The sequence below is a fragment of the Typopeltis vanoorti genome, chromosome 18, assembly GCF_054136105.1.
Source record: "Typopeltis vanoorti isolate ZY-2024b chromosome 18, IOZ_Tvanoo_1.0, whole genome shotgun sequence".
Taxonomy (NCBI): Eukaryota; Metazoa; Arthropoda; class Arachnida; order Uropygi; family Thelyphonidae; genus Typopeltis; species Typopeltis vanoorti.
In genome coordinates this window covers 7970590-8812780 of record NC_143566.1, presented here as the reverse complement: position 1 = coordinate 8812780, position 842191 = coordinate 7970590, and the positions used below count along the sequence as shown (strand labels likewise).

The 842191-nt window shown below is 36.2% G+C and overlaps 2 protein-coding genes across 4 annotated transcripts; one reads left to right on the top strand and one right to left on the bottom strand.

The window, feature by feature from the left end:
- Nucleotides 1–81758: 81758 nt before the first annotated feature.
- LOC150096478 (type-1 angiotensin II receptor-associated protein-like) lies at nt 81759–234306 on the top strand. Of its 2 annotated transcripts, none has more exons than XM_090408474.1 (8): nt 81759–81995; nt 82189–82260; nt 106548–106582; nt 183941–184052; nt 188990–189065; nt 215028–215067; nt 223425–223537; nt 234003–234306. In XM_090408474.1, exons 2-8 carry the CDS (start codon nt 82234–82236, stop codon nt 234134–234136), a joined length of 537 nt encoding a protein of 178 aa, XP_090264600.1. In that variant the 5' UTR covers nt 81759–81995; nt 82189–82233; the 3' UTR covers nt 234137–234306. The 2 variants fall into 2 exon arrangements, with proteins under 2 accessions (XP_090264600.1, XP_090264601.1); XM_090408475.1 differs by lacking the exon at nt 81759–81995 and adding an exon at nt 82027–82064.
- A 74941-nt stretch (nt 234307–309247) lies between these two features.
- Pex5 (peroxisomal biogenesis factor 5) lies at nt 309248–841497 on the bottom strand. Of its 2 annotated transcripts, none has more exons than XM_090407992.1 (16): nt 841370–841497; nt 829603–829856; nt 816185–816229; nt 782101–782136; nt 733420–733549; nt 663140–663326; nt 623268–623373; nt 597138–597266; nt 550266–550420; nt 505936–505996; nt 476603–476746; nt 454363–454433; nt 417156–417356; nt 389103–389268; nt 359846–360003; nt 309248–312259 (listed from the first exon to the last, which is right to left on the bottom strand). In XM_090407992.1, the coding sequence occupies exons 2-16, from the start codon at nt 829726–829728 to the stop codon at nt 312052–312054; spliced, it is 1923 nt and encodes a 640-aa protein (XP_090264118.1). In that variant the 5' UTR covers nt 829729–829856; nt 841370–841497; the 3' UTR covers nt 309248–312051. The 2 variants fall into 2 exon arrangements, with proteins under 2 accessions (XP_090264118.1, XP_090264117.1); XM_090407991.1 differs by having other exon boundaries at nt 841198–841439.
- Nucleotides 841498–842191: the final 694 nt, after the last annotated feature.

The window sequence follows — 842191 nt, the reverse complement described above, 5'->3', positions numbered from 1 at the left end:
GTATAAGTACCGCGTTCAACAAGGGTTACTACAATTTGTAGACCACGTTATATCGAAACCGCGTTGTATAAGTACTGCGTTATACGAGGGCTACCTGTATTTGTTATTACCAGATTGTTTTCTTCATAGAACTGTATTAATCTTTCTTCTCTTGGATTTCTATGTCCCAGGGCCTGGTTTCCCATGAAGGAAGAGATCTTTTCTGAGTCTACTTTAGCATTTAGATCTCCCATAATGATAGTTATGTCATCTGATTTAGCACTGTTAAGTGCATTTTGAATAACTTTATAGAAACATTCTGCATCTTCATCTGGATAATCAGAAGTAGGTGCATATATTTATTGTCCAAATGGACAATAAAAATATTAAAAGGTTGAGCTGAAATTTTTAATGTAATTATCCTGTCACTTATGGGCCAAAATCCAAGTAAGGACTGCGCAATCTTATGTTTTAGTACAAATACTACTCCATTCCTATGACTGTCTCCACCTAAGTATATAATTGAATGGCTCTTTCTGTTTATCATTCCACTATTAGTTCATTTGACTTCACTGATACCAGCAATGTCAATTTTCATTGCTTCAAGTTCTTGTATAAGGTTATCTAACTTCTCAGCTTCATATAAGGACCTTACATTCCAAGTTGCAAGCCTTAAGAGAAGATTCTTGGTTTTCAGACATGAAGGATCAAGAGATACCCTCCCTGGAGGGTTTAAGGAATCTTCATCATATGCTATTTTCAGAGTATGTCTTACGTTCCCCAGTTTCTTTCTCTTCTTCCCTGTAATGTTTCCAAGAGACAAAAGTTGCTGAGGGTCCAACCTTTCTATTGCTTAAATCCGACATGGTTCTCTGTTTCATGGTTTACTACAGCAGGTTACATGGCGAGGTTCCTGTCTCTTCCACAGTGACTGGCCACATCTCTGTTTTGTCTCGGAGTGTGCCCGGACTATGTCACATAGTTTGCTGTCATGCCTTCATTACCATTGTCAAATTAAATTTTGGTCATCTACTAACTCTGCCATTCCAGTCTTCAAGTGCAACAAGGAGGAGACACTCTCCTTCACTACAGTATAAAATGTCGATACCCTCACTTAGTTTTGCATGCCAGTTGAGGCACGGTCCCAGAGGGTGTGGCCACTGGTGCACTCTACCAGCTACTTGGAGCCATAAGTGAGAGTTGCATGAGCAGTGAGGACCAATTCCACCCAGTCACCAAATATTTTGATGCGACTGCTGAGCAGACAGAGGTGCTACCCATACCTTACACCTCATTCACAATGGAGGGTCTATAAAACAAGTAAAATATTTCAGCTATTTAGGCACAGTTTTCAGTGAAGAAGGCAAGTTAAATCTGTAAATTGATAACAGAATAAGTAAAACTGGTATAGTGGGGAGCAAATGTATGTGGAATAAGAAAGAAATAAGTCAAAACACTAAATTAGCAGTATTCAAACAGCGTTCAAACCAGTTTTAAGTTAGTTATAGATCTGACAGTTGAATTAGAAATAAACCAGGTGATCGAAGATTAGAGACCACAGATAGAAGAGTTCTTAAAAAAATTAATGGTCTGAACAGATGGCATCAATTGCAGAATCACATTAAAAATGACATCATTAGGAAGGAACCTGATATTGTCTGCAATAAAGAATGTGTGAGTAGGGCTAATCTAAGGTGATACTGTCACTTAAACAAAATGAAAGAGGAAAGGTTAGCAGAACAGTTGTTTGTGGCCAAGATGACAGGAAAAAGACTCAGAGGAAGGCCAAGGTCTAGGTGAACTTATTCAGACAGAAGTGCCATAGAAGAACAAAATGTTAGATATGACGATACTGAAGTGCTGACAAGTAATAGACTAATATGGAGGTAAATTGTTGAGAGGAGATTATTAATAATGCAAACTTAATCATGTACGAGATATGAAAATTTAATTCTTAAAATGCACCTGTAAAAAACCTACGTTCGGAACTATACATTAGTGGCTACTGTCGTCTTCGAAGTAGTCCCCTCCTTATGCATTTATACACTGGTTTAGACGGTGTTCCCGTTTTTGGAACAGGCCTGGAACTCTTTTTGCGGAATACTCTTGAGTTCCTTTATCACATTATGTTGGATATCAGCAATGTCAGAAAATCGTCCTTTTAGCACAGTCTTTAATTTTGGAAACTGCCAGAAATCACTGGGAGCTAAGTCGGGTGAATAAGCAGGATGACGTAATTCGGTAATCGATTTTTTGGCCAGAAACTCTCTCACAATGAGGGCACTGTGGCTTGGCACATTGTCGTGATGGATGATCCACTTGTCAGGCCACAATTCAGGTCTTTTTCTCCGAACAGAATCTCAAAATCTTTTCAGTACTTCTAAATAGTATTGTTGGTTGACCATCTGTCCTTGCTCAATGAATTCATAGTGGACTATCGCCTTGTGATCAAAGAAACACACCAGCATGGTCTTGAGCTGCAAACATCGCATGCGTGCTTTTTTCAGACATGGCGAACTTGGGGTATTTCACTGCATGTTCTGGTGCTTTGTTTTGGGATCGTACTGGAAGCACCAGGTCTCATCACCCACAATTACTCTTGGAAACATGCTTATTTGCAAGAAAAGATCAGTCGCAACTTGAAGTCACCACTGCTTCTGTTCGTCCATCAAGATCCGAGGCACAAATTTCGCATACCCAATTCTACAGTTAAAATTACCCTGACTGTTTCTCGATTAATTTGCAATTCATCATCCATTAATCGCACACTTAATCATCTGTCAGACCATACCAAATCTCGTACTCTGTTCACATTTGCGTCCGTCATTTTGTTTTTGGCTGCCCACTTCTGGGGTCATCGTTCACATCTTCTCGCCCACCTTTGAATCTCTTTTGCCACTCAAAGACACTTGACTTGTTCAGAGCATCCACACCATATGCCACTTTCAACAGCTCCAATGTTTCAATAGCAGTTTTGATGACTTTCACACAAAATTTGATGTTAACGCAGATCGCTATAGTTTGTGCAATAGCTCTATCGGCTTGAGGTTTATGCACGCATTAGTTAAAAGATGTACAAACACAATTCTCAAGTGGCTCTAACCAAATCACCACATGGGCGACACTACACAGCTGTTCTGGGAATTTAACTGTTATGCCTTGTAGTGCTGTCATAGTAGCCTGAACACCCCTTGAGGGTACACATCAGGAAATTGATGATGAGAAATAGAAATAAAAAGAGGAGTCAGATAGGAAGACCGTGTCTCACCAAAATTATTTGCTACAGCCTGAATATGTTATGAGAAACTGATCTGGGAGAAAAGGGGGGCGAATACTGACAGAGAATACTTAAGCAATCTATGATTTGCTGATGATATCATATTAATAGCAACATCATCAATTTGATATACTTTCAAGTCCCAGCCTAAGAAAAGCCAGATGGACTATCAGGGAAATGATCAGGATTCAGGAATAGGTAAATGACACTGGAAGGAATGTATAATGAAAATCGCAACTTGGAACGTAAGGAAGATCACACACAAAGAAGAGGAACTTGGTGAACAATTAAACCAAGCCAATGTAAAGATATGTGTAGTAACAGAAACAAAGAAAATGCAAAAAGGTACCAAAGAAACAAATAATAAACAAAACAAATGGATTAAAAGACTAACAGATACTAGACTCAAAACATTAAGAGGTCACATAACAATAATCATGGCATATGCACCAGAAGAGGGGAAGGAAGAAGACAGTAAAACATTTACAAAGAACTTCAGAAAGTCAGAGATAAAACAAATAAAACAGACTATTTACTACTAGCAGGATATTTAAATTAAAGGGCAATTTGGTGAAGATACATGTAATCAAAATGGACAGAAACTGCAGGATTTTGTCATTCATAATAATATGAGAATAATGAACTCGGTATCAGAACATAAATAAATACATAAATATACATGGGCAGCAAGATGATGTAAGTCAATTATTGATTACATTATTGCAAATTTTAAATTAAATGAGTTAATCCTAGATGGAGGCGTATATTGAGGCTTTGAATTAAACTCTGATCATATGGTATTGGGAAAAGTTCAATTCAAACCAATTCAATTCAATTCCAAATTTAAGTGGAAAATAAATATCAACCCAGTTAGAAAATTTCTTCATTACAAGGACCCCATACTAGCCAACAACATCAGATAATATATTGATTTTAAAATAGAAACCATACATGAATCAAATGACATGAAAGAGGAATGCGAAAATCTAAAACAAATCCTGACAAAAGCACAGAAAAAGAGGACTACGAAACTAGGACAAAGAAATAGAAAAGAAAAGAAAAACAAAAAAGGAGAACAATCAAAAGTGACTAAATTCCAAGACAGTAGAAGGAAAAATAGAGTACGAAAGAAACAATGCAATTGCCAAACAAGAAGTAAGGGGGAAAAAAACAAAGATGGAACAATTTTTCAACAGAATTAGAAACACATACCTAAGGCATAAGCAAAAACCTATAAAATAATAAAATATTATTATTATTTTATTCATAACTGATACAAAGTCAAAACAAGATATCATATAAACAAAAATTTGACTGGTGATACAGAACAATTCAGATGCTACCCAAGAATCTAAGAACAGTCCGTCGGGTAGCGTCGTAAAATATGGACTGTTCTAAGTAATGCTGTTTTTTGTAGGTCATATGGGGTCACTCCGTTGATGCTTAATTGCCTGTAAATAGTTGGATAGCTTCTCTGAAGTTGCACCAAGTGCACCGATAACTACTGGGATGACTTTGGTGTGTTTAAGCCACAGTCGGCCAACTTCGATTGCCAGATCTCGATATTTAGTAATTTTTTCCAGTTCTTCGTTGTTAATGTTGTTATCGCTGTTGGATAACAACATTAACATTTAATGGATTTTTTACAACACTTAGAAAGGATTAAAAAGAATTTAATACTTCCTATATTTATCTCTCTTACAAAAAGTTTTCAATTCTGACATCTTAGATCTCTTTTCCTTTGCCATTAACTCTGGGTATTTTTCTTGGAAGAACAAAATCTACAAGCAGATAGAGGGAACTGCCATGGGTTCCCCCCCCCTGCCAATTTCTATATGGAAGATTTTGAAAAATGAGCCATAGACTCAGCCCCACTCAAACCTTCTATCTGGCTAGGATATGTAGATGATGTGTTCTCTATTTGGCCTCATGGCCAAGACGCATTAGACTCCTTCCTCAGTCATCTCAATAGCCTACATCCAAGAATCCAGTTTACTATGGAAAAGGAAAAGAACAATTGTTTACCCTTCCTAGACACCTTAGTCACACGCCTGCCTAATGATACACTTGCCTTCACTGTATACAGAAAACCCACACACACACAGGCAGATACATTCACAAACTCTCACACCATCACCCCTCTCAACAATATGGCATTATTAAAACTCTTACCAAGAGAGCCCACAATCTTTGTTCCAGTGGAACCGCCCTCACTACTGAGCTTAACTACATACACAACACTTTCCTCTCCAATGGCTACAGCAATCACAGTATCGAAAAAATAATTAGTTCCTCTCCCATTCCCAGTCCTTCTCATCAACAAGAATTTAAAAATGCCATCACCATACCCTACATCCGTGGCACATCCAAAAAAATAGCCAAGATTCTAAAAAAGTACAACCTACACACAGCATATAAACCCCACCGCAAACTTGCTACCCTTATCCGTTCTACAAAAGATCAGCTCCCTCCTCTCTCTCTGCCTGGAGTTTACAAAGTACCCTGTTCCTGTAAGCTGGCGTACTTCGGACAGACAGGCAGATCAGCATCCATCCGCTTAGAGGAACACAAGTCTTACATCTGTAAACACAACTATGGTCATTCAGGCTTGGCTGACAATGTCTTGGACACCACCCACAGAGTATCATGGAAGAAAACCACCATGCTCCATCACAGCAAATTCAAGAAAGAGAGACTATTTTTAGAAGCAGCAGCAGCTCTTAGAAATCAACCAAATCTTAATAAATACGGTTGCATTAAGCTCCCGAAAATTTGGGAAACACTCATCACCAGGGATCCTACTTTATATTCCAGGCCACTTACAACCGCCCTTAGAGGGCGCGCCACCTAGATAAGACTTTAGTGTCACCCACGTGGCTGGGCTTAGTATTGTATGATATTTGTGTTATGTTACATTAGTTATTTTTGTAATCCCCGTAGATGTCCTAGTGACTTGGACGAAATATAGGAAGTATTAAATTCTTTTTAATCCTTTCTGAATGTTGTAAAAAATCCATTAAACCTCCAACATTATGTCTTCACAGCACTTAAGCCTCTATACACGAGTTGTTATCACTGGGTACGGCAATATCAATAATCCAAGCTTGTCGATGTTCAATAATTGTGATGTCAGGTCTATTGTGTTCCAAATACTGATCAGTTTGTATTCTAAAGTCCCAGAGAATTTTTACTGTTTCATTTTCTAATACTGTTTCTATTTTATGCTGTCACCAGGTATCAGAAGTAGGAAAGCCATATTTTTTGCATACATGCCAATGAATTATTTTGGCCACTTGATTATGGTGGTATTTATAGTCAGTTTAAGCTATTTTGCTGCCGGCACTGATTAGATGTTCTACAGTCTCATCTTTCTGATCGCACAATCTGCATTTGCTGTTATTACTGATATTCAAAATTTTTGCTTTCATCGCATTAGCTTGTAATGCCTGTTCTTGAGCTGCTAGAATAAATCCTTCTGTTTCTTTTTTAATGTATCCGTATTGTAGCCATTGCCACAGCTTGTTCACGTCAATTTTGTCCTCAGTATCTCGAAGAAATTGGCCATGCAAGGGTTTATTTTTCCAGCGCACATATCGGTTACTTTGTTGTTCCTTTTTTGTAATCGCATTTGTTTCCTGTTGATTTTAGAAGGTCCTCTTCTGTAATTGATTGAAGCATTGGCTCAGAGCTATTGTCGATGTAACTTCTTAAACTAATTTCTTCTTCTTCCACAGTCTGTCTCACTTGCAGCAGACAACGTCCACATATTCTCCTCGGTAGGTACAACTGGTCAACATCACTTTGTGAATGTAATGCATGATGCATAGTCATTGCTTTTCTAGTTTTGTGGTCAGTTTGTCCAGGTCTTCTTTTGTCCAATTTATTATGCCAACTGTGTATCGGATCACTGGTACAGTCCAAGAATTCATTGCTCTAATTGTGTTTAATCCATTTAGTTTTGTTTCCAGAATATTTCTAACTCTTTTGATGTATTCTGATGCTGCCTGTTGTTTAACTTTCAAGTGGAGAATATCATTGCCTTCTAATATTCCTAGGTATAACAAAATATATTATTAACATTATTATTGCACAGGCACCTCCATGGAGTCTGAAGACTCACTGTGGGAGACCTAAACTATCAACAGAACAGCTATTGTGCCTCTCCTTGAACCATTAACAGACAAAGCACTCACAACTGACTCTGGCAACCCATTCCACTCATTCACAACTCTCCAAGCAAAAAATTTAGTCCTCATATCCCTATTAATCACATCTTCATTCAACTTCCAGGGATGACTTCTTGTTCTGTTCCCTCTAGCCAAGTGCTGAAACATTTTCCCTGCATCAATACTATAAAATCCTTTAAGTAACTTAAATGCTTCTACAATATCCCCAATTTTTCACCAATCAACCAACTTTTGCAATCCACAAACCCTCAATCTATCATCATAGGAAACATTCCACAGACCACTTACCATCTTTGTCACTTGCCTCTGGATCACCTCTACCACTTCCTCATCCAAAAGAAATGAAGCCCAGGTGACCAGACCTGAACACAGTAATCCAGATGTGGTTGTATTAAGGCAGTTATCATTCCTCTTTAGGAATGACCAGACCTGAACACAGTAATCCAGATGTGGTTGTATTAAGACAGTTATCATTCCTCTTTAGGAATGATAACTGCCTTATCTCTACTTGTTAGCGTGTTCTTCAATAACCAAATCATCCTCTAAGTCAGTGTTTCCCAAATTTTTCCTATGATGGAACACTTCACAAATCTTGAAATTTTAACACTTCACAAATCCTGAAATTTTAACAGATCACCTTGGTTAGAGTCGAGTATTCAATGTACAGCTAAGCGCACACTATCGCCGAAACAGGCTGTAACGCATCACAAAAATGCGACAGCACACACTACAGGCATGCCGGGCCACACTGCATCACATTGTCCTTGCTGGTGACCACACGTTTCCTAGAATAGTTACTTCACTTACACTCAGAGGTATCAACAACCACAGGCGGCTGAGTCAAGGCCATTTCACACTGGCCTTAATAGCACAATCCACAATTAAAGTGAGGAGAGCCTGATTTTCAAGCATGTTTGAACTTGTCGCAGCATTTAAAACCATTCCAGGCTCATATTAATTTTGATAATTTTTCACAGAACACTTATTCACTTTCTGCAGAATACCAGTGTTCTGCAGAACACAGTTTGGGAAGCCCTGTTCGAAGCTACCCTGACTACTTTAGCCATATGCCCTCTGAAGTTTGACTCTCTATCTACTATACCCAAATCCTTGGCTTCATCAATTTCCTGGAGTACAGTTCCCTCGATGTGGCACACAGCTTATAACCTTTGTATCCAAAAATGCATAATTTCACATTTTCCCACATTAAAATTCATATCTATTAAGTTTTGCCCATACCTACCATCAGCCTATTCAATTCATCCCGCAGGTTCTCTACATCACCTTAACTATTACTCTACCCAATTTTGCATCATCAGCCAACAACTCAAAATCTCCCATCAAATTATTTCCTATATCAATTATGTACAAATTAAGCAACAGTGGTCTAAGCACACAGAGCTCTGTGGTACACCACTAGTCACTTGCCTTCACCTGGATTCTACTACTACTGTTTGGTATTCACCCTTTTATCCATATCACCAGTTTCACATCCATTCCCATTTGTTGCAGCTTGCATAATAGTTAGATGTGGTATCGTGTCAAACCTCTTTGCAAAATGTAGCAGCATCATCGTGTAGCTATTCTCTTTATCCAATTCAGCTGTTATCCTATTTATAAAAGATTACTAAACCATGACCTACACTTCACAAAGTCATGCTTTGTAAAGTGTAAGTCATGGTTTAGTACTCAGTGATACTCAGTGAGAGATATCCCTCACTGAGTATCACATTCTTATCCACCCATTCCTGAATTATCTTTGTGACCAACTTTTCAAGCAATTTTACTACCACTCCTCAGATACTGATTGATCTATAATTTGCTACCACAGACTTAGATCCTGATTTATGCAAAGGAATTATTTTGCCCTTACACTCTCTTGGGACTTTGCCAGACCTCAGACTGAAATTAAGTAGTGTAGTCAAGGTATTGACAGTTCCCCTACATGTTCTCTTAAAATGCTAGCCAATATCTCATCCAACAACTATTTCCATTCAGATTTTGTAATATCCTAAGTACCTTCAATTCATCAACTTCTGTTGAAGAAATGTTTTACAACTGAATTACAGGAACTGATGCGAGAAACTGTGCCCAAATACCTGAAATATTTTACTTGTTTTATAGACACCCCATTCAGAATGCAGCTGAAGTTTTCTGTTTCATCCGTCACATACGGGATCTTATGATAATACTACATGAAAAGTTGCATCATTATTAATTTCATATCAATAATTTTCCCCCAGATTAGCTTATCTATCAACATTCCAATATTACCAGATCTTACATTTCTGTTTTCTAAGGCACTTTTTACTGTATCAATCTACCGATATCTTGGTCGGTCTTTTCCCTGCCATCCAGACAAAGAACACCTGTTTAGCTAATCTTTCCACTCCCATTCTGTTTAAGCGCAAAATACCACCTGAGATTAGCTCTGCTAGCACATTCCTGAATGCTAACAATGTCAAGTTCTTTCCTAATATCCTCATTTTTAATATGATACTGCCATCGATGCCACCTGTTCGTTCTCCTAATCTTTCTCAGGACTCTCATATCTGTGGTCTCCAGCCTTCAATCAAGAGTTTTATTTCAAAACCAGATCTCAGTTAAAATTGGTTTGAATATTGTCATATATACAGTTAGTTTAGTGTTTTGACTAATTTCTCTCTTATTCTAAATAAATTTATTCACTTGACTTCTTACAATACCAGCTTTGCTAATTCTGCTGTCTATTTCCAAATTTAATTCCATCATCACTAAAAATTGTGCCTAAATACCTGAAATGTTTTAGTGTTCTGTAGGTTATCCACTCAGATTCCACTCATTGTCTTTGTCTTTTTAAATCTGATTTTCATACCAAATTCATTACAACAGCTATTCAATTTGGTCAGGGAATCTTGCAGACTTGTCCTGGATTTATTTAGGAGTACAGCATCATCTGAATAAAGTAAAGAGCTCAGATTAACATCTTCAATTCTGATATTGGGTTTAATAATGCTTTCCTTCATAATGTGATCCATACAGATGATGAATAACAGTGGAGATAATGTACATGCTTGTTGCACACCTGCCTTAACATCAAACCATCTTCCTGTACCCCTCTCAATTCAAGCTGTTGATTTACAACACAAACAAAGAACTATGTATTGCTTGATATTATGTCCCATTTCCACCATATAACGGAAGCGTTTTCAACAGCTTTCTTCTTGGCACCTTGTCATATGCCTTTTCCAGATATACAAAATTTAAGTACAAATCCTTATTATATTCCCATGATTTCTCAACTGTTGTCTTGAAGCGAAAATCTGATCCTGACCACCTCTGTTTGGCCTGAACCCAGCTTGTTCTTCTTCAAGCTTCTCTTCCACAATTTTTCTTAGCCATTTCTCAAGAACACTTGCATAAATCTTACCAAGAACAGTCAGTAGAGAAATTCCTCTGTAATTCTCACATTGTTTTATTTCTCTTTTTATAGATGGGTACTATGAATGCTCTACTCCAATCATCTGGAATTCAACCATCTGACCAGGCTTTCTGTAAAACTTTTATACCTCCATCTGAGGTATTTTATACCTTCAACCAGAGCATCTCTGGTTGAATATCTGCTTAAGGGTGAAGGCCAGATAACTGGGAGGAGACCTCCACATGGCCTTTTGAGGAATGCAGAGAACCGACCAGGGCTTCTGGCCTGACGTCTAATCCTCATTTTCTTGTAGTGTACCCCGTTGGGTATCTACCTGGATACTGAACAAATGAGGATGGGCTGGCAATTTGGTATTTGGCCGACCAAATTGTATTGTGATTGGCTTAAACCATAACTCAAATGATGGAAGTGAAAATAGACAATAAAAAAGGAGACGAAAAATGGATTCAAAGAGTGAAATTTCTGAGAAAAACAGCTGGTTATACCAAGTGGGACAACATAAAACAAATTAAGAAATTTTACAATACCTGAATATAAAACCAATTAATTACTATATATTTATTTAGCATATGATGACACAACAGCCATGAGGCCACTTTTATGGAGAAGTACGCACTATCTCAACCCCCCCCCCCCCCCACCATTTTTATCTGGGCTCGAGATTGGCGTATAGCTGATGAATCAGGCCTGTGGCCGAGTCTTAGGTATTCCTGACTGTAATCCATGTGTGTGTGTGTTCACAAGGCCAGTTGGTCTGTTCTGGGATACGAAAAACCCCTACCTATGTATAAGACTAACTAACTCACATTTTGTCAAAAGAGACCATATAAAGGTTCCTCACAGACGGAAATCAAACCCACGTCTTTCTGACCAAAGGGCTTCGTCTATACCGACTGAACTACGGAGGCTCTACTAATATATAAATAAATATAAACAAAAAGAAACCAAAAAAACTAGAACACATGATTAATGAATTAAATGAAGTAAATCTGGAGATAAATAAATAAATGTGGATAAATCAAAAATAATGCATAGTTAAAATACTCCAGAGCTAAAACAGAGCTAAAGCAAATCATTACAAAATTGATAGTAATATTTTAGAATAACAGCGAGATGGAAAGTTTTTATTATTACAGAGATATATTTAAAAGCAATTTACCAAACTGCCTAAAATGAAAGATTTACAACCAAGGTGTACTTCCAACAATGACCTATGGTAATGAAATCTTGAGCCTAATTAAAAAACACCTGGAGATACTGAAAACTACACAATGCAACATGGAAAGAGCCATTTTGAGAATAACATAGATAAAATAAGAATAATACTTGGATAAGGAAGCAAAGAAAGGTAATGGACATTGCATCAGTAATAAAAGGCAACAAATGGTGCTGGTCACAACATGTGATGAGAATATCTGATAACAGATGGACAAAGAGAGCAACATAATGGACACCAAGAACTGGTTATTGGAAACTTGGTCAGACCAGCAGTAAAATGGGATGATGAGTTAGCATGATGTCATGAATATTTATGGTGGAGAGATGCACAAGATTAGCCAATATGAAAGAAGCATGGAAATGCAGTTGTCTAGTAGTGGACTGAAAAAGCAGATGATGACCGACTCTGTTATCTAAAGTGGACCTCCCATAATCGATCACATGGCTCCATGAAGGTATTGAATAACAATAATAATAACTTACATAAAATTACTCTAATGGTCATACGAATAAAATAAATCAAAAATTTGCTTTCTATCGATCTCATTTCAATAGTATCCAGATGCTATATTAATTTCAATGGACACTTTGCATTCATACAGTTACTGATGTGTAAACGCATCAGAGCTGTTTCAGAAGTTCATCTACTAATGTATTTTGAAAGATGGATATCAGTAAAGTAAGATTAAATAGTGAATCAATTATACAGTCATCACAGACTCACATTATGATTGCAAATACACTATAACAAACAAAAAATTCAAAAAGGAAAAAAAAAAAAAAAAAATATATATATATATATATATATTAGGGTTACCAAGTAATTTTATAAACTTGGTTATTTTACTCCTAATCCCAAGTAAGCAAACAGTTAAGTTTGCACCTGAACGTAGTTCAAATCTAAAGTGGTGCAACACCAGGGCAACTCATTGTAAAGGTAGGTAAAGCTCTGATCACTATTCTTAGTATTTTCCATAATGTAAAGCACATCTCACTAAGAGATGTATATTGCAATACATAATGGGTGGAGTCACTACCCAGACCGGTTTCAACCTTTTCAAAAAAGATTGAAACCGGTCTGGGTAGTGACCCCACCCATAATGTATTGCAGTATACATCTCTTAGTGAGATGTTTAGTTCAGGTGCAAATTTAACTATTTGCTTACTTAGGATTAGGAGTAAAATAACCAAGTTTATAAAATTACTTGGTAACCCTAATATACATTACCCAAGGTAAAAAAACTTATATACACCCACCCACCCACCCACCCACACACACACACACACATATATATGTTACAGTTAAAGTGATAAATCAGGTTATTATTAATAATTACCAGTTAAAGTGAATAATTAGAATTAATCACTTTAACCGGTTAAAGTCAATAATTCCTAGAGGAGTCTGGTAAATGTAATAAAAACATGTTTATAGGTTTTGTATATAGGGCTTCATTCTCAATAGAAATTATAACAGCTTAGGTTAGGTTAGGTTAGTTTATAATGAAAAAAGTAATGAACGTACTTCTTTTGCATTCAATGAAATCAGATATCATTATAACCTAACCTTTATTGGTTAGGTTAGGTTAAGTTGGTTTATAATGAAAAAAGTAAGGAAAGTACTTCTTTTGCACTCAATGAAATCAGAAATCATTATAAACTAACCTAACCTAAACTAACCTGGATGTCGCATGTCAAGTGTAGTCGTAGTTTGTCATGGGCATGAAAGATAAACGTTGTTGTGGGCCGAGCTTAATGATTCCGTGCAGATAAATGGGGATAACAAATAAAAGTTGTTGTGGGCAGATGAATGGGGATTATAGATAAATCAGAGAGGAACTGATCAGTGTTTTTCTCCATTGATGAGGAAAGAGGTACAGCAACAACGTTTATCTATTATCCCCATTCATCTGCCCACGACAAACTACGACTACACTATGGTTCGATATACAACATCCAGGTTAGTTTAGATTAGTTTATAATGATTTCTGATTTCATGGAGTGCAAAAGAAGTACTTTCCTTACTTTTTACTTTTTTCATTATAAACTAACCAAACCAAACCAATAAAGGTTAGGGAAGATTAGTTTATAATGATTTCTGATTTCATTGAGTGCAAAAGAAGTACTTTCCTTACTTTTTTCATTATAAACTAACCTAACCTAAGCGGTTATAATTTCTATTGAGATTGAAAACCCATATATAAAACCTATAAACATGTTTTTATTATATTTACCAGAATCCTCTAGGAATAATTCACTTTAACCGGTTAAAGTGATTAATTCTTGTAAAAATTATTCACTTTAACCAGTAGTTATTAATAATAATCGGTTATTAATAATAACCGGATTTATCACTTTAACCGTAACATATATATAAAAGTTTTATGTTTAAAAACAGCCAATTTATAAAATTTGCCAAGCCATCCCAATTTTTGTTTCAATCAGGTCAAGTTTCATGTACATAAGCTGAAATTATATATTTTAATAATGCTAATCAGGCTAAAACGAATTTAATAAAATTTGGAATTTAGGATGTCCATAAGTACAGCACCTCTGTAACATGCAATTAGAAGAATGATGAGACAATGTGCCCTTTGAAATGGGTTCGCCATGACAAGAGGAATCTTTTATGTGGGCTTCTATAATCAAAAGTGAGTTAGTCATAGCGAACCATGACTTTATTTACTTTTGTTATAATAGTAAATAAAGTTCATGCGGTTTGATTTTGGGTCAATCAGATCAATTTGACTGGCACAAAGATTCAAACTGATTCCATTCAAGCTTGATACAATTTAATGAAATTTGCTATTCAGGTTCACTATTAAAATTTATCATTCCATTTTAATGGCAAAATCAGCAAAACAAAATTACATTTACAAAATATCATCATCATAATCTTATGTGTCCTCTATTCACAGAGAATACAAGGTGCTATGAAAGTACTATTATGATTAAGTTTAACATCCTTTTTTACTTATACCAATAATTTTCTTCTAAATTAGTCATTGTCAGCACTCCAATACTGTCAGACATATTTCTGTCTCATACAACACTTCTGACTACATGAATTCACTCATATCTTGGTCTTCCCATGAATTTTGTTCCTTCAATCAAACACCTGTTTTCTTAACTTTTCCCTCTCCCATTCAACCTAAGTGACTATACTATCTTATATTAGCTCTAATCACACATTCTTGAATGCTAACAATTATCAATTTCTTTCCTAATATTTTCATTTTTAATATGATTCTGCCATTGATGCCATCTATTCTCCCTCTCCTAATTTTTCGCAGAACAGCCAATACAAGTTCAGCTACTGCAATAATGAATATTGTCACTATATAAGAATGTTATTACAAAACCTGCCATTTTATGACTGTCTGCAGAAATTATTATTATTATTACAGGTATCTCCATAGTCAGTAGACTCATCATGGGAGACCCAAACTATCAAAATAATATCTATCATACCTCTTCTTGAATTCATTTACAGACAAAGAACTCACAACTGAGTCAGGCAATGCATTCCACTCATTCACCACCCTCCAAGCAAAAAATCTAGTTCTCATGCCCTTGCTAACCACACTTTTCCTTAATTTCCAGGGATGACCTCTTGTTCTTCCATCACTATCAACACAGCTGAAATATTTCCTCTGCATTAATCTCATAAAAACATTTTTCTATCATATCCCCTCTTCTCTGCTTATCAACCAACCTTTGCAATCCACAAGCTCTCAATCTATCAATGTAGGAAGCATTTCTTACATCACTCACCAACTTAGTCACTCTCCTCTGAACCCTTTCCACAACCTACTCATCTCCAAGGAATCCAGGTGACCAGACTTGAGCACAGTAATCCAAATGTGGAAGTATCAATGCCTTATAAAGGGGAATAATAACCTCTTTATCTCTGGATGTTAGTGTGTTCTTCAATAACCAAATAATCCTATGTGCAATCTTGGACATTAGCAATGTGTCCTCTGAACTTCATCTCCCTATCCACCAACACCCCCAAGTCCCTAGCCTCATCAATCTCTTGGAATACCATTCCATCAATGTGGTACACAGCTGGTAATCTTTTTATCCCAAAATTCATAACTTTACACTTTTCCACATTAAACTGACATCCATTACCTTTTGCCCATTTTGCCAGCTTATTTAAATCATTGCAAACTCTCAACATCAGCTTGATTTTTTATTGAGCTACCCAACTTTGCATCATCAGCAAACAACTGAATATCACCCTTCAAGCCATTTCCTATATCATTTATGTACAAATTAAACAACAATGGCATAAGCACAGAGCCCTGAGGTACACCACTGGTTACCTGCCTCATCCTGGACTTTCTGGTATCTCACCATGAGCCATTCTCTTATCCACATCACCAGTTTAGTATCCATCCCCATCTGCTCTAATTTGCACAACAGTGTTCTATGGGGTATCCTGTCAAAAGCCTTAGCAAAATCCAGAAGTATCACTGTGTAGCCATTCCCCTTGTCCAACTCAGATGTCATTCTATTGTAAAAAGTTAATAAATTGCTAAGGCAGGATCAACCATTAACAAAACCACATTGACCCCTATAGAGTATCATATTCTGATTCACCCATTCTTTGAATTCTGTCCTTAACCAACTTTTCCAATACTTTACCACCACTCCTGAGATGATAATTGGTCTGTAATTAACTACTGCAGTCTTAGAGCCACCTTTATGCAAAGGAACCACTTTGCCTTCCTTCCACTCCCTAGGGACTATACCAGAGTTCAAATTTAAGTTAAATAACCAAGTAAGAGGTGTTGACAATTCCTTTGCACATTCACACAACACCCGAGCTGATATTCCATCTAAACCTACAGCAGTGTTTGCATTTAAATTCTGCAATATACTAAGTCTCTCTGATTTATTAACTTCAATTCTCACATTAGTTATTGCTACAGGTACAGAGATATCCTCACTTGGGTGACAGACTTTTGAAAAGTGATCACTCAGTAACTCTACTATTACATCTGAATTGGTCACCTCAATACAATCAGCACCCACTAAGGTTATTGGTCCAAAGTCATTCTTCCTTTTACTTGCCACATAGCGGAAGAACTCTTTGGGATTACCCTTGATCTCCTTGGCTAAAGCCTTCTCATAATCTGATTTAGCTTTTCTTATTATGCTGGTAACCTTCCTAGCTTGAGCCTTGTACTGCTCATGGGTGTACTGATCACCCTTCTCCTTGTAAATTCTCCATAACATTTTCTTTTTTTGCAGATCAAGCTTGATACTACTACTACTCATCCATCTAACACCTACCTTATTTGTCTTCCTAACCATGGGAATACATTCTGATATTGCCTTCCTCAGACACCCGCTGATTATATCCCAAGCACTGCTAACATCTTTCTCCTGCAATATGTTCTGCCATGGGATGGCTGTAAGCTCACTCCGAAGCTTGTTATAATTACCTAACCTATAGTTCTGTATATATACCCCTTCTTAAGAGAGAAATCCACAAATTTTGCAACCTCCCAAGTCAATACCACATGATCGCTCTCACCAATTGGGGGACGAGGACAACTTACTTATGCATGTGTCCTCTGAACCTATGACCAGATCCAACACTCTCACACCACAAGTCCTTTCAGTTATGTGTTGTTTCAAGTAATTATCTCTTAGAAGGTGTATGAATTCCATTTCCTTTTTGCAACATGATATTTCCTCCTTCCAAATGATATCGGCATAATTAAAATCCCCCATAATAATCGCTAACCCTGCACTCGTTGCACTAATTTGCTGATGCATGAATTGAATATCACACCCTGTACCTCCTGGCCTATAGCAGCAGCCAACTGTATATTTGGTTGTGTTGGTCACTATTTCACACCAGACCGCCTCAAATAAACTATCATTCACATCATGGCACGTTTAGCCTCTTGTATACTACTTTCTTTGGCTGCAACTCATCAGCTATCATCAATAGTACTCTTTTCCCCGTTCTATCTTCTCTATGCTCCCTGAAAATATTGTACCCATTACATTCAATTCCAGTAACCACATCTTCTGCTGACTGCCAAGTTTCACTAATTCCTACAACTTTTGGTGAGATTGCACTGACTAATGCCAAAAATTCTTCTCTATTATTTCGAATGCTTCTTGAATTAGCATACAAAAATTGCAGATTCCCTTTAGTTCTTGTTTAGAACTAATATACATTCTACTAATTTCAGTAGTCCCATGTTTATCCATTCTATTCTTCAAATTATTCTGCAAAAAGGATCAACAAATATACATTCACTACATAAGTTTCTCCCTCTTACCCTCAACCTTTTCAATTTTAATTTCCCTGCCCAATTACTTCAACTTGTTCAGAAAACAGTAACATCTTCAAACACTTATGACCTTCCAGATGCATCCCATCTCTTGCATCCAATACATACTTTGCATGATTGTAATGTTTCCTCTTATGATCATTATGTATCCTTTGCAAAAACAAGAAACAGTTACTCATCATGGCATGATATCAGCTTACATAAATAGCATTGCTTCCATATTTATATCTCAGTGAAATCTTTGAATACTTGTCCCTAACAGAACACTTTACTTTGGAAAGAAGCTAGGATTATTATTATATGAGATCTCCAAGGAAAGCTATAGGACATTGCTAGAGGCCACTATATTATACAAACCACATTCTAGACTTAATTCTCCATCTACACACATTACATTAGCATTAATGCCATCTTTGTCTGTTTATTGCTTGTATTCTTTGACCAATGTGCGACATATAGGATGAAAAATTCCTACTGTCTCTGTACAGGGGTGTGGCAGTAGTGTCCAGCACCTGTGTGCAAAACTTTAGTTGGTGCCCCTATACCCAGTAGCATGCCAGCAGTGTCCAGCATATGTGTGCAAAACTTTAGTTGGCGCCCCTATCCCCCCCCCTCCAATAAAAAAATCACTTTAAAAAAACGTTTTTTTTTTTTAAGTATTTCCTCCTCTTTGGCGCCTTTACTATCCTGGCACCTGTGTGCATCGCACAAATTGCACATATGGCTGGTGCACCCCTGTCTCTGTATGAGACTGGATAACTCAAACTGAAAAAGCTCATACAACGATTTCCCCTCATGATGGGAACTGAATTTGCATCTTTTTCAACTAAAGTACTGTTTAGAAAAATAAATAAATAAATAACATATATTTCAAAGAATAACTTACATAACTATATAGCCAAATGGTAAAACAGAAATTTATTTATTTATTTCTAAAGGAACTACTAGTTTCATATTCATCAGGTGCATTACATTGAAGTGAAGAAATCATAGATACATAAAAACTTGAGCACATATAGTTTTAAATTATCAATGGGTTGTTCACATTTGAATGAATTGTCAGCCTAGCTACATTGAACAACAGAAATACAATCTAAATAAAAGGATCACCTTCCTCTCAACAAGATAATAATCAAATGTAGAAACAGATATTCTCCGTAAGGGATTTAAACTTTGCAATTTCTCTACATAGAACTTTTATTATCCAAAACTGCTTCTTTCCTTCCACCTCAGGAAGCTAAATTAATGTGATTGGAATCTATCTTTGCTATTAACCAAGCAAAACCAACAAAAAGTAATGTTACCAAAGAAGAACTCCAAGTATTAAAATATTTAAAAGAAAATGAAAATATTATAATCCTTCCTACAGACAAACAACATGCCACAGTTATCCTAGATAACAAAGAATATTATTACAAAATGTCAGAGTTACTACATACTTGTTCATTTGAAAAACTAAAGATCTCTATCTAAAGAAAACCTACACATGCCAAATGATATCTTCATGCCCAGTCCCATCATTATCCATCTCAAAAGCTTGGTATTATTTTTACTTTCGGAATCCATGCACATCCAACATAACTGAACAAATAATCTAATCAATACTACTTCTGAATTTTCTAGAGAAATGAGATTATCTCTCCAGTTTTTGCAGCTGTTATGCAGGGGATTCCTAAAATACACAAGGAAAATACCCTGCTGAGACAATTGTAGATGAAGAAGAGATTGCCAAAGAATTAAAGACAGATGTTGATAGCTTGTTCAATTGGCTATACTATAAATTAAAGATGCCAAGAAATTATATTTTTGGTTTAATCCTTTATTCAAGTGTAAGCTCACAATTTCACACACAAAGTTTGGGCGTAGAATCTTCACGACTGGACTATTTGTCCAGTCATGAAGATTGGACTTATTCTCCACTAACAAACTTGGATTGACTTTTATTAAGGTGTCATCAGTGGGAGCATGGGAGAATAAGAGAAACATATGACTTCTGCATCATTTCAACCTTGGTATCCACCTTCTGGGTCTGGCTCCCACTGATGAGATCTCAATAAAGGTTGAAACCAGTCTGGGTAACGGCCCTTCTCATAATGCATAGCATTACACACATACAAGAAAGGACGTATGCTTTACATGATGGGATATTAAGGCAATTGATGTGAAATCATTAGCCTCTATACAGGGTGGTTCAAAATTCCACGTACGAACTTTGAGGAGAGGTAGAGAACATCAAAATCAACCATATTTACATAGGAAAGCATGACCAGAAACGCTACCAGAAGGTACTAACAGGGACACAAAGATACAGAAATAACACAAGGCAATAAGTAGCGTAAAAAAAACTTTATTAGGAGTAACTGAACAGTTCAATAGTAGTTCGATACATAACATGGTTTCACATCAGGTGCTCAAAGTTACGACCATTAGCAGTGATGCATGCCTGACACCGACAACGCATTGATTGCCGTACATTTTTGAAAATACCTGGAGTTTCCCGGATATTAGCAGCACTGATCGCGATTCTTGCCACAAGTTCCATGTCAGAGGCAACAGGCATTTCGTACACCATGGCTTTAAAGGTCCCCCATAGAAAGAAATCAATGCTCGATAAATCAGGTGAGTGTGGGGCCATGCAATGGGTCCACCAAACCCAATCTATTGAGTCCACAAAGGACTTGTTCAAATACTGATGCACAGAAATACCAAAACGAGCAGGAGCCCCGTCATGTTGGAACCACATCTGCCGATGCACAGTCATTGGAACATTGTTCAGTAAATCCAACAGAACTTCTTCCAGAAAGGTCCGATACTTCTGGGAGTCCAGTTGGGGTGGTAACAGGTATGGGCAAACTAAACAGTCAGCGATGATACCTGCCCATACATTAATGGCGAAGCATTGTTGTGAGCATGTGATCGCACAGCATGTGGGTCCTCATGGACCCACACATGAGCATTGTAGTGATTGAAGACCCCTTTGTGGGTAAATGAAGCTTCATCCGTGAACAAAACACAAGTTGGAAAATCCGGGTCTACGGAACTTTTCTGCAGAAACCACTGCACGAATTCCACACGTCGAGGATAATCTTTGGCCATCTGTAACTGGACCCGTTGCAGATGAAATGGATGTAAGGACTCACAGTGCAAAATGCACAATACACTGGATTGAGATACCCCTATAGCAGAGGCAACGGCATGTGTGCTTGTCTCTGGATTATTGTCCATCGCATGCAACACCTCTTCCATGGCAGGATTTCGCGTTGATCATGGCCACCCACTATCATGCCTGCGATCCCTGAATGATCCATAGTCACACAAATTATGATGCAAATGCCAAAACAGTTGGTGATGCGGTACGTCTGTTTGGGTACCTTTCACGATACATTCGTACAGCGGCTCGTCCATTACTGTCAGCTAATCCGTAAACGAGGTGCATGTATGACATCTCAGCTTCGTAAAATGATGCATGTTCTTCGTACAACGTCGAAAGTTTGAATGAGGAAGCCCCAATTGCTCACCTGGAGAGCTAGCGAACAGCGCCACCTATCACTTTCGGGTGGCGTTTCCAGTCATGCTTTCGTATGTGAATATGATTCATTTTGATGTTCTCTACCTCCCCTCAAAGTTTGTACATGGAATTTTGAACCACCCTGTATACAAGTAGCCTAGTCATGAAGATACTTCACATACAAACTTTATCTGCTTGCACTTGGATAAAGGATTAAACCAAGAATATAATTTCTTGGCATCTTTAACATAAAGAATTAAAGTGTTATATCGCTATTCTGTATATCAGTTCTATTTCCAAAAAGTTGGCAGAAATCCTCAAGAAATATAAGAGTCATACTTTATTCAATAAAGCATCGATCCTAGCTTTGCCAGGTAAAACCAAAATAAAATAATTTGAATTATTCAGGTGTGTACCATCTTATGGAAAAATAGAGAAATGAACTGGGCTTCATATCAAAGAACATCTCAGAAATATCACCTACAATAGAACCTGGCCATAGTCTTATCCAGTCATGTTCTTAATTCTTCTGATCCCAACGACCATCAATCCACTATACACTCAATAAACTGGAATAGATCTGAAATCATACTGTATATAAATGCTATAATGAGCAAGAAAGAAAAATCTTGGAATCAACAAAAACTGCACTAAATCCTGCACAACTTAATGTCAATCTCAGCTATAACCTTTCTGATTGTTACTCCTCTGCTGTTCAGCTATGGCAGCTGCGAGACCATATCCTCATTCATCTGATCCTTCAATTATCAGAACAGTAAGTTCAGATAATTAAAGTATTATTAGATGATGCTCTACAGTTGGTTAAAATGGAAGGGTTGGATAATTAAAGAGTTATTGTTTTGAAGGTCAGATAAATGGAAGATCACTCTTTCTTTCTTTCTCTCTCTCTCTCTCTCTCTTTCTGTCTCTGTGCACATGCATGCATGTGCGCAATAAACACCGATTATTTGGTTCAAATTTCAAATTTGGCAAAGCATACTGAATTATATTTTACAAACAAATATATTGGAAAAAGAAATTTTTACACTCATTAAAAATTCATAAAACATTGGAGTGCATTTATGTTGTTCAAAACATTTGGGCATCGAATTTAATATTTAAAATTGCAATATGTTTCACCCAAATTGCAGACGAGAAAGACTGAAAAATATGTAGAATAATACTTCACCTAATCATGTAACCACACAAAAATGACAAAGTAAGAAGAACCAACCAATATTTCATAACCAAATATATATATTTATATAGAAACTTGGAAAGTTATGAAAAAAAAACCAGAGCTTAGGAAAATACAATCCTTGGTATTAGAAACACAAGCACTGGTCAGGTGCTCATATATTTGCCTATTATTAGTGCATTTTGATTATGGTTTTGTTGGCCTGACAGCTGTTAAGAGGACAAAAACTTTCATTCAATGCCAAAGTAATCCTCTGTTAGAGAGTTGTATTTTTCATAAGTGAACTACATTTGGTGTGTAGAAGCAGTTATCACAGAAGAGCCTAAAATAATATATATATATATATAAACTTAAAAAGCTTATAAGTAGTGAAAGTAAGGCAAATCCAATGCCCAAGTTTGTATTCTCATAAGCTCTCTAGTCTTTATTCAAAACTTTCCAAGTTTCCATATATATAGAAAGCCTACATATACAGAGATATCTACATGCCTCTTCCCACCATTACAGACTTCAAAAACTGGATATTATTTTCACACTAGGAGCAAGAGCCTGCCAACTCATCACCAACAATTATGAACTAATGATGATCACGTCACCTCCTCACTACTCAACTGACATAACACCAGAGAAATTTCTAGTGAAGAAGAAAACAGAGAATTCATTATGTTTCCATATATTAGGTCTATACTGGTGTCTAAAACCTAAGGACAAATAATATGTCTGAAGATGACAACTACAAATTCAGACAAATCGGCTTGTGACAATTTGTATAACTGACAATTTCAAGTAGAAAGTGGTACATATTCAGATTTTCGAATTGTGTGCAAAGGGATCAAGTGGTAGCAGTCAACAGGATAAAATGCAAAAAAAAGGCTGCACTAAGCAAATTGTGTTTGAATGAAGCTCTTTTCATGAAGGAATAAAGTTGCAAACTTGGATGTCTTGTAATGTCTCAAAAACATCATCCAGATGATTTCACACAGGCAAGAATTATTGGAAAGCTTGAAGAAGGTGGCAGAATTACTTATATTGCCAGAGAGATTGGAATCTCATCTCACATAGCATTGTATCCAGGCTCTGGGCAGTGCTTCAAATCAACAGATGTTCAAGGATATTTGCTAAGAAGTCGCTGTCGCTCTACCATGGAGCACGGACAGACTTTTGGTTTTAACATCAAAATGCAATCCACGAACCACAGCAAGTCAGTTTGCAAATTGCTTCATTCAAGCACAGTATGCAGATATCTCAACAAACTGTCACAAGATGTCTGCAATAAATAGGCCAATATGCCAGAACTCCTGTAGTATGCATCCCTTTATCCACAGCTCATTGTAGAGCATATTTTCAGTGGTGTTGTATCCATAAAATTGGACATGACACCAATGGGCTAATGTACTCTTTACAGATAAGACTCATTTAGTCTTTCCTCCAATTCTAGATGACACTTTTTCTGGCATAAAAGTGGTATTGCTTATTATCGTGAGAATGTTCTTGATAAGGATAGATACAGCAGTGCTGGGGTCATGGTGTGGGGAGGCATTATGCTTAATAGAAGCACCGAGCTACAAGTGCTGAAAAAAAGGCCTATGACTGGTAAATGATATTGCAATGAAATTTTTCAATGTCATGTTTGACTGTCCTATGCTGTAGGCAAAAAAATTCGTTTTTATGGATGACAATGCCACACATATCATGCAAGAGCAGCAGTGGAGAGATATCAGTGATATTAAGTGAATCGAGGGGACAACATGTTTTTCTCAGATCCCAACCTAAGAAAACACGTTTGGGATGTAATAGGGAGCTGCAATGCTGCTCAAAATTCTCCTCCAGAAAACAAACAAGGCTGGCCTGGTTTGCCGAGCGGTTAGCATATCCACTCTCTAGCCAAAAGACTGTGGGTTCAAATCCCGCTGTGGGCATGGATGTTTGTGATTGTCTGTGAAAATACTAGTGGTGCTGGTGGGTAGTAGATGGCGTTGGTGTAGATCAGCGATGGCGAACCTTTTTACCCAGATGTGTCAAACATCTTTTTTTTTTAAATATTGACGTTGTTGATGTGCCACTTGCATGCATGCATTATAAATTTAACTACATAATCATAAATGGTGACTTATACATATCATATTAGGCTATTTATTTAATAGGACATTGTCATAAAATCTATGAATTCATATTATACAATTAATTTAATAAAATGAAATTACAAACTTACATTATATTTAATGACTTTTCTATTGCTGAGTACTGGAAGAAAGTTGCTTTATAGAAGGGTTATATTGTGTACATTTTAATGCTACACAGGCAGCGTTCATATCACTGCTAAAATTGCCCTTTTGATTTGATATTATTTAAGGCAGAAAATAAAGTTTCACAAGAGTATGTAGAAGAGAAAATTGCTAGAAGAGCTTTAGCTCTAACTACAAAATAAAATAGAAATAGGCTAATTATAAAATATAATTCTTTCAATGAACCAAAACCTACCTTCGCCTTAACTGAGAGCGATCTTACATGATTTATCATAGTTTTTTCATCAGAATACCAATATTTTTCAACATCCAAGGTGTGTCGCTGAAACCCTCAAGTGTGTCAGTGCTGACATGCATGAATAGGTTCGCCATCACTGGTGTAGATGATGGTAGTTGGGGTTTGTTGTAGTTGGTGGATTAAGTGGTGGAGACAGAGCTGTAGACTAGGTACCCTCCCTCGATAAGTCTTTGGACTCCCTGGAGGGATCATGTAATAATAATAATAATTATTATTATTATCCTTGCTCTGAAAGAGGATTGAGTCAGTTTGCCTCAAAAACTCCTGAATTTCTTGGTGCTAAGCATGGTATGACATGGTGAGAGCTGCATCAAAGTTTGGGACGGACATATTCCATAATGAAATGTCTTACATAGTTTTTCTGTAAGCGCTATACATTAATTCTCTAAATATGTCCTTAGGAAATTTGTAACCTTTGCCAAAAACATATCGTAATTTTATCTGTATGAAATTTATAACACATTTTTTATGTAATATTGTTTATTAACATGCTGGCAATAAATTTATGCCCACGTTTGAGTGTAGTCATGAATTTTTTTTTTATAGAGGTAAATATAGAGAAAAATTTTATGTAGAGGTAAAAATGTAGTTCGTCCTTAGCTTTTGGACACCAGTGTATTTCCATAAAACTAGACAAAATACTTAATATAAAATCAAAGTAATATTTAACCACTTTATCAAGATGACATCAATACTCTGATTCACAAAATCTTGACACAGCCCACTTCGATATTTGAGTGTTTATTGGCTATGTTGCAATTGTCATCGGTCATCTTACTGTGGACAGACAGAAAAATCAATTGTACAGCATATTGAAGAACATATTCAAGATATTGAATCTATAGGAGTGAAGCCTTAACTTTGTCACATGTGCTCTCTTCAGCTGACCCACAAGACACTTCACAAATGAAACACCAAGTTTTATGGAATAAATCAGAACTATTACACCATTGCTATGATACAACGGAGAGAGAAATCTAGCAGCTTTGGAAATGGATTAGATCATAAACATCTAATATTAACCCAAGCATCAACTTTTCTGAGTACATCCTAACTATTAGCCAAACACACACAAAGCATTCTGAACAATTAGAAATATTTTAAAATAAAATCAGTCTCTTCCATAACAGCATAACAGTTGCCACCTCTGTTATTCCTTAGCGTTCAATCTACTAGAAATCATGTGCAATCAGGATGAAATATCGTGTTTGTAAAATAAATGTGTTCTGCCTTACAAACTCTTGGTCACATATCATGAACCAGCAAGGTCTACATACTTCTTCTATATATATATATATATATTATGTGGTTACCACCCACATAAGGCTATTACTAAACCTATATAGTACATTTGCACCATGGATAGGCTAAGGATTTTTTTTTTTCCATTTATATGAATTTTCATATATTTTTTGTAATTTTTTTATTTATTTTAACATTGTCCAGAAACCTGCTTTAGAGATCAAACACGGAACTTTTTCAATCCATTTCAGGTTTCCAATAAGTGGGGCGGTGGTCTCACACCGGGAGTGAGCCCACACACGTATCAGCTGCTGAATTGGAAACCTTTATGCAGATGTACGTATAAAACGTCACTTACGCAGCATATATATACAAAATACTTGGTCATGTATGTCACTACATGTTCCAGACAACTATTCAAGAATGCCGATGGTCAGTAATCATCAAAAGTGTTGATCACAATGGAAAAAACAAAGGATCTTTTGGAGTTTCATAAAAGGCTGATTATAGCTGCTCATCTGGCTGAAGCCACGACTTTGAAAACAGCAGAGCTGACTGATTTCTCAAAAGGTGAGTTATCCTGCATGGAATCAGTGGAAAAATAACCCACATTGCTTGTCTAAGAGGCATAACTGTGGTCCTGAGGCAGTCTGTCAGGAACAAGATCACCATCATGTGAGAAGATTTGTAGGTGTGGACAAACAGAACTTCCTGTGTGCAGCAATAATAATAAAGGCTGTTCCTGACCCATATCTCGCCAAATTATGCACAGAGAATTGAACAGAGGATTGGTGTTGATAATCACATGCCTATATGGAAACCACTCATTGCTGAAAAGAACTAGAAGGTAACCACATACAGTGGTGTCTGGAACACAGTGACTGGACACTGAAAAAAAGTCATTTGGTGCAATGAGTTATGGTACACTTTATTCTGCAACGATAGCAGGCAACAAGTTAAGTAGGAGCCCCATGAAACAATGTACCCAACTTGACTTATAAACATAACTCAAGGTTCTGGAGGTGATGTCATAATGTTGGGCATGTTCTGTTGGTATGGAAAGGACCCCCCGATATAGCTGGAAGGTCAGGTGTCCTCCAAGGAATATCTGAATTTTGTTGCCAAACAAGTCCATCCTGCAATGTGGACTTTTTATCCAGTAGGTGGCATTGTTTCTTGTATAACAATGCTACTGTCCATCTCTCAAGAATTGTTCAGCAGCAGTAATTCAGAAAGCATGACAACAACTTGTGAAAGGAATATAATGAAAAAAGATGATCAGCATGTCCATGACTACTCAAAGCATAGAAGAAGGGTGACCTGTATGGTAAGGAAGAGCCAAGCTAACTATTAGAAGGTAGCGGATGAGGCCAAAAGAAATTCTACAGAGTTATTTTGCTATGTAATAAGTAAAAAAAAAGAATGAGTACTGAGAGTAGGAAGATAACAGAAGAAGCAAACCAGATAGTTGAGTTACTAAGATATATAACAAGATAAAACAAGAGAGGCAAGGGCTTATATGGAAATAGAGGTAGATGAACTTAAGGTGCATAAAAATTAGTACAGAACTTCGATGTGAATACAACTATGGGATTAGAGGGTAGACCAGCTTGGGCTATGAGAAATCACTAAGGAAGTGACAATTCCTTTGACTAAATTGTTTAAATCTTAGCTCTATGTTGGTCCCAAAGGAGTGGAAAGAGGGGAAAATAGTTTCATTACATAAGGTAACTAATTACTGAGGAATCAGCATCTCAGGAGTGGTGGTTACGTATGGAAGAAGTTGGTTAAGGGAAAAATTCAGGAATAGGTAGATAGGAATGGGATACTATATGGGGAGAAAAGGTTTTGTGGAGTAGGTCATGCCTCTAACTTATTTACCTTTTATAATACAGTGACTGCTGAGCTGGATAAAGTAATGGCTATATTGTAATACTGGTGGACTTTATAAAGGCTTTTAACAGGATACCATATGGAACTGCCCAAAAACTGTGCAGAGCTGCCTACAGATGCCTAAAATGTGGTGAGGGTCACCAAACTAACTCCTGCACCAAGCCCAGATCCACACCTGCCTGCTGTGCCACTTGGAGAGGACCACATCCCTCTAATTACAAGGGATGCCTTTTCCATCCAAAAAACCATGGATCAACAAGAACAAACCAGACTCCTCCAAGCAATGACACAAACAACGAAACAGGTCGCCCTCCAGATATCTCACATTCGGCAACACAGGAAGGCACTCGACTTTCATCTATGTCCAAATCATATGCGGAAGCTGTAAAAACCCAGACTCCTTCATCGCAAGAGTGAACAAGCTCTAATCTCACATCAGCTTTAACCTCATCACTTGCAACAATGCTGCATGAATTCAGCAAAGCAAGCACCTCACCATCTTCCAGAAAGAGATTCTATCTAGAAACCCAATCCATATTAACAGCTCTCTATAATGTTTAAAAAATTTAAACCAAATTCTCTCATGATAACAGCATGGAATGCCAATGGCTTAACAAATAAAATTCTCGAGCTGCAAGAATTTGCAAAAAGATACAATCCAGACATAATCTTAATCAGTGAATCCCACCTACCTCAGACCATCAAACAATCCAAAACTAAGAGGTTATATTTTATATAGGACAGACAGACTTAACTCTAGTGGAGGCAGCACAGGTATTTTCATTAAAAATTATTTGAGCCACAACTCGCTGACCAACCCCCAAACTCTAAACCTTGAAGTGACGGGTGTGGAGGTGCACACTAATAACGCAGGCGAACTCAAAATCTACGCAGCGTACAATCCTCCCAGCATTCCACTATTAACTGCAGACTTGGACTCCATCCTCAGCTCCACGGATTCCATAATTATAGCAGGAGACCTAAACTCAAAACATACAGCCTGGTTCAGTTTGTCAATCAACTCCAAAGGCCATACCTTATTCAACTACACGTTACTCAACTCATCAATAGTAGCTGGATCCACTGAGCCCACCCACTACAGCCCATCAGGAAGTTCTGATGTATTAGACATGGTTATCCTCAGAAACATCAAATATCAATACCAGCTGGAGACATTAGAAGAGCTTAACTCAGATCATAATCCCATCCTGCTCAGGTTAGGACTTCAAGATCGGCTCTCTCCCCATCATTCTTTCTTACCATGGGACAAGCTCTCTAAGGTTCTCCCAGTCAACATCGGTCCTCCCCTTGTCATTCATAATAAAGAAGAAATAGACCAAGCTGTAAGCAATTTAACTAGGCAAATCAACACAGCAATAGCATCAGTCTCTCAAACCACTGTCTTCCATGCTCCCAACTGGATCCCAGAAGAGATAATGGACCTGATTAGGGCCAAAAATAAAGCCAGAAAGTGATATTACAACACCAGAGCCACGCAGGATAAAACTACCTTAAACAACTTGAACAGACAGGTTCGAGAAGCCCTCCAGATGTACAGGAATTCGAAATGGGAATCCAAACTCAGGGAAATCAACCCAGAAGATAAGTCCATGTGGAAGTTTGTAAAATCTCTTCGTACCAAAAGACAACCACTTCCCCCTTTGAAGACCAATCTTGGAATTGCACACTCAGATGAAGAAAAAGTAGAAGCCCTAATTGACAATCTGGAAAATCAATGCAGCCCATCTTACGTAAACTTAAATATCAATCTTATTTACAAAGTTCATCGTAAAGTTAGAAATGCACTAAGACAGCCTAAGGATGATTCAGAAATTATCACCCCCACATCTCCAACAGAAATAATAAATATTATTTCCCATCTGAAGAATAAAAAAGCTCCGGGTCCTGACAGCATTACCAATAAAACAATAAAGCTACTCCCACGGAAAGCCATAATTCATCTAGTTAATATTACCAATTCCATTTTAAGATTCCAGTACTTTCCCACAGATTGGAAAATCGCAGACATTATACCTCTGAAAAAGCCTGGTAATAGCCCACAACTTCCCCAAAGCTACAGGCCCATCAGTCTTCTTTCTTGTCTTGGCAAAGTAATAGAAAAGGTCATCCTATCAAGATTACAATCAGCAGTGGACAAACAGAAAATAATCCCAAATGAGCAATTTGGGTTTCGCAAAGCTCACGACACAGTAGAAAAATTCACCGACTAACAGAACATATCACTCATGGTTTTAACTGGCACCTTCACACTGCTGCTGTATTTTTGGATGTTGCCAAGGTCTTATCTTCAAACTAATTGAAAACAATATCCCAATTAAACTAGTGAAACTCATATATTCATATATTAATGAAAGATACATGCAAGTAAAACTCAACGGAATTGTGTCATCAAGGTGCAAAATTCTGGCGGGAGTACCTCAGGGTTCTCTTCTGGTCCCAATACTTTTCACAGCTTACATGGCAGATATTCCTCTCAATTCAAGAACAACTACTACGGCCCTTTATGCCGACGACACTGCTATTCTAGCTAGAATGCTCAGCCCTCGTCTAGCAATCACTAGACTCCAAGTATCAATGAGCTAGCAAACTGGTTCACCAACTGGAGGATTCAAGTGAACCCCCTCAAAAGCTCAATCATGCTGTTTTCAAGAAGAAAGATATGCAATAAAGAAGACATCCTGCTCTCTGGTCATAAGATCCCATAGCAATCAGAGACCAAATATCTTGGGGTATTAATGGAAAAGAAACTCCTTTTTAACAAGCACATCAATCTCACTGGCTCCAAATCTTCCAAAGTAATAGCACAGCTCTACTCATTGATCAACCGCAAGAGCAAATTGAACCTACATAATAAATTGCTTCTTTACTGGATGGTAATACATCCATGATGTATTACCATCCAGGATCTAATATGGTAATATTAGATCCTGGATGCACCGTGGTTCATCAGAAATTCACAGATTCACCGAGAAACCAGCATTCCATATATCTCCTCCTTTCTTCGTAATCTTGCAGAAAAATTCTTTGTAAAGTCAAGTTTCACATTCAAACCCACTAATCGTACAAGCTGTCAATTACAATGAGACTGATTACTACAAGCACAAAAGCCTGAAGGCTATTCTTCTCTCAACTGATCATAGCTAACACAACTGCCCTCAAAGAGCGAGCTTAATTGCTCACAAATCTCCCATTCCCAAACAACTCTCATTACAGATAAAGGGGAATATGAAAAGCACTTGTGCTTCATCCATCCTGTCAGTAATGTTAATGGTTAATGGTACCACATGGAATTTTGATTTAAAAAATTGGAGCACAGGGAGATATGGATATGAACTTGGTAATGTGGATAAGAGGAAGGTTAATGGAGAGTACTAGACATTAGTTACTTCAGGAGTAGAGTCCAGAAGAAGGCCTGTGACTAGTAGCATGCCGCAAAACTCTGTACTTGGGCCACTACCATTTAATTAGCATGTTAATGATATTGGAAATGTTCTAAGGGGAAATATTCAGTTGTTTGCTGAAGATGCAAAATTGAGTAGAGCAACATCCTCATTGACTATTGCTCTGCCCAATTTTGCAATCTTAAAAATCAAACAAAATTTTCAAGATGATTTAAATAGAGTCGTAGTATGAGCAATGGAAAATGGGTGACAGTTTAATATGCCAAAGTGTAAGGTTATACATTTTGAGTTGAAAAGATTACTAGCTGTGCACCATATTCGTGGAACTGTACTTCAGGAAAATGATATCATCAGGAGTGGTATGACAAATGCTGTGTGAATAATGGATCATCCCCCAATGAGTCTGACTCCATGGAGATGATAACAATAACCATATAATAATATACAATAATAATTTATATTTCTTTCTATTAAAAAATTACATAGCTTTGTTAGATGTTAATCTCTCTAAAATGTCTGATAATTCTGTTGGGAGTGAAACTGTGAATTTTGAATGAAGAGAGAAAGAACATTAATTTTTGAAAGTTTTAATTTTGTTGATGCAATTCTTTCTTTCAACAAAGCCATCTCTCTTCATTTGTAAATCATGTGCTTTGTCAGAACTGAATGTGTGTTCTAACAAACTTTAGTATTATATCATTATTGCTAGATCATACTAGGAAAGTAAGTCTATTCATAATGTTCTTTTATTTCATGTACAACTTTTCTAGCCTTTTAACCTTAGACCAGGGGTTCCCAACCCTATGCCCGCGGGCACCATGGCGCCCGTCGACCAATTTGTGTGTGCCCACCGCTGTTCAACCGTGTGCCGTATAGTTTGAAATAATCACGCAACAATTCATGGCATGCTATATGACGCATGCGTTAATGACACATGATGAGTATTAAATGCATACAATGCAAAGTAGATGCGCATTCAAAGTTGTTCATTTCAGTTTAAGAACTGGAATATCATCATATTCTCCTAATTATGAAACACTGACCAATGAAATGCAATGCCAAAGGTCACACCAACTTACATATATATATTTAAATTTTTATATAACGTAAACTTTTAAGTAATAAAACATTTGATTATAATGTAAACGTTGTATGTATTCATTTAACAAAAGAATTCAAAAAATTTGCTTAAAAAAGTAGATGGTGCCCGTCGCCCTACCGGTATTTTAGAATGTGCTCTAGGAAACAAAAAGGTTGGGAACCCCTGCCCTTAGACTATGAGTTTCTCACTGAAGTCTGATATTTCTGTGGTTTAATAACTGTTTTAATAACTGTCAACAGGTGAGTAGAGCATGCACACATTTAGCAAGAAGAATTAGCTCTACTAAGTAAATAATAAAACCTGATTAGTCTTGTAACATCATCAGAAGAAAAGGTCTTATATTAAATGATTTTTGAAAAAGATTAAGAGGAAGAGGTGTTATAAACAGCTGAATAGAAAAGCTGGAAATAGGATGACCTGGAAGAGAGAACTCTCCATAGTTACAGGAACAGTCTCTTAGAATGATTATTATTATTATTATTGTTCCGGGAAACTCCAAGGAGTCGACAGACTCCTCGAGGGAGGCCCTAACATCATGTCAAGAACAACTATTCAACATTCACACAGTATCTATCATACCTTGCCTTGAACTCATTCACGGTCGTAGCACCCACAACAGACTCTGGAAGCTTATTCCACTCATTTACCACTCTCCAAGTAAAGAACCTAGCTCTAACACCCTTGTCAACCACGCTCTTGCCCAGCTTCCATGCATGGCCCCTAGTCCTCCCACCACCAGTCATATTTTCAAAAATATCTTCTGGATCAATCTTATAAAAACCCTTCAGTAATTTGAATGTCTCAATCATATCACCCCTCCTTCGCCTATCGTCCAATTTCTGCAACCCACAAATCTTCAACCTATTCTCATAAGGTTCATTCCACAGACCTGCTATCATCTTGGTCACTCGTCTCAGGACCCTCTCCACTTCCTCCCCATCACGAAGAAACCCTGGTGCCCATAGCTGGGCACAGAAGTCCAGATGGGGTCTTATCAAGGCTCGATACAGAGGAACAACAACTTGTTCGTCTCTGCATGTTAAAGTATTTTTCAGAAGCCAAGTGATTTGGTGAGCTGTTTTAGTTACTTTTGCAATGTGCCCCCTAAACTTCAACTCCCTATCCACCAACACTCCCAAATCCCTGGCCTCATCAATCTCTTGGAGTATGGTTCCACCAATGCAATATACTGCTGCTATTCTTTTCACCCCAAAGTGCATAACCTTACACTTTGCCACATTAAATTGACATCCATTTTTCCTAGCCCAGTCCTCCAAACTATCCAAATCATCCTGTAAAATTTTGACACCCTGTGCACTCACAATTGCTCTACCCAACTTTGCATCATCAGCAAACAAGTGAACACTTCCTCTCAGATCCTTTCCAATATCATTGATGAACAAATTGAAAAGCAGTGGTCCAAGAACAGAGCCCTGTGGCACTCCACTAGTCACAAGACGTCTTTTAGACTCCACTCCTGAATAAACCACTCTTTGATATCTCTCCTTCAACCACCCTCTTATCCATCTCACCAACCCTATATCTATACCCATCTGCTCCAGTTTACTGATTAGGGTTCCATGTGGTATCCTATCAAAGGCCTTGGCAAGGTCCAGTAGTATCACTGTAAACCCATTACCCCTATCCAGTTCAGCCGTCACTGTGTTATAAAACGTGAGCAAGTTACTGAGGCATGATCTACCCTTCATAAAACCATGTTGTCCCCCATACAATATCCCATTTTCATCTATCCAATCCTGTATTTTCCTCTTGACTATTTTCTCTAAGACCTTGACAATGATTCCTGATATGCTAATCAGTCGGTAATTTACAACAGCAGTCCTGGAACCACCTTTATGCAGTGGAACTATTTTCCCCTCTTTCCACCCGCTCGGGACTAACCCAGACCCGAGACTCAAATTAAACAAAATGGTCAAGGGTACTGACAATTCTTTAGCTGCTTCTCGTACAACACGAGCTGGTATACCATCCAATCCCACAGATGTATTGACATTGAGGTTATGCAATAGACTACTCACCTCCACTTCATTAACCACAATTCCCGTATAATCTACTGGTTTATTCGTTTCTGCAATGTCACCACCTGGATGATATACTTTTGCAAAGTGCTCACTCAGTAACTCAACTATCTCAACTGATTCAGTTACCTCCCTACCATCGGCATTCTTTAAAATCAATCTGCCATGTACATTTTTCCTTTTACTTGCTACATATCTAAAAAATTGTTTAGGATTCTCTTTAGCCTGCATGGCCAATGTTCTTTCGTAATCCTTTGCTTTTCTTACCACACTCGTCACCCTTCTGGTCTGCGCTTTATACCATTCATGTGCCTGCCGGTCACCCTTCTCCTTAAATTCCCTCCATAGTTGTTTCTTTTTTTGCAACTCAAGCTTAATGGTGTTATTCATCCATTTAACCCCTACTTGATTTATTATTCGGACTCTAGGTATACAGTCAGCCATTGCTTCATGCAAGCACTTCTTAACTACCTCCCATGCACTATCAACTTCTAGTCCTTGCAGTTGTATATGCCATGGCACTGAACCAATCAAACTCCTAAGCTTGTCATACTTTCCAGCCCGATAATTCCACATGTACCCTGTCTTAATTGAAAATTCTACACCTTTAGCCACCTCCCAAGTTAAGACCCTATGATCACTCTCACCGATTGGTGGCAATGTGGTCATATTTGTTACAGCCAAATCCTCAGATGTAATTACTAGGTCAAGCACTCTCTGACCCCTAGTATTTTCCATTACATGCTGTCGCAGATAGTTATCCCTTAATAACCGCATAAAATCTAGTTCCTTCCTCCCGTGTGTCCTCTCCTCACTCCAATCAATGCGACCATAGTTGAAATCTCCCATAATAATCACCCTCCTTCCACCCATTTCTTCTATTTGCTTGTGCATACTGTCACCACCATCTTTTCCATCACCTGGTCTATAGCAGCACCCAATTGTATATTTAGTTCTGCTAGCCACAATCTCACACCAAATGGCCTCAAATGTGCTCTTTTCTCTATCCTGCAATTCAACTTCTATTCTCCTTGGCTGGAGCTCATCAGCTATCATCAACAATACTCCTCCCCCCCATTTTATTCTCTCTGTCATTCCTGAACACACTATACCCATCACATTCAATCCCACTAGTTATATCATCTACAGTCAGCCATGTTTCACTAATACCTATAACCTGTGGTCTGGAAGTGCCAACCATGGCCAAAAACTCTTCCTTCTTGTTCCTAATACTCCTAGTATTAGTGTACATGAATTTAAGACCCCCATTAGCCCCAACCCTATCTTGATGCCTTATATTAACTATCCCACTCAGATTTGTTGTCCTTATTTGCTCTGGCATATTATATTCATTCTTACATTCAACTGCCTCCATAAGGACTGTATCTCTACTCCCCCCCCCCCTTAACAAATCTAGTTTCCCTGAATTTGCACATCCATTACATTCAGCAACACTTTCTCAAGTCTTCTTACACCGTAACCATTCAAATGCAAGCCAATAAAATTCAAATGCAAGCCGATTATGATGGCGATTAAAAAACTAGAAAGTATACTCACATAAGAAAATTACAGACTTCAACAGTAACACATATAACAAACTGAAATAAACAATGTGAGCATAACAGATCAAGAACAAAATAATAATTATTATTATTTATTATTACATAACACCTCCAGGGAGTCTAAAGACTCATCTCATCGAGGGAGGGTACCTACTCTACAGCTCTCCACCTCCACCAACTGCAAATACCTTCATCATCATCTACACCTCTACCGCTGACCACCACCACTAGTATTTTCACAGACAATCACAAACATCCATGCCCTTGGCAGGATTCGAACCAGCAGTCTTTTGGCTCGAGAGCAGATATGCTAACCATTTTGCAAACCAGGCCAGCATGTTTTCTTATGTTAATAATCTTTGATGCGAAATTAAAATTTTTGCATAAATTTATGAATTAACAAAACCTGTACTACTTTGTGTTTTGCAAAATAGTTTTGGAATTTTTTCTCCTACCAGAAGTTGACCATCAATAAAAACTAGGTTTGTTAACATCATTCACAACATCAAAAACAAGTTTCTTCAAGGTGTACTGCTTTTTATTAATAGCAAGATGAAATATGATTGTTCACTTTTTGTTGTTGATATTGATGCGGTTCTAGCACACATGCAAATGACTAAACTGAAATAATCACTCTGAAAGACATATTCACTGTGACATATCTATTTAAGTTTTATGCTAGGCTTCTTGAGAAACTTCACTACCTAATATTTAAACCATAAAAAATAAATTAATTTAAAAAATAATATATATATATATTACTGCAGTTTTATAGCACTTACTACCATACCAACCATTTCCCAGCAATGGATGATCTGGCAGCTCCTTTATTTCACACAAAATTCCCTGTAAGCTGCACAAGGAAGGTATGAGCAAAAGGGGTGAGGAGTAGGTTTTCTGTATGGGGAGTTGTGGATGGTTGGTATGCACTGCATGGAAGTGTGGCCAGTGTGGAGACAGTGAATGCATTCAAGTCATGGTATAATGAACTGTGTATGTGATGGAGGACCTCCTGTGACTTATCACATGAGGTCCTCCACTAATAAAAATTATGATGACACACTTGAAATCCTCTGATCACTCAACTAGTTTACTGAGCTGGGACAGTTGCACATTGTATATTTTTCCTTAATTACTTATGCACTTAATGGTGATGCCTTGATTTTTGAGTAATTATTAATTTAGATTGTCCACATTTAACCATAGCCAGGGCTTCTAAGTAGGGGCCAGTTTACTGGGCCGTGTTGTCAAGCATAAGCATAGACATAGCTCATCCTTATCCATACAACATAAAGTAGATGTGTTGAAAAAATATGATCCTGCTATTTCAGCACAGAAACTCTTATAAGCAAGATATTTGTTCTTCAGCTATTTATGATATAAAGAAGCAAAGGGAGGTAATACCAAAATTCTTAGCATTTGGAACCAAGAAGCAAATAAGTATTGGGAAAATTCTGAAAAATTACAAGAATACTAAGCATGAACAAGTTATGATGGAATGGTTTTGAAAATGTTTGAATGATGGGGAACTTGTCCCACAGCATGTTATTGGAACAGTTATTCCATGAACTTATTCTATAAAGAACTTGAATTAGAACATGAGAGGACAGCTTCAAGCGTTTAAGAAGTGTCATAGAATTACTGTCCATAAAGTGAGAGGTGAAAAAAGGGAATGAAAACCACAAAGAACTACCCAGTACATAGATGAATTTGCTAAACTAGAAGCATAACATGTGACTCAAATTACATAGTAGCAATGAACACTGTAAAGAACATTAATAGAAGGGGATGAAGAATGGCACACAGGATGCAAACTATCTAAGGAAAAAGTTGTTGTCCCAGGATGCTCAAATGCAGCAGGTACACACAGATATAAGCTGATGATGAGAGGAAAAACTATCTTAGAGCCTTGAAAGGTGCTAAAATTTACTCATAATATACCATGCAAATAAAAATGGCCAGACAACCATCAAGATTATGTTAGAATGGTTTGGAAAGTTTTTTGAATTTCAGGCAAACTGCACATCTATAATTGTTGGAATATCTGAAAGCCTAATGGATGAATGCAAAATTCTTCTCATTCCGAATTTTTGAATGTATGAAATGCTGAATGTAGGAAAAATTAAAATCAAAACAGAATAAACAACTTTGCCTTTAAGATGTTTTCCCCCTCTGCAACATCAGAGAGCCATGATAATTCAGTTAGCTATGAAATAAAACTCTCAATTTCTACAATCCCAGTAAAAATTCTGAATTTTTATTATTATTATTCAGGCCTCCATGGAGTCAAAAGGCTCATCGTGGAAGGTCCATCCTAGGAAACACACAGTCTATCATATCACTCCTTGAACTCATTGACCATTCTTGCTCTCACCACTCTATCAGGCAATACATTCCACAGCTCAACCACTCTCCATGCAAAGAAACCACCCCTCACCCTCTTGCTCACAGCTTCCTTTCGTAACTTCCAGGGATGGCCCCTTGTCATCGCTCCTTCCCGCTGTTCCACTAAGTGAAAGAACTCCCCAGTGTCAATATCTCTCAACAGTTTAAGTCTTGTTCATATCACCTCTCCTTCTTCTATCCACCAAACTCTGCAGTCTACATTCCCTCAGCCGATCCTCATAACTAACATTGTACAGTCCTGAAACCATCTTTGTTATCTGCCTTCCACAGTTAATTTATCCCCTTCAAATCCAGAGGCACCAAATTTGAGAACAATAGTCTAAGTGTGGTCTGATCAGGGTCTTATACAATGGAACAATAACTCTTTTATCTCTGCAAGTCAGTCCTTCTTAGTATTGAAGCAATCTTCTGGGTTACCTTCACCACCTTTGCAATATGCTCTCTGAATTTCAGTTTTCTATCAATCATCACCACCCAGATCACTTGTCTCTCCCTACTTCCTCCAGTACAGCTTCTCCAATCAAGTACAGCCTCCCATTAACATATCCCAAACTTCAAGACTTGACATTTTGCTGCATTAAACCAATATACCCATTCATTCACCCATCTGTCTAGTTTATTCAAATCCTCTTGCAGGGCTGCTGCATCTGCACTACTACTAATAACCCTTTCCAGCTTCACATCATCTGCAAACAACTGAATATCCCCTTTCAATCCATTTACAATATCATTGATATAAAGGTTAAACAATACAGGTCCAGTACTGAGCCCTATGGAACCCCACTTGTAACCTTTTGCCTCCTTGATTTTGGCACTATGAGAACAGTAGTATTCTAACATTCTTTGTAAAATTAAGTAAAACCTATTTCTATTTATAATACTCTGCTGATAAACCTGAATCGTTTCTATCTCTGCTACTGGATGTATTTCATTAAATTAATTTTACATTTAATTTATATTAAATGTAAAATAAACATTTAATATAAATGTTTAATAAACAATCCTGTTTCATTGATACTAATAAACTTGTATCATTTATAGTAATGCATTTTCAATCACTTAATCCACATTTAATATTGAAACATTCTAGCTATCTATGAAGTTACAAATTATAGTCACTATAATTAGCATGTCAGAAGTGTACTGGTGAATAATTATTATGTGACTTCCATTGATCTGACAAAACGGTTAATCCAGCAATGTTGTGGAACCAAGTGAGCCTAAAAATTGGTGGTGTACCTTTCTTCTCCCATTCTGTTTAAGGGACCATACTGCCTTTGATTAGCCCTGCTCATACATTCTTGAATTATTATTCAACTATTAAACTTATTTAAAAGCTTTGCTTATTCTGTTGTCTATTTCCAGATTTAACTTGCTATCTTCCCTAAAAACTATGCCTAAATAGCTGAAACAATTTACTTAATCTATAAGCTCTTCATTGAGAATGCAAATAAAGTTTGCTATGTTTCTGCCTGTTATGACAGTTTGATCTTTTTTACTGAGATTTTCATGCCAAATTTGCTACAACTGCTAATAAATTTAGTTAGAGAATCCTGGAGACTTGTAATGGGTGTGTTTAGGAGCAGAACATCATCTGCATAAAGCAAGTTTGATATCTCTAATTTTAATATCAGGTTTAATGCCACTTTCTTTCACAATAGAATCCATATAGCTTATGAAGAGTGGAGTTAATATGCATCCTTGTCTTACATTTGATTTCACATCAAATCATATTCCTCTATTTTCTTCAATTCTAACTGCTGCCTTACAACTTAAATATAATCTATGTACTGCTCTATATAATGCTCCATTTATCCCACATAATTGTTGAGTTTTCAGAAGCTTTTCTCTGGACATCTTGTCATATTTCTTTTTGTAATGTATAAAACTTTTGCAGATCTGTGTTTCCAATGATTTCTCAACTATTTGTCATAAAGTGAAAATCTGATCTTGTCTACCTCTATTTGGCCTGAACTCAGCTTCTTGTTCTTCAAGTTTCTCTCCCACAATTTTTTTAGCTTCTTCTTCTCAAATATTTATATAAATTTTACCTAGAACACTTGGTACAGAAAGTCTTCTGTAATTCTCACATATAGCTTTATCCCCCTTTTTATAGATGGGAAAGTATGAGAGCTTCACTTAAATTATGATTCAATCAAGCCCTCTGAATTATGCAGTGTAACCACTGCAAAACTTTTATACTTCAATATTTGAGCATTTCTGATCAAATATCATCTACTCTCCAACTGCATTTCAGACTTTTGATAGCTTTTTCTAACTCAAGTATCGATATGTGTTTCTGTTTGCATTCCCCCTGAATATTTTCTACCACTGTCTATAACTGCTTGTTTTGTTTAACAGTCTTTCCAAGTAATTACTCCAGACCTCTTTAGTACCCATATCTTCAGTTTTAACATCACCTTTCTCAGCTTTGATTCCTTTTATGTCATCTATTTTACATTCCTTTTACATCATATTTCTCATCTTTTCAATAGCCTCCAGTACTTTTTACCACCTTTCTGATATTTATCTTGTATATTCTTACCAAAATCTTCCCATGACTTTTTTTTTAGCTACACTGACAGTCTATTTTAGAAAATTTGAGGTGCCAATAATCTGCTTTTGAAAATCACTTATGAAATATCAGAAACAGAATTTATTGCACAAAAGATTCAACTATATTATATTTAAGACTGGAAATTTGCTTATTATCTCATTTGACACAAAAAGTCTCACAATGGCAACATTGGAAAAGGGAATACATCTGGTCAGAAAAGCATTTCACAAATTTAACAAACAACTAAATGAGTTTCTCAAAATAACTAACAGCTGGACTGTTACAATAGTTTTTTGGAGCAATATAACTACTGCCTGAAAAACTGTACCCAATGATCTGCCAAACAGATCCAAAGCATAAGTTGCACAGAACTTTAGTTGTATTCTCTATAAGGTTTAATAGTTGTTTGTGTCTTAGTAGAATAGTCTTACTGTTTTGTTATTGTATGTAGGGAAACTCTTTATAGTAATAGTAGCTTAAAAGTAGCTCTAGTAATAGTAGCTTAATAATAGCTTCTCTGTTCTTTATTTCTGAGTCAGAAATAAAGAACAGAGAAGCTACTATTACTTTTAAATAAGTAACATACACTAATAATAGTTGCTACTGATTTGAGGAGGCCTATATACAGTCTTCATGAAAAGTTTCATCTCCTTTGAGAGTCAGCAGTTTGAAACAGCTGTCAGGGCAGCCACACGCATACTGACCGATGTCATTGGTCATAAAAGACAAGCATACTGACTTATGGGCATAAATGGTTTTTTTTTTTTTTTTTTTTTTTTTTACGCTATCAACTAAATCGAAAGAGAGGTCAACTTATATGTGGAAAATATAAATACAATAAACAAACAGCATTCACCATAATTATACTTCTAGCGTAGCTTTCTGAATTTAAAATTGATGAAAAAATTAATCTCTAACATATATAACTCGTACATGAAGTACAAGAAAGGCTATACACTTCATATTCCTAACCATATTGTTACGTGATACTTAAAGGCAGTCCTGAGACTCATTGCGGAAGGGCACCGTCATTTGTTTTCTTTTGAGATAAAATACTAAGATGCGAAACAAGTTTTACACCCATTCGTTTCGATCTTATAATACAAATATAATGTAACACGTGTGCTACACTTAAGTCAAAAGCTTTCAAATTTTCGTGCCCACCCCAGAATTGTGAGCCATATCGTTACATCACTGAACGGCAGGTATATTCTCATAAGCGATCGATGGCTTTTGAAATTTCGGACTTTACAAATACCACACACACGTTATACCTGTTTCTGATTATATGTCAAATTCGACCTGATTTCTTCACATTATTAAAGCGTAAAGAATTCAGCATATCACAGTAACTAATGCACGCTTACCACCACAATATGACCCATGAATATGAGATACCCAACATTTGATATGACTTATTGCCAGCTTAGAGTGTATTAATATTGAGCTTCATTCTTTAATTAATGAGTAACTGTGCATTGCTTATTGATTCTTTGTAACGCTGTATATATCCTGTATAGATCACTCATCTTCAAACAGATACACGCATCGGTCACATTGCTATCACAACATCAACAAACCCGAAAACTTATTTCCATACTACTAGTCTCCGCCAAGTGTCCCAATTTCAAATAAAAAATAACGTGGTCAATAATATAAATACCCACCATATTATAATTATATCAACAAAATACGTAATAGTATTTGCAGTAGATAAACAATATATTACAGTTACAGTGTCTGTTACCAATATTTATCTTGGAATCTGAAGAACAAGCTTTCCATACAATGGCTGAAAAGCATATGAAAGAATTAGCGTCATCCATAAAGATACAGATGAGCAAGCTAGTAACATCTCTACTTTCTAGGACATCTGAAGGTAATATTTTTAAAATTTTCACCATTTCAATAAAGTGTGCGCTATTCTTCATATATGGACCTGATTTTGTTATGATTGGACCTATCAGATTAGAGAGATATTTGCCTAGGTTGGAGGCAGGAGAGTCTCTAACATCTACGATGGTAAGAGAACTTCCAAAAGCTAAATAGGTGTTGATATATTCTAAGAGGTTGTTCATTTTTGTTACGTATTCTTCAGAGTTCATGGCCACTGTTGGACTGCCTTTGTCTGCGCTAATGATGTTTTTGTTGATCAAAGTTTTTTAAGAGCCAGTAATTGTGCTTGAGGGATATTTGTTGGAAATTTCAAGATGGTAATTTAGCTGTAAGTAACACGGAAGCAGTTTGAATGCGAATGTGGTTAGCAGAGTTTCCCGCAAGTTAGCATAATCCCGTTTTGTGTCTACTATGGTGCCCACTTTTGGAACAGTACTGGGAGGAAAACTTAGGTTCGGATAAAGTAAACCTACAGATTACAGATTCTTGCCAGCAAAGATTGGTAGAGCCTCTGCTACTAATGGCTTGCAAAAAGTTAAGCAAGTTATTAAGCGGTTAGAAGTTGGAACGGGTTCAATCGTCGATGCTGTTGGCACACTCTCCCTCGATGAGTCTTTGGACTACCTGCAGGTGTCACATAATAATAATAATAATAATAATAATAATAATAATAATAATAATAATAATAATAATAATAATAATAATAATTTTCTGTACAAGGCAAATTATGGGAAAATAGGCTGATTATAACCTCTGAGTGGTTTAGATGTGTATATTTTTTTTTTCACACCATAGCAGTACACTTCTTATTTAACAAGTACTGCAGTTTTTTATGTGTACTAAACAGAAGTATCCTAAATAAGGGACAAAAGATTTTGGTATTAGTTATCTCATCTTGGACAAACGTTTTACGAATTAGTGAGGTTGTGTGTATATTATTATTATTATTATTATTATTATTATTATTATTATTATTATTATTATTATTATTATTATTATTATTATTATTATTATTGTGTACGGGCGCTTTAGCAGCAAGCAGTCGCAAGCACGTTGTTTCGATGCTCCCATATTTTAAGTTGCAAAGTAGATCTTTTCTTGTGAATTAAAATTTAAAGCACATCAGTGAACGCCGTTCTTCAAGACGAACATATAGATGTAAAAACTGTAAGTATCTGTTAAGTAATAAGTAAAATATAAGTATTCAAAGTTCGAAGTATACGTTGGTCAACTACGCGAGAAGAGAACAAAGGAGGACGCCATATTAGAAAATACAGCAAGATCGTCAAACAAGAAGTATGAAGTGCTACAAATGCCAAGAAGACCTAACGGGCGAAGAAAACCACGTAACATGTAGGAACTGCCAAAGAAACATGCATTTTTTATGTTCAGGATTGTCCGAGACTACCTGGCAGCGAAAATCAAACAAGAATCGTGACGAGTGGAAGTGTCCCCATTGCAGAGATAACAAAGGAACCTCGCCTTCGACCGCAGGCGGAAAACAGCCAACGCAGAAAACAACCGCAGGCAGTAAACAGCTATCAACAACAGAGGGAATTAAAAACAAAGAAATCAACAACGGAAACCCAGGTGAGCCATCTTTAAATGCATTACTCGAAAATAGATTAGAAAACCTAAAAGACTGTTTAATCGATTTTGTTGGAGAACTATTTAAAAAACATACCGCGCAAATTACAGAAAAATTTAACCAATACGAGGCATTTATTAAATTTAATAATAACTCGATAGAAGATATGTTACAGACCGTTAGAGAAATAAAAAACTGCATCAAAGAGCTAACTGAAAGACAGCATAATTTAATTAAAGAAACAACGGACCTACGGCAAGAACTAAACTCTCTAAAGCAACAGTACGAGCTCTCAAACCAACAGCAGCACAAAAATGACCTCCTCATAAATGGTCTCCCAGAAATAGCTACGGAACCTCTAAGAGACACTGTAATACAACTAAGCCAAAAAATCGGCTCCCCCATTGAACCAAGAGACATCCAGTCAGTGCATCGGTTACCACAAAAAAGGAAAAGAGAAAATAATACCCGTCCACCTCCCGTCGTAGTGCGACTCACCAACAGCCTAACAAAAACTACGCTTATAAAAGCTAGCAAGATTAAAAATCCAGTAGTAAAGGATCTGAAAGGAGACCACGACAACACCCCAATATACTTGTCTGAATACCTTACTCCACACTATCAGAAAATATTCTACCAAGCAAGGAAAGTAAAAACAGAAAACAATTACCAGTTTATATGGATAAGAGACAGCAAAATATTCCTTAGAAAGACACAAGACTCAAAACCAATCGAAATAAAATCCGTAGATGACCTCAACAGGCTGTCACATTGAAAGGAATATTGACAACTCGTAAAGAAGGACCAGCACCCCAACCAACATGGAAGCACACCATCAAGCAGACGTAATCACCCCGGAACATGATAATTGCCACATTCTGAAATCAATATCAGAATGGAAACAACTGACAATCCCCACAAAAGGACTATCTATTCTCCACATCAACATCAGAAGCATTCAAAAATACTGGCTGACCCTGCAAGCTGATCTGAAGGAAGATATAGACGAAATAGACATTTTAATACTGACTGAAGTATCTACGACAAACGAAGAGGCATCCTCCTACCAAATGCCACACTTCCAACAACACAAACACTGCAGACAAACAAAACGAGGCGGTGGTATAATAATATTTACCAAACATAAACTAGAAGTAACAGAAATAAACTATAAATTAGAATACGCAGAAAACATATGCATCGAAATTAAAAACATCAAACAAGAAAACTCCGTGATATTAAACGCAATATACAGACCACCCAACTTAAGCACCACAAAATTCCTAGAAGAACTAAACAGATGGCTTTCAGCCACGAAAGTAGGCATCTCAAAATATTTGATAATAATAGGAGACATTAATATAAACATTAGGAACATAAATAACAACACAGAACAATACCTAGACCTATTATCGGCATACAACATAACCCCATCCATACAGTCGTATACACGAGAAGAGATAGTCGGAAACACAACAACCTCAACCTGCATTGATCATATAAATATAAGGGCCCCTCCAAACAGCCACACAGCAGCCGTCATAACATGCAAACTAGCAGACCATTATTTCACAGCATTGCAGTTACACACTGAACCAGAACCCATAAAAATCACTGAGACTACAAAACAGTATCATAGCATTGTAAACGAAGCAATAGTGAACGATGAAATCAGAAAAACAGACTGGATGCAGATAGCATCTTTAGACTCTGCTGAAGCTGTATATAATAATCTTAAACTTGCATTTAACAAAATATACAACAAAGCATTAACAAAAATAAAAATACGCCCCCAAACGAAACAAAATCCATGGATAACAGACAACATACTAACAGACATACAAAGAAAAGATGCCCTATGGAAACAACTTAAGAAGTCACCGAACAATATCGCTTTAAAAACTGAATACAAAAGAAAACGGAATCTCCTAACAACCCAGATTCGAACGGCAAAAAGAAACTATTACAGCAACAAATTAACAACAGCACAGAACGACATAAAGGAAACCTGGCACCTGATTAATGAAATGCTGGACAATATACACAGAACCACTGCCACAGAAACAATAAAACACAGCTTTGCCTGCGACCCCAAATCCCTCAAACAGTTGGCAAACAACTTTAATCAGCACTTCGTGAACTCTGTCCAAAAGCTACAAGAAACAACCTTTCCTCACACACACGAACATTCTCCACTAGGTCCACGAGCAACCCAGTCGATGTGGTTCCCCACAGTAACAAAAGAAGAACTATCACTGGCAATTCAACAAATTAATCCTAACAAAGGACCGGGGATAGACGGAATCAGACCAAAAGACATCAAGAAACACTCAACCGACCTACTCCCAGTTATACAAAAACTGTTAAATAAAATCTTCGAAACGGGACACATACCTGAAACACTGAAGACTGCACTAATCACACCCATACACAAACAGGGAAAAAGAAACATAATAAGTAATTACAGACCTATCGCCACGCTGCCTGTAATCAACCAAATCATGGAGCGCATTGTACATCAGAAACTCTCCACATACGTTGAAAAATTTCAAATCATACCCAAAACACAATATGGCTTTCAAAAAAATAAAGGAACAGCAACACTCCTGGAAGATTTCACAGATCTAATAAACTCTGCATTGGATAAAAACAGAATAACATTAGTGGTATTCATTGACCTAACAAAAGCATTTGACACACTAACACATAAAACCTTGTTAACGAAACTTACCCATATCGGAATTGGAGGTCGTCTACTCCAGTGGTTTAAAGCATACACGAAAAACAGAAAGCACATCACACGTATAGGATCAGCACACAGCAAAGAGGTACAAGTAACCTGTGGAGTACCGCAAGGAGCTGTCCTATCTCCCATTCTATTTAACATATACACACACGACATAAGCCAACTCCCCCTAAAAAGTAAAATCTTCCAGTATGCAGACGACACTGCCATAGTATCCATTCACAACACTGCAAATATCGCTTACAAAAATATGCAACACGACATCAATCAAATCACTAACTGGTTAACCGAAAACGGCATATATATAAACCCTGGAAAAACAAAGCTAATGATATTCAAAAACCCCCAAACCCTGCCCATAGAAACAAAATATCTCACTATCAAACATTCATCCTCCTATACACAAAGTGCAGATCCTAAAATCACAACCATCACACAGGTGAAAACAACACGCTACCTTGGACTTCACTTCGATGCAGATCAAAGTTGGAATAGCCATACAAACTACCTACATACCAAGCTTAGGATAATAGCAAGCAAACTATATAGATTAAAAGACATTGCCCCAACCCACATAAAAATACTAATCTATAAAGCATTATGTGAAAACATTTTAAGATATGCAATCACATCATACGCATTCTGCGCAGACTACAGACTTAACAGGCTACAATGGTTGCAAGATAAAATGATAAAACTGATATTCTGGGAACAACCCACTCGTATGCACGAAGCACGGACAAAACACAAAATATTTAAGGTGAAACAATTACGCCACTACACAGTCATGTTAAAACACTACTACAGTCCAACATATAGAGTAACCAGAACAACATATCAAATAACAAGACCACAGTCAACAAACTACATAACATATAAGTACAACAATCACCACGGCAAAGCCACCCGAAACTTCTACGTACCTGACATGATAAACAAACTGCCGTTCGACAACAGAAACCTAGGAACATACAGAGAGCTGAAACAGGCACTATATAAATATTATAGTGAGAATGAAAATTAGAGCAATTCCTGTTTCTCTCTCCCCCACCACACACACACACACACACACACACACACACACACACACACAAAAAAAAACTATGACAACCCCCCCTCTCCAAAAACTATCACTACAAGAACACAAAGCAACAAACACACCATGTCTAAATCCAACCCTATTTTCACAAAAAAAAAAAAAGTTAAACTGTAATAGCAGTCGAAGTCTTAAGCATGTACCAACAAACAGTAAAATCAACACCTGGCTTGTGACCACTATAGGAACACAACCATAAAACCACCACCCTCTGTCATCTATTATCTTCCTCAGATAAGCTCTGCTAAGCTTCGAGGAAGAAAATTACTAACTTGCAAGTATCTGTTATACACTTGTAATGCGTTATAAATATTATATACATATAATTACTACAGCAACTATTATGCAATTCATCTGAGACATTAAAAAAAAAAAAAAAAAAAAAAAAAATGTATATAATCCATATTGTAAATACTGTAAATATTATTATTGTATGTAACTTATACTGAGACATAATGAAATGTAAAAAAAAAAAAAGTATTATTATTACTATTGAATTGTGAGTGTACGCTGCATTACTGCATTGTATCGTGAACTGAGTGCACATTGATGCCAATCCATATTTAGCTAGTTTAAAAAAAAAAATGTATACTCATATTTATAAAATGTACACTGCATTTTGTATATCAAATTTTCGTACTGTACAAAAAAGATAATATGTTTTTCATTGTGTGTGTGCAGATACTCTGTGTGATAGTAAACCTTATCACTTTCATTGTAAAAACAAAAACAAATAAGTCGTTTATAAAAAAAAAAAAAAAAAAATTATTATTATTATATTCTAAATTCAAAAATTCTGTATAAACCTTATTTTAAATATTGTAAATATTATTATTGTATGTAATTTATACTGAGACATAATAAAATGTTAAAAAAAAAAAAAAAAAAAAAAAAAAAAAAATATTATTATTATTATTATTATTATTATTATTAGCTCAGTGGAAGTGGCGCTTGCATCCTCTGCGCTTGGCTGCTTGAAGTTAGACCTAGGTTCTAGTCTAGTCGCTGACTGGAGGAACTTTTTCTAAGTCTATCTTCGACCGGTTCCCGAGTTAGTCGATCTCTGGCACAGGCAAGCGGGTTTTTCGTCCCGTAAACTCAAGAAAATCGACCCTAGTACCCACATTATTTCAGACAGTGACATATCTTGTTAGGGTTAGGTACCAAGAGATGGCAGCACTTGTTTGCCAGCCTCTTCATTGGTGGCTGCTATAATTAGTGATAGACATGGGCCAGCTCTCTCTGATTGGCTACCGGTGGAGATTGAACTGCCCACTCAGTCTCCAAAAGCTAGATAGGATATAAAGGCCTCGCCTACTCCCTATTAGGGAATAAAAGGCGTTTAGTTGATTTTTTTTTTATTATTCCTTCCCTACTCTTTGGGGGTGCTGCAGTTCTGCAGTGCCTATTCATGAGCTGTCCCTCCATATGATACATGCACTATGTGCATTTGATTCCATATGATTCATACATTACATTACATTACATTATATTACATGCATTTGATTACATATGATATGCATACATTGATTACTTAGGTTATTAATAAAATTCAATCCTTTTTTTATTATTAAAATTATGATTACATATTGTGATTACATATTTACAACACCTAAGATTACACAATTACAACAGGTTTAATTCTGGTTTGTTTGTTTTTTTAACAATGAAATTCGTACAGATTTTTCTATCTTTTTTTATTTTCTGTATAATGTATTAATAGTAATAATAATACAGCATTTATTCATTTAACAATGAGTTATATATATTTACAATTTTAATTTTAATATTAATATATTTAAGTACTGCAACTACAGCACTAAAATATGATATATGGATTTATTTTTCCATTTTTCCATCGATCTTGGATGAGATGTAATTTCTCAGCTTTCATCCTCGAAATTATTTGCTAAGCTTATCTGGGGATAACACTAGTTGGTTATTATTTATTGGTTTGTTTGCTGTGTTGTGATGTAGGCTGATGTTTAATAGGTTTGATTTCCACTACAGCTGTTGATTGAGAACTTCGCACGCACACACGCACACACACGCACGCACGCACGCACGCGCGCACGCACACACACACACACACACACACACACACACACACACACACACACACACACACACACACACACACACACACACACACACACACACACACACACACACACACACACACACACACACACACACACACACACACACACACACACACACACACACACACACACACACACACACACACACACACACACACAGTAACTTGGAATGTCTTGATGCGTCGCTGAACTCGAAGTCTATATTAATATATTGTGTTTCATTAAGTTTATATGGTATTTAGGGCGATTGTTTCTTGTTTATAGTTAGACCTCTTTTCAGGTTATTGTAGTTTGTAAGGTTCCTGTATTCAAAAGGTAATTTGTTTAGCATGTCTGGGATGTAGAAGTTTCGTGTGCCCTTTCCGTAGTGATCATTGTATTCATATGTGATATAATGAGTTGTCTGATGTCTGTATTTATTTCTATGTATTTCTGACTGTCCTGTAGTTGGCATCGAAATAATGTTTTAGCAAAGCTGCATAGCGACATAAGTGTTTTGCTGTCAGTATTTTGTGCTCTAACATTGCAGTGTACACAAAGTCGTTATTGTCTCTTTGTTCCCAAAAGATCAGTTTTATTATTTTGTACTGTAACGACATTAATCTATTTAGTTTGTAGCGTGCACACAGAAAGCATACGTTGTTATAGCGCCTCTTAGTATATTTTGTCATAGTGCTTTGTATATAAGTGTTTTTCACATGTGGCAACTCTGTCTTTTAACCTGTAGAGTTTGCCACTTATTGTTCGGAGTTTGTTGTGTAGATGGTTTATGTGGCTATTCCAGTTCATATCTGCATGAAAGTAATTTCCAAGGTATCGTATTGTTTCAATCTGAGTGATTGCAGTGGTTTTACTGTTCTGTGTGTTTTTTATGTTGGAGAGTGGATGTTGGATGGTTATATATTTGTTATCAACTGGTCGAGTCAGTGGATTTCTGAATATCATTAATTTTGTCTAATCTGAGTTTAGGTGTATGGAGTTTTTGGTGAGCCAGTCTATGAGCAGATATATATCATGTTGCATATTTTTTGGGCTATGCTTGCTTTATTGTGGATGGATATTATTGCTTTATCGTCTGCGTATTGAAATATCTTACCTTTGAGAGGTAGCTGATTAATATCGTCTGTAAATGTTGAATAGAGTTGGGGAGAGCACAGCTCCATGTGGAACTCCACAGGTTACTGGTAGCTCTCTACTTCGGTTTGACCAGATACATGTGACATGCTTTCTATTTTGAAGGTTGTTTTTAAACCACCTCTGCAGAGGCCCATCTATTCCAACATGTCTCAGCTTTATAAACAGGGCTTGATGTGTGAGTGTATCAAATGCTTTAGTTAGATCAATAAAGACTACCATCACAGTTTTGCTTTTATCTAAGGAGGTATTAATTACTACCTTAAAGTCTTCCAAGAGAAATGTTGTTCCCTTATTTTTCTGAAAACCGTATTGTGTTTTGGGAATAATATGAAATTTCTCAGTATATGTTGTAAGTTTCTTTAGTACAATCCGGTCCATAACTTGATTGATAATTGGTAATGTTGCTATGGGTCTGTAATTGCTGATTAAATTTTGGCTAGCCAGTATGGCTGAGTGGTTAGCGAATCCGCTTCCCAGCCAAAAAGCTGAGGGTTCGAATCCCGTCGTGGGTATGGATGTTTGTAATTGTCTTCGGAAATACTAGTGGTGGTGGTAGGTGGTAGATGGCGTTGGTGTAGTTGCAGTCAGTTGGTTGATTGAGTTGCAGAGACAGAGCTATAGAGCAGGTGCCGTCCCTCGATGTGTCTTTGGACTCCGTGAAAGTGTCTAATAACAATAATAATAATAATAATAATTTCTTTTTCCGTGTTTATATATGGGTGTGATTATGCCAGTCTTTAACATACTTGGTAACTGTCCTGTTTTAAATATTTTATTTATTAATTTTAGTAAGATAGGGCCTAAGCTAGTCGTGTTGATTGATATCCTTAGGTCTTATACCGTCAATTCCTGGGCTTTTGTTTGGTTTGATTTGATGTATTACAGAGAGAAGTTCTGCTTCTTTTATGGTTGGGAACCATAATGTCTGTTTTCATTGTGGTCCAAGTGGAGGACTACTTTCTGTGATTGGTGGAATATTTCTGTGCAGTTGTGATGGAGTCTGCAAAGTATTAGTTAAAGTCATTTGCTAGCTGTTGGATACATTTTATGGTATGTTTTGAGCTGTGTTTTATGGTCTCAGAGGCAGTGGTTTTGGGAGCACAATCTAGCATCTCGTTGACCAGATGCCAGGTTTCTTTCATGTTGTTCTGTGCAGAGGTTCTGACTGTCTTCATAATCACTATTCCACCACCCTATTATCATTTATAACACTCTCCAGTATATCAGAATCCCAACGGAAACCAGCTATGCACAAAATAGTCCAAATGAGGTCTTATAAAACCCTTAAAAAGAGGCAAAATATCATCCTTATCTTTACATGTGAACGTTCGTTTCAGCATTACAATTATGTTTTGAGTTGTATTTGCAATCTTTGCCACATGGCCCCCTGATCTTCAACTTCCTTTCTACTAACACTCCAAGATCCCAGCCTGATCAATTTCTTTTAATATAATCCCACCAATATAATACGACATTGGATATCTAATGAAGCCCAAGTCAATGATTTTACATTTACTGACATTGAACTTACACCTATTTTCCCATGCCCACAATTCCATCCTATTCAAATCATTCTGCAAGTACTCCATATCAGGAGCATTCCTGGTTACCCTACCTATCTTTCCATCATCAGGAAATCACTGTATGTCGCTTGTCAAATCCTTCCCAATATCATTAATGTACAGATTGAATAACAGTGGACCAGATACACCACTTTTTACCTTAAATCTTACAGACTCGCATGCCACTTTTTGATATCTGTCAGTCAGCCATCCTCTTAATAATGCAGTGACATCGCAAGATTAGATCGCGTCCTGAGGCAAACAATTAAATATCGTCCCTAAGACAAAAATATAAGAACATCTCCAATTGCTATTTTGTTTTTATTACAAGAGAAACATTAATGCAAAACGATTACATAATAATATTAATTAAATGTTTGCTCTACGGGGTTATCGCACAATAAAACTATTTATAAGCTATTCTAAATTTAAATTATAAGCTATGTCCGCCTATATCGACATAGTGCCAGACCAACTAATCTTTCTTGGGTCATTGCTGTTCGGTAATAATTTTTAAACAGTTTAAGCTTGGAAGAACTTCATTCCGCATTTGCTACACAAACAGGAATTGTTAGCGTAGGGACTACGCGTACCGCAATATGGCTGAACGAGTGCCCCTATTAAGCTGCGCCGTGAGGCAGGCATCCTATATGCTGCATCCTGTCGACGGTACTGCTTAGAATGTCGGAAAACTCAATAAACGTCCACCAACCCTACATAATTTCCGATTGTTGGAAGTTCCTTAACATAAATATTAGGTCACGAATCCGACCAATAGGAGACTACACAAGCAAACCAAAGACAGAAACACAGACGACATGACATAGCCTCCACTTCTCCCACGAGTTCCGAAGATAACACACTTTCGAAACGGCGCGCACAACGTTACTCCCTCCCCTGATTTTTTCCCAACAATTCCTCCTCTTCTCCCCCAGAAAAAACTTCTATCTTCATATCATTCTCTAAGCCCCCATCCCAAACGCTCTCTACCCCACCCTTAATAACAATAATAATATTAATACATATAAAAAACTCGGTTTTTTTCAATTAGTTCCCCCACTTTCCTCAAACTCCCTTCCTTTAACAGCTTAGCAGCAGATGAATGCATATCGCCGGGACAAGGAGACAGAAAACAACATCCAAAAAGGTATGTCCGAATTTCCTTTATCATTCTTCATATATTAGTTTTATAACACTTCAGTAATGCCCTAAGATTTGAGTAAAGAGCCAATGACATTGTAAAGAAAGGAAAAGCCACCCGAAACGTCTACATACTTGACATGATCAATAATCTCCCATTCTGTAGGTCCCTACATTCAGGAGAAATGTAGGGACCTACAGAGAGTGAAACAGACGCTGTATGGATATTATTGTGTGGATGAAATTAGAGGAAAATTATCCACATACCCACGTACGCACAGTCACCCACCCACCACCCACTTGTCGCAAAATATGTGGCTTTCCAACTTATTATAAAATATTTTCCAAAGGATCAGAAAGAGAGCCACAAGGAGTCGTGGTCAACTCTGAAGTTGAGACAATAATAATTTCGAAATATAACAACGCCTACTTGGTACTTATCGAAATTACGTATAGCAGAATTAAAACTTTTGCTGCGAGTATGTATCTAGACTATTACACTTCAGTATATTCAATGTATATATAAAATAAAAATAAAATATCCGCTAACGCCTTTTTATTCCCGTATACGGGGAGTAGGCGAGGCCATTTATATATATATATATATACTGAATAAATTAAACGGAATACACAACACAAACCATCGCATTAACATCAAATATTTCACCAATAAAACCAATCTTCAGATATTTGTGAAAGCATTATAAAGATAATTTCATGCCTAATCTCAGTGCATCGCTTGAATGGGATCAGCAAACAAAAACAAAGCTTAGACAAGAACCTAGCCATCTGGACATCAGCAAGCCGATATAGACTTCCTTGCTTCTGCACTTTTATTAGGTCTGAAAAAATCCAGCAAACAAACATTCAGAGCAGCAAAAGAGCTAAACATCGACGGAAGAAAATCAGTACCTTGGTGGAAGGACGCACTAACATTCCTAACAATGTTGCACTCAGATGACTATATCAAGCAATATACAATATTGTTTGATATAGTCATTTCAACCGTATCGAATCCTTGGAATTGCATATATAAATTAGCAGCAACAAGCAAGAATAAGGAAATTCCTATATTATCAACTCTTAAGAAAACAGACGGCTCTTTTACCTAAAAAATTAGTAAAAACTGCACCTATTTTGATAAACAAGTTTATTCTTGTTGACGACGAATCAACAGATGAAGAAATCCACAAAACGTACAGACAAAGAATGAAAACAGATATAGACACTCCTACGACGATTTATTTAAAACTAATGTTATCGAGTCAGTATTGAGATCAATGGATCCTAGAAAAACTCCTGGTGAGAATACAATAACCAAAGATATACTCCTAAGAACGTTTCTAGAATTTCCCGAATTCATAACAACAGTTTACAACGAATGCCTAAAAAGAGGAAGATTTCCTTTAGTATGGAAACGCTCTAAAATTATGCCAAAAATCAAACTAGGAAAAGAAACATCCTACAAAAGAAACAAATACAGGGCAATTAGTCTCATAAGCATTGGTGGTAAGGTATTAGGAAAACTTCTGATAAACCGAATATGCACTTTGTCTACTCATGAAATATTCTAAGCAACATTCAGTATGCATTTAGACATCAAACAAGCACAGTACACGCAATTCTGGAGGTTAAAGATTTCAGAGAAGAAAGTCCACAGCAGAAAAAAAAATATATATATATATATATATATACTACTGATCTCACTCGAGTACAAGCAGCCTGCGATGCTTTGTGGTGACCAGCCATAATCAATCAATGAAGAGATTTAAAATGTCCAAAAAACCCACTCTATCTTACAAAAATTATTTTCCAGACAGAAAAGCAGCCATTATATATAAAATGATCGCACGAAGAAAGGATTTGGTGGTTCAAATCTAGTCGCCGACAAGAGGAAATTTTTCTATGCCTTTTTTCGGCCAGTTCCCGAGTTAGTCGATCTCTGGCACTGGCTAGCGGTTTTTTTCTCCTGGAAACTCGGGTTTTTCTTCCCGTAAACTCAAGAAAATCGACCGTAGAACCAACACTATTTTCAGACATTAAAAATATTGTGTTAGGATTAGAGACCACCAGATGGCGGCACTAGCTTGCCGCCTTCTTCAACACCTATGTTGCTCCCGTATAGGGAGTAGGCGGGGCCGTTTACCCTATCTTTTGAAGACTGAGTGGGCAGTTCAATCTCCACTGGTAGCCAATCAGAGAGATAACTGGCCCAAGGCTATCACTGATTCATCGGTACGCTTGGGCCAGTTATCTCTCTGATTGGCTACCAGTGGAGATTGAACTGCCCACTCAGTCTCCAAAAGATAGGGTAAACGGCCCCGCCTACTCCCTATACGGGAGCAACATAGGTGTTAGCTGATTTTATATTCCAGGTTTCTGAAACATGTAATAGTATTACATGTTTCAGAAACCTGGTCCACAGCAGGAATCTGGTGGATAGCCTCGTTTGACTTCTTTCGTTACAGCTCTGGTTTTATATATAAAACCAGAAGTCAAACGAGAGAAGTCAAACTAGGCTATCCACCAGATTCCTGCTGTGGACCAGGTTTCTGAAACATGTAATACTATTCGCTATTAAGACTTCTTTTCACTACTGAAACAAACGTCGTAGCTTTCGCAAATTGTTCAATGATAATAATTCGAGAAATAACGGCCAACGGATAGCTCTTTATAATTTCAGATAGGACACCTTCAAGAGCATCAAGTCTAAAGTGCTCCAAATCTCACGTAAAAAAATTAAAACTACCTGTAACGGGCTTCCTAAATGGGGATGTTCTCGAGGTTGCTAGTGAGTTAAAATACCTAGAAGTAACAATAGATGAAAAATTTACCTTTAACAAGCACATTTCATATTTTTCCGGAAAAGCTTACAAATAGTAAACATTCTAGCTAAGTTGACAAGGATTAAGATGGGACTAGGGACTAGATCAACTATCGCTGAATGCAGTATATACCGTAATCATACTACCACTCATATCATATGCTGAACCAGCCTGGAAACAAACATTAAAATCAAAGAAAAATCGAAAAAAGCTACACTGAGTTAAACACCTTATAGCCATACGTATAATTAAAGGATACAGGACAATATCATTCAAGGCAGCTTGCAGTATTGCTATCTGACACCGATTTGCCTTAAAACGCAAGGATTCTCTCTTATATACATGAAGTCACTTCCGGAAGTTATAACGAAAATTCGAACACCTATCCAAACTGTTACGAACGTCTTCTTCACTGCAGTAGGTGCCCTCATCCAGCAAAGATAACATATATTAAGGAGAAGGAAAGCTCTGAAAGTGATAATTTCCATATGGATACTGACGGAAGCAAAATCGAAGGGAACGTCGGTTGTTCTTTCATTGCATATAACAGGCAGTCCATAACAGAACGCTACTCTAGACTGCATCCTCTCTGTTCCAACAACCAAGAAGAATAACTTGCTATAGTCCATTCACTTACATATCTCCAGTAATTAGAACTCAATACCTCTCATCAAAAGACAGCGACAATAGAGGCACTATATACGGAATAAAAATCATAACAACCATATAGCGTTAATAGAGCAGACAAGAAATCTGATTTGGAATCTCACTCTAGAGGAATCGGAAATCAAGTTACGTTCGATGAACGCGTATACTGGGGTAGCAGGAAACGAGAGAGCTGATCAGCTGGCTAAAGAAGTGATTAGAAACGAACGGCTAGAAAGAGTTATCAGAAATACTCGAAATCTGCTATTAAAACACTTGAGAAAGAAAGTAGCCTAAACTTATGGGAAGAAGAATGGAAAACATGAAAAAACGGATCTACAACAAAAGAATTCTTGCCAAGTATCAGAAGCAGACTCCGGTTGAAAAACCAACTCTCCAGGTTTAACCACGTTACTAACGGAAACTTACGACACTACCTGCAGAGATTCCATATCCTGGAATCCCCACCATGCATTTGGTGTCCACACTTTGAAATTACTGTCGATTACACACTTTACGACTGTCAGCTACTGGGCTCCATCCGGATACCCCTAATACAACACGTCATTATTTCCACCAGTTTCAAAACAGAGGCTTATCCAAGTGTATTACTCAGAATTAATTAAATTTGCCTATAAGATGAACTTATAGTCGTTGTAATCTAACATAAATTACTGATATTGTATGAATTATATAATGTAAATATTTTTATCTATCCATCTCGCGACGCGGAAGGGGGCGAACCTCTAACGTCGTACCCGCCTAAAGTTGAATATTGTGCGGTCTAATACTTCAATTAACTTCAACTTTTATACCAGCATAATCGTAAGCACCTGATCTATCGCGGTATAAAATTAGTTTTTTAAATTTACGAAGCTAGGAAAAGTTATTTTAAATTTTTAAAATCTTCATTGTTCCTTTGGTTATTGTTTCAACGGTATATCCCTCAGTGCCGGGAAATTGTAATAGCTTACGTTTCCTCGGATTCGCCCGAAGCAATGACCAGTAAAAATCACCACCAGCAGCCCTTCCACGCCCGAGATCAGCAGGAATCCGTACAAGGTCGCAGGATTCCGATAATCAAGGTAAAAACGACAGTCACAGCTCCAGAAAATGAAAAGACATCAGTGTCAGCCACCCGGACAACAACGGACAAAGGTCAGTACTTTCTCTCTCTTAATCCAACATTGGAGCTAATACCTCCGCGCGAATTAATACTACTAGTACGTCGACCACCGCGCATGCAAACGTACAGCTAACCAACATCCCGTTTCGCGAGACAACGGAATTGTAATTTTCGCAATCGAAAATACCCCACTAGAAAAGTACCTAGACGCAATATCGCAGCATGTTCCCAAAAAAATATAACTCACATTTCAAGAGTTGACGGAACCGTACAAATGTACTTTAACAATGCATCTTGGTCTGAGACATTAATTGAAAAGGGAATAAATATTGGAGCATGCCACGTGAATGTCTCACCAATGATGCTAGCTTCCACAAAAGTAACAATGTCAAATGTCCCACCGGAAATAAGCCATCAAATGCTTCGTGGATTACTGTTGAAATACGGCGCAGTGACAGGTAAAATCCAATCGCTAATAAGCCTCTACAACCAGGCCTGAATTCGCTCACATCAAGAGCTTTAGAAGACGGGCTCTAATGCACTTTGGCGACAGTACAATCGGCTATATACCTAAAATGATCAACACAGAAATAGATGGAGTACCCTACACCTTTTATATTACTGTCGCTGCTCAGTGGTTTTACCGCCACGAAGAACATCATGTAAGGAAGTTATGCCCGTTTATACCCAAAAATGAGAAACCAGTTAACAACACTACCAACCCTAGGAGATCAGAGAACCAGAAGCAGCAAACAGCAACAGCCAACCCCGAAAAACAGAGCATTCCTAACAAACAACAAATGTCTCATGGAAACAACTCTCAGTCGAATACCGAGGAAACAAAACCAAGTGGTGGCAATAACAGAACCCAACTTTCGGAAGAACCGCCACCAACATCGAATAAAAGCAATCCTAGAGAAAATGAAACAGAAAACAGACAACTAACTAACTCTGATAAAGATAAAAATAACAAAGGGGAGCAAGAAACGAAAACTGAAAACAGTCATAGACGAACCAGCGCAGCTGCAACAGGGAATCTTTGCCTCCAAACATTCCAGAACCCTCCGAACAGCCTACAGAGGAGGATGAACAGATCGAGCTTCTTGAGTCCTCAGATGATGAAGACGAAATGCAGGAAGACCTGGAAATGCAGGTCTTCCTCACACTGAAGGCCCACTTACAAATGATCTGCTTCAGAGCTTTCTTAAAAAAGATCGAGGCTCTTCACAAAATCTGCTGACAGCATATGACTAAACCGCCGACATCGGTGGCCTTATCACCCAGCTGGAAGAATTAAGAACCGTTCTGGCAGGGAAAAAAATAAACCATAAAATAATGAGCACCTCAGTAAACCTCTCACTAAACGCTAGAGGATGTGCCACACCACTGCGAAACAGGCTGTTCCTTCAGCATATCCTTGCCCACACCGGCCAGAAATTGTTATGCTGCAGGAAACTAACTTCCATTGCAACAGCAAAAGCTTCAGATCTACTCTGGAGGAACTGGCCACGTATAATGCATCACTGTCCTGCATGCAACTTCATGGATGAAGAGTCAGAATTGGAATTCCCTAAAATTAGCAATAATCGATACCTTTCCTGGGCGTGCAATATATTCACTTATTACAACTCACACAGGAAAGAAAATACATATCATTAATATATATACATGCCACATAGCGAACAGCTTGCAGTGCAGGTACTAGATTTTGTCCGAAATCACCGCAACAAGATCAATGACCACTTCATACTGGCAGAGAACTGCACTGTGGATCCTGCAGTGGACAGAAAACAATGCCAAGAACATCGACACACTAGCTCAGTTTCTCCAGAATGCAATAAATGACTACGAGCTGATTGATACCTTCAGACACTTGCACCCACATGAGAAAGTGTTCTCCTGGAGGGCCAAAGATGATCCTACCAGTGTACTATACCAGGCACGGCTCGATCGACACTACACATCTATGCACACAATACACTATGCAAGGAGAGTCACATACCATCTGTCTCATGCATCAGACCATGATTCTATCCTTCTGGGCATCTGCATTCCTGGACGCACCGGACACAAAGAGGAGCATATTGGATGTTTAATAACAGCCTTCTGCAGAATACAGAAAATCTCCGAACCTACAAAAACTATATCGAAACTCTCATCAGAGATATAGCTACTTCCCAATTAATTACCTAAAATATATAGTTACCAGAGGAATTTCAATAAGCAATCAGTCCTTAAAAATCTGCAACAACAACAATTACATCATCCGGTATCTGAGGAATACCAGTCCTTAGAAGTCACCATACACTCACACCCAGAGAACTCTGCAAGAGGAGCACTAATAAGAGCACGACGCAAACACATTAACTTCGCAGATGCACCCACAAAGTATTCCTTCTCACTGGAAAAACGCCAACAAGAGTGCACCACTATATCTGCTATAACAACAGATAGTGGAAACAGCATAGATAATCATGACGAAATCCTCTTGTATACTTTGCAGTACTACAAACATTTATACCAAGCAAACTCAACATCTATGTATGCCACGAATATAATTCTCTCCGATCTGAGAAGACTCTAACCAGCAACCAGGCGTAACACAGTACTCTCCATCACGCTACACGATTTGACAACTGCCTGCACCTCCTTACCTAAAGATAAATCTCCTGTCATAGACTGGCTCACCACTGAATATTACCAGTCCTTCTGGGAACAGCTTGGACCTATCCTCTACAGAGTATATGTGGATGCGAATACCAATGGCTTCCCACTCAATTCATTCCAAAGAAAGGAGATGCGACGAAATTAGAAAACTGGAGACTCATCTCGATCATAAACACCGACTGTAAAATAATATCAAAGCTATTACCAACAAACTTAAACCGCTTCTGAATGAAATAATAAATAGTCATCAGAGCTATTCCATCCCTAGCAATCTATCCACGAAATCTTACACCTCATAAGGGATCTCATAAGCATAGCGAACAACAACAGTGAAACAATGGGTCTTGTAACACTGGACCGAGAAAAAGCTTTCGACCACATTGAACACCTATACGTATTCAGCGCTTGAAAGCCTTCGGCTTTGGCTCAGTCATCGTTCATCACTCGTTTTCATGCAAAAGCACACTTGAATGAAAATTAAAAACAGACTTACCATAACTGTGCCATACAGCAGAGGTATTAAACAAGACTGTCCACTTTCCGGTCCTCTTTACACAATTGCCATTGAGCCCTTTTTGTGTAGATTAAGCATGCTGCTTAGGGCATCCCATCCTAAACTTTCCTACCAAACCATAACCCTGACAGTATATGCTGATGATGTTACAATTATAGCTCGCAAAGAAGAGGATTTCCATAACACACAAACAGCATATCAACAATACCAAACAGCCTCAGGAGCCAAGCTAAACGCACATAAAACCACAGGACTGTGGTGTGACAAATGGAAAAACCTAACAGATTCCACAATGTCTGGTCACTGGTTCGCAGGGGGAAACAAATACCAGGGGATTTAGCTAGGAAACAAGAACTGAGAAACATTAAATAAACGGTTCAAGCAAGTAGTAGGAAAGTGGGCAGCCTTTTCCTTCACAAGAGGGAGAAGAATAATTGTTAACCAAATAGCCACCGGTGTCCTTTGGCATACACTAAAGATTCTCACGCCACCTGTGAAATTCATCAAACAAATAAAGTCAACCATCTGTCGATTCATATGGAACAAAACAAACTGTTTTTCCTACTCCAAGCTATGTATTTCTCTCAAATATGGAGGACAAAACTTGACTTCCATTGACAACAGAATAACAACGTTCCGCAATCGATTTCGCCTTAATACCCTACGACAGGAAACAGAACACAAATGCACCACTGAATATATATTCCCCTCTGCCACTAGAGGTCTCTCTCTCTCTCTCCACAACTTTAAGAATGACAACAGCGCGTGTGCCAGTGAATCTAACACACTTCTACAAAGATGCCCTTCAAAGATGGAAGAAGCTAAACTTCCAGCATACAGTGAAAACAGTATCTTTTCCTGAAATCCTCATGGAACCGATCTTCCAAAGCACGATGGTAAGAAACCCGATCACTCAGAGAGAAATTTTCTTTCTCCATGGAGCTGGTGAGGTGTAAGGATATTGGGTGACATTCTTTCTCCGCGCCTCACCTCGCGCATTTCAAAATCGCTCACTAATAATTCATGGGAGAAACTTACACCAAGCAACACTAACAAAATCTACAGCACTCTAACACAACAGTCGAACCAAAGCACTTTATTGGAAAATCCTGCATCATCCCACCAAACACTATTTCAGTGGGACCTACCATATCGCTCAAGAGCCATCAAACCTGACGCAAATATTCAGTGGAGAATGTGGCACAATACATTACCAACTTCAACTATATTACGAAAATTTAACTCAGATGTCTCAGATAACTGCCTGTTCTGCTACCGATCAGGGACAGTCCGGAATACCTACCTGGAATGCCCAGTCAACACCCCAATTAATCAGTTTGTCTCGGGAAACGGCATCTCTCACCTGTGGTAGTCTTCATACAGAAGATGAGTATTTCAATCTCGTTCATGCAGAGTCAAATAATCATTCATTCTGCAATTACCTCTTCATCACTGCGAAAGCAGTAATATACAGCTTCTACCTCAGACATACAAGACCAGACAGCATAGCAACTTCACAGAGAGAAGTATCTGACCAACTCCTTGCAGCCTTCAAACAAAAGGTGAGAAGTTGGATCCTACACGAGCATCACCACCACAGGCAAAACAACACCTTAGATCTTTTCCACCAAGACTGGAATCCACGGAATCAACTCCTGGCTAACCAGGGCAACTGCATCATAGTCCACTTTCAAGCATAGAAGTGACATCATCCCCCCCAAGGAAAGGGGGAAGAAAGACTTTTCGTGCTTAACAGTGCGAATATTAATCAGCTGTCAGCCTCATGTAAATAGATAATATTGAGTATAATTTCTGGGAAATTCCCATGCTACTCCTCTAAAACACTATTAACATAACTTAGCGACAACAAATGCCCAAATTTGGCAGATACATCTTGCAGCCTTGACATAGCCCTGCAGTCATTCCCACAAAGTTCCGACGATGGTCAGACGATGACCGAAACGGTCCACACCCCGTAAACCCTTGCCCCAGTTTCCACATAAGGATACCCTTCCCCTACCTTCCCCCCCCTCTCTCCACAACAAAATAATATATATATATATTTATATATATATATTATTAATAGTAACCCGGGTTCCCAAACTTATTTCCCGTGTCCAAGTACATCCCCATGTTCTTTCCCTCTCTTCCCCCCCCCCTTCCACAAGAGCTTGGATTTAGAAGGCATCTTTAAACCAAAATCAAGGTATGTACATAATTTTTCAACATTTTTTATTCTGCCATAATTGCCTTCTACACTCGCCCGTAATGTCCTAAATTATATATTTACAGTATATATACCCCTTTTGAGTTATGTTAGCCAATGTATTAAATATAAGGGACACTCCTAAACAAAAACAGGCTAAAATAGCCGTTAATTATATTAATAGATAATATTGTCCTATAGTAACTGTTATGCTCTTCCACATACATGTCTGATTTTATGCTCTTATACAGTATCATGTTGAATAACTGTTGATGGCTTTAATTAAAAAAAAAAATATATATATATATATAATATAATTCATCTTACAACTGATATTTCGATGTAACATACTTCAACAAGAGTATGAGCATGGATCCTCTCTACCTGACTGCAGAGAACCAAAAACCGGTTAATCCTGTACATAAGATTGTTACGTTTACAATTTAAAAAAAAAAAAAATATATATATATATATATATATATATATGACAGAATGATCATTAACTCGGTTAACATACATAGTTCTATGAAGAATTGAATGACTACTAGAACCGAGATTTAAGTAAAAAGGTTTTAATATAAAAACACTACAAGTTTCGGCCTGTAACCGCCTTCTTCAGGTGACATTATAAAAGAAAGAAAAAACACTAAACATTGAAGGTTAAAAGACTATGAACAACATAGACAGTCTCTATACATAATTAGCATGAAAACGTTGTAGTTGTATTTTCTTTCTTTTATAATGTCACCTGAAGAAGGCTGTTACAGGCCGAAACTAGTAGTGTTTTTATATTAAAACCTTTTTACTTAAATCTCGGTTCTATCATTCAATTCTTCATAAAACAATGTGTATGTATATATATATATATGTGTGTGTGTGTGTGTGTGTGTGTGTGTGTGTGTGTGTGTGTGTGTGTGTGTGTGTGTGTGTGTGTGTGTGTGTGTGTGTGTGTGTGTGTGTGTGTGTGTGTGTGTAAAAATATAAATGTAAATAGGAATATTGATATATATAAACACACACACAAATATAACGAATTCCTTTCAAACACCAATAGAAGCACACAAACCTGCCATATCCAAATCCCCCCCCCCCACTTCAGAAATGTTATATTACAAGACAACGAAGATGACCTTGAAATATCAGTTTACGAATTGAACAAAATAAGGCAACAATACAATTTAAGAATTCCACTCAAGATAACGAAAGGCTTGGCATTTAATGGCCAGGATCAAAATATTATTATTATTATTATTATTATTATTAATGTCTCCAAAAGTTAGATAGGGCTAAATGGCCTCGCCTACTCTCGTATATACGGGAATAAAAAGGCGTTAGCTGATTTTTTTTTTTTTTTATTTAACGGTGTCTCCATGGAGTCAAAAGACTCATCGCGGGAGAGCCGACATTGACACACTAACCATTATTTACACAATACCTGTCATACCTCTCCTTAAATTCATTCACAGTTGAAGCATTCACAACCAGTTCTGGCAAAGCATTCCACCCATTCACAACCCTCCAAGTAAAAAATCTAGTCCTAACACCCTTGTTAACCACACTCTTACACAATCTCCAGGGATGGGCCCTCGTTCTCTCACATCCTGCATTGGTCTTAAGAATATCATCAGTATCAATCCTGTAAAATCCCTTTAACAATTTAAATACCTCTATCATATCTCCTCTCCTACGTCTATCAGCTAGTTTTTGGAGCCCACAGATCATCAATCTATCCTCATAGGGAACATCCCACAGACCTGCAACAATCTTTGTAACCCGCCTCTGAATCCTCTCTACCACTTCCGCATCACCAAGAAATCCTGGCGACCAGATCTGTGCACAATAGTCCAAATGCGGCCTTATTAATGCCTTATAGATTGGAACAATAACTTCCCTATCCCTGCTTGTTAGTGTGTTCCTCAACAACCATGTAATTTGATGTGATGTTTTGGCAATCTTAGCAATATGCCCTTTAAACTTAAGTTCTCTGTCCACAATAACTCCCAAGTCTCTTGTCTCATCAACTTCCTGCAGTTCAGTTCCGTTAATATAGTAAACAGCATGCGATGTCATCCTCCCGAAGTGCATCACCTTACACTTAGCCACGTTGTACTGACAGCCATTAGCGTCAGCCTATTTAAGTCATCCTGTAAAATATCCACATCATTTGAATTGATTATCGCTCTTCCCAATTTTGCATCATCAGCAAACAAGTGGATATTTCCATTCAAGATATTTCCAATATCATTGATATACAAATTAAACAATAGAGGACCAAGAACTGAGCCCTGAGGTACACCACTAGTCACTTGCCTTTTCCTGGACTCAGCTCCTCCGTAAACCACTCTTTGAGATCTGTCCGCCAGCCATCCTTTAATCCAAATCACCATCTTCGGATCCAAACCCATTTGCTCTAATTTATATAACAGAGTTCCATGTGGAATCCTGTCAAAAGCCTTTGCAAAGTCAAGCAGTATCACTGAGTAAGGATTTCCTTTATCCAACTCCACTGTTACTTTATTATAGAACGTAAGCAAATTACTTAGGCAAGAACTACCTTTCACAAAACCATGTTGCCCCTTATAAAGTATCATATTGCTGTCCACCCAGTCCTGAATTCTAATTTTAACTAATTTCTCCAAAATCTTAACCACCATTCCAAATATATTGATTGGTCTATAATTTGCAACATCAGTCTTAGAGCCTCCCTTGTGCAATGGAACTATTTTCCCCTCTTTCCACTCTACTGGCACTTTACCAGAACTGAGGCTTAAATCAAACATCCTGGTTAGAGGAGTTGCTAATTCTCAAAAAAGATCAAAAAGATTTATAGAAAATAATAGAATAGATGCCATAGTTTCATTATTTAGACTACATAATAACATATCTAAAAGGCAAAGATAGAGATGAAAAAAATAAAGAAATTTCAGAAAATCTTTGCAACAATTAAACGTACACGAAAAAAAAAAAAGAGAAAGTCTGCTAAAATTTTATGAAGTAATGGCCACTGCATCTCTGTTATATCTTTCAGAAACCTGAACGGTTAAAAAGAAGTTGGATAAATATCAGCTGCAGAGATGAGATTTTTAAGAACAATTAAAGGATGCACAAAATTGGACAATATAAAAATAATATTTTTTTAAATAATAATAATAATTTATTACATATGTTACATGCATTACATAGTTTTGGTTACATATGATACAATATTACATACATATGTTTACATGTGATACATTACTTACATTTGTTTACATATGATACATACACGTATTCTGATAATTAATAATAATAATAATAATAATTTTTTCGCAATAATAATTATGATAATTTATAACATGTAATACATACATACATTACATATTTTTGATTACATATGATATAACATTGCATATATTTGATTACATGTGATACATATATTTAATTTAATTAATTTATTTATTTTATCTTGGATGAGATGTTATTTCTCAGCTTTCAACCTCGAAGCTTATTTGTGAGCTTATCTGAGGATGACACTAATTATTATTTATTGGTTTGTTTGCTGTATTGGGAAGCTATGAAATCTATGTTTAATAGATTTGATTTCATAGCTTTCATGATTTGAAATGGACTTGTTATACTCTGCAGCCGTTGATTGACACACACACACACACACACACACACACACACACACACACACACACACACACACACACACACACACACACACACACACACACACACACACACACACACACACACACACACACACACACACACACACATTACCGACCGATCAGCATATCAGGAATCGTTGTCAAGGTCTTGGAGGAAATAGTCAAAAGGAAAATACAGGATTGGACAGAAGATAAATGGGATGCTGTATGGGGACAGCAAGGTTTTGTGAAGGGTAGATCATGCCTCAGTAACTTGCTCAAGTTTTATGACACAGTAACGGCTGAACTGAATAAGGGTAATGGGTTTACAGTGATTCTACTGGACCTTGCTAAGGCCTTTGACAGGACACCACATGGAATTCTAATCAGTAAACTGCAGCATATGGGGATGGATATAGGATTGGTGAGATGGATAGGAGGGTGGTTGATGGAGAGATATCAGAGAGTGGTTTATTCAGGAGTAGAGTCGAAAAGACGGCCTGTGATTAGTGGTGTGGGGCAGGATTCTGTTCTTGGACCACTACTGTTCAAATTGTTCATTAACGATATAGGAAAGGATCTGAGAGGAACTGTTTATTTGTTTGCTGATGATACAAAGTTGGGTAGAGCAATAGTGAGTGCACACGATGTCTAATTTTGCAGGATGATTTTGATAGTTTGGAGGACTGGGCTAAGAATACTAGAAATTATGCTCAGATTATAAGATAGAATTGTAGGAGACTGAAGATAGAATTATTATTATTAAAAGAGACCTCCAGGGAGTCAGAGATTTATCGAGCGAGGCCACATACTACACACCCCAGCCATCGTACTTATTGTTGAATTCATTCACACTGTTTGTACTCACAACATCCAATGGCAATCCATTTCAATCTCACACCACCTTCTGAGAGAAAAATCTAGTCCTCACACCCTTCTTGGCGGCCTTCATTCTCAGCTTCCAAGGATGCCCTCTCGTCCTTTCCCCACCCTTCATAAATTGAAAAATTCCATCAATTGAAATCCTGTATCACCCTTTCAAAAGTTTGTAAGTCTCAATCATATCACCCCTCTTTCTCCTGTTTTCTAGTGTCTGCAGTCTAGAAATTCTCAATCTGTCGTCATAATCAGTATTCCACAATTCTGATATCATTTTTAACATGATATCAGATCCCTTTGTAGTCTCCCCCCCTTTGTAGTCTCTCCAATATATCAGAATCACAACTGAAACCAGGAGACCAGACCTGCGCACAATAGTCCAAGTAAGGTCTTATCGAGTCCTTGTAAAGAGGCAAAATAACATCCTTATCTTAATTAATGAAGACATCATAAAAGAACTAATAGATATTTATAACATAAATAAAAAGATCAAGGAATATAGATAGAAATGGAAAGACCATCTATTAGGATGGAAAAATATTGACTACCAAAAGAGGTGGATTGATATAGAGAGAGCCGTCGCCAGATTAGTCGCGCCTTGAGGCAAACAATTAAATATCCCTCTGATGGATTATAAGACAAAAATATAAGAAAACCTCCAATTGCTATTATGTTTTTATTACAAGAGAAACATTAATGTAAAACGATTACATAATAATATTAATTAAATACTCTACAGGGATATCGCACAATAAAAGTGTTTATAAGCTCTTCGAAATTTAAATTATAAGCTGTGTCCGCCGCTATCGATATAATTGCTATACCAACCAATCTTTCTTGGGTCATTGCTGTTCGGGAATAATTTTGAATCAGAGTAAGCTTGGAAAAACGTCTTTCCGCACAAGCATAAGCAAGGCCCATACTGCAATATGGCTGAACGAGCTCCCTTATTAAGCCAGTCCGTGAGGTAAGCTGCCTCTGTGCTACACCCTGTCGATGGTACTTGATATAAACCAAAGGGAAAGAGAGAAAGAGAAGAAGACCAGCGACAAGATGGAAAGGCCAGTGAAGCTGAAACGGGGAAATGCCTAATCCTTGAAGACAAGAAGAAGAAGAAGAAGAAGAAGACAAGTTTATTCCTGATTATAATGAATCAACAGATGAAGAAATCCACAAAACGTACAGACAATGAATGAAAAAAAACAGACAGACACTCCTAACGACTATTTATTACAAGAAATGAAATCGGCTCAATATTGGGATCAATGGATCCATGGGTAGATTATTGGTAGATAGTGTATATATGAGTGTGTTCTAAAAAGTTCTTGGCCTTACAATGAAAAAACCAATTTATAATTTCAAATTTATTTTTATTTTTCAACATAATCTCCATTAAGACTAATACATTTATTCAAGCGATGCTCCAGCACCATAATCCCATCCCTGCAGTGGTTCTCAGTAAGATCAGCAAAAATTCCCCTCTACAACTGCAATCACCTCTTGATTCAAAGAAAAACGCTGACCAGCGTGCAGGAGTTTTAGTTTTGGGAAGAGATAGGAATCAAAGGGAGCCAAATCTGGGGAATAGGATGGATGGTCCATCAATTCATAGTGTAGATCTCCTTATTTTCCAATTGTCAAAATACTTTTGTAAGCAGGTGCATTGTCCTGATGAAATATGCTTTTTTCTTCTACAAACATGGTCTTTTCTCACGAAATGTTTGGTCTAGTCTGGTATACAGATCGGAATAATGGTCCCCGGTTATTGTTTCACCATTTTCAAGATAATTAATAAACAAAATGAATACATTTAGCATCCCAAAACACCGATACCTTGATCTTTCCTGCTGATGAAACCGACTTTGTCTTCTTTGGCGCTAAACAACTGGCTTTTATCCACTGCTTTGACTGCTGTTTGGATTCTGGTGTGTAATGGTGAATCCGAGTCTCATCCACATTAATAAATCGATGCACGAAATGAGTTTTATTCTTGTTGAAACTCCAAGCAGTGTTTAGAGATTTTCATGGGAGTGCGTTTTTGATCTCCTGTGAGCAAGCATGGTACCCCTCTTGCACAAAGGTTTTTCATTTGCAATTCTTCATGCAAAATATATCTTACACGTTCTTTTATAATGACTGTAGTCTCATCAATTTCACGCTCTTTGACTCGCTGGTCATCCGATACGATGCCGTGCTCTTGATCAATGATTTCTGGTGTTGTTAAACTTTTTGGACGTCCTTCCCGTGGATCACCTTCATGATTGGTACTGCCACGATTAAATTCCGCAGCTCATTTCTTAACTGTTAAAAATAAAGGAAAAGAGTGCCTACAAACTTTTATTAACTTCAAATGAATTCTTTTGCCGTTAAACCCTCATTCACAAAGAATTTTATAACCGCACGATACTCAATTTGATCCATTTCAAGGGATGCAGACAACACTTTTGCTTTAGAGAGTTGTATGTGCAACAAACATAAAGTAGAATTTGTCTCCATTCCTTCATCAAAGTAACAATGAGTTCAGCAACAGATCGGGACGTGCTGCTTTGGACCTCATTCGCCACTCCAATTCGTCCCAGAGTGTTCGATTGAGTATAGGCCAGGACTCTGCATAGGCCAGGGCATTCATTTAACACCCATCTCTTCAAGATGACATGTTACTATCAAGATGACAATACTCCTTGTAACTAAGATGCAGTATTGTCATCTTGATAGTAACATTGGTCCATTCCATGAAAACTTCACAGAATAGACATCACCTGATTATAAAGATTGTTAAGGTACTGAGCTGGCTTGATGGAACCATGGATTACAACCCATGGTCCCACTCCAAACCAGCTGAATGCACTGCACACCATTACCCCTCCACCGGCAAATATGGGTACAACACATTGTAATAACAAACGTTCTCCAAGCTGCGTCCACACCCACTCCTGCCATCAGAGTGGAAACAGCTGAACCTTTATTTATCGCTGCAGAGTACCGTTTCCGCTATTCAATTATCTAGTTCACATGTTCTTTGCACCAGGGCCAGACGAGTCGCCTTGTTCATTGTCGTGTTGCCCAATGATCAATGCCCGGCTTGTATACCGCTGCTCTTCCATGGAATCCCAGTTGATGGAGTTGTTTTCATACAGTATTAGTGCTGGCTATGTTGTTATTGGCGCTCTGGAACTCATCACGGATGGTCTGTGCCGATTATAGCCGGTTTTTGCGTGACTCCCATATTAACACCTTCTTGTCTCTGTCCATCATTTTCTTTGACCGGGGCTTGGTGTTTTCCTTGGTGTGCGGCAGTGGCTCATATGGACTTGCCACCAGTGTGGCAGCCCATGATGACACCCCTCTATAAGTCACTGAGTTCACGTCGTGTTGCGATACCACCTATATTCAAGTGTTACGATGAAATACTGCGTTCTGCTATCTCTTCACCAGGTTTTATGTTATTATCAAACTTGGAATGTTCCATCAATTCAAATAACAGGGGTGTCCGGATAATTATTTGTAGATAGTATTGGTATTTGTATACTGAAAAATATAATAATATTGTTTTTAATTGATAAAAAGTTATGATTTTAATATTGGAAAACTGTATATTTATAACTTAAAAAATAATATTATCCACATGTTCCAATGAATCTTTCTACTTAAGAGAAAATATAATAATATGTTTGAATTGTATATATATGTAGGCCTGTGTAGCTCGGTGGAAGTGGCGTTAGTGGCGTACTGTGTTTGCAGTGTGGATTTAGTGCTTCTAAAAGATATGTATTTTTCGTATTTTAGTTGATACCATTATGTTACCTTACTGAAGTAAGAGCCTGTGTAGCTCAGTGGAAGTGGCACGCCGAGTTCTGCGATTTTAAATGTATAGTGTCATGGCACATTTCTCGCCATTAAAGCTGATCGGTAGCGATGCAAGTTCGTCACTGGTTTATTCGCAATCATTAGCGAAGGTTTTAACAAGTAAAGTAAGTAATTTTGAATCTCATTTATCGTTAAATTCAGAAAATATGAAAATGAAAAATAATAATGTTAAACCGGCCAAAGTCCACCAAGAGTAATGGCGAAGAGAATTTATTACCGGTTAGTGGAACGAAGTCGGTAAATTCTGCAATTAATAATAATAATTTAGACCTTTTAAAGTCAATAAACGTACCCTCGGACATGGACTGGTCAAAGACAGTTATCTTGAAATGTAACCCTAAGTTTGGTCCTTATACAGAGGAAGATATAATAAAGGGCTTGGCAAAGGAAGTGAAGTATGGCACCTTGGCCTGATGTACAATTATATCTTTATTCTATCCTTTAAAAAATTAGCGTTTAAGGAATGGTTTGCGAATATGGGCAACATTAAAGTGAAAAACAGAACGTGCGAAATTATTAACATAAATTCTCCCAGGAAAGTCGAAATTCTCGTGCACTGGATGCCACCGCATGTGCCGAACAAATTGGTTGCATTACATTTTGAAAAATGATAAAATACAGTTTATAGAAAATATCGCTACGATTAAAAATAATGATTGGGCACATGTTCTCAGCAATAAAAAGGACGTTATTCTAGAATAAAACGAAGGAGTGAAAATTGAGGAAATTCAGTATGTTATCTGGGTAACGATGATAATCGGAATTATTGTGATTCCAGGAAGACCCCCGTCGTGCTTTAGGTGTAAGAAAACAGGTCATCTCAGAAGGAAATGTGTGGAACCAAAATGCAAGAATTGCTTTCACATCGCACATAGTGCTGATAATTGTACAGGAAGAACATAAGCATCGGATTTAAAGAGGAAAGTGGATGACCAGGAAATGAATGAAATAGAAGAACTGAAAGATGACGTGCAAGATAATGAAACAGCAATAAATCTACAGACACAAGAAGGAAGGATTCAGGATAAGAAAGCAATGTTACGGGAAGGTATTCAATCAAATACTCATCCTGTTACAGAAACTACTGGGAAAAATGAAAAGAAAACTGAAGCAGAAAATGGTAAAAGGTGTCTAGGTACACCGAAAGATGATGTCACAAAAAACCTGAAACAACCATGATAAATGAAGAAAGCATTAAAAAACAAACTATAAAATACATGGAAATAGAATCTGAACAAGAGATTGAGAAAATTGGGAAAAAAGAAGAAAGTATTAAAAAACAAAACACAAAATGTATAAATGAAATTTTTCTGGGGAGCATATGTGTGTGTGTGACATCACATCAAATGTGTTTTTGTTCGCGTATGGAATTGTGGAATTTAGGTGTTTCAAAATCTTAATATACATTGGGTCTTATTTTATATAAATCATATTCTAAATTAGAAACAAATTTATTCCATGATTCTCTATGTCTTTTTCTGACTTCTCTTTTAGCTATGGTTCTTATTCTTTTATATTCTATTTCATCTTCTAATCTTTTACTGTTTAACCATTTGTGATAGGCTTCATTTTTTTCTTTCTGATTATTTCTTTGATTGTATCATCCCAGATCTTCAGTTTTTTTTCTATATATATATATATATATATATATATATATATATATATACATATATATATATATATACATATATATATATATATACATATATATATATATATATATATATACATATATACATATATATATGGTCTTACTTCAATTTGCATAACACTTCAATGACACCATAAGTTGTTCATTTCATTTTACGCATTTTTATTTGACTGAATTACAATATTGTATTTTCAGGATCTGACATACAGGAATAGGTTTTTCAGACACCACAATAATTTGTGATGTTTTTTTTTTGTTTTTTTTTGTCGTAACATTTCACTGATGAGACATGTCCGATTGGCTGCTTTTGATACTGCTTCGCATACAGAATACTATTCTCACCACTCACTGACATAAGCTGTAGTATTATAAAAACAATCAGCTGACGCTTTAGCGATGACTTTTGATTTTCACCTGTAAAGAAAAAAATCTTATTGCTAGTGATGGAAAAGTTAGCAGATTACTATAATCCTAATACAGTAAGTAGTTTTGGAAATATCAAATCTTTACAGAAACATAGAAATTTGCCACATCAAACTGTGAAAAATTGGTTAGAAACACAGCCTACTTATGTGAGACATAAACACATTAGAAGAAAGTTTAAACGCAATCAAATCAAAGTCCCGAAGCTTTTTGATACTTTTCAATGTGATTTGGCAGATATGTCAACCGTTGCAAAAGAGAATGGAGGTATGTCTTTCCTTTTTGTATGCATTGGTTGTTTTTCCAGATTTGAGTGGGTTCGAACACGGAAGAAGAAATCAGCAGACGCTGTTTTTAATGCTTTCGAGTCTATTTTTAAAGAAGTGCCATGTTACATAAACACAGATCAAGGAAAGGAGTTTTGCATCAAGAAAGTTAGTGCATTATTTAAGAATCATAATTTTCATTTCGACACGACCAGGAGCGAAATGAAAGCACCCATTGCAGAAAGATTTATCAGAACATTGAAAACGAAGATCTACAAATGGATGACATATTCTAAAAGTAAAAGTTATACGAAAGTTTTGCCGATCGTTGTACATACTTATAACCTCATACCCATGGGCACGCCAAGGGTATTTGTCCTCTGAGTGCAAACCTTTATCCGCCGCCCCTAAAACTGCATTGTATAATCCGCATTAGATATTAAGTACATTACGCCTGGGTGCGGTGCACCCTCGAGTTGGCGCGGCCCTGCTCACACCACACCTCACGATCGGTATGGCGCCTTCGGAAGTTAACCTTCACAACGAGGATAGTGTTTGGAAATATATGTACGGGACCAAAGAGAAGGCTACCAAACCAAAATTTCACGTAGGCGATAGTGTGGTTTTAAGCGATGACATCCATAAATTTAGAAAAGGGTTTTGGGGTAACTGGACACGAGAACTGTTCACTATTGCTCAGGTTATTAATAGAAACCCTGTAGTATATTGAGTTCGCGATCTGAACGGAGAGATAGTGCAGGGAACTTTCTATGAACCTCAACTGCAAAAAGGCTGATATACCCAATGTACTTCCGGAAGACGTGTATCTAATCGAACAAGTACTTAAACACCGCAAACAGAAATGAAAGCTTCAGTATTTTGTTAAGTGGCTCGGTTATTCCTCATCGTATAATTCTTGGGTTCGCAGCGAAGATATTTTACTTAACCCTTCCCAGTAACGCCAGCATGAAAATGTTTCCTACTAACACGCAAACGAAATTTCAAGTGGAATTACCACACTAGATCAGACTTAAAGGTAAATGGGAAGTTGCTCTTTCCGAAATTTATCTTCCTGGAGAATATAATAACATCGATTCCGGTTACAATAAGTTTCATATGATACGTGGAGGAGGAGGAGTCAATATCGACAACAAAAATATCACAGGAAATAGTGTTTTCGAAAAGTCTAAAGAAGGATTTTGCAAAGTGTACAAGATTCCCCACTGTAGTAACAATTCATCCTATAAACTTCTTCAAGCCGTGTTTGATGTGAGTTCTGTGATTACTGGAACCCAAATGTTTTCATAAAAGGTTCACATCATCGTAACCTCAGCATCATTCTACTGAAACAAAATTTATTCTGTCTAGGAACGCATATTCTCTCAATAGACATTATGTTATTGCAATTAAAAATCCCCGAGACTCTTTACAGATTTCTCATTTAGCTTCGCACGTGTTTCTAGGGTATTCGAGTGTGTTGTTTGAGATTTATAAAGACACAACCCGGGAACCCCACTGCTATTTAATTTTAGACTTTAGACAGGAAATTCTTGATATTTTACGCTCACGCCCACGGATCTTGCAAGGAGAAGAACCCAGTTCAGTGTTTAAACCTGAATGGCTGATCGACTCAAACGATATGAATATCTCATCAAGTACTTACCTCATTCCTCTCCCAAACAGGCAAATGATGCTCAAAAACACTGCACCTCTCGCCAAATCACGACGCTCTGTGAAATCTGCAAAAATGTTATTACCTTGATGAACGTGTGTTTCACTCAGGATTTCTCCATGAGTGCAGGTCACAAAGATGCCTCCAACGATCTCGATGTTGAGACTCTCTCTCTTCCATGTTATACCCATAGATTTCATTAGTGGATCTTCCCACCTTGTAGGTAGTCTTCCTGCTTTTCTCTTTATTGTTGGTTGTCAGTTGAGTATTCTATATGTCCATCTGTTATCCCTGAGTATGGCTATGTGACCTGCCCATCTCATCTTGCTTTCATATACTGTAGTTACCACATCTTTTATGCCTGATCTCTTTCTTAGTTCCGTGTTTCTAACATGCTCCATTCTGCTGATGTTACAAATCCTGCGTTATATTGCATGCTGAGTTATTTTGAGAATTTCTTCTTTTTTTGTCGTATTCCATGTTTCTGATCCACTTGTGAGTGATGGATGGATGTCACTATTAAATAGTTTTGCCTTCGCAGAGATGTCAAGATTTGGATCAGTAAGTGTTTCTTTTAGTCTGTTAAATGATAGCCATGCAGTTGTCTTTCTTTTTGCTAGTTCTTCAGTTAAATCATTATTCAATTTTATTGTTTGTCCTAAGTAATTGTAGGAATCAACCCGTTCTATAGGGATGCCATCAATACATAGGTGACTGTCACATATGTATATGTTTTTGATTCATTTCGTTTTTTCTAGAATCATTTCTAAGCCTATCTTGCTACTGTTTGTGTATATTTTTTCATCCATTTCTTCTAGGTCTTTTGGGTTGTGGGATATCAGTACTAGATCATTGGAAAACATAAGTATTTGTACTTTATCACCATGTATGCTCATTTCTCCGTTTAGGTCTATTTTTTTCAGAATGTATTCTAAAGTGCTGGTAAATAGATTTGGGGAGATTACATATCCTTGACGGACCCCTCTCTTTATATCAATATTTATAGGTTGATCAAATAGGGTTATTTGTGTGGTCTGATTTTTGTTAATTTCTTTTATCATGTGGATATAAGTAGGATCCACATTTATTTCCAGTAAGGCACTGATGACTGCATTGTGTTCTATGGTATCAAATGCTTTTTTTAAATTCAATAAAGATGAAATATAGAGGGATTCGGTATTCTATGCATTTTTCTGTTAGTTGTGAAATGACCTGGATATGACCTGTTCTGGAGTAGCTTCTGAATCCTGCCTGCTCTCTACTAGATTTGTCTCCGAGAGTGTTTTGAATTCTATTTAGTATTACTCTGTTCATAATTTTATATTCGTGAGAGAGAGAGAGTAGACAGATTGGACGATAGTTTTTTGTGTTCGTTGGTCTTTTTTTTTAAATAGAACTATGGTTTTTTACGTCTTCCATTCCTCTGGAATCTTTCTTTCTTTGAAGTACCACGTGAATCTGTCAGCCAACGCTTTGAAAATAATTCGTCCACCTTGTTAGAAGAAAAACTGGTTTTACAGCACGGGGGGAGCACTGTTCCCATTATTAGGCAGTATCATTGTTGCTTTATTGAGTTCACTTATTGGCAAATGAACTGTATATTTAAAAAATTTACGCTTCTCCAAACACCAGAACAGCGAGAGTTGTACAATTTAGATGATAAAATGAGTGCCATTTTAAAAAGGGGTAATGAAAATCCAAATGAAAAACGTAAAAGCGTATTGAAGTGTTTTGCAGAACTATTTAAGCTTGAAAAACCAACTGGCTCACACAGAAGGATAGCAACAGGAGCATAGGCTATCACATCCAGATGGTTTTTTTTGAAAGCTTTTTGCCATGTTTTTTCCCCCTGTTTCTTTGCGTCCCATCTTTGTGGCCACTTTCATCAATGTTGTAGTAATTTCCCGTTAATATATGTTATGTTCTTTTCTTCCTCTTCATTTAAGATTATTTCTGGTGGTGAGATCCTGTTTTTGATTTTCAGCTGAAATGCTTCACAATTGTTGTGAAGGTTTATTGTATTAAGTTTACTAGATTTCATTATCAGTTTCTGTCTTACTTATTGTGTGTTCAGGGACATTTTACATCCGACCAGTCCACGATCAGTGCCTGTGATGAATTTGTTAAGAACAATGCAGTCTTGGATTATATATTTTTTTGTTTTGTTTCAGTTATCTTATGATATTCGGCGATTTCAGCAACACAACTTTCAAATCAGAGAACTGAAACTTCTTATGCAGCATTTATGTTTTATACATGAAAATTTTGGTTTTATTATGGATCTCCTGAATTCAAAAAACAAAACAAAACAAAACCAAAAAGCTAATACTTTTATTCCCCTATAGCAGTGTTTCTCAAAGTGTGGTACACATATCCCCGGGGTACGCGAAAGGTTTTTAGGGGTATGTGGCAATTTTTGGCTATGCATGATTAACGCATGGAATCATTATATTTCTCTACAAATAGTGCAATTAGAGAGAACTCGGATAAAAACGGCACTAACTAATGAATCACACCACCTTGCAATAGAAACTGTTGTATGTCAAGCAAAACTATGTGTTGCCGGTGCAACATATGGTTTTGCTTGACACCACCTCGTCGTGATTGTGTTAAAAGTAAGAAATATATAGTGAATGTGTTTCAGATATTAGGGAATTCGGTTGAAAAGAATTAACATTTCAACTCAACAGTTGAAATCCTAGTTTGTCTTTGGTTCGCGCGATCTTTTGTTAATACCGCACCAATCATATGCAATTCTACATAGCTGCTCTATGTATCTCAAGTCTTGTAAATTACTGGTAATTTTTGCTTGAAATAATGGGAAAGAAGATATAGCTATTTGGGTAGATGACTTTGACGATGCACACGAGGAAACTGCTCTGGATGCCAAAAGTAGCAATGGCGAGTAGGAGCTTCTTGGTAAGTCACAACATTTTCAGTTTTTTTCTGAAAACTTTAGTTTTCAGAAAAAAAAAAACTGAAAAAATTTCAGAAAAATCCCCGCATATATCTCGCACCACGATTTTTTAGCTTTAATTTTCGGAAAAAAAAAGTGAGAGTTATATTCGAGTAAATACGCTATTTTTTTAGCTTTCAAATTCTTAAGTATGGATCATTCGTTAAAGATTGGATTTATAAAACCCACAAAAGAGAGCAATATAGCAAATACAAGCAGCTGTGAACAACAAGAAAACGTTGATATTGTATCTGGATCAAATGAAATTGAAAAGGGTGTGTCTGCTATCTCTAAAGAACCAACTAGGAACAAGACGAAAAATCTTCGTAGTATGATATGAATTACTTGAAATGTGGATTTTCATGGACGGGAAATGAAGAGGAACTTATTGCAAAATTTGTTCTAATAAAAATAAATCATATTTTTTTGTTTACATGAATATATAAATTCAAATAAAATAGACATTTACAATGAATATACTTCATTTATTTATTATTTGATGAGGGGGTACTTGGTAATATTGAAAATTTAAGAAGGGGTATGTGGATATCTGAAGCTTGAGAAACACTGCCCTGTAGCGATGCTGTTTTAGCCTTATCCAACTCTCTGAGACTGAGTGGGCAGTTCAGTCTCCACCAGTAGCAATGAGAGATGGCTGACTCAAGATTTAAAGCTGTATCAAGTGAACAGATGGCAGAGAAGTGTCGCCTATCCGTAACAGAATGTTAGTTTTCTGAAAAACCGTGGATTCTACTGCCGATTTTCTTGAGTACTGCAACTCAGTGGAAGCGGAGTTTGAATCCACAGCGCTAGGCCACTCGAAGAAACACTTTTATTGAGTTCTACTGCCCGACAAGAAGAGGTTTTTTAAAGCATATCTTCGACCTGTTTCCGTGTCTGTGCAAGAGTTAGTTAATCTCTTGCACGGGCACACGAGTTTTTGCTTCAGTATACTCGGGTTTTCCTCCCGATTTACAAATCTAGATTTGAAGAGTATAAATACTTCAAATATTTAAATACTTGAAATCTTTAGCTTTTAAGTATTTAAATCAGGCTAATGTCATTCAAATCTTTAGATTTGTAGTATTTAAATCAGGCGGTTTGAGTTTATTTGGAGGTGTGAATTTATCCTTTTTAAAGACTTAGACTTAGGTCCAGACTTAAACCTTTTTTAATGTTTTCACGTGCTGTCGATAGCTATTTATTAAATTTAGATTGCTGAACTTTTAAAAAAATTTTTTTTTTCACAGTTATTGAACGAACTAAAACTTGTCAAATTTAAGACAAATACCAATTACACACAATTAATTTATAATTCGAATTGATGACGATATTGTAATTAATAAGTTTGATTGCGGAGACTAGGGTGATTTGCGATTGCTTGCCGCAGATCTATATTTGGTTTATTCGGAAGTGTATGTGTGATTTAAAATCTCGGTGCATTTTTAATCTGTGGCGTAAACAAGCGTGTGACTAAATATCCACTGATAATGTGTCTATAGTGTTTATCTGACACCTTTTAGCATTCTGGTAATGTGATTTCGACACAAAATCCTAATGCAAATACCTATTTTTCAGTTTTCTGCATTTTTTTTTAATGTAATCAAATGTATATTTATTAATTCTGAGAAATGCATTACTTCTAAAATTTAGTCATGTAACGAGTTTGAATTCCTTGCGATTGCTTTCTTTTCTTTTTCTTTCTTCTTTTTTTTTTTTTTAGTAAGAAAACGAAACTGACAATATCGTGATTGCAAAGTCTAGGAAAATGCATGTACCCAATGCCAAACTGAAGGTAAGTAGGCAGTTATGTGGTATATGCCATTCGATATTAAAATGAAAGAGAAATTACAATGCAAATACACCCAGCAGAGACGTGAACTCCGGGCAAGGATGGGAAAAGATACTTGAATTTCTTTTATTTATTTTCAAGATTGAGGTATAGTTCTCTTACAGCTATAGCCACCGTAATGCGAACTCATTGCGAGAATGGGTTAAATTTCTGGTCTAATTAAGCGGTTGAATTATTATTATTATTATTAAACAAGACCTCATGGAGTCAAAGACTCATCTAGGAGGTCCTTTTATCTCACACACATCATATCATACCGTGTCTTAAACACATTCAAACTCCTTGCAGACGCTACACTCTCGGGCAAGGCATTCCAATCACTCAAAACTCTGCACGAAAAAACCTGCCTCTCACTCCCCTACTCACACCCTCTTTATACAGTTTCCAGGGATGACCTCTGGTTCTCCCCTGATCTCCCACTATTCTCAGAACTTCTCCACCATTGATCCTATAACAACCCCTTACCAACTTGTAGGTCTCTATCATATCTCCCCTCTTCCTTCTCTCCTCTAGAGTCTGCAAATTACATCTTTTCAATCTTTCCTCATACTAGACATTCCAGAGGTCAGAAACTACCTTAGTCAGTCGCCTTTGGACCCTTTCCAACATCTCTTCATCCTTCTGAAAACCAGGTGACCAAATCTGGGCACAATAGTCCATGTGTGGCCTAATCAAAGCCTTATACAATGGAACAAGAATCTCCCTACTTCTATACGTCAGTGTCCTCTGCATCATTCCCAGAAGTTTTTGTGTTGTCTTCACAATTTTGGCGATGTGTCCCCTAAATTTTAGATCCTTATTCACTATCACCCCCAAATCTCTTAATTCCTCTACCTCCAACAATATATTCTCACCAAGCATAAATTCTGCAACCCAGCTTTGCTTTCCAAATTTTAAAACCTTACATTTTGCAACATTGAACTCACATCTGTATTTGCTTGCCCAATCACTCAATTTATTCAAGTCTTCTTGCAAGGCCACAACATCTTCACTACTCTTTATGGTTCGTCCCAACTTTGCATCATCTGCAAACAACTGAATATCTCCATCCAAATCTTCGCCAATATCATTAATATACAAGTTAAATAGTAATGGCCCTGAAACAGACCCCTGAGGCACTCCACTAGTGACTTTCCTTTTCCTGGATATTGCACCCCCATACACAACTTGTTGATACCTGTCAGATAGCCAGTCACCAATCCAATGCACTAATCTAATATCCAACCCCATCTGCTCTAGTTTGACTGTCAACTTATCATGAGGTACTCTATCAAAAGCTTTTGCGAAATCCAAGTATATTACTGTGTATCTTTCTCCTCTGTCCAAGGAAGCAGTCACTTTATTGTAATAAGTAAGTAGATTACTAAAACATGACCTCCCTTTAGCAAATCCATGCTGTCCATCAAAGATTATACCATTGTTGTCAACCCAACTCTGGATCCTAGTTCTCACAAGCTTCTCCAACAACTTAACCACAACACCTGACACACAGATAGGCCTATAGTTTGATGCTTGAGTTTGATCACCTCCTTTATGAAGTGGCACAATCTTGCCCTCCTGAGGTTATCCAATGTTTTCAATTGGATAACCTCACAAAATGTAGTTGTTAATGACGTGTTGACGCTGCTGCCAGCGTCAACACGTCATTAACAACTACATGTTGACGTGTTGACGCTGGCAGCAGCGTCAACACGAAATCTCCGTCTTAAGCTGGAGATTTCGTGTGCCCCCCCCCTCATTCAATCGAAAGTGTTGCTTTGTAATAATTTTTGTAATCCGTTCACTATCCTGGAATCCCTTGCATTTCATAATTATCATTTATTGCTTTATAAAATGAACGTATATCACTGATATCATCTATTATTGAGGAAGAGTGGTTAAAAGTTTAAAATTGTCAAATTTTGTTTTGAAAATTATCAAAAACAGTAAACCAAACTACTTAACAGAAAACTAACTTTATTTATATATTTATTTACTTGTAGATTATACACGTGCCAAAACAGCTGCTGTTAGAAATGGTCAGATTTTTCATATACTGTATTCTCTAGTATGTTATCATCCCGACAAAGCTGATTATTAATAAACTAGGACACAAAACATATATACGTTTAATTTATTATATATAATAAATCTGTATCTTGCGAAGTAGACATGTAATTTGTGCCTTCTCGGAGAGTTTCTTAAAGGGATTATTTTACAAAAATACAAATGCCCTTCGTCGAGTTTACAAGGTATCCGAAATTTTTTGATTCCACCGACAAAATGTTATAAACCTATTGTACATTGGCAATCTTCTTCCAGAAAGAAGTAAATCTACTTTTACAAATGACTTCAGACCTCTAGAAACAGAATGCTGGTGATGGATGATTTTCATGTAATTTGTGCCTTCTCAGAGAGTTTCTCAAAGGGATTATTCTACAAAAATACAAATGCCCTTCGTCGAGTTTACAAGGTATCCGAAATTTTTTGATTCCACTGACAAAATGTTATAAACCTATTGTACATTGGCAATCTTCTTCCAGAAAGAAGTAAATCTACTTTTACAAATGACTTCAGACCTCTAGAAACAGAATGCTGGTGATGGATGATTTTCATTGCCCAGTGAGGGAAAAAAAAAAAAAAAAACCTACCATCAGAAGAATTTTGCACATCCATCATTTTGAAGTGAGATAATAATTAATTCCAGCCTTCCTCTCCTCGGTCATGCTCACTACTCTTTCCTCTTGTCCCATATGAAAAATGAAATACATTGATTTTTTTATTTTTTATTTTTATTTCATTACTGCTGCTGCCACTATAGTATTATCTCCAGCAACGTATTTTTCTCCCACACTGTCCCTTCTGAGGTTGGTTAATCAACCTATAGTATGTTGGTACTGTGTATGGGTAGTGGGTTGGGAAAGGAGAACCTTAGTTACATTTGATTTAAAAGCCTGTATATTGGGAAACACATCAGGAGGATGACTGTTCTACAATATAGCAGTAGCAGGGATGAAGGAGGAGGAAAAGAAACTTGTTCTATGTGTTTCAAGGTGCACTGTGAAGAGATGTTGGACAGCAGCTGCATATGTTCCAATGGACTTAATACTGAGTGGGGGAATTATTAAAAATTATTAGGCAAAAGTGAAAACAGTGAGTTGATAAAAGATGGATTATTAAGCAATCTAATAACCCTTCTTGGTGACCAAATGCGAGAGCAGTATTCAGTAGCTGGGTGGATATGATTTGTATAAGGTTAAGTTTGGAGATAAAGTAATGTCCAGAGCAAAAGAGTAATCCTAGTTTTTTAGAAGATGAGGGTGCAGTGGTTCTGACGCGTTTATGCTAGGAGAGGCATGAAATCACCCTGACGTTAAGTCTGGGTGATTTCAGGAAGAGAAATCTCATCTTTTCTGGAAATTTGAGTGTTGTCAAAAATAATACTGGTCTGAGAAATAAGACAGAACTGGATTTTACTCGCATTGAAGTTGATGAGACTGTCTGAACCCCAGTGGAGGACAATGTGGAGATCAGAATTGAGGGCAGTGATGGTTGATGCCCTATAGGTTGAGGTGAGTTGCGTAGAGTAAGGTTTATCAAATGAAAGGGAGAAGTGCAATGTGTTGTCGTCTGCAAAACTGTGTATTGGATTGGAGGTCATTGATATATAGAAGGAAGAGGGCTGGTGAGAGAACAGAACCTTGTGGAAACCTGGCAGTTGAATGGTAAGTGGATAATGAACTATCTATCATCACACACGGCGTGCATCCGGGCAGAAAGCTGGCATTCCAACTGTGGCAGTCCTGAGACAGACCAAATGATGGGAATTTGCTTTGTAAGCTTTAGTGCTAGACCTGGTCAAAAGCTTTGGAGATATCAATTGCAATCACTTGAGATTCACTGGAGTTCTCCATGGCGTTTGTCAAGAGATGGGTGATATATGTGAGTAGATCTCCTGTTGATTGGCAGGGATGATATCCATATCCTACCCAGAACTGTTGACTTCTTACATGTGCTTTATAACTTTACAAATGCTGACCATTTTCTTGATATTCTCTTCCTCTCCTAATGCTGTTTTACTGTACAGTTTTTGCCTGATCTCTTTATTCATCTATTTTACATCTACTCTCATTTTCTTCCTAATACAATCCAATAGCTGAATTAAATGATCTTGAAATATCTTTTGGATATTGTTGATGTTTTCTCTGCTTAGTTCTTCATAATATGATAGTTGCTGTGAAGTAACTTAGGTAGCCTGTCATTATTATCTGTTTTGTATCACTGAAGGATGCACCCATCTGGTTCGATGTCAAACTATATGATTACTTCCACTCATTGGAAGAAACAAGAATATTTAATTTAGTGTAACGTTTTTATGAGATGCTGTTACTAAATCCAACACTTATGTTTTATCTCATTCACTTTCATGTGCCACATTAAATAATGGTCTGTAAACAACTCAAGAAATTCATTTTCCCCAGTTTTCATATCTGCTTTCTTCTTTCATGTCACCGTACTAAAATCTCTCATGATGACATTCTCCTTACTTGCTAACTTTATTTACTTGGTGATCTTTTGGTTTCATCTCTTAAACATTTCATCTTGAATGGTAATCATTGTTATTTTGGGATTTCAACTCTGTCAAGATACAATTCATTTGTTATCATTTGAAATACTCTTCCTATTTTTCTTTATGCCCTCTAGAAGAAGCTATACCATTCATTATATTCTTTACAGTGTAACTTGCATATGCCTGCAGTTTTGTATGTCCATCTGAATATCAATGCTACTAGCTCTTTTGCCTTATTCCGACCATTTCTAGCATTTATAAATAAATAACCTAACTCTAGAGTTATATGTCAGATAACTGCTATTATTTTTTAAATAGTCCATTATCATCCTTAGTTGAACTCTTCATTCCTCATCATTCTCATATCTTTTGCCCTTTCCATTACTCAAAGTGATTGATGTAGTACATTCAGGGATTCTCTATATTTGGATATCTATTCCCATAATAATCCACTTTTGCATGCCACTTTCACAGTTTGTTGATTATTCTGATTGCTATAATAATAATTATTATTATTGATTTAGGACTGCATGGAGTCAAAAGACTCATTGTGGGAGGCTCATCCTAGAAAACACAGTCTATCATACCACTCCTTGAACTCATTGACCATTTGTGCTTGCACAACACTATCAGGCATGCATTCCACGGTTCAACCAATTATATTTTTTTTAATCCTTTATCTCAAGTGTAAGCAAACAATGTTTGCACATGAAGTATCTTCATGCCTGGGCTGCTTGTATGTAGAGGCTAATGACTTCCTATCAATTGCATTGATATCCCATAATGCAAAGCACACACCCTTTTAGATGTTTTTTTTTTTAATTTTTTTTAAAATTAAAATTTATTTTACTTATGTAGTTACCACCCATGAAAGGTTATTACTAAACCTATAATATATTTGTACTGTGGGTAGGATAAGTATCCCCCCCCCATTTTTGTCAATTTTATATCTATCTATCTATATATATATATATATTTGTAATTTTTTATTTATTTTTACATGTTCCAAAAACCCTGCTCTTGAGACTAGACATGGAATGTTTTCAGCCACTTCAGGCCTCCAATAAGTGAGGCGGTGGTCTCACACTGGGCGATGAAATTCATCTTCCACCTAAAGACAATCACAAATACCCATACCCATGGTGGGATTCGAACCCATGACCTGTTGATTGGAGGACTGGTATGCTAACCACTTGTCCAAACCAGGCCGGCCAACCCTTTCCGTAATGTATAGCATTATGGTAAGGGCCACTACCCAGACTGGTTTTAATCTTTATTGTCATCTCATCAATTGGAGCTAGATCCTGAAGTGATACCAAGGTTGAAGTAATCCATAAGTCATATTTCTATATATAAAAGTAGTCAAAAGGTGTCACACTTTATTACTGAAATACTCTGGATTAGAGATAGATGTTGAAAGTTTTTTTTTTTTTTTTTTTCACTTGGTTATACTATAAATTAAAGATGCCAAGAAATTATATTCTTGGTTTAATCCTTTATCCAAAGTGTAAGCAACAATGTTTGTGCGTGAAGTATCCTCACGACTGGGCTACTTGTGTATAGAAGTTAATGACTTCACATCTAATGTCTTCACACATCATATCTTTTTGGGGACCTCCCTAAAAGTTGAAACTGGTTTGTGTAGTGGCCCTTCCCATAATGAAGACAAATGATGTGAAGTCATTAGCCTCTATATACAAGCAGCCCAGTCATGAAGATACTTCACATTCAAATATTATTTGCTTACACTAGGATAAAGGGTTAAACTAAGAATATAATTCCTTGGCATCTTTAATTTATTGAAAATTTTTTCACTTGGTTATAAGTTAAAGATACCAAGTGAAAAAACTTTCAATATGAAGAACAGTGTACCAAGCAATACACAGTTAATATTTAAATCAGGTAAGCTAGAATGTTTGGGATTGGTGGGAGGGGGGGGGGTTATCACTTATAATGCCAAATGCAACTGGCTCCCCCATTTAATGTCAGTGGGATAATCAGTATAAGGTGTAAGGGAAATGGTGGGATAAAGTGGTTATTGCAGCTTACATAAACTTATGCGAGAAGTATTCAGAATAAAAGTGAGAAGTTTTTGGCATTGTTTAGTTGAAGTTGGCCAAAAGTTATAATCATTAGTGAGATTTGGTTTATGGAGAATGATATAGGGATAGATTGCAAGAGGCATTTTCAGAGGAGAGAGGGAACAGAGTGGGAGGAAGAGTTTTGCTAATGTTAACAGAACAATTGAAGCCAAAAATAGTAGTATGCTGGGGGGCAGGGGGTTATAAAGGAGAATTTAAGTGATGCACATTGGCAATTTAGCACAATGATACAATCAAGGAATTGTTATGAGTTCTCATCTAACTTGTTGAAGTCACTGTTGGAAGGAAGAATGGTCACAGAGAGGGGAAAAATGGAATTTATACAAAAACTTAGAAATAATTACTAGAACACGTAATTGCATGGTCACAAGGTTTGAGAGTACTGGATCTGATTATAGCATCAGAAAACTTAGCATTAATCAATGTAACTCTGTCTTTACTTACAGAAAGCAGTTGTGTGGTCTTAACCTGGGAGATGCCAGAGATGCAAATTTTTTCTTAAGAAGGGGTATATGTTGAATTATAAAGCAGGTGATTTTAACAAACCGAGGATTCAACTGAGAGCAGTGCCATTGCATAAAAAATTTGGAGGAGACAGAACAGTTTCATGGAAGATATTCCATGGGTGTTTAAAGAAAGTCATATTAGAAAGTATATGAGGACTCAGGAGGATAAATCAGGTAGGAGTTAGATGGATGAATAGCATCATTAAGCAGGAGTTGTAGAATAAAAGAAAAAATTTGTGGAGGGAATATAAAAGAAAAGTTGAGCAGCAAGCCCATAAGCATTACAGGATAAAGACAAGAACGTTGCCCAAGTATGATAAGGGAGACCAAAAGTAGTATGAGAGGAACTTAGCTAATGAGGCCGAAAGAAATCCTAAAGAGATCTTTGGCTGTGTGGTAAGTAAAAGAATGACCATGGTGGGATGACTTTAATAAGTGTTGGTAGTAGAAAGATGATTGAAGTGAATTAAATAGTTGAGTTATTAATGATTTTCAATATGGTGATGGGATTAGATGGTATATCAGCCCATGTGTTAAGAGAATGTACAAGGGGTGAACACCTCCTTTGACCAAGATGTTTAATTTATGCCTCGGTTCTGAGAATGTGCTAAGGAAGTGGAAAGAGAGAAAAATAGTTCCCCTGCATAAAGGTGGCTGCAAGGCAGAAGTTGCAAATTTTAGTCCAGTCAGTATCTCATGAGTCGTGGTACAGGAATATGAAACTTTACAGGGGTAACAGGGTTTTGTGAAGGGTAGTTCTTGCCTTAATAATGGGTGAATTATTTAGGCAAGACTTATTAATAATGGATGAATTATTAGGCTCCATTTTTATAATAGACAACAACTGAGTTAAACAAAGAGAGTGGCTACTACTGCACTTTGCAAAGGCGTTTGGCAGGATTATGCATGGAGTTCTGTTGTGCAAATTGCAGCAAATGGAAATGGATGTGATGCTAGTTATTTGGATTAAAAGATGGCTGATGGAAGACATCAAAGTGTGGTTTGTTGAGGACTTCAGTCCAGAAGGCTAGTGACTAGTGGTGTACTGCAGGGCTTAGTACTTAGTCCTCTGCTGTTTGATTTATTCATCATTGGTATAGGAAATTATTTAAAGGGTAATTATTTTCTGATGATGCAAAGCTGGTAAGATCATTAGTTATTGAAGATGATGTAGAAATCTTGTAGATGACTTAAATAGTCTGGCATTATGAACAGGTTAAATGATTGCCAGTTTAAGGTGGCCAGGTGTAAGGTCATGCACTTTTGAATGAGGTGATTACAATCTGTTTGCTATACTGATAGAACTAAACTGCAGAAAATTAATCAGGAATTTGGGTGTAGTTGACAAGTAGTGGAAGTTTGGAGGATATATTGCAAAGGTCTTCAAGATAGCACATTAGGTTACCTGGTTGTTCAAGAACACACTGACAAGCAGGAATAAAGGGGTTATTATTCCCCCTTTATAAGGCTTGAATAAGGATGCATATGACTGCCACTCACAGATCTGGTCACCCTGGATTCCATGGAAATAATGTGATGGAGAGGATATAGAGACAAGTGTCCAAGATTGTGGTAGGTTTATGAAATGATCCTTATGAGAATAGATTGAATGTCTATGAGCTTCATAAGCTGGCTGGTAAGTGAATATAAGGGGACACAACAGAAGCATGTAAGTTGTTAGGAGGGTTGATTTTATAGGATTGATAGCACTTTTTTTCAGTACATGCAGGAAGGAAAAGAACAAGCGAGGGTTGGGGGTCTCACTCTGAAAATTGGATAAGAGGAGTGTGGTTAGCAAGAGTGTTAGTTCCTGAATTCATTCATTGATGAATGAATTCAAGGGACAGTATGAGAGGTATTGTGTGAACAATGGTTAGCAAGCCCCCCCCCCATGATGTGTATCTTTGATATCCATGGAGATATGTGAAAAATAATAAGTTGTATGTCAGCTGTTAGAATTGAAGGAAGTACAGAAAGATAGTTTGATGTAAAATCTGGTATGAGACAATAGTGCACATCATTTCCACTGTTATTCATCTTTTATATGGATTATACTATGAAGAAAAAGTAGCTTGAAAGAAGGAAAAGTAGCTTGAAACCTGATATATAAAACTGGAGATATTAATCTCGGTTCTTTACTTTATGAAAGTGATGTTATGCTCTAAATAGGTCTAGTAGAGTTTGCAACATTCCTGAACACATTTCAATAACTGCTGTAGCACATGGCATTAAAATTACTATGAAAAACAGGAACATAAAACCAGTCTGGCCTTGGCTTTATGTTCCTGGCTGGCTCAGTGGTTAGCGTATCCACTTTCCAGCCAAAAGGCAGCAGGTTCGAATCCTGACATGGATGTTTGTGATTGTCTGTGGAAATACTATTGGTGGTGGTCGGCAGTAGGTGGTGTTGGTGTAGTTGTCAGTTGGTGGATTGAGTGGTGGAGACAGTTGTAGATGAGTCTTTGGACTCCCTGGAGGTGTGAAGTAATAATAATAAATTATTATTACTATTAGTATTCTCAGTGGAGAACGTATTGAACAAGTGAAACATTTCAGCTGTTTAGGTACAATTTTTAGTGAAGAACAAATTGAATATGGAATAGGGAATGGAATTAGCAAAGCTGATATGGCGAGGAGTCAACTAAATAACTAATATGGAATAAAAGAAAAATTAGTCAGAACTCTAAACTAATAGTATACTAGATGGTATGCAAACCTCTTTTCACATGTGGATCTGAGAACTGGATTAGAAGTAAAACAGTTGATCAAAGACTGAAGATTAGAGATATGAGAGTTTTGAGAAGAATCAGGGAAGTGAACAGATGGCATCAGTGGCAGAATCATATTAAAAATGAATATATTAGGAAGGATCTTGATACTCTTAGTATTCAGAATGGGTGACAGAGCTAATTAGTCAGAATGGAAAAGAAAATATAAGCAAAGCAGGTATTTGATGCAAGGATGGCAGAAGAAAGACTCAGAGGAAGATCAAGATGTAGGCGGATTGATGCAGTTAGAAGTAGCTTAGAAGACTGCAGTGTAAGAGAAGACAGTATTGCAGTCCTCATATAACAGACTAATTTGGATGAAAATTGGCAGTATGAAGTTAGTAATAATGTTAACTTTTCATATAATAGTGTATAATATCCCGTACACTCCTTGTAGGTACATATCTGAAATTTGAAGATTATCTCCTTTGTATACATAAGTTTGATCTTTTCTCACTGACTTCAAACCCCAACCACAGTTTTTCTCCTCTTATGTTTGAAAATGCTCAGCTTAGCAGTCAACACCAAATCTTTCTTCTTAGAATGATATTTACTCGTAATCTTTCCTGAATAGCTACATCTATTCTACAGCATTCTAAGTTTCAAAAAACTTTGTTTGAAATTGAGATAGCTTTTCATCAATCCCTGTTTATTCCAAAGTTGGTACAAATCTATCAACTCTTGGAATACTCTCTCATTTTTGCTGATCTTTCTAAGATCTCTCAAAAATTTTTTCATGCTGTTCAAAAGAAATTAGCATTTTGGCTAATTGACAACCTCTCTTACTTTCTTTTCAGTTACTATCTAACAGATAGTCAGTTTCCTTATTATGTATCTTCTACATATATTCATTTGCTCTGTTCAGTAGACCTAGCATCCATCATTCTCCTGTTTCTGCTAAACCTATGCTAACATGAGCAACAATTGCTCAACATTCTTTTACAGTTGAATTACTCAACTGACTCACTGAATTTGCTGTTTCCATTCATCTAATCTTCTGTCTACATTGGTTCTTCAGAACAGCCTTCCCTATGAAGTATCCCCCCAAAGATTACAACTTTCAGTTCTTTGAAAGGGATATCAACACTTTTCTATTAACTCCTGTGCATGCGTGCATGCACACACACACACCATTGATTTGCTATATGCTTTGTGGCTTTTCATGTGAGGGAGTGATATATATATATATATATATATATATATATATATATTTTTTTTTAATGTTGGAACTTCACAGGAGGATCTGAATAGACTGTGTGGGCAATGAATGAAGCTTCTAGTTTACTGTTGCAAAGTGTGTGGTTTGAAATTTGGTAGGCAAGGATGGAAGGCAAAGTGTATATTTGGTAGAAGAAGATGAGAATCTAAAATTTCTGATTTCCCTACAATTTTAGTCATATCGCTGGTAGGGACCTGATGTCTGAGTGATATGGTTAAAACAGTGAGGAAATTGCACTAGATTACGGCAGTTATGATTCAGTTCAATAAGGAATTGATCAAGCCATGTGGATTATATGTATATTTAGTTATTACCAGATTTTAAGAGAGAATGATGATATGTACAGTTGCCTTCCTTACCATACCTTCCTTACTTACAATTCAATAAGGAATTGATCAAGCCATGTGGATTATATGTATATTTAATTACCAGATTTTAAGAGAGAATGATGATATGTACAGTTGCCTTCCTTACCATACACTAGTCACTCTCCTGGCCTTAGTCTTATATTCTTCATTCATCTGCTTGCTCTCCTCTCCTTATATCTCTTCCATAACCCCTTTTTAACCTGCAGTTCCTGTTTGATATTTTTGTCCCACTTTACACCAAATTGTATTTTCTTCTTCACTTTTAGTATACAGCTTACTGTTGCTGCTAATAAATATTCCTTCACAGTTTCCCAAGCACTAATGATATCTCGCCCTTCCAATTCCTCCCTCCATGGAATTGCCTCAAGTTGATATCTGAGACTATTATAATCACCTGACTATTATAATTCCACTTACATTCCTTTTTCTTTGATACTCCTGCATGTCTGTTCATCTTCCATGTCAAAACCACATGGTAACTCTATCTCCAGGTGGGGGCAGAGATACCATCTCAGTTTTAATCAACTCTGTCATAGAAGCAACCTCGTGTTCCTTCTACTATATGTTGCCTAAGATATTTGTCCCTGAAGAGTTCCAGACATTCTATTCCCTTACTTGTACAACATGGTTTCCTCTTCCCATTTTATATTGCTATAGTTAAAATCTCCCATAACGATCATTCTTTTCACATTTGCTAAACTCACTACTTCATCATCTCCCACTCTTCACCTTTTATGCTCTCTGGCTTATAGTAACACCCCTGTAAATATCCTTTTCTTCCCACCTACACTTCACTCCGTATGTTCTCAAAATCTTTAGTGTCGTTTCCCTCCAAATCCTCTACTCTAAGAGGACACAAATCATCACTTATAAGTAATACTCCATCACTGTATTTGCAATTGTTATTCTGCTGAAATATGCTATACCCTTCTACATCTATTCCTATCAATATATCAGACTGTGACTATCATTGCCACCAATGCATCTCCTTTATTATTGATCCTCCTGACATTTGCATAAAGAAACAACAATGCATTGTCAGTATTTCTATACCTATTATTATTCTCTCCACATTCCATTTAGCTCTGCATTATACCATATATCCCACTCCGATCTCACAAGTGACTGTTCCTGCAAGAGATTACCCCTGTTACCATCCACACGGTAACTAATTTTCCTGGTCCTGACACACTCAACTTGCCCAGAGAACAACATTCTCTCCAGATGCCCATGTCCTCCCTTGTTTAAATGCAGTTCATTTCTCACATACACCTGTCTTCTATCCCCAAATAAAAATTAAATAAGATTTCTAATATAAGAACTAAACAAGATTTCTAATATAAGAATTAAATGAAATTTCTAATTCCAGTAAACTATATTTTCCAATGAGACTTATTTGTGCCTATGGTCCTACAGAAGGTTCTACTAAGGTAGAAGTGAAGGAATTTTTTGAGGCTTTAGAAAAAGCAACTGACACAATGAAAAAGAAAAAGTTGGTCCTTGTTGGGAATCTAAATAGCAGAGTAGGAAATGATTGGCAGACATACAAAAATATTTGGGAAAATTTGGAGAAAAGAGCAAAGCTAATAATAATGGCAAATATCTGTTGGATTTCTGCTCAGGACATGAACTGGTTATTACTAATACCATGTTCCAACATAAAAATGTGCACAAATTTGCATGGAGAGAAGAGGCAATGAATAAGAAAAGTCTCATTGACTATATTATTGTTGATAATGATGTTTTCTCCCTGGTTCAGGACAACAGAAATTGGAAGTGATCACTATTTAGTCTTAAGCAGGATAAAATTGAATTTCATATTGAAAAGAATAACATGTAAGAAAGTTTCAAAGCGAATAAAAGTTGAGCAGCTCTCAGATGTAAACTGTAGACTAAAATACACAAAGATTATTGATGAAAAAATAAAAGACTGAGAACAGGAACTAAACCTTGGAGATTCAGTGCAAGCCTTGAAGAAAACCCTGATTGATTCAGGTAGAGAGGCATGTGGTGAAGTTGTATGCAAGGATAGAAAAATTAGAACTCCATGGTGGACACAGAAAGTTAAAAAGGCAGTGAAGGAAAAGAAGAAAGCATATCAAAAGTTCCTGGCAAATAAGTCAGCTTATGCTCTTAGAGAATACAGAGACAAATGTAAGAAAGCTAAATACTGTGTAAAACTAGCTAAACAAAAGTCATAGGAGGACTTTGGCAAGAACATAGAAAATAAATATCAAGAAGGTGGCATAATATTCTGTAGGTTGTTGAAGAAGCTTAGGAATGGAGGAAAGAGTGCTGTAAAAGGAGTTAGAGATGATAGAGGTGACACAAAAATGGGAGAAAAAGATATCCTTGAAGTATGGAGTAATTACTTCGAAAAACTGCTAAATGAAACAAGCAGTGAGGACAGCACAGTGGTAAAAAACACTGACCAGGCATGTAGTCAGGAATACATATCCATACTTGAAGTAGAAAAAACCATCAAAGGCTTGAAATGTGGAAAGTCAGAATTAGTAGATGATATTCGACCAGAAATGCTGAAGTATGGTGGTATAAAAGTCTTACAGTGGCTGCACTGCATGGTTCAGAATGCCTGGACAGAGGGACGAATTCCCGATGATTGGAGTAGAGCTCTCATAGTACCCATATATAAAAATGGAAATAAAACTGAATGTGAGAATTACAGAGGTATTTCCCTACTGTTCCTGGTAAGATTTATGCAAGTATACGTGAGAAACGGTTGAGAAGAATTGGTGAAGGACTGGTTCGAGGTCTGGAGGTACAGGAGGAGAGTGTGTTTCAGATACTGAGTACTCTGGATGTCAGTAAAGCTGTGGGACTGGATGGTATTTCACCACGAGTTTTGAGAGAATGTGCTAGGGAATTGACAGTGCCTTTAACGTGGCTTTTCAATGAAAGTTTGGCTTTGGCAAAGGTGTCCAGGGAATGGAAGGAAGGTAAGATAGTGCCATTGCATAAGGGTGGTAACAGACTGGAAGTGTATAATTATAGGCCAGTCTGTGTGTCATCAGTAGTTATTAAGATCTTGGAGAAAGTAGTGAGGGACTGTATACAGCATTGGGCAGATGAGGGTAATGTTATCTGTGAGAATCAACATGGATTTGTGAAAGGACGCTCTTGTTTTAGCAATATGCTAGCCTTTTATAATAAAGTTACAAGAACATTAGATGAGGGAAAGGCATATACTGCAATTTTCTTAGACTTGGCGAAGGCATTTGACAGGGTGCCACATGATAAGCTGATATTTAAGTTGCAGCACATGGGTCTGGATGTCAGATTGGTCAACTGGATTCAGGATTGGCTGTCTGATAGGTATCAGAGAGTTGTGTATGGTGGAGCAGTTTCCAGGAGGCAGAGGGTTACAAGTGGGGTCCCACAGGGCTCAGTACTAGGACCTATATTGTTTAACCTTTATATCAATGACATAGCCAGTGGATTGCAGGGGGATATTCAGTTGTTTGCAGATGATGCGAAGCTGGGAAGGATTATTAGTAATAGTGCAGATGTGGTAGCCCTGCAAGAGGATTTAAATAAGCTAGATAGATGGGCAAATGAATGGGGTGTCAGTTTAATGCAGCAAAATGTAAGGTCTTGAGGTTTGGGAAACATCGATGGGATGCTGTTACTCTATGGGAGGAGTTATACTGGAGGAAGTAGGGGAGACAAGAGATCTGGGGTTGATGATTGATAGAAACCTGAAGTTTAAGGGACATATTGCAAAGGTTGTGAAGGTAACACAGAGGATTGCTGCTATTATGAGAAGGACACTGACCTGCAGAGATAAGAGGATTATCATTCCGTTGTATAAGTCTCTGATCAGACCACACTTGGACTATTGTTCTCAGATTTGGTCCCCAGGATTTGAAGGGGATAAATTAACTGTGGAAAGGATAAAAAGACGGATGACAAAGATGGTTTCAGGACTGTACAAGGATAGTTATGAAGATCGGCTGAGAGAATGTGGACTGCAGAGTTTGGTGGATAGAAGAAGGAGATGTGATATGATTGAGACTTTTAAACTGTTGAGAGGTGGTTACAGGGTTGACACTGAGGAGTTCTTTCGCTTGGTTGAACAGCGGGAAGGAGTGATGACAAGACGCCATCCCTGGAAGTTACGAAAGGAAACTGTGAGCAAGAGGGTGAGGAGTGGTTTCTTTGTGTGGAGGGTGGTTGAGCCGTGGAATGCATTGCCTGATGGAGTGGTGGGAGCGAGAATGGTCAGTGAGTTTAAAGAGTGGTATGATAGACTTTGTGTTTCTCAGGAGGGGACCTCCCCTCGATGAGTCTTGACAGACTTTGTCTTAGGAAGGACCTCCCTCGATGAGTCTTTTGACTCCTTGGAGGCCTGAATAATAATAATAATAACAAGCTGGATTCAGGTCAAATAGAGGCTGTCAGGATCAGATCTTCACTTTACGACAAATAGTGGAGAAATCATGGGAATATAACAAAGATCTATATTTAAGTTTTGTCGATTTGGAAAAGGCATATGACTAGGTGCCAAGAGAGAAGCTATTCAATACGCTACAGTTATATGGTGTCAATGGGGCATTATATCAAGCAATACTTAGTCTTTGAGTTGTAAGTCAGCAGTTAGAATTGAAGGAAGTACAGGAAGATGGTTTAATGTTAAATCTGGTGTGAGACAAGGATGTACATTATCCCCTCTGTTATTCATTATCTATATGGATCACATTATGAAGGAAAGCGGTGTTAAACATGATATCAAAATTGGAGATGTTAGTGTCAGCTCTTTGCTTTATGCGGACGATGTTATACGTCTAAATAAATCTGCTACTAGTCTGCAAGATTCCCTGACTAAATTGAATAACTGTTGTAATAGATATGGTATGAAGGTCAGCAATAAAAAGTCAAAGACAATGAAAATAGGCAGAATCATTGAAAATGTCAACTGTATTGTGAATGGAGAATGGAACAAGTAAAACATTTCAGCTACTTAGGCACGATTTTTAATGAAGATGGTAAATTAAATATAGAAATAGACAACATAATCAACAAAGCTGGTATGGTAGGAAGTCAGTTGAATAAATTCATGTGGAATAAGTGAGAAATTAGTCAAAACACTAAATTAGCTGTATACAAGACAGTGTTCATACCAGTTTTAACTTATGGATCCGAGAGCTGGGTCAGAAGTAAAACACTAGACCAAAGACTGCAGATATGAGAGCCGCCCTGAGAAAGATTATAGGCATGAACAAATGGCATCAATGGCAATATCATATTAAAAACGAGGATATTAGGAAAGAACTTGAATTATCAGCATCCAGGAATGCGTTTCAGAGCTAATCTGAGGTGGTGTGGTCACCTAATCAGAATTGTTGAGGAAAGATTAGCAAAACAAGTGTTCTCTGCCAGGTTGGCAGATAAACGACTCAGAGGAATATCAAGAAATAGGTGGAATGATACAGTAAAAAGTGCCTTAGACGATAGAAATGTAAGATCTGATAATGTTGGAGTTTTGACAAGTAACAGACTGATTTGGAGGAAAATTTTAGATAGGAAGTTAGTAATGATAAATTTTTCATGTAGTACTATCATATCCTGTACACCCCTTGAGGGTACATGGCAGGAATTTGATGATGACGATATATTTTCATCATCAAATGATGAAATTGAATAACTGTTGTAATAGATATGGTATGAAGGTCAGCAATAAAAAGTCAAAGACAATGAAAATAGGCAGAATCATTGAAAATGTCAACTGTATTGTGAATGGAGAATGGAACAAGTAAAACATTTCAGCTACTTAGGCACGATTTTTAATGAAGATGGTAAATTAAATATAGAAATAGACAACATAATCAACAAAGCTGGTATGGTAGGAAGTCAGTTGAATAAATTCATGTGGAATAAGTGAGAAATTAGTCAAAACACTAAATTAGCTGTATACAAGACAGTGTTCATACCAGTTTTAACTTATGGATCCGAGAGCTGGGTCAGAAGTAAAACACTAGACCAAAGACTGCAGATATGAGAGCCGCCCTGAGAAAGATTATAGGCATGAACAAATGGCATCAATGGCAATATCATATTAAAAACGAGGATATTAGGAAAGAACTTGAATTATCAGCATCCAGGAATGCGTTTCAGAGCTAATCTGAGGTGGTGTGGTCACCTAATCAGAATTGTTGAGGAAAGATTAGCAAAACAAGTGTTCTCTGCCAGGTTGGCAGATAAACGACTCAGAGGAATATCAAGAAATAGGTGGAATGATACAGTAAAAAGTGCCTTAGACGATAGAAATGTAAGATCTGATAATGTTGGAGTTTTGACAAGTAACAGACTGATTTGGAGGAAAATTTTAGATAGGAAGTTAGTAATGATAAATTTTTCATGTAGTACTATCATATCCTGTACACCCCTTGAGGGTACATGGCAGGAATTTGATGATGACGATATATTTTCATTGGTATCTGATAACAGTTCTGCACTTGGTCTGGGCTGAGTGTGTGTGCTTGTCATCAAACCTAAATAGTTATGCATTTACCTCATTTAATTTTATTTTTATTGCTTCTGGATCAATTTTCCCTGTCAACAGCTAACGCCATAGTTCAGTTTATATCTCCTCCACTTTCCCAATACCCTTGATCTTCTTTATATGAATCGCCAAAAGTACACAAGACCAATATTCCTTTTTGATCGATCGTAGATGGTAGATCGTAGTCAGCTCGTCAACTTATTTGTTATCAAAACATCTTGCTCATCTTCTAAAGGAGCACATTAGACACATGGATGTCTATATCAAAAATACGCAACACTTTGTAGAAGAACTGGGAGAAATTTTTATCTCACGAACAGACATTCTAATTAGTCTGGTTGTTGTATCGTTATTTACAAATGTTCGACGTATGGTACTTACAGACAATTTGTTCCCTCAGGACATATCTCAACTCTGTAAACACTGTCTCAACTCATATTTTTTCTGATGGAATGGAAAAATCTACATATAATTTTCAGGCCTTGCAACGGGAAGCCCTCTATCTCCTCCTGATGCCTCTCCTCCATATCTACAAATCCTAAACCATCAATTTGGTGCAGATATGTAGACTACATATTCATAATATGGAAACACAACTTAGCTGAGTTATATGAATTTCTTGCATCTATTAACTCCTTCCACTATAAAATCAAATTCAACTTAGAACTTTAGAATGAAGGAAAATTACCTTTTCTAGATTTTTATTACATTTGTGTTTTGGTCAAAAATAACATGCTTATCATGAATGGCTTGATGGGGAAGTCACACAAAAGGTACCCTTGATCTTTTTTTAATTAGCTTTCCTTCCAGACACACTGAAGAGATTACCTCTCCTCTTAGCAACTCGGACCAAAATCTTATGCAGGTTTCCAGTCTCACAGAACATCCCTCTGACTACACCCAACCTTATCTGTCCTCTGGCACTATAAAGGTATAAAGTGAGATGATCTTTTGAACTACTACTTGTCTTTCCCATTGTATGACTATTGGTTCTGCTCTTTTGATCCAGACATCTGGGTCAAAAGAGCAATCAGAAAATCCAAATTCAACTTCATAAAGGCTAATAGCAGAAAACTAATTTCTTGCCCAAACAGATTCCATGCCTTCTGGTCAATTGCAAAAGCCATCAGATGCAATTCTTCTCACCTCTCTCCCATCCAGATGACACCACTGTTACAGCATCTCACAATAAGCTTACCTCCTAGCATCACTCTTTTCCTTTAACTCATGCTTAGATGACAAAGCCAAATCACCTTCTTCCATATCAGCAACTGACTACTGTATGCCTCCTATAAGAATGTTAGACAACTTGAATACTACAAAGTCATCTGGTCCCGATAGCATCTCTTGTATTTTTCTCAGACGTTGTGCTCCAGAGCTAACACCTTTATTGTCTCTTGAGTCTTCTATACACAACTGATACTTATCTCATTTCAATAAAGCAAGCATATATCCAACCCATTCCAAAAAAGTAGTTAAAAGCATACCATCTGACTACTAACCTCATCACCTCAATCCTCTCCAAAATAATGGAGAAAGTTATCAATGGTCACCTTCTTCATTACCTAGAATGTTAACACGGTCATCGACCACTAGAATGGATTCCACCAAACCAGATCTATGGTTGATATCTTCACCTATATCTCTCGCCACAGGACACATGCCATGGAAGGGTTCAGAGAAATGTGTGCTGTCACTCTTAACATTTCCAGGGCATTCAATCATTTGGCATCAAGGCTTGTTTTTCCAACCTCCTTCCTTCAGTCTATCTGTCATCCTTTATAACTGGATGGCCAGCTTTCTGTTTGGTTCACTGCATGTCTTGGTGGATGGCACCCTCTCTTTGAGATTGACTACTAATGCAGGACTGCCCCAAGCTCAAAATTGGTAGTCAACCTGCATTCTCACACTACCCTCTTTCTCTTATACATAATTGACCTACTCTCAGTCACTACAAATCATACCCATAGCTTTGACAATGATAGCATTCTCTATTCATCCTACCCCTTTGACAAACCATGCAATTCCCAGACCTCTTGCATCAAGATCATCTGCAACCTGTGCCTTAAACACTCATCTCCATACCATTCTTCAGTGGGGCAAGGATAACCTAGTCACTTTCAGTGCTGACACAATGCAGTCATGCCTTTTCTCTCACAAAAGTTATCTCAGCTTGCCTTCCTTCATCCTTAGTAATAAACATCACCAGACAGGATGAACTATCTCTCCTTGAACTGACATTTACCTTCAGCGTCTCCAAGCACAAACACATCACATCAGTAGCATCCTCATCTTCTAAAAAATTTGGCATTCTTTTCCACTCAAGAAGCTATTTTACAACTACCTATCTACTAACCTTATATAAATCCCAAATTCACCCATCCTTACATTTGGGTGGTGTATCTAAAACCTCCTTAAAAATTCTTGATGCTGTCTAGAGGAGAGCAGTTTGGCTCATAGTTGACCCTTCCTTTATAGGCTGACTTCAGCTTCTATCTCACAAATGCAGTTTTTCAGCTCTGTGACTCTTCTAGGTACTGCTGTGTTACCGCTCCACTGACAGACAGACATCATTCTTCCACTTGCTGTTGGGCCTGTTAAAACAAGAGTAGCAGCTGTTCACAGCTGCTGCTCTTGTTTTATCCCTTTGCAATGCAGCTGCTGACTCACTGAACCAGCTTCTCTTCTTCCTCTTTTATTCTATCTACCTGTGTTGTCTGGAACAGCCTTCCGCATGATGCGTTTCCCAATAATTTCAACCTACAGTTCTTTTAATAAAAAGAAATATCAATAGATTTCTTCTTTCTGAATCCTTATCTGCACCTCACACATGGCACTGATGTGCTATAGGCTCTAGTATGGGGGATAAATATACCTGTTGTGTGTGGTATAAATACTAAAAAAAAAAAAAAGACCCTCTGACAACCTGTAATTTTTTTTTTTTTCTTTTAAAGACTGGCAGTGGGCCGTGGATCATCAGAGAAATACTGATAGTAAACAATGGAGAGGATCTTTTGGTAAGGTTTAAAGGAAGTCTGAATATTCTCTCTTAAAAGAACACAGGTTTATTTTGACGTTCCTTTGATAAAAGAGATGTTAATGAATATTTTGTGGTCTGGGTCTTGGCAAGGTTTGTTGATTTATTGAAGAGAAAGTTGTTGGCTTAAATGGTTTAATGGATGGCATCGTCTTCATTGGAGAGGCTGGTGTGATCCAAACAGATGGCTCTAGCTCTGCTAAAGTTTTATTAGCATATTGTTAGGAGGATGGTGATTGTCTACAGGTCTCCCTTAGACAGAAAAGGAAATGGATTTTGGGTAGCCAGGTAACTAAAGTATCAAGCAAGTGTGCAGACAGTTATTTTCCTTTTTTGGTAGTGAAACAGATTGATCTTAGGATATTGGCTGTTATTGTGTGTCAGAAACATTTCTGACATATCCGAGTCATGGGGATGATGAATACTTTAGTGTAGTCATATCAATGGATTTGAGTGGAGAGTCTAGTATAATTTTTTTCTGTGTTCCATGAAAGTATTTGTAAGTAGGGGTGGGGTGTGGATAGCCCATGCTTGATAAATACCAAAAAAGGCACCAGTTAGAATTTTACCATTTTAAATCCAATCTCTGTTTACCTTCTTGTTGTTGTGCTAGTGTGCATGAACAATCATATTTTTGTCTTTGAAAATGCTTTGGTGACAAAGGTGAAATATCGGTTAATAATTTAATAAAAGTTAATTATTATTCTTAGACTGATGTTTGTCTCTTCTATATAGAAATGTGATTACTGTCTAAGTATCCTTAAATATTGAAAATTTGGTCAAGTTGCTGTGATATTTGCTGAATTTTTTCCTTGATGCTGGTTTGATGCACTTTAGAGAACTAAGGCTTGGATGGTGGTGAGGGATTTTCAGTGTTGGCCTTCATTAAAGTTGGAATTGTTTCATTTTTTTGTTTGAAGTAGGGGTTTGGATCAAGAGACAACAGAAAGAATAATGAGATCATGAATTTAATTCAATTTGAATTGAATTCAAATGAATTTAACTCTGACACTTGAAGTGGTTATCCAGTTTGGAGTGAAGGATGAAGACAGCAAATAAACACCACAAAATATAAGAATATTTTTAGCCAGAGCAGAGGATCTTTGATATTCTCTGACATGGGATGTAATATCTGAAAATGCACATATGCCTCCTAGAGAAGGAATTGTGTCAAATTGAGGTCAAAATAAGTTGTTGTTGAGGTTCCGTTAGGAATAACAAGTTTGGTTTAGATCAGTGATTCTTAACCAGTGAGCTGCGGCCCCCTAGGGAGCTGCAGAAAATTTATAGAACATTTCTAGTTTTTAAAATTTTGAAATCTCTTAAAATAATAATTTTTTTCTCTTTATTTTACTTTGTTTCAAACTTGTATTGTTTTTGTTGTATTAAACTGCATAATTCAGATTAGTAATCTGAATTATGCAGTTTAATGCAGTAGTTTCTTTTGTGGTGGTGCCACAAGTCGACTTTTCGCTGCTGGCAACACTGCAGGTCGTGACATCTGCCTACTGGACGTGTGAATATTTGATAGAAGTGATTCTCTGAAGTTTTAAACAACAATACTACGAATGCATAGAACTTAACGTTAACATTGTTAAGCGCTACTTGAGTGCAATTACTTTTCGAAACTTTCAGTGCTGTAATACTGATTTGTTATTTCTTAAAATTTATTCCTTTATAAAATGAGCAAATAAAGAACATTTGATTTCCTGAATATAAATACAGTAAAGTATTTAAGTAAAGTTGATTTCTGTTTTCTGATTTTTTTTGTCAATTATAATCAGTAAGAAAACCACTATTGGATTTCCTTGCTCCATTTTCTCAAAATATGCATGGTGAAACTACATACATATAATAGGTTTTAGACTATTGGATGACAGCCACTATTGGACATGTTATTTATTTTTATTTCTTTTATGTGATTCCCACCTATGAAAAGTTATAAACCTGTATTACATCAATACTGTGGGTGAGCTACTTCTGCCACCTAGTTCTACCTTAGAAGACACATCTAGGCAATAAGTTTGGCGACATACCAAATGAAGGCTTGTCAAGAACCATGCACTGATCCAGAATCCTTCTCTTTCCCAATTCAAGCAGTAAACAGTTTTCTAGGCAAGCCACTGGATAGTGCACAGAACCAAGCCTGACAGTAATGAATAGGCTCCCAACCAGTAGGCAAATAATCCCATTTACTGCCATTTGCTCAGTAGTATCATGCTTCAAGTGGGTCTATGTGCAGTAATATATGAGGGAAACTTCTAGGACATACATGGACAGCAAGAATAAATTCTCTTTGTGTGGGCAAGATTCCTGTTTTTCACCTTCCTACCACACATACACACTTATACTTTATATAACTTTTCTTTCCCATTAACCATGCAGGACATCATAAAGAAATAGCTATTCTGTGGATTATAAAACAACACTACCATACAAACCATAATAATAAAAAGCCCCCCCCCCCAACAAAAAAAAAACATGCAAAAAGTTTTCCGCATTCCCTCTGTGAAAATACTAGTGGCAATGGTCAATGGTAGATGGTGTTGGTGTAGATGATGAATGTAGTTGCAGTTGGCAGAAATGGAGAGTTGTAGAGTAGGTGCCCATCTCGATGAGTCTTTGGACTCCCTGGAGTTGTCATGTAATAATAATAATTAGCTAGAGATGTGCTCTAGCAGATCTTGTACTGTGCAGATGCAGTGATAATGCTTCCTTTCATGACATACCAAAGCATAGGTAAAGAACTTTAATAAACATATGCAACAGCAGGTATCCAGTTTTCGATCCATCCATTGTATTAATGTGCCATAGGGTAGCATCATGGGGAAGGACGAATATCATGAAGTTATAGCGGACCATTTTCTTGATGAATCATGTTTTCCTGGAGGATCAGTAATCCTCCATTATTTTAATAGATTTAGTGTAGTTTGGAGAAAGTATATTATATTAATCAAATTGAAAAGCTATTTTTGTTATAATTTCATTTGGGTTACTAGGAGCCTGCATCTGCATCACATACTGAATTATTCTTTCTATGTTTTCATAGGTTTGCATTGGGAGAATTAGTACTCCTAATATTCATTAAATGAAATTATTTCTTTAAAAACCTTTCATAGATGTGATGAATACATTTTACTTAAAAGCTCAATATCTTACAGGTCATCTTTCTTATACACTTTGTTCTTGTTTCATGGTAAGTCTGAATTTTTATGATTTCCATTTGTTATTAATTTTTTTCTTTATTTTTTCTCTCATAACTTTATAAATTTAGCATATTGTACCATACTGAAATTTCATGTACTCATATTCTTGACTTCTGGCAGTTGTTGACCTGCTTGTATGTCTATATAATACCTTACACAGATCACAAGTTTAGGGGTTCTTCTAGGTGAGAGATGGGTTTCAAATGAACCTCAAAGACATAATCTCATTATCATGACTGGTTTCTCTCCATTTAACATGGGTTTTAGTCTCATTAATTCATTTAATGGTAAAATAACTTAGCATTTTATGCATTTGTTACTACATTAAATATACAAACTTAAAGGGTTGATGTTTTACATTAAGGTCATTGTTTTTCTATCTCCTTATGAATGCATTTATTTCAAAATTAATTGTTATTCATAGATTTGTTATTAGTCTTATGGGTTAGTAGTGTAGAAATAACTCTGTGTTCTGTTAAACTTTTATAAATAATAGTAACTAGTTATCAGAGAATTTTTGGGGTCAACGTTCATTGTGAGAGGTCTTAATAAGCAACATACCTATCATAAACTTGCACTCACAGCATTCACAACACATTCCGACAATGCATTCCACTCACTTGCTGTCTCACAACTTTCCCTTTAAAACATCTATTCCTCACTCCCATCTTAACTTACCTAACTTCCAGGGATAGTCTCCTCTTTTTCACTCTGTATTAATCTAGTAAAATTTCTTTACTGACTTAAAAACGTGTCTATCATATAACCTCTTTTCCTTCGATCCACTAAACTCTGCAGTTACATTCCTTCAACCTCTCCTCATAACCAACATTCTAAAGTCCTTAAATCGCTTTAGTTACTTATCTCTTGACTTTCTCTAGGATTTCTAGAGATTGCCTTGCTTACTTATCTCTGGATCTTCTCCAGGATTTCCACATCACAATGGAAATTAGTTGGCAAAATTTACACCCAGCAGTTCATTTGTAGTCTGACTGATGCTTTATACAGTGGTGCAACCACTTCTTTATCCATATTTGACAGTGTGTTCTTTATCATAGGTAGCAATGCTTATTGTATTCTTTGCATCAGTTGCAGCGTGCATTTGAATTTTAGACCTGTCAACCATAATCACCAATATGGTACACAGTCTTATACACTTGCACTTTAAAAGTGCAACCACTTGCATTTATTAACATTAAAACTGCATCCTAACTCATTCATCTAAACTGAAAGTCTATTTACATATTTTTAAAGTTAGTAAACAGCATTAATTCTTATAACTCAACTTTGCATCACATCATCAGCCAAACAGCTGAAAGCCCATATTAATTCACATGAAATTTCATTAACAATTAAGGTAAGCAATAGGTGTTGAAAACAGAACTGTGTGGAACACCACTGTTACCTCTCTTTTTTGGAGCGGGACACTGTACCCACCATACAGGACTTACTGGCAGTATTCTTCAGGAAAATCCATCTCCAATCCATCTAACCAATCTGTTATTGATCCCCATCTTCGTTACCTTGTATAACAACAACTTATCATATGGAAGAGTCTCAAATGCCTTTGCAAAGTCCAAAGATAAACTTTCTCCAATAAATTTGTTACCTTATTATAAAATGCATGTACTAAAGCAAGACTTGCACTTCACAAATCCATACTGGCCATCATAGAGCAATTCTGCATCCATTAACTCAATTTTGTAGTCTGGTATAATGTTCTTAACCATCATCATCCTTTCAGAGATTTAGGCCCAATAGCTTCTTCCAGTCTCATTTCATCTTTTCCTTGGTCATCCCTGACTTCTGTGTTGGGGACGACTTTTAGCTGGGTCGTATTGGAGTATTTTTTGGGTAGTCTTGAACTGTCCATTCTTTCGATATGTTCAATCTACTTCCTTCATTATTTGTTTACTTTGTCCAGTACTGAGTGCATTTTTAGTTCTTCATGTATTTCTGTGCTTTTTTTGTCCCAGAGAGTATTGCCTGCTATCCCTTGCAGAAATTTTATTTCTCATTTCTATTCTTTTTCTCATCTTCTCATCTCATTATAATAAATTTAGTTTAATCCTTTATCCAAGTGTAGGTAAACAAAGTTTGCACCTGAAGTACTTTCAGGACTGAGGCAACTCATGGTAAAGGTGGACCAAGCTCTCATTATCTTCAGGACTGAGGCAACACGTGATAAAGGTGGACCAAGCTCTCATCACTCCTTGTCTTAGTATCTCCCATAATGCAAAGTACATCTCCTTGCGGACATGTATAATGCTATGCATTAAGGGAAGAGCCACTACCTAGACCGATTTCGACCTTTATTGAGGTCTTGTTAATGGGAACCAGACCCAGAGGTGGTGATACTAAGCAGAAGCAATGGAGAAGTCATATTTACCTATACAAGTTGCCAAAAGGTGTCTCACCTTATTATTTAATTACTCTGGATTTAGAGAAAGATATTGGAAGTTTTTTCCACTTAGTTAGACTATAATAAATTTAGTTCAATCCTTTATCCAAGTGTAAGCAAACAGAGTTTGTGCCTGAAGCATCTTCAGATAAATATGACATTTTATTCTTGAGAGACACTTGTGACATTATAATTAGGAGTTATAGACACATTAACACAAGAATATTTTAATATTTGCCAAATATTTCAGTCTGAAATTAACAGACTATCTTCAGTGGCTACATAGGAACAGTTTTTAACAAGGTGAAATACCAGCAATTGATCATTGAAAAGTAGAACGAGCCAATGTGATGTTACATTGCTAAGCATTAAAGAGAGGAAAAATTTCATCAGAGTGATGACTAAATTATAGGTATTAATTCACAATTTCATATAATAATCTTAATTTATAAACAGCATTAGACTAAATGTAGGAATTAAAAGTATCAATTTAAAAAAAAAAAAAAATTTAATGTATTATCCTGATTAAACGTTCATATTTTTGATAAGGATATATAGTCATTTGGGAAATATGGGAAGGTTTAATCAGGATAACACATTAAAATAATTTTTTTTTTTCAATTGAGATTTTTAATTCTTACATTAGGCTATTGTTTTGTATAAATTAAGATTATTATATGAAATTGTGAATTAATACCTATAATTTAGTCATCACTCTGATGAATTTTTCCTTGCTTTAATGCTTAGCAATGTAACATCACATGGCTCGTTCTACTTTTGAATGATCAATTGTTGGTATTCCACCTTGTTAAAAACTGTTCCTATGTAGCCACTGAAGATAGTCTGTTAGTTTCAGACTGAAATATTTGGCAAATATTAAAATATTCTTGTGTTAACATGTCTATAACTCCTAATTATAATGTCACAAGTGTCTCTCAAGAGTAAAATTCTATTCCTTCACGGGGAAAACTACCAAAAAAACAGTAAATTAGGTAAGTAAACAAGGTAAGTTACGAAGCGAGGATCATTTTTCTGAAAAAATGCTGCGACAATAAGATTATTCCTAACTTCGCTAAGATAAAAGAAACCATTAAATCCCCTGGAGCTCATAATATCTACAGGATCACCAGTTTACCTTTAATCCATAATCAACTCAGAGCAGCTAAACATGATCCTGCTGTTAACATTCGTCAAGTTTTTGACCTCCATACCTTTATCTTCACAAACATAGACCCACATCTTTCTGACATAGTTCTGAATGTGGCTAAACGCTCTATACAACGTTCATATAAAAAACAGAATCAACATCTAAACCCCAAATTTGATGTTCTTGTTTCTAGACAAATCAAGCCTTTCCAAATTCCAGATAATTGGTCGTCAACATGTCTGGTGGCCCTTTAACGAGTAATGAAACACTCATCCTTTCAAAAGGACATGATTTTGCTATAGTTCCTAAAAAGATTCCGTATCTAGATTTCCTGGTTAACATCGAGAAAAGGCTAATTCTCTCCACCTAGAAGTTGCTTCTACGCTACTTAAAGCCAAGCTTCCTCCTTCTGAAAGAAAGCGCTACGTTCCTTAAGAAGCAACAGTCACCTTGTTATCACTAAAGGAAAAGCGGCAGTAATTATGGATTCTTCAAACTATAGAAGAAAAATTTCTCTTTTACTTCGAGATCACTCAACAAACCAAGAACTTGATCACGATCCCACCAACAGGCAACTGAAGAAATTGAATTCCTTCTAGATGAGGTTATAAATTTGAATGCAGACATGATAGAAAGGTTAAAAACACATTTCCCAAGACCTCCTAGATTTTATGGGCTACTAAAAATCCACAAGACAGATATTCCTCTTTGTCCTGTAGTGGACTGTATTGATTCATCTACTTATCGCATACTCAAATATTTAGGGAAATTATTGAAATCACATATAGGCAATCATGCTCTTTTTTGAAAAACTCTTTGGATTTCCTAAATAACTAAAAAATATTTCATTACAACCTACTGATCTTATGGTGAGCTTTGATGTAGAATCTCTTTACACTAATTACCTCTCAAAGAGACTTTACAATTACTTGCTGACATCTTCCCACAAGATATTATAAAATTATATGATTTCGTGATGCATTCTGGATATTTCTTGTGTCAAAACAAATTCTACAACCAAGTAGAAGGAACGGCTATGGGAAGTCCACTTTCACCTGCTCTAGCCAACTTTTATTTGGAACATCTAGAAGATGTACTGTTTTCATCTATATTCTTCCCTCAACCATCCTTTTGGGTGAGATACATAGACGACATCTTTTCAGTGTAGCCTCATAACAGAGATTCCTTACCTTCCTTTTTAGCCAGAATCAATTCCTTACATCCTCGTATTAAGTTTACCATGGGGATTGAAAAAGACAACAAGTTAACCTGTTTAGACATCCTCCTCATCCGTTCACCTTCAGGTATTGAAACAACAACAGTTTACAGAAAACCCACTTTCACTGGACGTTACATTCTCAAACAATCTGCTCATCTTTATCAAAAAACAGGAATCATAAAATGTTTAATCCGATGAGCTAGAACTAATTGTTCAACTCCTCATGAATTACAGAAAGAACTTTCAACTATCAAACGTCACATGAAATTAAATGGCTTCTCTGAAAAAAGTACATAACATCTGTTTGATTCCTAGAATCCAATCCAGAACAACAAAGAATCAATACATCGAGTTCCAAAGCCATATATTTCCGGGATTTCAGAACCAGTTTCAAGAATTTTGAAGAAATATGATTTAACAGCCACTTTATATACCTATTAATAAAATATCCACCTATTTCCCCTCTTCTAAAGATAAACGCTCAACTATGTCTCTGCCTGGTGTGTGTATCAAGTTCCTTATAACTGCAATCTGTCCTACTTTGGACAAACAGGATGCTCTATAGGGAAAAGAATTCAAGAACATCAACCATACATTCTGCACAACAAATCCGATAACTCAGCACAGGATAGAGACAAGCCACTACATCCTCTGGTCCATGACTCGCCTTCAACACGGATGTCAATATAAATTTGAATGGCTATTCAAAGAGAGTGCTGAGGCCTTCTTCAATGCCCCAACTTGAATCGAAATTACTGTATATCCTTATCAAAAATATGGGAAAGTTTAATCAGGATAACATATTAAAATATATATATATATTTTTTTTTAATTGAGACTTTTAATTCCTACATTAGTCTAATGTTTATAAATTAAGATTATTATATGAAATTGTGAATTAATACCTATAATTTAGTCATCACTCTGATGAAAATTTTCCTCTCTTTAATGCTTAGCAATATAACATCACGTGGTTTGTTCTACTTTTGAATGATCAATTGTTGGTATTCCACCTTGTTAAAAACTGTTCCTATGTAGCCACTGAAGATAGTCTGTTAGTTTCAGATTGAAATATTTGGCAAGAATATTAAAATATTCTTGTGTTAACGTGTCTATAACTCATAAATATGACTTCTCCATTGCTTCTGCCTTAGTATCACCCCTCTGGGTCTGGCTCCCACTGACGAGACCTCAATAAAGGTCGAAACCAGTCTGGGTAGTGGCCCTTCCCTTAATGCATAGCATTATACATGTCTGCAAGGAGATGTGCTTTGCATTATGGGAGATAATAAAAGGAGTGATGAGAACTTGGTCCACCTTTACCACGAGTTGCCTCAGTTTATTAGGACTTCAAACTGTTCACAGGATAGGGTGGTCAGCCCTGTGCCCCTGGTGTATCCTATGTCCTGTAGTGTTGAGTTCTCAAGTCCGGTTTGCTTGCTTTGTAGGATGAAAAACCCCAGGATAAACTGTGGGAAAAACCCTACTGTCTACACCCAAGACCGGCTAACTTCGCTATGGCTGAGGAAGATCATTCAGCTCCTCGTGTCACTGACGGGAATGGAACCTAGTACACTTCTTCCCCAGGCATATGGTTGTGAAGCGCACAGCCACTATTCTAACTGCGTTGACCTATTCTATTCTTTTTTCTTCAGAAATTATTAAGGTCCATAATTCACTTCTGTACAGTAGACAAAATGTTTCTAATACTTTATAAACTCTTATTCTTGTATACTTTTGACTTGGTTAGGTTTCAAAATATTATTGATCATTCCTGTTATTTTTGAAAGTTTTTGGAATTTTGATATGAATATTAGCTTATTTTGTATATGATATGGCACAGCCAAGGTATTTATTTGAAGCAATTAATTTGTTCTAAAATTTTATTTTCAATCATAATTTTACTTCTGACTGTAATTAGTTCTTTAAAAGCCATGATTTTTGTTTCTTGTTGATGTCTGCATTCCATATTTTTTAGCAATTACATCATCATCATAAAATTTCTGCCATGTACTTTCAAGGGGGTGTCCAGGATATGATAGTATTACATGAAAAATTTACATCATTACTAACTTCCTATCTACAATTTTTCCTCCAAATCAGTCTGTTACTTGTCAAGACTTCAACATATATAAGATCTTATATTTCTTTCATCTAAGGCACTTTGTACCGTATCAATCCACTTATATCTTGGTCTTCCTCTGGGTTGTTTTCCTGCCAACCTGGCACAGAATACTTGTTTTGCTATTCTTTCCTTGCCCATTCTGTTTAAGTGACCATACCACCTGAGATTAGCTCTGCTAACGCATTCCTGGATGCTGACAATGTCATGTTTTTTCCTAATAGCTTCGTTTTTAATATGATATTGCCATTGATGCCATCTGTTCACACCTCTAATCTTTCTCAGGACTCTCATATCTGCAGTCTCTAGTCTTTGGTCAAGTGTTTTACTTCTGACACAGCTCTCAGATTCATAAGTAAAACTGGTTTGAACACTGTCTTGTATACAGCTAATTTAGTGTTCCGACTCATTTCTCTCTTATTATATATGAATTTATTCAGTGACTTCATACCATACCAGATTTGTTGATTCTGTTGTCTATTTCCATATTTAATTTACCATCTTCACTAAAAATCGTGCTTAAGTAGCCGAAATGTTTTACTTGTTCCAAAGGTTCTCTGTTCACAAAGCAGTTGACATTTTCAATGTTTCTGCCTATTTTCATTGTCTTTGACTTTTTATTGCTGACCTTCATACCATATCTATTACAACAGTTATTCAATTTAGTCAGGGAATCTTGCAGACTTGTAGCGGATTTATTAGAAGTATAAGATCGTTCGCATAAAGCAAAGAGCTAACATTAACATCTCTAATTTTGATATCATGTTTAATATTTCCTCATCATCATCATCATGTCATCTTCCTTATACCCTTTTCTACTTTGCGGTGTCGAGAGTCCATTGATCATCGGACCTCACTCCATTTACAGGATAAGGTGGTCAGCCTTATGCCCCGGTGTATCCTATGGCCTGTAGTGTTGAGTTCTCAAGGCCAAGTTTGCCTGCGTTACGGGATGAAATATCCCAGAATAAACTGGGGAAAAAACCCTCGGGAATCGAACCTAGGACACTCCTTCCCCAGGCATATGGTTGCGAAGCGCATAGCCACTAGGCTATGCGCTTCGTAACCATACCAGTTTCCTTAAGTTTTAATAAAGGAATACCGTTAGCAGACATAAAGATACAAAGTTAATAACGGAAAAACTCGCGTAAAAAGATTATTTAATAGTATAATTTTCGCCTGTGTGTCACAGGCACCTTCAATACATTTTAAGTTCAAATTAAACAATTACTGTCAATTCCAAAAAGCACCACCTAAGTAGCTAGTGTAAGATAACTAAAAAGGTCAAAAAATTTCCTAACAAAAAAAAAAAATTATATATACAATAAAAAGTTAGGAAAGATTAGCCGATTTATAAAGTACTATCTCCCATAAAGGGGATAGACGTAAATCATCGGATTAGGAGAGTGAAGTAAAGTTTCATATGTTTCTTTATAAAGCTGTTCCATGTTCCATGAGGAACCGACTTTTGTGAAGGACTCTTGTCTTTTTCCAGTGAACTCTGTGTCTAGCGATGATGGCATGTTCTGCAAGTCCAGACTTTTCAGGTTTAAAGTATTCAATAAAAGATTGGTGTTCTTCTAGCCGAATATAGAGGCAGATCTTCCCGTTTGTCCGAAATAAGATAATCCACAAGAGCATGGAATCTGGTGGACACCTGTATGATTAAGATGTGGAAGCTTGTCCTTAGGAGAAGTGAGAAAAGTGGAGATTTTTCTAAACGGTCAAAAGGCAACAAAAATATTCAGTGGTTTTAAAACTTTTGCTATACATTCACTGATGATGCCTTGTACATAAGGGATAGTAATGCGCATTATTTCTTCTGTATTTGAAGAGGAAGACATATTAAAACTACTCAAAGTTCTTTTCATGAAGGAATTCTTATATCCATTAGATAGAAAGGAAGAAGTAATATATTGCAGTTCTTTATGTAAATGTAATAGGCATTTGCACTCTAAAGTGCTTGACCGCACGACGAAAGGCGTTCGAATCTAGTTGCCGACTAGAGGAACTTTTTCTAAGCCTTTTCTCGACCGGTTCCAGATTTAGTCGATCTCTGGCATGGGCTAGTGGGTTTTTCCTCCCTTGAACTCAGGAAAATCGGTTGTCGAACCCACTCTATTTTCAGACATTAAATATATTGTGTTAGGGTTAGGAACCACCAGATGGCGGCACTTACTAGGCACCTTCTTCACTGTGTGCCAATTAATTAGTGATAGCCTTGGGCCAGCAATCTCTGATTGGCTACCAGTGGAGATTGAATTGCCCACTCAGTCTAGCCGTTTTAAAGCCCTATCAAAAGTTAGATAGGGCTTTAAAATGGCCTCGCCTACTCCCTATATGGGAACAAAAAGGCATTAGCTGATTTTTTTTTTTTTTTTTCTGTAATAGATCATCTGAAGAACAAAAGGAGTGTGCCCGATGAACCACTCCTTTTGTGTTTTAATAGTTCCTACCTTTTGACTGGGATGGTGGTGAGATACAGCATGGATATAATGGCCTGTATGAATCTTCTTTCTATAGACTGAGAAATGTAGGTTACCATCTGGTTGGCGAGGAATTAAAAGATCTAAAAAGGCTAACTGCTTATTTGATTCTACTTCTAGGGTAAACTGGATCCTTGGATGAAGTGCATTTAACTTAGAAACTGTTGAAGTTCATCAGAAGAGCCATTCCATATAGCAAAAATGTCATTGACATATCTGACCAATGAGTAGGTCTGGGAGAAATGTTGTCAAAGATATGTTGTTCAAAATGTTCCATAAAGAAATTGGAGATAGCAGGAGAAAGAGGATTGCCCATTGCTGTTCCTTCAATTTGTTGATATAACTTATTTTTAAAGTAAAAGTAACTAGAATGTATTACAAAATCAAATAATTTTACAATGTCTGAAGGAAATTCCTGTTGCAGTAATTCAATGCTTTCAGATAGAGGCACATTTGTAAATAAAGAAACATCTAAACTGATCATGATATCCAAAATGTCCAAATGAAGATCTAAAATTTTATTTTTGAAATCCAAAGTATTTTTTATATAAGTATCGGTTCTTCTAGTTCAAGGGAAGAGTAAATTTGATAAAAATTTTGAGATTTTGTAAGTGGGACAACCTATGCAATCTACAACTGGTCTCAACGGAATGCCTGGTTTATGAACGTTCGGAAGACCATGCAATCTAGGTGGACAACCGAAGAAGGTTTTAAGTTTTTTCTTTTGAACTTCATTCCATGTAGATACATTATCTATAAGAGAATTAAGTCTCTTCAATTGACTCTCGGTAGGATCCGATGTAAGAGGCCTATAAGTTGAATAGTCGCGAAGTAATAGAGACATTTTTCTCTCATATTCCTTCCTATCTTGAATAACTACAGCCTTCCCTTTGTCAGCTTTCGTAATAATTAAATTGTTGTTGTTCTTCAGTGATTTCAATGCTTTAAATTCAGAGTAAGAAAGATTAGGACGAGGAGGCTTGGCATTAAAAAGAATTTTCACACATTCAAAACGTAACCTGTTGGCTGTTTTTTTTGGGATAAGGACCGAATACCTCTGTCTATGTGAAAAAAATCCATCAGGGGCACCTTATTCAGCGCAATGGCGAAATCATGTCCTTGTGATAAAATAAAATGTTCGCAGTCTGCTAGTGGACGTCCAGAAACATTGAAAACTACTTTATCTATATCAATAACATTATTACTGGATCTAAGTGGGCTGACCGGTGATTCAGACTTGCGTTTTAGCTTGTTACGAGAATCATTAAAGACATTTAGGTAAGAATTCGAAGATATGTGCACTATAGTATTAAAAGTTTCAACCATTAAAACAGCTCTAGAGCGTTTTTGATGTCCATAATTTCTCTATTTAAGAGGGCTAGAGATTTTTTAGCTTCGTGTAGCGGATAATTTAAAAGAGACTTACTAGCTTTTAAGTAAATCTGATGAGCTTTTGGGGACCTAAAAACTTCTTTTATTTTACAGCAGGTAGGAATAACCTGAGCCATCTTACATCGCTTAAGGAATATTATTCTGTTAATGCATTTGGCCTTCTTTACTAATACTTTACCGGATCTAGCAGATCGTTTGGAAATAGACTCTCAGTAAAGTCTAGCAATAAGTTTTAATAAAGGAATACCGTGAGCAGACATATAGATACAAAATTAATAACGGAAAAACTCACGTAAAAAGATTATTTAATAGTATAATTTTCACAGGCATCTTCAGTACATTTTAAGCTCAAATTAAACAATAACTGTCAATTCCTAAAAGCGCCACCTAAGTAGCTAGTGTAAGATTACTAAAAAGATCAAAAAATTTCCTAACAAAATTATATATACACCTAAACCTCTTTTTACACAATAGATACATTCCTAAAAATTGCACGTAAATAGAATTTGCTTAAAAAGAACTACTGACTCCATAGAAAAAGTGAAGATTAGTTCCAAACCTGAAATATAAGCAAAATAATGAAAAAAACAAACATTAAATTTGCTAGGATCATAAGATTTTTATTTACATTTCATGGAGAACACACATACATATAATGAATTTTAATAACTTTAAAAAAACATATTCATTTCATTTGTTTGCTAAAGATTGTATAAAAAAATTGTTATTCGCTATCAGTTTCTGACAATAAACACGAAAGCTTTCGTTTTCATGAGACTGTAATATCACTAGAACTACTAGATATGGTATTATCGTCATCGACTTTCGCCACAACTTGTGGAATTCTTCTTGTCATGTCTTGAACAAAAGTACCACTGGTAGTTTCAGTAGTTTTAGGCATGAACTCAGTTATTAATCGCTGTGTTGATGCTTTAGATAAGTCACAATATAATTCTCTGTATGAAGACAATAACAACTCTTAAGCTCACATGAAAACTTCCCAGCGCGTTTTTCATTTGAATCATGTCGGGCAAAATAATTGCCTAAATTACTGGCCAGTTTAAGACCTTCTTTAATAATATCAGCAGTAAAAGTAGGATTATCTTGATCATTATCATTAACTTTTTTGCTTTCAGGAGTTTCATAAACAATCTCCACTATTTCGTCTTCGCTAAGAGGTTTATCAATTAACAATTCTTCGATATCTGCCAACATAAGATCATCGAATCCTTCTCTGCCAATTTCACATGCCAAACTTATTATATTAGGGAATTCTGCAGTATGAATCATGAAAAGTATGATCGAAGGGAACAGGAGCATTCTCTTTAACACATGCCGGCCAAATAGCTTTCCAGCATGCATTCATAGTTTCTGGTCTCAATTCAGATAGCGATAACTGGCCAGTTTAAGACCTTCTTTAATAATATCAGCAGTAAAAGTAGGATTATCTTGATCATTATCATTAACTTTTTTGCTTTCAGGAGTTTCATAAACAATCTCCACTATTTCGTCTTCGCTAAGAGGTTTATCAATTAACAATTCTTCGATATCTGCCGACATAAGATCATCGAATCCTTCTCTGCCAATTTCACATGCCAAACTTATTATATTAGGGAATTCTGCAGTATGAATCATGAAAAGTATGATCGAAGGGAACAGGAGCATTCTCTTTAACACATGCCGGCCAAATAGCTTTCCAGCATGCATTCATAGTTTCTGGTCTCAATTCAGATAGCGATAATCGAGCCTGATCAATACAATCCATAATTGAAAATTTTTTCCACACATCCATAACTGACAGTGTTTCATCATCATTGAACTTGTTCAAAACGTACTGAAATGTTTTTCTGACATAATATGTTTTAAAAGTCGCAATTATACCTTGATCTAGAGGTTGGAGCAATGATGTGGTATTGAGCGGGAGAAAAAAAATTGCATATTTGGGTGTTCTATGGCAAGATGACCTGGTGCATTATCAAGAATCAAAAGCACTTTAAATTCGAGACCCTTGTCATTCAAATAGCGTCTAACTTCTGGCACAAAATGTTTGTGGAACCACTCAGTGAAAATATCAATGGTCACCCAAGCTTTTTTGTTGGCCATCCAGTGAACTGACAATTTTTGAAAATCTACGCCTTTCATTGGTATAATAAATTTAGTTTAATCCAAGTGTGAGCAAACAAAGTTTGTGCTTGAAAATATCTTCAGGACTGGGGTAAGATAGTACAACACCAGGCAACTCGTAGCAAAGGTGGAGCAAGCTACCATCACACTTATCCCAGTATCTCCCATAATGCAAAATACATCTCCTTGCAGATATGTATAATGTTATGCATTAAGGGAAGGGCCACTACCCAGACTGGTTTCGACCTTTATTGAGGTCTCTTCAGTGGGAGCCAGGCCCAGAGGTGGAGATACCAGGTAGAAGCAATAGCGAGGTCATCTTTACCTATAGGAGTTGCCAACAGGTATGCCACCTTTTTATTAAATTACTCTGGATTTAGAGAAAGATGTTGAAAGTTTATTTTTCACTTGGTTAGACTATAATAAATTTAGTTTAATCCTTTATCCAAGTGTGAGCAAATAAAGTTTGCGCCTGAAAATATCTTCATGACTTGGGTAAGATAGTACAACACCGGGCAACTCATAGCAAAGGTGGAGCAAGCTACCATCACTCCTATCCTGGGTCTGGCTCCCATTGAAGAGACCTCAGTAAAGGTCGAAACTAGGCTGGGTAGTGGGCTTTCCCTTAATGCATAACATTATACATATCTTCAAGGAGATGTGTTTTGCATTATGGGAGATACTGGGATAGGAGTGATGGTATCTTGCTCCACCTTTGCTACGAGTTGCCCGGCGTTCTACTATCTTACCCCAGTCCTGAAGATATTTTCAGGCGCAAACTTTGTTTGCCCACGCTTGGATAAAGGATTAAACTAAATTTATTATAGTCTAACCAAGTGAAAAATAAACTTTCAACGCCTTTCATTGGCTATGGTCCTAATGATCGATTTATGAGCAGTGGTTTTAACATCTGATCTCCTAAAGCGTTCGAACAGAGTAAGAGTGTTATGCGATCCTTTGCTGCTTTGAACCCACCAACAGTTTTTTGCATTTTTGATACATAAGCTCTGTTTGACATATTTTTCCAGAAAAGGCTGGTTTCATCCATGTTCCAAACTTGTTCACGAGTGTAACCTCCATCTTCAATTATTTTAGCAAGTTTTTGTGGAAATGCTTTAGCAGCTGTTTCATCAGCAGAAGCTGTTTCACCTTTAATTTTTATATTATGAAGAGCATGTCTTTTAATAAACTTAGCCAGCCAACCATTGCTTGCATGAAATTCATATTTTTTCCTCGATTGAGATGAAGTATCTGGCTGCAGTTTTTTAATCTGTTCATAAAATCTCAGTGCTGATTGCTTGATGGAATTTTCATCAACTGGCATTCTTTTTTGTACATTATCTTCTATTCACATCACTAAAGCTTTTTTTTCAGCCTTTTCTAGAACAACATCTCTTGTTTATGATGATAATTTCACACTCGATTTTGTACCGCTTTTCTAAAAGCCTCTTCGTTTTTCTTTATAGATCTGACAGTTGATTCACGGACTCCAAAATGCTTATCCACAGCCGTCACAACTTCCCCAGTTTGAAGCCGATCTGAAGTTTGAATTTTTATATCCAAGAAAACGGCTTTCCTTTTTTTTTTTTTTTTTTTTTTTTTTTTTTTTTTTTTTTTTTTGTTATCGGCAACATCATGTGAGGGCTGGATTAAAATCTTTGGTTAATGAAATGAAAGTTTGAAAATTACATATAACTTACATTTATTATTTCTTGGCAAAATTATTAATTTTATAATGCGATTTTTATTTTCATTTCACTTAAAAAACAGAGTCAGTTATGTAATTCGGGGAATTCTCAATAAATGAAATTCCTAAGAATTTAGAATTTTTTTAATTGAAACGAGAATGCAAAAAAAAAAAATCTCAGAATTTTCTAGAATTTAGAATTTTCTTAATTGAAATGAGAATGCAATTTTACAAAATTCTTGGAATTTTCTTGAATTACGGATGTTTTCCTAATAGAATTTAGGTTGGTCGTGTAAAAGTGAATAAAAATCGTGTAAAAAAAATTATTTTTGATATCCGAATTCGCATAAAAAAAATTCGTATAAAAAGAGGTTTAGGTGTACAATAAAAAGTTAGGAAAGATTAGCTGATTTATAAAGTACTATCTCCCATATAGGGGATAGACATAAACCATCAGATCTGTTTAAGTTAGGAGAGTGAAGTAAAAGTTTCACATGTTTCTTTATGAAGCCATTCCATGAGGAACCGATTTTTGTGAGGGACTCTTGTTCTTTTCCATTGAATTCTTTGTCTAGTGATGATGACATGTTCTGCAAGTCCAGACTGTTCAGGTTCAAGGTATTCAATATAAGATTGGTGTTCTTCTAGCCGAATAGAGGCAGATCTTGTTTGTCTGAAATATGATAATCCACAAGAGCAAGGAATTTGGTAGACACCTGGATAATTAAGATGTGGAAGATCATCCTTAGGAGAAGTGAGAAAGGTGGAAATTTTTCTGAACTGTCAAAAGGCAACAAAAATATTCAGTGGTTTAGCCTAAATATAAGTTTACCCTGGAAGTAGAATCAAATAAGCAGTTAGCCTTTTTAGATCTTTTAATTCTTCGCCAACCAGATGGTAACCTACATTTCTCAGTCTATAGAAAGAAGACTCCTACAGGCCATTATATCCATGCTGAATCTCATCACCATCCCAGTCAAAAGGCAGGAACCATCAAAACACTGGTTCATCAGGCCCACTCCTTTGTTTTAGTTCGATCTGTTACAGAAAGAACTGCAATATATTATTACTTCTTCCTTTCTATCTAATGAATATAAGAATTCCTTCATCAAAAGAGCTTTGAGTAGTTTTAATATGTCTTCCTCTTCAAATACAGATGAAATAACGTGCATTCCTATCCCTTATATACAAGGCATTAGTGAATGTATAGCAAAAGTTTTAAAACCACTGAATATTTTTGTTGCCTTTCGACCGTTCCGAAAAATCTCCACCTTTCTCACTTCTCCTAAGGACAAGCTTCCGCATCTTAATTATCCAGGTGTCTACCAGATTCCTTGCTGTTGTGGATTATTGTATTTTGGACAAACAGGAAGATCTGCCTCTATTCGGCTAGAAGAACCCAAATTGCTAGACCATCCTCGTTTGTTCAGTATCCAGATAGATACCCAGCAGGGTGCACCACGAGAAGATGAGGATTGGACATTAGGTCAGAAACCCTGGTCTGTTCTCCGCATTCCTTTAAAGGATATGTGGAGGTCTCCTCTCAGTTATACAGCTTTGACCCTTTAATTATGTTTAAGGAGTATATTGATCTTTGGCATTCATCTCATTCTTGCTATGATTATCTGGTCACAATCCAGCCCAAATACAGTTTTTTTTTAATCCATTTCTTTACTATTTCATCTATAGATATTAAATAAGAGTGGTGACATTGGGCATCCTTGATGGACCCCTCTGTTTATTGATTTCTATTCTTTTCTTGTAACTTTGATTCTTATAGCTATTTTGTTGTCTTGATACATGTTAGTCATTAACCTCAAACAGTTAATGATTAGATTCTATGGTCCACAGTTTGTTATGTGTATTTCTTTGTTGAATTTGAATTTGAATGCTATGTGTATTTCTTTGTTGAATTTGCAATGCTTTTCTATTAAGATTTTTAATGTAAAAGCTGGGTCAATGCACGGTCATCGTTTTTAGAGCCTAAAAACGACGCCCATTTCATTCTTCAAAAGGTTTATCTTCTATATTGATTTAAATTTTGAAGTTAATATTTGTACATATATCTTATAGCCAGTATTTAGGAGGCTTATTCCTCTGTAGATTTCACAGTTGTTTGTACTTATAGCCTTTTTTATATATATTGGAATGATAATTGTCTTATTCCAACTTTCCAGGATTTTTTCTTGCTGACAGATATTGTTAAATAATTTTAAAAGTTATTTGATGAATAGAATGCCTGCATATTTAACCTGAATATTTAAGATGTTCTTACTCTACTTCTTGGATATCTTAATTACAACTATACCCAGACAATCTCTAATTGAAAACATTACCATTATCATGATTAAATTCCTGACATGTTCTCTTGGGGGGGGGGTATACAGGGTAGTATGACAGTACTACACTAATAAGTTACATCGCTATTAACTTCCGATTGACATTTTAACTCCATAATCTGTTATCTGTCTAGATTCCAATATTATCAGATCTTATATCTTAGGCACTTTTCACTGTATCAGTCCACCGAGATCTTGGTCTTCCTCTGGGTCTTTTTCCTGCAACTTGACAAAGAACACTTGTTTTGTTAATCTGTCCTCTCCAATTTTGTTCAAGTTCACTTACTACCTGAGATTATCTCTGCTAACATATTCTTGAATGCTAATAATGTTAAGTTATTTTCTAATATCCTCATTTTTAGTTGCCATTGATGTCATCTGTTTATTCCCCTAATCTTTCTCAGAATTATCATATATGTGGGCGCTGGGATTTAATCTGGTTCTTTATTTCTAACCCAGCTCTCAGATCCATAACTTAAAACTGGTATGAACACCATATTGTATACTGTTAGTGTACTGTTTTGGCAATTTCTCTCTTATCCATATAAATTTATTCGACTGGCTCCCCACCATATCAGCTTTGCTAATGCTGTTGTCTATTTCCATATTTAATTTGTCATCATCTTTGCTAAAAATTGTATCTAAAAAGCAGAAATGTTTTAGTTGTTTTATAGATTCCCCATTTAGGATGTGGTTATTGTTTTCAGTGTTTGTACCTATTTTCATTGTCTTTATCTTTTTATTGTTGATTTTCATAACAAATTTATTACAAAAATTATTCAATTTAGTCTAGAATCTTGGATATTTGTATTGGATTTATTCAGAAGTATAACATCATCTGCATAAAGTAAAGAGTTCAGATTAATATCTCCAATTCTGATATCAGGTTTAATACCCTTTCCTTCATATTGTGATCTATATAGATGATGAATAACAGTGGAGATTAGGTACATCATTGTGTCAGACCTGATTTAACATCAAGCCATCTGCCTGTATCTCCTTTAATTCTAACTGCTGACTTACAACTAAAATATGGACTAAGCATTTCTTGATATAATGTCACATTCACACCACATAACTAACATTTTCAACAGTTTTCCTCTTGGCACCTTGACACATGCCTTTTTCTAAATTTACAAAACTTAAATACAGATCATTGCTGATATTCCCATGATTTCTCATCTGTTTATCTTAGAGTGAGAATCTTGTCCTGAAAACCTGTATTTGGCTTGAGTCCTGCTTGTTTTTCACCAAGCTTCTCTTCCACAATTTTTCTTAGCCATTTCTCAAGTATACTTGTCCTACCAGGAACACTCAGTAGAGAAAATTCTTTGATAATTCTCACATTCAACTTTTTTTCTCTTTTAATGGATGGGTACTTCCATCCATTAAAAGAGAAACAAATAATTAATATGGCACTCTTTTTTATCCAACAGTACTACTTCAATCATCCAAAATTTGATCCTCTGACTAGACCTCCTGAATTATATAGTGTAGCCACTGTAAAACTTCTATACTTCCTTGTTTGAGCATTTTTGGTCATCCACTCCAACTGCCTTTTCACAATTCAGGTTTTTGATGGCTTTTTTCAACCTGAAGTATTGATATGTATTCCTGATTACATTCCTTTTGAATATTTTCTACTGTCATGCTGTCACTGCTTGTTTCATTTAGCCATCTTTCAAAGTAATTACTCCAGACATCCTGAATATCTTTAGTTTATGTCACTTTTCTTTTAGGCTTGCACGGTGATCCAAATGCATTTTTGGAAATTATGGAGACAACTACCGTGTTTGAATAAAAACTTTAGTTTACTATTACTAAAATTTTACAATTCGACGTTTAGACCTTTATGTCAAGGTCATCTTCTGGAGCGTACAAATATACACAAGAAACAAGCTATACTGCAATCATACTGGTTCGTTAAAGACACTGACTAACCGCTACCACAATTGTTGGCCTGACCTCTGGTGAAAAAAAAAAAAAAAAAAAAATTATACATCAACGCTAGAGTCCTATTATTTGTGTTGTCTATTATATACAATTAACATCATTCCAGCCAGTTTGAGTGGAATGGTTTCTAATACTAGCGGATTGGCTAAAGTCCTGACTTATGCTGAATCTTTCATATTAGGTTGGCTGAATGTGTGCCATCCAGATCCTTGGAATTTTCATACCACCTTTATTGTTGATATTTGAGTGGTTTATCAGGATTTCGCAGGATTCTTTAAATTTTCTTTTGTACCATGTTTTTGTGCGGTGTAAGGAGCAGGTGCTTTTCCAGTTGATTTGGTGTAAGGTGTTAAGTGCATGGTCTGAGAGGCCTGCTTCACCATAATGGTTATATTTAATGTGTTCTTTCTTGCGTATAGGGATTGTCCATCCTGTTTCACCAATGTACGGTAAGTTACAGGTGCAGCGGATGCAATAGACTCCAGGATGTGCTAATGGGAGGAGAGGATCCTTAGAGGAGCTGAATATGGTTTTAAGTTTAGTGGGTGGTTTAAAGGTGGCATTGAGGTTATAATGTTGTAGGATTCTGTTGATTTTTTCTGATAACCCTTTAATGTATGGGATGGCTATGGTTTTACTGTAATCTAGATTCGTTTTTGTTGTGGGTTTTATAGAGTATTTTATTGACAGTATTTTTGTTATAGCCATTGTTTATGAATGTGTCACTAATGATTTTTAGTTCTTGTTTCAGGGCTTGCTGGTTAGAGCAAATAGTTGTGGCTCTGTTTTTAAGGGTGTTTATGACTTCATATTTTTGTGCTGGGTGGTGGTATGAATTCGCATGTATGTATTGGCCCGTGTGTGTCGGTTTTTGGTAGACCATGAAGGATAGACTGCCTGAAGGAAGACGTGTAACTAGTGTGTCTAGGAACGGGAGCGAATTTTGGTTTTCGATTTCGATGGTAAATTGTATGCGTTCGTGTTGTTTGTTTAGGTGGCTGAGGAATGTGTTTAGCGTTTGTCGCCCGTGTGGCCAGATCGCGAACACGTCGTCAACGTATCTGAGCCAGATTGTCGGTCGAAGCGTGGCGGAATCAAGAGCCCTTTGCTCAAAGGTTTCCATGTAGAAGTTCGCGATTGGGGGGGATAATGGTGAGCCCATGGCTGTACCTTCCTTTTGTAGGTAGAATTTGTTTTGCCACACGAAGTAACCGGACTTTAGTACGTGGGCAAAGAGGGCCGTAATGTCGGGCGGAAATTTGTTCTGTAGTAGGAGAATTGTGTCATTGATGGGGACATTAGTGAAAAGGGCAGAAACGTCAAAACTGACTAATAAGTCGTCTTTGTCGAGTGTTATGTTTTTAAACCACCCACTAAACTTAAAACCATATTCAGCTCCTCTAAGGATCCTCTCCTCCCATTAGCACATCCTGGAGTCTATTGCATCCGCTGCACCTGTAACTTACCGTACATTGGTGAAACAGGACGGACAACCCCTATACGCAAGAAAGAACACATTAGACACATTAAATATAACCATTATGGTGAAGCAGGCCTCTCAGACCATGCACTTAACACCTTACACCAAATCAACTGGAAAAGCACCTGCTCCTTACACCGCACAAAAACATGGTACAAAAGAAAATTTAAAGAATCCTGCGAAATCCTGATAAACCACTCAAATATCAACAATAAAGGTGGTATGAAAATTCCAAGGATCTGGATGGCACACATTCAGCCAACCTAATATGAAAGATTCAGCATAAGTCAGGACTTTAGCCAATCCGCTAGTATTAGAAACCATTCCACTCAAACTGGCTGGAATGATGTTAATATATGTATATAATAGACAACACAAATAATAGGACTCTAGCGTTGATGTATAATTTTTTTTTTTTTTTTTTTTTTTCCACCAGAGGTCAGGCCAACAATTGTGGTAGCGGTTAGTCAGTGTCTTTAACGAACCAGTATGATTGCAGTATAGCTTGTTTCTTGTGTATATTTGTACGCTCCAGAAGATGACCTTGACATAAAGGTCGAAACGTCGAATTGTAAAATTTTAGTAATAGTAAACTAAAGTTTTTATTCAAACACGGTAGTTGTCTCCATAATTTCCAAAAATGCATTAGTTTATGTCACTTTTATCTGATTCTGATTCTTGTAGCAAGGCTTATAGGTTGGTCATACATAACCGGTAATTAGCTTAAGGAATTAACAACGCATGTAAAGGATATTAATTAAAGCAAACTTTAATGAATACCTTCAATATTTCGGCAACGTCACGTTGCCATCTTCAGGAACATACAAATATGGTATGTGCACGCAGGCACTAACAAAAGCAAATGAGGAAGAAGGTAAGAAACTAATATTGTTCCTAAAGTCCTAATGGTGCCCCCTAGTGGGCTAATTGGGTTGGCTTGGCTGTTGGGCTGAAATTCTCATAATGTAGGCTTCCCAAATTTGGAGTAGTTTCATGCACCCAAATTTGTTGAGGTTTGGAAACGTCTTTTAGAGCTGCTGATGATTCCATGAATAATCTTTCGTACTTGAACTTGCTGTAGCGTGTTATTTTAGTTTTCTTCTAACGAATTCTATGGCGGGTATCTAAGACATGGTCTGCCAACCCAGAGTGGCTATAATGGTGAAACCGGATGTAGTCTTTGTGTTCTGAAATCCTAATATTCGCTGTCCTGGCTGTTTGGCCTGTATGCACATACCATATTTGTATGTTCCTGAAGATGGCAATGTGACGTTGCCAAAATATTGAAGGTATTCATTAAAGTTTGCTTTAATTAATATCTGTTATTAATTCCTTGTTAATGCATTGTTAATTCCTTAAGCTAATTACCAGTTATGTAATTAGCTTAAGGAACCAACGTATAAGCCTTGCTGCAAGAATTATGATCATCCACGGAGATTCCATCACACGAAAGGCCCGCCAATACAGCAAAATAAGGTTGAAGATATCGAGACAACTAAATTGTCTGACCTTCCTAAAACGCTGCTGGGATAACAAGGTAATCCCAAATTGTGTTCAAATTGAAGCACCGTTTTACTTCACAGAAAGCTCTCTGTATTTATAACCGCACTAGTTTCGCCTTTAGAACGCACGTCGCCAAATCATTGCGACTCGCGTTCTCCTTGCCGACAAAAACAAAAGCTTACGGGCGCTAGAAGAAGAAGAGCTTTCAGATACTCTCAGCCATGATCTTTGGACTATTCTTTATGATGTCTCATGCGCTTTGGCAACAAAAGAATTCGAATAAATACGTAGTCGGCACTTGAAAAAATATGAGAACTTGATAAAGAATTCTACTTCCTTACCACAGCCACCACTCAACACGGTTGTCAACCTCTCTTCCACAGTTTTAAAGCCTGAAGCACTCACCACACTTTCACACGCCCACAATTTCACCCTAGCTCCTAAAAGAATACCTGCCGAGGAAATCATGATCCAAATAGAACGTGGGATTCGCAACCTTCCTAACCATATCGCCAACAACGTCAGACTGGATGTAGCCCGTGTGCTCACCAAAGCAAAACCTCCAAAAACCAACTTATCCAAAGATGAATATGCAGCTCTACTAGAAATGAAGAAAAACAAAAAAATAGTAATCACCAAAGTGGATAAGGGAAATGGCACTGTGGTTCTCAACCAAAAAGACTACACAGTTAAGCTTAATGCTTTAGTATTAGACTGTACCACCTACCTTCCTATTGAATATAATCATACCAGCTCTCAGATTAGAACTCTCCACAGACTCTTTAAGAAGGTCACTTCTTGGCCTGTGGAAGTCGCCATCAAACTAAAACCTTATAACTCTAGACCCCCCCCGATTATGTGGACTTCCAAAAATACATAAACAAAATGTGCCATTACGTCCCATAGTAGACGGCATTGATTCTCCCACATACAAATTAGCCAAACGTTTAGCCATAGAGCTCACACACTATACTGGCAACACACCATCACACAAAAAATATCAGCCCATTTCAAAGCCAGTATAGAAAACCTCTCACTCCAACACACTAACATAATGGTCAGTTTTGACATCTCCTCCCTATTCACTAATGACCCACTCAAGGAAACCCTAGACCTCATCCAAGCCAAGTTTCCTCCCGATATCTCAGCCCTATTTCAGTTCACAATGAACTCAGGCTATTTCGTTTGGCAAGGAAAATTCTACAAACAGATAGAGGGAACATCCATGGGTTCACCACTTTCCCCACCCTTGGCCAACTTCTTTATGGAGACCTTTGAAGAGAAAGCCTTAAACTCTGCCCCACAAAAACTTACTATTTGGCTTTGGTACATGGGTGGATGATGTGTTCGCTATTTGGCCACATGGCTCAGATACACTCCACTTCTTTCTAACACACTTAACCAACCAACACCCCCAGAATCCAGTTCACCTTAGAAAAGGAGGAAAACAATACCCTCCCCTTCGTAGACACTCTAATCACTCGCCAGCCTGATGGATCTTTGGTTTTCTCTGTTTATAGAAAACCCACCCATACAGGCAGATACATTCACCAGCAATCCCCCCCCCTCACAACAATATGGGGTTATAAAAACACTATTCAACAGGGCAAAATTAATCTGCTCAGATTGCGTTGCCCAACCACTGAACTAAACCACATCCTCAACACTTTCTTAGCCCTATGGCTACAACCCCCACAAAATCAAAAAAATACTAAAACCAGTAAACCACAACCCCCTCTTCCCTCCACAATAAAGATTACACTAAATCTATCACCATCCCCTATATCCGGTGCACCTCTGAGAAAATAACCAATATCCTCAAAAAATATGACCTGACTTCGTGTTATAGACCATATAAAAAGTTGGCATTCCTTATCTGCTCTACCAAAGACCAGCCACCCTCCCCCTAGACCTACCTGGTGTATACCAGGTCCCTTGCAGCTGTAAACTGTCCCACTTTGGCCAAACAGGTAGGACAGTGAATATCAGGATTTCAGAACCAAGATCTACATGGAATGATACCTTAAGATGTGCCTTAGAGGTCCAAAATACAAAATCTGATATTATTGGAGTTGTAACAGATATATGGGATGCGTAAGAGTAATAATTAAGAAAATTGCTGATAAATTATTATTTTTATGGCTATTTAGCCTATTTTTGTTTAGGAGTTTCCTGTAATGTCATTGGATTTTTACTCAAATTTTAGGGCATTACTGATGTTTTATATAGACAGATATATGAAGAATATATAGGAGAAATAATTCAGACATTAAATAAATAAAAGCCTTTCTTATATTTATTTTCTACGTTCTTACCAAAGTCTTCCATGACCATTGTTTAGCTAGTTTTACACAGCGCTTCACTTTTTTTACATTTTTCTCTGTATTCTCTAAGAGCAGAAGCTTACTTACATGCAAGAAACTTTCAGTATGCTTTCTTCTTTTCCTCAATTGCTGCTTTAACTTCCTGAGCCCACCACAGAGTTCTGATTTTTTTTAATCCTTGTACATCAACCCCAAGCTAAATTAATCACTGTTTACTTCAGGATTTGCCACTGAATCACCAAGGTTCAGTTCTTGTTTTTAAACTCTCATTTTTTTCTTGATTGATGTTTGTGCATTTTAGTCTACAGTTCACCTCTGAAAGCTGTTCAACTTTGATTCATTTTAAAACTTTCGTACGCTCTTCTTTTCGATATGAAATTCAATTTTATTCTGTTCACAATTAATTGGGGTGATCATTTCCAGTTTCGGATTCTCTGAATACTCTTTTATCCTGAATCACTGATAAAGCATCACTATCAACAATAATATAATCAGTGAGACGTTTCTTATTTCTTGCATCTTCTCTTCATGTGAATTTGTGCATATTTTGTCAATGTCGTGAACAGAAATCCAACTGGTATTTACTATTATTATTTGCTTGCTCTTTTCTCCAAATTTTCTCACAACATTTCTATATGTTAGGTAATTGTTCCTACTCTTCTGGCTAGATCTCCAAATGACCAATGTTTCCTTCTTTGTTGTGTTAGCTATCTTCACTAATGCCTCAAAAAATTCTTTCACTTCTTCCTTAGTAGAACCTTCTGTGTGCGATGTTTAAACAAGTTTCATTGTCCAGTTCCACATTCTGTGATTTGTCTACATTACTCTACTTGATATCGTCTGCTATTCAAGAAGATTATCCTCGTAATTTGAAAACATCTGGTCAAAATCAATTCTTGTTGTGTGATATTTTATGTTCTTTTCACTCCTTAGGAATACTTTTCACTTGTTTCTGTGTGGTTCGTCCAGGTGGGGTCTGAATCTAATTCACAATAAGTGGATGTGTCTGAGAGCAACTCTGAAATCGTTGATGTATAATCTCTGGTGTTTAAAATTACAGTGGAGTTTTCTTTGTTCGCCTTAAGGATAATTATTCCATCGTTTTTCTTTAAAGTTGTTAGTGTTCTTTTCTCGGAAGGGGTAATGTTTCAATGGTCGAGAAGATGATAGCGGTCTTCAATTTCAAGTCATTGGCAATTGGTTCAGGTAGTGAAAGAAGTGCCGTCTCTACATTGCACATAATATCAGCTTTCGGATAAACTCTGGAGCGACTGCATAGTTAAAACCTTTCTTAAGGATGCTTACTTCTGCAGGTGTTAAGTTGTGGTCCGAGAAGTTAAAGACAACTTTGTTATCTGGGAGCGTATGTCTTGAATTACAGCTTTTTTCATATAAGGTATTGAATTTTTGGATCTGGCTATTCTTGCTGATTAGAAAAGTCCTATTAAAACTATCATTGATCTTGTTATCTAAATGAGACCATAGGTTAGCTTCTATATTATTAGAAAGGACGTCGTATAAATGAAAGCAAGACAAATCTACCCGGCTCAGCGCAAATCTAGTATGATGTATCCTTTTTCGTAATTTTGAATGTGCCTATTTTTTTTGAGATGGATGATGGGCTGAATCTTGCTGTATGTAGCAGCCTGTGAAGGTGTTTATGGTGAACAGATATAAGTATTCCAGATGATGTACAGGATAGGAAGCTGTCCAGAAAGGTTAATTTCCCATGTTTTTCTTTTTTCATAGTGAAGTTGATGCATAGGTGTAGGCTGTTGATTTCAGTTAAGAAAGTCAGCAGAGGTGCTTCCAAGTCTGGCCAGATGGTGAAAACATCATCCACATAGCAAACATATATGATGACACTCTGGTGTGTCTCAGCTCTAAATATGATTAACGTTACTTGTGGTTATGCCAATGCACATGATGGCCTGTAATTTCTGGCTGAAATATTTGCAATAATAAAATAAAAGTAATTATTGTTATTCTTTAATCTTATGAATATGTTTGTCAATAATCTTACTACATACATGATTAAGTTTACATTATTATTAATATCCTATCAACAATTTTTCTCCAAATTGGTCTATTACTTGTCAGTACTTCAATATTGTTGTGTCTGACATTTTGGTCTTCTAAAGCACTTCTAATTGAATCAGTCCACCTAGACCTTGATCTTTCTCTGCATCTTTTTTCTAATATCATGGCATCAAAAATCTGTCTTGCTGACCTTTCCTCTGTTATGTTGTTTAAGTGACCATATCTCCTTAAATTAACCATACTAATACATTCTTGAATGTTAACAGTGCCAAGTTCCTTTCTGATGGCCTCATTTCTAATGCAATTCTGCCATTGATGCCATCTGCTCAGGCCCCTGGTTGTTCCCATAACTCTCATATCTATAGTCTCTAATTTTTAATCAAGTGTTCTGTTTTTAACCCAACTCTCAGACCCATAACTTAAGGCTGTTTTGAATGCTGTGTTGGGGCTAATTTTTCTTTTATTCCATAATACATTTATTCAACTGGCTCCTCAGCATAACAGCTGTGTTTATTCTGTTATCTATTTCCAAATTTAATTTGCTATCTTCACTAAAAACTGTGCCTAAAATAGCTGAAATATTTTACTTGTTCTATAGGCTCTCTGTTGAGAATGCAGCTGAGGTTTTCTAGATTCCTGTTTTCGTAGTTTTTGTTCTTTTTATTGCTGATTTTCATGCTAAATTTGTTACATCTGCTATTCAATTTAGTTAGAGAATCCTGGAGATTTGTACTGGATGTGTTTAGGAGTACATCATCTGTATAAAGCAGAGCTAAGTTTGATTTATCTCCAATTCTGATATCAAGTTTAATGCCACTTTGTTTCATAATAGCATCTCCGTAGTACAACTGGAAAAACAAAGGAACATTGTGCTCTTCTATTGGAAAAGAACTGAATCCGATTCTCATTGTGATGAGAGGAATCATTATATGGGCTTTTTCAATTGAGGATGAGTTAGCTGATCTCATATGTAGGTCGCATGGTTTTTTTCTCCCAGAAACTCAGGTTTTTCATCCTGCATACTTATGCAGTTTACAGACAAAAAATACTATTGTTCTTGGTGGTGAGTGGTAGATGCTGTTGTGTGTGTAGCTAGAGAATTAAGTAGTGGAGATGTGTAGAAGAGAAGATGCAAAGTGTCTTCCTCAATGAGTCCTTGGAGATGTCATAATAACAATAATTTGATCTGCATGGACGATGAATAAGAGTGGAGATAACATGCATGCTTATTTTACTCCTGATTTTACATCAAACACTTTGTCTTCTTTTTTCCTTCAGTTGTAACCGATAGCTTGTAACTTAAATGTAGACTATGTATTGCTCTGGATAATGTTCCTTTTAAAACATCTAATTGTAGTGTTTTAAAAAGCATTTCTCTGGGTTCCTTGTCATATGCCTCTTCCAGATCTACAACACTTAAAAGTACAGATCCTTGTTATATTCTCATGATTTCTCACTTGTTTGTTGTAAAGTGAAAATCTGATCTTGACAACAATATTTGGCCTGAACCAAGCTTGTTCGTCTCCAAATTTCTCTTCCACAATTTTTCTGAGCTTCTTTTCAAGCATGCTTGCATAAATCTGGAACACTTAGTAGAGAAATCCCTCTATAATTCTCACATTTGGGCACTATCTTTTATGGGCACAAAAAACTTTTACACCTGCATAACTGACCATTCGTGGTCGAATATCATCTACTCCAGCTGCCTTTCCATTTTTCAAGTTCTTGACGGGTTTTTCTTCCTCAAGTATTATATGTACCCAGACATCTAGGATATTGTTATCCTCAATTTTCATGTCATCTTTATCATCTTTGATTTCTTTTACACTGCTCTTTCCTCCATTTCTAAGCTTTTTTCAATAGCCTCCAGAACATATTGCCACTCCTGATATTTATTTTCTATATTCTTACCAATTTTCCCATGACCTTTGTTTTGACATAGCTTAGCTCCCTTGCAATTTTCTCTGTATTCTTTTAGAGCATCTGCCAATTTATTTGCTAGAAACTGTTGGTATGCTTTCTTCTTTTCCATTACTGATTCTTTAACTTCTTATGTCCACTATGGTGTTTTTATTTTTCTGCCCTCCTTGCAGATAACTTCACCAAATTCCTTCCTATCAAAATCAATCAATGTTTTCTTCAGAGTTTGCCACTGAGACTTCAAGATTTGGTACTTGTTTCAAACTGTTTCATTTTTTTCTGAATACATTGTTCTTTTCAGTGTGATATTCATTTTTATGCTTCTTGAAATCAAGTGATGATCATTTCCTATTTCAAATTATCAGTATATTCGTGTATATCCTGAACCAGCATGAAGATATCACTATCAACAATAACACAGTTAATGAGGCTTTTCTTACATATTTCTTCTCTCCACATGAACTTGTGCTTATCTTTATGCTGGAACATGGTGTTAGTAATGACTTATCTCTATCTTGAAGCAATATAATTAAGCAGATGCCTACCATTTTTATTAGCATTGCTGTTTTATTGAGTTTAACAAAATTTCATGTATATGCCTGGGTGGAATTTATTTCCTACTCTGCTGTTGAGATCTTTAACAAGGACCATTTATTATAATTTTCTTCATGTGCTGTCTACTTTAATGACCCCACTTCTTCCATAGGAGAACTTTCTTTAGGACCATAGTCCCAAATAAGTTTAATTGTCCATTTCTCAATTTTGAAGTTTGCCAACATAACTCTACTTGAAATTACCTTCCTATCCAGAAGTTTATCTTCATGTTTGTTGTTAAATACTCTTGTTTATCCTTCCTTTCCTTGATCATTATTACCTGAATATAACATCATATATTTATTATTTAGTAAGATCTCACTTGTTTTGTCGTCTTTGTCTCAGTAATGAGAGTTATGTCCATTTGGTGCTTTTTCAGTTCTTCTGCATGTTAGATTTCCTTTTCATTAATACTCTTTATGTTGATAGTTCCTTCATAAAAAAAAAGATTTCGTTATTATTAATTTATTTATCAGCAAGGTACTATTTCTGGAAAAATAAGCTAAATAGCCATAAAAACAATATCCACCTCTAAGCAAATATTGTTTTTATGGCTATTTAGCTTATTTTTGTTTAGGAGTGCCCCTTTTATAATGTCATTGGCTTTTTGTTCAAATTTTAAGGCATTACTGATGTTTTATATAGACAGATATATGAAGAATATATAGGAGGAATAATTCAGACATACCGTTGTAAGATGTTGCTGGCTGTCTTCTTATTCAGTGGCATCCCAGCATGTGGCAATATACATTCATCTGCTGTTAAAGGAAAGAAGTGTGACTGAAAGGAAGGGGGGGGGTTGGAAAATGTGGGGATAGAGAGATGTGGGAGAATTATTGGTGAGACAAGGGATATGTGAATTTTTTTGAAAAACCTTTTTTTTTTAATATATATTATTAAAGGTGGGCAGAGAATACTTTGGGGGAGTCCCCAAAAATTTCAATTTCACCCCCCCTTCTCCCAAAGTATTCTCTGCCCACTTTTAATAATATTTAAAAAAAAAAAAGGGTTTTCAAAATAGTTCACATACCCCTTGCCTCACCAATAATTCTCCCACATCTCTCTATCCCTACATTTTCCACCCCCTTCCTTTCAATCATACTTGCTTTAAATAGCAGATGAATGTATATCACCAGGATGCCACTGAATAAGAAGACAGCCAGCAACATCCTACAAAGGTATGTCTGAATTATTCCTCCTATATATTCTTCATATATCTGTCTATATAAAGCATCAGTAATGCCCTAAAATTTGAGTAAAAATTCAATGACATTATAAAAGGGAAACTCCTAAACAAAAATGGGCTAAATAGCCATAAAAATAATAATTTATCAGCAATTTTCTTACATATTACTCTTACGTATCCCATATATCTGTTACAACTCCAATAATATCAGATTTTGGACTTCTAAGGCACATTTTAAGGTGTCATTCCATGTAGATCTTGGTCCTACTATGTGTCTTTTTTCCTGCCCATCCTAGCAAAAAGAAAAAAACAATATGTTTTGCTAACTTTTTTCCCCATGATATCCAAGAGATGAGGCCTCTTTCTCTATCTCTCATACTATTTATATGTCTTTTCTTTCTCCTAATACTATGATGCTCTCTTGCATCCCTACACTAACTACTCTAGGCCTATGATGAACATCCCTTTACTTTTTCACTTCAATAAATGTTGAAATTGGTTCTGGGTAGTGACCCTTTCCATAATGCATAGCATTATGGAAAGGGATAGTACACCTGATAACAGTTCTACTCACACATTACTGAATACTAACAGTGTCACGTTTCTTCCTAATATCCTTGTATGTAATATGATTCCGCCACTGATGCAGTTTGTTCACTATCTTAATCTTTTTCAGAACTTTCATATCTGTAGTTATCCAGTCTTTTTTTTTTCTTTGGAATGTTTTATTTCTAACCCAGGTCTATTACATCCAGAAATTAAAGTTGGTTTGAATGCTGTTTTGTACATAGCTGTAAATTAAAGATGCCAAGAAATTACATTCTTGGTTCAATAATTTATCCAAGTGTAAGCAAACTTTGCACATGAAGTAACTTCATGACTGGCCAACTCGTATATAGAGGCTAATGACTTCACATCACTGGCCTTAGTATCCCATAATGCAAAGCACATATCCTTAGACATGTATAATGCTATGCATTATGGAAAGGGTCACTACCCAGACCAATTTCAACATTTATTGAAGCGAAAAAGTAAAGGGATGTTCATCATAGCCCTAGAGTGGTTAGTGTAGGGATGCAAGAGAGCATTATAGTATTAGGAGAAAGAAAAGACAGTTAGATAGTATGAGAGATAGAGAAAGAGGCCTCAGCTCTTGGATATCATCATATAGCCAAAGGTTGTCTGTTTTCCTTTTTCACCAATTTCATATAGATGAACGACAAAAGACCAATTGAAACTAAAGCACAAAGATGATTGATACCCATGTGGTTAGCCATATCTGAATTAACTGCTTTGAGTTGGCCTTCTCTGCCTGGGATTTCTCTCCAGTCATCCTTGCAATTGACTATAAAACTACATTGAATTAAGAGGATGGAACCATTTAAAAAACCTTTGATAGCAAAAATAGACAGAATTTTATCTCCCATGGTGAATATTGCATACTGTGGGTATTCTACACCACCTAGCCAAAAATTTGATATATCCAAGAATGCTTCTTTCTAAATACAAAAATTGTCTGAGTGAACAATAAACTTTCCACAGTACAATATTATAAAGCATCTGGATGTCATATTGCTGATTTTCAAATCCATGTTTCTTTCTAACCTTCTATTTTAAAACTTATATTTCTAGAAATAGAAGGTTAATTCATTAATATAAAAATCAAAATTCTCTTCCCATTGCTGACAGGTGGTTGATATTGCAAAAAATAACCTGTTCTGTTGTAATGGAATGCCCATAAGAGGGCAGCTGTAGAATGTTCTACTATTTCCAGTCGGTAACAGATTGGTTCTCCAATGTTAAAATATCTCCATTTGATGGTATTTCAACATTTAATTATACCAAATTTCTTTCTTTCCAATTCTTTCCAATGAATGAAATTCATTGGAAAGAATGTCAGTGCTAGAGTGTTGATAGCAGTCTTACAGTTAAGCACAGTCTCAGTTTGTGGACTTTTATAATCATTCACTCCAAACGGGAAGATGAAAACCCAGGTACTACTGGAGAAGGTCTGCACATGTGCGATTGGTCTGCAATATTTTATGAATTTTTGAAACTGTATTGCCTAAATAGCAGAATTTTAAGACTGGAATCCCAAATCTTCCATGTTTCTTTGATAGTTGAAGAGATTCCTTTTTAACTTCTTGGTATCACCTGGACCAAAAAAAAAAAATGCACAGGCTTACTGTAATTGCTTTTCTTCAGTTTCTGTAATGTGTGTAATATTTATTATGTATAACTGAGCAGGGAAAATTATGGTTTTGAGTACTATGGCTTTAGGAGAAAAGGAAAGTGGTTCTATATTTCAGTCTTCTAAGTTTCAATGTTCTTATATATAAGTTCTTGAACTAGTAATATTAGGTGAGTGGAGAAGGGAATTCTGAGTATAATGAGGGGTTCTCTATTAGGAGTTATTTCAGAAAGAATGCCTCCAAGATCCCATTTTCCAAAAACCTTCAATTTTGTCTTGTCTGCATTAGTAGTTAATCCACTGATCTTGCTGAATTTTTCCAAAATACCAAAAAAGATATATGGAATCATTATCCTTCAAAGTGTCCACTACATCCTCATGTAGTGAGCACTTTGCAAATTGTCCATTGCTCTTTCCAATGCAAAGAGCAATGGACTAAGAGGGCAAACATGTTTGTCTCCTTTTTGAATTTTGACCCGGTCTGACAGGAACCCATTAACTAGGAGGTGGGTAGTTGAATTGGCATAGGTAACAGATAGCAGCTTTAAACAAGCACATGTTTGTTGGAGGATGTGGATCAGAAATGGATGCTAGACATTATCAAATAATATTAAGTAAGGTCTACTGATAGCACTGCAATTGACTGCTTTTTAGTTTTAACTGAGCTGAATAGATCACATAGCAGAAACAGATTAAGTTCTACTGCTCGACCTGGAACTCCATTCACCTATGTACTTTCAATTATTTATCTCATTCCCACTTTGAGCCTGTTATTGATAATGCAGAAAAATATCTTGTATTCAGTATTAGATAGAGAAATAGGTCTCCAGCCTCTGATTAAGGTGTTATCTCTATTAGGTTTTGGAATGAGGACAGTATGGCTTGTTACAAATTCACTTGGTATGTGTCCTGATGAGAGAAAAAAATTAAACAGTATAACTGGAATGGGAAGAATAAAATCTCAGGCCTTGCTGTAAAGTTCTATCCCTAGACAATCAGGTCTTGTATTCAGTATTAGATAGAGAAATAGGTCTCCAGCCTCTGATTAAGGTGTTATCTCTATTAAGTTTTGGAATGAGGACAGTATGGCTTATTACAAATTCACTTGGTATGTGTCCTGATGAGAGAAAAAAATTAAACAGTATAACTGGAATGGGAAGAATAAAATCTCAGGTCTTGGGGATTTTCTTGTCTGGCATTCTTTATAGGCTGTGGTAACTTCAGATGCTGTAATGGGTCTGTCAAGCCCATCTTGGATATGAACAGGAAAGAAATTAATGTTCCAAGAGTTATAATTTCCCACAGTACTATTGTCTTCAAACAGCTTTTGTAGTGTTTTTGAAAGGAGTCAGAGATGTCTTGAAGGGTGGACATGTCTTCATCATCAATGCAGATTTGAGTGATTGTCCTTTCTTTGCAGAATTTAGTGAATTGTCTATTGAAGAAAGCAGCGGAAGGGATATTTGCTAAGTGCTGCTATATTCTTATTTTAAAATTTCTTTCTTCTACTTGTTTCTGCCTTTCCATTTCTATCTTTATGTTAGTGTTTCTAATGACGTTACTACATTTTATACCATCGCATTGGTTTGCTACAAACTATCTTCTCTCTTTATACAGGTCTTTCAAATTTTTTCTTTTGAGGAAAGCATGTTCCTTTCCCCATTCAATGATATTCTGTTTTACTGCTTGTTTGAATTTTAACCACATATCCTAGTTCCAGGTAACATTTTTCTAATTTGAACAGAGGGTCTGGAATTTGGTTGAAAAGATCAGCAGAAAATTTGGTGCATGTCTCCAGTGGTTTAGAGATCTCTACTTGTTCCATGCAGTGCAATTTAAGTTAAACTGGATTATGATCTGAGCTGTTGATGTTAAGATGTTTTATCTGAATTATCCTATTTTATAAGGGAAGAGGAGAGTATGCCTGGAGATTAGGATTATGAATCCTCTGTATGTCTACTAGTTGAGCATTGTCGAGACATGTTTTTAACTGTGCATATTCCTCTCCTGGGGTGTCCTCCTATTTTGTCTAATGTGGGGTTTTCAATACAACTCCAATCTCCAGCTGCTATGATGTAGTGGGCACCATATAAATACAGCTCCAGTTCCTGGAAGAATTGTCTATCTTTTCCATTGAATGGAGCATAAACATTTATAAACCTTATTATACATCCACGGTATTTCTAGTCTATTGTCAAGATTCTCTCTTCTGCATCTCTTTGGATATTACAGAATAACCCAAGGGGGGGGGGGATAAAAACTCCCACTCCAGCTCTGTTAAATCTTCCAAATCTCCAATAAGAAAATGGATATCTATCTGTCAAAGTTTTTATATCTGCAGAAGTATGTTTCTTGGAGAAACAAAAACCTGATATTATGGCATAGCATAAGTTTCCATATAGTTTCTTGTTTAATTTGCTTGTGGAATCCTTGTACAATTAATGAGACAGTGCAGAAAGTATATGCTATGATTAGTGAAGTGTCACTGGTAAGTCTTTAACTTCTAGATTTTGGATGAACCCGACAAGGTCTTCAATCTGTGAAGGAGCAATTGTGTAGCCTGCTTCTTGTAAACTGTTTTCCAGTTTTTTACTGTTGCTTTCCATTATTTCAATTTCATGTCTATCATTCTTGATTTGGAAGCTAGTTAATATTCTCTTCATGTAGATGATAATTGTACTGAGAAAGCTTTGAATCAGTAAACTTTATTATTTTTTCTTTAATTGTATCTCTTGCTTTCTCTTTATTACCATGAGATGATTCTTCATAATCCATAAACTCTTCTAAGCCGGAAGAGTCTTCATTTGACAATCCACAACCTTCTCTATCTTTACATTTTTTCTTACTTCTTTTTCTTTTAGAAGTAGTTCCTTATTTTTTTTTTTTAAAACATATCTTTTATTTTTTTTATTTTATTAATTCATCTTTTCTTTTTGATGATCTTTCTACATATTGAGTTCTTTCAGTTGTCTTACTTGCTTTTCTGTTTCTTCTCCAGTTTTTCCCTTGTAGAACAGTTTCATGTGTTTGCATTTTGTCATGTATTTTTTCAGTTGCTATACTTGGTTCATTATTGGTAATTTCAACTGTTGTTCCATTCATATTCGACTGGGAAAGTGGTTCCTGCAGTTATGGAATTTTGGGGCTAATTTCTGACTGATTTGGTCGGTTTCATCAGCGAGAGCCAGACCCAATAGTGATACCAAGGTTGAAGTAATGCAGAAGTCATATTTCCATATACAAGCATCCAAAAGGTGTCACACTTTGTTACTAAAATGCTCTCAATTAAACATAGATGTTGAGAGTTTTTCCACTTGATTATAAATTGAAAATGCCAAGAAATTATATTCTTGGTTTAATCATTTATCCAAGTGTAAGCAAACAAAGTTTGCGTATGAAGTAACTTCATGACTGGACAACTCATATATGGAGGCTAATGATTTCACATCACTTGCCTTAGTATCCCATAATGCAAAGCACATAATATCCTTACTGACATGTATATGGGGAGAACATGACATGCATTATGGGGAGAATTACTCAGACTGGTTTTAACCTTTATTGAGGTCTCATCAGTGGGAGCCAGATACAGAAGTAATACTAAGGTTGAAGTAATGCAGAAGTCATATTTCCATATAGAAGTAGCCAAAAGGTGTCACACCTTATTACTAAATTACTGGATTAGCAATGGATGTTGAAAGTTTTCCCACTTGGTTATACTATAAATTAACGATGTCAAGAAATTATGACTTGGTTTAGTTACCCTTGGTAACTAATAATGTGCATACTATTATACCCATAATGTGCATACTATTATACATGTCCGTAAGGATATGTGCTTTGCATTATTGGATACTAAAGCAAGTGATATGAAATGATTAGCTTCTATGTACGGGTTGCCCTGTCACGAAGTTACTTCACGTGCAGACTTTGTTTGCTTACATTTGGATAAAAGATTAAACCAAGAATATAATTTCTTGGCATCTTCTGTTGTATATTGCAAGATTTAGCTTTCCTATTCATTAAAAATTGTGTCTAAATAGCAGAAATGTTTTATTTGTTCTATAGATTTTTTTATTCGGGATGCAGAGATGCAACGCTTTTTAATAGTACTTGTCTCTTATATTGAAAGTGTAAGTCTTGAAGTCTGTTGATGTTGAGTTGGAGTTTGTTCCTATAGCAGACTTTCATTGTTCATCCTGGTTCCCTGACAAAAACTTTGTTTAACTGGGCAGTGCCCCACCTGGCATGAAATTCCATCATGTTGTACTGTTGCTTTTAGTTTAAATAAATGAGTATACAGTTTGGTTGTTTAAATTCCAAATTGCCAGTAAATTTTTTATTGTTCGGCATTCATTTAGATAGTGGGTTTTACCTTGAAGGTGAGGTTGATCGTTACATTAGAAGATCTGATTGGTTCTTTGTATTTCTTGAAATGCTATGCGGAGATTTCCTCCCATTTATTCAGATTTGACCCTTAAGTGATCTTAACTATCTATGTTAAAGTGGAAAATCTGATCCTAATAACTGCAGTTTGGCATGAACCCAGGTTGTTATTCTTCAAGTTTTTCTTAGTCTATTCTCAAGTATGCTTGCATATATCTTAAGTTGAACACTGAGTAGAGAAATTCCTTTATAATTTCAATTATTGATTCATGCTTGATTTCATTCATACTCTTTTTATTTTCCTATCTCTTGGTAAATGGTTGTATGTTACTTCTGTCGCATCATAATCAGTTTCCACACTCTGCTGTTGTGTTTCCTTATAGCCCATCAATCCATAATATTGATGCTAGTTGACTGCATAGCTTCCCATAAACATCTCCCTTAATTCCATCCTGTTCTGACAACCCACACTTAATTAGCCACCTTCCACTCCAGTATCTCATGATGACTTTCACTAACCAGAAGTAGTGTTGATACCTTATCAGCATTGTTGGATTTCTTGAGATTGCCAGATACAATATTTCTAAAAATATTTTGCTTATCACATGCTGCTTAAGTTAGCTATCCCTCAGAAACTGAAAGTATATTAATTCTTATTTCCAGTCCATGTTCCTGTAATTAAAATCTTCCAACTAGATTATCTAAACATTTCATGATTATTGTCCTCTACGTTTCCATCCCATCCCTATAACAACACCCTGTTAGATATATTATTCTTTTGATTTCAATTTCATGCCAAATACCTCATGCTGTCTTCCACTCCTGCTTTTATCAGACAGTTCCTCTGCAATCTTTAACAGCACTCCCAACCTGTTTTTCTCATTTCTATCCTTGTGGGAGATTCTGTATTTCCATTTCTGTTCCTACCAGTATATCATCATTCAGCCAAGTTTCATTTAGGCCAGTTATCTTTCAGGTACACTCAATTAATTCATGCCACAAACTCAACACTTTTCTTTTTGATATTCCTTGCATTAGTATACAGACATAAGAATCGCAATTCGAGACCATCCCACTTGGACCCTTTTCTTTTCTTTTTCTCCTTCATATTCTCATCCTTGCTCTCATGCATTCTCTGCCATAATCACTTTCTAACCCTGTTATCCATATTCTGTTTTCCTTCCACAACCTACTTTTCTCTCTTTCTCTCTCCGTGATCCTCACCTACATTAATTTTTTTTTTTGGCTGTGTGTTCTATCTCAGTAAACAGTCACCTCCAGTCGAACATCCATTCAGTGGTCTTGTCTACTTTAAACATGACGGCTTCCCTTCAAATACTCGTACAGGTAATGACAAAACCATGGAAACACTGAGCTATCAAGTTGTGTTATCAGTAGCTATAATGCAGCATCTAAATGCACCAAACAATGCAATTGATATGCATATGTACTCCCATTCCTAGTGACGTGTGTGTAACTGCAAAGGCAAACAGAGGCCTGCCACCATTTATTGCATGTTAGACTGGAATCCCGAGAGGAACTCAATGACTTTGAAAGGGGTGTGATTGTTGGAGCCAGGCTGGCAGGTGCATTGTAACATGTGCAGCTGACATTGCACATGTTAGTCGAGGAACAGTTTCTTAGGTTATGTTAGCATGGCAGTCGACAGGACAAACATCATCAGCAAAATGCAATAGTGGATGAGAGGGACATTTGAGCATTAATGTGCTGTACCATAAAAAATAGGCAGGCTACTGCTGAGCAATTGTGTGAAAAATTCAATGGCGGTTGTGAGAAACTGATTTCCACAAAAACTCTGTGCTGGGGATTATACAGTTGGATTCATGGTTGGGTTGCCTTACACATGCGTTTGATCACTCCTGTCAACACGTCGTCACATCCAGTGGTGCAAAGATCACACAAGCAGTGTGCTACAGAACAGTGGGATGTAATATGGTCTGATGAATCCATGTTTACACTTTTTGCTGCAAATTGACAAATGTGTGTGGCGTTACCCGAAGGAAACATGCCAACCAGAGTGCTTGTTTCCTAGCGTAAAAGGCTTTGGTGGTTCTGTAATGGTCTGGGATGCATTCTCATGGCATGGGTTCACTTGTTGTATTGGAAGGCAAAGTGGATGCTACACATGATCTTTTAATCATAAGTGATCATTTTCATCCCATGTTGACACACTTTTCTCATATGTAGCTAGCCACGTTCCAACAGGATAATGCTCCCATTCATTGAGCAAATGTGGTCACCCAGTGGTTTGCGGAACGATGATGAGGTGTTCCTGTCTGCCTTGGCCACCACAATTGCCATATTTAAATACTATAGGACATTTATTGGATATTTTGGAGCAAACTCTCAGGCAAGGTTCCCACTTCCAAAGAACAAATGCGAATTGATCTGGTTTCTGTCAGACGAATGGTGTAAAATTCCTCCTGTTGAGTTCCAAGCACTGACAGTGTCTCTCTCTTGAAGAATACAGGCTGTACTTAGACACTCATGGTGGACCAAGGTAATATTAATCAAGGCATGCCACTGTTTCCATTTTTTTTGCTCATTACCCTGTCAAATTGTGCAATTTTTTTGTCTTGTAAATCTTGGCCATTTTGCCATTTTTTTTATTTCTGTTTTCTTTCTCAGCTCACTGTTATCATAACTGGGAAATATACAAACTAACCTTTTTACAAACACACTGTTATTTTTCATCTCCCTGTAACAGCTTCCTGGAATCCTTTTTTTACTTGCTTTTTTTTTTTTTTTCATCTTCAAAATCATATGTGCTTGCAACTACCACTAACCCTGATGCCTCTTATTTCCTTTTGTCAATTCAAAGTCCCAGTGATCTCTTTTATTCTTTTACCTGGAAAAAACATGTTTTATTCATCTCATTATACAATATTTTATTGTATAATGAGATGAATTAAATTCTTCTTCAGACATTATTTCTTCCTTGATATCCTTTATTTGTTTCAAGGATCACTCTCTGAAATACCAACCTAAATATTTCAAGTCAGTTTTCGTTATTACCATTACTGGCACTTTAATTCCCTCCCCCCTTTTTTTTTATTATGTTATTCTAATTTTTTGAACATGCTAATCTCTCATCACACCACCTCTTAGATATTGTCATTCATTTCTTTCATCATCACAGTACACAAACATTTTCACATACATGAAACATTTTACAGGAAAGAATAGGAAATCTACTAGGAAAAGACCAGTTAAAAAAAATGATAATTTCTTGCAATTCATATTTCCCTATATTCATCATTTCTGAAATTTAAGCCACTAATGATAAACCAGACCAACAATCCAAACCACCAAAATTTAATCACAATAAAACCACAGAATGACCTTTTAACTTCACAAATTTTAATTGCTAGTCATTCTTCTGTTTATCACAGAAAGACAAAATAAGAAGATGGAGCATAATAGAATAGTTGTCTTGTGTTCTTGTGATTGATACATTATTAATTATGGAAGTTGGTGTTCAAATGAACTCTATCACTTTAGTGCATTCCTGAAATTGGTTTGAACGACATCTGCAGAGACATCTCAAGTTCAACTGAGATATCTCTACAGATGTCTGATCCTGTGTTGTGGAAATGTGTGGTTTAGAAATTAATAAATGTGGCTATAACACTACAGATAACCATTCTGTTGCCAAATAATAAAACTTAGAACATTACAAGTGATATATGAGCATGAATACACACACACATGCATGCCCACACACACCATAGTGCAGAATGCAAAGTTAATAACATTTGTTTATCATAAACTATGGAAAGACTGAGATAAAAATATAAAAAAAATACACCAGAAATATTGGAAGAACACCAGAGCACCTGTGTAACATTAATAATATCTTCACCCATTTAATCCTATGTGAAGGAGTATCTAGAGCATGGTTTACTGGTTCCATCTGGTGATACAAGTGATGGCAGATGTAGATATTTTCAACTTTAAATGAACTTTATGCATCTTTTCGTTTCATCAAGGCCCCAATGGTGTCTGAAGCTTGTTTCACCATTATTTGCCATTTCTGTCTGTCCATTGCTAGGTGACTCAAAACCTTCAAACTCTTTCTGCACCATTCTTTCACATCATCTACCCACTCCTGCTTTGGCCATCCTCTTTTATTTACACTATCCTTGTACCAAGCATCAAGGTTTTAGATCTTTCTGCTGTTATCGTTCTGCAAATATGTCCAAAAAAAACTTTAGTTCCTTTGAATTATTTTCTGCATTAGGTTCTCTTTGCAGTTTACTTTGCGATACAGTTCTTCATTTGTTACTTTTGCACCCATCCAATTCACGAAATCTTTCTATAACAGGTTCTTTTGAAAGTTGATATTCTTCTCACAGTCTTTGATCATTACTCCTGTCTCACAGCCATATATGCATATGATGCCAGACATGCATATTCACAAGAACACTTGTGAATATGCATGTTTCCAGCAGTGTGAGCTTTATGGGAAGGCTCACCGATTTACTTTTTCATATCTTGTCCATTGCCTGTAGGCTTACTTTTGCTTTTGTTTTCTGAGATCTTATCTCTTTTTTTCCTACAGTCTAAGTTGTGCAGCATCTTGCTCCCTAGAAAGACGATAAAGAGAAGTGAAGTTCATAACTTCTTCCAGCTCTTGTCTGTTGACCTTTATTTGCTTTTTCAAATTCTCTCATATTATCATTGTTTTTGTTTTATTGATGTTCAAATTTAATCCATATTTCTTTCCTTCTTCACTTAACTTCTGCACTGTTCTTTCTAGTTCCTGTTCATCTTCTTCAATAACGACTGTCATCTGCATATAGTAAATTGTTAATTTTTGTACCTTGAATTGAGATTCTCCTTATATTATCCTTTATGGCATCCACTGTACTTTTGAAAAGCATGATAAAGATGCTTAGGAATATTGGGTCTCCTTGTCTTGTGCCTCTTGTTATTCGGAACCACTTCCTGTTTCACTACAGTTTATCACAGCAGCCTCTTCATTGTCATTTTCTGTGAGAGACATATCAGGTTCTTGTCTACTCCATAATATTCAAGTATAGTCCATGCCACTTTCTGATCTATACTGTCGAATGCTTTCTGAAAGTCAACAAAACAGGTATAAACATTATTATTTTTACATAGAGCTTTCTCCACAATTAATCGTAATTGTGGAGAAAAAATCACAATTAATAATTTGGTACTCAGTACTTCTGTCACCTCTAAATCCTGCTTGCTCATCTTCCACATTTTCTTTCATTAGTTTCTTTATTCTTGACTTTAATATCATCATCATAAGTACTTTTCCCACATGACTCATTAGAGCAATTGTTCGGTAGTTTTTGCAGTCCATTTTGCTTCCTTTTTCATGAATAGATATTAAGACTCAGAACAGGGAAGATTCCATGCCATGTTACACAACTGGCACAGTTAATCTGTAATCACCTCACCACCATATTTCAGCATCTTTCCAGTGATCTCATTATTCACAGAACTTTTATGATTTTTCAGATCATTTACTGCCTTTACAATTTCATCCTTCAGTATATCTTTTTCTCCCTCTGTGCTTTGGTGGTGATATTTCTCTCATTCCATCAGTTAAGTTCTTTTGGACCTGAACTTCCTGTAACTCTGAGCATTATTTGTCCATCTCTCTCTCTCTCTCTCTCTCTATTTTCTGTGTTCAGGATTTCAGTATTTTCAGTTTTTATGGTTCTCTGCTTTGGACTCTATTTCTGATCATCTTATATACTTCACTTGCATTTATTTGTATCCTTGCACTGTTCCTTTAACCATTTTGATTTGTCTCATCTTCATTGCATTTTGCTCTGTACTGTACTTCAATTTTCACAGAGATTTCTCTCCTAATCTTTAATGCTCTTTTTTTTTCTTGAATTATCTTTAATGTTTCCTCTGAGATCCACCTCTTCTTTTGCTTTTCTGTCTCTGAGATCGTTTGTTCCACTGCTGTCTTAATTTCTTACTCACTTTGTTGTTTCTATCCTCCAGTTTTTTTTCCTTAATGGATTTTAGTTCTTACTCAGGTACTTTCCTATACACTTTCCCTGTAATTTCCTTATAATAACAGTGTCCTCATATATCTTTAACTCTGAAACTGTGCCTGCACTTGTTGCTTGATTTTGGTGTGAGGGTGACAAATTCAGAAGAGGTTGTTCAACTAATAAGTGCTCAGTTTGCTAAAAGCTATCAAGCTGGTGTATACAACATTGAGTTCATTACTATCTCTTCACCAAAAGAAGAAACTTAAGTGTGCAAGGATGAGGTATTAGGGCTGGGGTGCTAAAAAGAGTGTGGGTCAGCTGAATTGGCTATTCCTTTAACTGGGCTATATAATTTGAGACTCAGAACAGGGAAGATTCCACATGAGTGGAAAGAATGTATGGTAATCCCATTGCACTAGGTTGGTGCAAAGACTGATATATCCAACTATCAACCAATCAGCACCTCAGGATTGGTGGTGAAAATTTTGACAAAGTTTGTTAGGGCTCTCATTCAGAAATGGGTTGGTAGAGAATCTACTTTGCAATGTACAGCATGTGTTTACTAAGGGAAGGTAATGTTTTTAGCAACTTTTCTCACATTCTATAATAATGTTACCATTGAGGGATGGATACACTATGATACTTATGGATTTTTCTAAGACTGTTGACAGAATACAGCAAGGTACTCTGTTGCATAAATTGGAGTTGGGTTTGGATTATAGAATATTAGCATGGATAAGAGGATGGCTGACTGACAGATATCAAAAAGTGGTATACGAGGGTTTTGAGTCTGTGAGATTAAAGGTAACCAGTGGTGTACTACAAGGATAAACATGAAGGAAAGAATATACAAGGATTAGTTCTTGGTCTGTTATTCAATCTGTACATTAATAACACTGGGAAGGATTTGACAGATGATATACAGCTATTTGCCGATGATGCAAAGATAGTAGGGTAATCAGGAATGTGGTTGATGTATGGTACTTGCAGAATGATTTGAATAGGTTGGGATTTTGGGAATGAAAAATTGGATGTCAGTAAATGTAAAGTCATGCACTATGGCCTGATTAAATATCCAGTGTTATATTATATTGGTAGGATTATGCTAAAAGAAACTGATCAGGCCAGCAAAGATTGCAAATACAACTCAAATGATAATTGCTGAAACAAACTTTGACATGTAAAGTTAAGGATGTCATTTTGCCTCTTTACAAGGCCTTGATAAGACTTCACTTGGGCCATCGTGAACAAGTCTTGTCTCCTGGTTTCTGTTGTGATTCTGATACAGTGGAGAGAGAGAGAGAGTGCAAAGAAGAGTATTAAAAATGATATCAGGATTGCAGAATACTGATTATGAAGATAGATTGAGAATTTGTGGACTGCAGGCAATAGCAAACAAGAGAAAGAGGGTGATATGATTGAGACTTACAAACTTCTGAAAGGATCATACAAGATTTCAGCTGATGGAATTTTTTATTTTATGGAGGATGGGGAAAGGATGAAGGCATCCTTGGAAGCTGAGAATGAATACTGCTAAGAAAGGGAGGGGGTCTAGATTTTTTCTCTCATAGAGTGGTGTGTAATTGGAATGAATGTCTTGTACAAGCAGCATGAATGAATTTAAGTATTCAGGAATTCAAAAATATGGCCTCCTTTGATGAGTCCCTGACTCCCTGGAGGCCTCTCTTAATAATATTTGCAATCACTAACTTATGATCTGATTCCATGTCTGCTCCTTGAAATGTTCGACGCTGCTGAACTGATGTGGGCCATCAGAGATGATGCTTATTGCTTATGAGTATCATGTCTTACATGTTCTTAGTTCTTCCATCAGGTGACTACTATGTTTACTTCCTGCATTCTTTTTGCTGGAATTGTGTGTTGCAAATTACAGGTGATGCTTCAAGGCTTATTCAAGCATTTTTTCTCCTCTTTTGTTGCTTCCTCCATATCTATATTTTGCCCATTATTCCTCCCCATCTTTCATTGTCTGTTTCAATCTTGACATTCCAGTCTCTTCCAACAGTTAGTATTACATCTTTCATTGGTAGTGTAAATCAGCAGTAAATCTTTTGATTTACTGATGATGTCAAGTTTGAGTGTGATTTTGTGTGAGTAGAGTACAGTAATAGGTCACCCTGAATGAAATCTAAGTATTCTATTCCCTAAGAAATCAGGAAAAAACAGTTTTAGTGTTTGGAAGTGCTCTGCAGTCTTGCAGTCTGAGTCATTTCTGTTAATCTGAACTAAGAGTAAAGAATGCAGAATTAATGCATGTGTTTCTCTGTAAGTGGTATATTAAATAACTATTGTTAAGATCCAGTTTGGTAAAAAAAAAAAAAAAATCTTTACTCCTAAAATTAAGGCTTGCTAGTAACTCCTTTATCTAAGAAATTCTTTACAAATGCAGTATTATGTAGTGTAGAGTTTATAGTTTGTCACCTAGTTTATAGCATATCTGGTGCTTATATTTATAAGCACTAGATAAACTTATTTCTTGTAGAAAGGCTTATACATTGATTATACATAATTATTAATTAACTTAAGGAATTCACAACATACACTAGAATATAAATTAAATTAAACTTTAATATATATTTCCAATATTTCGGCAACATGACGTTGCCATCTTTAAAGGAACTTAAAATAAAGACATGTGCATGCAGGTACTATAGACAGTAAATGAAGACGAGGCGAAGAAGCTATTGTTTCTCCTAAAAGTTCTGATGGTGTCCCCCTAGTGGGCTGTGTAGGTATTCTTGGCCGTTGGGCTGAAGGTCTCCTGATGTACGTCTCCTAAATTTGGGGCAGTCTCATGCAACCAAATTTGTTGAGGGTTGGTATGTTTCTTAGAGCTAAGGCTGATTTCATGAAAAGTCTTTCAAATTTGAACTTGCTACAGTGTATTATCGTGGCTTTCTTCCACCGTATTCTGTGGTGTGTATCCAGAGCATGGTCTGCAAGACCAGAGTGGCTATACTGGTGAAAATGGATATAGTCCTTGTGTTCTGAAATTCTGATATTCGTTGTCCTGCCTGTTTGGCCAAAGTAGGACAGCTTACAGCTGCAAGGGACCTGGTATACACCAGGTAGGTCTAGGGGAAGTGGTTGGTCTTTAGTGGATAAGGGATGCCAATTTTCTATATGTCAAGTCAACAAGAGGTCAAGTCATGTTTTTTTAAGATTTTGGTAATTATTTTTTCTGAGGTGCCTCGGATGTAGGAAATGGTGTTGGATTTAGAGTAATCCTTGTTGTGAATGGGGGGTGTGGGTGTGGTTTACTGGTTTTAATATTTTTTGGATTTTTTGGGGGGGGGTAGCCATTGGCTGAGAAAATGTTGAGGATGTGATTTAGTTTTGGTGGTTAGGGCATTGTCATTTGAGCAGATTAGTTTAGCCCTGTTGTGTAGTGTCTTAATAACTCCATACTGTTGTGAGGTGGGTGTGTGTGTGGGGGGGGAATTGTTGGTGATTGTATCTGCCTGTATGGGTGGGTTTTCTATAAACTGAGAAAACCAAGGTTCCATTAGGCTGGCGGATGACTAGTGGGTCTAGGAAAGGGAGGCTGTTGTTTTCCTCTTTTTCCTATTTAAGTGTGTTAAGAAGGAGAGGAGTGTATCGGAGCCATGTGGCCAAATAGCGAACCCATCATCAGTGTAGTGAAGCCATGTGATTGGTTTTTGTGGGGCAGAGTTTAAGGCTTTCTCTTCAAAAGTCTCCATAAAAAACTTGGCCAAGGGTGGGGTGAGTAGTGAACTCATAGCTGTCCCCTCTATTTGTTTGTAGAATTTTCCCTGCCAAATGAAATAGCCTGAGTTCATTGTGAACTGAAATGGGGCTGAGATATCGGCAGGAAATTTAACTTGGATTAGCTCTAAGGTTTCCTGAAGTGGGATATTTGTGAATAAAGAGGAGATGTCAGAACTGACCATTGTGTCAGTATGTTGGAGTGTAAGGTTTTCTATTCTGGCTTTGAAGTGGGCCGAGTTTTTTTATGTGTGATGGTGTGTTGCCAGTATAGTGTGTGAGCGCTTTGGCCAAATGTTTATCTAATTTGTATGTGGGGGAATCAATGCCATCCACTATGGGATGTAATGGCACATTTTCTTTATGTATTTTTGGGAGTCCATATATACGAGGGGATATAGAGTTAAACGGTTTTAATTTATTAGCAACTTCTACAGGCCAAGAAGTGACCTTCTTAAGGAGCCTATGGAGTTTTCTGATTTGTGAGTTGGTGGGATTGTATTCAATAGGGAGGTGAGTAGCTCGATCTAATAATAGAGCATTAAGCTTAACTGCGTAGTCAAGAATATCTACATAGCCCGCTAGGGGGCACCATCAGGAATTTTAGGAGAAAAATTAGCTTCCTCGCTTCATCCTCATTTACTGTGTGTAGTGCCTGCATGCACATGTCTTTATTTTAAGTTCCTTTGAAGATGGCAATGTGACGTTGCAGAAATATTGGAAATATAATTAAAGTTTAATTTAATTTATATTCTAGTGTGCATTGTGAATTTCTTAAGTTAATTAATAACTAGATACACTTAGATAATAGCAATTTGTTTCAATAAGGAAATACCATGAGTAGGCATATTTAAATAATTATAATACCAGAATAAACTCGCATGAAATATTATTTTATTAGTATAATTTTTGCCAAAGTATCAAAGGCATCTTCAGTACATGTAAAAAGCTAATCGAACAGTAACTGACAATTCCAACAGGCGCAACCTAAGTAATGTAATATAAAAAAGGTCATTAAATTTCCTAACTTATTAAACACATGCACACACATACGTTAAATAAAATAAAGTTAGTACTTTTTAAATCAGCTAATCTTTCCTATCTCCCACAAAGAGGGATAGACCATTGGATCTGTTTAAGTTAGCAGAGTGAAGTAAAGTTTCATGATTCTTTATACTGCTGTTCCATGAGAAACCGACTTTTGTGAAGGACTCTTGTCTTGTTTCGCTGAACTCTGTCTAGTGTTGATAGCATGCTCTGCAAGTCCAGACTTTTCAGGCTCTTGTCCAAAATAAGATAACCCACTAAAGCAAGGAATCTGGTAGACACCTGGATAATTGAGATGTGGAAGCTTGTCCTTTGGAGAAGTGAGGAAGGTGGAGATTTTTCTAATGGAGCAATAGGCAACAAAAATATTTAAAATCTATCCCTTTTAAAACTTTTGCTATGCACTCACTAATGCCTTGCAGATAAGGGATAGGAATATGAGTTATTTCTTCTGTATTTGAAGAGGTAAAGCTGTTTCAAAACTGTTTAGAGCTCTTTTGATGAAAGAATTCTTATAACTATTAGATAAAAAGTGGAATTAATATGATGTAATTCTTGCTGTAATAGTTCATCTGAAGAACATATGGTGTGGGCTTGATGAACCTGTGTTTTAATAGTTCCAACCTTTTGACTGGGATGGTGATGGGATTCAGCATGGATATAATGGCCTGTGTGAGTCTTCTTCTGAAGAACTGAGAAATATAGGTTACCATCTGGTTGACGTAGAATTAAAAGATCTAAAAATGGTTAACTGCTTATTTACTTTTTCTTCTAAGGTGCATTTAATTTAGAGAGAAACTTATAATTCATTTTTTTTTTTTTTGAGATAAGGATCGAATACCTCTATCTATGGTATGAAAAAAATCTATAAGGAGTACCTTATTTGGAGCAACAGCTAAATTGTGTCCTTTTGATAAAACAAAAAGTTCATTCTGTTAGTGGACGGTTAGGTTATTCCTACCTGTTGTAAATTAAAATTTTTGCCATCTCTCTGAATAAGGTACCCCTTATCGATTTTTTTCATAGCATAGATGGAGGTATTCGATCCTTATCTCAAAAAACAGCTAACGGGAGGATTTGTTTCAAATGTGCAAAAATTCTTTTTAATGACAAGCCTGATAAATTTAAGAATTTTACAACGGTACAGTCAACAGGATAAATCTTGTACTGTGTCATTGTAAAAAATATAGTATAATAATGAAACATTGGCTTCACCGCTTATGCTCATCGGAAGTGGCGCTTGCATCCTCTGCACTAAGCCACCCAAAGATAGACTTAAGTTCAAGTCTAGTCGCTGAACTGGAGGAATTTTTTTTTAAGCCTTTCTTTGACTGGTACCCGAGTTAGTTGATCTCTGGCATGGGCAAGCAGGGTATTTTTTGTCCCATAAACTCAAGAAAATTGACCATAAAACCCCATTATTTCAGACAGTAACACATCTTGTTAGATACCAAGAAATGGCAGCACTTGTTTGCTGGTTTCTTCATCAGTTGCCACCTATAATTAGTCATAGTCATGGCCTAACTATCTTTGATTGGCTGCCAGTGGAGATTGAACTGCCCACGCAGTCTCCAAAAGCTAGAAAGGTTTAAAGGCCTTGTCTACTCCCTATAAGGGAATAAAAGGCATCAGCTGATTTTTTTAAAAAAAAAATTTTTTTATAGACTACACCAGTATAAATGTATATAATAGAGTGGTAGCTGAGTAGGATAAAGAGAAGAACTACACTATGATACTGCTGGATTTTGCAAAGATGTGTGACAGGATACTACTTAGAATTCTGTTATACACATTGGAAAAAATGGAGATGGCTGTGGAGCTGGTAATGTGGATATCGGCATAGCTGATGAACAGAAACCAAAAGAGTAGTATACTGAGGAGCAGAATCCAGGAAAAAGCAGGTGACTAGCAGTGTGCTGCTATTAGTAATGTAATAGTTAATCAAGGTGTTATAGAGAGCTTATAGGATGATTTAAATTGACTGACAGTATGGTAAAAGATAATGGGTACCAGTTTAATTGTGTAAAAATGTAAACTTATGCATTTTGGGAAGAAAAAAATTGGCACCTAGGCACACATTGATGTAATACTTCAAAGAAATTGATGGTAGGGGATCTGGCAATGTTGGAGGATAGAGAGTTGAAGTTCAGAGGGCATATTGCAAAGGTATTACTCATGGGATTACTTGGTTATTGAGGAACACACAAGCAGAGACAAGGAAGTTATTATTTCTCTTTATTCCTCATTTTGACTTAGCCACACTGGATTACTGTGCACAGGCCTGGTCACTTGGGTTTCTTGAAGATGATGGAGAGGATTCGAGGGCAAGTGGCCAGAATGGTCAATTATCTGTGGATTGCTCCCCACAGCGATAGATTAAGGGTTTGTGGGTTGTAGAAGTTGGTTGATATGCATAAAAGGAGTTATGATAGAAACACTTAAGTTACTAGAATGGTTTTGTAGGATTGATGCAAAGGAAATATTTCAGCATTTGTCTGGAGGAGGAAAAACAAGGTATCATCCCTGGAAATAAACTCTATGTCCACAATTCCTCCCCCCCCCCCAATCCCTTGTTTCATTAATTTCCACAGTTCAATCTCTCAGTGTGGTACATAGCTTGTGATATCTTCATCCCAGAGTGCATTAATATACACTTGGTCACATTAAACTGGCAGTCATTATCCTTTATCTATGCTCCCAGTGTATTTCATCCTGCAAAAATCTCTGTCATCTTCATTGACTCCCTTCCTAGATTTGCATCATTGGCAAACAACTGCATATTTTCCCTTAAATCATTTCTTATATTATTAATGTACCAGTTCTCTCACCCCCCCACCCCCATCAGCTTCATATCTGTTCCAGTTTGCTTCAGTTTATGCAACAGAGTTCTATGTGCCAAATGCCTTGTAAAGTTGAGCAGTATTGCTGTGTAGCCATTTCCTTTATCTAACTCAGTTTTCACTTTCTTATAAAAAATGAGCAAATTACTTAGACAATAACTACGTTTCACAAAACCATGCCCTTCCCCATAGAGTATCATATTTCTGCCCAGTCTTGAATTTGCTTTTTGACAAATTCTCCAATTCACTCCTGAGATTAACCTATAATTTTCAGTCTCTGTCTTGAGCCTTCTTTATGCAGTGACACTATTTTGTCCTCTTATTACTCTGTGGCCATCTTCTCAGAACTGAGATTTAAATTAAACAGCTTGGTCAAAAGAGCTGCCACTTGCCTTGCACATTCTCATAATATTACATGCATACCATTAGCACTTGTTAAATTCATCCTTCATAGTCTCATTCCTCCTTTTACTTGCTGCATAGCAAATGAAGTTTTTGGGAGTTCTTTGGCTGCATCAGCTAGCTTTCTCTTGTAATTAGTTGTAACTTATTACCATACTGGTCAGCCTCCTTGCATGTTACTTGTACTGCTTATGAACTCGTTGATAACCTTTCTTTTTATATACCATCCACAGCGTTTTCTGCAACTCCTGTAAAATGATGTTGCTCATCTAACTTCTCCTACCTGATTTATTCTTCTTACTCTGAGCATTGCATGGTTAGCCAAGCGGTTATGCCCTCAGCAACCATATGTCTGGGAAAGGAGTGTCCTGTGTTCGAATCTCGTCACTGACGTGAGGAGCTTAGGATCTTTCTCAGACATAGCCAAGTTAGCGATCTTGTGCGTGGATTGCAGTGGTTTTCTCCCAAGTTTCCACAGAAATAGGGTACCTCCAGGATTAAGGAGTAACCAACCTATTCCGTAGAATTTTGGTTCCAAATGCCTACACGGTAAAAAGTGTAGGTCTACGCGTGAGCGTAAATCGGTGTAATTCCACATATATCCCTTAACTGAAATTTTTTTCAATCTTCTAGGTTAAAACAACAAGATTTCTCTTAAGTGGCAGCAGTGTATCAAGTTCTGTGATACTTTCATCATATTCAGTACTCTCAGACCTATCAAGGTCTCACTAATGCCATCAATCAAGGCTCACTAATGCCTATAAATGTTGGCCAAGTTGACTAATTAATTCCAAAAACTTCTCACCCTCATTCTGAATACTTCTGGCATTATTATGCATAAATTGAAATACCCCTTCATCCAATAACTTCTCTCACACCCTATGTTGATTGTCCCACTAAGTCCAAAACCTGAGCAGCTATATTCATCATTGTGATCAGTCTCCATTTCACTCACATCTAGATGCCTGCACTCACACTTGCCTGCATCTGGCCTCCTTAAATACTGTAATTTTCCTGATTGCACTTTGAACTCCGAAAATCCATTCAAATGAATTCCATCCAGCTTATATAATGAGCTCACTCTACACAATTCCTGCTGCATGCCCTGCTCTGACTCATTTGTAGTCATTACCCTTCTTCTCAGCTTGCCTCTAACTTACCATGACAGCAGACTTGCCTTCTTCTCTGTCTCTTTCTTACTCCTCTGTTGTTTGCTTGTACAGCAACTCATATTTTCTTGCATACCACAATTGTCATCTTTCAGATCATTTGTGCTTGCCAAAATAATTATTTTTTCACTTTGCCTCTGCATCCTTACAGCATCACTAACATCTTTAATTTTGGTGTTGTCTCAAAGCATTTCTGACACATTGTGCTTACAGTTTTACTCTTTCTGGAAGTCTTTTATTCTATAAGGCAAATATATTTTGCGTGCACACACATCTTGATGGTGTACCATCTAAAGATAAGGTAGACCTTTTGACATGAGCCTTTTTCTCTAATTCTTGTCCAAGAATTCTTCTCCAAGGCAAATTTTTTCCCACTATTATACAAACTACCCACAGTATGCTTCCTCTGACTTTTTGCCAGAACAACATCAGAAAAATACTCAGCAGCCTTGATATAAGTCTCCTAGCCCTGGTGGTAATTCTCCATTTGTACTAAAAGAATTAAAATCTAAAAGAACTAAAATGCTTCAGAACTAAAATCCATCTTGTATTGCCTAAACTGTTGTACTCATCAGTTATTGTACCCATCCTGAAACCTGACAAAAATGCTGAAGAATGTCAAAGCTATAGACCTATCTCATTAACTAGCATACTCTGTAAAATTACTGAAAAAATCATACTCTCCAGGCTCATGCACTGGTTGACAAAAAATAAGAAAATTAACTACTACCAAACTGCCTATAGAGCCCATCATAAGCTAATTGAAAAAGTTGAAATCCAAAATACCTTGGTATTACGCTTGATCAGGAATTATGTTTTGCACAACACATATCTAACACTTCCAACAGAGCTCTAAAAAAATTAAATATATTGAAAAGGCTTTGTGGAACAAATTGGGGCGCAAAGCCAAAAATCCTCAAAACTACTTACCCTACACTAATAAGGCCAATAATGGAATATGCAGCCTATCTGGTCACCTTTGGCCTCATCGGTAAAGGAAAAATTAGACAAAATACAAGCAAAAGCATCCAAGATTATCATTGGTGCAGTCTCATCCACTAACAACATCAGAGCCCAACAGGAATGTGGGCTCGACCTGCTGGAGGACAGACGAAAATTTGCCACCATAAAATTCATAAATAATATCAGAAGCTACCAAAGCGATCATATTTCCCTAAAAATGTATGAACATTGGAATCAAAAATGCAGACTTCACAGATCATCATCTTTATGATGATCTGTGAAGTCTGCATTTTTGGATGATGATACTATCAGGAAGTGAAGTCTGCAAGTCTGGATGATGATACTATCAGGAAGGAAATAGGTCTTGATCAGCTAAATGCCCACATAAACAAAGAACCTCTATTTTCCAGTCCTTTACCTCCATAAATCTAAACCTTACCAAACTCTGTACAAAAAAAAAAATCAAAAGAAATACTCAAAGAAAAAGGCCTAAATACTATCAACCTTCTTTCATTCTCCAAACAAGTTATTTGTTATACTGATGGATCATCAGACACCAATATGATTAATGGAGGTGTTGATGTTCTCCTTCTACTCCCGAAAGGTGAAAAACTTTCAATAAAAGTTGGATCTGGGAGAATTGTTTCCAATTTTACCAGTGAACTTTACACAATAAATAAAGCACTTGAAGCCTACTTAAAATTATCATCATCTCAACAATGTGAGGGAATTATAATTTACAGTGACTCAAGATCAGCTAGAGGCAATCAAAAATGGCAATACCAAGCTCACACAAGACACCCATAAATTCTTAAATCAACTAAAGTGCTTAGGAAAAAGTTGCATTTTACAATGGATTCCTGCTCATGTAGGCATCGATTACAATGAAGCAGCTGATAAATTAGCAAAAGAGGCCAGAGAACTCAACCAAGAAACTCACATGATAACTCTTGCTGATGCTAATGCACTAGCAAAAGCTAAACTAATTCCACTGAAATCAGTGATACAACATGAAATTCCCGAAATCAATGCCGACACGAAGACCTCCACCATGATAGCAAGACCACGAACAGGACATTATAGAGGAATGAAGATCAATACAGATGATACGAGAACATATAGAAACTGCAACAACTGTCCCAATACCGAACTGACACCCACTCACATCTTTACCTGTCCAGCAATTACAGCAGCCTTGCAAGAAATAGATCCTGATCCTGAACAGCTCTATACAAACAAAATCATCAACATAGCTAATGCAGTTCAAGGAGCACACGGAAACATCTAAGACTCTTCAAAGGACAAGACAACAACAATAACTCATCTGGTATCTATTAGACATCTTAGAAGTAAGCCTTTGCTTAAACAGTCGCAAAAAGTCAATCATCGCAAAAAAGTCACTCACCTTGTTGCTCTACTTCAGTACTCTCAAATAATGGAAAATGTCATCAACAGTCAACTTCTTCACTTCTCAAAGATTTGTCAGTTACTTAAAGATCACCGATTTGAATTCTACCATTCTTGTCCCACAGGAGATCTCCTGGCTCACACGTCTCACCTTTGGACACAAGCCATGGAAAAGTTTAGAGAAACTCAAATGGTTGCTCTTGATATTTCCATGGCATTGTTGCCTTCTTACAAAGCTACCATCTTATGATATTCTTCCTGTACTTTGTGAGCGGAATGCTACCTTCCTCCCTAATAATTTTCATTCATCAGATTTTTCAATCATTGCCAGAGTACTCCAGGTCTATGCTTTCACCTACACTCTTGTTCCTATAAATCAGTGATTCTCTGTCATCCAATGGTCTTCATAGGTTTGCAGAAGATAGTACATATTTTCCATTCGTCTTCAATTACGGAATGTTTTAGTGTTTAGGTGATTCGTGTTTTAAGATCTTTAATGAGTGCCGTAAGCACTGATCTCCTTGTTGTGAGACTGACTGGGTGAGTTTTAATGCTTCCAAAAGCAGTCACATTTCATATCCTGTAAGAAAGACCACATTTGTGAAATTCTGCTTTCTTGTATAGTTTGACGTTTAAAGTTCATCATCATAATCAAATTCCTGATATGTACCCTCAAGGGGTGTATAGGATATGATAGTACTGCATGAAAAACTTACACCATTACTAACTTCCTATCTACAATTTTCCTCCAAATTAATCTGTTACCTGTCAAGACCTTAGCATTATCAGATCTTATATTTCTATCTTCTAAGTAACTTTTTACTGTATCCATCCACCTATATCTTGGTCTTTCTCTGGATCTTTTTTCCTGCCAACCTAGCAAAGAACACATGTTTTGCTAATCTTTCCTCTCCCATTCTGTTTAGTTGACCATACCACCTGAGATTAGCTCTGCTAATCTCAGATGGTATGGTCATTCCTGTATGCTAACAATGTTAAATTCTTTCCTAATATCCACGTTTTTAATAATTATATTGCATTGATGCAGCTGTTCACACCCCTAATCACTTTCTCAGGACTCTCATATCTGTGGTCTATAGTTTTGATCAAGTGTTTTATTTCTAACCCAGCTCTCAGATCCATAAGTTAAAATTGGTTTGAACACTGACTTGTATACAGCTAATTTAGTGTTTTGACTAATTTCTCTCTTATTCCATATAAATTTGTTCAGTAACTTCCTACCATACCGGCTTTGTTGATTCTGTTGTCTATTTCCATATTTAATTTACCATCTTCACTAAAAATCATGCCTAAGTAGCTGAATGTTTTACTTGTTCTATAGGTTCTCCATTCAAAGTGCAGTTGATATTTTCAGTGCTTTTGCCTATTTTCATTGTCATTGTCTTTTTAATGCTGACCTTCATACCATATCTATTACAACAGTTATTCACTTTAGTCTGGGAATATTGCAGACTTGTATCGGATTTATTTAGAAGTATAACATCATCCACATACAGCAAAGAGCTGACATTAACATCTCCAATTTTGATAGCAAGTTTAATACCACTTTCCTTCATAATGTGATCCATATAGATAATGAATAAGAGAGGGGATAAAGTACATCCTTGTCTGACACCAGATTTAACATTAAACCACCTTCCTGTACTTCCTTCAATTCTAACTGCTGACTTACAACTCAAATAAAGACTAAGTATTGCTTAATATAATGCACCATTGAACCATACAACAGTAGCATGTTGTTTTTCTCTTAGCACCATGTCATATGCCTTTTCTAGATTTACAAAATTGAAATACAGATCTTTGTTATATTCCCATGTTTTCTCAAGTATTTGTCATAACGTGAAAATTTGATCCTAACAGCCTCTATTTGTCCTGAATTCAGCTTGTTCTTCACCAACCTTCCCGTACACAATCGTTCTCAAGTATACTTGAATAAATCTTACCAGGAACAGTCAGTAGGGAAATGCCTCTGTAATTCTCACATTCAGTTTTATTTCCCTTTTTATATATATATAGGTACTATGAGAGCTCTGCTCCAATCATCTGAAATTAATCCCTCTGTCCAGCCCTTTTGAACTATGCAGTGCAGCCACTGTAAGACTTTTATACCTCCATACATTATCCCTCCAGTTTAATGATGAATGGAACAGCAAGTAGTTCTTTATTGAAAATGGTGGTAAGCCCCTTTGTCTTATTTATCATAAAAGTGTTGCTGTTATGAAAGAATATAATATTAGCCGTCATTATGAGAATGAACATGAAAGCCAATACAAGGATTTGAACTGTGAACTTAGAAAAAAATCAAATTAATAAATTACAAGCTTCTTTGTCTGCTCAACAAAACATATTTAAGAAGCAAAGTATTCATAATAAATCGGTTGTTCGTGCTAGTTATGTCGTAGCAGAATTGGTTGCGAAAGACGGAAGGCCTTATACAGCTTCAGAATTTATTAAACAATGTTTATTAGCTGTTATTGAACAAATATGCCCAGAAAAGAAGACATTATTTCAAGATATTAGTTTATCTGCCAGGACTTGTACAAGGCAAGTAGAAGAAATCGGTACCAATTTATTTGAGCAGCTTAAATTTAAAGCAAAATCATTTGATTGTTACTCTCTGGCAATGGATGAAAGTACTAATGTAACAGACATGGCACAGTTAATGATATTTATTCGGGGCATCGATAGTGACTTGTTCATGAAAAATGGGCTAGTCTGTGTAGTTTTAAAAGGTACTACAACGGGCAATGATTTATTTATAAAAGTAAAAGAAACTATTGATTCTTTAGAATTGGGCTGGAAAAAATTAAAAAGTGTGACAACCGATGGTGGAAGAAATATGTATGGCTGTAACACCGGTGTAGTAGGTTGAATTTGTGCAGAATTACAGAATTTAGGTTATGATAATCCAATGGTGTTCCATTACATCCTTCATCAGGAAATACTCTATTGCAAAATTTTATCATCACTGAAAGACTTAAGGACATCGTGATATCAACTGTAAATTACATCCGACGCAACAGTTTGAAACACTGCCAATTTCAACAATTCTTAATTGATATAGAATCTGAGTATAAGAATGTTATCTACTACTCTGCTGTTAGATGGTTAAGCAGAGGTGCTGTACTAAAAAGATTTTTTAATTTACATTTTAATCGAGATTTAGCCAACCACATTGTATTCTTATCGGCTTAAACCAAAATAAAAAATGATGGTACAATATGACAGAATTCCTTGCCAGCTGGGGGAGTTAAACAAGGCCCCTTTGTTTTCGCCAGGGAACCAGGGCAAACAGCGAAAAGTCAGATACTGGAACAAATCCTAAAACCAACCCCAACTCAACATCAGAGTTCAAGATCGGTACTGTCAACATAAGAAACCTGAATGGCAAAGAAATGGAGCTAACTCAGGAATTGGATAAGTACCAGATCGACATAATAGGGGTGATCGAAACAAAAAAGGAAAAAATGGGTGAGATCTTTCTGATATAACATCATGCGACGTGTTCTATTTTTAACGATCTATTGTTAGTATTCTAGCTTGTATTTTTTAAAACTGTTCTTGTAATACCACTGAAGATGGTCTGCTATTTTCAGACTGAAATATTTGGTTAATTAAATATCGTTCTTGTGTTTACGTGCATTTATCATTCAACACTATCCTATCTTTCAGACATTTTTTCGAAATTAAATGAATTAAATCTCTCCCTTTAGGGAAATTCTTTAACTGATGCCTTCACAAATTTTAAATTAGCAGAGTTAATTTTAGACGTAAGAGCATATCGAGGCTGGAAATTAAACTCTGATCGTTATATGGTATCTGCAAAAATTTGATTTTAACCAAAGTGGCTAAAATCACATAAAATTGAAAATTCTTACCAGCCAAGCTAAAAAATTTCTTCATTACAGGATCCTCAAGTTAAACAACAATATCAAAAATGCACAAACTTAAAAACAGAAACCACACATGAATCATTCTTACTAAATAGCTTAAGGAAATTACAACATACAATAGAATATACATTAAAATAAATTTTAATACACTTCCAATAATTCTGCAACGTCACATTACCATTATCACAGGAACTTAAATAAAAGACACGTGCACGCAAGCACATTTTAGAGCTAATCCAAGCTAAATTTCATCCCGACATCACAATCCTATTTCAGTTCACAATGAACTCAGGCTATTTTGTTTGGCAAGGAAAATTCTACAAACAAATAGAGGGACAGCCATGGATTCTCCACTCTCCCCACCCTTGGCCAACTTTTATATGGAGACTTTTGAAGAGAAAGCCTTAAACTCTGCCCCACAAAAACCAATCATTTGGCTTCGCTATGTTGATGATGTGTTCGCTATTCGGCCACATGGCTCCGATGCACTCCTCTCCTTTCTAACACACTTAAACAACCAACACCCCAGAATCAAGTTCACCCTGGAAGAAGAAAAAAACAACTGCCTTCCTTTCTTAGACACACTAGTTGCCTGCCAGCCTGATGGAACCTTGGTTTTCTCAGTTTATAGAAAACCCACCCATACAGGCAGATACATTCACCAACAGTCCCCCCCCCTCGCAACAATATGGAGTCATTAAGTCACTACACAACAGGGCTAAACTTATCTGTTCCAATGACAATGCCCTAACCACAGATTCAACACCTTCTTAGCCAATGGCTACCACCCCCAAAAAAATCCAAAAAATATTGAAACCAATAAACCACAACACCCCCCCCTTCACAACAAGGATTATTCTAAATCCATCACCATTCCCTCTATCCGAGGCACCTCAGAAAAAATGACAAAAGTCCTAAAAAACATGACTTAACTTCTTGTTACAGACCTTATTAAAAATTGGCATCCCTTATCTGCTCCACTAAAGACCAACCTCCCCTCCTAGACCTACCTGGTGTATACCAAGTCCCTTGCAGTTGTAAGCTGTTCCTACTTTGGCCATACAGGCAGGACAGCTAATATCAGAATTTCAGGACATAAGGACTACATCTGTTTTCACAAGTACAGCCATTCTGGTCTTGCAGACCATGCGCTGGATACTCGCCATAGAATACGGTTGGAGAAAGCCACGATAATACACATAATAAATTCAAATACGAAAGGCTATTCATGGAATCAACCTCAGCCCTAAGAAACAATCCAAACCTTAACAAATTTGGTTGCATGAGACTGCCACAAATTTGGGAAACCTACATCAGAAGACCTTCAGCCCAATCGGCCTAGAATACCAACATTGCCTGCTAGGGGGCACCATCAGGACTTTTAGGAGAAAGAATAGCTTCCTGCTTTGTTCCTCATTTACTGTGTGTTTTGCTTGCGTGCATGTGTCTTATATTTGAGTTCCTGTGATAATGGCAACGTGACGTAGCTGAAATATTGGAAGTATATTAAAATTTATTTTGATGTATATTCTATTGTACGTTGTAATTTCTTTAAGCTATTTAGTAAGAATGTATAACCAACATCTAAGCCTTTCCACGAGAATCACACATGAATCAAGTGACATAGAAGATGAATGGAAAAATTTGAAACAAATTCTCACTAAAGCAGCAACAGAAACCTTAGGAATAAAGCACAAATGGATTAGAAAAAGAGGACTACGAGACTGGAACAAAGAAATAGAAAATATAATTGAAATATAATAAATAGAAAAAAAGGACAGTTACCAGAAATGGCTAAATTCCAAAACAATAGAAACAGAAATAGAGTATAAAAGAAATAGTGCAATTGCGAAACGTGAAGTAAGGAAAAAACATAGAGAAAGATGGAACAATTTCGTAACAAAACTAGAAAAGGATTTATTTAAGCCACAACCCAAAACCTTTAAAGTAATAAAATACTTGAATAAAGAAATAAAAGAAAAGATAAAAATGCAAACAATAAATTTAGAAAAATGGGTGACCTATTTCCAAAATCTCTGGACAGATGAGAACAATGAAATAAAATTTTATAAGACAAAGAAAGACCTAATAGAAAATATCACAATATTAGAACTGAAAAATATAATAAAGATGAAAAATTGGAAAACACCAGGAGAAGACAATATAAATATAGAACTATACAAAAATGCAGGTGAAAAATTTAATAAAAGACTTGAAATTTTTTAATGTGGTTTGGATGTCCGGAAAAACTCCTAACTCTTGAAAAAAAGCACTGCTTATCCCAATCTATAAAAAAGGAAATAAAGACAATTGCAATAATTATAGAGGAATTAGCCTGCTGAGTGATATAAAATATATGAAGGAATATTAAAAGAGAAACTAAGCAGCATCGTTGAAGACAAATTACAGAACAAAATGGTTTCCGAAAAGGTCGATCCTGCATAGATCCAATTTTTACTTTAAAACTATTAATAGAAAAGAGAAGAGAATTTCAAAAAGAAACACATGTGGCTTTTATTGATTATGGAAAAGCCTTTGACAAAATTAGTAGACAGAAATTGTTTAAAATATTAACCGATTTAAACATACCAAACCAACTTTCACAATCCATTCAAGAAATATATACAGGAAATAAAATAGCAGTTAAATTAGAACACATCTCAGAATGGAAAGATATATCAAGAGGAGTATGACAAGGATGTACCCTCTCACCTCTGCTTTTCAATATATATATAAATAAAATTATAACAATCTGGAAACAGCGTAACCAATTTGGTATACAAATGATCCTACAAATGAAGATAGATTCGCTACTATTTGCAGATAATCTAATAGTATTAGCTACATCAGAAGATGACTTTTAGAGATCATTAAAATCATTAAATGATATCTCAAAACAATATAATATGACAATATCTAAAGAAAAAACAAAAATAATGGCATTTAAAGGAGAAAACCCAATAAGAAGTAAAATAATGATAATAAAATACTAGAACAAGTAAACACTTTCAGCTACTTAGGATGTGATCTATCATACAAAGAAGAAAAAGACATAGACACTAAAATATCAAACTTTGTCAAAGTAAATGGCATAATAAATAATATATTTAAGCTATCCCTAGTACAAAATTACACTGGAATCGGACTATATAATGTGTTGTCAAAACCAACTCTACTATACGGAAGCGAAACATGGACTATGAAAAAGAAAGATGAAAAGCAAATTCAAACATGAAGTTCCTCAGAAAAACAGCTGGATATACCAAGTGGGACCACAAAAACAAATGAAGAAATCTTACAATCCCTGAAAATAAAACCAATTAATTACTACATAAGACAGTATAAACAAAAATGGCTAGAACATTTAAATCGAATGGACAACAGCAGACTAACATGGAATTTAGACCACTTGGCCTAAATTCCATGTTAGGAAGAAGAATCATGTAAAAGACAGATAATTTGCACCAATTCCAACATTGGAATCCTTTTTAGTGGAAAATGATATTTTTGTTGATTCTGAGTTTCTGGAAAGAGTTTGTGACCACCTCAAAAATCTGAAGCGGAATTTTGAAACACATTTTTCGAATAACTTTTATAAGAAATTTCTGTGGGTTCGCGATCCATTTCAGGCTTGCAGTCATGAGAATGACCCTTCGTTATCAAAAAAAGAACAATTAATTGAGCTTTCAAGTGACAGTGGACTTAAAATGCAATTCCGTGATCTTGGTTTGACTCTATTTTGGATCTCACCTTCAGTGAGAAGTGAATTTCCTGAATTATCTGAAGATGTATTGAAAATCGTTATGCAGTTCTCTACAACCTATCTTTGTGAGAAAGGATTTTCATTGCGCCTTCAAATAAAAACAAAATACAGAAATCGTCTTCGTGTGTGTGCCGATCTTCCACTGAATTTGATCAATATTGCGCCAGATATCCAGCAACTCTGCAAGGGCCGAGAAGCTCAACCATCTCATTAAAAGTAAGTAGTAACATAATTAGATCATATTATTTATTTGTTTGATAAAAATTAAAACTTTTCTATGATGATACCCTTTTAATTGTTTACTTTCAATTTACTTAATTACATTTCCATATGTATTCAAAACATGCTTTTAGATTTATTATGTTATAAATGGCACAGTTTTTCCGAAATGTTGGTAATTCCTATTTGGTTTTTAAAAAAATTACGAAATGTCAAAATGACATATAGGGAAATAAATTAAAAACACTGTGTTTATTTTTGAAGTAAAACTTTAATTCCAAAATCGTCGATGACATTGTCGAAGTCTATTTCATCACTCAGCTGCTGTTTTATGGACAGTAAGGCAAGATTTCTTAAATGCCAAAAAAGTGCTGGCTGAGGCAGATCGCTCCCCCCCCCTCCCACAGCTACGCCTCTGTAACTTAGTGGTCTGTAGAATTGTTTTCAGCATTTTACTGGTTCTTGGCCTTAGAAAGGTTAAGAAATGCTGCTCTACTTAATAGTATTATTAATCTAGAATTTTAATTTTGTGAATCCCTCCCCCCAAAAAAAAGAAAGAAAAAGGGAAAAAAACGTTAGAAAATTTTTGAAAAATCTTTTCCTAATTAAAATTCATGTCTTTATTTATGTTGCGTCATGTCTTCTATTTCTATACTACTTATGACTTAGCAGTCATGTAAGGTGGGAATACCCTATAGCTCTCAGGAATAATGGCCAAGGCGAATGAAGTAGTGCTCGGGTGGACCGAGAGCTACTTCGTTTGCCCAAGCTGGGCCAGAGGAGATCACGGTATCATGTATTGGCGATCACTGCAGATGTTCAGTCATAGGTCGTATGCAATGTGTATTCTCAAATCAACTCAGCCCCCCCCCCCCCCAAGATTAAATCTTGAGTGTGCCACTGTTTGAGGTGATATATAATATTTCCTTGAATTAGTTATAGTGTGAAATAATAGAAGATGCTCTTTGCTCTTGATAATTTTATCATATAGTAATGAGGAGAATAATATTCAAATTAGATTGGGTTTATATACCCAAAAATTGCTGATATATATGAAACATGGTTTGAGGAATAATACACTGATGTGAATAGAGACTCTGTGTATGGGGGGGAAGGGAATCACAGTGTTTCTTTAAGGACAGGAAAGGAGAAGAGCAGAATAAGTTAGTTTGGAGCAGTATAGTTTAAGCTAATGGCAGTAGGACGAAATGAGATATTTAGTGGAATGTTGTTACATGTGCGTTCATTGTACAATTAGTGTGCCCTTTGATTGGACAGTATAAAAAATCTGGATTTGATTCTTGTCATGATGAGTGGAATCTTTATATGGCCTTTTTTAGTTGAGTTACCCGATGTGATACAAAGGTAGCAGGGTTTCTCTTGGAATCTCTGGTTTTTCATCCCATGTACAGGCAAGTTGGCCATAAAAACACATCCAATTCATTGATAAGAATGCCGTTGGTTGTAGTAGCCAATAGATGGTGTGGTGTGTTGATAATGGTAGTAGTGGTATCATTGTATGTAGTTGGAGAATTAAGTATTAGGAGAGATGGTGAGATGCTTGTGGTGCATTCTCTCCCATGATGAGTGCTTGGACTCTTTGGAGGTGTCATGTAATAATAATAATATATATATATATATATACCTGGAAATTTGAAGGGTCATGATGCTTTTTAGGCTAACTAGTTTATTATTATTATTCAGGCCTCCATGGAATCAAGAGATTCATTGTGGGAGGTCCTTCTTAGGAAACACAGTCTATCATACCACTCCTTGAACTCCTTGACTGTTCTTGTTCTCACCACTCTATGAATGAAAAATTCATAGTGGTGAGAGCAAGTGGTGATTTACCACTCTAACAATGAAAAATTAATTTATTTGCCTTGCAAATAAATTTTTCATTGTTAATTGCCAAGTTAAAATAATCCTGCCACTTCGATGTGAGACAAATGTTGTAAACATTTATTTACAAAGTTCTTTGTTCTTGCAACTTATCATATTATGGTCAAACTCAGAGATCTGCTAACATCTGCCTAGATCAGTGATCGATATCGACCCCCAGGGGTCGATATAACATTGCTAGGGGTCGATTCGGGCTCAGGGGTTGATTGGGGGTCGATAGAAAAATATAAGACATCAATGTACGGTTAATATTTAATTTGGTTAACTTGGATTACCTCCATCCTGAATGACAACGCAATTAAGAGTGAATCGTGGGAACAGTGACATGAATAGGACCTGCAAGATGGAGTCATGAAAATTGTTACGGAGGCCAAAATGACGTATTTACCAATAAATGGATGTCCGTGGTTCCTGCCTGTGGTACATCCTATATATACCTATAGGAAGATTGTATTATTATTATTTTGTTATCTAAATTAAATTTTATATTTTATATATTATTTATCCCTCCTATCAAATATGCAATGTTAATAAGGACATCAAAAACAAAAACGTATCCCTTTGACGTTAAGCCAATATAATAATAATATATACTATATTATACATACAAGAAACACTGTAACTACAAAATAAACAATCTAAAAACTCACATAAGCGTCTTTTTTGCTTGTCCTGTCATAATTACGTAATAGTAAAATAGAGGGGGGTCGATAAAAAGTCGAGAAACTCTTAAAGGGGTCGACAGTCAAAGAAGTTTGGCGACCCCTAGATGAACATTAAAAAATACATATGTCACCATAAGTGTGGTCAGTCAGGGCTTGCTGATCATACCTTGGATGCTTTGCACAGAATCAAATGGAAAAATATCCTATGCCTGCACTGCAAAAAATATGGATTTGAAAGGCTTTTTTTTTGAAATCAGCAGCGGAATTAAAAACCAACCTATCTTTAATAATTATGGCTGTATTAAATTTCCCAAGATTTGGGGAACTCTAATTCTTAGGCTGACAATGTTTTCACAGTCTTTGTCTTTTTATTGCTGATTTTCATACCAAACTTATTACAGCAGATATTCAGTAGGGAATCCTATAGACTAATACGGGATTGCTTAGAAATATAACATCATCTGCTTAAGTAAAGAGCTGAGATTAACATCTCCAATTCTGATATCAGGTTTAATACCCATTTCCTTATGAATAACAGTTGATAAGTGCACCCTTGTTGCATACCTGATTTAATGTCACCATCTTCCTGTATCTCCTTCATTTCTAATTTTTGATTTACATGTAGCTCAAATATAGACTATGTATGACTTGATATAATGTCACATTTACACTATATAACTGTAGCCTTATCAATTTCCTGTAATCCAGTACCATGAAATACAATACGAGTATTAATCTTTTCATCCCTAAGTGTGCACTGAATTGATAACCATTGTCCTTGCCCACACTGCCATTTATTTAAATCATCCTATAAGATAACTACATTATTTTTATCAACTATTGCCCTCCATAGTTTCGCATCATCAGCAAACAAGAGAATATACCATTTCAAATGATCTGCTATATCATTAATGTAGAAATTAAAGAGTGGTAGCCCTATCACAGAGCACTGGGGCACTCCACTAGTCACTCTCATCTTGATTCCACTCCACCATATACCACTCTCTGATGTCTGCCTGTCAGTCATCCTCCTGTTCATGCCGGAAATCTCCATTTCCATTTGCTCCAACTTATGTAATAGTTTCCCATGCAGTATTCTGTCAGATGCCTTTGCAAAGTCTAGTAGTATCGGAGTGTAGCCATTTTCTTTATCCAATTTTGCTGTCACCTTATTATAAAATGTGAATAAATTGCTGAGACAGGACTTACTTTTTACAGAGCCATACTGTTTCCCATAGAGCATCATATTCTTATCCACCCATTCCTGAATTTTACTTTTTAACCAACTTTCAAATATTTTAAGCACCACTCCAGAAATACTAATTGGTCTGTAATTTGTTACTTATATCTTGGAGCTACCTTTATGTAATGGAACTATCTTACCATTACCTAAAGGAAGCTCCAACCAAAATATAAAAATGATGGTACAACATGACAAAATTTCATGCCGGCTGGGGAGTCACCCGGTTAAGCAAGGCCCCATTGTTTTTGCCAGGGAATCAGGGTGAACAGTGAAAAGTCAGCTACTGGAACAGATTCTAAAAGATGCTCCAATTCAACATCACCAGAGTTCAAGATCAGTACTATCAACATAAGAAGCCTGAATTGCAAAGAAATGGAGCTAGCTGAGGAATTGGATAAGTACCAGATTGACGTAATAGATTGACTGAAACAAAAATGGCAAAAACGGGTAAGATCTTTCTGAGCAATAAATATAAAATGTTATATTCAGGCAATGACAATCAAGGAAAAGAAGGAGTGGCCATAGTATTCATATAATTTTACAAGAACTGCAAGAATCAACTTTACAAACAGTGGATAATTATAAAAACCACTGGATTCAGCATGAATAAAATGTCACCAAAAAAAAAGTACTAAACTATAAATCAAAAGGAAATAAAAGAAAGGCTTTAAAGAAATGGTGTGAGGCCTAACACCAACCTCTTCTTCCGAGAGCAAGAAGAGAAGTTTGGTTATGTGGTTTAGGATTTATTTGTACAAGAGAAACAGCAAAGGTCAAACTGTTCCACACAGGTTACAACAGAGCACTGGGTAATAAAAAAAAAATAAAAAATAAAAAACACTTTATGTACAGGGAAATAATTCATAAAAGTTAAATATTACAAAATATATACATATAAAAGACATTCGTGATCAGCTAGGTCTGTACATATTAATTCTTTGTAAAATAAAAACTTTGAATAAATACATTTTGTCAGTTTGTGAGGATCTGAATATAAATACCTCAGTCAGATTAGTAAAAATTGCATTCATCTCTCAAGTGAAGTGAAGTGCTGGAACTCCACCAGAAAATGTTGTAATAGATTTAACGGTATTGATATGAACATATCAATAGGCTTGATGGCAAAAACAGTATTTAAACCTTATGTAAAATTAGCAACTCTCATCCGTTCACCTAAGGACAAATGCACTCCTCTATCACATCCAGGAGTCTATGAAGTGTCCTGTTCTTGCAATCAAGCCTACTATGGACAGACAGGAAGAACTATGGATATCTGCCTTCTTGAACACAAAAAATATATCCGACACTTTCGCTATGGCAAGTCGGGTCTGGCAGACCATGCATCGGATAACCCTGCACATAGGATCAATTGGAAAGAAACAAAAGTAATGCACAGAAGCTTCTACAAGTCAGAGAGGTTGTTCCTGGAATCAACAGAAGCCTTAAAACATACTCCAAATCTTAACAAGTATGGCTGTATAAATCTACCAAAGATTTGGGAGACAGTCATCCTAAGACCATATTAATATTTATTACTTATTTTATTTTATTTTATTTTTTTCAAACTTTCTAAGACTATTATTTGAACTACTATTTCAAAACTTTGAACCTTTTTTTTTTTTTTAACCTAGATGGTGCCCTATTAGGACTTTAGTCTTGTGTTGCACACTGCAATTACTTATACTAGCTCCACTGTTACACCGGATTGTGGTTGTCTTGCATTTGTAACAAACTTTGTGTTGTGTGCTCTGAAGATGCTGGATATAATACCAGTGAAATATTAGCTTTTAAGTTAATAAATAGTTATTTTCTTATCCATCTGTGTTCATATCAATACCGTGAAATCTATTACAACATGTCTGACGAACACATAAGCCAATCCACGCGCATAAATTTCTCCACCAGAAAATGACGTAAGTTGGGTGTTACAGTGTGTATACATAGGTCATCTGTCCTCAGTAGATAAGAAAGTTCAAGATAGCTGACCCAGCAAGAATAATTTCTTCTCTTCTGTTTATATGCAGACTAGACTATCAGGTGCTTAATTTCACATAATTTGTAAGTGCTGTCTGCTAAGATGACTGCCACTGATTAATTAATTTTGCTTTTGTTAACAATTGTCTGTGGGCTGTATAGAGAACTGACAGAGCATTTGTAGAAAGTAATAGCTGGCCTAGGAGCTGCAAGGTCGGCTAGTATTTTTCAGTGTGGCTGAGAATCCAGCATAGTTAAATATCAAAATAAGGTCTTCATTTGATTCAGTAGTTATAGATATGATAGAGCACTGAATGATGGTTGTACACAAGAAAACAGATGGCTTGTACAGAATTTAATGAGTGGGTAAATCATATGTTTTTTTTTTAATTTTTGCATACGAGTGCAAGCTGGATGAAATGCATTTCAACAGTACAGTTGAGTGATTAAGTGGAATCTATTTGAGACACATAAACTGGAAAAACATCAACAGACACAACCACTACAGGACTCAATCTCAAACCACTGGTATAGACAGTTAAGAAATTAGTGAATTCCACTCTGTGTGGGTTAAATAACTGATGGAGTAAGCATCTTCCTTACGTAACACTGTGAAAGACTGACTAGCATGTTCAATGCAGATAATGTTAAAGATAAATCCCTTTCATGTAAGAGCTTGTATAAACTCAAGGGGTTAGTGAATGCATAGCTAAGGTGCTAAAACCACTAAATATCTGTGTGGCTTTTCGACCCATCAGAAAAATCTCCACATTCCTAATGTGTCTAAAGGACAAGCTCCCACATCTCAGCTATCCAGGTGTCTACCAGATTCCCTGCTCGTGTGGGTTATCATATTTTGGATAAACAGGAAGATCTTCTCATGTCCGGTTAGAAGAACACTAGTCGTATATCCAGTACCTTGAACCCGAACAGTCTGGAATGCAGAACATGCCATCAACACCAGACATAGAGTTAAGTGGAACAAGACAAAAGTCGGTTCCTACTGGAACAGCTATACAAACAAACATGTGAAATATTACTTCACTCCCCCTTGTGGGAGATAGTACTTTATAAAGCAGCAAATCTCTCCTGAAATATAATTAAATCCTGTCATCGGTTGTGCCAACTGTAAAAATGGGTTGCAAGTAGTATTACATTTCTATACTGAAATATAAGCACAACAATAAGATCCTAGATATATGTATATTGCTATGATAACTTCCCTAATGATTAAGTGAATTGAGTCTTCACACTTCTGTTCATAAAAAGGGGGGGGAAATGTAATAATGCTCAGATACATGAAAAGAAATATACAATATTCTGAACTTTAACCATAATAGAACTCGTTTTTCAAAACTCGTTTTTCAAAACGAGTTCTATTGTGGTTAAAGTTCAGAATATTGTATATTTCTTTTCATGTATCTGAGCATTATTACATTTCCCCCCCTTTTTATGAACAGAAGTGTGAAGACTCAATTCACTTAATCATTAGGGAAGTTATCATAGCAATATACATATATCTAGGATCTTATTGTTGTGCTTATATTTCAGTATAGAAATGTAATACTACTTGCAACCCATTTTTACAGTTGGCACAACCGATGACAGGATTTAATTATATTTTAGATTTTTCAAAATCTAAAAAGATAATTAAATCACATCTTATTTGGATCCAAGAATATGCCAACTAAAAAGAACATTGTTTCTTAACTGTCTGGCATTCTTAACTGCATTCTGTCTAGCATTCCTCCTTTAATGCCTCCTAGAAAAATTATGTGAAAATTCCTTCTCCTTCAAGATTCACAACTTTTTTCCTCTTCCTATACCAAGGATTTCCAAGGAAAATTAGCAACTTGCCATATGTCTTTTATTTCCAAAACAGTTAAATGTTCCATTAGAACAATAATTATTTAATATTGGATAAACTGTATCTGCCGGCCTGGTTGGCAGAGTGGTTAGCATATCTGCTCTCCATCCAAAAGGCTGTGGGTTCGAATCCCACTGTGGGGGATGGATGTTTGTCATTGTGAAAATACTAGTGGTGGTGTTGGGAAGTAGATGGTGCTGGTGTAGATAAGTGGTCGCCCAAGGGGTCGATATGACATTGTTAGGAGTCGATTTGGGCTCGGGAGTCGATTGGGAGTCGACAGAAAAATATAAGACATCATTGTATGGGTAATATTTAATTCAGTTAACTTGGATTACGTCCATGACAAAAGACATGTAGGTAATGACAATGCAGTTAAGAGTGAATCGTGGGATCAGTACCTCCATCTTACAGGTCCATGAATAGGACCTGTAAGATGGAGTAAGGTCATGAAAATAGTTACTGAGGCCAATCAAGTAGGCCAAAATTACGTATTTACCAATAAACGGATGTTGGTGGTTCCTGCCGGCCAGTGCAGTGGGAGTGAGATTGCAACACGTGCATGGTTCTTATTTACTGATACTTACAAGTATTCGATCCCAGTCTCATTTTTGTGCATCGACATACAAGTGAGCGTTAATGTTCTAAAATTCATTAACATACATATTATAATTCAAACGTTATTCATTCACGAACTAAACTTCTCTATGTTGAAGAGTTGAGCAGCTCTGGTAGTAATACCAGTGATATTAATACCAGTAGTTTATTAATATCACTAGTAATACCAGTGATATTACTAGTAATAGTAGTAGTAATAGTAATATAATAATATATACTATATTATACATACAATAAACACTGTAACTATAAAATAAACAATCTAAAAACTCACATAAGCATCTTTTTTTGCTTGTCCTATTATAATTATGTAATAGTAAAATATAGGGGGTCGATAACAAGTCAAGAAACTCTTGAAGGGGTCGACGGGCAAATAACTTTGGCGACCCCTAGTGTAGATGATGCGGTTCACTGTAGTTGGTGAATTGAATGGTGGATATGGAGAGCTGTAGAGTAGGTGCCCTCCCTCGGCGAGTCCTTGGAGGTATTACTTAATAATTAGTTAAAAAATATTTTGAGCCTGGTTGGCTGAGTGGTTAACGTATCTGCTCTCTAGCCAAAAGGCTGTGGGTTTGAATCTCACCATGGGCATGGATGTTTGTGCTTGTCTGGAAAATACTGGTGTAGTGGGCATTAGATGATGCAGTGGAGATGGAGTGTTGTAGAGTGGGTGCCCTTCTCAATGAACCTTTGGACTCCCTGGAGGTATCACGTAATAATAATAATTAAATAATATTAATTAAATGTTTCTCTTTCACCAAAATTCCTTTAGAATTGTCATTCCAGTTACAATTTTAATGCAACAGCTAATATATTAAAATATTTTTCTTTCTTTATGAAAATACTAGTAGAACTTTCCTTTAACTTGTTCCAAAATTTCTTCCATATCTCTACATACAGTATCTCTTACAGTTCTCTCTTCAGTTGTTTACTAGTTACCATATTCTTGTCACTCATCCGTGCTGCAGGGTGCATTAGACTTTCCGTTCAGTCGTGAAATGAGTGAAACCACTGACATTACACGTTAACTTCACAGTGCTTTGCTTGGAAGCAGTAAAATCTCCTAGGAGTCTATTTAACTTATGTGATTTAAACATATGCAAACATTAAATTATAATTACTTTGGACACTAACTTAAAAATTAATTGAATTCACTTTGTTAAAAATTAATGCAGCACATACACATAATATATAAACAGTGTACAACTATATATACATGTAAAAACAGGCAATTAATTGTTCAGTTCTCACAATATAAATGCATTAACAACCAGAAACAGAAAATTCAAGTTTACACTAATTTACATAAACAAAAATACTTTTGAACATCTGTATGCATATACTGATAATCTACAATATTCTGTTCACTTTTTATCTTTTATTTCTCTTTTTCATCCTTTCACCTTTGGCATGCTTGAAAGTAGGCAGGATGATCTCCATCACAGTTGAAGCATTTAGGTTTGCTTACAGAGCAAGATTTATCATCATGCTCTTACTACTTCAGGCATAGATGGTAGAGCCACAACATGCATGCCTGTATGTCTGACAGTTGAAGCATCTAAGTGAATTAGGAATGTGCAGCTTAACAGGACAGTTGAGATACCTTACTGGTATGTATGTTGGAGACTTGGATGTATCAAAAGTAAAGATGATATTCCTGGCCAGAACCAGATAACTATCCCTCTGTATCAGAATGCTCTTCATACCTGTTATTACTCCTTGATCTTTTAAAGCTCTGAACATATTGCCTCATCTGGAACATCAAGATCTCATTTTCTGATATCATACCTTTGAGATGGTTAAATATATTATGAAGTGTTACAGTAATTGGTATTTTCTTCATTCAAGTTACTTGCAGTTCTTTTTCTTAGTGTTGTTGACATGGTTTCCACAAGGGTATTATCAGGTTTTAAACTGTTTTCGGAGATCCTACTAATCCTAAACTTTTTTTGAATAAAGAGACTGACAGGTTTCCCTATTAGCCTTTCACTCATTACATGATGATAAGAAACAATAGTATGTGTGTCAGATATCCTTTGTTTTTTATTTCTGTTAGATATCTTTAGTATTTATTCTTGGTTGGAACCTTGTGAGTGTCCCAAAATATTCATTCGAGGGAGAAGAATTTATGTTCAAAAGGATTTTTGGTTTGGTGTCAGAGATCCCACACTTACAACAGAATCATACATGAATATCCACTATACCGATACTGCAGCAGGCCGTATAAGGCCCCTGTCCCAGGACCATGAGAAAGGCAACTGGCTACAACACTATTTATCCTTACAGATGAGCCCACTAGTCAATTGATCTAGACTTGGAGATCAACCAGGTCTGCCCATCCTGCCAAAGGAAAGGTCCAGCATATATGACTACCGGGATCCTCCTTCCATGCAATCCATGGACCGCACTACAAGGCAAACCAGGTGGCAGGGTGTTGGATCCCAATAATGGTAGTCTTGGAAGGTGGGAGAGCAAATGAGACACCCAGAAGTAGAGCAAAGAATATAAGAAGAAAAAGAGAGGAGGAAAAAAAAGTAAGAATTAAAAGGACCAGTGTATAATCCTTTGGAAGTCCATTCCACTATGAGATACCACCCCACATAGTTCTCTCTCTCTCTTTTTAATAGAATAAACTTGAAAATACCATAAACAATGAATATCAAATTATCTTTTAAAACACACTGTTCATTGTTCAGTAATAATTTGCTTTTAAAAAAATTGCCCTGCTCTTAGGCATTGGTGTTCTGAACACATTTGATGAGTCTTGTCAAATGTGCCAGATTAATGTTAACATTTCTGTGTTTCTACAATAGTAGTAAGGAAAAATCATATCTGATTGTTCAGTAATTTTAAGCTTGATTCCTTTCGAATAGAGGATACAAGACAATATTACACATAAATTTAATGAGACTAAACAAAAGGTATACACAACATAAACTTTCAGATTAATACATGTAAAATTCTTCTGGATCCAATGCTTTCTGATTATTATAATTAGTATTTGATGCCGGCCTGGTTGGCCAAGTGGATAACGTATCTGCTCTCCAGCCAAAAGGCTGCGGATTCGAATTCTGTCTTGGGCATGGATGTTTATAATTGTCTGTGAAAATACCAGTGGTGGTTGGCGGTAGATGGCGTTGGTGTAGTTGCGGTCAGTTGGTGATTGAATGGTGGAGACGGAGTTGTAGAGCAGGTGCCCTCCCTCGATGAGTCCTTGGACACCCTGGAGGTGTCAAATAATAATTATAACAATATTTTGAGATCTGTTTTTTATAATCTTAGAAGATTAATAATTGAAATGCTCTCATTCTATTACTAAACTGTTTTACAAATTAATAAATGTTATGATGACTATCAGTCTACCAGACTGAGTATCATTTCTCACGGCAAAATTGTATATAGAATAATTGTTCTTTAGACTGAATTCTTTATATGACTTTGTTTGAAAAGGTTAAGTTTTTTTAACTTCCATATGACTGTGCAGTTTTCATTCGGCATATATCTTCTTTCTCACTCTGTCATACTGAGCATGAATGTTTTTTTTTCAGCTAATCTCAGATAAGGAAATATAGTCACAAATTCTCTCATCGAGAAAATTTGAACTCTTCATTTGGTGGACTTTACAGTTCTATTTTGATTAACTCCTTCACCTATTTTTGAATAATAATACTTCATTTTAGCCTACAGAAACAAGGGAGGAGTTAATGAAATTTACTTATGTGTTGGCAGTACATGTTAGTTTGTTTTAATGGTATTGATTACAACACAGTTAATAAGTCAATAATAAGAAAATAATTAATATTTATTAGCTGATATTTTGTTGGTATTATATCCAGCATCTTGAGAGCACAAGAACAGTTTGTCACAGTACACGAAACAGCAACAATTTAGTATAACAGTGAGACTAGTTTAAAAAAAAAGAAAAAGAAAAAAAATGTAATGGACAATGCAAGGAACTAAAGTCCTAATTGGCACCATTTGGAAAAAAAGAGAGAGAGAAAAAACAAGTATTAATTAGATCTTAAAATGACTTTCTCCAGATTTTTAGTAAACTTATTATATCTATACTTATTGAGGTTTGGAGTATGTTTTAAAGCTGCTGTTGATTCCAAAAACAATCTCTCTGACTTATGACTTCTGTGTAGAACTTTTGTTTTCTTCTATTTGAGCCTATGCGAAAGGGTATCCAAGACATAATCTGCTAGACCTGACTTGCCATAATAATAGTGCTGGATGTATTTTTTATGTTCACCAAGGTAGATATCAACAGCTCTTCCTGTTTGTCCATAGTAAGCTAGGTCACAAGAGCAGGACACTTCATAAACTCCTGGGTATAATACAGAAGAGAGTTGTTTGTCTTTAGGTGAATGGATGAGAGGAATTCCAAGGATTTCAGAGTTGAGAAAGGTGTAATGCAGGGTTGCCCTCTCTCACCTCGACTCTTTATCATCTTCCTAGATGAAATCTGTAAAACCATAGCTGATGAACCAGGTGTAAAAGTCAATGGTACCAACATTAAATACGCTGATGATATCATTATCCTAGCAGATTATAAATCACAGTTAGAAAAAACTATTAATATTCTAAATGACTCCTGTAAAACTTATGGTACGAAAATAAATCTTCATAAAACAAAAATAATGAAGATAGGTAGAGAAGAAGAAAATATTTCCATAAATCTCGAAAATCACCTGTTGGAACAAGTTAATAAATATGTTTATCTTGGTAGTCTCATTTCTAGTAACCTCAACAATATGGAAACAGTAAAACACAGGCTAAACTTAGGATGGACCAGCATGAATAAATAAAATAAAATATGGAAAAATAAAAAAATCCCAGCAAGTCTAAAATTAAAATTATATAAAACAATTATCATCCCCTCGGCTACTTATGATTCAGAAGCCTAGAGATTAACTCAACAACCAATCAAGAAATTTCAAGCATTTGAAATGAAATGCCTCAGAAAAATTAATAACACCCATTGGATGCAACACAAGACTAATGATCAAGTCAGAATAGATTTAAACTTCCCAGATGACATAACAGATACAGTCATTAAGCATCAAACTGAGATGGTTTGGTCACGTCCAGAGAAGACCCCTCATAGACTGACATATTTAGCTCCGAATGGATATATAGGAAGTAAAAAACCTAGAGGCAGACCAAGAAGTACTTGGATAAAGTTGCTGAAAGAACATTCCCATCTGCCCAGCTATAGAATCATGACCGAGATGGCTAAAGATTGCAGTAAGTGGAGAACCTTTCTTCTTAGTGGACTCAACCCGTTATCAAGCAGATGAGATGATGATGAATGGATGAGAGTTGCCAATTTGACATGTGGTTTAAATATGGTGCATAGCTGATATTTATTAAGCACTTTAGATATCTTTTCAGGTGTGCCTTGAATTTATGGAATGATAACAGTTTTATAAGCTAGGTTTTAATCCTTTTTCCCAAGTAAGCAAACAGACAAGTAAATCAAGTTTGTGACTGAACATAGTTCAAGTCTGAGGCAACTCCTGGTAAAGGTGGAGTAAGCTCCGATCACTTTCCTTAGTATTTTCCCATAATGCAAAGCACATCCCCCTTGCGAAGGTATATGATGTTATGCATTAAAGGCAAGGGCCACTACCCAGACCGGTTTTGACCTTTATTGAGGTCTCATCAGTGGGAGCTAGACCCAAAAAATGCCAAGGTTGAAGTAATGCAGAGCTTATAAATTTTACCTAAACAAGTTGCCACAAGGTGCTTTGACCTTATTAAGTAAAAATCTCAGTATGAGAGTAAGATGTAGAAAGTATTTTACCTTGGGTATATACTATATTAAAGATACTAAGCAATTTTATAAGCTAGGTTTTAATCCTTTTTCCCAAGTAAGCAAACAGACAAGTAAGTGAAGTTTGCACATGAACATAGTTCAAGTCTGAGGTAACTCATGGTAAAGGTGGAGTAAGTTCTGATCACTTTGAACTGTATTCAGGCAGTGATCCTAGCACTGAACTGTGCAGTTCAGTGTTCACACTAATAGTCATCTGCTTTCACATGGATTCTGCTCCTCCATATACCACTTTTTGATATCTTTCCTGCAGCCACCCTCTTATCCACTTAATCAGTGTCACGTCCATCCCCAATTGTACTATTTTGCATAACAGAGTTCCATGTGGTATCTGTCAAATGCCTTTGCAGAATCATGGTGTAGCCATTTCCTTTATTCAACTCATCTCTCACTCTATTATAAAAAGTTAGTAAATTACTGAATCATTACCGACCCTTAACAAGCCCCTAGTCAGAGGCATTTCCAGTTCCCTTGCACATTCTCACAAAACCCGAGCTGATATACCATCCAACCCCCACAGCTGTATTTACATTGAGATTCTGCAATATTCTAAGATGTCTACAAATTTAGATTTAACCAAAGAACTCTTTGAGATTTCATTTGGGCTGCTTTGCTAAATTCATCCCGTAATATGATTTTGCCTTCCTTACTGTGCTTATCACTTTTTTTTTTTTTCCTGACCCTTGCTTATACTGTTCATGAGTTGGCTGGCCACCTTTCTCCTTATATACCCTCTAGAGCCTTTTCTTCTTCTGCAGCTTATGCTTAATGATATTACTCATCCATCTAACTCGTACCTGATTAACCCTCCTTACCTTTGATATACAATTTAATATTGCTTCCTCTAGATGCCACTTAACTATCTTCTATGCACTGTTAACATCCTTCACTCACAGGATTTTATTCCATGGCACAGATTCATGCTTCCTCCTAAGCTTGCCATAATCATCTGCCTTATAGTTTCACATATACCCCTTCTTGACAGGATATTCCTTATGTTTTATAATCTCCCAAGTCAAGACTGCATGGTCACTTTTGCCAGTCAGAGGCAGTGTGGCCACCTTGGTTATGGATAATTCTTTCGATCCTATGACCAGGTTTAATATTCACATACCCTGAGTCCCCTCTGTCACATGCTTCATCAAGATAGTCTCAGGATAGATAATCTGGATTGCTTTGTCATCCATGTGACAAAACACGAATATTTAATATTGATTATAATTGAAAAACTTAACATTATAGAATAATTCACTGTTTGAAAATTTATAAATTTTAGGGCTTTGCAAGTGGTGTGGCTACCTTCTTCATATCTTCTTTATAATGGACTTTTCTTAGTAATACTTTTATGGTGTATTAACAACCAGGATTCAGAGGAGCCTGCTTTTATGGTATGTAATTGTTTTTTTTTTTTTAAACTTTCAATTAGTTGTTTATTTATGCCGCTCATATAATTTAGCCACAAATGAACGCAGTGTTGTCTTTCCATTTTAATCTTTCCTGTTCAGCTGTATATTATATACTTCAGTTATTACTAAATAAACATGAATATTAAAATTGGATGTGGTACTTTCTTGCAGTTTAACTGATAATAATAGTGTTTCATAGTCTAATACAACATTCAAACTTAGCTTTATTATACATTGAATTAATAAACAAGGAGCTTATGAAAATGCCTTTATACACAAAAATGAGAAATGTATTGGAGAGCCTTGTGGATAAGACCATCCAAGAGTTTATCAGCATGATCATTGTTGATTTTAATTACAGTCAAAGCAGCTACAGCTAAGTCAGTGTATTATGTATGTTAATTGTGTGAGTTTGTCTGGAAGGTTTGCCTGTTGTGCTCGATGGAAAACCAGTTCTTTGAGTTTTAACCTTGCTACTTACATGGACCAGCTAACTTAACTTGCTTTCAGTAGAAAAGTCCTTATAAAAGTTCTGCACATTGTGGGAGTTGAACCGAGATCTTTTGAAGGGTATTGTTCGTACTGACTGATCTATGGAGGATCATGTTAACTTGACAACCACAGTACATGTGTCCCATGCTTTATGCGATTAATTGGTTCTATGAAATAATTGCATAACACGAAATTGCATAAAGTGAGTTGAATTTAGCATGGGTGAGTAGGGATAGGGGTTTCTTCAGAAGGATAAAAAAAATTAAAATTTTACATCTGTGAGCAAAAGAAATGTTCTACTAGGCATACGCTTCCAGAACAATCTCGTTTTGTTGAGATTGAACACTTGCTGAGTCAAATAACCATGTTCCTGAATTACACTTAAAAATTTTGTTGAAACGTTAATCTAAATTTATAACTGAATACTTTAGCAATGTCTTCTGCAGCAGTTACCATTTTACCACTTTCATCCCTTAATTTCATCTTATCATGATCATTCTTCCTTCTACTTGCCAAATATCTAAAAAAAAAACTCTCTAGGGTTTCCTTTACCTAATTTGCCAATTTCTGCTTATACTCTACTTTTGTTTTCCTCACTAACTGAGTCACTCTCCTGGCTTGTTCTTTATACTCTTCATGTGACTAATTATTACCATTATTCATCTTGTACCTCCTCCAAAGTACTTTCTTTTTTCAGATTTCATGCTTAAGCTCCACATTCATCCATTTTACACCTACCTTATTCAACCTTTTAGCCTTCGGAATACATTCATACACTGATGCTGTTATGTATTTCTTTGTCAGTTCCCATGCAGCATTTATTTCCTTACTGCTCAACTCCTTGTTCCATGTTATAGCTCCAAGCTGTCTCCTAAGCTTGTCATAATCACCATATTTATATGGCGGGGTTTAATGAGGTTTATGTTTTATTGCCACTATACTGAGCCATAACAAAAGTTTGCAGCAGTAAACCTTGTGTACTGCTGCAAACTTTTGTTATGGCTTTCTGTTAAATTTTGTTACAGAAAGTTAAAAAATTAAGCAAAAGAGTATTTACACGTAGACAGTATGACAGCAAAGGCTACAGCTGTGCACAAATAGTCAAATATACATTAGTAAATACAAAGTTAATAAAGATATATACAAAAATGTTCAAAGTTAAGTTATACAGTGTGTTCGCATAAATAAAATCACATCAAAAGTTACAGCTACTCATAAGATCAGAGGCCACAGTGGCACACAAAAAAATAATTACATATATATATACATTAGCACATAAAAATGTAAATGAAAATATGTACAAATCTGTATAAAGTTAAGTAATACATTATCTGCACATAAATAAAATTAGAGCAAGGATTACAACAATACACGAGGTTAAAAATTTACTCCCGTTCACAGGTAATCATATAAAAATAAATCATTGTGTATGTGCAAAAGTCAAGTTAAACAAAGTGGTACACAGGGTCAGAGGTTATGACAGTCAAGGTCAGTAAGTAGATAATATGCACAATTAAATTAAACAATGCAACATCTACATATAAACAGAAGTATAGTAAAGCACATACATCAGCACATATAAGTAGTTGAGGAAAACTTAGCAGTATATATGTGCAACTGTACATACAAAGATCAAGTTAAGCAGTGTAACATTCACATATCAGTAAAGGCACATCTAAGGCCACAATAGTACACAGTTTGGAGGTTACAGCAGTACATAAATAGTTAAGGTGATTTATTAAATAATATTTATGTACTAAAATTTAATTGAACAATGTGGTATCTACATATGAGTAAAATTACAGGAAAGTTGTAGCAGTATATAAATAGTCAAGGGTAATAATAAGATTATGTGTATGTACAAAATTGAGCAATGTGGGATCTATATAGATAAAATTACAGTCAAATGTGTTTGTACAGGTCAAATGTATTTGATTTTTTGTAGAAATTTAAAACATCATGCAGGTTTCTGGCACTCCACCAGAATATGATTAATGGTAAGACAAGTGTTGTATCCCTCGCTCATAGGTGGGTTATCAGCCCCGAGCAAATATGATTGGGTCAGATGACTGTGGCCTGTAGAGCCTAGCTAAAACTACTTCTTATCTCTTGTTCCTGCTTTGACTAGACTGCCAGTGCCTAAGTTCAGGTTTAATGTCATGCAGTTTGTTTGTTAGTATTTCCTGCCAGGAGAACTGCTATTGGGCTTTTAACTTTGATTTTGTTATTTGTGTGTAGTCTATGTATGGAACGTTCAAACAAGATGTTGAGAAAGAATGAGTTGATCTAGCAGCCTCATCTGTTAAATCATTTCCCCTAATTCCGACATGACTGGGAATCCAGCAAAATTGATCAATATTAAGAATTTTTATTTTGTATAGCAGTTGTAATAACACCTCACCAAGCACTAGGTGTGGATTATACACCAGAGAAGAGATAACCTGTAAAGAGCTTAAAGAGTCTGTATAAATTATACCCTTTTGGTAGGAGTTTTTTTTATATGTATAAGTGCAAGCTGAATAGCATGCAACTCTGCTGTATAATTGCTGCAATTGGATGAGATTCGGTTGGAGATCATGATATTAGGAAACACGGTGGCACTGTCAACAGAGTCTCTGATTGACAGCTTCTTGCCCATCTATATTGAACCTTCAGTATAGATGGGCAAGAAGTCAGAGTGAATTGCTCTCAGGGCATTAAACAGTTGAAGGTAGACAGATGAGGGGGGGGGGTGTATGAGATTTCTGTGTTGACTGGGTGTAAGACATCCAAGGGGAATGCTGTTTTGTATCATACAGGCGGTGTTCTTAATGTTGCCTATAGCTTTCATAGCTTTTTTTGATGCATACCAATAGGACCGTGTATGATATTGAGCCTTAGCATGTACTTCTGCTGTATAAAAAAGAGTTACAAGGGACAGCATTAAGGTTTGGTTTGGAAAAGGAAGGCATGTAGGGTGATCAGGAAAGGATTTTACTTTTAGGCCATAGTTGAGCAACAAATATTTTCATCTGAGTGATTAAGGGAGTGGTTCATTTGATTCTACATAAAGACAATGGGTGATGTGCAAAAGGCACCAGTAGCTATTTGGATACCCTGATGATGGATAGGGTCCAACCACTGCCGTGTGCTCTTCCTTGCAGAACTATAAACCTGGGATCCATAATCAAGTTTTGAGCACACAAGTGCATAATAAATGCATAGTAAAAACTATCCTCTACTGAATGAATATCCCATTCAGTAGAGGATAAGGGGCAGAGATTATTCAGTGCATTTTTGCACTTTTTCCAAAGATGACGATTGTGCGTAGAAGAATGTTAGTTTTCTGTCAAAGATAAGTCCCAGAGATTTGGCCTCTTGTGCTACTGGGATATTAATTTGTCCCATTCTTAAATCAGGATCAGGGCGAAGGGTGCGTTTCTGGCAGAAGTACACACAGATGGTCTTCTCTGCTGAAAGCTTGAATCCATGACAGTGAGCTCAGGAAGAGACATCATTGATTGCTTGTTGGAGTTGCCTTTCAATAATTATATTATATTGCAAGAACGACAATGAATTGTGAAGTCATTGACATAAAGGCAAATTCTTATCATAGGAGGAAGATCTTCACTGAGTGAGTTCACTTTAACAGCAAAGTGGCTCACACACATATGACATAGAGCCTTGAGGAACACGCTCTTCTTGGTAACATGGCTGAGATAACATACATCCTGCTCTGACTTGGAAGACTCGGCTGGAAACAGCATTAAAGATATCAAACTGAAAACAACATATCTTGATACAAGCTGACTGTCCTCAGGGTCAAGTTCTACCATTAGCAGATGAACCAAAGCTAATTTCACATGTAATTGTAGACCTCAAGCTCACTGATGTTTCATGAAACCTTATGGAAAGCATGGAAGCAAAGTTATATGTACAACACTGTACTGGAATGCATGTAACTTTCTGTTGTATATATTGGACTGCTAATGGTCTGGTGATGGATAACATACAGCTTTTCCAGCCTAAGCCTACCAATCTGGCTATGATGAATATTAAAATCATATAAAGGCATACTTTCTCTAGTTGGAGGAAATGACAACTAGATCCTTTAGGTCATTGCTTAGTGAAACATTGCCATGTCTAGCATCAAAGCAGGGTTTCTGTATCTCTCTGCATACAAGAAACACTGAAGTGTTATAAAAATACAAGAATTTTTATAATTGCTAGTAATATTCATTAATGAATAATGTAAACCAATCGATAATTGCACTTTGATTGTTACTTTTATTAAAAACCTGTCAGTCTGGTGCTCTCACCCTTAATTAGTCAACAAACCAGTTTCCCAAAGTGTACCAGATAATTGAGAAATTACTATATTTATGTAACATTCATGATAATTGAAAGTTTAATTAAGGAATAATCATTGATGTGATTTTAATTTTTAGGCTCTTACCGTGAATGTGGTGTCAGCTCTCCTAGACTGTATTGTAATTGGCATCTCTTATGGCAATATATTCAGAGGCAAGTATAAAAACATATTTTAGTATAACATTTAGTAGAGATGTTTATTTTCATGATAGTTGTGAAATCCAATGTAAAAAAAAAAAAAAGTTTTTTCTCCTTAACTTTCTGCCTGTCTGTGATACCAGTATGCAGTAGATTGAGCAGCCTCCTGTGTATGAGATTATTATTTTAAAAATAACTAATTAAAAAAAATGACAGTATGGCATACATACACAGAAAGCTTCTTCTGTCACTGTGTGTAGCACTTAATATCTTCGATTTAGCATACATAAGGAACATTTGAAAGTAATGTCTGCATGTCACTAAGTGCAAGTGGCTTTGAAACTTGTCTGGTATTTTTTTGTTCCTTCATCAGTCATTCAAATTAATACAGAATTGGACCTCAGTGAAGTGTAATGCTTGTTGAGTACCATATCTATTGACTAGCAAAATGAAACAAATGGGTCTAAAAGTTTGTCACCTGTTGCTTCCACATCACCAAAGTAAATGCACCTCTCTTCACAGAGAAGATTTGTGAGGTTTGAGAGAGGATTTGTTCCATCATTATTATCCCAGGATGAAAACACTCTCTGGAATATCGTCACCTTTCTTCACTCAAAAAAAAAAAAATGTTTCAAACTCAATCCTCCATCACAACGTGGATACTGCTTAACATAGATTGTCAAATCTTTGCTGTCCCAGAGCTGTCCTAAATTCTCATAGCTTTGTGAAGGCCATGAAAGTTGAAAGTGAATTTAATTGTGCATGTGCTGAAAACAGCCATTGCTTTTGCAATGACAATGCAAGGCTGCACACACACACGTGAATAGTCAATACACACACACACACACACACACACACCTTCACTTTGGTCTGTTGAAGAGACCAGATTTATATTTGCGGAATGTCCTCTCTACATCCTGGACTTAGCTTCATTGGACTTCTGATTGTTTCTTAAACCAAAGACATATCTCAAGGGTATTCACTTTTGAAAATAAACTCAAAGCTCAGTTTCACTATGGCAATTTTGAACAGACGTAATTACATGGTGAAGAAAATGTACTGGAAGGGAGGGAGATTATGTTGAGGATTATGGAATTATCTTGTTTTTTATTTTATCTTTTGGGTGTAGTGTTATCACATAGAAGGCATTATGTTTTGGAACCTAACCCTTCCCCCCCCCTAAACTAAGTTGATTTTTTTAGGGGATATCAGGATTGTGGAATACTGATTATGAAGACGGATTGAGAATTTGTAGACTGCAGACACTGGCAAAGAAGAGAAATAGGGATAATATGATTGAGGTTTACAAACTTCTGAAAGGGTCATAGAGGATTTCAGTTGATGGAATTTTTCAATTTATGGATGGTGGGGAAAAGACAAGAGGGCATCCTTGGAAGCGAGAATGAATTCTGCTAAGAAGGGGGATGAGGCAAGATTTTTGTCTCTTAGGATGGTGCATGATTGGAATGATTTGCCATTGGATTTTGTGAGTGCAAGCAGTATGAATGATTTCAAGAATAAGTATGATAGTTGGTGTGTGTGTAGTATGTTGCCTCCCTCGATGAGTTCCTTACTCCCTGGAGGTCTCTCTTTTTTTTTTTAAACACTTGATTATGTCTTGCGTACATATAATAATCTATTCTATATCAGTAAAACCCCGAAGTTACGCGGTAGGTGGGACCAACAAAAAATGCGTAAGTCGAATTCGCATAACTTGGGGTGTAATTTTGCATGTAATTTATATATACAAACATACAATTGGGACCAAAGGTTTACAAAAACACATATTTTTAAGAAATATAATCATAATTGTAGTTTTTCATACATAAAAAAAAGAAAGTTATTTCGATGTCGATGGTTTCATAAAATCTAATAGATTCATCTGACTGCATAATGTCTTTTTCTTGTCACGCAAAATTTCTTCATAGCAAGCTAATGATTTTTTTATTCCTTGCCTTGTGGCTACAATTCGTTCCTTGTTAGAATCTATGTCCTCCAAAATCTGCAAACATTTCTTTTATGATTGTTCTTACTGTGGATTCTTGTAGATCGAACTTCTTTGCTAGCTCACAAATTTTTATTCCGCCTTCAAAATCCTTAATAATGTTGTGTTTTGTTTCCAAAGTCAATGTTTTTCTTTTCTTGCTAGCTGTAGAAGAATCGGACTTACTTCTTTTGGATGACATTATTATTTTTTATGTGATAAAATTTTTATCAAGAACATAACATTAAACAATCGCAAGGTTTGTAGACTATGAAAATCATGTGTGAATGGAGACCGTGTGAAACACGTCAGTGCTTGTTCACAACATGTGCGACACTGGCAAATGTGGCCAGCACCTGGAAGATACGACTAGTGGTGAGGCGTGAAGCTGGACGGGAATACATACATACAAGAAACCGCGTAACTCCGGATTTGCATAAGTCGGGGTATGACTGTGTATAAAAAGATAAGCCGAAATTTGAAATGTTTTTTGTCTTACTGCTTACCAGCCTGGAATTCGGGGGATTAGGTGCCGCGGGGGGGTTTCCACTGTGTGTGTGTGTGTGTGTGTGTGTGTGTGTATATTTACACAACCGAGGTTCCACTGTATGTATATATATTTTTTTATTGATTTGATTGCTGTGTTGGAAGTAGGCTGATGTTTGAGAGGGCAAATGAATGATCTGAAAGGTCCAATCAAAGTGAAATTGCTGATATATTCTGGTGTTATTGCATCTGTCTTGATGGTTCACATTCATTTTTATAGTGCTCTTCTTTTTGAACTAATTAGGAGACTTTTTTTTTTCACTGTGGCAGCCTTTCTATGTTTTCTGAGCTTTTAATTTGTACCGGCTTTGAATTTTGTGACTTCCTCAAGAATATCTTGGCATCTCTGATCCACAGAAATTGGTAATTTTTTTCTGTTTTTGCTTTTCTTGCTTGGTACAACAGATTCTGGTTGAATGGTGTTAAATATTCGGATAGGAAGATTGGTGTATTGTCTTGCAATGCGTTCAAGTCTTCAGCAACTGTTTTCTCTGTCTGCTGTCTTATGAGATCATCTCTTGTAGACTTGTTTGTAAGACAAACTATGACTGGTGCAGATCATGACAAGCCTTGTTTTTTGCTCTTCCTAGGAATCCGATTTACTGTCTGAATGTTGCTAAGCTATAGAGGATATCAATTGCATGGCCTAATTTTAAAACTACATCTCTGAGGTTTTCTGTAGGTGCAGTTTCAGGAAGACTGTTTATGACAAGATCTTCTTTATGTTGTTGCTGATTTAAACATTCGTATTGTAGTTTTAGAGAATGAACTTCTTGATGGAGTTCGGATGTCTCTTTCATCATATTGTGTTGCCTGTCATTTAGTGCGTTAATGCTGATTTTAATGTCTTTTACCGTTTGCAACACTTCTATCACTCCTAATTTTTATGTTTGACCAAATCTTCATATTCACTAGATTTTTTTTGTTATTTGTTCATTCTGTTTGTCAAAGAGTTCTTGCACAAGATCTACTAAGCTAGCTTTTATAGTCTCTAGACCGTTTTCTATTAGTATATTTATAGAGTTGAAATTATAGGACTCACCTGTTTTTTTTTTTTTTTTTGTCTGTTCAGTTCGTCGTCTGATTTTGCCTTCAATTTAATTGGCTGCGTCGTAGGTGGTTGCCTAAAGTGCATTTCTTTGTTCTTCCTGCAGAGTAGGCATTTCCATTCCTCGCATGTTGCATTGGATTTACATTGCCAGGTTGTTTCTGAAAAGCCAGCACATTTTAAGTGTAGAATCCTACTGCATTTCTTACAGGTTATATTATTTCCGTCGGACGATAAACACTCCAGGCAATTGATACACTTCATGACTCACCTTTCTTCCCTTGAGCAATTGTGGCCTGATTGTAAAGATGGCGATGTTCTTTGCTCGTTGTTGACCGCGGTCCTCGCAGCCAACAATGAGCAAAGTTTCGGTGAATTTTATATCACTGTCTTCGGCGTGACGAGTAGAATTACTTGGAAACTCTTTCAAATTAAAAACAGGAGTTGGAACTACTTTAAAACTATAAAAAACAGGAGCAGCGATATCACCGTGTGCCTGTTCACACACATGCGTACACAGCGCCCTCTGTGTAGGCATACGAACGCCTTCTTAATAATAATAATAATAACAACATTGGCTATCAATCAAAGAATGGGATTTAACATGTTGAATGTTTTCAAAACTTTAAATCTCATTCCTTAAGTATAGATAGAAGAAAACTGTTAACTCAAAATTTTGTAATTTAATTTAATTTTATAGCAAATATAGTAATTAAAATTTTTGAAAATTTACCAGAGCTTATGATAATATAATCTTTGACAACAGAGTTGCTTTGATATATGCACTACTTAAGACCCAAGCTCTATTCAAGATCGTGTATGTTGATATAAAAAAAAATTGATGTTTTAACCAGGTTTCACTGGCTTGACAATTGTTTCAAACAGTTGGTTCTCATCAGAGACCATGCCAAAACCTAGAGAGAGCAAAACTTTGTTTGTTATCTTAGCCTTTCAAATAGTGCACTTTAGTAATCAATTATGCACCAACCTAGAGTTCACTTATAACAGATGTCAATGTCTGATGTAGGATTGTTAAGATATTGAACAGAGTCTTTGCTCTCTTTTGGTGTGTGGGATCAATTCCAGGAATGGTCCCCCTCTCCTTATTCCTTCCCCTCACTTTACCATATGAAAATTCACCCCAGTATTTATCCTATAATAACACGTCAACACCTAAATGTCTTAATCATATCCCCTTCCTTGTCTTCTATCCAACAAACTCTTCAGTGTGCACACCCTTGGTCTATCCTCATAACCAACAATATTTGCAGCCCTAATATCATCATGAACCTCCATTGCTCAGTCAGTTTCAACAATGCCTTTAGTTGGAAAGACCTTGGTTAACATCCCATCTAGGACATAAAGAACCTTTAAGGGTTTTTTCAACTGAAGTGAGTTAGCCAGTCTCATATGGAGATGGCAGAGTTTTTCCGTCTGGAAACTGGGGTTTTTCATCCTGCACGACAGGAAAACCAGCCAGAAGAACATATGTAATTAACAGGCATGAATATATTGACCTCATAGCATTGGTTTCTTTGGCTGTAATCCAAGTCAATCAGCCAACTTCCAGGGATGGCCCTTATCCTTGTTTCTTTTCCTCGTTCTACCAAATGGAAAATATCCCCACTGTTAATCTCTAGTAATAAACTTCAAGAGCTTAAATGTCTTAGTTATATCAACCATTTGTGTCTCTTCACCAAACGCAGTCTGCATGCCCTCATTCCATCTTCATAATCAAAATTTTAGTCCCGATAACATTTTTGTTATCCATCTCTGTATCCTCTACAAGGTTACTTCATCCCCTTCAAATTCTAGTGACTAGATCGGAGTACAGAAATCCAGATATGGTCTGATGCAATAGGACCAACACCCTTTTCTTATATCAGTGCCCTCCTCAATATTGCAGCAATTTTCTTAGGTGTATTCGCAACCTTAGAATATGTCTGTGAACTTCAAATATCAGTGCCTCCATAGTGCACAATTGGAAGAACCACTGTACCATGGTATGTTATCCTATTCGATTGGAAAAGACCTAAGTTCAATTCTTGTCGTTAAGGGAAGAATCTTTATATCTTCCCTCCCTCCCCCAATTGAAGGTGAGTTAGCTGATCTCATGCAGTGGTAGCAGGTTTTTTCCTCCTGGAAACTCGGGTTTTTCATCCCACATACAAATTGGCCTTAAGAAGACGTGCAATTTACAGACAAAAAATACTAGTAGTGGTGGACAGTAAATCCCCCGTGTGGTGACTGGGGGAATAAGAATAGCCCCACTGTATCCCATACATGTCATACGAGGCAACTAAAATGGGTACCCAGTGCCTGGGGGTATAGCTGGGTCACCCTGTCTCCAGGGGTCATAAATACGGAGGCCTGATCTTCCAGGTTGGGTGTGGGACCGACGACCCCACCCTGGAAAAAAACCATTGGATGGATTAAATGGTGACAAAATGGCAAATGTCTTAAGGATTTGAAAATTGGATCATGGAACTTACTTTCTCTTTACTTATCTGGAACTTTAAAAATGCTGCTGGAGCAACTGGATAAATACAGGATACTTGTTACGGCTATACAAGAAATGAGATAGACAGGAGAGGGAATTATCGAAAAGAAAAATATTATTTTTTATAGCTGCCATAATATGTAATTAACATATCTAATTAATATGTAATATCAAAGAAGAAGTTAAAAATCACATGTTTGGAACAGGTTTCATTGTAAACAAGAGGATAAAACATCTTATTATGGACTTCAAAGCAAACTCACCTCGAATGTGTAGGTTACGAATTAAAGGACAGTTTTTTAACTACATTTGTATCTGTGTACATGCTCCAACTGAAGATAAGAATGATGCCGAAAAAGAGTTGTTTTATGATGAATTAGATAAGATCTATGGGAATGTCCAAAGAGGGATGTAAAAATTATTATAGGTGATTTAAATGCCAAGATAGGCAAAGAGGATACACACACAGGCTAACCATTGGGAAATATAGTTTACATAATAAGACTAATGATAATGGGACCAGATTGATCAACTTTGCTTCTTCAAGAAATATGGTTGATGGTAGTACGATGTTTAATCATAAAGATATTAATAAAATGACCTGGAAGTCTCCTGATGGAGGCACCTTTAACCAAATCGATCATATTTTAATAAATGCAAGACAAGATACCTATCAAATTTGATGGATGTTAGAACACCTATAGAGGAGCAAATATTGATTCTAATCATTATTTGTCAAAGATTAGAAGCAGAATGAATCTCTAATGCAAGAAAGATATATGGGTCCCATGCTAGAAAGTTTAATAAGGAAAGATTGAAGGAATTAGAAGTTAAAGCCAAATATGGTGAGAGAATCAGTGAAAACCTGTCTGGTCTAACCATTGGTGAGAGTGTTAATGAAGCTTGGGATGTTCTTAGGGATGTCATAATGACAACAGCAGACATAATATTAAGTTATGTTAATAAAACATAAGTTATGTTATGTCAGTAAAGTTAAGTATAACCATTGGTTTGGTTTGATGCAGAATGTGAACGTGTGACTGTATTAAAAAATGAGGCATATAAACAAATGCAGCAAAGGAACCACACTCGTAAAGCTGTGGAGGAATACCGTTTGGCTAGAAAAGAAGAAAAAAGAGTGCATAAGAATAGAAAGAAGAAATACTATGAGGATGAACTTAAATAATTGGAACATCTCAGAAGTATGAATGAAAGCAGATCTTTCTATCAAAAGTTAAATAGTAGTCAGAAAGATTTCCAGCCTAGAACAACATTATGTAGGGATAAGGAGGGTTTATACTAGGAAGATGGGCAGAATATTTTATTTCAATGAACTATTGAAATCAAATATATCTGGTCAATTAGATGATGTGGAAGAGAGCCAAGATCTAGAGAATGTTGAACCAGTACCAACAGATACAGAAGTGGAGGCAGCTATTAACTTCAGAACAATTAGGCCCATGAATGAATAGGATACAAACAGAATTAATTAAAAGTGCAGGTACAGAATGCTTCAAGCAGCTGTGTCAGCTTATCAACAAAATCTGGATTAATAAAACAATTCCAGATGAATGGAATCTGAGCATCATATACCCCATCCATAAGAAAGGTGATGTAATGATATGTTCTAACTATAGAGGAATTAATTTACTGTGTACAACTTATAAAATTTCCTCTAACATTCTATTTAAGAGACTTTGCCCTATGTAGAGAATGTTATTGGCGATGGTCAGTGTGGATTCCTTCACGTAAGGTCTACAGATGATCAGACTTTTAATATACGTCAATTACTTGAAAAATGTAATCAATTTGGAATTGAAACACACCACCTTTTCATAGAGTTTAGAACCGCATATGATAGCATAGATAGAACTAACTTATTTATTGCAATGGAGGAACTACATATTCCACGAAAACATATTGCTTTAGTTAAAACTACAATGAGAAATACTCGTTGTCAGATCAAAATTCAGAACATGTGGTCTGATCCTATATATAAAAAACAATGTGTGACAAGGGGATGGCTTAGCTTGCTTACTGCTTAGCATAGCACTTGAAAAGGTTTTCAGAGATACTGGCATTAATACAAGGGAAACTATTTTCTATAAGTCAGTAAAAATTATGGCATATGCAGACGATATCGATATTATAGGAAGGACACAAAAAGCAATGGAAGAAACTTTCATCACTAGAAAAGGCTGTAAAGAAGATGAATTTGCAAATTATCCAAGAAAAAACAAAGTATATGCCAGTAACTAGAAAGATTTATGACAATAATCCTTCTCAAATCAAAATTGGTTCCTATAAATTTGAGATTGTACATAGTTTTATATACTTGGAATCAGAAGTTAATTTTAAAAATTATATCAGTACTGAGATTCAGAGACGCATTCTTTCTGCAAATAGATGCTTTTGTGGACTTAGGAAACACCTAAAGTCACATCTAATCTCAAGAAAAACAAAGATAATGATGTACAAAATACTTGTAAGACCAGTGTTAACCTATGCCTCTGAAAACTGGGTATTATCAATGGCAGATGAAAGATTGCTAGTTCTGTTTGAAAGAAGAGTTCTCACATATATTTTTGGAGCAGTACAAGAGAATGGTGTGTGGAGAAAAAGATATAACCATGAACTATACATATTATTTAATGAGCCAGACATTATTAAGTACAGGTAACCCTCGTATAATGCGGTACTTATACATCGCAGTTTCGATATAGCACGGTCTAAAATTGCAGTAACCATTGTTGAACGCGGTATTTATACAACACGGTTCTGATAAAAACACGGTCTACAAATTGTAGTAACCCTTTATCTTTTCATATGTTTTTTCACCGCGCGAATTAAAAATCAAATTTTATCTTCGTTAAATTTGTGTCTGCCTGTATCCCGCATGTAATTATGAGTAGCGAATTTATATTAGGGGAAATACCCTTTAGCATGCATGTACATCAATTGTTTACCATATAAAATGTTTATTGTTGAAAATTGTCCTCGTTTCTGCCAGGAAAGTGCATTAAAAATCATAAGTGTGTTCATCTCAAGCTGAGCACTTTATTTTCTGGTGAGTTATATACAATATGTAATGCTTGCTTTTTTTGCGTAAAAAATTATTTTTAAGTAATGGCCACAAACTGCAACGAAAGGGAAAAACCAACATTGAAAACAAAATTAATTTCTCTCGAAGAAAAATATTCAAAATCTTGTATCGGTTGATAAATGGAGAAAAACCAGGAGTTTTTGCAGGGACTTTGAAATTAAATGAATCAACAATTCGAACAATCAAAGAAAATGAACATAAAATCCGAGAAAGCATTTATTGCTGGGTCAGTGATAAGTGCAAAGCGCGTTGCTCGTGTACGCGATATTCTAATGGAAAAATGGAGAAATCTCTGATGATTTCAATAGAAGATTGCACCTCAAAAGAAAATTCCTATGGATAGAAATCTTATTAAACAAAAAACTCTCAAAGTTTATAAATATTTATAGTGCAGACCAGGTGTTCAATGCAGATGAATCCGGGTTATATTGGAAAAAAGTGCAAAAACTCACCTATATTTTGAAAAATGAAATATCAGTTCCTGGATTTAAAATTTCCAAAGATAGAATTACTCTCCTGTTTTGTAGTAATGCATCAGGTGATTACATGACAAAACCAATGTTTATTAACCAATCCTCAAATCCTCGTGCTATGAAAGATTAAAATATGCACTATTTTATTTTGCCTAAAACATTTATGCATTATGTGCAATGAAGTTTAAGTACAATTTGTAATTTTTATACTTTTATACTATGTATTTGTTTCACAGTTTATATGTTTTCTTAACTTACATGAATTACGTGAATTAAATAAAAACATATTTTTTGTTGGATATGTCATTGTTGTTTATATAATTTAAAAAAAAAAAAAAACGATTTTGGAACGTAACCCTATGTTTTCTATGTGATCTGAGACTCGCATAACATGATTTATATAACGCGACATTTCTGCAGAACCTAACATCCGCGTTATATGAGGGTTACCTTTACATAAAAAAAAATAGATTAAGTTGGGCTGGATACGTTTTATGCATGGATAGTAATAGAACAGTTAAGATGTTTAATGCTAAGCCGAAAGGAAAAAGAAAAATTGTAAGACCTATAAGATGGGAAGATGGAGTGATGCAAGATATTAAGGTTTTAGGAGTCAAAAATTGGAGGAGTTCGGCATTGAATAAGGAAGGCTGGCAGAAGTTTCTGAAGAAGGCCAGGGCTCACGGAGGGCTTTGGTTGCGGATAGTAAATGGCATTAGTGTAGATTATGATGAAATAATAAAATGATGATGGCAGTAGTGGTTGATGTAGTTAATTCAGTGATGGAGATGGAGATTTGTAGAGTTGGTGCCCTCCCTCGATGAGTCTTTGGACTTCAGGAAAACAAGTTAAAATCTGTCTAAAATCACCACAAGATTATTCCGTGCTTCCTCCACTTCTTCCAGTATAACTTCACCAAGTAAGTATGAAACATCTCATCTATAGATCCCAAATTTCAAAACCTTATATTTAGTTACATTAATCTGATAACCCATTCATTTGTTCATATTTCCAGCTTATTCAAATCATCTTGAAGAGCTAAAACATCAGCACTATTACTAATAACCCTTCCAAGCTTCATTATCTGCAAACAACTGACTGTCTTCCTGTAGTCCTGTGACAGTGTAACAGTAATAGTTTTGCATGTGAAATATATTCACATCTGATCTACTTGTATATAGAGGCTAATGACTTCGCATCACTTGCCTTACTATGTATCCCATAATGCAAAGCTCACACACACCCTTTCAGACGTGTAAAATGCTATGCATAATAGGAAGGGTCACTACCGCAACCAGTTTCGACCTTTATTGAGGTCTCATCAGTGGTAGCCAGACCCAGGAGTGATACGAAGGTTGAAGTAATGCAGAATACATATATATCTCATATACAAGTAGCCAGAATGTGCTAAACATATTAATAAAAATCTCTGGATGAGAGAAAGATATTGAAAGTTTTTTTTTACCTTGGTTCTACTATACAGACATGAATCTATTTCATGCACAAAACATTTTTTTGCTTCCTTGGGTAAAGGATTAAAACCAAGTATAGGCACCCCTCGGTTTACACCTCACTTCCGCTCCTGATAAAACGGGCGTAAACCTAATTGGCGTAAAAATGAACCTAATTTTAATGGGAGGTACAAAGTTACGTTCCGTGCAGTCAAAAAATATGTACATGAAGTATGTGTGACATTATTATATTTAAAGCTTTGATTAATGCATACATATATATTTGTTAAAATAAAATTATTAATAAAGAAAACAAAACAAAATTATATACAAAAAATAGGAAACTTCGAAAAGATATTACATATTTCTATGTTGAAGTTCCTGGTTTTGGATCACCTGCATTTTTTTTTTTTTTTTTGAAAAAAGTATCCAGTATTAACTGCCTAGATTTTCTTTTTCTTTCTTTAAGGAGTTCAGTGTAAGGTCAAATAGATGCGATTACACTCCTTTTTATGTTTGCACTCTGTTCGCCAATCGTAGTAGATTTCTCAGAGCTATGCTTGCAAGGATACTCTGTAAATCGGCCATTTTTATATTCTCATTCTCTCAGAGGACCTTCTTCGTTTTCTTTCTCTTCCTTTGGATGTTGACTTAATTGTTCGGCTAATTCTTTTACGTCTTCATTGGAAAGCGGTTTATCGTGGCTCTCTAAGACTTCTGTCACATCTTCAGCTGTAATATTGTCCAATCCCACCTCTCACGCAAGCTTGGTAATGTCTTCGATAACGTTCTCCTCTTGCTCTAATTCCTCGAAGTCGTGCATAAATGCTGGAAGAAGTCTTTGCCATGCTCCTTTTTTAAAAACACTTTGCTTCTATATTTGCTTCGTTCCAAGCTGTCTTGATGTTGTTAATGCCCTTCAAAATATTGAATGACCACCAATAGTCTTTAATAGTTTTTCCTGAAGTTTCCAAGACTCTTACCATTTCTATAAATGTTATACAGAAGTAATAGGCTTTGAAGATTGATATAATCCCCTGATTCATCGGTTGCAAAAACGATGTTGTGTTTGAGGGTATGTAAGCAACCTTAACATTCAATGGTGTTCTTACTTCAGCAAGGTTTTGAGGATGTCCAGGGGCATTAACCAAGAGCAGCAATGCCTTGGCTGGCAAATAATTTTCTTTACAGAAGTGAAGCATGGTAGGACAAAAATAAAAACGTCTTGTGTAACCCAAGCTTTCTTGTTCCATTTCAAATAGACTGGCTGCATGGCTTTTAAACCCTTGAAGCCACGTGGTGTCTGTGTGAATGGTGCACCAACATTGGCTTAAGCTTCAAAGTTCCGGAGACATTTGCACCCAACAAAAGCGTGTCAGTCTTTTGCAGGTTTAAAATGTGGAGCGGAACGTTCTTCACAGGAAATGAAGGTGTGTGATGACAATTTTTTCCAGTAGAGCCCAGTCTCATCAACATTAAAAATCAGATCAGAAGGATAACTTCCTTGTTCTACACAGTCTTGAAATTCTTTAGGAAAAGCAGCTGCTGCTGCAACATCTGCACTTGCTGCCTCACCACATAATTTGACACTATGGCACTTTCTTCAAGACTTAAATCTCGTGAACCAACCTTTGCTTCCTAAAAATGTTTCTTTGCCTCCATCTGTCTTTTTAAGATCCTCAAAAATTGTTTTTGCTTTCTCAATTATAACAGCCTGCATCAGAGGAATGTTTTTCTGATTCAAGTCATCCACCCATAATGATAATAATTTTTCCATTTTTTTCAGGAAGTTTATCCCTGCTATAACTTACATGTTTTGCATTTAGTACTGCCATAGATTGTTGCGCAGACTGATTTATTCTATCTGCATTTTTCATAATTGTAGTAACAGTCGATGGAGGTAAGTTCATACTTCTACAGACATTAGCACATGTCTGCCCATCTTCCATTCGTATCACCTCCATCTTCTTTTCAAGTGCGATTGATTTCCGTGCCTTCTTAATACGAAGTTCTGCTAACTTTTCTGCACTTCTTTTATCAGACATGATATGTAATTATGTACTTTATCAATTTAAATATGTATGGAAGTAAAAAAAATTAAATAGAACAATTAGGTAGATTCAACAGCAAAACTAGGTTTGATACATATATGTCATAGTAGCTCGGTAAACACTCAAACTAAGTTGCCTGTTAGAGTCGTTTCTCAGTCAGACCACACTACAGTAAGAAAGCATGAGCAGTCATCCGGCGTTATTGTGAATCGCCGTAAATTGAACCGTCGTAAACCGAGGGCTGCTTGTATATAATTTCTTGGTATCTTTAATGTATAGCGGAACCAAGGTAAAAAAAAACAAAAAAACTTTCATCTTTTTCTCAACCAGAGATTTTTATTAATAAGGTCTAGCACCTCTCAGCTACTTCTGCATTACTTCAACCTTGGTATCTCACCTGCGTCTGACTCTCAATGATGAGACCTCATTTTACATATCTCATTTTATACGTCCAAAAAGTGTGTGCTTTGCATTATGGGATACATACTAAGTCAGTGATGTGAAGTCATTAGCCTCTAAGCTCTGACATGATTATATTTCACACAAACATTTTTTGCTTCCTTGGGTAAAGGATTAAAACCAAGTATATAATTTCTTTGTATCTTTAACACACACACGCACGCATGCACACACACTTCATCGTATAATATATCAGAAAGATAACATAGTGAAACACCAAATATATGTAGGTCTTGGGGATAGAGCCTGTATAATTAGGGGAAAACATATTTATATTATATAACAGGATTAGTCAACAAAAATCTAAAAATTTGGTACTATTACTGTTCAGTAAGATTTTTCTTTATGTCATTGATATGATATTCAGTTGTTTGCAGATGATGTGAAGCTTGTAAGGATTATTAGTAATAGTGCTAATGTTTTAGCTCTTCAAGAGGATATGAATTTGGAAAGCAGTATACATATATGTATACTGCTTGAAAAAAAGTCAATGAACACCATAGTGTGAGGAACAAACAGCCATGGCACCCACATTTAATAAGATGTAGGCCCTCCTTCTGTTGAATTTAAAACTAATTCCAGTGGTGACTAACCATGAGGTGCAGTTGGACTTAACAGCCTTGCTAATGCTACTAATAGTGAAACTATAAGCACTGCTGCTATATTTTTCTTACGCCAGAGTATCACTTTAACAAACAATCTTATCAAAATAACGATATTTGTACACAACTGTTATTCCAGTTTTAATTAACTAAAACTAACTAAAGTGGAAATCAGATTCTCTTTCCTCACTGTAATAAAAATATCTAGATTTTGCTTGTGTAGGTAACAATTGGATGAATTATTGATTAATATATTTGTGTATGACTTCCAGTGGTTATGGTACCAAACTGACTGAGATCTTTTGAGGCAAATACACACATGCGTGAATGAATGAAAAGACTGGATTTCGTTACCCATCTTTATTTGATTTTGCATGCCTGTTAGCTTATGATTATTACTCCTAAATAATTAAATTGTTCCATTTTTTCTGTTTCAAAGTTTCCAAATTTCACACTTGTATCAGTTAACTGATTCTGCTTGATATTAATCATTCTACTATCACTTTTACGCATTGGCACTATATTTCCCTCCTTTCACTCTCCAGGAACTTGTCCTGTTTCAAGACTTTCAGTAAACAACCAAGTTAATGGCACAGTCTGTTTCATAGCACATTCTTTTTGAAACACTTGGCAAAATCCCATCTAGTCCCATCTGCCTTACAGATATTTAGCATACTCAGTATTTGAAATACATCCTCTTCACGCATACCATGTCATGCGGTGCCTTCCAATATTTGTAAACCGTTACTGCATTCCTTGTTTTTTTTGCATTTATTAGTTTTTTCACCATTTAGTCTTGACAAAGCTAGTCAGTTTTAGTAGCAAAACTAGTCGACAAATTTGTACATATATGTATTAAACCTATGGTCTTATAATCCAAATTAATGTTGTGTTAATTATACATCCTCTTCATTCACTTCTAACACTTCATGATTCCTTAACCCTCTAGCAATAAAGCCTGCTTTACAAAATGGAACACAGTAATAAAGTGATCATTAAGTAGCTCAGCTGTATCATCTGTATTTTTTACCTTTGTCTCCTCTCCATTCAGCAAGTTCATCTGTCCACAATCATTTTTCCTCTTACTTACCACATAGTGAAAAAACTCCTTGGGAGTTTTTTTCACTATGTGGATTGCAGCACTCTCGTGTACTATTTTTTCCCTCTTTGCAGTACTAGTCACTTTCCTAGCCTGAGCCTCATATTCCTCATGCAGCTGTTCTCCACCTCTCTGTTTTTATGTCTTCTATAATCTCTTTTTCATCTGCAATTACTGTCTAATTTTTTTAGTCATCCATTTGACTCCAAATTGCTTTATCTTCTGCACTCGAGGTATACAGTCTTGCTGTCAATGTTTCTTTTTAAGAATCTTCCATGCATTATTGATCCTTCTTCCTTCAAATTATTTCATCTGTTTGTACTGCTACAAGCTGGTTTCTTGGTATGATAGTTCCCTGCTTTATAATTCCACATTAATTCCCTTCTACCTTGATACTACTACTACATGTCTATTCACCCTCCAAGTCAGGACTACATGGTTACTCTCATGGGGACAAGTAAGACATCTCAATCACATTCAGATCCTGTGATGCAGTAATCAAATCTAAAATCCTTGATCCCTTTGTTCTCTTCACTATGTGCTGCCTAAGACAGGTGTCCTTCAAGAAATCCAAAAATTCAGTTCTCCTCGTACCACATGCTGACTCCTTTGCCCAGCATAGTTTATATTGCTATAGTTGAAGTATCTCATAATAATTAATCATCTTGCACTTGCCATACTAAATAAACATCACCTGCTCATTGCCATCTGTATTCCTTAGTCTATATCAGTGATTTTCAACCTTTTTCATAATATGGCATGCCTAGACTAATTATTAAAATTCTGAGGCACACTAAATATATTCTTTTAATATTTTTAATGATCTGGCAAAAAATAGGCATAATTTTGATTGATTTACACATACAAGATATTAATAATAGTAATCACTTATCCTTTTTGCTCCAAAAAAATTTTTGAAACTATATTTTTGACATTTTGAGTAAGAAGCACAATACTGAAAATTATTTTTAAAAATTTTTATTGATTTTTTTCAAATGAATATATAATATCGTGTTAAAGGAATACTATTGAATAAAATTAACTGGATGAAAAAAAAAAAAAACAATAAAATAACTCTTACCAGTTACCTTAAAAATAAGAGAATTAAATGAAGTTATTTGTGAAGACACTTATGAAAAGATTAAAGCTAATTAACACTTAATTTTAAACCGATTCACCAACCTTAAGTTTTGTAAAATATAAATAAGGGAGCTTCAAGTGCAGATGGAAGACCAGACACTAATAAATAAATGCGCAAATTATGACGTTATTTCTTTCAATTAAGTTGTTTTCACAAAAAAAAAATCTCGCAGCACACCGGTTGAAAATCGCTGGTCTATATCAATCTCACTAATATCTTTTTTATAAACATCTATATCACATCATATACTCTCAAACCCATTAGTGTTATTTCCACTTGCTGCTTATCTCCACTTGCTGTTACTCATGATAACTCATGAGTAACACTTCACTATCACATTTAATTTCTCTATCCTGCCGAAATATGGTATACTCTTCAATATCTATCCCTGTTAGAACATCCTCCTCAGTTAACCAAATTTCACTTGATATCAACAATCAATGTCACAAACTCATTCCTTTATTCCTAATGCTCCTGGCATTTGTATACAGAAAAACCATTGCATTCCAGCATTCGTATAGCCATTATTATTTCCTGCATGCTCCACCTGGATCTCCAATATAATGACATCCTCTCATTTTTCAAGCCACTTTCCCCACATTAGGGAATTCCTGCTACATTCCACCCTCGCAGTCCTTGCCTCCCTGCCTTGACTCACTCACTTTGCTCAGAAAATGTCAGTCTCTCCAATGTCTGCATCATTTTATATTCAAGAATGATGCGATTCTTGCATACAGCTTTCTTCTGTCCTCAGGATGTACTCTACACATCCACATATTCCAGACCTCTCTTCCTATACATTCTTAGTATCGACTTATTCATTATCACTGCTCTTCTCTACTACACATTATCATCCTGAGACAACACACACTCACTTGCTGTCTTCCCTTGGATACATTTCTGCTGCACTATTCCTAACATGGAGCCTCCATATCTCAGTCAGTATAGACAAAGCCCCTTGGTTAGAACAACCTGGGTTTGATTCCCATCAGTGATGTAAGGAACCTTTATTTGGTCTCTTTTGACTAAAGGTGAGTTAACCAGTCTCATATGGAGGTAGTGTTTTTTCTCCCAGTAGCTTGAGTTTTTCATTCCTCACAACAGGCAAACTAGTCCCGTGAACACACATGTCTACAGTCATAAAAAGGAAGCAACAGGAAACCACCTTTTTCATAATCATCTCCCTAGTATGGTAGCATATAGCTACCCCACCTGCTGTATGGTTGAGGGAATAGGATAGGATTCCTAACATCTATCTCAAATCTCTCACTACACAATTTACACTACTTACTAGGTCATTCATATCAACAACTGTTGTAATCTCTTCTACATTTCAACCTTGCTTTATTGCCTCATACTCTCTGTCATTCTTCCTGGCAAGTACTCCTCTGATACTCTTTTCTGCTCACCCTGAATCATTGAATCTCCATACTGATACTTAAAACAGATTCATTCATCCTTCTCTCACTGGCATCCCTGAATCTTTCTGCTTCCAATCTTTCTCACTTTTCCTCCTATTTCTTGCTTCCACAATCTCTTGACTTTATGCAGTTTCCTCTCTTTCCCCTATCCCTTGCTTGCTCATCCCTTCTCTCACACCTGCTCTTGTTCTCCTCACACTAGTCAACCTCTTTGGTCTCCTAATCTCTTCATTAATCCTCCGCAACTCAGTCTTCATGCCTTCCATTTCCTTTATCAGCAATAATGGGTCTAAAGCAGTGGTGTTCAACCTTTTTTACTACGCAAGCTACTTTTCTATACTAAGTTATTCGGCGATCTACTCTCTTATATATAGATCACGTTCCCCCAACCTGATATCTGATTGCCACAACTATGCAGTTACATGCGCTCACTCACTTCGGAGGACCCACTCTCCCAGCCCTAAAAACTTTGTGTATTTAAAAATGTATTTATTACTTTTAATTATTTTAATACAACAAATAAAACATAATAAATTTAGTTTAATCCTTTATCCAAGTGTGAGCAAACAAGGTTTGTGCCTGAAAGTATCTTCAGGACTGGGGTAAGGTGGTACAACACCGGGCAACTCGTTGCAAAGGGGAGCAAGCTAACATCACTCCTATTTCAGTATCTCCCATAATGCAAAACACATCTCCTTGCGGATATGTATGATGTTATGCATTAAGGGAAGGGCCACTACCCAGACTAGTTTCGACCTTTATCGAGGTCTCTTCAGTGGGAGCCAGACCCAAGTGGAGATACCAGGCAGAAGCATTAGCAAGGTCATCTCTACCTATAGGAGTTGCCAAATGGTGTGCCACCTTTTTATTAAATTACTCTGGATTTAGAGAAAGATGTTGAAAGTTTATTTTTCACTTGGTTAGACTATAATAAATTTAGTTTAATCCTTTATCCAAGTGTGAGCAAACAAAGTTTGTGCCTGACAGTATCTTCAGGACTGGGGTAAGGTGGTACAACTTTGTTTGCTCACACTTGGATAAAGGATTAAACTAAATTTATTATAGTCTAACTAAGTGAAAAATAAACTTTCAACATCTTTCTCTAAATCCAAAGTAATTTAATAAAAAAGGTGGCACACCGTTTGGCAACTCCTATAGGTAGAGATGACCTTGCTAATGCTTCTGCCTGGTATCTCCACTTGGGCCTGGTTCCCACTGAAGAGACCTCAATAAAGGTCGAAACTAGTCTGGGTAGTGGCCATTCCCTTAATGCATAACATTATACATATCTGCAAGGAGATGTGTTTTGCATTATGGGAGATAACGAGATAGGAGTGATGTTAGCTTGCTCCACTTTTGCAACGAGTTGCTCGGTGTTGTACCTACCACCTTACCCCAATCCTGAAGATACTTCAGGCACAAACTTTGTTTGCTCACACTTGGATAAAGGATTAAACTAAATTTATTATAGTCTAACCAAGTGAAAAATAAACTTTCAGCAAATTAAACAAATATATTGGAATAAAATATTTATTTCTCTATTTTGGTAAACCAAAGTTAGAAAAAACAACAGATTGATTACAAACTCACAAGATGCAGGAAATGCTGGTTGATTAAAAAAAAAGTTAATGTGAAATTTGGCATTGTACAGACCTCAAAATAGTTTCATAGTCAGGTTGATATGAAGAAGTGGCTAATCTCAGATAATCATCCAAACGATCATTTGTAATTTGGTTTCTTAATTTATTTTTTATGATGTTCATATTTGAAAAAGCGGATTCTGACAAGTATGTCGATACAAAACACAACAGAATTTTTTGTGCAATATCAGTTAATATTGGAAAGTTCTGGAAAGTTGTAAATCTTTATTATTCAAAATAATTTCATTTTTATTTTTAAAATCAGAAAATAAAGATTGCTGCTGCAAGAAACGATTCTTTTATTAACTCTCCATCAGTAAAAGGCTTTTTTTGCTTTTGCTAATAAATGACACACTTTCAAAGATGCAATAGTGGCTGATATTGGTTTATTTATTACTTTCAAAATTATATTTTGTTGTCCAGAAAGTCCTGCCTTTAAATTAATAATTTTTGATTCATGTATTTTGGAATTTTGGGGAAAATCTTCATCATATTTTGCATGTAGTGATCGAAAATATCTCTCAATATTACCTTTTTTTGGAATTGCTACAGATGAATTACAAATCAAACAACAACACTTTCCATTTACCATTGTAAAGAAATAATCCATTTCCCATTTCCGGTGAAAATGATGTGTTCGATTTCTTTGATACACTCATGATTATCCTCAAATTAAAAAAAAAAAAAAAACTTTTAAATATTTTATTTAAAAAAAAATATTTATAACTTATCAATTAGCAAACAAAATAATGATAAATTTAGAGCAACTGAAACTCAACTTAAATTCTAACAGTGGGTAGTGGAACGTGTGTGATTTAGTTACGAGTTTAAAGCGATTATAAACGAAATGCATACGATGTGCTTTGCTTATAATCTTATTCACTAGGCTCTCTGTTTGACTTCCACTGATCCAAATTAATTCATTTACCTGGACTTATAAGAAAATTACTGATTTGACAATTTTAACAAAAAATAAATAAAATAAAAAATAAATACTTAAAGAGAATTAAAAAATAATACAAAATAATGATAAATAAAATATTATGTTTTCGGTTTTAATTATATTTGTAAGTAAGGAGGAATAAACAGGAGATCGACCAAAAATCGCTCCGCGATCGACATGTCGATCACAATCAATAGGTTGAACACGTGGTCTAAATGATGGGGAGAACACTGACATGTAGGTAGGAGTAAAGATGTTTTGATTTCATTGTGTAAGGCTTTGATCAGACTGCATATGGATTATTATATGTGCATAGATTTGCTCATCAGGTTTTCACAAGGATCGAAGAGATGTTGGAAGTCAGAACAATTGACTAAGGTGGTTTCTGGTCTCTGGAATGTAGAATATGAAGGCAAATTGAGGGATTGCAAATTTCAGTTTCTAGTGGATAGAATTATGAGGGGGGAGGGACATGATCGAGACATAAGTTGGTAAGGAATTATTACCAGATTAATGTGGATTAGATTTTTCATAGAATGGGTGGATACATGGGGAGAACAAGATGCCATCCACTGGAAGGTATATAAGGAGGAGGTGAGAAGTAGGTTTTTGTCTGGAGAACTATGGGTAGTTGGAATGTATTGCCGGGAAATGTGGTAAGTGTAGGGACATTGAATGTATTCAACTCATAGTACGCTGAACTGTGTATGTGATGGATGACCCCCTGGTCATTGACTCCATGGCACTCTATAGTAATAATAGTAATATTCACCATTGTATAATGAATCATTGGCACTTTTTTTTTAACACACATTTGGTTGTATGTAATAGTCTAATAAATTTTATATATTTCTCAAATTTTATAAGTAATATATATTTCTCATCATCGAATTCCTGATATATACCCTCAAGGGATGTACAGGATATGATAGTACTACATGAAAAAATTACATCATTACTAACTTCCTATCTACAATTTTCCTCCAAATCAGTCTGTTACTGTCAAGAATCCAATATTATCAGATCTTATAGTTATGTCTTCTAAGGCAGAACTATAAGATCAATCCACCTATAACTTGGTCTTCCTCTGGGTCTTTTTCCCGCCAACCTGGCAGACAACACTTGTTTTGCTAATCTTTCCTCTCCCATTCTGTTTAAGTGGCCATACCACCTGAGATTAGCTCTGCTAATGCATTCCTGGATGCTGACAATGTCAAGTTCTTTCCTAATAGCTTCGCTTTTAATATGATATTGCCATTAATGCCATCTGTTCACACCTCTAATCTTTCTCAGGACTCTCATATCTGCAGTCTCTAGTCTTTGGTCAAATGTTTTACTTCTGACACAGCTCTCAGATTCATAAGTAAAACTGGTTTGAACCTGTCTTGTATACAGCTAATTTAGTGTTCCGACTTATTTCTCTCTTATTATATATGAATTTATTCAATGACTTCATACCATACCAGCTTTGTTGATTCTGTTGTCTATTTCCATATTTAATTTACCATCTTCACTAAAAATCATGCCTAAGTAGCTGAAATGTTTTACTTGTTCTATAGGTTCTCCATTCACAATGCAGTTGATATTTTCAATGTTTCTGCCTATTTTCATTGTCTTTGTCTTTTTAATGCTGACCTTCATACCATATCTATTACAACAGTTATTCACTTTAGTCTGGGAATATTGCAGACTTGTATCGGATTTATTTAGAAGTATAACATCATCCACATACAGCAAAGAGCTGACGTTAACATCTCCAATTTTGATAGCAGGTTTAATACCACTTTCCTTCATAATGTTATCCATATGGATAATGAATAAGAGCGGGGATAATGTACATCCTTGTCTGATGCCAGATTTAACATTAAACCACTGTAGCATTTTGAATAGCTTCTCTCTTGGCCCCTTGTCATATGCCTTTTCCAGATCGACAAAACTTAAATACAGATCTTTGTTATATTCTCATGATTTCTCAACTATCTTGTAAAATGAAAATCTGATCCTGACAGCCTCTATTTGGGCTGAATCCAGCTAGTTCTTCACCAAGCTTCTCTTCCACAATCCTTCTCAACCGTTTCTCAAGTATACTTGAGAAACGGTTGAGAAGGATATATCTTACCAGGAACACTCAGTAGGGAAATACCTCTATAATTCCCACATTCAGTTTTATTTCCCTTTTTATATATGGGTACTATGAGAGCTCTACTCCAAACATCTGGAATTCGTCCCTCTGTCCAGGCCTTCTGAACTATGCAGTGCAGCCACTGGGAGATATATGGAGGTATAAAAGTCTTACACTGTAAGACTTTTATACCTCCATACTTGAGCATTTCTGGTCGAATATCATCTACTCCTGCTGCCTTTCCACATTTCAGGTTTTTGATGTCTTTTTCTACTTCAAGTATGGAAATGTATTCCTGACTGCATGCCTGGTCAGTGTTTTTTACCACTGTGCTGTCATCAATGCTTGCTCCATTTAGCAATTTTTCAAAGTAATTACTGCATACATCAAGGATTCTTATTTTTAGAGGTACCTGTGGCATAGTATAATTATTAAAGAACACATAAGTCCACAGTAATAACTTTTAATTAATAAATAAGGTATAGATAATTCATACTAAAACTAATAGTACATCTTCAGTGTTACAAACAGATAGGAATGGAATACAAGTAACGAACATTCGGTGGATCACCTGTTAAAATACATTGTTGTCGCGAGTCAGGAGTAGATGATTTCTGGTCGAATATCATCTACTCCTGCTGCCTTTCCACATTTCAGGTTTTTGATGTCTTTTTCTACTTCAAGTATGGAAATGTATTCCTGACTGCATGCCTGGTCAGTGTTTTTTACCACTGTGCTGTCATCAATGCTTGCTCCATTTAGCAATTTTTCAAAGTAATTACTGCATACATCAAGGATTCTTATTTTTAGAGGTACCTGTGGCATAGTATAATTATTAAAGAACACATAAGTCCACAGTAATAACTTTTAATTAATAAATAAGGTATAGATAATTCATACTAAAACTAATAGTACATCTTCAGTGTTACAAACAGATAGGAATGGAATACAAGTAACGAACATTCGGTGGATCACCTGTTAAAATACATTGTTGTCGCGAGCTAGGAAATAAAAGAAATTAATAAATAATTAATATTTTAGATAATTGGTTTTTTTTTTAAAGATTACATAAAATAAAAGTCTCCCAGATCTTCGAGAGAGAGAGAGTGACAATCATTTCGATTTAAATTTGGCCGGTGTAAAATAGCTTCACAACTTTCATTAAAGAGGCCTTCATATTTGAACCTGCATCTATGAAGGATGCAGGTCTAGCACAACACAGTATTACCACTACCCATAATATCCAGGGGGCTAAAGCTGTTCTCCTTCATAAATGCAGGTTCAAAAATGAACGCCTCTTTAAAGAAAGTTGTGAAGCTATTTTACACCGATCGAATTTAAATCAAAATGATTCTCTCTCTCTCAAAGATCTGGGAGACTTATTTTATGTAATATTTAAAAAAAAACAATTATCTTAAATATTAATTATTTATTAATTTCTTTCATTTCCTAGCTCGCAACAACAATGTATTTTAATAGGTGATCCACCGAATGTTCGTTACTTGTATTCCATTCCTATCTGTTTGTAACACTGTAGATGTACTATTAGTTTTAGTATGAAATATCTCTACCTTATTTATTAATTAAAAGTTATTACTGTATAATTACGTGTTCTTTAATAATTACATCAAGGATATCTTTTTCTCCAGTTTTCAAGTCACCTTTATCATCTCTAATTCCTTTTATAGCACTCTTTCCTCCATTTCTGAACTTCTTCAACAACATCCAAAATATCTTGCCATCTTCTTGATATTTATTTTCTATGTTCTTACCAAAGTCCTCCTATGACTTTTGTTTAGCTAGTTTTATGCAGAGTTTAGCTTTCTTACATTTGTCTCTGTATTCTCTAAGAGCACAAGCTGACTTATTTGCCAGGAACTTTTGATATGCTTTCTTCTTTTCCTTCACTGCCTCTTCAACTTTCTGTTTCCAGAAAGTTAACATGGAGTTCTGATTTTTCTATTCTTGCAGACAACCTGAATCAATCAGTGTTTTCTTCAGGGCTTGCCACTGAATCTCCAAGGTTTGGTTCCTGTTCTCAAACTCTTTCATTTTTTTCTTCCATAATCTTTGTGTATTTTAGTCGACAGTTCACATCTGAGAGCTGCTCAACTGTTATTTGTTTTAAAACTATGTCACGTCATTCTTTTCAATGTGAAATTCAATTTTATCCTGCTCAAGACTAAATTGTGATCACTTCCAATTTTAAATCCTCTGTGCACTCTGGTGTCCTGCACCAGGGAGAAAACATCACTATCAACAGTAACATAATCAATGAGACTTTTCTTATTCCTTGCCTCTTCTCTTCATGTGAATTTGTGCACATTTTTATGTTGGAACATTGTGTTAGTAATAACCAGCCCATGTCCTGAGCAGAAATCCAACAGGTATTTGCCATTATTATTAGCTTTGCTCTTTTCTCCAAATTTTCCCAAAATATTTTTGTATGTCTGACAATCATTTCCTACTCTGCTATTTAGATCCCCAACAAGGACCAACTTTTCCTTTTTCATTGTGTCAGTTGCTTAGTCTAAAGCCCGAAATATATATATATATATATTTGAGGCTTTAAATATTTGAATATTTAAATATATTTGAGTTATAAATATATATTTATAACTGACATAATGTATTTATTTTTGTTAAGTTATAAATATTAATCAGTTACACTAATGAAAATATATTGAAGGAAGGGTGATGGTGAACATGCCGAATAGTTTGATCATCTCTCAATGCCATTAAAAGTTTTCCATTTCAGCAATATGACTGTCACATTTATGGATAAATGTAGTATTAACCGGTGTAACACTCACTTTCTACTTCACTAAGAAATTTTTTCTTTGTTTTTAACAACTGTAACAACAGTAGTGCAAGATAAATTTAACCTCTTCCCTACCTTAGTGTAATACACCATTGTCACTAAATTTAATAATTTAAATCTTATTATTTAATGTAAAGTTTAGAAGTCTTCTTTTCACTAGAAGCAATAGTACCCTTACTTTTTTTTTTATCTGCCATTATTAACAGCAATAAAATAAAATAATAGTTATAAACAGTTAATTCACAGCAGAACAAACCATGGGGAGATGCATCTAGCAGTAATGTCATAAGCAAGCTTAGTGTATGAAAAACTGCATCAGTTGATTCACAGCAGTCATGTCACTAAAACTGGCATGTGAGTGAATTTGACATTGTATAAATTGGCATTGGTCATAACTGAAAAGCATTATATGAGCAAAACATTGTAAGGTGGGGTGTTATGTATTTTGAAAATTGGAAGAATTGCTTATTGTTAAAATAAGATTAATATAATTTGCTGATTTCAGATTGCATTATGTATGTGTGTGTAAAATAGAGAGTGAACTTTAAAATTTTACTGCTTTTTTTATTACAGTAACAAATGAACCATTATCTAGCTACCAGTTCAGTGCAGGGTATCCTTTGCTTGGATTGAGTATTTACTTTATTATTATTTACTTTTTACTGATACTCAGAAATTGTGAGAACACAAAACTTACTATTACACTATGCTTTCTGCTCAATTTGTTATATTTATGCACTAAATATTATTGTGCATTCTCTTCACATCACTCTCTGTAAGAAGTATCTTTCTGCTATTTTGTTTGCATTGTTGATCCAGTTTCAGATGTCACTGTAGTAGTTCTCCTCAGATGAATGAAGGTATCCTTGAGCTGGAAAGAACTGAGTTTAAATCCTATCTGAATGTGAGAATTTCCTAAGTGAATCTTTGAACTAAAGGTGAGTCACTCAATCCTATGGGTTTTTTCTCTACATGGAGAGTGGTGATATTATTTAAATGCATAAGTTTGTGAGGAGTTGTAACCAAATTAATGTGGAGGAAATGTATTTTTAGAGTAGAGGGAGACAGGGATAGAACAAAGTTTATCAATGGAAACTGTATAAGGAGGGAGTGAGGAGCCGGTGCTTTGCATTGAGAGTGGTTGGTGAGTGCATAAACTGTCATCTGGTTTAAGGCACAGTTTAATGATCTTTTTGTGTGAGTGTTGATCTTCCATGATGAGCCATTTTTACTCATAATGTTAATAATAATAAAAACAAACAATCCAAAGGGTACGCAATTACCAGGAATAACAAGCTCACCTAATATCTTTAGTTGCTTTGACATAATTCAGACTAATTGCATATTCAGTGAACTTTCAGCAATAGCCCGATCCTCTTGTAGGTGGGGGGGGGGGGAGAATTCCTGCTCCTGTGAAAAATCTAATTACAACTGCCTCATAAGTCCTTTTCATGAGCTGTTGCTTGTCTCATGTCTTCTCTTTTCATTCTGTTAAAGAAACTTCTTGTACTTTCAATTTGTTTCTGCTAAGTATTTTTTGTACATTTTTTACATTTTGTACATGATTTTGTACATTTGAAAATTTATAAGGGTATTTTTTTTTAATTAAATTTACAGCCTGATTGTGTAGATATTAACCATGAGTAAAAGTTATATAAATTTATAATATATTGGAGTTACGTGTATAGAGAAAGATTTCTTCAGTGAGAAAAGAGAAAAAAGAAAGTGCAAAATTAAAGAAATTAGAGACTGTTAGGAAGGATACAGGTGTGTGTGTGTGTCGGGGGGGGGGGGGGTAGTAGGAGGCACCATTGAGGTGAGTGAACAAATGGAACAAAAAAGTACCTGTGGATCCAAGGCAAGGGAATAGTGCAATTTATGTATGCTACTAGTATAAATGATAAAAATGGTTATGGAATAATAACATTTACACAGGAGAAATGTTTTTCTTACATACAGAATTTTGGGCTAAGTTTCATAGCCATTGTAATTGCAAACAGATTAAAAGCAGTAAATTGGAACAACACTTTGCATCTAAGCACATGTGACAATATATACCTGTTAATAATTTGAGATTATTTTATTATTTTAATCTATCCTCAGTTTTATGAGATTTCTCTATAACAATTATTTTTTATTCTCCAAGTGTACTTATATATTTATTTGCACAAGGGTTCACTCCGATTGGTGCAGTGACCTCTTTTTTTTAGTATTTCTTACTGGCTTAAACCAATATACAAAATGATGGTACAACATGACAAAATTTCGTGCTGGCTGGGGCGTCGCCCAGTTACACAAGGCCCCAATTGTTTTCGCCAGGGAACCAGGGTGAAAAGCAAAAAGTCAGCTACTGGAACAAATCTGAAAGCACACCCCAACTCAACATCACCAGAGTTAGAGATCAGTACTATCAACATAAGAAGCCTGAATGGCAAAGAAACGGAGCTAGCTGAGGAATTAGATAAGTACCAGATCGACATAATAGGGGTGACTGAAACAAAAAAGAGAAAAACTGTTGAGATCTTTCTGAGCAATAAATACAAAATGTTATATTCAGGCAATAACAATCAAGGAAAAGAAGGAGTAGCTATAGTATTCAACACAAAATACGAGGCTAATCTTCTTGAATGGCAGGCAGTCTCAAGTAGAGTGATGTGGGCAAATATCAGAATAGGGAATTGGACAATGAGACTTATTTGTGCCTATGGTCCCACAGAAGGTTCTACTAAGGTAAAAGTGGAGGAATCTTTTGATGCTTTAGAAAAAGCAGCTGACACAATGAAAAAGGAAAAGTTGGTCCTTGTTGGGGATCTAAATAGCAGAGTAGGAAATGATTGTCAGACATACAAAAATATTTTGGGAAAATTTGGAGAAAAGAGCAAAGCTAATAATAATGCAAATACCTGTTGGATTTCTGCTCAGGACATGGACTGGTTATTACTAACACAATGTTCCAACATAAAAATGTGCACAAATTCACATGAAGAGAAGAGGCAAGGAATAAGAAAAGTCTCATTGATTATGTTACTGTTGATAGTGATGTTTTCTCCCTGGTACAGGACACCAGAGTGCACAGAGGATTTAAAATTGGAAGTGATCACAATTTAGTCTTGAGCAGGATAAAATTGAATTTCACATTGAAAAGAATAACATGTAAGAAAGTTTTAAAGCAAATAAAAGTTGAGCAGCTCTCAGATGTGAACTGTAGACTAAAATACACAAAACTTATTGAAGAAAAAAATGAAAGAGTTTGAGAACAGGAACCAAATCTTGGAGATTCAGTGGCAAGCCTTGAAGAAAACCCAGATTGATTCAGCCATAGAGGTATGTGGGGAGGTTGTCTGCAAGGATAGAAAAATCAGAACTGCATGGTGGACATAGGAAGTTAAAGAGGCAGTGAAGGAAAAGAAGAAAGCATATCACATATGAGTTTATTATAGTAGACTGGTTTGTTTGACTCTATCCAACTTTGGCAGAATTAACAAGTAGCTGGGATGAAAAAACGTATTTGAAAATGAGATTTCATCTTAAACACAAGACTGTAAAACTGTAGTAACAGTTTATTATGAGCATGTGCAACTTATATACATACTTTATGTTGAAGTCCTGGCAAATAAGTCAGCTTGTGCTCTTAGAGAATACAGAGACAAATGTAAAAAAGCTAAACACTGTGTAAAAGTAGCTAAAAAAAGTCATGGGAGGACTAATTATATGAAGAGCCAAAGGCTTCAATTCGGGCCTTTGGCTCTTCATATAATTAGTAATTTTTTAGGACACCTTCTTGGAAATTCTCATAGAAGGGATGTAAGTTCTATTCGCTACAGACTTGGTATTAACTAGGTCTACCTACTCACTGATGAGACCTCAATAAAGGTTGAAACTGGTCTGGGTAGTGACCTTCTCTCATAATGTAGAACAGTAATACAGCTCCTAGGAGCTAAGTTCACATTATGGATAAATACCAATAATAGTGATCGGAGTTTGCTCCACCCTTACTATCAGTTGCCTCAGTTTGCACTACCAAATGGGTCAGGTGTTGCACTATCCAGGTATTTGCTTAGGCTTGGAATCACCGAACTTTATACAGTTTCTATATTCGGCATGAAATTCTTTGAGTTTCTTATTTGGCTAAGAAGCAATATGGAATGTAATTATCCCTTAACTTAAATAAGTCATGGGAGGACTTTGGCAAGAACATAGAAAATAAATATCAAGAAGGTGGCAAAATATTCTGGAGGTTGTTGAAGAAGCTTAGTAATGGAGGAAAGAGTGCTGTAAAAGGAGTTGGGATGATAAAGGTGACATGAAAACGGGAGAAAAAGATATCCTTGAAGTATGGAGTAATTACTTCGAAAAAGTGCTAAATGAAACAAGCAGTGATAGCACAGTGGTAAAAAACACTCAACAGGCACACAGGCAGGAATACATATCCATACTTGAAGTAGAAAAAGCCATCAAAGGCTTGAAATGGGGAAAGGCAGCAGGAGTAGATGATATTTGACCAGAAATGCTGAAGTATGGTGGTATAAAAGTCTTACAGTGGCTGCACTACATAGTTCAAAAGGCTGGACAGAGGGGCGAATTCCCGATGATTGGAGTAGAGCTCTCATAGTACCCATATATAAAAAGGGAAATAAAACTGAATGTGAGAATTACAGAGGTATTTCCCTACTGAGTATTCCTGGCAAGATTTCTGCAAGTATACTTGAGAAATGGTTGAGAAGAATTGTGGAAGAAAAGTTTGGTGAAGAACAAGCTGGATTCAGGCCAAATAGAAGCTGTCAGGATCAGATCTTCATTTTACGACAAATAGTTGAGAAAGCATGGGAATATAACAAAGATCTGTATTTAAGTTTTGTCAATCTGGAAAAGGCATATGACAAGGTGCCAAGAGAGAAGCCGTTCAATACTCTACAGTTATGTGGTGTCAATGTGGCATTATATCAAGCAATACTTAGTCTTTATTTGAGTTGTAAGTCAGCAGTTAGAATTGAAGGAAGTACTGGAAGATGGTTTAATGTTAAATCTGGTGTGAGACAAGGATGTACATTATCCCCTCTGTTATTCATTATCTATGGATCACATTATGAAGGAAAGTGGTAATAAAAATGATATCAGAATTGGAGATGTTAATATCAGCTCTTTGCTTTATGCGGATGATGTTATACTTCTAAATAAATCTGCTACAAGTTTGTGAGATTCCTTGACTAAATTGAATAACTGTTGTAATAGATATGGTATGAAAGTCAGCAATAACAAGACAAAGACAATGAAAACAGGTAGAATCGTTGAAAATGTCAACTGCATTGTGAACAGAGAACCTGTGGAACAAGTAAAACATTTCAGGCATGATTTTTAGTGAAGATGGTAAATTAAATATGGAAATAGATAACAGAATCATCAAAGCTACTATGGTAGGAAGTCAACTGAATAAATTCATATGGAATAAGAGAGAAATTAGTTGGAACACTAAATTATCTGAATACAAGAAAGTGTTCAAACCAATTTTAACTTATGGATCTGAGAGCTGGGTAAGAAGTGAAACACTTGACCAAAGACTAGAGACAGCAGATATGAGAGCCCTGAGAAAGATTAGAGGCATGAACAGATATCATCAATGGCAATATCATGTAAAAAACGAGGATATTAGGAAAGAACTTGACATTGTCAGCATCCAGGAATGCGTTAGCAGAACTAATCTCAGGTGGTATGGTCACTTAAACAGAATGGGCGAGGAAAGATTAGCAAAACAAGTGTTCTCTGCCAGGTTGGCAGAAAAACGACCCAGTGGAAGACTAAGATATAGGTGGATTGATACGGTACAAAGTGCCTTAGACGATAGAATAAGATCTGATAATGTTGGAGTTTTGACAAGTAACAGACTGATTTGGAGGAAAATTGTAGATAGGAAGTCAGTAATGAGGTAAATTTTTCATATAGTACTATCATATCCTGTACACCTATTGAGGGTACCTGTCAGGAATTTGATGATGTTGCTGATGACATAAACAATACGTAAAAATATTCAGAATTTTAAATTATGATTATTTTTACATACCTACTCTAACCATAAATACTGTTACAAATTGAACAGCACATAAATGTTCAATCTATCAGTTAATTATTTACAGCTTTCAGCACATATAAGCCACATATATATAACATGCATATAGCAGCACGCAATGTTCGAAATGTTCCCACTTTTGTCTTCGTGCATGCTAAAAGTCCTTGAGGCCATATATTGATGACGGCACACAGAACATCCAACAGAAACATTGCCACTGCTTGCTCCAAATCCATCTTCAGGTTGGCGATGCTGGGGTGTCATTTCTTGCAGGCTACTTTCTCAAGCTCCGACTACAATTTGAAGTCCAATGGATTCAGATCGGGACTTACAGGTGGCCAATCAGACGGTGATATGTAGTTGGGTATTTTCGCCTCCAGCTATTGTTGTGTGGTTCTCACTATGTGTGCAGGGGCTGAGTCCTGTTGGAAGGTTCACTGCCTACTGTGAAACGGTGTTGTTCAGGACTGTACCACATGTCCAGCATGGTGTCTTGATACAATTTGGCAGAGATTTTGACTCTTTTCACAGAAATGCAACTACAAAATTGTAACCAACTTAAACAAATTTTGGATACCCCCTTATGTGTCACCCTCACCAAACCATCACTGATGCAATAACCTCTCTGAATCCTGTGTGATGTGGCACGTTTTGTGCAACCATCTGGAGCATATACCAATGGTTTTGGCAGTTAAATGACTCTTCAGTAGTGAAAATCTTATCTGTGAAGAGGATATTTCTGTGTCTGTTGTTTGCATATAGAGAAGTGCCTTTGATTTTATCAAAGGCACTCATAAGGCACTCTTCTGCATAAGTTGTGGTGTAAGAAAGTGTCCAGTAGAACGGCGATAAGCTCTCATCCCCAGATCATCAGTTAGTACATGTGACATAATTTTCTGTGCAATGTTCATCTCTTGTGACATAACTTTATGCATTCTCAGGATTACAGTGGAGGTGTGCCTTCACGGCTCTCACAAGCTTGTTGCATCCTAATACAATATGTTCGACCTGTTCTTCGGCAGTCAGATACATCTTCTGTATCGTTATGAAAGTTAATAGTCCTATGCATAAACATCCTATTGATCCCAAGTGTTTTTAATATGTGGAAAATAACAGGTTGCTGCATTCTAACCCTGTGAAGTGCTATTACAGCAATACAGTTCTCGTAATCTCCTTACTGCATGTTAACTCATATAGCTAGACAACTTTCTCTCTCTCTCTCTCTCTCCTGATAAACACGTGAATGTTGGCTGCACACAGCACTACTTACGGAACTGGACTTGTGCAGCACAAGCCTGTGTGAAATTTGTAACAGTATTAATGGCAAGACTGTATACTATTAGCTATTGGAGGATAACCATATGATCATCTTGATGTTCTGAGTCTGATTAGTGATCACATTAATGACCCATCTGCCCATAATAACAAAGGCTTCATGAAAACGGTGCTCCAGGATGAGAAGGTGGAGTGTATTTATCTTTCAGAGAGTCTAGGAAGGAATTTAATTTTCAAACTGGACAGAAAGAAACTTGAAGGTAAATTTGTTGAATAGCAGTGGCATCACTTGCCCATTTAGTTGTATGTGCTGTCATGTGGCTTGTGCAACTCGAGCTACAAAATTCACGTCAATGAAATCTGGACATCACATCTTTATTTAATGCTTTAGTTGAACCGTCACTGCTAGTATTTAGTCTACTTGTAGCTTTATTGTCATTTTTTTGGAGTAGTAGTATTACAGCTGACATTTCCATTTTAATTTTTTTAATGGTCTTAAAATTAATACCAATAAATCAGATATATGTACTTCACGTTAACAGATAAGCTAGATCACAACATAACCATAAAATGGCATGAAGCGAAATGTAGTGATATCCACAATTTTAACTGTAGCTTAGTTAAGAAAACAAAATCAGTCAAGTATTTGGGCTCCATATCGATAGCAATCTGAAATGGAACTCCCACATTACTATTCTTTTTTTATTATTAATTAAATATTAATTATTTGTTAAAAATTATTATTTTTAACAAATATGAGGTTCGTAAATTAACAGAATATATTATGTTAAAAAAAAATTGTTAGATAGGGTAAATGGCCCTACTCCCTATACATGAACAACATAGGCGTTAGCTGATTTTTTTTTTTTTTTTAATTGTGAATGCAGCTTTCTTAAGATGCTTATACTATTCTTGGGTAAATTCCTTACTGCAATGCGGTATCACCTGTTGGAGTGGAGATTACTACAACAATCTGCTTGCTTTGATACAAATACAATACAGAATAATTAGAGCTGTAGCCATTATTGACTTTGCACTTCACACATTCAATCAACAGTATGTTTGACATTCATTCAATTAAATGGCCTTTCAACTTAATGACAGTCTGTTAATTATGATCATGTCGTGCTTTGCAACTCTGAAATGTGAGCGATGTTCAAGTAATATTATGGAATATTTTACATGAGGAAATAAATAATAATCTTATTTCCTTCAGAGATTGTTCACTGCAAGCAACTAGATGTGTACTATGGAAATAATAAATTTTATTTTAAATAGCATTAATGTTCACGTACTGCAAATTTTACAGTGCAATTATAATGAATCTTTTGCAGCATCGCTTTTCAGCAACCAGTTAGTGTAAACTTCACACAGAATCCATCTCACCTCAGTATGTCTCATTCGAGTTGTTTTCTTTTAATTCACAGAAAAACTCATCTTATAGCACATGAACAGTAAAAAGTGTGTGTACAACATTGCAAATGAAAATTTTTCTCCAAAGGAACCTGCTAATATCGAGCAACAATGAATTAATCAGTTTGAATTAGCTTTCTTGTTATAATAATGTAACCTTACTTCTTATTTCCTTCCCCTCTCCCAGTTTTGTATATAAAAACTTTAACAAACTGAAGAATGGCTATTTTGAACTTGGTATTGCGAGTAGTAACCTCAGTGCTTCTCCTACGTATCTACAGTGAACGCTGTGGTAACCACTTTGGCTTTGCAGTACCAGGACTTGGTCCAGGTAAGAAAAAAAATTTATTAGCTGCATATAGAATTCTGAAATCAGTAGCACCAATAATTTTGCTGAATACCGTGTTTGTGAATGTATATATGTGTGTGTGTGTGACTTACGCCTTCCCCACACAAAAAAAAAATTGTAAAAAGCATGAATAGTCACCATCATTAGCTATTATGTTGTTAGCAGCCTTGAACAGTGCTTCAAATTAACAATCACATAACTTTTTTTTTTATTAAAATTATTTATGGAATTTCAGTATTTTGGTAGCATTGTATCCAGTTGCAATCCTAGACATACAAAAATGTTCGGAGAAAATTTGGAGAAAAGAGTAAAGCTAATAATAATAAAAATTGCCGGCCTGGTTGGCTAAGTAGTTAGTGTATCTGCTCTCCAGCCAAAAGACTGCAGGTTCAAATCCTGCTGTGAGTATGGATTTGTGATTGTATGTGAAAATACTAGTGGTGGTAGTAGTAGGTGGTAGATAGCATTGGTGTAGTTGAGGTTCATTGTAGTTGGTGGATTGAGTGGGGGAGACAGAGTTGTAGAGTAGGTGCCCTCCCTTCATTGAGTCTTTGGACGCCCTGAAAATGTAATAATAATAATAATTACCTGCTGCATTTTTGCTCAGGATATTCCCGTGGAGAGAAACATACAAGAAATAAGAAAATTCTTATTGATAATGGTTATTGTAGGTAGTGATATATTCAGACTGGTTTGGGGTCGACAGTTTATTTTTCACTTGGTTAGACTATAATAAATTTAGTTTAATCCTTTATCCAAGTGTGAGCAAACAAAATTTGCGCCTGAAATATCTTTAGGATTGGGGTAAGGTGGTACAACACCGAGCAACTCGTTGCAAAGGTGGAGCAAGCTAACATCACTCCTATCTCAGTATCTCCCATAATGCAAAACACATCGCCTTGTGGATATGTATAATGTTATGCATTAAGGGAAGGGCCACTACCCAGACTACTTTCGACCTTTATTGAGGCCTCTTCAGTGGGAGCCAAGCCCAAGTGAAGATACCAGGCAGAAGTATTAGCAAGGTCATATCTACCTATAGGAGTTGCTAGACAGTGTGCCACCTTTTTATTAAATTACTCTGGATTTAGAGAAAGATGTTGACAGTTTATTTTTCACTTGGTTAGACTATAATAAATTTAGTTTAATCCTTTATCCAAGTGTGAGCAAACAAAGTTTGTGCCTGAAAGTATCTTCAGGACTTGGGTAAGGTGGTACAACACCGGGCAACTCGTTGCAAAAGTGGAGCAAGCTAACATCTCTCCTATCTCGGTATCTCCAATAATGCAAAACACATCTCCTTGCGAATATGTATAATGTTTTTAATGGAAGGGCCACTACCCAGACTAGTGTCGACCTTTATTGAGGTCTCTCTTCAGTGGGAAAAGATCTCAATAAAGGTCGAAAAGGTAGATGATGGTAGTTGCCGATTGTTGTAGTTAATGGGTTGAGTAGTGGAGACAGAGAGTTGTAGAGTAGGTGCCTCCCTCGATGAGTCTTCGGACTCCCTGGAGGTTTTGAAAATTTATTTTTCACTTGGTTAGAGTATAATAAATTTAGTTTAATCCTTTATCCAAGTGTGAGCAAACAAAGTTTGCGCCTGAAAGTATCTTCAGGACTGGGGTAAGATGGTATAACACCAGGGAAACTCGTTGCAAAGGTGGAGCAAGCTACCAACACTCCTATCTCAGTATCTCCTATAATGCAAAACGCATCTCCTTGCGGATATGTCTAATGTTATGCATTAAGGGAAGGGCCACTACCCACACTAGTTTCGACCTTTATTGAGGTCTCTTCAGTGGGAGCCAGGCTTAAGCTGAGATACCAGGCAGAAGCATTTGCAGGTCATCTCTACCTATAGGAGTAGCCAAATGGTGTGCCACCCTTTTTTTAATAATTAAGAAAACTACCAATTCAAATTGCAAAGGATGTATGCCAGACTGAAATGGTAGGTAAGTAGAATTCTCCACAATGAAGTCCCTGGCAATCAATGATGACTGCAAGTTTTTCAAAACGTTTTCAATGTTTATATGTTACATGTTCAAAAATGAGTAATGTCTAGGTGGTCTTCTGTAGATTCAGAGTGACAAAAGCATATTGGTTTTCACTAATTAATGTGTGAGCACCCATTTGCTCACAAATCAGTCAGTTTGGATTACAGTAATATGTTTTTACTTTTCCCAAATCTAAAGCAAGGAAAGTTTACTTCTCAAGAGAACAGAAGTGAGAGCAATGAAATTACAGTTTGGTAGCTAACTTATCTCCATATTTTGGGATGGACTGAATTTAGGCTTGTTTCCATTCCATAAAGTAGAATCTAGATCAGTATGTTAATTCTGAAGCACAGAGAACTGAGCTGAGAGATACCATCAGTTCTAAAAGACTTGTCATCCTTAATATTCAGAAAGACTAGAGAGGAATGCAGTGAACTATTCTTGGTGTAGTCAGAGTTTATGGATGTGAAATAGGTGGAAGCATGGAATGAGAGGATCAACCTAATAGCTTGGTGAGGGACTAGTTATTGCTCATATCTTTATAGTAAGTTTATTTTTTTATTTCATTGAATGTGTTCTTTATTTTATCTTCCTATCTTTTTATTAATGCACTGTTTAATTACTAACAAGAAAATATTTGCATAATGTTCTAAGGATAGAAGAGAAGTTTTGCTTGCTGATTTGGATAAAATGAACAACATAGAATTCTTGTAGATAGACTTATACATTGGTGGTACATAACTGTTAATTTTAAGAAAAGACAACATATACTATTATATTAATTAAATAACTTTAATTAATACTTCCTATATATCGGTAATGTTACATTACCATCTTCAGGGAACATAAAAATTAATGAAATGTGCACGCAGGCACTATCACTGAACAAATATGGCTGAAGACAACAACTGAAGTCAGTCCTAAAGGGTGCCACCTAGTAGGTCAAATTAGGTATTAATCTTGGCTGGTGGGCTGGTGGTCTAAGAATTTAGGCCTCACATGTTTGGGGCAGTCTCATGCATCGAAATTTATTGGTTTGGAGAGTTCCTTAAAGTTGATTCGAAGAATAATCTCTCATATTTAAACTTGCTGCAGTGTGGTAAGGAGGCTTTCTTCCAACGTATTTTATGGCGAGTGTCCAAAGCATGGTCAGCAAGGCCTGAGTGGCTGTAATGGTGGAAACGGATAAATTCTTATATTCAGATATCCTGATATTAGCTCTCCTGCCTGTTTGGCCATAGTAAGACAGTTTGCAACTACAAGGGACCTGGTAAACTCCAAGTAGGGCTAGAGCAGGGGTCGGCAACCTGCAACTCCAGAGCCGCATGAGGCTCTTTGAATGAATAATTGCGGCTCCTTTCGTTATTAAACAATCTATTTTTGAATAATGCAAAATGAATGTTATTTATTAAATCAGAAACTAAAAATCCTAACTTTAGCATTTGCAATAATAAGGACATTTTACATTTAATCAAGGACATTTTGCATTAAGTCAAGGATATTTTACAATTGAAAATAGTACATGCAATGCTGAAAAATTTAATACTTTTATGTTTGAACTCTTTGAAATCATACGCAATAATCCTTCTTTACATTTTACTTTACTTTTACATTTTACAAAAATTCTACTTTATGGTGGATATGACTTCCCATTTAAATGCACTAAATAAGAAACTACAGGGAAAGGGAAATACAGCAGTTTGCTTTTAGAAGCGATTTCGTTTGAACAAAAATTATATTTGTTTGCGACAGACTTAGAGAAAGGCACACTATTACATTTTCGTACATTGAAGAATTATCAACAATAACAAGCTGATAATAATTCCATAAATTTAACCTTTTTCAAAGAAATTATGGTAAATATGCGATCTGTATTTAATGGGAGATTTGAGAAATTTAGAAAGAACAAGGCAACCATGTCATTTTTATTGCGACCACTTGAAATTAATCCTGCTGAATTAAATTTTTCACCTTTTGCTGGAATTGATGAGGCTGCATTTCAACTTTAGTTAGAGGACCTGAAAACCCAGGATTTGTGGAATTCAAAATTTAGAAATCTTAAAGCTGACCTGGAGGAGTTGAAAAGAAAAAATCTACCCATGGAATACAAAAAAAAGGTCTGAAATAGATGATCTTAAAAAGCAAGATCAGATTGTATTTGACACGTGGAACTGGACACTTACATTTGGTGATTTCAAACATTTGCATTTGGACTTCTATTGATTTTCGGATCGACATATTTCTGTGAGCAAATATTTTCTAATATGAATTTTATTAAAAGTAAGTTGAGAACCTACTAAACAACATGAGTCTTTCGTCATGTTTGAAAATGAAAATTACGCCATATTCGCCGCATATTGAGAAACTATCCCAAGAAGTTCAACATCAAAAGTCGCAGATATTTTAAATTAAAAAAATAAATAAAATAAAGAAATAGGTATGTTATTGGATTTTATACATGTGTAAGGAGGAGCAAATCTTTGTTTTTTCATTTAATATTTAAAAATATATAATTTCGTGTGACATGCCACCCCTGTGTTTTACAAGTATGATAACATGTTACTGTAATAAAAAAAAAAAAAAAAAAAAACTGAATAAATAATTTAATTATAATATTTTTCAATGTAGTTTCTAAATTTAAAGCCATGATGAGCAATTAAATAGTAAATCAGATTCTCGGTTCGATCAGCAGAAAGAATATTTTCTTTTTCTTTGATAAGAAAGTATTAATTTATTTTCCATTATTTAGCTATATTTTAATTTTTTGACCTGCACAAATAAATCCACATGCAAAAATCAACATTCATAAAATAGATTTTTAATTACAATATACTAATTCTGCCTGTACAAAACGAACACTGTCGACCACACAAAAATCCTGAGAGGGCCGCATGCAACTGCGGACTATTGTTGCTCAACAAAATTTTTTTTTAACAGATATAATTTTAAAAATAGTTCTTCAATCCAAAAAGGTTGCCGAACCCTGGTCTAGAGGAAGTGGCTGGTCCTTGGGAGAGCAGATAAGAGATGCCAATTTTTTATATGGTTTGTAACAAGTTGTCAAGTCATCTTTTTTTAGGATTTTTGTTAACTTTTCAGAAGTATTCCAAATATAAGGAATAGTGATAGATTTAGAGTAATTCCTGTTGTGGAGGGGAGTTGAGGTTAACTGGTTTTAATATTTTTTGGATTTTATGGGGGTTGTATCCATTGGCTACAAAGATGTTAAGAATTTGATTAAGTTAAGTAGTAAGGGCACTGTTATCTGAACTGATTAATTTTGCCCTGTTATATAAGGTTTTTATAATCCCATATTGTTGGGAGGGGGGTGAGATTGCTGGTGAATGTATCTACCTGTATGTGTAGGATTTCTGTAAACTGAGAAAGCCAGGGATCCATCAGGCTGGCGTTAATCAGAGTATCTGGGAAAGGGAGATGGTTATTGTTTTATTTTTCTAAGGTAAACTGGGTCCTTGGGTGTTGATTGTTTAGGTGTGATAGGAAGTTTTGGAGTGTGTCCACGCCATGTGGCAAAGTAGTGAACACATCATCTACATAGCGTAGCCAAACAATAGGTTTAAGTGGGGCTGAGTTTAAGGCTTTTTCTTCAAAGGTCTCTTTGTTCAAAGAAGTTGGCCAGAGGTGGAGAGAGTGGCGAACCCATGGCTGTCCCCTCTATTTGTTTATAGAATTTTCCTTGCCAAATGAAATAGCCTGAGTTCATGGTGAACTGAAATAGGGCTGAGATATCGGGAGGAAATTTGCCTTGGATGAGGTCCAAAGAATGAGGGTCAAAGGTATATAACTGAGAGGAGACCTCCACATAGCCTTTAAAGGAATGCGGAGAACCGACCAGGGCTTCTGACCTAATGTCCAATCCTCACCTTCTCGTGGTGCACCCTGTTGGGTATCTACTTTGATACTGAACGAATGAGGATGGGTTGGCAATTTGGGATTTAGCCGACCAAATTGTATTCTTATTGGTGAAACCACAATAAAAAATGATGGTACAACATGACAAAATTTCATGCCTGCTGGGGCGTCGCACGGCAGATATGAGAATGGGGAACTGGACAATGAGACTTATTTGTGCCTATGGTCCCACAGAAGGTTCTACTAAGGTAGAAGTGGAGGAATTTTTTGACGCTTTAGAAAAAGCAACTGACACAATGAAAAAGGAAAAGTTGGTCCTTGTTGGGGATCTAAATAGCAGAGTAGGAAATGATTGTGAGACATACAAAAATATTTTGGGAAAATTTGGAGGAAAGAGCAAAGCTAATAATAATGGCAAATATCTGTTGGATTTCTGTTCAGGACATGTACTGGTTATTACTAACACCATGTTCCAACATAAAAATGTGCACAAATTCACATGGAGAGAAGAGGCTAGGAATAAGAAAAGTCTCATTGACTATGTTATTATTGATGGTGATGTTTTCTCCCTGGTGCAGGACACCAGAGTGTACAGAGGATTTGAAATTGGAAGTGATCACTATTTAGTCTTGAGCAGGATAAAATTGAATTTCATATTGAAAAGAATAACATGTAAGAAAGTTTTAAAGTGAATAAAAGTTGAGCAGCTCTCAGATGTGAACTGTAGACTAAAATGCAGAAAAGATTATTGAAAAGAAAATGAAAGAGTTTGAGAACAGGAATCAGACCTTGGAGATTCAGTGGCAAACTCTGAAGAAAACATTGATTGATTCTGCCAGAGAGGCATGTGGTGAGGTTGTGTGCAAGGATAAAAAAATCAGAACTCTCTGGTGGACACAGGAAGTTAAAGAGGCAGTGAAGGAAAAGAAGAAAGCATATCAAAAGTTCCTGGCAAATAAGTCAGCTTTTACTCTTACAGAATACAGAGACAAATGTAAGAAAGCTAAACAGTGTGTAAAACTAGCTAAACAAAAGTCATAGGAGGACTTTGGCAAGAATATAGAAAATAAATATCAAGAAGGTGGCAAAATATTCTGGAGGTTGTTGAAGAAGCTTAGGAATGGAGAAAAGAGTGCTGTAAAAGGAGTTAGAGATGATAAAGGTGACATGAAAACAGGAGAAAAAGATATCCTTGAAGTATGGAGTAATTACTTTGAAAAACTGCTAAATGAAACAAGCAGTGATGACAGCACAGTGATAAAAAACACTGACCAGGCATGCAGTCAGGAATACATATCCATACTTGAAGTAGAAAAAGCCATCAAAGGCTTGAAATGTGGAAATGCAGCAGGAGTAGATGATATTCGACCAGAAATGCTGAAGTATGGTGGTATAAAAGTCTTACAGTGGCTGCACTGCATAGTTCAGAAAGCCTGGACAGAGGGATGAATTCCCGATGATTGGAGTAGAGCTCTCATAGTACCCATATATTAAAAGGGAAATAAAACTGAATGTGAGAATTATAGAGGTATTTCCCTACTGAGTGTTTCTGGCAAGATCTGTGCAAGTATACTTGAGAAACGGTTGAGAAGAATTGTGGAAGAAAAGCTTGGCGAAGAACAAGCTGGATTCAGGCCAAATAGAGGCTGTCAGGATCAGATCTTCACTTTACAACAAATAGTCGAGAAAGCATAGGAATACAACAAAGATCTGTATTTAAGTTTTGTCGATTTGGAAAAGGCATATGACAAGGTGCCAAGAGAGAAGCTATTCAATACGCTGCAGTTATATGGTGTCAATGGGGCATTATATCAAGCAATACTTAGTCTTTATTTGAGTTGTAAGTCAGCAGTTAGTATTGAAGGAAGTACAGGAAGATGGTTTAATGTTAAATCTGGTGTGAGACAAGGATGTACATTATCCCCTCTGTTATTTATTCATTATCTATATGGATCACATTATGAAAGAAAGTTGCATTAAACCTGATATCAAAATTGGAGATGTTAATGTCAGCTCTTTGCTTTATGTGGATGATGTTATACTTCTGAATAAATCCGCTACAAGTCTGCAAGATTCTCTGATTAAATTGAATAGCTGTTGTAATAGATATGGTATGAAGGTCAGCAATAAAAAGACAAAGACAATGAAAATAGGCAGAATCATTGAAAATGTCAACTGTGTTGTGAATGGAGATCCTGTGGAACAAGTAAAACATTTCAGCTACTTAGGCACGATATTTACTGAAGATGGTAAATTAAATATAGAAATAGACAACAGAATCAGCAAAGCTGGTATGGTGGGAAGTCAATCAATTGAATAAATTCATATGGAATAAGAGAGAAATTAGTCGGAACACTAAATTAGCTGTATACAAGACAGTTCAAACCAGTTTTAACTTATGGATCTGAGAGCTGGGTCAGAAGTAAAACACTTGACCAAAGACTAGAGACCGCAGATATGAGAGTCCTGAGAAAGATTAGAGGCGTGAACAGATGGCATCAATGGCAATATCATATTAAAAATGAGGATATTAGGAAAGAACTTGACATTGTCAGCATCCAGGAATGCATTAGCAGAGCTAATCTCAGGTGGTACGGTCACTTAAATAGAATGGGAGAGGAAAGAATAGCAAAACAAATGTTCTCTGCCAGATTGGCAGGAAAACGACCCAGAGGAAGATATAGGTGGATTGATACGGTACAAAGTGCCTTAGATGATAGAAATATAAGATCTGATAATGTTGGAGTCTTGACAAGTAACAGACTGATTTGGAGGAAAATTGTAGATAGGAAGTTAGTAATGATGTAATTTTTTCATGTAGTAGTGTAATATCCTGTACACTCCTTGTGGGTACATGGCAGGAATTTGATGATGATGAGGTCCAATGTATCTTTGAGTGGGACATTGGTGAATAAGGAGGAGACATCAAAACTGAAGGTGTGTTGCCAGTATATTGTGTGAGCACTTTGGCTATATGTTTGGCTAATTTGTATGTGGGGGAATCAATGCCGTCCACAATGGGACGTAATAGCACATTCTGTTTATCGATTTTTGGAAGTCCATATATTCTGGGGGGTCTAGAATTAAAAGGTTTTAGTTTGTTAGTAATTTCCACAGGCCAAGAAGTAACCTTCTTAAGGAGCCTATGGAGTGTTCTGATTTGGGAGCTGGTAGGATCATATTCTTTAGGGAGGTGAGTAGACTGATCTAATAGCAAGGAAGAAAGCTTACCTGAGTAGTCGATTTTGTTTAGAACTACAGTGGCATTTCCCTTATCCGCTTTAGTAATTATTATTTTACTGTTTTTTTTTAATTCCTGTAGATCTTTGAATTCTTCTTTAGATAAGTTGCATTTTGGAGGTTTAGCTTTTGTAAGAACACCGGCTACATCTGGTCTGATATTGTTGGCAATATGGTTGGGAAGGTTGCGGATATTACATTCTAACTGAATCATCATTTCTTCAGAAGGGATTTTTTTTGGTGTTATGGCGAAGTTGTGGCCTAGGGAGAGTGTGCTGATTGCTTCAGGCTTCAAGGTAAGGGATGACAGGTTTATTACTGTGTTGAGAGGCAGTTGAGATTTGCTGAGTTCTTTTTTAAACTTTTGAATTTTTTGATGTGCCAACAACGTACTTTTTGGAATTCCTTTTTTTCTGAACAATTAGAGACGTCGGAGAGGATCGTCCAAAGGTCATCATTCAGCGTGGCGGTAAGCTCTTCTTCTAGCGTACGAATAGCCTCGTCAGTGTTGGCTAAGAGAACGTGAGTAGCGGTAATTTGCTCCCATAACAAAGCAAAGCTAGTGCATCTATATATGGGGAGAGCTTTAGGAGAAGTGAATTTCACACAATTAGGGATCACATTATTATCCCAGCAGTGTTTTAGAAAGGCTAATCGATTCAGTTGTCTAGAGATCTTCAGTTTTAACTCGTCGTATTGACGGAGACCTGGTTTATAGTTATTCTTGTAGACAGATGACTATGCTTTGGACACTCCCCTAAAATACGTTCGAAGAAAGCTTCCTTATTACACCGCAGCAAGTTTAAATATGAGAAATTATTCTTAGCTTTAAGAATAATCTCTCATATTATCATAATCAGCTTTAAGAATCCAAACCTCAATAAATTTGGATGCATGAGACTGCCCCAAATATGGGAGACTTGCATTTTTAAAACATCAGCCCAACAGTCAAGATTAATACCTAATTTGGTCCACTAGGTGGCTCCCTTTAAGACTCTAGAACTGACTTCAGTTGTTGTCTTCAGCCGTATTTGTTCAGTGTTTAGTGCCTGCGTGCACATTTCATTAATTTTTATGTTCCCTGAAGATGGTAATGTAACATTACCGAAATATAGGAAATATTAATTAAAGTTATTTAATTAATATAATAGTATACATTGTCTTTCCTTAAAATTAGCAGTTATGAACAACATAGAAATATAATGCAGAAAGTACAGGGAAATTAGGAATCAGCTAATTCACATTTTTTCTGTATTTTATGGGCTATTTTTGTTTGTTCAGGCAAATGCAAGAAATAAAAACATAGGAATAGTTTTATACTTTTGATTTTTTAATTTCAGGCCACAGTCCATATGAAGATATTGATCATCCTACTCCTCAGATTGTACCACAGAACTCGATGGATACAGGCAGCCCTGATCATAGTCCTTTACCTCATAATTCACCTGCTGTTTCTCAAAAACATTTTCACTAAACCATTCCTGCTAGTCAAGTTATTTAATCAAAAAATAAATAAATAAATTTATATTTAAACTTTTATTTTACTTATAAGCTTTTTTTTTGTGCAACTATCTAGTAGAATGTTTTATGTCTGTATTGTAACAAAATAATTATTGAAGATAAATTTTACATGATTCACCAGAGTATGATATTCAATAATTCAGCAGCTGGAGCATTTGTATCATTTTACATACAAGTACATATATATATTGTTATGAAATTCCTGATGTGCAGGAGAGAAGGGAGATACAAGAAACTATTATAGTACTACATAATTAAGAGTTTACATTATTACTAGCTTCCTATTTATAGTTTTCTTCCACATTAATCTGTTAGTCATCTTATCCTGTTAAAGACGTCAGGCTCCTCTGTCTGCATTTTAATATGATTCTGCCATTAATGCCATCTGTTTACTTTGATTTTTTTTTTTTTTTTTTCATTTTTATGTCTATAAGACTGTTCTTTAATCAACTGTTATTTTTCACTCAGTTCTCAAATCCATAAGACAAACTGGTCTGAACTTTGTCTTATATACTATCAGTCTTATATATATATATATCTGCTTTTCTTATTCTGTTATCTATTTCCTGTCTTCAGGAAATTTGCTGTCTTCACTAAAGTTGTATCCAAATAGCTAAAATATTTTACTTCTATATTTATGTTTCTATATTTATTCCATTGAATGCAGTTCATGTTTTTGGTGATTTTTCCTGCTTTCATAATTTTGGTCTTTTTATTGTTGATTCTATTACTACTACTTGGTACAGAGTTCCAAGTAGTAGTTATTCTATGGTAGTAGTTATTCAATTTAGCTAGAATCGTGGAAACTGGTATTGGATTTATTTAGGAGTATAACATCAGCTATAAAGCTGAGTTGGATATTCCTGATTTCATATCAGATTTATCGTAACTTCCTTCATAATGTAAATGATATATAATAGTGGAGATAGTGCACACCCTTGACTTGCACCTGATTTTGCATCAGACAATGTCACCCTTTTTTTTTTTCACTGAATTGTTCAAACTTTCTTTAGATTTTACCACTGAATCTCCATGGTTAGGTCATTTTTAGAAACAAGAACAAGGTCTACCATAGACTCCAAAATACAAACATTCTTGATTCAATGTCAAAATTCATGAAATTTTTCAGGGGGTTCCTTAAAAAAAAATAAAATAAAATAATGTATATATATATATGAGTATATATTTATGTAGGATTGGAATATGTTATTCACCTTTGAAAGCTGCTTTTTGATTCTGTTTAAAATTTTCACGTATATATATTTTTTGTTTCCATATGATAGTCATTTTTTTCATCCTGCTTAACTATTTCATATCTCCTGAATACTCCTGTATTCTGAACCAGCACAAAGATATCACAATCAACAATAACAATAGTCTATGCTGTTCTTGAACTGTGTTCCATGGAATTTCAGTGTTCCACATAATCATGTAGGGGTTCCTCAGAGCATACAGAAATTTATAACGTCTATTAGCGGATTTTATTAGATGTAGTTTCTGAAAAAATACTTCAGCGAATGGGGGGAAATGCTAATTTTTATTAAATTGACTTACTTCTAGATTATATTACTTTATTATTTATACTGTTGTGTATTGTATGTTTTCTTGATTAAAATATTTTGCAGGTAATGACAATGGTTCATTATCATAATTCTTTTCCAATAATCTTTCATGAAAATTTTCAAGGAGTTCCATGGAAAATGATTACTTTCTATGTAGGGTTTGGCTGTCTCAGAAAGTTTAACAAATAGGGATGTAGTCAGTAAGACTTCTTTTTTCTTGTAGATTTTTCAAAAACATTTTTTGTATCTTGTATTCATTACTTACTCTGTTGTTTAGATCTCCAACAAGAACCAGATTTTCCTTTTTCTTTGTCAGCTTTACCTTTGTCATTATCTTCTGTAATGACTTGAAAAATTCCTGCAATTCTTCCTTAGAACCTTCTGTGGCACCATAGGCACAAATAAGTCTCATTGTCCAATTCCCTTAGAGATTTGTAACCACATCATTATATGCAGTTACCTACCATTCAAGATGTTGTTTAGTGTTGGATACTAAAACCACTCATTTCTTTACCAAACTTCATTTTTTACTTCGATCCTCTTCATGTCCCATAGAACATAAGACCAAGACTTCTTTTCTCCGGTGTTACCCCTGTCTTCGATCCTCTTCATGTCCCATAGAACATAAGACCAAGACTTCTTTTCTCCGGTGTTACCCCTGTCTTCGATCCTCTTCATGTCCCATAGAACATAAGACCAAGACTTCTTTTCTCCGGCAAATACCCTTGGTGCCCCTGGGGAGAGCAGCAAGATTATTTGCCGCCTGGGTGCAAACTTTTATCCACCGCCCCTTAAAAAATAACTAAAAAAAATTGCATGTACCATTTACTACAATAAATAAAATAACAATTTATGCAAACCAAAAGTTACATGTCATTCATTAAAAACACAGAATACATAGTTACGTATAGTTATTTTTAACATTTTTTCAAAAACAAACAAAAAAAGAACAGCAATTATTTCTTAATATAAACAAAGATTAATTGCACATGCCTTTATGTAAAATGTACTTGATGTGATTTTTTTTGTAGCAAAATCATTTATTATATCCTCCATATCTAAATTAGTAGCAATTTGATGTTCTCTGCTAATAAGACTTAAATTGTTGAGTCTATCCTATGTCATTCTACTGCGGAGATGATTTTTTATAATTTGCAGCGTTGAAAAGGATATTTTGTCAGTTGCAACAGTCACAGGTATTGTTAAATAAATTCTTAGTGTTATTGACAAATTGGGGAAAACACTAAGAAGATCATGCAAAAATATATACTGAAGTACCGAAAATGCGTTCATATTTGGATTAAGATAGATTAAAATATTTTCTATTTCCTTGCATAATTCCAAGGAGTTTATTATCAGAATCTTTACCGTCTGTCAATTTTATCTCCAAATCTTTACAATATTTTAATTTTTCTTTTTTCTCCATTGGTTTCAATAAATAAATGTCATTTAAAAATTCAAAAACATCATTATGTTCTTTCAATAATGTAAATCTTTCATCAAGTTTTGAAATAGCTATATCACTTATAACTAAATAAAAATTGACTTTGAAATTTTGTTCTTGCGATTCAATAACTTCATCTTCGCTTTCATATGAGAATAATCTTTTTGTTTTCTGAGGTCTGACTATTGGCATACAAGGAAAAATTGGATTGCAATCCACTGTATTTGCAATTTCAGTTGCTTCCCCTAACATATTTTGAATGCCTCATCTGTTCTACAATCCTTTAAATAATTTTTAGGTCTATCAACATTTTCATTATTGTAGACATAATTACATCCAGTTTTTGCATCAAATTACTTAAGACATTAATTATCGATAAGATTTGGTGCCATATAACAAAAGATCATATGAATTTGAAAGATTTAATTTTTAATAATAATAATTATGCTTCATTCCTTGTGTCACTATCTCTTGATTTATCTTGATATAAAATGTATAAAGCATCGTATATTTTTTCTAAATTATACCTTAAAGCTTTTACAGCGTCTATGCGGCTTGACCATCTCGTATCACAAACTTTTTTAACAGTAAAACTTGGGCATTCCTCTTTTAAAATTTTCCAATAATAGGCTGATTTAGAAAAAAAATTATATATTTCCTGAATTAATGAAAAAAAAAAAAATTGCTATTTCACGCGGAACACTTGCAGCATCATTTACAACCTAGATTAAGCGTATGAGCAGCACATAGTACGTAAAACGCTCTTAGGTTCATATCTAATATTCTCTTTTGGAGACCCTGATTTTTGCCCTTCATGTTTGCCCTGTTATCATAGGCTTGAGCACATAAATTGTAAAGATTTATATTTTCTGATTGCAAAAAATCTACAAAAAAATTTGTTAAGCCTTTGCCTGTTGAGTCAGTAATTGAATAAAATCCTAAAAAGTGTTCTATGATTTCTAATTTCTTGTTGTCATTATTGAGGTAAACAAATCTTACAACAATACTTAATTGATTTTCGTGAGAGTCTGGAGTGGAGTCTAAAATGATAGCGTCATATTTATTTAATTTTAGCATTTTAACAATATTAGATTTTATTTTTTCTCCTATTATTGAAATTATTTCATTTTGCATTTTTTCACCTAAATAATGTGCCATTTTGTTCTTATCGGTTTGTATTTGACTTATATGATCTGCCATTACATTATCAAATTTTGTTACAGTTTCCATATTTTAAAAAATTACCGTTGCTATCTTCAAAAAGTTTATTACTGTTACCTCTGAAAGCTAAATTTTGTCCTGCTAAAAATTGAACTGTATAAATAATCCTTTCTATTACCAATTTCCAATGATTTTTTTCCTAGTTTTATTAATTGTTCATTTACCAAATCTATTGTATTATTATTTATAAATGACTTTTTTAAATCTATCCATGACTTGTAACATTTGATATGCGCTTCACCACTTTTTTTATGGTGCTCTAATGTTCTCGATAAATGTTTCCAATCGCAATAACCAATTGCATTATTGAACGCATTAATTTTATCGTTAAAAAGTTTACAAGGAAAACAATATACTGAATTTTTGCATTTAGAATACAATAACCAATTTCTGTGTATCTTTTCATTATTACTTAATCGTTTATATGAATAATCTGCTGAAAATTATCTGTTTTTTTTTCATCTTTTGGAAAATCAATATCATATATTTGTTTTGGTCCAACATCTATTAGAATCATTTTGAGATTATCTGTTATTTTTAAAGGCCACTTTCCTGGATCATCAAAATCATGCTCAAGAATTCATAAGAGTTTTTTCAGTTGTTATACTTGTATTGCACACGCTTTTGTCACCTGTTTCTTCCGGTGAACTGAGTGAGCTGTTGAGAGTTTCAGAAGTTAAAGATGAATTTTCTAAGCATCGTTTTTTAGCAGATATAGAATCTTCAGTTAAATGTATGTCAGAAGAAGAATCTTCAAAATTTTCTTGAGCAACTGAAGATTTGTCCGTACGTGAAGATGTAAATGCAAAAATAATTGGAAATAGTAGTCATAATTTTTTTTTACATTTTCTTCTTTCTGTGCTCTTTGTTTTCTATATTCTGCTCCAGAAAATCTTTTTCTTTCATCTGACATCTAAAACCAAGGGTTATTAATATTATATTAGTTAAATTTTACGATGTAGGATATACCAAGAAATGAATATTATTACTATTAATGATTATACTGCATTGTATAATCCAAATTAGATATTAGCTACATAAAATAAATATTCGATGTTTGTTTCTTGCAGCACAGGTGCGATGCACCCTCTGGTTGACGTGGCCCTGGCTCTCCCAACCAGCCATTATTCTTCTTCTTTTTCTGTCATTCTGCCAAGTTAGTTTAGGCTTTTTCCTTTCAGGATCCATGTCAAAGCTATCTTTGGAATCTTTCTGTCCCCTGTTATTTTCAGTACATGTTCAATCCATTTCCATAAATTTCCATTTTCATTTGTTATACATGGGACCAAAATATTTTTAATATTTTACACAAATACTTTGTTTATAAACTAATTTAGCTTTTTCTTTTTTTTTTTTTGCAATATCCATGTCTCTGATTCATATGATAATATGAATATTATGGATATTTTTTGTTTTTTTATATTTGTATGATTTTCAAATATTATTCAATTTTCTGAATGGTATTTGCTTTGTCAATCTTTGTTATATCCTTGTCAGTTCCATCCACATTGGTATTAAGTATGTAAAAATCAAGTATCAGCATTAGCTCTAGAGTATGTAAGATTCTTAACTTCTGCTGCTGCAGTTCATTTTAATTTCCTTCTCTGGTGTGAAATAGAGGTGAATGGAATCAAATACTTGGTGGGATGTTGTTATAGACCAGCTAATATGGATGGTGGCGATAATGAAATGTACAATCAAATTAGCCAAGTAAATAAGAAAAGGGTGATCATTATGGGTGATTTTAATTATGGCAATATAGACTGGAATGATGAGATAGCAACTGGAAGTAAAGAAAATGAGTTTCTTGAGTTTTTGAGGGATAACTACCTCACACAGTATATAACAGAGGGCACACGAGGATTAAGGGTCTTGGATTTATTCATCTCATCAGAAGATGTAATTGTAAATGAGGTTTCAAATCATCCACCAATTGGTAAGAGTGACCATGAGGTGATTATCTGGGTGGTTGCCAGCAGTGCGAGGACCTCTGTGAGAAAAGGGTATATGTGGAACTACAAGGGGGGTGATTATGAAGAGCTCAGGAGACAGCTTGCTGGTGTAGCGTGGAATAAGGAGTTAGCTGGAAAAGAGATCAGTGCAGCTTGGGGGATTTTCAAAAACTGTTTAGTAGTGCAATGTCTAAATGTATTCCAAGGGTGAGAAGGTTAAATAAGGTGGGTGTGAGATGGATGAATAAAGAGATTAAGCATGCGATACAGAGAAAAAGGGCATTGTGGAGGCAGCATAAGAGAAGTGGAAATAACCAATTCCATGAGGTCTACAAAGACCAAGCAAGGAGGGTGACTTGGTTGGTGAGGGTAGCTAAAGAGAGGTATGAACAGCAGTTGGCTAATGAAGCCAAAAAGAATCCTAAGGAGTTCTTTCGATATGTAGCCAGCAAAAGAAAGAATAATTATGGAAGGATGACATTGATTGGAGAAAATGGTATAAAGACAGCTGTAGCAGAATGTGTGGTGATACTTAATGAGCAGTTCATAAAGATCTTTCAATCTTGTGAATGTGACTTGAGAGCAGTTGATGATGGGGAGGAGAGACTGACTGTAGGTGAGCAAGAGGTGTATGGAGAGTTGAGTAAACTAAATGTTAATAAGGCTGTGGGACCACGTATTCTGAAAGAATGTGCCAGGAAGTTGACTTCTGCCTTGACATATTTTTTTAATATGAGTCTTACACTCGGTCACGTTCCTAAGGAGTGGAAAGACGGCAAGATTGTGTCACTTCATAAAGGAGGTGATCGAATTCAAGCATCAAACTATAGGCCTATCTGTGTGTCAGGTGTTGTGGTTAAGTTGTTGGAGAAGCTTATGAGAACTAGGATCCAGAGTTGGGTTGATAACAATGGTATTATCTTTGATGGACAGCATGGATAAGGGAAGGTCATGTTTTAGTAATCTAGTTAATTATTACAATAAAGTGACTGCTTCCTTGGACAGAGGAAAAGGATACACAGTAATATACTTGGATTTTGCAAAGGCTTTTGATAGAGTACTTCATGATAGGTTGACAGTCAAACTAGAGCAGATGGGGTTGGATATTAGATTGGTGCATTGGATTGGAGACTAGCCATCTGATAGGTATCAACAAGTTGTGTATGGGGGAGTGATATCCAGGAAAAGGAAAGTCACTAGTCGAGTGCCTCAGGGGTCTGTTTTAGGTCCATTGCTGTTTAACTTATATATTAATGATATAGGTGAAGATTTGGATGGTGATATTCAGTTGTTTGCAGATGGTGCAAAGTTGGGACGAACCATGAAGTGTAGTGAAGATGTTGTGGCCTCACAGGAAGACTTGAATAGATTGAGTGATTGGGCACGGAAATGGGGATGTGAGTTCAATGTTGCAAAATGTAAGGTTTTAAAATTTGGAAAACAAAGATGGGATGCAGAATTTATGCTTGGTGAGAATATATTGTTGGAGGTAGAGGAAATAAGAGATCTGTGGGTGATAGTGCATAAGGATCTAAAATTTAGGGGACACATCGCCAAAATTGTGAAGACAACACAAAGGCTTCTGGGAATGATGCAGAGCACACTGATGTGTAGAAGTAGGGAGATTCTTGTTCCGTTGTATAAGGCTTTGATTAGGCCACACATGGACTATTGTGCCCAGATTTGGTCACCGGGTTTTCAGAAGGATGAAGAGATGTTGGAAAGGGTCCAAAGGCAACTGACTAAGGTAGTTTCTGACCTCTGGAATGTCGAGTATGAGGAAAGATTGAGAAGATGTAATTTGTAGAGTCTGGTGGACAGGAGGAAGAGGGGAGATATGATAGAGAGACCTACAAGTTGGTAAGGGGTTGTTATAGGATCAATGCTGGAGAAGTTTTACAGAGAATAGTGGGAGATGAGGGGAGAACCAGAGGTCATCCCTGGAAACTATGAAGAGGGTGTGAGGAGGGGAGTGAGAGGCAGGTTTTTTTCGTGCAGAGTTGTGAATGATTGGAATGCCTTGCTTGAGAATGTGGTGTCTGCAAAGAGTTTGAATGTGTTTAAAACACGGTATGATGAGCTGTGTGTGTGTGTGTGATAAAAGGACCTCCCAGATGAGTCTTTGACTCCATGAGGTCTTTGGATGGTAATAATAATAATAATTTGCAGTTCAATTTAAGAACTTTTGCTTTATTCATATTGATTTTAAGTCTGTTTTCTGCTATTTTATATAATGCTATCAGTTTTACTTGTGCATCAGATTGGTCGATTGGTACTACTAATGGCTGAGTTAAGTAAGTTTGAGTGCGGTTAGTAGTTGGAAGGGGAACAATCGTTCGATGCTGTTGGCACACTCTTCCTCGATGAGTCTTTGGACTCCCTGGAGGTGTCAAATAATAATAATAATAATAATCAGTATGATTTTATCGAGACCGTGTCATCTGCATAATCAAGATCTTCCAGCTGCAATATAGAATTCCATTTTATTCTTCTCCTTATACCTGTAACTTTTCTCATAATCCAGTTAATAACTATGTTAAAAAGAAGTCCAAACATCATGCACACCAGTCCTTATCTCGAACTATTCTAATGTTGTTTGCTGTGAAATAACCTCTTTTATACATTTTTTTTATTATTATTATTCTTGCATGTTTGTCAGGAACACCATAGCTTCTAATAATTATATAATGTCTTTCTTTCAATACTGTCAAATACTTTGGCAAAATCTATAAAATTTAGGTGTAGTGGGATTCTAAATTCTATACTTTGTTCAGTGATATTCCTTAAGGTAAATATGTGACATACAGTGCTCCCACCTGTTCAAAACCAACTTGCTCATGCCTTAATATCTTTTCTATTTCACTTTTAATCCTATTTATCAAAATTTTGCTGACAGTAGACTAATTCCTCCACAATTTTCACATTTATTGAGATCTCCCACCTTGGGAATTATGACTGTCATAGCTTCTTTTTATTGTCTGGATATCTTTTTCACCCTCTTGCAGATTATTGAAGATCACCTGCAATTTATCAGCAGCAGTTTCTTGAGTTGTCTTAAGCATTTATTGATATGTTATCATTGCCACATGCCTCTCCACTTTTCATCTCTGTTACATTCATTACTCCATTTTATGTCAATTATGTTGTTTTTTACATTTAAAATCATATAAAAGTGCTATATTTCTCAACAATCTTATCCTCTTCAGTCAGCAGCACACCATTTTTATCCTGTATAGTATTTACTTCTGCTTTCTTCCTTCAGAGTATATTGTCACAATTTTCTAATGTGCCCCCTATTGTTTCTTTTTCTGGCATGTTCCCTCTGCCTCTTACTCTTAACTTATCTTACTCATCATGGATTTCTTCAACTATCTGAGATAGCATTTTAATTTCATGCCTTTCTTCTATGAGTTTAATAACCAATATATATATATTATTATTAGTAGTAGTAGTATTATTATTATGTGATACCTCCAGGGAGTTCAAAGACTCATAGAGGGAGAGTGTGCCAACAGCATCGAACGATTAAACCCTTTCCAACTACTAATCATGCTCAAACTTGCTTAACTTTTTGTGTGAGCCATTAGTAGCAGAGGCTCTACCAATCAACCAACCTTTATTAAAAGGAAAAAAATATTTTTGTTTCTCAAAATTGTAACCCAAAGGCTACAATTTCAAAAAAATAAAAAGTCACAGAGGACAGCAGCTACTTTGCTCTTGGTCGAAAGTATATGCATAGACAATGGCACTATGCATACTACTCATTGTAGTGAAGAAGCAACTATGTCTGTATGCTTTTCTGATCATTTTTGAACATTTTTTCTTAATTCCTAAGGATCCCAACCAATATGTAGTAATATGGACAAATTTCAAATCGAAAAATTGGAACAGTGAAACATACTTGTGCTCAAACAGGTCTACTAAGGTAGAAGTGGAGGAATTTTTCAAACTTTACAGAAGAAACTGACCCAAGTGAAAAGAAAAACTGCTTCTTGTTGGTGACCCAAACAGCAGAGTATGAAAATAAAACCCAGACATATAGAAATGTATTGAGAAAATTTGGAGAAAAGAGCAATTGCTGATAATGATGGTAAGTACATTGTTCATTTCTGTTCAGGACATGGACTAGTTGTTACTATTAGCATGTGCCAGCATAAAAATGTACACAAATTCACATGGAGAGAAGATGCAAGAAATAAGTTTTAAGCAAATATGTTATTGTTGATACTGATAAGTTCACATTGGAATTGATGTGAACAAGATTATAAAGGAATTGCTTTATAATCTGAAATGAAAAGTGATCCCAAGTTAGCAAAATAAATAAATCTCTAATGCCTTTATTCCCCAAAGGGAGTAGGTGAAGTTATGATAGAAGTTTAGTGGAATGAAACAGCACTAGCACAATTAAAAGAAGTATTTAATGCTTCCAATATTTTGTCTCATTTACAGAGATATCGTCAGGGAGTACAAAATGAGACTTCTAACACACGCACAAAGATATTACAAAACTAACTGAAACATGTGGAAGGAAAAACTAATTAGGTAGGGTGCCCTCAATGGACACCAGTTGGCAGCCTAGGATATAAACTGGGATCTTGTCCCAAATTTTTGGGAATTTATTGCAACCATATTTACCATATTTTTTGGATCATAAGACGCACCTTTTTACATAGAAAAATTGACTTATAATTGGGGTGCGTCTTATAGTCCGAAGGTAACGTTAAAATAAGAATTTTTACACTGTACCAAAGTAAATGAACTTAGTAATTGAACCAGTAAATGAACTTAGTAATTGAACTTAGCGAAGTTCAATTACCGGTGCAATATGTTAATAAAATTAGTAAGTACGGCACTGAAGGTAGGTGCCTAAGTTATCTCGCTGCATGTGGGTGAATCACCGATTTAGAGCGTCAATAGTCATTAGTGTGTAAATATGTGGTTTCGTACGGTTCATTTGAATTATTTTTTATACGTTAAACTTTTTATCTTAAAATTAGAAGAAATGAGTGTAAAACAAAAAAGACTTTCATATAACGTGAGTTATAAATTAAATGTTAAATTTAAATTAAATTAATTTCGTAGAAACAGTATCTGTTTTTACGAAAATTATAATTTTTGAAGCGAAACGATGGGCAACTGCTAATGGAATTTTAGATTTTACCAGATCACCATCTTGGTGCTTTAGATTTATGAAAAGACACAGTTATGCATGCGTACAAAAACTACTGTAGCCCCAAAAAATTGCCGGCTGACTATGAAGCTGAAATTATAGAATTCCGTAGATTTGTCATATCAGCAAGAAGGAAATTTAACTTTGAGTTTAATCAAATTGCGAACATGGATGAAGTGCCTCTAACTTTTGATGTTCCTTCAAATTGGACAGTAGATTCAAAAGGCACCAGATCAATAGTGATCAAAACAACAGGTCCCGAAAAAACTCACTACACTGTATTTTTATCTTGTTGTGCGGACGGAACAAAACTACCCCCCATGTTAATCTTCAAGAGAAAAACGTTACCGAGAGATGAAATTCCTCGTGGCATTATTATCCACGTTCAAGATTAAAGGGTGGATGGACGAAACAGGAATGAAATTATGGATACTAAAGATATGGGCAAAACGTCCAGGTGCGTTGTTTAAAAAGCCTGCGATGTTAGTGTGGGATCAATTCTGAGCGCATAAAATAGAATCAACCAAGAAGCTTCTAAAAGAAATGAATACAGAATTAGCTGTCTTTCCTGGAGGCCTTACAAGTCAATTACAACCCTTGAATTGATCTATTAATAAACCATTCAAAAATTTTATGCGGGAAGAATGGAACAAATGGATGGCAAAGCCAAATCACGATGTTACAGCAACAGGACATATGAAATGGCCAACAATTTCAGAAGTATGTTCCTGGGTGAAAAATTCATGGGAAGCTGTGAAAGAAGAGACGATTATAAAGTCATTTAAGAAATGTGGGATAAGTAATGCGATGGATGGTACCGAAGATGACGGAGTTTTTGAAGGGAGTGACAACAATAGTTCAGACGAAAGTAATACGAACGGTGACATTAACGAGACCAGTGATAGTACCAAGAGCGAAGATGAACTGAATATTGCTAATACAAATGATTGTAACAATAAATAAAAATTAAGTAAGAATTTGTAAATATCTTTACATAATAAAATATTTTTTTCTAAATATCGTCACATAAATTTGGGGTGCGTCTTATCATCCGAAAAATACGGTATTTAAATTAGGCTGATTTTTAAGAGCTACAGCAGATTCTAAAAACAGTCTTTCTCTTCTAAATTTACTGTGATAGAGCATGATGGTCTTTTTGCAATTGATTCTGTGAGCTATATCCAAAGCATGGTCTGCAAGGCCTGATTAACCATAGTCATGACTGCAGATGTATTTTTTATGTTCTTCCATTTGGATGGTAGCTAATCTTACTGTCTGTTCATAGTAGGCCAACTTGCAGGAACAATTCTATATACACCTGGAACAGAGAGGAGGGAATTTGTCTTTAGTGGAGCAGATAAGGGCAGTTAGTTTTAAGTGGGGTTTGAAAGTGGTGAAAAGATTGTATTTCTTTAAGATTCTGGATATTTTTTCTGATGTGCCTCGGACATAGGGGATAGTGATAGCATTATCGAAAGCTTTCTGAAGAGATTGAGGAATGAAGGATTATTCGTTCCCCAATCTCTTGGGGGAATGATTGATTTTTTTTTGCAGTACTGGTACAAATACTCTTTTGCAGTGTTACACAAGCCCACAATTTGGTTATGAGCAGAAAGAAATGAGTATCATATTGAAAAATGTGTATGAAAGTTTTAGCATCAAAATCTTGAAACTTTCTAGCTTTGACCTCTAGACTCAAATACATATATTATTAGAAGAAAAAAAAAAAAAGTTAAAACAAAAAAATAAATAAAACCTAGAGACCCAGTGGAAAAATCTCTGGTAATGATTGAGTTAGGACAGCATGTCTGTAGTGAAGTTATTTGTAAAGATAGAAAAATCAGAACTTTGCATTTGACTCAAGAAGTTAGAGACAAACCCAGAAAAATAAATCGTCTTGAAATTTCATCAGTTTCCTGATATTTACTCTCTATACAATTTACTATGAAAATACTACATGGTAAAGTTCATTATTACTAATGTCCTCTGAACAATTTTCCTTCAGATTATTCTATTTTACTCTAGTCATCTGGAATTTGGCCTTCTGACCTTTACTACTTCTATCACTAATCAGCACTGCAATATTATCATATCTTATATTTCTGATTTAGAGTGCTTCTAACTATGTCAATCCTAGATCTTGGTCTTTTTCCTGCCATCAAACACTTGTTTTGCTAACCATTCCCCATTACCTTAGATTAGCTCTGCTCAAATGTGATAACAATGTCAAGTTCTTTCCTAATATCTTCATTTTTAATATGATTCTGTCATTCATTCCAATTAGAGGAGATATATCACTCCCCTAATTTTTCTCTGAACTCTTATATCTGTGGTTTCGACTCTTTGATCAGCTGTTATTTCTAACCTAATTCTCAAATCCGTAAGTTAACATTAGAGTTTGAACATAGCTTTAGAGTTCAATGGTTTGGCTAACTGCTATCTTATTTCATATAAATTTAGTCAACTGGTTTTCCACCATACCAGCTTTGCTTATTCTGTTCTACTTATGCCAAAGGTTCTTCATTGAAAATGCTGATGTTGTCCATGTCCCTGCCTTATTTTCACAGTTTTGGTCTTTTTATTGCTAATTGTCATGTCAAATTTCTTACAGCTGTCATTCCATTTACTTTGAGAATTTTGGACACTTGCACTGGATTTGCTTAGGAGTATAGCATCATCTGCATAGAGCAAACAGCTATATTTGATATCTCCAATTATGAATGCCACTTTCTTTTCAGATGTGATCTATATAGATGATGAATAAGAGACTTGATAGCTGCATCCTTACCTTACTTGATTTTACATCGAACCACCTTCTTGTACTTCCTTTAGTTCTAACTGCTGGCTTACAACTTGACTATAGCTATATGTTGCTCTGTATAATGCTCCATTTACAAAATGGAAATACAGAATCAATGTTTTATGCCCATGATTTCTCAGCTATTTGTTGTAAATTGAAAATTCTGATCTTGACAATCTCAGTTAACTTGAACCCAACTTGTTTTTCTCCAGATTACTCCTTCAGAATTTTCTTAGCCTCTTCTAAAGTGTGTTTGTGTAATCTTACCTTGAACCACTTAGCAGAGAAATTCCTCTGTTATTCTCACATTCAGTTTTATTTCCTTTTTTTTTTAAATAGATGGGAAGTATGAGAACTTTACTCTAGTCATCTGGAATTTGGCCTTCTGACCTTGCCTTCTTTTTTGCAATATCATTCTTTAACTGGGCAATGTCACATCCTGTATGAAATTCATCATGTTGTGCAATCATGTTTGTGGTTTAAGCAAACCACAAACATGATGAAATACAGAATACAATTTGGTGAAATAATTCAAAATAAATCCCAAATTTCCATCCTTGTTTTTTCATGATCTAGCAGATACCTACTAACAGAGTGCACTGCATAAAGGTGAGGAGTGGACATTAGTTTGGAAGCCCTTACTTCTCCACATTCTTTAAGTGTTATGTGGAGGTCTTCTCTCAGTTATCTATCTCTGTGGCAAATGTTCTAGAAGCTATTGAGAAAACTTAAAAAGGAGAAAGAGTACTATAACAGAAATTAGGAGATAAAGATGGCCTAAAACCAGTAGAAAAGATGTTCTGAATATATGGAGTAATTATTTCGAAAAATGATTAAATTATTGTTATTATGTAATCTCCTCTAGGGGTCAAGGATTCATTGAGGAAGGTACTCTTCCAGGTCACATCATGCCAAAGTACTCCATATCTTTCCTTAAAAACATTCACTAAGGATGTGCTTACAGCATACTGGTAGCTGATGCTCTGAATAATGCCTTGTGCAGCAGTGCAAACACCTTATTGCTACTTTTTATTTGTTTCTTATCACAGTAGCAGTGTTTGTAAAACATTCAACATGCCCTCTAAATTTCAAGCCTTGGTTAACTATCCCTAGCTCCCAATTTTCATCCACCTGCTGAAACACAAGGTTTGCCAATTCAGTATATATTAACATCAAACTCTTTATTCATCCACTTGAGATAAAAAAAAAAAAGTCTGTGTAGATCTTTTGGAATGGACTTCACATTAGCATCATTCCTTATGCAATCTCCATACATTTGTATCATGGCAAATAACTATCTTCTATCAGACATGGGATATCATTCAAAAGTAAGTGAAATAGTAGTGATCTAAGAAAAGAATCTTGTAGCATGTTTTTAATGTAAATTCCACTCATGAAAGAATTGTAAACCACCTGTACATTAGTATTAATAACTGGTAGGCTAAGGCTTAGATAATCTGGAGATAATGCTCCACAGAACAAACATGGAACTTTTTTCAAGTCACCTTAGACTACCAGTAAGTAGAATAGTAGTCTCACACTGCAAATTCACCTATCACTTAAATGAGTAATAGATGAAGGTAATTAGCACCATGCTGGTTACCTTCCTTTTCTGGGAGATTGTGCTCTTTCCATACACAACTTGCTATTTATGTATGGGACAGAGAGAATGGTGGGGGGGGGGGGGTACAAATGTCCCCTTCTCATCAGCTATCTTCTGTGTAACTAAAAACACAAACATTTCACTGAAAGTGAGTAATCAATATTTTGTACTCATAATGATAGCGCGATAACATTATAGCCAAAAGCAAGCAATTCAGAGAAGCCAGAATACAATCAGTTAACTGAAAAAGGTAAGTGCAATTCTCAGAGGTTAACATCATGTAATTGAAAGTGGATCATCTTTTTTTTTTAAATAAAAAAAAGATATATTATAACTGAATTTTTTCATAAAGCTTCTCTAATTTCAAACATAGCATGCTTTATTTGTTTAGGCATCTATAACCCTACTTCAGGTGAAGTTACTGTACTAAACAAAGACATTAATTTTGTTGTGTCCTCAAGATACATCCCATGTAAAGAGTTCATTATTGAAACCCAGGCAAAACTGGAAAGGGAACCCAGTAAAGAGCATTTTTAATAAAATAAATAACATTATTAATAGTATGAATTAAAGATGTCAAGAAATTATAGTCTTGGTTTAATCCTTGATCCAAGTGTATGCAGACAAAGTTTGTGCCTGAAGTATTTTCAGGACAGGGCAACTCATATATAGAGGCTGATGACTTTACATCACTTGCTTTAGTATCCCATAATGCACAAAACATATCCTTATGGACATGTATAATGCTATGCATTATGGGAAGGATCACTATCCACACTGGTTTCAACCTTTATTGAGGTCTCATCAATGAGAGCCAAACCCAGAGGTGTGATACCAAGATTGAAGTAATGGACAAGTCACATTTCCATATACAAGTAGCTAAAAGGTGTCACACATTATTAAAATCTTCTGGATTAGAGATAGTTGTTGGAAGTTTTTCCACTTGGTTATAATATAAATTAAAGATGCCAAGATACTTCAAGTGCAAACTTTGTTTGCTTACACATGGATAAAAGATTAAATTAAAAATATAATTTCTTGGCATCTTTAACTTCGACTATAACCAAGTGTAAAAACTTCCAATCACTATCATTATCCAGAGTATTTTAATAATAAGGTGTGACACCTTTTGGCTACTTGTATATGGAAATATGACTTCTCCATTACTTCAACCTTGGTATGACCGTTGTGTCTGGCTCCCACTGATGAGACCTCAATGAAGGTCAAAACTGGTCTGGGTAGTGACCCTTCCCATAATGCATAGCATTATACATGTCCATAAGGATATGTGCTTTGCATTATGGGATGCTAAGGCAAGTGATGTGAAGTCGTTAGCCACTATATACTAGCTGCCCTGTCCTGAAAATACTTCAGTCGCAAACTTTGTTTTCATACACTTGGATAAGGGATATAATTTCTTGGCATGTTTAATTTATAGTATAACCAAGTGGAAAAACCTCCAACAATTATTAATAGTAAAATAAAATACCGTCTAACCTCTTCTCCAATCTGCAGAAAGCCCTAACATCTTTAAAAAGAAACCCAGATATTATCATCACTAAAGCTGATAAAGGTGACTTGGCGATTATCATTAATTAAATCACTTATTATAAAAAATCAAAGAAATCTCTTAATAACTTAAACATATCAATAAATATCCAATGATCTCACTTCCAATATCTATAGCATACTGCATGCTTTAAAATCAAGATAAAACAATACTGAAAAAACTATACCTCTGATTACTTGCACTCCACATATTTTTGGACAAGTGAAGAAGATGATTATCCAATACACCTAATAATTTTGCACAAATGACACCACTTTGTCATTTCTCTCACAAAATGCATAGCAAAACTATTAAAACCCCTATTAGCCACATCAAAATTTATGATCAAAAATACCAATGAGCTTTTTCACCACATATCAAACTTAACTCCATCTCAAAATGACATTCCAACATCTCTAGACAGAACAGCTCTGTACACCAGTGTTGACATCTCCAGGATATTCGATATTATTTTCATACTCTTCTTAAACTCGCACTCTAATGATATTTTAACCCTTATTAAATTAATAAACTTTTTCAAATTTAATAATGCCATTTATATTCAAACCTTTGGATTCATGATGTACCAAAATATCAAGAGAAAATTGGCCAAACTGTTTTTGGTGCATCTGGAATACAACATACTAAACCCTTCCCTGTCCCCCAGCGTTACTTTTTTATGGTTGATATATTGACTGTGTCTTATGTATTGGAGACTCTACATGCATAACTAACTTACAAACTTCACTCAGTGATTTCAGTAACACTTATATTTACCATAGAATCAAAACATAACAAATCTTATAAACTTCCTAAATTTAATCTATATAACATATAATCTGCAAACTTACACACATCAGGGACTACATGCACTTCAATCACAGTTCATCGGCACATATAAATTCTCACCCAATAATAGATAGCTTAATAATGAAATTAAAAAGATTAACACAGATTTTCAAAAATCGAGAATATTTAACTCAACTGATAAATTACCTGAACAGCCAGGATTCAGTTTACCACTCCACCCAGCAAAGAAAATTTTCCTTCATGGGAAATAGTAAAACTAACCTATATTCAGAACATATATAAGGCTCTCAATTATATTTTGAAACTTATAGACTATAGATTAGTTTTTACTACTAGTCACAAACTGGCTACTCTTTTGAAGTCCACCAAAATTCATACAACACAATATTTGAATAACATAACATTGTGTACAGTTTTCCTTGCAAACCAGATTATAATGTCATTCATACAGACCTGACCATTAGATCTCTATGGTCTCCCCTGCAAGAACACGGAACTGTAATATCCCTATTCCTGAGCACCTAAGCAATAGTTAGAAAAATAAAAGAGAATAAAAACCAAAATAATAAAAAACCTGCTATTAGTGAAACAGAAATTGCCATCCATGCATTTGAAAAATATAATTCCCCAAATTGGGGGATTTTATTTTTGGGGGATTACATGCTTTCTCAATTGTTCTGAAATCCAAAGTTATGGATTTCAGAGCAATAGCTATAAGAAGTGACAGCAACTATATAAACATTCATCGCCTCTATGTAATTCGGTGAGTTGGAAGCTCCATGATATTAAAATTAATCCCAAGTTTCAGCCAATAAAAAAATGACTAGCTATTTGATGTTGCCATTTAAGGGAATTCTGCCATCATTTCTATTCATCTCTCATTTCCTTACATTAAGAGAGCATTCTTTGTAATTCTGAAGATAATGTCATGTCGAAACTTGCTCATACACCATTAAAAAAAAAACTCCTAAACAAAATAAGCATGCTATATTATATTGATGAAAGAAAACACATTTATTAAAGATTATGTCTCAAACTTTTGGAATGGATTGACCATCATCTGGTTTAAATAATTATAATGATCTAACAAAGCATCAGAACTCTCTATGAACAAAACATGCATCCTACCAAAAGATGACACAAAAAAGTTTTGTGTCATTTTTTTTACATGATTATATTTTTTTATATCTGTTACATGAAACCTGATATATATCCATATAAGAATAAATTTTGGCATAATGCTTCCTGGAAATTCTATGAGTAGGTTCAGATATGCCTTAAATTGAAGGGAGAGGAATTCTGTGCTTGTGATAACCGTGATAGAACAATAGAGTTTTTATCCCTTACATGTCATAAAAGATAGAGGAATTATCATCTTGTACTGACAGTTGACCCTATTAACAAACTTTCAAGTCTATCATACCATCCAACTTCTTTTCTTTTCAGAGAAGAAAATAATTAGGAAACACCTCTATCTCTTACAGTACATTTAGGCTCGCACAACAGGTGTTGAGACTGAACACAGAATCCTTTGAAAGGATACACGTGTAGTTGTTAGAAATTGTTTTAAAAATGAACATCTTTTCAGCAAGGTTCTGAAGTCTTCTACATCATTATCATGCCTGTCAAGGATTTAGACTTAGAGTGACCTTGACCTGTTCCGGCCTTAGAAGTCATCATCGAATCTCTTAAGAAGACGTTCCGGTTTTCTTTTTCGTAATGGTTAGTAATTTAAGGCTTGTTTTTGTAATCTTTCTGTTTTCATTCTTTCAACATGTTCCATCCATTTATGTTTATATTTTTTAATTTTTTCTATTACTGATTACTGGTTTAATTCTTTCATAATTTCTTCATTTCTTTTGTGACTGAATAGAGTATACTTTGCAGTTTTTCTGATAAACTTCATTTCGGCTGTTATTAATCTTCGTCTTTTTGTTTTGTTGTCCGGATTTCACTTCCATACAATAGGACTGGGGGCTAATGTGTTGTATACTTTTAGTCTGGTTTGTTTTTGTACTAGGTTTGGTTTAAATATAGAGTTAATTACACCTGCTATTTTAAATATTTTGTGATTTTTAGATTTATATCTTTTTTCATTTTCATATGTAATCATACATCCTAGGTAGTTAAATGAATTCACCTGATCTAAAATCTTGTTATCTATTAAATTTTAGTTCTTACTGGAACTTGTCCTTTAAAGGCCATCGTTTTTTATTTTTCTGTTGATATTATCATTCCATTATCTTTGGCTATTTAAATTTAAAATATCTTTCTGTAAGTTATCTTCAGAATTTGTAATTATTATTTGGTCATCAGCAAAATGTTTAAGTTCACAGTAGGAGAAAGTTTAATACCTTGATGGAAATTTTTATTCCATTATATTATTTCATTTAAATAAATATTAAAAAGAGTTGCTGAAAGGGGACATCACTGTCAGACTCCTTGGTTTATCTCTCTTGTATATGATAGCTCATGATTTAATCTTATTTGTATTTGATTATTTTCTTATATACTCATGATAGCTTTTAGAATATTATTTGGTATTTGTCTAACATATCTCTGTATAGAGATAACAAAGATCTTGCACAAGATTTAAAAAAATGGCTTGCAGTGCAGTGCTTCCCAAACTGTGGGCCGTGGCCCCCTTGGGGACCGTTCGTTTTGTTGAGGTGGGGGGGGGTGAAATGATGAAAACAAATTTAAAATGTTTTAAGACTAAGTGTGCCATGTCAAATGTGTATGTAAGATGCTAAAAATGTAATATTAGCATTTGGTTTTTGCAATATGTGTATGTTTTTATTGAATATAAATACAATAAATATATATAATAATATATGTCTGTATTACGATTTTTTTTTCGATGGGGCCATGAAATATTTTAATTTTTCCAAGGGGGGCCCTTCACATCCATAAGTTTGGGAAGCTGCAGTAGAGGATGATGGTGCAGTGCAGATTTATACATTTTGGTTTGAAAAGATTATAAGCTGCATATTACATAAATTTAGGATTTTATTGCATTAAATCAAGTGATGCATTATTGCAAATAATGAATCACTTGATTTAATGTACTCTGCTCATCAATGGCACACTCAGGATTTAATCTTTGTGTGTGTGGGGGGAGTTGAATGGACGATTTGAGAATACACACTACACATCACATACGACCTATGACTGAGCATCTGCAATGATCGCCAATATATGATACCTGTGATCTCCTCTGACTGGCTCAGGCAAAGTAGTATTCGGTCTGCCTGAGCACTACTTTATTCGCCTTGTGTTCACAGCAGCCGTGATTCCCGAGAGCTGTAGGGTATTCCCACCTTATGTGACTGCTAATTCATAAGTAGTATAGAAATAGAAGACACGACACAACATAAATAAAAAAATTAATTTTAATTAGGAAAAGGTTTTTGGAAAATTTTCTAGTGTTTTTTTCCTTTTTCTTTGGGGAGGTGGGGGGTGCCAGAGCCCATTCCTCCCTATGGGTGTGCCACTGCTGCTCATTCAATTTTTAAAGTTTATATATACAGTGATCTCGCAGTTATCCAAGATGGTAGGGTACTATGTAATTGTACTTTCATTTATCAAACTCTTCAGTTATACTAACAAATTGCTCTCCCATTGTGGTTGGGTAATTGAAGGATGTATGTGTATGTAGCAGATATGTCACTTGATAACATAATAATCACTTAGCCATATGACCATTTATCCCCAAGGCCAATTCAATTCCCTGGAGCTTTCTTATTGTACAAGATACTGCATACTATAGTAAATTTTAATAATGAAACTTAGATTGCAGAAGAAATGTATAATGCATTTCTTTGCTATCCACTACCAACTGTCTTGGGCTTTCTCTGTTGTTTTCACATTACATATATATCACATCACTTATAGACCATATGCACGATATAGATTGATGAGCATATGGACCATGTAAAGTTTTTGTATCCTTTTTGAACAGGACAGAAATCTGTCTATAGGTGCTCACTTTTTTGCACATGGACCATTTTTAAATTAAAATAATTTGAAATGACTTTGTTTTGCAAGCATTTTTAGTAATTTTTGCTACTGCTTTTTTTTTGAGCCAGATAGGCTTTTCAATTATACCAAATTGGTTTTCACTCTGCACTTGTTGCAGAGTTATGATACTAGCCTATAGAGAGTTCAACATTGACTGTTGAACTCTCAAATGAAAATTTTGTAAATTGGCTTAATTTTAGATACTGAGTTTTAAAAGCTTCTGTATTAAAATATAAATGTGTTGAACCATCATGATAGCAATTCTGTTGATTGGTATTTTGTTTGTGTAGATCAGAGCTTTCAAAATCATTAAGAAACATTTTTTTCCAGCCATTGTTCTGTACAGAAAGAAAGCATGCCTGCATGTTGTCTATATACATGTTTATAAATTGACTCAAAAAGAAATCTTAATGCTGTGTAGGTGAATTTCTAATAACTTATAAAAGTTATCACGTTGAAATTTGAATTAGCATATATCATCACATAGTAGCAGCTGAGCACAAAAATAGGAGAAACCTATCTGATATGCAGTAAATGATCTTGAATATATATGTAGCACTAATGACATCTTAAATAATGAAATGAATATAGATGTAACAGTAAAGACATCTTAAATAATGAAATAAAAATAACTTTTTTAATGTGAACCTTATTAAATATTATTAATAGTTCTAAGTTAATTTCAATATAATACAGTTGACTCCTGCTGTAGCAAACACCATTATAACAGCAAGCTGTGTACAGTCCTGACAAGCCCAATTTGGAAGAAGCTATTCTTAAGAAAATTCCTTATAATAAACTCTCTTGTAATCTCTGAGATTGTTATAGTGGGAATTGTCCCTGTATGTGTTTCAACTCCTTTTCAACAAAATATGTAATATACATTTGTAACATGCTGGCCTGGTTGGCTGAGTGGTTAGCTTATCTGCTCCAGCCAACATGCTGTGGATTCAAATTCCACTTTTGCTTTGTTGTTTGTGATTGTCTTTAGGTTGGAAATGAATTTCTGTGCTGGTGTGAAATCTCAGTTCTGTTTATTGAAGCATGAAGTGACTTGAAAAAGTTCCACATTTGTTATATGAAACAGGGTTTCTGGATTATTTAAAAATAAAAAAAATAAAATTAATAAAAAATGTAAAAACTTTGACCCACCTATGGCTTATAACCTTTTGTGGATTGGAGTCACATTAAAAAAAATTCTAATTTTTGTAAAGAAATATATAAACAGAATTACTTTTTTTTTTAATGGTTACTTTAAATTTAATTAAAGTTAAGATAAAATACTGCAAGACATTATTTTATCATAACTTAATAAAACTGTGTTAAATCTGCTTAAATTAAAATTTTTCAGTTTTATTCTTTCTCTTCTCAGTTACCAACTAGTATTAATATACTAGTATTTGTTTGTATATGTATACTAAAGCCACAGCTATAAAATTACTTTTCTGCATGTGTTCTTAGGCCTAAGCAGGGCAAGAGAGAAATAAACAGTTTGTGCTAACAGAAGTGTAAGAGATTTATTGTAAACTTTAGTTTATACAAGTAACACTTTGAAAATGAGGGATAGAAGATAGTCTCACAGCAAGTAAAAAATATATGATACAAAAATTATTCTTTGCTATTTGCTAATAATAGTTCTCTGTATGTAGAAAATACAATTTTACAAGAAAGTGCAACACATAAAATGATTGGCAGCAGATTGAAAAGAAACTCCATTTTCAGGTATGAAAATAAGATATACAATATGTTATATTCATTCCAATGTTAAATTAAACAATGTTCCAAAAACTTTTGACTAAAACATAGATTGAATAAAAAAAAATGCATTTTGATTGTTACCAGAAATTGGTATGTATAATATAATATTGAAACTGCAGATATCCAGTATGTCTATATGGAAATAAGGGTTGAACTGTTTAGTAAAGAAAGCAAAATCAATAATCCTTTACAAAAATCATAGTCAATATATTTAAATAATACTTGTTATGTGGGAAAATAACATTTGAATAGTACATCAATGAAGTTTAAACTCCATTTGCTGCTGTTGATGAAGTTTGGTGTACACAGCTACAGATCTATCCATATAAGATTCAATTGTTTCAGCAGATTACATTTGATGATCATGCTGGGAGGACAGAAGTACCTAAAGTAGGTCAGGACACTCTGGTGAAGTGGTATTTTGCATATAGACAAGTTAACAAACAGAATTCTTGCATCCGGAGAATAAAGAATCCACATCTTGTCTAAAAATAGTCTTTTGGCTTATATGTTGGTTGTTCATAACTATATTCTTTCAGGAAATTACAATGTATACTATAATATTACTTAGAATGACATTCAATTAATATTTCTGATTTTTTTTTTCTGATATTTCTGAATAATAATTCAAAGTCAAATTGTTATCATTAGAGAACAGTGAACAAACTGTTGGGTGCATGCAGGTACTACTACACTGGGTAAGTAAGACCAAAGTAGACCAGACGTGAGCCTAAAGTCCTAAGTGGTGCTCCTTAGTGAGCTTAGATGGATGTTGGCTGTTGAGCTGAAGTTCTAAGGATGAGTGCTTCTCAGATTTGAGGCTCTTAACACCTTCCTGACACATCTTAAAAACCAGCATCCCAGGATTCAGTTCACTTTAGAAATAGAAAATAACAACAGTCTCCCCTTCCTAAATACCTTAATTACATGCCAACCTGGGAGATCCATGGCATTCTTAGTTTACAGAAAACCCATACACATGGGTAGATACATTCAGTTGATAAGTTCTAATAATAATGCCCTCTCCATAGAACTGAAACACATTCACAATACCTTCTTAGCCACTGGCTATGGTCCCCTCCAAATATAAAAAATATTGAAACCCAAAACCATACCTCTTATCTCTCCCATATATCCTAGGCACATCTAAAAAAACTAGCAAAAGTCTTAAAAAATATATATATAACCTTTTTTACCACTGTACACCATATAAAAAATTGGCAACCCTTATCTGCTTCCCCAGAGACCTGCCAAGAATTTACCAGATACCATACAGTTGGAAGCTATCTTACTATAACCAAACAGGACAACCAACATCATAATCACCAAAAAAAAACACAAGGACTATATCCAGTTCCAGCACTACAGCCACTTAGGGCTTGCTAATTATGTCTTGGACACCCACCACAGGAATTTTAAAAATTACTTTTCCCAGAATCTGCCTTAGCCTTAAGGAACTATCCAAACTTCAACAAATTTGGTTCTAATTTGCTATCAGGGTAGCACTTCTCCGTAGAACTTCAGGCCAATGGCCAAGAACACTCATTTCAGCCTGCTAGGGGGCACTATTTTTGACTTGAAGCCCACCTTTGTTAGGTCTTACTTACCCAATCTTAGGCAATGGCAATTTGAGTGCTGAAATATTAATTATTCCAATTAATATTGTAATTTCCTTAAAATAAGGTGAAAAGTGACATTTCAAGGATTAATGTTTAAGTGCAGTCCATGTGTGACAGGATTGGGGACCCATTCTTCTCAGCCATAAAAATTTGACAGGTCATGCATAATTGACCATGCTTCAGTTGTTTGTAGCACCACAAATTTGAGGATGTCATCTTACCCATATTCCAGTAGGATGGGAGGACTCCTGCTCACTGAGCATGTGATGGCAGAGTGCTAGACTATGTGATAGGTAGAGATGGACCTGTTCGTTGGCCACGAAGCTTGCATGATTGTACCACATTCAAATTTTTTTTTCTGTGGGGGAGGATCTGTGTAAGCATACCCTACGAATGAACAGGATGTTGTTCTCAGCACAAAGTGCACATCTCATCAGCAGTAACTTCTTATCCCTAATGTGTTTCCTGTAGAGTTATACATAAATATACACTACAAAGGTACAACATATTCTCAGCAGAAAAAACTCATCAGCCATGACCTCTTATCCCTGACATGCTAGACTCTAGTCTGAGGATTAAAGTATTATGTTGAGTAGTTTGCCTTCCCAATGATGAGTCTAAGTATTTCTTGGAGGTGTCATGTAATAATAATTATTATAATTAGTATAGTAATTATTATACAGATGATTAATCATCATCTGTATCGACTACACTATGGAGGCTCTGGATGTTTGAAAATGCCATCCCCCTCAATTAGCCACTAAAAGCTTCAAAGTTGTTTCATTTCTGTGTAAAGATAGACACCTCGAATGATAATATCATGCCTTGCTGGAGTTGTGAGATTAACTGTATGCATTCAAGATTTGAGGAACCTTTCTACTAGCTTTTCAGCTGAAGGTGAATTAGTCGATTTCATATGGAAATGGATTTTTTTACCCATTATGAAAAACATTTAAACCAGCTAGATAACCCAAAGTTACTAATAAACATGATGATATCATGCTTTTAGCTTTGGCAAAACAATCAAACCAAACAAGCAGTCTTCAGAAACTATTTTTATATCCATTTTACACTGTGCCTTTAATCTAATCAGCATCCCTTTACTTTCCGCCTGACCATTCTCCAAACTTACAGATGGGCCCTTTTTTTATCCTGTTAATAATATTGTTCATATAAATTTTGTTTTTTTTAAAAAAAAAAAATCTGTCATATGTATGATTTCCATTATGTTTTTTTTTTTTTAAAAAAAAATCTGTGATATTATTTTTTTTTACCATCTGCTGTACTCTGAAAATGATTTTCCTGAAATCTGTCTTCATAGTTTATAAAATAAATTACACCTTACAACATAGCTCAGCTTTTCTCTCTGGTGAAGGAAAGCTTGAAAACTATGAAGATATAACAGAATCTTTGCTTTTTGCTAGGCAAATATCTACCATTCAGTATTTCAGGAGTGCTGGTGAAGATTTGGGAAAAGTTGGTTAGGTCTCGCATTCAGAAATGCATTGACATAGAATCTCTATTTTTCAGTGAACAGTATTGGATTTAGTAAGGGTCAGTCATGTTTTAGCAATTTGCTCACATTCTATAATTAATGTTACTATTGAGCTAGACAAAGGGAATGAATACATAATGATGCTTTTGGAATTTTCTAAGGATTTTGGCAGAATATAGTATGAAAGACTATTGCATAAATTGGAGAATATGGGTTTGGATTATAAAATATTAGTGTGGATAAGAGGATGGCTGATTGACAGATATCAAAAAGTGGTATACAGGTTATACGGGTGAATTTGCAAAATTTATGGTAACCAGTGGTGTACCACAAGGATCATTAATTTAGTAACACTTAGTAAACTTAGTTACTGAACAGCAACAACAGTTATGGTGTGGTTATTTGAGCATTGCCAAATGTATCTTATGCCACTCCAGCCCATGCAAAGTTTGTAAGCGTTATAGTACCTTAGTACCCTGGGTGGACTTAGGATTTTTATTCTGATTTTATATGTTACGCTTTTTGATATTTTTACATGATTTTATATGCATTTGTTTGCTAAGATTTCCCGTGTTTTTTTGTAACTGATAAGCAGTACATATTAAACTAAGGCACTTTCGAGTTACTTAAATCTTACAGTTTGTACAACTGCCTCAGATACCTTGCACACCATGTATCAAAACTTGACACTATATTAAAATTTCCAACTTCATAAAAATAAGAGCAGGAGGTAAATGAGGAATTGAGTAAACTTGATGTCAACAAGGCCATAAGACTTGATAGTATATCACTGCATGTCTTGAAGAAATGTTCCAGGGAGTTAACAAACAGCCTAACATACATATTTAACTGTCTTAAATAAATCCAGTTCCCAAAGGAATGGAAAGATGGCAGAATTGTTCCACTTTATAAAGGAAGTGATAAGACTAAGGCTTCAAATTAGATCTATCTGCTTGTTTGGGGTTGTGGTCAAGGTGTTGGAAAAGCTAGTGAGGACATGGATTCAGAACTGGGTGGACAGCAGTAGAATTCTCTTTAACAGACAGCATGGGTTTGCTAAAGGAAGATTATATTTTACGGTATAATATTTTAATGCTTAGCTTATTTATCTTCCTGACCATGGGAATAGATTCTGATATTGCTTTCTTCAGATACCTGTTGATTATGTCCCATGCACTGCTAACATCTTTCCCCTGTAATTTCTTGTGCCATGGGATGGCTATAAGCTTCCCCTTAAACTTATTATAATTACCTACCCTATAGTTCTGTACATACCCCTTCTTAAGAGAAAATTCCACAAATTTTGCAACCTCCTAAGTCAATACAGCATGATTACTCACCATTCGGAGGTAATGTGGAACTTCTGAAACTATGACCAGATCCAAACACTGTCACACCATGAGTCCCTTCAGTAATGTGTTGTTTCAAGTAATTGTCTCTTAGAGGGTGCATGAATTCCATTTCCTTTTTGTCACGTAATCTTTCCTCATTCCATTCAATATCAATGTAGTTAAAATTCCCCATAATTACTTGACCTGCACTCATTGCAATAATTTGCTTATGCATGTCTTCTGCATCACCTCTCTGCCTCCTGGCCTATAGTAGCAACCAACTATATGCATTTCCATTGGCTGCTATCTCCTCAAATGAATTACCATTCACACACCTATCTTCTTGATGTCCTGCAGCTCTTCAGCTATCATCAGTACTCCTCCCCTGTTCTATCTTGTCTATCCTCCCTGAAAGTACTATACCCATCACATTAAATTCCAGTAACCACATTTGCTGTCAGCCAAGTTTCACTAATGCTTATAATTATTGGCGAGATTGCACTAATTCCCAGAATTCTTCTTTCTTATTTTGAATGCTTTTTGCATTAGTATATAAAACTATAGATTCCCTTTAGTTCTTATACGACCTTTACAACTGATATACATTCTGCTAGTTTCACTATTCACAATAGTCCCATACCAGTTTTTATCTGCTCTATTTTTTAAAGTATTCCACGATAAAGGATAACTGAAAACACATTCCCTAAATAAGCCTCTCTGTTCAACTCTGAATCTTATCAAATCTAGTTTCCCTGCCCAAAAACTTCAACTTGCTCAGACAACAGCAACCTCTTCAAATACTTATGATATCCCATATTCAGATGCAGCCCATCTCTTGTATACTGCTCTCTTTGTCACATTCCAGACTTCTTTTTCTACACATTCTTGCAATTGTATCATTCTTTATTATGACTCTTCTGCTTAACTCATAGTTATCAAAATGAGGCATCACACTCACTCTGGACCATAAAGTCAAGAAATTTTATATCCTGTAATGGCTATGAGAAAGTGGGGGGGAGGAATTATTTGAATATCAGCAATTGCATCTAACCTATGTTAGTTGCTGCCTTGACCAAGATATTGTTACTTGGATTGAAGGACAGCATACTCATTTATATAATTCTTATATCACTAATAACATCTTTAATTACTACAACCCTTAGTTTATTGCTATTTGAGACAGGAATCTAGAATACAGTATTGTGCAGGCACATTTCATTTTTTCACTGCTTTTCTTTGTTTACACTTAGATATTGCAGTGGACTCTAGTTATTAGTTTTTGATTAATTGCAAATTCTGTACATAAATGTAATTTTAAATTCTGTGAACATTTATTAAATGGAGGCTATGGTTTCAGTTATGTAATCTAATAGAATTATGCGAGCATTCCACAATATTATTTTGAAAATGACTGCATACATTTCACTTAAACTTTATTTAAAACATTCTAAAAACTTTGGTTTTAACTGGGGAAATCCCTCAGCAGTGCAATCACAATATTTCACCTTCAGCAGAAATAGCTATAAAATGGCTTTACACTTAAACGGGAGTCACCCAATTTTATAAGAAGGCAGGGAGGGAAAGTTTAACACTCAGAAGTGAAATCAGAGAACAGACATGACAATGGTGAATGATGTGCAAGGAAAACTTCTATTTCTCTGGATTTTCCTTGTCTGATAAGGTTGTTCATGTCTGTCTCAGGTACATTTTTTCTGTTTCGGAAAAAATTATGCATCCCATTTCTCAGCGGTCTTGAACTTTGGCACTTCTTACATAATAAAAACACTCTGTCAGATATGAAATTTCCCATGAACAGAAACAGCAACCTGAAAATGCCCATAACAATAATCATTGGACTCCTTTTTTTTTTTTTAAAAGAAAGAAAAAGAAAAACTGAACCGACTTTTGTCACAGCATTGCACAACATGACATGCTCTGCACTCCTTGAATAATGGTACATCATCATCATCATCAAATTCCTGCCATGTACCCACAAGGGGTGTACAGGATATGATAGTATTACACGAAAAAAAATTATCTCATTACTAACTTCCCATCTACAATTTTCCTCCAAATCAGTCTGTTACTTGTCAAGACTCCAACATTATCAGATCTTACATTTCTATCGTCTAAGGCACTTTGTACCGTATCAATCCACCTATATCTTGGTCTTCCTCTAGGTCGTTTTGCTTCCAACCTGGCAGAGAACACTTGTTTTGCTAATCTTTCCTCACCCATTCTGTTTAGGTGACCATACCACCTGAGATTAGCTCTGCTAACGCATTCCTGGATGCTAACAATATCAAGTTCTTTCCTAATATCCTCGTTTTTAATATGATATTGCCATTGATGCCATCTGTTCACACCTATAATCTTTCTCAGGACTCTCATATTTGTGGTCTCTAATCTTTGGTCAAGTGTTTTACTACTGACCCAGCTCTCAGATCCATAAGTTAAAACTGTTTTGAACACTGTCTTGTATATGTTCCGACTAATTTCTCTCTTATTCCATATGAATTTATTCAATTGACTTCCCACCATACCAGCTTTGCTGATTCTGTTGTCTATAGGTGGTATAATAATGGTATATTCTGTTGTCTATAGGTGGTACTATGGTGGTATAATAATGGTACAATAGGTGGTAAATCACTGAATCCATCAGTTAGTATAGGGTGAATTACAGACCGTGTAATAACATCATTGTGACATTATGTGTTACACACTTGGCACTGCCAGCATGGTTATGACCTGTGTTGAGATTAGCTTTGCATTGCATCCTGTTTTGTTGACATGTGCTCAGAAGAGATTGGGAAAACAAACATGAACAGTTTGTTTGCACTCTACAAGCTATTTGTTTACTTTTAAAACAATTCATTTTATGATAATTTTGGACACAAAGTGACATAAGAACATCTCAAAGGGGTCCTTATTGAAGTCTGCTGTCAATTCATACTAAAAACCGAGCATTGGGAGAGGGCAGGAAAATTTCCTCGGGTTATACTAAACATAACATTTCCATAAATTATTTAGTTATGTCATAACGGACAAGTCGCAGGCAGAGGGATTACACAAAGAGAGTCACCCTGATCCTCCAGGTTGGGAGTTGGGCATGGGGGGGACGACAACCCCGTATCGTAAAAAATCAGCTGGTCATAAAACAAGTACCAAGTAATCTTTACTGGACAGACTTAAATGGATATTGATCCAAGCCTTGGAATAATGGTTTCTGAATAGGTTCATGGAATGTGAAAAGCTTGTACAGAGCCAGAGCATTTCAACAACTTAAACATGAACTAAATACATATATTTAGTTCATGTTTAGTAGCAGTACAAAAGACACATTGGATAGGAAAAGGTAATTTAAAGAAAGGGAACCTTTATGGTGAAAACAAGTCGATAAACATGAATTTGAAATAGGTTTCATTGTTAGAAAAAAAAATTATGGTAATCTCTGATTGAATTTAAAGCTTATTCTTTAATGAAAAAATAAGCCAGCTAAGAGTAAAAGCAAAATGGTTCAAGATAACTTGTGTGAATATAGCTATGGATTTAGATGGTATACCAGCTCGAGTTTTACGTGAAGGTGCTAGGAAATTGTCAGTGCCTTTGACTGCATTGTTTAATGTTAGTCTCAGCTATGGGTTAGTTCCAAGGGGATGGAAAGAGGGGAAAATAGTTCCTTTGCACAAAGGAGGCTCCAAGACATGTTGCAAATTACCGACCAATCAGCAGAAGTTGATAGGGAGCAAAATACAGGCTTGGATAGGCAGAAATAGGATACTGTATGTATCCTATTTATAGGATAATAGGATAGACAGAAATAGGGGGCAGAATGGTTTTGTGAAGGGTGGATCGTGTCTCAGTAACTTGCTCACATTTTGACAGCTGAGTTGGATAAAAGCAATGGGTTTACAGTGATACTGCTTATCTTTTGCAAAAGCCTTTGACAGGATACTACATGGAATTCTAATCAATAAACTGCATGCAGCACATGGGGATGGATAGAGGTGTTGGTGAGGTGGATAAGAAGGTGGTTGATTGAGAGATATCAGAGAGTAATTTATTCAGGAGTAGAGTCCAGAAGAAGGTAGTGACATGCCACAGGGTTCTGTTCTTAGCCTGCTACTGTTTGATTTGTACATTAATGATATAGAAAGGGATCTGAGAGGAACTGTTTGGTTGTTTGCCAGTGATTCAAAATTGGGTAGATCAGTAGTTAATGCAGATGTTAAAATTTTGCATTATTTTTAATGCAAAATTTTAACATTTTGATGGAACCATACTCCTGGAAATTGACAAAGCTAGAGATTTGGGAGTGCTAGTAGATAGGGAGTTAAAGTTTAGAGGGCACATAGCAGAAGTTGCTAAAGCAGCTCATTACTAAAGAATAGTGTGATGAGCAGAGACAAGCAGGTTATTATTCCTCTTTATTGAGCCTTGATAAGACCCTATCTTGATTACTGTGTGCATATCTGGTCACTTGGGTTTCTTGGCTATGAGGAAGAGGTGGAGAGGATCCAGAGGCGAGTGACGAAGATGGTAGCAGGTCTATAGAATGAGCCTTACAAGAACAGGCTGAATTTGCGGGTTGCAGAGATTGGTTAACAGGCAGAAGAGGAGTAATATGATTGAGATATACAAAACATACCAAAGGGTTTTTACAAGATTAATACAGAGGAAATGTTTTCGAACATGGCTGGTGGTGGGAGAACTAGGGCTATCCTTGGAAACTGAGCAAGAGTGTAGTTAGCAAGGATGTTAGAATTAGATTTTTTGCTTAGAGAGTGATCAATGAGTGGAATAGGTTGCCATGACTGTGATCGAGTTCAAAGCAAAGTACGATAGATACTGCACAAATGTTGGATAGTGCTTGACATGATGATTAGGGCCTCCCTCAATGATTTCTAAGAACTCCATGGATTAGCCCATAATAATAATAATAATGATGATGATAACTTTTATTAATGTACAGGCACCCATAGAAGCTGCAGAAGAAATAAAAGATGACTTCTCTGAAAAACTGGAATTAATTCTTGAAAATATTCCACAACAGGATATATTTCCATGCAAAAATTGGAAAAGAGTAATATATAAAAAAATTATTGGAAGCCAAAGCCTTCCTGAAGAGAAATATTAATGGAGAAAGATTGATTAATCTGACTTAAACTAGAAATTTAATAATAAGCAGCACTATGTTTATGAGGAAGAATACAGACAAATATAGAAATCTACTGATGGATATAATGTTTAATTAAATAAACCATATCATAATCAGTAAAAGACATAGATATTTGGAATTATATTCAGAATATCCAGGTGATAGTAACTATTTTCTAATTTGTGTTATTCTTAAGGTTAAATTAAACACTAAATATTTCTCAGCACATGTGAATCATCTGAGATATAATATTAACAAACTAGATAAAACAAGAGAGGAAATATGAATGTGAATTAAAACAAAAATTGAAAATCATGCAGCATTGTTTTAAAAGTAAGCAAATAACTTGTGGAGTGCAAATTGTCCATGTCTGTTTTTCCAATTTTTGTTGAGTACATGGGCAACACCGACGACAAATCTGGATATGTGTCATGGAGAGCATAAAAGTAGTACCAGAAAACTAAAACTCAAATCCAATTTAAAATAAAATACAATGTAAAAATGGCTTAATGAAGAATTCAATCTGGTAGGGGAAAAAAGAAAAATATAGAAGGATTTGGCTTAATAACCCAGCTAATATTCATGCTACTCAGAGATGGAAAGAGAGAAGCAAGGAAGCCAATAAATAATCAGACAACAGAAAAAAAAAATTTTTCACCTGAAGAGATTGAAGAAATCCATAAATACTTGACAGCAAATAACCCTAGAAATTTTTTACACATAACTAAAAAAACAGGTCCATATGAAAACAGAAATAAACAATAGCAATGGACAAACACTAGCCACTAGAGATGAAATAGCAAACAAGAGGAAGAGCACTTTAACAAACTCCTAAACTGTTATGATCGCGTTGTGAATTTCAAAAAGATGTTGCAAGTTTTTCCACTTGGTTATGCTATAAATTAAAGATGCCAAGAAATTGCATTCTTGGTTTCATCCTTTATCCAATGTAAGCAGACAAAGTTTGAGAGTGCAGTAATTTCATGACTGGGCAACTCGTGTATAGAGGCTAATGACTTATTATTATTATTTGTGACACCTCCAAGGAGTCCGAAGACTCATCGCGGGAGGACACTTACAACTGTCTCAACCACTACACCGAACCTCTACCACAATCATCCCCATCAACGCCATCTACCGCCTACCTCCACCACAACTAGTATTTTTTGTCTGTAAATTGCTTGTGTTCTGAAGGGCCGATTTGTTATGCGGGATGAAAAACCAGAGTTTCCGTGAGAAAAAACCCTGCTACCTCCGTATGAGATCGGCTAACTCACCTTCGATTGAAATCGTCCAGATAAAGATTCCTCCCGTCGCGACGAGAATCGAACTTGGGCCTATTCCAATCGAAAGGCGCAATGTACCGTTGTTCTTCCAATTGCGCTATGGAGGCGCTTCACATCACTTGCCTTAGTATCTCATAATGCAAAACACATATCCTTATAGACATGTATAATGCTATGCATTATGAAAAGGGTCGTTACTTGGACCAATTTCTACCTTTATTGAGATCTCATCAAAGGAACTGATGTGAAGTCATTATCCTCTATATACGAGTTGGGAAGTTACTTCACACACACACACTTTATCTGCTTAAACTTGGGTAAAGGTTTAAACTAAGAATATAATTTCGTGGCATCTTTAATTTATGAATTTCAAAAAGAATACTCTATCATACATGCCACCTAGAAATATTTAAACCTTCAGTAAGTGAAGCAGGAGAAAGTATAAAAAACTTGAAGACAACAAGCATTTGTACTGATGAAAAAATAGCTGAACTTGTCAAATATGGTGGAAGTGAATTAACCACTCATATACATAAAGTGGTAAATTTAATATTGGAAAAAGAAGAGATACCATTGGAATGGAAATAAATACTAATCCATCACTAATCCAGTATATAAAAAAAGGAAACCAAAAATAAATGAAAATTACACACACACAGAGATATTGCTCCTGTCACCAGGCTTCAAAAATTATCTAATATTATACTATAAAGAATCTTACCTTATGCTGAAAGAAAACATAAATGAATAACAAACAAAACTCTGAAGAAACAGGTCACCAGATTTTTACTCTAAAATACTAAGGGGGTGGGAAAGGAATATAATCAGCAGTTCCATATTTTATTTATCATCTTTCTCTCTCCCATCATCTAGGTGGATGATGATGAGACTGAATGAACACTTTCCACTTCTGTCTGTCCCTAGAGAGTTCAAACAATTCTATTCAGTTTGGTGTCGCTTGTTGCAATTTAGTTTTCAGGTCCTCTTTTATTTTGTCTGTCCATCTAATTCTGGGCTGCTCTTTGGATCTTTTACCTTCCATCATTGCATACAGGGTTTTAGTTTGGTAACCTTTCTGTTTCCATTCTGGTCACATGGCTAAACCATCTCAGTATTCTTTCTAGGATTTTGTCTATTGTTATTATTTGTTGTTTTAGTTGTTTCCTTTTGTCTTAGTCTATCCAGCAGAGATACTCCAAGTAATCTTCTTAGCCAACCAATTATAATAGTTAATAATTTTTTCTCTTCAGCTTTTTTGAGATTCCAGCATTCACTTTCATAGAGAAGTATTGGGAGGACTATTGTCTATCTATGAGACAATGTTCCTCCCAATTTTATTCATAGATTTTAGGAAAACATATGATAGTATTCATAGAGAAGCCTTTTGGGTAGTATTAGATGAACTAGGAATATTTTAAATTAAAGTATTTAATTTAACTTTGCACTACTGACAATCTGAAGCATGGTATTGGCTAATGGGATTAGATCTGAAACTTTTGATATTTAGACATGATTGAAACAAGGAGATGTCCTTTTGCCCATCCTTTTAAACTTAGCTCTAGAAAATTGTATTCACTAAAAATCCAAAAGATAACACAAGGAGAACCGTAATATTAGCATATGCAGATGATGTATGCCTAGTTGGCAAAGATGCTGAAAAGATCATCAATTTCCTGATATGTACCCTCAGAGGGAGGGGGGGTCAGGCTACTATGTCAGCACTACATGATTAACTTTACATTATTGTTAATCTGCTATCAACAATTTTCATCCATGTTAGTCTATTACTTGTTAGCACTGCAATATTGTTGTGTAACATTTTTTGTGCTTTTAACCTCTCTACTGGCCAAGGTGGATGAAATAATGAGATCCACTTGCACTTCTTATCCATGTTATTCAATTGGTGTTACAGAATCGTATCCAGATTTATCTGGATGTATATATACGTCCTGGCCGGTTGGGGTGTTAATACACTTCTAAGACAATCAATCCACTTAGAATTATGGTTTTCTCCTGGATCTCTGTCCTACCATGTTGGCATCAAACACCTGTTTTGCTAACTTTTCCTCACTAAAGTTTTTGGTGAGGAAAAAGAAAATGCCTTACCCTCATTCACTGCATTTGTTTCTCGTAAATGATTACCAGATTACTAAAACTCTTGCACCTTTTAACAAATCCATGGTGGCCTGCATAAATAATATTGCCCTCATCTGCCCAATTCTGTATACGAGTTCTTAACAATTTCTCCAAAATCTTAACAACTACAGTAGAAATACAAACAGGCCTATAGTTTGGTACCTCCATTCTACTGCCACCCTTATGAAATAGTACTACTCTCTTACCTTCCTTCCACTCTGCAGAAGATTGTATTCTCATATGGTTCTGTAGTCAATTTTTGGAAACTTGCAAAGATTCTATTATTTCTCTGGCTATGAAATAACTATGGATCTTTAATATCCTCTGTTTCAGACTAACTTATTTATATATTTAACTGGTAATTAGTTTATGGAATTAACAACGCATATAAAGTATATTAATTAAAGGTAACTTTAATGAATAACTTCTATATTTCGGCAACGTCACATTGCCATCTTCAGGAACATAAAGATATGGTATGTGCACGCAGGCACTAACACAAAGCAAATGAGGAAGAAAGCAAGAAACTAATATTGTTCCTAAAGTCCTAATGGTGCCCTCTTGCGGGCTAGTTTGGTAGTCTTGGAAGTTGGGTTTAAGTTCTCATAATTTAAGTCTCCCAAATTTGGGGTAGTTTCATGCACCCAAATTTGTTGAGGTTAGCAACGTTTTTTAGAACTGCTGAAGATTCTTTGAATAATCTTTCGTATTTAAACTTGCTGCGATGAATTATTTTTGTTTTCTTCCAACGAATTTTATGGTGGGTATCTAAGGCATGGTCTGCCAGCCCAGAGCGGCTGTACTGGTGAAACCAGATGTAGTTTTTGTGTTCTGAAATCCTGATATTTGTTGTTCTGCCTGTTTGGCCAAAGTAGGACAATTTGCAGCTGCAAGAGACCTGGTATACACCAGGTAGGTCTAGGGGAAGTGGTTGGTCTTTGGTAGAGCGGATAAGGGATGCCAACTTTTTATATGGTTTGTAACAGGAAGTAAGGTCATATTTTTTGAGGATATTGGTTATTTTCTCAGAGGTGCGCTGGATGTAGGGGATGGTGATAGACTTGGTGTAATCTTTATTGTGGAGGGGGGGGTTGTGGTTTACTGGTTTTAGTATTTTTTGGATTTTTTTGGGGTTATAGCCATTGGCTAAGAAAGTGTTGTGGATGTGGTTTAGTTCAGTAGTCAGGGCCTTGTCATCTGAGCAGATTAATTTTGCCCTGTTATATAGTGTTTTAATAACCCCATATTGTTGTGAGGGGTGGGGGGATTGCTGGCGAATGTATCTGCCAGTATGGGTGGGTTTTCTGTAAACAGAGAAAACCAAAGATCCATCAAGCTGGCGGGTGATTAAAGTGTCTAGGAAGGGGAGGGTGTTGTTTTCCTCTTTTTCTAAGGTGAACTGGACTCTGGGGTGTTGGTTGTTTAAGTGTGTTAGGGAGGAGTGGAGTGTGTCTGAGCCATGTGGCCAAATAGCAAACACATAACGAAGCCAAATAGTGGGTATATGTGGGACGGAGTTTAAGGCTTTCTCTTCAAATGTCTCCATAAAGAAATTGGCCAAGGGTGGGGAAAGTGGTGAACCCATGGCTGTCCCCTCTATCTGTTTGTAGAACTTTCCTTGCCAAACGAAATAGCCTGAGTTCATTGTGAACTGAAATAGGGCTGAGATATCGGGAGGAAACTTGGCTTGGATGAGCTTAAGGGTTTCTTTGAGTGGGACATTAGTGAATAGGGAGGAGACGTCAAAACTGACCATTATGTCAGTGTGTTGGAGTGTGAGGTTTTCTCTACTGGCTTTAAAGTGGGCTGAGTTTTTTATGTGTGATGGTGTGTTGCCAGTGTAGTGTGTGAGCGTTTTGGCTAAATGTTTGGCTAATTTATATGTGGGGGAATCAATGCCATCCACTATGGGACGCAATGGCACATTTTGTTTATGTATTTTTGGGAGTCCATATAATCGGGGGGGGGGGGTCTGGAGTTATAAGGTTTAAGTTTGTTGGTGACTTCCACAGGCCAAGAAGTGACTTTCTTAAGGAGTCTGTGGAGAGTTCTAATCTGAGAGCTGGTCGGATTATATTCAATGGGGAGGTAAGTAGTACGGTCTAGTACTAAAGCATTTAACTTACCTTTGTAGTCTTTTTGATTGAGCACCACATTGGCGCTTCCCTTATCAGCTTTGGTGATTACCATTTTTTTGTTGCTTTTCAATTCTTGTAGGGCTGCATATTCGTTTTTGGATAAGTTGGTTTTTGGAGGTTTGGCTGGATGTAGTCGGTGTTCTCACTAAAGCCAAAAACCAACTTATCCAAAAACGAATATGCAGCCCTACAAGAATTGAAAAGCAACAAAAAAATAGTAATCACCAAAGCTGATAAGGGAAGCACCAATGTGGTGCTCAATCAAAAAGACTACAAAGGTAAGTTAAATGCTTTAGTACTAGACCGTACTACTTACCTCCCCATTGAATATAATCCGACCAGCTCTCAGATTAGAACTCTCCACAGACTCCTTAAGAAAGTCACTTCTTGGCCTGTGGAAGTCACCAACAAACTTAAACCTTATAACTCCAGACCCCCCCCCCCCCCGATTATATGGACTCCCAAAAATACATAAACAAAATGTGCCATTGCGTCCCATAGTGGATGGCATTGATTCCCCCACATATAAATTAGCCAAACATTTAGCCAAAACGCTCACACACTACACTGGCAACACACCATCACACATAAAAAACTCAGACCACTTTAAAGCCAGTATAGAAAACCTCACACTCCAACACGCTGACATAATGGTCAGTTTTGACGTCTCCTCCCTATTCACTAATGTCCCACTCAAAGAAACCCTTGAGCTCATCCAAGCCAAGTTTCCTCCCGATATCTCAGCCCTATTTCAGTTCACAATGAACTCAGGCTATTTCGTTTGGCAAGGAAAGTTCTACAAACAGATAGAGGGGACAGCCATGGGTTCACCACTTTTCCCACCCTTGGCCAATTTCTTTATGGAGACATTTGAAGAGAAAGCCTTGAACTCTGCCCCACAAAAACCTTTGGCTTCGTTATGTGGATGATGTGTTTGCTATTTGGCCACATGGCTCAGACACACTCCACTCCTTCCTAACACACTTAAACAACCAACACCTCAGAGTCCAATTCACCTTAGAAAAAGAGGAAAACAACACCCTCCCCTTCCTAGACACTTTAATCACCCGCCAGCTTGATGGATCTTTGGTTTTCTCTGTTTACAGAAAACCCACCCATACTGGTAGATACATTCACCAGCAATCCCCCCCCCCCCCCCTCACAACAATATGGGGTTATAAAAACACTATATAATAGGGCAAAATTAATCTGCTCAGATGACAAGGCCCTCGCTACTGAACTAAACCACATCCTCAACACTTTCTTAGCCAATGGCTATAACCCCAAAAAAATCCAAAAAATACTAAAACCAGTAAACCACACACCCCCCCCCTCCACAATAAAGATTACACCAAGTCTATCACCATCCCCTACATCCAGGGCACCTCTGAGAAAATAACCAATATCCTCAAAAAATATGACCTTACTTCCTGTTACAAACCATATAAAAAGTTGGCATCCCTTATCCGCTCTACCAAAGACCAACCACTTCCCCTAGATCTACCTGGTGTATACCAGGTCCCTTGCAGCTGCAAATTGTCCTACTTTGGCCAAACAGGCAGAACAAAAATATCAGGATTTCAGAACACAAAGACTACATCCGGTTTCACCAGTACAGCCGCTCTGGGCTGGCAGACCATGCCTTAGATACCCACCATAAAATTCGTTGGAAGAAAACAAAAATAATTCATCGCAGCAAGTTTAAATACGAAAGATTATTCAAAGAATCTTCAGCAGTTCTAAAAAACGTTCCTAACCTCAACAAATTTGGGTGCATGAAACTACCCCAAATTTGGGTGACTTACATTATGAGAACTTCAGCCCAACTGCCAAGACTACCAAATTAGCCTGCAAGAGGGCACCATTAGGACTTTAGGAACAATATTAGTTTCTTGCTTTCTTCCTCATTTGCTTTGTGTTAGTGCCTGCATGCACATACCATATCTTTATGTTCCTGAAGATGGAAATGTGACGTTGCCGAAATATAGAAGTTATTCATTAAAGTTACCTTTAATTAATATACTTTATATGCGTTGTTAATTCCATAAACTAATTACCAGTTATGTCTAACCAGCGTATAAGCCTTGCTACTAGAATTATTTATATATTTATATAAATCTTTATTTATATACAAAAACATTACATCTTATAAGTGTAATTCCAACAGTTAATATGTACTGTAGTCATGCAGTATGCCAAATAATTATACTTAAATGTATTATTATTAAAAGTATCGACACCTCCAAGGATGTATTGTTGGTTTTTATCATACAATATGTGATATGAGTAGTTGCAAAACTTATAGTATAGCAATGCCTTGGGTCAAGAGGTTTAACCACGCTACCGGCCAGGACATATACGTCCACATTTCTATGGATGGGAAGTGCATATTAAAATTGTAATACCCTTGATATTACGTTGAAATTTATGATGGATACCAAGTTTTTGAGGATGATCTTTAATCTTATATTTGATCTTTAATGGCCGGTAAGGTGGTTAAGGAGAGGACATTGATGAAACAAATTAAGCTTTTTTTTTTTAGAGCTGGAGGTTGTACTGTGATATAACAATGTGAGAAAGGTGTTCCATGTTGAGACAAAGTAAAGCAAAAATATGCATCTCAGATCAGGTCCAAGACACATGAGTTAATTACAGATAATGAAGAATAGGATTGGAAAAAGTTTAGAGATGTAATGAAAAGAAAGAGAAACACACTGGTGAAATTAGTCAACGAAGAACAGTGAATTCAAAAAATTAAGCTTTTCAGAAGTTCATTAAGACTAGATCAAATGATGATAGAATTTTTTTATAAGTAAAAGAGTCATGCAAAAAAAAAAAATAAATAGGAAAAGACAGAAAACTAGTTTGAATTTACATATAAATTGGAAGAACATATTAATGGGACTATTATTAGTACATATAACAAGAAAATGTTATAGGGACTAATGAAGAAGAAGCAATGAGGAAGCAAGTTTTTCTAATAAATGGAGATGGAAGCCTTGTGACTACTGGTGGAAGAGAGATCTGTTGAACAAAGATGAAAGCCATGGTGAAATAAACAAAGGTTGAAGAAGCATTAAGGATAACAAAGAATGGAAAATCCCCTGGAATATATGATTTGCCTGTTGAACTGATCAGAGCTTCTGGTAGTAAAAGATTGAAATAGTCACTTCAGACTGATCCAGAAGGTGATACCTGATGATTGGAGCAAGGGGATTATTGTTCCAATATATATTTATATAATGGAGGGTCAAGAAGAAAATAGCAGTAACTCTAGAGGAATAACACCCCCAAAAGAAAAAAAAAAAAAAAAAAAAACTAGAGAATTTTCCAAAAATCTTTTCCTAATTAAAATTCATTTTTTTTATTAATGTTGTGTCATGTCTTCTATTTCTATACTACTTATGAATTAGCGGTCACTTAAGGTGGGAATACCCTATAGCTCTCGGGAATTACGGCCATTGTGAAGAACACAAGGCAAACGAGTAGTGCTCAGGCAGACTGAGCGCTACTTCGTTTACCCCCGAGCTGGGCCAGAGGCGATCGCAGGGATCATGTATCAGCGATCATTGCAGCTGTTTAGTCATAGGTAATATGCAATGCATAGTGTATTCTCAAATCATCTACTCAACCTGCCCCCCCCCCTTTGGGAACGGGGAGGAGGTTGACCGTAATATCATTCAGTGCACCACTGAATGATATAGGAAAGGATCTCCAGGGAAATTTCAGTTGTTTGTTGATGATGCAAAATTGGATAAAGTGATAGTTAATACAGATGATGTTGAAATTTTGCAGGATGATTTGGATGGACTGGGAGTCTGGCAAAGGAGAAATGGATGTCAGTTTAATGTGGCAAAGTGTAAGGTTATGCATTTCGGGATGAAAAGATTACCAACTGTATACAATATCTATGGAACTGCACTACTGGAAATTCACAAAGCCAGAGATTTGGGAGTGCTAGTAGATAGGTAGTTTAGAAGGCACATAGCAAAAGTGGCTAAAGCAGCTCATTGGATGACTGTGGATGAGTTCAAATCAAAGTTTGGTAGATACCGCACCAATGTTGGATAGTGCTTAGCATGATGGGTCTAAGGACTCCATGGAATAGCCGGTAATAATCATAATTATTATTATTATACATAGAATTGATATACTCATCACAGAAGACCCAAGCTGTTCACACACTATCTATTATATCTCTTCTTGAATTCATTGACAGATGCACTCACAACAGGCAACACATTCCATTCATTTACCACTCTCCCAGCAAAGCTCTAGATCTTAATTCTAACACCCTTGTTAATCACATGCTTAATTTCCACTGATGACCTCTTGTTCTTCCACCACTATCCCACTGCTAAAATATTTATCCTGCATCTATCATATAAAAACAGTTTAGTAACTTAAATGTTTCTATCACATCCCCTCCTCTCTGCCTATCAATCATCTTCTGTAACTCAATCTATCAGTGTGGAGAACATTCAAGGCAAGCAAAGGTTGATCAATTGGTAGAGCCTCTGCTACTAATGGCTCATGCAAAAAGTTAAGCAAGTTTGAGTGTGGTTAGTAGTTGGAAGGGGTTCAATGCTGTTCCCTTAATGAGTCTTTGGACTCCCTGGAGGTGTTACATAATAATAATATAATATGATCATTCCTTACATCACTCACTAACTTGGTCACTCATCTCTGAATCTTTTCAACCACTTCATCTCCCAGGAATCCAGGTGACCAGATGAGTACAGCAATCCAGATTTGGATGTATCAATGCCTGATAAAGAGGATTAATAACTCCTTTCTCTCTACATGTTAGTGTGTATCCAAGTAACCATATGAGCTATCATGGACACCTTAGCAATATGTCCTCTGAACTTCAACTCTCTACCCACCAACATCCCCAAGTTTCTAGCCTCAATCTTGCAATCTTTTAACCCTAGTTTTAAGAGAAACTTGTGCCATAGTTCTATATAATATATACACGAAAACACAGGCTATGTTTATTAAATATATTTTAGTCTGAAATTAACAGACTATCGTCAGTGGCTTAAAAACAGTTTTTACAAGGTAGAATGCAAACGATTTATTCGAAACAGTATGAGCCGCGTGATTAAATCGCCAATAGCGTTATGTTTTCACCGAAGAAACTTGAATGTAAAATTTATTTTACATAAAAGTGTAAAATAAATTGTGCACACGCACTTGTATGTATGTAATCAGGTCCTGGAATGGTGAGGACATCCCTTGACCTCACCCAACGCTTCAGTTCATCCCACAGATGTTCAATAGGGATAAAATTTATATCATACTAAACATCATGAGATAGATTTAGTGTCTAGTTGGTTTCTTAAGACCTTATGGCTTTATAAAATATCATTATATTATATCATAAAAATATCATTATTGGTCTTATAAAAAATTATTATAATCATTATTATTATAAAAAAAAAACTTGAATGATGCGTTATTCGAATCAAACTTTCCCATAATTTTGATAAGGTTAGGCAGTCATTCCGATTCAAGTTAGGGTGGTGAAGCAAGGCCTAAGCACTCTCCTTAAATAGGCTTCGAATTTGTACTGACATCTATGTACAAGGCAGCGGCGACTTGTACATAAGCACTGCAACACCCCCAAGAAAAAAATGAAAAAATTAAATTTTGTTTGTGTTTATAAATAATAACAATGCTTACAACATTATATAAATGCAGTACAACATGTTAAAGGTTACAGCTTATGTTTCGACATTGATTGAATAGTTAATAATTGGATTTGTTCGATTAATGCTTTAGATTACGAAACAAATGCACTTTGATGCAGGTAGACTCGCCAATATTCGTTTGCACTTGTCACTGCACGTAACAAGTGAATCCGACACTGCTCAGAGAGATGCTTGCGCGCATTATTTCAGTGAGATATTATTATTATGAAAACCTCCATGGAGTCAAAGACTCATCGTGGGAGGTCCACTGTTATACACACAGTTTATCATACTGTGCCTTAAATATATTCACTCTCTCTGCACACACCACACTCTTGGGCAAAGCATTCCAATCACTCACCACTCTCCATGCAAAAAAACCTGCCCCTCACTCCCTTGCTGACACCCTCCTTATACAGCTTCCAGGAATGACCTCTTGTTCTCCTGCTATCCTCACCCATTCTGTGCAAAACCTCCCCGACATTAATCTGGTAATAACCTCTTAACAGCTTATATGTCTCAATCATATCCCTCCTCCTATCCACAAATTTCTGCAAATTGCATTTTTTCAATCTATCTTCATACTCTACATTCCAGAGACCAGACCTTAGTCAATCGCCTCTAAACTTTTTCCAATGCAATTTCATCTTTTTGAAAACCAGGTGACCAGATCTGTGCACAGTAATCCATATGTGGCCTGATCAAAGCCTTATACAAAGGAACCATAACATCCTTATTTCTACAAGTCACTGTCCTCTGCATCATTCCCATTATCCACTGTGTTGTCTTCACTATTTTAGTAACAAGTCCCCAAAATTTTAGGTCCTTGTCTACGATCACTCCCAGATCTCTCATTTCCTCTACCTCTTCCAAGAAATTTGTACCGATTGTGTACTTTACATCCCATCTCTGCTTCCCAAATTTCGAAACCTTACACTTTGAAACATTGAATTGACATCCCCACTTATTTACCCGTTCAGCCAGTGTACTCGAATTCTCTTGCAAAGCTACAGCATTCGCACTACTCCTGATAGCTCTCCCCAACTGCATCATCAGCAAACAACTGCACGTCACCATTCAGACCTCTCCAGATATCATTTACATACAAATTAAACAGCAATGGATCCAAAACAGATCTTGAAGTACACCACTAGTAACTTTACTCTTCTGGGATATCGTTCCTCCATAGACAACTCTCTGATACTTATCAGACAGCCAATCTCCAATCCAGCAAACCAATTTACTGTTCAGCCCTCTGTTCCAATTTAATTTCCGGCTTGTCATGTGGCAATTTATCAAACACCTTTGCAAAATTTAAATATACCACTGTATATGCAATACCCTTATCCAACGCATTTGTCACTTTATTATAAAAAGTAAGCAGGTTGCTAAAGCTTCCTTTAGTAAATCCATGCTGGCTGCCAAAGAGTATTTTTCTGTTTTCAATCCAATTCTGAATCTTATTCCTAACTTTTCTAATACCTTGACCACAACTCCAGACACACAGACTGGTCTATAATTCAAAGCCTTACTCCCTTTTGAATTGGAACAATTTTACCCTCTTTCCACTCTTTTGGAACTTGACCCAGTGAGAGACTCATGTTGAAAAGATATACAAAAGCTGTTTTTTTAACTCTCTGGCACATTCCCTCAAGACACGTGAAATAGCATCAAGTCCCACAGCCTTATTTACATCAAGTCTATTCAATTCCTCATATACCTCCTGTTCACTTACTAACAGTTCCTCCTCCTCCTTTCCCACTGCTTTCAAGTTCTGCATGATGCCACATTCACAAGAATGAAATATCTTCAGAAATTACTCACTAAATATCTCAATTATATCCTCCGTGGCAGTTATCATTCCTCCATTTTCACCAATCAATCCCATCCTACCATAATCATTTTTTATTCTACTAGCGACATATCAGAAAAAACTCCTTAGGATTTTTTTTGGCCGCTTTAACTAACTGCTGCTCATATACTGCATTTTTTGCTACCCTTATCATGCTAGTCACCTTCCTCGCCTGCTCTTTGTACTTCTCATGCAACTGGTTGTTATAAATACTCATTTTGTGTTTCTTCCATAATACCTTCTTCCAGATTGCATACCTTATCTCTTGATTCATCCATTTTACATCCACTCTATTTACCCTCTTGACCTTGGAAGACACTCTGATATTTCCTCCACCAAATAGTTCTTGAGTATGGCCCAAGCAGCATTGATATCCTTTCCATCCAGATCCTCTTTCCAGTTTATTGTTGCAAGCTGTTTCCGGAGCTTTTCGTAATTACCACTTATAATTCCACATATATCCCTTTCTAACAGACGTCCTCAAATGACTGGTCACTCTTACCAACTGGTAGAAGATCCTCGTGTACCTTCCGTTACGTGCTGCCTAAGGTAATTATCTTTCAAAATCTCCAAAAATTCATTTTCTTTACCCCCAGATCCAGTCTATATTACCATAATTAAAGTCGCCCATAATGATAACTTGTTTCTTGCTAGCTAGGCCAATTTGCCTATACATTTCCTTCTCATTACCTTCCATATTACCAGGTCTATAGCAACACCCGACTAAATATTTCATCCTGTTTACTTCTACCTAACACCATATCGCCTCAAAACCGTGCCCACTATTTGCACCTTGCAGTTCTACCTTAGATGAGCACAACTTATCTCCTACTATTAACAGTACTCCTCCCTTTCTTCCCTGTTTATCTTCACAAAAAATATCATATCTGTTCATCTCTATTCCGTCAGGATGTCATCGTCATCTAACCACATCTCACTTATACCAACAATTTTGGGGCGAACAGATTCGAGCAAAGCAACAATTTCGTTCCCCTTATTTCGAATACTTCTAGCATTAGTGAATAAACATAAATCATTACTGCTTCTACAAGTCCTACGAACGGCACTCCTGCGATGTGACTCTTCAATACCTTCCCCAGTCACTTCCTCTATATTACGAAACTTTCATTGGTGCGTTCGTGGTGAGGGTGAAATATTTTTAATAAAGCCATTTTTTTATATGTAAATTTATTTATTAATAAATTGGTTACTGATTAGGGAAAAAAGAATTATTTTATTTTGTATATAAAATAAAACCCCCCAATTAAAATTTTCACTGGCTGCCACTGGTAGAAGGTATGTTTCAGACCAAAGAATGTTGTGGTCTGCCTCTATTCTGTGTTGAGTTAATCCAGACATCAGATTTTTTGTGGAAAATATATGATTGATGTTCTCGTATTCTTTTTTTTTTTCTATTGAGCGTCCAGTTTGTCCAAAGTAGGAAAGATGACAGTCACATGGAACTTAGTATACACCTGGAATTGACATAGGTTAGCGTTCATCTTTAGAAGAGGGGGAAATACATTAAGAGTTTAGTAATAGGAATATAAGTCTCTACAAAATCATATTTCTTCAGAATTCTTGAAATCGTTCTGAAATACCAGAGATGTATGGGATTGGAACCCGACGTATTGATTCCTTGTTGTTTGGGTTAGGTTTGTAAGAGCCTAACAGAAGTTGTGTAGTCCTTTCAGAGAAGCCATTTAATTTCATATATTGTTTGATAGTTCTTCCTGTAAATGATGGGGAATTGGACAATTAGTCTTAGCTCGTCGAATTAAACACTTTGATCCATGTCTTTTGAAAAGGATGATGTGCAGATTGTTGAAGAATGTAACGTTCAGTGAAAGTGGATTTTCTCTAAACTGATGTTTTTAGTTACCTGATAGTGAGCGGATGAGAAGAATGTCTAAAAGGGATAGTTGTCTCTTTCAATTTTCATAGTGAATTTAATACGAGGATGTAAAGTATATATTAGTTAAAAACGATGGTAAGGTATCTACATTGTGAGGCCACACTGCAAAGGGAACTTTTACTGTGTGGCCAAGAATTTTAACCAAGTTTTATTTAGAGCATTTAAAAGACATCCTTTTTTCATCCACCTTCATTTTTGTTAGATATATAAATAAAGGACATTTTTGCGGGGTGTGGCCTCACAATATAGATGCATCAGCTTGATTAATTACTTAACTATTACTGCCTCTTTAACAAGCAGAAATCAGTAGTTTGTTTTTAGATAAATAAAACATTTTTAAATAAAAAAATAAACATTTATTAACAAAATCGGAAGATTTAACTCATGATTACTAGTACCTTCCCTGTCAGCAATAACATTTGGGTTGAAATAATAAATCCATTTATTATGTGCAATGTGTATAAATATGATATATACAGGAAAACCTCGCTTAACGCGATCGATTAATCCATTAATTAATGCGCGCTAAGCGAATGCAATAAACAAGAATTATAATTCATCAATCAGCGTAAATCTGAAAAAAAAAATTAATTACGGTGCAGTATAATTTACAATGAAAAATTTATTTGAGGATAAAATCATTAAAGTTAAAAATCATTTGCTTACATTTTTATTTAATGTCTAAACATTTGATTGAGCTACTTTTTTTACAAAAAAAATAAATAATTAAGATGTTTGAATCATGCTCGACTTTTTCATCTTGTCATGCAATTTGCGATAGCTGGCGATCGGTTTATCAAGATTTTGGCAGACTTCGAAACTTCGTTCCATATCAGGATCAACATCAAACAAAATTTCCTTAGCATACTTAATGTGATTCAAAACTAGCTCAAGTTCTTTTGCAGTTAGCTTCTTAGTCGTAACATTCTCCTCTTGTTCGCAATCCTTATTTTCTTCATATGCACGCGGTTCTTCTAGTTGGAGATCATTCTCGCTTAACTGTTTTGAATGGGAATCGAGCAAGTTTCTCGCATCTTTATTATCCAGTCCATTTACTCCAAGTTCTTTTCAAAATTATGCCGATTTCTTCAGTAATGTTATATCTTGGATTTTGTGCACGATTAACTAATATAGGTTTAAGTTCAAAGTCGCCTTCTCCATTGCCTCCTAATGAAAGCATAAGACGATTTTTAGATACTTTTTATCCTGGTTGATATGCTTCAGTTTTAGCTAGGTAAGTTTTTGTTGGCATACGTATCCAAAAGAAACCAGTTTCGTCGACGTCAAATATTTGACGATTGTCATAATCACCATCCTGAATTATCCTTTGCAATTCTTCAGGAAACTTGGCCATAAAATCTTTATCAGCACTAGCAGATTCCCCAGTAAAGCTTTCACAAATTCCTGTTGAAATTGGGTCTCTTTCAATTAGGTAGAGATGTTGGAGAGCTTTTGCCTGAATATTCCTTGTAGCAGTAGCAACTTTTCCTTGTTCTTTGTATTCTTTGCTCGTTTAATATAGTCCGAACTGTAGACTCGCTGCATCCCAGGTCTCCCACAATCATTGTATTACTAGCGCCACTTCCATGTCTCTTAATGACTTTTCCTTTAACGTAATTACTTTTTTTTTTATTACTGCCGCTTTCTTTATCAGTCTTTTTCTTTTCCATATCAGGGGTTGAATATAATAAAGCCTTATATAGGTATCTAAATTAAAGCAAAATGAAGGAAAAGTGATTGAGCACAGAGTTTGCACGTGCGCTTACGATGATAGCTTTGAGTCAACTGCCGAGTGTCGACAGCCACCACCACAGTACTGCCACTGCTCACTGGCTGCTACATTGACAAGTGCCGCCGATCGTTGCAAATTGGCGACAAAAAATTTCGCCTAATGTAAAAAAAATCGCGTTAAGCGAAGTTTTCCTGTAGAAATAAACGGTGTTTAAGTACGATTTATGAGGGAAAGTGAGACATTCGTTCCTAAGAACTCTAAACGAAACAAATGAACTCCTCTAATTGTATTTACACTTATTCATCCCCTCACACACACCCTTTATCTCTCTCTCTCTCTGAAAAACAAACTAATGTATTTTCAGCCTATATCTTCCCCACTATAGGGTTAAAGGTCTGTTGCGGGAGGGTTATTAGTTGCACAGTAGTTTCGGTACAATTATAGACGTAAAATATTACTCATCTTGTTTTTACTTGATATCCTTTGCAGTACCATGCAATACTTTAATTGAATTAATATTTTAAGCATTAATCTGTTAAAATAAACACTAATTTTATACCATAAAATTATGAAGTCGATGCAAAACAGACGAAATACGAAAGAATAAAAATGGGAGATATACAGGGTGATTCGAAATTGTCAGGGTTTCCGTGGTCTGTAATTTCAAACCGGGAACAACAAAATAAAACTGCTTACAGAATATGGGAGGGCAACTCTGCAAAATTTTATTTCACAACGCAGTACTCGCCGCATTGCTGTCTGGACGATATGATGTCATACTTCAAAATGGCGACTGTTCAAGAGAAAGTAATGTGCATACTTTGGTTTTTCGAAACATCCGTTATTACAATGCAGCGTTGTTACAGAACTCAGTTTTCTGTGGATGTTTTCCAACTCGGTTGGAAAACATCCACCGACAGATAATGCTATCCGACTTTGGTTAAAGCAATTTCAAGAGACTGGTGGTGTTCAGCACCAAAAATAAGACCGAGCACTTCTCAGGATGATGATCGAATCCAGGAAGCATCTTATTGAAGACCGCAATAATCAGCTAGACAAGCTTCTTTGCAGTTAAATATACCACAAACGACTGTTTGGAAGGTTGTGAACAACCAACTGCAGATTGTGCAAACTTTATAGCCGGACCATAAACCTTCCAATTTCACCAAAACATTTTGTCATAACTCGAAGCTGATGAAAATTGCCTTTGTAGGTGGATATTTAATGATGAAGCAACGTTTTGCGTATCAGGGAAGATAAATCATCATAACTAGAATGTGGCAATCAGAAAACTCTCACACCATTCGGGTATTCAAAAGTAGTCTAAATCTGAATGCCAGGGACCTTTTTCCTTTGCAGAAAAAACAGTGACAACGGTGAACTATCTGGACATGCTACAGCTGTATCTGTTACCACAGTTGGAAGATCATCAGCTAAATGTGGTGTTCCAGAAAGCTGAAGCACCGTCACATGTGCTCCTATTGTCCGAGAATTTCTTGACATGCATTTTCCTGGGTGCTGGATTGATTCTGCCTCTGCGCCCAGACGATATATTACGCTGGTTGATTTCTTCCTATGGGATACGTCAAGGACATTGTTTACCAGTCCCAACCATCTGGGAGGTGCGGTGGGTGCATTGCACACGGGCCCCACGATCGAGTGGGCACAATCGGTACACATTTTCGGAAACGTATTTTTTATTCTTCTGATTTTGCTTATAACTAAAGGGATTTCATCGACAGGATTTTAGGCCCGGTAATAATAATATCTGTGTTTCTCTTAACCTTTTGATGATGCGTTTATGCAGTGTATAAATATTAAGAAACACGATTTCATTTTTACCCTAAAATGCCTGATTCATCATTAGTTTTTTTCTAATCTGTTACACATTTATATCATTTGGCTCGTTATCGAAACCGTTGGAAAAATATTTATTATGTTCTTTATATATGGTTAGTCTAGAGCAGGGGTGGACAACCCTTAAACATGCCTGCCAAACGTGGCATGCCAATGACTTTTTTGTTTTTCCGGCACGCCACCCGGGACTCATCTTAAAAAGTAATTAAATAAAAAAATACATTTCAAACATCTTCGCTGACACATATTTTAACTTAATATAATACAATTTGATTAAGTACAGCTATACCAAATAAAAATGCATTAATTAAACTCGACCAACTGTTTCATAATAAGTAATAAGAAAATTAGAAACAAACATCCTATTTCCAAGCCATCAATATATCTCTGCGATATACTGATGTTCAAGTTTTGTCCAGTTCAGTTCATCCCTTTGATCTTGATTGACGGAGGAGGCCAGATCTACCCCGATCTTGATCTTGAAGAGAGATTGATGGGAGGCTTCGTTCAGTACAGACGTGTTTCTCAGCGCTCTAGTTATTACAGCAGTGATTAAAGTTTTGAGATTTAATACTGATGATTAGAGATCGTGACTGATCTCTCGATAAGGCGTTCGTGCTCGATCAGCAGAGCAGGTAAGACTTTTAGTTTCTGTTTCGTTTTCGTAAGCCTAGCCATGCACAAACCTTTCGACGATCTCAATTTTCAGGAACTTTTGACGCTATTCAGGGACTTAGGCAACTTACTACATAAAAATGGCCAGATAAAATCGGTGCACACCAGATCCTTGAAGTGGAGACAGGGGATCCCCATCCCTCTGAACTTCCTCACCCTTCACATGACAACGCCAGCGAGCCAGCAATAACAACTGCAGACATCTCTCTTTCAAACTCCAGTGGCTTTCAGGTCAGACAGAAGAAGAGAAAGAAAAAATCCTCTGCAGCAGATCCTGAAATAATACCTCAGACGTTGGAAACTACAGCTTCAATGGACACATCGGCACTAGCTGATGAAAGAACAGAGACATACATTGACACAGCCCAAAGAGAGGATTCCACCAGTAATCTTGAGAGCTAAAGAAAACTGGTCGTCACTTGCAGGGACGATGAAGAACAATAACATCAAGTTCTCATCAGCTAAAAACACTGACGATGGAGTCCGCATACACCCCAAAGGACCAACGGACTATCGCCAGCTCACCAGACTTATGGATGAACAAAAAGTCCCATATCACACATATCAACTGAAAAGTGAAAAAAACCTTAAGTCATCAGAGGTCTGGCAGAAACCATAACAGCTGATGAAATAGCTACTGACCTCAGATCACAAGGTCTTGAACCATTAAGATCTCGCGCATGTGCCGCGCAGACAAGCGCCCCATGCCTCTGGTCTTAGTGGAGATCAGTAAAGACCACAAAGCAATTTACGACTTTACTATAGTCTGTAACTTAGTCATCAAGACCGAACCACTCAGAAGAAAGGCATCCGCCGGTCATTGCCACCGCTGCCAAAAAATTTGGGCATGCACAAAAGTTGGGTAAAGCAGATTACAAGTGCGTAAAGTCTGGTGACAGCCATCCCACGCACACTTGCACAAAATCACGGTCTACACCTGCTAAATGTGCGAATTGTGGCGGCCCCATCCAGCCAATTATCAAGGCTGCTCGATTCACCCTTCTAACTAACAGAAGACAAGAGCGGCGTTGGCTATGCCCACTCAGATTCAAGCCACGAAACCTTCGCCGGAAGTCAGTGCGGAGTGTTCCCGCCGATAAAATACGCTTCTGCGGTCTCTCCGCGGATTTTACCCGTAGCCTCGACAGCTTACAGCGAAAACTCTGCACTGATTCTTGCTGCCTCACTAGGGGAGATGCTAATGGCTTTTAGCAACATGAACCCCAGTCAAGCCGACACTAAGAAATTCCTCACGAACACTCAAGTCATCTTCTCCATGATCAACAAATGACATGCTCTCCTGCATGTCGATGCTGATATCCCAGATATTCCATATTGCTTCGTAACACTACCGCTACTTTTTCACCTAAGCAGCTTTTCATTGCAAGTAACTCATTCAGGAGTTTTCTAAGCGCCCAAAAGCTGCACTGCCTTTCGGCTCAGGCACTTCCGCATTGCCCTAAACAGGGTGAGCCAAGTGCTTGCTAACCTCTAATATCAGTCTATTTCATAGCGATGAAGGAATCAGAATCCGTGGGATTGATATCCATCCAGCCACAGAAGTTATCAGTCCAGTTCAGTTGTTGCATTATTCGTTAGGCATCCGGACGTGGCGTGACTCCTTTACCATCATGATATATCTTTTCATGTTTCGTAAAGAACGTATCCGTTTTCTAAAGTGTATTTGGATTTTATTAAATCGTAAGTCATTAAAATATGGATTGGAAGTATTTATTTATTGTCAATTAACATGTTTAACTTATTAGATATATAAGCAAATTTCCTTTACATTGATTTTCGGAAACTAAAGTTTTCAGTTTTTTTCATAAAATCCCCGCATATATTGCAATTGCTATTTCCTGCGTACAGAGCAGTTTCCTTGTGTGCATCCTACCCAAATAGCACCATCTGCTTTCCCATTATTTCAAGCAAAAATTAACAAGACTTGAGATACTTAATGAACAATCCTTCACAAATGACTAATGAACAGACAGCTATGATACTAGGCCAGTAAAGATATGTGATTGGTGCGCTATTAACAAAAGATCGCGCGAGTCGAAGATAAAAGTCAGCAGACACTTTTTGAATTGAAATGCTGATTCTCTTCAACCAAATTCAATATCTGAAAGTGCCATAACAGTATTCACTATATATTTCCTAGCTTAAACACGTTTACGAATTTTAACACTTTGTTGATTTTTATTGTTGCACTGCATTTGAGCTGGAGGGACTCCCACACATCTAGTTTTTAGTGTTTGCCAGTGCAGCATGATCATGTAAACAGAATTAAAAATACGAAAAAAAGAATTGTGCATAGATTTCAAGACGAAATTATTGCTGCATTAGGTAATGAAGTCCTTAATAAAATTAAAGACGATATAACAGTATCCAAATGGATTGTACTCCTGATATTTCTCACAAGGAACAAACTTCAATAATTATTAGATATGTAAATTTTGTAGACAAAAAATTAATTATAAATGAGTCATTTATAGGATTTATTGAAGTAACTGATGTGACTGGTGAAGGACTAGCAAATTCGTTTTTAAAAAGAATAGGTGAGCTTGATTTAGATATGAATTGTAGAGGGCAAGCATACGACAACGGTAGCAATACGAAGGGAAAATATAAAGGCGTACAATCCCTCATGCAATTTATGTGCTTATTACATTCTTTTAATTTGTGATGCTGCTTCCAGTAGTATATATTATAAAAAAAATTTCGGAATATTGCAACGTTTATACTGTGTATATTCTGCATCTACAAAAAGGTGGGAAATTATACAAAAGTATTTAAATATTACGCTTAAACCATTATGTGATACTCGATGGGAAGCCAAAATAGACGCAGTCAGAGCAGTGTATACACAGTTTGAACAAATTTATAATGCTTTAGAATTTATTGGTGTAATTAACGATAACATAGCAGTATCCGAAGCTAAAAGTCTACTAGATTCATTACAAGAAATGCCATTTATTTTAAGCTTATCGGTGTGGTTTTGACAATAAACTATTTCAAGCAAAAACAATTGTTCTTGACTCTGCTTTTAATTTAGTGAATAAAATAAAAAATGAAATCCAAAATTTAAGATCAAAATGTAACACGTTTAGACGACGCAAAAATGATAACACGAAACTTGAATATTTCGGAAGACTTCCCTGGAAAAAGAATTCGAAAAAGAAAAAGATTATTTTCGACTAGCAAAAGATGAAGTTTTACTAAACCCGGTAGAGGAATTTAGATGTCACTTTTTCAACGTTGTGATTGATACTGTTATTGTACAAATAGATGATAGATTTAAAAATATACCCAATGTTATTTCTTATTTTAAATTAATCACTAATATAAAAACATTAAAAAAAAATGAACTAGAAAACCGCTCAAGGATTTTGTAAAATATTATAGTAAAGATGTAAATGAAGACTTAATCCAGGAAATTGATTTGTTAAACTCGAGAATTGATCTTGGACCAAAAAATGTAAATAACGCGCAAGACATATTGCAATATATATTAAATAATATTATAAAGAACTATTCCCATATGTACTAACTGTATTGAAAATTTTCTTTACGTTACCAGTTACTATAGCAAGTGCAGAGCGTTCTTTCAGCAAATTAAAATTGATAAAGAATTATCTTCGGTCAAGTATGTGTGAAAAAATTACAATTGCCAAAATGTGTAATTTTTCGGAAATGATTAATGACATAGCAAAAATAAAAATCGCATATTTAAATAAATACATATTAAGCAATATATGTGTTAGTAAAACTAGGCCCCTAAATAGTAAACCTATTTATTTTTTTTTATTACTATAAACATTAATTAATTGTAAATAGTTTTTGTGCGCTAGTTGAGTTGGTGAGTCAGGTTACTTTGGTTTGTGTTAAATATTTATTTTAATTATTTAATACTTTTGTTTTGTGTTCAGTAAACGTTATTTAACCTGTTATATTTTGAATGTGTTTTTTTGTTTTACTGTGCCAAAATCATTTGCAGGTAAAAGGTTATACAATGCGTTTATTTCGAATCCTTTAATTTTTACCTTTGAAATATATTTTAGGGCCCCAAAAGGTTTCTTTTGGGGCCCTAAACTATATTTCATGACCTTTCATGACCAGACCCCCTGCAATCTTCTTTGATGAACTGAAAGTTCATCATATATCAGGTCAGCATCTTTCTCATTATTGCAGAAATCCTCTGTGTTACCTTCATCACCTTTGCAATATGCCCCCTTAATTTCAGGTTTCTATCAATCATCAATACCAGATCTCTTGTCTCCCCTACTTCCACCAGTATAGCTCCTACAATAGAGTAAACAGTGTCCCATTGATGCGTCACAAACTTCAAGACCTTACATTTTGCTGCATTAAACCGACACCTACATTCATTTGCCCATCTGTCTAGCTTATTCAAATCCTCTTGCAGGGCTACCACATCTGCACTATTACTAATAATCCTTCCCAGCTTCGCATCATCTGCAAACAACTGAATATCCCCTTGCAATCCACTGGCAATGTCATTGATATAAAGGTTAAACAATATAGGTCCCAGTACTGAGCCCTGTGGGACCCCACTTGTATCCTTCTGCCTCCTTGAAACTGCCACACCATATACAACTCTCTGACATCTATCAGATAGCCAATACTGAATCCAACCCCCCCCCCCCTCTAACAGATAAGCTTAGGCGTTGATGGTTATTCATGACTTATTTTTCACGGTATTAACAACATCCTTGTTGATAAAAGTGTTTGTGGTGTTGTTAATACCGTGAAAAATAAGTCATGAATGAACCCCCCCCATGTGCTGCAACTTAAATATGAGCTTACCATGTGACACCCTGTTGAATGCCTTCACTAAATCCAAGAAAATGGCAGTATATGCCTTTCCCTCATCAACTGCTCTTGTAACTTTATTATAAAAGGCTAGCATATTGCTAAATCAAGAGTGCCCCTTTACAAATCCATGTTGACTCTCACAGATAACATTACCCTCATCTGCCCAATGCTGTAAACGGCCCCTCACTAATTTCTCCAAGATCTTAACAACTACTGATGACACACAAACTGGCCTATAATTAGACACTTACAGTCTGCTACCACCCTTATGCAATTGCACTATCTTACCTTTCTTCCATTCCCTGGACACCTTTCCCATAGCCACACTTTCATTGAAAAGCCAGGTCAAAGGAGCTGTCAGTTATTCAGCACATTTTCTCAAAATTCGTGGTGAAATATCATCCAGTCCCACAACTTTACTGACATCCAGAGTACTCAGTATTTGGAACACACTCTCCTCAAGAACCTCCAACCTGCCCTATCCCTCAAGTATTAAAATTTACAGGATGAAATACTCCAATACAAGTGTTCATTGAACAATTCCAGTATGTCCTTTGCATCAGTCACTCTATTCCCTTTTTTATCCCAGAATGTCATTCTTTCACAATCATCTCTCCTCCTACTGTCCACATAGCTAAAAAGTTCCTAAGATTTTCTTTGGATCTTAGGGCCAATCTCGTCTCATATTCCAGTTTCGCCTTCCTTACCAAACTAGTCACTCTCCTGGAATGTGCCTTATGTTCGTCATGCATGGTCTCATTAATTTCCTGCAATCTCATACCATCAATTTGATACAGGGTATGTAACCTTTTCAACACAAAGTGCATAAACGTACATTTTGCAACATTAATTTGACCATTATCTTTTGCCCACAATACCAATTTATTTAAATTATGCTGCAGAATATCTACATCACCTTTATCAGCTATTGCCCTCCCAAGTTTTGCATCATCAGCAAACAACTGAATATCCTTTCTTAAAATTTTTCACTCATTGATATTAGTATACAAATTAAAGAGTAGCAGTTGCAGCACAGTAGTGTGAGGTACTCCATTCTCCAGTCTGTCACATACTACTCTCTGGTGTTGTTCTTATATAGCGAAATCTGTGGAGTATTCATAACTAGAGAATAACAGGTATGCCAGTAAATAACTTTTTTATTATCTAAATATTTCATTTTATTATTACGGGCAACTCCAAGGAGTCCTTAGACTCATCAAGGGAGGCCCTAAACATTATGTCAAGAACAACTACTCAACATCCACACAGTATCTATCATACTTTGCCTGGAACTCATTCACCACTCTCCAAGTAAAAAAAACCTAGTTCTAACACCCTTGCTAACCACACTCTTGCCCAGTTTCCATGGATAGCCCCTAATCCTCCCACCACTGGTCCTGTTCTGAAAAATATCCTCTGAATTAATCTTATAGAAACCCTTCAGTAATTTGAATGTCTCAATCATATCACCCCTTTTCTGCCTATCAACCAATTTCTGCAACCCACAAATCTTCAACCTGTTCTCATAAGATTCATTCCATAGACCTACTATCATCTTGGTCACTCACCTCTGGATCCTCTCCACTCCCTCCCCATCAAGAAGAAACCCTGGAGCCCAGATCTGGGCACAGTAGTCAAGATGGGTCTTATCAAGGCTCAATACAGAGGAACAATAACTTGCTTGTCTCTGCTCGTCAAAGCATTCTTCAGTAACCAAGTGATCTGATTTAGCCACTTTTGCAATGTGCCCCCCCCCCCGAAATTCAACTCCCTACGTCAATCACCTGGAGTACAGTTCCACCAATGTGGTACACTGCTGCTAATATTTTCACCACAAAATGCATAACCTTACACTTTGCCACATTAAATTGACATCCATTCTCCATAGTTCAGTCCTCCAATCTATCCAAATCATCCTGCAAAATTTTGACACCATGTGCATTCACTATTGCCCCACCCAACTTTGCATCATCAGCAAACAAATGAACAGTTCCTCTCAGATCCTTTCTTATATCATTAATGAACAAATGAAATAGTAGTGGTCCAAGAACAGAACCCTGCGGCACACCATTAGTCACAGGTCGTCTTTTGGACTCTACCCCTGAATAAACTACTCTCTGATATCTCTCCATCAACCACCCTCCTATCCATCCCCATATGCTGGAGTTTACTGATTACAATTCCATGTGGTATCCTGTCAAAGGCCTTAGCAAGGTCCAGCAGTATCACTGTATACCCATTACCCTTGAGCAAGTTAGCGAGGCATGATCTACCTGTCACAAAACCATGCTGTCCCACATACAGCATCCCATTTTCGTCTATCCATTCCTGTATTTTTCTGTTGACCACTTTCTCCAAAACCTTGATGACTCCTGATCTGTCGGTAATTTGAAACAGCAGTCTTGGAACCTCCTTTATGCAGTGGAACTATTTTCTCCTCTTTCCACCCCCTCGGGATTAATCCAGATCCGAGACTCAAATTAAACAAAATGGTCAAGGGCAGTGACAATTCTTTAGCAGCTTCACGTAAGACCCGAGCTGGTATACTATCCAATCCCACAGATGTATTCACATTAAGGTTTTGTAATATACTATTCACCTCAATTCCCGTATAAGCTATTGGTTCCTTCATTCCTGCAATATCACCACCTGGATGATATACTCTTGCAAAGTGCTCGCTCAGTAATTCCACTATATCAATTGATTCAGTTACCTCCCTACCATCGGCATTCCTTAAAATCATTCTGCCATATACATTTTTTCTTTTACTTGCAGCATATCAAAAAAAAATGTTTGGGATTCTCTTTAGCTTGCGTGGCTAATTTCCTAATCATAATCCACTTTTGAGGAATGCCGATGGTATCCATTTAACTCCCACTTGATTTACTCTCCTGATTCTAGGTATGCAGTCAGCCATTACCTCCCTCAAATAACCCTTTACCACTTCCGGTGGACTATCAACATCCAGCCCTTGCAGTTTTACATGCCATGGCACTGATCCAAGCAATCTCCTAAGCTTGTCATACTTACCAGCCCAGTAATTCCACATGCACCCTTTCTTAATTGAAAATTCCACACATTTAGCCACCACCCAGTTGAAGACCTTATGATCACTCTCACCAATTGGTGGCAACGTGGTCATATTCACAGATGCAATTACTAGGTCAAGCACTCTCAAACCCCTAGTATATTCCATTACATGTTGTCTCAGGTAGTTATCCCTTAATAACTGCATAAAATCCAATTCCTTCCTCCCATGTGTCCTCTCCTCTTTCCAATCAATGTTACCATAGTTGAAATCCCACATAATAATTACCCTCCTTCCACTCATTGCGCATATTTGTCTGTGCATGCTATCTCCACCATGAATTCCATCACGTGGTCTATAGCAGCACCCAACCCCAACTGTATATTTTATTCCACTAGTCTCAATCTCGCACCAAATAGCCTCAAATGTGCCCTCTTCACTATTCTGCAATTCAACTTCAATTCTTCTTGGCTGCAGTTCATCAGCTATCATCAATAACACTCCTCCCCCCCATTCTTTACTCTCTGTCCCTCCTAAACACACTGTACCCTACACATTCTATCCCACTAGCTATATCATCTTCTGTCAGCCATGTCTCACTAATGCCAATAACCTGTGGCCAGGAAGAGCCAACCAAGGCCAAAAATTCTTCCTTCTTGTTCCTAATACTCCTGGCATTAGTATACATGAAATGCAGAGGTCCATTTGTCCCACCCTATCTCGATGCATTATATTAACTATCCCATTCTGATTTGTTGTCCTTCGTACTAGCTCAGGCATATTATACACATTCTTACACTAAACTGCCTCACTGATGTCTGCATACCCCCCCCCCCCCAATAGCTCTAGTTTCCCTGATTATGCACATCCACTTTCACTTCATTCAGCAACACTTTTTGATGATGTCTTATGTATCATAAGACATCATCAGTGCAATTATCTAACAACAGCAGAAATTGAATTAGAAGATAGCAGTGCGCATGCTTTAACTGCAATCCCTTTACATATATACAGTTGCACATTCATGTATTAAAACTAACGGACTGAAATTAAAACTAATTAAATTAAAATAACAGATAAATTTATTTAATACAATTGAGGATAACAATTTTCCAAACTTTTGGAACAGTAAGACAGTCATTCCAATTAAAATTAGGTCTATGAAGTAAGGCTTCATCACTTTCTTTATATTAAAGTTCATATAAATCTATAAATTTATTTATAGATTTTCCTGTTTGTCCATAGTAAAACAAGTTACATGATGGTACTTCATATATGCCAGATAGCATCATTGGTAATAGTTCGTCTTTTGGAGAAGGTAGCAAGTTGTGCATTTGGTTGATAGCTTTATAGGCAGCAGTGAGTTGATATTTTTTTCATAATTTTTGTCACACATTCAAAGATGTCTTTTAATATATGGTATAGTAGGAGTCATGTGGAATTCTTGTCTGGGTTGATTATTTTTGGTGTTATTCTTGGATTATATCTATTTAGTATAGTAAGACAGTTTCTTTGACAATTTTCAATTCTTGTTTTAGAGATTCTTCAGAGAAACAAATCTTGTGTGCTCTGGATACTAAAGATTTTATGATGCCATATTTTTGAGGTGGATGGTGAACTGATGTATTGTGGATATAATGACCTAAAAAAGTTGGTTTTCAATGGACAGAAGTGGAAAAGGATCCATCTTACTTATGTTGGATGTGTACAGCAAGAAAATAAATATCTTTTGCTGATTTTTTTTTCTCTAGTATGAACTCGATGCAACAATGTAGGTTGTTGATATTTTTTAGAGTTCTTGTTCTGTGTAACTCCAGACATCAACATATCATAGCCAGATTGCTGGTATAAGCTCAAGAGCAAAAATTCTATCTTCTAAGTGTTCAAGAAAAAAGTTGGCCAGGTGAGGTGATAAGGATGAGCCCATTGCTGTTCCTTCCTCTGTTTTATATATTTTATCTTTCCATGTGAAGTAACCTGATGTAATTGCAAATTTGAATAATTCCACTATGAACAATGGAAATTTTTAGGTTAAAAATTCTATTGTCTCTTTGTGAGGGATATTAGTGAAGAGAGAGAGAATGTCAAAGCTTACCATCTGTATCTGTCAGTTTGTCTTTTATTCTTGTATGAAATTCTATGGAATTTTTTCATTCTATTTTTTAAAATTCAGTTCCTATGGTTGTTTGATAATTGTGCTGATTATGTCTTATGATACATAAGACAAAATATTTACAATGGTATACGTGTTAATCTATAATCTCTAGTGCCTGTCACCATCCCTTTATCTATGCTACTAGCTTCACATCCATTTCCATTTGCTCCAATTTTTGTAAATTCTCTGATGCTATGACTAAATCCAATACTCTCTCTCATATTGTTCTTGTGCTCCACATCCTGCCTAAGCTATTTATCCATCCAGAATTCTGTTTCCTTTGTCTAGTTTATATTGCTAGGTTTGCTATTTTATATAAACACACACACCACACTCATGTCAAGGATGGGTGTATAAAGATGTACAACACAAGCTTAGGAAAGTGACTGATATAGTGAGAAAGGAGATGATTAAACACAAGATGAGACTGGTCCTTGGAAAAAAGACTGGTTCAAGGAAAATACCAAGAATTGTAGATCTACAAGATATATTCAGGTTTCCCCAGTTATTCATTTATCGTACTATTTTCAATTAATGAAATTCATTTTTGTGCTTCAAAACCTAAGACAAATTAAGCCGCAAGATGATGGAATAACACATAACTAGAAAAGACTATTTATTAATTAAAATAAATTTTTCATGCACAATATACAAATATATACATATAATAGAAAATAATCTTTCACAAATTCGATCACTCAAACTGATAGCAATACAAAAGGAGCTTTGCAGCTCTAAATATTTGTCCATATCAATTAGTAAAAAAATTTAAGAACAATAATGAACATCCTCTGAAACAAAGGAAAAAAATGAACATTTCATGTGAGATACAACATGTGAGTTCTTTTTTTAGATAAAAGATCCTATTCATTTTCTTTTATAGTAAATTTAATAATAACTATTCCTTAGAAATAAGAGCTCTAGTATATGTTTTCAAGCAAAACAGTTATCTTAAACTAGGCTTTGTCATGACTTATGAAACATAAAATAGCAATCTCTCTTATAAATATTTAGGCTAAAGTCTATCATCCACTTCACAAAAAAATAATTTTAACAGTTAATCACATCCAGAATATGTATAATTTTTATGTTTATTTTTATATGCCTTTAAATATTCGGCACAAAACTTTTTTTTTAGACCCCAGTACTGCTTTAAATTCTAACTTGAACTGATTTATCAAAACCTTTCATTCACAAATTCTTAAACAGATTTTTTTTTTCATATCATTAATAATTCAAATTTATTTTAAAGAAGTAGAAAAAAACTGTTTTTTTTCTACTTCTTTTAATTTGTTTTTGTTAAAAACTCTCACTTCATAGTGTTTTTTACACAGCCATTCTAGAATCTCTTCTAAATACACAGCTGAAAATACATTAAGTGCACTCTAGTTCAATCATTTAGAAAGCACACATTTTCTAGAATATTCAATACAAATGATAAATAGTCAGGTATAAATACAGATGCTGAAACCTGGCATTACTTGTTCATCACTACTGTTTTCTTAAAAAATGCTAGCATTCCAAAACATACAATTCCTTGCTGCAATAATGCAAATAAGAAGTTAGTGCATTCTGTGTAATGTAATGTAATATAATGGTAATATGTCCCTCACTGAAGTTTTGCAATAACCCTCTTGTTACATGAAAACAATGGCTAGAAGTATCTTTTCAGATATAATGGAAACACACGTTTTTAATTTGTTTCTATTATGTTACTATACTGAAGTCTTAAAAAAAAAAAAGCTGTAAACTTTAACTGCTGAAAAGTCCTGCTGAATGGTATAATAAACTCACTCATAACATAATAAGTGAATTTGTTAGCAGCGTTTGCTGTAGTGAGAGTCGACTGTATTAAGGGTCATGTAGAGAATTTCGCTTAAGATCATGGATTCTCCAGAATTCTTTTATGTGGTCTGCAGGAGAAGAAATGACTAAATGAAAGATATTGTTAAATGAAGCAAGTGGCTAGGTGACTAATGCACACAGTAAATATGGTTAATGGTCGTTTTATCACAGGAAAATCCTGATGAAACAAATTTTATTTGTTTCATTAATTTCTGACTAAATGAAAGATATTGTTAAATGAAGCAAGTGGCTAGGTGACTAATGCACACAGTAAATATGGTTAATGGTCGTTTTATCACAGGAAAATCCTGATGAAACAAATTTTATTTGTTTCATTAATTTCTCTCTCCATCTAGAGAGAGAGATGGAGGATTGGAAGCAAATGAAATTTATTTATTTAGAGTATTAAGTACTCTTGTTGATGGCAATGGAGGAGATCTCTATTACTTCTGAGGTTAAGATTTTGGAAAAATTAGTAATAGCTTATGTATACATTTTGCATATACAGAATTGGGCATATGAGGTTAATAATATTTGTGGAGGACACCTTGATTGATTAAGTAACTAAAACAGTTGATGAAGGGAATTTATGTATGATAATTTTTCTTGATTTTCAAAAATATTTGACAGGTTGCCTCACAACAAGTTAATATTTAAAATGCACTGAATGAGTTTAGTCTGATATGGACTGGCAGCTGGTTGTCTGACAGATATCAAAGAGTTGTGTATGAAGTACAGTATTAAGGAGGAGCAAGATTAAAAGTGGAGTTCTGCAGAGCTCAGTAAGAGGACTGTTGCTATTCAGTCTTTGTTAACAATATTTTGACTGGATCAGAAGTAAATATTCCATGTTTGCATGTTATGAAGCTGGGAAAGGCTATTATTAATAGTGCTATAGTAGTGGTGATTTAGAAAGTTTTGAACAGACTGAAAATGTGGGAAAATGAATGGGGAATGAAGAAGCAGAGAACTTTATTCCACCATTATTCCCAAGGATCACAGGATAGTGGCGGATAAAGTTAATAAAAACTTTAACACATACTTCAGAAATTACTGTTTTCTTTTCTTTAGTTAAATTTCATTTTATGTTCAAATTATTAGTCTTGTCTCAACTTTCTGGAACCGAATGGCCTGTCATAACTGAGCAACTTCTTTTCATAGAAACCTACTTAAAAGCTATGTTGGGGATAAATAATCTGAATAGTATGCTATGTGTAAATGTGCTACAGAGTGAACAACCCTGTCATTTATGAAACCTTTTAAAGATTCATTGTTTCATCCAAGATGAAATCTGAACCACAGCTTTTCCAAACAAAGGGATGATTGTTACTGATTGAAGCAAAATCAGCCCTTATTAGTCTTGCATTATCTTATATTATTCTCATAGTGTAAAAATCTGTTGATTAAAAATAAATTTGTTTCTTATAATTTTTTGGCATTAAACACAGGATTAACTTAACTGACATTAAAACAGTATTTTAATGACAGTTAAGGACTATGTCTGACAAGTTGAGGGATAATTATTATATATTAAAGAAAAAAAAAATCAAACTTCATTGTTTGCTTTGTTCATCGATGAAAAAAGAAAGCAAGTCAGAAGTAGTATGGTTTGGTAAAATGATAAGTAACTGGAATGAGAACATTAGTGATAATATTCATTTACATTTAAATTAGTAGTTTAGTTTATGAACATTAAAAGTGCTAAATATGGTTAGCTTCACTATTAAAGAAATTAGACTAGATAAATGAGCACCGAGGGGTGACTGTGGACACAGCTGAGAGAGCATACTGCAAAGGTAGTCAAAACAGCACATCAGATAATGTGGTTGTTGAAGAACATACTGACAAGCAGGTTATTGTTCCCCATTATAAGGCTATAATAAGGCCATATCTACATTACTGCATGCAGATATGGTCACCTGGATTCTGTGGTGACGAGTTCGTTGTGATGATCCAGAGGAAAGTAATGAAGATTGTAATACTTCAAAAACTAGCTGATAGGCAAGAAATTCTTATATGATAGAAGTAACTGGTAATTAGTTTACGGAATTAACAACGCATATATAGTATATTAATTAAAGGTAACTTTAATGAATAACTTCTATATTTCGGCAACGTCACATTTCCATCTTCAGGAACATAAAGATATGGTATGTGCACGCAAGCACTAACACAAAGCAAATGAGGAAGAAAGCAAGAAACTAATATTGTTCCTAAAGTCCTAATGGTGCCCTCTTGCAGGCTAATTTGGTAGTCTTGGCAGTTGGGCTGAAGTTCTCATAATGTAAGTCTCCCAAATTTGGGGTAGTTTCATGCACCCAAATTTGTTGAGGTTAGGAACGTTTTTTAGAGCTGCTGAAGATTCTTTAAATAATCTTTCGTATTTAAACTTGCTGCGATGAATTATTTTTGTTTTCTTCCAACGAATTTTATGGTGGGTATCTAAGGCATGGTCTGCCAGCTCAGAGCGGCTGTACTGGTGAAACCGGATGTAGTCTTGGTGTTCTGCTTGTTTGGCCAAAGTAGGACTATTTGCAGCTGCAAGGGACCTGGTATGCACGGTAGGTCTAGGGGAAGTGGTTGGTCTTTGGTAGAGCGGATAAGTGATGCCAACTTTTTATATGGTTTGTAACAGGAAGTAAGGTCATATTTTTTGAGGATATTGGTTATTTTCTCAGAGGTGCCCTGGATGTAGGGGATGGTGATAGACTTGGTGTAATCTTTATTGTGGAGGGGGGGGAGAGGGGTTGTGGTTTACTGGTTTTAGTATTTTTTGGATTTTTTTGGGGTTATAGCCATTGGCTAAGAAAGTGTTGAGGATGTGGTTTAGTTCAGTGGTTAGGGCCTTGTCATCAGAGCAGATTAATTTTGCCCTGTTATATAGTGTTTTTATAACCCCATATTGTTGTGAAGGGGGGGGGGACTGCTGGTGAATGTATCTGCCAGTATGGGTGGGTTTTCTGTGAACAGAGAAAACCAAAGATCCATCAAGCTGGCGGGTGATTAAAGTGTCTAGAAAGGGGAGGGTGTTGTTCTCCTCTTTTTCTAAGGTGAACTGGACTCTGGGGTGTTGGTTGTTTAAGTGTGTTAGGAAGGAATGGAGTGTCTGAGCCATGTGGCTAAATAGCAAACACATCATCCACATAACGAAGCCAAATAGTGGGTTTTTGTGGGGCAGAGTTTAAGGCTTTCTCTTCAAATGTCTCCATAAAGAAATTGGCCAAGGGTGGGGAAAGCGGTGAACCCATGGCTGTCCCCTCTATCTGTTTGTAGAACTTTCCTTGCCAAACGAAATAGCCTGAGTTCGTTGTGAACTGAGTTCATTCTCAGCCCTATTTCAGTTCACAATGAACTCAAGCTATTTCGTTTGGCAAGGAAAGTTCTACAAACAGATAGAGGGGACAGTCATGGGTTCACCACTTTCCCCACTCTTGGCCAATTTCTTTATGGAGACATTTGAAGAGAAAGCCTTAAACTCTGCCCCACAAAAACCCACTATTTGGCTTCGTTATGTGGATGATGTGTTTGCTATTTGGCCACATGGCTCAGACACTCCATTCCTTCCTAACACACTTAAGCAACCAACACCCCAGAGTCCAGTTCACCTTAGAAAAAGAGGAAAACAACACCCTCCCCTTCCTAGACACTTTAATCACCCGCCAGCCTGATGGATCTTTGGTTTTCTCTGTTTACAGAAAACCCACCCACACTGGCAGATACATTCACCAGCAATCCCCCCCCCCCCACAACAATATGGGGTGATAAAAACACTATATAACAGGGCAAAATTAATCTGCTCAGATGACAAGGCCCTGACTATTGAACTAAACCACATCCTCAACACTTTCTTAGCCAATGGCTATAACCCCAAAAAAATCCAAAAAATACTAAAACCTGTAAACCACAACCCCCTCCACAATAAAGACTACACCAAGTCTATCACCATCCCCTACATCCAGGGCACCTCTGAGAAAATAACCAATATCCTCAAAAAATATGACCTTACTTCCTGTTACAGACCATATAAAAAGTTGGCATCCCTTATCCGCTCTACCAAAGACCAACCACTTCCCCTAGACCTACCTGGTGTATACCAGGTCCCTTGCAGCTGCAAATTGTCCTACTGTGGCCAAACAGGCAGAACAACAAATATCAGGATTTCAGAACACCAAGACTACATCCGGTTTCACCAGTACAGCTGCTCTGGGCTGGCAGACCATGCCTTAGATACCCACCATAAAATTCGTTGGAAGCAAACAAAAATAATTCATCGCAGCAAGTTTAAATACGAAAGATTATTCAAAGAATCTTCAGCAGCTCTAAAAAACGTTCCTAACCTCAACAAATTTGGGTGCATGAAACTGCCCCAAATTTGGAAGACTTTTATTAAGAGAACTTCAGCCCAACTGCCAAGACTACCAAACTAGCCAGCAAGAGGGCACCATTAGGACTTTAGGAACAATATTAGTTTCTTGCTTTCTTCCTCATTTGCTTTGTGTTAGTTCCTGAGTGCACGTACCATATCTTTATGTTCCTGAAGATGGCAATGTGACGTTGCCGAAATATAGAAGTTATTCATTAAAGTTACCTTTAATTAATATACTTTATATGCGTTGTTAATTCCGTAAACTAATTACCAGTTATGTCTGACCAACGTATAAGCTTTGCTACTAGAATATGTGATAGAAGCATATAAGTTATTAAAGTGGATTTTATAGGAGAAGATTTTTTTCAGTATATGGAAGGAAGGAGGAGAACAATGGATCACCTATGGAAATTGTATAAGAATGTGATTAGCAAGGATGTTAGGACCAGATTTTTTCCTTGAAGGTTGGTGAATGGGTTGTCAGAGGTAGTCGTGAGTGCTTCAATAATGAATGAGTTTACAGAGAGGTGTGAATGTGTCCTCCATGTTGAGACTTCTGGCTCTATGGAGATACCTGAAGAATGAAGCAAACAGTTAATGACAGAAAGTAAAAAATATTCAGAAAGTTAGGAAAGACTGGTAAAATTAGAAAGTGCCATGCAAAAAAATTAATTTCACAGATTAAGACAAAGAGAATATGAGCTAAAGAAGGTCAAACTGTAGATTGTATATGCAGACGCGGCTCGCGTATCTGCTCGCCAGCTGAAAGGCCGTGGGTTCGAATCCTGCCGTGGACATGGATGTTTGTGATTATCTGTGAAAATACTAGTGGTGTTGGTGTAGATGATGAAGGTAGTTGCAGTTCATTGTAGTTGGCAGACTGAGTGTTGGAGACATAGAATAGGTGCCCTTCCTCAATAAGTCTTTGGACTCCCTGGAGGGTGTCACGTAATATTTATTGAGTAATCATATGCACAAATACTGCCTATACAAAAAAGAGCCAAACAGTAAGCTTTTCATCAACCAAATTCTTTTCTATTTGATTTCTTTGTTTGAGGATGCATGATTGTCTCAAAATTGAAACTTCGAGAGACATGAAATTTGAAATCATGCATTCTCTGATGAGCTGTATATGCGAGTGTGTGTGCACACACACACACTGCTTGAAAAGAAGTACATAGACACCAAAGTATGAGAAACAAACAGCCATGGTATCCACCTTAATATGATGTCTATTAAATTACAGTATTTAAGGAATTTACAATGTATACTGGAATATTAATTAAAAGAAACTTTAATATGATAACTAATAATTAAGGAATTGACAGCGTACACTAGAAATATAAATTAAATAAACTTTAATATATACTTTCCGATATTTCGGCAAACGTCACGTTGCCATCTTCTTGGGAACTTAATACAAAGACACGTGCACAAAAGTACTACATAACAGCAAATGAGACTCATTTGCTGTTATGTAGTACCAGAGTGTAGTACCAGAGTGGCTGTACTGGTGAAACTGGATGTAGTCTTTGTGTTCCGAAATCTCGACTATTTGGCAGGACAGCAGATGTCCTGCCTGTTTGGCCAAAGTAGGACAGTTTGCAACTGCAAGGGAACTGGTATACCATAGGTAGATCTAGGGGAAGTGGTTGGTCTTTGGTGGAGTGGATAAGGGATGCTAATTTTTTATATGGTTTGTAACAAGAAGTCAGGTCATATTTTTTTAAGATTCTGATTAGGTTTTCAGAGGTGCCCCAGATATAGGTTGTTAGGTGTTTCAGAGGTACCCAGGCTGTATGTTCCCATGAAGATGGCAACCGTGACACTGCCGAAATATAGGAGGTATTTATTAAATTTTCTTTTAATTAATATTCCAGTATACGTTGTAAATTCCTTAAATAATTTAATAGTTGTGTTACCAACTATAAGCCTATCTAAAGAATTAAGATCATCCACGGAGATTCTATCGCACGCAAGTCCTGCCAATATAGCAAACTAAAGCTGAAGATATAGAGATAACTAAATCATTTGACCTTCTTAAAACGCTGCCGGAATAAAGAGATAATCCCAAATTGTGTGTCAGCTAGCTTCACCCTACTACGAGAACAAATTACTGCTACGTGCATTCGACTGGCCAACATAAACAAAGGTATTCGGTGCTAGAGGAGGAGCTTTCCAACATGCTGAACCACGACCTTTGGATGATTCTCTAAGATGTCTCGTGAGCTTCGGCAGCAAAAAAATTTGAAAAGACACGAAGTTGGCATACCAAAAAATTTGAAAACTTGAAAAAGGACTCTACCTCCGAACCTCAACAAACCTTTCTTCCATTACTTTGAAGCCTGAGGCACTCAACGCACTGGTACGTGGCCACAATTTCACTATAACTTCTAAGAAAATACCAGCCGAAGAAATAATGATTCAGATAGAATGTGGTATCCGCAACTTTCCAAACTGTATCGCCAACAATATCAGACTGGATGTAGCCGGTGTTCTCACCAAAGCAAGACCACCAAAAACCAACCTATCCAAAGGAGAATATAAAGCTCTACAAGAAATGAAGAAAAACAAAGAAATAGTAATCACCAAAGTGGATAAGGGAAATGCCACTGTTGTTCTCAACCAAACCGACTACACAGGTAAGCTTAATGTTTTATTGTTAGATCGAGCTACCTACCTCCTTATTGAGTAGAATCCCACCAGCTCCCAAATTAGAACACTCCAAAGGCTCCTTAAGGTCACTTCTTGACCTGTGGAAGTTGACAACAAACTAAAACTTTTTAACTCTAGACCCCCCCCCCCGAATATATGGACTTCAAAAATACACAAACAAAATGTGCCATTACGTCTCATAGTGGATGGCATTAATTCCTGCATGTACAAATTAGCCAAAGCGCTCACACACTTACTGGCAACACATCATCACACATAAAAAACTCAGCCCACTTCAAAGCCAGTATAGAAAACCTCTCACTCCAACATATGGACATCATGGTCAGTTTTGATGTCTCCTACCTATTCACAAACGTCCCACTCAAGGAAACCTCAGAGCTCATCCAAGCCAAATTTCTTTCCGATATCTCAGCCTACAATGAACTCAGGCTGTTTTGTTTGGCAAGGAAAATTCTACAAACAGATAGACGTGGATAGCCATGTGTTCACTACTCTCCCCACCCATGGCCAATTTCTTTATGGAGACTTTTGAAGAGAAAGTCTTAAACCCAGCCCCACAAAAACCTACTGTTTGGCTTCGTTATGTTGATGATGTGTTCGGTATTTGGCTCAGATACGCTCCACTCCTTCTTAACACACTTAAACAACCAACACCCCAGAATCCAGTTCACCTTGGAAAAAGAGGAAAACAACAGTATCCTTTTCCTAGACACGCTAATCACTTGCCAGCCTGATTTCTCTGTTTACAGAAAACCCATCCATACAGGCAGATACATTCACCAGCAATTCCCCCCCCTCCCCTCACAACAATATGGGGTTATAAAAACACTATATAACAGGACAAAATTAATCTTCCCAAAAATAATACCTAAAATTAATCTGTTCAGATGACAATTGCCCTAACCAGTGAACTAAACCACATAAGACTTTCTTAGCCAAAGGCTACAACCCCAAAAAAATATTAAAACCAGTTACCCACAACCCCCTCCCCCTTCATAATAAAGATTAAACTAAATCCATCGCTATTCCCTATATCTGGAGCACCTCTGAAAAGCTAACCAAAATCTTAAAAAAATACGATCTGACTTCTTGTTACAAACCATATAAAAAATAGTATCCCTTATCCGCTCTACCAAAGACCAACCACTTCCCCTAGACCTACTTGGGGTATACCAGGTCCCTTGCAGCTGTAAACTGTCCTACTTTGGCCAAACAGGCAGGACAGCAAATGTCAGGATTTCAGAACACAAAGACTGCATCCAGTTTCACTATTACAGCCACTCCAGGCTTGCGGACCATGCTCTGGATACCTGCACAGAATACGTTGGAAGAAAGCCACGTTAATAGACTGCAGCAAATTTAATTATGAAAGATTGTTCATGGAATCAGCTTTACTTCAGCTCTAAAAACTTTCCAAACGTCAACAAATTTGGGAAGCTTGCATCTTCAGAACTTCAGCCCAACAGCCAAGACAACCCGATATAGCCTGCTAGGGGGCACCTCTAGGAACAACAGTAGTTTTCTCTCTTCTGCCTCATTTGCTTTTTGTAGTGCCTGCGTGCACTTGTCATAGTTGTATGTTCCCATGAAATGGCAATGCGGCATTGCTGAAACATAGGAGGTATTTATTAAAGTTTCTTTTAATTAATATTCCAGTATACGTTGTAAATTACTTAAATAATTTAATAGTCGTGTTACCAATGTATAAGCCTATCTGCAAGAATTACCTTAAAAAGATGTAGGGCCTCCTTTCACTCTGATGACTATGGGACATACTTTCCACAAGCATATGTTCAGATAACTCTCGGAATTCAGCGTTCATGGCACCACAAACAGAGGTCCAAGGATAAATCAGGAAAAACAGTAAAATACCATCACCTCTTCCATATTTCAGAGTTGGGGTTATGCACTCTGGCAAGAGACATTCACCAAGCATCTGCAACATCCACACCTGTCTATCTACTTGGTAGAGAGTACAGTGTGATTTATTGCTCTATAACACAGCTTTCCAAGCTTCTACATCCTGCTGTACATGCTCTTTGCACCACTGAAGACAACGACATATTGGTTAGGTAATGTAAGGCTTGTACATTGCAGTCTTACAATGGAAACCCATGTTGAGAGCCTCGGTTCTTAATGTTTTTCTGTGAATTCGTGTTGCTGTCGATGCCTGGAATGCCACATTCAACATGTTGGCTGATGGTGTTTTTTACATATTATCTTTTGCAGCGCTCTACAGTGATGTTCTGTCAGTGTGATGGGTCGTCCATTGCAGGTAGCACTTGCAGTTGATTTCCTGTGCTTCCATCTCAGTATGGTAACAATTGTCGACATTGGATGGACCAGTTTGTCAACAATTTGTAGAACAGATAGCCCTGCAACATGGCATCCTATCACAACGTCTCTTTCAAACTCTGTCAGTTCCTTTCTTGCAGCACCCAGACACAGTTATACTGATTCAGGAGCATCATATCCTCCAATTTATACCGGCTACAAACACGACTCGTTATGTGGCTAGTTGCACCTTGCCATGTAACGTTGTCTGTTGACTTCTTTTCAAGCAGTGTGTTTATATATATATATATATATGTGTGTGTGTGTTAGAGAAAAAAAAAAATTTTGGCCTACACCTCAAGACATGCATTGTATTGACACTCAATTAATTGTGAACTGTGATAATCTATGCTTACAATCTTTTTCTACTTTTGAAAGAAACGTTTTGAAATGCACAATCTTTAGCATTTCATATATTCTGGGACATAGTTATACATATCAGAGAAAAATTCAGTTTTAATGAATAAAAAAAAGTGTTAGTCAAACATGGTTTGTCATTTAATATTGATATAAACTACTTACAGTGAATTACTTAAAATGTATCATCCTGATGGAGAGACAAAAATCAGGTACATTCCTTACAAAAGTTAAAATGCAAGGAAGTCTCACTTTCCAACAGACTTATTTTTTGAAAAATTGCAGAGGTAATTCTATGATTATTGATTTTCTGAAAATCTTAGAAAATGCATAAGCATGGAGAATATACAGAAATGTGAGTTTTCCCCTTCTGCAGGCTGAAATACAAAAAACCACATTGGATCTGTCCTCCAATAAAAACAAAAACATATCACCATAATATACTGGCAAATTCAATATTCTTGAATATATATATAGAACACTATAGATTGTATGCATTCCAAGAGGGTTTCAAAAACAGAAAAAGATTGTAAATGTAAAATGTCGAATAAACTCATTTATTTGTGTTCTCCGGTTGATATTCTTCACCAGTTGTTGGTCAAATGAAACAGAGATCATGATTTCATGTGATTCTGAAATAGAATATATTTCTCTGTGTTGATATTACTGTATTCAATAGTAAATGACCAAATCACGCTATGTTTCATTTTTATTAATAAATAATGTGATGCATGTTACTATACAATGGATTTTTATGCTCTGTATATCAACAATATCCTATATTATGTAGTATAAAACAGTATAATACATTATTATGTTTACAACTTACACTTTGTATTGTAAATATAAGGTTAATCAACAGCAGTTACAGCATTTTCACTATAATATCATTTAACCTACCAAATGCTTATTTTACTGACTCCATTACTCATTGCTTTTGCAGTAGTGGATTTTGAAAAATGATGTAAACAGTAAAACATTTCTTTGCATGTAACAGATACCTGATATAGCAATATAAGAAATATACTGCCAGATATAATATATAAATACATTTTAAATATATATATATATATATATATATATAAATACATTTTAAACAACAAAAGAACCTCAGGCTCTTGTGTTACTATTATTAATGACAGTTATACAGGATTGCTACATTTCAGTGAGCCAATATCAGGAGAAGAAAAAAACATGTATATGAAAATATACCAATTCTAATGTATACAAGGGTGGGCTGAAAAGTTCTCAGCCTCGACCATAGATGGCAACACTATCGGCAAGATTTTTTTTTTTCTAAGTTGGTACATCTGTCATAAGCATCCACGTGAAATTGCAAGTCATTCCATCAAGTAGTTTGTTTTATACAGCTGTCTGAAGCAAAAATGTTGTCTGTGTCCCTTGAAATGGATAAAATTGAGTACGTGCAGTTATAACATTCTTAGTAAAAGAAGGTTTAACGTCAAAAGAAATTCATTCGAAGTTCATAAAAGTTTATGGCACTCTTCCCCTTTGTTTTCGACAATTAAGCAATGGGCTGCCGAGTTTAAACGTGGCCGTACCAGCCTTGAAGATGATCCACATGAAGCACATCCAAAAAAGGATCAAGTGCAACACCAGAAATCATTGATCAAGTGCACGATATGGTATTGGATGACCGGCGAGTCAAAATGCGTGAAATTGCTGAGATTGTAGGCATTTTAAAAGAACGTGTTGGATATATTTTGCACGAAGAATCACAAATGAAAAAGCTTTGTGCAAGATGGATGTAACACTTGCTCACAGCAGATCAAAAATGTACTCTCATGAAAATCTCTGAACAGTGCTTGGAGCATTTTAACATGAATAAAACTGATTTTGTGCATTGATTTATTACTATAGATGAGACTTGGATTCACCATTACACACCAGAATCCAAACAGAAATTATAAATTCATTTTTTTCATTGTTAGGCCGAGAACTTTTCAGACCTCCCTCATATATTTGAAGTTGTGTATTGTGGCTTAGTAACAATATCAAGCACACCGGCTACCATGTTGAACCAAGTGGAGTACTGCAGTTTCATGATGTATTACCTGGTAAACTTGATACACTTCTTTAAATTATAGATTAAACCCATTAAAGGTTGTACACTTACAGCACATTTAGTTATGCTATCAGGGCTAAACATATTCTATCAAAGATCAGGCCACACTTGATTAAAATGTTTATACAGACCGTTGTCTGTATTGTGAATAATTCAGTTGTCTGAATTGTGGATGAAATGTAATGATTTGTGGAAAAAGAGAAGAGTTGAGGCAGGAGCATGAGAAGTTTTTACAGTTAAAGAGTGGGATGAATGGAAGACCATTATTAGAATGGAATGATCAGTAACAAATAACTGTCATATTTGTTTACTAATACCAGAACCATCAGGACTGGAGAGAGGGGGGGGGGGGCTCTTGGCCTAATTCAGTTTGACGGCCAAAAGATACAGAATAAGCTATTGCTGCTAATGACAGCAGAAAAACTTTGTGACCAACAAAAGTGGAAGTCTGGTATGATGACAATAGTAGGTCTTGAGAGGTAGTGTGTATATCTGAGGCTATCCGGCATAAGATTCAGCTATTCAGCACCCTTTCATTGAAAGGGTGCTGAACAGCATCTGCAGATTTTAATAGATTTTGAAGAACAGCATCTGCAGATTTTAATAGATTTTTTAGATATTTACTGATGCCAATTTTGATGAACAGTTTGTGAAACTATTTGTAGAAAATGCAAATAACAAATGAATGCCTATATGAAAGACACTAGAGTGAATTAGGGAGAGATAGATCATTAATTAAATGAAATGCACTTTTCTGTACTGAGGTCAAATATTTTTAGGGAGCTCTTAGGGGGAACCACCCCAAATGCAACAATATTCATTGGTTAGATAAGGTTGTATACAGTTAGTAAGTAAATATATCACCTTGAATGAAACAGGAAATTTAATTTTGCAGATGATGTAGAGATGATATTTGTAGTATGTTTATTCCAAGACAGATTTAAGGCTAGAGTAATCTCAAGAAGAGAAATCTCGTTGTTTAGAGATTTGGGTATTCGTGAAAGTAAGACTAGAAGAAAGGATACTTTCTTGTGAGAAATAAAGCAGGATTATGTTTAGTAGTTAGACAGAAAAGGTAGGATATGATTGACATATATAAATTGTTAAATGGAACTTATATAAATGAATTATAATTAAAACAGTGTAAACTCTAGTGATGAGCCCTAGAACTACAGAATAATAATTTTGTCCATAAATTTGTTTTTATAATTTTTTTTTTTCTCTTGATATTGTGATGATTGGTGTCCATCACCAAAACGTATAGAACCTGTAAATATAGTTGTACCAATAAATAATGGTATTTTAAATATAATGTCATGTATAAATATTTTCAGTCTTATATAATAAATTTTGTTGTTATCTGCTAGTAAATCAATTTATGATTGCATTGCAATTAATGAATGGTATAGTCAAGTGTTAGTATCCATACCAAATTCATTATTTAACCAGTTGAGATCCCTTCTGTCTATAGCTTCATATAATTCAGGTCGCTTCATTAAAGTCATAACCATTCTGAGTGTAGACCAAATTGTTTCAGACATGGTTGCCCTAGATCCCTGTGGTCCACGTCCAGCATTCTGCAGATTTAGAGCTGTTAGAAAGTGTTCTGCAGCTTCTCTGAAATAAGACAAGGTGCTGTTTAAAGTTTGATATTTATATATATACGAAAAAATAATGCACATGTATATGTATGTATGTAGGTACACACACACATACATGCATTATTTTTAATTTGAGGTAATGCAGTGATGCTTACTATATATATATTATTGAAATTAGGATTTACTCGGGATGCATACATTTATAAAAATAAATTTAACTGACTAGAACCCGAGAAAGTATAACAAAAAACCTTTAATACATCACGACTAGTTTCATCGGTGCTCCGACTTCTTCAGGTGAGAAATAAAAAACATAAGACATAAAAATAACAAGGTAAAAAACATGGACTTTCCAGCTTAATAAAAAGTAGAATAGTAACAGTCATATTTGAATAGGTGACTGCATGCTACTACTGTTGGCATGAGTTGAATGTATGTTCCTCAAGACAAAGTGAAACAGATTTATCTGTCTGGCCAAAATAAGGTCGACCACAGTCGCACAAAACTTTATAAACACCAGGAAAATGCATTTGGTTGTGTTTTGGTTTTGGTCGACTCAGAAAAGAACGAAGTTTTGGCAGAGTAGTATAGTCGGTCTTTATGTTGAATTTCTTCAAAATCTTAGCTAGTTTTGGGGTAAGAGAGCTGATAAATGGTAACTGTATATGAGTGATAGGGTTGGAATCATCTTCTTGTCGAGGATGTTGGCATGGTCTCAAATGTTTATTGATGTTACGAGACGAATATCCATTATTTAAGAAGGTGTTTTTCAGGAAGTTAAGTTCTGTTTGAAGGTCTTCTTCTGTGGAAGTGAGACATCTTGCTCGATGGGCAAGGGTGGAGATGATGCCCAGTTTCTGAGGAGGGAAGTGATGAGAAGAACCATGTAAATATCTATCAGTGTGGGTGGTTTTTCGAAAAATTGAAAATTTAAGACAGTCAGGTAATCTGTTAATCTTTAGATCCAAGAAGGGGAGAATGCTGTTAATCTCTAGTTCTGATGTGAATTTAATGTTCTGATGTTGGTTATTTAAACGGTTTAGGAAGTTTTGCAGTTCCTCTAAACTATGTCCCCAGATAAGGAAGACGTCATCAATGTAGTGAAAGAAAAATTATCGAATCAAAAGAAATATTTCTGGACCCTTCACATTTGAACAACAATCTAAGCTACAATTTGCCTGATTCCCATAGCGCAGTAATCCAGTAATGGCGCTCTAAAATTAGCTGTCGCACACATTCAACTCATGTCAACGGTAGCATGAGGTCACCTATTCAAATATGACTGTTACTATTCTACTTTTTATTAAGCTGGAAGGTCCATGTTTTTTACTTCTCACCTGAAGAAGTCGGAGCACCGATGAAACTAGTCGTGATGTATTAAAGGTTTTTGTTATACTTTCTCGGGTTCTAGTCAGTTAAATTTATTTATATATATATATATATGCGCACTCCCAGCAATGAATAGATATATGGAACACCTTTGATTTAATGTATAGATTTTTTCTCTCACACGGTTTGTTGGTATTTCTCTCATGCTATGCACCCAATGAAACTAGTTGTGCAGTTTATTTAAAATAAAATAGTGTTTCTCTTTTTATCTCTCAGCTTATAGTCCTTTAATCTGTTTCCAAAAAAAAAAAAATATATATATATATATATAGTAAGCACAGACACACACACACACATGCATTATTTTTTGTTTGAGGTAATGCAGTGATGCTTACTATACACAGTTTAAGGTTTTTTGCTTCCTTAGAAAGTAAAATTATAATAGACAAGAACAAGAATTTATATTCTTGTTTTCATTCATTCCCCAGGTTGTTAGTGAAATATATTTGCAGCTAAGCTAGAGCTACTATATAGCAACTGTTGACCTCAACTGTCTCTATATCTCACAATGCACAGCACACTTTCTTTTGTATATGTATGCATTATGGGAAAGATCACTTTTTAAAATTAATTTTTTAATAGGCCAAATGCAAAAAACCTTGTCTCCTACTCAGAGACAGTTCTAGTGAAAGTTTTTATTATTATTATTCAGACCTCCATGGAGTCAAAAGACTCATCGTTGGAGGTCCTTCCTAAGAAACACAAAGTCTATCGAGAGGATTCCCCCCCCCCCCCCAAGAAACACAAAGTCTCTCATACCACTCCTTAAACTCATTGACTGTTCTCGCTCTCACCACTCCATCAGGCAATGCATACCATGGTTCAACCACCCTCCATGCAAAGAAACCACTCCTCACCCTCTTGTTCACAGTTTCCTTTTGTAACTTCCAGGGATGTCCTCTTGTCATCACTCCTTCCTGCTGTTCAACCAAGCGAAAGAACTCACCAGTGTCAACCCTGTAACCACCTCTCAACAGTTTAGAAGTCTCAATCATATCACCTCTCCTTCTTCTATCCACCAAACTCTGCAGTCCACATTCCCTCAGCCGATCTTCATAACTATCATTGTACAGTTCTGAAACCATCTTTGTTATCTGCTTTTGTATCCTTTCCACAGTTAATTTATCCCCTTCAAATCCTGGGGACCAAATCTGAGAACAATAGTCCAAGTGTGGTCTGATCAGAGACTTATACAACGGAATGATAACTGTTTTATCTCTGCAGGTCAGCGTCTTTCTCATTATTGCAGCAATCCTCTGTGTTATCTTCACCACCTTTGCAATATGTCACCTAAATTTCAGGTTTCTATCAATCATCAAACCCAGATCTCTTGTCTCCCCCTACTTCCTCCAGTATAACTCCTCCCATAGAGAATGCAGCATCCCATCGATGTTTCCCAAACCTCAAGACCTTACATTTTGCTGCATTAAAATGACACCCCCATTCATTTGCCCATCTATTTAGCTTATTCAAATCCTCTTGCAGGGCTACCACATCTGCACTATTACTAATAATCCTTCCCAGCTTCGCATCATCTGCAAACAACTGAAACTTTTCTTGCTTGATTATCAAATAAATTATAATACACAAGAAATTATATTCTTATTTTAGTCCTATACCCAAAGCATAAGCAAACAAAGTTTAAGTGTGAAGTAATCTTCACAACTAGACGATTTGTATATAGAAGCTGTTTATTTCACATAAATTGTCATAGTATTTCATAATGCAAAGCACACTTCCTTTTGGATGTTTATATTGCTATGCATTATAAGAAGAGTCATAGCTAGACCAGTTTCGATCATTACTGAGGTCGCCTCAGTGGAAGCCAGTCCCAGGAAATTAGCAAAAACTGATAACTGTTTTGGCAAGATAGACTGATTGGTCTCTTATCTCTTTGTCAGGTCTGAAAATAAATTGTTCGGATGATTATTTGGAGCACTTGGATTGCCCATTGTGGGCTACTGGAAGTTAAAAAAAAAAAAAAAAAACTTGTCTGTTCAGTGCAGTTTTTGTGGGTGTTTGTTGTGAGATATTTGTTTTAGTCTACTGCTATGTAACGGATCACAATACACTCCGGATGTTTTGATCCTTTGGGTTGTCCATTTTAAGCTTCTGGCAGCAAGTGTTTAAAAACCTCACTGTTTAGTCTGTTCTCAGGCTAAATGCCAAAATTATATACGTTTGATATGCAAGTGGCGAGATGGTGTAAAACTACATTTTTTAAATATATCAGGGAAAGTTGTGAAAAGTTTTTTTTTGCTTGGTTATAAGATAACTGATAATCATATAATAGGAGAAACAACGAGAGTAGAAGTGCAACTGAGGACTTTACCATACTGAGTCCTTGTTCCCATAGCAATTATTTTAGACAAGAAATTATATTCTTGTTTTAATCCTATACATAAGGATAAGTAAACAAAACCCACATGAAGTATCTTCATAACAATGCTACTTACATATAGAGAACGATTTGTCGGAAGCTTAATGGCTTCCCGATCAGCTGGAAAATAATCCTGCTGCCAGTTCGTGCCTGAAAGATGACTCGGTCAATGGTATGCAAGGGTTACAGTCTGAGGCCACACTTAGACTGGAGTTCAGGCACTCCTAGTGTGTCAGTAATGTACATGGGTCCCTCATCCAGCTGCTTGCCCCAACTCTTGCGTTTCCTGAGTTAACCACAAAAATACTAGTATTTTTATGGTTGATTCAGTTTTAACTGCAGATACAAAAAATATAACAGAAAATAACTGAATAAATAAAAATATGCCTAACCCACCCAAAATAACGCTAAACCTTCTTGCAATAAAAAACACTTCTATATCCATTTCACCAACATTCAAATCATTACACGCATTAATGATATACACCACTACTTACAGAAAACCTTACCTAACAGAACCTCAATTGTCCCAGCTACATCCTGCATGATGCTTTCTGCAAAAAGGGAGGAACATGTGCTTTTGTAAAATCTGATATCCCTTGTCAAAGGCTAATTCATTTGCTTCCCCCCCCCCCCCCCCCCAACTCTGAAAACCATGATGCCCTTTTTGATTATCTATTGCTAAAAATTGATTTCTTACAAACTAATTATCCAAATTGTGAGATTGTCCCCCTTGGGGACTTCCATAACACAAACTGGCTCCCCTATTCTAACTACACTGATCAAGCTGGAAGGAAAAACATTTGCCATTCAGTCATCACTTAACATAAATACACCCTCTGTTCGAAAATAGAAGAAACTAGTGGCGCCACCTATTGTATCTTTTTGTTGTTGAAACCACAACCTTCGTTAGTGTTGTGTCAACTGTTTATGATATTTGTTTCATCAGAAGCGGAGTTATAGTGCCAAGAGTGACAGTGTATTTTGACGAACGGTCGGTTGTCACGATATTCATGCTGTATGCAACGAATTCTTGCTATCAATCGTTTCAAAACTTCGAGATAAAACTCACCATTGACCGTTTGGCCAGATGGAACGAATTCTTTGTGGATAATGCCCTTGGAATTGTAGAAACAAATCAACATTGTCTTTACTTTTGACTTCTCCAAGCGACTTTATTTTTTAGGATGCCCCTCTTCTGGTGGTCTCCACTCAGCACTCTGGCGCTTTGTTTCAGGCACATACTCAAAACACCAGGTTTCGTCACCAGTAACGATCGTTTCAAGGAAGTTTGATCCTTACAAGCAGTTTTAACAAGGTCCTTGCAGTGTTCAATTCGATACAGTTTTTAGTTGACTTGTGGGGAACAAATCGGGTATTCAATTTACGAAGGCCCAAACTCTCGGTGGAAATGTTGTGCACAGTTGATTTTGGAATCCCCAATTCGTCTTCAATCAATCTCACGGATGATTTCGGGTTTTCTTTGATGAAATAAAGCACTTTTTGGATGTTAACTTCACTGAGTGAAGTTAACATCCAAAATACCATTTTTGGATGACCCTGCTTTTGGTCATCTTCAAACGTCTCACGACCACTTTGAAATTGCTTAAACCACTCGTAAACTTGAGTACGGTATAAGCATTCATCACTATATGCTGTTTGAAGCATTTGATGCATTTTGGTAAAACTTTTACCAAGTTTGACACAAAAGTCAATGCAGCTCTCTTTTCGAAACTCATTTTCCGACCGTTCATCAAAACGCACTGTCACTCTTGGCACTATAACTCGGCTTCTAATGAAACAAATGTCAAAAACAGTTGACACAACACTAATGAAGGTTGCCCTTTCGATATCAAAAAGGACAGAGGGTATAGGTAATCTACCAACCAGAGTACCAGACAATCCTCATCATTCTTCCAATAATATTTCCTTAGCTGGCTCTCCCTCCAAACACACTGTAGATGTCTGCTCTCCCCTTGGCAATTTAGACCACAATCTTATTCAAGTCTCCTTCTCTTCAATTCATCCTTCTCGTATCCTATGGCACTATAATTATGCCAACTGGGATGACCTCTTAATTTATGCCTCTTTTCATTGGTCAGATACTGCTTTTGCTTTCCTGATCCAAACATTTGCATCGAACTAATCCTCACTAGAATGAGACTTCATTCCCCAAATGCAGCTTATGTTCAATGGTATAAATTAAAATCTCCAGCTTCTCATTCAGCTTTTACACAGACAAGAAACAAGTAAAAAAGAAAGTTATCAATGACTGCTGCTCAAATGGGAGTCAAGCCTTCTGGTCCCCTGCTAAGGCTGTTAGATGTAACTTCTGCCCTCCTCTGTTCTAACCTCTCTTGCATCCTGATGGCACTATGATAACCTCAAGCAAGGAAAAGGACCGCTTGAGATCAGTTTTTTTTTTTCCCTCCAGCTCTTACCTGGACAACAAAGGCAAATCACCTCCTGTACTATCAAAAACTGTTCACTGCATGCTTCCCCTGAACTTTTGCCAAAAGGACATCAGGAAAATCCTGATTAATCTTGATACTAATAATGTTCCTATTCCAGATGGTGTTCCTCTAGTTGTGCTCCAGAATTGATACTCATCGTGCATCACTTATATAAACTATCACACCCTACTGACAGCATCTACTCATCAGCATGGGAGTAAGCCTACATCCAGCCCAAAAGGGAGAGAAAAGTCATCCATTTAACTATTGACCCATTCCTCTCACCTCAGTACTTTCAAAAGTAATGGAGAAGGTTATCAACAGCCAGTTTCTTCAATTACTTGGAGATTCAACCGTTAATTAGCTATCATCAATATGGATTCCTCCATTCTGGTTCTACAGCTGTCTACATCTACCATTATAGGTATTTTGTGTGGGATCATCATAAAAAAAGCATTGGAAAAGATTAAAAATACTCTTTAATCCTACCAATATTTTGTCTTAGTGACAGAAACATCTTCAGGGAGTACAACATAAAACTTGTAACATGCACGATAAGGCAACACAAAACTAAGAGAAAGATGTAGATGAAATAAGACTAGAGCCCTTCTCTTCTGCAGCTTTTCCCACTTAAGTAGGATCACTGTTTGTGGTGAGTCTCCTCCACCCACAATCTCCTGTCTTGGGCTGTAGCCACATCCAAGTTCTTCATCCTCAAGTCCTCCTCCACCATCTCCCTCAATCTCTTCTTTGGCCGTATGCGCTTCTTCTTCCCCTGCACATCCATCTGCATGACCTTTCTTCAAACATACTCTTCCTCCCTCATCACATGACCAAACCTTGCCTCCTGTATCTTTGCTCCTAAGTTCGTAACTTTCACCGTTCCCCTTACATAATCATTTTTCAGACGATCCTTTCTGGTCACAGTGCACATCCACCTAAGCATTCTCATCTCCACTACCTCTATCCTGCTGATGTCATCTTTCCTCAGGGCCACAGTTTCCATAGCATATGTCATAGCTGGTCTCACTACTGTCCTGTAGATTTTGCCTTTAAGATTGATCGGTACCCTCTTATTGCATAGCACTCCAGCCATTTCTCTTTCTCCAGTTCCTCCACCCTGCATCCCACTTCCATTGTTGAACCTAAGTATCTAAAGTCACTGACCTTCCAGTTCTAGATCTGTCTCCTGGCTGCCATCCACTTTGCAACACATATACTCTGTCTTACCTTTGCTCAGTCTCATACCTCTCTCTTCCAGTACTTTCCTCCAACTTTCCAGTTTAGCTGCCACTTCTTCTCTTGATTCTGCACACAGCACGGTCCAAGGCGCATCTTCTCTCACCTCCTCCATCACAATATTAAACAGGAACAGACTTAATGCTGACCCTTGATGCAAGCCAACTGTCACTGGAAAACTTTCTCTCTCTCCCAGGCAGGTTCGAACTCTTGTCTTCATAATTCTCCAGTACCTTCTTCTCCCTCAAACACCTCCAGATTTCTTGCCTTGGCACTCTATCATAAGCTTTCTCTAGATCACTAAAAACCAGATGTAGCTCCCGTTTCTTCTCTTGAAAGTTTTCATCATCTGTCGTAACTCAAAGATAGCATCTGTCGTCGATTGACTAGGCATGAAGCCAAATTGCTCCTTTGCAATGTCCACCTCCATTCTCAGTCTTCAATCAAGAATCCTCTCTAGGATCTTCATTGTGTGGGACATCAACTTTATTCCTCTGAATTCTTACAGTCTGGGGCATCCCCTTTACTCTTGTAGATGGGGATAAGAGTACTTTCCCTCCATTCCTCAGGTATATTTTCCTGTTGACAAATTTTTATTAACAGGTCCCACAGCAGGTCGATTCCCTCTTCCCCTAGTGCCTTCATGCCTCCTGTCAGGGAGGCATCTTGTCATCTTGACTGGGATCCTGTCAGGGCCTACCGATTTTCCATTCTTCATCCTCTTTACAGCTTCCTTCACTTCCACTCTACTAATGTTCTGCACCATCCCCTCATTAGGCTCCCCAACTTCTCTGTGAGTCCTTGCATTTTCTTCATTCAAAAGCCCTTCAAAGTATATTCTCCATCTGTTTCTTATATTCACATCCTTCCTTAATACCCTTCCTCCAGTGTCTTTGATCCGCCTCACATGTATGATGTCCTTTGATGCCTTATTTCTACATTTTGCCAATCGATAAATTTTTCTCTGTCCTTCCTTTCTTTATGATCAATTTTCTAATTGATCATAAAGGTCTTGATATGCTATGGCCTTTGCCTGTGCAACAACTCTTTTGGCTTCTCGCTTTTTCTCTCTATACTCCTCTCTGTCCTCTTCCACACTTGACTCGTCCCACTTCTGATTTGCCTTCCTCTTAGCCGTCACTGCATCTTGTACATTATTATTCCACCACCAGCCCTCCTTCTGCTCTATAATCTTTCCGGATGTTTCACCAAGCACCTCAATTGCACAGCTTATAATTACTTTGGAATTACGTCTCCACCAGTCTTGTACACTTTCTAGTCCATCCGAAATCCTCTCTAACACCTTCTCCCTAAAACGGTTTCTCACACCCTCTTTTAAGCGAAACCACTTAATTTTCTTCCTCTCATGGCTTCCAAAGGTTCCTATCTTCGACTTTATTTTAAAGTCTGCACACAGCAGCTGGTTGCTGTGCCACCTGATCTGTTGGGATTACCTTACAATTTGTTACTGCCTTAAGATGTTTTCTTCTAATCAAAATGTAGTCATTCTGTGAACTATTGTTGCCATTTCTGAATGTTATCAAATGCTCTTTCCTCTTATAGAAAAAGGAGTTCACAAATGCCAGATCAAACGCTACTACAAAGTTCAAAATCCTCTCTCCTTCCTGGTTCATCATTTCCACTCCATGGCCACCATGCATCCTTTCACAGTCCTTATTCTGTCTCTCTATGTGTCCGTTCAAGTCTCCTCCGACAATCACCATCTCGTTTTCTTCCAGGTCCCTCATTTCTTCATCTAGCACGTTCCAGAATTCATCCTTCTCTTCTGCTGTACAGCCAACTTGTGGGGCATATACACACATAAGACGACCAGTTGCTCTTCTCCAAGACCCAGTTTCATTCGCATGATCATGTTGTTTCTCCTACCCACTTCCACTACTTCAGCCTTCATTCTGCCACAAACTACAATTCCGACACCATTTTTTCCCTCTTTATTCGCTCCAGAGTAGAAGAATTTATAGCCGTCTCCTAGTTCCTTCGCCTTTTCCCCCTTCCACCTTGTCTCCTGCATGCATAAAATGTCCAACTTTCTCTTTCTCATCATGTCTGCCACCTCTCTTCCCCTTCCAGTCATGCTTCCAATATTCAATGTTCCTACTCGCAACATTCTCTCCTCCTCTGGATTGCAATTAATGATTAATGTTTCCCATATTTTGAGAAGTTTTATTCAGATCAGGCTGATTTCTGAGGTAGCTGCAGATTCTAAAAACAATCTTTTTATTCTAAACTCACTGTGATGGAGGATGGTGCTTTTCTTCCATTGATTCTATAAGTAATATCTAAAGCATAGTTTGCAAGACTCAACTGACCACAGTCCTGATAACAGATGTATTTTTTTTTTTTTATGTTTTTCAATGTGCATGGTAACTGATTTTCCTGTCTGTCCATAAGAGGCCAACTTGGAGGGAACTGAGAATGGAAGATGTTGGTTCTTAGCAGAATAGGTAGTGGGACTTAAAAGCTGTGCATTAGTTGTATTTCTTTAAAATTCTATTTTTTCTGATGTGGTGCACAGACTTAGGGGATGGTAAGCATTACTAAAATCTTTCTCAAAAGAAAGGCATGGACAGTGAGGTTTTTTTTAATATCATATTTTTTGATTGTTGAGAGGGATGATGATGGGAATGCTTGTGAATGTATCTGCCTGTGTAAGTGGGTTTCCTCTTTACTTGAAGGAGAATTTACCATTAGGAAGGAGTGTTACTAAAGTGTCTAGGAATGCTACACTATTGTTAGTTTCCTTTTCCACCATAAAACTGGATACCAAGATGTAGGCCAAAGTCTCTAACAGGTGCCAACAGATATCTGATGTTGTTAGGACTCTAGCCTTTCATCCACATGTCACTTAGTTTGTGTATTACAAGTGTTAATATTGCACTTCCTGAAGATGTCTCTGTGACTGAGAAGAAATACCAAAAAAATTAATACTATTAAATCTTTTGGTAAAGAATTAAATAGTATTTTCAGCTTTCTCAACTCTGCTATTGCCAGTCCCAAGCCTGGATGAGAAAGAAGGAGGGTTGTACTTGTGGCTAGCAACCAGAACACATCAAAAATCTCCTGTTACAGCAACCACAAGTATTGAAATAAATCAGACTAGTTCTGCTGAAGAATCACTAGAGGATATTATGCAGGTTGGTGAAACTCTCTTAGAGAAGTCAACAAGCTGAAGGCTCTTGGAAAGCATATCTTTCACACCCAAATTTACAACCAAGATTGGATGTTGAAACATCAGGACAATGTACAAATCTGGAAAAGCAGATCAAATAATAAAGGAAATGGACAGATACAAATTTTATTATGAAGTGAAACCAGGTGGAATGGAACTGGTAAAATCAGGCTTAAAAGGATGAAGAACTGACAGGAGTGTTGCTCTGATGATGACAGTGAAAGCAAGAAAGGCACTATTGGAATGAAACTCAGTATCCAAAAGACTAATAAAAGCTAGGTTCAAAACGAGATACAAAAATGTTACTATAATAAACATCTATGTCCCTACAAACAGTGTTTGGCTGGGAAGAAAAAGAAGCTTTTTTATGACCTTTTGCAGAGAGACTTAGACAAGAGTAGTAAAAAGGGATATGATCTTACTTCTGGAAGACACAAATGCAAAGACAACAGTGAATATGAAATAGTGATGGGAAAAGGAAGATTAGGAGATGAAAATGGAATATTATTCAAGACTTTCTACCAATTTAACAACTTAATCATAGGAGGTACACTATTTAAATATAAGAATATACATAAACAAGCCTGGATCTCACCAGATAAATACAGTAAAAACTAAATAGATCACATAACCATAAATAAAATATGGAGGTCCTCCTTGCAGGATGTGAGAGTGTGGAGACGAGCAGACATATATGCAGACCATCTACTGGTGGCGGCAAAGATACAAATGAAACTACAAAGCTATTTAAAACAAGGAGCAAAAGAAATTGAAACAATAACACTAAGTGAAGAAAAAATGGAGATATTGAAGAAAAATGGCAAAATATAAAATGAAACAGCCAAACAGATACTGAGAAAACTCAGAAACAACGGATAATAGACAAAAGCATTGTTTTTAAGTGAAGAAAGAAGAGAAATTAGAAGAAAATTACTCCAAAATCAAAATAAAGATGAGGAAAAGGAGATAAAATAGACAAGTAAAGAAACATATACGCTGTCAGAAAATACTAAACAGAAACCCCAATACAAGAAACTATACTCCCAAAAAATTCTGAAATTGAAATATTAATTATAAAGGAGAGATAACAAAAGCAGAAATAAGTAAGGCCAAGGCCATAAAGAAACCCAGAAATGGCAAAACTGCAGAGATAGACATTATATCAGGTAACCAAAAAAGTTCATGAGGTTTTTGTTTTATTTTGTAATGGTTTGCAAAGTGCGATTTTTATGTACTCATAAGGCAGATATGTGTAAGTTAATTGGTGTGCTCTAACTTGGTGTATACTCTTTTTCTGTAACTGAACTCTTTTAAAATGTCAGTTGAACCCAGTGAAATTCATGCTTGTTTACTTTAAGAATTTAAACCGAGTTCAAAGGCTTCAGAAGTGTCCCGTAAGATGTGTGTGTGACATTTGAAAAAGATGCGGTAGCAGAACATACTGTGCAGAAATGGTTTAAAAAATTTGTTTCAGGTGATAAGCACTTGAAGATGCACCATGTTTAGGAAGATCCTCAATTATTGATAATGAAGAATTACGAGTGACAGTTGAAAATAATTCAAGATTAACATGTCAAGAACTTTCACAAATGTTTAACGTGAGTGGCAAAGCAATTCGTTTACGCTCGCATTAACTGGGAAAATCACAGAAGCTAAACAAATGGGTCCTGCATGCATTATCAGATGACAATAAACTTCAAAGGCTAACAATTTGTTTTTCACTAATTTCACATCATAAAAATGAACCATTTTTGGATTACTTGCTCACTTGTGATGAAAAATGGATCTTGTATTCTAACAGGAAGTGAAGTTATAATTGTTTATCACCAAATAATCGAGTACCACATACTTCAAAGGCACTGCTAAAACCCCAGAAGACTATGCTTTGTGTGTGGTGGACTGAAGCTGGTATTGTCCACTATGAGTTTCTCACTGCAGGTGAAACAATTATGGCCGCGATCTATTCGATGCAACTCGAGCATGTGGCAGGATGCATTACTTCAGACACAGCCAGGACTAGTTAATCAGAAGTCCTATTCTTACAGTAGCGTAAGATTTGCGCTTTAGGATGGGAGATACTCCCTCATTCTTCATATTCTCCAAGAGATTATTACCTGTTTTTTTTTTTTTTTTTTAGTGTTAGACAATCACATGCAAAATAGACAGTTCTGCAATAAAACAGAGATTGAAGTGGAGGTTGATAGGTTTATTACTTCTAAAACAAAATGTTTTATAAAAGTAGAATTTACAAACTTGTATCTCATTGGGAAAGAGTTGTAGTTTGTGAAGTAATTTGTTTTAATGAATAAAACATTTTATTAATATATTATATTATATGAGGGTGGTCTAAAAAGTTTTTGGCCTAACAATGAAAAAACGAATTTATAATATCAAAATTATTTTTATTTTTCAACATAATCTCCTTTAAGACTAATACGTTTATTCTAGCGATGCTCCAATGCCATTATCCTGTCCCTGTACTGGTTCTCAGTAAGATCTGCAAAATAACCCTCTGCAGCTAAAATCACCTCCTGCTTCGAAGAAACACACTGACCAGTGAGGAAGAGTTTTAGTTTTGGGAAGAGATAGAAGTCAGAGGGAGCCAAATCTGGGGAATAGGGTGGATGTACCAACCATTCATAGTGCAGATCCCTTAATTTTTCCATTGCCAAAACACCTTTCTGGGCTGGTGCATTGTCCTGATGAAAGACAATTTTTTTCTTCTGAAAACCGGGTCTTTTCCCACAAATTTTTTCATCTATTCTGGTTAAAAGATCGGAATAATATTCCCTGGTTACTGTTTTACCCATTTCAAGATAATTAATAAACAAAATGCCTTCAGCATCCCAAAACACTGCCATTACCTTTCCTGCTGATGGAACAGACCTTGTTTTCTTTGGTGCTAAACAACCAGCTTTTGTCCACTGTTTTTACTGCTGTTTGGATTCTGGTGTGAAATGGTGCATCCAAATCTCATCCATAGTAATCGATGCACAAAATCAGTTTTATTCTTGTTAACATGTTCCAAGCACTGTTCAGAGATTTTTATGCGAGCGCATTTTTGATTTGCTGTGAGCAAGTGCGGCGCCCATCTTGCACAAAGCTTTTTCATTTGCAATTCTTCATGCAGAATATATCCTACATGTTCTTTTGAAATGCCTATAGTCTCAACAATTTCACATGCTTTGAATCGCCATTCATCCAATACCATATCTTGCACTTGATCAATGATTTCTGATGTTGTTACACTTTTTTGGACGTCCTTCATGTGGATCATCTTCAAGACTGGTATGGCCATGTTTAAACTTGGCAGCCCATTTCTTAATTGTGGAAAACGAAGGAGAAGAGTGTCCATAAACTTTTATGAACTTCAAATGAATTTCTTGTGCTGTTAAACCTTCTTTTACAAAGAATTTTATAACTGCACGATACTCAATTTATCCATTTCAAGGGATACAGACAACACTTTTGCTTCAGACAACTGTATAAAACAAACTACTTGATAGAATGACTTGCAATTTCACATGGATGCTTATGACAGATGTACCAACTTAGAGAAAAAAAAAATCTTGCCAGTGGTGTTGCCATCTATGGTCGAGAACTTTTCAGACCACCCTCATATATTAATGAATAAAACATTTTATGAAAATTTCTGCAGTTGTTTCATTTTTATTATGAAAAACTGCATGAACGTTTTTGGTTACCTGATACAAGCAGAACTACTTAAAGCACACATACAACTGCACATATCTAGAGAGGTAGTGTATACTTTTCTAAATGAAATATGCATAAAGGAAGAAAAGCCAGATGACTGGAATACAGGTTATTGTATTAAAGGATTCCCTTTCTTTGCTATTTTCAGTGAAAATAGCAAAGAAAGGGAATGCAAAAACTGGAGAGGAATTTTTCTTCTGAGCACATTCAGTAAAATCTTCACTACAATAATATTAGAACTAATAGATTATGCATAGAACAAATAATAATGATGATAATATTATTATGATTCAGGATTACTTTAGGTCTCCATGGAGTCACAAAACTCATCATGGGAGGGCCACCCTAGAAAACGCCTAGTTTATCATACCACTCTTTCAACTCATTGACCATTTGTGCTCTCACTGCTCAATCAGGCTATGCATTTCAAGGTTAAACCACCGTCCACACTAAGAAACTACTACTCATCCTCTTGCTCACAACTTCCTTTCTTAACCAGCAGGGATGGCCCCTTGTCTTCACTCATCCCCCCACATACCACCAAATGAAACAACTCCCCAGTGTCAATCCTGTAACTATCTCTCGACAGTTTAAATCTCAATCGTATTACTCCTCCTACCTACCAAACTGTGCAGTCCACAGCCTATCTTCATAACTAACATTGTAGAGTCCTGAAACCATCTTTGTTATTCACCTCTGCACTCTTTCCATGGTTAATTTATCTCCTTCAAATCCTGGAGGGGATTTCAGAACAACAGTCCAAGTGTGGTCTGATCAGGATTTAATACAATGGAATGACAACTCCTATCTCTGCAGGTCAGCATCCACCTCAATATTGCAGCAGTCCTCTGGGTTAACTTCGCCACATTTGCAATATGTTCCCTGAATATCAAGTTCTATCAATCATCATCTCTAAACCCCCCCAACTTCCTTCAGTACAGTTCTTATAACCGAGTGTGCAGCATTCCATCGATGTAGCTCAAACTTCAAGACTTTACATTTAGCTACATTTCATTTCAGTTTCATTCATTTGCCCACCATGGGTCAGCTAATCAAGGAAAGTATATATCATTTTTAAATGTGCTCCGTGAGTATGATCTTCTTTTAGACAGCCACTTAAAGGATTTAACTGTAATTCAAGGAACTTCTTCCACAGTTAAAAACAATATCATTAGCACTATATCTGATGCAGTTAAAGATGTTATGCGGCATGTTAGTTGCACCTGTTTCAGTAGAATTTTATTTCTAAAATTAGCATTTGTCAGGTGTCTGGATGATATTGAATATCTTAAATGCAATTCAAACTGATTTCAAGTTTTTGGTTGGGTCCACGCGGTTAGCCTAGTGGCTGTGCGCTTTGCAACCATATGCTTGGGGAAGGAGCGTCCTAGGTTCGATTCCTGTTGGAGACATGAGGAGCTCAAGAATCTTCCTCAGCCATAGCCAAGTTAGCCGGTCTTGGATATGGGCAGTAGGTTTTTGAGGTTTTCCCCCCAGTTTAGCTGGGTTTTTTCATCCCGCAAGCAGGCCCTGTGAACACACACAGACTACAGTCATGAATACCTCCCATAGGGGTGCAGCAGAGGAGTGGCGTGCCGGCTGCATTATTTTGCCATAACTTCTCATCAGGAGGAGGCCCAACCCATCTGACTCAGATGGAAGGGATATATATATATATTGCTTTTCATAAATTGAGCGCTTTCTGAATCCAATGACCATATTATAAACAGCTGTACAGCTGTTAGACATATTTTCTGGAACTGAAAATTTTAAAGTGGATGTTAGGACAAATGTGTTTAGTTGGCTGCTTGTTTATTGCTACAATAAATCTTTTCTGTTTGCATGCATGCAGCATAGTCTGTGGGAGCAGAGTGTTTTTCCATTAAGTGTGTCATTCAAGTTATCTCTAATTACACTGATTGTTCCTAAATATAGTACACAGATGTTAAATGTCTGTTTATTGTATTTAGTGATAAACAAAGCTGCATGTTTTTCTAGCTTGTGCAGTATAGCATCTGTTGAGGTTGGAAAGTTTTTTTTTTAATGGTTTAGGGACATTTTATTCTAGCCTTTGGAAACAACAGACATAATAAAATTTTATCTATTCCTAAAAAAAATGAATGCTTCTGTACATTATAGGAAGTTGTTGATCTATAACAAAATACTAGCATGTGTGAGATATCTATTATTAAGAGAGAAGAACTGCTGACACTAAATAAAATAAATAAATAAAACTAATGAATGTAGGATTCCTGAAAGTGTGGATAATGGATATTATGTGTCCTATTATTGCGTAAAATGTATACTGAGTCTCAGTAAACAAAAAAAAAAAAAATTAGAAAATGAAGTGAAATATACATAAACCATACAAATACACATAACATGAACAACGAATTTTATGAGATGATTTGCTGCTCCATCAAACCACATGTATTCCTGCCATGCCTAGATGAATCACCTGATCAACATTATTAGTAGCTGAATTAGCCTCTCCCTATAGTTTTTAACTGAACTACTAAATGTATATAGTGACTGTTTATTATTAGTTAATTATTTATACTTTGTGAACAAATCTCTTTCCCTCTCCTCATAAGTTTTTTTTTTTTTTTAATTATGCCATCATAATTTAAAAAAAAAAACTTTAAATTTACTTATTCATAGGTATTATTTCTTGGAAATTCCCCATGTTACTCCTCTTAAAAGCTATTATTTTTACAGCAATTTTTGCCTGTTTTCGTTTAGGAGTGTCCCTTATTTTAAATATGTTGGCTCTTTACTCAAGAATTCTTAGGGTATTATAAGTGTATTTTAAGGGTAAATATATGCAGACTAATAGAGGAAGAAATTTTGCACATACCTTGTTTAGATGTTAGGATGTCTTTGTTCTCCATACTTCTCTATTGACTAAAAAGCCAATGTATTTAAAATAAGGGACACTCCTAAATGAAAACAGGCAAAAATTGCTGTAAAAATAATTACTTATTCATGTCGAGATTTTATAGGATCTCATGCTATTCGCTCTACCCAGCAACTTATGGGACACACACATATCACCAATGTTAATTATTAATAATTCGTTGGCTATTAATGAAAGTTTTTCTACTTGCACTTATTCTTTCCTTTACATTTCCCATTCTCAGATGGCTTATAAATGATGGTTCACATATTTACACCTTTGAATAAATCAAATATACCAACCAAATAGAGCATTCTCCTTTATTACTGTTTTCTAATATATCTTAAAACAAACACATCATCCCCCACCCTATGCAGATTTGTTTATAGTTGATAAAGTATTCAAAGTTATCCTACAATTAATTTTATTGGGCCAATTAAAATGAGCATCGTTGCGCTATGCACTCTAAAAACTTTTATACATCAATCCAATGCGATCAAATTGATGTGAATTTTGTAGCATGGGTTGTATAAGCCACACAGCAGCACACCTAACCGAAATAGACATGCGACACCACTGGTACATACCCCCCCCCCTTCAATTTTTTTAATAGTAATAGAGATATTAATAGAAATATAATATATAAATAAATACACACACACATATAATAACATATTATGTAATATTAATATTTTTCTATTAAAACTATTAATAGACATATAATAGGTGGTGAGAAATACAATAAATGAAAGTATAAATATGTAGTGGGGATGGGCAAATGAATTGATGCTGATGGCAAATGCTTGCTAACACCAACATATGTAAAGTAAAATAAATTTTGGGATTAATCTTCAAAATAATGAAGATTAATTCCAAACAAAATCTAACACTCAAACTTATGTAAGTATCATTAGCACAGGTACACACTTTTGTTTATCTAGAATCACTGGTGAGCACACTGAAGGAGGAACAGAAGAGAACATAAAAATATAACATAAGAAGCCCAAATTGTCTTCCATACAATGAAAAATATTTATTATTATTATTCAGGCCTCCATGGTGTCAAAAGACTCATCGCGGGAGGTCCTTCCTAGGAAACACAAAGTCTATCAAGACTCATCACAGGAGGTCCCTCCTAGGAAACACAAAGTCTATCATACCACTCCTTGAACTCATTGACCATTCTCACTCTCACCACTCTATCAGGCAATGCATTCTATGGTTCAACCACCCTCCATGCAAAGAAACCACTCCTCACCCTCTTGCTCACATCTTCCTTTCATAACTATCAGGGATGGCCCCTTGTTATCACTCTTTCCCACTGTTCAACCAAGCAAAAGAGCTGCCCAGTGTCAATCCTGTAACCACCCCTCAGCAGTTTAAAGGTCTCAATCATATCACCTCTCCTTCTTCTATCCAACAAACTCTGCAGTCCACATTCCCTCAGCTGATCCTCATAACTAACATTGTACAGTCCTAAAACCATCTTTGTTATCTGCCTCTGTACCCTTTACACAGTTAATTTATCCCCTTCAAATCCTGGGGACCAAATTTGAGAACAATAGTCTAAGTATTGTCTGATCAGGATCTTATACAAGGAATGATAACTCTTTTATCTCTGCAGGTCAGCTTCCTTCTTAGTATTGCAGCAATCCTCTGTGTTACCTACACACCTTTGCAATATGTCAAAGAAAAACTGATTTTTCTGCCCTGGATAAGTAAAGAAATAAATCTCAAGATTCCTGGAGATTAACTAAAAGAAATTTAAAGTAACTGCAGATTTATAAAATTAGATGCCTTAGAAAACTATTGGAATTGACCAAATAGAATTTCAAACAAGACATTATGGGACAAAACAAATACATCTGAAATCAAAACAGAAATAACAAAAAGAAAATGGAAGTGGATAGGCCACACAATCAGAAACCCAGATAATAATAATAAAGCTCTTGACTCAGCCCCCCCCCCCACACACCCCAAAGAAAAATAGACCTTTTGTCTGGCTAAGATATTGAGAATAATGTTTTCTCTATTTGGCTTCATGGCTCAGACAGGTCAGATGCTTTCTTCTGTTACCCGAAAAGTCTACATCCTAGAATCCAATTTACTATGGTAAAGGAAACTAACAATACTCTAGCCTTCTTAGACATCTTAGTAACAAGCCTTCCTAATGGTAACCTCTCCTTTATTGGACCCCAGTGATAATAATAAAAAAATAAGCCTATTTCAAAAAGTATCAACCAAAACTCAATTTGTAGAAAAAAAATGAGCTAAAACTTAGTAATTAATTTTAGTGATTTTATTGTTTTGTGCACATCTTTTGCACATTCACTTGTTTGATCCTGAGGCACCAAGTGTTAGCAACAGTAGTGCATCACAGGTTTCTGTCTGTCAATTTACAATTTATACTTGTTCGCTATGGAGTTGTTCTTTCATCCTCTGTGAACATTTGCAGTTTTGTACTTACTTTTTTTGAAAATTAATCCTAATTTTTTACTTTGTTCAATTACCCATTACAGTACAAAAGAATAGCAGAAGGTGATAGTAAGCATGAATTCAATGAACAGTAGGAAAATGAGTTCTTATTTATAGTGAATCTGTAAATAAAACTGTTGTGCATTGTTTATGAAAACACTTTCTCACATTATAAAAGACATGATCTTAATAGACGCTATAAAACACATCATCATCAGACTGAAATAGAAGGGAAACGGAACAAGAGAAAATATGGATATGGAGAGAATGTGATTAAGGAGGAAATAAAAAGAAGACAAAATATGTTTGTTAAAAGAAGTTAAGAAAGTTTGGCGATGACAGAAGTGTCCTACGAAATTGCTATGGCATTGACCAAAAAAAAAAAAAAATTCTTTCTGTGATGGAGAAGAAATTGTTAAGCTTTGTCTCCAAATTTTAATAATGTCTTGGTCTATGTTCTCCCCAGGACCTTTTGAATGGGCAAACCACCCGGCTGGTTTTACTGACCGCCCGGCTAATTAATGTTGTGAATTGGCATGGCTAAATAATGAACAAGAATGGAAAAATAATTTAAGACATTTTTTAATTAATAGTGATCAGAAATCGAACTGGAGAGTCTCGATACTCGTGAGACCAGCTCAGTTTCTTGTATTGCAAGCCAATCTCGAGAGCTTTGGATATTCACTTTAATGCATACTAATCCGTATGCGGAAGAGGACAAAAATCGGGATCTCGAATACAATAGTATCGGTTGCAAAGAAGATCTTTTACAAAAGAGACATGATTTTGATGTTTGAAAGAAATAAATTGTGAAAATTGAGCGAATTCGAATCAAAGGCAAAAATCGATGTTAAAAATCTACATTTATTTTTCTTAATAATGGTTTTTTGTCCGAAGATCTTGAGTCAAGTATTTAATATTTTATTTTGTAAAAGAAAATAGGCCTGCGCATCAAATATAGTCGTGATCTTGGGGAATTCTTGAAGACTGTGACGTCAGTCTCGAGTGATACCAATTCCCATTCCTAGTAATTAATACTTATAAATAGTAAAATTGTGACATATCGTGCAATATGTGTCTCGGGTATTACTGTCAGTGTGCAATTCAGTGATTTGTTCTGATTAATTTAATAATGATATTTTATATTTATTAAATTACCCCATAATGAGTAAAAAAAGTCGTCAGAAAACCATACTCTTAAGTTATTTTAAGAAAGATGAAACCGGTAAGCATAGTGGCGAAGACACCAAACCAACAACAGAATCATCGATTTCTGCAGAGTCTCTTTCAAATGTAAAATGTGCTTCTAAACACCGCTTATCAGGTATTAACAGTGAGTGGTTTAAAAAATTCCAATGGTTAGTGGTGAAAGATAATGGAATGATGTGTTCCACGTGTATGAAATACAGAAAGAGACGACCCACAAACAAGGAAGTGACCTGGGTAACTATGCCATGCACAAGAATTCGAAAAGAAAGCTTGGTTGACCATGAACAAAGCAAGTTACACACTGATTCTTGTTCAGATATAATTGAAAAACGTATACTAGAAGAAAGTGGAATAGGGCAAATTGAAAAATCAATTTCAATTTTGAATAACTTGCAGAGAGATGCTTTTCTGGGAGCTTTAAGATCTATGTATTGGTTAGCGAAAAATGAGTTACCACATACTACATTATTTGAAAAATTGCTTGAGCATTGCAAGGCTATGGGCTGTTCTTACTTAGAACATCTTAACGTTGGTAAAAATGCACATTATACCGCAGAAAGAATAATGCAAGAGTTGATTGATATTTTAGCATCAGAAATTAGATCTGAAATACTGAAAAATATACATTCTGCAGATTATTTAAGTGTTTTATGTGATGAAACTACAGACATCTCAGTTTTAAAACAGCTGATTGCATACATTAAATATGTTTGCAAACTTAGAAAAGAGGTCAGGGTTAGTTTTGTATCAACTTACAATATCATTGATGGCAAAGCCGAGACTATAACTAACAAAGTAATTGAAACATTTGACAGTCTAGGCTTAAAAACTTGTAATCTGGTGGGCATAGGATCTGATGGAGCAGCTGTCATGACTGGAAAGCGAAAGGGAGTTGCAAAACTGCTCAAAAGATAAAACAGATGAACTCATGGTCAACTGTCATTGTGTAAACCACCGACTAGCTCTTGCTAGTGCCCAAGCAGCTGCTGAAGTGCCTTATTTAGTCATGTTTAATGATATCTTAAGGCAATTGTTTTACTTCTTCCAAAATTCCTCAGTCAGGATGGCTGGTTTAATCCAAATCCAAAATATACTGAACAGTTCTCAGATTAAACTTAAAATTGTTAGTGACACTAGATGGCTGTTTCATGGTTCCGCAATACAGTCTCTAAGAAAATGCATGGTGAGTGTTATAGCTGCATCGGAAAGAGAGGCCACCAAACGAAATGTTATCATAGCTGAAGGTTTAAGTAAATATATCAGAACATACAATTTCGTAGCTTCACTAATGATGCTTTCAGATGTGTTACCGCATTTATCTAACTTGTCTAGATCATGGCAAAGGCAAGATGTTGACTTAACTGAAATCGAGCTGGTCTTAGAAGCCAGAAAACTATCCGTCATAGAATTGAAAGACACTCCTGGCAGTTATTTTCAAACTCTTCATCAGCATCTTTCAGGTGAATGGTCAGACCTTCACATTGATTATTCAGATTCTAATGTTATTACATTTAAGACTACAATATATGATAAATACATAGGCACAGTTATTAAACATCTAGAAGCAAGATTTCCAGATATCCCAATCATTTCCTGCTTTTCAAGACTTTTCAATGCAGAACGTCATGATCAATGTGAGGCTTCTGAGATTCTTTTTGATTATTATTCTAGAAATGGAAGTTCTGCAGTTTTAAACTATGAAAGTACTAAACTAGAATGGCAGTTGCATCAAAAATGATTAATGGACAATCATACAAAAATCTAGATCCAAGACAAATACTGCTGAAATTAGCAACAACATCTGAGCTCAAAGAGTCTTTTTTAAATTTAGCAAAACTAGCTGCTGTTGGACTGGCCATACCTGTGAGTACAGCTGAATGTGAAAGGGGTTTCTCTGCATTAAAAAGGATAAAAACCTGTATAAGGAATCGCATCAGTCAGAATACTCTAAATAATCTGATGTTGATTTCACTGGAGGGACCAGATCCAACTGATTTTAATTACGAAAAAGCTGCTGACAACTGGTCTTCTAAGAAGAAGAGAAGAATTAATGTATAGAATATTAAGCTGTGAGAATTACAAGTTTTTCATTACTTAATGAGAAAATAAGAAAAATCCTAGTCTTGTTTGTTATAATTACTATATAAAATATTATCCTTGTTTGAAGTAATTTCTAATAAAATTACTATTTTCATTTGTTATGAAAAAGGGTCTTTCTTAACTCATTCAAAATTTTTGTATGCCCGGCTGGTAAAAATTTCTGGAGAGAACACTGTTGGTGATAAAATTATCGAAAGGAAAGTAGACAAAGTTGATTTGTTCAAAGCAAACAGTTAAGAGATGCACCAAATAATTCTCTCTCATGATGTATTTGAGCAACTGAAAGATCTGGTCCATGCTTGTACTTTCTTTTTTTTTTTTAGATTTGGATGAATCTTCTAGCATATGTGATGTAGTCCAGTTAAGCATTTTCATAAGAGGAATTGATAATTTTAATGTTTTTGAAGAACTTATCAGTCTTGAATCACCTCACTGAAAAAGAATCAGACATATTTGAGAAAGTAAAATCATGCCTAGAAAATCTACAAGTAGCTTCTAGTAAACTCATTAGTGTTTGTACTGAAGAGCACCATCAATGAGTACTCTATAAATCAGAAAATCTTTCCTAACTTTTGTAATTGTATACACACACATATATAAATTTTTATTTATTTATTTAATTAAAATTTTTTTTTTTTTTTTTGAAATAAAGTTAGGAAATTTAATCTTAGCTACTTAGGTGGTGCTTTGTGAATATATCAGTTATTGTTTAATTAGCCGTTGTATATGTATTGATGATGTCTGTGATACTCAGGTGAAAATTCTACTAACAAAGAATATTTTACGCGAGTTAATTTCGTTATTATAATAGTAAGTAATATGTCTACTCACGGTATTTCCTTACTGAAACTGATAAGTATAGCTGCTGGGACTACAACTTTGTGAAAATGTTTTTCTGTTGTCCTTTATTAAAATATCACTGTATTATACACCAAGAGTCTCTGTGTGAAAAAACATTAAATTTACAGCATGTTATGTTACTGGTTGTGAAACGTGTGAATAAAATTAGAGCAAGAGGATTAAACAGAAGAGAATTCAGAGACTATCGTAAAATGTTAGATTTGGAATATGGCAATCTCATTCTTCATTGTGAGGTGAGCTGGCTTTCTATAGGACTTGTTTTAAGCAGATTTTGTAAACTGAAAAATACTGTTCATAATTTTCTAGAAGAGAAAAATGAGCTACCTAAGGAAAGAGTCCTTTTATGTGATAACAACTGGCTGTTTGATTTAGTATTTTTAGTTGATGTTACCAGCCATCTCAATGATCTAAATTTGAAACTGCAGGACAAGAACAAATTGTTTCCTAGCTTAGTAAATGATATCAATGCATTCAAGATGAAGCTCAAACTGTTTACCTCTCAGTTAGAAAATGAGGATTTGAGCAGATTTCCATACTTAAAAAGAGCAGAATGAATGTGCCGAAGATAACGGCAATTGTGCAAATTATGTTGAAAAAATCAGGTTATTGCAGGAATCAGTTGAAAGTCATTTTCGTGATTTTGCTAAAGAAGGGGCCTGCAGCATATTTGCATTCATAAACCCATTTTCACTTAGTGAACAAAAAATTGTGAAGATGTCTAGTAACATACAAATAGAACTTATTGACTTGAAAACAAATTCATTATTGAACATTAAATTTGATAAGCTTCCCTCAGTCCCAAATGCTTTTGACATGATTAATTTCTGGTGATCATTACTCTGTGAGCATTTTCCAGAATTAAGAAAATTTGCCCAGATTTATATCTGTCATTTTGGAACGTCATATAGATGTGAACAAACATTTTCAGCCATGAAACTGATTAAAATGAGGTCGCAATTCACTGATTCAAATTTGAAGAATTCTCTATTGCTCTCAGTAACTAATTTAACTCCAAACATTAAAAGATTGACAAATCAGACTCAAAAGTCTTCAAGATAAGCAATGTTTATCTTGTTTTTATATTAAATCAATATATCATGTCTATATTAACATATTTTTATTGGAAATTAAAGTAAACAAAGAACACTGGATAATGGATTACCACAAGGGTCAGTTCTGGCTCCCCTCCTTTTTAACTTATACATTGCAGATTTGCCTAATACAGCCCTCCAAGAAGTTTTGCTAAGCTGATGACATTGCTCTAGCCACCAGACACACCAATTTTACTACAATGGAAGAAACACTAACAAATGACCTTGCAGTTCTAGATGAATACTTCAGCAAATGGAGATTATGCCCAAATCCTAGCAAAACAGAAGTTTCATGCTTCCACCTGAACAATAACCAGGCTAACAAAGAACTCATGGTCTACTTCAACCACAAACTGCTCTGCTACAATAGATTCCCAAAATACCTGGGCGTCACTTTGGATAGAACTCTATCTTTTAAACCACATCTCATTAACACAGCATCCAAGCTAAAAACATGAAACAATATACTGCAAAAACTAGGCGGAACAACTTGAGGTACCTCAGCAACAACACTTTGCTGCACTGCTCTTGGTCTCATTTACTCTGCAGCTGAATACTGCTCACCCGTATGGATGAACAGTGCCCATGTGTACTTGATGCTCAGCTTAAAACCACTATGCACCTTATTTCTGGAACAGTGAAATCAACCCCAATCTACTGGCTCCCAGTACTAAGCAACATCCCACCTCCACACATCTGCAGATCCAACTTTCTTCTCCATGAATCCAGCAAAATCATGGAAATCCAAAATCTTCCAATCCACGATGACATCCCATCCCTAGAAATAAACAAGCTAAAGTCAAGGCATCCTTCCTCCAATCTAAACAGCGAAAAATCTTGCAGAGACAAGTTTCAACATGAAAGAGTCGTGGTGTAACACTTCAACAGGGAACTTCCATGAATTAGTGGATCCAACATAGATGCCTTTGGATTTTGACCTACCTTGGAAAACTTGGTCTACCCTCAACTGAATCTGCACCAATCATGGCAAATGTGCAGCCCACCTTTACAAAATGGGGCATGATTGCCTCACCCAGGTGTGACTGTGGATCACCCTGCCAGACAATTAACCATATTACAGTAGAATGTGCCTAACATGCATACAATGGAAACCTGTCAAACTTCATCCAGGCTACACCAAGTGCAGTCGACTGGATAATCAACCTAGACATTCAGTTGTGTCTGTCTTTTATGACTGTATTATGTCTTATTATTGTACATATGTCTATTATTATTATTATTACACCACCTTTACATAACACCTCCAGGGAGTCCAAAGAATCATCGAGGGAGGGCATCTACTTTCAAGTAGATGCCCTCCCTCGATGAGTACATTCACTACTAGTACATTCGCAGACAATCACAAACATCAATGCCCATGGCGGGATTCGAATCCACAGCCTTTTGGCTGGAGAGTGGATACGCTAATCATTCTGCCAACTAGGCCGGCATTATGTTCATATATATTAAGGATTAATGTGATGTAACTTTTCATGTGTGAGCCATATGCTAAATAAATAAATAACTGGAAATTTTTAGAGGACAAGAATTGTATGGCACATCTGAATTCGTACATGAAAAAATTGGTACATAAGAAGCAGGCAGATTCATTTCCAAACTTTTTAATCATTCTCTCCCTCTCAATAATATAGTGTCCCAAAAACTCTGTGAAGAGCAGAGTGACTGTAGGGAGTCATAGATTTTCTGTTCATATGATCTGATTCCCTACAGATTTACATCAGATCACTGATTGAAAATCAGTGATCTGATGAATTTGACCTCCAAGAGTTGTTTGAAAAGAAGACCATTGTGCCATATTTTGTTGGATGCTCTGGCAATGTCTAGCAAGATTATGCCTGTATGCTGCTTCTAGTTGTATCCTACACTGATGTTATCCACAACTCTAAGAACTTGTTCATTGGAGGGATTCTCCTGGAATTCAAACTGCTCATCAGGGATATTTGATTCTTTCATGATCTGCAGTATTATTAGTATTACCCCCTCGGCTATTTTTTCTAGGCAGGTTCGCTACGGAGTTGTTCTTTGTTCATCCTCTGTGAACATTTGCAGTTTTGTACTTTTTTGAAAATTAAGTCTCATTAAGTTTGATTAAGCAATATTATTATTATTTAGGCCTCCAAGGAGTCAAAAGACTCATCGCGGGAGGTTCTTCCTAGGAAACACAAGTCTATCAAGACTCATCGTGAGAGGTCCCTCCTAGGAAACACAAAGTCCATCATACCACTCCTTAAACTCATTGACCATTCTCACTCTCGCCACTCTATCAGGCAATGCTTTCCACGGTTCAACCACCCTCCATGCAAAGAAACCACTCCTCACTCTCTTGCTCACAGTTTCCTTTCGTAACCTCCAGGTATGGCCCCCTTGTCATCACTCCCTCCTGCTGTTCAACCAAGCGAAAGAACTCCCCAGTATCAACCCTGTAGCCACCTCTCAACAGTTTAAAAGTCTCAATCGTATCACCTCAAATGCTTCTATCCATGAAACTCTGCAGTCCACATTCCTTCAGCCGATCCTCATAATTAACATTGTACAGTCAAGAAAGCATCTTTGTTATCTGCCTTTGTACTCTCTTTCCACAGTTAATTTATCCCCTTCCCAAATCTGAAAACAATAGTCTAAGTGTGGTCTGATCAGGGTCTTATACAATGGAATGATAACTCTTTTATCTCTGCAGATCAGCATCCTTCTCATTATTGCAGCAATCTCCTGTATTACCTTCACTACCTTTGCAATATGTCCTCTGAATTTCAGGTTTCTATCAATCATCAACCCCACATCTCTTGTCTCCCCTACTTCCTCCAGTATAGCTCCTCCAATAGAGTATGCAGCATCCCATCGATGTTTCCCAAACCTCAAGACCTTATATTTTGCTGCATTAAACCGAAACCCCCATTCATTTGCCCATCTGTCTAGCTTATTCAAATCCTCTTGCAGGACTACCACATCTGCACTATTACTAATAATCCTTCCCAGCTTAACATCATCCGCAAACAACTGAATATCCCCCTTCAATCCACTGACAATGTCATTGATATAAAGGTTAAACAATATAGGTCCCAGTACTGAGCCCTGTGGGACCCCACTTGTTGTGTGTTGCTTTTCAAGATTAAGATTGTGGCAGCTACTTTCCATCATTGTGAGAAGTAGTAAAATATTAATATTGCATTAATAATAGTAACAATGTTCACAGCCTGTTCAGCAGGCATTTGATGACTTTGTTGGAAATTCCATCTAGGCCTGGTACTTTCCTATCCTTACCTCAGCAGGGGATGTTTGTTGGATGAAATTTTCTTAATTAGCATTCTAGCATGTGATGTGTATACTTCTGCTTAAGACTATATCCAAGTGGGTGTAGTTTGGACTATGCCACTTTTCTAGTCTGTTGGCAAATACTTCAGCTTTATCTGCATCACAGTAAACTAAATCATGTTTGCTGTGGATTTGTGAGAGGGATTTACAGTCTGTGCTTTGGTCACTTTAAAGTGTCTAGTTATCTGTGTTTAAGAACTGGAGTTTCATCTCCTTCTGTTGAATTTGATAGTTTCTGTGCATATCTGACATTGTTCGTAACCTTTTTGAGTGCTTGTCATTGTTTTAGGCCAGCATTCTGTGGTATTGGTGGCTTGCTCTTTTTGTGGATGAGAGGCTTAATTTCATCCAGAGGTTGTTCAGAATCTGCACATGGTATGTTAGTGGAAGCAGCTGTTATGACAGTTGTAATGTGCCTTTCGAAGTTTGAAATTGAGTCATCAATTTTTTCTCCTTTGAGTTGATGGTGGGAATCAGGCCATTCATGTAGAGTAGTCATTAGTTTTGTTAAGTTGAGTTGGAAACTGATCAAGAAAACATACTTGTGTTCCAAGTCCAGCTGGAGCAAGCCTGGAATATGGCTAAAGGCATCCATCACACTTATTTGTTAGGTGCATCATATATTGGAGTAATGGGAAGTTCTATCATGTTGTAGTACATGGGTTCTGAAGGTTCTAGGATCATAATGTTCTTGGTGGCAGCAGTGTGTCCGAGAATACTGCCATTTCATTTTGTAGTTCTGCTGTTCCAGACTGTGTGTTTGGCATTCAGTTGTTTCCTGCTGCTAACATTGCTTGACTTGTGTGTGTGTGGTATTTCAGTTAAGTCTCTTTCCAGCAACTGTTTGTTTCAAGAATCATAGAGGAAAATATTTTCAGGGTTGTAACTTGTATTTACATCTTGGACCTTCAATTCCTATGGTTTTCTTTTGTGGGTAATGATGACAAGATTTAAAGTGACATTGTGTTATATATTGTATTTGACATAAATTATATTCTTGCTTAAATCTTTCATCAAATGTAAGTAAACAAAGTCTGCTTGTGAAGTATCTACATGACTAGGCTGCTTGTAAAAAGAGGCAAATGCTTCACATTAATTGCCATAGTATGAGGGTGGTCTGAAGAGTTCTCAGCCTTGACCATTGATGGCAACACTGCTGGCACGATTTTTTTTTATTCTAAGTTGGTACATCTGTCATGAGTATCCATGTGAAATTGCAAGTCATTCTATCAAGTAGTTTGTTTTATACAGCTGTCTGACGCAAAAGTGTTGCCTGTATCCCTAAATGGATAAAATTGAGTATTGTGCAGTTATAAAATTCTTTATAAAAGAAGATTTAACAGCAAAAGAAATTCGTTCAAAGTTCATAAAAATTTATGGGCACTCTTCTCCTTCATTTCTGACAATTAAGAAGTGGCGAGTTTAAACATGGCCGTACCAGTCTTGAAGATCCCATGAAGGATGTCGAAAAAGTATAACACCACCAGAAACCATTGATCAAGTGCACAATATGGTATAGGATGACTGGCGAGTCAAAGTGAGTGAAATTGCTGAGATTATAGGCATTTCTAAAGAACGTGTAGGATATATTTTGCATGAAGAATTGCAAATGAAAAAGCTTTGCGCAAGATGGGTGCCGGGCATGCTCACAGCAAATCAATAACACACTCGCATGAAAATCTCTGAACAGTGCTTGGAGCGTTTTAACAAGAATAAAACTAATTCTGTGTGTTGATTTATTGCTATGGATGAGACCTGGATTCACCATTACACACCAGAATCCAAACAGTCGATAGAAGCCGGTTGTTCAGCGCCAAAGAAGACAAAGTCGGTTCCATCAGCAGGAAAGGTCATGGCATCGGTGTTTTGGGATGCTAAAGGCATTTTGTTTATTAATTATCTTGAAAAGGGTAAAACAATAACCAGGAAATATTATTCCAATCTTTTAACCAGATTGGAATAATTTTTTTCTTCTGCAAACTGGGTCTTTAATCACAAATTTTTTCGAGAAAAGCCCCGGTTTGCAGAAGAAAAAAATCATCTTTCATCAGGACAATGCACCTGCCCAGAAAAGTGTTTTAGCAACGGGAAAATTAAGGGATCTGCACCACAAATTGTTGGAAATCCACCCAATTCCTGAGATTTGGCTCACTACAACTTCTATCTCTTCCCAAAACTAAAAGTCTTCATTGCTGATCGGTGTTTTTCTTCGAATCAAGAGGTGATTGCAGCTGCAGAGGGATATTTTGTAGAACTTACTGAGAACCACTACAGGGTTGGCAAAATGTATTATCTTGGGGGAGATTATGTATTCTCCCCCAAGATAATACATTCGTTTTATTCATTGTTAGGATGAGAACTTTTCAGGCTATCCTCGTATTTATGTAATGTCATGCAGTTTTTATGAACGCAAGTGTATAGAAATGATATAGTAAATAATTAGGAAGATAATCTGTTGTTTGCTAATGATACAAAAGTTGGGTAAGGTGGTAGTTAAGGTGATTTAGATCTTCCATCATCATCATCACTTCCTGCCATGTACCCTCAAGGGGTGTACAGGATATGATATTACTACATGAAAAATTTACATCGTTACTAACTTCCTATCTACAATTTTCCTCCAGATCAGTCTGTCACTTGTCAAGACTCCAATATTATCAGAACTTATATATTTCTGTCATCTAAGGCAATTTGCACCGTATCAATCCACCTATATTTGGTCTTCCTCTGGGTCGTTTATCTACCAACCTGGCAGAGAACACTTGTTTTGCCAATCTTTCCTTGCCCATTCTGTTTAAATGACCGTACCACCTGAGATTAGCTCTGCTAACGCATTCCTGGATGCTGACAATGTCAAGTTCTTTCCAAATAACCTCGTTTTTCATATATGATATGGCCATTGATGCCATCTGTTCACCCCTCTAATCTTCCTCAGGATTCTCATATCTGTGGTCATTAGTCTTTGGTCGTGTTTTACTTCTGACCCAGCTCTCAGATCCATAAATTAAAGCTGGTTTGAATACTGTCTTGTATACAGCTAATTTAGTGCTCCAACTAATTTCTCTCTTATTCATATGAATTTATTCAATTGACTTCCTACTATACCAGCTTTATTGATTCTGTTATCTATTTCCATATTTAATTTACCATCTTAGAGCCGGCAAAGGTTGGTGGATTGGTAGAGTCTCTGCTACTAAAGGCTCTACCAATTAAGTAAGTTTGAGCGCAGTTAGTAGTTGGAAGGGGACCAATCGTTCGATGCTGTCGGCACACTCTCCCTTGATGAATCTTTGGACTCCCTGGAGGTGTCGAAATAATAATAATAATAATCTTCACTAAAAATCGTGCCTAAGTAGGTGAATTTTACTTGTTCTACAGGTTCTCTAGGTTCTCTGTTCACAATGCAGTTGACACTTTTGACGATTCTGCCTATTTTCATTGTCTTTGTCTATTTATTGCTGACCTTCATACCCTATCTATTACAACAGTTATTCAATTTAGTCAAGGAATTTGCAGACTCGTAGTGGATTTATTGATAAGTATAACATCGTCCGCATAAAGCAAAGAGCTGATATTAACATCTCCAATTTTGATATGTTTAAAACCACTTTCCTTCATAATGTGATCCATATAGATAATGAATAACAGAGGGGATAATGTACATCCTTGTCTCACACCAGATTTAACATTAAACCATCTTCCTGTACTTCCTTCAATTCTAACTGTTGACTTACAACTCAAATAAAGACTAAGTATTGCTTGATATAATGCCCCATTGACACCATATAACTGCAGCGTATTGAATAGCTTCTCTCGGCACCTTATCATATGCCTTTTCCAGATCTACAAAACTCAAATAGAGATATTTGTTATATTCCAATGATTTCTCCATTATTTATCGTAAAGTGAAGATCTGATCCTGAGAGCCTCTATTTGGCCTGGATCCAGCTTATTCTTCACCAAGCTTTTCTTCCGCAATTCTTCTCAACCATTTTCCAAGTATACTGGCATAAATCTTGCCCAGACACTCAGTAGCGAAATACCTCTGTAATTCTCACATTCAGTTTTATTTCCCTTTTTATGTATGGGTACTATGAGAGCTCTACTCCAATCATCAGGAATTCGTCTCTCTGTCTAGGCTTTCTGAACCATGCAGTGCAGCCACTGCAAGACTTTTATACTACCATAATTCAGCATTTCTGGTCGAATATCATCTACTCCTGCTGCCTTTCCACATTTTAAGCCTTTGATGGCTTTTTCTACTTCAAGTATGGATATATATTCCTGACTGTATGCCTGTTGAGTGTTTTTTACCACTGTGCTATCACTGCTTGTTTCATTTAGCAATTTCTCGAAGTAATTACTCCATACTTCAAGGATATCTTTTTCTTCCGTTTTCATGTCACCTTTATCATCTCCAACTCCCTTTATAGTACTCTTTCCTCCATTTCTAAGCTTCTTCAACAACCCTCCAAAATATTTTGCTACCTTCTTGATATTTATGTTCTATGTTCTTGCCAAAGTTCTGCCATGTCTTTTGTTTAGCTAGTTTTACACAGTGTTTAACTTTCTTACATTTGTCAGGAACTTTTGATATGCTTTCTTCTTTTCCTTCACTGCCTCTTTAACTTCCTGTGTCCACCATGGAGTTCTGATTTTTCTATCCTTGCAGATAACCTCACCACATGCCTCTCTGGCTGAATCAATCAAGGTTTTCTTAAGGCTTGCCACTGAATCTCTAAAGTTTGGTTTCTGTTTTCCAACTCTTTCATCTTTTCTTCAATAATCTTTGTGTATTTTAGTCTGCATTTCACATCTGAGAGCTGCTCAACTTTTATTCGCTTTAAAACTTTCTTACATGTTATTCTTTTCAATATGAAATTTAATTTTATCCTGCTCAAGACTAAATAGTGATCACTTCCAATTTCAAATCCTCTGTACACTCTGGTGTCCTGCATAAGGGAGAAAACATCACTATCAACAATGTCAATGAGACTTTTCTTATTTCTTGCCTCTTCTCTCCATGTGAATTTGTGCATATTTTTATGTTGGAACATGGTGTTAGTAATAACCAGTCCATGTCCTGAGCAGAAATCCAACAGATATTTGCCATTATTATTAGCTTTGCTCTTTTCTTCAAATTTTCCCAAAATATTTTTGTATGTCTCACAATCATTTCCTACTCTGCTATTTAGATCCCCAACAAGGACCAACTTTTCCTTTTTCATTGTGTCAGATGTTTTCTCTAAATCCTCAAAAAATTCCTCCACTTCTACCTTAGTAGAACCATAGGCACAAATAAGTCTCATTGTCCAGTTCCCCATTCTGATATTTGTCCACATCACTCTACTTGAGACTGCCTGTCATTCAAGAAGATTAGCCTCATATTTAGTGTTTAATACAATGGCTACTCCTTCTTTTCCTTGATTGTCATTGCCTGAATATAACATTTTGTATTAATTGCTCAGAAAGATCTCACCAGTTTTTGTCTTTTTTGTTTCGGTCACCCCTAATATGTCGATCTGGTATTTATCAAATTCCTCAGCTAGCTCCATTTCTTTGCAATTCAGGCTTCTTATGTTGATAGTACCGATCTTTAATTCTGGTAATGTTGAGTTGGGGTGTTTTTTCAGATTTGTTCCAGTAGTTGAATTTTCGCTGTTCTCCCTGTTTCTCTGGTGAAAACAACGGAGGCCTTGTTTAACCGGACGATGCCCCAGCATATGAAATTTTGTCATGTTGTACCATCATTTTGTAATTTGGTTTAAGCCAATAAGAATTACAATTTGGTCGGCTAAATCCGAAATTGCTAGCCCATCCTCATTCGTTCAATACACAGGGTGCCACGAGAAGGTGAGGATTGGACATTAGGTCAGAAGCCCTGGTCGGTTCTCCGCATTCCTTTAAAGGCCATGTGGAGGTCACCTTAGATCTTCCAAGATGATTTAAATATGCTGACGGTATGGGCAAAACAAATTGGATGTCAATTTAATTAGGAAAAGTGTTATGCAGTTGGGATAAAAAGAGTACAAGCTGAGTACCACATTGAGGGAATACTACTGCAAGAAATTCATGAAGCCATTGATTTGGGGGTAGAAGATGGTTGAAGTTTAGATTTTTTTTTTTTTTTTTTTTTATGTGGCTTTCACCCATTAAAGGTTTCTATAAATCTATAATACATTCATATTGTAGGTAGGTTAAGGTTAAGGATTTTATTTATTTTTGTATTTCTTCTTTTTTTATTTTTTTATTTTTTCCAGCTCCAGAAACCCTGCTCTCTAGAGACCAAACATGGAACTTTTTCACTTCGCTTCAGGCCTCTAGTTGTTGGGAAAGTGGTCTCACACTGGGCGATAAAATCTATCTCCCACCTAAAGACATTCACAAACATCTATGCGTGTGATGGGATTCGAACCTGTAGTGTGTTTGTTTGAGAGTAGATATACTAATCTACTTGGCCAATGATGCCAGATGGCATATCGCTAAGGTAATCAGGGTAGCTTACAGGATTACTTGGTTATCGAAGAACTCTTACATGCAGAGATAGAGGAATTATCATTCCTCTTTATAAAGCCTTAATCTGTGGATTAAATTAATGTGCAGATGAGCACAGTAATCCACAGCTGGATAACTGTGCTCTGGTCTGGTCACTTGGGCTTTTTTGGGGATGAGAAAGTGGTGGACAAGATCCAGAGGGAAATGAGCTATGGAATGCTTCCTATGAGGAAGGATAGATTGAGGGTTTATAGATTGCAAAAGTTAGTGGAAATATGAAAATATCATGGAAACTTTTAAATTAATTGAAGAATTAATACAGAAGAAATATTTTGGCACTTGGCTAGAGGGGGATAGGACTAGAGGTCATTCCTGGAAATTGAATAACAGCGTGCTTAACAAGAGAGTGAGGACTAGATTTTTCACTTGGAGAGTGATGAATGAATGAATGGATGGATGTTTTGTCTGTTAATGGCACATTTTCCTTATGTATTTTTGGGAGTCCATAAATATGGGAGGTATGGAGTTAAATGGTTTTAATTTGTTAGTGATTTTCACAGGCAAGAAGTGACCTTCTTAAGGAGCCTGTGGAGTTTTCTAATTCGTGAGTTGGTGGGATTGTACTTGATAGGGAGGTAAGTAGCCCGATCTAACAATAGAGCTTTCAGCTTACCAGTGTAATCCTTTTGGTGATTATTATTTTCTTGTTTTTCTTTAATTCTAGTAGAGATTTAATTTCTTTACTGGGCATGTTGGCTTTTGGTGGTTTAGCTTTGGTCAGAACACAAGCTACATCCAGTCTAATATTGTTGGCGACGTGGTTTGGAAGGTGATGTATCCTGCATTCAATTCGTATCATAATATCTTCAGCAGGTATTCTTCTGGGTGCAATGGCGAAGTTGTGGCTATGTGCGAGAGCGTCAAGTGCTTCAAGTTTCACACTAAATGATGAAAGGTTGACTACCGTTTCGAAAGGAAGTTGTGGTTTCGAGATTGAGTTCTTTTTTAAATTTTCAAATTTTTTGATGTGTCAATCTCGTACTTTTTTAAATTCTTTCTCTGCTGCAGTGCACGAGATGTCGAATAAAATAGACCAAATTTCGTGGCATAAGGTGCTTGAAAGGTCATCTTTGAGTACCTGGATAGCTAAGTTAGCATCATTCAGGAAACGGCGAGTCGTGACAATTTGTTCCTCGAGTAAGGCTTGGCTGGCACGGTTATAAATATGAAGAGCCTTTTGCGAAGAGAAGCGGTGCTTGAATTTCACACAGTTAGGAATTACCTGGTTATCCGGGAAGCGTTTTAGGAAGGCGAGACGATTCAGTTGTCTTGATAGCTTTAACTTCCTTTTACCGTAATGGCGCGCTGTACATGCGATATCATCTCTGTGGATTATTGTAATTCTCGTGGAAAGGCTTAGACATGGTTATGCATTTTTTGCTAAATAATTTAAGGAAATTACAACGTCGACTAGGATATACATTAAAATAAATGTTAATATACTTCAGTATTTCGGCAACGTCAGTTTGCCATTTTCAAGAAATTTAAGAACAAGACACGTGTGTGCAGGCACAACAAACAGTAAGTGAGGAAGAAGCAGGAAGGTATTATTTCTCCTAAAGTCCTGATGGTGCCCCGTAGCGAGTAACGTTGGTATTCTTGGGCAATTAGGCTGAAGGTCTTCTGATGTAGGTTTCCCAAATTTGAGGCAGTCTCATGCAGCGAAATATGTTGAGGTTTGGATTGTTTCTTAGGGCTGAAGCTGATTCCATGAAAAGCCTTTCATATTTGTATTTACTATGGTGTATTATCATGGCTTTCTTCCACCGTATTCTATGGCAGGTGTCCAGCGCATGGTCAGCAAGACCAGAGCGGCTGTACTGGTTAAACCGGATGTAGTCCTTGTGTTCTGAAATTTGCTGTCCTGCCTGTTTGGCCAAAGCAGGACAGCTTACAGCTGCAAGGGACCTGGTATACACCAGGTAGATCTGGGGGGGGGGGAGATTGGTCTTTACTAAAGCGGATAAGGGATGCCAATTTTTTATATGGTCTGTAACAAGAAGTTAAGTCATGTATTTTTAGGATTTTTGTAATTTTTTCCGAAGAGCCTCAGATATAGGGTATGGTGATGGATTTAGAGTAATCCTTGTGACGGGGGTTGTGGTTTACTGGTTTCAATATTGTTTGGATTTTTTTTTTTTTTGGGGGGGGTAGCCATTGGCTGAGAAAGTGTTGAGAATGTGGTTTAGTTCTGTGGTTAGGGCATTGTCATTTGAACAGATAAGTTTAGCCCTGTTGTGTAGTGTCTTAATGACTCCATATTGTTGCGAGACGGGGTGGTGGGATTGTTGGTGAATGTATCTGCCTGTATGGGTGGGTTTTCTATAGACTGAGAAAACCAAGGTTCCATCAGGCTGGTGGGCGACTAGTGTGTCTAAGAAAGGAAGGCAGTTGTTTTTTTCCTTCTTACAGGGTGAATTTGACTCTGGGGTGTTGGTTGTTTAAGTGTTTTAGGAAGGAGAGGAGTGCATCGGAGCCATGAGGCCAAATAGCGAACACATCATCAATATTGCAAAGCCAAATGGTTGATTTTTGTGGGGCAGAGTTTAAGACTTTCTCTTCAAAAGTCTCCATATAAAAGTTGGCCAAGGGTGAGGAGAGTGGAGAACCCATGGCTGTCTCCTCTATTTGTTTGTAGAATTTTCCTTGCCAAACAAAATAGCCTGAGTTCATTGTGAACTGAAATAGGGCTGTGATATAAGGAGGAAATTTAGCTTGGATGAGCTCTAAGGATTCTTTGAGTGGGACATTTGTGAATAAGAAGGAGACATCAAAACTGACCATTATGTCAGTGTGTTTGAGTATAAGGTTTTCTATGCTGGATTTGAAGTGGGCTGAGTTTTTTATGTGTGAATGTGTGTTGCCACCCCTCCTCGCAACAATATGGAGTAATTAAGACACTACACAACAGGGCTAAACTTATCTGTTTAGCCCTGTTGTGTAGTGTAGACTACACAACAGGGCTAAACAGACAATGCCCTAACCACAAAGCTAAACCACATTCTCAACACTTTCTCAGCCAGTGGCTACCCCCCCCCTCACAAGGATTACTCTAAATCCATCACCATACCCTATATCCGAGGCACCTCGGAAAAAATTACAAAAATCCTAAAAAAACATGACTTAGCTTCTTGTTACAGACCATATAAAAAATTGGCATCCCTTATCCGCTCTACTAAAGACCAACCTCAGCCCCTAGACCTACCTGGTGTATACCAGGTCCCTTGCAGCTGTAAGCTGTCCTACTTTGGCCAAACAGGTAGGGACAGCGAATATCAGAATTTCAGAACACAAGGACTATATCCATTTCCACCAGTATAGCCACTCTGGTCTTGCAGACCATGCTCTGGATACACACCACAGAATACGGTGGAAGACAGACACGATAATACACCATAGTAAATACAAATATGAAAGGCTTTTCATGGAATCAGCTTCAGCCCTATGAAACAATCCAAACCTCAACATATTTGGCTGCATGAGACTGCCTCAAATTTGGGAAAGCTACATCAGAAGACCTTCAGGAAAATCGCCCAAGAACACCAACATTACCTGCTACGGGGCACCATCAGGACTTTAGGAGAAATAATACTTTCCTGCTTCTTCCTCACTTACTGTTTGTTGTGCCTGCGTGCACGTGTCTTGTTCTTAAGTTTCTTGAAAATGGCAATGTGACATTGCCGAAATACTGAAGTATATTAAAATTTATTTTAATGTATATCCTAGTCGACGTTGTAATTTCCTTAAATTATTTAGTAAAAAATGCATAACCAATGTCTAAGCCTTTCCACGATAATTATGTTCCTATGTTTTGTTGATTAAATATGACTTACCAAAATATAAAAAATACCATAAAGATCTACAGATCTTTTGAATCTCTTTATCAGGATGGAATGATATTAAGATGTTTCAGGAAGAAGTCATTCTCTATTTTTAGGAGTCACATCCATAAAGATTTCCAGTTTGTTAAAGAATTATATATTTGGTTTAATCCTTTATCCAAGTGTAAGCAAATAAAGTTTGTGTCTGAAGTATTTTCAGGACTGGGACAACTCATGGCAAAGGTGGTATAAGTTCTCATCGCTTGCCTTAATATCCCATAATGCAAAGCACATCTCCTTGCAGACATGTATAATGCAATGCATTAAGGGAAGGATCACTACCCAGACTGATTTCGACCTTTATTGATGTCTCATCAGTGGGAGCGAGACCCAGAGGTGGTGATACTAAGGTGGAAGTAATGGAGAAGTCATATTTCCATATGCCAGTTCCAAAAGGTGTCACACCTTATTATTAAAATTCTCTGGATTAGAGATAAGTTGATGGAAGTTTTTTCACTTGGCTATGCTACCAATTATATATTTGGTTTAATCCTTTATCCAAGTGTAAGCAAACAAAGTTTGTGACTGAAGTATTTTCAGGACTGGGGCAACTCATGGCAAAGGCAGTATAAGTTCTCATCACTTGCCTTAGTATCCCATAATGCAAAGCACATCTCCTTGTGGACATGTATAATTGGTAGCATAGCCAAGTGAAAAAACTTCCATCAAGTTATCTCTAATCCAAAGAATTTTAATAATAAGGTGCAACACCTTTTGGTAACTGGCTTATGCTGAATGATGAGATACTTAGTAGATGACTTAATTTGAGAAAAAAAAAAAAAAGTAAGAATGTAGTTTATCTAAACAAGACCTAGTTTTCATATAACTGCATGAATGAAAATTACAAGATGTTGGAAGTTTTTTCCCACTTGGTTAGACTATAATACATTTAGTTTAATCCTTTATCCAAGTGTAAGCAAACAAAGTTTGCTCCTGAAGTATCTACAGGACTGAGGCAACTCCTGGTAAAGGTGGACCAAGCTCTCATCACTTCTTGTCTTAGTATCTCCAATAATGCAAAGCACACCTCCTTGCAGACATGTATAATGCTATTCATTAAGGGAAGGGCCACTGCCCAGACCGGTTTCGACCTTTATTGAGGTCTCGTCAGTGGGAGCCAGACACAGAGGTGGGGATACCTCTACCAAGGTGGAAGCAATGGAGAAATCATCTTTACCTATACGAGTTACCAAAAGGTGTCTCAACCTTTGGCAACTGGTATCACCACCTCTGGGTCTGGCTCCCACTTACAAGACCTAAATAAAGGTCAAAACTGGTCTGGGTAGTGGCCCTTCCCTTAATTCATAGAATTATACATGTCCACAAGGAGCTGTGCTTTGCATTATGGAAGATACTAAGACAAGGAGTGATGAGAGCTCTGTCCACATTTATCACGAGTTGCTTCAGTCCTGAAGATACTTCAGGTGCAAACTTTGTTTGCTTACACTTGGATAAAGGATTAAACTAAATTTATTATAGTCTAACCAAGTGGGAAAAAACTTCCAACATCTTTCTCTAAATCCAGAGTAATTTAATAATAAGGTGAGACACCTTTTGGCAACTTGTATAGGTAAAGATGACTTCTCCATTGCTTCCACCTTGGTAGAGGTATCACCACCTCTGGGTCTGGCTCCCACTGATGAGACCTCAATAAAGGTCGAAACCAGTCTGGGTGCTGGCCCTTCCCTTAATGAATAGCATTATACATGTCCACAAGGAGGTGTGTTTTGCATTATTGGAGATACTAAGACAAGGAGTGATGAGAGCTTGGTCTACCTTTACCACGAGTTGCCTCGGTCCTGAAGATACTTCAGGTACAAACTTTGTTTGCTTACACTTGGATAAAGGATTAAACTAAATTTATTATTATGGAAATTACAAGAGACACCAATGAGCCAGATAGATATCAAACTATTATTCATATGCCAGTTGCTATGTTCTTTGTGAGTTACGTATTCATCATGTTTTTATGCTTATTTCATTATTAACTTTCAGATTCTTGTATTCTTCCATTATGAAAATAGTTAGATTTGACTACCATAGTAAAATCAGTAAATTTTCAGGTATAACATGAAATGCTTTTACTTTTACAACACTGAAATGTGATGAAACATTTTTGAATTCTGAAAAGACTAGTAAAAATATTTTTGTTATGTAACATATCTTAGACCCCATTTCTTCTGTGCGACTTAAACCTTCAACAGCATTAATACTAAGCATTTGGTAGGACTGCACACAAAGAGCTCTGAAAGATAAGACATTTAGTTTTAAAAAAAATACTGTTATCAGTTTAAAAATTGTGCTAGAATTAGAGTATATTTTGGAGTTAATTAGTTTAGCTTAAAAAGTTTGTTTTAAATAGTGATAATTTACGTCTTTTGTTAAGGTATAGTAAGATGCATAGTGTAGCGCATGGCACCAATGCGAAGTAGAGCAATGCCGTCCAAATCATCATCATTGTTTAAAGAATTTAATCAAAGGGAGTTTGTTCAGTGTAAGGTCTGTAGAATGGATGCTTTGCTGAGAGCAGCTGGAGTTTGGTTTGAGAGTGATAGCGGTGGGAAAGTGTGCTGAATGTGTCATGAAAGCGAGGATCTAAAGTGTGTTTCCGGTTACGAGATTGACATCGTGGATGAAAGTCAGAATGTGATAGAAAATTGTGATGTAATGCCAGATAGCATTGAGAGTGAGATTAAAAGTGATACAGTTGAAAGTGAGATTAAAAGTGATACAGTTGAAAGTGAGATTAAAATTACAGAGCAAGAGGATGGTTTGATTGATATAAAAAATGAAGAGTTAGCTGCAATGAGGGAAGTAGCTCGGTTGCACAGAGTGATACATAGGGCAAAGCGGCAGCTGGAGCGATTGCAAAAATGTCTACCGAGTGGATCAGCTAACAAAAAGAAGCAAGTGCAAGATAAGAAAAATGAGAACATGATCGGGAGTGAAAGAAAAATTAAGGACCGAGTGTTATACGGCGATTCAGTAGTAAAAGGTATAATAGATGAGAGTTTGACAAAATCGTGCTTTTCATTAATTTTTTTTAAAATTAATGATGTAAGTGAGGCTATTAGAGCACAGAAGCTTAGGGTGAAAGAAATCATTGAAGTGGCCAGAACGAATGATTTAAAAGATGAAAAGTTTGCTATGAGAGAGAGGACTTGAAAGAATTACAGAAAGTAGCAAAAGAAAAGAGGCGAGAGAGTTAAGATGGTGAGTCTGTTGCCGCAGTATGACAGAATAGAGTGAGAAGGAGGGCCATAATTGCAAATGACTATGCGTAGGAGTATGCAGGAGGAGTGGTGCAGAGTGAGTTTGACAGGCAGGACTTATACAAGAAGGATGGTTTGCATCTGAATGGATTTGGTGTTCGGAGACGAAAAATTGTTGCTGAATGAATTGAAAGTGGATGTGCAGAATCAGAGAAACTAGAGTTTTTTTTTGGGGGGGGGGGGCTGTTGAGTGAATATGCAGACATCAGTGAGGCAGTTGAGTGTAAAAATGTGTATAATATACCTGAGTTAGTACAAAGGACAACAAACCAGAATGGGATAGTTAGTATAAGGTGTCAACATAGGGGTGGGACTAGGGGGCTTTTGCACTTTATATACATTAATGCAAGGAGTATTAGGAACAAGCAGGAGGAATTTTGACCTTGGTTGGCTGTACCTGGCCACAAGTTATTAGCATTAGTGAGACATGGCTAACATAAGATGATATAGTTAGTGGGATAGAATGTGAAGGGTATAGTGTGTTCAGGAAAGACAAAGAGAAAAGAATGGGGGGAAGGAGTGTTATTGATAATAGCCGATGAACTGTAGCCAAAGAGAATAGAAGTTCAACTGCAAGATGGTGAAAATAGTACATTTGAGGCTATCTGGTGTGAGATTGAGGCCAGCAGAACAAAATATATAGTTGGGTGCTGCTATAGGCCAGGTGATGAATAGATGATGGAGATAGTATGCATAGGCATATAGACTCAATGAGTGCAGGACAGGTAATTATTATGGGGGATTTCAACTATGGTAATGTTGATTGGGAGGACGGACATGGATTTTATGCAGTTACTAAGGGATAACTACCTGAGACAGCATGTAATGGAATATACTAGGGTTTTGAGAGTACACAATCTAGTAACTGCATCTGAGATTTTGACAATAATTAATATGACCAAGTTGCCACCAATTGGTGAGAATGATCATAAGGTCTTGACCTAGTAAGTATGACAAACTTATGAGATTGCTTGGATCAGTGACATGGCATGTAAAACTGCAAGGGCTGGATGTTCACAGTGCATGGGAAGTGAGATAAGAAAATGACAACATAATCGGGAGTGAAAGAAAAATTAAGGACCAAGTGTTATATGACAATTCAGTAGTAAAAGGCGTAGTAGATGAGAGTTTGACAAAATCGCGGTAAAGGAGTGTTTGAGGAAGGTAATGGCTGATTGCACACTTAGAGTCTGGAGAGTAAATCAAGTGGGAGTTAAATGGATGAATAACACCATTAAGGTTAAAAAAAGAAACAATTGTGGAGGGAATTTAAGGAGAAAGGTGACCTCCTTAAAGGCACACGAACAGTACAAAGCACAGGCAAGAAGGGTAATTAGTGTGGTAAGAAAAGCAAAAGCAGATTACGAAAGGAAATTAGCAATGCAAGCAAAAGAGAATCCCAAATAGTTCTTTCGATACCCTGCAAGTAAAAGAAAAAATGTATACAGCAGAATGATTAATGCATGCCGATCATAGGGAGGTAACTGAATCAGTCGAAATAGTAGAATTACTAAGCGAACAATTTTGCAAGAGTATATCATCCAAGCGGTGATATTGCAGGAAAGAGGGAACCAATGGCTTATACAGGAATGGAGGTGAATAGTATATTACAGAACCTTAATGTGAATACATCTGTGGGTTGGATGGTATGCCAGCTTGAGTCTTACATGAAGTGGCAAAGGAGTTGTCAGTGCCCTTGATCATATTGTTTAATTTAAGTCTCGGCTCTGGGTTAGTCCCAAGGGGAGGGGGGGGGTGGAAAGAAGGGAAAATAGTCCTATTGCATAAACAAGACTCCAAGACTGCTGTTGCAAATTACCGACAGATCAGCATATCAGGAGTCGTTGTCAAGGTACTGGAGAAAGTTTAGTCAAGAGCAAAATACAGGAATCGATAGATGGAAATGGGATACTGTATGGGGGGGGGACAGCATGGTTTTGTGAAGGGTAGATCATGCCTCAGTAACTTGCTCATGTTTTATAATACAGTGACGGCTGAACTGGATAAGGGTAATAGGTTTACAGTGATACTGCTGCACTTTGCTAAAGCCGTTCACAGGATACCACATGGAATTCTAATCAGTAAACTTCAGCACATGGGGATGATATAGGATTGGTGAGATGGACAGGAGACTGGTTGATGGAGAGATATCAGAAAGTAGTTTATTCAGGAGTAGAGTCCAAAAGAAGGCCTCTGACTGGTAGTGTGTGCAGATTTCTGTTTGGACCACTGCTATTAAATTTGTTCATAAATGATATAGGAAAGGATCTGAGAGGAACCGTTCATTTATTTGCCTATGATGCAAAGTTGAGTACAGCAATAGTGAATACACATGTGAAAATTTTGCAGGATGATTTGGATAGATTGGCAGACTGAGATAAGGAGAATGGATGTCAGTTTAATGTGGCAAAGTGTAAGGTTATGCATTTTGGGGTTAAAAAAATAGCAGCAGTATACCACATCGGTGGAACTGTACTCCAGGAAATTGACGAAGCCAGAGATTTAGGAATGTTGGTGGATAGGGAGTTGACGTTTAGGGAGCATATAGCAAAAGTGGGTAAATCAGCTCATCAGATCACTTGGTTACCGAAGAATACTTTGACAAGCAGAGACAAGCAGGTTATTGTTCCTCTTTATCAAGCCTTGGTAAGGCCCCATCTTGACTACTGTGTCCAGATCTGGGTGCCATAGTTTCTTCTTGATGGAGGGGAGGTAGAAAGGTTATAGAGGCGAGTGACCAAGATGGTAGCTGGTCTATGGAATTATGGAATGAACCTTACGAGAGCAGTTTGAAGATCTGTGCATTTCAGAAATTGGTTCATAGGTGGAAAAGGGGTGGTATGATTGAGACATTCAAATTACTGATGGTTTTTTTTATTATTATTACGGGTGAACTCCAAGGAGTACTTAGACTCATCGAGGAAGGCCCTAAACATCATGTCCATCATAACTATTCACCATTCACACAGTATCTATCATACTTTGCCTTGAATTCATTCACTGTCATAGCACCCACAACAGACTGTGGCAGCTTATTCCACTCATTCACCACTTTAAAAGTAAAAAATCTAGCTCTTTCACCCTTACTAACCACACTCTTGCCCAGCTTCCATGGATGTCCCCTAGTCCTCAAACCATCAGTCCTGTTCTCAAAATATCCTCTGAATTAATCCAATAGAAACCCTTCAGCAATTTGAATGTCTCAATCATATCTTCCCTTTTCTGACTATCAACCAATTTCTGCAACCCACAAATCTTCAACCTGTTCTCATAAGGTTCATTCCATAGACCTGCTATCATCTTGGTCACTTGCCTCTGGATCCCCTCAACCTCCTTCCCATCAAGAAGAAACCTAGGTGACCATATCTTGGCACAGTAATCAAGATGGGGTCTTATCAAGGCTCGATACAATAACTTGCTTGTCTCTGCTCGTCAAAGTATTCTTCAGCATCCAAGTGATTTGATGAGCTGATTTAGCCACTTTTGCAATGTGCCCCCTAAACTTCAACTACCTATCCACCAACACTCCCAAGTCCCTGGCCTCATCAATCTCCTCGAGTACAGTTCCACCAATGTGATATACTGCTGCTAATCTTTTCACCCCAAAATGCATAACCTTACATTTTGCCACATTAAATTGACATCCATTCTCATTAGCCCAGACCTCTCAATCTATCCAAATCATCCTCCAAAATTTTGATATCTTCTGCATTCACTATTGCCCTACCCAACTTTGCATCATCAGTGAACAAATGAACACTTCCTCTCAGATCCTTTCCTATATCGTTAATGAACAAATTACACTGTAGTGGTCCAAGAACAGAACCCTGCAACACACCACTAGTCACAGGCCGGTCTTTTGGAATGAGTAAACTACTCTCTGATATCTCTCCATCAACCACCTAAAAACTCCTATCCATCTCGCCAACCCTATATCCATTCCCATATGTTGCAGTTTACAGATTAGAATTCCATGTGGTATCCTGTCAAAGGCCTTAGCCAGATCCAGCAGTATCACTGTAAACCCATTACCCTTATCCAGTTCAGCTGTCACTGTGTTATAAAACCTGAGCAAGTTACTGAGGCATGATCTACCCTCCACAAAACTATGCTGTCCCCCATACAGTATCTCATTTTCATCAATCCATTCCTGTATTTTTCCCTTGACTACTTTTTCCAAGACCTTGAAGATGACTCCTGATATGCTGATCGGCCGGTAATTTACAACAGTAGTCTTGGATCCTCCTTTATGCAGTGGAACTATTTTCCCCTTTTTCCACCCCTTCGGGACTAAACCAGACCCGTGACAGATTAAATAACATGGTCAAGGACACTGACAATTCTTTAGCCACTTCACATAAGACCCATGCTGGTGTACCATCCAATCCCACAGATGTATTCACATTAAGGTTCTGTAACAGACTATTCACCTCCACTTCATTCACCACAATTCCTGTATACTCTAATGGTTCCTTCATTCCTTCAATGTCACCACCTGGATGATATACTCTTGCAAAGCGCTCACTCAGTAATTCCACAATATCAACTTTTTACAAGATTAATTCAGAGGAAATTTTTCTCCCAATACCACATCTGTTCTGTATGGTGGTGGGAGAACTAGGGGCCATCCATGAAAACAGAGAAAGAGTGTAGTTAGCAAGGTGTTAAAACTAGTTTTTTTGCATGGAGAGTAGTGAATGAATGGAATAGGTTGCCAGAGTCTGTTGTGGGTGCTATGACTGTGAATGCGTTCAAAGCAAAGTATGATAGATACTGTGTGAATGCTGTATAGTTCTTGACATGATGTTTAGGGCTTCCTGATGAGTCCTTAGATTCGATGAGTCTAAGGACTCCTTGGAGTTGCCTGTAATAATAATAATAACAAGAATAATAATAATATTTTTTTCAATTTTTTTATTATTATTTTTTCACCTGATCCAGAAATCTTGCTCTACATACCAAATCTCTGACTTTATCTAAGATCATATATCTATTATTACGTGATCTTAGATATTCTGAGATGGCAAATTAGATTAATATCAAGCCAATGAAATGCAAGCAAGCAATAAGAACAGATTTGGGAAATACCATTTGCAGAGCTTCATGAATAACATAAAAGAGATGAGATGGCTTACAGAAAATATATTGGTGTGAAGAAGTTACTAAAGTGTGCCTACTATGATTATTTATACTGGTGATGAAGGTATGGGAGTGTGAGTGGTAATGATCCTCCAACATGTTGCATGTTTTTGGTGGATGAAGCAGGGAGTACACTCTCTGCACAGAGAGCAGCGAGTGGAAGTTGCTGTCAGAGGATGTGGTGAGCACAGAAATGTTGGAAAGCTATAGTACGACAAGCTTAAAATTACAGTAGCTAGTGTAAACATCCTAGGATTGATCATATGATATTATGGATATCTTTGATGACAATATTAACCATATATATCAAATTTATTAAAAAAAAAAAGTTATCACAATAACACTTGCTCAGTGGTAAATAAAAATAGGATAATCAAACTACAGGATCTAAATTCTTGTCGTGGATCCTTCAAATGAAACAATACCTGTAGGCTCCCAGATTGATGCAACTTATTCCAAGATTAAAGCGAGAACGAATAAAACCAGGAGATAGTTCCAAAGCATGATGGTATGCCTCTATAGCTTCTTCTGACCTGTTTCCATTGGCTAATGTAGCTCCTAATCTATTCCACAATAAACTATCCTATAAAAGATCATTTCAGGTTAATGTCGAAGTAATGTATATGTAATTCAACAATATAAGACTGACACCCTTAGTGTAAGTAAGTAATAAAATCATCCATTAGAACTACACTTTCATTAAGCATGTTGTAAATAAAAGTCAACAATAATACAGACCTCAAAACCAAAAACTCAAGGACAATAAGTAATAAAAACTACTATTGCAGAATTTACTCATAGATGTACACTCAATGGACAAAACATTAGAGATAAGGGTGATAGGAAGTTGACACTGGCATCCCTTGTGCAGCATGAAACATCCCAATCCGAATTTAGGCAGTAAACAGGCAGACATCATGGCTTCCCAACAGTGTACTGCAATCGACAAACATGGGTAAACGTGGTGACCATAGCATCTCTGATTTTGGACGTATTATCGGCACAAGGGTCATTCTATAACCCAAATTGTAAGAACTCTAGGGTTCTTGAGGGCAACCCATATCAAGAGTCTACCACTAGTATACTATCAATGGACATACTAGCACCTAGTGAGCAAGTGGTGGCTGACCACATGTCACTGATGACATAGACTGTCCAAGCTCATACAGACCAACTGCAAGGCAATAATAATATTGCCCTGCGCAATATTATCATTGCACAAATCACATTTAGTTTCAATGTTGGAGGTCCAAGCAGTGCCAATGCGCGAATGGTATGGCGTACCCTCCATATCAATGCTCTAATCATGTACCACTGTTGAAAGCTCATCATCGGGAAACTGGACCTCTGCAGAGTGGATCAGAATCGTGGTCTGATAAATCTCATTATCAGCTGACAGGAGTGTATGGATGTAGCGTCAACAGAATGAGGCCATGGCCCATCATGCCAGGCTAGCTCTGTTCAAGGTGGTGGTGGCGGCGGCTCTGTGATGGTTTGGGAGCCTTCTCATGTGACAAATTAGGTTCCTTAGTGTGCCTGGAGAGATCCTTAAATGCTATGAGCCAGAATGTGCTGGCTGATCACCTACACACTTTCACGGCAGCCGATGGCCTGTTTCAGTAGGACAATGTGTCACCCCACCCAGGCATGGCTCAAGGAACACTCATCTGAGTTTTGGACATCCAGTGGCCCCAAGGGACCTGGATTTAAATTCAATTGAATACCTCTGGGATGGTGTAGAGCTAGACATCAGATCTATATATCTGGGATTGATGTCTAAGGTGTCGTTGTAAACAATGCTGAAACAGGCATGACTGGATTTACCTCTGGCAATTCCCTGGCATCTGGTGGAGTCAATGTCTGGGAAAGTAAAGACTGTTATTCATGCTAGAAGAGGACTGACATGCTATTAGGTTGGTATCTCTAATGTCCATTGAGTATTTTAATAATAAACTAAACTTCTATGTTTTGTTGTCTGCTGATTAATAGCTTCACTGGAAGATGAATGTACTAGAGAATATAAAAAATAAAATAAAACAATTGAACAACTCCAACATCAGGTTTTTTTTTTTTTTTTTTTTAAACATATAAGAAAAACTGAGAATAGTAAACACTGAACATATTGACACTTACAGGTAAAGAAGAGGAGTTAGTGGATGTTATGATGGAGAGGAAATTCAATGTTTTGGGTTTGAGCAAGACAAAAAAAAAAAAAAAAAAAAAAGAGTAAAATTTAAGAGACTTTGTTTTGCTGTGGAAAGGAGCAGATGATCAGTTTAAAAAATCGTGTTAGTTTTATCATTAGTAAGGGAGTAAATGACAGACTCCAAGTGTGATAGAATTAATGAGAGAATAATGAAGCTTGTATTTGACTGTGATGTAAAAAGAATTTCAATTATCCAGGTATATGCAATGCAAGGATTATATATGAAGGAAAACACATTATTTGAGGAACAGTTGAAGGATGTTATTCAGAATAAGAGTGTAATCATTTTAAGAGATCTTAATGCACAGGTTGGAGAAGAAACAACAAGCATAGAAAAAAAATTTGGGCCATTTAGTTTTCGTCAAAGAAATGAGGAAAGTCAAAGGTTATTAAGCTTTTTCAACAGAAATCTCAAAATTGAAAGAAGCTGGTTTCAGAAAAGGGAAACCACAGAATTACAAGATATACTTGGAATGGTGAGCAAAAATCAGTAATAGATTATTTCATTCTTCATAAACAGTGGAACAGGATAATCATGGACATCCAAGTTTTTCCTTCAATTGCTTAGATGTTTATCACAGTCTTCTTATAGCCAATGAAAGATAAACCTGGCAAAAAAAAAAAAAAAAAAAAAAAAAAAAAAAAAAAAAAAAAAAGAGATAGAAAGCTAAAGCTATGGACATTGAAACAGTCTGAAGTAAAGCAAGACTTTCAGTTTCGTATTAGGTCCAAGGCCCATGAGATAACTACAGATAATGTAAGAGAAGGAATGGGGAAAATTTCTGGATATAATGGTAGAAACAGCAGAAGAGGCGCATGGAAGGAAAACTGGATTCAGAGAAGGAAAAGAAAAATGCTGTTGGAATGAGGGAATTAAAGAAGCAGACAATTTAAAAATAGAAAATTTTTAGAGGTTTATGAAGACTAGATCAATTAATGATAATTTTTTTTTATAATCAGAGAAAGACCCATCAAAAAAAAAAAAGGCAGGAGAGGAGATATAAAGCTGGGTTGAATTTACATATACGTTGGAATGTTAAGGAAGAATAAAAAAAATGTTATATGGACTAATGATGAACAAGAAATGAGGAGTCAGGGTTTTTTTTTAATAAATGGGTATGGAAATCTTGTGAGTGCTGGGAGAGAGAGAGATCTATTAAATAATGCTGAAAGCCACAGTGAAATGAATTGGAATTAATATAGTAATGAGAGAGACAATAAGAAAATAAGTCTGGCAAAGGTCAAAGAAGCATCAACGAAGACGAAGCATGGAAATTGGGATAGATGCTGGTTGTACAGGATTGAAATGGTTCTGTGACAATTTTAGAATGAGCTAGAGAAAGAAGATGATACCTGATGACTGGACTAAGGGAATTATTGTTCCAATATGTAAAGGAGGCTCAAGAAGGAAGTGTAATTATAGATGAAAAACACTATTGTGTCAATATATGAAGATTTATGAAAGAATAATAGCAGCAAGAATAAGAGATAGGAAGGTCTAAGAGAAGAGCAGTTTGGCTTTAGGAAAGAGCAATTAATTGTTGATCGGATTTTTATAAGAGAAATTATGGAAAGACACTGGGAATTCGAGAAAAAAAAAGTATTTTTATGGTATTTCATGATTTGGAAAAAGCCTTTAAGTTTCAACAGGAAAAAGTATGGGGAAGTTTGGAAAAGAAAAAATAGTCAGTCATGATAAAGATATATGGGGTTTTAAATTGTATCAGAAATGTAAGCATTAATGGTGTTAGACTGAAGGGGCAAGATTTCAAGAGTAGTGAAAATTTCGAATATCTGGGACATATACTGTCTAGTGATGGAAGTTTAGACTTGGAGATAATGAAAATTACTTTGGGACACTGAGATCCCACAAAAGTGCAAGCTTTTGATTAATAAAAGTTACTTTTTGCCCATTCTGACTAATGCTGCAGAGACACGGAGACTAACAAAAAGAAACATGAATAGAATACAAGCAACGGAAATGAAAGTTTTAAGAACAATGTTGACAAAAACAAGGAAAACAGAATAAGAAACGTGGACATTAGGAATAGTTTAGGACTAAAAAGTGTTGAAGAAATGCTTTTGAACGCTTGTTTGAAGTGGTTTGGACATCTGATTAGAATGAATTTAGAAAGAATATCAAGAAGAATGTTTCAAATGAAATTTGAAGGGAAGAGAAAAAAAAGTTTGTGGAGAGACCAGATAAGAGAAGATATAGAAAAATGAAACTTGAACTGGTGGTACAGTGTTCATGAAAGAAGAATTGTTTCTTCTTTCATGGGGGTGGGGGGGAGGGATAAAAAGAAATGGAGTGATTTAATCAGCCTGACCTGACAGCTTCTGTTGTAACAGTTGTTGCTAAAGAAAAACATAAGTTAGTCATGCACACTATTTGATATATCCGTGTCCGGACAATTCATGGCAGGGAAAATTCTTTGCGGATATATATGAAAAAAAAAAAAAATTATATATTAATTTAGCTTTCTGAATTTTTTTATTCCGTATAAAGTTACTACTACTGTTTCTTATTACAGACTCTGTAGATGGGATATTAAATGTTACAAAACTGGGATAGGGTGGTTAGAGAGAAAGAGCACCATATTTAAGAATAGTGCTGTTTTAAGGATACTTGTGACATAAGACTGAATGATAAATGCACGTAAACACAAGAAAGATATTTAATTAACCAAATATTTTGGTTTGGAAATAGCAGACCATCTTCAGTGGTATTACAAGAATGGTTTTAAAAAATACAAGCTAGAATACTAACAATAGATCGTTAAAAATAGAACACGCCGCGTGATGTTATATCACTAAGTATTAAGTATAAAACGGAACATTTTGAAGTAGAGACATGATTGAAAAAAAAAAAATTAATGAGTAATCTTGATTAGATTTTCCCGGATTTTTGATATAGATATACAGTCATTACGATTCAGGTTGGGACGATGGAGTAAGGCCTCCATGTAAGAGGCGAGTCCTGGACCAAAAGATGCTGTGGTCAGTTTCAATCCCGTGTTGAGCCAATCCAGACTTTTCAGGTTTGTTGTGAAGAATGGAGGATTGATGTTCTTGGATTCTTTTTTCAAGAGAACGTCCAGTCTGTCCAAAATAGGAGAGATCAATTTCAAGGAATTTGATAAACTCCAGGAAGAGATAAAGTTGAGCGTTTGTCTTTAGGAGAAGGAAAATGAGAAGACAATTTGTTAATAGGTGAATACGTAGTTGTTAAATCATATTTCTTTAAAATTCTTGTGATAGGTTCTGAAATACCGGAGATATAAGGAATAGGCACTCGACGTATTGAAACTTTGTTGTTTTGTGGAGGATTATAAGAATCGAGAAGATGTTGAGTACTTTTTTTAGAAAAGCCATTGAGTTTCATGTGTTGTTGGATAGTAGAAAGTTCTTTCTGTAGATAATCAAAAGTAGAACAATTAGTTTTGGCTCTTCTGATGAGGCATTTTATAATTCCTGTTTTTTGACAAGGATGATGGGCTGATTCTTTAAGAATATAATGACCTGTGAACGTTGGTTTGCTGTATACTGTAGTTGCAAGAATATTTGAAGGTGACCGGATGAGGAGAACGTCTCAAAAAGATAATTGGTTGTTTTCTTCAATTTCCATAGTAAACTTTATACGATGATGCAAGGAATTAATACTGTTTAAAAAAGAAGGTAAAGAGAAGGTTTTGGCTGTGAGGCCAAATAGAAAGATGTCATCTATATATCTTACCCAAAAGGATAATTTACATTGGCATCTCTAATTCTTTTTTAAAAAACACCTCAGATTTCTTAGAAAAATTAAAAAATGTCTCATTACAACCTACAGATCTTATGGTTAGCTTTGATATAGAATCTTTATATACCAGTGTACCTCTCAAGGAAACTAAAATTACTTGCTGACATCTTTCCTCAAGACATTATAAAACTATTCGATTTCGTAATACATTCTGGATATTTCGTATGTCAAAATAAATTTTACAGCCAAGTAGAAGGAATGGCCATGGGAAGTCCTCTTTCTCCTGCTTTAGCCAACTTTTATTTGGAACATTTAGAAAAAGTCTTCTTCTCATCTATTTTCCCTCAACCATCCTTTTGAGTAAGATATATAGATGACATCTTTACTATTTGGCCTCACAGCAAAAACTCTTTACCTTCTTTTTTAAACAGTATTAATTCCTTGCATCATCATATAAAGTTTACTATGGAAATAGAAGAAAACAACCAGTTATCTTTTTTAGACGTTCTACTCGTCCGGTCACCTTCAAATATTCTTACAACTACAGTATACAGGAAACCAACATTCACAGGTCGTTATATTCTTAAAGAATCAGCCCATCATCCTTGTCAAAAAACAGGAATTATAAAATGCCTCATCAGAAGAGCCAAAACTAATTGTTCTACTTTTGATTATCTACAGAAAGAACTTTCTGTAGATAATCAAACCATTGAGTTTCATTTAGATTACCACCTAAATGAAACTCAATGGCTTTTCTAAAAAAAGTACTCAACATCTTCTCAATTCTTAAAATCCTCCACAAAACAACAAAGTTTCAATACGTCGAGTGCCTATTCCTTATATCTCCAGTATTCCAGAACCTATCACAAGAATTTTAAAGAAATATGATTTAACAACTACGTATTCACCTATTAACAAATTGTCTTCTCATTTTTCTTCTCCTAAAGACAAACGCTCAACTTTATCTCTTCCTGGAGTTTATCAAATTCCTTGCAACTGTGATCTTTCCTATTTTGGACAGACTGGACGTTCTCTCGAAAAAAGAATCCAAGAACATCAATCCTCCATTCTTCACATCAAACCTGAAAAGTCTGGATTGGCTCAACACAGGATTGAAACTGACCACAGCATCTTTTGGTCCAGAACTCGCCTCTTACATAGATCCCGTTATAGGTTTGAATGTTTGTTCAAGGAAAGCGTGGAGGCCTTACTCCATCGTCCCAACCTGAATCGTAATGACTGTATATCTATATCAAAAATCTGGGAAAGTCTAATCAAGATTACTCATTAATTATTATTTTATTTTTTTTCAATCATGTCTCTACTTCAAAATGTTCCGTTTTATGCTTAATACTTAGTGATATAACATCACGCGGCGTGTTCTATTTTTAACGATCTATTGTTAGTATTCTAGCTTGTATTTTTTAAAACCATTCTTGCAATACCACTGAAGATGGTCTGCTATTTCCACACCGAAATATTTGGTTAATTAAATATCTTTCTTGTGTTTACGTGCATTTATCATTTAAGGATAGTAGTTATATCCAACTAATATTTATAGTTAACTATTTACATGTTCCTATTAACTATTCTAGCTATTAATAGTTATTAGGGTGAATAACATGGGTTTAAATTCGGAAGAAGGCTAGTTCAGAAGCCTTAAGGTAGCATCCCTACCACTGAACTATTCCATCGTCAGGCTAGTCCCCTGACATGGAGAACATAATCCTACTTGTAAGCTGACAGAAAAAGATAATCGGATTGAATCTATGGGAAACGACCCTGGAATGGAAAAGGGAAAACGAAAATGGAAACGACAAAATATAATACACATAGCAAACTGGAATGTAAGAGGAATAGCATATAAAGAAATAGAATTAGACCAGTTACTAAATGAAAGAAATTTTAAAATAGCAGTAATCACTGAAACAAAAAAGAAATTAAAAGGAACTATGAGAACTGAAAATTTTAATGTGATATACAGTGGAGTCGACAGAGACCAAAGAGCACAAGCAGGAGTCATGATTTGGATTCATAACTCCCTTTCAAAACAGTTAAAACATTATAAATTATGGAATGAAAGAATAATAGAAGCTAGAATAAAAATAGATAGAGGCTATTTAACAATAATTGGTTTATATGCCCCAGAAGAAGGAAGAGAACAGGATAATATTGATTTTTATAATCAGCTACAAAACATATATAATAAAATAAATAAAAACGATTACATAATTTTAGCAGGAGACTTAAATGCAAGAATTGGAAACACGAAAATTAATAATAATATAGGAATACATGGAGAACACACTCTAAACAGAAATGGTAAAAAATTGATTGACTTTGTAGTTTATAATAACTTAAAAATAATGAATTCCTTCTATAAACATAAAGACATACAGAAATATTCTTGGGCAGCAAGAGGATGGAAATCAATATTAGAATACTTCATATTAAATGAAAAGACATCAAAATTTTCACTAGATGTTAGAGTTCACAGAGGATATGAAATAAGCAGTGACCACTTCCTTGTTAAAATAAAATTAAGATTACCACCTAAATGGCTACAAGTAACAAGAACAGAAAGAAAAATTGAAACATTTGCTTATAAAACTAGACTACTGAATGACACAAATGTACAATGGCTATATGAACAAAGAATTAACCAATATCTAGATAAAATAAAACAAAATGAAGAAATAGAAATAGAATGGCTTAATATAAAAACGATAATAAATGCAGCAGCAAATGAAAGCTTAGGAAAGACCAAAAAATTCAATAAAAGAAAAAACTGAAGATCTGGGATGATACAATCAAAGAAATAATTAAAAAGAAAAAAGAAGCCTATCACAAATGGTTAAACAGTAAAAGATAAGAAGATGAAATAGAATATAAAAGAATAAGAGCCATAGCTAAAAGAGAAGTCAGAAAAAGACATAGAGAATCATGGAATAAATTTGTTTCTAATTTAGAACATGATTTATATAAAATAAGACCCAATGTATATAAGATTTTGAAACACCTAAATGCAGATACCAAAGAAAACATAAAATTAAACACTGAATTAAAATTAGAAGAATTTCTAAATTACTACACAGAACTGTGGACAGACAAATATTTTAAAAAAGACAACTGGCAAACAATTAACAAAAATGAAAAGGAAATAACTGAAGAAGAATTTGAAATCAGCCTGAAAGAAACAAGAAACGGAAAATCACCTGGGGAAGGTAAGCTAGGTTCAGAACTATATAAATACGCAGGAACAAGATTCAAAAAAAGACTCTTATTATTTTAAAATAAATTTACTCACTGGTATCCCCCCCCCCCCCAATAGAATGGAAAAAAGCAATTGTGAATCCTATCTTTAAGAAAGGTAATAATAGAGATGACCCTAAAAACTAGAGGTATCAGTATACTAAATTCCTGTTACAAAATATATAGCAGAATCTTAAATAACAAACTAATGAAATATTCTGAAAACTTTATTCTAGAGGTAGAGAATGGATTAAGAAAAGGACGTTCATGTATAGACCCAGCCTTTTGCCTAAAATTAATAGTAGAGAAAAGAAGAGAATATAATTTGGAAACACATTGCATTTATTGACTTTGAAAAAGCATTTGACAAAGTTAAAAGAAACATATTATTTAACATATTAAAAGAAAGACAAATACCAAATAATATCCTAAAAGCTATCATAAGTATATATGAAAATAATCAAATACAAATAAGATTAAATCACGAGCTATCATATATAAGAGAGATAAACCAAGGGGTCCGACAGGGATGTCCCTTCTCAGCAACTCTTTTTAATATCTACTTAAATGAAATAATAATAAAATGGAGTAAAAATTTACACCAAGGAATTAAACTTTCACCTACAGTTAACTTAAACACTCTCCTCTTTGCAGACGACCAAATAATAATTACAAATTCTGAAGATAACTTACAGAAAGCTATTTTAAATCTAAATGAGATATCCAAAGATTATGGTATGATAATATCAACCGAAAAATCAAAAACTATGGCCTTTAAAGGACAAGATCCAGCAAGAACTAAAACAGTAATAGATAACAAGATCTTATAAGAACAGGTGAAGTCATTTAACTACCTAGGATGTATGATCACATATGAAAATGAAAAAGATATAAACGTAAAAATTGCAAAATATTTAAAACTAACAGGTGTAATTAACTCTATATTTACACCAAACTTAGTTCAAAAACAAACCAGGCTAAAAGTATACATACATTAGCCTTACCAGTCTTAATGTATGGAAGTGAAATCTGGACAATAAAACAAAAAGACAAACAAAGATTAATAACAGCAGAAATGAAGTTTATGAGAAAAACTGCAAAGTATACCCCATTTGATCACAAAAGAAACGAAGATATTATGAAAGAATTAAACCAAGAACCAGTAATAGAAAAAATTAAAAAATATAAACATAAATGGATGGAACACGTTCAAAGAATGAAAACAGAAAGATTACCAAAACAAGCCTTAAAGTACAAGCCATTAGGAAAAAGAAAACCAGGACGTCCTCTTAAACGATTCAACCATGACTTCTAAGGCCGGAACAGGCCATGCTAGGCCTAAATTCTTGATACGTATGATGATGATGATAAATAAAATATTTAAGAATAGTTAAGAAGAAAGGGCACAACATTTAAGAATATTTCTTCTTCTAACCTTTCACTTTTTTTCTGATCTGCACATTTAGACACCCATCAATGTGCGATATATTTTTTATCTGAACCATTCAAAAGGTGACATCATGTATTTCAGTTACTGAATACATGTGTATTTTGAAAATGACTCCACTTTCCTGCACACAAAAGATATGTTTTATGCTGTTATCGTTTACAGAGCTAGTTTAAGATCATAGGTGCACTTTTGAGTAATTATATTAAAGAAAATGATAATAAAATTACATAAATCCTAGCATCATTATGTAAATCAGCATAAGATAAATTGCCATTTGCAAGTGCAATAATAGTTTTTACCATTTCCTCCAATAATAGTACAGCTAACTCTCGTATAACGCGGTACTTATACAACGCGGTCTACAAATTTTAGTATCCCTTGTTCAACGCAGTTTAGAATTTCTAGTAATCCTTTATTTATTTATTTTTCATATATTTTTCGCTGCGGGCTTTAAAAATCAAATTTTATTTTCGTTAAATTTGTGTTTGCCTGTATCGCTCAAGTAGTTAAAAGTATCGACTTTAGTTTTATTGTATCCCTGTATAAGGTACTGTACAGAGGCTTTTGCAGTCTGTCATTCTCAACAAATATTGCAATTAGAGACAGATGGAATAAAAATGGCGCTGACTAATAAATCACATGTCCCCCTCTCACAGAAGCTATGCTGTATAGACTTAAGCAAAACCATATGCTGCACTGAAACACAGTATCTAACTAAAAACTATTGTTGCATTTGAAATTCTCGACATCATCATGACAGATCACAAAGGCTAACTTAAAATAAAATTCTACCAAGAATTGAAACCTGCCATATAATGAATGTATGAGTTCGCCTGCCACCTCAAACGCAACAAGAAGCCATAAAATTCAACCAAGGGTTGAAACGTTTGTGTGAGTAGAGCCAGTCAGTAATGAGAAGTTCCGTTGGAACGATAAATAACACCCTGTTGTGAATGTGTTAAAACTAATAGTGAATGTTGTTATGACAGTTTCATATGTTATGGAATTCGATTGAAGAGAATTAGCATTTCAATTCAACACTTGTGGTTGTCTTTGGGACGTGCGATCTTTTATTAATACCGCACCAATCATATGTACGTCTTTATAGCTGCTTTCTTGTGTAAAACAAAATTTAGCTTGTACGTATTGTAACAATTAAAGAGAAAACTTGAATAATTTATAAGCATATAAAAGGATATCACCTGTAAATCGTTGACGTGCCAGCAAAATTCTCAGACGTGCCACCTCTGGCACGAGTGCCATAGGTTCGCCATCTAGGGTTTACTGTATAAAGTGTTTATTGTTGAAAATTGTCTTCGTTTTCTGCCAGGAAAGTGCATTAAAAATCATACGTGTGTTATTCTCAAGCTGAGCAATTTATTTTCTGGTGAGTTACATACATATGTAATGCTTTTTTTTTATGTAAAAGTTTATTTTTATTGTAATGGCCACTAAAACTGCAACAAACGGGAAAAACCAACATTGAAGAGGAAATTCTTTTCTCTCTCGAAAAAAAATTAAAATTGGATCAGTTGAAAATTGGAGAAAAACCAGGAGTTGTTGCAAGGACTCTGAATTTAAATGAATCAACAATTCGAACAATCAAACAAAATGAACATAAAATCCGAGAAAGTGTTATTGTTGGGTCGATGGTAAGTGCAAAGCACGTTGCTCGTGATATTCTAATAGAAAAAATGAGAAATCGCTAATGATTTGGATAGAAGATTGCACTCAAAAGAAAATTCCTTTGGATGGATACCTTATTAAGCAAAAAGCTCTCAAAGTTTATAAACATTTAAAAGAACTTGATCAAGATTCTTCAGAGGAAATCTTTCAGCATGGATTTTGTGCCAGTAAGGGTTGGTTCGACAACTTTAAAAAGCGGTTTTCTTTGTATAATCTTAAAATCCAGGGAGAATCAGCATCAGCAGACGTTGAAGCTGCCCGGAAATACCCAGCGGAACTTTTAAAAATCATTAAAGAAGGTGGTTATAGTGCATACCAGGTGTTCAATGCGGATGAATCTGGGTATTATTGGAAAAAAATGCCAAAATGCACCTATATTTCGAAAAATGAAAGATCAGCTCCTGGATTCAAAGTTTCCAAAGATATAGAATTACTCTACTGTTTTGTAGTAATGCATTAGGTGATTACATGACAAAACCAATGTTTATTAACTGATCTGGAAATCCCTGTGCGATGAAAGGACTTGACAAGTCCACCCTACCTGTTTATTGGTGGGAAAACAAAAAGGCATGGGTTACAGCTAGCATGTTTGAAAATTGGTTTTTCAAGTGTTTTGTACCTAATTTTGAAAGTTACACAAAGAAAAATAATATGGACTTCAAAATTCTACTAATTTTGGATAATGCACCAGGCCATCCAACAAAATTTAAGCCATCCAAATATTAAAATAACTTTTTTGCCGCCTAATACTACTTCATTTATTCAACCACTCGACCAAGGAATAATATCAACATTTAAGTCATATTATATTCGGCAAACATTCCAATTAATTTTGGAAAAAATGGAATCTAATCCAAACATGATACTGCCTCAAGCATGGAAAGAGTTTTCAATATTGAATTGTGTGAAAATTATTTCTCTGCCCATTAAGGAATTACAACCCTCTATGCTGAATACTCGCTGGAAAAAAATATAGCCTGAAGCCGTTCTGGAACAAAATTTCATACTTCCAGTGGATGCCGAGCTACGCCGTATAATAAACGTAGCACACATTTTTGGTGGAGAGGGCTTTTGCAATAAGGTTTAAAATGAAATTAGTGAATTAATTGATGCAGAAACAGATTTAAATGAGGAGGAACTGGTACAATTAATAGATGGCATCGAACCAAATGGTGGGGAAAGTTCTGCCGAAGATTCTGATTGTGATGAACCGTTAAAGAAATTAGCAGAAAGATTGGACTCAAGAAAGTTAGGAAGTTATTTTATGGATAATGATCCCTCAATGGAGTGCTCGGGAAAATTCACGAAACAATTGGATATTTGTTAAGCGCCACATTATGAACTTAATAAAAAATTGCAGCATAGTGGAAAGCAAAGTCTTATTACTAATTTCTTGATGACTAAACCAGCCGAAGTATGCAATGAGAATTATACAAAAGATGTCCAAGAGATTTCAAGTGGTGATGCCCTCCGGCCACTTAAAGAACATCTACGAAATGTTATTTCTGAAGACAGTGATGACAATTAAAATATTCGTTATTTTAATTTGTCTAAAACATTTATGCATTATGTGCAATGAAATTTATGTACAATTTGTAATTTTTATAATTTTATACTACGTGTTTGTCTCATAGTTTATGTTTTCTTAACTTACATGAATTACCTGAATTAAATAAAAATATTGTTTTTGTTGGATATGTCATTGTTCTTTATATAATTTTAAAAAAAAATTATTTCGGAACCTAACCGTACTTTTTCTATGTGATCTAAGTCTCGCATAATGCGATTTATGTAACACGGCATTTCTATGGAACCTAACATCCGCGTTATACGAGGGTTACCTGTATTTTATAACATTAAGAAATTTAAATTTCATATTAATTTTCTTTACTGAAAAAAAAAAAAAATATATATATATATATATAGTGAGAGAGAGAGAGATGCATGCTCTCAAAGTGAAATAAGTAATTAATTACTTCTCTTGTGAAACGTTCAAAAATAAACTGTAATCAGAAATATCATGCCTTTAGCAACCAACTAGATAGCATACCCTCTCCCACCAGTGAGCTGTGGATTTGAAACTCGCAATGGGCACAGATGTTTGTAATGATTTTTAGTTAAGAGATGAATTTCGTCATCTGATGTGAGACCACAGCACTGCTTATTGGAGTTCTTGTAGATAAACTTATACGTTGGTAATACATACCTGTCAACTTTTAGGGAAAGACAACGTATACTAGAATGAAACATACAAACTTATTGTTTTAATACTGACCATATTGTAATGCATATGAACATCTTACATTCTTTGCCTACCAGTTTCGCTAGCAAACTGTCTAGCTTTTTCAAGGTGTTGACGGAAAAGCATAAAAAACTAGTAAATGCAAATTGAAAGGAACATACAAACGTTGTAAACAATTTAGTAGCTGAGGTTACATGTTTGCATGACAGAGACTGAGAGGGCTTATTGTTCTTATTCATTATCACGTATGTGTGTTTGTTGTAAACACGTAATGTGATTACTGGCTAGCTGTAGTTCAGAATAGTACCCTGATTTCTGTTGAGGTTTCCGACGGTTATTAACACTATTGTGGCTTCCTTGAATAAACAATGTCTGTAGTCATCATCCAAATATGGCATGGAGCTGTTTTGCCACTCTATCATGTGGTTAGATGTACAGAAATGATGTGCTAAGTAGGAAGAAATACTTCTGTTGTGGTTTACATCACCAACGTGTTCTTTTTGTCTGATCTCTAAACTCCATGAACTTTGTCCGACGTAGGCAAGACCACAGGAGCAAGGAATGTAATATACTGCTGGATATTTGTAGAATGGCACCTTATCTTTCGGGGATCCTAAAACCTGTCTGATGTTGGTGGTTGGTTTGAAGACCATTCTGATGTTGTAGGCTCTTAGTATTCTGGCTATTTAATAAGAAATTGACCTGATGAAAGAGATATACAGTATAAATGTGCTGGGAGTTTGATTCTTCTTGTCTGGGGTTGTCACCATATAGATATTTTTTGATGATGTTCGGAGAATATCCATTTTGTGATAATGTGTTGGCTATTAGTGAGAGTTCAGTCTATGTATCCTCCTCTTCTGATATAAATTTTCGGGCTCTATTTTTCAACATGTGGATAATGCTCAGTTTGTGTGTGTCCTGTGATGGTTTGAAGTATAATGAAGATATCTTCCAGTGTCTGTAGGCTTTCTGTAAATAGATAATTTGACACTATTTGATTGTTTCTTTATCAAGATGTAAAAATGCAGTTGGCTGTTGTTTTCCACTTCCAGAGTGAATTTTATCTTATGTATTGAGTTAATTTTATTCTTAAACGATTTTAGGTTTTCTAAGCTGTCTTGCCATATAATGAAAATATCATCTACATATCTCCACTGTATAGATGGTCTAGGGGAGATTGTGGAGAGAATTTCTTTTTCAGGTTTTTCCATGAAAAGATCTGCACAAGATGGTGATAGTGGGCTTCCCATTGCTAGGCCTTCTTGTTGGTTAACAACACTATTGTTGGTAACCTAAAATTGGAAGAGCACACCCTGTCTATAATGAAGACTATTTCATGTAGAAGCCAGTTTACTCCACATATTCCTGTTCCAAAGAATCAGGTTAACCTGCAGTAGAAATAGTGTAATCCTACACAAGTTTTGTGGCTTTGTTTCAGTACCCACAGCAAGCCAGGTGTCAATTTAACTGTTTATACTGTATGTATGTGTACAGATGATGATGATGATTTAACCCTTCAGAAACTGTGTCAGAATCAGAATCCCTTTTCCTTGGAGTTTTTGTTTTTGTTCTATTTTGGAATAATGTTTCTATGTTTTTGTTAAATAGGATATAATGAATACAGTGTTAAGTTTTGTTCTCAGGTAAGGCCCATATATAACTGTCTCCAGTGGCGGCTGGTGACAATAGAAACAGGTGGGGCCAGGGGCCAAAAACAACTTAATTTTTTTATATTTATATAGTGGGTTGTATTATTGATTTATAGTTATTATTTCTATTACAATAATGTTTAGTCAGAATCCACTGAGATTGTGAAGCACGTGCTTCACAATCAAAGAATCGCACGCTATGTACGTACATGCCAATACAGTAACTGGGCCAGACTAAATTGGCCCCAGGATAAGCGTTGCACCTGCTAAACAAACACAATTGCTAGTGCACAGCCTCATACAAGCCCTGTGTTCTACACATATGAAATAGGGCCAGCCGTGGCTGGCCCCAGAGACCTTACTAAGTCACATTATACAATATTGTCACAAAATACTACAGTAATTTTTTTATTAAACAACAAAACGTGTTGCAAATCGATCAAAAAATAATAATTACAAGACACATATTTTTTAAAACTACAATTATTGGGCTAGTTATACAAATATAGGTGGGGCCTGGCACCTATAGATGAGCCGCCCCTGACTGTCTCTCTTAAAAAAAAAAGTTGTAGTAATCAGCAATCGTGTTGTCTTATAAAAATTCAAGGACTTTTTTGTTTCTTTCATCAGTTCATTTCTTTCTATTTTATTGGTATTATCATTTCTAATTATAGATTGGAAAGAAATTTCTTATAATCTCCATCAGTTTTTTTTTTTTTAATCTTAGTGAGATTAAATGTGATGATATTGGCATGATTTCTGTTATTAAATTTAAAAGTTGAGCTGCTTTTAGATTTGTACTGGAGACTCAACTATACAAATATTATTCATGAAAAAATGAGAGTCAAAAAACAAGAACCAAATCTTAGAGAAACAGTGGCACACTGAAAAAGGGATTGATTAATTAATTCAGCCAGGAAATCATGTGGTGAAGTTGTTTGTAAGGATAGAAAAATAAGAATTCCATTGTGGAAACAAGAAGTTAGAGGTGGTGTTGGAAAATAAGAGAGCATTTGAATGTTCCTAGAAATAAATTGGTACATACCCTGAGAGAATACAACAAAAAACATAGAGCTAAGAAATATATGTGTAAATGTGACTAAACAAAAGACATGGGAAGATGGGGACTTAATAAGAAGATGGAAGACAAATACACTCAATGGGCAAAACATTAGAGATAAGGGTGATGGAAAGTTGACAAGGGCATCTCCTGCAAAGTGTGAAAAGTACCCAAACCAAATGCAGACAGTAAATATGCATATATCAGGGCTTCCCAACAACATATAGCAATCAGCGAACATGGGTAAGTGTGGCGATCTTAGCAACTTTGATCACGGATGTATTAGCGGCACAAGATAGTGGGTCATTCTATCACCCAAGTTGTAAGAACCCTAGGGTTCTTGAGGGCAACCGTATCAAGGGTCTACTGTGGGTATACCACCAACTTATGTATTAGCAAGCAAGTGGTAGCTGACGACACTGCATTCATGACCTGGGTCGATGTAGACTGTCCAGGCTTGTACAGACCAACCACAGGGAAATAGTGGCACAAATCACATCCAGTTTTAATGTCAGAGGTCCAAGTAGTGTCAGCGAGTGAATGGTACTATGCTGAAAGCTTGTCATCGGGCATTGTGTGTTCGGAGCATCTGGACCTGTGCAGAGTTTACCAGAGTCATGTTGTCTGATGAAGCCTTTATCAGTTGTACTGAGCTTGCAGGAGTAGTGTCGACAGCATGAAGCCATGGTGCCAGGTCTGCTCTGTTCAAAGAGGTGGTGGCTCTGTGATGGTTTAGGGAGCTTTCTCATGTGATACATTAGATCCCTTAGTGTGAATGGAGAGGTCCTTAAACACTACGCAAGCTACCAGAATGTGCTGGCTGATCACCTATACACTTTCATTGGCGTTTGCACATCTTGCAGGTGATGGCCTGTTTCAGTAGGACAATGCGTCGCCCCCACTGGGCTGCAACCACCCAGGCATGGCTTGAGGAACACTCATCTAAGTTTGAGACCATTCAGTGGCCAGAAGGTCCCCAGATTTAAATCTGATTGCATCCCACTAGGACAGCGGTCGGTAACCTTTTTGGAGTGAAGAGCTATTTTTAAAATTATATCTGTGAAAAAAAATTTAGGGAGCCACATGCAGCGATGAGCAACCAATGGTCTGGGCTGCATGCGGCCCTCTCAGGTTTTTTGTGCAGTCCATGGTGTTCGTTTTGGGCAGAATTAGTATATTTTAATTAAAAATCTATTTTATAAATGTTGATTTTTACATGTGGATTTATTTGTGCAGGTTAAAAAATTAAAATATAACTAAATAATGGTAAATAAATTAATATTTTCTTATCAAAGAAAAAGAAAATATTCTTTATGCAGATCGAATAGAGTATTTGATTTACTATTTAATTGCTCATCACTGCCTTAAATTTAGAAACTACATTGAAAAATATTATAATTAAATTATTTATTCAGTTTTTTTTTACAGTAACACGTTATCATACTTGTAAAACACAGGGGTGGCATGTCACAAAAAATTATATGATATTTTTAAATATTAAATAATAAAACAAAGATTTCCTCCTCCTTACAAAAACAAATGTATAAAATCCAATAACATACCTTTTAATTTTTTTAAATTTAAAATATCTTCTTAGTGCGACTTTTGCTGTTGAACTTCTTGGGATAGTTTCTCAATATGCAGCGAATACGCCGTAATTTTCATTTTCAAACATGACGAAAGACTCACGTTGTTTAGTTGGTTTCTCAACTTACTTTTAATAAAATTCATATTTGAAAATATTTGCTCACAGAAATATGTCAATCTCAAAATCGATAGAAGTCCAAATGAGTATGTTTTTAACTGAAAGTAAGTGTCAGGTAAACAATTCCACATGTCAAATACAATCTGATCTTACACTTTTTAAGATCTTCTATTTCAGATCATTTGTGTTGTATTGCAAGGGTAGATTTTTGTCTTTCCAACTCCTCCAGGTCAGCTTTAAGATTTCTAAATTTTGAATTCCACAAATCCTTGGTTTTCAGGTCCTCTAACTCAAGTTGAAATGCAGCCTCATCAATTCCAGCAAAAGGTGAAAAATTAATTTGGCAGGATTAATTTCAAATGGTCGCAATAAAAATGACACAGTTGCCTTGTTTTTTCTAAACTCCTCAAATCCCTCATTAAATTCAGATCGCAAATTACTACAATTTCTTTGAAAAGGGTTAAATTTATGGAATTATTATGAGCTTGTTCTTGTTGATATTTCTTCAACGTAGGAAAATGTAATAATGTACCTTTCTCTAAGTCTGTCACAAACAAATATAATTTTTGTGCAAACGAATTCACTTCTTCTAAAAGCAAAACTGCTGTAAGGGAAATACAGCAAAACTGCTGTAGTTTCTTATTTAGTGCGTTTAAATGGGAAGTCATATTCACCATAAAGTAGAATTTTTGTAACCAATGATTATCTTCTCTAACTGTGCATATTCAAGGTCTTTTTGTCTTAGAAACAACTTAACCTCTCCAAGACAGGTGGCAAATCACATCAACACCGCACCTCTGGAAAGTCATCTTATTCTGTTATTCAAAAGAAGATCGGAATATTCGCAATTGATTGCTTTAAGAAGATCACAAAATTGCCGATGATGTAGCAGTCTTGCCATTATTTGGTTAACAATTTCTACAACCAAATCCATTTGTTATCTCTTTTGGAAAAGTTTGTGCAGAAAGTATCTCTTGATGGATTATGCAGTAAAAGGAAAACTCGTCATGCAAAATTTGTTTTTTAAATAAAGAAACAAAACCTTTTTTTTTGTACCTTTCATGCTCGGCGTCCCATCAGTCACAATAGATATTATTTTGTTAATATTAATACTTTTCAAGCAAGTGGTAACAGCAGATTCAATGTCTTCTCCACGAGTTTTTCCTGTAAGTGGCAGTATATTGAGTAATTCTTCCTGAGGTCCTTGAGAGTTTACGTATCTAAAAATAAGTACAATCTGTGCAATGTCATCCATATCGCATGATTCGTCACAGGCAATGGAGAATCCTGGTGTTTAATTTAGATCTGTAACCTGCTGATTTGTTATATCTTCTGCCATTCGTATAGTTCTGTCCCTTATAATCTTAGCAGATAATGGCATGTCTTTTATTTTTGTAATTATTTCCGCTTAGTTTTTAAAATCGCAGAAGAGAAATTCGGACATTTTAATAAAACATTCTTTCACATATTCGCCATCCGTAAAAGGTTTTCCTCGTTTAACAACTTCTTGAGCGACACCACAAAACTAGCAACAGTTGTATTTCTTGATGCTTTTATCCATTTGGAAAATGAACGTTTAGTTAGGTTTACTTTGCGTTGCAGCTCTTTTACTGCATTTTTTCTTTCATCTCCCAGTGGATATACTTTGTCAAATGTATCGTGTTTATTTAAAAATGTCATAGTATATTTGATTTTTTATTGTTGAAAGCTTTTCATGGCATATTAAACACATTGGAAATCCTGCTGTATTTGCTACAAATGTGTATGTTTCAGTCCATTCACTTTTAAACTCCCGATTTTCTTGTTTTATCTTTCTCTTTTTTGCTGACATTTTAAATACTATAAAAATATTTTTATTTTGTTAATATTTAATTTAATGTTACAATATTCATGTTACCTAACACAATCACCAGTAAACGAAAGCACTGCAATGTCCACTACAAAACCTTTACTTATTTTAACAAAGTGAGCAGATTTATAGACCACACCTGCACTATATGCGAAGACAATGGGCACATTCAGACAGGCAAGTGCTAATGTAGCGCTACACGTGGTAGCCTAGCATGACGTATTTGGTTTAATAAATTAAAACAATATAAAACATAACTTAAGTAATTTTACTTGGCATGAATAATTAAAACAAATATTTGACAAATCAGTGGGTTTATGAATTTTTGCATTATCCATGGTAATCCAAGACGAATATAAAGAAGGATTATCACGTATGATTTCAAAAAGTTAAACATGAAAGTATTAAATTTTTCAACATTGCATGTACTATTTTCAATTTTAAATATCCTTGACTTATTGTAAAAGGTCCTTGATTAAATGTAAACTGTCCTTAATTTTTTGCAAATGCTATATTTAGGGTTTTTAGTTTCTAATTTAATAAATAACATTCATTTTGCATTATTAAAAAATAGATTGTTTAATAACAAAAATAGCCGCAATTATTCATTCAAAGAGCCATATGCGGCTCTGGAGCTGCAGGTTGCCGATCCCTGCTCTAGGATGTCATAAGAACAAGACATCAGATCCATGTATCTGGGACCAAAGTCTAAGGAGCAGTTGTGGACAACGCTGGAATAGGCATGGTTGGAATTACCTCCAGCAACCTTCTGGCAGCTGGTGGAGTCAATTCCTTGGAGAGTTATTTGAAGTGTTATTTGTGCTAGAGGAGGACCGACATGCTATTAGAAAGGTGTCTCTAATGTTTTATCCATTGAGTGTAAAATAAAAGTCAGAAAATATTCTGTAGACTATCAAAAAAAAAAAAAAAAAGCGCTGTTAGAGGGATCACAGGTGACAAAGGTAATATGAAACAAACAAAAATATTCTGGATGGCATAATTGAATGATTATTATTAATGAGATAATCAGTGATAAACTGTGGTGAGTAATATTCAAGCAAAATGCAATCAGAATTATATATATATATATATGAAAGAATGATCATTAACTCGGTTAACATACATATTTTTATGAAGAATTGAATGACTAGATCACGGTTCTAGTCATTCAATTCTTCATTAAAAAAAAAAAATAAATATATATATATATATATATATATATATATATATATAAATTATTTTAAATGACTGATACCGAGAGATAAAGAGATGACATGGTTTATTTAAAAAGATACTACTAGTTTACTAGTTTCATTGAATGGATCAACTTCTTCAGGTATCACAATCAAAGAAATATACAAAAAATAACAGACTTAAAAATTGCATTAGCAGTACTAGTCCAAAGAAACAGTAGTACATTTTAAAAACAGTAATGCGAGCTTGAGTTCCAAATAAAAGTTGACTACGTGCTGTCACGAGTGCACCAGTATTGAACAGAGGCAATGTGTGCATCAGAAAGATTGAAACTTAGGGAGTTATTGATATAGGAAGAATCTAAGGCAATTTCTCTGGATTCGACAATCTTTCTTTGAAGTTTCATCATAGCACACATGGATATTAGAAGTTTGTGTCCAGTCCACAATGTGTTGGCAACCTTCATCTGAGTTAATGGAAAAAAGAACGTGTCTAGAGCGAGTGCTGGCTCTAGTCCTGTTGTAGGAAATATGTATACAGTGTTCTTCCATATGTAGGATGGATTTAGCAGTATGGCTTTCCACAATCACATAAGATCTTGTAGACTCCTGGAAACTGAGTTGGAAGATGTTTCTCTTTAGGTTTACTAAGTATGGAGTGAAGTTTTGAGAGCATAGTGAAGCAAGTTCTGAAGTTAAATTTCTTGAGAATTTTAGCTAGTTTTCGTGAAAGAGATCTGATGTAAGGCAAAGAAATAAAGGGTCTGGGGAAGAGGGATCTTCAGAAGCAGTTGAGTGACGGAGAGAAAGAAATTTTTCAATCTTATTAGGAGAGAAAACATTATTGATAAAAGTCTTTTTAAGAAAAAGGAGTTAATTTTCAATTTCTGTTTCTTCTGATAGTTTGGACTAGTACTGTTAATGCAATTTTTAAGTCTCTTATTTTTTGTATATTTCTTTGATTGTGATACCTGAAGAAGTTGATCCATTCAACGAAACTAGTAAACTAGTAGTATCTTTTTATCTTACATCAGCTCTCTTTCAGGCAATTTCTCTGGATTCATCATTTAAAATAATTTATAATATTTTCTATCAAGTAAAAATGAATATTCACAATATATCAATCCTTGAGGTAGAAAAGGCCATTAGAAATCAGAAATGTAGAAAGGCAGCTGGATTATTTGAACAGAAATACTCAATTATGGAGGTACTCATAATTTTCAGAGTTCTTATAGCTCAAATCAATTTAAACACAGAGAGAGAGAGAGAGAAACAGAATTACACAGAAATTTTGTTACTGATTGCTCCAGCCAAAATTTATGCAAGTGTACTTCAGAAGAGGATAAGAAAAATTGTTCAGATGAAATTGTCAGAATCGCTATGACAAATATCAGAAATCATGAGAATAAACAATCTGTACTTCAGTTTTGCAGATCTGGAAAAAACATATGACAAGGTCTCAAGAGCTTTTCAAAATGCTAAAATTATTATTATTATTATTATTAAGAGAGACCTCCAAGGAGTCAGAGACTCACTAAGGAAGGCCACATACTACACACACACCAGCTATCATACTCATTCCTGATTTCATTCATACTGCTTGCACTCAGAATATTATTATTATTATTATATGCAATGGCAATCCATTCCAATCATGCACCAACCTATGAGAGAAAAATCTAGCCCTCATCCCCTTCTTAGCAGCATTCATTCTCAGCTTCCAAGGATGCCCTTTTGTCTTTTCCTCACTCTCAATAAATTGAAAAATTCTATCAATTGAAATCCTGCATGACTCTTTCAGAAGTTTGTAAGTCTGAATCATATCACCCCCTCTTTCTCCTGTTTGCTAGTGTCTGCTCTCTCTCTACAAATTCTTAATCTGGCTTCATAATCAGTATTCCATAATCTTGATATAATTTTTAACACTCTCCAGTATATCAGAATCACAATGGAAACCAGGAGACCAGACCTATGCACAATAGTCAAAGTAAGGTCTTATCGAGGCCTTGTAAAGAAGCAAAATGACATCCTTATCTTTACATGTGAACGTTTGTTTCAGCATTGTAATTATCTTTCAAGTTGTATTTGCAATCTTTACTACATGGCCCGTGAACTCCAAGATCCCTAGCCTTATCAGTTTCTTCTAGCACAATCCCACCAATATAATACAACACTGGATATCTAATCATGCTGAAGTGAATCACTTTGCATTTACTGACATTGAACTGACATCCATTTTCTCATGCTCACAATTCCAGACTATTCAAATCATTCTGCAAGTACTGCATATCAGCAGAATTCCTGATAACCCTACCTATCTCTGCATCATCAGCAAATAGCTGTATGTAGCTTTTCAAATCCTTTCCAATATTTAAGGTATAGATTGAATAACAGTGGATCAAGCACTGATCCATGTGGTACACCACTGGTTACCTTAAATCTTGCAGACTCACATCCTCCATATACCACTTTTTGATATCTGTCAGTCAGCCATCCTCTTATCTTCTATAATCCAAACCCATATTCTCCAATTTATGCAACAGTCTACCATGCTGTATTCTGTCAAAAGCCTTAGCAAAATTCAAAAATATCATGGTATATCCATTCATCCATTCTCCTTGTCTAGTTCAATAGTAACATTGTTATAGAATGTGAGCAAGTTGCTAAAACATGACCTTCCCTTAATTGCAAAGTAGAGATTCACTGTCAAACACATTTATGAACGTAAACTCTAAACCAATTTTTCCAAAATCTTCAACACCACTCCTGAGATACTAATTGGTCGATAGTTGGATGCATCGGTCTTTGCACTATCCTTGTGCAATGCAATTACCATACATTTATCCATTCCTGTGGAATCTTCCCTGTTCTGAGATTCTATTAAACAATCTGGTCAAAGGAATAGCCAGTTCAGCTGAACACTCTTTTAGCACACGTGCTGATATCCTATCAGTCCCTATTGCTGAATTCTTATTCAGTTGGTGCAAAAGCTCTAATACTTAATCCTCATATACCTAAGTTTCTTCATGCAGTGAAGAGGTAGCAGTGAGCTCAATGTTATGTACACCAGGTTGATAGCTTTTAACAAAATGGGCACTTGAGTTGAACAACCTCTTCCGCATCTGTAACCCTCATGCCATCTGCATTTAAAAGAGTAATTCTTTCATATTCGTTCTGTCTTTTACTTGCAGCATATCAATAGAATTCTTGTGGGTTGTCTTTAGCATGCAGAGCCAGTTTCTTTTCATACGCAGACGACTTTGCTTTCCGTACAACAGTTGCGACTATTGTAGCCTGCTGATTGTAATTTTCATAATGCACATCATCCTTATGCGCATGGTATTCCTTCCACATCATCCTTTTCTTACGAATCGCTTGCTTAATAAGATTACACATCCATTTAACTCCTATCCTATTTATTCTTTGAACTTTCTAGACATACTCTGATATCACATCATTCAAGTATTGTTTAAATACTTCCCATGCACTGTTGATATTCTTTCCATCCAGCAACTGATCCCATTCCAATGAACTCAGTATACTCCTCAGTTGGTCATAATTTCCTGCTTTGTAGTTCAGCATGTAACCTTTTCTGAATGGAACATTCATGACTTAGTCACTTCCCAAGAATAGTTACATCTTTAACTGAAACACCCTCTGACACTATAATCAAATCTAATGCTCTTTGACCTCAAGTTTCTTCTGTCACATGCTGCTTGATGAAGTTGTCCCACAACAGCTCAATAAATCCATTTTCATTCTTCTCATGATAATAGCAGATGTCACTACCATGCCACCAACTGGAGAGAATGATCATATCGTTTGGTAGGGGGGGGGGGAGAGTACCCTGGCAAGTATAAGCTTCACAGAACGAGTAAACTGTATGGAATTAACAGACTCGTGATGTGCACAGTGATTTGATAAACTGTAGGGAAGAGAAATGAGCAGTGACTGAGACTTGGTCCAGAATCAGTTACTTATGGCAATGTCATATTGTATTCCTAAAGTTAGGAGGATAGAATAAAGTAGGTGTGAAATGGATAAACCTTGGAATTATGCAGATCTGAGAAATGGGATGTTGAAGAGGTGATATGAAGAACAGACCATCCCTAAACGTCCAGAATCAGTTACTTATGTCAATGTCATATTGTATTCCTAAAGTTAGGGGGATAGAATAAAGTAGGTGTGAAATGGATAAACCTTGGAATTATGCAGATCTGAGAAATGGGATGTTGTGGAGGTGATATAAAGAACAGACCATCCCTCAGTAGCATGAAGAGTATAAGGTGCAGGCTAGGAAGGTGACGAGCACAGTAAGGATCGAGAAAATGTACAGCAGTGTCTCCTAAACTTTCAGCACCCCTGCATGCATACCCTTCTAAAAATTTTAATAACACTGCCCCCTTCCCCTTCTCAGGTAAAGGCAATTTTGGAGAAGTTACAATAATGCTTCAATCAACATTAATTATTATCAAGCTATTTATTTTTTAACATTCACATTATAATAAACTGCAAACATGTGAAACATTTTTTAAAATATATTTCTGTTAAATGAATCCAGTATACATACAGTAGACACGAAAGTTATGATTTTCAACAATAATTTAATTTAATAATTTATGAGATGAATAAAACTGTTTCTGTTAAGAAGTCAGTGTGGCGAAATCCATTTTTAATTCTACTTGTTTTTTTGGCTGTAGATGGGGCTCCACATCAAGAAGAATGTTCTTTATTTTATTTTATTTTTTATTTTTTTTGGGGGGTCCGCAAGTGCAGAAAACCTAGTAGATGGACATGCGGTGGTGAAACATTCTTTGAGCAATGTTAAAATTTAAGATACAAATGATTCCAAAATTAGGTGGAAAGCTCCAACCGAGTAAATCAAACTATTTGAATTTAAACTTTTGATGCAAGCACTTGGAACTGTGCATGTGGAATGTGATTCTGCCATCAACTAGACTTGGCCCTAACGGAAGTTAGTTGTACATGCCAATAGATACCTTTTGCTGAAAGATTTCTTTAGATTTTTTTAGTTACTGAAAAATTAATTATAGAATAGATCTGCACTTATCTGCAGCAATAAAAAATAAAAAAAATAAAAAAAAAGCAATCAAAATTAAAAAAAAAAAGTACCTCATACCCCTTAAAGATATTTTGCATACCCTTGGGGGTATGTATACTACACTTTGGGAAAAACTAACTAGAGAATTTTAGTTGTTTCTAATAGAAGAAAGGGTGAATATGGAAGACTGCCCTTAGTGTCTGGAGATGGAATGAACATGATGAAGACATAGTGGAAATATTCAGTGCTTATTTGGTTAGTGTATTTCATTTGGTGGAGGTTAGGAGCAGTATTGAATAACAATAAGAAGAAAGATAAAGACTGACAGTTCCAGTATAAGAAGTGTTTAGATTAATAAGTAACAACATTGTTAATAAGGCTGTGGGAAGGGATGGAGTAACACCAAATATATTATGAGAATGGACAAAAGAGTTGACAGTGCCCTTGACTTGGTAGTTCGACAGAAGTCTGCTAACAGGAAGAACAGTCACAGAAGAGTGGAATGCAAGAAAAATAGCCACCACATAAAAACCAATCCAAGTTGGTAGTAATCTTTAAAGGTATTTGTGGCAAAATGATTAACTAGAAAAATAAATATGATAAATACAGTAATAAAATTTAATGAAATTGCATAAATATTTCGTACTGAAATTACCAGTACATTGCCAGGGTGCAGAAAAACAAGCAATATAACATAAATATAATCACTGATTTGAAACTGAAATGGCTGCTGCATGCTAGAGAAATGATATTAAAATATCACTAATATTTAAGGAGAAAACTATTTTTGATATTCACCTAAGATGAGAATTACAAACTTTTGGGATGGGGGAGAAAGGGAGAGAGGTGTAAATGGGTTTCACAACTTTCTTTGAAAAAATGTTCATGTTTAAAATTGCTTCTATGGAAACAATGAATTTCATTTCACAGGACTGTGTCTGGTATTGTACTAAGCTGTGCAACAGCAGACTTTTGAGATTTCAGGAATTTAAAGTAGTAGCAATATTCGCTCATTCTTTTTTTCCCACAGAATGGTCTGTGCAGGCAGAAAGAAAAGAGAAATTCTGTAGATAGGATTATTATTATTATTATTATATGGTATCTCCACAGAGATACCATATTTTTCAAACAAAACCTATCATACCTTTCCTTAAACTCATTCACTGTCATGGCACTCAACTAATTCTACTCATTCACCATTTTCCCTGCAATAAATGAAGTCCACACACCCTAAATTACCATACTCTTATACAATATTAGTAGATGATCTCTATTTCTCTATTATTATATATATATATTACAAGTGCTGTAGAAGACAGAAATATATCATTTGACATGAAAATCAGCAATAGCAAGACAAAAACAATGAAAATAGGCAGAAACATTGACAATATCAAATGCATTGTGAATTGAGAACCTATTGAACAAGTAAAACATTTCAGCTACTTAGGCACAGTTTTTAGTGAAGAAAGTAAATTACATATGGAAATAGACAACAGAATCAACAAAGCTGGTATGGTAGAAAGTCAAGTAAATAAATTTATATGGAGTAAGAGGAAAAATTACTCAAAACATGAAACAAGACAGTGTTGAAACCAATTTTAACTTATGAATCTGAGAGATGGGTTAGAAATAAAACACTTGAACAAAGACTAGAGACTGCAGATGTGAGAGTCCTGAGAAAGATTAGGGGCTTGAACAGATGGCATCAGTGGCAATATCATATTAAAAATGAGGATATTAGAAAAGAACTTGACATTGTTAGCATAAAGGAATGTGTTAGCAGAGTTAATCTCAGGTGGCATGGTCACTTAAACCAGGGCTGTCCAAAACACTGCCTGCAGCCTGCCTGTTGGTTTTGATTTTCACAAGCGAAAAAATAAAATAACAATTTGAATTGAATGCGTATTATATATTTTAATTCTATCACTAATCGATAATCTTGATGTTTGAAATTTTATTTGGTGTTTTTGCATCACTATATACCCAAGTGTTTTTCAAATATTAGACATGTCAAAGAAGTGTTCTTACACTGTTTTGTTCCAATGCACATGCTCCAGGCACTCACGAGGAATATGAATGCACAACTGGTGTTGTTCATTTGTTCCGCTATCGAGGTTGTGTCTCTGCTGCTCACCAAATTATTAGATACGCATTATGATGCAGCCCTCAGATAAATCTTTTTTTTAAATGCAGCCCTCGGATTACCTAAGGTTGGATAGCCCTAACTTAAACAGAATGGGAGAGGAAAGATTAGCAAACAGGTGTTTTCTGCCAGGTTGGCAGGATAAAAACCCAGAGGAAGACCATAGGTGGATTGATACAGTCTAAAGTGTCTTAGAAGACAGAAACATAGGATCTGATTATGTTGGAGTCTTGACAGATAACAAATTGATTTGGAGGAAAATTATTGATAGGAAGTTAGTAATGATGTAAGTTCTTCATGTAGTACTATCATAATATCCTGTACACCCCTTGATGGTACATGTCAGGAATTTGATGATGATATAGTTTCTTTTTATTTATTTATTTATTTATTTTTTTAAGTTGCAAATAAAATTTACTTATGGAAGACTTTCTTACCTTTGGATTCACTTGTACAGCAGCAGTGAAACAATCTGCAGCTTTATCATATTCTCCAGAAAGGTTGAATAATACTCCAAGTGCACTTTGGACATCTGGATCTGGATTATTTGGAGACATATTTGCTGCTGCTATAAACATATCTCGCACCTTGGCATGCTTTTCGCTATTACATGGACAATAGCGAAGTAAACAAAACAACAAATAAATCAAAGTAAAATATTTAATACAAGAAATTTTAAATATAAATCACTACCTGGTATTGAGTTCAGTTAAATGTTTTATAGAGAGTAATATATATATATATATATATATATATATATATATATATATATATATATATATATATATATAGTTCAACAGCCGAAACTTCTTTATACCTTTTTATTATTATTATTATTATTATTTGGATACCTCCACCAAACCGCAGAATTCATCATGAGAGGTTCACTCTAACTAACACAATGTGTATCATGCATTTCTTTTAATTCATTCACTGTCAGTGCACTTGGTATTGAAAATGAATTTAAATGCACTTCTACCTGAAATATTTTTCATCTGCTATTACCACTCTTCCAAACTTAGCATCATCAGCAAAAAGCTTGATATCATTGATTGCAGAAAATGGTATAAGGGTAACTGCTGCAGGATACAGTTGAGATATTTAATGAGAAGTTTATAAAGATCTTTCATCCTTGTGAATGTTACAGCATGGAGAGTCTGAGAGCAGTGGATGATGAAGAGGAGAGACTGACTATGAGTGAAAAAAGGTATATAGGGAATTAAGCAAACTTGATATTAATAAGGCTGTGGGTCTTGATGATATATCACTGCGTATTCTGAAGAAACGTGTGAGGGAGTTGACATCTGCCTTAACATATATTTGTTTAATATGAATCTTACACTGGGTCAAATTCCAAAGAAGTGGAAGGAAGGCAAGATTGTACCACATAGAGGAGGTGACAGAATTCAGGCATCAAATTATGAGCCAATTTGTATGTGTCAGGTGTTGTGGTTAAAGTGTTAGAAAGGCTTGTGAGAATCAGGATCCAGAATTGGGTTGACAACAATGGTATTATCTTTGATGAATAGCACAGATTTGCTAAAGGGAGGTGGCATTTTAGTAACCTACTTATTATTACAATAAGGTGACAGCAGCATTGGATGCAGAAGATGGATATACAGTAGTATAATTAGACTTTGCAAAGGGCTTTGTTAGATTACTGCATGATAAGTTGATAATCAAACCAGAGCAGATAAGGTTTGATATTAGACTAGTGCATTGGATTGGAGATTGGCTATCTGATCGTTATCAGCAAGTTGTGTATAGGGGAGCAATATCACAGAAGAGGAAAGTCACTAGTAGTGTGCCTCAATCTGTTTGGATATTGGGAAGATTTGAATGGGGATATACAGTTGTTTGCAGATCATGAATAGAGTAAGTGAATGGGCATGAGAGGAGTATACCAGTTCACTGTTGCGAAATGTAAGATTTTAAAATTCCAAAAACAAAGAAGGGATGTTGAATTAACTCTTGGTTGGGATATATTGTTGGAGGTGGAGGAAATAAGAGATCTTGGGGTGATGGTGGATAAAAATCTAGAGGACATATTGCCAAAATTTTGAGAACACCATAACGAATTCTGGCAATGATGCAGAGTATGCTGACTTGTAGAAGTAAGGAGATTCTGGTTGTATTGTATAAGGCTCTGATTAGGCCACATATGGACTACTGTGCACAGATTTAGTCATCTGGTTTTCAAAAGGATGAAGAGATGTTGGAGATGGTCCAGAGGTGATTGACCAAAATAATTTCTGATTTCTGGAATGTGGAATATGAAGAAAGGTTGAAACGATGCAATTTGCAGAGGCTGGTGGATAGGAGGAAGAGGGATGTGTGATAGAGACATAGAAGTTGGTAGGGGGGGGGGGTTGTTATAGGATTAATGCTGAAAAGGTTTTTCATGAAATAGTTTGGAGCTGGGGGGGGGGGGGGGAGTAGGAAATCATCCCTAAAAGCTGTATAAGGTCTGAGCAGGAAGTGAGAAGCAAGTTTTTTGGATGAAGAGTTCTGAGTTGTGAATGATTGGAATGCATACATCATCCAAATCTGAACAAACATGAAGGATTAATTATTCCTAGAATGTGAAGGACCCATCTTCAACCTGTATAGCAACCCGAACAACCCAAGACAAAAAAACATCTCAATACGAAAGGACTGTAGAAATTGTTTAATGTAGTTCCATTTTTTTTCTCACCAGAGGTCAGGCTAAGTTAAATGATTAACAAACATTTAGATTTATTTTACTTCTGTATTGTGCAGTGGCATGTAGTTTATATATTGTGCATATGTATGTTTTCTTGATGATGACCTCAATACAGAGGTCGAAATGTCTATTGTTACTTGCTTAATGTTAAATAAAGTAATTATTCTAACACGTGTGTTGTGTCTCCATAAATTCTTCATTATGAGTATTCATTTCAAATGTTCCAAGTACTCGTGTTTACTCCTTTGTATTAAGATATATTATTAAAACTTCAGTTGAATATAAACCAAAATATTCACTCGACGTTTTGACCCTCTTAATAATGAATGCTGATCACTATAATCATGAAGGAAAGTATCCTCAAATCCTTGGAAATGTGAACTCTCTAGTTATATGAATCTGGATATTTTGAATGTGCTTGAAGGATCACTTGATAATTCAGTTAAACATATTTTGGAAAGTAATGAAGAAAAACGTATGGCTAAATTTGAATGGCAATCATTTGAATATAACCAATCAGGATACTCTTCCCCGGCATGTCACTCTAGCAGTGAACAACAAACAAGAGAGACAAGGAGCGACTAACCACATGCGACTAACAATGACCATGTGATCAACCTATCCAGCCACACCCTAAATAGCGGTGAACATTCACTACTTAACAAAGACTTAAACTTTGCAGTAGTACCTAGATCTGTTAATAAACTGGATGTTATACAGAAGTCAGCAATTACAGGGGATAGTGGTGAGCCCATGGCCATATAGATCTAATAGATTAACAGATCTAGGTACCACTGAGAAGTTTAAGCCTTTGTTAAGTAGTGAAAAGTCAATGTTATTTAGGGTGTGACTGGATAGGATAGGAAACATATACTAGTGTTTTATGCAGTACAAATATTAATCTATTTTGTTTGATGACCAATATTAGTACATCAATGACTGGAAGTGATCTGTTTTGTTCAATTTCTATTCAGAAACATACTTTACAATTAAGGTTCTTTAGGTAAGTGTTGAATTTAATAAATCTATCTTTAGTACCTGGCAAAATGAAGTGAATATCATCAGTATATTTCACATCAACATAAAATGTAGGCATGTTTTTTTACTATGCATAGTATTTTTCATTGGCTGTCTTTTCAAAACAAAAAATAAAACAAACAAACAACAAAAAAAAAACCCCGAAAAAGTGATGAAATGCATGAACCCATGGCTAAGCCTTGTTTCTGCTTACAGAACTCAGAGTCAAATTAAAATTAGCTTATCACCAGGGGCGAATTCTCCATGCTTGCTGCGCAAGCTCATTAATTGAGAAAGAAGTAATGTTTATTTGTTAATAAATGCATGCATTTATAAGCATTCCATTTAGGCTTTTATTTTTGTAGACAGAAGACATCTTAAGCTTGTGCGGCAATAATTGAGCTTTGCATTGTGTATCGAAGGCCGATGCTTGCTCGTCTAGTCAAAGCTACCTTGGCTTGCTCGGTTGTAGGAGCTTCCAGGTCCTTGCTGCAGCACTGTGATTTCATGCACGTGCATAGTCATTTCCGCTCCCTTCACGTCGTCTTAAACACAAGGACACACACAGTTTCAATAGCTCTAGCCAGTGAGCTTCAGCCAACCTTTACAAGTGTGCATGTTGCTTGGGAAAATTAAGTTACAATCAACTTTTTATGACGATGTTATTGATCAGTTCATAAAGAAGAACCATAAGGTAGAATTTGTATTCAAATAGCTCAAGTGAAAAAGATAGAATATCATTTATAAAATAAATGTTGTATTTGTATGATTAAATGTACATAAATTTTTAAATATATAGTTTTAAATGGTCAGTAATTCATTATTCTGCTAATCAGATTTCAATCACACCTCTCACTTCCTGAATGATAACAAGAGCAAGCATGAATTTCAAGACCAGCATTTGCCCCTGCTTATCACCATTACTATGCCCAGAAACAAGGCATCATTAAACCCATAAAGACAAAGCATGTGCCATATCTAGTGATGGATATAAGATGGAACAAGAAATCAACCAACCACCTAAGAGAGAGATTCTGTAAAAAATGACTACAACCTTATAAAACAATGAATGTATCCTTAAAAAAATTAAGGATATAACCAGTGATTCCATAAATAGTCAGGAAAAAATAAAGCTGCAAAGGCACAGTAGCTTTAGTGAATATCAAAAATATCACAGATAAAAAACTTGTGATGCTGAAACAGCATCCTCAAAGTAGGTTTCATATCAATGAAAACATGTCCTGAATATCAGATCACCTAAGTACTCCATCTTTCGAACAAAAAAAAAAAGCTGCATGTATAAATTTTCTACTGATTAGTTTATGCTATGCTGGAGAAACATGCATAAAAGAATATTTCAAGGATGTTCAGAGAGATCATACAAATCCAGTCTAGACTATCATACTATACATGAGAAACATGAAGTGATCTGAGAATTAATAAATATGCCATATTTGTTAATTTTGGTTAATGTTTCATGTATTGAATTCAACACATGTTGAACAAGTTTGCAAATTGTTGAACATAAAATGTTCAACAATTTGCAAGTTCAGAGAAGTATCAGAGAGGATACAACATCAGTGCAACATAATTCAAGTCCTTATCCTAAATCGTGTTTGGTCCACTTTTATAAAATATCTAAAATTCACAGAACAAAATTATGATAAGTCAGTTATCACTTTTTAATCATTCTATTAACATCTGTTTATTGTTTCAAGATTTATTCTGCGTTTATACGTATTTATTTTCTTAATAAATGTCACATTCCTGAAACAGTATGCTATATTCCTTAGAACAGTGTTTCTCAAACTTCGGATACCTGTGTACCCCTTCTTAAATTTTCATTATTTCCAAGTACCCCCTTATCAAAATAATAATAATAATAATAATAATAATAAATAAATAAGTATATTTCATTGTAAATGTCTATTTTATTTCAATTTAGATGTACATGTAAACAAAAAATATGATTTATTTTTAATAGAAAACAAAATTTATAAAGATACTATAAATATTTACTTAATTTAAATAATTTATCATCGATGAGAGAGATACAATATCAACATTTTCTTTAACTGTCTTTAACCAATGATCCATACTTAAGAATTTGAAAGCTAAAAAAATTACCGTATTTACTCAAATATTACTCACATTTTTCCCACCAAACTTAAAGCAAAAAAATCGTGGTGCAAGATATATGCAGGGATTTTTGGAAACTAAAGTTTTCAGAAAAAAACCTGAAAATGAGTATGACTTAACCAAGAAGCTCCTATTCACCATCATTACTTCCAGCCTCGAGAGCATTTTCCTTGTGTGCATCGTCAAAGTCATCAACCCAAATAACATCATTTTCTTTCCCATTATTTCAAGCAAAAATTACCAGTAATTTACAAGACCTGAGATACATAATGAACAATCCTTCACACATGACTAATGAGAAGTGAAAGCAAAGCACAAAACGGACAGCAATGGTAGGCCAGTAGAGATAGCGCAGCAATGAAGACGTGCATATGATTGGTGTGGTATTAACAAAAGATCATGCGATGCAAAGACAAAAGCAAGACGATAATTGAGTTGGCTCTCATTTCAAAAATTGAGTTGAAATGATAATCCTCTTCAACTAAATTGCATATCTGAAACACATTCACTATATATTTCTTAGTTTTAACACGTTCACGACGGGGTGGTGTCAAACAAAACCATATGTGTTGCACTGGCAACATATGGTTTTGCTCGAGTCTATACAGCAGTTTCTGTGGGACAGGACATGTGATTCATCAGTTAGTGCTGTTTTTATCCCAGTTGTCTCTAATTGCACTATTTGTCGAGAAATATATTACACAGCCTGCAAATGTCTCTGTACCTTATTCAGGGACATAATAAAACTAATTTTTTTCGTTCATCTGCAGTATAATAGCTGTTGCGGAGAGTGTGTTGTTTAGCGCAGGGAGCGAGTTACTATCACCCTGACGTTCAGGCCGGGATGATAGTAATTCGCAATTTGAGTAGAAGAATTCATACGTAATATAATTTAATATACATATTTTTTCCTCAATATATATTTATGAAGAAATATATATGTTTAAATTTAATTCTTTTTTTCTTATTAATTATTCCATGCGTTAATGATGCATAGCCGAAAATTGCCATGTACCCCCCGAAGACCTTTCATGTATCCCTCGGGGTACGCGTACTACACTTTGAGAAACACTGCCTTAGGAAATAGAATAAAAACATTTAATTATGTGTCATCATACTGGATTATTTTAATACTAAGCCTATATTCATCCCCCCCCCCCCAAAAAAAAGAGGTGACAAAAGTAAGCTATCAACCTATCGTCCTGTTAATCTCACTTTAGTTATAACAAGAAACAAAGAGAAAGTCATTAACAGGTAGGCAACTTGGAGGCCTATAAGCTAATTAGTCACTAACAATATAGATTTTGCTACTCTGTGGAAAGGTTTGCTACTTGGTTATATTATATGATTGTATGTTATACTTGACAAGAAATTACACTGATGTTTAACTCCTATACCCAAAGCTTGGCTATAAGAATGACATAACTTCACAACTGTTCTACTTGCTAACTAACTAGTCCCGAGCCCGGATAAAAATAGGGGGGGGGGATTTAGATGGTGCCATACTTGCCCGTAAAAGGGGCTCGTGACCATTGAATCACCATACGAAATGAATGAAGTAATCAAGCTAATTTGTTGATGCATTTTGAAAAGCATTCCTTATATAGCTTGATACATATCTTGTTATTATAAGGCTGAAACTTCAGGCCTATAACAACAAGAATTCCATTTCAAGCTATATCTTGCCATCAGAAAGACTCACATCTGCCTGTGAAATCTCTTCTGAAAGAGACATCGAATGATTCAAGAGTAGCCCGATATGCAGATTCAATGATTAGAGGTGCTGTGAGTGAAAAAGTGCATGAGGTTTGTTTTCCAGGAGGCAGACTGAGCAGAATGATTAAAGAATTGGATAAAAAGAGTAAGCGAGCAAAAGAGTTGGTAGTGGAAGTTGCAACAAATGATTAGGTTGGTAACAAAGAGAATGAATGTAAGGATGGATGTCAAGAGTTCTTGAGGAGAGTGAAAGACAACAGTACATAGTACGTACAGTAGTCAGTGTGTTGGCCAGGTATGATAATGATAAGCTGAGAAGCCAAGTGAAGATTATGAATGGTCTGCTAGCAGAGTTTTGGGGGAGAAAGGAGTTCATTTTGTGAATGTGTGGGATGAATATGAGGAACAGTTGGAGCTCTGTAAAAGAGATGGACTACATTTAAATGGTTTGGTATGAGTCAGTTAGAAACTGTTGCTGCAAGAAAAAGTAATGACTGAAGTGAATAGAGGACCTAAGAAAACAAGAGGTGTTGATGAAGAGCAAGAGAGTTTGTGAATGGAGAGGCGAGCAGCATAAGTGAAGATAATGAGAGCGAAGGGACACAAGATGGACAGGGAAATGGGGGTAAGGGAGACACTGCTTGAAGTGTAGATAATGGTTTCAGGAGTAGATATGTGAGTGTTCAAGAAAAGATTGAGATAGTCAAGGAAGTGGGCATGTAGATTCTGGGGAGGGGTTTAATATCAGTGATGACAGAGAGGAATAGCTGGAGGTGGGGAGGATGAGTCATCCTAGAAGTGAGGTTCATTGGGCCTTGTTATAGAACCAGAAATGAGCTAGTGTGCATGCTTATGAATGCCAGAAGGATTTGAAATAAGGGGAATGAAATTGTATCATTGACAGTGTTCATTTGCCCCAAAATTATCAGATTAAGTGAGACATGGTTGGATGAGGATAACATTCTGATAGGAATAGAACTGGAGGGATATGTAGCTTTTTGTGAAGAAAGACGGGGCAGAAACGGGGAGGGGGAATACTGTTGATGATGGCAGAGGAATTGTCCTCATCTAAAGTGGAAATGTTAGGAACAAATAGTGACAGTGGTTTTTAAGGAGTATGGTGTGAAGTGGAGATGATGAAATTTTAGTAGGAGGTTGATATAGACCTGGTAATGGAGGGTGGTGAGAAGGAAATGCAATGGCAAATTGGTCTGGTTTATAACTAAAGGATGATCATTATAGTAATATAAACTGGAATGAAGAGACAGCATCTAGAACCAAAAAAGAAGGAATTTCTTGAGTATTTGAGAGACAACTATCTTAAGCAGTATACATAACAGAGGATACATGAAAATCAAGGTGTTGGATTTGATTATCTCATCACAGGATGTTATTGTAAATGAAATGTCAAATCTTCCTTCGGCTAGTTAAATTGACCATAAGTGTTGGCCAGCCATATCAGGACTTCTGTGAGAAAGAGTTAAATGTGGAACTATAAGACAGGCAATTAAGACAAACTTAGGAGGCAGCTTGCAGCTATATCATGGAATAAGGAATTGGATAGGAAAGAAATCAATGCTCCTCGGTTCCTACTCAGGAACTACATGGCAGAGGCAATGACTGAGTGTATTCCAAAGGTCAATCATCATCATCAACATCAAATTGCTGCCATGTACCCTCAAGAGGTGTACAGGATATGATAGTACTACATGAAAAAAATTACATCATTATTAATTTCCTATCTACAATTTTCCTCCAAATCAGTCTGTTACTTGTCAAGACTCCAACATTATCAGATCTTATATTTCTATCGTCTAAAGCACTTTGTACCGTATCAATCCACCTATATCTTGGTCTTCCTCTGGGTCGTTTTGCTGCCAACCTGGCAGAGAACACTTGTTTTGCTAATCTTTCCTTGCCCATTCTGTTTAAGTGACCATACCACCTGAGATTAGCTCTGCTAACACATTCCTGGATGCTGACAATGTCAAGTTCTTTCCTAATATCCTCGTTTTTAATATGATATTGCCATTGATGCCATCTGTTCACACCTATAATCTTTCTCAGGACTCTCATATCTGTGGTCTCTAGTCTTTGGTCAAGTGTTTTACTTCTGACTCAGCTCTCAGATCCATAAGTTAAAACTGGTTTGAACACTGTCTTGTATACAGCTAATTTAGTGTTCTGACTAATTTCTCTCTTATTCCATATGAATTTATTCAACTGATTTCCCACCATGCCAGCTTTGCTGATTCTGTTGTCTATTTCTATATTTAATTTACCATCTTCAGTAAAAATCGTGCCTAAATAGCTGAAATGTTTTACTTGTTCCACAGGTTCTCCATTCACAACACAGTTGACATTTTCAATGATTCTGCCTATTTTCATTGTCTTTGTCTTTTTATTGCTGACCTTCATACCATATCTATTACAACAGCTATTCAATTTAGTCAAAGAATCTTGCAGACTTATAGCAGATTTATTTAGAAGTATAACATCATCTGCATAAAGCAAAGAGCTGACATTAACATCTCCAATTTTGATATCATGTTTAATACCACTTTCCTTCAAAGGTGTATTCCAAAAGTTAGGAAATTAAATAAGGTAGGTGTGAAATGGAATGGTGGTGAAGATTGCATGCACCCACATGCAATCTGGAAGAAAAAGGCATTGTGCAGGCAGCACAAGATGAGTGGTAATAATCAGTTGTCTGAGGAGAACAAGCAAGGAAGGTGACACTTGGTAAGAGTAACAAAAGTGCAATGAACAGCAGTTAGCAAAATGAGGCAAAAAGAAATCCTAGGAAGTTTTTTTGATATGTGGCCAGTAGAAGGAAGAATGATGCTGGCTGGAGACAATGTAGAATGAACACCACTCAGGAGGATATACTAGAGATGTTAAATGAGCAGTTCATAAAGGTATTTCATCCTTGTGAAAGCAACATCATGCAGAACTTGACAGCAGTGGGAAGGAAGGAGGAGCTACTGATGGTGAGTGAGTAGAAGGTACATGAAGAATTAAATAAGCTTCATGTCAGTAAAGCTGTAAGACTTGATGGTATATCATCACATGTATTGATGGAATGTTACAGGAAGTTAATGGCTTTAACTTATCTCTTTAACATGAATGTTGGATATGTCCAAGTTTCAAAGGAGAGGAAATAGGGGAAAATTTTCCACTTCACAAAGAGGGTGGTAAGACTAAGGCATTGAATTACAGGCCAATCTGATTGTGGTAAGTAGTCAAATTGTAGTGTTAGAGAAGCTATTGAGGACCAGGATTCAGAACTGGGTTGATGACAACAACAACATTGGTTTGCTAAAGGAAGATCACATTTTAATAACCTGCTTACTTATTATAACAAGGTGACAAATACAATAGAGAAAGGGGATGCATACACGGTAGTATATTTAGTTTGCAAAGGCCTTTGATTGATTGCTGCATGACAAGCTAATAATTAAATTAAAACAGATGGGTTTAAATGGTTAGTGTGTTGGATTGGAGATTGGCTATCTGATAGTTATTGGCAAAAGTGCAATAATATTGTATAAGGAAGTGATATCCCAGAAGAGGAGTCACTAGTGGTGTGCTCCAGGATCTGTTTTGAGACTGCTGTTGTTCAATTTGCATGCTAATAACACTATGAAGGGCTTGAATTTTGTGATATACAGTGCAGATTATGCAAAGCTGAGGAGTAACACAGATATTGTAGCCTTACAGGAGGATTTGAATAGACTGGGTGAATGGGCAAGTGTGTGGAGATACCAGTACCATATAGAAAAGTGTAAGGTTTTAAAATTTGGGAACCAAAGATGGGATACAGAGTATAGGACTGGTGGGGATATTTTCAAGGAGATGAACGATTTGGGGCTGATGGTTGATAGAGACCAGAAGTTTCAGGGACATTTTGTTAAAATTGTGAGGACAGCACAGAACATTATGACAATGATATGGAGAAAACAGACATACAGAAGTATGAATGTTATAACATTATACAACTCTTGCATCAAAAGGATGATAAGTTGTTGGAGAGGGTACAGAGATAATTCACTAAGTCAGTTTCAGGTCTCTGGAATATTGAGGATGAGGACAGATTGTGAGAATGCAAACTGCAGAGTCTAGTGAACAGAAGGAGAAAAGGGACATGGTCGAGCTGCTTCTTTAATTTCTTATGTCTGTTGTGGTGTTCTTATTTTCCTATCTTGATAGATAACTTCACCACATGCCTCTTTTACTGAATCAATCAATCAGTGCTTTTTTTAGAGTTTGTTATTGTGATTCCAAGATTTTGTTCTTGTTTTCAAACTGATTAATTTTTTCTTGAATAATATGTATAGTTGGGTCAACAGTTCACCTGTAAAAGCTACACAACTTTTAATTCTTCTTGAAGCTTTCTTAGACATCGTTCTTTTCAATGTGATATTCAATTTTTATCCTGCTTAAAACTAAGTGATGATCACTTCCAATTTCAAATCCTCTGAACCAGCATGAAGATATCGCTCTAAACAATACATAATCAATGAGGTTTTTCTTATTTCTTGCATCTTTGTTTGATGTGCATTTGTGCACATCTTTATTATTATTAGACCTCCAGGGAGTCAAGGACTCATTGAGAGAGGCCTTGCATCACCCACATCAGCTGTCATACTTTCTGTTAAACTCATTCACTCTAGATGCATTCACTACTTCAACGGCCAAGCTATTCCTCTCATTCACAGTTCTGCAATACAAAAATCTAACAGATGTTCCTTCCTTCACTGCATACAAACTTAACTTTCACAGATGCTCACTTGTCCTCTCCCAATCTTCCATATAATGAAAACTTATTATTATTATTATTATTACTTGACACCTCCAGGGAGCCATAGACTCATCGAGGGAGGGCACCTGCTCTACAACTCTGTCTCCACCAACTAACCACAACTACACCAACGCCATCTACCACCAACCACTACCACCACTGGCATTTCCACAGATAATCACAAACATCCATGCCCAAGGCGGGATTCGAACCCGCAGCCTTTTGGCTGCAGAGTGGATACGCTAACCACTTGGCCAGCCAGGCTAGCAACTGCACACAACTGCAATGTTGAAATGAGCATTTCCACATTATTACATTCCACATGTAACAATATGGAAATTATTTTGCCTTTTTTACAAGGCCTTGATACAACTGCACCTGGACTATCATGTACACGTTTGGTCTCTTGGGTTCCAACAGAATAAAGAAGCTGTGAAAAGGCTGCAAAGAAGAGCTACAAACATGATATAAGGATTATGGAATGTAGATTACAAGGATAGGTTATCAACCAATATACTATAATGCTCTCTCAAACGTTTATAGATCTCTATTGTATCATCTCTCTTCTGTCTACATTGTCTGTAGTCTACATATTCTCAACCTATCCTTGTAATTTACATTCCATAATCCTTATATCATGTTTGTAGCTCTTTTTCGCAGCCTTTTCACAGCTTCTTTATTCTGTTGGAACCCAAGAGACCAAATGTGTACATGATAGTCCAGGTGCAGTTGTATCAAGGCCTTGTAAAAAAGGCAAAATGATTTTCATATTATTACATGTGGAATATAACAATGTGGAAATGTTCCTTTCAACATTGCAATTATCCACTGAGTTGTATTTGCAATTTATGTTATGTGACCTTTGGACTTCATCTTTCTATCTAACATAACTCCAAAATCTCTAGACTTGTCACTTACTCCAAACATAAGCCCACCAATATGCCTGTTAGATATCGCATCATGCCAAAGTGCATAATTTACACTTATTAACACTGAATTTCAATTGATGGACAAAAGACATCCAATGTATGGCCATATTATCATGGCTTCTCGACTCAAATCGAGGGCATAGTTTTATACAAAGAACTAAACCATTGATCCACAGACCTGAGGAGCGACGCCTTGTTCTATGGAGGGAATTGGTTCAACTTCAAAGTCCCCACAATTAAGGAAGAGTTAACCAAGGGATGTCATCTACCCTATAGCACCTGGAGGACTTTGAACCGTCTTAGAGTGGGAGTGTCCAGATGCAGAAGTAACCTGATGAAATGGGGTTATGCAGATGATGACAGCTGTGGCTGCGGAGACATCCAAACTGACAAACATCTTTTATGTTGCCCAGATCTAATCGATGTGTGCTCCACGGATGACATTCTGATGGTCAATGACAAGGCGATACAAGCCACTATTTTTTGGATGGAGAGGATATGACTGGTGTTCCGGACTCGAAAGTAAAGTAAGTAACACTGAATTGATAGCCATTACTGTATGCCCACACTTCCAGACTATTCAAATCAACCTGTAGATGCTGTATATTGGTAGCATCTCTACTTGTCCTGGCTATCTTTGCATTATCAGCAAACAACTGAGGATTTCCAGTCAGTCCCTTTCCAATATCATTAATGTACAGATTAAACAAAAACAGTCTAAGGACTAATCCCTTGAGCACACCATCAGTCACCTTAAATCTTGCGGATTCAGATACCCCCCCCCCCCCATGTATCACTTTCTGATACCTGTCGGAAGCTTTTTTTCCACTTGGTTAGACTATAATAAATTTAATTTAATCCTTTATCCAAGTGTAAGCAAACAAAGTTTGCACTTGAAGTATCTTCAGGACTAAGGCAACTCATGGTAAAGGTGGACCAAGCTCTCATCACTACTTGTCTTAGTATCTCCCATAATGCAAAGCAAATCTCCTTGCAGACATGTATAATACTTTGCATTAAGGGAAGGGCCACTACCCAGACCGGTTTCGACCTTTATTGAGGTCTTGTCAGTGGGAGCCAGACCCAGAGGTGGTGTAATAATTCCTAGCATCTGTAAACGTATGTTATTTTTCTTATATATGTAATATCTCTATCTTTACTCTTCTACCTTTATTCTAATGCACTTTTTCTCTGTTAACCTTACTCACTTACTCTACTGCGTTTTATGTTTGTCCACCTTCCGTATTTATTAGCTGTATGCCAATGAACATTGAAAATTTATTTGTGAGACTGTACCATCAGTATATCAAATATTCGGGATAAGACTCAATAAAACTTCCGGTAGGTCTCCCTCTCTCTTTCACATGAGTAAAACGTCCCTCAACAAAGTTTACATAAACAGTTGTGGTTCATAAGTAACTCAAATGCACTTTTATTGCCTTAATTGTTTCCTGCTCACAAGTCTGATTTATTTAGGAACAGTGCAGTTGTAAAATAAAGGATCAGGCAGCACTCTTTTAACAAATAATTAAAACATTTATTTACATTAAATTGAAATATACATGAATCAAGACAGGGAGATTGCTTTCTCTACCCATCTATAAAATCTTTAGCATAAGATTAAAACCCTTTCACTTCAACACTAAATAATCTCTTTAACTCAAACACTTATTTACTTTCTGCTTACGAATTCAACTTATTAAACTTCTAGTTTACTTGCAAAGAGGTTAGATAACTCTCTGTTAAGTTAATTTTAAAGATCTTGTATCAACTTCAAACATGTCAATTGACTCTCGCTTCTAATTACTAATAAATTAACTCTTCACAGTTCATATACAATATATCTCCTAGATTATAAGAGAAAATATACAACATGATATGACATACAGAGGATGTGTATCACACATTCAGTCAAGAGTCTTTTACTAAAGTTTTTATGGCTTTTCTTTCATCTCGAGTCATACGCTTCCTTCAGGAGTATATTGCTTCAGCAGTATCACTTGGGATAATAGCGGGCTTTTGGACTGCAATCTGTGGTACTCGAATATCGCATACAAGAGGTTTCAGCATACGGGCAAATTCTCATCTGGATCCTTACTTCAGGAACTTCTGCTTCTAATTGCCGCCACTTCTGCTAAGATTTGAACTCCACATATAGTCTCAGCTCGCTTCCACTCTGGTTCCAACTGCCTCTAGTTCCGACTTCTGATGACTCTCTCTTGACATCTGGAAGCCTTCTCTGGCGACCTGGAAGCCCCTTATGCTCCACTCAGTCTCCTTTTATTTTGCGATCTCAGAGCCTTGACTTAATGGTAGTAACCCCGAAGAATTCGGCATGACTCTTTCATATTCTTTTTAGTTTAACCCGCTCTTTGTTCTCCTCCATGCAATCTTTTCATTGTATTTTGCTGGGTGCAGAAACTTGTCTCTAAACCTAGCGGCACTCTTAGATACTATCTGTAAAGGTGTTTGCACAGAGCTCGTAAGCAACTCTTATATACAAAATTAGTAAACAACTTCTCCTGTGCTCTTACACACAACTATATACAAAGTTCCCCGATGGGAAAGCATTGCCTTTGTTTTTGACGTTAAAACAGTAAATACATTCACTTCCCACAGGGTTAATTACATCAATATTTTGCAAAATATACATAGAAATGTACAATGTTATTTACAGTTCTCATGAGACTTGACCTATGTAAAAAATCAATGTAAAGAGCTCTGATATTTTTAAGCTACATCGAGTTTTTACAGTGGTGATACTAAGGTGATAGAATGGAGAGGTCACATTTACCTATATGAGTTGCCAAAGGTGTCTCACCTTATTATTAAATTGATTTGGATTTAGAGAAAGATGTTGGAAGTTTTTTCCCACTTGGTTAGACTATAATAAATTTTATTTAATCCTTTATCCAAGTAGGCAAACAAAGTTTGTGTCTGAAGTATCTTCAGGACTGAGGCAACAGTACCATAGTGTATCAATTCCATTTATCCAACTCTGCCATTACATTATTGTAAAATATGAGCAAATTGCTCAGACATAACCTCCTTTTAGTAAATTCATGCTGTTCCTTGCAAAGTATATCTTGTTTGTCCAACTACTTCTGTATGCGTGTTCTTACCAACTTCTCTAAAATCTTTACAGTTACTCAGACATTGTTAAATGGAATTATCATACATTCTTTCCATTCCTGGAACATGGTGTTAGTAACAACTATTCCATATCCTGAACGTAAATCCCTCATGGACTTACCATTATTATATTCATTTCTTATTCTGCTATTGAGATCTTTGACAAGGCTCAGCTTTTCTGTTTTATTAATGTCATCTACCTTCTCTAATGACTCAAAAAATTCCTCCATTTTTTGAGTTAAGAGAGCCTTCTGTGGAACCATAGACACAAATAGGATTCTTTGTCAAATTCTCATTTTTGAAGGTTGTCCATATAACTTTACTTGAAATTGCCTTCCAATCAAGAAGCTTTTCTTCATGTTTGGTGTTGAATGCCATTTTTGATCATTATTGCCTGAATATATTTATTATTTCATAGGATCTCATCATTTTCATCTTCATTGTCTCAGTACCAAATATGTCTACATGGTATTTTCTAGTTCTGCAAGTTCAATTTCCTTTCCATTGACACTCCTTATGTTGATGGTTCATATCTTAAATTTTTCTGATGTTGCATTTGTTCCAGTAGCTGACTTTTCACTGTTCACCTTAGTTCATTGTTGAAAACAGTGAGGACCTTGGTTAACTGTGCAATGTCCCAGCTGTCATGAAATATCATCATGGTTTGTACTATCATGTTTGTTTCTGGTTTAAGCCAATAGCAGAAAATTTATTGGCAAAGTCCCAAATTTCCATCCTCATTTGTTCAGTGTCCACTGGATAATTACTAATGGAGTACACCATGTGAAGATAAGGATTGGACTTCAGGTCATAATCCCCAATCCAGGCAGCTACTTCTGTCCAATAGTTATCTTGATGGTGATCATATTTAGTGATGATACCCACAGAGCCTACTGCCACAGTACTTCCGACTACTTCTTGTGTACTGCAAAGGATGTTGGCTTAAATTCTATACAAGTCATAGATGTTTGTAAATCCTGTTCTGTACAAAACTGTATAGCTTTCAGAATCGTTTTTGAGCTTCAGAAGGTTTTTCTGTTTATATATATATGTATATATAAACTAATGTAAAGCAAGGAGTTGTAAGCTGTGGGGGATTGTAGAATCTTCATTAGTTTGTTGACCACGGTGAGAAAGAAGTTTCTCAATACTTTTTAGAGTGAAACCATTATTGACAAAGGGCTTTTTGAGGAAATTACATCTCCTTGCCTTACGTTAGTTCCCCTCTCCCCCAAACTGGCTAGAATTTTAAAAACGTTCGACATCAGAACGTGCTTCTCTGTTACCTAAACTCTAATCTATCCTTAGTCAGCCAAAAGAAAAACATCACCATCTTCAGTTCCGGAGTATACAGAATTATTTGTCATCATCATCATCAAATTCCTGCCATGTACCCTCAAGGGGTGTACAGGATATGACAGTACTACATGAAAAAATTACACCATTACTAATTTCCTATCTACAATTTTCCTCCAAATCAGTCTGTTACTTGTCAAGACTCCAACATTATCAGATCTTATATTTCTATCGTCTAAGGCACTTTGTACCGTATCAATCCACCTATATCTTGGTCTTCCTCTGGGTCGTTTTCCTGCCAACCTGGCAGAGAACACTTGTTTTGCTAATCTTTCCTCTCCCATTCTATTTAAGTGACCATACCACCTGAGATTAGCTCTGCTAACGCATTCCTAGATGCTGACAATGTCAAGTTCTTTCCTAATATCCTCATTTTTAATATGATATTGCCATTGATGCCATCTGTTCATGCCTATAATCTTTCTCAGGACTCTCATATCTGTGGTCTCTAGTCTTTGGTCAAGTGTTTTACTTCTGACCCAGCTCTCAGATCCATAAGTTAAAACTGGTTTGAACACTGTCTTGTACACAGCTAATTTAGTGTTCCACTAATTTCTTTCTTATTCCATATGAATTTATTCAACTGACTTCCCACCATACCAGCTTTGCTGATTCTGTTGTCTATTTCTATATTTCATTTAAAATCTTCAGTAAAACTCATGCCTAAATAGCTGAAATGTTTTACTTTTTCCACAGGTTCTCCATTCACAACACAGTTGACATTTTCAATGATTCTGCCTATTTTCATTGTCTTTGTCTTTTTATTGCTGACTTTTATACCATATCTATTACAACAGCAATTGAATTTAGTCAGAGAATCTTGCAGACTTGTAGCGGATTTCTTTAGAAGTATAACATCATCCGCATAAAGCAAAGAGCTGACATTAACATCTCCAATTTTGATATTAGGTTTAATACCACTTTCCTTCATAATGTGATCCATATAGATAATGAATAACAGAGGGGATAATGTACATCCTTGTCTGACACCAGATTTAACATTAAACCATCTTCCTGTACTTCCTTCAATTCTAACTGCTGACTTACAGCTCAAATAAGGACTAAGTATTGCTTGATATAATGCCCCATTGACACCATATAACTGCAGCGTATTGAATAGCTTCTCTCTTCGCACCTTATCATATGCCTTTTCCAAATCGACAAAACTTAAATACAGATCTTTGTTATATTCCCATGCTTTCTCGACTATTTGTTGTAAAGTGAAGAGCTGATTCTGACAGCCTCTATTTGGCCTGAATCCAGCTTGTTCTTCACCAAGCTTTTCTTCCACAATTCTTCTCAACCGTTTCTCAAGTATACTTGCATAGATCTTGCCAGGAACACTCAGTAGGGAAATACCTCTGTAATTCTCACATTCAGTTTTATTTCCCTTTTTATATGTGGGTACTATGAGAGCTCTACTCCAATCATCGGGAATTCGTCTCTCTGTCCAGGCTTTCTGAACTATGCAGTGCAGCCACTGTAAGACTTTTATACCACCATACTTCAGCATTTCTGGTCGAATATCATCTACTCCTGCTGCCTTTCCACATTTCAAGCCTTTGATGGCTTTTCTACATCAAGTATGGATATGTATTCCTGACTGCATGCCTAGTCAGTGTTTTTTTATCACTGTGCTGTCATCACTGCTTATTTCATTTAGCAGTTTTTCAAAGTAATTACTCTATACTTCAAGGATATCTTTTTCTACCGTTTTCATATCACCTTTATCATCTCTAACTCCTTTTACAGCACTCTTTCCTCCATTCCTAAGCTTCTTCAACAACCTCCAGAATATTTTGCCACCTTCTTGATATTTATTTTCTATATTCTTGCCAAAGTCCTCCCATGACTTTTGTTTAGCTAGTTTTACACACTGTTTAGCTTTCTTACATTTGTCTCTGTATTCTGTAAGAGTAAAAGCTGACTTATTTGACAGGAACTTTTGATATGCTTTCTTCTTTTCCTTCACTGCCTCTTTAACTTCCTGTGTCCACCAGGGAGTTCTGATTTTTTTATCCTTGCACACAACCTCACCACATGCCTCTCTGGCAGAATTAATCAATGTTTTCTTCAGAGTTTGCAACTGAATCTCCAAGGTATGATTCCTGTTCTCAAACTCTTTCATTTTCTTTTCAATAATCTTTCTGTATTTTAGTCTACAGTTCACATCTGAGAGCTGCTCAACTTTTATTCGCTTTAAAACTTTCTTACATGTTATTCTTTTCAATATGAAATTCAATTTTATCCTGCTCAAGACTAAATATTGATCACTTCCAATTTCAAATCCTCTGTACACTCTGGTGTCCTGCACCAGGGAGAAAACATCACTATCAACAATAACATAGTCAATGAGACTTTTCTTATTCCTAGCCTCTTCTCTCCATGTGAATTTGTGCACATTTTTATGTTGGAACATGGTGTTAGTAATAACCAGTCCATGTCCTGAGCAGAAATCCAACAGATATTTGCCATTATTATTAGCTTTGCTCTTTTCTCCAAATTTTCCCAAAATATTTTTGTAGGTCTCACAATCATTTCCTACTCTGCTATTTAGATCCCCAACAAGAACCAACTTTTCCTTTTTCATTGTGTCAGTTGCTTCAAAAAAATTCCTCCACTTCTACCTTAGTAGAACCTTCTGTGGGACCATAGGCACAAATAAGTCTCATAGTCCAGTTCCCCATTCTCATATTTGCCCACATTACTCTACTTGAGACTGACTGCCATTCAAGAAGATTAGCCTCATATTTTGTGTTGAATACTATGGCTACTCCTTCTTTTCCTTGATTTTCATTGCCTGAATATAACATTTTGTATTTATTGCTCAGAAAGATCTCACCAGTTTTTGTCTTTTTTGTTTCAGTCACCCCTATTATGTCGATCTGGTACTTATCTAATTCCTCAGCTAGCTCCATTTCTTTGCCATTCAGGCTTCTTACGATCTTTAACTCTGGTGATGTTGAGTTTGGGTTTGTTTTCAGATTTGTTCCAGTAGCTGACTTTTCGCTGTTCGCCCTGTTTCCCTGGCGAAAACAACGGGGGCCTTGTTTAACCGGGCGACGCCCTAGCCGGCATGAAATTTTGTCATGTTGTACCATCATTTTTTATTTTGGTTTAACCAATAAGAATACAATTTGGTCGGCTAAATCCCAAATTGCCAGCCCATCCTCGTTCGTTCAGTATCAAAGTAGATACCCAACAGGGTGCACCACGAGAAGGTGAGGATTGGACATTAGGTCAGAAGCCCTGGTCAGTTCTCTGCATTCCTTGAAAGGCTATGTGGAGGTCTCCTCTCAGTTATACAGCTTTGACCCTTAAGCACCCCAGAATTATTTGTAGTTGTGGTAAACCTTACTATGGACAAACTAATAAATTAATCTTTCTCCGTCTTGAACAGTACAAAAGAGACATCTCTAATAATAGAATCCGAGCCAGTGCCCTTGCCACACACTTCTTGTTCTCTGTAAACTCTGATGAAGGCCTCTAACACCAAATAGACAGGAATCAAACTTCTAATATTCACAAATGTTACCATGAACTTGTAAGACCCTGGAGTTAAAAGAAATCACCCTCGATTCTACCCAAATGAATAACAACCTTAGCTACAATTTGCCAGATTCGCGTAGCTCTGCTGTTCAGTGCAGGCGTTATTGCAAGATCACACGCTCATGTATAAATGTAGCTAAAACTGAAGTACGGACTGCAATTTCAACTTAACTGTAGTTTTATTGATAGCTGTTGTTGTTAGTGTGTAATGTTTCTGTCAGTCTTTTTTGTATATATCTTTGTACTTTAACACCTGACGAAGTTGGCTTACCAATGGAACTAGTTGTGTCCGTATTAAACTTTTATTCTTAATTATCTCGGGGGTTTAAGTCATTAAAATTATTGAACATATATATATATATATATATATATATATATATATATATATATATTATTATTATTATTATTTATGCCTCCAAGGAGTCAAAAGTCTCTTCGCGGGAGGTCCTTCCTAGGAAACACAAACAAAGTCTACCAAGACTCATTGTGGTAGGTCCCTCCTAGGAAATACAAAGTCTATCATACCACTCCTTAAACTCATTGACCTTTCTCGCTCTCACCACTCTATTAGGCAATGCATTTCACGGTTCAACCACCCTCCATGCAAAGAAACCATTCCTCAACCTTCTGCTCACAGTTTCCTTTCGTTACTTCCAGGGATGGCCCCTTGTCATCACTCCTTCCGACTGTTTAACCAAGTGAAAGAACTCCCCAGTGTCAACCCTGTAACCACCTCTCAACAGTTTAAAAGTCTCAATAATATCACCTCTCCTTCTACTATCTACCAAACTCTGCAGTCCACATTTCCTCAGCCGACCCTCATAACTAACATTGTACAGTCCTGAAACCATTTTTGTTATCTGCCTTTGTAGCTTTTCCACAGTTAATTTATCCCCTTCAAATCCTGGGAACAAATCTGAGAAGAATAGTCTAAGTGTGTCTGATCAGGGTCTTATACAACAGAATGATATCTGTTTTATCTCTGCAGGTCAGCATCCTTCTCCTTATTGCAGCAATCCTCTGTGTTACCTTCAACACCTTTGCAATATGTCCCTTGAATTTCAGGTTTCTATCAATCATCAACCCCAGATCTCTACTCTCCCCTACTTCCTCCAATAGAGTATGCAACGTCCCATCGATGTGTCCCAAAATTCAAGATCTTGCATTTTGCTGCATTAAAATGACATCCCCATTTCATTTGCTCATTTCTCTAGCTTATTCAAATCCTCTTGCAGGGCTACCACATCTGCACTATTACTAATAACCCTTCCCAGCTTCACATCACCTGCAAAAAACTGAATATCCCCCTGCAATACACTGACAATGTCATTGATATAAAGGTTAAACAATATAGGTACCAATACTGAGCCCTGTGGGACCCCACTTGTAATCCTCTGCCTCCTTGAAACTTCCCCACAATACACAACTCTCTGATACCTATCGGACAGCCAATCCTGAATCCAGTTGCCCAACCTGACATCCAAACCCATGTGCTGCAACTTAAATATCATGCTTATCATGTGGCACCATGTCAAATGCCTTCGCTAAATCCAAGAAAATGGCAGTATATGCCTTTCCCTCATCTACTGCTCTTGTAACTTTATTATAAAAGGCTAGCATCTTACTAAAACAAGAGTGCCCTTTCACAAATCCATGTTGACTCTCGGATAATATTACCCTTATCTGCCCAATGCTGTACATGGTCCCTAACTAATTTCTCCAAGATCTTAAAAACTAATGATGACACACAAACTGGCCTATAATTAGACACTTCCAGTCTGCTACCACCCTTATGCAATGGCACTATCTTACCTTCCTTCCTTCCATTCCCTGGGCACCTTTCTCATAGACAGACTTTCATTGAAAAGCCAGGTCAAAGGAGCTGTCAGTTCTTTAGCACATTCTCTCAAAACTCGTGGTGAAATACCATCCAGTCCCACAGCTTTACTGACATCCAGAATACTCAGTATTTGCAATATGCTCTCCTCCTGCACCTCTACACCTTGAACCTGCCCTATCTCTCTAATATTAAAATTTATTCCTCCAGGATGAAACACCAATAAAGTGTTCATTGAACAATTTCACTATGTCCTCTGCATCAGTCACTCTATTCCCATTTTTATCCCACAATGTCATTCTTCCACAATCATTTCTCCTCCTACTGGCCACATAGCTAAAAAATTCCCTCAGATTTTCTTTGGATCTTAGGACCAATCTCTTCTTCTATTCCAGTTTCGCCTTCCTTACCATACTAGTCACTCTCCTGGCCTGTGTCTTATATTCTTCATGCATCTGCTCTTCACTTGTCTCCTTATATCTCTTCCATAGGCTGTTTTTCACATGCAGTTCCTGTTTAATATTGTTTGTCATCTACTTTACACCAAATTGTGTCCTCTTCTTCACTTGTGGAAAACAGCTCACTATTGCTGCTAAGAAATGTACCTTCACTAATGTTTCCCAAGCACTAATGAAATCATGGCCTTCCAATCCCTCCCTCCATGAAACTTCCCCAAGTTGATGTCTAAGACTATTATAATCACCTGCTTTATAATTACACATATGTTCCTGTCTCTTTGATACTCCTGCATGTCTATTCATCTTCCAAGTCAAAGCCACATGGTCACTCTCTCCAACTGGTGGGAGAGATGTCATCTCAGTTATTATCAACTCTTCTGATGCTTTGACCAAATCCAGCAATAAGGGAATGGAATTTCTAGAAATCTTGAAGAACAAATGTCTTAGGCAACATGCAATAGAGGGAAAAAGAGGTTCAAGAGTTCCCTCTATTGCATGTTGCCTAAGACATTTGTTCTTCAAGATTTCTAGAAATTCCATTCCCTTATTGCTGCATGCATCTTCCTCTTCCCAGCTTATACTGCTGTAGTTAAAATCTGTCATAACAATCATTCTTCTTGCACTTGCCAAGCTCAACTGTCTAAACATCTCGTGGTCTCCACCCTCTGTGCACCATGGTCTGTAGCAACACCCCACTAAGTATCCTGTCTTGCCCACCTCCACCTCACACCATATGCTTTCAAAATCATTAGTGTCACAGCTTTCCAAAGCCTCCACTCTTAGAGGGCATAGGTCGTCACTTATCATAAGCAGTACTCCACCACCACGCTTTCCCTTCCTATCCTGCCAAAAAATGCTGTACCTCGCTGCTTCTATTCCTGTTATTATATCCTCTTCTGTGAACCACATCTCAGTGATCCCAATAATCTTTGGCTAGGCTGATACTATCAGTGCCACCAATTCCTCTTCTTTATTCTGGATACTCCTGGCATTAGTATAAAGCATAAAAATGCCATTGTTTCTAAACCCAGAGGCCAACCCTGCTACCATCCACCTTGGGCATTCTAGTTTCTCTGCATTGACACACCAACTCATTCAGAACAGCAATCTCTCCAGGTGCCTATGTCCTTTCTGCATTCAAATGCAAGCAGTCTCTAGCATACAACTTCTCAGTGTCCTCAAATGCCCTTCAAGCATCCACATATTCCAATCCTCTCTTCTGACACATTCTAGCTATTATGTTATTCAATATTACTGCTCTTTTGCTCAGCTCGTTACTATCATACCTAGGCAACACACACACTATCTTTCCTCTCTGCATCTTCTTTCGTACAACCTCAAGCAAGAATCTCATATCTCTGGCTGTCCAATTTACACTACCTCTCAAGTCATTTGTTCCTACCATCACAATCATCTCGTCCATCCTTTTACCCATCTTAATCGTCATAGCCACACTTTCGTTCCTCCAGGCAAACACTCCTCACACATCCTATCTTGCACATCATGGATCATTGAGTCCCCATACATTACACCACTTACCACTCTGTTCCTCGATTGCTCCCATGCATCCCTCTCTCTCTCTCTCCTCTAACACCTTCTCTCTGTGTTCCCCTACTTACCTGCCTTCACTCTAACCCTGGTTCCAGTGCTCCCTCACATTCTTCTCATTCCCTCTCTCCTCTTCTATCATTCCCTCTCTTTCACCGTTCCTATTCTCTCCTCTTCTATCATTCACATAACTTTCTCTCATTCCTCTCTTCTACAGTTCCCATTCTTTCCTCTTCTATTATTCCCATACCTCTCTCTCATTCCCTCTCTTCTACTGTTTCTATACTCTCCTCTTCTATCATTCCTAAACCTTTCTCACATTCCCTCTCTCCTCTTCTATCATTCACATAACTTTCTCTCATTCCTCTCTTCTACGGTTCCCATTCTTTCCTCTTCTATTATTCCCATACCTCTCTCTCATTCCCTCTCTTCTACTGTTTCTATACTCTCCTCTTCTATCATTCCTAAACCTTTCTCACATTCCCTCTCTCCTACTTCTATACTCTCCTCTTCTATCATTCCCAAACCTCTCTCTCTCTCTCATTCCCTCTCTCCTACTGCTTCTATCATTCCTGCATGTTCCCAAAACTTTCTCTTACTCCTACTCTGATTCACCTTGCATTCATCTCTTCCATTCTCCTAATCTCATCTTTCATACTTCTCACCTTGTTCACAAGAAATTCCACTTCCTCTTTAAGCTCATCTATCCTTCTGCAAGTTAGTCACTCATACTCACCATTAATTTACCCAATCAAAATCATCTCTGAAAACTTCACAGTCATTCAAGCCTTCCACACTCTAGACGCTTATTTTCTCGTTCATATTTTGCTCGTCATTCTCTCCTATCACACTACTCATCTCCCACTCATCATTCTCTCCTATCACACTATTCATCTCTCGACATTCATTTCCCATCCCTGAAGCAACTAGGTCGGTTATCAAAATATCTAGTTCACTGATTTGCTACCACTGTCTGCATTTTGCGCATATACGCACTCCCCCCTTCTCTCTCACCCGCCACATATCCAACTCCCGGGAAGCATACATGCCGCAAACAATCCATGCCACAAAGTCCTTTATTATGTTGTGAATAATAAAGTTCTTAAATGGCAGAAGACTTGGTGACACACCATTTGTGATTGCAGCTGCATTGCCATCATTCCTTACTGTCAAGTAACTACTAAACTAATCGCTAAAAATACATATGAACACTTTATCATAGATATATATATAAATAAACGCTAAATATAAACATATATATAAATATAACGCTATATTCAACTATACTAGATAGCAAAAACTTATGTTCTCTTCCACCACAAATGCTGCCGACTGTGACATCATCTTCTCGGTAACCAAAAAATAACACAATATATAACCATGAAACTCCAAAAGCAGAACCACTAAAGAACACTTGTGTTACTGAGGAAAAAATGTAGCACAATTCATAAAAGAATTCACACTATACGGCATTTAAAAAACACTTTTTTTTTTTACCACAACTCAAATCGTCTGCACCGTGCTTCAGCGACCGGTCTAGCGACCCACCATATAAAAATTAAACGTTTAATTATTTTATCTTTCTTTGGATAGAATGCAAACATTTTCTGTATCTAGCTGTATAGTGTATGACATTTCTAAATGTATTTTATCTATTTACATGAATCATTAGGAATGCTGATTCATAATACAGAATCAAAATAGTCCATAAATATGTGCTGAGGTCAGAGATAAAGATGAGTCATAAGAATCCTTCTTATGACTCATCTTTATAAGGATGGCATTTTTATGACATCCTTATGATATTCAAAAATATAAATATATAATTATTTATTTATTTTTTGCTCTCGGTATTTTGAAGAGGTTGCTTGAGACTTAAGATATTTAAGTCTCAAGATATTTAAGCTAGTTAAGATATTTTTTAAGTTTTAAGTAGGTGAAGACATTATTTAAAGAAAAGAGGAAACTAATATGATGATTATGTAGACTTCTGAACAATAAAAAAAACAATTATAAAGAGAAATAGTTTGACCACAGATACTTGTGGCTTCTTCTGGGTTAAGATGAACAAATATATTGTTCATCTTAACCCAAGGCCAACAGAAATTACAACATGCCTAGGGATCCCAGATACATTGGAAAAAAATACGGGACACTTATGACTGAGGGTGAAAGTTTAGTATGCACATCCATCAAATATGCCAGTCTTACAAAATGATTCTAACTTTTCAAGTGTGTGCATGGTAAGGTTTACTATGCACACACTTGACTAAGTATAAGTAAACAAATAGTAAATCCAATTGTTAGGCTGCATATTTTCATTAAGTCACTTTAAGTTGCCTTCAAGTGGTTTTTACTTACTATTATAGATACAAAATAGATTGTTAATACAGGAATGCTCTTCTCACCTGACAACATTCTTATTAATCAATCAGTCTTGCTCACTCTTGCAATACTTTTCTGAAGAATGAAATGGGACAATCCTGTATTTTACAGGACGTCTGGGATCTCCAAACATGCCTTCATGTGGTTCTGTTTCAACTTATAACAGTTCATCCATATTCTATATTTAGAGCATAGGTGGCCAACAGCAGGCCCGTGGGCCGCATGCAGCCTGTAGTGTGATTCTGTGTGATTCTGTGTGATCTGCGGCAGGATAAAAACTATATTAATTATATGTTGATACTAATATGTAGCTATTAGTATCAACCACAGATTTTTTGATTGTTATGCTAGTTATATTCATTATTTCTGATGACAGAAACAATTTATATCCTCAACACGGAATCAAAACTGCTTTAAAAAGATTACTAAATTTATAAAATCTACTGCTTCTCTGTGCAAGTTGTAGTGGTGGCGTGGGAGTGGTAGATTTCTATGCGCTCCAGAGTAATGCATCATTGAAACTCACTTGCTCTGCTCTGTTTACAGTGATCAAATATATATACAAATATAGTAATCCAATATATAAATATTGCCTTGAAAAAATACACAGTTTATTTTTATTTAAGTTCTGTCTAAAAGCGTGCGGCCCGTGATGCTACCACTCATCATATATTGGCCCTCATATAGAATGAAGTTAGCCACGCCTGATTTAGAGGAACCATTATAATTATACAGCTCTTATAATATGTTATAATAATACAACTTTTATTTTATTTTTGTCCATCCCAACCCAAGTATCTGGCAAACTAGTCAGTTTTCATTTTTAGACTATTAAAGCCAAATAAACATAATATATCCTTTATAACAGGAAAATAATACGTGAAATTAAAAAATAAATTAAAGTTTATCGAATGCTTACCTTCGAAGAATGGAGGATGCTGCATACAAGGACTTGGGTTCTTCTTGTTCGGATCCATCCAGTACAAGATGTGAGTATTTCGAATTTTGTCTAAGCCATTCCATAAGTGTATTACATGCTTGCAATTGTAGAGACTCATTGGTATAACTAACTGCTAATGTCAATAAGGAAATTAAATTGTTTGGCTGAAGTTCAATACATCTATGTGAAGAAAGAGCATGTTTCCAAATCACAATTTTTAATGTACTCACACTCATATTAAACAAAATTTTAAGATTAAATTTCTACTGTATTTTAAATTGATAACTACCATAATTATCAGGATTTTGAAATAAAATGAATTTATTTCCATGAAGTTCTCATACAAGATCATTCATGAAATATGTTGAGTTATCTATGAGAGAGAGAGAATTAGAGATGAGGAAAGGAATGTACCATAGAGAGAAATATTTTGGGAAATCGTGATAATTTTATAAATGCACGATGCATTTGTAGATGAGAGTGAAAATAATAAAGATTGGTAGTTACAAGCTTGATAAAATCTTTCCGTCTTCTTAAATCTCTTCACTAAATGGTAAATTTAGATTATTATATATATATATATATATATATATATGTTACAGTTAAAGTGATAAATCCGGTTATTATTAATAATTACTGGTCAAAGTGAATAATTTATGAGAATTAATCAGTTTAACTGGTTAAAGTGAATAATTCCTAGAGGAGTCTGGTAAATATAATAAAAACATGTTTATAGGTTTTATATAAAGGTTTTCATTCTCAAATAGAAATTATAACAGCTTAGGTTAGGTTAGGTTAGGTTAGTTTATAATGAAAAAAGTAAGGATGATACTTCTTTTGCACTCAATGAAATGAGAAATCATTATAAACTAACCTAACCTTTATCGGTTGGAAATCATTATAAACTAACCTTTATTGGTTAGGTTAGTTCATAATGAAAAAAGTAAGAAAGTACTTCTTTTGCACTAAATGAAATCAGAAATCATTATAAACTAACAGAACCTAACCTAAACTAACCTGGATGTCGCATGTCGAACCAGAGTGTAGTCATAGTTAGTCGTAGGCAGATTAATGGGGATAACAAATAAAAGTTGTTGTGGGCAGATGAATGGGGATGTTAGATAAACTTTGTTGCTGTACCTCTTTCCTCATCAGTGGAGAAAAACACTGATCAGTTACTCTCTGATTTATCTATTATCTCCATTCATCTGCCCACAACAACTTTTATTTGTTATCCCCATTTATCTGCCTGCAATCATTAAGCTCGGCTCGCAACAACGTTTATAATCTGCCCACGACAAACTACACTTTGGTTCGACATTCGACATCCAGGTCAGTTTAGGTTTGGTTAGGTTAGGTTAAGTTGTTGTTGTTGTCTTGTCCTTTGTCTTAGATTAGGTTAGGTTTGTTTATAATGATTTATGATTTCATTGAGTGCAAAAGAAGTACTTTCCTTACTTTTTTCATTATAAACTGACCTAACCTAAGCTGTTATAATTTCTATTGAGAATGAAGCCCTATATACAAAACCTATAAACATGTTTTTATTACATTTATCAGACTCCTCAAGGAATTATTCACTTTGACCTGTTAAAGTGATTAATTCAAATTATTCACTTTAACCGGTAATTATTAATAATAACTGGATTTATCACTTCAACTGTAACATATATATACACAAAGGTTGACAAATTATGCAAAATCCCACTCATCACAAAAAAGTACTCCCAAGATCACCCCCCCCCTTACCATTTTTTTAATGATAAGTCCCAATTAGTCAAAAGCAGTTTCATAAAGTGATTGGTGGCGCTGTATTGCTGTCTGGAGAACATTTGTGTGAGAACTGTTCCAAGAAGGAGAAGTCAATCAATAATAAGAATAGGAAGCACAATAATAAAAACATTGATTTAATGATTTTTTGGAAAACGATACCAGCCTGGTTGGCCAAGTGGATAGCATACCCACTCTCTGACCAACAATTCACGAGTTCAAGTTCCCACTCTGTGGGTAAGGGTAAAATCCTGCTCTTGATGACTTGTATATCCTTGATTTTATAAGGCTTCTTTTTTTTTTTTAATAAATATATATATATATATATATATTTTTTTTTTTTTTTAAAAATAGATTTAATGACTTAAAAACCGGCTTATAATAGCCTGATGAAGGCTATTATAAGCCGAAACTAGTTGTATTAATTTTATTAAATCTTTATAAGTAATCTCGGCTTTTAAGTCATTAAAACTATATATTTAAAAATGTATCACAACAACCGAGTTGAAGCATATAATCACACACATACACACACACACATATATATATATATATATATATACGAAGGTGGTCTGAAAAGTTCTCGCCCTAACAATAAAAAATGAATTTATAATTTCAAAATTATTTTTATTTTTCAACATAATCTCCCTTAAGACTAATACATGTATTCCAGCGATGCTCCAGCACCATTATCCCATCCCTGCAGTGATTCTCAGTAAGATCTGCAAAATAGTCCTCTACAGCTGCAATCACCTCTTGATTCGAAGAAAAATGCAGACCAGCGAGGAAGAGTTTTAATTTTGGGAAGAGATAGAAGTCAGAGGGAGTCAAATATGAGGAACTGGGTGGATGTTCCAACAATTCAGTGTGCAGATCCCTTAATTTTCCCATTGCCAAAACGCCTTCGTGGGCAGGTGCATAATCCTGATGAAAGATGATTTTTTTTCTTCTGTAAACCAGGTCTTTTCTCATGAATTTTTTCGTCTAGTCTGTTAAAAGATAGGAATAATATTACCTGGTTATTGTTTTACACTTTTCAAGTTAATAAACAAAATCCTTTTAGCATCCCAAAACACCAATGACACCTTTCCTTCTGATGGAACTGACTTTGTCTTCTATGGCGCTGAACAACCAGCTTCTGTTCACTGTTTGAACTGCTGTTTGTATTCTGGTGCACAGTCTCATCCATAGTAATAAATTGACACACAAAATCAGTAAGTTTTCTTTTTGTTAAAATGCTCCAAGCACTGTTCAGAGATTTTCATGTAAGTGTGTTTTTGATCTGCTGTGAGCAAGCGCGGCATCCATCTTGCACAAAGCTTCTTCATTTGCAATTCTTCATGCAAAATATATCCTACATGCTCTTTTGAAATGCTCATAGTCTCAGCAATTTCATGCACTTTGACTCGCCAGTCATCCAATACCATATCGTGCACTTGATCAATGATTTCTGGTGTTGTTATAATTTTTGGACTTCCTTCACGTGGATCATCTTCCAGGCTGGTACAGCCATGTTTAAACTCGGCAGCCCATTTCGTAATTGTTGCAAAACGAAAGAGAAGAGTGCCCATAAACTTTTATGAACTTCAAATGAATTTAGTTTGGCGTTAAACCTTCATTTACAAAGAATTTTATAACCGCACGATACTCAGTTTTATCCATTTCAAGGGATACAGACAACACTTTTACTTCAGACAGCTGTATAAAACAAATTACTTGATAGAATGACTTACAATTTCACATGGATGCTTATGACAGATGTACCAACTTAGAAAAAAAAAAAAAATCTTACAAATCAAACATAGATGGCAACATCTATATTGCCATCTATGCTTGAGGCTGAGAACTTTTCAGACCACCCTCATGTGTGTGTGTAACTGTTAGATTAATTTTTGTTACTAGAATGGCCCTTTATATTATCCATATTTTTCTGTGTATTCATAAAGTTAAAAAAATATTTCGTTTAGAAGTTATTTTTTTATAAAATGCAGCTACTCACCATGGGCAAGTATATTTGTTGAGCCCTGCATATATACATAACATTAAATTTCAAAAATAAGATCTCAAAACTTTGTTTTCGCAGCATGAACTTATTAATTAGTCTCAACACTGCTTTAGGAGAACCTTGGAATTACTTCATCAAGATTTTCAGTCTGATTCAATTCAGTCATTTCGCTTTGTCATTCGAAATAAAAGAATTCTATGTTGATCAACTCAATACTCAGCATTGGTATGATATTCTTTGATGAATTTTGATGTTCTTGAGATTAACAGCTGATCTCTGTCAGAATGTCTTACTTCAGTCAATCTAACAGAGATCAGCTGTTCATCTCAAGGAACATCAAAATTATATCAAATATCACAAACTGGAACAATCTGATCTTGAAAAACATGTTCTTATCACTTCAAAACACAAAGATAATTGTAAAAAAGACTAACGTCTTACATAAATGCAGTTTCCTCGTAGAGTGATTATACAAAGAAGAATGCTATGAAGCACTGCTGTATCATCCCAGGCACAACAGAAGTGATGGTTTATAGTTATTCCCTATGCAGCAAATTGTGTTGCATAGGGAATTATTGTATCATAAGTACAATATGACCAATCATATTCAATATTAACTCATGATTTTGTGCTTGAACTATTTATTTTTTCAGTTATGTTTTTGCTTGTACCTGCATTCCAACTTATTCATTCTGAGGATGAACCTGACACTATAATGAAAATTTCATAATAAACAAATTTATCATGTAAATTATATTATTTATTCTTTTCATTAAAATGTCTGCTGAAGTTTCTATTCATCAAAATACTAAAAAATAATAAATAGTCTGGAGATGGTAAGCTATGGAGCTAGTTTATGAAACCAATGACAAAGCATCTGCCAGAACCTGTGAAAAACATGATGCTGTGAAGTGGTATAACAAGGGAGATAACAAACAGCTGCATTAATCAGTATTAACTGATAGCTAGAAAAGTGACAAGTGCAGTAAAGAAGAAAACATAGTATGGGAAATGTTAGGATTTCATGTAATAAGTAAGTGGAGAGGATTGTCTGATGCTGTTTGTGGCTAAATGAGACAAATAAATGAATAACAATGAACACTGAATGTTGCTTTTATGTCACAAAATAGATTAATATTGTGCTCATATCAAATACTGAGTGTAAGAAATAAGAGTGAAAGGGTGTGTACCACATTTGCCAAATCACTGTCATCATATAATGCTGTAAATAAAAAATGAATGACTTAGGTACTGACTGAAAAAAAATTAGAGGGAGACTAGTACTTTTCAAATATCAACAGAGCAATAAACTGAAAGGAAGAGGAAACAGTGCCATTGACAACAGGAATCATGATTTCTCAAAATCAAAAAAAGAAGAGGAAAAAGAGAAAAACAGTGGCAATGGTTTTGAAGGTATAAGACTCATCATCATCATCATCATCATCATCAAATTCCTGCCATGTACCCTCAAGGGGTGTACAGGATATAACAGTACTACATGAAAAAACTACATTATTACTAACTTCCTATCTACAATTTTCCTCCATATCAGTCTGTTACTTGTCAAGACTCCAACATTATCAGATCTTATATTTCTATCGTCTAAGGCACCTTGTACCGTATCAATCCACCTATATCTTGGTCTTCCTCTGGGTCGTTTTCCTGCCAACCTGGCAGAGAACACCTGCTTTGCTAATCTTTCCTCTCCCATTCTATTTAAGTGACCATACCATCTGAGATTAGCTCTGCTAACGCATTCCTGGATGCTGACAATGTCAACTTCTTTCCTAATATCCTTGTTTTTAATATGATATTGCCATTGATGCCATCTGTTCACGTCTATAATCTTTCTCAGGACTCTCATATCTGCGGTCTCTAGTCTTTGGTCAAGTGTTTTACTTCTGACCCAGCTCTCAGATCCATAAGTTAAAATTGGTTTGAACACAGTCTTGTATACAGCTAATTTAGTGTTCCGACTAATTTCTTTCTTATTCCATATGAATTTATTCAATTGACTTCCCACGATACCAGCTTTGCTGATTCTGTTGTCTATTTCTATATTTAGTTTACCATCTTCAGTAAAAATTGTGCCTAAGTAGCTGAAATGTTTTACTTGTTCCACAGGTTCTCCATTCACAACACAGTTGACATTTTCAATGATTCTGCCTATTTTCATTGTCTTTGTCTTTTTATTGCTGACCTTCATACCATATCTATTACAACAGCTATTCAATTTAGTCACAGAATCTTGCAGACTTGTAGCGGATTTATTTAGAAGTATAACATCATCTGCATAAAGCAAAGAGCTGACATTAACATCTCCAATTTTGATATCATGTTTAATACCACTTTCCTTTATAATGTGATCCATATAGATAATGAATAACAGAGGGGATAATGTACATCCTTGTCTTACACCTGATTTAACATTAAACCATCTTCCTGTACTTCCTTCAATTCTAACTGCTGACTCACAACTCAAATAAAGACTAAGTATTGCTTGATATAATGCCCCATTGACACCATATAACTGCAGCGTATTGAATAGCTTCTCTCTTGGCACCTTGTCATATGCCTTTTCCAAATCGACAAAACTTAAATACAGATCTTTGTTATATTCCCATGCTTTCTCGACTATTTGTCGTAAAGTGAAGATCTGATCCTGACAGCCTCTATTTGGCCTGAATCCAGCTTGTTCTTCACCAAGCTTTTCTTCCACAATTCTTCTCAACCGTTTCTCAAGTATACTTGCATAGATCTTGCCAGGAACACTCAGTAGGGAAATACCTCTGTAATTCTCACATTCAGTTTTATTACCCTTTTTATATATGGGTACTATGAGAGCTCTACTCCAATCATCGGGAATTCGTCCCTCTGTCCAGGCTTTCTGAACTATGCAGTGCAGCCACTGTAAGACTCTTATACCACCATACTTCAGCATTTCTGGTCGAATATCATCTACTCCTGCTGCCTTTCCACATTTCAAGCCTTTGATGGCTTTTTCTACTTCAAGTATGGATATGTATTCCTGACTGCATGCCTGGTCAGTGTTTTTTATCACTGTGCTGTCATCACTGCTTGTTTCATTTAGCAGTTTTTCAAAGTAATTACTCCATACTTCAAGGATATCTTTTTCTCCTGTTTTCATTTCACCTTTATCATCTCTAATTCCTTTTACAGCACTCTTTCCTCCATTCCTAAGCTTCTTCAACAACCTCCAGAATATTTTGCCACCTTCTTGATATTTATTTTCTATATTCTTGCCAAAGTCCTCCCATGACTTTTGTTTAGCTAGTTTTACACACTGTTTAGCTTTCTTACATTTGTCTCTGTATTCTGTAAGAGTAAAAGCTGACTTATTTGACAGGAACTTTTGATATGCTTTCTTCTTTTCCTTCACTGCCTCTTTAACTTCCTGTGTCCACCAGGGAGTTCTAATTTTTTTATCTTTGCACACAACCTCACCACATGCCTCTCTGGCAGAATCAATCAATGTTTCCTTCAGAGTTTGCCACTGAATCTCCAAGGTTTGATTCCTGTTCTCAAACTCTTTCATTTTCTTTTCAATAATATTTCTGTATTTTAGTCTACAGTTTACATCTGAGAGCTGCTCAACTTTTATTATATAGTATAATATATAGTATTTTATTATTATATATATTTATTATATAGTATTATATTATTATTTTTATTATTATTATTTTTTTTTTTTTATATTATTACTTTTTTTTATTATTTTACTATTATTTTATATTATTACTTTTATTATATAGTATAAGACTCATAGTATATTTAATAGAATATGATACAGCTATGGGAAAAATAGAGAATAATGAGTGTGCAATGTTTAATGAAATTAGTTTGACAGTAATAGCATGATAATTTTGGATAAGCTGAATTATGGAATACTGCCTGAAAGAAATGGAAAAAGGAAATCAAGTGGATTTCTGAGATTATAAGAGAAAGCATATCAGCAAATGAGTGAATGAAAGAAAGAGAGAGAGAGAGTATATAATAAATTTTTGATTTAATAATATCTTCAGAGGATGCTAGTGTGAATGAGATGTTAACTTGAGATTTCTACTTAGAGATATACACATTTGGCTGGCTAGTCCAGACGTACAATTTTATGTCTCTTCTTGAAGATATTAGTTCACAAGCTTTGCAGATGAGGACAAGCATTATTGTCTTGTAAGATAAATGTCTACCCTATTAAACCTGCATATGGTTGAAGAAAGGGATTCAGGACCTCACCTCTATAATTTGCAGCATTTGTTCTGCTAGGAAGTACATACAGGTCAGTGCATCCACCCAACAAGAAGCCTCCAAACGATCACATTGTCTCCACCATAAGTGTTCTTTTCACATATATTAGAGGGTTGATAATATTTCCTCAATTCTCTCCAGATCAGAGCACACTTGTTACCACTTTACAGGGCACATCTGGACTCATTTGTAAACAGTACTAATCCCCACTGATCTTGGGTGCAAATGATGTGGAACCAGGCTTGTTTCAAACATCCCCTCCTGTGGTGGGAGGGGATAGGAGCATGCAGACGATTGGTTGCCCCCCCCCCCCCCCCCGGCTAATGTTTTTAGCCGATGCAATGTCAGGTCAGATTGTAGCTGATTCGGGCCAGCACTCTTGTCTTGGTGAGTAAATAATAGCCTGTGGACTTCCTTCACTGTATCTCCAGGATGTTGAATGACTCACACGCAACCATCTGGCGGCTACTAATGTCTGATTTTCACTATCTAGTCTCACGATGGCTTTCTACCTGAATTCATTGAATTCAGGTAGATTTAATCAATCCATGGATTGGTTAAATGCTGTCTTGCAGCCAAATCCAAGAATTTTGCTATCATGAAATTCTTGTTCTCACTCCAGACATGAAATGGAAAACCACACCAAAATGCCTGGTGTTATGCTGTGGCTCATTTGCATATACTGCTGACAGCACCACTCATTTGTATACAATAACCAGACTCAGCATCACTTTTTACATAATATACCTGAGTTACTGTGATTTATCTTCTTGTTCCTTAATTGATGGAAACCAGCATACACTGATGGAACTGTACTGCAGTAAGTGGATGAGATTTGAGATCTGGGAGTGATAGTTGATGATAGACTGAAGTTTAGAAAGTATATTGCAAGTGTTGCAAACATTGCACACTGTATAGACACCATCATAAAGAAGTTCCCTAACATGCATGGATAAGAAGGTGGTTATGCCACTATATAAAAGCACTGGTCAGACCACACTTGGACTACTGTGCTCAGATTTGATCACCTAGTTTTCACTGTAATGTGGGGACATTGAAGAAGGTCCAGAACTGAATAACTATATTATGAATCTGGAATATTGGCTATGGAAGGAGATTAAAGGAACGTGCATTACAGAGTTTAGTGGATAGGAGGAAAAGAGGTGATATGATAGAGATGTTTAAGTTAGTGAGGGGATTTTATCAGTTTAATATAGAGCGGAAGAACCAGAAGCCAGCCATGGAGGTTGTATAAGAGTGTAATGAAGAGAGGTGTGAGAAGCAGATTTTTTACATGGAGAATTGTGAGTGAATAGAACACATTACTAGAATATGTTGTTAATGGAGAGAGTCTTGAGGAGTTTATGATTCAGTATGATAAATATGTCAATTGAGTGAACCTCCCATAATGAATCTGCTGACACCATGGAGGTATGATAATAATGTTAATTAAGATAGTTTGTGGTAAGGAAATGTGATATTGTCTGGCAAGAAAAGGTCATATGGGGATATAAACTGGAAGGGAAAGAAATTGGTAACGATGCTAGATTATTATAGACCTAGATGTTTTTTCATTTTATTATTTTTATGAGGATATACAGGATTAGTTAAAGAACATTCTCAAAACTGTAATACTTAACTCTGTTCCGTGGTTTGGAACAAACAATAAGAGTGAAATTTAGGAACAGTGATACAGAGTCAGAACTTTGAAAATTAGATATTATGAAAGATGGAGGAGTTGGAGGAGGAAGATAATAAAAGGTTGAATCAAGAGTCAAGAAGCAGCAAAGGGAAAAATTGAAATATTAATATGAGAAGAGACTAGCCATACAGACCATAAGAAATTCCAAGACACCAGTTTGTAGTGCAACCAGCAGATAGGAATTTTCCTATCTGCTAGTTGCACCACAAACAGGGATGTCACAGGAGGTGGTAAAGGAGACCACTGGAGAAGAGCAATGTCAAATGTACATAGTCCAAAATCAAAAACAAATACATTGAAAACATCTTCGTAGCATTATGTGTACTTCAATGTATAGCAGAAATTGGTTAATTTGAAGGGTTCATATCACTACCACCCTAGAAGAACTTATATCGCCTGGTGGAAAGCCAAGGTAGCAATCAGTAATATTATCAATGATGGAGAAATTATTTTGAAAAACTGCTAAATGAAACAAGCATTGACAGCATGGTAAAAAACAATCAACAGGAATACAATCAGGAATACCTATCCATACTTGGAGAAGAAAGAGCCATCAAAAGCATGAAATGTGGAAAGGCAGCAGGGATAGATGATATTCAACCAGAAATGCTCATGTATGGAGGGTATAAGTCTTGCAGTGGCTGCACTGCATAGTTCAGAAGTCCTAGACAGAGGGAAAAATTCGAGATGACTGGAGTAAAGCTCTCATAGTACCCATATATAAAAAGGAAAATAAAATTAAATATGAGAATTACAGAGGTATTTCTCTACTGAGTGTTCCTGGTAAGATTTATGCAAGTATACTCAAGAAATGGTTAAGTAGGATTGTACAAGGGAAGCTTGGTGAAGAACAAGCTGGATTCAGGTCAAACAGAGGCTGTCAGGATCAGATTTTCACTTCACAACAAACAGTTGAGAAATCGTGGGAATAAGTTTTATAGACCTGCAAAAGGCTTACGACAAGATGATAAGAGAAAAGCTATTCAAAATGCTACAGTTATATGGTATCAATGAGGCATTATATCAAGCAATACTTAGTCTTTATTTGAGTTGTAAGTCAGCAGTTAGAATTGAAGAAAGTACAGGAAGATGGTTTTGATGTTAAATCTAGTGTTGGACAAGGATGTACATTATCTCCTCTGTTATTCATTATCTATATAGATCACATTATGAAGGAAAGTGGTCGATCATCAGCAAGCCTTTCCGTGCTTACTGGCACATTAAGCTGCAATGCTGGTTTTCCATCTGTCCCTTTCCCTCACAGATGCTCTTGCTTCTGCCCAACTCGTCCTTGCCGCCTTCATTTCGGATTCCATCATTCTTCTCCAAGTTAATTTTGATGGGCTCTAGAGCGTCTTCCTTCTGGAGCCCAACTCAGTGCTACTCGGAGAATTCTGTTTATCTCCATACGAAGAAAACCTTAGAGAAGGTTTTCTTTAAAAGTTCCTCATTAGTAACAGTATTTGGCCAGAAGATTTTTAAAATTCTTCTTAAACACTTGTTTTGGAAAATGTCCAATTTATTACTTTGTGTCTTGGTAAGTTTCCCCGTTTCAGAGCCATACAGCAGTACTGCCCATACAATAGATTTATATACATTAATTTTCACTTTAACTGTAATATTTGATGCTTTCCATAATTTGTTTAATGACCAGAAACAATTTTGCGCTTTAGCAATTCTTTGAAAAATGTCTTCGTCAGTGCTGCCTTGTTTATTTATTACTGATCCAAGGTATGTAAAAGGTATCAACATCTTTAATTGTTTCATTTTTTAACTTAATTTCTTTATTTGATTTTTCATTTATTTGCATGACCTTGGTTTTCTTCTTGTTCATATGTAGACCCACAGTTTCTGCACAGTGAGCAAAGTCATTAATTTTTAGCTGTAGGTCATTTAATTTGGAGGACAAGAGCGCTATGTCATCATCAAAATCAATTTAATTGACTGGATTTTGAAAAATTAAGTGAGTTTTTCATAATCCAGTCAATTAAAATTATAAATAATAGACCAGATAGCACAACCCTGCCTAATTCCAGTTTCAACGATAAAGTCTGTAAGTTTTTCACCTACTTCCACACAAGACTTGCTGCCATTATACATATTCTTAATAATGTTGAGAAATTTATAAGGTATTCTGTATTCTTCTAATATTTTCCAAAGTTTCTCTCTATATACTGAGTCAAATGCTTTAATGAAATCGATGAAGTTAGGTAAAGTGGAGCTTGAAATTCTATACACTGTTCAATTATATTTCTAATAGTGAATATTCGTTGGATGGTTCTGCAACGTTTGAAAACCTGCCTGTACTTCTCTTAGTAAATTTTCGATTTCCTTTTTTAATCTATTAAATAAAATTTTGGTAAAAACTTTTGCAGGAATTGAAAGCAAACTTATTCCTCTCCTTTTCTGGGGATTTTTATAATTACTGTTTCTTTCCATTGTTCAGGAATTTTTTCTGTCTTCCATATTTCATTATATAACCTTTGTAATCTGGCAGTAGTTGTGTTAAGATCAGCTTTTAACATTTCAGCATTGATATTATCATTTCCACATGCTTTGTTAGATTGTAGTGCCTTCAAGGCATCTCAACGAAATCTCATCTTCAGAAATGTTCAAAATGGGTATTACACTAGTTGTAATATTTTGCGTCTGTTGAGATCTTGTATCTACCTTTACATTCAAAGTTTCTTCAAAATAGTCTCTCCATCTTAGAGATTTTGGAGTCAATTGTCAATAACTTTCCTTGTTTGTCTCTAATGGGGGAAGGGAATGCTTTTTTGTTACCATTGATTTACTTTATAAACTGGTAAAGTTGTCTAATTTGGCCATTTTCTGCAGCATGTTGCACTTCTCTTGCTAATTCATCAATATATTTTCTCTTGTCGGCTCTTGCAGCTCTCTTTACGCTTTTATTTAGTTCATTATAGCTATTGCTATGTGCCTTATATAATCGTTCTGAATTTGTATTGTTGATTAATGATTTAACTTTTTTTCTCTCTTCAATGATCTTCCAAGTTTCCGCAGAGTTAACCATTCTTTAGTTTTCTTTTTTCTTCGTTTACCAATTACATCTTCAGCAACTTCATTGTATGCATTACTGAAGTTTTTCCAATATTCTTCTACTTTGTTGTTTTCTACTGTTACATCTTGATTTTCTTCTATTTCTAATATATTGAATATGTTCTTTATCTCCAAAGCAAACTTTTCTCTTGTTTCTTTAATTTTTCAATATTAAATGCAGTTTTTGAACTTCTTTTCTTTCTTAATACACTTTGAAGTTTTAATTTTAACTTCATCACTAACAAGAAGTGGTCAGAACCAAAATCTACACCATGTTTGACTCTCATATCAAGCATGGATCTTACGAATTTACTATTGATAGCAACATTATCAATTTGGTTTCTTGTATTGCTGTCTAGTGCGATCCAAGTCAATTTATGTATTTCTTTATGCTTGAATTTACTTCCTCCAATGACAAAGTTATTCATTTCACAAAAGGATACAAACATCTTGCCATTTTCATTTCGGTCTCCACAAGCCTCGAATCCTAAGGAATTTTCTACTACACATGACCTTTTACCCAATTTTGCATTAAGCTCACCAATGATTATTATCATATTTTGTTTTGGAATAGAATTTACCTTTTGGAGTTGTTCATAAAAGCATTCTTTTATTTCTTCATCTGCATCAATAGTAGGTGCGCAAACCTGCACAACAGAAAGTTTGATGAATTTGCAACAGAACCTGGCTTTTATAATTCTCTCGTTTACTGGTTCCTATTCCATCAGGTTTTTGGTAACTTTTGGGTTCAATATTAGCACAACTCCTTTTTCATGCTTCTCCTCTGATCCAGAGTACAGTATTGTCTTGTTCATCATCATCACGAACCATATGGGCTCACTGCCCATTGGTGTCCCATGCCTCCTTCACTATCTTCTTCCACCTTTCTTTGTCCAGTGCACAGTGTCACAGTTTCTGTACACCCATTCCACACCAGTCCTTTATATCGTCTATCCCTTATCCATCTACCTCTTCTGTTTAAACCATTAAACCATCCAAAACACCAAATATAAATGTTTTTATCTTCTGGTCCTCACTCATTCTACAGATGTGTCCAAATAAATGCAGCTTCTATTTTATAATCTTCTGCTTAGATTCTATTTTGGTTGTATCTTCCGAAAGAGTTCTTCATTTGTGATTTTCTGTACCCATCCTATTCTTAGAATCTTGCTGTAACAAGTTCTTTCAAATGTCAAAATTCTTTTTCTTGATTCCTTATTTATTACCCATGTTTCAGATCCATACAGTACACTGCTAACAATGCATGTTTCCAGTACTTTTAGTTTTGTTTGCAGGCTGATCACTTTACTTTTCCAGATGTTATCCATGGCCTTCAGATTTGTTCTTCCCTTTGCAATCCTGATCTTTATTTCTTTTTTTTACAGTCCAAATCATACATCATTTTACTTCCCAAATATGTGAATTGTTCTACATTTTCTATATCAGTTCCATCCACTTGTATCTTTTGTTTCATGTTCTTCTCACTAAATAGCATTGTCTTTGTTTTTTCCAAGTTAATAACAAGTCCAAATCTCTCCCCTTCCTCATTTAACAGTTTCAGTGTTTTTTATAGTTCTCTTTCGTCTACTTCAATAACAACAATGTCATCTGCAAATCTCAGATTGTTAATTCTCATTCCGTATACAGATATTCCTTTTGCATCTTCCTTCAGTTTGTCCGTTGTCTTGTATTGTCTTATTGTCTTTAGTCATTCATATTGTCATTCATGTTGTCTTTAGTTATAAATCTGAGTTCGCTGATGCCTAAAATGTCTAACTTGTAATTGTCCATTTCATCTGCTACCTAGTTTTTCCTACCTAGTACAGTGTTCTGACATTCCATGATCCAATCTTTAAATTTTTTTGGCTTCATAAGTGGCTCTTTCAACAACAAGGGTTCCAAAAGGCTTTCCCCTTGATGTGTCATATATATGTTATCCACATCAGTCCAGGCTAGATAACCATCTTCTGGGGTCTTGCAAGTCACCTCTGTTGAAAGGAGCATTTGTTCATCCAGATTTGCAGTTTCCATAATCAGATAATTTTTACAGGCAGAGGTGATTAGTACTTTGCCCAATCCCCGAAGAGGATCCGTCTATACCCCTGGTGACTGGGTCTCCATTTATTTATTGCCTCTTACGATACGCAGGAGTACGGTTGGGTTATACTACTACCTGCTCCAACATGGGGAGAAGAAAAGTGGTATTAAACTAGATATCAAAATTGGAGATGTAAATCTCAGAGTTGATTTTATGCAGATAATGTTATACTTATAAATAAATCCAGTATAAGTCTCAAGATTCCCTGACTAAATTGAATAACTGTTGTAATAAATTTAGTATGAAAATCAGCAATAGCAAGACAAAAACAATGAAAATATCAAATGCATTGTGAATTGAGAACCTATTGAACAAGTAAAACATTTCAGCTACTTAGGCACAGTTTTTAGTGAAGAAAGTAAATTACATATGGAAATAGACAACAGAATCAACAAAACTGGTATGGTAGAAAGTCAAGTGAATAAATTTATATGGAGTAAGAGGAAAAATTACTCAAAACATGAAATTAGCACTATACAAGACAGTGTTGAAAACAATTTTAACTTATGGATCTGAGAGATGGGTTAGAAATAAAATACATTACCAAAAAATAGAGACCACAGATATGAGAGTCCTGAGAAAGATTATCGACATGAACAGATGGTATCAATCGCAATATCATATTAAAAACGAGGATATTCGGAAAGAACCTGGCATTGTTAGCATCCAAGAATGCGTTAGCAGAGCTAATTTCAGGTGGTATGGTCACTTAAACAGAATTGGAGATTAAAGATTAGCAAAACAAGTGTTTTCTACCAGGTTGGCAGGAAAAAGACCCAGAGGAAGATCAAGATGTAGGTGGATTGATACAGTAAAAAGTGCCTTAGAAGACAGAAATATAAGATCTCATGATGTTGGGGTCCTGACAGATAACAGATTGATTTGGAGGAAAATTGTAGAAAGGAAGTTAGTAATCATATAAATTTTTCATGTGGTACTTTCATAACATCCTGTACACCCCCCGCTGGAGTGTAATGTCAGGAATTAAATGATGATGATGATGAAGAAGAAGATTGTAGTGAGAATTGCATTGCAATTTGTGTGAAATTCAGCTAATTCGAACTGAGAATTTGGAATTGCTTCAAAAAAAGGGGATAAGTTTACTTTATGGTGTTGATACTCAGATGATAATTATCATTTATGTAGTTTAATCAAAGAAAAAGAATCAAGAAATAATAATTAACTAAGTATTATTTATTTATTAAGCCACTGAGTTATCTTAGTCACCAGCGCATCTTCACAGACATGAAAATATGCACGTGACAGAGAAGTACCTTTCATGAGTGTAGTAAGATCTTGCCTGTTGGACAGATGATCTCATAATAATAGTCTCCCAAATTTCCGGCAGTGTAAGGCAGCCATATGGGAGTGAGAAGAAGCCACCGACCTATCTTAAATAAATATGGCGCTACACATAAACAAAAATATGGGAAATAATTACTATAAGACTGTCAGCCTAATAATCAAGATATCCATGGAGGACATCAATTAGGGTGTAGCATTATACCATTTAATACTTTGGCTGTCATCATCATCAAATTCCTGCCATGTACCCTCAAGGGGTGTACAGAATATGATAGTGCTACATGAAAAAATTACATCATTACTAACTTCCTATCTACAATTTTCCTCCAAATCAGTCTGTCACTTGTCAAGACTCCAACATTATCAGATCTTATATTTCTATCGTCTAAGGCACTTTGTACCGTATCAATGCACCTATATCTTGGTCTTCCTCTGGGTCGTTTTCCTGCCAACCTGGCAGAGAACACTTGTTTTGCTAATCTTTCCTCTCCCATTCTATTTAAGTAACCATACCATCCAAGATAAGCTCTGCTAACGCATTCCTGGATGCTGACAATGTCAAGTTCTTTCCTAATATCCTCGTTTTTAATATGATATTGACATTGATTCCATCTGTTCACGCTTCTAATCTTTCTCAGGACTCTCATATCTGCGGTCTCTAATCTTTGGTCAAGTGTTTTACTTCTGACCCAGCTCTCAGATCCACAAGTTAAAATTAGTTTGAACACTGTCTTGTATACAGCTAATTTAGTGTTCCTACTAATTTCTCTCTTATTCCATATGAATTTATTCAATTGACTTCTCACCATACCAGCTTTGCTGATTCTGTTGACTATTTCCATATTTAATTTACCATTTCCGCTAAAAATCGTGCCTAAGTAGCTGAAATGTTTTACTGGTTCCACAGGTATCCATTTACAACACAATTGATATTTTCAACAATTCTATCTATTTTCATTGTCTTTGTCTTTTTAATGCTGACCTTCATACCATATCTATTACAAGAGTTATTCAATTTAGTCAGGGAATCTTGCAAACTTGTAGCGGATTTATTTAGAAGTATAACAATGTCCACATAAAGCAAAGAGCTGACATTAACATCTCCAATTTTGATATCATATTTAATACCACTTTCCTTCATAATGTGATTATCCATATAGATAATCAATAACAGAGGGGATAATGTACATCCTTGTCTCACACCAGATTTAACATTAAACCATCTTCCTGTACTTCCTTCAATTCTAACTGCTGACTTACAGCTCAAATAAGGACTAAGTATTGCTTGATATAATGCCCCATTGACAACATATAACTGTAGCGTATTGAATAGCTTCTCTCTTGGCACCTTGTCATATGCCTTTTCCAAATCGACAAAACTTAAATACAGATCTTTGTTATATTCCCATGCTTTCTCGACTATTTGTCGTAAAGTGAAGATCTGCTCCTGCCAGCCTGTATTTGGCCTGAATCCAGCTTGTTCTTCCACAATTCTTCTCAATCGTTTCTCAATATACTTGCATAGATCTTGCCAGGAACACTTAGTAGGGAAAATGAGAGCTCTACTCCAATCATCGGGAATTCGTCCCTCTACCCAGGCTTTCTGAACTATGCAGTGCAGCCACCATAAGACTTTTATACCACCATACTTCAGCATTTCTGGTCGAATATCATCTACTTCTGCTGCCTTTTCACATTTTAAGCCTATGATGGCTTTTTCTACTTCAAGTATGGATATGTATTCATGACTGCATGCCTTGTCAGTGTTTTTTACCACTGTGCTGTCATCACTGCTTGTTTCATTTAGCAGTTTTTCAAAGTAATTACTCCATACTTCAAGGATATCTTTTTCTTCTGTTTTCATTTCACCTTTATCATCTCTAACTCCTTTTACAGCACTCTTTCCTTCATTCCTAAGATTCTTCAACAACCTCCAGGATATTTTGTCACCTTCTTGATATTTATTTTCTATATTCTTGCCCAAGTCCTCCCATGACTTTTGTTTAACTAGTTTTTCACAGTGTTTAGCATTCTTGCATTTGTCTCTGTATTCTGTATTCTCTAAGAGCACAAGCTGACTTATTTGCCAAGAACTTTTGATATGCTTTCTTTTTTTCCTTCACTGCCTCTTTAACTTCCTGTGTCCACCATGGAGTTCTAATTTTTCTATCCTTGCAGACAACTTCACCACATGCCTCTCTAGCTGAATCAATCAGGGCTTTCTTCATGGCTTGCCACTGAATCTCCAAGGTTTGATTCCTGTTCTCAAACTCTCATTTTTTCTTCAATAATCTCTGTGTATTTTAGTCTACAGTTCACATCTGAGAGCTGCTCAACTTTTATTCGCTTTAAAACTTTCTTAAATGTTATTCTTTTCAATATGAAATTCAATTTTATCCTGCTCAAGACTAAATAGTGATCACTTGCAATTTCAAATCCTCTGTGCACTCTGGTGTCCTGCACCAGGGAGAAAACATCACTATCAACGATAACATAGTCAATGAGACTTTGGCTGTTATTTACCTTTTATTTAATGTGCATGTGTTAATCTTTATGTCTATAAAGATGTCTTTCCAACCAAATTAAAATAGTAATTATTATTACTATTAGATATCAAGGAATCATTGAGAGAGACCATACATTGCCAACACCTGCTGTCATATATTCTCGTAAACTCATTCACACTACACTCACCACTTCAACAGACAAACTATTCACCCACTGCTCTGTGAAAAAAATTGAGTTTCGCATCCCTCCCTCTCTCAACTGCACACAAATTCAGCTTCCATGGACGATGCCTTGCCCCACAATCAATATTATGAAATATTTTATCAAGAGATATCCTATAACACCCTTTCAGAAGTTAACACCTCTCTTCTTCTTCCTTTTTACCAGTGATTGCAGTTCCAAATACTCTCAATCAGTCCTTGTAATCTAAATTCCTTAATCCCAATAACATCTTTGTAAGTTTTGCATGGCTTCTTTATCAGCTCAGAACCAAGGTGACCAAATCTGACCAAAACAGTAGTATAGATGCTGCTGTATTCTTATCATCACATTTCAATGCTCATTTCAACACTGCATTATCCTCTGAATTGTATATGCAGTTTTTGAAATGTGACCTTTGAACTTCAAATTCTATCCACCATAACTCTAAGATCCCTACTCTCATCAGTTTCTCCAAGCATAATCCTACCAATACAATATGCTGCTGCATATCTGAACATGCCAAAATGCAAACCTTTACATTTACTAATGGAGAATTCACAGCATTATCATTTGCCCACAGTTCTGGCCTATTCACATCATTCTGTAAGTGCTGTATACCAGTAGTTCCTCATTACCTGCCTATCTTTACATCATCAGCAAACAATTGGACATCTCCTGTCAAATCCTTCCCAATATCATTAATATGTAGATCAAACAACAATGGCCCAAGGAGTGATCTTTGAGGTATGCCACAGATCACCATTAATCTTAAAGATTCACTCCTTCCCAACATAGTTCTTTCTGATACTTGTTCATCAGCCACCAACTTATCCAAGTCATCATCATCAAATTCCTGACATATCCTCAAGGGGTGTACAGGATATTATACTACTACAAGAAAAACTTATATCATTACTAACTTCCTATCTTCAATTGTCCTCCAAATCAATCTGTTACCTGTCAAGACTCCAACATTATCAGATCTTATATTTCTATCTTCTAAGGAACATTTCACTGCATCAAACCACCTATATCTTGGTCTTCCTCTGGGTCTTATTCCTACCAACTTGGCAGAAAACACTTGTTTTACTAATCTTTCTTCTCTCATTCTGTTTAAGTGACCATACCACCTGAGATTAGCTCTGCTAACACATTCCTGGATGCTAACAATGTCAAGTTCTTTCCTAATATCCTTATTTTAATATGATATTGCCATTGATGCCATCTGTTCATGCCCCTAATCTTTCTCAGGACTCTCATATCTGCAGTCTCTAGTCTTTGTTCAAGTGTTTTATTTCTAACCCAGCTCTCAAATCCATAAGTTAAACAAGCCAGCAGTTATCATTTTAACATTACTATAAAATAAGAGTAACATAACTTCTGTTTAGTAAACTCATGCTGTTTTCTTTAAAAGTATAGCTTTTAAAGAACAGCATGGAGAGCTCACACCAACTTTTCATACCATCTTCACCACCACCACACCAGAGATAATGACTGGTTGGCAGTTTTTGTCCAGTTAAAGTTTCTGATACATGTCCATCAGCCACCAATTTATCAAAGTCAACAGTTTATATTCCAATCCCAAATTCTTCACTTTATACAATAGACGTTTATATTTATGCAACAGGTTACCAAAAAAAAACAACAAAAAAAAAACAAACAAAAGATGGTGTCCATAAAGAAATGTACATCAGCGGCACAGAAGGCTTCTGTACAGAAATCTGGCTTTGACTTGGATTTTTTGCACTGGAGGCATTGCAAAAACTGCTATATGTATGCACCAAAAAATGTGAAAGATCTGTGGACTGTTTGCGTAAATGCGAAGAAAGAAAGCATTAACATATGTGAAAAGTGTCTGGATAAATTAGAACAATTAGAAATGGGAGCAAACGTCGGTACCATAGTGGAAGAGCTTTGGCAAGAGTTAATGAAAATGAAAAAATCTGAAAGAGGATATTAAGCAGCTAAAGGAGAGATTGGCTGAAGATAAGGAGGAGGAAGTTAATGTTATAAAGAAAGAATCAAAGGATAGTCGTATATCAGTGTATGGGGGACTCAATCATTAGAGGCATGATTACTAATAAAGTGCACAAAACATGCTATCCTGGTGGAACAATAAAGCAAATAACTGATGAGGTGCAGAAAAGGAGATACCAGGCATCATCTAAGTCATTTGTGCCTTAGTTGGGGAGAAGAAGAATGTTGATAGAAACTTGAGGAATTTATTACAGCAGGTAAAGAATAATAGTGTTGTTGGGAAAGTTGTAGGCGTGTAGCCAAGATATCATAACAGTGAACTGAGAAGAAGAGCAGAGATAATGAATAGTAAGATGTCTGAGTTGTGTGAGGGAAAGGGGGTTTAATTTGTGGAGTGAATTTGAAGGGAAGTAAAGAACTCTCCATGCTGTTCTTTAAAAGCTATACTTTTAAAGAACAGCATGGGTTTACTAAACAGAAGTCATGTGTGAGCAATTTACTCTTATTTTAACATTACAATAGTAATGTTAAAACTGATTTGAAACAGGATAGTACAAATCAACATATTGTACAGCAGGAGAAAGATGAATATGAGGTTGAAGATGTGGTTGCAGAAGCACATGGTGATGGAATGCATAAAGGTGAGGATGAGCCAGGTAAGAATGGAAATCACAGTCAGGATCAGGGAAACGAGAATGGTAAAACCGAAGAGAGAGGTGTAGTATAGTAGCTAGAACAGAGAATGTTGGTGCTGGTAGGATGGTCTCAAACACATAGTGATTGTTATGTTTATACATAAATGTAAGGAGTATTTGAAACAAGAGAGCTAAGTTTGTGGCAATGATTGAAACGGTAAGCCCAAAAGTAATTTGAATAAGTGAAACTTGGTTGTCTGAGGCAGATGTAATGTGGGAATAGAATTAGAAGAATATATAATTTTCTAGAAGGATAGAGATGTGAAAAGAGAGGGGGGGGGATGCTGTTAATGATTGCAGCGGAATTGTGTCTACAAAGAGTGGAAGTTGATGGTACATGCACAGATTTTGAATCTGTGTGGTGCAAAGTTGAAATAAACAGGTTAATATATCTGATAGGATGCTGTTATAGGCCAGGGAATACAGAGAAAACTGATTGTGAAATGTTTAGACAAATTAGTTTAGCATGTAAAAATAAGGTGATCCTGATGGGAGACCTTAATTACAGGAATATAGACTGAAGGAGGAGATAGTGTATGGGAACAAGGAGAGTGAGTTTGTGGAATTTCTGAGAGATAAGTATCTCAAGCAGCATGTGATTGAAGCAACTAGAGGCTTTAATTATTGGATTTGGTGATAACTTCACAAGATATAGTTGTTAATGAGGTATTGCCAGTTGGTGAGAGTGATCATGAAGTACTTGTTTGGGAAGTTATGAAACAAGAAAAGGTCACTGCCAAAAATGGATACATGTGGAAGTATAAAGCAGGTGATTATAGGAAGCTCTGTAGCCAGTTAGCATCAATATGCTGGGTAGATGAGCTGAGCAGAAAGGATATTGACAATGCATGGAAACTCATAAGGCAGTATCTGACAAAAGCAATGTATGCCTGCATACCGAGGCTTAAGCGAGTAAATAGAGTGGGAGTGAAATGGATGAACAGCGAAATCAAGCAAGCTGTGCTGGAAAAGAAAATGTTATGGAGGAGGTACAAGACAATTGGTGGTGATAAGATCCCTGAATAGTATAAGGTGCATGCTAGAAAGGTGACGAGCATGGTAAAGATGAAAAAAAAAGGTGCAGTATGAGAGGAGACTGACTAGTCAGGCCAAGGTCATTTGGCCTGATTTCACTCAAGGGAAATTTTCCACTACATGGCAAGGAAGAGGAAGAATAATTATGGCAGACTAACATTTTGTGGATAGTCATGACAGCAGACTAACAGCTGCAAAGGATATAGTGGAATTATTGGACGAGCACTTTATTAGCATATATCATACTTGCATAAATTATCTGGTACAATATATAGAAGAGAGGTAAGTATTAGGAGAATTGGAAGTGAAAGAAACAGGTGTATAGATGTTGGTTGGGTTAGATGTGAATAAAGCTATAGGAATGTATCACACGTATGCTTAAGGAATGTATCACCACATATGCCCTTGACCTTGTTATTTAATGAAAGGAGTGAAAAGAGGACAAAATAGTACCACTCCACATGCATGGTTCTAAGACAAAAGTCTACAACTATAAGCCAGTCTGTATAACTGCAGTTGTGGTCAAGGTGTTGGAGAGATTGGTAAGGAATAGAATACAGAATTGGGTTGATGGACATGGCATTCTTTATGAAGAGATCAGCATGGATTTCAGTAATTTACTTGCATTTTATGATAAGGTGACAAATGTGTTAGATAAGGAAGAATCATATACAGCGATATTCTTAGACTTTGCAAAAGTGTTTGATAGATTACCACATGGTAAGTTGGTTTACAAGCTGCAGAGGATGTGAAAAGACAGTATAGCCAGCAAAGGGTAGATTGGTAGAGCCTCTGCTACTAATGGCTCATGCAAAAAGTTAAGTTTGAGCATGGTTAATAGTTGGAAGGAGATCAATCATTCAATGCTGTTGGCACACTCTCCCTCGATGAGTCTCTGGACTCCCTGGAGGTGACAAATAATAATAATAATTCCAAAAAATTAATACTAATATTGGTTAGATGGATCAGAGATTGGCTCTCTGAACGATACCAGCAGGTTGTGTATAATGAAGCTGTGCCTCAAAAAAAAAAAGGTAACCAGTGGTGTGCCCCAGGTTTCTGTTCTTGGGGTCCTGTTGTTTAATTTGTTTGTAAATGATATATCATATGGACTGACTGGGGATCTTCAGTTATTTGCTGATGATGCAAAGTTGGGAAGAATTATAAATAGCACTGCTGATGCTGAATCCCTTCAGGAAGATTTGAATATACATTTTATTTGGACAAAAGAGTGGGGTTGTAGTTTTAACATCAATAAGTGCAAGGTGTTGCATTTTGGAGTGCAGAAATATAAGGTACCTATATCGATGGTGCCATACTGCAGGAATAGGGTTGCAAAGGTTACACATCATAGTGCTGCTATGATAAGAGGTACTCTAATATGCAAAGATAAGGAAGTGGTTGTGCCACTGTATAATGCACTGGTCAGACCACACTTAGACTATTGTGCTCAGATCTGGTCACCTGGTTTCCAATGTGATGTGGAGATATTGGAGAGGGTCCAGAGACAAGTGACCAAGACAACATCAGGAGTTTGGAATGCTGGCTATAGAGAGAGGTTGAAGAGATGTCGATTGCAGAGTTTGGTGGATAAGAGGAAGAGAGGTGATATGATAGAGATGTTTAAGTTAGTGAGAGGATTTTATCAGATTAATCCAGAGGGGATTATAAAAAGAGTAGAAGGTGAGAGCGGAAGAACCAGAGGTCATTCCTGGAAGTTATGTAAAAGTGTGGTAATGCACTGGTCAGACTACACTTGGACTATTGTGCTCAGATCTAGTCACCAGGTTTCCAATGTGATTTGGAGATATTGGAGAGAGTCCAGAGACAAGTGACCAAGACAATATCAGGAGTTTGGAATGCTGGCTATGGAGAGAGGTTGAAGAGATGTGGATTGAAGAGTTTGGTGGATAAGAGGAAGAGAGGTGACATGATAGAGATGTTTAAGTTAGTGAGAGAATTTTATCAGATTAATCCAGAGGGGATTATAAAAAGAGTAGAAGGTGAGAACAGAAGAACCAGAGGTCATTCCTGGAAGTTATGTAAAAGTGTGGTGAAGAAGGGTGTGAGGAGTAGATTTTTTACATGGAGAATTGTCAGTGAATGGAATGCATTACCAGAATGTGCTGTTAAGGACTTTAAGATTCTATATGATAAATATGTTGTCAATTGAATGAAACTCCCACGATGAGTCTGTCTACTCCATGGAGCATGTAATAATAATAATAATAATAATAATAATACAATACTTGTAACTTCTTTGGCTTGCACTTAATATATACTCCTCTCACTGTTATTCTCAAAAGATTCCTTGCACATTATCCACTTATGGATTTCTTGCTTAATATGAATGCTCATTCATTTCACTCCCACCCTATTCAACTTTTCGAATGGGATGGAAGTTTTCAACTATTCAAACTTTAGAGATACATTCCACATTATTTAAACATCTTTTCAGTTTCCCCATGCACTGCTGATGTCATTCCCATTCAGCAAATGCGATACCATACAAATGAACATAGTATTCTCCTATATTTGTCATACTTTCCAGCTTTGTAGTTCAGCATGAATCTGTCAAGGTATACTGATCCTATCCAGTCTGTTTAAATTGTAAACATTTTGTTAAACAGTTTTAGATGTGTAGTTGGTGGACATGAGCTGATTAATAAAACCAATAACAGTAAATAAAAATAAAAATAAATGAAAAGTTGTCTGAAAAACAATCTATAAACCAAGGAGTAAGACAGGGATGCCCTCTATCTCCAACACTTTTCAATATTTATATTAATGAAATATTAATACAGTAGAACACCTTAAACAATCAAGGTATAGAAATTTCCTGGAATAACAAAATAAATATGTTATTATTTGCAGATGATCAAGTAATAATATCAGATAAAGAAGACAATTTACAAAAGAGCAATATATAATTTAAACATTATAGTAGTTTGGAATGAAAATTTCCATAGATAAAACTAAAACCATGGCATTTTGTGGACAAACTCCAGTTAGAAGTAAAATAGTTATTAATAATAAAATAACAGAACAGATAAATATTTTCAGTTATCTTGGATGTGAAATATCATATGAAGGAGAAAAAGACAAAATCTGAAAATTTTTTACAGATTATAAGCCTGATAAATAGAAAATTCAACCAAAATATAGTACAAAAAGAAACAACGCTAGAAAATATACAATACTTTAGCAGTGTGCATATTATTATATGGCAGTGAAATTTAGGCAATAAACAAACATGATAAACAAAGAATAAAAACAAATGAAATGAGATATATGAGAAGAACTGCAAAATACACATTATTAGATCAAAAAAGGAATGAAGACATTTTAAAAGAACAAAAAACAAAATCAATAGAAGAAAAACTAAACTATTATAAACAAAAATGGATAGAACATATAAACCGAATGGCCAACACCTGATATCCTAAACAAATACTAAAATATAAGCCAAATGGAAAGAGAAGGCAGGGTAGACCTCAAAAAAGGATACTGGATGGATAATAAGAACAGGACAGACCAATATGGTTTATACCCGTAATTAGCATTATGATGATGATGATGAATAACAATAAGTAATAAGAGAGAATTTGATGTGTTTATCTCAACCAATACTTCTTTTTTAGTTTGTACAATTGAAATTGATGGTATTTGTATAATTGTTTTAGGGTTTTCATTATGAAATTATGTCTCTATTATATTTCACTGGATTGTATTCTTCATGGTGGCCACCATATCTAACGCATTGTTGCCCAGCCCACAAAAATTTAAAAAGACTGTATATGATATTGAGTGCATCACCTCAGTATAATATGCAGTGAGAATGTGTAGAAAGAGAGATCTGGAATATGTGAAAGTATGCAGTATATCTGAGGACAGAAAACAGCTGTATGAAAAAGATGGATTACATGCAGGCATTTGGAAAGAATGTTGTTTTCTAGGAAAGTTAGTGTATTAGAGCAAGGAAACTAGAATTGCAAGGTGAAAGGTAGCAGGGATGGCCTCATATGGGAATAGCAGCTTGAAAATGAGAGTACGTAACGCCAGGTGGAGTATGAGGAGAGTAATACTAGTTACATGAATACTGGCAAAATAGGACTGAGGCCAAAGTTGAGGCAGAGATGCCCGAGGAACAAGCAGGTTTTAGGAAAGGTAATGGCACTAGAGATCAGATCCATTGCTTTAGACAGAGCATAGAAAAATATAAAGAATTCAGACTCCCTCTGGTAATGTGTTTCTTAGACTACTCTAAAGCTTTTGACTGTATTCAACATGTGAAACTGTGGGAAGTAATGAAAAGAATGAGTTTTCCTCAACACACTATCAGGTTGATAGCGAACTTGTACAGGGAGCAACAAGCCATGGTAAGAAGTTAGGCAAGGATGTTTACTTTCTTCTCACTTGTTTAGTATACAGGGTGTTCGGGATAAATTTGACAGTTTCGTAAGGAAAAAGAAAATCTTCTTTGTATCTATTAAATTTAATGAATTGACAAAAAAACATTACAGGCAGAGTTAATTACAATACTATCAACAAGATTTACTCAAAATAACCACCATTAGCATCGATCACAGCTTCAATTCTGCTTCGGAACCTCGAACAAGCTGATGCTACAGTCTCCCTGGGAAGGGCCGCAAAAACTGTTTTAATTTTATCCATTAACTGGGCTTTTGTATTACTGGAAGTGCGATTGGTGTCTTTTTCAACTGCGCCCCATACAAAATAATCCATGGGGTTAAGGTCTGGGGAGTTTGGAGGCCAAACATTTGGACTGGTGAAGTCGTAGAAATTTTCAGACAACCATTTTTGACTTTTCCCAGAGGTGTGGCAAGGGGCCGAATCCTGCTGCCATACATACGGCCTACCATTGGCTACCCTTGTTATCCAGGGCTTGACTACAGTTAGCAACTCCACGAACAAAGCCCGAATTCCAATGCCAGGGTTCTTCAACACCTGTTCCTGCAGATTTGCGAGGAATTCTGCTGTACGAACGCAATCAGATCGTCTGCTAGGGATCTTTCTTCTTGCTACATCCTCGTAGTCACCATTGCAAGTCTCTAGTTCATGCTTGATTGTTTTTACTGTATTCAGGGAGCATTGGGCAGCAGTCGTAATATCCTTATTTTGATGGCGGGCACGAATCATCATGATACAAGTTATTCTCTTCCATGATTCAGGTGGGTTCCAGCTATCCATCCTTTCTGACATCTTGTATATGAATGAAGAAGGGTCCAAACTTTTAAATGAAGAGAAGTGTGTGTTAATACATGTAACTTACGGAAAAATATAATTAATTATAAATATGTCAAATTTATCCCGAACACCCTGTATATGCGGGGGACATTATGCGTGAAGCACTGGATAAGCTCAAGACAGGAATTAGGATAGGTGACAGATTGATCAGTAATCTGAGGTATGCTGATGATACCGTACTCCTCTGTAATGTCAAGGAAGAACTAGGACAAATTCTTGATAAAGTTAACAAGATCAGTAATAACAGAGGACTTTAACTCAATTCTAGCAAGACAAAGATTATGGTTCTCAAAGGAAATACAAACAGGGATGCTCTTGAGAAACAAGTGTACCTTAATGGAGAAAGAATTGAGGAAGTCAGCAAGTTCGAGTACTTGGGATCCATTATTAATATATGAAGAACTGCTGTTCAGAAGAAGATTAGGAATGGCTAAAACAGCAATCATAGAAAACACCATTCTGGGTCTGCCTGCCACTGACGAGACCTCAATAAAGGTCGAAACCGGCCTGGGTAGTGGCCCTTCCCTTAATTCATGGCAGTATACATGTCTGCAAAGAGATGTGCTTTGCATTATGGGAGATACTGAGACAAGGAGTGATGAGAGCTTGGTCCACCTTTGTTCTGAGTTGCCAAGGGATGTACCACCTTACCTCAGTCCTGAAGATATTTTCAGGTGCAAACTTTGTTTGCTTACACTTGGATATAGGATTAAACTAAATTTATTATAGTCTAACAAAGTGCAAAATAAACTTCCAGCAGTCACAGACTTGTCTAAAATCTGGAAAGATGGATCTATCTCCATGGGAACGAAGTTGAGGATTTTGGATGATTTTTTCTGGCACAGGCATAGCTGATGAATCAGGCCTATGGCTGGATCAGTATTCCTGACTGTAATCTGTGTGCATGTTCACGGGGCCAGTTTGCCTGCTTGTGGGATGAAAAACCCCAAATAAACTGGTAGAAAAAACCTTGCTGTCCGCACCCAAGAACGGCTAACTTGGCAATGGCTGAGGAAGATTCTTAAGCTCCTCACATCGTCAACAGGAATCGAACCTAAGACATTCCTTCCCTAGGCATATGGTTGCGAAGCGCAAAGCCACTATGCTAACAGAGCAGACAAACAACTAACTAACTAATAGACCAGGTGATGAGTAGGAAATCTTTAGGCAAACTAGCTTTGCAAGTGCAAAGTGGGTGATCATTATGACAGACTTCAACTACAGCAATATAATCTGGGCATTGCAGGCAGCATGTATTACTAAGGAAAATGAATTTTTGGATTTCCTAAGGGACAACTATTTTAGGCAGCATGTGGTGGAGGGAACATGAGGATTGATAGTTTTGGATTTAGTCATAGCATCGGAGGATCTAATTATAATTGAGATGTCACTCTTTCTCCAAGTTAGTGAGATTGATCATGTAGTCCTGACATGGAGGAGGAATAGGCATGTTGAGTTATCAAGTTATTGGATTTGAGTTATTGGAGGTTTTTATTTTATTTTATTATGTGCCAAGTAAGAGGAAAAATGATAGTGTATGGATTACCTTTATGGATGGAGATGGGACTCGAGTGACCAATACAGATGACATAGATATTTAATGATAATTTTTATTAGTGAGTTCCATCCTGGTACAGCAGCATTTATTCCTAGAAGGATAATGAGTGCTGTTAGTAGTGGAGGTCACATTCTGAATATTGAGTATGCTAAATGTCAGTAAGGCATGCGAACTAGATGAAATTTCTCCAGGTGTTTTAAGGGAATGTACCGTGGAAGTGACCATGCCATTGACTTGTCTGTTTAATTAAAGTCTTGCAATGGAACAGGTTCCTGGAGAGCAGAAGGTTAAGGTAGTGCCATTTCATAAAGATGAAGGTAGATTGGAGGTATTAAACTATAGGCCTGTTTGTATTTCTTCTGTAATTATTAGAATTTTGGAGAAATTGGTAACAATTCATATATAGATTTGTTCAGACGAGAGCAATATTATTTTTGCAGGCCAGCATAAATTCATTAAAGAGTGTTCTTCTTTTAGTTAGGTGACTGTCCCAATAGAATAACAAGAGCAGTGGATGAGAATAAGGCATACACTGTCTTTATTTTTTTTATTTATTTTTTTTAAATTTTGCAAAGGAATTTGACAGAGTGCTACATAAGTGGTTTTTAAGTTGCAACATACACACATCTGGATATCAAGTTAGTAGATTAGATGGGTAAATGGCTTTCTGATAAAAATCAGAGAGTTCATCAGAAAGTATCAGGGATTAGGAAGGTTACAAGGGGAGTACCCAAGGGTTCAGTATTGGGACCATTACTGTTCACTCTTTATGTCAATGATATTGTCATGGTACCACAGGGAGATATTCAGTTGTTTATAGATGATGTGAAGCTTAGAAGGGTTATTAATAATAGTGCTGATGTTTAGGCTCTTCAAGAGGATGGGAATAAGCTGGAAAGGTGGGCAAATGAATGCGAATACAGTTTAATGCAGCGGATTGTACAGTTTTGAAATTTGGGATACATGGATTTGATACACAGGGATACACAAAATGCTTCCTACTTACTTGCTGTTATACACTGGTAGAAGTGGTGGAAGCAGAGGATCTTGGAGTTATTGTAAGTAGAAATTTGAAGTTCAGAGGATATACTGCAAATATGCCCTCAAATCTCAAGGAATTGCTGCTCAGGAGGACATAGACCACAAGAGATAAGAGGATAGTGGTCCCACTGTATAAAGATTTAATCAGACCACATCTGGATTTCTGTGATTAGATTTCATCACTGGGATTTGAAGAGGATGAAGTGACCTCGGAGAGGGTAAAGACAAAAATAACAAAAATTATAATAGGGCTGTACAATATTGATTATGAGGATAGACTGAGGGCATGTAGACTGCAGAGTTTCATGGATAGAAGACAAAGGGTGGTTATGAGTGAAAGATTTAAGCTGTTGAAGGGGAGGGTTATTATTATTACTGGATTGACACCGGAGAAATTTTCCACATGAATGAGCAGAAGGACAAGAGGCCATTCCTGGAAACTGCAAAAGGAAGTAGTGAGGAAAAGAGTAAGAAATAAGTGTTTTGCATGAAAGTAGTAGGAGCATGGAATTCATTGCCTGAGAGGGCTGTGAAATTGCAAATGGTGGATGAATGTAAGGAGTAGTGTGATAACTTATGCTAACCTTCTACGATGAGTCTTGTGACTCTTTGGAGGTCAAGAAAATAATAATAATAATACTTAATTATATTTTTTCAATCACCAACTTTATTTCAATAATAAAATTAGACTGGGATATATTGGCTGAAGATTTTAATAGTACATTGAGCCGACTAGTTTTGCCAACTTGACAGTTGGCTTTGTCTGGGCATACATAAGGTGATAAAACAGCTTAAAACAGATCAAGCAAGAAACATAAATGAGTACTAAACGTTATACAAATTCAAAAGATGTGTTACATCAAATGCATGGAGCATGTGTGATGTCAAACATTATTATGCTAGCATTCTGTAATTTGCAGCAAAGTTGAATTCTGGTGTGCTAAGCGATCTTATGAGGGTCTTTCATATATCAGCAAGGATTATCCCTTGGTTCCTATTGAGGCTGCCTTTTGAATGGATTACCACAGTAACTTCTTTGAAGTTTCGGTTATGAAAGTCTTCCTCTAAATATGGTATAGAACTTTTTTCCCCATTCAATGTTGTGATTGGTATTTGAGAAACGAAGGGCTAACCCAGAATTATCTTTTCTGTTATTATTAACATCTCTGATGTGGTCGCAATACCGTAATCTTTCTTTTGAACTGCTAAACCACAGAAACCTATGCCTACAATCTCCGATGTGTTATTTTTTCGTATTTCCAAACTTCTGGAAGTTTGTCCTACATAAATTAAAACAAGGGATGTTGTAAACGCCAGGATGTTTGAAGAAAGTATTGTTATCCTTTGGTGAGCTTAACAAGTTGCGGACTGTCTTAATTGGTTTGAAAGTTACTCTTATTTCATATGGTTTAAGAAGTGTTGCAATCTTCTGTGAAACTATCCCAGCACAAGGAATGGCAATAGAAGATTTGTATTCAGTTTCTTTGGGTTGCTGATGGGAGGGGTTGGAGAAAAGTATCTTTTGAATTAACTTTTTTGGATAGCCATTGTCTTTCAGAGTTTCTGATATGCGAGTTAATTCATCCTTGAGAGTTTTATCTTCTGCTATGATGGGAATAGCTCTATTTTTGAGCAATGTATGGTACTCAACTTTTGAGATATATGGTGTGAAGAAGAAAAGTGCAGATACTGGCCAGTGTGAGTCGGTTTGCGGTGAACTGTTAGGTTAACATGTCCATCCACTTGTTTTGTAATTAAGGTATCTAAAAACGGTAATTTTCTATTATCTTTCTCAATTTCTAAGGTGAACTTTATTTTATGATTGGAAAGAGTTTATCTCAGTTAAGAAATTCAAAAGTGCTGCTTCTGTATATCGCCATATGATGAAAATATCGTCAACATATCTCCACCAAACCACTAGTTTTCGGTCTAATTGCGAAAGAATGTCTTTTTCTAATTTCTCCATAAATAGGTCTGCTCAAGAAGAAGGGGGGGGGGGATAGAGGGCTATCCATAGCAAGACTGGCCAATTGTTTGTATATCATTCCATTCCATTTGAAGAAATTTGATTTTAGACAATGTCTGAAAAGAGAAGTAATATCTTGAGGATATAAGTTGTCTAAAATGTTGATGACTTCATCCACTGGGACATTGGTGAACAAGGACACCACATCTAGGCTGGCAAGAATGTCAGTCTCTGAGAGTGAGATGTTTTTCAGCTTTACAATGAAATGTTGTGTATTTTTTATATACGTGTCAGAATTACAAATATGTGCTTTCAGGAGACAGGCAAGGTATTTTGACAATAAGTAGGTGGGAGAGTTTATTCCATCCATTATAGGACGTAGAGGTATTCCAGTTTTGTGAACTTTAGGAGAACCATATAGTCGTGGTGTCAGTGGATGTAACAACTTTAATTTCTGTTTTAGGTCTGTTGGCCAACTGTCCATATTGCATAAAAGGTTATTTGTTTCATTATGGTTCATCCATGTGGGGTCCAAATCTAATACATTGTAAGTGGATGTGTCAGAGAGTAACTCCATAATTTTTGTCATGTAATCTCTTGTGTTTAAGATGACTGTTGAGTTTCCTTTGTCCGCCTTTAGGATGATAATTTGGTCGTTTTTCTTCAAATTGACAGAACTCTTTTTTCTAGAGGCGAGATATTTTGTTAGGTGGCCTCAAAGATGAGAGGATAATAACACTTTTAATCTTAGATCGTTAGCAACTGGTCGAGGTAGCCAACAGTCAAGTTGGCAAAACTAGTCGGCTCAATGTGTTACTAAAATCTTCGGCCAATATATCCCAGTATAATTTTATTATTGAATTAAAGTCAGCAGTCGAAAAAATCCAAAAAACCAAATCTGCAAACAATAATCCAAGTGTAGTCTTATCAAGGCCTTATAAAGAGTTAAAATGACTTTCTTATCCTTACATGTCAAGGTTTGCTTCAACATCGCAATTATCCTCTGAGTTGTATATGCAACTTTTGCTATGTGACCTTTGATCTTAAAATTTCTATCCACCATTACGTCAAGAACCCTAGCTTCATCAATTTCTTGTAGCATAACTGTGCTCATATAATATGTTGCTGGAAATCACATCACACCCAAGTGCATAACTTTACACTTACGTAAAAATGACAGCGATTTTCGTTTGCTCAAATTTCCAGCCTATTCAAATCATTTTGTAAGCGCTGGATATCAGGTAGCATCCCCGATTGCCCTACCTATGATTGCGTCATTGGCAAACAAATGAACATCTCATGTTAGATCCTTCCTAATGTTATTAATGTATAGAACAGTGGCTCAAGGGCTAAACCCTGTGATATACCACTGGCAGTTTCAGTATACCACTTTTTGATATCTGTCTATAAACCAATGATTGATCTAAGTCAAGAGTTTACATTCCAATCCCATATTCTCCATTATATGCAACAGCCTTTCATGTGGTATCCTATCAAATGCATTGGCAAAATCCAACATTATCATAGTGTATTCATTCCCTTTATCCAACATGGCCAACATTGCTTTAAAATATGAGCAAATTGCAAAACAAGATTTTCCTTTAGTACACCATGCTGCTCCTTGCAGAGTATAGCTTTTTGTCTTCCCATTTCTGTATGCGAGTTCTTAACAAATTCTCTAAAATCTTCACTACCACACCAGAGATTAAAAGGTTGGCAGTTAGACACATCAGTTTTTGCACTGCACTTGTATGCAATGGAAATATCCTACAGTCCTTCCATTCCATTATGTACTCAAAAATTATTTGGAGTAAGTGAAACAATATCGGATAAGAATGATACCTTGACAAGAATAGAAGTTCAGGGATATGTTTTTCATGAATATAGGAAAGGCAAGAAGGGAGGGAGAGTGCTGTTGATGACAGTAGAGGAATTATGTCTGTGCAACATTGACATACAAGGAGAAAGAGGTGACAGTGGTTATGAAGCAGTACGGTGTGAAGTGGAGATTGATAGAATGATATATTTGGTGGGGTGTTGCTAGAGGCAGGGAAAGTGGAAGATAAAAACAAAATGCATAGACAATTTGGCTTAGTGAGCAAGCAAAAAAGTGATCATTATGGGTGATTTCAACTACAGCAATATTGATTGGAATGAAAAGATAGCATCAGGCAATATGGAAAATGAATTTCTTGAGTTCTTAAGGCACAACAATTTTTAGGTAGGATGTAACAGGATGCACATGAGGGTTAAGTCTTAGATCTAGTTATATCATCAGGGGATGTGATTGCGAATGGAGTGTTCTGATCTTACCCAAGAGTGACCAGGAAGTGATCACCTGCGTTGAAACTAGTCACATGAGAACATTTCTCTAAATAAGAGATATACATAGAGCTACAACTGGTGAATATGGCAAGTTCAGAAGACAACTGGGAGCTATAGCATGGAAAGAGGAGTTTAAGGGGAAGGATATAGACAATGTGTGGGTATTGATCAAGAGCTATTTAACAACAGCAGTCTGAGTGTATTCTATTGGTGAAAAAGCTAAAGATGGTAGAAATAAATGGATGAATGAAGAGATTAAGCAGGAAATCTCGAAGAAGAAGAAGAAAAAGAAGAAGGCACTTTGGAGACAACATAAGATGAATGTTGGTAATGACTGGTTGCATAAAGAGTACAAAGAACAAGCCAGGAAGGTAAATCAGTTCGTAAAGGCAGCAAAAGTGCAGAATGAGAAGTTAGCCAATCAAGTTAAGAAAAATCCTAGTGAGTCCTTTTGATATATGGCAACTAGACGGAAAAAATACTATGGGAATAAAATGCTAGTTGACAACACTGACAGAAGATATAGTTGAATTATTCAATGATACTTTGTGATATAAGTGAATTTCATCCTCATGATGGTACCCTTGGCAAAAGTTGGAGAGTAGAAGGTATGGTGGAGGGGCTGATGGAGAATGAGCAGAAAGTATAAAGTATATGAGCAATTAAATAAACTTGATGTCAATAAGACAATAGCAGTTGACAGTAAATTACCACATGTTTGGAGGGAATGTTCTGTGGAATTAATGGCACCTTTGGCACAAATGCTTAACATTAGTCTTGTAACAGCGTGAGTCCCAAAGGAAGAGAAGGTGGGAAAAATGTTCCATTTCTGGGGCTACAAATTATAAGCCAATCTATGTGTCTGGGGTTGTTATTATAGTGTTACAGAAGTTATTGTAGACTAGGATTCAGAAGTAGGTTGGTAATAGCAATATTCTTTATGATGGTCAGCACGGGTTTGTTATGGTGAGGTAATGTTTCGGAAATCTGCTTACGTATTACAACAAGGTGACAAATTCGCTCAATAAAAGAGATGCACATACAGTGGCACACTTGGATTTTTCAAAACCCTTTGAGAGACTACCACATGGAAAGCTAGTAGCTAAACTGAAACAGATGAAATTAGATAAGAGACTAGCAAACTGGATGGCTGATTGCCTGTCAGAGAGGTATCAGCAGGTTGTATAAGGATGAGTGTATCCCAAAAGTGGAAGATCACTAGCAGAATGCCATAGGGATCTGTTTCGAGACTACTGTTGTTTAACTTGTATGTTAATGACACTGGGGCAGGCTTAACTACAGATGTACATCTGTTTGCTGATCATGTAAAGTTGGGAAGAACTATGAGAGATATAGCAGATGTTGTGGTCTTGCAAGAGGATCTGAATAGACTCTGTGAGTGAGCAAATGAGTGGAACTATCAGTGTAATGATGCAAAAGGAAACACTTGAAATTTGGTAGGCAAGTTTGGGATAGTATACAATTAATGGAGAAATTTTGAAGGAGATGGAGGAGATGACAGATCTGGGAGTGATGGTGGACAGAGACTTGAGTTTAGTAGTCATTGCTAAAACTGTAAGAACATCCCAACAGATTATGGCAATAATGAGGAGAACAATGGCATGCAATCCAAAGGTTATGGTTTCCTTGATTGAAGCTTTAATCATGTCACACATGGACTACTGTGCATAGATTTGGTTGCCTGGTTTTCAGGGGGATGAGAATGTATTGGAGGAGGTCTAAAGAAGGTTTACTAAGTTAGTATCAGTCAATGGAATGCACATACAAGGAGAGATTGCAATTTACAGAGCCTTGTGAATAGAAAAAAGAGAGAATATGATCGAAACATATAAGTTGATGAGAGTTGTTACCAGATTAATGTAGAGAAGTTATTTCATAGAGTAGAGGGAGGCAAGAGTAGAACTAGAAGCCATCCATGGAAGCTGTATAAGGATGATATGAGCAGGGAAGTGAGAAGCAGATTCTTTGCATGGAGAGTGATTGGCAAACAGAATGCATTGTCTGAAAGTGTGGTGAGTGTGGAAAATGTGAATGGATAAATATAAGGCATGGTTCAATGATCTTTTTTGCACGAGAGAGTACAGACTTTGTGATGAATCCTTTGACTACATAGTGGTCAGTTGTTAATAATAATAATAATTAAAAGTAATTATTTGACCAAGTCCAAAGCACACTATGCTTTTAGAGTATTTCATATTCATGTTGGACTATTATAATTTTAATCTTATTGGAATGTCATTAGCTAATTTGCAAAATTTCTTGAAAGATCTTGAATGTGACTCAGTAGTCCAAGTGACTGTTTTTCTACTTATGCCAAAAACTATGCATTTGTGGAATCTACTTAGTAGAAATCAAAAATTTTCTCATTATGATTTAACATTATACCTTTTAAGTGCTGCTATTGCTGCAGGTTCTTGTTCATTTTTTGCTTGACTTGTTCCAAGATATTGCCATGCCTACATATCGAAAAAAGAGAGTTTACAATTAAACAGGTATAATACTTTCAAAGAAAAAGAAACAATATTTCAATCTCATAACGATCAATCTCTACAGCTATTTTTGTTAATTATTAGTATCATTTGTTTAGTGTGCATATGTCAATACCAACTATGAAAGGATGAAGCTTATAGCAATATTTTTATATTATGGTTGCATTATAGTTTGGATAATTGTGGAACAACATTATAGAGATCACATGTAGAACCTTTTCAAACCACTGTCTATTTAATTTTACTTTTGCTTTCTCTGTTAATTCTTTGAATGCAATAGGAATGATGTAATGATAAAAATAATACTGTGAAATATATATATTAGTAGATATAATAATATAAATATATTATTATATCTACTAATGTATGGCATGGTCAATAAAAAAAACTGTTTTTCACTCAAAAAATAGCCACATAATACCACAATGCTGACTGCGAGTGGAAGTTTGGACACCATAAAATATTCTCTGAGAAACACTGCCTATGAATAAATCCAGGTCCCAGATTAGACTGCTGTTGATGTATACCTCTACTCATTACTTGTTACAGACTGATCGTATCCTCTATATTCACAGCTGATTTCATTATTTCATTCTTAAGTCCGTTCCTGGCATTTATTTTGGAAGAAAAAAAAACCTGTTTCCTCTATATGAAACTGGTTTCACTTTTAGTCAGAAGAGCCAATTTACTCGTATTTAAAAGAGATTTTTCTCACATTATTAAAGAGAACTGAGTACAGGTCGTTTTCAACTGAAAGGTGTATGTCAATCCAGCCTTCTAAATGTGACAATGCAGACTGATAGTTCTGTAAAAATTATAATGAGGGAGCATATGTTCAAAAGAAGATTATTTCACTTTGGTAAGTTAGGCCTTGCCAATTATTCAGCTGTTGCAAGCAACCTGAATTAAAAAAAATTCTCTTATATACATTTGGTTTCAAGTAGTCTACTGAAGTAAGATTTCATAGGATTCCTTATGTTAGAAGGAATCCTATAAATTGTTACTTCGGTAGACTACGTTAAACCAAATGTACAGGGTGTCCCAAAATTCATGCAAGAAGTAATTTTGATAGAAAACAAGGTTTTTAATTAAAAATTGTAATTTCTTATTGATTCATAAAGTATACAGTATAGGGTTATGCATGGAATAGCATATCGGGTAAATGGCCTCCACGGCTTTGCTGGCACATACGCACTCTTTTGTTGAAATTTTCCATGACCGTTTTGCATAAATGTGGCTGAATTTCTTTGATACAGCGCTCAATTTCCTCCTTCAAGGCATGGGTGGTCGTGGGCTTGCTGGCATAAACCTTAGACTTCAAAAAACCCCAAAGAAAAAAGTCCAACGCCGTTAAGTCAAATGATCTGGGCGGCGAATTCTGATCACCAAAACTGGAAATTACACGACCAGGAAATGACTCATGCAGTAATTGAATTGTTTCTCGGGCTGTATCGCATGTGGCACCGTCTTGTTGATACCACATGTCGTCCACATCCATATCTTGCAAGTTAGGCACAAAAAACTGGATTATCATGTCACAATAGCGAGCACTATTAACTGTTATTGCCTTACCAGCTGCATTTTCTAAGAAGAATGGACCTATGATGCCTCCAGCTCAAAATCCGCACCAAACAGTGACACGTTGTGGATGGATTTGTTTCTCAACAATCACTCGTGGATTTTCTGAACCCCAAATGCGACAATTTTGTCGATTAGCGAAGCCATCAAGATGAAAATCAGCCTCATCGCTGAAGATGATTTTGTTCGAAAAATAAGCATCCACTTGTTGATGTTCCATAATCCATTCAACGAACTCTCTTCGCTGTGTGTGGTCAGTAAGCTTCAGTTCTTGAGTCAATTGAACTTTGTAAGCATAAAGATGCAAATCTTTCGTGAGAATACGCTGTAGAGAGCCTCTCGAAATGCCCGATTCAAGACCACAGTGCCGAATTGATGTTCCTGGACTATCAGCAACACTCTCACGAACTGCTTCGATGTTTTCTGTTGAACGACGGCCAGAGTGTATAAGATCACTAATTGATCCAGTTTCCTTGAATTTTGTAATTAATCTTTTCACAGTTGATGAAGTTAAATCACTATTCTGACCATATTTTGTATGAAAATTGCGAACTGTAGCTGCCTAACCTTCATTATTTTTAAAATATTGCTCAACAATGAAAATGCGTTGTTCTTTCGTGTAGCGCTCCATTTTTAATAACCCTGAACTGTCAGCTGTCACGCTGTCTTTTTTTTCTCGTTGGCAACACTTTACCGCACAAATGGCGCTAAATTTAAATCTTGCGTGAATTTTGGGATACCCTGTATATAAGAGAATTTTTTAAAATTTCATTTTATATTTTGCATAAATAATGTTTTCCTCTTCTCCAATAAATGCAATCATTCTTAGCATTAAGGAATATGCTATTACTACTCTGTACCAGACAGATCATTACATAGTATAATGTACATATTTCTGGTGATATTCATTGCAGTGTATGAGGTATCATATGTTCCATCATATTTTTATTCAATGTTCAACTTTTAGGATGCTTGCAGATATAGTCAACAAAATATCAGTTCTGTTCAATAATCCATTGTTAATAACATATGTTATTTCCAGTCTCATATGGTGACAGCAGGGTTTCTTCTACAAATTTTGTTTCTCTCTATCTCTCTCTCTCTAAACAATATCACATAAAAGACTAATGAATTAAAGTAACCATCACATTTCATCATATTGTTTAATTACATGGTACAGTGGAATAGGAGTCTAACATACTAGAATTTATTTATTTATTTATTCTTATGGCTACATGAGGTAAGGGAAAAATACAATCACAATGTCCAGAAACAAATGATGAAAATCTTAACATATAAAAGTTCATTACATAAAAGGCACAACCTGCTCACTAAGTCTTTCTTTCTTTTTTTTTTTTTTTAAATATAAAGCAAAAGTAACTTTTCATAATTAAGCCAAGGACAATTATCGTCCTGCTGCACCAAGTATGACAAGACTGCATGTTCTCACAACACAAAAGTGGCTGTATCCGAGGTTTAAGTAGAGAACAGTTGTGTCTTGTGTGAGAAAACTTGATCCATTAGAGGAGGCCCATTTCACACTGTATCATCATCTTCTAACATGAGGAGTTCTGCTGATACAACTGCAGGTCAAGGTCCAGGCTGGAAAGCCAATTCAAGGCCTCATCTGTCACCCTGTGGATCTCCTGCAGGACACTACCGTGAAATTGGCACCTTGGGCAGTCGTACACAATATGAGTAATCATCTGAGCCACGGGAGAACAATCACAATAAGGGTGATCTGACAGCCCCCATTTATGTAGAAGATTGCCACATCTGCTCTGACTAGTTCTGATCCTGTTCATGGATGACCAAATCTTCCTAGGAAGATCAAAACCATGCTGCAGAGCACAGGGATCTTCTACCAGGAAGCCGTTTGTTGGACCAGTATTCTCTCCATATGTCAGATATTGATGGCAGCGCAGCTGAAGAGAGTTCATCCATGGACCAGAGAGGCTTTCTAGATTTGAGGCGAAGACTAGGTGGATTTATGAGAGTCTGGTGTAGGGGTAGGAGTGGGTTGCTCATTGCTTTATTAAATTCCTTAATTGAGGCTTGTCTTCTCCGTATGTGTGGTGGAGCAATGTTAGATAGAACAGGCAGCCAGGAGAGAGAGGTGCTTCTCACTGTCCCACTAATTGTGCGTATGGTACAGTTCAGCTGGGTGTCGATAATGTTAGTGTGTGTGTGTGTGTGTGTGTGTGTGTGTACTTCTTTCCCAGACGGGGCACAATACTCTCTGCAGAGAATGCGAGGGCTAGTGCAGACGACCTTAGGACTTCTGCACCACAACCGCAGGTTGTTCCAGCAAGCCTTGAAATGATGTTATTTCTAGTTTTAATTTTATTGGAGAGGTTGATAATGTGCCTTTTATAGGTTAGGCTTCTGTCCAGGCTCACTCCAAGGTATTTTGGGTGAGGCTCGTGTTCTACCATTTTTCCACAGAAAGAAAGGTTGAGTTGTCGATTCACTTCTGCATTATACAGGTGAAATACTGAGGACAGTGTTTTCATTGGATTTGGCTTCAAGTACCACTGCTTGAAGTACTCTTCCAGAGTGTTCACGTCTGTATTCAAGGTTGATTCTAAGTTGGTAAAGGAGGTGGATTAATGTAAGATTGCTAGGTCATCGGCGTACATAAGCTTGCTTGATTTGGTATGAGGTAGATCACACACATAGATGTTAAAAAGTACATACTAGAATAAAAACAAGACATTGTTCATAAATGAAGAATTACATATTTAAAACTGTATGGTAGCACATATTTAATCAGCATATCATGAATGAAATATCTGTCACCATACAATTTTAAAAACAAGACATAGTTCATAACTTATTCTGTTTTTATGAACTGTGTCTTGTTTTTATGACTAAAAAAAACAACAACTTAGTTATTTTGGTGAGAAAGAAATTTAATGCTAGTTTTGATATTATTTGGTATTTTTGAAAATAAACATAGATCCTCTTCTCCAACCAAACAGATGAACACACACACACACACACACACACAAATTAAACAACAAAAATATAGATGTGTGCTACCAAAGAGAAATTTAGTGAAATTGACATTAACAAATATGAAAAAAACATTTATAAACATCAAAAGTCAAAATATTAAAAATATACAAATTGAAATAATCAATTAAATAATAATTAAGATGACAGTTTTCAAAATATCAAAAGACAGAAGCTAAAATTTAGAATTCAGAAATATTGAATAGAGCAGATGCTTCTCAGCTAAGTGACCTAATAGTTATAACTGTTTTAATTAATCTCTTAACAGAGTCCTTCATTAAGGAATTAACACACTCAACTTCCTATTAGAACTGATCACGAATCAAGAAGATTACTGTTTTAAACATGATGTTACTGTCTTGTGCAAATTTGTAGATATGACTTGGTTAAGTACTATGATAGTTATAGTTGTATTTTTTTAATTACCCCCCCCCACCACCACACAAGATTGCAAAAACCTATAGCACATTAGTGCAGTGCAGTGCAGTGTGACCGCAAAAAGTTAAGGAGAAATGGGAATCCACAGACATGTTTCTTGAACAGCTGAAAGTTGTAGTCTTTGTGGAAGAAAGGTAATTTCCTGAAAAATAATAATTAAATTTTTGTCTTGGGGGAAGACAGAATGAGGGGAGCTGTTCCCAAGGACAGATGCAGATGGAACAAAAGAGGAGGTTTTTGGTAGGTGTCACACAAGACAGCAAATGGATTGCTGACCAGTAGGTGCTTGTATTCTTATAGTCATGGAAGAAAGCAGAAAAGTGGTAGTACTCTAGAACATTGTCCATAGATATGAATATGTAATTAACTGTTAAGTTTAGCAGAAACGGGTTTGCCTTAGTGTAACCAATCTGCAATACTAATTGACTAATAAGTTCAACTTAATGATTAAAATTTATATTGGAAAGAACAATGATAAAAAAACACACTTTAATATTTTTAAAAGGAAAGATAATCACCTGACATTGTAGAACTTCAAATTTAGCAACTTAAAAGATTTTTCTATTAATGTTATTTAGTAATGAATTTATAATGAGCTGAAAGTAGTGTAAGATTGAAAATAATGGAAAGTGTAGAACCAAGAATGAAAACAATAGGAATGCAATACAATAAAATGTTAAATCTTGAAATAAATGTAAATATAAAAATGTATAACAAGTTTGTCACCAATTAATTGCAAAGGTGCAATTAATTCCCCAGAACATTCCTTCAAGGTATGTGATGATATACTGTTAATTCCTATTGCCTTATTAACATAAGTTTACTTAATTCCTCATATACTTCCTGCTCATTCTCCATCAGTCCCTCCTCTGCCATACTCTCTATGCTCCAGCTTCTCCCACGGTTGCCATCAGGAGGATGAAATACACTTATATAAACTGATCATTGAATAATTCAAATATATCATCTGCCAGTGTTATTAACTAGCCTCATCCTCCCATAGTCATTTTCCCATCTACTTTCCACATATCAAAAGCACTCACTAGTTATTTTTTAACTTGATTAGCTAATTTCTTCTCATACTGCACTTTTACTGTCTTTACCAATGCAATTCACTTTCCTGACATGCTCTTTGTACTCTTCATACTAATCATAACCAACTTTCATCTTGTTTTGCCTCTATAGTACCTTCTTCTTTGTGATGTCCTGCTTAAAGTCTTTATTCATCCATTTATTTCTACCATATTTAGCTTTTTGACCATTGGAATATGATCAGACACAGCTGTTGTTAAACAGCTCTTGATCAATACATACACATCATCTATATCCTTCACCCTAAACTCTTCATTCCATGCTATAGCTCCCAGTTGTCTTCTAAGCTTTCCATAATCACCAGGCTTGTAGTTCCACATACATCTCTTATTTATAGAAATGTTCTCATGTGACTGGCTGCAACCCAGGTGATCACTTCATGGTCACTATCGCCAACCAGGGCAAGATTAGACACTCCATTCACAATTAAAGGATGTGATTGTGAATACTGCATAAGACTGTTGTCCTTAAATAACTTTAGAAATTCATTCTCCATATTCCTTGATGCTATCTCTTCTCTCTTCATTCGAATCAATACTGCCATAGCTGAAGTCACCTATAACGATCACCCTTTGCTTGTTTGCTCAGTAAGCCAAGATGCCTATACTTTTCTTTGTCTCGACATTCCCCAACCTGTAGAACACCCCATCAAACGTTTCATTCTGTCAACCTCAACTTCATACCATGCTGTTTTAAAATTACTGCCACTTTGTTTCTCCTTGTAGCTCAACGTTGTGCATACATAATTCCTCTGCTATCATCAGTGGCACTCTTCATCCCCATTTGCTTTTCCTATCTTCATGAAAAACATCTTATCCTTCCATTTCTATTCCTGTCTAGATGTGATTCTCATCGAACCATGTTTTACTTATTCCAACTATTTTCAGGCACATAAACTCATTCAATGAAACAATTTCATCTCCCTTAATTCTGATACTCCTGGCATCATAAATAAATATAACAATTCATTTCTTGATTTGTAATGTCCTACTCATGCTACCTCAAACCATCTGTGACTTCTCCTTATTTGCTCCTGTCTGCACACTTTTCCAGCCCATTCTATTCCTATACTGATCATTCACACTTGGTCTACTCTCCAGCTCATTTACATCAACTCTGACTTCCACTTGATAACTTGTTTGCATCACTTATTACACTTCCTTCCAGCAGCAACTGTCCATATGACTCAATTCAAAAAACCATTCAAATGTAGTCCATCACTCTTATTCACTTCTATTTGTCCCTCACACATTCACAAACTGCAATTCTTTCTTCGTATACATTTCCACTAATATTCCATTCAAGATTTTTGCTCTCCATTTGTCATACCTGGGCAACACACAAACTACTCTTCCTACCAAACTGTTGTCTTTCACTTTCCTCAACCACTAACTAACTCCCTTGCCTGCTTATTTCTCACATCCATTGCCTCAATCACTCTGCTTATTTTCCCTCCTGGAAAACAGACCTTGTGCACCCTCTCCACATATTTTATGATAGAATCTCCATATATTGCTATTCTTGAGTCATTCACTACCTCTTTTTCTTCACTATATTTCATTTTATTCTTTTGCACTATTCCATTCATATTTACCATGTGTCTAATTTCATCTCATACATGTCCCATCTCATTCCTCATCTTCAATACTAGAATGCAAGAATTCTTCAATGCATGCATTCTAGCAATCATTCCTTCTAGTCCGCCAACAGTTGGACTTTCTTCCATTCCTGCAGTTACGGCAGCTTGGAGCATACAAGATCATTCAATATGGAATAAACAGATTGGTTATGATAAGCATGTCGAAAAAATAGAAGGGCATTAAAAAACGACCAATTTAACAAAGAAAACACACTAAGTGCCATAGCAGCATACAACAAGGCCTACATTCATTATAATTTATTCACTATCAAAGGATTCAAAGAATCATCATAAATATCACAAAATCTGCATCAATATAGAAAGAAACAAGGTATGATGTTACATGAGGTTTGGTCATCTTTGATCAAAAACCTGGCACATGCAGATCTCAGACACTCTTCTCATCACATTGCTAGCCATCAATAACACAATATGAATTGTGTATGCTCACCACTGTTAGTCTATTTCATATATTCCATGTTACAGTTACATTAATTTGCTTGTTATTAACTCAGTCATTATTATTATCCTCAGATCTCAACAGAGTTCAAGGATCATTGTGAAAGGCCTCTCTATCATACACACAGATCATCATACTGTACCTTAAATACATTCACATTCTCTACAGGCACCAGTCTCTCAGGTAATGCATTCCAATCATTCACCACTCTTCTTGCAAAAAACCTACTCTCAATCCTGTGCTCACACTCTCTTTATAACAGCTTCCAGGGATGACCTTTTGTTCTCCCTACTCTTCCACCATTCTATGAAAAACCTCTTCATTAATCTGATGAGCAATCCTTACCAACTTATACATCTACGAGGGCTGTTCAATAAGTAATAAGACTAATTTTACTGTTGTGAAACCACTCATCACAATATTAATTTATGTGGAATAAAGAAATGTTGCTGCCTGTATTAACAAAAGAGGTTGATAGATGGTGCATACGGGCTGATGTGCCAGAGTCTCACGTGACTAAACGCAAGCTTGTTTCGGCGCGCCTACGAGCTGCGACCAGTCGTCGAAATGGACGCGCCCTTGGAACAGAACAGTGTTATGCGATTAAATTTTGTGTGCGTTTGCAAAAATCAGCATCGGACACTTTTAACACAATACGCGAAGCTTTCCACGATGAAGCAATGTCGAGGGCAAGTGTTTTTCGCTGGCATAAAACTTTTAAGGAAGGAAGGCAAAATGTGGAAGATCTTGAACGTGAGGGAAGACCTTTAACGTCCATCACAGAGACAATGATCAACACAGCAGCGATTATCATCAAGGAGGATTGCAGAATTACAGTACGCCAGCTGCATGTTGTCCTGAATATTTCTGTGGGAAGTGTTCACTCAATCATGGCTGAGCATTTGGGACTGAAACGCGTTTGCGCCCGATGGATTCCCAAACTCTTGACACCGGAGCAAATGCAGCATCGAGTGGATGTGTGCACAGAATGGAAAGAAAGACTGAAACAAGAAGGCGACAACATCTTAAAACGCATCGTTACAGCAGATGAAGCTTGGTTTTATCACTATGACCCTACAATGAAACAACAAAGCGGTGAATGGAAGCATCTGCCTTCGCCTACCCCAAGAAAGTAAAAACTGTAAAATTGGCTGGTAAAGTTATGACCATAATGTTTTTTTGACTACGAAGGCATTGTTTATCAACACGCTGTGGAACCCAGGAATACTGTAAACGGCTCATACTATGCGGATGTTTTACGGACAATGGTACAGTATGTCAAAAGGAAGCGTCCATTGCTGAAGAATGGCTTCTTATTGCACCACGATAATGCAAGGCCACATATTACTGGTTGTGTAGTGGACGTTTTGCAGAAGAACAACATAGATATCCTACCACACCCTCATACAGTCCTGATCTTGCACCGTACAATTTCTGGCTGTTTCCTCAGCTCAAGAAACCACTAAGAGGCCGCCATTTCGAAAGCAACAAAGCATGTGTAAAAGCTGCAGAGGCGGTTTTGAAAGAACTCTCAAAAAAAGGACTTTCACATGTGTTTAAGAAGTGGATGCAATGTTGGGACAAATGCATCGGTCTCACGGTAGTTACTTTGAAAAAGACCATGTAAATGATGACGATTAAAGGTAATCTGTTTTCTGTATAAATATAGTCTTATAACTTATCGAACAGCCTACATATATCATATCACACTTGCTCCTACTATCCACTAGATCCAATAAATTGCATCTTCTCAACCTTTCTTCATACTGAACATTATAGAAGATCAGAAACCACCTTAGTCAATTGCTGTGGACCCTTTCAAATACCTCTTCTAACATTAGAGAAAGGTGACCAAATCTATGCACATTACTCCATTAGTAGTCTAATAAAGGATTTATACAATGGAACCAGAGTCTTATTAATTCTACGAGTCAATGTCCTCTGCAAGAATTTGTTGTGTTGTCCTCACAATTTTAGCAATGTATACTCTTTGCATAAGCAAAGTGGATATCAGATCCAGCATTATTTCAAAGCTGAATGTAGAAACTATGAATGTTTCGTAAGTTAAGCAGACAGCTTGCAGAAATACATTCCTCAGCATCTCTGAGTTGCCTTAGTGTGGACTACTTTAAAAGACATAGGGAATACCCAGGCATCTATATATTCATCTTTTATTAGTCCATTTCTGATAAGGTTTCACTGGCATGACAGCATTAAAGCTGAATGTAGAAACTATGAAAGTTTCGTAAGTTAACCAGACAGCTTGCAGGAATACATTCCTCAGCATCTCCAAGATGCCCTAGTGTGGACTACTTAAAAGACATAGGGGATACCCAGGCATCTATATATTCATCTTTTATTAGTCCATTTCTGATAAGGTTTCACTGGCATGACAGCTGTTTCTGACTGGTTGGTTCTCTTCAGAGACCAGGCAGAAACCTCAAGGGAATAAAAATTCTTATTCAATACTAAGGAACTTGAAATGCCAGAGAAATGTATTTTCTGTAAGTGAACTCTTGATTGGTGCATAAAAGTAATCATTAAAATAAAGAGCCAAAAGGCTTCAGTTTGGCGATGTAAAATTGCATAAGCAAAATGGATATTAAATCCAGCATTATTTCCAAGCCGAAAGTAGAAACTATGAAAGTTTCATAAGCTTGAGGGAATTAATGTATCCTCATAACTTTAGATCTCTATCCACCATCACATCCAGATTTCTTATTTCCTTCACCTCTTCCAATATACCTACACCAAGAGTATACTCTATATCCCTACTTTGTTTTCCAAATTAAAACCTAACACTTTGCACCACTGAACTGGTAGCCCCACTTCCAAGCCCATTCATTCATTCTATTCACGTCTTCTCATAAAGTCCATCTCTGCTCTATTTCTCATAGTTCTTCCAAAATTTGCATCATCTGCAAACAACTGAATATCTCCATCCAAACCATCCCTAATATTATTAGCATTACAAGGGTGGTTTGAAAAGTTCTCAGCCTAACAATGAAAAAACAAATTTAGAATTTCAAAATTATTAAATTTTCAACATAATCTCCCTTAAGACTAATACGTTTATTCTGGTGATGCTCCATTATCCCATCCTTGCAGTGGTTCTCAGTAAGATCAGCAAAATACACCTCTACAGCTGCAATCACCTCTTGATTCTAAGAAAAATGCTGATCAACGAGGAAGAGTTTTAGTTTTGGGAAGAGATAGAAGTCAGAGGTGGGCCAAATCTGGGGAATAGGGTGGATGATCCAACAATTCATAGTGCAGATCCCTTAATTTTCCCATTGTCAAAACACCTTTGTGGGGAGGTGCATTGTCCTGATGAAAGATGATTTTTTTCTTCTGCAAACCAAGTCTTTTCTCACGAATTTTTTCGTCTAGTCTGGTTAAAAGATCGGAATAATATTACCCAATTATTGTTTTACCCTTTTCAAGATAATTAATAAACAAAATGCCTTTAGTGTCCCAAAACACGATGAATATCATCCAGGCCTGGGATATTCACCAACATTCTGACCTTTTTAAAATGCTTAAACCACTCATAGCACTGCATTCAGCTCATACAGTCCTCCCTGTATGCTTGGTTAAGAAATTTAAATGTCTCTGTAAAATATTTCCCAAGTTTGCAGCAAAATTTCACATACCGACACACATTGTTATTCAAGTTCTTTCATTGTCACTAATCCGACAAACAGCTTGTGCACGTGCTCAATTAAGCGGACGCAACTCGATATCTAATGCTCATAGCAGAAAGGGGCAAATGGCAGATTGTTTTCAATACCTGCCGCTGGATGTGTTCAGTAGCCACAGTGAGCTTTCTGTGCCGGTCGGCATGCTATTTAAAAAGTTTGGTCTTTATTTCAACACCCCTCGTACAAGTATAATAGTTAATTTCTAATAATTCATCTATAACAAGTTTCACTGATACCACTTATAGATGTATCTTCTTTATGTGTTTCTCAAGACATTTCTCTCTTTCATTAAAGCTATATATACTTGGTTTAATCCTTTATCCAAGTATAAGTAAACAAAGTTTGCACCTGAAACATAATCAGGATTAGGACAACTCGTACATAAAATCCAATGACTTCACATCACTTGCCTTAGCATCCCATAATGCAAAGCACATATCTTTATGGGTATGTATAATGCTATGCATTATGGGAAGGGTCACTACCCAGAGGTGATACTAAAGTTGAAGTAATGCAGAAGCCATATTTCCATATACGAGTTGCCAGAAGGTGTCACACCTTATTATTAAAATACTCTGGATTAGAGATAGTTCTCAGAAGTTTTTTGACTTGGTTATACAATAAATTAAGATACCAAGAAATTATTTACTTGGTTTAATACTAAGGCAAGTGATGTTAAGTCATTAGCTTCTATATACGAGTTGCCCTAGTCCTGATTATATTTCAAGTGCAAACTTTGTTTGCTTACACTTGGATAAAGGATTAAACCAAGTATATAATTTCATGCTATCTTTAATTTATAGTATAACCACCAAGCAGTTATACTATAAATTAAGAATCATCACCTAGAAGTCATTAGCTTCTATATACGAGTTGCCCTAGTCCTGATTATATTTCAGGTACAAATTTTGTTTGCTGACACGTGGATAAAGGATTAAATTAAGAATATAATTTCTTGGTATCTTTAATTTATAGTATAACCAAGTGGAAAAACTTCCAATTCTTCTGTTTCATTACTCATCCTTGTACCCTCTTCAAAATTTCCAACAACTATCCAGAGAACATGATAACTAATAATTAAGGAATTGACAGTGTACACTAGAAATATAAATTAAATAAACTTTAATATATACTTTCCGATATTTTGGCAAACGTCACGTTGCAATCTTCTTGGGAACTTAATACAAAGACACATGCACACAAGTACTACATAACAGCAAATGAGAACTGATGCTAGGAAGCTAATGTTTTCCTAAAGTCCTGATGGTGCCCCCTGGCAGGCTATATTGTTAGTTCTTGGCCTTTGGGCTGAAGTTTTCTGATAAATGTTTCCCAAATTTGGGGCAGTCTCATGCATCCAAATTTGTTGAGGTTTGGCATGTTCCTAAGGGCTGAGGCTGATTCCATGAATAGTCTTTCATATTTGAATGTTTGCCGAAATATCGGAAAGTATATTTTAAAGTTTATTTAATTTATATTTCTAGTGTACGCTGTCAATTCCTTAATTATTAGTTATCATGTTTAACCAGCGTATAAGCCTCTCTACAAGAATTATCCAGAGAATATTAATAATAAGTTGTGACACCTTTCAACAACTCGTATATGAAAATATGACTTTTGCATTACTTCAACTTTAGTAGCACCCCCTGGGTCTGGCTCCCACTGACGAGACCTCAATAAAGTCAAAATCGGTCTGGGTAGTGACCCTTCCCATAATGCATAACATTAAACATGCCTGTAAGGATATGTGTTCTGCATTATGGGATACTAAGGCAAGTGATGCAAAGTCATTAGCTTCTATATATGAGTTGCCCTAGTCCTGATTATATTTCAGATGTAAACTTTGTTTGCTTACACTTGGATAAAGGATTAAACCAAGTATATAATTTCTTGGTATCTTTAATTTATAGTATAACCAAGTGGAAAAACTTCCAATTCCTCTCTTTCATTACTTACCCATCCTTGTGCCTCTTCAAACCCAACAGTTTCCCCTACATCCCTTTCTTGCATACTCACATATCAATTACTCTTTTAGCATCAACCTTTCTTATGCTGTGTTCTCCTGTTCACCCTGAGTCCACAGTTTATCTTGCACACGTGTTCTGTCATTCTCTATACCAGTGATTTTCAACTGGTGTGCTACGAGAGGTCTTCAGGTGTGGCACGAGATTTGTGAAAACAAATTAATTGAAAGAAATAATGTCATAATTTACGCATTTATTTCCTTGAAGCTCCCAAAAAGGATAAGTAATTGCTGTTATTAGTATCTTCTGTATGTAAATCAATCAAAATTATGTCTATTTTCTGCCAGATCGTCAAAAAAATTAAAAGAATATATTTTTAGTGTGCCGCAGAATTTTAATAATTAGTCTAGGTGTGCCATATTATGAAAAAGGTTGAAAATCGCTGCTCTATACTCATGATATCCATTTTTCTATTTATAAGCATAACTTCAATCCCAGCTACTTTGCTCTTTCATTGCTTCTTACTTGCACAGATCCATTCCCTGCAATCATTACTCCAGCATTACCTTCCAGCAGTAGCCTCTCAAGATGACTCACATCAAAAATATTTAAATACAGGCTGCACTCTTATATAATTCCATTTATCCTTCAAACTCATCCTACACACACACTGCACTCCTTTCTTTGCACATATTTCCACTAACATATCATTCATGATCTTTGCTCTCTGTTTCAATTCATCACTCATAACTGGGAAACATGCTGACTGCCTTTTCTATCACACTATTATCTTTTATTCTTCTCAACAACCTCTGATATCTAGTCATATATTTTCCTCGTTTCTAATCAAGTCATTTGTTCCTACCACAATCACCACCTCTTTTGCTAGCTTACTCATCATGCCTAGTGCCACACCTGAATCACTTGACCTCCCAGCAAGCAAACTTTATGCATCTTCTCCAATAATCGAATCCCCATATAATACCATTCACAAGTCTTTTGTTACCTCTTCCACTTTGAAATCATCACATTTCAGTCTTCTTCACTCTTTCATATATATATATATACAGCCAATTCTCCATTTACATGGTACACTAGTTCCAGAGAAATCCATGTAAATGAAATTTGTGTAAAAAAGAATACAGTGCATATGAAAAAATAGAAGAATGGTTCCAGATGTGAAAACCAATATGAACAATAAGTTATTTTCAAACAAAACACATGAAAATCATTGAATAAAACTCTATTTAATTTTAATGGAATATTTTTGTATTTTAAGTACTTATTTAAAATATAGGGTTGTTTGAAAAGTCTGGTAAATTTCCAATAGACGGCAACACAACTCATTCATTCATACCAGTGTCAGCATATATCATCATTCTATTGACCACTGGCAAAATTTTAGCCACGTGCGATGCACAGTTCTCATTGGCAAACATTTAAAAAGACTGTGTTTGCATTTTTCATAAAAATGGAGAAAAACGAGTTTCATGCAGTGCTAAAACACTTTTATTTGAAGAAATGGAGACGGCCGTGCAGATCAAAGCCTTGTTAGATGCAGTTCATGGGGACTCTGCACCAACATTAAAGACTATTTATTTTTGAATAAATGAGTTTAAACGTGGTCGTAAGTCCATCGAAGATGAAGCACGCTCCAGACATCTGACTGAGGTCACTACGAAGGAAATAACTGACAAAATCCATGGTATTGTTATGGAAGGCTGCTGAGTTAAAGTGAATGAGGTTGCCGAGATTGTAGGCATTTCAACTGAATGGGTATATAATATTCTGCATGAAAAAAGCTATGTTTGCGTGATGGGTACACCGATTGTTGACTGTCGATCAAAAACGCAATGCGAAAAGACATTTTGACACAGTGTTTTGGTGATGTTTAATCACAATTCGCAGTCTTTTCACAATCCAAAAAGACATTTTAACACAGTGTTTGGCGATGTTTAATCACAATTTGCAGGATCTTTTGTATTGATTCATTACTGTAGACAAAACTTGGATCCACCACTACACACAAACCTGAGTCCAAGCAGCAGTCGAAACAGTGGACAATGCCTGGTGAAAGAGCGCTGAAAAAAGTGGAGACCGTTTTGTTAGCTGCGAAGGTGATGGCCACTGATTTTTTTGGGATTCCCCAGGAATTATCATGAGAGACTTTTCCAAATAGTGTCTGGTGTTCTGGTAAAACAATAACAGAGTCTATTGTGTGTCATTGTTGGGTCATTTAAAAGAACTGAAGAAAATATGGCCAAGCTTGGTGCACATAAAAGTGCTCTTTCTTTAAGATAATGTACCATCCCACACATTGGCTGTTGCAATGGCAAAATTGCACGAATTGAGGTTCGAATTGGTTCCACATCCACCATATTCTCCATACTTGGGCCCCTGTGATGACTTCTTGTTCCCAAACTTAAAAATTTGGCTAGGTGGAAAAAAAATTTTCTTTGAACAAGAATGTCATCAAGGCTGTCAATGACTATTTTGCACAACTAAACAAATCCTACTTTTTAAATGGGATGAAAAAATTGGAAACTCACCAGACCAAATGTGTAAACCTTGATGGAGACTATGTTGAGAAATAAAGGTGATTTTTTCCAAAAAAATGTGTTTAACTTTTTTTTTTTTTTACCAAACTTTTCAAACAACCCTCATAAACATATGTATCTTTCTTAAAGAAAATAGTGTGTCACTAATAAAACGGAAATTCGAAAAGGTGCAAATACACCCACACATATGGTTATTAGTTAAATTTTATTCGCCATCACTTTCTGACAGTAGTCACATTCTTTTGTTTGAGACTGGAATTAAATCACTTCCATCACTTGAAACATTTTAGCTGTCCTGTTTATACTGCAATGGCAAAACATTTTCTTCAGTGAAAGGAACTAAATTAATACTAATTTCCAATAATTCTAAACTTTGATTTTTAAAAAATTTTTTTTTTACTATGAACTCTATAATTAATTGTTGAGATCCTGTTTTGACTAGATCTTTGTATAATTCTTCACATCACACCATACATGACTTCAGTTCACATTTAAGCTGTTCAGCTCGTTCATTATTTGGATCATGTATAAGAAAATGACTTGGCAATTTACTAGCTATTTGAAGCCTTTCTTTAATTAATCCCACAGTGAGTGGAATCTCTTCATCAACATCATCAGCACTTTTTTCTTTTCATCAAGGATAGCTTCTATTATTTCGTCTTCACTAACAGCCAGTCAACCATCAATTCTTCAATATCTGCAGACAAAAAGTCATCAAATCCTGTTCTGCCAACTGCATGTGCTAATCTGAAGATATTGGGATATTCAGTTGTATGCAAAAGTACAGGGTTTTTTCCCCATCAAATAGCTTTTAACTTCTAAAACAAAACACTGATGGAACCATTCATTAAAAATTTCTTTTGTAACTCAACCTTTTTTGCTTGCCTTCCAATGCACTAGTAACCACACCTTTTATTGCCTGCGATCTTAGGGATTGATTAATGAGTAATGGTTTTCATATACGATCTCCTTAAATATTGCTGCAAAATAATAGTCACATGATCCTTAGCTGATTTAAAGCCACCAACACTTTTGTGATTTCGCTATATAAGTGTTCTACTTGGCATTTTTTTCCAAAGAAGACCGATCTACATTCCAAACTTGATCAGGTGTAGCCATCATTTTCAATAATTTTGGACAATTCTGAAAGAAATTCCCTAGTTATCAGCTTATCTGCAGATGCGGCTTCTCCTTTTATTTTTACATTATGAAGCACGTAACTTTTGAGAAATTTTGTAAGCCAACCTCTGCTTGCAGAAAAATCACAACTGTTGTTGGCTCCTTTTCTTGAATCTGTTTATACAACCGTAATAATGCTTTCTGTTTGATGAGGTATTTTTGTGAGCAATCTTCTATCCACGTCATTAGGGCCTTTTCCATTTTCACTTTTATAAAGTCTCTCGTATACGATAATGGCTTGGCACCTAATTTTGTTCCCTAAAGAACAGATTTTCTAATGACCTCTTCATTTTTCTTAATCATTTTCATAGTAGCTTCGTTCAATCCAAAATATTTCTCTAAGGATGCTGAACCTTCTCTAGCTGCTAAACAATCTAAAATTTGGATCTTAGTTTCTAAAGAAATAGCTTTTCTTTTCTTCTTCTGTCTAACTGAATTATCTGACATCATCATTAATGGGGTAATGTTACAATAATATCTTAAAATAATCAATAATTAATTTTACTAATTTGATATTATGCATACAAAACTTCAAAATTTAATACACACCTGTATGACTCTGTTGCATGAACAAAACACAAGACGTGTAAACATTTTGAATTGTAAATAAGAAATAATTGTTTAACAAACAGCTTAACTACTTCCAAGCAGCTTCATATAGGCAGACCTCCTGTAATGGACTAACTTAACTTCCAGGAATCAGCATAGCACCCTTCTGCTTCCAGGAACCAACAGCAAGTGAATATAAATATCATCTATTGGTTTAATTTTCGGGAATCGTAATTACAAAAATTGATTTTTTTGTTGTCACCACAATTGTCTACATTCTGTGGAGTAGAGTAATCCCTGATATTTAAAACATCGAGGGGATTCCCAAAACAGAATTGCTATTGTTTTCTAAACCGTGTTATTTTGAATCATGTAAAAAAAGCCATGTAAAAAGAGAATTAGTGGTGTACATATATATATACCTTCATCTCCTTCACCAACTTGGCTTTTAAATATTGTATCATTTTTTCACTATCATTCTCTCTCATCTTACTGTTGGTCACACATGTTTTTTCGCTGTCAGCTCTATTCATCATCTTACCATTACTTGCACTCTTTCGTCATTCTCACACAGTTTCTTATGGTCAACTGCACTGTTTCCATCAAAATTAGTTTCACACACTTTCTTAAAATTCACCCCCCCCCCATGCAACAACACTTACACAGCAACTCCCATATACAAGAATAGTTTGGCATTATAACAGTGCCAAATGGGACAGCCTTTACAATTTCTATGCCACATTCCCATGGTTGGACTATTGCTTCTGATCTTCCAACCAATTAAGTAGACACATTGCTAAAATTGTGAGGACATCAACAACAGATTACAGTAATGATGCAGAGGACACCAGCATGTAGATGTAAGGAGGTCATGGTTTTCTTATATAAGGCCTTGATCGAGCCATATATGGATTAGTGTGCACAGATTTCATCACCAGGTTTTTAAAAGGATTAAGATAGATATATTGGAAAGGGTCCAGAGGCCATTATCAGTAAGGTGGATCTGGTGTCTGGAATGTTGGGTACAAAAAAAAATACCAAGGAAATTCAATTGCCAAATTTAGTGGAATAAGAGTGAAATATGATTGAGACACATATTGCTAAGAGGTTTTTAAAAGATTAATGTGGAAGAGGTTTTCATAGAATGAGAGAAGGGGGGGGGGGGAAACAAGAGGCCATCTTGGGAAACTATATAAAGAGGATTCTTGTAGAAAGGCTAATACGCTGGTTAAACATGATTATTAAATACTTAAGGAATTTAGAGCGTATACGAGAATATATAAATTAAGTTCCCAAGCTGACGCAAACAAAGCTATTTCAGTGCTAGAGGAAGAGCTTTCTAATACGCTAAATCACGAACTTTGGTCAATTCTACATGACGTCTCGTGCACTGCAGCAAATAAAGAATTCGAAAAAATACGGAGTTGACATATCAACAAGTTTGATAAATTAAAAAAAGAACTGAATGTCCAAACCAAAACTACAAACCAACACTGTAGTTAACCTTTCTTCAGTTATTTTGAAGCCTGAAGCACTCAACGCTCTGTCACGTGGTCACAACTTCGCCATTGCTCCTAGGAAATTACCGGCCAAGGAATTAATGATCCAGATTGAATGCAGGATTCGCCACCTTCCACATCGCCAATGATATTAGATTGGATGTAGCCTGTGTTCTCACAAAAGCAAGACAAACAAAAACCAACATATCCAATAGCGAATACAAGTCTCTACAGGAAATGAAGAAAAACAAAGAAATAGTTATCACCAAAGCAGATAAGGGGAATGCCACTGTGGTACTCGATCAAACTGACTACACAGGTGAGCTTAATGCTTTACTATTAGATTGAGCTACTTACCTCCCCATTGAATACAATCCCACCAACTCACAAATTAGAAAACTCCACAGGCTCCTTAAGAAGGTCACTTCTTGACCTGTGGAGATTACTAACAAACTAAAACCATATAACTCTAGACCCCCCCCCACCCCATATATATGGGCTCCCAAAAATACATAAAGAAAATGTGCCATTACATCCCATAATGGATGGCACTGATTCCCCCACTTACAAACTAGCTAAATATTTAGCCAAAGCGCTCACCCAATATACTGGCAACACACCGTCACAGAAAAAAAAAAAAAAAAAATTCAGCCCACTTCAAAGCCAATGTAGAAAACCTTACACTCCAACATAATGACATAATGGTCAGTTTTGATGTCTCTTCCTTATTCACAAATGTCCCCCTCAAAGAAACCTTAGAGCTAATCCAAATTAAATTTCCTCCCGATATCTCAGCCCTATTTCAGTTCATAATGAACTCAGGCTATTTCATTTGGCAGGAAATATTCTACAAACAGATAGAGGGGACAGCCATGGGTTCACCACTCTCCCCACCCTTGGCCAACTTCTTTATGGAGACATTTGAACAGAAAGCTTTAAACTTTGCTCCACAAAAACCTACCATATGGCTTCGCTACGTTGATGATGCGTTCGCTATTTGGCCACATGGCTCGGATACACTCCTCTCATTCTTAACACACTTAAACAACCAACACCCCAGAATCAAGTTCACCCTGGAAAAAGAGGAAAACAATAGCTTCCCCTTCCTAGACACACTAGTCACCCGCCAACATGATGGAACCTTGGTATTCTCAGTTTATAGAAAACCAACCCATACAGGCTGATACATTCACCAACAATCCCCCCCCCCCCAACAATATGGAATTATTAAGACACTATTCAACAGGGCTAAACTAATCTGTTCATATGACAAAGCCCTAACCACTGAACTAAATCACATCTTTAACACTTTCTCAGCCAATGGCTACCCCCAAAAAAAATACTAAACCAGTAATCCATCCCCCCCTTCACAAAAAGATTACTCTAGATCCATCACCATTCTCTACATCCGAGGCACCTCGGAAAAAATTACCAAAATCCTAAAAAAACACGACTTAACCGCCTGTTACAGACCATATAGAAAATTGGCATCCCTTATCTGCTCCACTAAAGACCAACCACTTCCCCTACACCTACCTGGTGTATAGCAGGTCCCTTGCAGCTGTAAATTGTCCTATTTTGGCCAAACAGGCATGACAGCAAATATCAGAATTCTCAGAACACAAGGACTACATCCGATTTCACTAGTACAGCCACTCTGGGCTTGCAGACCATGCTCTGGATACTCACCACAGAATAAGGTTCAAGAAAGCCGCAGTAATACACTGCAGTATGTTCAAATATGAAAGACTATTCATGGAATCACCTCAGCCCTTAAGGAACATGCCAAACCTCAACAAATTTGGATGCATGAGACTGCTCCACATTTGGGAAACATACATCAGGAGAACTTCAGCCCAAAGGCCAAGAACACCTAATATAGCCCGCTAAGGAGCACCATCAGGGCTTTAGGAAAACGGTAGCTTCCTCTCTTCGTTTCTCATTTGCTGTTGTGTAGTACTTGTGTGCATGTGTCTTTATCTTAAGTTCCCATGAAGATGGCAACGTGACGTTGCCAAAATATTGGAAAGTATATATTAAAGTTTGATTTAATTTATATTTTAGTATACGCTGTCAATTTCTTAAGTATTTAATAATCATATATAAGGAGGATGTGAGGAGAGACAGAGGAATAATTTTTTTTTTGCATGGAGAGAGTGGCTGGTGATTGGAATGCATCACCAGAGAGTGATGCACATACTGTGTTAAAATTATATATAACTTTCATTTTACATTTGATGAGTTATGTACATGACAGTGGAATCACATTTGATAAGTCTTTTTTGGCTTCAGGGAAGGATGATGATAAAATGGATGGGGGAGGGGGGAAAATAGCTTTCAAGGTTCACCAGCATAAATGAGAAAATTCTTATCGCTGTTAAAAAATATAAATAATTATCTATGATAATACACATGATAAGGTGTCATATAACAATAATAATAGTCTAATTAATAACATTAATACCAATGCATGACTGGGATCTTTCTGTACAGATGACTCAAATAACAAAACAGCACTCGGTAAATCACCCTCTTCAAGTTTTTTTAGCCCTTCTTCAAAAGGTTCAGGATGTTCAAGTAAAGGATTTTCTTCTGTAAACTTATATTCCTGTTTTTAAAAAAAAATGTTATGCTAACTATCTTTAACTATTTGGAAAGTATTTCTAGTATAACACAGTTCTCAATGATTTTCAAAACTTGAAAATAATATTTGTTAACTATATGTGAAAAAAAGGTTCTGAATTTATTTACTGAATAATGCTTCTCATTTCCTCTTCGAGTCAGCTGATATACTGTGTTAAAATTATATATAATATTTAAAAAAATTTATTATTATTTCACACAAAGGAACAGGTGCCTGTGAAGCTTAGTAGAAGTGGTGAGCATACTGCTAGACACCACCCAAAGAAAGAACATCATAAGTTTAATTCTAGTTGACAACTAAGGGAACTTTTATTATGCCTTTTTTCCAACCAGTTCCCAAGTTAGTCAATCTCTGCCATGAGCAAGCAGGTTTTTCTCATGGAAAAATGTCCCCCCTCCCATAAACTCAAGAAAACTGTCTGTAAAACCCACATTATTTTCAGACAGCAAACATAGTGTTAAGTTAAGGACCGTGAGATGGCAGCACTTGTCAGCTACCTCTCTTCATCATATGCCATGTATAATTAGTGATAGTCTTAGGCCAGCTATCTCTCATTGGTTACCAGTGGATATTGAACTGTCCCCTCAGTCTCCAAAAGTTAGATAGGGCTAAAACAGTGTTGCCTATTCCCTATAGGGGAATTAAAGGCATTAGCTGATTTTTTTTTATTCTAAGGGCCCCCCCCCCCACCCCTCATCCCATATTTTCTCCTTTCCTGTTATGCATTGATATTTTTTTGTCAATCTTATAAAACTCCTTTAATAACACATGTTTCTATCATATCTCCTCTTTTCTGTATATCAGCTGGACTTTGCAACCAACAAATCTTTAATCTATCCTTCTTGGTAGCATTATACAGACCAGTCGGCTTTGGATCCCACTCACCATTTTCTCAAACCCAAGGAATACAAGTGACCAGATTTATGCAGGTAATGAATGAATTATTTTGCTATTTCTGCAACATGACCTCTAAACTTCCATTTCCTATCCACAGCCAATTGAAACTCTAGCCTTAGCAATTTCCTGTAGTCAAGTCTGTCAATGAAGTACCCAGCATGTATTTTTTGAGCCAAAGTGCACCACCATACATTTTGCATATTAGACTAGAAACCGTTATCTTAAGCCCACGCTGTCAGTTTCTTCTGCAGATCTTCATTCTGCCCATTCTGCAACATTAGGAAATTAACAAATGGATATTTCACCTTAAATCGATTTTTCTATATTACTGATGTGTAAATCTCAAAGCGGTAGTTCAAGTACAGTCTTGTAGCACACTACTACTGTTACTGCCTTCTTTTGGATTCAACTCTCACATTTATAACAGAGTCCCATGTGATATATTGCTGAATGAATTCTTTTTGGTTCATCATGTCTTTCTGGTGAAAGCATAACCTTTTAAAGAATAGCCTCCTTTCATTTTTTCATTTTACATTTCAAAATTGTATCAACCCTTTCATTTATAAATCTATTTCATACATGAAACATAGTTATACATGAAAAGTTTTTTTCTTGCTTAATTAAACTCTTTAGAATCCCAATTCTCCCCTCCCTGAGTTAGTGGAATATATAAAAGTTCCAAGTTTAGTATATAGAACAAGGTCTCTGATCCTTTCATCTATAATATGTTTACAACCATTCATGGGTGGAATTGATGAGGAAAAAATATATTACACTGATGAGCACTGAATGCTAAGCTTCTTGACACCTGGATTTTTTTTTTTTTTTTTTTTGCATTCAATTTTTACAAATTGAACTTTAATTACATGGATCTGTCATGAGATACATAATCACCACTCATATTTGGTAATACGATATTCTTGTCAAGTCACCAGTGTTGTTTCTCATCAATCACTGTTGTTCTGGGTCAGAAGTTTAACAGTTGTTTTTTTATTTTGATTATGCCTTATAGAACAATGGCCATAATTAAAAAGTACTGATGAGCATATGCCTAAAAAGAACACTTGACACTTCTGAGAACAACAGTTCAGTGTTCATAAGACTCATCATGGGAGGTCCAATTGCACACATACCCTCATGTGGATCCCAGGAATCTCTTATTCTACTCCTGTTTTTCTTCTGCAGATTTTTTTTAATTTACAAAAAACCAACACACGTGCATGTGCACATACAATGGAAGACACCTACATAAACAATACACCATCATTCAGTCCAACAATATATTCGTAACATAAAAAACTATTCAATTTAAGATACTGATGCAGCTCTTGTCACAGAACTCAGCTACCTTCACTATACACTTTTAGCTGATAGCTACATTCCTCATAAAATTGATAAAATACTACATGATCAAGCACACACACAAGACGAAAGCACAATTATCAACTATTCTTATTCTCTCAATCTGGAATACAACGTAAAAGATAGCAATACAAAATAAATATAATGGTCACAATGTTCAAATTATTCTGGTTTGACCATTGTGAAAATAAAATGTTCACAATGGTCAAACCAGAAGTTCCATATACCTGGAACAGGCAACCTTTCAAATGGACCTTTCCAGTAAACTGCAAACTTGTCAATGCCCCAAAAGATTGGGGGGAGAGGTCATCATCTCAATTAACTAACAACTAATCAGTGCATGAAAGGATTATTGTACACCCCAAAACTGAGCAGAACCTTGGCAAGGCACAACCAGAGGCAAGTAATGCCATTGCACTAAGACTTCACACAACAAACACTCTGGCATGTACGGGCCTTTTGTTTTCCTCAAGAGATCAGGCAATTCAATTTGTTAATTTATGTTGGAGGTTTAATGGATTTTTTACAACACTCAAAAAGAATTAAAATAGAATTTAATACTTCCTATATTTCGTCCTAGTCACTAGGACATCTACGGGGATTACAAAGACAATTAATGTAACATGCACACAAAAACTTACAATACTAAGCCCAACCACGTGGGTGACAATAAAGTCCTATCTAGGTGGAGCGCCCTCTAAGGGCAGTTGTAGGTGGCCTGGAATGTAAGGTGGGACCTCTGGTGATGACTGTTTCCCAAATCTTCGGAAGCTTAATGCAACCGTATTTGTTAAGATTTGGTTGGTTTTTGAGAGCTGCTGCTGCTTCTAAGAAAAGTCTCTCTTTCTTGAATTTGCTGTGGTGGAGCATGGTGGTTTTCTTCCATGATACTCTGTGGGTTGTGTCCAAAACATGGTCAGCCAAGCCTGAATGGCCATAGTTGTGTTTAACGATGTACGACTTGTGTTCCTCTAGGCGGATGGATGCTGATCTGCCTGTCTGTCCAAAGTACGCAAGCTTACAGGAACAGGATACTTTGTAAACTCCAGGCAGAGAGAGAGGAGGGAGCTGATCTTTCGTAGAACGGATAAGGGTAGCCAGTTTGCGGTAGGGCTTATATGCTGTGTGTAGGTTATACTTTTTTAGTATCTTGGCTATTTTTTCCGAAGTGCCACGGATGTAGGGTATGGTGATAGCATTTTTAAATTCTTGTTGACGAGAGGGACGGGGAATGGGGGAGGAATTGATTATTTTTTTGATGCTGTGTTCGCTATAGCCATTGGAGAGGAAAGTTCTGTGTATGTGGTTAAACTCAGTAGTGAGGGCGGTTCCACTGGAACAGAGATTGTGGGCTCTCTTGGTAAGAGTTTTAATGATGCCATATTGTTGTGAGGGGTGGTGGTGGGAGAGTTTGTGAATGTATCTGCCTGTGTGTGTGGGTTTTCTGTATACAGTGAAGGCAAGTGTATCATTAGGCAGGTGCGTGACTAAGGTGTCTAGGAAGGGTAAACAATTGTTCTTTTCCTTTTCCATAGTAAACTGGATTCTTGGATGTAGGCTATTGAGATGACCAAGGAAGGAATCTAATGTGTCTGGGCCATGAGGCCAAATAGAGAACACATCATCTACATATCTTAGCCAGATAGAAGGTTTGAGTGGGGCTGAGTCTATGGCTCGTTTTTCGAAATCTTCCATATAGAAATTGGCAAGGGGGGTGAGAGGGGGGAGCCCATGGCGGTTCCCTCTATCTGCTTGTAGATTTTGTTATTCCAAGCGAAATACCCAGAGTTGATGGCAAAGGAAAAGAGATCTAAGATGTCAGAGGGAAAAACGTTTTCTAAGAGAGATAAAGTGTCAGTTAAGGGAATATTGGTAAACAAGGAGGAGATATCAAAGCTTACTAATATGTCTGTATTATTCAAGGTTAAATTTTCTGTGAGGACTTTAAAGTGGGTCGAGTTTTTTATATAGGAAGCTGAATTTCCGGTGAGGGGGGACAGAGAGTTGGCCAGCTGTTTAGACAGTCTGTAACAAGGTGCATTGGTGGCATCTACTATAGGCCTGAGTGGGGAATTAGGTTTATGGATTTTTGGTAAACCGTATATTCGGGGGGGAAGGGAGCGGAAAGGTTTAAGTTTTTTCGTGACATCGGGGGGCCAGGAGGTTACTTTTTTAAGTAAGATTTTTAATTTCTTAACTTGCGTTTTTGTGGGGTCGTGTTCTAGCGGGATGTAGGTAGCGCGATCGCGGAGGATAATGTTCATTTTACGATTGTATTCGCTGGTATTAAGGACAACTGTGGCATTACCTTTATCCGCTCTGGTGATGACGATACTTTTTTCTTTGCGTAGTTTCTGGAGAGCCATGCGTTGGGAATAAGATAAGTTACTTTTTGGAGGCGAAGAGTGAACGAGGATGTTGGCTACGTCGAGTCTGATGTTGTTGGCTACCTCCGACGGTAAGCGACCGATCCCCCGTTCGACGTTAACCATTACATCGAGCACCGGCACATCTTTCGGGGCGACGGCAAAACTACGGCCGAGGCCAAGGGCGCTGATGGCATCATCGTTGAGCCTTTTGGACGAGAGGTTTATTACTGTCTGGAGCGGTTGAATTTGTGGTTTGTCTTTAACCAGGTTGTTGTATTTCTTGATGTGTTTGTTTTTTATTTTCTGAAATTCTCTCTGTGCGGAAGTTTCCGAAATGTCAGAGAGAATCGCCCAAAGTAACCTCCTGGCCCCCCGATGTCACGAAAAAACTTAAACCTTTCCGCTCCCGTCCCCCCCCGAATATACGGTTTACCAAAAATCCATAAACCTAATTCCCCACTCAGGCCTATAGTAGATGCCACCAAAGCACCTTGTTACAGACTGTCTAAACAGCTGGCCAACTCTAAGTCCCCCCTCACCGGAAATTCAGCTTCCTATATAAAAAACTCGACCCACTTTAAAGCCCTCACAGAAAATTTAACCTTGAATAATACAGACATATTAGTAAGCTTTGATATCTCCTCCTTGTTTACCAATATTCCCTTAACTGACACTTTATCTCTCTTAGAAAACGTTTTTCCCTCTGACATCTTAGATCTCTTTTCCTTTACCATCAACTCTGGGTATTTCGCTTGGAATAACAAAATCTACAAGCAGATAGAGGGAACCGCCATGGGCTCCCCCTTCTCACCCCCCCTTGCCAATTTCTATATGGAAGATTTCGAAAAACGAGCCATAGACTCAGCCCCACTCAAACCTTCTATCTGGCTAAGATATGTAGATGATGTGTTCTCTATTTGGCCTCATGGCCCAGACACATTAGATTCCTTCCTTGGTCATCTCAATAGCCTACATCCAAGAATCCAGTTTACTATGGAAAAGGAAAAGAACAATTGTTTACCCTTCCTAGACACCTTAGTCACGCACCTGCCTAATGATACACTTGCCTTCACTGTATACAGAAAACCCACACACACAGGCAGATACATTCACAAACTCTTCCACCACCACCCCTCACAACAATATGGCATCATTAAAACTCTTACCAAGAGAGTCCACAATCTTTGTTCCAGTGGAACCGCCCTCACTACTGAGTTTAACCACATACACAGAACTTTCCTCTCCAATGGCTATAGCGAACACAGCATCAAAAAAATAATCAATTCCTCCCCCATTCCCCGTCCCTCTCGTCAACAAGAATTTAAAAATGCTATCACCACACCCTACATCCGTGGCACTTCGGAAAAAATAGCCAAGATACTAAAAAAGTATAACCTACACACAGCATATAAGCCCTACCGCAAACTGGCTACCCTTATCCGTTCTACGAAAGATCAGCTCCCTCCTCTCTCTCTGCCTGGAGTTTACAAAGTACCCTGTTCCTGTAAGCTTGCGTACTTTGGACAGACAGGCAGATCAGCATCCATCCGCCTAGAGGAACACAAGTCGTACATCGTTAAACACAACTATGGCCATTCAGGCTTGGCTGACCATGTTTTGGACACAACCCACAGAGTATCATGGAAGAAAACCACCATGCTCCACCACAGCAAATTCAAGAAAGAGAGACTTTTCTTAGAAGCAGCAGCAGCTCTCAAAAACCAACCAAATCTTAACAAATACGGTTGCATTAAGCTTCCGAAGATTTGGGAAACAGTCATCACCAGAGGTCCCACCTTACATTCCAGGCCACCTACAACTGCCCTTAGAGGGCGCTCCACCTAGATAGGACTTTATTGTCACCCACGTGGTTGGGCTTAGTATTGTAAGTTTTTGTGTGCATGTTACATTAATTGTCTTTGTAATCCCCGTAGATGTCCTAGTGACTAGGACGAAATATAGGAAGTATTAAATTCTATATTAATTCTTTTTGAGTGTTGTAAAAAATCCATTAAACCTCCAACATAATGTCCTCACAGCACTTAAGCCTCTACACAAGAATCAATTTGTTAAAATTGTCACATTCCAAAAACTTTGGAGCTATATGAGAGCGTGACTTAAAAGGTCACTCTCTGGTAGCTCCAAACCTGAATCTCTGTGCTCTATCTGATCACTCAGCCAAATTTCAACCCTGCACAACCAGAAGCAAGTACTGCCACCAAACCAACCCTTCACTGAGCGAATCAACACACAAACCACTAGAGTGCACAGTCTACTGTTCTCTTCAGAGACCAGGCAGAAAATGAAAGAGTGAAAAAATTCTATTTAATACCTCAGCAATCCTATATCAGTAAGTTATATTTATCATAAGTGAATAAACTCTTGGTAGGCACTGAATCAATTACTAAAGTGTAGAGCCAAAATGCCTTCATTTGACACAGGTAATTATTAAAATGAAGGATATTTGTGGATTCATTCATATTTTATAGCCAAATATAGAAACTTCAAAAGTTTCGAAATTTACCAGAGAGAGAGAGAGAGAGAGAGATAGAGAGATTATGATAATATAATCTTCGGCATTGGAATTACCATGGTATGCATTATTTAAAAGACGCTTGCTCTGCCCAGTAAATGGCTCCATTTTCTTCTTCTTCTTCAAGTGTCATCCCCTAGAAGGAGGTTGGCAACCATGTCACAGAACCTTTTTCTTTTTTTTGCTGCTCTGGAACATTTATGGTAATTCAAGCCAGTCCAGTCCTTAATGTCTTCAAACCACATTCTCCTGGAGAAAGTATTTTACCTTGGGTATAATAAATGTTAAAGATACCAAGCTATCTTAAACCTGGTTTTACTCCATTTCTCAAGTAAGCAAACAGACAAACAAGTCAAGTTTACACCTGCAAGTGTTGCAAGTCTAGCTGATCCTACAGGTAGTGCAAGACCAAGGCAACTCATGGTAAAAGTAGAATAAGCTCTGATCACTAATCTTAATATTTACCCTTAATGCCAAAACACATCTCCTAGAGGAGATGTATGATGTTTTGTATTAAAGGCAAGGGGACCACTACCCAGACCGGTTTCGACCTTTACTGAGGTCTCATCAGTGGGAGCCAGGCTAGAAATACCAAGATTTTAGTAATACAGAGCTTATAAGTATTTTATCAGAACAAGTTACCATAAGGTGTTTTAACCTTATTAAATAAAAATCTCAGGAGGAGATTTTTATTTAATAAGGATAAAGTATTTTGAATAAGGAGAAAGTATTTTACCTTGGGTATAAGAAATGTTAAAGATACCAAGCTATTTTAAACCTGGTTTTACTCCATTTCCCAAGTAAGCAAACAGACAAACAAGTCAAGTTTGAGCCTGCAAGTGTTGCAAGTCTAGCTGATCCTATAGGTAGTGCAAGACCAAGGCAACTCATGGTAAACATCATACATCTCCTCTAGGAGATGTTTTGGCATTAAGGGTAAATATTAAGATTAGTGATCGCAGCTTATTCTACTTTTACCATGAGTTGCCTTGATCTTGCACTACCTGTAGGATCAGCTAGACTTGCAACACTTGCAGGTGCAAACTTGACTTGTTTGTCTGTTTGCTTACTTGGGAAATGGAGTAAAACCAGGTTTAAAATAGCTTGGTATCTTTAACACACATTCTCCTGGGTCTACCTCTCCCTCTTTTTCCATCCAATTTTCCTTCTAATATTAATTTTTGAATGCCTTCTGGTCTAGTTAGATGTCCAAAATATTTAAGTTTTTGCTCTTTAATTATTTTCATTAATGTTCTTTTCATATTTGATTTCTTTAAAACATCTTCGTTTTTTATTTTCTCTGTCCATGGTATTTTCAACATTCTTCTGATGGTCCACATTTTGAAAGCTTCTAATTTTTCTCCGCTTCTTTATTTAGAGTCCAAGTTTCACTGTTGGAGAGAAGGCTTGACCAGATATAACATTTTATTAATCTTTTTCTTGTGACTATATTAATGTCTCTGGATGTTACAACAGTTTTCATATCAGTGAAAGCTTTTCTTGCTATCTCTATTCTTCTTTTTATTTCTTTAAGGGAATTTCCTCTGTCTGTACACATTTGTCCCAAATATATAAAAGACTGAACCTGTTTAATTTTCTTTTTGTTAACAGTTATGTTTAGTTTCTTATTTATTGGTTCTTTTGATATAATCATACACTTTGTTTTCTTTAGGTTAATAATTAGTCCCATGTCTAAGCTTCTGTGACTAAGTTTTGAAGATCATCTTCAGATTCAGCTATAAGGACTGTGTCATCTGCATACCTGAAGTTGTTGAAGTTCCTACCTCCGACTTTTACACCCTTCAGTTCTGAAAGATTTTTAAAAACTTGCTCACTATATATATATATATATATATATTGTACAGTAAGGGTGATAAGACACATCCTTGCCTCCTTTTTTGATTTCCAAGTTGCTAGAATATGTATTTTTATATCTTATTGAGGTCATTTGATTCCAGTATATATTTTTAATTATACGTAGATCTTTTCCTTTTAACCCGTTATTCTGTAGGATATGTATTAATTTCTTGTGATCTATTGAATCAAATTGCTTTGCTGTAATCAATAAAACAAAGATATATGCTTTTCTGGTTATCGAGGCTTCTTTCACATAATGTTTTCAAATTGAAGATTCCTTCTCTTGTACCTTTGTCTTTTTGAAAACCTGATTGGGTGTCTTCTATTTCTATTGACAAAGTGCCTTTTATTCTTTCTAGGATTATTCTTAGTAGTAATTTTTTAACATGGCTTGTTAAACTTAGTCTATATTCTGAACATTCAAAAGTTCTTGGAATTTTGGGAATAGTGACAAAGATAGGTCGTTAAGTGTGTTTTCATTTACTTTCTTTAACAATTCAATAGGGATCTGATCAGGACCTGGTGTTTTACCTGTTTTCATTTGACTTAGAGCATATTCTATTTCTTCAAATGTAATTGGTTCACATCCATATTTTGTATATCTGGTGCATCTGTGCAATCAGAGTCAAACAGTTCTTTTCCATATTCTTTCCATCTTTTTATGATATCTTGTGTCTCTAGTAGCATTTTTCTATTCTGATTTTTTATACAAGGATTATGGTTGAAATTTTTCTTTTTATTTGTCAGGGCTTGGATTGACTTATGCATTTCTTTACTATTGTGTTTCTTGTCCAATTCCTCTATTTCTTTACATTTTTCATTGAGCCACTTGTCTTTAGCCTTCCTGCATTCATTTTTTATAATTTTACTGAGTATTCTATACTGTTGTGTACTTTTCGTTTTTCGTCTTTCATTCATAAGTTCTAGTATTGATTCGGTCATCCAGGGTTTTTTCTTATTGTATTTAATTTTTGGAATAACCTTGTTAGCTGTCTTGTATGTTGCACTTCTACAATTTGACCACCTGTTTTCAATTTCCTCTGTGTTACAAAGTATATTGTCTTCTGTTTTATATCCTACATGATCTAATTTCTTCCTAATTTCTAAGTTAAACGCCATTATGTTGTCAGGTATATTCAGAGCTGTCTTTCAGTCTGATTGTTTTTAGAAATGTTTCTGAGTTTAATTTTTAAAGTAGACACAATAGGGTTATGGTCTGAACCTATATCAGCACCTGGGTATGTTTTTATGTTGGTTATATTATTTTTGTATCTATTATTTATCATTATGAAATCTATTTGGTTTCTTATAGAGTTATCTGGGTTGTTTGTCCAAGTATATAGTCTGCGCTTTGGATGTTGAAAGAAAGTATTCATTATGCGCAAGTTGTTTTGAATGTAGAATTGTATCAATCTCTCACCTCTTTCATTTCTGTCACCTAGTCCAAATTTTCCAACTGGATTTTCTTTCATAGTGATTGGTGACTTGAATCCTTTGCATTCAAGTCACCCATCACTATGAGTATCTCATTTGATTTTACATATTCTTTAGATTTTTGTATGTTATAAAAATCTTCTATTTCTTCATCATTGTGAGTCATCATACGGGCATAAACCTGGATAATTATGATGTTAAAAGGCTTTGCGGCTAATATAATAAGTATTATTCTTTCGTTTATGAGCCACAGCCCCATTACACATTTAAAGATGTCTCTCTTAATCATGAAACCCACTAAATTCATGCTTCTCTCCACCAGAATATACAAATGTAAAGCCATCTTTTTCTAGTTTTCCTGTGTGTTAGGCCATCTTGTTTCACTAATTCCCATCACATCAACTTTAAGCCTTTTCATTTCCTGTATAAGCTTATCAAAATTCCATAGTTTATAAACTGTTCTCATGTTCCAAGTTCCAATTTTCAAGACTCTGTTTCTTGTTTTCAAACAAGGAATATCAGATGCCGACCTTCCTTTTGGATTTAAGTTGACATCATCATGGAGTGCACTTGCAGCACTTGTTCTACTCACAGTTTCAGTGTCTTCTTCCCTGTAACTATTTACAGCTTGGGACGTTGCAGAGGTTCCAACTTTCAAAGCATAGCTTGTAAAATATTTCCATTTCTCCATGGTCGACTATAGGATAGTAACAAGGTGAGGTCCCGGTCTCCATTTTATCAGCGCTTAAATTAGGTTTCACTGGTCTGACAGCTAAGCTGATATGGATACTCAGACAATGATTATTGCTCCTCACATTGATGTTTAATGGAGAAAACGCATGCCTAGAGATAATTACTAAATTTATTTATCTAATATATTACTATGCAACGTCCCAAGCAGTAAATAGTTACAGCTTGGGACGTTGCATAGTAATATATAAAATATCTTATAATATATTTTATATTATAAAACTTGTTGACCTCTGTCACCAAGAAATTTTCATGGGCACACTAGCAGGAACGCAACACAAACAGAGTATGAAAGGTAGGATCCTACAGTCTTAAATGGCATCCTCTATGGGTATGGTGACAGAAACTTGCTGACTGTCTCACCCATCTTAGGGAAAGTGAGGCAGCCAAATTTGTTCAGATTTGGTGAATGCTGTAATGCAGATGATAGAAATAATCTCACCGATTTGTACCTGTTTTTGAATAAAAGGGAGGTTTTCTTCCATTGAATCCAGTGATGTTCTAGCACTACACATGTTCTAGTATAGTAGACCATACCATGGTCTACTATTCTAGAACATGTGTAGTGCAAGTGCTAGACATAGTTTCTAGGTTTTCCAGATAATTATATTAAAATTAAAAAAAAAAATACAGAAGCTAAAAACCAATTGCCATCCCTATATCTGGAGCACCTCAAGGGAAAAACAACAAAAAAAACTTAAAAAGATACACCATACAGACTGTCTTTAAACCTTGCCAAAAATTAACTACCCTTATCTCCTTACCAAAAGATCCTCTCCAACATTAGATCATCCTAGGTTCTCTGCATCCGTTGCTCATGCAAACTGTCTTATTTTTGACAAACAGGAAGAACTGCAAAATTAAAATAGGAAAGTTTACAGTTTACAGAAACTCTACAGAACCCCAAAACACCCTAGATCTCTTCCTCACCAACGACCCTACCAAATACGCAGTGAAAGAAGTGGGCTCCCTAGGTAATTCTAACCACAAACTAGTGATCATCTCCTCCCCCCATGCAACCATGCTTACACAACCACTCCCATACAAGAGTAGTTTAGCATTATAACAGTGGCAAGTGTGACAGCCTACGCAACTCCTATGCCATATTCCCATGGTTGGATTATTGCTTCCGGCCTTCCAACCCAAACATATGCACCAAGCTTATCACCAAAGTATTAGATCTTGAATAAGGACCTTTTCATCAAAAGGATCATTCATTCAAGATTTAACATGAATACAATAATAAACCAAGAAATACTTGTACTGTTAGTAAAGAAAAAAATTGTTAATAGAGAACAATTGAATTACCTTAAAATGAAGTACTAAAAAAAAGGAGGAATTTGTCTGTCTGGATAGAAATATTGTTGTTTGAAAACACTAGTAAGAGAAAAATACTCTATGCAAAATGTATGTCGATGCAAACAAAAGTCCAAAGGTTGCGTGTGAGTTACCCACGATAAGCGTAACGCCCGAAGCGAAGGCATTCCTGGAAAGCGAATTGAACTTGCGTTCCCTGAATTGAGGAGAAGAGTTGTGACTAAACAACTTAAGGACCAATAGGAAGGTGCTGTGAGAAAACTTCTGCAATGAAAAAGAGGGCGCAACAAGAGATAATAAATGCAGGTTCGCGTGGGTTTCAGCCCCCCGTTTTTTCTGTTCCTGTTTTCATTCAGACCTAATCAATGTGGTGGGGTCTGTGTTAGCATTTGAAGTTAAAATTGTAAACTTGTGTTTTCCCATGCTAAGTGTGTTTTAGTTGACCAGAGGATATGAGTTATATGTTCATTAACTAGAGTGTTCATTTATGATTGTCAGTTGATTTAGTATAGGTAATGTGATAAGCTTTTGATATGTTTAAACCTAAATGTAAACTCATTAGATCTTTATAAACATGCTTTACTATGTAACCTGAGTTTTGCCTGAGCATGAGACTAATTTACCACTCATAAAAGTTTGAACCTATGCATAAGGGGAAGGTATAGAATAATTAGAAAGGATAGGGCCATAACTGCAAACTGAGATCTCTACAGATGCTATATATATTTAACGAATTTAGGTAGCTGTTAGAACTCTAGGAAAGTTTCTCTGAGCAAGAATTCTTCTGTCCTAGGATTCTAACTGGTGCATCTGGAACAAACAAATTTGTCAGAATTCAAAAAGGAGACAGCCCCAGAGAGATAGACTGGAGATCTCATTCTTAGTTGGCACAAGAGGGGATAATAGTAACATAGATTTAAAGAAAAAACCATGACATAACAATGGTGCAGCCGACAAAGTGTGTTTGTTCCATTAATTGAGAATATTGGATCAATCAGAGTGAAATGGTCTTGGTCTCATGCACAGCAATCAGGAGATTTTAGAAAATATGAAAAATAACCTTTGCACATCGGTGTCTCTCTTCCGTCGAGCTCTGAGATAAACGATTTGGAATTCTTTAGGACTATAAACCCCCAGCAGATTTTTCCCCAGTTTTCCAGAGTGGGCACTGATAAAGTGAAAACGTTTTTTGAATATATAGAACTTAGAAGGTTTGGCTGATGGAGCGACCCACAGCTCCTTGTGCTGATACGAGGCAAATTAATAGTCAGGGCGAGGGAATTTTTCAACTCGCAACCTGTGTTAAGACTGATTTATAAAAAAATTGTAAAGAGATACTGGTCTGCGAGTTCTCCAGGAGAGGAGAGATTGTTCGAACATTTAGAGAACTGTACAAGTCCATAAAAGAAAAGGGGGAAGGAGTGGGTAATTATCTAAACAGAATATTGACACTCGCCCAAGAATTGAGAGCCTTGCCAGAGGAAGGAACCCATCTTGAGTGGATGGCATTCCAACAGTTTCGGTTGGGCCTCTCCTGTGAATTACAAGAGAGAGAGTCTACATGAAAAAGGTAAGATGCCTCGATGAGTGCTACAAAGCAGCCAGGGAGAGAGAGAGAGAGGCCATTGGAGGACATCGCTCAGGCTACTGACTTAAGAGAATTGGTTCTAGAGAAGTTGCAAGAGAGGACTCCCCAGCAAGGCGAGAACCAGTTGGCTCCAAATGCGGGATCTGACATCGAGTTCCATCCAAAGGAAAAAAAGGGGGAGGAGGGGGAAGGAAAGGCGAAAAAGGGAAAACCTCACTGCAACTCGAGATGAACCAATGAGCGACAGGGAGCTAGGTGAAGGCAAGCTCTGTAGAATGCAGAGCATGAGCCCAGTAGGAATACAAGGTGAGAGAACCCTGATCCTAGTGGAGGGATTCATAGAACTCTGTGCAACTTCCTATTAGATACCGGAGCCCATGTATCAGTTATTCCTTACTCATTGTTTAGCAGGCTCGACACTCTGAGTGCCAACAATCTAATCGAGCTACAACACCCCCATAAAATCGTGGGCATTGCCAGAGTTGAGCTCTTCCACCACCAGGGCCATTGTGAGGATATCCATGCCTTGTTTCCCTGTGAGCCTCATGCACGAAGTGATAATCATCCCTGAATTGTCAGACCTGAGCAACCAGATTATACCGGGTCTGGATTTTTTAGAGAGGCATCAATTCATGTGTGATTTTGGAAATCAATCACTATCTCTCTGTGGAAGAACTTTCCAGCCTAAGCACAGTCTCGGTGATGAGCGCAAAAGGCAAGAAACCATGCAGTTCGATGTGAGTAAAGTGGAGGAAGATCATGTTGAATGGAAGGAAAGGCTTATGCAAAATGCCATGAAATTGCATGACTCTGATCTGGTAAAGAGGGAGCTCAGAGAATTTTTGCAAAATATATATAGGCAATATCTCAAAGTATTCACGGAAGGGATTGGTTCCCTCCCCTGCACAAACGTGGTAGAGCATGCAATGCAAGTTAATTCAGAGACCCCAATATATGTAAAACAACAGCAGACCCCACTGAAACACCTGGAAGGCTTGGAGAGGTTATTGATAGAGTACGAGAAGGCAGGAATCATCGAGAAGTCAATCTCCCGTTGGAACAGCCCCTTCATACTCGTGGAGAAATCAAATGTATATATGAGACTTGTGTTAGATCCAGTGTTTTTTTTCTGGCAGTACTCAATGGTACTCAATACCCGCACCTTTTTTCTTAAGTTTTTAAAAATTTGCAATTTATTGACAGCAAAATGTATTATAAATATTCCAGTAGGTGGTACTGTGTTCACGAATTGAATTTTCAGTTTTGATTACTCATAAGTTGGTACCCTGCTTTCCTGTTAAATAGGCTGGTACGTAACCGGAAACAGGAAGTTGTGTACACTTCTGATTGCTTCCAATATCGGTTTATCAATTCTATATTCACTCTACAACAGGCAGGTGTTCACGAGTTTTCAATTAATCTAAGTTAAATCAGTGCAATCATTGTTCAAAATGAGTAAAATAAGTAGTTACTTTATGCCAATGAGGAAAAAAGTAAGGCCGAAGAAGCAGAAATTGTTGAATCTACTTGTGATCCTGTAAAACAGAAAACTAGCACCGAAAATACACTTGGTGAAGAGGATCACGAAACCAAGACAAAGATCCATGTGATCAAAAGGAAGCAGCTGCTGATAATGATTGGCCCGAATGTTGGACATTTTTGCAGAAAAATGACCTGTGAGAGAAAGGAGTGGCTGTATGTCAAGAATAAAATATTGGGCTGCAAAGCGTGTTGTGATGTTGGAAGTCTTGTCGTCGATAAACACATGAGAACGAAAATTTCAGCAGAGTGGTCAAATGGTAAAATCAGTCAGTTTGGAGAATCTCGCAAACAACAGTTAATGTCATTAAGAAAAAAGATGATTTACGATCATAAGGAGAGTGCAGTGCACAAAGCATGTTAACAAAGCAAGATGACGAGGGTATATCGGAGGATATGTTAAAAGTGTGGAAGTTGCTGTAATAACATCTTCATGGTGAGTACTGGCACCTTTTTTCCAGAAAAAAAGCACTGGTTAGATCTAAGGGAAGTCAACAAAATTACAAGACAATCGACTTTCCTATGTGCAAGATTGAGGAGTTACTGGTCAACCTGGAAGGAGCAAAATTGTTTTTGAAGTTAGATCTGAACTCTGGCTATTTCCAAATCCCCTCAGGAAGGAGGACAGGAAGTATTTTGCCTTTACCACCAAATGGCAAAAATACCAACTGCGCCAACTTCCAGAGCAAGGAACTCAGCCATGAGTTTTCAGAGTCTCATGAACTCTGTTCTAGCTGATATGTTGGGTATGGGAGTTTTGTGCTTCCAGGACGACCTGCTGATTTACTCATCCACCTTAAAGGAGCAGGGCCCACCTATCAGTGAAGTGTTCGAAATGTAAATTTTTTTTGAAGGAGGTAGAATACCTGGGACATGTGGTGAACGAAACAGGGATAATCCCCTCCAAGGATAATGTGACTGCCATACTGAGAGCAAAGCCCCCTTCCACAGTAAGATAGGTTGGGATATATCTGGGAATGGCCAACTTTTACTGGAAATTTATTCCCGAATGTTCCAAGCTAATGGAACCCATAGTAAGGCTGACAAGAAAGGGGATGAAATTTTCATGAGGAGGGGAGCAGCAGAGTGCTTACCAAGCTCTGAACCTGGCTTTGAACATGTCGCCAGTGCTTGCATATCCGAGATAAAATATATTCCAGGGAAGTCAAATGTAGTGGCCGACCACCTGTTCAGATCTCTAAATCCAAACCCGGAGGAGGACTCCTGTGCAATTAGGAAGGTCATTAACCCCATACTAGTGATCGAAGGGAATAAGGAAAAGGAGCCACTACCCCTCCAGCTTCAGACCTGGGGAAGACAAGAGATAATTGAGGCCCAGAAATTACATCTGATGTGGGGGGGGGTGCACAAAAGGTTATCAAATGGGGAAAGCCTCTCACGAAATCAAGTATTTTATGATGCCATACACACACATGGATAAAGACGGTCTTTTGTTGTCCAAACAAGATGTCACAGGAAGATGGAAAGAAAAAATTCTAGTTCCGAAGGTCATGATTCCTTGGGTGCTATACACGCTTCATGACTTGGACCAAGCTGGACATCAGGGTATTCATAGAACATGGAAGAGGGTGATGGATAGGTACTTATGGAAGGGAATGAAAGATGATATTAAGGCTTATGTGTCTTTGTGCCACTTATGCCAACAGAAATCTACCATCTCTGGCAAGGCTCCTCTCCAGCCTTTCCCGCTCCCCTCACGTCCCTTTCAGGCTGTGGCTATGGACATTGTGGGGCCACTTCCCACCTCCTCGAAGGGGAATAGGTATATACTTGTCGTAATCGACATGTTCTTGAGGTTTCCTGAAGCTACAGCCATGAAGGATCAGACGGCTAAAACCATAGCAAACAAATTGTTCAAGCTGATATTTTCAAGATATGAAATGCCCCAAACCCTCTTATCAGACCAGGGCACTAAATTCACTGCTGAGGTGATGCTGCAACTCTGCAAGTTGTTAGGGATAAAGAAGCTGTTTACTACCCCATACCATCCTCAAGGGAATGGCATGTGCGAAAGAATGAACTGGACCTTGAAACTCACTCTCTCCAAGCTAGCAGAGGGGCAGGTATCAGACTGGGACACTCACCCTCTTTGCATGCAGAACTGTCCTCCTCCATTCTGCCACCAAGGAGACCCCTGCAGTTGTGCTCTATGGGTTTGAGCCTTTATTCCCCAATGATTTCAGAAGTTCCCAGGCTAGCACTGGGTTCCCAGATAAAGACGAGTATCTGAATAACCTCGTCGGGTAAAACAGATTAGTGCATGAACTGGTAGCTGAATCTAGCAACATGTGTTCCCGACGTGCCAGGTCATATGCTAACAAGATAAGAAATTACAAGGATCTGAAACTGGGAAACTTAATCCTATTAGAGCAGAACTCTGGAAAGAAGAAATGGGGGGAAGTTTGGAAGGGGTGCTGCAGGACCCTTTGAAATTCTGGAGAAGCTATCTCCGGTAACTTTCAGGATTAGAGAAAGGGCACGACAAGGAAAAACTATAACCATGCATTCCGACTGGCTGAAACTATACACGTGCAGATCAGATAGGCTGGTTTGCTTGGGAGATTCACTGCAGTACATCTGGGGAAGAAGGGGGGGGGGCAAGAAAACAGGGAAGTTGCCAGGAAAACAAAATCAGAACCTACTCCAGGGCACACTCATTAAGGAGAGGAAGCATCAAAAGGGAGGAGGGACAACCCTCCTCAAGTGAATATCTTCCTAGATATATCAGACACAGAGATTCCTCGGACATAAACCACGAAGATGAGCAAACTCAGAAGCATCAAAGGGGAGAAGGAGAATCAGCTGTTTTAAGGATACTTGTGACATAAGACTGGATGATATATGGACGTAAACACAAGAAAGATATTTAATTAACCAAATATTTCAGTCTGGAAATATGATTTAACAACTACGTATTCACCTATTAACAAATTGTCTTCTCATTTTCCTTCTCCTAAAGACAAACGCTCAATTTTATCTCTTCCTAGAGTTTATCAACTGTGATCTCTCCTATTTTGGACAGACTGAACGTTCTCTTGAAAAAAGAATCCAAGACCATCAATCCTCCATTCTTCACAACAAACCTGAAAAGTCTGGATTGGCTCAACACGGGATTGAAACTGACCACAGCATCTTTTCGTCCAGGACTTGCCTCTTACATAGATCCCGTTATAGGTTCGAACGTTTGTTCAAGGAAAGCGTGGAGGCCTTGCTCCATCGTCCCAACCTGAATTGTAATGACTGTATATCTATATCAAAAATCTGGGAAAGTCTAATCAAGATTACTCATTAATTTTTTTTTTTTTCGATCATGTCTCTACTTCAAATGAATGTTTTATATTTAATACTTAGTGATATAACATCACGTGGCATGTTCTATTTTTAACGATCTATAGTTAGTATTCTAGCTTGTATTTTTTTAAAAACTGTTCTTATAATACCACTGAAGATGGTCTACTATTTCCAGACCGAAATATTTGGTTAATTAAATATCTTTCTTGTGTTTACGTGCATATATCATTCAGAAGGAGAATCAGTTTGTGAAGAAGCTTTGCACCCACCCTTATTAAGATATGAGTTAAGGCCTAGACAAAATGGAATAGTCATCTCCAGAGAAGTGAAGGAAAACGTAGAAAAAAAGAGTTAGAGAAATTTTTTTTAGAAAAAAAAAGGGGGGGGGGTCTTTGTTAGATCTTGAATAAGGACCTTTTCATCAAAAGGATCATTCATTCAAGATTTAACAAGAATACAATAATAACTTAATAATACAATAATACAAGAAATACTTGTACTGTTAGTAAAGAAACAAACTGTTAATAGAGAACATAATTGAATTACCTTAAAATGAAGTACTAAAAAAAGGAGGAATTTGTCTGTCTAGATAGAAATATTGTTGTTTGAAAACACTAGTAAAAGAAAAATACTCTATGCAAAATGTATGTCAATGCAAACAAAAGTCCAAAGGTTTCGTGCAAGTTACCCACGATAAATCTAATGCCCCAAGCGAAGGCATTAGTGGAAAGCGAATTGAACTCGCGTTCCCCGAAAAGAGCGCTCTTGAGGAGAAGAGTTGCGACTAAACAACTTAAGGATCAATAGGAAGGTGCCGTGAGAAAATTTCTGCAACTGAAAAAGAGGGCGCAACAAAGGATAAAAAATGTGGGTTCGTGCAGGTTTCAGACCCCCATTTTTTTCTGTTCCTGTTTTCATTCGGACCTACGATGCTGACCAGCAGAAGGGAATTCTATGGAATCAGACAGCAAGTTTCTCCCCATTGCTGACTGGTGAGTATCGGGCGAGCTGTACGTGAGATCACGGCGTCCACCGACTCGGGCCAACGGTAGAAGTGCTACCAGAATGAGACAAACGGAAAGTTCCTCCAGGGAGACGGGCAGTCACATGATAGTGACCAGCGAGACGAGCGTTGCCCAGCAAAGTGCAAAAAATGGTTGTACGTGACAAGCAAAGTGACCTCCACTTGGAGGCAACCCACCGAAGCAGTAAAGTATCTAACAGTAAAGGACGGACAAAAGGAACACAGTAACCACATGTGGCGGTGGTAATGTACAGAATTTTCTTATTTTATTAACAATTAGCATTAGAGGAAAAGGATGAATCAATTTCTAGTTGGAAGAAAAATGGAAAACTGCCTAGAGAACTTTTTGAATGACTTATATGCATTGTAACTTGTTAGCTCCATTGGACTGGTAATTGGAGGACTTAAGTTCTTGTGCGAGACCTAATTAATGTGGTGAAAGTTTCTCTGAGCAAGAATTCTTCTGTCCTAGGATTCTGACTGGGGCATCTGGAACAAACAAATTTGTCAGAATTCGAAAAGGAGATGGCCCCAGAAAGATAGACTGGAGATCTCATTCTTAGTTGGCACAAGGGGGGATAATAGTAACATAGATTTAAAGAAAAACCATGACGTAACAAAAATAATCCTCACTGGCATGGAAACATAGATCCCCCACATTACTCTGAGCTACGATTTCCTAACTAAACCCTGGTTCTCCAAAAGATGCGCCAACACTGTGCAAATGAAAAACCAAACACACCGTAACTTGCTCAAATCAAGAACCCCATTATCCCTTAGAGCTTATACTGAAGTCTGAAATAGATGCAAAAAAAAAAAAAAAAAAAAAAACCAATGCTTCCTAAACAGAGTCCGAATGAGAGCAAAAAGTAGGAAACTAGGAGTCTACCCAAATGGCAGCCTGAGTCTTTTGGTCTCTTGCCAAAGTAATTGGCAGTATCTTCTGCCCAACTCTATTCGCACCCCTATCATATCCAGATGGGTCTATTACATCACCATGACCCACAGAAAAAGTCAATCTTCTCGCTTCACACTTTGCTTCCAATGCATGCATAAATGACAATGGTAAATGTCCCCAACATACAATGCCCCCTACATCCTTTTTTGCCAGAAAGAGATCAGAAAAATTCTGTCCAGATTAGACACAAAAATGTCTGCTGGTCCTGATGTAATTCCTCCAATTGTCCTGAAAATTTGTGAACTGACCAGAACTGACTCCTATCCTATCGCCTGGATAAAGACGGTCTTACTCCACTGGTATCTATTGCACAACCTGGAAACTGGCCAGCCTACATTTCAACCCATTCCAAAGAAGGGCGACAAGTTGCTGTTATCCAACTACCACACTATCTCGCTTACCTCAGTCCTGTCTAAAGTAATGGAAAAAATCATCAATTCCCAACTCCTGCACTAACTTGAAGGCACCCACCTAATAAATGACCCCCAGTATGGATTTCATTGCTGTCGATCAACAGGAGATCTGCTCAGATATGTTACCCATCTCTGGGCAAATGCCATGGAGAAGTTTGGCGAATCTCAAGTAGTTGCATTTGAATCTCCAAAGCTTTTGACTGGGTCTGGCACAAAGGCTTACTAAGCAAGCTACCATCGTTTAGTCTGTCTCAGGACTTCTAAAGTTGGATTGCCAGTTTTCTGTCTGGACCCACACTGTGTGTGTTGGTGGATGGTTTCATATCCTCTCACCATTCAACTAATGCCGGGGTTCAACAAGGTTCTGTCCTCTCACCAATCCTCTTCCTGCTATATATCGATGACCTACTTCTGTGGACCTCCAACCCAATACACAATGTTGCAAATGACAGTACATTGCACTCCTCCCTTTCATTTGATAAACCTTACCCTATACAACTCACCTCAACCTACAGAACATCAACCACTACTGCCCTTAATTCTGATCTCCAAGGCATCCTCCAATATGGTTCAGATAACCTCAAAAATTTCAATGCCAATAAAACCCAGTTTTGTCTTATTTCTCATAAAAAAGAACTATTTTTTTCCCAGTATTCTTTTTGACAATATTCAAATTTCCAGACAATTTGAGATTGCTCTTCTTGGAATTACCGAGACATCAGGCCTCTCCTGGCATAAACACATCACAACCATTGCATCCTCAACTTCAAAAAAACTAGGATTTCTCTTTCGCTCAACACGTTATTTCACCCCTGAACAGCTGTTAATATTATACAAATCGCAAATCTGTCCAGCTATTGAATACTGCTCTCACATATGGGGTGGGGTCCCTAAAAGCTCCCTCAAAATGTTTGACTCAATACAGAGGAGAAGAATAAGAATTATTAATGACCCATCTCTTACCAACTCACTCACCCTACTTTTGCACAGACATCTGATTTCCACAATATGTATATTCTACAAATATTTCCATGGGTAATGCTCATCTGAAATAACATCAATAATTCCCCCACTTAGCACTAAGGTCATTGGAATACATGCAGCTGCTGCTCAACATTCCCATCACAGTGCACCTTGAAACAAACCGAACAAGTTTCTTTTCCTCTTCCTTCATCTCTGCTACTGCTGTATTGTGGAACAGTCAACCTCCAACTCAATACACAAGGAATACAATATACAGTCTTTCAAATCAAATGTAAACAATTTCCTCCTTTCCCAACCCAATACCCATATAGGTTACTAATGTACTATGGATTGATCAACCAACCTCTCGTGCATGAGCTTGATATAAAAAAAAAAAAAAAAGAAGTAATTTTTGGTATGGTTTGAAGGTGCAGAGTATCCTTTTAAAACTCATGACATTATCCCCCCCCCCACAGATGTAGGGAATGGCAACTGATATTTTGAGTACTGTGTAAATATATATATATATATTATGGGAGTTGGTTTGGATCATGGGTAGAGTGTTCTGTTGATTTTGTGAAGTGGAACGTCATTACTTGAAGAAGTATCAAGATGGTGACTGATTTCTGTGGATAGACTAACTTGGTCTAAGCAAATGGTGTTAGCTCAATTAGTTAAGGTTTTGATAATACCATATTGCAGGAAGAGTGGTAATGCGATAGTACGTGTACCTTCCAGTGTGATAGGTTTTCTATAGAGAGAAAAGGATAATGATTCATTGTGTAGCTGTTTTGCCTTTCAATGGTGAAACAGATTCTGGTGTTGGCTGTTCTGGTATGCTAAAAAGGTTTTTTCCAATGTATTCTGGTCATTTCATCCACATAGTATAGCCATACTGTGTGTTTGAGAGGAGATGAGTTTAGCGCTGTGTGTTTTCAAAATGTTCCGTGAAAAGATTGGTGAGGAAAGAGAGAGAGGGGCAGCCCATAGCTGTGCCTTCAAGCTGCTTATAGGATTTTCTTCACCATGTAAAATAACCTGAATTCATGGTAAAACTCAGTAAGGCTGCTAGGGAAGAAAGAGTGTTCTGAATTAGTACTGAATTAGTATTTAACGGAATATTCGTGAATAGGAAGACTATGTCAAAACTGACCATGATGGCAGTATTTTTAAGGATCAAGTCTGACAAGCGAGATTTGAAATACACAGACTTTTTAAAGTGTGAGGAAGTGTGACCTGTAATGAGAGAGCTCTTGGGATGTGTTTGGCCACTTTATAAGTAGGAAAACCAATACAGTCCACTATGAGTTTCAGGGGTGTTTTGTTTATGTCCACTATAGGTCCATACATACAAGAAGGCCTGGGAATATAAGATTTAAGTTTGCGGATCGTTTCAGGAGGCCAGGATATAACTTTGTCTAATAATTTTGGGAGTGTTTTGTTTTTGGAATTTGGATAGGTTTGGCATCAACTAAGTGGGAAGTATATAAATTTCTGAGTAAGATCATGTTTTGAAAATCCTACAGAGTATGATTAGCATGATCCTGATCTGCTTTGGTGACTATGATGTTCTGGTTCTGGCATAACACTTTTAGTGTGGCAAATTCTGCATGAGACAGATTCCTTTTCGGAGTCTTGAATATTTTAGAATGTTGGTATGTCTAGCCAAATAATATTGGTGATATGGGTGGGGAGGCTGTAGATGCCCAGTTCTATTATTGCCATTTTTTATAGACATCCTAGCTCCAAAGCAAGTACAAAGTTTTGGGCAAGGCTGAGTACACTTATAGCTGCTTCTTTCTTGAGTTAAAAATGATAAGTTTTTTACAAATTGTTCTAGTGGCACATTTCCGTATTTTCTTGGCTAGAGTGTTGGATTTATGTATATGGTGGGCCTTCACTTTTTTAAATTCTTTTTTGCTCTGAAGCATCAGTGGTGTTTGAAAGAATCCACCAAAATTTGGCATTCAGCATGTTCAGTAGCTCATCCTGTAGAACTTCAATAGTGCTGTTTGTATCAGCAAACATGGCACATATGGCATCAACCTGCTCCATTAAAAGAACAAAGCTCGTATGATGGTAGATATGGAGAGCTTGAGGAGATTTAAACTCAGGCTTGGTTTTAATACAAGGAGAGATAATGCCAGAGTCACAACAGCATTTGAGGAATGCAAGTCTGTTCAATCATCTCGCTAATTTGAGTTTACCTATGCTTTCTGTGCTATGTCACTTCTGTGTAGAATCACTCATCTGATGTGGATACATAAATGTTGATTATCACTCATGTTAAAATTTGATGGAGAAAACATGCATCTGGAAATAATAACTCCTAGCTAAATTTATTTAGCTAATAAATTGTTGTTGTTAATTCCCTCAACCTTATGGTTGGTAGGGTAGAAATATGCTACTTGACTATGGAATAATGATTATTGAACAAGGTGGTTTCCTGTTACCTTCCTCGCACTACAGTAAGTATTCATGACTATAGATGTGTGTATTCACAGGGCCACTCCTTTTAAGGAATGAAATATTCAAGTTTCTTGGAGAAAAAACTCTCCACTTCCATATGAGACCGGCTAACTCACCTTTTAGTCGAAAAGATCTGATAAAAGTTCCTTGTCATGGATAGGAATAGAGCCCAGGGCTTTATGACCATAGGGCTTCATCAATACCGACTGAGCTATGGAGGAGCTAATAAATTATTAATAACTATTAATAATTAAAGCAATTATTACCTCTAGATATGTATTTTCTCAATTAAACTTCACATAAGTTGCTTGACTGTTTTTAAACTAGATGTTTGTTTCATCTCTGATGACCAAACAGACACCTAAAGAGAGCAAAAACTTAATACATTAGCAATCCTATGTCAGAGAGTTATATTTATTATAAGTGAAGGGGTGCTTAAGGGTCAAAGCTGTATAACAGACAGGTGACCTCCACATAGCCTTTAAAGGAATGCAGAGAACCCACCAGGGCTTCTGACCTAATGTCCAAACAGGTGCACGGTGACATCGCTGTTCCCGTTTTTTATAGTTTTAAAGTGGTTCTAACTCCTGTTTTTAATTTGAAAGTGATCCCAAGTAACTCTAATTGTCATGCCAAAGACAGTGATATAAAATTCACCGAAATCGGCTAAGAAGAAATCAAATTTGAAGTGCTGAAAAATGAACAGAGAGGACTGTGGTCAACAATGAGCGAAGAACAAAGGACGTCGCCATCTTTACAATCATGCTACAGTTGCTCATAAAAGCCAGCAGACAGAAAAAAAAACAGTTGCCAAGGACTTGAACACATTGTAAGACAATACACCAATCTTCCTATCAGAATATTTAACACCATTCAACCAGAATCTGTTGTACCAAGCAAGAAAAGCAAAAACAGAATTACCAGTTTTTTTGGATCAGAATGCCAAGATATTCTTGATGAAGTCACAAACATCTAAGCCAATACAAATTAAAAGCTCAGAAGACAGAAAAGCTGCCACAGTGAAAAAAAAGTCTCCAAATTAGTTCAAAAAGAAGACCACAATAAAAATGAATTGAACCATCAAGACAGATGCGATAACACCAGAATATATCGGCAATTTCACTTTGATCAGACCTTTAAGATCATTCATTTGACCTCCCAAACATCAGCCTACTTCCAAACACAGCAATCAAATTAATAAAAGATATCTAACCGGTGTTATCCTCAGATAAGCTTACTAAAAATCTTCAAGGATGCAAGCTGAGACATTACATCTCAACTGAGTTCAACAGAAAGAAAAAAAAATCATTTATTGCATTGAAGTGTTGTAGTTACAGTGCTTAAATACATTAAAAGCAAAAATTGAAAAATATATATAACTTATTGTTATACTATAAATACTGTTAAAAAAAATGTAATCTTATTCAACTGCAACTATAAATTACAATCGACAGTAACTATTATTAACACATTATACAAAATAAAGGAAAATTTATAGGAAATTCATTGTTAAAAAAAAACAAATAAAACTAGAACATGTTTTGTAAATGCATAATATAAATCATAATTTTAATAATAAAAAATCATTGAATTAAAAAAAATACTATTATTATTATCATATGTATATAATTTAAAAAAATTTAAAATTTTGTAATGTAATTATTATAAGTATGCAAGATATAAAAAAAATTATAAAAAAAAATTGGCCTACAGGAAGTCAGGAACTCAATGAGGGAGGCTACATGCACCAGCTATCATGTTTATTCTTGAATTCTTTCACACCTGCTTGCACATATCACATCCAAAAATAATAATTTCCAATCACACACCATCCTATGAGAGAAAAATCTAGCCCTCACCTACTTCTTAGCAGCATTCGTTCTCAGAAGTCAGCAAGAATGACCTGTTGTCTTTTCCTCACCTCCATAAAATGATAAATTCCATCAACTAAAATCCTGTACGACTCTTTAAGAAGTTGTATGCCTCAATCATATCACCTCTCTTTCTCTTGTTTGCTAGTGTCTGCAGTCTACAAATTCTCAATCTGCCTTCATAATCAGTATTCCACAATCCTGATATCATTTTTAAACACTATTCTTTGCTCTCTCTCCACTGTATCAGAATTACCATCTACACAATGGGAACCAGGAGACCAAACCTGCACACCGTAATCCAAGTGAGGTCTTATGAATACCTTGAAAATAGGAAAAAAATGACATCCTTATCTTGACATGTTAAAGTTCGTTTAAGCATTACAATTATCTTTTGAGTTGTATTGCAATCTTTGTTAAATGGCTCCTGAACTTCAATTTCCTATCTACTTACATTCCAAGATCACTAGTCCCATTACTTTCTTCTAACATAATCCTGCCAATATAATATGACATAGGACATCTAATCATGCCAAAGTGCATGACTTTACATTTACTGACATTGAATTGACATCCATTTTCCCATGCCCACAATTCCATCCTATTCAAATCATTCTGCAAACACTGCATATCAGCCAGCATTCCTGATTACCCCACCTATCTTTGCATCAGCAAATAGCTGTATGTTGCCTGTCAAATTCTTTCCATATCATTAATGTACAGATTGAATAACAATGGACCAAGAACTGATCCTTGTGGTACGACACTAGTTACCTTAAATCTTGCAGACTCACCCCCCCCCCATATACCACTTTTTTGATATCTGTCAGTCAGCGATCCTCTTATCCACACTAATATTTTATAATCCAAACCCATATTCTCCAATTTATGCAACAGTCTTCCATGTTGTATTCTGTCAAAAGCCTTAGCAAAATCCAAAAGTATCATTGTGTATTAATTTCCCCTTGCTAGTTCAATGGTACAATCTATAGAATGTGAGCAACTTGCTAAAACATGACTTACCCTTAGTAAGCTCGTGCTGTTCATTGCAAAGTAGAGATTTACCATCAACCTATTTCTGAATGCGAGCCATAACCAACTTTTCCAAAATCTTCACCAACACACCTGAGATACTAACTGGTCAATAGTCGGATACATCGGTCTTTGCACCACTCTTGTGCAATGAGATTACCACACATTCTTTCCATTCCTCCTGAATGGAAAGAATGTATAGTACCTCCTCTTCATACACTTGAGATTTTTCAGAAGAGGTAGCAACTCACTCGATGCTGCATACGATAGGTTGATAGCTTTTAGCAAAATAGGCACTCATTAGTTTAACAACTTTCTGCATCTGTCACCCTCAAACCATCAGCATTCAGAAGAGTTATTCTATCATATTCATTCTTTCTTTTACTTGCAGAATAACAATAGAATTCTTGTAGGTTGTCTTTAGCTTGCCAGTTTCTTTTCATACTCAGACTTAGCTTTCCTTACAAAAGTTGTGACTCTTCTGCTTATAATTTTCATAACAGACATCATCCTTATGCACCTAGTATTCCTTCCACATCATCCGTTTCTTATAAATCTCATGCTTAATAAGATTACACATCCATTTATTTATTCTTCGAACTCTTGGGACACTTCCTAATATTGCGTCATTTAAGTATTTTTTAAATGCTTCTTATACACTGTAAATATTCTTCCCATCCAGAAACCAATACTGTTCCTTTGAACTCAGTATACTCCTCAGTGGATCATAAGTTCAGCATGTAACCTTTTCTGAATGGAACATTTTCCAAATGAGTACTGCATGATCACTGTCACCAACCAAAGTCAGATAGTTATGTCTTTAAATGAAACAACCTCTGACACTATAATCAAATCTAACACTCCTTAACCTCGAGTTCTTTCTGTCACATGCTGCTTTGAGGAAGATGTCCTGCAACATCTGAATAAATTCAGTTTCATTCTCCTCATGAGATTTTACTGCTACCCAAACAATATTTGCAATTAGTGACTGGAAATCTTTCTTCATAATTCTAGAGTATTTAGAAAAAAGAATATTTGTGAGAAGAGAGAGAGAGAAACAAAAAATTATAAAAAATTCAGGATACAAATAAAATATATCTGATATCATTTTGAATATGTTAGGTATTTTAAAATCAGAAGGGAAACTTTCAATTTTGATGGGGATGAAGTAACCTTGAAGAGGGTGCAGAGATGGAAAACAAAAATTATATCAGAACTGTACAATGTTAATTATGAGGATAAACTGAGGGTATGCAGACTAGTTTTAAGAGTTTGGTGAATAAAAGACAAATGTGGTGGTTGGGGATATGATTGAGACATTTAAGCTATTGAAGGGATTAATCTGAGGAGATTTTTAATATTATAAAACAAGGCAAACTATAGCAAGAATCAGTTTTATTATTAAAGCGGTAATTAGTCATGTATTAATAACAACCACAGCATTTCAAGCATTAAGTATAATTACTTTATATGGATCTGCAAAATTTTGGAAATCAGCAAGCCATGGATGCTCACTAGGATCTTCTCTGCAAAAGTAAATGAACAGAAAAAAATAGTATTCAACCACATAAGAGAAATAAAATAAATAAATAAAAAATAAAACAAAAATTGTTTTTAATTATTATTAATATTTTGATGATATAATTAAAATATCATTTATTGCATTAAATATCATAATAATTAAATACTTAAGGAAATGAGAGCGTATACTAGAAATATAAATTAAATCAACTTTAATATATACTTTCCAATATTTCGGCAACGTCACATTGCCATCTTCATGGGAACTTAAAATAAAGACACGTGCATGCAAGTACTACATAACAGCAAATGAGAAACGAAACGATGAAGCTAACATTTTCTTAAAGTCCTGATGGTGTCCCCTGGCGGGCTATATTAAGTGTTCTTGGCCTTTGGGCTGAAGTTCTTCTGATGTATGTTTCAAAAATTTGGGGCAGTCTCATGCATCCAAATTTGTCGAGGTTTGGCATGTTCCTAAGGGCTGAGGCTGCTTCCATGAATAGTCTTTCATATTTGAACTTCCTGCGGTGTATTACTGAGGCGAGTATCCAGAGTATGGTCAGCAAGCCAGAGTGGCTGTACTGGTGAAATCGGATGTAGTCCTTGTGTTCTGAGATTCTGATATTTGCTCTCCTGCCAGTTTGGCCAAAGTAGGACAATTTACAGCTGCAAGGGACCTGGTATACCCCAAGTAGGTCTAGGGGAAGTGGTTGGTCTTTAGTGGAGCAGATAAGAGATGCCAATTTTCTATATGGTCTGTAACAAGAGGTCAAGTCATGTTTTTTTACGATTTTGTTGATTTTTTCCGAGGTTACTCGGATATAGGGAATGGTGATGCATTTAGAGTAATCTTTTTTGTGAACGGGAGGGGAGGTGAGTTGTGAATAACTGGTTTTGGTATTTTTTGGTGGGATAGCCATTGACTGAGAAAGTGTTAAGGATGTGATTTAGTTCAGTGGTTAGGGCTTTGTCATTTGAACAGATTAGTTTATCCCTTTGAATAGTGTCTTAATAACTCCATATTATTGTGTGTGTGTGGGGGGGGGGGGGGAGATTGTTGGTGAATGTATCAGCCTGTATGGGGTTGGTTTTCTATAAACTGAGAATACCAAGGTTCCATCAGGTTGGCAGGTGATGTGTCTAGGAAGGGGAGGCTATTCTTTTTCTCTTTTTCCAGGGTGAACTTGATTCTGGAGTGTTGGTTGTTTAAGTGTGTTAAGAAGGAGAGGAGTGTATCTGAGTCAGGTGGCCAAATAGCGAATGCATCATCAACATAGCGAAGCCATATGGTAGGTTTTTGTGGGGCAGAGTTTCAAGCTTTCTCTTCAAAAGTCTCCATAAAGAAGTTGGGCCAAGGGTGGGGAGAGTGGTGAACCCATGACTGTCCCCCTATCTGTTTGTAGAATATTTCCTGCCAAATGAAATAGCCTGAGTTCATTGTGAGCTGAAATAGGGCTGAGATATCGGGAGGAAATTTAGTTTGGATTAGCTCTAAGGTTTCTTTGAGGGGGACATTTGTGAATAAGGAAGAGACATCAAAACTAACCATTATGCCATTATGTTGGAGTGTAAGGTTTTCTACACTGGCTTTGAAGCGGGCTGAGTTTTTTTTGTGTGTGTGTGTGTGTGTGTGTTGCCAGTATATTGGGTGAGCACTTTGGATAAATATTTAGCTAGTTTATAAGTGGGAGAATCAATGCCATCCATTATGGGACGTAATGGCACATTTTCTTTATGTATTTTTGGGAGCCCATATATACGGGGGGGGTCTAGAGTTATATGGTTTAGTTTGTTAGTAATCTCCACAGGCCAAGAAGTGACCTTCTTAAGGAGCTATAGAGTATTTTAATTTGTGAGTTGGTGGGATTGTATTCAATGGGGAGGTAAGTAGCTTAATCTAATAGTAAAGCCTTAAGCTTACCTGTGTAGTCAGTATGATTGAGTACCACAGTGTTCCTCTTATCCGCTTTGGTGATAACTATGTCTCTGTTTTTCTTCATTTCCTGTAGAGACTTGTATTCACTATTGGATATGTTGGTTTTTGGTGGTCTTGCTTTTGTGAGAACACAGGCTACATCCAATCTAATATCGTTGGCGATGTGGTTTGGAAGGTGGTGAATCCCGCGTTCAATCTGGATCATTAATTCCTTGGCCGGTAATTTCCTAGGAGCAATGGCGAAGTTGTGACCACGTGACAGAGCGTTGAGTGCTTCAGGCTTCAAGATAACTGAAGAAAGGTTAACTACAGTGGTGGTTTGTAGTTTTGGTTTGGACGTCGAGTTCTTTTTTAATTGATCAAACTTGTTGATATGTCGACTCCGTATTTTTTCGAGTTCTTTATTTGCCGCGGTGCATGAGACGTCATGTAGAATTGACCAAAGTTCGTGATTTAGCGTATTAGAAAGCTCTTTGTCTAGCGCTAAAATAGCTCTGTTTACGTCAGCTAGGGAACAGCGTGTAACGTTAATTTGCTCCAGTAGCAAAGCCAGGCTCGTGCGCTTATAGATACGGAGAGCTGTCTGTGAAATGAAACGATGCTTAAATTTTACATAATTTGGGATTACCTGATTATCCCGGCAGCATTTTAGGAAGGTCAGATGATTCAGTTGTCTAGATAACTTCAGCTTCATTTTGCCATAATGGCAGGCCTTGCATGCAATGGAATCTCCGTGGATGATAGTAATTCTTGTAGAAAGGCTTATACGCTGGTTAAACATGATAATTAGATACTTAAGGAATTGACAGCATATGTAGAAATATAAATTAAATCAACTTTAATATATACTTTCTGATATTTCGGCAACGTCACATTGCCATCTTCATGGGAACTTAAGATAAAGACATGTGCATGCAAGTAATACATAACAGCAAATGAGAAATGAAGCGAGGAAGCTAACGTTTTCCTAAAGTCCTGCTGGTGCTCCCTAGCTGGCTATATTAGGTATTCTTGGCCTTTGGGCTGAAGTTCTTCTGATGTATGTTTCCCAAATTTGGGGCAGTCTCATGCATCCAAATTTGTTGAGGTTTGGCATGTTCCTAAGGGCTGAGGCTGATTCCATGAATAGTCTTTCATATTTGAACTTGCCAGTACAGCCACTCCGGGCTTGCTGACCATGCCCTGGATAATCGCCACAGAATAAAGTGGAAGAAAGCCACAGTAATACACTGCAGGAAGTTCAAATATGAAAGACTATTCATGGAAGCAGCCTCAGCCCTTAGGAACATGCCAAACCTCAACAAATTTGGATGCATGAGACTGCCCCAAATTTTTGAAACATATATCAGAAGAACTTCAGTCCAAAGGCCAAAAACACCTAATATAGCCTGCCAGGGGGCACCATCAGGACTTTAGGAAAACGTTAGCTTCCTCGCTTCGTTTCTCATTTGCTGTTATGTAGTACTTGCATGCACATTTCTTTATCTTAAGTTCCCATGAAGATAGCAATGTGACGTTGCCGAAATATTGGAAAGTATATATTAAGGTTGATTTAATTTATATTTCTAGTATACACTGTCAATTCCTTAAGTATTTAATTATCATGTTTGACCAGTGTATAAGCCTTTCTACAAGAATTACATTAAATATCAGTTATTATTATTAAAGCTGTGCTGAATACACAATGCTAGGCCACCAGAAAGAGCTAGGTTGGATTGTTTTGAATCATGACCAAAGCAACTAAGACTATAACGACAGTGTATTATGTCTATTAACTGCAAGTGCTCTTCTGGCCAGTTTGCATGTTTCCAGGAAGAACAACTCATCCAGCTCTTGATGGAATCAGCTATCTCACCTTTATCTCACCTTACAGATTCAATTCTAGTCATCGATAGGAAGAACTTTTTTCTAGGATATTTTTCACCTTACCAAATTAGTCAATCACCGGTGCAGGTAAGTATAGTTTTTCCTCTCAGAAACTAGATTTTTAACCAAAAATATGGTAGTAAATGTGTGCTGCATTCTTAAACCTGAAGCCTTCATAATCATTAGTAGTCATGAAATAACTACTAGTGATAATTTACTGTGGAGGATGGCTGCCTACTAATTTCAAGAAGTTACTTTGGATTAATAGAGTCCAAAATGTTTGTTTTTGGGAATAAATGGCATCAATAGATTTTTCTAGTTATTTTTTTAAGTTATTATTATTACTTGTCACTACTATGAAATCCCATGACTTCACCCAGTGTGTTTCACCTACTAAAAAGCCTCTCAGAGTCAAGTTAGTCTGACTTCTTGTGGTGCAGAAAGAGAGCTTCCATGTATCCAGTGAGTGTTGTCACTGCAAAAGTATACCTTCCCTAGCTGGAGGAGTTGCCAAGAAAGATGTCTAGCACTAGTAGACAAAAAGTAGACACCTTTCTTTCATAATCTAGCAAAAACACCATGTTATGTACTGGAGGCCTAAAATGTATCTGGTGTGTGTGTTTGTATGTGCGCACGTGCTTCCATCACCAATGCAATGGCTCAGGCTTCTGTTCCTCTTCTCCACTCTTTCTTACAGGTAGTATAGGTGATATCTTCAAGGACATTGTTAAACTTTGTATTTCTACTACTCTCCTTCATCCTTGTGTTCTTTACTTAAACTTTGTGAATTGTCATGTTAAAGATACCAAGCAATTTTAAACCTGGTTTTACTCCATTTTTCCCAAGTAAGCAAACAGACAAAATGTCAAGTTTGCGCCTGCAATATATGCAAGACTAGCTGATCCCACAGGTAGTGCAAGACCAAGGCAACTCGTGGTAGAAGTGGAGCAAGCTCTGATCACTAATCTTAATATTTACCCTTAATTCCAAAACACGTCTCCAAGAAGGGGATGTATGATGTTTTGTATTAAAGGCAAGGGGCCACTACCCAGACCGGTTTCGACCTTTATTGAGGTCTCATCAGTGGGAGCTAGGCTAGCAATACCAAGATTTAGTAATGCAGAGCTTGTAAGTGTTTTACCAAAACGAGTTACCATAAGGTGTTATAACCTTATTAAATAAAAATCTCAGGAGGAGATATAGATGTAGGAAGTATTTTTAACTTGGGTATAGTTATGTTAAAGATACCAAGCAATTTTAAACCTGGTTTTACTCCATTTTTCCCAAGTAAGCAAACAGACAAAATGTCAAGTTTGCGCCTGCAATATATGCAAGACTTTGTGAATTGTCGTGAATGGTCAACTGCCTTAACTATCGACTGTGTAAGTTATTTATTTCTACTGTATCTTATGTTCTCACGCTCAATAGTCTAACCAATTTATTTGTTTTTTTACTGCACCAGTTAGACAATGTATTTGAGTGTGAGACTATAAGATTTTCAATTTAAAAATGAAGCAGATATCGTTTGTATTCCCCACTTATATTAATCCTTACCTTTAATTAGTCGTGGCTTGATTATTGATCACTTAATCTATGCAGGTTCATTGACAAAATCAGTCCAATGTGTTCTTCACAAACCATTTAATTAAATAAAAAAACAACTTATTTACACAGTCTGATCCACATTAACGCACACACACACACACACACACACACACACACACACACACACATATATATATATACTCAATTGCATTACAATTCTTTGATAAAAAGCCAAACGGCTATTTTTTCTGGCGAAGTTAATTAAGTTAAGGGGATAAAAATCCCTTATTATTTTACAGCCAGTATGCAAAACTCTGAGATCAAAAGCTACGATCTAAGAGTTTCATGCTGAAGAACTATCGGCGAATTCAAGCGTAAGTGAACACCTGGTAGTACAACACCAAGGCAACTCGAAGCAAAGATGGAGCAAGCTCCCTCACTATCCTTGATATTTTCTCATAATGTAAAACACAGCTCCTAGGAGATGTAATACTGCCCTACATTATGAGGAGAGGTCACTACCCAGACCGGTTTCAACCTTTTTTTTGAGGTCTCATCAGTGAGTAGGTAGACCTGGATGATATCAAAGTTTAAGTGAAAGGAACTTACATACCTTCACTATACGAATGCCAGAAAGGTGTGCCCATATATTATAACTAAGATAAAAAGCCAAATGGCTATTTTTTCTGGTGAAGTTAATTAAATTAAGGGGATAAAAATCTCTTATTATTTTACAGCCAGTATGTTCACTTATGCTTGGATTCGCCAATATTTCTTTGGCATGAAACTCTTAGATCGTAGTTTTCGATCTCAGAGTTTCGCACACTGGCTGTAAAATAATAAGGGATTTTTATCCCCTTAATTTAATTACAATTCTTTGTTAATTTCAATTCATCCTGATTCAGACTTAGTTCTATGTTTCTTCCCTTAAAGTTAAATCACAGTCTGGAATATCCTGCTAGTCACACATACACAAACTGAAAATAAGGCATACCTTGGGTAAGCTTAATTCAATATTAAATTGCATCATCCAGTACAGTAGTACTATTCTTACTCTTACAATAATTACTCACTCAGTTTAGATTAAGACACACTCTGAGTGAGCTTATTTCAACATTAACTTATACAATCTTATTGTACCCATAAACAGACACACTTGATGTACATTCTTGCTTGGATATATTACATATACAAATACCTACAATTCTCATTCAGCACTGCCTTTTACGTGAATCTTTTGTCTACACAAAAGTGCTCTTGGCTCGTTCATGACCTTCTGCCAAATTTCCTCTTTGTTTGAGTTGTCAATTATTCTACACCCACTAGGATCCTTAACATGGTGGCAATGTGCAGCTCTTTCCTAGCAAGACATTCTGATGACTGGCACAATACAGATAGGAGAAGATTCAGAATCCCACACTTCTCTTAAAATTACCGACAATGGACCTCACGTGGTGGCAGACCCAGGTAAGAGAAAACTGGAGAGGAGAGTAGGAGAGGTAGGAAAAGACTGCACATAATGTTTCTCTTTCAATTACAGATTTAGTTCTGACTCAGAACTAAGTCTGTAATTGGGACCACACATGGTGGCAGACCCAGATAAGAGAAGAATGAGAAACCTAAGAGCTACGATACTTCTCTTTCGATTACCGACAACAGACCTCAAGTGGCAACAGACCCAGGTAAGAGAAGATTAAGAAACCAAGGCCAATTTTTTTTTTCAATGTTTCACCTTATAAAGGCCTGGACTTCCATTGTGTGCATGCATGCGTCTCTCGAAATTTCCATATATGGTCATATATTGACATCCGAACATGATGATGTTATACTTTGCACAGCTTTTGAAATTACCATATATGGATATGGGTTAACAGTGTTACATAATGACATCAGTCGACAAATAATGTCATTGTTTATTAAAATAATGACATTTTAACAAAGGCCAATGGTTAAGTTTTTATAAATACAAGATTATTACAGACAAAATTGTCATTGCTTTAAGTGCAATCTCCTTAGAAAAACATAAAATTGAACATGATAAGTTACTTATCATGAGAGATTTTACAACACACTATAGTGATCTAGACCCTCTCCCATTTGAGTGTACAACAGTAAAATGATTTTACAGGCTTGCTGCTAGATAGTACAAGAACTAAAGTTGATAGTACTGAATCTTGGGACTTTGAGATCAGCTTGTAATAAATTCTACCGCCAATTACTTCAGTTTGTTTCTGGATTACAGCAGTATGGTGGTAGCATGCAGAGGAATATTTGAAATCATGTGTGTACAGGGGACTAGATTTCCTCTGTGAAGGCAGTATGTTTGCAAGTCTTTCACCTCCCATGCATGCTCATATTCTTTATATTGAAACACAGTTTTACTACAGATCAACAATTTTCTCAGAAAAAAAAACTTAAAAAAAACAATAAACACTCAAACAACCCCCCCTCCTTACAAACATTAATAATCTTTAAAAAAAGGTTCCATGCCTACTTTTGGCCTTAACAGCAATTTAAAATAACACAGATATCAGAGAATACCAGACAACCTTTATCATCCCACCAACAATGTTCGCCTCTTCTTAACAAGCATCCCTTCCAAATACACTAATGATGTCAGTTTTTCTCTTGGTAACTCAGAACCACAACCTTATCCAATTTGCTTCCTTCAACATGGAACAACTTTCAGCTCACAATTCTCACTTACATGTTCTTTGGCATTACAAGGGAACAAACAGGATGATCAACATGACTTATACTAATGTTTTCCATGGTTTGACTACTGCTTCTGTTCTCCTAATTAAAACAACTGTTCAAACTGAATAACGAAAATAATCCTCATCGGAATGAAGGCCTTTATCACTCTTTCCATCCAAAATTTTTGACCATTATCCAGGCCTTGAAGAATAAATATGCTGCAAATCTCCAACAAATATGTTGTCTACGAAAAAAATTCAGCATACTATAAGTAGCTCAAGAGGAAAACTTCCGTATCATACTCAGTTCACACCGCAATTAGCAACAATTACAAACTCATATTCTAAAAGGGTCAAATGTTGCAAATTTGCCTCCTATTCAAATGGCAGTTAAAATCTTGCAATCCCTAGCCAATGTCAATGTGCGTAAATTATGCCCCCCCCCCCTGTTTCCATTATTTTCACATCCATATGTAACATCACCCAAAGCCATCATCATCAGTTGCATCAGTCTTGGGACTAGTAGCTCAGCAGCAATTTCTTCCATTCCACTCTGTCACTGACTTTCTTCTTAACCTCCTGGTAACTCTCCAAACCTGTGCTTTCTTTGACTTGGTGAACAAAGCTTTTCCTTGGTCTGCCTCTACTTCTTTTCTCCCTCTATTTTGCCTTTGGTTATTCTTTTCACAAGACCATCATGCCAAAGTATATGTCCATACCACTTATCCCTTTCTAATAATAATTCAAAGCCAAGGCTGACCTAATAGCATCACTCTTCTCTTCCAGTTCCTGCACTAATAATAAAGTAAAGCTCCTTCCACTTTAACAATAACTGCTCACATAACGCAGTATCTCTGATTGAAAAAATTTGCTCTAAACCTAACACCCATATTATTTTGCCTCTTTAGACTTTTCTACTCAATTGGCATCTAAGCCATCACGTGGTAACAAACCGATCTTCAGTTCATTCCAAAAAAGGGTTATAAAAGCCAGACAGCAAATTATCATCCAAATGCTCTCTCTCTCTCTCTTTCTTCTGTTTTTTGAAAACCATGGTTCATAATTGGCAAACTTTTTTACCTCCTGGAGGTAAACCGATAATCACTAACTTGCAATGTGGTTTTCTTCATTCTTGGTCTGCAGCTGATTTTCAAGCCTACATGCTCAAGCCATGGAAAGGTTTGAAGGAACTGACCTTGTTACTCTTGACATTTCTAATCTAAATTGATATCTGGCATATAGGCCTGCTCAGCAAACTACTATCCTATGGATGGATTCTGTTCTTTACAACTGAATTGTCAGCTTTTCTGTTGAAAAGCTGACAATGTTGTACTTTGGTGTTGTACTACTTACCTCGGTAGGCAGTACAACACCAAGGCGACTCGTAGCAAAGGTGGAGCAAGCATCGCCTTGGTGTTGTACTACTTACCCAGGTAAGATAGTACAACACTATTTTCAGTCCTGAAGATATTTTCAGGCACAAACTTTGTTTGCTCTCACTGGGATAAAGGATTAAACTAAATTTATTATAGTCTAACCTAGTGAAAAATAAACTTTCAACATCTTTCTCTAATTCCAGAGTAATTTAATAAAAAAAGGTGGCAAACCTTTTGGCAACTCCTATGGGTAAAGATGACCTTGCTACTGCTTCTGCCTGGTATTTCCAACTCTGGGCCTGGCTCCCACCGAAGAGACCTCAATAAAGGTCGAAACTAGTCTGGGTAGTGGCCAATCCCTTAATGCATAACAGTATACATATCCACAAGGAGATGTGTTTTGCATTATGGGAGATACTGGGATAGGAGCTTTGGTAGCTTGCTCCACCTTTGCTATGAGTCACCTTGGTGTTGTACTACTTACCCAGGTAAGATAGTACAACACTATATTCAGTCCTGAAGATATTTTCAGGCGCAAACTTTGTTTGCTCTCACTGGGATAAAGGATTAAACTAAATTTATTATAGTCTAACCTAGTGAAAAATAATTCAACTGATAAATTTGGTTTGCTAAGTCCCTAATTACAGTTCATCCTTTTTCATTCAATATCCAGGTAGATAATTACTGATAAAAGTGCTCCTCCACTGTTAAGGAAGAGAGGTGCCATATATTAGCAGTGGAGGGCTCCTCCCAGTTATCTAACTTTGACTCTTAAGTGATCTCTATACATATATTACTGGGGGGGGGGGGGATGAAACAGTTTGAAAATACGAAAAAAAAATTGGAAACTCAGTGGGAAAATCTCAAGAAAATATTGACTAACTCACCTAGTGAGGCATGTAGTGAAGTTGTGTGCAAGGCAACTTCACCACACAAAATTTAACCTTAAAAAATGCAAACATCATTCTGGACTTAAGAGACAGTCCTGAAAAATAAGAAAGTTCCTGGCAATAAGTCAGCAGGTGCTCTGAGGGAATACAGAGAAAAACAACAGATAGCAATCTGTGCATGCATAGTAGCTAAATAAAAGTCATGGGAAAACTTTGATAAGAATATTGAAGATAAATATCACAGTGGTAAAATGTTCTGGAGCCGAAAGAGAAAGACTAGAAACAGAGTTTTAAAATAGTACTGTGAAAGGAATCAAAAACAATATACAGGTGACATGAAGATATTTTGGAGATCTGAAGTAATTACTGTCTGACCACAGATCCAAGAGCCTAGTCTGGCAACCTGCCAAGAAGTCAATTCATGCTGAAGGGGAAAGAGAATTAAAGGATGTACATATTCGTCACCAACACGCGAAATCACATGCTTTATACAAAAAATTTTCCAACTGTTATACAAGCAAAATAATTACCACTTTAAAAACTATAATGTTCATACAAGAAAAGTTAATTTTCCGACATGTAATAATAAACAACTCATCCCACAAGACAGATTGATTACCCTATTGTCGGAATGGATTCTCCTTCTTTTGACATGCGCAAAAGTGTCGAAGGGTCTTGCATCTGTGGGCATACAATACACTTAAATATTGTTAAACGAAGCAGGCAGTAGTGGTGATAGCAGAATTCAAAAAGAATGTAATGAGGAGTGCATATCAATATTTCAGCTAGAAATGCTATCAAAAACCTGAAACGGAAAAACAGCTATAGTTGTCATCATCATCAAATTCCTGTCATGTACCCTCAAGGGGTGTACAGGATATGATAGTACTACATGAAAAAAATTATATCATTACTAACTTCCCATCTACAATTTTCCTCCAAATCAGTCTGTTACTTGTCAAGACTCCAACATTATCAGATCTTATATTTCTATTGTCTAAGGCACTTTGTACCGTATCAATTCAACTATATCTTGGTCTTCCTCTGGGTCGTTTTCCTGCCAACCTGGCAGAGAACACTTGTTTTGCTAATCTTTCTTCGCCCATTCTGTTTAAGTGACCATACCACCTGAGATTAGCTCTGCTAACGCATTCCTGAATGTTGACAATCTGAAGTTCTTTCCTAATATCCTCGTTTTTAATATGATATTGCCGTTGATGCCATCTGTTCACACCTATAATCCTTCTCAGGACTCTCATATCTGCAGTCTCTAGTATTTGGTCAAATGTTTTACTTCTGACCCAGCTCTCAGATCCATAAGTTAAAACTGGTTTGAACATTGTCTTGTACACAGCTAATATAGTGTTCCGACTAATTTCTCTCTTATTCCATATGAATTTATTCAATTGACTTCCCACCATACCAGCTTTGCTGATTCTGTTGTCTATTTCTATATTTAATTTACCATCTTCAGTAAAAATCATACCTAAGTAGCTAAAATGGTTCACTTGTTCCACAGGTTCTTCATTCAGAACACAGTTGACATTTTCAGTGATTCTGCCTATTTTCATTGTCTTTGTCTTTTTATTGCTGACTTTTATACCATATCTATTACAACAGCTATTCAATTTAGTCAGAGAATCTTGCAGACTTGTAGCGTATTTATTTAGAAGTATAACATCATCCGCATAAAGCAAAGAGCTGACATTAACATCTGCAATTTTGATATCATGTTTAATACCACTTTCATTCATAATGTGATCCATATAGATAATGAATAACAGAGGGGATAACGTACATCATTGTCTCACACCAGATTTAACATTAAACCATCTTCCTGTACTTCCTTCAATTCTAACTGCTGACTTACAACTCAAATAAAGACTAAGTATTGCTTGATATAATGCACCACTGACACCATACAACTGTAGCGTATTGAATAGCTTCTCTCTTGGCACCTTGTCATATGCCTTTTCCAAATCGAATAAACTTAAATAGAGATCTTTGTTATATTCCCATGCTTTCTCAACAATTTGTCGTAAAGTGAAGATCTGATCCTGACAGCCTCTATTTGGCCTGAATCCAGCTTGTCTTCACCCAGCTTTTCTTCCACAATTCTTCTCAACTGTTTCTCAAGTATACTTCCATAGATCTTGCCAGGAACACTCAGTAGGGAAATACCTCTGTAATTCTCACATTCAGTTTTATTTTCCTTTTTATATATGGGTACTATGAGAGCTCTACTCCAATCATCGGGAATTCATCCCTCTGTCCAGGCTTTCTGAACTATGTAGTGCAGCCACTGTAAGACTACCACCATACTTCAGCATTTCTGGTCGAATATCATCTACTCCTGCTGCCTTTCCACATTTCAAGCCTTTGATGGCTTTTTCAACTTCAAGTATAGATATGTATTCCTGACTGCATGCCTGGTCAGTGTTATTTACAACTGTACTGTCATCACTGCTTGTTTCATTTAGCAGTTTTTCAAAGTAATTACTCCATACTTTAAGGATATCATTTTCTCCCATTTTCATGTCACCTTTATCATCTCTAACTCCTTTTACAGCACTCTTTCCTTCATTCCTAAGCTTCTTCAACAACCCCGAGAATATTTTGCCACCTTCTTGATATTTATTTTCTATATTCTTGCCAAAGTCCTCCCATGACTTTCGTTTAGCCAGCTTTACACAGTGTTTAGGCTTCTTGCATTTGTCTCGGTATTCTCTAAGAGCACAAGCTGACTTATTTGACAGGAACTTTTGATATGCTTTCTTCTTTTCCTTCACTGCCTCTTTAACTTCCTGTGTCCATCAGGGAGTTCTGATTTTTTATCCTTGCAGACAACCTCACCACATGTCTCTCTGGCAGAATCAATCAATGTTTTCTTCAGAGTTTGCCACTGAATCTGCAAGGTTTGATTCCTGTTCTCAAACTCTTTCATTTTTTCTTCAATAATCTTTGTGTATTTTAGTCTACAGTTCACATCTGAGAGCTGCTCAACTTTTATTTGCTTTAAAACTTTCTTACATGTTATTCCTTTCAAAATGAAATTCAATTTTATCCTGCTCAAGACTAAATAGTGATCACTTCCAATTTCAAATTCTCTGTACACTCTGGTGTCCTGCACCAGGGTGAAAACATCACTATCAACAATAACATATTAAATAAGACTTTTCTTATTCCTAGCCTCTTCTCTCCATGTGAATTTGTGCACATTTTTATGTTGGAACATGGTGTTAGTAATAACCAGTACATATCCTGAGCAGAAATCCAACAGATATTTGCCATTATTATTAGCTTTGCTCTTTTCTCCAAATTTTCCCAAAATATTTTTGTATGTCTCACAATCATTTCCTACTCTGCTATTTAGATCCCCAACAAGTACCAACTTTTCCTTTTTCATTCTGTCAGTTGCTTTTTCTAAAGCCTCAAAAAATTCCTGTACTTCTACCTTCGTAGAAACTTCTGTGGGACCATAGGCACAAATAAGTCTCATTGTCCAGTTCCCCATTCTCATATTTGCCCACATTACTCTACTTGAGACTGACTGCCATTCAAGAAGATTAGCCTCGTATTTTGTGTTGAATACTATGGCTACTCCTTCTTTTCCTTGATTGTCATTGCCTGAATATAACATTTTGTATTTATTGCTCAGAAAGATCTCACCAGTTTTGGTCTTTTTTGTTTCAGTCACCCCTATTATGTCGATCTGGTACTTATCTAATTCCTCAGCTAGCTTTATTTCTTTGCCATTCAGGCTTCTTATGTTGATAGTACCGATCTTTAACTCTGGTGATGTTGAGTTGGGGTTTGTTTTCAGATTTGTTCCAGTAGCTGACTTTTCGCTGTTCGCCCTGGTTCCCTGGCGAAAACAACGGGGACCTTGTTTAACCGGGCGACACCTCAGCCGGCATGAAATTTTGTCATGTCGTACCATCATTTTTTATTTTGGTTTAACCAATAAGAATACAATTTGGTCAGCTAAATCCCAAATTGCCAGCCCATCCTCGTTCGTTCAGTATCCAAGTAGATACCCAACAGGGTGCACCACGAGAAGGTGAGGATTGGACATTAGGTCAGAAGCCCTGGTCGGTTCTCTGCATTCCTTTAAAGGTTATGTGGAGGTCTCCTTTCAGTTATACAGCTTTGACACTTAAGCACCCCCAACAGCTATAGTGGTAGATATTTTATTATTATTTTGTGAACCTCCAAGGAGTTCAAAGATTCATCAAAGTAGGGGAGCTACTCTACAACTCTCCATGTCCACCACTTAATCCCCCAACCACACCGAACCGCCACTAATATCATCCTCCACATCAACACCATCTACTGCCCATCACCAGTATTTTTTGTCTGTAAACTGCAGGTGTTCTGAAGGCTAATTTGTCTGTTTGTGGGATGAGAACCAAGTTTCCAGAAAAACCCTGCTACCTCCATATGAGATTGGCTTACTAACCATCATCATCATCATCAAATTCCTGCCATGTACCCTCAAGGGGTGTACAGGATATGACAGTACTACATGAAAAAATTACATCATTACTAACTTCCTATCTACAATTTTCCTCCAAATCAGTCTGTTACTTGTGAAGACTCCAAAATTATCAGATCTTATATTTCTATCGTCTAAGGCACTTTGTACCGTATCAATCCACCTATATCTTGGTCTTCCTCTGGGTCGTTTTCCTGCCAACCTAGCAGAGAACACTTGTTTTGCTAATCTTTCCTCTCCCATTCTATTTAAGTGACCATACCATCTGAGATTAGCTCTGCTAACGCATTCCTAGATGCTGACAATGTCAAGTTCTTTCCTAATATCCTCATTTTTAATATGATATTGCCATTGATGCCATCTGTTCATGCCTCTAATCTTTCTCAGGACTCTCATATCTGCGGTCTCTAGTCTTTGGTCAAGTGTTTTACTTCTGACCCAGCTCTCAGATCCATAAGTTAAAACTGGTTTGAACACTGTCTTGAATACAGCTAATTTAGTGTTCCGACTAATTTCCTTCTTATTCCATATGAATTTATTCAGTTGACTTCCCACGATACCAGCTTTGCTGATTCTGTTGTCTATTTCTATATTTAGTTTACCATCTTCAGTAAAAATTGTGCCTAAGTAGCTGAAATGTTTTACTTGTTCCACAGGTTCTCCTTTCACAACACAATTGACATTTTCAATGATTCTGCCTATTTTCATTGTCTTTGTCTTTTTATTGCTGACCTTCATACCATATCTATTACAACAGCTATTCAATTTAGTCAGAGAATCTTGCAGACTTGTAGCGGATTTTTTTAGAAGTATAACATCATCCGCATAAAGCAAAGAGCTGACATTAACATCTCCAATTTTGATATCAGGTTTAATACCACATTCCTTCATAATGCGATCATATAGATAATGAATAACAGAGGGGATAATGTACATCCTTGTCTCATACCAGATTTAACATTAAACCATCTTCCTGTACTTCCTTCAATTCTAACTGCTGACTCACAACTCAAATAAAGACTAAGTATTGCTTGATATAATGCCCCATTGACACCATATAACTGCAGCGTATTGAATAGCTTCTCTCTTGGCACCTTGTCATATGCCTTTTCCAAATCGACAAAACTTAAATACAGATCTTTGTTATATTCCCATGCTTTCTCGACTATTTGTCGTAAATTGAAGATCTGATCCTGACAGCCTCTATTTGGCCTGAATCCAGCTTGTTCTTCACCAAGCTTTTCTTCCACAATTCTTCTCAACCGTTTCTCAAGTATACTGGCATAGATCTTGCCAGGAACACTCAGTAGGGAAATACCTCTGTAATTCTCACATTCAGTTTTATTTCCCTTTTTATATATGGGTACTATGAGAGCTCTACTCCAATCATCGGGAATTCGTCCCTCTGTCCAGGCTTTCTGAACTATGCAGTGCAGCCACTGTAAGACTCTTATACCACCATACTTCAGCATTTCTGGTCGAATATCATCTAATCCTGCTGCCTTTCCACATTTCAAGCCTTTGATGTCTTTTTCTACTGCAAGTATGGATATGTATTCCTGACTGCATGCCTGGTCAGTGTTTTTTATCACTGTGCTGTCATCACTGCTTGTTTCATTTAGCAGTTTTTCAAAGTAATTACTCCATACTTCAAGGATATCTTTTTCTCCTGTTTTCATTTCACCTTTATCATCTCTAATTCCTTTTACAGCACTCTTTCCTCCATTCCTAAGCTTCTTCAACAACCTCCAGAATATTTTGCCACCTTCTTGATATTTATTTTCTATATTCTTGCCAAAGTCCTCCCATGACTTTTGTTTAGCTAGTTTTACACACTGTTTAGCTTTCTTACATTTGTCTCTGTATTCTGTAAGAGTAAAAGCTGACTTATTTGCCAGGAACTTTTGATATGCTTTCTTCTTTTCCTTCACTGCCTCTTTAACTTCCTGTGTCCACCAGGGAGTTCTGATTTTTTTATCCTTGCACACAACCTCACCACATGCTTCTCTGGCAGAATCAATCAATGTTTCCTTCAGAGTTTGCCACTGAATCTCCAAGTTTTGATTCCTGTTCTCAAACTCTTTCATTTTCTTTTCAATAATATTTCTGTATTTTAGTCTACAGTTCACATCTGAGAGCTGCTCAACTTTTATTTGCTTTAAAACTTTCTTACATGTTATTCTTTTCAATATGAAATTCAATTTTATCCTGCTCAAGACTAAATAGTGATCACTTCCAATTTCAAATCCTCTGTACACTCTGGTGTCCTGCACCAGGGAGAAAACATCACTATCTCAACAATAACATAGTCAATGAGACTTTTCTTATTCCTAGCCTCTTCTCTCCATGTGAATTTGTGCACATTTTTATGTTGGCACATGGTGTTAGTAATAACCAGTCCATGTCCTGAGCAGAAATCCAACAGATATTTGCCATTATTATTAGCTTTGCTCTTTTCTCCAAATTTTCCCAAAATATTTTTGTATGTCTCACAATCATTTCCTACTCTACTATTTAGATCCCCAACAAGGACCAACTTTTCCTTTTTCATTCTGTCAGCTGCTTTTTCTAAAGCCTCAAAAAATTCCTCCACTTCTACCTTAGTAGAACCTTCTGTGGGACCATAGGCACAAATAAGTCTCATTGTCCAGTTCCCCATTCTCTTACTAAAGGCTTACTAACCTTCAATTGAAAAAAAAAACCCATATAAACTCATATTCAATCAGAAATGCTCAAATATTGTGATATTAAAGTTTTATAGTGGCTATATTGCTTAATTCAAATGTCCTGGTCAGATAGTCAAATTTCTTATGAATTAAGTCAAACTCTCATAGCATCCATATATAAAAAGGGAAATAACACTGAATGTCAGACTTGCAGAGGAATTTTGCTACTTGTGCGTATGCCCGGTAAGATTTATGCACTCAAATAGTGCAAAGGAGGCTAAGAAAAATTGTGGAAAAGAAAGCTCGGATAAAAAAAAATCTTCATGCTATAAATTGATTGTCAGGATCAGATTTTTATTTTAAGACAAACAATCGCAGAAATCATGAGAATATAACATTTAAGATGTGTAAAAGACACATTTAACATGTGCAAGGAAAAGCTGTTCAAAATCCTACAATTATTATTGTGTAAATAAAACATTATGGAAAGCAATATATAACCTAAACTTGTAAGTGAGTTTAGAAGTTGTAAGTGAGTTTAGCATTGAAGAAGGTACAAAAAATAGTTGATGTAAAAGCATGTGCAAGAAAATGGTGCACCTGAGTATTCTGACTGTTTACTCATCATCTATATAGGTAACACTATGGAAAAATGTACCATTAAACCCAATATAAAAATTGCAGTCGTTAATCTTAGCTCTTTACTTTATGCCAATATGCTGCTCTCAAATAAATTCAACATGGAGCAATAGAAGCTGAGCAAGTGGTTAGTGTATCTGCTCTCCAACCAAATCAGAACGCAAGTTCAAATCCCACTGTGGGAATGAATGTTTATAGTTGCTTTTAGGTGGGTGATAAATTTCATCACCCAAATACAAGACCACTTATTAAAGGACTGAAGTGACTTGAAAAAGTTCTACAATTAGCTTCTAGAGCAGAGTTTCCAGATTATGTAAAAAAATAAATAAATACAAAACATAATAATAAAAAAATCATTAGCCTACCCACAGTGATTATGTACTATAGGTTAACCACATTCTCTGGATGGGTTTCACATTAAAAAAAATTCAATCGAGTAGCTGTGTGTTTGTGTTTTCCTTCTAAATAGTATCCTTACCAGGAGGTAATTTATTCTTACATGCTCCATTTACATGTAGCTTCCAAGTACTGATTAATATTTACATATCCAATTTTTACATCTATATGTACATATTCCGACCTATACATCCATATTTATATTTATATTTTTATATACACATATATTTACACTATATAATTCATACAATATCAGTAATTTATGTTACTTTACAACGACTGATAGTTGATCTTATTGGCAAATTTAATTGGTTCTGAGTAATACTTTGCGATAAGTCTTTGTTTTGACACTGGTCACTTGTCTCTAGAAGTAATGACATGCTGCATTAGGGGCATCCAAATGGAATCCAGTAGCTAATGAGTTGTAAAGTATGTGGTCAACAGTCTGTTGAAGGTGTGAACTACAAATACATGATGGTGATTCCAGGATATGGAATCTGTGTAAGTAGTGTCTTAGTTTTCCATGTCCCATTAGTAGCGTGATTAAATCTGGAGAAATGGCATGTTTTTTCAGTCGGAGTCTGCTTCTGATGCTAGGAAAGAATTCTTTTGTTGTTGATCCGTGTTTTTGATGTTTTCCATTCTTCTTCCCATAAGTCTAAGCTTCTTTCTTCTGCAAGTGTTTTTATAGTAGATTTCAAACACTTTTGGTAATCTTGTTTCTAGCCATTCATGCATGTGTGCATGTGTGTGTGTGTTTTCTTGATGTAAAACGTACTAGTTCATGTGGAAAACTAAAAATCTCCACTTACAGAAAGCCTACACATAACAGATATCTTCATGTACAGTCCCATCATTATCCACCTCAAAAGTTCAGCATCAATTCTACTTTAGGAACTCGTGCGCGTACTGTCATCAGCAATGAAGAAGAGATTGCCAAAGGATTGAAGCTGCTTTTATCAATTTTTCAGAAGAATGGTTATTCTAAGCAGACAATTTCAAAACTCTCGTTTAATCCTTCTACACACTGTGCTGAAGAGAGTAATGATGTGAAAGTTATATCACTGTCCCATATATATCAGCTGTATTTCTAATAAGTTGGCAAAAATCCTCAAGAAATATAAAATTCATACCTTATTCACCACTTTAAGAAAGCTTCAATCAGTAAAACCTAAACATAACAGTTTGAAATATTCAGGTGTGCACCATCTTCAGTGTGGCTATAATTTTCTATATTATAGACAAACATAAAAATCAATCAAGCTTCATATCAAAGAACATCTCAGAAATATCACCTATTGTAGAACCAGGGCCACAGCCTTATCCAGTCATGTGCTTAATTCTTCTCATCCAAATGACTCAGTAAGCTGGGACAGATCCATAATTATTTACAAATGCTATGAAAAACTTAAAAGAGAAATATTAGAATCAACAGAAATTGCAATAAATCCTGTTCACCTTAATGTCAACCTCAGTAACAACTTTTTTGATTGTTACACCTCTGCTATTCAGCCATGGCAGTCTCAAGACCACATCTTTATGCATGAGAACAATAATGCAGCTAGTTCACGAATCGATTCTAATGTGAGCAATCCATTAATAATTTAGAACTTTAGTAATGTACTGAAGTAATCCATTTTATACAAATTATGGACTCTACAACTGTGTTATAAATAACTATTTTAATTTTCCGACGTCTTGACCTTCATATTAAGGTCATCATCTGAAGTATACACGTATATATATATATATATATGTGTGTGTATACTCCAGATGACCTTAATATATATATATGGACCCATTACACATAAACAACAATTTAAGCTTCAGTTTGCCTGAAGCCCATAGCGCAGTGATTGAGTTCTGGCACTCTCGAATCAGTTGCCACTCACAACTCACTCTAGTCGTGCCACGCGGACACCAGTTCAAATATGACTGTTGCCATTCCTATTTTGTTAATTTGAGAAGTCCATGTTTTTTACCTTGTTATTTGTCCAGTTTTTTTTTGTAATTATTTACACACCTGAAGAAGTCGGCTTTCCGACGAAACTAGTCATATTATATTAAAGTTTTCTTACCTTTCTCGGTGTTCTCAGTCAGTATAATTATTAATTTTTTAAATATATATACACTTATATATATATATATATACGTATGCACATACATATATATGCATGTATATATGTATGTATACATATATATATATATATATTTATAAAATTAATTTAACTGACTAGAACCCGAGAAAGTATAACAAAAACCTTTAATAAATCACGACTAGTTTCATCGGTGCTCCGATTCAGGTGGGTGAGAAAGAAATAACATAAGACTTATAAAAATAACAAGGAAAAAAACATGGCTTTCCAGCTTAATAAAAAGAAGTAGAATAGTAAGTCATATTTGAATATGTGACTGCGTACTACCATTGGCATCAGTTGAAAGTGTGCGACAGCTAATTTTAGAGCGCCAGTACTGGATTACTGGATTACGTTCCAACACTATAATTTGCCTGATTCCCTATGGTAATCAGGCAAATTGTAGTGTTGGAAAGTATACTTCCTAGTTTTGAATCCGCCATCTTGATGTAAAGTTGTTCTTAATAAAATCAATTAACTGCTAGTTGATTACTAATCAAAATATAGGGAAATTTATGTTTATACTGCACCACCTATATTTAGAATAGCTTATGCAGAATAGTAAAATCAATCTTGAATTAATTTAGCAGTCTCATTAATCGTATAGGCCGAACTTAATATTTTACTTTTAAGGCTCCCGCAAGATCCGAACTTTTTATGAACAGTGCAATGAAAAAGAATCAGGCACACACAATATTGAAATCAATAAAACAAAACATTTAATACAAGGTTATATGACAAGTACATAAAATTATAACTCCGAAAATAAGATAATATAAATAACTTAGTTCTTCAGGTCAAAACATTCACATAGAATCAAACATCATATCTTCAGACACTAAATTCATAGTTCTCCTAATAATAAAAATTGTTCGCACAGTTCAAAACTTCAGAATTTCTTAGTAAATAAATTTACTAGTATCACTTAGTCAGCAAGCACTTATTAAATTATTAATGGCGGCAGCTTATACTTCAAGGGGAAATACTTTCAAGTTTCAAGTTTTACATTGTGGGAAAGATGTGTTTAGATGTGATTAGATGTGTTTTACATTATGGGAAATACTAAGAATAGTGATCAGAACTTTACCCACCTTTACAACGAGTTGCTCTGGTGTTGCACTACCTTTCAGACTTGAACTATGTTCAGGCGCAAACTTAACTGTTTTGCTTACTTGGGAGAAGGAGTAAAAAAACCAAGTTTATAAAATTACTTGGTATCCTTAATATATATATATATATATATATATATATATACATATATATATATATACAGGGTGTTCGGGATAAATTTGACAGTTTCGTAAGGAAAAAGAAAATCTTCTTTGTATCTATTAAATTTAATGAATTGACAAAAAAACATTACAGGCAGAGTTAATTACAATACTATCAACAAGATTTACTCAAAATAACCACCATTAGCATCGATCACAGCTTCAATTCTGCTTCGGAACCTCGAACAAGCTGATGCTACAGTCTCCCTGGGAAGGGCCGCAAAAACTGTTTTAATTTTATCCATTAACTGGGCTTTTGTATTACTGGAAGTGCGATTGGTGTCTTTTTCAACTGCGCCCCATACAAAATAATCCATGGGGTTAAGGTCTGGGGAGTTTGGAGGCCAAACATTTGGACTGGTGAAGTCGTAGAAATTTTCAGACAACCATTTTTGACTTTTCCCAGAGGTGTGGCAAGGGGCCGAATCCTGCTGCCATACATACGGCCTACCATTGGCTACCCTTGTTATCTAGGGCTTGACCACAAACAAAGCCCGAATTCCAATGCCAGGGTTCTTCAACACCTGTTCCTGCAGATTTGCGAGGAATTCTGCTGTACGAACGCAATCAGATCGTCTGCTAGGGATCTTTCTTCTTGCTACATCCTCGTAGTCACCATTGCAAGTCTCTAGTTCATGCCTGATTGTTTTTACTGTATTCAGGGAGCATTGGGCAGCAGTCGTAATATCCTTATTTTGATGGCGGGCACGAATCATCATGATACAAGTTATTCTCTTCCATGATTCAGGTGGGTTCCAGCTATCCATCCTTTCTGACATCTTGTATATGAATGAAGAAGGGTCCAAACTTTTAAATGAAGAGAAGTGTGTGTTAATACATGTAACTTACGGAAAAATATAATTAATTATAAATATGTCAAATTTATCCCGAACACCCTGTATATATATATATATATATATATATATATATATATATATATATATATATATATATATATATATATATAAGCAATGTGTAGTATTAACTCGGTACTGGGATATGTTCATATTTATATACACTGACTATAACCAAGACTAGAATAACAATTAAATTTATTCAAAACGCAACATGCTTCATCGGATTGTCTGACTTTTTCAGGCGTCGGAACATAGAAAGCAAATAAATACTATAAGAAACATCGTATCACTATAAAACGACTATTATAAAATCAGTTAGCTTTGAAGTGTAGCTATAGTCTGTGTTGAAGTTCTATTCTTAAGTAGCTGCATGCGTCTGATTTCATGTGTGTGCCAATATCGGATAGCAGAGCTGAAAGACTGCGGTAGATTATAGCTGAGGTTATTAAGCATCTATACCACCGCCATCAAAACAACTCAGAAACACAAGACAATCCAAAAGGTTATATCTCCTTACCATATATCAGCTCGCTCTCCATGAAACTAAGAAGAATTTTAAGAAAGTTCAACATAAAAACCTGTTTCTCTACTCATCCTAACCTAAGATCAATTTTAAGCAAATACAAACAAGCTCACAACCATCTACAACCAGGAGTGTACAAAATCATGTGTGACTGCGGGAAGCAATACTATGGCCAAACTGAAAAATCCATCCTCCTACGTCCAGAAGAACATCAGAGAGACATTGCCTACAAAAGAACTAGAGCAAGTGCCCTCTCAAGCCATGTACTGTTTTCAGTAAACACAAATGATGAAGGCCATCAACAGGAGATAAACTGGACAACAACCTCAAACCTTCATATATGCTGTGACGAGGTGGAGCGATGCATAGTCGAGTCTAAGGAAATTGTTATGGACCCTCATCACATAAATAATAACCTCAGCTATAATCTACCGGACTCTTTCAGCTCTGCTATCCGATACTGGCACACGCGTGAAATCAGACACACACAGCTACTTAACAATAAAACTTCGACACGGAATGTAGCTACAATTCAAAGCTAACTGATTTTATAATAGTCGTTTTATAGTGATATATTGTTTCTTATAGTGTTTACTTGCTTTCTATGTTCCCAGGCCTGAAGAAGTCGGACAATCCGATGAAACATGTTGCGTTTTGAATAAATTTAATTGTTATTCTAGTCTTGGTTATAGTCAGTATATATATATATATATATATATATCATCATCATCATCATCAAATTCCTGCCATGTACCCTCAAGGGGTGTACAGGATATGATAGTACTACATGAAAAAAATTACATCATTATTAATTTCCTATCTACAATTTTCCTCCAAATCTTGTCAAGACTCCAACATTATCAGACCTTATATTTCTATCGTCTAAGGCACTTTGTACCGTATCAATCCACCTATATCTTGGTCTTCCTCTAGGTCGTTTTGCTGCCAACCTGGCAGAGAACACTTGTTTTGCTAACCTTTCCTCGCCCATTCTGTTTAAGTGACCATACCACCTGAGATTAGCTCTGCTAACGCATTCCTGGATGCAGACAATGTCAAGTTCTTTCCTAATATCTTCGTTTTTAATATGATATTGCCATTGATTGCCATCTGTTCATGCCTCTAATCTTTCTCAGGACTCTCACTTCTGCGGTCTCTAGTCTTTGATCAAGTGTTTTACTTCTGACCCAGCTCTCAGATCCATAAGTTAAAACTGGTTTGAACACTGTCTAGTATACAGCTAATTTAGTGTTCTGACTAATTTCTCTCTTATTCCATATGAATTTATTCAATTGACTTCCCATGATACCAGCTTTGCTGATTCTGTTGTCTATTTCTATATTTAATTTACCATCTTCAGTAAAAATCGTGCCTAAATAACTGAAATGTTTTACTTGTTCCACAGGTTCTCCATTCACGACAAAGTTGACATTTTCAATGATTCAATTATCAATTTTCAATGATATATATATATATATATATATATATATATATATATATACACAATATATGTATATATACATATATATACATACATTGTCAGATTTATACATAAATCTGAAAAGAAACCCCAACTCAACATCACCAGAGTTAAAGATCAGTACTATCAACATAAGAAGCCTGAGTGGCAAAGAAATGGAGCTACCTGAGGAATTAGATAAGTACCAGATCGACATAATACAGGTGACTGAAACAAAAAGGACAAACACTGGTGAGATCTTTCTGAGCAATAAATACAAAATGTTATATTCAGGCAATGACAATCAAGGAAAAGAAGTAGTAGCCATAGTATTCAACACAAAATACAAGGCTAATCTTCTTGAATGGCAGTCAGTCTCAAGTAGAGTAATGTGGGCAAATATGAGAATGGGGAACTGGACAATGAGACTTATTTGTTCCTACGGTCCCACAGAAGGTTCTACGAAGGTAGAAGTGGAGCAATTTTTTGAGGCTTTAGAAAAAGCAACTGACACAATGAAAAAGGAAAAGTTGGTCCTTGTTGGGGATCTAAATAGCAGAGTAGGAAATGATCGTGAGACATACAAAAATATTTTGGGAAAATTTGGAGAAAAGAGCAAAGCTAATAATAATGGCAAATATCTGTTGGATTTCTGCTCACATCATGGAATGGTTATTACTAACACCATGTTCCAACATAAAAATGTGCACAAATTCACATGGAGAGAAGAGGCTAGGAATAAGAAAAGTCTCATTGACTATGTTATTGTTGAGATAGTGATGTTTTCTCCCTGGTGCAGGACACCAGAGTGTACAGAGGATTTGAAATTGGAAGTGATCACTATTTAGTCTTGAGCAGGATAAAATTGAATTTCATATTGAAAAGAATAACATGTAAGAAAGTTTTAAAGCAAATAAAAGTTGAGCAGCTCTCAGATGTGAACTGTAGACTAAAATACACAAAGATTATTGACGAAAAAATGAAAGAGTTCGAGAACAGGAATGAAACCTTAGAGATTCAGTGGTAAACTCTGAAGAAAACATTGATTGATTCTGCCAGAGAGGCATGTGGTGAGGTTGTCTGCAAGGATAAAAAAATCAAAATCCCTGGTGGACACAGGAAGTTAAAGAGGCAGTGAAGGAAAAGAAGAAAGCATATCAAAAGTTCCTGGCAAATAAGTCAGCTTGTGCTCTTAGAGAATACAGAGGCAATTGCAAGAATACTAAACACTGTGTAAAACTAGCTAAACAAAAGTCATGGGAGGACTTTGGCAGGAATATAGAAAATAAATATCAAGAAGGTGGCAAAATATTCTGGAGGTTGTTGAAGAAGCTTAGGAATGGAGGAAAGAGTGCTGTAAAAGGAGTTAGAGATGATAAAGGTGACATGAAAATGGGAGAAAAAGATATCCTTGAAGTATGGCGTAATTATTTTGAACAACTGCTAAATGAAACAAGCAGTGATGACAGCACAGTGATAAAAAAACACTGACCAGGCATGCAGTCAGGAATACATATCCATTCTTGAAGTAGAAAAAGCCATCAAAGGCTTGAAATGTGGAAAGGCAGTAGGAGTAGATGATATTCGACCAGAATTGCTGAAGTATGGTGGTATAAAAGTCTTACAGTGGCTGCACTGCATATTCCCGATGATTGGAGTAGAGCTCTCATAGTACCTATATATAAAAAGGGAAATAAAACTAAATGTGAGAATTACAAAGGTATTTCCCTACTGAGTGTTCCTGGCAAGATCTATGCAAGTATACTTGAGAAACAATTGAGAAGAATTGTGGAAGAAAAGCTTGGTGAAGGACAAGCTGGATTCAGGCCAAATAGAGGCTGTCAGGATCAGATCTTCAATTTACGACAAATAGTCGAGAAATCATGGGAATATAACAAAGATCTGTATTTAAGTTTTGTCGATTTGGAAAAGGCATATAACAAGGTGCCAAGAGAGAAGCTATTCAATATGCTACAGTTATATGGTGTCAATGGGGCATTATATCAAGCAATACTTAGTCTTTGTTTGAGTTGTCAGTCAGCAGTTAGAAATGAAGGAAGTACAGGAAGATGGTTTAATGTTAAATCTGGTGTGAGACAAGGATGTACATTACCCCCTCTGTTATTCATTATATATATGGATCACATTATGAAGGAAAGTGGTATTAAACATGATATCAAAATTGGAGATGTTAATGTCAGTTCTTTGCTTTATGCGGATGATGTTATACTTCTAAATAAATCCGCTACAAGTCTCCGAGATTCTCTGACTAAATTGAATAGCTGTTGTAATAGATATGGTATGAAGGTCAGCAATAAAAAGACAAAAATGATGAAAATAGGCAGAATCATTGAAATTGTCAACTGTGTTGTGAATGGAGAACTTGTGGAACAAGTGAAACGTTTCAGCTACTTAGGCACGATTTTTACTGAAGATGGTAAATTAAATATAGAAATAGACAACAGAATGAGTAAAGCTGGTATGGTAGGAAGTCAATTGAACAAATTCATATGGAATAAGAGAGAAATTAGTCGGAACACCATATTAGCTGTGTACAAGACAATGTTCAAACCAGTTTTAACTTATGGATCTGAGAGCTGGGTCAGAAGTAAAACACTTGACCAAAGACTAGAGACCACAGATATGAGAGTCCTGAGAAAGATTAGAGGCGTGAACAGTTGGCATCAATGGAATATCATATTAAAAACGAGGTTATTAGGAAAGAACTTGACATTGTCAACATCCAGGAATGCATTAGCAGAGCTAATCTCAGGTGGTATGGTCACTTAAACAGAATGGGCGAAGAAAGATTAGCAAAACAAGTGTTCTCTGCCAGGTTGGCAGCAAAACGACCCAGAGGAAGACTAAGATATAGGTGGATTGATACGGTATAAAGTGCCTTAGACGATAGAAATATAAGATCTGATGAGGTTGGAGTCTTGACAAGTAACAGACTGATTTGGAGGAAAATTGTAGATGGGAAGTTAGTAATGATATAATTTTTTTCATGTAGTACTATCATATCCTGTACACCCCTTGAGGGTACAAGGCAGGAATTTGATGATGATACATATATATATATACGTATACACATACATCTATGTTAAAGATACCAAGCTATTTTAAACCTGGTTTTTACTCCATTTCCCATGTAAGCAAAGACAAATAAGTCAAGTTTGCGCCTGCACGTAATGCAAGTCTAAGTGACCCGTAAAGTAGTACAAGTCAAGGCAACTCGTGGTAAAGTTGGAATAAGCTCTGATCACTATTCTTAATATTTACCCTTAATGCAAAGGCCATCTCCTTGAATAAATGTATGATGCTATGCATTAAAGTCAAGGGGCCACTATCGTGACCAGTTTCGATCTTTATTCAGGTCTCATCAGTGGGACTAGAAATACTAAGGTTCTAATACAGAGCTTATAACTATTTTGCCTAAACAAGTTACCAAAAGGTGCTTTGACCTTATTAAATAAAAATCTCTCAGGATGAGAGATAGATGTAGAAAGTAAAAAAACTTTCTACATATATATGTATACACATATATATGTGTATACTCCACATGATGACCTTGATATGAAGGTCAAAACGAAGGTCGGAAAATTAAAATAGTTATTTATAGCACAGTTGCAGAGTCCATAATTTGGGTAAAATGAATGTCGATCACTGCATAACACTAAAGGAAAGGTATCAAAGTAATGTTTTTTATGTATTGCTTTTTTCCTCTCTGTGCTATGCACCCAGTGAAGTCTTCTACAAAGACGAAACTAGTTGTGCCTTTAAAAATAAATAAGTTATATATTCTAATTTAACATTCGGCTATATAGTCCTATAAGTGATTTTTCTTAAAACTCGTACAATAGCTCTGAAAACCTAACATGCAAAATACTTCAGCTATTTAGTCACAATTATAAATGCAGATGAAAATTAAATTCAAAAACAGATAATACAAAGCTGGTGTATTATTGTATGGTGACAGCTGAATAAATTTATATGGAAAAAGAGAGAAATTAATCAAAGCTCTAAACCGGATTATACAAGAGGGTGTTTAAACCAATTTTAACCCATAGTGGACTTGAGAATTAGATTAGAAATAAAACAGTCAATCAAAGACTACAGATCGTTGATGTGATCTAGTCTCTGAAAAATGATAATGGTAGAATCATATATACAGTTACACCCTGAGTTACATAAGTAATGCATTCTGTAAACCTTTACGTAACTCGAATTTGTAAATTACATACATACAATAAAATGCTCAATGGCTATTTTACATTAATTTTTTTGCCATTAATCAGATATTTTCAGTTTTTAATATTTTTCATTTTTGGGATGATTAAAAAAAAATTCAATTATAAAAAAATTACCAATTGTATTTGAATAATATACATACTATAAATATGAAAGTATGTAAAATACATAATATAAAAGAATATAAAAACAAACTGAAATATTCACTTTTCAAATAAAAAAATTCCTTGTGATGGCTAAGTTTACTGTTCTAAGGAATGCTGTTCTGCATTTTTTAGAACAGCATTCCTTATGCAGGAAGTTTTACCCCTTTCGATGTTGAAGGCTGAGGGTAGTCGGGGATGTCTGAGTTATCTTGACTTTGTTGTCAACGGCAGCTCACAAACATGTTTAGAGTAGATTGTGCAGTAACACGCTTCTCGTCCTCATAGATGGCCTTGTAACCAGACATATCGAAATAGATATGCCTAACATTTTCTAACGGCTCAGTGTTCAGATCCATCGATTCTAATTTTGCTAACGGCATGTCTATCAAGTTAAAAACTTCGGCTAGTCCCTTCATTGTAAATTTCTTTATGTCTGACGGTTCGATCGGTTTAGTATTTACTTCAGAATTTCATAAAAAGACAATGAAACTAGCAGTGATAATAAGTGACTGAGCTAACTGTGCAAGGCACTACTACTGTACTGCAATAAGGCTGTCAAAGACACACCAGCGCATAGCCGCAAACATATTCATATGCGCTAGTAGATTTATTATGTAACTGCGAATTTATGTAAGTTGCGTGTTATGTAACTCGTGGTGTAAATGTATACACAAATTAGAAAGGAACATAACACTGTTGGCATTCAAGAATGGGTAAGGAAAGCTAATCGAAAGTTGTGTTACCAGTCAGACAAAAGAGAAAAAAGGGTATCAAAGTAGGTTTCTAGTAACAAGATCGTAAAAAAAAAGATCCAGAATATTGTGGTAATGGGTGCTTGGGAGAAGGGGGGACATCATCAAGTAATGCTGAGCCCAGTGAGTCTAGAGGGGGGGGATAATGCTGGGTAAAGAACAGAGGCATTTTTATGCTTTATACTAATGCCAGGAGTATCAGGAATAAAGGAGAGGATTTGGTGGGGTTGATAGCATCAAACTGGCCAAAGATTATTGGGATCACTCAGACGTGGTTGACAGAAGAGGATATAATAACAGGAGTAGAAGTCGCTGGGTACAGCATTTTTCAGCAGGATAGGAAGGGAAAGCATGGTGGTGGAGTACTGTTTATGATAAGTGATAACTTATGTTCCTCTAAGAGTGGAGGCTTTGGAAGGCAGTGACACTAATGATTTTGAAAGCATATGGTGTGAGGTAGAGGTGGGCAAGACAGGATATTTAGTAGGAGTGTTGCTACAAACCAAGGAGCACAGAGGGTGGGGACCAGGAAATGTTTAGACAGTTGAGCTTGGCAAGTGTAAGAAGTATGATTGTTATGGGAGATTTTAACTAGAGCAGTGTAAATTGGGGAGAGTAAGATGCATGTAGCAATAAGGGAATAAAATTTCTAGAATTCTTGAGGGACAAATGTCTTAGGCAACATGTAATAGAGGGAACAAGAGGTTCAAGAGTTTTGGATTTGATCACAGCATCAGAAGAGTTAATAATAACTGAAATGACATCTTTCCCACCAGTTGGAGAAAGATGATCAGACATGAGTATCAAAGAGAGGGAAAGATTACGTGGAATTGGAACGCAGATGATTATAATAATCTTAGATATCAACCAGGGGAAGTTTAATGGAGGGAGGAATTGGAAGGCGGGGATCATTAGTGCTTTGGAAATTGTGACAGAACATTTGATAGCAGCAATAGTAAGCTGTATTCCACAAGTGAAGAAGAGAACACAATTTGGTGTAAAGTGAATGACAAACAAAATTAAACAGGAACTGCATGTGAAAAAGAGGCTATGGAAGAGATATAAGGAGACAGGTGAAGAGCAGATGCATAAAGAATATAAGGCACAGGCCAGGAGAGTTATGGCCCTAAGATCCAAAGAAAATCCTGAGGAATTTTTTTGCTACGTGGCCAGTAGGAGGAGAAATGATCCTGGAGGAGTAAATTTTAATACTAGAGGATAGAGCAAGTTTGAAGTTTAGAGGTGCAGGAGGAGAGTGTGTTCCAAATATTGAATACTCTAGATGTCAGTAAAGCTGTGGGACTGGATAGTATTTCACCATGAGTTTAGAGAGTATGTGCAAAAGAACTCACATCTCCTGTGACCTGGCTTTTCAGTGAAAGTCTGGCTGGGGGAAAGGTGCCCAGGGAATGGAAGGAAGGTAAGACAGTGCCATTGCATAAGGGAGGTAGCAGACTAGAAGTGTGTAATTATAGGCCAGCTTGTGTGTCATCAGTAGTTGTTAAGATCTTGGAGAAATTAGTTAGGGACCATGTACAGCATTTGGCAGATGAGGGTAATATTATCTGAGAGTAAACATGGATTTGTGAAAGGGCACTCTTGTTTTAGCAATATACTAGCCTTTTATAATAAAGTTACAAGAGCAGTAGATAAGGGAAAGGAATATACTGCCATTTTCTTGGATTTAGCAAAGGCATTTGACAGGGTGCCACACAATAAGCTGGTATTTAAGTTGCAGCGGATGGGTTTGGATGTCAGGTTGGTCAACTGGATTCGGGATTGGCTGTCCAATAGGTATTAGAGAATTGTGTATGGTGGGGCAGTTTCATGGAGGCAGAAGGTTACAAGTGGGGTCCCACAGGGCTCAGTACTGGGACCTATATTGTTTAACCTTTATATCAATGACATTGTCGCTGGAATGACATGCACTATTACTAATAACCTTTCCCAGCTTCAGTTGTTTGTGGATGATGTGAAGCTGGGAAAGGTTATTAGTAATAGTGCAGATGTTGTAACCCTGCAAGGGGATTTGAATAAACTAGACAGAAGGGCAAAAGAATGGGGTGTCGGGTTAATGCAGCAAAATGTAAGGTCTTGAGGTTTGGGAAACATGAATGGGACACTTCATACTCTATTGGAGGAGTTGTACTGAACGAAGTAGGTGGAGACGAGATCTGGGGTTAATGGTTGATAGTGACCTGAAATTCAGGGGACATATTGCAAAGGTGGTGAAGGTAACACAGAGCATTGCTGCAATACTGAGAAGGATGCTGACCTGCAGAGATAAAAGAGTTATCATTCCATTGTATAAGACCCTGATCAGACCACACTTAGACTACTGTTCTCAAATTTGGTCCCCATTTGAAGGGGATAAATTAACTGTAGAAAGGGTACAGAGGCGGATTACAAAGATGGTTTCAGGACTGTACAATGTTAGTTATGAGGATCGGCTGAGGGAATGTAGACTGCAGAATTTGGTAGATGGATAGAAGGAGGAGAGGTGATATGATTGAAACTTTTAAACTGTCGAGAGGTGGTTACATGGTTGAAAATGGGGAGTTTTTTCGCTTGGTTGAACAAGCTGAAAGGAGTGATGACAAGGGGGCCATCCCTGGAAGTTATGAAAGGAAGCTGTGAGCAAGATGGTGAGGAGTGGTTTCTTTCCATGGAGGGTGGTTGAACCGTGGAAAGGATTGCCTGACAGAGTGGTGAGAGCGAGAACAGTTAATGAGTTAAAGGGGTGGTATGATAGACTTTGTGTTTCCTAGGAGGGACCTCCCGCAATGAGTCTTGTGTTTTTAGGAAGGACCTCTCGCGATGAGTCTGTTGACTCAATGGAGGCCTGAATAATAATAAAAATAATATCTCCAAGATGTAGGTAAATTGATGCAATTAAAAGTGCCTTAAAAGACAGAATTGATAATGTGATTATATTGGGAACCTATCATATAACAGGTTAGTTTAGAAGAAAACCATTACTACAGAGATAGTAAAAATGCAAACTTATGGATCAGAGATGGAGAGAATATAAGGAGTAATGTGATCACAACCTCATGGGCAGTAAAAAGCATAGACAAGGAGAGTGAATAACCTTGTAAGTAAGGCAAAATCAGTCAATGAGAGGAAATCAGCTAAGAAGGTCAAATGAAATCTGAATTTGTCATGTGGTAAATACAACAAAGAATGATCATGAATGTAACATTCATGAATGCCTATGGTAGAAAGGTGATAGAAGAAGAAATAGCTGAATTATTAAATGATCACTTTAAAAGGGTGTCTCAAAATTGGAGATGAAGTTTGCACTGGAAAGCTATGTCCATATGATTATGGGATCAGATGGAATATCGACCCATATATTATATGAAATGAAAGTATAGGATAAGCTGGGTCTCTAACTAAGCAGTTTAACTTAAATCTCAGCACCAAAACATTCCCAAGGTGTAGAAGGCAAGATAGTTCTTTTACATAAAGCAGGTTCCAAGACAGAAGTGGCAGAATACAGACAAGATGATATTGTTATACCCTGATAAGCTTAGAATGTCATGATTCTACTTATCATTATATAACAGATTAAACTATATGCAATGTTTACTGAAAATACTTGTTATCTGGGTAATAATAATGTGTACTTTAAATATCAAGTGTATTAACAAGAAAAAGAAAGGAAGAAATTGTAAAATATCTAAAGGAAAGGTTATGTACTAGTGTGAAAAAAAAAAAAACGTGTTTACTTTAAGAAATGGAAAGAATGTTTAAGAAGATATGCTAACATTGTATTGATAGTAATGCCTAAATTTTGGTCAAATTGTTTTTCATTTTAACTGGTAATTAGTTTTTGGAATTAACAACGCACATAAAGTATATTAATTAAAGGTAACTTTAATGAATAACTTCTGTATTTCGGCAACGTCACATTGCCATCTTCAGGAACATAAAGATATGGTATGTGCACGCAGGCACTAACACAAAGCAGATGAGAAAGAAAGCAAGAAACTAATATTGTTCCTAAAGTCCTAATGATGCCCTCTAGCGGGCTAATTTGGTAGTCTTGGCAGTTGGGCTGAAGTTCTCATAATGTAAGTCTCCCAAATTTGGGGTAGTTTCATGCACCCAAATTTGTAGAGGTTAGGAACGTTTTTTAGAACTGCTGAAGATTCTTTGAATAATCTTTCGTATTTAAACTTGCTGCGATGAATTATTTTTGTTTTCTTCCAATGAATTTTATGGTGGGTATCTAAGGCATGGTCTGCCAGCCCAGAGCGTCTGTACTGGTGAAAGTGCCTGCGTGCACATACCATATCTTTATGTTCCTGAAGATGGCAATGTGACGTTGCCGAAATATAGAAGTTATTCATTAAAGTTACCTTTAATTAATATACTTTATATGCATTGTTAATTCCGTAAACTAATTACCAGTTATGTCTGACCAACGTACAAGCCTTTCTACTAGAATTGTTTTTCATTTTATAAAACAACAAAAAAAAAGGGGGAACAATCAAGAAAATTCTATGCTTACGTATACTCCAAGAGAAGAAAGGGGGAAAGCAAACCGTTACCCCATACCGTCCCATGCTAGGGAGTAGCGGGAGAATCGGGCGCTGTGACGTCACAAGCATGTTCGCGCCTCAGGTGAATGGCCAAGTTTATGGTAGCGGCCGATAGGAGAGTGGTATAAAAGGGTTGGAATCCCCCCCCCCGACATCTTTTTGGTCTTCTGGTCTTAGTCCTGTGTTCCTGAGTTGTGCTCCTGAGATTCTCGTGGATGTCCCGGTTTTTTTTTTTTACCTCGTGGTTGGCCGCGTATCTAGGTGCCGATTCCATCGCTAGCATGCGGAAGGAAAGGTTGTCGGCGAAGATTCTGATTCCAAACTTCCACCAAATAGTAGCAGGCTATACAGCATGCAGTGCTAAGAAATTAGAGGTCCATAAAGAAGATCGTGTTGGCATATCGTCGATCGGTGGGAAAGAAAACAAAGCATATAGATAAGTAAAATTTTGTTCTCTGATTTGTGTGTGAAAGCAGAATCTAAGAATTGTAAAATAATTAATCAGTGAAGAACTCTAAGAATAGTTAAAAATAAGGACTGTAGGAAAGTGATTAATTTGATTTAAAGAAAGTATTAAATGAATAGGCACTGTATGGTTGAAAATTATTAAACTTGTCCAAGAATATTAAAATAGAAATTTGATAATTGGAGTGAATGCTTAAAGAATAAAAATTGTTAATTCTAAAATTAGTAGTGTATGAAGGATATTTTGTATGGAATAACTAAGGTTAATTGAATGGTGCCTGTATGATCCTTTGTGACTAAGAGTGTACAATTTTGACTGGTACGAGGTCTGGAGGTACAGGAGGAGAGTGTGTTTCAGATACTGAGTACTCTGGATGTCAGTAAAGCTGTGGGACTGGATGGTATTTCGCCACGAGTTTTGAGAGAATGTGCTAGGGAATTGACAGTACCTTTAACGTGGCTTTTCAATGAAAGTCTGGCTTTGGCAAAGGTGCCTAGGGAATGGAAGGAAGGTAAGATAGTGCCATTGCATAAGGGTGGTAACAGACTGGAAGTGTCTAATTATAGGCCAGTCTGTGTGTCGTCAGTAGTTGTTAAGATCTTGGAGAAAGTAGTGAGGGACCATGTACAGCATTGGGCAGATGAGGGTAATGTTATCTGTCAGAATCAACATGGATTTGTGAAAGGACGCTCTTGTTTTAGCAATATGCTAGCCTTTTATAATAAAGTTACAAGAACATTAGATGAGGAAAAGGCATATACTGCAATTTTCTTAGACTTGGCGAAGGCATTTGACAGGGTGCCACATGATAAGCTGATATTTAAGTTGCAGCACATGGGTCTGGATGTCAGATTGGTCAACTGGATTCAGGATTGGCTGTCTGATAGGTATCAGAGAGTTGTGTATGGTGGAGCAGTTTCCAGGAGGCAGAGGGTTACAAGTGGGGTCCCACAGGGCTCAGTACTAGGACCTATATTGTTTAACCTTTATATCAATGACATAGCCAGTGGATTGCAGGGGGATATTCAGTTGTTTGCAGATGATGCGAAGCTGGGAAGGATTATTAGTAATAGTGCAGATGTGGTAGCCCTGCAAGAGGATTTAAATAAGCTAGATAGATGGGCAAATGAATGGGGGTGTCAGTTTAATGCAGCAAAATGTAAGGTCTTGAGGTTTGGGAAACATCGATGGGATGCTGCATACTCTATGGGAGGAGTTATACTGGAGGAAGTAGGGGAGACAAGAGATCTGGGGTTGATGATTGATAGAAACCTAAAGTTTAGGGGACATATTGCAAAGGTGGTGAAGGTAACACAGAGGATTGCTGCTATTATGAGAAGGACACTGACCTGCAGAGATAAGAGGGTTATCATTCCGTTGTATAAGTCTCTGATCAGACCACACTTGGACTATTGTTCTCAGATTTGGTCCCCAGGATTTGAAGGGGATAAATTAACTGTGGAAAGGATACAAAGACGGATGACAAAGATGGTTTCAGGACTGTACAAGGATAGTTATGAGGATCGGCTGAGAGAATGTGGACTGCAGAGTTTGGTGGATAGAAGAAGGAGAGGTGATATGATTGAGACTTTTAAACTGTTGAGAGGTGGTTACAGGGTTGACACTGGGGAGTTCTTTCGCTTGGTTGATCAGCGGGAAGGAGTGATGACAAGAGGCCATCCCTGGAAGTTACGAAAGGAAACTGTGAGCAAGAGGATAAGGAGTGGTTTCTTTGTGTGGAGGGTGGTTGAGCCGTGGAATGCATTGCCTGATGGAGTGGTGGGAGCGAGAACGGTCAGTGAGTTTAAAGAGTGGTATGATAGACTTTGTGTTTCTCAGGGGGGGACCTCCCCTCAGTGAGTCTTGTCTTGACAGACTTTATGTCTTAGGAAGGACCTCCCTCGATGAGTCTTTTGACTCCTTGGAGGCCTGAATAATAATAATAATAATTTTCCCATAGCACCTGTATGAATTAAGAGCTTAATCTCACATAGAATTATTGTAACAAAGAACCCAGAGGCAATTATTATGAGGACTTTAGGACAAAGGGAAACAAGTGTGTGGAATATTATGAGTAATCTGATGAAATGTGTATTAGATTAATGTCTGCTTATAATAGGAATTATAAGATTGTGTCTAGAGTGAGGATATAAAATTAGGGATTGTTTAATTAAGGTTCACAGTGTTAAATAGTTGTATCAGGAGAGATATATAAGGCTTATTGAAACTTAGTGTGAATTACATTTGAGTGACTTAATACTGTTAAACATGATTTAATTCTTAACCCATATTGGATGAAAAACTTTCTTTGTGTAAACAGTATTGTATGTCTTATGTTAAATAAATGTTTGCTATTCTTTAATTAAATCCTGTGTCTGTATGGAATTTAATGCACCATCTGTGAAATAATATGGATCTAAGCAGGGGAACTTATTCAGTGTAAATGTTTGGTCACAATTGCAATTATTTGTGATACTTTGGCAAAGCTCTCTACCAATTGATTAATATTTCAATTAACCTAAGGGTCATAAGTGGCGCAATAAAAAATAAATATTCTTAGGGCTTAACGAGAGGTTGGTTAGGAAGAATCATCCACATAGGTTTTGGCTCAACCCTCGGGCTATTCCTTTGTGAACCAGAGATATCACGTGTCACACATAAGAGATCCCTTTGAGGTTAAATAACTAATATATATATATATATGGAATTAGGGGACATAACAGTATCTCAGGAGTGGTGGTTAAGGTACTGAAAAAGTTAGTTAAGGCCAGAATTTAGGAATAGGTAGAAAGAAAGTGATATTCATTATGGTTCAGCATAGCTCTGTGAAGGACAGATAGGTTTCCTTCATAATTTACTCACTAACAAACCAGTCACTTTCGGTAATAGTTGAAAAGAGAGGAACAAGAACATATGCTATGTATAAGAAGTGGCTAACAGAGAGGCACCAAACAGTATACGATGCAGTAGAATCAAGGAGCAGGTAAGTGACCGGTGATCTGACACAGTACTTTCACAGTATTCTCTGTATTTTCATTACCACTGTTTAATTGTTATAATATAAAATGATAAGGATGATGATCCGGAGGGTAATATACTGTTGCTGTGATGTTAAACATGAGGAAGGCGACAGTTAATAAAAGCAATTTTTGGTCCCAAAGAATAATTTAAATAGACCAACAAAGAGGATAAAGTAACAAATGATAACTAACACTGGATTTAATAGTTTGTAATATAGATAATTAATCCTACTAGTTTCGCCATATACAAGGATGGTCTGAAAAGCTCTCGGCCTCGACCATAGATGCCAACACTATTGGCACTATGTTTTTTTCTAAGTTGTTACATCTGCCATAAGCAACCACGTGAAATTGCAAGTCATTCTATCACTGTCTGAAGCAAAAGTGTTGTCTGTATCCCATGAAATACTCAATTTTATCCCTTGAAATGGATAAAATTGAGTATTGTGCAGTTATGACATTCTTTGTAAAAGAAGGTTTAATGCCACAAGAAATTCATTCGAAATTTATGGGCACTCTTTTCCTTCATTTTCGACAATTAAGAAATGGGCTGCTGAGTTTAAACATGGCCATACCAGCCTTGAAGATGATCCACGTAAAGGACATCCAAAAAGTGTAACACCACCACAAATCCTTGATCAAGTGCAAGTACAGTATTAGATGACTGGCGAGTCAAAGTGCATGAAATTGCTGAAACTATAGGCATTTCAAAAGAACGTGTAGAATATATTTTGCATGAAGAATTGCAAATGAAAAAGCTTTGCGCAAGATGGTGCTGTGCTTGCTCACAGCAGATCAAAAATGCACTAGCATGAAAATCTCTGAACAGTGCTTGGAGTATTTTAACAAGAATAAAACTGATTTTGTGCATCGATTTATTACTAGGGATGAGACTTGGATTCACTATTACACACCAGAATCCAAACAGCAGTCAAAACAGTGGACAGAAACCGGTTGTTCAGCACCAAAGAAGACAAAGTCAGTTCCATCAGCAGGATAGGTCATGGAAAGGTAATAATTTCTGACTGATGTAGAATCAAAAGTTTTTTTCAAAATCTATGGACACTAAATATGCAGAAAGATTATTATTATATTCATTTGTTTTTTCTATTAATTGGTTAATAGTGTGGACATGACTGATCTATTGTAAAGAATGGTGTTCTGAATCCTGCTTGTTCATATAGGCTGTGCATCATCCAAAAGACCTGTGATCCTATTTAATATAATGGATATAAACATTTTGCATAATTGTGATAGCAAACAAATTGGCCTATAGTTATTGATATAATCACTTTTTTATATAGTGAAACCTGTGGATTATCCATAACAATAGAATAACACATTATGTAAATATTTCGTCTTATGTATCATAAGACATCATGAGCACAACTAGCAAACAAAAATAGGAATTGAATTCAAAAACCAAAAAACAGTAGTGTGCATGCTTAAATTAGAATCCCTCTATGTATACAGTTGCATGCTCATGGTTTAAAAACTACTGGGCTGAAAATAAAATCACTTAAATTAAATTAAAATACAGCAGATAAATTACTGAATACAATTGAGGATAACAATTTCCAACACTTTTGGGATAGTGAGACAATCATTTTGATTAAGATCATGTCCATGAAGTAAAGCTTCAGCACTTTCTTTACATAACCATTCATGTTTATATGTGAATCTATGTAGTAGCTTGGCAGTTTGCCACTGGATCCTGTGGTTAGCATTTTTGATTCCATGTTGTGCAAGGCCAGATTTGTGAGGTTTGATAAGCTAGTGTGGTCTTGATGTTCAGAGATACGTTTATTTATAGATCTTCCTGTTTGTCCATAGTAAGACAACTTACATGAACATGGTACTTGGTAAACACCAGGTAACATTATTGGTGAGAGTTTGTCTTTAGGAGAAGGTAGCAAGTTGAGAATTTGGTTGATGGGTTTGCAGGTAGCAACCAGTTAATACTAAAGATTTTATGCCATATTTTTGAGATGGATGGTGAGCTGATGTATTATGGATATAACAACCTATATGGTCATTAATGACCTATATATACAGGGTGTTCGGGATAAATTTGACATATTTATAATTAATTATATTTTTCCGTAAGTTACATGTATTAACACACACTTCTCTTCATTTAAAAGTTTGGACCCTTCTTCATTCACATACAAGATGTCAGAAAGGATGGATAGCTGGAACCCACCTGAATCATGGAAGAGAATAACTTGTATCATGATGATTCGTGCCCGCCATCAAAATAAGGATATTACGACTGCTGCCCAATGCTCCCTGAATACAGTAAAAACAATCAGGCATGAACTAGAGACTTGCAATGGTGACTACGAGGATGTAGCAAGAAGAAAGATCCCTAGCAGACGATCTGATTGCGTTCGTACAGCAGAATTCCTCGCAAATCTGCAGGAACAGGTGTTGAAGAACCCTGGCATTGGAATTCGGGCTTTGTTCGTGGAGTTGCTAACTGTAGTCAAGCCCTGGATAACAAGGGTAGCCAATGGTAGGCCGTATGTATGGCAGCAGGATTCGGCCCCTTGCCACACCTCTGGGAAAAGTCAAAAATGGTTGTCTGAAAATTTCTACGACTTCACCAGTCCAAATGTTTGGCCTCCAAACTCCCCAGACCTTAACCCCATGGATTATTTTGTATGGGGCGCAGTTGAAAAAGACACCAATCGCACTTCCAGTAATACAAAAGCCCAGTTAATGGATAAAATTAAAACAGTTTTTGCGGCCCTTCCCAGGGAGACTGTAGCATCAGCTTGTTCGAGGTTCCGAAGCAGAATTGAAGCTGTGATCGATGCTAATGGTGGTTATTTTGAGTAAATCTTGTTGATAGTATTGTAATTAACTCTGCCTGTAATGTTTTTTTGTCAATTCATTAAATTTAATAGATACAAAGAAGACTTTTTTTTCCTTACGAAACTGTCAAATTTATCCCGAACACCCTGTATATATAACGACCACATAGGTCATTATATCCATAATACATCAGCTCACCATCCATCTCAAAAATGTGGCATCATAAAATCTTTAGTATCCAGAGCACACAAGATTTGTTCTTCTGAAGAATCACTAAAACAAGAATGCTATTCAAAAAAATAGCATTACTAAATGAATATAATCCAACAACAACCCCAAAAATAATTAACCAGTCTTCTACAAATCAACCCAGACAAGAAAAAAACCCACAGGACTCCCATTCCATATATTAAAGGCATCTCTGAATGTGTGGCAAAAATTATGAAAAAATATAAACTTGTTGCTACCTACAAATAACACAACCAAATTCACAACTTCTTCTCCAAAAGACAAACTCTCACCAATAATGATACCTGGTGTATACCAATGCTATGTTCATGTAACTTGTCTTACTATGGACAAAGAGGAAGATCCATAAATGAACATATCTCTGAACATCAAGACCACATCCACCTTATCAAACCTCACAAATCTGGCCTTGCACAACATAGAATCGTAAATGCTAACCACAGGATCCAATAGCAATATACCAAGTTACTGCATAGATCCACATATAAACATGAATGGTTATATAAAGAAAGTGCTGACGTCTCATCTCATAGACCTAATCTTAATCGAAATTACTGTCTCACTATTCCAAAAGTGCGGGTAATTGTTATCCTCAATTGTATTCAATAATTTATCTGCTATATTTTATTATTATTATTATGGAACACCTCCAGGGGATCCAAAGACTCATTGAGGGAGGGCACCTACTCTACAACTCTACGTCTCCATCACTTGCAACTACCTTCATCTACACCAACCACAACCACTAGTATTTTCACAGACAATCACAAACATCTATGCCCACAGCGGGATTCGAACCCAGCCTTTTGGCTGGAGAGCGAATACGCTAACCACTCGGTCAACTAGGCTGCCAGGAGCACTACTGTTTTTTGAATTCAGTTCCTATTGTTGTTCATTAGTTGTACTGATGATGTCTTATGATACATAAGACGAAATATTTACATAATAAAAAAAGTTATTATATTTAGGCAGAAGCATTGAAATTGAAAAAAATAGTGAAGATGGTAAATTAAATATGGAAATAGACAACAGAATCAACAAAATTGGTATGGTAGGAAGTCAACTGAATAAATTTATATGGAATAAGAGAGAAATTAGTCAAAACACTAAATTAGCTGTATACAAGACAGTGTTCAAACCAGTCTTAACCTCTAGATCTGAGAGCTGGGTTAGAAGTAAAACACTTGACCAAAGACTAGAGACCATAGATATGATCTCCAGTCTTTGGTCTCTAGTCCTGAGAAAGATTAGCGACATGAACAGATGGCATCAATGGTAATATCATATTAAAAATGAGGATATTAGGAAAGAACTTGACATTTTCATTGTCTAGGAATGTGTTAGCAGAGCTAATCTCAGATGGTATGGTCACTTAAACAGAATGGGAGAGGGAAGATTAGCAAAACAAGTTTAGTTTTGCTAATCTTTCAAATTTTTACCGTATCAATAGGTGGATTGATAAGGTAAAAAGTGCCTTAGAAGAGAAATATAAGATCTGACAATGTTGAAGCCTTGACAGGTAATAGATTGATTTGGAGGAAAATTGTAGATAGGAAGTTAGTATGATGTAAATTTTTCATGTAATACTATCATATCCTGTGCACTCCTTGAGGGTAAATGTCAGGAATTTGATGATGATGATAAAAAAGTTATTCACTGTGTCATACGTGTTATTCTATAGTTATGATATAATCTCTGTTTCCCTTTTTATGTAATAAGGTAATCAGGTATTTATGCAACTGCACTGGGATTTTTCTGTAGTTAAAGAATCACTGAATGCAACCAATATGATCTTATGAAACTATGAACCTTCTGATTTTATTTTTTGCTAAAATGTCATCTTCTCCAGGACTTTTATTATTCTTTTTGCTGCCCTGAGGGCTTTCCATAATTCTTCCATCATTATGGGTGATGGAAAATCAATCAGAATCAGCCTTATCTAAACATAGTAGAGAATTAGTATCTGTTTCCTTGCCTGTGTATAAATCCCTATAAAACTCAACATAAAAAAAAAAAAAAAAAAAATCAACTAACGCCTTTTTATTTCCATATACGGGAGTAGGCGAGGCCATTTAGCCCTATCTAAATTTCGGAGACTGAGTGGGCAGTTCAATCTCCACTGGTACCAATCAGAGATAGATGGCCCAAGGCTATCACTAATTAAGCAGTGCACAGTGAAGAGAGACAGCTCAAATGTGCCGCCATCTCGTGGTCCCTAACCCTAACACAATATATTTAATGTCTGAAATAATGTGGGTTCTATGGTCGATTTTCTTGAGTTTACGGGATGAAAAACCTGCTTGCCCTTGCCAGAGATCGACTAACTTGGGAACCGATCGAAAAAAGGCTTAGAAAAATTTCCTCTAGTCGCCAACTAGACACGAAACCAAGTCTTCCTTCATGCGGCCAAGCGCTGTGGTGTGCAAACGCCACATCCACTGAGCTACACAGGCTTTTAAAACTCAACATATTTTCATTATTTCTTCTCTATTGTATTGTATTGTATTGTATTGTGCTATTCCTTACTTATTTTTCAAATTTGGAATATATATCTTCCTTCTATGTAATCCTTGTTTGATCATTTTCAGAGATTTTTGTTTTCTATTATGTTTGAATTGCTTATATTTATGATAAGAAATTATATTAATTATATTTAGATTTTGTTATATTTATTATATTTTATGTCATTTTTGATTTCTTTTCAAACTTTTGCATTTCCACAAATTTTATATTGTCTTTGCTACTACTGTGTCTCCTTTGCCTCAATTCTTCCCTTTTTTTGATTACATAAAAAAAAATCCATTAAGTAAGTTTTTCTCTAGAAGTTCCAGTAATGATTTTCTCAAACTTTTAGTAACTTCCATTGTTGTTGAAACGATTTCCTCCATTCTATCAGATAAGCCTGATTCATTCATTCATTCATACTTTTTTCCTCTTCAAGTTTCCTTCCATTATTTCCTTTATGGGTTTTTATATCTTCATCTTCTTGTGTAGATTTTTTTCATTAATAATTTCAATCTCTCCCTCTTGATGTTTATTTTAATTCTTGCTTTTACTAGCCTATGAAGATAATCATAATTAATAATATTTTATTTTTATTAATAAAAATTCATATTTGCTCATAAGCTGATAATTAATTTGCATCTAATAACCATAAAATGTTTATGATGTCATAAATAAATACACATTTAAACAATTTTTGATGAATTCCTGAATGAAATCTAAGAAAAAAAAAGTACATAGTTAATTTGTAATTATCATATTTAAAATTTTTACCTGGCCATATCTTCCCATTCCTTTTGTAATTTATCCCAAAAATCGCCATCTTCATCCTCCTGATTTGATTTACTAGAAGCATTTTCGGTAAACTGATTAATCCATTCATCAGCTGAAGCTTTATTCCTCACTTCAGAGGAAGTGTGTTTTAATGTCTTTAAATAATAAAAAAGAAAAGAAAAACATTCTAAAATTTATGATTTTTATCAATAAAGCCTAAGATAAAGAAAGTTCAATTTAAAAATACTGAATAAAAAAATAAAAGATGATGAATAGTAAAAAGAATAATTTGGGTCAAAAAGTGTGATAACAGGCTTGGATATAAATTTACTACAGTTGCCAACTTAAAATCATATTTCTGAATGAATCTACAAATATAGCCTCTTGTATGCCAGATTATATTAGTGCAAGGATGTTAGTCAAGATATTAAAATGTAATGATCAAAAGTGAGAGAACTGACTGCTTTTGATAGATAATAATTTGAAATGTGAGAAATATGGTATGACAGTTGATACAAGAAAGTTACCAGAACGAGAAGAGTGAATGATCCAAGATGCCTTACTGCTTTATCCAGAACTACTCATTCCATTGTACATCTTTTTTCAGAGAGAAATTGTAAAAATCTTGAATAACTTGAATGCAATAAGTCATATGATCCTGATGGAACCTCCTCCCAATGTGCAAAAAAACCTGTGCTTCAGAACTAACACCAATTCAGTATTTCCTCTTCGATTTTTCCTATTCATCTGGCATTTATCCTAGAAGACAATTTGACATCAAGCCATTCCACAAAAAATGGGAGGGAGGTAATAAAAATTAGCCAACAAACTACCATACAATTTTTTTTTATTTCAATTCTCTCAAAAACCATAGAGAAGGTCATCACAGCCACATTACGGCTGGTTTAGAATAAATAGGTGAGGGTGATAAACTCATAAAACCCATCCTCATAAAAAAAAAAATGCTTTGCAATGGAAACCAGGCCCAGTGAAACATCTGACCAAAAAGTAACCCAAATGAAAAAAAACATTGAACATGACATCATCTATGGAGAAATTAATGAAATGAAGAATATGACATAAAATTTGGACAAGACTCAAAAGCTATACAAATTATTTGGAGCCAAAAAACAAACAATATCAACTGGATCTTGATACAAAACATCAAAGAGGCAAATATAGTCACAGAAATGAAATAATAAAAAATTGAAGTGAGACAAGATGGAATGGAAGAGAAAGGAGGAATCAAGAAATTCCTTCTTTCATCTTATCTACAAAATGCTGGTGATGTGCAATAGCTCTTCCAACCTTTTGCATGTGGATCTGATATACCTCCGAATCAAAAAATTAGAATAATCAAAGAAAATGTGCTGAATTATTTACAATTCTAATTTATTGCATTGAAAATAATTATTACCAAATATGAATTAGCATCATCTAAATTTACATACTTTGTAGATTATCTAACCATGTAAACACATAAAAATGTAATATAAATTATAAGAAAACTGTTATTTGAAAACATTCACAAAATTACAATTATTTTTTAATGTGGTTCAAAATATTAGAATATTCCAAATTTTTCCGATTAATTTTGAGGAGAGCATAGAAATAGCATATATTTCAGTAGCTGTAAGACTGAATCATGTGGGAGGAATTGTTTGTGTGTGATTTAATCATTTGCTAAACATGGGTTGAACGAGTGACATGTTGGAAGCTAAGAAGTGTCATATGGTGACTCTACACAAAGAAGGCTAAACTCAACAGTTTATAGCTAAGGAATTGAGATGTTCTCAAGCAGACATGAGTAGAGTATTGAGACAGTATTCCAATAACCGGAGTTTTCAAAATAATCACTGCAATAGTAGTCGAAAGATAATAACTACATCAAGAGATGAGAGAAGATTGAAGAATACTGCTTCCAAAGTATAAGGTATTTTCACAGGAAATGGAAAGAACTAGGTGTGAATGTGTCTAAATCTACGATGTTGAGATGACTTCACAAATTGGGTTTTAAATTATGTGCACCTAAAACAAACCACTTATGACTTCCAAGCAAAAGACAGCTAGAGTGGAAATAGTTTCATGCAATTAAGAATGCATGAAATGTTGAGTGAAATTTGAAACCTCTGTCATGATGTGGGCTTGTATGAAATTCTTGAGCACTTCATGTTATCGGCATTGGAAGATTTATGTGATGGTGATTTCCTTTTTCAGCAAGATTCAGCTTCTTGTCACACTTCCAAGACCACTAGATGACTCAAAGAAAGGCAAATCAGTGTAATTCCTTGGCTGGCAAACTCACCAGATGTAAACCCTATTGAGAATTTGTGAGGTATTATGAAGAAATGTCTTCAAGAAGTTGCCCCAAGAGACAAAAATGAACTTATTTCTAGTCAGCAGACCATATAGGTATGTTTTAATAAAAAAGACTGTGAACCATTAGTAAATAATATGCCCAACCATTTACGAATGGTCATAAAAGCTAAGGGGATTGCAAGAAAGTACTAATTATCATGTTTTTTCCCTTTGATTATAATTTTTGTGCATTTATTTTCGCATTATTCTAATATTTTGAACCATGTTTTTGTGAATGTTTTCAAATAACAGTTTTCTTATCATTTATATTACATTTTTATGTGTTTACATGATTATCGATTACATTATGCTAATTCGCATTTGGTGATAATTATTTTCTAGGCAATAAATTAGAAATGCAAATCATTCAACACATTTTCTTTGATTATTCATATTTTTTTGATTCGAAGGTGTATGTAAGAAAAAAGAATGCGTTGAATAATTTGCAATTCTAATTTATTGCTTAGAAAGAGAAATCATTGTCTCCATCTCCTCAGTTTAGAGGAGATGGAGACAATGATTGCAAATGAGTCAACGTCTAAGTTGCAGAAGGAACTGTGTTATATTGAAGGTTTGCAAATAATCAAAAGAACTGTGACTGAAGGACAGCATTTGAGCAGACCTGAAGTTAGGTGTTTTTCAAATTTGTCTGAAAAAATTATTCACTGAGCATTTGGAAGAGTGAAGTCAGGGAAACTAAAACTATCAAGGGAGGGGGAGATGAAGGTTAGCATGTGTGTGTGCATGTACCGTCAAGGTAATTGAGTGTGAAATTATAAATTGATGAATGTAGGTACATGGGTCTGGATTTGATTAGGAGGTCAATACAAGATGCAAATTTTGTTATGGGCCTAAGTATACCTGCACTTGATATATGCTAATGACAAAAGTAGCTGGAATAAGGGAGAGAAGTTTCTGGCATTGGTTATTTAAACTTGTCAAAAGTTATAGGAATTAGTAATACTTCATTAATGGAAGATGATATACAGGACACATACACACCAAGTGTGCTATGTGTGTAAGGTCTGTATTCAAATTTGCATAGGAATTAAAAGGTGTGAAGGCAGTAAACAGAACAATTAGCTTCGTCCTACTTATTATTATTATTATTATTGTTTCGGGCAACTCCAAGGAGTCGACAGACTCATCGAAGGAGGCCCTAACATCATGTCAAGAACAACTATTCGACATTGACACAGAATCTATCATACCTTGCCTTGAACTCATTCATGGTCGTAGCACCCACAACAGTCTGGAAGCTAATTCCACTCATTCACCACTCTCCAAGTAAAAAACCTAGCTCTAACACCCTTGTCAACCAGACTCTTGCCCAGCTTCCATGCATGGCCCCTAGTCCTCCCACCACCAGTCATATTTTCAAAAATATCTTCTGGATAAATCTTATAGAGACCCTTCAGTAATTTGAATGTCTCAATCATATCACCCCTCCTTCGCCTATCGTCCAATCTCTGCAACCCACAAATCTTCAACCTATTCTCATAAGGTTCATTCCACAGACCTGCTATCATCTTGGTCACTCGTCTCTGGATCCCTCTCCACTTCTTCCCCATCACGAAGAAACCCTGGTGCCCATAACTGGGCAGCACAGTAGTCCAGATGGGGTCTTATCAAGGCTGGATACAGAGGAACAACAACTTGTTTGTCTATGCATGTTGAAGTATTTTTCAGAAGCCAAGTGATTTGGTGAGCTGATTTAGTCACTTTTGCAATGTGTCCCCTAAACTTCAATTCCCTATCCACCAACACTCCCAAATCCCTGGCCTCATCAATCTCCTGGAGTACAGTTCCACCAATGCGATATACTGCTGCTATTCTTTTCACCCCAAAGTGCATAACCATATGCTTTGCCACATTAAATTGACATCCATTTTTCCTAGCCCAGTCCTCCAAACTATCCAAATCATCCTGTAAAATTTTGACATCCTGTGCACTCACAATTGCTCTACCTAACTTTGCATCATCAGCAAACAAGTGAACATTTCCTCTCAAATCCTTTCCTATACCATTGATGAACAAATTGAAAAGCAGTGGTCCAAGAACAGAGCCCTGTGGCACACCACTAGTCACAAGCCATCTTTTAGACTCCACTTCTGAATAAACCACTCTCTGGTATCTCTCCTTCAACCACCCTCCTATCCATCTCACCAACCCTATATCTATCCCCATCTGCTCAGTTTACTGATTAGGGTTCCATGTGGTATCCTGTCAAAGGCCTTGGCAAGGTCCAGTAGTATCACTGTAAACCCATTATCCCTATCCAGTTCAGCTGTCACTGTGTTATAGAACGTGAGCAAGTTATTGAGGCATGATCTACCCTTCACAAAGTCATGTTGTCCCCCATACAATATCCCATTTTCATCTATCCATCCCTGTATTTTTCCCTTGACTACTTTTTCCAAGACCTTGATGATGACTCCTGATATGCTGATTGGCCAGTAATTTGCAACAGTAGTCTTGGATCCTCCTTTATGCAGTGGAACTATTTTCCCCTTTTTCCACCCCTTCGGGACTAAACTAGACCCGTGACTCAGATTATACAACATGGTCAAGGACACTGACAATTCTTTAGCTGGTTCTCGTACGACACAAGCTGGAATATCATCCAATCCCACAAATGTATTGACATTGAGGTTATGCAATAGACTACTAACCTCCACTTCATTCACCACAATTCCCATATAATCTACTGGTTTATTCGTTTCTGCAATGTCACCACCTGGTTGATATATACTTGCAAAGTGCTCACTCAGTAACTTAACTATATCAACTGATTCAGTTACCTCCCTACCATCGGCATTCTTTAAAAATCATTCTGTCATGTACATTTTTCCTTTTACTTGCTACATATCTAAAAAACTGTTTATGATTCTCTTTAGCCTGCATGGCCAATGTTCTTTTGTAATCCTTTTTTGCTTTTCTTACCACACTCGTTACCCTTCTGGCATGAGCTTTATACTGTTCACGTGCCTGCCGGTCACCTTTCTCCTTAAATTCCCTCCATAGTTGTTTCTTTTTTTGCAGCTCAAGCTTAATGGTGTTATTCATCCATTTAACCCCTACTTGATTTATTATTTGGACTCTAGGTATACAGTCAGCCATTGCTTCATGCAAACACTTCTTAACTGCATCCCATGCACTATCAACTTCTAGCCCTTGCAGTTGTATGTGCCATGGCACTGAACCAATCAAACTCCTAAGCTTGTCATACTTTCCTTTCATACATAACCTATACATAAAGTCTTTCGCAATTATGGCCTTCCTTTTAAACGTTTCACTGTCATACCGTGGCAAAAGACTAATCATTCTAACTCTCTCACTCTTTTCTTGTGCTACCTCAAACAATTCATTCAGGTCTTCTATCATTTCCATTTTATCTCCTTTCAAATCATTTGTACCTGCCACAACAATCATTTCTTTCACCCTTTCCTTTTGCTCTCTAATAGACTCAGTTACATCCTTTATGGTCGCACCAGGTTGGTACGATTTTGTCAAATCCTCTACTAACACACCTCGTACTAATGAGTCTCCATACAGCACTCTATCCTTCATTTTGTTCATGTTCACATACGCCTATTTTTCCTGTCATACTTTTTATTATTGGCTGGTTCATTCAGTCGACTTTTGCTCATACGCTCTAGCTGCTGTTTTGCCCTTTTTATCTCACCGTTCAACAACGCGATCTCACTCATTGCATCTATCTCATCTTTTTTATTCTCTGTAAAACCATTAATACATTCACACTCTCACAATTCTCTGGTACAACCTCGCCGTTTCTTGTCATATCCTTATGTTCTTCATTCTGAAGTTTGACAAAAATATCACACTCACGATCCGAAATACACTTCAATTCCTCATTCTCCCTACATTTTCTACACATTCACTCCTTTATTATCATCTAACCACACTCTGACCGCACTCCGCAAAACTACATTTCGCAGATAGTACACTGAATCATTCCCTTTACATTACCGTTCTTGAAAGAAGATGGAGAACCATCATTACTGGCAGCCATTTTCCTTCGTACTGGAGCCATACTTACTAGCAACGTATTTTATCAAATTATAAATTATAAACACCAAAAACAGACGCACTAAGATATGCAAGGCAAACAAAACTATGCAATATTAAAGTAAATTTATCAACGATAACTGAAAATAACGCTTATCTTATCAGGAGCTTTCACGAACACTACACACTACGAATCCCTCTAGCGGCGACTTCCCAACATAGATTATGTTATAAAACACTTTATTATACTAACTACGCTAATAAAACTACAATAATATACTAAAATTACACAATTAAATCTAACAAAATATTTAATAAATCAACAAAAATCACAAATCTTTCAGGAGCTTTCTGAAACACATCTGAATCACAGCACATCTCTTCACCAGCTAGCCTCAACACCAGTCAAACTTATAGATCTACTTAGATCACTTACACACTTATAGATCAGTACTAATAGGGAATAAGGAATAATTAACTTCACTTTCCTTATTCGCTGTTAGTACTAATAGTACTAACAGCGAATAAGGAAAGTGAAGTTAATTATTCCTTGTGCTTTCCTGTTAGATAATTGCATTTGACATTTGTTAATCCTTCTTGACAACTTGGAACACTGTCGAAGACATTTTGTGTATACCTTTTTTAAACTAAGAATAAGAGGTTAAGTTAAAAATTATCATATTGTAAAAATGGCAAACAAAAAAATCTACCTCTTCCAAATTTACATAGCATTTACATCTCAGAAACAAAGGAACAAGTGATATATAAATAGAATGTTTTTTTTCTTAATAAGTTATTTACAAAAATGTAATGATTTGTTAATATTGCTGCCTTACTACAGAACACCTAATATCCACTGTATGCCACTGATGTCATAGTCATAGTGTGTAATAGATAGAGTATTTTTAGAGAAGGTGGAGAAAAGGTGATGGCAATGGCATAGCTAGGGGGTGGGGGAGACACTTTGAACCTTTCTGAAGTTTTACAGTTAATTCTAAAATACAGTCTCGAGAACTCACTTCCAAATATTGTAATACTGCTGCGAATTTTCGTCACAATTGCTGACAGTGTTGCTAGTTGTGAGAGGAGTTTTTCTAAATAAAATTGATTAAGAATTACCTACATTATTATGAAATAGACTTCGCCAATGTCACTGATGATTTTCCTAACAGAAAAGCAAGAAATATAACATTTTAGAATGTTGAAATTAAAGTTTTACTTAAAAAATAAACATAGCATTTTAATTTATTTCCATATACATCGTTTTGACTTTTTGTAGTATTTTTGGTGTGTATTGAGAGAGGCGGCAAACTCGGGGACTGCCCCGGTCCCTGAGTTTTAGTGAAAGGGTATTATGGATGATAGCAGACAAACTAGCCAAAACAGGAAGGGAGAGATGCAAGAAATGAAGTACAGGAAAACTTAGGTTGATGCGAATTCGATATGCAAGATAATCAGTTAGAGTGATTGAGCGAAATGATACTATTTCCTGCTATAAGCGATGATTAATCAGTTAATGCGATTTTTTTACATTATGCGAAAATTTTTGTCGCCAATCTGTAGCAAGCAGTGGCCGGTGACACTCGGCTATCATTGACTCAAAGCTATCATTGCAAGTACACGTGCAAACTCTAGCCTCTTTGTGAAATCACTTTTCCTTCATTTTACTTTAATTTAGACACCTATTAAGGCTTTATCATATTCAACTCTTGATATGGAAAAGAGAAAAACTGAGAAAGAAAGCAGCAGTAATAAAAAGAGAAGAAAAGTAATTACATTAGAGGAAAAGCTGGAGGTCTTGACAATGATGGTCAAGACCTGGGATACAGCGAGTCTACAGTTCAGACTATATTAAATAAGAGCAAAGTGCATGTAGAAAAGCAGTAGCAACTTTTAAGCATGCTGATCACATGAAATAGAAGCCATTTAATGATTGAAATGGAACGTTTTCTATCATCACTCTGGATTGAGGATTGTAACCAAAAAAGAATACCTCTTAGTGCAAGAAATATTCAGGCAAAAGCTCTCAATAATTTTACATCATTTGAAAGAGACCAAATTTCAACAGGAATGTGAAAACTTTACTGCGAGTTTAGGATGGTTTGACCATTTTAAAAATCGAGCTGCACTGCATAACATAAGAATAACTGGGAAATCTGCTAATACTGATAAAGATTCTGGGGCCAAGTTTCCTGAAGAATTGCAAAGGATAATTCAGGAGGCGGATTATGACAATCGTTCAAATATTCCACGTGGACGAAACTACTCTTCTGGAAGCGTATGCCAACAAAACCTTTTCTAAAACAAAAGCATCTCAACCAGGATACAAAGTATCTAAGGATTGTCTTATGCTTTTATTAGGAGAAAATGCAGAAGGCGACTTTAAACTCAAGCATTGAAGAAATCAGCACAACTGGAAAAGAACTTGGATAATGAAGATGTGGGAAACTTGCGCAATTCTCATCCAGAACAGTTAAGTGAGAATGATCTCCTTCAACTAGAAGAACAGCATGCATATGAAGAAGAAGATAAGGAGTGCAAACAAGAAGAGGTTATGACTAAGAATTCAACTACAAAAGAACTTGATGAGAGGAAACACATGTATAAACCACAGTGAAAAATATTTAATTGTAAATATTTCATCCTAAGTATCTTAGGACATCATCAGTACAGTGTTTAAACAAAAATTAGGAATAACATACAGTTAGGGCGCATGATTACAATAGAATCTCATGAAAACGTGCATAACGTGCTAAAGTAGTACAACAACAACAAAAAAAAAAAAACGTTAATTATTTAACACAGTTTTGTATGATAATTTCCCATACTTTAGGAATAGTAAGAACGTCGTTGCGGTTTAGGTTTGGTCTGTGTAGTAGGGCTTCAGAACTTTCTTTGTATAAACGTTCATGTTTAAATAAAGATCTATGTAAAAGTTTAGCCTTTTCCCAATGGATCCTATGGTTTGGATTTTCAATTCCGTGTTGAGAGAGGCCAGATTTCTGAGGTTTAAGAAGACGAATGTGGTCTTGATGTTCCGAGATGCGTTTCTGAACAGACCTACCTGTCTGTCCAAAGTAAGATAATTTGCATGAGCATGGAATCTCATAAACACCAGGTAACATCAAGGGTGAGAATTTGTCCTTAGGAGAAGGTAATAAGTTGTAAATTTGGTTGATAGGTTTGTAAGTAGTGGCAAAATTGTATTTCTTCATAATTTTAGAAAGACATTCTGAGATGCCTTTAACGTAAGGTATGGGAATCCTATGCGCTTCTTCCTGTCTGGTTTGATGTATGCAGAAGTGACTGATGATTTTTTGAGTTGTTTTGGGATTATATCCATTTAGGATGGCTGTATTTTTGATAACTTCTAATTCCTGGTTTAAAGATTCTTCAGAGGAGCAGAATTTGTGTGCTCTGGAAACTAGTGATTTAATAATGCCAGATTTCTGAGATGGATGATGAGCAGAAGAATTGTGAATGTAGCAACCTGAGAATGTAGGCTTGCGAAAGACGGAAGTGGCGATGGAACCGTCTTCTTTTCTTTTGATGTGTAAATCCAAAAAAGAGATACCCTATGGAGATTCTTTTTCTAACGTAAAGTTGATGCGATGATGAAGAAGGTTAATTTTATCTAGAAACAGTTGTAATTCAGGTTCGGGATGATTCCATTTACAATTAAATATTTTTCACTGTGGTTTATACGTGTTTCTTCTCATTATGAACGCACCACAGGTTTCGTTATTTAAAAAAGAACTTGAGCTAGTTTTCAATCACATTGAGTATGCTAAGAAAATTTTTTGATGCTGATCCTGATATGGAACAAAGCTTCGAAGACCACCAAAATCTTGATAAAGCAATTGCCAACTATCACAAATTGCATGATAAGATGAAAAAGTCAAGCACTATTCAAACATCTTTACTTAATTTTTTTTGTAAAAAAGTAGCTCAATGAAATGTTTAGACATCAAATAAAAATTTAATTAATTGATTTTTATTAGCTATGATAATTTTAAACTCTAATATAGCTTATAATTTTTGTTTTTCAAATTTACACTAACTGATGGATGAACTGTAATTATTCCTATTGTTTATTGTATTCGCTTAATGTGATTTCACTTAGTGCATATTAATTGGTGGATTACTTAATCATTCTAAGCGAAGTTTTCCTGTTCAATTGAAGCTATCTATCTGACAAAAGATAGAGACCAAAAGGACTAAATATATCATAAGTTGCTGCTATAGACTGGTGTGTGTGTGGTCGGGGGGGCAAGGAAAATGTGGGGGCATGGATTGGCAAATTAGCCCAATGAGTAGGGCTAGTAGTTATTGTGGGTGATATCAACTATTGAAAGAAGGAAAGATAATGGAGGAATGGAAATGGAATTTATAAGCTATTAAGAGATAACATCTGAAAAAGAATGTGATGAGTCTTATTTATTATATACAGGGTGGTTCAAAATTCCACGTACAAACTTTGAGGGGAGGTAGAAAACATCAAAATCAACCATATTCACAAAGGAAAGCATGACCGGAAACGCCACCCGAAAGTGATAGTGCTGTTCGCCAGCGCTTCAGGTGAGCAATTGGGGTTTCCTTATTCAAGCTTTTGACATCGTACAAAGAACATGCAGCGTTTTACAAATGCTGAGATAGCAGACATGCACCACGTTTACAGGTTAGCTGATGGTAATGGATGAGCGGCTGTATGAATGTATCGTGAAAGATACCCAAACAGATGTGTACCGCATCACCCAATGTTTGCGCATTTGCATCAGAATTTGTGTGACTATGGATCATTCGCAGGCATGATAGTGGGCGGCCACAATCGAAACAAAATCCTGCCATAGAAGAGGAGGTGTTGCATGTGATGGACAATAATCCAGAGACAAGCACACATGCCGTTGGCTATAGGAGTATCTCGATCCAGTGTATTGCGTGTTTTGCGCTCTGAGTCCTTACATCTATTTCATCTACAATGGGTCCAGTTGCTGACGGCCGAAGATTATCCTCAATGTGTGGAATTCGCACAGTGGTTTCTGCAGAAAAGTGCCGTAGACCTGGATTTGTGTTTTGTTCATGGATGAAGCTTCATTTACCCGCGAAGGGGTCTTCAATCACCACAGTGCTCATGTGTGGGCCCATGAGAACCCACAGGCTGTGCAATCACATGCACAACAACACTTCGCTATTAACATATGGGCAGATATCGTCGCTGACTGTTTAGTCAGCCCATACCAGTTACCACCCTGACTGGACTTTCAGAAGTATCGGACATTTCTGGAAGAAGTTCTGCCGGATTTACTGAACAATGTTCCAATGACTGTGCATCAGCAGATGTGGTTCCAACGCAACGGGGTTCCAGCCCATTTTGGAATTTCTATGCGTCAGTATTTGGACAGGGCTTGATGGATTGGGTGTGGTGGGCCCTTTGCATGGTCCACGCTCACCTGATTTATCGAGCATTGATTTCTTTCTGTGGGGAACCTTTAAAGCCATGGTGTACGAAATGCCTGTTGCCTCTGACATGGACCTCGTGGCAAGAATTGCCATTGCCACTACTAATATCCAGGAAACTCCAGGTATATTTGAAAACGTACGGCAATCAATGTGTCGTCGGTGTCAGGCATGCATCACTACTGATGATCGTAACTTTGAGCACCTGATATGAAACTATATTATGTATATTAATGTATATATTAATTTTTATGGCTATTTTGCCTATTTTTGTTAATATTTTTTTAACAATTTTTGGTAAACACAATATACTAATGCTTCATAAAGAGGACACTTTGTGATGCATAAATATTGCATCACATTCGCTTTAATAGCCTGGGTGTGCGGTCGCAAATAAGACATCTTTGAGCCCTTTAAACAGAAATACAGATGGCACAGTGGTCAAATTCTCAGCATTGCAGTGGTTTTAAACCATCCAGAAGGCAAGGCAGGGTGTATGCTGAAACAACAGCACCCAGAAATCAGTGGCTCTGATTGGTTATTATTATTATTTCACAATACCTCCAAGGAGTCCAAAAACTCATCGAGGGAGGGCACCTGGTCTACGACTCTCCGTAGACCAGGTGCTATCCAGATTAGATAGTACCCTGAGCAAACAATTAAATATTGTCCCTGATGGATTATAAGACAAAAATATAAGAAAATCTCCAATTGCTATTTTGTTTTTATTACAAGAGAAACATTAATACAAAACAATTACATAATAATATTAATTAAATGTTTGCTCTACGGGGATATCGCACAATAAAACTATTCATAAGCTCTTCTAAATTTAATTTATAAGCTATGTCCGCCTCTATCGATATAGTTGCCAGAACAACAATCTTTCTTAGGTCAGTGCTGTTGGCCAATAATTTTTACTCAGTTTAAGCTAGGAAAAACTTCTTTCTGCACTTGCTGTTACCATAGCAATGACACCTACCACAATATGGCTGAATGAGCGCCCTTATTTAGCCACACCGTGAGGCCAGCTGCCCCTATGCTACACCGTGTCGACGGTACTGATGAAGAGTGAACTGATGTGTTTAGGACACAGATATAGACAAGTTTTTAATATATAATTTTCTATAAATAAATATGTTATTTATTTGCATGGTATTGATTTATTTTGTGTGCGAACTACAGAAAATGTAAGAGCATACATATAAATGATTAAACACATACATTTAAAGAAATAGACATTAAAAGAATAGGGATTAAAAGCATACATTAAAAGATAACAGTGCCACTTGCATGAAATATTAAGCAAAAACATAAAATGTCAAATTTTACTCATCTAGTGACTAATATACTTTAAAGCTGATGACATTGATGACAACACAAAGTGATAATAATATTTATTAACTTATTTGCTGATATTTCGCTGGTATTACATCTAGCATCTTCAGAGCACAAAAACAGTTTGTCACAGTACAAATTGTTGTTTTGCATGTTGTGACAAACTATTTTTGTGCTCTGAAGATGCTAGATATAATACCAGCGAAATATCAGCAAATAAGTTAATAAATATTATTTTCTTATCATGTGTTGTCATCAATACAGTGAAAATAAATAGCATGTACTGTGAATACATAAGCCTTTCCACACATTCATAAATATATAATTTATAACTCTTTTGCCTATATTTACAATGGGAAACTGAATGTCCCATTTTCTGCTAGACTTTTGTGAATTGTATGATTGTAGTCAAAGGAGGTAAGTCTCGTCCTCCTCTTCCAGATTTAGTATACTATTTACACCTTAGTAATTCAAATATACCAATCAAATGCAGCATTCTCCTTTATTATTGTTTTCTAATATATCTTAAAACAAACGCATTGTTCTCCCCCAACACACACACACTATGCAGATTTAGTTAAAATTAATTGATAAAGTATTCAAAGTTATCCTAGAATTAATTGCATTGGACCAATTAAGATGAACACTGATGCACCATATAAAATCTCAAAACTTTCACAAATCGATAAAAATGCAATCATACAGTCAAATTGAAGTGAATTTTGTAGCAAGGCATAAGCCACACAACAGCACACTAATATATATATATATTCAAAAACTTTAATGACTGTTACCGAGAGATAAAAAGATGACATGGTATATTTAAAAATATACTACTAGTTAGCAAAGTTTCATTGAATAGATCAACATCTTCAGGTATCACAATCAAAGAAATATATAAAGAATTACAGAGACTTAAAATTGTAATAACAGAACAAGTACAAAAAGACAGTAGCATGTTTGAAAACAAAATGTGAGCTTGAGTTCCCAACAAACGTATACTACGCACTGACACGAGTGCGCCAATACTAAACAGAGGCAACGTGTGCATCAGAGAGATTGAAACTTACAAAACTCAGGTCTGGCCATGGGCAGCCCGCTCGATCCGATTCTCGCAGATATATTCCTCAACGATTTTGAAGAAAAAGCTATTAACTACTTCCACCTTAAACCAAAATTCTGGTATCGCTATATTGATGATATTTTCCTCATCTGGGAAGATGGTGTCCACAACCTCAATTTATTTTTAGACCACCTAAACATGTCATGAAAAAATCTCTTTTACCTTTGAACTGGAATCCGATGACTGCCTCCCCTTTCTAGGCCTGAAACTTACCAGATGTGCTGAGAGTATTAAAATCTCAATTTTTAGAAAGCCTACTCATACTGATAGATACCTTCCTGTTTCATCCCATCACTATCCCCCAGAAAAATTTGGTATTATTTCCACCTTAGCTCACTGAGCCAAATCTTTACTTACAGAAGAAACAGAAATTGAAAATGAACTCCATTTTCTTAAAAAAACTTTTATTAATAATGGTTTCTCTCCTAAGAAAATCGACAAATTTCTTTGCCCCAGTCACTCAATTACTTCTGAAGATCCCTCTTCCTCCAGAGCCTTCATCTCTTTGCCTTACATCAGCTCTCTTTCACCAAAACTGGCAAAAATTCTCAGAGAAGTTTAACTTCAGCACTTGCTTCACTACGCTCCCAAAACTTCGTTCAATACTTAGTAAACCTAAAGAGAAATATCTTCCAACTCAGTTTCCTGGAGTGTACAAGATTTTATGTGATTGTGGAAAGCTATACTATGGCCAGACTGCTAAATCCATCCTTCTACGTTTGGAAGAACACTGTAGAGATATCTCCTATAACAGGACTAGAGCCAGTGCTCTCTCTAGCCACATTCTCTTTTCAGTTAACTCAGACGAAGGCCACCAACACATTATGAACTGGCCTCAAACTTCTAACATCCATGTGTGCTATGATGAGCTTGAAAGAAAGATTGCGGAATCTAGAGAAATTTCTCTCGATTCTTCTCATATCAACAACAGCCTAAGTTTCAATCTCTCCGACGCACACGTTGCCTCTGTTCAGTATTGGCACACTCGCAACAGCACGTAGTATATGTTTGTTTGGAACTCAAGCTCGAATTTTGTTTTCAAACACGCTACTGTCTTTTTGTACTTGTTCTGTTATTACAATTTTAAGTCTCTGTAATTCTTTATATATTCCTTTGATTGTGATACCTGAAGATGTTGATCTATTCAACGAAACTTGTTAATTAGTAGTATCTTTTTAAATATACCATGTCATCTTTTTATCTCTCGGTAACAGTCATTAAAGGGTTTTGAATAATATTCCAACTGAGTAAAAATGAATTCTGAAAAAAAAAAAAAAAAAAAAAAAAAATATATATATATATATATATATATATGTAGATTTTTTTTTTTTAAATTTTTTATTGTGAGCATAACAATCTTATATACAGGATTAACCGGTTTTGGGTTCTCTGCAGTCAGGTTACATGCTCATACTCTTGTTGAGGTATGTTACATCGAAGTTACTGATAAGGCGAATTACATTTTTTTTTTTTAATAGATTAAAGCCATTAAGAGTTATTTTGACATGATACTGTATAAGAACATAAGAGTTACTATAGCACAATATTATCTATTTACATGAGAGTGCCATCTGATTAATTTTCACACTGTTAAGCACAACAATCCTTCTTCTCCCTTTCTTTTTTTTTTTTTTTTTTTTTTTTTTTTTTTTTTTTTTTTTTTGTGGGGTGGAGGGGGGGGATGATGTCACTTCTATGCTGGAAAGTGGACTATGAATCAGTCGCCCTGCTCAGCCAGGAGTTGATTCTGTGGATTCCAGTCTTGGTGGAAAAGATCTAAGGTGTTGTTTTACCTGTGGTGGTGATGCTCGTGTAGGATCCGACTCCTCACCTTTTGTTTGAAGGCTGCAAGGAGTTGGTCAGCTGTCTCTCTCTCTGTGAAGTTGCTGTGCTGTCTGGGCTTGTATGTCTGAGGTAGAAGTAGTATATTACAGCTTTCACGGTGATGAAGAGGTAATTGCAGAATGAATGGTTATTTGACTCCGCATGGATGAGATTGAAATACTCCTCTTCTGTTGAAGACTACCACAGATGAGAGCTGCCGTTTCCCGAGACAAACTGATTAATTGGGTGTTGACTGGGCATTCCAAGTAGATATGCCGGACTGTTCCTAATTGGTAGCAGAACAGGCAGTTATCTGAGACGTTCGAGTTAAATTTTCGTAATATAACAGGAGTGGGTAATACATTGTGCCACATTCTCCACTCAATATCTTAGTCAGGTTTGATGGCTCTTGTGCGATATGGTAGGTCCCATTGAAATAGTGTTTGATCAGATGATGCAGGATTTTCCAGTAAAGTGCTTTGGTTCGACTGTAGTGTTAGAGTGCTGTAGATTTTGTTGGTTTTGCTGGGTGTAAGTTTCTCCCATGAGTTATTGGTTTTTATCAGAAAGATAGGCGGCGGATCTTCTGAGCTGGGAGGGTTAAGCCCCTCTTCTGTTATGCTATCAGGCATAGCGGCTTGAAAAGTGGCCTTTACAGTGTGTATCTGCTCAGACTGATTCCCATATTCCAGGTTTTCGAGCGATTTTGGAAAGCGCCAGGTGAGGCTTGGAGAAAGAATGTTACCCAAGATCCTCCACTTCAGCAGCTCCATGGAGGAAAGAAAATCTCTTTCTGAGTGATCGGGCTTCTTACCATCATGTTGTGGAAGATGGGTTCCATGAGGATTTCAGGTAGGGATGCTGTCTTCACTGTGTGCTGGAGGTTTAGCTTCTTCCATTGTCGAAGGGCATTTTTGTAGAAGTTTGTTAAATTTACTGGCACTTGAGCTGTTGTCATTCTTAAGGTTGTGGAGAGAGAGACCTCTAGTGGCAGAAGTGAAAATATATTCAGTGGTGCATTTGTGTGATATTTCCTGTTGTAGGGTATTTAGGAGAAATCGAGCGCGGAATGTTGTTATCCTGTTGTCAATGGAGGTCAAATTTTGTCCTCCATCTTTGAGAGAAGTACATAGCTTGGAGTAGGAAAGCCAGTTTGTTTTGTTCCGTGAGAATCTTTAGAGTATGCCAAAGGACAGTGGTGACTATTTGGTTAATGATTATTGTTCTCCCTCTTGTGGAGGCAGAGGCTCGCATTGCTGCTCACTTTCCTAGTACTTGCTTGAAACGTTTGTTTAGTGTTTCCCAGTTTTTATCCACATAAGAGGGCGTGTTTCCTAGGTAAATCCCCAGGTATTTGTTTCCCTCTGCGGACCAGGTACCAGACGTTGGGGAATCCATTCGGTTTGTCCATTTGCCACACCACAGTCCTGTGGTTTTGTGTGTGTTTAGTTTGGCTCCTGAGGCTGCCTGATATTGTTGGTTTGCCATTTGTATGTTATGGAAGTCCTCTTCTTTGTGGGCTATGATTGTATCATCATCAGCATATGCTGTCAGGGTTATGGTTTGGTAGGGAAGTTTAGGGCAGGATGCCCTAAGCAGCATGCTGAGTCTATACAAAAAGGGTTCAATGGCAATTGTGTAAAGAGCACCGGAAAGTGGACAGCCTTGTTTAATACCTCTGCTGTATGGTACAGTTATGGTAAGCCTGTTGTTTATTTTCATGCAAAACTGTGCCTTGGCATACAACATCTTAATAGAATGAATGAAGCCTGAGCCAAAGCCAAATGCTTTCAAGCAGCTGAAGAGGTATAGGTGATCAATGCAGTCGAAAGCTTTTTCTTGGTCTAGTGTTACAAGACCCATTGTTTCACTGTTGTTGTTTACTATGCTTATGAGATCCCTTATGCGGTGTAAGTTTTCGTGGATAGATCTTCCAGGGATGGAACAGCTCTGATGCCTGTTTATTATTTCGCTCAGAACGGGTTTAAGTTTGTTGGCAATTGCTTTTGATATAATTTTACAGTCGGTGTTTGTGATAGAGATAGGGCTCCAGTTTCCAAATTTCATCGCGTCTCCTTTCTTTGGAATGAGTTGAATAACTGATGTTGTAATGTTGAGTGGGAAGCCATTGGTATTTGCGTCGACAAATACTCTGTAGAGTCCAAGATGTTCCCAGAAGTACTGGTAAAATTCAGTGGTGAGCCCGTCTATGCCAGGAGATTTATCTTTAGGTAAGGAAGTACAGGCAGTTGTCAGATCATGTAATGTGATGGGGAGTTCTGTGTTACACTTTGTTGTTGGTGAGAGTCTTTTCACATCGGAGAGAATTATATTTGTGGCCTCCATAGATGTTGAGTTGGCTTGGTATAAATTTTTGTAGTACTGCAAGGTATATAAGAGGATTTCGTCATGATTTTCTAGTAAGAGAGCTGTTTTAAACCAAGTTGAATACAGTGACTTCAAATGGATTGAGGCATCATATGGTATTGACATTGGAGGTTGCCAAAATTACGGGATTTTCAATCAAGAAGGTATATATGGTAAACTGCCAAGCAGGCAATTATTGCAAGGTTATGAAGTGTTATGTGAAATAGTGTCTTGGCAAAAATCTGCAATGAAACAATGTTAGCAGTGCATGGGCAGTGATCAACAAATGTTAGAAGGAGGTAGTATTAGACTGTATACATGGAGTCAGGAGGTAACACCAAGGAGGAATTAAATGGATGAGTGGCATAATTAAGCAACAGTGAGAAGAAAAAAAAAAAAATGGAAAGAAACATGATCAGCAAGCAGTACCAAGTGTAAGCTTAAAGAGAGACCAATACAGAAAGAAAGACAAAATCAGATCATGAAAGTTAGATGAGCAAGCTGAAGGAAATCTCAAATTGCTTTCAGGATGTGGTGAGTAAAAAGAAGAACATTATTATTATTATTATACAGGCAGCTTCTTGGAGTCCAAAAACTCATTGCCCGAGATCCAATCTATCCATACAATCATACTTCTCCTTGAACCCATTAACAGACAAAGCACTCATCACTGACTCTGGCAACCCATTCCACTCATTCACAACTCTCCAAACAAAAAATCTAATCCTTCCACCCATACTAACCACACCTTTATTCGACTTCCAGGGATGACCTCTTGTTCTGGTCTCTCTAGTCAAGCACTGAAATATTTCCCCTGCATTTATCCTATAAAACCCTTTAAGCAACTTAAATGTTTCTATCATATCCTCTCATTTTCTCCTATTAACGAACTTCTGTAATCCACATCCCTTCAATGTATCCTCATAGGGAACATTCCACTGGCTACTCGCCACCTTGGTCACTCCAGTCTGAATTCTTTTCACCACTTCCTCATCCCCAAGAAACCGAGAGGACCAGACTTGAGCACAGACAATAATTCAGATGTGGGAATATCAAGGCTTTATAAAGAAGAATGACAACTTCCCAATCTTTACTTGTTTATGTGTTCTTAAATAGCCAAGTAACATTATGGGCTACCTTAGCAATATGTCCTCTAAATTTTAACTCTCTATCTACCACCACCCTTAAATCTCTAGCTTTATCTATTTCCTGGAGTACAGTGAAATCAATGTGATACATGGCTTAAAATCTATTTATCCCAAAAGGCATTACTTTATAATTCTCAACATTAAACTGACACCCATTATCTTTTGCCATACTGATAGCCTCTTTAAATCATCCTGCAAGTTCTCCATATCGCCTTGATTAACTATTAGTCTATCTAATTTCGCATCATTAGCAAACAACGGAATGCTTTCTTTTAGGTAATTTCCTATATCATTTATGTACAAATTAAACAACAATGGTCCAAGCACTGAACCTCGCAGTACACCACTAGTTAAATTTTTGGTATGGGAGTAAGTCTACAGGCAAAACTGAAGAGCAAGAAGGTGGAGATTGTCTATCCATATGCTATGGATAGATAGTCATTCCAATTCAAGTTTCGGCAATGTAAAAGCACTTCTACATTCTTTTAGAATTATTGCTCAAACTTAAGATGACATTAATATAATAGGTGTATTAGATCAGAAGATAATGTTACCAGTGTCCAATCTGTGCTGAGCTAGGCCAGACTTATTATGGATGATGCAAGACTAGCATTCCAGCAGTAATTTTTCCACAGAATATACTGTCTGTCCAAAGTAGGAATAATAATGCATGTTTTCTGCTCCAGAGCTCTTAGGGTCTTGGACTAGAACCTAACAACATCTGAAGCATCATGCTACAGAATGGCTTCTACTCAGAGAATATTCAACGGTTCATGGACAATTCATCGCGGGAAAATTGATCGAGAGGAAAATTTATCGCAGGGAAAACTCATCGAGAGGAACACATCATCGCGGGGGGAAATTTATTGCATGGAAAATCATCACAGAAAAAATTTGCTGAAAGCGTTATTCGATAGAAAATTGAAGTTAGTTTGGTTTAACATGTGTTATGTAGAGGTGTGTGATATTTGATAATAAATTGTATCTGAGAGATACTGAGAACTCTGATGTCAGTATAGCATTGGTTGAGTTTTTATTCTATTTTTTATTTACTGTTGTAAATGGCTGGAAAAATATATCGACAGGATAATCCATCAGATATTGAAGAGATTCAGCAAATGTTGCTCGAGGATGATGATGAGAATGATAGAGTTGAATGCAAAAGTGAAAGTGATATTTGATAGTAAATTGTATCTGAGAGACACTGCAAATGCCAATGTCAGTTACAGTATTGGTTTAGTTGGGTTTTTTTTTTAATGTTTCCTTTTTTCAATAATTTCTAGATTGTAACTGAAAACAAATAAACCATCATGTATTATATTTGTAGTTTTTTTTTTTTTTTTTTAAGTTTTATCGCATTTCAGCACATACTAGTAATGAATGTATCTCTCGGATACATGCGACCTCCGCAGGGTTAACCTCCCAAACGGCCAGGACGTATATATATATACGTCCGGCAAATCCTGGATACAAGTCAGACCACCTGTTGAAAAAACATGGATATCAAATGCATTTGACTGTCATATCCATTAGAAGGTGCGATACTCCTTCACGCTGACGAGAACACTTAACCAGATTACCTCACGTATGTAGCTATATTCAGTTACCTATTGCCAAAAACGCAGTTGCTTGCCATTTGCTCGGTAACTGGAATCTAAATTATATTACCTACAAGTTACATTTATTTTTGCTACTTGTTTTATCATATAATTATAGTTTTTAATGCCAGTGCAAATAAGAGAACCTTTCATATTTCTTTACTTAAGATTGCATCACTCTGGAGAACAATGCCGCTATCATTTTTTTGCTAATTATCTTAGTTGCCAATATATTTTATTCTCCCAGAAAATGATTCAAGATAATTATTTTTATCAAACAATTATTTTATTAATTCATAAAAATCTGTATCTTAAAATAAATACAGCCTCCATCTATTACAAATTGTTTTCTTTATTTTTTTATTCATAATCTTAGTTAGAAAATTAGTTCACAGATTGCGTGAAGATTCGCTCTTTTACGATATTACCTTATAATCATATGTAAATCTTGAATCATATCACATAATGTATGATATTTATAAATTAATTTGTAGTTCTTTGCACTTCAACTTTTTTAGTTTCCTGGAATCACTCATTGCATATTGAAATGAACGGCTATTATGAAGTAAATTGTTATGTACATATTTTCTGCTAAAATTGCCACAATATTATGCGGCAATTTTGAAGTAGCGATACTTTCTCTACAGCTTATCATTCGAAACATGTACAGATGCATGCATCAAAATGATATTTTATTTCCAAAATTTTCATAATAGAATTAAAATTGTATTTCGTCTTTGATGGCTCACTCCCCCTTTCCAAAATTATCACACATGAAACTCTTGATTACTTAAGAGGACTTGAACATAATTTCAAAAACTTTGTGCCTGTGCATTCACCTTTTTGTTTCAGGTTGGTTCATACTATTTTTTCCCCATACTGCTCAATTTTGAACAGTATGAAACAGTAGCATACTCAGGATTTAATCATGGGGGGGGGGGGAATTGAGTAGGCAATTTGAGAATACATACTATGCATTGCATACAACCTATGGCTGAGCATCTGCAATGTTCACCAATTCATAAGCAGTATAGAAATAGAAGACACGACACAACATAAATAAAAAAATGAATTTCAATTAGGAAAAGAATTTTGGACAATTTTCTTGTTTATTTTTTCCCTTTTTCTTTGGGGGAGCCAGCCCCCCCCCCTCTGGATGCATAACTGGTATGAAATAAAAAGTGTTCCTTTTCATGATCATCAAAACAATCCTTTTCAGGACTACAAATATTAATAGAGAGATGCCTGATTATACTGATTCCGATTCCTCTTGAAGAGAAAATTTTAAGTTGTTTTAATAACAACAGAATAATAATTGCTCCTTCAAAGTGGCTAATAGTACAATTTTGAAGGAATAAAATAAAAACAGAGAGAACCATCATGACATCCATGCCTTCTAGGTGCACAACACCTGTTTTAACGTGTTTTAGTGGATAACAAACAGTTCAAATAATTTTAATTTTCACTAATAGATTTCATGTTATCTTTTCATGTATAATATTGTTTACGGTGTTCTTTTATCCCCTAAAAATAAGTCTCGATTATTACAACTGCTGATTGTTGTCAGAAATCTGAGATCTTTAATAGTCCTTTCTGGTTACTAGACAGTAATCACTAATCTGAAAGCTACGTCTTAAGATTACCACGATATTAGTTGGATATAACTATTCTTCCTAAATATTCTTAAATATGGTGCTCTTTCACCCTTACCATCCTATCCCAGTTCTGTAACAATTAATATTACATCTACAGAGCCTGTAGTAAGAAAGAATACGAATAATTTTATACGTAAATTTAAAAAATTTTTTTCACATATATCCGCGATGATTTTCATGCGATTAATTTTCCCAATGATTAAATTTCCAGTGATCCGCGATGAATTGTCAGCAATCAATTTTCCCACAATGAACTGTCTGGACACAATGTTCAATGCATCTTTGACACTAATAAGCCAGTCCCTAGAAACTCTGAACTCATACAATGAGTCCTAATTCTCTAATTCTATGCATCATAAGAATCTGTGATGCACATAATTAAAATCAAAATTAAAAAAAAAAATCAAAATAAAATCAAACATCCTTAAAATATATAATAAGGTTCACACATTTTTTTCTAGTTAATAAAACTGCTCTCTGGTTACCCTCCAGAAAAGATAAAGAGGTCTTACTCTCCCTCCCTGGTGTTTACTAGGTTCAGTGTAATTGTCTCTGTTCTTCCTTAAGCCAAAAGCCAAACAGGATATTTTGTTTTGAATACCACCCTTACATAATCTATAATAAGCCTGAAAAATCTAGCTGAACTCAGCGGAGATTGTCGCTGATTACACATCCTCTGGTCTAATACCCACTTGTTATACTAGTCTCATTTTAATTTGAGATAAATGAAATGACTGTTGATCCACAGGAAAAATTTGAGTCTCACACTAATAAAAGCGCAGTAATTTGCCTCTCATTTTTTTTTAAATTAATTTTTTAAGATTTATTTTATTTTCTACTTTTATTTTATCTATCTATGGCATATCACCATCAGTTCCTTGATATGACAGTACTACAAGATTAAGTTCATATTATTACTAATCTAATAGCAACAAATTTCCTTCAAATTATTCTATTACTTGTCAGTACTCCAACATTGCCATAGCGCTTTGGACTAAATCAATGCACCTAGATTTTATTCTTCCTCTGGGTCTTCCATCAAACACCTGTTTTACTAACCTTTCCTCTCCCATTCTGTTTAAGTCATCATACTGTTTTGATGATTATTAATCTCCATTTGTCATAAGATTATCTCTATAACGATTATTTCTAATTCTGAGTGTTTATTATTACACAGGGGTTCAATTCCAATTGGTGCAATGACTTTTAACTGTTTCTTTTAGAATACGGAAAATCAGTGACATACAAAAAATATACACATTTAATAAAACTTAAACAATATATACACTTTAAATAAATTACATAACTACAAATACTGAATCCAAGGCCTTCTAAAATAAATCTATGCTTTAGAGATTTTCTTATCAAAAAATATTGAAATCACTCATTCTCTGACTCATTCTATTACTGGATTCCTTAACATATACTTAATCATCATGTCCACCTGACTAAACACCTTGTTTTCACAACAACAAAATTGTTCATAGTCAGTTTCTTTGTTAGGGCCTTTTTATGAAAATATAAAATGTCCTTCTTTTCCATTAGGATCCTTTTTTTTCTCTTTTATATATATAGCACACAATATTATTGCTCCTCTCACTGACGTACAAATACTCTTACCTCTTGCAGTTCAGTTTGACACACAATTGACTAATTTTTGTACTGAAGAAACAAGTTTCTTCTGCTACCTCAAAAACAACATATCTAAGTTGTGCTAATTCCATCGCCTTTTCCAGTAGAAATAACAAATATGTCCACCGTAGCTCAGTGGAAGTGGCGTTTGCGATGCTTGACCACATGAACGAAGACTTTGTTTCGAATCTAGTCAGCGACTAGAGGAAATTTTTCTAAGCCTTTTTTTTTTCCATCCGGTTCCCGAGTTAGTTTATCTCTGGCTTGGGCAAGCAGGTTTTTTCTCCTGAAAACTCGAGTTTTTCTTTCCGTAAACTCAAGAAAATCAACCGTAGAACCCACACTATTTCAGACATTAAATATATTGTGTTAGGGACCACGAGATGATGGCACTCTCTAGTTGCCTTCTTCACTGCATGTCATTTAATTAGTGATAGCCTTGGGCCAGCTATCTCTGATTGGCTACCAGTGGAGAATGAACTGCCCATTCAGTCTCCTAAAGTTAGACTGGGCTAAAACTGTCTCGCCTACTTGCTATACGGAAATAAAAGGCGATAGCAGATTCTGCGTTCTTAGAGAGATGCAACTTTCCATTCAGCGTTTCCTCAAACATTCCTTTAGAATGTCAACTGCAATATCTTCTTTTATTTACTAATTACTTGTTGACAGTCTCAACTCCTCCAGTTTAAAGACACACAATTTTACTATTCCTTTTTGGAATCTACTATTAATATTCTTCCAACTGTCACATAAAACTAAATAAACTTCATAAGAACAAAATTCCTCTGGTTTGTGTTCTTCTTTCTCTCTTGTTTTCCCCTGTTACCTCAATACCAAACGCTCTATTTGTCAGCTGTCAATTACACTTCAAACTCCATGGCGAGCATGTGCACTCCGTGTAAAATGGCAAGCGAGAAGTTACGTATAATGGCTGACATGTCTCCATTAGCGTAATGAGAATGTCTTTTCAAAACACAACACTAGATAATTTTAAACTATAATAACATTTCTGAAAGTAATACAACTATCCAAATCCAGTAAGTACATCAATTTTTTTAAATGCTTTACATTTCATTTTGACAAAATAACATCAATAACAGCCACATCACAAATGCCAACAATGTGTGTTATGAAACCAAAACTAATAATGGACTAACAATTTGTAAAAATATTCAGAATTTTAAATTATGATTATTTTTACAATACTACCCTAGATCAGCCTTGCTTACATATTCTTGAAGTCTAGCAATGTCTAGTTCCTTCCTAATATCTTAAATTTTGATATGACTGCACAACTGACAACACCTGTTCAGGTCCCTAATTTTTCTCAGCACTCTCGTATCTGTGAATTCTAATCTTTGTCAATTCACATATTCATATTATTTCATATATTATTAGTTTAGTGTATCTACCATCCAGGTGGAGACACTGCAGTGAAGATAAAGAGGCCTTACTCCCCCTCCCTGGTGTTTACCAGGTTCAGTGTGTGAAGAGGGAATGATTTGAGCAGAATAGAGAGAGAGAGATATGCCTGCATTATCTCTCTCTCTATTCTGCTAGGTGTTCACATTTCAGAAAAGTATCCCCGATAGAGGGTTATAAATGGAAAAAGTGGCCCATCATTGTCTATGAAAGCCAAATCATATGGTGGAAAAAATTGACCAATTTTTCTAAGATCTTACAAATGATTACAGCAATAGGACAGTAATTATTTGGTAGTTTTGAATCTTTTCCTGAATGAGAAACTGATGACAATTGCTTTTTGCCAAGAATCTGGAAACTACTCCTGAGTAAGCATTCTGTTATACAGTAGAAGATGATCTATGGATGTAGGAAGAATTAGAGGTTTTATAGGATATTTCAGAAATCATAATGCAAATATGGCCACAGCATTAGATGGGTTATGGACTTGTGTATTATGGGAAAGTATAAGCGAATTGACCTTAAACAGCTATTCAATTTAAGTTTCAGCTCTGGTAAGGTCTCATAGGAAAGGAAAGATGACAAAATAGGTTCCCTGCATTACAAAGACTATGACAGAAATGGCAAATTACAGACTGATTAAGGTGGTTAAGGTAGTAACGGAGAAATTATTTAAGAGCAAAATTCAGGAATGTTTTGATAGAAACATGAAGCTTTATGAGCAGAGAACAACAACATTTTGTGAAGGAGAGATTTCTCTTAATCAGAAATTGATAAAGGAACTGGCTATACAATGATACTGCTGGACAGCTTTGCTAAGGCATTTAGCAAAATATAACTCTTACCTACACAGGAATATACGTGATGCTGCTGATACGGATAAGATGTGGTAACAAACAGACAGTCTCCAAGAGTAGTAAATGAAGAAGCAGAATTCCAGGAAAAGGAAGTAACCAGTAAAGTGTGGGTTGATGCAGTAGGAAATCATCTCGTACAATTTGTTGTGCTTGTCACGTGCATTTATTTCTTTGTTTTATTTATATTTCCTTTTGTTTTCTAATAATTTTCTTTCATTCATTCACTAATGATTGATATACATTTTTTACATAGTATATCATCATCATGCGTATCAAGGATTTATGCCTAGCATGGCCTGTTCCAGCCTTAGAAGTCATCGTTGAATCGTTTAAGAGGACGTCCTGGTTTTCTTTTTCCTAACGGCTTGTACTTTAAAGCTTATTTTGGTAATCTTTCTGTTTTCATTCTTTGAACGTGTTCCATCCATTTTGTTTATATTTTTTAATTTTTTCTATTACTGGTTCTTGATTTAATTCTTTCATAATTTCTTCATTTCTTTTGTGATCAAATAGGGTATACTTTGCAGTTTTTCTCATAAACTTCATTTCTGCTGTTGTTAATCTTTGTTTGTCTTTTTGTTTCATTGTCCAGATTTCGCTTCCATGCATTAAGACTGCTAGGGCTAATGTATTGTATACTTTTAGTCTGGTTTGTTTTTGAACAAGGTTTTGTTTAAATATAGAGTTAATTACACCTGTTATTTTCAGATATTTTGCAATTTTTACGTTTATATCTTTTTCATTTTCATATGTGATCATACATCCTAAGTAGTTAAATGAATTCACCTGTTCAAAGATCTTGTTATCTATTACTATTTTAGTTCTTGCTGGATCTTGTCCTTTAAAGGCCATAGTTTTTGATTTTTCTGTTGATATTATCATGCCATAATCTTTGGCTATCTCATTTAGATCTAAAATAGCTTTCTGTAAGTTATCTTCAGAATTTGTAATAATTATTTCGTTGTTGGCAAAAAAGGAGAGTGTTTAAGTTCACTGTAGGAGAAAGTTTAATACCTTGATGTAAATTTTTATTCCATTTTATTATTATTTCATTTAAGTAAATATTAAAGAGAGTTGCTGAGAGGGGACATCCCTGTCAGACCCCTTGGTGTATCTCTCTCGTATATGATAGCTCGTGATTTAATCTTATTTGTATTTGATTATTTTCATATATACTTGTGATAGCTTTTAGGATATTATTTGGTATTTGTCTTTCTTTTAATATGTTAAATAATATGTTTCTTTTAACTTTGTCAAATGCTTTTTCAAAGTCAATAAATGCAATATGTGTTTCTAAATTGTATTTTCTTCTTTTCTCTATTATTAATTTTAGGCAAAAGGCTGGGTCTATACATGATCGTCCTTTTCTAAATCCATTCTGTACTTCTAAAATAAAGTTTTCGGAATATTTCATTAGTTTGCTATTTAAGATTCTGCTATATATTTTGTAACAGGAATTTAGTATACTGATACCTCTATAGTTTTTAGGGTCATCTCTATTACCTTTTTTTAAAGATAGGAATCACAATTGCTTTCTTGCCATTCTATTGGGGGGATACAAGTTGAATAAATTTTATTTACAAATAATAAGAGTCTTCCTTCGAGTCTTGTTCCTGCATATTTATATAGTTCTGAACCTAGCTTATCTTCTCCAGGTGATTTACCGTTTCTTGTTTCTTTCACTGATTTCTAATTCTTCTTTAGTTATTTCCTTTTCATTTTCGTTAATTGTTTGCCAGTTGTCTTTTTTAAAATATTTGTCTGTCCACAATTCTGTGTAGTAATTTAGAAATTCTTCTAATTTCAATTCGATGTTTAATTTTATGTTTTCTTTGGTATCTGCATTTAAGTGTTTCAAAATCTTATATACGTTGGGTCTTATTTTATATAAATCATGTTCTAAATTAGAAACAAATTTGTTTCATGATTCTCTATCTCTTTTTCTCACTTCTCTTTTAGCTATGGCTCTTAAAAGATTATGAATAATATAAAAAGTAAAAGAATATAAACGATTCTTTTATATTCTATTTCATCTTCTAATCTTTTACTGCTTAACCATTTGTGATATGCTTCTTTTTTCTTTTGATTATTTCTTTCATTGTATCATCCCAGATCTTCATTTTTTTCCTTTTATTTAATTTTTTGGTCTTTGCTAAGATTTCATTTGCTGCTGCATTTAGTATCGTTTTTATATTAAGCCATTCTATTTATATTTCTTCATTTTGTTTTATTTTATCTAGATATTGGTTAATTCTTTGTTCATATAGCCATTGTACATTTGTGCCATTCAATAGTCTAGTTTTATAAACAAACGTTTCAAAATTTTCTTTCTGTTCTTGTTACTTGTAGGCATTTAGGTGGTAATCTTAATTTTATTTTAACAAGGAAGTGGTCACTGCTTATTTCATATCCTGTGTGAACTCTAACATCTAGTGAAAATTTTGAAACATAGTATATGTATATATATATATATATATATATATATAATATAAGCTATATATACATATACTTAAATATAAGCCAATTGAAAAGAGAAGGCAGGATAGACCTCAAAAAAGGATATTGGATGGATAATGAGACCAGAACAGACCAATATGGTCTATACCCATAATTAGTGTTACGATGATGATATATATAATAATTTCTGCTCATCATTGGAACTATTATTATTAGTATTATTATTCCGGGAAACTCCAAGGAGTCAACAGACTCATCAAGGTAGGCCCTAACACCATTTCAAGAACAACTATTCGACATTCACACAGTATCTATCATACCTTGCCTTGAACTCATTCACAGTCATGGCACCCACAACAGACTCTGGCAGCTTATTCCACTCATTCACCACCCTCCAAGTAAAAAACCTAGCTCTAACACCCTTGCTAACCACACTCTTGCCCAGCTTCCATGTATGGCCCCTAGTCCCCCCCCCCACCAGTCCTATTCTCAAAAATATCTTCTGAATTAATCTTATAGGAAACCCTTCAGTAATTTGAATGTCTCAATCATATCATCCCTCCTTCGCCTATCATCCAATCTCTGCAACCCACAAATCTTCAACCTATTCTCATAAGGTTCATTCCACAGACCTGCTATCATCTTGGTCACTCATCTCTGGATCCTCTCCACCTCCTCCCCATCAAGAAGAAACCTTGGTGCCCATATCTGGGCAGAGTAGTCTAAATAGGGTCTTATCAAGACTCGATACAGAGGAACAATAACCTGTTTGTGTCTGCTTGTTAAAGTATTTTTCAGAAGCCAAGTGATTTGATGAGCTGATTTAGCCACTTTTGCAATGTGTCCCCTAAACTTCAATTCCCTATCCACCAACACTCCCAAATCCCTGGCCTAATCAATCTCCTGGAGTACGGTTCCACCAATGTGATATACTGCTGCTAATCTTTTCACCCCAAAATGCATAACCTTACACTTTGCCACATTAAATTGACATCCATTTTCCCTAGCCCAGTCCTCCAAACTATCCAAATCATCCTGTAAAATTTTGACATCCTGCGCACTCACAATCGCTCTACCCAACTTTGCATCATCAGCAAACAAGTGAACACTTCCTTTTGATACTTTCCTATATCATCAATGAACAAATTGAAAAGTAGTGGTCCAAGAACAGAACCCTGTGGCACACGACTAGTCACAAGCCGTCTTTTGGACTCAACTCCTGAATAAACCACTCTCTGGTACCTCTCCATCAACCACCCTCCTATCCATCTCACTAACCCTATATTCATCCCCATCTGCTCCAGTTTACTGATTAGAGTTCCATGTGGTATCCTGTCAAAGGCCTTGGCCAGGTCCAGTAGAATTACTCTAAACCCATTACCCTTATCCAGTTCAGCTGTCACTGTGTTATAAAACATGAGCAAGTTACTGAGGCATGATCTACTCTTCACAAAACCATGTTGTCCCCTATACAATATCCCATTTTCATCTATCCAATCCTGTATTCTTTTCTTGACTAATTTCTCCAAGACCTTGACAACGATTCCTGATATGCTGATCGTCGGTAATTTATAACAGCAGTCTTGGAACCTCCTTTATGCAGTGGAACAATTTTCCCCTCTTTCCACCCCCCTCGGCACTAACCCAAACCCGAGACTCAAATTAAACAAAATGGTCAAGTGTACTGACAATTCTTTAGCCGCTTCACGTACGACACGAGCTGGCATACCATCCAAACCCACAGATGTATTGACATTGAGGTTTTGCAGGCCGCTTCACGTACGACACGAGCTGGTATACCATCCAATCCCACAGATGTATTGACATTGAGGTTTTGCAATAGACTACTCACCTCCACTTCATTCACCACAATTCCCGTATAATGTATTGGTTCATTCATTTCTGCAATGTCACCAATTGGATGATATATTCTTGCAAAGTGACTTGCTCAGTAACTCAACTATATCAACTGATTTGGTTACCTTCCTATCATCGGCATTCTTTAAAATTATTCTGCCATATACGTTTTTCTTTTACTTGCAACATATCGAAAAAACTGTTTAGGATTCTCTTTAGCTTGCGTGGCTAATGTTCTTTCGTAATCCTTTTTTGCTTTTCTTACCACACTCGTTACCCTTTCTGGCCTGCGCTTTATACTGTTCGTGTGCCTGCCAGTCACCTTTCTCCTTAAATTCCCTCCATAGTTGTTTCTTTTTTTGCAGCTCAAGCTTAATGATGTTATACATCCATTTAACCCCTACTTGATTTATTATTCAGACTCCAGGTATACAGTCAGCCATTGCTTCATGCAAACACTTAACTGCCTCCCATGCACTATCAACTTCTAGCCCTTGCAGTTGTACGTGCCATGGCACTGAACTAATCAAACTCCTAAGCTTGTCATAATTTCCAGCCTGATAATTCCATATGTACCCTGTCTTAATTGTAAATTCCACACCTTTAGCCACCTCCCAAGTCAAGAACCTATGATCACTCTCACCAATTGGTGGCAATGTGGTCATATTAGTTATAGCCAAATCCTCAGATGTGATTACTAGGTCAAGCACTCTCTGACCCCTAGTATTTTCCATTACATGCTGTCGCAGATAGTTATCCCTTAATAACCGCATAAAATTCAATTCCTTCCTCCTGTGTTTCCTCTCCTAACTCCAATCAATGCTACCATAATTGAAATTTTCCATAATAATTACCCTCCTTCCACTCATTTCTTCTATTTGCTTGTGCATACTATCTCCACCATCTTTTCCATCACCTGGTCTATAGCAGCACCTAATTGTATATTTTGGTCTGCTAGCCACAATCTCGCACCAAATGGCCTCAAATGTGCTCTTTTCTCTATCCTGCAATTCAACTTCTATTCTCCTTGGCTGCAGCTCATCAGCTATCATCAACAATACTTCTCCCCCCATTTTATTCTCCCTGTCATTCCTGAACAGACTATACCCATCACATTCAATCCTACTAGCTATATCATCTGCAGTTAGCCATGATTCACTAATGCCAATAACCTGTGGTCTGGAAGTGCCAACCAAGGCCAAAAATTCTTCCTTCTTGTTCCTAATACTCCTAGCTTTAGTGTACATGAATTGCAGATCCCCGTTAGCCCCATCCCTACCTTGATGCCTTATACTAACTATCCCATTCTGATTTGTTGTCCTTATTCGCTCGGGCATATTATACTCATTCATACACTCAACTGCCTCCCTAAGCTCTGCATATCTACTCCCCCTCCCTTAATAAATCTAGTTTCCCTGATTCTGCAAATCCACTTCCTTCAACATCTAACCATACTTTTTCAACTCTCCTTACACCGAATCCATTCAAATGCAAACCATCCATCTTATATAGATCCTTTCGCCCATTGAACTCACTCCACACGTCCACAAATTCCATACCACTCATCATGCATAACCCACACATAAAGTCATTTGCAATTATGGCCCTCCTTGTAAACACTTCACTGTCATACTGCGGCAAAAGACTAATCATCCTAACTCTCTCACTCTTTTCTTTTGCTACCTCAAACAATTCATTCGGGTCCTCTATCATTTCCATTTTACCTCCGTTCAAATCATTCGTACCTGCCACAACTATCATTTCTTTCACCCTTTCCTTTTGCTCTCTAATAGACTCACTTATGTCCTTGATGGTCGCACCAGGATGGTACGATATTGTCAATCCTCTGCTAACACACCTCGTACTAACAAATCTCCATACAGCAGTCGCTCCTTCATTTTGTTTACGTTCACAATCATACTCTTATTTTTCCTATCATACTTTTTATTATTGGCTGGTACACTCGGTAGACATTTGTGCATGCATATGCTCTAGCTGCTGCTTTGCTCTATGTATCTCTCCGCTCAACAACGCGATCTCACTCATTGCATCTATCTCATCTTTTTTATTATCTGTTAAACCATTAATTTGCTCTGTATTAATACCATCATTCACACTTTCTACATTCACGCATTATCATCATCTAACCATACTCCAACTGCTCTCCACAAAGTGTACATTTCGCAGATAGTACACTGAATAATCTCTCTTTTATATTACAGTTATTGAACAAAGATGGCGAACCATTATTACTAGCTGCCATTTTCCTTCGTACGAGAGCCATGTGCTTGCTTCTATCGTATTTTATCAACTTAATAATTGAAACACCAAAAACACACAAACAGACACACTAAGATACGCAAAGCAAACAAACTACGTAATATTCAAGCAAAATTGTCAATGATAACTTAAAACAACACTTATCTTATCAGGAGCTCTCAACAAACACTACAGACCACGAATCCCTGTAGCCTTTGCTACCAACCTGTTCACCTGTTTTTGAATTTTACCTTCATCACTTCTATCTTATCAATAATAGATATCCCCATATATGTTAGTATTTCTTAGAAATTAACAGATGCAGTCCTCTTTTAACATGTTCGCTGCCAACTACCAGTATACTCATAGTTGGTATATGAGCCTCACAAGCCAACTACAAATATAGTTGTATGTTGACTTGTACCGACCGTGAAGAAGTGAAAGTGCTTGGCATGCAGTAACAAACTATGCCTGAGGAACATGGCAGCGAACTATGAGCTTCACAAGCCAACTACGAATATACTCGTATCTCAACTCATACTGACCTTGAAGAAGTGAAATTGCTTGGCATGCGGTATCAAACTATGCCCGAGGAGCATGGCAGCAAACTATGAGCCTCACAAGCCAACTACGAATATACTCGTATAGCGACTCGTACTGAGCTTGAAGAAGTGAATGTGCTTGCCGTGCGGTAACTAACTATGTGCGAGGAGCATGGCTGTGAACGTGTTAATAAAGGCTTTTGATATACTGCCATATGACAAGTTAGTAATCAAAATGGAGATGGCATTGTTAAAAAAAAATTAGTTAATTGGAATGGGAGACTATCTGTTTTGATAGTATCAGAAAGTTGTGTATAATCCTGAGAGAAAAAAGAAAATTATCAGTGACATGCTGCAGTGGTGTGTTTTAGGCCATTATTGTGCAGCTTTTTTTTTTGTTACAGATGATGCAAAGTTTAGGAGTTATGACAAGTGAAGCAGATGTTATAGACATTTGATTTAAGGTGTCATCAACAGCCTAAAAAACAGGGCTCTGAAGATCTGCTCCAATGAACAGTCACTGAAAAACAAATTTAAAGTGATCAGCAATACTTTTCAAAAAAATGGATACAGCCAAATCACTATTAATAAAATTCTCTACAAGACCTCAATACAAAACAAAGACAAACCAGACTACAGTAAAACTATAACCATTTCCTACATTAAAGGGACATCAGACAAAATAAACAGAGTACTACAAAAATACAACCACCTTTAAACAACCTGCAAAATTAAAAAGCTTACACAACTCATCCAAAGACCCACTCCCTCTGCTGGCCCACCCTGGAGTATACTGTATTTACTGCACCTGCAACATACCATACACAGGAGAAACAGGACACACAATTCAGATCAGACAACAAGAACATAAACGACACATCAAATATAATAATTATGGTGAAGCTGGCCTTTCTGATCATGCCCTGAACACCTTAGATAGAATTGACTTGAAAAGCACTAGTTGTCTACATCACGCCAAAACATGGTATGAACACATTTAAGGAAGCTTGTGAGATCGTTATCAACCACCCCAATCTAAACAATAATGATGGTCTAAAAATCCCATACATATGGAGAGCATATATTCGTCCCACGAATCTTTTGTCGTGACGACTCTTGTCCTTCGAGTCCGTGGTCTTATTTCAAGTCACTTATCTATAAATTAACTAATTAACAATTGGTCACCAATCTTAAAATAGGGAAATTTATATTTATACTGCGCCACCCTATCTTAGATTAGTCTATATAAATAGTAAGATCAATCTTTAATTAGCTAGCAGTCTTCTCATTTACTCTGGCCGAATTAACTATTATTCTATTTGGGGCACCCGCTAGATTCGAATTTTTTATGAACGGTGCAATAATAAGGAATTCAGGCAAACACAATATTTAGATCAACAAAATAAAACATTTAATATATGATATGGTTAACAAATACAAGAATTCTATTTTTAAAATTGAACTATACAATTAACTTAATACACGTTCCTGAGTCACTCATGCTAATTCAATGTTCTAACTTTCATATACAATTCACAGTCTCAATAAAACACAAATCTTCTTATCTCAAGTTAATATAACAATTTCACATTTATTCAGTCTTCACAAATCTATCAGCGCATTGTTTATATTCACAGCAGGCAATAAACCACGTAAGCAATATTCCAAGCAAATATATTCCGGTCCTTGAGCGTCGGAGATATATTACAGTTAATGCTAGAATAGAAAAACTTATACAACTACTCTTACCAGACAATTTCTTCAACACATCAAATTATTGAGAGAGCACTTATGAATTAACTTAATTAACATTAGCGGAACACACATAATAAAATTTCTCCACAGTTCAAACTATACTACTGTTAGTCGCACTTCACTATTCCAAACAACAGTAATTAGGTACTGATATCTATTCTTATTCACTTTTCTCCAAGTAATCAATATAACCTTTTCCTAGGGCAACATAGAATTTAATCGTAATCCAGATTAACTGGAACTAATCAGAATTTTCGCATTGACTGTCCAGTTTCCTTTTATCTGATAACGGCATCAACCTTTCTTCATAACAACAGCAGATTTCGCTTATAACATTAAACTTTATGTTTCACTACTTATAGGTTCACTTCCGAACACTACACTCATAAATTTCTGCCCTGAGGATTATATAATCTTGGTTCCGCAAAACTCTCTCCTCCTTCTTAATAATAATTCTTCTCCCTTCCCTGTCTTATCTATGACCTTCCTTCTCTTTCTCTTTATCTCTCTATGTCTCTCTATGACCTTCACTCCCACCTTACGTTCGAACGCCACGCTCTCTTCACTCGTGGTTGTTTACGCGTGCGTCTCCATGACAATAGACTAAGCGTAAACATTTCGCTAATGTAATGTATGCTCTTTTACTACTACATTTGTGATTACATAACATTAAATATTTTACAAATAAGAACAACAAAATATTTAAGCTACTTCTTCAACTTTTTGATTACGTATACAGTTAAATATAAAATAACACTTTACGTTACACCATATATATTTGGTTATACAAAATTCTATACATTTTAATATTTTATAAAATAATAGTAGGTCAGGTTTTGAATAAATAGTCAATTAGTAATTCTTAATTAAGGAATAATAAATAATTTTATATAAGTCATGATTAATATTTAATAAGCAATGTTAAATGTGAATGAAAAAAAATAAATTACATAACATAGCTTCATTCACAATTTAACAGAGAGCATATATTCGTCCCACGAATCCTTCCTCTCTAAGAACAACTATAAACAGGAGTGTAGAAAATCCAGGATCCTAAATCTAAAATAACAACTTTAATACTAAAAAATAGGACATCACTGTTAAAGAAAAAATCTATAAGAAAGAATGTTTATTCATATTGTAATTTATAAATAATTTTTTTTTTTAAATCGAAAATAACATTTGTAATAATAGAAATGGGACATCACTGTTACTAGAAGGAAAACCATCTGTAAGCAAGAATGTTTATTCATGTAATCATAAATTAAATCTAGCTTGATGTAATTATTATTATTATTTTTTTTTTTTCTTTCACTAGAGGTCATGCCAGTGAATAGCATGTGATCAAATCATTGTTTCTCTAGCTTACGGTTTGAAATGTACCGCAGCTTGTCTTGTATATTTATGTATGCTCCAGATGATGATCTTGATGTGATGATCGAAACGTCGAGATAATAAAAAGAGTTATTTTAATATGGTTGTAGAATCCATAATTTCTAAAATGAATGCTGATCACCGTGTAACACTAAAAGAAAGGATCCATAATTTCTAAAATGAATGGAATATTCAGACATATGGTAAAAGGGGTGCATGGAGCAAAAAAAGTTTGGAACCACTGCTCTAGGTCATGATCCTGTCTTCCATATCCCTGTAATCAATCTGTGAAGTGCTCTTATTCCTCCATTCCATGTGACTTTAATTAACTGTGCTGGAAATTGACATTTTTCTGGTGAGAGAGACTCTTCCAAGTTTACCTTATGCTGAACAGTTATTCATGGCACACTCTTTCCATCTGTTTTTGATCTCCAGTATTTCTGATAGTACTACTCCATTCTAGTGTTTAATAACACTCAATTTGGGCATAATCTTGTGCTTAAGATCATCAACTAAATGAAAATCCTTTTATAACTGTGTCTCCTCATCTGGAACTCTATCTCTTCCCATTCATTAGCATAATAATATTTCTTGTCCAGCATGATGGCTTTTTAAACTTCTCTGTGTAATCTCTTTTTTTCTTCAATTCCTGTGTCTCTTTGTTTCTCTTTTTGATCAGATCCCATGTTAAATCTGATACCCATGGGTTTCTTGGTCTTCTAATTGGGTCTAGATACTTCTTATTTATATCCTGTATTATAACCTTAACCTCCTCAAGTCCCAGCTGTTGGCCTGTACCACAGACCAACAGCTGGGACTTCAGGACAAGTATGCACAATAAAGATGCTCATATTCTGCTGCTGGAGTGTGATGTAATTAATCTGGTGCCTTGAACTATCAAAATTAGATGTCCAAGTATAGGTAATTTGCAGGTGCTTGTGGAAACAGGTATTGTTAATAGCTAATCTATTAGCATGGGCAAATTCCAACAGTCTTTTGCCATGGACATTACATTCTCCCAGACTATAAATTAAAGATGCCAAGAAATTATATTCTTGGTTTAATCCTTTATCTAAGTGTATGCAAAGTTTGTACACGAAGTACCTTCACGACTGGGCAACTCTTATATAGAAGCTAATGCCTTTACATCACTTGCCTTAGTATCCCATAATGCAAAGCACATATCCTTAAAGACATGTATAATGCTATGCATTATGGGAAAGGTCGCTACCCAAGCTAGTTCTGATTTTTACTGAGGTCTCATCAGTGGGAGCCATACCCAGAAGTGATACCAAGGTTGAAAGTAATGCAGAAGTCATATTTCCATATACAAGTGACCAAAGGGTGTCACATCTTATTACAAAATTACTCTGGATTAGAGATAGATGTTGAAGGTTTTTCCACTTGGTTATACTATAAATTAAAGATGCCAAGAAATTACAAACTACAGGGTGCTGCATGACAAGTTGGTTTTTAAGTTTCAACATATGGATTTGGATGTGAGGTTATTGGATTGGATTGGTGACTGGCTTTCTGATAAATATCAGAGATTTGTATATGGGGAGCAGTATCAGAGTGTAGGATGGTTACAAGTAGAGTTCCGCAAGGTTCAGTGCTGGAACCATTACTGTTTGATTTTATGTCAATGATGTTGTTTTGGGACAGAGATATATTCAGTTGTTTGCAGATGAAGTAAAGCTTGGGAGGGTTATTAGTAATAGTGCTGATGTTATAGTGTTTTGTCTCTTAAAGAGGAATTGAATAAGCTAGAAAGGTGGGAAAATGAATTGGGATGTCAGCTTAATGCAACTAAATGTAAGGTTTTGAAATTTGGGATCCACAGATAAGATACTTCATACTCACTTGGTGGAATTATGCTGAATAAAGCATTTGACAGGGTGCAAATGCATCCTGTCATATGCCTTTACAAAATCCAAAAATATGATGCTGCCTTACCCTTATTCACTGCTCTTGTCTCTCTATTGTAAAAGATAACCAGAATACTTAAACAAAAGTGCCCTTTAAGAAATCCATGCTGGCCTGCATGAATAATATTGCCCTCATCTGCCCAATTCTGTATATGAATTCTTACTTATTTCTTCAAAATTCTAACAACTGAAGAAGACATACAAACAGGACCTATAATCTGATACCTCCATTCTACTGCCACCTTTATGCAATGGCACTACCTCAGATACAAGGGATTTTGGGGTAACTGTAGATGAAAATAATATTCAGCACACCTATTACAAAGGTTGTGAAGACATCTCAGAGGAGAACATTAACCACGAGAGATACAAGCATGGTATTCCCATTGTATAAAGCTTTGATCCTACCACATCTGAATATCTGGGCCCAGATGGTCATCACATTTGAAGGGGATGATGTGATCTTGGGGGAAGGGGTGAAGAGAAAAATAACAGAAATGATATTCAGAACTGCACAATATTAATTATGAGGATAGATCGAGGGCATGCAGATTGCAGAGTCTGGTAGAAAGAAATCAAAGGATGAGGGGATTTGATTGAGAAATTTAAGCTGTTGAAGGATTATTACTGCATTAAGAATCAGGAGATTTTTCAATTGTACAACAAGGGAAAGTAACAAGGACAAGAGTCCATCCCTGGAAGTTTTAAAAGGAATTAATGAGTAAAAGAGTAAGAAGTAAGTTTCTTGCATGGAAAGTTGCCTGAGAGGGTGGTGAAAGTGCAAACAGTGGATGAATTTAATGAGTGGTTTGATAGACTTTGTATTGACTGGTGTTGACCTCCCATCATGAATTTTGACTCCAATGAGTCAAGAAGACAATAATAATATTTTATTAAGGATCATTCTAAATAGGACTGAGGCCAAAGTTTAGACAGAGATGCCTGAAGAACAAGCAGGTTACATGAAAAGCAGGGTTACCAGATATCGGGTACTTTGCCTTAGACAAATCACTGAGATATATAGAGTTTAAACTCTCTTTTGTAATGTGATTCATAGACTACTCCAAAGTTCTGGCTGTGTTCAGCATGTGAAAATGTGGGAGGTAATGAAAATAATGGGTTTTCCTGAACACATTATTAGATTGATAGCTAACTTGTACAGTAGCAAGAAGCCATGATAAGATTAGCTGAATGGGTTCGGTTAAGCAAGGGAGTTAGGTAAAGGTACATACTTTCTCCTCACCTGTTTAGTATTTATGCTGAAGACATTATGCGTGTGTGTATGTGTGTAGCATTAGATGAGCTTAAGACAGGAATTAGGATAAGTCACAGCTGGATTAGTAATCTGAGGTACACTGATGACACAGTACTCCTTTGTAATGACAAGGAAGAACTAGGATGAATCCTTGATAGAGTTAATGAGATCATCAAGAACACAGGACTTAAACTCACTCTAGCATGACAAAGATTATGGATCTGAAAGGAAATGTAGACAGGGAAGCTCCTAAAAAACAAGTGTACCTTAATGGAGAGATAACTGAGGAAGCTGGCAAATTCAAATACTTGGAATTCTGCCATTAAATAATGACTTCAGAAAAAGATTACGTACGGGTAAAACGACAGTCAGAGACATGTCTAAAACCTGGAAGGATGGATCTACACAAGAACGAAGCTGAAGATTCTGGATGCAGCTCTTCTGTCAATAGCGACTTACGGACATGAAACTTGGAACCTAAAGAAATCTGATAGTAAAAGGATAGTCTCCCTTGGAGTTTGTTGAGGATCCCATATACTGAAAGGCAAACAAATGGATGGGTGCTAGAACTTAAGACTCCTTAAGGATATTGACAGAAGAAAGCTGAAATATTTTGGAAATTGAAAGAATGGAAAAGGACTTCTCAATAGAAGGCACAGTTCCTGGTAAAAGAGTAGGTGATATACCCTCGATGAAATTGAAGAACAGTCACTCCAGACACACCATCCATCAAATAGTTGAAGCCTCCAAAAAAAGCATACAACATGACCATGTGGTGAGCACTGATGTAGAACATCAGTGACCATATGTTGAGTGACCATATGGCATCTGATGATGTGCAATGAATTGATAGATGGATGGATGAAATATTTATTTTATTATTACTCGTTAGTACCACATATAAATAACTTTTCTTTGGAATTACATCCATTAGGGTATACACAGCTCTAAAGAAAAGAGAAATTTTTTTAGGTGCCATACTTCTTTTTATAACTCTTGGACTCCTTGGGGATGTGGACATAATTAGTAATAATAATAATGATAAAATTGATTAACATGTTTGGCTAACTGAAGAACTAAGTCATTCTGAAGAAATCATTCTTTGGAATGACCTAGTTATCTTGAGAAATTGGGGAAATGAATTCTTTACAGTAGCGAAACAATAAGAAAGGTGTGAATACATGAACAGTTTTAGAAGCAAACAATACTGAAACGAGTTTTTGAATATAAACGTCTTTTCATGGTCCGCACAGATAGCCTAGTGGCTGTGCGCTTCACAACCATATCCCTGGGGAAGGAGTGTCCTACGTTCGATTCCCATCAGTGATGTGAGGAGTTTTCCCCAGTTTATCCTGGGGTTTTTTCATCCCACAAAGCAGGCAAACCAGCCTTGAGCACTCAACACTACAGGACATAGGATACACCGGGGCATTGGGCTAACCACCTTATCCTGTGAACGGTTTGAGGTTCGATGATTAATAAACCCTTGATAACTGACCACTGCAAGGTAAAAGAGAATAAAAAAAAAGGAAGAAGATAGATGTCTTTTTATAACTGGAGGTTTTTATTATTCTACCTCCACAATGTCCTCTGATTAGTAGCTGGATAAGTCAGAGTAGAAGTAGAAGAATCTGTACAGAGTAGAATCAGCACATATTCCACACATTCTGAAATATTATTACAAACTTTCATAAAATCAAAATTATAAGATTTTATAATATTTATAAAATCTTATATGTATTTTATAAATATTATTATCCCAAGACCCCATGGAGTCAAAGACTCATCTAGGAGGTCCTTTTGTCATACACACAGCTGTTGCATCATACTGCATCTCGACACACTCAAATACTCTACAGACACCACACTCTCAGGCAAGGCATTCCAATCATTCACAACTTTGCATGAAAAAACCTGCTTTTAACTCCTGGGCTCAAACCCTCCTTATACAGCTTCCAGTAATGACCTCTGGTTCTCTTATATGTATTTTATAAATATTATTATCCCAAGACCCCATGGAGTCGAAGACTCATCTAGGAGGTCCTTTTGTCATATACATAGCTCATCATACCACACCTTAAACACACTCAAATTCTCTGCAGGCACCACATTCTCAGGCAAGGCATTTCAATCATTCACAACTCTGCATGCAAAAACCTGCTTCTGACTCCCTGGCTCCCACCCTCCTTATACAGCTTCCAGGGATGACCTCTGGTTCTCCCCTAATCTCCCATCATTTTCTGTAAAACCTCTTCAACATTGATCCTATAACAACCACTTACTAGCATGTCTCTATCATATCATCCCTTTTCCTCCTATCCACTAGATTCTGTAAATTGCATCTTCTCAACTTTCCCTCATATTCAGCATTCCAGAGATCAAGAATACCTTAGTCAGTCACCTCTGGACCCTTTCCAACATCTCTTTGCAATTTTGAAAACCAAGTGACCAAATCTGTGCAAAGTAATCCATGTGTGGCCTAATCAGACTTATACAATAAAACAAGAATCTCCTTACTTCTACAAAGTCAGTGTCCTCCGTATCATTCCCAGAATTCTTTGTGTTGTCCTCACAATTTTGGCAATGTCAAGAAATATATACGGTGGTACCTTGAGATACGAGTTTAATTCATTCCATGACCAAGCTCGTAAGTCAAAATGCTCGTATCTCAAATCAATTTTCCGCATTGAAATTAATTAAAATGAGATTAATTCGTACCAGCCCCAAAAAAACCACTCCAATTTTTTTATAATAATGTATTTATAATGAACAAATATTGTATACAAACAAAATAAAACCAAATACTGTACATACATACAGGGTGTTCGGGATAAATTTGACAGTTTCGTAAGGAAAAAGAAAATCTTCTTTGTATCTATTAAATTTAATGAATTGACAAAAAAACATTACAGGCAGAGTTAATTACAATACTATCAACAAGATTTACTCAAAATAACCACCATTAGCATCGATCACAGCTTCAATTCTGCTTCGGAACCTCGAACAAGCTGATGCTACAGTCTCCCTGGGAAGGGCCGCAAAAACTGTTTTAATTTTATCCATTAACTGGGCTTTTGTATTACTGGAAGTGCGATTGGTGTCTTTTTCAACTGCGCCCCATACAAAATAATCCATGGGGTTAAGGTCTGGGGAGTTTGGAGGCCAAACATTTGGACTGGTGAAGTCGTAGAAATTTTCAGACAACCATTTTTGACTTTTCCCAGAGGTGTGGCAAGGGGCCGAATCCTGCTGCCACACATACGGCCTACCATTGCCTACCCTTGTTATCCAGGGCTTGACTACAGTTAGCAACTCCATGAACAAAGCCCGAATTCCAATGCCAGGGTTCTTCAACACCTGTTCCTGCAGATTTGCGAGGAATTCTGCTGTACGAACGCAATCAGATCGTCTGCTAGGGATCTTTCTTCTTGCTACATCCTCGTAGTCACCATTGCAAGTCTCTAGTTCATGCCTGATTGTTTTTACTGTATTCAGGGAGCATTGGGCAGCAGTCGTAATATCCTTATTTTGATGGCGGGCACGAATCATCATGATACAAGTTATTCTCTTCCATGATTCAGGTGGGTTCCAGCTATCCATCCTTTCTGACATCTTGTATGTGAATGAAGAAGGGTCCAAACTTTTAAATGAAGAGAAGTGTGTGTTAATACATGTAACTTACGGAAAAATATAATTAATTATAAATATGTCAAATTTATCCCGAACACCCTGTACATATAAAAGAGAATCTAAAGAAATAAACAGATGTTAGCGGAACCGATTAGCGTATGGTATTAATTTTTTCTTTCACTTCACTTTTGCTTAACTTAATTTTCTTCTTCATTAGTTTTTTTCTTTTTTGCCATGCTTTTGTCACTTTCATCCGCAGGGCATTTCAATAGAAACCTGTCAAAGGAGCTTTGTTTCTTCCTCCCTTTTAGAATGTTTCTGAAATGAGTTAGGCAAGTGTCATTAAATAGCACCGCTGCACGACCAGTTGCAACTTTTTCAGGGTGTTTCTTTTCAATAAAGTCCAAAACTTTTTTCCCACATTGCCAACACTTTCTTCATCTCACTTGAAGAGATAACTTCCTCTGCCTCTGCGGTTGTACCAATCTCCTGCAGAACCTCCATATGTTGCTGTGTGTGTGTGTGTAGTTCCGTCAACTCCTTGGTCGTCAGTTCCTCGGCATGTGCAGCAACAAGGTCTTCGATGTCCCCCTCATCCACCTCCGGGCTCATGGACTTTCCGAGGTTCACAATCTCCTCCAGCACTTCCTGTTCAGGTCTAAATCCTTCAAAGTCCCTTTCAGCCACAGCCTCAGGCCACAGCTTTTCCCATGCAGAGGTCAAGGTCCTTTTTGTAACACCCTGCCAGGCCATACCAATAATTTTGAGGCATATGACAATGTTGTAGTGGTCCTTCCAGAACTCTCGAAGGGTGAGATTTGTGATCTCCATAACCTCAAAGTAGTGTCGGAACATGTGTTTGGTAAAACGTTTCTTGAAATTGGAGATCACCTGTTGGTCCATGGGCTGTAGGATAGGGGTGGTGCTGGGTGGAAAGTAGAGAACCTTTATAAAGCTGAACTCCTCAAGGATGTCGTCCTCAAGGTTTGGTGGGTGGGCAGGAGCATTGTCAGGGACAAGAAGGGCTTGCAGGGGTAAGTCATTGACCTCAAGGTATTCCTTAACGAATACCTCGTTAGAAGTAGTGCGATCGTACTACTTCTAACGAGTAGTACGATCAAGTAGTACGCCTTGCTCATGTTTGTCTATTATCTCATGCTTTAATTCCATGGATATCAACTTTTTCCTTTTCTCACTGTTCTTTACACTCACCCACCTTCTTTGGATTCATGGTTACATGAAAAAATTTAGCTAAATAACTGTACATACAAAAAAAAAACACAAAATTAAAACTTAACATGACAGAAATGCTTCTGTGGAGAGGTAAACGTGTGAACTGAACGACGCGCAAGACTCGGGAATCTGAGCAGAGTGGTGGTTGTGACGTCACCGAAACAGGCTCGTAACTCAAGGCAAAAAATCGACCAAGTGATGGCTCGTATCTCAAAAAACTCGTATGTTGAGGCACTCGTATCTCAAGGTACCACTGTACATGGCAAATATGTGCCAAGTCTTGCCACATAAGAATACATGGTAATACTCGTGACTCCATATCTATAGTGTTACAAAAATATTTTTTAAGCTATCAGGTATCTAAGCCCTATACATGGGGAAAATGGACTTCAAGCCCCCTGCTTTTCTGATTACTAAGTACAGTTCTTTCTTTCTTTCTTTGTCAACAATTGACTAAATCTTTCTAAATCTTTTTCTTCTTTAACCCCATTAGAAATTATCCTACGTAGCTCAGTTTGAATTGCAATCACAAAAGAATATAACTTCTATAATCAACACTCGCTAAATTTCTATACATGGTTTGATGAATAGTACCACGAGGCAAAAGATATTATGTTGGAATTTTGTTATGTATTTATTCATTCATTCATTCATTCACTCACTTTTCTATGATGATTCCAAACATGAGGAGATGACAGAAACAGAAAAAATAACCAACATTTTTTAACATTTAACTTAAAGACCTGAAGAATGCAAGTTTTAGGAAATGCATATAAGAGAAATTGTTATATGAATGCAGAATAAGAAAATATTGTTTTGCATTTGAAGTTCATAATGACAAATGTCTGGCAGCCTATTAAAGCAAGTATTCAAATTCTTAAAGTACTAAAGGCATACCCCAACTTATGACAATTCGGCTTATGATAACTTTTCAAATGCCAGCATGCACTGAACTTGTGGCACATGCTATGCAGTTATGCCACTTAGTGACAGGTGCATCGGCTTCCACCACTTGGCATCACTGTCATCAGTTCACTTACAAACACGTTTCAATTTGCATCTCCATGATATGCTCTATGATTAAGTGAATGTTATTAAGCTGTTTACATTATAATTTTTATTTTACTGTTTTTGTTGTGATTAAAATTTAAAATAACATAATAATGGCAGATAAAGGTGGAAAGAAAAGTTGCAAGACTATTACTTTAAATACAAAAATCAAAATTATTAAACTTAGTGAGGACAGTATTTTAAACAGTGAGATAGGCTGTAGGCTAGACTTAGCACACACCATTGTCATTACTGTGATTAAAAACAAAAGGAAAGTTCTGGACAAAATAAAAAATGCAACTTCAGTGAACAATATTCTGATTAGTAAAAAGGGATAGCCTATTTGCAGATATCAAGACTTTTAATAATATGGATTCAAGATCAGACTAGTCGGAATGTTCCATTAAATCAGGGTATTATTAAATAAGGCCCAAAGCTTATATGACGAAATGAAGGCTAAAAATGAGAAGACATTTAAGGATGCTAAATTTGGAGCTAGTAGGCCTATGGTGTTTATTTTAGTTACAAATGTGGTATTTATGGCGGTTAGGTATATATGTAATGACTGCACTTCAGTACATGCATCAAAATGTGAAAAAAATGCATTGATTCAAGGATTTTTGAGTTTACAACAGTGGCAACTCAAAAGTGGCCTGGAACTTAACCTGTCATAAGTGCAGGGGTATGCCTGTATTTCATTTCTTAAAAATCAATAAATACTTACAACTGGAGGATGCTGCACAAATTCTTCTGACCATATGTGAGCCTGCTCTGTGGCTCCATCTGTACTGTGTGTCACTGTGCTTCCTATGTTTACTTCACCATTTCCAATTCTTTTCACAAACTTCATAAACTGTTCAGAGAGAAACTGTACTTTTAAGACAAATTTTTTCTTTTCATTTTTTTTTGTTGGTTATATACAGATATATGTAATAAATAAATCTATCTATCTTAATGAATGAATGTACATACTGTTTAATTGATACAGGGAATACAGCAAAAGTGATGAAATATTATTATTCTGAGACCTCCATGGAGGTCACAGACTTGTCATGGAAGGTGTCTCTGTCATATGCACACAATTATCATGTCATGCATTAAAATCATTCACATTCTCTACAGTCACCACACTCTTAGCCAATGAATTCTCATTTACCACTCTCCATGCAAAACACCTGGTTGACACTCCCTTACTAGATGACCTCCTGTCCTTCCCCTTCATTTCCCACCCTTCTATGAAAATCCCCTCTTCAACATTAATCTGATAAAAATTCTTACCAACTTATGTATCTCTATCACATCACCTCTCCTCCTATTCAGTAGATTCTGCAAATTGCATTTTCTCAATCTTCTTTCACACTCAACATTCCAGAAATCATCCGAGTCAATTGTCTCTGGACCATTTCCAATATCGTTTTGCCCTTTCGAAAACCAAATGACAAAATCTGTGCATAGCAGTCCATGTGGAAATATAATTTCCTTACTTACACATCAGTGTTCCTCCATATCATAGCCAAAATTTATCGTGTTGTTCTTATAATTTTAGCAATGTATCCTCTAAATTTTAGGCTCCTTTGACTATCACCCTCAGATCTCTTATTTCCTCCACCTCCCCCAATATTCACACCAACTGTGAGGTATGTTATCTGAATTTTAAAACCTTACACTTTGCAACATTAAAATGGCAACCTTACTATCAATGTCCATTCCTTCAGTCAGTTTATTCAAGTCCTCTTGTAAAGCAACATCATCATCTTCTTTACTCCTCAAAACAATTCCCAACTTTGCATCACCTGGAAACAACTGAATATCCCCATTCAAACCTTCCCTAATATCATTAACATACTAGTTAAATAGCAATGGCCTTGAAACAGTTCCTTGAAACAGAAGTATCAAGGAGGAAGAAATTTATGTAAAGATATTTCTGTGGAGAAAATTAGAGAAATACGACAGGACAGATGATAATAAAAATAACAGAAATCAGTTTGAAACAGTTCCATGAATGGAAGAATTGGAAGGGTGGGATATTATCAATGCATAGGAACTAGTGAAGAAATATTTATTAGCAGCAATGACAACTTGAATACCTCAAGGGGAAAAAAGAGAACAAAATTTGGTGTAAAGTGACAACTAATGATGTCAAACATGAAAAAGAGGTTATAGAAAAGTATAGAAGAGTCGAGAGCAAATGCATGCAGAAATATATGACTAGAAGGACCAGGAAGGTGACCAGCATGGTAAGGAAGGCAAAACTTGAATACGAAATTAGCCCTGAGATCCAAGGAAAGTCCAAAGGAATTTTTTCATTTTGTGGCAGGTGGAAGAAAAATGATTTTGGAAGAATGACACTGTTAAATGAAAATAGGAGCAGACATAGTGGAGTTGTTTAATGATCACTTATCCTGGCAAAGAAGGTTTTTATTACTAGAGGGATAGGAAGGGTTCATGGTTTGGAAGCACAAGAGAAGACTGTGTTACCAGTACTAAGTACTCTGGATGTCAATAATTCATTGAGAGTGGATCGTAAGTTTGAGTCCTTAAGAGCGGTTTTAATGAGGTCCTTGCAGTGTTCAATTCGATACATATTTTGGTCGTCAGTCGACTTGTGAGGAACAAATCATGAATTCAAGTTACAAAGGCCCAAACTCTCGTTCAAAATGTTGTGCACAGTTGATTTGAATTATGCCATGTGTTTTAAGAGAATGTGCTAAGGAACTGACAGTTCTGTCGACTTGACACTTTTCAATGAGAGTCTAGTCATGGGAAAGATGCCTAAGGAGTGGAAGGAGGATAAGATATTGCTATTGCATAAGGGTGGTGGTAGAATGGAGAAGTCAAAGTATAGACCAGTTTGAATTTCTTCTGTATAAACAAATCAGCATTATCTTTACTTTTGACTTCTCCAAGTGACTTTTTTTTTTGGATGCTGCTCTTCTGGTGGTCTCCACTCGGCACTCTGGCGCTTTGTTTCGGGTTCATACTCAGTAATGATCATTTCAAAGAAGTTTGAGTCCTTACGAGTGGTTTTAATGAGGTCCTTGCAATGTTCAATTCGATACATTTTTTGGTAATCGGTCAACTTGTGAGGAACAAATCATGAATTCAATTTACAACGGCCCAAACTCTCGTTCAAAATATTGTGCACAGTTCATCTTCAATCAATCTCACAGTTGATTTCGTGTTTTCTTTGATGAAATTGTGCACTTTTTGGATGATAAATTTACTCAGTCCAGTTTTTGGATGGCCCAGCTTTTCATCGTCCTCAAGAGTCTCACAACCACTCATAAACTTGAGTACGGGATACACATTCATCACCATATGCTTTTTGAAGCATTTGATGCATTTCAGTAAAACTTTTACTAAGTTTAACACAAAAGTCAATTGCAGCTCTCTGTTTGAATCTCATTTTCCGCCCGTTCGTCAAAACACACTGTCAAAACACAAAACACAGAATCAACAAAGCTGATATGGTAGGAAGTCAAATGAATAAATTCATATGGAATAAGAGAGAAATTAGTCGGAACACTAAATTAGCTGTATACAAGACAGTGTTCAAACCAGTTTTAACTTATGGATCTGAGTGCTGGGTCAGAAGTAAAACACTTGACCAAAGACTAGAGACCACAGATATGAGAGTCCTGAGAAAGATTACTGGTGTGAACAGATGGCATCAATGGCAATATTATATTAAAAATGAGAATATTAGGAAAGAACTTGACATTGTCAGCATCCAGGAATGTGTTAGTAGAGCTAATCTCAGGATGTATGGTCACTTAAACAGAATGGGCGAGGATAGATTAGCAAAACATGTGTTCTCTGCCAAATTGGCAGGAAAACGACCCAGAAGAAGACCAAGATATAGGTGGATTGATACAGTAAAAAGCGCCTTAGATGATAGAAATATAAGATCTGGTAATGTTGGAGTCTTGACAAGTAACAGATTGATTTGGAGGAAAATTGTAGATAGGAAGTTAGTAATGATGTAAATTTTTCATGCAGTACTATCATATCCTGTACACCCCTTGAGGGTACATGGCAGGAATCCGATGATGATGATGATGAACAGAGGAGCGAGGAGTAGGTTCTTTGCATGGAGAGTGGTTGGTGAGCAGAGTGTATTTCCCGAGTGTGTTGTGAATGTAGACACAGTGAATCAGTTTAAAGCACAGTTGGATAAGAACTATGTGCAGTAGCATGTACATTCTGCAATAAGTCTCTGACTCCATGGAGGTCAGATGTTAATAATAATAATTTAAGCTGAGCTGCTTTTAGAGATGAACTGTAGACTCAAATATACAAATATTATTCAAGGAAAAAATGAAAGAGTGAAAACAAAAACCACACCTTGGAGACTCATGGGAAGACTGAAGAAAACATTTATTCAACCAAAGAGGCACATCATGAAGTTGTCTGCCAGAATAGAAAAAATAGAACTTCATGTGTCTGGTCTCAGGAAAAGTTAAAGAGGCATTAATGAAAAAGAAGAAAACATATCAAAAGTTTGGTCCTACCAAGTAAGTCAGTATGTGCTCTGAAAGAATTCAGACAAACATGCAAGAAAGCAATGCAATGTATAAAAGCAACTAAACAAAGTTTGTGGAAGACTGTGGTAAGAATATAGAGGATAAATACCAGAAAGATGGCAAAATGTGCTTGATGCTTGAAAAAAAGCTTAGAAATGAAAAAAAGAGTACTGTAAAAGAATCCGACATGATAAAGGTGACATGAAACCTGAAGATAAAGAGGGGACAGAAAAGGGGCAAAAAACAATTAAGAGGAATGTGATCAGGAGTACTTATCAATATTAGACTAAAAAAAAAACATCAAAAATCTTAAATATAGAAGGGCAGCTAGAGTAGATGATCAAATATGAACATATAAAAGTTTTACACCAGCTGCACTGCTTAATTCAGATTGTATAGTCAGAGGGATGAATTCCAAATGATTCCACAGTACCCATTAACTTTAGAGAAATTTCTGTACTGAATACTCAGTAGGGAAATTGAAGACCAAAAAAAAAAAAAAAAAAAAACTGTGGAAGGGAAAAATAATCCCCAAATCTATTCAGGTGCAAATTATCTGCCTTATATAAGTGATCCCATACATAAACACATCCCACAAATTTCACATCATTCCACCTGCATAAGAGGAGTATAAGAGTGTATTGAAAATCTAAAAGTGGAAGTGATCATCACTTAGTGTTACTCAAGATAAAAATCATATTGAAATATCACATCGAAAAGAAAAACATTAACTTTTATTCTTTTTAAAACTTTCTTACAAGTTCAGCAAGTTATAGGCATTAACTGTAGATTAACTATACAAATATTATTCAATAGTTATTTGTATAGTTAATCTACAGTTAATGCCTATAATATTTGTATAGATTAACTATACAAATATTATTCAAGGGATGCTTAAGGGTCAAAGCTATATAACTGAGAGGAGACCTCCACATAGCCTTTAAAGGAATGTGGAGAACCGACCAGGGCTTCTGACCTAATGTCCAATCCTCACCTTCTCGTGGTGCACCCTGTTGGGTATCTACTTGGATACTGAAGGAACGAGGATGGGCTGGCAATTTGGGATTTAGCCGACCAAATTGTAATTCTTATTGGCTTAAACCAAATTATAAAATGATGGTACAACATGACAAAATTTCATGCCGGCTGGGACGTCGCCCGGTTAAACGAGGCCCCTGTTGTTTTCACCAAAGAACCAAGGCAAACAGCGAAAAGTCAGCTACTGGAACGAATCTGAAATCACACCCCAACTCAACATCACCAGAGTTAAAGATCGGTAATATCAACATAAGATGCCTGAGTGGCAAAGAAATGGAGCTAGCTGAGGAATTAGATAAGTACCAGATCGACATAATAGGGGTGACTGAAACAAAAAAGACAAAAACTGGTGAGATCTTTCTGAGCAATAAATACAAAATGTTATATTCAGGCAATGACAATCAAGGAAAGGAAGGAGTAGCCATTCTATTTTTCACTTGGTTATAACTGAAACGTGTCAAGAAATTATATTCTTGTTTAATCCTTTTTCCAAGTGTAAGTAAACAGAGTTTGCACATGAAGTATCTTCCTGACTAGACTGTTTGTATATAGAGGCTAATGATGTCACATTAATGACCTTAATAATTATTAATTACATACACATTAATTATCTTAGTAGGAAGAGGAGTGATATGATAGAGACATACACATTGGTAAGGAGTTGTTATAGGATTAATGCTGAAGAGGTGTTTCATAAAATGGTCAAAGACTGGTGAGAACAAGAGGTCATTCCTGGAAGGTATATAAGGAGGATGTGAGCAAGGGAGTGAGAAGCAGTTATTTTGCATGGAGAGTTGTGAATGATTGGAATGAATTGCCTGAGAGAGTGATGTCTATAGACCACTCTCTCAATTTGAATGTGTTTAAGGTATGGTATGATGAGTTGTGTGTATGACAAAAGGGTACTCCTTGATGAGTCTGTGACTAAATAGGTCTTAGCATGATGATGATGATGATAATAATACTTCGTGTGTAGAGGCTTAAGTGCTGTGAGGACATCATGTTGGAGGCTTAATGGATTTTTTACAACACTCAAAAAAAATTAAAATAGAATTTAATACTTCCTATATTTCTTGTTCTCTGCCAGGTTGGCAGGAAAACGACCCAGAGGAAGACCAAGATATAGGTGGATTGATACGGTACAAAGTGCTTAGACGACAGAAATATAAGATCTGATAATGTTGAAGTCTTGACAAGTAATAGACTGATTTGGAGGAAAATTGTAGATAGGAAGTTAGTAATGATGTAAATTTTTCATGTAGTACTATCATATCCTGTACACCCCTTGAGGATACATGTCAGGAATTTGATGATGATGATGAAGTATCATAGGAAAAGCTAAGTTTGATTATATGAATTTTTAATAGCACTTGTGGTATAATAATGTTTATCACACACACATATTCACAAGAATATAATAATGTTAATACTGCAAATATTGCGACCAGAAACTAACTGGTCATCATCAGTGCATCAGTATAATCACAAGGTTAAGCTACCGTGAAAAATATTAATCCTATTTACACAGCTCAGCCACATGCCAGATGACAAAATAACCATCCACTAGGTGGTTATTTTGGGTAACCACCTAGTGGGTGGTTACCCAAAATAATATAATGAAATGACACAGCATTATATTAAATTTTTTAAAAAAAGGGAAAACGAACTATTGCTTGCCATTTATGAGGAGGAGACTCTCCCAAATCTTGGCAATAGAGAGACAGTCATCCCAATTTAAATTTAGGCAGTGTAGAAGGTGCCTGAGCACTCTTTTTAAATAAATGCTCAAACCTAAACCTGCACTGATGTAAAAGGTGAGTACTGGACCATAAGATATCATGGTCAGTGTCCACTCCATGCTGAGCAAGGCAAAATTTTTCAGGTTTATTATTGTTAATATAAGATTGGTGTTGTAGTTATTTTTCAACAGAATGTCCTGTTTGTCCAAAGTATGAGCAGAGGCACTTACACTGAACTTGGTAAACACAAGGGAGAGAGAAAGGGGCTGTTTATCTTTCATTGATGGTAACCAAGAGATTTTGTTGATATCGAAAAATGTAGGAACTAAATTGTATCTTTTCAATATCTTAGCAGTCATCTCAGAGATGCCTGCAATATACGGGATAGGGACTAGCTGTACAGGTTGAGGTTTTTTACATGATGCGCTTGTAAAAATCCAAGATACACTACATAGTGCTCAATTCTTGTTAGAGAGCTCGGGAATTGGAGCAGATAACATCAGGTGAAGATGCCACTTTTTGAGATGGATGATGTGCTGAATTTTGCTGTACGTAGCAACCTGTGAAAGTAGGTTTACAGTGAATAGAAATAGTAAGCATTCCAGAAGGGGGGGGGGAGAAAGTAGGATGTGCAGAAAGACTAATTTTCCATCCTTTTTTTTTTTACTATAGTGAAGCTAATGCATGAGTGTAGACTGTTGATTTTGATTAAAAAGTAGTTTTCTTTTTTTTTCTAAATTTAATATAATGCTGTCACTTCATTATCTAATGAAATTTAATTTTATATCAAATCACATAATTTTAAATCTGAGCTTTAATTGTTTTCTTATTTTATTGTAATCATCCACTAAGTGGCATCCAGAATATGGCTCAGCTGTGTAAATTGACATTCTTGGTTCCAGCTTCACCAGTGATTATGCTGATGCACTGATGATGACCACTTAGTTTCTTGAAATATTTGCATTAATAAAATTATTATACTTTTGTGAATATATGTGTCAATATAAACATAAGTCTGATTATGAAATGAAACTAGCTCTGCAAGCTAAAAACAACCCAAAGGAATGCTATCCTTATGCTGCAAGCAAATGGTATGTAGGTGACAGATGCAGAATATATTGTTCACTAATGAAATTTAATTTTATCTAATGAAAGTAGTAAGTTGTTAGAGAGTAATATCGATTTTGATATTACTCTCTAACAACTTACTTCATTCACTATTTATTTATTTTTTTTACTATAGTGAAATTTTGTTGGAGGATTTGACATTTTCCAACTTTCTCTCATACAACTGATATTCTTGGATATCAGTTGTATGAGAGAAATAAGGAGAAGGTACTAGACTGTTGTAAGCAGTCTAGTACCTTCATCAGTCTAGGACTGATAGGATGTCAGCAAGGATGCTGAGTGTGTTCAGCTTAACTAGTTATACTTCTGACCAGAGTGTATAAATCTCTGGAGTGGTGGTGAAGATTTTGGAAAAGTTTGTTGGTTGGTTTTTTTGGTGCAAAAACAGCAACGAGTAGTATACAAGATGAAACAGACTAAGTTGAAAATGGGTTGACAGCAAATCTATACTTTCCAGAGAACATCATTCTTGAACAACTTGCTCACATTTTATAATGATGTTATGGTTGAGTTAGAAAAGGAGAATGGATATCATGGATAGTGTTTGCATATGTTGGAGGATGTGGAAATAGATTATAAAGTAATAGCTTGGATAAGATGATATGAAAAAGTGCTGATAGAGAGTATGTATCAGCATGATTTAAGGTGACTAGTAGTGTACTACAGAGATCAATCCTTGGTCCAGTGTTATTCAATCTTTACATTAACGACTTTGAGGAGGATTTGACAGGTGACATACAGTAGTTTGCTGATAATGAAAAGATAGGCAGGGTAATCAAGAATGTCAGTGTTGTGTTGCAGTCATAGATTGCTTTCAACAGACTGGAATTGCAAGCAAGTGAAAATAGCTTTCAGTTCAATGCTAGTAAATGTCAAGTTATGCACTTTCATGTTATGAGATATGCAATAAAGTATTATATTGGTGGATTATGTTATAAGAAACTGATCAGGCAAGGTATCTTGGAATTTTAACAGACCAGAAGTTGAAGGCCATATAGCAAAGACTTCAAATACAACTCAAGGATAACCGCAATCCTGAAATAAACATTGAAATATAAGGATAAAGAAATAATTTTACCTCTTTACAAGGCTTTGATATGATCTCATCTGGAACTACTGTGTACAGATCTGGTCTCCAGATTTCTGAGTTGATGTAAATACAGTATGTATGTACGTATGTATAACTGTTTCTGAGAAAAATTACAGGAGTGAAGAGAAGACATCGATGGCAGAATCATATTATAAATGATGATACTATGAAGCAACTTGACATAGTCAGTGTTCAAGAATGTGAGAACAGAAGCTAATCTCCAAGGGATATGATCACTTTAATAGAATGGGAAATAAAAAGTTAGTAAAAGAGGTGCCTGATGCCAAGAAGACCCAAAGGAAGACAAAGATATAGGTGGATTGAGGGAGTAAGAAATAAATTTCTCTCACAAATAGGTAAAACTAATTTTTTCCACAAAAAAAAAGGTAATTTAAGTTTTAATTACCACGGCAATAAATATTATTCTCTAGTAATTACTGTCATTTATTTTTATAATATTTTATTCCTCACATATTTAAAAAAAAATTAAGTTGACACGTGTGTGTGTGTGTGTGTGTGTGAGAGAGAGAGAGAGAGAGAGGAGAGAGAATAAGCAAAGCGCAGACAGAGTAAAAATTGTATCTACAAACTACTGTCATTACACAACCACACAAATTAGCTTAACATCGATTAACTTCGATTTTAAGTGCCAAAAGTATCAATATTTTTCATTAACCACCTTACAGGCCATTACGGATCAAATATGCATCCTCATACGCTTCGTATCCATCATATATTTCAATGTAATATCAATGGTATTACAATTTTAATATGCACTTCGCATCCATGATAACTTGGATGTATATATATGTCTTGGCCGGTAGTGTGGTTAACCAAGTTTTAGTCCTAGGTAAAAAAATATTTTAAATCTGATCATGAATGTGTTAAAAAACAAAATCAGGTTAGATATTTTATAAATCCACATTCAATATAATTCAACGAATGTCAGTCCAGATTGCTTAACATTTTCATCATCCTGTGTATCTATGGTATTGCCACTAGTATCTTATGCCAAGGTAGAAACGAAATATTATGTGTAATATTTTGCATCTTCTAATGTGTCTACTATTTCACCTGTTTTATTTGACTCATATAAACACTAAATACCCACGTATTCATGAGATATATGATAATAAAACTGGTTTGTCTAATGTTTCGAGTTTAAATGAACATCAAGACTTCACGTTTAAGTGCGATCAGTCCCATAGGAAGCATACCTTCTTTACACACTCATACCAACGTAACTGACAGAAGCATGTGGAGTAAATTGTGCTATATAGATTCTCCTGGAAAAAAGGAACTGAGATATTTAAATGAATGGAATATATTTTATAATTTTGAACTGACCCAGAGTCTCCATAGCTCAGTCAGTATAGATGAAGCCCTTTGGTTGGAAAGACCTGGGTTCGATTCCCATCAGTGACGTGAGGAAGGAACCTTTATCTGGTCTCATCTGACTAAAGGTGAGTTAGCCAGTCTCACATGGAGGTGGTGGAGGTGGTGGGGGTTCATCCAGAAACTCAGGTTTTTCATCCCCCAGAACAGGCAAACCGGCCGAGTGAACACACGTGGATTACAGTCATATGTCCCAGCCATATGGCGGTCCTGAGCCTGGATAAAATTGGGGGATTGGGGAAAGCAATGGTGAACTACCCTGTAAAAATCTTACCAGGAATACTTTGTGGGCAATGCCTACAAAGTCAACTAGAGTCAGAAACGACTGAAAGGGAAAATCAGATCAGATTGAACTGGCCAATTTGTATAGCTTATTTTGCAGCATTCCACTATGGTCTGATGTTTTTTGGAATAGAAAGTATGTGGGAAATTGAAAATAACAGATTATTTAGTAATGGTGTGTGTGTTTGTGTGTGTAATGAAAAGTGCAGAAACACAAGCAGGGACAAGAAGCAGTGGGTGTAAGGGCATGAAGATTATGATTCTAGTAGTAAGACTTATACGTTGGTTAGACATAACTGGTAATTAATTTACGGAATTAACAACGTATATAAAGTATATTAATTAAAGATAACTTTAATGAATCACTTTTATATTTCGGCAATTTCACATTGCCATCTTCAGGAACATAAAGATATGGTATGTGCACTAAGGAACTAACAAAGCAAATGAGGAAGAAAGTAAGAAACTAATTCTGTTCCTAAAGTCCTAATGGTGCCCTCTTGCGGGCTAATTTGGTAGTCTTGGCAGTTGGGCTGAAGTTCTCATAATGAAAGTCTCCCAACTCGGTGTTCTCAAGTCGGTGTTCTCACTAAAGCCAAACCTCCAAAATCCAACTTATCCAAAAACGAATATACAGCCCTACAAGAATTAAAAAACAACAAAAAAACAGTAATCACCAAAGCTGATAAGGGAAGCGCCACTGTGGTACTCAATCAAAAAGCCTACAAAGGTAAGCTAAATTCTTTAATACGAGACCGTACTACTTACCTCCCCATTGAATATAATCCGACCAGCTCTCAGATTAGAACTATCCACAGACTCCTTAAGAAAGTCACTTCTTGGCCTGTGGAAGTCACCAACAAACTTAAACCTTATAACTCTAGAACACCCCGATTATATGGACTCCCAAAAATACATAAACAAAATGTGCCATTGCGTCCCATAGTGCATGGCATTGATTCCCCCACATATAAATTAGCCAAACATTTAGCCAAAATGCTCACACACTACACTGGCAACACACCATCACACACAAAAAACTCGGCCCACTTTAAAGCCAGTATAGAAAACCTCACACTTCAACACACTGACATAATGGTCAGTTTTGACGTCTCCTCCCTATTCACTAATGTCCCACTCAAAGAAACCCTTGAGCTCATCCAAGCCAAGTTTCCTCCCGATATCTCAGCCCTATTTCAGTTCACAAAGAACTCAGGCTATTTCGTTTGGCAAGGAAAGTTCTACAAACAGATAGAGGGGACAGCCATGGGTTCACCACTTTCCCCACCCTTGGCCAATTTCTTTATGGAGACATTTGAAGAGAAAGCCTTAAACTCCGCCCCACAAAAACCCACTATTTGGCTTCGTTATGTGGATGATGTGTTTGCTATTTGGCCACATGGCTCAGACACACTCCACTCCTTCCTAACACACTTAAACAACCAACATCCCAGAGTCCAGTTCACCTTAGAAAAAGAGGAAAACAACACCCTCCCCTTCCTAGACACTTTAATCACCCACCAGCTTGATGGATCTTTGGTTTTCTCTGTTTACAGAAAACCCACCCACACTGGCAGATACATTCACCAGCAATCCCACCACCCCCCTCACAACAATATGGGGTGATAAAAACACTATATAACAGGGCAAAATTAATCTGCTCAGATGACAAGGCCCTGACTATGGAACTAAACCACATCCTGAACACTTTCTTAGCCAATGGCTATAACCCCAAAAAAATCCAAAAAATACTAAAACCTGTAAACCACAACCCCCCTCCACAATAAAGATTACACCAAGTCTATCACTATCCCCTACATCCAGGGCACCTCTGAAAAAATAACTAAAATCCTCAAAAAATATGACCTTACTTCCTGTTACAGACCATATAAAAAGTTGGCATCCCTTATCCGCTCTACCAAAGACCAACCACTTCCCCTAGACCTACCTGGTGTATACCAGGTCCCTTGCAGCTGCAAATTGTCCTACTTTGGCCAAACAGGCAGAACAACAAATATCAGGATTTCAGAACACCAAGACTACATCCGGTTTCACCAGTACAGCCGCTCTGGGCTGGCAGACCATGCCTTAGATACCCACCATAAAATTCGTTGGAAGAAAACAAAAATAATCCATCGCAGCAAGTTTAAATACGAAAGATTATTCAGAGAATCTTCAGCAGCTCTAAAAAACGTTCCTAACCTCAACAAATTTGGGTGCATGAAACTGCCCCAAATTTGGGAGACTTTCATTATGAGAACTTCAGCCCAACTGCCAAGACTACCAAATTAGCCCACAAGAGGGCACCATTAGGACTTTAGGAACAGAATTAGTTTCTTACTTTCTTCCTCATTTGCTTTGTTAGTTCCTTAGTGCACATACCATATCTTTATGTTCCTGAAGATGGCAATGTGACATTGCCGAAATATAGAAGTGATTCATTAAAGTTATCTTTAATTAATATACTTTATATACGTTGTTAATTCCATAAATTAATTACCAGTTAGGCATGAAGATTAAAAAGATAAAAAAAGATATTGTGCTGTATGGGGATTCTATAATTAAGGGTGTGAAAGATGGTAGAATTATTAAAGCATGTTATCCAGGGTTAAAGATTAGAGTATAACTGAGGCTGTAAGTTGCAGAAAGATAGAGTGAGTGAGTGAGTGAGTGAGATTATTGAAATTGTGGGAATGAATGATCTAGGTAATGAAAAATTTTCTGTGAGACAAGATTTGAAAGATTTAATGATAGCAATTAATGCAAAAAATTAGAGTGGAAAGATGATGAGTGTGCTACCAAGATTCAACAGTGATGAATTAAACAGAAGAGCAATTATAGAAAATGGAATGAAGTCAAGATTGTGTAAAAAGTTTTATAAAGAAATGAAACTGAATATTCATTTTATGAATGTCTGAAATGAGTTTGATAAAATAAAGGAATTTTTTAAGGGTGATGGTTTGCACTTAAATGGAGTGGGTGCAATGCATTTATAGAACATTTATTGATAAAGGATAGAGCAAATGGTCAAAAAACAGGGAAATGGGAATTGCTAGGAGGCAGGTGATAGAGTCAACTGTTAACAGCACTAATGTCAATAATCGCTGTGAATATGGGATTAAATGTTCTCAGAAAATAAATTATATACAGAGTGGACTAATTCATATAGGGAGGTTATGGGAAGAAGGGAGTATTACAGGTTATGTATACTAATGTAAGAAGTATTCAGAATAAGTGTGAAGAATTTTTGGCATTAGTTAGCACAACTTGGCCAAAAATTATAGGAATTAGTCAGAACTGGTTGACTAAGAATGATATAGTTATGTATTTGCTGTTTTAAGGATACTTGTGACATAAGACTGAATGATATATGCATGTAAACACAAGAAAGATATTTAATTAACCAAATATTTCGGTCTGGAAATAGCAGACCATCCTCAGTGGTATTACAAGAACAGTTTTAAAAAAAAATACAAGCTAGAATACTAACAATAGATTGCTAAAAATAGAACACGTCGCGTGATGTTTTATCACTAAGTATTAAATATAAAATGGAATATTTTGAAGTAGAGACATGATTGAAAAAAATAAAATAAAATAAAATAATAATAATGAATGAGTAATCTTGATTAGACTTTCCCAGATTTTTGATATAGATATACAGTCATTATGATTAAGGTTGAGACGATGGAGCAAGGCCTCCACGCTTTCCTTGAACAAACGTTCGAACCTATAACGGGATCTATGTAAGAAGCGAGTCCTGGACCAAAAGATTGGTCCTGAAAACAAACATTCACAGGTCGTTATATTCTTAAAGAATCAGCCCATCATCCTTGTCAAAAAACAGGAATTATAAAATGCCTCATCAGAAGAGCCAAAGCTAATTGTTTTACTTTTGATTATCTACAGAAAGAACTTTCTGCTATCCAACAACACATGAAACTCAATGGTTTTTCAAAAAAAAAAATACTCAACATCTTCTCAATTCTTATAATCCTCCACAAAACAACAAAGTTTCAATACGTCGAGTGCCTATTCCTTATATCTCCGGTATTTCAGAACCTATCGCAAGAATTTTAAAGAAATACGATTTAACAACTACGTATTCACCTATTAACAAATTGTCTTCTCATTTTCCTTCTCCTAAAGACAAACGCGCAACTTTATCTCTTCCTGGAGTTTATCAAATTCCTTGAAATTGATCTCTCCTATTTTGGACAGACTGGACATTCTCTTAGAAAAGAATCCAAGAACATCAATCCTCCATTCTTCACAACAAACCTGAAAAGTCTGGATTGGCTCAACATGGGATTTAAACTGACCACAGCATCTTTTGGTCCAGGACTGGTCTCTTACATAGATCCCGTTATAGGTTCAAACGTTTGTTCAAGGAAAGCATGGAGGCCTTGCTCCATCATCCCAACCTGAACTGTAATGACTGTATATCTATATCAAAAATCTGGGAAAGTCTAATCAAGATTACTCATTAATTTTTTTTTTTTTTTCAATCATGTCTCTACTTCAAAATATTCCATTTTATACTTAATACTTAGTGATATAACATCACGCGGCATTTTCTATTTTTAATGATCTATTGTTAGTATTCTAGCTTGTATTTTTTTAAAACTGTTCTTGTAATACCACCGAGGATGGTCTGCTATTTCCAGACTGAAACATTTGGTTAATTAAATATCTTTCTTGTGCTTACGTGCATATATCATTCAATGATATAGTTATATTGATAGAATGTAAGGGATACAGTAAATTAAAGACACCAAGAAAGTATATACTTGGTTTAATCCATTATCCAAGTGAAAGCAAACAAAGTTTGCAGCTGAAGTATCTTTCAGGAATGGGGCAACTTGTGGCAATGGTGGTATGACTTCACATCACTTGCCTCATCCCATAATGCAAAGGCACGTTTCCTTAAGGACATGTATAATGCTATACATTATGAGAAGGGTCATGACACAGATCATTTTCGACCTTTATTGAGGTGAAAAAGTTAAGGGGTGCTCATCATGGGCCTGGAGTAGTTAGTATAGGGGTGCAAGAGAGCCTGATAGTATTAGGAGAAAGAAAAGACAGATAGATAGTATCATAGACAGAAAAAAAAAAGACCTCAGCTCTTTTATATCATCATACAGCCAAAAGCTATCAGTTTTCCTTTTCACCAATCTCATATAGATAAACAACCAAAAGACCAACTGAAACTAAAGTGCAAAGATGACTGATACCCAGATGGTTAGCCTTATCTGAGTTAATCACCTTGAGTTGACCTTCTTTGCCTTGGATTGCACTTCGGTCATTCTTCCAATTGATTATAAGACCACATTGAATTAAGAGGATGACACTATTTAAAAACCTCTCATAGCAAGAATAGACAGAATTTTATCCCCCACCCACCCCAGGTGGATGTTGAATAATGTGGATGGTCCAAACCATCTATCAAAAATTTGATATCTTCCAGAATGCTTGTTTCTAAATATCAAAAAAAAGTTTGACTGAACAACAAAATTTCCACAATACAATATTATGAAGCATTTGGATGTCTATTGCTGGTTTTCAAATCCATGTTTCTTTCTAACCTTCCATAAATGGTGGGGACTGCAAAACAAGAACCTGTTCCGTTGTAAGTAATGGAATGCCCAACATGTTATATAATCTCTTCTAAATATGCAGGGCAAGAGGGCAGCTATAGAATGCTTGTTCTACTGTTTCCAATCAGTAACAGATGTCACAGATTGGATCTCTGATGCTAAAGTACCTCCACGTTTGATGGTATTGACAGGAAGATGGCCATATGCAATTCTCCAAGCAAGATCCCTCCTGTTAGGGTATCCTTGGAACTTCAATATGTTATGAAACAAAGTATTGCTGTCAGTACCCAACTGTGGAAGCTTGTGGCAAAAAGATTAAACATTCCTTTATACATATTTTACTTTTTTTAATGGAAAGAATGTCAATGCCAAAAAAAGTGAAAATAGATTTAAGCACAGAGTGTTCTAGTATTCAGGAACAATCTCAGCTTTTGGACCTTTATAATCATTTACTCCAAACAGGGAAAGATGAAAACCCAGGATTTTTGAAGCTGTAGTGCTTAAATAGCAGAATTTTAAGACTGGAAGCCCAAATCCTCCATGCTTCTTTGATAATTGAAGAAATTCCTTTGTAACTTCTTGGTATCAGCTGGACAAGAAAAAAAAAAAAATTGCAAAGGCTTACTATATAATTGCTTTTCTTCAGCTTCTGTGATGTTATCATCATCATCATCATCAAATTCCTGCCATGTACCCTCAAGGGGTGTACAGGATATGATACTATTACATGAAAAAAATTACATCATTACTAACTTCCTATCTACAATTTTCCTCCAAATCAGTCTGTTATGTCAAGACTCCAACATCATCAGATCTAATATTTCTATCGTCTAAGGCACTTTGTACCGTATCAATCCACCTATATCTTGGTCTTCTTCTGGGTCGTTTTCCTGCCAACTTGGCAGAGAACACATGTTTTGCTAATCTTTCCTTGCCCATTCTGTTTAAATGACCATACCACCTGAGATTAGCTCTACTAACACATTCCTGGATGCTGACAATGTCAAGTTCTTTCCTAATATCCTTCGTTTTTAATATGATATTGCCATTGATGCCATCTGTTCACAGCTATAATCTTTCTCAGGACTCCCATATCTGCAGTCTCTAGTCATTGGTCAAGTGTTTTACTTCTGACCCAGCTCTGAGATCCATAACTTAAAACTGGTTTGAACACTGTCTTGTATACAGCTAATTTAGTGTTCCAACTAAATTCTCTCTTATTCCACATGAATTTATTCAATTGACTTCCCACCATACCAGCTTTGCTGATTCTGTTGTCTATTTCTATATTTAATTTACCATCTTCAGTAAAAATCGTGCCTAAGTAGCTGAAATGTTTTACTTGTTCCACAGGTTCTCCATTCACAACACAGTTGACATTTTCAATGATTCTGCCTATTTTCATCCTTTGTCTTTTTATTGCTGACCTTCATACCATATCTATTACAACAGTTATTCAATTTAGTCAGAGAATCTTGCAGACTTGTAGCGGATTTATTTATCGTCCGCATAAAGCAAAGAGCTGACATTAATATCTCCAATTTTGATATCATGTTTAATACCACTTTCCTTCATAATGTGATCCATATAGATAATGAATAACAGAGGGCATAATGAACATCCTTGTCTCACACCAGATTTAACATTACACCATCTTTCTATACTTCCTTCAATTCTAACTGCTGACTTACAACTCAAATAAAGACTAAGAATTGCTTGATATAATGATCCAATGACATATAACTGTAGCATATTGAATAGCTTCTCTCTTGGCACCTTGTCATATGCCTTTTCCAGATCGATAAAACTTAAATACAGATCTTTGTTATATTCCCATGCTTTCTCGACAATTTGTTGTAAAGTGAAGATCTGATCCTGACAGCCTCTATTTGGCCTGAATCCAGCTTGTTCTTCACCCAGCTTTTCTTCCACAATTCTTCTCAATCGTTTCTCAAGTATATTTGCATAGATCTTGCCAGGAACACTCAGTAGGGAAATACCTCTGTAATTCTCACATTTAGTTTTATTTCCCTTTTTATATATGGGTACTATGAGAGCTCTACTCGAATCATCGGGAATTCGTCCCTCTGTCCAGGCTTTCTGAACTATGCAGTGCAGCCACAGTAAGACTTTTATACCATGATACTTCAGCATTCTGGTCGAATATCATCTACTCCTGCTGCCTTTCCACATTTTAAGCCTTTGATGGCTTTTTATACTTTAAGTATGGATATGTATTCCTGACTTCATGCCTAGTCCGTGTTTTTTACCACTGTGCTGTCATCACTGCTTGTTTCATTTAGCAGTTTTTCAAAGTAATTACTCCATTTATTTAAGTTGAGGGATATTACGTCCCACATCGTTTCTTAGCCGAATAAGAAACTCAAAGAGTTTCATGCCGAATATAGAAACTATATAAAGTTCGGCAATTCCAAGAGTAAGCAAATACCTGGATACTGCAGCAACTGACCCTTTAGGTAGTGCAAGCTGAGGCAACTCATATCAAACGTTGAGCAAGCTCCGATCACTATTCTTGATATTTACACATAATGTAGAACAGTAATACAGCTCCTAGGAGCTGTATTACTGTTCTACATTATGAGAGAAGGTCACTACTCAGACCGGTTTCAACCTTTATTGAGGTCTCATCAGTGAGTAGGTAGACCTAGTTAATAATACAAGTTTGTAGCGAACAGAACTTACACCCCTTCTATGAGAATAGTGATCGGAACTTGCTCCACCTTTGATATGAATTGCCTCAGCTTGCACTACCTAAAGGGTCAGTTGCTGCAGTATCCAGATATTTGCTTTTACTTGGAATCGGCGAACTTTATATAGTTTCTATATTCAGCATGAAACTCTTTGAGTTTCTTATTCAGCTAAGAAACAATATGGGACGTAATATCCCTCAACTTAAATTATGTCACAGAATTGAAGCCTTTGGCTCTTCATTTAATTAGTAATTACTCCATACTTCAAGGATATCTTTTTCTTCTATTTTCATGTCACTTTTATCATCTCTACTCCTTTTACAGCACTCTTTGTTTCCTTCATTCCTAAGCTTCTTCAACAACCTCCAGAATATTTTACCACCTTCTTGATATTTATTTTCTATATTCTTGCCAAAGTCTTCCGATGACTTTTGTTTAGCTAGTTTTTCAAAGTAAACTTTGTTTACTTTGAAAAACTAGCTAAACAAAATGTATTCTCTTGTCTCTGTATTCTCTAAGAGCACAAGCTGACTTATTTGCCAGGAACTTTTGATATGCCTTCTTCTTTTCCTTCACTGCCTCTTTAACTTCCTGTGTCCACCATAGAGTTCTAATTTTTCTATCCTTGCAGACAACTTCACCACATGCCTCTCTAGCTGAATCAATCAGGGTTTTCTTCAAGGCTTGCCACTGAATCTCCAAGGTTTGGTTCCTGTTCTCAAACTTTTTCCTTTTTCCTTCAATAATCTTTGCGAATTTTAGTCTACAGTTCACATCTGACAGCTGCTCAACTTTTATTTGCTTTAAAACTTTCTTACATGTCATTCTTTTCAATATGAAATTCAATTTTATCCTGCTCAAGACTAAATAGTGATCACTTCCAATTTCAAATCCTCTGTACACTCTGGTGTCCTGCACCAGGGAGAAAACATCACTATTAACAATAACATAGTCAATGAGACTTTTCTTATTCCTTGTCTCTTCTCTCCATGTGAATTTGTGCACATTTTTATGTTGGAACATGGTGTTAGTAATAACCAGTCCATGTCCTGAGCAGAAATCCAACAGGTATTTGCCATTATTATTAGCTTTGCTCTTTTCTCCAAATGTTCCAAAAATAATTTTGTATGTCTGACAATTATGTCCTACTCTGCTATTTAGATCCCCAACAAGGACCAACTTTTCCTTTTTCATTCTGTCAGTTGCTTTCTGTGAAGCCTCAAAAAATTGCTCCACTTCTACCTTAGTAGAACCTTCTGTGGGACCATAGGCACAAATAAGTCTCATTGTCCAGTTCCCCATTCTGATATTTGCCCACATTACTCTACTTGAGACTGACTGCCATTCAAGAAAATTAGCCTTGTATTTTGTGTTGAATACTATGGCTACTCCTTCTTTTCCTTGATTGTCATTGCCTGAATATAACATTTTGTATTTATTGCTCAGAAAGATCTCACCAGTTTTTGTCTTTTTTGTTTCAGTCACCCCTATTATGTCGATCTGGTAATTATCTAATTCCTCAGCTAGCTCCATTTCTTTGCCATTCAGGCATCTTATGCTGATAGTACTGATCTTTAACTCTGGTGATGTTGAGTTGGGATGTGTTTTCAGATTTGTTCCAGTAGCTGACTTTTCACCGTTCGCTCTGGTTCCCTGGCGAAAACAACAGGAGACTTGTTTAACCGGGCGAAGCCCCAGCCAGCATGAAATTTTGTCATGTTGTACCATCATTTTTTATTTTGGTTTAACCAATAAGAATACAATTTGGTCAGCTAAATCCCAAATTGCCAGCCCATCCTCGTTCGTTCAGTATCGAAGTAGATACCCAACAGGGTGCACCACGACAAGGTTAGGATTGGACATTAGGTCAGAAGCCCTGGTCGGTTCTCCGCATTCCTTTAAAGGCTATGTGGAAGTCTCCTCTCAGTTATACAGCTTTGACCCATCTGTAATATGTATTATGCACAAATGAGCAAGAAAGATTATGATTTTGAATACAATGGCTTTAGAAGAAAAGGAAAGTGGCCCTATTTTCCAGTCTCCTAAGGTTTCAAAGTTCTTGAACTGGTAATACTGGGTAAGTGGAGAAGGGAATTCCAAGTATAATTAGGGGTTAGTCCAAAAGGAATGCTTCCAGGATCCCATTTTTCAAAAACTTTTAATCTTGTCTTGTCTGCATTAGTAGTTAATCCACTTATCTTGCTGAATATTTCCAAAATCCCAAAAAAAAGATATATATATGGGATCATTATACTTCAAAGTGCCCACTACATCATCGGCATATGCTAATACCTTATTTTCTTTCATAGTTGAAGGAAATGATATTCCTTGCACAGCATGTGCATTGTCGACTTCCTGTAAGAAAGGTTCAAGAACCAATGCAAAGAGAAGTGGAAAACCTTGCTTGACTCCTTTTTGAATTTTGACTGGGTCTGACAGGAACCCATTAACTAGGAGATGGGTAGTTGAATTGGCATAAGCTCCTTTGATAACAGATATCAGCTTTTTATATACACCAATTTGCTGGAAGTTGTGGAACAAAAAGTGATGCTGGACATTATCAAATGCTTGAGAAAGGTCTACTGATAGCACTGCCATCGACTGCTTTTTCATATTAACTAAGCAGATTAGATCACGTATCAGAAATAGATTTAATTCTACTGCTCAGCCTGGAACTCCATACACCTGTATGTTTTAATTATGTATCTCATTCCTACTTTTGTAATTCACATGTAATTCACAGTAAATTCAAGTCTGTATTAAGAAACAGGATATTTCTTTCAGTTCAACAGTAACAATTGCAGAAATCAACAGTATACTAATGTCTCAGTTTCTTCATTACAGAAATTAATTTTAAAAAAATTAATGAAAGGAAGAACAAAGAGCCAGCAAAGTTCTGCTTTAGAAAGTCAGAATCAAAAACAGGGAGTCTACACCATATAATGGTATATTAATGAAAGAAAGAATAACATCATATCACACAGCTACTGTAAATAATTTTTTTTGCTATGTGGAATGCATATCAACTGATATTAATAAATTGACTGTTATATACATCCGTTTTTTTTTTTTTTTTAGAATATTGCATCCAATAGGATGACATTCCTAAGAAAATGCCATGATTTTTTAAGGTACCATAGTTGTTTTTTACTAACAATGTGTTATTATTTTTTCCCATTACGTTATGTAATATTGCAGTTTAGCATATGTCTGTATATATGTTGAGTTTATTTTTCACTTGGTTAGACTATAATAAGTTTAGTTTAATCCTTTATCCAAGTGTGAGCAAAACAAAGTTTGCGCCTGAAAGTATCTTCAGGACTGGGGTAAGGTAGTGCAACACCAGGCAACTCGTTGCAAAGGTAGAGAAAGCTCTCATTACTCCTATCTCAGTATCTCCCATAATGCAAAACACATCTCCTTGCGGATATGCGTAATGGCTCCCACTGACGAGACCGCAATAAAGGTCGAAACTGGTATGGGTAGTGGCCCTCGCCTTAATGCATAGCATTACACATATCTGCAAGGAGATGTGCTTTGCATTATGGGAGATACTGAGATAGGAGTAATGAGAGCTTTCTCCACCTTTGCAACGAGTTTCCTGGTGTTGCACTACCTTACCCCAGTCCTGAAGATACTTTCAGGCACAAACTTTGTTTTGCTCACACTTGGATAAAGGATTAAACTAAACTTATTATCTGTATATACGTATTAATACAGAAATATAAAGAAAATGATATCGATTGTAAAAAATACAATGAAATTCAGTCTGGCATAGAAAAGTACAATTTTGTGGGTTAGGTGATTTAAGATTTGAAAGATCAAGAATTTGATATAGTAGAAACTACTGATTGATTACTATTATTGAGTTACTGGGTGATCACTCTGCAAGTGCATGCCATCAAGCTGAAGATAACATGATATGACAGAGATTGATATGAGAATAAAGGTACATTATTTGGAGGTGTTTAGGATTTTATTGCATTAAGATTAATGTATCTTGTCCTTTTACTACCTACCTTGGGTAGGTGGCAAAAGGACAAAATAGTTCTGTTGCAAAAGGAGATTCCAAGATATAGGTAGACAATATTACAGAAATGATAGTTAAGGTATTAGAGCAATTGGTTAAAGGCAGAACTATGGAATGGATGGATGGCAATGTGACATTCTATGGGGAGAAAAAATAGTTTAGTGAAAGGCAGTGGCAGCCAGTGAAAATTTTAAGTGGGGGTGCTGCATATATAAAAAATAAAAATAAAAATTTTTTTGAAATATTTTTTTCCCTAATCAGTAACCAATTTATTAATAAATAAATTTACATATTAAAAAATTGCTTTATTAAAAATATTTCACCCTCACCACGAACAAACACCAATAATAAAAGTTTCGTATCTCACAGAAATAATGCGCACAAGCATATGATACACTGCCCAAACGAGCAGTGTCAGAATCACTTATAATGTGCAATGAGAAGCACAAACGAATATCGGCAAGGCTATCTGCAATTGTCCTAATGTGATAATTCTGACACTGCGTTATATCACAGTGCATTTGTTTCGTGTAACGATAATTGAAAAAATATAATTCTTTTCATATTTTCAACAGTGACACTCATCATAATTCAGCATTGTATCTATAATAAATAAATAATTATATGTTATTTTAACAAAATAAAATAAAATTTACAAAAAATAGTTCATCCTCACCACGAACACGCATCAATAATAAAAGTTTCGTATCTCACAGAAATAACGCGAGCAAGCATACGATACACTGCCCAAATGAGCAGTGTCGGAATGACTTGTAATGTGCAATGAGAAGTGCAAACGAATATCGTTGAGGCTAGCTACAATTGGCCTAACGTGATAATTCTGAACACTGTTTTTTTGTTGCGTTTTATCGTTACACGAAACAGTGCATTTGTTTCATGTAACGATAACTGAAACAATATAATTCTTTTTATATTTTCAATAGTGACACTCATCATAATTCAGCCTTGTATCTATAATAAATAAATAATTATATGTTATTTTAACAAAATAAAATAAAATTTTAAAAAATAGTTCATCCTCACCACGAACACCCATCAATAATAAACGTTTCACACAGAAATAACTCGTAAATAACACTGCCCAAACGAGCTGTGTCGGAATCACTTGTAACGTGCAATGAGAAGCGCAAATGAATATCGGCGAGGCTAGCTGCTGGCCTATCATGATAATTCTGAACACTGCCTAAGATCACAGTGCATTTGTTTCATAATCTAAAGTGTTAATAGAATAATTCCAATTATTAACTATTCGATCAATGTCAAAACATAAGCTGTTAACCTTTAACATGTTGTATTGCATTTATATAATGTTGTAAGCATTGTTATTATTTATAAACACAAACAAAATTTAATTTTTTCCTTGGGGGGTGCTGCAGTGTCGCAGTGCTTATGTAGGAGCCGCCAATGGTAAAAGGTAGATTTCTTCTTAATAACTGATTCACTTTTTAGAATAAAGTGACAGTTGAGTTGGATAACAAAAAATAGCTATAGGATTTTATGTATATTATTTCTGGGAAAACTCCCATGTTACTCCAGAAAAAGGTATGTGCAATTTTCTATTCCTTAGGCTACATATACTTTTTAGTACATCTACACTCATAATGCCCTAAAAATCCATGAGTAAATAGCCAATGACATTTAAACAGGGGTACTCCTAAACTGAAGCAGGCAAAATAGCTGTAATCATAATAGCTATAGGATGATACTAACAGATTTTGCAAGTATATTTCATAGGATACTAAATGAAACTCCGTTACATAAATTGGAGAAAATGACACTAGTTATGAAGCTAGTAATGGTGGGTAAGATGCATGTTGGTGAATAGTTAGCAAAGTTTAGTATATAGCATAATTGAATACAAAAGAAAGTGGGCAATGAGTGGTGTGAAGCAGGGCTCTGTGATATTTAATTTGCACATGGATAATATAGGAAATGATCTGAAAAGATATCTCCAATGGTGTGCTGATTATAACAAATAGGCAGAGCAATAATTAATAAAGTTCATTTTCATCATTGTTGTGTACTTTCTGCAGTGAAGATTCTGCAGGATGATTTAAATATAATGGGAGTGTGGACAAAGGATGCCAGTTTACAGTGGAAAAGTATATTATGCCCTCTGGAAAAAAAAAAAGAAGATTAAAAGCTATCTACACAGAGAGAGAGAACTGAACTTCAGAAAACTGAAGACTTTGGATAGAGAACTGAAGTTTAGCGGGCATACTGAAAAAGTGGCAAAAATAGTTCATCAGATTATCAGAAAGTTGAAGAATACATGAGGGAGCACTAGCAGTAGGATGACCAATTTTAGAAATTCAAAAACAGGGAGATTACTTTCCTACATTCCCTATAAATATTCTCTCTCTCTGTCTGTGCATGTATATTCACAGCTTGATAAATTAAATTGCCATTCAATAAAAATAATAACAGAAGAAATATCACTCAATTGTTTTCTTTATCTTTCTTTTCTTCTAGTACATATGTATTATTCAGCAAATAAAATGTATATTATATCTAGTTTATAAGTTTTACTGGTAAATAATACTATTAATAATTATAATTACAGTCCTATCATAAATAATCTAATGAAAAATGATTTAAGTATGACTAAGAATGTATGATCATTATTCACTCGATTAGTCTGTGAAACTGCACACCTAACACAAATGAATGAGTCCCTTGTTTTTTCAAAGGACTATCTATCCATTTTTGAAACACAAATGAAATATGAGTCACAACAATGCTCAAACCAGAAATTAATACTTTATTTACAACTTTACTATAGGTCCTTATTAATTTTTCATAATTTTCATTTAAAAATAAATAAATAAATAATAATGTCTTGTTCATGAAATCTGGGACTTTCAGATGGTCTGGAACTAACTAGTAGCAATTAAGAAGTTATTGTCCATCTTTATAAGATTTTCATACGGCCATCTCTGGATTACTGCACATAGATCTAGTCACCTGGGAAAGGGAATCAATGGGTAAATGACTACAAGGATAGAGTGAAGGTTTGTAGACTAAAAAGTTTAGCAAACATGCAGAAAAGAAAGATCATGATAGAAACATACAAGTCATTAAAGAGGTTTTTGATGAAGAAGAAGAAATTTTTGAATACATGACAACAAGGGACAAATACAAGAGATCATCCATAGAAACTGAGTAAGCATATGGTTGGCAATGATCTGAGGAGTTCATTTTTTGCTTAGAGAGTGGTGAATTGGTTGCCCAGTTCCATAGATGCCTGACTAATAATAAAATAAGTGAGTGTTAATCAACTTCTATAAAATAACTTACTTCAGAATCAGAAAACTTGGGGTCATCATCTACAGTGCCAAGTAATTCATTTGCAACTGTTGCTAGTTCGTTTTCATCACGGGTGTGTACTTTATTACAATGATCACTAAAATCAGAATTATGTCCTTTGTTAATAAAAAAAAAAGTTACAAAATTCCATTCTTTATTAATAAAATAAATAAAATTTGGGCATGAAATTAAACTAAAGAATATAAGATATTAGTCAACTACTAAAGAGAGCTAGTTTCCTGCTTTAGTTTTTCACTGAAAGGGGATTTTGATGTTTATTTCATTATGAAATTTAAAACATTAATAGCAAGAAAGAATAATAACAAAAAATCACAGTTACAATTAAATTTGCAATGTATGAAATGTTTGATTTTTAATAACAGTAATTTTTTAAATTTTCAATAAATTATTATAAAAATAGCAAATTAGTACCAAAGCATATGTGACTGCTAATGTAATTAGAGAGTTAGCATTTGGTTACCTAATATGTATCAGCAAATTTGATATAAAGGAGCAGCATGTGAAAGGAGAAAGTAATGATTTGTGTACCATTAGAATATGCTTCTTTGGGCCAATTGTTATCCTTTGAGGAGTGCCAAAGAAAAGAGATTGAACGAAGAATTCACCTTGGATGGATGGCTTATGGGAAAATGAGAGACATTTTCAGAATGACATCCCTATGAGTCTAAAAAGGAAAGCTTTTGACCAGTGCATACTTCCTGTCCTAACATATGGAGCAGAAACATGAACTTTAACAGAAGCCCTAAACAAAAAGCTGAGAACAACACAACATTGCATGGAAAGAAGTATGCTAAAAATAACATTAAGAGATAAAAAGACAAATATCTGGATAAGATCTCAAACAAGTGTCATTGATATTGTAAAATACATTAAACAGGCTAAGTGGAGATGGGCTGGCCATATTGCCAGATGCAGTGATGGAAGATGGACTAGAAAAACAACAGAGTGGAGACCAATGGATGGAGCAAGACAAAGAGAAAGACCCAGAAGAAGGTGGAGAGTTGAACTGGAACAAATTGCAGGAGTGAGATGGATGGGAGAGGCAGAAAACAGAGTGATCTGGAAAATCATGGGGGGAGACCTTCATCCAGCAGTGGACAGAACCAGAAGGTTGAAGAAGAAGAAGATGAAGATGTTTTAATACCATTATTTTTAACATATGCATTAATGGATACTGAAAAATTGGAAATGGTTCAAGAAGAGACAAAGCCACTGTAGTTGAAGTACAGGAGCAAAGATCTATAACAGACTATTTCATTATTTGACTTCTCTGCTTCATAAAATGGAAAAGGGTTATCATGGCCATCAAAGTTTTGCAATCTGTCAGGTTAGATGGGGATCACAAGCTTTTTATACTCATCTTTAAAATGGGTATAGAAAATACAGGATGCAACAAGGGAAAAAAAAGTGAATACAGAAATAGCTTAATCTATGGATGTCAAAACAGATCACAATAAGCCGTGGATCAAATTCAAGGTTCATGAATTAGCAGCAGACAGTGTAAATGAAAATTGGGATCTGTTTCTAGAGGAACAGCAGAGGAGGTATATGGAAGAACAATAATGAGAGAAAGAGCCATGCAAAAAAAAAAAAAAATAGTTAAGTAAGAAAAGAAAAGCCAGGTTGAATTATTGTAGCAATCTAGAGGAAAGACTGAAGGAAAAGCAGCTTCAGAAAAGCAAGATCAATTGCAGGCTTGATCTGTCTGCAAGGAAAATGCCTTTTATGTTATTTCTGGGTATGGAGGGGAGGAGTGAATAAAAAAATGATTGGGTTTAACTGGCAAGAAGTCTAGATAAGTTTGGAAAAGACCAAATCATTATCACATAACGAACAAATTGTGCATGTTAATAAGAGATGTGTAAAGACTAAACCTTGTATATCAGAGAAAATCTTGCTTCATTTATAATTCTGATGCTGACATGTAAAATCCGGCACTCATCAACACGACAACTCCCTTTCATTTGCCCAAACTTTTGCTATTTAAATCCTCCTGAAGTGACTTCACATTGATTTCCTTCACAAAGTCAAGTCCAAAAATATCATCTTGTATGGCTCTCCATTCCATGTGCATTCATGTCTTCCCCCAATACAGTTCAAGTGGACTGGAAAGCAAGATCTCTCCAAGAATTACTTCAGTTTAATTACCTGGAGCAGGTATGATAATCATTGAGGTCTCATAATGGATAGCATTATACACATCAGAAAGGGTGTCATTTTGCATTATGGGATACTAACTCATTAGCATCTATATACAAGAAGCCCAGTTGTGAAGATACTTCACATGCAAACATTTTGGTTTGTTTACCAGAACTGATTCCTATTCAAAGTCGCCTGTACATACTTTCTCACTCCACTGGTATCTAATCTTTGAAAAGGTATCCGTGCCATAACAACAAATTACACGTTAAATTAAAGATACCAAGAAATTATATATTTGGTTTAATCCTTTATCCAAGTATAAGCAAACAAGTTTGTGCCTGAACTATTTTCAGGACTGGGGCAACTCATAGAAAGAAGCTAATGACTTCACATCACTTGTCTTATGGGATACTAAGACAAGTGATGTGAAGTCACTAGCTTCTTTATACGAGTTGCCCCAGTCCTGAAAATAGTTCAGTGGCAAACTTGTTTGCTTACACTTGGATAAAGGATTAACCACGTATATAATTTCTTGCTATCTTTAATTTATAGTATAACCAAGTGGAAAAACTTCCCCTAATTCAGAGTATTTTAATAATAAGGTGTGATACCTTTTGGCGATTCATATATGAAAACATGACTTCTGCATTACTTCAAGCTTAGTATCCACAGTAACTAACTTTAATCAAATGAGAGTATAGATATTTCATACTAAAAATAACAGTACATTATTAGTGCATAGAAACAAGCAAATCAAAGAAGCGGGAATACAACAATCGGTTTACCAATTAAAAACAGTTTTTGCAAGCTAGAAATTAACATATTAATAAATAATATTAAAATTATTTTTGATGTTTACAGAGAATGAGAATCTCCCATACTTTTGGGAGAGACACAATTGTTCCAATTCAGGTTTGGCCAATGTAAACGGGCTTCACAACTTTCTTTGAAAACGTGTTTATATTTAAAACTGCTTCTATGGAGAAGACGAACTTTATCCCTGGATACTGTTCAGTGTCAATACTATGTTGTGCCAGACCAGACTTTTGAGGTTTCATGTATTCAATACAATACAGGTAAACCTCTCTTAACACAATTAATTAATCCATCAATTAATGCATGTTAAGTGAATACAACAACCAATAACAATAATTCATATTTACGAATTTAGGGACACAAAACACACACGTTGAAATGATTATTTTACATCATCATCATCAAATTCCTGCCATGTACCCTCAAGGGGTGCACAGGATATGATAGTCCTACATGAAAAAAATTACATCATTATTAATTTCCTATCTACAATTTTCCTCCAAATCAGTCTGTTACTTGTCAAGACTCCAACATTATCAGATCTTATATTTCTATCGTCTAAAGCATTTTGTACCGTATCAATCCACCTATATCTTGGTCTTCCTCTGGGTCGTTTTGCTGCCAACCTGGCAGAGAACACTTGTTTTGCTAATCTTTCCTCGCCCATTCTGTTTAAGTGACCATACCATCTAAGATTAGCTCTGCTAACGCATTTCTGGATGCTGACAATGTCAAGTTCTTTCCTAATATCCTCGTTTTTAATATGATATTGCCATTGATGCCATCTGTTCATGCCTATAATCTTTCTCAGGACTCTCATATCTGTGGTCTCTAGTCTTTGGTCAAGTGTTTTACTTCTGACCCAGCTCTCAGATCCATAAGTTAAAACTGGTTTGAACACTGTCTTGTACACAGCTAATTTAGTGTACCGACTGATTTCTCTCTTATTCCATATGAATTTATCAATTGACTTCCCACCATAGAGGCTTTGCTGATTCTGTTGTCTATTTCTATATTTAATTTACAATCTTCAGTAAAAATCGTGCCTAAATAGCTGAAATGTTTTACTTGTTCCACAGGTTCTCCATTCACAACACAGTTGGCATTTTCAATGATTCTGCCTATTTTCATTGTCTTTGTCTTTTTATTGCTGACCTTCATACCCTATCTATTACAACAGCTATTCAATTTAGTCAGAGAATCTTGCAGACTTGTAGCAGATTTATTTAGAAGTATAACATCATCCGCATAAAGCAAAGAGCTGACATTAACATCTCCAATTTTGATATCATGTTTAATACCACTTTCCTTCATAATGTGATCCATGTAGATAATGAATAACAGAGGGGATAACGTACATCATTGTCTCACACCAGATTTAACATTAAACCATCTTCCTGTACTTCTTTCAATTCTAACTGCTGACTTACAACTCAAATAAAGACTAAGTATTGCTTGATATAATGTCCCATTGACACCATATCACTGAAGCGTATTGAATAGCTTCTCTCTTGGCACCTTGTCATATGCCTTTTCCAGATCGACAAAACTTAAATACCGATCTTTGTTATATTCCCATGCTTTCTCAACTATTTGTCGTAAAAGTGAAGATCTGATCCTGACAGCCTCTGTTTGGCCTGAATCCAGCTTGTTCTTCACCAAGCTTTTCTTCCACAATTCTTCTCAACTGTTTCTCAAGTATACTTGCATAGATCTTGCCAGGAACACTCAGTAGGGAAATACCTCTGTAATTCTAACATGCAGTTTTATTTCCCTTTTTATATATGGGTACTATGAGAGCTCTACTCCAATCATCGGGAATTCGTCCCTCTGTCCAGGCTTTCTGAACTATGCAGTGCAGCCACTGTAAGACTCTTATACCACCATACTTCAGCATTTCTGGTCGAATATCATCTACTCCTGCTGCCTTTCCCCATTTCAAGCCTTTGATGGCTTTTTCTACTTCTAGTATGGATATGTATTCCTGGCTGCATGCCTGGTCAGTGTTTTTTACCACTGTGCTCTCATCACTGCTTGTTTCATTTAGCAGTTTTTCAAAGTAATTACTCCATACTTCAAGGATATCTTTTTCTCCCGTTTTCATGTCACCTTTATCATCTCTAATTCCTTTTACAGCACTCTTTCCTCCATTCTTAAGCTTCTTCAACAACCTCCAGAATATTTCCACCTTCTTGATATTTATTTTCTATATTCTTGCCAAAGTCCTCCCATGACTTTTGTTTAGCTAGTTTTACACAGTGTTTAGCACTCTTACATTTGTCTCTATATTCTCTAAGAGCACAAGCTGACTTATTTGACAGGAACTTTTGGTATGCTTTCTTCTTTTCCTTCACTGCTTCTTTAACTTCCTGTTATCAGAACTTTAACTTCCTGTTATAAAAAAATCAGAACTCCACCAGGGAGTTCTGATTTTTTTATCCTTACAGATAACCTCACCACATGCCTCTCTGGCAGAATCAATCAATGTTTTCTTCAGAGTTTGCCACTGAATCTCCAAGTTTTGATTCCTGTTCTCAAACTCTTTCATTTTTTCTACAATAATCTTTGTGTATTTTAGCCTACAGTTCACATCTGAGAGCTGCTCAACTTTTATTCGCTTTAAAACTTTCTTACATGTTATTCTTTTCAATATGAAATTCAATTTTATCCTGCTCAAGACTAAATAGTGATCACTTCCAATTTCAAATCCTCTGTACACTCTGGTGTCCTGCACCAGGGAGAAAACATCACTATCAACAGTAACATAATCAATGAGACTTTTCTTATTCCTTGCCTCTTCTCTCCGTGTGAATTTGTGCACATTTTTATGTTGGAACATGGTGTTAGTAATAACCAGTCCATGTCCTGAGCAGAAATCCAACAGATATTTGCCATTATTATTAGCTTTGCTCTTTTCTCCAAATTTTCCCAAAATATTTTTGTATGTCTCACAATCATTTCCTACTCTGCTATTTAGATCCCCAACAAGGACCAATTTTTCCTTTTTCATTGTGTCAGTTGCTTTTTCTAAAGCCTCAAAAAATTCTGGGTGTGTGGGCATAATGAAGTATTAGTTTTTTGGTTGTTTCTTCTGGCCATGTATTAATAGATTTAATTAATTCAGTTGTTTTCTTTTTGATGCATTTTTGATGTGGTTGTAGTTTACCATTTGGTAGGCGTTGTGGTCCAACACCAAACGGTTAATTTTTTTTATGTAGGTTGTCCAATCTAAAACAATAGTAGCATTCCCTTTATCTGCTTTTGTGATATAATGTCCTGGCAATTTTTTTAGGGATTTGTTGGCCAGTTTTTCCATTTTGTTTAGGTCGCTGCTAAGATTTTTGTTTGAGTTTAGTATGCAAGATGTTTCCATATGTATTTTGTCAGCTAGATTGGTGGGGAGGGATCTTAGACCTCTCTCGATATGATAAATGATATCAAGTTTGTTTACTAACCATGGTGCAATGGCATAGTTTCGGGCTTTTTTCAGCAGTGAGAGTTCACCTTGACTGAGGTTGTAGTTTGATTTGTTGATAACCAGGCTGTGTTCCGATGGTGGTTGCTCCTAACTTCGTTTGTGGATGATTGGCTGCCTCTTGTGATGTCGGTTTATGAATGGCTGCTCCTTGTGATGTCGGTTTGTGAATGGCTGCTCCTTTGGTTATGGTGACCTGATTGTTTCGTGCTTTCATATTATTTTAGTACTTGAAACTTCATTATTAATTTTTCCTTGTTTTTGAGTAATAGGTACTTAGCTCAGTCCTCTGTGATCCTGTCTAAAATATCCCAAATCTCTGAATTAACTTAGCTGGATAGCTCTAATTTTAGTTGTAGAACGCTGGCATGGGTAGATACTAAGTTTTTTCATGCCTCGTGGATCTGTTCCCTTAACAATGCTTTTTCCAACCGGCATAAATACAGAGTGCTTTAGATGATGTAAACTTCTTTTTTAGTTTAATGCAGTTGGGTATTAAGTTGCTGTGTCTACATCGTTTCAGAAAGGATAATCAATTAATTAACAAGGAAACATGTATCTTTAACTTACCATAGAGGCTGCACTGCTTCTGGATCAAATCTCCATGGATTATGATGACTCTTTTTTTTAAGGTTACACGTAAATATTATTATTATTATTATTATTATTATTATTAAAACAAGACCTCATGGAGTCAAAGACTCATCTAGGAGGTCCTTTTATCTTACACACACATCTCATCATACCGTGTCTTAAACACATTCAAACTACTTGCAGACACCACGCTCTCAGGCAGGGCATTCCAATCACTCACAACTCTGCACGAAAAAAACCTGCCTCTCACTCCCTTACTCACACCCTCCTTATACAGTTTCCAGGGATGACCTCTGGTTCTCCCCTGATCTCCCACTGTTCTCTGTAGAACTTCTCCACCATTGATCCTATAACAACCCCTTACCAACTTGTAGGTCTCTATCATATCTCCCCTCTTCCTTCTCTCCACGAGACTCTGCAAATTACATCTTTTCAATCTTTCCTCATACTCAACATTCCAGAGGTCAGAAACTACCTTAGTCATTCGCCTTTGGACCCTTTCCAACATCTCTTCATCCTTCTGAAAACCCGGTGACCAAATCTGGGCACAATAGTCCAAGTGTGGCCTAATCAAAGCCTTATACATTGGAACAAGTATCTCCCTATTTCTACATGTCAGTGTCCTCCGCATCATTCCCAGAAGTCTTTGTGTTGTCTTCACAATTTTGGCGATGTGTCCAATAAATTTTAGATCCTTATCCACTATCACCCCCAGATCTCTTATTTCCTCTACTTCCAACAATATATTCTCACCAAGCATAAATTCTGCATCCCATCTTTGTTTTCCAAATTTTAAAACCTTACATTTTGCAACATTGAACTCACATCCCCATTTGCTTGCCCAATCACTCAATTTATTCAAGTCTTCTTGCAAGGCCACAACATCTTCACTACTCTTTATGGTTCGTCCCAACTTTGCATCATCTGCAAACAACTGAATATCTCCATCCAAATCTTCACCAATATCATTAATATATAAGTTATATAGTAATGGCCCTAAAACAGACCCCTGAGGCACTCCACTAGTGACTTTCCTTTTCCTGGATATTGCACCCCCATACACAACTTGTTGATACCTATCAGATAGCCAGTCTCCAATCCAATGCACTAATCTAATATCCAACCCCATCTGCTCTAGTTTGACTGTCAACTTATCATGAGGTACTCTATCAAAAGCTTTTGCGAAATCCAAGTATATTACTGTGTATCCTTCTCCTCTGTCCAAGGAAGCAGTCACTTTATTGTAATAAGTAAGTAGATTACTAAAACATGACCTCCCTTTAGCAAATCCATGCTGTCCATCAAAAATTATACCATTGTTGTCAACCCAACTCTGGATCCTAGTTCTCACAAGCTTCTCCAACAACTTAACCACAACACCTGACACACAGATAGGCCTATAGTTTGATGCTTGAGTTCGATCACCTCCTTTATGAAGTGGCACAATCTTGCCCTCCTTCCACTCTTTGGGAACTTGACCAAGTGCAAGACTCGTATTAAAAAAATATGTCAAGGCAGGTGTCAACTCTCTAGCACACTCCTTCAGAATACGTGGTGATATATTATCAAGTCCCACAGCCTTATTTACATCTAGTTTACTCAACTCCCCAAACACTTCTTGCTCACTTACAGTCAGTCTCTCCTCCCCATCATCAACTGCTCTTAATCTCTCCATGAAGTCACATTCACAAGATTGAAAGATCTTTATGAATTGCTCATTAAGTATCTCCACAACACATTCTGCAACAGCTGTCTTTATACCATTTCCTCCAATCAATGTCATCCTTCCATAATCATTCTTTCTTTTGCTGGCTACATATCGAAAGAACTCCCTAGGATTCTTTTTGGCTTCATTAGCTAACTGCTGTTCATACCTCTCTTTAGCTACTCTCACCAACCAAGTCACCCTCCTTGCCTGGTCTTTGTAGACCTCATGAAATTGGTTACTTCCACTTCTCTTATGCTGTCTCCACAATGCCTTTTTTTTCTGTATTGCATGCTTAATCTCTTTATTCATCCATCTCACACCTACCTTATTTAACCTTCTCACCCATGGTATACATTTAGACATTGCATCTACTAAATAGTTTTTGAAAATCCCCCAAGCTGCATTGATCTCTTTTCCAGCTAACTCCTCATTCCATGCTACATCTGCAAGCTGTCTCCTGAGCTCTTCATAATCACCCCCCTTGTAGTTCCACATATACCCTTTTTTCACAGGGTCCTTGCACTGCTGGCAACCACCCAGGTAATCACCTCATGGTCACTTTCACCAATTGGTGGATGATTTGACACCTCATTTATAATTACATCCTCCGATGAGATGACCAAATCCAAGACCCTTAATCCTCGTGTGCCCTCTGTTACATACTGTCTGAGGTAGTTATCCCTCAAAAACTCAAGAAACTCATTTTCTTTACTTCCAGTCGCTATCTCTTCATTCCAGTCTATATTGCCATAATTAAAATCACCCATAATGATCACCCTTTTCTTATTTGCTTGGCTTATTTGACTATACATTTCACTATCACCACCATCCACATTACCAGGTCTATAACAACATCCCACCAAGTATTTGATTCTATTCACCTCTATCTCACACCATACTGCCTCAAAACCACTGGCCCTATTTCCCTCTTGCATCTCTACCTTGTATGGACATAACTCTTTCTCTATCATCAATAGCACTCCCCCTCCCTTTTTATCCCTTCTATCCTCACGAAACACACCATACCTTTCCATCTCTATTCCTGTCAGGATGTCGTCCTCATCTAACCATGTCTCACTTATTCCGACAATCTCTGGGTGCACAGACGCAATTAGTGCAACCATTTCATCCGCCTTGTTTCTTATGCTTCTAGCATTGGTATACAAACACAACAACTCATTTCTGGATCTACAGCTAGTTCCACTGATACCATTCACTCGATGTGCTCTCTCCATGCTGAACTGGGGCCATTTCTCTTTCTGCTTCTTCATTTTAGAACCCTTTGCAACAACATCTGTTTCCTCTTGATCCCTGGTCATCCCATTACTTTCCTGCCTACACATGCTCTCACCTCCTCTTGGAGCATCCACCTTTCTCACGCTGTGTATCCCTGTTAACCCTGGGCCTCCCCGTTTCCCTGCTCCTCTTGCACACCCATTCTCTCATTTTCTATACTCATACCACTCACCTCTCCATTGTTTTCCACTTCTTCAATCTCTCCTGTCTTACTCTCCTGCTCTTCCACATCACTCCCCTCTCGATCTGATTCATTTTCTCTATTCACTTCTCTACCTTCCAGCAGCAGTCTCTCCAAGCGACTCACACCATAACCACTCAAATGCAGTCCATCGCTCCCATACAGCTCACTTCGTCCCTCAAACTCATTCCACACATTAACAAACTGTACTCCCGTCTCCTCACACATTTCAGCCAGAATACCATTCATAATCCTTGCTCTCCGCCTCATTTCACCACAATCATACCTAGGCAACACACTGACCACCCTTCCTGTCACACTATTCTCTTTTATCTTTCTAAGCAGTCTCTTGACATTCATTTTGACATGCTCTTTGTTCTCTCTCAAATCATTTGTACCAATTAATACAATTAACTCTTTTGCTCGCTCCCGCCTCATATCCAATGCCTCAATCACTCTACTTATTTTACCGCCTGGAAAACATACCTTGTGCATTTTATCCTCTAGCACACCTTTAATAATGGAGTCGCCATACAACGCCACTCGCTCATCTTTCGTTAACTCTTTCATGCCATCATGATTTATTGTAATAGTTTTGACCTGAATTCTCTTAATTTCATTCCGCGTCCATTTCATTTCTTGCCTCATCCAATCTAATTCACTTTCCGAACCTCGCGACACATTCTCTCTATCATTAAATCTTTCTAACTTTCTAACTCTTGACCCCCTCTTCTCACATTCCCTCTCATTCATCCTTCTTTGTTTCCGTACTTTCGGTCCAACATACGTCCAACTTTCACTATCATTCTTCTCACTTTTACTGTCATTCATCTTTCTTTGTTTCAGTACTTTCGGTCCAACATGCGTCGAACTTTCGCCATCATTTATTCTTTCGATTTTTTTTACTTGCGATTTCTGCATTACGCAAGTTCTACTTTCATTCGTTCTCTCAATTTCGTTTCTTTCCACCTCACTTTCGTCCCTTTTAACATCCGTTACGGTTGTCAAATCGCTCTTTTTCTTTTTTCCTGATTTTTTAACATTTTTTCGCTTCTCTTGCTCAGTATCCTTTTCTTTCAAACGTGCAATCGCGATACAATCGGTACTAGCACTTTCTGTCATCAATTTCATATTCGCATTCATTAGTTCTTCGTTCAGGTCACACTTCGCACACACCCTTCTTCCATCCGCACTAAACATCCACAAATCATTTATGTAATCGAAGGAATACATATAACAGACCTCACACTTAACGAAACGACTGAAATCTACATTCAAATCATGGAATGACAATGCCTCCGCCATTTTTTTTTTCTCTCTGCCGGTTATAGGTCTAATAATAACGATTTCGTAATTTAGTTTAGACAAGAAAAAAAAACCCACACTAATAATACCGGTAGCGTACAACGTTTACAGCCGCTCTTACTCAAACAATTACGCATATATACTTAATTATTCCTAGTAAAAACTTATCTGAATCAGGAGCTCTTCAAAACACGTCCGCAGTACTTGGCCCACTAGCGCCCCTATCAAAATATATTTTTTAAATTTTGTATATGCAGCACCCCCACTTAAATTTTTCACCGGCTGCCACTGGCGGAGACGCTACCCACTCGGCCAACCAGGCCGGCATATGAATGCTGATCACCGTGTAACCTTAAAAGAAAGACTCAATAGGAATAATTATCCTAGTAGCAAGACTTATATGTTGGTTAGACATAACTGGTAATTAGTTTACGGAATTAACAACGCATATAAAGTATATTAATTAAAGGTAACTTTAATGAATAACTTCTATATTTCGGCAATGTCACATTGCCATCTTCAGGAACATAAAGTTCATGTTCCTGAAGATGGCAATGTGACAATGCCGAAATATAGAAGTTATTCATTAAAGTTACCTTTAATTAACATACTTTATATGCGTTGTTAATTCCGTAAACTAATTACCAGTTAGGAATAATTATCATTCATCCATCATTTAGCGAAAATTTGGAAAAAACATTACAGTATAAACTATATTTAGAGGATAAAATCATCAAAGGTAATAAAACTCAATTGCTTAAATTTTTATTTAATGTCTAAATATTTGATTGAGTTACTTTTTTACAAAAACATTAAGTAAAGATGTTTGAATTGTGCTCGACTTTTTTCATCTTGTCATGCAATTTGCGATAGCTGGCGATTGCTTTATCAAGATTTCGGCAAACTTCGAAGCTTCGTTCTATATCAGGATCAGCATCAAACAAAACGTCCTTTGCATGTGCAATGTGATTGAAAACTAGCACAAATTCTTTTGCAATTAGCTTCTTAGTCATAACATTTTCTTCTTGTTTGCAATCTTAATCTTCTTCATATGCACACTGTTCTTCTAGTGGAAGGAGATCTCACTTAAATATTCTGCATGGGAATCGAGCAAAGTTTCTCTCATCTTCATTATCCAGTTCATTAAATCCAAGTTCTTTTCCAATTGTGCTGATTTCTTCAATAATGTTAGATCTTGGATTCTGCGCATGATAAACTAACATAGGCTTCAGTTTCAAGTCACCCCTTCTGCATTTCCTCCTAATAAAAGCATGAGACGATCTTTAGATACTTTGTATCCTGGTTGAGATGCTTCAGTTTTAGCTAGGAAAGTTTTTGTTGACATACGCTTCTAAACGAGAACAATTTCGTCGATGCTAAATATTTGACTATCGTCATAATAACCCTCCTAAATTATCCTTTGCAATTTCTTCAGGAAAATTGGCCACAGAATCTTCATCAGCACTAGCAGATTCTCCAGTTATTCTTACATCATGCAGTTCGATTTTTAAAACAGTCAAACCATCCTAACTCGCAGAAAAGCTTTCACATTCTTCTTGAAATTTGGTCTCTTTCAATGAGGTTATAATCCTCAATCCAGAGTGATAGAAGATGTTCCATCTCGATCATTAAATGGCTTTTGTTTCGGGTGATCGGCATGCTTAAAGAAGTAGTAGCAAGTTTTCCTTGTTCTTTGTATTCTTTACTCTTATTTAATATAGTTCAAACTGTAGACTTGCTGTATACCCGGTCTTGCACAATCATTGTATTACTAGCACCACTTTCATGTCTCTTAATGACTTCCAGCTTTTCTGCTCACTGCAGATTGGAATAAAAAAAATTTTGCCTAATGTAAAAAAATCATTAATCACTCACATAAAGCAGGAAATAGTATCATTTCGCCCAATTGCGTTAATTGATTATTGAGCATATCGAATTCGTGTTAAGTGAGGTTTCCTGTACTGATGTTCATTACTTCTTTCTTCCACAGAGCAGCCTGTCTGCCCCAAGTATGTCAAATTACATTCGCGAGGTATTTAGTAAACATCAGCTAATGATAGAGGTGACAGTTTCTTTTGTAAATGGTAAACAGATGGGAAATTCTGTTGATAGGAAAACATGTGGAAATAAGGTGATACTTCTTCAAAAATCTACCAAAAGGTTCAGAGATACCAGAAATATGAGGGTTGTTTAAAAAGTCTGGTAAATATCTAATAGATGGTGGCACAATTCATTCATTCATACCAGTTTTGGAACGTATCATCTTTTTCATGACCACTGGCAAAATTTTAGCCACATGTCACAAGTAGTTCTCGTCTGGCAAACATTGAAAATGACCGTAATCACATTTTTCATAAAAATGGAGAAAAACGAGTTTCGTCCAGTGATAAAACACTTCTATTTGAAGAAGTGGATGGTCGTGCAGATCAAAGCCAAGTTAAATGCGGTTCATGGGGGACTCTGCACCAGCATTAAACACCATTTTTTTGGATAAATGAGTTGAAACATGGTTGTACATCCATCAAAGATGAAGTGCACTTCAGATGCCCGACTGAGGTCACTACGAAGCAAATGACTGACAAAATCCATGGTATCGTTATGGAAGACCGCCAAGTGAAAGTGCGTGAGATTACAGGCATCTGAACGGGTGTATAATATCCTGCATGAAAAATTTTACATGAAAAAGATTTGCACGCGATGGGTGCCACGATTGTTGACTGTTGATCAAAAACACAATATGAAAAGACATTTCAATGCAGTCTTTGGCGATGTTTAATCACAATTCGCAGAATTTTTTGCTTCGATTCATGACTGTAGACGAAACTTGGATCCATCACTACATACCTGAGTCCAAGGGGCAGTCCAAACAGTGGACAATGCCCGGTGAAAGAGCACCAAAAAAAAAAGCGAACACCGTTTTGTCAGCTGCGAAGATGATAGCCATTGTTTTTTGGGATTCCCAAGGAATTATCATGATAAACTATTTGGAAAAGGGTAAGACAATAACAGGAGCTTATTACGCATCATTGTTGGACCATTTTTTAAAAGAACTGAAGAAAAAAATGGCCAAGATTGGCATACAAAAAGTGCTCCTTCATCAAGACAATGCACCTTCCCACACATCGGCCAACACAATGGCAAAATTGCACAAATTGAGATTCAAATTGGTTCCACATCCACTGTATTCTCTGGACCTAACCCCATGTGACTTCTTCTTGTTCCCAAACTTAAAAATTTGGCTCGGTGGAAAAAAATTTTCTTTGAACAATTATGTCATCAAGGCTGTCAATGACTATTTTGTACAATTTGACAAATCCCATTTTTTAGATTTTTTTAGATGGGATGAAAAAATTGGAAATTCGCTGGACCAAATGTGTAGACCTTGATGGAGATTATGTTGAGAAATAAAGGTGACTTTTTCCAAAAAAAATGTGTTTAACTTATTTTTTACCAAACTTTTTAAACAACCCTTGTATAAGGGATTGGAACCCTGTGATCTGCTGAAGAATCCTTAGGTGTCGGAACTTAGAAGCCAGTTATCTGCTCAATTTGATGTGGGTTGTAACCATTAAATTCCATTAAAGTTTTGATAGTGAGAAGTTCTTGTTGTAAGTTGAGGGAGAGGAACATACGTTATGTGCTCTATTAATTAATGACTTGATAACACCAATTTTTTGAGTGGTGTAATGAGTAGACTTCTGAGGACTGTATCTGCCAGTAAAGATAAGTTTACGATAAACACTGTGTGATGATGTAATACACCATCACAGATAGTGTGTGTTCAGACAGAAGGCTGAATGGTTCCTTATCCTCTCAATATTCAACTAATGTCAGGATTTCACAAGGTTCTGTTCTCTCACCAACCCTCTTATATATAGAAGAACTATATATCAATGACCTACTTTAGTTGACCTCCATTGCACTCCTCCCTTTCATTTGATAAACTCCACACAATTCATCAACCACCACTAGCCTCAATTCTGATCTTCAAGCCATCCTCTAATGGGATTCAAAGAACATTATCAATTTCAATGCTAGTAAAACCCAGTTCTGTCTTACTTCTCAAAAAAGAACCATTTCTCTCCCAGTATTATTTTCTCTTCTTAAAGAGCTCGGCTCAGTGGTGGTTTTGGCCTGCCATTGAATGGAGCCACTGCTGAGATTCAGATCAGAAGTGACGAGTTTCATAGTGATCCTTTACAGACACTCAGTGAGTTTTTGGAGAGATATCCCTGAACTTTAACCCTCTCATGCATAAGGGCCTCATTTGAGGACAAATATTTTCCCTCATAATAATTATTCATTCATAACTCAGTGCGGGGGTGCTAAAGGGTCAAAGCTGTATAACTGAGAGGAGACCTCAACATAGCTTTTAAAGGAATGCGGAGAACCAACCAGGGCTTCTGACCTAATGTCCAATCCTCACCTTCTCGTGGTGCACCCTGTGAGTATCTACCTGGATATTGAACAAACGAGGATGGGCTGGCAATTTGGGATTTAGCCAACCAAATTGTATCCTTATTGGCTTCAACCAATATAAAAAATGATGGTACGACATGACAAAATTTCATGCAGGATGGGGCATCACCTGGTTAAACAAGGCCCCTGTTGTTTTCGCCAGGGAACCAGGCGAAGTGAAAAGTCAGCTACTGGAACGAATCTGAAATCACACCCCAACTCAACATCACCAGAGTTAAAGAATGGTACTATCAACATAAGAAGCCTGAATGGCAAAGAATGGAGCTAGCTGAGGAATTAGATAAGTACCAGACTGACATAATAGAGGTGACTGAAACAAAAAAGACAAAAACTGGTGAGATCTTTCTGAACAATAAATACAAAATGTTATATTCAGGCAATGACAATCAGAGTAAAGAAGGGGTAGCCATTGTATTCAACATTAAATACGAGGCTAATCTTCGTGAATGGCAGCCAGTCTCGAGTAGAGTGATGTGGGCAAATATCAGAATCGGAAACTGGATAATGAGACTTATTTCTGCCTATAGTCCCACACAAGGTTCTACTAAGGTAGAAGTGGAGGAATTTTTTGATGATTTGGAAAAAGCAACTGACACAATGAAAAAGGAAAAGTTGGCCCTTGTTGGGGATCTAAATAGCAGAGTAGGAAATGATTGTCAGACATACAAAAATATTTTGGGAAAATTTGGAGAAAAGAGCAAAGCTAATAATAATGGTAAATACCTGTTGGATTTCTGCTCAGGACATGGACTGGTTATTACTAACACCATGTTCCAACATAAAAATGTGCACAAATTCACATGGAGAGAAGAGACAAGGAATAAGAAGTCTCATTGACTATGTTATTGTTGATAGTGATGTTTTCTCCCTGGTGCAGGACACCAGAGTGTACAGAGGATTTGAAATTGGAAGTGATCACTATTTAGTCTTGAGTAGGATAAAATTGAATTTCATATGGAAAAGAATGACATGTAAGAAAATTTTAAAGCGAATAAAAGTTGATCAGCTCTCAGATGTGAACTGTAGACTAAAATACACAAAGATTATTGAAGGAAAAATGAAAGAGTCTGAGAACAGGAACCAAACCTTGGAGATTCAGTGGCAAGCCTTGAAGAAAACCCTGATTGATTCAGCTAGAGAGGCATGTGGTGAAGTTGTCTGCAAGGATAGAAAAATTAGAACTCAATGGTGGACACAGAAAGTTAAAGAGGCAGTGAAGTAAAAGAAGAAAGCATATCAAAAGTTCCTGACAAATAAGTCAGCTTGTGCTCTTAGAGAATACAGAGACAAATGTAAGAAAGCTAAACAGTGTGTAAAACTAGCTAAACAAAAGTCATGGGAGGACTTTGGCAAGAACATAGAAAATAAATATCAAGAAGGTGGCAAAATATTCTGGAGGTTGTTGAAGAAGCTTAGAAATGGAGGAAAGAGTGCTGTAAAAGGAGTTAGAGATGATAAAGATGAAATGAAAAACGGGAGAAAAAGATATCCTTGAAGTATGGAGTAATTACTTTGAAAATTTGCTAAATGAAACAAGCAGTGATGACAGCACAGTGTTAAAAAACACTGACCAGGCATGCAGTCAGGAATACATATCCATTCTTGAAGTGGAAAAAGCCATCAAAGGCTTGAAATGTGGAAAGGCAGCAGGAGTAGATGATATTCGACCAGAAATGCTCAAGTATGGTGGAATAAGAGTCTTACAGTGGCTGCACTACATAGTTCAGAAGGCCTGGATAGAAGAACGAATTCCTGATGATTGGAGTAGAGCTCTCATAGTACCTATATATAAAAAGGGAAATAAAACTAAATGTGAGAATTACAGAGGTATTTCCCTACTGAGTGTTCCTGGCAAGATCTATGCACGTATACTTGAGAAACAATTGAGAAGAATTGTGGAAGAAAAGCTTGGTGAAGAACAAGCTGGATTCAGGCCAAATAGAGGCTGTCAGGATCAGATCTTCACTTTACGACAAATAGTCGAGAAAGCATGGGAATATAACAAAGATCTGTATTTAAGTTTTGTCGATTTGGAAAAGGCATATGACAAGGTGCCAAGAGAGAAGCTATTCAATATGCTATAGTTATATGGTGTCAATGGGGCATTATATCAAGCAACTATTTGTCTTTATTTGAGTTGCAAGTCAGTAGTTAGAATTGAAGGACGTACAGGAAGATGGTTTAATGTTAAATCTGGTGTGAGACAAGGATGTACATTATCCCCTCTGTTATTCATTATATGGATCACATTATGAAGGAAAGTGGTATTAAACATGATATCAGAATTGGAGATGTTAATGTCAGCTCTTTGCTTTATGCAAACAATGTTATACTTCTAAATAAATCTGCTACAAGTTTGCAAGATTCATTCACTAAATTGAATTACTGTTGTAATAGATATGGTATGAAGGTCAGCAATAAAAAGACAAAGACAAGGAAAATAAGTAGAATCGCTGAAAATATCAACTGTGTTTTGAACAGAGAACCTGTGGAACAAGTAAAACCTTTCAGCTACTTGGGCATGATTTTTAGTGAAGATAGTAAATTAAATATGGAAATAGACAAAAGAATCAACAAAGCTGGTATAGTAGGAAGTCAATTGAATAAATTCATATGGAATAAGAGAGAAATTAGTCGGAACACTAAATTAGCTGTATATAAGACAGTATTCAAACCAGTTTTAAGTTATGGATCTGAGAGCTGGGTCAGAAGTAAAACACTTGACCAAAGACTAGAGACCACAGATATGAGTCCTGTGAAAGATTAGAGGCGTGAACAGATGGCATCAATGGGAATATCATATTAAAAACGAGGATATTAGGAAAGAACTTGACATTGTCAGCATTCAGGAATGCGTTAGCAGAGCTAATCTCAGGTGGTCTGGTCACCTAAACAGAATGGACGAGGAAAGATTAGCAAAACAAGTGTTCTCTGCCAGGTTGGCAGCAAAACGACTGAGAGGAAGACCAAGATATAGGTGGATTGATATGGTACAAAGTGCCTTAGACGATAGAAATATAAGATCTGATAATGTTGGAATCTTGATAAGTAGCAGACTGATTTGGAGGAAAATTGTAGACAGGAAGTTAGTAAAGATGTAAATTTTTCATGTAGTACTATCATATCCTGTACTCCTCTTGAGGGTTCATGTCGGGAATTTGATGATGATGATGATGATTCTGTGCTACTGTATGCATGTAGTCTTCATCCTGGGAGTCCAAAGTGTTCTTAGAAACCACACCAGATGGCATGAGTTTCAACAGAGTTACAGGAATACCAATCTCTCTGCAGTGCATGGTGGTATCAAGGAGGAAGTGAAAAACTGCTGTTTTGTTGATTTGAATTTGGTGATTTTATGAGTCTTCTGGAAAGGTTAGTATGGTTTTATATATTGTTATACCTTGTATAGTATGCCCACATTTGTAGAGCTCTGCTTGGCTTTCTGCCAAGAATAGTGAATTCATGCTGAAGGCGAGAAAGAAATGAAGGATGTACGAATTTGTCGCCAACATGCAAAATTGCATGCTTTCTTGTCTGTCACTGTACTAGTTTAAAAACTACAATGTTCATAAAAGAAAAGCTAAATTTTCCGACCTGTAATAATAAACAAACTCATTCCAGAAGACGGATTGATTACCCTATTATCGGAATGGATTCTCCTTTTTGTGACATGCACAGAAGTGTTGAAGGGTCTCGAATGTGTGGGCGTACTATAGATGAAGTGTGAATATTTAATTTGTTCATCTTTATTACCATATTCAGAAAACGAACTTGAAAACAACCTGTCCTCACATGAGGACAATATGTTTGTAAGGTAATCTATGCAGCAAATAGTTTGAGGTTAGAAAGTGCTTATACAATATTTTTATAATTTTATTTATTTTATTTTATCAAACATAAATGAATAGTGTGTTAATCGGCATTATCACCTCTTTTACAGATGGATAACCAAAAGCCAGGTCAGTCAGGCATAAAAAAAAAGGCCTATTACCACAAGAGACTTACTGAAGAGGAGATTGAAAAACTGTTGGAGGAATCTGAAGATACTTTGGAGCTGAGTGATTCTGATGATGATCCTACATAACAGCAGCCACAAAATGATCCTACAGAGAGTTACAGTTCAAGTGAAGACAGTGATGTTCAGTGTCCTTCCCCTGTTAGTCAGACTCACAACGTTCAAAGTCCAGCTAGTGTGCAAAATACAGCTATTGCTGGTCATATGCCATTGCAGAGACAACCAGTGTGGTTTAGTGAGAAAGATAATCCCTTTGCTGGTACTGAACCACAGTTTAGAGGAAAACATCAAGTAAATATTCACGGAGAGAGCCCTATAGATTATTTTTCATAGCTGCTTCCAGATGAACTGATAGATGAAATTGTGAAACAAACTAATCTGTATGCATGCTGTAAAGGTAAAGATAATTTAGCACTTACTGTGGCTGAACTCAACATTTACCTTGGAATTGTACTTGTCATGACATACATAAAATACCCACGTGTAAGGCAGTATTGGCAGCTGAACATGGACTGTGCATGGATGTTATAGCTGATGCTATGTCAGTGAACAGAAGTTCCAATCTGTCTGGAATGCTTTCAGTCTTTCCATACAAAATGAGGCAAAGAGAATAAGACTGTTCTTGATTTAGATAGCTCTACTGCAAATTCTAATTGTTCTACTTTTTTGTATGCATTAAGTAATCCAAATTTTGATCATTCATGTGGTGTTTCAGCAAAATATAAATTGTTTATAATCTGTTTTGTCATACTTGTAATGTCTTTCAATGAAAATAAATTCCTTAGTCTAAGTCATTTCCACAGAAATATGTCTGTAGTCTGTTGGCATTAGTGCATGATGTCCTCAGATGAGAACATCATTTTTTACATATACAGGGCACAAATTTAGCAAAATTAATGAATTCGTGGTAATATTGTAAGATTAAATGGTACTGTATCATGTCATTATAATTTTTTATAAATGAATATAAAAATTCATGCATGAGAGGGTTAACACACCTCAGTCAAGGTCAAAACTTGTCTGGGTAGTGGCCATTCCCATAATTATACATTATACACACTGGAAAGGGTGTGTGCTTCGCATTATGGGATACTAAGACAATGAATGTGAAATCATTAGCCTCTATACAAGGGGTCCTCGAGTTAAGTCGGAGATCCGTTCCTACGTAAGCCAATTTTCGATGCAAGCCTAAGTTACTTACCTAACCTAAAACACCCTAAAGTCATATGTATATATCAAGAAACAGAACTAGGCCATAGGAAAATGAAAGGGAGAACATAATTACTATATAGTACAGAAAAATGACAAAAATGAAACTGTAATAAAAAAACAAACACAAAAATAAGAGCAATCCCTAAAATTACAAATGAAACTTTACATTCTGTACAGGTGATTAAAAAAAAAAAAAAATGAAAACAATTCGTTACTTTTTATCCTGTGGTTGGCTTGCACACAGGAAGGGGCGTTGCAAGGAGAGAGACTGACTTAATGGAGGAGGAGACTGGAGAGTCAGGACAGGCTGCAGAAGGTGCAGGAGATACTGCAGGTGCAACTGAAGAAGATGGAGAGGCTGGAAGAGGAACTGAAGAGACAGTTGAGGTACCAGCACCTGCTGCAGGCCTCTCTACCTTCGTGAAAAAACGTTCCAGGCTAGTCTGGAATGATACCATCCTCTTCTCCTGGTATATCTCCCTATAACACTGCAGGCAATCCATAACCCCTCAGAAGACCTTTGTGTACCTAGCAGTATTGGGATCCTCAGCTTCAAACTTGGCCAGCCCATCCTCAATGAGGGAAAACCTTCTGCCAAGCCCTTGGTGGTGAATCTCTTGGGTTGAGGGGTTGTAACCGTTTCCTCCTCCTCAAACAGCTGCTTCTCAAACCGAATGAGGTCTTCTCCTGACAACTCCTCCCCATGAGATGCCAGAAGCTCTGTGACATCTTCGGCTTCCACTTCAAAATTCATCTGCTTCCCCAGGGCAACAACCTTCTCTTTGACAGCCTCAACTGTCTCCTCATAGCCATGCAAATAATTCACAAACTGGGGACATAGTTTTTTCCACACACCATTCAAATTTGTCTGCTTCACTTCATCCCCGAAGCACGCTCAAGGTTTTGTATGGCACTATAAATGCTATACGATTTCCAAAAGTCTTTGAGGGTCAAGTTCCTGTCTTTTTCAGTTGCCCTGAAAGCCATAGCAAATGTCCTGCAGAGGTAATAGGCCTTAAAGGAAGCAATAACACCCTGGCCCATAGGCTGCAAAAGGGCTGTGGTGTTTGGTGGAAGGTAAAACACCTTAACATTAGGGTGAAAGTCATCCTAGTGGGCAGAGTGACCAGGGGCATTGTCTAGCACTAACAATGCCTTAAAGGGCAGACCCTTGGCTGTACAGTACCTCTGAACTTTGCACAAAATGGTTGGTAAACCAGTCCTTGAAGATTTGAAGTGTCACCCATGCCTTCTTATTGGACCTCCAGATGACATGCAGTTGATCCTTCCAAATGCCCTTTAGTGCCCTTGGATTTTCAGCTTGATAGACCAACAAGAACTTCAGTTTTAAGTAGCCAGCAGCATTAGCCCCAAGAAGAAGTCAGTCTCTCCTTACCAGCTTCATGGCCTGGTGCTGCCTTCTCCTCGTTGGCGATATAGGTACGATTAGGCATACGTTTCCAAAATAGGCCTGTCTTGTCCACATTAAACACTTGTTGAGCACTGTAGTCCCCCCTCCCTTATTATCTCAGCCAACCCTTCAGGAAACTCACCAGCTGCTTTATCATCACCACTAGCAGCTTCATCTTGCGCCTTATGTAGATTGCCCTGAGCCTTAAACCGCATAAACCAACCTTTACTAGCATTAAACTCTTCACCTGCACTCGTTCCCCCCTTTCACTTTTCAATTCCTCAAACAATCTTTTTGCCTTTTCTTGAATTAACATGAGGCTAATTGGGATACGGCATTGATGCTGGTCTTCCTGCCAAAGAATAAGAAGCCTTTCCATCTCAATCATGAGCCTACTACGTTTTTTTGTAATCACAGTCAATTTCATGGGCACCAATCTTTTCACGTGTTCAAGGATGCAAACTTTATCCTTGATAATAGTCCCGACTGTGGTACGACTTAGGTTCAATGCCGGCCGATGTTCGTTGGCGTTTCTCCCTTTTTCACCCTTTTAATAATGTCTAATTTCACTTCTAATGTAATGGCTTTCCTTTTCATCGACCACTGCCATCGGAAGAGTCTGCTTTACGTTTGGGAGCCATATTGAAGGGTAAGAAGTCACAAAAAAACACAAACACAAAAGTGAGAGAGCGGATGTAAACAAAACACGTGGTACCCAAAGCCCAAAAAGTGTATGCTGGGACCCAAGCGACGCCACCTCTTCCAAAAAAACGGCACATAATGGCGTATTCTTCCGCCGCACTCACAAACGTTTGAATTTTACATTGTGCTGCTTCAAGTTGAAATTTATTTTTAAAATTATTTATGGGATTACTGCCGTAAAGTCGAAATGACGCATGTCGAGGACGACGTAGGTCGAGGACCCCCTGTAAACAATGTTTGCACATGATATTTCATGTGCAAACATTGTTTCCTTACCCTTGGATAAAGGATTAAATGAAGAATATAATTTCTTGGAATCTTTAATTTATAGTATAACAAGTGAAAATATTTTCAACACCTTTCTTAACAAGCCTACCATCTTATGCTCTTTCTTCTGACTCTTTGTAATTGAATTCCAAACTTCCTCTCTGGCCATTCACTGTGCATCATTGTGGATGGCTTAATCTAATCAGATTTCTTTATCAATGCTGAAGTACCCCAGGATACTGCACTCTCATCTGTTCTCTTCTTCCTATATATATATCAATGAACTTCTTTCTTGTCTCTCTCTAATTTTGAATGCTATTCATAGTTTGGCTGGTGACAGAACTGTTCATTCCTGTTCTTCCTTCGAGAAACCTTGTAGTACTCAAATGACTCAAGCTTCAAGATCTTCCATGACCCATGTCTTAAACACTGATCTCCTCCCTGTTCTCAACTGTGGTAAAAGTAATCCAGCAAATTTTATTGCTATCAAAACACAGCACAGCCCTCTAATCTAGACCAAAGCTCCAACTTCACTTTATCTTACTTTTAAAAATATTCTGATGTCCAGTCAAAATCAGTTCCTCCCTTCTTTGGCTGACTTTCACATCAAGATCATTCTATCATACACGACTTCTATAACGTTCCTCAGCATCCAAAAAAAAAAAAAAAACCCTTTTTTGTTCAAACTACTTCTCTCCGGCTCAACCCCTAACACTTTATTAATCACAAATTCAAATTCAAATTCAATCAATCCTAGAATTCGGTTTTCACATTTTGAGCATTGGACCAACAACTTCCATAAGAATTCTTGAATGTATATAGAAGAGGACAATTCACCTAACAGACGACTCCTCTCTCAAATATTTCCTCTAGTCAGTTTCTCGTAGATACCCTGTTCTGATTTATTGCATTTTTTTAAAATTAACTTTAATTTTTATAGGTATTTTTGTGGGCATCACTTCACCAAACTGGCACACCCATTCCTCTGCTTTTCTCTACCAAGCAAGAACATGAGTAACCTCTGATCAACATAAGTACAATCCAACTCCAACATCTCATATGATTCCCAACTTTTCACAGTACTTACTTGTTAATACATTCCTTCTCTTTCTCCTTAATCACGTGGCATTGTGTTTCAAGTATTGTAACCTCTAGTATGCATGATTAGTATATACATCACATATCTGGGAGAGAGCTGGTCAAGACATCAAGAATATCGGAATTTAGAAAGGATTATCTAATAGTCTGGTAGACAGGTAGGAAGGTGGGTGGGTGGACCATTTCTAAAATCTCATTGCTGAAACAAACATCAAGGAAAGAGAAAGGCTTCCAGCTTGATCAGTGAAAAATGGGAGAAGGGAAGCCTGCTTGATCTGGGTATTTCATCAGCAGAAAATGAAGCTTCAAAGACAAATAGTGAAGAAAGGCCAGAGTGATTAACAGAATTTGGAGAATTACAAGAACAACAAATGGATGTAGATGGAATGGAGGCAATGAAATTCCAAGTCAGAAAAGATGAAAAATAAGGATTTAAAGATTTGGTATTACCTAAAACAGAATGACAAATCTAATAATAAAAGCACAAATTCCACACAGTGGTAAAAAAGTCATGAATGGAGTTTGGAAAGTGGTTACTGAGGTCACCAGTTGAGTTTCTGTTAGAAACAGCACAATATGTCAGGTATGCATCATTTATATTAGAGTTAAGACCATGAATGTTGGTTTGGTGGATATTCAGTTTTTTGTTCCCCACTCCAACCTTTCCAGAATGTTTTTTTTTTTTTTGGTACTGTTTTCAGAGAGAGAGAAAGGTTATTTATTTATTATTTTTTATTTCATTCTATTTTTTTGATGATTTGGAAGGATAAGTGTCTGGAGGAAACAATGAGGAATTAATTAAAAAGGTGGGCATGCAGTGCAGGGGTAAAAGACATAGAGGCATGCTTCCCACAAAAAGAGCACCCAATCTCCTCTCTGCTGTGTGACCTTCTTCTTTCTCAGCCTTGGTTGGTCTGCTGCTGGACGAAGACACCCCCCCCCCTTTTAAACCACTTCTTTCTATCTTCGGCAGTCTTCTTTCACTTCTTGTCAAATTTCCTAAGGCCATCATCCCATCTAGTCCTTGGCTTTCCTCTGTTTCTTTGTTGGTAATCAGTTTGTAAGCTCCTTGATCCAGTGTCCATCCTCTCGGGTTGGGATCTGTCGGGTTTTCGTACCTTGATCGTGGAAACCTGTCGGGTTTTCGATCCTTGATCTCTCTTCACCTGTTACCCTAGACAGGGTACCATGCTGGATACTGTCAGCAGGACTGGCTGAGCCCAGGGAACAAGGACTTGGGGGGGGGGGGAGAGCCCAAAGCTCAGTTTCCCATTAATTAATGGTACTCACAGGGGAAACCATGTGAAGGTGCAGGATCAGGTTAAGTTTTACAGATCTCGAAAAGGCATACAATAAGGTGCCAAGAGAAAAGCTTTTCAAAACACTACAATTATATGGGGTGAATTGATCATTATACAGAGCAGTACATAGTGTATGTTTAAGTTGTCAGTCAGCAGTTAGAACTGAAGGAAATAGCAAGATGGTCTGATGTAAAATCAAGGGTAAAACAAGGATATACATTATCTCCACTCTTACTCATCATCTATACAGATCACATTATGAAAGAAAGTGGCATCAAGCCTGATATCAGAATTGGAGATCTCAAACTTAGCTCTTTGCTTTATGCAGATGATGTTGTATTCCTAAACACATCTAGTACAAGTCTCCAGGGTTCACTAACTAAATTGAATAATAGCTGTAACAAATTTGGCATGAAAATCAGACAAAAAAATACCAAAACTATGAAAATAGGCAGGAGCATAGAAAACTTCAGCTGCATTCTGAATGGAGATCTTTTCGAATAAGCAAAATATATTAGCTATTTAGGCACAGTTTTTAGTGAATATGGCAGGTTAAATCTGGAAATGACAACACAATAAGCAAAGCTGGTATGATGGATAGCCAGCTGAATAAATTTATATGGAATAAGAGAGAAATGAGCCAAAACACCAAACTAGCAGTATATAAGATAGTGTTCAAACCAGTTTTAAGTTATAGATCCAAGAGTTGGTTTACAAATAAAGCAAATCTTGATCAAAGACTAGAGACCACAGCTATGAGTGTTCTGAGAAAAATTAGGGGAATGAACTGATGGCATGAATGATATTAAAAATGAAGATATTAGAAAGAAACTTGACATTATTAGCATTCAAGAATGTGTCAACTGGCTTCAAGTGCCCATTTAGGTTGGGTGTGCTGTCGTGGGGCTTATGCCTGCGCTACAAAATTCACATCAATTTGACTGTTATGATTATATTTTTATTGATGCATGCAAATTTTCAGAGTGCATAGCACATAAGTTCTCATCTTAATTGGTCCAATACAATTAACTGTAGTATAACTTTGAATACTTTATCAATTAATATAATTTTAAATATGGAAAGCAAAAAGGTCAAATGAACAATAATTATGCTTCACACACGCTGTTCATCTGAGAAGCAGGGTTTACACTTCATGGTGAGATTAGATTATCATTGGCGAATAATAGAGTGAGACATGGATAATTTGAATTTTGATATGACTTTTAAATACAGCCATACAATACACACAGAAATACTCAAATGGAAAATTATTATTTTTCCAGATTGAGCCCAAGAAAGGCTTAAATTACTCATTTTAAATTACTCACCAATCTCATTCGATTATAATACTCACTTGGGAAGTGACTAAGTTTATGAATGTTCCATTCAAAAAAGATTACATGCTGAACTACAAAGCAGGAAATTATGACCAACTGAGGAGTATACTGAATTCAGGGGAATGGGATCGGCTGCTGGATGGAAAGAACATCGACAGTGCATGGGAAGCATTTAAACAATACTTAAATGATGCGATATCAGAATGTGTCTTGAGAATTCGAAGAATAAATAGAGTAGGAGTCAAATGGATGTGTAATCTTATAAAGCAAGAGATTTGTAAGAAAAGGACGATGTGGAAGGAATACCATTTGCATAAGGATGAACGTTATAAGCAGCAAGCTAGAATATTCACAACTGTTGTAAGGAAAGCAAAGTCTGATTATGAAAAGAAACTGGCTCTGCGTGCTAAAGACAACCCACAAGAATTTTATCGATATGCAGCAAATAAAAGAAAAAATGAATATGAAATTAATAACTCTTCTAAATCCAGATGGCATGAGGGTTACAGATGCAGAAGAGGTTGTTCGGTTAATGAGTGCCCATCTCGTTAAAAGCTATCAACCTGGTGAACACAACAATGAGTTCACTGTTACCTCTTCACTAGATGAAGAAACGCAGGTATGTGAGGCCGAGGTATTAGAGCTGTTGCACAAACTGAATAAGAATTTAGCAATAGGGACTGATGGAATATCAGCACATGTGCTAAAAGAGTGTTCAGCTGAATTGGCCATTCCTTTGGCCAGGATGTTTAATATGAGTCTCAGAACAGGGAAGACTGCAGGAATGGAAGGAATGTAGGGTAATTCCATTGCACAAGGGTGGTGCAAAGACTGACGTATCCAACTATCGACCAATTAGTATCTCAGGAGTGGTGAAGATTTTGGAAAAATTGGTTAGGGCCCGCATTCAGAAATGGTTTGACAGTGAATCTCTACATCGCAATTAGCAACATGGGTTTACTAAGGGAAGGTCATGTTTTAGCAACTTGCTCACATTCCCCTTTTGGATTTTGCTAAGGCTTTTGACAGAATACAGCATGGCAGATTGCTGAATAATTTGGAGAAAATGGGTTTGGGTTATATGATATCAGCATGGCTGAATGACAGATATCAAAAAGTGGTATACGGGGGATCTAAGTCTGCAAGGTTTAAGCCTAAAGCCATAAATGTATTAATATATTAATAAATTAATAAAGTAAATTATTATTATTATAATAACAGCTATTATAGCCTGTTTTTGTTTAGGAGTGTCCCTTATTTTAAATACATTGGCTATTATTACTCAAAAAAGGGGTATATATATTTTAGGGCATTATGGGTGAGTATAGAAGGCAATTATAGCAGAATAAAAGAGGTGGAAAAATTTTTGTACATACCTTGTTTTGATTCCAGGATGTCTTCCAATTTCATGATCCTGCTTAAGGTTGTTTATAGGGGGGGGGGGAGCGTGTTGGTATGTTTTGACGTGAGAAAATAAATTTGGAAACCCGAGTTATGTATTAATAATATATATATATAAATATATATTATGGTGTTTAGAGGCACATTTTGTGGGGGGGAAGGAGGGAAGGGGAAGGGGTTAACAGGGTGCGGACCGTTTCGGTTGATCTAAGGATCATCATTTGACCATCGTCGGAACTTTTTCGGAATGAGTGTAGGGTTATGTCAAGACTGTAAGTTTTGACATTACAGGCACTTACAGCCTTGACATAGCCCTACACTCATTCCGAAAAAGTTCCAATGATGGTCAGTCGACCGAAACGGTCCGCACCCTATTAACTCCCTCCACTGCCCCAGTTTCCACATAAGTAAACCCTTCCCCTTCTCTCCTTCCCCCCCCCCCAAATGCTCCCCTAAACACAATAATATATATTTATATATATATTATTAATACATAACCTGGGTTTCCAAATTTATTTTCCCACGTCAAAACATACCCCCACGCTCCTTTCCTCCCCCCGCTTTATAAACAACCTTAAGCAGGATCATTAAATTGGAAGACATCCTGGAATCAAAACAAGGTATGTACAAAAATTTTTCCACCTCTTTTATTCTGCTATAATTGCCTTCTATATTCACCCATAATGCCCTAAAATATATATACCCCTTTTTTTGAGTAATAATAATAGCCAATGTATTTAAAATAAGGGACACTCCTAAACAAAAACAGGCTATATATAATAGCCTGTTATTATAATAGTGTTTAAGAGGAGTAGCATGGGAATTTTCCCAGAAACTATACCTAAAGTAAATTATTATAAAAATAATCCAGATCTAGTTAGTAAGATACGGGAGGAGCATGGAGCAACTCCGAGGTTTACCAGCACCACCATCTCTTTACATGGTGTATGGCATCCTTGGGCTTACGCAAAAGAATATAAAAGTTCTTTCCTTGACGGCCCTACAGGGCACACTGGTGGCATGGCGCTGCCACCAGAGAATGACTACAATGATAACTCGAACAGGCATAAGGGTAAAACACTTGCAAAGGCTTAGGCCTATATCAAGTCTGGACGTGATGTAAGGGTAGTACTGCCCATAATCAGTACAAAGATTAAAAATAAAAAATTTAAAAAATAAAAATAAAAAAAATAACAAGTGGTGTACCACAAGGATCAGTGCCTGGTCCACTGTTATTCAATCTGTACATTAATGATATTGGGAAGGATTTGACAAGCGACATACAGTTATTTGCTGATGATGCAAAGATAGGTAGGGTAATGAGGAATGCTGCTGATATGCAGTCTTTGCAGAATGATTTGAATAGGATGGAATTGTGGGCATGGGAAAATGGATGTCAGTTCAATGTCAGTAAATGTAAAGTCATTCACTTCAGCATGATTAGATATTCAATATCGTATTATATTGGTAGGATTAGGCTAAAAGAAACTGATGAGGCTAGGGATCTTGGGGTGTTAATAGATAGGAGGTTGAAGTTTGGGGGCGCTGTGGCAATGATTGCAAATACAACCCAAAAGATAATTGCAATGCTGAAACGAACATTCACATGTAAAGATAAGGAGGACGTTATTTTGCCTCTTTATAAGGCCTTGTAAGGCCTCACTTGGACTATTGTGTGCAGGTCTGGTCTACTGGTTTCTGTTGTGATTCTGATATATTGGAAAAGAGTACAAAGGAGAGTGTTAAAAATGATATCAGTATTGTGGAATACTGATTAAAGACAGATTGAGAATTTGTAGACTGCAGACACTAGCAAACAGGAGAAAGAGGAGTGATATGATTGAGACTTACAGACTTCTGAAAGGGTCATACAGGATTTCAATTGATGGAATTTTTCAATTTATGGAGGGTGGGGGAAAGGACGCGAGGGCATCCTTGGAAGCTGAGAATGAAGGCTGCCGAGAGGGTGTGAGGGCTAGATTTTTCTCTCAGAGGGTGGTGCATGATTGGAATGGATTGCCATTGGATGTTGTGAGTGCAAGCAGCATGAATGAATTCAAGAATAAGTATGACAGGTGGTGTGTGTAGTATGTGGCCTCCCTCGATGAGTCTCTGACTCCCTGGAGGTCTCTCTTAATAATAATAATCATATAATCCATAAAAGCTCTGGAAAAAAAATGTGACATTTTGTTCATCGTCAACACTTTTTACCCAATGTAAATATGGAAGCAAAATTTATAAATTATTTATATATATATATATATATATATATTAAAAATGTGTCTATATCAGTGTCATAATCACATCAGTTCACACTTTACACAAGTAAAACAGATGAAACTCAGAAAACAAAAACAGTGACTCACGAAAAATTACAACATTCAATTGGATTGTTTCACACAATAACCAATCAGAGTGACTAACGACTTCTAGGTCCTACTTCTCAGTGCACACCCTTCTTTGCCTTCTGGGCTGTTTCAAACCATTGAAACATTAAGAATTTGACATGATGCACCATCTGTAAGTCTGTTTAAAGGGCTCAAATGTGTCAGCATGTCTGATTGCACACCAGGCCTATTAATACAAACGTGATGAAATGTTTACACAACAAAAAAGTATCTTCTTCACGAATCATTAATATATTATGTTTAATTTTAGGAATCACGTGAAGCCAGGAAACAATTCGGGGAGTCTTTAACAGGAATAAATGCAAAAATCTAATATCAGTGATATTCCATGGGTGTGCAACACCCTGTACACCCAGAATACTCGGCCCTGGTGTCAACAGAGTTAATCTAAGGTGGTAAGGCCACTTAAATAGAATGGGTGAGGAAAGATTAGCAAAAGAGACATTTGATGCCAAGTTGGCTGAAAAAAGATCCAGAGGTCTAACTGAATCAATTCACCTAGACCAAGGTCTAGGTGAAATGAATCAGTTAGAAGCACCTTAGAAGCATGAAATATTAGATGTAACAGTATTGGAGTTCTCACAAGTAATAGACTGATTTGGAGGAAAATTGTTGACAGGAGATTAATAATAATCTAAACTTAATAATGTAATGCTGTAACAGTAATGTGAACACCCCTTAGGGGTACATATCAAGAGATTGATGATGATGATTAACTTATTAAATTAATTTAGCAAGTATTAAAATGACATGTCAGTTTTGCGGATGGTATTAAACAAGAATTAGTTAAAGAAATCGAAGACTCCATTAGAATTAGGCTTCTTCCTCTTCTAGAAGAAGAAGCTTCTACAAAGATACATAGATTAAAATTGAAAGTGGCAATTATTACTGTAATTCTACTGTAAGCTGCAGGGTACTTTGATGCAGTGGGGAGTGAAATTAACACATTATTCTTGCCTCACTAGCCTATAATGAGCAGCACACTCCCTTTCAGGACACGTGAAGTATCTTCACAACTACGCTACTGATGTGAAGCAAATTATCTGAATTCAAGTCTCTAAATACAAATGCCCTAGTCATGAAGATACCTTACGTGCAAACTTTATCTTATGAAGAACTTGCAATTGGATAGCAGACATTAGAAGAGATGACTAAATCTAACACATGTGAACCACAGTAGTAGGAATGCGTGTTAAATTTAGTCATGAATTCTCCAAAGGTTTCTCTATATAATCAAATTAGAAGAGATGTTGCAGGTAACATAATGAAAAAAATAATGAGCTAGTGACAAAATTATTCCTTTCTGACCTGAATTTTTTTTTCCAAGTGAAAAAATGTTATTTTTTTCTATTTATTTTGTCTTTAGGTCTAAAAAAGCAAGAGTATCAAGTATTTTGATGAAAAATACATTTCAGGATAGGAATTCTGACCGACTAATTCCATATGGAATCATTATATTCTGGTAGCAAATATTCAACTTCTGAGCTTATACTCTATAATCCAATATATGCATATTATTCTACTAAGTCATAAAAACCGATATTGGTAAGATTTATACATATCATACATACCTGTTATTATATTAAAGAAATGGAACTATGATGTACGATACCAATTGGAGTCATTTGCCACATAATATGGGCTACAAAAGCCAAGACAGTTAGTAATTCCAATTGGAATCACTAGGGTAGAAAGGGTTAAAGAGAGATGTGCCACATCTTATATCAACACATTATACTGCATATAATTTTAATCTGGTTATTTTAAATTCTATTAAAAGTTTCCTTTTTATTAAAATTGAAAGTCAACAAAAATTATATACTTTTTACTGGAAGTTATCAAAAAGACTGAAAGAATTGGGAAAAATTGCAGTAACGTTATAAACAAAAATCATGAAATTCAAGTATCAGTTCAGTAAGGTGGATATCGAATAGGGCAGAGCACTGACTGCACTTCTTAAACACTACTGTGCAGTGGCAATGCATTTGGAGAATATTCAGTTGTTTGTTGATGAAGTAAAACTGGGGAGACAACAGTACGTGGGCTGTTCAATAAGTAATAAGACTAATTTTACTGTGGCGAAACCACTCATCACAATATTAATTTCTGTGGAATAAAGAAATGTTGCTGTATGTATTAATAAAAGAGGTTGATAGATGGCATATACGGGCTGATGTGCCAGAGCGTCATGTGACTAAACGCAAGTGCTCATCGGTGCGCCTACGAGGTGCGACCAGTCTTTGAAATGAAAGCGTCCTTGGAACAGCGTTATGCGATTAAATTTTGTGGGCGTTTGCAAAAATCAGCATCGGACACTTTTAACATGATACGCAAAGCTTTCCACGATGAAGCAATGTCGAGGGCAAGTGTTTTTCGCTGGCATAAAACTTTTAAGGAAGGAAGGCAAAATGTGGAAGATCTTGAACGTGAGGAAAGACCTTCAACGTCCATCACAGAGACAATGATCAACACAGCAGCGATTATCATCAAGCACGTCAAAAGGAAGCGTCCATTGCTGAAGAATAGCTTCTCATTGCACCATGATAATGCAAGGCCACATATTGCTGATTGTGTAGTGGACGTTTTGCAGAAGAACAACACAGATATTCTACCACACCCTCCATACAGTCCTGATCTCGCACCGTGCAATTTCTGGCTGTTTCCTCAGCTCAAGAAACCACTAAGAGGCCGCCATTTCGAAAGCAACAATGCATGTGTAAAAGCTGCAGAGGCAGTTTTGAAACAACTCTCAAAAAACGGACTCTCACATGTGTTTAAGAAGTGGATGCAACGTTGGGACAAATGCATTGCGTCTCACAGTAGTTACTTCGAAAAAGACCACGTAAATGATGACGATTAAAGGTAATCTGTTTTCTGTATAAATATAGTCTTATTACTTATTGAACAGCCTACGTAGATAAAGTGGTGTAGATATCCTGTTGTAAATTGGCATTGTGAGCAAAGATTAATGATTATCAATTTAACATTGCAATATGTAAGGCATATAACCTTTTCACTTCGGTTGAAAAGGTTATATGCGATGTATCATATTATTATTATTATTATTATTATTATTATGAATGAACCTCCATGGAGACCAAAGACATTACAAGCGACACAATCTATCATACCTCTCCTTGAACCCATTAACAGACAAAGCACTCACAACTGACTTTGGCAATCCATTCCACTCATTCACAACTCTCCAAGCAAAAAATCTAGTCCTCACACTCCTACTAACCACACCTTTATTCAACTTCCAAGAATGAGCCCTTGTTCTGGTGCTTCTAGCCAAGTGCTGAAACATTTTCCTTGCATCAATCCTATAAAACCTTTTAACACGTTCGCTGCCAACTACGAGTATACTCGTAGTTGGTAAACCAGCTACACAAGCCAGCTATGAGTATACTCGTATGACTCTTACCGCCGGCAACGAGATTACTGTGCTGACCTTGAAGAAGTGAAATTGCTCGGCGTACGAGAACAGACTATGCCGAAGTAGTGTGGCAGCGAACGTGTTAAGCAACTTAAATGGTTTCTATTATATTCCCTCTTTTACTCCTATCAACCAACTTCAGAAGTCCATACACCCTCAATCTATCCTCACAGAGAACATTCTACAGGCCACTCACTACTTGGTCACTTGCCTCTGAATCCTCTCTACCGCTTCTTCAGCCCACATTCAGATGTGGGCATATCAAGTCCTTATAAAGAGGAATAACAACAACTTCTTTATCTCTTCATGTTAATCGGTTCTTCAATTTCTTCAATAGCCAAGTGATCTTATGGGCTACCTTAGAAACCTTAGCAATATGTCCTTTGAACTCTACCACCATCCCTAAATCTCTAGCTTTATCTATTTCCTGGAGTACAATGCATCAATGTGATACACGGCTTCTAATGTATTTTTCACAAAATGCATAACTTTACATTTCTCCACATTAAACTGACACAAATGAAATTGTTCTGCAAGCTCTCCACATCACCTTGATTAATTATTACTCTACCTAATTTCGCATCATCAGCAAACAACTGAATATTTCCTTTCAGGTTATTTCTTCTATCGTTTATGTACAAATTAAAAAATCAAAGGTCTCAGCACTGAACCTTGCAGCACACCACTAGTCACCTGTTTTTGCCTCAATTCTGCCTCTCCATGAAAAGCTGTCATGTCCATCCTCATTTGTTCTAATTTGCGTAACAGAGTTCCATGCAGTATTCTGTGAAATGCCTTTGCAAAATATAGCAAATCATCATGTAGCCATTTTCTTTATCCAACTCAGCTGTTAGTCTATTATAAAAAGTTAGTAAATTACTAGGGAATGACCAATCCTTCACAAAGCCATGTTGACCCTCATACAGTATCATATTTTTATCTATCCATTCTTGAATTCTCTTTTTTACCAATTTTTCTAGTACTTTTACCACCATGGCTGAGGTACTGATTGGTCTATAATTTGCTACTGTAATTTAATGTTGCAATATGTAAGATTATACACTTCAATTGAAAAGGTTATATGCGGTGTATCATATTATTATTATTATGAATGAACCGCATTCATAATAATAGTCTTAAAACCTCCCTTATGCAAAGGAATCATTTTGCCCTCTTTCCACTCCCTTGAAACTCTACTAGAGCCGAGACTTAAATTAAAAAGCCTAGTCAGAGGCATTGGCAGTTCCCTTGCACAAAACTCTAGCTGATATCCCACAGCTGTATTTACATTGATATTCTGCAATACCTAAGAACCTCCATTTCATCCACCTCTGTTCCCACATCAGTGCCTGTCACATATGTTAAAGCAGTAACCTCACTAGGATGACAAAATTGGTCACTCAGTAACTCAACTATTTTATCTGCTTCTGTCTCATTGTGACCATCATTAATCATAAAGATTAACCTTCCATAGTCATTCACATAATGAAAGAACTCTTTGGGATTTCCTTTGGTCCAGTTGGCTAGATTCTTCTCATAATCTAATTTTGCCTTCATTGCTATGTTGGTCACCTTTCTTTCCTCAGCCTTGTACTGTAGTTTGCTGGTCATCTTTCTTTTTATATACCCTCCACAGCATTTTCTTCTTCTGCAGCTCATGCTTAATGATATCACTAACTCCTATCACACCATATAACTCCTATCTGGTTAATAATCTTCATCTCGCACCAGGCTGCTTCAAATGAACAGTCATCCCCCCACCTATCTTCTATTCTGATTGGCTGCAATTCATCCACTATCATCAGCAGTACTCCTCCCTCCCATCCTATATTCTCTATCTTCCCTGAAAATACAACACTCTTCACATTCTATCCCTGTAACTACATTATCTGCTGTTAGCCATCTCACTATTGCCTATGACGTTTGGTGAGGTTGCACTAACCAATGACAAAAACTCCTCTCTCTTGTTCCTGATACTTCTGGCATTAGTATAAAGAAATTGCAGCAATATTGATGGTACTGGAATGCAGAAAAGTGATGAGGACATGGGGCAATAGTGGACAGAGTTGACGTTCAGAGGGCATATTTCAAAAGTGGCTGTTAAAAAACACGCTAGCAAGTAAAGATAGGAAAATTATTATCTCTTGTTAAAAGACTATGATTTCGCTGCATCTTGACTACTGTGCACAAATTTGTTCACCTGAGTTTGATGGTAATCAGTAGGTGGTAGAGAGGATTCAGAGATAAGTGACCAGCTGATGACAGGTCTGTGGAATGCTCCCTATGGGGATAGATTGAAGGTGTGTGGATTACAAAGTTTGCATGATGGCAAAAAAAGAGGGGACATGAGAGACACTTATTAGATGCTAACCTTTATGGGGCTTATTTGACTCTAGCCGTCATTCGAGTTAGATTTCTGACAAAACCAATGACAGATTTTTGTTGCAATTTTGAGCAACTGAGTTTCTTGCTGTCCCCACACCGACTCAGTCGCATACCGGCAGTTGGCACAATCAATTGTGGAACAAGGAGTGATTTCTGACATTCTGACTCCATGCAATTACTTACATGAGTATTTTTCAAGTGATTTTTTCATATTTTCTTGTTGTAGTGGCAATGATTACATTTGTTGAAACCGCTGTGTAATATGTCCAAGATCCAAGGATTGTAAAAGGTCAAAGTGTGAAAAATGTCTGAGCTTTTGTTCCAATAAGCATCCTTCAGTAAGATGCAATAATTGTACAGAAAATTAAGACTGAATAAACATGTTAATAATTAATATAAAAATAAAGCAATATTAATGATTTGTTTATTTCATTTTATTCACCATAATCAACCTTATAATAAATAAAACATTTCATGAGAAATTAAAGAAATATCATAACTTTAATTTTGAGGTCAAATAGGTCCCATGCAACTAATTATGTGACAATAAAAAATGGTGCGACTAATTAAGGGTTCAAGGAGTTTTATAAATTTTCAATATATGACAAATAGTCAGAAAACTAGAGGTCATCTGTGGAAACTGTGTACAAGTGACTGTGGTTAGTGAGATGTGCAGACTAGATTTTATGCATGGAGAGTGGTGAATGGATGGAATGAATTGTAAGAATTAGCTGTCAGTTTCCTGATATTGAATGAGTTTAAGGAGAGACATGATAGGTTTTGTGTGTAAAATATTTAGTTTGGTTTTCCCAAGAAGAGTCTTCAGACTCCATGGAGATGCTGTATAATAATAATAATACTTGTGATGTGTTTTCCATTCAGCCACATGGCTTAAAACATATTCCTCCTACTCAATAGCCAACACCCCACAATCCAATTCACTGTGTTAAAAAGTCTGGCTTTTCTGGAAACATATTTTCCAAACAGAAACCTTTCTTTTATAGTAACAAAAATCTATTTACATAGGCAGACGTAGTTATAAATCTTCCCCTCCCTCAAACATACACACATCAATAATGGTATTATAAAGCTATAGTTATGATTCAGAGCTATTAATCTATGCTCTAACCAGTCTTCTGTTTAAAATTTGGAATAAAGTAAGCAGGCATATTATTAAAAATAAAAGAAACAGAAAACTTACAGTAAATAACTAAATCTACAGAATAATAAATAAATAATACAAAGATTCTAAATGGTGATGCAATTAAAGAAACAAATTATTAAAGGTTGGTGGAATGAAAAGGTGTTATCTCTCATAAAGGAGGTACACACCAAACATCAATCCATTTAAGTTTGGAAAACTGAGTAAATAAAGTAGCATTTGAAAAATGAAGTAAAGATAATAAATCTGCTCTTAGGTAGAATTTTAGTCTTATTCCATAGAACTCTGCTTAGTAGAGATATGTTCAGCAAGGCTGATTGTTCAGGCTCAAGATACTTGATGTAAGACATGGTTCTTCACAATGGACAGACCTTCCAAACTGTCAATAACAGTACAAGCCACAGGAGCAAGAAATTTAGTAGACACCCAGAAAACTAAGTAGAAGAAGTTTGTTTGTTTGTTTGTTTGTTTGTTTGTTCTTTCTTTCTTTCTTTCTTTCTTGAGAGAGAGAGAGAGAGAGAGAGAGAGAGAGAGAGAGAGACTTTTCTGATAGGACAAAATGCCACACACATGTTGAGAGACTTCAAAATTTTCACAACACATTCAGATATTCCTTTCACATAAGGTAGTGGAATATGAGTAATTTCTTCTTGAGCAGAAGAAGCAGAACTCCGTAGGCTGTTGAAAGCTTTATTAATGAAGTTTCACAGAAACTATTTGACAATGTTGACTTAATATAATGTAATTCTTTACTATAGCTATTGGCACTTTTAGAATCTTTCTGTTATTTATATATCATGCTGCTCCATTTCTATACTGAATACACCTTTGACATTTAGGGAAAAATTTTACCATTAAAGATTAAGTTATTTAACACGAGTTTTCTATTTCTTTTATTTTTAAAATGAAACTTTTTGTCATTGCTTAATTTTTTGTCATATCTCAACTAATGATTATAATTCTAACAGAATTAACAGAACACCATTTCCTTCCTCGTTCCCACAATTTCTCAACATACAAATTACAGTAACACAATTGCTATTCCTTATATTCATGTAAACTCAGAAACAATATACCAGAACTTTAAATGAAATGCCAGCAATTCTTTCAAAGTGCAATATCAAGCCAGCTGTCCTTATCTACTCCTTAAATCTGACCCCATTCCTCTCTGTTCCAGGTGTATATAAAGTTCCTTGTACTTGAAACTTGCATTATTATGAACAAAACAAAAGATCTGCCACCATCTGTCTGTCTGGAAGAACATAAGCAATACATTCACTGCTGCAATTATAGTCAATTAGATCTAGCTGACCATGGCATGGACATCCTGCACAGAATCAAATGGGGAAAAACTACTATGCATCACAGAAGTAAATCAAAACTATTATGTTTTCTCTGCACCTCCCACTCCAACAACCAAGGGTGCTAACCAGTTCCCACAGAAAGTGGAAGTAATAATCACTTCCATTACAAAAGTCTAGAGGTTCCAAGAGAAACTGTAGACTTTTAGTCTAATACTTCTACTTGTTGCTTGTATGCATGTTGCAATTTTTATATTGTATCTATAATATGACGACAATGCTGTGAAAGAGATGAAATACTGGAATCATTAAACCTGCATTTAATTCATTCTCAGTAATGTTTTCATTTCATAAAACCAAAAAAGAAGATTCAAACAGAAAAGCATAAATTCAGGATTACAAATACTTACCTCTGAGTTTCATTGGTAACTGGAAGATATTCCGCAGCCCAAAGTGCATCATAAGTATCTACGGATGCTGTATTTGGGTAATGTGAGAAAAATTCTTTGGTCCAGTCTGATTCTTGGAGATTACTTTCAGTTTTCAGAAATTCATGTTCCCAGTTTCTAGAGGTAGCTAAATCAGCAAGACCAAGACCTGAATAAATATAGTAGAGAAAATGTCTGATAAAGTTTTGAGAACATGTGACATGTGAAACTTATACCAAATCAAAAGTATTAAAATTATGATATTGCTAGTGGAATACAGTTGGCATTTTTGCATACTGACAGAGATTAACAATCAAAAATAAGTCAAAAATATTTCATTTGGTTTAATTTTGAACTCATTCCAGTGGAATCAAATTGTAAAAACTCCATAGCACAACTGAAAAATGACAAAATATCACACTCTTCTAGTGGTAAAGACATGAATATTTCATTGTGACAAAAGGTTTGTATGAATTTCTTTTTTATTTATATTTATTTTTTTTCAGTTAAGAGCAAGGAACTGTATACAGGCAAACTGGCCAGAGAATATGTGTAATTCACAGACCAAAATACTATTAGTGGGTGGTACAAGGGTGGTCTGAAAAGTTCTCGGCCTCGACCATAGGTGGCAACACTACCAGCATGATTTTTTTTTTTTTCTAAGTTGGTACATCTGTCATAAGCATCCTTGTAAAATTGCAAGTCATTCTATCAAGCAGTTTGTTTAACACAGCTGACTAATTGAGTATTGTGCGTTATAAAATTCTTTGTAAAAGAAGGTTTAACAACAAAAGAAATTCATCCGAAGTTCATAAAAGTTTATGGGCACTCTTCTCCTTCGTTTTCAACAATTAAGAAATGGACTGCCGAGTTTAAACCAGGCCAGACCAGCCTTGAAGACGATCCATGTGAAGGACATCCAAAAAGCATAACAACATCAGATATCATTGATTAAGTGCATGATATGGTATTGGATGACCGGCAGTCAAAGTGCGTGAAATTGCTGAGACTATAGGCATTTCAAAAGAACGTGTAGGATATATTTTGCATGAAGAATTGCAACTGAAAAAGCCTTGCGCAAGATGGGCGCCGCGCTTGCTCACAGCAGATCAAAAACACACTCGCATGGAAATCTCTGAACAGTGTTTGGAACGTTTTAACAAGAATGAAACTGATTTTGTGCGTCGATTTATTACTATGGATGAGACTTGGATTCACCACACACACCAGAATCCAAACAGCAGTCAGACAGGGGACAGAAGCCAGTTGTTCAGCGCCAAAGAAGACAAAGTCGGTTCCATCAATAAGAAAGGTCATGGCATTGATGCTAAAGGCATTTTGTGTATTAATTATTTTGAAAAGGGTAAAACAATAACCGGGGAATATTATTCCGATCTTTTAACCAGACTACACGAAAAAATTCGTGAGAAAAGACCTGGTTTGCAGAAGAAAAAATCATCTATTATCAGGACAATGCACCTGCCCACAAAGGTGTTTTGGCAATGGGAAAATTAAGGGATCTGCACTGTGAAATGTTGGAACATCCACCCTATTCCCCAGATTTGGCTACCTCTAACTTCTATCTCTTCCCAAATCTAAAACTCTTCCTCACTGGTCAGCATTTTTCTTTGGATCAAGAGGTGATTGCAGCTGTAGAGGGGTATTTTCAGATCTTACTGAGAACCACTACAGGGATGGGATAACAGCACTGCAGCATCGCTGGAAAATATATCAGTTTTAGGGGAAATTTATGTTGAAAAATAAAAATAATTTGGAAATAATAAATTCGTTTTTTCATTGTTAGGCTGAGAACGTTTCAGACCACCCTTGTATGTAGTGGAGGAAGAAGCATAAACAGTGAGTTCTGCAAAATGGAGTTCCCACCAAAAACAAGTCCTCAGAGGTTTCACATAATAATAATAATAATAAAATATTTCATTCAAGTTTTATAGTGTGATAATTTTGGACCCTTTTTTTAAACAGATTTTTCTGTTAGAATATATACACATAAAGGCATTCTTTAAACTAAAATTTAAACTCAAGTCTATATAATAACAAAAAGAGAATAAAATCAAATGATAGTTTACTTTTAGTCAACAGTACTCCTTTTGATCTTTCTCACAAATACACTGATCCAAATCCAGAATGCCTGAGAGATGGGGGGGGAGTCTTTTAGACAGCATATATTTGAACAATTGAAACAAAGAAAAAATGCTGAAAAATGGAAAATATATAATGTATACTTTACTCTTTGTCAGGATGCTAAGATGAATCCACAGTCTGGTTTAACTAATATATAATTGTAGTTAAAATAGTTAATGATAGAAATTAGTAACAAAATTGCAGGAGCTGTGGGAGACTATCACACATCATATGCATCTTTCCAATAACCGATGGTGCTGGCTGTATGATACAACATATCGTTGTTTTAATTCTAAAATACAGCATTACTTAATTTTTTAAGGAAGACTATATTTTTGAAATTTCTAGTTCTTGAGTACTTCTACTTTAAAACTTTCAGATTTAGGAATGTGTACCTGTAGTACCAAAATATTTACAGAATACATCCTTTTCTAGGCAAAACTGCACTATAATGTGGAACAAAACAATTATGTGTTAAACATTCGAAAAATGGAATATTATTATTATTGATTCAGGTCTCCATGGAGCCAAAAAACTCATCATAGGAGGCCAATCCTAGAAAACACAAAGTCTATCATACCACTCCTTGAACTCATTGACCATTTGTGTTCTCACCACTCTATCAGGCAAAGCATTCTACAGTTCAACCAACCATCCTCCATACAATGAAACCACTCTTCACCCTCTTGCTCACAGCTTCCAGGGATGGCCCCTTGTCCTTGCAACTTCCCCCTGTTCCACCAATTGAAAGAACTCCCCAAGTTTCAACCCATTAACTACCTCTCAACAGTTTAAAAGTCTCAATCATATCACCTGTCCTGCTTCATCTACCACACTCTGCAGCCCACATTTCCTCAGCCTGTCCTCATAACTAACATTGCACAGTCCTGATACCTCTTTGTTATCCACCTCTACACCCTTTCCACAGTTAACTTATTCCCTTCAAATCCTGGGGACCAAATTTGAGAACAATAGTCCAAGTGTGGTCTGATCAGGGCTTTATACAATGGAATGACAACTCTTTTATCTCTGCAGGTCAGCATCCTTCTCAGTATTGTAGCATTCTCTGGGTTTTACCTTCACCACCTTTGCAATATGCTCCCCGAATTTCAAGTTTCTATCAATCATTACCCCAGATCCCTTGCCTCCACTACTTCCTCCAACAGAATATGCAGCCTCCCATCGATGTATCCCAAACTTCAAGAGTTTACATTTCGCTGCATTATAATGACATCCTTATTCATTTGCCCATCTCTCCAGTTTATTCAAATCCTATTGTAGGGATTTGAATAAATCTTCACTATTACTAATAACCCTTCCAAGCTTCACATCATCTGCAAACAACTGAATATCCCCCTGAAATTCATTGAAAATGTCATTGATATAAAGGTTAAACAATACATGTCCCAGTACTGAGCTCTGTGGGACCCCACTTGTAACCTTTTGCTTCCTTGATATTGCTCCCCCCACCCCCAAACACAACTCTCTGATACCCATCAGATAACCAATCCTGAATCCAGTTCACTAATCTGAGATCTAAATCCATGTGTTGCAACTTAAACATTAGCTAATCACATGGAACCCTGTCAAATGCCTTCGTAAAATCCAAAAATATGACAGAATATGCCTTTCCTTCACCAACTGCTCCTGTAACTATTATAAAAGGCAATCATATTACTAAAGCCAGATCACCCTTAGCAAATCCATGTTGACTCTCACAGCCAGGTCAACAGGGCTGTCAGTTCTTTAGCACATTCTCTCAAAACCTGTGGCAAAATTCCATCCAGTTCCACCTTTATTGACATCCAGAATACTCGGCATTTGAAAAACATACTCTCCTCTTGTTCTTCTAAACCAAGGATCGGCAACCTGCGGCTCTTTGAATGAATAATTGTGGCTCTTTTCGTTATTAAACAATCTATTTTTGAATAATGCAAAATTAATGTTATGTATTAAATTAGAAACTAAAAACTCTAAATTTAGTATTTGCAATAAATTAAGGAGGACATTTGACATTTTACTTTAAGTCAAGGATATTTTACAATTGAAAATAGTACATGCGATGCTGAAAAATTTAATACTTTCATGTTTGAACTCTTGCGATAATACTTCTTTACATTCTATTTACATTTTACAAAAATTCTACTTTATGGTGGATATGACTTCCCATTTAAACGCACTAAATAAGAAACTACAGGGAAAGCGAAATACAGCAGTTTTGCTTTTAGAAGTGATTTCGTTTGAACAAAAATTATATTTGTTTGCAACAGACTTAGAGAAAGGCACATTATTACATTTTCCTACGTTGAAGAAATATCAACAACAAGCTGATAATAATTCCATAAATTTAACCTTTTTCAAAGAAATTGTGGTGAATATGCGATCTACATTTAATTGGAGATTTGAGGAATTAAGAAAGAACAAGGCAACTATGTCATTTTTATTGCAACCACTTGAAATTAATCCTGCCGAATTAAATTTTTCACCTTCTGCTGGAATTGACGAAGCTGCATTTCAACTTCAGTTAGAGGACCTGAAAACCCAGGATTTGTGGAATTCAAAATTTAGAAATCTTAAAGCTGACCTGGAGGAGTTGGAAAAACAAAAATCTACCTTTGCAATACAAAAAAATGGTCTGAAATAGAAGATCTTAAAAAACAAGATCAGATTGTATTTGACACATGGAATTGTTTACCAGATACTTACATTCGGTGATTTCAAACATACGCATTTGGACTTCTATCGATTCTCGGATCAACATATTTCTATGAGCAAATATTTTCTAATAATATGAATTTTATTAAAAGTAAGTTGAGAAACCTACTAAACAATGTGTCTTTCATCATGTTTGAAAATGAAAATTACAGCGTATTCACCGCATATTGAGAAACTATCCCAAGAAGTTCAACAGCAAAAGTCGCACTAAGAAGATATTTAAATTTTAAAAAAAAATTAATGAAATAGGTATGTTATTGGATTTTATACATATGTTTTTGTAAGCAGAAGCAAATCTTTGTTTTATATTTAATATTTAAAAATATCATATAATTTCATGTGACATGCCACCCCTGTGTGAAAGTATTAATTTATTTTCCATTATTTAGCTATATTTTAATTTTTTAACCTGCACAAATAAATCCACATGTAAAATTCATAAAATATTCATCTCAACATTCATAAAATAGACTAATTCTGCCGTACAAAATAAACACTGTGGACCGCACAAAAAACCTGAGAGGGCCGCATGCAACCATTGGTTGCTCATCACTGTGTGCGGCTCCCTAAATTTTTTTTAACAGATATAATTTTAAAAATGGCTCTTCAATCCAAAAAGGTTGCCGACCCCTGTTCTAAACCTTGAACCTGCCCTATTCCTCTTTAGTATTAAACCAACTTCTCCAGGATGAAATACCCCAATAAAGTGTTCACTGAACAACTCCACTATGTCCTTTGCTTCAAGTCACTCTAGTCCCATTTTTATCCAACAATGTTATTCTTTCATAATCATCTCTCCTCCTACTGGCCCCATAGCTAAAAAATGCCTTAGGATTTTCTTTGGATCTCAGAGCCAATCTCTTCTCATATTCCAGTTTTGCAGTCCTTACCATACTAGTCATTCTCTTGGCCTGAGTCATATTTTTCATGCATATGCTCTCCACCCCTCTCCTTATATCTCTTCCATAACCTCTTTTTTACCTGCAGTTCCCATTTGATATTGTTTGTCATCCACTTTACAACAAATTGTATTTTCTTCTTCACTTGTGGAATACAGCTTGATATTGCTGCTAACAAATAATCCTTCACAATTTCCCAAGCATTAATGATATCTCGCTCTTCCAATTCCTCCTGCCATGGAACTGCCAAGTTGATAAAGATGTGAATAAATGTCAATAAAACAAGAGATCTTGATGATATATCACTGCATGTCTTCAGAAAATGTTCTAAGAAGTTAGCAGCAGCCTTGACATACCTGTTTAATAAGAGTCTTGCAATACCACATTTCCCAAAGCAGTGGAAAGAGACAGAATTGTAACTTCAGCCTTATTATCATCTTCATGAAGGTGATGATAAGGCTGAAGTTACAAATTATAGGTCAATCTGTTATCTGGAGTGGTGGTTAAGATAATGGAGAGGATGGTAAGAGCCAGGATACAGATATGGGTTGATAACAGCAGTATTCTTTGTGATGTTCAGCCTGAGTGATAAAGGTAGACCATGTTTTACTATTTTACTTATGTACAACATCAACGTGATGAATAAAATGGACAAGGGAGAGGCATATATACTGTGGTACAAATAGATTTTCTGTCTTTCAAACAAAACAAAGTCTCTCAATAAATTGCCACACATCTGTGAACTGATAAGACTACTTGACAGCCAATCACCTATCCAACTCATTAGAATAGTGAATTAGATAGGTGACTGGCTGTCAAATAAGTCTCATCAAGTTGTTTAAGAAAGAGGAGCAAAGTATCCCAAAAGAGAAACATCAATATTGATATTCCTCTGCTGCACATCACTAGTGGAGTCTGTTTTGGGGCAAATGTTGTTCAGTTTGTATATTAATAATATCGGGATGGTTTAACTGAAGATATGCAACTGTTTGCAAATGATGCAAAATTGGGGAGAACAATGAGGAGTCAAGCATGCGATGTGGCCTTAAAGTATGAGTATGACTGAATGAGTGGGTAAGAGAGGAACTATCAGTTCAAAGTTGAAAAGAGTAAGATTCTGAAATATAGCAAGCAAGGATGGGATGTAAAGTATACAATATGTAAAATTTCTTAGTGAGGAAATTTTTAAGGAGGTAGAGGAGATGAAAGATTCAGCCTTCATCATAGCTATGTAAAAAACATCATTATAATTCAAACAATCCTAAACATTTGTGACAAAATTCTGTATATTATATTAACATCCAAAACACGTTTAGTGCCATCCCTCAGAATTTCATGCTGACATACCACAAGGTAATAATTTTACTATATGTGTATATTAAGAACAGTTTATCGTAACCATTTCTCACAATTCCGTTACAAAATACAATCTGAATGATTCATATCTGGACGATAAAGCAGTATGTTTCAGTGTTTTTCAATGAAAATATGATAAAATGTAAATTGTTGTTGTTGTTGTTGTTATTGCATGGTGGTATCCAGGATACCAGTGTTGGCATTTGGAACTGAAATGAGTTACTGGTCAGAAGTTACTATTGACCACTCAGGAGCCAGTGCCAACACTGAAGTGTTCTATATCTGTATAAACTGTCATCACAGGCTGATTTTTCCTGTTTAGAGGAATGAAAAATCTAACTTTCCAGGATAAACAAACTCCATCTCCATATCAGACTGGCTAACTCATCACTTGTCAAAGACCTGAAAAACATTCCTTGCATCACAGACAGGAATCAAATCCACATCTTTCCAACCAAAGGGTTCTGTCTGTACTGATTGATTAAGCTACAGAGGCTCCAAATTTAAACTGACCTTTGTGAAGTACAGTCAGTCCTCAACTTAATAATGGGGTTCTGTTCCAACAGTCCTGTCATAAGTCAGAAATCATATGAATCACTGGGATATATTAACTATAGGCCCTAATATAAAATATGTAGGTCTATTTATTTATATTTTTAAATGATTTTACACCTTGTTTATAATAAAATAATAAAATGTTCAATATAACATAAAATTACTGTATTCGGTACTGCATTGTAATAAATAATGAACATGAATGTACAATACTTCCGTGTGCTTACTGCAAAATGATCAGATGGAAACAGAGGTAATTCTTCAGAGCTGCTGCTTTATTAATTGGACAATACAATCCATCAGAGGAAAGAGTGGCTAGGTCATCAATGACGAAATCATCAAGTTCAGGATGTGCATTAAAGTGTTCTGAGGATAGTTCACCAGATACATAACTTCTGGAAGGTCTTAGCTCATCTTTGGGATGATGTGACATCAGCAGTGGGTTTCTTTAAAAATTTATATGTTATATCCAACTTAAGTCTGCACAACTTGGTTCTTCTTTTTCTGTAGCAAGCTACTGCCACTAGCATTATTCTGTCTACTTTGCAAAATCTCTCTGTTAAGGTATACAATTCCTCAAGCAACAAAATTGCCTAAGTAAAGCAGGCAAATGGCTCTGCCAATTCATTTACTGTAAACTTTTTTTGGAAGGGGAAAAGGGAAATCTGCTTCTATTTGTTCTGCTTTTTTTCTCATCCTTCTGTGCTTCTAGCTCTACAGGTCTTCAAATGTGAGTTCTTCTTCTTCACAGTTTCCACCAACTGCTCTTCCTTTTTTTAATTCAAGATGCCAAGAAATTAATTTTTGTTTAATCCTTTATCCAAGTGTAAGCAAACAAAGTTTGCACGTGAAATATACTTCACAACTAGGCTACTTTTATATGGAGGTTAATGACTTCACATTGCCTTGGCATCCCATAATACAAAGAACATATCCTTTCAGATGTGTATAATGCTATGCATTATGAGAAGAGCCACTACACAGACTGGTTTAAGACCTTTATGGAGGTGCTACTAAAGTGTGGGGTACATCTCCAAAAACTTTATGATCTACAAAATCACTTTAAATCTCACTGAGCGATCCTAAAAAATCCCTACTAAACTCATCACTGCTGACTTGAATCACTCCAGGACAGAAAACTAATTGGTGGCTGCACTCAGTGACAAGCAAAACCCTCCATCAAGCTAAACTGCTTTACTCCCCAAAAAAGCAAGCAAGTCTAAAGAAGAACAATAACGATTAAATTGAGGAAAGTGTGGAGGTTATCTCTCCAAAAACTCTGAGCAATCTACAAGATTACTTGATCATTACCAAACTCATGGCTCTACTCAGTGACAGGCTGCCACCAAGTAGACATGCTCTATCTCCCAGAATCAAGCCCAAAGAAGAACAATATTAAATTCTGAGGTAAAGTGCAGGGGTTTTTATTTATTCACGTGGGGTTCCCACTTTCCTCAACCGTCCGTTAGGACTGGCAAATAACATGGTGAATGTTATTTGTTGCAACATAAACAAAATAATCACTTCATCCATAAACAAGATTAGAGCTCTTTATTACTTGAAAATTTCATCAGAAAGTTCTAATAGTTTCTTCTCTCAAGTTTTTTAAGTTAGAAATAAAAACTAAATTCATGGTGGGCCAATTTTACAAGTTGCAAGTCAACAGTTTTTGACAGGCCATAACTATACAAAGATTTCTTCTATATAAAAAACATTATTAAAGAAATTTCTAATTTCAAGTAATAAACATTATCATTTTATATTTCATAAATTATTATTATTACATGACACCTCAAAGGAGTCCAAAAACTCAAGCACGTCATTCACTTGGGAGGATACCCCACTCCATCACTCCAACTACACACAACTCTATCTCCACTATTTAATTCTCCAACAGCATCTACCATCCACAACCAAAAACAACCGTATTTTTGTATGTAAATTGTATGTGTTCTCATGGCCAGTATGCGGGACGAAAATCCAAGTTTCTGGGAGAAAAAAAACCCTGCTACCTTCATATAAGATTGGCTAATTCACCTTCAATTGAAAAAGTCCAAATAAAGATTGTTTTCATCGTGACAAGAATCAAACTCAGATCTTTTCTAATTGAAGGACCAATGTCAAGGAAATGTTTACTTACATATATAATAAAATCAAAAATGATCCTTTCTTTTTTTTATTTATTCATTCAAATTTGGCTGTCACTAAAAATTAAAAAAAGAAAGAAAGAAAATAATAATCTGATATCACCAAATAACAGATATCCAACAAAGATACTCCACAACAGTTGCTTAAAACACTGGTCTCCATAATTTTCTTCAAAGTGGTGAATCCATCCAGTCACCTTCAATGCTACAAAAAAAAAAAAAAAAATGCTGCTTTTCCTAAAAAAAACTTTCTCTAACGCTTGATAAGCTGGCCTGGTTGACCGAGTGGTTAGTATATCTGCTCTCCACTAATGCCCATTAAACAAGATTAGATCTCACTTCTTGAGAGCTGAAATTTATTTTTAACTCCTACATGTTGCTTCCTCAGCTCAAAAAAATTTTGATGCTGATGCCTTGCTTTACTCAATATGTTTATACACCTGCCCTCTGGCCAATAACTGTTATATGCACTTTCATTATCTGAATTTTTACATAGACATGGTTTCGTTTTGGTACATAAGGACTATCGCTGTTTCCTATCCAACGTCATGGAAGCTTGCATGCAGATATCTAGTTTTCCCACCAACCACTATGCTCAGTGTCTATTTTTGTTCATATTAGTTAGTTTATTGGTCTATATGGCTATGGAAAAGCACACAAGTATGCAGTCTAAATCAAGTCCTGTGGAGGCTAAAAAACTGCCACAATGAAGGTCATGTCTCAAGCTTTTAAGATGACAAATAGTGTCATGGCTCTCTTTGAAGAACATGACTCTGATAAACATGAGAATTTCTATAATGCTACAAGGATGTCTACAATCAGAAGATGAAAATTGCAAGTCAGTTTTCTGTTGAAAAAATTTTAAAAAGTGGCCTTCAATCTTCTATAAGCCTTCAACTTCAGCAGGCCTGGGTTGCAGATGGGTCCTCCACATTCTTGGAATGATTAGTTCCATCATTTTTGTTGAGATTTGAATATTTTAGCATTTCACAGGCTTCTTTGAATTTTAATAATAATATGTTTGGAGTGCATGGTCTGATAGGCGTGTTTTACCATAATGGAGGTATTTAATGTGTCATTTGTATTTTGTCTTTCCTGACTAGGATTGTGCGTCCTGTTTCCCCTATGCAGAGTGGGTTGCATGTACACTGGATTTTGCAAACCCCTGGGTGGGCCAGGTATGGAAACAGATCTTTGGAAGAGCTGAATAATTTTTTTAAATCAACACAATAACTCTTGTCGTGGGTTTGAAGGTAGTCTTGATGTTGTATTTATGTAGTGTTCTGTCTATTTTTTCTGAAATGTCTCTAACATAGGGTATGGCTATGGCATTCTTGTAATCTTTTTTGTTTTTAGTGGTATTTTTATGGAGGATCTTGTGAACTGTTTTTTTATCGTAGCCATTTTTTTACAAATGTATGGTTAATGATTTTGTGTGTGAAGTTTTGCAGTAGACAGAGAAGGAGGCCCCACAGCCGTGAAACATTAAATACATTCCTTAGCCACCTGAACAAACAACACAAACGTATCCAATTCACTACTGAAATTGAAAATGACAACTCTCATCCTTTTCTAGACACACTTGTCACATCTTCCCTCAGGCTGTCTCTCCTTTTCTGTCAACTGCAAACTTACACACACAGGCCAATACATACACAAAAATTCATACCATCACCCAACACAAAAACTAGGAGTCATAAGCACCCCTCAAACACAGCGCATTGACAATTTGCTCGAATGAACAGGCTCTAAACCAAGAATTCAAAATCATTAACCAAACATTTATAAAGAATGGCTACAATAAATAAACAGTTCACATGATCCTCCATAAAATACCACTAAAAACAAACCAGATTACAAGAATGCCAGAGGCATTTCAGAAAAAACAGACAGAAAACACTACATAAATACAACATTAAGACTACCTTCAAATCCCCAACAAAATTAAAAAATTTACTCAGTTTTTCCAAAGATCCTCTTCCAAACCTGGCCCACCCAGAGGTTTACAAAATCCAATATACATGTAACCTACCATACACAGGGGAAACAGGATGCATGATCCTAATCAGAAAAGATGAACTTAAATGACACATTAAATACTTCCATTATGGTAAAACAGGCCTATCAGACCACACACTCCAAACATACCATAGAATTGACTGGAAAGGCACCAAGTCCTGACAGTGTACCAAAATCTGGTTTGAGAGAAAATTCAAAGAAGCCTGTGAAATGCTAAAACACTATCCAAACCCTGAACAAAAATGGCAGATTAATCATTCCAAGAATGTGGAGGATCCATCTGCAACCCATATAGTAACCGGAACCACAGAAGAAAATCTCAATATGAGAGGACTTTAGAAATGTTTAATGTAGTTTTGTTTTTAATTTATTTATTGTTTAAAAATATTGTGTGTTTATTTTTTATTTATTTTAATTTAATTGTAATTTTTAATTTATTTTTATACTTATCTGTTTTTTTTATTTAAATTTTATTTTATTTTATTTTGAATCTATTTATAATTCTTTTAAAATTTAATATTATTTAGTTTTTCCAGAAGAGGTCAGGCTAGGTGAAAGATTAATAAGCAGTTAGATTCATTTTACCTTTGTAAAGAGCAGCAGCATGTAGCTTGGATCTTATACATATGTATTTTCCTGATGATAACTCAATACAGAGGTCGAAACATCAAAAGTTACTTTCCTAATATTAAGCAAAGTAATTAATTTAACCCGTGTGTTGTTTCTCCATAAATTCATAACTATGAATGCTGACCACCGTGTAACCTTAAAAAAAAGAATAAGTGGAAAAGATTAGACTGAAAACCTAAAGTCCTATGATAAGAGCTCTCTATGGATGCTACTGGCTAGCCTTAGCTGTTGGGTGGGAGGACTAAAAATTAAAGTATCCCAAATCTTGGGAAACTTTAATTTTTAATCTTGGGAAGCTGCTATATGCACATTATACAAGTTATACTAATTAAAGGTAAAAGCAAATGTAGTCTGTATACGCTGAGAGGTGTAAATGATTTACTGATAGATTAAAGGTTTATGCATTGTTCAAGTTGTAACAGTAATTTATGGCTAGACTATGTACATATTGTAAAATCTCTCATGATATGTAACTTATCATGCTTGTTTTTATGTTTTCCTAGAGAGATTACACTTTAAAAAAATGTCAATTTTGTCTGTAATAATCTTGTATTTGTAATAACTTAACCATGAGCCTTTGTTAAAATATTGTGGCACATGACGTCATTATGTAATGCTGTTAACTCATGTCCACATATGGTAATTTCAAAAGATGCATGAAGTATGACATCATCATCATGGTCAGATGTCAATATATGACCATATATGGAAGTTTCAAGAGACGTATGCATGTGTACAGTGGAAGTCCAGGCTTTTATAAAGCAAAATATCAAGGAGGAGTGGGTCTTAGGTTTCTCAATCTTCTCTTACATGGGTCAGTTGCCATACGAGGTTTGTTCTGTAATAGAAAGAGAAGTGTCGTAAGCGTGGGGGTTCTCAATCATCTCCTACCTGGGTCTACTGCCATGAGAAGTATTGTGTCAATTGTTGGGACATCTCACTAGGAAAGAACTGCACATTGCTGCCATGTTAAGGGTCCTAAGGGACATAGAATAATCAATGACTCAGACAAAGAAGAAATTTGGCAGGAAAGCAAGGAAGAACCAGCAGAAGGAAAGAAAGACAAAAAGGAGCACTTTCGTGTAATACAAAAGATTTATGTAAAAGGCAGTGCTGAACGAGAATTAAGTACTTATATATGTGATATTTCCGAGCAAGAACATACACCAAGTGTGTCTGTTTATGGGTACAATAAGATTGTGTAAGTTAACAACTGAAATAAGCTAACTTAAGGTGTGTATTAATCTCACCTGTGTATAATTATTGTAAGAGTAAGAAGAAAACTGAACTGGATAATGCCATTTAATACTGAATTAAGCTTGCCTAAGGTATGCCTTATTTTTATTTCCAGTTTGTGTATGTATGACTAGCAAGACATTCTAGATTGTGATTTAACTTTAAGGGAAGACACATAAACCAAGGTGAATCAGGAAGAATTGTAATTGACAAAGACTTGTAATGCAATTGTGTGTGTTTATATATACATACATACATACAAGGTGTCCCCATAATTCTTAGTGCAGTTTTAAACTTTAATAGGTACAAGTTTTATCTGCAATTCTCATTAGTGCTCAATATGACTGCCATTGTGTGTGATGCATGTAACTAGGCGATTTTCGAAGTTCCGGAAAACGTTTAGTAGTTACTGAGCAGTGACTGCATTGATTGCGTTTGTGATTTTAGTCTTAAGGTCATTGAGAGCAGCATGTTTTGAAGCATACACAACTGTTTTGATGTGATCCAATAAGAAAAGGCCTAACGGAGTCAGGTCAGATGACCAAGGTGGGGACACAAGAGCACCTCCTCTATGGCCCACCTGTCTGCTAAAGTTTCATCCAGAAACTTTCGTACCTGTGTCACATAGTGACAAGATGTCCCATTCTGTTGGAAAATGGTTTTATTCATAAGATTTAATCTCTTTAATTCGAGAATAAAAAAATTCTGAAGCATTGTTAAATAAGATTCACCCTTGACAGTGGGCTCATCATAAAAGAAAGGCTTAATAATGCAACACCTCCTAATCGCGCACCACACATTAACTTTTGGTGAGTCTCTTTCATGTTGCCGCATTTCCTGAGGCTTCTCTGTACCCCAAATGCAGCAATTGTGATAGTTAACTTTCCCACTTATGTGGAATGTTGCTTCCATCTGAAAAAGTCAGCATGTCAATAAAATCTGTGTCATTTTCCATTTGTGTCTTCATCATTTGACAGAAATACAACCTGGCATGATAATCCTCTCCTTGTAGCTTTTGAACAGTTGTAATTTTGTAAGCATGCTTATGGAGTTGTCTGGTTAGAATTCTGTGCACTGTGGTTTTTGGTACATTTAACTCAGCAGCAGCAAGTCGCACTGATTTCTTGAAACTCTTTATCAAATGCCCTTTTGATTTTGCCACATTCACTTCCCTTGATGAACACCTCCCTGATCTGGGTTTGTCATGAATTGATCCAGTTTCTTTGCATTTTTTCATGCAGTTATTAATTAAATTTCTGTGGGGAGCCTCCTTATTATAATGGGCAGAGAATTTTCATCTTATGGCTGTTATGGACTTGACTTCAACAAACCACAGGATGCAAATGACTTTTTTTTCAACATTTGCCATCTTCAATCACACAAGTCTAAAAAAAAAAAAAATAAGAAGAAAAATATAAGGAAATAGTAATATTCATGCATTAAAAATTCTAACAGTTATACTTTCAAATGATATTTATTGCAATTCTGTAACTGTGATACTTTTGAAGAAGCAGTTAAAGAACAAAGTTGCACTAAGAATTATGGGACACCATGTGTGGATCAGACTGTGTAAATAGTCTTTTTGATTTAATTAAATGGTTTGTGAACAACACATTGGACTGATTCTGTCAATGCACAATCCTGAAATTTCAAACCTGCATAAGATAAATTTAAGTGATCAATAAGCCGGTCTGGTTGGCCGAATGGTTAGTGTATCCACTCTCCAGTCAAAAGGCTGTGGGTTCGAATCATAAGAACAAAAAAAGACAAAGCAAGGTAACAGAAGTAATACAGCATTTAAACAATATAAAGGACAGGAAAGGAATTTTTTTTTATCATTTTTATTATTTTATTTATTTTTTGTATTTATTGTTTATTTGTTTTTTGCATTAGTCTGGAAGCTGAGCTCCAAACATAGAATCTTTTCAAGCCAGTTCAAGCATATAATAGTGCAATGTAACCATTTAATTCCGTCAAAGTTTTGAAAGCAAGAAGTTCCAGTTGTAAGCTTAAGGGACAAGCACAGATAATGTGATCTGTTAACTAATGAATTGATAATACCAATTTTTTTGAAGGTTGAGACAAGCAGATTTTTGATGAATGTATCTACCAGTAAAGGTAGGCAGGTGTCTGATAAACAATGATTGACAAAGTACCGAAGGCTGTGCAAGTAGAAGGATGTCCAAGAATGGTAAACTACTAGCATTTTCTTTTTCCATGGTGAACTGAATAAATGGTGAAAGCTATTGCTCTGATGTAGGAAAGTGATAGGTTCATTTTCAGAATGAGGCCAAACAGCAAAAATATCACTGACATCATGAAAACAAAGAGAGGGTTGTAGATGAATGGATGAGAATAAAGTATCATCTATATTGTTCAAAAAATATTGCCAAAGGTGGAGACAGAGGGCTACTCATGGCAGTGTCTTCAATCCTTTGGATCTTGTTTTTCGAGCTGAAATATCCTGGTGAAATATAGTGGTGGGTGGTAGTGTGGTGTGTTGATAGTAGTGCCATGTAGTTGGAAGATTAAGTGAGGGAGGTGGTATGTTGTAGTGGAGTGGTGTACCCTCCCACAATGAGTCCATGGATTCCTTGGAGGTGTCACATAATAATAAATTCAAAAATCTTCACAACATTCAGGAAGGAAATCATCACAAAGTAAACTAATAGTGTCAGATAATGGCATGTTGGTAAATAGATCTGGTATGTCCAATATGGGCAGTTAATAAATGTGAAAGAAATTTAGCCATTCTATATGTGAGAAAGTTGATATGCTGATAATGTGTCTTACTTGACAACGTTCTTTATGAATTTCTGGCACACCATATAAATGAGAGGTCCTTCCAAAACTGGTGTATAACTTATGCAAAGTATTTTGATCCCAGCTAACAACTTCATCAAGAAGCTCATTTAATTGTTCAATCTGTTTTTTGTACAGTTATAACTAATTTCTTGATAGAGAGAGAGGTATCCTGTAAAAGGCAGTCTATCTTCAACTCATAGTCAGCCTTATCCATTAACACTACAGCTTTTCCTTTATCCACATTACTTCTAAAGAGTGAAGTATAAACTTCAAAGCATAGTTTATTAGTATCTTCACTTTAAAGTCCTGACAGATGGCTTTCGATAATGGAATTAAATGGTTACCAACCCTTACCAAATACAACAGATAATTGACTCTTAGGTTCCAGCATCTAAGGCCTTTTTTGACAGATTGCAAATTTTCAATCCCTTATATTACTGTTATCTCTGAACCTAGTGTTAAAATTTAAGAAGAATCACCTTAACCCCACATATTTTCCTGTCAACAAAATTTCTCAGATGTTACTATCTGCAAAAGACAAATGTCGCCTCTATCTTTAGCTGGTGTTTACCAGTCCTTTTAAATTTTGATACTTTGGGAAAACAGGTCATTCTGTGGAAAAAAAGAATTAATGAACATCAATACTACACTGAACATGTGAAACCTAAAAAGTCTGCTATAAGAGTGGTTTTAAATATGCCTTTTGAAAGAAAGTTATGAAGCCCCTTTATATCGGCCTAACCTGAATCAGAACGATTCTCACTTTCTCTCTCTCCCCTTCAAAAGTTTGGGAGATTCTCATTTATGTAAACATCGAAGAGTTTTAATATTAATTATTAATATTAATTTCTAGCATATGGCAACCATTTTGAATTGGTAAACTGATTGTTGTATGTACCTTGTATTCCTGTTCTTTGATTTGTTTGTTGTTTCCAACTGATGATGCACTGTTATTTTCAGTACAAAATATCTGTAATTACATTTTGTTCCTGTGGTTATTGTATAATTTTGTTGTTTTATAGTTATGCCATAGGTATAACTATAAAACCCTTTAAAAATTAAGAAAAATTCTATCATACTATCCTTAAACTCATTCACTTGTCCATGCTCTCACCACCCTCCTATTAGGTGAATTCCATGGTCCAAATATCCACCAGGCAAAAAAGTCATTTCTCAGCCCTTTACTCAGAACTTCCATTTCAGGGATAAATGGAAGTGGTTAATAAGACAAAAGATTGCTTTATTATCAATCCTGTAACAACCTCTCAATAGTAATATCTCAATCATATCACCTCTTCATCTTGTATCCATCAAACTTGCACAAACCAAACAACAATTTGTATGCTCTCAGTCTAACCTCATTACTAACACTGTACAGTCCTGCTAACCGTTTTGTTATACACCTCTATATCCTGTATGATGTTTTAAATAACAACTTTGCACATGTAAGAGAAAACTAAATAGAATTTATTACTCCTATATATTTTGCTCAATATGTCATGAGCTTTATTCAGGGAGAAGGCAAAAGACTGGTAACAACATTTAAATTAAGAATACAGCATGCATATAGTATTGTGTATCTTGGTCACAGCTGTACAGCAGGAATAATCACTGTTAGAGTTCAGAAAAGTGGGTATAGATGTATAATAAATAAATTAATTACTTTAAAAAAATAAACAATTAACACGTTCATTGTCAATCACGCGATATCGAGTGATGCGTGTTCTCACCTGACAGCCGATCACGCGTTATTGCATGGATGTCGTTAACTAAATAAAAAAATTTAAAAAAAGTTGGCCACCACACGAAATTCCAATTTTCAACTTGGCAATGAACGATATCGCACGATCATGCGTTATCGCGTGGATGTCGCTAACTAAATAAAAAGGTAAAAAAAATTTGGCCACTACACGAAATTCCAATCTTCAGCTTGGCAATGAAAGTGTTAATAGCAATCACTTCTAAATTTAGAGACAGATATACAGTCTAACCAAATAAGATTAGGATGGTGGCATTGGGATTCACAATTCCAAAAGTAGATCATCAAATCTGAGTCTATTGTAGTGTGACATCTTGGTATGATTCCAGTGAAGTCCAAGTCTGAACTCTTCATATTCCAAAAATCTTATATAATCTTGATGTTCTTAGATTTTAATAGTTGAATAAAGGAGGTCTGTCCAAAGCAGCGGAGATAGCAAGAACAGGGTATTTGATAAAGACCAGGCAAGGATTGAGGCTGGCTTGAGGGTAGTATATAAATTATATCTGCAAAGGGTCCTTGTTATTTGTTCAGATGATCCTTTAAGGTAGGATATTCATACTTTAAATTTTATTACCAGTTCTTCTGCCTTCTCCCTGAATAAAGCACATGAGATATTGAGCAAAATATATAGGAGTATAAATTCTATTTAGTTGTTCTCTTTACATAAAGCCATTATTTAAAACATTATACCATGTCTAACATGCACATCTCTATTAAACAGTAACTTATTCTCATGGTACTAGAGATATGTCAGAAATGTTGATAAGCTACATTTAAAGAAGTCGTGCTTGCATAATCAACTTGCATTTCTAAAATGATGTTGTAATGCTGGTTTAATTCCCAGTTTTATCAAAATGAAGGAAGCTATTAAATCTTACTCTGTTCATACTATTTACCAAAGCGCTTGCAAGGCCCTATTGCAGAAAGGATACATTATGTTAAGAAGCTCTTCTTTTCTAATAACAATAAAATTTCAGATCTTGAAACTTATACTAAAGAACAATCTTAGTCCTGAACATTCTGACTTAATTTGTAGAATTTTTCTTTCCTCGGACAGACATGCTCACTTAAAATTGTAAGTTTGAATTATTAAAACAAAGAAGCTGCTGGTTTGTTCAGCAACCACCCAGCTCTGTCCATGAAAAATGGGTAGTAAATTTAACTAAATTCCTTTTACTAGTGTTGAATTTAGTCTATTGTCAAAAGTTCCATATTTTGCTGTAACACCTTGTTGTTTGTCTCATTATGGTATGTCTAAACCTAAGAAAAAGGCATTAGGGAATTATGTATAGATGATACTAACAAGCTAAGGTTTGAGATTCTCTTCCTCTTCTGAATATTTCTTAACCTGAATTAAAAGCTCTCCAATCTTTATTCCAAAATAATAACATTGTAATAACAAAGTCTGATTATAACTGCAAACTTAATGTTTTATTGCAAGATCTACTTATAGTATAAATGACAGAGATCCTATGCAAAGCCAGTTAAGCAAATTGAATAAAGTTTGAGATTAAACATATTCCTTAGATGCTAATACTATTCAAAAGTTGAAGATTTCTTATGCTTGTCCCCCAATGTATTTATAGCTTTCCTGATGTGTACAATCTGGTTATCTAATATGTCCAATAGTTGATTGAATACAATCTCCTATTTATTATCTGGCAAAATATCTTTCAAGACATTATTATTATTATTAAACAAGACCTCATGGAGCCAAAGACTCATCTAGGAGGTCCTTTTATCTCACACACATCTCATCATACCGTGTCTTAAACACATTCAAACTCCTTGCAGACACCACACTCTCAGGCAAGGCATTCCAGTCATTCACAACTCTGCATGAAAAAAACCTGCCTCTCACTCCCCTACTCACACCTCTTTATACAGTTTCCAGGGATGACCTCTGGTTCTCCCCTGATCTCCCACTACTCTCTGTAGAACTTCTCCACCATTGATCCTATAACAACCCCTTACCAACTTGTAGGTCTCTATCATATCTCCCCTCTTCCTTCTCTCCACTAGACTCTGCAAATTACATCTTTTCAATCTTTCCTCATACTCAACATTCCAGAGGTCAGAAACAACCTTAGTCAGTTGCCTTTGGACCCTTTCCAACATCTCTTCATCCTTCTGAAAACCAGGTGACCAAATCTGGGCACAATAGTCCATGTGTGGCCTAATCAAAGCCTTATACAATGGAACAAGAATCTCCCTACTTCTTTCTATGTTAACTTTACTGGAAAAACCACCTCTTATATCAAAATTAATTTTGACTTCAAAGAAAAAATTAAGAATCTTCATCTTTAAGAGTCTGAAATGATGGTTTCCTTTGACGTAGTTTCACTGTTTACAAATATACTACTTCAAGAAACTCTACTTTTACAAGTAGATTTCCCTGATGATATGTTACAATAAACCAGATGTGATCTGATCTGATCAAGGCTTTATACAATGGAATAGCAATTTGTTATCTCTACCGGTCAACATCCTTCTCAGTAATACAGCAGTTCTCTGAGTTACCTTCACAATGTCTTCTAAACTTGAAATTTCTATTGATCATTATCCAAAGATCAAGATCCCTTGCCAGCTCCAATTCCTCTAGTACAGTTCCACTAATATAGTAAGCAGCCATCTGCCGACAGATTCCAATTGTCTGGTATCAAAACATTACTATTATTATTACATGCACCTCCAAGGAGTCCTTGCACTCATCGTGGGAGGGCACACTACTCACTACAACTCACTGTCTCCTTTACATATCTCTCCTACCATCAGACAACAATGCCATTTGTCATCCACCACCACTACCATTAATTACATTTAGTTGCATTAAACTGACCTCCATATTCATTCATCCTGAAGGGCCATAACACTGGCACTACTGCTAACAACTTTTCCAAGCTTCATATAATATGCAAACAACTAAATATCCACCTGAAATCCACTGACGGTGTCACTGGCATAAAGGTTAAACACTAAAGATTCCAGTACTGAGCCCTTTGGTAATCCACTTGTGACCTTCTGCTTCTCTCACACTGCTTCCTGGTACTCAATTGTCTGGTATCTATCAGACAGCCAAGCTCCAATTCAATTCACTATCCAGATATCTAAGGCCATGTGCTGTAAACTAAACATCACCTTATCATGTGGCACTCTGTCAAATGTCCTTGTCAAAATCTACAAAAACTGCAGTATATGCCTTTTTTTTTGTCAACCACTCTTGTTAATTTATTATAAAAGGCAATCAGATTACACAAACAAGAATGCCCTTTAGCCTAATTCATGCTGGCTCTCAGAGATAACATTATCCTTAACTGTTCAATTCTGTATACATTAGACTGTTCCTTTTTGAAGTTTAGTTTTTTCTGTGTGGCACCATTTCATTTTGTTCTATACAATAAGTAAAGAATTCAGTAAAAATTTTAACAAATTTATTGAATGTTTAGAGATCATGATAGTGTGTCAAAGTTTTCATATTAAAATTGCATAATAAGAAAACTATAATGTGCATATTCACAACCTGAACATGTTTTAACAAGCCTACTCTTGAATTTTTAAGCTGGTTTTCTCTATGAATATGATTACATATTCATGTAATCATAAGAGAGCATCGTTAAAAAAGTCTTCAGTTAGGAGAAAGAGTGTAAGTGACAGAATAAAGCCCTGAGACACTCCTGTATTTGTGACAAAGCTTGAAGAAAGGATGCCATCCATATTACACATATGCCATGACCAGAGAGAGAGAGAAAGATGGTTATCCAATCGCATATGATGGCAGGTAGGCCAAAGGAAGCCAGTTTGCTAAGTAGGCCTTGATACCAAATATGATCAAATGTCCTGGAAATGTCAAGGGTAGCAGCATGTTTCTCTGAACCTTTCCATGCTGCTACCCTTGACATTTCCAGGACATTTGATCATATTTGGTATCAAGGCATGAAGATCAGCCATGGTTCTAGATTGCTGAATCCATACTGCTGGTCACTGATTAACTGGTGGGACTCTAAACAGTGGAGAAGTTGACCAATGATAATTTTTTCCTTTATTATTTTGGAGAGAGTTGAGGTGATGGCAGTTGGCTTCAAAGAAAGTGATTTGCCTTCATTATCTATACAGGAGTTGGAGGAAAAGAGTGAAAAGGTTAGCTTTATCGTTTGGTGCTCTGTAACAGTGGTACCATCTGCATGAGAGAGAGAGATGGAAGCATAGGTGAGCAGAAATTGTGCTGAATGGTCATTGTAAGGTCACCAGAATGCATCTATTTGGATTGGGGGGAAGGCATTTTGTGCAAATGGCATATATGAAGTTGGATTTGAATGGATCATCCAGGGCTGCCTATCTTGCTGAAGTAGAGGTCAATGTAATGAGAGACTACCAGGATCTCCCTTTCTGAACATCAACAAGTCACATTGCGCAAAAAATAATATTGGTAAGGCATTGAATCCCAGTGATGATAGTCTGGAAGACAGGATAATAAAAAAAAGACTCAGGAAAAGTAGAGTGAAAAATAAAAATATGGGAAGAAAAAGCATAGAAAAAGAATAAGAATGAAAAGTATCATCACTAAGAGGATCCCCTTCTGTGCACAGGCATCACATGGAGGGGCCAAGTAGGATAACCCCCTGGAATTTCTACTCTTTGGTCTCGATGGTCTGATTATTGCTTCTTTGATCCAAACACCTGCTCCACGTGACTTCAGAAATTATCCTCACAGGTATGAAGATCTTCAGTTCTTCATTCTACCCTAAATTCTTGTCCACTTTCAAATCACTTGTTCAACACAAAGTGTACTAAAGCAGTTTAAAGCACCTTACTACAGGAGTCTTGCATCAAGAACCTCAGCTTCATAACTCATCCTATGCTATATGCAAAATAGTCATTATCAGAACTAAATCCGACTTAAAGGTCAACAGCAGTAAACTTGACTCGTGTCAAAACGTAAGCCACCCATTCTGGTCTCTTGCAATGGCCATTCGACACAACTTCCGCTCACCCTGTGCTTAAATCTTTCGCAAAGACATACTATCCAGTCATCACTTTTCCCCTCCAAATCCTGCAGAGTTGAATCTCTGCAGAGGCAAATCTCTTCTGTCTTACCAGTATCTTAGTGGTGTATGCCTCCTGTGGTTTTTCTGAAAAAAAAAAAAAAAAAAAACATAAGAAGAATACTAAATAACTTGGCCAATAAAAAATCTGGTCCTGATGGCATCTCTTCTAACTGTACTCAAACAACACTTGTCTGTATCATCTTTTCAACCTTCTATACTCAGGTGAGAAGAGAAGAGGAGAGAAGAAGAGAGAAGGAAGAGAGGATGGTCTGGTGGGCCTTGGGAAATGTCCAAACCATCAAGCTGCATGGAAGGTAACGGAGAACCACCATGCATACTTTTTCTCTTTCTCCAAGTAATGATGAACAAGTCAATATGGAAGAATGAATTATGCACAAGAACAGATGGGACCCTTGGATCTGATCTTGTGCAGTATGCTACCAGGAAGGAGGTTTGTAGATCTATGTTGGAGACCCAGGAGGATAAGACCTCAAATGATGCTGCAGGATCAAAGCTTCCGGAAAGTTCTGGAGCTAATGTAAGGACACAACATAAGAAAATGAACCTCAAAGAAAATAGAAATATGGGCACATGGAATGTTAATTCAATGTATCAAGCAGGAAAGATGGCCAATGTGATCAGAGAAATGAAAAGAATGAAGATATCAGTTCATGATATCTTCATTCTCTCAGAGGTTAGATGGAAAGGGAAAGGAGATATAAGATTAATAAGATTTATTTACTTTAGATTTAGATTTATTTACTCAGGAAGAGAAGTACATCAAAGGGGTGTTGGAATAATGTTGGATAAAACAGTAGCCAATATAGTGGAGGAAGATTGGCAGAGATCTGAAAGAGTGATTGCTTTGAAAATAAAGGCCAAACCTAGAAATATCCTCATAATTCAAATATACTTACCAACAACAGATCATACGGATGAAGAAGTTGAAGAGATCTATCAACAAAGAGATGAATGTTTACATTTGAAAAACAACAGAGATATACTGATAGCAATGGGAGATATGAATGTGAAGATAGGGAAAGGAAGAGAGGATGGTCTGGTGGGCCCTTGGGGCTTGGGAGAAAGAAATGAAAGGGGAGACAGACTGGTGGAGTTTTGCAGAAAACACAAATTGATAGTGACTAACACCTGGTTTCAACAACATGACAGAAGACTTGGAAAGCACCTGGACAGAGAGGTGAAGAAATCAGAAATCTGATTGATTATATATTAATTAGCTCAAGATATACAGGGTGTCCCAAAATTCATGCAAGAAGTAATTTTGATAGAAAACACAGGTTTTTAATTAAAAATTGTAATCTCTTATTGATTCATAAAGTATACAGTATAGGGTTATGCATGGAATAGCATATCGGGTAAATGGCCTCCACGGCTTTGCTGGCACACATATGCACTCTTTTGTCGAAATTTTCCATGACCGTTTTGCATAAATGTGGCTGAATTTCGTTGATACAGCACTCAATTTTCCTCCTTTAAGGCGTGGGCGGTCGTGGGCTTGTTGGCATAAAACTTAGACTTCAAAAAACCCCAAAGGAAAAAGTCCAACGCCATTAAGTCACATGATCTGGGCGGCCAATTCTGATCACCAAAATGGGAAATTACACAACCAGGAAATGACTCATGCAGTAATTGAATTGTTTCTTGGGCTGTATGGCATGTGGCACCGTCTTGTTGAAACCACGTGTCGTCCACATCCATATCTTGCAATTTAGGCACAAAAAACTGGATTATCATGTCGCAATAGTGAGCACCATTAACTGTTATTGCCTTACCAGCTGCATTTTCGAAGAAGAATGGACCAATGATGCCTCCAGCCCAAAATCCGCACCAAACAGTGACACATTGTGGATGCATTTGTTTCTCAACAATCATTCGTGGATTTTCTGAACCCCAAATGCAACAATTTTGTCGATTAACGAAGCCATCAAGATGAAAATGAGCCTCATCGCTGAACATGATTTTGTTCGAAAAATAAGCATCCACTTGTTGTTGTTCCATAATCCATTCAACGAACTCTCTTTACTGTGTGTGGTCATTTTTAATAACCCTGAACTGTCAGCTGTCACGCTGTCTTTTTTTTCTCGTTGGCAACACTTTACCGCACAAATGGTGCTAAATTTAAATCTTGGGTGAATTTTGGGACACCCTGTAGAAATGCAATAAAAAATTCAAAAACTTATCCTGGAGCAGACTGCAATAGTGACCATAACCTGCTCACAATTAAAATAAAAATCAGACTAAAACGCATAAATAAAGAAAATGCAACTAGAAAAATAAGAATTAATGGACTAAAAAGAAATGATATTAGAGAGAAATATCAAGCTGAACTAGAAAATAAGATTAGCAGTATTGATACTGATAGACCCCTAGAAGTAATCTGGACTGATCTAAGAGAGAAAATGTGCTAAAGGTCTTCTGGGTGAGGCAGAGAAGAGAGGAAGGAAGCCTTGGATTACTGAGGAGGTGATAGAAAAAATGGAAGAATAAGAACAAAGATGAAGCCCAAGTCAGGTAAAGAGATCAATAAACAAGTAAAAATCCTGGCTAAAAAGGCAACGGAAGACTGGCTCAATCAGGTCTGCAAGGAAATAGATGAAAATGATACAGCAAAGGATATGAGAAAGGGCTATGAAAGCTTGAACTAGATTTCAGGGAAGAAGAGAAGGATAAAAAACAGTGCTTTGAAGGATGAAAGAGGAAAGATTTTGTTGGAAAAAAATGAAAAAATTATAAGATGGAAGGAGTATATACAGAACTTTATGGAGATGAAGATAATCTGGAATGTGATCAGATAGAAAATGATGATGCCCCAGAAATTAAGGAATGGGAAACTGAAGCAGCCATTAAAAGAATAAAGGATAGGAAAGTTCCAGGAGTGGATGATATTCAAGGAGTGTTACTGAAGGCACTGGGAAAGGAAGGAATAAAACTTCTATCAATCATCTTTAATAGAAGTCTGGAGGAAGATATAATACCTAAAGACTTTGTCAGTTTTTATTATTATTCTATATTATTTATTATTATACTATACTATTTTTATTCCTATTCCCAAGACTACAGGAACAATGGATTGCAACAAGCACAGAACTATCAGCTTGATTAGCCATGTTGCAAAAGTCCTAATCAACATAATGTATAGAAGAATGAAACAGATGGAGAGGGAATTAAATGAAGCACAGTTTGGTTTCAGGAGAAACAAGGGAAACCAGGGAAGCTATCACAACACTCCGGATATTGGGGGAAAGAATGATTGAGTGAAATAAAGATTTATATCTATGCTTTGTGGACTATGAAAAAGTTTTCGATAACGTTAATCACTCTGTTTTATTTGATATTTTGCATAAAATAGGAATAGATAAAAATATTATGAGAATTTTGTTCAGAATATACAAAACTCAAGAAGCCAAGGTCAGATTTGAAGGAGAGGATACTGAATGGATCCCCATAAGAAAGAGTGAGACAAGGGTGTGGGTTGTCCCCATTCCTTTTTAATGTCTATAGTGAATGGATGATGAGGAAGGTCTTGGAAGATCTGAAGGATGGAATAAGGATAAACGGACACCTGATAAATAATATAAGATATGCAGATGACATTGTACTTATGAGCGAAACAGAGGAAGGCTTGCAAAGAATTTTGAAGAGACTGAACAGGGTTGGAAATGAGAGATATAAAATGAAAATAAACATTCAGAAGACAAAAGTGATGAAGATTTCAAGGAAAGGAAATGATGAGATGGAAATCACTTTGAACGGACAGAGAATAGAAAATGTAAAAAGTTTTGAATACCTTGGGAGTTGGATAACAGAAGACAGTAGATCTAATTATGAAATTAAGAACAGAATTAAAAAAGCAAAAGCAGTATTTTTCCAAATATACCACATATTAGGAAACAGAAATCTGAACAAACAGCTAAAAGTAAGAATCCTCAAGAGAATGATCTGGGGCGTGGGGACGTATGGATGCGAGTCCTGGACGATCAATAAGGAGATGAGTGACCAATTGAATGCATTTGAAATGTGGTGCTTGAGAAAAATGGATCGTATCAGCTGGACTGAAAGTGTGAGCAATGAAAAGGTTCTTAAAAGATTCAAAATGAAAAGAGACTATATGGCTAATATCCAAAGAAGAAAAATAGCATTTGCAGGACATTTGATGAGGGGTTCTTCTGGAGAGCTTCCCAGAATAGTATTGCAGGGGATGGTGGAGGGAAAGATAGGAAGAGGAAGACCCTGACTTCAATGGAAAGACAACATCAAAGATTGTACGGGCAAGAATCTTTCAGAAGCAAGAGATAGAGAGGCATGGAAGCGGACTGTTCATCAGCTGCAACCCTTTTAACGAGGAGGCCATAGGATTAGATTAGATACTCAGGTGGCCATTTATTCTAACACATGAAAACAAGCATTTATTCAATCTATTCCGGTAAAAGGGAGAGAGGAGTCTGTAGTCCAACTAACAACCAATTGCCATCTCCTTAATCCTCTCTAAAATGATAAAGAATGTTATTAACAGTCAACTTATCCACTAGGTGGAGGTTCACCAGTTAATCAGTGATGAAAATTATGGATTCTGCCAATCTCAATCCACAGTTGATCTCTTAGCCTACATCAACCTGCTGGACATGAGTAATGAAAATTTCATTACTCATGTCCAGAATGTTTCATGTCATGAACGTTTCATTACTCATGTTTGGTATCAAGGCCTGCTTAGCAAACTGCCTTCCTTTTGTTTATTTGCTACCATCTGTAATTTCATGTCCATCTTTTTCTTTGGTGATTCCTTTTGTGCAATGTGGATGGCATCCTCTCTTCAAGCTTTACCATGAATACAGGAATGCTTCAGGGCTCTCCATTCTATCACCTACACTGTTTTTTTCTATACATAAATGACCTGCTCTCAATTACCATCTTATCCATAGCTGTACTGACAATAACACACTCCATTCATCCTAATCTTTTGACAAACCATGTAGTTCTCAGCCATCTCAAGCATGAAGATCATCTGCATCTAATGCCTTGAACACTGGTCTCCGTACCATCTTTCAGTAGAGCAAGTATAACCTGGTCACCTTCTCTACCATCAAAATGCACTTCTGTGAAGGAGATCTTCACTCGCTTACCCTTACCCTCAGTAATACACAAATCACCAGATGGGATCAGATCTCTATCTCTTTGGACTAGCATTTATCTGCAGTCTCTCCTGGCATAAGAACATAATATCAGCAGCTTCCTCAGGTCTTAAAAAATTAATTTTTTTTTCTTCACTCAAGATGCTATTTTACATGCATCCAGCAGATACACCCAAATCAAGGTGTTGTTTCTAGAGCCACCAATATCTTCAATGACAATGTCATTAATCACTTTAGAAGGATGTTAAGGAAATGACAGATTCAGTCAACGTTGGATAGGTTTTTTTAAACCTCGCTCACCTAAGAGACAAAAAGAAGCAACTGATGACAACAAATCGAAACTCCTGAGTCACGAAACTAGCTACAAGAAAATTGATTTTTTTTTTTTACAATTTAATGGAAGATGATTTTCATACTAATCAAAGCAAAGTAAAGTAAAGTAAAACCAAAGATTTCATAAAGAAAAATTAATATGTAATGGTATACAAAATGCATATTTATAGTGTAAAAATGCTCCTTCTCCATTTCTTTGCATTTTTTTCATTTAGTTGAGTATAGTTTTTTATTTTTTTGAATTTTTTTTTTGAATTTTTAAATCTGGGAACGAATTTATTGATTTCCCATAAGATATAATGGAAAACTGGGTTTTGAGATACAAACCACGGTCAGGAACGAATTAAGTTCATAAGTCGAGGTACCACTGTAATTTATTATTTCTTTTTATTTTATTTCAATTTATTTCTTAATAGATATTAAGAAATAAATGCAAATGCAGAAATAAATGCAGATGGAGTTATTTCACCTGTATTCGATAATGCATATAATAATACACTTTCAATTTAATAACTGTTGTTCTCTCTTTTTTTTGTGGTTACCTTCCTGTAGTGTATTAAAAATGGCTATGATACATAGCTGAAAATTCTACAAATGAACAATTCCACATAAGTAATTCCATAATTTGGACTCGATGAATACGTGATAGTGTTCACTTTCATAAATCTTTCATACTAAACATCAAAAACTGTTAGAAGAACCTCCACCATAACAAATAGCAGTCACTTCTTGCTATGACTATTAAAAATTTCCAACCAAATCCTATAAGGAATACTGCTCTGGAATTCACTATAACAAACTATCCATATGAAAAGCCAAACGGCTATTTTTTTCTGGCGAGGTTGATATAAGTTAAGGGGATAAAAATCCCTTATTGTTTTTCAGCCAGTAAGCGAAACTAAGATCGAAAACTACGATCTGTAACGTTTCATGCCGACGAACTGTCAGCGTATCCAAGCGTAAGTGACCACTTGGTAGTGCCACACCACGGCAACTCGTTGCAAAGGTGGAGCAAGTCTCTCACTGTTCTTGATATTTTCTCATAATGTAAAACACACAGCTCTTAAGAGATGTAGTACTGTTTTACATTATGAGGAGAGGTCACTACCCAGACCCAGTCACTCACCATGAGATTTGACCACAATAATAACACTGATCAATAAATTAAAGCTTTTTTTTTTAGTAACTTGGATTAATTAAGGTGATTACAATGTCTTTTGAGCTAGGTTTCCAAACCAATTCAATTCAGAAATAACAGCACAGGAATTTAGTCCCCAACACACACACATACACACACACTTTTTATTAGTTCTGGAATATTTCATCGTGAATTAGTCAACAACAATAATATTGACATTTAAATTATTATCACGTAATTGCCTTTTGTAACTGCTATGATTCTCAATGTAGTAGTAATCTGAAAAGGAACAGAGGCATAGTTTTTAAGGCAAAGTTCAAATGCTTGTAGGCATTTGAACCTATCAAGCAAAATACAAAGTGATGGGCAACTGTGTCCTTTTTATAGTTCTCGTTTATAAATGTTTACAGTCATGAATTTCTCATTTCATTCATTTACAGACTGTAAAATAAGTGCACGCTGCTTTTACTATGTGTAGTTCCTTTACATATATTAAGCAGTCATGTTGCATTCCTCACACCATAGCAGAGTATCTTTACTTTGGATGTGAAACAGGAAATGGAGATAAAAAGTGAATTTGTCATTACTGCTATGTTCTTTGTAAAGTTATTATTATTAATTTCGAAGAACAATAAGATTATTATTGTTATTTAAAAAACTTACTATTAAAAAAAATCATTACTGATTTTAAAAAATGTATTGTGAAAAAGTGAAATGAAAGCACTCAGCATTAATATTATATTATAACATTAATATTAAAACATTAAAATTAATATGTTAACATTAATTATCTTCTTCTTCTCTCTTCCATCATTTATGTGGATGATGATGATGAGGCCGAATGAACTCTTTCCACTTCTGTCTGTCCCAGGAGAGTCCGAACAATTCTGTCCAGTTTGGTATTGCTTGTTGTGATTTGGTTTTCAGGTCCTCTTTTATTTTGTCTATCCATCTAATTCTGGACGCCCTTTGGATCTTTTACCTTCCATCGTTGTATTCAGGGCTTCAGAGGATAGTCTTTCTGTTCCCATTCTGGTCACATGACTAAACCATCGCAGTCTTCTTTCTTGGATTTTGTCTATTATTGTTATTTCTTGTTTCAGTTGTTTCCTTATGTCTTCGTTTCTTATTCGACCCAGCAGAGATACTCCAAGTAATCTTCTTAGCCAACCCATTTCAGTAACATAATTATTTCTCTTCAGCCTTTTTGAGATTCCAGCATTCACTTCCATAGAGGAGTATTTGGAGGACCACTGTTTCATAGATTCTTACTTTTGTTACTTGTTTGATGTCTCTTGACCTCCATATTTTATTAAGTCGTCCAAAAGTTTGGGATGCTTGACTGATTCATCTGTTTATATCTTTTGTAATTTCACCATTGTACTCAATAATTCTTCCAAGGTAGGTGAAGTTTTCTACCTGCTCTAGATTCTTACTATCAATTTCAATTTTCAGATTGGTGCTTCTTTTTCCTATTTGCATAATTTTTGTTTTGTCTATATTTATGTTTAATCCAGATTTTATACACTCCTCCTTTATTTCATCAGAAATTCGCTGTAGATTTTTCTGTGCTTGCAAGTAATGCAATGTCATCTGCAAATTTTAAATTTGTTACATTTTCCCAATATATTTTGATTCCGGAGTCTTCATTGTTTAAGGACTTATTGGTTGCTTCTTCCAGTGTAAAATTGAACAGGTCTGGTGACAGATTGCATCCCTGTCTTACTCTGCTCTCTGTGTAGAACCAGTTGGTTAAGGTGTCCTCCATTCGTACTGCACTTTCAGATTTCTCATACAGATTCTTTATTATTCTTATGGTTTTGTTGGGAATTCCAAATTCTTCCATAGTTTTCCATAATTCTCCTCTACGGATTGAATTAAATGCCTGACAAAAGAAATTTATGTAGCAACTTTGGTTGTACTCTAGTGTCTTTTCTATTAGCTGTCTTAAGGTGAATAGTTGATCAATTGTGCTTTGTCCTGGTCTGAAACTTGCTTGTTCTTCTCCTAGTGCTAGTTCTATATATGGCTTAATTTGTTTTTTGGAGTACTTTCGTAAAAACCTTACTTGGAATACTGAGGAGGCTAATGCCTCTGTAATTATTGCATTTTGTTTTATCTCCTTTTTTTGTATATAAGAGTTATAACTGATTTGGTCCAATCAATAGGCACTGCTTCATTTTTGTATATCCTTTTAAAAAATGTTTTTAATGGTTCCAAAAGTTGTTCCTTTCCTGCTTTTAATAATTCTGCATGTATTTGATCAATGCCAGGTGCTTTCCTAGTTTTGAGTTTTTCTATGCTGTGTGCTATTATTTCTTTGGTAAAGATATTTGTTTCCTCTTCTATTTCAGTGGCTGGAATAGTAATATCCTGGGAGCTGTTTTTATTATATAAATCTCTGAAGTATTCTTCCCATTTGGCCATTCTTTTTGTTTTACTTTCAATTAGTTGTCCCTCTTTGTTTTTGATCATTATAAGTTTTGTTGTCCATGTCTTACTAATTTGGTCTATTTGTTTATATAATCCATGAAGGGTAATTTCTTCTGATAGCTTTTCTGCCATTTTGCATTTTTCTTCTAACCAGTTATTCTTGTCTCTTTTAACTAGTTTTCCAATTTCTCTGGTTAATCTATTATATTCATTTCTGTTATAGTTCTGTTTTAGTTTCATGCTTTTATTTTGTTCGCTTACCTTTTTACTTCATTCTAGATCCAATCCTTTTTACTTTCTATTTCTATGTAACCTATTGTATTTTCTGGCGATTTTAATATTATTTCCTTTAATTTGCACCAATGTTCTTCGATGTTTATATTCTGTTTTGGTAGTTCCTTCAGGTTTTTATCTAATTCTAGTTGATATTTTCTTAGAATATTGTTGTCTTGTAGTTTTTTTTACATTCAGTCTCCTTTTGACTCTAAAAGTGCTTTCAGATTTTAACTTTATTCTTAGGTTTGCTAATACTAGCTTATGGTCTGATCCACAATCTGCAGAAAAGGATCTGCAATTTAGGATACTTGATTTTCATCTTTGGTTTACAATAATACAGTCTATCATATTCTTGGTTTGTCTGTCAGCACGTTCATTGCTTTCTCCATACTCGAACTTTCCGATTACTCTTGGCCAGGTATCCCAGTCTTTGTCTACTTTTGCGTTAAGTTCCCCATTACAATTAGGAGATCTTGACTTGATGTCTGCTGTACTGCTTTTTGCAAATCTATATAGAACTCCTCAATGTCTTCTCCTGATGATGTCGAAGTTGGTGAGTATACTTGAATAATAACATTAATTATAATATATATTAATTAAAATTATAAATATACTTAGGGCAAGGAAGGCAACAGGAAACCACCTTGTTTCATAATCATTATTCCCTGGTAAAATAGCATATGGCTATCCAACCAACCATAAAGTTGAGGACCAAACAACAATTATTATATTATATTGTCTTAATTGTAACTATATTTATTGATTACAAACACTGCCTACATTGATTAAAACACTGACTACAAACTACAGTTGCAAGTGAATGTATTGGTAGATTTCAGATGTGCTAAAAAAGTGTTGTAATGAGTGTATGGTATGGCTTTTTATTGCAAATTGAGCTGCATTTTTTTCAGTTTCAATAGAACTAACTGGTAATTAGTTTACGGAATTAACAACGTATATAAAGTATATGTGCTGGCCACATGGCTCAGACACACTCCACTCCTTCCTAGCACACTTAAACAACCAACACCCCAGAGTCCAGTTCACCTTAGAAAAAGAGGAAAACAACACCCTCCCCTTCCTAGACACTATAATCACCCACCAGCTTGATGGATCTTTGGTTTTCTCTGTTTACAGAAAACCCACCCACACTGGCAGATACATTCACCAGCAATCCCCTCCCCCTCACAACAATATGGGGTGATAAAAACACTATATAACAGGGCAAAATTAATCTGCTCAGAAGACAAGGCCCTGACTATTGAACTAAACCACATCCTCAACACTTTCTTAGCCACTGGCTATAACCCCAAAAAAATCCAAAAAATACTAAAACCTGTAAACCACAACCCCCCTCCACAATAAAGATTACACCAAGTCTATCACCATCCCCTACATCCAGGACACCTCTGAGAAAATAACCAATATCCTCAAAAAATATGACTTACTTCCTGTTACAGACCATATAAAAAGTTGGCATCCCTTATCCGCTCTACCAAAGACCAATCACTTCCCCTAGACCTACCTGTTATTTACCAGGTCCCTTGCAGCTGCAAATTGTCCTACTTTGGCCAAACAGGCAGAACAACAAATATCAGGATTTCAGAACACCAAGACTACATCCGGTTTCACCAGTACAGCCGCTCTGGGCTGGCAGACCATGCCTTAGATACCCACCATAAAATTCGTTGGAAGAAAACAAAAATAATCCATCGCAGCAAGTTTAAATACGAAAGATTATTCAAAGAATCTTCAGTAGCTCTAAAAAACGTTCCTAACCTCAACAAATTTGGGTGCATGAAACTGCCCCAAATTTGGAAGACTTTCATTATGAGAACTTCAGCCCAACTGCCAAGACTACCAAATCAGCCCGCAAGAGGGCACCATTAGGACTTTAGGAACAATATTAGTTTCTTGCTTTCTTCCTCATTTGCTTTGTGTTAGTTCCTGAGTGCACATACCATATCTTTATGTTCCTGAAGATGGCAATGTGACGTTGCCGAAATATAGAAGTTATTCATTAAAGTTACCTTTAATTAATATACTTTATATGCGTTGTTAATTCCGTAAACTAATTACCAGTTATGTCTAACCAACGTATAAGTCTTGCTACTAGAATCATGATCATCCACGGAGATGCAATCACACGAAAGGCCCGTCAATACGGCAAATTGAGGTTGAAGATATCGAGGCAAATAAATCGTCTGAAGTTCCTAAAACGCTGCCGGGATAACAAAGTGATCCCTAATTGTGTCAAATTGAAGCACCGTTTTACTTCCGAGAAAGCTCTACGCATTTATAACCGCACTAGCTTCGCCCTGTTAAGAGAACAAATTACCGTGACGCGCGTTCTCCTTGCCGATGAAAACAAAACCTTATGGGCGCTAGAAGAAGAGCTTTCGAATACACTCGGCCTTGATCTATGGTCTATACTTCATGACATCTCATGCGCATCGGCAAGAAAGGAATTCGAAAAAATACGTAGTCGGCACGTGACAAAATGCGAAAACCTGACAAAGACTTCTACTTCCATACACCAGCCACCACTCAACACTGTAGTCAACCTCTCGTCAGCAGTTTTAAAGCCTGAAGCACTCACCGCACTTTCACGTGGTCACAATTTCGCCCTTGCTCCAAAAAGGATACCTGCTGAAGAAATCATGATCCAAATAGAGCGTGGAATTCGCAACCTGCCTAACCATATCGCCAACAACGTAAGACTGGATGTAGTCGGTGTTCTCATTAAGCCAAACCTCCAAAATCCAACTTATCCAAAAACGAATATACAGCCCTACAAGAATTGAAAAAAAACAAAAAAATAGTAATCACCAAAGCTGATAAGGAAAGTGCCACTGTAGTACTCAATCAAAAAGACTACAAAGGTAAGCTAAATTCTTTAGTACTAGACCGTACTACTTACCTCCCCATTGAATATAATCCGACCAGCTCTCAGATTAGAACTATCAGCAGACTCCTTAAGAAAGTCACTTCTTTGCCTGTGGAAGTCACCAACAAACTTAAACCTTATAACTCTAGACCTCCCCGATTATATGGACTCCCAAAAATACATAAACAAAATGTGCCATTGTGTCCCATAGTGGATGGCATTGATTCCCCCACATATAAATTAGCCAAACATTTAGCCAAAACGCTCACACACTACACTGGCAACACACCATCACACATAAAAAACTCAGCCCACTTTAAAGCCAGTATAGAAAACCTCACACTCCAACACACCGACATAATGGTCAGTTTTGACGTCTCCTCCCTATTCACTAATGTCCCACTCAAAGAAACCCTTGAGCTCATCCAAGCCAAGTTTCCTCCCGATATCTCAACCCTATTTCAGTTCACAATGAACTCAGGCTATTTCGTTTGGCAAGGAAAGTTCTACAAACAGATAGAGGGGACAGCCATGGGTTCACCACTTTCCCCACCCTTGGCCAATTTCTTTATGGAGACATTTGAAGAGAAAGCCTTAAACTCCGCCCCACAAAAACCCACTATTTGGCTTCGTTATGTGTTTGCTATTTGGCCACATGGCTCAGACACACTCCACTCCTTCCTAGCACACTTAAACAACCAACACCCCAGAGTCCAGTTCACCTTAGAAAAAGAGGAAAACAACATCCTCCCCTTCCTAGACACTGTAATCACCCGCCAGCTTGATGGATCTTTGGTTTTCTCTGTTTACAGAAAACCCACCCACACTGGCAGATACATTCACCAGCAATTCCCCCCCCCCTCACAACAATATGGGGTGATAAAAACACTATATAACAGGGCAAAATTAATCTGCTCAGAAGACAAGGCCCTGACTATTGAACTAAACCACATCCTCAACACTTTCTTAGCCAATGGCTATAACCCCAAAAAAATCCAAAAAATACCAAAACCTGTAAACCACAACCCCCCTCCACAATAAAGATTACACCAAGTCTATCACCATCCCCTACATCCAGGGCACCTCTGAGAAAATAACCAATATCCTCAAAAAATATGACCTTACTTCCTGTTACAAACCATATAAAAAGTTGGCATCCCTTATCCGCTCTACCAAAGACCAACCACTTCCCCTAGACCTACCGTGCATACCAGGTCCCTTGCAGCTGCAAATTGTCCTACTTTGGCCAAACAGGCAGAACAACAAATATCAGGATTTCAGAACACCAAGACTACATCCGGTTTCACCAGTACAGCCGCACTGGGCTGGCAGACCATGCCTTAGATACCCACCATAAAATTCGTTGGAAGAAAACAAAAATAATCCATCGCAGCAAGTTTAAATACGAAAGATTATTCAGAGAATCTTCAGCAGCTCTAAAAAACGTTCCTAACCTCAACAAATTTGGGTGCATGAAACTGCCCCAAATTTGGGAGACTTTCATTATGAGAACTTCAGCCCAACTGCCAAGACTACCAAATCAGCTCGCAAGAGGGCACCATTAGGACTTTAGGAACAATATTAGTTTCTTGCTTTCTTCCTCATTTGCTTTGTGTTAGTTCCTGAGTGCACATACCATATCTTTATGTTTCTGAAGATGGCAATGTAACGTTGCCAAAATATAGAAGTTATTCATTAAAGTTACCTTTAATTAATATACTTTATATGCGTTGTTAATTCTGTAAACTAATTACCAGTTATGTCTAACCAAAGTATAAGTCTTGCTACTAGAATTCAATAGAACTATTCTTCAGTAGTGCTGTTGTTGGAATTTTTGTTGTTTATATTGTGTTTTGCTACTTGTTTGTTCTTACGGCTTCTGCTAATGAAAATGGCATCTATGAAGAAATGCATGTTGGCAGCATGGAAAGCTTTGTTACAAAGATCGAGCTCTGACTTGAATTCTTTGCAGTGGATGCACTGCAAAAATTCCTATATGTAAGCACTGAAAATTGTGAAAGATTTGTGGACTGTTTAGGTAAACGAAAAGAAGAAATGCGTATATGATAACATATGTGATAGAGCAATTAGAAATGGTAGAAAGAGTCGGGACCATGGTATAAGAGCTTACGCAAGAGTTAGTAAAAATGAAAAGAGAAATGAAACATCTGGAAGAGGATATTAAACATCTAAAGAAGAGATTGGGTGATGAGAATGAAAAGGAGGAAGTTAGTATTATGAAGAAAGAGTCAAAGGATAGTTGTATATCATTGAATGGGAACTCGATAATTAGAGGTGTGATGACTAATAAAGTGAACAAAAAAAAATTTCTTGGTGGAACAATGAAACAAATAACTGACAAGTTGTAGAAAAGGAAAAACCAGATATCAAAATTAGTGGTAGTCGTGGGTGCAAATGACTTAGTTGAAAAGAAAAATAATGCCAATAGAGACTTAAAAAAATTGTTACAGCAGATAAAGATTTTAATAGTGTTGTTAGAAAAGTCATTAACATGTTGCCCAGATATGATAATAGTGAACTGAGAAGAGCAGAGATAATGAATAGTAAGATGGCTGAGTTGTGTGAGGCAAAGGCGGTTTGATTTGTAAATCTGTGGAGTGAATTTGAAGGGAAGTTGGAATGGTTTAAAGCTGATGGATTATATTTGAATGGGTTTGGTGTTGGGCATTTAGAAAGGCTATTATTTTATGAAAAGGCACAGAGTCAAGAAGTTAATATAGTAAATGGTCAGAGTCTACGTCTAAAGCAGGATAGCACAATTAAATGAATTGCATGACAGGAGGAAAATGGACATGAGGTTGAAGATGTGGTTGTAGCAGCAAAAGGTGATAGAATGCATAAAGGTAAGAATGAGACAGGTAGGAATGGAAATCAGAATCCAGATGAGGGAAATGGGAGTGGTCAGACCAAAGAGAGAGGTGTGGTACACTAGAACAGAGATATTTGGTGTTTGTAGAATGTCCTCAAAGACACAGGGTTAGTTGTGTTCGTACACAAACAAGCTATTCAAAACAAGAGAGCTGAGTTTGTTGCATTGATTGAGTCAGTATGCCCAAAGATAACTGAAATAAATGACAATTGTTTGTCTGAGGAGGATGTGATGTCAGGATTAGAAAAGTAAGGATATAAATGTGAAAGGAGGAGAGGAATTGTGACCACAAAATGTGTAAATTGATAGTGCATGCACAGATTTTGAATCTGTGTGGTGTGAAGTTGAAATTAACAGGCTAGTATGAGAGTGGTCTGATAGGTTCTCCGCCTAACAATGAAAAAATGAATTTATAATTTCAAAATTATTTTTATTTTTCAACATAATATACCTTAAGACTAGTACGTTTATTCCAGAGATGGTCCAGCACCATTATCAAGTCCCTGTAGTGGTTCTCAGTAAGATTTGCAAAATGCCCCTCTACACCTGCAATCACCTCTTGATTAGAAGAAAAACACTAACCAGCGAGGAAGAGGTTTAGTTTTGGGAAGAGACAGAAGTCAGAGGGAGCCAAATCCAGGGAATAGGGTGGATGTTCCAACAATACCTTAATTTAATCCCTTAATTTTCCCATTGCCGAAACAACATCTTTGTGGGCAGGTGCACTGTCCTGATGAAAGATGATTTTTTTCTTCTGCAAACCGGATCTTTCTTCACGAATTTTTTCGTCTAGTCTTGTTAAAAGATCAGAATAATATTCCCCAGTTATTGTTTACCCTTTTCAGGATAAATTAATAAACAAAATGCCTTTAGCATCCCAGAACACTGATGTCATGACCTTTCCTGATGATGGAACCGACTTTGTCTTCTTTGGTGATGAACAACCGGCTTCTGTCCACTGTTTTGACTGCTGTTTGGATTCTGGTGTGTAATGGTGAATCTAAGTCTCATCCATAGTTATAAACTGATGCACAAAATCAGTTTTATTCTTGTTAAAATGTTCCAAGCACTGTTCAGAGATTTTCATGCGAGTGCGTTTTTGATTTGCTGTGAGCAAGCATGGCACCATGTTGCACAAAGCTGTTTCATTTGCAATTCTTAATACAAATATATCCTACACGTTCTTTTGAAATGCCTATAGTCTTAGCAATTTCCCACACTTTGACTCAACAAAATACATATCATGCACTTGATCAATGATTTCTGGTGTTGTTACTTTTTGGACGTCCTTCACGTGGATCATCTTCAGGCTGGTACGGCCATGTTTAAACTCGGCAGCCCATTTCTTAATTGTCGAAAACGAAGGAGAAGAGTACCCTTAAACGTTTATGAACTTCTAATGAATTTCTTTTGCCATTAAACCTTCTTTTACAAAGAATTTTATAACCACACGATACTCAATTTTATAAGCATAAGCATCCATGTCATTCTATTTGCAATAGAATGACATGGATGCTTATGACAAACTTGGAAAAAAAATCTTGCCAATAGTGTTGCCTTCTATGGTCGAGACAGAGAACCACTTTCATATATCTGATAGAATGGTGTTATAGGCCAGGGAATTAGAGAATGCTGATTATGAAACATTTAGGCAAATTGGTTGGGCATATAAAAGGTGATCCTGATGGGAAAATTTAATTAGTGGAATATAGTGGTGCGCAGCAACTAGGTTCTCCTTCCTGCATCCTGTTAGTACCCATTAGGAGATGCTAAAGCTGCTATCAACCAAAAGCAAGTGATCGTACTAAAATGCTCCCAAATTCCTACCCTAAAGGATCCCACCTGAGGCCAGGCCTAAAAATAATATCATTTAATATTGAAGGTTTCTCCAGGGTCAAGCAAGATCTCTTTGTAAATATTTGCAGAGATAATGACTGTGATGTTCTCTGCCTGCAAGAAACTCACAGAGGAGGAAGGTGCTGCAAGACCTTACATCCATGGCATGTAAATGGTATAAATATGGTAGTGCATTTACAAAAGAAAACTTAATTCCATCATCCATTGACTCAACGAACAACAGAAACATTGAGATAATCACAATCAATTTTAAAAATATCTCAAACACCTCAGTTTATAAATGGCCAGAAGAAGCTTTCTCCCTCCCTGACATCCTTCTGAATAATAATGCATGCATGACATTGCCGCCCTGGTTGGCCGAGTGGTTAGCATATCTGCTTTCCAGCCAAAAGGCTGCGAGTTCAAATACCACCGTGGGCATGGCTGTTTGTGATTGTCTGTGAAAATAATAGTGGAGTGGTGGACAGTAGATGGCATTGGTGTAGATGAGGCAGTTTGTGAGTGAGGTTGACTGGTGGAGATAGAGAGTTGTAGAATAGGTGCCCTCCCTCGATGAATCTTAGGCAGTGGTGGCCCATGAAGTTTTAAATGCGGGTGCTGCCTATACAAAATAATTTTTAAAAAAATTATTTTTTTCCTAATCAGTAACCAATTTATTAATAAATAAATGTACAGATTTATTTATTAATAAATTGGTTACTAATTAGGAAAAAAGAATGATTTTTTTAAAAATTTTGTATAGGCAGCACCCCCACTTAAAACTTCACGGGCCACCACTGATCTTAGGTCTCCCTGGAGGTGTCAAATAATAATAATAATAATAATAATAATAATGACTAAAGTTGTATTAGGTGACTTTAACTGCCATAGTATTAACTGGGGTTACACAAAGGCCAACGAAGATGGAGAACTTGTGGTAAAATGGGCCGAAAAACTTTCTCTTAACCTGATAAATAATCCAAAACTCCCTGCATCGCATCTTTCAGCAGTCACAGATGGAAGAGAGGCTATAACCCTTATCTGATATTTGTTAGCTCAAAAATATCCAACAATTGTGTTAAAAAGATTTTAAATCCCATTCCACATACTCAACATAGACCTATAATGCTTCAATTCAACCCAGCCATTATACCTAACACAGTCCCTTACAGACGACAATTTAATTTCAAAAAAGCTAATTGGAAGGGTTTCGTGGAAGATCTTGACTGCTCCATAGAAGCAGTCCCTCCAAACAATCAAGAGTATCCCGAATCACAAACTACATTTCAGGCCTTTCCAATGACATAGAAGCCCAGTATGCTAATTACTTACAACTTTACAATAACAATCCCTTCTCAGAGGAGACTATCCAACCAGGAGAAAAATCATGCTCCAAGATGGCAGAGGAAAGGTGTTCCTCATGAAAAAAAGAAATAGAAGCACTTGATATAAGCATCCAAAGGTAATAGCTAATCAAATTGCTCACCAGCTGCTCCTGAATGGAAAATTCCCTAAAAAACACCTGAAAAATAAGATACTTAGAACCCTAAGTGAGGAACAAAATATAATTAACTCAGATTTCACCACCACTGAAATCAATGCTGCCATAAACCTATTAAAACCTAGAAAATCTGCAGGCCTTGATGATATCTGTAATGAACAAATGAAACATTCTGGATTCAGGACTAAAGAGTGGTTATTAAAACTATACAACACTTGCCTCAGAACCCTAAGGATACCAACTATCTGGAGGCATGCTAAAGTGGTGGCCTTTCTGAAACCAGGAAAACTCCAACCGAAGCAAAAAATTACAGACCTATATCACTACTCAGCAACCTCTTCAAACTCTATGAACAATTAATTTTTAATAGGCTACAGCCCCTAATCAAATCCCATCTTATTGCTGAGCAGGCTGGTTTTAGACCAAGCAAATCCTGTACATCACCAATTCTCAACCTCACTCAATATAAAGAAAATGGTTATGAGCAAAAACTAGCCACGGGAACAGTCTTTGTAGACCTAACTGCAGCATATGATATCATAACTGTAGCATATGAGATGGTTTACGATACCATAAACAATCTCACACTCAGAAATAAAATATACAGAATAACTAGAGACTATCACCTTGTTCTCCTGATCCAATCACTCTTGGAAAATAGATGCTTTTTTGTGGACCTGGGGGTAGGAAGAGTCGCTGGCATCCCCCAAAAAAATGGCCTTCTCCAGGGAACTGTGTTATCACTTTTCAACATTTATGTCAATGATCTCCACTATCTTTCCAGGAACTAGAAATTTTATCTATGCCAATGACCTTGCCATAGATACTCAATCAAAAAATTTCAAGTCCATTGAAACTACTCTATCACTTGCCTTAAACAGTCTAACCAAACCCCTTGAAAACTCAGACTGGCCTTTTCCACCTTAACAATAAGGAAGCTACCGATTTCTTGGAAAGGCTCTAATTTAGAACATTCCTGGAACCTAGGTGTGACTCCGATCACACCCTTTCATATAAAACACACATAGAAAAAACAAAGGCAAAAGTGAATGCAAGAAACAACATACTAAGAAAGCTTACCTCCTCCAAATTGGGTGCAGACCCTAGCAGACTGAGATCTTCTGCCTTGTCCCTTTGCTATTCTTCTGCTGAATATGCCTGCCCAGTATGGTCCATATCCTGCCATGCTGAAAAACTTGATCCAGCATTGAATGAAAGCTGCCGTTTAATTACAGGATGCCTGAAACCAACACCACTAAAAGACCTGTATAATTTAGCTGGTATTGCATCCCCTTCAATTCGAAGATCTGCATTCTCAGCTGACGAAAGAAGCAGACAAATGAATGATGAACGCCACCTACTATTTGGCCAGACCACAGTGCCCCAAAGACTAAGATCCCAACATAGTTTCCTAGCAACTGTTGAACCACCTAAAAGCCCTCCACAGACAAGACTTCAACAATGACTTACACTATACTCTGAGAATAATACTGGTATTCCAATAGCCGAACATCTTGCACATGGTGTTCACTTGGACTGGAATACTTGGAAAAGCCTCAACAGACTTCGAACAACACAGGATGCTGCAAACAAAACCTCATCAAATGGGGCTACCTCACTGGACCAGATAATTGTGTGGGACAACCCAGTCCATGGAACACCTTTCTTGTCCATTTCTTCAATCACCTTGCACAAAAGAGGACCTTATATCCTGCACAGAAAGAGCAGTTGATTGCGCAAGATACTGGAGGAACATCTGACCATTTTTATTGTATATAACTTATGTATAGTTTCTTTCTTCATATTTTACTTATTATTCCCTGTATAACTCACTTATTAAATTTAAGCTGTTATCATTTGTAATGTATCCTATTTTTTTATAAATAATGTTGTACCACTTACTTACTACTGTACCACTTGTGTTTGGACATGAAATAAATAAATAAGTGGAATATAGAATGGAAGAAGGAGATAGTGCATGGAAACAAGGAGAGTGAGTTTGTTGAATTTGTTGGAAAAGAAAATGCTATGGGGCTGGTATAAGACATTGGTGGTGATTGGATCCATGAAGAGCAAGTGTAGGCTAGGAAGGTAATGAGCATGGTAAAGAAAGAAAAAGCATGAGGAGAAGGAGATTGGCTGGTCAACTCAAGGGAATTTTTCTGCCGTATGGCAAGCAGGAGAAAGAATAATTATGGACAGTTGATGCAGAAGGGAGGCAAGTATTAGGAGAATTGGAAGTGAAAGAATCAGAGATGTATCAGGTGTTGATTGGGTTAGATGTCAATTAGGTTGTAGGAATTAACAACATATCACAATATATTCTTAAGAAATGTGCACAACAGTTGGCTATGCCCTTAACCTGCTTATTTAATGAAAGTCTTGCAGTGAGTAGGGACAAGAGAGATCTCCTAAAGAATGGAAAAAAGGCAAAATAGTACTGATCCACAAGCATGGTTCTAGGACAGAAGTTTCCAATTATAGACCAGTCTGTATAACTACAGTTGTAGTCAAAATGTTGGAGAGATTGGTTATGAATCGAATATAGGATTGGATTGATGGACGTAGCATTCTTCATGATGATCAGCATGGATTTGTAAAGGGTAGGTCCTGTTTTAGCAAATTACTTGCATTTTATGATAGGGTAACGAGTGTGTTAGATAAGGGAGAATAATATACAGTGGTATTCATAGCATTTGAAAGATTACTACATGATAAGTTGGTGTACAAGCTGCAGAGGATGGAAATAGATAGTATACTGGTTAGATGGATCAGAGATTGGCTCTCTGAATGATACCAGCAGGTTGTGTATATTGTTAATGCTTTGCCAAATTGAAATGAGAACTACATTTTGACCATATACTATCAATGTATCTATATCATCTAGCAGGGATATCCAGTTGTTTGCTGATTATACAAAGTTGGGGAGGACAATAATTAAAATCAGTGATGTAGAGATTTATGCAAGATGATTGAAGTACAGGCTATCAGTGACAAAGGAAACTGAATCATTTTTTAAATCATTAAAAGTACAAATCAGACAATAGTGGCCCAAGTAGTGAGCTCTGTCATCCACACCAATGGTTACCTGCCTTTTCTTCAATTATACTCTACATCAGGGTTTCTCAAACTGTGTTCTGCAAGAAGTTCTGGAATTTGTCATGTTAGTTTTCTAAGCATTTTTCATGAATAAATATTTTATAGTAGAAATATTCTGAGGAGAATAATATTCGTGAATATGTCGAAAAGATCAGACCCAGAATGCCCAATAACATCTGTGTATCGTTAATTTTTACACATCGAAATCTTTCAACATTTGGGAAAGGGAATACCGCTGTTTATGATGGGTCATAAAAATTGCCTGCAAGCCCATTACAACAATGGGTGGCATATCCTCTGTTCTCAAAACTAAAGGAAATGACATCTGTGTAGCAAATGTCATTGACCAAGCGGCATATTTTTAAACATGGAAATATTCATGAATTATCGTTAATTTTCACACATCAAAATCTTTCAACGATTGGGAAAGAGAATACTGCCATTTATGACCGATCATAAAAATTGCTTGCAAGCCGATTACAACAATGGGCGATGTATTCTCAAAACTGAATGAAATAACATCTGTGTTGCAAATGTCAGTGACCAATCAGCAAGGAAGTATAAAGAAAATTTTTCACTGAAACTGAAGATCAAGGTAGTCTGTATCTGGTTCTCAAATCTATTAATATTGAATACTTTCTTCGCAAGTTCGTATTGCAGTGTGTAAGAGCTTGTTCTGAAACTGGAGTGCCATGATTTTTTTAAAAGTAATAGGAATACAGATTTAAAATCTAATATGAATAAGAGACAAGGCACTTTGCTTAATTTTGGTATTAAGAAATCTCTTATTGAAGGTGTTTGTGACAGAACAGATAGTGAGTCATTCACCTCAAGCCTACAAAGATCTCCACGATGTACAAAAGGAGGGGAAAACTACCAGCACACAGGAGAAAAAGTCTGCATTTACTCGTAAGTACTTATAATAATATTATAAATATATTTGGTTATCAGAATGGGATATGTCAATGAAAATCAGCACAAATTAATTTAATGATGTTTGCCTGAGGAAACTACAACATGCTACAAGATTTCATTAGTCCAGTGATTGATAACTAATTTAAATGTAATTTTATATTTGTCAACATGCCACACTATATACATAAGTGTACTAATCCCTCTTTATGATTATGCCATAGTTAATTATTAATACTTATGTTAATGTATGAACTTTAAAAAATTTTGGAAAGGTATTTACGAGTAAATTTGTTGGGACTGGGCCCTCGAAAAAAAAAAAAAAAATCAGCTAAAGCCTTTTTATTCCCGTATATAGGAAGTAGGCGAGGGGACTTTTAAAAAAAGAATTCTTCTTACTCTTTTAACTAATTTTATAATTAATATATCTAATTTATTTCAAACTGTTTAATTTTTGTTACTGAACATTTTATCAAATCATTCTTATTACAATTGCTTTTACATTATTTGACACAGTTTAGTACTTTTCTTACAAGTATTGTTACAATTCATATTTACTTTTGTGTGTTGCAGTCTTTTTTTACTATTTTGCATTATTCATTTACTTTTATATTATTCGACATTTCTTATTTATAATCTTATTGTTTTTTATACTGAAGTTACCTTTACAACACAATTCAATCCATGGGTAATTTATTCAAAAATTACCCATGGATTCTTGTTTAAAGACAGGAACTTTAACACAAGGAGGAGCAAGTACTTCTGCTGACACATCTACTCGTATGATTGGAGAAGATATGGAATTACAAACTGTGGTTTCTTCAAAAGCTAATATTAAAGAACAAGAGTCATCTAAGAACAGACCAAAATGGAAGTACCATGAAAGTTATTTAAATTATGGAATTACGTGTATTAGCAATACACATGCTCCTGATGCAATGTGTGTTTTATGTAATAAAATACTAGTAAACAGTTCTTTGGCTCTAGCTAAACGTTTTAGGCACTTCGAAATGAAACACACTGATTACAAAGAAAAAGATATACAATTTTTTAAGAGACAACGTGACTTGCTAAGAAAATCTAAACTTCAAATGGCTACAATTGCTACAACTGAAAATGCAACAGAGGCATCTTTTTGCGTGAGTTACCAGATTGCACTTCATGGTGAAGCTCATACAATTGGTGAGATGCACATTAAGCCTTGTGTGAAAGACATTGTATCATGCATGTTAAACAAGCAAGTTGCTAAAAAAATAGATGCAGTACAATTATCAAATGATACTGTTTCATGCCGCATCAAAGATCTTTCTGCTGACATAGAGAAAGAGCTAATTTACCCACTTAGACTTTGCAGTGAACATTCATTGCAAATAGATGAATCTACAGATGTCGCAGGACTCGCTGTATTACTAGTGTTTGTTCGTTGCATATTTGATAAAAGTATTGAAGAAGATTTACTCATGTGCGAATATCTACAAGAAAAAACTACCGGAGAAGATATATTCAACTGTATTAATAATTATATTACAAAACAGGAAATCGGTTGGGAGAAGTGTATTGATATTTGTACAGAATGGTGCTCAAGCAATGGTAGAAAAGATGAAGGAAGTTGTAACACGTATCCTGCAAGTAGCTACAAGAGCCATCAAAAGTCATTGTGTTTTGCATAGACAAGCACTAGTAACAAAAATAATTCCTACATATTTAAAAACTATTTTGGATGGAGCCGTAAAACTGATCAACTATGTAAAATCTCGACCACTTCAATCCAGATTATTTAAACTTTTGTGCGATGAAATGGGTAGTGCACACACACACACTTTTATTACATACTGAAGTGAGATGGAAAAGCATTATTGAGGCTTTTTGAACTTCGTAGTGAGTTAATGTTCTTCTTGATGTCACATAATTTAGGACAAAATTTTATTGAATTATTAAGAAATTCTTCATGGTTGATGAGTCTTGCATAACTGGCAGATATTTTTACAAAGTGCAATGAAATTAACTTATCATTACAAGGAAAGAATATTACAATTTTTAATAAAAGAGAAAAAATTGCATTTTTTGATAGGAAGTTGCAATTCTGGATTTCTACAGTTGAACAGAATAATTTTGATTGTTTTCCCACCTTGCATGAATTTTTGACTGAAATAAATTCTAAAGTAAATGAAGACGTTTCTAACTGAATTTTAGAACACTTGCATGACTTACAATCAACCTTTTGCAATATTTTCCAAAATCCAGCGAGGTTAATTCCAGGGTTCTGAATCCATTTACAGTGTCAGCTAAGCCAGCAGGCTTTAGTGCAAGTGATTATGAAAATCTAATTGACTTAATTAGTGACTCTGATTTAAAACAAAAATACAAGGAACAGCCAATAAATGATTTCTGGACAAATTTAACAGAAGAGTACCCCAGCATGTCAGAACAAGCTATTCTTGTTTTACTTTCTTTTACAACGAAATATTTATGTGAGGGAGGATTTTCATATTATGCTGCAACCAAATCAAAGTCCAGGAACAGACTCGACGCTACACCAAATATGAGAATTCAACTTTCTAATATTATGCCTGATATCAGAAGAATTTGCAATTCAAAGACCCAAAAACATCGGAGTCATTAAGAACTTAATTTACAATATACATGTATATACCCTAGTTTATTTTACTATTTTTATGTGTTTTGTTTTTAATAATTAACATTTGACAATAAATGTTTGTTTTTTCTTAATGCTTAGATTTACTCATTTATTTTATTTATTATTTATATTTACCTACCCTACAAAACCAGCAGACAGGAGAAAAAGTCTGCATTCAGTCATAAGTACTTATAATATAAATTTTTGGTGATCAGAATGGGATATGTCAATGAAAATCAGCACAAATTAATTTAATGATGGTTTAATAGATGTTTAATTAATTATTAATTAATAATCGATTATTAATTAATTGATTATCAATTATTAATAAAATCAGCTAAATTATCAATTAATTATTTAATACATTACAAAATAACCAAGGTGTTCCGTGAAAATTTCAGGATTTGTGAGGTGTTCCATTGTAGAAAAAGTTTGAGAAACCCTGCTCTACATAATACTACTTTTTAATCTTTGTTTACTGCAACACTCATTTTCATTACACCAACTTCATTACTTCTGTTTGTTCATACATTTTTCACATTTCTTCATATTGTTATTTTGCTCCAAGTTTGCATAACACAGACCCATGTAACATTCTGTCACAAAATCCAGTAGTACAATGGTATATTATTATTATGATCATTACATCTTCCATGGTGTCAGGAGACTCATCATTAGAGATTAGTTGAATTGACAACATATTTATCATAGTGAATCTTAAAATCCCTAACCCTCCCTGCATTAACCACATATTCCAGTAATGTGTTCCATTCACTCACAATTCTCCATGTAAAAAAATATGAGAAAATATTTTAAAAAAACATCTCTTCTGTCCTCCCTCCTGATAATACCCTCATTAGCTTTTACACTAGATTCCAGTTACTACATCTGCCTCTAAGAACAGGTTTCACTAATGATGCCAATAAACAAAATCAACCCCTTTGTTCTTGTATTTGTATATAGACATAACAAGCTACAACCTACATCCTAGCTTTTTTCTTTCTTTTTTTTTTTTTTTTGTATACTTACATCTAGTTGAGCAAGTTTATGGCTAATGATGGATGACAGATGGATGATCATCCTTCTGTTTCTGGTGTGGATAAGAAGAAATTCACTGTCATTAGACAAAAAGCATTTATGAAAATAACAACAAAACTCAATTGACTGAACAGAAGGAATTAATTAGTCTGATTAGGGATTTGAAATTAACTAAACAGCAATTTAGTTAATTTCAAATCTAGTCACATTATTCTGGATCTCATATTCAGCAATGGAACCTATTAGATACATGAAAGAAAGTTTCTCTTTTTAGAAATAGAAAACACAAATCTCAAATTCATAATAGCCGCTGTAGCACAACTGGAAGAATAGCGGAGCATTGTGCCCTTCAATTGGAAAAGACCTGGGTTCGATTCTTGTCGTGACGAAGGGAATCCTCATATGGGCTTTTTCAGTTGAAGGTGAGTTAGCCGATCTCATACGGTGGTAGCAGGGTTTTTTCCCTCCCAGAAACTTGGGTTTTTCATCCCGCGTACACACAAATCAGCCTTCAGAACACATGCAATTTACAGACAAAAAATACTATTGTTGGTGATGATGGGCAATAGATGGCGTTGATGGTAATAGTGTCATAGTTGGAGAATTAAGTAGTAGTAGTGGAGATGTATTAGATGTATTTAGCAAAGTAGAGTGGTGTGCCCTCCCTCAATCTCCCTGGAGGTGTCACGTAATAATAATAATTGGAGACAAACAATGCAAGTTGGGCATAACTTAAGGATCATGGCTAGATAGAGGAGATCTCCACAAAGCTTGTGAAGTATATGGAGAAATTAACAGGACTTCAGAAACTCCAATCTTCATCTTCTTGTGATGTGCCCAGTTAGTTATCCATAAGTTAGTATTAGTTATCCACCTAGATATAGAACAAACGTCAATGTACTAGCAATTTGAGACTTGCTTATCAAAGCCAGCATATTCTCCACTGGCTTCAACCACACACCAAAACGATGCCACTACATGTAATATCACAATGATGGAGTGTTACAAAATTTAACAGTCCCCACTGTTTTCAAGAGGAACCCACAGAAAAAAGTGAAAAGACTGCAGGACTAAAGTGCAACTCCACTAACAGGAGAAGTGAGGATGGGCGCCTTCAGCATAAGAAGCATCAATGGAAAAGAATGAACTAGTAGGATAAATGTTGGATGATTGGAAGATAAAAACAGCTGGAATTTTGCTATATTCAAACAAGGAAAGGAAGGTGAAGACACACTGTGCCCTGCAAAAAGATAAACATCTTTAAATGGAAAGCAACTTTAAGTAGACTGGTGTAGGCTAATTCCAAAATGGGAAATTGGAAAATGAGACTTATTTTTATACCTATGGCCCCAAGAATAATTCTATTAAGGAAGAAGTAGAGAAATGTTTGAGTCTTTAGAGAGGACATATAAAAGAAAACTTGGTTAAGATCTAATAGCAGAGTCAGGAAATGAATTTCACATATAAATACAGAACCATTCTGAGAAAATCTAGAAAAGAACAAAATAATAATGGTAAGTACCTACTGAATTTCTCATCACCACATGGACTATTCATTATTACACTATGCTCAAACATAAAGTTAAGCATAAATCACACAGAAAGAACATGCAAGAAATAAAAGTCTTATTGGCTGTGTTATTATTGGTAGTGATATATTTTGACAGGTTCAGGATACAAGAATATATTGGGATGGCAAACAAGTTCGTTGGGTTTATGCGTTATTACAAGTTTACGCCACTTTGTCTGTCGCTATTGTTGCACTACCGTGCAACGCTCTTACACAGTTGAAAGGCAACATTTCACATAACCTTTCAGTGAATTTTCATTTGGCCTACTTCAGTTGTGTATGTGTAACATATTTTTAGAAACGGAAGGAAATACGTATATCACCGGCATATTTTGCTTTTTTATTTCGAAAAAGGCAAACGAGCTGTGGAGGTCCATATAAAAATATGCAGCGTATATGGGGATGGTGCCTTAACAGAACGTGCATGGCAAAAGTGGTTTGCCAAATTCCGTTCTGGAGATTTTGACATCAGTGATGAGCCTCATGCCAGTTGCCCGATCGAGGTTGATTCAAGTGTTGTAAAGAATATCATCGACAAAAATCTGTCACAAACAGTGCGGGAGATTGCTGCAGTATTGAACAAATCGCATACAAGTGTTGAAAACCATTTGCACAAGCTGGGATATGTTTCAAAACTCAATGTTTGAGTGCCTCATGAATTGACTGAGGCCAATATGACTGCTCGCATATCCATTGTGATTCGCTGTGATGTTGCCAAGACAACGACTCATTTTTGAAGCAGATGATCACGGGAGATGAAAAATAGGTCGTGTACGATAACATGGTACGTAAAAGATAATGGGGCACAAGAGCGAACCACCGCAAACAACCTTGAAAGTGGGATTGCACCCAAAGAAAATCATGCCCTCTGTGTGGTGGGATTATAAAGGTGTTGTCCACTATGAGGTGTTACCATCAGGCAGAACGATTGATTCAACTGTCTATTGCTCACAGTTAACGCGACTGGCCCGTGCAATTAGCACAAAACATCCTGAATTGGCAAATTGGAAAGGAGTTGTCTTTCACCCCGACAACGCCAGACCCCACACATTGTTAACAACCAGGAGTAAATTGTTACATCTTGGCTAGGATTTTTTGCCGCATCCTCCGTATTCACCGGGCCTGGCACCTTCTAATTACCACTTACTCTTCTGATCATTGCAGAATTCTCTGAACGGAAAAACCTTCGCTAATGATGAGGCTGTCAAAAGACACCTGGATCAGTTTTTCACCAGGAAACCTCAGGAGTTTTATGAATGCAGCATAATGAAGTTGGTGGACAGAAGGCAAGAGGTCATTGATAAAGAGGGTCAATATATAACTGACTAGTATGTATTATATATATTAAATAAAATGTGTTTCATTCCACTCTGAAAAACTGAACGAAGGAGATTTCAAGGATCTTATAAGGAACAGAAAATTATTACCATTTAATTCATATTAAAATTAAATATCATATCAAAACAAAACCAATGTATGAAAGTTTTAAAAAGAATCAAATCCTTTCTCTCTTCGTTAGAAAGTGATCAGCATTCATTATGAAAAATAATAAAAACTAAGTTACTTTAGCATAATGCAAACATTAATTACTCAATGTTTTGATCTTCACATAAAAGTAATCATTCTCTCTCTTTCACACACATACACACAAAGCTACATTACAGTCCACTCAAGAATACCAAATTATTATTAATTTGGTCAATTGTTGACCAAATTAATAATAATTTGATCAACAATTAGCAAGATATCTGACAAGAAAAAAAATATATATACACATACACACATATATTTCATATTATATCAAACTAGAGTCCTGCTTCTTTCAGCTGGCTGGAGAACACGAGTCATGTACTTTTCAGTCCTTGTATTTGATACAAATACATTACAATAATAGGACTCAGGCCACCATTATAATGTTATCATTAAGGTAAAAATAGCAGATTTAATTTTCATTAAATCTGCTATTTAATTTTCTAGCAGATATAATGTTATTATTATTATAGCACAGGAATTTCCATAGCATCTATTCCATCAAGATCAACATTGCCCAAACACACACGGTACCTATCATTACCTTTCATTGAATGCATTCATTACATAGCACTGATAACATACTCTGGCAACCTACATCACACATTCATCACTTTCCAAGTAAAAAATCTAGTCTTGACTAACCAATTTTACTGAACTTCCAAGTGGCAGAACAAGAGATCACGTATAGACCCCTTGTTTTGCCCTGATTCCAGCCTAGTGCTGAAAATTTTCCTGTGCATCAATCCTGTAAAACCCTTTCAATAATGGAAATTTTTCTATCATATCCCCCTCTTTACTGTCTATCAACAAACAAATCCTCCAACACTCGAAGGGAGTATTTCACAGATGCCTCATTATATCTTGGACACTTGCTTTGGATCCTCTTCACGAGTTTCTCATCATCAAGAAACTCATGTGACATCATCTTCTTCTTCTTTCTTCTTTTCAGCCATTTTTCTGTCCACTGCTGACAAAGGCCTTTCCACATTTCTCTGTTCTTGGCAATGGGTGACCAACTTTCTCCAATAAACTCTGACAGTTCATCACTCCACCTTCTTTTAGGACGTCCTCGGCTTCGTTTCCCTTCTTTAGGAATCCAGTTTGTAAGTATGGCGGTCCATCGCTCATCTTCTCTTCTGGATAAATGTCCGGCCCATTTCCATTTTAGTCGCTTGAGGTGAAGAATAATGTCAGTGATGCGAGTTTGGCTTCATATCCAGGTGTTTTGCTTCTTATCTTTTAATGTGATACCTAGCATCAACCTCTCCATTTTTCTTTGAGTTGTTGTTAATTTATTTGCCAGTGCTCGTTAGCGACCAAGTTTCGCATATGAGATGAGTGGAAGTATACACTGGTTAAATGTCTTCCTTTTTAAATTGTAATGGGACATCATCGTTTTGAAAAATGTTTTTCAATTTTCTGAATGCACTCCAGGCAAGTTGAACTCTCCTATTTATTTCCTTTTGGAGTCCACAGTTTAGGTCAATGAGATGACCTAAGTATATATGAAGAGACTCTTTCCAAAAAATTGTTTTCTATTTTTTTTTTTTGGTGTTACTAAACGATTAAACATGATTTTAGTTTTTTCTCTGTTTATCTTTAGACCGACTTTTCTACTTTCATGATATAGGTCTTCTATCATTATATTAAGGTCTTCTGGAGTGTTTGCAAAAATTATGATATCATCTGCATATCTTAGATGTGTTAAGTTTCTGTTATTAATTTCTATACCAAGGTTTGTCCAGTTTATATTATTAAATATTTCTTGAAGGACTGCTGTAAAGATTTTGGGTGATAGAGAGTCTTCTTGTCAGACACCTTTTTCAATTGGTATTTTATTGGTACTCGTGTGAAGTTGGATTGTTGCAGTGAGGTATATTGCCTGGAGGAGGTTCATATATTCTCCAGGAACTCCCTGATTCTGGAGTGCATTGATTATTGCGTTAGTTTTGATGGAATCAAATGCTTTTTCATAATCAATGAAGGCTAAACAGAGAGGCAATTGGTTTTCTTCTACTTTTTCTATTATTTGTTTTACTGCATGAATATGATCAGCTGTGTTGAAGCCTTTACGGAATCCTGCTTGTTCTACTGGTTGATTTGAGTCTAGAAGAGGTGTTAACCTGTTTGTTATTATTTTTGTGAGAATTTTGTACAGATTAGAGATAATACTAATCGGTCTATAGTTCTTTACTTCTTCTTTGTCCCCCCCCCCTTTTAAATAACAGTATCAGAGTAGCATTTTTCCAATTTTCTGGTATCTTCCCCTCTTCTAGGCATAAATTTAGTAAGTTTGTGACATGGTGAATTATATTATTTCCTCCCCATTTAATTAATTCTATGTGAATTAGGTCTTCACCAGGATGTTTTTCATTTGTTTTAATGCTTGTTTTATTTCATCTGAAGTGAATGGGGGGATGAATTCCATATGCGATGGAGAGCAGTTATTTATATTTGATTTATCTGTTGAAGGATCACTATAGAGTTTTTTATAAAATTCTTCTAGCCTGCGTGGGATTTATTCTTGGTACCTTATGGTAGTTCCATTCTTATCTTTTATTGCAGTTATTTGACTTTTGCCAACTGATAAATATTTTCTTAATATTTTCATATTTTTATTGTTTTCGATTGTTTCTTTTATTTTTTTAGTGTTATAAGATCTTATTTCATTTCTCATCTTTTTCCTTATTGTTTTGCATAGTTCTGCATATTCCATTTTAGAAATTAAGTTTTTGTCTTGTTTCATATTTTGTATCTTTTTTAGTAGTTGTAGGATTTCCTCTGAAAGTTTATGGTCTTTTTGTTCTTTGTTGTTTTTGAATTCATTGGCTGTTGAGATTATTACTTCTGTTAGGTTTTTGCTTATTTTATTTATGTCTTCTTCAAATATATTTATTAAGTCTAGTTTTTGATTGAGTTTTTCTTCGTAATCCTTTTTCTTGTTTTCGAGAGGGTTTAAGTTAAAACTTCTTGATTTTTTGTTGTTTAGCCATTTGACATCATATCTGTGCATAATTATCCAGATGTGCCTGTATTAAATTAAAACATCAACATCAAATAAAAAATATGTATGTTTCATAAGTTTTAAAATGAATTACCGTATTTTTCCGTGTATAAGATGAAACTTTTTTCTAAAATTTTTAGACCAAAAATTGGGGGCTGTCTTATATACGGGGGGGGGGGGGGAGTAACTGGTTGAGAGACCCAGCGGTTGCCATGGCAAAACTGCCAGTACCTTGTCTCTGCAAAACAGGCTTCTGCCAATCACTAGCCTTTGTTCACTCTGTCGATTGACATCATTAACAGCTAATTCTGAATAAACCAATCAGAACTTTGAAAGCATTCATACGTCTGCAACTCGTTGGTGGGGTAAGTTAATGCATTAACAATATTTTGAGCATGAGCTCATAAAAATGTCTGAAAATAAAAAAACAATGAAGAAAATTATATGCCCGGAACTGAGAGGGATGCATAATTTCTTAGCATGTATCTTAAAAATATTACCTAATTACTAAATATACTTTGAATATTTAAAAAAAATATATCAAATGTGTTCTGTTTTATGTTTAAAATATTGATTTTTTAATTTTGGGTTTGAAAAAGTAGGGTTCGTCTTATACATGGGGGTGTCTTATACTGGAAAAATATGGTAAATCTTTTCCTTCTTAGTTAGATAGTGATCAGTATTATGAAAAAAATAGAGAGATTATTACCATGTTATAAGCCAAACTAATTACTTAATGTTTTGACCTTCATATAAAGGTGATAATCTAGGAAGAGACACATACATACAGTGAAACAAATTCCATCACAATCTAATGGAATCAAATATATTATACGAAATTATTAATTTGGTCAACTGGTGACCCTAATTAGACGAATTTCTGTCACAGAGATATTTTCTGATTTGCAATATAAAAATTATAATCTTGTCTTGTCAGATGTCATCTCCTTGCAGGAAGTTGACTACCATGAGCTTCCACCATGTACGGTTTTGTGCTCGTCTTTTGCATTCTTCATAGGACAAAAAAGGTCCAGTCCTTAATATTTCCCATCCAATCTGTTCTTTGTCTTCCTCTTCTTCTTTTCCCTTGTATCAGTCCTTCTAGAAGTGTTTTTTGTAGGGATTCATGCCTTAGTATGTGACCAAAGTAGGTGGTTTTCGTTTTCTTAATGGTTTTCAAACAGATTCCTATCTTCTCCAATCATCTTAATATTTCTAAATTAGTTTTTTCGGCAGTCCATGGGACTCTAAGAATTTTCTGAGGATCCACATCTCCAAGGCTTTTAGTTTATTTTTACAATATTTTGATATTGTCCACGTTTCTGCTCCATATAGCAGTGTTGACCATACATAGCATTTGAACAGACTAATTCTTGTTTTTGTGTGAATTTCCCTTGAGGTCAGAATGGTTTTCATGCTAATGAAGGTTGATTGTAGCAATTTCTATCCTTCTTAATATTTCCCTATCGCACTATCCATTCTCTGTAATTAGTTGACCCAAATATATATAACTCTCTACTTGATCTAAAGTATTAACTGTGATCTTAATATCTTAATATTTATATCGGGTATTTTTCCTTTTTCTCTTGTTATCAGCATGGTTTTGTTTTGTTTTTTTTTAGTTGAAATTAAGTCCATATTTTTCACTTAGCTTCAGCATCTCTTCTGGTAGGTTTTGAAGATCTTTTTTATTTTCAGCAAGCAGTACTGTATCATCTGCATATCTTAAGTTGTTTATATTCCTGCCTCCTATGCTGACTCCTTTAAATTCTTCTAATTGCTGGAAGATATTTTCAGTATATCTCTCCAGCAGCCAATTCTACACTCTCCATAAATTATGAGAAGAAAAAAAATATCACATTACTAGAGCCAATAAAGATAATGCAACTGGGGTCCTCAATATTAGTGATTATAATGAATGTGTTGTTGGAGACTGCACCACTTATGAAACACTAGATTATGAGCCCATTAATCCCCCCCACTCCCCCCCCCAAAAAATTCTTAAAAATGTCACACTTGGCCTAGTTCAAAAACTCAAACCTTTTAGCTTCCATCCCACATTTCAGACACATGGTTTACCCAAACTGATAAACCCAATGACCCTCTCTGTATTACAGGAGATGCTACTGACTCCCCCTCCTTCAAACTAGTTAAATGGCTAGCTAAATTTTTGCCCTTACTGGCCATATTTCATCTTATATAAAATCAGCCTATTTCAAATCTTTAATCCAAAATTTAGTTTTAAATAATAATGATATTATGGTTAGTTTTGATGTTACTTCTTTATTTACCAATATTCCCCTTTCTGACACTTTACTTAAAAATGTTTTCTTCCCTTGACATCACTGATCTCTTCACTTTTTCCATGAGTGCCCTCCCACAATGAGTCGAAGGACTCATTGCAGGAGGGACACCTATATAAATACCTAGAACAAAAATGATATTAAAGTAACTCTTCTTATATATCCTAAAAGAAAAAAGAACAAATTATTACAATTTGATGAAAGATGGGGGTTAAAGGATTTTAAGATATGTTCTTTCTTGTGATTATATCAGTTGCTTTAATGTCCCCCTCATACAGCAACACTATCATCAACACCATTTTCTGCCCATCACCACCAATAACAGTATTTTTTTGTCTGTAAATTGCATGTGTTCTTATGGCCAATTTGCCTGTATGCAGGGTGAAAAACCCTAGTTTCCAGGAAGGGAAAAAACCTGCTACCTCCATATGAGATCAGTTAACACTTTAAGAATTAGCAGCAGGTTTAAAAAACCAACCTAATCAAAATAAATACAACTGTGTTAAGCTTCCTATGATTTGGGAATCATTCTTAGACTTTCCACCCAACAATCAAGTGTAGTCGCCAGAACTCATCATAGGATTTTAGACTTCTATATAACATTATTATCATCATCATCGTCATGACCTCCATGAAATCAAAGACTCATTTTGGGAGATCCCTCTGTCTGACACACAACTCATCACACCATGCTTAAACACATTCTCATTCTCTGCAGTCAACACACTCTCAGAACATGCATTCCAACCACCACTTCCAGAATTCATTGTACTCTTCTCAAAACTGCTGCAATGTGTCCTCTAAATTTTAGGTCCCTATCCACCATCACCCCCCAGATCTTTTATTTCCTCCACCTCCTCCAATATATCCTCACCAACTGAATACTCAGCATATCCCATCTTTCTTTACTGAATTTTACAAACTTACACTTTGCAACACTGAAATGGCAATCCCAATGACATGCCCCTGCAAATAACTGAATATCCAAAATCAAACCTTCCCTAATATCACTAACAAACAAGTTAAATAGCAATGGCCCTAAAAGAGACCCCTAGAGCACACTATTGCTGATACTCATTAGAAGGCCAATATCCAATGCACTAATCTATTATTCAACTGCAACTGTACCAATTTAACTATCAAACTTATCATGTGACATTTGATCAAGTGAAATTTTGGCAAACTAACAAATGCCTTTTCAGAATCAAAGTATACCAATGTATGCACCTGTCACCTTATTGCAACAAGTAAGCACATTACTAAAACAAACTAGCCATTCCTCTTTCTCAACACTCTCCAACATCCCAGGCCATCCCATTAGTTTCTTGTCTTTCATGTATTCACTTTCTTCTCTAGCATCGATGTTTCATGCTGTGTGCCTGTGTTAACCCTTACTCTCTTTGACCTCCTGCTTCCTGTCTATCTTGGACTCCTGTTCTTTCATTCTCCTCACGCTAGACACTTTTCCATTCATAAACATTTCTTCAATCCCTTCTTCCTCACACTTTTGCTCTTCCACGCTGCTTCTTACTTGCTCAGATCCATTCTCCACATTCATTACTCTCCTCTCAGCAGTAGCCTTTCAAGATGACTCACACCCAAAACCATTCAAATGCTGTCCATTACTTTTATATAGGTTCATTTGTCCTGAAAAAATCATTTCTTTTTTATGGAAATTATTTTCATGATGTCCTATTAATGGGGAAAAATAAAACATTTTAGATTTACTGTCTATCATCCCTTAATAACTTCAAGAATTGATTACATTTCACTACACAGCACGAAGATGAAAAATAAAAAACAATTCCATGAATTTCTTAAACTTCACACTCACTAGGTCAGTGAATAATATTTGTATGTGAATTTATCATAAACTGACCAATGTAAGGGATAACCTACATTTTAATTCTTACAATCCTTACAGTTAAAAAATCAGTGGCACACTGTCTCAATTCATCAATGCATATAAATACACAACAGTTCTCAAAGATTTAAACAGGAAAATTACCCATCTAAAATAAGATTTTCTTAACCCATACTACTTCCTACAATTAATAAACTATATTAATTTGACAGCCAAAATAAGAGTCACTAACCCTCAAGAGAAAACAAATACAGTAGACCCCCGTATCCCCCCTCCCATATCTGGATTTGGTTCCATCGTCTTCTGTGGATATCTGAAACCACAGATAGTAGCGAACCCTATATATATCATGTTTTTTCCTATACATAAATACCTATGACAAAGTTTAATGTATAAATTATGCACAACAGTAAGAGATTAACAACAATAACAAATAATAAAACAGAACAATTATAACAACATACTGTAATAAAGTTATCTGAATGTGAATGGAATCTCAGCAACCTCAGATACGTGTAGCTTTCTCCACCTTTGCAAAGAGTTGCCCTGGTGTTGGACAATCTCTGTGATAAGCCGTATGGCTCTTTCTTTTAGTAATAGATAGCTTCATTTCGACGATGTAAAATTACATAAGCAAAGTGGATATTAGACCCAACATTATTTCAAAGCCGAATGTTTGTAGAGACTATTAAAGTTTCGTAAGTTGACTTTTCGTATGTTAATATCTTCGGACCAGGGTGGACCTCGGATAAGTGAAACCGCGGATATGGGGGTCCTACTGTATTTCTTTTAACAAAATTTTGAACTTTCCATACATAAAAAATAAACACAAAGCTATTAAACATATATTTAAATATTCTGATTATGAAATTTTCACTAGTTAATCAAAATTATCAAATCAATTTGAAATAACAGAAAAGAAAACAATCTATGAAAGCCTATAGTGTAGCAATGCAGTTTTATCACTCACCTGCCAACTAAACTGCAATGCCATCTGGATTGGGTCTATGATTAGATCTCTTTTCATTCCAGATTGTATGTGCATTACTGTGATTGTCATCTACCCATACCCAATTTTTCCAAAATAAAACAAAAGGCAAACTAACCAAACTCCAAAATCTACAACCACAGAAAGAACAGCATGTGCAGTCAAACATAGTCACATTCCACAAATAGAAAAAGTAACTATTCAAACTTACAAAAACTGAAAGAAAATTAAGAACAGCATAAGCTATAGCGATATTACTATATCTTTTAATCATATTTTTAAGCTTTCAGGTATTTTTTACTTACACTGCTTGGAAAGAAGTTAATGGACACCCCATGGGCAAGGTGCATCGTGCCACACATGCTAATAGCCAGTATAAATTGGAGGAATATGATGCTCCCAAGTCAGTGCAACTGTGTCCAGGTGAAATGGCTTCAAGAAGGGAACCGATGATTTGAAAGGGATGTTGTGATAGAATGCCATGCTGAAGGCCTATCTGTTCAGCAAATTGTTGACAAATTGGGCCATCCCAGGTCAACATCAGTGATACCATACTGAAATGGAAGCATGAGAGGAGGGGGGGGTCGGCAAGTGCTACCCACAGTGGACAAACCACTACCCTCACTGAACATGACAGTAGGGTACTGCGAAGGATAATGTGTAAAAACTGCTATTCGTCGTCCAACATGTTGAATGCAGAGTTCTGGGCACTGATTCGAACACGAATCTGCACAAAAACATTCAGAACCAAGGATCACAACAAGGGTTTCCATGGTAGGACCACAATTTGCAAGCCCACATACCAAACCAATATGCAGTATCATGTTCAGTGGTGCACTGAACGTCTCACTCTACAGTTTGTAGAGTGAGACGTAGAAGCATGGAAAACTGTGTTATGTATTAACAAATTGCGCTACACTCTCTACCAAGCACATGGATGGGTGTGATGGATCCACTGTGAACATCGCTTACCAGAGTGCATAACCCCAACTATGAACTTCAGATGGTGTGTGATGGCATGGTCCTGTTTTTTCTGGTTTGGCCTTGGACCTCTGTTTGTGGTACCAAAAACATATAACTCCAAGAGGTATCTGAACATTCTAGACAATGCAGTGCTTCCTACTTTGTGGTGTTTCTACAGAACTGACCATTGTCTCTTTCAGCAAGATAATGCACCGCATCATAAGGCTGTTGCTGTAACTGCATGGTTTGTGAACACGAACGTCACCACACTTGACTGGCCTCCACAGAGCCCTGATCTCAACCCTGCTGAACATCTGTGGGATGAACTGGAGCATCAGGTGAGGTCAAGGGACATTCATCCCCACAACAGTCAAGGACCTCATTATATGTCTACAGGAAGAATGGTCCAAAATTCCCACACATGCTTGTGGAAAGTATGTCCCATAAGGTTGCTGCAGTTATCGTAGTGAAAGGAGATCCCACATCTTATTAAAGTGGGCACGGCACTGTGGCTGTTTGTTCCTCACACAATGGTGTCTGTTAACTTCGTTCCAAGTAGTGTATATTTCAAGTTAAGATTTTTTTTGTTTCAATGAATTTTTATCTCTCCATTTTACTTAGCATCAATATCACACTCATTCAATACTAATCTACAACTTCTAAAGATCATAAATGCCAAATACTGCAAATGTAGGCAATAATACTGAATTATGATCATTTCATTAATATATTTTAGCACTTTCTAAATCTAAAAAGAGTTGCAGTCAAAAAAACATGTTCTATTTGAAGGACATTTAATAAATATAAAGCTTAGCTTATCTCTTTATATCATTTAGCATTTTTATCTTTTCTATGATAACACTTAGCTTAGCAGTCAAAACAAGATCTCTCTTCTTGGACTGACTCTTACATCTAGCCTTTCCTGGAACAAATACAGAGCACTTTATTCTATAGTATTCCTCAACCTCCAAAAAACAATTCCATCCTTGTTCAGTCAAAATGTTACTATTCACCTGTCCAGCTCCTTAACTCTGTACAATTCTCAAATCCAGTCAATCTTATAATACTGCTCTCTGATTTGGGATGGTGCACCAAATATGTCTAAAAATATTTGATGCTGTCCAAAGGAAAGCAGGTCTGCTAACTGATGGTCATGCATTCACAGATCCTCTCTAGCTGCTGTCTCACAAAGAGTCAGTTTTCACATAGTCTTTTCTACAGATACTCTGCAATTCAGTAAAAATGCATCCATCATATCCCCAGATTTCTGTTAAACTTACAAAAGCAAGAACAAAAGCTGCTCAATGCTCATTTCCAGCTCACCTGCTACTCCCATTCATCTTTCATTCCATATCTGTTCCCTGCTTCTCCATAAAGTATTTCCTAAAGCCTTCAGCTCCAAAAAGAACATCAAATTACTTTTCTCTTAATCCCCATCCCTTCCCACTCCAACTCATACAATGCATTAATCTGCACAGGTTTTGCAAACCTATCATATACAGGAGTAATAATAATAATATAAAAAAAAAAGATAGCTCTGGCTGCTGAGTCAGAGTAATATATCATATTGAAAATTTTTTTCACTGGTTTGCTCTAGGTCTAGGCAAGGATTGAAATGCTTATCCCAACAACTGGAGTTTTCTATATATATACACTGAAGAAAGCATCATATGCTTTTAATTATGATGATCATCATCAAATTCCTGCCATGTACCCTCAAGGGGTGTACAGGATATGATAGTACTACATGAAATATTTATATCATTACTAACTTCCTATCTACAATTTTCCTCCAAATCAGTCTATTGTAAAATTTTAATATACTTTTGTGTCTATTCCTATTGTCTTGTCTTATCTTATGTCGCCAGTGTAAAATTTAATTTCTCCTTTATTTATCTTACGTATTGTTCTCTATAAATCTTAATTACACTTATATTGCATTGTATCTGTGCCCTTAGTAAAATTCTTCTCTAGTAAGACTTTATTCTCTTAACTTCTATATTTCTCTTGGCCGATCTTTACATATAAGAATAATGCTAGTGGTTTGGGGGACAAAGGGAATAATAATGGTCAATGCCAACTCCTTGTCTCTACACTGGTTCTAATTCCTTTTTCGGATTCAGGGAAAATTTATTTTTTCACTGCGCCACCCCGAATCCTAGATTAACAAAGAATGTAGAATCAAGGAACCAGAAACAGTTTGGCTTACATTCTTATATTACTATAGGTTACTTTTGCAGTCGTGTAGCCTCTCTAAAAGTTAATCTCCCGCTGTGGTCCGTATTTTATGAGCAAGTGCAACAGAGAAGAAAATCAGGCAAGTCACCAGTTAAACAAATTATGAATACACTCTGATTAAGTAAACTGCAATTGCTAATGAATGAGCACTAATTTCTCTCATTCTCTATATCTATCTTAGCATGTATGATAAAGAACTTAATTTATGATTTACGACTTATACTTGAGAGATCACACTTATTCATCAATATTAAAGACATTTGTTAACGGAATTACTAATGTAGCTCCACGTGCTCTCATACAATTTCTCTCAAAAAATTCTCATAACTTATTCTATCATTAAAAGACACAATTCCTAGAGTCCTTCCTAAAATTTACAGATATCCTTCTAGTACATATTTACATAAAAAAACTTGACTGTACGTTACCAATTGCTGGGGAAACTATTTGGCCACCTCACATATCTCGTCAGGACAAATACTTTCGACTCCACGTACCTTCTGCTGGGCTGGTCGCCGATTGGTAAATTTTTGGGAAATCCACGGCAAAGTTCCTCAGTCATTATCTCGAATCTGCGGGGAACGAGGGGATGCCATGAGGAGGCTCCACGCACCACAGCAAGACCGCACAAGACCCGGAGCATAAGAAAGCACAAGCCTAAGAGTAAGAGCCTTTTTTCTGGCGCTGCACGACTTTTTAAATTGCGCGTCTCACGTTAACACTACTTCATCGATTTCTCCTCCCATTTTTTAGCGTCACTTCACGTCACCCGGTACTGAGTGCCACACACACGAAATCCTTAGCGTGATTCTCGGAATGCATGAGTGGGGGGGGGGAACTACTTGCTTATGAAAAGGGTGCACTTGTACTCTTTGTTGCATGGGTTTTTGATTCCGGTCACCTTTTATTAACCGGATTATCTCTTTCTCCCAGCAATTTATAAGTACTTACACTTAAGCAGTAAGATTTAAGCAATTTAGCAATTCATAATACTTTACATTATAACAAAATAAATGAAAGATTCTCAGTTTAGTAATATTTTAGTAATTTACAAGAGTTTAGTATATTCTGATATATCAATAATTGAGTCAAAATGTAATTCCATGTTAAGTCTGAAGGAAACGTAAATTAATCCAATTTTAGTTTCATTCAGAACTTAACACTATTACTTGTCAAGACTCCAACATTATCAGATCTTATATTTCTATCGTCAAAGGCACTTTGTACCGTATCAATCCACCTATGTCTTGGTCTTCCTCTGGGTTGTTTTCCTGCCAACCTGGAAGAGAACACTTGTTTTGCTAATCTTTCCTCGCTAATCTTTGGTCAAGTGTTTTACTTCTGACCCAGCTCTCAGATCCATAAGTTAAAACTGGTTTGAACACAATCTTGTATAAAGCTAATTTAGTGTTCAGACTAATTTCTCTCACTCCATATAAATTTATTCAATTGACTTCCTACCATACCAGCTTTGTTGATTCTGTTGTGTATTTCCATATTTAATTTACCATCTTCACTAAAAATCGTGCCTAGGTAGCTGAAATGTTTTACTTATTCCACAGGTTCTCCGTTCACAATGCAGTTGACATTTTCAACAATTCTGCCTATTTTCATTGTCTTTGTCTCTTTATTGTTGACCTTCATACCATATCTATTACAAGAGTTATTCAATTTAGTCAGGGAATCTTGCAGACTTGTAGCGGATTTATTTAGAAATAACATCGTCCGCGTAAAGCAAAGAGCTGACATTAACATCTCCAATTTTGATATCATGTTTAATACCACTTTCCTTCATAATGTGATCCATATAGATAATGAATAACAGAGGGGATAATGTACATCCTTGTCTCACACCAGATTTAACATTAAACCATCTTCCTGTACTTCCTTCAATTCTAACTGCTGACTTACAACTCAAATAAAGACTAAATATTGCTTGATATAATGCCCCATTGACACCATATAACTGTAGCATATTGAATAGCTTCTCTCTTGGCACCTTGTCATATGCCTTTTCCAGATTGACAAAACTTAAGTACAGATGTTTGTTATATTCCCATGCTTTCTCAACTATTTGTTGTAAAGTGAAGATCTGATCCTGACAGCCTCTATTTAGCCTGAATCCAACTTGTTTTCTTCACCAAGCTTTTCTTCCACAATTCTTCTCAACCGTTTCTTTTAATTATGTTTAATCATTATTTATGGTGATTCACAGTGAACTACTTATTACTCTTTGTATGGAGGGAGATATACATAAGATAGTTTAAATTTGTACCTCAATACAGAGGGAAGTGAAAGGCACCTAACAGAAACATACATGAGACTTGAGGACAAAATTAAGGATGAAATCCTGTAACCAAGAATTTATTTTATTTAAAAGTTAAATAATCTTATCATTTATATTGAGAGTAATAAAAGTGTACTTCATAAGAAAATAATACATAAGCAAAATAAATAAGAAAAATTTTTTATTTTTCAGTTTTGTGATGAAGAATTTTGCATTTTACATAGCTGACAGGGTGGCAGAGCTGTTAGTTCACACCAAAAGTTAAGTTCTGATTAGTGTCACTATAATACAAAGTCAATGTACAATTGTTTTATGTAATAGTTTTTTGTTCCATAATAACAATACAATAATGTAAATTAACAGACATAAGTTGCCAAGACAGTATAGTCTTTATTTTATCATGGACAGACTGTGGGTTTGAATTCTACTATTATTATTATATGGGCACCTCCATGGAGTCTGAAGACTCATCGCAGGAGACCCAATCTATCCATGAAATCTCTCATACCTCTCCTTGAACCCATTAACAGACAAAGCATTCACAACTGACTCTGGCAACACATTCCACTCACTCTTCAAGCAAAAAATCTAGTCCTCACATCCCTACTGACCACACCTTTATTCAACATCCAGGGATGAACCCTTGTTCTGGTTCCTCTAGCACTGAAACATTTCCCCTGCATCTATCCTATAAAATCCTTTAAGCAACTTAAATGTTTCTATCATATCTCCTCTTTTTCTGCTATCAACCAACTTCTGCAATTCACACACCTGCAATCTATCCTCATAGGGAATATTTCAAAGGCCATTCACTATATTGATCACTCGCCTCTGAATCCTCTCCACTGCTTCCTCATCCCCCCCCCCCTTCCCAAGAAACCGAGGGCACCATACTTGAGCACAGTAATCCAGATGTCAGCATTATCAAGGCCTTATAAAGAGGAATTAGAACTTCCTTATTTCTACTTGTTAATGTGTTCTTCACCAGCCAAATAATCTTATGGGTTAATTTAGCAACCTTAGCGATATGTCCTCTAAACTTTAACTCTCTGTCTAACACCACCCTTAAATCTCTAGCTTCATCTATTTCCTGGAGTACAGTGCCATCAATGTAATACATAGCATGTAATCTATTTATCCCAAAATGCATAACTTTACATTTCACAACATTAAACTGATAACCATTAACTTTTGCTCATACTGACAGCCTATTTAAATCTTCCTGCAAGCTCTCCACATTGCCTTGATTAACTATTACTCTACCTAATTTTGCATCATAAGTAAACAACTGAATATTTCCTTTCCGGTTATTTCCTATATCACTTATGTACAAATTAAACAGCAATGATCCCAGCACTGAACCTTGTGGCACACCACTAGTCATGATTTTTGCTTCGATTCTTCCCCTGCATATACCACTTTTTGATATCTATTTTGATATCAAAATAGTGACTGCTGTGGCATCACTTTTTGATACCACAGCAGCCACCCTCTCATCTACTTAACCAGTGTCATATCCATCCCCATTTGTTCTAATTTGAGTAAGAGTGTTCCATGTGGTATTCTGTAAAATGCCTTTGCAAAATCCAGCAAATCATCATGTAGCCATTTCCATTATCCAACTCAGCTGTTACTCTATTATAAAAAGTTAGTAAATCAGTAAATAGTAAAGTTAGTAAATAGGTGTCCTCCCGCGATGAGTCTTTGGACTCCTTGGAGGTATCACGAATAATAAATTACTAAGGCATGACCAACTCTTCACAAAGCCATGTTGACCCTCATACAGTATCATATTCTTATCTACCCATTCTTGAATTCTGTTTTTTACCAATTTTTCTAGTACTTTTACCACCATGCATGAGATACTGATTGGTCTATAATTTGCTACTGTAGTCTTAGAACCTCCCCTATGCAAAGTAATAATTCTGCCCTTTTTCCACTCCCTTGGAACGCTATCAGAGCTGAGACTTAATCAACTTAGTCAAAGCCACTGCCAGTTCCCTTGCACATTCTCACAAAACCCTAGCTGATATCCTACCTAATCCCACAGCTGTATTTACATTGAGATTCTCCAATATCCTAAGAACCTCCAATTCATCCACCTCTGTTCCCACATTAATGTCTGTTACATATGTTAAAGCAGTAACCTCACTAGAAAGATATGTGCCTGCAAAGTGGTCACTCAGTAAATCAACTATTTTATCTTCTTTTGTCTCCTCGTGACCATCATCACTCATTAAGGTTAATCTTCCATAGTTATTCTTCCTCTTACTTGCCATATAACGAAAGAACTCTTTGGGATTTCCTTTGGTGCAGTTGGCTAAATTCTTCTCATAATCTGATTTTGCCTTCCTTGCAATGCTGGTAACCTTTCTTGCCTGAGCCTTGTACTGTTCATAAGTTTGCTAGTCACCTTTCTCTTCATACACCCTCCACAGCATTTTCTTCTTTTGCAGCTCGTGCTTAACGATATTCATCCATCTAACTCCTACCCGATTAACCCTCCTTACCCAAGGTATACAATTTAATATACTGCTTCCTCTAGATGACCCTTAACTATATTCCATGAACTTCTAATATCCTTACCCTGCAGTGTTTTATGCCATGGTACAGATTCAAGCTTTTTCCTAAGCACTTCATAATCACCTACCTTGCAGTATCAGAAATACCCTTCTTGATAGAATATTCCTCGTGTTTTACAATTTTCAAGTTATGACTGCTTGATCACTTTCAATAGGATTAGAAGAGCTATCTGGAGACAATGTTGTCACCTTGGTTATGGATAGCTCTTCTAATCCTATGACCAGGCCCAATACTCTTCCACCCCTAGTCCCCTCCATCACATGCTCCCTTAAGTAATTATCCCTCAGCAGGTGTATAAATTCTGTTTCCCTCCTGCCATGTGATCTTTCTTCCTTCTAGTCTATATCTTCATAGTTGAAGTCTCCCATAATAATCACTCGACCTGTACTCATTGTACTAATTTGGCAATGCATGTCTTCCAGATCATCTGTGGAACTCCTTGGCCTATTGCAACAACCAACTGTATATTTTGTCTTATTGGTCTTAATCTCACACCAGATTGCTTCAAATGAACAGTCACTGTCCTGCCTGTCTCCTATTCATCTGCTATCATCAGCAGTACTCCTCCCCCCATCCTATCTTCCATAAAAATACTAAACCTTCACATTCAATCCCTGTAACTACATCATCTGCTGTTAGCCAAGTCTCACTAATGCCTATAACTTTTGGCGAGGTTGCATGTCAGCATGCTCGATGAACAAAGCTCTCTCCAGATACCTAACACCAACATCCCTTTATTCCCCCTCCCTCACCTTTACTTTCTGAATTGACTACCCTATTCAATATTTTTGCTTGAGAGAGACTAGATTCCTCACTTGGTCATTCTCACTCGCTTCATGGATGCCTTCACACAAACTCACTTGCTTCCACCCTAATTGCTTAAGTTTCCCTGAATTTGCACCTCAGCATGCTCGATGAACAAAGTACTCTCCAGATACCTAACACCAAAACCATTCAGATGCAGTCCATCCGCATTGTACAAATCCTTCTTTCCACCAAACAGAGACCACAGATCCACAAATTCTACATCATTCCTTTCGCACATGTAAAAACTCATTTGGCTATGCCAAGGATATTTGTTAAACTCTTCTGGAATAAGCTGATAGCTTTGAAAATGAATTGAGGGTGCCCCCAAATAAAAATCAGGTGATAGATTCCCCCCCCCCTCCTCAGCATATGGGATTATTCATTGTTTAGTGAGAACCTAAAGTGGCATATAAAATCACATTTCTTCTCCAGATTGGTTAGGTTCCTGACATTACAAAAGCTGAATTCTTGAAGGTTAATACACCTAGTGAATTTAGATTCTTTCCTGATTCAAGGTTTCATAATTCATCATTTATTTTCCAAACACATATGAAATCTTATTCAAAAGATTCTTTCTAACATACACAATACAAGCATTTGGTAAAACCACATCATGAAATTAATTTGAAGATAATTCAAATATAAACCAAAATAAAAACTTTTTTTCTTGAAGTACTTACCACTTAAATGATGCTGGCTCACATTTTCAATATTTTTCATCTCTTGTAGTAGGCTTTCCATGTGGAAAGACTGTGGAGCAAGTCTTTGGTGAACATGAGTGTGTCTCTCCGTAAGAAATTCCTGAACTAACTGAACAAATAAATAAAGTGCAATGAAACATTTAATATATTCAAACTGATGTACTAAATTCAAAGAGACACTTATAAGTCCAATGATTCACTGTAGGAGATCTTCTACCCAGAAACAGTTCAATCCCCTAATCTTTCATGCATGTTTATGATTTTATTATTATTTTCGTTTAATCCCACCCACAAAAACTGTAAACCTATCATATATTAACAGCATAAGTATAGTAAAGATTAAGTAACTGAAATCCTACTGTAGAGACCAAACATGAAACTTTTTCAAGCCACTTCAGGCCTCCTAAGCAATGTTCCCTCTAAGTTGTATGAATTCATGATGATAGAGTAAATGAAACTCATCTGCATGCAATGAATTGTTTGAACTCAGATGCCAGAATACTTAGTCATTTGTTTTCTACATATGGCTATACAGAAATGACACTGTATGTAATAGTAGAGTTTCTTAATGGTTTAAAACAAAAGTCAGAATTCATATTGTTGGAAAATTTTATCTTAACTGTGAGCAAGAATTTGAAATTGAGTAGTTGAGAATTTTTAAAATGATGCTCAGTGTGGAAACATTTTCCACAGAGGGCATTAGTAGGTCCACACAACTGTAAAAAAAAAAAAATAGAGGGAGCATTGCTCCTAAGTAAAGGGAAAGTCTCAATAATGGGAAGACAGTGATAGTACCAATCCACTCAGTTAATCAGACTGGCAATTAAGTTTAGTTACTGTCTCTAGATGTGATTATCAGACCTTGCAAAGAATAGTGAGACCTCTACTGAGTCTTATTCTTTTTATAGAGGTCCTAATCCTCATTAGTACAACTTAGGCTTCTTGTTCTACTCTTTACTCTTCTTCCATTTTACAAAAAAAAGAATAAATAAAAAAAAAAAACTTCTTTAATATGGTAAAATGCTGGCCTGGTTGGCTGAGTGATCAATGTACTTGCTCTCCAACCAACAAGTCACAGGTTTGAATCCTACTGCAGGCATGGATGTTTGTGACTGTCTTTAGGTGGGAGTTGAGTTTCATTGCCTGGTGTAAGACCAGTGCCATCACTTACTGGAGGCCTGAAGTAGCTTGAAAAAGTTCAATGTTAGGTTTTTAGATCAAACATGAATTGTGGACTATGTAAATGTAAATAAAAAAATTACAAAATATATATATATAAAAAACATCCTTAGCCCATTCATGGTACAAATATACTATAGGTTTACTTGATAACTTTTTGTGGGTAAAAACCACATAAAAAAAAAATCCTCACATCAATTTAAAAGCCTTATAGCATTACTCTCCTCTCTCTACTCACCAGATTCTTCAAATGATATGATTAATATGTCCTGTAAAGTTAAGATATTTTGCACTCCTGACTGTCTTTCTTCTCCAAAAGCTTACCAGTTTTTGCATCACACTAAAAAATTAGGTGAAAAACATCTGTGCATAGCAGCCAAAATGTAGTTGATAAAATTCTGCAGATAGCGAAATAATAACATTTTCATCTCTACTTGTCAATGCCTTCTTCATTACTGCAGTAAACTACTGTATTTGTTATTTACACAACTCTTACAACATATTCATCCAAATTCTCAACAGTTCATTATCACTCCTCTAAGATCTTCCTGCATCTTACCACCTTATCAGTGCCATCCACATAGATCCATCAAAGGTGTACATAGCATTCTCAACCTTCCTATGCATCAGCAGTACTGAACAAGTACAGATCAGTACTATTGAGTGCAAATCCTCTATTCAAATCCTCTGAAAGAACTACATGAGCATTATTCCTAATTCTCTCAAACTTTGCATTATCTGCAAAATTTGAATATCCACTATAAGATCATGTGCAATATCATTAACATGTCAATGCCTTCTGAGTTCCACACATTTTACTTTATCTATTTTTACACAAAATCAAATCTAAAATACCCACCTACCAAGTCCACTCTGCTATATAGCTTTCCTTCAGAAACTTAAGAAATTCACTTTTCTAATTAAACAATATTTCTTGGGGTGCTTAAGGGTCAAAGCTGTATAACTGAGAGGAGACCTCCACATAGCCTTTAAAGGAATGCGGAGAACCGACCAGGGCTTCTGACCTAATGTCCAATCCTCACCTTCTCGTGGTGCACCCTGTTGGGTATCTACTTTGATACTGAACGAACGAGGATGGGCTGGCAATTTGGGATTTAGCCGACCAAATTGTATTCTTATTGGTTAAACCAAAATAAAAAATGATGGTACAACATGACAAAATTTCATGCCGGCTGGGGCGTCGCCCGGTTAAACAAGGCCCCCGTTGTTTTCGCCAGGGAACCAGGGCGAACAGCGAAAAGTCAGCTACTGGAACAAATCTGAAAACAAACCCCAACTCAACATCACCAGAGTTAAAGATCGGTACTATCAACGTAAGAAGCCTGAATGGCAAAGAAATGGAGCTAGCTGAGGAATTAGATAAGTACCAGATCGACATAATAGGGGTGACTGAAACAAAAAAGACCAAAACTGGCGAGATCTTTCTGAGCAATAAATACAAAATGTTATATTCAGGCAATAACAATCAAGGAAAAGAAGGAGTAGCCATAGTATTCAACACAAAATACAAGGCTAATCTTCTTGAATGGCAGTCAGTCTCAAGTAGAGTAATGTGGGCAAATATGAGAATGGGGAACTGGACAATGAGACTTATTTGTGCCTATGGTCCCACAGAAGGCTCTACTAAGGTAGAAGTGGAGGAATTTTTTGAGGCTTTAGAAAAAGCAACTGACACAATGAAAAAGGAAAAGTTGGTCCTTGTTGGGGATCTAAATAGTAGAGTAGGAAATGATTGTGAGACATACAAAAATATTTTGGGAAAATTTGGAGAAAAGAGCAAAGCTAATAATAATGGCAAATATCTGTTGGATTTCTGCTCAGGACATGGACTGGTTATTACTAACACCATGTTCCAACATAAAAATGTGCACAAATTCACATGGAGAGAAGAGGCTAGGAATAAGAAAAGTCTCATTGACTATGTTATTGTTGATAGTGATGTTTTCTCCCTGGTGCAGGACACCAGAGTGTACAGAGGATTTGAAATTGGAAGTGATCACTATTTAGTCTTGAGCAGGATAAAATTGAATTTCATATTGAAAAGAATAACATGTAAAAAAGTTTTAAAGCGAATAAAAGTTGAGCAGCTCTCAGATGTAAACTGTAGACTAAAATACAGAAATATTATTGAAAAGAAAATGAAAGATTTTGAGAACAGGAATCAAACCTTGGAGATTCAGTGGCAAACTCTGAAGGAAACATTGATTGATTCTGCCAGAGAGGCATGTGGTGAGGTTGTGTGCAAAGATAAAAAAATCAGAACTCCCTGGTGGACACAGGAAGTTAAAGAGGCAGTGAAGGAAAAGAAGAAAGCATATCAAAAGTTCCTTGCAAATAAGTCAGCTTTTACTCTTACAGAATACAGAGACAAATGTAAGAAAGCTAAACAGTGTGTAAAACTAGCTAAACAAAAGTCATGGGAGGACTTTGGCAAGAATATAGAAAATAAATATCAAGAAGGTGGCAAAATATTCTGGAGGTTGTTGAAGAAGCTTAGGAATGGAGGAAAGAGTGCTGTAAAAGGAATTAAAGATGATAAAGGTGAAATGAAAACAGGAGAAAAAGATATCCTTGAAGTATGGAGTAATTACTTTGAAAAACTGCTAAATGAAACAAGCAGTGATGACAGCACAGAGATAAAAAACACTGACCAGGCATGCAGTCAGGAATACATATCCATACTTGAAGTAGAAAAAGCCATCAAAGGCTTGAAATGTGGAAAGGCAGCAGGAGTAGATGATATTCGACCAGAAATGCTGAAGTATGGTGGTATAAGAGTCTTACAGTGGCTGCACTGCATAGTTCAGAAAGCCTGGACAGAGGGACGAATTCCCGATGATTGGAGTAGAGCTCTCATAGTACCCATATATAAAAAGGGAAATAAAACTGAATGTGAGAATTACAGAGGTATTTCCCTACTGAGTGTTCCTGGCAAGATCTATGCAAGTATACTTGAGAAACGGTTGAGAAGAATAGTGGAAGAAAAGCTTGGTGAAGAACAAGCTGGATTCAGGCCAAATAGAGGCTGTCAGGATCAGATCTTCACTTTACGACAAATAGTCGAGAAAGCATGGGAATATAACAGAGATCTGTATTTAAGTTTTGTCGATTTGGAAAAGGCATATGACAAGGTGCCAAGAGAGAAGCTATTCAATACGCTGCAGTTATATGGTGTCAATGGGGCATTATATCAAGCAATACTTAGTCTTTATTTGAGTTGTGAGTCAGCAGTTAGAATTGAAGGAAGTACAGGAAGATGGTTTAATGTTAAATCTGGTGTGAGACAAGGATGTACATTATCCCCTCTGTTATTCATTATCTATATGGATCACATTATGAAGGAATGTGGTATTAAACCTGATATCAAAATTGGAGATGTTAATGTCAGCTCTTTGCTTTATGCGGATGATGTTATACTTCTAAATAAATCCGCTACAAGTCTGCAAGATTCTCTGACTAAATTGAATAGCTGTTGTAATAGATATGGTATGAAGGTCAGCAATAAAAAGACAAAGACAATGAAAATAGGCAGAATCATTGAAAATGTCAACTGTGTTGTGAATGGAGAACCTGTGGAACAAGTAAAACATTTTAGCTACTTAGGCACAATTTTTACTGAAGATGGTAAACTAAATATAGAAATAGACAACAGAATCAGCAAAGCTGGTATCGTGGGAAGTCAATTGAATAAATTCATATGGAATAAGAAAGAAATTAGTCGGAACACTAAATTAGCTGTATACAAAACTGTGTTCAAACCAATTTTAACTTATGGATCTGAGAGCTGGGTCAGAAGTAAAACACTTGACCAAAGACTAGAGACTGCAGATATGAGAGTCCTGAGAAAGATTAGAGGCGTGAACAGATGGCATCAATGGCAATATCATATTAAAAATGAGGATATTAGGAAAGAACTTGACATTGTCAGCATCCAGGAATGCGTTAGCAGAGCTAATCTCAGATGGTATGGTCACTTAAATAGAATGGGAGAGGAAAGATTAGCAAAACAAGTGTTCTCTGCCAGGTTGGCAGGAAAACGACCCAGAGGAAGACCAAGATATAGGTGGATTGATACGGTACAAAGTGCCTTAGACGATAGAAATATAAGATCTGATAATGTTGGAGTCTTGACAAGTAACAGACTGATTTGGAGGAAAATTGTAGATAGGAAGTTAGTAATGATGTAATTTTTTCATGTAGTACTGTCATATCCTGTACACCCCTTGAGGGTACATGGCAGGAATTTGATGATGATGATGATGATGACAATATTTCTTTTTTCTATAAACAACATCTTTCTCTCCTTCTTCTTATCTTATCTATTCTTCTATATACTTATAGAAATAAAAGTGCCACACTATTTTCATAACACAATATAAGAGATATACACAGTACACTATATACTATTACTTGGCACCAAGTGGTTAGCATACCCACTCTCTGAGCAATAAGTTTCATGTTCGAACACAAATGTTGGCATGAATATTTGTGATTACATTTAAGGTGGGAGGTGAATTTCATCACCCAGTATGAGACCACCATCCCACTACTGGAGGCCTGAAGTGAGTTGAAAAAGGTTCATGTTTGGTCTCTAGAGCAGTTTCCAGACTATATAAAAATAAATTTAAAAAAATACAAACATAAATATAAAACAGATAAAAATTGAAACAAAAAACCCATGGTATAAATGTACTATAGGTTTACCAACTACCTTTTGTGGGTAGGAACCACATTAAAAAAAAAATTAATTAAATTTAAAAAATGTGTGATTTGTAACTCCTCAAAATTTTAATATATGATTATGTTAACATTCTATTATGCAATTATTATGATTATTTCCAAGCACCCATAAAGTTCACAAAGTCAAAATAGAGGGGCTAACACAATAATACCTACCTTCAAATTCTTTCAATGTCAGTGTACTAAGCCACAATGGGATGCAATTCTAAAAGCAACACATTCCATATGCATATTATTTTCCATACAAAGATTATGTCTTGCTTCCTTGCTCATATGTTACAGATGATTTCATGATTTCTCCATTACTTAATGCTCTGTACAATAGCTTCCATACATCAATCTAATAAGCTCATTTTATCAACTAAATTTCAATCACATCTCCTCTCCTCTGCCAATATACTATGCTCTGCAACAGACATTGAAATAATAACATTTTCATATCTACTTGTCAATGCCTTCTTCATCACTGCAGTAAACTACTGGATTTGTTATTTTCACAACTCTTACAATATATCATCCAAATTCTCAGCAGTCCATTATCACTCCTCTGAGATCCTTTCTGCATCTTAAGTTATTCTTATATTCAACATTCCTGATTTAATCTTAGAGTCACTCACTTCTGGATTCTCTTCAGGCTATTTAGTTATCATACACTAGTCAAAACCACAGACAGTCAGGAGATTATATTTGCACACAGTAGTCTAGGTGTGGCCTTACACAATGGTACAATTGCATTATTATTCTAACTTCTCAGTGTTTGTTGAATATATGTCAACTTGAGGCACACACAGAATCTAGATTATAGAACAACTGAAATCAGTCTTGTGGGACAACAGTCACTCTCTACATGTCTTTCCAGTTTGATGTACAGAGTTTGGTATGAAAAATGCTTTACATTTTTTTAGTACTATGGGTGGGATAAGGATTTTTTTTCTTGTCTTTTTAATTTTATACATTTTGTATTTTTTAATTCATTTTTCACACAATCCAAAAAATCTGCTCTAGAGACCAAATGTGTAACTTTTTCAAGCCTCTTCAGACTTCAATAAGCTGGCAGTGGTCTTACACTGGACAATGAAGTTAATCTTCTATCTAAAGACAATCACAAACATCCTTGCCCATGGCTGGATTCAAACCTGTCAGTTGTAGAGAAGATACTCTAAAACCACTCTGCAAACTAGGCTTGCAATCTGAGTGTACTGTTCTCTAATGGTGGTGGCATAATGATCAGTTGCTTTTTATAAACACATAGTTTGAAGAGAATGACACCAAAACATCAGTAGCCAACATGCCTCTAAAAAAATGAAATGTAGAACTGGGGAAATGATCAAGATAGCCGCTTCAATTTCTATTTTTATTTTTTATTTTTTATTTTTATTCAATAAAAACTAATTTATTCAGTGTACAGTCGCATGTAAAAAAAAACGTAAGTCTCATCTTCCTTATACCCTCTTTTACCTTGCGGTGTCGAGGGTCCATTGATCATCGGACCTCACTCCGTTTACAGGATAAGGTGGTCAGCCTTATGCCCCGGTGTGTCCTATGGCCTGTAGTGTTGAGTTCTCAAGGCCAGTTTGCCTGCTTTGCGGGATGAAAAACCCCAGAATAAACTGGGGGAAAAACCCTGCTGTCCACGCCCAAGACTGGCTAACTTGGCTATGGCTGAGGAAGATCCTTCAGCTCCTCACGTCACCGATGGGAATCGAACCTAGGACACTCCTTCCCCAGGCATATGGTTGCGAAGTGCATAGCCACTAGGCTAACCGCGTGGACTTAAAAAAAGAGCCTGTGTAGCTCAGTGGATGTGGCGTTTGCCAACCACAGCACTTGGCCGCACGAAGGAAGACTTGGTTTCAAGTCTAGTCGGCGACTAGAGGAAAAACGTGTGTTGGATATCTCCATTGAGATATCCAACACTATTATTTCTTGGATATCTCCATTGAGTCAACACCTCAGCCTAGAAGACCTATGCTAACCACTGTTCATGTAACATCAATCATAGCTCTTCTTGAACTCATTCACTGACAAAGCACTCACAATCACCTTTGGCAACCCATTCACCACCCTTGGGATGACTCTCTCTCTCTCTCTCTTCCTGAAATGTACTGGAAAAAAAAACTTCAGTTTCAATCCTATAGGATTGAAACTGAAGATTTATATGCTCCCATCATATCCCCTCTTATTTGCCTATCAGTTAGTTCTTGATCAAAGATCTTCAATTTGTTCTTAAAAATAGTATTCCACAGACCTGCCACATTTTTGGAGACTCCTCCGGATTGCTTCATTCCCACAGAATGCAAGCAACCAGATTTGCATGCAGTAGTCCAGGTGTGGTTTTATTAAAGCCTCTTAAAGGGGAACAATCACCTATTTATCCCTGCTTGTCAGTGTGTTCCTCAATAGCTACATAATCTGATGTGCTGCTGGGCCACCTTGCAATATGTTCTCTCAACTTCAGCCTGTCAACAATCATTCCCAAATCCCTAGCCTCAGCAATTTCCTGCAGTTCAGTTCCATCAGTGTAGTACACAGCTGTTGTTCTCTTAATCCAAAAGTGGACTTTCTTATACTTGTCCATGTTAAACTGGCAGTCTTTATTTTTTAAATTTTTTTAAATTTACCCATACTGCCAGTCTATTTAAGTCATCATTACTGACGATCACGCTTCTCAGCTTTGGATCATCAGCAAAGTACTGAATATTTCCCTTTAAATAATTTCCTATATCACTGACCAGAGGAATTTTTTCTAAGCCTTTCTTCAGTCAGCTCCCAAATTAGTTGATCTCTGCCAGAGGGAATTTTCTCCTGGAAACTCAGGTCTCTGTCCCATACTCAAGAAAATTGACCATAGAACTCACATTTTTTTTCAGACGATAACACAGTGTTGTGGTTAGGGACCATGAGATGGCAGCACTTGTCTGTTGTCTCTGTGCCAAAAGTTAGACAGGGTTCATTCAGTCCATGGAGGTGTTATGTAATAATAATAATAATGACAACACTACCATAGTCCCCCCCCCCATCCATAGGTTTGCTTTCTGCAGTCAACTCCAGTCCGAAAATATCAAATGGAAAATTCCAGAAATAAACAATTTATAAGTTTTAAATTGTGCGGCGTTCTGAGTAATGTGATGAAATCTCGTGCTGTCCCACTGAGATATGAATCACCCCTTTGTCCAGCATATCCATGCTGTATCATATACACTAACCTCCCGTTAGTCACTTAGTAGCCATCTTGGTTACCAAATCAACTGTTGTGGTATCACTGTGGTGTTCAATAACCCTTAATTTACTTAATAATGGCTCCAAAGCACAAGAGTAGTGATGCTGGCAATTTGTATATGCCAAAGAGAAGCCGTAAAATGCTTCCTTTAAGTGAAAAGATGAAAGTTCTTGACTTCATAAAATAAATAAATAAATGTATGCTGAGGTTGCTAAGATTCCATTCACATTCATTTAACTTTTATTGCAGTATATTGTTATAAATGTTCTATTTTATAATTGTAGTTATTGCTGTTAATCTCTTACTGTAATATCTTACCTAATTTATAAATTAAACTTTATCATAGGTATGTATAGAAAAAAACATAGTATATAGAGGGTTCAGTAGAATCTGTGGTAATAATCACAGGCTTATAAAGAAGGATAATAACCTCCCTATCTTTACTTGTTAGTGTGTTTTTTAACATCCAAGTAATCCTTTGAAGTTTTAAATTGTGCGCCATTCTGAGTAATTTTGCAGTATGTCATCTGAAATTCAACATTCTGTCCATCATTATCCTCAGATCTCAAGCCTCATCAATTTTCTGTAATCCAGTATCATCAATATAATACACAGTATGCAACCTTTTCAACACAAAATGCATAACCTTACATTTTGCAACAGTAAATTGACAACCTTTATCCTTCACCCACAGGAAGAGGAAGAATGCCAAATTATCTTGCAGGATATCTATATCACCTTTATCAACTATTGCCCTCCCCAAACAACTTAGTTGATAAATATCAACTAAAGTAGGCACTCTGCCTCCAATCGGGAAGAGTGACCATGCAGTTTTGTTCTGAGAGGTTGCTAAACATGAAATTCTCTGTCAAGAAAGGATTTATGTTGAACTATAAAACTGGTAATCATGATAAACTTATTAGTCATCTTGGAGTAGTGCCATGATAACATTCTTAACTTGAGAAACTACAAGGAAAGAATGTTAGTATGGAATGGGAAGTGGTCAAGGATTGTTTGAAAGAAGCAGTATTAACTGAATACCCACAGTCAGTAGGACAAACCAAGGGGGGGGGGGGGGTAAGTGTATAAGTAAAAATATAAAGCAACAGTTGTAAAAAATAATAAAACATTGTGGAAGGAATATCAAGAAAAAGGAGATCAGCATACTCATTAGCAGTACAAAGTGCAAGCATGAAAGGTAACTAGTATGAGTTACTTCTTATTAAAGCTTCTTAAAGGGGAACAATCACTTATTTATCCCTGCTTGTCAGTGTGTTCCTCAACAGCCATGTAATCTGATGTGCTGCTTTGGCCACCTTGCAGTATGTTCTCTCAACTTCAACCTGTCAACAATCATTCCCTAGCCAATTTTCTCTCTGATTATGAGAGAAAATTGGCTAAGTAGGCCAAAGTAAATCCAAAAGAATTTTGTCACTATGTAATAAGCAAGAGGAAGAATGACTATGGGTGGATGACTTTAATCAATGCTGATTAAGAAGGTGACAGAAGCAAGAGAAATAGCTGAGTTGCTGAGTGTTCACTTTACAAAGGTGTATCATCCAGGTAGAGATTTTGCAGTTGATGTGACAAAGTCTGATGTCAGAAATGAGGCTGATGAACAGGAGGTGCTCATCGTGTTAAATAATACCAATGTGAATAGAGCAGAGGGAGTGGATGGCATGTTAGCCTGTGTGCTACATCAATGTGCAAGAGAACTGGCATGCTTCTATGAAATTGTTCAATCTAAGTCTCAGCAAGGTTTCAAGGGAGTGGAAAGAAGGTAGGACAGTTCAATTACATAAAGGTGGTAAAAAAAACAGAAGTAGCAAATTTCCTAGATAGGAATATAATTCTCCATAGGAAGTAACATAACACACTATGTAAAGGGTACATACTACCTTATGTAATTTATTTTCATTTTATAATAAGGTGACACTAGAATTCGATACTTGGGGAAGAGTTGACTGTTACTGAAAGCGTCCACAGGTGGCGGATGGTGGAATGACCTCCAGATATAAGCAGAGGCAACTCTGATGAATAAACAGTCGCAGACCAACAGCGATAGTTGCTATCAGAGTGTGGGTCATGCTCTAAACCTCACAAAAATTCTATGACAGCACTATGTCAGGCAAGTCAGTGCCGCCATAAAAACACTTTCCCTGGCAGTTGACAACAGCCCTACCAGTACTGACCTGAGGCTAATGACAAGTAATGTCAGCAAGGCTCAAAATTAGACAAATGGAAGCATGGATGCAGAGTCTTTAATGGATGAACTACTGTGAGGCACCAACCCATCTGGCCAGTGTGGTGCTATAAAGTCAAATACCCCCCCCCCCCAAAAAAAAATGATGATAATGATGAACACACACTGGCTTGTCCATTGCCCAGTATAAAAAGGGACGTGTACTGGACTTAGGCAGAGGGTCTAGGTCAAAAAAAATGCAACAGTTTCTACCATCTTACTCACCTCAAGACCATCTACAATGAACAATGACAGAATGATATTAATAGGAACATATAACTGCAGATCTCTCTACAGGATGATGACAGATTGGAAGAAATTATGAAGAAATTGGACCATATAAAATGTGACGTTGTGGGCCTATCAGAGATAAGAAGGAAAGAAGAAACTCAACTGGTGGTGTAGGATTCCTAATAAATAAAACACTCAAGGACAATGTCCTGTTTGTTAATTAAATAACATCAAGAATAGCTGAACTAAGTCTCCTCATAAATAAAAGATACCAACTGAAAATTATACAAATATATGCACCATGGATCATTAGATGAAGAGATAGATTTCTATGAAACATTAGAATCCACATTAAATAATTCTAAAGAATCCTACATAATTATAATGGGCAACTTAAATGCCAAGACTGGAATTGGAGATGGCCATCTGAACTCCATCGGTAAATTTTGATTTGGACAGAGGAATGAAAGAGGAGAAAGACTTAAATTTGGTGAAGAAAATAACTTCTTTATTATGAACAGCTTTTTCAAGAAGAAAATTAACCAAAAATGGACATGGAGAAGACCAAATGGACAAACTATAATGAAATAGACCTTATCCTCTCCAATAAAAGACATAATAAATAATACCAAAGTGCTCAATAGATTCAACACAGGAAGTGACCACAGACTAGTTAGAGCAAAAGTAAGAAACCAAAAAATGGGAATGGAATAAGCTCATGAGAAAAGAGTCCAATTTAGTGAACTACAAAACCTCTATTGCAATAAAAGCTGTTATAGAGAATCACTCAAAAATGAATTAAAGAAGTTAAACACTGCCACTACCATCGATGATGCTAATGAAATCTTAACAAAATCTCTCTTGAAATGTGCACTAGAAATAGGAGGTGTAAAAAGGCACCAAGGAAAGGAAAAACTACGATAGGAAACTTTAGATCTCATAAAGAAAAGAAGAGATATGAATAGAAATTTGAGTGCACTCAATAAAATAGAATATTCAGAAACTTGTAAAACTACACACAAAAGGATGAAAATGAAATTAGATCATATAATACTAGAAAAATTAAAGAAGCAATAGAAAAAAAATAGCAAAATGAAGATCCTATGATGAACATTATCAGTTAGAACAAAGGAAATAGCTGCTCTAAGAGAAAAAAATGGTGAACTTATGCAATTATCAAAAGAATTCAGGCATTTTATGCTGAACTTTATGCATATCCGGACAATTCATCACATAGAAAATTAATCGCGAGAAAATTCTTCGCAAGAAAATTTGAAATCATGTTTTATGTCATTCCCATATATGAAAAAAAATATATATATATATATATTTTATGCATGATTTATTATTTTGATTATACTTACCATTGTGAAATTTTTTATTCTGTATAAAGTTATTAATATTCCATATAGTTTCTTAGCCGAATAAGAAACTCAAAGAGTTTCATGCCGAATATAGTAGAAACTATATAAAGTTCGGCGATTCCAAGCGTAAGCAAATACCTGGATACTGCAGCACTGATCCCAAAGGGTAGTGCAAGCTGGGGCAACTCGTGGTAGAAGTGGAGCAAGCTCCGATCACTATTCTTGATATTTGCCCATAATGTGAACTTAGCTCCTAGGAACTGTATTTTTGTTCACATTATGAGAGAAGGTCACTACTCAGACCGGTTTCGACCTTTATTGAGGTCTCATCAGTGAGTAGCCAGACCTAGTTAATATCAAGTTTGTAGCGAACAGAACTTGTACCCCTTCTACGAGTATTGCCATGAGGTGCTCTAATAAATTATTAGATATGTGAAGAGCCAAAGGCTTCAATTCGGCGACATATAACTTGTTTAAGTTAAGAGATATTACATCCCATATAGTTTCTTAGCCGAATAAGAAACTCAAAGAGTTTCTCTCATAATGTGAACAAAAATACAGTTCCTAGGAGCTAAGTTCACATTATGGGCAAATATCAAGAATAGTGATCGGAGCTTGCTCCACTTCTACCACGAGTTGCCCCAGCTTGCACTACCCTTTGGGATCAGTGCTGCAGTATCCAGGTATTTGCTTACGCTTGGAATCGCCGAACTTTATATAGTTTCTACTATATTCGGCATGAAACTCTTTGAGTTTCTTATTCGGCTAAGAAACTATATGGGATGTACGTGTGGACAGACTTATGTGTTCGTCGAACATGTTGTTTATTATTTTAACGGTATAATAGAACACAGAAACTAAGTAAATAATTAATTTATTGACTTGATGCTGATATTTCGCTGGTATTATAACCAGCATCTTCAGAGCACAAAAACACTGTTTGTCACAATACGCGAGACTAAAACAACATGGTGTACTTAACCAAAATTGTAGCAGCAACACAAAGACTAGAGTCCTGATTTTGGCGCCCTCTATCTGAAAAAAAAAAAAAAAAAAAAAAAAAAAAAACGCTATCATATATTACTAGAGTCCTAGAAAAGTGCTAGTTTTTTCTTAATATGACTGTCTCCCAGATCTTCGGCAAGTTAATACAGCCATATTTGTTGAGATTTGGAGTGTGTTTTAGGGCTTCTGTCGCCTCTAAGAACAATCTCTCTGATTTATATGGGTTTCTGTGTAGTACTTTTGTGTTTTTCCAGTTGAACACCACTCGTCGGGAATTAGCACAAGCAAATACAACCATCAGCGAATTACGAGAATCACTGCATAATATTCTAAATACGGAACTTTGGCAGATCTTAGAGAACATCACCGACGCAACGGCAAAAAAAGAATTCGACAGAGTCAAAAACCGGCACCAAAAGAAGTTCGAAAATCTACAACAACGGAACACCATACAACGACCACAATTACAACAAGACCTCGTCGTCGTGAATCTATCGTCACTCACCTTAAGCAAAGAAGCCACGACTGCTTTAAGTCGAGGGCACAACTTTGCCATAACTCCGAAGCAAGTTCCAAAAGCCGAAATAATGGCGTCCATCGAACGAGGAATTTACGACCTGCCTCCAACAATAGCTAACAACATACGTTTAGATGTGGCCAACATCCTAATCAAGTCCAAGCCTCCAAAAAATAATATCCCACATAAGGAATTCATTGCTATAAAAGAGCTACACAACAACAGCCAGATTACCATAACAAAAGCAGACAAAGGAAATGCAACCGTGGCGATGGACACAACTGAATATGAAAACAAAATGCACACACTATTACAAGATCAGTCAACATACAAAATTATAGATCGCAATCCTACCAACACACAAAAGAATAAGGCACGAAAATTATTAAAAAAAGTCACTTCCTGGCCCAAAGACACAGTTAACAAACTCAAACCTTTCCATGTTAAAACACCGAGGATCTATGGATCACCAAAAATTCACAAACCAGGCACACCCCTACGCCCAATTGTGGACAGTATAAATAGTCCCACATACAAACTGGCTAGACATTTAGCGAAGCTACTAGCCACTCTCACTAACAATTCTCCCTCCTTTATCAAAAATTCAGCACACCTAAAAAGCATCTTACAACACCTCACCCTAAAAAGCTCAGACATAATAGTAAGCTTTGACATCACTTCACTATTCACAAATGTACCACTAATAGAAACCCTCAATCTACTGAAGTCACACTTCCCCCCTGATATATTTGAACTATTCAAATTCACAATACATGCAGGATATTTCACATGGAAAGGGAAAATATACAAACAAATTGATGGGACAGCCATGGGCTCCCCCCTTTCTCCCCCCCTAGCCAACTTTTACATAGAACACCTGGAAAAACAAGCAATCAATACAGCCACTCTCAAACCAACACTTTGGCTACGCTATGTTGATGATGTGCTTGCTATTTGGTCACATGGCCCTGAGACATTGAAAACATTCTTAGCACATTTAAATAGCCAACATCCAAAAATCCACTTTACTATGGAACTGGAAGCCAACAACTGTCTGCCCTTCCTGGATACACTCATCACACGTCTCCCAGATGGTTCCTTATCATTTTCAGTTTTCAGAAAACCCACACATACAGGCAGATACTTACACAAACAATCACACCATCATCCTTCTCAACAATATGGCATATTAAAAACGCTAACCCATAGAGCGAGAGCAATCTGTTCAAATGACAAGGCTCTGACTGCTGAACTGACTCACTTACGCCACACCTTCTTGGCCAACGGCTACAATCCACAAAAAATAAACAAAATACTAAACACTCCTAAGAAACCCCTCCCACCATCTACCACAGAGAACTACAACAAAACAGTCACCATCCCCTACATTAAAGGCACATCCGAAAAGATCTCAAGAATCCTCAATAAACATAAATTACGCACCACATTCAGACCATGTAGCAAATTAGCCACCCTCATCCGCTCACCCAAGGACAGCATTCCTCCTTTATCACATCCAGGAGTCTACCAAGTACCCTGCTCATGCAATCAAGCCTACTACGGTCAAACAGGAAGAACTGTGAATATCCGCATCAGCGAACATAAACGATACGTCCGGAAATATCATTATGGGAAGTCGGGCCTAGCAGACCATGCTCTGGATACCCCTGCACACAGGATCAACTGGAAAAACACAAAAGTACTACACAGAAACCCATATAAATCAGAGAGATTGTTCTTAGAGGCGACAGAAGCCCTAAAACACACTCCAAATCTCAACAAATATGGCTGTATTAACTTGCCGAAGATCTGGGAGACAGTCATATTAAGAAAAAACTAGCACTTTTCTAGGACTCTAGTAATATATGATAGCGTTTTTTTTTTTTTTTTTTTTTTTTTTTTTTCAGATAGAGGGCGCCAAAATCAGGACTCTAGTCTTTGTGTTGCTGCTACAATTTTGGTTAAGTACACCATGTTGTTTTAGTCTCGCGTATTGTGACAAACAGTGTTTTTGTGCTCTGAAGATGCTGGTTATAATACCAGCGAAATATCAGCATCAAGTCAATAAATTAATTATTTACTTAGTTTCTGTGTTCTATTATACCGTTAAAATAATAAACAATATATGGGATGTAATATCCCTTAACTTAAACAAGTTATATGTCGCCGAATTGAAGCCTTTGGCTCTTCACATATCTATTAATATTCTTTCTTACTACAGGCTGGGTAGATGGAATATTAATTGTTACAAAACTGGGATAGGATGGTTAGGAAGAAAGGGCACCACATTTAAGAATATTTAACGATAATAGTTATATGCAACTAATATTTATAGTTAACTATTTATATATTCCAATTATTCCTATTAACTATTCTATTAATAGTTGGAATACTTATTAGAGAGAACAAAATATTTAAGAATAGTCAGGGAGAAAGGGCAACATATTTAAGAATATTGATTCTTCTAACCGTTCACTATTTTTCTGTTCTGCACATTTAGACATCCATCCAGGTATGATATATTTTTTAAATGAACTAATTCAGAAGGTGATGAGTTTCAGTTATTGAATACACATGCATGGGAATGGAATAAGCTCATAAGAAAAAAAGTCCATTTAGTGAATCTACAAAACCTCTATCACAATAAAAGCTGTTATAGAGAATCACTCAAAAATGAACTAAAGAAGTTAAACACAGCCACTACCATCGATGATGCTAATGAAATCTTAACAAAATCTCTCTTGAAATGTGCACTAGAAATAGGAGGTATAATAAGGCACCAAAGAGAGGAAAAACATAGACATATTGCATGCTGCTATCGTTTGCACAACTAAAGATCATAGGTGCAATTTTGAGTAAAGATATTAAAGAAAATGATAATAAAATTACATAAATGCTATCATAATGATGTAAATCAGCATAAGTAAATCTGCTATTTCAATACTCCAATACTAGTATTTTATGACACTAAGAAATTTTAAATTTTATATTTAGTCTTTTTTTTACTTAAAAAAAAAAAGAAATATATATATATATATATAAATATATATATATATTTTTTTTTTTAATTTATTTTTATTATTTTTTTTTATTTAACTTGTTAAAATATACATTAGACGATAGGTAACAAGGACAATTTACATTAAATGAAGAAATGAGGGAACTAGAGGAAAACGAGATGGTGATTGTCGGAGAAGACTTGAACAGACACATAGGGAGACAGAATAAGGACTGTGAAAGAGTGCATGGTGGCCATGGAGTGGAAATGATAAACCAGGAAGGAGAGAGGATTTTGGATTTTGTAGTAGCATTTGATCTGGCAATTGTGAACTCCTTTTTCTGCAAGAGGGAAGAGCATTTGATAACATTCAGAAGTGGCAACAATAGTTCACAGATTGACTACATTTTGACTAGAAGAAAACATCTTAAGGCAGTAACAAATTGTAAGGTAATCCCAACAGATCAGGTGGCGCAGCAACACCAGCTGCTGTGCGCAGACTTTAAAATAAAGTCGAAGATAGGAACCTTTGGAAGCAATGAGAGGAAGAAAATTAAGTGGTTTCGCTTAAAAGAAGGTGTGAGGAACCGTTTTAGGGAGAAGGTATTAGAGAGGATTTTGGAGAACTGGTGGAGACATAAATCCAAAGTAATTCTAAGCTGTGCAATTGAGGTGCTTGGTGGAACATCCAGAAAGATTAGAGAGCAGAATGAGGGTTGGTGGTGGAATAATAATGTACAAGATGCAGTGACAGCTAAGAGGAAGGCAAAGCAGAAGTGGGACAAGTCAAGAGTGGAAGAGGACAGAGAGGAGTACAGAGAGAAAAAACGAGAAGCCAAAAGAGTTGTTGCACAGGCGAAGGCCATGGCATATCAAGACCTTTATGATCAATTAGAAACAAAGGAAGGACAGAGAAAAATTTATCGATTGGCAAAATGTAGAAATAAGGCATCAAAGGACATCATACATGTGAGGCGGATCAAAAACACTGGAGGAAGGGTATTAAGGAAGGATGTGGATATAAGAAACAGATGGAGAATATACTTTGAAGGGCTTTTGAATGAAGAAAATGCAAGGACTCACAGAGAAGATGGGGAGCCTAATGAGGGGAATGGTGCAGAACATTAGTAGAGTGGAAGTGAAGAAAGCCGTAAAGAGGATGAAGAATGGAAAATCGGTAGGCTCTGACAGGATCCCAGTGGAGGCATGGAAGGCACTGGAGGAAGAAGGAATTGACCTGCTGTGGGACCTGTTAATAAAAGTTTGTCAACAGGAAAATATACCTGAAGAATGGAGGGAAAGTACTCTTGTCCCCGTCTACAAGAGTAAAGGGGATGCCCAAGACTGTAAGAATTACAGAGGAATAAAGTTGATTGTCGACACAATGCAGATCCTAGAGAGGATTCTTGATGGAAGACTGAGGAAGGAGATGAAGATTGCAAAGGAGCAATTTGGCTTCATGCCTGGTCAATCGACGACAGATTCTATCTTTGGGTACGACAAATGATGGAAAAGTTTCAAGAGAAGCAACGAGAGCTACATCTGGTTTTCATTGATCTGGAGAAAGCTTATGATAGAGTGCCAAGTCAAGAAGTCTGGAGGTGTGTGAGGGAGAAGAAGGTACCGGAGAAATATGTCAGGATGGTGCAGGAGGTGCACAGAAATGTGAAGACAAGAGTTCGAACCTGCCTGGGAGAGACAGAAAGTTTTCCAGTGACAGTTGGCTTGCATCAAGAGTCAGCATTAAGTCCATTCCTGTTTAATATTATGATGGAGGTGGTGACGGAGGAGGAGAGAGAAGATGCGCCTTGGACTATGTTGTATGCAGATGACATCGTGCTGTGTGCAAAATCAAGAGAAGAAGTGGCAGCAAAACTGGAAAGTTGGAGGAAAGTACTGGAAGAGAGAGGTATGAGACTGAGTGGAGGTAAGACAGAGTATATATGTTGCAAAGTGGATGGCACAGATCTAGAGCTGAAAGGAAATGTCATCAGGAAGGTCTAGTGAGGCTGAGAAGGAAATGGGATGCAGGATACAAGCAGGATGGAGGAACTGGAGAGAGAGATGGCTGGAGTGCTATGCGATAATAGGGTACCGATCAATCTTAAAGGCAAAATCTACAGAACAGTAGTGAGACCAGCTATGACATATGTTATGGAAACTGTGGCCCTGAGGAAAAATAACATGAGCAGGATGGAGGTAGCAAAGATGAGAATGCTTAGGTGGATGTGCAGTGTGACCAGAAAGGATCGTCTGAGAAATGATTATGTAAGGGGAACGGTGAAAGTTACGAACTTAGGAGCAAAGATACGGGAGGCAAGGTTGAGACGGTTTGGTCATGTGATGAGGAGGGAGGAAGAGTATGGGAAGAAAGGTCATGCAGATGGATGTGCAGGGGAAGAGGAAGCGCAGACAGCCAAAGAAGAGATGGAGGGAGATGGTGGAGGAGAAGGACTTGAGGATGAAGAACTTGGATGTGGATACAGCCCAAGACAGGAGGTTGGGGAGGAGACTCGCCACAAACAGTGACCTTACTTAAGTGGGAAAAGCTGCAGAAGAAGAAGAAGACTCATCTTTAGCCAAGGCACAACAACACTTTAACAAAGTATGCTAAGCTGCAAAAATATTTGGATTGACAGTTACATGAAATAAAACTAAAATACTCACAAATATAGTACAAGGTTCCATCATTACAAAACACAACCAACCTTTAGGAAAAAAGTATAAGATTTCCAATACTTAGGCTCAAATATAAATAATAGTGTAAATGACATATTATTAAGAAAATATAAACTCTCAATCAACACAGGAATCTAAGAAATACATTGAAATCGCGCCTCATTACCTTGGAAACAAAAATTAGGCTTTAAAAAGCACTACTCAGGTTATCTTCTTGTATCATGGAGAAACATGGGACGGTTTCCCTCAAAAAGCAATAAAAACTATTAACAGCCTTAATACAACCTGCTTAAGACTGTTACTCGGTTACCCTTGGAAGGATCATATTCGTAATTCCAATATTTTAGAAGAGGAAAACCAAAAACCCTTGATTGAAACCCAATGCAGATGTCAACTTGATTGGCTAGGACATCAACTGAGACATCCTCCTTCTAGATAATTTGACACCTTATTTTTATATGCCCCTCCCCCCCCCCTCAAATGGACAAAGATGGAGAGGAAGACCAACTAAACAATTCTGGCAGTATATTAACCATCTTATCAGCACAGACACTCTCTTTCTCTCCATGATAAATAACTTAACTGGCTCAAAATAGAGATGCCTGGAAAAACTACATATAATAATTAACTTTTTCTTATTCCTATTTATTTAGTTCGTTTCTCTATTTACAAACTGTAAATAAACCACGATGACAAACAACAAACCAGATAGTGTACCCTCTCCCACCAATGAGCTGTGGATTCAAAACTGGCAACAGGCATACATTTTTGTAATTATGAATTGGAGGAAAAGGTAAAGACTAGTATTTCAGCAACAGATGGCAATTTAGGAAATGTTGATTTACATCATTATGATAGCATTTACGTAATTTTATTATCCTACGATAACACCGCACAACCCTATGTAGGAAAAGTGGAGTCATTTTCAAAATACATGTGCATTCAGTAACTGAAACACCTCATCTTCTGAATTTACATCATTATGATAGCATTTACGTAATTTAAATGCAAATGTAAATGCAGTGCAAGATAAATTTCACAAAATATAATTTTATTATGTATCTATGTGCAAGAAATGTGCATATACTATATATATACATATATATATATATATATATCACATTTGGATGGGTGTCTAAGTGCACACAAAAACAGTGAACGGTTCACATAATAAATATTCTTAAACATAGTGCCCTTTCTCCCTAAACCACCCTATTCCAGTTTTGTAAATATTAATATTCCATCAACAGAACTTAGTATCAAAGTAAGAAAGAATATTTATACCTTTTTAAGATGAAACTGAAATCGGGAAACTAACCGATCAATAAAATATTACTTTCACTATATAAGAATAAAAATATTATGAAAATCTAATTAAAATCTAAATAAATAATACACAAATCTTTCCCTGTTTTACCTTTACTGTGTCAAGGGTTTCTATTCCTTATAACTGCAACCGTTACGAAAATAAGGTGGTTGGCTCTATGCCTCCCAGTGTATCCTATGTCTGTAGAAGCGTTATGTTCTCAAGGCCAGTTTGCCTGCTTGAGGGAGGAAAATCCCCCAGATAAATTGGGGAGAAAAACTCTGCAGTCCTCACCCAAGACCGGCTAACTTGGCTATGTCTGAGAAAAATCCTAAGCGCCTCATGTCAACAATGGGAATGGAACCCATGATATACTCCTTTCCCAGGCATATGGTTGCGAAGCAACCAGCTTACTCAGCTACCCGCACGAACTAATGCATAGATACATAATAAAATTATATTTTGTGAAATTAATCTTGCACTGCATTTGCTTTTCATATATCAGTAACAATGCAATATCATTTCAATTTTCTAGCGAATAACATTTTCAGCAAATTTTTTCCGCGATCAATAGTTCACGTGATGAATTTTTCTGTAAATTTTCCCAGCGATGAATTTTCCTGTGAGGAATTGTCTGTGAATCCACCCAAGAATCAACAATGGATAACTCAAGTGAGGAAGAATACAATGCCCCTGAGATCTTACAAGGTGAAATGGAAATGGCATTGCAGGAAACTAAGAATGGAAAAGGAAAAGATGGAATTATGGTAGACTTCTTAAAACTGGGAGGAAATCCTGTCATCAAACAACTGACCAAACTCTTTAATAAATGTCTAATGAAGAAAAATTTCAAAAATTGGAACAATTCACTCCTAATATCATCATCATCAAATTCCTGACATGTACCCTCAAGGAGGGTGTATGGGATATGATAGTACTACATGAAAAATTTACATCATTACTAACTTCCTATCTACAATTTTCTTTCAAATCTATCTGTTACCTATCAAGACTCCAACATTATCTGATCTTATATTTCTATCTTCTAAGGCACTTTTTACCATATCATGTGTGGACATGTGGACAGACTTATGTGTTCGTCAAACATGTTGTTTATTATTTTAACGGTATAATAGAACACAGAAACTAAGTAAATAATTAATTTATTAACTTAATGCTGATATTTCGCTGGTGTTATAACCAGCATCTTCAGAGCACAAAAACACTGTTTGTCACAATACGCGAGACTAAAACAACATGGTGTACTTAAACAAAATTGTAGCAGCAACGCAAAGACTAGAGTCCTGATTTTGGCGCCCTCTATCTGTAAAAAAAAACAAAAAAACTATCATATATTACTAGAGTCCTAGAAAAGTGCTAGTTTTTTCTTAATATGACTGTCTCCCAGATCTTCGGCAAGTTAATACAGCCATATTTGTTGAGATTTGGAGTGTGTTTTAGGGCTTCTGTCGCCTCTAAGAACAATCTCTCTGATTTATACGGGTTTCTGTGTAGTACTTTTGTGTTTTTCCAGTTGATCCTGTGTGCAGGGGTATCCAGTGCATGGTCTGCTAGGCCCGACTTCCCATAATGATAATTCCGGACGTATCTTTTATGTTCGCTGATGCAGATGTTCACAGTTCTTCCTGTTTGACCGTAGTAGGCTTGATTGCATGAGCAGGGTACTTGGTAGACTCCTGGATGTGATAAAGGAGGAATGCTATCCTTGGGTGAGCGGATGAGGGTGGCTAATTTGCTACATGGTCTGAATGTAGTGCGTAGTTTATGTTTATTGAGAATTCTTGAGATCTTTTCGGATGTGCCTTTAATGTAAGGGATGGTGACTGTTTTGTTGTAGTTCTCTGTGGTGGATGGTGGGAGGGGTTTCTTAGGAGTGTTTAGTATTTTGTTTATTTTATGTGGATTGTAGCCGTTGGCCATGAAGGTGTGGCGTAAGTGAGTCAGTTCAGCAGTAAGAGCCTTGTCATTGGAACAGATCGCTCTCGCTCTATGGGTTAGCGTTTTTAATATGCCATATTGTTGAGAGGGATGATGGTGTGATTGTTTGTGTAAGTATCTGCCTGTATGTGTGGGTTTTCTAAAAACTGAAAATGATAAGGAACCATCTGGGAGATGTGTGATGAGTGTATCCAGGAAGGGCAGACAGTTGTTGGTTTCCAGTTCCATAGTAAAGTGGATTTTTGGATGTTGGCTATTTAAATGTGCTAAGAATGTTTTCAATGTCTCAGGGCCATGTGGCCAAATAGCAAGCACATCATCAACATAGCGTAGCCAAAGTGTTGGTTTGAGAGTGGCTGTATTGATTGCTTGTTTTTCCAGGTGTTCTATGTAAAAGTTGGCTAGGGGAGGGAAAGGGGGGAGCCCATGGCTGTCCCATCAATTTGTTTGTATATTTTCCCTTTCCATGTGAAATATCCTGCATGTATTGTGAATTTGAATAGTTCAAATATATCAGGGGGGAAGTGTGACTTCAGTAGATTGAGGGTTTCTATTAGTGGTACATTTGTGAATAGTGAAGTGATGTCAAAGCTTACTATTAAGTCTGAGCTTTTTAGGGTAAGGTGTTGTAAGATGCTTTTTAGGTGTGCTGAATTTTTGACAAAGGAGGGAGAATTGTTTGTGAGAGTGGCTAGTAGCTTAGCTAAATGTCTAGCCAGTTTGTATGTGGGACTATTTATACTGTCCACAATTGGGCGTAGGGGTGTGCCTTGTTTGTGAATTTTTGGTGCTCCATAGATCCTCGGTGTTTTAACATGGAAGGGTTTGAGTTTGTTAACTGTGTCTTTGGGCCAGGAAGTGACTTTTTTCAGTAATTTTCGTGCCTTATTCTTTTACCATATCAATCCACCTATATCTTGGTCTTCTTCTGGATCTTTTTCCAGCCATCCTGGCAGAGAACACTTGTTTTGCTAATCTTTCCTCTCTCATTCTGTTTAAGTGACCAGACCATACTACCTGAGATTAGCTCTGCTAACACATTCCTGGATGCTAACAATGTCAATATATATATATATATATATATATCACATATATCCCATCTGGATGGATGTCTAAGTGCACAGAAAAACAGTGATGCTAAACACTGTATTTAGATAATCTCCTAACAAATGATCTTTATTCATTTTCATCTGGCCAAAAGAATTTATTTCCTAGTGTAAATCTTCTCTTTATTTCTTTATCTTTATGAAGCTAGCATGAATTGTAAGGTGGATCAAATGAAGAAGAACCATTTCTGTTTGCCTGATGCATTTTATTGTTACAACATTAAGAAAAACAGTTTTTTCTGGTAAAAGAGAATTTGTGATTATACTTAATAATTTGAGACTGCCTAGGGTAAGACAATAATATTAATGTACAGCGTGAGATTGAGGAAGAAGATATGTATGGATGAAGAATTACTGCATAGTCATATGGACATTAAAAAAATTAAATTTTGAGAAAAGATCTCATAAAGAACTCAATCAAAAGAACAATTATTTTTTACAGATTTCTGCTCTTAGAAATAACATACTCAATCTGGTAGACTGATGGTTAGAGTTAATAATATACATTAATTTGTAAAAGAATTCAGTAATAGGGCGAGTCAGTATATGTTTAATGAATGTAATCTCAGAGATATTAATTTTAGTATTTAGAAGGCCTTGGATTCCAAAATGGTTTATTTATTAATCTGAGGGTTTATACTATATATATATCTTTTGTTTAGTGTTATTAAATATATATATTTTTTTATCTGATCCTGAGTCGATCATTTCCTGGATTCTAAAAAGAAATAAGTTTAAAAGAGTGACTTGCTCATAGACTATGCAGCTTCTTTGAATGTGAGTGGTAGAACTCAGAACAGGAGATCATGAATATGAAGTAAGAGTGATGGTAAGATAGAATGTTAAACTGATGGCAAAAATGAGGAAGAAAGCAATGGTATGATTAATGTAAGAGCGCAAGAGTGTGACCGACAAGGTTAACAACTGTGAATGGCAGTCATAAAGTGATTCAAGACATGAAAGTGGAGTTGAACATGATGAAGTACATGCAGAGTGAAATGAGAAAATTTATAGATGTGCATAGAAGAGCAAGAAAGAATGGAATGGAATGGAATGAAAGATGGCATCTGAAAAAAGTAACAAATGATTTGAGAGTGGCTTTGCAAGATTCAAGTTATTAGAGATATGGTGAATGAGAAGGTCTTCTTCAAAAGTAGGGTAATTGACACTGGGCATGAAAAGCAAGACAGTAGTGGTAATAGGAATGAATACGCTGGTTGGAACAAGTACAAGGTGATGATGGATATCAGGAGGTTGTTGAGGAGAGTAAAAGATAACAGTGTGGTCCATTTTGGAAATTACGAACTTTACAATCATGTTATAAATAACTATTTTTAATTTTCCGATGTTTCGACCTTCATATCAAGGTCATCATCTGGAGTATATACAAATATACAAGGACAAGCTGAGTTATATTTCACACAGTAGGCTACAGAAACAATGATTTGGTCATCGGTTATTCTACTGGCATGACCTCTAGTGAAAAAAAAAAAAGATACAGATAAAATAAAAAATTAATTAAATATTTAGAAATTACATCAAAGCTAAATTCTATTTAAGATAACATGGGAGAAACATTCTTTCATATTGATAGTTTTCTTACAGTAACAATGATGTCCTGTTTTTTAATATGACAGTTGTTATATTAGATTTAAGATTCTGGATTATCTACAGTCCTGTTTACAGTTAGCTCTCAGGAAGAAAGGTTCCGTGAGTAGAATATGTGCCTTCCATATGCTTGGAATTTTAATCTGCTCCAATGAACATGCACTGAAAGACGAATTTCAAGTTATCAGCAATATTTTTCTAAAGTCCGCGCGGTTAGCCTAGTGGCTTTGCGCTTCGCAACCATATGCCTGGGAAAGGAGTGTCCCAGGTTCGATTCCCGTCGTAGATGTGAGGAATTTGAGGATCTTCCTCAGGCATAGCCAAGTTAGCCGGTCTTGGGCAGTAGGGTTTTTTTCCCGCCAGTTTATCTGGTGTTTTTCATCTCGCAAGCAGGCAAACCGGCCCCATGAACATATGCCTCTACAATCAAAAATATATACCCCCCTCCCCAAGCAGCAGACCCGGCGACAGGTTGGTCGGGAGTAGTACTAACAAGAAGTCGCATCTAAGTAACATGCGGACCCTGCATAGGAAGCAGGAATAACGCATAGTGAAAGAAGAAGCAGCAATATTTTTCTAAAAAATGGTTACAGCTAAAACACCATTAACAAAATTCTCCACAAAAAACAAAGATAAACCAGACTAAAATAAAACTATAACCATTCCTTACATTAAAGAGACATCAGATAAACAGAATACTACAAAAATACAAACTCAAAGCCACCTTTAAACCTCCTGCAAAATTAAAAAGCTTACTCAACTCATCCAAAGACCCACTCCATCCACTGGCCCACCCTGGAGTATACCATATTTAATGCACCTGTAATCTACCATACACAGGGGAAACAGGACGCACAATTCCTATCAGACAAAAGGAACATAAACGACACATTAAATATAATGACTATGGTGAAGAAGCTGGCCTTTCTGATCATGCCCTGAACATTTTACATAGAATTGAGTGGAAAAGCAACAGTTGTTTACATCACACCAAAATATGGTATGAACGCAAATTAAGGAAGCCTGTGAGATTCTTATCAACCACCCCAATCTGAACAATAATGATGGTCTAAAAATATCTAGGAAAGTATTACTGATAATTTTAAATTTGTCTTTAAGTGCTAGTTCATTGGAGCATATCTTCAAAGCCCTGTTTTTTAGAGAATTAATGACACCTAGTTTTGTATTGGGTGGTGATAGCAGTTTATGTGTATATATATTGGCCAGTATATGTCGGTTTCTGGTAAACAGTGAAGGAAAGACTGCCAGAAGGAAGACATGTGACAAGCGTATCTTGAAACAGAAGTGCGTTCTGCTTTTCAATCTCAATTGTGAATTGTATGCATTTGTGTTATTTGTTTAGGTGCGGAAAGTGTTCTAATGTTTGGCAGCCACTGGGCCAGATAGTGAAACATTGTCAACATATCTAAGCCAGACTTTGGGTTTTAAAGGAGAGGAAGCTAGAGCACGTAAATATTATATAAAAGTCAATAATGGAGGGGGGGGGGGGGGATAATGGCGAGCCCATGGCTGTGCGACAAAAGCATTGTGTGACAAAACATTTTCTACCTACAAAAAGGCCTCGCCATTATCCCCCCCACCAACTGCTAACTTTTATATGGAATATTTTGAGCAATGTGCTTTAGATTCCTCTCCTTTACAACCCAAAGTCTGGCTTAGATACATTGACGATGTTTTTGCTATCTGGCCTCATGGCCGCCAGACATTAGACACCTTCCTAAATGAATAACACAAACACATACAGTTCACAATTGAAATTGAAAAGCAGAACACACATCTGTTTCTAGATACATTTGTCACATCTACCTTCTGGCAGTCTTTCCTTCACTGTTTACTGAAAACTGACACATACTGGCCAATAAATACACAAACTCCTACTACCACCCAACACAAAAACTAGGTGTCATTAATACTCTAAAAACAGGACTTTGAAGATATCCTCCAATGAACAAGCACATAAAGACAAATTTAAAGTTATCAGTAATACTTTCCTAAAAAATGGTTACAGCCAAACACTACCAACAAAATTCTCTATAAGACCTCACTAAAAAACAAAGATAAACTAGATTACAATAAAACTATAAACATTCCATACATTAAAGGGACATCAGATAAAATAAACAGAATACTACAGAAATACAACCTTAAAGCCACCTTTAAACCTCCTACAAAATTAAAACGCTTACTCAATTCATCCAAAGACCCACTCCCTCTGCTGGCCCACCGTGGAGTATACCGTATTTATTGCACCTGTAGTCTACCCTATATAGGGGATACAGGATGCACAATTCTTATCAGATAAAAGGAACATAAATGATACATTAAATATAATAACTATGGTGAAGAAGCTGGCCTTTCTAATCATGCCTTGAACACTTTACATAGAATTGACTGGGAAAGCACCAGTTGTTTACATCACATCAAAACATGGTATGAATGTAAATTTAAGGAAGCCTGTGAGATTCTTATCAATGATGGTCTAAAAATCCTAAGCATATGGAAGGCACATATTTTACCCAAGGAACCTTTCTCCCTAAGAGTTAAGTATAAACAGGACTGTAGATAATCCAATCTTAAATATAATATAACAATTGTCATGTTAAATTAGGACATCATTGTTACTGTAAGAAAACTATCTATATGACAGAATGTTTTTCTGATGTTATCTTAAATAGACTGTAGCTTTGATGTAGTTTCTAATTCATTTTTTAATTTTATTTGTATTTTTTCTATATATATATATATATTATATTTTCACTAGAGGTATTCAAGCCAGTAGACTAACGTTGATCAAATCATTGTCTCTTTAGCATACTGTGTGAAATGTAACTCAGCTTGTCCTTCGATATTTGTGTATACTCCAGATGATGACTTTAATATGAAGGTCAAAATGTTAGGAAATTAAAATAGTTATTTATAACACGGTTGGAAAGTCCATAATTTTTAAAATGTAGAGTAAAAGAGCCTGTGAATGGAAAGGCGAGTAGTGCGAGTGAAGGGGAAATGAGAGACAAAAACACAAGGAGACTGGAGAGAAGGTCAGTGTGAACAAGGAGAGACTGTGAGAAGTTAGAATGTAGATATATGAGCAGACAAGAAAGGACTGAAATGGTCCGGGATGTGGGCAAAGCATTTGGGTTTGGAGATGATAGCATTACTAGTTATAGAGAGAAATGAACAGTGGTTAGTATGAAGGAGTCACATCCAAGAAGTAATGTTGTAAGACTTTATGAAATAAGAAATGAGCTATTATGTTTGTTTAGGAATGTCTAAATTATCAGAAATAAAGGGAATAAAATTGCTTCACTGACTAAATCTATTTGTCCCAAAACTGCTGGAATAAGGGAGACATGGAAGAGGAGAACATCCTGGCAAGAGATAGAGGAATGTGACATTTTTTTCCAAACAGGTCAGAATGATAACCTTCAACACCACCAAAACACAATACTGCATTTTCTCTCACAAAAGGATCTCAGCTCACCTTTCCTTATCCTCAGTAATATACATATCAGCAGACAGACTCAGATCTCTCTCTCCTTGGAATGTCATTTACCACTGGCCTCTCCTGTGACAAACACATCACATCAATAGCTTCCTTAGTTTCTAAAAAAATATATATTATTTTCTACTCAAGAAACTATTTTATATCTGTCAAGCTATTAAACCTATATAAATCCCAAATCTGCCCATCTTTAGGCAGAGGAGAGCAATTCAACAGTCCTCTGCCTAAGAGGATGGGCAGAGTTCTAATCCAGAGGAGAGCAATTCAGTTCATATATGACCCTTTCCTTACAGGCCCACTTCAGTTTCTATCTCACAGATGTAATGTTTCAGCTCTGTCTCTCTTCTAAAGGTGCTTCCATGGTTACTGCTCCAAGTGAAGTTTCAGCTCTATGTCTCTTCTAAAGATGCTCCCATGGTTACTGCTCCAAGTGAATTAGCAAACCTCATTCCTCCAATTACTATTGGGCCTGTTAAAGCAAAGACAGAAGCTGCTGAACATCCGTTTTCAATATAACTGCAAATACATGGAATCTGCTTCTCCTCTTCCTAATTTATTCCATCTACTTCTGTCCTCTGGAACAGCCTTCTTCATAATATGTTTCCAAACAACTTCAACCTCCAGCTCTTTTAAGAAAAATGTTAGAGATTTCTTCTTTCTCAGTCCTTCTCAGCACCATCACATGCAGCAGCATGTGATGTGCAGATGTGCTATATATTCTTGTGTCTCCTCATAGATGAGATAATAAGAGAAAGAAAAAAAAAAAAAAGAAAGAAAGAAGAATTCTGTTGATGGCGGTAGAGAAGTTATACCCATCCAAGGTGGAGATGCAAGGGGCAAATAGTAGCCGTGGTTTTGAGGCAGTATGGTGTGAGGTGGATGAGAAGATGAAATATTTAGTTTGAATGCTATAGAGCAGATAATGTAGAGAGCACTGATATGGAAACATTTAAGCAAATAGGCTTGCAAATAATAAAAGGGGATTATTATGGATTATTCTAAGTATCTTTATTACTATACTTAGAATAATCCATAATAATCTCTTCATAATGAATGAAGAGATAACATCTGGGGCAAAAAAGAGAATTTCTCAAGTTTTTGAGAGAAAATGTACCATAGGCAGTACATAACAGAGGGCACATGAAAATCGAGGATCTTGGATTTGATCAGAGGATGTGATTATAAATGGCAAGTCAAATCTTTCTCCAGCTGCTGGTCGCCACATGTGACTCTGAGGTGACCACATGTGGTAGCCAGTCATATGAAGACTTTGATGGATGGAAATAGATGAAGGAAATCAATGCAACTTAGGTGATGCTCAATAAATATTTGACAGAGATAATATCTGAATGTATTCCAGGGCTCAGGAAGTTAAATAAGGTAAGTCAAATCAAATGGATTAAAGGAGAGATGAAGCATGTAATCTGGAAGGAATTATGGAGTAGCAGCACAAGATAAGTGGTAAAGATAAGTTGTATAAGGAGTACAAAGAAGATGCAAGGAATGTGACTCATGCAGTAGGGATAGCAAAAGTGCAGCATGAGTAGCAGTTAGCTAATGGGGCCTATAGAATTTCCATGGATTTTTTTTTTTTTTTTTTGATAAGTGAGAAGTAGAAGAAAGAATGATTATGGAAGGGAAGGATGATATTAGTTGTTAAAAACGACAGAATTATAACCACTGCAGTGGATAAAGGTGAGATATTTAATGAGTGCTTCATAAAAGTATTTCATCTTCATGAATGCGACACCATGTAGAGCTTGAGTACAGTATGGTACGGTGGGAAAGGGAGAGGAAGAGGCACTGCTGGTAAGTGAGAAGGGAGATATGAGAAGAATTCAGTAAACTTTATGTTAATAAGGCTTGATGATATAATATCATGTGTTATGAATGAATGTTCAAGGAAGTTAAAAACAACTTTATGCACCTTTTTAAGTGAGTCATATAATGAATCAAGTTCAAAAGGAGTGGAAAAAGGAAAAAACCTTTTGTCTTACCACTTCATAACAGAAGTGATAAGACAAAAGCTTTGAGTTGTAAACTAATCTGTGGGTGTGATTAAAGTGTTACAGAGGTTAGTTGGACAAAGATTCAAAACTGAGTTACAACAACAACAGAATTCTCCTTGATAGACAGCATGGTTTGCTAAAGGAAGATGAAAATTTAGCAATCTACTTACTTATGCTTAAGTCCGATTGGTTAGTCTAATGGCTATGAGCTTCACAACCATATGACTGGGAAGGAGTGTCCTGGGTTCGATTTCTGTCGATGACATGAGGAACTTAAGGATCTTCTCAGACATAGCCAAGTTAGCCGGTCTTGGGCATGGACAGCAAGGTTTTTCTCCCCAGTTTCAGTTATCTGGGGTTTTTTCTCCTGCAAGCAGGCCCCATGAACACACACACACATACACAGCTACAATCATAAAATATACCTGGAGGCTTGGACTAGTAACCTTATCCTCGGGACGAGTACAACTTAGAAGGACTTAAGATAGCTCTGTAACAGACCAGTAGGCCTAACGCGTAGAAGGGAGAAGAAAACTTACTTATTATAACAAGATGACAAATGCACTAGACAACAGAGATGTATACACAGTGATTTATATTGCAATTTGCAAAAGCCTTTAATAGATTACCACATGACAAGCTGGCAATTAAACTGGAACAGATGGGTTGGACAGTAGAGTAGTGTGCTGGATTGGAGACTGGCTGTCTGATAGGTATCAGCAAATCAGGTATAGGGAGCAAAATCCTAGAAGTGGAGAGCATTACTGGTGTTTGTTCCTCAAGGGTCTCTTTTGGGGCAACTGCTGTTTAACCTGTATGTTAATGATATGAAAAAGGTCTGAATGGTGATATGCAATCAATTGCAGATGATGTAAAGTTGAGAACTGTGTAGAGCGGAGCACATGTTGTTTTGCAAAGGACTGAATGGAGTGGGTGAACAGGCAAGTGAACAGGGTTGCTAATTTAATGTTACAAAGTAAGATTTTAAAATTTGAGAAGCAAAGTTGGGATGAAACATATAAAACTGATGGGATATCTTAGACAAAACAGAGAGCATGAAGAATCTGGGGTAATGGCAGACAATGACCTAAAATTTTGGGAATACATTGCTAAATTTGTATGGATAGCACAGTGGATTATGGCAATAATGTGCAGAAGTAAGGATGTCATAGTTCCATTGCATAATGTCAGGCCACGTGTGGATTACAGTACATGGATTTGTTCATCTGGTTTTCAAAAAGGATGACGAAATATTGAAAAGGGTCCAGAAATGATTGACTTAGATGGTTCTGGTGTATAGAATGTTAAGTATGAAAGACTGATTAGGGAAAAGCAATTTGCAGTCTAGTGGATAAGAGTAGGTGGGGGGGAGGAGAATATGACTGAGAGATACAAGTTGGTTAGTGGTTATTACCAGATTAATGTGGAGAAAAATTTTAATATAATTGGGGTAGAGAAAGGGAGAACAAGAGCCCATCCCTGGAAGCTATGCAAGGAAAATAGGAATGGGGAGAGAAGGTTTTTTGCATGGAGAGTGGTGTGATAGGAATGTATTATCTAAGAATCTGCGAGTGTGGAGACAGTGAATAAATTTAAAGTATGGTATGAGGAGAAATCAGTAAGTTACAAACGAAAGCAGAACAAATGAATTGGAAGTAAATAATGGCAACCATTTTTGGCAACAAATGAATTGGAAGTAAGTGGATAAAGCTGAGATATTTAATGAGTGCTTCATAAAAGTATTTCATCTTCATGATTGTGACACCATGTAGAGCTTGAGTACAGTATGGTACGGTGGGAAAGGGAGAGGAAGATTTCACTATGCTCAAACAGGTAGTCAAAAAGAAACTTAAAGAAAATATTTATACAAATAATATCAAATAAAAGAATAAGCATTGACCAGGAAGAAGTTGGAAGTTTATTTTCCACTTGGTTAGACTATAATAAATTTAGTTTAATCCTTTACCCAAGTGTAAGCAAACAAAGTTTGCACCTGAAGTTTCTTCAGGACTGAGGCAACTCGTAGTAAAGGTGGACCAAGCTCTCATCACAAGTAAACCAAATATAGCAATCTCCTTAATTACTTTTTTATAATATATCTTGAAACAAACATATTCCTCCCCCCACCCATGCAAATTTGTTTATATTCAAAGAGTCTGTGATGATTGGTGGCACATCCACAGATATGCAAACAGAAGTATGAAAGGAAATGTCTAGCTCCCTAATGCAAGGTCTCTCTGAGAAGTTTCCTATTCCCTGATTTGAACATATTAAATGGATTTTACAGGAGTGAAACAAAAGACCTTTTTAATACATATGACAGAAAGGAAAAGAATCAGGGGTCAACCCTGAGTAAAGATGTCACTTCAAAAATATTATTTTCTGTCAGGTGACACAATTTCTTTATTTGTTCCTCTTCATTTGTTAGAGACTTGCCACTGCTAGCCAATAACTTTAAATGTCACCAACATCACCTCATGGAGGGTAACTTCCATTATTTGAATAATGTCTTCTTTAATAGGTTCAAGGTTCATGCTGACATTGCTCTGCACATGTTGCTCTGACAGTGGAAACTTGCTCTCCATATATAAATCCCCTCTGCATCAAGTGAGTGCATTTTCACAAATATCATACAGGATGTTAGTTGAAACTAACTATATATATGCATATACATCTTTATTTGCTTTAGAAAATTTGTTTTACATAAATCATTTGCTTTCTGCATCTAATTAACATTATAAATATTATATACATTTTTGAATATACATTATAAACAATGTATTTTTGGCAAATGAAACACTGAAAGAGGATGTCAGGACAAATGCATTTATTTAGATACTATGTTTGGTGCAATAATAAAACTTTTGTTGTGTTTATGCAGCATAGTGTGTGTGTGGGGGGGGTTCATTATGTAGGGTCATTTTGATCCAGCTGTCTACAATTACACTACTTGTCACTAAATGTAATAAAGGTTATAAATGTCTGTACTACATTTAGTAATACAACAAAACTACTTGTTTTGTTTTTTCTGCAGTGTCTGTTCAAAATGGGATGTTTTTAATGCTACAGTAACATTTTCATTTGAGTCTTTGAAAAGAATAGACATTCATCTATCTCTGAATAAAAATGAATCCTTCCATACATTATAAGAAGTGGACTATATCCATTGATCTCCAACAAAATACTAGCATATGCAAGATATATATTATTGATAAGACAGACAAGCTGCTGACAAAAAGAAAAAAACTTTTGTAATGAAAAACTCATGTAATGAAAGTAAAACTCATGAAAGGTTGGATAATTCTGATAATAATGGCAAGAAATTATTTATGTATATATTACTATGTAAAAAAGTGTATACTGATCATTAGTGAATAAAAGAAAATTCTTAGAAAACAAAGTGAAATATAAATAAAACATAGAAATAATTACACAATAATAAGCACAAAGCCTAGAGTAAACAGACATTCCATCCCCACCCATATAGTTATTTATTGAACTGTGACAAAAACAGCTGGTGTTTACTATTGGTTAGTTATTTATATTTTGCTAATAAATCTCTTTCCCTCTGTTCATTAGCTTAAAAAAATAATGATAAAATCTGCACATCATAAATGCAAACATGAATGTCTAGACTTTACAGGATCATATATTATTCACTCCATCCCAGCAACTTATAGGACACATGTATAACATCACAAATGTAAATAATCAATAATTCATTAATTGCAGTAATGAAAATATCTCTATTCAAGCCTGTTCTCTCTCACCCTTATATTTGCCATTCTGATATGGCTCGTTAATACTGATTCACATATTTACGCCTTTTAGTAATTCAAATATACTAACCGGGTGTGGAAGTGCTGGGAGGACATAATGTTGGAGGTTTAATGAAATATTTACAGCACTAGGAAAGGATTAAAAACTAATTTTAATGCTTTCAATATTTCATCTCAGTCACTGAAACATATTAAGGGATTACAAATAACTCTTGTAACACACACACACTCAAATACAACACAATACTAAGTGAAACATGTGGGTTACTCTGAAATCCTCTCCAGGTGGTGCACCATCTATGGGCATTTGTAGGTGACCTAGGATGTACAGTGGGACCTCTGATAATTAATGTTTCCCATAAAGTTTTTTGCAACCATATTTATTTAAATTTGGTTAATTTCTGAGTGCCACCACAGATTCTAAAAACAGCATTTCTTTTTTGAATTATGGTGGAGCATGGAGGTTTTTCTCCAGGAGATCCTGTGGGTTGTATCCAAAACATGGTCTGCAAGCCCAGATGGACCAGAGTCATGATTGCAGATGTATGACTTTTTGTTCTTCTAAATGGATGGTTGCTGATCTACCTATTTGTCCAAAGTAAGCCAGCTTGTAGGAACAGGGTACTTTATATACTCCAGGCACTGAGAAAGGAGGGAGCTGATCTTTGGTAGAATGGATAAGGTTGCAAGTTTATGGCAAGGTTTAAAAGCTGTGTAGAGGTTGTACTTTTTTAAGGACCTGGCTATTTTTCTGATGTGCCATGGATGTAGGGAATGGTGATGGAATTTCTGAAATCCTTCTGAAGAGATAGGGAATGGGGGAGGAACTGATTATTTTTTTTTAAATTCTGAAATTGCTGCAGCCATTGGAAAGGAAGGTGTTCTCTGTAGCTTTAATAATACCATATTGTTGACAGTGGTGGTGGTGGGAGAGTTTGTGAATGTATCTGCCTATGTGAGTGGGTTTTCTATATACAGTGAAAGAAAAGTTACCATTAGGAAGGCATGTTACTAAAGTGTCTGGAAGATTAAACTATTGCTATATTCCTTTTCCATCATAAACTGGATTCTTGGATGTAGACTATTGAGGTGACTGAGGAAGGAGTCTAATGTATTTGGGCCATGAGGCCAGATAGAGAACACATCATCTACATATTTTAGCCAGACAGAAGGTTTGAGAGGGCTGAGTCTATGGTTTGTTTTTCAAAATTTTCCATGTAAAAATTGGCAAGAGGGGTGAGGGGGGGGGGGAACCCATAGCAGTTCTCTCTATATATTTGTAGATTTTGTTCTTCCAAGAAAAATAACCAGAACTAATGGCAAAGGAAAAGAGATCTAAGATATAAGAAAGAAGGAAAGGACACAGGAGGAGGAAAATGGAATTTATGCAGCTACTAAGATATAATTACTTGAGACAGCATGTGATGGAGGGTACCAGAGATTTAAAAACGCTAGATATAATAATTGCCAAAATAACCAAAATGACCACACTACTGCCAGATGGTAAGATTTATCACATGGATAACTTGATAACTCTTGATCTGAGGGGTATTTAAATGTATGGAATTTCAGTTAAGAGGGAGCACAGGCGGAATTATATTGCTCATAAAAATGACAAACTCAGCAGATTGCTCACTCAGATTTCTTATGCCATGGCATAAGAAAGTGCAAGGGTTGGATGTTGATAGTGCATGGAAGTGATAAAGGAGTGTTTGTGGGAAGTAATAGCAGACTGCATACTTAGAGTTAGGAGGATAAATCAAGTGGTAGTCAAATAAATAAACAGCATTATTAAGTAGGAGCTACAAAAATTTGGAGGGAATTCAAAGAGGAAGGTAATCAGCAAGCACATGAGCAGAACAAAGCACAGGCCAGAAAAGTGAAAAGTATTGTATGGAAAGCAAAGTCAAAGTAATCAGAGCAGTCAAAGGAACAGGAAATCACCAGTGCAGGCCAAACATAATCTCTGGTAGTTCTTTTGGTATGTAGCAAGTAAAAGGAAGAATGATTATGACGAATGCTGATGGCAGGGGAATAGGTAACTGAAGTAGAAGAAATAATTGATTTACTAAGTGATCACTTTGCAATTGTACATCATCTTGGTGAAGATACTGCAGTAACAAGAGAGACAAAGGCTGATGTATAAACAGAGATAGATGAACTGGATGTGCATAGAATTACATAACTTTGACATGAATATGACTATGGGATTAGATGGTATACCTGGCCAAGCATTATGAGACACTAGGGCCTCTGTAGCTCAGTCGGTATAGACAAAGCCCTTTGGTCAGAAAGACCTCGGTGTGATTCCCGTCTATGATGTGAGGAACCTTTATCTGGTTCTAAAGGTGAGTTATCCAGTCTCATGCAGAGGTAGAGGTTTTTCCAACTGGAAAATTGGGTTTTTCATCCCTCAGAACAGGCAAATCAGCCCCATGAACACACACAGATCTAAAGTCATAAATAGATATATCCTTAATTCCTCATTAGGAAGGCTCAACCTTCCCCCAAAAGGGGTGGGGAGAAAGGGAGAAACCTCATACAAATATTATTATGAGACAGTGCTAAGGAACTGACTGCCTTTTATCGCAATGTTTAATTACTCAACTCTGAGTTGACTTCAAGGAATGCAGAAAAGGGAAAATAGCTCCATCACATAAAGGAGGCTAAAAGACTCTTATAGCAAATTATTGACAGATCAGCATGAATGCAATGCTATATGAAGATGCAACATGGTTTTGTAAAGGGCAGGGCAGGTCAGGTCTCAATAACTTATACACCATTTATAATACAGTGGCAGCAGAAATGGATAAAAATAATGGATATAAGGTTATACTGCTGAACTTTGCAAAGGATTCTGACAAGATAAAGCATGGAATTTTGATAAATAAATTGCAGCAAATGGGGATGAATATGAAGCTGCTGAAGTAGATAACACTGTAAATGATGGAGAGATACCAGACAGCACTTTATCAGAAGTAGAGACCAACAGGCCTGTGAATAGGTGGCATGCCACAGAGCTCTGTACTTGGTGGGCCATTCATATTTAATTTGTACATTAATCGATATATGAAATGATCTGAGGGGAAATATTCAGTTGTCTGCCGATGATGCAAAATTAGGTAGTGCAATAGTTAATAAGATGTTAATATTTTGCAGGATGATTTAAACAAACTGGCAGTATGGGCAAGGAGAACAGATGTCAGTTTAATAGGGCAAAGATTAAGGTTAGCATTTTAAACTGATGGAACTGTATTCCAGGAAACTAATGAGGGATTTAGAAGTGTTAGTGAACAGGGAGCTGACATTTAGAGGTATAATGAAAGAGTGGCTAAAACAATACATTGGATTACTTGGTTACTGAAGAACACCTGATGATCAGACATAAGCAGGTTATTATACCTCTTTATAAGGCCTTGAAAAGATACTATCTAGATTCTGTGAAGATCTGATCACCTGGGTTTCTTGGGGATGAGAGGGTGGAGAAGATCCAGAGGCCTGTGATCAAGGTAGTAGCAGGTCTATGGAATGCACCTTATGAGAATAGGTTAAAGATTTGTTGGTTACAGAAACTGGCTGATAGGAAGAAAAGGGTTGATGATTGAGACATAAATTACTGAAAGGTTTATACAGGATTTAATACAGAGGAAATTTTTTAGAAGAGTTCTGCTGGTAAAAGAACTAGGAGAGGCCATCCTTAGAAATCGAGCAAGAGTGTGAAGACTTGAGTTTTTCTGGATTGGAGTCTGCTGTGGGTGTCATGACTGAATGAGTTGAAAGCAAAGTATGACAGACATTGTGCTAATACTGAATAGTGCATGGCATAATGATTTGGGGCTCCTCAATGAATCTATAGACTCAATGGATTGTTCTGTATAATAATAATAATATAAGACCTTGAGAAATCAGCTGCATAATTAGTTCATAAGCATGGATGTCATATTTGGCATAAAAAATATTGGTTATACAAAAATTCTGAAGTGAAGTGATACAAAGTTTGAAGAATGGCTTGAAATTGTCTATTAGTAATAATGCTTTGCATTCCAAATTTTTTAAGCAATACTTTTTCACACACACACACATTATTATTGTTTTATTTTATTTATTTTTACAGCTGTACATTTTAATCCAGCCAGTGAACAAATCTATTATCAACATGATGTTCTGATGGATTTCTGTGTTAAATTATATTTGGAACGCCCTTCATTTGTCAGCAATTTCGGAAGAGTAAAGGTGAAGTGTTTACTTCTAAACCTTTGGATAAAGTTCTAGAAGTAAACACTTTGAAACAACGGTCCCGTTACATTTATATCTGTTATGTCTTGTTTTTATCTCTCATTTGTATAATGCTATCTTCATTTAATGATCACTACCCCTTCCCTTACCTTATTATATATGTCGGCCTCTGTCTGCTATCTTTAACCCTAATATATCTCTAAATCATCTGCCTAGCACTGAGTATATGATCTTACTGCTTACCTGACAATTTCTAAATTTTGGGTGCCCAGAAAATACCTATTCCTTGATCTCTATAAGTCATCCACATTCGCTAGGACAAATTTATTTCCTGCGCCAGCCTGGGCTTTAAGGACAGAGTCAAACTCAGCCTAAGGATGATTATAGAGTATCAGATGCTACTAATATAATTCGCTTGATATCAGAAGCCGTAGGTTTTCCTTTTGTCTGTTTGCAGTCGTGCCCCCTTTCCTTTCTTACTTAGGATATCCCTGCACACATATATGATCAACAGGTTCGTATTTTTTATGAAGGGTCTAGGTCAGTCCACATGGTCAGAAAAGCAAGCATGGAAGGCAAACAAATTTAATGAATTCATAATTAATTACAATACAAAGACAAAATTGATATTTATGCTAGATTAAAACTCTTACGTTTCTCTCACTTTCTCATTCTTAAATAAACATGGAGTTCTTGATCTCTACAATACTATTCCTTTAACTTATCAAATATTTAGTTTACAACTTGATAGGAGCCAGCTAGGTATTTGGCACATTATTAATCTCCCTCAAGTAAGTCACGACAGAATCTCCAGTAAATTAATAGTTCTCAGAATTCAGTCTAATAGTATAGAGTCATTCACACATATAATAATTCTTCATGTTTATCCTTATCATAAATTCGAGTTACACTTTCTTTCGTTTCTGTTAGTCAAGTTCTCTAAAGGGCTAGAATATGTAAAAGTACTTATCTACACAATCTTGGTTATTTCGGGATTTTCTCCATCCTTCCTTCTTACCAAGTTCTGGCTGCCTTGGTTCTGTTGCCACGTGGGAATCACGTGCTCTCCCTGGATCGGGTGCTCGGTTTCTTTACTAAGGATTTACGTCGATGCTATTCCTTACCGACGACCTGCATTCAAGATTTGCCATGTTCTGTGGCGGTGCCATACTGGGATTTCTCAGAGATCAGCTCTTAAAGATAAGAACTGAATCACGATGACCACTCGAAGCACACGGTGAGAATACAGGAACAAACAAAATGGGGGGGAGGGTTTCAATTCTGTGTTGCAGGTTTTATACACTCCCCAAGAGCACCACCTTTCCGAGCTTGATCTCTCCTCTCGCCCTTCTGATTCGTCCCCGACTGGGTGACTTCACCGTTCTTCATACGGGGCTTTCCAATTCCTGGAATGCATGCATCTTGATGTTTTCTTAGAGGTAGCACCCACGGACGCTTACACTGCTATTGTAGTATTGGGCGACCTTTGTCCCTTCTTACCGAATTATTGGCATTCTTTCAAGTGTAGAAATTCACTGATAATTACTCTCATGTGAGCCCTTTTTGTTGACTTACAGTTACATTAAAGTATAAACACACTAACTATAATATAAACAGTTCTTATTCTAATTTGCCAGTTATTTCTTTTAAAACATAGTTAGATTGTGCCAAATGATAAGTATCATCATTTAATGGATATCTTCTGTTAGAGTGAGGTCGCCCGTTTCAGATCTAACATATTACATACCAAACTCAAGTAAGAGTACTTACCTTGTTCTACATAGAAGCTTTTAGATGTATAGGAATTCCATGATGGACTGCATATTTCCACTTGCAGTATATCTCTTGCATATTTCCACTTTACAATGTAAAGTGTATGATGAATTTTTGTTGCACATCCGAAATGTTCAGAACCATCTATGAGAAGCTGAGAAATTCTCAGCAGCTACTTGGTCTTCCTGGTCTTTTATATAGTTGAAAAAACTTAAGTGTACACACTGAATAAGTTGAATGCATAGTTTGATAAGCTTTGTGTGTGTGTACCTCCTGCAATGAATCTTTTGACACCATGGAGGTCTGGCATTAATACTAATATTCATAATAAGAGGCTTTGCTCTGTACAAAATCTGGGCACCTTCAAACCTTAATTTGTATGCTTGCTTATCTGTGCATAATTCTTGGATGCCTTTTACTACACTAACATAATTTCTAATCTGTTGAGGGGGTTATAGCAAAATTAGGACATTCTGATTTAAATCTAATCATTTAAATTTTTTGCTGTAAACAGTCTCTTTGTTAATTTATAACCGACTTGTTAACAGTAGACTAGCTTAACACTGTTGCAGCTTCTAATATTTCAAATTTTTGGCTTGTATTTAAAGTAGGCTCTTCTAGCTGAGGTTGAGAGAATTTTAGAGATTAATTCAAAATGCCCCTTGAGTTATTTAAAAAGAACTGCTTCTTGGTTAAATGCAACTGGTCTATTAATATTTTCTGTCAGTCAAGGCTTGTTCACTTTTTCTTAAATTCTGTGCACCAGGGTAGAGTTGATACTTGCAAATAAAATTATATTTGATAAGAATTATATTCTTGTTTTAATCCTTCACACAAGTGTAAGCAACCAAAAATTGGTGTGAAGTCACTATGCAACTTCATGTGCAAAGTTTTGTTTGTTTATGCTTGGGTAAAGGATTAAAAAGAACATAATTTCTGGTCTAGGTAATTTACTTTCTAACCCAACAAAAACTTTTAAAAAGATGTTCTCCTTAATTTTCATACAGTTAGGAATAACATCAGCACTGTGATAGTATCAGTTAATATTGCTAGCTCAAGCTGGCATAATGGTGGCATGTAAATATTTAATTTATTTAGTAAATTATATATTTTCATTCCAGTTCCATATAGTTTTTATTCTAGAAACTTCCACATAAATCAACAATAGCTACAGAAATTGGAATATGGAAATGTGTGCTACACGATATGTCAGTTTTCAATGTTGTTAACCAAGCTTTAATTTTCTCCCTGATGATATGTCCTTGTAACAAACAAAGAAATATGTAGCAGCTAACAAATTCTACATTGATGTACAAATTCTGCAGAATGATTTATATATATTGGCAGTGTGATCAAAGGGTAATAGCTATCAGTTTAATATGGCAAAGTGTAAGGTTTGGGATGAAAAAGATTATATGCTATGTATTACATTGACAATACTGGAATGCAGTGAATTAACTACGCTAGGTATTTTGGGGATGATGGACATGGAGTTGATATTCAGAGGACATATTGCAAAATAGCTCAAAGGATTACTTAGTAGAAATTGACAAGTAGAGATTAGGAAGTTATTATTCCTCTTTATAAGACGGATAATTTCTTGGGAAGTATCTAATTGTACTGATGCTCTGATTAAGAAGGATAATATGCTGAACTACAAAGCTGGAAATTATGATCAACTTAAGAGAATACTATGTTTGGTCCAATGGTATCAGTTACTGAATGGGAAAAATGTCAGCAATGCATGGGAATCTTTGAAAAAATGTCTGTGTCACATCTTTTGTTTATTGCACCAAAATTGATTTTAAATTTTGGTTTCACATATAAATACAACCAAATATAGACGCTAGACAATCTTGTGCCTATTTCCTTTCAGCCGAGAAAAGTTGCCAACAGCGTGTATTGGCTATTTTGTTTGCATTTGCACAAATTCATCATTATTTTTCAAATAATGATGAATTTGATCCAGCAAATCACCCTCACCAAAAACTCACCCAAAAAATTGGCAGAAAAATGAACGCTTTCTGATTTTTAATTGGTACGTTAAGGGATTAAATGAGTGAAAAAGTGCTTAAATAAATGTATCCCTAGTGTTCGAAGAATAAATACACTAGGAGTGAAATAGATGTGCAACCTTATTAGGCAAGAAATCCACAAGAAGATGATGTGGAAAGAATATTGTGAGAATAAGAGTGAGAGGAGTTATGAAATATATAAAGCTCGGGCTAGAAAAGTAACAAGTATTGTGTGGAAAGCTAAATCGCAGTATGAAAAGAAATTGGTCATGCAAGCTAAAGACAATCCAAAAGAAAGAATGAATGTGAAAGAATAACTTTACTGAATGCAGATGGTACTCGAGTGTTGGAAGCTAATGAGATTGTTCAATTAATGAGTGCTCACGTTGCTAAGATATATCAACCAGGTGTATGTAACATGGTACATAGTACTACTGCTACATTGGATGTAGAGGTTCATGAAAATGAGATTGAAGAACTGTTGCATAACCTGGATAAGAATTTGTCTATAGGGACAGATGAAATATCAGCCTGTTTGCTAAAGAAATGTTCAAACTGGCTAGGCCTTTCACATGTTTGTATAACTTAAGTCTCAGCTGAGGAATGATACCACAGGAATGGAAGGAATGTATGATAGTTCCATTGTACAAGTGTGGTGCAAAAACTGATGTGTTGAACTGACCTATCAGTATCTCTGGTGTGGTAGTGAAGGTTTTATAGAAGTTGGTAAGAACTCGCATACAGAAATGGGTAGATAAGCAGCTATACTCTGCAAGGAGCAGCATGGGTTTACTAAAGGAAGGTCATATTTTAGCAATTTTGCACATATTTCATAACAATGTTACAGCCAAGTTGGATAAAGGGAATGGATATACTATGATAAATGTTAGATTTTTCTAAGACATTTGATAGGATACTACATGAAAGGCTGTTGCATAAACTGGAGAATATGGGATTGTAATATAATCTCTTGACTTGGATCAGGGTATACAGTAAGTGTGAATCTGCCACATTTAAGGTGACCAGTGGTGAACCTGGTCCTTGGGCCATTATGGTTCAATCTATACATTAATAACATCAGGCAGGGTCTAAACATCAGATGTGCAATTGTTTGCTGATGATGCAAAGATAGGCAGGGCAATCAGGGATGCTACTGATATTCAGCACTCACAAAATGATTTGAATATGCTGGAAAATTGGACAAACAAAACTGCTGTTAGTTAAATGTTAGTGAGTGTAAAGTTATGCACTTTGGCATGATTAGATTTCCAGCAGCATATTATATTAGCAGGGTTATGCTACAAGAAACCGAGGAGGCATAGGTTCTTGGCGTATTGGTGGATAAGAATTTGAAGTTCACAGGTCATATAGCAAGAGTTGCAAATACAACTCAAAGGATAATTGCAATAACCTTGATATGTAAGGATAAGGAAGTCATTTTGCCTCTTTATAAGACTTTGATCAGACCACACGTGGACTATTGTGCACAGATTTGGTCTCCCAAATTCCATAGGGATAAAGCTGTGGAAGGGGCAAAGAAGAGTTACAAAGATTATATCCAGATTATGGGATTTAGATTATGAGGACAGATTGTGCGTATATAGATTATGAGGACAGATTGTGCGTATATAGATTACACACTCCCGGTTAACAGGAGAAAGAGGAGTGATATGATAGAGGCCTATAAACTTTTGATGGGTATTGCAGGATAGCACCAGATGAAATTTTTTGCTATATGGAAAGTGGGGAAAGAACAAGGGGGCATCCATGGAAGTTAAGTTTGCTCACAGTCAAGAAAGAGATAAGAGCTAGGTTTTCCCTCTCACAGAGCAGTGAATGAGTGGAATAGTTTGACTTTAGGGATAGTGAGTGCATCTCGTATTAATGAATTCAAGGGAAGGTATGACAGCTGGTTTGGGTGATTTATCCTACCTCGATGAGTCCTTGACTTCCTGGAGATCTCAGATAATAATAATAACTCTTGATAGAGCTGCATCATGACTACTATGAATGGTTTTGATGTCCTGGGTTTCTTAGGGATGAGGAAGCAGTGTAGAAGATGAAGAGGTGAGTGAGCGAGAGCCAATGGTGGCAGATCAGTGGGATGATTTCTTTGACAATAAATCATAAATCAACATGTGTGGGTAATAAAGTTCAGTTGATAGGCAAAAAAGAGAACACACAAAAAACTTATAAGTTACTAAAGGGATTATAAGAATGATGCAGAACTTTTTTTTCAATACATGACAAGTAGGGAAAGAACAAGAGATTACCCCTCAAGGATGTGTAAGAATATGAGGATTAGATTTTTTTTACTTGGAGAGTGGTGGGTGAATGGATTAAAATTGCAGAGGCATTCATGAGAACTCTCTCAGTGAATAAATTAAAGATGCCAAGATCCTTTATCCAAGTGTAAGCAAACAAATTTGCATGTCAAGTAATTTCACAACCTGGCAACTCTTATATAGAAGATAATGACTCCACATCACTTGCCTTAGAATCCCATAATGCAAAGCACATATCCTTACAGACATGTATAATGCTGTGCATTATGGGAAGAATCACTACTCAGACTGGTTTCGACCTTGACTGAGGTATGTTTAAATGTGGGAATACCTCTCCAGAAACTCGTGCAATCCCTCAGATTATCCAACAATGAGTGACCCAAAGGTTCATTTAATTTGGCGGTAGTTTCACTCAGTAATAGAGTCACCCTGCCACCAAGAAGAACCTTCAGCGATGGCACCCAGTGGCAGGTTCACATCACTGAGCAGAGTCGCTCATATCTCAGGGAAAGCAACCACTTCAGAACAAAAGTGGGAACCAGACCTAGAAATGACACAAAGGTTGATTTAATGCAGAGGTCATATTTCCATATACAAGTAGCCAAAAGGTGTCACACCTTATTACTAAAGTACACTGGATTAGAGATAGATGCTGAAAGTTTTACCACTTTTTATACTATAAATTAAAGATGCCAAGAAATTATTTTGGAAGTTTATTTTGCACTTAGTTAGACTATAATAAATTTAGTTTAATCCTTTATCCAAGTGTAAGCAAACAAAGTTTGCGCCTGAAAATATATTCAGGACTGAGGTAAGGTGGCGCAATACCAGGCAACTCAGAGCAAAGGTGGACCAAGTCTCTCATCACTCATTGTCTCAGTATCTCCCATAATGCAAAGCACATCTCCTTGCAGACATGTATACTGCTATGCATTAAGGGAAGGGTCACTACCCAGACCAGTTTCGACCTTTATTGAGGTCTCGCCAGTGGGAAGCAGACCCAAACGTTGGAGATACTAAGGCAGAAGCAATAGGAGAGGTCATATTTACCTATACAAGTTGCCAGCAAGTGTACCACCTTATTATTGAATTACTCTGGATTTAGAGAAAGATGTTGGAAGTTTATTTTGCACTTGATTAGACTATAGGATTAAACTAAATATATTATAATCTAACCAAGTGCAAAATAAACTTTCAACATCTTTCTATAAATCCAGAGTAATTCAATAATAAGGTGGTACACCTGTTGGCAACTTGTATAGGTAAATATGACCTCTCCTATTGCTTCTGCCTTAGTATCTCCACGTTTGGGTCTGCCTCCCACTGACAAGACCTTACTAAAGGTAGAAACTGGTCTGGGTAGTGGCCCCTTCCCTTAATGCATAGCAGTATACATGTCCGCAAGGAGATGTGCTTTGCATTATGGGAGATACTGAGACAAGGAGTGATGAGAGCTTGGTCCACCTTTGCTCTGAGTTGACTGGTGTTGCATCACCTTACCTCAGCCAAGAAATTATATTATTGGTTTAATCCTTTATCCAAGTGTAAGCAAACAAAGTTTGCACATGAAGTAATTTCACAACAGGGGCAACTCATATACAGAGGCTAATGAACCTGCACTTCACATCACTTGCCTTAAAGGTCAAAATAGGTCTGGGTAATGACCCTTCCCATAATTTATAGCATTATACATGTCCATAAGGGATATGTGTTTTGTATTATGGGATACTAAGACAAGCAATGTGAAGACATTAGTCATCTGTCAATGAAAAATGCATTTAAGGAGACAAATGATAGGTATTGATGAAAAACTGTTAGTGTGAGCCTCTGCAACAATCCTTCAGGCTCCATGGAGATATCCATATGATAATGACAATAATCTTCAGGGCACAAAAGCATTCATCACAAAACACTACAATCAAGTACCCAGTTTCTTCTTCTTTAACCCATCCATCTCTTAGTACAGCTAGTCTTCCGATTAGGGTCATGAATTAATGTAGCCAGCCCGTCACTTCTCTGCTGCACCAAAGTGCAAGTATTTATGCCTGTAGATTTGTGCAAAACACACAGGTCTGCAGGCATAAATATGGTGTTTGCAGGTTTTGTGGACAAAAAAAATCCAATTTTTTAGGGAAAAAATTCTCCACCTCCATATGAGGTCAGCTTAACTCACCATTTGATTGAAAAGACATGGAAAAGGTTTCTCATGTCATAGACAGGATTCGAACTTTACAACCAAAGGGTTTATCAATACCAACTTAACTACAGAGGCTAAAAGTTTAAACAATTCAAATGGGCATGAAAAATCCAAAAATTAAGATACTAGAGTGACTGCTACAGAACAGAGAGACATATGTTGATGGCCTATCACTACTGAACTAAAGATTGTTTATTTTAATGTAATCATCAGGCTCCTAAAATTTGGCAAATTAGCATACATATTCATACTCGCTGAGATTACAGGAATGCCTCATTGCTGATGCTTACTCCAAAACTTATTATTTTTTTAAATGTGAATACCACCTAACACTGGATGCTGGCCTATAGTTCGTTAGTATGCATTGTGAATGAGCTAAGGATTAAATACTCTAGAAATCCTGGTCCATAAACCAAAGAAGGAACTTTTTCAAACCACTTCAGGCCTCTAAAAAAAGGATGATAGTCTAACATGGACAGTGAAATTCATCTACTGCCACGAGGAATTAAAAAATCATCCACATCCAAGGTGCATAACCTGCAGCATTTTGGCTCAAGAACAAAACATCTTTATTATTATTGTTGTTTTCCAATTTTTATTAAGCAATTTCATTTTTATAAGGATTCTAGTAATTTACTTCAACAAACATTATTCAAAATATTACTTACTTCGTTTCCTGATTTATCTATTAATGACTTTTCTACCTAAAAACAACAACAACAAAAGTCTTGATAAACAAAACTAACAATATCTCATTACTCAATACTATAATAATCCTGAATATGCTGCAACCACGTGTCCTATTCTGTTCAAGACTACTACTCCAAAATTGCTAAACTATATACAAATCCTAAATCTACACAACCTCATTTACTAGCATAAATTATACACAAATCTATTATAAAAAGGTAAAATTTATCAAAACTCATGCACAACAAACACTTACAAACCGTATATGGTGCCATTTGCAGTCGATAGAAATGTAAACAAATCTAAAGATGCAGTATTGAATCATAACTGCATAAAATTAACTGTTATTAATTAAATGACTTAATTTAATGTTATTAGATAAAATAAAATAAAAATAAAAATAAATAAAATAAAATTTTATAACAATTCATTCATTAGTGTATATGCTAGGCTATGGTGAAGCAATCATATCGATTTCACTAAGCTACCATAAAGACTAGAATGAATCCTATGATGAATCATTTATTTTCACACTGGAATAAGTGGATGCTTAGAGTGCATTTGAGGACAGAGAGGAATTGTATGTGAGAGACCGCTTACATTTGAATGAGGAAGGACGTAGGCATCTGGAGAGATGGCTGTTCTGAACAAGTCAGTGTGTCCCAGGGAGGATGGTAACAGGGGTGGCCTCTTGTGGGAATGGGTACTTGGGAGAAGGGGGACGACATCAGTTAACACTGAGCCCAGTGGAGTCTAGAGGGGATAATGCTGGCTATAGAAACAAAGGCATTTATATGCTTTATACTAATGCCAGGAGTATCCGGAATAAGGGAGAGGAACTGGTGGTGTAGATAGCATCAGCGTGGCCAAAAATTATTGGGATCACTGAGACGTGGTTGACAGAAGAGGATATAATAACAGGAGTAGAAGTCACTGGGTACAGCATTATTCAGCAGGATAGGAAGGGAAAGCGTGGTGGTGGAGTACTGCTTATGATAAGTGACGACCTATGTCCTGTGAGAGTGGAGACTTTGGAAGGCATTGAATATTGAAATTTGATTTTGAAAGCATATGGCGTGAGGTAGAGGTGGGAAAGACAGGATATTTAGTGGGGTGTTACTACAGACCCAGGAGCACAGAGGGTGGGGACCAGGAAATGTTTAGACAGTTGGGTTTGGCTAGTGCAAGAAGAATGATTGTTATGCTATCAGGACATAGATTTTAACTATAGTAGTATAAATTGGGGAGAGGAAGATGCATGTAGTAACAAGGGAATGGAATTTCTAGAATTCTTGAGTGACAAATCTCTTAGGCAACATGTAACAGAGGAAACAAGAGGTTCAAGAGTTTTGGATCAGAAGAGTTGATTACAACCGAGATGACATCTCTCCCACCAGTTGGAGAGAGAGTGACCATATGGTTTTGACTTGGAAAATGAATAGACATGCAGGAGTATCAAAGAGACGGGAACGTATATGGAATTATACGGCAGGTGATTATAATAGTCTAAGATGTCAACTTAGGGAAGTTTCATGGAGGGAGGAATTGGAAGGCCGGGATATCATTAGTGCGTGGGAAATTATGAAAGAATATTTGTTAGCAGCAATGGTAAGTTGTATACCACGAGTGAACAAGAGGACACAATTTGGAGTAAAGTGGATGATAAACAATATTAAACAGGAATCGCATGCGAAAAAGAGGCCATGGAAGAGATATAAGGAGACAGGTGACGAGAAGATGCATGAAGAGTATAAGACACAGGCCAGAAGAGTGACTAGTAAGGGAAGGAAGACGAAACTGGAATATGAGAGGAGATTGGCCCTAAGATCCAAAGAAAATCCTAGGGAATTTTTTAGACATGTGGTCAGTAGGAGGAAAAATGACTGTGGAAGAATGATATTGTGGAATAAAAATGGGAATAGAGTGACTGATGCAAAGGACATAGTGGATTGTTCAATGAACACTTTATTGGAGTATTTCATCCTGGAGGAGTCAGCTTTAATGCTAGAGGGATTGGGCAGGTTCAAACTTTAGAGGTACAGGAGGAGAGTGTGTTTCAAATACTGAGTACTCTGGATGTCAGTACAGCTGTGGGACTGGATGTTATTTCACCACAAGTTTTGAGAGAATGTGTTAGAAAACAGATAGTGCCTTTGACCTGGCTTTTCAATGAAAGTCTGGCTGCAGAAAAGGCACTATCTTACCTTCCTTCCATGGAATGGAAGGAAGGTAAGATAGTGCCATTGCATAAGGGCGGTAGCAGACTGAAAGTGTCTAATTATAGGCCAGTTTGTGTGTCGTCAGTAGTAAGATCTTAGAGAAGTGAAGGACCGTATACAGCATTGGGCTGATGAGAGTAATGTTATCTGTGAGAGTCAACATGGATTTGTGAAGGGGCGCTCTTGTTTTAGCAATATGCTAGCCTTTTATGATAAAGTTACAAAAGCATTAGATGAGGGAAAGGCATATACTGCCATTTTCTTAGACTTAGCAAACGCATTTGACAGGGTGCCACAGGATAAGCTGATATTTAAGTTGCAGCACATGGGTCTGGATGTCAGATTGGTCAACTGGATTCAGGATTGGCTGTCCGATAGGTATCGTAGTGTATGGTAGGGCAGTTTCAAGGAAGCAGAGAGTTACAAGTGGGGTCCCACAGGGCTCAGTACTGGGACCTATATTGTTTAACCTTTATATCAGTGACATTGTCAGTGGATTGCAAGGGGATATTCAGCTGTTTGTGGATGATGCGAAACTGGGAAGGATTATTAGTAAAAGTGCAGATGTGGCAGCCCTGCAAGAGGATTTGAATAAGCTAGATAGATGGGAAAATGAATTGGGGTGTCAGTTTAATGCAGCAAAATATAAGGTCTTGAGGTTTGGGAAACATCGGTGGGACACTGCATACTCTATGGGAGGAGTTATACTGGATGAACTAGGGGAGACAAGAGATCTGGGGTTGATGATTGATACAAACCGAAAATTTAGGGGACATATTGCAAAGGTAGTGAAGGTAACGCAGAGGATTGCTGCAATAATGAGAAGGACACTGACCTGCAGAGATAAAACAGTTATCATTCCATTGTATAAGACCGTGATCAGACCAGACTTAGACTATTGTTCTCAAATTTGGTCCCCAGGATTTGAAGGGGATAAATTTACTTTGGAAAGGATACAAAGACGGATGACAAAGATGGTTTCAGGACTGTACAAAGATAGTTATGAGGATCAGCTGAGGGAATGTGGACTGCAGAGTTTGGTGGATAGAAGAAGGAGAGGTGATATGATTGAGACTTTTAAACTGTTGAGAGGTGGTTACAGGGTTGACACTGGGGAGTACTTTCGCTTGGTTGAACAGCGGGAAGGAGTGATGACAAATGGCCATCCCTGGAAGTTACAAAAGGAAACTGTGAGAAAGAGGGTGAGGAGTGGTTTCTTTGCATGGAGGGTGGTTGAACCATGGAATGCATTGCCTGATGAAGTGGTGAGAGCAAGAACAGCCAATATGTTTAAGGAGTGGTATGATATTCTTTGTGTTTCTTAGGGGGTCCTCCCCTCGATGAGTCTTAATAGACTTTGTGTTTCTTAGGAAGGACCTCCCAAGATTAGTCTTTTGACTCCATGGAGGCCTGAATAATAATAATAATATTTTATCTCTTCATTTTTGATGTCTAATGTTACATATAATGTAACACATACGTAATATGTATAACAGCGTTTTGTATCATATAAGATAATATTGATGTAGTTACTGACAGGCATACGATTCATCTTGTAAATGGACCACGTAAACTTACAGTATCGATAAATACAGTACAGTACAATTTACAGTAGAGTACTGTAAATGTATTTTCACTTACTTATGATTTTCTTTAAAAATGTTTTCTTTTCTATAGTTTATGTTATTGTAAGAATATAGTATATAATACATGCATACCATACAAAATATGTGTTAATGGACTATTTGTTATTGGTAAAGCTTCCAGTCAACAGTAGGTTATTAGTAGTTAAGTTGTTGGGGAGTTAAAATTTATATGTGGATTTTCAAACAACGTGGGGGGGGGCATCCCTAATCCTTGCATTGTTCGGGGGTCGACTGTATAAAACTTTACGTGTTATAAATCACTTGTAAAATTTTCACCTAGATATGAAGAGTATCTTCAATATGAATGAACTAGAATACAGGCAAAAGTAAACATAACAAAAAAATGAAAGCAAATGTGAAAGTGAAATCAAGAGTAAGCGATAGCACACAGGTTATTATTACTATTATTATGTGGGTTATCTCCACAGAGCCAAAATACTCATCAAGGAAGACCCATACTTACCATTACTGAAACAACATCTACCATGCCTCTCCTTAAACTCATTCAAATGTTGAGGCACTCAAAACTACCTCTGGTAATTCATTCTAGACCTGTTCTACACACCCTTACTAACTACACTCTTACACAACTTACAGGGGTGACTCCTTGTGCTCTCCCTACTCATCATGTACTAAAAAATTTCTTGTGTGTCAATCCTACAGAATCCCTTTACTAATTTATAAATTTATATTGTGTCCTATTTCCTCTGCCTTATAATTAAACTCTGCAACCCACACACCTTGAATCTATCCTCACAGGGGGCATTCTACAGACCAGTAAGAAATTTCATCACTCGTCTCTCTGAATCCTGTTCACCACCTCCTAAGCCCAAGAAAACCCAGAAACCACGAAATCTTTAGCCTTGCCAATCAAGCACTCCACTAGTCACCCTCCTTTGCCTTGATTCATCTCAACCATATATTACTGTATAGTATCTGTTTGTCAGCAGCCCCTATCCATGCCACAAGCTTCATATCCATTCCCATTCTCCAAATAATGTACGAGTAATAGTTTTCTATACACTATTCTTCCAATGCATTTGAAGTCCAGCAGACCCATGATGTAATTATTCCCTTTATCTCTGCTGTCACTCTATAATAAAATGTGAATAGATTACTAAGGCAGGACCTACATTTTACAAAGTTGTGTTGCCCAGCATAGAGTATCGTATTCCTATCTACCAATTCCTGAATTTTACATTTAACCAACTTTTCTGATAGAAGCAATAATTTAAGGAAGCAATACTCAGGAGTAGTGGTTAAAGCAATACTTTAACCACTACTTCTGAGATACAAATTGGTCGGTAATTTGCTCCTTCTATCTTGGAGGCACCTTCATGTAAAGAAACTTATCCTCTTTCCAGAGGTGAGACTTATATTAAAAAGTTCATCTGAGGAACTGCCAGTTCTCTTGCACATTCTTGTATCAGATGAGCCAATACACCATCCAGTCCCACTGCTGTATTCACATTGATATTATTCAATATGCTGAGCACCTCCAGTTCATCTACCTCAATTCAGCTACTCTCACATCAGTCTGCGAAGTTTCCACCTAAATGACATATCTTTGCAAATAGTAACTCAACTATTTCTTGTTTCTGTGACTTTCTTCTCAGCACCGAGTAAAGTTATGCTTCCATAATCATTATTTCTCTTGCTGCATAATGAAAAACCTCTTTTGGATTTATTTTTGCCTGCTTTGCTAGCTTTCTCTCACAATCTGATTTAGCCTTCCTCATGATACTAGGCAACCTTCTTGACTGCACTTTCTATTGCTCATGAGATAACTGATCACATTTTTCTTTGTATTTCCTCTATATTGTTTTCCTATTTTGAGCTCCTGCTTTACATCATTACTCATCCATTTATCCCTACTTGGTTTCTTCTCTTGACCTTGAGTATGCAGTGCGATACTGCCTCACATAAACAATTCCCAACTACATCCCATGCATTACTGATATTCTTTCCTTATAGCTTCTTATGCCATGCACTGTCCAAGCTATCACCTAAGTTTGTCATAAATGTCACCTTTGCAGTTCCATATAAACTCTTTCTAGACTGAGAATTGCAAGGTTGAGAGATTTGCAGAATAAGATTACATGGTCACTTTCCCTGACTGGAAGTAGAGTTGCAACTGTAGTTATGGATAGATCTTTTGATGATATGACGAGGCATTCTGAAATCCCTGACCCTCCCATGAAATGCTGTTTCAGATAATTTCCCTTAGCAACTGTATAAATTCTACTTCGATATTGCCATATCCACTTTTTTCCCTCTAATTTAATCCATAGTTGAAGTCTTCAATAATAATTGCTTGGAATGCACTCATTGTGCTAATCTGCTGATGCATCACATCCACATCAACCTGTGAACTCCTTGGTCTACTATAGCTGCTAACAACCTATTTTGTGCTATTGGTCTCTCTGAGGCTATTATGTATTAGCAATTATCTTCGATCAGCAATTTTGGAATCTAAGGATTTCTGAATGCTAAAACTACATTCCAATTAAAATTACTATGACTCTCTCTTACTGATTTGTTTTCCAAATTAATTAATATTAAACATATAATTATCAGTAAACCAGAGCGGATATACGAGGGTAGTCTGAAAAGTTCTCAGCTTAACAATGAAAAAACGGATTTATCATTTCAATTTTTTTTTTTCAACATAATCCTCCTTAAGACAAATACATTTATTCCAGCAATGCTTCAGAGTCATTATCCTGTCCCTGTAGTGTTTCTCAGTAAGATGCCTTTCTACAGCTGCAATCACCTCTTGATTTGAAGAAAAATGCTGACCAGCGAGGAAGAATTTTAGTTTTGGGAAGAGATAGAAGTCAGAGAGAGCCAAATTTGGAGAATAGCGTGGATATTCAAACAATTATGGTGCAGATCCCTTAATTTTCCCATTGTCAAAACACCTTTGTGGGCAGGCATTGTCCTGATGAAAGATGATTTTTTTCTTCTGCAGACCGGTCTTTTCTCATGAACTTTATCATCTAGTCTGGTTAAAAGATCGGAATAATATTCCCCAGTTATTGTTTTACCCTTTTTAAAATAATTAATAAACAAAATGCCTTTCGCATCCCAAAACACCGATGACATGACCTTTCCTGCTGATGGAACTGACTTTGTTTTCTTTGATGCTGAACAACTGGCTTCTGTCCACTGTTTTGACTACTGTTTGGATTCTGGTGTGTAATGGTGAATCCAAGTCTCATCCATAGTAATAAATCGATGCACAAAATCAGTTTTATTCTTGTTAAAATGCTCCAAGCACTGTTCAGAAATTTTCATGCAAGTGCGTTTTTGATCTGCTGTGAGAAAGCGCATCACCCATCTTGTGCAAAGCGTTTTCATTTGCAATTCTTCATGCAAAATATACCCTACACGTTCTTTTGAAATGCCTATAGTCTCAGCAACTTCACGCACTTTTTGCCAATCATCCAATACCATATCGCACTTGATCAATGATTTCTGGTGTTGTTACACTTTTTGGACGTCTTTCACGTGGATCATCTTCAAGGCTAGTACGGCCATATTTAAACTCGGCAGCCCATTTCTTAATTGTCAAAAACGAAGGAGAAGAGTGCCCGTAAACTTTTATGAACTTCGAATGAATTTCTTTTGGCGTTAAACCTTCTTTTAGAAAGAATTTTATAACTGCACGATACGCAATTTTATCCATATAAAGGGATACAGACAATTACCCCAGTCCTGAAGATACATTCAGGCACAAACTTTGTTTGCTCACACTTGGATAAAGGATTAAACTAAATTTATCATACTCTAACCAAGTGAAAAATAAACTTTCAACATCTTTCTTTAAATCCAGAGTAATTTAATAAAAAGGTGGCACACCATTTGGCAACTCCTATAGGTAGAGATGACCTTGTTAATGCTTCTGCCTGGTATCTCCACTTGGGCCTGGCTCCCACTGAAGAGACCTCGATAAAGGTCGAAACTAGTCTGGGTAGTGGCCCTTCCCTTAACATAACATTATACATATCTGCAAAGAGATGTGTTTTGCATTATGGGAGATACTGAGATAGGAGTGATGTTAGCTTGTTCCACCTTTGCAACGAGTTGCCCCCAGTCCTGAAGATACTTTCAGGCGCAAACTTTGTTTGTTCACACTTGGATAAAGGATTAAACTAAATTTATTATAGATACAAACAACACTTTTGCTTTAGACAGCTGTATAAAACAAACTATTTGATAGAATGACTTGCAATTTCACATGGATGCTTATGACAGATGTACCAACTTAGAAAAAAGAAAATCTTGCAGATAGTGTTGCCATGTATGATAAAGGCTGAGAACTTTTCAGACCACCAATATATATATAAATTCTGTACTCATTGAACCTTGGTATCTTCCTAAGTATGGCTCCCTTTGCCTCTGGGCTTGCTCATTTCTTGCAGAGTGCAGCAGTTCTGCTCTGTGGTGGGTTTTTACCTGTCATCAGTTGGAACAACCAGCCGAGAACTTTTTAGACCACCCTCGTATTATTTTTCATAGCTAAATTCTATAGAGAGTTCTTCAGAATGAGTTCTCTAAGACCATGGAGTCACAGACTGACTGTGGGAAGCTCCTCTTTTACCCACAAATATCATCATCATACTGTGCCTTAAATAAGAGGTTGGTTGCCAAAGTTTCCGACCTGACATACAAAATTTGCACAAATTTTAAAACACCATCTATGAGGAGGTTACTGTACCAGTTTCAACTCTCTAGTTGCATCATTCAGTTTGGAGGCACTCATTTGACTATCTCGTGGCACACTAAATGACTAATATTAAAAATTGAGTACTGCGCTGTGATAAAGTTTTTCACCAAAGAAGAGCTTTCTCCAAGTGCTATCAAACAGCAACTGGATGGTATTTATGGGGAAGATTCTCATTCATATTCCACCATGAAGGAATGGGCTAAACAGTTTTGCCAAAGAAGAGAGAGGAAGACGATCCTTGTGATGGTTGGCCTGTAGAAGTGATGAGTGAGGAAAATGTCTGTCTTATTGAGAAGGAACTGCTCAATGACAGATGGCTGAAGCTTAAATAAATCTCAGCAAGGTTGGGGCTTTCTATAACATCTTGTGAATGATGTTTTCACATCATTCACAAGAAGCTTCACATGAAGAAGGTCAGTGCAAGGTGGATACCTTGACTTCTATCTTCAATTCAGAAGGAGCATTGTGTGACCTGTCCCGGCAAGTTTTTAGAGCTTTGCTGAGGGACTCAGATTTATTGTCAGGGATGAAACCATGGTCCAACCTTATACTGGTTTCATAATGCCTTCTTCTTCTGGATTACAAGCTTAATGTGTTCGTTCATTCATTAATTTCACACCTACCTTATTTAGCCTTCTGACTCTGAATAATTTAGACATTGCTTCTGCTATATAGTTTGTCAATAGCACCCCAAACAGCACTGATTTCCTTTCCACCTATCTCTTCACTCCATGAAATAGCTGCCGGCTGTCTCCTAAGCTTTCATAATCACCAGTCTTGTAGTTATGCACATATCCTTTTTTCACAGAAGTCCTCATATAGCTGGCAACAACCATTCAGTAATCACTTTGTTACTCTCACCAGTTGGTGAGAGCAACGATAATAATATCCTCTGATAAGATGATTAAATCCTAGACAATCAAGTCTTGCTTACCCTCTGCAACATACTAACTAAGGTATCAATTCTCAAAAAATTGAGAAATTCATTTTCTTTACTTCTGGATGCCATCTCTTCATTCCAATTTATATTACCATAACTTAAATCACCCATAATGATCATCATTTTCCTATTAGCTCAGCTAATTTGCTTATACATTTCACTATCATTACCCTCCACATTAGCAACATCCAACTATTGTAACCACCTCTACCTCTAAGATGATTAAATCCTAGACAATCAAGTCTTGCTTACCCTCTGCAACATACTAACTAAGGTATCAATTCTCAAAAAATTGAGAAATTCATTTTCTTTACTTCTGGATGCCATCTCTTCATTCCAATTTATATTACCATAACTTAAATCACCCATAATGATCATCATTTTCCTATTAGCTCAGCTAATTTGCTTATACATTTCACTATCATTACCCGCCACATTAGCAACATCCAACTATTGTAACCACCTCTACCACATACCAGTACTGCCTCAAAACCACTGCCACTCTTTCTCCCTTGCATGGATACAACTTCTTTTCTATCACCAACAGCATTTCACCTCCCTCTTTGCATTTCATCTTCAAGAAATACATCATATCCTTCAATCTCTGTTGCTGCCAGGATACTGTTCTTATAAAACAGTTTTATAAGGACAGTATTCACTTCTTCCAACACTGACTGAAACAACTCAATCAATGCAACAATTTTGTTCCTCTTATTTCTAATACTTCTAATATTAGTACACAAACTCAGTTAATTTCTGAGTATATAACAAGTTCCAGTGATACCTGTCAACTTGTCAATTTCTACTTGTCAATAAACTTCTTTCTCAATCCTCATCTGCATTCCACACACATAACACTGACGTGCTTATAGATTATTTGACCTCTCAGGTGTGGTATCAATAAAAACATCTTCATCAAATTCCTGCCATGTACCCTCAAGGGATATACAAGATATGATAGTACAGCATGAAAAATTTACATTATTACTAACTTCCTATGTACAAGTTTACTCCAAATCAATCTCTTACCTGTCAAGACTCCAACATTATCAGATCTTATATTTCTGTCGTCTAAGGCATTTTGTACCCTATCAAACCACCTATATCTTGGTCTTCCTCCGGGTCGTTTTCCTGCCAACCTGGCAGAGAACACTTGTTTTGCCAATCTTTCCTCACCCATTCTGTTTAAACGACCATATCACCTGAGATTAGCTCTGCTAACGCATTCCTGGATGCTGACAATGTCAAGTTCTTTCCTTATATTCGCTGTTTTAATATGATATTGCCATTGACGCCATCTGTTCACGCCTCTAATCCTTCTCAGGACTTTCATATCTGCGGTCTCTAGTCTTTGGTCAAGTGTTTTACTTCTGATCCAGCTCTCAGATCCATAAGTTAAAACTGGTTTAAACACTGTCTTATATACAGCTAATTATGTGTTCTGACTAATTTCGCTCTTATTCCATATGAATTTATTCTATTGACTTCCTACTATACCAGCTTTATTGATTCTGTTGTTTATTTCCATATTTAATTTACCATCTTCACTAAATATCGTGCCTAAGTAGGTAATTTACTTGTTCCACAGGTTCTCCGTTCACAATGCAGTTGACATTTTCAACGATTCTGCCTATTTTCGTTGTCTTTGTCTTTTTATTGCTGACCTTCATACATCTATTATAACATTTATTCAATTTAGTCAAGGAATCTTGCAGACTCGTAGTGGATTTACTGATAAGTATAACATCGTCCGCATAAAGCAAAGAGCTGATATTAACATCTCCAATTTTGATATCATGTTTAAAACCACTTTCCTTCATAATGTGATCCATATAGATAATGAATAACAGAGGGGATAATGTACATCCTTGTCTCACACCAGATTTAACATTAAACCATCTTCCTGTACTTCCTTCAATTCTAACTGCTGACTTAAAACTCAAATAAAGACTAAGTATTGCTTGATATAATGCTCCATTGATACCATATAACTGTAGCATATTGAATAGCTTCTCTCTCTTGGCACCTTATCATATGCCTTTTCCAGATCTACAAAACTCAAATAGAGATCTTTGTTATATTCCCATGATTTCTCCACTATTTGTCGTAAAGTGAAGATCTGATCCTGACAGCCTCTATTTGGCCAGAATCCAGCTTGTTCTTCACCAAGCTTTTCTTCTACAATTCTTCTCAACCGTTTCTCAAGTATACTTGCATATATCTTACCAGGAACACTCAGTAGGGAAATACCTCTGAAATTCCCACATTCAGATTTATTTCCCTTTTTATATCATCATCATCATCAAATTCCTGCCATGTACCCTCAAGGGGTGTACAGGTTATGATAGTACTACATGAAAAAAATTACATCATTACTAACTTCCTATCTACAACTTTCCTCCAAATCAGTCTGTTACTTGTCAAGACTCCAACATTATCAGATCTTATATTTCTATCGTCTAAGGCACTTTGTACCGTATCAATCCACCTATACCTTGGTCTTCCTCTGGGTCATTTTGCTGCCAACCTGGCAGAGAACACTTGCTTTGCTAATCTTTCCTTGCCCATTCTGTTTAAGTGACCATACCACCTGAGATTAGCTCTGCTAACGCATTCCTGGATGCTGACAATGTCAAGTTCTTTCCTAATATCCTCGTTTTTAATATGATATTGCCATTGATGCCATCTGTTCACGCCTATTATCTTCCTCAGGACTCTCATATCTGTGGTCTCTAGTCTTTGGTCAAGTGTTTTACTTCTGACCCAGCTCTCAGATCCATAAGTTAAAACTGGTTTGAATACTGTCTTGTATACAGCTAATTTAGTGTTCCGACTAATTTCTCTCTTATTCCATATGAATTTATTCAATTGACTTCCCATCATACCAGCTTTGCTGATTCTGTTGTCTATTTCTATATTTAATTTACCATCTTCAGTAAAAATCGTGCCTAAGTAGCTGAAATGTTTTACTTGTTCCACAGGTTCTCCGTTCACAACACAGTTCACAACAGTCAACTGTGTTATGAACAGAGTCAATTTAGTCAAAGAATCTTGCAGACTTGTAGTGGATTTATTTAGAAGTATAACATCATCCGCATAAAGCAAAGAGCTGACATTAACATCTCCAATTTTGATATCATGTTTAATACCACTTTCCTTCATAATGTGATTCATATAGATAATGAATAACAGAGGGGATAATGTACATCCTTGTCTCACACCAGATTTAACATTAAACCACCTTCCTATACTTCCTTCAATTCTAACTGCTGACTTACAACTCAAATAAAGACTAAGTACAGTGATATCTCGCTAATCCGAACCTCTTTAGTCCGAACCCTCCAGTAATCCGAACTGCGGTTTGAAAGAAAAAACGTTTTATTTATTATATATTATTATTTTATGTACTATCATTTTTATTTAATAATTATTATTTTAACTATTATTATTTATTTTATTATTATTACAGCACAGTATTTGTTTTTCATACTGTCATTTGTATGGTTATACTGGTTATCTTGTACAACCAGTATTGATTTATTGTATGTTCACGTTTGCTTTTTTATACTGTACAGTATGTACTGTATTGTCGGCATGAATCTCAAATATACACAAAAAAGAGGAAATTCGAAACGTGCATAATTTGATTAAAAATATAAATCCAAATGTTGAAATTTCACAAACAGATGTTGGGGAATGGACTACAGGTAGAACCGAAAGTGAATTCGAAATCAAATCAGATGCTGAAATTATAAATATGACGATACAGAATGAATTAGATGACGATAAAGAACTCGAAGAAAAAAGTGAAACATGAAGGGGTAGTTGACAGTTTTAATATGTGTATAAGTGTTTAACATGTCTAAGCAAAACGATACGCCATTCCAAAAAATTTTATTGTTAATGCAGCTCCAAGAAGAAGCATTCAAATAAAGTTTAGCTTCCAAGAAGCAAAATAAAACCAATGACATTTTTACGGTCAAAAAACTTTTTTTTTGTTATCTTGTGAAACTTTTTTTGTGTTGTGTAAAAGAAAGTGATATTTTTTACGCAAATTAAGTTATGTAATTCTGATTTACTAAAATAAACTTGAGTACTGTATTTTTTTGTTTTACATTACAGTACAGTAGCTTTTTTCTATCAGTTACTTCATTTATTTACAGAATTAAACTGATGTACCATTAGAATCTGATTATTTTTGTCTTAAACGCCAGTTATTGTTTTCTCTTGGGGGGAAATTCACTAATCCGAACTAGCGCGGTTTTTATTAGTTCGGATTAGCGAGATACCACTGTATTGCTTGATATAATGCCCCATTGACACCATATAACTGTAGCGTATTGAATAGCTTCTCTCTTGGCACCTTGTCATATGCCTTTTCCAAATCGACAACTAACTTTTCCAAATCTACCCTTTTTATATATGGGTACCATTAGAGCTCTATTCCAATCATCAGGAATTCGTCCCTCAGGCCAGGCCTTCTGAACTATGCAGTGAAGCCACTGCAAGACTTTTATATCACCATACTTCAGCATTTCTGGTCGAATATCATCTACTCCTGCTGCCTTTCCACATTTCAAGCCTTCGATGGCTTTTTCTACTTCAAGTATGGATATGTATTCCTGACTGCATGCCTGGTCACTGTTTTTTACCACTGTGCTGTCATCACTGTTTGTTTCATTTAGCAATTTTTCGAAGTAATTACTCCATACTTCAAGGATATCTTTTTCTCCTGTTTTCATGTCACCTTTATTATCTCTAATTCCTTTTACAGCACTATTTACTCCATTTCTAAGCTTCTTCAACAACCTCCAGAATATCTTACCACCTTCTTGATATTTATTTTCTATGTTCTTGTCAAAGTCCTCCCATGACTTTTGTTTAGCTAGTTTTACACAGTGTTTAGCTATCTTACAATTCTCTCTGTATTCTCTAAGAGCACAAGCTGACTTATTTGCCAGGAACTTTTGATATGCTTTCTTCTTTACCTTCACTGCCTCTCTAACTTCCTGTGTCCACCATGGAGTTCTGATTTTTCTATCCTTGCAGACAACCTCACCACATGCCTCTCTGGCTGAATCAATCAGGGTCTTCTTCAAGGTTTGCCACTGAATCTCCAAGATTTGGTTCCTGTTCTCAAACTCTTTCATTTTTTCTTCAATAATCTTTGTGTATTTTAGTCTATAGTTCGCATCTGAGAGCTGCTCAACTTTTATTCGCTTTAAAACTTTCTTACATGTCATTCTTTTCAATATGAAATTCAGTTTTATCCTGCTCAAGACTAAATAGTGATCACTTCCAATTTCAAATCCTCTGTACACTCTGGTGTCCTGCACCAAGGAGAAAACATCACTATCAACAATAACATAGTCAATGAGACTTTTCTTATTCCTTGCCTCTTCTCTCCATATGAATTTGTGCACATTTTTATGTTGGAATCTGGTGTTAGTAATAACCAGTCCATGTTCTGAGCAGAAATCCAACAGGTATTTGCCATTATTATTAGCTTTGCTCTTTTCTCCAAATTTTCCCAAAATATTTTTGTGTCTAATAATCATTTCCTACTCTGCTATAATTCTCTGCATTCCTTTAAAGATGATGTGGAAGTCCATAATAATAATAATAATAAAAATCCTTGTTATCCACAATCTTGCTCTACATTCAGGTGTGAACTTTTGTTTTCATATGTTTTAACATATATTTGAAAATTTCTTCCACATTTAGTGTGTAACCGCCTCCCCAAACACAAACATATTTCTAGTGTAATCTTCTTTTGGACAAACTGGTCATTTTGTGAAAAAACCTAATAGAGAAGCATCAATCTTACATTGCTTATCATAAACCTGAGAAGTCTGGCTTCGCACAGCATGGATGTGGAAAATTGACATAGAATCTTCTGGTCACAAATTCGATTACTTCATTGATGTTGCTTAAATATGAATATTTATTTAACTAAAGTGCTGCCAAACCTTAGTGAACCACCCTAACTTGAATAAAAACAAGGGTATGTCTTTACCAAAAATATGAGAGATTCTCATTCTGCTAAGCCATCACTAGTTTTTTTCAAGAATCATATTGTTATCTCGATGGAGTCACAAATCATGTGTTCACAAGGTATTAATATCTACTGAAATTATTCAAGCATTCCTACACTGAGGAATGCATATCTGGAGTCAGGAGGATAAATCAAGAGGGAGTTAAATGGATGAAACCATCATTAAGCAGGATGATAGTTGATTTCAAGCCAAAATATGCGTACATAAAATATTATTATGATTTCTTGTGCATATGTGTTAAATGTATATTCATAATGATGCAAGTGCCTCTAAAAATTAATTTACACATTGACTAGTTTGCCATCACAGCCCTTCTTCTTAACTCATCTTTATCATCCATCTCTTTCACTTTCTCTCTCTGCATCCTATGAGCATCACTAATATCCTTAATCTTTTCCCCAGGGAATCATGATTTTATCATATTCTCCTCAAGCACTCCTGTTATCATCGAGTTGCTATAAAAAAAACTCTCTCATTACACTCCTTCTTTTGCTCTTTCATATTCTGCAAGGTGTTTCCTCCAACCATTTTATTTCATGTTTGTTTTGTTTCCTTAGTAGGACTCCAAGTAAGCATACCATCTCTCTCATTACCATTTCATGATTCTCCTAATCTTTCATACTGTCACTCATACTTTGTTCATCCTTGCTCACTTCCACTATCTTTCTATCAAAAATAATCCATGAAGATTCCCTGCCTTTTGTCATTCAACTATTCAGTGTTATTTCTACTCTCTCAATACTTCTGTCGCTCACTCTCAAAAACTTCCTATATATGCACTCAGCAGTTTTTCTGATCTCTTTCCACAAGCTCCTTCCCTTTAAAGGAAATATATTTTGTACATGCTGTACAAAATCCCATACAGAATGCAAAAGGGTAAAGTGAAAGAGTTGATTATTTTGACTGGAACAAGTGATTCGAAAGGATACAAGTATGGTATAAGGGAGGACATGAAAGAGTTACTGAAATGAGCAGAGAAAATTGTGAGAGAGAAAGAGTTAAGACAGTAAGTCTGTTGCCATGGTATGACAGAGCTTAGATGAGAAGGATGGCCATGATAGCAAATGAGTCAATATGTAAGTTATGCAGGAGGAATGATGTGTCAGTTTGATAGATAAAACAACTTATACAAGGTGGATGGTTTGCATTTGAATGGATTTCATATTCATTGTCTAGAAAAAGCTTAATGTGTTGTTTTGGGGAAGTGATGAAACAAAAAAAGGTCACTGCCAAAAATGGATATATGTGGAAGTATAAAGCAGGTGATTATAGGAAGTTCTGTAGTCAGCTGGCATCAGTACGTTGGGTAGATGAGCTGAGTGGAAACGATGTTGAAAAAAGCTTAATAAATTGTTGAATGAAGTTTTAGGGGGAAGCTGTTGGGCAAGTAAACAGATACAACTGAGTGTAGGAATGTACAAAACATGCCTAAGGTTAGTTCAGCTTGGGAAAAAGTTATTAGCATTAGTGAAACATGGCTGACAGAAGATGATATAGCTAGTGGGATAGAATGTGACAGATATAGTATTTTCAGGGAAGATAGAGAGAAAAGAATGAAGGAGTATTGTTGATGATAGCCGATGAACAGCAACCAAACAAAGTACGAACTGAACTGAATGCAAGTGAAAATAGTGCATTTGAGGCTATCTGGTGTGAGACAGAGGAAAGCAGGACAAAATATACAGTTGGCTGCTACTATAGCCCAGAGAATGTGAAAGATAATGCAAATAGAATGCATCAACAAATAAGCTCAATCAAGTTACTGCTGATGATAGCTGATGAACATAAACCAAAAAGAGTAGAAATTCAACTGCAACCAAGTGAAAACAGTTGCATTTCAGATTATCTGATGAGAGACTGGGACAAAAAGGACAAAATATACAGTTGACTGCTGCTATAGGGGATGTGAAAGATGATGTGGTAATATGCATCAGCAAATAAGCTCAATAAGTGGAGAACTGATAATTATAATTATTATTATTATTAAATACCTCCAAGGAGTCCAAAGACTCATCGAGGGAGGGCACCTGCTCTACAACTGTCTCCACCACTCAATCCACCAACTAACCAACTACACTAACAGCATCTATCTCCGACCACCACCACCACTAGTATTTCCAAAGACAATCACAGAAATCCATGCCCACAGCGGGATTCGAACCTGCAGCTTTTGGCTGGAGAGCAGATACGCTAACCACTCGGCCAGCCAGGCTGGCATAGTTGATATGGGGACAGATTGGAAGGAGGAAAGGATAAATAGGAAGAAGGAAATGGAATATAAGCAGTTACTAAGACATAAATACCTAGGCAGCATGTGATGGAATGTACTAGGGATTTGAGAGTGCTAGATATAGTAAATGCATCAGAAAATCTGTGTATAACCAAAATGATCACATTGGTCGTGATCATTTTGGTTAGAGTGATCATATGATCTTGACCTGGGTGGTGGCAAAAAGTAGAATTTTCAGTTAAGAGGGAATATATGTGAAATTACAGGACTAGTAAGTGTGACAAACTTAGGAGATTGCTTGGAGCATTGCCATGGCATAAGAAACTGCAAGAGGTGGATGTTGATAGTGCGTGGCAGGTGATGAAGGAGTGCTTGAGGGAAGTAATAGCAGACTACATAACTAGAGTCAGGATGATAAATCAAATGAGAGTAAAATGAATGAAACCATCATTAAGCAGAAACTACAAAATTGTGGAGGGAATTCAAAGAGAAAGGTGACCAGCAGGCATATGAACAGTACAAAGCACAGGCCAAAGGGATGACCAGTATGGTAAGAAAGGCAAAATCAGAGTATGAGAGGAAATCAGCAGTACAGTCCACAGGAAATCCTAAGTAGTTCTTTAGTATGTTGCAGGTGAAAGGAAAAATGATCATGGAAGAATAATTTTAATGAATGCCGATAGTAGGAAGGTGATTAAAATAAATGAAATTGTACTTGAATTATCAAGGAAACAAAATAAATTTTACCTACAAAAAGAAGGTACAGCCATGGGCTCACCACTATCCACCCCCCCCCAATCACTAACTTCTACATGGAAACCTTTGAGCAAAGGGCTCTAGATTCCGCCACGCTAAGACCGACTGTCTTGCTTAGATGCATCGACGACATGTTCACGATCTGGCCACACGGGTGACAAACGCTAAACACATTCCTTAGCCACCTGAACAAACAACATGAATGCATACAATTTACCATCAAAATCGAAAATCAAAACTCGCTCCCATTCCTAGACACACTAGTCACACATCTTCCTTCAGGCAGTCTATCCTTCACAGTCTACCGAAAACCGACACACACTGGCCAATACATACATGATAATTCATACCACCACCCATCACAAAAATATCTAGTCGTCAACACCCTTAAAAACAGAGCTACAACAATTTGCTCTAACCAGCAAGCCCTGAAACAAGAACTAAAAATCATCAGTGACACATTCATAAATAATGGATATAACAAAAATACTATTAATAAAATACTCCATAAAACAACAATAAAAACTAATCTAGATTACGGTAAAACCATAGCCATCCCATACATTAAAGGGTTATCAGAAAAAATCAACAGACTCCTACAACATTATAACCTCAATGCCACCTTTAAACCACCCACTAAACTTAAAACCATATTCAGCTCCTCTGAGGATCCTCTCCTCCCATTGGCACATCCTGGAGTCTATTGCATCCATTGCACCTGTAACTTACCGTACATTGGTGAAACAGGACGAACAATCCCTATACGCAAGAAAGAACACATTAGACACATTAAATATAACCATTATGGCGAAGCAGGTTTCTCAGATCACGCGCTCAACACCTTACACCAAATCAACTGGAAAAGTACCCACTCTTTACACCACACAAAAACCTGGTATGAAAGGAAATTTAAGGAAGCTTGCGAAATCCTGATAAACCACCCAAATATCAACAACAAAGATGGCATGAAAATTCCAAGGATCTGGATGGCACACATTCAGCCCACCTAATATATAAGATCCAGCATAAGTCAGGACTCTAGCCCTTCAGCTAGTATTCCATTCCATACCAACTGGCTGGAATGTACATGTATAATCACGATGTCAATATATGTATATAGATAGATACATAGACTTGTTGTTGTGCCCAATGTATTTCTACAACCAACAGATAACACTAATAATTGGACTCTAACGTTGATGTATAATTTTTTTTTTACCAGAGGTCAAGCCAATAATTGTTGTAGTGGTTGGTCAGTAACTTTAACAAACCAGTTTGATTGTAGTGTAGCTTGTTTTCTGTGTATAGTTGTATGCTCCAGAAGATGACCTTGACATAAAGGTCGAAACGTCGAATGTAGATTTTAGTTATATTAAACTAAAGTTTTTATTCAAACACGGCAGTTGTCTCCATAATTTTCAAAAATGCATCAAGCAAACACTTTGCAAAGAGTATATCATCCAGGTGGAGATATTGCAGCAAAAAGAGAGGCAAGAGTTTATTATGGAAATAGCACACATACTGACCACTGAATTAAAAACTTTGCAGAAATCAGTGGTTTCCGTATAGGCATGTGACTGCCAATATCGATCCTCTTCAATTTCCTGTGGATCTTAGAACCACACTTATCTCTCTTGTATATGCAATGTGAGTTATTTTTCCACTGATTAAACACCCTAGATATCTCACCTTTTGAGAAACCATTTGGCTCTGCTGTTTTCAAAATAGTGGCTCCAGCCAGATGGGCACCCACAATAAGTCCTTTATCAAGCTCCAAAAGATCCTTTGTTTCTCCCAGTGTGATCAACTATTGATGATTACTGATCAGCAGCATTCTATACACAGCATCATATACACTGCACCAGTGATGTTTATGTACGTCTACTACATAAAGGTTTCTAATTCAGTGGACAATATTCCAAGTGTGGTCTGACCAGTGCCTTACACAGTGGCACAACCACTTCCTTATCCTTGAATGTTAGAGTACTTCTTATCATAGCAGCACAAACAGTGCAACTTTTTGTGCTGCTATGATAATAACATGTGCAACTTTGCAACCCTAGCAATACGCCCTCTAAACTTCAGTCTACTGTCAACCATCACTTCCTGCAGTACGGCACCATCAATATAGTACACAGCCTTATATTTCTGCACTCCAAAATGCAACATCTTGCACTTACTGATATTAAAACTACAACCCAACTCTTTTGTCAAATAAAAACTCTATTTAAATTTTCCTGAAGGGATTCAGCATCAGCAGTGCTACTTATAATTCTTTCCAACTTTTCATCATCAGCAAATACTGAAGATCTACAGTCAATCCACATGATATATCGTTTACAAACAAGTTAAACAACAGGGACCCAAGAAGAGAATCCTGGAGCATGCCACTGGTCACACTTTGTTTTTTTTGAGACCCTGCTGGTATCGTTCAGAGAGCCAATCTCTGATCCATTTAACCAATACACTGTCTATTCCCATCCTCTGCAGCTTGTATACCAACTTATCATGTGGTAATCTATCAAACGCTTCTGCAAAGTCTAAGAATATCACTGTATATAATTCTCCCTTTTCTAACACACTCGTCACCTTATCATAAAATGCAAGTAAATTACTGAAACAGGACCTACCCTTTACAAATCCATGCTGACCTTCATATCCATCAACCCAATTCTGTATTCCGTTCCTTACCAATCTCTCCAACACCTTGACACCAACTGCAGTTATACAGACTGGCTTATAGTTGGAGACATCTGTCTTAGAACTATGCTTGTGGAGTGGTACTATTTTGCCCTCTTTCCACTCCTTAGGAACCCTACCCATTGCAAGACTTTCATTAAATAACCAGGTCAAGGGCATAATCGTGGTGCACATTCCTTAAACATACGTGGTGATATGTCATCCATTCCCACAGCCTTATTCACATCTAACCCAACCAACATCTGATACACCTCTGTTTCTTTCACTTCCAATTCTCCTAATACTTGCCTCTCTTCTATATATCGTACTGGATAATTTATACCAGTATGATATATGCTGATAAAGTGCTCGTTCAATAATTCCACTATATCCTTTGCAGCTGTTAGTCTGCTGCCACGACTATCCACCAATGTTAATTTGCCATAATTATTTTTCCTCTTGATTGCCATGTAGTGTAAAAATTCCCTCGAAATCATCTTGGCCTGAGCAGCCAATCTCCTTTCATACTGCACCTTTTCTTTCTTTACCATGCTCCTCACCTTTCTAGCCTGCACCTTATACTCTTCATGGATCTGATCACTACCAACTGTCTTGTACCTCCTCCATAACATTTTCTTTTCCAGCATAGCTTGCTTGATTTCACTGTTCATCCATTTTAATCCCACTCTATTTACTCGCTTAACCCTCGGTATGCAGTCATACATTGCTTTTATTAGATACTGCCTTATGAGTTTCCATGCATTTTCAACATCTTTTCCACTCAGCTCATCTACTCAATGCACTGACTACAGAGCTTCCTATAATCACCTGCTTTATACTTCCACACATATCCATTTTTGGCAGCGACCTTTTCTTGTTTCATCACTTCCCAAACAAGTACCTCACGATCACTCTCACCAACTGGTGGCAGTGTCAACACCTCATTAAGAACTAAATCTTGTGAAATTATCACCAAATCCAAAACATTAAAGCCTCTAGTTGCTTCAATCACGTGATGCTTAAGATACTTATCTCTCAGAAATTCCACAAACTCGTCTCCCTGTTCCCATACACTATCTTCTCCTTCCAGTCTATATTCCTGTAAAGTCTCCCATCAAGTGGTATACTACAGTGCTGTTTAATTTGTACATTAGCAATATAGGAAATGATCTGAGAGGAACTATTCAGTTCTGCAGAAACTTATGTACTGAACTATTCAGTTGTCTGCAGATGATGCAAAATGGAGAACAACAGGAGATAAAGATGATGTTAACATTTTGCAGGATGATTTAAATAGACTAGCAGTATGGCAAAGGAGAGTATGACAAAGTGTCAGGTTCCATCTGTGTACCATATTGATGGAATTGTACTCCAGGAAATTGATGAAGCCAGGGATTTGGAGGTTGTTAATGGATAGGAAGTTAAAATTTAGAGAACATATTGCAAAAGTGGCTAAAACAATACATTGGATTACTTGGCTACTGAAGAACACCTTGATGAGAAGAGATAAGCAGGTTATTATACTTCTTTATAAGGTCTTGAAAAAATCCTGTCTAGACTGTGAAGATCTGGTCACCTGGGTTTCTTGGGGATGAGGTGGAGATTATCTAGATGACTGTGATCAAGTCAGTTAGTACTACAGTGATAGCTTTTGTCTGATCAAAAGTCAGTCAGTGATACCCATGTCCGGAAAGTTCATCGCAAAGGAAATTCATCGCTGGAAATTTAATCGTGGAGAAAATTAATCATGAAAATTCATCATGGATATATGCGAAAAAAAAAAAAAACTTTTTTTTTTAATTTACGTATAAAGTTACTCATATTCTTTCTTACTACAGGCTCTGTAGATAGAATATTAATTGTTACAGAACTGGAATGATAGGATGGTGAGGGAGAAAGCGCACCATATTTAAGAATATTTAGGGAGAATAGTTATATCCAACTAATATTATGGCAATCTTAAGACGTAGCTTTTAGCCTAGTGATTACTGTCTAGTAACCAAAAAGGATTATTAAAGATCTCAGATTTCTGATAACAATCAGCGGTTGTAATAATCGAGACTTAGGAAATAATATAAATGAGAAAATATACAAAATTTGCTCATTGTAATAATCACAATTTAATTTCAGTATTGGAATATTAAAAGTTATCTGGTACAATTACTTTGTAAAAATAACGAATTCGAATAAAAAGAAGGTACACACATGTTACACAATAGTATTTGTGTGTGTGATAGTTTTGGAAGGGGGAGTGATCCATCAAAGATGAAATACAATTTTAATTCTATTATGAAAATTTTAGAAATAAAATTTCATTTTGACGCATGCACCTATACATGTTTTGAATGATAAACTGTAGGGAAAGTATTGCTACTTCAAAATTGCTGCATAATATCAAAATTAGCAGAAAATATGTACATAACAGTTTACGTCATAATAGCCGTTCATTTAATACGTAACGAGTGATTCCAGGAAACCAAGGAAGTTGAAGTGCAAAGAACTACAGATTACTTTATAAATATTATACATTATGTGATATGATTCAAGATTTACGTATGATTATCTATAAGGTAATATCTTTAAAAGAGCAAATCTTCATGCAATCTGTGAACTAATTTTCTAATTATAATGTTCATATAAGATTATGAAGAAAAAATAAAGAAAACAATTTGTAACAGATGGAGGCTGTATTTATTTTAAGATTCGGATTTTTATGAATTTATAAAATAATTGTTTGACAAAAATAATTATCTTGAATCAAGTTCTGGGAGAATAAAATGTATTGGCAACTAAGATAATTAGAAAAAAAAATAAAAAATGATAGTGGCATTGTTCTCCAGAGTGATACAATCTTCAGTGAAGAAATATGAAAGGATCTCTTATTTGCACTTGCATTAAAAACTATAATTATACAATAAAACAAGTAGCAAAAATAAATGTAACTTGTAGGCAATATAATTTACATTCCAGTTACTGAGCAAATGGCAAACAACTGTGTTTCTGGCAATAGGTAACTGAATGCAACTACATATGCGAGGTAATCTGGGTTGAGTGTTCTCGTCAGCGTGAAGGATTATCGGACCTTCTAATGCAGCGCTTCCCAAACTGTGGGTCGCAGCCCCCTTGGAGACCGTGAAATAATGAAAACAAATTTAAAATGTTTTAAGACTAAGGAGATATTTTTTTTATCTTAAAATAAACGTATTTAATTTTTTTTTATTTCTTTGTTATTTTTTATATTTTAATGGAAAAAATCACACATTGGTGTTGGTTCACAAATTTTGCTTCCTGCGTATTTCAGTGCTTATTGAATATTAGACTTATTAAACTTCTTTTATGTTTTTAATTCTTACTTTGTTTATTACTAATCATTTTACATTTCATGTGCAAATGTACAATAAAAATATATCTATCTATCTATCTATATAAAAATATAAGATAATGTGTCATGTCAAATGTGTATGTAAGATTCTAAAAATGTAATATTTGCATTTGATTTTTGCAATATTCGCTGTGTATGTTTTGTACTGAATATAAATACAATAAATACTATAATAATATATGTCTGTATTACACTTTTTTTTCCAGATGGGGGCCGTGATACATTTTAATTTTTCCAAAGGGGCCTTTACATGCATAAGTTTGGGAAGCACTGTTCTAATGGATATGACAGTCAAATGCACTTGATATCCATGTTTTTTCAACAGGTGGCTGACTCATATCCAGGATTTGCTGGACATATATACTGCCTGGCCGGTTTGAAGGTTAACCCTGCAGAGGTCGCAGTCAAAAAAAATTGGAGCTTAGGTCGTGTGTATCCGAGAGATACATTCATTACTAATTAAAAGAAACACACATATTAACCACAGTGAAAATTATTTAATGATTAATACGTATGTTTCTTTTAATTATGATCGCACCACTGGTTTCGTTATTTAAAAAAAAAAAACATTCATTACTAGTATATTCTGAAATGCGATAAAACTTTAAAAAAAAAAAAAAAACTGCAAATATAATACATGATGGTTTATTTATTTTCCGTTACAATCTAGAAATTATTGAAAAACTAAACAAATAAAAAAAAAAACTAAACTAATACTATACTGACATCAGAGTTCGTGGTATCTCTCAGATACATTTAATACAATTTACTATTAAATATCACTTCCACATTTGACTCCTATCATTCTCATCATCGGACTCAAGTAACATTCGCTGAATCTCTTCAACATCTGATGGATTATCCTGTCGATATATTTTTCCAGCCATTTTCTACAGTAAATTAAAAAAATAAATCAATACTATACTGACATAGCAGTTTGCGGTATCTCTCAGATACAATTTACTATCAAATATCACACACCTCTACATAACACGTGTTAAACCAAATTGACTTCAATTTTCTAGCAAATAATGCTTTCAGCGAATTTTTTCTGCAATGATTTTTCAACCGTGATACCTTTCGGCTGGAAGACATGGGTTCAAATTTCATTTAGGATGCAATGAACCTTTATAAGGCAAGGTTTTTCCTCACAGAAACTTGGATTTTCATCTTGTACAAAACAGAAAAACAAATAGAAGAATACATGCAATTAACAGATGTAATATACTGATCTCACAGCCTTAGTTGTTTCAAATGTAATTCAAAACAATCGAACACAAACCTCTGATCATTCGTTGCAATCTGATGAGAGGAAACTGTCAATAATGGAGCACCAAGAGTTCTTGTGCTCTCACTCATACTCTTCCTTCTATGCATTAATAAACATTACTCAATCCTATCCACTGATAACAGTACATTCCATTCCTCTTCTTCAATCGAGAAACATTGGAGTGCTTAAATGATTCAATCCTCTAGAAAGTCTATAACCAATGTCTTAAACACTGATCATCTCACCATTCTCAACTGAGGTGAAGATTATCAATCTAGTGAATTTCAAAAAATGCTATAAAAACACTCATGTTATACTACTTGTCACATTTCTCAGAGAGAAGATTGTACTTTACTTCCCTTATTTTTGATAATATTCTGATCTCTAGTCAAGAATAAATTTTTTTCTTCTTGGATTGTCTTTCATACCTAGCTCATCCTGATATAAAAACATTTGTCAATCACATCGACTGAATTCATGAAGTCTGTAAATCAAATCAAAATTCCCTAATCTTAGAATGCTGTTTTTGCATTTGGAGTGGTGCATCAAAAACCTCCCTAAGAAAAGTTTATGCTTTCCAGAAGAGGATGATTCACTTAATAGATGACCCCCCCCCAACACAAACTTACATCAATCACTTTCTCAGAGATACTCTGTTTCTGAAGTCTGTTGTTTTTTTTTTCTTTTTTAACAGATATTTTCATGAATATTGCCTCACCGCACTGGCCACCACAATTCTTCAGCTTTTCTCTAATCATATAAGAACATAAGCTGTTGCTGGTTAACATTCATATCCAGTTCAGTTTAGTTTAGTTTCAAACTTAACTTCCATCCACTTCTTTCATTCTATCTACCTTAATTCTTGATACGGTCTGCTCCATTGTTGCTCACCCCTGCCCCATTATAACATTACTGAGTTATAGTTTTTGTGACCTTGTGTGAGTGCAATGGAATAAAAAAAAACACAAATTATTGAAAAAAAAAAAATCAACAAAATACTTCTGAATCGTAGTCAACCTCTGATTTCCTCAATACCTGGCTTTTTTTTTAAATGAGATAACAGATAATATTCTTTGATTATCTATCACTTATTCTCTTATCCTTCTCATAAGTTCCCATGTGTGTGCTCATTTTTTCCAATTTATGTAATAGATTTCTGTATGCTATCCTTTCACATGACTGAATCCAGCCATATCATGATGAAGTCTCTTACTAAATTGATGTCACTTTATAATAGAAAGTTAGTAAATTACTCAAGCAATATCTCTCTTTCACAATCCTCCATTCATAGAGTATCACATCCCTATCTGGCAATTCCAAATTCTGTCATTAATAAATTTTCCAGTACATTAATACCACTCCTTAGATGCCGATCAGTCTATCATCATCATCAAATTTCTGCCATGTACCCTCAAGGGGGTGTACAGGATATGATAGTACTACGTGAAAAAATGTACTACATGACGATCAGTCGATAATTTTCTAATTCTGTCTCAGAACTTTCTTTATGAAATAGAACTGTTTTGCTGTCTTTCCACTTTCTTGGTATACTACCAGTGTTGAGACTTAAATTAAACAATTAGGTCAGAGTGTTTTCTTTTTAATGCATTAATGGTAACCTCATGTAAGAAAGGTTGCTGAGACTAAATTACATCACTACCAATCAATAGAATGGATAGAAAGTTGAGAAAAGAGAAAATATTTCCTACTATCAGATTTGAAGACCTGCAAATTATACTCTCTAGGAAGTATCTAAGATGGGAGATTGTGCCCAACAGTAGAAGCAGAAGGAAGCATGAAGAGAAAGAATTTTTTTTTCCTCTGAGTTTCAAAATGAATTATCAAGAGGTGTGTATAGCTGCAATGTGTTTTAGCAAATTATAAAGAAAGTAGGAAAATTGCTGATATTTCTTTGATTCTGATGAACCAAAGAAATATTTGTAGAAAATGCATACAACAAAAACTGAATGACTGTGTGTGTGTGTGTGTGTGTGTGTGTGTGTGTGTGTGTGTGTGTGTGTGAGAGAGAGAGAGAGAGAGAGAGAGAGTACTGAATAAGTAAATAAAGTTAGTGCTATTTTCAGTACTCTTAGATATTTTTAGGGAATTGGTATAGGTACTACCCCAAATATGAGAATAATGTTCATTGGTTTAATAGACTTGTAATTTATACACTGAATAGCTTTTAAGATGTAAAGTAATGTCTTAAGGAAAAAAGGAAAACCTAAATTTATTATTATTATTATTTGAGACCTCCAGGAAGTCAAGGACTCATCGAGGGAGGCTATAATTCACCCAAACCAGCTATCAAATTTATTTATATATTCAGTGTTTATGTAACTTTAATCATATCTGACTGCTTTTACAGAACTCTTTTTTTCATTTCTAAGTTTTTTCAACAGCATCCAGAACATTCTGCTGCCTCATGATAACCATCAACATTCTTAAACTCTGTGCAAGACTTTTGTTTAATTACTTTTAAATCTATCTATCTTAAGTGATAGTTCCTATCAACTAAGTCAGCAGATGTCCTGTGAAAATACACAGCAAAATGTAAGAAAGCTAAGTATTCTCACAGGATGTCTGTTGACTTAGTTGATAGGGATTATCACTATGCTTTCTTCTTTTTCAGTAATGTCTCCTTAACTTCTTCCATAGTCAACCATGGAGTCTGTATTTTTTTTTATTCTTGCAAATAACCTCACTACATGCTCCCTGGATAAATTAATCAGTGTTTTCTTGAGGGTTTGCTAGTGAGTTATTCAGGTTTGGTTCTTGTTTTCAAACTTTTTAATTTTTTTTCCAATAATGTTTGCATATTTATACTACATTTCACCTCTGAAAGCTGTCTTGCTCCGATTCTTTTTAAAACTGTCTTCTTAATATGATATTCACTTTTATCCTGCTCCAAACTAAATGGTGATCATTTCCTATTTCAAATTCTTTGTATACTTTTGTACTCTGAAGCAATATGAAGATAATACTCTCCACAATACACAATGAAGCTTCTCTTATTCCTTGTATCCTCTCTCCATGTCAATTTGTGCACATCCTTATGTTGGAACATGGGATTAGTGATGATTAGTGTGTTCTCCTGAACAGAAACCCAACAGATACTTACCACTGTGATTAGTTTTGCTCTTTTCTCTATATTTTACCCAACATGTCTGTGTTTGGTATTGATTCCCTACTCTGCTGTTTAGATTTCCAACAAGGACCAACTTCTCCCCATCCATTTATATCAGCTGCCTTTGCTAATGACTCAAAACATTATTTCACTTCTTCCTTAGCAGAATCTTCTGTGGGACCACAAACATAAAGAAGTTTCATTGTCCAATTTTCCATTTCGAAATGTCCTCCCCATATCACAATAAGAGTGGTATCAAAAAGTTTCGAGACTAGTTTTGTAAAATGCAACAGATGGCAGCACAAGGCTGCACGCACAATCACAGGGAGCACCGACCTTCATAAGTCAGTGTGCCAAAAGACATCGTCCTGTGTACATCAGGATGTGTAACTGGTGCTATTCTGACCACGTGCATTACCACATCTGCGATTTCATCATGGACAGCAAGTTAGAACAAAGAGCGAATGTGAAATTCTGCGTGAAACTGGGCAAATCTGCCACAGAGACGTTTGACATGATTCGGCAAGTTTACGGCAATGCTGCAATGAGTCGTTTGAGGTGTTTTGAGTGGCACCTGCACTTCAAGAGCGGAAGAACATCACTGGAAGTCAACAAGAGATCAAGAAGACCTTCAATGAGCTCAAACCCCGAAAATGTCGAAACCATTCGGCAACTTGTGCATGAGGATCGTCAGAGAACACTCCACAACATTGCTGCAATTGTCGGTGTGTCATACGGAACAGTCCAGGCAATCCTCACGTGTGACTTGAACATGCGCCGTGTTGCTGCCAAGTTCGTCCCCAGGCTGCTGACCCAGGAGCAGAAGGAACACCGTGTCGAAGTCTACCAAGAACTCTGTCAGCATGCCATGGATGACCCATCCTTCATGTCAAGGATCATTACCGGTGACAAAACTTGGATGTACAGGTACGACCCTGAGACGAAGCAACAGTCTTCACAGTGGAAGAGCTGTGGACCTGCCTCGCCTTTCTCGGTCGTGGAGATCATCTCCATGACCGAGAAAGGCAAGGCAGGTCCGCAGCTCGACCAAGTGCATACTCATCGTCTTTTTCGACATTCGCAGCATTGTTCATTAAGAATTCGTCACCAGGGGCCAGACTGTCAATAGCGAGTTCTACTGCCAGGTTTTAAGGCATCTGAGGGAGGACATTCGGCGAAAGTGACCGAATCTGTGGCATGCGAAAAAGTGGATGCTCCACAACAACGATGCACCCTGTCACCGAGCTTTCCTTACATGCGAGTTTCTCACCAGAAACAACATGATTTCACTTCTGCACCCACCCTACTCGCCATATTTGGCTCCTGTGGACTTCACCCTCTTCCCAAAGATGAAGATCCAGGTGAAAGGTCACCGTTTTGACACCACTGCAGAGATCAAGCGTGAATCGCAGAAGGTACCTGACATGCTTCGAAAAGAAGACTTCCAGGACACATTCCAGAAGTGGCAGGAATGTTGGGAGTTCTGTATTGCTATGCAAGGGGACTATTTTGAAGGTGATAGTGTGTAAACGTAGATAAATAAAGTAATTTCTTGTAAACAGAGCTAGTCTCGAAACTTTTTGATACCACCTCGTATAGCACATTATCTGCCCATATCATATGCATTGCATTAGTATCCTATAATGCACAGCCCACTTCCTTCCAGATATATATTGCTATGCATTAAAGTAAGCGTCATCACCCCCAGACTGGTTTTTCAAGCTTTAATGATGTCCCATCAGTGGGTGCTAGACCCAAAGGTCAAAATTAGTGTAGGCAATGACTCTTATCATATTACATAGCAATACATGCAAAAATATATGCATTCAAAATGAAGTGTGCTGTGCATTATGAGATACCAAGGCAAGTGATGTGAAATCAAGAGCATGCAAATACAAGCAGTCCAGTCGTGAAGATACTTCATGTGCAAACTTTGTATGCTTATGCTTTGGTCAAGGATTAAATTGAATATAATTTGTCTATTATAATTTACTTTTTAACCATATCCATAGTGAACATATGGATATAGATGGATATTATAATTTACTTTTTAACCAGACGAAACAAAACAAAATAAATTGTACATATAGATGCAGGATGCTAAAAATGATGGTACAACATGACAGAATTTCATGCTGGCTGGGGCATCGCCCAATTAAATAAGGCCCCCACTCCCCCAGTTGTTTTCGCCAAGAACCCAGGGTGAGCAATGAAAAGTCAGCTACTGGAACAAATCCTGAAATACATCCCAACTCAACATCACCAGAGTTCAAGATCGGTACTGTCAACATAAGAAGCCTGAATGGCAAAGAAATGGAGCTAGCTGAGGATAAGTACCAGATTGACATAATGGGGGGGGGGGGGGCCAACTGAAACAAAAAAGACAAAAACTGGTGAGATATTTCTGAGCAATAAGTACAAAAATATTCAGGCGATGACAGTCAAGGAAAAGAAGGAGTAGCCATAGTATTTAACACTAAATATGAGGCTAATTGTCTTGGGCAAACAATATCAAGTAGAGTGATGTGGGCAAATATCAGAATGGGGAACTGAACAATGAGACTTATTTGTGCCTATAGTTCCACAGAAGATTCTACTAAGGCAGAAGTGGAGGAATTTTTTGAGTCTTTAGAGAAAGCAACTGACACAATGAAAAAAGGAAAAGTTGGTCCATGTTGGGGATCTAAATAGCAGAGTAGGAAATGATTGTCAGACATACAAAAATATTCAGAAAAATTTGGAGAAAATAGCAAAGCTAATGACGACAAATACTGTTGTATTTCTGCTCAGGACATGGACTGGTTATCACCAACACAATCTTCCAATATAAAAATGTGCAGAAATTCACATGGAGAGAAGAGGCAAAGAATAAGAAAAGTCTCTTTCACTATGTTATTGTTGATAGTGATGTTTTCTCACTGGTGCCAGAGAGGCATGTGGTGAGGCTGTCTGGAAGGATAGAAAAATCAGACTCCATGGACACAGGAAGTTAAAGAGGCAGTGAAGGAAAAGAAGAAAACATATCAAAAGTTCCTTGCAAATAAGTCACCTCGTGCTCTTAGAGACTACAGAGACAAATGTAAGAAAGCTAAACACTGTGTAAAACTCACTAAACAAAAGTCATGGGAAGACTTTGGTAAGAACACAGGAAATAAATAAAGGTGGCAAGATATTCTGGAAGCCATCAAAAGCCGGAAATGTGGAAAGGCAGCTGGAGTAAATGATATTCGACTAGAAATACTCAAGTATGGAGCTATAAAAGTCTTACAATGCCTACACTGCATAATTCAGAAGGCCTGACAGAGGAACAAATTCCAGATGATTGGAGTAGAGCTCTCATAGTACCCATATATAAAAAGAGATATAAAACTGAATGCAAGAATTACAGAGGAATTTCTCTCTGAGCGTTCCTGGTAAGATTTATGTAATTATACTTGAAAAACAGTTAAGAAGGATTGTGGAAGGGAAGCTTGGTGAAGAATAAGCTGGATTCAGGGCAAATAGAGACTGTGAGGATGAGATTTTCACTTTATGACAAACAGTTGAGAAATCATGAAAATATCAGAAACTGTATTTAGGTATTGTAGATGTGGAAAAGGCATATCACAAGGTGCTAAAAGAGAGAGAGAGAAGCTATTCAAAACACTACAGTTGTGTGGTGTCAATGGGGCATTATATCAAGCAATACTTAGTCTTTATTTGAGTTGGAAATCAGCAATTAGAATTCAAGGTACAGGAAGATGTTAAATGTTTAATGGTAAATCTAGTGTTAATGTTAAATCACATGAAGGAAAGTGGTATTAAACCTAGTATCAAAATTGGAGATGTTACACTTCTAAATAAATCCGCTACAAGTCTGCAAGATTCCCTGACCAAATTAAATAACTGTTGTAATAAATATGGTATGAAGGTTAGCAATAACAAGACCAAGGCAATGAAAATAGGTAGAAGCACTGAAAATATCAACTGCATTGTAAATGGAGAACCTAGGGATGAAGTAAAACATTTCAGCTACTTCGGCACAATTTTTAATGAAGATGGTAAATTAAATATGGAAATAGACAACAGGATCAACAAAGCTGGTATGGTAGGAAGTCAATTGAAGAAATTTATATAGAATAAGAGAGAAATTTGTCAAAACACGAAATTAGCTGGATACAAGACAGTGTTCACACCAATTTTAACTTACGGATCTGAGAGCTGGGTTAGAAATAAAACACTTCACCAAATACTAGAGACCACAGATATGAAAGTCCTGAGAAAGATTAGGGGGAATGAACAGATGGCATCAATGGCAATATTATATTAAAAATGAGGATATTAGAAAAGAACTTGACATTGTTAGCAGAGCTAATCTTAGGTGGTATGATCACTTAAACATAATAGAAGAGGAAAGATTAGCAAAAAGCAGGTTGGCAGGAAAAAGACCAAGATATAGGTGGATTAATACCGTAAAAAGTGCCTTAGAAGTAAGATCTGATAATGTTGGAGTCTTGACAGGTAATAGATTGATTTGGAGGAAAATTGTAGATAGGAAGTTAGTAATTATATAAGTTTTTCATGTAGTACTATCATATCCTGTACACTCCTTGAGGGTACATGTCAGGAATTTGATGTTGATGATGAGATGCATTATGTCCGGTACTTTTACTTTTCATGAAGTCTAGAATATTGCTCTATCACGAACATGCTAGATATGTATATAATATTATATGGTTCTCAAATTTGCTTCTACGAAAACATAAAGGTATTCAAATACATAAATGAGTTCAAGATATTTTATTGAAGAATCGATGTGTAACAGGGCAGAACTGTTTCATTTTTATGCTCAGTATATCTGAATGAAGCATAAAATGACATATAAAACTCAGTGATTAAAGCTTTTCTAAGTGTGTGTGAGCATATATTACCATGTTTACATGCACATACTATTCAATGAAGTGCAAAACATTAATGAATAAAGGAACCAATATGATTAGTAAATTGTAAAATATTCAATATGAGTTTATCACATAAAGAAAAACTTACAAGGCCCAGTGATCTTGTTTCACCAATAGGCTTCCGAAGTCCTTCCTATTAAAAAAGTTTTGGAAATAATTTCAAAAAAATGTCATGATGTATATGCACCTCAGATATTAACTATAATAAGTGGATAAAAGAGTATCTACTAATCTTGGTAATTTTATGAGTTCTTGAAATTATACACATTCTGGCAGTGAGTCCTGTACATCACATTAAATAATTATAACTCATAAAAAATGTCAGTTTAAAACAAAAATGCAGAAGACAACCCATGTAAGAAATAATACTCATCTTCATTCACATTTTACCATAGTGTAAGAAAACAAGTTTTAATGTGTTGCTGAAGTTGGATAGTCTTGAGTAGATGCAAACACAGATATGAATGGATTTTTAGTCAGAAAGTGTAATAAGAGAGGCTGGAGATCATAGATGTTTGGAATATGTCTGATGTAAGAAAATAACTATACACAAGCAATGGGTTGCACCTGAATGATATGGATGTAGAAATTCAGAAAGGCTACCATTTGAGACTACATTGCTATATTCACAAAAATCTCAATAAATTTGGATTCATCCTTCACATGAGATTTCCTCACTACCTATCAATGTTTGGATAATTAGTCACGTAGTTTGATTACTCATTTAGCATCAGGTTGAATTTAGAAATTCATTTCAATATTACAGGAAGTGATCTACAAGATCCGTAAAAACATCCTATCATGTATTTGATATATGGTGGGATATTTTTACAGATCTTGTGATAAATTTTGTAATATCCCACCTTATACCAGATCTTATTACACTCCACATTACACCATACAGCTTTAATCACTGCTACTTGAACAATTCTTAATAATACCGGAATGATAATTTTCTGATTTCCAAACCAGACTCAAATCATCCAACTGACTGCACACCTTCTCCTCAGCTATCATCTATCCTTCCTAAAAATACTATATCCCCAATTTATACTGGTTAGTACATCTGTCTCTGAGAGCCTGTAATATGAGGCTACAATGTATTAACCATGGCAATAAACTCTACACCTTTATTCTGATATCCCTGGCATTTGGGTACAGGCATAAGTTACCTCCAGGCTTTTTTGTATACTCACCTCTGTAATAAGTTGACCCATTTGGACAACTTGTCTCTATTCATATCTAATACTTCACTTATGCTACATCTTTGCAGATAAATTGAGATTAGCACACGATCATCCTTTCATCATAATCATCTCCATGATTAAGCACATTCATATCATTCACACAATTGCATATCTTAGTTGCTCTTATGCATAGATTCTCAACATTCCTCCCCTCATGATCTAGTTTTCCTAACGCTTTATAGGTCTCATACCAATAAATAATTTTTCCAGACTCCTGAAGCCAAATGCATTTAAGAGCAGGCCCTCTTATATACATTCATTCTTCCCTTAACCATCTCACTCCACACATCCAAGAACTCAGAACCAATCCTTCTACTCAGCCTGAGGATTGCATCATTTGTCATCATAGCCCTTCTTAATATAGTAGTACCATATCTTAGTGACAGATCAATGATTTTCACTCTGACTTCATCCAGAAATCTCTTTCATATCCTATCTTATACTATTTATCATTTACTGTTTTTCAATTGCATTTATTATATTTTTGCTTTCAGAAAACTTTAAGTAAAACATGATCATCAATGGCATGTTTTATGAAGGAGTCATCATACAAAATTCCCTTCCCTTTATATTTTACTCTACTTTTATTTATTTTAGCTGATTATTACTTAATAATATCATATCTGCTTCAGTGCTTTGTTTGGTTCCCCCCGCTCTTTTGCTGGTTAATTTTCATATACTTCCTATCTAAACACTTTATAACTTTTTGTAATTCCCATGCATCTATCAGAAAATTTTTCAGTCTTCAGATTTTGAATGTTAATTCACTCTCAATATCCTCATTTGGTTCAATACTAGGATGACTTTGTACAGTTTTTGTTCTCAACTTCACTATTCAGGTTAGTGTTTCTTTTTGTTATGCATTATTGTGCTTGTGCATTGTTTGCATCAATTCACAGTAATACTTTTATATTCAATATCTCAACAAATATATTATAAAATATACCATATAAAATAAAAACATGAAAATAAGTGATAATACACTATAAAACACTAATTATTCTAATGAAAATACACAATAAGAATCACCTATTTTACAGGGGCACTAAACAAATTACTCCTGCATGATATAGACTTGAATCCAAGCCCCTTTCATTTATAAATAATCTATCCCCTTTTCCTAACTGTAAACATATCAGAGAAAACTGAAAGGTTGCTAAGTTTCATATACAAGTAACATCATCCCTTCTCCCACAGACCCAAAAAGTCAAAGAGATGGCAGCATAATTAACTGATACAGGAGGAGGATGCGATCAACTAGCGAAAAATCCTGCAACCACATATTTTGCCAATTTGTGACTGGAGGTAGACCAAATACTGTGGCTGCAGGGGAACTGTCTAGGCCATGTATGGACAGGAGACTGAATCCCCTATGTGTGTGGGCAGTATGTTTGCTAGTCTGTCACTGCATGCCCCACTTGCATTTTATCTCTTCCTCACCAAACATAATGAACCAGAACCAAAAGAAATTTTACTACGTTTTAACTGCGGATCTCAAAAATTCTTCCACACAAAATAATTCAAAAAAAAAAAAAAAAAAAGCATTAAAGATATCAAAAATCCAACCAAAAAAAATTATAAAAGACAACAGTAATCCAACCAAACAACCCACCAATACTAATCCTTATCAAAAAAAACGTTTCCACATCCACTTCACCAACATTCATGGCTTAAACAGCAATATAAACGATGTGCACCACCACCAACAGTCATCTAAACCAGAATTACTATTCCATTCAAAACCCCAACTGGCAACCTCAACAGCCACTGTACACCACAACTGCCCGAACTACACATTACACAGCTCTTTCCAGAGATATGAACTCAAATCTCCTAGCTATATCCCACCTTGTAAACTTCAATGCCACCAAAACTCAGTTCTATCTGATCTCTCGTGAGAAATAGCTCACATCTCCCTTCCTTCCGCAATACTGTGATATCCAAACATGATCAGATTTCTCTTCTTCGACCTGCAACTCCGATCCTTCCTGGCACAACCATATTTCGACTATAGCTTCCACAGCTGCCAAAAAACTTGAAGTACTTTTTTTTTTTTTTTTTTTGCAAACACTACTTCACACCTTCACAGCTGCTAATTCTATAAAAATTTGAAATCCATCCAACCATCCCCCCCCCCACTCTGCCTTCCCCAAAGATTACAACCCTCAGCTGTTCAAGCAAAATGTGCACAGATTCCTCCTTTCTTCTATTCTTCTTGTCCACACACAGCACTAGTGTGCTATAGGTCTTGTGGCCTGTCGTGTATGGATCAGATATTAAAAAATAAATAAATAAATAAATAAATAAAAGTAAATATTGTCAGATGCTTAGTAAAAAAACATGCATTTTTTTTAGTCTATTAGACACACATATTCACAAGAATAAATAATACTTTTTATTATTGCAAATATATTGACTAGAAACTAACTAGCCATCATCAGTGTAGCAGCATAATCATAAATAGAATAAAGAATGTTAATCCTATTTACAGAGTTGAGTCTAATTCAATAATACTCTGTAACATCAGGTAAAGCAGGGGTTCCCAACCTTTTTGTTTACTAGAGCACATTCTAAAATACCGGTAGGGCGACGGGCACCATCTATATTTTCAAGCAAATTTTTTGAATTCTTTTGTTAAATGAATACATACAAAGTTTACATTATAATCAAATGTTTTATTACTTAAAAGTTTACATTATATAAAAATTTAAATATATATATGTAAGTTAGTGTGATCTTTGGCATTCCATTTCATTGGCCAGTGCTTCATAATTAGGAGAATATGATGATATTCCAGTTCTTAAACTGGAATGAACAACTTCGAATGCGCATCTACTTTACATTGTATGCGTTTAATACTCGTCATGTGTCATTAACGCATGCGTCTTATAGCATGCCATGAATTGTTGCATGATTATTTCAAACTATACGGCACACGGTTGAACAGCGGCGGGCACACACAAATTGATCGACGGGTGCCATGGTGCCCACGGGCATAGGGTTGGGAACCCCTGAGGTAGAGGGTTCATTCTGCATGAGCATTGCAATGCCATCATACATATAGCAGCAAATGCATGTGGTGTATCAATGCATTTAGTAAGAATAAGTGTCCCCACCTACTCACTTAATTAATGGTAGACACCTTTTACATAACCAAAAAAACTTCTTAATGAAAGCTATTTATTTATTTTTTTTTTTTATGAATTTGGATTAGGCAGAAAATAGTAATTGATGTATACAGAAATGGCAACCTACTTTTGAGAAGATGAGATTTTTAGGAAAGTACAGAGACCACTGTTTAAAGAAGTGACATCAGTAGTATGAGCAAGAGAATGTTTTCTACTGAGGATGGCTGAGTATGCTATTGAAGTGGTAGTATCTAAAAATCTGTGCCTTATATATGATAGACCTCTCTGACTGGAATTAGATTATACTGCATAAATGTCTATGACAACAACCGTAATATACAAACCAGCTAAATTATTGCATCAACTAAAATAAATACAACAGATCATGAATGCCAAAGAAAAGATCATTTGCATGAGATATAATATTGAATCTAGAAAGAGGATATTACAAGGAGGAATGTGGTTTGTGAATAGTAAATGAACTGCTTTTTTTTAAATCTGGGATTAAGGTTATCTAATCTAACTTGCATACCTCCAAGCATATGTAAAAATGACAGGACAATGCACCTTTCAAGTGGAAAGACTTGAATTCATTTCTCATCATAACAAGAGGCATCTTTATATGGGAATTTTTGCAACTGAAGGTGAGCTGCCCAATCCCATATATATATATATATATAGAGAGAGAGAGAGAGAGAGAGAGCAGGGATTTTTTTTTCCTCCCAGAAAGTTGGAGATTTCATCCCACATACAAGTAAACTGGCCAGAAAATAAATGCACAATCAGCAGATAAAAGTATTATTAATGGACAGTAGATGGTGGGTTGTGTGGTGTGGAGTGCCTTCCTGCAATGAGTCCTTAGAATTCATTGTATGTGTGTTATACTGTTCATAACTTGTTCATGTGGAAGAATGACACTGTGGGATAAAATGGGAATAGAGTGACTGATGCAGAGGACATAGCGGAATTGTTCAATGAACACTTTATTGGAGTATTTCATCCCAGAGGAGTCAATTTGAATACTAGAGGGATAAAGCAGGTTCGAGGTTTAGAGGTGCATGAGGAGAATGAGTACCAAATACTGAGTACTCTGGATGTTAGTAAAGCGGTAGGACTGGATAGTATTTCACCACTAGTTTTGAGAGAATGTGTTAAGGAACTGACAGTGCCCTTGACCTCGCTTTTCAATGAAAGTCTGGCTGCAGGAAAGGTGCCCATGGAATGGATGGAAGGTAAGATAGTGCCATTGCATAAGGGCAGTAGCAGACTGGAAGTGTCTAATTATAGACCAGTTTGTGTGTCATCAGTAGTTAATAAGATCTCGGAGAAAGTAGTGAGGGACCGTATACAGCATTGGCCAGATGAGGGTAATGTTATCAGTGAGAGTCAACATGGATTTGTTAAGAGGTGCTCTTGTTTTAGAAATATACTAGCCTTTTATGATAAAGTTACAAGAGGATTAGATGAGGGAAAGGCATATACTGCCATTTTCTTAGACTAAGCGAAGGCATTTGACAGGGTGCCACATGATAAGCTGATATTCAAGTTGCAGCACATGGGTCTTGATGTCAGATTGGTCAACTGGATTCAGGATTGGCTGTCCAACAGGTATCAGAGAGTTGTGTATGGTGGAGCAATATCAAAGAGGCAGAAGGTAATGTTCCACAGGGTTCCACAGGGCTTGGTACTGGGACCTATACTGTTTAACCTTTATATCAATGACATTGTCCGTGGATTGCAAGGGGATATTCGGTTGTTTGCGGATGATGCGAAGCTGGGAAGGGTTATTAGTAATAGTGCAGATGTGGTAGCCCTACAAGAGGATTTGAATAAGCTAGATAGATGGGCAAATGGATGGGGGTGTCATTTTAATGCAGCAAAATGTAAGATCTTGAGGTTTGGGACACATCAATGGGATGCTGCATACTCTATGGGAGGAGTTATACTGGAGGAAGTAGGAGAGATAAGAGATCTGGGGTTGATGATTGATTGAAACCTGAAATTTAGGGGACATATTGCAAAGGTAGTGAAGGTAGCGCAGAGGATTGCTGCAATAATGAGAAGGACACTGACCTGCAGAGATAAAACAGTTATCATTCCATTGTATAATGGAATTCTAATCAGTAAATTGCAGCATATGGGAATGGACATAGGGTTGGTGAGATGGATAGGAGGGTGGTTGACGGAGAGATATCAGAGAGTGGTTTACTCAGGAGTAGAGTCCACTAGACGGCCTGTGACTAGTGGTGTACCACAAGGATCTGTTCTTGGACCACTGCTGTTTAATTTGTTCATAAATGATATAGGAAAGGATCTGAGAGGAACAGTTCATTTGTTTGCGGATGATGCGAAGTTGGGTAGGGCAATAGTGAATGCAGATGACGTCAAAATTTTGCAGGATGATTTGGATAGATTGGAGGTCTGGGCTAGGGAGAATGGATGTCAATTTAATGTGGCAAAATGTAAGGTTATGCATTTTGGGGTGAAAAGATGGGAGGCAGTTTACTGCATTGGTGGAACCGTGCTCCAGGAAATTGATGAGGCACGAGATTTAGGAGTGTTGGTGGATAAGGAATTGAAATTTAGGGGACACATTGCAAAAGTGGCCAAATCAGCTCATCAAATCACTTGGTTGCTGAAGAATACGTTGACAAGCAGAGACAAGCAGGTTATTGTTCCTCTGTATCGAGCCTTGATAAGACCTCATCTCGACTACTGTGCTCAGATTTGGTCACCTAGGTTTCTTCTTGATGGGGAGGAGGTGGAGAGGATCCAGAGGCGAGTGACCAAGATGATAGCAGGTCTGTGGAATGAACCGTATGAGAACAGGTTGAGGATTTGTGGGTTGCAAAAATTGGTTGATAGGCGGAGGAGGGGAGATATGATTGAGACATTCAAATTACTGAAGGGTTTCTATAAAATTAATTCAGAAGATATTTTTGAGAACAGGGCTGGTTGTGGGAGGACTAGGGGACATCCATGGAAACTGGGCAAAAGTGTGGTTAGTAAAGGTGTTAGAGCTGGGTTCTTTACTTTTAGAGTAGTGAATGAGTGGAATGCGCTCCCTGAGTCTGTGGTGGATGCTGTGACAGTGAATGAGTTTAAGGCGAGGTATGATAGATACTGTATGAATGTCGAATAGTTGTGATGAAAATGATTTGGGGCCTCCCTCGATGAGTCTAATGACTCCCTGGAGTTGCCCGTAATAATAATAATAATAATAATAATTGTATAAGACTCTGATCAGACCACACTTGGACTATTGTTCTAAGATTTGGTCTCCAGGATTTGAAGGGGATCAATTAACTGTGGAAAGGGTACAAAGGCAGATAACAAAGATGGTGTCAGGACCGTACAATGTTAGTTATGAGGATCGGCTGAGGGTGTGTGGACTGCAGAGTTTGGTGGATAGGAGGAGGGGGGTGATATGATTGAGACTTTTAAACTGTTGAGAGGGGGTTACAGGGCTGACAATGGGGAGTTCTTTCACTTCATTGAACAACAGGAAGGAGTAATGACAAGGAGCCATCCCTGGAAGTTACGAAAGGAAACTGTGAGAAAGTGGGCGAGGAGTGGGTTTCTTTGCATGGAGGGTGGTTGAACCATGGAATGCATTGCCTGGTGGAGTGGTGAGAGCGAGAACGGTCAATGCATTTAAGGAGTAGTATGATAGACTTTGTGTTTCCTAGGAGGGACCTCCCTCGATGAGTCTTGATAGATTTGTGCTTCTTAGAAAGGACCTCCCATGATGAGTCTTTTGACTCCATGGAGGCCTGAATAATAATAAGAAGAAGAGGAAGAAGAAGAAATCTCAGCTAAACATAGGATTTTCCATAGGATTAATTTAATGTTGCCCTTGACAACAGGAAGGAATATTTCTAGAACATGTTGCATTGAGGATGAGTCCTTGGACTTCATGGATGTGTCATAGGATTGCTCACAATTCTGAGCTGAAAACAAACCAACCAGTACAGCATTTTCAAAAAATTAGGAGCGTAATACAATGGTGCCCTTACAGTAGGATGTGTTAATGAGGCAGTAGAGTAAAAAGATAAGTTTTTAATATCATTTATTGGTTTTTTCCTTTAAATTTAAAGGGAGTCTAATCTAGATAATTTGTCAGTGCTCTCTATGCAGTGTTTGAATAATGGTGCCAGCGGTAATTTAGTTTGCCAATATGTTATCGCCCAGCATACCACCATTTAAAGACTACATTTTACAAAGAATACTACAAGATTTTGTGGTATGCGGTGCTTATGGCATATTTGCATCCCAGGAGACAAAAGTGTGGTAGATGAGAGACTGGGGAGGGTGTGTCTGCTTAAAATGTAGAAAATAGGAAGAGCTTAGGCAATATTGAAATTAGCATAACAGATTCTGGTAGTGTTCTCTCAGAAATGAGTGAATGCGGAACGAGAGAGACAAGTAATGTGATAGAGGATGAGGAAGATGAGCTGTGGTTAATAATGATATAAAATTAGGGAGTGTAGTAGGTTTAGAAGATGGTGTGAATTGGAAGGGTGAATTGGGGGGGAGCCCCCCCTAGCATATATAAACATTTAGCACAAAACAGACAAAATACTTAAACATGATATAAAACAGTCATAAAAGAGGCACCAAGAATAGACTACAACTGTATGTCTAGGTTAATTATCCAATCAACTGCACTTGGTGTAGCATGGATGAAGTCCGACAGGTTTCCACTGTATGCATATTAAGCACATTCTGCTGTGATATGACTTACTGTCTGGAGGAATGATCCACAGTCACACTTGGGTGAGGTAATCATGCCCCATTTGTAAGTTGTGGTCTGCACATCTGCCATGATTGGTGCAGATTCTGTTCAGGATAGACCAAGTTTTCTGAGGTAGGTCAAAACCAGAAGGGATTTTGTGGATTTCCATGAATTAGTGAACTCTATGTGGGATCCACTAATTCATGGAAGTACTCTCTTGAAACTCTTTCCACTTCTCCTTCATGTTAAAATTTGTCTCTGCAAGATTTTTCACTGTTAGGATTGGAGGATGCCATGACTTTAGCCTATTTATTTTTAGGGTCAGGATGTCATGTCTTCGTGGAATGGAAGATCTCGGATTTCCATGATTTTGCTGTATTCAAGTAGAAGAAAGTTGGATCTGCAGAGATGTGGAGGTGGGATGTTGCTCAGCACTAGAAGCCAGTAGAATGGGGTTGATTTTGCAGTTCCAGAAATAAGGCATATAGTGGTGTCGAGCTGAGCATCAACCAAGTATATATGGTTGCTGTTTAGCCATACAGGTGAGCAGTATTCAGCTGCAGAGTAAATGAGACCAAGAGCAGCACAGTGAAGCAGTGCCATTCTTGGTCTCATACCGAGACAAATGTAAGAAAGCTAAACACTGTGTAAAACTAGCTAAACAAAAGTTATTGTAAGACTTTGGTAAGAACATAAGAGATAAATATCAAGAAGTGGCAAGATATTCTGGAGGTTGTTGACGAAGCTCAGAAATGGAGGAAAGAGTGCTATAAAAGGAATTAGAGATGATAAAGGTGACATGACATGAAATCTGGAGAAAAAGATATCCTTGATGTAAAGAGTAATTACTTCAAAAAAATTGCTAAATGAAACAATCAGTGACAGCACAGTGGTAAAAAACACTGACCAGGCATGCAATCAGGAATACATACATATACTTGAAGTAGAAAAAGCCATCAAAGCCTGAAATGTGGAAAGGCAGCTGGAGTAGATGATACTCAGCCAGAAGTGCTCAAGTATGGAGATATAAAAGTCTTACAATGGCTGCACTGCATAATTCAGAAGGTCTGGACAGAGGAATGAATTCCAATTGATTGGAGTAGAGCTCTCACAGTACCTATATATAAAAAGGGAAAATAAAACTGAATGTGAGAATTAGAGAGGTATTTCTCTACTGAGTGTTCCTCGTAAGATTTATGCAAGTATACTTGAAAAATGGTTGAGGATTGTGGAAGGGAAACTTGGTGAAGAACAAGCTGGATTCAGGCCATAGAAGCTGTCAAGATCATATGTTCACGTTACGAAAAATAGTTGAGAAATCATGGGAATATAACAAAGATCTGTATTTAAGTTTTGTAGATCTGGAAAAGGCATATGACAAGACACCAAGAGAGAGAAGCCATTCAAAACGCTACAGTCATATGGTACCAATGAGGCATTATATTGTAAAAACTTGATGTAGCTTAAAAATATCAAAGTGCTTTACATCAATTTTTACATACGTCAAGTCCCATGAGAATGTTGTAAAAAATAACTTGTTTGTCCCTGTATATTTTGTCTAGATATTTTTATAAATAACCCTTTGGAAGTTAACTGTATATACTCCTTTAATAAGAATATTTTAGAGTGTTAAAAACAAAGATAATGTTTTGCCGCTGGAGCTGTATGTAATAGATCTACATGGCGGCATAAGAAAGGTTGTTTATGAAATTTTGTATGTATGTGAAAGGCTTAAAAGCTCTGCACATAAACACCTCCGAAGTCAGTCAGAAAGGTTCAAACAACTTTCCGATGGCTGGCAACTTATAATCAAAAGAAAGCAGAGGAGAACAGAAAGCGGACCGAACTTGAAACTTAAGATGAAAGAATCATGCCGAATTCTTCGAGGGTTACAAACTATGTGCGAGGTCTCAGAGAAGGATAATAAAAAGGGACTGAGCCAAGCATAAAGAACTTCCCGGTTTGAGACGTCACTAGAGAGAGAGACGACTTCCAGGCCAGAGAGAGAGAGAGAGAGAGGGCTTACAGACGTTGCCAAAGAAGGAAAGGCTTCCAGTCATCGCCAGAGAGAGGGAACAGATTCGGGAATCCATAAGAGAGTCAGTTGGCGGCAATTACGGTCATTGGAGGCGGCTGTTTGTCCAGGCATTTTTGGCAAGCCAAACCAGAGGAGAAAAGGCGATGTAAGTTACCCGAAGCAACTTCACTCAGAAGATTTTCTTTTTTGCTGTGGGAGAACAACCTTTTGCCAGTTGTAGTTCACAGCCCACTATTTTCCCATTGAGATATAATACTGAAACCAGACATTCCTGAGGAAGCTCAAGATCTGAATTGAAAGAAATGCCATAAGACTGTAGTGAAAGACTTTTGACTGAATGTGCGATGCTGAGTCTTTTGTAAGTTAAAACCTTTTGTAAATTCCCTCTCATAGTAGGTTGTAGATGGACTTTTAAGAAACTTTAGATTGTTCAATTAGTAGTAAGAATTGTCATTAAGAGAATCGATTGGCATATTGGAAGTTCATATAAAATTTGTAGAGATAACTTAAGAGAGAGTTAGCTAACCTCTTTGCAAGTAAACTAGAAGTTTAATAAGTTGAATTTGTAAGCAGAGAGTAAATAAGATTGTGAGTTAAAGAAGTTAATTAGTGTTAAAGTAAATAGGTTATAATTTATGCTAAAGATTTTATAAATGGATAGAGAAAGCAATCTCCCAAATGTTTAAATGTATATTTCATAGTAATGTAAATAAATCGTTTTGTTCTTTTTGTTAAAAGAGTGCTGCCTGTTTGTTTATTTTTACAACTGCACTGTTCCTAAATAAATCGGACTTGTGAACAGGAAACTAAGTGATATAGCCGAAGCGTAAAGTTAAGTAAAAGAATAGACAACGACTGTTTGTGTAAAGTTTTATTGACGGAATTTGTGTTAGAGAGAGAAATCTGGCGGCCGTATTATTGAGTTTTATGCTAATTAAATTATATTAGTGGAGCATTCTAAATTAAATAAATTTTCTAGTATCTCAGGCATAAGACTCGTAGTGTGAAGGGTAGATAAACATAGTACCTAATAATATAAGCAAGAAAGATTCAGAGAGAGAGAAAACGTGCACAGCTAAATTAGAATAACGGCATATAAAGATATAGATAATATAGAAAGTATAGAGCAAAAGACATTACAAGCAATAAATAAATAATAACATATTATTACAATGCAACAGCATTCGTTTACAATATCAAGCAATACATAGTCTTTATTTGAGTTGGAAGTCAGTAGTTAGAATTGAAGGAGGTACAGGAAGATGGTTTAATGTTAAATCTGGTGTCAGAGAAGGATGTATATTATCCCCTCTCTTATTCATTATCTATATGGCAGAAGTATTGAACATATCAACTGCATTGTGAATGGAAAACCTATAGAACACGTAAAACATTTTAGCTACTTAGGCACAAATTTTAATGAAGATGGTAAATTAAATATGGAAATAGACAACAGAATCAACAAAGCGTTCAAACCAATTTTAACTTATGGACCTAAAAGCTGGGTTAGAAATAAAACACTTAACCAAAGACTAGAGACCACAGATATGAGAGTCCTGAGAAAGATTAGGGGCATGAACAGATGGAATCAATGGCAATATGATATTAAAAATGAGGATATTAGAAAAGAACTTGACATGGTTAGCAGAGCTAATCTTGGGTGGTATGGTCACTTTAACAGAATGGGAGAGGAAAGATTAGCAAAACAAGTATTGTCTGCCAGGTTGACAGGAAAACGACCCAGAGGAAGACCAAGATATTGGTGAATTGATACAGTAAAAAGTGCCTTAGAAGACAGAAATATAAGATCTGATAATGTTGAAGTCTTGACAGGTAACAGATTGATTTCGAGGAAAATCTAGTGGAAGTTAGTAATGATGTAAATTTTTCATGTAGTACTATAATATCTTGTACTCCCCTTGATGGTACATGTCAGGAATTTGATGATGACACTTTTCTGTGTGTCCCCCACCTAAGAAAGGTTATAAACTGATGGTACATAAGGCACTGTGATTAGGCAATGGGAGTTTTGGATATTTTTTATTTTATTTTATTTTTAATTTATTTATTTATTTAATCCACAGGAACCAAGCTTTAGAATCCAAGCACAAAACTTTTCAAAGTCACTTCAAGTCTCCAATAAGTGCCAACAATCACAAACATACATGTCCAAAATGGGATTCAAACCCACAACATGGGGTTTGTGGAGCAGATAGCTAATCACTTGGCCAACTAGGCTGGCAATTATTATATTAGAAAATAAGAGTTATCCAATTATATTTAATGATTAAATAAAATTAAAAGCAAAAAATAAAAAATAAATAAATTTCACTTTCAGGTACTCTACTTCTATCTTACCTGTCTCATAGCTCTGTCTTGACTAACATGACTGGATAATTTCACAAGAGGATTAGAACCCCCACATTCTCCTTCAACAAGGTTACGCATTGCCATGATTTTAAAGAGAAATTTTTTATGTTTCATCAGTTATAGAGCCATTAATATATAAATGTATATATAATGAAAAAAAGCTAGCTTCAATCTGTGCAATTAAATCTGCAAACATGCATCTGTTGTGCTTTCTTATTATTTTTCAGGAACAGTACTACTACCTACAAAAAAATAAAAAATAGTACAATAATTATACAACAGAAAATAAACAATTAAAAATGTATACATTGTCAACGTACAGTATAAATAGTGGTATTGTATAATCAAGTTCATATTTTCAAAATATATTGTTCCATAACATTAATGATCTGTTGGATAAACTGGAGCAAATGGAGATGGATAAAAAGATGGTTGATGGATAGCCATCAGAAAGTAGTTTCTGGAGGAGTAGAAAGTGGGTGACTAGTGGTGTAATGTCAAGCCTCTATCTTCAGGCCAGTACTATTTAATTTGTACATTAATGATATAAGAAATGATCCAAAGTGAAATATTGAGCTGTGTGCTAAAATTCAAGAGAGCAATAATTAATATATATATGGTGTAGAGATCTTTTAAATGGAGTGACTGCATGGGCAAAGGATAGAATGGTTATCAGTTTAATGTGACACTGTAAGATTTCATTTCATTTGGGATGAAAAGATTACCAGCTGTGAACCGGATTGTAAGAATGTGAAGAGGCTAGGGGTCTTGGGCTGATGTTAGACATACAGTTGAAGTTAAAATGGCATATTGCAAAAAGTGGCTAAAACAGCTCAAAGAATTACCTGATTGAGTGTATTGTAGAATACACTAACAAATTAAGAAGAAAGCTATTATACCTCTTTATAAGGCTTTGATAAGTACAATATACTTAATAAACTCAGATGATTAGAACTGTGTAGTTTGAGTTGGGACTGAAGTTTTCCGACCGGATGCCCTTCCTGACATCAACCCTCGCATTTATCCGGGCTTGGGACCGGCACCTATTGAGGCTAGCTTGTCTCCTTCAGTGGCTGCATAAGACGAAATGACTTAGCAAGATAGGAAAGACTCACCCCTAGCCCTCGAATACTCTAATAGCATCAGGGGGAAGGAGCAAGGAGAGGAGAAAGAAGTAAAGAAAGAAGAGGAGCGTGGGCAGCCAAAGAAGAGATGGAGGGAGTGGTAGAAGAGGCCTTGAAGATGAAGAACATGGATATGGTGACAGCCCAAGACAGGAAGGTGCAGAGGAGACTCATTACAAACAGTGACCCCACTTAAGTGGGAGAAGCTGCAGAAGAAGAAGAAGATTAGAACTGTGTACATCTCCGGTCATCTGGGCTTCTTTGGGATGAGAAAAAAATTGAAAGGATCCACAGTCAAGCGACCATGATTGTGACATGTCTCTGGAATACTCCCTACGAGAACTGATTGAATATTTGCAAGTTAAAAAATTGGATGATAGATGGAAAGAAGGAGGAGGATATGATACAAAAAGAGTTTTTATAGGATTGATAAAGAAACAATTTTTCAATAATGACTAGAGGAAAAGGGTCTTCCCTAAAAAAAACAGGTATGAATGTGGTTAGCAAGCATGTAAGGAGACCAGATTTTCTACTTGGAGAGTGGTCAGTGAGTGGAATCAGCAACTAGCATCAGTCATGAGTGCTCAGTCAGTAAATGAGTTCAAACAGAAGTAGGTATTGCATGATGTAATAATATTAATATTATTACATATTATTATTAATATCAATAAGCTACAATAAATGTAATATGAACAAGAGATAAGCAAGTCAGAGGTGATGGAAACAAGCTGGAGAGTAGATCAGGTGAGACTGAAGTATTTGTGAAAGAGAGGGAAGAAGTGTGAGAGATGACAATGTTCTACCCATGCCACCAGTCATCTATGAAGTAATCATAAATGAATAAATGGAAATTGGCCATTCAAGCCAAAAAGTATTCTAGTGAGTTCTTTTGATATGTGGCAAGCAGTAGAAAGAATCACTACGCCAGGACGATGTTAATAGATGAAGATAGCAATGTTAGATTGGTAACTGCTGTAGTGGCTACAACTGAGGTATTCAATAAGCAGTTTATAAGTTAATCATTTCATCCTCATGAATGCAACATCATGAGAAACTTGAGTGCAGTGGATATAATTTAGGAGGGGATTGATGGTGAGTGAGCAGAAGGTATATAAGGAATTAAATAAACTTGATAATAATAAAGTAGTAGAATTAATAATATATCACTGCATATCTAGAAGGAATGCTCCAGGGAATTAATAATACCCTTGGTAAACCTGTTTAACATGAGGTACAAATCCCAAGAGAGTGGAAAGAGGATAAAATTGTGACATTTCATGGGGAGGGGGATAAGACAGGCTAAAAATTTATAGAATATACAAGTTTTGTGTCTAGGGTTGAGGTTAAGGTGTTAGAGAGATTAGTGAGGACTTGGATTCAGAATTGAGTTGATAATAGCAGTATTATATATAATGCTTGCTCTATGGGATGAGAAAAAAATTGATGGAGTCTGAAGGCTCACTGTGGGGGAGACAAGCTATCCACACAATCTATTGTACCTCTCCTTGAACCCATTAACAGAGAAAGCACTCACAACTGACTCTGGCAACCCATTCTACTCATTCACAAATCGCCAAGCAAAAAATTTAGTCCTTGCACCTCCTAATAACCACACTTTGTACTTGACTTCCATGGATGATCTCCTGTTCTGCCCACTCTAGCAAAGTGCCAAAACATTTCACCTATATCAATCCTATATATCTCTTTAAGAAACTTAAATGCTTCTATAATATCCCCTCTTTTATGCCTATTAACCAATTTCTGCAATCCACAAACAGTCAATTAATGCTCACTGTTTGCATTCCACACACTATCTTGGTCAATCACCTCCAAATCCTCTCTATCACTTTCTAATCATCAAGAAACCCAGGAGAAAAGACCTGAGCACAGTAATACAGATGTATCAAGGACTTATTAAAATGAATCAAATATCCTTATTTCTACTGGTGTGTTCTTCAATAGCGAAATAATCTTAAGAGCTACCTCGGCAACCTACAATATGCCTTCTAAACTTCAACTCTGTCTTCCTTCATAGCGAAGAATTTATGGAGACACAACACATGTTAGAATAATTACTTTACTTAACATTAAGAAAGTAATATTCAACATTTTGACCTCTGTATTCAATTAACAATGTGGCACAAAGATTTGTAATAGATTTATCCCCAAACTGCATAACTTTACATTTCTCCACATTAAACTGACACCAACTAACTTGAGCCCAAACTAAGAGCCTATTTAAATCATCATGCAAGCTCACAACATTGCCTCATTAAAGTATTACACTACCCAAATTTGCATCATTAGCTATCCCGTCCTTGTAGTGGTCCTCAGTAAAATCTGCAAAATACCCCTCTACAGCTGCAATCCGCTCTTGATTCAAAGAAAAATGGTGACCAGCAAGGAAGAGTTTTAGTTTTGAAAAGAAATAGAAGTCAGAGGGAGCCAAATATGGGGAATAAAGTGGATGTTCCAATGATTCATAGTGCAGATCATATCTCTTAATCTTTCCATTGTCAAAACACCTTTGTGGGCAGGTTGCATTGTCCTGATGAAAAATATTTTTTTCTTCTGCAAACCAGATCTTTTTTTAAGAATTTTTTCATCTAGTCTGGTTAAAAGATCGGAATAATATTCCCGAGTTATTGTTTTACCCTTTTCAAGATAATTAATAAACAAAATGCCTTTAGCATCCCAAAACACCGATGCCATGACCTTTCCTGCTGATGGAACCGACTTTGTGTTCTTTGGTCCACTGTTTTGGCTGCTGTTTGGATTCTGGTATGTAATGGTGAATTCAAGTCTAATCCATAGTAATAAATTGATGCACAAAATCAGTTTTCTTCTTATAAAAGCGATGCAAGCACTGTTCAGAGATTTTCATGCGAGTGCATTTTTGATCTGCTGTGAGCAAGCGCGGAACCCATCTTGCGCAAAGCTTTTTCATTTGCAATTCTTCATGCAAAATATATCCTACACATTCTTTCGAAATGCCTATAGTCTCAGCAATTTCAAGCACTTTGACTTGCCAGTCATCCAATACCATATCGCACTTGATCCATGATTTCTGGTGTTGTCACACTTTTTGGATGTCCTTCACGTGGATCATCTTCAAGGCTGTTATGGCCATGTTTTAACTCGGCAGCCCATTTCTGAATTGTACAAAACAAAGGAGAAGAGAGCCTGTAAACTTTTAGGAACGTCGAATGAATTTCTTTTGGCGTTATACCTTCTTTTACAAAGAATTTTATAAACGCACGATACTCAATTTTATCCATTTCAAAGGATATAGTGAACACTTTTGCTTCAGACAGCTGTATAAAACAAATTACTTGATAGAATGACTTGCAATTTCACATGGATGCTTATAACAGATGTACAAACTTAGAAGAAAAAAAAATCTTGCAGATAGGCCATCTGGTCGAGGCCGAGAACTTTTCGGACCACCCTCGTATATCAATTCTGTACTCATTGAACTTTGGTATCTTCCTGGGTCTGGCTCCCTTTGTCTCTGGGCTTGCTAATTTCTTGCTGAGTAGACAGTTCAGCTCTGTGATGGGTTTTTACCATCATCAATTGGAGCAACTGCTGAGTTTCCAGCACTGGAGTGATTCAGATCAGGAGTGATGAGTTCAGTAGTGATCCTTTAGGGTCACTCAGTGAGACTTGGAGTGATCTTGTACATCACTCAGAGTTTTTGGAGAGCTACCCCCCTGCCTCCTTCACACAAAACACTTTAGCACTACCAGTCTTGGTAGTGATACTTTCCAAGGATCTGTACTTGGACCACCACTGTTTAATTTGCATATAAATAATACAGGAAATGATTTGAGGAGAAATATTCAGTTGTTTGCTGACACAAAACTGGGTAGGGTAATAAGTAATCAACATGATGTCGAGAGCATGCAGGTTGGTTTAAATAGACTGAGAATACTGGCAAAAGATAATAGATGCAAATTTCATGTGGAAAATTGCAAAATTATGCATTTTAGAATGAAAAAACGTTATGTATAACATAGACGAAGTATACTCCAAAAAATTAAAGAAGCTAGGAATTTGAAGAGTCAAAGTGCAAAGGAAATGCTACTAAGGTTGCCAAAATAGCTATTGGTTATTGAGGGATAAGGAAGTTATCATTCTTCTTTATAAGGCCTTAATATGTCCACATGTGATTACTGCATTCAGGTCTGGTCTCCTGGGTTTCTTGGGGGATGAGGAAGTAATGGATAGGATTCACAGTCAGTGAACAGGATGGTGAGTGGCCTGTAGAATGCAACCTATGAGGATTAAGGGTTTGTGGATTGCAGAAGTTGGTTGATAGGTTAAAAAAAAAGTGGGGATATTATTATTATTATTATTCAGGCCTCCATGGAGTCAAAAGACCCATCATAGGAGGTCCTTCCTGGAAAACACAAAGTCTATCATACCGCTCCTTGAACTCACTGACCGTTCTTGCTCTACACCACTCTATCAGGCAACGCATTCAACAGTTCAACCATCTCCATACAAAGAAACCACTTCTCACCCTTTTGCTAACAGCTTCCGTTCGTAACTTCCAGGGATGGCCCTTGTCATCGCTCCTTCACACTGTTCCACCAAGCGAAAGAACTCCCCAGTGTCAACCCTGTAACTACCTCTCACAGTTTAAGTCTCAATCATATCACCTCTCCTTCTATCTACAAAACTCTGAAGTCCACATTCCCTCAGCCGTCCTCATAACTAACATTATATAGTCCAGAAACCATCTTTGTTATCCACCTCTGTACCATTTCCACAGTTAATTTATCCCCTTCAAATCTTGGGGACCATATTTGAGAACAATAGTCTAAGTGTGGTCTGATTAGGGTCTTATACAATGGAACGATATCTCTGCAGGTCAGCATCTTTCTCAGTATTGCAGCAATCCTCTGGGTTAACTTCACCGCCTTTGCAATATGTTCCCAAATTTCAGGTTTCTATCAATCATCACCCCCAGATCTCGTCTCCCCTACTTCCTCCAGTACAGCTCCTCCAATCGAGTATGCAGCCTCCCATCAATGTATCCCAAAATTCAAGACTTTTCATTTTGCTGCATTAAACCGACAACCCTATTTATTTGCCCATCTGTCTAGTTTATTCAAATCCACTTCCAGGGCTGCCACATCTGCACTATTACCACCCTTCCCAGCTTCACATCATCTGTAAACTGAATATCACCTTGCATTCCACTGACAATGTCACTGATATAAAGGTTAAACAATAGAGGTCTCAGTATTGAGCCCTGTGGGACCCCTCTTGTAACATTCTGCCTCCTTGATAGTGCCCCACCATACACAACTCTCTGATACCTATCAGACAGCCAATCCTGAATCCAACTGACAAACCCGACATCTAAACCCATGTGCTGCAACTTAAATATCAGCTTATCATGTGGCACCCTGTCAAATGCCTTTGCAAAATAAAAAAGAAATGGCAGTATATGCCTTTCCCTCATCAACTGCTCTTGTCACTTTATTATAAAAGGCAATCATATTACTAAAGCAAGAGCACCCCTTAACAAATCCATTTTTACCCTCACAGGGGGAAGCCTACAATTAGACACTTCCAGTCTGCTGGAAGTGTCTAATTGTAGGCTTCCACCCTTATGCAATGGCACTATCTTACCTTCCTTCCATTGCTTGGGTTCCCATAGCCAGACTTTCATTGAAAAGCCAAGTCAATAGAACTGTCAGTTCTTTAGCACATTCTCTCAAAACTCGTGGTGAAATACCATCCAATCCCAAAGCTTTACTGACATCCAGAGTACTCAGTATTTCGAACACACTCTCCTCATGAACCTCTAAAACTTGAACCTGCCCTATCCCTCTAGTATTAAAACTTACTTCTCCAGGATGAAATACTCCAATAAAGTATTTAACAAACAACTCCACTATGTCCTCTGCATCAGTCACTCTATTCCCATTTTTATCCCACAATGTCATTCTTCCACAATCATTTCTCCTCCTACTGGCCAGATAGCTAAAAAATTCCCTAGGATTTTCTTTGGATCTTAGTGTCAATCCGTTATTGGCACCAAGGTCTCGTATTCCAGTTTTGCCTTGCTTACCATATTAGTCATTCTCCTGGCCTGAGTGTTATATTCTTCATGCATATGCTCTCCACTCCTCTCCTTATATCTCTGCCATAACCTCTTTTTCACCTGCAGTTCCTGTTTGATATTGTTTGTCATCTGATAGAAATATATGATAGAAACATTTAAGTTACTTAAAGGGTTTTATAGAATTGATACAGGGGAAGTCGTTTAACAAGTGACTGGTGGGGGAGGGACAGAACAAAGGAGTCATCCCTGGAAATTGAGTAAGCAAGAGAGAGAATTAGCTTTTTTTTTGAGAGTGGTGAATGAGTAGAATGTGTTGCTAGTGTCAGTTGTGAGTGATTTGTCAGTCAATGAGTTCAAGGTGAGATACGAAAGATATTGTCCGGATAGTTTGGCTCCCCCCACGATGAGTCTTTGACTCCACAGAGATGTCTGTGCAACTGATATGTTCTCCTAATTACATTCCTCTTGAATATTTTCTACCAACATGGAGTTCTGATTCTTCTATCCTTACAGACCATTTCACCAAATAACTTCTTAAGTGAGTCAATATGTTTTCTTCAGTGTTTACCACTGATTCTCTAGAGTTTTGCACTTATTTTTGAACTCTTTCATTTTTCTTGAATATGTGTATATAATACAAGTATTCAATTATATTAGTTCAGTCTACAGTTCACTTGTAAAAGCATCTCAATTTTAATTTATTTAGACACTTTCTTACATATATTTCTTTTTGATATGATATTCATTTTTTATCGCTTCCAATTTCATAACCCTTTTATACTCTGGTGTGAAGTTATCACTCTTGATGATAACTATGTCAATTTTTTTTTTATTCTTGTGTCTTCTTTCTGTATGAATTTGTGCACATCATCATGTTGAAACATGATGTTAGTGATGAACAGTCTCTGTCCTGAACAGAAATTTACTAGTACTTACCATTATTGTTAAATTTGTCCTTTTTTCTCTAAATTTTCCCAAAACCGGTTATAGGCCTGGGATTCATTTCCTACCATGCTGTTTAGATCTACAAGGACCAGCTTCATTTACATCAGCTGCCTTCTCTAATTACTCAAAAACTTCCTCCACTTCTTCCTTACAAGAACTGTCTGTGGGACCATAAGCACAAATAAATTTCATTGTCCAATTCCTCATTTTGCAATCTGGGGAATTGGACAGTATCAAAATTTCAAGTCTTCTTCCACAATTGCCTCCAAATTCCTTGTGCTCTTCACTTCCTATGTTAAACATTGATCTTACCAATACTTATATAGCATATGAATGTACCTACATAAATGTCAGTTATGTAATTTGTTTATAGAAATTCAATAAGCAAAATACATAACTTCAAGCATATTAAAATTTTCCCACATTACAGCTTTAATGATATTTAGTACAGTCTATATACTGCAATATCAGCATAGCAGTTTTGTAATTGTTAAAATCCCGAAGTATATCACATACTAAATATGTAAAAAAAAACAAAGAACTTTTTACATATTCTAATTGTAAAACAAATAGGCCATTGAGGTCATAATGAGTCATGACTTCAAATGGCTTATTTAAATAAGAGAAAAAAGTGTAGTATCTTAACCAAAACTGAACTTTGGAATATTCTTTGGACAAGAAGATTTACATCAAGTTTCATCAAAATCTATCATACAGTTTAAATGGAATGCACCAGACAAACAGGCATCTATCAGATATTCTCCTACAGTATCCTGTCGATATGAAAATACATGAAAAGTAATAAGAGTTGCAAATAAAATTGGTCTCAACCATCAAAAGTAATATATCTGAAAAAGTCAGTACTGTGAAACATCACTAATCCTCCACAATACTGTAAGGAAATCAGTAATTCACGTCTACTGTACACTCACAGATGCAAGACCCTTCAACACTTCTGCACACGTCAAAAGAAGAAGAATCTATTCTGATATTAGGGTAATCAATGTGTTTCATGGGATGAGTGTTTATAATCATACGTCACAAAATTAACTTTTCTTTTATGAAAATTCTAGTTCTTAAAGCGCTAACTATTTTGCTTGTACAACAGGGAAAATTTATGTATAAAGTACGTGATTTCTCATGTTGGTGACCAATTCATACATCCTTTATTTCTTTCTCCCCTTCAGCATGAATTGACTATTCTTGGCACATTGCCAGACTTGGTTCTATGAAGTGTGGGCATACAATAATTTTACACTATGGCACTTCTGTACATACAAAATGTATATAAGATTTGTTTGGTGTAAACAGCAAAAGTTCAGGAAAAAAAAAAATTATTATTATTATTTGTCACCTCCAGGGAGTCCAAAGACTCATCGAGAGAGGGGATCTACTCTACAACTCTGCTTCCGCCAACTGACCGCAACTACACCAACGCCATCTACTGCTAGTATTTCCACAGACATTCACAAACATTCATGCCAACAGCAGGATTCGAACCCGCAACCTCTTGACTGGAGAGCTGACACGCTAACCACTCGGCCAGCCAGGCTGGCATATTGTACTTACTTTAATTAAATGTATACAGATGTGAGAAAACACTGTGGGATTAAGCATGCAGTAGTGCAGGCTAATAGTATTTTGAGCTTTTCATCAGAATGTTTACTATGAATTACATAATATCTATGAATTACATAAAAGAACTAAAAACAAAATCAATAGAAAAAAAACTAAACAATTATAAACAAAAATAGATAGGACATGTAAACCAAATGGTCAACACCCATTATCCTAAACAAATACTAAAATATAAGCCAAATGGAAAGAGAAGGCAGGATAGACCTCAAAAAAAGGATATTGGATGGATAATGAGGTTGGAACAGATCAATAAGGTCTATACCCGTAATTAGGTTTATGATGATACATATCTCACATTAAAATGCATAACATTAAAATAATTTTACTTTTTATTTTTTTTAAATTTTTTTAAATTTTTTTTTATTCCACGAGAATAACATTAAAAATTACATTAAAATCAAAAAGCATATCTTTGAAAATAGTCATTCTGAAGTCATTCATTTCTTAGGTAATGTTATGTGAAGCTCTAACAGAAATTAATGAAAATATCTTAAAATTATTTTGGTTACCAATGTATACAATTAACACACAGTATTTGTCGTGTGGTAACAGGGTTCTAAACATGATTCTTATGCTGCAGTGTGCAATCAGGAATCATCTAAAATATATACCAATTAGCTTAAAGGTTATTGTCTAAATAAAATAGTGGTTTACAGTTCACCAAAGTAAGTGAAGGACTTGCAGAAAAAATGAGATGACATTTTCTCTTAGCCATCCTCACTTCGAACACTGATGTTATAGAAACTTAAACTCCATTTCTTGATTACTAGAAATGTAGAAAATATATATTCTCCCCCTTCCATAACAAAAAATAAACATTAACTGCATATTTTAAATGGCAAACATGAATAGCTATCACACAGCTGAGACCTCACACCAATTTATCAATGCTAATTTGTCAAGATGATAATCACTCTCTAAAGATTCTAACATCAACAACTGTACAATTGAAACTAATTTCGACTGGAATACATTAAAGATCAGGTCCTGTTTGAACATAATACTAACAGTTTTTCCTCATAGCACAAGGCATTTAATGCTTGAGTTATCGCTTTTAAAATCCCAATGCATATGTTATATGTATATCATGTTAAAGATTAGTATAGGGGAACAATCACAGCTGGGATGACTAATTCACAAAGTGCATCAGCATTGTGAATATAATTCAAACTTCCTAAAACTAAAAAATTACAATGTCATTTTGAAATCTTGTTCTATTTATTTGCACTCTTCATATCTCAGAAAACATTCTATGAATTCTGATATGACAAAATAAAACTGGAGGTTTGGATACTATCAAAGAAATTACATCCAGTTGGAATACATAACTATCACTTGATTAAACATATATTTGTCAGTGAACATGATAGGAAATTCCTTTCAAGCAATTACCATTACTGCTTAGAAAAAAAATTAATAATAATAATAATAAAACTCTATGGAATTCTTGGACTACTTGAGGGATCGTCAGTGGATCCCTCAAGTAGCCATCAAACCTCTACCTGTTCCTCTAAGCTAGGTTTCTGGAAATTCTGATTACAATACTTCGTAAAACTACATCGCCCGGTTTACTTGAACAGTTGTCACCTTTTCTAACATCTGCATTTATTTTAATCGATCTCCGTTGGAAATTTTGATGTACCCCCAACCCGCCAGTTATGCATTTGGTGATACAATTCGATATTTGTGTTGAGTTCATGATGGCAAATTTATTTACGAATCATCGACTATGTTACACAATGACGTTAGTATGTTAAACGATGAAAAGATGCTATATATGAATATGAAATACACTACCAAATCATTGGATTCTTGATCATTTTGTGGGAAAACGAGAAAGTTATTTTCAACAGACCTCCATGCAGTCAAGAGACTTATCGTGGAAGGTCCCACTCTCACATCTCATCATACCTCGACTTAAAAGAGAACTTTTATTTTCTTTTGTTTTGTTTATCTTATTGATGCTTACCCACAATGGACCAAAGTTAACTATGTTCTAGTTAAATAAAATAAAAGAAGCGCAAAAGAATGGTAGCAGGCACGCCTACCACACGGTATATTCAATGATTCAAAAACATCCTTAATTTTTTTTTAAAAAAGAAAAAGAAATCTCACTCCACTCAGTTAAGCACCAAATTATTTTACTATAAAGATATTCAAACAGCACGTGTAAAAAATATTCATATTTTAATTATTATTATTATTATGTGGGATAGCTATCACATAATAAACGGTTAATAAATATTATGATTATAATAATAATATTTTTTTGAATAATAATAATAATAATAATAATGATAATAATAATAATAAATAAAAATTTAAATAAATAAATTACTAAATTACAGTCTTCAGTTTCGATTGAATATATTAAAATTGAGGATATTATGGATCCACCCATATTTCACAGGCAAATACAGAAAGAAACCGACGTTTCGAAATTATCAGAGATCTTATGAGAATATAATCTTCGAAGTTGCCTTGGATTGCACTGCTTAAAAGACACGAGCTCTACCGAGGAGCCCATATATTCGCCTATTAAAATTATAATTATTATTAACATCTGACCTCCACTGAGTCTCAGGCTCATCGTGAGAGGTAAAGAATATCACACACAAAGCTCATCCAACGGTGAATTAAACTGATTCAATGTGTCTGCATTCACAACACATTCTAGCAATGCATTCCACTTACCAACTATTCTCCATGTAAATAACCTCATCCTCACTTCTCTGCTCACACCCTCCATATACATTTTCTAAGGATGGCCTCTTGCTCTAACTCCCTGTAC

Excerpts from the sequence above, each read along its gene's own strand:
- LOC150096478 (XM_090408474.1), top strand. The coding sequence starts at position 82,234 with ATGCATGTACCCAATGCCAAACTGAAG. Across the intron at positions 82,261-106,547 it reads TACCCAATGCCAAACTGAAG|GTCATCTTTCTTATACACTT; the intron begins GTAAGTAGGCAG and ends AATATCTTACAG. Across the intron at positions 215,068-223,424 it reads AGCTACCAGTTCAGTGCAGG|AATGGCTATTTTGAACTTGG; the intron begins GTATCCTTTGCT and ends AACAAACTGAAG.
- Pex5 (XM_090407992.1), bottom strand. The coding sequence starts at position 829,728 with ATGAAACATAAAAAATTTCTCTTTAAAATCATGGCAATGCGTAACCTT. Across the intron at positions 597,267-623,267 it reads CCAAGTTTTCTGATTCTGAA|TTTATGAAGTTTGTGAAAAG; the intron begins GTAAGTTATTTT and ends CTCTCTGAACAG. Across the intron at positions 505,997-550,265 it reads GAATGGGAAGATATGGCCAG|AGAAGATCCTAGTGAGCATC; the intron begins GTAAAAATTTTA and ends TTACTTTTGCAG.